General features: G+C 45.8%; 1 protein-coding gene across 2 annotated transcripts in view; it reads left to right on the top strand.

Moving 5' to 3' along the window:
* Nucleotides 1-1,141,940: 1,141,940 nt before the first annotated feature.
* Nucleotides 1,141,941-1,153,433, top strand: part of DIAPH2 (diaphanous related formin 2) — a 1,301,891-nt gene continuing 1,290,398 nt past the window's right edge. For both annotated transcript variants that reach the window (XM_088475573.1, XM_088475574.1), the window contains exon 1: nucleotides 1,141,941-1,142,371. In XM_088475573.1, coding sequence (XP_088331699.1) covers nucleotides 1,142,246-1,142,371 — 126 coding nt within the window. In that variant the 5' untranslated portion in view covers nucleotides 1,141,941-1,142,245. The remainder of the gene's footprint in view (nucleotides 1,142,372-1,153,433) is intronic.

Raw genomic sequence — 1,153,433 nt, 5'->3', positions numbered from 1 at the left:
GATGACGAGGCAAGCCATTCTCACTCAGAGTGTAGAAGAGATGTAAAAAAAAATGAAAATCGGATAATCAGTGCAAAAGAAAAGTCAAACCACTAAACCAGTAGAACAAACTGTTTTCAGAAATGTCACAAATCCATGAGGAGAGTCTAAGTGTGTCCACGAGTGCTGTGTGTAATCCCTGACCTTTCTGACCATGTAGAGAAGCCTCCTTCCTCCATATCTGCACCTTCTGCCAATGTTGGGATTAGCAGCAGAAGTCAAGAAGTTGCTGACCTATAAATTGAGGCTGCTATGCTACAAGTGCAACAGAATGAGGGGGATATTTGTGTAGCTGACACAGGTGCTAATGAGGATGTTGATGATGAGGATGTTTTTTGTGTAAATGAAGCACCAGTGGAAGCAGTTTTTGCCCGTGATAAAAAGAAGGCCATTGTCATGCCTGGGCATAAGACGAAAAAATCCACCTCTTGTGTGTGGAATTATTTTTAACCAAAACCAGATGACAATTGTCTTGCCATCTGTAGTGTTTGTAAAGCCATAGTAAGCAGAGGTAGGGACTTAAACAATCTAGGAACCTCCTCCCTGTTACGTCATTTGCAGTGCATGCATGAAAAGTTTTTGGCAAAATCAGAAACTTGTGATAAAAAAGAAACAACAAGCAGTTCAGCATCAGCTAACACCCTTCTCTCTGCTAGATCCAAGTACCTGCAATCACCACCAACACCTTTGTCATCAAATCCTCCATCATGATTGGAACTAGTCCTGCATCCAATTTGATAAGGCTAACTCAGTCCTCCCCTATCAAGGATTTCTCTGAAAGATCCTTGAGTACTAGATCTGCATCTGCTGCTAAGGGTGGATCTTCATTCCAGAAGGGTACCAGGAAGACTACTAGTAGTAGTTTAATAAAAACAATTGACTGTAAAACAATCCTTTAATAGAGGAAGCAAGTATGAGTGGGTTTAGACAGTTAATTGAAGTCCTGCATCCCCGCTACCAAATCCCATCTAGATTCCACTTCACTAAAAAATCAATTCTCTGCATGTACATGGATGTTAAAAATGCCATTGTACCCACTGTCCAGTTAACCAGATATGTGGACCAGCAGTACAGGGCAAACTAAAGATTACATGACTGACAGCCCACTGGGTGGGTGTATTGCCTTCTTTAGCAGTACCAACAGCAGCAGCATCTAGTAAACACCAGCTCATTTAAAGGCAGGCTACTCTGTATTACCGGCTTCACTAAGAGACATACCAGTGTCAATCTTTTAGAAAAACTCAGGGAAGTCATTGCAACATGGGTTAACCATCTTGGACTCTACTCAGGATTTGTGATTTCTGACAATGCCACAAATATTACAGCTGGGTGATTTCAAACACATCCCATATTTTGCTCACACAATCAAATTGTTGGTGCAGAATTTTTTGAAAAATGACAGGGCAGTGCAGGAGATGCTGTAGGTGGTCTGAACATTTTTGAGACATTTCGGCATTTAGCAGCTGCATGTAGAAGATTACAGCAACTGCATAAACAAGTTTAATTTACCCTGCCACTAGCTGAAGCAAGAGGTAGTAACAAGGTGGAATTTCACTCTTTATATGCTTCAGCGGATGGAGGAACAGCAAAAAAACCATCCAAAGCTACATACCTAGCCATGACATCGGGAGAATGAACCTCACTAAAGCGCAGTGGAGAATATGTTGTGCAAGGTGCTGAACTCTTTGAAGTTGTCACCTGTGAAGTGAGTTCAGACACTGCCAGCTTGAGTCAGGTGATTCCTTTAATTAGAGTTTTGGAAAAGCAGCTTGAGGAACTGAAGGAGGAGCTGAAACAAAGCAATTCTGCTAAGTATGTTGGATATGTAGATCAAGTGCTTTATTTGCTGTGCCAGGATCAAAGGGTTGTCAGCATCTTAAAATCAGATCAATATGTTTTGGTGACAGTGCTTGATTCTAAGTTTAAGTCATACATCATTTCTTTTTTTCCAATGGACACAGATCTAAAGAGATGTAAAGAGCTGTTGGTGAGCACATTGTCAACTCAAGCGGCACGTGACATGTTGACTTTTCCTCTTTCAGTTTCTCTGGCAACTGCGGCTGCCAGGAAAAAAAACTCAGCTTTCCTAAGAGGTCCATTGCTAATGCAGATGAGACAACACAACATTTAGACAACTAGTCAGGTCTAAAAGAATTGCCTAAAATTTGTGACATAGTCACCTCTGCTGCGACTCCATCTGATATGGTCCCCATTGAAAGAATGGTTGAAGATTATTTTATTGACAGCATCCAAATAGGCATGTCAGATAGTCCATTTGTCTACTGGCAGGAAAAAAAAGGCAATTTGGAGGTCCTTGCACAAACTGGATTTGCTTTACTTAAGCTGTTAACCCTCCTGTATGTAAAAGATGATGTTCATCAAAATGAACTACAAATTCAACAAGGAAGACCATTACCTGCAATTATGTCCAGAGTCACCTGTAATGGTGGATTCACTTGGGGACAAATTAATATTGTGTGAAGATGATGTACACACTGATGATGATGGATGAGGATGATAATAGCAATGACATCTTGCCTCTGTAGAGCCAGTTTGTATGTAGAGATCCTTGTCAGGTGCCTATTGGTAGCTTGTTTTGTGAGGGCCCAAAAAAAACAATCACTTCAGCCACAAGTGCCAGTCCTTGTAGCTGAAGGGATTGGTTTGTTAAACTGTGCATGTCCTGTTTAATATACAACATAAAGGTGGGAGGACAATTCCATCTTGCACCTCATTTCTTTGCATTATGCGCTGTTTGGGGCATTGTTGACTGTCTTTGCATAGACAATAAAAAGACATTTATTTTTTTATATTTTACCGAAGAGCTCCACTGGGGCAAGGACTGTGAAGGAGTACATTTTATTTGTACATCCTTCTCCTTCTCCCTCATAACTTGCTTCGGAAATCCAAAACTGATATGAAATTTACTAAGAATCAACCCATCCTTTCCCTGCCATCAACTACATACATACTCCATCACCTTTGGGCCTCTGATCTAGTTCTTGATTAAGGAGAACATTCTGGGGTTCTTTATATGGGATTGTTGAGTTTATTATACTGCTATCCTGTCTGCTACTGCAGTGCCATTCTCTTTACTAGACTTGCCATGTTGGAAGTTGAACTGACACGTGCGCCACCCACTGCCGTCGCTTAGCTTAGTCAACTAGCTAGCTCGGAGCAACCTTTTGGCCTAAGCTGAATGAAAACAATATTGTGAGCTATGAGGTGGTCAAAATTTACTGTAAATGACAGGAAATGAATGTTATTGTGGTTAATAATACCGTATGAACAAAAACAGGCCCAAATTATGTGATTTTAGCAGTTCTTATCATTTTTAAGAAAAAAAAAAACAGATCCAAAACCAATCATGTAAAGGCGGTTTTGCCAGAGCCAAAACACAAAGTTAATACATATCCAAAACACGGGGCTAGGTGCATATCTCCAATATATACAGTATATAGATAGATATGTAGATAAATAGACACACACTATATGGACTATGGGACTAGTAGTTCCATATATAGACATACATATATATATATATATATATATACACACACAACATCAATGGCGGCACTCACGAACTAGTACTACCTGGTCCACTCGACCAAAGACAAGCTGTTCTAGAACAACTTGTCTTTGGTCGAGTGGACCGATTATTACTAGTCCGTGAGTGCCGCCGTTGATGTTGGCTATTATCTCCTTAATGGACTTGGAGGGCACCCGGCATAATTTATCTCCAAACAGCGAGTGTGAGTGCCGAGTATTGGTTTGAGATTATATATATATATATAAATATATATATATATATATATATATATACTGTAATCTAATATATAAACTGTATTTTTTTGCCACAGAGCTTCGGCACAATCATTTCTTCATAGCAATAGCTGCAGATGATATTGTCAATATCATTTTCTAGAAATAACGTGTTTACTGCTAAGACATTCCGCTAACAATATTCTAAACATAATATATTCAAAACTGTCCTCTTTTCAAAGGTAAATCATCAAGTTTTTGACAGCTAAAGTCCCATTAATTCTGGAAAGGATTAAATCTACTGAGAATTGTATGTCTTATAGATTTAAGTTAGTGATTAATCTTGATTCATACTTTACAAGATTGGCGAAGGCTTCCAGGGAGAGAATGGGAAATGCATTACCAGCACTAATTTAACTCAAAACACACTGGGTTTGTCAGAAATAGATAATTATTTCATGGCGCCTAGTGATTACTGCCTAATTTATAATACCCCACAGATTTTATTCAGTCATTTGTACTCCTGCTTATACCCTGTGCGGAGTCGCACAAAACCACAGAACAGTACAATTTCAGAATTACCTTTGTTAATTGTATAAATGGCATACAAATTACATTATGTTCCCCTGCAGTTCATTAGGAAAACATAAAACGTCTAGATTGTGTTTGTTTCCTCCAGTCTTTCCCTATTAGCAGGCAGAGTACGCATTATAGCTGGCCCCAGCTGCTTTAATTGACCTGTGAACCTGCAATGCCTGCCCAAATCCATTGATAAACGAGCAAGTATTTTTCTGAAAAATACAGATGTATCCGCATACATCTAGCGTCCAGTGGCGTATCTATTATGGGTGCAGTGTGTGATGGGCACACGGGCCCCTGGGTTCAGGGGGGCCCCGCACCGCACACACTGCACCCATATTTTTTTTAAACTTACCTGTCTGAGGTCCCGCGTTGGGTGTCACTGCTGCCCAGAACACCGGAAAAATAGCTGCCGCGGCCATGGGGGGCGCCAATGCTCTTTCTGGCACAGGGCACCAAAAAGTCTAGTTACGGCTCTGCCTGTGGTAAAGACAATAAGGAAATGGACTAATTAGGCAAAATTGGATCTCCAGGCGTGTTATGACTGCACTGACTGGAGTGTTTTTGAAGCTGCTGCTGTTGATTTGAATGATTTTACCGATATTGTGTCATCATATATTAATTTTAGTGACAATATGTGTGCGCCGACTAAAAACATTCCGCAGCTTCAACGATGATAAACCTTGGTTTACGGCGAAGCTTAGTCAGCTCCATAGGGCCAAGGAAGAGGTTTACAGAAGTGGGGGGAGAGTTTTGTATAATTAGGCTAGGAATATATTATCTAAAGAGATTAGGGCGGCTAAGAGATGCTTTGCTGATAAACTGAGTTTTTAGCAAATGACCCTGTGTCAGTGTGGGGGGGGGTCTGCAGGCTGTCACTAATTCTAGGAAGGCACCTGCCCACCTTGTTGTGAGCCAGGAACTGGCTGACGAGTTAATTGGCTTTAATTGTAGTTTGAGGAATCTGACTTCATATTATCCATTAATTTAGACTCCACTGTTCGATTGGAGGATCCTCCTATTATTCCTCCATCTTGTTGTAAGGGAATGGTACCTGCAATAAGGGTGGTGGAGGGGGATGTAGGAAAGTTGTTCAAAAGCCTGAGGTCTAGAAAAGCTCCTGGTCCAGATGGGGTATCGCCATCAAGTCTAAAGATCTGTGCAGGGCAGCTGGCACCTGTCACGGGGATTTTTAATCATGCACTGGAACCATGTGTAGTTCCATTTTGTTGGAAGTCTTTCACAATTGTTCCAGTACCTAAGAAATCCTCCATAAAGGGGTTGAATGATTGGCGCAGACATCTGTGATCATGAAAACGTTAGAGCGATTAATGTTACTGTTGACCCATCTGAAGGACATTGCAAGGCCCCTATTGGACCCTTTGCAGTTTTCCTATGAGGCAAATAGGTCGGTAGATGATGCAGTTAACATGTCATTGCATTATGTTCTTCACCATTTGGAACTGCCAGGAACATATGCAAGGGTACTGTTCGAGGACTTCAGCTCAGCGTTCAACACAATTGTTCCACATTTATTTTATCCCAGTGGCTACTTGCTGCTGGATTGTTAATGTTTTGGAGGACAGGAAGCAGGTGCTAAGGCTTGGGATGTTTACATGGAGTGTTCGGACAACTAGTACGAGGGCTCCCCAAGGATGGTCCTATACCCCTTGCTTTTCTCCTTATATACGAACGACTTCACCTCGAGTGACCCATCCGTGAAGCTCTTGAAATTTGCAGACGACACCGTGGTTATTGGCCTCATCAACTATGGTGAGGAGTCCTCTTATAGAAGAGAGTCTGAGCGGTTGGTTCACTGGTGTAGTCAAAATAATCTAGAGTTAAATCCACATAAGACGGTGGAAAAGATAGTGGATTTTAGGAGGCATTCTCCTGTGACGCCCCTGATCACTATTATAGATACAGTAGTGTGGTGTCTGTGGTGGAAAACTTTAGATTTCTGGGTTTTGTGATATCCAGGGACTTGAAGTGGGCGTCCAAAACAGACGCCATTGTTAAGAAGTCACAGCAAAGATTGTATTTCTTGAGGCAGCTCAGGAAGTATAACTTGCCAAAGGATTTGCTAATTCTTTTCTATACACGGATAATCCAGTCTGTCCTTTGTACATCAATCACTGTGTGGTTTGGATCGATAACTAAACAATAGAAGATATGGGAAAGATTTCTGGACTGCACACCCTGTAATATATATATAATGGGAGGTGCTACCTGATGAGACTAATTGCAGGCACAAAAACAGACAAATCTCAGATGCACAACTCCAAATTATTGATAATATATAAATGCAATAAAATTTTGCAATCAATAGAGGTTTTTAGCATAATCTTGGCCAAGGTTATGGGCCTACCCACCATATCCAGGTAACCCCTTTAGGGTAGGTCCCTAACGTACTTGGATTCAAATCCAGAGCGTAGGAAACCCCCAAACTGGCCCAGCTAAGCTGCCCCAGGGCATAGTATGGCGGTGCCCTGGGGCAGCTTACCTGGGCCAGTTTGGGGGTGTCCTGCACTCTGGATTTGAATCCTAGTACGTTAGGGACCTACCCTAAAGAGGTTACCTGGATGTGGTGGGTAGGCCCATAACCTTGGCCAAGATTATGCTAAAAACCTCTATTGATTGCAAAATTTTATTGCATTTATATATTATAAATAATTTGGAGTTGTGCACCTGAGATTTGTCTCTAAACAATAGAAGAGCAGACTGGAGAGAGTAATCAGGGCAGCAGCAAGAATTATTGGTGTCAATCTTCCTCCTATTAAAGAACTATATCTAACTAGGATTGGAAGGCGAGCAAAAAATATTGTGGCGGATGAAACGCATCCCGGCTATGACTTATTTCAGCACCTTGCGTCAGGCAGGCGTTATAGATCGTGCCGGGTTAAAACTGCTAGGCACTCAAACAGCTTTTTCAAACAGTTACCTTGCTGAACAATCAAGGGTTAGCCTAGGGCAGGGATGTGGAACCTCAGGCCGCGGGGCTGTATAAGGCCTCCGGCATCTTTTGGTCTGGCCCTCTGAGCTTTTTTCTGTTAGCCTCATCTGGGTAGCAGGGTGCCTAGAATGTCACCCTGCAGCCAGAATCTACGTAGCAGTTCTGCCTGGAGTGTCCTTAGGGCACTTCAGATGGTCACACCGCTGCCCTTACAGCTCCCCGGAGCATCGTCAGGATACTCCAGGCTTTGCTGTAATCACCAACGATTGTGGCCCCGCTCACATGTGACGTCACACAGAGGGGGCGTGGCCTGCACGAGGCCTGCAAATAATGTTATATATATCAAAATGGCCCTCGGCAGAAAAAGCCTAGGGAATAGTAGGTCCTTGGCATCTGTGATGTATCGAATTATTATAATTATATGACTGCTGTTTTTATGGGCGTGTGTTATGGTTCCTGTTTTTTATGTTATGGGAGGAGTAGCTGCCAAAATGAATTCCCTGTATTTTTAAACTTGGACAATAAAAATCTGATTCAGAAAATATATATATATATATTTTCGCAAGTCTGTTGTGTAGGGAACAGCAGTCGCAATAAGATTTGCGTCCATGTCTGTATCAGGTCCTTAGTCACTCATAGAGGTACAAATGTTGCACATCAAATCGATCAGTGCAGTCTAGCAAAGTAGTTTTTTCGGTTCCAGTTCTATTATTTATGTGTATAAGACGCACATTTTGAGTAAGCTACTCAGCACGGTCGAATCGCCAGGGCCCCGCAGAGAGCAGCTGTTTGCCGTGACTTTAGCAAGTGTATTAGGACTCATCTGTAAGATGCTTAAGGAACAAGTACAGCCACTATCGACATTAGTATATTTCACAGATGGTTAATTAATGAGTTTAAAGTCAATTAAACTTTTTTTTTGTTTTTACATAAGTAAATATTTCGGGGGTGGCAGCTTTTTTATCTGAGACAAGATGCTCGAAACAGCAGGAAAGATTTTGAGATCAGTACTAAAATTATAAGTTAGCTGGAATTTCTCAAATATTAGATTGATGAATAAAAAATGTTGCTTTATTTAAGAAAGTCAGAGAGATTTGACCAAGCCTGAGTCATTTGGCCATGATAGAACCAGTTTATACACTCCCAAACTGATGTATAAAAGCTAAGGGGTACATTTTCATTAATTTAAAAAAATTAAATAAAATCGATTACCATCGATACTGTGTTTCTGGGGCTAAATGACACATTTACTAACAGACAATTTGGGATTTTTTTAAAGAGTAGTAGTAAATGTGTCATTTAGCCCCAGAAACACAACATCAAAATTATTAGATTTTTATCGATTTTAAATGGATCAAAATTGATTAAAATTGACCTTAGGTAAATATACCCCTAATTCTGAGTTGAATGCCAGGGGCAATGCGGATGGATCTTGCGGATTTTAGCATACTGCGCAGGTGCCAATGAAGTCAGCGCCTGTGCCAATTCAGTCTTAAGCATACAGAGTCGCTAGTGCTTACAGATCACTATGCATGACATGGGTGTTTTTTGTGTAGTGACTGGGCGGAGACTTTGCAAATGCCCATATCTGTTTCATCTTGTGGGAGTGTCATTGGAGTTTTGTGGGCGCTTAGGCCCGGGGTTCATGCCCGATCGTAGCGTGCGAATGGTTCTTTTGCACCCAGTATGGGTTCGGTGCAAGTTCAATGAGGACGGAAGCGGACAGAAAAACACTGGGTGGGACAGGCTTCAACACGCAGTCCAACGGATTTTCTGCATTCACGGACGGATTCTTGCTTTCGCATAAGCCAGTAAGCAGGTGGCCGCAGCTGTCCGGAGGAGCGGCCGCAGATGCATCGGACTCCGAATCAGCCAGAAAATGTATACATTTTGGTAGTTTTTAATTGCTAATGGTGAATATTTTAAGCAAATACAGACCCTCCAGCATGGCACCTTCCACCAGGTACAAAATGCTCTGCTCCTGCACTTCCCACTTAATTCCATGCTGCACAGTGAGTTTCTGCTGGTTCCTGCTCCATTGGTGCCGTTCCTGATATCACTATCCACTACCCATTCCGGTGCTTGGTCTGTATCCGGTCCTGCTACCATCTGAGTGCTGATATATATACATATATATTAGGGGTGAGCGGGTTCGGATTTCTGAAATCCGAACCCCCCCGAGCCCCCCCGATCCGAGTCCGATCCGAATCAGGCTCGACTTTTCCCGCCTGACTCGGATCTGAAATCGAGGCAAAACGTCATCATCCCGCCTTCCGAGTCTCGCGGGTTTTGGATCCTATATAAGGTACCCACGTCGGCGCCATTTTCTCACTCGGCTGTGGACAGTGAAGAGGGAGGGTGGGAGTTAGGGCTGTGTAGTGTAGTGTAGTGTAGTGCTGCTGTTGTCCACTACTTCAAAGTCCATAGGGGCTGGCTGTGTTGTGCTGTGCTGCTGTTGTTAATAGGGGCTGTGTCCACTACTTCAAAGTCCATAGGGGCTGGCTGGACTGTGTTGTGCAGTCAGTTCTCCATAGGGGCTGTGTCCACTCCAAAGTCCTGTGCAGTGTCCCAGTCCTAAAGGAGTGCTGCAGTGTTGTCCAGGGGGTGCTCTGTCCATCAGGGGTGCTCCCCCCAAGTGCTAAAAAAATAATATATTTTCTGTGTTTGTGAATTGTGTGCGCAGTAGCCGCACGTGCATCAACAAAGTAGTGCCAAGCGTGCGCCTGTGTCATAAGTAAAGGGCCGGCTGGCTTGACCGTTAAGGGTGCTGTAACCCCCGAAAGTACACTCCAGTCCAAACCAAAAAAAAAAATATTTTCTGTGTTTGTGAATTGTGTGCGCAGTAGCCGCACGTGCATCAACAAAGTTGTGCCAAGCGTGCGCCTGTGTCATAAGTAAAGGGCCGGCTGGCTTGACCGTTAAGGGTGCTGTAACCCCCGAAAGAACACTCCAGTCCAAACCAAAAAAAAAATTATTTTCTGTGTTTGTGAATCGTGTGCACAGTAGCCGCACGTGCATCAACAAAGTAGTGCCAAGCGTGCGCCTGTGTCATAAGTAAAGGGCCGGCTGGCTTGACCGTTAAGGGTGCTGTAACCCCCGAAAGTACACTCCAGTCCAAACCAAAAAAAAAATTATTTTCTGTGTTTGTGAATTGTGTGCGCAGTAGCCGCACGTGCATCAACAAAGTAGTGCCAAGCGTGCGCCTGTGTCATAAGTAAAGGGCCGGCTGGCTTGACCGTTAAGGGTGCTGTAACCCCCGAAAGTACACTCCAGTCCAAACCAAAAAAAAAATTATTTTCTGTGTTTGTGAATTGTGTGCGCAGTAGCCGCACGTGCATCAACAAAGTAGTGCCAAGCGTGCGCCTGTGTCATAAGTAAAGGGCCGGCTGGCTTGACCGTTAAGGGTGCTGTAACCCCCGAAAGTACACTCCAGTCCAAACCAAAAAAAAAATTATTTTCTGTGTTTGTGAATTGTGTGCGCAGTAGCCGCACGTGCATCAACAAAGTAGTGCCAAGCGTGCGCCTGTGTCATAAGTAAAGGGCCGGCTGGCTTGACCGTTAAGGGTGCTGTAACCCCCGAAAGTACACTCCAGTCCAAACCAAAAAAAAAATTATTTTCTGTGTTTGTGAATTGTGTGCGCAGTAGCCGCACGTGCATCAACAAAGTAGTGCCAAGCGTGCGCCTGTGTCATAAGTAAAGGGCCGGCTGGCTTGACCGTTAAGGGTGCTGTAACCCCCAAAAGTACACTCCAGTCCAAACCAAAAAAAAAATTATTTTCTGTGTTTGTGAATTGTGTGCGCAGTAGCCGCACGTGCATCAACAAAGTAGTGCCAAGCGTGCGCCTGTGTCATAAGTAAAGGGCCGGCTGGCTTGACCGTTAAGGGTGCTGTAACCCCCGAAAGTACACTCCAGTCCAAACCCAAAAAAAAATTATTTTCTGTGTTTGTGAATTGTGTGCGCAGTAGCCGCACGTGCATCAACAAAGTAGTGCCAAGCGTGCGCCTGTGTCATAAGTAAAGGGCCGGCTGGCTTGACCGTTAAGGGTGCTGTAACCCCCGAAAGTACACTCCAGTCCAAACCAAAAAAAAAATTATTTTCTGTGTTTGTGAATTGTGTGCGCAGTAGCCGCACGTGCATCAACAAAGTAGTGCCAAGCGTGCGCCTGTGTCATAAGTAAAGGGCCAGCTGGCTTGACCGTTAAGGGTGCTGTAACCCCCGAAAGTACACTCCAGTCCAAACCAAAAAAATAATTATTTTCTGTGTTTGTGAATTGTGTGCGCAGTAGCCGCACGTGCATCAACAAAGTAGTGCCAAGCGTGCGCCTGTGTCATAAGTAAAGGGCCGGCTGGCTTGACCGTTAAGGGTGCTGTAACCCCCGAAAGTACACTCCAGTCCAAACCAAAAAAAAAATTATTTTCTGTGTTTGTGAATTGTGTGCGCAGTAGCCGCACGTGCATCAACAAAGTAGTGCCAAGCGTGCGCCTGTGTCATAAGTAAAGGGCCGGCTGGCTTGACCGTTAAAGGGTGCTGTAACCCCCGAAAGTACACTCCAGTCCAAACCAAAAAAAAAATATTTTCTGTGTTTGTGAATTGTGTGCGCAGTAGCCGCACGTGCATCAACAAAGTAGTGCCAAGCGTGCGCCTGTGTCATAAGTAAAGGGCCAGCTGGCTTGACCGTTAAAGGGTGCTGTAACCCCCGAAAGTACACTCCAGTCCAAACCAAAAAAAAAATTATTTTCTGTGTTTGTGAATTGTGTGCGCAGTAGCCGCACGTGCATCAACAAAGTAGTGCCAAGCGTGCACCTGTGTCATAAGTAAAGGGCCGGCTGGCTTGACCGTTAAGGGTGCTGTAACCCCCGAAAGTACACTCCAGTCCAAACCAAAAAAAAAATTATTTTCTGTGTTTGTGAATTGTGTGCGCAGTAGCCGCACGTGCATCAACAAAGTAGTGCCAAGCGTGCGCCTGTGTCATAAGTAAAGGGCCGGCTGGCTTGACCGTTAAAGGGTGCTGTAACCCACAAAGTACACTCCAGTCCAAACCAAAAAAAAAATTATTTTCTGTGTTTAGCCGCACGTATATATCAAATCGATATAACATAAATGGAGGACCAAACTTTCTCCGATAAAAATAAAATAGAGAAAGATCAAGAACCACTTCCTCCTAGTGCTGAAGCTGCTGCCACTAGTCATGACATAGACGATAACATGCCATCAACGTCGTCTGCCAAGGCCGATGCCCAATGTCATAGTAGAGGGCACATACAATCCCAAATGGCAAAGTTCAGGAAAATGACCTTGAAAAAGACATTTAAATCAGCTGAAGAGAAACGTAAACTTGCCAATATGCCATTTACGACACGGAGTGGCAAGGAACGGCTAAGGTCGATCCCTAGTATGTTCATGACTAGTGGTTCAGCTTCACATGACGATGGAAGCCCTCCTCCCACTAAAAAAATCAAAAGAGTTAAGCTGGCAAAAGCACAGCGAAGAACTGTGCTTTCTAAGAAGATATCACAAATCCCCAAGGAGAGTCCAAGTGTGGTGGTGGTTGCGATGCCTGACCTTCCCAGCACTGGACGGGAAGAGGTGGCTCTTTCCACCATTTGCACGCCCCCTGCAAGTGCTGAAAGGAGCACCCACAGTCCACTTGCTGATATGCAAATTGAAGATGTCACTGTTGAAGTACAACAGGATGAGGATACTGGTGTAGCTGGCGCTGAGGAGGAAGTTGGCGAGGAGGATTCTGATGGTGATGTGGTTTGTTTAAATCAGGCTCCGGGGGAGACAGTTGTTGTCCGTGGGATGAAAAAGCCCATCACGGTCATGCCTGGGCAGAAGACCAAACATTCCACCTCTTTGGTCTGGCAATATTTCTATCCAAATCCGGACAACAACTGTCTTGCCATATGTACCATATGTAAAGGTGAAATAAGTAGGGGTAGGGACGTCAACCACCTAGGAACATCCTCCCTTATACGGCACCTGCAGCGCGTTCATAAAAAGTTACTGTCAAGTTCAGAAACTTTGGCTAAGACCGTAAGCAGTCCAGGGACACCTAAATCCCGTTGTCCTGTTGTATCCAAGCGCCTGCAAACCACACCATCAACTCCCTCCTCGTCAATTTCCTCCTTAGTCAGGATCGGAAGTAGTCCTGCAGGCCATGTCACTGGCATGACTGACTCTCCTATCCGGGATTCCTCTGGAGGATCCTGCATTGCTACGCCTACTGCTGCCGCTGCTGCTGTTGCTGCTGCTGGGAGTCGTTCATCATCCCAGAGAGGAAGTAGGAACACCACTACTTTTACTAAACAATTGACCCTCCAACAGTCCTTAGCGAGGAGGATGAAGTACGACAGCAGTCATCCTGAAGCAAAACGTATAACTGAGGCCTTGACTGCTATGTTGGTGTTAGACGTGCGTCCGGTATCCGCCATTAGTGCAGTGGGATTTAGACAATTGATGGAGGTAGTGTGTCCCCGGTTCCAAATCCCGTCTAGATTCCACTTCACTAGGCAGGCGATACCGAGACTGTACAGAAACGTCAGAAAAAGTGTCCTCAGTGTCCTGAAAAATGCCGTTGTACACAATGTCCACTTAACCACAGACATGTGGACAAGTGGAACAGGGCAGACTAAGGACTATATGACTGTGACAGCCCACTGGGTAGATGTATCACCTTACGCAGCAACAGCAGCAGCGTCACCAGTAGCAGCATCTCAGAAATGCCAGCTCGTTACAAGGCAGGCTACGCTGTGTATCACCGGTTTCAGTAAGAGGCACACCGCCGACAACCTCTTAGAGAAACTGAGGGAAATCATCGCCCAGTGGCTTACCCCACTTAGACTCTCCTGGGGATTTGTGATATCTGACAACGCCACCAATATTGTGCGGGCATTACATCTGGGCAAATTCCAGCACGTCCCATGTTTTGCTCACACAATAAACTTGGTGGTGCAGAATTTTCTGAAAAGCGACAGGGGCGTGCAGGAGACGCTTTGGGTGGCCCGAAAAATTTCTGGCCACTTTCGCCATTCAGCGACTGCGTGCCGAAGACTGGAGCGCCAGCAAACACTCTTGAACCTGCCCCGCCATCACCTGAAGCAAGAGGTTGTGACGCGGTGGAACTCAACCCTCTATATGCTTCAGAGGATGGAGGAGCAGCAAAAGGCCATACAAGCCTATACATCCACCTATGACATAGGCAAAGGAGGGGGTATGCACCTGACTCAAGCGCAGTGGAGAATGATTTCCGTGTTGTGCAAGGTTCTCCAGCCCTTCGAACTTGCCACACGTGAAGTCAGTTCAGACACTGCCAGCTTGAGTCAGGTCATTCCCCTCATCAGGCTTTTGCAGAAGCAGCTGGAGAAAGTGAAGGAGGAGCTAAGACGGAGCGATTCCGCTCGGCATGTGGGACTTGTGGATGAAGCCCTTCATTCGCTTTGCCAGGATTCCAGGGTGGTCAATCTGTTGAAATCAGACCACTACGTTTTGGCCACCGTGCTCGATCCTAGGTTTAAAGCCTATGTGGTGTCTCTCTTTCCGGCCGACACAAGCCTGCAGAGGTGCAAAGACCTGCTGGTGAACACACTGTCAGCTGAAGCGGAACGTGACACGTCAACGGCTCCTTCTTCATTTTCTCCTGCAACTGGGGCTGCCAGGAAAAAACTTAGGTATCCTAAGCAACCCGCTGGCGGTGATGCAGGGCAGGCAGGACCAAGTTTGGACATCTGGTCCGGACTGAAGGACCTGGCAACAATTTCTGACATGTCTACTGTCACTGCATATGATACTGTCACCATTGACAGAATGGTGGAGGATTACATCGGTGACAGCATCCAAGTAGGCATGGCAGACAGTCCATACCTGTACTGGCAGGAAAAAGAGGCAATTTGGAGGCCCCTGTACAAACTGGCTCTATTTTACCTGAGTTGCCCCCCCTCCAGTGTGTACTCCGAAAGAGTGTTTAGTGCAGCCGGGAACCTTGTCAGCGAAAGGCGTAGGAGGTTGCTTCCACAGAATGTGGAGAAGATGATGTTCATCAAAATGAATTATCAGCTCTTCCAGGGAGACCAGCCTCCAGAAGGTACAGAGGGACCTGTGGTGGTGGATTCAAGTGGGGACGAGTTAATACTTTGTGAGGATGAGGATGTACACACTGAAGAGGGTGAGGAATCGGTGGATGAGGAGGATGAGGATGACATCTTGCCTCCATAGAGCCAGTTTGTGCAGGGACACATTAATTGCCAGCTTGTTTTGTGGGGGCCCAAACGAACCAATCATTTCAGCCACAGTTGTGTGGCAGACCCTGGCGCTGAAATGATTGGTTTGTTAAAGTGTGCATGTCCTGTTTATACAACATAAGGGTGGGTGGGAGGGCCCAAGGACAATTCCATCTTGCACCTCTTTTTTTTCTTTGCATTATGTACAGTTTGGGGCCTAGTTTTTCAAACTGCCATCCTGTCTGCCACTGCAGTTTCACGCCTAGATGGGTCACGTGTTTGTGCCGCCCACTCGTGTCGCTTAGCATAGTCATCCAGCTACCTCGGTGCAACGTTTTGGACATAAAAACACTATTGTGAGATGTGAGGTGTTCAGAATAGACTGGAAATGAGTGGAAATTAAGGTTATTGAGGTTAATAATAGCATAGGAGCAGAAAAACCTACAAATTCTGTGATTTTAGCTGTTTTTATGCTTTTTAAAAAAAAAATACAGATCCAAAACACAAAACCCAGAACCCAAAACACGGAAGGGTGGTTTTGGCAAAACCAATCCAGATCCAAAACACGAAGAAAGATCCAGATCCAAAACCAAAACACAAAACACGAAAAGTGGCCGGTGCACACCCCTAATATATATATATATACATATATATATATATATAGAGAGAGAGAGAGAGAGAGAGAGAGATATCCGCCTGAAAGTCCAGCTATAGAGGCATAAGTGACGAAACCCGTTGCGGAAGTGTTGACCCCGCTATTTGAGCTGGCTACATCATCTCAGATAAGCTGTACAAGTGCTACTTGCACAGTGAAGGGGTGAATTGTGGGGATCCAAGATATAATACTACATGTCTATTTACACATTTATTCATTGTGCAGTGTGCCGTTAACTTACTAACTACACTATATGGTGCTTGTTCTCACCTTTTATATTACAGTACATTAGATACAGTGGCGGGCTGGGCCGGGGGGCAGGGTGCCATCTGCCCCCCGGGCCGGTATAATCATAGTGTTATGGGGCCACGGCTGTCAGTTGCCTTATGCTCTCCTATTTATATGCACTTCTGGTGGCCGGGAGACATGCAGAGGACGCTCCCCGGCCACTTAGTTTGTGGAGCAAAGATAATCAGCGTGGCTGTCTGTCGCACTGATTTTCCTTGAAGCACTTGAAATAAGCAGCCGGGGAGCGTCCTGTGCATGTTACCCGGCAGCCAGAGGTGGGGGGCGGGGCGCCACTGGGTGAGGGGAGGGAGTAAGGCACCTCCTCTTCCGTTGCGTTCCACTTAACAGCTGTCCCGCGCGGTCTCTCTCAACACGGGCAGCAATCAGCAGCATAAGGTGATCCCTGCGGTGGCGATGACACAGATGCCCGGAGCCGGAGGCTTCCCCCTGGGCTAGTGTCTAGATGCCTTTCACGCCTTCTCCTGGTAGCCAGAATCACCTCGACCTTACATGGAGGTAAGAAGTCCGGGGGGTCCTACTACAAGGCCACTGACTGCCTTTTCAGGTGAGATGAGACTACAAGTCCCAGCACACCTTGTCAACTGGATGTGCTGGGACTTGTAGTGCCATCACAACTAGAGAGCCCCTGAAAAACAAAGTGCACACATATACTGTGTATATATATATATATGTCAATATGTGTGTGGATAAACAACAAAATCAACTAAGTGCTTCTTTGGAATACACACACACACTTCAAAAAAATGTCCAAAGGCAATCTTGTGTCAGACATTTTCTTTCTTCAAAAATCCACCCCGTTTTGATATTTCATCAAAACAAAGGGAAATAATATATGGTTGGAAGGATGATAGTATTTAAATATTTCAAATTCCTATCTCCTACTTACATATAAGATTGGGAAAATTTTCCCCTTCTCAGTGATGAGGTTTATCCTCCACTTAAATTTTTTTTCATGTGTTATGATAATCCTCACGTGAACAAATAGGTCCTCAATTCCTTCCAGCAGCACAGAGGAAGCCGGTGGTGTACGCAGCCACCCGACGCTGACACACCACCGTGTACTAAGCCTTAGAGAGAGATAAAGTGGATGGAGATAAAGCACCAGCCAATCAGCTCCTGTCATTTTACAGACTGACAGGAGCTGATTGGTTGGTACTTTATCTTCATTCACTTTAACTCTTTCCAGGGCTTGGTACTGTGCATTGTGATCTGCAGTGACTTATTCGGTGCTGCCCGTGGCTGAGGGCATGGGGGAGACTGGGAGCTCCTCTCTCTATTCCGCTCTTCAGCGCCTGCAAGTTGAAGTGGCGGTAACTAGTAGTTCTGCTGTGTGAGTCTGGCAGGTCAGGGCAGATTTTTGTAGGGCGGCATGGGCAATGAATGTGTTTGAGTTTTTTTTTCCTGTAGGCACTATTGTGTTTTATTTTTTCTGCTGTGAGGGCTATTGTGTTTTTACGTGCAACCTCTACTCCCGGTCAACAACACCAGGGCCACTTGCTTGTTTTGCCCCCCAGGCTGAAAGTTGCCAGCCAGCCCCTGATTATATACATTATATATATATATATATATATATATATATATAATGTGACGAGAGTCACATAGACCTGGTAAAATCCATCAGTAGCTTTATTGCTCACCACAGGCAGGTACACAGGATAAGGCAGTTTCGCAGGCAAGATGTTACACAGTCTTCCAAACAGCAATATTTTCTTCAGTGGACTCGCTGGTCCAGGATCTCTGACACTAGTCACCGCCGAGCCTATAAGCTGGGCGACTATCTCACCATCAGGCTCAGTTTCACCAGTGTCACTGCAGTTCTTAATCCAGCCCCACACTGGTATCTGTAATCAGCTGCCTTTCCAGACTCTGATTGAGGCAACACTGGACATTTCACATTGCTAATGCCTTTGCTCTGCCAGACCTTGGAGATCTGGATATTCCACATTTACTTCATATGGAATTATGCTGACCCTGTCTCACACACACACACACACAGTTCTGTGTAGAGCTTTTTGGGAAGTGTGGATAAAATGCTGCAAAGTAATACCCCTTTTACACCAGAGCTAAAGCCCGGGTTATTGCAGGGTTAACCCGGGCAGCTCCTTGGTGTAAAAGGGGAGAGGGTTGGATCGCCGGGTCGAGTAAGCCGGCAATCCAGCCCAGGTAAATAGCAGGGTTTAACACGGGAGTAAATTGTGAAACCCTGCTGTGTGTACGGCACACTCCGGGTCTTGGTGACCTGCAGTGTGCCACAAGCCGGCCGATTGATCCTGCTTCAGTGGCGCTTGGAGATGACATCATCTCCAAGCGTCCACTTTCACACCGGAAAAGCCGGGTCTATGCAGACCCGACTGCGGTGTGAGCGACGCCAACTCAGAAATATCCTGAGTCAGCGCCGGCTAAATTCCGGGTCTGATCCGGATAGGAACCCTGTTCCAACTCCGGGTCAGACCCGGAATTTTGGTGGAAAAGGGGTATTAGAATGTTTTTTTAAAAAATAGAAGTGTTAGTAGTTTATTTTTATCAATTTACAAAATGCAAAGTGAATTAATAAAAGAGAAGTCTAAATCAAATCAATATTTGGTGTGACCACCCTTTTGCCTTTAAAACAGCATCAATTCTACTAGGTACACTGTGTTTAAAGGAACTTGGCAGGGAGGTTGTTCCAAACATCTTGGAGAACTAACCACTGATCTTCTGTGGAAGTAGACTTGCTCAAATCCTTCTGTCTCTTCATGTAATCCCAGACAGAATCGATGATGTTGAGATCAGGGCTCTGTTGGGTACAAATCATCACTTCCAGGACTCCTTGTTCTTCTTTATGCTGAAGATGGTTCTTAATGACATTGACTGTATATTTAGGGTCGTTGTACCGCTGCAGAACAAATTTGGAGCCAATCAGACGCCTCCCTGATGGTATTTCATGATGTATAAGTACCTGCCTGTATTTCTCAGCATTGATGATACCATTAATCCTGAAAAAATCCCAAACTCCATTTGCTGAAAGGCAGCCCCAAACTTGCAAGGAAATTCCACCATGCTTCACTGTTGCCTGAAGACACTCATTATTGTATCACTCTCCAGTCTTTCGGCAAACAAACTGCCTTCTGTTACAGCCAAATATTTCACATTTTGACTCATCAGTCCAGAGCACCTGCTGCCATTTTTCTGCACCACAGATCCTATATTTTAATGCCGGGGTGGGGAACCTTTTTTCTGCCGGGGGCCATTTTGATATATAGATCATTATTTGCGGGGCCAGTGCAGGCAATGCCCCCTCCAAGTGATGTCATGCAGGGGTGAGGTCACAAATGCTGGTGATTACAGAAATGCCCGGAACATCCTGAGGATGCTCCGGAGAGCTGTAAGGGCAGCGCTGTAACAGTCTGAAGCATCCTAAGGATGCTCCAGGCAGCACTGTTGCATAGATTCTGGCTGCAGGGTGCTCTTCTAGGCTCCCTGCTAGCCAGATGAGGCTAGCAGAAAAAGTTCAGTGGGCCAGACCAAATGATTCGGGGGGCCTTGTACAGCCCCCGGGCCTGAGGTTCCCCATCCCTGTTTTAATGCACAGTGGAGTTGCTTGTCCTTGTTTCTACATCAAAGATATGGCTTTTTAGCCACAATTCTTCCATGAAGAAGACTTCTGGCCAGACGAATCCGAACAGTAGATGGGTGTGCTTGGGTCCCACTGGTTTCTGCCAGTTTTGAGCTGATGGCACTGCTGGACATCTTCCGATTTCGAAGGGAAGTAAGCATGGTGCGTCTTTCATCTGATGCAAGTTTAAGATTAGCACCCCCCCACATATAGAAAAGTATAGTTTGCGCACCTGAGGTGCGTGCAAAAAAATGGGCGTGTCATATACCGGAAGTGGCGTGGCTACTGAAAATGGGACACGCCACCCATTCCTTGTCACTCTATGTACATTCCTTTCCATTCCATATGCACCTTACCTATATGGTGGTTTCTTATAATGTGGAACCTCTGAAGAAATACATCCTCCCTGGGACGACGACGTCTTCAGTCTGTATTTACTATTCATGTAGGTTACATCATCCGGAAGATGCCTGTTAGTGTAGGAATATTAATAAGGTCATCATCATACAACAGCGGTTCTACCAGACTCGTGTAACTTCCTTCCCCCTGCGTCTTTCAGCCACACCATCATCTCACTGCATCGTCTCTTAGCTACACCATCATCTCCCTCCCTGCATCGTCTCTCAGCCACACCATCATCTCACTGCATCGTCTCTTAGCTACACCATCATCTCACTGCATTGTCTCTTAGCTACACCATCATCTCCCTCCCTTCATCATCTCTCAGCCACACCATCATCTCACTGCATCGTCTCTTAGCTACACCATCATCTCACTGCATTATCTCTTAGCTACACCATCATCTCCCTCCCTTCATCATCTCTCAGCCACACCATCATCTCACTGCATCATCTCTTAGCTACACCATCATCTCCCTCCCTGCATCATCTCTCAGCCACACCATCAACTCCCCCCTGTGTCATCTCTCAGCACGCCATCATCTCCCCCCTGCGTTGTCTCTCAGCCACACCATCATCTCCCTCCTACATCATCTCTCAGCCACACCATAATCTCCCTCCCTGCATTGTCTCTCAGCCACAACATTGCCTTCCCCCCGCGTCACCTCTCAGCCACACCATGACCTCACCCCTGTGTCATCTCTCAGCACACCATCATCTCCCCCTGTGTCATCTCTCAGCACACCATCTCCCCCCTGCATCATCTCTCAGCACACCATCATCTCCCCCTGCATCATCTCTCAGCACACCATCTCGCCCTGCATCATCTCTCAGCACACCATCATCTCCCCCCTGCATCATCTCTCAGCACACCATCTCCCCCCTGCATCATCTCTCTGCACACCATCTCCCCACTGCATTGTCTCTCAGCACACAGTCACCTCCCCCCTGCATCAAGTCTCAGCCACACCATCACCGCTCCTCCTTGCGTCAAGTCTCAGCACACCTTCATCTCTCTCTTATGTTGTCTCTTGGGACACCATCACCTCCCCCTTGTGTTAACTCTCAGCCACACCATCACCATCCCCCCTGCGTCAACTCTTAGCACACCATCATTTTCTTACTGCGTCATCTCTCAGCCACACCATCTCCCCCGTGTCACCTCTCAACACACCATCACCTCCACTTCCAGCGTTATCTCTCAGTCACGCAATTAGTTCTCCCTGCATTGTCTCTCAGCACACAAACACACACTGACACAGATACACTGACACACATACACTCACTGACACATACACACACACACTGACACATATACACACACACAAACACTCAAACACATATATATACACACACACACACTGACACAATACACTCACTGACACACACACTGATACATACACACACTGAGACATACACACACTGACACATATACACACATTGACACACACACACGGACAGACACATATATACACACACTGACACACATACACACACTTACACACACACTGACACATACACACACTGAGACATACACACACTGACACATATACACACACTGACACACGGACAGACACATATATACACACACTGACACACACATATGCACACACTGACACACATATACACAAACTGACACATATACACACACTAACACACGCTGACACATACACACTGTCTGACACATACACACTATACAGACACAAGCTCTTTTTTCATCCAAATTCACCCAGAAGCCCCCCCATACCCCTCCCCGGCACCACAATTAACCCCCCACCCCCGCGGAAATTCAGCCATCCACCTGGGCCAAGAAGCTTAGACTTACAACCACTGACACATCCCACCCTCCTCCCCCCCCTGATGCAGCAGCTTAGCCATCCATCCGAACCGCTTGCCCAGATAACTTAGCTGTGGGAAGGCACATTCAATCCAAGTCCTCACCTGGCGCAGACGGCAGGCAGCTCTAGTCCAGGAAGAAGACTGCCTAGGAGGGGCTGCTCTGGAAACCCCAGCCTGCTTTGAAATCTTTGCCTAGGAGAGTTCTTGCTGATGCAGTATAACTACCTTCTGTCTTGTTGCTGTGTTCAGTCTTGCCAAGGTGTATGGCAGTGGTTCCCAAGTCACATTATTTATGATCAATGTAATGTATACTCTGTATAACCCGGCACTCTGGACCCACCACGGGGTAACTTGCTCCGGTGCCTTCCAAGGAGGACAGCACCCCCAACATGGTGTATGGCATGTGATATAAAAAGGTCTTCCACAACCTCATCTTTGTAGCAGAGTTTGGCTGTTCCTACCCAGTGTTAAGCCTCATACACAGCTGGTTCTTTTTCAGTTAATGACTGTGATTCAACCCACATATGAAAATGATGATCAGTATCACCTGTTTGGTATAATTGGTTAATCCTACACCTGTCTATAATCCTACAAAATCCCTGAGTTTGTGCAAGTGTACCTAGAAGAATTGATGCTGTTTTGAAGGCAAAGGGTTGTCACACCAAATATTAATTAGATTTAGATTCCTCTTCTGTTCATCCACTTTGCATTTTGCAAATTGATAAAAATAATGTATTAATACTTCTATTCTTGATTTTATATATTTATACACGCACACATTGCTTTTGTATTCTCTATCTCTATCAGGATTGGAGAATAATTTGCTTTTGGAACTGATTTTTATCAACTTTGTGTAGATGTAAAAACTTCATAAACTTTCATTATCTCCTATTGCATCCTCTGTGTTCATTTTGCTGAGTCAGACATCTTCAGCGCCATCCAACTGGCTCTTTGGGCCAATAAACATGAAACCACTTGCACTGCTATCAGGAAATTGGAAATGGAGCCCGCTTGCCTAATGTGTAGTTCTTTAAAACTTAATGGGCTTCTTTATTGTGAGACATTATGCAACTCTACATAGATATCACAGTGGTAAATGGAAGGGGCAATTAGCCCCCTGCTACTCTAGTTTTGAAACCAATAATACGTTTGTTCTCATTTGGGACTATTACAGTATATAGGCAGCTAGATGCATAAACTTCATCACTTGGCCTTAGGACTTACTCCCAATAGGAGGTATTTAGTGGTTGGGAGATAGTGAAAACTTTACCATAGATCTAACATACAGGTGCGGCAATACGGATTCCAGCTTATTAAACTGAAGGACATAGCTGATGGCCAATCAGCTTCTAGCTGTAATTTTGTAGAATGTACTTGTTGAATTAAAGCGAGAATCTGTATGGCTGCTATGGGCAAAGGATTCTCCCCCCCCTGTATAATGACAATATATTTGAGGGACAGTCCCTATTTTCAGCAGCCATGGGGACGTAGTGTAGATTAAAGGGTACTGTGGTTGGACAGTTCATGGATGGGCAGACCAATGGCACACTTTGTGTAGAGCAGGGGTGTCGTCAGTTTTTGTCCTTTTTTTACTGATGTGTGCCCACCTTCGTGTTTTGGTTTTGGATCTGTATCTCCTTCAAGGTTTTGGATCTGTATTTGGTTTTACAAAACCGCCTTTGCGTGTTTTGGTTTTGGATCTGTATTTGTTTTAAAAAAATCATAAGTACAGCTGAAATCACATAAGTTGGGCCTGGTTTTGTTCCTACAGTATTATTAACCTCAATAACATTTATATCCAGTAATTTCCAGTAGGGATGTGTGCTGAGATCTGGATTTGGTTTTGCAAACCACCCTCAAGTGTTTTGGTTTTGGATCTGGATTTTTTAAATAAAAAAATAGATAAAAAGTTTTTAAAACAGCTAAAATCATGTAATTTATGCAATCCAAAATCCGAAATTCGGATTTGAAATCCGAATTCCGAACCGCAAAAAGATCAGAATTTCGTGAATCCGGGTTTACCCGGATTCACGAAATTAAGGTGGCTTTGGATTTCTGGAGAACCGAACCGCACATCTCTAATCTCCAGTCAATTTTGACCAGCTCACAATATTGATTTAATCCAGTTTAGGCCAAAAGGTTGCATCAAGCTAGCTGGCTGAATAAGCTAAGTGACAGCAGTGGGTGGCACTAACATGTGGCAGATCAGCTTCCAACATGGCACTGCAGTGGTAGCCAGTGGCAGTTTAATAAACTATAAAATTAAAAATGTCAGGCAGCAATGCCCCAAACAGCACATAATGCAAAGAAAAGAGGTGCAAAATGGAAATGTCCTTGGGCCCTTCCACCCAACCTTATGTATATAGTAAACAGGACATACACAGTTTAACAAACCAATCACTTTAGCGACAGGAACTGCCAATTGTGGCTGAAGCAATTGGTTTGTTTGGGCCCCCACAAAACAAGCACACAACAGTCAGCTGACATTGCCTTGTAATGATCTCTCCATGCACAAACTGCCTTTAGAGAGGCAAGATGTTGCCAGCTGAATCCTCACCCTCATCAGTGTGTACATCATCTTCACACAATATTAATTAGTCCTCACTGGAAGCCACCATTACAGCCTTAGGTGCCTCTGTAATATTTGGATGTAATTGGCGGTAAAGGTCTGCAGTTAATTTTTATGACCATCATCTTTTCCACATTTTGAGGAAGTAGCCTCCTACACCAATCGCTGACAAGGTTCCCGTCTGTGCTGAAAACTCTTTCTGAGTACACACTGGAGGGTGGGCAGCTCAAGTAATGCAAAGCCAGTTTGTGCAAGGGCCTCCAAATTGCCTTTTTTTCCTGCCAGTAGTGAAATGGACTGTCTGACATGCCTATCATTAAAATAGTCCTCAACAATTCTTTGAATGGTGACCGTATCAGATGGAGTCACGGTAGAGGAAAATATTTTAGTCCCGACCAGAGGTCAAAACTTGGTTGTGTTGGCTTATCTTAATCACCAGTGGGTCTTTTTGGGGGAAAGTTTAGTTCTTTCCTGGCAGCTGCACTTGCTGGAGAAACTGGAGGAGCCATTGCTGCATCACGTGCCACTTGACCTGACAATTTCCTCACCAACAGCTCTTTGCATCTCTTCAGAACTGTGTCCACTGGCAAGAAAGACATGACATATGACTTAAACCTAGGATCCAGCATGGTCTCCAAAATTTATTGATACGATTGTAAGATCCTGCAAACCCTTGGATCCTGGCGAAGTGAATAAAGGACTTGATCTACAGGTCCGACATACTTAGCAGAATCGCTTTGTATCAGCTCCTCCTTCAGTTTCTCAATCTGCTTTTCCAACAGTCTAATTAGGGTAATTACCTGACTCAAGCTGGCAGTGTCTGAAATCAGTTCACAGGTGACTACTTCAAAGGGTTTCAGCACTTTGCATAACATGGAAAGTATTTTCCACTGAGCTTGAGTAAGGTACATTCCCCCTCCTCTTCCTATGTCATAGTACATTGTGTAGCTCTGGATTGCTTTTTGCTCTTCTTATCCCCACATTTGCAGAGAACGCACAAGTGGTGGAAGGAGGCTCCTCTTCGAGTACAGTTTTGGAAAGGTCAGGCTCACACATGGCACTTGCCTACACACTTAGACTCTCCCCATGGATTTGTGACATTTCTGAGTGCACAGTTGGTTCCTGTGCCTTAACAATTTTATTTTTTTTTAAACTTCTACAGGGTGAAGGGCTGACATCATCATAAGAGGCAGAACCACCAGTCATAAATAAAGGCCAAGGCCTTAGCCTTTCATTGCCACTTCGTGTGATAAAACACATATTGCCAATTTTATGTCTTTCTGCAGCTAACTTTCCCTTTGATATTTTTTTCTTTACTAATGTAAAAGATTGCTTCTTTGATTTTAGATGCTCTGACTTAAGCCCTGTATGCCCTTGGGAATCAGCTTTAGTAGATGATGTAGATGGACTAGTATTGTCATGACTGGTGGCACTGGCAGCAGCTCCAGCACTAGTATGTGGTTCCTGCTCTCCTCTCAACTGATTGTTCTCTATATCAACAAACATGAATGAAGTGGGGTACAGCACACCCGTCAATTTGTACCAATTTTAAATGTTACACTGCGTTATTATTGACCTACAGTGTCACAATATTTTTTATGAATAAAAAGAATAACACACTGCGCTACCACTTACAGTGTCACAATATTTTTTATAAATAAGAAAATAATAACACACTGCATTACCACTTAGTGTCACAAGATTTTTTAAGAGTAAAACACTGGGCTACCACTTAGTGTCACAATATGTTTTATGATTGTTCTCCATATTAAATAACATGAATGAAATGCACACAAGTCAATTTGTACCAATTTTAAGTATTACACTGCAGTGTACAGTGTCACAATATTTTTTATGAATAATACACTGTGCTACCACTTAGTGTCACAATATATTTATGAATAATACACTGCGCTACCACTTAGTGTCACAATATTTTTTATGAATATTACACTGCATTTCCACTTACAGTGTCACAATACATGTTGAATATTACACTGCACTACCACTTGGTGTCACAATATATTTTATAAATATTACACTGCTTTTCCACTTACAGTGTCACAATACGGGTTGAATATTACACTGCGTTTCCACTTACAGTGTCACTCACAATACATGTATGAATGAATATTACACTTCGATCTGACCGGCAGCTTCTCAGTAAAAAATAAAATATAGTACACTGGGGTACAGCACAATAAAACTAATTATATATTTTTTCGTTATATTATTAGCTTTTATTTTTTATTATACTGGGTACCCTTGGATGGACAGAGAACCCAGACCACCCCTAGACCAACACAGCAGCCCATTTATGGATGGAGAGAGCACCCCTAGACCGACAGAGCACCCCTGAAAGACACAGCAGCTCCTGGACAGACACAGCAGCCTCTGGATAGTCACAGCAGCCCCTGGATGGACAAAGGAGCACTTCTGGACAGCCACAGCAGTCCCTGGATGGACAATAGACCACCCCTGGATGGATAACAGAGCACCCCGTGTATGAATAATACACTGCGCTACCACTTACAATGTCACAATATTTTTTATGAATATTACACTGCGGTTCCACTAACAGTGTTACAATACGTGTATGAATATTACACTGCGGTTCCACTTACAGTATCATAATAATACGTTTATGAATATTACACTGCACTACCACTTAGTGTCACAATATATTTATGAATATTAGACTGCGTTTCCACTTGCAGTATCACACTACGTGTTGAATATTACCCTGCGTTTCCACTTACAGTGTCACTCACAATACGTGTATGAATGAATATTACACTGCAGTCTGACCGGCAGTTTCACAGTAAATAAATAAAATATAGTACACTGGTTTACAGCACAAAAAAATATATATATATACTATATATATTTTTTTTTAATTATATTATATGCTTTTATTTTTTTACACTAGGCACCCTTTGGAGGACAGAGAACCCAGAGCACCCCTAGACCAACACAACAGCCCCTTTATGGATGGACAGAGCAACCCTTGACCGACAGAGCATCCCTGAAGGACACATCAGCTCCTGGATAAACACAGCAGCCCCTGGGTGAACACAAGAGCACTTCTGGACAGACAACAGAGCACCCCTGGACGGACAACAGAGCACCCCTGGATGGACACAGCAGCCCCTGAATAAACAACAGAGCACCCCTGGATGGACACAGCAGCCCCTGGATGGACAACAGAGCATCCCTGGATGGACACAGCTGTCCTTGGATGGACAACACAGCAGCCCATGGACGGACAGAGCACCCCTGGATGGACACAGCAGCCCCTGGATGGACAACAGAGCGCCCCTGGATGGACATAGAAGCCCCTGGATGACCAACAGAGCAATAAGTGTATGAATATTACACTTGCCTATCACTTACAATGTCACAATACATATTGAATATTATACTGCGTTTCCACTTACAGTGTCACTCACAATACATCCATGAATGAATATTACCCTGCGGTCTGACCAGCAGCTTCACAGTAAAAAAAATAAAATAATTAAGGTGTCCATAACTTTATTGCAATTAAAACAATATAACAAATTACAACTAACTTATACTAAAATAAAGACATGGACACAGGGCCTGATTCAGAGCCGCTCGTAAGCGGCCGCTCGTTCGCTCCGAGCAATGTTCACACATCTGCGCATGCGTATGGGTCGTAATGCGCATGCGCCAACCAGTCATTGCGGTCGGAAATTGAGCGCTCACAAAATAGCGAGTGCCTGCTAATTTGAGTGACAGGATGAGGTGTTTGTGGGTGGTAACAGGGGAAGGTGCTTGAAAACGGGGAGTGGTGATCCGAACGCAGGCGTGCCAAACGGTCAAAACGGGCGTTTTAAGGGTGTGCATAATTAACAAAGCAGCGTCATCGACCACGTCACTTGGTTGTTTCTTAGCCTGAACTGTTCGCATGATTGCGGTAGGAAAATCCAACCACAAGCACTGCGAGCAGTTCAGATGCCTTTCGATGTACTCAATTAATCTAATAAATAGCGGAGATGACGTAGGATGCGAGCTGCCAGGGGGCGTCTTTACAAAATAGCGAGCTCATGTTTCGTTCGCTCGCTCAGACATAGAGGCTTCAACAGACCGCAAAGAGCGAGCGCTCTATTTAAATAGCCTGCCCCTTTTTCTGAACGACCGAGCGCAAATAGCATCCGGCTCTGAATCAGGCCCACAGACTGCTTTGGTTAAATGGTCATAACTTGCTTTTATTATAGATATGACCCTGAGCTTTTAATTTACTTTTGTGAGGCAAAGAAGGATGCTACAAACACTCAGCTCCAGCCATATGTCACATAACCAATATTAGGGAGCGACTGAAACGCCCCCCCCCTGTGGTCATTGTAAGCTGAGCGTTACTTAACCAATATTAGGGAGCGACTGAAACACCCCCCCTGTGGTCATTGTAAGCTGAGCATTACTTAACCAATATTAGGGAGCGACTGAAATGCCCCCCTGTGGTCATTGTAAGCTGAACTGTGAAGACGCACAACCCCCTATAATACTGCATAGTATGAGTGTGTCCGCAGAGATGGGCACCCAAAGTCCTCCCGCAGAGGTAGGCCATACTATAACCCTTCAAAGGAAATGTGCTCCACAGCATTTTCTTACACCTTATGTGGCCGCTGGTTTGTAGCACCTTCCCGCCAATGCCAGGTTCAAAGAACCGCAGCCTGCCACCCAAACCAAAACACTAGCCCACATCCAAAAGAAAGAAAAGCACCGAAAAACACACCTACCGTAACTCTGACAAATGCACCCCATCAGAGCGAAAAACTTGAGCATGTTCCAGCCGCAAACTTGGGTGCCACACCAACAAACCACCAGACCCAGAGGCAAAAGGAGAAACAGCCCTATTAACCTCCAGCGAGCCGTATCCAAGGCCAAAACATCTCTAGAAACCGTTCATACATTGTGAGGGACAATATCCAACCACAAGGCACACCTCAGGCCACCGTGACCATAGGGCGGCTAAGTCAGCCTTCATCCACAAGATCAGCTCAATACCCCCGACTGTCCAATAACAGTGCCTCCAAGTTGAATCACCAACCATGATGGGCACCCACATCGCTTCTCATGATAAAACAGAAGGTACAAAGAGCCAACCAATGCATAACTCGGACCCCAAGACTTGCTCAGAAGACACGGACAAAGCTGTAAACAAACAGCACTAAAACGGCAGTAATAGAACATATATAAGAAAAAGGATAGAGTGGCAACCAAGAAGGAGAATGTTAGAAGCAATACCCAAGCGAAGGAGAAAATCCAAAAAACCTCCCGTGAGCCGTGAATAATAAGCCAATTGAATTGCGGCCCTTTTGGAGGAAAAATGTAAAAATCCCTTCACACCCTCAATTTTTGAATGCTAGCCATACAAAAACTGGCGGGTAAATGGCGTTTCTGGGTAGGAAAAAACACAACTTAAAGCTTATCACATCTAACATATGACTGAAAGGCAGACGACTTCCATCTACCAATAGCTTGAATGGCATATGGAGGCAACCCGCTGCTCGCTGCGGAAGCAGCTGTGCCAATACGGAGAGAGCGAGTACCATACTGTGCAACATCAAAACCCAACTGACCCAAACAGCGCTTACACACAACAGCAAACTGGAACTTAGGCAATGGGGAGGAGTCCGCATGCAATAACCATTACGGGCTGGCTGACTGGAGCGGACCCTCATATAACCAGCCAAGCACAAAGGGAAAAACTCAGTAATAGGATGAGGCTCTATGGTAACTCAACGCCCGCACCCTAACTAATTAGTATCAGAACAGGGGATTTCGCACAAGGCAGGCCCCGGGCCTAAAGTGCCGCATGCTTAAGTAATAGATTGAAATGCGCTAAAGTATGCCCGCGCAAATGCTAATTGGAACAAAACAGATTTAAAGTCAGAAGAAGCAATTAACGAAATCACCCCTACCATACATAGCAGCAGTGCCACATCAATTGGGCAGCGAGAATCACCCACCATGGGGCTTTCTTTAGCCCACCCTTATGTGTCTTAGACAGCACAAATGACTTTTTGGGGTCGTGACCACCATGTAAGCGAGAGTAAAAGCAATACCCGCTAGGGTGGAAGCCATGGCCGCCTCAGAGTGGCTGCTCTGATAATGACCCCACACAAACACAACGAAGTGCTGATCTAAAGACTTACCAGCAGAAGGATACCTACCTGACAAGTCTCCCAGTCGCACCATGCTACCTCACAAACCCGCAAAGCAGACAGAGCTAGGGACCTCTGAGCCAGGAAAACTAGCCCGGCTTGACAATCTGTCAGACAGAAGACCGACAAGTCTTCCCAATCGGATTAGCCTCAGGGGCAAACATAAGAAACCTATCAAATTAAAAATGGGATAGGGAATCTGCTGTGCCCTTCCCAATGACCGGCACATGTCGCGCCCTAAAAAAAAAAAATAATGATCCCTTGCAAACCCTTCAAAACTAAGAACCTCAACAAATGCAGTGTCAAAAGATAAGAGAAATGCTAATTATTAATAACGTGCACCACTCAGCTTGCCACACCAAAAATTATATTCATGTAGACAACTTAAGATACCACAAATCCACAGCCACTTATAACTGGAAAAAGTTCCAATAACAGCAGGTTGGACCGAAAGCCACATGATATCCATGACACCGGCCATGGAGCAGTGCACCAGTCCCCTTAAAAGAACGCTCCGAAGTCAGTTGAACCAGCAGCACCAGTGAACAACTGTAAAGCAGCACTGTCGACTGGCTGCAAGGGCCAAATCAACTCCAAAATTTAAATCCACTAAAATAAAGCCCACACCTGGAGGTCATCCAGGGAAAGGCTGAACAGAAATGCGGGTTGGAGATCCCTGCAATAGCATGCTCTAGCTTACTGCAAACACCCGCCCCATCGGCATAATCTGGCAAGCAAAACACAATTAAACTAGGGACGCTGCCTATGACGCAATTTAACCTGCCGAAGGAGTCAAACAATACTTAATCTACACAAGTAACCTCTGCACCTTATCAGCCGGGAACCGGCAGCACCCAGCAACTAAGTCCACTTCAGTTTCAAGGTAAGACAAGCAGGAAATCGGGCCTTCCGTCTTGTCCAAGGCAACTGCAACGCCAATCACCCGTAAAAGGGCATGCACAGAAAATAAAACCTCCCCACAAATTGCGCTATCTGATGAGCCGATGAACAAAAATCATTAAAAATAATACACTGCTCCCGCATGGACTGTACCGAACTTTTCAAAAATATGCACACGAGATACCACAGCCCAAGGGAAGGTACCTGTCAACAAAAATTGACCATCCAACTTAAAACCCATAAAAAGTAAGGACTAAGGGTGCAACAGCAGCAGGCAAGAAATGGATACAACATCTAATTTCACCATCAAAGCCCCAGAATCAGAACCCTATATCAATGCAAGCGCCACTTCGAATAACAGGTACTGAACCTGGCAAAGCAAGTGAAGGATTGCATCATTCACAGAGCCCCCATGAGGACATGACAAATGCTGAATAAACGTAAATTACCCTGGACCTGCTTAAGCACAACACCAAGAGAGGAAATGCAAAGGTACGGAAAAGGGGAAACGGGGAAAAGCCTGGACATATGGCCCAAAGCCACTTCAGCAAACACGTTTTGTCGTACCACATGGGACCACATGCAATGCGCCAGCTACAGAAAAAATGCACTTTGGGAACCCTCCCGCAAAGGTTACCAGCCCAACCACTTAGACGACTCATCTAATACCACAGGGAGAATAAACTTTATTTGTCACTCCGGAAATATCACTCCTACCCTTTGAAACGCCCTTTGATCCTGATTTAAAGTCTTTGGTGGGGTGACTGCCATTACAGATGCGGCTGGGGTGCCGAAAATGACACCCAGCTCCCTGGGAACACCGAGAATAATTATATGCAAAACATTTCCCCTTGGTAAGCACGCTCACACTTGCATGAGACTTAGCCTTGTTGTCGTGTGCCTCCTACGCAGACGCCTTAGCCTCCTGGGTAACTGCTAACCCACCGAAACCCCTGTATGGCCCAGTGGCATAACCAGCCAACCGTCCTGCTACCAACAAAACTGTTTGTTGTAATCTCTCCAAACAAAGCCCCTGGATCTCATGAACATAGAATGCACAAATGAATATGTTTAATAACATTACTGTGCTCCTTAGGGCGAGTTTCGAGGTAGCAGGCCGAAGAAGCAGGAAGCCACTAAGCAATTGTGATAGGCAAGAAATCCTCACCCACCCCCCAGGTTTTTTTGCCTCTACTTAGGATATCCACATGTCATCCATAAGGGTAAAACATCTACAAACTTACCCTTGTGGATCTTGTCCCTAACTTGCTCACGCAAACCCCTGTCCAATGCCATATTAGCACAGTTCACAATAACAGAATCCTCAACTGGTGCCACAATAGACACGGGAGCTGACTGACGCTTAGCTGCTTTCTTAAACAAACACCGCGCAACCATGTTAAACAATTTACGCGGGTGTGCCAGTGACCCTGATGTAGAACTACGATTACTGGCAAAGGACAGCAAAGGAGGGACAGCAGATTCACCACCAGCCGACCCTGGCATTCCATCACCACCATCCACAGGAACCGTGGGAACCCTAGCGAAACACTATGGCGAGACACAGACAATGTTAAATCACTGTACACCACAGCAGGGATACCTGGAACCAGAGACGGGTGAAATGCAGAAACAGGAGAAGGTGCAGCAGGAGAAAGAGGTAAGGAGGAGAGGCGGTGAAAACTAAATTTCTTGGGGAAAGTGAAGGTGGCTGCATCATGTAGTAAAGCATGCTACGGCCAAGACAGGGTGGGGGAGGTGGGCAAGAAACCAGCAAAACCGGCGCAGGATAATGGGAAAAAAGGGTAAGAAAACAAAGGGGGGTGGTTGCTGATGGTAGTGGAATGGAGTCCGGCTGATGTACAAATAGGAGGGGGGAAACCTGGGCCAGTGGAAGATGAGAGAATGGGGCTTGGGAACAGGGGAAAAAACTGGAAGGACCAAGCAGGGGAAACAGGGTGAAAAACAGGCAGGGAAAGATGAGAATGGAAAGCAATGGAAAGGGGAGAGGGGGCTGGGGGTGCAAGCTGGAATGCAATGGAAGGCGTGGGAAGGGAGGCTGGGGACAAACCACCCCATGGAAAAAAGGACACTTGAAAAAGAATGCCTCAAAAAGTAGACCCCAGGCAAAGAAAATGGCTGGCGCTGCATGTGGGGGGCGGGGCCAGGAAACAACATGGCCACTGTGGCTAATGCAGCCTCCGAGCGGGGGCAGGGTCTGGCGCTGGGACTCCCGGGGTGGAGGAACAAAGATGGATGCCGCATCCTGGATGGGACTCTGCCGGCGGGGATCCGAGGGAGTCACCCACTGGTGCCAGCAGTGCTGGCGCGCACAAGAGGAGTCACCAAGGAGATCGGTGGCCACATGGGAGATGGGGCCCGCTGCCCGGAGAAGGAGCAGGACTCGGCGTGGGACGTGAGGAGGGGAGTCAGGGGACATGGCTGAACTCGAGGACGGGTAGAGGCACCGGGATGAAAAGGCAGCGCTGGGGACTGAGGTGACACCAGGCAGGAGGAGAAGGACAGAGGGGGTTCATGAAACAGAGGGCAGGAGGGGAAGGACAGGAGGTGGTACATGAAAACAGAGGGGAGAGGTGGGGGAGAGAACTTAGGGAGAGGCATGTAGAAAGAGGGTGAAGAAAGAGGGGGGATAGGACAATAAACAATTAGAGGAGGAGAGGATGAAAGAAAAAACACAGAGAGACAAAGGTTAGAAAGAAAAGTGACAGGAAACACAGAAACAAGGTGAAAGGAAAATAAATGTCACCAGTTACTGTCCAGATGTGCACTGTGGGACAAACACCATCCAGAAAGGAAGTTGCTGGGCGTACACCAGACTTATAAAGTCCACATTTACCACTCCCAAAAACACACACATGGTCAAAAAACCAACCAACCAAATAAACCCCCCAAACTACTCTACCTAGCAACAGTTGGCCAAAATTCCAACCAATTACAAAAAAGGACTCTTATATAGTCTTAAACTTATTCAGCTCTCGTCTCATCATAGTACACTGGGGTACAGCACGAAAAAAAATAAAATGTTTTTTTTCATTATATTATTAGCTTTTATTTTTTTACACTGGGCACCCTTGGATGGACAGAGAACCCAGAGCACCCCTAGACCAACATAGCAACCTCTGGATGGACACAGCAGCCCCTGGATGAACAACATAACACTTCTAGATGGACACAGCAGCCCCTAGATGGACAACAGAGCACCCCTGGAAGGACACAACAGCCCCTGGATGGACAAGAGAGCACCCCTGGATGGACACAGCAGCCCCTGGATTGACAAAAGAGCACCCCTGGATGGACACAGCAGACTCTGGATTGACAACAGAGCACCCCTGGATGGACATAGTAGCCCCCGGACGGACACAGTAGACTCTGGATGGACAACAGAGCACCCCTGGACAGATGAACAGAGCACCCCTTGATGTCCATTCACTGCACTCTCCACAGATGGAGTAAAATGGTGTAGATTGCAAAACACGCAAGAATCCGACAGTGGGAAGATGACGTTTTGCCTCGTTTTAGGTTCTGAGAAGAGTTAATTGCTCGGGGTTCTACTCTGGACACTTTCATTATTGATTTTATTTCTTCCTTGAAAAATAATATATTTTTATTAAACTAATTTAATAGCTGTCTGTTTTATATAAATCGTATATTTTTTGTTTAAGTCTATTGTTACACACAGTTTTAATAACTATTTTATTTGCTATATTTATTGCTATTCGCCTCTCACCTGTTGTAATTATCAGTTACGTTTTACAGATGTAATCTAATTTTTTAAGCTTTAACTGGAGGCATTAAGAACTGATGAACTTGAACAAGGGGCCGATGTGGTGCAGAGCAGCCCCTTAGATACTCCAGTGCCAGACTCCTGGGAATATGCAGCTTTTACTGATATTTATGCACACAAAGCCTACAGTACAATCAATACTGTAAGTCAGTTGGAGTCTGCTTTTCATCCAACACCCTGCTGTGAAACACGGCCTGGCTGCCCCATTAGGAGCATGTGTTCTTTTCCAGATTCCGACAAATGTTGGGAGGTATGCGACATGAGCGGAAGTACTAGGGATGGGGCAATGATTGGCTATGCCGTGTGGTGGTATTTGGTGCAGATGGAATCCTGACAGTAGTAATAAATATTTTCAGGCCTCCTTACTACAGGCATCTGAGCACTACCCATAACATACCATGGTGCAGATGTACTAAGCTCTGGAAAATGATAAATTAGAGAGTGATAAACTACCAACCAATCACCTACTAACAGTAGGTACGGTACAAGCATAGGCATGCGCAGCTCCCGGCACAGGGGGTGCCGCTTCGGCACTTCCATTTCCGACGGGTCATGGACAACCCCATCCACACCTCCCAACGGTGGCACCTCCTGTGCCGGGACCTGTACACGCCTATGAGTGCAAGTCACAACCACAACATAGGCTCCGCTTGCAGATTATAAAACAACGGATGGCATGCTAAGGGCGTTATACAATAATAATGGTCATACTATATAGAAGAATGGTGTGCTTGTATATTCCATTTATACCATGTCAAAATATGGAAACTTTTCATAATATTTATTTATTATAAAATGTATTTTGGTTTTATTTTGACTTTACCTTCTATAGATTGCCTGATGCGTTGCGATTAGAATCTATTTATTCTTTCTATACATTGGTTGGGAAAAAGAAAATCTGTTCTATAGCAAAATACTGAGCACTCTCTACACCCTAATGGGATTTAGTTGGCAGACCGTTGGATGGGATGTCGCTAGTCTAAACCCTGACAGTGGAAGCCCGACACAGGACATCAAAATACTGATTTGCTATTCTCAATCCCGATGCTGGAATACAGACAGATGCCATCCTGAATGAGGTAAGCCAGGGGCTAGGGTTAAGTTTTTTGGGGGGAGGTTAGGGCTAGGCACCATTGGTGGGGGGTTAATGTTAGACACTAAGGGGAGAGGGTAAGGTTTAAGCACAAAGGGAGGAGACTTAGGTTTAGGCACTAACCAAGAGAGTTAGGGTAAGGGTGGGGGGAGGGTTAGTGTTAGGCTACAAGAACGGAGGGTTAGGGGGAGAAGGGGGGAGGTCAGTATACTAACCTGACCCCTGTCGGGATACTGACCATCGGGATGCCGCTGACGGTATTTTGATAGGAGGAATCCAGACTTTCGGTATTACCTAGCCCTTCCTCCCTGATGTATATAGGATCACAGAGCTGTAACTAGACTTTTTGGTGCCGTGTGCCAGAAAGAGCATTGGCGCCCCCCTCATTTTTCAAAGGGACATAATGCACCCAAAAAAGGGGAATGGCCTCATGGGGAAGGGCCAGGTAAGAGATAGGGGAGGCCAGGAGATGCTGGGGATGAAATAAGAGGAAGCTACAAGTGAGAATGATAATAAACAGAATTTTGACAGGCCCAAACAGCACCCCCTGACCTGTGGTGCCCTGTGCGATGGCACCAGCCGCACTACCCTAGTTACGGCCCTGCAGGATCATTTGACAGAATATAATTTTAGGCGTCAGAGGGTTTGGCCAATGAGGTTGAGCTGCTCAGATGAACGGTAATGTGTCTAAATCTGTTCTGGTAATAATAATCTTTTTTTTTACTCAAATAGTGAGGAAGCACCATGATGACTGCCTGTAATGTCACAGGCCCTAGATCCTCACCACTACCCACTGCAAGGATTGGAATATGTCTTCTGCCTTTCAGGGAAGACAGAGGCTCAAGAAGAGACAGGCTTATCGGTCTTTTAATAGTTTTCTAGGTCCATAGGGTGAGTTGATGATAGACTGTAAGGGGCGACAGCTGGGCGACTCTACTTAGTCGGGCGCACCTAACAATAAGGCTGATTCTGAGTTGGGAACAAAGCAGGAAAGAGCAAGTAACTTTGCACCTTGGAAAAACCATGGGGCAGATGTACTAAGCCATGGGGCGGGATGCAGCAAAGGGATACATCCGCAGTTCTCATATGCACCAAGCCCCGGTATGAGTTGTACTTCGGTGGTTGGTTACGGTGGGTAACGTCATCTTCCTAACGAAGTTACCCTATAGAAGCCTATAGGGTAGCGTCACTCTCCGCAGAGTGCTGTGAGACGGATCCAATCAAACAAGATGCATCATGCATCCTGCCCCCTGGAGAGTTGAGTCAGATAAAGGGCTCTATTTATTAACATTATTTTTACTAAAATAAAGTGAAAAAGGGTGTTTTCACACCCTTTTCACATTATTTTAGTATCACCTATAGTTATTACAGGGCAATTGGAGTAGAATTCGTAAAATTCTACTCCAACCCCTTAGTATCACTTATTTTTAGCAAGCAGATCGCATTTCCCATAATTGTAATGGGAAATGTGATCCGACCAAAGTTACTAAAAATAAATTGTGAAAAAATACCAGGGAAAGCCCTGTGATAATAATGCCACCTGGAGGTGGCTTTATCCAGGGTCTCCCCCGGTTACCGGACTCCTGCCCTGCTCTAATGGGGAGGGCAGAGCCCGTAGCCGGCCCCAGTAATCAGCTGTGTGGTCTAATCATTAAGATGATTTGAGCAACTACCATATTTTTTGTTTGCATTTTGTAGAGGCATGAAGGGAGTCAGCATTAGGAGGAGGTGCTGATCCCTATAGTGCCATGCATAGGTTTTTTGGGGTACCTCCAAGGTAAGTCAGCTTATATATGTGCTGTTATTATGCAGTACATCAATTTGTAATTATATGACCAAGAGTGGGTGCTAATATTATGTAGCAATAATTATTTTGGGGTGAGCGTTTGGGAGTGGGGCCCCCGGGGTTGTTCTGGCTGGACCTTTCTCATGTCATCATCACTTAATTCACATAGAATATTTTTATCACTTCTCTAATTGCTTGTATATTATTTATGTCATTTTAATTCTTTCACATTTCATTAACACTTATTGATTTATCCTTACACATCTATCCTTTACACTTCACTATCACCTTTTTTCTCCTTTTCTTATGATGCCCTGGGGATGGTCCTTGGCTGGAATTTTTTGGGGTGCGTTGCTTCTCGGACATGAACCCCTTAATGTTAGGGATGCCATTATAGAGGAGCCTTGACAATTGGCCTGGCGCTTATTCATATATTTGCAAATGTATGTAACTAATACCTCTGAATCTCTATTATCATGTAGGATTTAAGTATTTTTGATTTTGCTACAGTGTGCTGGGGGGCAAATCCCTTGTTTTCTGTGCTCAGTATGGGATATCACCTGACCGGAGGACATGGAAGACATCACCAGAGCCCGGATCATGCAGGTAAGTGTAATTTAGGGAGAGGGGGGCTCGTGTGGGGGGGGGTCACAGGGGGCGGGCTTAATGACTGTGGCGGGACTTAGCGCCGGGGGGGTTAGCAGCGATGGTCAGTGTCCCTACAAGGGATTTGTAGTAAATCCCTGTGATATTGCCTGAATTCGCAATGCGAATTCAGTCGGTAATATCACACTACAATCTGCATTACAAATGCAGATTGTAGTAAATTGAGCCCAAAGTAACAACCAGTCAGCTCCTAACTGTCACTTTACAGGCTGTGTTTGACAGTAAGAAGCTGCTTGGTTGTTACTTTGGGCGGGATGCATGACACATTTGGGATGCGAGGCATCCAGCCACCCTTCGCATGCATGCCGGCGTTAGTAACAGCTGGGTGCATGAAGAAAATCACAAAGGACCGCTCTCTCGGTAAGATCTGTCCTTTGTGATTGAGGGACTTCCGGGTCTATGACCCAGAAGTCCCTCTGGCGTCCTTCTGCGCATGCGCAGATGGACGCCCGTGACGCAGGGGGTGCTGAGAGGGATCCCTCTCACAGCACTCTCTGGATAGAAAGCCATAAGTTTCTAAAGGGTAACACCATCAGGAGATGGCATAACCCACCTCAACCAAGTCACGGAGTGCATCGCGCCCAAAGACTTAGGGCCTGATTCAGGTTGGATTGCAAGGCTGCATTCGCATGCACCCGCTCGCTGAGAAAATATGCTAATGAATGCAATTGCATGGCAACCACAGCACTATACCAAGATGCCCATTACTGTATAAAGCCACCCACTTCCCATAACATGTATCCGCCAGTCAGCCAAAACATCGGTAACATCGGAACCATTTGCACAGTTATGGTTGATCTGACCCTACCTCACAAACTGCTAAACTTCCTGTCGCCATCTAGACCTCTGCCAGGGGCTTAATTCTGCACGCCCCTGTAACGGCGTTCAAATGCACAGGCACACCTGCATTCCGCCAACCACCCCCCCTCCCCCTCTCTTACCCCCAGAGAGAGATTTAGATTTTAGAGGTGGCGTGTCCTAACTCAAATCTAATTTCCTGTGTATAAATAAAGCTGTACAGCATCTGTGGGCTACAGGTAAAAGCAGCCAGTATTTATCCTGCATGCATATATAATAAATGTGATTGCACCCCTTGTATTGCAGCATGGTTTGTACAGGTGCAAAGTTACTTGTTTTTTTTTATATTTTACTCCCAGCTCAGAATGAGCCCCGATGTTTTCACCTCTGCAGTCATAGACTATTTGGCAGGTTTATGTCTGGAGCAGCACGTGTAGTGTAAAGGGGTGGATTGACAGTGTTAGTAGTAAATGAGCATAAAGTTGCACTACCCTATTAGTACACAATAAAGTAATGTAACTGTCATTTACACAGCAGTAAGTAGTGGCTGGATAGGATCATTAATAGATGCAAAAGTTACATATACAGTGTAAAATATGGCTAAATACCAACGCCAATACCGATTCAGATTAATTTATAAAAACAAACGTATAGTAGTGCTCTTCGCTCTTTACTTTCAATAATCAATGTAATAATTTCATGAGAATTCAATATAAGAATAGTGCGCGAATGTCCCTTTAGAAGTGACAGAAATAGAGATCTGTAGTTTTCCCTTTCAAAGCTAATTCTTTTGTCGGACAAACAATCTAGAGGTAAAAGAGAGAAAGGGGTCACTGCACAGTGCTATTAATCATAGTTATTATTTATTTTTATTTATTTATTAACAGTTTCTTATATAGCGCAGCATATTCCGTTGCGCTTTACAATTGCATTAATAGAACAAAACTGGATAATAACAGACAGATATATAGGTAGGAAGGCCCTGCTCGCACGCTTACAATCTATAGGATTCTTAAACAATTATTACTTTACTGGAAATATTCGTACCAGATAAAAGCTGAATGAAAGAATATATAACAGTGATGCAGTTTGAAAGCACATCTCCTATGTAATGTGTAATGATGTGGAAAGATGGGTATGAATGCCAGGGCAGGTACTGTAGATGCAGAATCATTGTGGCTCTTACTGGTCAATGTGCATTTGTGTCCATGTCTACTGTGGTGTATATAGTTCTCATTGCTGTGTATGTATTCTGGTGGAAGGTTACAACGGATCTTATTATTTGTTTGTATTAGTTGGCGTATGAATCTCTAGTTTCTGTCTTTGGTTTTCTGCAGTGTTACAGTAAAGAAGCATGCTCACTCACTGGGTCTAAGCTGTTAAGAAACCCTTATTGAAGTATAAGGGGCCTATACATTAAACCTAAAAATTCTCTGGAGATAATTAGCTTTAGAACTCTCATGGAGTTCTAGCTAATTATAGGTGGAATTCATCATTCCACCTCTCCATAAGTATCTATTCCGAAAAGCTGTCATTTTTGCGATGACAGCTTTTTTTTGGGAAATATACTTTTCCCTGCCTACACTACCTTATCGCATTTGTAAAACCAGCGCATGCGCAGCACTGCCTACAGATGCGTTAAATTTGTGTACCCCTCCCGACCTCCCCCCACCTCCCTCCCCCCTCCGCTCACCTCCCCCCCCCCGACTTACCTGTCCATGCAGGTCTGTCATGTGGTTTCCCAGCAGACCACATGACAGATTAGAAATCAAAAAAACTTTTTTTTTTTTTCAAAACTTTCTTGTGCTCTGCTGGGGAGCACACATGTCCGACCAGCCCCCGGAGCCTGAGGACGGAGCAGAGCGCCAGAGGGACTCGTCGGGGGACCTGCACACGTAGATACAGGTAAGTCGATTCTGCTATTCGCCACCTAGTAACTGCAGCAAATTCCGAAAATTCATAATTTTCGGAATTTGATGAATACCACAATTTCCACATCCCCATACTAATGTACTAATGTACTAATATCCCCATACTAATGTACTAATGTACTAATATCCCCATACTAATGTACTAATGTACCCATACTAATGTACTAATGTACTAATATCCCCATACTAATGTACTAATGTACCCATACTAATGTACTAATGTACCCATACTAATGTACTAATGTACCCATACTAATGTACTAATGTACTAATATCCCCATACTAATGTACTAATGTACCCATACTAATGTACTAATGTACCCATACTAATGTACTAATGTACCCATACTAATGTACTAATGTACCCATACTAATGTACTAATGTATGGGGAGTGTAGAAATTAACGCAGGGGAACTTAGCAAGGAGATATCTGTGATATCTCCTGTGATAAGTCTGTTCATGAATACCAAAATAACGTTATTTAAGGAAAATGTCCTTAAAAACATAATTTTAGTGTTGATGAATAGGCCCCAAAGTCACAGACTTAACACTGGCGACGAAGATTAAAATCTTCTTCAGCATTGCTTCAGTGATCAGTGGACTGACACAGCACAATTGGAAGTGCAAGAGGAGCAGCACGTGCAGACTGCCAGCATCACCCAGCCTGAATAAAGGGGCACGGGAGTTATATCATTCTTTCTCTAAGGAAGGGAGGAAAAAGGACATAAAGGTAAAATGTCAGAATTTATTGGCACAATAGCTGCTTTTGATAGTACTATAGAGTACTGGGCTACATATATTGAGAGAGTGGAATTATACTGCCATGCTAATTCTGTGCAGGAAGACAAGAAAGTAGCAGTCTTACCCAGTGTAATGGGTGCCAAAACATACAGGGGTCTATTTACTAAGCAGTGTTAGGAGACAGAGTGAAAAGTGATAAGGTGCCAGCCAATCAGCTCCCAACTGTCGTCTCACAGGCTGTGTTTGAAAAATGACAGTTGGGAGCTGATTGGCTGGCACCTTATCACTTTCTTATCACTTTTCATTCTGTCTCCTAACACTGCTTAGTAAATAGATCCCACAGTTTGCTAAGGAGTTTAAGAACACCTAAAAAGCCAGCCAGCAAGACATTCACTGACATAGTGGACATTTAAAAAAAGCATTTAAATCCTAATCCATTAGTGATTGCTGAAAGATTCAGGTTTCACAGAAGGGATTAAACTAAAAGTGAAAGTATATCTGAGTACATTGCTGAACTGAGAAAGTTATCTGAAAACTGTGAGTTTGGAGCAGGGTTACTAGATGCCCTAAGAGACTATTTAGTTTGTGGAATGACAAGTGCTAGTGTACAAAAGAAATTGCTTTCTGAGCCTGAACTGACCTTAGAGCGAGCATTAGCCATAGTTATTTCAATGGAGACTGCAACCAGGGATGCATCAGAATTACAACAAAAGGGACCAGAATGTACTGCTAATCCAATTCATTGGAATCAGAGACAATCCTGAGTCTGCTGTGGCAAGTCCTCACATGATGCAAGTCAGTGCTGGTTTAAAGACAAAAGGCCTCATTCAGAGGCGGTCGGAGGATGCAAGCGGTCGCTCAGAAACTGGGCAGCCACTTGCATCCTGACCGGCCGCCTCTGTTGCGGTCGTTAGGCTGTGGGTTAACACCCACAGCTTTAACGACCGCTCCGGTGATGGTCGCGATGGTCAGAGACCATCACGACCATCGGGGCTTACGATGAGACCCTAGGTTAGGGTCTCCCTTGTCGTAAGCCCCAGAGAGCTTCTGGCTGTGTCTGAGTGCATTCCCATGGGAACGCCTCCATTAGGGCTGCCACCCCCCCGGCCCGCCTTCCAAATGGGGCGAGCTGTCAATAAACATCGACAGCTCGCCCCCTTTGGATCGAGACCTGCTACGACCGGCGCTATCGGTCATAGCGGGTCTCACGCATGCACACGATGGCGCCGTCGCCGTCGTGCGCATGCTCTGTGGGGGGCCATCGACCCGGTCCACATCGGCGCTAATGACCGGGTCTGAATGACCCCCAAAGTGTGTAGAAAATGTAAGAAAAGAGGCCATATTGATAGGGTGTGCCAGTCGGGAAGAACACCCAACCACCCGCAAGTATCCAAAGCCTATAGGAGAAAATATACAACACCCGAGGTGCAGAAGGTAGCTGACAATGAGTCAGACTCTACTGATAGTACTGGGACAGACAAAGGTTCAGGCAGCCTAGAGGTGCACTCTATTACAGCAAATGAGCGTCAAGTGATTTGGGTTACCTTGGAATTAGACACAGGCTCTGCTCTGTCAATGGTAAATGAAAGTGATTACAAATGCTTATTTGCTGAGATTCCTTTAAAGAAAACATTAGAAGCACTCCGCACATATACGGGCAAACCTGTGTCCCCATTGGGAAAAATGAAAGTATTTGTGAAATACAAAGGCAATACCCATAAGCTGTATTTATACGTACTTCCACAGGGTGGACCAACACTATTGGGCTGCGAATGAATAAGGAAAATTCAACTTGATCTGCAGTCCATTCACATGTCACAGCCTACCACATCTAATGTGTCCAAAAGTGATGCAGCTACTAAAGGACTTTCAAAATTGTTAGCTGCTGCACAACCCATTTTCCAACAAGGTATAGGCACACTAAAGGGCATGAAGGCCAGTATAGAGTTGGATCCACATGCCGTTCCAAAGTTTCAGAAAGCTCGTACAGTACCATATGCTATCCGACCAGGGGTTGAGGAGAAATTACGGAAACTGGAAAACTCTGCTATACCTTCCCCGGTAGAATGGAGTGAATGGGCTATGCCTATAGTTTCGGTAGTAAAGAAGGACAAAGAGGGAAGTATTCAAATTTGCGGAGATTTCAAAATGACAATAAATCCAGTACTACACACTGTACAGTTTCCTTTGCCTAAAATAGAGGACATCTTTGCAGCTCTCTCAGGGGTTGACTGGTTCTCCAAAATTGATCTAGCTCAAGCGTACACAGATGGAAATAGAGGACACATCCAAGAAATATCTCACCATCAATACACACAAAGGCTTATTGCAATATAATCGTCTTGTGTTTGGACTATCTTCTGCCCCAGCACTATGGCAGAGAGCAATGGACCAAGTGCTACAAGGAATACCAGGTACACAATGTTACTTGGATGACATAATTGTAATAGGCAAAGATGACGTGGACCATTTAAGTAATTTGGAAAGAGCATTAACCCGACTACAAGAATACGGACTCAGAGTAAATAAAGACAAATGTGCATTTTTCCAAGAAAGCATTTCCTATTGTGAACATATAATTGATAGTGAGGGCCTGCACAAGTCAGATGATAAAATTGAGGCAGTACTGCAAGCATCCCGGCCCCAGTCTGTATCACAACTGAGATCTTACTTGGGCCTAGTGAATTATTATCACAAGTCCTTACCAGACATCTCAACAGTACTACACCCACTAAATGCCCTACTACAGGAAAATGCACGTTGGAAATGGACAAAACACTGTGGGCCTGATTCAGAGCCGGACGCTCTGACCAGAGCGCTCGCTCTGAATCAGGGCCCTCCTCCATGAAAATGGAGCGACCTCCTGGCCGCTCGCATAGCTGTGGGTGACCACCCACAGCATATGCGAGCGGCCAAAAAGATGGTCGCGATGGTCTTGACCATCGCGACCATCGGACTTGCGACGGAGACCCTGTGTGAGGGTCTTCCTGCCACAAGCCCTGGAGTGATTTGGGCTCTATCAGAGCCAAAATCACTCCCACTGACAATGACATCACTAGTGATGTCAGTGGGGCCGGCTTCAGACAGTAGGCGTTCCCATGGGAACGCCTCCGTCTGGCAGGCACGCCCCCGGCACGCCCACCAAAGGGGGCGTGCTGTCAATCAACATCGACAGCACGCCCACTTTGGTGCGAGACCCAGAGTGACAGCTTGGCTGTCGCAGTCCGGGTCTCACGCATGCGCACGACGGAGCTCCCTCCGTCGTGCGCATGCGCAGTGGGGAACATCGACCCACTTGCGAGCGTACTGCCGCTCGCGAGTGGGTCTGAATGACCCCCTATGAGAAAGCATTTTCAGAAACAAAAAAAATTATTACATCTGATAAAGTCCTTACTCATTTTGATCCAAATATGCACATCAGACTGGCATGTGATGCCTCACCATACGGCATTGGAGCAGTGTTGTCACATCAACTGAGAGATAGAAACCAATAGCATTTGCTTCACGGTCCTTGACACTGGCAGAGAAGAATTATGCTCAAATTGATCGAGAGGCCTTAAGTCTAGAATGGGGAGTAAAGAAATTTCATCAATATTTGTATGGACAAAGGTTTACATTAATAACTGATCATCAACCACCGGTATCGATTTTTAACCCCCAAAAGGGAGTCCCAGCCATGACTGCTGCTCGTCTTCAATGTTGGTCATTATTCCAGGGTGCACACTCATATGACATTGAGTTTAAAGGAACAAAACTGCATGGCAATGCTGATGGTCTATTGCATTCACCCCTGCCCCAAAGTGAGGAGGACAATGGTAGAGATCCACTGGAAGTGTATCACAATATGTTAATAGAACAGCTACCTATTACCAATGACATGATCAAAGTAATGGACTTAACTATCCAAGGTTGGCCTAAACATGGCAATGCTCAATATTACGGATTTTCGGCCAGGAGAGATCAACTTTCTGTATATCAAGGAACTCTAATGTATCGGTCCAGAGAGGTAATACCACCTAAACTGTGAAATATAGTTTTGGAAAATTTACACGAGGGTCACATGGGCACGGTGAAAATGAAGAGTCTTGCTAGAAGCTACGTGCCAGGAATCGATGGTCAAATTGAAATATTGACAAAAGGATGTGAAGGATGCCAAATAGTTAAAAAAATCACCGCCCTTAGCCCCGTTACACCTCTGGGTATGGCAATAATCTCCATGGTAGCAGGTACATATTGACTTTGCTGGTCCATTAATGGATTGTATGTTTCTTATTGCAGTGAACGCTCATTCAAAATGGCCAGAGGTAATAAAGATGAAATCCACTACATCTGAGAAAACAATTGCTGTTCTGCGAACCGTCTTTGTCAGAAATGGTCTACCAGAGCAAGTGTGCAGTGACAATGGGCCACAATTTGTGTCCATGGAATTCAAAAAGTTCATGCGAGACAATGGCATTAAACATCTTACATCAGCTCCACACCATCCAGCTACTAACGGTTTGGCTGAGAGATTTGTACAAACATTCAAAAAAGCTATCAAGTCCATGTACAGTGAACATCTGCCTTTGCAACACAAGTGTGACAACTTCCTATTCATATATCGTAGAACTGAACACTCCACTACCGGTCAGCCACCTGCTGTGCTCTTTATGCAATGGAACTTGCGGTCTCAGCGGGACGTAATAAAAACAGATGTAAGACGAAAGGTACACGACAAACAGTTTCAAACTGTTTATGAGAAATCTACTCGGACCTTCGACATTGGCCTGCAGGTGCTTGTCCATGATTACAGAGGAGACACATGGCAACCGGGAATAGTTTCCTCCAAATCTGGCCCTCTTATGTACATGATTGAAGTGGGAGGAGAATTGTGGTGACGCCACATTGATCAAATAATTGAGGCCTGGAGGCAAACGGACTGTACGTCCACACCTGGACATAGCCAAGCAAGTGATGTGGGAGTTTATGTATACCCCTCTGGGTCTGTTACAGAGACTGTTCCTGACACTGTAGAGAATGTATACCCCTCTGGGTCTGCAACAGAGACTGTTCCCAAGCCTGTTACGGAGTCACCTGAGCATGAGTTTCCCTTAGTGACAACAACTGATCCTGAACCTTCTAGTGTGATTTCGGTGGAGCAGCCTGTCACTCTGGAACCTAAACATCGTTACCCAGACAGAGGGGGTCATTCAGACCCGCTCGCGAGCTCAGGACGCTCGCAAGTGGGTCGATGTTGCCCCACTGCGCATGCGCACGACGGAGGGAGCTCCGTCGTGTGCATGCACGAGACCCGGATAGCGACGGGCTCTCCGTCGCTCCGGGTCTCGCACCAAAGGGGGAGTGCTGTCGATGTTGATTGACAGCACGCCCCTTTTGGTGGGCGTGCCGGGGGCATGGCTGCCAGATGGAGGCGTTCCCATGGGAACGCCTACCGTCTGAAGCCGGCCCCACTGACATCACTAGTGATGTCAGTGGGAGTGATTTTGTCTCTGATAGAGCCAAAATCACTCCAGGGCTTGCGGCAGTGAGACCCTACCGCAGAGTCTCCGTCGCAAGCCCGATTGTCGCGATGGTCTTGACCATCGCGACCACCATCATGGACGCTCGCATAAGCTGTTGGTGGTAACCCACAGCTATGCGAGCATCCATAAGGCCACTCCATTTTCATGTAGGAGGGCCCTGATTCAGAGCGAGCGCTCTGGTCAGAGCGTCCGGCTCTGAATCAGGCCCAGAGTTCGTAAGGCACCCCAAAGGCTTGATTTGTAGCCTTCTGGGGTAACATATACATTATGTAATGCTAACCATTTTCTATGGGCCTGATTCCGACCCACTCGCGAGCGGCTGTCCGCTCGCAAGTGGGTCGATGTTATGGACTGAGCATGCGCACGACGGAGGGAGCACCGTCGTGCGCATGCGCCAGACGCGACGAGCGAAGGAAAGTCCTTCGCTCGTTGTGTCCGATCAAAGGGGGCGTGCTGTCAATGTTGAATTTGCCTCGTTATATGATTTTTTAAACGTTCCTTAAAGAGCCCATTTCTTTTTTTTTTATTTTTCTTGTTTTTTGCCAGTTTTTGCCTTTTGGTCCAGGATTAAATGTAACCCATTTGTACAATAATTTCACAATCCAACGTCAGATTTTTTGTTTCAATTTATTGCTCAAACAAAAAAATTAAAATATTGGGGACATCTTTTTTTGCCAAAGATATGTCCCAAAATCAAACAAATTGGCCCAACATAACTGTTGACATAAACATACATCCAAAATTTAGAAAGGAGAGGGAAGTTTTGACCAGAAAGGAATATGAGCCAAGCACAGAAGGATTGTGGGAAAAGTCACCATTGCTGTCACCGTTTTTTCACCCGTTTGGATGGGGGAGGGAGGGCGCCAGACCGGGTCCGGGATGTCATCGGGCTGGCCTGTCCAGAGGCAGATGTTGTGGCCTCTGGACTAGGCACAGGGCTAGGCACATTTGGAGGATTGGCTGATGTTGTGCCAGAGGTGGAGGATCCTGATGTTCCGGCAGGAAGGGAGGTCGGCTCCACCATGTGCTGGCGAACGAGCTGCTCCAGGGCATTGGCGATGCGGATGTTGGCCCTGGTATTTTCCGCCAGGGCCTGACCAATGGTCACGTTGGCCGCAGCATTTTGCTCCAGGGCCTCAGCCACCCGTACCAGACTGGCGTCCATCCTCTGCAGAATCTCCGTATGGAAATCCGATTTGAAATTGAGTTCTGTGAGGAGGGACACTGCCTGCGAGGGGGATTGCCCTGGACTGGCTTCTGCAGGGTCCTCAGCCGGATGTACTGGTTCCTCCCCTGCCGAGCCAGCAGAAATTCGGCGGCCAAGGCTCCCCTCTGGAGCAGACTCATCCGCCTGTGTCTCTGTTAGGAAAAAAGAGAAAAGCCTCACATTAGAATCTACATATTGGCACAATAACATTTCAGAGTTGATGACATCAAAAGATTTACCTGGGACAACATGAGGAGCCGCAAAGTCTGGCATGTCCGTATCCATGTTGGACACGCCAAACACCTCCACAGGCTGCACACACCCCTGTGCCAGCTCTTCTAAATCCGTCAACTCCAATGACACAGGGGTGGGACCCCCACCTGTCCCCCTTGCATGCCTAGCCCTGTCCGCGAGTTTTTGCTTTAGGCGATATTTGAAGTCGCCCCATCTGTGGGAAAAAATGGAAGCCATTATCCTTTTGTTTAAAATGGTGTTTGTTTTTAGGGGGGGCAAGTGTTTACTTACCGCCGTTTGACATCCCGGGCTAGACGGACATAATCACCCACCCTATTGACAGCAACGGCTACCTCTTCCCACATTCTCCCCTTCTGGCTTAGACTCATATTCCTGTCTGCCTGTGGCAGGATGTCCACACACTTCTGTATCAAAACCTCCATCTCCTTTCTTGTGAAATGTGGCTGCCTTTTTTTTTTGGCAGCTTTGGCCGGAATACTGGGCCCAGCAGCCTCTTCCATGTCATCCTCCTCACCTATTTGTGTAAATATTCAGATTTCACAAAATCACAACTTGCCCAATCTTATGTTTCAAATTAATCATTGATACAAAATGCATGAAAGACTTACCGCCTGACTCTTGGGCATTGTTTCCCTGGTCTGTCGCCATGTCTGAGGTCCAAACAAGAAATACACCAGAATTTGAATGTGTTTTTGTGACGTATTTATGCATGCGTCCTTATTTTGCGGCCGCATCATTGATTGTGCGTTCCTATGATCCCTCCTTAATTTGTGCGGGAAACGAAACACTATTTATGGCTTGGTGTGTCTCGAGTCGAGGTGGCGTTTTTGGATTGTTGGAGGTTACCTTGGCTGGAGTGTATTGTTTGCGTATAAAGGAGTTGGCGGTTGGAGATTATTTTGTTTGGTAGATTTGCGTTTTTATTTTCCGTTCTCTTTTTTGCTTTTTATTTTTTGGACCTCGTTTCTTGATTTGGTAAGTTTTGTGAAGTCTAACTTTTGATCAATTGTTGTTTCATTGTGTTTCTTCGTTTTTTTAAATTTTGGATCCCTATTTTCATCTATTTTAGCTTTTGATTAATTTCGGACCCAAAGACCTTTTGATTTGGACTCTTATATATTTGCTCTTGGTAAGTCCATTTTTTATCTTGTATTTGCGAACTAATTAGCGCATTTTTACTACTTACTATTGTGACTTGTATTTGTGAACTAATTAGCGCATTTTTACTACTTACTATTGTGACTTGTATTTGCGAACTAATTAGCGCATTTTTACTACTTACTATTGTGACTTGTATTTGCGAACTAATTAGCGCATTTTTACTACTTACTATTGTGACTTGTATTTGCGAACTAATTAGCGCATTTTTACTACTTACTATTGTGACTTGTATTTGCAAACTAATTAGCGCATTTTTACTACTTACTATTGTGACTTGTATTTGCGAACTAATTAGCACCTTTTTACTACTTACTATTGTGACTAGTATTTGCAAACTAATTAGCGCTTTTTAAAATGCTTATTAATCATTTTTATATTTTTGAGGTTGCCCTTTCGCTTTTTGTTCAAACATTTCAACCCATTTTGATGTACTGTGTGCAATGTCGTTTTGCACTTTTGCCAAATGTGTGTTTCGCATATTTAAGTTTGGTCTAGCACAAAATTTAGAAACAAAAATGCACAGAGTGAAATTTGTAAAATAATTTTTGTGATTAATTTCAGTTTGGACGTATCATGACAATACCTCGGCATGTAAGCAGCAATGGATGGTATCATCAAGCTAAGTTGTTTTGAATTTTCTTTTGGGGTGGGTCCAAAGCCTTACATTCCAATCTTGCCATTTCAGGTTGATCTAGGGCGGATTGTTCTGGCCATGCTCCCGGAAGCCGACCAACCTCAATCTCGTCCCAGGCGTAGGCATCGTAGGCGTGCAAGGCCCCAGATATTTCGAACACGTGTCACCCTTTTTGGAATGCCCGATGATGAGGTTTTAAGACGCTACCGTCTTCCTCCCAAAATCATCATAGACACTCTCTCATTAATAGAGAGTGATCTTGAGCGGCAAATTGACAGTCCTACAGCAATACCACCACTTACGCAATTTATGGCGGTGTTACATTTCTGTGCCTCAGGATCGTTTCAAACAACGGTGGGAATAGTGGCGGGCATCTCACAATCCTCCTTTTCCCGGATCCTGAGGGCAGTGATGGAGGCACTTTTCAAGCACCTCCATCATTTTATTCAAATGCCTTTGGATATGGGTGCCCTTAGTGTGGCCAAGGCCAATTTTTACCAAATAGCTGGCTTCCCACACATCATAGGGGTTGTGGATGGTACTCACATACCACTTCAGCCTCCAGCACGGCTGGAGGCCATATTTCGAAACAGGAAACACTATCACTCCCTGAATGTAATGGTGGTATGTGATGCCTCCCTCCAGATCCTGTCCCTGAATGCAAAATTACCAGGAAGTGCACATGACTCCTTCGTCATCCGGCAATCAGGGATATGGCACAAATTAAACAACCTACAAGCTGGTGATGCGTGGCTTCTGGGTAAGTGGAGACCTTTAGTACATAACAATGTTAAGCTTGATACACAGTGATCCTGATGTTGTCTATTCTTTTTCACAGGAGACAGTGGATACCCTTGCATGCCCTGGCTGCTCACTCCTTACTTGGCTCCCACACCAGGTCCACAAAGTGAGTTTAATACCGCACTTACAGCCACCAGGCAAGTGGTGGAGTGCTGTATCAGCCTTTTAAAAGGCCGATTCAGATGCCTCCACCGCTCTGGTGGAGAGCTCATGTATTTGCCGGATATGGTTTCGAAAATTGTGGTCCTGTGTGGGATATTTCACAACATCGCCATAAGGAGTGGTGTTCCAATGCAGCCAGAGGATGCCTTACCTGAGGATGGCCCCCCCGAGGTTGGTCGGAGGTCAGTATGTGGGGGGGCCATACGCGATGATGTGGTGGCCCGATATTTTAGGTAATTATTGATCAAACAACAGTGTGTATACCCAATGTGTTCCATTTTTTTAACGTTCATCTTTTTTTATATTAATTCTTGCACCATCTTCTGTTTGTTTGCATAATCTTTGGCACTCCCACGATGACTAATTCCTGCTACCCTTCCAAAACCTTTCTGTGGAAACTTCGGGAATATATTCTGACACCAATATTGCAACGCCATATTTTTGAAATCATGTGGACATGGACCTTCGTCAACCAGTTCTTGATTTGTTGTGTGTTTGTTTAGTTTTTTTGGTATGTGGAGTTTTTCTGATTATCACTGTGTGTTTTGTTTGTGAGTGACCACTTTGGATTTTGATTTCTGTTGTGAATAAATATTTGGAGAGTGTAATTTGCTTCCTTTTTGGGCACGTTAGAAGCAAGTCTAAACAAACTCCCAAACGTTAATTTTACCTAAGGGGTAACCCAGTAATGAAGCAAGTGGAGCTAAAATGTAATATGTTTTCGGGGTACTAACCAACACAACAAGGAATCGTGTACAATCAGTTGCCTTCGTAAGATTGTCCTGAGCAGTTTGGCCACCAAATAGGAACCTGAAAAATGGTGTAAACTATCATGTTGACCACCACAAAAAAGGAAAATGACATTGGTACTGGGAGGTGTTTCTTGTGCCTGTTTGCATTCGAAATACAACACACAATCTGTAGTGAGTTTCTGGGGCAAACCTTGCTTTAAGAGTCTACTTATGTCAGTGTAAAGAATCTTGGATTTACTCCAAACGCATGAGACAGAGCTTGATTTAAAACTGATTTATTAAGAAACAATTTGTAAAAAAAATAAAAAAAACCCTGATTCCTAAGGAGGACCAACAGATGCTCAAGGCCCTGCATTAGCCCGGTGACCTGCTCCCGCATACGGCCCACACAATTCAGAATCTCTTCCCGACGCCTCTGTTCCTCTGTGGGTGACAAAAGTTTGGGGATTAATAAATCGATAATGAAGCAACATTGTAAAAAAACAAGCAAACACAAACTTACAAGCTTGTGGGCCAAAAAAAAATTACACGGATAAAACCCAGAACCCCAAAATGTCGTATGCCAAAAATACAAGGGCCCTAAAAAAAGGCACACAGGTGTGATATGTGTATGGTGACATCAGCAGGAACAGGTACAGACAACCCCCAAAAATACCCTAAGGCGAAAAAAAGTTAAAAAAAATGGGGACGACACATGATTACATACAAACAGTTTGTGGTGTCCAAAATAAACTTTAAAAACATACTGTTCTCCAAAACGAGAGAGCCAGAAGCCACTCCCTGGACCACCTCGGAGGTGGCTAAATTCCCCAACCCGAGGGGCAGGGTGTTTTCTTGATCCTGGGAGGGGGTATTTGGAGGAGGGATGGATGGAGGAGAGGGGGAATTGGGCTGGAGGGGAAGTAGTACAGAAATATCGGCCACAGGGTCTGGGGAGGAGGGGGGAATAGAGGAATTGGGGGTTGGAGAGAGGGGCCGGGACCGGCGTCTTGTGTGGCAATGCCGCCATAGTGTTTGCTGTGCCCCTAAAAAATTACCAAAAAATTGTTGTTAGTTTCAACAGGAAACCAAAAAAAAAAAAAAAAATAGGACAGACATAAAAACATGCACATGCAGATATGACTACAATGACTCAATAGGACAGACATGAAAACATGCACATGCAGATATGACTACAATGACTCAATAGGACAGACATGAAAACATGCACATGCAGATATGACTACAATGACTCAATAGGACAGACATGAAAACATGCACATGCAGATATGACTACAATGACTCAATAGGACAGACATGAAAACATGCACATGCAGATATGACTACAATGACTCAATAGGACAGACATGAAAACATGCACATGCAGATATGACTACAATGACTCAATAGGACAGACATGAAAACATGCACATGCAGATATGACTACAATGACTCAATAGGACAGACATGAAAACATGCACATGCAGATATGACTACAATGACTCAATAGGACAGACATGAAAACATGCACATGCAGATATGACTACAATGACTCAATAGGACAGACATGAAAACATGCACATGCAGATATGACTACAATGACTCAATAGGACAGACATGAAAACATGCACATGCAGATATGACTACAATGACTCAATAGGACAGCCATGAAAACATGCACACGCAGTTAGGGCCCTCAAGAAAAACTTGAAAACCACAGTCAAGAACACTTACTTTCCGCAATCTGCATGTGAAAGCATGCCAGCAAGCGGGCGTCCGCCGGTGCAGGTCCGACCACCTGCGCTCCAGCTGGCCAATATGTCGGCGTGAGCCGAAGGAGCGCAGGCGTCGACGTACCTCCGCATATGCGGAACGCTTGCGCCTATTGGAGATGGGTGGAGGCTGACTGGTGATCCTCCTGTCCATCACCTCCGTCAGCACCAGCAGTTCGCGCCTGGTGAATGCGGCGGATCTCTTGATGGCAATGGTGTTTTTTTGACAAAATATTTTTAATAAAGCACCCAAAAAAAATTTGATTGGCTAATGTATTTGTGAAATTAACAGGACCAATTCTATTGGTTAGTGTATGAGTCATGTGTTCGACAGGGCCAGAAATCTCTTGAGAGTTATGATAGGCTTGATGCAGTGACATGCGTAAGCTAATTTAAATAAAGAAATGAACCACAGAAAAATTGTGGGGAGACAAACAAATAGAACAATTGTTTAATTGGGGCTAACATGTCTTTGGAACAATAAAAGCGAAGGTTTCAGCCGTACGTATTCTGCGAGCAAATACAAACACGGACAAGATTAAAGTTTATTGCATTGTGTTGAAAAAAAAAAAAAAATTAAGCTAATTGATATATTGATTGGCATGATACGATTGAGGGAGGTAGGCAGAAAAAACGAGCAGGTAATCGGAATCTGACAGTCCCACTTCCGGTTTGTACTTGTGCGTGCGTTCCCTTCAAGCCATTTCGGGGATGTACGCTCGCTATTTGGCACGCTCGTTAGTCAGAGGAGGGGTCGCCTGAGTTTGGGGCGGATTTTTAGCTGCGTAGGAAAAAACGAGCGAGTGCTTGAATTTAAATATTTTTTTACGTACGGCGAACGTGCGTACGCCCACTTGCGAGTGGGTCTGAATCAGGGCCATAGTTCTCATTGATGTGTATGTATTCTGGTGGAAGGTTACAACGGATCTTATTATTTGTTTGTATTAGTTGGCGTATGAATCTCTAGTTTTTGTCTTTGGTTTCCTGCAGTGTTTCAGTAAAGAAGCATTCTCACTCACTGTGTCTAAGTTGTTAATAAACCCTTATTAAAATATAAGTCACAGACTTAACACCTACCTCTGCCGCAATTAAGAGAATCATCCTTACCGTAATCGGACTACGTTTGCCCGCACCTTCCCTCCCCCATTCTTCCTTGCCACATGTGAGCAGTCGCAAGTGTAAGATTCAGCTGAATCTCTATAGGGACGTCTGCAGGAGCCTCATTGGTGCAAAACTTTATGCGGATAAAACAGACATACAGCCAACTCTGCGTCATGTCTATAGAAGTTCACACCTTGCCATGATGCAACTCTAAGTGTAAAAACAAAGGTAAAAATGAAATGACTGTCTGAAAAGGTTCTTTGCACTTAGAACATGTTGTCATAGTATCGGTGTTACAGATTACCATGCTATTTTCGGAAAGGTTTGTTCTTCTAACAAAGAATTCTCTGTTAGCACCAGGTCATATTGTCCTTTTTGGAAAATGTTTCATTGTTTGTGCATTTTTTAGCTGTTGAGACCTAAGTGGTGCTCCCAGACGATTTTCCACCTGCTTCTTCAATCGAGGATATAATACCTCTTTGTTGTTAGTTTGATTACAATGACTGTGTTGCTTTGTGTGTAACGCGTAAGTGGCTTTTTGCAAAAATGAATCCTTGTCATATCAATAAAATCATAAACACGACCAAGCTTCAGTTTACCACCTAGAAGTGGCGATCCTATGTAAAAGTCACATGAGGTGCACGTAAGTTACTTACCTGTCAGCAGTTTTATTAATGGGCACCATGTTTGCAGGTAGGAGGACACAGAGAGCTGACAGAGGTGCCGACCTGCAGGTAGGATGTGGTGCCCCAGATTCTGGGTACCTATCTGTGATGGGGTACCCATGTGTGTGTCTGGGATGCAATCGGGAAACCGGCTGACGTGATCCCAACAGCCGGCTTCCCGATTGCTTTATCCCGGCGTGGGTTAAATGACAGGCGTCTATACCTCGACGCCAGTAATTTTCCTGACGCCGGGAAAAAGGCACCCGGCACCCCGATCGAAGGGATGCCGGGTGCCGCGAGCGGACAGCAGCGGGGGGGAGAGTTAGGTTTAGGGATTTAGTGTTAGGGTTAGGCACCCCCCCGGGAGGGTTAGGGTTAGGCTAGGGGGAGGGAGGGCTAGGGTTAGGCACCCCCGGTGGGGACTTAGGGTTAGGCACTTACAGGGGGGATTAGGGTTAGGTACTTTGGGGGGAGGTTAGGGTTAGGCACCCCTAAGGAGGGTTAGGGGGGTTAGGTTAGTATATACTTACCTGAGGACGATCGGGATTTCCAGCGCTGTCGGGCTACCGCTGCTAGGATCTGTCCACGGTGGTATTTCATACCAATCTCATGCGTATATATGTACAATAAATACAGGTCAGTGCATCGCAAGTGACAGTGGTAAGCCAGTAGCCACTGGTCAGGGCAGAGCTGAGGTAACTGTCAAGGAGGGAAGAGCTGTGAGGAGGCGTTGAGGATGGCCACTCTGGAGAGCTGAGAGGAAGGTGTGAGGGGTCTATCCCACACACCTCTAGGACTAGCCAGTCCTTTTGGGCAGTCACTGAGGCCGACTCGGCAAAAAGTGACTCCCCCATGTCATCAGTGTGGGGAACAGATGAGCTCCTACCCTGTGAGGGGCTTGAAGCAACAGGACACAGTGGCTTATTCATCAAACGATAAATGGCCCGGTAACCATCCGCATTTTTAAGTTACCAGGCCATTCATCATTAGGGGTCTGATAGGACCCCCCGGTATTCAGAAAACTCCGAAAACGGAAAGCCACCAAGAACAAGCGCCGTCCTCAGAAGGTGCTTGTTCTCGGATCTCTGCTCCTTCCTACGGGAAAGAGTTCCGGGGATGCGAAGAGAGATCCCAGTGGATCCCTCCGCTGCCTCCTCACTCCCTCCTGGCGGCTATGTGCATGCGTGACCCGAGGTCACGCATGCGTTGCCGGAATGACAGGGAGCAGGTAAGTAATGCAGCTACTTTTGTAGCTGCGATACTTTCCACGGGGACAATTGCTTTTCGGAGTAGTTGTCCCCTCACCGAAGCAATGATGAATTGATCCGGTGTCAGGCTTCTCCATCTGCGAATTGGATACTAAAGTATCCCTCGCAGTGAGTCCAAAACTTCATCATCGTAGGACATACAGTCTTTGATGATGAATAGGCTCCACAGAGAGCTGACAGAGGTGCTGACCTACAGGTGGGAGGACACAGAGAGCTGACAGAGGTGCTGACCTACAGGTAGGAGGACACAGAGAGCTGACAGGTGCTGACCTACAGGTGGGAGGACACAGAGAGCTGACAGAGGTGCTGACCTACAGGTAGGAGGACACAGAGAGCTGACAGAGAAATCAACCAGCGTATCGGAAACAGAGAACCGAGAAGCATCAGCCCACAGGTAATAAGCATTGTTCCCAGTGAGGGGTTTAGTGGTGTTATATGAGTACCCAGTTTATGTAAAAAAGACAGACGATAGTGCTAGTATATACCGTGGAAAATTTAATACAATCTTAATATTAATAAAATATAGGGGGTCATTCAGACCCACTTGCGAGCGGCAGTACGCTCGCAAGTGGGTCGATGGTCCCCACTGCACATGCGCACGACGGAGGGAGCTCCGTCGTGCGCATGCGCGAGACCCGGCGAGCGAAGGACTTTCCATCGCTCCGGGTCTCACACCAAAGGGGGCGTGCTGTCGATGTTGATTGACAGCACGCCCCCTTTTGTGGGCGTGCCGGGGGCGTGCCTGCCAGACGGAGGCGTTCCCATGGGAACGCCTACCGTCTGAAGCCGGCCCCACTGACATCACTAGTGATGTCACTGGTAGTGATTTTGGCTCTGATAGAGCCAAAATCACTCCTGGGCTTGTGGTTAAGAAACCCGACCACAGGGTTTCACTCGCGAGTCAGATGGTCGCGATGGTCAAGACCATCGCGACCATCTTGTTGCACGCTCGTATATGCTGTGGGTGGTGACCCACAGCTATACGAGCGTCCAGGAGGACGCTCCATATTAATGGAGGAGGGCCCTGATTCAGAGCGAGCGCTCTGGTCAGAGCGTCCGGCTCTGAATCAGGGCCATAATCCACTAACCGGCCGGTGTGACCACAAACCTATTGATTCATAAATACATCATCAAATGCTCTATATAAAAACAGAAATATAATAATACAATAAAATAAATATTATACATCAACCTTGGATATGAAGTATATCAAAAACTTTGATCAGCATAGAACCTGAGCAGGATCAGCTACATTTCGAAAGCTGCAATTGACTGGTGAAAAATACAGTCAGTGTTTAGCAGCCTAGAGTCAATCAGGCTCATATATGAGAAAAAGCAGGCAGCTATGGTTATTGTTAGCAGATATTTGAAGCAAGAAAGAAGGAGGAAAAAACAGCTGGTTTTAGCAATAGTGGTTAGTTAAGCCATGCAGAGAAATCCTAACGTCCTTGTAGCATGCATGCTTATTAGAATAGGAAGCACGGCAGAAATAAATGTGTCCTCTCTCTCTGCTTTTAAATTGGGACCATCCACCACCGTATGGTCGGTTGTGTTACTCACGGCAACCTTTGCAAAGAACGGTGGTGTGTACCAGCTGGTGGTTAGTGGATCGTGATCCTTCTTTAAGCGTTTCTCCGCCTGTGTGCTTTATCAGCGGCTTCCTCAGAAGTACCCAGTTTGTTGTATTATATGGTTCACTCTATGGGGTATAGTTACCATAGTGCAGGTTTATAGAAGTGGAAATCTTGCCCATAGCAATTAGCAACCAATAAGATTCCAGCTTTTATCTTCTAGAAGGTGCTAGATAAATAAGTAGAATCTGATTGGTTGCTATGGGCAACATCTCCACTTCTATAAACCTGCACTTTAGTAAATATACCCCTATGTGTCATGATGGAATTATTGTTGTATTACCCTGTGGATTACTGTATTTGAAGCTTGGTTATTCATTATGTTACATGTAAAGAGGGGCAGAGGGGGTTGTTGCATTTATGGTGTGAAACAAATGGATGTGTAAGGGCAGGATAGGTATTTACTATGCTCAGTGTGTGTGTAGGTGGAGAGAGGATTCTGTTGACTGTGTGGACTGGATCGGGGGTGTCACTGACAGTACAAAAACATACACAGTGTGATATGATAAGATTTCTGTAGGTGTACTTCAAGCAATTTAATAAAAAGTTACATGCAAAAAACAGGCACTTGGTATAAATGCCCCCTCGTTCTATCCCCCCCCCACCCGCCACTAGCAGCAGCCGGAACTGGGAGCTGAGACTGTGGTCCAGCATGGTCCTGCTGCCGGTGTTCAGTCTGAAACACATGGGATACTCTACTTGAATCATGGGTATTTATTATGCTCCAAAAAAGGGGGGGGCACCAAGCTCTATCTTGCCTCCAGCGATTGGTAATTAGTTATGCCCAAATAGTCTATACCTCACACAATCTGCAGGACACAGCGTTCAGCTATGTGGGCAAAGTAACACACCTGCACATTTCATAGTTCATGTCCACTTTACAGTTTTTAAAAACACCCCCTAAATTCAGTCTGTACCTAGGACCTCATTCCATACTTGCCGACATTCAGCTCCCTCCTTCCGGGAGGGAGCTGAATGCCTGCATTGTGTGGGGGGCGTGGCCGGGCTATGATGCCGTTTTGGGGGTGGGGGCGTGACCGCACGATCGCGTCATCGTGGCCCCGCCCCCTCTTCACAATGCCGGAAAAAAGGCATTGTGAAGCAGGGGGCGGAGCCATGATGACACGATTCAGCGCGAATCGCGTCATCGGGCCCCCCGCCAGCGGGGGTTTTTACTATTAGTCGGGGGGGTAGGCGGCAGCCGGGAGGCTTGCCTGCCTTTCCGGGGGGTCGGGAGCGGCACCCGATATTCGGGAGGCTCCCGACCAATTCGGGAGGGTAGGCAAGCCTGCCTCATTCAGACCCGCTCGCAAGCTCCTATGCACTCGCAAGCGGGTCGATGGTGAGGCCCTGCGCACGTCCGCAGTGCGCGCGCTAGCCCCGGAGCAAGTGGCAAATTCACTTGCTCCGGGACTCACTACAAAAGGGGCGGCTGTCAATGTTGATCGACGGCTCGCCCCGTTTTGTAGGCGGGGAGGGGGGGGTGGCCTGACAAACGGAGGCGTTCCTGAAGGAATGCCTGCCCAAGGGTCCCGTCGCAAGTCACGATGGTCACGATGGTCTCGACCATCGCGACCATCACCTGGTCACTCGCTAAAGCTGTGGGTGAGAGGGGCCACCTATTACCAAAACTGCAGTGTAAGAGCATGACACAGCCTACTAATGTCCCCTTCAGTGATGCAGGCAAAATGTAAGCACCACCATCTGCACTAGTGATAACTATGTATTAATCTCGCTGCAAGTTTAAAAAATCTTTTGGAGACATTCACCATGCCTCACTAACAAAACAATCACTTCCGGAGAGCTGCTCTATTTACGTAGTCAGCTTTTCAAAAAAGTGATACTTTTCACCCGCAGCTGAGGTATCCATAAGGATTTCCTCACACTGTGCCGCCCCCATCCTCTATATTGCCCCCTCTCTTTCACCCCAACATCCCCCACATCCCCCCAGCAGTTACTAACAGCAGCCGCGACTGGGAGCTGAGACTGTGGTCCAGCACACTCCTGCCGCCGATGTCAGGTTCGGCTCCCCCCTTCCCCCACGGCCACTGCTGTCCGATCCGGCTAAAGCATGGGGACTGTGGAAATTATCAGGGCAGAAATGTAACCATGATATATCAGTGATCTGAAGATGGCGGTTTTTTTTGCAATTTATTTTTAGTAAATCTGAGCTGATCACATTTCCCATTACAAGTATGGAAAATTAGATTTTCTTTAGCCCTTTAATACATTTAAGTGATACTAAAATAATGTGAAAAGGCTGTGAAAACACATTTTTTTTTTTTTTTATAAAAAAGAATGATAAATAGGGCTGCAATTGAACTGAGGCCCTGATTCAGAGCCGGACGCTCTGACAGAGTGCTCGCTCTGAATCAGGGCTGTCCCTCTTACTGTTTGGAGCAGCCTCCTGGCCACTCGCATAGCTTTGGGTGACCACCCACAGCTATAGCAAGTGGCCAAAATGATGGTCGCAATGGTCAAGACCATCGCGACCATCGGGCTTGCGACGAGACCCTTGCGGTAGGGTCTCGTTGCCACAAGCCCAGGAGTGCTTTTGGCTCTATCAGAGCCAAAAGCACTCCCACTGACATCACTAGTGATGTCAGTGGGGCCGGCCCCAGACAGTAGGTGTTCCCGTGGGAACGCCTGCGTCTGGGTAGCCACGCCCCGGCATGCCCACCAAAGGGGGCGTGCTGTCATTCACCATCAACAGCACGCCCCCTTTGGTGCGAGACCCATAACGATGGCTTGGTCATCGTTATTCGGGTTTCGCGCATGTGCACGTCAGAGCCGCCTCCGTCGTGCGCATGTGCACTTGGGCAACATCGACCCGCTTGCGAGCGCGTCTGAATTAGGCCCTGAACCCTGTAGCACAATGAGCCATAGAGCGAGACAGCTCTCAGTGTTAGACTTTATTAATACATCCTGGATGTCATGAGAACAAAAACACTGGAAAATTGCAGCGACTTGATGCAATTTGTAAGTCACTGCGAATCACAACCTATCACATTTGTCTTGCAGTCTCCTCTATTTGTGGAGGAGAGGATCATACTATATTAAGTAGTGGTTGTGTGAGTTGGATTAAGGACTCTTTTGGGGCCCTTTAAATAATTTGGTTAGAGAATCCTTCTGTTTATGAAAAAAAACAAAAACGAGACCAACCCATAAAAATGGGTAAGGTAGTCTAGGCCTTCAGTGCGCAGTGGTCCCTGGGGTTGACCCTAGGTTGCCTAATGGATGATCTAGTTATACCAAAAATTTATTTTAATGAAACTTTTTTAGTCAGAACCATAAACTGCCCAGAACACCAAGCTGAAAGGGGCACAGAGAAATTCATATTTTATATTAAAGCCAAGTGTTATTAACGAGGGATATTCGTCTTATCACTTCTTTCTACTGTAATCTTAAATGGTGCTCCAACCAATCAGCGCCTAACTGTCATGTGTTTGAAAAATGACAGTAAGGTGCTGATTGGCTGGAGCACCATTTAAGATTAGCGATGAGTGAAAACAAGAATATCACTCGTTGATAAATCTGGGCCTAATTTGGTTAATTTTGAGGGCGGACGGAATACTAGTGTCTTTATTGCCCAAGGCTTTAACTTTTCATATCTCTTTTGTGTACTCATTGCTGCCAAGTTTTGCCATCCAGCCACACGGCAAAGCTGCACGACATGAGCACAAGTACGTATATTATTCCTCCATAAAGTAGACATAATATAAAGGCTGGGAAATGAGGTGTTGCCTTTGCAGAGCAACATGCGTGTGAACAGAAGTTCTGAATCCCATTATACTTTATTTGCTCTGATACGCTCCCGTACACTCGCTGAATACCTGATTCTAAATTATATCCAAACCTGGAGTTTTCTTATCACCCTGTGAAAATGCTTTTGTTACAAGGTTTGCTCTATAAAGGAACATAATATTGCGCTTTCTGATTGTCTCTGGTTGTATATCACTTTATTTGTGATGCTGGGGAACGATCTCCTGTCTTGTGCATTGCCAGCCCAGGCGTGTGACTATATGAAGTTAAACCCCGCAGAAACAAACAGATATGCATTAGTTTTAAATTAGATTATCAGATGCGACAGCAGCAGAACAATTGATTTTTAGCTCAAACGCTCCCCACAAAAACAGCAGGATTATCACAGCAGCCAAACGCCATGCACAGATTGCTTCCCACAGAGAGAGTGTAGCAACGCGTAATGTTTAGCAGGCAGAGAGCGTCGCAGTTTATCCATTATGAAGAATGGCGTGTGTGTGCCAAGCCCTCATGTTTTAAAGAATTACACGGAAATATCTTGTACAGAATAAAGGTTTTCTTTTTCTTTGTTGTCGTTGAGGTCTAGCCCCTCCCACACAAAGCCCCGCCCCTTTCGAACATTTTGTTTGCAAACTCGGATTTACAAGCCGAACTCGGGTTTTGGATTCGGACATTTTAGCCGTTTTTATTGATTTTTATCCTAATCCAAAGCCAAAACTACAACACGAAGACGACTCCAGATGCAAATCTAAAACACAGGGGTTCGCGCATATCTCTACCTATTATAGGTCAATTTGGATCTATTTAAAATCGATAAAAATCGATCATCAATGATATGTTTTTGATGCTAAATCACACATTTACTAATACTTAAAAAAAACTATTAAAAAATGTTAGTAAATGTGTGGTTTAGCCCGAGAAACGTAACATTAATGTTGATCGATTTTCATTGATTGATCAACCATCGATTGCAAATGTTGATGGAGCGTGCGATGGTGCACCGATGGTGGGGTGTCAAGAATCACAGATGAGTGTACGTCCTCTGGAGACAACATAATTGTTTAATATCAACCCTGGTATTTGCTGTAGTTATACAGTAGTGTTTGCTCAGGGCCTGATTCAGAGCCAGACGCTATTTGCGCTCGCTCATTCAGAAAAAGGGGCTGGCTATTTAAATTGAGCGCTCGCTCTTTGCAGTCTGTTGACGCCTCTATTTCCCCCTGGCTGCTCGCATCCTACGTCATCTCCGCTATTTATTAGATTAATCGAGTACATCGAAAGGCGTCTGAACTGCTCGCAGTGCTTGTGGCTGGATTGTCCTACCGCAATCATGCGAACAGTTCAGGCTAAGAGACAACCAAGTGACGTGGCTGATGACGCTGCTTTGTTAATTATGCACACCCTTAAAACGCCCGTTTTGACTGTTTGGCACGCCTGCGTTAGGATCTCCACTCCCCATTTTCAAGCACCTTCCCCTGTTACCACCCACAAACGCCTCATCCTGTCACTCAAATTAGCAAGCACTCACTATTTTGCGAGCGCTCAATTTCCGACTGCAATGACTGGTTGGCGCATGCACATTACAACCCATACGCATGCACAGTTGTGCGAACATCGCTCGGAGCGAACGAGCGGCCGCTTACGAGCGGCTCTGAATCAGGCCCTCTGTTCAAGCACAAACATGCAGGGAAGGTTGGGGGATAAACTTTACTATGACCAGAACAGGAAAACTTCAAAACATAGCATGGAGGATTAACAAACAAGTTTATGCAATAGACTATACTGTCACAATTAAAGGAACGGTGCCACCTACTGTCCCTCCAGTGTAGCTTCTCAAGTATACTTAGCCTGTAGCTGTTGCTTTATACTGACACACAGAGCAGTGGCGTCACAAGGGGGGTGCGGGGGGTGCGTGCCGCACCCAGGTGTCACCCACCGAGGGGTGGCACCAAGGTGCAGACTGACACTCCCCCACAGTGGCAGGAGCCGGGTGCTGCACTGTAGTATTAAGTGCAGCACCCGGCACCTGAAACTGTGAGGGAGCCGGCACTGCAACACAAGCAGTCAGCACCCCCTGCACCCCCCCCCAGTAATATTAAAAACGGGACCACAGGGGATTGGTATCGACCCGCAAGGCCACGCCCCTTCCTGGGAGGCCATGCCCCTTTGCATGAGGCCACACCCCCTCCCTGCACCGGGTGACACCGTGGGGAGGGATGCCACTGACACAGAGTTGTACTTAAGTTGCTACTTTCACTCTATTACACCTGCTCTTAGCACTGTCAATGCTTCCTTACTACCCTAGACCTCAGACATTCTCTAGTAAGCAGGTACTGGTGCAGTTCACATGCAGGGAAGCTAATCTGATTGCTGCATGGTATTGTGAGAGCAGAGTTGGAAAACTTTAGGGGTATATTTACTAAAGTGCTGGTTTTTACAACTGGAGTAGTTGCTATGGGCAATTGGGCCATGTTCATGGATTATTATTATTATCTTTTATTTATATGGTGCCACAAGGGTTCCGCAGCGCCTTACACAGTACAGAAACAAATGAGCACACAAGACAACAGTTATTAACAGTACAGACAATGCAGGACAAGTACATGATTTATAAACAATGCTGCATAACACCTAAATAAGCAGCAGGGTGTCAGTACCACGTTTTAGGTGTCATTGTAAATGAAAGTAAAAGTAAGGCAAGAAGAAGCATGTGAGGGAAGAGGGCCCTGCTCGTGAGAGCTTACATTCTAAAGGGGTGACACCGATGGGCTAGTTAGTGAGGAAGGAGCATAGGGTAGTGGTTTAGGATGAGCCCTGGAAAGCATTGAGGAAGAAATGGGTCTTGAGAGCCCATTTGAAGACTATGAGCCAGGAAGCCAAGTGATGGAGGAATTTTGAATGAAGGCCAGGGAGACAAAAAATAAAGGGCAGCTACTCGAAGTTGGAAGAGGCAAATGTCATTAGTGTCGAATGGAAAGAATGAGATGGAGGGTTCAGAAGGTAAGACTTGGTAGGAGTGACCCAAGAATAGCAGGACCCCAAGACCACCACCATGGAAACCTCCAGGCCAGGTGTGTGAGAGAATGTGAGGCCCCCAAAGGAGATAGCTGCTGGAGCAGTAGTGTCAGATGGGTAAATCCAGGGTTTGGTGATGGCAAGGAGAATCAAGGCGTTGCAGATGAAGTGCTCATGAACGGGGACCAGTTTATTATAGACAAAACTGGCTTTCCAAAGGGAACAGGAGAGAGGGACAGAGTTAAGAGGTGTGAGGAGAATGAGATTATTAGGGTTGATGTAGTGTGGAGGTGATATTGATCTAGAGCAGGTGGATATGGAGTGTGGGGGTATGTGGCTGGCTTCTGAATGAGGAAGGGTGACAGCAGTGGTGGGTAAGGTGGATGTTAACAAGTGCTGGCCCCACCCCCTGAACATGTGACATCATAGTGTCACATCATTGAGCACAGTCTTTGAAATGACAGAAGCTGATTGGTTCTTTTGGACAACCTATCACTTTGCCTCTCTCCAAAGCTTGGTACATCCCACCCAGAGTTTAACTTAAACCTGTTCTCCACTTATTATCACAACAATATCTTGTCCCTGTTTTAGGTGCTTCTTCCTAACAAGGTTTTGACAGCAAAATAAATCACGTAAATGGTTTGTTTATACAGGGGTACAAATAATACCAATGATTTCGATATTTTTATTAGGGCAATAAATCAAAACATCCTATTGTGAATGACATAAGTAGAGTTATTTTAAATAATTTTGGGTGCTCAGACATTTTAACGGCAATCGGATTTAAGAGCAAGCTGTACTGTAATAGGAAGGGTAATATATTTTCCACAGCAATAAAAGTTTGCTGAATAATGTAAGATACTTATTCATTTAGAATTTGTTTGGGTGTTTTTTGGCAAGCGCTACATAACTTTAATTTTGCTATTGTTGTGTATAACTGTACATATATTACATTTGCTCAGTAATCTAGTGTTACAGCAATGTAAATGTCTATACTTGTGAGAAGAATGCCTTACTTTAGGGGGTGCATGTGTGAACCCATTATAATTCATATTTATATAAAGCAAGTAAACTATACAACAGGGGGTTATTAAAGAACCCAAGAGGGTGTCCTTGTGACATTATATCCCGTGAATTAAATAACATATGGCTTTACCCTATCCTCACCTACTTTCTCGGAAAGGGCTGAGAGGCTCCCGAAAATCGGGTGGCATTCTTGGGCGCATGGAAAAGTGAGCGAGTCTCCCGGCGGGCCGCCACCCACCTGCGCCCTATGTTCTGGTTCGTATCGTCAGTGGGGTCTTTATGTTACTCAGTGGTAAGCAGTGCCTGCACCGATTTTTTTGTATCTCTTTTAATCTTTATTCTGGAAACAAAAATAAATAAATGAAATAATTTCAGAAATGAATAAAATAAGCTTCTGAAGACTTCTCCAGAGTATGGAAGTTACTATAAATCTTGTATCAAGTGGTATATTTAGGTTTACTTCACAAAGTGATCACATGACCTACTATTTTCCATGTATATTGCTGATCGCCATTTAAATGAACTGTTGCTTTGGGCTTCCGTGTGCAGAGGATCTCCTGACCCTAATCTTGTGTGATCATTACATGCAAATGAGTTGAATGCTGGAAGACTTCTTACAGTTTGATGGTGAGACAGAAAGCTTTTCAGGACTATAATAAGGACGATCCTGCCAGTTTATTTGCAGAATATACTTATTGGTAAAAGCATCAGAAACACAGGGAAAGATTTTGGTATAAACTTCATGACATGGAGGAGTAGCAAGAAGATTCTAGAAGAGAGTATACTAACATTAGAAAAAGAGCAGCTGTATAATGACAGCCTAAGATCCAGCAACGCCTACTGTCCTCTGTCAGTATAACTACAAAAGTAATACTTAGCACAGAGGTTCCTAAACGCTCCCCAACAGTTCTGGTTTTAGAGATATCTATGGTTGAGCAGGGTGACTTAGTTAGTATCTCAGTCAGTTTGATTCAACCACCTGCGCTCCACCGTGGATATATCTTGAGGACCACGTTTGGAAACCTCTGACTTAGCATGTAGTTGTTGTTATATTTCAAGAAGTACATGGGCTCTACACTCACTCATTAATGCTCATGTATACTAGTAGCTTCCCTAAAAATGTCTGACATCATGTAGACTAGTAGCAAGGTGAGTTTATGAGAGTCTATGCAATAAACATGAAATGTAGCTTATCAGAGTCAGAATTCCCAGAGGCAGTGGAGTCGCTAGCCTCTGGGCACCTGCTGTCAAGAGGGCAACAAGGGCACACAGATAAATCCATCTATAACTACTGTCAGCTGCAAGGCTAGCTGGAGAGACAGAGGGGAGCTGGTTGGAGAGACTGGGGGTGTTGGCTGAAGAGACACTGGGATTTGGCTGGAGAGGCACTGGGGCTGGCCGCAGCGGGGTGCTGACTGGAGAGACTGGGGGTGCTGACAAGAGAGACATTGGGGCTGGGTGGAGAGACACTGGGGGCTGGCTGGAGAGACAGAAGGGGACTAGAGCTAGAGAGACACTGGTTGGAAGGGGGTCACCACCATCTATTTTGCCTCAGTGCGCCTGACATGCACTTTTCACCTCTATAGCTTTGTTTTCTCATATGTTGTATATTCAGATGCATTTTTGTAATACATACTTGTGTGTATTTGTATGCTTTCGATTAGTATACAGATTTGTCCTCATACACCAAACCTCAATACACCATGCGGCACGAGATGCCTGGCCAGAGTGGGCTGTGCCAAGCGGTGTAGCATAGCAACTTTTTCTTTAAATTTTCATTTTATTTGCACCACAGAAGCTGAGAAACACCCCTCAATCTGTACCAGACACGCCAAGATGTGAATTTAACCACACAGAAATTAGTTTTAACTATGTAGAAAGTCGGAGATAAAGCACAAGGGAACTTAACATGAAAAAAATCCGTGACTGCTGCATCGTAGCACCTCGTATACAATTTCAAACTCACTCGCACACATATGTACAAGTGTTGCATATTAAATTAATCAGTGCATTCTCGTTAAGTGGTTTTGTCGCATTCAATTTTTTAGTTTGTGAGTTGCACATTCGAGCAAAAAAAAGACACTTGGTGCCAGATGAGTCACATTGGACCTGGCGCGCTGAGGATATTGGCTTGACTGCAGCAATAGTGTATGGGCACATCTATACATGTGAACCGCACTAGTGACATGCGGTGAGGTCAATGGCACACATGCAGAAGGGTCTGAGTGGTGGGAGCCTCTCTCACCCTCTAACTCTCCCCTCACTACACTAAGCTACATTGTCCATTGTTTCTCCTACCTGTATCACTGTGTCTTCTCTGTCTGACTGAGCTCCAATCTCTAAACACTGCAGTGCACTTCCTGGTCACATGACACACCCAAGGTGTCCATCAGTACTCGAGGCATGCCCCCTATACTCAGAGGCATGCCTCTATTTGCTGTCCTTCTGTGCAGCTTACTGCCCGTAGTGTGGCCACGCCTCCAGCTCTGCAAGCAGTGTCTGACTATACAGAAGCGAGGCTGAGCTGTTGCTGCCTCAGTTCTCATCTTCTTGCAGTCACAGGGAGCTCCACAAAGCTGGTGAGTGTTAACTATAGAATATAAAATAACAAAGAATATGAGTATAAGTTATAAGTATCTTCTTTATATTATTCTAATAATTTTTCATCCAATCTCATAAGTATGACTGACTGCACGTATATTTAATCTCACCTAAGCCTAATCATTTTAGTGCATCTCTCCTTAAATATTTATAAGTGGAGTACATTGGAGTACAGTATATTGTAATGTTATTTTCCCTCTGACAGTTTACCCCTCGACTTTATACGCCATAACATACAGCTATTATTCTATTCAAGAGACCTTAAAGTACAAAACCGCAAATAGGAAAGGTGCGAATACACAACAAACTGAAACTTCAGAAAAATAACTGGAACAAAAGTGCAGACAAAGGAACTGACCTTTCCCTCATTGGAGATTTGAGAAACGTGGAGCCCTGTCAGTGATTTATTCCATCCAAATGAGACTTCTACAGCAGCGCAATTTATTTAAAAAAAAGAATAAAAAGAAGGTTAGATGTAGTCAGGAATCCCTTTGAAGGTGATCACAGTAATTGGATGCTACAATCCCGTATTGTTGATCATCTGTCAGCGGGTTCAGAGATCTTTGGTGCTTGCTACAGCCAGGAAGTTCATTTTTGGGACGAAACGGTAAAACATCTCATATTTGACTTTAACATTATAACAAAAGTTTCTTGAGTTTTTGCTTTGCGTGTAAAAGGGTTTCTTTAAAGATGTTTTCTCAAATATAGCTGAAGCAGTGTCAAATACCTAAAAAAAAACATCGAGACGTGTTTTATGAGTCGTTTTTAATTTTTTTATAAATTACGAACTGAAACTAAAAGGTTTTTGAATTTATTTTCAGCAACCTACAGAAAACAAAGAGAGGGAAATGAACTAGGAGTCTATTTACTAAGCAGTGTTAGGAGACAGAGTGAAAAGTGATAAGGAGCCAGCCAATCAGCTCCCAACTGTCATCTCACAGGCTGTGTTTGAAAAAGGACGGTTAGGAGCTGATTGGCTGGTACCTTATCACTTTTCACTCTGTCTCCTAACACTGCTTAGTAAATAGACCCCATAGTGTGGTGCATTTGTGTAAATATGATACAACAATGCTGACTGCGTAGGTAACTGTCACCACATTATAGATAGATTGTGCTTATCGGACATAAACTTGTCAGTATCGGATCTACTTATAGCAACGGACAACACAGTTCTAGTCGTTCTTTGGACAGATTGAATTCCAAGAAAAGCACTGTAGTATCATGAATACACTTTGATATAGTGATATAACCATATGTATTAAAGCTCGTAACAAAAGGGAAATGTAAGTAAGCTTATCTGTACTGTATATCCTCATCAGGTTTGTGCACACAGCGCTGGGGGGTACAGATTACATGGGCTTGTCGGAGGAGCCCGGCCTGGGTCAACTACTGAGTGCAGGGGCATCTTAAGAGAGGAGGGGGCCCGTTTGCACTCCCCGTGTGGGGCCCTCTCCTCTCTCTCCGGTGGCTGGCAGCCGGCTGACGCGGCTGGCCAGCCACTGGAACATTTTCCGCCGTTCTGTGCCTGCGCAGTAGACTCCGGGCACACTGTAGTGCACAGAGCAGCGCTGACACCCGACGCGGGACCACGGACAGGTAAGTTTAAAAAAATATGGGTGCAGTGTGTGCAGTGCGGGGCCCCCCTGGACCCGGGGACCAGTGTGCCCTGCACACACTGCACCCATTATAGATACGCCACTGACAAGTCCCCCTTTGCAGTGCACAGTGCATATTATATTTATTTTTTTCCAGAGGGGGCATGGTCGCACCTCCCCCCTCCCCTCCCCCCTAGTATCCGGGTTCTGTACAGATCTCGGCAGCCCTGTTTTCACATATTGGAGTAACCGCACTTTGGGCCTGATTCAGCAAGCAACGCAAAGGAGAGAACGCACGCACTTGGCCGATGTTTTTGTACTGCGCACGTATGCATCGCACTGCGTGTGCGCAAACTAGCCAGTGCGGTCGGGTAAGCGCACGCAGAATACACGCAGCGTAAATGCAGACCCCTTCCAATATTGATTGACAGGAAGTGCCATTTGTGGGTGGTAACAGGGTGGTGGTCGGGCGAACGCGGTCGTGCCTGTGCATTGGGATGCAGTTTTAAGGGTGTCCATAATTAAGCCAGTGCGGCGATGGACGCAGAGATGAGACTCCGTACACACAGGAAGTTGACAAGATCCTGCGCGAGATCTGGTCAACGACTTTTATGCTAATGTGGTAAATGGTTGTCGATGTTACCGATGTTTACGCTATCTTGCGTACTCATCAGGCTGTGAGTAAAGGGAGATGGGTGGCTTAATGTAGGGCTGGGCGTCTGCATGTTGTGATGCTGTCTCCCTGCGTATGCATTGATTAGCATATCCTCGCAGCGGACGGGTGCGTGCGTTCTCTCCTTTGCGTTCCTTGCTGAATCAGGCCCTTTATCATCTCCCTCTAATTCCTCAAAGTCAATGTGACCAATAAAATAGATTTCCAACCTAATATCATGCAAAATAATCAGAGCTTAGCCTTGTTCCCTTCTGCTCCAACAGCTGTCAAAACCAATATTATTTTATACAATGATGAAGAGCCACTTCAACCATGACCTAGTGTCTCAGCCTGAAATTGTCTGTTGCCAATGTAGAAAGATACTGTTTCAGACATTTGACACATTGTACATAATAGACCTTCTTTACCAATACCTGTAATAATATACTTCCATGTTAATACTGTTTCTAAAGAAGGCCAGTCATCCACAACCAGTCATGTGGCAACAACAGTGTGTTTCTAGGCTTTCAACAGGCAATTTCTGGCTGATTTAATACTCATCTGTCATCTGGCCACACCCCCTGCCACTGCAATGCTGAGGACATGGGGACTGATTCAGCACGGATCGCAACTGCGTAATCGCACGCAATGAAGCTGCAAATAATATGCTAATATTATACAGCCCACTAATACCTTTTCACATCCATAATACCTTGCAGTCCTGCGTATACATCAGTAACATCAAAGAATATCGGTCTGTCACACACAATTACAGCAGGCCTGACCTGTCTCAGAAATTGCAAGTCTCGTCGCACGCAGTGAGTACACAAGCTGCGTATGCCATCGCAGCAGGGGCAGAACTATGGGGAAGCAATCGGGAAGCCGACTGCCTATATACCGGCAGCCGGCTTCCCGACTGACTTCTCCCGGGGTCGGGGAAATGCGGGCATCTACATCTAGACATTTCCCCGACGCCGGGAGACTGGCGCCCGGCATCACGATCGTAGTGATGCCGGATGCCGCGAGCAGACAGCCGCGGGGGGGGGGAGGGTTAGTTTTAGGGCTCCTGGGGGGGACTTAGAGTTAGGCACACCCCCTGGAGGGTTAGGGTTAGGCTAGGGGGAGGGAGGGTTAGGGTTAGGCACCCCCGGGGGGGACTTAGGTTTAGGCAGCGGGGAAGGGGGTGGTTAGGGTTAGGCACTTAGAGGTGGGATTAGGGTTAGGCACTTGGGGGGGAAGTTAGGGTTAGGCACCCCTAAGGAGGGTTAGGGGGGTTAGGTTAGGTTAGTGGATACTTACCTATCCACGATCGGGATTTCCAGCGATGTCGGGTTTCCGCTGCGTCGCACTCTGCTCCTGTCGGGCTGCCGTTGACGGCCGGTGGTATTTCATACCCATTCCGAATTATGGGAGACAATGGAGGCGCCTGGCGCCGGGCTCTAGCTCGGAAGGGGCACCTTCTACCATCACAGCCGCCCAATACATGGCATCCCTTCCCTGCACCTGAGAAGCCACCATAAACTAGTGGAGAGCTCAGTGTCAGACCATCAGCTGCTGCCTTTGTCTTTTTCTATTGCCTGTCTGTATGCAAATTGCTATATTACAGTGTCAGCAACTGTGATGAGGGCACCAAATTATAACTTGCCTCTGGGCATCTGGGATGAATTTACACCACTGCACCGCAATGGCTAATTTATGCACGACCATGTAACAGCGTTTAAACGGACAGGCACGCCTGCGTTTCTGCAACCACTCCCACGTCACCACCCCCAAACGCTCACAACCTGTCACTCAGTCTGCGCTGGATTCCACAGTGCTTTCGTAACCGCAGTGTGATCACCGCGCTTGCTCAGTACGCAACAATCGGTCGATCTGTGCATGCGGTAGCAATTGCGATCCATGCTGAATCAGGCCCATAATCCGAGCCACTACCACCAGCATATTCTGTTGCACTTTACAATTGGGAACAATTACCATTACATTACCGATCACAACTGCGACTACGCATGCCAACGGCCGTTTGTTGCGTACCGTGCATGCATATGCATTGCAGCGCGCGTGCACGAAAGCTCCACTGTGATCAGACCATGATTGCAGTGTCCATACAGACCCATCGCAGAGTGATTGACAGGAAGTAAGCAATTGGGGTTGGTGCGGGGGGAGGGGGGGGGTTGAAGCCGAGTAACAACAGGCAGCCTGCGCTCTGTTCTTACCAGACTCAGGGGATGACAGTTGGGAGCTGATTGGCTGGTACCTTATCACTTTTTTATCACTTTTCACTCTGTCTCCTAACACTGCTTAGTATACAGACCCAACAGTCTCGTGAGACTTGACATCATAATCTCACATTTCTGTATTGAAGCTCCTTGGTAACCGCTGAGCTGCCGAGGAGTACTACAGTGGAGACAGCTAAATGCTGTACTCCGGTTTTTAGTTAGTAGTAGTGGCGGGGGGCAGGGGACAATGTGAGGGGGCCACGGGGCGACCTCCCCTGCAGCCCTGCCTATAATCCGGCCCTGATCCAACTCTTCCTTCCATCACAAAAGCTAAAGATGTGCAAGGACCCCCGTGTTTAGGTTTTGGCAAAACCACCCACTACTATTATGGTTTTGGTAAAATCATCCTCAAGAGTTTTGGTTTGGATTTGGGTTTGTTTGTTTGTTTTTTTCAAAATTGATTAAGAAAAGCTAAAATCCTGTCGTTTGGACTTGATTACATTAGGGGTGTGCACCGGCCACTTTTCGTGTTTTGTGTTTTGGTTTTGGATCTGGATCTTTCTTCGTGTTTTGGATCTGGATTGGTTTTGCCAAAACCACCCTTCCGTGTTTTGGGTTCTGGGTTTTGTGTTTTGGATCTGTATTTTTTTGAAAAAAAGCATAAAAACAGCTAAAATCACAGAATTTGTAGGTTTTTCTGCTCCTATGCTATTATTAACCTCAATAACCTTCATTTCCACTCATTTCCAGTCTATTCTGAACACCTCACACCTCACAATAGTGTTTTTATGTCCAAAAGATTGCACCGAGGTAGCTGGATGACTATGCTAAGTGACACGAGTGGGCGGCACAAACACGTGACCCATCTAGGCGTGAAACTGCAGTGGCAGACAGGATGGCAGTTTGAAAAACTAGGCCCCAAACTGTACATAATGCAAAGAAAAAAAAGAGGTGCAAGATGGAATTGTCCTTGGGCCCTCCCACCCACCCTTATGTTGTATAAACAGGACATGCACACTTTAACAAACCAATCATTTCAGCGCCAGGGTCTGCCACACAACTGTGGCTGAAATGATTGGTTCGTTTGGGCTCCCACAAAACAAGCTGGCAATTAATCTGTCCCTGCACAAACTGGCTCTACGGAGGCAAGATGTCATCCTCATCCTCCTCATCCACCGATTCCTCACCCTCTTCAGTGTGTACATCCTCATCCTCACAGAGTATTAATTCATCCCTGCTGGAACCACAGGTCCCTCTGTACGTTCTGGAGGCTGGTCTCCCTGGAAGAGTTGATAATTCATTTTATGAACATCATCTTCTCCACATTTTGTGGAAGCAACCTCCTACGCCTTTCGCTGACAAGGTTCCCGGCTGCACTAAACACTCTTTCGGAGTACACACTGGAGGGGGGGCAACTCAGGTAAAATAGAGCCAGTTTGTACAGGGACCTCCAAATTGCTTCTTTTTCCTGCCAGTACAGGTACGGACTGTCTGACATGCCTACTTGGATGCTGTCACCGATGTAATCCTTTAACAGACAGACGCACGCTTGTCGCTGCTGCTTTGAGGATGCAAGTGCGGCTACAGCCCACACAATTCTCAAAGACAGAAAAAAAAAAGAATATTTTTAAGGTTTGTGGAGCGCACTTTGAGGGTTACACCACCCTTTAACAGACAGACGCACGCTTGTCGCTGCTGCTTTGAGGATGCAAGTGCGGCTACAGCCCAAACAATTCACAAAGACTGAAAAAAGAAGAAGAATATTTTTATTGTTTGTGTAGCACACTTTGAGGGTGTCACCATCCTTTAACAGACAGACGCACGCTTGTCGCTGCTGCTTTAAGGATGCAGGTGCAGCTACAGCCCACACATTTCACAAAGACCGGAAAAAAAAGAACGATATTTTAATTGTTTGTGTAGCACACTTTGAGGGTGTTACCACCCTTTAACAGACAGACGCTCGCTTGTCGCTGCTGCTTTGAGGATGCAAGTGCGGCTATATCGCACACAAGTCACAAACACATTAAAAAAAAAAGTTTTTTATTTTTTGGAGCACTTTGAGAGTTACACCACCCTTTAACAGACAGACGCATGCTTGTCGCTGCTGCTTTAAGGATGCAGGTGCGGCTACAGCCCACACATTTCACAAAGACCGAAAAAAAAAGAACAATATTTTAATTGTTTGTGTTGCACACTTTGAGGGTGTCACCACCCTTTAACAGACAGACGCACGCTTGTCGCTGCTGCTTTAAGGATGCAGGTGCGGCTACAGCCCACACAATTCACAAAGACAGAAAAAAGAAGAATATTTTTATTGTTTGTGTAGCACACTTTGAGGGTGTCACCACCCTCTAACAGACAGACGCACGCTTGTCGCTGCTGCTTTAAGGATGCAGGTGCGGCTACAGCCCACACAATTCACAAAGACAGAAAAAAGAAGAAGAATATTTTTATTGCTTGTGTAGCACACTTTGAGGGTGTCACCACCCTTTAACAGACAGACGCACGCTTGTCGCTGCTGCTTTAAGGATGCAGGTACGGCTACAGCCCACACAATTCACAAAGACAGAAAAAAGAAGAAGAATATTTTTATTGTTTGTGTAGCACACTTTGAGGGTGTCACCACCCTTTAACAGACAGACGCACGCTTGTCACTGCTGCTTTGAGGATGCAAGTGCGGCTACAGCCCACACAAGTCAGAAACACATTAAAATTTTTTTTTTATTTTTTGGAGCACTTTGAGAGTTACAACACCCTTTAACAGACAGACGCACGCTTGTCGCTGCTGCTTTGAGGATGCAAGTGCGGCTACAGCCCACACAATTCACAAAGACAGAAAAAAATAGAACAATATTTTAATTGTTTGTGTAGCACACTTTGAGGGTGTCACCACCCGTTAACAGACAGACGCACACTTGTCGCTGCTGCTTTAAGGATGCAGGTGTGGCTACAGCCCACACATTTCACAAAGACAGAAAAAAAAAGAACAATATTTTAATTGTTTGTGGAGCACACTTTGAGGGTGTCACCACCCTTTAACAGACAGAAGCACACTTGTCGCTGCTGCTTTGAGGATGCAGGTGGAATCTAGACGGGATTTGGAACCGAGGACACACTACCTCCATCAATTGTCTAAATCCCACTGCACTAATGGCGGATACCGGATGCACGTCTAACACCAACATAGCAGTCAAGGCCTCAGTTATACGTTTTGCTTCAGGATGACTGCTGTCGTACTTCATCCTCATCGCTAGGGATTGTTGGAGGGTCAATTGTTTAGTAAAAGTAGTGATGTTCCTACTTCCTTTCTGGGATGATGAACAACTCCCAGCAGCAGCAACAGCACTAGGAGGAAGTGATTCTTGATCTTTCCCTATTTTATTTTTATCGGAGAAAGTTTGGTCCTCCATTTATGTTATATTGATATATATGTGCGGCTAAAGCGCACACAAACACAGAAAATATTTTTTTATTTTTGCTGGAGAGTAGTGCACTTTGTGGGTTACACCACCCTTTAAGAAATGAGCCAGCCGGCTCTTTACTTATGGGACACAGGCGCACGCTTGGCGCTGCTCCTTTGTTGATGCACGTGCAGCCACAGTGCACACAAGTCACAAACACAGAAAATATATATTTTTTTGGTTTGGAGTGTACTTTGGGGGTTACAGAACCCTTTAACGGTCAAGCCAGCCGACCCTTTACTTATGACACAGCCGCACGCTTGGCACTACTTTGTTGATGCACGTGCGGCTACTGCGCACACAATTCACAAACACAGAAGAAAATTTTTTTTTTGGTTTGGACTGGAGTGTACTTTCGGGGGTTACAGCACCCTTTAACGGTCAAGCCAGCCGGTCCTTTACTTATGACACAGGCGCACGCTTGGCACTACTTTGTTGATGCACGTGCGGCTACTGCGCACACAATTCACAAACACAGAAAATAATTTTTTTTTTGGTTTGGACTGGAGTGTACTTTTGGGGGTTACAGCACCCTTTAACGGTCAAGCCAGCCGTCCCTTTACTTATGACACAGGCGCACGCTTGGCACTACTTTGTTGATACACGAGCGGCTACTGCGCACACAATTCACAAACACAGAAAATAATTTTTTTTTTGGTTTGGACTGGAGTGTACTTTCGGGGGTTACAGCACCCTTTAACGGTCAAGCCAGCCGGCCCTTTACTTATGACACAGGCGCACGCTTGGCACTACTTTGTTGATGCACGTGCGGCTACTGCGCACACAATTCACAAACACAGAAAATAATTTTTTTTTTGGTTTGGACTGGAGTGTACTTTCGGGGGTTACAGCACCCTTAATGGTCAAGCCAGCCGGCCCTTTACTTATGACACAGGCGCACGCTTAGCACTACTTTGTTAATGCACGTGCGGCTACTGCGCACACAATTCACAAACAGAAAATAATTTTTTTTTGGGTTTGGACTGGAGTGTACTTTCAGGGGTTACAGCATCCTTTAACGGTCAAGCCAGCCGGTCCTTTACTTATGACACAGGCGCACGCTTGGCACTACTTTGTTGATGCACGTGCGGCTACTGCGCACACAATTCACAAACACAGAAAATAATTTTTTTTTTGGTTTGGACTGGAGTGTACTTTTGGGGTTTACAGCACCCTTTAACGGTCAAGCCAGCCGGCCCTTTACTTATGACACAGGCGCACGCTTGGCACTACTTTGTTGATGCACGAGCTGCTACTGCGCACACAATTCACAAACACAGAAAATAATTTTTTTTTTGGTTTGGACTGGAGTGTACTTTCGGGGGTTACAGCACCCTTTAACGGTCAAGCCAGCCGGCCCTTTACTTATGACACAGGCGCACGCTTGGCACTACTTTGTTGATGCACGTGCGGCTACTGCGCACACAATTCACAAACACAGAAAATAAATTTTTTTTTGGTTTGGACTGGAGTGTACTTTTGGGGGTTACAGCACCCTTTAACGGTCAAGCCAGCCGGCCCTTTACTTATGACACAGGCGCACGCTTGGCACTACTTTGTTGATGCACGAGCGGCTACTGTGCACACAATTCACAAACACAGAAAATAATTTTTTTTTTGGTTTGGACTGGAGTGTACTTTCGGGGGTTACAGCACCCTTTAATGGTCAAGCCAGCCGGCCCTTTACTTATGACACAGGCGCACGCTTGGCACTACTTTGTTGATGCACGTGCGGCTACTGCGCACACAATTCACAAACACAGAAAATAAATTTTTTTTTGGTTTGGACTGGAGTGTACTTTCGGGGTTACAGCATCCTTTAACGGTCAAGCCAGCCGGCCCTTTACTTATGACACAGGCGCACGCTTGGCACTACTTTGTTGATGCACGTGCGGCTACTGCGCACACAATTCACAAACACAGAAAATAATTTTTTTTTTGGTTTGGACTGGAGTGTACTTTGGGGGTTACAGCACCCTTTAACAGTCAAGCCAGCCGGCCCTTTACTTATGACACAGGCGCACGCTTGGCACTACTTTGTTGATGCACGTGCGGCTACTGCGCACACAATTCACAAACACAGAAAATAAATTTTTTTTTGGTTTGGACTGGAGTGTACTTTCGGGGTTACAGCATCCTTTAACGGTCAAGCCAGCCGGCCCTTTACTTATGACACAGGCGCACGCTTGGCACTACTTTGTTGATGCACGTGCGGCTACTGCGCACACAATTCACAAACACAGAAAATAATTTTTTTTTTGGTTTGGACTGGAGTGTACTTTGGGGGTTACAGCACCCTTTAACAGTCAAGCCAGCCGGCCCTTTACTTATGACACAGGCGCACGCTTGGCACTACTTTGTTGATGCATGTGCGGCTACTGCGCACACAATTCACAAACACGGAAAATATATTATTTTTTTAGCACTTGGGGGGAGCACCCCTGATGGACAGAGCACCCCCTGGACAACACTACAGCACCCCTTTAGGACTGGGACACTGCACAGGACTTTGGAGTGGACACAGCCCCTATGGAGAACTGACTGCACAACACAGTCCAGCCAGCCCCTGTGGACTTTGAAGTAGTGGACACAGCCCCTATTAACAACAGCAGCACAGCACAACACAGCCAGCCCCTATGGACTTTGAAGTAGTGGACAACAGCAGCACTACACTACACTACACTACACAGCCCTAACTCCCACCCTCCCTCTTCACTGTCCACAGCCGAGTGAGAAAATGGCGGCGACGCGGGTACCTTATATAGGATCCAAAACCCGCGAGACTCGGAAGGCGGGATGATGACGTTTTGCCTCGATTTCAGATCCGAGTCAGGCGGGAAAAGTCGAGCCTGATTCGGATCGGACTCGGATCGGGGGGGCTCGGGGGGGTTCGGATTTCAGAAATCCGAACCCGCTCACCCCTAGTTTACATGCACGCCAAAACCTGAGAGTGTTTCGGGACTCGGTTCAACTCAGAAACCCAAAGTTCAATTGTGATGGTTTCTAAGGAAAACCCAAATGCACATCTCTAACGAAAACATCTCTGCAGACCGCCCATACACATGCAATGGCAGCAGTGGGGAGGGGAGTGGACACGACCACGACCCGCTCCCCGGTCAGCGGGACCCACAGCTGCCGGATAGATGATGGCCATTCGGTGTGTATGAACCACCATCATCCACAGATATATCTGTCAGGTGTGTACCCAGGGGAGGGAGAGTGGGAAATTTATCATATGAAAGAGGCCAAAGCCTAACAAGGGAAAACTTATATAACTTTATCATTACCACACCCCCATCTATCCTATAGGACAAAACACAGCAGCTGGCATACCACAAAGTCCAACCCCCAGGCTTGTGGTTTAAGCCAATGCCAGTCTTACGGCAGCCTTCTGTATATCTGATAGTGGAATATGAACGCCAAACGTAGGGCAAATGGGCTCAGCACAGGGGTGAGATGGTCTCAGTAGCAAAGGCCGAATTGTGCACCTCAGCTCTAAAGGATCAGAAATGGATTATAATCATATATATATATATATCAAATTAAGCTAGAATTAAACCATAATAGATGTATTCATATCTGTTACTGTAATTGTTATTTTTATTTTCTGTTAAACCTTCTATCGGATGCGGTGTGCCATGTGTGCAAACCACTTATCCAAATAAAATAAAATAAAGACACTGAGACATGGATTTGGCAGATAACTTGATGGTGATTGATTGGAGCAATAATAATTTATTATTTATTTATTATTTATTTAAGGATGTATGTTGGCAAAGAAAGGACGGCCAGATATCAGCCAAATCTGCTATGCCCACACACAAACAACAAAAGGCATAGCAGGCGTAGATCGCTCAGAGGCCCTGATTCAGAGCCGCTCGTAAGCGGCAGTACGCTCATTCCGAGCGATGTTCACACTTCTGCGCATGCGTACGGTTTATAATACGCATGCGCGAACCAGTCAGTGCGGCCGAAAATCGTTTGTTCGCTATATAGTGAATGCCTGCTACTTTGAGTGACAGGATGAGGCGTATGTGGGTGGTAACAGGGGAAGGTGCTTGAAAACGGGGAGTGGAATTAAGAACGCAGGTGTGCTTAAAGGTCAAACGGGCGTTTTATGGGTGTGCATAATTAAAACAGCAGCGTCATTGACAACGTCACCTGGTTGTTTTATAGTCAAAACTGCTTGCAATATAGTGGTAGGAAAAACCAACCACAAGAATAGCGAGCAGTTCATACGCTGATCGATGTACTCGATTAATCTAATAAATAGCGGACATGACGTATGAAGCGAGCGGCCAGGGGGCGTATTTTTCAAAAAAACGTCCGCAAGTATTGTTCGCTCGTTCAGACATGGAGGCGTCAACAGACCGCAAAGAGCGAACGGTTCATTTGAATAGCCACCCCCTTTTTCTGAACGAGTGAGCGCTAATTGCGTCCGGCTCTGAATCAGGCCCAGAGTGCATACACATAAACATGTAAACCATATCATCAACAAAAGGTAACGCTCACCCTCTACCTTGTCTACCCACCTGTTTAGGTGATGATACTGCCCCCTGTTAGGTTGGTACAGCCAACTACCAGTCAACGAAGGGAGTGCCCTTAAATCATAATTGCACCCGGACTGGTGACCTGCTGTTCTTTCCCGCCACACAAAAACAAATCCACAACAACATGCCAAATTTAACAGGGAAAGGTCTGTGGGGAATCTGGAAACAGAGGCTTTGGCCTACACTTCTAGCCCCTTATATAATGTCCCTATTAAAAACCCGCCCCTGCTTGCCATAGGCTACCTCCAACTAGTAATTTGCATCAGGGCCGCAACTAGGGGGGGGCAGGAGGTGCACGTGCACCGGGTGAGCCGCTGTACCTGGTGCCAGTGACCTCCAGCCCGGCGCTGCAGAGAGGCTCCAAGCCGGACGTCCGCTGGTAATATTTATTACCAGCGGGCGCCCGGCTCCTTCTCTGCAGCGACGCGGTGTAGCCGGAGCCGGAGGCAGGAGTTCTCTCCCGAACTCCAGCTTCCGGCTCTCCCCACGGGCACTATGGGGGAGACGTCATGACATCTCCCCCATAGTTCCAAGGAGCAGCCGGCGGACCGGACGCGACGCTGGATGCAGGAGCGGGGTTCAAGGTAAGTATTTTTTTTTTTAATAAGCTGCACTACAGGGGCATTATTATGGGGGCAGGGGCATTACCACAGGGGCATTACTATGGGGGCATAGGCAATAAGGGGCATTAATAATGGGGCATGAGCACTACAGGGGCATTACTATTGGGGCATGGGCACTACAGGGGCATTACCACAGGGGCATTACTGTGGGGGCATGAGCACTACAGGGGCATTACTGTAAGGGCACTACAGGGATATTACTATGGGGGCATGGGCAATACAGGGGCATTACTATGAGAGCATGGGCACTACAGGGGCATTACTATGAAAGCATGGGCACTACAGGGGCATTAATATGGGAGCATGGGCACTACAGGGGCATTACTGTATGGTGGGCACTACAGGGGCATTACTACATTACTATGGGGGTATTAACATATGGGCATTACTATGGGGGCATTACAATATGGGCACTACTGCAGGGGGAATTACATGGGGGGCGCCAAATTACTGTCTTGCCCCTGGTGACAAAAATCCTTGTTTCGGCCCTGTTTGCATACATGCCGGCCCCCATCCTAGAGGCTTGAAATACCTCTTTTCTTATGTAATCTTTCGGTTTCTCTTTTTTAATTTTTTTAATTAAAACATTTGGGAACAAAATGTTCTCCTGAATTAAAAAACAAAACAATCATTTTACAGGTAGATACATTGATATGATTGGGGTTATGAAGACAGCCCATGAATTGATATCTAGAATACAAGAATAAAATGTACACATGATCCCTTTATCTTACATCCAGCAAACACATCTTCTCAACACGGCACGTTATATCTGTCTCAGCCTACACAAATACTTTTACAGAAACAATTTATTAAATTGCCAACATAAAATATGCATGTACACTATCTCCCGATGAGAAATGGATCATTTCTATTTTATTGCCTTGAAAGGATGGGAACCTGTGAGGGTTTGTAGAGATACCCGAGCAATGATATTATTAAGTTTTGCTAATTCTAGAGGCCTATTCTTTATCACTAATGAGCCCACTACAAATGCGGAAACACTCGTTTACCTATGTTATTAGTAACGGGCCCTTTCATTATTAGGGGCCCGATGGGGCCACCCAGTTCAGCTCTATAAGACACTATGCCCTCTCCAGTGGGTACTGGTTCCTGGTGCCCCAGTCCTTGCTATGGGAAGGAGCACTGGTTTGCATCCTTACGCTCCTGCCTGCCTGCTCGGTGCGCATGATTGAACTCGGGTCATGCATGTGTGCTAACACTGTTGGGTCAGACCCTGCAGTGTAAAGTTACGCTGGTACTAATTAGCGGCAAAGTTACAGGTGTTGGGGATTGTGGGGATGGCTACTTCTTGGAGCAGCGGTCCCCGAACCAAAACAATTCAACACTCACGACAAGTTGGATATTTAATCATTGGAGGCACCTGTGTACCTATAAACTAGTAATGTGCGCCGATCCCCGTGTTTCAGTTTTGGATCTGGATCTCTCCTGGTTTTGGATCCGGATTGGTTGTGCCAAAACCTCACCTCCGTGTTTTGATTTTTGGTTTTGGATTTGGATCTGGATTTTTTTTTTAAAAATCATAAAAACAGCTAAAATCACATAAAATGGGCCTGTTTTTGTTCCTACAGTATTATTAACCTCAATAATATTTATTTCCACTCGTTTCCTGGAAATTTTGACCACCTCACAGCTCACTAAATTGTTTTCATCCAGTTTAGGCCCAAAATTTGCACCAAGCTAGCTGGCTGACTAAGCTATGCGGCAGCAGTGGGCGGCACAAAAACATGGCACATCAGGAAACAAATGTTTTTATTATTCAAATGAGGCCTGAGGGAGTTGGATTATGTATGTAGTTGAAGGCAGGGACAGGAAGGGTTTGGTAGTAAATTTTATTTAATTTTTTATGAGGGAGAAGGGGAGGGGAGGAGGCATTTACAAAAAATATTTGACTCATTCACATCAGTCCTTGCCCCAGAAGAATCCTTGAGCGCCATTCCTGCTGCTGGGAGTGGATTTTCTCATCCCAGAAGGGGACCAAGAAGACTTCTTGTAGTGCATTCCACATGAAAAAGCATTTCCCAACCTGTACAGGAACATTAAATAAACATAGTTAGTTAGTGGCCTCCATACTGGCACTTAACCAGCACAAAGATATTAAGGGGTAAATTTAATTTACTAAAGTGAGAGTTTTTAGAGTGCATTTTAGAAGTGATGTTGCCCATAGCAACCAATCAGATTCTACTTAACATCATTTACCTAGCACTTTCTAGAAGATAATAGCTAGAATCTGATTATTTACTATGGGCAAGCAACATCACTTCTAAAAACTCTCACTTTAGTAAATTTAATTTACCCCTTAAGGTCTTACATTGTGTCTTTCTTGAGAATCTTGCGCCAACTTCTGCTGCTAGGAGTGGATTTTCATCCCACAAGGGGACCAGGAAGACTGCTTTCCAAAACGATTGACTGTAAAATAATCCTTTGCAAAGCTTCCACAGTGAACATTTCCCAACCTGTACAGGGACATTAAATAAAACATAGTTAGTTAGTGGCCTCAAAGTGCCACTTAACCAGCACAGATATGTGGACAAGCATAATATCTATGATTTAAGGCAGGGGTAGCCAACCCTGGTCCTCAAGAGCTACCAACAGTGCATGTTTTCCAGGTCTCTTCACAGAATCACAAGTGTAATAATTAACTCCACCTGTGGATCTTTTCAAATGTGTTACTGAGTAATGAATACACCTGTGCACCAGCTAGGTGGTCTGGAAAACATGAACTGTTAGTAGCTCTCGAGGACCAAGGTTGGCTACCCGGGATTTAAGGCCTTACATTGTGTCCTTCTTGAGAATTCTGCGCCTGTTTCTGTGGCTAGGAGTGGATTTTCATCCCAGATGGGGACCAGGAAGAGTACTTTCCAAAAACAATTGACTGTTAAATAATCCTTTGCAAACCTTCCGAAACAGCATTTCCCAACCTGTACAGGGACATTAAAAAAAAACATAGTTAGTTAGTGGCCTTCAGTTCAAACTGCCGTTGTACCCACTGTCCATTGAGCTGGAGTAGATATTGTGGACAAGCGGAAGAGAGCAACAAATGCAACATTTAAGATTTAAGGTTTAAGTCTTACGTTGTGTCTTTCTTGAGAATTCTTGAGCACCATGCCTGCTGCTGGGAGTGGATTTTCATCCCAGAAGGGATGAAGACATTGTTTTTTCTTCCCAACGTACACAGATCTGAAGATGTGTAAAGAACTACTGACAGGAAAAAGAGGCAATTTGGAGGCCCTTACACAAAACTGCCTTTGCTTTACTTGAGCTGCCCACCTTCCAGTGTGTACTCAGAAAGTGTTTTCAGCACAGTTGGGAACCTTGTCAGTGATCGGCCTGAGACTACTTCCCAAAATGTGGAAAAGATGATGTCCATCAAAATGAACTACAAATTCTATGAGAAAGACCTTTACCGATAATTACGTGCAAAAATTACAGAGGCACCTGTAATGGTGGATTCCAGCGGGGACAAATTAATATTGTGTGAAGAAGATGATGTATATATCACCCCAGATTCTACCAGCACCCAAGCCTATATCATCATCCCATCCTATGTTGTGTATAAATTACAGCTGCGCTCCCAGTTAGAGTTGGGAGTCATTGTCCACTTTAGTAAATGTGAGCTCCATTTTAGTCCATATCATCACCACACCCCCTACACATCTTCTGACCTGGGCTACAGGAGGAGCAGCTGCACTCTGGAATACGGGTGCATGGAGTTGCCCCTCTGACTCACTGAAAGTCAGGTAGAGGGACCATGGATAGGGAGTAGGGACACTATAATCAGAGAACGCAGTGTTAGCTGCTTTATTCCATTTTTTAAACCATATCCTCTGTTTTCGCCTTTGAAAATATTTATGCAAATCTCAGCTGAGGCGTTTGTGTGTGTGTGCACATTAATCATGGCATCACACACAGAAAAAAAAACACATTGATTGATTATTTTTTGGGAGCACTTGGGAGGGAGAGCCCTGAACGAGGCACCAGCCTCTTGATAAACAACACATGCAGCCCCCCTAGCACACACACAAAAAAAAACCACATTGATTGATTGATTGATTATTTGGGGGGGGGCACTTGGGAGGGGGAGCACCCGAACGAGGCACCAGCCTCTTGATAAATGACACAGGCAGTACCCCTGCGCAGCTACATTGCTGGTGATAAGTGTGGCTAATGTGCACACACACACACACACACACACAAAACACATTGATTGATTGACTAATTATTATTTTGGGGGCACTTGGGAGGGAGAGCACCCCTGACACACACACACAAAAAAACAAATTGATTGATTCATTCATTATTATTTTGGGGGCACTTGGGAGGGGGAGCACCCGAATGAGGAACCAGTCTCTTGATAAACGACACAGGCAGCTACATTGCTGGTAATAAGTGGGGCTAAAGTGCACACACGGACATGCAAAACACATTGATTGATTGATTAATTTTTTGGGGGCACTTGGGGGGGAGTACACCCCTGAATGAGGCAGCAGCCCCTTGATAAACAGGCAGCACCCCTGCGCAGCTCACAGACAGAAAATAAAATTTCTTTATTTTTTTCACACTGGGGGTGAAGAGCACCCCTGATGGACAGAGCACCCCTTATGCACTGCAGTGAAACAGGAGCCACTGAATCCCCCCTCCACTGTCTGCACAGCACAGCCCAGCACAGCAGCCAGCCCTAGTATGGACTGGAGTGGACAACAGCCGGTCAGCCAGCCCCTATGAAAAGTGTGACAACAGCCAGCCCCTGACAAGTGACAACAGTAGCCAGCCCCTTAAACACAGTCAGCAACAGCGCAGCACAGCCCCCTCCCTCCTTCCTCTTCACTCTCCACAGCGGGAATGAAAATGAAGGCGATAGCGGGACCTTTTATACAATCCAAAACCCACAAGAATCCGACAGCGGGATGATGACATTTTGTCTCGTTGTGAGATCCGAGTCAGGCGGGAAAACCCGAGCCGACTCGGGTCTGACTCGGATCACCTATGTTTGGGTGGGTTCGGTTCTCTGAAATCCGAACCTGCTCATCTCTACTATAAACCCCCCTGACTGACCACAATCGGAGCCCGGTCCCCTTATAAGGCCACCATTCACTGGTGTCATTTTGGCTCTACCCCACCCATGCACCCACAAATCGGGTGGGGCCTAATGATGGTAATTACCTAGCCCCACCCTCAGCAAGAGCTGCTGCATTACATTCTGTGTTTGCACCTGCAAGGCAAGGAATGCTGTTGGGGGACATTTGTGAGCGCTGCTCCCCTTTGATGAAGCCACCAAATTTATAGCATGGATGATTGTGGCATTTGTAAAGTTTTGTCCATGATCTACTGTCCTCTCCAAGCCATCAATGAAGGAACCAGACAAATGAGGCTTGATGTTGTAGGATTTGAAGTGTGACTAGTATAGAATACATTAATTAACCGTTATTTATATAGCTGACACATATTAGCACTTCACAGAGAATATTTGCCCATTCACATCAGTCCCTGTCCCAATGGACATATTCCCTGTCACATGTACCCAAACACATATACAGTAGACTAGGATTAATTATTTTTTTAAGAATCGAATTAACCTACCAGTATGTACTTTGACTGTGGGAGAAAAGTGTAACACCTGGAGGAAACCCATGCTAACACAGGGAGAACATACAAACTCCACACATATGTAGTCTTGGGGGGAATAAAACCCAAGACCTCAGTGCCATGACGCAGTAATGCTTGCCATTACACCAACTGTGATATGTCTTCATATTGCCGAGCGTGTAAAAATAATGCAGAGTACAGACGATTGATGAATGGCAGCCATGCTGGATTCAACGCTACAAGTGTGAAATGGAGGAAATGGAAGACGTGTGCTTTTCTAAAGCCTAAAAACACATATACAAAAGGCCTGATTCAGATCTGAATGTTTGCTATTAGTGATGCAAATCTCACATGTTACAGTACTTCATGCTCCAGAGGGATACGTTTAGGAAGCCGGAGGCCGCAATCCCAACCGGCGGCTTCCCGAATCCTCTATGCCGCCTAGGGTTAAATGACAGGCGTCTAATATCTAGACGCCTGTCATTTTCCCGATGTCGGGAGACAGGCGCCCGGCATCCCGATCGAAGGGATGCCGGGCGCCGCAAGCGGACAGCCACGGGGGGTGGGTTAGGTTTAGGGCACCTGGGGGAGAATTAGGATTAGGCACCCCCCTGGGAGGGTTAGGGTTAGGCTAGGGGCAGGGAGGGTTAGGGTTAGGCACCTCCAGGGGAAACTTAGGGTTAGGCACCCCCCCTGGGGGACTTAGGTTTAGGCAGCAGGCAAGGGGGGGTTAGGGTTAGGCACTAAGAGGGGGGATTAGGGCTAGGCACTTGGGGGGGAGGTTAGAGTTAGGCACCCCTAAGGGAGGGTTAGGGGGTTGGTTAGGTTAGTTTATACTTACCTTAGGGACGATCGGGATTTCCAGCGCTGTCGGGATTCCGCTGCCGGGCTGCTGCTGCCGGGAATCGAACTGCCGGTCATGCGGCAGCTGGGGTCCCATACCGAATGCGCTCCAGAACCGGGTGTAAGCAAGCAATGACCCTGGAAACTTGTATGCATTTCTGTCACATATGCACTTGAGACAGTGGAGGTGTAACTGGGCAGTAATGGAATGATCTCAAGTAGGCAGAGCTTAGTGACAGCGCATCGATGGAGCCGTGACTATACAGAGCTGGACGGAAGCACCAGTACACCTGTTTGCAGGGGTATCATATGCAGCAAGTATAGGGCCCGATGCGCACTGACGATGATGACGAGTAGCAAACTGTGCGCAAATATTCAAACATCGGAGTTTTACGCAAACCATTGACATGCTTAGCTGTTACTGATGTTTTGTACAAAATAGGCGTGCCGATTATATACACATGCACTCTCCTGCAAGGACACACGGGGGGGGAAACTATTATAAGAGAGTCGCAGGTTGTTTTTTGCACTAATATCTAATATTGTATTGCTGCTGTAATCATGGCTGGAACATGGCATTGTTGGAACCCACAGAACAATTTGTTGAGAGGAGTCTCCAATCTCTCTGATCCCTACGCAGGGCTGTGGCATTGTAGGTCGACAGTTCGCATGGTTGAAATGTCGACAAGCAGCATGTCGACATGCTTAAGTGCGTCCAATTCAGTGTCAGCTTCTGAATGTGCATCAGAAATCCTTTTGTTTTTGCACCATTGCATCCGGCACACCTCATGTTTTCTGAATGCAGTGGTTTATAGTATCAATAATTTCCATGTCTGATTCATCAGGCATGCATTATCTCCATAACCCACTAGGTGGCAGTGTTGATTAATAATCTGGCACCTTCACGCAATAGCACCTGATATTAATTCTGCGCTTAGAAAATTAGCAAACAAAAACAAACCTGAAAGCTTCTGCGAACATGTATTTACTTTGTTGGAGAATATTTTGGAGGTGTAAAGTTATTGAGGAAGACGATATCTAAAATTCACATGACAGAAAAATTACGATTTAATTTTTTGCCAGGAGTAGAACAGAGGGTTTTTCTTACTTTGGGCAATGAAAGAGTGATATTATTGTTACCCTGTGGACTCATTGCATCTGATTCAGAGTTTGCGGGGGAAGCAGGGTTATCACCAATCAGCCACTGCAATTTTCTAAAAAGTTGCACTAGTTTTGGTGACCATGTTTTTAGACAGACATTTTGCGCCTCCATAGGGCTGGTTCAATGTTCGATGGTGCGACTTTTTTTTAGCCTAGGGATTAGATTAGCGCTGCAGCAGATGGGCCTCTCTTTATAAATTCCATTGGATGTGACATTAGCATAAAAAAGCAGCATTAGCCTATGGCGCACATCAAATGAATCAGTGTAATCCAGCAAAGTAGTTTTTTCGCTCTCAGTTGTTTCATTTGTCGAAAAAATAGCACATTTGGAGCGAAAAAGGCGCTCGGTGCAGCCAAATCGCCCGGGACCTGATGCTCCGAGAGGGGCTGTTTAGCGCGAGCGAACCCATGAGTGTAAGAGGTCACTTCTGTATATTTCTTGCCGTTCCTCCTGGCATGAAGACAGAGGAGTTCTGCAGTGCCTAAGGGTTTGTAGCATCTGTTCTTAGTATAGATGGTTTGGGATCTTGATTCATCTTCGTGCTTTGAACCACCCTCCAGTGATTTGGTTTTGGATCTGGGTTTTTTTTTTTAAAAATGGAAAAAGTTTTTTAAAACAGCCAAAGTCGTGTAATTTTTTGCAAACCAAAACCCGAAATTTGGATGTAAAATCCGAATTCCAAACTGATCAGAACCGTGACTTGGATCTGTCCGGATTCACGTAATTCGGGTATATTTGAATTTCTGGAGAACTGAACCACACATCTCTAGTTCTTAGTGTGTATTCTTCCATCTGTGGGCAACGCCACAGCGCTCAGAGGATAGATGTCACTTTGAGCCATACTTTAAAAATCTCCTCTACGGAGATACAGGTGGCTGTTGATGGGGGTGGGGCCGGACTATTTGCGCCATTAGGCCCCGCCCCATGCACATATTTAAATAGGGGGCAAAAATGTCCCAATTAGCAAAAGAATTTCATGACTAGGCCCCGCCCCCTCTGCACTAGCTGCGAATCCAGGTATTATTCAGCCCATCTTGCCCACTTTACTAGGAGGTGGGCAAGATGCGGGAGGAGTACCCACTCTTCCAACCAAAAATTGTGAGTAGCCTGCAGGTCCCTGGAGAGTAGATACAGTAATCCATATTTTTAACTTTCTTAGCACCTCTAGTGGCATTTGTATTGAAAGAGAAACCGAAAAGAGGTGTTTTAAACCTCTAGGATGGGGGCCGGCATGTATGTAAATTACTAGTTGGAGTTAGCCTATGGCAAGCAGGGGCGGGTTTTTAATAGGGACATTATATAAGGGGCAAGAAGTGTGGGCCAAAGCCTCTTTGTTTCCAGATTTTCCACGCTCCCTCCCCTGTAAATTTGGCATGTTGTTGTGGATTTGTTTTGTGTGGCGGGAAAGAACGGCAGGTCACCAGTCCGGGTGCAATTATGATTTAAGGGCGCTCCCTTCGTTGACTGGTATTTGGCTGTACCAACCTAATGGGGGGCAGTATCACCACCTAAATGGGTGGGTAGACAAGGTAGAGGGTGAGCGTTACCTTTTGTTGATTATATGGTTTATATTGTTATGTTTATGCACTCTGGGCGATCTATGCCTGCTATGCCTGTTGTTGTTTGTGTGTGGGCATTGCAGATTTGGCTGATATCTGGCCGTTCTTTCTTTGCCACCATACATCCTTAAATTAATAATAAATAAATAATAAATTATTATTGCTCCAATAAATCGCCATCAAGTTATCTGCCAAATCCACGTCTCAGTGTCTTTATTTTATTTCAGTAGGGGTAAGTGGTTTGCACACATGACACACCGCGTCTGATAGAAGGTTTAGTACATATTTGTTTGTATATATATTAGGGGTGAGCGGGTTCGGATTTCTGAAATCCGAACCCCCCCGAGCCCCCCCGATCCGAGTCCGATCCGAATCAGGCTCGACTTTTCCCGCCTGACTCGGATCTGAAATCGAGGCAAAACGTCATCATCCCGCCTTCCGAGTCTCGCGGGTTTTGGATCCTATATAAGGTACCCGCGTCGGCGCCATTTTCTCACTCGGCTGTGGACAGTGAAGAGGGAGGGTGGGAGTTAGGGCTGTGTAGTGTAGTGTAGTGCTGCTGTTGTCCACTACTTCAAAGTCCATAGGGGCTGGCTGTGTTGTGCTGTGCTGCTGTTGTTAATAGGGGCTGTGTCCACTACTTCAAAGTCCATAGGGGCTGGCTGGACTGTGTTGTGCAGTCAGTTCTCCATAGGGGCTGTGTCCACTCCAAAGTCCTGTGCAGTGTCCCAGTCCTAAAGGGGTGCTGTAGTGTTGTCCAGGGGGTGCTCGGTCCATCAGGGGTGCTCCCCCCAAGTGCTAAAAAAATAATATATTTTCTGTGTTTGTGAATTGTGTGCGCAGTAGCCGCACGTGCATCAACAAAGTAGTGCCAAGCGTGCGCCTGTGTCATAAGTAAAGGGCCGGCTGGCTTGACCGTTAAGGGTGCTGTAACCCCCGAAAGTACACTCCAGTCAAAACCAAAAAAAAAATTATTTTCTGTGTTTGTGAATTGTGTGCGCAGTAGCCGCACGTGCATCAACAAAGTAGTGCCAAGCGTGCGCCTGTGTCATAAGTAAAAAGGGCCGGCTGGCTTGACCGTTAAGGGTGCTGTAACCCCCGAAAGTACACTCCAGTCCAAACCAAAAAAAAATTATTTTCTGTGTTTGTGAATTGTGTGCGCATTAGCCGCATGTGCATCAACAAAGTAGTGCCAAGCGTGCGCCTGTGTCATAAGTAAAGGGCCGGCTGGCTTGACCGTTAAGGGTGCTGTAACCCCCGAAAGTACACTCCAGTCCAAACCAAAAAAAAATTATTTTCTGTGTTTGTGAATTGTGTGCGCAGTAGCCGCATGTGCATCAACAAAGTAGTGCCAAGCGTGCGCCTGTGTCATAAGTAAAGGGCCGGCTGGCTTGACTGTTAAAGGGTGCTGTAACCCCCAAAGTACACTCCAGTCCAAACCAAAAAAAAAATTTTTTTCTGTGTTTGTGAATTGTGTGCGCAGTAGCCGCACGTGCATCAACAAAGTAGTGCCAAGCGTGCGCCTGTGTCATAAGTAAAGGGCCGGCTGGCTTGACCGATAAGGGTGCTGTAACCCCCGAAAGTACACTCCAGTCCAAACCAAAAAAAAAATTATTTTCTGTGTTTGTGAATTGTGTGCGCAGTAGCCGCACGTGCATCAACAAAGTAGTGCCAAGCGTGCGCCTGTGTCATAAGTAAAGGGCCGGCTGGCTTGACCGTTAAGGGTGCGGTAACCCCCGAAAGTACACTCCAGTCCAAACCAAAAAAAAAATTATTTTCTGTGTTTGTGAATTGTGTGCGCAGTAGCCGCACGTGCATCAACAAAGTAGTGCCAAGCATGCGCCTGTGTCATAAGTAAAGGGCCGGCTGGCTTGACCGTTAAAGGGTGCTGTAACCCCCAAAGTACACTCCAGTCCAAACCAAAAAAAAAATTATTTTCTGTGTTTGTGAATTGTGTGCGCAGTAGCCGCACGTGCATCAACAAATTAGTGCCAAGCGTGCGCCTGTGTCATAAGTAAAGGGCCGGCTGGCTAGACCATTAAAGGGTGCTGTAACGCCCGAAAGTACACTCCAGTCCAAACCAAAAAAAAAATTATTTTCTGTGTTTGTGAATTGTGTGCGCAGTAGCCGCACGTGCATCAACAAAGTAGTGCCAAGCGTGCGCCTGTGTCATAAGTAAAGGGCCGGCTGGCTTGACCGTTAAAGGGTTCTGTAACCCCCAAAGTACACTCCAAACCAAAAAAATATATATTTTCTGTGTTTGTGACTTGTGTGCACTGTGGCTGCACGTGCATCAACAAAGGAGCAGTGCCAAGCGTGCGCCTGTGTCCCATAAGTAAAGAGCCGGCTGGCTCATTTCTTAAAGGGTGGTGTAACCCACAAAGTGCACTACTCTCCAGCAAAAATAAAAAAATATTTTCTGTGTTTGTGTGCGCTTTAGCCGCACGTATATATATCAATATAACATAAATGGAGGACCAAACTTTCTCCGATAAAAATAAAATAGGGAAAGATCAAGAACCACTTCCTCCTAGTGCTGTTGCTGCTGCTGGGAGTTGTTCATCATCCCAGAGAGGAAGTAGGAACATCACTACTTTTACTAAACAATTGACCCTCCAACAGTCCCTAGCGATGAGGATGAAGTACGACAGCAGTCATCCTGAAGCAAAACGTATAACTGAGGCCTTGACTGCTATGTTGGTGTTAGACGTGCGTCCGGTATCCGACATTAGTGCAGTGGGATTTACACAATTGATGGAGGTAGTGTGTCCTCGGTTCCAAATCCCGTCTAGATTCCACCTGCATCCTCAAAGCAGCAGCGACAAGCGTGCGTCTGTCTGTTAAAGGGTGGTGACACCCTCAAAGTGTGCTACACAAACAATTAAAATATTGTTCTTTTTTTTTCTGTCTTTGTGAATTGTGTGGGTTGTAGCCGCACCTGCATCCTTAAAGCAGCAGCGACAAGCGTGCGTCTGTCTGTTAAAGGGTGGTGTAACTCTCAAAGTGCTCCAAAAAATAAAAAACTATTTTTTTAATGTGTTTGTGACTTGTGTGCGATGTAGCCGCACTTGCATCCTCAAAGCAGCAGCAACAAGCGTGCGTCTGTCTGTTAAAGGGTGGTGACACCCTCAAAGTGTGCTACACAAACAATAAAAATATTCTTCTTCTTTTTTCTGTCTTTGTGAATTGTGTGGGCTGTAGCCGCACCTGCATCCTTAAAGCAGCAGCGACAAGCGTGCGTCTGTCTGTTAAAGGGTGGTGACACCCTCAAAGTGTGCTACACAAACAATTAAAATATTGTTCTTTTTTCTGTCTTTGTGAATTGTGTGGGCTGTAGCCGCACCTGCATCCTTAAAGCAGCAGCGACAAGCGTGCGTCTGTCTGTTAAAGGGTGGTGACACCTCAAAGTGTTCTACACAAACAATTAAAATATTGTTCTTTTTTTTTGGTCTTTGTGAAATGTGTGGGCTGTAGCCGCACCTGCATCCTTAAAGCAGCAGCGACAAGCGTGCGTCTGTCTGTTAAAGGGTGGTGTAACTCTCAAAGTGCTCCAAAAAATAAAAAACTATTTTTTTTATGTGTTTGTGACTTGTGTGCGATGTAGCCGCACTTGCATCCTCAAAGCAGCAGCGACAAGCGTGCGTCTGTCTGTTAAAGGGTGGTGACACCCTCAAAGTGTGCTACACAAACAATAAAAATATTCTTCTTTTTTCTGTCTTTGTGAATTGTGTGGGCTGTAGCCGCACCTGCATCCTTAAAGCAGCAGCGACAAGCGTGCATCTGTCTGTTAAAGGGTGGTGACACCCTCAAAGTGTGCTACACAAACAATTAAAATATTGTTCTTTTTTTTTCAGTCTTTGTGAAATGTGTGGGCTGTAGCCACACCTGCATCCTTAAAGCAGCAGCGACAAGCGTGCGTCTGTCTGTTAAAGAGTGGTGACACCCTCAAAGTGTGCTACACAAACAATAAAAATATTCTTCTTCTTTTTTCTGTCTTTGTGAATTGTGTGGGCTGTAGCCGCACTTGCATCCTCAAAGCAGCAGCGACAAGCGTGCGTCTGTCTGTTAAAGGGTGGTGTAACCCTCAAAGTGTGCTCCACAAACAATAAAAATATTCTTTTTTTTTTTCTGTCTTTGTGAATTGTGTGGGCTGTAGCCGCACCTGCATCCTTAAAGCAGCAGCGACAAGCGTGCGTCTGTCTGTTAAAGGGTGGTGTAACTCTCAAAGTGCTCCAAAAAATAAAAAACTTTTTTTTTTAATGTGTTTGTGACTTGTGTGCGATATAGCCGCACTTGCATCCTCAAAGCAGCAGCGACAAGCGTGCGTCTGTCTGTTAAAGGGTGGTAACACCCTCAAAGTGTGCTACACAAACAATAAAAATATTCTTCTTTTTTCTGTCTTTGTGAATTGTGTGGGCTGTAGCCGCACCTGCATCCTTAAAGCAGCAGCGACAAGCGTGCATCTGTCTGTTAAAGGGTGGTGACACCCTCAAAGTGTGCTACACAAACAATTAAAATATTGTTCTTTTTTTTTCAGTCTTTGTGAAATGTGTGGGCTGTAGCCACACCTGCATCCTTAAAGCAGCAGCGACAAGCGTGCATCTGTCTGTTAAAGAGTGGTGACACCCTCAAAGTGTGCTACACAAACAATAAAAATATTCTTCTTCTTTTTTCTGTCTTTGTGAATTGTGTGGGCTGTAGCCGCACTTGCATCCTCAAAGCAGCAGCGACAAGCGTGCGTCTGTCTGTTAAAGGGTGGTGTAACCCTCAAAGTGTGCTCCACAAACAATAAAAATATTCTTTTTTTTTTTCTGTCTTTGTGAATTGTGTGGGCTGTAGCCGCACCTGCATCCTTAAAGCAGCAGCGACAAGCGTGCGTCTGTCTGTTAAAGGGTGGTGTAACTCTCAAAGTGCTCCAAAAAATAAAAAACTTTTTTTTTTAATGTGTTTGTGACTTGTGTGCGATATAGCCGCACTTGCATCCTCAAAGCAGCAGCGACAAGCGTGCATCTGTCTGTTAAAGGGTGGTAACACCCTCAAAGTGTGCTACACAAACAATAAAAATATTCTTCTTTTTTCTGTCTTTGTGAATTGTGTGGGCTGTAGCCGCACCTGCATCCTTAAAGCAGCAGCGACAAGCGTGCGTCTGTCTGTTAAAGGGTGGTGACACCCTCAAAGTGTGCTACACAAACAATTAAAATATTGTTCTTTTTTTTCCGGTCTTTGTGAAATGTGTGGGCTGTAGCCGCACCTGCATCCTTAAAGCAGCAGCGACAAGCGTGCGTCTGTCTGTTAAAGGATGGTGACACCCTCAAAGTGTGCTACACAAACAATAAAAATATTCTTCTTCTTTTTTCAGTCTTTGTGAATTGTGTGGGCTGTAGCCGCACTTGCATCCTCAAAGCAGCAGCGACAAGCGTGCGTCTGTCTGTTAAAGGGTGGTGTAACCCTCAAAGTGCGCTCCACAAACATTAAAAATATTCTTTTTTTTTTCTGTCTTTGAGAATTGTGTGGGCTGTAGCCGCACTTGCATCCTCAAAGCAGCAGCGACAAGCGTGCGTCTGTCTGTTAAAGGATTACATCGGTGACAGCATCCAAGTAGGCATGTCAGACAGTCCGTACCTGTACTGGCAGGAAAAAGAAGCAATTTGGAGGTCCCTGTACAAACTGGCTCTATTTTACCTGAGTTGCCCCCCCTCCAGTGTGTACTCCGAAAGAGTGTTTAGTGCAGCCGGGAACCTTGTCAGCGAAAGGCGTAGGAGGTTGCTTCCACAAAATGTGGAGAAGATGATGTTCATAAAATGAATTATCAACTCTTCCAGGGAGACCAGCCTCCAGAACGTACAGAGGGACCTGTGGTTCCAGCAGGGACGAATTAATACTCTGTGAGGATGAGGATGTACACACTGAAGAGGGTGAGGAATCGGTGGATGAGGAGGATGAGGATGACATCTTGCCTCCGTAGAGCCAGTTTGTGCAGGGACAGATAAATTGCCAGCTTGTTTTGTGGGGGCCCAAACGAACCAATCATTTCAGCCACAGTTGTGTGGCAGACCCTGGCGCTGAAATGATTGGTTTGTTAAAGTGTGCATGTCCTGTTTATACAACATAAGGGTGGGTGGGAGGGCCCAAGGACAATTCCATCTTGCACCTCTTTTTTTTCTTTGCATTATGTACAGTTTGGGGCCTAGTTTTTCAAACTGCCATCCTGTCTGCCACTGCAGTTTCACGCCTAGATGGGTCACGTGTTTGTGCCGCCCACTCGTGTCGCTTAGCATAGTCATCCAGCTACCTCGGTGCAACCTTTTGGACATAAAAACACTATTGTGAGGTGTGAGGTATTCAGAATAGACTGGAAATGAGTGGAAATGAAGGTTATTGAGGTTAATAATAGCATAGGAGCAGAAAAACCTACAAATTCTGTGATTTTAGCTGTTTTTATGCTTTTTTTCAAAAAAATACAGATCCAAAACACAAAACCCAGAACCCAAAACACGGAAGGGTGGTTTTGGCAAAACCAATCCAGATCCAAAACACGAAGAAAGATCCAGATCCAAAACCAAAACACAAAACACGAAAAGTGGCCGGTGCACACCCCTAATATATATATTATATACTGTTCTATCTTCCAATCAAGCCATTTTACCTTCTGCGTTACTTAGTCCGCCCACTATACCCAGATCGTTAATTTTAGGCTTTAATCTGCTATGTACATGTTTGTCTAATATCATTCTCTCAATATTTCATTGATATGTTACCACCACCTTTTCACACAATACTAATCAGCCCCCTGTGCCGTCATTTCCAGCAGTTATGTTTCTGTAGTACCAGACTTGAGCGCTGTCAGTATAAAGCTGCTCAATTACAGGATCAGATCGAGAGCCGCAATCATTTGAAATGAGTAAATAGTTGCATGATTATTATAACACAGACGTGTACGTTATCTTTCATTATATATAAGTATATCGTATTATCACCCTCAATCAGCAGTGCTTAGATGAAATCTGATCCCTCGCCATGACTGCGAGAGGGACATCCCCATTGGCCAATTTAGATATCGCTCGTGATGTTTGCCATATTATTTTAGATCTACAGTATTGGTCCTAACGCAGATTTGAATGCAAATCGGCCATAAATGCTACCACATCGCAGGCGATAGGAAATTATTACGCAGAGTTGTACCCGTACCAGTCATCACCGCCAGCTTATACTTGGTACACAGGATGCTACTGAAAACAGGGGCACCCATGCTTCCGTAGAACGCAATTCTGAAGACCCGATATAATGAAACATTGCTGAAGTTCACGCAGTTGAGCGGTTTTTTTCTACTGCGCATGTGTTTAATTCACAAAAAAAAAATCACATGGTGCATGCATCCCATGGCGTGTACGCACAGAGGCGCAGTAGCAATTGAGGCATATTGGAAATGTGCTGGACGTTCCTGGGAAGCGACTGGGAGGTGGCTATACTGACATACGGAGATGGTCCGTGTTATGGGTGTGTCGCTAAACTTGTTGCAATCACAGAGGCTGATGTCTTTGCAGCTGCGATTTCATACAGAATGCAGCTATGATAATAGGCTAATGGCTGCAAAGATCACCTGAGCATAGGGACGCCCACTGCTGCCTTCTCATCTGCGTACAATGTTGTTTACCTGCGTAATTATCGTAAATTGACTCACATCGAGCAGCCATCTTGCCCTTGCGCCAGGTCTGACCAGCCGCAAACACTGCAGCTCTCCCTGCTTGCTGAGAGCTCTCACAGTGCGAATGCAATCGCGGTGGCTAATTTATGTGCACCCATGGCATGGAGTGTAAATGGTCAGACACGCCTGTGTTTTTCAGATAACCTCCCCCGTCACCACCTCCAAACGCTGACTGCCTGTCACTCACTCTCTGAGTGGATCCTCTATGCGAAGGTAATCGCGGTGCGTGCGCATTGCAGCTCATACACATGCACACTGGCAAACAATCGCTCAATCTATCACCATTACGTCTGTCTCAGAATCAGGCCCTCAGACGTATAATCACTCACATTGGGGGCCATACTCCCGCGGAGATTCTGCACCCAGCACGGAGCTGGTGCGCGTTTCCAAGGTGCGACCGATGGTGGTGTCTGAAGAGTTGGTGTCTCAGTCCTGGCACATTCAGGTGCACAGGCTGTACACCAGGCCCTCAATGTGGTTCTACAGAACAAGGCAGTGAAAGGGAGATGAAGCTCACTCTAGTGAATACACGGCCTGATTCAGAGCTGGACGCTTGACAGAGCGCTCGCTCTGAATCAGGGCCGGCCTTCTGTGTTTTTAGAGCGGCCTCCTGGCCACTCGCACAGCTGTGGGTGACCACTCACAGCTATAGCGAGTGGCCAGGATGATGGTCGCGATGGTCAAGACCATCGCGACCATCGGGCTTGCGATGAGACCCTTGTGGTAGGGTCTCGTTGCCGCAAGCCCTAGAGTGCTTTCACTTGTGATGTCAGTGGGGCCGGCCCCAGACAGTGGGCATTCACATGGGAACGCCTCCGTCTGGGCAGCCACTCCCCTGGCCCGCCCACCAAAGGGGGCGTGCTGTCACTCAACATCGACAGCACGTCCCCTTTGGTACGAGACCTGGAGCGACGGTTTGCCCGTCGTGCGCATGCGCACAGGGCCACCATCGACCCGCTTGCGAGCGCATAGCACTCGCGAGCGGGTCTGAATCAGGCCCACAGTTAGACGGTGATGCCTTGGAAATTTTATTTTATCAATTAAAGGACAATTAAAGGAAAGTCACAGTCATTTGATTTATGGCCAAAGAAGAATTTGGGGTCTTCTATAGTAAATTATACAACTTCAGATCGTTGACAGTACATCTGTTACTGCACCCGTCTTGGAGAAGGAAACAATAGACAGTCAGACGTTCTCCTCAGATCCTGATGCAGATGGGCTGTCTGCTGTAAAGGGCAAATAGCAGATGCAATTGCCCCACATCTCACAGAATATTCTTACTCTGAGATGATCATTAGACAAGGAGAATAAGAACGAAAATTCTTGTAAGAGTTATCATATTTCAACTTTTCTTATTGTTGACGTAAAATGTTGTCAACGGACTCAACTCAGGCCAAGAAGCTTTTATCTCTGGCCCAACAAGCCCTGGACAACACATGGAAGGCATCCGATTTGGATCGCCACATAAAAAAAAGCCTTTGATTGGATTGGTTGTCCCGTTATGTTGAGAACCATTAACAGCATTCGGTTTCCAAGAGGAGTTTCTGAAGGCAGTCACATACCTCTACCACAACTCCTGTGCATCTGTCCATTTGAATGAGGATCCTCAGCCCCCTTTGCTATTTTGTATGGGACTCATCAAGGACATCCTGACTTGCCACTTAAAACATTGCTTATTTATGAATTTCAAAATTTCAGAACCTTAAGGCCCATACACATGGACGATTAAAGTGAACGATATGAACGATAACGATATCATTCAATGATATATCGTTGATATTGCCCAGTGTGTAAGCCCTGAACGATCGACGATGCGCGCTCATGTGGTACGATAACGGTATCCCCCGTCAACTGAACGTACAGCTCAATCTGGGGATATCATTCATGATGCCATGCTGCCAAATACAGCATGACCCCACTCCCCCCGGAGCCCCCCCCCTTTCCCTGCCGCTGCCAATATTGGCTCATGCACACATCGGTTAGTGTAAAGTGCGGGTTTTTAGAAGTGGAGATGTTGCCCATAGTAACCAATCAGATTGTAGTTAACATTTATCTAGCACCTTCTAGAAGATAATAGCTAGAATCTGATTGGTTGCTATGTGCAACATCTCCACATCTAGAAACCCGCAGTTTAGTAAATATACCCCATAGAGTTAATGGACAGGATGCAGGAAGAGGAGAAATGCGGTCAAACCCCCATAATGCAGGTTTGACCACATTTCTCATTTGCAGTGGGTAACGCCATCTTACTGATGGCATTACCCATAGAAGCCAATGGGATTCTATCGTGAGAGTGCTGATAGAGGGATCCAATTTGATCCTTCCCAGAACCGCCCACAGGGCATGCGTCCTTCTGCACATGCGCAGTAGGACACCGGAGGGGCTTCTGGCTCAGAGACCTGGAAGTCCCTCCTTTGCAAAGGGGGGCTATTACTAACAGAGCATTCCTTTGCTGTGATCGTCATGCGGGATGCCCAATATGTTGAAGTGATTCAAGAACAATTTTGAAGCATATTCCAGGCTCTCCATTAGGGGCTTCCTACTCAAAATATTTTAAATTCTACACCAATTACATTTCTTTGTGCAGCATACAGTAATATTCTTCTGATTAAGGACACCATAGCACCATTTGTAAACAGCATGTATGTATGTATACACACGATGCTATGATGCTTTATGGTTTATGCTTTACAAAGCTTCATTGGCCAGTGCCATCACAGAAACAATAAAAGTAGCATGTATGTATGTATACACACAATGCTATGATGCTTTGTGGTTTATGTTTTACAAAGCTTCATTGGCCAGTGCCATCACAGAAACAATAAAAGCAGCATGTATGTATGTATACACACAATGCTATGATGCTTTGTGGTTTATGTTTTACAAAGCTTCATTGGCCAGTGCCATCACAGAAACAATAAAAACAGTATTGAGCCTTACAAGAACCCTGAAACTTCCTGTTTTAGTGACAGCTTTTTTTATTGAGCTACTGTAGTTGGCCAGTGCCTCTTTACAATGAAACCTGCAAAAAGTAAATATCACCGGGGTTAAAGAAGTGGGTTCTGCTATATTATTAGATTTACCGAAGCATTCTGCAACATGGAAACAATGACTAGCTCCATCTTTCCCAGGATCCCTCCCTGGTAATGTCCACTCACGCATGCTCATTTTGGTGACATTGCATGCACAGTAGTGTTCTGGGATCCAAACTCAGGAGTTAATTGATCACATTAGCAATGACTTTTTCCATATCGCAGGGTTCCTATCGAATGTGATTATTGGTATATTCAGGAGATACTTAATTTCTCATTGCTGCCAGAAATGGGACATGGCATAGCCCCAATTGTGCCCCAATTTTACCCAGAAATAGAAATCCACAATCTCTGTGTTACCGTAAGTGTGACATATGTGCTCACTTACTCGCCAGCCTTTCTGGCATCACCGGTATCACCTGCTATTGAATCTAACCCTACTATATATATTAAGGATGCAATGAACATCTCTTTCATTGTAAATCAGGACGCATATCTCATTAGGATGTAGTTTACATCCCGGCGGTTGGGATGGCGGTGCTCAGAATGCCGGTGCCGGAATCCCCACAGCAATCAGAATGCTGACTCCAGAATCCCAACCACCAGCATTCCCATGGTAATTATTAAGGTTAGTGGGAGGGTTAGGTTTAGGGGTTAGGGTTAGGCACTAGGGGGAGGGTTAGGCTGCAGGGGGAGTGTTAGGGTTAGGCTGCAGGATAGGGGGTTTAGGGTTATGGGGAGGGTTAGATGTTAGGGTTATGGGGAGGGTTAGGATTATGGGTAGGGTTAGAGGTTAGGGTTATGGGGAGGGTTAAGTGTTAGGGTTATGGGGAGCATTAGAGGTTAGGGTTACGGTTATGGGGAGGGTTAGAGCTTAGGGTTATGGAGAGGGTTAGGGTTATGGGGAGGGTTAGAGGTTAGGGTTATGGGGAGGGTTAGGGTTATGGGGAGGGTTAGAGGTTAGGGTTATGGGGAGGGTTAGAGGTTAGTGTAATGGGGAGGGTTAGATGTTAGGGTTATGGAGAGGGTTAGGGTTATGGGGATGGTTAGAGTTTAATGTTATCGGGAGGGTTAGAGGTTAGAGTTATGGGGAGGGTTAGGGTTATGGGGAGGGTTAGAGGTTAGGTTTATGGGAAGGGTTAGAGGTTAGGGTTATGGGGAGGGTTAGAGGTTAGAGTTATGGGGAGGGTTAGAGGTTAGGGTTATGGGGAGGGTTAGGGGTTAGGGTTATGGGGAGGGTTAGATGTTAGAGTTATGGGGAGGGTTAGAGGTTAGTGTTATGGGGAGGGTTAGATGTTATTGTTATGGGGAGAGTTAGAGGTTAGGGTTATTGGGAAGGGTTAGAGGTTAGGGTTATGGGGATAGTTACGGGTTAGGGTTATGGGGGTTTAGAGGTTAGGTTTATGGGGAGGATTAGGGGTTAGGATTTTGGGGTGAGTTAGGGGTCATGGTTATGGGGAGAGTTAGAGGTTAGAGTTATGGGGAGGGCTAGAGGTTAGGGTTATGGGGAGGGTTAGAGGTTCGGGTTATGGGGAGGTTTAGAGGTTAGGGTTATGGGGAGAGTTAAAGGTTAGAGTTATGGGGAGGGTTAGAGGTTAGGGTTAGCCTACTTACGTTCGGGCGATGGGATTCTGACCGCTGGCATCCCGACCTACAGGATTCCGTACACAACCCATCTCAATGCAAATAAATAACAGTATCACAGAGCATCATGAGCTCAGGAATAAAACACTGCAACTAAGGTTTCTTCCTGCACCTCGCTGTGACATCTAGGTCACCCTTTCCCCAACAGATAAAGCTGGAGGACTAGTTCAATTAATTGTCTTAATGCAAATATCCTGAAATCATTCCTTCAGTTCACTGTTTTTAAAACCTTGCAACAAACTGAACTTCGCCTGACGTCTGCTACAATAGCTGGAGGAATTTACAGCATTAATACATAACTGCCACAAATACTCATTTAATTATATTATCGTTAAAATATACACTCTAATAATTATAGAAGATTATATTTTATTTTTTTACACTTGAGAAGTTTTTTTTTGTTTCCATTAATTTATTTACCCCATACAGATGTTATTAGTTTACTTTGGAGTTTATTTATTAATTTCATGTCTGTTTCCCTGAGTAGTCATTAAGCGTGTACAATTTAGTCATTTAGAATTGGTGAGGAAACCTGCTGTTTTTGAACATGATATCCCCATTACTGAGTCTCTGGTAGCACTAAATAATAAGCATAAGCCTTAACGATCTCTCACGGAACAAAAAATGTGATGAGGTTACAGAATATAGCCGGTGAACGCGGGATTGCTTTCAGCAGGAAAGAGGGTTGGTAGGATTCCGCTCTCAGACTTAAATACATTATAACAATTTCATCTTATCATAAACACATAGGGCAGAATGTACTATGCACCACATCCGCGATGCAGTACATCTCGCCTCTTATTCTGTACATTCCTGGGTTAATTACCCCGGTATGTACTAAGAAATACTATTAAAATCGCAACGGACAGCTCTCGCGATAAGAACTGTGTATTCAGATAGCCTTGGATAGAGGGACTTCCGAGTTTAACACCCAGAAGTCCCTCTGGCATCCTTCTGTGCATTCGCAGGAGGAAGTGCGCGTTGTGGGGGGAGCTGGGAGGGATTCGATTGGATTCCTCTCAGGGGGCTTCCCAATAAGAAGCCCATAGAAAGCAGTATGTTACTGAGCAGACTCCAGTTTTTCTCTCTCTCCAGGGAGGCTTCATGTCCTGTTCCAAGAAGGCCGTCGAGGTCACTACTGTGCATGTGCAGAGGCCATCTTGTCTTTACTCTTTACTGCGTAGAGTGACAAAGTGGGAGACAGAAGTCTCCTACTAAGGGCCGTATTCAATTCGCAGCGAAAACAGCCATTTTTATTGCCATTGGCTAAAACGGGCGTTTTTCACCAAAAAACGGCAATATTTTCTCCAAAAACTGGAGATAAGTTTTCTCCATCCCAGACCAGGCGAAAAAAAATGAAAAATCCCTATTTTTAGCTAAAAATGTGGGGATTTCTTTCAGAACCCTTTGGACACCCACCTAATAATAGATTATCCCAAAAAACTTTCGTAAGTTGCGCACTTTGGCGAATAGCGAACGCGCAATTTTTGGTAAAAAAACGTTGAAGATGGTTTTAATGTATTGAGTCTGATTTTTCGTGGGGCAGAATGGATGTGTGAAGTGTTTTAAATATCGCACGTGGTCGCAGCAGGCGGTTTTTTACGTTTTTTAAAAATGCGTTTTTACGACACAAAAATATACTTGCACCCATTTTAATGTACCCTCAATTCACGTGGAACAGTAATTTCCTGGAAAAAAAATTCTTTGTATCATTTCCAACGCTTTTTATTTTTTTCCCCCCAAAATTGCACGGTCGTTTTTCGCCAAAGTGCGCAACTTACAAATTTTTGTTGGGATAATTTATTATTAGGGTGGTGTCCAAAGGGTTCTGAAAGAAATCCCCACATTTTTAGCCAAGAATAGGGATTTTGCATTTATTTTTTGCCTGGTCTGGGATGGAGAAAACTTATCTCCAGTTTTTGGCAAAATTATCGCAGTTTTTTTGGCGAAAAATGGCCATTTTCACCGCTAATTGAATACGGCCCTTAGCTGAACGTTCTGGTTAATACCTGCATATTTCCAGATCCCTGCACCACTATCCATTTGCAGCATACGCTCACCGGCTGGTGAGTTGTATAGAACCCTGCTCTGCTCCATTACCAGTGTGCATGTAACAGTGAGTACAGTTGTACGTGTTATCTATCACTAAACTGACACCACTGCTTTCAGTAACTGGGTTGTTCATAGTTTGAGTCATCCGCTAGTGTGTGCCTACATAACTCTGTACTATCAACACCTGTACACATATCATTTCCAACAGGTTATGGCCCCAGGCGCACAGGTGTCAAGTACTCAGACATACAAGCTATTAGAGATGCTGGAGAGGGTCCATATCCATCCTCCATGCAGCACCCACCCTTTCACCTTGACACCATAGCAGAACCTTAGATGTCCGATATCGCTGGCCACCGTGCATTAGTGGAGAGTGCACATGCCTGAGCTCCTGGTATTCTGCAGGCTCACAACCTCAAAATATTCAAACTAAAATTACCCTGACTTGTACAATGATGGCAGCTGGAAGTTAACTGAATGTCCATTGTGGTCCTTAGGCCTGTGATCTCTGGGGTTTTACAGCTTGGTGGAGGGGGGGGGGGCTACCACTCAGAGGAGGGGTATGCAGTCTCTGTGCACAGGTCTTTAATATTCACCAGAGATAAACAGTGCTGCAGCTTCTTTCTTATAACGCCGGGCATTGAGTCTCTTTCCACTGTGCGGCATATTTTCACATTATAGCTAGATGCTTTATAAAAGTAATTTACAAATCATTTAATTCTCTAGATGTCACGGACCCAGTCCTTCTTATGACGAGGTAAATCACTGCCAGAGACAGCTACCCGGTCACATTGCTATGGTAACTCAATTTTTTTTTTTTTGCAGTGCCAGAAATTGACAATCTTTATGGAACGGTTTCACCTGCATGCACAAACGTGAGGACATCTTCCCGGAGTAATACAGAAATCCTTATCACGCACAGAGCCGTAGTGCTCACTGCAGAGAGTGATGTGCAAAATAAAACCGGGAGCTAATGCCATTTAAAAGGATGGAGAAAACACTTCTATAATCGGTAGACATTTGCTTATACTTCCAAACGACTTACTTTATTAGGAGCGCGCTTATCAAACGCTAGCATGTACAGGTAACAGATACTGCACAGTATTCACACCGCCGTGTAAAAATGTAATGAGAAAGCAATTTAATGCATCACAGAATAATTATACGACTCGCCATCTGTGCGTTGTAAGATGATGCATCCGTCTTACAGTTCATAAGACATACATCAATGCAGTAATTACATATCACCGGTTTGAGGACAAAGAGGAAATAGTTATTTAGTGACTTGTTTGTCACTGTACACGCAATAACTACAGTACATGCTCATGGGCCAATCAAGCTGGGGATAGCTGGGGAAAAAATGGCTGAGATGCTCCTCGCTGCCTGGCGATACTGATAGAGGGCCTGATCCAGAGATGTACGCTAACCCGATGGCTAGCGCACATCTCCGGTTGTTATAGGACTGCGCATTCACAGTGTGTGTACTGTGCATGTACAGCCCTCATTTGAGAGTGCGCTTGCAGTGGCTCCCAGTCGCAACCTAATTGACAGGCTGTGGTGTTTGGGAGCAGGGCCGCAACAAGGGGGAGCTAAGGGGGCACGTGCCCTGGGTGCCAGACTTGAGGGGGCGCCAAGGAGAGGCTGCCAAGGGGGCAGAAGGGGATAGGTTGCTGCTCTAGTGGGTTTGGAACCGCATGCTGGGAACTGCAGGCAGCCGCCTACAGCCCGGCCTTGAGAGACACAGCGCCGACATCAGTCTAATGTAGTGCCGGTCGCAAGCCAATCAGAGTTGGCAGATCGAAAGACAATCAGCAGTGGCTGCTAGTCTGTGAGCTCCAATTGCTTAGTGACCGGCGCCACATTAGAATGATGGCAGCGCTGACAATTTCCACGGTGTGTGGCAGCCACGTCCCGTCCCGCGCCGCCCCGTGCTCACCCACGGTGCTATGTTGTAAGGGACATTACTGTGGCATAATGTGTAAGGGGCATTACTGTGGCATAATGTGTTATAAGTAGGGGTGAGCGGGTTCAGATTTCTGAAATCCGAACCCCCCCAAGCCCCCCCGACCCGAGGCCGATCCAAGTCAGGCTCGACTTTTCCCGCCTGACTCGGATCGAGGCAAAACGTCATCATCCCGCCTTCCGGGTCTCGCGGGTTTTGGATCCTATATAAGGTACCCGCGTCTGCGCCATTTTCTCACTCGGCTGTGGACAGTGAAGAGGGAGGGTGGGAGTTAGGGCTGGCTGGGCTGTGTAGTGTAGTGTTGAAGTGTAGTGTAGTGTAGTGCAGTGTAGTGTTGTGCTGTGCTGTGCTGCGCTGTGCTGCTGTTGTCCATAGGGGCTGTGTCCACTACTTCAAAGTCCATAGGGGCTGGCTGGACTGTGTTATGCAGTCAGTTGTCCATAGGGGCTGTGTCCACTCCAAAGTCCTGTGCAGTGTCCCAGTCCTAAAGGGGTGCTGTAGTGTTGTCCAGGGGGTGCTCTGTCCGTCAGGGGTGCTCCCCCCAAGTGCTAAAAAAAAAATATTTTTTCTGTGTTTGTGAATTGTGTGCACTGTGGCTGCACGTACATCAACAAAGGAGCAGCGCCAACTGTGCGCCTGTGTCCCATAAATAAAAGACCGGCTGGCTTGTCCGTTAAAGGGTGCTGTAACCCCCAAAGGGCACTCCAAACAAAATAAAAAAATATATTTTTTTGTTTGTGAATTGTGTGCGCAGTAGCCGCACGTGCATCAATAAAGTAGTGCCAAGCGTGCGCCTGTGTCCCATAAATAAAGGGCCGGCTGGATTGACCGCTAAAGGGTGCTGTAACCCCCAAAGGGCACTCCAAACAAAATAAAAAAAGATATTTTTTTGTGTTTGTGAATTGTGTGCGCAGTAGCCACACGTGCATCAACAAAGTAGTGCCAAGCGTGCGCCTGTGTCCCATAAGTAAAAGGCCGGTTGGCTTGTCCGTTAAAGGGTGCTGTAACCCCCAAAGGGCACTCCAAACAAAATAAAAAAAAATATTTTTTTGTTTGTGAATTGTGTGCGCAGTAGCCGCACGTGCATCAGCAAAGAAGTGCCAAGCGTGCGCCTGTGTCATAAGTAAAGGGCGGGCTGGCTTGTCCATTAAAGGGTGCTGTAACCCCCAAAGTACACTCCAAACAAAATAAAAAAATATTTTCTGTGTTTGTGAATTGTGTGCGCAGTAGCCGCACGTGCATCAACAAAGTAGTGCCAAGCGTGCGCCTGTGTCCCATAAGTAAAAGGCCGGCTGGATTGACCGCTAAAGGGTGCTGTAACCCCCAAAGGGCAGTCCAAACAAAATAAAAAAAAATTTCTGTGTTTGTGAATTGTGTGCACTGTGGCTGCACGTGCATCAACAAAGGAGCAGCGCCAAGCGTGCGCCTGTGTCCCATAAGTAAAGGGCCGGCTGGCTCATTTCTTAAAGGGTGGTGTAACCCACAAAGTGCACTAGTCTCCAACAAAAATAAAAAATTATTTTCTGTGTTTGTGTGCGCCTTAGCCGCACGTATATATCAATATAACATAAATGGAGGACCAAACTTTCTCCGATAAAAATAAAATAGGGAAAGATCAAGAACCACTTCCTCCTAGTGCTGAAGCTGCTGCACTAGTCATGATATAGACGATAACATGCCATCAACGTCGTCTGCCAAGGCCGATGCCCAATGTCATAGTAGAGGGCACATACAATCCCAAATGACAAAGTTCAGGAAAATGACCTTGAAAAAAACATTTAAATCATCTGAAGAGAAATGTATACTTGCCAATATGCCATTTGCGACACGGAGTGGCAAGGAATGGCTAAGGTCTTTACCTATGTTCATGACTAGTGGTTCAGCTTCACATGACAATGGAAGCCCTCCTCCCACTAAAAAAATCAAACAAGTTAAGCTGGCAAAAGCACAGCGAGGAACTGTGCGTTCTAAGAAGATATCACAAATCCCCAAGGAGAGTCCAAGTGTGGTGGTGGTTGCGATGCCTGACCTTCCCAGCACTGAACGGGAACAGGTGGTTCTTTCCACCATTTGCATGCCCCCTGCAAGTGCTGAAAGGAGCACCCACAGTCCACTTGCTGATATGCAAATTGAAGATGTCACAGTTGAAGTACAACAGGATGAGGATACTGGTGTAGCTGGCGCTGAGGAGGAAGTTGGCGAGGAGGATTCTGATGGTGATGTGGTTTGTTTAAATCAGGCTCCGGGGGAGACAGTTGTTGTCCGTGGGATGAAAAAGCCCATCACGGTCATGCCTGGGCAGAAGACCAAACATTCCACCTCTTTGGTCTGGCAATATTTCTATCCAAATCCGGACAACAACTGTCTTGCCATATGTACCATATGTAAAGGTAAAATAAGTAGGGTAGGGACGTTAACCACCTAGGAACATCCTCCCTTATACGGCACCTGCAGTGCGTTCATAAAAAGTTACTGTCAAGTTCAGAAACTTTGGCTAAGACCGTAAGCAGTCCAGGGACACCTAAATCCCTTTTTCCTGTTTTATCCAAGGAATCGGTGGATGAGGAGGATGAGGACGACATCTTGCCTCCGTAGAGCCAGTTTGTGCAGGGACACATTAATTGCCAGCTTGTTTTGTGGGGGCCCAAACGAACCAATCATTTCAGCCACAGTCATGTGGCAGACCCTGGCGCTGAAATGATTGGTTTGTTAAAGTGTGCATGTCCTTTTTATACAACATAAGGGTGGGTGGGAGGGCCCAAGGACAATTCCATCTTGCACCTCTTTTTTTTCTTTGCAGTATGTACTGTTTTGGGCCTAGTTTTTCAAACTGCCATCCTGTCTGCCACTGCAGTGTCACTCCTAGATGGGCCACGTGTTTGTGCCGCCCACTCGTGTCGCTTAGCATAGTCATCCAGCTACCTCGGTGCAATCTTTTGGCCATAAAAACAATATTGTGAGGTGTGAGGTGTTCAGAATAGACTGGAAATGAGTGGAAATTACGGTTATTGAGGTTAATAATAGCATAGGAGCAGAAAAACCCACAAATTCTGTGATTTAAGCTGTTTTTATGCTTTTTAAAAAAAAAATCCAGATCCAAAACACAAAACCCAGAACCCAAAACACGGAAGGGTGGTTTTGGCAAAACCAATCCAGATCCAAAACACGAAGAAAGATCCAGATCCAAAACCAAAACACAAAACACGAAAAGTGGCCGGTGCACACCCCTAGTTATAAGGGGCATTACTGTGTTGCATAATGTGTAAGGGGCATTACTGTGGCATAATGTGTTATAAGGGGCATTACTGTGTTGCATAATGTGTAAGGGGCATTAATGTGGCATAATGTGTTATAAGGGGCATTACTGTGTTGCATAATGTGTAAGGGGCATTACTGTGTCACAAAACAACACACCCTTTTCATCCTCTTTGTTGTTGTTTTTTGGAGGTGGTGCCAAATTATGGCCTTGCCCCGGGTGACAAAAATCCTAGTTTTGGCCCTGCTTGGGAGGCATTACTGGGCAGCGTTCCCGGAAACAGGGGCGTTCGCAGCGGCGATTTGCACTTGCGAAAATATGCCAATGCTTGCAAAAGCAAAACTGACATAACCACACCCACTGCTGCTTTCTCACATTCGTCCACTGTCGCTCTTCTGTTTCAACATCGGTACCATCGATGCACATCGACCACTCACGCATCATTTACACCAGGTCTGACCTGCCGGCGCAGACACTACAGGTCTCTACACACGCAGTGGGCTCTAAAGCGCAGTTGCTAATTTATGCAAACCCAAGTAATGGTGTTTTTCTGATCACTCCCCCCTGCCACCACGCCCAAATTCTCACAGCCTGTCACTCACTCTGCTATCGATACCTCTGTGCCTAGTTAATTGCAATGGCTAACAATCACTCGATCTCCATAGTTGCATTTGAGAACACTGCTGAATACGGTCCATTGATAGTTATCTATGTTTTTTACATACTGTTGGTGAACGGTCATACTGTAGTAGCGGAAATGAGCTAAGGGCTTCATTCAACAGTGATCACAAGTCTGCAATCGCACGCACCCGCTCTCTGTGAAATTATGCAAATGAATGCGATTGCAGCATTATACCAAGACACCCACCACTGTATAAAGCCGCGCACTTCCCATTACATACATTCGCAAGTCAGCGAAAACATCGGTAACATTGAGTAACATCGGACCCATACGCACAGTTGTGGTGGAGCTGACCATGACTCACAAACTGCGAAACTTCCTGTCGACATCTAGACCTCTGACTGTGTATGCCATCGCAGGGGCTTAATTATGCACCCCTGTAACGGCGTTCAATTGTGCATTCACACCTGCGTTCCTTCAACCACCCCCCTCTCCACCCCCAAAAGGTGCTTCTTGTCAATCACTCTGCAATGGCACTGCATATCCGCTGCATCCGCTTTCATGATCGCAGCAGCCAGACTGCGCACGCGCACTGTGGTACATACACATGCGCAGATGCGCAGAAACACAATCTTCGACTGGACGCGTGTTTCCGCAGACTTGGGATTCAACTAAATGAGGCCCTAAGTACAGAACAGGAATCTGAGGCTACAGTGGGCACAGGGTCACCCGCCGGACACTTGTAGCCTGGAATGATGCTGCCTGGTCTGACCAATCTCATTATCTGCTGTGCAGACGATAGGGTCGGGATTTGGCATAAGGAAACATGAATCTATGAATTCATCCTCTCTCGCGTCAGCCGCTCAGGCTGGGGGCAGCGGTTTAATGGTGCGGGGAGCATTTTATTGGCACACATTAGGCCCCTTAATACCAATTGAGCATCTAAATGCCACAGACTACCTGATTATTGTTGCTGTGTACATGCGCCATCGCCGTAACAAGGCTTTTACTGCGCCCTGTGCCGGCCTTTCCCCGTGAGCACATGACGTCATGACATTATGCTGGGGGGGGCAGGCTGCCAGCCGCCGGGAAGAATAGCGCTGCCCAAAGTATTGTCAGCGTGCTCCATTTGGCTGTACAAGTACAGTCTGCTGGGTGCATGTCTAGAGCGGCCAAAGGACGGTTCAGGCAGCACTTCAGTAGCTATACTGGCTACAGGGTGCTAGATGCAGGGAAAGTGGGGCAGCGATGGTACCACCCACAGCAGCGTTCTATGCAGCAGCTACCCTCTGCGTACAGTGCCACCATGCACTTCACTTTATAGCCTGTCTGCCCGTCTTGTAATGATTACGTACAGCAGGATAATGCGCCATGGTACGTATCACCTCACGCTGGTTAAATGAACAAGACAATGTGGTCAGTGTACTCCAATGGCCTCCACAGTCCACACACCGGGACAGCTCAACTGTTATATAGAGGTTTTACTGTATTTTTATACTCAATACAGCCTGCCCTAGGACTGGTATTGTACATCCTAAACTCCAGCACAACGATCCATTGGTGTCCCACAAGGTTCTAGTCTCAACCCCATTCTTTTCTAAATATGTATCTCTTCTCTAGGGAGGAACTACAGGTGTAGCCACGCTCATCTATGCAGCGATGTGAGCGCATTGCGGTATGGATGGCGCTGCTAGCATGCCCGCGGCTATGTGCCCGCAGAATGTGTTTATCACCTCTCTCATCATTTCCCACCTTGACTGCTTCAACCTCCTACTCTCTGGAATTCCTCTCACACATCTATCCGGGGCTTCTATCCACATTAATTGCTGCAGCAAGTCTCACAGTTCCATAATGGCAGCACCGCTTTGCCTTGTCCCTACACTGGCATGCTATGTCCTCTATCCAATCCCATTTAAATTACTCATCCATACATACAAAGTCCTCAAAACACCTTCTTCATACATCTCAAATCTCATATCAAAACATTCTCCTCTTATCTCTTATTTCTAGCTCTGACCTGTGCCTCATCTCTCCTCCACCTCCCACCACTACCTGTAAGACCTCTCACTGCCACCTGTAAGACCTCTCACTGCCACCTGTAAGACCTCTCACTGCCACCTGTAAGACATCTCTCATGCCATGACCCACTTATGCAATTCTGGATTAGACTGTCCCGCAGCCTTCACATCTTTAAAGTCTCTCTTACATACAATTTACTTTTTAGAACTTACACTACTCCTACCTATACTACCCACACTAATGCCCCCTCACACCTACCCTACTTCCACCTCTATTACCCAAACTAATGTCCCCTCACATCTATCCTAATCCCACCTATATTACCCACACTAATACTCCCTCACACCAACCCTACGCAAACCTATACTACCCACACTAATGCACCCTAACACCTACTATACTCGCACCTATACTACCTACACTAAGAGGTAAATTTACTAAGAATCGAGTTTGGTCAAGATGACAATCTCGGGTGAGTGTAGGCATGTTTTTCATCTTGCATATTTACTAAAGGCAAAGTCGGGTGAGTTACAGAGAGATCTCTCATCTCACTCGTAAAACTCGGACAAGTTAGCAAACTCGAAACGTATCACCATCGGCCAAAATCTGAAGTACTTTTCACCTAAAAGATACATCTCGCAAATTTACCAAGAATCGAGATTAGAATCTCGGGTGAGATGCTTGCAAACTCTCTGCCAAATTGACGTTTTAAACACTCACCTCCAGATCTGCGAGTTTAGCTAAAACATACACAAATCATTTTTTTTTTTTTTCTTTGTTTTTCTTGTTATTTTTTTTATAATTTAGAGGCCCCCCCCCAAAAAAAAAAAGACTAATCAGCCCTGTACTTGCCAGCCTGTCCTGGTTCTTAAATTTACAGGGAAAAAAATATGTTGGGTTCCACTGTAAATTAAGTACCAGCACCAGGCAGCAGAGACAGAGCTGGTTTTAATTATACGTAGTTGAGGACCCCTCCAATAAAGGGGTACCCCTCTCCAGGGCACCCCTGGCCTAGGCTGAGAGCCTGAGGCTATCCCCGCCACCCCTGGGTGGTGGGTTGCGGGTTAATAGTGTAGGTGTAGTGTAAAATTAGAATTAACAACATTGTCTTTACAGTGGAACTACAGGTCCCAGCAAGCCTCCCCCATATGCTGGTACTTGGAGAACCACAAGTACGAGCATGTGGGGCATTAAGGGCCCACTGGTATGTGTAGTTCACCTGTAAATAAATGTTTAAAACAACAGAACACACCATCAGAATAAAGTTTTATTACAAACACACATACACACACATACTTACCTGCTGCCAGATGTTCACGTCCCCTTCTCAACGGAAAGTATCCATTTGAAGTACCTGAAAAAAAAAGCCACTACTCACCTTTTGTCCCTCGATGTTCTCCGCAGTAATCCTTTTAGGTGCCCAGGCGCTATGTTACAACACGCATCAGCATGTTGTTACAGTAGCGCTAATGACTTTAGTGTCCGGGCCACCAGCCAATCAGCGGAGGCTTCCATTAGCGGCCGCTCAATGGCTGGGACTCACGTGGAGGAGCCGCTGATTGGCTAAGTCCACGTGGGTCCCAGCCAATGAGTGTCTGCTAATGGAAGCCGCCGCTGATTGGCTGGCGGTCCAGAAACTAAAGTAATTCACACCTACTCTACTCCCACCTATACTACCCACACTAATACACCCTCACACCTACTCTACTCCCACCTATACTACTCCCACTAATACACCTTCACACCTACCCTACTCAAACCTATACCACCCACACTAATACACCCTCACACCTACCCTACTCCCACCTATACTACCCACACTAATACACTCTCACACCTACCCTATTCCCACCTATACTACCAACACTAATACTCACACATACCCTACTCCCACCTATACTACTCCCACTAATACACCTTCACACCTACCCTACTCAAACCTATACTACCCACACTAATACAACCTCACACCTACCCAACTCTCACCTATACTATTCACACTGATTCATCCACACACCCACTCTACTCATACCTGTATTACCCACACTTATACACTCTCACACCTACTCTACTCTCAACTATATTACCCACACTAATGCCCCCTCACACCTACTCTACTCTCACCTATACTACCGACACTAATGCTCCCTCACACCAACCCTATTCTCAACTATACTACCTACACTAATGCCTCATCACACCTACCCTATTCCCATCTATACTACCCACAATAATGCACCCCACACCTACCCTACTCCTATGTATACTACTCACACTAATACACCCTCACACCTACCCTACTCCCACCTAAATTACACACACTAATGCCCACTCACACCTACCCTACTCCCACCTATACTACCCACACTAATACACCCTCACACCTACCATACTCCTACCTATACTATTCACACTGATTCCTCCACACACCCATTATACTCATATTACCTGTATTACGCACACTTATACACACTCACACCTACTCAACTCTGACCTATACTACCCACACTAATGCACACTCACACCTACTCTACTTTCACCTACACTACCCAGACTAATGCCCCCTCACACCGACCATACTCTTACCTATACTACCCACACTATTGTCCCCTCACACCTACCCTACTCTCACCTATACTACCTACACTATTGTCCCCTCACACCTACCCTACTCTCACCTATACTACCTACACTAATGCTCCCTCACACCTTCCCTACTCTCACCTATACTACCTACACTAATACACCTTCACACCTACCCTACTCTCACCTATACTACCTACACTAATGCTCCCTCACACCTACCCTACTCTCACCTATACTACCTACACTAATACACCCTCACACCTACCCTACTCCCACCTATACTACTCACACTAATACACCCTCACACCTACCCTACTCCCACCTATACTACCCACACTAATGCCTCCTCACACCTACACTACTCTCATCTATACTACCTGCACTAATGCCCCATCACACCTACCCTACTCTCACCTATACTACCTACACTAATGCCCCCTCACACCTACCCTACTCTCACCTATACTATCTACACTAATACACCCTCACCCCTACCCTACTCTCACCTATACTTCGTACACTAATGCCCCCTCACACCTACCCTACTCTCACCTATACTACCTACACTAATGCTCCCTCAGACCTACTCTACTCTCACCAATATTAGCCACACTAATAATGCCCCCTCACACCTACTCTACTCTCATCTATACTACCTACACTAATGCCCCCTCACACCTACCCTACTCTCACCTATACTACCTACACTAATGCGCCCTCACACCTAACCTACTCTCACCTATACTGGGGTGGAGACTCTGCAGTGTGTGCTGTCTGAGCTGTGAGGAGGTTGTGTGGAGGAGAGCTCTAGCTGCTGCAGGTGTGTCCCGTGTCTGCAGGGAGACTCCCTGCTGGCTTCCCCAGGGGGATGGATCCTCCTGGGGGAGAGTGCTCCCGACGTTCAGCCCGTGGCTCGGGCTCTAAAGCAACAGCCAAAGCAAAGACTCATGGTGTCCGGATAACTAGTGCGGCAGGCTAGTCCGGATCATCAGGAAGCAGCATGAGTGACAGTGGAGGCAATATCATCAGCCCGGCTTCTGTGCAGTTGGAACCACAGCTTGTTCCCCCTATGTCTGAGGGTGCTCCCCTATGTGATGGAACAAAGGGTCGAGCAGTGCTGGAAGCTACCTACCCTGTCGGTGTGGGCCCAGTGAAGAAACTGGAGCCACAGTCGGATTCCCACAAACTCTCCCTGGGTGCTCCCCTGTGTGATGTAACACAGGGTGGAGTGACAGCAGCTACTGTCTGCCTAGGGGGTAGTGAAGTATGTGGGGGGGTGAAGCCCCTTGATGCCTTGGAGAATGTTCCTGGATCCCCTGGTGATACTGGGGATGAAGAGGAAGATGAGGAGGAGGAGGCATCATTTGATAGCTTCTCTATTGAGGAATTACAAAGAGAGGCAAAGCGTATTCAGACCAGAATTAATGATAAGAAGAAAAAAAGAAATACCTGCTATAAATGGGAGAAACCAGTGTTAAAAGAAGTGATTGAAACCCTTTCTGTGACTCTGGGAAGGGTTAAAAATAAATTGCAAGAAAAGCGCTTGGAAAAAAAGGAAAAGCAGATGCAAGCAGCAGTGAAAGGGTTACCAGTTCATGCAAATGTCCAATCAGGGCCGACACCCATGGAGACAGGTGTTATCAGTGTACCTGGTGATTGCAGCAGCACCCCACAGCCTGTTTATGCAACTGAAAGTGAAACAAACCTACCAGCTGATGTCCAGGCAGAGTGTATGCAGCTGGAGGCAGCAGCAGTAGATGAGTGTAATACAGCTGAAGATGCAGCAAATATGGAGGATAAAGTTATGACAGAGGTGGTGGTGTCTGGTGCTGTGATTGCTGATTCCCAGGAGAAGTCCGTGGCAGGGGACACAGTGGAGATGTCTTGCGAGCCTGAGGTGGAGGATGTTGCGGAAAAGGGCGCTTTCGGTGAGCCGGCTGTCCTGCAGGTGAGTAACAGTGTGCCGGGTTCTGGCGGTAAGGCAGGTAAGAAGTGGCCGGTGACGGCTGAGCCTGACAGTGCCCGGCATGGACTATTTCCACCTGTAGTGATGGCAGATGGCGGAGGCAGGAACACAGAGGGCGCGGTGTTCCAGGCTCAAATGGAGGTTGTTATGGCAGAATTAAGGCTTGAGGAAGCTTTACAGAAAAGTGGCACTGAGGGGGGATCTCCAGGTGAATCTGCAGTGGCAGGTGAATTACCTGTTACTGGGGAGGCTCTGGGGATTGTTCCCGGAGACGTGCAGGGCGAGAAGGTTATAGGTACAAGGAGGTTGCCGCATGGTACTGGTTTAGGAGGGCGCATAAAGGAAAGACAATTTGCACAAGGAATGCCTGCATTAGAAAAGACTGGGCTGCCGGAGGAGCAGATTAAAGTAATAGAAACTGTTTATGGAGATAAAATGCTTGTACCAGCCAGGGCTGCAGAGGCAGCTAAAATAATTTGTGATGATGTAAAAAGGAGAGAGTGTGGGGGGAGTGTGGTAACAAACGTATCGGACAAACAGACTGTTCCTGGAAGTATATCGTATGCTAAAATGGTGACAAGATCTAATGTTTTCAATATGAATGTGAACAATGCTGGTCCACAAATGCCGGGTGCAGCAGGCCAGGTTGGAAAAAGGAGAAATTTAATCCAGTTCCGATGGGCAGGAGAGGGGGAAGTTCCTACAAAGGAGACTTTCTTAAAAATGATTTTTGGTCTGGGGTTTAAACCCTCAGATTTATATGCTTGCATACACCCGGTCAAATCTGCAGAATTTGATTTGAGTTTTTTATCCTACCAGGGACTACAAGTGTTCTGGACAAAATGGCAGGCATGTAAAATGTCAAAACCATATGATATGTACAGAGTAAATTTGGTTACAAAGCATGATAAAGTGAAGGTGCATATTCTAGTGAGGAATGAGTCCATTCTTGTCCAAGATATTGCGTACTGGTTGTCCAGATATTGTGATATACAGTCTGACCTAAGCAAATCTGGATATACAATGGGGGTATGGGGGGGGAGCTTGGGAGGCCCTGGTAAAGCTGCGTCATTCTGACAGAGGATTCATCCATGTACCGTCCGCTGCATACATTGGCAGGGATCGAGTACAATGCTTCTACCAGGGTCAACCAAGAACCTGCTTTAAGTGCGGGGATTTTAGGCATCTGAGCAGCGAATGTAACGTGATAAAATGTTCATTGTGTAATAAGATCGGCCATGTATCCAGAGAATGTGGGGTGGTCAAATGTAATTTATGCGGGGAAGAAGGCCACCCGTATAGCAGATGTCCTCGGGCCAGCCATAATAGTGGGCAGGAGGTTAGGCCAGAACCAAGAAGGGAGGAGGAGGTGGTGAGACAAAAAGAACCACTAGGTGTAGATGAACATGTAAAGCAGGTGCAAGGGAAACAGGTAGAGGAGGCACCTTTTCAGGAGGTAAGGAGAGGGAATAAGAAAAAGAGGAAAGGTGAAGATGTGCAAGTTGTGCTAAGCAACAAATTTGATGTATTTTCCTCTGATGAGGAGGAAGTAATGAGGAGTGGGGGTGAATTGATTTTGGTAACAGGGAAGGATAAGAAGCAAGCAAGGAAAGTGACAAAGAAAGTTAATAAATTTGAAGGGGGGAGGAAAGGAATAAAAGGAGGAGAAAGAGATCAGATCAGGAGGAAGGTGATGGGGAGGGATTAGAGTGTGACCCTGCTGGAACTCAGCTGGAAGAGGAAAATATGTGAAGTTTAGGCAGTGTGGTAGAGGAAGTGACGGTGATAGAGGAGACCCAGGGTACGGAGGAGGATAGGGTGGCTCAAGGTGTGTCCCAAGGCTCCTGTGTAGGGCCGAGTCAGGTACAGGTACCTGGTACTGAGCATCAGGTTATCAAGTTTGTACCCAAACGTCCTGATCCTGGGCCTTCTCGTACGGGGGAGAAGGTCCCTGTAGATTGTCAGGGAGTAAGGGAGGAACGGGTAGTGACAGTTGTCACTATGGAAGAGAAGGCTGGCCCGAGTAGGGCTAGCTTGTAGTTTTGTGGTGGATTTGGTGCTGGGAATTGTGCAAGGTAAAAGTAAGCAAGGTCTTGCATTTAATAATCTATACATCATGGATCCCCAACCCATACGATGTGCCACGATTAATGTGGCTTCCGTAGTTTCTGAACGTGCTCGTATAATGGCCTTTGATTTTTTCAACACGGTTGAGGTTGATTTTTTGTTTTTGCAGGAGACTAGGATTAGTAAGTTGGATCTCCTCCACAAAGTGAAGCGTGAGTGGAGGAGGGGTCCTTCTTACTGGTCTCTTGCGGCCGAGCCGTACGGTGGGGTGGCAGTGCTTTTTACTGACATGGTAACTGTGTACAAGGTTATAGAGTTGCAAGCAGGTAGATATATGATTTTGGATATCAACATGAAGAGACAGGACCTTAGGTTAATCAATATTTATGGTCCTCAGTCACAGTGGGATAGGAAATGTCTCTTCATGGAGATAAAACCTTTTCTTTTTATGGCCCAGCAAGTTATCTTTGGTGGTGATTTTAATACCATAATTAGGCCAAAAGATAGGGGAGGCTCAAAGAAAACTCTGGGCTATGACTCCAATTTTTTAGTTAGCCTGATTAGACAGGCGGGTCTGGTAGATGTGCATATTCGGCATTTCCCAGACCTCACAGGTTTCACCTTTTTTAGTGGTAGTCATAGATCTAGAATAGATAGGTTTTTTGTTAAGGAATCTTCAAAGACCTCATCTTTAGGGGTGAGGTTAGTGGAGTTTTCCGATCACGCTTTTCTCTCAGTGACTTTGAATGCCTCAGAAACCCCTCAGAAAGGGCAGGGCCTGTGGCGATTGAACTCAGAGCTTCTGGTAGAAGAGAGCGTTAGACAATCCTTTAGGGTCTTCTTTCAATCTCAGGAGACACTTTTGGAGGCGGGTTGGAGTAGATCTGAGTGGTGGGAGGTGATGAAAAAGAGAATCCGGAAGTTTTTCCGTGGGTCTATTGCCAAAAAAAACTTGTTAAGACGTAACATCTACCATAGCCTGAGAAAGAAATTGGATCTCTTGATCTCTGAGGAGGGAGATAGTGGGGAAATCTCCCGGGTGAAGGCTCGGATGAAGGAGTTTCAGTACAACCGACTGGCATCCTTAGTTCTGGAGAGGTATTATGGAACATACCACTCGCCAGATCCCTACCAGAGCTGTAGGAGGTCAGTTGATGCCAAAGAGATCAGGGGACTGAAGGATGGACAGGGTGTTCTTCATATTGATAAGAAGGGCATTCTGGAAGTGATTGAGTCCTATTATTCAGATCTTTTATCTGAGCATTCACTCATCAGGGAGAGGATGGAGGAATTTCTGAGGAGGACACCAGGTTAGGGTTCTCAGGTTGTTTCTTCTGAATCTTTGGAGAGTGATATAACGGCAGAGGAAGTTAAGATAGCGATAGAGGGGTTAAACTCCAAAAAATCTCCAGGACCGGATGGTTTAACATATGAATTCTATAAGACCTTTTCAGACCTCTAAATTCCTCGCCTTGTGGAAGTATTTAGTGAGAGCCTGGATGACGGAGTCCTCCCTCCTTCCATGAGGTTATCTGCCCTTATACTACTGTCTAAAGGAAAGGATCCGTCCCGTATTGAGAACTGGTGCCCCATAGCCCTTCTTAATACAGACAGGAAGATTTTGGCAAAGGTACTGTTCAATAGGCTATCGGAATTTTCTGAGCTGTTGCTTTCCCCCTCTCAGCACTGTACAGTGAAGGGCCATAGCACCTTTAGTGCTGTCCTAGGTGTCCGGGAGGTCATTGAGCGGTGCAGGGCTGAGAAGTATGGAATGTATTTACTGGTATTGGATCAATCTAAGGCTTTTGATCGGGTAAACCATGAGTACCTTTGGGCCCTACTGAAAAGGTATGGTCTTCCAGAGCGGGTGGTGAATTGGCTGCAGGCTATTTATCGTCAGGCCGAGAGCTTCCCACTTGTAAATGGTTGGGTGCTTCCCACTTTTGCGGTAGGCTCTGGTGTTCGTCAGGGATGCCCCCTGAGCCCCCTCCTATATGTTTTTGCGATTGACCCCTTTGTCAGAAGGGTTGAGAGCGGAACTGTGGGTGGGGTGCAGCTGACCCCAGAGTTTCCGCTAAAGGTGGTGGCCTACGCAGATGATGTCACGGTGGTTCTCTCCTCACGGATAGAGGCCCGTGATGTGGAACATCTTATCTGTGAATACTCTGAAGCCTCGTGCTCCAGGGTAAACCATGAAAAGTGTGAAGTTTTCTGGATGGGGGAGGAGGGTGATGAATTTTGCCTTCCGGACAGCTTCCCTCGGGCCAGTCAGCAGATTAGAATTCTAGGCATAACATTTGACCATGGTGACTATGCCTCCCTAAATTGGGATAAGAAACTGGAAGATGCTACCAAGAAAGTAGAGAGCTGGAAGAGATGGAAGTTATCTCTGAGGGAAAGGGTTGACTTGTGTAAGACTTACTTGATTCCGATTTGTCAGTTATGTGTGTTTTTTGCCTCAATCTATGTGGTCCAGATTGAATTCCTTGTTTTTCCTTCTTTTGTGGGGAAACGGGGTCAATATTGTCAGGAGAAACATCACCTACAGACCGAGGAAAGACGGGGGTTTAAATATGGTAAACCCCGTTGTTTTTTTTGTAACAGCCTTTTTAAAATTTAATCTTGGGAGTTTGATTTTAGATGCTCCCCCTCGGTGGTTAGAGGGATTTAGATTCTGGATGTTCCCCTTCCTCAGGTTGTGGCTAGAGGGTGGCCAGGTGAAAAGCTTTTGGATTCGGTGTGGTTACCTCCCGATCTACGTCATCCAGAGTTTGAAAGTGATGAGGCGTTTTGGCATGGTGGTGAGTGAAGTCAAAAACTTCTCTAGAAGGGAGTTGGAGAGAAGAATTTTGCGGACTCACTTCCATGACCAGCTGTCCCTGAGGGACTGTCCGAGTGATGTCGCTTCGGCCGGGTTAGCTCTGTTAAATTCACAGAGGATACCGCAGAAGTTTAGAGACATTGCTTGGCTCTCTTTTCACGGAAGACTTTATGTTGGGGAGAATCTCAGGTGGAAGAGTGTCAATGATCGTGGTTGCCCACGGGAGGAGTGTCCAGGGGTGGTGGAGACGATGGACCACTTTCTGCTTGAGTGTCCCTTTAATGTAAAGGTTTATGAGGAGGTGTCAAAAGCCATTGGTATTCCGTGCCTTTCGGGGCTTAGTTACCCTGAGTGGGTTTATGGGGTAGTCAGAAGATACGGTGGATTTAATTTAGTCACGATTTATTTAGTTAGTTTAGCAGTTATATTTCACACGTGGAGCGCACGGTGTCAGGTGTCCATAAGGAAAAAGGTCCTCCCCTATAGGAATGTGGTGGGTTTGATTCTTCAAGAGGTGAGAAGGATGATGGATCTGGATAGGGAGGGGTTGGATGCTGTCGGCTGGTCTCGTCGGTGGGGCCAGTTGAAACCCCCTTGAGTGGGTGGCAAACAGTCTCTCTGAATTCCAGCTTTGGGTTTTCTTTTCTCTTTTTTCACTCCCTTGTAGATGGTTTTTTGAAGTATTTTGTTTTATTTATGGAAAGGTTTGCATACATCTGCCTGTAGGTGTTGGTGATGGGTAATATAATTTAGGGTTTGATGTATGATTTAGATAGTTTCCTTTTACTTGAAGTGGTTTCTAAATCCTTGCTTAGTTTTCCCTTGCAGGTGGTGGATTGTATATAGGTAGTAGGGTAGATAAGTGTTTGTATTAGTATAGGAAAAGTATAATATGAAGTAATATTATGTATTTTTTTTGCCTTTTTTATTAAGTTTTTCATTTTATGTAATTATTTATTTACATTTTATGTATTTATTATTATTATACTTGTTGCAAGTTTTAATAAAACGAAGCATGACCTATACTACCCATACTAATGCCCCCTCACACCTACCCTACTCTCACCTATACAACCTTACACTAATGCCCTCTCACACCTACCCTACACTCTCCTATACTACCTACACTAATGCCCCCTCACACCTACCCTACTCTGACGTATACCACCTACACTAATGCCTGCTCACACCTACCCTACTCCCTCCTATACTACCCACACTAATACACCCTCACACCTACCCTACTCCCACCTATACTACCCATACTAATGCCCCCTCACACCTACCTTACACCCACCTATACTACCCACACTTTTGCCCCATCACACCTACCATACTCTCACCTATACTACCTACACTAATGCCCTCTCATACCTACCGAACTCCTACCGATACTACCCACACTAATGCACCCTCACACCTACCCTACTCCTACCGACACTATTCACACTGATTGCTCCACACACCCACCCTACTCATATTACCTGTATTACGCACACTTATACACTCTCACACCTACTCAACTCTGACCTACACTACCCACACTAATGCCCACTCACACCTTCTCTACTTTCACCTACACTACCCAGAATAATGCCCCCTCACACCTACCATACTCTTACCTATACTACCCACACTATTGTCCCGTCACACCTACCCTACTCTCACCTATACTACCTACACTAATGTCCCCTCACACCTACCCTACTCTCACCTATACTACCTACACTAATGCTCCCTCACACCAAACCTACTCTCACCTATACTACCTACAATTATACACCCTCACACCTACCCTACTCTCACCTATACTACCTACACTAGTGCCCTCTCACACCTACCCTACTCTCACCTATACTACCTACATTAATGTCCCCTCAAACCTACCCTACTATCACCTATACTACTTACACTAATGCCTGCTCACACCTACCCTACTCCAACCTACACTACCCACAATAATACACCCTCACACCTACCCTACTCACACCTATACTACCCATACTAATGCCCCCTCACACCTACCATACTCTCATCTATACTACCCACACTATTGTCCCCTCACACCTACACTACTCTCACCTATACTACCTACACTAATGCGCCCTCACACCTAACCTACTCTCACCTATACTATCTACACTAATACACCCCCACACCTACCCTACTCTCACCAATACTATCTACACTAATACACCCTCACACCTACCCTACTCTCACCTATACAACGTACACTAATGCCCCCTCACACCTACCCTACTCTCACCTATACTACCTACACTAATGCTCCCTCAGTCCTACTCTACTCTCACCAATATTAGCCACACTAATAATGCCCCCTCACACCTACTCTACTCTCATCTATACTACATACACTAATGCCCCCTCACACCTACCCTACTCTCACCTATACTACCTACACTAATGCGCCCTCACACCTAACCTACTCTCACCTATACTATCTACACTAATACACCCCCACACCTACCCTACTCTCACCAATACTATCTACACTAATACACCCTCACACCTACCCTACTCTCACCTATACAATGTACACTAATGCCCCCTCACACCTACCCTACTCTCACCTATACTACCTACACTAATGCTCCCTCAGTCCTACTCTACTCTCACCAATATTAGCCACACTAATAATGCCCCCTCACACCTACTCTACTCTCATCTATACTACATACACTAATGCCCCCTCACACCTACCCTACTCTCACCTATACTACCCACACTAATGCCCACTCACACCTACTCTACTCTCACCTACACTACCCACACTAATGCCCCCTCACAACCACCATACTCTTACCTATACTACCCACACTATTGTCCACTCACACCAACCCTACTCTCACCTATACTACCTACACTAATGCTCCCTCACACCTTCCCTACTCTCACCTATACTACCTACACTAATACACCCTCACACCTACCTTACTCTCACCTATACTACCTACACTAATGCTCCCTCTGACCTACTCTACTCTCACCAATATTAGCCACACTAATAATGCCCCCTCACACCTACTCTACTCTCATCTATACTACCTCATCTATACTACCTACACTAATGTCCCCTCACACCTATCTTACTCCCACCTATACTACCCATACTGGTACACCTTCACACCTACCCCACTCCCAACTATTCTTCTCACATGGATATACACTTACATCTACCCTACACACACCTATACTACCCACATCAATATACCCTCAGACCTACTCCCCCTATATGACAAACACTAATACACCCACTCACACCTACTGTACTCCCACCTATACTGCCCACACTAATACACACTCACACCTACCCTACTCCCACCTATATTACCCACACTAATGCACCTAACACCTATCCCACTCCCTCCTATACTAACCACAGTAATGCCCCTTATATCTACCCTATTCCCACCTATACTACCAACACTAATGCACCCCCATACCTACCCTACTACAGCCTACAGTGGGCGGGATGCATCAATGAGAAAAATGTGGTCATACCCCGAAAATGCGGGTTTGACAACATTTCTCATATGCACCAAGCCCCAGACTGCTATGCACTCCGGTGCTTGGTTGTGTTGGGTAACGCCATCTTCCTGATGTCATTACCCATAGAAGCCTATGGGCTACTACCAGGAGTGAGCTGAGAGAGGGATCCCTTGCAGCACCCTCCATGGCACGCGCGTCCTTCTGCACATGCACAGAAGGACACCGGAGGGGCCCCTGGGTCATTGACCCGGAAGTCCCTCCATCGCAAAGGGCTGCTCTTACCAACAGAGCGGTCCTTTGCGGTGATCGGCAAACATACCAGCATTACCAACGCCGGCATGCATGTGATGACTGGTGGAATATATGCATCCCGCCCAAGATCTACTCACACTAATACAACTGTTCCCTGTGCGACCACTTGTTCTCCTTCATTGCACTGTGGACCACTGTGGCACCCTGCAATAGTAATTTTCATGGGCATATATTTTATAAATGAGCCGTTTGGATTTGCTGAAAACTGTACACATCCAAACCAGATCTTGCACATTTTGTATTGCATTTATTTCCCCCCTTCAGGTGCTGTGAGGTGGTCACGATTGACTGAAATGACTGGAAAATAATGTTATTGATGTTAATTATACAGAGTGAGAGAGAGAGAGAGAGCACTCAAGAAAACCAGCAGATCACATTATGCAGAGAAAAAAAAATGCAAATTGTAAATCCTCCAAACACAACGTGGTGTAAACAATAGATGGTACATTATGGGCCTGATTCAGAGCCACTCGTAAGCGGCAGCTCGTTCGCTCTGAGCGATGTTTGCCCAACTGCGCATGCATACGGATCGTTATACGCATGCGTGAACCAGTCAGTGCGGCCGAAATTCATGTGCTCGCAAAATAGCGAATGCCTGATAATTTGAGTGACAGAATGAGGCGTATGTGGGTGGTAACAGGGGAAGGTGCTTGAAAACGGGGAGTGGAGATCTGATCGCAGGCGTGCTTAAAGGTCAAAACGGGCGTTTTATGGGTGTGCATATTTAAAACAGCAGCATCATTGACCACGTCACTGGGTTTTTTTTAAGCCAGAACTGCTCGCAAAATTGTGGTAGCAAAAACCAACCACAAGAATAGCGAGCAGCTCATACCCTGTTCGATGTACTCGATTAATCTAATAAATAGCGGACATGACGTAGGATGCGAGCGGCCAGGGGGCGTAGTTTCCCAAAAAACGACCGCAAGTTTTGTACGCTCGTTCAGACCTAGAGGCGTGAACTGACCGCAAACAGCGAACGGTTCATTTGAATAGCCACCCCTATTTTCAGGACGAGCGAGTGCTAATTGCGTCCAGCTCTGAATCAGGCCCTATATGCACATAATCTGTGAGACAGAGAGGACAACATTGTAAAATAGAAAAGAACGGACACACATATCCAGGAACAGGTGTCAGGGTGATAAAATGTAAGCGTGTACAGTCAGACAACACACACACAGACACACACACAGACACACACACCTATGTTTTAGTTTTGGATCTGCATCTCTTTCATGTTTTGGATCTGGATTTGGTTTTGCAAAAATCGCCCTTGCATGTTCTGGTTTTGGATCTGAGGCCCTGATTCAGAGCCGGACGTTCTGACCAGAGCGCTCGCTCTGAATCAGGGCCCACCTCCATAAATATGGAGCGTCCTCCTGGACGCTCGTATAGCTGTGGGTCACCACCCTCAGCATATACAAGCGTGCAGGATGATGGTCGCGATAGTCTTGACCATCGCGACCATCGCCACTGCAAGCAGAAGCCTGCGGTTGAGTTTCTCAACCGCAAGACCAGGAGTGATTTTGGATCTATCAGAGCCAAAATCACTCCCACTGACATCACTAGTGATGTCAGTGGGACCGGCTTCTGACGGTAGGCATTCCCTTGTGAACGCCTCCGTCTGGCAGGCACGCCCCTGGCACGCCCACCAAAGGGGGCGTGCTGTCAATCAACATCGACAGCACACCCCCTTTGATCAGACACTACGAGCGAAGGAAAGTCCTTCGCTCATCGCATCTTGCGCATGCGCACGACGGAGCTCACTCCGTCGTGCGCATGCGCAGTGCAGACCATCGACCCACTTGCGAGCGGACAGCCGCTCGCGAGTGGGTCTGAATCAGGGCCTGTATTTTTATTCTATAAAAACAGCTGAAATCATATAATTTGGGCCTGTTTTTGTTCCTACAGTTTTATTAGCCCCAATAACATTTATTTCAAGTCATTTCCAGTCAATTTTGACCACCTCACAACTCACAATATTGATTACATCCAGTTTAGGCAAAAAGGTAGCATCGAGCTAGCTGGCTGACTAAGCTAAGCGACAGCAGGGGGCGGCACAAACATGTTTTAGTTCAGCTTCCAACACGGCACAAAGTGGCACAGCAGTGGTAGATAGGATGGCAATTTAATAATCTATACGACCCCATAGGAAGTTTAGAAACCACCATGTTTTCGTTAATCAAGAACTAGGTCAGAGGCCTGAGAGAGTTGGAATATGTTTATGGATTGAAGACAGGGAAAGGACGGAAAGATTGATTCGTTTGTAAATGTATTAATTGTAATATTTTGATTCTGAAGAAAATTTATGAGGAAGGATCATTGTAGGATTAAGGGCCTAATTCAGAGCCGGACGCTATTTGCACTCGCTCGTTCAGAAAAAGGGGCCGGATATTTAAATAGAGCGCTCGCTCTTTGTGGTCTGTTGATGCCTCTATGTCTGAACGAGCGAACGAAACATGCGCTCGCTATTTTTTTAAAACGCCCCCTGACCGCTCGCATCCTACGTCATCTCCGCTATTTATTAGATTAATCGAGTACATCGAAAGCCGTATGAACTGCTCGCAGTGCTTGTGGTAGCATTTTCCTACCGCAATCATGCGAGTAGTTCAGGCTAAAAGACAACCAAGTGACGTGGTCGATGACGCTGCTTTGTTAATTATGCATACCCTTAAAACGCCCGTTCTGACCGTTTGGCATGCCTGCGTTCGGATCTCCACTCCCCGTTTTCAAGCACGTCCCCCTGTTACCACCCACAAACACCTCATTCTGTCACTCAAAATAGCAGGCATTCGCTATTTTGCGAGCACACAATTTACGACCGCAATGAATGGTTCGCGCATGCGTATTACGACCCATACGCATGCGCAGTTGTGCGAACATCGCTCGGAGCGAATGAGCGGCCGGTTACGAGCAGCTCTGAATCAGGCCCTAAGTTCATTAGTTCGTGAAAGACATCTTTGATCTGGAGGAGGTTTTTTTTTATACATCTAATAGAAATGTAGTTGCTTTGCTTGTGGAGGTGCTGCTACATAGTACACCAGGAAACAGACATTTACTTTGTGTTCAGGGAGGTTGTTATGGATAATGGGACCAAGAATTGCTATATACATCAGAGGAAAGCAGCCTTTAACTCTTCAGTTGAACTACAACTCCCAGCATCCATGCTGTTTGCCAGGGCTGCTGGAAGTTGTTTGTCAACAACAGATGGCTTGCCTCAGGTTACCTCAGCCTGCTTTATACACTGTATGTACCATGTAAATATGTATGTGACCAATATACAGTACACAACTAATTTTTGTATTAAACATATTTGCACTTTATTGCACACATCCTGGCAAGTAGATGCTCTGTGCTGCTGCTCATATTTCTGGTCTCTCACATGACACCCACCATCTACATTATCCAGATAATTCAGGGGATGCTGTCTGTGGCCATAAGCAACTGCTTGTCGAAGATTTCTGAGGCTGTGGCAGTTCAACTTCCAACATGGCATGTCAGCAAACAAATGTTTTTTATTAATCAAGACTGAGGCCTGAGGGAGTTGGAGTATGTATGCAGTTGAAGGCAGGGAAAGGAAGGGTTGATTCATAGTAAATTCAATTTAAGTTTTGGGGGTATATTTAGTGAAGGTCCATATTAAACGATTTTAATCTATTTAAAATCGATCAAAATCGACCTTTAGTAAATATACCCCTGGCATTCCAAAGCAAATTTATGAGGTTGGCGAGGAGGCATTTACAAAAAATATTTTAATAATTTAGTCAGTTCTTTCCCCAGTTGAGCTCTTTGGTAGTTCCATATTTTAAAAAAAAAATGAAAGGGGAATGCAGGAGATGCGGTGTGTGGCCATAAAAAATTCTGTACATTTTTGGCATTTAGGAACCGCATACAGCGACAGTGGTAGTTAAATTAAGAACATGGCACATCTAGGAAAGAGAATGGCACTGCAGTGGCAGATAGGATGGCAGTGGCAGACAGGATGGCAGTTTAATAAACTAAAACAATAAAGTTTGTCATCTACACAAAAAGAAAGTCCGCAATGCCACAAAGAGCGCATAATGAAAAGAAAAGAGGTGCAAGATGTCCTTGGGCCCTCCCACCGACGGGAGTAATGCTGGTGCCGCACCTGCCCATTTTGATTCTTGAATGGGTGGATGAACTAATAATGTGGCAGCACACAAAAAGGAAGCTCTGAACAGGAAGGGGGCAGAGGGATTTAAAAGTCTGGTACTAAACATTTGTTATCATTGTGCTTCTGGGATTTTGTATGGGAAGGCTGGGAGGGGAGGAGGGAGAACATGTCCAGATACCATCACAAAATAGCCTCTCCATTTGGTGTTTGAGTTGCTTCTGACCAAACATGGCTGTTATGAAAGCCAAGGTTGGTATCTACAAATCAAAGTTGAAAAATGGCATAAGAGTATTTTGCAAGGGGATGTAGTTAATAGACCGGCGGACGCGATGCAGCCGGTCTATATCCCGACTCGTCCTGCCCGACAAGGGACTTAAGATAGGCGTTGAAATGCTGATGCCTATCTTAATCCCGACGCCGGAAGAATGACCCCCGCCATCTCGATCGTCCTCGGACTGGTAAGTATAACACCTCACACAATATTGTTCACCAACATAGGCCAAAGGCTGACCGGCTTAACTAAGCAACCAACAGAGCAGCGGCACAAACACACGGCAGTTATTTCTGTTTACAAATGTTTTCCAAATTAGTAATGTATTAGCAATAACCAATCACACTAACTCACAGGTACGTGCAATAGAAAACAATCCAGCACAGACATTTATTTCCTTCTGGGGGTAGTGGGCCACCTATGACTGGCACTCTGTGCCCATGTAAAGCCCCGATCAATCAGCCTTTTTGTTGAGCAGTTCTCCCAAATCTCTTCGTCCATAAAAATAGTGCTCCCTACCTGCGAGTCAGAAACAGTACAGGTCGCATACAGTGCTGGTCGCATACAATGCTGGTCAGATACAGTGCAGGTCAGATACAGTGCAGGTCAGATACAGTGCAGGTCAGATACAGTGCAGGTCAGATCTAGTGCAGGTCAGATACAGTGCGGGTCGCATACAATGCAGGTCAGATACAGTGCAGGTCAGAAATAGTGCAGGTCAGAAATAGTGCAGGTCAGATACAGTGCAGGTCAGATACAGTGCAGGTCGCATACAGTGCAGGTCAGATACAGTGCAGGTCAGATACAGTGCAGGTCAGATACAGTACAGGTTGGATACAGTGCAGGTCAGATACAGTGCAGGTCAGATACAGTACAGGTCGGATACAGTGCAGGTCGGATACAGTGCAGGTCAGATACAGTGCAGGTCGCATACAGTGCAGGTCAGATACAGTGCAGGTCAGATACAGTGCAGGTCAGATACAGTACAGGTTGGATACAGTGCGGGTCGCATACAATGCAGGTCAGAAATAGTGCAGGTCAGAAATAGTGCAGGTCAGATACAGTGCAGGTCAGATACAGTACAGGTCAGGTACGGTACAGGTTGGATACGGTACAGGTTGGATACAGTACAGGTTGGATACAGTGCAGGTCGGATACAGTGCAGGTTGGATACAGTGCGGGTCGCATACAGTGATGGATACAATGTGGGTTGGATTCAGTGTGAGTCGGATACAGTGCGGGATACAGTGTGGATTGGATACACTGCAGGTTGGATACAGTGCAGGGTACAATGTGAGTTGGTTACAGTGCGGGTCATATACAGTGCAGTTTATAGTGCTGGTCGGATACAGTGTGGGTTAAATACAGCGCTGGTCAGTTACAGTGCGGGATACATAGTGGTTTGGATGCAGTGCAGGTCGGTTAGAGTGTTGGATACAGTGTGAATTGGTTACAGTGTGGGATATAGTTCGGGCCGGGAAGTGGGCGGGATGCGGGAGATATGCCTACTCTTCCGCGGATACGGGGGGTTACCCGAAAATCGGGTGCTTCCCAGGACAGTAGGCATGTATTATATATGTGGCTAGCACTCCACATAAACCTTAAAATGATAATAAAGATAGTTAAAATATAACTTTTAATATAGTATTACTAAAAAGATAGACTAAACAGGCAGACATACATACAACATATATTTAACCCTTATGATTAAGGGAGCCAACTCATATAGGGATAAAATACCCTATATGGATTCAAAAACTCAGTTTGGCGACATAAATTTAATAGAGTGATCCCTCTGTAATATCAAATTAAACACAATTGCAATGACGATAATGTGTCTGATGAAAGTAATGCCACACCACAAGCAGCAGAAAGATAGTTACAACAGGTGATAATTATCAATCATAATATATATTTCTATTATTTCCTGCCTATATGAGTTAAGCTGATTACGATCTGTGGCAGTGGAAGAACCGGCTACAACCGTTGTGTACAGGATTTTATTCTGACAACTATGTCATATGTCAGAAACAGTGACTCATTCTATGTGTTATACACAGCTGTGTGTACATGTTTCAATTCTATGTACATATGCTCTGTTTTTAGAGCCTGATTTGAGATAATTATAGTCTGATGTCCAGATGAATTATACCTTCTGATATATATTGCTGATTTATTGAATTATGATTGATAATTATCACCTGTTGTAACTATATTTCTGCTGCTTGTGGTCGGGCATTACTTTCATCAGACACATTATCGTCATTGCAATTGTGTTTAATTTGATATTACAGAGGGATCACTCTATTAAATTTATGTCGCCAAACTGAGTTTTTGAATCCATATAGGGTATTTTATCCCTATATGAGTTGGCTCCCTTAATCATAAGGGTTAAATATATGTTGTATGTATGTCTGTCTGTTTAGTCTATCTTTTTAGTAATACTATATTAAAAGTTATATTTTAACTATCTTTATTTACAAATGAGTGCCCCCAACAAGAAGTCTTCTTTCTCTTGGTTTATTATTGTTCCTTTTCTCACTTTGGGGAGCACCACCAACTTATAAAACTGGCCCACAGAGTGGAGGATCAATTAGTGTAGTTGGTTTGAGATATTTTGTACCTACCTCGGTCCTGAAGGGCCTGGAAGTAGGTCTCTCATATTAGTCTGGTGCGACTCTCACCCCCATGTGTCTCTTTTAGGATAAACCTTAAAACGCCCAGGTGCCATCAGAAGTATGGAGATACTTAATGTATAAAGGGCAATACTGCGGCACTCACGGGTCTTGTAAGGAAAGTTTCAGTCTTTTGGACTTTTATCAAGAACTCAGTGTGAAAAGTGCCAAAACACATACCTTTATACCAACATAGCGTTAGCTGCAGACCAGTACTACTTCAGCCTCTTGGCTGGTGCCGCCCCGCAGATAACGTCATCCGTGCTGTTCTGAATCTTTCTTCGATTTATTGATACTGTGTCCTTTGTCATCTTTTCTATTTATGTCCACGTATACTCTCACAGATTTTTTATCTCTGTTCCCTTTTTATCTCTGTTCCCTCCTTTCGGTGGATGCTTGGCATTTCTTTTGCCAGCAGACCCCTTTGGATTCGGCACATCTTCTGACATTTTATTTATTTTTTCTGGATCAGTTAAGCCTAGTCATTAGGTTACCGGGATGCTTGAGTTGGACTACCAGGCCTCTTGTGACATTTGGATCCTCACATACTTACTATCATACAGCAACATATCCAAAACACTGAAACGTTGAACGAACGTTCCCTGAGTTGGAGTCATTCTTTCCTTACAAGACCCGTGAGTGCTGCAGTATTGCCCTTTATATATATATATATATATATATATATACCACGTGTACATGAACCGGCACTCTGCTGGCAGCTGGCACCAACTGGAACTGGCTAGGGTGTCTTCCTCTAAGGGAACAAATGCCCATACATAATCCGATAAGAACGAACAGGCGGCACTCCCAGGCTGGTGTAAAAACGAGTGTATAATACACTAATTTTTACACCAGCCATATATATATATACATTGAGTCTGTAAGTCAGGGCCGTAACTGGTGTAATGTGACCAGTGCCATGGCACAGGGCACCGCAGGGCAGGGGGCACTGTTTGGGCCTGTCAGTTTCCCTGTTTATTATCATTCTCACTTGTAGTTTCCTCTTCTTTTATCCCCATCATCTCCTGGCCTCCCCTATCTCTTCCCTGGCCCTTCCCCATGAGGCCATGGCCCTCTCAGGTGCACTATATTATGTCCCTATTTATCCCCAGCATCTCCTGCCCTCCCCTATCTCTTCCCTGGCCCTTCCCCATGAGGCCATGGCCCTCTCTCAGGTGCACTATATTATGTCCCTATTTATCCCCAGCATCTCCTGGCCTCCCCTGTCTCTTCCCTGGCCCTTCCCCATGAGGCCATGGCCCTCTCTCAGGTGCACTATATTATGGCCCTCATTCAGAGCCGCACGCTATTTGCGGTCGTTCGTTTAAAATCAAGGGGTGGCTATTTAAATGATCCGTACGCACATTGCAGTGTGTTCACACCTCTAAGTCTGAACGAACGAGCAAAACATACGCTCGTTTATTTGTTAAAAACGCCCCCTGGCCGCACGCATCCTACGTCATGTCCGCTATTTATTAGATTAATCGAGTACATCGACCAGCGTATGAACTGCTCGCTATTCTTGTGGTTGGTGTTTGCTACCACAAATTTGCGTGCAGTTCTGGCTATAAAATAACCCAGTAACGTGGTCAATGACGCTGCTGTTTTAAATATACACACCCATAAAACGCCCGTTTTGACCTTTAAGCACGCCTGCGTTCGGATCTCCACTCCCCATTTTCAAGCACCTTCCCCTGTTACCACCCACATACGCCTCATTCTGTCACTCAAAATAGCAGGCACTCGCTATATAGCGTACAAAGGATTTTCGGCCGCACTGACTGGTTCGCGCATGCGTACTAAAAAGCGTACGCATGCGCAGATGTGCAAACATCGCTCGGAACGAGCGTACTGCCGCTAACGAGCGGCTCTGAATGAGGGCCTATGTCCCTATTTGTCCCCAGCATCTCCTGGCCTCCCCTGTCTCTTCCCTGGCCCTTCCCCATGAGGCCATGGCCCTCTCTCAGGTGCACTATATTATGTCCCTATTTATCCCCAGCATCTCCTGGCCTCCCCATCTCTTCCCTGGCCCTTCCCCATGAGGCCATGGCCCTCTCTCAGGTGCACTATATTATGACACCTATTTATCCCCAGCATCTCCTGGCCTCCCCTATCTCTTCCCTGGCCCTTCCCCATGATGCCATGGCCCTTTTTCAGGTGCACTATATTATGTTCCTACTTTTAAAATGGGGGTGGTACCAATGCTCTCTCTGGCACAGGGCACCAAAAAGTCTAGTTCTGTCTCTGCTGTAAGTGACACAGTTTTGCATTCCTTTATTGTACAGCTTGTGCAGAGCCTCTGCCGCTCATTACTCACCTCACATTGCAGCTCCCTTACACTGCGAGACATCAGGCTTGATCCGCGGACACAATAGAGCTGTTAGGTGACTGGAGAACTTTCTATGTCACATCTCATACACGGTGGCCTTACAGGACCCCGACATCCTCTGGTGCTTTTGAAAACATAGAAAGAGAAAGCGTACAAAGACACTAATTACATACACTATATAATGACATGGCCAGACAGTGTCACCTGGGGAATAATGAAAGCACGGAGCTCACCTGTGCCAGGCACAATGCTGCAATCAGCAGGAGACCTACAACCTGTCTGACACTTTGTACGGAGGCTGAGGATGTTATGTGTCCGGCCTGCCGGTGAGCGAGGACCAGAAAGCAATACATTTTGAAATGCGTATGTAATTTTTTCGCCTACAGATGATTTTAGTTTAGGAGAATATAAGTACCCTCCTGCGTTTTTTTTTTTCTAAATATATTATTTTTCTCTAACAGCTGTGCTTGTACCAGCCATTCTTCCCACGTGTCAGATCTGCAGTATTTTTGTCTCTTCCCTGTGCCCATGTTTAATGCCTCTGCAGTGTCCCACGACATCGTAGCTGCACAAATCACCTGGAAAATGGAGCAGTGGCCATCTCCCAAGCAATGTACGCATGCGCAGTACACTCTAGCACAATGTCAGAGTCTACTCAGGGGCGCTGAGGGGGGATGGGGAGACGGGTACTGTTTACCTGCATCCGGGTTTTTAGGGCCCCGGGTCAGTTTCTGAGGGGGGACATTCACATTATCCCTCTTTGCATAACAGCAGAGCCCCTCCCCCAGGGGAAAACAAAACAGAAAGGGGGTGTCCCACAGATGTTCCCCAGCACACTAAACTCTACCTGCAAGAATACTTGAAAACTATATGGTAATAGAAATTCGGAGATATTTGTTGTATGCATTTGAAAATACATGGTAAGCCACCAGGCCAACTTCACGGCTTCTCTGATACTGGTGGTTCCTACACTGCATGATAACAGTACCAACTGTATTCTGGGCCATGTAATTGTCTATTGTAAGGCCTCATGGTAAAGGCCCCTCCCCCAGGGACCTGATTGGCTGGGAGCTCTCTGTATTGTGGTCATGTACATTCTCTCTGTATTGTGGTCATGTACATTCTCTCTGTATTATACTTTATACAGATGTGTCACTGACTTCTCAAATTCAGCAGTCTGAATCCTGTAACAGGGCAATACATTGTTTGCAGCGTTTTGCTCTGCCACTTGGTCAATGATCCCACACACATTTTTTCCAAGCAGCTTGACCATGTCTCATTCCACGCACAACACCGTGTTGGCAGCAACTGAAGTCACGCTCATCTGAATGAGCCCTAAGACCGCTTTGGTTTTACTGAAAGTATCTATTACAACAGCACAGGGGCAGACTTCAATTGTCAATCACACTCTGCATTTCTTCCACAAATACCGGTGTTGAGTACAAATAACTTATTACACAGTTGCCGCTGATTATCCTGGCATTGAATCTGAACACAACATGCCATTGTGTTCACCGGTTACAATAAGGTTTATTGACAATTATTTTTTTTTAAGGCTCCACGTCGTCTTTTGTCCAACTTGAGTTTAATTCAGTGAAAGGCTCCAATTTCGGAAGGCTTAATTAGGTATAGCACTTTTCCTCCGTAATTACATGGTGTTTCGGGAGACATTACCTCCAAAGTCTTATGGACGCAAGGTGTGCAGGCTCGCTTGGAACAGAAAGTCTTGTTTACAGCAATGTCTCCTCTTAATTAAGAGCTGATAAATTGCAACCTGAAACAGTGACAAGCAGGCATCTCTCCCACTTTATCTGCTATACAGATCAATCACTCGTTAGGGAAAGAAGTCCGGATCCGACCGATCAATGTTGCATTTTATTTTTTATTTTTTTGCATCCAAAAAAGTTCTCAGCCTCCGATACAGCCCTAATGAACTGCTGAGACATTTGGTGTCAGCGTCTTAGAATTTGATGGAGGCAATGCTTCAAGTAAACAAATTAAAAGATATTAAAATAAGTTAGGAGATGAGCACTTAATCATCCAAATTATTTTGAAAACTGTAATGTACTGACTGCACGCCTTTACTTAACAGTAATTAAGCCAGCTTGCTTAGATTCCTAAACACTGAGCTTCATCCCGAAATGAATTTATATTTTAATGATGGAGAGAGACCGACCTCCCAAGCTTGACACTGCAGAGACACGAATTATGCTCCCAGGCATGGTTAAGTGCGTCTTGTGCCCCACATGTGGAGCATTTCACAGTAAACATACAGGCAGCCTGGCAATAATGTTTATATAATTAAGTTTCTGCTCCTTTTTTTTTAATGCGGAAGGAATGTTTAGCATTCATTTAGAGCCGCTCGTATTTAGCCCATGTCACGGTTCTGGTATTCTCTAGATCTGACACAGGGCCCAGTGTATTAACTGAGGAGTGCAGGAAACGGGGAGGCTTCAAGATACCACGACTCATAGGTAATACAGGAACTGACAGCTAGAGACACTAGGAATCACGGACCGGAGCAATGCAAGGATACTAGAATTGGAACTGGAACCCGAGCCACCGGGCAGCCCCTCACCTAATGGTCCAAGGACCAATCAGACCAGAGAACTACGCCAGTGACAAGAAGAACCTGAACCCATAACAGTATATTACTGACAGTCTGGACCTGGGAACCAAGCCAGGAATCGGAGTCTTATGTAACCAGGGAAGAACTAATGAAGCTGTATCCCTGACACAGCTCTGATGCAAGACCTGGACCATAATTCGGAAGGGGAACTCAGGATAGAGAGACACTTCAGGCACTCTGGGAGAGTATTGATGGGCCAAATTTCAGGAGGTAAAGGGGCCAATCCCTGTCTCTCCATCTCTATTTATCTCAAACAGGGGCTGATGTATCAAAAAATGCAGAAAACACCCCATTGCTTTCTGTCAGACATCATATATTTATCTCCATCTTTTAAGCTTTTTTTATCGTCTTATGTATCAGGAATTTTCAGCAAAAATGGGAATGTGATAAACCCCCTGAATTGTGATAATTTTCTCATTTTAGTTTTCGAATTAGATAATGGGAAAACAACTGCACATGTTCTGTTTCAGTTTTGGACATGCGCAGTGACTGGTACTTGGCATTCTGCAGGAGTGACGAGCCGAATTCTAGTGGTTCTTCAAAATAAAGGAATCCCTTGTTATTAGATATCCACTCCCCTTTAGTTTCTCCTGATTTCCCCTCCAAAAACTTCTTCATTACTTCTGTGGGTCTCATATATATATATATATATATATATATATATATATATATATATATACATACATACATACATACATACATACATAGTAGGTATAGTGCATGTGTATATATATATATATATATATATATATATATTTATATTTTTATATATATATTGTGATAGGATCACTGGTAAAGTGGACTGTGGCAGGTACATTTGTCCCAGATTCCTGTCTTATGTGTTTTAAACCCCCAGGAGAAAGTCTGCAGTGTAGCAGGCTTGAGTCTCGGCTTTTTGAACAGCCGGTTTGGGACCTGGGGGTTGTGGGTGAGAGGAGAGGGAGGGCTCCACCCACGGCCACTCCAGGTTTTGGTTCTCGCAGCCTGGTAACAGGCTTGTTAGGGTTCCCACCTGAGAGTGGCCAATATAAGCCTAGTGTGTTTAGGGCTGAGTGTCTCACCTGGGAGAGCAGACAGGGAGTTTGCTCAGAGACACTTGGAAAACCTATCTGTGAGTACTGTGCTGTGCCTTTGTTGCTGGTGAGGGCATTAGGCCCTGCCAGGTTCTAGTAGTGAGGGAACCACCTGTGAAGTTAGTGCCCCGACAGGGCTAGGATTTATGTTTATGTTTTCTTTATGTTATATCTGACATTGTACAATAAAGACTGGTGCCGACCAGCTTGTACTCGCATCCAAACTGGTGTGCTGCTTCCCTGCTGCTGTGGGTGTGTGTAAGGAAGGAGACCTCTACCCAGGAGAGGGAACCCCAAATCTGACTGTGTCACAATATGGCCCGGCACTCCCCTCCAATGTCAAAGGACAACTTGCTCCTGGTGCCCTCCACTGGGGTACGAATCCCCCACAATGTAGAAATGAAGAACTGGCGGCACTCAGAAGACTTTTGTAGAAATAGTGAAAAACTTAGTGTTTTAATCTACGTTTTGGGACTTTAAAATCCCTTCTTCAGGATAAACAGAGCTTACCACTTACCATAATGAAAACAACTCCATTCTTCTATAGGACAGATATGTGCATATATGCAGTACTTGTTTACTTGTTTGAACCTTACTTGTGCACCCATTTATCTGGCAATAATAGCACATTGTCATTTTAATGATAACAAATACAGGTAGAATATCAGTTATAATTAGTATTTTTTATATATTTTATTGAAAATTATATATATATATATATATATATATATATATATATATATATATAAATATTAGCCAATGGTCATTTTGATTATAAATCGGTACTTTATTTCACAATAAAAAAATAAATTTACAGCAAGTACTATGATGCCCTAATACAATTAACGCCAGTGAAAGCTGCTGAAAAAAATTAATACGTTTTGTAACAAATTCGCAATAAAGCAATGAGCATACATATGGGTCTCCTTCATTTTCAAAAGAAAAAAAAATGTAGAAAAAAATATGAAAATCAAAGTTTCACGAAAAAATTGCACAATTATTAGCTATAGACTTTTTTACATTCCCACAATATTTATAGCAATAATTACACAAAAATCTATCACTTTTATTTAAAAAAAAAAAGTCTGATACATCAGGCCCATAGTATCTATCTATCTATCTATCTATCTATCTATCTATCTATCTATCTATCTATCTATCTATCTATCTATCTATCCTCCTTTATTTGTGACACCATGCTACCTTATGTTCTTATATGATTTAATAGAACTAGAGATGTACAGTTCCGAATTCACCCAACTTGTCTCAATCCAGATGAATCCGAGTGGTGGTTTTGATCTCCTGAGGAGATCTAGGTAAATCCGATTTGCGGTTCTGATCTTTCGCGGTTCGGATTTCAAATTTTAAATCTGAATTTTGGGTTTTGGATTACATAAATTACACGATTTTAACTGTTTTTTAAAAACTTTTAAAAAAAAAATCCATATCCAAAAGCAAGATGAATCCAGATCCAAAACCAAAACACGGGGATCAGCGCTCATCTCTAATTTGAAATCCAATAGAGTAATTATGGAACGTAATGTTATGCCATCCGACATTCGTCATCAGATTAAATTCTAATGAACAAAAGACCTTACGACTATATTTATTTTTACAGATCTTGTGGTTTTTAGCACTACGCATGCGCGGAAGCCAAGCATACAATATCTACAGGTGTTACTGAGGTGTACACATCTCTGTGGACGGGTGGAACTAAATGTGATAATGGGGGCATTCGTCCGTAGGTTAAGATTACTGAGGAGGTGTTCACAGAACTGCAGAATTTCCAGTTCAGGGCACCCATAGGGCGGACAAAGCAATTATTGTTTCTACCCCACCATACAATTCTTGGTTTATTATCAATAAGTACAGTAGCTGACCTTTTTACCTCCCAATTCTTGCCTCCGCAGCTTTATTTCTAGATTTATTAGGTTTATTTAGAGACGAACACATGCACACACATAAGCCATTATTAGGTTTATGAGATGTGCAGGGTCCTTCGCACCCCTTAGGAAGTAGCGAGCACTGCATTAGGGATGCTACTGTCAGAAGATTAGATTACAGCTATTTCACTGTCAGAATGATACATGGAAAACAGTCATTTGTTATATTATTTTTCATCCTTTTAAAGCGGTATTTGAGTCTCATTCCTACTCATTCACAACTAAGTGCAAGCAGGCAACTAGCCTTTCCTCTTATGGGAGCCCAGTTATTTTATGGAAGCTGTCTCTCTGTATACTCTTAATCAGTGAGAGAATTAAGTCGTAAGCAAAACCCACTTCAGCCACTTGGTAACACAGTGTGTTATCTGCCCTATTGTATAAGGAAGTATATGGATTATATTCACTGCTTATATCAGATCAGTAGTAATGACAGACAGCCAAATTGTATAGAGCAGTGGTTCCTAAACTGTGCACCAGGGCACCCTGGGGTGACTCGGGACACTAGCAGGGGTGCCTCTGGTTGGTGGTCCAGCAACAAATCAAATTATTTATGGTGAATGTAATGTAAATATGTGAACAAACAGAAGTGCAAACCTGTCCACAACCACCACATAACTGAGCATAAGGTGACAGGTCAGCACAATTTTCTTCACTGTACTATTTTTCGAGATTTTTTTCTCAATTTCTCAATAACAAACTTAAACTTAGGGGTGCCGGGAAAACAGTGCTAATACTCTAAGACGCTATGATTCAGTAAAGTTTGGGAACCACTGGAATAAAGGATTACAGAAATATATCTAAAAAAAAAAAAAAAACGGCAATATAATAAGATAAATATATGTCAAGTGGAGATATATAACGTCAAAGAATCCTCATGACTTGTTTGCGCATTAATAATAATGATTATTGCAGATAAAGTAAAGCAGAAGGACTGTGGCTAATGTCATTCTATATAACCATTCCGTTTCCTCTGCATGCATCCCACAGTGTCTGTGATTTTGTTAAACCTACCGTGAACTGGTCAGCCGGGTCCAGGCAGTCTGCATCCGATGAGGCAGACTCTGGGTTCGGCATATCTACAAAACGGGGGCGACAGGCCCCCGTTTTCTAGAATGTTGCTGTCCCCACCCCCCAAACACTGCAGCATAGATTGACAAGTGTATACTATGAGCAAATCCGATGTTTGGGGCTCTGCGCATGCACAGGACCTGGTTTGTGTATGTTCAGAATGGGTCCTGTGCAGATATCCAAACATCAGATCTTACTTAAACCATCGGATTTGTGTACAAATCCGAATCAGGCCATAGTCAACAAGTGATTTCTAAATTACTCGGACTTCGATGGTCCCTGTAGAGCAAGGGTGGGGAACCTTTTTTCTGCTGAGGGCCATTTTGATTTATATAACATTATTCGTCGGCCCGGTGCAGGCCACGCCTCCTCTGCATGACATCACACATGGGTGGGGCCACATTCGCTAGTGATTACAGCAATGCCTGGAGCATCCCGAGGATGCTTCTGGGAGCTGTAAGGGCAGCTGTATGACCATCTGAAGTGTCCAGGCGGCACTGCTGCATAGATTCTGGCTGCAGGGTACCATTCTAGGCACCCTGCTAGCCAGATGAGGCTAGCAAAAAAAAGCTCAGAGGGCCAGATCAAATGATTCCGCTGGCCTTATATGGACCCCGGGCCTGAGGTTCCCCATCCCTGCAGTAGAGCTTCAGGACTGCCTGCAATAAACTGTGCAGATCGGGCAGAAGTATAGAGGGATTAAAGGAGTTTTCAATATACACAGGAAAAGTATTATTTTTTATTCTTTTTTTTTTTATAAAAAAATTAAAAATTACCTAGATCTAGGTTTTAAACCCCTTTCTTGCTGATACGGTTGTAAAAGGCATGCAAAGCTCTACATGAGAAATTCTTGTTTACAATAGAGGATCCTAATGGGAAAATATAAAGGGGGTTAGAGGGTTTTTTGCTACCATTTAATACCTGTGACACTTTACAGTTCCATAATGAGCCAACATTATTAATTAATGGTTGTAATAGAGAGAGGCAACAGAGCCTCAGGTGATACTTAATTCTAAAATGTTATTATTCCAATCTCTGAGAAACCATACTGGTGAGTGTTAGCAATTACTGGGGATGGAAATTAACGTGTCAGTTGTTACTGTAAAACAGAATTTATCCAATCAGTGAATGGGGGGTTGCACCATCTATCGTGTCAGTAATACCCCAGGAGACATTGGAAAGATTGGGATGAGTCCAGATGTCAGAAAGACCCTATCAGACAGTGGCCCTGATTCAGAGCCGGACGCTCTGACAGAGCGCTCGCTCTGAATCAGGGCCGTCCTTCCTGACTGATTTTAGAGCGGCCTCCTGGCCGCTCGCATAGCTGTGGGTGGCAACCCACAGTTATAGCGAGCGGCCAAAAAGACGGTCGCGATGGTCAAGACCATCGCGACCATTGGGCTTGCGACGAGACCCTTGTGGTAGGGTCTCGTCCATCTGCCGCAAGCCCTGGAGTGCTTTTGGCTCTATCAGAGCCAAAAGCACTCCCACTGACATTACTTGTGATGTCAGTGGGGCCGGCCCCAGATGGTAGGCGTTCCCATGGGAACGCCTCCATCTGGCCAGCCACGCCCCCAGCACGCCCACCAAAGGGGGCGTGCTGTCACTCACCATCGACAGCACGCCCCCTTTGTAGTGTGACCCATAGCGATGGCTTGCCCAGTGCGCATGTGCACGATGGACCCAGCTCCGTCGTGCGCATACACACTGGCTCAAGAATGACCCGCTTGCGAGCGCTCGCGAGCGGGTCTGAACCAGGCCCAGTATTCCCATGAATAGTTCAGCACTGAACCTGGCACTGCCCTTAGTTTACAGTACGTCTTATACTTTGCACTTAACACAACAGAATAAGCAAAATAGTAAAATGTTAGTGACGCCTGGAGTCGTCGTTCTGAAATGAGACCGCCGCCCTGTATATCAGACTCTGCAAGCGCTGGAGAATAGAGGATTGGAAGGACACATAAAAGGAAACAAATATGTGTATGACTGGCCGAGTCCCTTGCCGGCCTTAAGTAATTTTAGCTAAGTTTGAGGCTGTCAGCCCAGCACTTATATTTCATGCACTCCCCAGCAGTAGGATACAGTCAAAAGCCTAAAATCACAGTTAATATTTAAACAGAAAGTTCTTGTTATTTTAATGGTGGAAATGTGTTTGGGAAAATCTCCATTAGCACGTTCTAGGTCTGAATCATAAAATACAGGATTATGCTACACTGACACAATCCCACATGCATTTGAATACTTTGTTACTCAATGAGGATGTTTGAAGGCCCCCATACATCAGAGATGGATTGCACCAATCATGCAATTTGCAATCGATTGTGTATAAAAGTCTGCAATGTATGGGCTTCACAGATCACAGATTGCAACCAAAAAGTGATTGGAATTGTTTAATCAGAGTGTCCAACATGTTGGATTTCACAGATCGATTGGGGCTGTAGATTGCTAGTGTATGGACATGATCAGCAGATTTGCAGACCGTTACCAGTAAAATGATGGAGCCTTTCAAGATTGCCTGATCTGTGTTTGCTGCAATCGATCTGCAAATCACTGAAAAAGATCTGTAGTGTATGGGCACAGATTGCTCGATTGGGAAATCCTAAGATCGGGCAATAAATCTTCTAATTGTTCAATTGTGGTTTTCAGATTGCTGATGTATGGGGGCCTTTAGATCTGATTCATACACACCATACCAACATTATTTAGGTTGAGCTCATCTACCAAGCTTGCCTTGGACTATTTTTGTTAGTATTTATTTACAGACCTCTGCGATTTAGAGCTCACCACACAAGACCTTGGTGCACAAGTGTTATCACACACTATTTATAAAATTCTCCACTAAGGCTGTCCCGAGCCTGTTCGTATTGCTCTTACTACTGTATATGACTTTATAATACTGTGCTCACATGTAGGACAATATTATGCAATACTGTAATAATTAGGGATGTGCGCCGACCCCCGTGTTTTGGTTTTGGATCTGTATCTCCTTCAAGGTTTTGGATCTGGATTTGGTTTTGCAAAACCACCCTCAAGTGTTTTGGTTTTGATTTTGGTATTGATTTTTTTATTTTTTTTTAAATAGATAAAAAGTTTTAAAAACAGTTAAAATCATGTCATTTATGCAATCCAAAACCCGAAATTCGGATTTAAAATACGAATTCCGAATCGCAAAAAGATCAGAACCCGGAATTACCTGGATCTCCTCAGGAGATTAGAACCGCGACTCGGATTTACCCTGATTCATGAAATTCGGGTGGATTCGGATTTCTCGAGAACCGAACCGCACAACTATAATAAAAATAAAGTGTGAGTGCTGTGCGGGCCCCCACCTGGACCCAGGGGTTTGCATGCACCGCACACCCTGCACCTATTATAAATACACCCCTGTACAGTAGCCTGTCACAGAAAGTACAAAAATTCAATGTACAAACATGAGAAATGATGATAATACTAGAGGAGCTGATTCTGACTTAGGAGCAAAGCAGAAAACAGCGAGTAACTTTGCACCTGAGTAAATCCATGCTGCAATGCACGTGGGGGCAGATGTAACAAGTGCAGAGAGATTTAGTAAAGGGCATTTCCTAGCTCAAATCTAAATTGCAGTATAAGAATAAAGCTGCCCAGAATTTGTGGGCTACATGCAGAAGCAGCTAGGATTTACCCTGCATGCAAATAAACATAAATGTATTTGCCCCCTCCCCCCTTGTACTGCAGCGTGGTTTGTTCCAGGTGCAAAGTTACTTTATTTTTTCATCTTTGTTCCCGACTCAGGGGAATATTTACTAAGGGTTGATTTAAAATTAGAGTTGTACGTGTTTTGGTTTTGGCTTTGGATCTGGATTCATCTTCAGGTTTTGGTTTTGCACCCTCACGTGTTTTGTTTTTAGATCTGGAATTAAAAAAAAAAAAAAGTTTTTAAAAACAGCTAAAATCATGTAATTTTTGCAAGATTAGACCAGCAACTCGGATTTATCCGAATCTCCTCAGGAGATCAGAACCGCAACTAGGATCTGTCCGGTACCATGAAATTCGTGTGGATTCAGATTTCAGGAGAACCGAATTACACATCTCTATTTAAAATAGATGAAAATCGATTAGCATCGATGTAGTGTTTCTGGGGCTAAATCACAAATTTACTAACAGACGATTTATTTTGTATTAGTAAATGTGTGATTTTGCCCCAGAAATACAACAGCGATGCTGATTACTTTGATTGATTAAAATCGAACTTTAATAAATATACCCCTCGGAATCAACACCAGAACATCTCTCTCTAGTCGTAGTCATTAGCAAAAGCAGCATTCATTGATGTACAGGAATTTCCATTAAAATATCGTCCTTTGCACAATACTTACCTACTTTTCAACTCTCTTCTCTGGGAGAAGCCCATAGAAGAGATGTCAGCTGACTGTAGGTGGGGGCAAGGCCCGTAACTACATGTCATTAGGTTCCGCTCCCTTAAAAGTGAATGCCGTGATTCGCTGGTTGATCGTGGGAGGTGGGTCCAATATAACGTGACAGGCATAGAAACATATCATATTGGCTCTGCCCCTCCCCATTTACCGGCGCATTCCCAGTATGTTCTGGCACCAAGCCAAAATATACTGTGCTGCCAGAGGGGAGGGGCTCGCACAGAGGGCCTGATTCAGACCCGCTCGCGAGCGCTGAGCGCTCTCAAGCAGGTCAATGTTGGCCCAGTGCACATGCGCATGACAGGGGCGGCTCCTTTGTGCGCATGCACGAGACCCAGATAGCGACGGGTAAGCCATCGCTCCGGGTCTCGCTACAAAGGAGGCGTGCTGTCGATGGTGGCTGCCCAGATGGAGGCGATCCCATGGGAACGCCTTCCGTAGGGGGCCGGCCCCACTGACATCAAAAGTGATGTCAGTGGGAGTGCTCTCGACTCTGATAGAGCCGAAAGCACTCCAGGGCTTGTGGCAATGAGACCCTACCACAAGGGTCTCGTTGCAAGCCTGATGGTCACGATGGTCTTGACCATCGCGACCATCTTCCTGGCCGCTCGCTATAGCTGTGGGTTGTCACCCACACCTATACGAGCGGCCAGGAGACCGCTCTAAAAATGAAGAAGGACGGCCCTGATTCAGAGCGAGCGCTCTGTCAGAGCGTCCGGCTGTGAATCAGGGCCAGAGTCTGCACAAGGGCCCTCTCCTTTCTTAAAATGCCCCAGGGGAGGAAAGCCTACTCTTCCAGTGGTGAAGGGGGACTGCCCTCAAATTCGGGTGTCTCCCGCAACTCCCCGGGAGACTAGGCAAGTATGCTTTGCACTAGGGATGTGCGCTGACCCCCCTTGTTTTGGTTTTGAATCTGTATCTCATCGTGTTTTGGATCTGGATTTTGTTTTGCCAAAACCGTCCCTTGTGTGCTTTGGTTTTAGTTTTGGATCTGTATTTTTTTTCTCAAAAATTTATAAAATTTGCTAAAAACACATAATTTGTTTTTTTTTTGTTCCTACAGTATTATTAACCTCAATAACATTAATAACATTAATTTCCACTCGTTTCCAGTCAATTTTGCCCATGTCACAGCTCACAATATTGTTTACATCCGTTTAGGCCCAAAATTTGCACCAAGCTATCTGGCTGACTAAACTATGTTTTCATTAATCAAGAGGCCTGAGGGAGTTGGAGTATGTATGTAGTTGAAGGCAGGGAAATAAAGATTTGATTAGTAGTAAATTTAATTAAATTTTTTGATTCCGAAGAAAATTTATGAGGGGAGAGGAGGAGGGAAGTCATTTATAAAAAAATATTTACATAATTCACATAAGTCCTTGCCCCCAGAAGAATTCTTGAGCATTATGCCTGCTGCTGCTGCTGGGAGTGGATTTTCCTCCCAGAAGATGACCAGGAAGACTACTAGTAGTACTTTAAAAAACAATTGACTGTTAAACAATCCTTTGCAAGGGGGAGCAACTATGACAGCAGTCACCCAGTTGCATAGTGGATCACTGACGCCATAACATCTATGCTGGTAATAGATGTTGTCGAAGCAGGAATTTTGCGAATAGCTGCCTAAGCACCATTTTAGATAAACTTACACTTTAGTATGTGGTGATATTACTATTAGCATCATGCGATTGCATCTGTGACCATCGCCATAAGTTACGGCAATTCATCAAAAGCCCATTTCATGACTTTACGTAGTTTGGGTGCTCTGGATAAAGTGTGTATATTATTATAATTCCCCTAAAGGATATATTTCAGAAATGGCTGTACAGTATGTCAAAATTGGATTGCAATAGCTAAACAGAGCAAATGGCCACGTGACAACTAGCCTGTGTAGACAAGCTTCATAAACATAACGTCTGCTCTCACTCCAGGTGGCCCTGCTCGCATACAGCTAGAGGGTCATTTGTAGCGCCTTACATTAGCAGGCTTCCTACAATAAAATACCTTCAAAGCCAAGAGTGTTATCTGAGGTTTGGGTCTTGTAGCTGTGCTAATTTGCATTCACACAGGCCCTGGGAGAACAAAGACCAGTATTTCGGAGCCTGAAAAGGGTGGGGGCTGCTGGGGCATGGGCCAGTCATGGAACTATAAGGCTCAGCATTCCACACTGCTAGGTGTTCACTTAGTTTAAGTGAGATTTAAGTGCACCATTTCTCATACACACAATAATACGCACAATTGCGCTGTTAACTAGTCGCATATTAGCGAATGCATAAGATCCTGTATGAAAACGCTGTTTATTAGCTTCATGCGCACGCATCTGCCCCAAGTTAACTAGCGTCTTTACATCATACCCCGCATACTTACACATTACATATTCACATAAAAGGTTTAATAAACCTTAAAGTATAAGATTTAAGTTTGTTCATTTAGCATAAATGCTGTGAAATAAAGATTATTTGGTAACTAAGGTTTTATACATGATAAGTAAGCCGTGATTGATATTGTTCTGATGCGTACTCTTTCAACAGTATTCCGGTACCATCTTTGTGGAGATCGCATCATGCATTCTCAACTTATGGACCGCAGAGACTTCAAGCAACAAAAATGAACAACTGTTAGGATGTTGCATGAGGCAGGAAACCAGAGACCCCCAGTTGTTAGAGGCTGGGTTGTGTCTATTTGATTCAACCTGTTAAATGCCTTGTAACATATGCCCTCTCCTTTAGGACCAATGGTATTAGCAACAAACTTCTCTATTGTGTTATTTATTTCTGGGGGGTTTAAATATGTGTGCTGACCCTGGGTTCCTAGTCTTTGTGCTGAATGCTGATTGACGAGGGGTTTCTTGCTGATGCCTAACATCTGGACCAGAGAGCTCTGCATATGTATAATTGTACTTGGGTCTGTATAATCTCTGTATATTATATGAGGATCATAGTGTGTAACTGCTGTACTTTTACTTGAATAATACTTTGTGCTTTGGAACCACAGATTCTATGTCTGGAGTCTTTATTTACTGTATGACTGCGTGCGCAAATTAGCGTCATCCTTAAAGGTTTATAGGTAGGATATTAGAAGGTATAGGCAGGGGTATATAGAGGTTCAAAGGCAAAATCCTTAATGTGCATCCAATATCTGCCAATAATGCAGTGGGTTTTAGACATTTAATTGAGGTCCTGTGTTCCCGCTACCAAATCCCATCAAGATTCCACTTCACTAGAAAAGCAATTCCCAACCTGTACAGGGACATTCAAAAACACTTAATTAGTAGCCTCCAAAATGTCGTTGTACCCACTGTCCACTTAACCACAGATATGTGGACAAGCTGAACAGAGCAAACACAAGATTTAAGATATAAGGTTTAAGTCATATGTTGTGTCTGTCTTTTCAACAGACACAGATATGAAGAGATGCAAAGAGCTGTTGGTAAGCAAATTGTCAGCTCAAGTGTAACATGACGCAGCGATTGTTTCTACTTCAGTTTCTACAGCAAATGCATCTGCCGAGAAAGAACTAAACTTTTCCAAAAGACCCACTGGTGATGCAGATGAGTCAACACAAAACACAAAAACTTTTTGAATGGATGCGCTGCAGATGACGTAACAGGGAGGAGATTCCTAGATGGTTAAGGTTCCTACCTCTACTTACTCTGGCTTTATAAAGGGTACAGATGACTTGACAATTGTCTGGATTTGGGGAGAAATAATTCTACAGATAAGAAGTGGATTTTTTGTCTTGTGCACAGGCATGACAATGGGCTGTTCATTATCATGGGCAATAACTGTTTCTTCCACTGGTGCTTGATTTACATAAAAAACATCCTCATCAACAACATCCTTATTAGCGTCAGCTACACAAATATCCTGCTCATCCTGGTGCACTTCCACAGAAGCATCCTCAATTTCTATGTCAGCATGTTCACTTGTGCTTACATCATCATAACAGGCAAAATCACCAGTCGTAAATAAAGGCCAAGGCCTTAGCCTTTCCTTGCCACTTCATGTGGTTAAAGGCATATTGCCAATTTCATGTCTTTCTGCAGCTAACTCTCCCTTTGATATTTTTCTTCTTTACCACTGTAAAAGATTGGTTCTTGATTTTATCCTGACTTAAACCCTGTATGCTCTTGGGCATTGGATTTAGTAGATAATGTAGATGGAATAGTATCGCCATGAATGATGGCACTGGCAGCAGCTCCAGCACTAGTATGTGGTTTCTGCTCTCCTCTCAACTGATCAATCTCCATATCAACAAACACGAATGAAGTGGGGTAAAGCACACACGTCAATTTGTACCAATTTTAAATATTACACTGCAGTATCAATTACTTACAGTGTCACAAGATTTGTTTATGAATAAGAAAAGAATAACACACTGCGCTGCCACTTAGTGTCACAAGACTTTTTATGAATAAGAATAACACACTGTGCTGCGACTTATAGTGTTACAATATGTGGACAATAAACTGCGGTCTGTCTGGCACTGTCACCAAACAATAATAGCACAGCTAAGTTGCTATCACACACACGCACAAAAAAAATCACTTTTTTTTTTTTTTTTTACACTGGGGAAGAGCACCCCTGAATAAGGCAGCAGCCCCTTGATGAACAACACAGACAGCACACCTTCTTTATGGACAACAAAGCACCCTTTCCCAGTGCGGACAGACCACCTGCAGAGTCACCAGTACATGGACGATAAACTTCGGCAGTGTCCCCGAAAAATAATAGCACAGCTAAGATGCTAACACACACACAAAAAGAATATATCTTTTTTTTTTTTTTGTGAATTGATATTGATTTAATTTCGCTTTCATATTTTTTACACTGGGGAAGAGCACCCCTGAATGAGGCAGCAGCCCCTTGATGAACAACACAGACAGCACATGTTTTTTATGGACAACAAAGCCCCCCCTGCTGAGTGCGGACAGACCACCTGCAGAGTCACAAATACGTGGATGATAAACTGCAGCAGTGTCACCGTACAATAATAGCGCAGCTAAGATGCTAATGCACACATACAAATTAAAATAAGAAAGAAAAAAAGCACTATTATAATTTTTTTACACTGGGGAAGAGCACCCCTAATTGACAGAGCACCCCCCTTGGACCACACAGCACCCCTTTATGGACTACAGCCCTAGCCTGATGGACAGGACAACAACACAGCAGCAGCCACGGTTAACTGACAGGACAAGTGACACAGCAGCAGCACCCACTGAAGGAAGCCCCCCTTTATATACTGCAGCCGAAGCCCCTTTATGGACAACACAGCAGCAGCCTTCAGCCCAAGACCCCAAATGGATACACACACACTGAGTGACTGACAGTGACTGACTACACGTCTGCTAGCTTCTCTCTCTACAGCTGGAGTGAAAATGACGCCGATCGTGAGGACCTTTATATAATCTAAAACCCGCAAGATTCCTGGAGGATGACATTTTGACTCGTTTTGAGATCCAAGTCATGCGGGAAACCTCGAGCCGCGTTCGGATCTCCATCCGGATCTCAAAGTTCGGGTGGGTCTGTTTGTCGGAGACCCGGAACCGCTCATCTCTACTTTGCACCCTTCAAAAATGTCTGATTTCTAGAAATGTTTGTATGAGAAGGGGTTAAGTATTTATTTATGCCCCGAATAATATGTTATACATTGTGACAGTAATTTGACTTAGATACACAGAGTATCAGGACTTTACCTTTTGTGTCTTACATTCAGTTTTCTTACTTTTATAGAAGCCCCAATAATCATATAACCCAAAATAGACCTCTCAACGACGTGAACATGACATTTTCCATAAAAACGTCTTCTATGTAGACTTTCTGAATGAGTCCAACAGTGTGATAAATATGTGACCTTTGCGTTTTATAATTAATCCTCTATTTCTCCAGAACTTGTTTTTGTATTTTTTTAATGCTGTATCATTTTGACGGCTATAGTTCCCTAAAAAAAAAAACCTCCACATAGAATAATAGAAATATGCGAGGCTCTCAAAGCAAGGGCCAAATAATTCTCATTTATGCTAAAATTCACCCGCTGGATCCAGCTGTTAAAACTAATCATACTCTTTTATAGTTCTCTTATTCTTTCATGAAATGTCCGTGGTACAATGGTCCGCACAAATGAACGTGTAACTGCCTGCAAAGCACAAAATAAGTGCAATATGAGAAAATAATTGTTTTAAATGTCGTACAATGTGGAACGCTGGCCTTACCGACATAAGAGAGGAGAGGGAGAATAGGGTGATTAAGCTGCATGTCAGACATATGCAATTTCATTTAGCCCAATTTATCATTTTTCTTTTCATTTGCAAAGAACAGGTTTGATGGTGCATTTAAGAACAGATTACCTCAGTGACAGCGGTATCTTGTAGCATACAGAATGAGCAGTGAGAGGTTACTTGTAGCGCTGCCGGTGCTTCCCAGCAGCGCTGATATTAAAGCGACTTGACAGTCTCCGCAGATAAGCTAATAACTCCTGACATTTCCTTAAACATTGGAAAGTGATCTTCTCGGTTGCAAATGCTGTATACCAACTAAGGCAGGCGTGCTAACAGGCCCAGATTAACAACTGGGCTGAATGTACTACAATGAGGCTTTCAAATACACGCCTACTGTCCCGGGATGGCCGGGAGTCTCCTAAAAATCAGGTGGTGCTCCCAGCCCCCCCAGAAAAGTAGGCAAATCTAGGGGCTACCTCCACCCCCATGCATCCCACCACACTACCCGGACCACCCCTCGTATCCCCATACATACACCCCAGTAGCGAGGGGAGGAGTGACGAGCTTTGTGCTGAATTGCGTCATCATGGCCCCGCCCCCTGCTTCATAAACCCATAAATCTCGGCATTGTGAAGAAGGGGCAGGACACAATGATGCTATTGTGTGGTCACGCCCCCTGCTCCACCCCCAATGCTACATCAGCGCTGCACCATGCCCCTTTCTGCCACGCCCCCCCCCCCCCCCCCCCACCAGTAGAACCCGTGAAACTGACATTCAGCTCCGGGAGGAAGGATGGACCTGAATGTCGGTAAGTATGGGCTTTCATAGTACTATAAGACTGTATATGCTGCAACCAGACCTGGACTACAGCTCCAGGCCTCCACATAGAAATTGGCCCATCATCTTGTCAGCATGATGATGACAATCCGCCATCTGCTAAGTATTACGTTTGTATTTGTATTTTCCTCGCAAAATGATGCAGTTCTTCTATTTTTACATATTTAGGGAGACATTGGGGCTGATAGTGACCCAGCAGTGGCCACACCAACACAGCACTTGTCACACCCACACTGCACTGGTCACACTCACACAGCACTGGCACACCAACACAGCACTGGCACACCAACACAGCACTGGCCACACCCACACAGCACTGATCACACCCACACAGCACAGGTCACACCCACATGGCACTGGCTACACCCACACAGCACTGGTCACATCCACACGGCACTGCTCACACCCACACAGCACTGGCCACACCCACACTGCACTGGCCACGCCTACAAGGCACTGGTCACATCCACACAGCACTGGTCATATCCACACAGCACTGGTCACATCCACATGGCACTGGCCACACACACACAGCACTGATCACATTCACACTGCACGGGTCACACCCACATGGCACTGCCAACACCCACACAGCACAGGTCACACCCACATCACTGGTCACACCTCTTCCCAAAACAGTCCCCTGATCTTTTTCAGCCCCAGGGCCATATTATCTTTTAATCCGATCCTGCATGCTACAGTGTATGCTTAGTAACAAATTCCCCTCCTGTTAATCTAATTGCGATAATTTCTATAGTCAGTGCACGGAAAGGCCATTTCAGAGGCAAGATTCCACCCCGGCCGCCTACTCCCATAAAAAAAATTATGAAGGTAGCTCTGTTATATAAGTAGCCATGTCTAATTATTCCTTCATTACAAAAAGCTGAAATCTCATATGTTGTTTTTAGGACTAAGGCCCTCATTCAGAGCCGTACGCTCTGAGCAGAGCGCACGCTCTGAATGAGGGCCGGGCTCCATTTTCATGGAGCGTCCTCCTGGACGCTCGTATAGCTGTGGGTCACCACCCACAGGCTATACGAGCGTGCATTGTGATGGCCGCGATGGTCTCGACCATCGCGACCATCGAAATTGCGAGCCGGAGCCTGCGGTTGAGGTTTTCAACCGCAAGCTCCGGAGTGATTTTGGCTCTATCAGAGCCAAAATCACTCCCACTGACATCACTAGTGATGTCAGTGGGCCGGCTTCTGACGGGAGGCGTTCCCGTGGGAACGCCCCCGTCAGGGAGGCACGCCCCCGGCACGCCCACCAAAGGGGCGTGCTGTCAATCAACATTGACAGCACGCCCCCTTTGATCGGACACAACGAGCAAAGGACTTTCCTTCGCTCGTCGCGTCTGGCGCATGCGCACGACGGAGCTCCCTCCGTCGTGCGCATGCTCAGTCCATAATATCGACCCACTTGCGAGCGGACAGCCGCTCGCGAGTGGGTCTGAATCAGGCCCTAAGTGTCCTGTGTAATGAGCCCCGCGCCACTTCACCTAATTTTGCATTGCATTAAAAAAAAAATATGTGGGAATGCATCAAAAGTAAAGATGCAAAAGTAACTTTTGCGAATACTCATAAAACGCATATCAAATTAAGCAGCCCAGTTTCCTGGTGCGTCCTGGTCGCACCAGAACGCGACTAAGACGCATTTTCAGGCGATAAAAATGCAAGAAAAGATGCCCGGCAGAGTCGCACGGAACCTAGTACGACTGCAGCAATGATGTAAGAGGACAAATCTGTATTAATCGCAATCATTTTCCAGGAAATAAATCTTCATTTGACTGATACATTTTCGAATCTATCATGGGATAGTTAATTTAATCACCTTTTTTTTGTGAAATCCATCTTGTTAAATCGGCCCCTAAAGTCCATATGATACAGGACAAAAAGCTCAATTTGCAAAGCACATCTTGCCAGTTAGCTTGTTGAAGATGCCTCTGTGTGAATCTGTACAGTGAATATATGTTGCTGTGTAAGATAATCCAAAGTAGCTTTTTATTTAGAGAAGAGAAAACAGAACATGCTGAATATGGTTAGATAATCAGAAACACATCAGTTATTGGAGGTACTGTATATTGATCAGCTCACTGATATACAAGGTCAAACGTGGCATTACTTGGTCCGTGTTTTCTAAGAATGAAATGTGCGGGAATGGCATATTATTTGCTCATTATTTGCAGAATCTACAATAAAACTCATTTATTTTAATATGTATGGATCCAATAGCAGTGAGCTGCCATATTGATCGTGTAGCGTGTTTGTGAGACTCGAATATAAAATTTCCCCTCTGCACTAATAAAATACCCTTCATGGAAACTTTCTCAGAGGTTAAATAAGACTTTCAGCAATAGTTGTAGAATCTGCTTCACTAACAGTAATAAAAAACCCCAAGAAAACAATCATTTCAAAATACAGGTATTTTATTATATTACCTCTAATTCTGAGGCAAAATAACTTATTTTACCATAGGCAAAAGCAAATGGAAATATCACTGTATTCAATGCTCTACTAAATACAGTATGACATTTCTTTAATTATATGATTTGCAAACCAATATAATTTTCTTTATTTATTATTATTATTATTATTATTATTATTATTATTATTATTATTATTATTTATTGTATTTTTTATTATATTATTATTATTATTATTATTATTATTATTATTATTATTATTATTATTATTATTATTATTGTATTTTTTATTATTATTATTATTATTATTATTATTATTATTATTATTATTATTATTATTATTAGTAGTAGTATTATTATTAGTATTATTATTATTATATCTAATTTTGTATTTATAAATTTAAGCTATATTATTAGCACATTTATATATCTTTGAATAAGTTTGGCCACCTCTCTATAGTTTAGGACCTCATACACCTAACCCCTCCTTCCTACCTGCTTAAAAGAACCATAACCTTAATTTAATTGTGGCCAGTAAAGAAGAAAACATACACTGCACATATTTTGTGCTACCACCTGTGCAAACGTAGGGAGCTGTGTCTGCACTTAACCTACAGGCCCATAGCCTGTCGCAAACCAAATGACATCATACCCCACCCACAAAGTTGTCACACCCCTAAGGTCTAAGCAGGGCCACTGAGACTTTCAGTGAGCCCAGTAACTGGGAGATGGACGTGGACACATGAGGAGGTGCAGCTATGCCCCTTCATTCTATGATGGTCATGGCATTGTGGGGGCATGATCACAGCATCACAGAGCATGGTTGCAACTCTCCTATACACCATACTTTCCTATTTTTGAAAAAGCATGTCATGAAGATTGTGAAAGCAGCAGTAAAGTGGGCGTGTACTGCTACATCTGAGAGGCGTGTCATAAACCTGACTTAGGGGGTCATTCAGACCCGCTCGCAAGCGGCAGGACGCTCGCAAGCGGGTCCATGTTCCCCACTGCGCATGCGCACGACGGAGGGAGCTCCGTTGTGTGCATGTGCGAGACCCGTCGAGCAACGGGCTCACCATCGCTCCGGGTCTCGCACCAAAGTGGGCGTGCTGTCGATGTTGATTGACAGCACGCCCCCTTTGGTGGGCGTGCCGGGGGGGCGTGCCTGCCAGACGGAGGCGTTCCCATGGGAGCGCCTACCGTCTGGGTCCGGCCCCACTGACATCACTAGTGATGTCAGTGGGAGTGATTTTGGCTCTGATAGAGCCAAAATCACACCAGGGCTTGCGGCAGTGAGACCCTACTGCAGGGTCTCTGTCGCAAGCCCGATGGTCGCGATGGTCAAGACCATCGCGACCATCATCATGGACGCTCGCTATAGCTGTGGGTGGTAACCCACAGCTATGCGAGCGTCCATGAGGACGCTCCAAAAAAAGGTAGGAGGGCCCTGATTCAGAGCGAGCGCTCTGGTCAGAGCGTTCAGCTCTGAATCAGGCCTTAACATCCTAATGTAAACGAGCCTCAAAGCAGTCAGTAACATCTACTTGTTGATGAAAACACACTAATACTTTTCAGACAATACATGTAGCCATAGGGATCATTGTGCCTTATACCCAATGCAGGGAGATTATACTAATAATCCAATTTGAATGTATATATTTCTATGGTTTTTTTTTATATAACAGCTACATAATAGGGGTAAGGTGCACTCAGGGAGATAGACTTATCAGGGAGACAGGGAGATTGCTACTATTTCAGGGAGTATGCTGTGCTCAGGCCTGGGCCCAGACAATCCGTACCAGGCCCCTTCCTCCTGGCACCGTTCACCCCAAAGGTTCTTTTTATCATCACTTAATTTCTACAAAAGCAGTAGAACATGTACATTTTCACCTGCAATAGTAGAAATGAAGTATTCGGGCCATTCACCAAGAAGGTAAAGCAGGAGATATCAGAGATAGTATGGGGACAGAGTTCATCAAGCTCTGAAAATACAATATTTTCGGAACTCGACTGCAGAAGCATTCGCCATCTTCAGATAGTGAATGCTCCCACACTCGCCGTTCACCCTGCTCCGTCAGTCCCGGGTTGTGAAGAGGGATCCTTTCAGGTCCCTCCACCCCTGTCCGGCTCCTCCCGCCGGACGTCGGGGCTCTTGTGCGCATGTGTGAACTGTAGGTCACACGCGCACACTTGGCTCACTGCTCCGAGAAGATTCACAGATGGATCAGCTGTCTCCGCGCCAAAGCAATGATGAATTGCTCTTGCCATAGCAGCGAATAAGATGTTGGTTTTTTGGGGTACACTCGGACCCCCAATAATTAACATAATGATTAGAGCCCCAAGTCATTGTTTGTTAGAGAATTATCATGCCTCAATTAAACTGACTGGGTATTTCTGGAAGAAGATAAAGGAGAAGGTAAAAATGAAAGTATGTATTAGAACTAGGGGTGAGCGGGTTCAGATTTCTGAAATCCGAACCCCCCCGATCCGAGGCCGATCCGAGTCAGGCTCGACTTTTCCCGCCTGACTCGGATCTGAAATCGAGGCAAAACGTCATCATCCCGCCTTCCGAGTCTCGCGGGTTTTGGATCCTATATAAGGTACCCGCGTCGGCGCCATTTTCTCACTCGGCTGTGGACAGTGAAGAGGGAGGGTGGGAGATAGGGCTGGCTGGGCTGTGTAGTGTAGAGTAGTGTAGTGCAGAGTAGTGTTGTGCTGTGCTGTGCTGCGCTGTGCTGCTGTTGTCCACTACTTCAAAGTCCATAGGGGCTGGCTGTGTTGTGCTGTGCTGCTGTTGTTAATAGGGGCTGTGTCCACTACTTCAAAGTCCATAGGGGCTGGCTGGACTGTGTTGTGCAGTCAGTTCTCCATAGGGGCTGTGTCCACTCCAAAGTCCTGTGCAGTGTCCCAGTCCTAAAGGGGTGCTGTAGTGTTGTCCAGGGGGTGCTCTGTCCATCAGGGGTGCTCCCCCCAAGTGCTAAAAAAATAATATTTTCTGTGTTTGTGAATTCTGTGCGCAGTAGCCGCACATGCATCAACAAAGTAGTGCCAAGCTTGCGTCTGAGTCATAAGTAAAGGGCCGGCTGGCTTGACCATTAAAGGGTGCTGTAACCCCCAAAGTACACTCCAGTCCAAACCAAAAAAAAAAATATTATCTGTGTTTGTGAATTGTGTGCGCAGTAGCCGCACGTGCATCAACAAAGTAGTGCCAAGCGTGCACCTGTGTCATAAGTAAAGGGCCGGCTGGCTTGACCGTTAAAGGGTGCTGTAACCCCCAAAGTACACTCCAAACCAAAAAAAATATATTTTCTGTGTTTGTGAATTGTGTGCACTGTGGCTTCACGTGCATCAACAAAGGAGCAGCGCCAAGCGTGCGCCTGTGTCCCATAAGTAAAGAGCCAGCTGGCTCATTTCTTAAAGGGTGGTGTAACCCACAAAGTGCACTACTCTCCAGCAAAAATAAAAAAATATTTTCTGTGTTTGTGTGCGCTTTAGCCGCACGTATATATCAATATAACATAAATGGAGGACCAAACTTTCTCCGATAAAAATAAAATAGGGAAAGATCAAGAACCACTTCCTCCTAGTGCTGTTGCTGCTGCTGGGAGTTGTTCATCATCCCAGAGAGGAAGTAGGAACATCACTACTTTTACTAAACAATTGACCCTCCAACAGTCCCTAGCGATGAGGATGAAGTACGACAGCAGTCATCCTGAAGCAAAACGTATAACTGAGGCCTTGACTGCTATATTGGTGTTAGACATGCGTCCGGTATCCGCCATTAGTGCAGTGGGATTTAGATAATTGATGGAGGTAGTGTGTCCCCGGTTCCAAATCCCGTCTAGATTCCACCTGCATCCTCAAAGCAGCAGCGACAAGTGTGCGTCTGTCTGTTAAAGGGTGGTGACACCCTCAAAGTGTGCTACACAAACAATTAAAATATTGTTCTTTTTTTTTCTGTCTTTGTGAAATGTGTGGGCTGTAGCCGCACCTGCATCTTTAAAGCAGCAGCGACAAGCGTGCGTCTGTCTGTTAAAGGGTGGTGACACCCTCAAAGTGTGCTACACAAACAATTAAAATATTCTTCTTTTTTCTGTCTTTGTGAATTGTGTGGGCTGTAGCCGCACTTGCATCCTCAAAGCAGCAGCGACAAGCGTGAGTCTGTCTGTTAAAGGGTGGTGTAACCCTCAAAGTGCTCCAAAAAATAAAAAACTATTTTTTTAATGTGTTTGTGACTTGTGTGCGATGTAGCCGCACGTGCATCAACATAGTAGCAGCGCCAAGCGTGCGCCTGTGTCATAAGTCAAGGGCTGGTTTGGACATCTGGTCCGGACTGAAGGACGTGCCAACAATTTCTGACAAGTCTAATGTCACTGCATATGATACTGTCCTCAAAGCAGCAGCGACAAGCGTGCGTCTGTCTGTTAAAGGGTGGTGACACCCTCAAAGTGTGCTACACAAACAATAAAAATATTGTTCTTTTTTTTCTGTCTTTGTGAATTGTGTGGGCTGTAGCCGCACTTGCATCCTCAAAGCAGCAGCGACAAGCGTGCGTCTGTCTGTAAAAGGGTGGTGTAACCCTCAAAGTGCACTCCACAAACAATAAAAATATTCTTTTTTTTTCTGTCTTTGTGAATTGTGTGGGCTGTAGCCGCACTTGCATCCTCAAAGCAGCAGCGACAAGCGTGCGTCTGTCTGTTAAAGGATTACATCGGTGACAGCATCCAAGTAGGCATGTCAGACAGTCCGTACCTGTACTGGCAGGAAAAAGAAGCAATTTGGAGGTCCCAGTACAAACTGGCTCTATTTTACCTGAGTTGCCCCCCCTCCAGTGTGTACTCCGAAAGAGTGTTTAGTGCAGCCGGGAACCTTGTCAGCGAAAGGCGTAGGAGGTTGCTTCCACAAAATGTGGAGAAGATGATGTTCATAAAATGAATTATCAACTCTTCCAGGGAGACCAGCCTCCAGAACGTACAGAGGGACCTTTGGTTGTGGATTCCAGCGGGGACGAATTAATACTCTGTGAGGATGAGGATGTACACACTGAAGAGGGTGAGGAATCGGTGGATGAGGAGGATGAGGATGACATCTTGCCTCCGTAGAGCCAGTTTGTGCAGGGACAGATTAATTGCCAGCTTGTTTTGTGGGGGCCCAAATGAACCAATCATTTCAGCCACAGTTGTGTGGCAGACCCTGGCGCTGAAATGATTGGTTTGTTAAAGTGTACATGTCCTGTTTATACAACATAAGGGTGGGTGGGAGGGCCCAAGGACAATTCCATCTTGCACCTCTTTTTTTTCTTTGCATTATGTACAGTTTGGGGCCTAGTTTTTCAAACTGCCATCCTGTCTGCCACTGCAGTTTCACGCCTAGATGGGTCATGTGTTTGTGCCGCCCACTCGTGTCGCTTAGCATAGTCATCCAGCTACCTCGGTGCAACCTTTTGGACATAAAAACACTATTGTGAGGTGTGAGGTGTTCAGAATAGACTGGAAATGAGTGGAAATTAAGGTTATTGAGGTTAATAATAGCATAGGAGCAGAAAAACCTACAAATTCTGTGATTTTAGCTGTTTTTATGCTTTTTTTCAAAAAAATACAGATCCAAAACACAAAACCCAGAACCCAAAACACGGAAGGGTGGTTTTGGCAAAACCAATCCAGATCCAAAACACGAAGAAAGATCCAGATCCAAAACCAAAACACAAAACACGAAAAGTGGCCGGTGCACACCACTAATTAGAACTGTACTGCTCAGGCGTGTGTGTGTGTTTGTAGGTGTGTGTGTGATACCCCGCCAATACAATGTGTTTAAGCCTATGCTGGGTATCACTAATGTAATTAATACCCTTATGAAAACAAAACATATGTATCCCTGTGAATAGTTATATTTGCTGTTATATTTATTAATTGTACTGCACTGTGTTCCCCCCCCCCCATACCAATGGGGCTAATAGTTGCTCCCCCAGCAGCTTGAACTGTTTTAATGTTTAATGTCCGGGTAAATTAGGTTAGATTATACTTTTCAGACGATCGGGATTTCCTTCCACGTCGGGCTGGCACTGCCGGGATTTGAACCATGCGGCTGGAGGTGTAACATATGTATTCCCAGTGGAGCATGGGTCAGACGGGAAGGCAACTGGTACGCGCAACTGGTACGCGAGGTCAAGTCTATAAATAACCACTCTCCCCAACGGTCCAGGTAACTGTCTGAGTTGACCATCGGAGGAGGCAGAGCAGGTCTGTGGGCTGATTACTTGAGCTCCTGAGGTGACCAGTGAGCGGCAGCTCTGATTATGTGGTTCCGGCTGTAGCAGGGACAGAGAGCTGGAAGTTTCCTTTAATTAGTATGCGCAGCAGAAGGATGTGACAGAGCTGGCCATCCCTCTTCCCCATAAGGTGGGCTGTGGGCGGCAGCGTGAGGAATGGACCCTCCCCAGCGAGCAGTAGGATAAGAGGCAGACTGGCTGCAGTAAATGAACGGAGGCAGAGCAGTGACTCTTTCAGTAACAGGCACTGGAGTCAGGACACCCGGAGCAAGCACCAGGGAGAGGTCAGTAATAAATTAATTATCACAGCTAAGCACAGCGACCCTACACTTCAGCTGACAGGTGTAATGAGTCACTAATCTCCACTGGGGTAAATAGCCATATAGCTGTCACATACAGAGAGACTCTCATTCCTCCGAATAAACTTCTATACATTCAGTATCAGATGCACATCTCCAAAGAACAGTTGTAGGGACAGAGGGCCTGATTCAGACCCGGTCGCAAGCGCAGAGTGCTCGCAACCGGGTCGATGCTGGCCCACAGCGCATGCGCAAGATGGAACCGGCTCCGTCGTGCGCATGCGCAAGACCCGGCTAGCGACGGGCAATCCGTCGCTCCAGGTCTCGCACCAAAGTGAGCAAGTTGTCGATTTTGAGTGACAGCTCGCCCCCTTTGGTGGGTGGGCCGAGGGGGTGGCTACCCAAACGGAGGCATTACCGAGGGAACGCTTGCCATTTGGGGGCGGCCCCACTGACATCACGAGTGATGTCAGTATAGAGCTTCCGGCTCTGTTAGAGTCGAAAGCTCTCTGGGGCTTGCGATGAACGAGACCCTACCACAAGGGTCTCGTCGCAAGCCTGATGGTCGCGATGGTCTTGACCATCGCGACCATCATCATGGCCGCTCGCTATAGCCGTGGGTGGTTACCCACAGCTATGCGAGCGGCCAAGAGGCCGCTCCAAAAAAAAAAAAGCCCGGCCCTGATTCAGAGCGAGCACTCTGTCAGAGCGAGTGGCTCTGAATTAGGCCCAGAGAGCAATGAAACTTAACTAATTAATGACTGGAAGTTCAGAGCACAGGTCAGACTTTAATTATACTGCATTCCTCTGTTCACCTTATTACGGCATCCCTGTATAGCCTAATAGCCTGTAAATGACTTTCTGCTACAGGACATATGCAGACAGGATAAGACAGACAGCATACACTTTTACAGACTCCTCAGGAAAAAGTTTGCTCAGTCAGTATACACTGTAACAGCCAAGATTACCCCCAGCTAATGGAAACTAGATGTTTTCTCCATTTAAATTAACTCGGGCAATGGTCTGCAGCATACCCTCTACCAATACTTATATAACTCTACTCATTAAGCTGGTACCAACTAAAGTAAATTAATAACGTGCACCACCTCTACAGAACACGCTGGACTTTTTTACTGGCAGTCATTTATCTATATTTAGGTAGATAGGAAATTTGAGTTCTGAGAATACTTAGAGAAGTGATTTGTGAGTTTTGGATATATTCTTCTTATATATTCCTGTTTATAATATCGTATGATATATGTTCAATTGTATGTGCTTGTTAGGTTAACCTACTTGAATTCCCCAGTATCTCCACTTTGATGTTCTCTTCATTGAAACGAGTCATCAGCCATTCAAGTATTCCAGTAAAATAAAACCTTGTTGTTCATAGTGTGATTTACTAGTAAATGTAATGATTGGAAAATTCTATTTTCTGAGCTTTTCTCAGTTTGTGAAATTTCCTGTTTAATAAAATGTAACCCTTATTTGAAACTAAACTGGTGACCATCTGTGCCTGTATCTACTTCTTACCTCTCTAAACCGAGAATGAGAACCAAGAGACTCCAGATCTGGTTAGAGTCGAGACACCATCCAGCACAACACTCTAAACAATACAAAATACTGGTCAGGGTACCACATGTGTGTGTGTAGGGCCAGATAAACAGTGGGGCGGATGGGACTACAGATCCAGGCATCCACAAAAAAATAGGCCCATCATCATGGCATCATACAGTAATGATGACCAGCCACCATCTGACCAAACGGTTAGCACGACATCATAAGCGTTAAATTGTATTTTTATTTTCCTCACAAATTGATGCAATTTTTATACTTTTACATATGTAGGGGCCCATTTATCAACAAGTTTTATAATACGCAACGAGTTTTAAAACTCGTTGCGTATGATTAATGGTGCTCCAGCCAATCGGCTCCCAACTGTCATTTTTCAAACAGATGACAGTTGGGAGGTAATTGGCTGGAGCTCCATTATCATACACAACAAGTTTTAAAACTTTTTGCGTATGAAAAATCTCTTTGATAAATGGGCCCCACAAAGAGACACTGGGGGCCATATTCAATTTGAGTCGAAACGTCAGTCATTTTCGCCTGTTTCACTTATCCCCATATTCAATATCAAAGACTTTTCGAATGTGCGAAAAGACTTTGTTAAAAAATGGGGATGTTTTCTCCACTGAATAAGCTGGCGAAAAAAGTGCAGAATTGGGGTTTAGGGGTGCAGACTTAAAAAAAATAGTCAGCAAGCCCTGGGAGTGTCCCCTAAAAGTAATCTGTGTCAAAAAAATGTTTTAAAAATCCTCAGGACACCCCAAAAATGTACTTTAATTTTGGGTGTGGTAAAAAAAATATTGGGGAGCAAAGTTTTAAACTAGCGAAATTGATTTATGGGGGGTTCCCAAGTATGTGGCTGGTGTTTTCTAGAATGCGGGTGGTTGCGGAAGGTGGATTTTTGAAGAATTTTCCAAAATCACTTTCGGTACTTAGAGATATGCTTGCACCGATTTTCATGTACCCCAAATTTGATGGGACTAGTTATTTCCCCCCCCAAAAAAAAAACCTACAGTAAGTGCTATTCTTCATCACTTCTTTTAAAGCCGCATTTATGCACCTCCCGCAGCTATTTAAAAACCCTGACTTCCTTCAGCAGGTCAAATCGGGGGTACCCATAGTGATCCCCTGTGTCAGGACATCTTTTGGGGAGTGACAGCATGATTTCCCCCAAAACTGACAGGACTTTTCTCTACTTACCTTTCTGCCGGGTACCGTTTTCGCCGGATCCTAATTGAATACGTGGATAAGCAGGCACGTGCCCGATACTTTATCCCTGCAAATAACGTCGATGATGACGAAAAGTCTGACCTCTGACTTTTCGCCTCAAATTGAATAAGGGCCTGGGGCTGCTAGCATGAAGGGGTAGTTGCCCACATGGTGCTGGCCACACCCACATGGCACTGGTAACACCCATAGAACAAGGGTCACATCTCCTCCATTTTTCACAATGTGCCCGTCATATCAGCCCAAGGCCCATATGTCCCAGTGCTGTATATATGTTAATTTAACTCAGCTGTCACAATAGCTCTCTGTTAACTCCTGTACTAGGTGACGTGACAGAATATGAGCACTAATGATTTGTACTGTAAATGATCTTATTATTACCAGGGTACATGATTTAAACAATGGAAGAACATTTCCTTTAGCTAATACTTCCATGAAAGACAAATAAACAATTATCTTTATCCTTGAAGTGTTCTGTGTTACTGTAGCCCACTTGTTGGACATTGTTCCTGATTAGAAGCCTGGGGTAGCCTTCTGTTTCCTGCGCTGCGCTTGCTGCTACAACAGCTGCAGACCACTGAGCCCCACGCCATTTCCATTACATGTACGGGCATATGGAGAGAGCAGCATCTGCATTTCGGAAGTAATTATACGTGCAAATGGCTACTTAAAAGTTAAAAGTAATAATGACTCTTGTTGGTAAATAATAGTGGAACACAGCGCATTTGAAGCTGACACATGTTTATAAGCGCTCTCAAGATAACAATTTTTTTTTACATGAATAAAAAAGTAATAAAAACAATCAACTACTTCTGTTTCCTGCTTCAATCATTCATTTGTAAACAGCAAATTAATTAAACTAAGGTATTGTAGGACACAAATATCTGTGCTGGCAAAGCTGGGCCCAGCAGGGCGTCCTGTAATGATCTAATGTCGATGATTAAGAAGTAAATGCCATGAAACAGAAAGTGTACGAGAGACAGAGAGTGTGCGAGAGACAGAGAGTGTGCGAGAGACAGAGAGTGTGCGAGAGACAGAGAGTGTACATAAGATTGTGTGAGAGAGTCACGGAGTGTGTGTCAGCATGTGTAAGAGGCACAGAGTGCGTATGAGTGTGTGTGTGATAGGAACAGAGTGTGTATGAGTGTGTGTGTGATAGGAACAGAGTGTGTATGAGTGTGTGTGTGATAGGAACAGAGTGTGTATGAGTGTGTGTGATAGGAACAGAGTGTGTATGAGTGTGTGTGTGATAGGAACAGAGTGTGTATGAGTGTGTGTGTGAGAGGAACAGAGTGTGTATGAGTGTGTGTGTGTGATAGGAACAGAGTGTATATGAGTGTGTGTGTGTGTGTGTGTGAGAGGAACACTGGGCCTGATTCAGAGCCGGACGCTATTTGCGCTCGCTCGTTCAGAAAAAGGGGCCGGATATTTAAATAGAGCGCTCGCTCTTTGCGGTCTGTTGACGCCTCTATGTCTGAACGAGCGAACGAAACATGCGCTCGCTATTTTGTAAAGACGCCCCTTGGCCGCTCGCATCATACGTCATCTCCGTTATTTATTAGATTAATTGAGTACATCGAAAGGCGTATGAACTGCTCGCTATTCTTGTGGTAGCATTTTCCTACCGCAATCATGCGAGCAGTTCAGGCTAAGAGACAACCAAGTGACGTGGTCGATGACGCTGCTTTGTTAATTATGCACACCCTTAAAACGCCCGTTTTGACCGTTTGGCACGCCTGCGTTCGGATCACCACTCCCCGTTTTCAAGCACCTTCCCCTGTTACCACCCACAAACGCCTCATCCTGTCACACAAATTAGCAGGCACTCACTATTTTGCGAGCACACGATTTCCGACTGCACTGACTGGTTGGCGCATGCGCATTACAACCCATGCGCATGCGCAGATATGCGAACATCGCTCAGAGTGAACGAGCGGCCGCTTAAGAGCGGCTCTGAATCAGGCCCAGAGTGTATATGAGTGTGTGTGTGAGAGGAACAGAGTGTGTATGAGTGTGTGTGTGATAGGCACAGAGTATGTATGAGTGTGTGTGTGTGATAGGCACAGAGTATATATGAGTGTGTGTGTGAGAGGAACAGAGTGTGTATGAGTGTGTGTGTGATAGGCACAGAGTATGTATGAGTGTGTGTGTGATAGGCACAGAGTATGTATGAGTGTGTGTGTGTGATAGGCACAGAGTATATATGAGTGTGTGTGTGTGATAGGCACAGAATATGTAAGAGTGTGTGTGTGTGATAGGCACAGAGTATGTATGAGTGTGTGTGTGATAGGCACAGAGTATGTATGAGTGTGTGTGTGAGAGGCACAGAGTATGTATGAGTGTGTGTGTGATAGGCACAGAGTATGTATGAGTGTGTGTGTGATAGGCACAGAGTATGTATGAGTGTGTGTGTGAGAGGAACAGAATGTGTATAAGTGTGTGTGTGTGTGTGTGTGTGTGTGTGTGTGTGTGTGTGTGTGATAGGCACAGAATATGTAAGTGTGTGTGTGTGTGTGATAGGCACAGAATATGTAAGTGTGTGTGTGTGTGTGTGTGTGTGAGAGTCATAGTGTGTGCATCAGTGTATGTGTGAAAGTTACAGAGTGTATATGAGAGTGTGTGTGAGAGACAAAGTGTGCATCAGCGTGTATATGAGAGTGACAGAGTGTTTCAGCGTGTTTGTGAGAGTCAGAGTGTGCATCAGTGTGTATATGAGAGTCACAGAGTGTGCATCAGCATGTGTGTGAAAGTCACAGAGTTTGCATCAGCGTATAAATGAGAGACACAGAGTGTGCATCAGCGTGTGTGAAAGTCACAGAGTGTGCATTAGCATGTGTGTGAAAGTCACAGAGTGTGCATCAGCGTGTGTGTGAGAGTCACAGAGTGTGCATCAGCATGTGTGTGAAAGTCACAGAGTGTGCATTAGCGTGTGTGTGAGTCACAGAGTGTGCATCAGCGTATAAATGAGAGACACAGAGTGTGCATCAGCGTGTGTGTGAGTCACAGAGAGTGCATCAGCGTATAAATGAGAGACACAGAGTGTGCATCAGCGTGTGTGTGAGTCACAGAGTGTGCATCAGCGTATAAATGAGAGACACAGAGTGTGCATCAGCGTGTGTGTGAGTCACAGAGTGTGCATCAGCATATAAATGAGAGACACAGAGTGTGCATCAGCGTGTGTGTGAGTCACAGAGTGTGCATCAGCATGTGTGTGAAAGTCACAGAGTGTGCATTAGCGTGTGTGTGAGAGGCACAGTGTGTGCATTAGCGTGTGTGTGAGAGGCACAGAGTGTGCATCAGCGTGTGTGTGAGAGTCACAGAGTGTGCATCAGCGTATAAATGAGAGACACAGAGTGTGCATCAGCGTGTGTGTGAGTCACAGAGTGTGCATCAGCGTATAAATGAGAGACACAGAGTGTGCATCAGCGTGTGTGTGAGTCACAGAGTGTGCGTCAGCGTATAAATGAGAGACACAGAGTGTGCATCAGCGTGTGTGTGAGTCACAGAGTGTGCATCAGCGTATAAATGAGAGACACAGAGTGTGCATCAGCGTGTGTGTGAGTCACAGAGTGTGCATCAGCATGTGTGTGAAAGTCACAGAGTGTGCATTAGCGTGTGTGTGAGAGGCACAGCGTGTGCATTAGCGTGTGTGTGAGAGGCACAGAGTGTGCATCAGCGTGTGTGTGAGAGTCACAGAGTGTGCATCAGCATGTGTGTGAAAGTCACAGAGTGTGCATCAGCGTGTTTGTGAGAGTCACAGAGTGTGCATCAGCATGTGTGTGTGAAAGTCACAGTGTGTGCATTAGCGTGTGTGTGAGAGTCACAGAGTGTGCATCAGCGTGTGTGTGAGAGTCACAGAGTGTGCATCAGAGTGTGAGTGAAAGTCACAGAGTGTGCATCAGCATATAAATGAGAGACACAGAGTGCGAGTCAGCATATGCGTGATAGGCACAGAGTATGGATGTACGCCGACCCCCGTGTTTTGGTTTTGGATCTGTACTTCCTTTGAGGTTTTGGATCTGGATTTGGTTTTGCAAAACCAACCTTGCGTGTTTTGGTTTTGGATCTGTATTTTATTTCAAAAATTTATAAAAACTGCTAAAATCACATAATTTGTTTTTTTTTTTGTCCCTATAGTATTATTAACCTCACAAACATTAATTTCCACTCGTTTCCAGTAAATTTTGACCTCCTCACAGCTCACAATATTGTTTTCATCCAGTTTAGGCCCAAAAGCTGCACCATGGTAGCTGACTGACTAAAATAAGTGGCACCAGTGGGTGGCACTAACACGTGGCAGTTCAACCCCCAACATGGCCAATAAGAAAACATATGTTTTCATTAATCAAGAGGCCTCAAGGAGATGGAGTATGTATTTAGTTAAATGCAGGGAAAGGAAGGGTTGGTTCATAGTAAATTTAATTTCATTTTTTTATTCCAAAGCAAATTTATGAGGGAGGAGGGGAGTGCATGGGTGAACAATATGTCCCATGTTTTGCCCACAAAATCAACTTGGCTCTTCACAATATTTTTTTAAACTTATAGAGGCATGCAGGAAAAGCTGTCTGTGGTCATAAACATTTCTGGACATTTTCAGCATTCAGCAACCACATGTCAAAGATTGCAGCAGCTGTGTATTCAACTTCCAACATGGCACATCAAGAAACAATATTTTTATTATTCAAAAGGCCTGAGGGAGTTGCAGTATGTATGTAGTTGAAGGCAGGGAAAGGAAGGGTTGATCAGTTGTAAATGTAATTTTTTTTTTTATTCCGAAGCAAAATCTATGAGGGAGGAGGGGAGACAAAAAAAAATATTTTGCTCACTCACATTAGTCCTTGCCCCAGTGGAGCTTCTCGTTGGTTCTGAATTTTTTTTTAAAGAATCAAAGGGGCATGCAGGATATGATGTCTGTCACAGCACACAAAATGGAAGCTCTGAACAGGAAGGGGGCAGAGGGGTTTTAAAGTCTGGTACTAAACTTCTCTTATCATTGTGCTTCTTCGATATGTATGGGAAGGCAGGGAGGGGAGGAGGGATAACATCTCCTGATACCATCACAAAAATAGCCTCTCCATTTGGTGTTTCAGTTGCATCTGACCAAACATGACTGTTATGATCAGGGAAATCCAAGCCCACCCAGTTGGGATCTAAGAACCAAGGTTGAAAAATGGCATAAGAGTATTTTGCAAGTATGCCTATTTGTGATTTTAGTTGAAATAAATACTATATAAAAAAAGGAAGCATCAGAGCAGCAGCACAAAAGCATGGCAGTTTAAAAAATATTTAGGACATCTATGAAACATTTGCCACACAGCAGTGGCAGACATGATGGCAGTTTAATAATCTATAAAATTAAAAATGTCAGGCAGCAATGCCCAAACAGCGCATAATGCAAAGAAAAGAGGTGCAAGATAGAATTGTCCTTGGGCCCTTCCACTCACCCTTATATTGTATATAGGACATGCACAGTTTAACAAACCAATCACTTCAGCGACAGGGACTGCCAATTGTGGCTGAAGCGATTGGTTTTTTAGGCCCCCACAAAACAAGCTACCAATGGGCAGCTGACAGTGCTGGCAATGATCTCTCCATGCCCAAACTGGCTTTACAGAGGCAAGATGTTGTTGCCATCATCATCTGATTCCTCACCCTCATCAGTGTGTACATCATCTTCACACAATATTAATTCGTCCCCGCTGGAATCCACCATTACAGCCTCAAGTGCCTCTGTAATTTTTGGATGGAATTGGCGGTAAAGATCTTCCTTGTGAAATATGTAGTTAATTTTGATGAACATCATCTTTTCCATGTTTGAGGAAGTAGCCTTCTACGCCGATCGTGACAAGGTTCCCGGTTGTGCCGAAAACTCTTTCTGAGTACACACTGGAGGGTGGGATGCTCAAGTAAAGCAAAGCCAGTTTGTGCAAGGGCCTCGAAATTGCCATTTTTCCTGCCAGTGGTGAAATTAATTGTGTGACATGCCTATTTGGATGCTATAATTAAAATAATCCTCAACCATTCTTTGAATGGTGACCGTATCAGATTGAGTCATGGTAGAGGTCTCATTAATTGTAGGCAATTCTTTTAAACCCGGCCAGATGTCAAAACTTGGTTTTGTTGACTCATCTGCATCACCAGTGGGTCTTTTTTTAGGAAAGTTAATTTGTTTTCTGGAATCCGCACTTGGTGTGGAAACTGAAGGAGGAGCCATCACAGATCTGTGTGTGCTGGGAAGAAAGGCACGATGACTTACACCAATGATCCAGCGCAGTGATACACAGAGTAGCCTGCCTCTGAATGAGCTGCCGTTTCTTAGATGCTGCTGCTGTTGGTGGTGCTGAAGGCGATACACCCACCCAGTGAGCTGTTACAGTCATGTAATCTTGCATTTGTCCTCTTCAACTTGTCCACATATCTGTGGTTAAGTGGACAGTGGGTACAACGGCAATTTGGAGGACACTAATTAAGTTATTTTTAATGTCCCTGAATTTCTTTTCTAGTGAAGTGGAACCTAGATGGAATTCGGTAGCAGGGACACAGGAGCTCAATTAACTGTCTAAAACCCACTTCACTAACAGCGGACATCAGACGCACATCTAATACCTGCATAGATGTTATGGCGTCAGTGATCGCTGTGCAACTGGGTGACTGCTGTCATACTTGCTCCCCCTTGCAAAGGAATGTTTAACAGTCAATTGTTTTTTTAACTACTACTAGTAGTCTTCCTGGTCCCCTTCTGGGAAGAAAATCCACTCCCAGCAGCAGCAGACGTAGCACTCAAGGATTCTTCTGAGGAATCCAGGATAGGGGAGTATTGAGTTAGCCTTATTAAATTGGATGCAAGACTTCTTCTGATCATGATTGAAGATATTGTTGATGAAGGTGTTGGTGGTGAAGATGCTAGGTGCTTGGATTTAGCAGATTTCTATGTCAGCATGTTGACTTGTGCTGCTCATCCCCACATTTGCAGAGGACGCACAAGTGGTGGAAGGAGGCTCCTCTTCAAGTGCAGTTTTGGAAAGGTCAGACTCACACTTGGCACCCGCCATCACACTTAGACTCTCCTCAGGGATTTGTGACATTTCTGAGCGCACAGTTAGTTCATGTGCCATAACAATTTTCATTTTTTGGAAACATCTACAGGAAGAATAGCTTACATCATCATAAGAGGCAGAACTACCAGTCATAAATAAAGACCAAGGCCTTAGCCTGTCTTTGCCACTTTATGAAAGGTATATTGCCAATTTTATGTCTTTCGGCAGATAACATTCCCTTTGATGTTTTTTTATTTACCAATGTAAAAGATTGGTTCTTTGATTTTAGATGACCTGACTCAAGCCCTGTATACCCTTGGGCATCAGTTTTAGTAGATGACATAGATGGACTAGTATCATCATGACTGGTGGCACTGGCAGCAGCTCCAGCACTAGTATGTGGTTCCAGCTCTCCTCTCAACTGATCGTTCTCCATATCAACAAACACAAACGAAGTGGGGTACGGCACACACGTCAACTTGTACCAATTTTAAGATATTTTTATGAGTAAAACACTGCGCTGCCACTTACAGTGTCACAAGATTTATTTATGAGAAAAACACTGCGCTACCACTTACAGTGTCACAATATTTTTTATGAATAAGAAAAGAATAAGACACGTCGCTACCATTTACAGTGTCACAATATTTTTTATGAATAATAATAACACACTGCGCTACGACTTATAGTGTCACAATATGTGGATGATAAACTGCGGCCTGGCCGGCAGTGTCACCGAACAATAATAATGTAGCTAGCACATACAAAAAAACCCAGAAAAAATAGTTCTTTTATTTTTTGTGGAATGCTAATTTTATTTAACTTTTCATTTTTTTACACTGGGGAAGAGCACCCCTGGATTGACACAGCACCCCTTTATGAACTAGTCCCTTGATTGACAGGACAACAGTGACACAGTAGAACCCCCCACTTTATGGATGGCAGCCCTAGCCCGACAACACTGCACCCTTTAACAACTACAACACTGCACAATTGAGCAACAGAGAAGAACAGAGCCCCATGATTGACACCAGCCAGACTTGGATCTAACTCGGAATTGCAATGTTCGAGTGGGTCCAGTTCTCGGAGAACCGGACCCGGTCATCTCTAGTTAAAATTTTGCTCCACCGTCACATTTAACTGTGTTTGCTCTTCAGAAAGAAAAATGCCTTTCATAGTCTGTTTTTTCTCCTTTGCTACGACAATCCAATTTTCACTGTTTAAAATGTCCTTTTGATGCTAAATGGCTAAGAACGTGTTGTAGAACATCGGTCAGCAAAAGTCACTGATGTGCAGCTATAGAGCTAATACATTTTTCTGGAAAAGAAAAAGAATGAGATAAAATCCATTCAGAAATCTATGAATATTCAAAAGGGAGCACCACAAAAAAAAACGCCATTGACTTTTATGCCGGCTTGCAGTTAGAATATGGTGGTTAATGGTTTATTGAACACGGGACACTATTTGGTGGCACAAAAAAAGCACAAGAGAAGGAAATTGATGGATGTGTTGGGGTGAGGTGAGATTATCTGACAAGGGAGCATAAGTAATGATTTTTCTTAATTACAAGAGAAACACAATTCCTCATTGAAAGTTAATATAACCTCAAAACTGTTCTTTACTTTACAAGGGCATGAATATGCTAGACATTATTAACATTATTATTATTATTATTATTATTATTATTATATTTATTATTATTAGAGATATGCGCAAACCCTTGTGTTTTGATTCTAAATTTTTTACGTGTTTTGGTTCGGTTTCAGTTTTGGATTAAGCTCTCAATCGGCCGATGCATCCACATTCCATATATATTCATACAAATACTGATCTAAAATAAAGACTCAGACAACTGAATTGGCAATTTAAGGTGTCAGCTTTTATTAAAAGGGACTTTATCTACTAATTAAGTTTAATTAATTTAAACTAGGGTATGGTGGTGAGGGGAAGAAGAGCCCAGCTTAAAAGCCAATTTAAATAAAATAATAAAGCAATAAAAATGAACCAGGCCAGCTGCCGCTCAAACAAGGATGAGGCCAACTGCCGACATCCCTGTCAAACAACTCGCAAGGGGGGAAGGCCATCTGCCCCAGCTCCTTTCAGGGACTGCATATAAAACCAATGCAGCCAACTGCCGCCATAGCCATCACCGTGAGGCGCCAACCCACCCACAGAGAAGGCAAAGGACCCACCTGGTCGGATGGTGTCCATGAGCGAAAACTGCTCTCCACGCCCATCTTCCTCCATGGCGTGGGCCGTGCTCCAGGGAAACAAACAGAAATATCTTAAATGAACAACGCCGTTCTGAAACCGGCCACCCTGCAAACATATAAAAGCTGACACAGCTGCATAAACTAGGGCGGGTGGCTGAGCAATGTCAGAAAGGAAGAGTGAGATAATCTTCTTTTACCTCCCTCAAGTCTTCCTAACTCTGCCCCAAGTTAGAAACAAAAGACAACTTATTGGCCCATATAAAACTAAAGTTCCTTCCAACAAAAACGTAACCCTGTTTCTCCATGAATAGTGTTGATGCATAGGCCTGGATGTTTATAATACTACTTTCATATGAAATGTCCTCCGTGTTCTTTCTTTAAAAATTGATAAAAACTGCTAAAATCATGTAGCTTGAATAATACGTTCTAGCAGTGTCACACAACCTAGGCCACATAACAGAAAACTTTTATAGTTTCATTCCTTATATGTAGTAGAAATAAAATATTTTTACATCGTAGAATGCATTTAGCTTTCATGTACCATCCTATGTGGTATTCAGGAGGGCAAAGGAGCCATGCAAGTCCACGTCCGGAGCATGCCAATTAGTGTCCCCAGGCAGTGATGCACAATAAATGTCCACAAAATAATACACGTTTAAATTTATATAAAAGGGCAACTGATCACATTATTTGTAGGTGACTCAGCTAGACACCAGGAAAGAAAACTGTGCATGAGGGATCCATGGATCACATTGTACAGGTATGACAGCGCAGACGTGCTGACGGCGCGGTGGGCAGGTGAATAATGACGCAGTGTCCTGTTTGGAACACAGCGGGGGAAAATGCTGACACAGCAGTAAGCAAAGCTTTAGGTTACAATGGGCTTTCTAAATAAATAGGGCCAGATGCACTAAGCCTTGGAGAGTGATTAAAGTGGACGGAGATAAAGTACCAACCAATCAGCTCCTAACTGTCATTTTTAAAACACAGCCTGTAAAGTGACAGTTAGGAGCTGATTCGTTGGTACTTTGGGCCTGACTCAGAGTTGGGAATAGAGAGAGAGATAGCACTTAACTGTGTACCTGGACAAACCATGTTGCAATGCAAGGGGTGTAAATACATACATATTTTTACATGTAAGGTAAATGCTGTCTGCTTTTGCATGTAGCCCACAAATACTGCACAGCTTTATTATTACTCTACATTTTAGATATCAGTTTGGACACCTCCCTCTCAAATCTAAATCTCTCTGCACACTATAAATCTGCCCCCCCCCGCCCCCCTGCAGTGCAGCATGGTGTTACCAAGATGATCAGTTGAGAGAGATATCTCTCTCTATTCCCAACTCTGAATCAAGCCCTTTGGGGCCTATTCATGATGTTAATTATCGGGGTCCGAATGGCCAGCGGAGCAATTCATCATTGTTCCGGCGCGGTGGCAACTGTTGCCAAATCAGCTGCCCCCACGAGCGGCTTCGCTGCTCCTTTTCGGAAAAGTGAATGTTTTCACTGCTCCTGTCGGGTCACAGGTCACGAATGCGCACAGGTCACGCATGCGCACAGGAGCCCCGACGTCCGGCGGAAGGAGCCGGACAGGGGCGGAGGGATCCAAAAGGATCCCTTCTCACAAACCGGTCCCTCTTCCCATAGGGAAGAGCGGGTAGTGATCCACAGCGGGAGTATTCGCCATCTGAAGATGGTGAATGCTCCCGCAGTCAAGCTCCGAAAATATTATATTTTCGGAGCTTGATGAATTCTGTCCCCTAATAGTGTATGGGGACAGCGGGCCATTCCGCAAACAGAAGGTAAGTAGGAGATATCTGTGATACTAGTGTGTGGGGACAGCGTCCACTCCGCAAAAAGAAGGTTAGTAGGAGATATCTGTGATATTAGTGTATGGGGACAGCGGGCCATTCCGCAAAAAGAAGGTAAGCAGGAGATATCTGTGATACTAGTGTATGGGGACAGCGGGCCATTCTGGGAGAGGAAGCTAAGCAAGAGATATCTGTGATACTAGTGTATGGGGACAGCGTGCCATTCCGGCAGAAAAAGGTAAGCAGGAGATATCTGTGATACCAGTGGCGTAACTTCATCCCAGGTGCCCGGAGGCAAGATAAATGTTGGTGCCCCCTCCCAAACTAAAATGTACCACCCCCCAGCCCCAGCTGCCACCACCCCCCTTATGCAGTTCCTTTTATATAATGCCCCCAGGAGTGGTCCCCCTAAACAGTCCCCGCCTATTTAGTGCTCCCCAGTAATGGTTCCCCTATGCATTACCTCCAGTAGTGAGCCCCCGGTAGTTGCCTCCAGTAGTGAGCCCCCTGTAGTTGCCTCCAGTAGTGAGGCCCCCAGTAGTGAGGCCCCTGTAGTTGCCCCAATTAGTGAGGCCCCTGTAGTTGCCCCCAGTAGTGAGACCCCTGTAGTTGCCCCCAGTAGTGAGGTCCCTGTAGTTGCCCCCAGTAGTGAGGCCCCTGTAGTTGCCCCCAGCTGTGAGCCCCTGTAGTGGCCCCCAGTAGTGAGCCCCCTGTAGTTGCCCCCAGTAGTGAGGCCCCTGTAGTTGCCCCCAGTAGTGAGACCCCTGTAGTTGCCCCCAGTAGTGAGGTCCCTGTAGTTGCCCCCAGTAGTGAGGCCCCTGTAGTTGCCCCCAGTAGTGAGCCCCTGTAGTTGCCCCAAGTAGTGAGCCCCCTGTAGTTGCCCCCAGTAGTGAGGCCCCTGTAGTGAGGCCCCTGTAGTTGCCCCAATTAGTGAGGCCCCTGTAGTTGCCCTCAGTAGTGAGGCCCCTGTAGTTGCCCCCAGTAGTGAGACCCTTGTAGTTGCCCCAGTAGTGAGGTCCCTGTAGTTGCCCCCAGTAGTGAGGCCCCTGTAGTTGCCCCCAGTAGTAGGCCCCTGTAGTTACCCCCAGTAGTGATGGCCCCCACCGCGCGCGCACACCCACACAAAAAAAAACTTACCTTTATCCCCGCTCCAGTGCTGCTGCCGTCCATTCCCGGCATCCGCTCCTCGGCACTATGGGAGTGACGTTATGACGTCACTCCCATAGTAAACTGCGGGACCCAGAAGACGGAGGGAGCTCCGTCCTCCAGCTACCGCTGGGGGTTTGAATAGGAGCTGGGCGCCGGCTGGTAACACACTCAGCGGGTGCCCTGCAAATGGAAGGTGAACCCTCCGTAGTTACGCCAATGGAGGTGGAGCACCGATCAGCGGCACTCCTCCATGCAGCTCCCGGGGACAATGGAGCCAGGTGCCCCCTTCAGGGCTGACGCCCGGCGGCAAATGACTCCATTGTCTCCGGGAGTTACGCCACTGTGTGATACTAGTGTATGGGGACAGCGGGCCATTCCGCAAACAGAAGGTTAGTAGGAGATATCTGTAGTATTAGTGTATGGGGACAGCGGGCCATTCCGGGAGAGAAAGGTAAGGAGGAGATACCTGTGATACTAGTGTATGGGGACAGCGGGCCATTCCGCAAACAGAAGGTTAGTAGGAGATATCTGTGGTATTAGTGTATGAGGACAGTGGGCCATTCCGGGAGAGGAAGGTAAGCAGGAGACATCTGCGATACTACTGTATGGGGACAGCGGGCCATTCCGCAAACAGAAGGTAAGTAGGAGATATCTGTGGTATTAGTGTATGGGGACAGCGGGCCATTCCGCAAACAGAAGGTAAGCAGGAGATATCTGTGAAACTAGTGTATGGGGTGTATATCTGTGATATCTCCTGCTTTACCTTCTTAATGAATGGCCCGAATACTTAATTTTCACAATTGCAGGGAAAATGTGCTTTTTCACCTGCTTTTGTGAAAATTAAGTGATGATGAATAGGCCCCTAATCTTCCATTTTATCACTCTACAAGGTTTAGTTCATCTCCATAGACCTTTAACAAATGTGGAATCATTATTTAACAATAATAACTATTATTACTGATATTTAATAGATTGGGAATCAGAAGTGTCATTGGGGAGGGCTCAGGTTTAGAGCAGGTGAGGAAGTTCCTTAGCTGTTCCAGTAACTACAGTATACTCATCGTACAGTAGACTCTCTGCAACATTATGTTTATCTCTATACCGTCTCCTACATATATATTTACTGCATGCAGAGGAATTGCCAGTAATAAAAGTTTTTAACTAAAGATCAAAACACTAATGTCATTTAAATTAAACATGGCGAAAGCTATTTAAGCATTTGTTTATGCAGGCGGAGGCGGCCGCACTTGAAATATCAAATTCATTATTTAGTATTCATTATTTCTTAAACCATGTTTGCATCATATATTTTCACTTTTCCTATCCATATATATTGTGCTACATCATAAATATTTTACTGTGTATCCAGCTAATCTCTGTTAGTTTTATTTCGTCTTTAATGTATATTTTATTGTTGGACTAGTCAATAAATAATTACACCAAAAAAGAAATTGCACTATATTTGTTTAACATTAGCAGTCATCTTGGGATTCACAAATCTGATTTGGAATCTTAATAACAAGTCCACTGCATTGATGCAAAATGATTCATATCATACAGGGTTATTTCTTGTGATGTTTTATCACGGCTGTCCAAACTCCATGCAAAGTGGCATCTGCACCCAATAACCCATGTTTGCTATCTAATTACCGTGGCCCGGGCTTGCTGGAGGTGCCCGGCGGGGGCCTGGGTCTGACACCATCCCATCCCCCCTTACCTCACAGCAGCCCAACACACGCTGCTGTGTGCTGGGCTGCAGTGGGAGACTGTTCACTCCTCTGCCTGTGGGGGGGAGCGATCACACTTATAGCAACCCCCCCTGGCTTTACGCTAGGCTGGAGGGCTCACAGCGCCCCCTCCCCAGGGCTGCAAAAATGATTATTTTTTTGCCTATGGGGCGTGGCCATGCCTCCCGCAATTAGGCCACACCCCTTCTCCAGGCTGGCTCTTGACGCCCCTAGTCAGGCATTTCACTCTTTGCAATGCACACAGTCCCCTGGGTCTAGGCGGGCCCAACCCGGCACACCCTGTACCCATGTTTTACAGTACTTACCTCTCTGGAGTTCCATGTTGGCAGTGGAAGCACTTCACAAATCACTGGGAAAATGGTGCGGCTAAGGCCAGATTCAGGACCACATGGACCTGGGGCTGAAAATGTTCAAGGGCTTATTATGAGAAGCAGAGAAGGCGTGGCCAGTGCCATGTGGGTGTGGCCAGTGCCATGTGGGCGTGTACATCTTCTACGCTATTAGTCCCAATGTCTCCCTTAATAGGTAAAAGTATAAATATTGTATAATTTTGTGAGGAAAATAGAAAAACAATTTTAATACATAAGATTTATGGCCGACCATGTGGGAAGCTGGTCATCATCATGCTGTCATGATGATGGGACTATTTTTATGTCGAGTCCTGGTGCTGTAGCTACACCAGCCTCATTGTTAATCTGGCCCTGGGCACAATGGCAATTTGCGCATGCGCAGTAGAAAAATTGCCAGGAAAATGGCCACCATGTGTGTGTATAGTTTAATTAGTAAGTGTCTGCTCCAGATATGTGTCCTGGCTCTCCTCTGGGAACAGACAATTGGAAACCTTACAAACCCCAGAGAAGTCAGTATTTGACGCAACACGTTGGGTGCATACTGTAGTGCTGGACTGACCTCTAGCGAGAGAGCTATTTGCAATGTGCTGTCAAGAGCTCCGACCCCGTAAGGGGTAAAGACAGCAAAGGGATAATATATAGTCCAGAGTGAGGTCATATTCGCACAAATACAGTATATCTGTCATGTAAAATATTTTACTACTTTTTTTAATCGTATTGTAACTTTTTAATAAACATCACTTGGAATATACAGACTGATTGCCATTTCAGTGTCTTTGGTGTGAGGGTTTTAGTAGAGAATTCACAAGAAGAGAGAATTACTAGACCATCTTCCCTCTGGTCCATTTAAGAGAGAACTTTTAAAGACACAGAGAGGTCCATGCTTCTTAAAAAATACTTTAACTACACATCAGAAATATGGAGAACATTGTCATTGGACAATAACCATCTAGAACATTGGTGCCCCCTGGGAAACGCCATTATTTCAGATATCCAACTAGGTCCTGTGCCGGCAAAGGACCATTCCTGGGAAAGCATCCCAGGATTGTGTTCATATTAAATATTAATAGCGCATATATATAGGTTGTTGCAATATACATATTGTGACACAGTTAGGTTAGTGGGTCCCTCTCCTGGGTAGAGGACTCCTTCCTTACACACACACACAGCAGCAGGGAAGCAGCACACCAGTCTGGATGCAAGTACAAGCTGGTCGGCGCCAGACTTTATTGTACAATGACAGAAATATAAAGAAAACATAAATATAAATCCTAGCCCTGTCGGGGCACTAACTTCACAGGTAGTTCCCTCACTACCAGAACCTGGCAGGGCCTAATGCCCTCGCCAGCAACAAAGCACAGCACAGTACTCACAAATAGGTTTTTCAAGTGTCTTTGAGCAAACTCCCTGCCTGCTCTCCCAGGTGAGACCATCAGCCCTCAACACACTAGGCTTATATTGGCCACTCTCAGGTGGAAACCATAACAAGCCTGTTGCCAGGCTGCAAGATCCAAAACCTGGAGTGGCCGTGGGTGGAGCCCTCCCTCTCCTCTCACCCACAACCCCCAGGTCCCAAACCGGCTTTTCAAAAAGCCGAAACTCAAGCCTGCTACACTGCAGACTTTCTCCTGGGGGTTTAAAACACAAAAGACAGGAATCTGGGACAAATGTACCTGCCACAGACCACTTTACCAGTGATCCTATCACAATATATATATATATATATATATATATATATATATAGTATATATAAATATTTATTATAAAATAATGTGGGTATGGAATACTTATTCTGAACCTCGCTATTCAGAATGCTTGACTTACATTTACATTGTTAAACATTATAAACATTTATTAACATATAGCTATGGGCTGAATTTCCCTATACAGTATATTGCAAGCCTGCGAGCAGGACCCTCCTATCTCTCTGTCTGTCTGTTATAACCCAGTCTTGTCGTATTACCGTTTTGTTACCAATTGCAAAACGGAACGAAATATGCTGGCGCTATATAACTAACTAACTATATATATATATATATATATATATATATATATAAATAAATTAAATAAATAAATACATGTAGGATTAATTGTATCCAAGTCATTATTATATACAAATGGGATGTAGTGGGGGTTCCAACTATGTGGCCAGAACGGTGGTAAGAGGGTATGGCGGGCAATCTGGGCCTGGGTAAGATGGGTGGTTTACAAATAGGTATGGTGCTCCAAATTCAAGAAAATACCTCTATTCGGAAAGCCCCAAGCTCCACACTTTCCCGATAACAGATCCTATCACTGTATGTTGACGATGATCTGTAGATGCGCAATGTTTGGCGCGTGCCAGCAGCCATTGCCTCTGCCCTGGTTACCAGGATCATAGTAACCTCAGACATGACTGATGTTCTGTGAGAAGATAAAGTGCGGTTATAATCTTTCCAAAATCTGTTCAGAAGTTAAAAATAGGTGATGAAAAATAACCTCTCTCAAAGCCATCAGGCATGGTTCAAAATGCCGCCGTAAATTGCTTTGAATGGTAGAAATCCCTCATGTTCCATCCGGTCTTTCACAGAAATGATTAAATATGATTAATGGGAAAAGTTTTCAGTAGTTTCTGTTCCCCATGTTCCATCATGATGGTAGATGTGTCACCGATGTTTTGAAGTGAGGTTTGAACATAAAATGTGTCTATTTCCTTTTATGTATCAAAGTAAATCAGAAACATTTAAAACAAAAGAAAATATTAAAGGGAAAAAAATTATCACAGATGTGAACTTTTTAGAATACGATTTGCGTTATTGCAATTACTGTATGTGACCTGAGGTACAGTCAGATAGTCTAAGATCTAGTAAATATCTAAAGAGAACCTGATTAATAAAGACACGAAAAGTAAAACATTTTGCTATTTGTTTAGACACATTGGGCCTGATTTAGCTTGGATCGCAGTTGCTAATACGCACGCCATCGGCCGATTGCTGCTATTGCTAACTATTGCGATCGGGCCTGCGATCGCAGAGGCTACACAGACCCCTCGCAGAGTGACTGACAAGAAGCACTGTTTGTGGGTGGTGAGGAGGGGGTGGTCGGGGAAACGCAGGGTGCCAATGCGTTCGCACGCCGTTGCAGGGTCATGCAGAAATTATCCACTGTGATGCCCTACGCAGTGGGAGGTCTCATAGCGTGCGTGGCTGTTAGCAATTCCTGAGTAAGGTCAGGACTTGTGCAAGTGTGCGTGAGGCTGCGATGGTACTTGTGCCGATGGTTTCACTATTCTGCTAAGTATTACAGATGTGTGTTAGATAAAGTGGGCGTCCTTATGTTGTGCTGAGATTGCATTGTGATTGCAATGGATTAGCATGCTATCTCAGTTGAACTGCGTGCGTACGCAATATTGCGATCTGTAGAGAATCAGCCCCATTGATTCATAAGTTATTTTACTTTGTTGGGGAAGAAAAGTGACTGAAACTTTATTTCAAGTCAGGCAACAATTTAGCCTTATCCCTATCAACCAAATATTTATTGTACCTTCTGATTAATCCCGATCATTATCTTGGTGGTACTGTATATTGGTCCATTCCTCTGTACAGAACATCTTATACACATTGGCCCTGTTGGGCTGTCTTGCGCTAACCGCTATATTCAGACCATTCCACGACACTACAATTGGAGATTGAAGGGTCTATTTACTAAGCCTTGGATGGAGAGAAACTGAACGGAGATAAGGTACCGGCCAATCAGCTCCTAACTGCCATGTCACAGGCTGTGCTTGAAAAATGACAGATAGGAGCTGGTTGGCTGGAACCTTATCTCCATCCTAGGCTTAGTAAGTAGACAGAAAAATAGTATAATGTGGCGCTTAATAGACACAAAACAATATAATGATTAAGTAGCCTATTTTAATCATAATCACAATATCACAATGATAAAAAAATACATATCTTAAAAGCTAAACATACACATGTACGTGTTAAACTTCTCAACAGTAAAATGTCTCAAGAAAGACCTAAGGAATGTCATATGTCCTTATTCCACAGAGTTCTAGGCAGTCGACACTAATGTATCAAGTTGATGATTGCATTAGTTCATGAAATTAGGAGTTAACTCTCGTGTAGCCACAATAATCTGTAATGTAGCAAACGGTATTGCAGTGAAGCTGTTACACTTCCATAATAAAGTTCCAATGAATCAATTTTAAAATCCTTGTGTAAAATATCCTATGCGGATTCCATATACTCACAGTCCCGGATCAATGAATGGTTAAAGGTAATCCTGCTCCCCACTAGTTGCACTGGATAGGTGAGTGAGCTGCAATGTCCAGACCGTCCATGTACACCAGCCACACTGTCCGGCTCTCTGTCAGGGGACCCGACGTACTTCGGCAGTTGCCCGGCGTCTCCAACAAAGTAATGAGAGCAATGTCCGTAATATGTCTAATCACAATAGGAAGTAACGGTGTCCCTTGTACAGCCTCTTGATGCACGCTACATTGTATCCAATGATGTAACCGCAAAGTTCACCTCAAGTAACCTTGTGGTTACATCATTGGATACAATGTCCCAGTTCCCACCATAGACTTCAATGGAGATTTCTCACCATTGAGTTTATGGAGGAAACAGGCTGACCACACACAGCCAATCAGCGAGCAGCTCCAATGGAGACGCTCAGCTGATTGGCTGGCGCCTCCTGCAATGACTGGGCACACGTGGGCCCCAGTCATTCGCGCAGAGGAAAGGTATGTTTCGGGAATTTGCTGTTTGTTTTTCTAACCCCCTGCATGCCTACATGAAACGAAGAGGACCTGAACATCGCATAGGAGAGGTGAGTATGTTTTTTTTTTAATTATAGGTACCCCTATGGATTACTACTGGACAAGGGGACAATATGGCATCAGGGATACTAGGTGAGTATGTGTGATAGTGTGTGAATGTATGTTATAATAAACTTTTACTGACACAGTGTGTGTGTTCTTTTTTAAAAAGTATTTATTTGGCTGTGGATCTTCAGGTACCAGTGGGCCCGTAATGCCCCGCATGCTGGGGTGTGTAGTACCACAGCTAAAGACAATATTTACACCTATTTTATACTACACTTTGACACTATCAACCCGGTATTCACCGCCCACAGGTGCCGGGGATAGCTCTGGGCTATCAGCCTAGACCTGGGGTGCCCTGGAGAGGGGGACCCCTTTATTGGGAGGGTCCCCAACTCCCCAGTGATCTCTTGCCTTTGCTGACTAGCGGTCAGGGTAATTCTTTGGCTGGGGAAACTGGTGAAAGGGTTTCCCTGGCTGTGTCATTAATCCCCCGCTCAAAAGAATCCGGTGCTAGTTATGGAGATTACAGGGGACCCCTGCTCATTTTGTACCCTGTTTTTCCACAGCCAGGACCGGCTCAGCAAAGCCCTGTGCTGGTTCTTAATATACAGGGGCCCCCTATGCATTTTGGCCCCTGTATTTTTAGAACCAGGACAGGCTTTATAAAGCACGTGGCTGGTTATGCTTTTGGGGAGGGGCTGCACGTCATTTTTTTTTTTTAAACTACAATATTTTCATATATATCTCATGGATATGTGCTTGTTTCTGTGTTAATCTGACTTGCTCAGGAAAAATTTGCTATCCTGAAGCTGGTCTGTTATTTGGGGACTTTTGGTAAACTTTTTTTTTGTCAGTTTGCAACTCGAACCCTATTACATTGGACGAGTTGATTGTTTTAAATGGGAAAACATCTGAATGCAAGTTTGATAATGGGGATTTTTAGTAACTCTATTCTATTGAACTGACACCCTATTACATTGTCGAGTTGTGAAAAATTGCGAGTTTAGTACAAAACTTGCAATTTACCAAAACAGACACCCTATTACATTTGGCCCCAGGTCTTGTACAATGAGAAGGGAAATAGCCACACTTTAATAACATGCAGTAATACCTGCCTTCTGATTTATTTCAGAGAGATTTTCTGTACCTCTTGTATAATATATTCATCTTCTTCAAAAAATTCTGTCTTCAGCATTTGACTGACAAATTGTTCCATTATCTCATTTATTCCCTGCCTCATTTGACTAAACAAATGTCCCGCGCCTGAAATATCTCTTTGTGCAGACGCTGTTAATCCGTCTTTTTTAAAGAGAATTTTCATAATTTGCAGTCTGAGCGCACTCGGCGGACGGCCCTCGGACCGATATGTTCCAGCGTAAGCATATGATTTTCTCCTTCGGATGTGTTCTTGTTGCTTATTTTATTTGAAAGCTTCAATCAGAAACAACTAACATCACATTATTCAAAGCTACAAAGGCAGATACATTGTTACCTTTTTTCCTATGGGAAAATCAGCGTTCTATGGGACTTACCAAATAATTTCCTGACGGACCTGAGTTCCCTCCTGTAATCCCTTACATGACACCCTCCCCCAATACTTTACATTTAGTCTATAATCATTGTAAAATATTCAGCAATAACATAATAAATGCATTGGTGCCATTATTTATCCATCCTTTCCCTACAGGGACAATACTGCTAAATGGTCTTCGAAATATGAAGAAATGTGCAAATGTAGGTGCGTTGGTTTTAGATACAGGGCCCGATGATGCATTCAAATAACATTTTGGTTCTTTCTAATCATGCAGCATTGCATTAAGTTGGGTACACACTGGGGCATATTCAGTTAGGTGCTAAAAGCCAGTGATATCATTTCGCCAGGTGTAAACTTATCCCTGTATTCAATTCCAAAGACTTTTCGCCGGTGCGGAAAGTCAATGCATTGTAATCGGCGAAAAAGATTCGCCTATGAAAGCTGGTGAAAAAAAGTGCAGAATTGGGGTTTTGGGGTGAAAACTTGCAGGAACCACCCTGCACCCTTGGGACAACCCCCCAAAGGTAAAATGTGTCAAAACAAATGTAAAAAAAACTTAAGAATACCCCAAAAAAGTACTTACTCATTTTGGGGGTGAAAAAAAACAGTTGGGAGACAAACTTAAAAACTAGCGAAATAGACTCCAGGGGGGTCCCCAAGTATGCACCAGGTGTTTATAAGATTGCAGGTGCTTGCGGAAGGTGGATTTTTAAAGTTTTTAAAAACTTCACATTAGCAACTTCCAAATATGCTAGCACCTATTTTCATGTACCCCAAATTTGCTGGGACTAGTTATTTTGATGAAAAAATATTGCTTAATGTCATTATTCACCATTTATTCAAATACACTAAAAACCAGCTTTTGGAGTAAAAAAAAAAACAGATTAGCATTATTAGGGGAGCTAGAACACCCCTATAGTGATCCCCTAAGTTAGTGCAGTTTTTTGGGGGGTACAGACTGTTTTCCCCATTTTTGACAGGACTTTTTGCTGGTTCTGAATTTGCAGTGTTCTCTTTTCGCCGCTTTCTAATTGAATACAGGGATAAGCGGTGACGTGCGCGATACTTTTTCACATGGAAAACCAGCGATGACGGCGAAAAGTCCAGCATGCAAAAAGTACTCGACTTTTCGCAGCTAATTGAATATGCCCCATAGTGGTAAATTTACTAAGGTCGAATTACATTGAATGGGGCAAATTCGGCCTTACATGCATATTTGGAATTTACTAAAGGCTAAACTCTGCTGACTTTGCTCCATTCAATGTTTAAAACTCTGCCGACAGTACCTGTAACTCAGACGGTAACATGTTTTCGGACAGATAGACCATCGGTACAACTCGGCAGCCTTTTGCTATAGACATCAATAGGAACTGGTACTACTACTAATAATTTGTATTTGTTTTAAAATGGACAAAATATATAGCAAAATGGCCACAAAAGACACAAATAAAGAACTCAAATAGAAATCTGAAATAGAACACCTTTTTCCATTTGAGTTTCACATCTCAACCGACACAGATGCATGCACTCATCAGGGAGATCTGTGATACATGCATCTGTGTGTAAAAAAATAAACACAGAAGCATGTACGGGATCAGTGAGATCTGTCTGTGTTGAGATCCGTCCGTCTGACGTGGCCCCCATCCCCCAAAGAACAACCAGCACCAAGCTTTGGAGACCCAGTACTGGTTGTGCTAAATACAGGGGACAAACTAGGTAGGGGTTCCCTGTATTAAACACAGCTAGCACCAGGCTATTCAGAACAAGCCCTGGTTACCAAAATTCAGGGGACGAAAGACATAGTGGTCCCGTGTATTTAGCGCAACCAGCACTGGGCTCTGACCCGGTCCTGGCTCTGGAAATTCAGGAAAAAAATGCGTAGGGCTCCCCTGTAAATTCCAGAACCAGCAACAAACTTTTTCAAGCGGGGGGGTAAAACCACAGCCAGAGGAACCCTTTCACCGGGTCCCCCAGCCAGAGCATTACCGTGACTGCTAGTCAGCCCAGGTCAGGGATCCCTGGGGAGCTGGGAACCCCCACAATAAAGGGGTCCCCTTCTCCAGGGCACCCCAGGCCTAGGCTGATAGCCCAGGGTAATCCTCTGCACCCCTGGCCGGTGGGTGCCGAGTTGTTTATGTAGTGTGGTGCAATTTATAGTAGTAAAAATATTGACTTTTGCTATGGAACTACAGGTCCCAGCAAGCCTTCCCTGCATGCTGGTACTTGGAGAACCACAAGCACCAGCATTTTGGGCATTACGGGCCCGCTGGTACCTGGAGTACCACAGCAAAATAAATATTAAAAAAACCACAGAACACACACATCGTGAGAGTTAAAGTTTAATAAAATATACATGCAAACACACATGCACACTCACAATCTCACATACTCATCTGTGTATCTCTGAAGCCATCATGTCCCCTTGTCCAGTAGGAATCCATAGGGTACATGTAATACAAAATCCATACTCACCTCCTCCTATGCATGGATCATGTCCATGTAAGCATCCAGGGTCTTGGCAAAAAAACGAACCAACAATACACGGACCATCGAACTTAGGGCCTGATTCAGAGCCGAACGCTCTGACCAGAGCACTCGCTCTGAATCAGGGCCCTCCTCCATGAAAATGGAGCGTCCTCCTGGACGCTCGCATAGCTGTGGGTGACCACCCACAGCTTATGCGAGCGTCCATGATGATGGTCGCGATGGTCAAGACCATCGCGACCATCGGGCTTGCGACGGAGACCCTGCGATAGGGTCTCGCTGCCGCAAGCCCTGGAGTGATTTTGTCTCTATCAGAGCCAAAATCACTCCCACTGACATCACTAGTGATGTCAGTGGGGCCGGCTTCAGATGGTAGGCGTTCCCATGGGAACGCCTCCGTCTGGCAGCCACGCCCCCGGCACGCCCACCAAAGTGGGCGTGCTGTCAATCAACATCGACAGCACGCCCCGTTTGGTGCGAGACCCGGAGCGACGGAGAGCCCGTCGCTATCCGGGTCTCGCGCATGCGCACGACGAAGCTCCCTCTGTCGTGCGCATGCGCAGTGGGGCAATATCGACCCACTTGCGAGCGTCCTGCGCTCGCGAGCGGGTCTGAATGACCCCCTTAGAACTGTTCTCTAAGGATAGTACTACTCGAATGACCACTCTGCCACGGGATTTCACTATAGAAATCCCAGTGCAGAGCTTTCATTGGCTGAGAGAGGCAAGCCTTCCACCTCTCAGCCAATGAACGGGTCCCACCATTGACTTCAATCATGAGAACTGCGAAAGTAACCTTAAGTAACCTTTGTGCCCTCCCCCAGAGCAAAAAATTATAACAGAAGCAGGGGGGAGGAGGGCGGGGATCTTCTGCAGACTGACCTCGGCGCTCCTGTGCGGCCGCACGCACGGAGTGTGCCTGGAGCCAGCCCTGCAGATGCATGTATCACGGATCTCCTTGATCCGTGCATGCATCTGTTCATTCGAGTTAGTCAAAACTGAATGCTAAATAGAAATTAATAATCCGAATGACAACGAATGATGACACCATCGAACAACATGAATGACAGGAACATGGCAGCTTAGTAAATTCAGTAACCTGTTTGAAAAATGAAACACATGAATCCAGACAATGTCATCCGAGATTGATCTCAGATGACATCGAAAAGAAATTGGCACCTTAGTAATTTTACCACTACATATAGCGGCCTCTCATTGGCTGATTACACGTGGGTCCCAGCCAATGAGTGGCTGCTACATGTAAAGTGGCCTCTTATTGGCTCGCTGGCCGTGGGCTTTCCCGAGGAGGTCCGTCAGCTGTCATTCGCAAAGTATTGGTGTGTGTGACAACATATACCAGTACTTGTCTGTATGGATTCCGTTACACGGTTTGTTATGTTGCCGAGACCCCTGGATGCTACAGAGACCAGCGCGAGGATGGAGGTGAGTATCAGATCTTTATTCCAGGTACATCCAAACCAGGGGCGTTTCTAGAGAGGAGGGGGCCCGTGTGCAGTCTCCGACATGGGCCCCCTCCTCTCTGCCCGGCAGCGCACTGAGCTGTGCGCAATCAGCGCCGGAGTTATAGACACTGGGCACTAGAGTGTGCCCAGAGTCTATAGTGTATGCACAGGTCACCGGGAAAATGACCACGGCAGCCATTCTCCCTGTACTGCGCATGCGCAAACGACTGGAAAATGGCCGTTTTACAGCGCCGGACCCCCAGGCGACGTGGGACTCCAGAGAGGTAAGTAATATTATGGATGCAGGGTGTGCAGTGTGGGGCCCCCCTTGGACCCAGGGGCCCATGTTCCCCGCACACCGTGCACCCATTATAGATATGCCCCTGATCCAAACAGATTCTACATGGGACAAGGGGACAGACCAGCTGGCAACAGGCAAGTATGAGTGAGTGAGGTACGTGTGTAACAAAGTTTTACTGTATACGGTGTGTGTGTACTGTCTTTTTTTAACTATTTATTTAACAGTGGAGGTACAGGTGCTGGCCACCTGCTGGCACTTGTAGTTCCACAAATGCAAAAGGGCAGACTTGCTAGCGCCTGTAGTTGAACTGTAAAATACCATAGTTTATAATTATTTAACACATTATTACCAATGTACCCGCAGCCCAGGGGTGCGGGAAGGAGCCCTCGGCTTCAGACCAAGCCTGGGGTTTCAGGAGAGGGGGGACCCTTCTTGTGGGGGTCCCCTCCTCCCCTGAGATTCCCAGCTTGGGGTGCGAATGCTTTGGCCATGGAGACCTGGTAATAGGGTCTTCTGGCTGTGCCATTACACCCCGGACCCCTAAGCATTTCTTTCCCCCTATTTTTAAAATGCATGCACCTCTGATTAGGCCACAATTCTTTGAGCATGCACTTATTGTGCTTGCCATATGCGTGTACGACTGTTCCCACCAATAGGATGTAGTCTGGAACCCGACGGTCTAAATGCCGACCGCCAGCTTCCAGAATGCTTTATCCCGACTAGGGATGAATGACAGGCGTCTAAATGTAGACGCCTGTAATTTGCCCGACGTCGGGAGACGGGCGCCGCAGCGGACAGCCGCGCGGGGGGGAGGGTTAGGTTTAGGGTTCCCGGGGGGACAGCGTTAGGCACCCCCCCGGGAGGTTAGGGTTACATAGGCACAAGCAGGGGGGGTTTCCGGTTGCCTGGAAACCCCCCTCCCCAGCCCATAACCACAATAGAAATTGTAAAATAATAGAATTTTACTGCATGTTCTTCTCAGAATCACAAATGAAATAAATAGCACCCCCTGTTGATCTTTTAATATGTATCAGCCAGTATTAAATACACCTGTGCACCAACTAGGAGATCAGGAATACATGCACTGTTAGGAGTGCAATGCTATAGACCATCAATAGGGTAAGTTATTAATATAGTATAATACACTATTCAGTGCATAAGAAGACCAATATATACATATATGCCCAGGGCAGTGCTAGGTTCTTCTGCTGCTCCCCCAGACTCCCGGATTTGCTCCAATGCTCTGGAATGGAGGACACATCTGACATAACAACATTCAGCTCAGACAGGATGGATCTACTGCCACATTTAATGGCTTACTGTGATCACTGGTCCTGTATATGCTGGAATTATGACACACAATACACTATGTTTGACACATATAATGGGTTACTGTGATCACTGGTCCTGTATATGCTGGAATTATGACACACAATACACTATGTATGACACATATAATGGGTTACTGTGATCACTGGTCCTGTATATGCTGGAATTATGACACACAATACACTATGTATGACACATATAATGGGTTACTGTGATCACTGGTCCTGTATATGCTGGAATTATGACACACAATACACTATGTATGACACATATAATGGGTTACTGTGATCACTGGTCCTGTATATGCTGGAATTATGACACACAATACACTATGTATGACACATATAATGGGTTACTGTGATCACTGGTCCTGTATATGCTGGAATTATGACACACAATACACTATGTATGACACATATAATGGGTTACTGTGATCACTGGTCCTGTATATGCTGGAATTATGACACACACAATACACTATGTATGACACATATAATGGGTTACTGTGATCACTGGTCCTGTATATGCTGGAATTATGACACACAATACACTATGTATGACACATATAATGGGTTACTGTGATCACTGGTCCTGTATATGCTGGAATTATGACACACAATACACTATGTATGACACATATAATGGGTTACTGTGATCACTGGTCCTGTATATGCTGGAATTATGACACACAATACACTATGTATGACACATATAATGGGTTACTGTGATCACTGGTCCTGTATATGCTGGAATTATGACACACACAATACACTATGTATGACACATATAATGGGTTACTGTGATCACTGGTCCTGTATATGCTGGAATTATGACACACAATACACTATGTATGACACATATAATGGGTTACTGTGATCACTGGTCCTGTATATGCTGGAATTATGACACACAATACACTATGTATGACACATATAATGGGTTACTGTGATCGCTGGTCTTGGATATGCTGGAATTATGATGCACATTACACTTTGTATGACACATATTAAAGATGGTTAAGTACTAATTATTCATGGACTGGCCACACTCACTATAAAATCAAGCATTTGGAAACCCCCCTCTAAAAATCCTGCGTTTGCCCCTGGGTTAGGCTAGGGGGAGGGAGGGATAGGGTTAGGCACCCCCGGGGGGAGGTTAGGGTTAGGCACCCCCAGGAGGACTTAGGGTTAGGCGACGGGGAAGGGGGGGGTTAGGTTTAGGCACTTAGAGGGGGATTAGGGTTAGGCACAGCAGGGGAGGCAAGGGTTAGGCACCCTAAAGGAGGTTTAGGGTTAGGGGGTAAAATTAGGTTAGATTATACTTACCTGGGGATGATCGGGATTTCCTCCTCTGTCGGGCTGCCAGGATTTGAACCGCCAGCCGCATCGGCGGTGATTCATACCGATTCCATGAACTAAACCTTGGAGAGTGATAAAGTGGAAAGAGATAAAGTGCCAACCAATCAGCTCCTGTCACTTTACAGATAGGGGGGGGTTAGGTTTAGGCACTTAGAGGGGGGGTTAGGGTTAGGCACCCCTAAGGAGGGCTAGGGTTAGGGGGGTTAGGTTAGTAAATACTTACCTTTAGGATGATCAGGATTTCCTCCTTTGTCGGCCAGCCGCTGTTGGGAATTGAACCGCCAGCCATGCCCCCGGCGGTAATACATATCACACCTCCACCAACGTCCAGCCCTCTGTACACATAAAAATATGTCATTGTAAGATGCAGACTACTTAGAGTACATTTATCATGCAGATCATGTTCAGCACTGCAATACATATTTTACTACAGTATATAATTTTCTATATATAATTATAATATGACATAAAAAATAAATATGTAAAACTAATTATTCTAATGATAATAATAATAATCTAAGATTAGGGGCCTGATTCAGAGATGTATACAGCTGCCGTGTTGGATGTAGTGGAATGATTTTTATTTTTGCTACTGAGTATAGGTATTAGTTGCACTGCGCATGCTTCCTAATTGGGGGTCTGATTCAGAGATGGACGGAATTGCAGAGCAGCACACAAACAGCTGGGCAATTCCGTCCATCTGTAATGCAAATGCGTCTGTAGGAAACACAGACACCCTGCTTGCTGCATCTCCGATCCCAGCGCTGCGACTAAGGTCTCAGCCTGGGATCACCATCAACTCCATCGGAAATGATGGTCTCGATGGTTGCTTCTTTGGCCAGGCTGCCATACTGTAGGTGAAGCTTACTGCAGCCTGGCCGTTTCCTGGCAGCTGCGTGGCCAGGAAGATCTGACCCTGGCCTCATTCCAGAACAGTGCCCAGCCACGCCCCCGGCCTGCCCCCCAAACGCCGCAGCATTTCAATAATGCTACGGCTTGGAGGGGTCTGCGAGCGAGCTCACAGGACCCGTTCTGCACATGCGCATATTTTAAACCATGGGAGATGTACACTACCCATCGGGTTATAGCTTATGTCAGTGGTTCCCTATTTTTCTCTATTTGTGACACCCTGTGCTGGATCCCGGCGTCTACTTACCGGATCTGGCAGCGCTGGTATCAGGGGATATCTGTGGTCTGTGGTCCCCGATGCCCACTGCCGTGAGGAATCGCTGGCTCTCCTTACCGCTCGGGGCATGTTGTGTACAATGCCGGGTTCTGGGTTGCAGGCTGCAGCTCACATAGGGCCGCGCTGCAAAATTCTTAAAGGGCCATACACACCTCTAGGTGACATCACAGGAGATGCCAAATTCAAGCCTCCTCCTTTATAAGGAAGTTCCTGGGCTCCCAACCATACTCCAGTGTTACTAGGAATCATTATGGCTCATTCCTGAGCCTAGTACTGCGCTTGAAATTCCGGTTTTAACCTTGGCTATTCTCTGTGACCTGTTTACGCTTAATCCCTGGTACTGTCTTGTACGTTTGTTTCTGATCCGGCTTGTCTACTACGCTGTACGCCTTCATCATACGCCATGCCATTCCAGAATACACCAGCACCTGTATTAGGGAACCAAGTCTGAGGGCCGCAACCTGCGCGTCGGACACAGCTGAGTCCAAACCTCCATGCAGGGGTCCATGGTGAATACCACCGGCACGTTAGATTCCATGCCTCAGTACTGAGTCTCGCCAATGCCAAAATATGGGCTAGCATCCATTATTCATCCATGAGTTTGTGACACACCCGTATTGTCTCAGAATTTTTTCGCGCCACCGATAAGCCAAGAAGTACATTTACATAGTGTTAAGGTTCGGTTGTTCTCACGCTAATTAAACACTAGCAAAAGCAATCAAGGTTCTCCTACAATAACCTCGTATGTGTGCATAAGGCATACACATACATGGAAACATACATATACATACATACATACATACAGGCAGGGTCACACTTATATACATTTGTACATACATACAACTTTAAATACATACAGGCACGGTTACACATAGATACATATAAACATACAGGCAAGGTCACACATACATACATACATACAGGAAGGGTCACACATACATACATACATATTTACATACATACAGATAGGGTTACACATAGAAATATACAAACATACAGGCAAGGTCACACATAGACACATACATACAAACATACAGACAGGGTCACACATACATACATACATACATACATACCTACATACATACAGGCAGGGTCATACATACATAGATACATACATACATATTTATATACATACAGGCAAGTTACAATTAGAAGCATACAAAAATACATGCAAAGTCACACAAAGACACATATATACAAACATACAGGCAGGGTCACATGTACGTACGTACATATGTACGTACGTACGTATGTGTGACACTGCATGTATGTACGTACATACATAAGTACATACAGTGTCACACATACATACATACATATATATTTACACATACAGGCAGGGAGGGTCACACATAGATACATACATACATACATACAAAAGTACAGTCAGAGTCACACATACATAAATACATGAATACATACATACACACACATACATATATGCGTACATACATACCGGGTCATACAAATATACAGGAAGGGTCAAAACACATACATACATACATACATACATACATACAGCATACATACATATTAATATACATACAGACAGGGTCACACATAGAAACATACAGGCAAGGTCACACATAGACACATACATACAAACATACAGGGAGGGTCACACATACATACATACATACATACATACATGTTTATATACATACAGACAGGGTTGCAATTAGAAACATAGAAGCATACAGACAAGATCACACATACATACATACATACATACATACATATATACAGGCAGGGTCATACATACATACATACTTATATACATACTGGCAAGTTACAATTAGAAGCATACAAACATACATGCAAAGTCACACATAGACACATACAACCAAACATACAGGCAGGGTCACACATACATACATACATACGTACATACATATATATTTACACATACACACATACAGGCAGGGAGGGTCACACATACATACGTACATATGTACACACATACATACATATATATTTACACATACACACATACAGGCAGGGAGGGTCACACATAGACACATACATACATACATACATACATACAAAAGGCAGGGTCACACATGCATACATTCATACATACATAAACACACATACAGTACATGCATGCATGCATACATACATACAGGGTCATTCATACATACATATTTATATACATACAGACAGGGTTACAAATAGAAACATACAGTCAAAGTCACACTTAGACACATACAAACATACAGGCAAGGTCACACATATATACATACATGCAGTGTCACACATACATACATACATACATACATATTAATATACATACAGACAGGGTTACACAGAGAAACATACAGACAAGGTCACACATAGACACATACATACAGACAGGGTCACGCATACATACATACATACATACATACATACATACGTATTATATCCATACAGACAGGGTTACACATAAAAACATACAGGAAATGTCACACATAGACACATACATACAAACATACAGTAGCGCCTCTATAAGTGTGCTGGGCCACCACGGGGCGCTGCGGCACACAGTTTGGGAAACACTGGTGTACATCTCTGAATCAGGCCAAGTGTCCGTTCAGAGGGCCTGATTCAGCATGGAACGCTGTTGCTAATACACATGCAATCGGACGATTGTTGCGTACTGAGCATGTGTATGTATCACAGTGCGCATGAGCGAACTAGCCACTGCGAATGGGACTGACTACACAGACCCATCGCAGAGTGATTGGCAGGAAGTGCCCTTTGTGGGTGGTGACTGGGGGTGGTCAGGGAGACACAGGCGTGCCAAAATTATCCACTGCGATGCCCTACGCAGCCTGAGGCCTGATAGTGTGCGTGGATGTTTGCCATTTCTGAGTAAGGTCAGACTTTTTCGCAGTCTTGCTAAACATTACGGATGCGTGTAAGATAAAGTGGGCGTCCTTATGTAGTGCAGCGGGGGGCATTGCGATAGCAATGGATTAGCATACTATCGCAGTTGAACTGCGTGTGTAATCGCAATTGCATTCGCAGTTGTGTTCCGTAGTGATTCAGGTCCAGAATCACAGTTGCGATATCAGTATCACCCCTGGAGAAGTGTATTGAAAATGCAACCCCCAACCTGGTCACAGGCCGTTTTTTTCAAATCGAGAAACATTACTACAGTAAATCAAAAATAATATTTGACAATTACATACTGCTGCTCCTTGTACTATAATACAGATTGTCCTCATGGTTTATTCTCCATTTCCTTCAACCTTCCCCATTACTAATATTTATTCTCTCCTTCTTTGAAGTCAGAGAACATCTGTGTGTTTTATTCTGTTTTTTTTACTGAAAAAAAAAATTACCGTTTATGCTGAAAAACAAACAGAAATGCAATTACAAGTTTAGGGAAGTTAAGTGGCTATTTTATGTAGCATATCTGCTATCCTTAGACCTGTCCCGGCATTTAAATATATTACCAGCAACGAGCTATTTGCTAAGAGTGGAAACAGCGTGGTGCAGAGATAATTATGAAAATAAGAAAATGCCTTGCAGCCTTTAAAAAAAAAAAAAAATCTCCTATTTAGTGACAGTAATACATCATGTCAAAGGAACACCTTTGTCATTGCATCATTTGGTTTAGACACTAGAAATGATTGATTGTTACGTTTCCGAGAATTGTTGTACTTTACCTCATGTGATATATATAAGCCTGCAATTCCTTTATATCTGGTTGAGCCTCTGAAGAATCGCCTTCAAGTCTGTCATCTAAATGGTGAGTTAAGTAATGCAAAGTGGCACAGCATTTGACTGAGGTGGATTGGGCCACGAAGAACTTGGGAGGGTTCCCATTGGGCTCGCACCGTGCTCTCCTCAGTGACTTGCTGTGAGCCCGGCCCTATGGGCCCTATATTTTGCTTATTGCAGCGCAGTGTGCATGATGTCAAAACATCATTCCGTGCTGCATCTCTGACATAGGAAAGCAGAGAGGAGCCGCGGCCGAAGAGAAGCATCCGGAATACACAGACTGCAATAAGTGACCAGAGGGATGTTGGGCACTGGATAGACACTGAGAGGGCTGCAGAGACAGAAAGGGGCTGGAGAGAAACTGGGCAGCTGGAGACACAAAATGGGGCTAGAGCTGGGGAGACACTGGGGGTTTGCTGGAGTTGGCTGGAGTGACACTGTGGAGCTAGAGAGATAGAAGGGATAGAAGGGGGCAGGATCTTGGGAGACACTGGGGGACTGTGGAGACACTGGAGGTTTGAAGAAAAACAAGCAGACTCGTGCTGGAGAGACACTGAGGGGCGGGATAGACACTGGGGTGCTGGAAAGACAGAAAGGGGCTGGAAAGAAAACCTAGGGCGCTAAACAAAGGTGATATAACAATAACCTGTAGCCTCTGTCTTAGTAAATCTGTGTGGCTTATAGTTTAACTTAAACAAAGTGAAAAGACAGCACATTAGCCACCCAATAATACCATGTAATGAAGTGCTATTCCAAAAATATCACTAGATGCACAATCCAGATTAGCACCCACTAATTGCCGCTAAATCATTTGGATCTCCTATATTCCATTACAGTGTTACAAATAGCCTCACTTCATTACACACGGGATAATAAAACGCCAATTTTCTTGTTACAGTGAGGTGTGTTGAACTGTATGTACTTTTCTCCTTCGGAACAAATAGAAGTTGGGGATACTCTTTTTATTAATCCGGCATCTATACGGTGAGTACTGAATGCTATATTTTTACAAGTAAATTTTTTGTATTTGTATGCAATTGTTGTTTTATGTGCTTTCCTACAGGATTTTCTTTATAAATGTACCTATATTTTTAGTCAATCCAAGTTCGTGCATCTAAAGATATTTTGGAATTAGCATCTCTGTACATTGAATGATGGTTAGTGCGCTGTCTTTTCACTTAGTTTAAAAAGGGAGCTGGAGAGACACAAAGGGGCTGGAGAGAGACAAGGGGGATGGAGCTAGATAGACACAAGGGGGTGGAGAGACACTGGGGAGCTGGAGAGACAATTAATCAGCCATATAACCTGTGCTTGCCAAGGACATGGGGGCGAGGGGGATTCTCATTGTATAATACGAGTGAAATGTCAGAGGGAGAGATACTGCGTGAGTCACTCCAGCAGCAATACAGGAGGAAAGGGGCAGCCGGCACTGCAGTTCTGACTGCGTCACACAGTTAATAGTGATGCAGCCAGTAACTATTACATAATCTAGTATAGATATATTATATTTAACATTACAATATATATATATATATATATATATATATATATATATATATGTATATGTATATATATATATATATATTATATATATATATATATATATATATTCCACAGACAAAAAACCTTACGGTTTCACATGTCCTATTAATGCTTCTTACACATGATCTGAATTTTCACAAAACCTACTAAATTTCTGCCACTCAAACTTAAAAAGGCAATGAAATTACAATCATTAAGGCTGATGCCTTAATGGACGTGTTCCTTGTACAATTCAGATATGGTATGCCATCACACCCTGTGGTTAACTACAGATTCAGCACTCTCAACGAGTGATAATGCTGTCACTCACAAAATGGTGGAGCTGCTAATTCACACAATTGTGTGCTCATTGCACATTGTACACATGCAGTCTATGCAACTGAAGCCAATGAATTTCAAATGGCTGTGGCGCCATTTTTGAAATGGGCTTATCTGCCGAACTCTGCAAAATGGCAGGCAAGGACTGGATCCTCTAGGATCCAAGCCTGCCACCAACGCCTGCACCACCGCCGGTTCCTCTGGCACCCTGGGTCCTACTGACGCCTGCACCACCACCACTGATGCCTGCATCGCCGCCGCTGACACCCATGCCACCTCTGCTGCTGATGTCCGTGCCACCGCCACCACTGATGGTCGCACCGCCGCCGAGTTCCTGCCGCTGCTACCACCCACTGCCATTGCCGTGTTCCAGCGCTGCTAACATCCGCAAAAGGCAGCCACCTTGGTGCACCCAAGTGAAGCCACAGTGAGTACACCTGCTGAAGGCACCTACTGAGGCTGCGCAACAAGTTGAAACTTCCTATCTGTGTAATGGCGCATTCTTGAGGTAATAGTTTAAAAACTGTAACTTTCTCAATTACCTGAACCCTAAAAGCACATACCCTGGCACAACAGATACCTAATAAAACAAACCCCAAATCTAAATTTCACCCCTACCCTGAGTTATGCCTTCCCAAAAATCCCCCACAGAGAAAAGCAGAAAAGTGGTCCTAACTGAGGGCCTGATTCAGAGCCGCTCGTAAGCGGCCACTCGTTCGTTCCGAGCGATGTTCGCACATCTGCGCATGCGTATGGGTTGTAATACGCATGCGCGAACCAGTCAGTGCGGTCGGAAATCGTGTGCTCGCAAAATAGCGAATGCCTGCTAATTTGAGTGACAGGATGAGGCATTTGTGGGTGGTAACAGGGGAAGGTGCTTGAAAACGGGGAGTGGAGATCCGAACGCAGGCGTGCCAAACGGTCAAAACGGGCGTTTTAAGGGTGTGCATAATTAACAAAGCAGCGTCATCGACCACGTCACTTGGTTGTCTTTTAGCCTGAACTGCTTGCATAATTGAGGTAGGAAAATGCTACCACAAGAATAGCGAGCAGTTCATACGCCTTTCGATGTACTCGATTAATCTAATAAATAACGAAGATGATGTATGATGCGAGCGCCCAAGGGGCGTCTTTACAAAATAGCGAGCGCATGTTTTGTTCGCTCGCTCAGACATAGAGGCGTCAACAGACCGCAAAGAGCGAGCGCTCAATTTAAATAGCCAGCCCCTTTTTCTGAACGAGCGAGCGCAAATAGCGTCTGGGTCTGAATCAGACCCAGAGTGTGTCAGAAAAAACTCACAGTTGGAACTTTAGATTACTCCCAAATCCTCATTTTCCAAAGTTCAGCTTGGTACCTCCTATAGCTCATGAGGTGTAGCCCCTTGAACACCATGCCCCCCCCTCCGGAATTCTCTATAGAGATTTCCATATTTTTAGATTCTGCCTTAATATAAGGGCACGACTGTGCCCTTATAATATATATATATATATATATATATATATATATATATCAAGGACAAAAAGAAATAGGGGGCACAGATAGTGTAGTATGTTAAAAGCACAATCATGGGTATATCAGGGCCATATCGGAAGTTGGTTCCTGGTTTCAGAACAGAACCACAGCAACGGTCATAATTAGGTATTTGTAGGCCCCAGAGCAAATGTTTGTAGGGGCCAATGTGAAAAATTTATAAAACATTAGTAATTTTGACAAGGAAGATGGCCCCCCCTCAGCTCTGAGCCCCATAGTAGCTGTACCCCTTGTACCTATGGTAGTACCACCCATGGCCCCAACGCGTTCTGCTAACAGGTTTGTCTGCCCTTGATATGCTGGTTTTGTACTGACAATAGCATAAAGTCACAGATGCAACTGCAGCAAAAGATGCAAAGAAGGACGTGACCGTGTCCCACTCAGAATCAGGTCCTATGAAGAGGGAATCTCCCACCACCCTCCAAAGACCCCTCCCCATCAACAGACCCGTCCCCAATAGGGCTGCTTCCAGAAATTTCCAGGGCTGGTTCTCTAGAAAACTTTGTTAAAATGTTATGACCCTACCTAAAGGAGTGCCAGGTAAACACGCGCTGCAAATGTATTCATTATTCTCCTGGGAAGTTTGTATGGGCTGGTGGATGGATTAGAGCATCTAGATGTCTCTGATTGCTGGGGGCATTATATTACCCTTCCTGATTTGAGTGGCTGGCTGCATTATAGAGCTACAGATGTGTCCATGCTCATCCTTGCTGTAGTCGCGGCATACAGGCGTCTTAGTCGCGGCATGAAAATAGCGTGGTTTGGTGAGGTAAGGCACGGTAAAGCGCAAGAGGATCCAAGGCATGCAATACACAGCTACACCACTGGGTGGCGATTGCTCAAATAATAAAATGAGGTTATTTTGCTGAAACTTGCAAATGTTAAAAAATATATCCAGCATCTGTCCTTAACAGGAATTGAACCCCAGTTGGAGAATTTGTTAAGCATTGACCATACAACTATCCCACTGATGTTTGCAGTCAGCCAGATATTGCTGCTAGAGTAACTGCAAAAGTCGCACAGGCAGTGTTTAATCTAAACAGACCTTCTTCTGTGCTGAGACTTGTAGTTGAAGGGTAATTTCATAGAGCGCCCCTCAACCCCACCAACGTCAGTGTACATTTGTAAGGACTGTGTGAGTGCCGCACATCACTATCGCATATGGAGATGGGAATAAAAAAGTATCCAAAAAAAGTAATCGCACAGCAAGCATCAATGACTACATTGGAGACTTCAAGCGTGCGCAATGGCGTTATTCAAAAGCACCTGGTGGACGAATAGCTGTATTGCAATCGACAGCATCTCAGTACACTAAGATGACACTCGATACGCCATACTGCAAATGAATACGCCACCCTGTGACCAGCCACGGGCATATGTAATGCGACCAGATTTTTGCGCTACACGGCGTATAGATGTAAGATGAGCGGGGACACATCTGTACTTGCTGAAAGTTGATATGAGCTAGTTATTTTAAATTGGGATCAGGGCCACAGAGAAGTCTGTCAGGGCCTTGTACTACAAGCATGTGATGCCATGACCACACCACATTGTTCATACAAGGCCCATCCACAGAATATACATGCCACTGCTGAAGAGGGAATGGACACTCCATCTTGGGAGGGGTGGTTATGCCTCCCTGGCAGACCTGGGACACCACCGAGTAGCTAGACAGTCCCGGTCCCAGGTATCTTATTCTCCCTAGCTGGTAGATCCACGTCATCCAGGCGCAGTTTGTGATAGGCTCAAAAAGTTGAACTATTTCTCAGCAGCAGACTAATTCCAAGAACTGACAATTTTCATTGTTTTATGTACATTTTCCCCTCTGTCTAAATTCCCTCTCTTTCTGGACTAAGGGATGGTTGTCCTGTCCCTCAGGTTGATCACTTAGACCAGGGGTCTTCAAACTTGGCCCTCCAGCTGCTGTGGAACTACACATCCCAGCATGCACTGCCACCTTTTTGATATAACAGCATGCTAAAACTATGTGCAGTGCATGCTGGGATGTGTAGTTCCACAGCATCTGGAGGGCCAAGTTTGAAGACCCCTGACTTAGACCTTTATAGGGTTAATTAGGAATATATCGAACATAATTAAGCTTCCACTCCACTTGTTGTATCATTTCTAACACTAGTAGAACACAGCACAAGAGATCTGGAGAATGTTCTGTTTCCCGATTTGAGGAGCGTTGCACCAGCGCCACAGATTTCTGCATGACGCCTGCTGTATTCCATGTATTTATTGCAAGTTAAGTGCATTGAGGGTAATGAAGTGACCTTGCCTGGATTCCAGTAAAAATGCAAGTTAACGAGCGTATCGCAATCACATATGACTTTGACATGCGCCGTCATTGTTAATTGAACTCCATTTTTAAACACAGAACAAATGTCAGTGGATATATGGCCCAAAGGCCTGATTCAGAGATGTATGCTAACCGATGGTAAGCGCACATCTCCGATTGTTAGAGGACTGAGCATGCGCAGCCCTCAATCTGCGAGTCCGCTTGTAGTGCCTCCCAGCTACAGTCTGAATAACAGGCTGCAGCATTTGGAAGGCAGAGCGGGGCCGTTCCAGGTAGAGATGTGCGGTTCGGTTCTCCAGAAATCTGAATCCACCCAAATTTTGTGAATATGGGTAAATCGCGGTTCTGATCTTTTTGCTGTTCGGAATTTGGATTTTAAATCCGAATTTCGGGTTTTGGATTGCATAAATTACATGATTTTAGCTGTTTTTAAAACTTTTTATCTATTTTTTATTAAAAAAATCTAGATCCAAAACCAAAACACTTGAGGGTGGTTTGCAAAACCAAATCCAGATCCCAAACCTTGAAGGAGATACAGATCCAAAACCAAAACCAAAACACGGGGATCGGCGCACATCCCTAGTTCCTGGGCAGCATTCCCGCGTTTTCTGGGAAACATTAATATTTTTATTTCACGATTACACTGGTTGGGCTTTAATTATAACATTATAACATATAGACAACCTTGTGTCGTACTGTATTTGACATACATTACATGCTTACCGCATACTTGGCAAGAGGGGCAATCCCTATTTCCATTATTTTGTAGCACTTAGCCTAGTGTATCACACTCCTACAGTATTTCCCTGTAGATTGTAAGCTTGTGAGCAGGGCCCTCTTACCTGTCTCGATGATATTACCCAGACTTGTATTATTACTGTTTTGTTCCCACTTGTAAAAAAGCACAACAGAATATGCTGGTGATATAGTATATCAGTAACCATTAATCAATTAAATTAACTGATCCCTACTAAATATCATTATTGATTCTTGAAGCATTTTAGGTCTCACCGAGAGAACCGGATTCCAGATGGCCGACTTTTTCATAAAACAAAAAGTTGAAAATATGACTTCCCAAAGTTGGGATTCCGCTCTCTGGCGTAGACAAGGAGCAGAAACGCAGATGTTTGAAGTTGAAAATACTCATTTTTAATGGTTCCTACCCTAACTGTACTAGATAGAATGAGGTGACCGTCATTATCCCAGCTATAGACATGGGGGTCTTTTCAGCATTCATATTTTTACATAAAAAATACGGAAATTATGATTTCCGTATTTTTTATGTAAATCCCCTATTCAGCAATGAGATAATGGAGAAGATACCGTAATTATCTTCTCCACTAATTCCCATCTGGCTGAATACCGCACTGTAGGGATCAGCCATTGATCTCTACAGTGCTTTAACACTTTTTGCTATTCAGCAAAGCAAAAAGTGTTAAATCACTCGATAAATATTTGCTTTATATAACGCCATTTCAGGATGGCGTTATATGAAGAAAATACTTAAATATCCCGAAAACTGCAGGGACAGAGGGAAATTTTCCCATAAGTCCCTGCAGCATTTTGTAAGCCCGCCCAGTCTCTGTGCCTGCTTCCCGGTGATAGCCGACAGGTAAGTCCAATTAGAGCCTGTTAAACCTGCCGAAAGTGATTGACATGTGTATACTAGCCTGTATACATGTATATTTATGTGCGATTATATTTAACATTTATATATAGGTGTTAAATATAAAAACACATAAATATACATGTATACAGGCTAGCATAAAGCCTGTATACACATGTCAATCAATTTGGACAGGCTGGAGCTATGCTTACCCCGTCGGCAGTAACCCCAAGCAGGGACGGAGACTGTTCCCGAGCGCATGACTGAGCATGGGCAGAGGAACAAATAGAAGGGGTTGTTTTCAGAAATGCCTTCTGTGACATCGCAGGGACAGCGTGTTACCGCAACCGCTGTCCCTGCAGAAAATATTGCTGAATACCAGCCATATTTTATCGTAATAGATAAAGACTCGTGACGGTGTTTCCCGATAATATTCTGGGCAACATCGTCACTCTTGCTGAATAGACCCCATGGTCTTTAAATTCATGGAAACACAAGAAAGGTGAACAACAAGTGGATGATTGTATCGGTGTAGCTTTGTACTTCTACTAAATTGCCCGTCTTACCGCGAAACTCAATATATGTACAGTGGAGCCTCAATTTCACTGTTCTCTAATAAAAGCTGTAATTGTCATCTATTTTGTGTAAGCTGACCTGTATTTTCGGTTTAGTAGAGAAGTTTATCGTGTTCCTGAAATTCACGGGCAACCTTTATTTTTCCCCAAAATCCCTAAATTATTTTCTCTCCATTAGTAAAATATGGAGACTGCTGTGGGTAATGAAGATTCAAGATACAGTAGATACCAGATACTGCCCACAAGGTAACCCCATATATAGGATATTTTACTATTTGTATATCTAAAGGAAGACTAAAAGGGACTAAGTGGTCTGTAGTAACATTACAATGAGAAAAATGATCGCAATTAAAGTAAAATCAGATGAATAAGTTATATAGATAGAATTACTAGCATGATATAGGGTCTATTTATCATAGATTCCTGTAAGATGAACGAGCTGGGACCTATGTTAGTCTATTGGGTTCATTTATCAGAGATAGATATTGTAGACACTGATGAACGAGCTTCATAGCGAATCACTGCAAGTCCTGTTATGTATAACACATGATAAATAAGACTGTTTGATGGATGTGGCACCAAATATTGTCATGGAATTGACTTTACCCTTACCTAGCAGCGTTCAGTCGTGTCCAATGACCTGTTACATGTTGCACACATGCATTAATAGGTCACGTTATTTACTGTTATAATATCATGATTTCTCATGTCTTGACCCCACTTCTTGCCTCATGCCTCAATGAGGTCCCCAGTTCCTAGTGCATTAATTCACAGCAGTAGAAAATGGCTGCTTCCTCCATGTACAGGTGGGGGGATGCTCATTAATTAGGCACCACACTACTTTGTACTATTTATTTGATATACATAAAATATATATTTGACGTCCTTACGGATGCCTTAAGCTGCATACACACACAACGATTTTTTGACCGATAATCGTTAAACGATATAGTTTAACGATAATCGTTTTAAAAAAATCATTCACTTTCTGAGTCAAATGATGAACGATTATCGTTCATGCGCGTTCACGTTTGTAGTTTGTAGTTCAGTCAGACTTGTCAACTGAACGATTTTCATTAAGGGAATATGCAAAAATCGCTCGTAGTTCATAAAAATCGTTCATTACACTTTAAAAAATCTGACAGATAATCTGACAGATAATCTGACAGAAAATCGTACATAAAAAGCGTTCATAAAATCGTTGGTAACAAAATCGTTGTGTGTGTATGCAGCTTTTTGGAGCATACACACAGGTCAAATTTGTCAGACTTGTCAGATTTGTCAGATGAACGACTGAACGATTTGAACGATTGAACGATTTTTGACTGCATTAAAATGAATGGAATCGTCCAAGTCTGACTGCAAACCCATCAGATGTCAGATATCGTTATCTGACAAACGGGAACGCGCATCGTTGATCGTCCATCGTTCAGGCATGTCAGATATGAACGATTTTCCTTCAGATATGAACGACTGAACGATTTTTAAATCGTTATCGTTCATATCTGAAGGAAAAATCTGACCGTGTGTATGCACCATTACTGTTGTGATCTGACATACATGGCTAAGGGAAGCTGGGCTTGCTGTGTAGAATTGCACACATAGCAATCTGAAAACAAAAAAACACCTGCGGGTATCTGTTCAATTGCAGTCACTATTGTGCCGGAACACTTGGATGGTAGCAGAATGTAGCCATAAGAAACATGGGAGAGCTAGAGGTCAGATTAATGAGAATTGTATTTGCCAGGCTGCTAATTGGGAAATCCTGCATTATGGCATGGCAGGCAGACATGAAAGGTTTTTAGAGAAATCCTGCATTTCTATGACATGGCAGGCAGAGACAGAAATTGGGAAATCCTGCACCTTCACAACATGCCATGCAGATATTAAAGGTAAGCAGCTTAAAGCTGATAAAGGAAACCCCAAAAAGTGTATATTTTTACTACACTAAATGTTCCACACACAAGATTTTATTATTTAAAAAAAAAAAACAGGTTAGTAACAACCTTTTAATCATGTCCTGGTGATTTCATGTATGTATCTGGGTCAATAGATCTCCCCAATGATTCAATATGTTAGGAATTCCTAAAACAAGACCTGCTGCCGGCACTTACAGTATAAGCAGAGCTGAGGAACGCTGCCCTTGGGTATCCAACAAATACTATGGGGAGCGTTCAGTTCTCGGCAATGTATGGTCGCCATGTTTGGCTGCGCACATCCCTGAGAATTACGGTACAGCAACATTGCACATTTCCCTGCAGACTGTTAGACTGAGGGGGAGATGTACTAAGCTTGGAGAGAGATAAAGGGCCTGATTCAGACCCACTCGCAAGCGGCTGTCCGCTCGCAAGTGGGTCGATGTTGTGCACTGAGCATGCGCACGACGGCGGAGCTCCGTCGTGCGCATGCGCCAGACGCGCCGAGCGAAGGACTTTCCTTCGCTCGTTGTGTCTGATCAAAGGGGGCGTGCTGTCGATGTTGATTGACAGCGCGCTCCCTTTGGTGGGCGTGCCGGGAGCGTGCCGGGGTGCCGGGAGCCGGCCCACTGACATCACTAGTGATGTCAGTGGGAGTGATTTTGGCTCTGATAGAGCCAAAATCACTCCGGGCCTTGCGGTTGAAAAACTCAACCGCAGGCTCCGGCTCGCAGTGGCGATGGTCGCGATGGTCAAGACCATCGCGGCCATCAAACTGCACGCTCGTATAGGCTGTGGGTGGTGACCCACAGCTATACGAGCGTCCGGGAGGACGCTCCATAATTATGGAGGGCGGCCCTCATTCAGAGCGTGCGCTCTGCTCAGAGCGTATGGCTCTGAATGAGGGCCAAAGTGCAGAGAGATAAAGTACCAACCAATCAGCTCCTAAAGCTGGGTACACACTAGGACAGCGGGTCGGCTTTCCTGCCGATTCGCCTTACACACTTACCAATCGTCGGTTCGATGTGTTGTGTCTGACGTCACAACTGGGCGGGCATGTGCCCGCCCTTTTGTGATGTCAGCAAGTGTATGGGCAGTCGGCTGGGTACCCGTACACTCAGCACAATGAGCCGATATATTTGCCAGTGTGTATCCAGCATAACTGTCACGTTACAGGTTGTGTTTGAAAAATGACAGTTAGGAGCTGATAGAGTGGGAGATAAAGTGGATGGAATAAAGTACCAACCAATCAGCTCCTGTCATTTTTCAAACACATCCTGTAAAGTGACAGTTAGGAGCTGATCGGTGGGCACTTTATCTCCTTCCACTCTCCAAGGCTTAGTACATAGACCCCTTTATCTCCATCCACGTTATCTTTCTCCATGGCTTTGTACAGGCCAGGCCAACCTGTGGCTCTCCAGCTGTTGAAAAACTACAAGTCCCAGCATGCCTTGCCACAGTTTTACTGTTAGGGAATGCTAAAACTGTGGCAGGGAATGATGGGACTTGTAGTTTCACAACAGCTGGAGAGCCACAGGTTGGCCAGGCCTGGCTTAGTACATCTCACACTGATGACTAGAAGACGGTGGTGTCAAATGCGCTTCTGTATTAAAGGAAGTTCATATATACAACTTCTTTTAGACGCAGGAGGAGTACATTTAGGTGGAGAAGTATATAGTGGCCTGGGTTGCACTGATGTTTATGGGCTTCTGTAGTTTGGATCATTGTTTTTCAATAATCTGACCTGACAAAGGTTCTAAATGGATCGAAACGTCGACAACTGTTTTCTGCACCTGTGTGTAATTAACAGGGCCGGCTCTAGGGGTGTTCGTCCTGAGCGGTCGAACAAGGACGCCACCCATAAAGGGCGCACCTTACCCCAGCATCCCGATTTCAGCGGGACATTACTGTCCCGCTGTTCCACCTGTGGGCCAAAGTGGCCTGCGGGTAGTCAAATCAAGGGGTTGGGGACCCCCATGGCCGCAGCTGTGCAGCAGTGCCGGGACCCCGTATTCTGTATGGATACTGCGCGCGGCACCCATTCAGTGCCATGAGAGGGCTGGGGGAAGCCCAGTTAGTGAGGCTCCCCCCAGCCTGACATTATTTGGAGGCGTGCCATGCGGGCACGCCCCTCAGATAACATCACATAAGGAGGCGTGGCCTATTGTAATTAGGTCACTCCCCAATTTTGGCGATAAGGAGAAGGCATTCGGCCGGCACAAGGCGCTATTAGCCCTGGAGCCGGCCCTGGTAATAAACCTACCTAGTGACTTTACTGCATGGAAGTTTGGTGAGTGTCCTCTGTTATAAATATATATATTTGGACTCTTTGGTTGCGATTCAAAGAATAAAAGTCTATATCTCTCTGCATAACCAGGGAGTAATTATATTGTCATGCCATAGAATGTAAAATATATGGAATTGTGCAAACTTAATAAGCTATGGTAATATATTGCTTTTCACAAGTTTTCTAGCTAAACTTTCTGACCATCTATTAATTGGCTCTGTGCTTCCTAAACTTCTGGAACTAATTAATCCAACAACAGAACTCATTTTGAACTATATAATAATACATAACAAATTATTGCTGAACTTTTTTCGTGTTACATGTAATTCAGTTAAATATGGAATTATTTGTCTACAGTACGTCATTAGCAAAACTATGAAGACCATCCTTTCACAGCAAAATTGGAAATATTCTGAACAGAAGGATGATCTCTTCTAGCCTATTTGAGATCCTTCCCTTTGAAGATTATTTATATAGTTTTATGCAGGGCACTGTGTGCCTATTGTAATGGTAAATACATGGGCCCTGATTCAGAGCCGGACGCTCTGACCAGAGCGCTCGCTCTGAATCAGGGCCCTCCTCCATTAATATGGAGCGTCCTCCTGGATGCTCGTATAGCTGTGGGTCACCACCCACAGCATATACGAGCGTGCAACAAGATGGTCGCAATGGTCTTGACCATCGCGACCATCGGACTTGCGAGTGAAACCCTGTGGTCGGGTTTCTCAACCGCAAGGCCAGGAATGATTTTGGCTCTATCAGAGCCAAAATCACTCCCACTGACATCACTAGTGATGTCAGTGGGGCCGGCTTCAGACAGTAAGCGTTCCCATGGGAACGCCTCCATCTGGCAGGCACGCCCCCGGCACGCCCACCAAAGGGGGCGTGCTGTCAATAAACATCGACAGCACGCCCCCTTTGGTGCGAGACCCGGAGCGATGGAAAGTCCTTCGCTCGCCGAGTCTTGCGCATGTGCACGAAGAAGCTCCCTCCGTCGTGCACATGCGCAGTGGGGACCATCGACCCACTAGCGAGCGTACTGCCGCTCGCGAGTGGGTCTGAATGACCCCCATGGTGTATTAACTGTGTATAATTCCACTACTTTGGGGCGATATGCTATTCTTTGAATCCAAGAGGTGATCTATCACAGCTGTTATGCAGAGTAAGAGTGGGTATCCACTTAGCGATACACAAACGATAGCACGATTGCAATCGTGCTGTCGTTTGTATAGCTAGTGATGTGCCTAGACTGAACATTCACTCGTTCAGTCCCGGCACATCCCTCATCCCCGCACATGCAGAACCTGACGAGATCATCAGGTTGACCTGCATGTACGGGCGATGTCAGATGTCGGAAGCAACGCACGGGCACATGCATCGCGGGTCGCTTCCGTCCAAAACATCCCACATCGCACATGCATGCGCGATTTGCAAGCGATTGCACAATAACGACATCGTTATCGTGCATTCGCTTGTTTAAATCGCTTAGTGGATACCTCCCATAAGGCTCAGTACAGTTATCCAACATGGAGTCCTAGTTTTGGCTGCTAGGTGGTGCAATCCACCATACTTTTCTTACATCACTCTTTCTAGCACAATTTTAGAGCACCGTCCTTCATAAACATGGAGTTGCTCCTGCCCAGTTATTACACTGTCTGTGCTCAACTGTATATATATATATATATTAGGGGTGTGCACCGGACACTTTTCGTGTTTTGTGTTTTGGTTTTGGATCTGGATCTTTCTTCGTGTTTTGGATCTGGATTGGTTTTGCCAAAACCACCCTTCCGTGTTTTGGGTTCTGGGTTTTGTGTTTTGGATCTGGATTTTTTCTTAAAAAATAAAAAAAACCCGCTAAAATCACATAAATGGGCCTTTTTTTGTTCCTACGCTATTAATAACCCCAATAACATTAATTTCCACTCATTTCCACTCTATTCTGAACACCTCACAATATTGTTTTTAGGCCAAAAGGTTGTACCGAGGAAGCTGGATGACTATGCTAAGCGACACAAGGGGGCGGCACAAACACGTGGCCCATCTAGGAGTGGCACTGCAGTGGCAGACAGGAAGCCAATCAGCGTTATGGTGCCCATTTGCATGTAGCACGAACCCGGGAGATCCGTGCTACATGCATCTGTGTGATTGGCACAGAGCAATGACAGGTCCGTGAGACCCGTCTGTGCTGCTGTGGTAAAAAAAAAAAAAAAAAAACCTGTGTAAAAAAAGAAAAAAATGGCGTGCACCCCCCCAAAAAAGAGCAACCAGCCCCGGGCATTAGTAACCCAGTGCTGGGTGTGCTTAAATACAGGGGACAAACGACGTAGGGGTCCCCTGTACTTAAGCACAACCAGCACCGGGCTAGTCAGAACCAGCGCTGGTTGCCAAAATACGGGGGACAAACGACGTAGGGGTCCCCTGTATTCTGCGCAACCAGCTCTGGGCTCTGATCCGGTCCTGGTTCTGGAAATATAGGGGACAAATAATGAGTAGGGTTCCCCTGTATGTTCCAGAACCAGCACTGGACTTTTTCTAGCGGGGGGCTGATGCCACAGCCAGGGGAGCCCTTTCACCGGGCCCCCCAGCCGCAGCATCAACCCTGACCGCTAGTCAGCCCAGGCCGGGGATCCCTGGAGAGCTGGGGACCCCCCCAATAAAGGGGTCACCCTCTCCAGGGCACCCCAGGCCCAGGCTGATAGCCCGGGGCTATCCCCGCCACCCCTGGTGGCGGTGGGTGGCGGGTTGATTGTGTGGTGTGGTGTAAATAAAGAATATCAAACATTGTCTTTACAAGTAGAACTGCAAGTCCCAGCTAGCCTGCCCCGCATGCTGGTACTTGGAGAACCACAAGTACCAGCATGCAGGGCATTAAGGGCCCACTAGTACCTGTAGTTCACCTGTAAAAAAAATGTTTAAAAAAACACAGGACACACACACCGTGACAGTATAAGTTTATTAAACATACATACACACACACACATGTACACATACTCACCTATGTAACCTGTAGCATCGGTCCACTTGTCCGGTAAAGTATCCCTAGGGGACCTGTGAAAAAAAACATACTCACCATCTCCTATGCGAGGTTCTGTCCTCTTCGTTCCAAAGTAGGCATCCCCGGACTTGGCAAAAAAAAAAAAACGAAAACGCGATCCACGAACTTAGTACCGTTCTATAGAACGGTACTTCCCGAATGAGAGCTTAGCGGCGGGGTATCACCATGGAAACCCCGCTGCTAAGCGTTCATTGGCTGAGAGAGGTCATCTCCCGTCTCTCAGCCAATGAACGGCTCCCTCCATTGTAGTCAATGGTGGGAACCGCAGGGTAAACTTTAATAACCTTGCGGCTCCCAGCATTGACTACAATGGAGGGAGCCGTTCATTGGCTGAGAGAGACGGGAGATGGCCTCTCTCAGCCAATGAACGCTTAGCAGCGGGGTTTCCATGGTGATACCCCGCCGCTAAGCTCTCATTCGGGAAGTACCGTTCTATAGAACGGTACTAAGTTCGTGGATCGCGTTTTCGTTTTTTTTTTTTTGCCAAGTCCGGGGATGCCTACTTTGGAACGAAGAGGACAGAACCTCGCATAGGAGATGGTGAGTATGTTTTTTTTCACAGGTCCCCTATGGATACTTTACCGGACAAGTGGACCGATGCTACAGGGTTACATAGGTGAGTATGTGTACATGTGTGTGTGTGTGTGTGTGTATGTATGTTTAATAAACTTATACTGTCACGGTGTGTGTGTCCTGTGTTTTTTTTAAACATTTTTTTACAGGTGAACTACAGGTACTAGTGGGCCCTTAATGCCCTGCATGCTGGTACTTGTGGTTCTCCAAGTACCAGCATGCGGGGCAGGCTTGCTGGGACTTGCAGTTCTACTTGTAAAGACAATGTTTGATATTCTTTATTTACACCACACCACACAATCAACCCGCCACCCACCGCCACCAGGGGTGGCGGGGATAGCCCCGGGCTATCAGCCTGGGCCTGGGGTGCCCTGGAGAGGGTGACCCCTTTATTGGGGGGGTCCCCAGCTCTCCAGGGATCCCCGGCCTGGGCTGACTAGCGGTCAGGGCTGATGCTGCGGCTGGGGGGCCCGGTGAAAGGGCTCCCCTGGCTGTGGCATCAGCCCCCCGCTAGAAAAAGTCCAGTGCTGGTTCTGGAACATACAGGGGAACCCTACTCATTTTTTTCCCCTGTATTTCCAGAACCAGGACCGGATCAGAGCCCAGAGCTGGTTGCGCAGAATACGGGGGACCCCTACGTCGTTTGTCCCCCGTATTTTGGCAACCAGCTCTGGTTCTGACTAGCCCGGTGCTGGTTGTGTTTAAGTACAGGGGACCCCTATGTCGTTTGTCCCCTGTATTTAAGCACACCCAGCACTGGGTCACTAATGCCCGGGGCTGGTTGCTCTTTTTTTGGGGGGGAGGACGCCATTTTTTTCTCTTTTTACACAGGTTTTTTTTTTTTTATTTACCACAGCAGCACAGACGGGTCTCACGGACCCGTTAGTGCTCTGTGTCAATGACACAGATGCAAGTAGCACGGATCTCCTGGTCCGTGCGTGCATCTGTGTCATTGAAATACACAGCAGCACAGACGGGTCTCACTGACCCATCTGTGCTCTGTGTCACTGTCAATCACACAGATGCATGTAGCACGGATCTCACGAGTCCGTGCTACATGCAAATGAGCACCATAATGCTGATTGGCTGAGAGCCGTGACAGACGGCTCTGTCAGCCAATCAGCACTTTGCCCATTAAAGGCAAAGGCATTTTTTTTTAAATGGCCGCTCGAGGCAAAACCTCGAGATCCGACAGCAGATCTCGAGGTTTTGCCTCGGGAGAGGGATCCGGGGCAGACAGGGAGATCCGAGCTTGGGCTCGGATCGCCCCGGATCCCCGAAGTTCGGGTGGGTTCGGTTCTCAGGGAACCGAACCCGCTCATCCCTAATATATATATATATATATATATATACATAAGATGCAATACCATTGAAAGAGAGTTTGTATGTTTTAACTTCCCTGCCACTGCTGGGTTTACTGTGTTCATGTGAATTCTTACAGGTTTCTCCTGTTGGTCTAACTCCAAAAGATGACTGATCTGTAGGGTGTCACAGGCAGACAAGGGTTGTACTGGAGTTGGTCTATTCCTTTACTAAGGTTGGGTGCTGGGACATAGCAGAAGAATATTACTGGCTGACAATAAGCTACGCTGTGCCTTAGAGTAAAATGAGAGCTTCCTACACTCCAGAACAATTCAACTGAGGTGTGTGTAAGAGATGCATGAATAGTGTCCCTACTTACTTGTATAGGATATTTTCCTTGGAAGCATGCCAACCCACCTCCCAGGGTTGTCACAGGCTGATGAAAACACTGTGCTGGCTCTATATTAGTTTCTTCCCCTCTCAGGGCTCTCTCTTGCTGCAGCTGCCCTTAGTCTTCCATATATGAGCATCAGGGTATCACTGGTAATGGGGAAGCTTTACTCTGGCTGCTCTGCCTGTTTCCTCTCAATGGGGAATTTCCCTCCTGTGTCTGCCCAGGTCTCTGTAATAGCACTGAAGAAATCAGCACACTTCAGTCTGTAGCCTGCTTTTCTTGCTGCTGGGATCACTGCTGCTCTCACTGCATAAAACAGACTAGCAATGGCTGCTCTTCCCAGTCTGCCTCAGCGTTCTCCTTTCTGTCTCTGCGCTGCTCCATCCAATAAGGTGAGGAATGCTGGATGTTCCCTCATTTACACCTCCCCCTGTTGTAGCCAAGTTTCCAAAGAGGAGGGGGAGGAAGACTAGGTTGAGGGCTTTGTGCTTGTGTGCCTGTCAGTCTAGGGGCACACCAGTCATATTTTAGTGGCACAGGGAGGGCTATGTGAGTTCTCCCAGGCTATAGGATAATATATCTATTTTTTTAATGTATATACTGTGGGTTGTCATGCACCCTGTAATTTCTGGGGGTACCACATTCATCCCAGCTTGAATGATGTGTGTCCTCACGCATTTGTGCCTCCCTGATAAAGTCCATTACTTCATAACAGCAATATATTTACCAGCATGAAATACCTTCATTTACAAGTACTAAACAATTTTAGGTATTAATCATCAATACACTTGGCATCAACATTCATTAGTACATGTACAATAACATGTAATTTTACCTAGCATAACTAGTCAACATATTTGCTCACTTAATGGAGTTGCAATTCTGGAATACGCTATTGTCTATATCTTACTGGCAAAGTCCCTCTCGTGCTCCTTGCTGAGTGCCTTATCTCAGAATTTGAAGGAGTTTCTTCCAATCGATCATCCACATCATGGGTTTCCAACCGCCTGCCTTGCTCCGGGTATGTGAAAATGGATACAGCTTGCCAGTGCATACTCATCATTAGATCCAAGGGGTTATCCAGCATCCCTGCTGTTGCTTGGTTGTCTTGATCCAAGTTCCGTGTTTGGCACCACTGTGTCACTTCGATCTCACAATGGGTGGGGTATAATTTAAGTTGGTCCCAATGAATCAGCTTCTTGTGGCTGCCATCCTCTTGCTCTATGCGGTAGAAAAACCACCTCAGTCATAGGCACTGCTCTAATTATGTATGGAGTAGGTTCCCATTGGGAGTCTAATTTGCTATGTTGCTGGTTGTTTTTCTTCAGCACCTTACTGCACACAGCCAATGGACTAGCATGAGCATCAACGTCATAATCCCTTTTCTGCCACTCCCGTACAGTATCCATTTGTTGACTGACTATGGTACGTGCCTCCTTCAGTCTGTTCTGGTGTTCTTGTACCCATGTTATCTCCAGGCAGAATTTTAATGAAGTGTCTCCTGGTATGCCCAGCTGGTAGGTGGGTCTTTGGATCCGTACTGTGCCGCAGGAGCAGGTCTCCCTGCAGTTCAAGTTGATCCTGCTGCCGCTGCAGGTGAACCAACTCTGGGGCTGCCATTTGCCTCTCTGTCTGAGATAACCCCTGGTGGGTAATCAATCGCTCTTTCAGTTGTCGCAGAAATGGACTCTCGTTCTGCCAGTGAATCCACTTGTCCTCAGTTCCCCCTCCTTGGTCACCCCACCTCTTGGTTTTAGTTGAAGCCACAAAATGTTGCTTGGGTGTCTTGGTGCGGGGGCTGAAATTGGGTATCTCCACTTGTTCCCACTGATCAACCTCCTCTGAGCCTTCCTCAACCATGGGTAGTTGGGACAGGGCATCTGCATTGGCGTTGCTGAGGCCACTCCTGTATTCTATCTTGAACCAGTAATTGGCCAATAATGATGACCATCGCTGTTCTAGCGCTCCAAAACGGGCAGTCGTTTGATGGCCAGTGGGTTACAATCAGTGAAGGCAACAAAAGGGGTAGCAGCAAGATAGTCCCTGAATTTCTCCATCACGGCCAACACCAAAGCTAGAAACTCCAGCTTAAAAGCGCTGTAGTTAGCATAATTTTTTTCGGTTTTACGAAGACTCCAGCTGGCATAGGCTCTCACGCGTTCCTGACCATCCTGAACTTGAGGGAGGACTGCCCCTAGGCCATGCTTACTGGTGTCTGTATACAGGCGAAAAGCTTCACTATAGTCAAGTAATGGTGCTTCTGTCAAAATCCCTTTTAGTCGGTCGAAGGCCATCTGGCATTCCGCTGTCCACTCGATGAGTATTCTTTTACTATATCCATCTTTGTGAATCCCTCGGAGTAACTCCATTAACAGGATAGCTATTCTGGCAAAATCCTTAATGAATCTTCGATAGTATCCCACAAAGCCTAAAAAACATCAGACATCCTTTATGGTCTGTGGGATGGGCCAGTCTAGCATGCTCTGATCTTCTCCGGTCGGGTGTGATGCCTTCAGAGCTTACAATGTGGCCCAGGTACTGAACTTTGGGCTTCCGTAAATGGCACTTGGAGGGCTTCAATTTGAGTCCGTACTTGGCCAATCGCTGAAAGACCTCTTGCAAGTGTTGAAGGTGTTCAGAGTACATCTTTGAAAATATGAAAATATCATCTAGATAGAGGAGAACGGTTTCTAAATTCCTGTGCCCCAGACAGTGTTCCATCACCCTTTATAAGGTTGCAGGTGCATTATACAATCCAAATGGCATACGAGTAAATTCATATAATCCCATTGGGGTGGTGAAAGCAGTCTTCTCTCGGTCGGTGGTGGCCACTGGTACTTGCCAGTATCCACTTGTCAAATCAGGTCAAAAAGTAGTTAGCAGACTTGAGTGCGTTGAGAGACTCCTCGATCCTGGGTAGGGGATAAGCGTCCTTGTGGGTAATGTTATTCAGTTTCCTATAATCTACACAGACACATAGTTGTCCATCTTTTTTCTGAACCAGTACCATGGGTGCCGCCCATGGGCTATGACTCTCCTGGATGATCCTGGTGGCCTTCATGTCCTCCAACATCTGACGCACCGGCTGGTATAATGCGGGGGCTAGTGGATGATGTTTTTCTTTGATAGGGGGTGCGTCGCCAGTGAGGATCCGATGCTGTATATCTGCAACGACGCCCAGATCCGTTGGACTCTGGCTGAAAGTCTCTGCATTTTCCTCTACTACTTGAAGAGCCCCTCGCCTGTGTTCCTCTGAAATACTGGCATCCCCAATTTGAATCTCCTTCCACCACTCATCCTTCTGTTCACCCACCAGGTCAGTCTTTGCGGTCATGTTGAGTTGATCAGCTTGGATGGTTGGGTGCAAAACATCCTGGAACGTGGTCCAGAGTAACTTGGCCAGCGGTTGATTCCGATACAACTTAACTAACCGGTTATGGGGGTTAAGTATTCGCACTGGGACCCTTCCATTTTCAACTGTTACTAGGGCGCTCGCCACCACTACGTCGTGTTTAGCAGGGATCAGGCATGACTCTATCAGAGCTTCATAGTTCTGCCCACTTGGGCCGCAGCAAGTTTTACCCCAGAGGATGGTCTCAGAATTTGGCTGCAGTTTGATAGGTTTGCCATCTGTTAGCTGCACCTTCCTGACTTCACCATTACTCTACACAAATGTTTGATGCCCTTGTAGCACCTTGATAGTTTTCTGCAAGACACGTTGACCCTGCGAAGCCACTCTAGACAACACTCCTCTCAAAGTGGACACCAATTCTTCAGGACACTTCTGTAGGATGTTCATTCCTAAAATTATAGGAGCTACCTTGGCATTGCTTGTTTCGGTCACCAAGCACCCTTGCCGTAGCAGAAGAGTCTCTCCAATTTTTACATCTGCTTCCCAGTAACCAACGCAGGAAATTCCCAGGCCGTTACTAGCTATAAGTTGCAGCCAAGTTGGTTGAGGTAATAGTAGTTGTATGTCCCCCCAGTGTTGTCGGACGCTGAGAGTTGTATTGCAGTAATCAGTGACCAAGTATCTAACATTGCTAGTGTCTCTACGCCATCTATGAGTATCGGTATCGTCGGGCACGGTCCAATATACTGGGGCACCATTTTTTAGGGTATGGGTCTACTCCGCTTGCTCTCCCCAAGGTTCAGCCCCCATCCTCGGGGAATTGGAGTTTAAATCCTCTGAGTGAATACAATTCCTCCTTATGTGACCTGCTCTCTGACATCGCCTACAGATCGGGCGGCCCTGCCCATCAAATTGATCAGTTGACCTCCTTCCACCCCTTCGGGGAGGATCCCACCAATCACTTGAGGACCTCCTTCATTCCGTTCTCCACCTAGGTTTGGTGGGACCAGTATTTTGCTGCTTTGTGATGTTCCACATCTCCTTTCACATTTCTGCCAGCCCACCATCAAGTCTTCCAGTTGTATCTTCAGGGTTTGCAACGGGTCTGTAGATGGAGCTTGAATACCTTGTAGTACAGTATCTTTGCTTTTTGACATTTTCTCAGAACATGTGTGCTCATGGAATCCTGGCATCTAGGGGAACTCCACATTTCGGTTTGTATTAGTGCCTACTACTCTGATCGCGGCCTCTTTGAAATCATCTGGCCTCTGCAGTCTCAACAACTGTAATTGTGCTCAAATACTTTTTCCCATGGATCCTTCGATAAGTTGAGTTATTAGGGCCTGTATTGCTCGTATGGCTTCCTGTAAGTTCAATGCGTAGTCACGGAGGGTTTCTCCCGATCGTTGCTTAAGAGCATAAAATTTAATTTTTAGTTCAGGGAGTGTTCGTGTTTCGAAGACAGTGGCTAGCCTTTTCAACACCTGATCTACTTTTATCCTCTCATCCAATGGCCACGAGGTCACTTCCCTAAGGGTTGATCCTTTTAATTGGCCTTTCAATATCTCTACCTGTTGTTGGTCACTTAGGGGATACAGCCGAAACATAGATTTCATTTTGTTTTTAAATTCAGTTAAGGTGTTTCCTTATGGACTGTGGATGTCCCCACTGTAAGTTGGGAGCCATGGGGATCCAAAGTAGTGTGGCAGGGTGATTGGGTTGATTTGTGCCATTGCAGGTATAGCTTGTTCTGATCTGTTGCGTTCACTGTTGGACTCCCCCCCTGAGGGAGGTTGTTCCATCGACATGTTTTTCTGTCATTGATTTCCTTACTTTGGACTCCGAATCCTGTTCGTGAGGCCAAATGTAATATCCCCCAGGTACTACTGGGTGTGTCACAGTGTGAGTATGCATGGCAGTTATGTTTCTTTTTACCTGATAGCCTTGCTCGGGTTCCCGATTTGAGGTTTGATTAGGCTACTTCGGAGAGGTAAGGAATACAGGTCCCGACCAATGATAGTTGCAGTGTCAAGTTCCGGCTGATTTAGTGGAACCAGGGGGTATATTACATCAATAACTTATAGATTCAAGGTACATTACTGTAAATTAAAATCTCATTACAAGCAAATATTTTTCACTCAATAAACAACTTTAAGGACAAAAAAATGTTTTATAGTACAGGAACTGTGGGACCCAACGTCATCTGTCACGGTTAATTAGATGCAATTATTTGACCATGTTACATGACATCAATATGCTAAATCACACACTTATGAACGACTTACCAACAATGCGCCTATACTCAAGTATACACTTCAGTTGTCAGGTTAACTTGTGGACACACTTGACATATATGAATACACGAAAATGCCTGAATAAGTCAATACTCTTACTTAATTTCTCTGACTCAAGAAAATAATATATTCAGTAAATCAACATTAACTCAGAGCATGTCCATGTACCTGTGCACAGGATTGGATTCCATCCTTCGTGTGTACCGGTATGGATATATATGCATATATATTTAATTCTAGACCCGTTTAAATGTGTCACCGTAGTGGGGGGTAAGTTCCTGTCCTGGCAGTGGTCACGCTGAGTGGAGAAGGCTATTCCAGAGACACGGTGTATTAACTGCATATAATTCCACTACTTTGAGGCAATATGCTATTCTTTGAATCCAAGAGGTGATCTATCACAGCTGTTATGCAGAGTAAGGCTCAATACAATTATCCAACCGGCAGTCCTAGTTTTGGATGCTAGGTGGTGCTATCCTCCACACTTTTCTTACATCACTCTTTCTAGCACAATTTTAGAGCACCATCATTCATAAACATGGAGTCGCTCTGGGACAGTTATCACACTGTCTGTCCTCAACTGTATATATATATATATATATACACTGTATATACATAAGACGCAACACCGTTGAAAGAGAGTTTGTATGTTTTAGCTTCCCTGCCACTGCTGGGTTTACTGTGTTCATGTGAATTCTTACAGGTTTCTCCTGTTGGTCTAACTCCAAAAGATCACTTATCTGTAGGGTGTCGCAGGCAGACAAGGGTTGTACTGGAGTTGGTCTATTCCTTTACTAAGGTTGGGTACTGGGACATAGCAGAAGAATATTACTGGCTTCCAATAAGCTATCCTGTGCCTTAGAGTAAAATGAGAGCTTCCTACACTCCAGAACAATTCAACTGAGGTGTGTGTAAGAGACGCATGAATAGTGTCCCTTCTTACTTGTATAGGATTTTCCTTGGAAGCATGCCAACCCACCTCCCAGGGTTGTCACAGGCTGCTGAAGACACTGTGCTGGCTCTATATTCATTTCTTTCCCTCTCAGGGCTCTCTCTTGCTGCAACTGCCCCTAGTCCTCCATATATGGGCAGCAGGGTATCACTGGGGATGGGGAAGCTTTACTCTGGCTGCTCTGCCTGTTTCCTCTCAATGGGGGATTTCCCTCCTGCATCTGCCCAGGTCTCTACAATAGCACTGAAGAAATCAGCACACTTCAGTCTGCAGCCTGCTTTTCTTGCTGCTTGGATCACTGCTGCTCTCACTGCACAGAACAGACCAGCCTGCCTCAGCGTTCTCCTTCCTGTGTCTGCTGCTGCTCCATCCAATAAGGTGAGGAATGCTGGCTGTTCCCTCATTTACACCTCCCCCTGCTGCAGCCAAGTTTCCAAAGAGGAGGGGAGAGGAAGACTAGGTTGAGGGCTTTGTGCTTATGTGCCTGTCAGTCCAGGGGCACACCACTCTAATTTTAGTGGCACAGGGAGGGCTATGTGAGTTCTCCCAGGCTATAAGATAATATATCTATTTTTTAAATGCATATACTGTGGGCTGTCATGCACCCTGTCGTTTCTGGGGGTACCACACTAGGTCCATTATATTTGTGCAATTAAGACTTAAGGATCAATGCTATTTTGCGGTTAAACCTGTTATAGCAGCTGTTTGCAGAGGATTGCTACTTTATTTATCAGTGGTATGTACAGTATTAAAAGGGGACTGCAGCAGATATTGGATGGCATTGGCCATTGTATCTTATTTGCCAATGCCATCTGTTGGCCAATAGGCTACAGTGCATGGTCCAATGACAACACGTGTGCTGCAGCTTTGCCGGCTCTGAACCTGGGAGTAAAGTGATCATGTAAGCTGTATGCAACATGGGAATTGCCATCACTTTAAAAGGAGATAGAGCAGGGCCCTCAATAACACCTGACGTCCGGCTCCTGTCATACTATTGCAGGGAAATTCTGTGTTTGTGCATTTATACGGTCACATTATTACATATTTTTATTCATTTGGATCTCTGCTTTTTTATGGCATCAGGTAGACATGTGGCAGACATGGAAACTACCTCGTAAAGATGTCTAAAAAAGAATAAAATTAAAACTCTCCAACCTTCCGGGCTGAATGTGGACTTTGAATTGAAACCTCTGCTTCCTTGAAAAAGACATAATACTTGTTGAAACGCGTTGGGTGCTACACAGTAGGTGCAGACTGAAGAGACGCTCCGTTCTACATCACGGATGTCAGATATCCAGTCTGATCCTACCCGCTCAGATCTGCCGTGCCACTGAGTCCGAATGCACCAGGAAGCCGGCTGTTAGACACCAGTGCAGGACGGAATACCGGACGCGGGATCCCTGCACAGCTGAAACATCTTTAATGGCAGCCGGTGAACAAGTGCCAAGGAAGGCAGTAGGGTAAGATAGGGATTGTATTTTAACCCTGCAGTCCTCTACGCACAGGACTTCAAACCACATCTTCTAAAGGGAGCTATAAACGGAGATCTGAAGAACCTTATCAGATTCCATTATTTGTGCCATACATTTTTCATTTTCATTTTTTTTGATTGCTTCAATTTTTTGTTTTATTTTATGTTTCGTTTCATTTTATTTTATTTAATTTTATGCTGCTGCTATTATAGTATTTTCACTTATATTTCTATTCAGTATATTCTTTTAGCGCTCTTTCTTTCCTTATCATTATATACGCACACTCAGGCGTGTGTCAATAAAGCTGCTTATTTCTAGAGGGAGCACAGGGTTTTTTCCTCTGTTTATGTGGCAGACATATATCAATCGAACAACTACTTTGCACCGTAGCTCAATGATTACACACCAGTATTTTTGTGTTCATACTATTTTTTGAGGTCTGAATTAGAGATGTGCGCTGACCCCCGTATTTTGGTTTTGCATCTAGATTCAACTTCATGTTTTGGTTTTGGCTTTATTTAAGAAAATTGATAAAAAGTTTTTTAAAAACAGCTAAAATCATGTAATTTTTTTGCAATCCAAAACTAGAAATTCGGATTTAAAATCCGAATTCCCAACCACAGGAAGATCAGAACCGCCACTCAGTTCTGTCTAGATTCACGAAATGCAGGTGGATTTGGATTTCTGGAAACCGAACTGCACATCTCTAGTCCATACTTGCCGACTATCTGGCTGCTCCTTCTGGGAGGGAGCAGCCAGATCGGCAGAACAGGGGGCGTGGCTGGGAGGGCTGAAGACAGTTTCCAGGTGTGTCAGGGGGCGGGGCCATGTGATTGCATTATTTTGGCCCCGCCCCCGCTACACAACGCTGCGGGGGTTTAACGGGTACTGGCGGGGGGAAACGGGGGATCGGCGGCAGGTGGGAGGCTTGCCTGCCTTTCCGGGGGGGCGGGAGCTGCACCCGTTTATCGGGAGGCTCCCGCCCGAAGAGGGTAGGCAACCCTGCTCTAGTCTCAATTTCATTTGCAGCGGGTCCAAATCAAAGTGAAGCACCGGGATACTAGTGGTCTGTACATCTCCACTATCTCTTCTGCCTTTTGTGGTATCATATGTCCCTCTGTAAAAGAAGATTCTTACACGTAACTTGTTTGGTTCCTGCACTGCACAGCTTATCCGGAGACCTAACAGCAGTTATTGTAGACGTTAAGCGGAAAGTATCACAATGTGAATTGTTGAAAATTCTGAGGTCATCAGGTGAGCCCTCTGCCCTTGGACAATCTCGACCGTCCTACAAAGAATATATATTAGCAACACAGCTATTCCATTTACACTTGAAGCAGTCGGCTAATTTACTAAATGGCAACAGATTTCTACCATGCTGGAAGGAAGGAAGGAAGGTCCATCCTTCAACCAAGCTGTTCCATAGTAGCTGATGTGATAATGTTGCTTGATAGAAGTACAGTATGTTACATAGAAGGAGGAAGGCCAGTGTACATGAGACAGACCCCTAATTAAATGCATCAGAATTTCAGCCCCGCTGGTTAAGGTTCAGATCCGCCTTGCACTTCTGGCAGTGATATATTTTTCTCCGAGCATTTCGCTTGGCCCGCTCCATCTGTTAGCTGATTAAATATCTTCTCTCTTCATTTTCAAGGTTATCCACTGGACGGGAAACATCTGCTGCTGTTCCAGTGTTTCCCTGGTTCATTTTAATCAAGAAAACATGCTATTGCTGTTCTCCTCTCCTTCCCGATAAAGTACATTAAATATTAATTGACAGATTTCTTCCCATTTTTTTTTTTCCTGTGCAGCTTCATGTCACACAGAAAGACAGGCACCTTTTAAATTTGAGCGATACATGATTTAATTGAGTTATTGTTATTATTTCACACTGTGCCAATAAACAGACAAAACATTTGCAATTTACGGTGGAAAAGTTATTCCATGGTTCTGGTTCTATCCAGATGATTTTACCAAATACCAAGTTTATTTAATAGTTTATTATTTGACTAAGTCATACTTTGTAATCTTTAAAGATTTTTAAAATATTTGGTATTTTTTTAACATCCTTTGATCTATATCTATCTATCTATCTATCTATCTATCTATCTATCTATCTAAATCTATCGCTTTTATTAAAAAAAAAATCTGTTGCTACATCAGACCCATAGTATCTATCTATCTATCTATCTATCTATCTATCTATCTATCTATCTATCTATCTATCTATCTATCTATATCATATCTACCTATCTCATATCTATCTATCTATCTATCTATCTATCTATCTATCTATCTATCTATCTATCTATCTTTCTAATATTTATCTCATATCTATCTATCTATCTATCTATCTATCTATCTATCTATCTATCTATCTATCTATCTCATATCTATCTATCTATCTATCTAATATTTATCTCATATCTATCTATCTATCTATCTATCTATCTATCTATCTATCTATCTAATATTTATCTCATATTTACCTATCTCATATCTATCTATCTATCTATCTATCTATCTATCTATCTATCTATCTATCTCATATCTACCTATCTCATATCTATCTATCTTTCTAATATTTATCTCATATCTATCTATCTATCTATCTATCTATCTATCTATCTATCTATCTATCTATCTATCTATCTATCTATCTATCTATCTATCTATCTATCTATCTATAATATTTATCTCATATCTATCTATCTATCTATCTATCTATCTATCTATCTATCCAGTGGCAAATGCAGGATTTCTAGAAGGGGTTTCCAAATGCTTGATTTTAGAGTGAGTGTGGCCAGTCCATGAATAGGGCATAATTACCACTTATCCAGTGTTAATATGCGTCATACAAAGTGTATTGTGTGTCATAATTCCAGCATATACAGGACCAGAGATCACAGGAGTCTGGGGGAGCAGCAGAAGAACCTAGCACTGCCCTGGACATATATGTACATATTGGGCTCTGTAGCAGTGCATCCCTAACAGTGCATGTTTTCCAAATCCCCTAATTGGTACACAGGTGTATTTATTACTTGCCTATACATGTTAAAAGTTCCACAGGTGGTGCTATTTATTTTATGATACTGAGAAGAACATGCAGCGCTAGTAAAATTCCATTATATTACTATTTCTATTGTGGACATGGTGTGGGCTGGAGAGGGGGGTTTCCAGGCAGATGGAAACCCCCCTGTGTTTGCCTATGCTATCTCATTATCTATCTCATTATCTATCTATCTATCTATCTATCTATCTATCTATCTATCTATCCTTGCCTACTTTTGAAAAAGCATGTCAGGGAGATTGTGGAAGCAGCACCTAGAGTATGAGTGTAGCACTTACTGCTCCGTCTGAGAGGTGCATCATCAACTGGACTTACGTCCAAAAGTATATGAGCCCCAGAGCGGTGACATAGTTCAGCACATATAAATCATACTGTATATTATAGACAACTTAGCTTCTTTATTTTCCAAGTTATATAACAAATATGTAATGTCGGTAAGGTACATATGTGATTAGAGGCTGTTTTGATCCAAGTATTTAAGTTTGTCTAATCACAGACGAAGAAACATCTGCCCTGGTCGCAGGAAGACCCTACACAGACGGCCAATCGGTCAGCTCTTCTGCCCAGGAACCCACTAACGAAACAAAGCATCCCTCACCCTACGTACTACATATAAGGGTTCACATACTTCTGTCGAGTAATGTAAAATCATTCTGTACAATATTAAAAAAAAAATATTCTGTGATTTCTTTAATTGGATTCTTTTTTGCCTAATATTAGACGTTGGAACTTATGAAGAGAATGTAATACCATTGTGTAATATGGCTTATTAAGGGATATTACAGCGACACTAATACTTTCCTGCTTCTCCTGCATCATCCGTTTCTCAATATTAGATCCTAGGTGAGGATCAGATCATATTTAGGTCATATTATTGCAGGAATACAGATTCAAAATCTTCCCCACATCGCAGTAACTGACATAGAGAAAGTAAAACAATGAAAATATTAAATAAAATAAAACAACAGCCTGTAATGCCAGAATAAAGATAAGCAAAGGTCCAGCTCTGAAGTACTATTTCTGGTGGGAGAGGTTATTTAGTAATATTAGATTTTATGGCTTATTTTGGTCCATCTCTCTTTCCTATACGGAAGTGCTGCTGCAAATTTGAATGTAGTATGTAGCTTGTCATGTAGCCTGGACTTCTATAATAGTTATTACGTGTGACCATACATGGGCGGCGGCCATTGCTGGTCCGGGAGGGGGAGGGGGTGGATTCAGGAGGATCCCTCTCCAGGGAATTTGTGCAAAGTGTAGCCCATAGGGTACAGTGACGTCACATTCTGACAACTTTGCAGCCCCTCAAAAATAATACAAGGTATCCAGCACAGGAACAAACTAATTACAGATCAAGTGATTTTTAAACCAGCATATAAATGTGATACATAAAGTATTAATCAGTTTTAATCACTCAAACTGGAGGTGCTCCCAAAAATCAATCATAGTATTCGAAATGTCATGTTTTTAAGCCGGGACCAAAAAGGACAAAAAGAAGATTATTTTTTGGGGGCTCACTTTTAGGAATTTTGCAGCCCCCATAGAAACATATGGGGGCTGTGGCTGCTGTCGGTAATGGATGGTACATTCAGTGTATCCTTAATATTGATGGGTACCCCCCCAAAATGGCTGTTTTCGTGGGATATCCTGCAAATATTGTTTCATAAATTTGCTCCTTAATTAGATACTTTGGGGTAAATTTACTAAAGGTCGATTTAGATTTAAAATCGATCTAAATTGATCAACATCGATGGGCTTTCCGAACGTAAAATCCTCATATATGTCATCCATAGGGTTTGAGCTTCAAGCACATCAGTGTGATCTGTGTATGTTTTTGCCTGAAATTATTGTCTAAAGTGTTAATATTAAAAAAAATGACTTAGGGTTCCCCCAAAAAAAGGAAAACTAGCCCCGGGCTCCTGAGACAGTCACCATATTTTTAAAACCATCACCAGCCTCTAGCCAGGGTGTAATGCCACAGCCCTTCACCGAGTCTCACTGGCCAAAGTATTAACACCCCAAGCTAGTCAGCATAAGCCAGGGATCACAGGGGAGGTGGGGACCCCCCCCAATAAAGGGGTCCCCCCTCTACTGAGACCCCAGGCTTACGCTGAAGCCCAGGGTTCTTCCCTGCACCCCTGGCCGGTGGGTGCAGGGGTAATAGTGTGAAGAATAGATTAATGCTATTGTTTTTTACAGTGGAATTACAGTTGCCAGCGTGCCTGCCCTTTGGCACTTGTGGAACTACAAGTGCAGGCAGGCGGCCGGCACCCGTACCACCACTGTAAAAAAAATTGTAAAAAAAGTACAGTACACACACACTGTAGATTTTAAAAGTTTATTACACACCTAACACACTCAGACATACTGTACTTACATTCTACCAGATGTTCACGTCCCCTTCTACAAGTACAAATCCCATGGGTTTACCTGTGAATAAAAAATCCAATACTCACCTACAGTACCTCCTGGTGCAGGTCGGTCCCCTTGTCCCATTGGCTCCACGGGTCTTGGCAAAAAAACAAACTGAGTCCCCGATCCATATTGGACATGTAAAGATATATGTCTTGTCACATACATCTATACAGCTCTGAATGACAGAGACTGGCAGGCTTCTGGCATTCTCCGGGGCCGCCAGCCAATCAGAGGCCACTCTACAGCTAGCGGTTGCTGATTGGCTGTGACCCAGGTGGCTGACAGCCAATCAGCGGCCGCTAAACCTTTATTGGGGGGTCCCCATCTCCCCTGAGAATCCCGGCTTGTGTTGACTAGCTTGGGGTGTTAATGCTTTGGCTGGGGAGACCCAGTGAAAAGGTTCCCTGGCTGTGGCATTACACCCGGCTAGATTTGAGACCGGTGGTGGTTTTAAAAATAGGGGGAACCCCACGCACTTTTCCACCTATTTTTAAAACCAGGACTGGGTCTGGGAGCCCAGTGCTGGTTCCGAAAATACGGGGGAACATCTATTCGTTTTTCCCTCCGTATTTTTAGAACCAGGACTGTCTCAGGAGCCCGGGGCTGGCAACCCTTTAAGCACACAAGCACCCTTCACATATCTTACTGATATGTCAGGCTGTTTGTTCAGGTGAGTTTGGCTGCGGTCAGACTCAGGGAACTTGCCAGAGAAATCTCGACCACATACACCATCGGAAAACACAATCTCAGCAAATTCCGTATCTTGGTAAATTTGAGAGTTTCAGAAGGCTAAAAACACCCGAGTTTCAGCAATGCAAATTGAGTTTCTACTATATCATATATGATTTAAAGTTACATTTCTAACAAATCATTGTCTATATATCTGTTCTCTCTCTCTCTCTTTCTCTCTCTCTCTCTGTCTCTCTCTGTCTTAAATATTTCACAGGCAAGAATTATTGCGACACCCTGGTGGTGTCAGACAAAACGTGTTGACTAATCCCTGTACATTAAATGGTGATATACTATACTATTGTATCCCATTCTTTTCTTATAGCGCTAAACTCTCTTTGAGGTTTTCATCACAAGAAAAAGTAGGTGCTCAGCGCAACTATCCATTATCAACTAGTTCAGGCAAGTGCAATCTATTAATTTATTGGTAGCGGGCCAATCACTTATAGTTCATGGAACATATTGATTGTATAAAGTTATTCCAATAGGAGGCACTCTTGTCTTTCAACAGATTTTATATATATATATATAGCATGGTATGAGCCTCAGCACTGCACTAGCGGACCGCCTTACACAGCATGTTATGTGCCTCAGCACTGCACTAGCGGACCGGCTTATATAGCATGGTATGAGCCTCAGCACTGCACTAGCGGACCGCCTTACACAGCATGTTATGTGCCTCAGCACTGCACTAGCGGACCGGCTTATAAAGCATGATATGAGCCTCAGCATTGAACTAGCGGATCGGCTTATATAGCATGGCATGAGCCTCAGTACTGCACTAGCGGACTGGCTTAAATAGCATGTTATGTGCCTCAGTACTGCACTAGCGGACCGGCTTATATAGCATGGCATGAGCCTTGGCACTGCACTTGCAGACCAGCTTATATAGCATGGCATGAGCCTTGGCACTGCACTAGCGGACCAGCTTATATAGCATGGTTTGAGTATTGGCACTGCACTAGTAGACTGGCTTATATGGCATGACACCAATAGCAGGAGCTTTCAGGGGCACAGCAATGGGGGGGAGAGCAACCCAAAATATAGACATACTCTGTTTGCAACAGGGACAGATTGGGCCGGGAGTATATGCCCCCTGGGTCAGTCTCATAATGCATAGGATCAGTTGTCTTCCAGGATATATTTATTATTTATTTATTTTCCTGAAATGTACCTTAGGGGCCATCAGCCAAGCTGGTCCAGTGTTTAGTAGCAATAAGTGGCCCGCTTCGTTTTGACTCTCTACAAGGGTGCACCCCAGAGCAACTGCATGCATTAAGCACTGTAGCACAGAGTCTGTCAGCCTCATGGTATATTGAGGGAGCTCTTTTTAAGCTGGGTACACACTAGACAATGTACACGATATGTCGCTCCCATCCACGGGATCGGACGACATATCATCTGGTGTCTCCAATTCACTGCGTAGGCCACGCCCCCTGACCTCTCCTCAGTGCTCCTGCTCTATTGCGTTTAGTAAGGGAAATGTGCCCCTGATGAAGTCTGTTTCACACTCCTCCATGAATTGGCTGTGAGCAGAATTTCTTCATGCATGGGGATTCCAGTCTATTCAGGCTACTCTGAGGTATGTACATAGGGTGCCTAATAAGGCTGTACAAATCTTGCAGATATTGCATAGCCAGGTGATACTATATGGGTCTGAGAGTGCTGTGCTTAGTTGTACATGTTATTGAACATTGTACCAGAAAATAACTTCTTACATGTGCTTATAGTATAGTGGTGCAGGCTCCTGTTCCTTCTCATACACGTAGATGTGTCCTTATACACTTAGCCTTAATACACCATGTGGAGCGAGATGCCTGGCGCTAATGAGCTGCACCGAGTGGTGTAGTATAACGTAGCGACTATGGGCCTGATTCAGAGCCGCTCGTAAGCGGCCGCTCGTTCGTTCAGAGCGATGTTAGCCCAACTGCGCATGCGTACGGATCTTTATACGCATGCGCTAACCAGTCAGTGCGGCCGAAATTCATGTGCTCGCAAAACAGCGAATGCCTGCTATTTTGAGTGACAGAAAGAGGCGTATGTGGGTGGTAACAGGGGAAGGTGCTTGAAAATGGGGAGTGGAAATCAGAACGCAGGCGTGCTTAAAGGTCAAAACGGGCGTTTTATGGGTGTGCATATTTAAAACAGCAGCGTCATTGACCACGTCACTGGGTTATTTTATAGTCAGAACTGCTCGCAAAATTGTGGTAACAAACACCAACCCCAAGAATAGTGAGCAGTTCATACCCTTGTCGATGTACTCGATTAATCTAATAAATAGCGGACATGACGTAGGATGCGAGCGACCAGGGGGCGTATTTTTCCATAAAACGAACGCAAGTTTTGTTCGCTCGTTCAGACATAGAGGCGTGAACAGACCGCAAACAGCGAACGGTTCATTTGAATAGCCACCCCTTGATTTAGAACGAACGACCGCAAATAGCGAGTGGCTCTGAATGAGGGCCTATATCTTTAAATTTGCACCACAGACTCAGCAAAACACTACACAGTCTGTGCCATAGACGCGGGGCTGCGAATTTAACCGCACAGGAATTTGTTTTAAATATGTGCAAAGTCGCAAATGAAGCGCAACGAAACTTGGCATGAAAAAAAAGCCGCTGTCGCTATATTGTAGCACCTCCTTCAGATTCAGACTCATCCGCACACAGATATAAAAGTGTTGCACATCACATTAATCAGTGTAGTCGCGTTAAGCAGTTTTGTCGCATTGCAATGCGATGAAGACGTATATTCACATGAAAAAGACACTCAGCGCAAGCCGAATCGTACGGAACCTTGCTCGCTATGAAAGGATGTGTGACTGCAGCAATACTGAGTGAGAAAACATCTGTAGGCAGCCTGGACTTCTGCAATATGTTGTAAGTGCAGCTTTTGTATGTAGCCTGTGCTTTTATAGTTTACTGCATAAATGATTTAGCGTAACAATCAGAGGATTTAAAGGGAGAAGGAGGCCAATGTGCGGTGCACCCCCTGCACCATGCAACAACCCCCCCTCATACCTGTAGTGGCAACGTCTTTCTGGTTCCAGAGTATTGCCTAGGCCCTATGTAGGTGCTGCCAGTAGTAAGTACAGAGGGGGGTGCTACACGGGCACAGTACTATATCAGTCCTGGATCCTGGGTATGTACTTCGAAGTCCTGTGGACTTATTTGCACCCCACACTGTGCGCTCATTATTGATTCGCCACTAATTTGCCATGTTGGAAATCTTCCATGTAAGCACATATTTTGTGTCGCGTTGGCTGCTTACATGAAATATAACAGATAAAAATATCCTTCCAGAGTTATAATTTCTTTATATGACCAATGTAAGTCATCTGCGAGGAGAGATAACTTCTGCATTTCAAGCGAATTCCCGTGACCTTGAAGACTGTGACGTCACCTTAAAATATGGCCACAATCTGGATTTTAATGACTAATCTATTGTTAGTAATTTGTTTTCGCTTGTACCAGTTTCACAAATTTAAGACAGCTCCTCCGGAATCTGTAATAGCGCCTCATCTTTAATTATTGTAAATTTATGCTAATGGTTTCTGCTGCCAGTGTTTGTGTCTCATGCATCTTGTCGGGGCTATGGCTGGGCCTGTTATTTCTTCTAGTATTCCTGTGGAAAAGATCTGCGCATTAGCATTGTGTGAGGCGTCCTTATAAAGATCCACAATGCACTGTTACTGGCGGACAGAACAGAATGTATAGTGATGGAGAATACACACAGAGCTGCAGGAAAACTCGTAGTAGAGTCTGTCGTCATGGTGTCACCACAGCTGTCCTATTCCTGCGAGGTGACCCGACTGGCCGTTCCTCCTCCCCAATGATTTCCATGAGCCGCAGATCAGTGTCTGTGTGTGTATCTGTTCTGCAGGTGTCACTAATCACCGACCCTTGAACACAGCACTGTGCAGCGGAAAGCAGCCAGCAGCCAGCAGCCATTGGAGAGCCAATACTGATTAGACAATCTGCGTCTCTGCAACTGTTGTGGAACTACAAGTCCCAGCTGCCTGTATTGTAAATAACAAACTCCGACAACTTTGGTCTCTCCGGCTGTGGCAAAACTTCAAGTCATTCTGAGACACAACAGCTGGATTGTGTAGGACAGAGAGACAACCTATGTCTCAGCAGACTTTGCTGGGCTACTGCACAGACCAGCAGCTAGAAAGACATAGATCACCCTCAGCCGAATTGCACAAAGTAATTAAGCAACTTATTTCAGTTCGATACCCACCACGGCTCTGTGTGGAGTTTGTATATTCTCCCTGTGCTTGTATGGGTTTCCTCCGGGTACTCCGGTTTCCTCCCACACTCCAAAAAACATACTGGTGGGTTAACTGGCTCCCAACAAAAATTAACCCTAGTGTGTATGCAGTAGCGTAACTTCATCCCAGGTGCCCAGAGGCAAGATATATGTTGGTGCCCCCCCCAAATTAAATGTACCATCCCCCTGTGCAGTGCCCTCTGTAGAGATGCCACCTATGTAGTACTCCTCATGCAGTACCTCCAGTAGTGAGCCCCCCCCCCCCCTGCGAGCACACACACATACAAAAAAATAAAACAATATTTACCTGAAACCCCACTCCAGTGCTGCTGCCTTCCGTCCCTGATGCCCGCTCCCCTGAACTATGGAAGTGACGTCACTCCCATAGTGTTTTGCGGGACCCAGAAGCGGAGCTCAGGAGTGAGCTCCATTAATCCGGCTACCGCCGGGGGTAAAGAAGGAGTTGGGCGCCCGCTGGTAACACACTCAGTGGGCGTCCTGCAAATAGGGGGTGCGAACGCACTCCCCTTATTGACGCTGCTGGAGGTGGAGCGCCGATCAGTGGCGCTCCATCTCCATAGCAGTGCCCGGAACGGCCCAGGGGACAATGGAGTCAGGTACCCCCTTAAGGGCTGGAGCCCGGTGGCAAATGACTCCATTGTCTGCAGGGCTTCCGCCACTGTGTGTATGTGTGTGTGCACGTGATAGGGAACATAGATTGTAAGCTCCACTGGGGCAGGGACTAATGTGAATGGACAAATATTCTTTGTAAAGTGCTGCGGAATATGTGTGCGCTATATAAATAACTGGTAATAATAATTTGCAATAGCAGGTGAGCTACAGGCTGATTAATGCAATGCCGCATGTTTAGACACTTTATGGAACTGCAAGTCTCAGCATGCATGCAATTTCAGAATATCTAGAAAGTATTGGCTGTGTAATCATGCTCCACTGTATAAGTGACATACCTCAGCAGCTGGGACCTGTAGTTCTACAAGTGACTGCAGAGACACAAGTTGATGAAGCAGCATTTTGTATAAAATAATTAGGCAGTCTGTGTTTCTCCAGCTATTGTGAAACCTCTGATTTATCTTGCATTGACCGTTTGCTAAATAGGGAGTAAGGGGTATATTTACTAAAGGTTGATTTTAATCACATTTACTAACATACAATTTTTTATTCAGTTTTTTTTTTTTTTTAAGTATTAGTAAATGTGTGATTTAGCCTCAGAAAAAAACATCAATGTTGATCGATTTTGATCGATTAAAATCGACCTTTAGTAAATATACCTCTAAGAGTGATAGACCGTTATTCTGGAATTTATGTTTGCAAAATAGTTCCTGATAATTAATGCGCTTAATTCTGCATGTGCAATTACTGATTTCCTAGGTAGGTAACCAGGGGCTGGCTGGCAACTTTCAGCCTGGGGGGAAAACAAGGGCAAGTGGCCCAGCTTTTCTACCAGTGAATGCAATTTTAAAATGGGCGTGACAATAATGTTGGGGGTGTGGTTTGTGTAATGTGGTGCTGCAGAAAATATTCTATTTTTTTTTTTGCAGGGGTCCTATCCTATATGTGATAGCTATATATGGGATGGGATGAAATATATTACAGCTGTCCCGTGTGTTTGTTACTTATGTATCATGCACATTGACATTTATGTAGGGGGCAAATGTAGTAATTATTTAGGTGACGTGCACATGTGCAAGTACAACCTATATAACATCAATGTGCATAATATATATGTAACAAAAACATAGGACACCTTCACTATATATCATTCCATCGCAAAAAATAATTACATATAGTATAGGAGGACCCCTGCAATATATAATAGTGAAATGTCCTATGTGTTTGTTACTAATATAAAATATGCTGGCAGTGGCACTTACGTTGCACTTGCATGTGTAGTAATTCTTTAGTTGACATTCATATGTACAAGTCACCTAAATAAATACATGTGCAAGTGCAACATAAATGCATGATATTTTATATAATTAGTAAACACATACGACCCCAACAGTATGTATAGTACATACAGCCCTGGAGTTGCTGGAGTCCACGGGACATGGATGGGGTGGAGCCGTGAGTTGTGACTCATAGCAGGGCCGGCAACAGAAACCCTGGGGCCTGGTACACTGATGTCTCTGGGGGCCCCCATGAAACCCCCCTACACACACTATATATATATATATATATATATATATATATATATATTATATATGGGTTGAGTATGAAATCCCGGCGGCTGTCTAGCCGGAGGGTGAGATGCAGACGCTGGAATCCCGAAGCCGCAGAATCCCGACGGAGCAGGTAAGTAGGCTAAGCCTACCCTTCTCTCCCCTAACCCTCCCTTGGTGGTGCCAAACCCTAAGTTCCACCCAGGGGTTCCTAAACCTAACCTCCCCTCTCTGCTCTCTAAACCTAACCCTCCCACTCTGCGACTTAGTGCTAACATTCCCCACTTACCTTAGCTCGGGAAGCCGTCTGTCGGGATTCTGGTGTCTGGCTAAAGAGAGGGGTCGGGATTTTGACGCCTATCTTTAGTACCAAGTTGGGATTTAGATGCCGGGATTTCGTCAGACGAGTGTCGGCATTCTGACTACATCCCATATATATATATATATATATATATATATATATATATATACACACATGCATACATACACATATATATACATACATACACATATTTATACATACATACACATATATAAATACACATATATATATATATATATATATATATACATACATACACATATATATATATATATATACATACATACACATATATATATACACTGATTTATATAAAAATAAAGTAAAAAGCCACTTACCACAAAACTATATTGACAGTGCTGCGGCTGCCCCTGGGCTGGGGTTGGTGTCTGAAGTCAATGTCATCGGGGCCGTGATGTCCGCTTGGGATTGCCTCTTCCAGTTCCTTGTAGGCTGCTGCGTTCAGGGTAAGGACTAAGGAGGGAGGCAGGCAGGTACAGAAGTGCCAGCGCGGGCGCAACATCACATGTTATGATGCGGGGGCATCCATTACCATAGCGCATGCGCACTGCACACCTGGCCACGCTCCAACTGCCGGTGAAGGGTGCGGCCAAGCCGTCACCACCAGGGAGTTCACCCAGGCGGCTTAAGTTTGTGTCCAGTTGGCCCGGCCGGCCGGCGGAGACTGCACATGTGAATCTCGGTGCCCGGGACGAGCTCCGCAAAGGCCCACGGGAGGAGCTGCTGTGACTGGGCATGCGCGGCAGCCCTCCCACAGCATTTTTAGTATAGGGAAGCCAGGACTCTGATGCCAGATCGGAGCTCCGCTCAGGGTAGCTGCGGCGCCATGCGGCCGGGTAGGTAGTATGAGCCGGCCCGGCTTAGGGGGACATGGGGGTGGCCCAATCATCTCTCTAGCTGGGCAGGGAGCAGGAGCATCCGCTGCCTGCCTGCTGGAGCCTGATGGCCCTGGAATACAAAAATTGCAGCTGCCCGGGGGGCAGATGGCACCCTGCCCCCCGGCCCAGCCCGCCACTGCATGTAATAATAATATCATACAGTATGCAATTGTGTTTTTCTGTTTCACAGAAAGCACAGTAAGGTTTTACACTACCTTTATCAATACAAAGACAAGACATTGGGGTGAATAACCATTCTTTTTATCCGTGGCAAAATGCCTGCAAATTTCTGGTGAGTTGTAAGTGGCCTTATGTAATAAATTGAGAATGACCTCAAAATCGCCAGAAATCCGTCAGAATGAAAACTTGGCTGTTACATACCAGTCGTCAGATGCGATAGCCTGCAATCTTACAACTCGCCAGAAATGCACGAGAAAAATTTGGCAAACAATATAGATGCCGCTGGCAGTCAAAATAATTGGGAACAAATTGCGTAGGCTCCCCGTCCCACTTGAAAACAGCACCAGTGCTTCAGCCTAGGCTAAATCGGGAGGACAAAGAGCCTGGGGGCCACTGGAAATTTCCATTACCAGCAGCAGGCATTACAGGTCGAGTGCTGATGTAGGGTCCTCCCGCCACAGTAGAATAAAGTGGTCACCACAGTCTTCATGCCCCCCCTGCTATCCCAATGCCAACTAGGGGTGTGCACCGGCCACTTTTCGGGTTTTGTGTTTTGGTTTTGGATCTGGATCTTTCTTCGTGTTTTGGATCTTGATTGGTTTTGCCAAAACCACCCTTCCGTGTTTTGGGTTCTGGGTTTTGTGTTTTGGATCTGTATTTTTTTGAAAAAGAGCATAAAAACAGCTAAAATCACAGAATGTGTTGGTTTTTCTGCTCCTATGCTATTATTAACCTCAATAACCTTAATTTCCACTCATTTCCAGTCTATTCTGAACACCTCACACCTCACAATAGTGTTTTTATGTCCAAAAGGTTGCACCGAGGTAGCTGGATGACTATGCTAAGCGACACGAGTGGGCGGCACAAACACGTGGCCCATCTAGGAGTGACACTGCAGTGGCAGACAGGATGGCAGTTTGAAAAACTAGGCCCCAAACAGTACATAATGCAAAGAAAAAAAAGAGGTGCAAGATGGAATTGTCCTTGGGCCCTCCCACCCACCCTTATGTTGTATAAACAGGACATGCACACTTTAACAAACCAATCATTTCAGCACCAGGGTCTGCCACACGACTGTGGCTGAAATGATTGGTTCATTTGGGCCCCCACAAAACAAGCTGGCAATTAATCTGTCCCTGCACAAACTGGCTCTACGGAGGCAAGATGTCGTCCTCATCCTCCTCATTCACCGATTCCTCACCCTCTTCAGTGTTGTGTACATCCTCATCCTCATAGAGCATTAATTCGTCCCCGCTGGAATCCACCACCACAGGTCCCTCTGTACGTTCTGGAGGCTGGTCTCCCTGGAAGAGTTGATAATTCATTTTTATGAACATCATCTTCTCCACATTTTGTGGAAGCAACCTCCTACGCCTTTCGCTGACAAGGTTCCCGCCTGCACTAAACACTCTTTCAGAGTACACACTGGAGGGGGGGCCACTCAAGTAAAATAGAGCCAGTTTGTACAGGGGCCTCCAAATTGCCTCTTTTTCCTGCCAGTACAGGTACGGACTGTCTGACATGCCTACTTGGATGCTGTCACCGATGTAATCCTTTAACAGACATACGCATGCTTGTCGCTGCTGCTTGGAGGATGCAGTTGCGGCTACAGCCTACACAATTCACAAAGACAGAAAAAAAAGAATTTTTTATTTTTTGTGGAGCGCACTTTGAGGGTTACACCAATCTTTAACAGACAGACGCATGCTTGTCGCTGCTGCTTTGAGGATGCAGGTGTGGCTACAGCCCACACAATTCACAAAGACAGAAAAAAAAGAAGAAATTTTAATTTTTTGTGGAGCACACTTTGAGGGTTACACCACCCTTTAACAGACAGACGTAGGCTTGTTGCTGCTGCTTTGAGGAAGCAGGTGCGGCTACAGCCCACACATTTCACGAAGACAGATAAAAAAAGAATAATTTTTTATTTTGTTTGCAGTGCACTTTGGGGGTTACAGCACCCTTTAACGGACAAGCCAGCCGGCCCTTACTTATGACACAGGCGCTCGCTTGGCGCTGCTCCTTTGTTGATGCACGTGCAGCCACAGTGCACACAATTCACAAACACAGAAAATAATTCCTCCACCTTTCTGTCAGTGGTGACAGTATCATATGCAGTGACAGTAGACATGTCAGAAATTGTTGGCACGTCCTTCAGTCCGGACCAGATGTCCAAACCGGCCCTTGACACACAGGCGCACGCTTGGCGCTGCTGCTGTGTTGATGCACGTGCGGCTACTGCGCATACATTTCGCACACAAACACAGAAAAAAACAATTATTTATTTTTTGTGGAGTGCACTTTGGGGGTTACAGCACCCTTTAACAGACTTATGGGACACAGGCGCACGCTTGGCGCTGCTCCTTTGTTGATGCACGTGCAGCCACACTGCACACAATTAACAAACACAGAAAATGTTTTTTTATTTTGTTTGGACCACCCTTTAACAGACGAGCCAGCCGGCCCTTTACTTATGACAGACAGATGCACGCTTGGCGCTACTTTGTTGATGCACGTGCGGCTACTGCGCACACAATTCACAAACACAGAAAAAAAAATATATTATTTGGAGTGCACTTTGGGGATTACAGCACCCTTTAACGGTCAAGCCAGCCGGCCCTTCACTTATGACACCGGCGCACGCTTGGCGCTACTTTGATGATGCACGTGCAGCTACTGCGCACACAATTCACAAACACAGAAAAAATATTAATTTTTTTGCACTTGGTGGGAGCACCCCTGATGGACAGAGCACCCCCTGGACAACACTACAGCAACCCTTTAGGACTGGGACACTGCACAGGACTTTGGAGTGGACACAGCCCTATGGACAACTGACAGCACAACACAGTCCAGCCAGCCCCTATGGACTTTGGAGGAGTGGACACAGCCCCTATGGACAACAGCAGCACAGCACAACACTACACTGCACTACACTACACTACACAGCCCAGCCAGTCCTAACTCCCACCCTCCCTCTTCACTGTCCACAGCCGAGTGAGAAAATGGCGCCGACGTGGGTACCTTATATAGAAACCAAAACCCGCGAGATCCGGAAGGTGGGATGATGACATTTTGTCTCGATTTCAGATCCTAGTCAGGCGGGAAAAGTCGAGCCTGACTCGGATCGGCCTCGGATCGGAGGGCTCGGGGGGGTTCGGATTACAGAAATCCGAACCCGCTCACCACTAATGCCAACCTAGACTGAAGTGCTAGTACTGTTTTCAAATGGGGAGGATGCAAGCAGGATGGATAACGTGGTCATATAGGACACTTCTAGTGCCCAGTGACCCAACATCAAGTTCTGTCCATTCTCTTGCATAGAATGCTTTCGGTACGAATCCCGGCAACGTCAGCCCGACAGAGGAGGAAATCCTGATCGTCCTAAAGGTAAGTATAAACTAATCGAATTCTACCCCCTAACTCTAACCCTCCTTTAGGGTGCCTAACCCTAACCTCCCCCCACTGTGCCTAACCCTAATCCCACCTCTAAGTGCCTAAACTTAACCCCCCCTTCCCCGCCGCCTAAACCTAAGTCCCCCGGGGGTGCCTAACCCTGACCCTCCCTCCTCCTAGCCTAACTCTAACCATACGGGGGGTGCCTAGCCCTAAGTCCCCCCCAGGAGAACCTAACCCTCCCCTCCCCATGGCTGTCTGCACCCGGCATCACTTCGATCACAATGCCGGGCGCCGGTCTCCTGGCAGCGGTAAAATGACAGGCGTCTAGATTTAGACACCTGTCATTTAACCCTCACCGGGATTAAGTAGTTGGGAAGTCGGCTGTCGGCATTGCGACGGCCGGCTTCCTAAACGTATACCCATAGAATAACTTAGTATAACAGAGGAATCACTGAGAGTAATTGCATTTATGCTGATCAGCATTTTTCAGCAAATGAATCACCTCTCACAGATCATTTACTTATCCAGATAAAATAGACTTGCTGGCAAGATTTTGCAGAGGCCAAACGTCTGCTGAGAGACTGGAGATCCAGCTACCCCAGGCTACAGCTGCAGAACTGGGCAACGCTGACCTGCTGCTGCTCCTGTCTACTGACTGCACAGGGAGCCATTTCCCCTCACGTTCATGGAGACCAGCCTAGGAGCAGCATCAGACACTGTCTCCGGCTCTATGCAGCTGTGCAATCCTAGATGGGAATTTGCTTTAAATCTAACTTTGTTTCATAAGCCCTGAACAATGTGCATGTAAGTAGGAACCCCAGCAGTCCACGTGTGAAGGGGATTTGGATCTTTTATGTATTTTTTGACCTGACCCACATGTTACTTCTTCCAGCGCAGGGATGGGGAACCTGGAATCATTTGGTCTGGCCCTCTGAGCTTTTTTCTGCTAGCCTCATCTGGCTAGCAGTGTGCCTAGAATGGCAACCTGCAGACAGAATCTATGCAGCAGGGATGGCTGGAGCATCCTTAGGACGCTTCAGACGGTCACACCGCTATTCTTACAGCTCCCCGGAGCATCCTGAGGATGCTCCGGGCATTGCTGTAATCACAGACAATTGTGGTCCCGCCCCCATCTGACATCATACGGAGGGGGCGTGGTCTGCACCGGGCCCGCAAATAATGTTATACATATCAAAATAGCCATCAGCAGGAAAAAGGTTCCCCACCCCTGTTCTAGCATGTAGCTTATACACCCTATCGGCTCACAGCATGGAAGGACTAGGGGATGTTTTGCTATGGCAGCCCTTGCAGCAGTGTGGAGGGGGAGACAACGTAGGTGAATCAACTGAGGAGGTTCCTACTCAGCTCTGTGTTAAAATCATACTGTAGGTTCCGCCAATGCTATTCACTATCCATGGGGCTGCACTGCACATACGCCAGCCCCATGCATGCTCAGCCGAGCATGGGCCTTGATTACTAATTGTTGCTGTTCTGGATATGCAACGTTGTCCCAAAAGTTAGTGGTCCCAGTGATTGCTTGTTACCCCTCCATGGACGACTCCATCTGTCCTGTTCTCCTTAATACTACTTTACCAAATCAGTGTCATTAATTCCAATGGAGTGCTTTTATTATATTTAGACACATTTCAATCTGGGGAGCACATATATTGTACCCATTTTCTTTTGTAGGGATGGGCACGTGTATTCTGATTACAGGTCTAGAACCAATGTGTTTCCATTCAGTACACTAGACAATGCCCATGGCTAGGGTAGAGCTTATTTCCCCATCGCGCTAGGGACCTGGAAGTGATGTGAGTGAGGGTGGAAGTGCGGTTCTATGCCCATAAAGACCATCTAAAGAAGAAAGTTGTCCCCCTCGCGGGCTTGCTTCGCTCGTCATGCTTCGGGATCGGTTATATTCCCCCTCTATGCCCACATGGATGGTAGGGAGTGATGTTGGACAGTAGCTAATGACGTCAGGGTCCTCTCCGCGAAGGGAATCTAGACACTACCCCATGGCTAGATCAAAGTGTGGACAATCAGACACAGGGCCGTAGCTAGGGTAGTGCGGCCGGTGCCATCGCACAGGGCACCACAGGTCAGGGGGCGCTGTTTGGGCCTGTCAAATTTCTGTTTATTATCTTTCTTGGTTGTAGCTTCCTCTTATTTTATCCCCAGCATCTCCTGGCCTCCCTATTTCTTCCCTGGTCCTTTCCCATGAAGCCATGGCCCTTTTTTGGGTGCAGTATGTCCCTTTGAAAAATGAGGGGGGCGCCAATGTTCTTTCTGGCACAGGGCACCAAAAAGTCTAGTTACGGCTCTGATCAGACAATTAGTATATTAGCAATATTCTACTAACCCTTATGCTGGGCATACACTATACAATTATCTGTCAGATATCTGTCCAATCTGGCTGGTTGGAATGAAAGCCTGGTAATGTATGGAAGCAAATGACAATAGAAATTTGCTCCCAAACACTAGAAAACGGACCAGATTTTCCTTCCAACCAGATAGATTTGACAGATATCTGACAGATAATTGTAGAGTGTATGCCCAGCATTAGCCAGTCAGAGAATCACAATGCCAGACCACTCTTTAGCCAATCAGCTCATTAAGGCTATATATTTCTATTGCTATTAAGAGTATTAGAGGATTGACAGAGCTAAGTCAACCTGTAGCCAATCAGAGCATTAGAGGTTTCACAGACCATCCTGCAGCCAACCAGAGCATTAGAGGTTTTACAGACCAAACTGAAGCCAATCAGAGCATTAGAGGTTTCACAGACCGAACTGAAGCCAATTAGAGCATTAGAAGTTTCACAGACTGAACTGAAGCCAATTAGAGCATTAGAAGTTTCACAGACTAACCTGTAGTCAATCAGAGTATTAGAAGTTTCACAAACCAACCTGTAGTCAATCAGAGCATTATAGGTTTCACAAACCAACCTGTAGCCAATCAGAGCATTATAGGTTTCTCAGACCAAACTGAAGCCAATCAGAGCATTAGAGGTTTCACAGACCGAACTGAAGCCAATTAGAGCATTAGAAGTTTCACAGACTGAACTGAAGCCAATTAGAGCATTAGAAGTTTCACAGACTAACCTGTAGTCAATCAGAGTATTAGAAGTTTCACAAACCAACCTGTAGTCAATCAGAGCATTATAGGTTTCACAAACCAACCTGTAGCCAATCAGAGCATTATAGGTTTCTCAGACCAACCTGTAGCCAATCAGAGTATTAGAGGTTTCGCAAAAACAAACCTCTAGCCAATCAGAGCATTATAGGTTTCACAGACCAACCTGAAGCCAATCAGAGCATTAGAGGTTTCACAGACCAACCTGAAGCCAATCAGATCAATAGAGGTTTTCACAAGCCCCCATACATCAGCGATGGATAATCGTGATCCTGCGATCAGATCAGTAACGCCGATCAGATCGATATTCCGTGATCCTTTACAGGATCAGTGAAATTCTACATGTTAAATTTCACCGATCTGCCAATCACGATAATTTTTTGATGGTGATCGTCAAATCTGTGTAAACCAACATGTTGGATTTCACCGATCCACAGACCGGGCGATTTGTCTGTAATGTATGGGGGCCTTAACCTGAAGACAATCAGAGCATTACATTGTTCAACGATATCATTATGGTTCATAAATATCGTCCCGTATGTTTGTAGCTTTACACTGTTGTGCAGAGATTGGTATTTATTTTTAGACGTTAAGTACTTATGTCCGCTTAGTACCACTGTGCTTTTCAATAGCCTCAAAGGTCTGAGGAAAGTTAGCCGAAAATCTGCACTATCCTACAACAAATGAGCTGGAAGCTAGTACAGGTACAGTATATTAAGCAGGCAATAAATGCACATGTCCGCTCAGTACTCAAGTAATTTCCTTATGTGCTATTGGATAGATGTAAAGATATTTTATATTTATAATAAGTTATAGTAAAAAGCAATTGTGGTTGATGTACGAAGTTAATTTAAGACTTACAAATATCGCTGCAGCAGTTGGGGGTATATTTACTAATGTGAGAGTTTTTAGAAAGTGGAGATGTTGCCCATAGCAACCAATCAGATTCTACTTAACATTTAACTAGCACCTTCTAGAAGATAGTAGCTAGAATCTGATTGGTTGCTATGAGCAACATTTCCACTTCTAAAAACTCTGACTTTAGTAAATTGACCCCATAAATTGCATGCATCAATTGTCAAAGAGACACTGGCCCTCATTCAGAGGCGGTCGGAGGATGCAAGCGGTCGCTCAGAAACTGGGCGGCCGCTTGCATCCTGACTGGCCGCCTCTGTTTCGGTCATTAGGCTGTGGGTGTACACCAACAGCTCTAACGACCGCTAGGGTGATGGTCGCGATGGTCATAGACCATCGCGACCATCGGGGCTTACGACGAGACCCTAGGGTAGGGTCTCACTTGTCGTAAGCCCCGGAGAGCTTCTGGCTCTGTCAGAGCCAGAAGCTCTCCACTGACATCACTAGTGATGTCAGTGGGGCCTCCCCCAAACGGCAGGCGTTCCCATGGGAACGCCTCCGTTTGGGCTGCCACCCCCCCCCCCCGGCCCGCCTTCCAAACAGGGTGAGCTGTCAATCAACATCGACAGCTCGCCCCCTTTGGAAAGAGACCTGCTACGACTGGCGCTGTCGGTCGTAGCGGGTCTCACGCATGCGCACGAAGGAGCCGGCTCCCTCGTGCGCTTGGGCACTGGACAAACATCGAGGCAGCCGTGTGGTCGTAGACCGTACGGCCGCCTCTGAATGAAGCCCACAATGTATGTTTGTAGTTAATTAGCTTGAATTCACAAATTCTCCACACTGCAAACAGCATGTAGTTTGTTAGGTATACTGGGCCTGATTCAGACCCGCTCGCGAGCGCTCACAAGCGGGTCGATTTTGGCCAAGTGCGCATGCGCACGACGGAGCCGGCACCGTCATCCGCATGTGCGAGACGGGCAAGCTGTCGCTCCCGGTCTCGTACCAAAGGGGGCGTGCTGTCGATGGTGAGTGACAGCACGCCCCCTTTGGTGGGCGTGCCGGGGGCGTGGCTGCCCAGACGGAGGCATTCCCATGGGAATGCCTACCTTCTGGGGCCGGCCCCACTGACATCACAAGTGATGTCAGTGGGAGTGCCTTCGGCTCTGATAGAGCCGAAAGCACTCCAGGGCTTGCGACAACGAGACCCTACCACAAGGGTCTCGTCGCAAGCCCGATGGTCGCGATGGTCTTGACCATCGCGACCATCTTCCTGGCCGCTCGCTATAGCTGTGGGTGGTCACCCACAGGTATACGAGCGGCCACTCTAAAAATTAAGAAGGACGGCCCTGATTCAGAGCGAGCGCTCTGTCAGAGCGTCCGGCTGTGAATCAGGGCCACTGTGTGCACACTACATGCCCTATTTGCAGGAAAGTGGATTGTGCAATTATAGCTGATTAGCTTGTGTTCTCAATTACACCTCACCAACACAATCAGTATAATGTGCATGTAAATGCTAATTGCTGCAAGGTGTATTCAGGAATATGCACTTTCATATAGCTTAGTTATAATATCAGTTTAGGTGGATATTATTTAATAAGCTGTAGGCTAACAATTGTTCCACCAAATTCTATCAAGCAGGGACTGACTGCATATTTACAGCCCAACCAGTAGTCAATCAGAGCATTACAGGCAGTGGCGTAACTAGGGTACTTGGAGCCCAGGGCAAGTTAAAAAACGTAACCCCATCCCACAAGTTGGAGCGCGTGCCAATGGCATGCGCCAAAAAAGTGGATGTGACCACAAGCCGTAAGGGGAATGGTCCGTGGAAAATAGGGGCGTGGCAAAATGACACACCACAGTTTCGCCTCACTCTAGGAACATTCTTTACCATTCCGTATGCACCTTAATGCCCCAAGTAGTAGTGCCCCTTATATAGTGCTCCCAGTAGAGGTCCCCCCTATGCAGTGCCCCTTATATAGTGCCCCATATGCAGTGCCCTCAGTAGTGGCCCCCCCTAGGCAGTGCACCTTATATAATGCCCATAGTAGTAGTCCTCCTATGCAGTTCTCCCAATAGTAGTCCCCCCTATTCAATGCCACCAGTAGTGCCCTTTATATAGTGCCCCCAGTAGTAGTCCCCCCTATGCAGTGCCCCCAGTAGTGGTCCCCCTGAAGCAGTGCCCCCATTAGTACCCCCCCAGCAGTGCCAAAGACAAACATATAAAAAACCACAAAAACGTACCTGAATCCCTGCTCTCGCGTCAACCGTCATCGTCAGCTTCTCTGTCCTCCTGGGCTGACCTGCTCTGCATTATGGGAGAGACGTCATGACGTCCCTCTCCCATCACCCACTGTAGAAGCAGTGAGCTCTAGCCCGGCTCCGGCAGTGGGCGCAGCAGTCAATGAGAGTTTATCTGACTCTCATTGGCTGGCTGCCAAAACACTCCGAGCAGTCCTCACTACACTGACCACCAGAGTCCTGGACCACGGTCGGTGGTGCCCACCACGCAGCTGGTCCAATGACACCCAGCGCACGAGCCCCACTCAACCCCCCCCCCACACTAACGCCATTGATTACAGGATTCACAGACCAAACTGTAGCTAATCAGAACATTAGAGGTTTCACAGACCAACCTGAAGCATTACAGATTTCACATATCACAGACCACCCTGTAGCCAATCAGAGCATTACAGGATTCACAGACCAACCTGTTGCCAATCAGAACATTACAGGATTCACAGACCAAACAGTAGCCAATCAGAACATTAGAGGTTTCACAGACCAACCTGAAGCATTACAGATTTCACCCAGGGCACAAGCCCCGCTCGACACCCCCCCCCCCCCCCACACACACTAATGCCATTGATTACAGGATTCACAGACCAAACTGTAGCTAATCAGAACATTAGAGGTTTCACAGACCAACCTGAAGCATTACAGATTTAACATATCACAAACCACCCTGTAGCCAATCAGAGCATTACAGGATTCACAGACCAACCTGTTGCCAATCAGAACATTACAGGATTCACAGACCAAACAGTAGCCAATCAGAACATTAGAGGTTTCACAGACCAACCTGAAGCATTACAGATTTCACATATCACAGACCACCCTGTAGCCAATCAGAGCATTACAGGATTCACAGACCAACCTGTAGCCAATCAGAACATTACAGGATTCACAGACCAAACAGTAGCCAATCAGAGCATTACAGATTTCACATATCACAGACCAACCTGTAGCCAATCAGAGCATTACAGGATTCACAGAGCAAATAGTAGCCAATCAGAGCATTAGAGGTTTCACATACCAACCTGTAGCCAATCAGTGCTTTAAAATGTTCATAACACAAAAATCATTAGAAGTTTCAGCATAAAATGTAGGTGTATACATCGACCATTAAAAGAGTTCAGATAGACTCAATGCTATTAAATTCTGCTTTTAAAAACTGAGAGGAAGATAATGGCCCTAAACAGAATTACTGTAAACAATGATATCTTCATTGGTTAATTGTTTGTTCAATGTAACTTAACTCTTTTGCTAAGTCTTCAGTTTGCAACCAGAGTTTTTTTATTATGATCTCATTTAATTTCTGGTTCATAATTCATAAAATGCAGCACAGTGAAATATAGAATAAACGAAGATAAACAGATCACTTAACCGACATGGGAGCATGCCTAAGGCGGTTAAAGAGTCATTAGACGGTATTTATAGCTTCTTTAAATCACAGCGTAAGGAAAACAGAAAGAAAGAAACAAATTAGTATTGTGAAGCCCCATGTGAGTTAAATGTGCATTTTGATATTTGACGATGAAAAACCCTAATGAAGAAAATGAATCTGGTTATACAGTGTCTAAATGTTACGTTCTGAAATGGTACATTGTCTCCTCCAGCTCAATTTGTGGAATATAATGTATCAGTATATGACTATGATACTTTACTTATAATCTATACTGATAAAACATGTTATGGAGTTATATCAGTTCCCCCAATGATATGATCTAGTTACAGATGTGTCCACATATATCTATCCTTAAATCACTCCCAATAGCCCCAGTTAGCGTGCTATGGACTTAGCGCTTTCACACTAACTCTATGTACCAAGCAGAGCCGTAACTAGACTCTTTGGTGCCCTGTGCCAGAAAGAGCATTGGCGCCCCCCTCATTTTTCAAAGGGACATAAAGCACCCAAAATAGGGCCAAGGCTTCATGGGGAAGGGCCAGGTAAGAGATAGGAGAGGCCAGGAGATGCTGGGGATGAAATAAGAGGAACCTATAAGCAAGAATGATAATAAACAGAAATTTGACAGGCCCAAACAGCACCCCCTGACCTGTGGTGCCCAGTGCGATGGCACCGGCCGCACTACCCTATCTACGGCCCTGGTACCCAGTACACTATGGGGGGAATTCAATTAGCCCCGTCTGGGGCTATTCAACTAGAGCCCCTTTTTCGTGCCCATTAAATTACCCTGGTAACAGTCTTTGAAACATACAATCTGGGATAAGTTCCCGGACCTATGTGTTGACATATTCACTGCACCCATTAACAGGATTTATTTTTATGTTTTCCATTTTTATACTGCACAATAAAAACTAGCTGCGGCTAGCTTGCACAAAATCCCTGGTGTGCTGTTTCCTGGCTGTGTGTGTTAGGAGGTGCCCATCTACCCCAGGAGAGGAACCTTCTACCCCAATCCTATTACAACATATATATATATATATATATATATATATACATACTGTAGCACTAGAACTATTTATTTACACAGTGGGGGATGTTGAAAGAAGAGTGCGCTACTGTACAAATTCCAGTCTTCCTGTTCTCCAGGGAGGCTTCATGCCCTGTTCCAAGAAGGCCTCCAAGGTCACCACTGAGCATGTGCAGGGGACAGTTTGTTTTAAATGTACTGTATAGAGTGACATAGTGGGAGAGAAAAGTCTCCAACTTAACTTATATGAGAGACCCGGTTAATTACCTGCCATAAAGCTGTTCCAGCATCCTTGCACCACTGCCCATTTGCAGCATACTCTCACCAGCTGGTGAGCTGTATAGAGCCCAGCTCCATTCTATTACCAGTGTACATGTAACAGTGAGTACGGCTGTACCTGCTATCTTTCAATAAACAAACACCACTAGTTAAGTAACTGGACTGTTATTAGTTTGATTCATCCACTGCCTGTATCTCATTTACATATCTGGTATCTCCTCCCACACCATCTGACATACAGACCAGCTTGTACCCTGTATAGGAGCACATTTGCTTAATTATATACTATATGTATGTCACAAACTGGCATAAGTATTGTAGGCATGCATTTTTACACTTTAAAATATGTTTCTGTTGCCTTTATTATGTAAGTGGTTTGTAACATGTACTTTACGAAACCATAATTAACTAATATAATTGTCTGATTTTCCTAGCTGAAGAAGGGACATTTATACGTAGCCATGTATCCTGTAACAACTGTATCTATACTACGCTCAGGTGAGTAGATGATGCAATTTGCTTTGCCCACATTAAACTTCGAGTCATTAGATAAAGACAACATCTGCAACAAGATAGGGAGGATTACAGTGGGATCGATGCTTCATTAGATGGTTCCAGCAGAACAGGACCTAGGTCCACACAGGGCTCAAATGGAAGCGTAGGGATTCTAGTGATGGATCTGTCAGACTATTTAATATGCCAATTTAAACAGTGCATGCATCCGAATTATCCCACATTTTATCCTATATTGCTGCTTAGTTGGCAATAATCTTTAGTGCCTAGTTACAAAGGGAAAGGATACACTAAAAGGGATATTTGCGGTCAGACTGCACAAGCTACTGTACTGTGATTTTGGACCATTTAAATGTTACAATTGCAAGACTTTCAGGAGAATGTTCATCACAATACTCATCTCAGATGCTCATGGGGCCCAAACTCGCAATGCGATATTTGAATACATCGCAAGGTGTCCAATATCTCATGCAGGGGCAGAGCTTGTGAGAAAGCTCTGACCCTGCGAATCCTCTTCCCGCACTTTTCAAGGTATTTTTTGCAAAAAATACCCTAAGAGTGGTCTGGCACATGCTCTGCTGGCTAGCCCCCCTCAGCAACCCCCCATGCGATCCGACTCTTAGCTAATATTTACCTGCATATTTATCTGTGATCCAATCATCTTCTCCGGTCAGCTGAGCGCCGGACTCCTGCTCCATGACTCCCGTGAGCTGCTATGTGCTGTGAACCGGTATCTCAGTTTACAGCACAGTGGAGCTCATCGATCAATGGATCACCAGCCCCTGGTGAAGGTAAGTGTTATTTTTATATTAATATTGTTTCTTCTGTGTAATCAGCCTGTGGTCATTCAGACACACAGGCTGATTGCAGAAGCCTGCTCCGGGCTCTGCTCTCCTTGTCAGCAGGCAGGGAAAGCTGAGCTGGAGTAGGTGAAATGAGGGGGAAACCTGCATAAGGCCATCTACAGATAACGTTATTATCACAGGGCTGCCTCCTGGTATTTTATCACAATTTCTATTTGTAAATCTGAAACAGATTGCATACCCATTACAGGTATAGGAAATGTGATCTGCTTACTAAAAGAATGCAAATTTAGGGCCTTGGAGTAGTTTTTTTAACGAAAGAGTGGATGTGATGGATGTGAGACTATCCCCACCAATAGCTGACACAGGAGAAGATCCGATCAAGCACTGAAGGATGGAGCACTGATAGTCAAAAAGAGGTCTATACCCACCTGCGGGTGCCCAGAGCCATCACTTCTCCCCTCTCTCTATAGTCTTTCTGTCATGTCAAACATTTTTATATCTAATTTTGTTTTTTTCAGTTATTTTGGCTTGGCCCTATAGAAGTTTTTGGACTGTGACTTATTGTTCGACTTTTGGTAAGTTTGTTTTTTTTCATTATTTTATGAATTTGATGTGTTGGTCTTCGCATATATTATGAACATTAATGTCTTATTTATATTTTTGTCTATCATGTATTAACACTAAATATAGCGTAAGTTTTTGGCAAATATATTTCCTTGTTTTTCCATGTAAAAATGCGAACTATTTAGCACACTAATGTTTCCTTATTCTCCATGTAAAAATGCGAACTATTTAGCGCACTAATGTTTCCTTATTCTCCATGTAAAAATGCAAACTATTTAGCGCACTAATGTTTCCTTATTCTCCATGTAAAAATGCGAACTATTTAGCGCACTAATGTTTCCTTATTCTCCATATAAAAATGCGAACTATTTAGCGCACTAATGTTTCCTTATTCTCCATGTAAAAATGCGAACTATTTAGCGCACTAATGTTTCCTTATTCTCCATGTAAAAATGCAAATTATTTAGCGCACTAATGTTTCCTTATTCTCCATGTAAAAATGCAAACTATTTAGCGCACTAATGTTTCCTTATTCTCCATGTAAAAATGCGAACTATTTAGCGCACTAATGTTTCCTTATTCTCCATGTAAAAATGCAAACTATTTAGCGCACTAATGTTTCCTTATTCTCCATGTAAAATTGCGAACTATTTAGCGCACTAATGTTTCCTTATTCTCCATGTAAAAATGCAAACTATTTAGTGCACTAATGTTTGTTTGGGTATAAATTTGCCCATTCTTGTTTGTCCTCTCAATGTAGGGTGCATTTTCTAAATAATGTGTGCTCCCCCCTATCTTTTAACGCATTTTTGGATTTTGAAAAGAATCAAATATGGCCCCCAAAAAATCTAACCTGAATTTCAATTTTGGAAATGTAGTTTGGTGCACTCATGACAATACCCCGGCATGTAAGCTTCTTTGGATTTTTCACCTAAGATAAGTATATTTTTGGCTTTACATTTTCAAAAAAAATTAACTACCTGGCTTCCCATTTCAGGTTGATGTTGGTCGTATTGTTTTGGCCATGCTTCCGGAACCCGACCAACCTCAACTTCATCCCAGGCGTAGGCATCATAGGAGTGCAAGGCCCAAGATATTTAGAACACGTGTCACCCTTTTTGGAATGCCCGATGATGAAGTTTTAAGACGATACCGTCTTCCTCCACAAATCATCATAGACACTCTCTCATTAATAGAGAGTGATCTTGAGCAGCAAATTGACAGTCCTACAGCAATACCACCACTTACGCAATTAATGGCGGTGTTACATTTCTGTTCCTCAGGATCCTTTAAACCACGGTGGGAATAGTGGCCGGAATCTCCCAATCCTCATTTTCAAGGATCCTGAGGGCAGTGATGGAGGCCCTTTTCAAGCACTTCCATCATTTTATTAACATGCCATTGGATATGGGTTCCCTTAGTGTGGTGAAGGCCAATTTTTACCAAATAGCTGGCTTCCCACACATCATAGGGGTTGTGGATGGTACTCACATACCACTTCAGCCTCCAGCATGGCTGGAGGCCATTTTTAGGAACCAAAAGCACTATCACTCACTGAATGTAATGGTGGTATGTGATGCCTCCCTCCAGATCCTGTCCCTGAATGCAAAATTACCCGGGAGTGCACATGACTCATTCGTCATCCGGCAATCAGGGATTTTCTCATAAATTAAACAACCTACAAGCTGGTGATGCGTGGCTTCTGGGTAAGTGGAGACCTTTAGTTGTAACCAGTGCAAAGATTGATACACAGTGATCCTGATTGTTGGTTCTTTTTTTCACAGGAGACAGTGGCTACCCTTGCACGCCCTGGCTGCTCACTCCTTATTTGGCTCCCACACCAGGGCCACAAAGTGAGAATAATTCCGCACTTTCAGCCACCAGGCAGGTGGTGGAGCGCTGTATCGGCCTTTTAAAAGGCCGATTCAGATGCCTCCACCGCTCTGGTGGCGAACTCATGTATTTACCGGCTATGGTTTCTAAAATTGTAGTCCTGTGTGGGATCTTTCACAACATCGCCATAAGGAGTGGTGTCCCAATGCAGCCCGAGGATGCCTTGCCTGAGGATGCCCCCCCCGAGGTTGGTCGGAGGTCAGTATGTGGGGGGCCATACGCGATGATGTGGTTGTCCGTTTTTTCAGGTAATTATTGACAAACATTAACTTAATTGACACAATGTCGACATGTACCATTGTAATGTTCCTTTTTGAAAGTAATTTTTTAATTTTAACTTTTCTTGTCTTCCTTTACACACCTCGACAAAACGATGCCTACTACCTGCTCCACTAAATTGTGTACATGTGGCCACATTGGATCTTACTTTGGAAACAATTATTTCATCACCTCATTTGTGGCTTTATGTTGTCCTGCTACTTATTTCATCAGTTCTTGATTGTTGAATTTTTTGTTGGATTTTGGTGTTGGGGTTTTGGGGGATTGTCTTTTCACTGTGTGAATTACTTGACACAATTCACTTTCTGTATGTGTTTGGTGTGTATTATTTTTTGTTTGCCATTAAAAAGACTGTTTTTCACTAAATTCTAGTCACATGTAACCTGGCACAAAAAAGGCCAACTTTTGTAATGCCTAATCCCGTAATGTCTGAAATGTTTCCGTGTTTGAACCTGCTTTTTAGCTTATCCAAAACCTCAAAGGTATTATGTTGAATCAGTAGGTTTAAAAAACTAGGCCTAAGCTGTTTTTATGTTAAAAAAAACATTACCCACCCAAAGAAAAACAAGAAAATGTTTGATTTGGTAATAACCTATTGGTATGTTGAGGTGTTTAATGTGGCAGCTTACATACTACCTAGCGCTTTGTACAATATAATTTACATTACTTTAAAGAACATAATCAAATAGTGGACTTATGGAAGGCTAAACAATGTAATTGTTTCAGACAATGAATGAGACTCGTTAAAATACAACAAAATTTTATTTTACAAACAATAATTTTGCCAAAAAAAACATGGAAAAGAAAAAATTAGCGCCGAAGGGCCGCCGCCATGTGGTCAAGGACCACTAACATGGCATTCATGTGGCCACGCAAGGCTGCCAATCCTTCCTGGATACAATGCATCCGCCTCTGGTCCTCTGTTGGAAAAAACAAAGAGAAAAAATCAAAAACCTTACATTAGAAGTGTAAAAAACCAATTCCGCCCAAATAAAAAGTGTAAACAAAGATCCAGTTGTGCTGAAAAAACAAAGTAATGGGAAATGCAAAGATGGCAGAAATACTAAATTACAAATGAACACACAAAAAGGCGACCATAAACAATAAGAAGTACCCTTGTTAGGGTAAACAATAACTACCCAAGTATGAGTGTTTGGACATGTGTGATATGTATCATGGCTAAAAAAACAATACATTGTCTATCAAAATAAAAAGGTCAACATGACAAATGGTAAAATTTAGAACAAGGAAACCTACCGGTCATCGGGATTTGGGGGTTTGTAGGCCCAACACCCTCCTCTTCCTCGGAGGTGGGACAGTGACGTAGGCTCCATGGAGGGGAGATCTGTGAGCAGGATGATGGCGATGAAAGCGCCGGGGGGGAGGGGAGGGTGAAGAAAAGAGAAGGGGGGGGGGAGTGGAGTCGGGAATTTGTGGGGGGCTCCAAATTCCAGAGGGAGGTGCCTCAGGAAGTGGCCGCTCAGGGGTGGAGGGGGAATTGGGAGCAAATTGAGGAGTGTCTGCTGTGCTGGGCGTTGGACTGAGGGCCCGAGCCCGGCGTCTGTGCCTGCGGCGATAGCGGATTCTGCGTTCAGCCCCTAAATGAGTAGCGGAAAATGTTTGTAATTTTTTTTGGGGTGGGGGGGTTAGGCCAAAAATTAACAACTACACAAATGTTAGATCATTTTAAAAATTTAAAACATGCACATGCAGGCCTTTCCAAAAAATCACAACAGGGCTAGACTGAAAACATGCACACGCAGGCCTTTCAAGAAAATCACAACAGGGCTAGACTGAAAACATGCACACGCAGGCCTTTCAAGAAAATAACAACAGGGCGAGAATGAAAACATGCACACGCAGGCCTTTCCAAAAAATCACAACAGGGCTAGACTGAATACATGCACACGCAGATAGGGCCGCCAAAAGTAAAGGAAAACAAACAAACAAATACTTACTTTCAGATATCCGCTGTCTAAAACAGGCCAGCAAGCGTGGCGTGCGGCGGCGCAGATCCGACCACCTGCGCTCGAGCTGCCCGATCTGTCGGCGTGAGCCGACGGAGCGCAGGCGGCGGCGAACCTCCGCATAGGCGGATCGCTTCTGGCGGTTGCTGATGGGGGAGGCTGGCTGGTGATCCGCCGGTCCATCACCTCCGTTAGGACCAAAAGCTCCTGCCTGGTAAACGGCTCTCATGATGGCAATGGTTGGTTTTTAAAAAAACAGTTTTAATAAAGGCCAGAGAAAAAATTTGATTGGCTTATGTAGTTGGTAAATTAACAGGAACCATTCTATTGGTTAGTGTATGAGTCATGTGTCCTCCAGGCTAAAAAATATAATGTGAGTTATGATAGGCTTGATGCTGTGACATTCGTAAGGTAATTTAAATAAAGAAATGAAAAAAGTAAAATCTGCCTATCACAAACGCATGAAAACAAGAGGATCATTGGTTCAAACATGTATTTTTTAGAAAGTTACACATTGTTGAAACCGTACGTATTCTGCGGGAAAAATTACACACGGACAAGATTAAAGTTTATTGAAAATGGAAAAAAAAAACGGATTGCAAACAGGTGAAGAACAATTAAGCTAATTAATATATTGATTGGCATGAAACGATTAAAGTAGGTATGCAGAATGAACGAGCAGGTAATCGAAATCTGACAGGCCCACTTCCAGTTTGTACTTGTGCGAGCGTTCCCTGCAACCAAATTGGGAGATGGACGGTCGCAATTTTGCTCGCTCGTTAGCTAGAGGAGGGGTTGGGAGACTTTGGGGCGGAAGAATAGCTACGAGCGACCTTTCGAGCGAGCGCTGGAATTTACATTTTCTCGCTCGTTCGGTGAACGAGCGTACTGCCGCTTACGAGCGGTTCTGAATCAGGCCCAGAGCTCTCTACTTACACCTAAAACAGATAACTTTGACGGTGGGAGGAACTTTATAACAACATCTCCTACAGTAGGTGCTCCATCTGTAAAGAATAAACTGAATTTATTGTTAGTAGTGAATAGCATGCATACTATTATAGGTATAAACTACAAAGGGGTTTTAGATTAAATGTGCATTTCTGTTTGGGAGTGTTATGTTTCGTTATCATTGCTAAATCTGACTGGACTGTGTATTAGATGTTTGATAACTACTAAATAGTGATAGATAATTACATTTCTGTGCGAATAGTAGGTTAATAAATATAGAGCTATAACTTGCACAGTGAAGAACGTTGTGCAGTAATTAGAATTGTATAATTGGTTGAGGTTATTCCTCTTTCCCCAGGAGTTAAATGTCCATAGAAGCGGTTGAAGACTTTTTATCAGTTCCATTATAATAAAATTGTATTGTCAATCCAAGGTTTAAAACTAAACAAAGTTTAGACTGTATTTAGTGTTGAAGGTTTTTGTTATATTCAGAGAGTACAAGGAGGAATATTGCCTCCTTTAATAAATCAAATTATTAATGAAATCACTGTGTCATACTTCTGACTGGATCCATTTCCTTACCTCTTCAATCTACTCGGACCCTGTGGAGTGAATGGGACTAATATCGTAACACTTGTTCAGAGTAAGTGATACCGATACACCAATAGAAACTATCAGAGTATAACAAGGTGAATCCTTTCCAACCAATAGTGTCCCAGGCTGCTGTCACATGAGTTCAGCAGCCAATCCCTGGCTAGCCAGGGGTATCTAAGGAGTATCCCAGTACTGAGCCAGTTGCCTGTACAATGTTGTCCTCTGTGATTCTTACTGAGCTCCTGCAGGTTTCCCAGAGATTGTTCTCCAGTGTAGATTGCCACCTTGCTGCACCACTGGCTCATCCAGTCCAGTCCCATCCCAGTGCTGTCTTGTCCCATCCCAGTGCTATCCAGCCTGGTTCCATCCCAGTGCAATCCAGTCCGGTTCCATTCCAGTGCTATTCTATTTAACTCCATTCTTGCTAACCGCTCCAGTTCCAGTCCAAAATATTTTACAGTCAGGTTCCAGTACAGTGAAACCTAAGCAGAAGACAGCGACCTGCACGTCTAGCACAGCTAAGCCCAAATCCCCTTGAAAACCATCGGCATGTTAGACTCTGCATCTCTGTCTTGAGTCTCAGCCAACTTCTCTGGTACTCCACAGCTTCCTCCAGTTCTATATTATATCTCATGAGCCGCGACTACATTAGACCGTCCAGTTTTCAAGCCCATGCTCCTGGACTCTTACCAAACGGTGTCTCCAGCCCGGATCCATAAACAAACAACACAATTGTGACAGTTCCAACATGAGATGGGAAGATGGGATGTTAAACACGTCTAGCACTGGTCATCTCTGCAAACAAGATAAAGTCTCTGGGTGGTGAAGGGACTGTGATGTCCGTGTGACTACTAGATGTAGCTGGAGTCAAAGCAGCTGTAGACTCGGGGTCTGAAGTAACGTGGGTTAATTATTGAGGTTGTAATAGCTAAATTCAATTTCAGGAACATAAAATCCAGAATGTGCCATGAATTAAAAATCACCCTTCTCCATAAATCACCAATATATAACGTATGGGGTGATAAACGCCCCTGTGCAACCATTGCTGTTACATAAAGTATGGATGTGCTTGGGCTGATGATTGTGTTGAAGGATCACGGGTTGGAGAAAACATATTTATCTGAATAATTGATAGTAGGCTTTGCAGACATTAGCAAGGTGCCCTGATGATCCTCAGCATCCATAGAAGCAGCTGTATTACTGATGAAGTTCTAATTGCCCTCGCAAGGGTTTTGCGCTAAACCGAAGACAAGGATCCAGCTTGTAGGGCAGATTGCAGATTGCAGATTGCCATCTCCATATTCTCATTTTACGTCCCCTCATCAGAGATCAGCATCATAGTTCAATATCTAGTTTTGTACCTTTAAGTCCTTGCAGTTAGTATTTGAATTTTTGTTCCTTGTCAAAGATTAACAACACACAACAATAACAGTTGACTGAGATCACACAAAGGGGCTGTTTCTGAATAGGACACAGTTTCATTGCCGCACGCTGGCAGCTGATGTTTTAAGCCTGCGCAAGCGTCCCAATTGCACAGTGCCTGCCTCCCGATTGTCGGCACAGCACAGCATCGGACACGCAGCCTGTGAATTTTAGTTATCATTCCTGGGAGGTAGTGGGAATGGCTAAGCTGACGTAGGCGTATCGCTGAAAGCGTCTGCAGCTATACACGCTGGAGGTCAAACTTGGACAGAGAAGCTGAACCTGGCATAGGATTTGTGCGAGTTTTGATGGCCCGACCGATGGTGGCGTCTAAAGACATAGAAAGATGTAAGTGCACTTTCTCAAGATGCTGCAAGTGGCCATCTAAGTTTTGTGAAAAACGGCAACAGCATTCGCATAAAACGCAGACACGACTGTGCGTCTTAAGCTGCGTATCCACTAGATGATAAATTAAACGATTTGACCGATAACGATATTGTTATCGTTAATCGCCCAGTGGATATGTCATCCACAACCAGCTTAATAATTTAGTTACTCATAGCAGTTATGCAGAAAGTAATAATTCTCCCCTCCTCTACTTTACATTCGCCTTTTTATTTAGAAATCTATTTCACAGAGAAAATCTTGACATTTCAAGAAAATACAATACTGATGAATGTGACAATGATTGCTTAGTGTTGTCTTTTTCTCAAAAGCCTTTTAAATAGAATTAATAGACTTAGCGAGATTGGTAACGAAGACAACTGCCCGCTGAATGAAAATTACGTGTAATTGCCTGATGGATCGGCACAATTATTCGCAAAAGTCAGACAGTGTAAAATGATAAGAAAATGCTTTGCCACTACCAGCTAAGGGACAAATGTCCGCGGCGCTGGTAACTTGCTGAAATACAAAACGCAGCATGCATCAGTGAAAAAAGTTTTTTCTCTCATGACTTAATGAGGTCCGAGTTTTTTTGTATTCCCCGCGGGAGAGCAATTATCACATTGACTCTATTGCTGGAGAGACGTTAGACGCTGTATATTATATTGATTGAAAGATATTTCGAAAATTGCATGCACATGTTATCTGAATAGCACTTTCTCTACTCAGCTATTTCTCAAATGCTAAGCAGCCAATTAATTGGAGATTTCAGCCTTAAAGTCCTCACCTTTGTTTTCTGGGGCGTAAAAGGAGAACTAGCCTGGCACAGACTACCTTCCACCTCGTTAAGCAAGGAAATAAATATACATCTAATTGGGTTGGGTTGGATAATTGGCTGTTCGATTTAAAATGAAACATTTAAATATTGTAGGAATGAATTTTAAAGTTTTGAGGGTTAATTTCTCCAAGGGAAATGGGGATATGGTTGCAGGGTTAACAGGGGAAAAAACAGTCAAACCTGCAATTTATCTGCCATTTATATGTTTTGCAGACATGGGAGAGTGCATTTTGCAGCAGCCTGTTTCTATTCTAGGCTAGACTGTGAACAACCGACTATGCAGTTCACAGTATGCAGCGGAGAGAATTATATACATAACTTATTTCTCTCCAACATATACTGCACTAGATATCATTATAGTATATTACAGATGTTGTAGCAGACGTTCTAGAAGTAAATTGGGCTCCATTGCAAAAAGACTAAGGCCCCTATTCAATTTGAGGCGAAAAGTCCGGATCCGCGATACTTTTTCGCCGATGACTTCATTTTCGCCTTTTTGCTTTTACCCCGTATTCAATTTGAAAGACTTTCCACCTCGGCGGAAAGTCAATGCAATGTGCTAGGCGAAAAAGTTTCGCCTATGAATAGCAGGCGGAAAAAAGTGCAGAATTGGAGTTTTGGGGTGCAATGTTGCGGGAACCCCCGTGCAGCCTTCAGACAGTCCCCCAAAGGTAAACTGTGTCAAAATAAAAAAAAAACACTTAAGGACACCCCAAAAAATGACTTTGAAAAAGTGGGCAAAAAAAGTTGGGGTACAAAGTTAAAAACTAGCGAACTTGACTCTGGGGGGGTCCCCAAGTATGCCCCAAGTGTTTTTTTGATTGCAGGTGCTTGCGGCAGGTGGATTTTTCACGATTTTTTCTAATTCACTTTAGCAACTTTTAAATATGCTGACCCCATTTTCAAGTACCCCAAATTTGCTGGGATAACTTATTTTCTGGAAAAAAACCTCCTGAATTCTATTCTTCACCACGTATAGAAAAACGCTCTTTAGCAGCTATTGAGCTCGTTTAAAATCCCCAAATACCTTCAACAAGCCAAATCGGGAGGTACCATAGAGAACCCCCATGTCAGTGCATCTTTTGGGGGTGTCAGGATGATTTCCCCAAAACTGACAGTACTTTCCGCCTGTTCAAGTTTAGCCGGATCCCGTTTTCGCGTACTTTCAAATTGAATACGGGGTAAAGCGGACACACGTGCGATACTTTTCTGCTTACAAAACAGGCGAAGTGGGCGAAAAGTCCAGGCCGCGAAAAAGTATCGCGGCTCGGCTCAAATTGAATACGGCTCTAAAGCTAGAATCTAAGCATGCAACATGCCCCTGATTAGTGTGACTGTGCTTACATCTGAATATGAACTTAATTGCAAAAACAACATATACATACATACATGAAAAAATTGCAGTGGAGTTTATCTTCCACCTTCAGAAAAATTGATTTTTATTAAGTTATTTTATCGTACATAGTATAAAATAAAGTCCCTGGTAGGCGTCTGTCTGTTTGTTCGGGCTAATCTTGAGAACCACTGGACAGATTTTGATGCAGTTGTCACTATGCTATAGAGCATTTGTGGAAGAAGGTTTAGGTGTATGACACATTAATGTATGACAACAGAGAGCCGAGCAGTGATGATTTTAGTGAAGCAAGTCAATGAAAAAACGGACGTCCGAGCGCTTTCTTGGCTTATGCTGCCTAAACCGTTATAGATTTATCACAGCGATGGACTTTTTTATACTATGTAGAGACTGATACGTATTATCTGGTTTCTCCAGAAAAATTGATGTAAGTCCCGTTTACTGACTCAAACTTCAGTTTTTCCCTTTTTTACAGTTCCTATTTAATTCATGGGAAAAATAAATCTTTAATTTCAAACGAGTCTAATTCCCGGTAAGAGTCTGCTTTGGCATGACCATAAATAAAGCACAGGGACAGACACTTAACGTGGCTGGAGTTGGCCTAAGTGTAGACTGTTTTTCTCATGGACAACTTTACGTGGTTCTTTTGCGTGTCACGTCAAAACAAAATCTTTGCGTGTTGACGTCAGGAGGAAAAAACGACTAATGTCGTCTACAGGGAAATCTTATAAGACCTCGTTTAAAAGAGACTATTGCTGTAAATTCAAAATTGTTCCCATTCGAAGCCGTGGAGGGTCACTAGTAAAAATAATATTAAAGGAAGTTTCTTGTCCAGTAATTAACGTGAGCACAATTTTCAAACATTCATGATGTAGCTGTTGTTCCATAAATCTGAAAAACAGTGTTTTTTATTATTATTATTATTATTATTATTATTATTATTATTATTATTATTATTAGGGCTGTGCACAGGCCACTTTTTGTGTTTTGGTTTTGGATCTGGATCTTTCTTCGTGTTTTGGATCTGGATTGGTTTTGCCAAAACCACCCTTCCGTGTTTTGGGTTCTGGGTTTTGTGTTTTGGATCTGTATTTTTTTGAAAAAAAGCATAAAAACAGCTAAAATCACAGAATTTGTAGGTTTTTCTGCTCCTATGCTATTATTAACCTCAATAACCTTAATTTCCACTCATTTCCAGTCTATTCTGAACACCTCACACCTCACAATAGTGTTTTTATGTCCAAAAGGTTGCACCGAGGTAGCTGGATGACTATGCTAAGCGACACGAGTGGGCGGCACAAACACGTGACCCATCTAGGCGTGAAACTGCAGTGGCAGACAGGATGGCAGTTTGAAAAACTAGGCCCCAAACTGTACATAATGCAAAGAAAAAAAAGAGGTGCAAGATGCAATTGTCCTTGGGCCCTCCCACCCACCCTTATGTTGTATAAACAGGACATGCACACTTTAACAAACCAATCATTTCAGCGCCAGGGTCTGCCACACAACTGTGGCTGAAATGATTGGTTCGTTTGGGCCCCCACAAAACAAGCTGGCAATTAATCTGTCCCTGCACAAACTGGCTCTACGGAGGCAAGATGTCATCCTCATCCACCGATTCCTCACCCTCTTCAGTGTGTACATCCTCATCCTCACAGAGTATTAATTCGTCCCCGCTGGAACCACAGGTCCCTCTGTACGTTCTGGAGGCTGGTCTCCCTGGAAGAGTTGATAATTCATTTTATGAACATCATCTTCTCCACATTTTGTGGAAGCAACCTCCTACGCCTTTCGCTGACAAGGTTCCCGGCTGCACTAAACACTCTTTCGGAGTACACACTGGAGGGGGGGGCAACTCAGGTAAAAAAGAGCCAGTTGGTACAGGGACCTCCAAATTGCTTCTTTTTCCTGCCAGTACAGGTACGGACTGTCTGACATGCCTACTTGGATGCTGTCACCGATGTAATCCTTTAACAGACAGACGCACGCTTGTCGCTGCTGCTTTGAGGATGCAAGTGCGGCTACAGCCCACACAATTCACAAAGACAGAAAAAAAAAAAGAATATTTTTATTGTTTGTGGAGCGCACTTTGAGGGTTACACCACCCTTTAACAGACAGACGCACGCTTGTCGCTGCTGCTTTGAGGATGCAAGTGCGGCTACAGCCCACACAATTCACAAAGACAGAAAAAAAAAGAACAATATTTTTATTGTTTGTGTAGCACACTTTGAGGGTGTCACCACCCTTTAACAGACAGACACACGATTGTCGCTGCTGCTTTAAGGATGCAGGTGCGGCTACAGCCCACACATTTCACAAAGACAGAAAAAAAAAGAATAATATTTTTATTGTTTGTGTAGCACACTTTGAGGGTGTCACCACCCTTTAACAGACAGACCCACGCTTGTCGCTGCTGCTTTAAGGATGCAGGTGCGGCTACAGCACACACATTTCACAAAGACCGAAAAAAAAGAACAATATTTTTATTGTTTGTGTAGCACACTTTGAGGGTGTCACCACCCTTTAACAGACAGACGCACGCTTGTCGCTGCTGCTTTAAGGATGCAGGTGCGGCTACAGCCCACACATTTCACAAAGACAGAAAAAAAAGAACAATATTTTAATTGTTTGTGTAGCACACTTTGAGGGTGTGACCACCCTTTAACAGACAGATGCACGCTTGTCGCTGCTGCTTTAAGGATGCAGGTGCGGCTACAGCCCACACAATTCACAAAGACAGAAAAAAGAAGAAGAATATTTTTATTGTTTGTGTAGCACACTTTGAGGGTGTCACCACCCTTTAACAGACAGACGCACGCTTGTCGCTGCTGCTTTGAGGATGCAAGTGCGGCTACATCGCACACAAGTCACAAACACATTATAAAATTTTTTTTTATTTTTTGGAGCACTTTGAGAGTTACAACACCCTTTAACAGACAGACGCACGCTTGTCGCTGCTGCTTTGAGGATGCAAGTGCGGCTACAGCCCACACAATTCACAAAGACAGAAAAAAATGAACAATATTTTAATTGTTTGTGTAGCACACTTTGAGGGTGTCACCACCCTTTAACAGACAGACACACGCTTGTCGCTGCTGCTTTAAGGATGCAGGTGCGGCTACAGCCCACACAATTCACAAAGACAGAAAAAAGAAGAAGAATATTTTTATTGTTTGTGTAGCACACTTTGAGGGTGTCACCACCCTTTAACAGACAGACGCACGCTTGTCGCTGCTGCTTTGAGGATGCAAGTGCGGCTACATCGCACACAAGTCACAAACACATTAAAAAAATGTTTTTATTTTTTGGAGCACTTTGAGAGTTACAACACCCTTTAACAGACAGACGCACGCTTGTCGCTGCTGCTTTGAGGATGCAAGTGCGGCTACAGCCCACACAATTCACAAAGACAGAAAAAAAAAGAACAATATTTTAATTGTTTGTGTAGCACACTTTGAGGGTGTCACCACCCTTTAACAGACAGACGCACGCTTGTCGCTGCTGCTTTAAGGATGCAGGTGCGGCTACAGCACACACATTTCACAAAGACAGAAAAAAAAAGAACAATATTTTAGTTGTTTGTGTAGCACACTTTGAGGGTGTCACCACCCTTTAACAGACAGACGCACGCTTGTCGCTGCTGCTTTGAGGATGCAGGTGGAATCTAGACGGGATTTGGAACCGAGGACACACTACCTCCATCAATTGTCTAAATCCCACTGCACTAATGGCGGATACCGGACGCACGTCTAACACCAACATAGCAGTCAAGGCCTCAGTTATACGTTTTGCTTCAGGATGACTGCTGTCGTACTTCATCCTCATCGCTAGGGACTGTTGGAGGGTCAATTGTTTAGTAAAAGTAGTGAAGTTCCTACTTCCTCTCTGGGATGATGAACAACTCCCAGCAGCAGCAACAGCACTAGGAGGAAGTGGTTCTTGATCTTACCCTATTTTATTTTTATCGGAGAAAGTTTGGTCCTCCATTTATGTTATATTGATATATACGTGCGGCTAAAGCGCACACAAACAGAAAATATTTTTTTATTTTTGCTGGAGAGTAGTGCACAGCACCCTTTAACGGTCAAGCCAGCCGGCCCTTTACTTATGACACAGGCGCACGCTTGGCACTACTTTGTTGATGCACGTGCGGCTACTGCGCACACAATTCACAAACACAGAAAATAAGTTTTTTTTTTGTTTGGACTGGAGTGTACTTTCGGGGGTTACAGCACCCTTAACGTTCAAGCCAGCCGGCCCTTTACTTATGACACAGGCGCACGCTTGGCACTACTTTGTTGATGCACGTGCGGCTACTGCGCACACAATTCACAAACACAGAAAATAATTTTTTTGTTTGTTTGGACTGGAGTGTACTTTGGGGGTTACAGCACCCTTTAACAGTCAAGCCAGCCGGCCCTTTACTTATGACACAGGCGCACGCTTGGCACTACTTTGTTGATGCACGTGTGGCTACTGCGCACACAATTCACAAACACAGAAAATATATTATTTTTTTAGCACTTGGGGGGAGCACCCCTGATGGACAGAGCACCCCCTGGACAACACTACAGCACCCCTTTAGGACTGGGACACTGCACAGGACTTTGGAGTGGACACATCCCCTATGGAGAACTGACTGCACAACACAGTCCAGCCAGCCCCTATGGACTTTGAAGTAGTGGACACAGCCCCTATTAACAACAGCAGCACAGCACAACACAGCCAGCCCCTATGGACTTTGAAGTAGTGGACAACAGCAGCACTACACTACACTACAGAGCCCTAACTCCCACCCTCCCTCTTCACTGTCCACAGCCGAGTGAGAAAATGGCGCCGACGCGGGTACCTTATATAGGATCCAAAACCCGCGAGACTCGGAAGGCGGGATGATGACGTTTTGCCTTGATTTCAGATCCGAGTCAGTTGGGAAAAGTCGAGCCTGACTCGGATCGGACTCGGATCGGGGGGGCTCGGGGGGGTTCGGATTTCAGAAATCCGAACCCGCTCACCCCTAATTATTATTATTATTATTATTGTTATTAATATTATACTTATTTTAATCTCATTCATCATTTTCGTATGTGATAGTTTTATCCAGGGAAGTGGGCATCCCAGACACTATAACACTGAGTTGTTTGTGCACTGGGTACACTGGCTCTTCCATCCAATCGCATCAAATGAATAATGATTAGCCAAGTCAAAGTAGCATGTTTCCATATTGTCCTACTTGACTCCTGGAACATCGGCTGGCGTGCAGTGCCAGGCATACTGTGGGCCATATGGTGCCATATGGTGGTCTGTAGAGTATTACAAATGTGCCAGGATTGGCAGATCACCAAAAAAAATGTATGTTCTCAAGGAATATATAATAAAGTCATTGTTTTGTGAATATATTTTGATTGCATAAAATCACCTTTCTGTAACTATGTCGCATTGATAATAGTACATCCCACCATGAGATTTACCAGCAAGTTATTATCTTTATTATTTGATAAATAAACAGCATTAAACAGTATATGCTGTATAACTTTTATGATAAAACTTGAGGTTTAGTGACCATTGGTCAGTGTGGTGTAACGATATTAAATTAGAACCTCTATATACTCCTGCCTATACCTTCTAATATCCTGCCTATACCTTCTAATATCCTTCCTATAAACCTCTAAGGATGACGCTAATTTGCATACGCAGTCATATAGTAAATAAAGACTCCAGACCTTGAACCTGTGGTTCCAAAGCACAAAGTAATATTCAAGTAAAAAGTACAGTCAGTTACACGCTATGATCTAAGTACAATTTAGCGCAAAGAATTATACAGACCCAAGTACAGTTATACATACGCAAGCGCTCTAGACCAGATCCCGGCATTCAGAAAGAAAACCTGCGTCAATCAGCATTCAGCAAGAAGACTCCAGACTGGGCTCACAACACACATGTTTATATTCTCACAGAAACAGTCAACACAATAGAGAAGCTTGTCGCTGATGCCTTTGGTTCCCAAGGAGGATGCATCTGTTGCAGAGCATTTAACAGGTTGATTCAAATAGACACAGTACAGCCTCTAACAACTGGTTGTCTCTGGTTTCCTGCCTCATGCACATCCTAACAGTTGGTCATATAATGTACATTTCGGTGCTTTAAGTCTCTGCGGTCCATACGTTGAGAATGCATGTTGCGATCTTCACACCGATGATACCGGAATGCTGTTGAAAGAGTGCAGATCAGTATAATACCAAACACGGCTTACTTATCATGTATTGAACCTTAGCTACCAAATACCTTTATTTCACAGCAATTATAATAAATGAACAAACTTGAATCTTATACTTTAAAGCTTATGGAACCTTTTATGTGAGTATGTACTGTGTATGTATTTGGAGTTTGATATAAAGACGCTAGTTAACTTGGGGCGGATGCGTGCACATGAAGCTACTAATCAGCGTTTTCATACAGGATCTTATGCATTCGCTAATATGCGGCTAGTTAACAGCATAATTGTGCAAATTTATGTGTGAATGAGAAATGGTGAAAGATGCAATCGCATGATGCTAATAGTAATATCGCCATATGTACTTAAGTGTGAGTTTATCTAAAATGGTGCTTGGGCGGCCATTCGCAAAATGGCTTCTCGCAATCTCATTTTCTAAAATGGCGTCTTGCGTCCAGTCGCAAGATGGCGTCTTTACGATCTAATTTTAAACTGATCTTGTCTCAGCCAATTATCCAGCTTCGACAGGTGTAAAATTCTGAGGGCAGTATACCGGTAGTTAGTTTTGCACCGACACATGGGAAGGCTGGGTTTAGTGAAATGAGCTCTGGTGTATCTACAGTATATTAGGTGCACAAAGGCACCTGGGTTGAGGGGGGTGGCACACCGCACATCCCACCCCCAACGAATATACCTACCATGTAGCCATTTTCTCGAGGATTTTGCTCAGGCGCATGTGCCAGCGTCATCCTTTTCCAGGGGGGTGTCCCTACAGTTATAGCACACCGGCCCCCCCCTTGAGCAAGAAATCATTTCTGTGAATCTCCGATAGTGCTGGAATGGACAAGTCATGAGCAGGAACCGAGGAATACACAAAACAATTCATTAATAAATGCAACAGAACTGTGTAGCAGACATGTCAGCAAAAACAAACCAAAATGGTTCTCAGAGGAAGTGACAGGTGTTCATTAGTCCTAATAAATCTGCATGTAAGAAATACAGACAGACCCATTCAGAGGAGAATATAAAAAAAAGGTATAAAAAATTAGCCTAAGAGAGACCAAACACGCTGTAAAGCAGGCAAAAAGCGCAAACAGAATAAACAGTTGTACAGTCAATAAAGAAAGGTGACAAAACTCATTTTAGATACATTAGTGAAAGGAAAAGAAGCAAAGGAGGAATAGTAAAGGTAATAACTGAGGGGGCTGGATATGGTGACAAAGGCGACAACGAAGTGGAGGACGGCCTCAATAAGCCTTTTTGCTACGTATTTATTGTTAAAATGTCAAAGGGGTCACCTACACTAGAAGAGACAGATAAATCCCTTTGTTCTATATCACAAACATCCTGTGTTTACTATAGAAGAGGTGTTACATCAGCTCTCCACAGTAACAGTAGATAGGTCAATTGGCCCAGTGGGTATACATTCCAGACTAATAAAGGAACTAGGAGTACTGCTCCCAGCGCAATTAACCACATTCTTCTGCAGTGCTTTATGTTAGGTATTTCCATCATGATTAACAAGCACTCAGAATTTGATACATGTATTAGGCTCCGTGATGGAGAAATAATGAATTCTTACAATATTCCTGGTGCAATTGGTTGCATAATGCCCATAACCAAACAACAATGATACATATGACATATTAATAACCTGCAACACCATCAATGTGGTCACTAGACCCTGTCCTGACCTTCTATTTCCAGAGAGCTATGGGTTAATCGTCGTCTGTGTGATTATTGCGGGACCATATAATACTGATATCAGTTAATACATCATTGAGTTTTGTGAGGGAGCTCTGCTCACTATAGAGGAAGATTTATCAAATATTTTATTTATTTATTAACAGTTTCTTATATAGCGCAGCAAATTCCGTTGCGCTTTACAATTTGAATCAAGATTAACATTATACTGGGTTGTAAAAGACATACATACATGACATACATAAGGGTAAGAGGGCCCTGCTCACAAGCTTACAATCTATAGGGAAATAGGTGTTGATACACAAGGAGAGGTGCTATTGCAAATTGGTCCAGCCCAATTGCAGATATTCTTGGTGGGCTGTATAATCCAATCACACTGGAAAGTTGGCCTAGGGTTAGGAGGATGTTCAATTGAAGAAAGAGAAGATGTGATAGGTGTTTACCATGAGAAGAGAGTTAGATAGGGAGCTATAAAAGGTTAGGTGGGCGGTCCTGGAATCTGATAAGCTTGTCTAAAGAGGTGAGTTTTCAGAGAACGCTTGAATGTTTGGAAACTAGTGGAAAGTCTTATTGTGCATGGGAGGGCATTCCACAGGGTGGGTGCAGCCCGAAAAAAGTCCTGTAACCGTGCATGGGAACAAATAATGCGCGGGGATGAGAGACGCAGATCTTGTGCAGAACGGAGATGTCGGGTTGGAAGATATTTTGAGATAAGTGAAGAGATGTATGTTGGTGTGGTTTGGTTAATAGCTTTATGTGTGAGTGTAATATTGAACAGAGATAAAATGAAGAGAAATAAAGTAGCAACCAATCAGCTCCTAACTGTATTTTACAGGTTGTGTTTCAAAATATTAGTTAGGAGCTGATTGGTTGGTACTTTGGGGTCTATTTACTAAGCATTGGATGGTGATCAAGTGGACGGAGATAATGTACCAGCCCACCAGCTGCTGTCATTTTTCAAACACAGCCTGTGACATGGCAGTTAGGAGCTGGTTGGTTGGTACTTTATCTTCGATCACTTTATCTCCATCCAAGGCTTAGTAAATAGGCCCCTTAATCTCTCTTCAAGGTTCCATACATCTCCCCCAAAATACCAACCAATCAGATTGTAATTCCAATACACCCCGCTAGTTTTTGAAGGGCAAAAAAATTGAATTTTTCGCCATTCCCATTTTTTGCCAATTTTTTTTCACCCTATCTTATTTGTTTCGGGCGAACATATAGGATCATTTGCCCAAAACCACAAAGGATCCGTGATAAAGTTGGCAAAAAAAAATGCACTTTTCAGGTCCCCCCTAAAAATCCCAGATATGGGCCTGTTTTGGGCCAGACTTTGGACTTCGGGGCTAATTGGATAACCCTGGGTGGCCATTAGCGCCCGAGCAATGTTTAAGGCTTATTGGATACCGACATAAGTGTCATTTTTCAGGTTAGAAGCTGATTGGTTGCTATGAGCAAATTCTCCACTTTATCTCTACTGAATAATCCAAACTATGGCTTATCTCCAGCATTTTAGCCGAAGTCTAGCTTTTTGGTCCAGTCTGCGGTCCCCAGTGTTCTGCGGAGGGGAAAGTTTGTTCCATTCACCTGCAGCTCTGCATAGAAGAGTAGCTGTATCTGGATACTGTGCGAGTGCTCGTGGCATCTATACTGTAGAGAAAGATGGAGACTGAGGCAGTCCAGCATCTCGAGAAGTGCTGGGCATGCCCCCAGCGTGACGAGAACAGGAGTGTGAGCTACGCCACGCCACCAGCGTGACGAGAACAGGAGTGTGAGCTACGGCATGCCCCCAGCGTGACGAGAACAGGAGTGTGAGCTACGGCATGCCACCAGCGTGACGAGAACAGGAGTGTGAGCTACGGCATGCCACCAGCGTGACGAGAACAGGAGTGTGAGCTACGGCATGCCACCAGCGTGACGAGAACAGGAGTGTGAGCTACGGCATGCCACCAGCGTGACGAGAACAGGAGTGTGAGCTACGGCATGCCACCAGCGTGACGAGAACAGGAGTGTGAGCTACGGCATGCAACCAGCGTGACGAGAACAGGAGTGTGAGCTACGGCATGCCCCCAGCGTGACGAGAACAGGAGTGTGAGCTACGGCATGCCCCCAGCGTGACGAGAACAGGAGTGTGAGCTACGGCATGCCCCCAGCGTGACGAGAACAGGAGTGTGAGCTACGGCATGCCACCAGCGTGACGAGAACAGGAGTGTGAGCTATGGCATGCCACCAGCGTGACGAGAACAGGAGTGTGAGCTACGCCACGCTCCGTGATGCCAGACCACGCCCCCTTGATCTCCGCTTACTAAACGGATTCAAGGTAGGATAGTAGGAAAATTATTGGAATCATTTTAAAATAAAAGTGCTGAGTTTATACTTTGTCAAACCGATCTAAGGGATTAAAGTCAGACCCATAGCTGAGCAGAAAATTACAGTAGGTTGGTGCCAATAGAACACCCAACAGGAAGGGGTACACTCTAATTGCTCTGTTATGCCCCTGTATGTATTAATTAGTGATATCACTTGTGTCTTTATACAGAAGAGATGATGATTTGTAACCAGGAATCAGTGGCAAACACAGAATTTCTAGAGAGGGTTTGAAAATGCTTGATTTTAGAGTGAGTGTGGTCTTTCCATGAAGAGAGTATAACTAGCACTTATCCAGCTTTAATATGCATCATACAAAGGGCTCTATTTACTACAATCCGCATATTGAATGCAGATTGTAGTGTGATATTACCGAGTGAATTCGCATTGCGAATTCAGGCAATATCACAGGGATTTACTATAAATCCCTTGCAGGGACAGAGCTTGTGATAAAGCTCTGTCCCTGCGGATCCCATCCGCACTCTAGTCGCGGTATTTTCGGAAAAAATACCATGACTAAGAGCCCGTGCATGCACCGACCCACCGTCGCTGCTACCCCCACCGATGCTAAGCCCCTCCTGCCGCGGACCCCCGTGACCCCCCTTCTTCCTTCATTACACTTACCTGCATCCTCCTGGCCTCCGGTGATCTTCTCCGGGCTTCCCGATCAGGTGATCTCCCATACTGCACTGGGGCCCGATCACCTGATGACCGGGCAGCAGGACACTATGGGAGACCAGCTGACCGAGAGGAGCCATCACCGGAGGCCCGATCACCGGTCCCTGGATTCAGGTAAGTAAAAAAAAAATGTTTCAATTTCTTTTTTCTTTTTTTTTACAGCAATCAGCTTGTGGTCTGTTTAGATCACATAGCAAAGTGGGAGCCCGGTCACCGGGGGATACCCTGGATAACGCCACCTCCAGGTGGCGTTATTATCACAGGGCTTCCCCCGGTATTTTTTAACAATTTATTTTTAGTAACTCTGGTCAGATCACATTTCCCATTACAATTATGGGAAATGCGATCTGCTTTACTAAAAATAAGTGATACTAAGGGTTGGAGTAGAATTTTACTAATTCTACTCCAATTGCCCTATAGTAACTACAGGTGATACTAAAATAATGTGAAAAGGGTGTGAAAACACCCTTTTTCACTTTATTTTAGTAAAAATAATGTTAATAAATAGAGCCCAAAGTGTATTGTGTGTCATAATTCCAGCATATACAGGACCAGTGGTCACAGAAAGCCATTATATGTGGCAGTAGGACCATCCTGCCTGAGCTGAATGTATTTATTTCAGATGTGTCCTCCATTCCAGAGCATGGGAGTAAGTCTGGGAGTCTGAGGGAGCAGCAGGAGAACTTAGCACTGCCATGGACATATATGTACATATCGGTCTCCTTATGCACTGGATAGTGTATTATTATACAGTATTAATAATTAACCCTATAGATGGTTTACAGCAGTACACCCCTAACAGTGCATGTTTTCCACATCTCCTAGTTGGTGCACAGATTATTTATTACTGGCTGACACATGTTAAATTTAAAGATACACAGGTGGTGCTAATTATTTCATTTGTGAGATTGAGAAGAACATACAGCACTAGTAACATTCTATTATATTACTATTTCTATTTTGGTCATAGTGTGGGCTGTGGAGGGGGGTTTCCAGGCAACAGGACCCCCACCTGCGTTTGCCTACGGGAGGGGTAAATTAAATGTGTAGTGAGTGACAGAAAAAAATAAATAGAGGAATAGACTAACGTGTCGAACCTTAAATGTAATACATCAAATGTCAAATAGCATGCTAGGGACACATAAATCCCAGGACAGAATACAGAGTAAATGTTTATCAGACATAACAGAAGTCAGGGACTGGAGAGTTGGAGTCAGCGTAGCCCTGGGCTGCGCAGGAGGAGGAATAGGCAGCGAGAAAGAGACAGGTCATGTTGTCTATGTGTACGTCATGGCGATTCTTCGGCCTCGATTCCTGTGTGCACCACTCGGGGAACTAACTCCAACAGGACATTAATGAAATAAAAAATATTCCTAGAAGCAGGGGACAACTATAGAGGGAGGGAGACCGAAAGGAAAAATACAGGAAAACATTTTACAGAAAACTAATCGATCCTTCCTGAGACAAAATTATACAGGGATAAAGGACAAACGTGGTTATTTTACACATAACCCCAAATTATCTAAACGCATAGGGGCCCCCCACTAGCGGCTGCTGTCTGCACCTGCCGCTAGTGTCCCCGCCGCTAGTATAGACCACAGTGAGCTCAGCCACACTACACAGTGACATACAAACAGCCACCAGCGGCAGGGAGAGACGTCACGTCATGATGTCTCTCCCATACTGTAATGCAGAAGAGCCGGGACTCGGAGCAGACAGCGGTGGTCGTGTCAGGAGCGGGGATTCAGGTAAGTTGTGTTTTTTTCGTGTGTGTGTGATAAGGGGCACTGTCACTGCATGGGGGGGCGCTACAGGCGTCACTGTATAGGGGGGCCACTTCATGGGGTCACTGTACAGGGGGGTGCTACTAGGGGCAATGCATAGGGGGGGACTACTACTGGGGGCAATGCATAGGGGGGGACTACTACTGGGGGCAATGCATAGGAGGGGACTACTACTTGGGGCAATGCATAGTGGGGAATACTACAGGGGGCACTATATAAAGGACACTGCATAGGGGGGACTACTACTGGGGGCACTGTATAAGGGGGACTACCACTGGGGCACTTAATAGGGAGGGGGCTACTACTGAGGGCAATGCATAGGGGGGACTACTACTGGGGGCAATGTATTGGGGGAAAACTACTGGGGGCACTATATAAGGGGCACTGCATAGGGGTCCTTGTATAGGGGGGACAACTACTGGGGGCAATGCATAGGGGAGGGGGGCTACTACTGAGGGAAATGCATAGTGGGGACTACTACTGAGGGCAATGAATAGGGGGGACTACTACAGGGGGAACTGCATAAGGAGCACTGCATAGGGGAGACCATTACTGGGGGCACTGCATAAGGGGCTTTACTACTGGGGGCATTAAGGTGAATAGAAAGAAACGGTGGTATATAGGGGCCCCCACAAGTTTGTTGCCCAGGGGCCCCCACAGACATTAATCCGGCCCTGCATCGAACAGATTAAACACTAATTCTATGCAGGGCCGGACTGACCACCTGGCACTCCTGCCAAATGCCAGGAGGGCTGGTGGCCAGATGAGCCAGCCCGGTTGCTAACCCAGGCCGAGCAGCTCTGCCTCCCGGCATCTGCTCGGCAGGGGATACTAAAAGAAGTGGGCATTCAGCAAGGCCACACCCCCATGAGTGACCATGCCACCTTTCGGTGAGGCCACTCCCTATTTGCGGGCACGGAGGTAGTGCAGGTGGACTGCCAGGGCTGCTTAGCAGAGCCAGTCTGTACCTGATTCTATGGTAAACTATGCATGTTATCTGGCTAGGAAAACTGCTGTATTATGTCATCATTTCAGTTCTCTGGGGCTGTTTCTGAGTCATGTCTGTGTCTTTTGCTGGCCGCAACCCTGCAGCTTTATACAAGTGTTGCTACTGAACCTTCCCTGGTGTACATCCATGTGTATAAATGTGCAAGGACTAAGAAGCACACTGTCAGTGTCCATAGACGCCGCAATACTTAGGTGCAGTTTCTCTATCCCAGTGTGGCTCTCTATGTGAGCGGTGAGCAGTTGAGTGTTTCTGTATGCAGCCGCTTCAGCGTCACTCCCATAATACGCCCACAGCGACATCTGCACAAAGCCGACTACCAATAGATCCTGCTATATGTGACTTTGAATGAGGTTCCCTGTCTGGATCTACAGGGGAAGAGATCAGTAAGTGCAGTAAGATGTAGATCATAAAGACCACCATGTCATTCTCCACGGCATTCACAAATTGATTAACTGTTCTATATTTGATACATTTCAAGAGGTAAAACTGACATGAAAAGCTTTGTTATTTCAGATGTTTGCCCTGTCAAGTGCCTTTGAGTGATTATAATGCGCTTCCCCATCAGGGTTTAGGAGGTCCCAAACCAGGAGCAGCCTCAACGCATTTCGTCCCTCTGAATCTACTAGGACTTCATCCTCCTGATGAAATCCTAGCAGATGAAGGACGAAACACGTTGAGACTGCTCATGGTTTGGGACATCTTAAACCCTGATGTCCCCTTTGCTCAGATAAGCTCATATTGCACCAATTTATTGTGTGCAACTGCATATATTTATTGTACGATTAACTTTTGTTGTTCAAATAAATGTATTTATTTTTAGAAAAAATTATACACTATATATTACTTGTTCACTTTTTTTTATATGCTCCTTTGATGTTGAGTTTTCTGGGAATTAGTGGAATCGGAAACAGGCTCAGATATCCATTCATCACAAGCATTTGCACCCAAATAAGTAAGCTCTTTGGGTTATCATGGAACGTGTGTCTACACTAGAGAAATAAGTCACTATTGTATTGCACTAGGGGACGCCCTTTGCCTTTTGTTTTGCTACAGAAATTCCACCCACCTGGAATGTAGGATCTGGTGTGTGGCAACCGCTGGAAAATCCGGAGTGTGCACCCTTAACAGCGTGCACCTGTAAATATATATATATATATATATATACATATATATATATATATACTGTATTCATAACTGTATACACACAAAGCTGTAGTTCAAGGACTGTTGTATACAGTGTATAAGATAAGGATGTATTAGTGTTCTGCACAACCTGTGGAACAACAAGATAAGGAAACAGATGTTGTGGAGACCAACCTGACTAGTTAAAACACCTTCTCTCCTACAGTAGATTACTAGGCTCTAATATTCCTCAGGGAACGATGACCTGGATGAATCCAGATTAATGAAGTGGCAATAACCGATGCTGAGAGTTTCAGTGCGGTAATGAAGTACCACATTTATATCCCGGTAATGACCAACTCTGGGAATCACCAGACAGAAATGAACATCTCTGGACCTCATCAATAAGAATATATAAGAATGTAAAGCTCCAGCGTTGTTACAGCAGAGAATAGCGCTCACAAATGAAGCCTGTAAGAACAATGCAGGTGAGTGAGTTAAAGCTGCCGTCTCTGAAACCTTGGTTACATCCTCACTCCTGTACTCTACGTATCTGCAGCAGTTATTAACTCAGTGCTCATTCATTTAAGAAGAATGTGTGATAAATACTGTATTGGTCTGTGCTTATAAGATAGGCAATCTAGCCTCTGGCCTGAGACACAAATGGTTTAGGGGTCTATTCACTAAGATGTGTTAGGAGATAAAGTGAACGGTGTTAAAGTACCAACCAATCGGCTCCTTAATGCCATGTCACAGGCTGTGTTTGAAAAATGACAGTTAGGAGCTGGTTAGCTGGTACATTATCTCTGTCCACTTGATCTCCATACGAGGCTTAGACCTCAAAGTACCAACCAATCAGCTCCTAACTATTTTTTTTTAAACACAGCCTGTAAAATTACATTTAGGAGCTGATTGGCTGGTACCTTATCACGTTTACTTTATCTCATAGCACAGCTTAGTAAATAGACCCCTTAATGCAGCGCAGTTCAAAACTCTGCTGCTGGGAATCGTTAAACCCACCGTGAATCAGCCAGGTCTCTGGCCCTGATTCAGAGGCACTCGCTATTTGCGAGCGCTCACTCTGAATCAGGGCGGGCTGTTTTTTTTTTTCACCGGCCTATAGGCCGCTCGCTAAGCTGTAGCGAGCAGCCCGGCAATGGTCGCGATTATTGCGCCCATCAGGCTTGCGACGAGACCCTTGTGGTAGGGTCTCGTCCACCGCAAGCCCCAGTGAACTTCCTGCTCTAATAGAACAGGAAGTTCACTACTGACATCACTGGTGAAGCCAGTAGGGCCGCCCACAAACGGCAGGCATTCCTTCAGGAACGCCTCCGTTTGTCTAGCCACCCCTCCCTGCACGCCTACAAAATGGGGCGAGCTGTCAATCACAATCGACAGCCGCCCCCTTTTGTAGTGAGTCCCGCAGCAAGTGAAAATTCACTCGCTACGGTGCTCGTGCACGTTCTGTGTGCACGCCGCGTGTGCGCACTGCCCGGCCATCGACACGCTTGCGAGTGTTATGCACTCGCGAGCTGGTCTGAATCAGGCCCTCTGTGCGTATGACAGGCGTGCTGGATCAGGCCGCCCCCAGACTCCTGTGTCAGCTACTGTAGCTACCATTGGCTGATTGTCATTCGCTCTCATACAGTACTTGAATGGCTGAATGAAAGTTGGTCTAGTGTACGGCCAGCCTGACAGTGACAGACAGTGCGAGAGGAAAGCCTGAGTCTGCTAGGTTTTAAGATTTTTTGATCCTGCTGAAAAATAATCTTACTTATATATTGTTTGCACCATTGTATTAAAAATAAAAGTTTTTTTATGTAACTACTTATTTGTATTTGTCAGTGAATTTTTTTTTTCTTTAATTATGTTTTGAACACTGTTATAAACACAGAAAAAAATGATCGTGTTGTACTTACTGTGTAACACAATTTTGCCGCATTATTTCACAGGTTACCTAAGAATTACTACCTTACCACCCCGCCCAAAATAAGATAAGTTTTCAACACTGTTAAAACACGAAAAATAATCGTGTTGTACTTATATTGGGTGCGCAGAGTTATATCACAGTTTACCTAAGATGCTGCAAAAGTTTGAGGTATTACCCTGGTGATTTCTGTTTGTGAATTGCAAAATATTAGTCCCTCCTTTCCCTATCTCATTATGGGGTCTAGTCATCATCAGTTATACAAAAGCAGGTGAAATGAACATTGAGCATTTGTAAAGCAGAAGTTATCACAGATGTCAGCTGTTGTTGGGGGCGGAATCGGTATGAATGACCGCCGCAGTCAAAATCCAGACGCCGGCAGGCTGAACAGTGGAGGTAAGTAAAGTACCTCTCCCCCCTAACCCTCCTTTAGGGGTACCTAACCCTAACCCCCCCTAGTGCCTAACCCTAATTTCTCCCCAAGGGTGCCTAAACCTAACCCCCCTCACCGCACCCTAAACCTAACCCTCCTGGGGGGGTGCCTAACCCTAATCTATCCCCAGGGGTACCTAACCCTAACCCCCATTCCCCTAGCCTAACCCTAAGTTCCCCCTGGGGGTCCCTAAACCTAACACCCCCATCCCTGGCTATGTGGATACTTACCCCCGGCGTTGAATGATCTGTCCGGCATCCTGTCGGGGTTCCGGCATCGGAATTAACATAGGTGTTGGTATTTCGACGCCTATGTTAGATCCCTTGCCGGGATTACACTGTCGGGATTGTCACATGACTGCATCCCATTGGGGGCAGATTATCATCTAAGAAAGGGAGCCAGAGTAAGCCAAGTTTCTTTAATTGAAAAAGGAAGCAAGCATGACTCTCACCGTCCTGTTGCACAGTGGATCACCAAAGCCAAGACAGCCATGTTGGCACTTGATCTACATCTAATATCTGCAATAGGTTCAACAGGATTCAGCTGATTAGTAGAGGTCCATGTGTTTATGTGTGTGTTTATGTGTGTGTATACTGTATATGTGTGTTTATGTATGTACACTGTATATGTGTGTTAGTGTGTATTTTATATACTGTATGTTATATATACATTTGCTACATATATATTATATATAAATGTGTGTGTATACTGTGTATGTATGTGTCAATGTGTATATATGTGTATGTATGTGTACGTGTTATTGTATATACAGTATGTGTTAGTGTGTGTATACTGTGTATGTATGTGTTAATGTGTATGTATGTGTTTATGTGTGTGTATACTGTATATGTGTGTTTATGTATGTACACTGTATATGTGTGTTAGTGTGTATTTTATATACTGTATATTATATATACATTTGCTACATATATATTATATATAAATGTGTGTGTGTTTAATACACACGTGTATAAATAATAATAATATATATATATATATATATATTTATATGTAAGCCCCCCCCCCAGAAATCCTGAATTTGCCCCTGCCCACACAGGGTCCGGGTGACCCTGCGGAGAGCAGGTGTCCAGTGTCCCCTGTTCCTGGATGTGGGCAGAGCTGCCGCTGAGCTGTGTTCTGAATGCAAAAGCACAGACAGCGCTGCCGCATAGAACGCAGAGCGGCGCCCGAGTCCCCTCATCACCATCACGTGACACATCCTATCCGCGACACTGATCACTGATGTGGGGCCTCAGTAGCCGCTCTGTGCTCTATGCAGCAGCGCTGACTGTGCTGCTGTATTCACATCACAGAGCCACAAGGTATGTAATCAGGGAGGGTGGGAGTAGGCTCCATGTGGCGGGGGAGGGAGGGTAGGCTCCGTGTGGCGGGGGAGGGAGGGTAGGCTCCGTGTGGCGGGGGAGGGAGGGTAGGCTCCGTGTGGCGGGGGAGGGAGGGTAGGCTCCGTGTGGGTTGGTGGGGGCCCCCACAACTTAGTTGCCTCAGGGCCCCCACAAGCTTAATCCGGCCCTGTCCATGGCCCATAATATTTTGGGGCATTTTCAGCATTCCACAATGGCCTGTAGAGAAATGCCGTCATCAGCCAAAGCAAGGAGTATTAACGAGGCAGAATTCCACACAATATATGTTTGGGTGACTAGAGGAACAACAGCAAGCCATCAACACCGACACATCTAACTATGATTTAGGGAAAGGGGGGACATGTTACCTTATGGTAGCACACTGGAGAAACCTTTCAGTTGTATGCAAGCTGCTAAAGCCAATCACTCACAATGTCTAGAGTAATGTCACTTTTACATTGCTGTATGTATGCATAACTGGATAAGCTCTGTGTAGAATAAATGGGAATTGTTGTGCTCACCAAAAATACTGCATATGTATAAAATGTAAATATGGGTTCTCTGTATTCACTTTTTCAAATGTATTACAAAGAACCCAACAGGTGTCCAGTTTTCCCTCTTCGGCTCCACACTAGGCTACATTTAGCTAATGAAAAAACAAAGACTTTTTGCAGATAAGTTTCCATTAGTTTGTAAAAATGCATATCAATAATTACTTTACAATTATAACTAGAGGTGGGTGTGATAAGCAACCTTAGGGATACGACATGATTTGGTAAGGTCTTCAAATCACCTTACAAATTGAACTGCAGGAGGTTACTATTTTGGTAAGATTAAGGGGCCTATTCATCAAACCTAAAATTTCCCTGGAGGTAATTAGGTTTAGAACTGGCATGGAGTTCTACCTAATTACCGGAGGAATTCATCATTCCTCCTCCCCATAACTATCTATTTGGAAAAGCTGTCATTTTTGCGATGACAGCTTTTCAGGAAATAGTTATCCCGCTCTACTCTAACTTACCGCAGCTTTAATCCGTGCTGCGCATGCGATGCTACATTCATTAACCCAGGCGCATGCACAGCACTACCTACAGCTGCGGTAACCTCCGCTCACCTGCCCCCCCCCCTCTGCTCACCTCCCCCCCTTCTGCTCACTTTCCCCCGTCCCCGACTTACCTGCTCGCGCAGTAGCCTCCGGCTCCATCTGCTATGCTGTCATGTGTTCTCCCCAGCAGAACTCAGTAGTTTAGAAAAAAAAAGTTGTTTTTTTTCTAAACTTTATTGTGTTCTGCTGGGGAGAACACATGACAGCATAGCAGACAGAGCCAGAGGAGAGTCCAGAGCGATGGAGGAAGCCGCCAGGGGACCTGCCCAGCTGAAAGCAGGTAAGTGTTACCTACTATACGCCACCTCACAGTGGCGTATGGTAACACCATCAAATTCCAAAAATACATAATTTTCGGAATTTGATGAATACCATAATTTCCATATCCCCATACTAATGTACTAATGTACTAATGTATGGGGAGTGTGGAAATTAACGCAGGGAGACTTATCCAGGAGATATCAATGATATCTCCTGTGTTAAGTATCTTCATGAATACTAAAATAACGTTAATTAAGGAAAATGTCCTTTAAAACTAGGGGTGAGCGGGTTCGGTTTTACTCGGTTGTACTCGGTTCTTATCTCCACTTTACCGCAAATTTGGCTCGATTTTAATTCGCTATCCAAAACACATGTTCGGCGATAGCCTATAAAAAGATCCGGGTAAAACCGAGTAAAACCGAACCCGCTCACCCCTATTTAAAACGTTATTTTAGTGTTGATGAATAGGCCCCTAATTGATTCAAAATTGTAGTTAAAAATTATTTCTTTTTTTTCTTCAAATGACATTCCTTGGTATAAAGCAAAAAAAGAGAAGTGATTCTGCAACTGTTGATTACAGACGGAAAAATTTGAGAATTGTTCTTTGCACCTAACTGACATTGATATATACAGTGGTGCTTGAAAGTTTGTGAACCCTTCAGAACTTTCAATATTTTTGCTGGCAAAAGTATGTGATATTGGATAATTTTCCTCAATAATGAGCACGTCTAATTTTTTTGTCTAATTTATTTGATTTGGTTCTCTTTATCTACTTTTAGGACTTGTTTGAAAATCTAAGGTAGTTTTAGGCCAAGTTTCAGCAGAAATATAGAAAATTCTGAAGGGTTCACAAACTTTCAAGCACCACTGTAGTTGTCATTATTATTGAATTAAATAAAACTGAGTGTTGTAACAGGTCAGGTAATAGAAATGTATCCACTATTCATTCATCTTAACACACATTGCTAAATAGAGAACCAATATCTCTGGCATAAGTAGAGAGTTAATTTTTAAGGATGGATGGATGATTGGATGGTTTGATGGTTCCCAACTGTTTTAGTGGATTCACTTTTGCCAATCTGGATTTGCGCTGACAATAGCAGAGAAGCGGAGTCCAATGAGCCCCCGGTATTCACCAGTGGTCCCTGCAAGACTAATTAGGCATCGCTTCATGAAGGTCCGTAGGTCACGACCCTCTGCCATTCCCCCAGATGTGGTGTACTAATGTAAAGAAATAAGATTGGATGTTAAGCTGGTAGACAAACAGATTGCAGATAAGCCAGGAGACTAATCAGAAAGGAACGTCAGGACAAGCCAGGTCAGAATAATGTGTAGCACAAATCAGAACCTAATCAGCAAGCACGAGGGACGTCAGGAACTAATCGGGGCAGGATGCAGGCTGCTCGACGATGAACTTTTCTAGTTTGCAAGAAAGTCGGTTTGCCCGGAGGTGACCCAGAGCTGCTAAATGCCTTTGATGTACCGTGTCATCATATTGTGGGGAAAAGGTAAGGATATTGTCTAGGAATAAAACTACGAATTAATACTGGGACATCTGGGAATTTCTAATTCACAAACCAAGAGTACATGGCATAAACCGAAAGGAATGACGAGAAAATCTCCATCATTGGTATTGAAAGCAATTTTCCACTAGTCCCCTTCTCTTATATGAATGAGGTTATAGAAATTCCATATATCTAATTCAGTAAGGATGGTAGATCCTTTAATACAATGCAGTAACTCTGAAATAAGAAGGGAATTTTGTTCTTTATAGTGATGGCCAAGCTTCTGATGAAATCTCAGAATGTGTGAAGAAACGCATCAGCAATATATATATAAAACAGAGTTATGCTATCTGGGAGCACTTATGTAAGCCTGGTACCCTGTATCTGCTAATACCATCAGGTTCTAGTGAAGACTTTGTTTCATCTGCTACTTACGGTAATGAGAGGCACAAGCTATGAGGCCACTGAACAGGCATCTGCTTTCTACAGGAATCTGGATGCTGCACCCAGGTCGGACCCCAAATGACAACCTGCAGAATAGTACAGTAATACAGTAGGCTTGGATTAGATCTTCACCTCCCTAGGACTGAAGTGTGACTGTTGAAACAGAATATTTCAGTAGAGCTGATAGACTGGAGTTTATGTTCTGTCCTATTACTGCGGAAAAGCAGCATTTTGTTTATATTTTATAACAATTGATGTATTTTATTGACATTGAAGTAGAATAATGTATTATTCTAAAAAAATCTGATGATGGGCGGGGTTTATGACACATCGCATTTTGAATGCCGGCACGCATTGCAAGCATAACAGCGTTTACTAACACTATGGGCCTCATTCAGAGGTGGTCATAGGATGCAAGCGGTCGCTCAGAAACAGGGCGGCCGCTTGCATCCTGAACGGCCGCCTCCATGTCGGTCGTTAGGCTGTGGGTTAACACCCACAGCTCTAACGACCGCTAAGGGAGATGGTTGCGATGGTCAAGACCATCGCGACCATCGGGGCTTACGACGAGACCCTAGGGTAGGGTCTCGTCAACCTTAAGCCCCAGGGAGCTTCCTGCTGTGTTTCAGCAGGAATTTCCCCACTGACATCATTGGTGATGTCAGTGGGGCCGCTTCCAAATGGCTAGCGTTCCGGCGGGAACGCCTCCGTTTGGGTAGGTACGCCCCCTGCCCGCCCAGCAAACAGAGCGAGCTGTCAATCAACATCGACAGCTCGCTCCGTCTGCTTTGAGCCCGCTAACGACGGATTACCCGTCGTTAGTGGGGGCTCGCGCATGCGCACGACGGAGCCGTCTCCGTCGTGCGCATGCCTTGTGGACCAACATCGAGTCGGTTGAGAGCGCTCAGCGCTCGCGACCGACTCTGAATAAGGTCCTATATGCTTGAAGAAAATCACAAAGTACAGCTCTCCTTTGTGATAAATGGATTTCCGGGTTTTTGGACCCAGGAATCCTTCTGCACATGCGTCTAGTGGTGCACATGCCACGGGGGTGTTAGGAGGGATAAAATTGGATTCCTCTCTGGGTGAAATGCAAATAGAAGCTCGTAAGGGTACATAACAGTATCCAAGCTGTGGAATGTATCGCATTCTGTACCTTGGTGCATTTGTGGTTAGTAGCCAAAATTCAGAAAACTACATTTTCGGAGGTTTGACCGCAAAAATATGTTTTGATGCATCCTGCCCTAAGTATCTTTACTAGCACTGTCTCTATATTTTGGCTCCTTGTTTAGTTGTATAAGTCAAACAGAGGTTTACATAATATAGTCAAGGTGTAAGATAAACATGTGCAAAGTATATATCTGTTTACAATCAAATTCAGGTAGTAGCAAAAATTCAATGAAATAAAGTTCTTTCAGAGTAAACATTTGATCCATCACCAACCAAATACACATTTTTTTCCAGAAATGCAGATTTCTATAACATGCAAAACCAGATTCAAGCAGCTCAATGACAGGCGGGTGACTATACGACAGAGGAGGAAAGAAACTTCCAGCGCTTATTAGCGTCGCCTGGCGGAGATTCGTCTGCAATGTTTTCTCTATTTCAGCCCTTTGCATCGTGCGAATGTTTTACTGTACAGTAGCAAAGCACCATTGTGAAATTCTGAACAAATACAGTATGATTAGTGTTTCAACTCCAGTTAGCAGGTTCATACTCTCATTTACAGCACCGAGAAGGCGTCTTTCTATGCTCTGGATATTTAAAACACTATATACCCTGGAGAATATACGGAATAAACAAAGGTTGACATGTTAATTGTCTTCAAAGCAGCTTGCTTCGTTAACCTTGCGGTTTTTGATGATTCTCACACTCTACAGCGAGTTTCTCAAGCACAACTTAAAAACATCCTGGGCCCATGAGGAATTTGCGAATTAGGCTTCCACTGACAGCGTATCATACAAATACAAATGTTGCAAGAAATTATATTGTATACCGCTAATCATGCCACTAATATCTCTATCCCACCAGCGTTACAGACTGTACGATCAGACATCAGAAATACAACAGGGAACGCAACCTTGTCCAATACTGTGATTTCAAAAGTAGTCATTAAATGCAAATTGTATTCGTATAGAACTAATGATTTATTAAACATGCACAACAGAAAATTAATTGGATTTAACTGTTACCCCTCCCCCCATTAATCCTGCGTAGTTAAACGTTTTTCATTTTAGACTTTTTTTATTTTACTATTTAGCTCCTATTCTATTATGGCTCTCCTAGTAGGCAATTGCATTTATTTGTCATGCCTTTTGCTCCTTTTAAGTACAGTCTGCCCTCTGAGTACTACTTAAACCAAATACTGCATTACATCCTCCTCAAATAACAGGCAATAACCTACAATCATCCTGCGCCTATGAAACGATAATATAGGCTTTTCGTAATGATCATGGAAAGGTAAATATGACTATTATGGATGGTGTCCAAAGTAAAGTCTTCTTTAGTCTTGAAGTCCAAACTGAAAAATATACTGTAAATAGTAGATCAGTTTCCGAACATGCCAAAAATGACCCTCGCCGCTCATATGCAGTTTAGTGAGGACATAAATGCGTTGCGCAAATAAATTTAAGATTAGGGAAAGCGCACAGATCAGTCTATCAGTGGCATCTTTGTGGGTACAATGTTTTAATCTCCTGAGGGCTTGAGCTGAACACATTTGGGGGTACATAACCACATACTCATGGCACCTTGAATTGCACCTGCATGTAAACATAATATTGTGCTTAGAGTGATGGGATTTATGAGGTGCTGACGGTACTGTTACAGGGACACTCCTTGGCTAGCAAGCCAACTTTTTCCTCCCCAATAAAGGATTGGGCCGGTAATGAGTGTTGTTCTATACTTACAATGGGATGGTTTTTGTACCGTACAGGAGCATGCGATTTGGGTAAGGACATTCATGTGTGTACAAATACCCGGAGGAAACCTACGCAAGCGCAGGGAGAACATGCAAACTCTACACCATTAGGGCAGTGGTGAAAATCGAATCTCAGTGCTATCAGGCAGTAATGCTAAAAATTACACCAATTGTCCTACCCAAAGCATTGTTGTAATGTATCAGTAGATTGGACTTTGGCCCTCATTCAGAGCCGCTCGCAATTAGCGCTCGCTCGTTCAGAAAAAGGGGGTGGCTATTCAAATGAACCGTACGCTCTTTGCGGTCTGTTGCCGCCTCCATGTCTGAACGAGCGAGCAAAACATACGCTCGTTTATTTGATAAAAACGCCCCCTGGCCGCTCACATCATACGTCATGTCCGCTATTTATTAGATTAATCGAGTACATCGAACGGCGTATGAACTGCTCGGTATTCTTGTGGTTGGTTTTTTCAACCGCTATTTTGCGAGCAGTTCTGAGTTAAAAAACCAAGTGACGTGGTCAATGACGCTGCTGGATTAATTATGCACTCCCTTAAAACGCCCGTTTTGACCTTTAAGCACGCCTGCGTTCTGATCTCCACTCCCCGTTTTCAAGCACCTTCCCCTGTTACCACCCACATACGCCTCATTCTGTCACTCAAAATTGCAGGCCCTCGCTATATAGCGAACAAACGATTTTCGGCCGCACTGACCGGTTCGCGCATGCGTACTAAAAACCGTACGCATGCGCAGATGTGCGAACATCGCTCGGAACGAGCGTACTGCCGCTTACGAGTGGCTCTGAATGAGGGCCTTTGAGTGATGTTTTGACTCTTTTAAGCGGTGCACAGTTCCAGCTGGACCTCCAGAACCCTGCTAGACATGTGAGAAAGGGATTTTCCAGGGGCAGTTCCCAAAAGTAGACTATGAGCATGCTCCTATCTTATGTATGAGCGAAGTGAATAAATAGCATAGTAACTCCCAACATGTATGATTGAGGGGTCTATTTACTAAGCAGTGTTAGGAGACAGAGTGAAAAGTGATAAGGTGCCAGTCAATCAGCTCCCAACTGTCAGTTTTCAAACACAGCCTGTGAGATGACAGTTGGGAGCTGATTGGCTGGCACCTTATCACTTTTCACTCTGTCTCCTAACACTGCTTAGTAAATAGACTCCTTAGAACTGGAACCAGAGTGCATGATAGATGGGGGTTTGCAGCATCTCTGTAAGGGGGCATGCTTCGTGATTCGTAAGTACTGCTCTGCCACCCAGCCCGTACCCCTTCCATTAAAGCACCTCTTGAATGCCATTTGCACCTAACCCTGATTAAAGGCCATTACTCAGTGAAGCATTTCTCTTAGTGTGAATCAGGACAAAAGTCCTAAAACAGGGGCTGGTGGACCAGTTGGGAGGTTTGCATTATAAAGGGCATAGCAATAAAGGGCTCTTCCTGATACCAGCATGAAGAGACCTGCAGCATATTATGTACTGATGCAGACTTGTGCGTATTTGACACTTGTGTCTCCATACAGTTGGAGTTACAGATACAGGGCAGAGGAGGGAAATGGTGGTTTGTCATAGATCAAGTGCAGTGAGGGTGTGTTCATCCAAATTGGGCTGAAGCAGTCCGGCAGAAACGCACATAAACATCTATAAGGAGGAGGCTTAGCTCGTGTATTTGCAGCAAGACGGGTACAAACACAGAGCTGGACACATTTCCAGATATTTTTGCTTGCGCCTTTTTACTTGCATTGTGCAAACAGTTGTACATCATACTCGCCTACTCTCCCGATCCGACCGGGAGCCTCCTGAAAACCCAGCTCCCCAGAAAAGTAGGCAAGCCTCCCAGACAGCCGCTGGCCCCTGGGCCTCCCGCAATTAGCAGATAAACCCACGCAGCGGGGGGAGGGGGCAATGATGTGATTCACTCGCATCATCAGGACCCCGCCCCTTGCTTCACAATGCCAGTGATCTCGGCATTATATAGCGGGGCGGGGCCAAAATAAAGCGATCGCGTGGCCACGCCCCCGCTCCACCACTATTGCTGGGTAATACCTCTGGCTGTGCCCCCCTGTGCCACACCCCCCTGCTTGGCCGACCTGGCTGCCCCCTTCCGAAGGCGGCTACCAGAATGTCGGCAAGCAAGTTTTATATCAGCCCCTTAGTTTACAGTTCTGCACTCCATTTTTAAATGATCATTACCGGATATTTAATTTGTCATTTTTATAGATGATGCATAAAAAAAAATTTATTTTTTTTTCTTCTACTCATACCGTACATGCATTTAATGTTTTATAAATTACTGGAAAAATCATCCTCCTCCCTTCCACCGGCAGAGCTGCGAGGGGGCGCCATCCGTTGCTATAAAAACACAAAGGACTGTGAGCCTGATTCAGGGGCTCTGAATCAGGGCGCCCCTATTTTTTTTTACTTACGGCCTCCAGGCCACTCGCACAGCTGTGGGTGACCACCGACAGCTTGTGCGAGCGGACTGGTGATGGTCGCAATTATCGCGACCATCGGCAATGCAAGGGGACCCTGGTGGTAGGGTCTCAGCACTCGCAATGCCAAGTGGACTTCCAGCTCTAATGGAGCCGGAAGTCCACTACTGACATCACAAGTGATGTCAGTAGGACCGCCCACAAACAGCAGGCGTTCCTTCGGGAACGCTTCCGTTTGTGCAGCCACCCCCCCGACCCCCCTACAAAAAGGGGCGAGCTGTCGATCAACATCGACAGCCGCACCATTTTGCTGCGAGCTCCAGAGCTAGTGAAGGTCTCACTCGCTCCGGGGCTCAGGCGTGCGCGTTGTGCACGCCGCGCGTGCGCACTGGGCCACCATCTAGCGAGTGGGTCTGAATCAGGCCCTGTATTCATACTCTGTAATTGTGGTATAAACGGTGTCCCCGATAAGCAATGACCCTGATTAGTCTTATTTGCAGCTTCATACAGTAACACATGTGATCTTTATTACTACTAGAGATAATAAGATGGAAGATATTTAACAAATGATTATTAAAGTTGCTGCAATTATTCTAAACGCTTATACTTCCTGTGTGTATTTAGAAATAAACAGTGGCCCTCGCTAGGGCAAACCTGGGTGTAAGTGGATTTTTAGGAGATCGCAGAGAGAGAATTTGTAGACAGGACACTTGTTATGTGGATGATTCCAGTATGGGGTGTCAGGCAGTATATGATAGAAAGTCACACTACAAACAATCTGTGGCCAATGCATTGGATCAGAGCAGGGGCGTAACTATATATATATATATATATATATATGTATATATATATATATATATTAGGGGTGTGCACCGGCCACTTTTCGTGTTTTGTGTTTTGGTTTTGGATCTGGATCTTTCTTCGTGTTTTGGATCTGGATTGGTTTTGCCAAAACCACCCTTCCGTGTTTTGGGTTCTGGGTTTTGTGTTTTGGATCTGTATTTTTTTTTAAAAAAGCATAAAAACAGCTAAAATCACAGAATTTGTAGGTTTTTCTGCTCCTATGCTATTATTAACCTCAATAACCTTAATTTCCACTCATTTCCAGTCTATTCTGAACACCTCACACCTCACAATAGTGTTTTTATGTCCAAAACGTTGCACCGAGGTAGCTGGATGACTATGCTAAGCGACACGAGTGGGCGGCACAAACACGTGACCCATCTAGGCGTGAAACTGCAGTGGCAGACAGGATGGCAGTTTGAAAAACTAGGCCCCAAACTGTACATAATGCAAAGAAAAAAAAGAGGTGCAAGATGGAATTGTCCTTGGGCCCTCCCACCCACCCTTATGTTGTATAAACAGGACATGCACACTTTAACAAACCAATCATTTCAGCGCCAGGGTCTGCCACACAACTGTGGCTGAAATGATTGGTTCGTTTGGGCCCCCACAAAACAAGCTGGCAATTAATGTGTCCCTGCACAAACTGGCTCTATGGAGGCAAGATGTCATCCTCATCCTCCTCATCCACCGATTCCTCACCCTCTTCAGTGTGTACATCCTCATCCTCACAAAGTATTAACTCGTCCCCACTTGAATCCACCACCACAGGTCCCTCTGTACCTTCTGGAGGCTGGTCTCCCTGGAAGAGCTGATAATTCATTTTGATGAACATCATCTTCTCCACATTCTGTGGAAGCAACCTCCTACGCCTTTCGCTGACAAGGTTCCCGGCTGCACTAAACACTCTTTCGGAGTACACACTGGAGGGGGGGCAACTCAGGTAAAATAGAGCCAGTTTGTACAGGGGCCTCCAAATTGCCTCTTTTTCCTGCCAGTACAGGTATGGACTGTCTGCCATGCCTACTTGGATGCTGTCACCGATGTAATCCTCCACCATTCTGTCAATGGTGACAGTATCATATGCAGTGACAGTAGACATGTCAGAAATTGTTGCCAGGTCCTTCAGTCCGGACCAGATGTCCAAACTTGGTCCTGCCTGCCCTGCATCACCGCCAGCGGGTTGCTTAGGATACCTAAGTTTTTTCCTGGCAGCCCCAGTTGCAGGAGAAAATGAAGAAGGAGCCGTTGACGTGTCACGTTCCGCTTCAGCTGACAGTGTGTTCACCAGCAGGTCTTTGCACCTCTGCAGGCTTGTGTCGGCCGGAAAGAGAGACACCACATAGGCTTTAAACCTAGGATCGAGCACGGTGGCCAAAACGTAGTGGTCTGATTTCAACAGATTGACCACCCTGGAATCCTGGCAAAGCGAATGAAGGGCTTCATCCACAAGTCCCACATGCCGAGCGGAATCGCTCCGTCTTAGCTCCTCCTTCACTTTCTCCAGCTGCTTCTGCAAAAGCCTGATGAGGGGAATGACCTGACTCAAGCTGGCAGTGTCTGAACTGACTTCACGTGTGGCAAGTTCGAAGGGCTGGAGAACCTTGCACAACACGGAAATCATTCTCCACTGCGCTTGAGTCAGGTGCATACCCCCTCCTTTGCCTATGTCATAGGTGGATGTATAGGCTTGTATGGCCTTTTGCTGCTCCTCCATCCTCTGAAGCATATAGAGGGTTGAGTTCCACCGCGTCACAACCTCTTGCTTCAGGTGATGGCGGGGCAGGTTCAAGAGTGTTTGCTGGCGCTCCAGTCTTTGGCACGCAGTCGCTGAATGGCGAAAGTGGCCAGAAATTTTTCGGGCCACCCAAAGCGTCTCCTGCACGCCCCTGACGCTTTTCAGAAAATTCTGCACCACCAAGTTTATTGTGTGAGCAAAACATGGGACGTGCTGGAATTTGCCCAGATGTAATGCCCGCACAATATTGGTGGCGTTGTCAGATATCACAAATCCCCAGGAGAGTCTAAGTGGGGTAAGCCACTGGGCGATGATTTCCCTCAGTTTCTCTAAGAGGTTGTCGGCGGTGTGCCTCTTACTGAAACCGGTGATACACAGCGTAGCCTGCCTTGTAACGAGCTGGCATTTCTGAGATGCTGCTACTGGTGACGCTGCTGCTGTTGCTGCGTAAGGTGATACATCTACCCAGTGGGCTGTCACAGTCATATAGTCCTTAGTCTGCCCTGTTCCACTTGTCCACATGTCCGTGGTTAAGTGGACATTGTGTACAACGGCATTTTTCAGGACACTGAGGACACTTTTTCTGACGTTTCTGTACAGTCTCGGTATCGCCTGCCTAGTGAAGTGGAATCTAGACGGGATTTGGAACCGGGGACACACTACCTCCATCAATTGTCTAAATCCCACTGCACTAATGGCGGATACCGGACGCACGTCTAACACCAACATAGCAGTCAAGGCCTCAGTTATACGTTTTGCTTCAGGATGACTGCTGTCGTACTTCATCCTCCTCGCTAAGGACTGTTGGAGGGTCAATTGTTTAGTAAAAGTAGTGGTGTTCCTACTTCCTCTCTGGGATGATGAACGACTCCCAGCAGCAGCAACAGCAGCAGCGGCAGCAGTAGGCGTAGCAATGCAGGATCCTCCGGAGGAATCCCGGATAGGAGAGTCAGTCATGCCAGTGACATGGCCTGCAGGACTACTTCCGATCCTAACTAAGGAGGAAATTGACGAGGAGGGAGTTGACGGTGTGGTTTGCAGGCGCTTGGATACAACAGGACAACGGGATTTAGGTGTCCCTGGACTGCTTACGGTCTTAGCCAAAGTTTCTGAACTTGACAGTAACTTTTTATGAACGCGCTGCAGGTGCCGTATAAGGGAGGATGTTCCTAGGTGGTTGACGTCCCTACCCCTACTTATTTCACCTTTACATATGGTACATATGGCAAGACAGTTGTTGTCCGGATTTGGATAGAAATATTGCCAGACCAAAGAGGTGGAATGTTTGGTCTTCTGCCCAGGCATGACCGTGATGGGCTTTTTCATCCCACGGACAACAACTGTCTCCCCCGGAGCCTGATTTAAACAAACCACATCACCATCAGAATCCTCCTCGCCAACTTCCTCCTCAGCGCCAGCTACACCAGTATCCTCATCCTGTTGTACTTCAACAGTGACATCTTCAATTTGCATATCAGCAAGTGGACTGTGGGTGCTCCTTTCAGCACTTGCAGGGGGCGTGCAAATGGTGGAAAGAGCCACCTCTTCCCGTCCAGTGCTGGGAAGGTCAGGCATCGCAACCACCACCACACTTGGACTCTCCTTGGGGATTTGTGATATCTTCTTAGAAAGCACAGTTCTTCGCTGTGCTTTTGCCAGCTTAACTCTTTTGATTTTTTTAGTGGGAGGAGGGCTTCCATCGTCATGTGAAGCTGAACCACTAGTCATGAACATACTAGGGATCGACCTTAGCCGTTCCTTGCCACTCCGTGTCGTAAATGGCATATTGGCAAGTTTACGTTTCTCTTCAGCTGATTTAAATGTCTTTTTCAAGGTCATTTTCCTGAACTTTGCCATTTGGGATTGTATGTGCCCTCTACTATGACATTGGGCATCGGCCTTGGCAGACGACGTTGATGGCATGTTATCGTCTATGTCATGACTAGTGGCAGCAGCTTCAGCACTAGGAGGAAGTGGTTCTTGATCTTTCTCTATTTTATTTTTATCGGAGAAAGTTTGGTCCTCCATTTATGTTATATCGATTTGATATATACGTGCGGCTAAACACAGAAAATAATTTTTTTTTGGGTTTGGACTGGAGTGTACTTTGTGGGTTACAGCACCCTTTAACGGTCAAGCCAGCCGGCCCTTTACTTATGACACAGGCGCACGCTTGGCACTACTTTGTTGATGCACGTGCGGCTACTGCGTACACAATTCACAAACACAGAAAATAATTTTTTTTTGGTTTGGACTGGAGTGTACTTTCGGGGGTTACAGCACCCTTAACGGTCAAGCCAGCCGGCCCTTTACTTATGACACAGGCGCACGCTTGGCACTACTTTGTTGATGCACGTGCGGCTACTGCGCACACAATTCACAAACACAGAAAATAATTTTTTTTTGGTTTGGACTGGAGTGTACTTTCGGGGGTTACAGCACCCTTTAACGGTCAAGCCAGCCGGCCCTTTACTTATGACACAGGCGCACGCTTGGCACTACTTTGTTGATGCACGTGCGGCTACTGCGCACACAATTCACAAACACAGAAAATAATTTTTTTTTTGGTTTGGACTGGAGTGTACTTTGGGGGTTACAGCACCCTTTAACGGTCAAGCCAGCCGGCCCTTTACTTATGACACAGGCGCACGCTTGGCACTACTTTGTTGATGCACGTGCGGCTACTGCGCACACAATTCACAAACACAGAAAATAATTTTTTTTTTGGTTTGGACTGGAGTGTACTTTCGGGGGTTACAGCACCCTTAACGGTCAAGCCAGCCGGCCCTTTACTTATGACACAGGCGCACGCTTGGCACTACTTTGTTGATGCACGTGCGGCTACTGCGCACACAATTCACAAACACAGAAAATAATTTTTTTTTGGTTTGGACTGGAGTGTACTTTCGGGGGTTACAACACCCTTTAACGGTCAAGCCAGCCGGCCCTTTACTTATGACACAGGCGCACGCTTGGCACTACTTTGTTGATGCACGTGCGGCTACTGCGCACACAATTCACAAACACAGAAAATAATTTTTTTTTTGGTTTGGACTGGAGTGTACTTTCGGGGGTTACAGCACCCTTAACGGTCAAGCCAGCCGGCCCTTTACTTATGACACAGGCGCACGCTTGGCACTACTTTGTTGATGCACGTGCGGCTACTGCGCACACAATTCACAAACACAGAAAATAATTTTTTTTTGGTTTGGACTGGAGTGTACTTTCGGGGGTTACAGCACCCTTTAACGGTCAAGCCAGCCGGCCCTTTACTTATGACACAGGCGCACGCTTGGCACTACTTTGTTGATGCACGTGCGGCTACTGCGCACACAATTCACAAACACAGAAAATAATTTTTTTTTTGGTTTGGACTGGAGTGTACTTTGGGGGTTACAGCACCCTTTAACGGTCAAGCCAGCCGGCCCTTTACTTATGACACAGGCGCACGCTTGGCACTACTTTGTTGATGCACGTGCGGCTACTGCGCACACAATTCACAAACACAGAAAATAATTTTTTTTTTGGTTTGGACTGGAGTGTACTTTCGGGGGTTACAGCACCCTTAACGGTCAAGCCAGCCGGCCCTTTACTTATGACACAGGTGCACGCTTGGCACTACTTTGTTGATGCACGTGCGGCTACTGCGCACACAATTCACAAACACAGAAAATAATTTTTTTTTTGGTTTGGACTGGAGTGTACTTTCGGGGGTTACAGCACCCTTAACGGTCAAGCCAGCCGGCCCTTTACTTATGACACAGGCGCACGCTTGGCACTACTTTGTTGATGCACGTGCGGCTACTGCGCACACAATTCACAAACACAGAAAATAATTTTTTTTTGGTTTGGACTGGAGTGTACTTTCGGGGGTTACAGCACCCTTAACGGTCAAGCCAGCCGGCCCTTTACTTATGACACAGGCGCACGCTTGGCACTACTTTGTTGATGCACGTGCGGCTACTGCGCACACAATTCACAAACACAGAAAATAATTTTTTTTTTGGTTTGGACTGGAGTGTACTTTCGGGGGTTACAGCACCCTTAACGGTCAAGCCAGCCGGCCCTTTACTTATGACACAGGCGCACGCCTGGCACTACTTTGTTGATGCACGTGCGGCTACTGCGCACACAATTCACAAACACAGAAAATAATTTTTTTTTGGTTTGGACTGGAGTGTACTTTCGGGGGTTACAGCACCCTTTAACGGTCAAGCCAGCCGGCCCTTTACTTATGACACAGGCGCACGCTTGGCACTACTTTGTTGATGCACGTGCGGCTACTGCGCACACAATTCACAAACACAGAAAATAATTTTTTTTTTGGTTTGGACTGGAGTGTACTTTCGGGGGTTACAGCACCCTTAACGGTCAAGCCAGCCGGCCCTTTACTTATGACACAGGCGCACGCTTGGCACTACTGTGTTGATGCACGTGCGGCTACTGCGCACACAATTCACAAACACAGAAAATAATTTTTTTTTTGGTTTGGACTGGAGTGTACTTTCGGGGGTTACAGCACCCTTAACGGTCAAGCCAGCCGGCCCTTTACTTATGACACAGGCGCACGCTTGGCACTACTTTGTTGATGCACGTGCGGCTACTGCGCACACAATTCACAAACACAGAAAATAATTTTTTTTTTGGTTTGGACTGGAGTGTACTTTCGGGGGTTACAGCACCCTTAACGGTCAAGCCAGCCGGCCCTTTACTTATGACACAGGCGCACGCTTGGCACTACTTTGTTGATGCACGTGCGGCTACTGCGCACACAATTCACAAACACAGAAAATAAATTTTTTTTGGTTTGGACTGGAGTGTACTTTCGGGGGTTACAGCACCCTTTAACGGTCAAGCCAGCCGGCCCTTTACTTATGACACAGGCGCACGCTTGGCACTACTTTGTTGATGCACGTGCGGCTACTGCGCACACAATTCACAAACACAGAAAATATATTATTTTTTTAGCACTTGGGGGGAGCACCCCTGATGGACAGAGCACCCCCTGGACAACACTACAGCACCTCTTTAGGACTGGGACACTGCACAGGACTTTGGAGTGGACACAGCCCCTATGGAGAACTGACTGCACAACACAGTCCAGCCAGCCCCTATGGACTTTGAAGTAGTGGACACAGCCCCTATTAACAACAGCAGCACAGCACAACACAGCCAGCCCCTATGGACTTTGAAGTAGTGGACAACAGCAGCACTACACTACACTACACTACACAGCCCTAACTCCCACCCTCCCTCTTCACTGTCCACAGCCGAGTGAGAAAATGGCGCCGACGTGGGTACCTTATATAGGATCCAAAACCCGCGAGACTCGGAAGGCGGGAAGATGACGTTTTGCCTCGATTTCAGAATCCGAGTCAGGCGGGAAAAGTCGAGCCTGACTCGGATCGGACTCGGATCGGGGGGGCTCGGGGGGGTTCGGATTTCAGAAATCCGAACCCGCTCACCCCTAATATATATATATATATATATATATAGTGAAATAAATATTGAACACATCAACATTTTTCTCAGTAAATACATGTGTAATGGGGCTATTGTAATGAAATTTTCACCACATGTCAGCAACAACCCATGCAATCCACACATGCAAAGAAAATAGACCACAGATGTCCATAAAGTAAGTTATGTGTAATAATGTGATTGTGAAATGACCCAGGGAAAAATTATTGAACACTTACTGAAACGTATTTAATACTTGGTACAAAGGTCTTGGTTGGTAATGACAGCTTCAAGACGCCTCCTGTATGGAGAAACTAGTCGCATGCATTGCTCAGGGGTGATTTTGGCCCATTCTTCCACACAAACAGTCTTCAAATCTTGAAGGTCCGTGGCCTCTTCTATGATCTCTGGGTTTGATTCAGCAAGGAACGCACATGAGAGAACGCACGCACTCGGCCAATGTTTTTGCTCTGCAGTGCACGTGCGCGAACTAGCTATTGCGAATGGCACACAATGGCACACAATGGCAGACCCAGAGAAAAATGATTGACAGGAAGTGCCGGTATGTGGGGGTGGACGGGCAAACGCAGGTGTGCCTGTATGTTTGGACAGTGTTTTAGGGACGTGCATAATGAAGTCCTTGCGGCGACGTCCGTAGCCTGAGGTCTAGCTGCACGCAGGAAGCGGCACACATCCTGCGTGGAGTCAGGTCAACCACTAATATGCTAATGTGTTTGATGGTTCTCGATGTTACCGATGTTTCCGCTGACTTGCGTGGTATAATAGAACGCACGTTAAGGGATGTGGGAGGTATTGTGCTTTGTAGGCCTCTGCTTATTCTGCGTGCATATGCATTTATTAGCATATACTTGCAGCGGGCGGGTGCGTGCGTCTGCATCCGTGCGTTCCTTGCTAAATCAGGCCCTCTGATCTTTAGTTCTTTCCATAGATGTTCAATTGGATTCAAGTCAGGTGACTGGCTGGGCCGTTCTAGCAACTTTACTTTCTTTCACCGAAACCAATTGAGAGTGTCCTTGGCTGTGTGTTTGGGATCACTGTCTTGGTGAAATGTCTCCGTCTCTGAAAAACAAATGTGGTCCATCAAGGGAAAGGGGGGTTTCTGGGTACTCAGAAGCCCCCCTGCGTGCGCATAATGGTGACAAATGTACATAACACATGTAACTGTGACAAGGAAGATGGGCCCCCCTCAGCTCTGGGCTCCATAGCAGCTGCACCCCTTGCACCTATGGTTGTTACGCCCATGGATCAGAGGCTGCCATGTAAATATGGTTTACCATAGGACTACTCTCCTGAATAGTAGTAGCTATTCCAAATTAGCAGAGAGTAGGTTCTAGGATAAGTCTATCTAAGCAGGGAGTAGCATGTAGGACAGGTCCATATTTGGCCCACTTTGGATAAATGGATAAAGTAAACTAAAACAAATACAACCCGTCATATCTCTAATCATTGGTTGGATATACTTTCATGCTGGGTATATCCAACCAGCAACTGGGGGAGCAGCAGAAGAACCTAGCACTGCCCTGGGCATATACTGTAACCCTACAGTACATGTTCAGCAGATCTCCTAGTTGATTCACAGGGGTTGGGTATGAAATCCCAGCTGTCGGGATGCCGCTGGTCAGAATCCTGACACCCGCAGAGAACACCGGTGAGTATTTTACTAACCCCTACCTTAACCCTCCCTCCCTGGTGCCTAACCCTAACCCTCCAACCCATATGCCTAAATCTATCCCCCCCTCCTCACACCCTAAACCTAACACCCCCTCCCCAGTGCCTAAACCTAACCTCCCCTCAGTGCCTAAACCTAACCTCCCCCTCCCCGCACCCTAATCCTAACACCCCCTCCCCAGTGCCTAAACCTAACCTCCCCTCAGTGCCTAAACCTAACCTCCCCCTCCCCGCACCCTAATCCTAACACTCCCTCCCGAGTGTCTAACCCTAATCCTCCCCCTAACACCCCGACACTTACCTTCGGGATGCTGGCGCCGGTATTTAGACCGTCGGCATTCCGCACACCGGAATGCCAACTACATCCTGGTGCACAGGTGTATTTATTACTGGCTGACACATGTTAAAAGATCCACAGGTAGAGCTAATGATTTTATTTGTGATACTGACAATAACATAGAATACTTTTTATATGTACCAGCGCGCTCAAGGCCAGTTCTTTTGTTATTGGAGCTGCTCTGGGTGAAAAAACCTCAGTATTAGACGAAGACAAGAACATGCAGCACTAGTAAAATTGTATTATTGTATTATTTAGTATTTCTATTGTGGTCATGATGTGGGCTGGGGAGGGGGGTTTCCAGGCAACTGGAAAGCCCCCCTGCATTTGCCAATGAGTTAACCGGATAAAAGGAGATTGGAGATTAAAGGTTAGAGCAAACAGGTAGGATGTGGTCTATATTTGCAAAGTAGACTCTCTGTTTATACATACAGTAGTGAGAGGATAGTTTAAGGAATGATCAAGAGCTTCACTCAGTCTAAACTCTTACATGTAAAATTGATGTCAGGGCCAATTAAAATGAATTGTGTAGATATATTATCAACAAAACATAAACACAATTATGCAAATGTAATCATGCAATTTGTTTCTGCTTATGTAGGCCAATTATCATTTTGAGCTAATATCTGTGTTTCTCAGTAGCCGATACCCTGGCGCACAGCAGGTAAGCCGCTGCTGGTGTCATTTTTGCCATTGTTCTAATTTTTTTCTTTAATGCTTCTGATTATCAACTGGTAAGAAAAAGTTCAGACTTTGTTTTTTGGATTTTTTTTTTTTTCAAGGGAACAGACAGTTCTGTGAGTGGGAAGGTGCGATTTTATTTCCCTCTCGCCGCTCCACTGATTCAGTGTTCAGAGATGGGAATAACAAATAATCACATATTAAAAGATATATCGGGACTTGTGTGCGTTTCTGTTTTCTTTACGTTCTATTAAAACATGTTCTCCTAATGTGTCCAAGGATTCATGACTCATTGCTCGCTTTGTACAGTTTTGCTTTAAATAACAACATGCGGTCTACAGTATGTACTAAAGCCTCGGAGAGAGAAAAAGTGGACGGAGACAAAAATGTTATTTTAAACGTTAGAAGTCTATTTACTGACATATTTGTAAATAAAAGTGCTATGTCTAATTCTTGAGTTCTAATTTAATTTTTTACTGTAAATATCTCAGTTCTTCTAAACGTAACATTACCCCTCATCCACTCGCCTCTTCAATTCATAGAGATTAATCAAAATCAATGGTTTTAGGCAATTTTGCCGGCATTTTTAAAAAAAAAAATAAGGTAATTTTAGCAAAGGAAAACCTTTGGGAGTTCTGTAGAAGCCTCGCCCATGATTTATCAATTTCGGCACAATTGTAGCATTTTCCTTCGGCCATTTACCAAGCCCAAAGCAGTGTCAAAAACGCAGAGGAGCTACAAGATCAGTGCGTGCACCTTTTTTCTAATTTTTTTTTTGGTCAAAAAGTGGCAAAACCTTAAATAAAATAAATGTGAGGGCCCACGTGGCACATATTTGAACCAGCACTAGGCTTAACACTAGCTTTGCCGGATATATCCTAATACTTCTCTTTACCAATGGGGTTCAATTGACCATTGGCTTTTTTCTTCCATTGTTGACTCTTGTTTCGAGATTCAATTATGTTTTTGGCAATAATAGTGTTAAACTACTGTACATGTTCCTAGAGGTGACAAGGAATATGGGTAGAGAGAAAGCAGAACAATTATTACACAGAAAAAAAATACTGTTTATTAAAAATTTTCAGTAGCATTTGTGATCATGCAGAAATTGTTACAAAATACAAAAACCTGTTTTGAAAACAAGAAGTAAGAAGAAAAGAAGAGATGGAAATTTCCTCGTGAACGATAAAGAAGTACGTGAGGCACTTTCAGGTGAGGTTTTTTTTTTACTCGTATAGTATACAACTTTACATTTTTCGCAAACTTTACTTTGGCATGTGCCACACACATATTTTTTACATTTGTGGAAGGTGTCTTTGGTTTTATTTTGGTTACAGAATCCTATCTGGCATTGTCTGCTTTTTGCTGGTCTTCCTGTGGGAGGATGATCAGCTGGCCTTTGCATCCCAAGAGCGTGCGACCGAGAAGAACGGTAAGGTTCTGCTAACTCCGCAACGATGGCCAAGGATAAATTCACACCTTGTAGATTGTATGGGCATTTATCACAGCTAAATCTTAAGGCCCCCACACATCAGAACGATATCGTTCCAACCAGCCAACTAGTTGGCTGGTTGGAATGATAATCGTCTAGTGTGTGGGAGCAAACGATAGTCAGCCGCTTGCTCCCACACACTGAAAAACGCCATAAACGGTTGTTCCAACTAGTTGGTTAAAATCAAACATGTTTGATTTTCACCAACTATCGTTCTAGTGTAGGGGGAAAGTTCCCCCCAACTGAACGATAAGTAGGCGGACATTGCCTGGCAGTGTCCGCCCACTTTGTCATACTCACCTTTTTAGCAGCATTTGGACCCATCATCAGCGCCGGCAGCAGCGGGTCCCGTCGTTAGCGCCGGCAGCAGCGGGTCCCGTCGTCAGCGCCGGCAGCAGCGGGTCCCGTCGTTAGCGCCGGCAGCAGCGGGTCCCATCGCTAGCGCCGGCAGCAGCGGGTCCCGTCGCTAGCGCTGGCAGCAGCGGGTCCCGTCGTTAGCGCCGGCAGCAGCGGTGGTACATCGAGGGGAGGGGCAGGCTGCGGCAGTCAATCAGTGCCGGATCAGTCTGCCCCTGCCAGTCCACGATCCATGGTGGCAGCAGTGGTGGTACAACAAGAGGAAGCTCAGGGACAGGCTGCGGTAGTCCATCATTGCCGTTCAGCCACTGTCACATGATGACCCTGTCAGGAACAGGCTTTGTCTGCTGCTGACCCCGCCCCATATAGCGCTGTTACTGGTCGGGGGACTGACTGCCGGCGTTGTAATAGGGAGGATATTACTGGCCACAGGTATGAGACCTCCACATTGCAGCTGTCTGTGTGCTGTGCCATGTATATAGGCAGGAGACAGGCACAAGCTGCTGGATGTACAATATGTCACAGGGGCTGGCTGGGGGCAGCACAGCACAACCTCCTGCTGTGTCAAATATCTGCTACATACCAGTAGCCAGGGAGTTTTAAGTCTCCCCTCCTTGCAAACCTCTTTCCCATGCAGCACAGTTTCACTTGTCTGCAAATCCCCCCTCCCCAAACAGCAGCACAACCTCCCCTGACTGCAACTACCCCTAGCCCTCAAACAGCAGCACAGTCAACCCTGTCCCCAATGCCCCCACACAGCACAGTCTCCCCTGTTCGCACCCCCCCCTTCGCGATCACCCCACCCATCTGCAAACAAAACAGCAGCACAGCCTCCCCTGTCTGCAACCCCCCTACCCCTCAAACAGCAGCACAGTCAACCCTGTCCGCAACACCCCCACACAGCACAGTCTCCTCTGTTCGCACCCCTCCCTTCGCGATCACCCCACCCATCTGCAATCACTTCACCACGAGCACAAAACCTGCGTTTGGGATCCGGACAAAATCCTGACAGTGGGGATGCAGAAACATGCAAAAGTAGGTAGACATTGCCCGCCTACTTCTGTGACATCACAAGTTTGACAGAAGTTGGCTGGTCTGATGAAAAAGTTGGCAGGTTGGCTGTTTGGATGAAAAGTTGGTTAGATGTGTGGGGAAGCGTTTTAGTTGGACAGACAAGTTGGATGGTTGGTCAGTTGGTTGGTTGGAGGAAAGTTGGTCTGATGTGTGGCCAGCTTTAGACATTATAACAAACATGCAAGGACCAGCACCTTGAAGAAACACGTACGCCGTACTTTCATTTCATGTCTGCCCCTACCCTTTAGAATGTAAGCTCTCACGAGCAGGGACCTCTGCCCTCATGTGCTTCTCTTCTACTCCTTACTCCCCATCAGGGCACCTAACACATGACTGCCAACTCCCGGCTGCTTATTGTGAGTGTTATAATCGCTATTGCAGCAATGTATATAAATCGTGTCCTTGTCCTGCACTGTAATGTACTGTACGTTACTTGTTTCTTGTTCACTTATTAGTTCTATGTAGTATGTAAGGCGCTGCGGAACACTTGTGGCGCCATATAAATAAAGGATAATAATAATAAGAAGAATCTGGTCTACAACATCAATGCCACATTTTGGGTTGTTGTAAAAACACACAGTTTCAGGAGTCTTTTTCTCCTTTGCTTAATCAATGAGGACTCCCTTACGAAGAGTGCCAAGGATGCAGGATGCCAGCAGTCAGGATCCTGGCGGTCAAAATCCTGACTCCGGCATCCCGAAAGGGTTAAATTACCATCACCTGTTGGTAGGTATCCTTACCCTCCAATTCTTCCTACCCTAACCCTCCCCCTTAGTGTCTAACCCCTAGCCCTAGTGCTAACCCTCCCCCAACCCCGCTACTTACCTTCAAGATGCCAGCGGTTGAGATGCTGGCGGTCGAGATGCCGGTGCCGAGATTCTGACAGGTATCGGGATTCCTACACCGGTATTCTAAGCGCCGGTATCCCCTGCGCCGAGATACTGAATGTATCATGTTCTTGGCGACCTTGCCCTGATAAGATGTCAGTTCGGTGCTGCCATCTGTTTTATAGAGCACGGTGGTATGCAGAGGATCTCAAGCTTTTTGCACTTCTCGTCTTGCTCTGTTCATAGTTCCAATAATAATAGTGCTCCGCTTTCTCAACTCTTTAGCCAAATTCAGGGGTGAACAGAAGTTGTCAGTAGTGACATTCGTTCCCTTATTTACTGTATATAGGGCTCTAGTAAGCGTAGAGGAACATGTTCCCCAAGACTTCTCTGGATTTTTAAGTGACATTTTCAACCTTTACAATATGTTGACAAGCAAGAGGTCGTATGGAGATTTATTTTTACAAATGAAGTTTCAAAAACTAGCATGTGGGCGTTGCTCTGTAGGTGACCATGGTTGCAAATTGACACACTTACATAAATAATAATGCATGACACCCATATTTTACAGTTTAAAAAAAATATGTTTAATGAGGAACTCTAGATAGTTACCAATGCTATTATTTTCTTAATCAAATTTGTTCCCTAGTTTATTTATTTCATTTAAATTATATGTCATTTGCGCTTAAACAGGCTCTTTATTTTTTTACCCAAACAATATTTTTATCCTAAAATTTACATAGAAATAAAATGAGTCAGCTATGACCCAGAAATGCAGTTGTATCTGACAATAAGGTAAATAGTTAAAAAAATAAGATAAATAACTGTCTTAATCAAGAAAATAAAATTACATTTGTATCCTAATTTCATGATTTAAAATGTTGAAGTGATCCTCAGTGCTTCACGCTAAGTGCCTACACTTAATGGTTTAATTTAAACGTATGTTTATGCCCTAATCCTTAATTGACAAACTAGGAGATCTAGTTATCATCAACTCTGTCTCTATAATTAAAGTGTCAGATGCTGCTAAAAAAATATATCTACAGTAGTATCACCTTTGTGGGAGTTAAGTACTTGGTACAAATTCTATTCCTTTAGATAATAAGCTAATAAGTTCCTTAGTCTACACCTAGGGGCAAAAACTAGATTTCGGGTTATGGAATATGGTATTTAAATATGCGTCAATGATTTGGCGAGTTCATGTCTGTAGATGGTGCCAAGTTTAGCGGGTGATACAAAACTTTATTACTCTGATAAGACATCCGTATTTTTACAATTCCACTAAAGTAGCGTTGACCGGGCCTCAATTGTAGTTCTTGCACACCATCAAGAGGAATGGGTAGGTTCGATTCCCGTCAGCGGCAGCCCGACATGAGCAGAGTTCGAAGCAGCGGAAGCCCGACAGCGCTGGAATCCCGATAGTGGATAGGTGAGTATCTTCTAACCTAACCTAACCCCCCTAACCCTAACCTTCCTTAGGGGTGCCTAACCCTAACTTACCCCCCAAGTGCCTAACCCTAATCCCCCCTCTAAGTGCCTAACCCTAACCACCCCCTTCCCCGCTGCCTAACCCTGTCCCCCCTGGGATGCCTAACCCTAACCCTCCCTCCCCCTAGCCTAACCCTAACCCTCCCGGGGGGGTGCCTCACCCTGAGTCCCCCCCGAGACCCCTAAACCTAACCCTCCCCACCTGCGGCTGTCCGCTCGCGGCGCCCGGCATCAATACGATCGGGATGTCGGGCGCCGGGCTCCCGGCGTCAGGGAAATGCGGGCGTCTACATCTAGATGCCCGGCATTTCACCCTTGCCAGGATATGACAGTCGGGAAGCCGGCTGCCGGTATTTAGGCAGTCGGCTTCCCGATTGTATACCCATCAAGATACATTTTATAGTAAAATGAGGAGGGATTTTTTTACTATTGACAAAAATGACTATATTCAATTCAGTCCATAATACTCACAGAATAAATGTGGGTTCAACCAACTGGAACCACCAAAATAAATTCTCTACATTTTTTTCTTGTGCCCTAAATGACTCTGACATTACCAGATTTCAGTACACAACTTTCTACTATTTGTAACAGTGCACAGTTTTATTGTATAATATAACACTAGACAAATACTAGCTGGTCCTTCAGGTCAACTTAATATTGTCTCTCTGGCATTAGGTTCCCTCATTCTTCTGTCCTATTACGCTGGCATCTTGTTCATGTCTGCAGCATGTAAGTTATCCCATAGTTTGCCAGCAAACGAACCTGACTGATTCTTTCTCTCTGAAGACACGGTAAGCATCAGCTTTCTTCGGACTTGGACTCTTTCCTATACTGGAATTATCTCCAGGGGACAAATACGTGACTATCATTTTTATGGAAAATACCCAATTGGAATATAACACATAGGATGGCCGAGTAAAACGGTAATATAGCGTGTCATTCTACATTGGAATATATCTGCATAGTGTCCTGTTTTATGTTATTTGTTTGTGAGTGAGTTTGTTTTATGTGTTTTTGATTTAGCACGGAGGTGCAAATTTTTATTATTATTGCAATAAAATTGCTATTTTTTAGACATAACTTTGACTATGATTGCAAATTTTATTCTGTTATTATAACTACATTCAAATTACATACGGAACCCACAGGAAGCGCCAGAGGATATATCCTTAATCTATATTACCCTGAAATGTTTTAGTTCCATCTGGAGCCTGCTGTCTCTAAATATCCTGGGAAAGCCCAAAGGCAACTTGGAACACCCTGACCCAGGCTCAGTGAAGTAACAGGGGCCACTAATCCTGGACATGGCTGAACAGCCTTGTGTGTCAGGAAGGTATTACCTACCAAGTGACAGCTTCATTCCTCCAGAAAAAAATATAAATCTAATTTAAGTAGAGTGAGAAAAAAGTGATTGCCGCTAATCCACTAATCCTCATTATGTTAAAATGACTCCAGTCTTTAAGATGAAAAACACCTCTCAAAATAAAGAGGTTAAACTGTTGATAAGGGAGTGTGCTACTGTGCAGACTCCATTTTGTTCCCCTAGAGAGGCTTCATTCCCTGTTCCAAGATGGCCACTGAAGTTACTATGGGGCATGTGCGGGGCCATCTTGTCTTTACCGTGAGAGAGTGACACAGTTGGAGATGGCTGTCTCCCACCTAGCTCTGAGAGATGCAGAACATTACCCTGCAATTGCGGCTGTGCCAGTATCCAGCACCGCTACCCGCAAGCTATATACACTCACTGGCGGGTGAGCTTTATCACACCCCACTCCATATAAACTCCGCTCCATTACAACCAGTGTATCACAGTGAGTACGGCTGTACCTACCTTTCAGTAAAACATTCCCACTGGATAAGCAACTGGGCTGCCTGTAGTGTTAAGGCATCCGCTGGAGTTTGTATAGCTCTGCTGTACAACCGCACCTGTACACACGCATATCCAACATAAATTACATACTAGAAATAAGTCAATTGTTTGTACTGAAAAAGATCTATTCCATGACTTTGCTAAGGAGAGGTGGGGCTTCTCTGTCTTGCATCATTCTGAGGCTGCATCTATTGGCGGGCGTCCATCTTTATGCAGATGCCGCTGCAAAGTCCTCCCGTCGAGTACAGCCGTGCGTCCGAATGTGCAAGCGCTGACACGCCCACTGCCTGCGTCCGTAGGTGCTGCAATACCGATTGGTGCCGTAGACACACCATCAAAACTTGCCCCAGCCCTATGGCAGGTGAAGTCTCTCCGTCCAAGTATGGCCTCCAATGTGAATGGACGAGTGTCTGTGCAATGAACCACTTTCAGCGTCACGTCCGCGACACTCACAACGCGCCAGTAAGACGGACCTTCTCCGTGCATGCGGTCAGCCACCTTCTTCTCACGGCCAAGGAACCCCCGCTACAGTCTCGATACACTTCTCAATGCGTACATCTTAAACCGCAACTGCGCCACTCAATCAGACCCAATGGCTCTCCTATACCCTATATGTTGTATTTAGCTGATCATTCTGTTTTTTTATTTTTTATTAATTGTTAAATTTTAATTGTTAATTGTTTAAAAAGCAGAATCTATTATATACAATGTGCATGCTGGTCTATGCGTCATACAAAATAAAATAAATCTAAAACACTGAGATACAGCTAATAAATACCCAAACCAGCAAAGGGATTTAACTGAGAGGCACAAGACGGGGATTGCAATTGATCCTCTAAACATCCCCCATAGTTAACTTGATCATTAACGACACTGTAACTCCCAGTGGCTGGAATGATGCTGGTGTACATACTGTGTGTAATCACTGATAGCATGAAGGATTAGTCCTCCTCTCCGTAGCTCACGTACTGGACCTGTAAGATTAAAACGGAGTTAATGAGGCATGGGATTCCCAGGAATATTTATAATAATATTCCCTTATTTTACAGCAATTATATCTAAGTTGCAATCTTCAAAGGACGGCCTATTCACTTGTGCTTCATTATTTTCCTTACATATTTCTCATTTAAACTAAAAACGTGTATTCATCCTTTCAGCCTGCAGACGCTGTACTTCACAATCCCACAAAGTTCTTCCCATCTGGCAATAGCTTATTAACACCACAAATTGGGGAGGCGGCATTTTATAAGTGTTTGATCGTATCGCTGTGCGACTCGTGAATATTATGTACAGTATGTGTCTTGTATCGACTTAGGTTAGAGCTGGCTCTCAGGGTGAGGCATATAAATGTCGACCTGTTCTGAATGTGGATACCAGAATGTTGACATGGACGGAATGTTGACTTAAGCAGAACATCGCAGTATTGTCGTCATTCACAATGTAAATGTCGACAATACTTTTCCATTTAATGACAATTTGGACCTTATGTCAGTGCTGACATAGTGAATGTCGATATACAGATAATGTCAGACCATTCAGAATGGCAACATGATGACTGGACTCTGGCTCTGGCGTTCCCAGAGGAGTAAATCGATGAACCTCATTATTGGGTTTCTAGGGCTAAATCACACATTTACTAACAGACGATTTGTGACTTGGATTTTTAAGTGTTAGTAAATGTGACATTTAGCCCTAGAAACACAACAATGATGTTGATCGATTTAGATTGCTTTGAAATCGATTAAAATCGACCTTTAGTAAATATACACGCAGCAGTTGTTATGGCAATCGTTTTGGTTTTTATCCACTCGCTGATGTTTTAATTTAACTGGCATGTACTTAGCATTATCACCTACAGGATAGGGATGTACTAAGCATCGCATCCGCCATGCAGTACATCCTACCTCTCATCTGGTACATACAGTGTCGGACTGGAGAATGAAGGGCCCAACGGGGACAGGCAGTGGTAGGGGCCCACGCTTACAGGGTGTAACCAGCCACCTCAGAGGCTTGTTTAACCAATATAGAGGACATAGCCTGCATGCAACATGGATACTACAGTATATGGTCTGTTTATCCATGTTCCTGCTCTACCAGGTAATTAACTCTGTAATAGAGTAACAATGTATAATTCAAGTGCACTGTCTGAAACCTGACATTAGAAGAGGAGGTGGGGCCCTCAGGTAGTGGGGCCCACCAGGGATTTCCCCTGTAACCCTGTGGGCCAGTCCAAGTTTGGGTACATATCGTGATTGATTACCGCTGTATGTACCTAGGGTATCACAAAGGACAGCATTCCCCATAAGAGCTGACCTTTGCAATGCCTCCGGATAGAGGGACTCCCAGGTTTAACACCCAGACCCTCTAGCGTCCTTCTGTGCGTGGGCCGCGGGGGCTGCTGGGAGGGATCCGATTGGAGCAAAATTTATATAATTATTATTATAATTATATAATTATAATTATATAAGCAAAAATTAGTGACAATTTTCCATAATAAAATGAATGAAGAAAATCATGCAAAACCTGAGAGAGGCCATTTATACCAATTAGTAGCACTCTATACCCAATTTTCCCAGTAATGCATTGGAGCTTACAATCTAGGGGGGCTATGTTATCAGGAGACTTCCTCCGATACTCAGGGCCACGAGACATCTCATGGCCCTGGTGCAAAATAGGTGGTGTGACCAAGCATGGGGATATGGTGACACCCCTCTAGTAATATGATAACTTGTGAATATTGGGCACACCGAAGGGGGCGTTACTTTGCCTTCCCTACTGGCTCCGCCCCCTGGACATCTCTATAATAGGTGCAAGGTGTGTGGTGTTCCTTTCTATCAGCGCCTCAGAAATCTCTGGTAAAATGGCGCAGCCACTATTTTCCCGAAGATCTGCGCAGTACTGTTATCTCCGGGAAAATGGTACATGTGCCATGTTCTAGGAGGTTGGCACATGCATAGTGCCAGAACCTACCTGGGACTTGTGCCGGTGAGAGGGAGGGACCACATGGATACTGCACATGGGGTTAACTCCTCTCTGCCTAGTTAATATGTTGTCTCCTCTCTGAACCCCTGCCATTGCTTAAAAATGAAACCCTGAATATTAAATATATTACATATAGTACATATACATCATATATTTGATTGCACAAAAACAACAGCAGAAATCTCACTATTTGCAGCCGGCCGGTACAGTATATCTGCGATTTGCCATTTTTCTATAAATAAATATGATGAAATCCTTATGATTTTCTTTCAGATGTTCTATTCCTAGTTCTCCAAATGTAAAGTAAAACATAACTAGTGACATCTATAGAAGTCATACTGGTAACTATTACTAGGACTGGTGATGATGATGATTTTGACACTGACGAATAGTGTATGGGGTCATAAAGCTCTATCCATTGGGGGTCTGTAATTGTAAAAAGGTTATGAACCCCTGTATTACATAACATATTGCAATAATATTATGCACTAAATTATTTAGGGAACAATCTGCATAAAGCATTCAGTAGCGCAGTAGATAGATATTCCGTCATAGTAACTAGCAAAGGGAAGTGTAAAGAGTTTATTTGTTCAAAGCAGAAGTGTTATAAAGAGTTGCAAAGAGCAAAGGCCCTAATGTGAGGGAAAATGAAAGTTTTGCCTAATTGGCTTCACTCTTTGTTGTTAGTTACTAAACTGAGGAGGAACTCATACAGAATGCAGCGCTAAATAGCATTGTGCGTTTCCAAGTTACCTTTCATTGTGATAGTTATTACAATATGTTTTATCGCTGTGATCCCCTTTGTCCAGAGTTTCCTGTCCTTTGCCTAAAGTTAATTTGTTCCATTTCATAATGATTTAATTCTCCATGAGATGAACTGAACAGCAGCAATAATATAATAAAATTGAAGTAGTAAATATGAGAAAATAATTTGAAGTGAATGGAGGTAAAGGGCTGATTTGGGGTTAGAGCCGGTCATTTAGCACCTTGGTAAAACCATGCAGCAACGCAAGGGTGGGTAGAAGTAACATGGGCACATGAGAGAGGTATTCTGGGTACACGCTGCGCGATATATAATCCTTACAGCCTACTAACAAGAGAGCTATGCTGGGTACACATGATATATCTGTGAGTGATGTCAATATATTGCATCGGTGTATACGGGCGACAATGACATCATACTGGGCAGGCAAATTTTAAGGGATGTAGTCCGGAAGCAGACAGTCTAAATGCCGACCGCCAGCTTACAGACACTGTAATCCCTACTAGGGATGAATGACAGGCGTCTAAATCTAGACGCCTGTCATTTGACCGACGTCGGGAGACCGGCGCCCGGCATCCCGATCGAGCGGATGCCGGGCGCTGCAGCGGACAGCCGCGGGGGGGGGGAGGGTTAGGTTTAGGGCTCCCGGGGAGGACTTAGGGTTTGGCACCCCCCCCCCGGGAGGTTAGGGTTAGGCTAGGGGGAGGAAGGGTTAGGGATAGGCACCCTTAGGGGAAGGTTAGGGTTAGGCACCGCGCCAGGGGACTTAGGTTTAGGCAGCGGGGAAGGGGGATTAGGGTTAGGCACAGGGGGGGAGGTTAGGGTTAGGCACCCTAAAGGAGTGTTAGGGTTAGGGGGAAAAATAGGTTAGTTTATACTTACCTGGGGACGATCGGGATTTCCTCCTCTGTTGGCCAGCCGCTGCCGGGATTTGAACCGCCGGACATGCGGCCGGCGGTAATATATATCACACCCAATTTTAATGCCCCCCCCACAGTTGTGATGTCTGGCTTGAAATGTCGAGCTGCCGATTGGTTAGTGTGTACTATATTCTTAGCAAATCGGTTGCTCGGTCAGTGGGTTGGTCAGCCAGCTGCTGCGCCGATCTCGTGTGTACCTCGCATCAGATGTGAGAGGGAGGTGTCCAAACATAAATCGAAATTGCAGTGTACAAATAAAGCAGCCCAGCATTGGTGGGCTACATGCAGAATTAGCCAGTATTTACCCTGTATGCAAAAACAATTGATGTATTTGCACCCCCTTTTTCTGAATCAGCCCCAAAATGTTTTAATGATGCACAAAGCTGATTTGTTTTACTTAAATAAATGTTTTTCACTCTGAATGTCAATTATGTTTTAGAAATTGTGACAAATGATGTTTAAGCATTAAAAGAGCACGCTGCAGTGCAAATAGAGCTTTGGTCCAGGTGCGGGCCTCAATTGTTGTGTAAATTCACCTAGATTCTCCCTGGGGTGCATAGGTTTGCCTAGCAAGATGTCTGATTTTGCAAAGAAGCAGCAGTTTTGTGAGGAGTGGTTTTGTTAAGAATTAAAGGCGTTCCTGGAGAGATTATTACAAACAGATTTTATGGGTGTTACTGTCCTTGCCAGTCATTTTTCACTCATACAGGGAATCCACGCTCTTTGGCTCTCTGTTATCCTCATTTTATTTTTGATTTTTTTTTTATCTCAAGTAATGTACTGTACATAGGAGCTGAGGGCTTCATTCAGAGCCGCTCGTAAGCGGCTGCTCGTTCGTTCCTAGCGATGTTCGCACATCTGCGCATGCGTACGGATTGTAATACGCATGCGCGAACCAGTCAGTGCGGCCGAAAATCGTGTGCTCGCTAAATAGCGAATGCCTGCTATTTTGAGTGACAGGAGGAGGCGTGGTAACAGGGGAAGGTGCTTGAAAACGGGGAGTGGAGATCAGAACGCAGGCGTGCCAAAAGGTCAAAACGGGCGTTTTTAAGGGAGTGCATAATTAATAAAGCAGCGTCATCGACCACGTCACTTGGTTGTTTTATAGTCTGAACTGCTCGCATGATTGCGGTAGGAAAATCCAACCACAAGAATAGCGAGCAATTCATACGCCGTTCAATGTACTCGATTAATCAAATAAATAGCGGAGATGACGTATGATGCGAGCGGCCAGGGGGCGTATTTTTCAAAATTACAGACATCCACAGCAAAAATGTTACCAAGAATGTGGCATTAAGAGTGTAGCCATACTTGCCTAGTCTTCCGGAAGGGTCAGAAGGCTCAAAGAAATCAGGTGGCACTCCTGGCCTCCCAAAAGAGTGAGTAGGTTTCCCAGACCCACCCACCACCAGGCCGACGCCTTCCCGAGTGAAGTAGGCGGTACAGGCGGCCGATGATGCAATTCGCATTGGCACCAATACCAGTAATCACTGCATTGTCCAACTGAGGGCAGGATCATGAAGGCACAATTGTGTCACCTTGCCCACAGTACCTCCTACCTCTGCCTCAATACACCCCTGCATTGCCGGCCAACAAAAAGTAGGCCAAAATGAGTCTAGGGGGTAAATTTACTAAGCATCGAGATGGCCCCGATTTGCAAAGAGATGAATCTCGCTGTAACTCCCTGAAGTCGGATGATTTTTTCACTTTTAATCTCTCAAATTTACCAACAGGCGATTTGTTCCTAATCGAGTTGGCCGATGGTGAAGCAGATCGAGATTTCTCCCCAGAGTAGCAAGTTATTCGGGAGATTACTCACCCGAGATTGCAGTGTTTTCTCTCTGCCTAACTCTCCCGAGCAAGCAGCCTGCACATATCAGTGAGATATGTGTAAGCTGCTTGTGTCTTATACCTGTAAAAAACGGGTTCAATTAATTTGAAAAAAATTACGTAGGGTCCCCCCCCAAAAGCCTAACCAGCCCCAGACATCAGCCAGTCCTGGTTCCAAAAGTTATGGGGAACAAAACGAGTAGGGTTCCACCGTAATTTAGGAACCAGCACCAGGCTGCAGGGCCAGTCCTGGTTTTAAATATAGGGGGAAAAAATTGCGTAGGGGTCCCCCTATTTTTAAAATCAGCACCGGACCCAAACCGAATGGGGTGTAATGCCACAGCCAGGAGACACTATTACCGGGTCTCCAGGGCCAAAGCATTCTCACCCCAAGCCAGTTTTACCAAGACTGGGATCTCAGGGGAGGTGGGGACCCACGAAAAAAGGGGTCCCCCTTCTCCCGAAACCCAAGGCTTGGTCTGAAGCCTGGGGCTCTGCCCTGCACCCCTGGGCTGTGGGTACGGGGGTAATAAAGTGTAAAATTAAAGTAAACTATTGGATTTTACAGTGGAACTACAGGTGCCAGCATGCCTCCCTTTGGAACTTGTGGAACTACAAGTGCCAGCAGGCGGCCAGCACCCGTACCTCCACTGTAAAATAAATAGTTAAATAAAGACATAACACACACACCTTAGATAGTAAAAGTTTATTACACACATACATCAATCACACATACTTACCTGTACCAGCTGGTCTGTCCTCTTCTCCAATGTAGATATTGTGTGGAATGACCAGCAAAAAAGATCGTATACTCACCTCCATCCTGGTGCTGCTCTCGTAACAAACCAACTTATCCAAACCAAGCCGAACAGATGTACTGTAACTATATGCTGTTACAAATACTTACACCTCGCAAAATGACAGATGACTGAAATCATCTGAAATTTATCACGGGCCGCTAGCCAATCAGCGGCCGCTTTACATGTAGCAGCCGCTCATTGGCTGGGACCCTATATTTAAAACCAGGACTGGACCTGCAGCCTGTTGCTGGTTCCTAAATTACGGTGGAACCTTACTCATTTTGTTCCCCATAATTTTCGTAACCAGGACTGGCTGTCAAATCCAGGGCTGGTTATGCTTTTGGGAGGAAACCTCCATCATTTTTAAAAAAAAAATTAACCCTAATTAACCTATTTACAGGCAGAAACATGCACAAATCACAATGATTTGTGTATCTTTCTGCCAGACTCACAGTTCAGGAGGTGGTGAGTTTGAAAAGTGATTTTGACAGAGAGTTTGCTGTCATCTCACTTGAGCTTGTCATCCCGATTCTTGGTAAATTTGAGAGATGTATATTTTAGGTGAAAAGTACTTCTGAGTTGGCCGATGGTGAGTTGATTCGAGTTTGCTATCTCACCCAAGTTTTACGAGTGAGAAGATAGAAATCTCACTCTAACTCACCCGACTTTGCCTTTAGTAAATTTGCAAGATGAAAATCAGTCCTAAACTCACCCGAGATTGGCATCTCGACCAATCTCAAATCTTAGTAAATTTACCCCCAAGCCTTCTGCAGTAAGATACAATTCTTAGTTGCAATCCAAGCCAATGTATACGCTATACACACAAAAGCGCCTAAAGAAATTAAAAATGTCCCAATGTCCTCTTAATAACATAATACTGTATAAGCCATATAAATATAAGACTGAACCAAACTGTATTTCAGGAGAAAGACTGACTGAGGGTCTGATTCAGCAAGGAACGCAGCTGCTTACATTCACGCAATTGGCCAATTGTTGCGTACTGCGTATGCGTCCGCGTTGCAGTGTGCATGCGCGAACCCTTCACTGCGATCGGCTTGCGATGGCAGTGAGCATGCTGCATCATTATACACTGATTGACAGGAGGTTTTTCCGCCTGACTCGGATCCGAAAACTAGGCAAAACTCGTCATCCTCCAGCTGTTGTATTCTTGCAGGTTCTGGATTGTATAAAGCTCCCGGTGATCGGCGCCATTTTCACTCTGGCTGTGGGGAGTGTACAGAACAGATGTGCTGCTCTGTCTGTGCACGTGCTGCTGTGTCACTGTGTTGTTCTATCGAGGGGGTGGGGCTGCAGGCTGCTGCTGTGTTGTCCATATAAGGGCTGGGGCTGCAGTATATAAAGGGGGGCTTCAGTAATCAGTACATAATGCGGTGCTGCTGTGTCACTGTTGTCCTGTCAATCAAGGGGCTGGGGATGCAGTACATAAATGGCTGCTGCTGTGTTGTCCATAAATGGCTGCTGCTGTGTTGTCCATAAATGGCTGCTGCTGTTGTGTTGTCCTGTCCATCAAGGGCCTAGGGCTGCAGTTCATAAAGGGATGCTGTGTTATCATAAGGGGGTGTGCTCTGTCAAACGAGGGGTGCTCTTCCCCAGTGTTAAAAAAATTATATAAAATTATCATTCCACCAAAAAATTAAAATAAATTTGTTTTGATTTTTTTGTGTGTGTTAATTACGCTATTATTGTTCGGTGACACTGCCGAGCAGACCACATTACCATCCACGTATTTGTGACTCTGCAGGTAGTCCGTCCGCACTCCGCAGAATGCTTTGTTATCCATAAAGGGGCTGCTGCCTCGTCCAGGGGTGCTCTTCCCCAGTGTTAAAACAATAAAAGTTAAATAAAATGATCATTAAACAAGAAATAAAATAAAAAAGATCTTTTTTTTCAGTTTTTTGTTGTGTGTGTGTGTTAGCTATGCTATTATAGTTTGGTGACACTGCCGGCCAGACTGCAGTTTAATATCCACGTATTTGTGACTCGGCAGGTGATCCATCTGCACTCCGCAGGGGTGCTTTGTTGTCCATAAAGGGGCTGGTCCGCGGAGACTCTATTACCTTGTCACCTACAACACCTGTTCCCATAGACTCTCACCCTGTCACCCACCACACCTGTCCCCACAGACTCTATCACCCTGTCACCCACCACACCTGTCCCCACAGACTCTATCACCCTGTCACCCACCACACCTGTCCCCACAGACTCTATCACCCTGTCACCCACCACACCTGTCCCCACAGACTCTATCACCCTGTCACCCACCACACCTGTCCCCACAGACTCTATCACCCTGTCACCCACCACACCTGTCCCCACAGACTCTATCACCCTGTCACCCACCACACCTGTCCCCACAGACTCTATCACCCTGTCACCCACCACACCTGTCCCCACAGACTCTATCACCCTGTCACCCACCACACCTGTCCCCACAGACTCTATCACCCTGTCACCTACAACACCTGTTCCCATAGACTCTCACCCTGTCACCCACCACACCTGTCCCCACAGACTCTATCACCCTGTCACCCACCACACCTGTCCCCACAGACTCTATCACCCTGTCACCCACCACACCTGTCCCCACAGACTCTATCACCCTGTCACCCACCACACCTGTCCCCACAGACTCTATCACCCTGTCACCCACCACACCTGTCCCCACAGACTCTATCACCTTGTCACCTACAACACCTGTTCCCATAGACTCTCACCCTGTCACCCACCACACCTGTCCCCACAGACTCTATCACCCTGTCACCCACCACACCTGTCCCCACAGACTCTATCACCCTGTCACCCACCACACCTGTCCCCACAGACTCTATCACCCTGTCACCCACCACACCTGTCCCCACAGACTCTATCACCCTGTCACCCACCACACCTGTCCCCACAGACTCTATCACCCTGTCACCCACCACACCTGTCCCCACAGACTCTATCACCCTGTCACCCACCACACCTGTCCCCACAGACTCTATCACCCTGTCACCTACAACACCTGTTCCCATAGACTCTCACCCTGTCACCCACCACACCTGTCCCCACAGACTCTATCACCCTGTCACCCACCACACCTGTCCCCACAGACTCTATCACCCTGTCACCCACCACACCTGTCCCCACAGACTCTATCACCCTGTCACCCACCACACCTGTCCCCACAGACTCTATCACCCTGTCACCCACCACACCTGTCCCCACAGACTCTATCACCCTGTCACCCACCACACCTGTCCCCACAGACTCTATCACCCTGTCACCCACCACACCTGTCCCCACAGACTCTATCACCCTGTCACCCACCACACCTGTCCCCACAGACTCTATCACCCTGTCACCCACCACACCTGTCCCCACAGACTCTATCACCCTGTCACCCACCACACCTGTCCCCACAGACTCTATCACCCTGTCACCCACCACACCTGTCCCCACAGACTCTATCACCCTGTCACCCACCACACCTGTCCCCACAGACTCTATCACACTGTCACCCACCACACCTGTTCCCACAGACTCTCACTCTGTCACTCACACCTGTTCCCACAGACTCTCACCCTGTCACCCACCACACCTGTCCCCACAGACTCTATCACACTGTCACCCACCACACCTGTCCCCCCAGACTCTCACCCTGTCACCCACCACACCTGTTCCCATAGACCCTATTTCCTGTGGGGGCCAATGTGTGTGTTTTATATCTTTCGGGGCCAAAGTGAGTGTTTACAATCCTGTGAGTTCCAATGGGCGAGATGCACTAACATCTCATCATACTTACCGCCGGACACCACCTCCCTGCTGATCGCATATGCACTAACATCTCGCAGCACTTACCGCCGGACACCGCCTCCTTGCTGATCACATATGTACTAACAGCAGCACAAAGGACAGCTCTTCCGATATAGCTGTACTTTGCGATCTGCCTTGCGACGTGGACTTCCGGGTTTAATGACCCGGGGGTCCATCTGTGCATGCACAGAGTGACGCAACAGCCGGATCCCTGAAAGCAGCGCAATGCGGTAGAAGCCCATAGGTTTCTATAGGGTAATGCCAGCAAAACCTCCGCGTTGGAGCCCGGCGGCCAGAAGATTGATGCATACGGAAAATGTGTTAATCATGGGTTTTACCGCATTTTCCGTTTAGTGCATCCCGGCCAATGTGTGGGATTTATTCCTGTGGGGGCCAATGTATATGTTTTTTTCCTGTGTGTGACAATGTATATGTTTTTTTCCTGTGTGGGACAATGTATATGTTTTTTTTTCCTGTGTGGGACAATGTGTATGTTTTTTTCCTGTGTGGGACAATGTATATGTTTTTTTCCTGTGGGGGCCAATGTGCATGTTTTTTCCAGTGTGGGACAATGTGTATGTTTTTTTCCTGTGTGGGACAATGGGGATCATTCAGACCCGTTCGTGAGCAAAGGACGCTCGCAAATGGGTCGATGTTGCCCCACTGCGCATGCGCACGACGGAGGGAGCTCCGTTGTGCGCATGCGCGAGACCCGGACTGCGACAGCCAAGCTGTCGCTCCGGGTCTTGCACCAAAGGGGGCGTGCTGTCGATGTTGATTGACAGCACGCCCCCTTTGGTGGGCGTGCCGGGGGCGTGCCTGCCAGACGGAGGCGTTCCCATGGGAAGAACGCCTACCGTCTGAAGCCGGCCCCACTGACATCACTAGTGATGTCAGTGGGAGTGATTTTGGCTCTGATAGAGCCAAAATCACTCCAGGGCTTGCGGCAGCGAGACCCTACCGCAGGGTCTCCGTCGCAAGCCCGATGGTCGCGATGGTCAAGACCATCGCGACCATCATCATGGACGCTCGCTATAGCTATGGGTGGTAACCCACAGCTATGCGAGCGTCCATGAGGATGCTCCAAAAAAAGGTAGGAGGGCCCTGATTCAGAGCGAGCGCTCTAGTCAGAGCGTTCAGCTCTGAATCAGGCCCAATGTGTTTATTTTTTAATAACAAAAATAATAATAATAAAAGTACTAATTATGGATATAGTTGGAGGGGGGCTCCAAGATTTTTCGCACAGGGTGCTTTTGTACGCCTGGGACCAGTCCTGTGTACAGCTGTTATTGGGTTGCGTATAACCGCACAGGACAGTACACTGCAAAGTCACGATTCTATAGAGACTGGCACCACTCTGCATCTACAGGGCACCTGATGTATTAGAGGTATAACATTGCCTGACAATAAATGAAAGGAATAATAAAACCTGTGGCACATAATTCACTAACAACATATTCCCTGCCCTGATGCGTCTGTATGTCCTATGTGCAGGTCTCACAGGTGCCCTTGTTAGCAAGTCAGAGTATTGTGCTATTACTTTAACGCGGTTCTGTAATTTATGGAGAATTGAAGGCATCATTGTCCTGAAATTGTGAAAATAGAGCGCAATTTCCTGCTATTGTCAAATACATTTTTTTTTCTATTCATAAGATGTAGCAACCAACCCAATAACTACTGTCTCAGGGCTGAGGGATGTGACATGTTTTGCAGTTGGAAGACAGAATAATGAGCTGTAAGTGTACTAAATAAATATTAAATATATAAGTTGTGTTATGTAAATAAATTAGGTAGATACTCTCAAGAGCACAAAAATGTTTTAAAGGGACCTTTATAATGTCTGAGAGGTACAGTATTGTTCTGCTACACAAAAGCTGCACTTTCTACATTTTCTATTCTAATGTAGTTTAGCTATTGGCGAAGCCTGTTAACCCTTTTGAGGAAGGAGATGAATTACCGTATACCTATATGACTAGGTTTAGTTCCATGGCTCGCAGTGCGCTGGTCTTACCAGGAATTCATTTTCAATTTCTTAAATTATTGAAGCAAATTTTATATTGCATTTTTGGGACACATGGGAGGGGGTGTTCTTTTGGTGACATATTAGGTTTAGGTTCTAAATCAGGGATGGGGAACCTCAGGCTTGGGGGCATATATGACCCCGGAATCATTTGGTCTGGCCCTCGGAGTTGCTTTATGCTAGCCTCATCTGGCTAGCAGTGTGTCTGGAATGGCACTGTGCAGCCAGAATCTATGCAGCAGTGCCACCTGGAGCGTCCTTAGGATGTTTCAGACGGTCACACCGCTGCCCTTACAGCTCCCCTCAGGATGCTCCGGGCATTGCTGTAGTCACCGGCAATTGTGGCCCCGCCCCTCGTGACATCACACACAGGGGGCGTGGCCTGAACTGGGCCTGCAAATAATGTTCTATATGTATATCAAAATGGCTCTCGGCAGAAAAAAGGTTCCCTACCCCTGTTCTAAATCATCATCGTGTTTTGGTTTTGGATTTCTTTAAAAATAAAAACAGCTAAAATCATGTAACCTGGACCTGTTCTTGTTCCTATAGTATTATTAACATCAATAACATTCAGTTCCAGTCAATTTTGACCAATTTTGGCACCTGAAATCACGAAGGAGGGACTTGTAAGCAATCCAAAACACGCAAGATCCAAGTTCCGAACTTGGTGAGAAGACCAATGGTCTATTTACTAAGACCATCAGGACTTGATGGTCCATTTACTAAGCTTTGGATGGAGATAAAGTGAATGGAGATAAATGAAGATGGAGAGATGAAGTACCAGCCAATCAGCAGCTAACTGTCATGCCACTAGGCTGTGTTTGAAAAATTACAGTTATGAGCTGGTACTGTACTTTATCTCTGCCCACTTTATCTCCATCCAAGGCTTAGTAAATAGACCCCTTGGTTCTACTCGGAACTCCAAAGTGATCTGACCTAGGAATGGACATCGGCTTCTAATGTTTCACAACCATCAATATTTTCCTTTCGACTGTAGTATTTTTGCCATTCGATGGCGGCTTTCCGATGGCAGCTGAATTCAGCTGTTTAACATCGGGAACGGCCGCAGTATGGAAGCTAATCCTGGGTCGTTACTTCAATCCCGGGATTCCAGATGGAAAAGTGCTCAATTCTGGGATTCCCGGTATACCCGGGATTCAGTCGGTCAGTAGTGCGGCGGCAAGGGCGTATTTATAATGGGTGCAGGGTGTGCAGTGTACACCTTGCACCCATATTATACTTATCTCTCCGGAGTACCATGTTTGCGCCGATCTCAGCGCTGTAAAAATGTCTGGAAAATGGCCACCGTGGCCATTTTCCCAGTGACCTGTGCAAGCACTATAGACTCTGTGCACACTCTAGTGCCCAGAGTCTATCAGTGCGGCAATGGCCGCGCTGCATTCAGTGCGCTGCTGGCTGCCGGACTGAGAGGAGGTGGCCCGTGATGGAGACTGCACATGGGCCCCCTCCTCTCTTGAAACGCCCCTGGTGGGCAGGTCAGCACGGGGCTGTGCAGCATGGCCTCTGACATCACGCTGTGCACAGCCACATAGCTGGAGGCCGGGGCGGCCACGCAGCGTCAGAGCGAGTGCTGCAGGTGCTCAGCTCAGCCCGGCATAAAAAAAGAACAAAACAGGGCATGTAATCACCAGTCCCGTAATCCCGGGTTTGGAAGCTCAAATCCCGGGATTCAAATCCAGACAATTTTAGGCCAAAATCCCGGGATTGGCCTCCATAGGTTACAAGCTGCTATTGTGCATTCCCAATCAGTTATTTTTTGTACATGCACTAGTCATTGAATGTTTATTTCCAACTAATTCTTTTGATGCAATGATTAGTTACCATCGTATCGAAAATTCTGATGGCGGAAGACCAGTCATCATTTGATGGCGGGCTTCCGATGTCCATCCTATGAATACCCCAATATTGCTAAGAAGAAATAATTGCTTTACAAACTTATATTGTGGTTACAAAGCACAAAAGTTCTTTATGCAATAAAAAGAAAGTTACACAATTAGCGCAAAAGACAATTAAATACAAAGGTACAGCCAATACATATGCAAGCTCTCTGAATCCAGATTTCCGGCATCAAACGTGAAGACTGCGTCATAAGAAAGAAAGAAGATGACTGACTACAGGACTGAGAGCCCTTGAATATATACCCTACAGAGAGAGGACAATACAATAGAAACGAGCTGGCAAAATCCCATTGGTTCTTGTTCTTGTCTTTCTGGTACGATGCAGGTCATAGGACAGTTCATATAGTGACAACAGGGATATGGTCCATCCCTCCAGATGAGATAACACTACATACAAAGTACATATTCTAACCAATAATTCCCAATAATCCATAACCACTGAACGCAAGATGCAACTCCTTCGCCGATAGATTCAGATATCTGGAATTAAACAGGGTGTCAGTATGATACCAAACATGACATTTCTACTAAGTTCTATACCTTACATATCATATATGTACATTTACACCATAATGATTAGCTAACAAAACCTCTAATATTACGCTCAATGCTAGGGAACCTTTTATACTGTATGCTTGCATAAATGAATGTGAGATATTTACAGGAATTCATCAGTGTGCATTGTACGTCTGAATGCAGCGCAAATGTGTGCTGCGTGTATGTGTCGTGTATCATGCAAATATGTGCTATATGTGAATTTATATTTTATTCGCTAATGTGCGTCTGTATCATGGATTAATATATATATATATATATATATATATATATATATATTGTGGCACAGTCAGAATAGGAGGTCCCTCTCCTGGGTAGAGGTCTCCTTCCTTACACACACACACAGCAGCAGGGAAGCAGCACACCAGTCTGGATGCGAGTACAAGCTGGTCGGCACCAGTCTTTATTGTGCAAAACAGAAATAACATAAAGAAAACATAAACATAAATCCTAGCCCTGTCGGGGCACTAACTTCACAGTTGGTTCCCTCACTACCAGAACCTGGCAGGGCCTAATGCCCTCACCAGCAACAAAGGCACAGCAAAACACTCACAGTCAGGTTTTCAAGTGTCTCTGAGCAAACTCCCTGCCTGCTCTCCCAGGTGAGACACTCAGCCCTAAACACACTAGGCTTATATTGGCCACTCTCAGGTGGAAACCCTAACAAGCCTGTTCCCAGGCTAAGAGAACCAAAACCTGGAGTGGCCGTGGGTGGAGCCCTCCCTCTCCTCTCACCCACAACCCCCAGGTCCCAAACCAGCTTTTCAAAAAGCCGAAACTCAAGCCTGCTACACTGCAGACTTTCTCCTGGGGGTTTAGAACACATAAGACAGGAATCTGGGACAAATGTACCTGCCACAGACCACTTTACCAGTGATCCTAGCACATAATATATTTATATATATATATATATATATATATATATATATATCTTTATCCAGTAACTGGTATTCTTGATATTATATCTGAATCTAATTACAAAAGGTCATGTAAAATGAAGTTTGTCCTGCTCACATGTGGGGCAAGACTTGGCCATAGTCAAGAAGTCTGATAACTTAAACAAAGGCTTTCTTATGCTTATTTAGAATACAATTGTCAGTACTTCTTAACCACATCAGCTTTGGACACAAGGCATACAATTGCTATTAATAATCAAACTTCTGACAATTGTTTCTAACTCTACATTCAGAACACCTCTTCTGAGCATATCAGTGTCTGTGTTACACTTCAACTGCCACAGACATACTGTATCTGTATGCTGAGCTTCTCAATATATATGCAAACACTCACAGTATCTTTGTGTATTTTTAATTACTTGTCCCAGACATACTCCTGCTTCTCACACACTTGACTAAACCTTGACTGACATATATATATATATATATATATATATATATACGAATTTGTGCACATAGGCTTGTTTCCGATGCAGAGTAGCATCCAATTTACTCTTTATCAGACCATAAATGAATAGATCGTCAGATGATAAAAATAAACTATCATAACCAATTATTTGACTTCGACAATCCCTAATCCAAGCTGGGACTTGGTTTGACTCGAAACCCCAAAGTTCAGGTGTGTTCAGTTTTCAGTAAATCCCAAATGCTCATCTCTATGCAGGAGATATCAACACAGCACAGTCCCGATGTGGTGTACTGTCCTGATACACTAGTATGGGGACATACATCCTTCAAACCATGGAAAGTGAATTGCATCATTGCATTGACGCAAGAAAAATAAATATTTCACCCGCTTGGAAATTTTGTTTTATTTTATTAATAAAGAAGAGCAAAATGTGTGTGAAGGTTTTTCTGTGGAACTGGCCGCATTGCAAGGGGTGACGCGATCTTTGAGCTTCGCTTTTGCTTGGCCAGTCCCTATGCTGTTGGGCTGTTTTTTAATACATTGTCACGATTTCCTGTGGGTTTTGAAAAGCGTATCTACTAGCTATATCAACCAGCGAATGCCAGGATAGAAATACAACATCCTCCCTTTCACTTCCCAAGTCATTTAATATAAAAAATGGGTCAGGCAAAAATAGTAATACTAATGCATAGTAATGAAGGTGATGTGCTAAAATACACAGGTGAGAAATGCTTCCATTTTACATCAATTCTATAACTCCCAATTGTTGTCATTTAGGTCTGATGGCCACAATTCCTGATTCTCTGGACATTTCTCCTGATTTCAAGACATTAAATACACAGCATCGAAGGAGTATTATTTATTAGCGTAGGGGAATAGGGTTGGGAAGGGCCAAATGCTTTCGATACACTGAACCCACCCTGGAGGGACAGCCATGTTGCAATGTACAATCTGTGGCCTAGATGTACCCCATTCTCGTGCTCGTATGCACCCTGTCCTGGTATTGAGGTCCTGACATTTGCCTATAATTATAAAACACAGGTTGGTCACTTCAGCAGGAGCGGAACGTTGTTACCATTACAATATTCTTGGAAATAGTCCAGGAATTATATGACCCAGAGTGGGTGCTACCATTATGTAGCAGTAATTATTTTGGGGTGAGCATTTGGGAGTGGGGCCCCCGGGGGGGTTCTGACTGGGCCTTTCTCATGGCACCACCACTTAATTCACATAGATCACTTCTCTATTTGTTTGTATATTATTTATGTCATTTTAATTCTTTCTCATTTCATTAACACATATTGATTTATCCTTACACAACTTTTCTTTACACTTCACTATCACCTTTTTCCCTTTTTCGTGTGATGCCCTGGGGATGGCCCTTGGCTGGAATTTTTTTGGGGTGCCTTGCTTCTCGGACGTGAACCCCTTAATGTTAGGGACGCCAGTATAGAGGAGCCTTGACGATTGGCCTGGCGCTTATTCATATATTTGCAAATGTATGTAACTAATACCTCTAAATCTCTATAATCATGTAGGATTTAAGTATTGTTTTTGCTGCAGTGTGCTGGGGGGCAAATCTCTTTTTTTCTGTGTTCAGTGTAAACCCCGCCCTTTACAAGCACCTGTGTTATGCAATTAAGCTGATTTGAGCAACTACCATATTTTTTTGCAGTTTGGAGAGGCATGAAAGGAGTCAGCATTAGGAGGATGTGCTGATCCTTATAGTGCCATGTAGAGGTTTTTTGGGGTACCTCGAAGGTAAGTTAGCTCTCAGCTTATATATGTACTGTTATCATGCAGTACACCAATTGTAATTATATGACCCAGAGTGGGTGCTACCATTATGTAGCAATAATTATTTTGGAGTGAGCATTTGGGAGTGGGGCCCCCGGGGGGGTTCTGACTGGGCCTTTCTCATGGCATCACCACTTAATTCACATATATCACTTCTCTATTTGTTTGTATATTATTTATGTCATTTTAATTCTTTCTCATTTCATTAACACATATTGATTTATCCTTACACATCTTTTCTTTACACTTCACTATCACCTTTTTCCCTGTTTCGTGTTATGCCCTGGGGATGGCCCTTGGCTGGAATTTTTTTTGGGTGCCTTGCTTCTCGGACGTGAACCCCTTAATGTTAGGGACGCCAGTATAGAGGAGCCTTGACGATTGGCCTGGCGCTTATTCATATATTTGCAAATGTATGTAACTAATACCTCTAAATCTCTATTATCATGTAGGATTTAAGTATTGTTTTTGCTGCAGTGTGCTGGGGGGCAAATCTCTTTTTCAGTGAAAAAGTCCAGGGGGTCTGGTTTAGATCTCTCTGGCCGGGATGTACTATAGGAAAAATGTGGTAAAAACCCCGTTATCATATTCTATTTTAGAAATTATACCCAGTTCTATTCCATCATTTAGTTGTTCTTGCAAAATATTTTTAAAATCTTGTGTAGGATCTTTATTCAATTTTTGATAAGTAGTAGTGTCGGAAAGGAGATTTTCTGCTTCCTTACTGTATTCCTCTACATCCATTATTACAACTCCTCCCCCTTTATCCGCCGGTTTTATTATGATGGTTTTATCTTCTCTTAGTTCTTTTATACTTGCTTTTTCTTCTCTTGTGAAGTTATATGAATTATTCTTTTTTTCGGGGAGTTTTCTGATTTCTTCTTCTATTAGTCGTTGAAATGTTGTGATATGTGGTCCTTTGACAACCTTTTACCCAACACATGTCAAAGGACCTCATATCACAACATTTCAACGACTAATAGAAGAAGAAATCAGACAACTCCCCGAAAAAAAGAATAATTCATATAACTTCACAAGAGAAGAAATTTATTTTTATTTATTTTTTATGTTATTATTATCTTTATTTATCTTTATATTTATTCTTATTTTGTTAGTTTCATATTATTGCTTATCTTTCATTTCTATTTTTCTTTAACTTTTCTCAATCTACACCATTCTGGCATAAACTAAAATGAGTCAGGCACAGAAAAAAGAACATGTGCTTGCCTCCAACCCTCCTGCAACTTACGGGACTGGATATCCGGGTTTTAACTCTTTTTACTAATTAGTCACACTATAAATAAAGCCATACCAAGGCCCACCCCCTTCATCCTTGGCAAAGGACCCGTGGAAGGTCCGAAACGCGTTGGTAATTGGAAGGAGTGCACAGGAAAAGAACAACTGCCGCTGCCACTACAAGCCCACTGAACATCCCCCCGGCGCCCTCTGTCATCAAGCGGCGCCAGCCCGGTGGGACATGTGATCGCGGCTCAGATGGGAATCTGCAGCTGAAGTCAGCAGTCAACGCCGAGCTAGTTAGGGTGAGTTAGGTGTCAATAGCACAGCGGACCCCTCGTGGGGTACATGCAGAACTGGCACACCCCCAACTAGTCTATAAAGACTATAAACATTAATTGCATAATACTGTTTATGCCTTTTCTCTCCTTTGCTGTTTTTTCTTTCTATTTTCATCTTTGTTTTTTTATTTATTTATTTATTTATTTTTTTATTATTGATTACTGATTATTCATTACATTCATATATTTTTATTTGTGCGGTCCACCAATTCTAATCCATACCAGCACTCATATACCTATATTTTTAATCTGACCACTATTTATTGAGCTGCGGAAATACAAGCGCAACACACCATTTTTATTTATTACTTCTAATTATTAGAGCTCATACCAGTGCACCATTAAGTGTGCACACTTGAGCCCAGCGCACCCAGCTAGTGCACTGCACTTTACACCTCTGAACAAAAAAAGTGAAAAACAAGCCTTATTCAGAGATGGGCGATTATGCCACCGATTTTACGTATTTGAACGCAACGGCTGTGCTAAAATATCCAGATGGCGCAGCCGTCATGTTTTTTAATTGACACGATCACCAACGGCTTTGCAAATCCAAGCAGTTGCATAAAAACACGCAGCCTCTGTCGCCGATCAGTCGATGATCGGCCTTCTGATTGACCCTACAGGCCCGCAGGAACTGAGTCGCTGGCGCCATTTAATACTAGAGATGTGCGGTTCGGTTCTCCAGAAATCCGAATCCACCCGAATTTTGTCATTCCAGGTAAATCCGAGTCGCGGTTCTAATCTCCTGTGGAGATCCGGGTAAATCCGAGTCGCGGTTCTGATCTTTTTGTGGTTCGGAATTCGTATTTTAAATCCGAATTTCGGGGTTTGGATTGCATAAATTACATGATTTTAGCTGTTTTTAAAACTTTTTATCTATTTTTATTTTTTTTAAATTCAGATCCAAAACCAAAACACTTGTGGGTGAAATACAAAACCAAATCCAGATCCAAAACCTAGAAGGAGATACAGATCCAAAACCAAAACACGGGGGTCGGCGCACATTCCTAATTTTTGCTGTGTACGGGATCGCAGTCACAGGCTTAAAACGGCCGTGACACGCCTGCATTTGAGTCGCCACTCCCTCCGCTGCCGCCCATAAATGGGCCTAGCCTGTCAATCACTTTGCGATTAAATCCTCTCTGCAAGCGACGTCAGTAATGAAACTTGGTGCATTCGCAGTGAGACTCAGATTGCCGATAATCACTGTGGGATATTAGCGCAGGAAAAACCTGTTGTCCCTCAGAAGTGTAACATTTTTCTACCATAATAACCGGGTAGGTGTGCAGACGCATATGGCGCAGTTCTGACACGAGCTCTACTGAGGAGTCAAAGTGGGGTCTTTTTGCAGTTTTTTTACAGGTGTCAATAATAATTTTTTTCTTTTTCCATAGAATTGGAGATAGGTTAAGAATACAGATGTGCCCTCTTGGCGCAAGTCGCTTTCGCACCCGCAACTCCTTGAGATTGCATAGTGCAAACTCAGTGCATGGCATAGCGTAGTGCACGTGGCCACGGCTAATCCAGGGCCGCAACTAGGGGGGGGCAGAGGGGTCATGTGCATCGGGCGCCATCCTCCAGCGGCACCGGCCACACACTTCTCTGTGCCAGAGGTCTGCAGATAGAGACCTCCGGCAGTGGTGCACGCCGGACAGTGGACACTGAAAATCGGCGGAAGATCCCGCCCTCCCTCCTCCCCTCGGAAGTTAGGGTAAGAGCTCAGGGGGGGAGGAGGGGGCGGAGAGGGAGTGAGAGGGGCGGCAGTGCTGCACAGGGCGCACTGCCGTCTAGCTACGACGCTGGCTAATCGCACGGCGCGATGTGTGCGCAAATTTGTAGCGCGATCAGCAAAGAAACAAGAAGACACGTCTGTATCTGTGGCATTGACTTTGATACGGATTGCAGTGTGAGAATGAAAGGTATATGCAAAAGAAAATCTGTTGGGGTGGAGTCTACGTTTTTATAAGGAACCAGCGTTCTGTACGGCGTCAATCACCTGCCTGACAGCAAGGGGGTAAGGCTCAGAAGGAAACGCGATACAGAGGAAACGCGATACAGAGACCTGAACAGGCGTAGTGGTGATGACAATATAGGATAAGGGATGAGAAATTAGATTTTATTAAATTCTTTGAAATGAAACCACGTTAAGTAGTAGCAGCTCGGAAGGTTACCTGCAATCCGTTGCCCTTTTCTCTATAATAAACGAGGTCAGATAACTGTAATCAGCAATTCATCAGCCCATTTCCTACTAGGAACATTTAACAGGTTGCAACAACGTTTCATTGCAGCGGATTTTACTGTATTATAGCAGGACCTATTTTTAAATTGCATTAAATACAAGTGGATTCTTATCAATCTGGAGAGGACTTGAAGAGTCTGAAGTACGTCATGTAGATGTGTGTAAAAATAAAGATCCCGGCTACTGTATATGAATCATGCAGAGTCGTGTGAGGACAGGTAGCAAAGTTCTGATCTAGATCACACTCTGAGGCTGGTGTAAATTGTAGCCAATATTCCTACAGAAGCCTTAAAAAAAGCAGAACAACTCTACAGCCTAAATGTAATAGCCTGCGCTATGTGGGCACGGCGCGATTTGGGCAAAATACTGTAACTGATAGATTTAAAGCATCAATTAATGCTAAATATTTTGCCTTAAAAAACGAATTGCCGCTTTAAATCTAGTAGTTACTGTATAATGCCTAAATTGTGCCAGTGCCCACATGTTGCAGGTTATTACATTTGGGCCTATAAGTATCAAAACGAGTGAAATGGGCAGCACCCAGTGAAATCTAGAGAGGGATACTCTGCGCTGCAGGGTATACAATCGGGAAGCCAGCTGCCGTAATCTAGACAGCCGGCTTCCCGACTGCTCTATCCCGGCGTGGGATAAATGACCGTCGTCTATATCTAGATGCCTGTCATTTCCCAGACACCGGGAGACCGGCGCCCGGCATCCCAATGGAAGGGATGCCGGGCGCCGTGAGCGGACAGCCACGCGGGGGGAGGGTTAGGTTTAGGGCACCTGGGGGAGACTTAGGGTTAGGCACCCCCCCGGGAGGGTTAGGGCAAGGCTAGGGCGAGGGATGTTTAGGGTTAGGCACCCCCGGGGGGGGACTTAGGGTTAGGCAGCGGGGAAGGGGGGGGTTAGGGTTAGGCACTTAGAGGGGGGATTAGGGTTAGGCACCGCTAAGGAGGGTTAGGGTTAGGGGGTTAGGTTAGTTTATACTTACCTTAGCGATGATTGGGATTTCCAGCGCTGTCGGGCTTCCGCTGCTGGGAACTCTGCTTTTGTCTGCCAGGCGCTGCCGGGAATCGAACCGCCGGCCATGCAATTCCTCGCTGTAGCGCCCTGGTACAGGTGTGTCTTGCTGGGCCTGATTAAGGGTTTCGGATGCCCTTGGCTAACACACTTGTAGAGCTCCCTGTAATGCTGCTAAACATAGAGCACAGTGCTGAGGGAAATGACCATTCAAACAGTGGCCCTGATTTAGAGCCGGACGCTCTGACCAGAGCGCTCGCTCTGAATCAGTGCCCTCCTACCTAACATTGGAGCAGCCTCTTGGACGCTCGCACAGCTGTGGGTTAACACCCACAGCTTATGCGAGCGTCCATGATGATGGTCGCGATGGTCAAGACCATCGCAACCATCGGGCTTGCGACGAGACCCTGCGGTAGGGTCTCGCTGCCACAAGCCCTGGAGTGGTTTTGGATCTATCAGAGCCAAAATCACTCCCACTGACATCACTAGTGATGTCAGTGGGGCCGGACCCAGACGGTAGGCGTTCCCATGGGAACGCCTCCGTCTGGGCAGCCACGCCCCCGGCACGCCCACCAAAGGGGGCGTGCTGTCACTCACCATCGACAGCACGCCCCTTTGGTGTGAGACCCATAGCGACAGCTTGGCTGTCGCTATGCGGGTCTCGCGCATGCGCATTAGGGCACCAATGACCCGCTTGCGAGCGTCCTGCGCTCACGAGCGGGTCTGAATTAGGCCCAGAGCGTGTGCAGGGTACAGAGGTTACACAGCTGACAATGTTTGATCTCGGCATCTAATGATATCTGTGGAATGTAAAGTAAAGGTCTTAGCAGTAGGCTAAATGGTCACATTGCTGTAGACATTTGATAGTCACTTTAAGAATGTCCCTGAACACCACCTTGGGTCGGTGAACAAGCGACTTTTATTAATCTGTGTGGCCACCACCAACATGGAATGAGTTAGGTATTCATTTATTCTCCATCTGCTAAGTGCTTGGTGCCCCCCTCCTCCAAGTCTTGACGACCCTTGGTAGCAGCCTAATCAGCCTAATGGTAGCTCCTGCACTGGTGTTTTGCACCGTCTGGCGGGCTGACTATCAGTATTTTCATTGATCCCCCATCTCCTTTCAATGAAAAAAATGTTTACAAGAACAGAATCAACAATGTGTTTCCAATGAGTACAAATACAAAAAGTTAGGATTCTGCTCCCAGTTATACCCCTTTCACATCGTGCATGCGTCGATTCCCGAGTGCGACCCGCCTGAGACCCCTCTCAGACTGGTGGCCCGGCACTAATGCTGGGTCGATGACATCACCGCCATCGCTGTTGAGCTGACGCTTGGAGATGAGATCATCTGTTTTGCACAGCAAACCAAAAGATATTTGCTTTCATTTTCTAAGGAGTGCTACAGTAATACAGTAAATTTGTGATTGAGCCTACGAAGTTGGTTGCTGTGGGCTACTGTACATGTTTTCTTGTGCATTGGGATATACAGTATTCCCTGTTCATTCTGGACTCTCGGACAGTAAAGCAGTTAAAGACAGTTTTTAGTTGTACGAGAGAAGAAGACAGCCATGTAATGTCACCATAATAACAGACCTTCCACAGCGACCTATACTTTCAAACAAATCACAGAAATTGGATGTATTTTATTCCCACTCACTTGCACTTTATTGCTGTGAAAATTGGACATTTCATCTCTAACATATACAGGCGTGACACATCTCTGTCTATTTCTGCTTTCCCTTCCTAATGCTGGCAGAAGCTCTTAAAGGGCTAGTAATTATTAATTATTAATTGCCATGCAGCAAGCTACACCTGGCGAAGAGGATGTCCCAGGCTAGGGTGTGTGCTGATCAGGTCAGGATCAAATCTAATCAGAGCCGGCCCTAACCAATTTGGTGCCCTAGGCAAGATTTTTTCTGGTGCCCCCAGAAGAAAATCCCAGGTTATACCCTCACAGCACCCCTCTCAGCACACTGCTGTAACTAGCTAGTGCTGCACCCTGACCACACGCTACATCTCTGGCTGTAAGGACTTATTTGCTCATTCCTTTTACAGTGATAGGGAGAAAAGGGACAATTTTTAAGGGGAAATTTCATTATACCCCTACCTCAGAAGGCATTCTCCAGGGCAAATTCTCCCGTCACAGCACTGCTCTTCCCTCATTGCACAGCATTCCTCACACGTCACAGCAAACTGTCACCAAGCACAGTACCCCGACAGTACAGATTACATCACAGCATCCCACGCCCAGCACAGCACCTCTCACAACACAGATTACAGTACAACATCCTTCATCCCTCACTCAGTACAGTACCCCTCTCCCAGTACAGCACCCCTCATAGCACAGATTATAGTACAGCACCTCTCGCTGAGCACAGATCACAGCACCCCTCACTGAGTAGAGTACCCCTCTCCCAGTATAGCACCCCTCATAGCACAGATTATAGTACAACATCCATCATCCCTCACTCAGCACAGTAACCCTCTCCCAGTACAGCACCCCTCACAGCACAGATTATAGTACAGTACCCCTCTCCCAGCACCCAATACAGTACCACTCTCCTAGTACAGCACCCATCTCCCAGTACAGATTATAGTACAGCACCTCTCGCCCAGCACAGATTACAGTACAGCACCCATCACCCCTCACCCAGTACAGTACAGTACCACTCTCCCAGCACCCGTCACCCAGCACAGATTACAGCACAGCACCCCTCGCCCAGCACAGCACCACTCATAGCACAAATTACAGTAGAGCACCCATCACCCCTCACCCAGTACAGCACCCCTCTCCTAGTACACCACCCCTCACAGCACAGATTATAGTACAGCACCTCTCACCCAGCACAGGTTACAGTACAGCACCCATCACCCCTCAACCAGTACAGCACCCCTCTCCTAGTACACCACCCCTCACAGCACAGATTATAGTACAGCACCTCTCACCCAGCACAGATTACAGTACAGCACCCATCACCCCTCAACCAGTACAGTACCCCTCTCCTAGTACACCACCCCTCACAGCACAGATTATAGTACAGCACCTCTTGCCCAGCACAGATTACACTACAGCACCCATCACCCCTCACCCAGTACAGCACCCCTCTCCTAGTACACCACCCCTCACAGCACAGATTTTAGTACAGCACCTCTCGCCCAGCATAGATTACAGTACAGCACCCATCACCCCTCAACTAGTACAGTACCCCTCTCCTAGTACACCACCCCTCACAGCACAGATTATAGTACAGCACCTCTTGCCCAGCACAGATTACAGTACAGCACCCATCACCCCTCACCAGTACAGTACCCCTCTCCTAGTACACCACCCCTCACAGCACAGATTATAGTACAGCACCTCTTGCCCAGCACAGATTACAGTACAGCACCCATCACCCCTCACCCAGTACAGCACCCCTCTCCTAGTACACCACCCCTCACAGCACAGATTATAGTACAGCACCTCTCACCCAGCACAGATTACAGTACAGCACCCATCACCCCTCACCAGTACAGTACCCCTCTCCTAGTACACCACCCCTCACAGCACAGATTATAGTACAGCACCTCTCGCCCAGCACAGATTACAGTACAGCACCCATCACCCCTCAACCAGTACAGTACCCCTCTCCTAGTACACCACCCCTCACAGCACAGATTATAGTACAGCACCTCTTGCCCAGCACAGATTACAGTACAGCACCCATCACCCCTCAACCAGTACAGTACCCCTCTCCTAGTACACCACCCCTCACAGCACAGATTATAGTACAGCACCTCTCGGCCAGCACAGATTACAGCACAGCATCCCTCACCCAGTACAGTACCCCTCTCCCAGCACAGATTACAGCACAGGACCTCTCGCCCAGCACAGCACCACTCATAGCACAATTTACAGTACAGCACCCATCACCCCTCACCCAGTACAGCACCCCACACAGCACAGATTACAGTACAGCACCCATCACACCTCACCCAGTACAGAACCCCTCATCCAGCACCCCTCAGCCAGCACAGAACAGATCACAGCACCCATCACCCCTCAGCCAGCACAGCACTACTCACCCAGCATGGCACAGGCATACCCCCACAGCCCACCTACTCCCCGTTTGTCTTTATCTCCCCCCTCACATAGCAATGTCATCAGCCCCCACAGGGATCTGTCTCTGATTCCCCAATAGCAGCAACTATTATCAGGTCCCTGAGCCCCTACTCCCTATGTCTCTGTCTCCCCCTCCCATAGCAGTGTCATCAGCCCCCACTCTCCATATGCATACCTCCCAACTGTCCTGCATTCAGCGGGACAGTCCCTTTTTTAGGGACTGTCCTGCTGTCCCACCTGCGGGCCGCAGTGTCCCGCGGTGGGAGGCAGTTGGGGGAAGCATACACCGCTGCTCTGCATAGCAGAGCAGCGTGTATGCAGAGCGAGAATAGATGCTATGCGCACAGCATCTATTCACTGTCCGTTAGGAAGCCCGGAGTCAGCCCAGCATCTCGGAGATGCCGGGCACACCTCTTAGTGATGCAAAATGGGCGTGTCACCAGGCCACGCCCCTTTACTTACCGACCACGCCCCCTTTTCAGGAGCGCGTGCACCTTCGGCACGCGGCTGTACCGATTAGCTTTCAGCAAATGTTGGGAGGTATGCATATGTGTCTGCCTACCCTCATCCAGCTCTTACCTTTATGCTGTGTAGTGGGGCAGGGTCTAGCAGCAGCTCTGCGGGTGTTGCCTGGCTTCTCCTCTGCACAGCTAGATCCCCTTTCGTCCTCCTCTGCACTCTGCAGCAGCTGCCTCAGCGAAAGTGAAAGTAGACACTTCCTGCCTGTGTGAGAAGTGTCCTGCTGCTGCTGCTGCAGAGTCCTGACTCTACATCTGGCCCTGGGCTTGGGATGCCCCTAGGCATTCCTGTTGCCCCTAGGCATTTGCCTATAATGCCTATGCCTAGGGCCGCCCTGAATCTAATCTTGAGCCCATCTCTCCACAACGGTAGGGATGGCCATTGACTATCGATAGTTAACAAATATTGATGGTTTACTACCAGTGGGTAGAGAGCCAATGGTTTTCTCCCCATCGATGGCAAAGTGGAACCCAATGGTTTGTTTTTTTTGCTCCCTGCACAGAGATTAGCCCCACCCCCTGGTGTCTCACAAAGCCCCACCTCCCATTTTTGATTGGCCTGCCGTGCACCTTTCAGCGGTGGCCATTGAGCAGTGCAAACCGTTAATGGTTCACCATAGATGGTTATTGTACCATCGGTGGTTATCACCAATGGTGCCATTGATAGCGAACGTCGAAGGAAAACCACCGATGGCCATCCCTATGCAACGGCCTGACCAACTTCTGTTCATCATTGGCTGCATCACTACAAGTGTTAATATGATGCTGGTTTCCTATTATGTTAAGGGGGAAATATGATAGAGAACAAATAGTCAAAATCGCAGACTATCAGCATCAGGATGCACAGTGGCTTCTTTTTTTGCAAATATATATTTTCCAAGTCATTATTCTGGGTATTACCTTTGAATCCTGCTGCAAAATTGTTGAACATCTTTGATTTTGACAAATCGCTCTTCATTACATTCGCCCCCTAAGTCTGACCCCTGTGCCTCCTCGCAGTGTGACATCGTGTGCGGTGACTTTAATTCCAAGTTTTCGAGTGCTTGCGGCTTCCAGTTTGCTGGAGGCTTCCCCAGGTGAATCGGCCATCGTCAGCAAAGCTGCAGAAAGTCAATAAGGTGCAATGATATGGAACGTCTCCATCTGCCTCTCCATCCATTCAGAGAAACAGCTGCTCGTCATCGTCTAATGCACCATGTCCTGCTTCCTGATGTACAGTATGTATCACTTGTAGCATATAAAGCAGCTTGTACTCGTACCTAATAAGCTACTTTTCTTTTATACATCATTTGCTAGGTGACATTGTTATATTGGATGCTGTCTGCAGGAGTAAAGAGATGGAAGGATAGTGTAGTGTAAAATATGACATAACATTGAAAGGGATCATTTATGAATTAATGACACATTGTATCACAATATCCCAAAGCCTATTGGCTGATGGTCCGGCTAGGTGGGCGGAGCTCTGACGATCTGTGCAATCCTACGGAGGGGTGAAGTCAGCTGAGCTCACAGCAGTGCTGCTAGTGGACCTTGGTGTATAATGGTCTATCTGACGTGTCGCTGGTAGAGCAAGGAGATACGATTAGCTATGACCATATTCAGCGCAATTAAGATTTCATGTTATGGGTGCAAAGAAGTTACATGAGCTTTTATTGATGGAGACTGTATATAGAGATACTGTATTTACCTGGTGTCTCCTGGCTTCTTAGATAAGCAACATGACACCTTGGTGGAATGCAATATAAAATGTTGAGTGAGCCCCTTTGTGCCGTGGAGACACAATTTTGGCCCAGCTTGATTTGAACTTTTTTACCTCCTCATTTGCTGCATATAGTAGCTCCATGACCCCTTCCTCTGTCATGTTTGTGCTCTACAGCAGTGATTATCGGTGATTATTGCCTTACTGTAGATGCTGACAGTCATATATAAGAAAATAATATCTGCGGTAACCAGGGCCGGACTGGCCATCAGGCATTTCTGGCAAATGCCAGAAAGGCCGATGACTTCAGGGTCAGGACTAGACTATACAGTGCTGATGGACCTGTGACGTCACACCCACGTGACCCGGCCTGAAAGGGGGAGGGGTGGGGATGCTAATGGGGGACCAAAAGTGTCCCCTCGTGGGCTCGCTGCGCTCGCCACGCTTCGGGCACGGTGGCTCGCTGCGCTCGCCACAAATATTTATTCCCCCTCTGTGCCCTAGTGGATGGTAACACAGGAGCGGTCCAGCCTCCTGTAGCGGTCACGTGGTGGATACGTCACAGAGGTCCTTTAGCCACATAGGAAATAGCAGCACCCCATGTCCTCCACCCCATGTCGCCGGAAACATGATAAGCGCTCAGGGGGAGGGAAGGGGTGGTGGCAGCGATGGGCCGGGAAGATATGGGGGCGTGCCGCGAGGCCAGACCCCGGAGACTCGCAGCACGCCCCCTTGAAACTTAACCATGCCCCCTTTGCGAGCGCCCTCGTCTAAAGCGCGCACAGAGGGTGGACTGCCGGGGCTAATATACAGCCCCAGTCCGTCCCTGGAGGTAACCAGTAAAAGCAGGTCCAATATTATAGAGCATATTTAGTAATTATTGGGTTTCAGACCCGGTAATAAGAGGATTCCTTATTGCAGCTATCCGCGGATTCACCTGAATGTACTATAAATCGGAGCCCGTCCCTGAGATGTGTAAAGAAGTGAAATGATCCCAAAAGCAATGATTGCACTTCTATAACGTGACCTGGGGCCATTCTGTGCATGCTCAGTCACCAGACCACGCGTGTGTGGCATCCATTACTGGGGAGGGTTCTGGAGAAACCCTCTCCCTGTAATTTTGCTAAATAGTAGCCAATAGGTTCCTGTAGGGTTCTGCCATCTGGGGATGGCGTTATCCTATCGAGGCCAAACACGGCAAACCTGACAACTTCGCAGTCCCCATAGTAACCTAAGCGGGCTGCGGCTGGGGTCGGAATGGAGGGATATTGGAGATATCCCTCTTTCATACATTCTTGGGGGATCCTTAATATTTGTTGGTATCCCACGACAACGGGTTTTCGGGGAATATCCCGCAAATATTATTTGGTAAATAGGCCCTATGTGTTAATGTATTAAAATATATGTAGTAACTACTTTAATACATAGCTAAACCTGGCCAGTGTGTTATCTGTTCCATCTCTGCGGCGGAACGTTGGCACCTTTGAGGAGCTGCATAGAAGGGTGGCCTTCCCTATCTTGCATCACTCTGGAATAGCGAGGAATGGGTCAAACATCAGCCATACAAGTGATCGGACTGTACTGTATGTCTCATTGGTTCTTCTTTATCAGTTCAGCTTTTATCGTTACCCTGTTAAACAGCATTTTGCTGCACATTTTGCTGTTCATGACGGAGGAAGGAGGAACGTTTCCATCACACTTTCATGTTTAACAAATCCGCCGTGACAATCCAAGGTCACTTAGAACAATGCATTCTGACTTTATGCTCCATAAATTAACATTTAAATTTCTTCAGTTGCATTTGACCTTTAAATCTAATGGTTACGTTTTATGGGGCACCTGTAGTTCTGTACTAAATATTTATGAAAAGGTAACATGGACCCAGAGGTGAACTGCTGACGTCCGACACAATACAGCTGAATACAATAGTTGGCTATGCACTTTTCTGCTTAACACTGTAAATGAATACGTGAATAATAATACTAAAAATAAATGAGCTTGAGTGAAACATTCAGACATAGTTAATGCTCTATCTATCCGGTGGGCGTTTGGATGCTAATGCACCTCCAGGTTTAATGTACGTCCACCTTTCATTCTTCAGCGATGCCTTCACAACACAAACGGGCAGCTCGGTGGGTGCAGATGTGAAGAGCGTCACTCAGCAAGTGTGTAACCATCACATCAAAGTCCAACCTGCGACCATTCGGTATTCCATTTGCACCTTCTGCTTGTGATTTAAACATTGGTCAGAGTGTAACTAGAAACTGGCACGATTACCGCTGTCGATGTTGGTTACACGCATATGGGTCCCAAAGGAGGAACCATTGTACACCCTGTAATAACAGGCACTGCCTGAAATCTTTTAAAATAACAGATCAAGCACAGTGACACCAGATCACAGCTAGACCAGTCACTTCTACCTCTCATTCTACCTCTCTGCTGCTTGTACATTCTCTTCTCATACGAGAACGTTACATTCCGTGGGACATCAACATCTCTTTCCTTATCTATAAATATTTTCCAACTCGCTCCCCTCCCTCTTTGCGCCTCTCAGCCACAGTTATTACCTGCTCCCATTCATGGATACAGGACTTTTTGGGGGGGGGCTGCATTCTGTGGACTGACCATGCTGTCATATCATTACTTTACTATAACCTCCAAACCTTCAAGTGTTCTCTGAAAACTCACCTCTACTGTATAAGCAGCTTATCAAATTAATTAACCACCCATTTCTACACAGTTACCGCCCCTCTATTTTATTCTACCATCCACCTACACAGTTCACACAAAACTTACATGTGTTATCTTTCTTTCACCAAACAACCCTCTGTCCCCCAGACTAACATCACTGTATGACTGGATCTTATAGCCGATCAAGTAGTTTTTACTTTTGCAAGCAGGCTGTTCCAATATGCAGCACTTTCCCTCGTGTATTATATTCCTAAAAATGTATCTGGTTTCTGCACGGCTCCACAAAGAAAGACCCTTAATCTGCCCGACTTCTCCAACTATCCCTCATTTCCCATTTCGCTCCATAAACGAATGGGTTTCTGTGAAATCCAGGGGGACTTGCGCGAACTGCGTGCGACAAACTGCTTTTGCGCTGTACGGGACGGAGTCTTTCTTCACTTCATCTGTGAAATCCAACGTTTTATATCAATAACTGAGATGTGGGATTTTTCATCTTGACTTCTACAAAATGATTTGTCAGCCGTGAATCGCTGACAGTTGTACAAACTAGAAATTTGGCAAAAGGTTTCTGTCATCTAGAATTCTAAGGTTGGAGGCATCCAGCAGAAAAACACTGCATACACATTAGCTGAATAGGACTCATTATTTAAATGTGTTGGGAATGCTAAGCCCCCACGCAGGCACAACATTCATTTACTTAGTTGAGCAGCCCTGGGACTACAGCCGTTCCCAACGACTTATACAGAAGCACAGCTGGTTCAGATATTGCCAGAGGGTATATGCCACACAAGCATCTTTCCAAGAATCGCTGCACATGCCTTACTTACCATCAATTCAAATATTGACATTTCGGCTCTAATGCTAATTTGTTTAATTTCACAATGTGACACGGGTTTGTTAGATTGGCCCATTCTCAAAACCCAGCAAAATTTCACCCTCTGGAGAAAATTACCGTCGGGTCTGATGCTGAATAAAACATGCTTATTTAGAATGCAGAGCGTAAACATTTTGAGCAGCGACAGCACCGTGTTAGACTGTCGCCATTCCATAAACTTTGCATGTAATGCGGCAACTAACGAATTCACACATCCCACGTATAATAGCTGACTTTACAGGAAGCACTAAGCTAGGATGTCTGAGAGACGTCGTTTTTGATTTCCATTTAAAAGCCGGCATTATTTTTCCCCAGCACAGAAACAAAACAAAAAAAATATCCAGATCTAAAATGTACATTCTATTGTTATATACAATGTTTTATTGAATAACAAATCCATAATATACAGGCTGTGAGTAGCGCTTTAGTAAATAGTTATACTATGTAGGGAGGGGGCAATAATTGCCTTTTCCTGGAGAGCCCCTCAATTACCTTTGTTGTCTGTTGCAGCTTTGTAGATATTACAGTAAACATAACATGACAGCAGTATATTCTGTGACAACGGATTGTGACTTTTGCTTATGAAAAGTACAGGTTACCTATTTGTTTGAGATTCCTTTTGTGTTTGTTTAGTCTGAGGGCTTATGATAATGGAATTAAGACGTAAATAACCATCAAATAATATTACTGCATATGGGCCTGATACTGCCCCTGCGCCGCGATTCCTTACCGACGACGGTCGCAGCGAGAATTTGGAAGCAGAGTGATTGGCAGTCAGTGTGTGACTGGGAGGTAACATGGGGGAGTAGCTAGTTAATGGGATGTAACATGGGGGAGTGGCTAGTCAATGGAAGGTAACATGGGGGAGCGGCTAGTCAATGGGAGGTAACATGGGGGAGTGGCTAGTTAATGGGATGTAACATGGGAGAGTGGCTAGTCAATGAGAGGTAACACGGGGGAGTGGCTAGTCAAACATGGGCGTGTTGTGTGCTTTTTATGGGTGTGTTGCAGCCAGCGACTGCGTCTGTGTGCACAGTTGCCTTGGCCAAGCGTGTACCCGAATGTGCAAGGACTGGGATGCCCACTTTGAGTGTCATTAAGCGCAACAATCCCTCTTACTGCATCGCCACCATCACATGCAGCATTGATTCTCCATTAGAGTATGGCCTCCAATGTAAGCTAGTAAGCTCTGAGTTTGCAGCCACTTCTACGAAACGCTCACAATGCTCCCATAACGTGCCCATAAGATGGTATTTCTCCATGCGTCAAGATAGCCACCAACCAGGACCCACAATACATTTCCAATACCTTTCCATTGCTGTATGTCTGCGCAGGGGCATTTCAAGAGAGGAGGGGGCCCGCGCCTATTTGCGCACACACTGTGGAATCCATAGTGCACACTGTGCGACTGTTTAGCGAGTTAAATGTATGCACAGTGGAAAAATATCGACCATTTGTGGGAATATTGTCATGGCATGCGTGGCAGAATCAGGCCCATAGAGGGGAATGTAATAGCCTCTGATTTTTTCAAGCAACGATTTTTGGCCAAGATTGAAATCGCCGTTAATACAATGTGAGTACAGGCAAACTCGCCAGAATCTTGACACGATAATTTGTGACACGGCACAACGGATGTTTCTAATCTGCAACATACGACTCATAATAGTCTGCAAGTTCTTGCCGGGATTGCGCCAAAATAACTCGCAAGACAGTAGACCACCCAGAGGGCAGCGAGATAGCGAGATTATTTAGCTGTGCTCCATTTATTTACATACTGTTAAAAAAAAATGAATTAATGTAATAAAAGAACATGGGGTTCCCCCTCTGAGCATAACTGGCTCTAACGCTTGTGCTTAGGCTGGTATTAGTAAAATCAGGGAGACAAAAAGCATAAGGTCCCTCCAATTTCTCCATTTTCAGCACAAGGCTTGACCAGCCAGCGCCAGTGGGATCATAAAGGTGAGACACACAGTATAAGGGTCCCCCACCATCATTCCACAAGCCCTAGGCCAGTTGGAACCAGGAATGGTTTCACCATGGTAGTGGGACCTGCAAAAATAGTACAGGCCCTCCCTCCTGGGTCCAACCAGCCCTAGATCCAATAGCACAGGGTTCTTCTCTGAATAACTGGTGCCGGTGGGTACAGAGGTAATGGTTAATATTAGAAATAACATTGTTTTTTTACAGATGAACTACTGACCCCAGCAAGGCTGCCAGGGTATAATGGCATTTTGAGAACCATGCTTCAAGTGCATCAAGAGTCCGGTGGCACTTGTAGTCCCCCTGTAAAAAAATGATAAAAAAGATATACACCGTACAAAATTTTGGGCTCCTCCACACACCCCTCATTTATTTGTTTATTACCAGGGATGTGCGCCGACCCCCGTGTGTTGATTTTGGTTTTGGATCTGGCTCTCCCCTGGTTTTGGTGCTGGATTGTTTTTGCCAAAACCTCACCTCTGTGTTTTGTTTCTGGGTTTTGGTTTTGGATCTGGATTTTTTCTTAAAAAATAAAAAAAAACAGCTAAAATCACATAAAATTGGCCTTTTTTTGTTCCTACAGTATTAATAACCTCAACAACATTTCCAATCAATTTTGACCACCTCACAATTTATTTTTTTCATCTAGTTAAGGCCAAAAGGTTGCATCCAGCTAGCTGGCTGACAAAGCTAAGAGACACAGTGGGCAGCACTAACATGTGGCAGTTCAGCTTCCAATTTCCAACACAGATACAGTGTGTTATACAGTGTGGGTTGGATACACCAATAGTGCACTTACTGTGACAGCAGCGTCGGCAGAGCGGGGTTGCTGACAGTGTCCTCAGTACGTGGAATGGCAGTGCTGCGGTGCTGGCAGTGTCCTCAGTGAAGGGTACTGGCAATTTTGGCAGTGCATGGGTGCCAGCGGTGTCCTCAGTGCATGTTTGCTGACTGTGTCGGCAGTGCAGGGGTGTTCTCAATGCAGAGTGGCGGCGATGTCGGCAGAGCGGGGGTGCCAGCTGTGTCCTCAGCACAGGTTTGCTGACAGTGTCGGCAGTGCAGGGGTGCTAGTGGTGTCCTCAGTGTGGGAGTGCCGGCAGTGTCGGGGTCGCTGACGGTGTCCTCAGTACATTGGGCAGCAGTGCAGTGGTGCCGGCAGTGTTGGCAGCGGTGGTGTCGGCAGCGGGGGATGCTGCCAGTTGGGGTGCTGGCGGTGTCGGCAGCGGGGGGTGCCGGTGGTGTCAGGCAGCGGGGGATGGAGGGCGCAATCTTCTTTTGCTTCCTGTGTGCATATTAATGGGCTTAACGCTGATTGGCTGAGAGCTGTGACAGACGGCTCTCTCAGCCAATGAAAGATATAAAGAATGATACGAATATATGTAGAAAAACAATTGCGGAAAATAAACTTCAAAATAAGCCAAGATTATTGAGAATCATAAAACTCCAATTGCTGATTATATGCCTCATTCAGCTGTGCACGCAATGCACTGCTGAACGCAGATTCCCGATTATCGTAAATCTGAGTGTGCGCAGGGCCCACTCTGCGAGTGTGCAGAATGGGTCCTGCTAAGACGCACGCAGCCCCTTCTGTGCCTCTGTCTGACTGGCAGGCAGAGGCATTTAAGGGGCGGGGGCGGGGTCAGCCAGCATTCCTGGAAACAGGGTGTGTCCGCCCCGTTTTCCGGGAGTGGTCAGGCCAGAGACTGCATGGACGATCGCAGTCTGCTGAGTAAGCTGAGGCTCAATCTGGCCGGCCGCCCGGCGCACACCCACCATCGCGACCATCGATGGTCAAGATGGTGATCCCAGCCTGCGACCTCCGTCGTAGTGCTAGCATCGCAAATGCAGCAGGGGGTGTCATAGAGGGGGTGTCATAGAGGGGGTGTCATACAGGGGGTGTCATACACCTCCTGCTGCATTTGCATTATTGCATGGATAGCAGTTGTGATCCTCGCTGAATCAGGCCCTCAGAGAGATAAATTATCAGTGGACTTGCAGCATAAGTTTAGTTATGGGAGTGGCGGAATTTAGACAACTCCCAGTAATGCATAGTCATGTTTGCCGTCCAATTATGTTACCAGCAGTCTGGTGGAGCTTAAATCATCTGGGATAGATAATCACCCACTTGCATCCTGGGATAGATATTGATGACCTCTACAAATGTTGCTCCATGTTCTGGCTGGTAAGGATTGGTAGTAATGAGGCAGGGAGGTCATTCTGCTAGTAAGGTTCTATAAAAGTTACAGTAGGTGGCCGATGCATTTCCCTGCAGTGGGTCCTGCAGCTTCCTCAGAGGTGAAATGTCTCTATTTCATAGCTGGTTTAAATACCCTTGATTATTAATCAATATAATACAGTAGATAATGCAATAACTTTACTTAGAGGTTCGGACCCGGTTGCACAACTACGCATGGGCGGCCACATCTGGCTACACTTGTGCAGTGCAATGTACAGTGATGGGCATCACAAGTAACTACAGCCCCCCCATAGAGAAAATGCAGGAGGTGCGTGGAGTAATGCATCTTCAGATAGTGACACCTTATGCAGACAAGCTCCAAAAACTTCTGGATTTCAGAGCTTGTTAAATTGCACTGCAGCAATGATCCCACACAGTGTATAGGGATGGTGGTACGCTGCAAGTTCTGTGTCATGTGCTGGAGGAATCACGTTAGACAATTTGGTAAATAGTCGCTTTACTTAAATAAGGTGAAAACTGTTACTTTCGCATTATTTATGGGGCCGAAAGGCTTGATAAATTGGCCCCTTATCTCTTCACCAATGCTGTCTGACTTATCTGCAAGTCCTGTTCAGGACTGTCTGTGCATTACCTGGTAGTTCTCACCTAAGCCATAAATAAAGCATCACACGGCTATCCTCTATGCTGCACGCTCCAGTTGCTGTGTCTCCTGATAGAAAGTCTCTTAGGTGCTCAGTGAGATATTTGCATAGGTCAGTTCTTATCTGTCTCAGTGTGTGTCAGTCTCTGTAGATCACTCACTCCTTCTCTGCTTCCCTCGGCCTCTTAAGGTGCCCACAGACATAGCGATCAGTTCAGCCGATCAGCCGATGTACACGCTTTCCCCTGAACTCTCCCCAAGAGCTCCCCGGCCGTCGTGGTTACGATTTGGAGTTAAAAAATGTCCAATCTGACTTAAGATCTATCGTGTATTCAGCGTATTGTGTCGCAGATTTGCAAATCTGCCCTACAGCACGGCAGATCAGAAAATGCGAGGTACGACGAGCGGGGACGCGCATTGGCATCGTGATCGTGAGTAGAAACTCACGATTTGTCCTCCCGATTCTTCGAAATCGGCCAAATCGGGTAAAAAATCGCTATGTGTGAGGGCATCTTAAGTGTGAAGGGGTTTTATCTGCAGGCTGATCTGGCCTTTCTTTGTCTTACAGTCATGCACCAAATCTCTAATCTGTATATCTCTTTTTTTTATCTTTAACTTTTTTCCTGGACCCAGCTTCTATCTCTGTGTTGCTCTCTTGGCACAATGGGACAGATGTAAGAAGCTCTGGAAAGTGATAAAGTGCTGAGTGATAAACCACCAGCCACTCAGCTCCCAACTGTCATTTTTCAAACACGGCCTGTAACATGACAGTTGGGAACTGATTGGCTGGTCATTTATCATGTACTTTATCTCTTTCCAGAGCTTCATACATCTGCCCCCATGTCTCACACTTCTCTCTTCCCAGGATGGCAGATGGCCTCTCCCCTGGTGATGGTCAATGATCCACTATGGTCATTGACCATTAATGCTTTGCCACTGATGTTTGATGGTTTCATCATTGAGAGAGGGGACCCAATGGTCCACAATCTGTGTTTGTGCATGCGCCATGCGAACCATCACTCATCTATGGTTTTCCATCAATGGTGAGAAACTATTGTCCATTAATGGTTTGGGCTTTGAAGGACAAACCTACTCTCTTCCTGCTCAGCACAGAGTAGTATTTTAGTGAAACACAAAGCAGGTACAGTATCTTTGCACTGGTGACCACTGCTGGAACTGCCAAGGAATGACAGCTGCTTTTTAATAGTGAGACACCCGTCCAGTCAAAGCTGACTGTTGTGGACTCTGCAAAATTCAGCAGCAAGGCGGTAGATTTGACCCAATTTGTGGGGTATCAAATGCTTGCCACTTAAATATGTGTCCCCCCATGCTAGGGTTAGGCTACAGGAAAGGTGAGTTAGGTTTAAGGGGAGGGTTAGGAGTTAGTATACCTACCTAATCCTGTCGGGATCCTAACTGTCGGGATGCCGCTGTCGGTATTCTGGCCGCCGACATCCCAACCTCCGGAATCCCGTACCCAACCCCAATTTCTTATCTAAACATCTTCTCACTAGTCATGTTATGGCACATATTTGTTTATATCTGGCTGGCAATTTACACTTACCCTTTACCTCCTTAGAGGATCTACAATATTGGGTAGAGAGGAGACTATATCCAGGAAATGTCACTGGTCGTGAGGTCACATCTGGTTCTGGGTTAGGGAAATATTGTGTGGTCTCAGCTTGCATCCAATGGCCTAGATGCCAACAGGTAAGAAGCAGAAGGGTAGAAAGATACATTACTGTGGACCACAACCTCCTGGTGACAGATGCTCTTGAATCTTTTTACCTGGTTGCTATGGACTTCTATCTGACCACTTTTGTCATTCTGTAGACAGCATCCACAGGATGAGAAATGTCCTCATGTAGCTGTCGTGCCACCTTCACTCTCTGTTCAACTACTTCATCGTCTTCATGGGCCACTTTTGTTTATTCCATGTCGGGGCAATGGGACAATCAGTTTGGAGCAATGAATACTGCCCAGTAGATGGCCGCAAGACTCTCTGACTACACTGTGCCGCCCCTCTCACAGCACAGGACGTATAGTTTTGGCAACACCTCCTAATATCCTCTCTCATGCTGAGCCAAAATAACTTTCTCTACATTCTCACCTCAGTGTTCAGCAGCCCGAGTGACCACACTGAATCTGATATGCCTCTATTACAGTCCTGGCACTTGTTTTGGGATCACAATATTAATGAACCTGTGATGAGGCTTGGGGTCCAAGTTACATTCTTTTGCCATGTGTTGGAAATTATGTGTGTGCAGGTGTTGATACTGCGTTATGTAGGCACACATCAGCGGATGACTCACACTATGAACAGCCCAGTTACTTAACCAGTGGTGTTGGATTATTGATAGATATTAGATACAGTCGTACTCACTGTTACATTGGTGATGGAGCGAAGCTTCAGCAGGATGGGGTCCAGCCGGTGAGTGTATGCTGTTTGCAGGTAGTGGTGCAAGATGCTGGAACATCATTATGCAGGAATACACTGGGGTCTCTCACATGGACTTCTGTCTCCCACCAGGTCACTCTACACAATACTAAAATGGCAGCAGTCACATGTCCAGGAGCACATCAGGTTGGAGGATAGGCATTGTAGACTCTGGGTTCTAGTGTCCAGCATAGATGCACAGTAGGGCTTGATTTCCTGCTCTCGTAGCTTAGTCAGATAGCTCCCAGCCTTGAGCAATGCCTTTCGGTGTCTTAAGGTCTGACTGTCCCAACTGGTCCCTTGTTGGTGTTTCTCAAGATTTTTTTAACTGGATCCCAAAGAGAAAGTCATATATAACACTGAGGTATTCATCCATACTGGTTGTGTATGAAATCACTACCACTTCTCCTCTTACACTGATCCTTTTCTTCTCTTCCCAGCAGTTCCATAGTATATTCATGATCACTATCACTGGAGCCAATCCATCATCTTGCACAGTGGTGATAACAAAGCCTTGCTGGGACACCACCTTCTGTCCTATTCATATTTCAGCCTCCCAGTACCCTTTGCAAGGAATGTGATGCTCATTATTGGTAATTGGTTTCATCAGTGGGGAAGGTGATGGAACCATGAGTTCCTCAGTCCAGCACTGCTCAAACTGTGATGCTGGTATCATGCTGCGAACCTGTATCTACGTGGGCCAGCATAGAGGTTCCATTTATGTGGACATGGACCACAGGGCACTGTCTGACATATTGGGGCAGCTTTTGGTGGACCTAAGAATGAGGAATCTTTAAGGAATGACAGCCGCTTCTTAATAACAAGGCGCTGTACAGCAAGTAGCTGACTCTACAACCTTCAGCATGGGGGTGGGTAAGTCACCCTAATGCAATGTTTTGTGCATGTGCTGTTAGAGCACATGGAGGGTTAGGCCCATGGCAGATTATTTATACATGCTGCCATCTTTTTGCAGGATTTGTTTTATTTTAGTTACAAATCAGAAATGAGCGGGTTTGGATCGGGAGAAATCTGACAGAACCAAATTTTGGAGTATTGAGTACCGAGGCATGCCTCAGTTCCTCCAAGCATATTCCATTCTCAAAACGAGGCAAAATGTAATTTTCCTGGAAATGCAGAATCTTTCATGCTTTGGATTGCATATAAGACCCCCCCCCCGTCATATTCCTTCTACTTCCTATTTATCCCTGAAGCAGCTCTGCCTTTGTGGGCACGCTGAAAGCACTGCACAGATCAGTATGACCTGTGCAGGCTTCGGTATGTGTTCAAAATAGAATAAATAGATAATTAAAATAAAAACAAACAAACCTGGGGTCCCCCCCGAATCCACCAGCTTAGGAGGAAGGGGAGACACATAGCGCTCATTCCCCCTGCCTTAATGTTAATCAGTCCCTAACTACAGTAGTCAACACAGGGCTGGAATTTCTTGGAAAGTCAGGACCCCCAAAAAAGACCCAAAAATGGTATTGTGACCACATGGATCTTAAGTGGAGAGCTTGTGGCTGACTATTGGTCACATAGTAGCAGTCAGCTCTGTGGCAACTATACATTTCTATGGATGGTATTTATGAGTTACATAGGGGATGCAGACCCTCGAACATGACCCATTCCATTAGGTACAAAATGCTCTGCTCCTGGACTTCCCTCTTAATTGATGACTGCAGCCACCTGTGGTGAACCAACTGTCTCATCAATCACCTAGTTCAACACAGGTGGCTGCAATCAATAATTAGGTGGGAAGACCAGAAGCAGAGCATTGTGTACCTGATGGAACGGGTCATGTTGGAGGGTAGGGGGATGATAATGAAACTACCCCCAATCATTTTGAAAAGTTGGTTCCCGTCCCATGGGCCACGCCCCTGTTTGGCAGACATTTTTGGATAGTTAGCAGGGAAATGGAGGGGATTGCAGATCTTTTATTTTAACCACTCCCCTTTTGGCAATAGCCACACCTTCTCAAGTGGGATGGGAGGCTCCACCTTAGTTATCTGACAGTCTCATCAATGATTTTGAAGATCCGGCTTTTTTGGTTCAGAATAAATAAGAGCACCAGTCCTCTCACAGCACTGATACGCTGTACGAGCATTATTTCCATTTATCTATGTCTTATACTCAGCTCGCTTGTTATAGTGCTGTAAAATCACAGGCATATTCATCTACGATTTGTGAATAATAATATAAATATATCTGCAGTAACAAATAGCCCAGGGGGTAAACATAGCTCCAGTTGTAGCTTGAACCACATGACAATTATGTAAGGGAGTAATTTCTGCAATATTTATGTATCAACATATATTAGTAGAATGCAATATTTACCGCCGTGCTTAAGAAAGTAGATTAAATGCTGGTTTAGGATGTTTGTACGACATATGTAACATTGCCTCACACACAGAGAGGACTGTGTTTGTTTCTGAGTCCCGCAGCTTCTATGCACATCTGAAAGGAGATTAACATCCCCACAAACACTTCCTGCTTTCCTCAAATATTACCGCCGATTAATTGTCACTGTGTGAAATAAATTGCGGGGTACAGAATGGTAACCATAGCATCGTATCTGCAAAACGCACACGTAAAACCCATCCTCTGCGAAAACAAAGAATAATTAGGATGTAATGTAATACTGTCTCTTCTCAAGCATCACACTGGCGGAGCATTCACAGCCAGACTGTGCAGACTGACATGTCTGAAATAAGAAAAAGAAAAAATAGAGTGGAGGGGGGGGGGAGGGGGAGCTCTTATTTAGTAGTTATAGTTCACTGTTCACCCGCAACGACTGCTAAGTAGGTTTGTACCATTTTACTGGCCAGTGTTTTGTTTAGGTGTCATTATTTCCAATGGCCAATAGATGGCAGTGTTTCATTTCCAATGTTCTGGATAGAGATGCAATGCACAACTGCTAATAGTCTGCAATGAGCTATAAGGGACTCGGCAAGCACTGCATCATTACCCATTCTGCCTACCTGGCCTCCACCATCAGATTGTGCTTTCCGCCAAGGTGACAAAATCTCATAATTAAATCATTTGGAAAAATAAAACGATATATTTTTTATTTTTGTAACATAACTCTGAGTGAAGAAAACACTGCGCAGAAATAGTAAACAGAAGAGGGATTTCTAAGTAAATAAGGATTCCTCTCTTTCTGTACCTCAAAAACATTCTTTTCTTCTGTTTAGATTAAAAAATTCAAACTTTCAGCTTTTGCTTATTGAGCGCTAAACATTCCGGAGGAACATTTATGAAACCAGCACGAAGCTGCCTGCGCAAGCGGCTCCTTGCGAACGGGAAAACGATTGCAGATATCACGCAGGTTCATTGTAAAGTGACTGGAAGTGCCGTTTGTGTGTGGTTACAGGGAGTGGTCGGCTGAACGCAGGTGTGTCAGTGCGTTTCAGCGCCGTTACAGAGGCATGCACAAATTAGTCACTGCGATGCCATACGTAGCCTGAGTGTTCACTGCGTACAGGAAAGTTAGCAATTTATACGTGAGGTCTGACATGCCTTAATTGTGCGACTGCCTCCGATGGTACTCAATGTTACCGATGTTTTGGCTGGATTGCAAGGTATTACAGAGTGAGAGGGGAAGTGGGCGCCTGCATATTGTCCGTGCGAATGCTTTGCAATTGCAAACATTAGCATACTTTCGCAGAAGACTTGCGTACGCGCTTGCAACCGCGATCGCATTAGCAATCCTTGCTGAATCAGGCCCTGAGTTTCTTTGTTTGTAAATACTGTATATATATATATATATATATATATTTATTTATTGTCTATAGCTCCACCCACTGTTCCTGAACCTATTTTTCCAGAAAAATAGCCCTGTGTATATATATATATATATATATATATATATATATATATCAGCAAAGGAGTAGTCTGCAATACAATGGTCATCTCTCTATTGGTGCAGGGTGGTTTTGTTATTGTCCAAAAGTAACAGCACTAAATAAATAAAAGGTACCATGTTCCTCTGTGGCCATATTCATTTCAGTAGCGACACATGATGTGTTTTTGAGCTTCAAAGAATTAACAGCTAAAGTTACAAAAAGATTTTGTTTGATAAGTTATTGGCTGGAAGCAAAAAAAGCCAAACAAATGAAATTAATTATAGATTAATGTGCTAATGCAAAATTGGCGCTACATCCTTTGGGGTATGCAGGGCATCCATGAGATCTGGCGGGGTTGGGAACTGGCACTAGTGGTGTGTGGCCATCCCCCATTATACATCAGTTGAAGGCCCAGTAATCCTGGGCCCATGGAGAGGTTTGGGTACTTAGGCCCTGATTCAGAGCCGGACGCACTGACCAGAGCGCTCGCTCTGAATCAGGGCCCTCCTCCATTAATATGGAGCGTCCTCCTGGACGCTCGTATAGCTGTGGGTCACCACCCACAGCATATACGAGCGTGCAACAAGATGGTCGCGATGGTCTTGACCATCGTGACCATCGGACTTGCGAGTGAAACCCTGTGGTCGGGTTTCTCAACCACAAGCCCAGGAGTGATTTTGGCTCTATCAGAGCCAAAATCACTCCCACTGACATCACTAGTGATGTCAGTGGGGCCGGCTTCAAACGGTAGGCGTTCCCATGGGAACGCCTCCGTCTGGCAGGCACGCCCCGGCACGCCTACCAAAGGGGGCGTTCTGTCAACCAACTTCGACAGCACGCCCCCTTTGGTGCGAGACCCAGCGCGATGGAAAGTCCTTCACTCGCCGGGTCTCGCGCATGCGCACGACGGAGCTCCCTCCGTCATGCGCATGCGCAGTGGGGACCATCGACCTACTTGCGAGCTTACTGCCGCTCGTGAGTGGGTCTGAATGACCCCTTTAGTACGCACCCCTAACCCTCTTGGCTCCCCCCCGTTTGTATGATTTCACACTGCGCATGCCCAGAACAGGGAACTTTCCAGACTCTGCGACAGATCCTAATTGTTGGAATCCATTATTGAGAGTTACCTTGCATTGAGTTTATAGCACAAATGATTTACTACAGATTACAGTTAGAAAGTGAACTGATTGAGTAGGAAACTAATATTAGTACATATTTATTATAGGGATGTGCGCCGGACCATTTTTGCTGGATTTGGTTCTAATTCGTCGTCCGGCTTTGGATTTGGATTTGGATTTGCCAAACTGCGTTGACTGGCTTTGGATTTGGATTTTTTTTTACAAAAATTGACAAAAAAAGCTAAAATCACATAAATTGGTCTTTTTCTTCTTCCTAGAGTATTATTAACCTCAATAACATTAATTTCCAGTCAATTTAGACCATATCACAGCTTATAATATTGTTTTCAACATTATTGGCCAAAGGTTGCAGTGAGCTGACTGGTTACTAAGCGACAAAGCAGCGGCACAACGACACAGACACCACAGTATAAAGCACATCTATGACACATTGCCACACAGCAGTGGCAGAAATGAAAAGTAGTGCACCCACCCAGTGGGTACGGCCAGCAGAGTCACAGTACTTGTTTACATTGTGGGCTACGGCCCAAAGAGTCACAGTGCACAATCTTATTCACATTACACCGCACATAGGGCCTGATTCACATTACACCATAAAGTAGTGTCTCTTATTTATGTTACGACACACAGTAGTGCCCCTTTTACACAATGCCCACAGTAGTGCCCCTTTTACACAATGCCCACAGTAGCGGTGTCCCTTACACAACGCCCCCAGCAGTGGTGCCCCCTATGCAGTCCCCTTAGTAGTAGGGTCCCCTATACAGTGCCCCCAGTAGTATGCCCCCCAGTAGTATGCCCCCCATTAGCATGCCACCCAGTAGTATGCCCCCCATTAGCAGGCCCCCCCAGTAGTATGCCCCCCATTAGCATGCCACCCAGTAGTATGCCCCCCATTAGCAGGCCCCCCCAGTAGTATGCCCCCCATTAGCAGCCCCCCCAGTAGTATGCCCCCCATTAGCAGCCCCCCCAGTAGTATGGCCCGCCCAGTAGTATGGCCCCCCAGTAGTAGGCTGCCCCAGTAGCAGGCCCCCCTCAGTAGTAGGCTGCCCCAGTAGTAGCCCCCCTGTAGTATGGCCCCCGCTGTTGTATGGCCCCCCAGTAGTAGTAAGCCCCCCCAGTAGTATGCCCCCACAGTAGTATGGCCACCCCAGTAGCAGGCCCCTCAGTAGTATGGCCCCCCAGTAGCGGACCCCCCCCAGTAGTATAGCCCCCCCCAGTAGCAGGCCCCTCAGTAGTATGGACGCCCAGTAGCAGACCCCCCCAGTTGTATAGCCCCCCCAGTAGCAGACCCCCCCAGTAGTATAGCCACCCCAGTAGCAGACCCCCCCAGTAGCAGACCCCCCCAGTAGCAGACCCCCCCAGTAGCGCCCCCGGCCCTTGCACAACTTTCACAAGATAAAAAAAAAAAAACTTACCTGATTCCTGATTCCCCGCTCCCACGCCGTCCGCTCTGCTGAGCCTGTCACACACTGCGGAGGGAGCCGGAAGACGGAGCTCATGTGTGAGCTCCAGCCGGCTCCCTCCGTGCAGCAGCCAATGAGAGTCTGTGTGACTCTCATTGGCTGCTGTAACAAACACACAGCTGCCGCTGGCAGCTGTGTGTTTGCATCTGTGTAGGGCAGAGCGCTATCACAGCGCTCTGCCCTACACAATAGGAGACCTGATGTCGGATTCTCTAGTGAGAATCCGACATCAGGCGGCCGCCGTTCGGCCCCGAACGGGGATACGAGTCAGGCGGTGAACACCCGAACAGGGTTCGGGTGGACTCGGATCCCCAATGTTCGGAGCGGTTCGGATTCCACAGAATCCGAACCGCTCATCTCTAATTTATTATCTCTTGTGTGAACCAACCTAAACACGTGGCAGCTAGTATACACGTTTCTATAAGGGGTAAAGTATATAGTACTACAGTAGGTGGCTTTAGTATTCATATAAATGAATGCTGCAATCACATCATCACGGCATTGTCCTAGGGCTGCACTAACACTGAATGTGACTTCATTCAAAATGTAAAACTGATTTACTTCACTGTGTTTGTGCAAAGTCCCCAGTTGCCTCCTAGATCAGGGGTTCCCAGCCACAGTCCTCAAGGCACACCAACAGTCCAGGTTTTAAGGATAGCCATACCTGAGCACAAGTGTCTTAATTAGTACTGCAGTTATTTTGATTTGACCATCTGTGTTCAAGCATGGATATCACTAAAACCTGGACTGTTAGTGTGCCTTGAGGACCGAGGTTGGGAAACACTGTCCTAGATGTATAGGGACTAACAAATACTGAATGTAATGGAATGCGGGCAGTAGCATAGATAGGTGGGCTGCTGGGGGTCCAAACGCTCCCTTGCTGGAAAAGTCTTAAAATGGTGCAAAAGATAATCTCAATTCATCACCCGGCCACCTCTAGGTCAGACGTGCAGTATATCACTGGGCTAAGTGACATGTGGGTTGGAGATAACCCATTGCTGCTGTTCTTGTGAGGAGTTGGTACGATAATTGATGTTAACCAGCAATCAATGCTTTTCTTGTGATGGTAGTGTTTTAACCAGTCGATGGCGGCATTACGATGTTTGCCGCCATCAAATGGTATTGATTCGATGGTGTTGTGATGGTTACTTTTTTTTTAATATTGAGAGCTGCACTGCCCCTGACTGCAGCTCTCAGCATCGGTTAAATTGTCACAGGAACTGCTTCAGGCCCCTCCCTCGATCCCACCTCATCTTGCCCCCAGTCCCTCCCTGCCTCATCCACTGCCAGCCGCACTATAGGGCTATTGCGCATACGCATATCAAATTAATACTTTTATTCATGAAATACTTTTGATACGATGGTTACTTACCATCACATCGAATGTTTTGATGATGGAAGCCCAACCATCATTTGATGGTGGGCTTCCGATATCCATCCCCAAGGTACAGTCACTTGGAGACCAGCACAGTAACTGCTGCACAGCGCACATAGCTGACCCCCCATGAGGAGAGTAGAGATGCTGTGATTCGCAGCATTGCGTCATGAGTGGTGGGCCTGAGTGATGCAATCTGCTTGCCCCGTGCCCCTTACCCACAATGACCATCTCAGCATCTCTGTCTCTCCTCTGGGAGGTGTCCCAGATGGAATCTTTCACATTTTGGCTAGTATGCAACACATATTACAATTGAGTCAGGCTCGGGTTTCCCGCCTGACTCGGAATCCAAAATAAGGCAAAATGTCATCCTCCCGCTGTTGATTTCTCACAGGTTTTGGATTGTATCCCTCCCCGTGGTGATCAGCGCCATTTCGTTGCTGAGTCCTGAGCTGTTGGGCTGTTCTGTCACTGTGCTCTGTCCACTCCAGGGGGGGGGGGGGCTGTTGTTCAATCCAGGGGTGTGCACTGCTGCTACCACAGTGCTCCGTCCCCATCCAGGGGTGTACTGTGCTCCATCCACTCCAGGGGTGTGCTGTGCTCTGTTCGCAGGGCTGTGTTGCCCATGCAGGGGTGTGCTGTGCTCCGTCCAGGGGGGGGCTGTGTGTCCAATCCAGGGGTGTGCTGTCCGTGCACGGGCTGTAAAAAAAAAATAAGTCAATAAAAGTAAAGACAAGTTTTTAAAAAAATAATAAGTAAAAAAAGTTGAAAAGCTTTTTTTCTTGTGCTGTACCGCAGTGTATTCATATAAGCACTGTGACTCTGTATGCCGTACCCCCTACTGTATCCATATAAGCACTGTGACTCTATATGCTGTACTCCCCAGTGTATCCATATAAGCACTGTGACTCTGTATGACGTACTCCCCAGTGTATCCATATAAGCACTGTGACTCTGTATGCCGTACTCCCCTAGTGTATCCATATAAGCACTGTGACTCTGTATGCCGTACTCCCCAGTGTATCCATATAAGCACTGTGACTTAGTATGCCGTACTCCCCAGTGTATCCATATAAGCACTGTGACTCTGTATGCCGTACTCCCCAGTGTATCCATATAAGCACTGTGACTCTGTATGCCGTACTCCCCTAGTGTATCCATATAAGCACTGTGACTCTGTATGCCGTACTCCCCAGTGTATCCATATAAGCACTGTGACTCTGTATGCCGTACTCCCCTAGTGTATCCATATAAGCATTGTGACACTGTATGCCGTACTCCCCAGTGTATCCATATAAGCACTGTGACTCTGTTTGCCGTACTCCCCAGTGTATCCATATAAGCACTGTGACTCTGTATGCCGTACTCCCCAGTGTATCCATATAAGCACTGTGACTCTGTATGCCGTACTCCCCAGTGTATCCATATAAGCACTGTGACTCTGTATGCCATACTCCCCAGTGTATCCATATAAGCACTGTGACTCTGTATGCCGTACTCCCCAGTGTATCCATATAAGCAATGTGACTCTGTATGCCGTACTCCCCAGTGTATCCATATAAGCGATGTGACTCTGTATGCCGTACCCCCTAGTGTATCCATATAAGCACTGTGACTCTGTATGCCGTACCCCCTAGTGTATCCATATAAGCACTGTGACACTGTATGCCGTACCCCCTATTGTATCCATATAAGCACTGTGACTCTGTATGCTGTACCCCCTAGTGTATCCATATAAGCACTGTGACTCTGTATGCCGTACCCCCTAGTGTATCCATATAAGCACTGTGACTCTGTATGCCGTACTCCCCAGTGTATCCATATAAGCAATGTGAAGCTGCTGGCCATACCGCAGTATAATATTCATAAAAGTATTGTGACGCTGTAGGTCATTCATACCGCAGTGTAATATTCATAAAAGTATTGTGACACTGCCATCCGTACCACAGTGTAATATTCATAAAAGTATTGTGACGCTGCCATCCGTACCGCAGTGTAATATTCATAAAAGTATTGTGACACTGCCATCCGTACCGCAGTGTAATATTCAGAGAAGTATTGTGATGCTGCCATCCGTATGGCATAGGTTATTCATTCCACAGTGTAATATTCATACAAGTATTTGACGCTGTAGGTTCTACCCCAGTGCATTCACATAAGCGGTGTGACTCTGCAGTGTCGTTTGTGAACAAAGGGCCTCATTCAGACCCACTCGCAAGCGGCTGTCCGCTCGCAAGTGGGTCGATGGTGTGCACTGCGCATGCGCACGACAGAGGGAGCTCCGTCGTGCGCATGCGCCAGACGCGACGAGCGAAGGACTTTCCTTCGCTCGTTGTGTCTGATCAAAGGGGGCGTGCTGTCGATGTTGATTGACAGCACGCCCCCTTTGGTGGGCGTGCCGGGGGCGTGCCTGCCAGACGGAGGTGTTCCCAAGGGAACGCCTACCGTCAGAAGCCGGCCCCACTGACATCATTAGTGATGTCAGTGGGAGTGATTTTGGCTCTGATAGAGCCAAAATCACTCCAGGGCTTGTGGTCGAAAACCCCGACCACAGGCTTCTGGTCGCACTGGCGATGGTCGCGATGGTCAAGACCATCGCGACCATCATCCTGCACGCTCGTATGTGCTGTGGGTGGTGACCCACACCTATACGAGCGTCCAGGAGGACGCTCCATTTTTATGGAGGACGGCCCTCATTCAGAGCGAGCACTCTGCTCAGAGCGTCCAGCTCTGAATGAGGGCCAAAGTTTCTTATAAAGTTAAAAATAAAAAAAAATTGGTACAAATTGTGGTGTGTGCTGTACCCCACTTCATTCGTGTTTGTTGAAATAGAGAATGATCAGTTGAGAGAAGAGTAGGAACCACATACTAGTGCTGGAGTTGCTGCGACCAGTCAGGACGATACTAGTCCGTCAACATCATCTACTAAAACCAATGCCCAAGGGCATAGAGGGCTTAAGTCAGGGCATATAAAATCAAAGAACCTATCTTTTAGAGTGGTAAAGAAAACAACATCAAAGGGAAAGTTAGCTGCAGAAAGACATAAAATTGTTAATATGCCAGTCTCAATACACAAAGTGTGTTGAGAAAGGCTAAAGCCTTGGCCTTTATTTATGACTGGTGGTTCTGCCTCTTATGATTATGTAAGCCCTTCTCCCTGTAGAAGTTTAAAAACAATCAAAATCGTTAAGGCACAGGAAATCAACTGTGTGCTCAGAAATGTCACAAATCCCTGAGGAGAGTTTAAGTGTGTCCGCGTATGCTATGTGTTAGCCTGACCTTTCCAATACTGTACTCAAAGAGGTGCCTCCTTCCACCATTTGCGCGCCCTCTGCAAATGTCGGGATGAGCAGCACAAGTCAACATGCTGACACAGAAATCGAGGATGCTGCTGTGGAAGTGAACCAGGATGAGGAGGATATTTGTGAATCTGATGCTAATGAGGATGTTGATGATGAGGATGTTGTTGATGAGGATTTTGTTTGTGTAAATCAGGCACCAGTGGAAGAAACAGTTGTTGCCCATGATAAGAAAAAGCCCATTTTCATGCCTGGGCATAAGACAAAAAAATCAAAAACAGATCTTCAGCAATTCACTCCTCCAAAGCCAGACAAGAGCTGCTTCATCGTGACAGAGTGCTTGGCTATCGCATGTAGGGTTCAAGAGACGTACAGTATGAGTGCCTTCTACCTGGAAATCAGAGGAAGGTGCTTCGTTGCTGAGGTTGCAGTGATTGTGTCCTCAGGGCTACAAATAAAAAATTTTATGATATGTTCAAAGAGTCTTTTGCTGCTCTCGGGATAGGGAACAAGAAACTCGGGTAGTGGGCAGAGCACGGTCATATCTGGTAACCCGGTGGGCCAGCCAGACCCTGATTTTTGTTGATGGCACTTATATACTGTATGCCAAAAACAATATAAAAAATAATATAAAACTCAATTTCAAATGCTGTGATCTAACATTTTGCCTAGACAATATATATGATATCGGTATGAAATACCGCAGGATGCATGCCAGGCGGTTCGTATCCTGACACTGGAAGACCGGCAGTGCAGATCCCGACAGGTAAGTATTTTTACTATTGACTAACCTAACCCCCCTTAACCCTCCCATAGGGGTGCCTAACCCTAACCTCACCCTAAGTGCCTAACCCTAACCCCCCCTGTAAGTGCCCAAATCTAACCCCCCCTTCCCTGCAGCCTAAACCTAAGTCTCCCGGGTGGGTGTCTGACCCTAACCTCCCCCACAGGGGTGCCTAACCCTAACCCCACCTTCCCCTAGCCTAACCCTAACCCACCCGGGGGGGGTGCCTAACCCTAAGTCCCCCCGGGAGCCCCTAACCTAACCCTCCCCCCCCCGCAGCTGTCCATGCCCGGCGCCCGGCTTACCTTCGATCAGTATGCTGGGTGTCGGGATCCCGTCGTAGGTAAAATTACAGGCATCAGGATTAGGCCCTTGTCGGGATTAGACCGTTGAGATGCCGATGGTCGGCATTTAGACCATCGGCATCCCAGCTGCATACCATATATGTTTATAATATATACTGTAGACATGTATAGAATGGAGATGGAGATTTTGTAAAAAATGGATTTTGTCCCTATATCTCATTTGTATGTGGGAAACAAGCTGTTTGCCCCAAATACTCTGTCAGCTGTAAAATGGTTGTTGTTGTTGCTTGCTGAGAGCTTTTGGGCTGTGGTAAAAGTCAGTGAATGGTTCTTGGGGTTATGAATGGAGAGTTAAGATGGCCACATATCTAAAGATTATTTGTCCAACCAGCCAACTAGTTGATTGGTTGGAATGAAAATCTGGTAAGGTATGAAAGCAAATGACAATCAGCAATTTGATCCCAAACGCCGGAAAATGGACAAAAACTGTGGAACACTTGTGGCGCCATTTAAATAAAGGATAATAATAATAATTTAGGAGCAAATTGCTGATTGTCATTTACTTCCATACATTACCAGATTTCCATTGCAACCAATCAACTAGTTGGCTGGTTGGACAGATAATCATTAGATGTGTGGCCAGCTTAAGGCCGGGCTCCATCCATTAGGCCCATTTTGGATATTTAGGGCTTCTAGCCAAGCTGGCCACACATCTAGTAAGGTATGAAAGCAAATGACAATCAGCAATTTGCTCCCAAACACCGGAAAATGGACAAAAACTGTTGTTTGAACAAATTGTTTAGATCAAACATTTAACAAACTTGTCTGAACGTCCATTTTCATCTGTTTTCTGGCATTTAGGAGCAAATTGCTGATCATCAGTTACTCCCATACGTTACCAGATTTTCATTCCAACCAATCAACTAGTTGGATGGTTGGACAGATAATCTTTAGATGTGTGGCCAGCTTAAGAGTAGGCTGATTAGTACTTGCACCTGTGCGGGTATGTGAAAAAGCTGTCAGGCTGGACATCCTGGGCCTGATTCAGAGCCGCTTGCTGCTGGCGAGCGCTTGCTCTGAATCAGGGCGGGGATTTATTTAATTTTTTTTTTCAGGCCGCTCGCTAAGCTGTGGGTGACCACACACAGCTTTTGCGAGTGGCCTGGAGCCCGTCACAATTATTGCGACCATCGGGCCTGCAGGGAGACCCTGTGGTAGGGTATCAGTTCTCGCAAGCCCGAGTGGACTCCCTGCTCTAATAGAGCAGGAAGTCCACTACTGATATCACTAGTGATGTCAGTAGGGCCGCCCACAAACGCCAGGCATTCCTAAGGGAACGTCTGCGTTTGTGCAGCCACCCCCCCTCCCCGCCTACCAAACGGGGCGAGCTGTCAATCAACATCGACAGCCGCCCCGTATTTTAGTGAAACCCGTAGCGACGGAGCAGCCGTTGTTGGACTGGTCTCGCGCATGCGCACAACGGAGGTGGTGCATGCGCAGTGGGGGACAATCGACCCACTGGCGAGCGGGTCTGAATCAGGCCCCCAGTCTCTCCCTGCCTTGGGAAACGGACTGTAGAGTCTCTGTGACATAAAACCTACTACTTGGTACAAGTGAGCTATACTTGCTAAAACTTCCAATGTTTTTGTAGTTGACAGTCAGGAAAGATTTATGTTTAGTTAGTGGTGGACAAGCAAGGTGCTTATATTGAAACTTTATTTCATTTCTCAGCTTAATAAAACTGGCTGAGGTCAGTTGACCGTTGTACTGGAAACCTTGGGCTTGTGTGATACTGTGTTGTGGTCTCTCGGCTGCTGTTCACTACCTTCTATCACAGAAGAGGTGTGTGTGTGTGTGTGTGTGCGTATATATATATATATATATATATATATATATATATATTAGGGATGTGCAGGCTCGGATAGGTTCGAGTTTGCACGTGGAGTTCGGATTTTTCCCTCCAAAAAAACGGAACTCAGAACGAGGCAAAACGTCATCTTACATGGACGAACATCATCATTCCTGGTCTTTTGTCCAGGAATGATGATGTTCGTCCATGTAAGATGACGTTTTGCCTCGTTCTGAGTTCCGTTTTTTTGGAGGGAAAAATCCGAACTCCACGTGCAAACTCGAACCTATCCGAGCCTGCACATCCCTAATATATATATATATATATATATATATATAAACACAAGAAAACAAAAAACTGTGGCACTCAGAGACTGGTATAAAGCGAATATATTAAATGTTGTGACAACACCTTGACAAAGGAGCCATAGAGCCCCGAAACATTGGATACTTTTTTTGACAACATTTAATACATTTGCTTTATACCAGTCTCCGAGTGCCGCAGTTTTTTGTTTTCTTGTACGTCTCATCACCCTGAGGGCACCGGAGCAAGTTGTTCTCACAGAAGAGTGCATATATACACTCTGGTACCTGGTTCATAAAATAGTAATGTAAACACTTACCGGATCCGACAAAATAAGGAAGGGGGCGTGGCCTAATCGTGTTTGGCATGACCACGCCCCCTTTGGAATAAAAAAGCCAACATTTTTGCAGTGGCCGGGCCCCCTTACCTGACCCGTACTTCAAATTGTGTGAGCGCAGCCGGACGTGTGTTCAGCAGCTTTAGTACATCACGCACCCTGCCTCCTCGCTTCCATTCCAGGCACCAGCAGCAGCATCGGGCAGGAGCATCAAGTAATGGGGCATACACACGGTCAGATTTTTCTTCAGATCTGAATGATAACGATTTTAAAAATCGTTCAGTGGTTCATATCTGAAAGAAAAATCTGACATGTGTGCAACAATGAACGATGAACAATGAACGATGCGCGTTCCCGTTTGTCAGATAACGATATCTGACATCTGATGTGTTTGCAGTCAGTTTCGTACGATTTCCATTAAGTTTAATACAGGCTGAAATCGTTCAATCGTTTGCAAGTCGTTCAATCGTTCAGTCGCTCAATCGCTCATCTGACATATTTGACCGTGTGTATGCACCTTAACAAAGCCGCAGCAACCATTGCTCTGCCCACAGTCTCTGCTCAGCCCGGCTCCTCCGTACAGCTTCCTGCAAGATGGACGTTGGCCAATCAGCGGTCTCCCGCTGCCGGCCGCTGATTGGCTGACGGATATGCCGGTGCTTAAGTCACACCTCCACCCTCAGCAAACTTAAAAAGAAAAAGTAGTGATTGAACGAAGTGCCGATATGAGCCGGGCCAGGATACAAGTGTCTTAATTGGCAGCCGGGGATTGGCACGTCCCCAGGGACCCACCCACTATGGAAAAGAGTCACAGGTCCTCGAAGTCAGATAAAATACATGCGTATTTGTGACACGAACGTTCTATTTAATCTGAGCATCAAAGAGCCACCTGTAGGAAATACAGATTTAGCTGCTCTAAGAATCCATTGTGTTTTTTCTTAAATATAAGTGAGTCCTTTTGATTTTCCCCCCTGTCTTTTAAGCACTAAAGCCTTCAAACACCGAACATCTGATCATTTCAAGAAGATCAAGAGAATTTACACTGGAATCACTCAGTTTACTTGATCTTCAATTATATAAAAACTGTCGTATTTGAACGGATTGATTAGGGAAAGACCTTGAAACACTACTTACATCGTCTTGTTGTAACCTCACAAACGTGCTTTTTTTTATTGTCGCAGTATTTTATGTGAAAGTCTTTTATGTTCCGGAACAAAATAAAATGGAAGGAATTACGAATATATATTTCTTCACAAGGATTGTCCTTTTTATTATATTTCTGAAAGTGCTGTGACCTGAATCTATTAGCGAGATATCTCTGAAATGCATTTTAAATGATAAATGTATTTATATAGCGACGCTGTGTGGTTTCTGAGTAGGATGTTAATCATTAAACACAACATTACCTTATTATTATTATTATTATTATTATTATTATCAATATCCTTTATTTATATGGCGCCACAAAGGTTCCGCAGCGCCTTACACAGTACATAAATGAGCACACAAGAAAAACAGTTAATAGTAATACACAACAATGCAGGACACGGACATGGTTTATACACATAGCTGCATAACACAAGCAGCAGGGCGTCAGCAACCAGGTGTTAGGTGCCATTGTGGGGAGTAAATTATACTATAAGTAGGGGGAGGAGAAGCACATGAGGGACGAGGGCCCTGCTCGTGAGAGCTTACATTCTAAAGGGGAAGGGCAGATAGACAGGGGCGACACAGATGGGGTAGATAGTGAGGAAGGAGCATGGAGCAGTGGGTTAGGATATATGCTGCGGAATGTGTGTGTATAAGATGACCTGATGTTATGTCACAATTAAGTCCTTCATTCATATATCTCTATGACAGAAATAGATTTTGTTTATGTGCTATTTACATGAGATGTACAAAATAATGTTGTGGCACTTTAATTATTGTGTGTTACATTTTAGTGTCTACATACATCCTGCTAAAAATGCAGCTATTATGTGACTGTCCTGCCATCCTAATACAGTAGTGAATACATTAGTCCCAGCTGCAGGGTGCTATGCCATGCTCCTGTGAGTGGATGCATCTCACATGCTAGACCCACCCACAAATGGGTGCAGCCATGCCCAACATGATGTAGTCCCACAGGATGTTGCAGTACCCGGACCAAGAATTTCTCTTGGCAGCCCTGGAGGTGGCAGGCAGAACCAGGAGGGAATGGGGCTTAGTGGTGGGGTAACAAGGCCATGGAGGGAGGGGAGTGGCTGAGAGTGGAGGAACAGGAATGGTGGGGGTTGGAAAGCAGACTGATGAGAGAAAATAGGGGGAACAGCAAGCGGAGGAGACAAGAGGGGGAGGATAGGCATGGATAAAGTAGAGGATTATGTGGACATGGAATATGGGGGTTGTTTAAAGTAAGAGTGTTCATGCTGTGGAAGAGGTAATACGTGAGATGAAAACTGGAGTGGAGGCTGTGTGATGTAGGGACGGTGTGATGTAGGGACAGTGTGATGTGGAGGCAGTGTGATGTAGGGACAGTGTGATGTGGAGGCTGTGTGATGTAGGGACAGTGTGATGTGGAGGCTGTGTGATATAGAGACAGTGTGATGTGGAGGCTGTGTGATGTAGGGACAGTGTGATGTGGAGGCTGTGTGATATAGAGACAGTGTGATGTGGAGGCTGTGTGATGTAGGGACAGTGTGATGTGGAGGCTGTGTGATGTAGGGACAGTGTGATGTGGAGGCTGTGTGATATAGAGACAGTGTGATGTGGAGGCTGTGTGATGTAGGGACAGTGTGATGTGGAGGCTGTGTGATGTAGGGACAGTGTGGATTAAAGTTGTTAAATGTTCCAAAATACAGGTAAAAGAACAGCGCTGCTAATGAATGAGCGCAGCTCCAAAAGTGATATATAAAGAGAGGTGTGTGAGTAGTGGGTGCAGGAATTAGTTATTAAACAAATGATTAAAGTGGATAGATGTGACGCAATTGGAAAAGGCAATAAAAATTGAATTTATGTAGTATGAGGACAAAATGACAATGTACCCGAGCTGATCCTGTCCGAAGTGTTCTGATCAACAAAGATCAATCAACAAGAGCAGCACACAGATAGGGGAGTACTTGGAATGTCCAAGCAGTGAGTGCAGTAAGTAGTTTCCTGGATATTCATACAGCAGAAGATGGTGATTTTGTTAATTCACATAAGTATGTTGCTTGTTGTTGTTTAGAAAGTGTTCTGGTTTTGAGTTTGTTTTCCCTCAGTTTTCCTCCAGTTTTCCTCCGGCATAACTCCCACTTAGTTATCAAATTGTATTTACACTTATAATCTAAACACGGACTATGGCAGCCTCCGGCTATGCAGCCTTAGTGAGCAGTGATAACTAAAGTTACAAACATGTGTCTCTGTGCTCACTGATTGGGACCCCACCCCAAAAGCTCAACACACACTAAATTGGGATGCAATAAAGTCTAAGATAAACAATGTGTGAGAAGGGGGGAGGCCCACACAGATTCACAATACATTCCTAACTTCCTTTATAGAAATTGCTCTTAATATAGCAGTAGTGGTAATTTACAGAGTATACATTTTTCAAAACTGTGCTGAGGTAATCAATAAAACAGTATTTAGATAGTGATGTATTTATATTATTAATAATGATACCACTTATCCCTAAGCCACAAAATATTGGTTTGCTGTGTCAAGACATAAAATAAGCTCAGTGCAAACTGAGGAATGGGTATATGTAATGACAGCTGTCGGGATGCTTCCTCTCACAATATGGCATCCCAATGGTTGGTATCCCAACAGGTGTCGGGTAAGTAGACTTACCCTCCCTGCTTACCCCCTAACCCTCCCTTTTTGTAGCCTAATCCTAACCCTCCACACCCCGCCCCCTAACCCTCCCCGTTAATGCCTAGACCTAAGTCTCCCACCTTCATGCCTGAACCTAACCCTCCCCCTAGGGGTGCCCAACCCTAACCCAGAGTCGCAACTAGGGGGGGGGGCTAGAGGTGTACTTGCACCGGGCACTGGTTTTCAGGGGGTGCTGAAGGGCTAACGCAGACCCCACGGTGGCTTGGGGGCGCTGACACTTGTGGGTTGCGGTGGCTTGGGGCTACAGATTCTATGCGGAATCTGCTGAAAATGGCCCTCCAAAAATGGCTGCCACCTAGAAGGAGACAGATGCTAGAGGTCCTACTGGCCAGTGCATAGCACATAGCATTCCCAGAAGTGACGGAGACGCTGGCGCTACCGGGAGAAGATGCAGAAAGCTCAACATTGACAGCCGCCCCATTTGTTACGAGCCCCGGAGCGAGTGAATTTCTCACACATGCGCGATGCACAACCATCGACCCGCTTGTGATCGGCTCTTAATCCGGCGCAGACAGCGCTGCAAATTGGTCAGCTAATCACACATTTAATTAAGATGCTTCTAAAATATTTAATAAAAATTATAGATATAGACATAAATAAAAATGGCCATAAATTATCCAAAATAGACAATATAATGGGATATAACCCTAAGAATTACAAATATAGCAAACATACATATATAATGGCTTAATCCAGTTGGTAATCTATTTGAACTGCTATTTGTTCTAATAAGTACACCATTAATATGATAACCACCAATATTTAACAGCTCCACAATTCTTTTACAAAAACAATGAAAAGCAAGCATACAGGTTTAAATTGCTAATTTATATGTTTCTTTATTTCATCGGAGAAAAGTACACACAGGGCCTGATTCAGACCCACTAGCAAGTGCATAGCGCTTGCAAGCGGGTCGAAGGTTGGCCAGTGTGCACACGCGCGAGCCCTGGAGTGAGCGCAAAAAGCACTCGCAACAAACGGGGCGGCTGTCGATGTTGATTGACATCTCGCCCCGTTTTGTAGGTGGGGAGGGGGGGTGGCTGGGCAAACGGAGGCGTTCCTGCAGGAACGCCTGCCGTTTGTGGGCGGCCCTACTGACATCACTTGTGATGTCAGTAGGTGGACTTCCTGCTCTATTAGAGCAGGAAGTCCACTGGGGCTTGCGACCACGAGACCCTACTGTAAAGGGTCTCCTCGCAAGCCCGATGGTCGCGATGGTCTTGACCATTGCGACCATCACCTGGCCGCTCGCATAAGCTGTGGGTGGTCACCCACAGCTATGCGAGCAGCCAGGAGGCCGCAACTTAAAAAACAAGCGCCTGCCCTGACTCAGTCAGACTGAGTGAGTGATCGCTTTTTGCGAGTGTCTCTGAATCAGGGCCACAGTCATCTCTTCACCAGTCTGGTGACTACTTGTTGTGGATAGATTCTCCTTTGAATGAATATGGCTTATTTAATACTTCAGTACAGGAAAAACATATATATAGTCCTTTAGTGCTGCTAGATATTTTAGGGATTTTTTTGACACTCCTTCTCCCCTGTAATCCGCTTATGCAATGGAGAACCACACGTAGGATTGTTTCATCAATGGTTTCACTGGGAATGTTTATGCTTAGATCACTTCCCTTTTATAAGGGCAGTTGGCAGACCGCTCCTTCTTATTTGGGGTGTTGTTAGTAAATACACCAGAAATGTATTGCCGACAGTCCAGTCAATCAGCACACTTGTAATCAGTGCTCGAAGTGAGCCGGTATGCAACTGTATAGCATACCGGCACTTCAAGCAAGCACTACTACGGAGGCGTGGCTACAGCCGCAGCGCTGAGAGAGAAAGCTACAGTACATGCCTCCGCCCGGCGCCCGCTCCATTGACTAACACCGCTCAGTGTCAGTGGAGGACAATTCCTAGGACTACCCAAACCCCTAGTGCCGCCCGCTCACCAGTGTGCCCGTCCCCCACGAGCAGATTCCCCCTCTGTTAAGACCGGGCTGGGCTGGGCGGGGGGGGGCAGGATGACATCTGCCCCCTGGCCGCTCCCATTTTAAAGATAGGGGGCCGCTGAAGCCGCTCGTTACATTACATACCCTGCGGCCAGGAGACAAATGCTCCCCTACCGCTCTGTTCAGTCAGAGCGGCCGGGGAGCTTCTTCTCTCTGTCTCCCTGCCGCCTGTCACATAGCTGTCCGGCAGCTGCAGCGTCCAACGGTGTCTGGCAGAATGCTGATTGGTGGATGGCTCTAGTACCATCCACCAATCACAGTGGTGGGATGTCTCCCCACACTGATTGGTGGATGGCTGGAGCTATCCACCAATCAGAATTCAGAAGGCTGTAGGACTAGACAACAAGAGATTGCAGGCAGGGTAAGTACAGCAGGTTCCATGGTTGGGTCGCCTCATAGATCTGAGTTCTATTATACTATTTTCAATGAGGGAAAGAGGGAGAATAGATTTGAACCATACATTTTAATAAAAAGGGAAGGCAGATGTTTAATGAGGGGATATTTGTGGCATTATTTTTCATTTTGTAATGTGTGTGTAGTGCATTATTTTTAATAAGGGGAGTGTGTGTGTGTGGGGGGGGGGTTGGTGGCAAATCTGTGGCTTGAGTCTGTATGTGGAGCACTTCTACTATAGTGGGCACAACTATTGTGGGCAATGTATAGAGGGCACTACTACTATGGGCAATATATAGAGGGCACTACTGTGAAATGTATAGAGAGCACTACTACTGTGGGCATTGTATAGAGGGCACTACTACTGTGAAATGTATAGAGGGCACTACTACTGTGAAATGTATAGAGGGCACTACTACTGTGGGTATCGTATAGAGGACACTACTACTGTGAAATGTATAGAGAGCACTACTACTGTGGGCATTGTATAGAGGACACTACTACTGTGGACATTGCTTAGGGGGCACTACTACTGTGGGTATTGTATAGAGGGCACTACTACTGTGGGCATTGTATAAGGGGCACTACTACTGTGTGGCATAATGTGTATAAGGGGTACTATGGTGTGGTACACTACACTGAGAAAGGCGCACGCCTTAAGGACATGCCCCATTTAAATGGCCACCCCCTTTCCTCGCCGCTCGTCGAAGACTCGCGCATAGTTACAACCTTATATTTTCCATACCCCTACTTCAAAATTCCCACTTCGACCACTGCTTGTAATAGAATATTAACTCAGTCCTCTAGTGACATTTGAGTCACTCAATCAGTGTGGTAAAGATCACTGGGAGCCTTGTAGAGGAGATTTTAATAATCCTATTTGGTTCCCATCAGCAGTGCACTTTCAGCTGAATGTTCTTTAGCTGCATGCAGCGTGGAGCAACACACTTATGGGAGTTTGTAACGCGTTTCCCCGCCTCTCTTTGAGTCTCAGCGGCTTCCTCAGACAGAATGCTCCCCATATCTCAAACGGTGCTATTAAACCCACTTAATTACCTCTATGATTGTAGAATTAGATGCTGCTGTGCCTCATCCTATCGATCGCGGACTCCATTGCCGCTACTTCCGGTTTATACGTTCCAACTGCCGTCTTATGCATACCAGCGCCCATTTTGGATGACTACTTCCGCTTTTTCGTATGTTCCAAATAATATCTCCAGCATTCCAGCGGCTATTTTATATGGCCATTTGAACTCTAATTATTTCTATCAATGAGATTGGTGCATTCCAGTGGCCATTATGTTCTAGCAGCCTTTTAAAAATTATGTTAATCGGTTTACCCATTTTTTCATAATCTAGTGCTAAGCCAACTGAAATAATAAAAAATAAAATATAAAAAAACATTAAAATAGCCATCAAATGAAAGAAATATAATAATGTAAAAATAATTAAAAAAAATGAGTCATACATTAAAAAATATGTTCTTATATATATTATTTATATTATTCTATTTTGATACATTTCATTGGCCTATAAACATTGGACCTATACATATCCTTAAAAAAATTACCTACAATTGGGACATCACCCTCTAGTAGAGAGATATTTCTCTGTTATCATATTCACAACCCTAAATATTATACACATTATTCATGTTCTATAGAGTCATTAAGACCTCCGGGACACAGTGTTTTCAAACTGTAGATCCAGAAGGCTTCTCTTTTTCATAGTACATTATACCTATTTCCACCACTTTTCATGATTTTTACCTGTTCCATTACCTTGATCTTGATATTAGCTATATTCCCCTTTTGACAATCTGACATACTGTATGTCTATAAAGTAAATTAGCTCTAGAGTTCATAAGTACATTTCTCTTGTGTTCCATAAATCTTATATGTAATGGTCTGGTTGTGCGGTCCACATATTGAGAGCCGCACCTACAGTCCATCACATATATCACATACTCCGTTCTAAAGTTCAAAAAACTCTTTATGCGGAAAACTTCCTTTGTCATAAATGAACAGAATTCAACAGTTTTTTATTTGAGCATTTACAGGTAAAACACCCCGTTTTGCCACATTGGTGGAACCCCACTGGTCATTCTGGAATCCATGTGCTGTTACCCTTTTCACTAATACCCCTTTTCTTTTGAAAAAGCTCAGAGCAAGTTTCTGTTTTAAGCTATCTGATTTTCTGAAGATGACATTGTTATCTAACAGCCCCGTATTTCCTAGGACATTGTCTAATTGTAAGATGTGAAAATTATTTTTTATTATTTTTCTAATAGTGTGGGCTTCTGCATTATATTGTGTCACAAACATCACTGTCCTATCCTTAATTTTATTATTCCTACCCAATAAAGTTCTATCTTTAGTAGCTAAAAGGGATACTCTATCCAGCTCCCCTACTTGTACTGTACCAATGCTTGGTCCAAAAGTTCTGTCGGATATCCTTGGTCAACAAATGAGTCATATAGAAGTTATGCCTGTTTAGAAAAAGTGTCTAAGGATGAACAGTTCCTCCTCAACCTGAGGAACTGTCCTTTAGGAATATTTTGTTTCCATTTAATGTGATGACTACTATTATAATTAAGATACCTGTTCTGGTCTACCTAATTAATATAAGTTTCTGTTGTAATACAATTGCTCACCACTGAAAGTGCGATATCTAAGAAAGTTATATGTGTAGCGTCAATGGTACTGGTGAATTTAAGACCATAATTATTGTGATTGAGTTTATCCATAAATTTGTTATCTGAATCAAAATCCCCATTCCAAATAAAAAAATAAATCATCAATATAATGGCTGTAGAGGACCAGGTTTGCCCTGCAGCTTCCCCAAATTTGCTCATCCTCAAATCTCTCCATGAACAGATTTGCAAAGCTCTGGAAGATCCTGGACCCCATAGCAGTACCTCGTGTCTGTAAAAAATATTGTGAATTGAAAAGAAAATAATTATGGTGCAAAATGAAATGAATAGATGCAAGAATTAATTTCTTGACCTCATCAGTGATAGTGTCATCCCGTGATAAATAATAATCTACAATTTTTATTCCCAATAACTGCTCAATATTGGTATAAAGCAATTCGACATCGCAAGTGATCAAAAGATAAGTAGGTTTCCATTCCACGTCTCATCTCGTATCATGTTCAAAAAATGTGTGGTGTCTTTTATAAATGATTTTAAAGATTTTACATATTTTTGCAAATAACTATCCACATATGCTGAGAGATTGTTAGTCATTGACCCCACCCCCGAGATGATGGGTCTTCCCGGGGGTGCGGTCATTGACTTATGGATCTTTGGTAGAAAGTTAAACAAGGGAACCACTGGGTACTGTAAATATAAAAAATTAAATATGTCTCTTGAGATCACACTCTCGATTAGGGCATCATCCAACATATCTTTTAACTGCTTCTTATAGAATTCAGTCGAGTCTTGTTTGCACAAATTGTCTCTGATATAACCTTTTTCTGCCCTTTCGCAGAGGACTCTAAACTGCTCCATTGTTGCCTTTAAAAAGCTTTCAATGAAGGTTCTCCTGTGTTGTAATGGATAGAAGTTTGATTTTACTTTAAATTTATTGAACTTTACAGTTTTGGGGTCTCTATTTGTATCATATACTCTAACATTTTGTGTATTTCCCATATCCAAGGATTCCAGTATCTCAAATATTTTATCGTCTCCCCTATCAAGAATTATAAGAGTTCCATCTGTACCTTTTTTATTTACATTTTTTATGGCAAAATAGTGTTTTCTGCTTAGGGTCCTAATATATCTAATCAGATTTATGAATAAGGTAAAGAAGTTTGTTTTCGACATGGGTGCACAGTTCAAACCTTTTTCAAACAATTTTAACTCATCATCCGTCAATTTCTTGGATGATAAATTAAATATTAATTTTCCTTTTTCCTTCAATTGAGTCATACATTTTTCCATACAAGTGGGGAGTGATCTGAAAATGTCCTTAAAAATGGAATGCCTAGTCAATGTTAACTATATTTTATTAACATATATTTAGGATATATGCTCAAGGTGAACTTCCAGTTCAAATGGCTAATTGTGCATTTAGTGCTGAATGGCTACTGGAGAATGCTACTGACACAACTGTGATAGTATCATATAATACTATGCTTTAAATAAATAAATAAATAAATATAATTTAAAAAACAAAAACATTTCAGTAATTGTGTATGATTAAAATGTTGACACCCAACTTGTTGACACCTACTAACTGTTAAATATCAACGCATGATTTGTTGACCCAGTTAAAATGTTGACTATAGAAATGTTATGCTTAGGCATAAATTTGTGTGTCAACAATATGTACCTGTCGACATGCCGGCTGCCGACATTTTGAACATGTCGACATTTTCTGTCTTTACATTTTACAACCTGACATTGTGCTTGTCGACATTCTTAGCATGTTGACATGTACCTGTCGACATTGTAATTGATGACAAAACTTCTCATATTATGTCTGGGAGCTGACTGGAAAGGGAGTGAGATAGATATTAAGGGGTCCTATTAATTAATTATTAAAGGTTTAACCCAATAAATAACAATTCCTATTGCATTCTTTAGCTTATGTAATTATGCTTGCCTGCTAGGATAGTGCTTCTGGAAACACGCAGCCCCCGCAAAGCACTTTCCCCATTGAAAAGTCTTAAGTGAAAGTCTTCACTTTCTGTAACTCCTATTCCGCCTATACTGTAGCCCACAGGCTACAAAGTCTAAGTCTGTGCTCCAGCTATGTCATGCATTTCAGAGTTTAATAAATTCAGCTAGAACATAGGGCCCGATTCATTTACGGATCGCAATAGTGCGTACTCATGCAGTTCAAATGCAATAATATGCTAATCCATTGCGATCGCAATGCAAACTCAGCACTACAAAAGGACACCCACTTTACATTGCACACATCCGTAATACTTACGCAGAATAGCGAAACCATCGGTACAATCGAGGTTTAGGGCTCCCGGGGGGACTTAGGTTTAGGCTAAGGGAAGGGGGGGTTAGGGTTAGCCACCCCTGGGAGACTTAGTTTTAGGCAGCGGGGAAGGGGTGGTTAGGTTTAGGCACTTGGGGGGAGGTTAGGGTTAGGTACCCCTAAGGGAGGGTTAGGGGGTAGAATTAGGTTAGCGATACTTACCTTAGGGACAATCGGGATCTTCACCCTTGCAGGGCTGCCGCTTACAGGATTTGAACTGTAATGCGGCCGGCGGTAATACCTACTACACCCTTCCAAAATGCACCCAGGTAAACAGTCACGTGAAAAATTCAATTGTATGTACTGTACCAAAATACAGAAAATCTATTCCCCATGAAATTAGCATCTTTTTGAAAATGTGAAATTTGGACTACTCATTGGGGGAGCAAAATCTTTAAGGGCCTGGATCTGGGCCGGGATCTGGTCGCATTTAGCAATTTTTCACGCACTGCGCATTTTGGGCCTGATTCAGAGCCGGTCGCTATTTGCGCTCGCTCGTCCAGAAAATAGGGGTGGCTATTCAAATGAACCGTTCGCTGTTTGCGGTCTGTTCACGCCTCTAGGTCTGAACGAGCGAACAAAACTTGCGGTCGTTTTTCGGGAAACTACGCCCTCTGTCCGTTCGCATCCTACGTCATGTCCGCTATTTATTAGATTAATCGAGTACATCGAACAGGGTATGAGCTGCTCGCTATTCTTGTGGGTTTTTTTTGCTACCACAATTTTGCGAGCAGTTCTGGCTATAAAATAACCCAGTGACGTGATCAATGACGCTGCTGTTTTAAATATGCACACCCATAAAACGCCCGTTTTGACCTTTAAGCATGCCTGCGATCGGATCTCCACTCCCCGTTTTCAAGCACCTTCCCCTGTTACCACCCACATACGCCTCATCCTGTCACTCAAATTAGCAGGCATTCGCTATTTTGCGAGCACATGAATTTCGGCCGCACTGACTGGTTCGCGCATACGTATAACGATCCGTACGCATGCACAGTTGGGCAAACATCGCTCGGAGCGAACGAGCTGCCACTTACGAGTGGCTCTGAATCAGGCCCTTTGTCTACAATAAAACAAATTTAAGTTTAATTTTAAAGTACAATTTTAGCAAAATACTTTAAAATTATTTTTTTTTCTGCACGCCCAAGCATCCATTGTGAATCTCGGAACGCAATGTGGCTGTTGGGAAATAGCACAATATTTACAATCTCAGTAATTGGCTTCGCTCTTCTCTGCGCCATGTCTGGCACATTTCTCGCTTTGTATTTTTTTTGTATCCTATTTATATACAATATACTCAACTTAATTTTGGTTCCTTCCAGCTAGTAAATATTTATAGTGAGCTCTGAACCTCCATGCCAACAAAAACATTGTATTTCTATTTTACAAGGTTGTAAATATTTCCCAATACATTCTCGCGTCATTTCTGAGACTGGTGTGTCAATCGCAACTTTGACTCTGGACACAGGTGCAGTAGAAAATAAACGCTCAACTGTGTTCTGCATCAGCAGTGTGCGTCCGACTCAGGACCAGCCCTTAGATGTAAAGCAGAAGCCATGCAGTCTGTCCAGCAGGAGAAATACAGCAGAGCATTCTATTCAGCATTCTGGACCTCATTCAGAGGCGCTCGCAAAATGCGAGCGCTCGCTCTGAATGAGGGGGGCCGCATCTAAAAAATGATCCGGCCTCCTGGCCGCTCGCTAGGCTGTGGGTTACCACCCACAGCTTTAACAAGCGGCCAGGATGATGGTCGCAATGGTCAAGACCATCGCAACCATCGGGGCTTGCAACGAGACTCTTGTGGTAGGGTCTCATCTGCCGCAAGCCCCAGAGAGCTTCCGGCTCTAATAGAGCCAGAAGCTCTCCCACTGACATCACTGGTGATTTCACTGGTGATGTTAGTGGGGCCGCCCACAAATGGCAGGCGCTTGCTTGGGAACGCCTCCGTTTGTGAAACCACCCCCCCGCCATGCCTACAAAATGGGGCAAGCTGTCGATCAACATCGACAGCTGCCCCTTTGGTAGTGAGCCCCGGAGCAGGAGAATTTCTCTCTCACTCCGGGGCTTGCGCACGCGCAGTGCGGCCGCTGCGCGTGCGCAGAGCCAAACATCGACCCGCTTGCGAGCGCTCAAGCGCGTCTGAGTGAGACCCTCTGTGCGCTGACCCCCACGTATCTTGTTTTTGGTTTTGGATCTGGATTCATCTTTGTGTTTTGGTTTTGCAAAACTATCCTCATGTGTTTTGGTTTTGAAGCTATATTTTTTTTAAATATAATAAAAAAAAGCAAAAAATAACCTCATTGTGACCTGTTAAAACGCATTCAATACAAAACCCCAGATTGTTTTGTTTTTTAAATCCGAGTTCCAAACCTTAAATCGGTTCAACTCAGTACCCCAAAGTAATTCCGACCTCGGACTCTGAGCCTGATTCAGACCCGTTCGCAAGCGGCCGCTCGCTCGTACGTGGCCGATGTTATGCATTTGCGAATGCATCGCAGTGCGAGTGCGCAAACTAGTTTCAACGATCGGGTAGCGCTCGCTCACCCAGCAAAGACTGCCCAGTGGAATGAGTGACAGGAGAGGCCGTTTGTGGGTGGTAACAGGGGCAGGCCAGTAGTAATGGGAGAGTGGAGTTGCGAAAGCAGGCATGCCTGAGTGTTTCAACGCCATTTCAGAGGCGTGCATAATTAAAAGGCAGCATCATAGTACACGTCACCTGGTTGATTTTTACACAGAACTTCTTGCAGTGCTTGCGGTAGGGTACAGTCAACCACAAGCGCTGCGGTCAGATCCGATGTACCAATGTTTTAATACACTTCCTGGGGATGTCGTGCGCTAGTGGGTGTCTCACCATACGCTAATGGGCATCAGCAGACACAAAGTGATCGCTCGCCAAGACTTAGTGGGCATGCTCATGCCTTGCCGTGCGATCGCCTGTCTTGACGTCACTTAGCTGTATTTGCATACGCTGGGAGAGAGCGGCCGCATCTAGCGAGCGGGTCTGAATCAGGCCCTCTGTTCGACTCAGAACCCCTAAATTCAATTGTTGTTGGTTCTCTGAGAACTGGACCTGCACATCTCTAATATACAGTATACCTTATCTAGTTACATGAAAGATTCATGATTAATGTAGGATCAAACATCCGATGCAACAAAATGTCAGGTTTAATTGGAGAAGAGCTAATATGTAGCACAAAACTGCACTAATGGAAAAGGATATAAAATACATAAAGCTGACGGGATTATATTGTTTGTTTTTATGCCTTTGGTGCATTCTGTGATTGATTTTATTCTAAAACTTTATTTATAAATGCTTGCTTCCATTGTCTCAGTACCCATAGATATGTTACAGTATGTGACTGAGAAGCTTTATATTTAGCATGGAACTTTCATGAGGTCAGTGACCAAAACTAAATGCTGAAAATATACCCGCACCCCACATCTGCAGTGCACAGTAATATGAGAGGCTGGAGAGGGATGTGCGCCAACCCCCATGTTTTGGTTTTGGATCTGTATCTCCTTGTGTTTTGGATCTGGAGTTGGTTTTGCCAAAACCACCCCTTGCGTGTGTTTGTTTTGGATCTGTATATTTTTTTTAAAAATTTATAAAACCTGTCGAAATCCCAACGCCTATTATTATCCCTATGCCGGGAGCCCGTGGGGGGGTGGGTTAAGTTAGGGGCTCCCAGGGGGGACATAGGGTTAGGCACCCCCCCCCCGGGAGGGTTAGGGTTATGCACCCCAGGAGGGAGGTTAGGCAGCCCCCCCTGGGAGGGTTAGGTTTAGGCTGCGGGAAGGGGGGGGTTAGGTTTAGGCACTTACAGGGGGGGGGGTTAGGCAGTAGGGGAAGAGGTTAGGTTTAGACACTTACAGGGGAGGTTAGGGCTAGGCACTAGGGGGGAGGTTAGGGTTAGGCACCCCTAAAGGTGGGTTAAGGTTAAGGGGGAGAAAAGGTTATGGATAGTTATGTACTTACTGTCAGGATTTTCACTGCTGCCGGTCATCTGGTGTCGGGATTTGAACCCAGAATTCATACCGATCCCCTCTGCAGGCCAGGCAATACACACACACACACAAACACACACACCTTACTGAAGCTCTCTCTGCAGTCCAGTCACAACACACACTCTGTGCCTGATTCAGACCCGGTCGATGGGGGGCCAATGCGCACGCGCGGCATGCACAATGCTTGTGCGCAAGCCCCGTAGTGAGTGAGAAATCACTCGCTCCGGGGCTCGCAACAAAACAGGGCGGCTGTCGATGTTGTTCGACAACTCGCCCCATTATGTAGGCAGGGAGGGGGGAAGGAACGTCTGCCGTTTGTGGGCGGCCCTACTGACATCACTGATGTCAGTAGTGGACTTCCGGCTCTATTAGAGCAGGACGTCCACTTGGCATTGCGAGTGCTGAGACTCTACTACAAGGGTCTCCTCGCAATGCCAATGGTCGCGATAATCGCGATCATTGCCAGGCCGCTCGCACAAACTGTGGGTGGTCACCCACAGCTGTGCGAGCGGCCTGGATGCCGGAATTTTTTAAAAAAGGGACGTCCTGATTCACAGCGAGCGCACGCAAATAGTGTGCGCCTCTGAATCAGGCCCTCTGACCTTACTGACACGCACAGACCATACTGACACTTTTCTGTAGTCCAGTCACACCACACACACAAGAAATCACTGAGAGGATATGCTGGCCCCGTAAAAAAATACTGAAAAGACTGTAGAAAAATGGAAGTGTGGGAGCGCTATGATATGTAAATAACAAATACGTGCACGTATATATCAATATAAAAGCTAGGTACACATTTAATATAATCAACGTATTGAATAAAAATAGATGGGGAATTGGTGGATAGTCAAAAAATGCAATGCAACAATAGGGTGACATGGGATGAATCATCCGTTGATACACAGAAAAGGATAATAGAATCTCCAATTGGGATGCTTTGTGATAGGGCTCACATAATATTGTTGATCTATATCATATTATGTGAGCCCTATCACAAAACATGCCATTTGGAGATTCTATTATCCTTTTCTGTGTATCAACGGATGATTCATCCCATGTCACCCTATTGTTGCATTGCTACACATTGTCCTTATGTTTCATTTTTATAATCTGTACACCGATTTTTAGATACATTGGTTGCATTCATTTTTTGACTATCCACCCATTCTCCATCTATTTTTATTCAATACGTTGATTATATTAAATGTGTACCTAACTTTTATATTGGTATATACGTTCAAGTATTTGTTATTTACATATCATAGCGCTCCCACACACCATGTATGCCTACCCTCCCGGTTTTCGTAGGAGGCTCACGATTTTTCGGATAACCCCCACACCCCTAGAAGGGTAGGCATTTCTCCCGCATTCTGCCCACTGCCTAGTGAAGTGGGCAGAATGGGGACAATTTCCGCAGCGATCGCGGGTCCCTGAGTAGGGGGCAGGGCTTAATGATGCAATTCTCCATGAATAGCGTCATTTAGCCCCACCCCCTATTTAAATTTAGGCCAACAGCGGCAATTTGCCGTGAAAGGGGTGGGGCTTAATGACGTGACCCATCAGGCCCCTCCCCCATCACAGCCCTCTGCTTGTCCTCCCCAGGCTTCTCCCGGGGAGGACAATCAAAAGGTGGGCAAGTATGACACACACACACACACCTTACAGTCTTGCAGTCTGTTTTCCCTGACATTTGGGAAGAAGTCTCCCATTAGTCCAAGTATGTTGCTAGATCCAAGTTGAAGAATGGACCTCGCTGACGTCACAACCACATCATCGCTGCATCAGGGCTGCATCACTGTTACTATTCACATGGGCCTAGAGGGGGAATATAAACCTGTGGTGAGTACAATGAGTCCATGAGGGAACACTTTTGACCCACCTTCTAAACCTTGCCCCTCCCCCTTTGGTCGCGGGTCACGTGGTTGTAATGTCAAAGGTCGTGTGAAGCATCTCCTTCTAGACCTAACCATTAGTCCAATCTCCTGTGCTGCTGATCTCTGGGTTAAACAGCTGCTGAGTCCCAGCTCCTGCACTGTTTGTCTAGTGAATGTCAGCTTCTGCCTGCCTGCCTGCCTGCCTGCCTGCGTGCTACAATGACGCCTCCCTGACAGTGAATGTGGCCTGATTCTAGCCCTGGAGACGGATTGAGATGAAAAACCACCCGGGAAATGGTTGGAAGCAGCCCTAATAGTGGTGGGGTCTGTTGAAAAGGCGGAGTCTGTTAAGGGGGCGGGATTCTCTCTCTTTATAGGGACGGATTCTGAGTGTGATGTCTGAAAGTGCAAGGACTGAGACTCCTACTTTTAGCATATACAGATGCAGCAATACCACTTTGTGCACCTTCAGACGCCACCATCGGTCGCACCAGCCCTGTGTAAGCTGCTTTTCATCCATCTGAGTATAGCAGCCAATGTGAGCGAATCAGTGTCTCTGTATGCAGTAACTTTCAGTGACACTCTCTCGACATTCCAATAACACGACCATACTACACTACATCTGTGTCTGATTACCAACCCCCTGTAACCGGCCGCCTAGGAACGCCCAACACATTTATAATATTGATATTGCTTTGCAGAAATCAAGAACTGACCAGCACCTTAAAGATCTGTGGGCCTTTGCGTGGACAATATAGATGCAGATTGAGCATATGCATACAAGCCGCACTGGTGATGCGAGGTGGTGGTAAAAACGCAGGCACATCTGTCCGTCTGAACGCTGTTTAATGGGCGCGCATAAATGAGCCACTGCCGTTGCATACACAGCTTGAGAGCTATCTGCATGTGAGGCGTCCTGCAACTTGTCAGACTCCTTGTAAATGCTGCGTGACTGCCCGATGTACGCCGATGGTACCGATGTTTATGCAGAAGAGCGACAAAGGACGGCTATGAGAAGGCGGCAGTGGGCATCTTTATGTCGGCTGTGCTTTGGCAGGCATTAGCATATTTTAGCAACTGCGATCCATAGGCGATTGCAGTTGTGATTGCATTTGCATCTGCTGCTGAATCAGGCCCACTATTAAACACAGACAATCATTTTATTTTCTAGATATATGTATATATTTATTAGGGATGTGCAGGCTCAGATCTACTCGGTTCCGATCATTTTTTTTTCCCGAATCTTATTGGGTTTCAGCTGTCACGAGTTTTGGATAGCCAATAAGATTCGGTAAAAAAAAACGAACGGAACCGAGTAGAACCGAGCCTGCACATCCCTAATATATATATATATATATATATATATATATATATATATATATATATTAGGGGTGAGCGGGTTCGGCAAAACGTCATCATCCCGCCTTCCGAGTCTCGCGGGTTTTGGATCCTATATAAGGTACCCGCGTCGGCGCCATTTTCTCACTCGGCTGTGGACAGTGAAGAGGGAGGGTGGGAGTTAGGGCTGGCTGGGCTGTGTAGTGTAGTGTAGCGTAGTGCTGCTGTTGTCCACTACTTCAAAGTCCATAGGGGCTGGCTGTGTTGTGCTGTGCTGCTGTTGTTAATAGGGGCTGTGTCCACTACTTCAAAGTCCATAGGGGCTGGCTGGACTGTGTTGTGCAGTCAGTTCTCCATAGGGGCTGTGTCCACTCCAAAGTCCTGTGCAGTGTCCCAGTCCTAAAGGGGTGCTGTAGTGTTGTCCAGGGGGTGCTCTGTCCATCAGGGGTGCTCCCCCCAAGTGCTAAAAAAATAATATATTTTCTGTGTTTGTGAATTGTTTGCGCAGTAGCCGCACGTGCATCAACAAAGTAGTGCCAAGCGTGCGCCTGTGTCATAAGTAAAGGGCCGGCTGGCTTGACCATTAAAGGGTGCTGTAACCCCCAAAGTACACTCCAGTCCAAACCAAAAAAAAAATTATTTTCTGTCTTTGTGAATTGTGTGCGCAGTAGCCGCACGTGCATCAACAAAGTAGTGCCAAGCGTGCGCCTGTGTCATAAGTAAAGGGCCGACTGGCTTGACCGTTAAAGGGTGCTGTAACCCCCAAAGTACACTCCAGTCCAAACCAAAAAAAAAATAATTTTCTGTGTTTGTGAATTGTGTGCGAAGTAGCCGCACGTGCATCAACAAAGTAGTGCCAAGCATGCGCCTGTGTCATAAGTAAAGGGCCGGCTGGCTTGACCGTTAAAGGGTGCTGTAAACCCCAAAGTACACTCCAGTCCAAACCAAAAAAATATATATTTTCTGTGTTTGTGAATTGTGTGCGCAGTAGCCGCACGTGCATCAACAAAGTAGTGCCAAGCGTGCGCCTGTGTCATAAGTAAAGGGCCGGCTGGCTTGACCGTTAAAGGGTGCTGTAACCCCCAAAGTACACTCCAGTCCAAACCAAAAAAATATATATTTTCTGTGTTTGTGAATTGTGTGCGCAGTAGCCGCACGTGCATCAACAAAGTAGTGCCAAGCGTGCGCCTGTGTCATAAGTAAAGGGCCGGCTGGCTTGACCGTTAAAGGGTGCTGTAAACCCCAAAGTACACTCCAGTCCAAACCAAAAAAATATATATTTTCTGTGTTTGTGAATTGTGTACGCAGTAGCCGCACGTGCATCAACAAAGTAGTGCCAAGCGTGCGCCTGTGTCATAAGTAAAGGGCCAGCTGGCTTGACCGTTAAAAGGTGCTGTAACCCCCAAAGTACACTCCAGTCCAAACCAAAAAAATATATATTTTCTGTGTTTGTGAATTGTGTGCACTGTGGCTGCACGTGCATCAACAAAGGAGCAGCGCCAAGCGTGCGCCTGTGTCCCATAAGTAAAGAGCCAGCTGGCTCATTTCTTAAAGGGTGGTGTAACCCACAAAGAGCACTACTCTCCAGCAAAAAGAAAAAAATATTTTCTGTGTTTGTGTGCGCCTTAGCCGCATGTATATATCAATATAACATAAATGGAGGACCAAACGTTCTCCGATAAAAATAAAATAGGGAAAGATGAAGAACCACTTCCTCCTAGTGCTGTTGCTGCTGCTGGGAGTTGTTCATCATCCCAGAGAGGAAGTAGGAACATCACTACTTTTACTAAACAATTGACCCTCCAACAGTCCCTAGCGATGAGGATGAAGTACGACAGCAGACATCCTGAAGCAAAACGTATAACTGAGGCCTTGACTGCTATGTTGGTGTTAGACGTGCGCCCGGTACCCGCCATTAGTGCAGTGGGATTTAGACAATTGATGGAGGTAGTGTGTCCCCGGTTCCAAATCCTGTCTAGATTCCACCTGCATCCTCAAAGCAGCAGCGACAAGCGTGCATCTGTCTGTTAAAGGGTGGTGACACCCTCAAAGTGTGCTACACAAACAATAAAAATATTCTTCTTTTTTCTGTCTTTGTGAATTGTGTGGGCTGTAGCCGCACTTGCATCCTCAAAGCAGCAGCGACAAGCGTGCGTCTGTCTGTTAAAGGGTGGTGTAACTCTCAAAGTGCTCCAAAAAATAAAAAACTATTTTTTTAATGTGTTTGTGACTTGTGTGCGATGTAGCCGCACTTGCATCCTCAAAGCAGCAGCGACAAGCGTGCGTCTGTCTGTTAAAGGGTGGTGACACCCTCAAAGTGTGCTACACAAACAATAAAAATATTCTTCTTCTTTTTTCTGTCTTTGTGAATTGTGTGGGCTGTAGCCGCACTTGCATCCTCAAAGCAGCAGCGACAAGCATGCGTCTGTCTGTTAAAGGATTACATCGGTGACAGCATCCAAGTAGGCATGTCAGACAGTCCGTACCTGTACTGGCAGGAAAAATAAGCAATTTGGAGGTCCCTGTACAAACTGGCTCTATTTTACCTGAGTTGCCCCCCCTCCAGTGTGTACTCCGAAAGAGTGTTTAGTGCAGCCGGGAACCTTGTCAGCGAAAGGCGTAGGAGGTTGCTTCCACAAAATGTGGAGAAGATGATGTTCATAAAATGAATTATCAACTCTTCCAGGGAGACCAGCCTCCAGAACGTACAGAGGGACCTGTGGTTGTGGATTCCAGCGGGGACGAATTAATACTCTGTGAGGATGAGGATGTACACACTGAAGAGGGTGAGGTATCGGTGGATGAGGAGGATGAGGACGACATCTTGCCTCCGTAGAGCCAGTTTGTGCAGGGACAGATTAATTGCCAGCTTGTTTTGTAGGGGCCCAAACGAACCAATCATTTCAGCCACAGTTGTGTGGCAGACCCTGGCGCTGAAATGATTGGTTTGTTAAAGTGTGCATGTCCTGTTTATACAACAAAAGGGTGGGTGGGAGGGCCCAAGGACAATTCCATCTTGCACCTCTTTTTTTTCTTTGCATTATGTACAGTTTGGGGCCTAGTTTTTCAAACTGCCATCCTGTCTGCCACTGCAGTGTCACTCCTAGATGGGCCATGTGTTTGTGCCGCCCACTCGTGTCGCTTAGCATAGTCATCCAGCTACCTCAGTGCAACCTTTTGGACATAAAAACACTATTGTGAGGTGTGAGGTGTTCAGAATAGACTGGAAATGAGTGGAAATTAAGGTTATTGAGGTTAATAATAGCATAGGAGCAGAAAAACCTACAAATTCTGTGATTTTAGCTGTTTTTATGCTTTTTTTTAAAAAAATACAGATCCAAAACACAAAACCCAGAACCCAAAACACGGAAGGGTGGTTTTGGCAAAACCAATCCAGATCCAAAACACGAAGAAAGATCCAGATCCAAAACCAAAACACAAAACACGAAAAGTGGCCGGTGCACACCCCTAATATATATATATATATATATATATATATATATATATTATTACAGGCAGATGTGTATAACACAGCCAGCAGCAGGTATAAAATACTCCATTATGCTGAGTCTATCACACAAGTGGCTGCCCCATCACCCACACGCCAGCCGGCCATCTCCTCCTCTCCTGTTCCTGGTTGCTGGCTTGCTGCTTGTCAGGAGGAAGCTGGAGGCGGACCTCGGAGGCGGAGCCATTTAGTGGTGACTATCAGGCTCCGCAAATACTTATGGGAGGAGTTGCTGCAACAGCGCATGCACAGCAGCTCCCTTGACAGCCATTTTTTTTCTACAGGTATCTTCTGAGCATACGATCGCGGCAACTGGCCCAGTGCAGGGGTGATGGGCTGTCACTGAGGGGACAACTGAACCAGCCCGGCGTTCTGGCTGCCCAAATCACTCAATACTAGTGCACTGGCCCGTGGGGCACCTGGTCCCCTGCCCTCCCGGCCCAGCCCGCCTCTGAGCCTCAGTCAGTTTGCTAAATCGGGAAACATTTACGCTGTTATTCATATTGGTCATTGCATTGTACAGTTTCACCAAACCTCTTATTAGAGATAATATACTGCCCTGGAACAGTCCAGCAATGATACATCTGATTTTACAATTTTGCTAAACTGCCGCCTCTCTGCCCCAAGACATTTTCCTAACTAAACAATGTAAAAATCATTTTACTTTCTCCTTAATTTACCAAAGACATGAGTTCACGAGGAGTTTAATTTGGTTGATTTTCATTCCAGCGTCGATTCTCTATTTCGTACAAGCTCTTATCATCATCTTTATAAAGAGATTACAAAGTCTGGACAAATGTTAATAGAAAAAGTATTACAATCGAGATAATAGACTGAAAAAATGGAGCATTTTCTTTTATATAAAATGCATTTTATGGGATATTTAAATTAATCACTTTCATTTATTATCTTGTTCATTTTCTTCTTTAACCTTTTTTGAATGTGGGACTTTTATACTATTGTTGGAAAGCGGAAGGGTCCGCTGAAGTCATTCTACTCGCTGCATATATCCAGTGCAAGGAGAATTGTACGAAGGTAGTGCAGATTCAGAACATACAGACACGTTCTCATTCACAGTGGCTGAAATCACTCCACGTAGCCCCTCTCTGCGCCAAATCCCAGGTGACTTGGGCGCGCCAACTGGCTTTTTGCTCAAAAAGTGCATCCTATTTGCCCAAGTAAAACATAATGCAATTATAGATGGAGCAAGGAATTGGCAAAGGTAGGAGTGACAGGAGCCATGGGAAGGTATGGTCACAATCTCCCGGTTTGAAAGAAGTCTTTGTCTTTTTTGTAAGATCAATGGAAGCGTTTGTATCTTTATAATATGAATTGTAATATTCACTTTGGGTTTTGCAGCCACCTGCAATGAAATGTAAATGCACAGAGTGTAACCGCATCTATAATTGTGATAATTATCTCATTACATGGCCCCAAGAGACTAGATAATTATTTTTTAATTTCAAAACATTTTCTCACAATCCTTGTGTTCTCACCTTCCTGACCCCGCGCTGTGATCTATCCAAATCCCATTGTTGGAATGTTCAAGGACTGTAATACCTATTTCCATTTGTCATATTATCACTCTATATTTATACAATATATAAATATATATATATTGTAGCGCCGAGAAGACGATCAAACTTGACTATCTAGAGGAAGTAAAAGTCGTAACAAGGTTTCCATAGGTGAAGCTGCGGAAGGATCATTATCAAAAAGCAGTGGTAAGAAGCAGGAGTGAGGAGCAGGGGCCTGTGGTGAGAACAGGGTGTTGTGGTGTGATGCGGGGGCTGTGGTAAAAAGCAGGAGTGAGAAGTAGGGGCCTGTGGTGAGAACAAGGGGTTGTGGTGAGAGCAGGGGGCTGTGGTAAGAAGCAGGAGTGAGAAGCAGGGGCCTGTGGTGAGAACAGTGGCCTGTGGTGTGATGCAGGGGGCTGTGGTGAGCTGCAGAGGCCTGTGGTGAGAACAGGGGGCTTGTGGTGAGAGCAGGGGGCTGTGGTGAGAACAGTGGCCTGTGGTGTGATGCAGGGGCTGTGGTAAGAAGCAGGAGTGAGAAGTAGGGGCCTGTGGTGAGAACAAGGGGTTGTGGTGAGAGCAGGGGGCTGTGGTAAGAAGCAGGAGTGAGAAGCAGGGGCTTGTGGTGAGAGCAGGGGCCTGTGGTGAGAACAGTGGCCTGTGGTGTGATGCAGGGGCTGTGGTAAGAAGCAGGAGTGAGAAGCAGGGGCCTGTGGTGAGAACAGTGGCCTGTGGTGTGATGCAGGGGGCTGTGGTAAGAAGCAGGAGTGAGAAGCAGGGGCTTGTGGTGAGAGCAGGGGCCTGTGGTGAGAGCAGGGAGGTTGTGGTGAGCTGCAGAGGCCTGTGGTGTGATGCAGGGGCTGTGGTGTGATGCAGGGGGCTGTGGTAAGAAGCAGGAGTGAGAAGCAGGGGCCTGTGGTGAGAACAGTGGCTTGTGGTGTGATGCAGGGGCTGTGGTAAGAAGCAGGAGTGAGAAGCAGGGGCCTGTGGTGAGAGCAGGGAGGTTGTGGTGAGCTGCAGAGGCCTGTGGTGTGATGCAGGGGCTGTGGTAAGAAGCAGGAGTGAGAAGCAGGGGCCTGTGGTGAGAGCAGGGAGGCTGTGGTGAGCTGCAGAGGCCTGTGGTGTGATGCAGGGGCTGTGGTAAGAAGCAGGAGTGAGAAGCAGGGGCCTGTGGTGAGAACAGTGGCTTGTGGTGTGATGCAGGGGCTGTGGTAAGAAGCAGGAGTGAGAAGCAGGGGCCTGTGGTGAGAGCAGGGAGGCTGTGGTGAGCTGCAGAGGCCTGTGGTGTGATGCAGGGGCTGTGGTAAGAAGCAGGAGTGAGAAGCAGGGGCCTGTGGTGAGAGCAGGGAGGCTGTGGTGAGCTGCAGAGGCCTGTGGTGTGATGCAGGGGCTGTGGTGTGATGCAGGGGGCTGTGGTAAGAAGCAGGAGTGAGAAGCAGGGGCCTGTGGTGAGAACAGTGGCTTGTGGTGTGATGCAGGGGCTGTGGTAAGAAGCAGGAGTGAGAAGCAGGGGCCTGTGGTGAGAGCAGGGAGGTTGTGGTGAGCTGCAGAGGCCTGTGGTGTGATGCAGGGGCTGTGGTAAGAAGCAGGAGTGAGAAGCAGGGGCCTGTGGTGAGAGCAGGGAGGCTGTGGTGAGCTGCAGAGGCCTGTGGTGTGATGCGGGGGCTGTGGTAAAAAGCAGGAGTGAGAAGTAGGGGCCTGTGGTGAGAACAAGGGGTTGTGGTGAGAGCAGGGGGCTGTGGTAAGAAGCAGGAGTGAGAAGCAGGGGCCTGTGGTGAGAACAGTGGCCTGTGGTGTGATGCAGGGGGCTGTGGTGAGCTGCAGAGGCCTGTGGTGAGAACAGGGGGCTTGTGGTGAGAGCAGGGGGCTGTGGTGAGAACAGTGGCCTGTGGTGTGATGCAGGGGCTGTGGTAAGAAGCAGGAGTGAGAAGTAGGGGCCTGTGGTGAGAACAAGGGGTTGTGGTGAGAGCAGGGGGCTGTGGTAAGAAGCAGGAGTGAGAAGCAGGGGCTTGTGGTGAGAGCAGGGGCCTGTGGTGAGAACAGTGGCCTGTGGTGTGATGCAGGGGGCTGTGGTGAGCTGCAGAGGCCTGTGGTGAGAACAGGGGGCTTGTGGTGAGAGCAGGGGGCTGTGGTGAGAACAGTGGCCTGTGGTGTGATGCAGGGGCTGTGGTAAGAAGCAGGAGTGAGAAGCAGGGGCCTGTGGTGAGAACAGTGGCCTGTGGTGTGATGCAGGGGCTGTGGTAAGAAGCAGGAGTGAGAAGCAGGGGCCTGTGGTGAGAACAGTGGCCTGTGGTGTGATGCAGGGGGCTGTGGTAAGAAGCAGGAGTGAGAAGCAGGGGCTTGTGGTGAGAGCAGGGGCCTGTGGTGAGAGCAGGGAGGTTGTGGTGAGCTGCAGAGGCCTGTGGTGTGATGCAGGGGCTGTGGTGTGATGCAGGGGGCTGTGGTAAGAAGCAGGAGTGAGAAGCAGGGGCCTGTGGTGAGAACAGTGGCCTGTGGTGTGATGCAGGGGCTGTGGTAAGAAGCAGGAGTGAGAAGCAGGGGCCTGTGGTGAGAACAGTGGCCTGTGGTGTGATGCAGGGGGCTGTGGTGAGCTGCAGAGGCCTGTGGTGAGAACAGGGGGCTTGTGGTGAGAGCAGGGGGCTGTGGTGAGAACAGTGGCCTGTGGTGTGATGCAGGGGCTGTGGTAAGAAGCAGGAGTGAGAAGTAGGGGCCTGTGGTGAGAACAAGGGGTTGTGGTGAGAGCAGGGGGCTGTGGTAAGAAGCAGGAGTGAGAAGCAGGGGCTTGTGGTGAGAGCAGGGGCCTGTGGTGAGAACAGTGGCCTGTGGTGTGATGCAGGGGGCTGTGGTGAGCTGCAGAGGCCTGTGGTGAGAACAGGGGGCTTGTGGTGAGAGCAGGGGGCTGTGGTGAGAACAGTGGCCTGTGGTGTGATGCAGGGGCTGTGGTAAGAAGCAGGAGTGAGAAGCAGGGGCCTGTGGTGAGAACAGTGGCCTGTGGTGTGATGCAGGGGGCTGTGGTAAGAAGCAGGAGTGAGAAGCAGGGGCTTGTGGTGAGAGCAGGGGCCTGTGGTGAGAGCAGGGAGGTTGTGGTGAGCTGCAGAGGCCTGTGGTGTGATGCAGGGGCTGTGGTGTGATGCAGGGGGCTGTGGTAAGAAGCAGGAGTGAGAAGCAGGGGCCTGTGGTGAGAGCAGGGAGGTTGTGGTGAGCTGCAGAGGCCTGTGGTGTGATGCAGGGGCTGTGGTGTGATGCAGGGGCTGTGGTAAGAAGCAGGAGTGAGAAGCAGGGGCCTGTGGTGAGAGCAGGGAGGCTGTGGTGAGCTGCAGAGGCCTGTGGTGTGATGCAGGGGCTGTGGTAAGAAGCAGGAGTGAGAAGCAGGGGCCTGTGGTGAGAACAGTGGCCTGTGGTGTGATGCAGGGGGCTGTGGTGAGCTGCAGAGGCCTGTGGTGAGAACAGGGGGCTTGTGGTGAGAGCAGGGGGCTGTGGTGAGAACAGTGGCCTGTGGTGTGATGCAGGGGCTGTGGTAAGAAGCAGGAGTGAGAAGCAGGGGCCTGTGGTGAGAACAGTGGCCTGTGGTGTGATGCAGGGGGCTGTGGTAAGAAGCAGGAGTGAGAAGCAGGGGCTTGTGGTGAGAGCAGGGGCCTGTGGTGAGAGCAGGGAGGTTGTGGTGAGCTGCAGAGGCCTGTGGTGTGATGCAGGGGCTGTGGTGTGATGCAGGGGGCTGTGGTAAGAAGCAGGAGTGAGAAGCAGGGGCCTGTGGTGAGAACAGTGGCTTGTGGTGTGATGCAGGGGCTGTGGTAAGAAGCAGGAGTGAGAAGCAGGGGCCTGTGGTGAGAGCAGGGAGGTTGTGGTGAGCTGCAGAGGCCTGTGGTGTGATGCAGGGGCTGTGGTAAGAAGCAGGAGTGAGAAGCAGGGGCCTGTGGTGAGAGCAGGGAGGCTGTGGTGAGCTGCAGAGGCCTGTGGTGTGATGCAGGGGCTGTGGTAAGAAGCAGGAGTGAGAAGCAGGGGCCTGTGGTGAGAACAGTGGCCTGTGGTGTGATGCAGGGGGCTGTGGTGAGCTGCAGAGGCCTGTGGTGAGAACAGGGGGCTTGTGGTGAGAGCAGGGGGCTGTGGTGAGAACAGTGGCCTGTGGTGTGATGCAGGGGCTGTGGTAAGAAGCAGGAGTGAGAAGCAGGGGCCTGTGGTGAGAACAGTGGCCTGTGGTGTGATGCAGGGGGCTGTGGTAAGAAGCAGGAGTGAGAAGCAGGGGCTTGTGGTGAGAGCAGGGGCCTGTGGTGAGAGCAGGGAGGTTGTGGTGAGCTGCAGAGGCCTGTGGTGTGATGCAGGGGCTGTGGTGTGATGCAGGGGGCTGTGGTAAGAAGCAGGAGTGAGAAGCAGGGGCCTGTGGTGAGAACAGTGGCTTGTGGTGTGATGCAGTGGCTGTGGTAAGAAGCAGGAGTGAGAAGCAGGGGCCTGTGGTGAGAGCAGGGAGGTTGTGGTGAGCTGCAGAGGCCTGTGGTGTGATGCAGGGGCTGTGGTGTGATGCAGGGGGCTGTGGTAAGAAGCAGGAGTGAGAAGCAGGGGCCTGTGGTGAGAACAGTGGCCTGTGGTGTGATGCAGGGGCTGTGGTAAGAAGCAGGAGTGAGAAGCAGGGGCCTGTGGTGAGAGCAGGGAGGCTGTGGTGAGCTGCAGAGGCCTGTGGTGTGATGCAGGGGCTGTGGTAAGAAGCAGGAGTGAGAAGCAGGGGCCTGTGGTGAGAACAGTGGCCTGTGGTGTGATGCAGGGGCTGTGGTAAGAAGCAGGAGTGAGAAGCAGGGGCCTGTGGTGAGAACAGTGGCTTGTGGTGTGATGCAGGGGCTGTGGTAAGAAGCAGGAGTGAGAAGCAGGGGCCTGTGGTGAGAGCAGGGAGGTTGTGGTGAGCTGCAGAGGCCTGTGGTGTGATGCAGGGGCTGTGGTAAGAAGCAGGAGTGAGAAGCAGGGGCCTGTGGTGAGAGCAGGGAGGCTGTGGTGAGCTGCAGAGGCCTGTGGTGTGATGCAGGGGCTGTGGTAAGAAGCAGGAGTGAGAAGCAGGGGCCTGTGGTGAGAGCAGGGAGGTTGTGGTGTGATGCAGGGGCTGTGGTGTGATGCAGGGGGCTGTGGTAAGAAGCAGGAGTGAGAAGCAGGGGCCTGTGGTGAGAACAGTGGCCTGTGGTGTGATGCAGGGGCTGTGGTAAGAAGCAGGAGTGAGAAGCAGGGGCCTGTGGTGAGAACAGTGGCCTGTGGTGTGATGCAGGGGGCTGTGGTAAGAAGCAGGAGTGAGAAGCAGGGGCCTGTGGTGAGAACAGTGGCCTGTGGTGAGAGCAGGGAGGTTGTGGTGAGCTGCAGAGGCCTGTGGTGTGATGCAGGGGCTGTGGTGTGATGCAGGGGGCTGTGGTAAGAAGCAGGAGTGAGAAGCAGGGGCCTGTGGTGAGAACAGTGGCTTGTGGTGTGATGCAGGGGCTGTGGTAAGAAGCAGGAGTGAGAAGCAGGGGCCTGTGGTGAGAGCAGGGAGGTTGTGGTGAGCTGCAGAGGCCTGTGGTGTGATGCAGGGGCTGTGGTAAGAAGCAGGAGTGAGAAGCAGGGGCCTGTGGTGAGAGCAGGGAGGCTGTGGTGAGCTGCAGAGGCCTGTGGTGTGATGCAGGGGCTGTGGTAAGAAGCAGGAGTGAGAAGCAGGGGCCTGTGATGAGAGTAGGTGGTTTTGGTTAGCTGCAGAGGCCTGTGGTGTGATGCGGGGGCTGTGGTAAGAAGTAGGAGTGAGGAGCAGGGGCCTGTGGTAAGAAGCAAGAGTGAGGAGCTGGGGGCTGTGGTGAGATGCAGGGGGCTGTGGTGAGGAGCAGGGGGCTGTGGTGAGATGCATGGGACTGTGGTAAGAAACAGGAGTGAGGAGCAGGGGGCTGTGGTAAGAAGTAGGAGTGAGGAGCAGGGGCCTGTGGTAAGAAGCAAGAGTGAGGAGCTGGGGGCTGTGGTGAGATGCACGGGGCTGTGGTGAGGGGCAGGGGGCTGTGGTGAGATGCATGGGACTGTGGTAAGAAACAGGAGTGAGGAGCAGGGGGCTGTGGTAAGAAGTAGGAGTGAGGAACAGGGGCCTGTGGTCAGGGCCGGTGAAAGGTTTATCAGCACCCTAGGCAAAACTTCTGCCCACTCCCCCCTCGCCACACATTTTAACCCCTTAGGTGAAAGTGTGGAGGTGGCATATTAAATGTTCCAAAGCCACTACTGTTATGTAGAGAAACACACACTCCAAAAAAAATATGTAAAAAAACATTATGCGCGATATTTGCAGGTTCGCCCAGGCAGTCTCTAGTGTAGTCACAGCAGCGCTAACAAAGTTCCCGCATGTTCAATAACATGGCAGTGACGTTATCCAGCAACACTGTACAGGAGTATACAGTGCATGGTGGCGATAATATGCAGGGGTTTATCTATAATGGGTGCACGGTGTGCGGGGCACCCGGTCCCCTGCGTCCAGGGGGGCCCCGTACTGCACACCCTGCACCCATAGCAGTACTTACCTTTCCGGAGTCCCACATCGGCGTGGGGTCCGGCGCTGTAAAAACGTCTGGAAAATGGCCGCAGCTGCCATTTTCCCATCATTTGCACATGCGCAGCACCGGGAAAATGCCCGCTACAGCCATTTTCCCAGTGACCTGCGCATGCACTATAGACTCTGGGCAAACTCTAGTACCCAGAGTCTATAACTCTGGCGCTGGCCGCGCACAGCTCAGAGCGCAGCCGGCTGCCGAGCAGAGAGGAGGGGGCCAGTGACGGAGACTGCACATGGGCCCCCTCCTCACTGGAAACGCCCCTGATAAAATGCAAACGCTGTTTTCAGACTTCCCCCTCGTGTACTAGCGTGCACCGTAATGTGCACACTAACATTGCCTAATAATTGCTCAACTTCCTGAATATCAGCTTTGCGTACAATTAGCGTGCACCTCTGTATCAGGCCCACAGGTTGATACCAGTCACCTCCTGCACTCACAGCCTGATAGTGATTCACTGTTTATCAAAGAGGATGATTATTGCCAGACATTACCGCAGATATCTCAGCCCAGGGATCAGGAGAACTCCATCCATAGGAGTTTATTTGAGAATATTGTTCTCACAATAACCCAGAAAAACAGATCTAGCCTAAGAAGTTCTACTTCTAACAATTCCATTCCCAGACTCCTGATTTTAGCCCATTTGCTGGTAAAGATTTTCTCACCCTTGTGCTGAGGAAATTTTCTGACGTTAGCGCTCGTCCATATCAATGATTATTTATATGAGACACCCACACAAATTCTTTCACATTTCACACTTTTTTTACTCTACGGGTGCGCATGTGTGCGCCGATAGCACTTTCAGGAACTCCCCGCCAGCTGCTTGCATGTCACCACCGATAATCTGGATTGTGGGGAAGGTAAAACTTTTTTTTTCAAACCCCCTCACAGTGGGAGATGAGTCCCAGTTTTAGTGTACATACGGACAGGGTCGGACTGGCCCACAGGTGTACAGGGGAAACCTCCGCTGGGCCCCACTTCCTGAGATCCCCACCCCTCCTCTAGGGCTCAGTAACTTGGAGGAGCAGAATCATGGATGAACCTGGGTGCTTGGTTTGTTTCTGTGGAAACTACACCAAAATTATCCCTTCTGCCAATTCCATGACCCCTCCTTTATAAAGGGGCCCTGTTCTTTACATGTCCTATTTAATGGTTGGCCAATTCCCTCTGTGATGGCTGGCCACACCCCCTCTGGAGGCTGGCCACACCCCTTAAGCTTGGGCCCCTATCACTGCATTCCCTGGTGGGCTCTTTATACCGCAGTCTGACGCTGTATGTGGATAACGAGTGGCGCTCATCCTCCGCAGCGAATGGGTTAAAGGTAATAATACAGAAGAGTAGCTATTGTAGAATAGAATATATGTACAGCACAATTGAATAACTTAGCATGCTAGTTTATTTTTATTATAAAATTTACATACAGCTATACAATAAATCTGTCTATTCACCGAGCTGATAAAACTACTGTGTTCTAAAAAACAGACAAAACAAACAGGAGGATGTTTACTGCAATTCTGCTTCCTGCGCACAGTCAGTATTTATCTGCACAAGGAACACAATCGCATAGCTGCCGCTTCAACCACAATGGGAAATTATATATATATATATATATATATATATATACTGTATCAGTAAATCATTTGTATTTTTGTTTTTAAAACTTTGAACAGATGCAAAACATTATGTTAGACTGATTCAGTAGCGGCTCCAGCGGTGAGACTGCAGCACAGTCCAAAATTCAAATAGGGGAGTCACACCAACTGCCAGTGAGTCCCAGCCATCTATCTTAGGCAGCATTTGGGGCGGCAGTTGGAGTGGCTCCCCTATTTGAATGTTGGACTGCGTTGCAGCTCCACCTCTGGAGACGTGAAGCAATGTACAGTATCTGTGTGTTCTTGCTGGCTGACATTTACTACCAGTCCACAAAGATTTATTCATAGACATCATTTCTCTAAATCAGGGTCTCTCAACTCCAGTTCCCAATTACCCCCAACAGGTCGTGTTTTGAGGATTTCCCTTTCTGGAAGCAAGTAGAGTAATTACTGACGCAGTGCAGAATATTCTATTTACTGGGGCATGATTTAGGAAATACGGATTTGGGAAAACCTTGCTGTAGACGCTGATGCAGTTCTAACACAAGCAGAACAAAATAACTGTAAAGCCTTGCATCTCCCGAGTGCACAGCCACCTAATCATCATGTCTCTGTCGATATTTTATTAAGTCCCCATGAGAAGACGGCGACTTGAAGCAATTGAGAAAAAAACATATATATTTCTAATTACTTTTATCACCGAGACCTTTAGGATGTCGGTCTGGTAATCCGCAGAACAGTAAGGAAACAAATATTGCAATTTACAGTAATTCACATTCTCAAAGCATTTGCTGGGGCTGATTTCCAATGTGTGTGTGTACTGTATGTGTGTGTATATATATATATATATATATATATATATATATATATATATATGTATACATATATATATATATACACATACACACATACACTTAAAAAATGCTGCAAAGTAAGAATGCTTTTAAAATTGGAAGTGGTAGTTTATTTTTATCAATTAACAAACGCAAAGTGAATGAACAGAAGGGAAATCTGAGTTAAATCAATATTTGTGCTTCTTCGAAAGAGCTTGAACAGCACATCTGGAATCCCCAGTCTGCTTTGAGATCTTTGCCTAGGAGAGACCTTACTGATGCAGTAGAACTACCTTGTGTTTTGTTGCTGTGCTCAGTCTTGCCATGGTGTATGACCTGGGACATGAAACTGTACCTTACCTTTGTAGCAGAATTTGGCTGTTCCTCATCCAGTGTTAAGCCTCATACACAGCTGGTTCTGTTTCAGTTGATGACTGTGTTTCAACCTACATATGAAAATGATCATTATCACCTGTTTGGTATGATTAATCATACACCTGACTATAATCCTACAAAATCTCTGACTTTGTGCAAGTGTACCTAGAAGAATTGATGCTGTTTTGAAGACAAAAAAAATCAAATATTGATTCGATTTAGATTTATCTTCTGTTCATTCATTTTGCATTTTGTTAATTGATAAAAATAAACTAACACTTCTATTTTTGAAAGCATTCTTACTTTGCAGAATTGTATCCACACTTTCCTAAAACTTTAGCACAGTACTAATATATATATAATATATATATATATATATATATATATCAGTACCATCTGTGAGCTGGGTTTTAGGCTTTGCTGGAAGCAAAGCTCAGGGCTCCTGATGCCAGACAAGTTGGCCAGGTGATAGGCCGGAGGTGGTGGTTAGCATTAGAATCCCATGACCTGGATGGTCCACAGATATTGTGAATGCTGTCTGTAAGCCAGAGTGGCAAACCTGACTTGATGTTGGCTGTGAAGTGTCTGCTAAGCTGCAGTGAATAAACAGTCCACTGTTTTACCATTCTACTGGATGTGTTTCTTCCCACCTTGTGACATTATTTATATATAGTTTAGCATAGTATTATATACATGTATATAGTTTAGCACAGTAATATATATATATATATATATATATATATATATATACATATATATATATATAGTTTTTGTTATTGTGCTCCATTTTATATTAGCTCTTTGAGTAATTTCTCTAAAATGTATTAAAAGCCATTAGGCTTAATAGTCTATCCTGCAAGGCTAAGATTATTTTAATTGCCTTCTTTAATTAGCTTTTTATACTTTAAATAGTGCACCTGTCACCTGTATAAATGGAGACTAACATTTTTTAGCTTGTAGGGGGTACAGAGGTAGTTGCGGTAACCATCATTAAAGGTCTGCGAGCTCCAGATGGCCGTGGTCCATGGAGGAACCATTTTATACCTCTCTGCTTGGCTGCATTGTTGCCATGGTAACCCAAAGCTGCATCCCACCCTTGCATCAGAATTCTCATTGCTGATCACTTAGAGTCTCTATTATAATGAGCTGTGCCCCGAGCTGCCATTAATGATTACAAAACTTGTATGTCCACGTATATACAGTATACTACCAGTGGCATTTTCTCTGTGCTCTCATCCAGACTGGATTAGTGGCAAATGGAAGGCAGACAAGTGGCATGGTAGAAGGATAGTAAGGGCAAGGAGAGAGAGCAGAGACAGACAAGAGCAAGAGACAATGAGAAAGAGACACTGAGGGTCTAATTTATCAACGAGTATTATCATTCACAATGAGCGATAAAACTTTTTGTGTATGATAATGGTGCTCCAGCCAATCAGCTCCCAACTGTCATCTGTTTTTTAAAAAAAGTCACTTGGGAGCTGATTGGTTGAAGCACCATTTATCATTTGCAAAAAAGTTTTATCACTCATTGTGAATGATAAAACTTGTGGATAAATAAGGCCCTAAGGGGTCTATTTACTAACACTCTACGTACCGTGGCATTAATGCCGCTCCTGCTTCGCCTGCTAGTGCTGGGAAGCAGGAGGTGGCTAATGTGCTTTTTACTAAGAAACCTGCTGCTGAAAAGGGTGACCGTTAAGTTCATCCCTCGCGGTGTCTTTCTAGCTGCTCAACGACTCTTGTTCTGCTATTGCGCGTGCGCGTCCAGTGTTATGCCTGGTGACCTCCGGCGTCTGACATCACCTCTCTGTCACAGAGCATCCTGATAGCCGGGGAGATGATGGCGGCAGTACCGCGTTTGTAGCCGGGATCTTCTCCACGGCTTCCCCCCTTGGTTAATTTTTTTTATTCCAACTGGAGCTGGACTGTATTTGCTTTAAGATTAACTTTATTACCACAGTACAAAACAGACAGCATGGAGTTTCTGATCGCATTAGACAAGTCAGAATAAAGCAGTTACCGGGGACACGATGCAGCGCTGGGGAAGACAAGAGACGGTAAGTAAAAAAAAAAAAACCTTAATAACATCTGAAACACTTAGCGCTGCCATAGGAGCCTATGGCAGCGCACCAAATACCCACACACCGAGCGCAGGGAACACAACAGAGGAGAAAATCCATTAGTACATATCAAGAGGTGATACATACATGGATTTTCACTAGCTTTAACGTTTTTACCATTCCATTCCTGTTATTACATAGCCCCCAAATTACCAACCAATCAGCTCCTAACTGTCTCTTTACAGGCTGTGTTTGAAAAATTACAGTTATGACATACCTCCCAACATGACCCTCTCCAGGACGGATACAATGCTCTGGTCCTGGACTTCCCTGGGAGGTGGGGCTGCAGCACAGTTCAAAATTCAAATAGGGGAGTCACACCAACTGTCATTTCACACACTGCCAAACATCACTGGCCGGGACTCATTGGCAGTTGGTGTGACTCCCCTATTTGAATTTTGGACTGTGCTGCAGCCCCACCCCTGGAGCCTCCACCAATCATAAATTACCAGGGAAGTCCAGGACCAGAGCATTGTGTCCCTCCTGGAGAGGGTCATGTTGGGAGGTATGCTATGAGCTGAATGGTTTGCACTTATCTCCATTCACTTTATCTCTCTCCAAGGCTTATATAGTACTTAGGGGTCTATTTACTAAGCCTTGGATGGAGATAAAGTTCCAGCCAATCAGCTCCTAACTGCCATGTCACAGGTTGTGTTTGAAAAATGACAGTTAGGAGCTGGTTGGTTGGGACTTTAACTCCGTTCAGTTTATCTCAATCTAAGGCTTAGTAAATAGATCTTAGACCCTCAAGGAGAAGGCAGAGCAAAGATAAGTGTTCAGAGAAGTAAACATAAATCAGCAAAACTGTAGAAAATTCTCCCCTAGTAGATAGAAAGGGAGGCAGCATCTAGTCTTTGAATAGACAAGAGAGGAGGCCTCTACTGAGCATTCGTTCCAGAAGAGGACTTGGTGGGGAAAGTATGTAGAGGCTCACAAAAGGGTGGTGACCAAGAAATGCTGGTCCCTCCTGTCTCATAGCGACTGCACCACCTACACCCAGTTCAGTCTCGCAACTGGGTCCATTAAAAATAGAGGAGGAGACCCAATGCCCACCAGCCCGGAGTTGACGCAAAGTTCAAGTGTTTTTGCGGGTTGGAAATGGAGATGTGCCTTCCACAAAGCAATACATGACCCTAATAGTGCACCTTCTCTGCACCTCTTAATAAGATTCATCTGCAAAAATATATATTTTTTTTACTGCGTCACAAAACTAGCTGTACCCAACTCTTCTTCCTCTGCAATTGGGATTGTAGACAATAATCGGCCCAAGGATCATCCATCCCCATGGTAGCCTCTCCTTCCTGTACATTTATAAACGTGTATTAAAGGCCAACAACCAGATATACTGTACGCTGTATCTATCGGCTCCTCTAATCCCCCAGTTTAACTGAAGCTGGAAACTCCTTCTGAAAAGTTTCTCTACAAGGCTGAGTCCATCAGTTTAGCTTTATTTGATAACACATAATGTAATGATCAACAACTTATTTAATACTGAGTAAAATAACAGATATCATGCAGTATATAATTATTATGTACGCTATATAAGCATAAAACATTCCCCTTGTGACCCATGTTATCTCCATGCTGTCTGATTTTGAAGCCCGTCAATATGTGAGCGTGTCAGGGTGCTTCTGTGCTATCACCATGATGTACTAATCTGATCCTGTCCCAATAACGCTGAAGCCTGACCTTTCTCATATTGTAACAGGAGCTATGAGACCAATAATAGGAGAACAAATAGAATATTGACTGAGAGTACATCAAAGCAAACTTCCTCTCTGGTGAATAAATCCTCCCTTCCAGATGTACTTAAGACACTGAAATCCATTCCAAATGCCACAAGACATATGGAAGAGGTGCAGTTACCCGATGCATCCAATAACCTTTACAAATGTGGCACGGCTTCCCAGGCATTGCTACAAATAGTAAGAGATGGGGATAGCAGGGAGGCGCATGTTCCTGTGCGTCCAACTGTATGAGGCAGAATTCTTTAACATTCTATACAAATAAAATATTGTCTAGAATTTATAACAATAAGGAAAATATCAAACAAACCAGGGTCACATTGGAAAAGTCATACTCTAAATTTGCCCTAGGTAATGATTCTTTTTGTGACAAATAAGTAGTGAAATTTAAGACCCGTTAGTATTAAAGGATAATCCAATTTTTTGTCTCAGCTCTGTCCTATTCCAATTAGATTGTAAGCTTTCTGCCTCCTCTTTGTTTCTGTGTCTGCATGTATTTGTCTACCCTTAACGTTCCTATTTTACTGTATGTCTGAGTTGGGGGACATCAGAACTGTCTTTTTTACACGTAACGTTTGTTTGTTGGAAGCTTTTTATTACCTTAGGTAAAATACACTTAAGGGATAAATTTACTAAGATGGGAGTTCTATTTAAGAAGTGAATTTGCCCATAGCAACCAATCAGATTCTACTTCTCATTTATCTAGCACCTTCTAGAAGATAATACATGGGGTCTATTTACTAAGCAGTGTTAGGAGACAGAGTGAAAAGTGATAAGGTATCAGCCAATCAGCTCCCAACTGTCATTTTTCAAACACAGCCTGTGAGATGACAGTTGGGAGCTGATTGGCTGACACCTTATCACTTTCTTATCACTTTTCACTCTGTCTCCGAACACTGCTTAGTAAATAGACCCCATGGAATCTGATTGGTTGCAATTGGCAACATCACTTCTTAAATAGAACTCCCATCTTAGTAAATGTGCCCCCTAGAATTGTTCTTCTGCACCGGAATGCAATCAACTGGTGCAAAATGTATAAGAGCATATGATAAAACCTAATCTCTGCCAGCTCAGAAATAGTGCTAAGGGTGGTCAGTTATATTCAACCCACTTGTCAAGTATCAGGAGTTATTACAGTAAAGTTCTTGTCCCCAGCAAAATATTTTGGGGGGGGGGGGGGATTTTGGCAATAATAGTAATCTGCTTTAAACAGACATCAATCAAAAACAGTTGAATCATAGTGTGGATCAATTATGTAAATCCCAATATAAAAATATTTTACTTTTTTACATTAGTGCACACCTATAGTGACTTATCTGATCACTTTTTGCTATGGTCATAGATTATTGAAATGTCACAATGCTTATGTCAAATGGGAGATGTAGTGTGCGTTGAAGTTTGAATATATGCTCTTAAGGTGCCCACACACATAGCGATCTGAACATGATCCCAAGTTGTGTGCGATTTCCTCTGAACTCTCCCCCGGCAGCTCCCCGGCAATCCTACACATGATTTGGAGTAAAAAATGTCCAATCGGACTTAAGATTTATAGTGCATCCAGTGTATTGTGTCCCAGATTGGCAAATCTGCCCTACAGCATGGAAGATCTGAAGATGCGATGTACGACGAGCGGGGACGCGCATTGGACACTCACGATATGGGCATATTTTATACGATTTTTCGTCATGATTCGTCGAAATCGGCCAAATTGGGTAAAATATCGCTATGTGTGTGGGCAGCTTAAGTGTCTGAGTTATCAATTCATGACCTCCATAAGCTATTCTATCCCATTACCTCTCCTCTGCACAATCCACACATAACTAAACACAGGGCTATCTTTCAGGCGTAACCTACCGGAAGGCCGTCCTGAAGTTCTTTTGAAAATGACGTAATCATGAACGGGTTCCGGAACCTGTCTGTTGGCGCAGAGCATCTAAAACACGGGGGTCCATGCACATCCCTACCGCTCACACTCCCCTAGTCAGGGGCAAATGCAGGATTTCTAGAGGGGGGGTTCCAAATGCTTGATTTTAGAGTGAGTGTGTCCAGTCCATGAAGAGGGCATAATTATCACTTATCCAGCTTCAATATGTTACAAAGTATAATGTGTTGCATAATTCCAGCATATACAGGACCAGCGATCACAGTAAGCCATTAGATGCGGAAGTAGGTCCATCCTGTCTGAGCTGAATGTTTCTACAGTATATCACACGTGGGCACCATTCCTGAGCATTGGAGCAAGTCCGGGAGTCTGAGCGAGCAGCAGAAGAACCTGGCACTGCCCTGGACATATATGTACATATTGGTCTCCTTATGTACTGGATAGTGTATTATTATACAGTATTAATAATTAACCCTATTGATGGTCTATAGCAGTGCACCCCTAACAGTGCATGTTTTCCACATCTCCTAGTTGGTGCACAGGTATATTTATTTATTACTGGCTGACACATGTTAAAAGATCCACAGGTGGTGCTGATCATTTCATTTCTGATACTGAGAAGAACATGCAGCACTAGTAACATTCTATTATATTACTATTTCTATTGTGGTCATGGTGTGGGCTGGGGAGGGTGGTTTCCAGGCAGATGGAAACCCCCCCCCCTGCGTTTGTCTATGCTAGTTAAAGCCCTGTGTCAGACTAACTGGGGGAAAATTTTAGTTTGCAATATGTGATAGTAGCAAAACTATGGCCCTCAAAGTGGGGGTGGGTGCACCTGTCACCAACTCTGCAGTGCACCATCAGCAGGTTGGACGATCTTCAAAATTGGTCCACTTGACATGGAATAACCCCACTTCTCCCACTCCTGGTACCTCATTGCCACTCCCTCCACTGCCACCATGCTTGCCTGTGTTACACTTACACCTACTGCCTCTCATTACCCCCTCCCTCTAGAATGTAAACTCTCACAGGCAGAGTCCCTCTGCCCTAAGTCTCACGCCTGTCTACCTTGTTTGCCCCTGTGATATTCTGCACTGAAGCCTTTGTGTGACCCCTATGCTGATTGCTTACTCTTAAGCCCTAGATCCATGAAATCTATATATTTGCCATCATGAGATCAGGAGAAAAAAAAATAATTGACATTTTTCCCCTTCCTGTGGATCAGCGCAGCTAGAATGTACAAACGCTCGAACTCAGTGGCCTTTTCTCAACCTCTGTAATTATGTAACTATTTTTATGTGTGATAGAACTGAATTGTTTAACTATAAGTAAGATGACGCCTTATATCACACTGTTATCAGCAGAAGTGTCCTTCTAGAGGCACCATTAAAATGATACGGATCAATGTATCATCTTCTTAACTGTTGATAACAAAAATAAACTGAACGGTTTTCTGTAAGTTTGTTGGGTTTGGAGGCGAAAAACTCATCTTGTAAACGCTCAGCGGTCTCTGCCCATCCTGTTCTTCAATGTTTTACCGTCCTCTCACAGCACTAAAATGATCATTATCAGTTTTTTATCTGGCATGCATGTATAGTTTATATTAGCAATTTAACAAATTGCTTCAGTAAAATGTATTTGTGTACTCTACTAAATGTAAAAGACCGGGGATATATATAACATGCTGTGCGGAGTAGATTTATTTGTTGGATATAAGATACCGTAATAATGTTTACATCATTCTTTATATGTGATGCATCCTGGCCAATAAAATGTAAAGTTATTGCTGTATACTGTAATTCTAGGCAATGATGCACTGGCTACTTCTTATTTATTTATTATTTTGCATTCCTATCAATGTATCCTCTATCTCATTATTATACTTACAGTCTATATAGAATGACTTTGTGCACCGTTGTTTTGTAACAATTCCGGTTCAGCTGAACAATTTGCTGCCAATTGTTCTAATGGGAATTCCCAGGGTTAATGTGTTATAGAAAACAGGGAAATTTCTAAACCTCAGTGAACTGTAGAACAATCGGTGGGTGGCTCCGAGTGGGGGTCCGTGAATCTGTTTTTGCCAGATATGCAATATCCTATATAATGGAAATGGATTCTTGTGGGAGGGGGGCTACAACAATGATACACTGACACTAATGGCCCTAAAACAATGACACACAGGGGGAGATTTTAAAGAGGTGAGAGATGATGTACCAACCAATCAGCTCCTTCTAGCACAGCCTGTAAAATGTCAGTTAGAAGCTGATTCATTAATACTTTATCTCCACTTTGTCTCTCTCCAATACTGGCTGCTTCCTGCTACTGGATATCTCAGTGCAAACATCCACCAGTATTCTGAGGCAAATGCATATACAGTACTGTATTTACATTTGCGCAAACAGAGTATGATTTCAACCGCACAGTCAGTGGGTAATACAGAGCTTAATGATTTCAAACTGGATTAGACATTCTTCTACCGCTTTATTATACCGTACATTCCTGATTCCATGTGGAAAACGCTGTAATACTGTATACTGTAGTGTACCGAATCACCGCTTCTGTCAAACAATCATTGGGCGATGATACAGAACATACCGTACGGTACATTGGAAATCACACGCATAAGCTATGTAGTTTAGGAAAGTGACACCTGGTGGGCAAAATGTTGTATTACACGTAATGAAATCAGACGCATGCGCTATGTAGTTTAGGAAAAGTGACATCTGGTGGGCAAAATGTTGTATTACACGTAATGAAATCAGACGCATGCGCTATGTAGTTTAGGAAAAGTGACATCTGGTGGGCAAAATTTTGTATTACACGTAATGACTTTTTTCATTACTAAACTTTCTTTGTGGCGCGACTCATGGCGTGGTGTGTGGCTCGCCATGCGTGGCGTGAGAGATAACACTGTGATGCCACATTATAGCTGGGCACATCAGTACCTGACCGGGCCATCCCCACCTAGGACCATCCCCATGCCGCGAGAGCAGCCGTGGTCACTATCATTTACCCCAGCACCCACACTGGCGCAGGAGGTCCAACTGAAAGAATTTGAATCTCTGCGCACGCTCACCTCTGAATAGGCTGCTCCTCTGTCTACAATGCAACAGGATAATTCTGCTACAACGCCACGCTGACACCTTGTAACATTAATTCATCTGTATGAGAGAATCGACCGATATGCGACCAGCTAAGAATCACTCACAATTGCGCTAATGGTGCCTACACACTAGGCGATATTTTACATGATTTGCCCGATTTCGATGCATCGGAACGACAAATCATGCAAAATATGTCCAAATCGCGAGTGTCCACTCACGATCACGATGCCGATGCGCATACCCGCTGGTCGTACATCCATTCTTCAGATCTTGCCTGCTGCAGGTAAGATCTGACAATCTCAGACACGATGCACTGGAAATAGTTAAGGATACATGATAGATCGTTTGTCACAGGGCCGTAGCTAGGGTATTGCGGCCAGTGCCATCATACAGGGCACCACAGGTCAGGGGGCACTGTTTGGGTCTGTCACATGTCTGTTTATTATCATTCTTGCTTGTAGCTTCCTCTTATTTCATCCCCAGCATCTCCTGGCCTCCCCTATCTCTTCCCTGGCCCTTCCCCATGAAGCCATGGCCCTTTTTTGGGTGCATTATGTCCCTTTGAAAAATGAGGGGAGCCCCAATGCTCTTTCTGGCACAGGGCACCAAAAAGTCTAGTTACGGCTCTGGTTTGTCACATTGGACACTTTTTAACACCAAATCGTGTCCAGGACTGCCGGGGAGAGTTCAAGGGAAACCAGACACGAGATAGCATCGTGACCTCATCGCATAGTGTGTAGGCACCTTTAGTCACGTATACTGTCCACGACGCATTCGCACTTTTATAAAAATAGTGAGATCCATCTACATTTGGAATTGCAAGTAACTGAGAATTAGGCCCTTAGTAACCCAGCTTGAAGAAAGAACCCAGAATCCTAAAACCCTAGTAGCCGAGAGGGTAGGGGGAAGTAACACTTTACCCAGGCCCGGGCTTGTTGTAGAGGCCCAGCGGGGGCCTGGGTCAGTTACTGAGGGGGACATTGTCCCCCTTTGCAGCACTGTAACTGGGCCCAGAGTTTGACACTATACTGGCAGCATGACGCGTCACTAGAGTAACATCCATTACTAGTGTCTTCACTGCAGACATGCAGCGGCCATTTTCCTGTAGTCTCCAGAGAAGTTGATCAAAGAGCGGCGGTCTAACAACGTCCGGTGTTCTCTTTGCATTGCGGCGCTCCTCTTTGCATCTCCCTGATTTGGCCTCACCACCCAGTACCTGGGCCCATCTCTGCTCTTGACTGCCCTGGCCATACTGATATGCACACATCTCACCCTATTTGTGCCATGCTGTACCCTTATCACAGCCTGAGAGTGTATGTGACTCCACCATTGGGGGACATGACTTTGGATTTTGACCTGTCCAGTTCATTTCTCAGTGCTGCATGGTGACAAATGAGCTGATTAATCTGAATCAATGACACGGGTGCTTCAGATTTGTTGACTTGAAGCTTAAATTAATATATAGTTTTACATGTGTCACTTAAATTCCATTATTTAGGAAAACCGTAATGTCCTCCCAGGGTTGGTGCTAGGCTTCTAGCGGCTCTAGGCAAAGTGTCACCCTAACACCCCTGCTAGACCAATACCCTCTTCTTAGCTCATCACACACACACTTGAATGTTTAAATATTATTACAATTTATTAATGAGAAAGCCTATGTGCATGTGTGACCTGATCAAGCACACTGTGAGCACTGAGCAGGAAGATGGCTGTCAGGCATTTCCTAAAGGGGTAGGGTATGACATACCGGCAGCTGGATGCCAGCTGTCAAAATACCAACGGTGGCATCCCGATGCTCGGTATCCCGACAGGGGTTAGATAAGTATCCTACCCCCTCCCTTAAACCCTCTAACTCTAACCCTCCTTTCTTGCACCCTAACCCAAACCCACCCTACCCTGCACCTTACCCCTATCCCTCCCTGTTAATGCCTAAACCTAACCCTTCCCTCTTGGTGCCTGAACTTAGTGCCTAACCCTAACCCCCCCCCCAGTGGTACCTAAACCTAACCCTCCCCTCTTGGCGCCTGAACTTAGTACCTAACCCCCCCCCTCAGTGGTGCCTAAACCTAACCTCCCCTGTCCGTAGCCTAACCTCAACCTCCCCTGTCCGTAGCCTAACCCTACCCCCCCCCCCCTTGATGCCTAAACCCAACCCACGCCCCCCGTGGCTAACACCTAACCGGCCTGTTATATTTACGATTGGGATGCTGGTTGTCGAGATTCCAGCGACGGCATCTCCAATTCTGGTCTTCTGGCTGGAAATGGGGATTCCGGCGCCAGGATTTCCAGAGGCGGCATACCGGCTGTAGATATCCCATCTACATGCCTTCCTGAGGATATGTATCTTGTGCCTCTATAGGTGCCTGGAGAGGTGGAAAAGGGTGCATCCGGGGTAGCGACCATGAGCCATCTATTCAGCCTTGTGCCCTGTGTGGTGGTGCCAGTGCCACATCCCTCGTCACGGCCTTGGATAACCCTACTTGTGCAGTCTGCATTAAAATACAGAAAGCGTAATAGCAAAGAAAAGGAATAACCAGTTGCTTGCATTTACCTAATTAAACAGTTACATTCAATTTAATTTCAAGCTTACACTATGGAAAGTTTTAAGATTTATTTCCTCATATATTTATTTTGGCATTTGCAAAGATGGTCTCTCTGCAAATGCAAAATATTCAGCTTTCTCTGTACAATTTCTTATGAAACAGTTAACTGGAAAACATCGAACTGTGGCAAATTATTATTTTTCGTACTGTACCAATATACCTAAATTTACAGCAGAGTAAATTTCAAGTGGAGATTTTTAAAAGCCTCTGCAAAAAAAAACATAAGGAATGGTATAAATATATCTGTATGATAAAAATTTTGTGCAACATGTTTATTTGCAAAACTATATAACAGTCAAAAGGCTCCGTAAATCCTGCGGTACTTTATCTTTGCAAGGACTGGCTCTGCCTGAATCCTGAGCATTAAGCCGAGGAGACGTATTATTTACAGCAGCGGAAAAATGAATGATTTTTTTTTTTTACGTACTGTAACACTTGTTCGTTCTTGCGTATGTTACTAGATTCAAAGGGTTCAGCAGCTGTTATTTATCATTCATGCGATTAGTATTAATCACTTAATTATGAAAGTCTTACAGGATGCATAAAGAAATAGATCTGTGCATTGAAAGAAAATAACATCTTAAGCCGCGACGTTTAAACGCGGAATCTGGTAACTGGTCGTACAGTAATGGGGACAGGTAACATTTATATTGTTTTATTAAACATTACATAACGAAGAAACAAACAGGACATTAACTAGAAATTATCTTTTTTTATGTTATTTCCCTCTTAAAATATATTATGCTTAATTGAATTTTTTTTAAATGAAATAAAATTATGCTTTTCTTTTTTAATTGGCCAGTAGTAATCAACTGACGCTTACTAAAGCAATTGATACTGAAAGAAGCAAACAATGGGCCGTATTCAATTAGCGTTGAAAAGCCGTTTTCAGCGAAAAAGTTTCGACGGTGACATCATTTGTCCAGAGGAAACTTATCCCCGTTTTCAATTGTGGCGACTTTTTGCCAGTGCGGAAACGCAATGTAATATACCCGTTTTGAATATGAATAGCTGTCGAAAAAAAGTGCAGAATTGCGGTTTTGGGGTGCAAAGGTTGGGAAACCACCCTGCACCCTTAGGACAGATCCCCATAGATATACTGCGTAAAAAAAATCCTAAAAAAATTAAAAGAACACCCCAAAAATTTACTTTCAAAAGGGTGCGAAAAAGTACAAAGTTGGGATACAAACTTAAAAACTAGCGAAATAGATTCTGCAAGTATTGGGGAGTTTTTATTTTTTGATTGCAGGTGCTGAAGGTGCGTTTTTCAAAAACCTCACTTTTACCATTTTTAACCATGCTGGCACCCATTTTCATGTACCCCAAATTTACTGGGACTAGTTATTTTCAAAAATAAACCTGCTAAATACTATTCTTCACCACTTGTGCAAAGACGCTAATTAGCAGCTATTGAGATCATTTAAGTACCCCAAACACCATCAGCAGGCCTATTCGGGGGTATCTATAGTGATCCCCAATGTCAGTGCATCTTTTGAGCGGTGTCAGCCTGATTTCCCCAATCTGACAGCACTTTTCGCCTGTTTGCGCTTCACCGGGTGCCGTTTTTGCCGATTTCTAACTGAATACGGGGATAAGCGGGACGAGCGCGATACTTTTTTGCGATGTCGGCGAAAAGTCCAGCATGAGAAAAGTAAGGGACTTTTCGCACATAATTGAATATGCCCCAATATGCGCGGTTATATACATCTACTGGGGTAGGGCTTTTATTATTTCTGTGCTGGGGGGTATTCAATTTGGAGCGAAAAGTCTGTGCTGGACTTTTCGCTCCTCATCGGAGGTTTTGACGGGGATAAAGTATCGGGCACGTGCCCGCTTATTCCCGTATTCATTTAGGAATCAGCGAAAACGGGAGCCGGTGGAAAGGTAAGTATCGAAAAAAATTAGGGAATTTTTGGGAAATGTTCCTGGGACCCCCCTAAAGATATCACGATGGGTAACCCCTTTTGCTTGCTGAAGGGAGTCGGGGATTTTAAATAGCCGCGGCAGGTACATAAATGCGCGTGGAAGAAGGTGGTGAAGAATAGCAGTTAGCTTTTTTTGGGGGGGAAAATAACTATGGCCATCAAATTTGGGGTACATGAAAATGGGTGCAAACATATTTTTAAGTCCCTAAAATGATTTTTAAAAATTCTTCAAAAATCAACCTGCCGCTCTCACCCGCATTGACGAAAACACCTTCCGCATACTTTGGAACCCCTCTGGATTTAATTTAGCTATTTTAGAAGTGTGTTCCCTATTTTTTTTTTTTAACCCCAAAATGTAAAAAAAAATTTGGGGGTGTCCCGATTTTTTTTTTTTTTACTTTTTTTTAACACACATTAATTTTAGGGGACACTCCCAGTGGTGCACGCTATTTTATTTTTAATTCTGCACCCCTAAACCCCAATTCTGCACTTTTTTTCGCCACCTATTCTGTGTTGAAAAGTTATCCCCGTTTTTTACAAAGATTTTTCACACTGGCGAAAAGTCTTTGTAATTGAATACGGGGATAATTAAAATAGGCGAAAATGACATCATTGGCGATAAATGGCCTTTTCACCTCTAATTGAATATGGTCCTAAGGCACTATCTGTGTGGAGTTTGTATGTTATGTTAATTCCTGCACTGCAAAAATGTACTCATTGGTTCTCACAAAAAAAATACCCCTGGGGGTAAATTTACTAAGATGGGAGTTCTATTAAGAAGTGATGTTGCCCATAGCAACCAATCAGATTCCAGGTATTATCTTCTAGAAGGTGCTAGATAAATGAGAAGTAGAATCTGATTGGTTGCTATGGGCAACATCACTTCTTAATAGAACTGGGATGCAGTCAGGAAGCCGACGGTCGAAATGCTGACCGCCAGCTTCGTGACTGTCTAATCCCGGCAGGGGTCTAATGACAGGCCTCAAAATTCCGGCACCTGTCATTTTGCCTATGCCGGGAGCCCGACGCCCGGCACACCGATCGAAGGTAAGCCGGGCGCAGACAGCCACGGGGGGAGGGTTAGTTTAGGGGCTCCCGGGGGGTACTTAGGGTTAGGCACCCCCAGGACGGTTAGGGTTAGGCTAGGGAAAGGGTGGTTTAGGGTTAGGCACCCCAGGGGGAAGGTTAGGGTTAGGCACCCCCCCCGGGAGACTTAGGTTTAGGCTGCGGGAACAGAAGGGGTTAGGTTTAGGCACTTACAGGTGGGGTTAGGGTTATGCACTTGGGGGGATGTTAGAGTTAGGCACCCCTAAGGGAGGGTTGGGGGGGGTTAGGTTAGTAATAGTTGAAATACTTACCTGTTGGGATCTTCACTGCCGGTCTTCCAGTGTCGAGATTTGAACATGCAGCCGGCGGAATTCCATACCGATCCCATAGAACTCCCATCTTAGTAAATGAACCCCTTGGTGTGGATGTGTGTCCATGTGATTGGGAATATAGATTGTAAACTCCACTGGGGCAGGGTCCAATGTGAATAACTGAAATATTCTCTGTAAAGTGTTGTGCAATAAGTGTGCATGGGTTGTAGCCAATAGGTTGACAATTACAATGTTGTATGTCCTCACCACAATGTTGACATTTCTCAGAATGTCGTCATGTGAAATGTCGACAATGTCAGAATGTTGACTTTAGAGTAGGATGTGCATGCTTGGATTATTTCACATTTTCACACCAAATTTGGATTTTCCCGCCAAAAATCGGGTCTCAGAAAGAGGCAAAACATCATCTGTCATGAACAAACATTTTTCATGGACTTTTGTCCAGGAATGATGATGTTTGTCCATGAAAGATGACGTTTTGCCTCTTTCTGAGACCCGATTTTTGGCGGAAAAAAAAATAATAAAAAATTTGGTGGGAAAATCAAAACTAATCCGACCCTGCACATCCCTACTTTAGAGTAAGGCTGCGGGGGAAGGTTAGGGTTAGGCTGTGGGTGGGGAGGTTAGGGTTAGGCTGTGGGGGGAGGGTTAGGGTTAGGCTGCGGGGGGAGGGTAAGGATTAGAATGCAGGGTAGGTTAGGATTAGGCTGCAGGTGGGGTTAGGATTAGGCTGCGGCAGGAGGGTTAGGATTAGGTTGCGGGGGGAGCTTAGTCTATGGGGGGAGGTTAGGGTTAGGCTGCAAAGGGGAGGTTAGGGTTAGGCTGTGGGGGGAAGGATAGGGTTAGGCTGCAGGGGGAGTTTAGGATTAGGCTTTGGGAGGAGGGTTAGGCTGCATGGAGAGGTTAGGGGTGGGCTGCGGGGGGATCTTAGGCTATGGGGGGAGGTTAGGGTTAGGCTGTGTGGGAAGGGTTAGGCTGCGGGGGAGGTTAGGGTTAGGCTGCGGGGGGAGCTTAGGCTATGGGGGGAGGTTAGGGTTAGGCTGCAGGGGGGAGGGTTAGGCTGCATGGGAGATTAGGGTTAGGCTGCGGGGGGAGCTTAGGCTATGGGCAGCATGCCCTCCTGCTGCCGCAGCCATCTTCCCTGTCCCCTGTAGCCAGAATGAGCTTCTGTGTAGAAGCTCATTCTGACCTGTCTCTGTCTCTCTCCGATCACGGTAGGGGGGAACTGCAGAAACATGAAATGCCCCTAGGCTTATAATGCCTATGCCTAGGGCCAGCTATGGCTGAGGGGCTTAGAATTGGCTGCAGGGGGAGTTTAGGCTATGGAGGGAGGTTAGGGTTAGGCTGTGGGTGGGGGGTTAGGGTTAGGCTGCTGGTTGAGGTTAGGGTTAGGCTGTGGGTGGGGGCTTAGAGTTAGGATAGGGGGAGGTTAGGGTTCTGCTGCAGAGGGAGGCTAGGGTTGGGCTGCATGGGGAGGTTAAGGTTAGGCTGCAACGGGAGGGTTAGGGTTAGTTCAGGCTCTTTCGAGGAGGAGGAAAGGAATCCCTATTTGCCCTCCCAACTCTTTCTTCTCATTACAATAATTTTGCTATACAGATGAATTCTAATTTCTGCAATGGCCATCTTACTCCATTTTTCATCCCATTCAGCTTTGACCAACTCCTCTCCTGTGCAAACTGCAACTCATCCACATGTACCGGGCAGATATCTATGTGATAGTTAGGGGTCTATTTACTAAGCAGTGTTAGGAGACAGAGTGATATGGTGCCAGCCAATCAGCTCCCAACTGTGATTTTTCAAACACAGCCTGTGAGATGACAGTTAGGAGCTGATTGGCTGGCACCTTATCACTTTTCACTCTGTCTCCTAACACTGCTTAGTAAATAGACCCAATAGAGCTGTTCTTTGGCCCTCTATTTATCACATGCAGTGTGTGCCACAGGAAAAGAAGAACAACAAAGGAACCAAATACCAAGACTAATACAGCCCCACTATATTGATGAAGCCGGGGAGGATGGATTCAGAGAGTCCAATGTACAGTAAGCAAGTGTTCCTTAGCTCTCTGAGCAGACATTGCTGTTACCTGCAGACAGAAGTGAGAGTGAGGACTGCAATAGCTGCCATCCCCAATCTGTGGCATGGTATGACCTGTCTCTGGCTCTCTGTGTGGCATGGTATGACCTGTCTCTAGCTCTCTCTGTGGCATGGTATGACCTGTCTCTGGCTCTCTCTGTGACATGGTATGACCTTGTCTCTGGCTCTCTCTGTGACATGGTATGACCTGTATCTGGCTCTCTCTGTGGCATTGTATGACCTGTCTCTGGCTGTCTCTGTGGCATGGTATCACCTGTCTCTGGCTCTCTCTGTGGCATGGTATGACCTGTCTCTGGCTCTCTCTGTGGCATGGTATGACCTATCTCTGGCTCTCTCTGTGGCATGGTATGACCTGTCTCTGGCTCTCTCTGTGACATGGTATGACCTGTCTCTGGCTCTCTCTGTGGCATGGTATGACCTGTCTCTGGCTCTCTCTGTGACATGGTATGACCCGACTCTGGCTCTCTCTGTGACATGGTATGACCCGTCTCTGGCTCTCTCTGTGGCATGGTATGACCCATCTGTGGCTCTCTCTGTGACATGGTATGACCCATCTCTGGCTCTCTCTGTGGCATGGTATGACCCATCTCTGGCTCTCTCTGTGACATGGTATGACCCGTCTCTGGCTCTCTCTGTGACATGGTATGACCCGTCTCTGGCTCTCTCTGTGGCATGGTATGACCCGTCTCTGGCTCTCTCTGTGGCATGGTATGACCCGTCTCTGGCTCTCTCTGTGGCATGGTATGACCCGTCTCTGGTTCTCTCTGTGGCATGCTATGACCCGTCTCTGGCTCTCTCTGTGGCATGGTATGACCCGTCTCTGGCTATCTCTGTGGCATTGTATGACCCATCTCTGGCTCTCTCTGTGGCATGGTATGACCCGTCTCTGGCTCTTTCTGTGGCATGGTATGACCCGTCTCTGGCTCTCTCTGTGGCATGGTATGACCCGTCTCTGGCTCTCTGTGGCATGGTATGACCCGTCTCTGGCTCTCTATGTGGCATGGTATGACCTGTCTTTGGCTCTCTCTGTGGCATGGTATGACCTGTCTCTGGCTCTCTCTCTGTGGCATGGTGTGACCTGTCTCTGGCTCTCTCTGTGGCATGGTATGACCTGTCTCTGGCTCTCTCTCTGTGGCATGGTATGACCTGTCTCTGGCTCTCTCTGTGGCATAGTATGACCCATCTCTGGCTCTCTGTGGCATGGTATGACCTGTCTCTGGCTGTCTATGTGGCATGGTATGACCTGTCTCTTGCTCTCTCTGTGGCATAGTATGACCCGTCTCTGGCTCTCTCTGTGTCATGGTATGACTTGTCTCTGGCTCTCTCTGTGGCATGGTATGACCTGTCTCTGGCTCTCTATGTGGCATAGTATGATCTGTCTCTGGCTCTCTCTGTGGCATGGTGTGACCTATCTCTGGCTCTCTCTGTGGCATGGTATGACCTGTCTCTGGCTCTCTCTGTAGCATGGTATGACCTGTCTCTGGCTCTCTCTGTGGCATGGTATGACACTTCTCTGGCTCTCTCTGTGGCATGGTATGACCTGTCTCTGGCTCTCTCTGTGGCATGGTATGACCCGTCTCTGGCTCTCTCTGTGGCATAGTATGATGCATTTGCATTCTGATATTCCTTCCCGGGCACCACAGCTGTACTTAGCTTGTAGTTGACTGAATGTAGCCAGTTTGATACTTTGCATAGGTCCTATAAGCATCTGTTGGCCCCTTTCAACAATGGTCTGTTATAGCCACATAAAAGTCCAGACTAAATATTATATGGATGGTGGCCCATTCCCTGCACACTTATGACACCACCATACATTATAAACACTGTACTTTGGCTATTTTCAGGGCACCTTGCACCCACTACCATTCCATGCTTGGATCTTTTGCCTTGATGCTGAATTGGACATAGATTAACGCCTATTCTTTTTGCCCCATATAGCGCGAGATGCATGATTTGACTTAGATGCTCCGCTGTGGGTAGAGATTCCCAGACTTTCATACTTTTTCCTAAATTCCGGATTCAGAGATGTATGCTGGTTAGCGCACATCTCTGATGTTTGGGGGTCTGCGCTTGCGCAGGATCCGTTTTGCGCACGTGCAGAACAGGTCCTGCGAACTTACACACAGTTCCCCCCAAGCCTCTGCCTGATTGACAGGCAGAAGCGTTTGGAAGGCAGTGCGGGGGCGGGGACAGTCGTCCCTGTTTTCTGGGAGTGCTATGGCCAAGTTAGGTGTCCATGGACACAGACTTCCTGGCCTTACAAGTAGCCAGGAAACGGTCATCCTGCGTATGTTGAGTCTTACTCAGCTTTCCGATGCCAAGGAACATCTGTCGTGATGGTAATCCTAGGCTGCGACCTGGGTCGCAGAGCTTTGACCGCAGGTTGCTGACAGGAGGCTTGTGTGCGGCTGTGCAATGCAATCGGGCACATTGGCCACACCTATAACATGCCTCCCAACATTTATGTCCAGACAGGAGGGACAGTTACGCTCGCCCAAAAATAGGGGAGTGGCCTCGTGGGAAATGCCGCGCCTGCGAGCCACGGCCCCCTGTTTTTGTCATGCTGGGGGCTTGCCAAGCACTCCGGGAGCTGCTGGACGGGCCCCCTGCCTCTTCAAGAGCCAGCACTATGTATATGCAGAGCAGCAGTGTTAGTGGGTCCTCCTCAACTTCCCCCCACCCGCGGTACACTACAGCCGGGGGTGGGGCAGCGGGACAGTCCCTCTAAAATGGGACTGCCCCGCTGAAATCGGGACAGTTGGGAGGTATGCCTGTAATGTTGCCACTGATTGAGCATCCGATTTCATGGAAAGACAAGTGCTCCTTACGGAATCGGTATGATTTACCGCCGGACGCATGCCAGGCGGTTGGAATCCCTGCAGCGGCATCCCGGCAGAGGAGAAAATCCCAATTGTCAAAGGTAAGTATATACTAACCTATTTCTACCCCCTAACCCTAACCTCCCTTAGGGGTGCCTAACCCTAACCTTCCCCCCAGTGCCTAACCCTAATACCCCCTCTAAGTGCCTAAACCTAACCCCCCTTCCCCGCCGCCTAACCTTAAGTCCCCCCCTGGGGTGCCTAATGCTAACCCACCCTTCCCCTAGCCTATACCTAACCTCCCGGGGGGGGTGCCTAACCCTAAGCCCCCCCAGGAACCCTAAACCTAATTGCGGCTCAATGCCCAGCATCCCTTCGATCGGAATGCCGGGCGTCGGGCTCCCAGTGTATGTGTAATGACAGGTGTCGGCATATCGCCTGTCTTTAGACCCTTTCCCGGGATATGACAGTCGGGAAGCCGGCTGTCGGGATTAGGTCCGCCGGCTTCCCAACTGCATACCCTCCTTACAAATTGTCCATTGTTTATTAATAGACAAAAGGTTTGCCCGTGCTAGATAATGTTTAATTAACATCTACAGATCCCTAAAATAAAGACAAACCCTTTTAATAAATTTGGTATAATGCACCTTTAAATTAAAATAGATCAAGCATATAAAGCATATCAAAATTAAAAATCGTTTGCTTCACTTTTTCATGTACTTTAAATGTTCCTTTTTTTAATCTACCTCTTAAATGTTCCATTTTTATTTTATTATGGCAGTTGTGCTAAGTTTCTAATTTAATGCGAAATCTCTGCGGGAATTTAACACCTGCAATATTTAAAGATCTTATAGTTTTTCATCTGGTTTCTTCCATGATTCAGTGAACACGCGGATTAACCAGCTGGGGTGGTTAACTTTGATCATTCGTTTTCTCATTTCGTTTTATTAAACTGAACAGGTACAGGTAATTTTCAACTAATGGTGATTTATTAAGCCATAGTAAACTTACAGTAATCAAAAGAAAGGTCATACTTACATAAAGGACCGTGTCGCTGGCTTGTTTATTTCAAAGGAACAAGATAATAGAAGACTGAGCGGCAGGCTGATTTACTTGCAGTGTGTCACCTTCTTACAGCGTCTTCACTCTCAGGGCCTGATTCAGAGTCGGACGCTCTGACTGAGCGCTCGCTCTGAATCAGGGCCGGCCTCCTGGCCACTCGCATAGCTGTGGGTAACCACCCACAGCTATAGTGAGCGGCCAGGAAGATGGTCGCGATTGTCAAGACCATCGCAACCATCGGGCTTGCGACGAGACCCTTGTGGTAGGGTCTCGTTGCCGCAAGCCCTAGAGTGCTTTCGGCTCAAACAGAGCTGAAAGCACTCCCACTGACATCACTTGTGATGTCAGTGTGGCCGGCCCCAGACGATAGGCGTTCCCATGGGAACGCCTCCATTTGGGCAGCCACTCCCCCGGCTTGGTTTAGCCTTTAACATGCTTGCTGATTTAAAATTACGGGCATACTCACATGTATTTACGTAGCGGCATCGGCTCGCAGGCTATTACAATTAGGGCCTGATTCAGACCCACTTGCAAGCACATTGTGCTTGCAAGCGGGTCGATGGTGGCCCAGTGCGCATGCTCAGCATGCGCAATGCGCATGCATGAGACCCGTAGCGAGTGAGACCTTCACTCGCTCCGGAGCTCGCAGCAAAACGGGGCGGCTGTCGATGTTGGCTGCACAAACTGAGGTGTTCCCGTGATGTCAGTAGTGGACTTCCGGCTCTATTAGAGCTGGAAGTCCACTCGACATTGCGAGTGCTGAGACCCTACCTTAGGGTCTCCTCGCAATGCCGATGGTCACGATAATCGTGACCATCTCATGCCCACTCGCACTAGCTGTGGGTGGGCATCCACAGTTCAGTGAGCGGACAGGAAAAAAAAAAATAATACTCCACGCGCATGCAAATAGCGAGCGGCTCTGAATCAGGCCCTTAGCCCCTATGCTGATTCTGGGCCTGATTCTGACCCGCTCGCGAGCGCTGAGCACTCGCAAGCGGGTCGATGTTGGCCCAGTGTCCATGCGCACGACGGAGGTGGCTCTGTCATGTGCATGCGCGAGACCTGAATACCGACGGGCAAGCCGTTGCTCTGGGTCTCGCTACAAAGGGGGCGAGCTGTCGATGGTGAGTGACAGCATTCCCCCTTTGGTGGGCGTGCCGGGGGCGTTGCTGTCCAGACGGAGGCGTTCCCATGGGAACGCCTACCATCTAGGGCCGGCCCCACTGACATCACAAGTGATGTCAGTGGGAGTGCTCTCGGCTCTGATAGAGGCGAAAGCACTCCAGGGCTTGCGGCAACGAGACCCTACCACAAGGGTCTCGTCGCAAGCCTGATGGTGGCGATGGTCTTGACCATCACGACCATCTTCCTGGCCGCTCGCTAAAGCTGTGGATGGTCACCCACAGCTATACGAGCGGCCAGGAGGCCGCTCTAAAAATTAAGAGGGACGGCCCTGATTCAGAGCGAGCGCTCTGTCAGAGCGTCCGGCTCTGAATCAGGGCCTCTGTGTGGTCCAATCATACTTGCTCAAAAATGTGTAAACTTTGTATTTTTGTGTCCAGAGAGTGAAGACACTGTAAGAAGGTGACAGACACACTGTATACCATACTTGCCTACTTTTGAAAAAGCATTTCAGGGAGATTGTGAAAGCAGCACCTATGAGCACGGTGGTAAAGTGGGCATGTCCTGCTACATCTGAGAGGCGTGTCATAGAACCGATTTACATACAAATGTGTATGAGACACAGTCATTAGCATATTTTCATAATGGCCATGCGTGCGTAATCGCAGCTGCGATCGCAATAGCAATCCGTAATGAATCAGGCCCTTAACTCTTGAATAACATAGTAATTTTCTCTCAGATTGGGTACGAAATCCCGGCGGTCGAGATGCCGATTCTGACCCAACTAGTAAGTATACTAACCATTACCCCTAACCTTAACCCTCCCCTCTCGCAGCCTAACTCTAACCCTCTCCCCTGCAGCCTAACTCTAACCATCCCCCAGCAGCCTAATTCTAATCTTCTCCCCCACAGCCTAACTCTAACTTTCCCCCCCTCGCAGCTTAACCCTTCCCCATGCAGCCTAACTCTAACCCTCCCCCCCGCAGCCTAACTCTAACCCTCCCCTCTCGCAGCCTAACTCTAACCTTCCCCCCTGCAGCCTAACTCTAACCCCCCTGCAACCTAACACTCCCCCTGCAGCCTAACTCTAACCCACCCCACAGCCTAACCCTCCCCCATGCAGCCTAACTCTAACCTTGCCCCCCTCACAGCTTAACCCTTCCCCATGCAGCCTAATTCTAACCCTCCCCCTCAGCCTAACTCTAACCCTCCCCTCCTGCAGCCTAACTCTAACCCTCCCCCCGCAGCCTAACTCTAACCCTCCCCCGCAGCCTAACTCTAACCCTCCCCGTCGCAGCCTAACTCTAGCCCTCCCCCCACATCCTAACTCCAACCCTCCCCCTGCAGCCTAACTCTAAACCCTCCCCCCGCAGCCTAACTCTAACCCCCCCCGCAGCCTAACCCTAACCCCCCCTGCAGCCTAACCCTAACCCTCCCCCCCGCAGCCTAACTCTAACCTCCCCCCGCAGCCTAACCCTGCCCTCTTGCAGTCTATTTCTAACCCTACCTTCCCGCAACCTAACCCTCCCCCTAGTGCCTAACCCCAACTCCTAACCCTAGTAATTACCATCGGGATGCCAGCTGTTGTCGGGATTCTGACCCCAGAATTCCAGCTGTTGTCGGTATACTGAGCGCCGGCATCCCGGCCGCCGGGGTTGTCACTACGTCCCTTTATCTCTAAGTCTCTGTCTTCATATAATCAGTTACTTTCTCTTCCAGGACAGGTCACCCTCTTGTCATCAGTGACTCATCTGGCTCAGACCTTTCTGCTGCTACAGGACATACACAGGCCTTTCCTCAGCTTGCTCCTCAGCTCCTCTCTCAGCTGTCCTCTAAGATTCCTTGCCTAACTCAAGACACTAACCCAGCGCACACCAGGCCCTATGCTGGGTACTTTGCTGAGTCCTGCACTGAGCACTCCAAGATAGGGCATGCCTCTTACCAATCTTGTTGTTTGAGTGCTGTAGACTCCAGGGTTGAAGTCTAGCTCCACCTAGCCTGTAATTACCACTGTTCATAGAACCACAGCGCTTCATTATTAGAGCAGAGAAGAACCATTTATGTAATAGGCACCATCTACTATATATATATTTATTCCTTATCTTTGCTAAGAGAGGGCAAAGGTGCCTTATTAATACACGGGCTCATTAATAAGTAAACGAGTCATGGTTTGCCCTCATTGATTTGCTCAGGTGACTATGCTGCAGATGCCTACAGTTCTCAGGTGTTATATAAGTAAAGGTCTCTCAGAGGAAGCTGACCTCCTTCCGCATAGCTGTGACTCCAATGTGTATACAAATTAGTGTCATCATTTTTCACATCTGCATCCTCTGCAGTATCTAAGTGGAAATGGTGTGATAGATTTTGCAAGAATAGTTCAAGATTGAGTATTTTTCAAAGCTGTATTACAACCCTCCCCCAATTAATATCATTGATTATAATTAAGACTCAACTTGAAAAAGGTCACAGGAGTGACCGAAATGCATTGTTGTTCCTGATATCACCGCAATTTTCTTACCTCCCAATTGAAGACTATAGCCGACGGCAAGTTGTGCCAACTAAAGTGAGACGCGCAACCCAGGAGCGGCCTTGTGAACAAGATCTACTGCCATCAATAGAGGTCCAGCACTTCTCCTCACCAAGCCAGACACAGAGACAGGTAAGAGTGGCCCACGAGGGGGACGCCCCTCAATCCGATTGAGACCCTGAAAACGGTATCGGGACTCTCGGTTCCTGTGATCTGGGGGACTTACATTTATCAGCTCATATACTGGAGGTAATATTGCGGTGATTTTAAATTAACCAGTGTTTATCATATGTGCACTAAAGAAACATTACAAATCACGAGTGAGATCAAAAAATCCACATACACACACATACACACATACACATATACATATACACATATACACACATACACACATACATACACACATATATTCTTACACATACACACACACACATATATTCTTACACATACACACATACACATACACATACACACATACACATATACACACATACGTATACACACATACACATATATTCTTACACATACACACATACACATATACACACACACATATATTCTTACACATACACACATACACACACACATACATTCTTACAACATACACACATACATATACACACATACACATATACATATACACACACACATATATTCTTACACATACACACATACATATACACACACACACATACACATATACATATACACACATACACACACATACACATATACATATACACACACACATATATTCTTACACATACACATATACATATACACACATACACACATATACACATACACATATACATATACACACACATATACATATACACACATACACACACACACACATATACACATATACATATACACACACATACACATATACATATACACACATACACACACACACACACACATACACTGGCTGTTTCCACTTTCTTTGAACTTTTCAAACTTTTGAATCAGATAATTTTTTATACGCTTTTTGATACATTTATATCTATGTAGCTTCTTGCTCTGCTAATTCAGCCTGAGTATTTATACACACAGGACCTCAATCAGAACCGCTCGCAAATAGCGAGTGCTCTCTCTGAATGAGGGCGGCCGCTATTTTTTTTTTTTGACCACCCACAGCTTTTGCAAGCGGCCAGGTGATGGTCGAAATGGTCGCGTCCATCGTGACTATCGGGCTTGCGACGAGACCCTTGTGGTAGGGTCTCATCTGCCGCAAGCCCCAGTGAGCTTCCTGGTCTAATAGAGCAGGAAGCTCAATACTGACATCACGAGTGATGTCAGTAGGGCCACCCACAAACGGCAGGCGTTCCTTCAGGAACGCCTCCGTTTGTCCAGCCACCCCCCCTCCCCGCCTACAAAACGGGGCGAGCTGTCGATCAACATCGACAGCCACCCCGTTTGTAGCGAGCCCCGGAGCGAGTGAACTTCTCACTCGCTCCAGGGCTTGCGCACTCGCATAGTGCCCCACCTTCGACCCGCTTGCGAGCACATAGCGCTTGTGAGCGGGTCTGAATGAAGGCCACAGTGTTTGGATTTGTTTCAGCAATTATAATTGCCATATGACAACTTGCATTAGCCATTTGTTTTTAATACAACCGCATTCCTATTTTTATTTTGTATTCTTTTTAATATACCACCTTTGGCATAAGCTGGCATGTGTTTGTACTAATAAAATAATGTGAACAGTATACTCTCCAGCGCAGAATTTTTTGGCTTCTTATTCATTGTTTTCAAGAGGTTAGTAACACCTCTTATTATTCTGCTGCAGGAGGGTATTCAGAATTTCCCAGCAAGTGAGGATCAGGCGTTGAGAGTCATTAATTAATTATTGATTATAATTATCAGAAGGTCAGCTGATGGTGAAGACTGAAATAAAGGGTTCAGCAAATTGGACATGAAGCTTCAACAACTGCATGTAATACCAGGGATGTGCGGTCAGGTGAGACAGAGGACCTGATTCAAACCCGCTCGCTAGTTGTGGCCTCTCGATCCCAGCTTATGGAAATTCAGCTAAGTGACGTCAAGGCATCCGCTCGCACGGCAAGGCATAAGCACGCCCACTATGTCTTGGCGAGCGATCACTTTGTGTTTACAGACGCCCACCAGCCTGTCTTTAGTCGCCCACTAGTGCACGTCATCTCCAGGAAGTATATACAATCATCGGTACATCGGGAACCATCGGATCAGACAGCAACGCTTGCGGTTGACTGTACTCTACCGCAAGCACTGCGAGCAGTTCTGTGTAAAAATCTACCAGGTGACGTGTACTATGATGATGCCTGTTAATTATGCACGCCTCTGAAACAACGTTGAAACACTCTGGCAGGCCTGCGTCCGCAACTCCACTCCCCCGTTACTACTGCCCTGCCCCTGTTACTACCCTCAAACGGCCTCTCCTGTCACTCATTCCACTGGGCTTTCCTGGCATGGTGAGCGAGCACATTCCGATCACTCGTACTTGTTTTGCACACGCGCACTGCGAACTATACGCATGCGCACATTAGCGAACATCATCTGCAACGAGGGGCCGCTAGCTAGCGAACGGGACTGAATCAGGTCCAGAGGCTTTCCTGTCATACTTAGGTATATTCCAGAGTTTTGACTATAAAAATTTCTAAGAAAAATGTAAAGAAAATATTATAAATATCCTCTTTGTAATATTCTAATCATTTTTATAGTCAAAACTCTGGAGTATAAAGTGTATGGGAGGTGAGGCACTGCCTCCCCTGTCTACCTTTTCCGCACATCCCTGATCAAACCACACTAAATTTCCAGCACTATATACTGCTGCACCGTTGTATAATGCCCACATGTACCCTCAGGCTCATATATGTATCTGTAAATCTGGCTCTGATACCAGCCAGTGCCTCCCCAGCCATTTACCTCACCGCACGTCTCTGGGTAATACATTGGTCATAGTGAATGCCAGAATACAGAGAGAGCCTGACATACAGTAGAGTTGGATATGTCTTATAGCATATAATATGTATTTCTGTACATGGGCACAAATAAAGACTTGCGCTTGTTTCTCTATGCAGATTGAGTTGTACACTATGTTTATGACTCCTTGATCTTAAACTGGTTGTACACTAGACCGACCTGTCTGACGATTGGTAAGTGCATTCACACTTAACAATTGTCTGTCCAATATACCGGGCTGGACATCGCAACTGGGCGGGCATTTAAATTTGCCCGCCCAGTTGAGTTATCACTCATCGGCGGGACCCTGCAGTATGTGGGCAATCGGCGGGTCGCCTGTACACACCAGCAAAATTCAGACATATTGACAATCTGCTGTGCTGCAGGGCCAATCCGATATGTCTGTGAATGACATCGTTCGCAGCCCTCTCGGGTGTACTATAGATATATCGGTCATTCAATGGAAAGGCCAATATATCAGTGTGTACCCAGCTTTAGAGGTGGAATAAGGGTAGGAAGGCACCAACGGGTATAGACTCAGTATTGTGAAGGTGCGTTCTCATCCTGTAAATGCGACATACCTGGAAACAGACACATTTGCTGCTGTCAGGATGATTATCCCTTGTGGGTGCTTGAGCCCTGGTGCAAAATGCATACTGATGGCGATGATAATAACATCGGCAGCTACTTGTGATTGGCCGATTGAATCCCGCTGATAGTACATGAATCATTAGATTGGCTGCTATATTATACTGTAGGAAGTTATCTATTCACATTACTTAATTGATATTTGCCTTCAGACTTGGGCCCTCATTCAGAGCCGCTCGTTAGCGGCAGTACGCTCGTTCCGAGCGATGTTCGCACATCTGCGCATGCGTACGGTTTTTAGTACGCATGCGCGAACCAGTCAGTGCGGCCGTAAATCGTTTGTACGCTATATAGCGAGTACCTGCTATTTTGAGTGACAGAATGAGGCGTATGTGGGTGGTAACAGGGGAAGGTGTTTGAAAACGGGGGAGTGGAATTCGAACGCAGGCGTGCTTAAAGGTCAAAACGGGCGTTTTAAGGGTGTGCATAATTAATCCAGCAGCGTCATTGACCACGTCACTTGTTTTTTTTAAACTCAGAACTGCTCGCAAAATAGCGGTTGAAAAAACCAACCACAAGAATAGCGAGCAGTTCATACGCTGTACGATGTACTCGATTAATCTAATAAATAGCGGTCATGACGTATGGTGCGAGCGGCCAGGGGGCGTTTTTATCAAATAAACGAGCGTATGTTTTGCTCGCTCATTCAGACTTAGAGGTGTGAACAGACTGCAATGTGCGAACGGATCATTTGAATAGCCACCCCTTGTTTTTGAACGTACGACCGCAAATAGCGAACGGCTCTGAATGAGGGCCTTGATTTTTAAAGGGAAAAACAGTGGATGTTTGGATCTAAATTAATTTAAACAATTATTCTATATTTGTGTCTATCTTAAATTGTATTTTTTACAGTAAATAGGACTATTACAGTTTCTAACCCCCCCCCAGTACTAAGGATTAGTGGGGCTCATCCTCATCATACGCCTCGGATGTGTCAATGATGAGTCTCACTCGTCCTCGGCACTGGTGACCACCAGACAATAGAGCCGGTTACACAGCAGAATGATGAGTAGCCGGACGATGCGACGGGACCCTGCATCAGCAAGTGCATAGACATTTGCACAATGCGGGGGGCGACTGCGCGATGTAGGATCTAATGCTCCATTTTGCAGCATGGCATCGACACAATATCTTCTGGTTTGCCATGCAGCACGGCCAACCAGAAGATATTGCACGCAACCGCCGGAGCGTGCAGATTGGGTATACACACTTAATGATATGCCCGAATTGTCATTCAAATTTGCCCGGAAACATGTGTGCCCACCTTAACACCGTGCACTGCAGATATACCAGTAGACGCAGGGATTCATGAATACCCTTCCAGTGCCCAATCTCCTCCATCCTGGCATCTACCCACCCATACATTTTTTATTTTGTTGTTTTAGAAAGGAAGACCCGCAAATTCTTATTTGATGGACATTTCCTATAAGTTCACTTTCTTGCAATTTATAAAAAAAAAAAAAAAAAGATGGAAAAGAAAACACACTTTAAGCAATTTTGGGAACATTTTAATGGGAAACAGTTGGGAAGCCAATGGACGGAATCCCGACCGCCAGCTTCCCGACTATTTAATCACGACAAAGGTTAAATGACAGGCATCGAGTTCCCTACGCCGGGAGCCTGACACCCGGCTTGCTGATCAAAGGTAAGCCGGGCGACTGGCACGGACAGCTGCGGGGGGGAGGGTTAAGTTTAGGGTTCTTGGGGGGGACTTAGGGTTAGGCCCCCCAGGAGGTTAGGTTTAGGCTAGGGGAAGGATGGGTTAGGGTTCGGCACCCCCGGGGGGAGGTTAGAGTTAGGCACCCCCCCGGGGGACTTAGGTTTAGGCAGCGGGGAAGGGGGGGTTTGGTTTAGGCACTTAGAGGAAGGATTAGGGTTAGGTACCCCTAAGGGAGGGTTAGGGGGTAGAATAGGTTAGTGAGTACTTACCTTTCGACGATCGGGATTTTCAGTGCTGCCGGGATGCTGCTGTCGGGTTTTGAACCACCACCCATGCGGCCGCCGGTAAATCATACTGAATCCATTTTAATTGCCATTGCCAGCAAACTAATTATCTGACAATACAAAGTTTTGTGGAAAAAATGCAAAAAAATAAGTTATCACGTGTATGGGTATTATGTAAAGAAAAAGTTACTGATATTTTTGTTCGAATGTGACCAACCAAAAAAGTGCCAAAATAGGCTCAGCATAGAAATGAGGAAAACCTCAGCGGCGGAGGGGTCAATAAAACTGCCCAGACACAATTTGATATAACGTGTATGACATGAATTTACTAGAGATGTGCATGGATCCCCGTGTTTTTGTTTTGGCAAAACCGCCCTTAAATGTTTTGATTCGTATTCAGATTTGGTTATGGATTTATTTAAAATTTATAAAAACAGGTAAAATCGTGTCATTTGGACATATTCGCATGCAATAGAAAACCGTCACTGCCGAGCAGCAATCACTCACTGGGTTAATGGCGGCGTCCATTTTCCCAGTGATCTGCGCATGCGCAGAAAAGATGTCCCCGGGAAAATAGGAGCGGGCACCATTTTCCCGGAGACCAGTGCATGCGCGAATCTACAGCGCTCAGTGCCGCTGAGCCGCCGTCAGAGAGGAGGGGGCCCAAACGGAGGCTGCACACAGGCCCCCTCCTCTCTTAAAACGCCCCTGTCAGAACCCCAAATGTGATCTGACCTGGGACTGGATTTGATTCGGAAACCCCTAAGTTCGGGTCTTTTAGTTTTTAAGGAAAACTGAACCGCACATCTCTAGAATTTACTATCAACACCTCAATGCTTGTTACTCCTCCTGGCGCCAGTGCTGCTGTTTTCTCCTGGTGCCAGCCTGGCACAGAGGCTATTGTTGCAGAGATGGATACAGCATGAGTTGCGTATGGCTTAGCTTACATATAGAATTGCATTTTTTGAGACATTTTACTCCTGTGTTTTCACATAAAATACAACCATATCGGCTTAGAGTCCAATCTCATGTCACCTATTTGCCAAATAAACTATTAATTAATTGGATACACTAAGTTCCCTTTGGATGTTAGCTTTTTATTAAGAGCTCTGAGCAATTATGACGAGGCCTTGTATCGGAATACATACGATTTACTGCCGGCCGCATGGCCAGTGGTTCTAATCCCAACAGCGGCATCCTGGCAGAGGAGGAAATCCCAATCGTCAAAGGTAAGTATTAACTAACCTAATTCTACCCCCTAACCCTAACTCTCCCCCACAAGTGCCTAAACCTAACCCCACGTTCCCTGCCGCCTAACCCTAAATCCCCCGGGGGGTGCCTAACCCTAATCCCACCTCTAAGTGCCTAAACCTAACCCCCCGTTCCCTGCCGCCTAACCCTAAGTCCCCCGGGGGGTGCCTAACCTTAACCTCCCCACGGGGGTGCCTAACCCCCCCATCCCCTAGCCTAACCCTAACCTCCCCCCGGGGGTGCCTAACCTTAACCTTCCCCCGGGGGTGCCTAACCCTAACCCCCCCTTCCCCTAGCCGAAACTTATCCTCCCGGGGGGGTGCCTAACCCTAACTCCCCCCCGGGAACCCTACGCCTAACCCTCCCCCCCATGGCTGTCCACACCCGGCGCCCGGCTTACCTTCGATCGGTAAGCTGGGTGTCGGGCTCCCGACGTAGGTAAAATGACAGACGTCGGTATATCAATGCCTGTCTTTTAACCCCTTGCCGGGATTAGAAAGTCGGGAAGCCGACGGTCGGGATTTCATCCATCGGCTTCCCGACTGCTTCCCCTTGTAATCTTTAGATATCCACCCGCTGTTGCTCATTAGACAGAAGGGAAGGTGTATCAAACCTTTAAGACAGATAAAGTGGACAAGTTGCCCATAGCAACCAGCTTCTAGCTATCACTTATCTAGCACAGTATATGAGATGACAGTTAGTAGCTGATTGGTTGCTATGGGTAACTTCTCCACTCTATCTCTTTCAAAGGCTTGATACATCTCCCCCTAAGAGAGAAAAAAAAACAACTTCTTTCTCATGTCATATAAGGAGACCTTTGAGCCTTTTAATGGTCAGTACTATGGGCCCGATTCAGACCCGGTCGCAAGCGCTGAGCGCTCGCAACTGGGTCGATGGTTGCCCACAGCGCATGCGCATGACGGAGACAGCTCCATTGTGCGCATGCGCGAGACCCGGCTAGCGATGGGCACTCCGTCGCTCTGGGTCTCGCACCAAAGGGAGCAAGCTGTCGATGTTGAGTGACAGCTCGCCCCATTTGGTGGGCGGGCCGGGGGGGTGGCTGCCCAAACGGAGGCGTTCCCATGAGAATGCTTGCCATTTGGGGGTGGCCCCACTGACATCACAAGAGATGTCAGTGGAGAGCTTCTGGCTCTGTTAGAGCTGAAAGCTCTCTGGAGCTTGCGATGGGGGAGACCCTACCACAAGGGTCTCGTCGCAAGCTCGATGATCGCGATGGTCTTGACCATCGCGACCATCATCCTGGCCACTAGCAATAGCTGTGGGTGGTAACCCACAGCTGTGCGAGCAGCCAAGAGGCCGCTCCAAAAAAAAAAAAGCCCGGCTCTGATTCAGAGCGAGCGCTCTGTCAGAGCGAGTGGCTCTGAATCAGGCCCTATGTTCTCCCATCTTTCTAATGTTAACAGGACTTTCCTCTACAACACATACAGGCAACCTGTGGCCCTCAAACTGCTTTGCACAAGCTGGAGAGTCAAGCCTTGCCCAAGCATGGCTTATGGGGGTCATTCAGACCCACTCGCGAGCGGCAGGACGCTGTGGGGTCGATGTTCCCCACTGCGCATGCGCACGACGGAGGGAGCTCTGTCATGCGCATGCGCGAGACCCAGCGAGCGACGGGCTCACCATCACTCCGGGTCTCGCACCAATGGGGGCGTGCTGTCGATGTTGATTGACAGCACACCCACTTTGGTGGGCGTGCTGGGGGCGTGCCTGCCAGACGGAGGCGTTCCCATGGGAACGCCTACCGTCTCAAGCCAGCCCCACTAACATCACTAGTGATGTCAGTGGGAGTGATTTTGGCTTTGATAGAGCCAAAATCACTCCAGGGCTTGCGGCAGCGAGACCCTACCGCAGGGTCTCCGTCGCAAGCCCGATGGTCGCGATGGTCAAGACCATCGCGACCATTATCATGGACGCTCGCTATAGCTGTGGGTGGTAACCCACAGCTATGCGAGCGTCCATGAGGACGCTCCAAAAAAAGGTAGGAGGGCCCTGATTCAGAGCGAGCGCTCTGGTCAGAGCGTTCAGCTCTGAATCAGGCCCTATGTACATACTGCTTAGCTAACTAAGCCTAGAATCCCTCAAAACCACTTTGACCTTGTGGCGGTCTCAGACATCTCAGTTGATGGGATGAGATGAATAAAATGTTTCCTGTTACAGACTCTTAAACAGTTTTAGAAGCCGATGACAAACGGTTTCTCCTTCCTCCCGAGCCGTTCTGGAGGAAGATACTTTTTTATGCCGCCCGTAAATCTGTTTTATTGATGCTGCTGGTGATGAGAAATCATACAATCTGTAATTCTGTGATTTAAAAAAGGCAATCAAGTTCCAATAAATATTTTACTTTCCATTTCTCTGATCAGATTCTCACCCTTCTGCAACCACAAATAATTGAGTATCGTATTAAGTCAGTGGTGTAGGAAATGCTGGTTATTTACAGTCCGGTGCTTAGAATATCTTACTGGACCAAGGAGCAGTCGTTTTGAATTTACAATATGTACAGCGCGCTGCTCGATGAACAGTTTATAAAAAATGCAATAGCTCACCAAAGTGGCTCTCCCACTTGCAATTCATTGATATATTTATTTTTTTGAATAACATTTTATAGATTTTATGTTTGTTAAAACTCCGTAGTTATTGGTTACGTTTTCTCTAAGGTTTCATCACAGGCTGTTTTATGCATTTCCTATATATGGTATATAGCATATCCGTATACAAGACTGCCTTTTATGTACCATCAGTCATGGTGAACCGGTACATTATGCAACAATTAGGGAAGCTAATTATGTGTTCAGGTCTGGGTTGGTAGACAATATTGTGGAATCTAGAAGTAGCAAATCAAAATGTCCAAACATACAGTAGGTGCGTACACAATACCGGGTAACACAAAAACCTACTTCACAAAGTCCTTCTGCTATGTGTGACTTTAGGTCACGTAACACAAAATGGACATCTTTACCGCCACAAAGCAGAATGAATAGGACAGTGAAAACAATTTAGCAAATTCCAGAAAGAATCACGTTTCAGTAGTTTTACTCTCAAAATAAAAAATAAAAAAACAATGTATTTCTAAAACTGTTTAGAAACAAAACAATCAATAAACAATTAAAAGTAACAACAAAATGCAAAGATGTACCTTATAACCATTGATTATATCTTTAAGTGGTATTTTTAAATGACTTTGAAGAGTCTTGGATGAAGTCTTGCTAGATTTAGGTGAAGATGTTAACATGATTTTGGTGTACAAAATAGTAGTTGCTCATATCAACTTAATGGTTTTTGTAAAAGGAGGGGTTTCCTCTGGACTACAGAAAAAAAGAAATAAGTTTCCCTACAGTACACTGCAAAAAAAAACAGCAAAGAGGCTTAAACACTACATGACAATAAAAATCCAGAGATCTTTGTTGCATAGACTGTATTTGCAAATACATGATTAAGCGCCGGGCCGTGTCAAGGCTCCTCTGTACGGGCGATTATAATGCTACATAATAATAGCACCCAGTCTGGGTCATATAAATAATTGCATACTGTTGTGCCACATGATAACAGCACATACAGAATTATATTTAAGTTGAGAGCCAACTCTCCTAGGAGGTACCCCAGAAACCTCCAAATAGCACTACAGGAACCAGCACACCCTCCCAATGCTGGTCCCATCCATGCCTCTCAGAACAGCAATACAAAATAGTAGTTGCTCATATTAACTTAATGGTTTTTAACAGGTGCTTGTCATCCCTCCCATAACAAGCACCAGTGAAATAACATTAAGCTTACTCTGGACTGCAGAAAAAAAGAAAAAAGATTCCCTACAGCACACTGCAAAAAAAACCCAGCAAAACGGCTTAAATGCTACATGATAATAGAAATCCAGAGGTCTTTGTTGCACAAATTTGCAAATACATAATTAAGTGCCCGGCCGTGACATGGATATGGTGTAGCCTGTACGGCGTGTGTGGGGCTGTGCTATGTAGTGACGTGTTTGTAACCTGCTAATGTTGCTTTGCGACTTTAGTCCCGTTTCCGAGATTTTCGCGAATGCAAATGCAGCTGCGAACTCTTACGGACCGAAACAGCGAAAATATGCAAATGTCTCCAAAAGCATACCCGAGCATAGGGACGCCCACTGCTACCTTCTCATATCCATCTGACGGCGTGCAACAGCGTAAACACCGGTAACATCGACGCACGTTGGGCAGTCACGCAGCATATGCGGCAAGTCAGACCTGTTTCAAACACCGCGTCTCTCCTGACAAGCAGAGAGCAATGGATCATTTATGCACGCCCATGAAACGGCATTTAATTGGTCCGGCACGCCTGCGATTTTCTAACCACCATTGATCTGACAACAGTGCAGGACCCAACGTGCCAAGCAACTGATCCGCATTACCATTAATGTATTGATCTGATCTCTCTCCACATGCTAGTCCTTCATATGTCATCGTCATATCTGTGTTATTAAGTATACAACTATTATGATGATGCAACACATTTGCTAATCGTCTTGACTGATGCGTATCCAGAATTAATTTTTGCATACACTATACACCAATTTGAACAAACATTTTTGTCCATTTTCCAGGGTTTAAGACCATATGATCGACTGTCATTTGCTCCCATACATTACCAGATTTTCATTCCAACCAGCCAGATTGGAGAGATATCTGACAGATAATTGTATCGTGTGTGACCAGCATTACTATTAGCTACATCTTATTGTGCAAACTTCCCTATGTGACTTCCCTGTGTGCCAGCTTTTCCCTCACATCTAAGCCGTATGAAAATGACCCCGTCCGCCCCCCAGCTGGAACAACACTTTCATGGGCTTGTTCTGTAGCACTAATAGACCTGTCTGGACGCACGGACATTTGCTTGAAATTAATGTGTCTATGATCAAAAACCAAAGCTTTGAAATACATTTTCTTCACTCATTTTTAACTTAAGTTTTAATAAAAGCCTGTGTTAGCAGTGAGTTCTTTAATATTTCATTTATTTAACTGTCAATCAAATCAAATGCGCTTTGCATACTAAAGTCTTGCCCACACTGCACTGCTTAATGCCATCTAGTTTATAAATCATGTGTGTGGGATAAGCGTCTACCTGATGCTCATTCTCTGAAGAAACTCTGTGACTTTTGCACTGTAATTTAAATGTTAACTTCATATGTAAACAAATAGCTAGCGAGCGCTATTTAACAGGGTTGCAGATTCACAGTAACACGTTGCGTAGAGAATCCATACACCAAACTCTAGACTCATTTCTCACAACTTTTTATTTTTTAACTAAACTTATTACTGAACTACTTACTGGAATGACATCTGTGCTGACAGCATAGAAACCAGGGCTGTAGCCAGAAGTGTTTGGGGCCCATAGTAACATTTTGAAGAGGCTTTTAGAGAGACACTTCATTCTGCAGCAGTTATTCAGTATATGTGGTGCCCTAGTTCATTTTATGCCCTATAGTAGTGACTTTTTTTTTATGAGCCATAGTAGTGCCCTAGTTCATTTTTTGCCCCATAGTAGTGCCCTCATTCATTTTATGCCCCATATTAGTTCCCTAGTTAATTGTTGCCCCCTAGTAGTGCCCTAGTTCATTTTTCTTCCCCATGGTAGTGCCCTAGTTCATTTTTCTGCACTCATTCATTTTATGCCCCATAGTAGCCTCCTAGTTCATTTTATGCCCCATAGTAGTCTCCTAGTTCATTTTATGCCCCATAGTATTGTCCTAATTCAATGTATGCCCCATTGTGGTGCCCTTGTTCATCTTATGCGCCATAGTAGTGACTTGGTTCATTTTCTGCCCCATAGTAATGCCCTAGTTCATTTTATGCCCCACGGTAATGTCCTAGTTCATTTTACGAGCCATAGTAATTCCCTAGTTCATTTTTGTCCCCATAAGAGGGACGTGGTTTATTTTATGCCCCATAGTAGTGTCCTAGTACAATGTATGCCCCATAGTAGTGTCCTAGTACAATGTATGCCCCATACTAGTGTTCTAGTTAATTTTATGCACCATAGTAGTGTCCTAGTACAATGTATGCCCCATAGTAGTGTCCTAGTTAATTCTATGCACCACAGTAGTGTCCTAGTACAATGTATGCCCCATAGTAGTGTCCTAGTTAATTTTATGCACCATAGTAGTGACCTAGTTCATCTTATGCCCCATAGTAGTGCCTTCGCTCATTTTTTGTCCCATAGTAATAGTAATCCCTTACTTCATTTTATGCCCCATAATAGTGCCCTAGTTAATTTTTTGCCCCATAGTAGTGCCCTGCAAACTTTTTTGCCCCATAGTAGTGCCCTAGTACATTTCATGCCCCTTAGTAGTGCCCTTATTCACATTATGCCATGCATTGCCACAGTTCATATTTTGCCACATATTGCCACAGTTCATATTATGCCACACAGTGTCCCCGCTATGCCACACAGTGCCCCCAGTACATATTATGTCACATTGTAGTGTCCCAGTTCATAGTCACAGTGCCCCCAGTACATAATATGCCACACTGTAGTGTCTATGTCCGTATTGGTAAACTACTTGGTAGATAACTATATGACGTGGGTGAAGGTGAACCGGGCCCCCTAAGCCTCTGGGTCCCATAGCAATGGTACTCCCTGCACCCACTATAGGTACACCCATGATAGAAACATAGAATATGACAGCAGATAAGAAGATTATGACCCTCTGTATCTAGTCTTCCAATTTTTATTCCTTAAACGCCTGAGACCCTATTTGAGCCTAAGCTTTGTTTGAAGATTTAGGATAAAATTACGATGATCCTAAGCATGTTTAATTACCGCTACTGCTCTAGTCTCTTCCACCTCAGCTGGGAGGCTGTTCCACACTTTTAGTAAAATAAGGCTTTCTCAAAGTTACCAAAAACATGTAACCACCCAGGTTTCGTGTATGTAATGCTTATCTTCCTCTACAAAATGCATTCCACCCCTACTGTACCTTCTCTGCGTTTTTGATATATTTCATATCAGTAATTATACCTACTGTATTAATCCTTAAAAATATACCAAATTTGTGCATGTCTCAAAAAAAAATGCAATAAAACAAACAATACAATATGGCATTCTACTGCCACTAATTATAAAACAATTATCTACAAAAAGACAAAAAGAAAAACAGAAATGTGTTATACTGTAGCCAAAAAATGTAATCCCCGTTATTTCATTTGTGCGTGGACTTATTTGAGAATTCTCACACAGGAGCACCACGCACTTCTCAGTAGTGTCAAATATAAAAAGGAGAACTGTAAAACTTTTTTCTGAACTGATTAAAAAATTTCGAGAAGACACAGTAATTGATCACATAAGTATTCACCCCTGTTGCTAGGGTTTTTAAATAAACCTGGAACCAATTAGTTTGTCTTCGCAGGGTCATATTAACATATTGTGACCTCTTGCTTTACTAATTGGACCATTTTCTTTATTTTCCTTTTTTATTTCCCAGCTGACCCCTATTTAGACCTTCTATAGCTGAGTTTGTGGAACTGTCACATCTGTTGTATTATTCTAAATGATTTTAAATACTTTAGCTTGCACATATACATTCTGCTACTGCTATGTATTAAATACCTAGACTGGACAAACTGAACCCCATTAGGAGTATTTTGAAAAGTAAACTAACACCTCCAAGCTGCTGTTATAGGAGCCTATTTATTAAGGGGATACATTTATATCTATTAATTAACAGATACATTGATAGGATAATATACCACTGAAGACATGCCAATATGAGGCCCATTATCAGCTCCTTCAATGCTTGCTTATCGCAGTAACAGAGGAGGTGTTGGAGCTATAATTACGGGTTCATCCCACTCATGGGGCAGTATTCAATTTGAGGCGAAAAGACGCAATCGGCGATAATTTATCACCGATGACGTCATTTTCGCCTATTTCCAATATCTCTGTATTCAATTACATTGACTTTTCTCCGGTGCGAAATGTCAATGTTAAAAAACAGGGATAATTTTGCGCCAGCCTCTTGCTGGTGAAAAAAAGTGCAGGATTGGGGTTTAGGGGTGCAGGCTTAAAAAAAATAGCCTGCACCCTTGGGACTGTCCCCTTTAAAATGATGTGTTTTAAAAAAAATAATACTATGTAGGGACACCCCAAAAAATTAATTAAAATTTTGGGGTTTCAAAATAAAAAACATAGGGAACACACTTCTAAATAAGGGAAATGGAGTGCAGAGGGGTTCCCTTATATGCGGCAGGTGTTTTCTACATTGCGGGAGTAGCGGCAGGTGTATTTTTGCAGAATTTTCAAAAATCAATTCAGGGACTAAAAAATATGCTTGCACCTAATTCCAAATACCCCAATTTGATGGCCATAACTATTTTACCCCCCAAAAAACCTTCTAAATGCTCTTCTGCATCACCTTCTTCCACCATGCTCCAAAGGAACAGTGTATGCAAAGTCAAATATAAATGGCGGCACTCACGGGTCTTGTTGAAAAAGAATCACACTGACAACTGTGTCAAATCTTGTCAGACATTTCAGTCAATACAGACTTTTATCAAGAACACGTGTTCTTGATAAAAGTCTGTATTAACTGTAACATCAGACAAGATTTGACACAGTTATCAGTGTGATTCTTTTACAACAAGACCCATGAGTGCCGCCATTTATATTTGACTATATACATATATATATATATATATATATATATATATATATATTGTGGAAGTATGAAGCCAAATGGCATTACTGATATAGGTGTTCTGTGTGGGGCGGAAGAGATCCACTCACACAGGGGAGAAAAGCCTGGTGTGGCATTCCTAATTGGTGGAGTGAGATAGACTTAAGCTGGCCACACACTAGACCAACTTACATCCAACCAGCCAACTTGTTGATTGGTTGGAATGAAAATCTGGTAACGTATGGGAGTAAATGATGATCAGAAATTTGCTCCTATATGCCAGAAAACAAATGAAAATGGTCGTTCAGACAAGTTTGTTAAATGTTTGATCTAAACTATTTGTTCAAACAACAGTTTTGGTCCATTTTCCAGCGTTTGGGAACAAATTGCTGATTGTATTCCTTACCAGATTTTCCTTCCAACTAATCAACTAGTTGGCTGGTTGGACAGATAATCTTTAGATGTGTGGCCAGCTTTAGTCTGCAAGACTCTGCAGTCAGGACAGGCTGGGGCACTGGTACCTAAACACCCTGTGGTTGCATTGCTATATCCCTTGCCCAAAATCCACAAAGGGTTGGTTAATCTGCCAGGTCGACCCATTATCACTCTTCCAAACTTTTCTGTATTTTTGGATAGTTTGCTGCAGCCATGTGTTGTGGGTCACCAGAACTTTCTTCTGGATACTACCTCATTCCATAATAAATTGGCAAAAATACGGGACATCCCATGTGTTGCCTTCTTGTGTAGCGGTTTTAATGTCATTCATTGTCCTTATGACGATGTAATAAACTAACATCGAAACGTTGGTATCCTACCTGCTGTTGTGGTGACTGTATTTTTCTGAGTGCCGCTGTCGAAGTTTCAGTTGGGGCTCCTTGCGGGATCACCTATGGAGGGCACCGCAGTGTGAATTACTTTAATGTGTGTGCCGCCCACCAGGATTATTATATATATATATATTGTGGCAGTATGAAGGCAATTTGCATTACTGACACAGGGGTTCCGTGTAGAGCAGGAGGGATCTGCCCACACAGGGGAGATAAGCCTGGTGTGGCATGCCTAATTGGGGAAGTGAGAGAGAGTCAGTCTGCAAGACTCTGCAGTCAGGACAGGCTGGGGCCTGTGTGTCCAGTCCAGGTGGGGCTGTAGTTGGAGACCAGTGTGTGCTGGGAAGTCACTGGTGGCTAAGAAGCGGGGTTCAGACCTACAGGAGGTAGGGAGAACCCTAAAACTCTGAAAGACTATGTATGTTACTCTGCAGGGAGCAGACTGTGATATTGCAAGCAGGCCAGGAGGCTGAACATGAGCAGGCTGGAGCCTGCGAGAATACCTGTCGGAGACAGGACTGGGACTTTGACCCCGAGAAACTGTGTTTTGCAGACTAGCTGCTCAATTAGTCAGGGGTGAAGAAGTGAGTTAGTTGCCTTTGAATGGGGGCTAAGCGTTTATTATTTTGTGTTCATTTGTGTTGTACCTGATTTATGCTGAAAAGTAAAGCACCATTCCGTCTATTTACCTGAAAGCCGTGTTGGATCCTGGTTGAGCACTAAAGTCCATGTACAATTATGCCCCTCTACCGAGCTAATTACACCAAATCATCACAATATATATATTTGCTATTCTGTTTTACTCTACCCTGCCTCTGATCTACCTTGCAATCCACGTGACACCACTTCCGTCCCAGCTTACAATAATTTACCTTTTCATCTTCATGACTAAACCATCTTGTGGGCTGTAGACGGCCGCATTGGCCATCTATACAGAACCTTCTCATTGTACAGTATTCTCTGTTTGATCAAGAGAATTTCTTTCTTTCTAATGTCGCTTTCTTTTCAGCTTGACTATTGTATCCGCCTGTCTTGATCACAGGACTTGCTATATTTAACACAATGTGACACGTTTTCAAATTAATAACTGAAAAGGAAAAAAAAAGGAAAAATCAAAGTTATCAAAATGTTATAAGAAAAAAATCAGGAAATAGTTTCGCACTTGGATGGAAAAGTTCTCAAAGTAATTTCAATCAAATGTATGTTGTTAGTCTGGTGATGTGCAAACATGTTACATAGTTCTAGATTTGAATTATGCACTTTTTGTCATATTAAAGGTGTGCGTGGACCACGTGTTTTGTTTTTGATTTTGCCAAAACCACCCTCAAAGGTTTGATAAATCCATCCTCAAGTGTTTTGGTTAGGATTTGGTTTTGGATTTTTTTAAAATTGATAAAATCAACTAAAATCATGTAACCTGTGTTTGTTGCTATACGATTAGTAACATCAAAACATTAATTTCCAGTCAATTTTGACCTTCTCACAGCACCTGACATCACATTGGAGGGACTTGAATGTAATCCAAAACACATGAGATCCGGATTTTAAATCCAAAGTTCCAAACTCATTTTGACTCAGATCCCCTAAGTTTGGGTGTGTTCCACTTTCTCAAACACCAAACCACTCATCTCTAGTTCATACAGAGGTAAGTTTGACACCTCAATCTCCCTCATTAATTTGATAAGGTCCTCACATAATTACTCGTGGATGACCCTACAATTTCCACCATTGGATGCTTAGACTTTGGCCTCCCACCTGCCTCCATTCCCCTCCTTCATGCTACAAGCTCAGAGAGCAAAATTCAGCTCATGACACCTGTCTGTTTATATTTCATGAATTAATAATGAATTAAGAGCTCAGAGTTGTTTTCCTTATTGTTGAATAAAATTGCTGTACTGAAGCCCCTCTCTCACTTTTCGTATTTGTACACCAAGGACACATTGCCCGTTAATGAACATCACAGTGGAGAAACTCCATGCGAAGACCTTATATATAACCTCAGTGAATGAGACTTACCCTTCTGGATGATGGGTGCTATTAGTGCATATGGTCTAGCACAGTATAACAATTACAGGTGTGTCCTCATACTGCTAGCATCTATATGCCATACTACGCACAACGCCAGGTGTGGTGAGACGCTGTGTAAGGTACAGTATAGCGTACCATATTTTTCTTTCAATTTTGCATCTTTGCTGTGATTTCAGCAGCAGTATAACAGGACACATCTGTAACCTTTGCACAATCTATTACGTAATCTTTAGCTTGAAAAGTCCTTCTTGTTTAATATATTGTCAACTAATTATTATTATAGTTATTGTCAACCATATATTTTATTTTTCACCACTTACACCTTTGTCAATTTATTATACTACACAATCAGGTCCATCACTATCTTTATACCATATATAGACTTTTGCAATTTCCACCAGATATGTGCTCTATTTTTTTTTTTAGTATCAAGGTTTATTACACCTCCCCCATCCCAATACATTCATTACCCCATTCTATTTAATCTGCGGTTTGTCTACCTGCATCATATGATTTGTCTTTTACCACTACATATTTGTAAGGACTGGAAACTTTTCAGAATGACCTTTTCTCGCTTCCTCCAAACTGAACGCTGGTCTTTTTTCTTTTTTCCAGTATCCCTGCCTTCATTACAGCATCTCCATCAGTGGATAGCTCACTGATGTTGAGGTAGGTAAGGAAAGGAAGAGTACATAAGAGAAGAGGACCCTGCTCATGAGAGCTAAAAATCGGTAGGGGAAGGACAGTCACACAGAGGGGTCAGTTTGTGAGGACCAAAGGAATGAACTGGAGGGGAGCTGTTGGAGCTTAAGAGAGAGGTGGAGATTTTGATAGTGAGTAGCGTGTGGTCTAGTGGTGGGATGCAGCACGAGGGAAGTCCTGGCAGTGAGGAGTGGCCGAGCAGTAGTGTGGAGGGAAATGAGGTCAGAGATGTTGTAGGATGAGGACTGGGTGATGACTGTTTAGGTGACTGTGAGGTGTTTGAATTGGACTCTCTGGGAATGGCAGCCAATGTAGGGTCTGGTAAAGAGTGAATGCAGATATAGAGCAGTTGGATAGAAATATGAGCCAAGCACCATCATTGAGGATGGGCTAGAGTGAAGAGGCAGTAGGGATGGCCAGATAAGAGGAGTTTGTGGTAGTCCAGTCAAGCACTGACCAGTGGATGTCTTTGTGGCGCCCAGGGTGACCATGGGTGTAATCCTGGAGATATTGTGAAGGTAGAAGCGTGACTGTGGAGTTTGATAGAGAGGAATGAGTCAAGGACAACTCCTTTACAGTGGACTTGTGAGGCAGAAGAAAGGGTGATGTCAGATAGTGAGATGGGAGGTAATGAGACTCAGGAGGGCCGGAAGATGCTCAGTCTAATGTGGGCCATCCATCAGTGCAGCGATGATCTGTTCTGGCCATCGAGGGTTGTCAAACCTCTGGCAAAATCTGAGAACAAATGCATATAAAAATCCCAGAATCACCAATCCCGACCTTTTCTTGGTTGGGATCGGTGAATCCAAGATCTCCAACATGTTGAATTTCCCCAATTCCCTGACCCCGCCATCGGCAAAACGGGGAATTCCCAAAATAGCGGCTAGATGTATGAGCCCCTTCAGACATTTTAAGTTAAGGAAAGGACTGAGACATCCAGGAGGAAATAGCAGTAAGACAGCTTAATTCAGCTCAATTTAGACATTTCGAATCTGTAGACATACTGTATGAAAAAGCCAGGAGATAATGACTGATAACATAACAGTGCTCTGATCATCAAGAACACTTTAAAAAAAAAAAGTCTAATAACAGAAAAGTATATTCTTGTAATGAAGTTGTGCACTGCATGTATTTACAAGGTTTATCTTCAGTATGTTTTTCTGCAACAGCTCATTGAAATACAGTATGTGGGCATAAGTTAATCTGCACATCATATGCTGTTTATTTGCATATTTGCTTACATTAATGGAAGTGTGAACTGCTGTATTATGCTATTAATCAGACAAAGTCAATCAAAAAGGGGAAGATTTGCCCTGTTGATAATTAGGGATTAGATCTGCTTTAATTTTCCACAAATATTCAGCAAACATATGAGCATAAGCTGTTATGTAGATAACGTTAGAAAATTTAATTGATCCACATATTTACATTCATTAGCAGGTATAAGATATTGTAAGGTACGTATGCTGCTTTCACCAATAGAACAGAGACTGGGATCTTTATTGTGCTTATGTCAATATATACAGTAGTAATTAGGGCTACTTTGAAATGAATATAAATGTAATTTCCTATTATTCTACAATAACAATAAAAATATCAGGCGCTAGCCATCCAACCAATTGAGTGAGAAAAAAAATATTATTTTCTTTATAGATAATTTTAGATCAATGGACTAGTGTCCAATATCCAATGACAGCTGCTCCTGCATTCATTATGGAGAAACTGGATCTCCAACAATATACAGTCAGGTACATAAATATTGAGACATTGACAGAATTTTCAGATTTTGACTTCTGTTCACCACCACAATGGTTTTGAAATGAAACAAACAAGATGTGCTTTAACTGCAGACTTTCAGATTTAATTTTAGGGTAATTACATCCAAATCGGGTGAACGGTGTAGGAATTACAACAGTTTCAATATGTGCCTCCCACTTTTTAAGGGGCCAAAAGTAATGGGACTATCAACTCAAAAGCTATTTCATGGACAGGTGTGGGCTATTCCCTCATTATTTCATTATCAATTAAGTAGGTAAAAGGTCTGGAGTTGATTCTAGGTCTGACATTTGCATTTGGAATCAGTTGCTGTCGACTCTCAATATGAGATCCAAAGAGCTGTCACTATCAGTGAAGTAAGCCATCATTAGGCTGAAAAATCAAAACAAACCCATCAGAGAGATAGCAAAAACATTAGGTGTGGCCAAATCAACTGTTTGGAACATTCTTAAAAAGAAAGAATGCACCAGAGAGCTCAGCAACACCAAAAGACCCGGAAGACCACGGAAAACAACTGTGGTGGATGACAAAAGAATTATTTCCCTGGTGAAGAAAAACCCCTTCACAACAGTTGGCCAAATCAAGATCACTCTCCAGGAGGTAGATGTATATGTGTCAAAGTCAACAATCAAGAGAAGACTTCACAAGAGTGAATATAGAAGGTTCACCACAAAATGTAAACAATTAGTGAGCCACAAAAACAAGAAGACCAGATTAGAGTTTGCCAAACAACATCTAAAAATGCCATTACAGTTCTGGAACAACATCCTATTGACAGATGAGACAAAGATCAACTTGTACCAGAGTGATGGGAAGAGAAGGAAAGGAACTGCTCATGATCCAAAACATACCACCTCATCAGTGAAGCATGGTGGTGGTAGTGTCATGGTGTGGGCATGTATGGCTGCCAATGGAACTGGTTCCCTTGTATTTATTGATGATGTGACTGCTGACAAAAGCAGCAGAATGAATTCTGAAGTGTTTCGGGCAATATTTTATGCTCATATTCAGTCAAATGCTTCAGAACTCATTGGACAGCGCTTCACAGTGCAGATGGACAATGACCCGAAGCATACTGCAAAAACAACCAAAGAGTTTTGTAAGGCTAGAAAGTGGAATGTTATACAATGGCCAAGTCAATCCCCTGACCTGAATCCACTTGAGCATGCATTTCACTTGATGAATACAAAACTGAAGGGAAAATGCCCCAAGAACAAGCAGGAACTGAAGACATTTGCAGTAGAGGCCTGGCAGAGCATCACCAGGGATGAAACCCAGCGTCTGGTGATGTCTATGCATTCCAGACTTCAGGCTATAATTGCCTGCAAAGGATTTGCAACCAAGTATTAAAAAGTGAAAGTTAGATTTAGGATTGTTTAGTTTGTCCCATTACTTTTGGCCCCTTAAAAAGTGGGAGGCACATATAGAAACCATTGTAATTCCTACACCGTTTACCTGATTTGGATGTAATTACCCTGAAATTAAATCTGAAAGCACATCTTGTTTGTTTCATTTCAAAATCATTGTGGTGGTGAATAGAGGCAAAAAATATGAAAATTCTGTCAATGTCCCAATATTTATGGACCTGACTGTATCATACAAAACTAAAAATTATGCAGGAGGCGCAAGTCAATTAAACAGTTTGTATTCACAAAAACACACAAATATAATATAAAAAAACCACACATATTATCACATATACAAATATGCTTAAAAGGTTAAAAATCCAGGGTGAATAACCCCAGCCTTGCACTTAATAAAACACAAGAATGGTCTGAATGCTCTATCTTGAGCAGCATTTAAAAAACATTACCAGGCTGTAAAAATAGCTTTTGTTTTTGAATCATATTGTTTATTTTTGTTCCCCATATTTTGATACTTATTTTTAGCTACTTGTAATATCTTTGTGTAGTGTATTTACAATAAATGACTAAAAAAAAAATAGCAACTTGTTGCAATGATGTTTCTCCTTGTAGCTATAAGAAACAGACAACTCATAATGAATGTAACAACTTCTTTGCTGTTTTGTCTGAGGAAGCAGCCGATGGGCGTAGGAGTCGGGGAAACGAGTAACATATACTGAGCCCACCTGTGGAGAAATTTTGTGACTTTGTTTGAAGTGGATGGAGTGTACACATCTCTGCTGGCACTAACAATTTTTGATCAACTAGTGTCTCCTGCCTTATTTTTAGTTTTGTATCCTATTATTCTAGAATGTAATGTATTTAGTAAATAATATAACATTTGCATATCAAGCTTTTGTTAGTATGAATTTATTGTTAAATTGACAATTATTGGAAGCCTAACAATACATAGCATAAAGATACAGCAAGAATGATAACTGACTTGGACAGAACACATGCTCTCTTATACTGCAACCTGCAAGATACTGTACTGGACTACTGGCTGTAATATCAATGATTGCACATCTCTGCGTTTAATTATTACAGCAAAGCCTTACCTCCTCTCAACGTGCCCTATACAATGAAATCTACTGTACTTAATATTTCATTGTCATTTTGTCGTCATGAATGCATAGAATTCTTTATTGTGTTTAACTTTGAAACTTATCGCTAGAATGCTCTCTACTAAAAATCAGTTTTATACTATTTAACCACTTAACTGATGAATTTTTTTTCCAGAAACCGCTCCGAAATTGTCGTTTTTTTTTTATAATTGAATTAGGTCAAGACCATCTTTTTAAAACTATTCCAGCGCATTTTTTTTGTACACCATATATCATAAAAATAATTTTTTTTATGGTATACTGTAGTGATAGCCATTGACTGCTGTACCATCGGTGGCCGATGGGATCAACAATCGATATAAACAATCGATTGTTTGAGACCGCAGCCACCGATGTTTCCTTGTCATTGGTTGGGGGGCTGCACACACAAACTATACACATATACAGTATATATGGGTATATATATATATATATACAAACATACAGTATATGTATATATACATGTGTGTGTATATATATATATATATATATATATATATGTATATATATATATATACACACACACACATATATAATATACAGTATATACATACACGCATATGTATATACACATGTACACATATATGTATACATCTATACATACACACACACACTCACTACCACTGTCTGATCATTGCCTCGATGGGGAGACATGGAGCATTCACCCAGTCACTGACAGCTGCGCCGAGACGAGAAGGGGGAGGTCGCTGGGCTCAAAGCGGCAGCCGCTTTAACACCACTAAGTTTTGTAACACTTTTTAATAAAATAATTTTTATTGTGATCAGATACATTTTGCTACACTATGTATTATACCATCGCTGAGAGTGCTGGGTACACACCTTACAGATATATCTGCAGATAATGGTCTTTCATACACACTGAACAACCATCATCTGTCTTCTGTCTGCAGGTCCCGCTGGCCGGGGGGGCATGTCGTGCCCCTATCACTGCAGCCTCCGCTGCTAGTGTACGGGCGGTCGGCTCATCACCTGTACATGCAGCACGATGCCCCAATATATCTGCAAACATAACTGCCAACACCTGTGCAGCACAGCCAACAAGATATATCGTTCACAGATATATCGCTGGTACACACTGGCCGACGCACACAAGATATATTGGCCGATCGATTGATCGGCCAATATATCTGCCAGTGTGTACCCAGCACTGATCAGTGTTTTAGATTTTACATATATTGAAACGGGATACAGTCAGTATTCCACTGGCCGCGATGCTGCACTGATATTACCGGTGCTGGAATCCTGATGCCTACCACAATCCCGACACTGACATCCCACCCGCCAGGACATAGGCAAACGCAGGGGGGGTTTCCTTCTGCCTGGAAACCCCTCTCCCTGGCCCACACCATTACCACAATATAAATATAATAGAATTTTATTAGTGCTGCATGTTCTTGGAATGGTGCCCACATCTAAAATAAAAATATTCAGCTCAGGCAGGATGGACCTACTGCCGCCCTAATGGCTTACTGTGACCGCTGGTCCTGTATCTGCTGGAATTATTACACACAATACACGTTGTATTATGCGTATTAAAGCTGGTTAAGTGCTAATTATGGCCTCTTCATGGACTGGCTACACTCACTCTAAAATCAGGCATTTGGAAACCCCCCTCTAGAAATCCTGCATTTGCCAATGCGCCAGGATACCGAAAGTAAGTAGCGGGGTGGGGGGAGGGTTAGGTTCTAGGTGAAAGGTTAGGGTTAGACACTAAGGGGAAAGAGTTAGGTTTATGGTGCAGGGGGGGAGGGTTAGGGTTAGTAGTTAGGGGGGAGGTTAGGCTTAGGCACCTAAAAAGGAGGGTTAGGGTAGGGAGAGGGGGAGGGTTAGCATACCAACCAACAAGTGTCTGTATGCTAGCCCTGTAGGGATGCCGGTGTCGGGCTTCTGACCGCTGGGATGCAGACTGCCGGTATCCCATACCGATTCTATTGAAACTCTGTAATCTTGTACAGTATATGAGTATTAGATGACGATCATCCTTGATTGATTTTCTGTGTGTTTTTTTTTATTATAACAAATAATTACTGCATCTAATTAATTCCTATTTGCTCTCACTATCTCAAGAGTCTTTTCATACAATAATATGTAATAGTATATAATACTCAGGCTCCAGCAGGCTCTTTGATTATCTCCTAATTACAGTATCTTGATATAGTAACTTGTATTTTAATTTAGCACCTGAAATATTTGTCCTTTGTTTTCTTTGTTTTGCAGGTTACCCAGAGTCTGAGAGATATAGTTACTAAAGTGAGGGGGTTTTTAGAAGTGGAGATGTTGCCCATAGCAACCAAGAAACACAAATAATATCCTGCACAGGACAAAAATGTAATTCAATTTATAGACCAGCAATTTAGTACATTCTAATAATTAGTTACCAAATTTTGTATATAGCTAGATGTTCTCCAAGGAATCGAATGTCAAGGACTCAGAAAAAAAACTTTCCATTCGCCTCGGCCAATGAGCAGCAAGTGACTCCTTTGTGGGGTACTCTTTTATAATAAATTAATTGATATAATTGATATCAGGAAATATACATAATTACAATATAATTTTTAATCGGTTCCCTCTTTAAAGAGATTGAGGATTATTAAGGCACCCATCAATAAACACCCATAAATACCATATAGTTGATATCAGAAAATGAACATAATTAAAACATAACTTTTAATCGAATCCTTCTTTAAAAGAAATTGGGAATTATTATGACTCTGATTATGAAAATAGGATAGAGTCACCCATCAATAAGCACACATAAATATCATACCATACCCATCAATAAGCACACATAAATATATTAGACATTCTGTAATGGTGTATGAAATAATTACCTTGTGGTGATCATTTTTAATCATTAACAATATATCCCCTAATGGGTATAATAGGCAGGTTTAGCAGTTAGTGTATTCATTCCCTTTCTTCATTAATTCATTTACAGTATGTAGTAGCTCTATATGTAACCAAAATACACATAAATTAGAATGCAAACACTATAATGCTTCTATAAACGGTTTTGATAAATGTTGCAGGTATAGTATATACATACAGGACAGATATATTCTCTATTATACTTTTGTTATATGAGAGAGAGTTTGTTTCATCTCTGTCTTTCTCTCAACCATAAATGCCAGCAATTCAGTATCATGTTTTAGAAATAAATAATAGACAATACATAATAAATAAATTACACATCTAATCATGTATACAATGTTGCAGCCCCTGTCTCCTGTGATTATTCATTATACTTCAAGGAAAAACAGGGGGAAAATACATGAACACTGCTATTCAATAATGACCTGGCAGTAAGAACCAAAGAGGTTCAAAAAGGACAGATAAATGGTTAGGTACGGTGTGAGGGTCCAGTTCCTTCTGTTTCCCAGAAAGCGGACCTGGGATGAGAGAGGAACACACGGCAGCACCGTTGGAAACAAAAGGCAGTCGTGGGGGACAGTGCGCCCGTGTATGGTGTTAGGCAGGCCCTGTTACTTAAAGTATTGTAGATGGGCCCTGTTACTTAAAGTATGCACCATCGGGGTAAGTCGCGACCCACCTGAAAGAGAAATACCTGACTTGAAGAGAATCCATCTCAGAGGAGCCTGCTGCAAACACTCTCCCCCTGCAGCAGGGTAGTGTCAGAGAGACAGCACGCATGTTTCACCACAGTCGGGCTTGTTTACCTGTCAGCCTGACATCCGGCTCCTGCAATACTTTAAGTAACAGGGCCTGCCTAACACCATACACGGGCGCACTGTCCCCCATGACTCCCTTTTGTTTCCAACGGTGCTGCCGTGTGTTCCTCTCTCATCCCAGGTCCGCTCAATATGAAGACCTGGGAAAGCAGAAGGAACCGGACCCTCACACCGGAACTAACCATTTATCTGTTTTTTTATTTATTATAAAAGAGTGAACCACAAAGGAAGGAGGCCAATGGAAGTTGTTTTTTTTCTGAGCCCATAGCAACCAATCAGATTCTTGCTATTATCTTCCAGAAGGTGCTAGATAAATGTTAAGTAGAATCTGATTGGTTGTGTTAAATTTGTAAATACCTTTTAATACATTCCTGCCTATAAACCTCTAAGATTCACCTGCCTAGAATCTCTAAGACAAAACCTGCCTATAAACCTCTAAGATTCACCTGCCTAGAACCTCTAAGACAAAACCTGCCTGTACCTTCTAAAACCACAAGATGTCGCTATTTTGATTATACCATTAATGAAATACCAAGACAGTTGAATAGCGGTCCGAAGCGCTAAAGATTATTATTCAGGTAAAAGTACAGATGTTACAACGCTATGATCTAATAATGAGCGCAAATAAATTGTTCAAACATTAGGTCATAAGGTAAAGTTATAATACATGAAACGGTTATTAAAGATCAAAATACAATGAGCAATATGAGACAGAGAGAGAGAGAGAGAGAGAGAGAGAGAAAGAGACACATTTTTATACAATGAGAGATATATCAATGTCTGCTGAGAGCACATGTTCAAGATGGCTGGTGATGCGTGTGTGTGAGTGGGGGTTTGGGAATGCATCCTGCCCTATTGTTCAAAACGCATGGTCTACAAACAAACTCCATTATGAAGCTACCTCATTGAAATCTCCCATAATGCCATAGTTAATTAAATATGCACGCTGGATATCATATGCCAACACATCAGGCAAACACTGCACCATTTAATATTCCAACATGTACCACACAAGCTGATTCCAATATACAACAATACCATCCTACTACAGACCTCATCCAGTAGTCACTAGATCGTTGGGAGGGGGAAGGGCTGAAGCACATGTTTTTCCTTTGTTTGCAAGCCTCATGATCCCTAGGCAAACTCCATCCTGCACCAAGCTGCAACTCCGCAAATCATCCATCAATGACTACAACCACAACAAAGACAATATACCTATCTGACCCACACAACACCACAACTGGGCAGAATCACAATTTCCCTTGTTCACCCCACATGGAGGCAAGCCATCTCCAACAAACCGCAGACAACATACCCATCTGACTCACATAACACCACACGGCAACCACCCACGACCATTCAAAGCTGCCATCAATTCAACCTCCTCAATACAACACTGACACCACCCTATGATCACATTCATGAGTATACAGCACACACAAAGCTCATCTCTCCAACCAGCATCAATCATTCACAAATGGGAAGGCAAACAAAGAACACATGGCAAGGCCCCAACACAGAACACATGGCAGGGCCCCAACACAGAACACATGGCAGCGCCCCAACACAGAACACATCAGAGGATCTCAATCAACCAGCATCAATCATTCACAAATATCACAACAATTCCACAATCAATCGCTTTCCTGCATGCTAACAACAGACTATTGTACCCTACAGTGTAGATGAAGAGTACAGATTAGATAACATATCATCCACTGTATGCTAACACAGACTCATGAATATCCTTAGAAAACTACAAACCACACACCATGCTAAGCTAATACCAGATTAACACCAAACATAGCTACAGACACCCAAATAGGCTAAATATTGCACATTTTATACTCAGCTATAACCCAGGGGAACTGAGATCCATATTCTGTTGTCTTGTGAGAGAGGAAACCTCTCTCTCCTCCAAAGATCTGCCAGTGTGTGTGTGTGTGCCGGCCTTTGTGTCCTCAGAATGCCATACTCCTCCCCCCACCTGTGAAACTCCTATCCCAACAGTGTGATACAAATGCTAAACAGGTCACTTCAAATGGACACAGATCAGCCTCCAAAAGCTTGTTGTCTCCTTATTCCCCCCTGCATGCATAACTAAACTGCTAACATTTTACAAGGTACATTTTGGTGTTTTAACTCTCTACGGTCCATAAGTTGAGAATGCATGTTGCGATCTTCATATTGATGTCACCGGAGCGCTGTGGAAACAAATTCAATCAGTACGGTTCCACACACAGTCCAATTGTCATTTACTAAGCCATAGTTACAGAACAAACATTCATTTCTTTATATACTGACATTGCGTTTAAACCAAGTAATAATTATCCTTTTTGCGTTACGGGACCATTGCTTTTAAATGTATGTATGCGGGGAAAACAGCACTGAATTGCATTGTGCGTCTGATTGCAAACAGATTCTGTCTTCGCCAATTATCCGGTTTTGACAGTTGCTATAGGCAACACCTCCACTTCTAAACACCTGCACTTTAGTAAATATACCAACAGTTATCATCATGCACCTCTCTCCCAATGTCTCCTGATTGCTATGCACTAAACCCCATGCCAGCCAGTCTGACTGTAAACTAACATAATGTAAGAATAGGAGAATGCATAATATTATATTATTATTATTATTATTATTATTATTATTATTATTATTATTATGTTATTATTTTAATAAAAATAATAGGGAGACCTGATTATGACAATGTACTTGTTCACAGAAGAGTCACATCTGCTAAAGAGCATATCTAACCCCATAAAAATAAAAAAAATGGTGATTACCATGTCCGAAGCATCATGTCCTGTCTAGGGAGGATTGTGACCTCCTGGCAGGGGTGGGTGATTGTGCCAGAGCTCCTGTTGTGCTGTGGTAACCCTTGCTGATGGCCGGGCTGACACAGTAGTAAATAATGGGGTTTAGGATCGATGTAAGTGATTAAAGTTTGGAAAGAGCTTTATGAAAGTGCTACTGTCAGGATCTGAGTTATTAAAGAAAAAGTGAGCTGCAGCCCCCCCTAAAAGAAGTGTGTTTCTTATGTATTGATATACTTATTGATACAGTGGGGAGATAAAGTTATGACATTAGAAAAACCTAAACTCTAGATCAGTGGTTCTCAAACTCGGCCCTAAGGACCCCACACAGGTCACGTTTTCCAGGTCACCATGCAGGTGTACAGGTGTGTTCATTACTCACTGACACATTTTAAAAGATCCACAGGTGGAGCTAATTTCACTTGTGATTCTGCCTAGAGACCTGCAAAACATGCACCGTTTGGGGTCCTGAGGACCGAGTTTGAGAACCACTAGATCAGTTGTTCTCAAACTCGGTCCTCAGGACACCAAACAGTGCATGTTTTGCAGGGCACCCAGCAGGTGCACAGGTGTATTCATTATTCACTAATACATTGTGCAAGACCCACAGGTGGAGCTAATTATTTCACTTGTGATTCTGTGAGGAAACATGGAAAACATCCACTGTTTGAGAACCTGTGATCTAGAGCACAGGTTCTCAAACTCGGTCCTCAGGACCCCAAACAGTGCATGTTTTCCAGGTCTCCTCACAGAATCACAAGTGAAATAATTGGCTCCACCTGTGGATCTTTTAAAATATGTCAGTGAGTAATGACTACACCTGTGCACCTGCTGGGTGACCTGTTAAACGTGAACTGTTTGGGTACCGAGTTTGAGAACCCCTGACCTAGATGAGCTGAGAGGATTGCAAAACAAGTTATTGCAGACCAGTCAGTCACCTCAAGTAGAGTTTGTTAGCCGTTAGCATTGGAGGTAGAGGCACTCTGTGACTAGTCTTACCAAGATCCCTTCACCCCCTACCATACTGCCTCACGCCTGCTGCTTCGTTAATGTGTAAGTAGATAGTAGAAGTAATAATTCCATGGCCAAAACTGGGACTGTGAATGTGGTGGAAATAGTAATTCTGCATCTGTTTTATGTCCTTCAGTTTATGATACAAGAATACACAATAATTTTTATTCTCCCTTATAGTAAAAAAAAGATATAAACTGTATTCATGACCTGATTCAGACCCGCTCGCTAGGATGCGTTCGCTCGCAGCTGGACGATTTTCACATTCTGCGCATGGGTATGCAGCGCAGTGCGCGAACCACTGCGAGAGATCGGGAAGCATTCGCTCGCTGCGCATAGACTGCCCAGCAGAGTGAGTGACAGGAGACGTTTGTGGGTGGTGACAGGTGCCGGCCGGTAGAAACGGGGGAGTGGAGGTGTGAACGCAGGCGTGCATAATCGCCATTTCAGAGGCGTGCATAATTAAGAGGCAGCGTCATTATACACGTTACCTGGCTGGATTTTACACTGAAGTGCTCGCAGTGCTTGCGGTATGGTATGGTCAACCACAAGCGCTGCCATCACATCCGATGTTACCCGATGTACCAATGGTTGCATACACTTCTTGGAAATGATGTGCACAAGTGGGCGTCTTAAGACTGGCTGGTGGGCAATTTCATACACAAAGCAGTCGCGATGTTCGGATGTGACGTACCCCCAAAAAATTACTGTACAGCAACATCGCTAATCTTTCTGTGCTCCTCTATGTGGTGCAAGGAACAATGAGCCCGATTCAGACCCGTTCGCTAAGCTGCGTACGCACGCAGCTAAAAGGGGCCGAGTATGCCATTGCTGCGATCGCACTGTCTGGTATAAGGATGCCCTCTATGTCTTAGAGAGCGACGGCATAGTGAACGCACACCAGAGTATAAAGCTGCCCACCTTTCTTTCTTAGCACACGTCATCTCCAGGAAGTGTCTGAACAATCAAAACCATCGAGAGCCATCGGAGCTGTACGCAGCGCTTGAGGTGGACCTTACACCGCCACAAGCACTGCGATCACTGCAGGCTGAAATACAACCAAGTGACATGTACAATGACGCTTCCATGCTAATTATGCACACCCGTAAAATGCCGTTTAGACGTTCACACATTCACTCCCCCGTTCACAAGCACCTTCCCCTGTTACCACCAACAAACGGCGCTATCTGTCAATCAAAGTAGAGTCCAGTCTGTGTGTCACAACCCTGTCTAGATGTCACCTTTTTGCCTTGGGACTTACCCCTGTCAGCTGCCCCATGGATCTGTGTGTGTAATTTGCCTGGAGGATTTGCTCTGATTATTGCACCTGGCCTCTCCAGTCTGTGAGCACTGCTAGCCCTGATTGGAATCACAGGTGTGGTTCTGATTCTCAGAGCTGCTGAGATGAATACTCCCTCTGCATGTTGTGCCTTCCACCACTCAGAATGCTACTACCAGACCACCTGTCCGTATCCACCAATTGCTGCCAGACCCATGGTATATATATCCTCTCCTGATAGCATTCTGGACCTGAACATCTCGTCTTCCCATGGTGTATGGTTCCAGTCATGCTGGCCTCCGTTGAAACCCGATCACCACCTGAGACAGGTAACTCGCAGACACCAATCATGACAGAATGTTCAGGCCCAACGATGGTGGCGGATCAAGCACCTATTAAGGGACTAGATGCTTTCCGTAACCTGGTCACCCGCTTGGATTCACAGGAGGCCGTACAGCATCAAGTGCTACAGCTTTTGCAAATCCTGAATAACCGGCTAGATGTTACCCAAACATTACCTGAACCCCTAACTACCTTCCATCGACTGCTGGAACAGCTTCAGGCTCTACTCGCCAAAATTTTTCAGATCATTCCTGAATTTCTTAGAGCTGCCTCTGTCTCGACTAAAACCTCTGCCTTGGAATCCCTAAGAAACAAGGATTCTTCCGAACCAAGTAATGTCAGACATCGTAGTTACCCACGCACCAAGATCTCTGTGGCCGAACGCCAGCGGCGCAAAGATTTACAGCTCTGCCTCTATTGTGGGAGTTCTGACCACTTCATTAAAGACTGTTTCCTTTGCAACTCCAGAAGTGGTTCCAAGTATCAATGTCTCATTGCCCGTTCTGGCCCCAGCCCGGATTCTGCCCATTCCGGCCCCAGCCCGGATTCTGCCCATTCCGGCCCCAGCCCGGATTCTGCCCGTTCCGGCCCCAGCCCGGATTCTGCCTTTTCCGGAGGGGGCTCAAGTCTCGTGCCCCAGGAAGGGGTCTCAAGTCTCGCGCCCCAGGAGGGGGTCTCAAGTCTCGCGCCCCAGGAGGGGGTCTCAAGTTCCTGTTATCAGGGAGAAGTGTCTTGTGCTACAAAATCTGATTATGGTTCCTGTTCACCGTCTCCTGCATATATTGTTCCAGAAGATGACAATCTCTGTAGTCTGTTCTCAGCTTTGATTGTTGATGCTACTGTCTCTAGCTCCCCAGGACTCCTTCCAGTTCCATCAATTGGTCCGTATTCCGAACATCGGTCAGCTTCAGTTATTTCGACTCCTCATCAATCGGAGCATCCTCAAATTTCCTCCTGCCAGGCACCTGAAAGTGCTCCACAATCCTTGAACACAAAGGATTCATCAGATACTTCACCATGCATTTATTTTGATGGGGACTTAACTCAATACTATGCTTTATTGAAACAATTCTTCGGTATGATGAATTCTTCTCTGCCATGTGGAGTCAAGTCTACTAATATTGTAGAGTTTGTTATCTCATCTTTTCAAGGTAAAGCTTGGGACTGGGTTGCCCCTATTTACAACTCCAAAGATCCACTGCTTCAAAATATAAAGACTTTCAGTGAAGCTGTTGTCAAAGAATTTGGTCCTTACCCTGTAAACCAAAATTCTAGCGAAGTTCTCAGTTCCAAAATATTGTCCAAGCACTCTGTTTGTGCTACCAAGAATACGTCCTCCACTCCTCTGAAATCCGAACAAGGTCAAGTTTTCAAGGGCCAGTGTGCCGAATTCCAGGCATCCCAAGAGAGCAGCACTTTTGAATCTGTAACCCAGAACATGACTTGTGCACACACCTCCTTGTCCCCTTTCTGTTACTGTTCCTCCCAAAATTCTGATCCTGTCCTTCCCAGCCACATATTTCCACAGGAGTTACCAAAGATTCCTGGTCCGTTGGTTGGCACAAAACGTTCTCGCAGCAAAAAGAAGAATCGGCGAAGGTCTTGAACTATCTCCTTTGTAGACTTTCCACTCCAAGTATCCCAAGAAATTGAGAATTAGGAAGATCTCTGAAGAAAGTTTTTGTTTTGGTGTCCGGAGTCCACCCATAAAGAGGGGGGTACCGTCACGACCCTGTCTAGTTGTCACCTTTTTGCCTTGAGACTTACCCCTGTCAGCTGCCCCATGGATCTGTGTGTGTAATTTGCCTGGAGGATTTGCTCTGATTATTGCACCTGGCCTCTCCAGTCTGTGAGCACTGCTAGCCCTGATTGGAATCACAGGTGTGGTTCTGATTCTCAGAGCTGCAGAGATGAATACTCCCTCTGCATGTTGTGCCTTCCACCACTCAGAATGCTACTACCAGACCATCTGTCCGTATCCACCAATTGCTGCCAGACCCATGGTATATATATCCTCTCCTGATAGCATTCTGGGCCTGAACATCTCGTCTTCCCGTGGTGTATGGTTCATGCATTCAAGTCTGTCCCTGAAACTTGCTACAGCAATCCCTGGCGCTATCCAGAAAACCTGTTTCAGCTGTACCTGGCAATCCAGTAAATCTGCTGGCAGCAACCCCCGGTGCGTCCAGAAAACCTGTTACAGCCAAACCTGGCAAACCAGTAAGCCTGCTGACAGCAACCTCTGGTGCAGCCCGAAAATCTGCTACAGTAATACCTGGCATCCAGACGTCCTGTTACAGCAATACCTGGGCGGTGCTCTGCTGCTAGTCCTACTCCTGGTTGGTCCCTGGCACTCTGTAAACCTGCATCGTGTTACCCTGCCTTGCTTCCTGCTGTGGATCAACTCCTGCCCCTGTTACCTACCTATTCCCTCCCTGAACCTAAAATTCCCAAACCTACCCATTCCTTCCTGAAACCTGTTATTTCCAATTATCCTGTCCAGCCTGCAAATTCCCAAACCTACCCATTCCTTCCTGAAACCTGTTATTTCCAATTATCCTGTCCAGCCTGCAAATCCCCAAACCTACCTATTCCTTCCTGAAACCTGTTATTCCCTATTATCCAATCCAGCCTGCACCTGAGTTCTAGCCTTTGTCATAGTAATTCCTGATTACCCTGTTTAGCCCTCGTCTCAGCATTACCTGACTTTCCTTCAGCCATTGTCACATTCCAGTCCAGAGTCAATTTCCAAGCTCATCAGTTCAGTCCACGTTGCTCCAGTCCAGAGTCAAGTTCTCAGTTCATCAGTTCAATTCAACAAGTCTTCCTGCCGGTCCCAGTCCGGTACCTCCAGTTCCTGTCATTTATCATCAAAGGCAGTTTTCACTGCTACCCAAGTCTTGTAAATAGAGCTATTTACATTATCTGTGGTTCCAGTCATGCCGGCCTCCGTTGAAACCCGATCACCACCTGAGACAGGTAACTCGCAGACACCAATCATGACACTGTGTCCTACGAGCGCTAAATTCCTGACCGCAATGAGTGACTCGCGCATGTGTATATTGCCGCAAACTTGCAATAATCGCACATAGCGTGAGTACACAGCTTAGTGAACGGATCTGAATTGGGGCCAATGTGCAATGTTGGCTGGCAGAAGGTTCCCAAGAGATGGTAAAAATGCCAGCATTGCTCCATCCCATCAGCTCCTAACTGTCATCTGTTTCAATAAATGACAGTTAGGAGCTGATTGGCTTGAGCACCATTTATCATACGCAACGAGTTTTAAAACTCGTTGTGTATGATAAAACTCATTGATAAATGAGCCCCATAATACGGTCAAATTCACACACTTGGTACTGCTCACAATACCGGGAGAAAATCTGCTATTTATAATTGAGGTTGATATATTCGCTTAATGTTCCTTCTACTATTTAGTTAAACATGGATATAAATAATTCTGCACAGAGAAAATTCTACCTACTCTAATTAGCATTTATACAGTATATGGGACATGTGGTCATATAATCTGCTATATAAAGAGGTATTAATATATACTTCATGGATGGCGATACCAGTGATTTACTCACATCGTAAACTGTAGACAAAAACATCTCTTAGTTGTGAAAGAAACTTTATTGTAAGAACCATTTTATTATATTGTTCCCCTATTCATGAAATTATATAACAATGTATTAAAATTCTGACATTTTCACATATAAAAATATTGAAAACAGTGAGATTTAGTAAAGGTAATGTTTTAACTAAAAGAAAAACAGATAACTAAGCACTGTTAGAAAAAACAACAATTATTAAGTCTTAAAAAAATATATAACAATACAAATACAAATTGATGACTGTAACTCAAGAGGTACACCACACCTCACACCTCATTCACAAAAGAACAAAAAAAAACAAATAGTAGAAACAACACTTATAATACAATTTCAAATGATTCTGGGCCTAATACAGACGGGTCGATGTTGGCTCAGTGCGCATGCGCACGAATGAGCCGGCTCCGTCGTGTGCATGCGCGAGACCCATATAGCGACGGCCAAGCCGTCGCTATTGGTCTCGCTACAAAGGGGGCGTGCTTTCGATGGTGACAGCACGCCCCCTTTGCTGGTCATGCCGGGGGTGTTGCTGGCCAGACGGAGGCGTTCCCATGGGACAACCTACCGTCTGGTGCCGGCCCCACTGACATCACAAGTGGGGGGAGGGTTAGGATTAGGGTGGTATTCCATACCAATCCCTACAGATGTGTCCTCATACATCTAGACCCAATACGCCACAGAGACTTGGTCACACACAGATATACAAGTGTCACATAGCGAATGAAAGATGCCCGGCGCTAGCAGATCACACTTGTCTGCTCCTCCGAGATTGCCGGGTGGCACTCCCAGCCCCCTGGAAAAGTCGGCAAATCTGCCCGATGGTACCACTCATCCGCTCCCCCTCCCCCCTGTCGGTTCACTCCCCCCTCTGCCCGTCCGCTCCCCTTGTAATTGGCTGGTCCGGGCGAGCCGATGAAGCAATTCACGTCAACATGGCCCCGCCCCCGGCTGCACAATGCCTGTAATTTTGGCATTGTGTAGTGGGGGCATGGCTACGATGACGCAATCGCACAGTCACACCCCTCGCCCTGCCCACAAATTTATCATGCCCCCCTGCACCGAAGAACTGGCTGCAACCCTGTAGCAGAGTCTCACAGGACATGGCGCGCTGAGAGGGGCTTTTCAACGCGACAGCAGCAAAGATGTGTAAGGTCACCTTTAGGTCAATCCAACTGGACTTTCACCCCAGTGTGTAGAACAGATGGCTATCCCACATTAATAGTAGGCAATGGGTGAGGGGTCTCAGCAGGTTTCATTGCTACTGTAGCGCCTTTTGCAGTTGCTTTCAAATTATGTATTTCTATTATTTACTGATTTTGCACTAAATGTAACATGCCCTGTACAACATATTACAAGTATTTACACCTGTGCCACTAAATGTAACATACCCTGTACATGATGTAGAACAATTTGTTTCTTAACAAGTAACTCTAAAGCCGGGTACACATTAGACGACATGCAAATGATTTGGCGTTGCTCGCGATTTCCCTTGAACTCCTTGGAAGTCACGGACCAATGATATTGTGCATACACACTGAGCGAGTTTACTAACAACCAGGCGATATACGTGAGGCCTGATTCAGAGTTGGGAATAGAGGGCCTGATTCAGACCCGGTCGCTCTGACAGAGCGCTCGCTCTGAATCAGGGCCGCGCTTTTTTTTTTTTGGAGCGGCCTCTTGGCTGCACGCATAGCTGTGGGTGACCACCCACAGCTATAGCGAGCGGCCATGATGATGGTCACGATGGTCTAGACCATCGTGACCATTGGGCTTGCGTCGAGACCCTTGTGGTAGGGTCTCATTCATCGCAAGCCCCAGAGAGCTTTCGGCTCTAACAGAGCACATCCAGGGCTTCTGCGGCATCTTCACCTGGAGCGTGGCGGCCAGTAAGCTCTTTTGCGTGGCCGCCACACATCCAGGGCTTCCCGTCGTCTTCATTCTTCAGCTGCTCTCTCCAGCTCCCCGGTAAAGTGTGGTGTATTTGAAAATATAAATATTGGCTTTTGCTGTGGAACTACAGTTCCCAGCAAGCCGGTACTTGGAGAACCACAAGTATCAGCATGCGGGGCATTATGGGCTTGGTGGTACCTTTAATTCCACAGCAAAAGCAATATTGAAAAAAACACACACACAGCTCTTTTGCATGGCCGCCGCCACCCCAGGACTTAGGCATCTTTGCCTGGCAGGCACCAACCCGCCAGGGCTTCAGCGTTTTTGCCTGGCGGGTGCAACCCTCCAGGCCTTCAGTGTATTCGCCTGGCGGGAACTTTCCCGCCAGGGCTTCGATGACTTCACCTAGTGGGCAGCAGCCTGTGATAGCAATTTTTCGTGGCCTGCACCCACTAGGACTTTTGGCGTCTTCGCCTGGTGGGCGCCAACCCGCCAGGGCTTTGGCGTCTCCACCTGGCGGGCACCAACCCGCCAGGGCTTCGACATCTTCACCTAGTGGGTGGCAGCCTGTGATAGCTCTTTTTCATAGCTGCCGCCCACTAGGACTTATGGTGTCTTCGCCTGGGGGTCACCAACCCGCTAGGGCTTTGGCGTCTTCGTCTGGCAGACGCCAAGCTGCCAGGACTTCGACATCTTCACCTAGTGGGCGGCAGCCTGTGATAGCTCTTTTTCGTGGCTGCCATCCACTAGGACTTCCGGCGTCTTCACCTCCGAAGGCGCCGGACCCTCCGCCACCGGACCCTCCGCCGCCAACACCTGCGCCCCCGCCGACATCCGTGTCCCCCGCCGACAACCGCGACCCGCTGCCCGTCGCTGAGGTCCCCACCGCGGCATCTGTGTCCCTGCCTCTGCTTTGCCCGCTACTGCCCGCAAATGACGCCCATCTAGCTGCACCCAAGTGAAGCCACTATGACTACACCTGCTGGAGGCTCCTACTGTGGCTGCGCAACAAGTTGATAAGTCCTATCTTTATAATGGCGCATTCTTGAGGTAATAGTTTAAAAACTGTCACTTTATAATTTACCTGAACCCCAAATGGACGTACCCTGGCACAATATCTACCTAATAAAACAAACCCCAAGTCTAAATTCCACCCCTACCCTGAGTTATGCCTTCCCAAAAATCCCCCATAGACTACAGCAGAAAAGTTGTCCTAATTGAGAATGTCAGAAAAAAGTGACAGTTGGAGCATTTAGATTACACCCAAATCCTCATTTTTTTATGCTTTTGCCCTGAAATTTGGCATGCAGCACCCAGTAACAGTTCTACCTGGCCATGCTAAATTTCAGATCCGTACCTCCTATAGCTTTTGAGGTGTAGCCCCTTGAACACCCTGCCCCCCCTTCAGAATTCTCTATGGAGAAATCCATTTTTTTAGATGCAGCCTTAATATAAGGGCACTACTGTGCCCTTATAATATATATATATATTAGATATTGCTACTACGCTATGTAGACAAAAGTGATTGGACACCGCTGCGCAAGCGAAATGCATACCATTGCACACAAGTTCCTTCCAAATGGCCACTACTGTAGCGGTTTCGACATGAACACTTGGCAGGGAGGCCCATGCACTTACAGTTCTATGGAAACAACACATGTTTTTATCAGGATGACAATGCCACCTGTCATGTTTCCTTGGCGACACTGGACTAGTATACAGAAAATTTGGTAACCCGGATGGACTGACCAGCTCAGAGTCCAGATCGTAACCCCACTGAGAACCTCTGGGAGGAATTGGAGCGACAGGTGATCTCTAGGCAGACTCCACCTTCTTCAGTGTCACAGTTGGTCACTGTACATAAGGCAGAATGGCAGAACATACCGCCTGGTGCTGTCCAGGAACTTGTGGACAGTTTGCCAGGAAGGGCGTCTGCTGTAATCACTGCACATGGTGACCTACAAAGTACTGATGTCACTAACATCTCACTGATCTATTTGCTGTCAGTGTCCAATCACTTTTGCCTACATAGTGTATATGGATTCTTAATGGTTGCAATTCACTTAGCATTGTGGGGATGTAGCTCTGGCGTTAAGTGCCCAGACACTATTCAATTACTCCCGTGGCAAGCCCGCGACGTGCCTTTGATGGATTCCTGCTCACACTGTCCCAAGGGTGCATGCAGAAATCCGCTTTAAACAGTGCCTTGTGGTGAGTCAGGAGCTTACCACGTGCAGTAAATGCATCACACCCAGCATGTAACACAGGCGATGCAGATGACCACACCTAAGTTCCGTGCATTAGTCACGGTAAGGTGCATCGGTTGGGTTAAGTAATTGAATACTGTAGTTTCGACAACGTAACTCGGTAGCTACATCCCCGCAATGCTAATTGAATCGCCCCTTTGTGTTGTTATCACTCATTTAACTCATTATAAGTTGATAATACCACTAATGGTAGCTTCATAATGTTAATTAAATTAAATTATTTTCACATCACAATATGATCTGGTGATATGAATTTATGTGTACTTAAACTACAATATTAAAGGACATTTCTGACATTAAAGTTATACACTCCTCAAACACAAAAAGACAATGCTTAAGAGTCATTTAACAACATGATCAATTACCAGAGCAATCATATTTGGTCTCCGGTGCCCACTCCAATTTTTCCTTTATATATTGGACAAGACGGGAAGTATGAATGAATTGCTCTATTGTGAATTTCTAGATTGAAGTTTCTACAGCACACTGGAAATAATGGCTCCTCTGGGTATAAATATATTTCACTCTAAGAGAAGTGTTTGACTTAAGCTCTGTGAGTCAGATGGAAGTTTGACTTCAGCCCCGTAACTCATTGGCCCCTTTCTGTAGCACTTTAAGTGATATACAGGTCAGATGCAGCAATATTACACTGTACATGGTGGCGATGTGGGTATTGGATGGTAGCTGCTATTTATTCTTCTGGGAATATCATCAATTGTAGCAGGAAGTAATGAAACCTTATAACTCAGAGGAGATCAAAAGAGATGAATTGTGCCCATTCTACTAGTGAATTATAACTTGTTTATTTGTAAGACACATTTAATCTAGTAGGTATTATGTGTGTGTGTATGTGTGTGCATATTTGTGTGTGTGTTTGTGTGTGCATGTACAGAATAAAGAGAAATAGGGATGAGGAGAAAAATACTGGGGAAGAGAGAGAGAGAGAGAGAGATTTATGCTGTGAATGAGTAAGATAAAGGGACATAAAGAGAGGGGGAGAGAGAAACACAGAGGGACTTACAGTCAGAGATAGAGGGGAGCTAAAAAGAGAGAGAGACAGAGAGAGAGAGAGAGAGAGAGAGAGAGAGAGAGAGAGTGCAAATGAAAGGGACAAAGAGAGAGAGATGGAAATAGAGAAAAAATAAGAGATAGTGAGCAGAAGAGAGAGGGAGAGATAAGCGAGAAAGGGGGAAGATGATAAAAAGAAAGGAGATAAAGAAAGAGGTACAGAGAGAAGAAGAGAGAGGCAAGGATGAAAGAGACGGTAGAGAGAGAGAGAGAATGAGAGCGAGTACAGAGAGAAGAGAGAGGTTAGACTGGAAGAAATGGGATATAGAGGGAGAGAGAGAAAGATAGGGGGAGTAAGAGAGAGGTAAAATGAGTGTGGTACAGAGAGAATCATAGACAAAGGGACAATTCATTGTGATATGCCGCCATTCATCACTGTGATGTCCAGCTCTGCACATATCAGCCATATACTGTAGGGCCAACATTGCAGGTTTTCCCTCACATCACTATGGGTTGCAAGGGAAATCCTGTGAGAGTGGCTGTGTACCTCTGTACTCCTGTGTGAGTGGCTGTGTGCCTCTGTACTACTGTGTGAGTGGCTGTGTGCCTCTGTACTCCTGTGTGAGTGGCTGCGTGCCTGTGTACTCCTGTGTGAGTGGCTGTGTACCTCTGAACTCCTGTGTGAGTGGCTGTGTGCCTCTGTACTCCTGTGTGAGTGGCTGTGTGCCTCTGTACTCCTGTGTGAGTGGCTGCGTGCCTCTGTACTCCTGTGTGAGTGGCTGCGTGCCTCTGTACTCCTGTGTGAGTGGCTGCATGCCTCTGTACTCCTGTGTGAGTGGCTGTGTGCCTCTGTACTCCTGTGTGAGTGGCTGTGTGCTTCTGTACTCCTGTGTGAGTGGCTGCGTGCCTTTTTACTCCTGTGTGAGTGGCTGTGTGCCTCTGTACTCCTGTGTGAGTGGCTGTGTGCCTCTGTACTCCTGTGTGAGTGGCTGTGTGCCTCTGTACTCCTGTGTGAGTGGCTGTGTGCCTCTGCACTCCTGTGTGAGTGGCTGCGTGCCTCTGTACTCCTGTGTGAGTGGCTGCGTGCCTCTGTACTCCTGTGTGAGTGGCTGCGTGCCTCTGTACTCCTGTGTGAGTGGCTGTGTGCCTCTGTACTCCTGTGTGAGTGGCTGTGTGCCTCTGTACTCCTGTGTGAGTGGCTGCGTGCCTCTGTACTCCTGTGTGAGTGGCTGCGTGCCTCTGTACTCCTGTGTGAGTGGCTGCCTGCCTCTGTACTCCTGTGTGAGTGGCTGTGTGCCTCTGTACTCCTGTGTGAGTGGCTGTGTGCTTCTGTACTCCTGTGTGAGTGGCTGCGTGCCTCTGTACTCCTGTGTGAGTGGCTGCGTGCCTTTTTACTCCTGTGTGAGTGGCTGTGTGCCTCTATACACCTGTGTGAGTGGCTGTGTGCCTCTGTACTCCTGTGTGAGTGGCTGTGTGCCTCTGTACTCCTGTGTGAGTGGCTGTGTGCCTCTGTACACCTGTGTGAGTGGCTGTGTGCCTCTGCACTCCTGTGTGAGTGGCTGTGTGCCTCTGCACTCCTGTGTGAGTGGCTGTGTGCCTCTGCACTCCTGTGTGAGTGGCTGTGTGCCTCTGTACACCTGTGTGAGTGGCTGTGTGCCTCTGTACTCCTGTGTGAGTGGCTGTGTGCCTCTGTACATCTGTGTGAGTGGCTGCGTGCCTCTGTACTCCTGTGTGAGTGGCTGCATGCCTCTGTTCTCCTGTGTGAGTGGCTGCATGCCTCTGCACTCCTGTGTGAGTGGCTGTGTGCCTCTATACACCTGTGTGAGTGGCTGTGTGCCTCTGTACTCCTGTGTGAGTGGCTGTGTGCCTCTGTACACCTGTGTGAGTGGCTGTGTGCCTCTGTAGTCCTGTGTGAGTGGCTAGTGCCTCTTTACTCCTGTGTGAGTGGCTGTGTGCTTCTGTATACAGCCACTTTCAGTGACACACATGTGTCACTCCCATAACACCCCCACAAGATGGACCACCTCTGTGCCTACGCTAATCCGCCTCCCTCTCTCCATAAGTTCTCAGTAGCTGCTGTAAGAAAAGTTGCAGCCAGCACCGCACCTCCATCCACCTCTGAATTAGGCCCAGAGAGATGGGCAGAGAGACAGGCACAGAGTCATGCAGATGGGCAGATATAAGGGCTGACTTTGTGTATGATCTTATTAGCTAACAGCAGCAACGATTTACTTTCTTTATGTTTTATTCAGGTCAATGCAGTATTTTTCTCTTTAATAGAAATACAGTACAGTTTGAATGAACAATACGATCAGCGCATTAGAAAGGCAGCCAGCATTAGTGGGTTCATTATTTCTTAGTAATTCAGAGTTTCAAGGTTTTTGTAGAGCTTCGCTGACAATGCCCAGAACAAATAAATAGCTGTGGAACAGGATCCCACAAAAATAAAACACTTACTGTAACTAAAAGCATGAGACTGTCCTCTCTGCATTGTTACTTTGTACTTACACTCTACATGAATCTATCATATGCTTCATTATTGCAATCATTGTACAGTAATGAAAACACATAATGTAACTATGAATTATTTTCAAACAATATAACCCAGAGAAACCAACTGGATTGTCAGCTCCTTCTCAACTTAGCATCAAAATGAATAAAGCTAAATGATGAGCCATTGCTATGGGTTAATAAACTACATTTCCCTCTTTGTTCTTTGTTCATGAATAATACTCAATGTGGACAACATGAAATCATTTTAGTAATCAAGACTTTTACTACAGTATTTCAAGCCATTAGAGAGAGGTCCAAAAAAAGAAAAAAACAGCCTATTTAACATAAACTATGGTATAAATATGAGTAAATTCAGTGGATAAAAGATCTATAGCTATCATCACGTTCACCCCCACCCAATGTAGATATATGGCAGCCGGGTGTGCAGCTTATTCCCTGATGCTGCCTCATGTACTGTACACCTGAACCCAAATGTTAATGGCAGGATCCAGTAGTGAATATAATAAGATAAAAGCTCAGGGAGAATTATAGACACTCTACTGGACACTCTGGGGCTGATTTAGCAGTGGATGGAATTGCAAAGCCGCACACAAGCTGCTTCACCAATTCCATCCTGCCAATTTAGGCATCTGAAGTGAAGAGAGAATACCTGTCAGCATCTGTGATCCCAGCACTGCGACCTAGGCTGCATCAGTTGTGATGTTGTGCGGCACAAGCCAGCTGAGTAAGCATAAGCTTGCGCAGGCTGACCGGCTTCCGAGGCCAGGAAGTCTGCATCCCTGGCCTCCTCCCTCCCAGAAAATGGGTGACATGCCCACATTTCTTGGAATGCAGGCCAACCACGCCCCCGAACACCACCCTGTAAACATCTCTGCCTATCATTCAGGGGCCTGCAAGTGGTTTCACAGGAGCCATTCTTCACAGAATGGTACCTGAGCATGCGCAGATTCCTGATAATTGGGAATCTTTCGTGAGTAGCCGCTTCAGCGTCGACTGATGAATCAGCCCCTCTATTCATGACACATATTTATTTTTGCAATCCTCACTCAGATACATACATTTATAGTGCAGTGAGAAAGGTTCTTATGGATGAACGCCCTCCGGAACTAAAGAATGCTCTCTAATGTCTCTCTATAGAGTCTCTGACAGCTACTAGTAGACATGTCTGTATGGTGTGTATGGTGTGAATAAAATAAAATTTATAATTAATACAATAAACAATAGACTAATATCGTACAGAATATCTTCAGAAACAGAAGACACAAGTGGTATTTGTAGCATAGATCAGAGAACGTGAGAAGACTGAACGGGGCCATCAGTTAGCATAGTACAGGTATGTCTTTGTCTCTGGAACTGATCCTAGATTCATTCTAAGCATTAACAACACTCCCTCCCCCACAAACCTCTTCACTGACAGATTAAATATCCTGACTACTGTACATTTGTAGAGCTGTTGGTGAATCTGGAGTGACTAGCCTCATTCAGTGGACCGGGGTATACAGAAGCATCCAGAAAGGCACTTAGTGTAACTTGTTCTACATCACTGTGGGACAGGTGCAAATACTTCTAATATGTTATACAGGACATGTTATATTTAATACAGAAGTCCAAAAAACATATTTTGATAGTAACTGCAAAATGCACTATGGTAGCAATCAAAACTGCTGGGGGCCCCTAACCTATTGATTGCCTAATGTTAATGCTGGCTAGACATCTTGTTTTATACATTAGACTGCTTAAAAATCCCACTAGAGTTGACTTTACCTGTTATAGAAAAAAAAGTCAACAAGTTTTACTGGAGCCATGTGCTGTCCATGGTGCTGAATGTTAGTTGTCCATGGTGCTGAATGTTAGCTGTCCATGGTGCTGAATGTTAGCTGTGCATGGTGCTGAAAGTTAGCTCTGCATGGTGCTGAATGTTAGCTGTCCATGGTGCTGAATGTTAGCCGTGCATGGTGCTGAATGTTAGCTGTCCATGGTGCTGAATGTTAGCTGTGCATGGTGCTGAATGTTAGCTGTCCATGGTGCTGAATGTTAGTTGTGCATGGTGCTGAATGTTAGCTGCCCATGGTGCTGAATGTTAGCTGTCCATGATGCTGAATGTTATGAAAAGGGGCAAATCTTACTGTAAAAAAAAAGAAAAGTGTTCATTGATACAATACCTATCAGAAATTAGCCATATTTCCCTCATATTCAGCAAGATTTCCTTCACAAGTGGAATTTGGCTGTAAGTGCCCCATGTCCCACAAAACAGCATTATATTCATAGTATATAAATTCCTTATTGAAACTTTCCGTTTGGTACTGTATACAGTTATTACCTGAACCCTGTTTATGACTTTCTATTTCATATAGCTCTCACATTTGCCTATGTATACACAGTACATTTTTTTATTATATGTGCTTTCAGTTTCAATAAATAATTGTAATATTTGTGCAACTTTATGTTCTATTCTGTTTATAACAGAGTATTTTAGCACTACATTAAAAGTGCTGTTGCTAATATTTTCTTTTTTGTGTTATTGTTTCCTTTTTTGTGAATGAGGAGTAAGGTCTGGTGTACCTCATGAGTTACAGCCTTTCATTTTTATTTTATTGTTATATATTTTTTATTTTATTAATTGTTGTTTTCTAACAGGAACGGTTTAAATTTTTTCCCTGTATCTTAAAGATTTCATTTACTAAGTCACTGTTTTTAATTTTTGTAAATGTGAAAATATAAGAATTTTAATACATTTTCCAGAATTGCAATAACAGTATATTATAAAATATGACTATAATATATGAATTTGAATAGATTTTTTTATGGTTCCAAGAGATTAAAAGTTTCTTACACAAATAAGAGATGTTTTTGTCTACAGTTTATGACATAATAAATCACTAGTATCACTGATCATGGAGTAAATACTAATCTTTATATAGCAAATTATATGACCACTTTTCTCATTTATAAAAGCTAATTAGGAGAGATAGGATTTTCTTTGTGCAGAATTATTTATATTCATGTTTAACATTAAGCAAATATTAACCTCAAATATAAATAGCATACTGTATACTGTACAGTATTCCCCCATAATTTTTACTTCTATCGGACGCCCATTTTACACTTTCCTATAGGCCTGTTACTTCAATTTTAAACTACACTCATGATTTGCGTTTCCAGCAAGTTTTCAATACAAAATGGTAGGCAAAAGCTGATTAGGATTGAAAATAGGTAAGAATCCTAGTTGTTTTGCTGATTGGTTAGCATGACAGCCTTGATGCTGGGCAGTTTAGTTTAATTTAGTAGTCACCTGGTTTAGTTTTGGCCAATGCTTCGCTCAGGGGAGTGTTTTGGAATTCTGGTATATTAAGGGTGTTCTGGGTAGAGACAGCCTCTTTTCCATTTGAACCAACCATTCTGCCCAGTACCTTTGCCAATTGGTTATTGTCCTAATGTCACAACCAAGGTTTCATGGAGTGGAGGTTTGCGGTCCTTACCAGTGAAGGCACCGTGGCGCGGTCCTTCTGGCAGGGGAGCTGGCGTGTAGAAATTGGCATTGCATGTACGCAGAAATCTTCCAGTGTTGGGCCGTCCTGACAGGGGTAAGACTAGTGGCATCTCCGCGTCACGGCTGTCTGGGCGTCACCATGTTGTCTAAGGCCAAGTGACATAGCAGGCCAATTGTCTGTGGGTCACCTGCTATCTCTGGCCTATCACGTTCTGTTGCTGGGTACTTAAGGGTGTTTTGAGCACCCTGTATTTGCCAGTGCAACGTGTTTCACAGCGTCAGCTGAGAGAGAGTTCCTGCACTCCTGAACCTGAGACCAGTGCTTGCCCTAGCTCCTTGTCAGCCTCCAGCTCCCTGCATAGCCTGCACTGCTCTGCCTTGCCTTGCACTCCACTGGTGATCAGCCCTGCACCTTCCACCAGACCCCCTCCTGCCTGAACCTGTCTCCACAGTTAACCCAATCCTGTACAGCCATCATCACAGCATTACCTGATTCTCCTCTCAGCCATCATCACAGCATTACAGGATTGTCCCTTCAGCCATCATAACAGCATTCCAGATTCTCCCTTCAACATCATCACAGAATTTCCGGATATCCCTTTCAGCCATTATTTTGCATACCCGGATATCCATTTCACCTTTACAGTCTATCTGGATTCACCGTATTCATCTCTGTCACCGTGCTGGACATTTGTTTATTCCAACTCACTACAGTTCACTTCTGCTAGTTATTAGTTTGTTATTTCTGGACTTTAGTTATCTTATTGTTCATTAGAATGGAAGGGTTTGTAGCGCCCACCTCCCTGTAATTTATCACGACCAGCAGCCGTCCCAAGGGTCCTCCAGTTCCCTATTCTAAGGAATAAACAGTAGAAAAAATAGAAACGGCGCATATAGGTCTAACCGGACCCAGAAGACACACTGATAATAAAGGATAAATTGTTTATTATAACATACAAGTGTAGATAATGAATAGTAGATATGGAGATGGATTGAAAGGTCAATGACCACAATAAATTACTGCAGAAATTTATACATAATAAAAAGGAAAAAACCTCACATGTATTATTGAAGATTAGAGCACCAGCTGTGTACTCCAATCACATGTGTTATATTAAAGTGCTGTTAACAAATGCACCTCTATTAAATAGAATAAAATCCTCTTCAGGAATAGATGAATAAATAGCCTATTGCTGGCATAAAAATGATAGTTCCGTTATTGGGAATCCATATTGACACAAATTTTGTATCCAATCATTGGCTGTGAATGCGGAAATGTAACAGATAGTGGAGCCAATGTTACCAAAAATGTGTTCCTCACTGAGGTAAAAAGAAGGGTGAGTATTAATGCATATAAATCCTCCTCTAGCCCACCTAGGATTAAGGGTGGGGGATATGATGTGGATATGTCTCTCACCTAGTGTTCTTCAACACTTGCTGCTGTGCACTGGATCTGTGCCATGGAAAGTAAAGCAGTGATTCCATCAATGTACGTTGTGGAAGGTAATATGTCTCGTGTCAGCGCTGGTTCAATAGGCGCTAGCTGATATGTAGCTGCGACTGTTCACCGGAGGATCCTAGGCCGTGATGGGAAGGCTAAGGCTCTACGGAGGCACTCACAGGAGTATATCAACTCCGGCGCATAGCGTTGTCTGCGACTCCAGCAGAGGGGATGGAGCTCTAACGGCTGGATCGGAAAAACGGCTCTGCTGCAATTACACAGGTGCTTCAGCAAGGCAGGAATGCAGGTTAGTAGCAGGGACACCCTTAACACGTTTCTTTCTCTATTGAGAATTTCTTCATTTTACCTCAGCGAGGAACACATTTTTGGTAACATTGGCTCCACTATCTGTTACATTTCCGCATTCACAGCCAATGATTGGATACAAAATTTGTGTCAATATGGATTCCCAATAATGGAACTATCATTTTTATGCCAGCAATAGGCCATTTATTCATCTATTCCTGAAGAGGATTTTATTCTATTTAATAGAGGTGCATTTATTAACAGCACTTTAATATAACACATGTGATTGGAGTACACAGCTGGTGCTCTAATCTTCAATAATACATGTGAGGTTATTTCCTTTTTATTATGTATAAATTTCTGCAGTAACTTATTGTGGTCATTGACCTTTCAATCCATCTCCATATCTACTATTCATTATCAACACTTGTATGTTATAATAAACAATTTATCCTTTATTATCAGTGTGTCTTCTGGGTCCAGTTAGACCTATATGCGCCGTTTCTATTTTTTCTACTATCTTATTGTTCATGCCTACCAACATTCACATCAAACAACCTAACTTTCGGTTTAAAACTGTTCAGGTGTTTACTCCCCATTACCACCCCGGGTCCACAACAACCACAGACTCTAACACCTAACTTTTAGTTGAGGCACAGCATTGGCAGGAGAACACTGCATCTCAGTGGCTTTATTGTGGCACAAGAAAGCATTGTAAGGGCATTTTCCCTCTATTTACATGTGCAGATTGCACAGACTGTGCCCATGAGTGAAGCGAGTGCTTCTCATCATAAGTGTGTCTAGAGGGGGGAGAAGGCTAGAACAGAGGGGATGATTCAGACCCGCTTGCAAGCACTATGTGCTTGCAAGTGGGTCGATGTTTACCCCCTGCACATGCACTGCCTCCGGCGTGCGCATGCGTGAGACCCGGCCAGCGACGGGTGCTCTGTCGCTACGGGTCTCGCACCAAAACGGGGCAGCTGTCGATTGTGATTGACAGCTTGCCCAGTTTTGGAGGCGGGCAGGGGGGGTTAGCTGGACAAATGGAGGTGTTCCCGAGGGAATGCCTTCCGTTTGTGGGCGGCCCTACTGACATCAGGAGGCCAGCACAAAAAAAAGCCGCCCTGATTCAGAGCGAGAGCGCTGAAAGAGCGTCCAGCTCTGAATCAGGGCCAGAGTTTGCAGAATCTCCTGGCCACCACAGATAGGTTAATCATTTAATTATAAATAAAAGCTGTGATCTTTTAGCCAAGCTGTTATGTGTCCGTGTCTTTATTTATTAGTTTAAGTTAAGTATTATAAGGTGTTTTTCAGTTACTTAAGCAATAAACCGATGGATCTCTTACAGTAATTTTAGTGATGCAAAAGTTTAAAAGTACCGAATACATTACATAGAGTACTGTACTTAATATTTTTTTGGATTTCTTTTACTGTGCAGATGTAAAAAATAAATTGTCGTGTATGGATATGTCTGTGAATCTGGGCCTGAATCTCTGGCAGGAGTGAGTTCTGCAGTGGATGTCTGGAAACTGGCTAATCTGATATAGTTACGGCTCATGAGGTGTAGTCTGAGGCTGAAGGAAGCTGAACAGTACTGAGGAATTGGCTGAGACCCAGAACAGAGGTGCCGAGTCTAAAACACCAGTGGTTTTCAACAGGGACCCCTGCAAGGGAGTTTGGGCATAGCTACTGTAGGCCCCGACATGCAGGTCGCGGCTCTCTGCCTGGGTTTCCCTGTACTGGCAGCTGACATCTAAATCTCCAGGAAGGAACCAGACTGGCTGATATCGGACTGGAACAGATGGTATAGAATATTGGACTGGAAACAATGGTATAGGATATCAGACTGGAACCGATGGTATAGGATATCGGACAGGAACCAATGGTATAGGATATCGGACTGGCACCGATGGTAGAGGATATTGGACTGGCACCGATGTTATAGGTCTCTGGGATGGAACCAGATACTGGAGCCAGGAGTGCAGTGAGATGGAAATCTGGACAGGAGTCGCTGAGTAGAACAATATCCACAGGAGCTCTCTCTCTTATGCTTCTATAGCTGGGCTGAACATGACATTGCACTGGCAAGTGCTGTGTGCAGGGAGAGTCCTTATATACCCCTGGGAGAGCAGGGATTGGCTACAGGTGTCATGTGACTTCATACTGGTCTTCTGTTGGTGGAGATCCGGTCACCTGATCCAGAAAGTCATGGCTGCGCCCATCAGCCAGTACTGGAGGGAATGCTGCTTGTGGAAGCTGGGAGATTGCAGGAGATGGGAAGAAACTGCAACTGGAGGAAGTCTGTCACGGAGCTGGATCATGGAGCTGGGATCTAGGTAAGCGACCTGGCGGCTGTATGAAATAGAGCAGTTTGTAACAGAAATTGCTAAAACTGTTTATTAAAACATAATAGTGTCAACTGCAAATTGCATTATGTGTATTTTCCCCGTATTATATATAAGTTTGGAATGTGCTTACACTTCCCTCAGTTCAGCTGCAGCTGCCTAATGACTGGGGAAGTGTCATTGCCCAGCTAGGGATAATATAGACACACTTTATTTATTGAATAGGAGTAAAGTGTGTAAAGACAAATGTGTGTGAGTGAGACAGGGTTTATAGGAATAGTGGGTGAGACGTATTAAGGCTTGGAGGTAAAGGGGTTCATGTATAAAACAGTGAAAAGTGTGGACACGTGGACCAGTGGAGAAGTTGCCTATAGCAGCCAATCAGCTCCCACCTATTATTTTACAGACTGTACTAGATAAATGCTACTTCAAAGCTAATTGGTTGCTATGGGCAACATCTCCACTGGTCCACTTCTCCAAGCTTTTTACTGCTTGATACATAGACCACAATGCACAATGTTTGAAAAATGACAGTTAGGAGCTGATTGGTTGGTACTTCATCAGCATCCAATTTGTCTCTTTCCAAGGCTTAGTACATAGGGCCTGATTCAGACCCGCTCGCAAGTGCATAGCGCTCGCAAGCAGGTCGATGTTTGGCCCCGGTGCATGTGCCGCGTCCAGCGTGCGCATGAGCGAGCCCCAGCGAGCAACTGAAGTTCAGTCGCTCTGGGGCTCACTATAAGACGGGGTGGCTGTCTATGTTGATTTACAGCTCACCCCGTTTTGGTGGCGTGGAGGGGGGTAGCTGCACAAACACAGGCGTTCCCTTAGGAACGCCTGCCATTTGCGGGCGGCCCTACTGACATCACTCGTGATGTCAGTAGTGGACTTCCTGCTCTACTTGGGCTTGTGGGAGCCAAGACCCTTCCACAGGGTCTCGTCGCAAGCCTGATGGTTACGATAATAGCGATCATCGCCAGGCCACTCGCACAAGCTGTGAGTGGTCTCCCACAGCTTTACGAGTGGCCTGGAGGTGGATAAAAAATAAAAAAGCGCCCTGATTCAGAACGAGTGCTCGCTAGCAGCAAGCGGCTCTGAATCAGGCCCATAGACCCCAGTGTTTGCTTAAAAGTGAAATTGACCTTACTTGATCCCTAAAATCTGTGACTGCATTTATATCTGTATGACTTCTATATTGTTATGTACCTAAATTGCCACTTAAATTATTTTACACACCGTTTGGCTGATTCTGAGTTGGGAGCCGAAGAAAATAAGCAGGTAACCTTCACACCTGGACAATCCCTGTTGCAATGCAGGGGGTGCCAGTATGGGTTTGGTATATACTGATTTTCTATTTGTGCTGTCCTGATCCCCATGACAACCCTATCCTTAATCCTCCTGGAAATATTGAAATTACGATAGTGTTGACTTTTCTGATGTGTCGCCATAAATGATATTGAATACGTTGCGGACAATGGAGGGGATGGCCCTTTGGGGCTGGATCCCGGTGGCAGGCGCCTCCATTGTCTCCCATAGTTCTGCCCCTGCATCCACGTCTTCACAAGTGATGAGGAAGACTGAGGTGGAGGCACCGTACCACAGAAGGTGAGCTTGAGAGAGCGCTCACGCTAAATGCTAACCTGCAGTGACACCTACTTATGAGGCGCGGACAGGGGTTCCTACAGTACATAAAGATACACATACAACAAGATCTGTCTAATAATAGAAAAATGGCAAAAACAATGTAAAAAAAAATCAGATGTTGACGCTGCGATACATCTGCATACAGGATATAGACCAGACTACAGAATAGATAAAGAATAACATAATAGATACTAACAATAATTCATGTATTGCATAAATATACAGACTTCTTTATAAATACATACTTTATACAGTTACACAATCTATGAAGCGTGGAGGTTTTCTGGTGAGCGACAGTAAAATTCATTGTGACGACTTACATTCCACACAGTGAACAGTGTATAACAACAGCAGAACAATAACGCATTTCCCGTGTGACTAAATTATCTGACAGCTGGTAAAACACGAAGGTAAATTTGGAAAATATCTGAAAATAAGCAGCAAACAAAGTCTTGATTAGGGGGGAAAATCTGCAGTGTGACTAACACATCTGTGTTATAGATCTAACGCAAGTCTAGCTTAGAAGCTGCAGTGTAAATGTAGAACATATTCCGGGATTTCCAGGCATTGCAGATGAACGTACCTTATGCTGACTTGCGTTATGCAATATGTAGCAATATTTATTTTGCAATCAAGTGATTAAGGGGTCTATTTACTAAGCAGTGTTAGGAGACAGAGTGAAAAGTGATAAGAAAGTGATAAGATGCCAGCCAATCAGCTCCCAACTGTCATCTCACAGGCTGTATTTGAAAATGACAGTTGGGAGCTGATTGGCTGGCACCTTATCACTTTCTTATCACTTTTCACTCTGTCTCCTAGCACTGCTTAGTAAGTAGACCCCTAAGAGGCATATTCATCTATATGCCCCTAAAAGACCCCATAACTTAGGTACCCGACTCACCAAGAGTTGCGGTGTCAAATACCAAATTACCAGAGCAATCCAAATACTGCTCCAAAAGCAACTGTCTCCGTGAACCCTTACTCAGCCGTTCCCATGCTAATTAGTAGTGGTGGAAGTTTACACTGCAGAGTGTGCCCAACGCATGTGCACAGAGTGGGCCAACATGAGCTGAGTGCATGGGTGGAGAGATTTGGACACTGAAGTAAGCAGCAGGGTGGCAGCAACCAAGGGTTAGGTGACGTTGGAGGGAGTATGTGGAAGTATAAACAAGGGAAAGGAGGAGCTCACAAAGGAAAGGGCCCTGCTCGTTAGAGCTTACATTCCAAACGGGAGGTGCAGACAGACAGGGGTGACACAGATGGGGTAGTCAGTAAGGAAGGAGCTAGGAGAAGGGGATCATGTATTCCAATAGCTACTAACAGGCTGCTTAGGTCTTCTTTGTAGAATTTCTACATTAACAATACATAGACATCACACTTACTAAGTCACACAGGCCTAGGATGTGTTCATAGTGAAGGTCATAGTCAGACGATGTGTACCCAGCATGATGTCGCGGGCGACAGGACCCAGCATGAGGCAAGTGCATACACGTTTCCTGATGCCGGGTCTGATGGGGGATTCATGGCACAGCTAGCGTTAGGGCTGATGGGCGTTGTCGTTAACAACATGCGGGAGCGCGCATATCATGGGTACACACCAGATGATATGCCCGATATGACACTTCGATCTGCGGGATCATATGACATATCTTCTAGTGTGTACCCATCTTACATCCTGAGAGGATGGGATGTGAGTGAAAAAGCTGAAGTTGATGGGGTGGAGAAGGTAAAACTAATGATTGGCGAAACCAAAGTTGATGGGATGGAGAATGTACAAAGCCAAAGTTGAAAAACAATGAAATCAAATGAGATTTTCAAAGAATCAGCAGAGAAGCAAAATTCCAACTCTGCTTGTGCAAAGATTGGTCAGACTGAGGCCCTATAAAAGCTGCAGAGAGCCGAGGTCTATTAGTCCTAATTGACTTGACCTTGGGCAAAGTGTTAATTTGCAGTAAGTGAAAAGGAATGAGCAGCTGTGAGTGTTGCACCACCACCTGTCTTCTGTAGCTGTTATTACAGTGAATCCTCACAGTGCTCCTACCTTTATATGAAGACTCCAAATATGTAGAGATGGAAGGATATGGGGCCTCATTCAGAGGCGGTCGGAGGATGCAAGCGGTCGCTCAGAAACTGGGCGGCCGCTTGCATCCTGACCGGCCGCCTCTGTTTTGGTCGTTAGGCTGTGGGTTTACACCCACAGCTCTAATGACCGCTAGGGTGATGGTCGCAATGGTCAGAGACCATTGCGACCATCAGGGCTTACGATGAGACCATAGGGTAGGGTCTCACTTATCATAAGCCCCGGAGAGCTTCTGGCTCTGTCAGAGCCGGAAGCTCTCCACTGACATTACTAGTGATGTCAGTGGGGCCTCCCCCAAACGGTAGGCATTCCCTCGATTTGGGCTGCCACCCCCCCGGCCCACCTTCCAAATGGGGCGAGCTGTCAATCAACATTGACAGCTCGCCCCCTTTGGAAAGAGACCCGCTACAACTGGCGCTGTCGGTCGTAGCGGGTCTCACGCATGCGCACGAAGGAGCCGGCTCCCTCGTGCGCATGCGCACTTGACAAACTCCGAGGCGGCCGTGCGGTCGTAGACCGTACGGCCGCCTCTGAATGAAGGCCATAGCCTGGAGAATTTGATGAGCAGAGCATGTGTGTGAGAATCAGTATTCCAAGAGTGGAGCCACTCCAATGCTCCATGCTCTGCATGCCTCTCCCAGATCTGATGGATTTGATGATCAACTGAATGATGTATTTCTGGTAGCCCTCTATCTCTCCTGCAGGTGGAGGAATCATATATAATTTTATAAACAGGTCCTTAATCGCAATTTTTAAAAGGGAGACATGGAACATTGGGTGGATCTGGAAGAAAGGTGGTAGCCATACTATAGCGTGTATGTTGCAGGATAGATCTTCCCAGTGACTGGGCATACACTATGGCCCCAGTTTAAATGTGATATCATCTTCAACTGATGTTGCATATTGAGAGTCACACATAGTCACCCACTGAGAATACAGGCCAGTCACATCTCCTCCAAATCATTTTTCTTTAGCTGACATAATCTTAAATCATTCCTGCAGCCTCTTCACAGTGCCCCAGAAATCCTGCACATGCTTGTCCACAGAAGGAACCCCATAGGTAGCATGTGAGGACAAAATTACCATAATGTTGAAACCATGGATAAGGTAGAAAGTAGATACCCTTCTGTAGTTCTGCACCAGGTTGCTTCATGAAGAGTCTAAAGCTGGCCACACATCTATAGATTATCTGTCCAACCAGCCAAGTAGTTGATTTGTTGGAATGAAAATCTGGTAAGGAATACAATCAGCAATTTGCTCCCAAACGCTGGAAAATGGACCAAAACTGTTGTTTGAACAAATAGTTTAAATCAAACATTTAACAAACTTGTCTGATGACCATTTTCATCTGTTTTCTGGCTTTTAGGAGCAAATTGCTAATCCTCAGTTACTCCCATACGTTACCAGATTTTCATTCCAATCAATCAACAAGTTGGCTGGTTGGATGTAAGTTGGTCTAGTGTGTGGCCAGCTTTACCGTGCAAGTAGTTGGGATCAGTCTTCCTGGGTATAAGAGATAATGCACTATAGAAACATAACAATAGATCCTGAGAGAGTTGACCTGCTGATAATAATTTTTTCAAAGGCAATGAAATGTACTTGGAGAAATGATCCACTACCACCGGAATGGTAATGTTACCTTGGAAGCTGGGGACTTGGAGGACAGGGTCCATGTGCAGAAAGTTTGAACAAAGCCTTCCTCCAGTTGGCCACCAGTGTTTCTGAAGGATAAATCTATTGTTTTCCCTATAGGTTCCCTGACAATCATTAGTTGTGTTTCCATTGCAGGACCTCCAGCCTTCTGATGCTTTGGTGAATGCTGAAGTATTGTCCAGGATTCAGTCCAGCAACTCCAAAGAGAAGGTGGCTCCAGGAATCAAGACTGAATGTATAATGGCTTTGGTGTTCACAAAAGATTCTTCAAGAGATAGACCTACCAGAAGAGTGTGTCTACCTTGACAATTCGGATCTAGGTCGGTATTTGATGATGATGATGATGATGATGATGATGATGATGATGATGATGATGATGATGACAAACCTGTTTAGGATTAACACTCACTGTGAATATTTTTTTAAATTGTTTTCTATTCAATGCCAAACAAATAACAATATATATGTCCCCTGCATCCCAAAATTCTTTGAATGTATGTGGCCCCACTACAACTCGAGAGATACCACACCACCCTTTTGTAAGAAAATAAAAATCTTCTTACTATTCAGCCTTCCTCATTCGAAGCATGTCCTTTTGTTCTATAAATTCTCCTCTTTTATAATAACCTGTCCTCCTAAACTTTATTGATGCTATTGTATATTTAAAAACTCTAGAAACCATAGAAAATTCACTACAGACATTTACTTTTTGCACTATTGTTTGCCACATCTCGGGTCGAAGGAAATAAACAAGTCTTTAGCATCCAGTTTTCCTGTTTTCCTCTAACAGGTTCTAGTAACACAAAGTTCCACAACCATTATTATACATTCATACCCAGGAACGCACGCATACTAAATACATCCCAGGACATGTGCTCTCTCTCGTACCTTTGCTTAATCTAGTCACATTTTGCAGAAGCAACATTCAAAAATATATCTATGATAGTAGTGTTACATTGTAGCTATGTCTTGTTATTAGATGACCTTTTTGAAAACCATGCTTTAAGTGAAGTGAAAGAAAATCAATTTCTTTTTTCCAATTTGTAAAAAAAAAGTTGTTTTTTTAAGACAGATACTCTCCTATTAAAGCGTGTGATCTTTTATCCTTTAACAGTATCACATATCTCAATTTGACAACCGCGGACAGGAACTTTTTTTTTACTGTACAATTTTTACAGAACACTTTAAACAATTCCAAACAACACCAATAACAACACTTCTAGCAATTCCAGGGCTTGAGTCAGCTTGGATGGCTATTGCGATCATAGCTGCGATTACACACGCAGTTCAACTGCGATAGTATGCTAATTCATTGCGAACGCTATGCCACAGCAGCACGACACAAGGCCGTCTACTTTACCTTACACACAACCTTACTGTTTAGCAAGACTGCGAAAACATCGGTACAATCGAGTACCATCGTAGCCTCACGCACACTTGCACTAGCTTTGGTCTTACTCAGGAATTGCTAACAATCACGCATGCTATGAAACCTCAGGCTCCATAGGCTATCGTAGTGGATAATTTATGCACGCCCCTGCAATGGTGTGTGAACGCACTTGGCATGTCTGCATTTCCCTGACCCCCCCCCCAGTACTTCCTGTCAATCACTCTGCGATGGGTCTGCGTAGCCTCTGTGATCTCTGGGCCTGATTCAGAGCCGGACGCTATTTGCGCTCGCTCGTTCAGAAAAAGGGGCCGGATATTTAAATAGAGCGCGCGCTCATTGCGGTCTGTTGACACCTCTATGTCTGAACGAGCGAATGAAACATGCGCTCGCTATTTTTTAAAAAACGCCCCCCTGGCCGCTCGCATCCTACGTCATCTCCGCTATTTATTAGATTGATCGAGTACATCGAAAGGCGTATGAACTGCTCGCAGTGCTTATGGTTGGATTTTCCTACCGCAATCATGCCAGCAGTTCAGGCTAATAGACAACCAAGTGACGTGGCCGATGACGCTGCTTTGTTAATTATGCACACCCTTAAAACGCCCATTTTGACCGTTTGGCACGCCTGCGTTCGGATCTCCACTCCCCGTTTTCAAGCACCTTCCCCTGTTACCACCCACAAACGCCTCATTCTGTCACTCAAATTAGCAGGCACTCGCTATTTTGCGAGCACACAATTTCCGACCGCAATGACTTGTTCGCGCATGCGTATTACAACCCATACGCATACGCAGTTGTGCGAACATCGCTCGGAGCGAACGAGCGGCCGCTTACGAGCGGCTCTGAATCAGGCCCTCAGTCCCGATCGCAATAGCTTGTTCGTGTGCGCGCACTGCGATACATACACATGCGCAGAACAGAACAATCGGCCGATGGCGTGTGTAGTAGCAACTGCGTTCCAAGCTGAATCAGGCCCTCAGTCACTTTACTTGCTACAGTCACAACTCTGAGAATGTTTTAACTTTTATTGCAATAAATAATTGAGGGAAATACTCTGCTTTGCTTTATTAGGTATAGGTAGGGATCTTTGCTGGTAGATACAGGGCCTGATTCAGACCCGCTCTCGAGCGCTGAGAGCTCGCAAGCGGGTCGATGGGCCAAGCTGTCGTTATGGGTCTTGCACCAAAGGGGGCGTGCTGTCGATAGTGAGTGACAGCACGCCCCCTTTGGTGGGCATGCCGGGGGCGTTGCTGCCCAGATGGAGGCGTTCCCATGGGAGGTCAGTGATGTCAGTGGGAGTGCCTTTGGCTCTGATAGAGCCAAAAGCACTCCTGGGCTTGCGGCAGCGAGACCCTACCGCAGAGTTTCGTCACAAGCCCGATGGTCGCGATGGTCTTGACGTGACCATCTTGACCATCGCGACCACAGTTATGCGAGCGGCCAGGAGCCAGCTCCAATTTTAGGTAGGAGGGCCCTGATTCAGAGTGAATGCTCTGGTCAGAGCGTCTGGCTCTGAATCTGGCCCACTGTTAGGTCCTGATACTGACTTTGGCCCTGATTCAGAGGCACTAGCTATTTGCAAGCACTCGCTCTGAATCAGGGCGATCCATTTTATTTTTTCACCGGCCTCCAGGCCGCTTGCTAAGCTGTGGGTGACCACCCACAGCTTTAGCGGATGGCCTGGCAATGGTCTCGATTATCGCGACCATCGGGTTTGCGACGAGACCCTTGTGGTAGGGTCTCGTCCACTGTAAGCCCTAGTGAACTTCCTGCTCTAAAAGAGCAGGTAGTTCACTACTGACATCACGTGTGATGTCAGTAGTGCTTACCACAAATGGCAGGCATTCCTTCGGGAACGCCTCCATTTGAGCATCCACCCACCCTCCCCGCCTACAAAATGGGGCGAGCTGTCAATCACAATCGACAGCTGCCCCGTCTTGTAGTGAGTCTCGCAGCGAGTGAAAATTCACTCGCTATGGGGTTTGCGCACTGCGCACGCCACGTGCACGCACTGCCCGGCCATTGACCCGCTTGCATGCGCTATGTGTTCATGAGCAGGTATGAATCAGGCCCTTTGTTAGTGCTTAAACATTGGGTTGATTCATTTGTCTTACTCAAGTTTAAGCCTATTTATGTATTATACAATAGGTTGCAAATGGCTACATGTCTATATCTAGTAAATCTGAAGAAATAACAGGTCTTATTCATTGCATTATGACACATAAATGTTCACCTACACTGCCAGTCAATGCCACTAAAACATTGGGTATGCCCATGTAACAGGGGTGTGACCAATTGCGGAGACATGGTAACACCGCATTGGGGGCTGTCCCTAGCTGCTAATGGGGTCCATGGCAGTGACATATTGAGGGAGTGGTCATGCCTCCCTTGCACTCTCAAGCCCCAGTGCTGTCATGAGGGGTTGCAGGCTGCACCCTGGTGTCATCCTCTGAGGGGGTGGCACCAAAATGTTGGATTATCTGTAGTGACAGGAGCCGAGTGCTGCGGTGTAACATTCTCCTGTGGTGTGACAGAAGCCGGGTGCTGTGGTGTGACATTCTCCTATGGTGTAACATTCTCCTGCGGTGTGAAAGAAGCCGGGTGCTGCGGTGTGACAGTCTCCTGCGGTGTGACAGAAGCCGGGTGCTGCGGTGTGACATTCTCCTGCTGTGTGACAGAAGCCGAGTGCTGCAGTGAGACATTCTCCTGTGGTGTGACAGAAGCCAGGTGCTGCGGTGTAACATTTTCCTGCAGTGTGACAGAAGCTGGGTGCTGTGGTGTGACATTCTCCTGCGATGTAACATTAACTGCGGAGTGGCAGAAGCCGGGTGTTGTGGTGTGACATTCTCCTGCGTTGTGACAGAAGCCAGGTGCTGTGGTGTGACATTCTCCTGCGGTGTGACAGCTGGGTGCTGTGGTGTGAAAGTTTCCTGCAGTGTGACAGAAGCCAGGTGCTGCAGTGTGACAGTCTCCTGCGGTGTGACAGAAGCCAGGTGCTGCATTGTGACATTCTCCTGCGGTGTAACATTCTCCTGTGGTGTGACAGAAGCCGGGTGCTGCAGTGTGACATTCTCTTGCGGTGTGACAGAAGCCACGTGCTGTGGTGTGACAGTCTCCTGTGGTGTGACAGCCAGGTGCTGTGGTGTGACGGTTTCCAGCGGTGTGACAGAAGCCGGGTGCTGCGGTGTGACATTCTCCTTTGGTGTGACAGAAGCCGGGTGCTGCAGTGTGATATTCTCCTGTGGTGTGACAGAAGCCGGGTGCTGCGGTGTGACATTTTCCTGCAGTGTGACAGAAGCCGGGTGCTGCGGTGTGACATTCTCCTGAGGTGTGACAGAAGCCAGGTGCTGCGGTGTGACAGTCTCCTGCAGTGTGACAGAAGCCAGTTCTGCCATGTGACATTCTCCTGCGGTTTAGCATTCTCCTGCGGTGTGACAGAAGCCATGTGCTGCGGTGTGACAGAAACCGGGTGCTGCGGTGTGACAGCCAGGTGCTATGGTGTGACAGTTTCCTGTAGTGTGACAGCCTCCTACGGTGTGACAGAAGCCGGGTGCTGCGGTGGAACAGTCTCCTGAGGTGTGACAGAAGCCGGTTGCTGCAGTGTGACATTCTCCTGCGGTGTGACAGAAGCCGGGTGCTGCTGTGTGACATTCTCCTGCAGTGTGACAGAAGCCAGGTGCTGCGGTGTGACATTCTCCTGCAGTGTGACAGAAGCCGGGTGCTGTGTTGTGACATTCTCCTGCGGTGTGACAGAAGATATTTCTGCCGTGTGACATTCTCCTGCGGTTTAGCATTCTCCTGCGGTGTGACAGAAGCCAAGTGCTGCGGTGTGACAGAAGCCGGTTGCTGCGGTGTGACAGTTTCCTGAGGTGTGACAGAAGCCGGATGCTGCGGTGTGACAGTCTCCTGCGGTGTGACAGAAGCCAGTTCTGCCATGTGACATTCTCCAGCGGTTTAGCATTCTCCTGCAGTGTGACAGAAGCCATGTGCTGTGGTGTGACAGAAGCCGGGTGCTGCGGTGTGACAGTCTCCTGTGGTGTGACAGCCAGGTGCCATGACGTGACATTCTCCTGCGGTGTAATATTCTCCTGCAGTGTGACAGAAGCCGGGTGCTGCGGTGTGACATTCTCCTGTGATGTGACAGAAGCCATGCGCTGCAGTGTGACAGTCTCCTGCGGTGTGACAGAAGCCGGGTGCTGCGGTGTGACAGTTTCTAGCAGTGTGTCAGAAGCCGGGTGCTGCGGTGTGACATTCTCCTGTGGTGTGACAGAAGCCGGGTGCTGTGGTGTGACATTCTCCTGTGGTGTGACAGAAGCAGGGTGCTGCGGTGAGACAGTCTCCTGCTTTGTGACTGAAAGCGGTTGCTGCGGTGTGACAGTCTCCTGCAGTGTAAATTTCTCCTGCAGTGTGACAGAAGCCGAGTGCTGCGGTGTAACATTCTCCTGCAGTGTGACAGAAGCCGGGTGCTGCGGTGTGACAGTTTCCTGCAGTGTGACAGAAGCTGGGTGCTGTGTTGTGACATTCTCCTGCGGTGTAACATTCTCCTGTGGTGTGACAGAAGCAGGGTGCTGCAGTGTAACAGTCTCCTGCGGTGTGACAGAAGCCGGGTGCTGCGGTGTGACATTCTCCTGCGGTGTGACAGAAGCCAGATGCTGTGGTGTGACATTTTCCTGTGGTGTAACATTCTCCTGCGGTGTGACAGAAGCTGGATGCTGCAGTGTGACAGTCCCCTGCGGAGTGACTGAAGCCGGGTGCTGTGTTGTGACATTCTCCTGCGGTGTAACATTCACCCGCAGTGTGACAGAAGCAAGGTGCTGCAGTGTGACATTCTCCTGCAGTGTGACAGAAGCCGGGTGCTGCGGTGTGACAGTCTCCTGCGGTGTGACAGAAGCCGGGTGCTGTGGTGTGACAGTCTCCTGCCGTGTGACGGAAGCCGGGTGCTGCGGTGTGACATTCTCCTGCGGTGTGACATTCTCCTGCGGTGTGACAGAAGCTGGGTGCTGTGGTGTGAGAGTCCCCTGCGGTGTGACAGAAACTGGGTGCTGCGGTTTGACATTCTCCTGCGGTGTGACATTCTCCTGCAGTGTGACAGAAGCCGGTGCCGAGGAGTGACATTCTCCTGTGGTGTGACAGAAGCTGGGTGCTGCGGTGTGACATTCTCCTGCAGTGTGACAGAAGCAATTTGCTGCGGTGTGACATTCTCCTGCGGTGTGACAGAAGCCAGGTGCTGTGGTGTAACATTCTCCTGCTGTGTGACAGAAGCTGGGTGCTGCGGTGTGACATTCTCCTGCGATGTAACATTAACTGCGGAGTGACAGAAGCCGGGTGTTGTGGTGTGACATTCTCCTGCGGTGTGACAGAAGCCAGGTGCTGTGGTGTCACATTCTCCTGCGGTGTGACAGCCGGGTGCTGTGGTGTGAAAGTTTCCTGCAGTGTGACAGAAGCCAGGTGCTGCAGTGTGACAGTCTCCTGCAGTGTGACAGAAGCCGGTGCCGAGGAGTGACATTCTCCTGCGGTGTGACAGAAACCGGGTGATGCTGTGTGACATTCTCCTGCAGTGTGACAGAAGCCAGGTGCTGCGGTGTGACAGTTTCCTGCAGTGTGACAGAAGCCGGGTGCTGTGTTGTGACATTCTCCTGCGGTGTGACAGAAGATATTTCTGCCGTGTGACATTCTCCTGCGGTTTAGCATTCTCCTGCGGTGTGACAGAAGCCAAGTGCTGCGGTGTGACAGAAGCCGGTTGCTGCGGTGTGACAGTTTCCTGAGGTGTGACAGAAGCCAGATGCTGCGGTGTGACAGTCTCCTGCGGTGTGACAGAAGCCAGTTCTGCCGTGTGACATTCTCCTGCGGTTTAGCATTCTCCTGTGGTGTGACAGAAGCCATGTGCTGTGGTGTGACAGAAGCCGGGTGCAGCGGTGTGACAGTCTCCTGTGGTGTGACAGCCAGGTGCTATGACGTGACATTCTCCTGCGGTGTAATATTCTCCTGCAGTGTGACAGAAGCCGGGTGCTGCGGTGTGACATTCTCCTGTGATGTGACAGAAGCCATGCGCTGCAGTGTGACAGTCTCCTGCGGTGTGACAGAAGCCGGGTGCTGCGGTGTGACAGTTTCTAGCAGTGTGTCAGAAGCCGGGTGCTGCGGTGTGACATTCTCCTGTGGTGTGACAGAAGCCGGGTGCTGTGGTGTGACATTCTCCTGTGGTGTGACAGAAGCAGGGTGCTGCGGTGAGACAGTCTCCTGCTTTGTGACTGAAAGCGGTTGCTGCGGTGTGACAGTCTCCTGCAGTGTAAATTTCTCCTGCAGTGTGACAGAAGCCGAGTGCTGCGGTGTAACATTCTCCTGCAGTGTGACAGAAGCCGGGTGCTGCGGTGTGACAGTTTCCTGCAGTGTGACAGAAGCTGGGTGCTGTGTTGTGACATTCTCCTGCGGTGTAACATTCTCCTGTGGTGTGACAGAAGCAGGGAGCTGCAGTGTAACAGTCTCCTGTGGTGTGACAGAAGTCGGGTGCTGCGGTGTGACATTCTCCTGCGGTGTGACAGAAGCCAGATGCTGTGGTGTGACATTCTCCTGTGGTGTAACATTCTCCTGCGGTGTGACAGAAGCTGGATGCTGCAGTGTGACAGTCCCCTGCGGAGTGACTGAAGCCGGGTGCTGTGTTGTGACATTCTCCTGCGGTGTAACATTCACCCGCAGTGTGACAGAAGCAAGGTGCTGCAGTGTGACATTCTCCTGCAGTGTGACAGAAGCTGGGTGCTGCGGTGTGACAGTCTCCTGCGGTGTGACAGAAGCCGGGTGCTGTGGTGTGACAGTCTCCTGCCGTGTGACGGAAGCCGGGTGCTGCGGTGTGACATTCTCCTGCAGTGTGACATTCTCCTGCGGTGTGACAGAAGCTGGGTGCTGTGGTGTGACAGTCCACTGCGGTGTGACAGAAACTGGGTGCTGCGGTTTGACATTCTCCTGCGGTGTGACATTCTCCTGCAGTGTGACAGAAGCCGGTGCCGAGGAGTGACATTCTCCTGCGGTGTGACAGAAGCTGGGTGCTGCGGTGTGACATTCTCCTGCAGTGTGACAGAAGCAATTTGCTGCAGTGTGACATTCTCCTGCGGTGTGACAGAAGCCAGGTGCTGTGGTGTAACATTCTCCTGCAATGTGACAGAAGCTGGGTGCTGCGGTGTGACATTCTCCTGCGATGTAACATTAACTGCGGAGTGACAGAAGCCGGGTGTTGTGGTGTGACATTCTCTTGCGTTGTGACAGAAGCCAGGTGCTGTGGTGTTACATTCTCCTGCGGTGTGACAGCCGGGTGCTGTGGTGTGAAATTTTCCTGCAGTGTGACAGAAGCCAGGTGCTGCAGTGTGACAGTCTCCTGCGGTGTGACAGAAGCCAGGTGCTTCGTTGTGACATTCTCCTGCGGTGTAACATTCTTCTGTGGTGTGACAGAAGCCGGGTGCTGCTGGGTGACATTCTCTTGCGGTGTGACAGAAGCCACGTGCAGCGGTGTGACAGTCTCCTGTTGTGTGACAGCCGGGTGCTGTGGTGTGAGGGTTTCCAGCGGTGTGACAGAAGCCGGGTGCTGCGGTGTGACATTCTCCTTTGGTGTGACAGAAGCCGGGTGCTGCGGTGTGACATTCTCCTGCGGTGTGACAGAAGCCGGGTGTTGCTGTGTGACATTCTCCTGTGGTGGGACAGAAACCTGGTGCTGTGGTGTGACAGTTTCCTGCGGTGTGACAGAAGCCTAGTTGCTGTGGTGTGACAGTCTCCTGCGATGTGTCAGAAGCCGGGTGCTGCGGTGTGACTTTCTCCTGCAGTGTAACATTCTCCTGTGGTGTGACAGAAGCCGGGTGCTGCGGTGTGACAGTCTCCTGCGGTGTGACAGCCAGGTGCTATGGTGTGACAGTTTCCTGTAGTGTGACAGCCTCCTGCGGTGTTACAGAAGCCGGGTGCTGCGGTGTGACAGTCTCCTGCGGTGTGACAGAAGCCGGTTGCTGCGTTGTGACATTCTCCTGCGGTGTAATATTCTCCTGCAGTGTGACAGAAGCCGGGTGCTGCGGAGTGACATTCTCCTGTGATGTGACAGAAGCCATGCGCTGCAGTGTGACAGTCTCCTGCGGTGTGACAGAAGCCGGGTGCTGCGGTGTGACAGTTTCTAGCAGTGTGTCAGAAGCCGGGTGCTGCGGTGTGACATTCTCCTGTGGTGTGACAGAAGCCGGGTGCTGTGGTGTGACATTCTCTTGCAGTGTGACAGAAGCAGGGTGCTGCGGTGAGACAGTCTCCTGCTTTGTGACTGAAAGCGGGTGCTGCGGTGTGACAGTCTCCTGCAGTGTAAATTTCTCCTGCAGTGTGACAGAAGCCGAGTGCTGCGGTGTAACATTCTCCTGCAGTGTGACAGAAGCCGGGTGCTGCGGTGTGACAGTTTCCTGCAGTGTGACAGAAGCTGGGTGCTGTGTTGTGACATTCTCCTGCGGTGTAACATTCTCCTGTGGTGTGACAGAAGCAGGGTGCTGCAGTGTAACAGTCTCCTGCGGTGTGACAGAAGCCTGGTGCTGCGTTGTGACATTCTCCTGCGGTGTGACAGAAGCGAGATGCTGTGGTGTGACATTCTCCTGTGGTGTAACATTCTCCTGCGGTGTGACAGAAGCTGGATGCTGCAGTGTGACAGTCCCCTGCGGGGTGACTGAAGCCAGGTGCTGTGTTGTGACATTCTCCTGCGGTGTAACATTCTCCCGCAGTGTGACAGAAGCAAGGTGCTGCAGTGTGACATTCTCCTGCAGTGTGACAGAAGCCGAGTGCTGCGGTGTGACAGTCTCCTGCGGTGTGACAGAAGCCGGGTGCTGTGGTGTGACAGTCTCCTGCCGTGTGACGGAAGCCGGGTGCTGCGGTGTGACATTCTCCTGCGGTGTGACATTCTCCTGCGGTGTGACAGAAGCTGGGTGCTGTGGTGTGACAGTCCCCTGCGGTGTGACAGAAACTGGGTGCTGCGGTTTGACATTCTCCTGCGGTGTGACATTCTCCTGCAGTGTGACAGAAGCCGGTGCTGAGGAGTGACATTCTCCTGCGGTGTGACAGAAGCTGGGTGCTGCGGTGTGACATTCTCCTGCAGTGTGACAGAAGCCATTTGCTGCAGTGTGACATTCTCCTGCGGTGTGACAGAAGCCAGGTGCTGTGGTGTAACATTCTCCTGCAGTGTGACAGAAGCTGGGTGCTGTGGTGTGACATTCTCCTGCGATGTAACATTAACTGCGGAGTGACAGAACCCGGGTGTTGTGGTGTGACATTCTCCTGCGTTGTGACAGAAGCCAGGTGCTGTGGTGTGACATTCTCCTGCGGTGTGACAGCCGGGTGCTGTGGTGTGACAGTTTCCTGCAGTGTGACAGAAGCCAGGTGCTGCAGTGTGACAGTCTCCTGCGGTGTGACAGAAGCCAGGTGCATCGTTGTGACATTCTCCTGCGGTGTAACATTCTTCTGTGGTGTGACAGAAGCCGGGTGCTGCGGGGTGACATTCTCTTGCGGTGTGACAGAAGCCACGTGCAGCGGTGTGACAGTCTCCTGTGGTGTGACAGCCGGGTGCTGTGGTGTGAGGGTTTCCAGCGGTGTGACAGAAGCCGGGTGCTGCGGTGTGACATTCTCCTTTGGTGTGACAGAAGCCGGGTGCTGCGGTGTGACATTCTCCTGCGGTGTGACAGAAGCCGGGTGTTGCTGTGTGACATTCTCCTGTGGTGTGACAGAAGCAGGGTGCTGCAGTGTAACAGTCTCCTGCGGTGTGACAGAAGCCGGGTGCTGCGGTGTGACATTCTCCTGCGGTGTGACAGAAGCGAGATGCTGTGGTGTGACATTCTCCTGTGGTGTAACATTCTCCTGCGGTGTGATAGAAGCTGGATGCTGCAGTGTGACAGTCCCCTGCGGAGTGACTGAAGCCGGGTGCTGTGTTGTGACATTCTCCTGCGGTGTAACATTCTCCCGCAGTGTGACAGAAGCAAGGTGCTGCAGTGTGACATTCTCCTGCAGTGTGACAGAAGCCGGGTGCTGTGGTGTGACAGTCTCCTGCGGTGTGACAGAAGCCGGGTGCTGTGGTGTGACAGTCTCCTGCGGTGTGACAGAAGCCGGTGCTGAGGAGTGACATTCTCCTGCGGTGTGACAGAAGCCATTTGCTGCGGTGTGACATTCTCCTGCGGTGTGACAGAAGCCAGGTGCTGTGGTGTAACATTCTCCTGCAGTGTGACAGAAGCTGGGTGCTGCGGTGTGACATTCTCCTGCAATGTAACATTAACTGCGGAGTGACAGAAGCCGGGTGTTGTGGTGTGACATTCTCCTGCGTTGTGACAGAAGCCAGGTGCTGTGGTGTGACATTCTCCTGCGGTGTGACAGCCGGGTGCTGTGGTGTGACAGTTTCCTGCAGTGTGACAGAAGCCAGGTGCTGCAGTGTGACAGTCTCCTGCGGTGTGACAGAAGCCAGGTGCTTCGTTGTGACATTCTCCTGCGGTGTAACATTCTTCTGTGGTGTGACAGAAGCCGGGTGCTGCGGGGTGACATTCTCTTGCGGTGTGACAGAAGCCACGTGCAGCGGTGTGACAGTCTCCTGTGGTGTGACAGCCGGGTGCTGTGGTGTGAGGGTTTCCAGCGGTGTGACAGAAGCCGGGTGCTGCGGTGTGACATTCTCCTTTGGTGTGACAGAAGCCGGGTGCTGCGGTGTGACATTCTCCTGCGGTGTGACAGAAGCCGTGTGTTGCTGTGTGACATTCTCCTGTGGTGTGACAGAAACCTGGTGCTGTGGTGTGACAGTTTCCTGCGGTGTGACAGAAGCCGGTTGCTGTGGTGTGACAGTCTCCTGCGATGTGTCAGAAGCCGGGTGCTGCGGTGTGACTTTCTCCTGCAGTGTAACATTCTCCTGTGGTGTGACTGAAGTCGGGTGCTGCGGTGTGACATTCTCCTGCGGTGTGACAGAAACCGGGTGCTGTGGTGTGACAGTTTCCTGTGGTGTGACAGAAGCAGGGTGCTGTGGTGTGACAGTCTCCTGCGATATGACAGAAGCCGGGTGCTGCGGTGTGACAGTCTCCTGCAGTGTGACAGCCAGGTGCTATGGTGTGACAGTTTTCTGTAGTGTGACAGCCTCCTGCGGTGTTACAGAAGCCGGGTGCTGCGGTGTGACAGTCTCCTGCGGTGTGACAGAAGCCGGTTGCTGCGTTGTGACATTCTCCTGCGGTGTAATATTCTCCTGCAGTGTGACAGAAGCCGGGTGCTGCGGTGTGACATTCTCCTGTGATGTGACAGAAGCCATGCGCTGCAGTGTGATAGTCTCCTGCGGTGTGACAGAAGCTGGCTGCTGCGGTGTGACAGTTTCCAGCAGTGTGTCAGAAGCCGGGTGCTGTGGTGTGACATTCTCCTGCGGTGTGACAGAAGCTGGGTGCTGCGGTGTGATTTTCTCCTGCGGTGTGACAGAAGCCGGGTGCTGCGGTGTGACAGTCTCCTGCGGTGTGACAGAAGATAAGTTCTGCGGTATGACATTCTCCTGCTGTGTAACAATCTCCTCTGGTGTGACAGAAGCCGGGTGCTTCGTTGTGACAGTCTCCTACGGTGTGACAGAAGCCAGATGCTGTAGTGTGACATTCTGCTGCAGTGTACCATTCTCCTGAGGTGTGACAGAAGCTTGGTGCTGCAGTGTGACAGTCTCCTGCAGTGTGACAGAAGCCGGGTGCTGCGGTGTGACAATCTCCAGTGGTGTGACAGAAGCCGGGTGCTGCGGTGTGACATTCTCCTGCTGTGTGACAGAAGCCAGGTGCTTCGGTGTGAGTCTCCTGCGGTATGACAGGAGTCAGATGCTGTGGTGTGACATTCTGCTGCAGTGTAACATTCTCCTGCGGTGTGACAGAAGCTGGGTGCTGTGGTGTGACAGTCCCCTGCGGTGTGACAGAAACTGGGTGCTGCGGTTTGACATTCTCCTGCGGTGTGACATTCTCCTGCAGTGTGACAGAAGCCGGTGCTGAGGAGTGACATTCTCCTGCGGTGTGACAGAAGCTGGGTGCTGCGGTGTGACATTCTCCTGCAGTGTGACAGAAGCCATTTGCTGCAGTGTGACATTCTCCTGCGGTGTGACAGAAGCCAGGTGCTGTGGTGTAACATTCTCCTGCAGTGTGACAGAAGCTGGGTGCTGTGGTGTGACATTCTCCTGCGATGTAACATTAACTGCGGAGTGACAGAACCCGGGTGTTGTGGTGTGACATTCTCCTGCGTTGTGACAGAAGCCAGGTGCTGTGGTGTGACATTCTCCTGCGGTGTGACAGCCGGGTGCTGTGGTGTGACAGTTTCCTGCAGTGTGACAGAAGCCAGGTGCTGCAGTGTGACAGTCTCCTGCGGTGTGACAGAAGCCAGGTGCATCGTTGTGACATTCTCCTGCGGTGTAACATTCTTCTGTGGTGTGACAGAAGCCGGGTGCTGCGGGGTGACATTCTCTTGCGGTGTGACAGAAGCCACGTGCAGCGGTGTGACAGTCTCCTGTGGTGTGACAGCCGGGTGCTGTGGTGTGAGGGTTTCCAGCGGTGTGACAGAAGCCGGGTGCTGCGGTGTGACATTCTCCTTTGGTGTGACAGAAGCCGGGTGCTGCGGTGTGACATTCTCCTGCGGTGTGACAGAAGCCGGGTGTTGCTGTGTGACATTCTCCTGTGGTGTGACAGAAGCAGGGTGCTGCAGTGTAACAGTCTCCTGCGGTGTGACAGAAGCCGGGTGCTGCGGTGTGACATTCTCCTGCGGTGTGACAGAAGCGAGATGCTGTGGTGTGACATTCTCCTGTGGTGTAACATTCTCCTGCGGTGTGATAGAAGCTGGATGCTGCAGTGTGACAGTCCCCTGCGGAGTGACTGAAGCCGGGTGCTGTGTTGTGACATTCTCCTGCGGTGTAACATTCTCCCGCAGTGTGACAGAAGCAAGGTGCTGCAGTGTGACATTCTCCTGCAGTGTGACAGAAGCCGGGTGCTGTGGTGTGACAGTCTCCTGCGGTGTGACAGAAGCCGGGTGCTGTGGTGTGACAGTCTCCTGCGGTGTGACAGAAGCCGGTGCTGAGGAGTGACATTCTCCTGCGGTGTGACAGAAGCCATTTGCTGCGGTGTGACATTCTCCTGCGGTGTGACAGAAGCCAGGTGCTGTGGTGTAACATTCTCCTGCAGTGTGACAGAAGCTGGGTGCTGCGGTGTGACATTCTCCTGCAATGTAACATTAACTGCGGAGTGACAGAAGCCGGGTGTTGTGGTGTGACATTCTCCTGCGTTGTGACAGAAGCCAGGTGCTGTGGTGTGACATTCTCCTGCGGTGTGACAGCCGGGTGCTGTGGTGTGACAGTTTCCTGCAGTGTGACAGAAGCCAGGTGCTGCAGTGTGACAGTCTCCTGCGGTGTGACAGAAGCCAGGTGCTTCGTTGTGACATTCTCCTGCGGTGTAACATTCTTCTGTGGTGTGACAGAAGCCGGGTGCTGCGGGGTGACATTCTCTTGCGGTGTGACAGAAGCCACGTGCAGCGGTGTGACAGTCTCCTGTGGTGTGACAGCCGGGTGCTGTGGTGTGAGGGTTTCCAGCGGTGTGACAGAAGCCGGGTGCTGCGGTGTGACATTCTCCTTTGGTGTGACAGAAGCCGGGTGCTGCGGTGTGACATTCTCCTGCGGTGTGACAGAAGCCGTGTGTTGCTGTGTGACATTCTCCTGTGGTGTGACAGAAACCTGGTGCTGTGGTGTGACAGTTTCCTGCGGTGTGACAGAAGCCGGTTGCTGTGGTGTGACAGTCTCCTGCGATGTGTCAGAAGCCGGGTGCTGCGGTGTGACTTTCTCCTGCAGTGTAACATTCTCCTGTGGTGTGACTGAAGTCGGGTGCTGCGGTGTGACATTCTCCTGCGGTGTGACAGAAACCGGGTGCTGTGGTGTGACAGTTTCCTGTGGTGTGACAGAAGCAGGGTGCTGTGGTGTGACAGTCTCCTGCGATATGACAGAAGCCGGGTGCTGCGGTGTGACAGTCTCCTGCAGTGTGACAGCCAGGTGCTATGGTGTGACAGTTTTCTGTAGTGTGACAGCCTCCTGCGGTGTTACAGAAGCCGGGTGCTGCGGTGTGACAGTCTCCTGCGGTGTGACAGAAGCCGGTTGCTGCGTTGTGACATTCTCCTGCGGTGTAATATTCTCCTGCAGTGTGACAGAAGCCGGGTGCTGCGGTGTGACATTCTCCTGTGATGTGACAGAAGCCATGCGCTGCAGTGTGATAGTCTCCTGCGGTGTGACAGAAGCTGGCTGCTGCGGTGTGACAGTTTCCAGCAGTGTGTCAGAAGCCGGGTGCTGTGGTGTGACATTCTCCTGCGGTGTGACAGAAGCTGGGTGCTGCGGTGTGATTTTCTCCTGCGGTGTGACAGAAGCCGGGTGCTGCGGTGTGACAGTCTCCTGCGGTGTGACAGAAGATAAGTTCTGCGGTATGACATTCTCCTGCTGTGTAACAATCTCCTCTGGTGTGACAGAAGCCGGGTGCTTCGTTGTGACAGTCTCCTACGGTGTGACAGAAGCCAGATGCTGTAGTGTGACATTCTGCTGCAGTGTACCATTCTCCTGAGGTGTGACAGAAGCTTGGTGCTGCAGTGTGACAGTCTCCTGCAGTGTGACAGAAGCCGGGTGCTGCGGTGTGACAATCTCCAGTGGTGTGACAGAAGCCGGGTGCTGCGGTGTGACATTCTCCTGCTGTGTGACAGAAGCCAGGTGCTTCGGTGTGAGTCTCCTGCGGTATGACAGGAGTCAGATGCTGTGGTGTGACATTCTGCTGCAGTGTAACATTCTCCTGCGGTGTGACAGAAGCTGGGTGCTGCAGTGTGACAGTCTCCTGCAGTGTGACAGAAGCTGGGTGCTGCGGTGTGACATTCTCCCGTGGTGTAACATTCTCCTGCGGTGTGACAAAAGCCAGGGCTGCGGTGTGACATTCTCCTGCGGTGTGACAGAAGAAGGGTGCAGCGGCGTGACATTCTCCTGCTGTGTGACAGAAGCCGGGTACTGCGGTGTGACATTCTCCTGCAGTGTGACAGAAGCCGGGTGCTGCGGTGTGACAGTTTCCTGTGGTGTGACAGAAGCTGGGTGCTGCAGTTTGCCTGTCTCCTGCGGTGAGACAGAAGCCGGTTGCTGCGGTGTGACATTCTCCAGCGGTGTAACATTCTCCTGCTGTGAGACAGAAGCCTTGTGCTGTGGTGTGACAGTCTCCTGCGGTGTGACATAAGCCGGGTACTGCGGTGTGACATTCGCCTGCGGTGTGACATAAGCCGGGTACTGCGGTGTGACATTCTCCTGCGGTGTGACAGAAGCCGGGTACTGCGGTGTGAAATTCTCCTTCGGTGTGACAGAAGCCGGGTGCTGCGGTGTGACAGTTTCCTGTGGTGGACAGAAGCCGGGTGCTTTAGTGTGACAGTCTCCTGTAGTGTGACAGAAGCCAGATGCTGGGGTGTGACATTCTGCTGCAGTGTAACATTCTCCTGCGGTGTGACAGAAGCCAGGTGCTGCGGTGTGACAGTCTCCTGTGGTGTGACAGAAGCCAGGTGCTGCGGTGTGACTTTCTCCTGCGGTGTTACAGAAGTTGGGTGCTGCGGTGTGACATTCTCCTGTGGTTTGACAGAAGCTGGGTGCTGCGGTGTGAAATTCTCCTGCAGTGTAACAGAAGCCTGGTACTGCGGTGTGAAATTCTCCTTCGGTGTGACAGAAGCCGGGTGCTGCGGTGTGACATTCGCCTGCGGTGTGACATAAGCCGGGTACTGCGGTGTGACATTCTCCTGCGGTGTGACAGAAGCCGGGTACTGCGGTGTGAAATTCTCCTTCGGTGTGATAGAAGCCGGGTGCTGCAGTGTGACATTCTCCTGCGGTGTGACAGAATCCGGGTGCTGCGGTGTGACATTCTCCTTCAGTGTGAGAGAAGCTGGGTGCTGCGGTGTGACATTCTCCAGCGGTGTGACAGAAGCCAGGTGCTGCGGTGTGACAGTCTCCTGTGGTGTGACAGAAGCCAGGTGCTGTGGTGTGACATTCTCCTGCAGTGTTACAGAAGTTGGGTGCTGCGATGTGACATTCTCCTGTGGTTTGACAGAAGCTGGGTGCTGCGGTGTGACATTCTCCTGCGGTGTAACAGAAGCCGGGTACTGCGGTGTGAAATTCTCCTTCGGTGTGATAGAAGCCGGGTGCTGCAGTGTGACATTCTCCTGCGGTGTGACAGAAGCCGGGCGCTGCGGTGTGACAGTTTCCTGCGGTGTGACAGAAGCTGGGTGCTGCTTTGTGACAGTCTCTTGCGGTGTGACAGAAGCCGGGTGCTGCGTGTGACATTCTTCTGCGGTGTAACATTCTCCTGCGATGTGACAGAAGCCGGGCGTTGCGGTGTGACATTCTCCTGTGGTGTGACAGAAACCGGGTGCTGTGGTGTGACAGTCTCCTGCGTAGTGACAGCCGGCTGCTGCGGTGTGACAGTTTCCTGCGGTTTGACAGAAGCCGGGTGCTGAAGTGTGACAGCCTCCTGCGGTGTGACAGAAGCCGGGTGCTGCGGTGTGACTTTCTCCTGCAGTGTGACAGAAGCCAGGTGCTGCTGTGTGACATTCTCCTGCGGTGTAACATTCTCCTGCAGTGTGACAGAAGCCGGGTGCTGCGGTGTGACATTCTCCTGCGGTGTGACAGAAGCCGGGTGCTGCAATGTGACAGTCTCCTGCGGTGTGACACCGGGGTGCTGCAGTGTGACAGTCTCCTGCGGTGTGACAGAAGCCGGGTGCTGTGGTGTGACAGTCTCCTTTGGTGTGACAGGAGCCAGGTGCTGCGGTGTGACATTCTCCTGCAGCACCCAGCTCCTGTCATAGAAGAGGTGCATACAGTGCAGTCTCCGGTGATGCTGGGCTGCCACTGGAGTGATGTGATCTGGAGCCCCCACGAGGACACCCCCCCTTCAATTAGGCCACACCTCCTTTTTGGTCTGGCACTCCTTTGGCGCATGGACAATATCCAGAGTGTGCATCACCAGGCCGTGGCATCACCCCCCCTTTCTTTAAACCAAATCTAATGAGTTTTTCGCTATCAAGCAGAAAAAAAACCCTTTCTTGCGCTTGCGACCTGATTGGGTGTAAGTGTATTCGCATGACGTAAAGCTGGCACAAATGGTACAGAGCTGGATTTGTCTTGAGGTGCCCTTGGTGTGGTATATTGGGGAAAATACACCCATGTTACGTGCAGCTTTTTAGACTTAGCATTTTTATAGACACCAGCATGTAATATATCAGCCTCCTACTGTACACTTTGAATTACTGTTTTTGAGGCCATTTAAACAAGTTGTAATGTGTCCCACTATGTGTTTTATTGACCTAATGCCTCTTCTCTCAACCTCTGCACAGTTTCCTACAAAGTTTTATTGTTTATTTAAAAATAAAACCATTGAAAGTATTGAACGTAGTGAGCAAAACGTCAGATGTCACTTTTGAGTCACCACTTTCATCAATGAGAAGTACTGTACTTGAAATCCTCGGAAAGGCACCACTAGTGATATTCCTCAGGATATTACTATACTGGGATTACATAAAAGATTTTTCCATTTAAAAACACTTCACTTGAAGACCAAACTAATGCATTGCGCAGGCAACGTCAGATAATACATTTTCTTTATAAACTGGCGGCATATTATTGTCTTTTATGACGTAACAGCATGTAACTGGGTTAAAAAGGTTCATGTCTGAGTTACTTGACATTGGATCAATTCGGAAAATATCAAATATCAAATAAAATAGAGGTAACTATTATTTATCATGAAAGCTTGAAGTGTCTGGTTTCCATGGAAATGATATAATGATTGCAAATTTAGACTTGTGATATTAGTTTGGAATACAAAGAACGACTTATGGGTAAAGGACATTTAAATATAATATTAAGCAGCATGTACAGTTCTTGGGAACAATTTTAAAATATTAATCTTATGTTCTGCTATTTAATTACTTCTTTTGAACACAATGCAAACAAAAGATTAGTTCAATCGATGAACAGAAGTAAAGTTGTACTTCTGTTAAAAATAAATTAGAGATGTCCAAACAATCAATTAATCAATCATCTTATTTATCGTTTGTTAACCTCTATGCACCTGTTTCTGAGTTGAACGCAATTCTCTATAGAGACGCTCATTGCAAACTGCGCCAACGCCATGGCTCCATATGCAATTTAAGGTACTTACGAGCGACCATGAAGCTGACACATTTTGGTCGCTTCATACTTGTGGCTGGATGGGCGTTTCTAGGCAGGGGCACAGAGAGGGGGGGAGAGGGTACTAATTACCTGGGCCCGGGCTGCTGGAGTGGCCCGGGTCGGGGGGCTGCTGCTGTGTGCTGGGCTGCAGTGGGAGACTGCTTGCGGCTGCTGTGCGGTAGTCTCCTATGCCTGTGGGAGGAGAGCGATCATACTGAAGGGGAAGGGACTGGCGAATGTTCGCATGTGACTTGGACTGCAGACGGCGGCTGGAATTGCGGCCACATTACGTGTGACTTACTGTAAAATCAGGACCTTTGTCTTTCTAACTTCGTGTATCCTGCAGAAATAATGATTAACTACTGAAGTGTTCTGCAAATCTACGTAATGTATGGTACTAGCTTCATGTTCTAGATAAAATGAAAATACATTTTCCCAACATGCATACTCTCAATCTCTTAAAACCTGTTATTTACATGGGTAATATCAGCACTTTTAGATGGTTGTCTGGTGGCTGCGTATTTTATTAATGGAATAAACTGTGCTATAAAATCTGAAGCTGGTGTAAAAATTAAAAACTACCCTATTTGGTAATAGAAAAAATGTTATTAGCAAACTATTCGCCCTTTGAAAAATATATAATATTTTAGTAATATGTACAGAAGAGAAATGAAGTGAACAAAATTGACACATAGGGGTTGATTTCGTGTAGGACAAAAGTGGACATCTGTGTACTGCGCATGTACCGTGGAATCACAGCTGAAAGCGCACATTGCTGCCGCGCACACCGTTAGCACTCCAGAAGCTCCAGGTATGCTACCGAGGTGTGTCCGCGCCCCCATTGTGACATGGTCGCGCCCCCTTCCTTGCATGTCCTGCTTTGAATAGCTACAAGGTTGGGAGGTGCTGTGCTGTCAGTCAATAATATTCTGCCACTGGCAATGAGGGCAGCCTCCCCCGACTGCAACAGCTGTTGGGGGACCGGCTGGATGCGGTGGATCACTGGATCATAGATAGGTAAATGTTTGCAGGCAAAATTTCTGCATGCGCCCCCTTCCCCAGTAGTAAGACCCCTGTAGTGCCACAGTAGTAAGGCCCCTGCAGTGCCCCCAGTAGTAAGGCCCCTGTAGTGCCCTCAGTAGTAAGGCCCCTGTAGTGCCCCCAGTAGTAAAGCCCCTGTAGTGCACCCAATAGTAAGGCCCCTGTAGTGCCCCCATATGATGTCCCCAGTAGCAAAGCCCCTGTAGTGTCCCCAATAGCAAGGCCCCTGTAGTGCCCCCAGTAGTAAGGCCCTGTAGTGCCCCCAGTAGTAAAGCCCCTGTAGTGCCCCCATATGATGTCCCCAGTAGCAAGGCCCCTGTAGTGCCCCCAGTAGTAAGGCCCCTGTATTGGCCCCTGTAGTGCCCCCAGTAGTAAGGCCCCCCCCACACACACACATAAAAAAAATAAAAATATTTACCTTAAACCCCGCTTTAGTGCCTGCTGCTGTCTGTCCCCGGCACCCGCTCCTCAGATCTATGGGAGTGATGTCATGATGTCAGTCCCATAGTGCACTGCGGGACCCGGAAGACAGCTCAGGAGTGAGCTCCGCCCTCCGGCTGGCGCCGTGGGGGGGGAGAGAAGGAGCTTGGTGCCCACTTGTGACACAATCTCAGCAGGTACCCGGCAGTCGCTGGGCCGGAGGGCCAGGCGCCCTCTAGTGGCCGGTGCTCCTAGGAAGTTGCCTAAGCTTGCCTAGTGGAAGCATCGGCCCTGTTTGTATGTAATTTTTGCGCATATCCTGTAAATGCTTTTGACACTTATCTTTAGATGAAAATAAAGTGCATAACAGTATAATAAAACAAATGGATAAAGCACAAAGGCCGTACATCCCTGAATATTGTTTTGGCAAAAGACATGGAGAAGGAATGGCTCCATAAGAGGGTGTTACTTTTACTAAAGGATAAAGGACGATGAAGATACAGAATATTCTGATATTCTGGCGCTGACACTGAATCGGACGCATCTGCTCTGCCACATGGCGGTAGCGGCAGCCTGCTTTCTTGCTTATGCGAGAATCCACCCGCGTATGCCTTATATCCGTGCGTCTGTCCATGGAAGTCCACCCCACCACCTGTCTTTACGTCCCCAGCCACGTCCATCACCATCCGTCTCAGGGATGCAAGAGATCCATCAGAAACAGGCGGCCCATCTGCGTCCGCGCGCTACGAATGAACGTAGAAGTCGACATACATACCCACCACAGTCCAATGCGTTCTGCGTTCTCGTGGTTGCTGCCCAGTTAAGCCCATCTCACTGACAATGCTTCATCGATGGACATATCAATCCATGTGCATTTGCAAACTCCGTCGTTTGCCATGTTCGTACGCCTTGCCCAGCGCATTCAGAGTCAGTAATTTCTTTCCACGGTACATGAACACTACGCAGATGTCCACTCTTGTCTGACGTGAAATCAGCCCCTATATGTCTATCTTGTTCACTTCATTTCTCTTCTGTACATATTACTAAAATATTATATATTTTTCAAAGGGTGAATAGTTTGCTAATAACATTTTTTCTATTACCAAACAGGTTAGAGTTTAATTTTTACACCAGCTTCAGATTTTATAGCACAGTTTATTCCATTAATAAAATATGCAGCCACCAGACAACCATCTAAAAGTTCTGATATTACCCATGTAAATAACAGGTTTTAAGATATTGAGATTATGCATGTTGGGAAAATGTATTTTCATTTTATCTAGAACATGAAGCTAGTGCCATACATTACGTAGATTTGCAGAACACTTGTGTCCTAAAATAAATTGAGATGGAAGCATGGAATCATCTTTGTGTAGCTTTCAGGAGAGGTGCTTTCTAAATTTCCATCTAAATGTGAATATTAGTAAATCCCTCAGGAGGATATAAACTGTAGATTTCATTTAGGTTTATGAGTTGCTGAAGGTTCTCACGTTAATTTATTTTATTTTTTTACAGACATTTGCAGTAGTGATAACAAATCTCTGAATTTCAACCTTATTCCTTAAAATCCTGTTTTCTAACCAAAAGTTCATGCTGTCGAGAGGATAAATATTTCCCTTAGCTATTAGCTTCTTACCAGGGCCGTAACTAGGATGGTGTGACACGTGCCATGGCACAGGGCACCGCAGGGCAGCGGGGCGCTGTTTGGGCTTGGCAATTTTCCTGTTTATTATCATTCTCACTTGTAGCTTCCTCTTCTTTTATCCCTGGCATCTCCTGGCCTCCCCTATCTCTTCCCTGGCCCTTCCCCATGAGGCCATGGCCCTTTTTCATGTGCACTTTGTCCCTATTTAAAAAATGGAGGGGTGGGGCGCCAATGCTCTCTCTGGCACAGGGAACAAAAGTCTAGTTGTGAGTTCATTACTCCATTTTTTAACGGATATATTTATTCAATTTAGTTGAAAGCTTTGATTCTAAATAGTCAGCATTTACCATAACACCCAGTCTACAGCCTCCTAAACCGTGTATTGTGCCCAGGAGTGCCGAAGGGTGGGGGGTGTGGGTACTACTTACCTGGGCCTGCTAAAGGGGCCCGGCGGGGGCTTGGGTCGGTGGCACATAGGGCAGGGAGAGAAGACTGCTTCTACCTGCAAGTGTTACATGGGGTGGCCAATTGCAATAATCACCTGCCTCATGGATATGCCCCCTGGCCAAGGGGGACAAATCCGCCTCCCTCCTCCTTGTGGCGCTTCAACAAAACGATTTAACAATTTGGCCACACCCTCTCGCATTACTCATCAATGCTCTTGATGACGTTGATTCTGCTAGGGGTGAGAGTTTCTGTTCAGATCTACAGACCAGTCATTTATTCCAAAGTATATTCAAAGTTCCTCAAGAACAGGGATTAATAAACAAAATTGTTGGATGCCGCCATGACAGACACACAGGGACATCCAAAACCCCGATGACCACCTTCAGAGCCCAAAATATCTCAAAGCCTAGGAGCCCAGCCATGTGTTAATATGGCCCTGGAGACACGGTCAGACATGTCTTTATTCCAAGAGGTGCATGATTTTTCTAAATGACCTGGTCCGTGCTCCATCTGGGTGACATATGAAATAACTACAGCTACTTATTTTCCAGAGTTAAAGGGGTTCTTCAGTCATTCTTTCTGCATTTTATACCTTGTAGGTGGAAGAATAAATATTGTAGTGTGTGCTGGAAATAAGTAACATTTTGACAGTGAGTTGACCGCAGTGCCTGGAACGCAGGAGTCCACAATTGTGCTGGATGGGTGAGAGCCATATAATTGCTACAATTCCCAGGCTCAGGGCTCCCCACTGCTCTCCTGAATGACAGTCATGTTATAACATGCAAGATCACATCTCGGCACATTGCAGTACATTGTAATTTTCACTGTCATTGTATCTATGTCTGCTCAATTAATAAACATATGTATATAGATTTATAATCTACCATTGTGTTTTACTGTGCTCTGTTCGACTGTTCCCGGCACGTATCATATTAGGAGGATTTATCACACTGACAATTTTGTATACTTAATCGTGATTTATATTTTTATCTTATAATGTCAAATATCACAGGAAAATCATTTTCTTCCTATGATATACTGTATAGCATGTTAGAGCTATTGCTACCATTGATTTCCTTTTTCAACGGGTGCCGTTTTATAGAAGAGTTGCGAGCGTATGGGGATGTTTTTTTAAGCGTATTTGAAGTGATTTAGATAGTCTCCTAATAGGCTCCTAAAATATCTCTCCATTTACTGGAATGGGACTATAAAATAACTTTCAGAAACCATCTATTAGCAGTTTTATTTGGAAAAGCTTCTGGATGGGAGATTACAGGGAAATATACATATTGTGTTTTTAAAAAGAGAAAGAACTACCTGGTTTAGGTTAGTTAAAGCCACTTTTATATGCCATCTGGTAAGAACATTTTCATAGCCAGCTCTTTGTCCATAAAATAACCAATTCTTTTTGAACATGCTGTATACAGTAATTAATGATTCGGGCCCTCATTCAGAGCCGTACGCTCTGAGCAGAGCGCACGCTCTGAATGAGGGCCGGCCTCCATGAAAATGGAGCGTCCTCCTGGACGCTCGTATAGCTGTGGGTCACCACCCACAGGCTATACGAGCGTGCATTTTGATGGCCGCGATGGTCGTGACCATCGCGACCATCGAAATTGCGAGCCGGAGCCTGCGGTTGAGGTTTTCAACCGCAAGCTCCGGAGTGATTTTGGCTCTATCAGAGCCAAAATCACTCCCACTGACATCACTAGTGATGTCAGTGGGCCGGCTTCTGACGGGAGGCGTTCCCGTGGGAACGCCCCCGTCAGGGAGGCACGCCCCCGGCACGCCTACCAAAGGGGGCATGCTGTCAATCAACATCGACAGCACGCCCCCTTTGATCAGACACAACGAGCGAAGGACTTTCCTTCGCTCGTCGCGTCTGGCGCATGCGCACGACGGAGCTCCCTCCGTCGTGCGCATGCTCAGTCCATAACATCGACCCACTTGCGAGCGGACAGCCGCTCGCGAGTGGGTCTGAATCAGGCCCTCTGTTGCAAATAATCTGAGGAATGAGAAATATATTTTTCTCTTAACATTACTATTCTTTCCGATGCATGGCTGACTGGCCATCTGGTAATTCTGGAAAATGCCGGAAGGACTGTTGGCCTGGTGATTGGCTGGTCGGGGCATCTGTAGGTCTGTCCAAGCAGCTTCGCCTCCCTCGCGACACTTACCTGTAATGTGAACGGCACACGCACAGAAATAGTGGCAGGGGCGGATTTTAGCACTAGTTCGTCCCTGGATTGATGACTTTGTCTAAAGATATACCAAGCAGTATTACAGTATTGCACATTCAGACACACGCTTGTATACCAAGGGTAGGTCTGATAGGAATGGGTATGAAGTCCCGGCGGCTAGTCATATCCCGACGCCGGTAGCCTGACGCGAGAAGATCCTGACAGGGCAGGTAAGTACTCTATCACTACCCCTCTCTCCCACTGACCCTAACTTTTCCTTAGTGGTGCCTAAAGGCCCCCATACATCAGAGATTGATTGAGGCAATCATGCAATTTGCAATCGATTGTGTTTAAAAATCCTTCCCTTTTTCAATCGATTGCATATTGCAGAATTGCTACAATCGATTGAAAAAGGGAAAGATTTTTATACACAATCGATTGCAAATTGTACGATTGCTGCAATCAATCTCTGATGTATGGGGGCCTTAACCCTAAGCGCCCCCCCCCTAGTGCCTATCCCTAACCTCCCCCCGGGGGTAAAAACCAAAAAATATCCATGAGACTGATAGCGCTCCCACTTGATAGATGTATAGTGTGTTGTACCACACAGTATATAACACCTTGGAATCACACATGAGGTATCTCAATAAAAAGGTGTATTTATTTCATGAACTTCGAATATAAAAATGGAATAAAAATAGAATAAAAAACAATTACATATGATGTGCAAAATGAAGCAATAAGAGTCCTCCTGGTAGGTTACCGTTTTGGGTGGGTGGTGTGAAAACACGATGGAGATAGTCCTGATGAATTAGGCTAGTATTTCTTCACACCACCAGATATTAAGCCCAAATCTGAAGTTCTCTGGAGTTCTCCAAAATCCTTTCCCAGGAGGTATGACAAAAGCACAGCAGGCACAACACGTTTCGGATCGTCCTGATCCTTTATCAAGTGCAAGATATAGTGACATCTTCATCCCCACTATTTAAAGGGATAAAACGGAAATTATGCGCTTCCTGCTTCCTGTCTGTTCTCCCGCGGTTTGCGTTCCACCGCGAAACCGGAAGCCGGAAGTGATCATCGTTTTGTGTTCCATTCGCCGGAAGTGAGCACGCCTGACTCACCATTGCGGGGCCGGAAACCGGAAGTGGTCATTGTTTTGCATGGCATTCACCGGAAGTGAGCGCATCTAGCTCATTTTCAGTATACAGAGACGGGGAAAAGTTTGTTTACATCTGTTTCCTTAGTTACCGATATCCATTTTTTTCTAAAACACATGCTTTATTGATCCCTCCTGCTTAAATGGGTGCCATGCATCTCCTAAGAAACTAATGTGGTACTTTCTGTTCCCACATAGTCCATCCCTACCTTTGAGATGCACGCAGAATATCTCGTTTTTTATGGGAATCCATGGTACATGTAAAAGATGGAAAAAAACACAAGAATTATAATTATATATAGGATGAATATAAGGATACATAATGAAAAGTCAAGATAAAAACAAAAACAAAATTACACAGAGAAAGGTGCTTGAAGTGCTAAAACACAATATAAAGGAGATTACTCTAAAAACCATTTTAACTCAAAATCTGAGTTCAGACCTATTGGGCCTAATGATTCTAGCGTGTATATCCATAGCATTTCTTTTTGTGCAAGTCTTTTATCCAGATCACGGGATCTCCAATTTTCTTTGACCTGCTCAATGCCCATAAAACGTTTTATACACATCTCCGATTGGTTATGGACATTCTTAAAATGCTCTGAAAGAGGGTGTCCTAAAAGTCCCTTCCGAATATTGTACACATGTTCCGCCATACGTGTTTTTAGGTTTCTAGTGGTTTTGCCCACATATATGAAACCACACGTGCACTCTAATAAATAAACAACATTACGAGAATGGCAAGTAATAAAATTATTAATATAAAAAGTTTTTTCATTATTCTTAATTTGGAATGTTGCAATTTTTCTTTCATTTCCTTTACTAGTTCCTTTACACCCCGGGGGTGCCTAACCCCAACCCCTCCTTACTGCACACCAAGCCTAATCCTCCCGGGCGGGTGCCTAAACGTAACCCTCCCCCCAGGGGTGCCTAAACCTAACCTTCTCCCCTAGGGGTGCCTAACCCTAACCCCCCAAAAGCCTAACCCGCTACGCTCCCTAAAGCTAACCCTCCACCCTGCGGCTAATGCTAAGGGCTCCCGGACTTACCTCGTTCAGTCCAGCGTCCTTCGGCATCTCGCCATTGGGATTAAGATAGGCATCGGCATTTCGACGCCTATCTTAAATCCCTTGTCGGGATTCGGATGTCAGTATTGAGACCAGCGGGGTCTCATAGCTACATCCCGTCTGATACTAGCATTAGCATAAGTCGCAGACATGACTACAGCAAAAGACGCCAAAGTGGTCGCAGCAGAGTGTGAAAAATAAAAATCAAGAACATAAACAAGCTGGATAACATTTTTATATTTTTAAAATGTGCTTTGTTTTTGTTTTTTTTTTCATTTCCATTTGAACCAGTAATGAAAGATAATTATATTAAATGTCTGAATTACTGTAAATAGAACTATTCATCCAATTTTAAAAATTATTCAGTAACAAATTTGTGGGAGATTTGCACATTGTGAGACAGGTTGGTTTTACCTTTAAAAAAAATCACTGGTTTTAGTCACTGCAACAAAATCACTGAAATATCTGCACTGTTGACATATCATCTATATGAATAATATATCATCTATACTGTATGAAGAATATATCATCCATATAATGTCTCCAACAGATAGGTTTGTTCAGTATATGACATTCTCCCAGATTTTGAGGTCCTCCCATTTTGCAACAAATAAATTTGTATACCTTGGTGCAAATTATGTTCCTATGACAGTCCCTTTAATTTGCCTGTAATAGTCCCCATAGTACCAAAAATAGTTGTGATTAAATATATATTCTATATTATCCATGATAAAATATATTTGTTGGTTAGGGATGTCTGTTTTGGTTGATAGTGTAGGTAGTGCCTAGTGTGAGCACAACCTGCATCATGTTTAATACATACGTACAGTGATTTATCATCTCTTTTACACAAAAGATATGAGTCTTTCCATTGTAATAGAGTGATCAGTTTTAGGACTTGCATGGTATCTTTAAGATAGCTTATCTACTGACATACTTTCTTTTGGAGGTAATGTCAATAAATTGAGATACATTTGAGGTTACAGATTCAATCTCAGATACTGTTGGTCTACCTGTGTTTTTTTTTGCCTTTATGGATATTCGGTAAATGGTAAAATTCCAGTATCTTTTGGGTTTTGATTGCTAAGTAGTCAAATTCCTTCCTCCAAATGTAACGTCAACTCCTTTTGGAACTTTTCAGTTGGGTCTCCATTCAATTACTGGTATATTTCTGTATGTGATACTAATCTTTCTACTTCAAGTTCATATTTTACTTTATCCATTACTACTAGTCATCCCCAGAAAAGAAAGAATGTGTTATAATGCGATGCCCTGAAGCAGACCAACCCAAGCAACCAAGGGTACCCACGCCCCAAAAATCAACCCAAAGTTGCACACATTTTTTCTTTTTTGCACAATTTTAACACTTTACTGTTTGTTTTTATTAATTTTGTATTTTCGCCTTTCTATGCAGCCATAGCTACTCTTATCTTTCTTACTTCACATTTCACTTTTCTCATTAGAGCGATACACTGGGGTGGCTTGGCTGCACTGATTTAGGGGTGTCCTGCACTTTGGATTTGAACCCTAGTATGTTAGGGAACTACATATGGTGGGTAGGCCCATAACCTTGGCCATGATTATGCTAAAAACCTCTATTGATTGTAAAATGTTATTGCATAATGTATTTATATATTATCAGTAATTTGGAGTTGTGCACCTGAGATCTGTCTGTTTCTGTGCCTGCAATTAGTCTCATCAGGTAGCACCTTCCATTATATATATTTAGGGTATGCAGTCCAGGAATCTTTCCTGTATCTACAGATGTGCCTGGCATGAGTGAACCTCCAGGTCCTGTGCAACTCTATTATCGCTGGGCGTCTTTTTTTGCTGAAAATGTGTCTAATTTCTAGCAGCGGACATATTTTTCTTGCCGTAAATGCATCTAAGTTGCAATGTTATTGGACTATGATGCGCCAGGAGACTGTGCTGATTAATTTGATATGTGACACTTGGTTATATGTGTGCAACTGAGTATGTACAGGGAACTTGGAGTGGAAAAAAGCTGCAGCTGCTACATTGTAGCACTTTGCTTGCTGATTGAGACAGTCACACACAGATATACAAGTGTCGCATATCACATTACTCAGCGCAGTCTCCGGGTGTGTCTGATCTTAGTCACATTGTATTGCGACTTAGATGCATTTTCTGCAAAAACAAGATGCAAAAAAATGCCCAGCACTGGCAGAGTCTCGCGGGACCAGGTGTGCTGAGAGGGCTGTCTGTCGTGACTGCAGCAAAGATGAGTGAGGATACATCTGTATTTATAAGTTGGTTTCTTTTTCTTTCCTTGTCTCTTTAGTTCCTAATTGGAATGAGTGTCTTATAAGTCTGTATGGGTTCTATCTTGTATATACAAAATGTTCTCTTTTATGGGATTTGTATTTTCTGGGTTCTTTTAGTGTCTGCGGTCGTTCTTTAATTTATTGTTTCGCTCTTCCTAATACGATTTTGTTCAGGTTTTTGATACCAAGGTCTATTTTGCATTATTCTCCTGTCCCCATTTGTCGTCTCTGGTATGTGCTTGGTTCTATGTATGAAGAAGAAGGAATCTTTAACCGAAACGCGTTGGGGACACAGCCCACGCTTCCATCACCCCACTTTACTGAGCGTACACCGGAATCAGGACCCAGCGCCACGCCAGACCCCCACTCCGGCCCACCCAGCGGGAAGAAATGCTCCCCACAGCATGGTCAGCCACCGCACATGAACAACACTCCCACCAAAAGCCGTCCAGCATTGTGCCCCAGCTCCAGAGGCCGCGGACACCACCGTCCACTTGCATCCAGCAGCAACCGCCTTGCAATAGGCGGCGACTCACCTCACTCCATCCAGCAGCAAATGCCTCGCACTGGGCGGTAAGTCACCTCACCCCTGCTGCCACCCAGAGGAAGGGCTTCTGCCACCACAGGCCAGCCGCCAGCACCACAAGCTGATGGCACCATCCGGGCCCAGGTCAGCAGGTACTTCCAAACCTTCTCAACCATCGCCGCATCCAGACCGCACGAGCATAGAAGTAAGCTCGCTCCTCCCACCTACACCAAGGCGCCCATCTTCACAGCAAAGAATACCTGCAACAACAAGAGACCACCAAGCAAAACCTAACGGTAGGTAAGGATTGACACTGAATTTGGGCAGGACGCCGCAGTCCCAGAACTGCCTCTCAATCCACCACCCCACAAAGACACCACTGCTATACTGACAGCTCACAAGACTGTACACCAAAGGTCCAGCAGGGAGGGGGTGCTGGTCAGAAACTGCACGGTAAGGAGCCCCCTCAAAGGGTCTACCAATTCTCCCATCAGAGATAGTCAACCTACATTACCCCCCCTACCCACACCCTTACACCTTACTACACCACCACCCTCATAACCAACCCCCCCTCCCAGACCACACCGGAGCAGCACTGTCTCTACTTAATAAACGGCTTGGCCCCCTTATACCGAGTGTCTTGTCCTTATTCCACTCAACACAACACATATATTTAAACACCATATCCCACACGTAAAGGAAGAGCGCACCTGACCCTATACCTATTTATCTTGGTTCTGTGTATGTTGATTGTATATGTAATGTTTTTCTTCTTTAATTTTTTGTCTCTTTTAGTACTTTTTGTTCTTGCAAATCTCTATGAAGTTTCTTAAGTATGTGTTTTATATTATCTTCTTCCAGTTTTTCTACAGTATTTTATTGTTTGTGATGGCAATTAAATGAGTGTAATCCTTTTTAGAGGTTTCATTTTTTTTTTCAAAGTTGCATATTGTCTCATTTACTCTTTTTAATGATATCTTTCTGTCTTCTATTATAGGTTGGATTACTGTACATTTTCAGAACATGTATCTAGAATGTAGCTCCATTTGGTGTAGAAATCAAGTTGGGTTTGTTCATACAGTATTTGGATTCTCAATCCCTTTGGTACCATATAATGTTCTAAATATTTTGCTAGACTCGGTACATACAAGCCAGTTAATGTGATATTTGAGTAGACTCCTTCCTTGTATTTCATAACATTCCAGTGTGACTCATAGGGCTAGACCTAGTGTATGGCGGGGGAGGGTACCAAACAATCTGCCATGGCCCTAGAGCTGACCTACCCCATGCTGAATAGTTCTGGATAACTCCTTATAGCCATATTAACAAAATAGTTTTCCTATTCATGTCAACTAAAATATTAGTTACCCTGCTCCTATGAATTAAAATAATATTACCCAAACTCCTATGAAATAAATAAATATTGCCACATTCATAATAGTATAAAGGATAGTGCCCACATCATGCATTTACAAATAATTTGTGTTGTCCACCTTTTGCACCCATAAGAAGTAACTGACATCTTCATCCTGTCTTGATTTGACATGCTCCAATGGAAATAAAATAACACAGGTGGGACAGGCAGACACCCCCACAGGGAGCACCCAACAGAAACTGATAGAAGGTCCAGCCTTTAGTCAGCCAGCCAACCAGGAGTAGTCTCTTATCTTTTCAAAGGTAAAAGGGAGACGTCTGAAATATTTCATGCTGCCCACAACTGGGGTAAAATTACATTTATGCAAATTTAAACAAATCTCCCAGTAATTTTTGGTTTTTGTTTTTTATTTCTGGATTCATCTTCATGTTTTGGTTTTGGATCCTTTAAAAAAAAAAAAAAAATATATATATATATATATATATATATATATATAAAGTTATTATAAACAGCTATAATCACGTAATTTTTGCAATCAAAACCGGTAATTCAGATTTAAAATCAAGGTCAGGACCGCAACTCAGATCTGTCAGGATCTCCTCAGGAGATCAGAACCGCAATTTGTCCGGAATCACGAAATTCGGATGGATTCGGATTTCTAGAGAACCGAGCCGCACATCTCTAATTTTGGCTGTAATGTACATTTCTATGCACTTTGCGCCTGATTCAGAGGTGGTCACTAAGCAGTAGCACCTGCTACTTCTATCGCAGTCGCTACTGCGAAATTATGTTAACGCTGCAGCCAATGGGCTGTCTTTTGAGACACCCCCCTGGCAGCGGCTCTAATATGTTGCATTGCGCACATAGGTGCACCACCGAGCAGACATTGGCCACACCACCGGACTACCTATGGTTGCTCAGAATGGCCGACAGTATTTGGCAGCAGGTGTCAGTGGAGCTGCATCTTCCGACGCAGTCCCTGACACCAGCGCGCCCTCGATACACCCGCCACCTCAAGCTGCCCCCCCCCCCCCTGCCACCTATTGGAACTGCATAGATCTCCATGTAGTTCTGATCTGCTTCCTATGGCAGCAACCACTGGGATACAAATAAATAAAACATATGTGAACATTTATCTGGTCACAAAGACATAAACCAGCTTTGGACACTAATACCTAATTTGAATAAGCCACAATTTTGTAGTGTTTTTGTTTTTAGAATATATATATTTTTACTGTTTTATGCAGTTTTTCCTGCTACTGTATGACTATGTACTATGATTATTTTTGTTCTCCAGTCTATCTATGTAGCTGGACTCTTTTGTAACAGTTTGCATATACTATATATATATATACTGTGTATATAATTGTAGCATTTAGAATTGTTTTCTAAGTGAAAATTACCAGCATCCTGATTTTATTATGGCCCCTGTGAGCAGCGCAGTGATTATTTCAATACTGCTTGTGCCATTAGACGATGTTCTGTATACCGATGTGTTGCTGGAGCCCAGCCTATAAGACCCTGAGGCATAGAGAATCATTAAGGTGCAGGTGTGCCCGGCAGGTATAATGTCAGTGCAGATGTGAATCGTGGGTTCATCAGTGGATGCAATTAAATCACAGAAAGATACTGTATCTCCAATTTATATAAATTAAGGAACAAATTGCTGCTCATCCAACACAGGATTATTTATTCAATAATTCATATATGTCAGATGGAACAGAGCAGTCCCAACTGCCCCCGGGGCTGTAACGCGCCCACTCACACTCTCAGCCGGTTATTCTTTATTGTTTCCTGACAAAACAATTTTAAAAATATTGTAAACGATAAACACGGAATCCTGATGAAATTAGACTGTTTGACAGCAGATTTTTAAATTGGACTTTACTGTATAATAAAGTTTAAGCTATTGTCCTTTATATAAAGACAGAGGATGGAGAGGGAGGGATAGGGAAGGGGGTGAGTGATGGAGGGGAAGAGAAAGAGAGATTGAGAAAGAAAGAGGGTGAGGGAGGGGAAGGGGCACAGAGAAAATGAGTGTGTGGAGAGAGGGAGCGAGAGATTGACAGAGAGAGAGAGAGGGAGGAGAGGTAGAGAGAGAGAGAGAGGGAGGAGAGGTAGAGAGAGAGAGAGAGAGGGGGAGGAGAGGGAGAGAGAGAGAGAGAGAGAGAGAGAGAGAGGGAGGAGAGGTAGAGAGAGAGAGAGAGAGGTAGAGAGAGAGAGAGGGGGAGGAGAGGTAGAGAGAGAGAGGGAGGAGAGGTAGAGAGAGAGAGAGAGAGAGAGAGGGGGAGGAGAGGTAGAGAGAGAGAGAGAGAGGAGAGGTAGAGAGAGAGAGGGAGAGAGGGAGGAGAGGTAAAGAGAGAGAGAGAGGGAGGAGAGGTAAAGAGAGAGAGAGAGAGGGAGGAGAGGTGGAGAAAAAATATGAAAGAGAAAGATAGGGAAGAGAGCAAGTGGGAGAGAGATGGGAAAGATATAGTGAGAAAGAGAGAGAAAGGAGAGTGTGTGGGAAAGAGAGAAAGAAAGGAAAGAGAGATGGGTGGATGAAGAGAGTGAGAGAGAGAGAAAGGGGGGGAGCTGAAGGGTGAGAAAGAGAAAACGAGAGATTGACGGTGGTAATGACGAGGTAATGACGAAGAGTGGAAAAGAGATGGAGGGGGAGAAAAGAGAGAGTAAAGTGAGAGAGAGGGGTGAGTGAGGGAGTGGGAGAGAGAAAGTGAAAGTTAGAGGGAGGAAGAGATAGAGAGAATGGGAGAGAGAGAAAGTGAGGCATAGTGAGAGAAAGTTAGAGAGAAAGAGATAATATAGAGGAGAGAGTAAAGGAAGGAGAGGGATGGGAGATAGAGGGGGAGAGAGACATTCAAGGGAGAGGATCAGGGGCATTTCAAGAGAGGAGGGGGCCCGTGTGCAGTCTCCGTCACAGGCCCCCTCCTCTCAGTCCAGCTGCCGGCAGTGCACTGAGCGCAGCACCACACTGATAGACTCTGGGCAGTAGAGTGTGCCCAGAGTCAACAGCGCATGCGTAGGTCACCAGGGAAATGGCCGCGGCGGCCATTTTCCTTGTGTTTCCCATACTGTGCATGTGCAAAACGACGGGAAAGTGGCTGTGGCGGCCATTTTCCAGGCGGTTTTTACAACGCTGACACCGGTGCCGCCGTGGGTCTCCGGAGTGCTAAGTATAATATGGGTGCATGGTGTGCAGTGTGGGCCCCTCTGGACCCAGGGGCCGGGATGTGTACCGCATACTCTACACATATTATAAATACGCCTCTGGAGAGGGTGGAAAGGGGTAAGTGAGAAGTAGGGAGGGGTGAGGGAGAGAATCAGAGTTAGAGAAGAAAAAGGAGAGTGAGAATGAGAGAGGGAGGGCTAGAGAGAGATAGTTAGACTGTGGCGGGGAAGGAGGGAGAGAGAGAAAGAAAGAAATAGGGGAATAGAGAAAGAGGGCCTGAGTCAGAGTCGGATGCTATTTGCGCTCGCTCGTTTAGAAAAAGGGGCCGGCTATTTAAATTGAGCGCTCGCTCTTTGCGGTCTGTTGACGCCTCTATGTCTGAGCGAGCGAACGAAACATGCGCTCGTTTTTTTGTAAAGACGCCCCCTGGCCGCTCGCATCCTACGTCATCTCTGCTATTTATTTGATTAATCGAGTACATCGAAAGGCATCTGAACTGCTCGCAGTGCTTGTGGTTGGATTTTCCTACCGCAATCATGCGACCAGTTCAGGCTAAGAAACAACCAAGTGACGTGGTCGATGACACTGCTTTGTTAATTATGCACACCCTTAAAACTCCCGTTTTGACCGTTTGGCACGCCTGCGTTCGGATCTCCACTCCCCATTTTCAAGCACCTTCCCCTGTTACCACCCACAAACGCCTCATCCTGTCACTCAAATTAGCAGGCATTCGCTATTTTGCGAGCACACGATTTCCGACCGCAATGACTGGTTCGTGCATGCGTATTACAACCCATATGCATGCGCAATTGTGCGAACATCGCTCGGAGCGAACGAGCGGCCGCTTACGAGCGGCTCTGAATCAGGCCCAGAGTGTGGCGAGGAGGCGAGGGGCAAGAGAGAGAGGAAATAGTGGTGCAACATTTTTCTTCTTAGATTGGGCATGTAGAGCAGAAGGACCTTCCTGTATGTGGGCCGGGTACATAAAGCTCTGCTCACTGCACCCACTTGCACAGGAAGGTTCTGCTCTACATATATCTCAATTATCTTTAAGAGATGTGACTGTACATTCAGGGCACATTTATCAAGTTTCCATAATTTTTACACAAACTCCAAGATGGCCTTGGCTTATATCACCATTTACCCTAACTACAGTAGCTTCTTAATATGGGAAATCCCAAGTTGTTTGCATGGGATGCAGTTACTGTACCGCCGCGCGGGATGCGGTCGAAATCCCAGCGCCAGAATCCCGACCCACGGCCAGACATCAGTTGAGATACGGACGCTGGAATCCCAACAGCAGGCATTCCGAACGTAAGTATAGCAGGCGGGGTTAGCTTGTATCCACGGTGGGGTAGGGTTAGGTTTAGGCACCACTGGGGGGGTTAGGGTTGGGTTTCAGGAGGGGAGAGGTTAGTTTTAGGCTGGGGGTTTAAGGTTAGGCACCACCAAGGGGGGGTTAGGGTTAGGCATGAAGAAGGTTAGGGTTAGGCACTAAGCGGGTATGCAGTCGGGAAGCCGGCGGACGTAATCCCGACAGCCGTCTTCCCGACTGCTTTATCCTGGCGAGGGTTAAATGACAGGCGTCCAAATCTAGACAACTGTCATTTTACCGACGCCGGGAGACCTATCAAAGTGATGCCGGGCGCCGCTGCGGACAGCCGCGGGGGGGGAAGTTAGGTTTAGGGCTCCCGGGGGTTAGGGTTACGCCCTCCCCCCGGGAGGTTAGGGTTAGGCTAGGGGAGGGAGCGCTAGGGTTAGGCACCCTGCCGGGGGACTTAGGTTTAGGCGGCGGGGAAGGGGGGGTTAGGTTTAGGCACTTAAAGGGGGGGATAAGTATTAGGCACTGGTGGAAGGTTAGGGATAGGCACCCCTGAGGTGGGTTAGGGTTGGGGGGGAGTTTAGGTTAGTTAATACTTACCTTGGGACGATCGGGATTTTCAGTCATGTCGGTCAGCCGCTGTCGGGATTTGAAACACCGGACATTCATACCGACTCCACTACGGGGGTAGGCTAGGTTTAGGCACTAACGGGGAGGGTTAGGGTGCGGGGGGAGGGGTAGGGTTAGGATGCAGGAAAGGAGGGTTAGGAGGTGAAGGGGAGAGAGTTAGAATACTTACTCGATATTCTGAGCATCGGAATGCCGCTGTCATTTTTTTGAAAGCCGGAATCCCTACTGCCAGTCTCCTATACCCAATTACATGTACACAGAGACATATGTGACCTCTATAATAAAGACCAGATGTCCCTTAATCTTGTGACTTTATGAATACATAAATGAGGTTTTAATGATCAGAATTATAAGAAAAAAGTTGTAATTAATTAAAGGGGTTGCACAAAAGTGAGGGTACCATGAAGGGACATTAGTTAGTGTTGCAGAATGTGAATGATTACAATCTGGCTCAGACACAGTTCCCGTGTGCATAATACTTATATATGCAACATGTAAATAAGCACATATTTTGTGGCTGGTAAATGGCCCGTCATGTCCTCTAACACTGAGAATCGGTAACGTATTGTTTGACGATCCTACAATCTGTTTTTCTATGTCACCTTGATATTAAAATCCATCATGTGGGAACGAATGCCCCATCCGTCCCTTCTGTTAGTGTCACATGACTGAGCTCCTCAGCTAAATCATTTAAAACAATGCCATAAGCACTGGGTATTTGCAGCTTATTGAATTATATTAGCTTTTATATACAGCAGTAATGACAAAGCCTTGGGTCTTCAATAAATGTTACCTGCTCACACTGTTAGTTAATCATTTCCTCGGGAAATCAATGTTACAGAGACTTTACTGTCTACAAACTTTACTGATTGCCTGAAATCTCACTTGATGAATTTGTGCATTCTGAATACACGTTGCTTTAAAACAATCGCCGTCACGTAGCCGCGCTGAATAGTCTAATCATCAGTACAAAGTAGAAAAAAAAATCTCTGTTATCGACCACAGAAAGTCAAAAAGTTTTTAAGTAAAAATGTAGTCATTGCCAACACACAAGGAAGAAATCCTGATACTATAAGTGCCCCAATCTCGTGTTCCAACGGTCAAGCAAATTGTCCCAACTGCTTGGACTATTGGCATTTGTGTCCGCTTTCCACCAGTGGGGTGATTGCTGTGGAGAGGAAGAGGTGATATGTAATGTAGTGTTTCATGCTTGCCGTGGCTATGGAAGCAGTATTTCCACTTGATCTCTACTAGAGATGTAAGAGTCCGGTCCACAGAGAACTGACAACAACCGAATTTAGGCGTTCCGAGTGGAACCGAGTCCAAGTTCGGAATCACTTTTGGTTATCGAGTCGTACCAAGTCTCGGTTCGGAACTTCTCACAGTTTGGAACTCAGATTTAAAAACCGAACACGGGTTTTGGATTGCATGCTAACAGGCAGAGCTGGCTCCAGGTCGAGCAGCACCTTGTGCCAGTATAGATTGGCGCCCCTATGCCCCCTGCGTGCGGTGAAGCCGTGCGCACCCAAAAGGGACTTCTAGATGACGTCATTTGGGGAGTGCCCGTATGGTACGCCTCCAGTTTTACATCATGCAAGGGGTGAGCCCAGCACTCCATCAGCAGCTGAGCTGCCCCCAGCCATCTCCCTGCACTGATTGGTCGCCTCACTGTCTTCAACCTCCCGAATCACTTGCAGGACACTTCAGCCTGCGGGTGGAACAGTGGGACAGTGCATGGTAAACGGGAATGTCCCGCTGAAATCGGGACGGTTGGGAAAACTGCGCTCTGGAGCCGACCCTGCTAACAGGTCAAAATTGTGTCATTTTAGTGTTTTTTGTTTTTGTTTTAAATACAGATCCAAAACCAAAACACGAAGATGAATCCGGATCCAAAACACATCCCTAATTTCTACATAGTATATGAGATTTCCTTTAGTATCTGTATTGTATACAGTATGCGCTTTCCCTTAGTATGTGCACCATATATAATAATTCCCATAAGCATCTGAATATTATAGAGGATGATTATAGAGGATGTCCCATTATTATCCACACAGAAAATGGTACTGTATTTCCCATTAGTCTATACACAATATAAAATATTTTCTGTTAGTATGTGCAAAGTATATAGGATTTGTGTCTATTCACAATATAAAGATTTAGGTGGTATGTTTACTAAAGTGAGAGTTTTTAGAAATGGAGATGTTGCCCATAGCAACCTATCAGATTCTACTTAACATTTAACTAGCACCTTCTAGAAGACACTAGCTAGAATCTGATTGGTTGCTATGGGTAACATCTCCATTTCTAAAAACTCTCGCTTTACTCTATGTGCATAGTATATAGGATTTTACCTTTCAGTATTTAGGATTTCCCAGATGTCTACACACAGTAAATAGGATTTCCAATTATTCTGTACCCTATATGAAGTACTTTCCATTAGTCATTACACAGTACATAGGGCCTGATTCACCAAGGATCACAATTGCAAAGCTGCACGCAGGCTATAAATATGATGTATGTACACAGGCTATAGATATATGATATATGCACGCAGGCTATAGATATATAATGTATGCATGCAGGCTATAGATATATGATGTATGCACGCAGGCTATAGATATATGATGTATGCACGCAGGCTATAGATATATGATGTATGCACGCAGGCTATAGATATATGATGTATGCATGCAGGCTATAGATATATGATGTATGCACGCAGGCTATAGATATGATGCATGTACGCAGGCTATAGATATATAATGTATGCACACAGGCTATAGATATGATGTATACATGCAGGCTATAGATATATGATGTATGCACACAAGCTATAGATATATAATGTGTGCACGCAGGCTATAGATAAAGTCAGGTCCATAAATATTGGGACATTGACAGAATTTTCAGATTTTGGCCTCTATTCACCACCACAATGGTTTTGAAATGAAACAAACAAGATGAGCTTTAACTGAAGACTTTCAGATTTAATTTGAGTGTAATTACATCCAAATCGGATGAACGGTGTAGGAATTACAACTGTTTCAATTTGTGCCTCCCACTTTTTAAGGAGCCAAAAGTAATGGGACTATCAACTCAAAAGCTATTTCATGGACAGGTGTGTGCTATTCCCTCGTTATTTCATTATCAATTAAGCAGGTAAAAGGTCTGGAGTTGATTGTAGGTGTGATATTTGCATTTGGAATCAGTTGCTGTCAACTCTCAATATGAGATCCAAAGAGCTGTCACTATCAGTGAAGCAAACCATCATTAGGCTGAAAAATCAAAACAAACCCATCAGAGAGATAGCAAAAACATTAGGTGTGGCCAAATCAACTGTTTGGAACATACTTAAAAAGAAAGAACGCACCGGAGAGCTCAGCAACACCAAAAGACCCGGAAGACCATGGAAAACAACTGTGGTGGATGACAAAATAATTATTTCCCTGGTGAAGAAAAACCCATTCACAACAGTTGACCAAATCAAGAACACTCTCCAGGAGGTAGATGTATATGTGTCAAAGTCAACAATCAAGAGAAGACTTCACAAGAGTGAATATAGAGGGTTCACCACAAGATGTAAACCATTGGTGAGCCACAAAAACAGGAAGACCAGATTAGAGTTTGCCAAACAACATCTAAAAAAGCCATTACAGTTCTGTAACAACATCCTATGGCAGATGAGACAAAGATCAACTTGTACCAGAGTGATGGGAAGAGAAGAGAAGGAAAGGAACTGCTCATGATCCAAAACATATCACCTCATCAGTGATGCATGGTGGTGGTAGTGTCATGACGTGGGCATGTATGGCTGCCAATGGAACTGGTTCCCTTGTATTTATTGATGATGTGACTGCTGACAAAAGCAGCAGAATGAATTCTGAAGTGTTTTGGGCAATATTATATGCTCATATTCAGTCAAATGCTTCAGAACTCATTGGACGGCGCTTTACAGTGCAGATGGACAATGACCCGAAGCATACTGCAAAAGCAACCAAAGAGTTTTTTAAGGCTAAAAAGTGGCTAAATGTTATGCAATAGCCAAGTCAATCCCCTGACCTGAATCCGATTGAGCATGCATTTCACTTGATGAAGACAAAACTGAAGGGAAAATACCCCAAGAACAAGCAGGAACTGAAGACATTTGCAGTAGAGGCCTGGCAGAGCATCACCAGGGATGAAACCCAGCGTCTGGTGATATCTATGCGTTCCAGTCTTCAGGCTGTAATTGCCTGCAAAGGATTTGCAACAAAGTATTAAAAAGTGAAAGTTAGATTTAGGATTGTTTAGTTTGTCCCATTACTTTTGGTCCCTTAAAAAGTGTGAGGCACATATAGAAACCGTTGTAATTCCTACACCGTTCACCTGATTTGGATGTAATTACCCTCAAATTAAATCTGAAAGTTTGCAGTTAAATCACATCTTGTTTGTTTCATTTCAAATTCATTGTGGTGGTGAATAGAGACCAAAATATGAAAATTTTGTCAATGTCCCAATATTTATGGACCTGACTGTATATGATGCATGCACGCAGTCTATAGATATATGATGTATGCACGCAAGCAGCTTTGCAATTGCGATCCTTGCTATTATGCAAATGCTGCATGAGTGTATGACACGGTGCCCGGCCTCCGGCCAGCTGAGTAAGCCTCAGCTTACTCGGGCTGGCAAGCTTGCGAGCCCAGGACACTGCATTGATCAACGTAGATCCTGGGCTGACCACTCCTGGGAAATGGAATGGACACGCCCCCATTTCCGCGAATGCCGGCCGCCCCCGCTCCTTAAATGCCTATGGCAAAGGCATTAAAGGGTCTGCGTGTGACTACGCAGGACCCATTCTACACTTGCAGAATGTGTCCTGCGCACACGCAGATTCCCGATAATCGGGAATCTGAGATCAGCAGTGCACTGCTGAATCAGGCCCATATACTTCTCATTTGTCTGTTGGGAATTGGTATGAAATACCGCCGGTTCGATTCCCGGCAGCGGCAGCCCGACATCGGCAGGGATCCCGGCAGCGGAAGCCCGACAGCGCTGTAAATCCCGATCGTGGATAGGTAAGTATTGTCTAACCTAACCTATCCCCCCTAACCCTAACCCTCCTTAGGGGTTTCTAACCCTAATCTCCCCCCCTAGTGCCTAACCCCAATCCCCCCTCTAAGTGCCTAACCTTAACCACCCCCTTCCCCGCTGCCTAAACCTAAGTCCCCCGTGGGGGTGCCTAACCATGTCCCCCCCGGGGTGCCTAACCCTCCCTCCCCCTAGCCTAACCCTTACCCTCCTGGGGGGGTGCCTAACCCTGAGACCCCCCCGAGAGCCCTAAACCTAACCCTCCCCCCCCCCGCAGCTGTCCGCTCGCGGCGCCCGGCATTACTGCGATCGGGATGCCGGGTGCCGGTCTCCCGGCGTCGGGGAAATGACGGACGTCTACATCTAGACGCCCGGCAATTCACCCTTGCCGGGATATGACAGTCGGGAAGCCGGCTGCCGGTATTTAAGCACTTGGCTTACCGATTAAATACCATCTGTTGTAGCAGACTAGTAGAGCCTTGAACCTGTTGTAAATAAACATTTTGGCACTTTTGTAGGTAGTCACAGCAGCACAGTAGTGTTTCAGCAGTAACAAATCAGTGTCATGGCATCGGTTTAGCAGTATTGCAGCATAGTAGTATTATAGCAAGCATTATCAGCATAGTAGTATCACTGCTTAGCAGTATCAGAGCTTAGATGGATTCCAGCACAGATCAAAACACAATTCAGCTACTAGACCTTAAATAGTCCATAAATTAATTCATTAGATGTGTGGAAGGGGTTGAGTCACAACCTGAACCTCAGGAGATGTCATTTAGCCGCATCTGTATTCAGGACGTAGGATTTAGTCTGTACACAGTGTATAGGATTTCTATTAGTATGTGCACAGTATTAAGGATTTCAAATTTGTCTATATCAAGTATATAGGATTTTCCATTTGCCTGTGTCCAGTATGTAAAAAAATCCCAATAGCCTGTACACAGTGCAGTCTTTAGGATTTCCCATTTGTCTGTAAGCAGTACATAGATTGTCATTTAGTATGCACACAATGTAGTATATAGAATTTCCCATTTGTTGTAAACAGTACCAGTGTCAGACTGGAGCATGAGGGGCCCACCGGGGTAATCAGTGGTAAGGGCCCATGCTTAAGGGGAGTGGTCATCCACCAGGGGTGGTGTGGCCTGCTACCACAGATGCTTGGCTAACCATTAGGCAAAACTTGGTGTAGTTTCTATAGAAGTGAACCAAGCCCCCTTGTTAATCAGTGGTCCTGCTCCACCAAGTAACTGACTGTCTAATAGTGTAACAATTTATAATATGGGGTCTGAAACTTGACACCTAGAGGATGGGGTGGGCCCACATGCAGTGGGGCCCACCAGGGATTTCCCCTATACTCCTGTTGGCCAGTCCAACCCTGAACAGTACATATAATGTCATTTAGTATGCACACAGTGCAGTATACAGTATAGGATTTCCCATTTTTCTGTACTAAATATATAGGATTGACCATTTTGCTATACCCATTATGTAGGATTTCCTACTAGTCTGTACCAAGTATAAATAATTTCCCATTTGTTTTTATAAAGTATGCAGGATTTCCCTTTAGTTTGTACAGAGTACAGTATAACGATTCCTATTTGTTTGTACACAGTATATAGGATTTCCCATTTGTTTGTATCCAGTATGAAAGATTTATCATTAGTCTATATAGAGTACAGTATAAAGGATTTCCTATTTGTTTGTACACAGTATATAGGATTTCCCATTAGTCTATACTCACTAGCTTGTGTACAAGAAAGAGAACAGGGATCAGTGGACATAAGCACACTGTGGACTCTTGTTAGGGGCACATTGGGTGGGTGTCCCTTACACATTGAGGCTTCATTGTTCATTCTGTATATAGCCCCCAGTACTCTGTTGTTGCCAATCTTTACAGTAAAGCTGTTATTTAGTCACATATCTGCTTGTGGGATTATTTCTCTGTACCTGGAATAATACCCCACTAGAGGGTGGTACTCCGCTACCCTGTAGTGGGAGGAGACACGTCTCATTAGATGCTCTGCAGAGGAGACACATCTCATTTGATGCTCTGCAGAGGCTCAGGATTCTCAGTTATCACACAGATACAGCATTACCATCCATCACTCACACCTTGAGGACACTACATCAAGTAGGGGTACCCGAGGTTGACACAAGATATTAATTTATTAGGAACTAATGACATCACGTGGGCATTTTGGCACAAAGTGTCACTAGTCCCTAATTAATGTATAAAGGCCAAGTATTGTTACAGCCCAGGATTGGCCTTGTTACTGGTATGAGGTAGTCTGCTCGGTTTTGCACAGAATTGTACATGTTATGTTATTATAGGGCTCCCTATAAGAGATTCTACTTGTACAATGCTGAATTCTCAGTACAAGTCTGTATTCTCATTATTTCTGTACAGAGTCACCAGGATTCACAGATAACACTGAGAACGTTCCCGTTTCACATCTGTACTGAGAAAGTACCTGTATAAATTGGAGAGGTGTATTTAGGCTGAGAGTCACATATTTCACTCTGACAGCTGGTTACTGAAACTGCTCGGTAACTTTGTGCTACTGCGCCTGTCGTGTTCATGTGGGGCTTGCACATTCCTGACAGTTACTGCACCCGACATGGAGATCTCTCAGGCGATAATTGTCACCCATTGCTCTCTTATTCAGCTTCCAGATACAATAAAAGGAATTATAGGTGTCTGTTCCCACTAATTATGTTCATCTAAGTGCATTATATTCTGGCATTAGGATAAAAATGACTTATTCAGCCATATGGGTACTCTGATGCCACCCTTGCCCTCCCCTAGCTTCCCCTGGATACCTCTCTTTGGCTGAATACACTGACACAGCCTGTTGCCTAAGAACATTCCCTATTGGAAATTTGGGAGAAATAACTACTCTACAGAAGCACGTTATGGTCTATATGGACCATCCCCAGGTCCCACAAAAGCCACGCCCAGCTCAGTAAGACCACGTCTTTTTTATCCAAGCAGTCACGACTTTTTCAAGTTCCAGCAATGAGGACGGGCCAAGGAAAATCCCTCTTGTCGCCAGGTGCGGACGCAGCTAATGTGAGGCCTAGAAGTACCAGGACTACTGTCCAGATTTTCATGGGACAGTCCCAATTTCAGGTTGCCAACAGTTATGGGTTTTTTTGAGAAATGATATGGCCTCATCGGACATGGGCGCGCCGTGGGCAGATCGGTTGCGATTTGTTTGGGTCATGAGTATCTGACTTTATCGTTATTACTATTGGCCAGACGTGGGTGTGCCCTGGTCATCAATTGCGTCCTTTGCCGTAGATGAACTGACCCTGGCAGCCATGTTCAGATGGAGAAATAGCACCTGCCTTAGGGTAGGTGCAATCTTTGGTGGTAAGTCCAATGGTGCGACTGACGCGTCCATTGGTGCGTCTTAATATGCACAGCCATGGATGTTTTAAGCGAGGAGGGGGCCCGTGTGCAGGCTCAGTGCGGGCCCCCTCCTCTCTCTTGCGGTGCAGCGGCGTGTGCTACGGCAGTAGATTCTGGCTTAGTGCCAGAATCTACAGCGCACTGGCGCCATTTTCCCAGGGGTAGCAGTACTGCGCATGCGTGAGTCACCAGGAAAATGGCCACCGCCATTTTCCCAGTGACTTTTGCTGCTCTGCAGCGCTGGTCCCGATAAATGAGGTATCTAACTTGCTGCTGCCAGCAGCGGTGGATACAAAGCCACTTGAGCAATTCAGCATTGCTCCGGTGTGGAGACAGCTGATCCGAAAATCATCTGTCTCCGCGATGTCCTTCCCGCAGTAGTGAAAATTAGCAGGGAAGGATCTGACTGTGTGAATGTCCGTACACACATGCGCAACCTCCAGCGGAAGGAGCCGGATGGGGGCGAAGGGATCCGAATGGATCCCTCTTCGTAACCCGGGACTCCTTCCTATAGAAAGGAGATGCAATCTGAGAACAAACGCCATCTAAAGATGCCGTAAGTTCCCACAGTAAAACTCCAAAAATATATTATTTTCGGAGTTTGATGAAATGAGGTCCCCGTACAGATGTGTCCTCTTACATCCTTGCCGATCGCGCTATAAACATGCGAGCGCATCGTACCATGTGATTACCCACAGTAGCCACGGGTGTGAATGCAGTGCGCGTATACGATCGCGGGTGCACGCCTCGCACCATGCTTGGATACATATGTACTAGTGTATGGAGACAGCAGGCCGCATCGGGGCTGAAAGTTACGCAGGAGATATCTGTGGTATCCCCTGCGTTACCTTTATCATTAATGGCCCTGACGCTTAATTTACACAAAAATAGGTGGAAATGTTTATTCGCCTGCTTTTGTAGAAATTAAGTGATGATGAATAGACCCCATACTTACTGCTATCATAATTGTCATCACTCAGACCTCATAAAGTTGAAGCCAGATTTTTCTTTCTTATTACGTAGCCGATGGAAACGGCTGGCTTTAGACGCTCCAGATTTTTCATCTACATGAATATAAAAACAGCTTATTTATTGATGAGCTTGTAGTACGCTAAAGTTAATGGGCACTAGTTGAACTGATATTCATTGGGGCTTGTTAAGAATCCTTTCTTCACAGCTGTAGATGTTGGCGCTAAATAATTTATAATGTCCTTGTAAGTGTAACATTTGTATACCGATCATTATCTTCAGCAGAAATTTTTTTTAGATAATGCAAATGCATCCATGATCCAGTATGGTTTTTATTTTTTATTTTAACTTCTGAAAAGGCCCCTAAATCTGTCAGATTCCCTTTATCTGTATAGAGAGCATTCTGGAGAATTCCCCTGTAATGAGTCCCTTTGGGAAACAGGGGAGGAACGTGCAACCAATCAGACACGAATGGAGCTGCTCCGAGAAATCGCATTTAATTACAAGCTTCATCCAGGGCCAAATAAGGAGTTCTAGATATTTTTCCCAATCATACAGTAGCAAGTACATTTACCACAAACACAAAGTTATTTGATGTAATTGCCGCAGCTTTAACATAACACCAATACATTAAAGGAGAATTCCAATCAAGATGAATGTTTCAACAAAATCCCTTTATCCATTTTTACAGGTGCTGTTTATTTCTTAACTCACCATTTACAAATAATAAAACGTGTCACTTGCTGAGAGAATCAATCTACGGTCATCACTGGGCTCTACTGCTCTTAAGTGTCCCGTTACGTTGTCATTTGGGGACTTATAAGTACTTGTGAAAAGTTGTCTCAGCTCAGGATAAAGTTGCTATTAACTTAACAGACATACATTATGCAGAATAGGGAAACGGAGCAATGCTTCAGCCGGGAAATAATATTGGGCAGGACATAAACGCATGCTCAAAAATTAACTTCACAAATTAAACATATACCTCCGTTAATAAAATATCTACGTTAAAGCAGAACACTTTGTATAGTCAAGAAAAAAATATATCTCCTACCTTTTGATGTCCAAATTTTATTTCCTTGGGAAATAACTTTTTCATGCATCCAGATTCCTTATATTGCCGGTTTGGTGCCACTTTTTTTTTTCTCTTTTCCACGGCTTAATGAAAGTCCTTTCAGTGCCTACTACAGAGTTTGGTGTCTGGGCTTTTTCCCCTGCTCTAAAGCTGGGTACACACTGACAGATATATTAGCCGATCAATTAATCGGCCAATATATCTGGTGCCCGACGGCCAGTGTGTACCAGCGATATGTCTGTGAACGCTTCGGCTGTGCTGCACAGGCGATGGCAGATCTATCTGCAGATTTTTCTGTCCATCGGCAATTGTGTACGGGCGATCAGCCGACCACCCGTACACATGCATCGGCAGCCGAGGGTTCGCCCCTGACCCGCCCCCCAGGTGTGAAGAGTTAACAGTTTTCACTTGTTAGGAATTCTTTCAGCTAAGTTGCTAGAATCCGTTAACAGTTATACACAATGGGCAGACAAGGCCATATTAAGCCTTTGGGTGGGCCCTGGGCACTTAATACATATTAATATAATATATTGTCAGCACTGCCCCTCTGGTTGCATCTGTTTGCGCCTCCTCCCCATGCACCTCCATGAAGCAACAGTAGCAACGCAGGTCCTACCTGCAGCGGTGACAGCCACCGGAGCCTCCTCTCCGTAGTGCGGGGACTGATTCTGTTGGTCTCCAGCCTCCGTCGCCAGCAGCAGTGTGCCAACTGTGGCCGTGCTTCTGCTGGGGGCGGAGGCTTAGAGGCCAGCAGAATTGTCCCTGGACGGCAGTGCCAGAGCTGTGTTGGTGCAGGTCTGACCAGGGGCTCCCTGAGAAAGGGGGCCCAGGGGGTACTCGCCCCCTTTGTCTCCCTTAAACTAGCTCACAGCAGACTCAGGGGGAAGTGTTTTAAGCCTTGGAGAGAGATAAAGTAAAAAAGTTGCCCAGAACAACCAATCAGCTTCAAACCGTCATTTATCTAGCACAGCCTCTGAAATGACAGTTAGAAGCTGATTGGGCAACTGCTCCACTTTACCTCTCTCCAAGGCTTGATACATTTCCCCCTCAGTGAGGTAGAGGACAGCGCAGCCAATAGATACAGATTAGATGTAGGAATGTTTCTTCGTGTAGTGACGCCACAGCAACACAATATTCACTCCTGAGTTTGATACCACGACCACATCGGGATGTAGTTAGGAAGCCGGCGGTCGGCTTCCCGACTGTGAAATCCCGGTATGGAACTAATGATAGGCGTCTAAATACCGACGCCTATCATCAGTCCCACACCAAAATCCTGGGCGTCGGGTAAGCCTGGCGTCAGGAGTGCTTAGACGCAGGGGAGGAGAGTTAGGATTAGGGACTCCTGGGGGGATTTAGGGTTAGACACCCCCCCAGGAGGGTTATATTTAAGCTAGGGGAAGTGGGGTTAGGGTCAGGCACCACCGGGGGGAAGGATAGGATTTAGGTGCCCCCCCCCCGAGGGTTAGGTTTAGGGTGCGTGGAGGGGGAGGTTAGGTTTAGGCACCCCTGGGGGGAGGTTAGGGTTAGGCACTAGGTGGGGAGGTTGGGGTTAGGCACTAGGGGGGAGGTTAGGGTTAGGCACTAGGGGGAGGTTAGGTTTAGGTACCCCTGGGGGGAGGTTAGGGTGAGGCACTAGGTGGGGAGGTTGGGGTTAGGCACAAGGGGGGGAGGTTGGGGTTAGGCACTAGAGGGAGGTTAGGGTTAGGGACTAGGGGGGAGGTTGGGGTTAGGCACTAGGAGGAGGTTAGGGTTAGGCACTAAGGGGGAGGATAGGGTTAGGCACTAGGGGGGAGGTTGGGGTTAGGCACTTGGGTGAGGTTAGTGTTAGGCACAAGGGTGGGAGGTTGGGGTTAGGCACTAGGGGGGAGGTTAGGGTTAGGCACTAGGGGGGAGGTTGGGGTTAGGCACTAGGGGGGAGGTTGGGGTTAGGCACTAGCAGGGGAGGTTGGGGTTAGGCACTAGGGGGGAGGTTAGGGTTAGGCACTAGGGAGGAGGTTAGGGTTAGGCACTAGGGGGGACGTTGGGGTTAGGCACTAGGGGGGAGGTAAGGGTTAGACACTAGGGGGGAGGTTAGGGTTAGGCACTAGGGGGGGACATTGGGGTATGGCACTAGGGGGGAGGTTGGGGTTAGGCACTAGGAGGAGGTTAGGGTTAGGCACTAAGGGGGAGGTTAGGGTTAGGTACTAGGGGGGAGGTTGGGGTTAGGCACTTGGGGGAGGTTAGTGTTAGGCACTAGGGGGGGAGGTTGGGGTTAGGCACTAGGGGGAGGTTAGGGTTAGGCACTAGTGGGGAGGTTAGGGTTAGGCACTAGGGGGGAGGTTGGGGTTAGGCACTAGGGGGGTGGTTGGGGTTAGGCACTAGCGGGGGAGGTTGGGGTTAGGCACTAGGGGGGAGGTTAGGGTTAGGCAGTAGGGAGGAGGTTAGGGTTAGGCACTAGGGGGGACGTTGGGGTTAGGCACTGGGGGGTAGGTAAGGGTTAGGCACTAGGGGGTGGTTAGGATTTGGCATTAGGGGGGGAGGTTAGGGTTAGGTACTCCTGGGGGGAGTTTAGGGTTAGGTGCTTGGGGGGAGGTTGGGGTTTGGCACCCCTGGGGGGAGGTTAGGGTTTGGCACTAGAGGGGGAGGTAGGGTTAGGCACTAGGGGGGAGGTTAGGGTTAGGCACTAGGGGGGAGGTTAGGGTTAGACACCCCTAAGGGAGGGTTAGGGAGGGAGAGGGGAGGGTTAGGGGTGTTACTTACCTCAGTTGGGATCTTCAGCTCCCGGATTTCCAGCGTCGGTATTTCATCCGCCGGGCTTCGGTTCGGCGGTGATTCATACCAATTACATCACATCACCTAGAGGTCGATTGTAATGGATTGTGATCATTTAAAAATAGATTTAAATCGATCAGCATCAATTTTGTGTTTCTGGGGTTAAATCACACATTTACTAACAGATTTTTTTTGTATATCAATTTCTAAGTGTTAGTAATTATATACAGTATATATATATATATATATATATATATATATATATGTCTTATAGTCCGTCAATCCCAATGGTTAATATTCAACCACCTGGGTGCTCCTGTTGTAGATAGTATAGTTGTAATCGGGAAAGTACTTAACTAAAGGTACAAAGCCACACAGGTCACTCCAGAATTATGCAAAAAGACAATGGCCCTCATTCAGAGCCGCTCGTAAACAGCAGTAGGCTCGTTGCGTTCCGAAGTTGACTAACCGCACATGCGTCGGTGTTACACTGCGCATGTGCGTATGGCAGATTGTGAGCATTTTTTGACTCGTTCCTAAAATAGCGTACAGGAAGTGACATGTCAAATGTGATTGACAGAACAGGGCGTTTTAGGGTGTTGACGGGGGTGGAGATGGAAAAACGCAGGCGTGGTGAGGCGTTTTTGGGGTGTACATACATTAGCAGATGCGAGTGTAAAATGTGTTCGGACCGACTCATACGTCACTGGATGATCCTCTTTCACTTCAAAATGCTCGCACAGCTTAGGGTCTGGATTACTCGACCACATTGGCGATGGCCTTCTCCTCCGTCCCGGGACTCCACGATGTTGTTGCGATTAATCGCGGGAGGGCAGAAAAGCAATTAGTGTTGGATTGAGAACCGGCTTGGTATGTGTTTTGAAATCAGTTTTTTGGGATAGCACAAAACCGTACGCAGGTGGAACTCAGAGCTGCTAATGTCAGGATGACACAATCAATTTGCGTACATTTGTGGGGGTTTATTTTGCCCTCAATTTGGTGGTTAGGGCCTATTGTAACAATAATGTCATCATGTTTTAATTTTCGCACCATTTTATTTGTGCCTCTTGAATTTGCCTCGTTATATGAATTTTTAAACGTTCCTTAAAGAGCCCATTTTTTTTTTTTTTTTTGGGCCAGTTTTTGCCTTTTGGTCCAGGATTAAATGTAACCCATTTGTACAATAATTTCACAATCCAATGTCAGATTTTTTGTTTCAATTTATTGCTCAAACAAAAAAAATAAAAAATAAAATATTGGGGACATCTTTTTTTGGCAAAAGATATGTTCCAAAATCAAACAAATTGGCCCAACATAACTGTTGACATAAACATACAACAAAAAAATAAAAACATTTCACAAGAAAGGAGAGGGAAGTTTTGACCAGAAAGGAATATGAGCCAAGCACAGAAGGATTGTGGGAAAAGTCACCATTGCTGTCACCGTTTTTTCACCCGTTTGGATGGGGGAGGGAGGGCGCCAGACCGGGTCCGGGATGTCATCGGGCTGGCCTGTCCAGAGGCAGATGTTGTGGCCTCTGGACTAGGCACAGGGCTAGGCACATTTGGAGGATTGGCTGATGTTGTGCCAGAGGTGGAGGATCCTGATGTTCCGGCAGGAAGGGAGGTCGGCTCCACCATGTGCTGGCGAACGAGCTGCTCCAGGGCAATGGCGATGCAGATGTTGGCCCTGGTATTTTCCGCCAGGGCCTGACCAATGGTCACGTTGGCCGCAGCATTTTGCTCCAGGGCCTCAGCCACCCGTAGCAGACTGGCGTCCATCCTCTGCAGAATCTCCGTATGGAAATCCGATTTGAAATTGAGTTCTGTGAGGAGGGACACTGCCTGCGAGGGGGATTGCCCTGGACTGGCTTCTGTAAGGTCCTCAGCCGGATGTACTGGTTCCTCCCCTGCCGAGCCAGCAGAAATTCAGCGGCCAAGGCTCCCCTCTGGAGCAGACTCATCCGCCTGTGTATCTGTTAGGAAAAAAGAGAAAAGGCTCACATTAGAATCTACATATTGGCACAATAACATTTCTGAGTTGATGACATCAAAAGATTTACCTGGGACAACATGAGGAGTCGCAAAGTCTGGCATGTCCGTATCCATGTTGGACACGCCAAACACCTCCACAGGCTGCACAAACCCCTGTGCCAGCTCTTCTAAATCCGTCAACTCCAATGACACAGGGGTGGGACCCCCACCTGTCCCCCTTGCAAGCCTAGCCCTGTCCGCGAGTTTTTGCTTTAGGCGATATTTGAAGTAGCCTCATCTGTGGGAAAAAATGGAAGCCATTATCCTTTGGTTTAAAATGGTGTTTGTTTTTAGGGGGGGAAAGTGTTTACTTACCGCCGTTTGACATCCCGGGCTAGACGGACATAATCACCCACCCTATTGACAGCAACGGCTACCTCTTCCCACATTCTCCCCTTCTGGCTTAGACTCATATTCCTGTCTGCCTGTGGCAGGATGTCCACACACTTCTGTATCAAAACCTCCATCTCCTTTCTTGTGAAATGTGGCTGCCTTTTTTTTTGGGCAGCTTTGGCCGGAATACTGGGCCCAGCAGCCTCTTCCATGTCATCCTCCTCACCTATTTGTGTAAATATTCAGATTTCACAAAATCACAACTTGCCCAATCTTATGTTTCAAATTAATCATTGATACAAAATGCATGAAAGACTTACCACCTGACTCTTGGGCGTTGTTTCCCTGGTCTGTCGCCATGTCTGAGGTCCAAACAAGAAATACACCAGAATTTTAATGTGTTTTCGTGACGTATTTATACATGCGTCCTTATTTGCGGCCGCATCATTGATTGTGCGTTCCTATGATCCCTCCTTAATTTGTGCGGGAAACAAAACACTATTTATGGCTTGGTGTGTCTCGAGTCAAGGTGGCGTTTTTGGATTGTTGGAGGTTACCTTGGCTGGAGTTTATTGATTGCGTATAAAGGAGTTGGCGGTTGGAAATTATTTTTTTTGGTAGATTTGCGTTTTTATTTTCCGTTCTCTTTGTTGGTTTATATTTTTTTGACCTCGTTTCTTGATTTGGTAAGTTTTGTGAAGTCTAACTTTTGATCAATTGTTGTTTCATTGTGTTTCTTCTTTTTTTTTAATTTTGGATCCATAATTTCATCTATTTTAGTTTTTGATTAATTTCGGACCCAAAGACCTTTTGATTTGGACTCTTATATATTTGCTCTAGGTAAGTCCATTTTTTATCTTGTATTTGCGAACTAATTAGCGCATTTTTACTACTTACTATTGTGACTTGTATTTGCGAACTAATTAGCGCATTTTTACTACTTACTATTGTGACTTGTATTTGCGAACTAATTAGCGCATTTTTACTACTTACTATTGTGACTTGTATTTGCGAACTAATTAGCGCATTTTTACTACTTACTATTGTGACTTGTATTTGCGAACTAATTAGCGCATTTTTACTACTTACTATTGTGACTTGTATTTGCGAACTAATTAGCGCATTTTAAAATGCTTATTAATCATTTTAACTTTTTTGAGGTTGCCCTTTCGCTTTTTGTGCAAACATTTCAACCCATTTTGATGTACTGTGTGCAATGTCGTTTTGCTGTTTTGCCAAATGTGTGTTTCGCATATTTTAAGTTTGGTCTAGCACAAAATTTAGAAACAAAAATGCACAGAGTGAAATTTGTCAAATAATTTTTGTGATTAATTTCAGTTTGGGCGTATCATGACAATACCCCGGCATGTAAGCAGCAATGGATGGTATCATCAAGCTAAGTTGTTTTAATTTACTTTTGGGGTGGGTCAAAAGCCTTACATTGAAATCTTTGAATTTCAGGTAGATCTGGGGCGGATTGTTCTGGCCATGCTCCCGGAAGCCGACCAACCTCAATCTCGTCCCAGGCGTAGGCATCGTAGGCATGCAAGGCCCCAGATATTTCGAACACGTGTCACCCTTTTTGGAATGCCCGATGATGAGGTTTTAAGACGCTACCGTCTACCTCCCAAAATCATCATAGACACTCTCTCATTAATAGAAAGTGATCTTGAGCGGCAAATTGACAGTCCAACAGCAATACCACCACTTACGCAATTTATGGCGGTGTTACATTTCTGTGCCTGAGGATCGTTTCAAACAACGGTGGGAATAGTGGCGGGCATCTCCCAATCCTCCATTTCCCGGATCCTGAGGGCAGTGATGGAGGCACTTTTCAAGCACCTCCATCATTTTATTCAAATGCCTTTGGATATGGGTGCCCTTAGTGTGGCCAAGGCCAATTTTTACCAAATAGCTGGCTTCCCACACATCATAGGGGTTGTGGATGGTACTCACATACCACTTCAGCCTCCAGCACGGCTGGAGGCCATATTTCGAAAAAGGAAACACTATCACTCCCTGAATGTAATGGTGGTATGTGATGCCTCCCTCCAGATCCTGTCCCTGAATGCTAAATTACCAGGAAGTGCACATGACTCCTTCGTCATCCGGCAATCAGGGATATGGCACAAATTAAACAACCTACAAGCTGGTGATGCGTGGCTTCTGGGTAAGTGGAGACCTTTAGTACTTAACAATGTTAAGCTTGATACACAGTGTTCCTGATGTTGTCTATTCTTTTTCACACGAGACAGTGGATATCCTTGCATGTCCTGGCTGCTCACTCCTTATTTGGCTCCCACACCAGGCCCACAAAGTGCATATAATTCCACACTTACAGCCACCAGGCAAGTGGTGGAGCGCTGTATCGGCCTTTTAAAAGGCCGATTCCGATGCCTCCACCGCTCTGGTGGCGAGCTCATGTATTTGCCGGATATGGTGTCGAAAATTGTGGTCCTGTGTGGGATATTTCACAACATCGCCATAAGGAGTGGTGTCCCAATGCAGCCAGAGGATGCCTTACCTGAGGATGGCCCCCCCGAGGTTGGTCGGAGGTCAGTATGTGGGCGGGCCATACGCGATGATGTGGTGGCCAGATTTTTTAGGTAAGTTTTCACAAAACAACAGTGTTTATACCTAATGTGTTTGGGTTTGTTTGCGAACATCTAATTTTTTGTTGTTTTTTGCACCATCTTCTGTTTGTTCACATAATCTTTGGCACTCCAACGCTCACTACTTCCTGCTACCCTTACCAAACCTGGATCTGGACATTTTGGGAATATATTCTGGAACCCATATCGCAACGCCATGTTTGTGGAATCATGTTGGCATGGTCCTTCGTCAACCAGTTCTTGATTTGTTGTTTTTGGTTTGTTTTTGTTTGGTATGTGTTGTATTTGAGATTATCACTGTGTGTTTTTTTTGTGAGTGACCACTTTGATTTATCAGTTATGTTGTGAATAAATGTTTGTAGAGTGAAATGTTCTTCCTTTTTGTGGACGTTACCAGCAAGTGTAACCAGGTTCACACATGTTACATTTGACTAAGGGGTAATCCAGTACTGACGCCAGTTGAGCTAAAATGAAATATGTTTTCAGGTTCCAAACCCACACCAAAAGGAAGCCTGTACAATCATTTGGCTTTGTAAGATTGGCCTAAGCAGCTTGCACACCAACTAGGAACCTGTAAAATGTAGAAATATCTAATTGACACTACACCAAAAAAGGGAAATTACATTATGACTGTTATGTGTTTCTTGTGGCTGTTTTACATACAAATACAAAACACAATCATACTTTAAAAAAATGGAAATCCTTGCAGGAACAGTCTACTTATGTCAGGGTAAACAATCTTTGGTTTTGAAAAAAATAATGAGCCAGAACGTATGTTCGAAAAAAACAATTTATTTTGAAAAAGAAAAACCAAAAATAAAACTACTGACGAAGGATGCCAGACAGACGGTCAAGGGCCACGAGCACCCCAATTATATGTTGGCGCATCTGGCCCACACAGTCTTGGACTTCTTGCCGACGCCTCTGTTCCTCTGTGGGTGAGAAAAGTGTGTGGATTAATACAACAATAGGGAAACCACATTAAAATTTCAAAAACACAACAAAATCACTCAAAAAAAAAAAAAAAAAAAACATTAAAAAAAAAAAAAACACTGAAATGGGGGCTGCAAAAAATACAAGGCCTATGTACAAATTCCCACAGGTGTGATATGTGTATGTTGAAATCAGCAGGAACAGGTAAAGGCAATCTGCTAATTCACCAAAAGTCTACCCAAAAACCCCGAATAAAGGAACGACACATGATTACATACAAACAGTTTGTGGTTAAAAAAAAGGCTAAAGAAAAACATACCGGTAGACAAAACGGCAGCTCCGGAAGTCCCACCATCGTCCTCCTCGGAGGAGCCTCCATTCCCCAAAGATCGGGGCGGGGTTATTACGGACTCCGGGGAGGGGGTAATTGGAAGAAGGGTGGTTGGAGGAGAGGGGGAAGTGGGACGGAGGGGAAGGAGGCCCGACATTTCCGGGAGAGGGTCTTGGAAGGCTGGGGAGGAGTGGGGAATAGGGGAATTATTGGGGGTGGAGTGTTGGCTGGGGGTTGGGGAGAGTGGGCGTGACCGCCGTCTGGCCGGACGGTGACGGCGTAGTCTTGGCTGTCCCCCTAAAAGATGTAAAACAAATTGTGGTTAGTTTCAGCACAAATCCTGGCCAAAAAACAAATTAAAATCACCCCCCACCAACAAAAAACATGCAAATATGAGGAGAATGAATAAATATGAAATAGAGGGAAAACATGGCCATGCAAATATGAGTAGAATGAATAATTATGAAATAGAGGGAAAACATGGCTATGCAGATATGAGTAGAATGAATAAATAGGACAGACATGAAAACATGCACACGCAGTTTGGGCCACAAAGACAAACATGAAAACCACAATACATAAAACTTACTTTCTGAGATCTGCATGCGAAAGCATTCCAGCAAGCGGGGCGTTCGCCGTTGCAGGTCCGACCACCTGCGCTCCAGCTGGCCGATGTTGCGACATGAGCCGAAGGTGCGCAGGCGGGCCCGTGTCTCCGCATATGCGGAACGCTTCTGCCGGTTGGTGATGGGTGGAGGCTGGCTGGTGATCCGCCTATCCATCACCTCCGTTAGCACCAGCAGCTCGCGCCTGGTGAATGCGGAGGCTCTCATGATGGCAATGGTGTTTTTCTTATAAATCATTTTTGATAAAGTGGCCAAAAAATTTCTGATTGGCTAATGTATTTGGGAAATTAACAGGAGCAATTCTATTGGTTAGTGTATGAGTCATGTGTTCGACTGGGCCAGAAATCTCTGGAGAGTTATGATAGGCTTGATGCAGTGACATGCGTAAGCAAATTTAAATAAAGAAATGAACCCCGGGAAATATGCGGGGATCCAAAGCAATAGAACAATTGTTTAATTGTGGGTAACATGTTTTTTGAGCAATAAAAGCGAATGTTTAAGCCGTATGTATTCTGCGGGAAAACACAAACACGGACAAGAGTAAAGTTTCTTGCATTGTGTTGAAAAAAAAAAAACAATTAAGCTAATTGATACATTGATTGGCATGATACGATTGATGGAGGTAGGCAGAATAAAGGAGCAGGTAATCGACATCTGACAAGGCCACTTCCGGTTTATACTTGTGCGTGCGTTCCCTTCAAGCCATTTCGGGGATGTACGCTCACTATTTCGCACGCTCGTTAGTTAGAGGAGGGGTCGTCTGAGTTTGGGGAGGATTTTTCGATGCGTTCGAAAATACGAGCGAGCCCTTGAATTTAAATATTTTTGTACGTACGCCTAACGTACGTTCGCCAGCTTGCGAGTGGGTCTGAATCAGGCCCAATGTTTTGTAAAGATGTCCTGATATATATAATTAAATTGAGATATGGTCTATCTATAACAGGTGCAGGGTGCGCGGTACATATGGGCCCCTAGTTCTATGCAAGCAATAGACTGCTCACATGCCCCCTCTTATACCACCCCTGCATCAAAAGGTTGCTTTAAATCTGTCACCCTTTCCTAGAAGGCCAGAATGTTAAACCTTATGATGTCTTAGTTTAGTAAGTAAGTAGAATATGATATACAGAAAATGGAATGACCCCCACCACAGAAAGCCATTTGTCCCAGCATTGTGCCGTCAGGACTGGAGTCAAATTAAATGACATTTTTAGCACAAATCAATGTAAACTGTAATGATTTTTTTTTTTTTAACTTGAGAGAGGAAAAACAGAAAGTGTTATCTCTAAAACTTTAGCAAAACAACATTTTGGCAAATATCCTAAAACAAAATTGCACTCAATACTTGTCTGAATTTTTAACTGCGGTGCAAGAATAAGCAATTTTATCTGCAGAGTGTCAATACTTCATAGGGCTTGGAACGTCTTCACATGACCCCTGTAACTTCTCTCAACAGTCCTCATTTTATCAGTGTTATTAATTGCATACATACTTCATGCCGCAGTCTTGAATCTTTGCCAAAAAAGCAACAGGATATAAAATCTAATAGAGAACATTAATTGTATATTTTAAAATTAATTTGTAAATAAAACTCCTGGAAGGGAAAAGTAAGGAAATCAAATAGGCTGGGGCAGTGTGTTAGGTAATCAGATACTGTACATTCCTCGGATCAATCAGCCCCATAGAGCTATCTATATATTATAGTTCCTCCAGCACTTGCATCCCCAGCAGACTCTTAAGATATTGGGCCAGATTCAGAGCCGGACGCAATTAGCGCTCGCTCGTCCTGAAAATAGGGGTGGCTATTCAAATGAACCGTTCGCTGTTTGCGGTCTGTTCACGCCTCTAGGTCTGAACGAACGAACAAAACTTGCGGTCATTTTTTGGGAAACTACGCCCCCTGGCCGCTCGCATCCTACGTCATGTCCGCTATTTATTAGATTAATCGAGTACATCGAACATGGCATGAGCTGCTCGCTATTCTTGTGGTTGGTTTTTGCTACCACAATTTTGCGAGCAGTTCTGGCTAAAAAAAAACCCAGTGACGTGGTAAATGACGCTGCTGTTTTAAATATGCACACCCATAAAACTCCCGTTTTGACCTTTAAGCATGCCTGCGATCGGATCTCCACTCCCCGTTTTCAAGCACTTTCCCCTGTTACCACCCACATACGCCTCATCCTGTCACTCAAATTAGCAGGCATTCGCTATTTTGCGAGCACATGAATTTCGGCTGCACTGACTGGTTCGTGCATGTGTATAACGATCCGTACGCATGCGCAGTTGGGCAAACATCGCTCGGAGCGAACGAGCTGTCGCTTACAAGTGGCTCTGAATCAGGCCCATTGTGAGGTTCCTTTCACGGCCAGATTAACTATTGGGTGGATAGAGCTATACAGCTCCAGACCTCCACAAAAAAACAGGCCCATCATCATGGCAGCATGATAATGACCAGCCTTTCAGCTGGTGTCAGTGATAAATCCTAAATAATTGCATTTCTATTTCCTCACAAAATTATGCAATTTTTATACCTTTACATATTTAGGGTGACTTTGGGGCAGGTATCATAAAGGGGTACACGCACACATGACACTGGTCACACCCACACAGCACTGATCACACCCTCACAGTACTGACCACACCCACACAGCACTGGTCACACCCTCATAGCACTGGTAACACCCTCATAACAGTGGTCACTCCCACACAGCACAGGTCACACCCTCACAGCACTGGTCACACCCACACTGCACTGACCACACCCACACAGCACTGGTCACGCCCTCATAGCAATGGTAGCACCCTCATAACACTGGTTACACTCACACAGCACTGGTCACACCCTCACAGCACTGGTCACACCCACACAGCACTGACCACACCCACACAGCACTGGTCACACCCTCACAGCACTGGTCACACCCACACAGCACTGGTCACACCCTCATAACACTGGTCACACTCTCACAGCACTGGCCACACCCTCACAGCACTGGCCACACTCTCACAGCACTGACCACACCCACACAGCACTGGTCACACCCTCCTAACACTGCTCACACCCTCACAGCACTGGTCACACCCTCACAGCACTGGCCACACTCTCACAGCACTGGTCACACCCTCATAACACTGGTCACACCCTCACAGCACTGGCCACACCCTCACAACACTGACCACACCCACACAGCACTGGGCACACCCTCATACCACTGGTCACACCCTCAGCACTGGCCACACCCTCACAACACTGACCACACCCACACAGCACTGGTCACACCCTCATAACACTGGTCACACCCTCACAGCACTGGCCACACCCTCACAACACTGACCACACCCACACAGCACTGGTCACACCCTCATAACACTGGTCATACCCACACAGCACTGGGCACACCCTCATAGCACTGACCACACCCACACAGGACTGATTACAGCTCTGCTTCACATAAAAGGCCCTTGAACATTTTCAACCCCAGGCAACCTGTGGCCCTTCATTCCGCCCTGATTGCTTTACAAAACAAGCCTCATGTATCAAGCCTCAAGACATAACACATGTAATAACAGTTGCCATGGTCAATTCTAATTCACCTCCTATGATGCTGCTAATTACTAGAAATAATATACAGTATGTCTTAAAAATATCAGTGAAATAAGAGAAGATTAATTTATTGATATCATTATCTAGTCTGTACCCTATAAAGTTCACTTAAATATATTGTACCACAAAGCAGAATCCCTTTTTTCCCATTCACAGACAGTACCTCCCAGCAGGGAATGACGTTCTTCCAAGAAGTCCCCACCTTCCTAACATATTTATACGTTACAGTAACTTCCCCATAGAAATGGAGGCAATCAAACAAAAATAGGGACATGACATCACATGACTTGGACCATTTTTTGCTTAGTGCAATCATTCTGTCCCTTTCCAGGCTAGGTGGGGGGATGGATGAAAGTACTTAGCATAGTCTGAAATTCAAATTTCACATGGTACACAATATTACACAACAAACAACAAGACAGGGACCATAGGGATCTATTTACTAAGCCTTGGGTGGAGATAAAGTGGACGGAGCTAAACTACCAACCAACCAGCTCCTAACTTTCATTTTTCAAACACAGCTTGTGACATGGCAGTTAGGAGCTGATTGGCTGGTACTTTATCTCCGTTCACTTTAGTTCCATCCAAAGCTTAGTAAATAGCACCCATAGTAGGCCATTATACAGAACAAAAAAAGTAAATCATTCACTTTTATTTTTAAAGTGAACTTGTGTGTAGCGACAACAGTGCTTAATTGTAAATAATATAATAAAGTAGTATATCTTATTTATATAACAATGTTAGATAATATAATAAATATACAGTGTCCTAGTGCAATAAATAAAATTAAAACGTGTCGATAATAGTAAAACAGTGCAATAGGTAGATAAAAGAAATCTAAATGATCTAAAGAAATCTACATTTTTTAAAAAATTCTCTAATAACCAAATGAGTAAGTTAAGAAAGTATTTCTAGTATTAATAAGGTGTCAGTGTAAATGTGCAAATAATGCTGAAAAAACATGCATCTCTATGTATAAAATGACCCTGTTGATGTATTTCAGTTATAAATTAGAGAAACATATGCTTTATATATAAAATTTATGCAATATTTATTAAATTAGCAAAGGCAATAATATATAAAAAAGAGCATAAAAACATACATATAACAGGAAATCAAAAAGAGGGATTTTATAGTAAGCACAATAGATATTTTTAGTGCAAATTATACAAGTAAATGGTAAAGAGCCCAGTGCTTATCTTATTTGTAAGTCTTTCAGGTAAGTTCATATAAGGCAGGTATGGAGCTCCCCAATGCGTTTCGTCCGTTCCACAGACTTCCTCAAGGGTAATGTTATTAATTTTTGTTATTTAATAATACAATTGCATTTCTTGCTGTGACGGTATTAGCAAAGCCAGGTATTGCAGAGTTTATGCTGAATTTAACTGTATACTGTACAGTTTGATAAAACATTATAGGACAACAGGCTTAAGTTATATGTATGGAGTAGAAAAACAGAAAATGAATGGGATACACAGTTGTAAAGTGTAAGAAACTGAATGGGATTGAAATACCAGCGGCTTAACAGCCGCCGGTTCAAATCACAACAGAGCCCAACAGTGAAAGATCCCAATGACGGGCATTGGTAAGTACTCTAACCTTCCCCTCTCCTCCCCCTAATCCTAACCCTCCTTTAGGGGTGCCTAACCCTAACCTCCCTTCCTAGTGAATAACCCTAACCTCCCCCCAGGGGTGCCTAAACCTAACCCCCCCTCACCGCACCCTAAACCTAACCCTCCCGGGGGGCTGTCTAACCCTAACCTCCCCCCTAGTTCCAAGCCCTAACCCTCCCCTTCCCCTAGCCTAACCCTAACCTTCCCCAGGGGTCCCTACACCTAACCCCCCATCCCTGGGCTAAGTGTTATAGTTACACATCAACGGACGATCAGGATGGCGGGAGTTGGTCCTCCGGCATCGGAATTAAGATAGGCATCGGCATTTCGACGCCTATCTTACGTCCCTTGTCGCACAGGTCCAGTCGGGATTTAGACTGGTGGCATTGCGTTCGTCTGTCTATTAACTACATACCGTCAGAAACAAGTATTAGTATTATTTATCTTCCATCCACCTATTACCTTCACACTTTAGGTATTAAAGCAATAATCCCCTAAAACTGAGTAACTGTGACAAACAGTGCATAAAACACACAAAGCTAAAAATGGAGGAAATGGTTTCAAACATGCAAATCAGCAGGGACTGGAAATTATGTATCTAAAGAATAATACTCTAAGCAATAAAATAATGGCTCATGGCTGAGAGCCTTTTAGCCACTTTGTTGCATTGTCTTACACTACTGACATGTAATATAAATTAATGCTATAGACTCATTGATATTTTGACCACTTTGGAGAAATTAAGGCACGGTAACCTGAACCCGATAGCGATCACCAAGCTGTCTCATCTAGGGTCATATAGTTACTGTACTAACTGTCCCTAATTGCCACGTTTCCAACATTTGTTCCTGGAGATTTCCCTATATTTGATTTTGATATAACTACTCAGAACAATTCCTCTTCCTGTAAATATGACCAATCAGGACCTTCCCGGGATGATCGGTTACAGAACATTACCAGAATCAATGGCCTGATTTATGATGCACAAAATGACTAACGAGCAATGAAAAATCCTCTGTGGCAGTGCCGCTAACCTTGATTTTTACCATTGCACCTAGATTTCCACTGAAACGCGTGGGTCAGTAAGATGGCAATATTGGAGGTGGAGCAACACTTCAAATACTGTTTGCAAGCTATACAGTATCATTTCACAGGATGTAGTCATGTTGCGGCCGCCGTTCGTATTCCAGACAGCAGAATGCCGGCTAGGGAGTTATGATAGGCGTCGAAATACTGACACCTACAGTATCATAATCCCAACACCAGAATGCCGTGGACGACATCCCGAACAAAGGTAAGTCCGGGGCACCCTTAGCGTTAGCCTAGTGGGCATAGAGTTAGGTTTGGGGGGGGAGATTATGGTTATGCACCACTAGGGGGTAGGGTGAGGGTCAGCACCACCAGGGGGAGGTTAGGATTAGGCACCCCCCTAGGAGGGTTAGGTTTATGGAGCGGTAAGGGAGGTTAGGGTTAGGCACCACCGGGGGTAGGTTAGGGTTAGGCACTAGGGGGAAGGTTAGGGTTAGGCACTAGTGGGGAGGTTAGGGTTAGGCACCACTAAGGGAGGGCTAGGGTGGGACAGGGGAGGTTAGGGTACTTACCTGCCTCGGGATCTTGATCCTGTCAGGCAGCTGCTGTCGGGATTTGAACCGGCTAAACAGCCACCGGCATCTCAATCCCATTTCACATCTTGCCATGATATTCCTCATGCTTCAAATGTGTAATTTAGTGCCTTTAGTGTTCTCTGTCCTACCCCAACCTGACAAGATGGCAGAATGAATTGACTGTCATTATCCCAGTTCAACTGTATTCACTACAATGTGGCCCTTAGTTTGGAGCATAGAGAGAATGGGAGCACTGTGGTGGGTAGGTAGACAAAATGGACAGCAGTCTTATTTATGTGTATTAGATGGAAGTCTCTCATAAGCAGGTCCCTTTAACCTTGTGTACTCTTCATATCTTTATCTCCACCATCATCTCCTCCCCCATGGTATTATTTTTGCTATCAGTGTCTCTGAACCCATCTGCTGCGCTCATCGAGTGGGGGCACAGATTAATTTAGTCCTGATCTTCTAGCAGCTACCATGTATACAGTATATTTTGCCCTTGTTTGTACATATACAGCTGTGCCCTCATGCGCCTATCCTTTTAGCACCAGATGTGTGAAACGCATGGCATGGCTTAGGGTGCATATCCACTGCACAATTCGCTCCATGAGCGATATCGTGTAGTGTGTCCCCGGCAGTGGTGTGCTCAATGTCCTTAACGACAATGAGCACACACACTGAATGATATCTCGTTCAGTGCCTGGCACCCTCCCTCTTCCCCAGAACCTGCACAACCTGACGATATTGTCAGGTTGGACAGTAGGTTTGGGTGATGAGCGATGTCATAAACGTCCAGCAGGAGCGCGCATCACTGGTCTTTGATGGCATATCCAGTAGATGATATAATGAATGATAATGATATCGTTATCATTCAATTATTTATTATATCGTCTAGTGGATACGCGGCATTAGGCGCTCCTCCACGGGTAGCGATTATCTGACTTTCACACTTTTTCCTGAGTTTAACAACTAATTCTCATCGTAGCCGCATGCAAAGATGCTTATAGTGTCCTAGGCACTTAGGATACATATTCTTGTTGCAAAAGAACTGACATAAAGTTGCAGATTAAGCACAGTGATGCATGGCGCAATGCATGGCGGGCTTAGTCACAAAGCTTGGGGAACGCCAAATGGGGCTATTTGGAGCAATTTGGAGGGAATCAGTATGAAAAACCACCAGACACGGAGCCCGGTGGCTCAAATCCCAATGCCGGCAGCCCGTTGGGTTAAAATCCAGACAGCGCAGGTAAGTATACTATCACTACCCTTCTCCCCCCCCTAACCCTAACCCTCACTTAGGGGTGCCTAACCCTAAACTCCCCCCCTAGTGCCTAACCATAACCTCCCCCCGTTAGTGCCTAAACCTAACCCCCCCTCCCTGCACCCTAAACCTAAATCTCCCAGGGGGGTGCCTACCCTTAACCTTCCCCTAGTGCCCAAACCTAACCCCCCCTTCCCCTAGCCTAACCTTCCCCAGGGGGGTGCCTAACCCTATGTCCCCCTGGGGGTCCCTCAACCTAACCCCCCCATCCCCGGCTAAGTGTATACTCACCCCCAGCAGAGGACGATCGGTCCGGCATTCTCTCGGCATTCCGGGGTCTGGATTAATATAGGCATCGGTATTTTGGTGCCCATGTTAAATCCCTTGCAGGATTACAGTGTCGGGATTGATACCGGGCGGCCGCTAACTACATCCCATTTGGAGATAGGTGGACATCTCTGTATGCCTATATTCTTCTTTTGTTTGCAGACCTCATGTTGTTCCCTATAAATAAAGATTAATAATAATAATAATAATAATAATAGTAATAATAATAATAATAATAATAAAATAAGTAAAAAATAGATAACAGTGAATTTTGGCCCAGCATTACCATGCGCTGTCATCCTGTAAGCTGGAGAAAATGTATCTGGCATTTAATATGAATTTTCCAAAAAGCGGGATACAAAATCCTTTATGCAATTATAACATGTATATTTTTTCCTGGCATTTTAGGATTGTCACCGCATCACACACAATGAGACTTACAAAATAACATCAAATAGACTTAGGCTTTTATTTTTATATACCCAGAATGATAAATCATGTTCACATCATTGTCCATTGATGCTGTAAAGTTATAAAGAGAAAAGAAAATGTTCTCAAATGTTTTATAGTATTTTAATATAAAAAAAACCCCATGTGGATGAGTCCTAAGACTGTTTTGTTTGTTATAAGGTTACATTTCGTATTCCTTCCAGCATTGGAGAAAATAACAAAATAAAACAAAACAATTCTTTTGTTTTTTCCTTCTATATTCCGTGCCTTTATGTCATCATATTGAATACGCTTTCTTTACAGAATGTTCCTTATTTTTTTTTTACTTTGATACAAAGACTATTTTATCTCCTTCCAGCCTGAGTTGGATAAGAGTAGTTTTGTCAATACCTGCTGAAGAATACAAATGCCAGGGTCTAACGACCTTGAACTTCGTGTCAGTTTAAAAACTACCAAGTGTTACCCGTCCTTAAAAGTCCAATAGTCACTTATCACTGTCCGAGCAAATTATTTCCTTCATTGTCTAGGTGGCACCCATCACCTGCAGTTAAATTAACATTTCATCCTTTGTCTTCCTCACTGATGAAAGTGCAGCGTTGTGTCTCTGATGGTGAGAGCACCAATTCATTTACTTATACAACCATCCTTATCTCTCATGGAAAAAAAAAAATCTCAAGGGGCCGCCGTACCTTGTACATCAAGTCCAAATCCCCTACTGAATCTGATTAAGTAACCTAATATCTGTTCTTGATGTGTTTTGCAGACCTTTATATTGGCAAATGCTTACAAAAAAAAACAACTGATATAAAATCTTAATAATGAATTTTAATTACGGGCCTGATGTTTTTGCAAATGCAGAGATTTTTTTTTTTGCCACTGTTCATGCATCTTGCGTGGCACTGCGCATGTGTCAAAGCACATTACGGTAGTTGTACGCTGCGAGCCTTTATTTGCAGCATTTTTTACAGTCAGGGAATGTTTATGGGAGGCAAAGGGAAGTTTCAGTTAAAATTTACAGGTGCGCCTCGACCATTTTGGGGGGCATTTCACATCCTGCGTCTACGATCCCATGCGCAGGAAACATGGCTCCGGTGTCTCTGTTACGGTGGCCATTCTGAGTGGCCATAGATTCAGTGAAATGTCGATTCTGACCGCCGGTATCCCGAGCGCCGGCATCACGTACCCAACCCCCTAAAAACACATCTCTCAGAATATATTAGACCTATTACCCACCTGGCACATGCGCACTGGACTGTGGAACGTAAGGCTGGAACGCTTTACTTCCGGTCGCGACTTCCAACTTCTGGAAAATCAGCGATATTAATCATGTGGGCTCCTTTTTGTGGCTCTTATAGTTGGCACTTTAATGTCTATTCGGCCTTGCAGATATTAATGTTTTATTTATCATTTTATTGCTGTATTAAGCTTCTTATTTAATTGAAAATGACATCACTTCCGGTTTCACGCTATTGGCTGCTGGAAGTACATAAATAAAGATGGTTGCTCCCGTATCATGCCTTGAAAAAGACCCATCTGAGCGAAAAGCGTTGGGTGAGAGGACTTACCTGCTGAGGACTCTAGGATCCACTTGTTCTGTGTATTATAGGTACTTTGCCTTGTTCTGTAAATTATTCAGACTTTTACATTGAGCTTGCATTAAGAAGTGTCTTATGATTGATGAGAGCAAATCGTCTTGGACCCTTATGCTATTTTAAATTGGAAATAAATTGTACCTTTTATTGGATACCGTGGACAATTGACCATGGTTTATTTAAAGGAGTTTTTAAAGATACCTTCATGTGTAAGATCGACAAGCAAATTATGGTAGTCGGGTTCTCCCTCCACCATTGTATTTTTAACACAAGTAAAGAAACCTGAGTGAGTGAGGTACGTCCTCTTAAACTTGTTCTCATGTGGTGTTGGGGTGATACATTTTGGTCTTTTATCGTTATATACATCTACCGACTCCTCTAAAGTGAGTATGTTACGTCAATACGTTACGAAATAGTGGTGTTTTTTCCTTCACAGAGTTTAATCCATATTCCCCACGTGTGGCGGTGGATTGTTTTATGTAGTTTGAAAGAAAATTAATACACATTGTTGGTTCTCTTTTCTTCTTTCTCACGTACCTATTAAACTGAGGATAAGAATTTTTGTGTAAGAAGAACAAGACTCTAGTCTGAAACATCAACGCAAGAGAAAGTTTTCTGTGTGACTATCCGTGTGTATTTAATTTATTTGACTGGTTTTATCTGTTTCCGCAAGCGCCTGTGACCCTCACGTATATAATTTTATAACAAAAAATAATGTTTATTAGGGAGAGAAAATAAAAAAAAAAATAAAAAAAAAGTTCCAAAAATGATCCAAAATTAGAGAAGAGGAGGTGTAAAATAAGGATTTGCCACCAAAACCACCCAGAGTCCCTCTACAACATCTCAACAGTCCTGCAAGCCTTGATTTGTTTAGGCACATAGTGGAGCCCATGATAACTGATATTGCAAGTTCTCTAATACTAAGTAGGCATTCAACTCTTCTTCCTCAGCCATTCATTACATTTTGTTTTTGTTGATGCCTAAACTAAAGATGTGCCCTCATACACCTGGCGACTATACTCCATGAGGCCCGAGACACCCAGCGTGAGTGAGAATATCCAAAATATGTAGCCAACTATATATTATTTTCAAAATAGCTTCTTAGCAGATACAGCGAAACACGACTCACAGTGTACTACAGACGCCAGGCTGCGCCTATAACTGCAAAGGAATTCGTTTTGAACATGTACAGAGCAGTGACGCACGATGAGGTCAATGGCAGGGGAGGCACACATGGAGATGGGTCTGAGTGCTGGGAGCCTGTATCACCCCCTACTCACTGTAACTCTTCCCTCACTACACTAAGCTTCCATGTCCATTGATTCTCCTACCTGCATCACTGTATCTTCTCTTGCTGTTAAGCTCCGATTTCTAAACACTGCAGTGCATTTCTTGGTCACATGACACATCCAAGGTGTCCATCAGTTCTCAAGGCATGCCCTCTATACTCAGAGCTCTTAGCTCTGTTTCTGTGCAGCATACTGCCTGTGGTGAGGCCCCACCCCCAGCTCTGCAAGCAGTGTCTGACTATACAGAAGCGAGGCTGAGCTGTTGCTGCCTCATCTCTTGTCTCCCTGCAGTCCCAGGGAGTGTTATATATAAAAATGATTACAATAAACAAAGAAGATGCTTATAAGTAATAAATATCGTCTTTGTATTATTCTAATCATTTTTATATCAAATCTCAGGAACATGCCAGGGGAGGCTCTGCCTACCCTGACTGCACGCCCCTGGCACAAAGTCATAGATGAAGCACGATGGAACTTTTCATGAGAAAAAGCCGCAACCTCTGCATCAGAGCCCATCTTACACCCCTCCCTTTCATGCACCTGTGTGGGCTTATACATTGATTTGAGCAACTGCCATTCTGTGTATCACTTTCTGTCAGGCATGTTATGGGATAGGTGGCTGGAGAGGGTGCTGATCCTTGTAGTGCTATTTTGGAGGATATTGGGAAGCCTCCAGGTAAGTGAGATCTCAATTTTGAAATACATAAATATATTACCCAATAATGGTGCTATTATCATGTAGCATAGGGACCACTCCTTGCAGTGACTGGTGACTTACCATATATTGTATTTGCAGAGGTATGCAACTGAGATATCTGTATTACTATTATCATGTAGGATGTAAATCACATTTGCGGGTCCATTGCAGTGTGCTGGGGAAATCTGTTTCGCACACAGCTATATAAATGCCGCACATGAAATTGATCAGTGCAGACCGGCAATGCCTTTTTGTTACTCCCAGCTGATTTATGTATATGAATAAGATGCACATCTGGAGCGAGGGAGACGCTCGGGTCATGGTGAGCAGGAAGGTGCTACAGTATTTGGCATGACTTGCGTAACAGTGCATGAGGACACATCCGAAGATAAAGCTTGTGGGCCAAGCCAAGAAGAGTTGTGATATTAAGTGGAAAGGCATCTTTTACCGGGATGCCGTCAATATTCCGACCGCAGGGATTCTGGCGTTCAGAATGCCGGCGCCAGAATTCCAACTCCTATCAGAATCACGGTGCTGCCATCCTGACCGCCGGAATCCCGAAGGTAAGTAGTGTGGTTAGGGAAAAGGTTAGGCACTAGGGGGAGGGTTAGGTACTAGGGGCGAAGGGTTAGGTTTAGAGTGTGGGGAGAGGGAGGTTAGGTTTAGGCACTAGGGGGGAGGGGGTTAGGTTCAGGCACCGGAGAGGGAGGATTAGGGTAAGGGGAGGGGTTAGGGTTAGGATCAAAGGTGTCTTTATAATGGGTGCAAGGTGTGCGGTGCACCCATAGGTAATTATACTTACCTCTCTGCCTATCACGATGTGCCGCTCCGCAGCGCCGGACCGGCACTGCAGAGCAGCAAGCACTCACTGGAAAAATGGCAGTGGCCATTTTCCCAGTGATCTGCACATGCGCAGAAAAGAGGTCCCTGGAAAAGTAGGGGCAGTCGCCATTTTCCCGGAGACCCGCGCATGCGCAGTAGATTCTGGCATGGAGCCAGAATCTACAGAGCTCCCTGCTGCTGACAGAGAGGAGGGGGCCCAAACGGAGGCTGCACATGGGCCCCCTCCTCTCTTAAAACACCCCTGGTTAGGATACCTACTGACAGGTGTCGGTATCCTAACCCTGTTGGGATGCCAGTGTCGGGATTCTGACCACTGGTGTCCCGAGCGCTGGCATACCGTACTCACCTCCTTTTACCATAAGTAAAGTTTTTCAATATACTTTAGACAAGCTGAGCACTGGACAAGTTGAATGTTGATGTTGAGGATCGTATAAGTGAACTTCCCTTCACAATCACTGGTGGTGATGACAAAACACCCACATCTGGGGAAAAGAGCCCTATCCCCCCAGAAAGTTGTGGGCAAGAAGTTTAGAAGTGAAAAATATGGGATGCTTTTTGAATAACAAAGTAGCCTGTTTGCCAGACCTCCCTTTGTCAGTTACACAGTACAAATTGAAGACTTAGCTACAGTATAGATAGATCAGACCCTAAACATGTCTCTCCTTTTCTTCTGTGTGTAATCTGGGATTTTAAGATGTTATTATAAAAAATATAGGGATTAGAAAGCAGAAATTAGTCCACCAGACACTTCCGAGAACTTGGGCCAGATGTTGAATACATTTGGAAGGGAAATTAAAGATCTGGTGAATAATGTAACTTCTGTAGAGAATGGCATTGTCACAAGAGGTAGCTTCTGCTGTGGAACATCCTGAGATGGATCCCGGTTGCTGGTAGCCAGAGTGGCGGATCCAGGGACAAAGTCAGGAATAAAGGCATGGAAATGGTTGACAGATGATGCTGGGAAAACAGCGCTGGACTGGCAGAAGGGTGAAAATCCAGGTAGTCATTTGACAAAGCAACTTCTTTCACATTCTCCCAGATTGCAGGGGACCGACTAGAAGTGGACGAAGACCCTGATCTATTCCTGTTCTTGATGTTCTCCTGAACAGGACTTAGACATATAGCTCTTGTCTTCTTCCATCTCAAATCCATGAGACTTTGGATTAAGCCCTGTAGAGCATGTCTGCATTTTACTTGTGTGACCATGAAGTTCGATAAGTGACCATGGAGTTGGATAGGACTAGCTGTGCCAAAGGCTTACTGCATAAAGCTAACAACAAGCAGAAAGAGTAGGAATCCATGTGTTGTACCATTACTGATGATAAATCTAGCAGATACCTGTACATGTCTAACTGACATCACTGGACTCATCACTAGACCTCTGATAAGGGCCAGCTCTGCTTAAGTGAATTCATAATCTTAAGACCTCTCTAAACTAAGAACAAACTGGTGTGGTTATCCACTGGGCACCTTTAGGGCATGAATCCTACCTGGTTGGGGTAAATCAGATGAATCCTAGTGACCAATGTTTCAGCAAATCATTATAACATCATTATTAATCTATATAATAAGCGACAAAGCGTGTGTGTCTGTCTGTCTGTTTGCCCTTTATGCACAGCCATAATTTTGGACTTAACTCCAACAAATTTGGCCGAATAGGATTAGGTTTTTGCCTAAGTTTGAATTTTGGCCCTGATTCAGACCCGCTCGCTGCCGCAGGCAGCTCGCAGTGTCTGTGGGCGTTTTTTTTTTTTTCTTCTGCCACTCGTAAAGCTGTGGGAGACCTACCACAGCTTGTGCGAGGGACCAGGAGACCATCACGATTATCGCGACCATCGGCCTTGCGACAAGACCCTGTGGTAGGGTCTAGGCTGCCGCAAGGCCGAGTGGACTTCCTGCTCTAATAGAGCAGGAAGTCCACTACTGACATCAGTAGTGATGTCAGTAGGTCCTCCCACAAACGCCAGGCATTCCTAAGGGATGCCTGCGTTTGTGCAGCCACCCCCCCTACCCGCCTACAAAACGGGGAGAGCTGAAACTCACCATCGACAGCCACCCCGTTTTGTAGCGAGCCCCGTAGCGACTGAAGTTTAGTCGCTTGGTGGGGCTTGCGCATGCGCACGCCGGATGCGGTGCATGCGCAGTGGCCAAACATCGAGCCACTTGCAAGCACTGTGCGCTCGCAAGTGGCTCTGAATCAGGCCCTTTGTCAGGGCCACACACTGTCACACAATCCCTAAAAATGTTGACACTCTAACACTACACAGGTTCAAGGGCTTGCTCCAAACTTGTGTGAAAGCTACAAATGTATCCTTTCAACCTCACAGTCTGTCAAACTTTATGACTCATGCAAGTTCATATTAAATCCAGAGCTAGTCCTTCTTTAAAGTGACCAAATATATTAGTCAGCACTTTGTGTTTGCATCCAAGGATGTAACAAGAACTTTGTGGGCCACATAGCAAGATCTTAAAAGGCCCCCCAAAGGTAAACACATACATTTGCCCCTACACAGAACCCATTCATGTTAAGTCACACAGCCCATGCAGGTTATGCCACACAGTAGAATCCCTTATACACATTATGCCACTCAGTAATGCTTCATACACTATACAGTAATGCTGTATATAAAGGGAAACAGTGGGAAACCAATTGCACAGGAGTATATTAAATATTGACACTCATCATATATATCAAATATCTAAGGTAAAAAAATTGGGACATGAAAAAGAAAAGAAATCAGTGGGTGCTCCCTGGAATAAATATTCGAATATAAGAGTAAAGAGAAAAAAGAACTCCTTTAATGAGGCACACCTCAGATTTATAGAAAGACAGAAGTGTAATGATATTCACTATATTTAAAACATAATTTATTCAATTATTTAAAAGAATTAAGCCTAGCACAAACCAACAGCAAACACAAAAAATGAAAATTAAATATTTGTCAAGGCAGCATATTGCAAATAAATATACGTGATGAACTACTGTATATATCTGACATAATCAGTCTAAGCCAACCAAGAAAACATTATTATTATAAAGCCAATCAATCAATAGTTTTGTGCTTAATAATTCATGTTCATTGAGAAAAAATGAATCTCGGATTGTAACATCCCATTGTACATATATAATTACTGTGCATGAAGAAATGGTGAGATATCCGCTATGCCAGGTGGCGTGGCATAAAAATTAGACAGAGATATAGATTTTTATAATTTCAATAATCATAGGGGATTGATCCTCATACATGAAGGAAAGGCGAAAATAAGACAAAACATGTACAACATAGCAATACGACATAAATACACAACAAAATTAAAAAGCTGTACACTGTACCCTAATAATGATACAATTTAAGAGGCGTCCCTCTATTATTACGGAGAATGTGAAATAATTTGTATCTAAATAGATATGAAAGGCACTTATAAGTCAGATTCTCCTGTTACACGTCTTATAAATGTATAGAGGACGTGGAATGAGTGTCACTGTCTCATGGCACAATGCAAAACAGTGACGTCTGTTTCTGCTGTTAGTGCTCAGAATACTGTGAAATGCCTGTTGCCTACACAGCGCAGGTAACTCATAGTTGGCGGCAACTAATGAGAGAGCAGGGATGGAGAATAGCAGCAGCACCTGTCAAGAAGCTCTCCGTATGGGTAAATAGTGAAGGGGTCCATGGTGCGCACTGGGATCCCCCCAGCTGACGAGCCGAGGAGTGTTTCGCTGGAAGTAGGCTTTCTCAAAGAACCCCTTATACACATTATGCCACAGAGTAATGCTTCTTACACTATACAGTAATACCCCTTACACAGGAATCGGTATGATTTACCGCCGTACCCATGCTCGGTGGTTGGAATCCCGACAGCGGCATCCCGGCAGAGGAGGAAATCACGATCGTGCAAGGTAAGTATATACTAACCTTTTTCTACTCCCTAACCCTAACCCTCCCTTAGGGGTGCCTAACACGAACTCCCCCCCCCATTGTCTAACCCTAATCCCCCCTCTAAGTGCCTAAATCTAACCCCCACTTCCCCACCGCCTAAACCTAAGTCCCCCCCGGAGGTGCCTAACACTAACCTCCCCTTCCCCTAGCCTAAACCTAACCTCCCGGGGTTGGGTGCCTAACCCTAAGTCCCCCCAGGAACCATAAACCTAACGCTCCCCCCCGCGGCTATCCGTGCCTTCGATTGGGATGCCGGGCATTGGGCTCCCGGCGTATATCTAATGACAGGCGTCAGCATATCTACGCCTGTCTTTAGATCCTTGCTGGAATATGACAGTCAGGAAGCCGGCTGTCGGGATTAGGTCCACCGGCTTCCCAACTGCATACCCTTACACATTATACCACACAGAAATGCCCTATATAGATTATGCCACATAGTAGTAGTGCCCCATATAACACATTATTCCAAACAATAGTAGTGCCCCTTCCACATTATGCCACACAGTAATGCCCCTTATAACATTATGCCACACAGTAATGCCCCTTACACATTATGCCCACCCCCCAGCAACTCACCTCCCCAACTTCCTCCAGCAGTTTCTCACCACCCCCTGTGTACCATCAGTAGCCAGTAGGTGTGGATTTTGGCCCGGGCTGCCAGCTAATTACAGCAGACAGACATGGGCAGAGCACAATTTGAATCTGGCACCGGTAGCGAGCCAATTGAAGCTTGCAGACCGACAGCCAATCAGGAACCACCACTGCTGATTGGCTGCCAGTCTTCCAGCTGATTACCTCATGACCATCAGCGCTGTCTCTCTATGTCTTCCTACTGGTGTGCCAACTGTAATCAGCTAGCACCAAATCAACATCGCTGCCATCCAGGCCCCCCTCGGCGGCCCTGACTGACCCAATCCACCTTTTGTGCGTGCCTGGGTGCAGGTGGAAGTGGCGGGCCACAGAGGCAGCTCAGGTACCATAGTATCAGCACCCCTTGCACCCACAGTAGTTATGCCACTGTCTGCATGCATGTTAGCAAACAGTGGGTTAATTCCAGGATCAATGGAATGAGGTAATTGGCGAGGACAATGTAAATAAATCTGCAAGTGTAGTTCAGGGTCCAGTCTTCAACCCGGGTAATGCCGGGTATCCCATCTAGTTTAAAATGTAGCAAGTGAACATTTTTGCTGTTGAGAATTTAATTTTCCAGCTAAAATGGTGTCAGGGTCGTCTTTTTTGTCACAAAATATAGTTTTGGTGAATTTCAGACTTTTGCCGTTTTCAGCCATTACCGTCAGAAGCCGGAGCTGACCCCTGAGATCTTCATGCTCTTGTAGTTCAGCAGGAGAGAAAATAGTAAACTCTCTAAAGACATTAGTTATCATCTGCAGTTTTCTTCAATCTTTCGCTTTTCAGACTTGATTCCAAAGTAGCTTTAACAAATCCTTAGGAACTATCCTGCGGGTCTCCCACACTGTTACAGTGGTTTTAGTTACAGACACGATGAGTGCACAATTCTACACCTCAGGAAGCAGATGGACAAGGAATGTCAGTGCTGGAAACTGGAGAATTATTTCATGTCAAATTCCAAAAAAAGTCAAAATGCTCATAGGGCCTGATTCAGAGCTGAACGCTCGCTCTGAATCAGTGCCCTCCTACCTGAAAATGGAGCGGCCTCCTAGCCGCTCGCATAGCGGTGGGTAACCACCCACAGCATATGCGAGCGGCCAAAAAGATGGTCGCAATGGTCTTTGACCATCACGACCATCGGGCTTGCGACGAGACCCTTGTGGTAGGGTCTCACTGCCACAAGCCCAGGAGTGATTTTGGCTCTATCAGAGCCAAAATCACTCCCACTGACATCATTACTGATGTCAGTGGGGCCGGCTTCAGACGGTAGGCGTTCCCATGGGAATGCCTCCATCTGGCCGTCACGCCCCCGGCACGCCCACCAAAGGGGGCGTGCTGTCAGTCACCATCGACAGCACGCCCCCTTTGGTGCGAGACCCCGAGCGACGTATTTCTTGTCGCTCGCCGGGTCTCGCACATGCGCACGATGGAGCTCCCTCCATCGTGCGCATGCGCATTCGGCAAACATCGACCCGCTTGCGAGCGTCATTTGCTCGCAAGCAGGTCTGAATGACCCCCATAGTGCCCTCACAAGAGTGACTGAAATGCTGACTTACAGTATAACCATAGCTGTTAATCAGTAGAGCATGCATAGTAATGAGTAGTACACAAGTCACACAGCAAAGAATGAAAACTGGGAACTAGCAGTTGTAAAGTTTTAGGGCCTGATTCAGAGCCGGACGCTCTAACCAGAGCGCTCGCTCTGAATCAGGGCCCTCCTACCTAACATTGGAGCGGCCTCTTGGACGCTCGCATAGCTGTGGGTTACCACCCACAGCTTATGCGAGCGTCCATGATGATGGTCATGGTGGTCAAGACCATCGCGACCATCGGGCTTGCGACGAGACCCTGCGGTAGGGTCTCGGTGACCGCAAGCCCTGGAGTGATTTTGGCTCTATCAAAGCCAAAATCACTCCCACTGACATCACTAGTGGGGCCGGACCCATGGGAACGCCTCCGTCTGGCAGCCATGCTCCCGGCAAGCCCACCAAATGGGGCGTGCTGTCACTCAATATCGACAGCACGCCCCCTTTGGTGCGAGACCCATAACGATGGCTACCCCGTCGTTATTTGGGTCTCGCGCATGCGCACTAGGGCACCATCGACCCGCTTGCGAGCACTCAGCGCTCGCGAGCGGGTCAGAATCAGGCCCTCAGTTCTATGTCATTATATTCATTTAGTGCTTTTGCAGGTTGGGTGCAGGAGGTCAACACTCACTATCAGTGGCATCACAAGGGGGTTACGGGCCGCACCCGGGTGTCACCCGCTGAGGGGTGACATCAAAGTGCCGACTCCTCCACAGTGACAGGAGCCGGGAGCTACACTGTAGCATTATGTGCAGCACTTGGCTCCTGACACAATGAGCAGCCCGCACCCCCTGGAGTGACACCTTTTTCAAGCGCAATAAAACCCTCCCCGCACTGGGTGTCACCACTGGGAGGGACGCCACTGCTCACTATAGGGTCTATGTACTAAGCCCTGGAGAGATAAAGTGCCAACCAATCAGCTCCTAACTGCCATGTCACAGGCTGTGTTTGAAAAATGACAGGAGCTGGTAGGCTGGTACTTTATCACCGCCCACTTTATCTCCATCCAAGGCTTAGTAAATAGACCCAACAGCCTGTAACATGGCAGTTTAGGAGGTGATTGGTCAGTACTTTATCTCTGTCCACTTTATCTCTCTCCAAGGCTTAGTACATAGACCCCAAAATGCCAACCAATCAGCTCTTAACTTTAATTTTTTAAACACAGCCTGTAAAGTGACAGTTAGGAGCTGATTGGTTAGTACTTTTTTTTAGTCCACTTTATCTCTCTTCAAGGCTTAATACATAGACCCCTATGTCCGCAGTGAGTATGGAAACCTCACAATGCCGATCCTGACATAGGGTTTGATTCACTACCGATCACAACTGCGATTCCTATAGCGATTACACACGCAGTCTCACTGCGATAGTACGCTAATACATTGCAATCGCTATGCCGCCGCAGCGCTACACGAGGACGCCCACCTTACCTTACACACATCCGTAATCCTTAGCAAGACTGCGAAACCACCACCCCATCACCACCCACAAACGGCACTTCCTGTCAATCACTCTGCGATGGGTCTGCGCAGTCACTGCGATCACATGTCCAGAACGCAACAATCGGCTGATTGCGCACGTAATCGCAGTTGCGTTCGGTAATGAGTCAGGCCCACAGTTGTAATGCCGCTTATAGCAGTTTAGCTGTACGGGTATTAGAACTTTAAAGATGGCGGTAAGCACAATGATTACATTTATGACACCCGCATGAGTTAAATGCTGTAAGTTACACCCATGTCAGTAAGGAACAAGAAATGATTGCTGAATTATTTAATAAACCTTGTTTTCTAACTGCCGCAGACCATCACTGAATATCCTCTTACTAAATATAAAATAATAATTGTTCAGGTTAGGTTAATTAGCACGTTATGTAAAGCTGAAATCCTACTCAGAAGGTTTTGTTTTTCTCTTTAAATTGCAAGTTAAGTACCTTTTTAAGCATACATCTGATAATTATCGTACTAGCTATCCTCCTACAGACCATTATCTTCTTTTCAATATCTCCCTGGAGGATGAAAAAAAAAACAATGTCTGCCAGAGGGTCACAGCTCTCAGTATGTCATGCATACTTGCAGACTCTCCCTGAATGTCAGAGAGGCTCTCTGAAGTACGGGTGATCTCCCTAATTCGCTGGAGAGTCTAGCAATCTCCCTGAGGCTGGGCACAACACAGTGATGATACAAGTAAATAAGGGATTTCTCTGTGCTGTTTATTGGGGGTGGCTATGGGCACAATATATGGCCTCAGTGCGGATTTACCGTCTGCATACATTAACTAGAACATGAATCATTCTATTCCTAGTATTGAGAAACAGTATAGCTGTATTCAAAGCCTAGGAGTAGTTGCAATAATTTTGTAGTTATTGTGTGACGTGCTTAAAACTTGATGAGTACATCGATAGTGATTGTTGTTAAGTATGATGACAGTGACTGGTTGATGGTAATAGAATTGGTGGTCATTTCGTTGCTGCTACAGTGGTGGCCAATTTAGTGGGCAGTAGAATGTTGGCTATTTGGTGTGTATTTGTAAGGCAGTAAAATGTTGTTAGTTTGCTGGGTGGTAGTGGTGGCCACTTGGTGGGTAATAGAATGGTGACCGTTTGGTGGTTATTTGCAAGGCAGTAGAATGATAGTAATTTGGTGGGTTGTAGTGTGGTGGCCATTTGATGGGTAGTATAACATGGCCATTTGGTGGGTAATAGAATGGTGGCCATTTGGTGGGTAGTAGAATGGTGGCCATTTGGTGGGTAGTAGAATGGTGGCCATTTGGTGGGTAGTAGAATGGTGGCCATTTGGTGGGTAGTAGAATGGTGGCCATTTGGTGGGTAGTAGAATGGTGGCCATTTGGTGGGTAGTAGTATGGTGGCCATTTGATGGGTAGTATATGGTGGCCATTTGGTGGGTAGTATAATGGTGGTCATTTGGTGGCTGGTAGTATAATGACCATTTGGTGGGTAGTAGAATGGTGGCCATTTGGTTGGTGGTAGTATGGTGTCTGTTTGGTGAATAGTAGAGTGATGACCATTTGGTAGTTATTTGTTAGGCAGTAGTATGCAGTCATTTGGTGTGTGGTAGAATGGTGGTTGTTTGGCGTCATGACATCTCTTCCATAGTTCCGAGGAACAGCCAGTCAGATGGCAGCGGATGCAGGAGCAGGTAAGTAAGCTTAAGGTAAGTATTGTTTTTTTGTGTGCGTAAAGGGCACTTCTACAGGGGGCACTACTAATGGGGGAATTACCAATGGGGGCACTACAACAGGGGGCATTACTAATTGGGGCATTACCACTGGGGCACTACTACAGGGGGCATTATTACTGGGGACACTACTAAAGGGGGTATTACTACAGGTTACATTACTACTAAAGGGGGCATTACTACTGGAGCATTACCATTTTGGACTACAGGGGACATTACTAATGGGGGAATTACCACTGTGGGCACTACTAAAGGGGGCATTACTACAGGGGGTATTACTACTGGAGGCACTACTACAGGGGGCATAACTACAGGGGGCATTACTGGGGGCACTACTATGGGGGGCATAACAACAGGGGGCATTACTACTGGGGGCATTACCACTGGGAGTATTACTACAGGAGACATTACAACTGGGGGCACTACTACTGGGGAGACACAACTAATGGGAGCACTACTACTGGGGGCATTACATAGAGGGTACTGCATAAGGGGCACCAATCCTGGGGCACTGCATGAGGGGCACTACCACTGAGGGCTCTGCATAAGGGGCACCACTCCTGAGGGCACTGCATAAGGGGAACTACCACTGTGGGCCCTGCATAATGGGTACTACCACTGGGGGAACTGCTTAAGGGAAACCACTACTGGGGCATTGCATAAGGGGCACTACTGCTGTGGGCATTATGTGTAATGGACACTACTGCTGTGGGCATTGTATAATCGGCACTACTACTATAGGCATTATGTGTATTAGGGGCATTAATACTGTGGGCATTGTGTATAAGGGAATCTAATGTGGGCATTGTGTATAAGGTAATCTAATGTGGGCATTGTGTATAAGGTAATCTAATGTGGGTATTGTGTGAAATGGAGCACTACTGTGTGTCATAACATGAATAAGGGACACTACTATGTGGAGTAAAGTGAATCAGGGGCACTATGTGCGGTGTAATGCGAATAATATTGTGCTACTGTTTGGCGTAATTTGAATTGGGATTACTATTGTGAGACCACACCCCTTTTTGAGACCACACCCCTTTTTGAGACCACGTCTTTTTGTGCCTATGGCATATGTTGTCCCTTTATTAAATAAGCTCTGGGAGGGTGGTGAGTTCCACCACGTCTCTAGAACCACTGCCTGTGCATACGTGACCTCAGGGCCTGATTCAGAGCCGCTCGTAAGCGGCCGCTCTTTCGCTCTGAGCGATGTTCGCAAAACTGCGCATGCGTATGGGTCATAATGCGCATGCGCGAAACAGTCATTGCGGTCGGAAATTGTGCGCTCGTAAAACAGCGAGGGGCTGCTAATTTGAGTGACAGAATGAGGCATTTGTGGGTGGTAACAGGGGAAGGTGCTTGAAAACGGGGGAGTGGAGATCCGAACGCAGGCGTGCCAAAAAGTCAAAATGCCATTTAATGGGTGTGCATACTTAACAAAGCAGCGTCATCGACCACGTCACTTGATTGTCTTTTAGCCTGGACTGCTCGCAGTGATAGCGGGAAGTAAAACCTACCACAAGCACTACCAGCAGTTCAGACGCCTTTCGATGTTCCCGATTAATCTAATAAATAGCGGAGATGACATATGATGCAAACAGCCAAGGGGCGTCTTTACAAAATAGCGAGCGCATATTTCGGACGCTCGCTCAGACATAGAGGCGTCAACAGACCGCAAAGAGCGAGCGCTCAATTTAAATATCCAGCCCCTTTTTAAGAACGAGCGTCCGCAAATAGCGTCCTGCTCTGAATCAGGCCCTAAGGTCACACATGTGCAGAAGCCGGCCACGGGGGGAACTTCTGCTTTTCGGACAGCATTACTGAAATGCTCTGGTGCAAGGAGGCTCCAGACAGCTCTCTAGGTTGCAGACTGCTGTTCCAGGCAACCTGCAAACCAAATGCTGGTTCCCAGGACGGCAAGGCGACACCTGCTAAATCCGGCACCCTAGGTGTGGGTACTGCTCACTCACCCCTAGACTAGTTATGGCCCGGGGGAAAGCAGTAACTTTATTAATTGATCACTAAGACAGGCTCTTATCAAAGCCTATGTCAAGGTAACTTAACATTGCTAAATACCCCCGGAAAAATATTCCCTATAGAGTATAGGGCGATAAGGAATATTCACTTTCGGGGCATATCAGAACTTTTTATAAATATACAGAGAAGCCTCATAGCCGCTGTGTTCTTGCTGTAAACGCTGTTGAGTAAGTGATATGTTTTAATATATATATATTGATATAAAATAATCATTGTTATGAGTAGAAATAAACAATAAGGTCAACAAGAGAGAACATAAAATTACTTTATTTTATCCTCAGTTTGTGAAAAATAAAAATGTTACTGTAGTTGCGGAACCCAATTCTGGGAAATAACTGTGTATAGTTATGAATAATTGTGCCGGTTCCATCCTGTTCTGTGGAGCTTAATTAGAATTTCCTGCTTTATTTTTATTTATTGAGTTTCCGGGGCCAGCGTACTTGTTTCTTGTTTCTTCATGTACTAATAAAGTGAGGCTGTATTTTTACTCTGCGTGTGATACATTCCTCTTATGCAGAGGTGGGGGTGATTACCCCAAGGACTCAGCTAGGCCAGTCATTTGTATTGCAGAAATGTCTTACATTTATAATCTGCATCTGAGTTAGGATGAATAAATGACTATGTAGTAAGAGATTAAGGACATGCCATATCTTGGAGCCCATGCCTACATGCAAAGAGGTCAAAGGAGAATAGCAATATATATACAAATATACCCAAAGCCCTGAGCTGCACAGCTAAAAATTGTAAACAGCCACATGAAACGTTCATAGTAATAACGGGGACTTGTTTCTGCAGATTATATAAATGTACAGTTCTTTATTAGCATTTATTCTTGATGCAAGCTGCACAAATAGCCACACGCATGGCAGTTTGACGACAGCTATAGCTTCACAGCTGCCCACTGACATCCTTACCCTATCCTCTACTCCAGTGATTCCCAATCTCGGTCCTCAGGGCACAATAACAGTCCTGGTTTTAGTGATATCCATGGTTGAGCACAGATGGTTAAATCAAAATAACTGAGGTACTAATTAAGTCACCTGTGCTCAAGTATGGCTATCCTTAAAACCTGGACTGTTGGTGTGCCTTGAGGACCGTGGTTGGGAACCCCTGCTCTACTCTGTACACTCTGAGATAGGGCATATGGAGAAGGTATAGGAAAGATTCCTGGACTGCACACCCTGAATATATATAATGGGAGGTGCTACCTGATGAGACTAATTGCAGGCACAGAAACAGACAGATCTCCGGTGCACAACTCCAAATTACAGATAATATATAAATGCAATAACATTTTGCAATCAATAAAGGTTTTTAGCATAATCATGGCCAAGGTTATGGGCCTACAAACCATATCCAGGTAACCTCTGTAGGACAGGTCCCTTACATACTAGGGTTCAAATTCAGAGCGCAGGACACCCCTAAATCAGCGCAGCCGAGCCACCCCAGGGCACCGCCATAGTGAGAAAAGTGAAGTAAAAAAAGTAAGAGCAGCTATGGAACCTGAGATCTGTCTGTTTCATATGGAGAAGGTGTTAGGGAGAGGTTGTCAGCAGGAGGAGAATAGTTGTCAGGGTCACTGTTATATAATGTACACATGAATACACACAAGGCAAAAATTATTACTGTATGGCTGGCTATGAGTTCAGTGACTGGAAAGGACAGGTTTTCATTAGGAATGATGGGAAGGATGTACTGGGTCATTGGGAAGATAGGCAGGATAGGCAGGATGATGGGAGCAGTAGTTGGGAAGGATAGGCATGATAATGGGAGTAGTAATTGGGAAGGATAAGTAGGATGATGGGAGTAGCAATTGGGAAGGATAGGCAGGATGATGGGAGTAGTAATGGGGAAGGATAGACAGGATGATGGGAGTAGTAGTTGGGTAGGATATGCAGATTGATGGGAGTAGTAGTTGGGTAGGATATGCAGGATGATGGGAGCAGTAGTTGGGAAGGATAGGCAGGATGATGGGAGCAGTACTTGGGAATGATAGGCAGGATGATGGTTGTAGTAATTGGGAAGGATAGGTAGGATGATGGGAGTAGTAATTGGGAAGGATGGGCAGGATGATGGGAACAGTAATTGGGAAGGATAGGCAGGAAGATGGGAACAGTAGTTGGGAAGGATAGACAGGGTGATGGTAGTAGTAATTGAGAAGGATAGGTAGGATGATGGGAGCAGTATTTGGGATGGATAGGCCGGATTATGGCAGCATTAATTGGGAAGGATGGGCAGGATGACGGAAGCAGTGATTGGGAAGGGTAGGCAGGAATGGGAGCAGTAATTGGGAAGGATAGGCAGGATGATGGGAGCAATAATTGGAAAGGATAGGCAGGATTATGGAAGTAGTAATTGGGAAGGATAGGCAGGATGATGGGAGGAGTAGTTGGTAATGATAGGCAGGATGATGGGAGTAGTAGTTGGTAAGGATAGGCAGTGGGATGGGAGTAGTAATTGGGAAGGATGGGCAGGATGATGGGAGCAGTAGTTTGGAAGGATAGGCAGGATGATGGGAGTAGTAATTGGAAATGATAGGCAGGATGATCCAAACAGTAATTGGGACGGATAGGCAGGGTGATGGGAGCATAAGTTGGGAAGGATAGACAGAATGATGGGAGCAGTAATTGGGAAGGATGGGCAGAATGGGAGTAGTAGTTGGTAAGGATAGGAAGGATGATGGGAATAGTAGTTGGTAAGGATAGGCAGGATGATGGGAGTAGTAATTCTGAAAGATGGGCAGGATGGGAGTAGTAGTTGGTAAGGATAGGAAGGATGATGTGAGTAGTATTTGGGAAGGATAGGCAGGATGATGCGAGTAGTAATTGGGAAGCATAGGCAGGATGATGGGAGCAGTAGTTGGGAAGAATAGGCAGGATGGGAGTAGTAATTGGAAAGGTTAGGCAGGATGATTGGAGTAGTAATTGGGAAAGATAGGCAGGATGATCCAAACAGTAATTAGGAAGGACTGGCAGGATGATGGGAGCAGTAATTGGGAAGGATAGGAAGGATGATGGGTGCAGTAGTTGGGAAGGAAGCGCAGGATGTTGGGAGTAATAATTAGGAAGGATAGGCTGGGTGATGGGAGCAGTAGTTGGCAAGGGTAGGCAGGGTGATGGGAGTAGTAATTGGGAAGGATAGGCAGGATGATGGGAGCAGTAATTGGGAAGGATAGGCAGGATGATGGGAACAGTAGTTGGGAAGGATAGGCATGATGATGGGAACAGTAGTTGGGAAGGATAGGCAGGATGTAGGGAACAGTAGTTGGGAAGGATAGACAGGGTGATGGTAGTAGTAATTGGGAAGGATAGGTAGGATGATGGGAGCAGTATTTGGGATGGATAGGCCGGATTATGGGTGCATTCATTGGGAAGGATGGGTAGGATGATAGAAGCAGTGATTGGGAAGGACAGGCAGGAATGGGAGCAGTAATTGGGAAGGATAGGCAGGATGATGGGAGCAATAATTGGAAAGGATAGGCAGGATTATGGAAGTAGTAATTGGGAAGGATAGGCAGGATGATGGGAGGAGTAGTTGGTAAGGATAGGCAGGATGATGGGAGTAGTAGTTGGCAAGGATAGGCAGTGGGATGGGAGTAGTAATTGGGAAGGATGGGCAGGATGATGGGAGCAGTAGTTGGGAAGGATAGGCAGGATGATGGGAGTAGTAATTGGGAAGGATAGGCAGGATGATGGGTGCAGTAGTTGGGAAGGAAGGGCAGGATGATGGGAGTAATAATTGGGAAGGATAGGCAGGGTGATGGGAGCAGTAGTTGGCAAGGATAGGCAGGGTGATGGGAGTAGTAATTGGGAAGGATAGGCAGGATGATGGGAGCAGTAATTGGGAAGGATAGGCAGGATGATGGGAACAGTAGTTGGGAAGGATAGGCAGGATGATGGGAACAGTAGTTGGGAAGGATAGACAGGGTGATAGTAGTAGTAATTGGGAAGGATAGGTAGGATGATGGGAGCAGTATTTGGGATGGATAGGCCGTATTATGGGAGCATTAATTGGGAAGGATGGGCAGGATGATAGAAGAAGTGATTGGGAAGGATAGGCAGGAATGGGAGCAGTAATAGGGAAGGATAGGCAGGATGATGGGAGCAATAATTGGAAAGGATAGGCAGGATTATGGAAGTAGTAATTGGGAAGGATGGGCAGGATGATGGGAGCAGTATTTGGGAAGGATAGGCAGGATGATGGGAGTAGTAGTTGGTAAGGATAGGCAGAGTGATGGGAGTAGTAATTGGGAAGGATAGGCAGGATGATCCAAACAGTAGTTGGGAAGGATAGGCAGGATGATGGGAGCAGTGATTGGGAAGGATGTGCTGGATGTGAGTGCAGTGATTGGGAAGAATGGACAGGATGATGAGTGCAGTGATTGGGAAGGACATACTGGATGTGAGTTCAGTGATTGGGAAGAATGGGTAGGATGTGAGTGTGGTGATTGGAAAGGATGGGAAGGATGTTGATTCAGTTGCAGGGAAGGACATGTAGGATGTGAGTCAGTGACTGGCAAAAATGGGCATTATGTGAGTTTGGTAAATGGAAAAGACAGGTAGGAGGTGAGTGCAGTGACTGGGAAGGATGGACATTATGTAAGTTTGGTAAATGAGAAAGACAGGTAGGAGGTGAGTGCAGTGACTGGGAAGGATGGACATTATGTGAGTTTGGTAAATGGGAAAGACAGGTAGGATGTGAGTGCAGTTGCAGGGAAGGACAGGTAGGATGTGAGTGCAGTGACTGGGAAGGACGTACTGGATGTGAGTGCAGTGACTGGGAAGGATAGGCAGGATGTGAGTGCAGTTGCAGGGAAGGATAGGCAGGATGTGAGTGCAGTGATTGGAAAGGAGGGGTAGGATGTGAGTTTGGTAACTGGGAAGGAGGGGAAGGATGTGAGTGCAGTGACTGGGAAGGATGGACATTATGTGAGTTTAGTAAATGGGAAGGACAGGTAGGATGTGAGTGCAGTGACTGGGAAGGATGGGTAGGATCTGAGTTTTGTTACTGGGAAGGACGAGTAGGACTTGAGTTTGGTAACTGGGCAGGATGGGTAGGATGTAAATGCGGTTGCACAGAAGGATGGGTAGGATGTAAATGCGGTTGCATGGAAGGATGGGTAGAATGTGAGTGCAGTTAGTGGGAAGGATGCGTAGGATGTGAGTTCGGTTGCAGAGCAGGATGTGAGTTTTGTAACCGGGAAGGATGGGTAGGATGTAAATGCGGTTGCAGGCAAGGACGGGTAGGATGTGAGTGCAGTGACTGGGAATCACAGGTAGAATGTGAGTGCAGTTGCAGGGAAGGACAGGTAGGATGTGAGTGCAGTTGCAGGGAAGGACAGGTAGGATGTGAGTGCAGTTGCAGGGAATGACAAGTAGGATGTGAGTGCAGTGACTGAGAAGGATTGGCAGGATTTGAGTTTTGTTACTGGGACGGACGAGTAGGATGTGAGTGCGGTTGCAGAGCAGGATTTCAGTTTGGTAACCGGGAAGGATTGTTAGGAAGTAAATGCAGTTGCACGGAAGGACGGGCAGGATGTGAGTGCAGTGACTGGGAAGGATGGGCAGGATGTGAGTTTTGTTACTGGGGAGGACGAGTAAGATGTGAGTGCGGTGCAGAGCAGGATGTGAGTTTTGTTACCGGGAAGGATGGGTAGGATGTAAATGGGGTTGCCCGGAAGGAGAGGTGGGATGTGAGTGCAGTGACTGGGAAGGACAGGAATGATGTGAGTGCAGCTGCAGGGAAGGACAGGTCGGATATGAGTGCAGTTGCAGGAAAGGACAGGTAGGATGTGAGTACAGTGACTGGAAATGATACAGGTTGTGAATTTTGTTACTGGGAAGGACGAGTAGGATGTGAGTGCGGTTGCAGAGCAGGATTTCAGTTTGGTAACCGGGATGGATTGGTAGGAAGTAAATGCAGTTGCACGGAAGGACGGGCAGGATGTGAGTGCAGTGACTTGGAAGTATGGGCAGGATGTGAGTTTTGTTTCTGGGAAGGACGATTAAGATGTGAGTGTGGTTGCAGAGCAGGATGTGAGTTTGGTAAACCGGGAAGGATGGGTAGGATGTAAATGGGGTTGCCCGGAAGGAGGGGTAGGATGTGAGTGTAGTGACTGGTAAGGAAAAGTAGGATGTGAGTGCACTTGAAGGGAAGTACAGGTAGGTTGTGAGTGCAGTGACTGGGAAGGACAGGTAGGATGTGAGTGCAGTTGCAGGAAAGGACAGGTAGGATGTGAGTGTAGTGACTGGGAAGGACAAGTAGGATGTGAGTGCACTTGCAGGGTAGTACAGGTAGTTTGTGAGTGCAGTGACTAGGAAGGACAGGTAGGATGTGAGTTTTGTTACTGAGAAGGACGAGTAGGATGTGAGTACGTTTGCAGAGCAGGATTTCAGTTTGGTAACTGGGAAGGATTGGTAGGAAGTAAATGCGGTTGCACAGAAGGATGGGCAGGAATGCGAGTGCAGTGACTGGGAAGGATGGGCAGGATGTGAGTTTTGTTACTGGGAAGGACGAGTAAGGCGTGAGTGCGGTTGCAGAGCAGGATGTGAGTTTGGCAACCAGGAAGGATGGGTAGGATGTAAATGGGGCTGCCCGGAAGGAGGGTTAGGATGTGAGTGTAGTGACTGAGAAGAACAAGTAGGATGTGAGTGCACTTGCATGGAAGTACAGGTAGGTTGTGAGTGCAGTGACTGGGAAGGACAGGTAGGATGTGAGTGCAGTTGCAGGAAAGGGCAGGTAGGATGTGAGTGCAGTTGCAGGGAATGACAGGTAGGATGTGAGTGCAGTGACGGAGAAGGATTGGCAGGATGTGAGTTTTGTTACTGGGAAGGACGAGAAAGATGTGAGTGCGGTGCAGAGCTGGATGTGAGTTTGGTAACCGGGAAGGATGGGTAGGATGTAAATGGAGATGCCCGTAAGGAGAGGTGGGATGTGAGTGCAGTGACTGGGAAGGACAGGAATGATGTGAGTGCAGTTGCAGGGAAGGACAGGTCGGATATGAGTGCAGTTGCAGGAAAGGACAGGTAGGATGTGAGTGCAGTGACTGGAAATGATACAGGTTGAGTATTTTGTTACTGGGAAGGACGAGTAGGATGTGAGTGCGGTTGCAGAGCAGGATTTCAGTTTGGTAACAGGGATGGATTGGTAGGAAGTAAATGCAGTTGCACGGAAGGACGGGCAGGATGTGAGTGCAGTGACTTGGAAGTATGGGCAGGATGTGAGTTTTGTTACTGGGAAGGACGATTAAGATGTGAGTGTGGTTGCAGAGCAGGATGTGAGTTTGGTAACCGGGAAGGATGGGTAGGATGTAAATGGGGTTGCCCGGAAGGAGGGGTAGGATGTGAGTGTAGTGACTGGGAAGGACAAGTAGGATGTGAGTGCACTTGCAGGGAAGTACAGGTAGGTTGTGAGTGCAGTGACTGGGAAGAACAGGTAGGATGTGAGTGCAGTTGCAGGAAAGGACAGGTAGGATGTGAGTGTAGTGACTGGGAAGGACAAGTAGGATGTGAGTGCACTTGCAGGGAAGTACAGGTAGGTTGTGAGTGCAGTGACTGGGAAGGACAGGTAGGATGTGAGTTTTGTTACTGAGAAGGACGAGTAGGATGTGAGTACGTTTGCAGAGCAGGATTTCAGTTTGGTAACTGGGAAGGATTGGTAGGAAGTAAATGCGGTTGCACGGAAGGATGGGCAGGAATGCGAGTGCAGTGACTGGGAAGGATGTGAGTTTTGTTACTGGGAAGGACGAGTAAGGCATGAGTGCGGTTGCAGAGCAGGATGTGAGTTTGGCAACCAGGAAGGATGGGTAGGATGTAAATGGGGTTGCCCGGAAGGAGGGGTAGGATGTGAGTGTAGTGACTGAGAAGAACAAGTAGGATGTGAGTGCACTTGCATGGAAGTACAGGTAGGTTGTGAGTGCAGTGACTGGGAAGGACAGCTAGGATGTGAGTGCAGTGACTGGGAAGGACAGGTAGAATGTGACTGCAGTGACGGGGATGGACAGGTAGGATGTGAGTGCAGTGACTGGGAAGGACAAGTAGGATGAGAGTGCAGTTGCAGGAAAGGACAGGTAGGATGTGAGTGCAGTGACTGGGAAGGACAGGTAGAATGTGACTGCAGTGACTGGGAAGGACAGGTAGGATGTGAGTGCAGTGACTGGGAAGGACAAGTAGGATGTGAGTGCAGTTGCAGGGAAGGACAGGTAGGATGTGAGTGCAGTGACTGGGAAGGACTTGTATGATGTGAGTGCAGCGACTGGGAAGGATGGGCAGGATCTGAGTTTTGTTACTGGGAAGGACGAGTAAGACGTGAGTGTGGTTGCAGAATAGGATGTGAGTTTGATAACCGGGAAGGATGGGTAGGATGTGAGTGCAGTGACTGGGAAGGACAGGTAGGATGTGAGTGTAGAAATTGGGAAGGACAGGTAGGATGTGAGTGCAGTGACAGGGAAGGACAGGTAGGATGTGAGTGCAGTGATTTGGAAGGATAGGTAGGATGTGAGTGCAGTGATTGGGAAGGATAGCTAGGATGTGAGTGCAGTGACTGGGAAGGACAGGTAGAATGTGAGTGCAGTGACTGGGAAGAATAGGTAGAATGTGAGCGCAGTGGTTGGGAAGGACAGAGAGGATGTGAGTGCAGTGATTGGGAAGGATAGGTAGGATGTGAGTGCAGTGACTGGGAAGGAAAGCTAGGATGTGAGTGCAGTGACTGGGAAGGACAGGTAGGATGTGAGTTCAGTGACTGGGAGGAATAGGTAGGATGTGAGTGCAGTGGTTGGGAAGGACAGATAGGATTTGAGTGCAGTGATTGGGAAAAATAGCTAGGATGTGAGTGCAGTGACTGCGAAGGACAGTTATGATGTGAGTGCAGTGACTGGGAAGGACAGGTAGGATGTGTGTGTAGAAATTGGGAAGGACAGGTAGGATGTGAGTGCAGTGACTGGGAAGGACAGGTAGGATGTGAGTGCAGTGATTTGGAAGGATAGGAAGGATGTGAGTGCAGTGACTGGGAAGGATAGGTAGGATGTGAGTGCAGTGGTTTGGAAGTTAAAGGTAGGATGTTAGTGCAGTGACTAGAAAGGACAGGTAGGATGTGAGTGCTGTGATTTGGAAGGATAGGTAGGATGTGAGTGCTGAGATTTGGAAGGATAGGTGGGATGTGAGTGCAGTGGTTGGGAAGGACAGGTAGGATGTGAATGCAGTGACTGGGAAGGACAGGTAGGATGTGAGTGCAGTGATTTGGAAGGATAGGTGGGATGTGAGTGCAGTGGTTGGGAAGGACAGGTAGGATGTGAATGCAGTGACTGGGAAGGACAGGTAGGATGTGAGTGCAGTGATTTGGAAGGACAGGTAGGATGTGAGTGCAGTGACTGGGAAGGACATGTAGGATGTGAGTGCAGTGACTGGGAAGGACAGGTAAGATGTGAGTGCAGTGATTTGAAAGGATAGGTAGAATGTGAGTGCAATGGTTGGGAAGGACAGAGAGGATGTGAGTGCAGTGATTGGGAAGGATAGGTAGAATGTGAGTGCAGTGGTTGGGAAGGACAGGTAAGATGTGAGTGCAGTGATTTGAAAGGATAGGTAGGATGTGAGTGCAGTGGTTGGGAAGGACAGGTAGGATGTGAGAGCGGTTGCAGAGCAGGATTTCAGTTTGGTAACCGGGAAGGATTGGTAGGAAGTAAATGCAGTTGCACGGAAGGACGGGCAGGATGTGAGTGCAGTGACAGGGAAGGATGGGCAGGATGTGAGTTTTGTTACTGGGAAGGACGAGTAAGATGTGAGTGCGGTGCAGAGCAGGATGTGAGTTTTGTAACCGGGAAGGATGGGTTGGATGTAAATGGGGTTGCCCGGAAGGAGAGGTAGGATGTGAGTGCAGTGACTTGGAAGGACAGGAATGATGTGAGTACAGTTGCTGGGAAGGACAGGTAGGATGTGAGTGCAGTGACTGCGAAGGACAGGTAGGATGTGAGTGCAGTGACTGGGAAGGACAGGTAGGATGTGAGTGTAGAAATTGTGAAGGACAGGTAGGATGTGAGTGCAGTGACTGGGAAGGACAGGTAGAATGTGACTGCAGTGACTCGGAAGGACAGGTAGGATGTGAGTGCAGTGACTGGGAAGGACAAGTAGGATGTGAGTGCTGTTGCAGGAAAGGACAGGTAGGATGTGAGTGCAGTGACTGGGAAGGACAGGTAGAATGTGACTGCAGTGACTGGGAAGGACAGGTAGGATGTGAGTGCAGTGACTGGGAAGGACAAGTAGGATGTGAGTGCAGTTGCAGGGAAGGACAGGTAGGATGTGAGTGCAGTGACTGGGAAGGACTTGTATGATGTGAGTGCAGCAACTGGGAAGGATGGGCAGGATCTGAGTTTTGTTACTGGGAAGGACGAGTAAGACGTGAGTGCGGTTGCAGAATAGGATGTGAGTTTGATAACCGGGACGGATGGGTAGGATGTAAATGTGGTTGCACGGAAGGACGGGTAGGATGTGAGTGCAGTGACTGGGAAGGACAGGTAGGATGTGAGTGTAGAAATTGGGAAGGACAGGTAGGATGTGAGTGCAGTGACTGGGAAGGACAGGTAGGATGTGAGTGCAGTGATTTGGAAGGATAGGTAGGATGTGAGTGCAGTGATTGGGAAGGATAGCTAGGATGTAAGTGCAGTGACTGGGAAGGACAGGTAGGATGTGAGTGCAGTGACTGGGAAGAATAGGTAGAATGTGAGTGCAGTGGTTGGGAAGGACAGAGAGGATGTGAGTGCAGTGATTGGGAAGGATAGGTAGGATGTGAGTGCAGTGACTGGGAAGGAAAGCTAGGATGTGAGTGCAGTGACTGGGAAGGACAGGTAGGATGTGAGTTCAGTGACTGGGAGGAATAGGTAGGATGTGAGTGCAGTGGTTGGGAAGGACAGATAGGATTTGAGTGCAGTGATTGGGAAAAATAGCTAGGATGTGAGTGCAGTGACTGCGAAGGACAGTTATGATGTGAGTGCAGTGACTGGGAAGGACAGGTAGGATGTGAGTGTAGAAATTGGGAAGGACAGGTAGGATGTGAGTGCAGTGACTGGGAAGGACAGGTAGGATGTGAGTGCAGTGATTTGGAAGGATAGGAAGGATGTGAGTGCAGTGACTGGGAAGGATAGGTAGGATGTGAGTGCAGTGGTTTGGAAGTTAAAGGTAGGATGTTAGTGCAGTGACTAGAAAGGACAGGTAGGATGTGAGTGCTGTGATTTGGAAGGATAGGTAGGATGTGAGTGCAGAGATTTGGAAGGATAGGTGGGATGTGAGTGCAGTGGTTGGGAAGGACAGGTAGGATGTGAATGCAGTGACTGGGAAGGACAGGTAGGATGTGAGTGCAGTGATTTGGAAGGATAGGTGGGATGTGAGTGCAGTGGTTGGGAAGGACAGGTAGGATGTGAATGCAGTGACTGGGAAGGACAGGTAGGATGTGAGTGCAGTGATTTGGAAGGACAGGTAGGATGTGAGTGCAGTGACTGGGAAGGACATGTAGGATGTGAGTGCAGTGACTGGGAAGGACAGGTAAGATGTGAGTGCAGTGATTTGAAAGGATAGGTAGGATGTGAGTGCAATGGTTGGGAAGGACAGGTAGGATGTGAGTGCGGTTGCAGAGCAGGATTTCAGTTTGGTAACCGGGAAGGATAGGTAGGAAGTAAATGCAGTTGCACGGAAGGACGGGCAGGATGTGAGTGCAGTGACTGGGAAGGATGGGCAGGATGTGAGTTTTGTTACTGGGAAGGACGAGTAAGATGTGAGTGCGGTGCAGAGCAGGATGTGAGTTTTGTAACCAGGAAGGATGGGTAGGATGTAAATGGGGTTGCCCGGAAGGAGGGGTAGGATGTGAGTGTAGTGACTGAGAAGAACAAGTAGGATGTGAGTGCACTTTCATGGAAGTACAGGTAGGTTGTGAGTGCAGTGACTGGGAAGGACAGGTAGGATGTGAGTGCAGTTGCAGGAAAGGACAGGTAGGATGTGAGTGCAGTTGCAGGGAATGACAGGTAGGATGTGAGTGCAGTGACTGAGAAGGATTGGCAGGATGTAAGGTTTGTTACTGGGAAGGACGAGTAAGATGTGAGTGCAGTGATTTGGACGGATAGGTGGGATGTGAGTGCAGTGGTTGGGAAGGACAGGTAGGATGTTAATGCAGTGACTGTGAAGGACAGGTAGGATGTGAGTTCAGTGATTTGGAAGGACGGGCAGTATGTGAGTGCAGTGACTGGGAAGGACGGGAAGGATGTGAGTTTTGTTACTCGGAAGGACGAGTAAGATGTGAGTGCGGTGCAGAGCAGGATGTGAGTTTGGTAACCGGGAAGTATGGGTAGGATGTAAATGGGGTTGCCCGGAAGGAGAGGTGGGATGTGAGTGCAGTGACTGGGAAGGACAGGAATGATGTGAGTGCAGTTGCAGGGAAGGACAGGTCGGATATGAGTGCAGTTGCAGGAAAGGACATGTAGGATGTGAGTGCAGTGACTGGAAATGATACAGGTTGTGAATTTTGTTACTGGGAAGGACGAGTAGGATGTGAGTGCGGTTGCAGAGCAGGATTTCAGTTTGGTAACCGGGATGGATTGGTAGGAAGTAAATGCAGTTGCACGGAAGGACGGGGAGGATGTGAGTGCAGTGACAAGGAAGTATGGGCAGGATGTGAGTTTTGTTACTGGGAAGGACGATTAAGATGTGAGTGTGGTTGCAGAGCAGGATGTGAGTTTGGTAACCGGGAAGGATGGGTAGGATGTAAATGGGGTTGCCCGGAAGGAGGGGTAGGATGTGAGTGTAGTGACTGGGAAGGACAAGAAGGATGTGAGTGCACTTGCAGGGAAGTACAGGTAGGTTGTGAGTGCAGTGACTGGGAAGGACAGGTAGGATGTGAGTGCAGTTGCAGGAAAGGACAGGTAGGATGTGAGTGTAGTCACTGGGAAGGACAAGTAGGATGTGAGTGCACTTGCATGGAAGTACAGGTAGGTTGTGAGTGCAGTGACTGGGAAGGACAGGTAGGATGTGAGTGCAGTTTCAGGAAAGGACAGGTAGTATGTGAGTGCAGTGACTGGGAAGGACAGGTAGTATGTGACTGCAGTGACTGGGAAGGACAGGTAGGATGTGAGTGCAGTGACTGGGAAGGACAAGTAGGATGTGAGTGCAGTTGCAAGGAAGGACAGGTAGGATGTGAGTGCAGTGACTGGGAAGGACTTGTATGATGTGAGTGCAGCGACTGAGAAGGGTGGGCAGGATCTGAGTTTTGTTACTGGGAAGGACGAGTAAGACGTGAGTGCGGTTGCAGAATAGGATGTGAGTTTGATAACCGGGAAGGATGGGTAGGATGTAAATGTGGTTGCACGGAAGGACGGATAGGATGTGAGTGCAGTGACTGGGAAGGACAGGTAGGATGTGAGTGCATTGATTTGGAAGGATAGGTAGGATGTGAGTGCAGTGATTGGGAAGGATAGCTAGGATGTGAGTGCAGTGACTGGGAAGGACAGGTAGGATGTGAGTGCAGTGACTTTGAAGAATAGGTAGAATGTGAGTGCAGTGGTTGGGAAGGACAGAGAGGATGTGAGTGCAGTGATTGGGAAGGATAGGTAGGATGTGAGTGCAGTGACTTGGAAGGATAGCTAGGATGTGAGTGCAGTGACTGGGAAGGACAGGTAGGATGTGAGTGCAGTGACTGGGAGGAATAGGTAGGATGTGAGTACAGTGGTTGGGAAGGACAGATAGGATTTGAGTGCAGTGATTGGGAAAAATAGCTAGGATGTGAGTGCAGTGACTGCGAAGGACAAGTAGGATGTGAGTGCAGTGACTGGGAAGGACAGGTAGGATGTGAGTGTAGAAATTGGGAAGGACAGGTAGGATGTGAGTGCAGTGACTGGGAAGGACAGGTAGGATGTGAGTGCAGTGATTTGGAAGGATAGGAAGGATGTGAGTGCAGTGACTGGGAAGGATAGGTAGGATGTGAGTGCAGAGGTTTGGAAGTTAAAGGTAGGATGTTAGTGCAGTGACTAGAAAGGACAGGTAGGATGTGTGTGCTGTGATTTGGAAGGATAGGTAGGATGTGAGTGCAGAGATTTGGAAGGATAGGTGGGATGTGAGTGCAGTGACTGGGAAGGACAGGTAGGATGTGAGTGCAGTGACTGGGAAGAATAGGTAGAATGTGAGTGCAGTGGTTGGGAAGGACAGAGAGGATGTGAGTGCAGTGATTGGGAAGGATAGGTAGGATGTGAGTGCAGTGACTTGGAAGGGTAGCTAGGATGTGAGTGCAGTGACTGGGAAGGACAGGTAGGATGTGAGTGCAGTGACTGGGAAGGACAGGTAGGATGTGAGTGCAGTGACTGGGAAGAATAGGTAGAATGTGAGTGCAGTGGTTGGGAAGGACAGAGAGGATGTGAGTGCAGTGATTGGGAAGGATAGGTAGGATGTGAGTGCAGTGACTGGGAAGGAAAGCTAGGATGTGAGTGCAGTGACTGGGAAGGACAGGTAGGATGTGAGTTCAGTGACTGGGAGGAATAGGTAGGATGTGAGTGCAGTGGTTGGGAAGGACAGATAGGATTTGAGTGCAGTGATTGGGAAAAATAGCTAGGATGTGAGTGCAGTGACTGCGAAGGACAGTTATGATGTGAGTGCAGTGACTGGGAAGGACAGGTAGGATGTGAGTGTAGAAATTGGGAAGGACAGGTAGGATGTGAGTGCAGTGACTGGGAAGGACAGGTAGGATGTGAGTGCAGTGATTTGGAAGGATAGGAAGGATGTGAGTGCAGTGACTGGGAAGGATAGGTAGGATGTGAGTGCAGTGGTTTGGAAGTTAAAGGTAGGATGTTAGTGCAGTGACTAGAAAGGACAGGTAGGATGTGAGTGCTGTGATTTGGAAGGATAGGTAGGATGTGAGTGCAGAGATTTGGAAGGATAGGTGGGATGTGAGTGCAGTGGTTGGGAAGGACAGGTAGGATGTGAATGCAGTGACTGGGAAGGACAGGTAGGATGTGAGTGCAGTGATTTGGAAGGATAGGTGGGATGTGAGTGCAGTGGTTGGGAAGGACAGGTAGGATGTGAATGCAGTGACTGGGAAGGACAGGTAGGATGTGAGTGCAGTGATTTGGAAGGACAGGTAGGATGTGAGTGCAGTGACTGGGAAGGACATGTAGGATGTGAGTGCAGTGACTGGGAAGGACAGGTAAGATGTGAGTGCAGTGATTTGAAAGGATAGGTAGGATGTGAGTGCAATGGTTGGGAAGGACAGGTAGGATGTGAGTGCGGTTGCAGAGCAGGATTTCAGTTTGGTAACCGGGAAGGATAGGTAGGAAGTAAATGCAGTTGCACGGAAGGACGGGCAGGATGTGAGTGCAGTGACTGGGAAGGATGGGCAGGATGTGAGTTTTGTTACTGGGAAGGACGAGTAAGATGTGAGTGCGGTGCAGAGCAGGATGTGAGTTTTGTAACCAGGAAGGATGGGTAGGATGTAAATGGGGTTGCCCGGAAGGAGGGGTAGGATGTGAGTGTAGTGACTGAGAAGAACAAGTAGGATGTGAGTGCACTTTCATGGAAGTACAGGTAGGTTGTGAGTGCAGTGACTGGGAAGGACAGGTAGGATGTGAGTGCAGTTGCAGGAAAGGACAGGTAGGATGTGAGTGCAGTTGCAGGGAATGACAGGTAGGATGTGAGTGCAGTGACTGAGAAGGATTGGCAGGATGTAAGGTTTGTTACTGGGAAGGACGAGTAAGATGTGAGTGCAGTGATTTGGACGGATAGGTGGGATGTGAGTGCAGTGGTTGGGAAGGACAGGTAGGATGTTAATGCAGTGACTGTGAAGGACAGGTAGGATGTGAGTTCAGTGATTTGGAAGGACGGGCAGTATGTGAGTGCAGTGACTGGGAAGGACGGGAAGGATGTGAGTTTTGTTACTCGGAAGGACGAGTAAGATGTGAGTGCGGTGCAGAGCAGGATGTGAGTTTGGTAACCGGGAAGTATGGGTAGGATGTAAATGGGGTTGCCCGGAAGGAGAGGTGGGATGTGAGTGCAGTGACTGGGAAGGACAGGAATGATGTGAGTGCAGTTGCAGGGAAGGACAGGTCGGATATGAGTGCAGTTGCAGGAAAGGACATGTAGGATGTGAGTGCAGTGACTGGAAATGATACAGGTTGTGAATTTTGTTACTGGGAAGGACGAGTAGGATGTGAGTGCGGTTGCAGAGCAGGATTTCAGTTTGGTAACCGGGATGGATTGGTAGGAAGTAAATGCAGTTGCACGGAAGGACGGGGAGGATGTGAGTGCAGTGACAAGGAAGTATGGGCAGGATGTGAGTTTTGTTACTGGGAAGGACGATTAAGATGTGAGTGTGGTTGCAGAGCAGGATGTGAGTTTGGTAACCGGGAAGGATGGGTAGGATGTAAATGGGGTTGCCCGGAAGGAGGGGTAGGATGTGAGTGTAGTGACTGGGAAGGACAAGAAGGATGTGAGTGCACTTGCAGGGAAGTACAGGTAGGTTGTGAGTGCAGTGACTGGGAAGGACAGGTAGGATGTGAGTGCAGTTGCAGGAAAGGACAGGTAGGATGTGAGTGTAGTCACTGGGAAGGACAAGTAGGATGTGAGTGCACTTGCATGGAAGTACAGGTAGGTTGTGAGTGCAGTGACTGGGAAGGACAGGTAGGATGTGAGTGCAGTTTCAGGAAAGGACAGGTAGTATGTGAGTGCAGTGACTGGGAAGGACAGGTAGTATGTGACTGCAGTGACTGGGAAGGACAGGTAGGATGTGAGTGCAGTGACTGGGAAGGACAAGTAGGATGTGAGTGCAGTTGCAAGGAAGGACAGGTAGGATGTGAGTGCAGTGACTGGGAAGGACTTGTATGATGTGAGTGCAGCGACTGAGAAGGGTGGGCAGGATCTGAGTTTTGTTACTGGGAAGGACGAGTAAGACGTGAGTGCGGTTGCAGAATAGGATGTGAGTTTGATAACCGGGAAGGATGGGTAGGATGTAAATGTGGTTGCACGGAAGGACGGATAGGATGTGAGTGCAGTGACTGGGAAGGACAGGTAGGATGTGAGTGCATTGATTTGGAAGGATAGGTAGGATGTGAGTGCAGTGATTGGGAAGGATAGCTAGGATGTGAGTGCAGTGACTGGGAAGGACAGGTAGGATGTGAGTGCAGTGACTTTGAAGAATAGGTAGAATGTGAGTGCAGTGGTTGGGAAGGACAGAGAGGATGTGAGTGCAGTGATTGGGAAGGATAGGTAGGATGTGAGTGCAGTGACTTGGAAGGATAGCTAGGATGTGAGTGCAGTGACTGGGAAGGACAGGTAGGATGTGAGTGCAGTGACTGGGAGGAATAGGTAGGATGTGAGTACAGTGGTTGGGAAGGACAGATAGGATTTGAGTGCAGTGATTGGGAAAAATAGCTAGGATGTGAGTGCAGTGACTGCGAAGGACAAGTAGGATGTGAGTGCAGTGACTGGGAAGGACAGGTAGGATGTGAGTGTAGAAATTGGGAAGGACAGGTAGGATGTGAGTGCAGTGACTGGGAAGGACAGGTAGGATGTGAGTGCAGTGATTTGGAAGGATAGGAAGGATGTGAGTGCAGTGACTGGGAAGGATAGGTAGGATGTGAGTGCAGAGGTTTGGAAGTTAAAGGTAGGATGTTAGTGCAGTGACTAGAAAGGACAGGTAGGATGTGTGTGCTGTGATTTGGAAGGATAGGTAGGATGTGAGTGCAGAGATTTGGAAGGATAGGTGGGATGTGAGTGCAGTGACTGGGAAGGACAGGTAGGATGTGAGTGCAGTGACTGGGAAGAATAGGTAGAATGTGAGTGCAGTGGTTGGGAAGGACAGAGAGGATGTGAGTGCAGTGATTGGGAAGGATAGGTAGGATGTGAGTGCAGTGACTTGGAAGGGTAGCTAGGATGTGAGTGCAGTGACTGGGAAGGACAGGTAGGATGTGAGTGCAGTGACTGGGAGGAATAGGTAGGATGTGAGTGCAGTGGTTGGGAAGGACAGATAGGATTTGAGTGCAGTGATTGGGAAAAATAGCTAGGATGTGAGTGCAGTGACTGCGAAGGACAGGTAGGATGTGAGTGCAGTGACTGGGAAGGACAGGTAGGATGTGAGTGTAGAAATTGGGATGGACAGGTAGGATGTGAGTGCAGTGACTGGGAAGGACAGGTAGGATGTGAGTGCAGTGATTTGGAAGGATAGGAAGGATGTGAGTGCATTGACTGGGAAGGATGGGTAGGATGTGAGTGCAGTGGTTTGGAAGTTAAAGGTAGGATGTTAGTGCAGTGACTAGAAAGGACAGGTAGGATGTGTGTGCTGTGATTTGGAAGGATAGGTAGGATGTGAGTGCAGAGATTTGGAAGGATAGGTGGGATGTGAGTGCAGTGGTTGGGAAGGACAGGTAGGATGTGAATGCAGTGACTGGGAAGGACAGGTAGGATGTGAGTGCAGTGATTTGGATGGATAGGTGGGATGTGAGTGCAGTGGTTGGGAAGGACAGGTAGGATGTGAATGCAGTGACTGGGAAGGACAGGTAGGATGTGAGTGCAGTGATTTGGAAGGACTGGTAGGATGTGAGTGCAGTGACTGGGAAGGACAGGTAGGATGTGAGTGCAGTGACTGGGAAGGACAGGTAAGATGTGAGTGCAGTGATTTGAAAGGATAGGTAGGATGTGAGTGCAGTGGTTGGGAAGGACAGGTAGGATGTGAGTGCAGTGATTTGGAAAGATAGGTAGGATGTGAGTGCAGTGATTTGGAAGGATAGGTAGGATGTGAGTGCAGTGATTTGGAAGTATAGTTAGGATGTGAGTGCAGTGACTGGGAAGGACAGGTAGGATGTGAGTGCAGTGACTGGGAAGGACAGGTAGGATGTGAGTGCAGTGATTTGGAAGTATAGTTAGGATGTGAGTGCAGTGACTGGGAAGGACAGGTAGCATGTGAGTGCAGTGATTTGGAAGTATAGTTAGGATGTGAGTGCAGTGACTGGGAAGGACAGGTAGGATGTGAGTGCAGTGATTTGGAAGTATAGTTAGGATGTGAGTGCAGTGACTAGGAAGGACAGGTAGGATATGAGTGTAGAAGGATGTACAGGCTGTGGACCGGCAAGGAGGGTTGAGCATATCATACTGTATATGCCATTGCTTCTATTAGGGGAACATGGCGAGGCCTACAATGGCTGTATATATACACTCACTTGTACAGAACACAGGCTTCCCAAGCATGGATGAATCTTCTCCATATACAGTAGCAGGAGTTAAGTGTAGTCTGTTGCAGAGAAAATTGGCTGATGCTTAATGATAAGATAAATGGCTCATTTAATTCTCTTTGCCAAACATCACAAACTTTTTTTTTTCTGAATGATTTTCTGACACTGGGAGAGTAATGATGTTACTGTAGCAAACTGTTATTTTTGCTGCTTTGATAAATTATACAATCCATTATGATAAAATGTGGGTAATATCGTTCTGTGACCAGTATCTCAAGTAGCAATTTGTGCTGCTACTATAATTTTAGCCTTACACATTTACCCACCTTCGGCTTCCTGACAACATCCCGTACCCACATACTGCAGTACTACATTGTGCACAGAGGGTAATAGGGGAAATATACAGTATGTCCCTGCACAAAAGGGTGAGACGCTATTTCTTATTTGGGAAATTCCTCTAGAAGATGAAATGTGTGATCCACCTTCAGATAACTTTAATCATCTGGTTTGTAATTACCCTGCAGCTAATGTTACTAAATGCATTACCTAACCTACACCTCTCTTTTGTGTTGGTCAGCAAAGTCTGTGCATTGGATACAAATGTATCTAGAGAGGAGTCCTGTGTTATATCTAATGGTTGTAATCATATGAGAGGAGCAGCTGTCTGTAACCAAATTGGATGCGGTCTGCTGCACTGAACCATTTATGTTAAACTGTAAAAGTTTTCGGAGCCCCCTATTGGCACCAGGCAATACGTGTTCGTCAGTTCCCGGATAAGGTAATGGCTGTGGTCAAAACCATAAAGGTCAAAATTGCATGGAACACAGTAATCTAAAGCCGGGTACACAATGGAGCGATGTCAGGACGATATGCTGTTTCATAAGGACATATTGCCTACATCGCTCAGTGGGTCTGATTCAGAGCCGGACGCTATTTGCGCTCGCTCGTTCAGAAAAAGGGGGTGGCTATTTAAATTAACCGTTCGCTCTTTGCGGTCTGTTCACGCCTCTATGTCTGAACGAGCGAACAAAACATGCTGTCGTTATTTTTAAAAAAACGCCCCCTGGCCGCTCGCATCATACGTCATGTCCGCTATTTAATAGATTAATCGAGTACATCGAAAGGCGAATTAACTGCTCGCTATTCTTGTGGTTGGTTTTTCCTACCGCAATCATGCGAGCAGTTCTGACTATAAAACAACCAAGTGACGTGGTCGATGACGCTGCTTTATTAATTATGCACACCCTTAAAACGCCCGTTTTGACCTTAAGGCACTCCTGCATTCTGATCTCCACTCCCCGTTTTCAAGCACCTTCCCATGTTACCACCCACATACGCCTCATTCTGTCACTCAAAATAGCAGGCATTCGCTATTTAGCGAGCACACGATTTTCGGCCGCACTGACTGGTTCGTGCATGCGTATTACAATCCGTACGCATTCGCAGATGTGCGAACATCGCTCGGAACGAACGAGCAGGCGCTTGCAAGCGGCTCTGAATGAAGCCCTGTGTGTACGCATGATTGCGCACTCCCGTGGCCGCTAGCGACGCTCACCAGGTTTGATGTCGTTAATGAATTATGGAACCTGGATTAACCTGGCACATATACTATTGCTCTTGTCTGTTGTAACCTGGCACATATACTATTGCTCTTGTCTGGAGTAACCTGGCACATATACTATTGCTCTTGTCTGCTGTAACCTGGCACATATACAATTGCTCTTGTCTGGAGTAACCTGGCACATATACTAGTGCTCTTGTCTGGAGTAACCTGGCACATATACTAGTGCTCTTGTCTGGAGTAACCTGGCACATATACTATTGCTCTTGTCTGCTGTAACATGGCACATATACTATTGCTCTTGTCTGGAGTAACCTGGCACATATACTATTGCTCTTGTCTGCTGTAACATGGCACATATACTACTGCTCTTGTCTGGTGTAACCAGGCACATATACTATTGCTCTTGTCTGGAGTAACCTGGCACATATACTATTGCTCTTGTCTGCTGTAACCTGGCACATATACAATTACTCTTGTCTGGAGTAACCTGGCACATATACTAGTGCTCTTGTCTGGAGTAACCTGGCACATTTACTAGTGCTCTTGTCTGGAGTAACCTGGCACATATACTATTGCTCTTGTCTGCTGTAACATGGCACATATACTATTGCTCTTGTCTGGAGTAACCTGGCACATATACTATTGCTCTTGTTTTCTGTAACATGGCACATATACTATTGCTCTTGTCTGGAGTAACCTGGCACATATACTAGTGCTCTTGTCTGGAGTAACCTGGCACATATACTAGTGCTCTTGTCTGGAGTAACCTGGCACATATACTGTTGCTCTTGTCTGCTGTAACATGGCACATATACTATTGCTCTTGTCTGGAGTAACCTGGCACATATACTATTGCTCTTGTCTGCTGTAACATGGCACATATACTACTGCTCTTGTCTGGTGTAACCAGGCACATATACTATTGCTCTTGTCTGGTGTAACCTGGCACATATACAATTAGTCTTGTCTGGAGTAACCTGGCACATATACTAGTGCTCTTGTCTGGAGTAACCTGGCACATTTACTAGTGCTCTTGTCTGGAGTAACCTGGCACATATACTATTGCTCTTGTCTGCTGTAACATGGCACATATACTATTGCTCTTGTCTGGAGTAACCTGGCACATATACTATTGCTCTTGTCTTCTGTAACATGGCACATATACTATTGCTCTTGTCTGGTGTAACCTGGCACATATACAATTAGTCTTGTCTGGAGTAACATGGCACATATACTATTGCTCTTGTCTGGAGTAACCTGGCACATATACTAGTGCTCTTGTCTGGAGTAACCTGGCACATTTACTAGTGCTCTTGTCTGGAGTAACCTGGCACATATACTATTGCTCTTGTCTGCTGTAACATGGCACATATACTATTGCTCTTGTCTGGTGTAACCTGGCACATATACAATTAGTCTTGTCTGGAGTAACCTGGCACATATACTAGTGCTCTTGTCTGGAGTAACCTGGCACATTTACTAGTGCTCTTGTCTGGAGTAACCTGGCACATATACTATTGCTCTTGTCTGCTGTAACATGGCACATATACTATTGCTCTTGTCTGGAGTAACCTGGCACATATACTATTGCTCTTGTCTGGTGTAACCAGGCACATATACTATTGCTCTTGTTTGGTGTAACCTGGCACATATACTATTGCTCTTGTCTGGTGTAACCAGGCACATATACTATTGCTCTTGTCTGGTGTAACCAGGCACATATACTATTGCTCTTGTCTGGTGTAACCATGCACATATACTATTGCTCTTGTCTGGTGTAACCAGGCACATATACTATTGCTCTTGTCTGGTGTGACCAGGCACATATACTATTGCTCTTGTCTGGTGTAACCAGGCACATATACTATTGCTCTTGTCTGGTATAACCTGGTACATATACTGGGATCGGTATGAATAACCGACAGTTGGGATCATGATGGTCAGAATTCTGACGGTGGGATCCCGACATGGTTAACATACCGACACTTGTTGGTCGGTATGCTTACCCTCCCCCTCTGCCTACCCTAACCCTATCCTTCCCTCTTTGGTACCTAAGACGATCAAACTTGACTATCCAGAGGAAGTAAAAGTCGTAACAAGGTTTCCGTAGGTGAACCTGCGGAAGGATCCCTAGTGCCTGAACCTAACCTCCCTCTCCCCGCACCCTAAACCTAACCCTCCCATCTTAGTGCCTAACCCCAACCCTCCCACTAGTGCCTAACCCTAACCCCTATACCTCACCTGAACCTTTCCTCTAACCACGCAACTTACCTTCAGCATCCCGGCAGTCAGGATTCTGACCGGCGTCGGTATTCCGGCACCGTTAATGTAAGCGTCAGCATCCCACCGGTCGGGATGCCGAACGCATCCCCATTAACTGTATATACTACTGTTGTCTCCTGGCATAACCTGGCACTTATATGACTGTTACTTCCTGATTTATCCTTATGCCCTTGTGGCATATTTGTCAACCTCACAGGTGCTTATGAGGTTGTTTTTTCAAGAGCTCAACCTAGCCTGGTACAAGTGAAAGCACATGGCTGATGGGCTGGTGCCTGGGAGATGATCACTATAACCAGCTCCATACGACCAACCCTCAAATGTGCCTAAAATCCACAAAGTAAGCTCCAGAATGCAGTGTGAGAGAGAGAGCAGTGATATTGCAGTGAATTAGGAGAGGGAGCTCAGGACTACCTCCAGGCCAGAAGTCGGTGTTCAGGTCCTAACTGTGAGTCTGGTAATGTCAGTGTTGGACATCACAAGTTTCCCTGCTCTGATGCTGAATTTCCACGCTCTATGCATTAGTGACGTGCAAAGGTTTAAATATTAAATATTTCTATTTTTGAGCCAGGAACTGAATAGAAGGGATCCAAGTCCTTAGACCAGTGGTTCCAAAACTTTTTGGAATCACGGCGCTCTAGAGTATCAGCATTGTTTTCACGGCACCCCTAAGCCAAAAGTTTGTTATTGAGAAATTCAGGAAAAAAATCTAGTAAAATAGTAAAGTGAAGTAAATTGTGCTGACCTGTCATCCTTAGGGTCAGTTATGTGGCGGTAGACAGATTTGCGCTTCTGTTTGTTTACATATTTACATTACATTGACCATAATTAATTTTGATTTCGTGCTGGACCACCAACCTGAGGCACCCCTGCAAGTGTCCAGAGGCACCCCAAGGCGCCGCGGCACACAGTTTGGGAACCACTGCCAGACTGATCCCCCAAGTTGTCATCAACAGTGTGTGTCCAGTGATGGCATAGCCCCCTCATTGCTAAAGGCTGTTTGTGGATCTCCAGAATAACCTTTTAAATTGGAAGAAAAAGAGTTAAATACAAGAGTTCCATTAAAAGAATTGTATAATTGTAATGTAACAGTTTTAATCACACTGATACCTTCAATGTGTTACTTTCAGCTCCCGTAGTCATGGCTGATCCGCTTAGCCCTAAGCAGCTGTCAGAACTGTAACTTTTTGTTAGTTTTGGTAGATTGAGCCAATTCGTATTTAGATGTGGACATAAATCACTTGCAAGCCAAAGACAGATCTCAAAACTTCTCTATCGGAATTGAACTTAATTTCCTGGAGAAGAGATGGGAATGTCTTGTTTAATTTCCAGTGGAATCAATTCCAAACAAGGAGTGGAAATGCTTTTTAAGATCTGCACTTTAGAAACTACTATGATGAATGAAGCACTGCCCACAAAACCCATGTTGTCATTGTCATCTGGGTAATTGTTTATAAAGCTTTTCTTAAAGGAAAAAAAAATACGAATTCTGATTAATATGCATGCCACGCCCACTCACCCAAACCCATAACCCTATTCCAGGAGGCCCCATCCCTTTCTGGTCTCTGAAAATCAGAGACCATTAATGAGGCTCAGAGCTTGTTGTGCATGCCACAGTTCATCACTATTATTATTACTAATATCACAAGGGGTTGAGTATAGAGAATGCCGGCGTGCAGATCCTGTTGGTCAGAATCCAGACGCCAGTTTCCTGACAGGGTTAGGATACTGGCACTATTTGTTCTAAACCCTGGTTCCATCTGAGTAACGAAAACATATTTCACCAATATAGGATACTGAACGAAATATATCACTCACATATCTCAGGTCATCTACTAAGTGAACATTTACAGATAAGGCTGGTACACACCTGGGCAAAATATATGCCGGCCCAGGGATCCACAGACCGAGCGGTCGATTGGTAAGACAAAGACACTTACCAATTGGCCACTCAATGTGCCCGTCCCCAGATGGTAGGCTGTCTCATAGGAACGCCTCTTTCTGGGCAGCCACGCCCACCAAAGGGGGATTGCTGTCACTCACTATCGACAGCACGCCCCCTTTGGTACGAGACCCATAGCAACGGCTTGGCCGTCGCTATCTGGGTCTCGCGCATGCGCATGACGGAGCCGGGTCCATCGTGCGCATGCGCACTGGGCCAACATCGACCCGCTTGCGAGCGCTCAAGGTCTGAATTTGGCCCAGAATGCAATACTAGAACCCCAACACCAGTCAGAATCCAGGCACGGGCTTCTCGACTGCCGGCATGCAGACGGTAAGTATTGGTCTTAGGGGCAGGGTTAGCATTAGGTTTAGGCACTAGAGGGAGAGTTAGGGTTAGGCACCAGGGTGGGAGGGTTAGGATTAGAGTATGGGAGGGGGTTAGGATACTTACCGACAGGTTGGTCTCCTAATCCTTTTGGGATGCCGGTGTCGAGCACTGGCATCCTGTACCCAACCCATAAAAAGTGCTTTCCCATGTAAATTACATGTGGGTGGTGCAAAAGGAATGTATCAGAACAAAAGGAAATGACAAATAGTTCTTCTGTTCTAAGATGATTCAGTGGCCATCAAAATCCCAATCGCCTGACGCTCATCTTGAAAAATAAAGTTCTGATTCTGAGTTGTATGCAGCGGAGATATTGGATGCAGTGGAGCAATTTTCGTGTTCCACGAATCCAGATAGCATGCGCACAGTTGGAGTTCCCATTTAGTTTATGTGAAACTAAAATAATAATAAAGCCTACTAATAAATAAATGTTTTGTAACTATATTTTTGAATTGGTGCCCTGGGTCATCATTTGCTTTAGCATAACAGTAATAATTAATCAGTACACATCTCCTTCACTAACCTACTGCACGGCCAAGGCTTATGTTGCTTATGTTTATAAATGTATCAACAATTCCATCAATATACAGTCTATCAAGGTCTTAACCGTGATAATGTTCCCTCCAGACAATCTGCCACTAACAGCATTAGAAATGAGTAGAGCCGAGCGAAGATTTAAAATATTCTATATAGACGTTCGGTTCTCCAGAAATATGAATCCACCTGAATCCGGACAGATCTGAGTCGCAGTTCTGATCTTCCCACGGTTCAGAATTCAGATTTTAAAATCCGAATTTCGGGTTTTGTTTTTGGATTGCATAAATTACATGATTATAGTTGTTTTTAAAAAAATTTTGTCAAAAAAAAAAAAAAACTAGATCCAAAACCAAAACACTTGAGGGTGGTTTTGGTGAACCAAAACCTGGAGATGAATCCAGGTCCAAAACCAAAACCCAGGGGTCAGCACGCATTTCTATTCTATGTTATGGAATATTAATCTCATTCCTCACTGGGGTGTGGAAATTTGTGCATTTTGCAGGCGAAATTTGGCCGTAAGTATTCCAAGCAGATTTCCCCCTATTTTAGACCTAATTCATAGGTGCACGCTATTGCAGCCACAACTGTGCCTTTTGCCGCAGCACGACCGCGTCTTTATGTTAATGCCGCAGACGCTGGTATTCGTACAGAGATGCTCACTGGCCGTAGTGCTAATTTGCCGCTGTGTGAATTAAAGCTCTCCTTCAGACAATCAGGCACATCCTATGTTGCACCATCGATTATTGCACCAGCCATATGGTGGAACAGATTATCCATCTTCACATGGCCACCTCTATCAGCGCGATTTTATTTTTAGATGCAGTCGCTGTTTGTGACACGTGCGATGCCAGAATCCCAACACCAGTCAGAATCCAGGCGCCGGCTTCTCGACCGCTGGCAGGCAGATGGTAAGTATTGGGGTTAGGGGGAGGGTTAGGCATTAGGGTTAGGCACTAGGGAGAGGGTTAGGCACTATGGGGGGAGGGTTAGTATTAGGCACTAGGGGGAGGGTTAGGTTTGGGGTGCGGGGAGTGTTAGGGGAAGGGTTAGGATACTTACCGACAGGTAAGTAGCCTAATCCTGTTGGGATGCCGGTGTCGAGCACTGGATAGCCAGCCCGACCGGCTGTTACCTAACAGAAGAATTCACCAGCTCTTGCGTATAATTTTGTTCTGCGGTTCCCAGCAGTAACCATCAGGACACACGTGAGCGGTGCGATTCAAATACAGGAGCAGGCTGAAAACTTTGGCCGATTGTGTGTGGTATCAACACTACGCGCACCTCTAAATCAATTTATTTATTCTGCCTGGAAGTTCCGTATCATTTAGTACAAAGACAGGAGAGCAAGACAGAAGACTGGATAAAGAAGAACCTTTTACTGAAGTGTTGAGCTATTATTTTGGTATAATGGGTAGGGGTCTCACCCCAGCGCACCACAAACAGGGGTATTCAATATGGGTGCGATAACATCGGTTTTGCGTTAATATCGGAGCTATGACGTCATTATCGCAGGTTTTAGTTTTACACTGTATTCAATATCAAAGACCTTTCGCAGGTTTGAAAAGTCTTTGATAAAAAACGGGGATAACTTTTCACCATTGAATAGGTGTCGAAAAAAAGTGCAGAATTGGGGTTTAGGGGTGCAGGCTTAAAAAAAATAGCCTGCACCCCTGGGACTGACATTTAAAAAAGAACTGTGTCAAAAAAAGTAAAAAAAAAAAAAATAGGGACACCCCAAAAAAATAATTTAAAAATTGGGGTGAAAAAAAAAATGGGAAAAAATTGTTTAAAAATAGAGAAATAGGTTCAGGGCTATTCTGCAAGTATGCGGCAGGTGTATTCTAGAATAGAATTATAGCGGCAGGTGCACAAATGCAGAATTTTTAAAAACTTACTTTAGGGACATCAAAATATGCTAGTACCCATTTTCATGTACCCCAAATTTGATGGGACCACTTCAAAAAATGAAAAAAATAACCTAAGTGCTCTTCTGCATCACTTCTTCAATGTCTGGGAAAAAACACCTGCTGCGGCTATTTAAATCCCCGACTTTCAATTAAAGGCTAAAACGGGGGTACCCATGGTGTTCCCCCATGTTTTTACAACTTTAGGGGGCTCTTACAATTATTTTAAGGAAAAATTCGTAACTTTACGCAAATCCAACTTCGGAGTTTCCCGTTTTCGTTAATTTTATATTGAATACGGGGATAAGCGGGAGCGCGCACCATACTTTAACGCAGGTAAAAACTCCGATATGAAACGTTAACTTCGACAGTGAAGTTAACGTTTCATATTGAATACCCCTGAAAGAGTCACTACACTTTTTGGGTACGGTTAGTGATAGAAAACGAATCCTGATTATATTTTTCAATAAAGTATTTTTTTTAATTCCATTATTAATTAAGGGCCTGTGCCGATGGCGCACACAAACTAACAATGCTTCAAGTCTATGCATGTGTCTCAGTCGCTCTACACATGAGTCACGATTGCTGGTGCTCAGAAACACAGCGCAGGATGGGAAGCGCGGTCTGAGACTTCATTCCTGGTGTTGTCGGGGGTGTGGTGGGGTCTGTGCAAGCTAGTGTAATGAGACAGGCATAGGGCAGCACGAAAACCTGGGGCATTTAAACTTCACCCATATGCTGCCTGTAATATTAGAAAGGCAGAGTGCTGGCATTTACACTGGCTGCACAGATTGCGGAGTATACCTACGAAAGGTCGATTTTAATCGATTTTGATCAATTTGAAAACAAATGAAAATCGATCAACATCGATGTATTTCTGAGTCTAAGGGGCCTATTCATCATTACTAAACTTTCCCTGGAGGTAATTAGGTTTAGAACTCGTATGGAGTTCTACCTAATTACCGGAGGAATTCATCATTCCTCCTCCCTATAACTATCTATTCCGAAAAGCTGTAATTTTAGCGATGACAGCTTTTCGGGAAATAGTTATCCCTGTCTACACTAACTTACTGCAGCTGGAAACAGTACTGCGCATGCGCTGTTACATCTGCAAAACTAACGCATGTGCAGCACTGCCTACACATGCGGTAAATATGTGTCCCCCCCCTCCGCTCAACTGCCCCCCCTCCCACCTCCGCTCACCTCCCCCCCATCCCGCACTTACCTGTCTGCGCAGCAGCCTGCGGCTCCGTCCTGCTGGTCTGTCACATGGTCTCCCAGCACACCACAGTACAGATTAGAAAAAAAAAAAAAAAAAAATTTTCTAATCTTTATTGTGTTCTGCTGGGAGAACACAGTGTCCGACCAGCCTCCGGAGCCAGTGGACGCACCAGAGCGCTGGAGGGAGACATCGGGGGACCTGTCCAGCTGGCAGCAGGTAAGTGTCACCTGCTATTCACCACCTCACAGTGTAATTTTCGGAATTTGATGAATACCATAAGTTCCACATCCCCATACTAATGTACTAATGTACCCATACTAATGTACTAATGTATGGGGAGTGTGGAAATTAACGCAGGGGAACTTAGCAAGGAGATATCAGTGATATCTCCTGTGCTAAGTGGCTTCATGAATACTAAAATAACGTTATTTAAGGAAAATGTCCTTAAAAACGTTAATTTAGTGTTGATGAATAGGCCCCTAAATCACACATTTACTAATACTTAAAAAAAAAACAAATAGAAAATTAGTAAATGTGTGATTCAACCCCAGAAACACAACATCGTTGATTGGTTTTGATCAATTTTAAATCGATTACAATCGGCCTTTAGTAAATATACCCCCGTGCTTCTATGTGAAAGATTATGTGATGGGGGTGGGTGGAGGAGACATTGGGCCTGATTCAGGTTGTATCGCACGGCTGCGTTTGCACACACCCGCTACCTGCGAAAATATGCTAATGAATGCAATCGCAGCACTATACCAAGACGCCCATCACTGTATAAAGCCGCCCACTTCCCATGACATGCTTCCGCAAGTCAGTGAAAACATCGGTAACATCGAGTAACATCGGAACCATCTGCACAGTTGTGGGTGACCTGACCCTACCTCACAACTGCTAAACTTCCTGTTGCCAACTAGACCTCTGCCAGTGTATGCAATCACAGGGGCTTAATTATGCACTCCCCTGTAACGGCGTTTAAACGCACAGACACGCCTGCGTTACGCCACCCACCCCCCCACTATGCTCACTGCAATCGCTTCCCGATTACACGGCCGGTTTGCGCATGCACACTGCGATGCATAAACATCGACCAGCTGCATGCGAACGCAGCCGTGCGATCCAAGCTGAATCAGGCCCATTGTCTCCAATGCAATGGAAAAGTGGGGGGGGTATAGGTTAAACAGCCTTGGGACAATATTTCACCACTAAGTAAATAGCTGTGCTCAACCGATTGCAATTATTATTATCCTTTATGTGGCACCGCAATGGCTCTGCAGCACCTTACAAAGAACATAAGCAAACAAGCACACAATAAAACAGTTATTAACAGTACCAAACAATGCAGGACAAGACTTTGGTTTATACACTATGCTGTATTAGCGATCATAACACTTCAATAAGCAGCAATGCAGCAGCAAGCAAGTGTTATTGTGTAGAGTTAGGAGTAAATGATTATTATTATTATTATCATTTATTTATTTATATGGTGCTACAAATGTTCCGCAGCGCCTTACAAAGTACATAAACAAGTTGTAGACAAGTAACTTACAGAACAATACACTACAGGACCAGGACATGGATAATATATATTGCTACATTAGTGACCATAACACCCATATAAGCAACAGAGCATAAGCAACCAAGTGTTATGTGCCCTAGTGGTGAGTAAGAAGTAGATGAAACTAAGGTAGGGAGAAGCACAAGAGGGTAGAGGGCCCTGCTCATAAGAGCTTACATTTAAAGCGGATGGACAGACAGACGGGTGACACAGACGGGGTAGACAGTAAGGAAAGATCAAGGAGAAGTGGGTTAGGATAAGAGCTGGAAGGCTTTAATGAAGTAGCGAGTCCTGAGAGCCCATCTGAAGACTAGTAGAGAGGTGGAGAGTCTGATAGAAGAAGGGAAAGATTTCCAAAGGTAAAAGGGGGGGGGGGGGCAGTTTATTCTTTAGCCCTTGGCGCCAAATCACGTAGTTACACCCCTGGAGGGGAAACCAGCATAGGGCTTGTAAGAGAGGGGAGACAGACATAGAACATTTGGAGAGGAAGATGAGCCGAACAGCAGCATTGAGGACAGATAAGAGTGGAGAGAGGTGGGAGTCAGGGAGGCCAGATAGGAGGAGGTTACAGTAATCTAATCTAGAGATGACCAGTGAGTGGATGAGGGTCTTAGAAGTATCCAGGGTGAGAAAGGGTCTGATCCTGGAAATATTTTTGAGACGGAAACGACAGGACAGCGAGAGCTGCTGAATGTGTGGTTTGAAAGGGAGGGAGGAGTCCAGGATAACTCCAAGACAGCGCACTTGGGAACTAGAGGAGATGGTTGTCGTCAATAGTTAATGAAATTGTGGGAAGAGAGGTTATATGAGAGGGTGGGAAGATGATCAGCTCAGTCTTAGACATCTTAAGTTTAAGACAGCGCTGGGACATAAAGGAAGAGGTAGCAGAGAGACAGTTGGAGATACGAATGAGGAGAGAGCGGGAGAGGTCAGTGGAGGAGAGGCTAGTATGAATATCATCACCATAAAGATGATAATGGATGCCAAAACAGTTGATGAGCTTACCTAAAGAGAACATATAGAGGTAGAATAGGAGATGTCCAAGACCAGAACCTTGGGGAACATCTACCACTAGTGGAAGTGGGAGAGGAGTCATGAGAGGAGACAGAGAAGGATCGGTCAGAGAGGTAGGAGGAAAGTCAGGAGAGGGCATTATTAAGTAGACCAAGGGAGTGAAGGATTTGCATGAGGAGAGGGTGGTCCACACTGTCAAAAGCAACAGAGTGATAGAGGAGAATGAGAAGAGAGTAGTGGTCCTTGGATTTGGCAGCAAGGAGGTAATTGCTGACTTACGTGAGGGCAGTTTCAGTGGAGTGGAGAGGACGGAAGCCAGACTGAAATGGGTCAAGCAGGGAGTGGGGATGACATTGTATGTTATTTATAGATCTGTAAAAGCAGTTAAATTTAGCCCATAATAGCCATACCTGTTTTCTGAAACGCCGCTGATATGTATCAACCGATGTAACATAAAAAGTCAAACAAGTATAACATTCTGAAAGGCCCAATTACACTATTAATTACCCTCCTTTTATTGCATAATTTTAATGCTAATGTATCAATGTATAATAATATCCCAGGTGTAGGAGTTTCTCTATCTTCTCCAAACAGCTACGAAGTCCGTGTGCAGCGTTACCCACGGTATTTACAATGGTGTTTCCGGACATGCACAGACCCGGCCACGAATGCCCCACATTTCTGCTTCTTGTGCGAGGCGGAGACTGTTACTGGTGTTCTCTAATAATAAAACACATTTATATAGGTTACTTGACCTTTAACATTTAGCTAACAGAACCAAACATGTCATTGATATTTTGTCTTTAATATAGAATTAGAACAGAGAACAGTGCATGAATAAGTGACTGGCAGGAAAAATGGGCGGCTTTCAGGCCAGGATATAAATAGAGAATCGGAGGGAGTAACCTGACTACAGAAATAAATGTAGATATTAATGTATGTAAGTAAATGACCTCTGTGGTAAAATACTACTGTTCTGTATATTAACAGCAAATTGCTATTCCGGTTTTCCCTGCCATGTTAATAATGGTGATGTTAATAGACTAGGTTTATATGTATATTACACCTATTTCTACAGTGTGCATGTGGAAGGATTGCAAAATGGAGATGTACAGTAATGGACAGATTTCTTCATGTATAAATTAAAGTAGTATATTAAAAATATAATTTGTAGCGATTATATAAGTGATGTGAGCAGGAGAAATGAGACGTGGATAGGGACCTGCAGCGTTCAGCTCTTGTACAATTACAAATCTCTGAGTTATCTTCCAGGTCCTGTAACGCACTATAGAAATACTGTACAGGGGTTCTGTTGCCTGCATAGCGCGCATGTAAGTGAGACTAGTGAGGGGAGGCCGTGATGGTACGCAGTGGATGCTTAATATATGTTATTTTTTGTATTTGCATGAATGATAATGATATAAAGCAATGGATGCAGCCTGGGTAACAATGCCACAGGGGGTACATACATTATTGGTTTATAATGTGCAGCTTTCAGTTTGATTCAAATCATGTTGCTAGATGGTGATGCTCATATTCAGCTGTCTGTTACATTCTGTAATATTCTATAGTAGCGTTCACCATGAATAATGTGATACCCGATAACACCGCTGATCACCAAGCATGTATATATACTGTATGTACTGTATATTTTTCAGGCTTTGCAGGAAAAAGTGCAGGTGCTGAAAGGACAAAAGAACAATTGGACATGGAAATACACTTAACAGAACACAACAATCAGGCCCTAAAAATTACTGGGGCCCGAGTAAAGTTGGGCGTCAATGTTTTTTCTCCCTAGAAAAAATCATAACATTCAACCATGTGTGTGTGCACACCAAACGTTATTCTGCGTGCGTGTGTGCACACCATACATTCTTCTACGTGTGTGTGTGTTCTACGTGCGTATGTGCACACCAAACATTCTTCTACGTGCGTGTGTGCACACCATACATTCTTGAACATGCGTGTGTGCACACCATACAATCTTCTACGTGCGTGTGTGCACACCATACTTTCTTCTTCTGCATGCGTGTGTGCACACCATACATTCTTCTACGTGCGTGTGTGCACACCATACATTCTTCTACGTGCTGGTGTGCACACCTTACATTCTTCTGCATGCGTGTGTGCACACCATACATTCTTCTAAGTGTGTGTGTGCACACCATACATTCTTCTACGTGCGTGTGTGCACACCATACATTCTTCTACGTGCTGGTGTGCACACCTTACATTCTTCTGCATGCGTGTGTGCACACCATACATTCTTCTAAGTGCGTGTGTGCACACCATACATTCTTCTATGTGCGTGTGTGTGGACCAAACATTCTTCTGCATGCGTGTGTGCACACCATACATTCTTCTACGTGCATGTGTGTTCTACATGCGTGTGTGCACACCAAACATTCTTCTACGTGCGTGTGTGCACACCATACATTCTTGAACATGCGTGTGTGCACACCATACAATCTTCTACGTGCGTGTGTGCACACCATACTTTCTTCTTCTGCATGCGTGTGTGCACACCATACATTCTTCTACGTGCGTGTGTGCACACCATACATTCTTCTATGTGCTGGTGTGCACACCATACATTCTTCTGCATGCGTGTGCGCACACCATACATTCTTCTACGTGCGTGTGTGCACACCATACATTCTTCTATGTGCGTGTGTGTGGACCAAACATTCTTCTGCATGCGTGTGTGCACACCATACATTCTTCTACGTGCATGTGTGTTCTACATGCGTGTGTGCACACCAAACATTCTTCTACGTGCGTGTGTGCACACCATACATTCTTGAACATGCGTGTGTGCACACCATACAATCTTCTACGTGCGTGTGTGCACACCATACTTTCTTCTTCTGCATGCGTGTGTGCACACCATACATTCTTCTATGTGCGTGTGTGCACACCATACATACTTCTATGTGCGTGTGTGCACACCATACATTCTTCTACGTGCTGGTGTGCACACCATACATTCTTCTGCATGCGTGTGTGCACACCATACATTCTTCTACGTGCGTGTGTGCACACCATACATTCTTCTATGTGCGTGTGTGTGGACCAAACATTCTTCTGCATGCGTGTGTGCACACCATACATTCTTCTACGTGCGTGTGTGCACACCATACTTTCTTCTTCTGCATGCGTGTGTGCACACCATACATTCTTCTATGTGCGTGTGTGCACACCATACATTCTTCTACGTGCTGGTGTGCACACCATACATTCTTCTGCATGCGTGTGTGCACACCATACATTCTTCTACGTGCGTGTGTGCACACCATACATTCTTCTATGTGCGTGTGTGTGGACCAAACATTCTTCTGCATGCGTGTGTGCACACCATACATTCTTCTACGTGCATGTGTGTTCTACATGCGTGTGTGCACACCAAACATTTTTCTACGTGCGTGTGTGCACACCATACATTCTTCTACATGTGTGTATGCAGACCATACATTCTTCTATGTGTGTGTGTTCTACGTGCATGTGTGCGCACCATACATTCTTCTACGTGCGTGTGTGCACACCATACATTCTTCTACATGCGTGTGTGCACACCATACTTTCTTCTTCTGCGTGCGTGTGTGCACACCATACATTCTTCTACATGGGTGTGTGCACACGATACATTCTTCTACGTGCGTGTGTGCACACCATACATTCTTCTGCATGCGTGTGTGCACCATACATTCTTCTACGTGCGTGTGTGCACACCATACATTCTTCTGCGTGCGTGTGTGCATACCATACATTCTTCTTCGTGCGTGTGTGCGGACCAAACATTCTTCTGCATACATGTGTGCACACCATACATTCTTCTGCATGCATGTGTGCACACCAAACGATCTTCTGTGTGCGTGTTTGCGAACCAAACATTCTTCTGCATGCACGTGTGCACACCATATATTCTTCTACATGCGTGTGTGCACACCAAGCATTCTTCTGTGTGTGTGCATGTGTGCGCACCAAACATTCTTCTGTGTGCATCTGTGCACACCATACATTCTTCTACGTGCGTGTGTGCACGCCAAACATTATTCTTCTGCATGCGTGTGTGCACACCATACATTCTTCTACGTGCGTGTGTGCACACCATACATTCTTCTATGTGCTGGTGTGCACACCATACATTCTTCTGCATGCGTGTGCGCACACCATACATTCTTCTACGTGCGTGTGTGCACACCATACATTCTTCTATGTGCGTGTGTGTGGACCAAACATTCTTCTGCATGCGTGTGTGCACACCATACATTCTTCTACGTGCATGTGTGTTCTACATGCGTGTGTGCACACCAAACATTCTTCTACGTGCGTGTGTGCACACCATACATTCTTGAACATGCGTGTGTGCACACCATACAATCTTCTACGTGCGTGTGTGCACACCATACTTTCTTCTTCTGCATGCGTGTGTGCACACCATACATTCTTCTATGTGCGTGTGTGCACACCATACATTCTTCTATGTGCGTGTGTGCACACCATACATTCTTCTACGTGCTGGTGTGCACACCATACATTCTTCTGCATGCGTGTGTGCACACCATACATTCTTCTACGTGCGTGTGTGCACACCATACATTCTTCTATGTGCGTGTGTGTGGACCAAACATTCTTCTGCATGCGTGTGTGCACACCATACATTCTTCTACGTGCGTGTGTGCACACCATACTTTCTTCTTCTGCATGCGTGTGTGCACACCATACATTCTTCTATGTGCGTGTGTGCACACCATACATTCTTCTACGTGCTGGTGTGCACACCATACATTCTTCTGCATGCGTGTGTGCACACCATACATTCTTCTACGTGCGTGTGTGCACACCATACATTCTTCTATGTGCGTGTGTGTGGACCAAACATTCTTCTGCATGCGTGTGTGCACACCATACATTCTTCTACGTGCATGTGTGTTCTACATGCGTGTGTGCACACCAAACATTTTTCTATGTGCGTGTGTGCACACCATACATTCTTCTACATGTGTGTATGCAGACCATACATTCTTCTATGTGTGTGTGTTCTACGTGCATGTGTGCGCACCATACATTCTTCTACGTGCGTGTGTGCACACCATACATTCTTCTACATGCGTGTGTGCACACCATACTTTCTTCTTCTGCGTGCGTGTGTGCACACCATACATTCTTCTACGTGCGTGTGTGCACACCATACATTCTTCTGCATGCGTGTGTGCACCATACATTCTTCTACGTGCGTGTGTGCACACCATACATTCTTCTGCGTGCGTGTGTGCATACCATACATTCTTCTTCGTGCGTGTGTGCGGACCAAACATTCTTCTGCATACATGTGTGCACACCATACATTCTTCTGCATGCATGTGTGCACACCAAACGATCTTCTGTGTGCGTGTTTGCGAACCAAACATTCTTCTGCATGCACGTGTGCACACCATATATTCTTCTACATGCGTGTGTGCACACCAAGCATTCTTCTGTGTGTGTGCATGTGTGCGCACCAAACATTCTTCTGTGTGCATCTGTGCACACCATACATTCTTCTACGTGCGTGTGTGCACGCCAAACATTATTCTTCTGCATGCGTGTGCACACACCATACATTCTTCTACATGTGTGTGTGCACACCAAAGATTCTTCTGCGTGCATGTGTGCACATCAAACATTCTTCTTCTGCATGTTTGTGTGTGCACACAATACATTTTTCTACATTCCTCTTCTGCATGCATGTGTGCACACAATACATTCTTCTGCGTGCATGTGTGGGTGTGGACCATACATTCCTCTACGTGCGTGTGTGCACACCATACATTCTTCTGCGTACGAGTGTGCACACCATACATTCTTCAAAGTGCGTGTGTGGGTGTGGACCAAAAGTTCTTCTGCGTGCGTGTGTGCACACCATACATTCTTCAACATGCGTGTGTGCACACCAAACATTCTTCTACGTGCGTGTGTGCACACCATACATTCTTCAACATGCATGTGTGCACACCATACAATCTTCTACGTGCGTGTGTGCACACTAGGGATGAGCGGGTTCGGTTCCCTGAGAACCGAACCCACCCGAACTTCGGGGATCCGGGGCGATCCGAGCCCAAGCTCGGATCTCCCTGTCTGCCCCGGATCCCTCTCCCGAGGCAAAACCTCGAGATCTGCTGTCGGATCTCGAGGTTTTGCCTCGAGCGGCCATTTAAAAAAAAATGCCTTTGCCTTTAATGGGCAAAGTGCTGATTGGCTGACAGAGCCGTCTGTCACGGCTCTCAGCCAATCAGCATTATGGTGCTCATTTGCATGTAGCACGGACTCGTGAGATCCGTGCTACATGCATCTGTGTGATTGACAGTGACACAGAGCACAGATGGGTCAGTGAGACCCGTCTGTGCTGCTGTGTATTTCAATGACACAGATGCACGCACGGACCAGGAGATCCGTGCTACTTGCATCTGTGTCATTGACACAGAGCACTAACGGGCCCGTGAGACCCGTCTGTGCTGCTGTGGTAAATAAAAAAAAAAAAACCTGTGTAAAAAGAGAAAAAAATGGCGTCCTCCCCCCCAAAAAAAGAGCAACCAGCCTCGGGCATTAGTGACCCAGTGCTGGGTGTGCTTAAATACAGGGGACAAACGACATAGGGGTCCCCTGTACTTAAACACAACCAGCACCGGGCTAGTCAGAACCAGAGCTGGTTGCCAAAATACGGGGGACAAACGACGTAGGGGTCCCCCGTATTCTGCGCAACCAGCTCTGGGCTCTGATCCGGTCCTGGTTCTGGAAATACAGGGGAAAAAAATGAGTAGGGTTCCCCTGTATGTTCCAGAACCAGCACTGGACTTTTTCTAGCGGGGGGCTGATGCCACAGCCAGGGGAGCCCTTTCACCGGGCCCCCCAGCCGCAGCATCAGCCCTGACCGCTAGTCAGCCCAGGCCGGGGATCCCTGGAGAGCTGGGGACCCCCCCAATAAAGGGGTCACCCTCTCCAGGGCACCCCAGGCCCAGGCTGATAGCCCGGGGCTATTCCCGCCACCCCTGGTGGCGGTGGGTGGCGGGTTGATTGTGTGGTGTGGTGTAAATAAAGAATATCAAACATTGTCTTTACAAGTAGAACTGCAAGTCCCAGCAAGCCTGCCCCGCATGCTGGTACTTGGAGAACCACAAGTACCAGCATGCAGGGCATTAAGGGCCCACTAGTACCTGTAGTTCACCTGTAAAAAAATGTTTAAAAAAAACACAGGACACACACACCGTGACAGTATAAGTTTATTAAACATACATACACACACACACACACACATGTACACATACTCACCTATGTAACCCTGTAGCATCGGTCCACTTGTCCGGTAAAGTATCCATAGGGGACCTGTGAAAAAAAACATACTCACCATCTCCTATGCGAGGTTCTGTCCTCTTCGTTCCAAAGTAGGCATCCCCGGACTTGGCAAAAAAAAAAAACGAAAACGCGATCCACGAACTTAGTACCGTTCTATAGAACGGTACTTCCCGAATGAGAGCTTAGCGGCGGGGTATCACCATGGAAACCCCGCTGCTAAGCGTTCATTGGCTGAGAGAGGCCATCTCCCGTCTCTCTCAGCCAATGAACGGCTCCCTCCATTGTAGTCAATGCTGGGAGCCGCAAGGTTATTAAAGTTTACCCTAAGCATCAGCCCCCCACTAGAAAAAGTCCAGTGCTGGTTCTGGAACATACAGGGGAACCCTACTCATTTTTTGTCCCCTATATTTCCAGAACCAGGACCGGATCAGAGCCCAGAGCTGGTTGCGCAGAATACAGGGGACCCCTACGTCGTTTGTCCCCCGTATTTTGGCAACCAGCGCTGGTTCTGACTAGCCCGGTGCTGGTTGTGCTTAAGTACAGGGGACCCCTACGTCGTTTGTCCCCTGTATTTAAGCACACCCAGCACTGGGTTACTAATGCCCGGGGCTGGTTGCTCTTTTTTGGGGGGGTGCACGCCATTTTTTTCTTTTTTTACACAGGTTTTTTTTTTTTTTTTTACCACAGCAGCACAGACGGGTCTCACGGACCTGTCATTGCTCTGTGCCAATCACACAGATGCATGTAGCACGGATCTCCCGGGTTCGTGCTACATGCAAATGGGCACCATAACGCTGATTGGCTTCCTGTCTGCCACTGCAGTGCCACTCCTAGATGGGCCACGTGTTTGTGCCGCCCCCTTGTGTCGCTTAGCATAGTCATCCAGCTTCCTCGGTACAACCTTTTGGCCTAAAAACAATATTGTGAGGTGTGAGGTGTTCAGAATAGAGTGGAAATGAGTGGAAATTAATGTTATTGGGGTTATTAATAGCGTAGGAACAAAAAAAGGCCCATTTATGTGATTTTAGCGGGTTTTTTTTATTTTTTAAGAAAAAATCCAGATCCAAAACACAAAACCCAGAACCCAAAACACGGAAGGGTGGTTTTGGCAAAACCAATCCAGATCCAAAACACGAAGAAAGATCCAGATCCAAAACCAAAACACAAAACACGAAAAGTGTCCGGTGCACACCCCTAGTGCACACCATACTTTCTTCTTCTGCATGCATGTGTGCGTGCACAAAATACATTCTTCTACGTGCGTATGTGCACACCATACATTCTTCTACGTGCTGGTGTGCACACCATACATTCTTTTGCGTGTGCGTGTGTGCACACCATACATTCTTCTACATGCGTCTGTTCACACCATACTTTCTTCTTCTGCGTGCGTGTGTGCACACCATACATTCTTCTACGTGCGTGTGTGCACACGATACATTCTTCTACGTGCGTGTGTGCACACCATACATTCTTCTGCGTGCGTGTGTGCACACCATACATTCTTCAACATGCGTGTGTGCACAACATAATTTCTTCTGCGTGCGTGTGTGCACACCATACATTCTTCTATGTGCGTGTGTGTGGACCAAACATTCTTCTGCATACATGTGTGCACACCATACATTCTTCTACGTGCATGTGTGCACACCAAACATTCTTCTGTGTGCGGATTTGCGCACCAAACATTCTTCTGCGTGCGTGTGTGCACACCATATATTCTTCTACGTGCGTGTGTGCACACCATACATTCTTCTGCGTGCGTGTGTGCACACCAAACATTCTTCTGTGTGTGTTCTTGTGTGCGCACCAAACATTCTTCTGTGTGCATGTGTGCACACCATACATTCTTCTACGTGCGTGTGTGCATGACAATCATTCTTCTTCTGCATGCGTGTGCGCACACCATACATTCTTCTACGTGTGTGTGCACACCAAACATTCTTCAGCTTGCATGTGTGCACACCAAACATTCTTCTTCTGCATGTGTGTGTGCACACCATACATTTTTCTACATTCTTCTTCTGCGTGCATGTGTGCACAACATACATTCTTCTGAGTGCATGTGTGGGTGTGGACCATACATTCATCTGCATGCGTGTTTGCACACGATACATTCTTCTACGTGCGTGTGTGCACACCATACATTCTTCTGCGTGCGTGTGTGCACACCATACATTCTTCTAAGTGCATGTGTGGGTGTGTACCAAACGTTCTTCTGCGTGCATGTGTGCACACCATACATTCTTCTTCTGCATGTGTGTGTGCACACCATACATTCTTCTACATGCGTGTGTACACACCATACATTCTTCTACATGCGTGTGTGCACACCATACTTTCTTCTTCTGTGTGCGTGTGCACACCATACATTCTTCAACGTGCGTGTGTGCACACGATACATTCTTTTAAGTGCGTATGTGCACACCATACATTCTTCTGCGTGCGTGTGTGCACACCATACATTCTACTACGTGCGTGTGTACACACCATACATTCTTCTATGTGTGTGTGATCTACGTGCGTGTGTGCACACCAAACATTCTTCTACGTGTGTGTGTGTGCACCATACATTCTTCTACGTGCATGTGTGTTCTACATGCATGTGTGCACACCAAACATTCTTCTACGTGCGTGTGTGCACACCATACATTCTTGAACATGCGTGTGTGCACACCATACAATCTTCTACGTGCGTGTGTGCACACCATATTTTCTTCTTCTGCATGCGTGTGTGCACACCATACATTCTTCTACGTGCGTGTGTGCACACCATACATTCTTCTACGTGCTGGTGTGCACACCATACATTCTTCTGCATGCGTGTGTGCACACCATACATTCTTCTACGTGCGTGTGTGCACACCATACATTCTTCTATGTGCGTGTGTGTGGACCAAACATTCTTCTGCATGCGTGTGTGCACACCATACATTCTTCTACGTGCATGTGTGTTCTACATGCGTGTGTGCACACCAAACATTATTCTACGTGCGTGTGTGCACACCATACATTCTTGAAAATGCGTGTGTGCACACCATACAATCTTCTGCGTGCGTTTGTGCACACCATACTTTCTTCTTCTGCATGCGTGTGTGCACACCATACATTCTTCTATGTGCGTGTGTGCACACCATACATTCTTCTACGTGCTGGTGTGCACACCATACATTCTTCTGCATGCGTGTGTGCACACCATACATTCTTCTACGTGCGTGTGTGCACACCATACTTTCTTCTATGTGCGTGTGTGTGGACCAAACATTCTTCTGCATGCGTGTGTGCACACCATACATTCTTCTACGTGCATGTGTGTTCTACATGCGTGTGTGCACACCAAACATTTTTCTACGTGCGTGTGTGCACACCATACATTCTTCTACATGTGTGTATGCAGACCATACATTCTTCTATGTGTGTGTGTGTTCTACGTGCATGTGTGTGCACCATACATTCTTCTACGTGCGTGTGTGCACACCATACATTCTTCTACATGCGTGTGTGCACACCATACTTTCTTCTTCTGCGTGCGTGTGTGCACACCATACATTCTTCTACATGGGTGTGTGCACACAATACATTCTTCTACATGCGTGTGTGCACACCATTCATTCTTCTGCATGCGTGTGTGCACCATACATTCTTCTATGTGCGTGTGTGCACACCATACATTCTTCTGCGTGCGTGTGTGCATACCATACATTCTTCTTCGTGCGTGTTTGCAGACCAAACATTCTTCTGCATACATGTGTGCACACCATACATTCTTCTGCATGCATGTGTGCACACCAAACGATCTTCTGTGTGCGTGTTTGCGAACCAAACATTCTTCTGCGTGCACGTGTGCACACCATATATTCTTCTACATGCGTGTGTGCACACCAAGCATTCTTCTGTGTGCGTGCATGTGTGCGCACCAAACATTCTTCTGTGTGCATCTGTGCACACCATACATTCTTCTACGTGCGTGTGTGCACGCCAAACATTATTCTTCTGCATGCGTGTGCACACACCATACATTCTTCTACATGTGTGTGTGCACACCATAGATTCTTCTGCGTGCATGTGTGCACATCAAACATTCTTCTTCTGCATGTTTGTGTGTGCACACAATACATTTTTCTACATTCCTCTTCTGCGTGCATGTGTGCACACAATACATTCTTCTGCGTGCATGTGTGGGTGTGGACCATACATTCTTCTACGTGCGTGTGTGCACACCATACATTCTTCTGCGTACGAGTGTGCACACCATACATTCTTCAAAGTGCGTGTGTGGGTGTGGACCAAAAGTTCTTCTGCGTGCGTGTGTGCACACCATACATTCTTCAACATGCGTGTGTGCACACCATACAATCTTCTACGTGCGTGTGTGCACACCATACATTCTTCTACGTGCTGGTGTGCACACCATACATTCTTCTGCGTGTGCGTGTGTGCACACCATACATTCTTCTACGTGCGTGTGTGCATACCATACATTCTTCTTTGTGCGTGTGTGTGGACCAAACATTCTTCTGCATGCGTGTGTGCACACCATACATTCTTCAACGTGCATGTGTGTTCTACATGCGTGTGTGCACACCAAACATTCTTCTACGTGCATGTGTGCACACCATACATTCTTCTACATGCATGTGTGCACACCATACATTCTTCTACGTGTGTGTGTGTTCTACGTGCGTGTGTGCACACGAAACATTCTTCTACGTGTGTTTGTGCGCACTATACATTCTTCTACGTGCATGTGTGCACACCATACATTCTTCTACATGCGTCTGTGCACACCATACTTTCTTCTTCTGCGTGCGTTTGTGCACACCATACATTCTTCTACGTGCGTGTGTGCACATGATACATTGTTCTACGTGCGTGTGTGCACACCATACATTCTTCAGCGTGCGTGTGTGCACACCATACATTCTTCAACATGCGTGTGTGCACAACATAATTTCTTCTGCGTGCGTGTGTGCACACCATACATTCTTCTATGTGCGTGTGTGCGGACCAAACATTCTTCTGCATACATGTGTGCACACCATACATTCTTCTACGTGCATGTGTGCACACCAAACATTCTTCTGTGTGCGGATTTGCGCACCAAACATTCTTCTGCGTGCGTGTGCACACCATATATTCTTCTACGTGCGTGTGTGCACACCATACATTCTTCTGCGTGCGTGTTTGCACACCAAACATTCTTCTGTGTGCGTTCTTGTGTGCGCACCAAACATTCTTCTGTGTGCATGTGTGCACACCATACATTCTTCTACATGCATGTGTGCATGACAATCATTCTTCTTCTGCATGCGTGTGCACACACCATACATTCTTCTACGTGTGTGTGCACACCATACATTCTTCAGCGTGCATGTGTGCACACCAAACATTCTTCTTCTGCATGTGTGTGTGCACACCATACATTTTTCTACATTCTTCTTCTGCGTGCATGTGTGCACAACATACATTCTTCTGAGTGCATGTGTGGGTGTGGACCATACATTCATCTGCATGCGTGTTTGCACACGATACATTCTTCTACGTGCGTGTGTGCACACCATACATTCTTCTGCGTGCGTGTGTGCACACCATACATTCTTCTAAGTGCGTGTGTGGGTGTGTACCAAACGTTCTTCTGCGTGCATGTGTGCACACCATACATTCTTCTGCATGTGTGTGTGCACACCATACATTCTTCTACGTGCGTGTCTGCACACGATACATTCTTCTACGTGCGTGTGTGCACACCATACATTCTTCTGCGTGCATGTGTGCACAGCATACATTCTTCTGCGTGCGTGTGTGCACACCAAAAATTCTTCTGTGTGCGTGCGTCCACACCAAACATACATTCTTCTACATGCGTGTGTGCACACCAAACATTATTCTATGTGTGTGTGCTCTACGTGAGTGTGTGCACACCAAACATTCTTCTACGTGTGTGTGCGCACCATACATTCTTCTACGTGCGTGTGTGCACACCATACATTCTTCTACATGCGTGTGTGCACACCATACTTTCTTCTTCTGCGTGCGTGTGTGCACACCATACATTCTTCTACGTGCGTGTGTGCAGACGATACATTCTTCTACATGCGTGTGTGCACACCATACATTCTTCTACATGCGTGTGTGCACACCATACTTTCTTCTTCTGCGTGCGTGTGTGCACACTATACATTCTTCTACGTGCGTGTGTGCACACGATACATTATTCTACATGCGTGTGTGCACACCATACATTCTTCTGCGTGCTTGTGTGCACACCATACATTCTACTACTTGCGTGTGTGCACACCATACATTCTTCTGCGTGCATGTGTGCACACCATACATTCTTCTGCGTGCATGTGTGCACACCAAACATTCTTCTGTGTGCCTGCGTGTGTGCCAACCATACATTCTTCTACATGTGTGTGTGCACACCAAACATTCTTTTACGTGTGTGTGTGCACACCATACATTCTTCTACATGCGTGTGTACACACCATACATTCTTCTACATGCGTGTGTGCACACCATACTTTCTTCTTCTGCGTGCGTGTGCACACCATACATTCTTCTACATGCGTGTGTGCACACGATACATTCTTCTACGTGCGTGTGTGCACACCATACATTCTTCTGCGTGCGTGTGTGCACACCATACATTCTACTACATGCGTGTGTACACACCATACATTCTTCTATGTGTGTGTGTTCTACATGCGTGTGTGCACACCAAACATTCTTCTACGTGTGTGTGTGCGCACCATACATTCTTCTACGTGCATGTGTGCACAACATACATTCTTCTACATGCGTGTGTGCACACCATACTTTCTTCTTCTGCGTGCGAGTGTGCACACCATACATTCTTATACGTGCGTGTGTGCACACGATACATTCATCTACGTGCGTGTGTGCACACCATACATTCTTCTGCGTGCGTGTGTGCACACCATACATTCTTCTACATCCGTGCGTGCACACCATACATTCTTCTGCGTGCGTGTGTGCACACCATACATTCTTCTTCGTGCGTGTGTGCGGACCAAACATTCTTCTGCATACATGTGTGCCACCATACATTCTTCTGCGTGCATGTATGTACACCAAGCATTCTTCTGTGTGCGTATATGCGCACCAAACATTCTTCTGCGTGCGTGTGTGCACACCATATATTCTTCTACATGCGTGTGTGCACACCATACATTATTCCACATGCGTGTGTGCACACCATACATACTTCTACATGTGTTTGTGTTCTACGTGTGAGTGTGCACCCCAAACATTCTTCTACATGTGTGTGTGCGCACCATACATTCTTCTACATGCGTGTGTGCACACCATACTTTCTTCTTCTGCGTGAGTGCACAACATACATTCTTCTACGTGCGTGTGTGCACACGATACATTCTTCTACGTGCATGTGAGCACACCATACATTCTTCTGCGTGCGTGTGTGCACACCATACATTCTTCTATGTGCGTATGTGCACACCATACATTCTTCTGCGTGCATGTGTGCACACCGTACATTCTTCTACGTGTGTGTGTGTGGACCAAACATTCTTCTGCATACATGTGTGCCACCATACATTATTCTACATGTGTGTGTGCACACCACACTTTCTTTTCTGCGTGCTTGTGTGCACACCATATATTCTTCTATGTGCGTGTGTGCACACCAAACATTCTTCTGTGTGCATGTGTGCGTACCAAACATTCTTCTGTGTGCATGTGTGCACACCATACATTCTTCTACATGCGTGTGTGCACACCATACTATCTTTTTCTGCGTGCGTGTGTGCACACCAAACATTCTTCTACGTGCGTGTGTGCACACCACACATTCTTCTACATGAGTGTGTGCACACCATACATTCTTCTACCTGTGTGTGTTCTACATGCGTGTGTGCACACCAAACATTCTTCTACGTGTGTGCGTGCACCATACATTCTTCTACATGCGTGTGTGCACACCATACTTTCTTCTTCTGCGTGCGTGTGTGCACACCATACATTCTTCTACGTGCGTGTGTGCACACGATACATTCTTCTACGTGCATGTGTGCACACCATACATTCTTCTGTGTGCGTTTGTGCACAAAATACATTCTTCTACGTGGTTTGTGCACACCATACATTCTTCTGCGTGCATGTGTGCACGCCATACATTCTTCTACGTGCATGTATGCGGACCAAACATTCTACTGCATACATGTGTGCCACCATACATTCTTCTGCGTGCATCTGTGCACACCAAACATTCTTCTGTGTGCGTATTTGTGCACCAAACATTCTTCTGCTTGCATGTGTGTACACCATATATTCTTCTACGTGCGTGTGTGCACACCATATATTCTTCTGCGTGCGTGTGTGCACACCAGACATTCTTCTGTGTGCGTTTGTGTGTGCGCACCAAACATTCTTCTGTGTGCATGTGTGCACACCATACATTCTTCTATGTACGTGTGTGCACACCAAACATTCTTCTTCTGCGTGTGTGTGTGCACACCATACATTCTTCTACGTGCGTGTTTGCGGACCAAACATTCTTCTGCATACATGTGTGCCACCATACATTCTTCTGCGTGCATGTGTGCACACCAAACATTTTTCTGTGTGCGGATTTGCACACCAAACATTCTTCTGTGTGCGTGTGTGCACACCATATATTCTTCTACGTGCGTGTGTGCACACCATACATTCTTCTGCGTGCGTGTGTGCACACCAAACATTCTTCTGTGTGCGTTCTTGTGTGCGCACCAAACATTCTTCTGTGTGCATGTGTGCACCCCATACATTCTTCTCCATGCGTGTGTGCATGACAATCACTCTTCTTCTGCATGCGTGTGCACACACCATACATTCTTCTACGTGTGTGTGCACAAAATACATTCTTCTGCGTGCATGTGTGCACACCAAACATTCTTCTTCTGCATGTGTGTGTGCACACCATACATTTTTCTACATTCTTCTTCTGCGTGCATGTGTGCACAACATACATTCTTCTGAGTGCATGTGTGGGTGTGTACCATACATTCATCTGCATGCGTGTTTGCACACGATACATTCTTCTACGTGCATGTGTGCACACCATACATTCTTCTGCGTGCGTGTGTGCACACCATACATTCTTCTAAGTGCGAGTGTGGGTGTGTACCAAACGTTCTTCTGCGTGCATGTGTGCACACCATACATTCTTCATCTGCTTGTGTGTGTGCACACCATACATTCTTCTACGTGCGTGTCTGCACACGATACATTCTTCGACGTGCGTGTGTGCACACCATACATTCTTCTGCGTCCATGTGTGCACAGCATACATTCTTCAGCGTGCGTGTGTGCACACCAAACATTCTTCTGTGTGCGTGCGTCCACACCAAACATAGATTCTTCTACATGCGTGTGTGCACACCAAACATTCTTCTACGTGCGTGTGTGCACACCATACATTCTTCTATGTGTGTGTGTTCTACGTGAGTGCGTGCACACCAAACATTCTTCTACGTGTGTGTGCGCACCATACATTCTTCTACGTGCGTGTGTGCACACCATACATTCTTCTACGTGCGTGTGTGCACACCATACATTCTTCTGTGTGCGTGTGTGCACATCATACATTCTTCTACGTGCGTGTGTTCACACGATACATTCTTCTACGTGCGTGTGTGCACACCATACATTCTTCTGCGTGCGTATGTGCACACCATACATTCTACTACGTGCGTGTGTGCACACCATACATTCTTCTGCGTGCGTGTTTGCACACCATACATTCTTCTACATGCGTGTGTGCGGACCAAACATTCTTCTGCATACATGTGTGCCACCATACATTCTTCTGCGTGCATGTGTGCACACCAAACATTCTTCTGTGTGCGTATTTGCGCACCAAACATTCTTCTGCGTGCTTGTGTGCACACCATATATTCTTCTATGTGCGTGTGTGCACACCAAACATTCTTCTGTGTGCATGTGTGCGCACCAAACATTCTTCTGTGTGCATGTGTGCACACCATACATTCTTCTATGTGCGTGTGTGCATGCCAAACATTCTTCTTCTGCATGCGTGTGCACACACCATACATTCTTCTACGTGTGTGTGCACACCATACATTCTTCTACATGCGTGTGTGCACACCATACTTTCTTCTTCTGCGTGCGTGTGCACACCATACATTCTTCAACGTGCGTGTGTGCACACGATACATTCTTCTAAGTGCGTATGTGCACACCATACATTCTTCTGCGTGCGTGTGTGCACACCATACATTCTACTACGTGCGTGTGTACACACCATACATTCTTCTATGTGTGTGTGATCTACGTGCGTGTGTGCACACCAAACATTCTTCTACGTGTGTGTGTGTGCACCATACATTCTTCTACGTGCATGTGTGTTCTACATGCGTGTGTGCACACCAAACATTCTTCTACGTGCGTGTGTGCACACCATACATTCTTGAACATGCGTGTGTGCACACCATACAATCTTCTACGTGCGTGTGTGCACACCATATTTTCTTCTTCTGCATGCGTGTGTGCACACCATACATTCTTCTACGTGCATGTGTGCACACCATACATTCTTCTACGTGCTGGTGTGCACACCATACATTCTTCTGCATGCGTGTGTGCACACCATACATTCTTCTACGTGCGTGTGTGCACACCATACATTCTTCTATGTGCGTGTGTGTGGACCAAACATTCTTCTGCATGCGTGTGTGCACACCATACATTCTTCTACGTGCATGTGTGTTCTACATGCGTGTGTGCACACCAAACATTATTCTACGTGCGTGTGTGCACACCATACATTCTTGAACATGCGTGTGTGCACACCATACAATCTTCTGCGTGCGTTTGTGCACACCATACTTTCTTCTTCTGCATGCGTGTGTGCACACCATACATTCTTCTATGTGCGTGTGTGCACACCATACATTCTTCTACGTGCTGGTGTGCACACCATACATTCTTCTACATGCGTGTGTGCACACCATACATTCTTCTACGTGCGTGTGTGCACACCATACTTTCTTCTATGTGCGTGTGTGTGGACCAAACATTCTTCTGCATGCGTGTGTGCACACCATACATTCTTCTACGTGCATGTGTGTTCTACATGCGTGTGTGCACACCAAACATTTTTCTACGTGCGTGTGTGCACACCATACATTCTTCTACATGTGTGTATGCAGACCATACATTCTTCTATGTGTGTGTGTGTTCTACGTGCATGTGTGTGCACCATACATTCTTCTACGTGCGTGTGTGCACACCATACATTCTTCTACATGCGTGTGTGCACACCATACTTTCTTCTTCTGCGTGCGTGTGTTCACACCATACATTCTTCTACATGGGTGTGTGCACACAATACATTCTTCTACATGCGTGTGTGCACACCATTCATTCTTCTGCATGCGTGTGTGCACCATACATTCTTCTATGTGCGTGTGTGCACACCATACATTCTTCTGCGTGCGTGTGTGCATACCATACATTCTTCTTCGTGCGTGTTTGCAGACCAAACATTCTTCTGCATACATGTGTGCACACCATACATTCTTCTGCATGCATGTGTGCACACCAAACGATCTTCTGTGTGCGTGTTTGCGAACCAAACATTCTTCTGCGTGCACGTGTGCACACCATATATTCTTCTACATGTGTGTGTGCACACCAAGCATTCTTCTGTGTGCGTGCATGTGTGCGCACCAAACATTCTTCTGTGTGCATCTGTGCACACCATACATTCTTCTACGTGCGTGTGTGCACGCCAAACATTATTCTTCTGCATGCGTGTGCACACACCATACATTCTTCTACATGTGTGTGTGCACACCATAGATTCTTCTGCGTGCATGTGTGCACATCAAACATTCTTCTTCTGCATGTTTGTGTGTGCACACAATACATTTTTCTACATTCCTCTTCTGCGTGCATGTGTGCACACAATACATTCTTCTGTGTGCATGTGTGGGTGTGGACCATACATTCTTCTACGTGCGTGTGTGCACACCATACATTCTTCTGCGTACGAGTGTGCACACCATACATTCTTCAAAGTGCGTGTGTGGGTGTGGACCAAAAGTTCTTCTGCGTGCGTGTGTGCACACCATACATTCTTCAACATGCGTGTGTGCACACCATACAATCTTCTACGTGCGTGTGTGCACACCATACATTCTTCTACGTGCTGGTGTGCACACCATACATTCTTCTGCGTGTGCGTGTGTGCACACCATACATTCTTCTACGTGCGTGTGTGCATACCATACATTCTTCTTTGTGCGTGTGTGTGGACCAAACATTCTTCTGCATGCGTGTGTGCACACCATACATTCTTCAACGTGCATGTGTGTTCTACATGCGTGTGTGCACACCAAACATTCTTCTACGTGCATGTGTGCACACCATACATTCTTCTACATGCATGTGTGCACACCATACATTCTTCTACGTGTGTGTGTGTTCTACGTGCGTGTGTGCACACGAAACATTCTTCTACGTGTGTTTGTGCGCACTATACATTCTTCTACGTGCATGTGTGCACACCATACATTCTTCTACATGCGTCTGTGCACACCATACTTTCTTCTTCTGCGTGCGATTGTGCACACCATACATTCTTCTACGTGCGTGTGTGCACATGATACATTGTTCTACGTGCGTGTGTGCACACCATACATTCTTCAGCGTGCGTGTGTGCACACCATACATTCTTCAACATGCGTGTGTGCACAACATAATTTCTTCTGCGTGCGTGTGTGCACACCATACATTCTTCTATGTGCGTGTGTGCGGACCAAACATTCTTCTGCATACATGTGTGCACACCATACATTCTTCTACGTGCATGTGTGCACACCAAACATTCTTCTGTGTGCGGATTTGCGCACCAAACATTCTTCTGCGTGCGTGTGCACACCATATATTCTTCTACGTGCGTGTGTGCACACCATACATTCTTCTGCGTGCGTGTTTGCACACCAAACATTCTTCTGTGTGCGTTCTTGTGTGCGCACCAAACATTCTTCTGTGTGCATGTGTGCACACCATACATTCTTCTACGTGCATGTGTGCATGACAATCATTCTTCTTCTGCATGCGTGTGCACACACCATACATTCTTCTACGTGTGTGTGCACACCATACATTCTTCAGCGTGCATGTGTGCACACCAAACATTCTTCTTCTGCATGTGTGTGTGCACACCATACATTTTTCTACATTCTTCTTCTGCGTGCATGTGTGCACAACATACATTCTTCTGAGTGCATGTGTGGGTGTGGACCATACATTCATCTGCATGCGTGTTTGCACACGATACATTCTTCTACGTGCGTGTGTGCACACCATACATTCTTCTGCGTGCGTGTGTGCACACCATACATTCTTCTAAGTGCGTGTGTGGGTGTGTACCAAACGTTCTTCTGCGTGCATGTGTGCACACCATACATTCTTCTTCTGCATGTGTGTGCACACCATACATTCTTCTACGTGCGTGTCTGCACACGATACATTCTTCTACGTGCGTGTGTGCACACCATACATTCTTCTGCGTGCATGTGTGCACAGCATACATTCTTCTGCGTGCGTGTGTGCACACCAAAAATTCTTCTGTGTGCGTGCGTCCACACCAAACATACATTCTTCTACATGCGTGTGTGCACACCAAACATTATTCTATGTGTGTGTGCTCTACGTGAGTGTGTGCGCACCAAACATTCTTCTACGTGTGTGTGCGCACCATACATTCTTCTACGTGCGTGTGTGCACACCATACATTCTTCTACATGCGTGTGTGCACACCATACTTTCTTCTTCTGCGTGCGTGTGTGCACACCATACATTCTTCTACGTGCGTGTGTGCAGACGATACATTCTTCTACATGCGTGTGTGCACACCATACATTCTTCTACATGCGTGTGTGCACACCATACTTTCTTCTTCTGCGTGCGTGTGTGCACACTATACATTCTTCTACGTGCGTGTGTGCACACGATACATTATTCTACATGCGTGTGTGCACACCATATATTCTTCTACGTGCGTGTTTGCGAACCAAACATTCTTCTGCGTGCACGTGTGCACACCATATATTCTTCTACATGTGTGTGTGCACACCAAGCATTCTTCTGTGTGCGTGCATGTGTGCGCACCAAACATTCTTCTGTGTGCATCTGTGCACACCATACATTCTTCTACGTGCGTGTGTGCACGCCAAACATTATTCTTCTGCATGCGTGTGCACACACCATACATTCTTCTACATGTGTGTGTGCACACCATAGATTCTTCTGCGTGCATGTGTGCACATCAAACATTCTTCTTCTGCATGTTTGTGTGTGCACACAATACATTTTTCTACATTCCTCTTCTGCGTGCATGTGTGCACACAATACATTCTTCTGTGTGCATGTGTGGGTGTGGACCATACATTCTTCTACGTGCGTGTGTGCACACCATACATTCTTCTGCGTACGAGTGTGCACACCATACATTCTTCAAAGTGCGTGTGTGGGTGTGGACCAAAAGTTCTTCTGCGTGCGTGTGTGCACACCATACATTCTTCAACATGCGTGTGTGCACACCATACAATCTTCTACGTGCGTGTGTGCACACCATACATTCTTCTACGTGCTGGTGTGCACACCATACATTCTTCTGCGTGTGCGTGTGTGCACACCATACATTCTTCTACGTGCGTGTGTGCATACCATACATTCTTCTTTGTGCGTGTGTGTGGACCAAACATTCTTCTGCATGCGTGTGTGCACACCATACATTCTTCAACGTGCATGTGTGTTCTACATGCGTGTGTGCACACCAAACATTCTTCTACGTGCATGTGTGCACACCATACATTCTTCTACATGCATGTGTGCACACCATACATTCTTCTACGTGTGTGTGTGTTCTACGTGCGTGTGTGCACACGAAACATTCTTCTACGTGTGTTTGTGCGCACTATACATTCTTCTACGTGCATGTGTGCACACCATACATTCTTCTACATGCGTCTGTGCACACCATACTTTCTTCTTCTGCGTGCGTTTGTGCACACCATACATTCTTCTACGTGCGTGTGTGCACATGATACATTGTTCTACGTGCGTGTGTGCACACCATACATTCTTCAGCGTGCGTGTGTGCACACCATACATTCTTCAACATGCGTGTGTGCACAACATAATTTCTTCTGCGTGCGTGTGTGCACACCATACATTCTTCTATGTGCGTGTGTGCGGACCAAACATTCTTCTGCATACATGTGTGCACACCATACATTCTTCTACGTGCATGTGTGCACACCAAACATTCTTCTGTGTGCGGATTTGCGCACCAAACATTCTTCTGCGTGCGTGTGCACACCATATATTCTTCTACGTGCGTGTGTGCACACCATACATTCTTCTGCGTGCGTGTTTGCACACCAAACATTCTTCTGTGTGCGTTCTTGTGTGCGCACCAAACATTCTTCTGTGTGCATGTGTGCACACCATACATTCTTCTACGTGCATGTGTGCATGACAATCATTCTTCTTCTGCATGCGTGTGCACACACCATACATTCTTCTACGTGTGTGTGCACACCATACATTCTTCAGCGTGCATGTGTGCACACCAAACATTCTTCTTCTGCATGTGTGTGTGCACACCATACATTTTTCTACATTCTTCTTCTGCGTGCATGTGTGCACAACATACATTCTTCTGAGTGCATGTGTGGGTGTGGACCATACATTCATCTGCATGCGTGTTTGCACACGATACATTCTTCTACGTGCGTGTGTGCACACCATACATTCTTCTGCGTGCGTGTGTGCACACCATACATTCTTCTAAGTGCGTGTGTGGGTGTGTACCAAACGTTCTTCTGCGTGCATGTGTGCACACCATACATTCTTCTTCTGCATGTGTGTGTGCACACCATACATTCTTCTACGTGCGTGCCTGCACACGATACATTCTTCTACGTGCGTGTGTGCACACCATACATTCTTCTGCGTGCATGTGTGCACAGCATACATTCTTCTGCGTGCGTGTGTGCACACCAAAAATTCTTCTGTGTGCGTGCGTCCACACCAAACATACATTCTTCTACATGCGTGTGTGCACACCAAACATTATTCTATGTGTGTGTGCTCTACATGAGTGTGTGCACACCAAACATTCTTCTACGTGTGTGTGCGCACCATACATTCTTCTACGTGCGTGTGTGCACACCATACATTCTTCTACATGCGTGTGTGCACACCATACTTTCTTCTTCTGCGTGCGTGTGTGCACACCATACATTCTTCTACGTGCGTGTGTGCAGACGATACATTCTTCTACATGCGTGTGTGCACACCATACATTCTTCTACATGCGTGTGTGCACACCATACTTTCTTCTTCTGCGTGCGTGTGTGCACACTATACATTCTTCTACGTGCGTGTGTGCACACGATACATTATTCTACATGCGTGTGTGCACACCATACATTCTTCTGCGTGCTTGTGTGCACACCATACATTCTACTACTTGCGTGTGTGCACACCATACATTCTTCTGCGTGCATGTGTGCACACCATACATTCTTCTGCGTGCATGTGTGCACACCAAACATTCTTCTGTGTGCCTGCGTGTGTGCCAACCATACATTCTTCTACATGTGTGTGTGCACACCAAACATTCTTTTACGTGTGTGTGTGCACACCATACATTCTTCTACATGCGTGTGTACACACCATACATTCTTCTACATGCGTGTGTGCACACCATACTTTCTTCTTCTGCGTGCGTGTGCACACCATACATTCTTCTACATGCGTGTGTGCACACGATACATTCTTCTACGTGCGTGTGTGCACACCATACATTCTTCTGCGTGCGTGTGTGCACACCATACATTCTACTACGTGCGTGTGTACACACCATACATTCTTCTATGTGTGTGTGTTCTACATGCGTGTGTGCACACCAAACATTCTTCTACGTGTGTGTGTGCGCACCATACATTCTTCTACGTGCATGTGTGCACAACATACATTCTTCTACATGCGTGTGTGCACACCATACTTTCTTCTTCTGCGTGCGAGTGTGCACACCATACATTCTTATACGTGCGTGTGTGCACACCATACATTCATCTACGTGCGTGTGTGCACACCATACATTCTTCTGCGTGCGTGTGTGCACACCATACATTCTTCTACATCCGTGCGTGCACACCATACATTCTTCTGCGTGCGTGTGTGCACACCATACATTCTTCTTCGTGCGTGTGTGCGGACCAAACATTCTTCTGCATACATGTGTGCCACCATACATTCTTCTGCGTGCATGTATGTACACCAAGCATTCTTCTGTGTGCGTATATGCGCACCAAACATTCTTCTGCGTGCGTGTGTGCACACCATATATTCTTCTACATGCGTGTGTGCACACCATACATTATTCCACATGCGTGTGTGCACACCATACATACTTCTACATGTGTTTGTGTTCTACGTGTGAGTGTGCACACCAAACATTCTTCTACATGTGTGTGTGCGCACCATACATTCTTCTACATGCGTGTGTGCACACCATACTTTCTTCTTCTGCGTGAGTGCACAACATACATTCTTCTACGTGCGTGTGTGCACACGATACATTCTTCTACGTGCATGTGAGCACACCATACATTCTTCTGCGTGCGTGTGTGCACACCATACATTCTTCTATGTGCGTATGTGCACACCATACATTCTTCTGCGTGCATGTGTGCACACCGTACATTCTTCTACGTGCGTGTGTGTGGACCAAACATTCTTCTGCATACATGTGTGCCACCATACATTATTCTACATGTGTGTGTGCACACCACACTTTCTTTTCTGCATGCTTGTGTGCACACCATATATTCTTCTATGTGCGTGTGTGCACACCAAACATTCTTCTGTGTGCATGTGTGCGTACCAAACATTCTTCTGTGTGCATGTGTGCACACCATACATTCTTCTACATGCGTGTGTGCACACCATACTATCTTTTTCTGCGTGCGTGTGTGCACACCAAACATTCTTCTACGTGCGTGTGTGCACACCACACATTCTTCTACATGAGTGTGTGCACACCATACATTCTTCTACCTGTGTGTGTTCTACATGCGTGTGTGCACACCAAACATTCTTCTACGTGTGTGCGTGCACCATACATTCTTCTACATGCGTGTGTGCACACCATACTTTCTTCTTCTGCGTGCGTGTGTGCACACCATACATTCTTCTACGTGCGTGTGTGCACACGATACATTCTTCTACGTGCATGTGTGCACACCATACATTCTTCTGTGTGCGTTTGTGCACAAAATACATTCTTCTACGTGGTTTGTGCACACCATACATTCTTCTGCGTGCATGTGTGCACGCCATACATTCTTCTACGTGCATGTATGCGGACCAAACATTCTACTGCATACATGTGTGCCACCATACATTCTTCTGCGTGCATCTGTGCACACCAAACATTCTTCTGTGTGCGTATTTGTGCACCAAACATTCTTCTGCTTGCATGTGTGTACACCATATATTCTTCTACGTGCGTGTGTGCACACCATATATTCTTCTGCGTGCGTGTGTGCACACCAGACATTCTTCTGTGTGCGTTTGTGTGTGCGCACCAAACATTCTTCTGTGTGCATGTGTGCACACCATACATTCTTCTATGTACGTGTGTGCACACCAAACATTCTTCTTCTGCGTGTGTGTGTGCACACCATACATTCTTCTACGTGCGTGTTTGCGGACCAAACATTCTTCTGCATACATGTGTGCCACCATACATTCTTCTGCGTGCATGTGTGCACACCAAAAATTTTTCTGTGTGCGGATTTGCACACCAAACATTCTTCTGTGTGCGTGTGTGCACACCATATATTCTTCTACGTGCGTGTGTGCACACCATACATTCTTCTGCGTGCGTGTGTGCACACCAAACATTCTTCTGTGTGCGTTCTTGTGTGCGCACCAAACATTCTTCTGTGTGCATGTGTGCACCCCATACATTCTTCTCCATGCGTGTGTGCATGACAATCACTCTTCTTCTGCATGCGTGTGCACACACCATACATTCTTCTACGTGTGTGTGCACACCATACATTCTTCTGCGTGCATGTGTGCACACCAAACATTCTTCTTCTGCATGTGTGTGTGCACACCATACATTTTTCTACATTCTTCTTCTGCGTGCATGTGTGCACAACATACATTCTTCTGAGTGCATGTGTGGGTGTGTACCATACATTCATCTGCATGCGTGTTTGCACACGATACATTCTTCTACGTGCATGTGTGCACACCATACATTCTTCTGCGTGCGTGTGTGCACACCATACATTCTTCTAAGTGCGAGTGTGGGTGTGTACCAAACGTTCTTCTGCGTGCATGTGTGCACACCATACATTCTTCATCTGCTTGTGTGTGTGCACACCATACATTCTTCTACGTGCGTGTCTGCACACGATACATTCTTCGACGTGCGTGTGTGCACACCATACATTCTTCTGCGTCCATGTGTGCACAGCATACATTCTTCAGCGTGCGTGTGTGCACACCAAACATTCTTCTGTGTGCGTGCGTCCACACCAAACATAGATTCTTCTACATGCGTGTGTGCACACCAAACATTCTTCTACGTGCGTGTGTGCACACCATACATTCTTCTATGTGTGTGTGTTCTACGTGAGTGCGTGCACACCAAACATTCTTCTACGTGTGTGTGCGCACCATACATTCTTCTACGTGCGTGTGTGCACACCATACATTCTTCTACGTGCGTGTGTGCACACCATACATTCTTCTGTGTGCGTGTGTGCACATCATACATTCTTCTACGTGCGTGTGTTCACACGATACATTCTTCTACGTGCGTGTGTGCACACCATACATTCTTCTGCGTGCGTATGTGCACACCATACATTCTACTACGTGCGTGTGTGCACACCATACATTCTTCTGCGTGCGTGTTTGCACACCATACATTCTTCTACATGCGTGTGTGCGGACCAAACATTCTTCTGCATACATGTGTGCCACCACACATTCTTCTGCGTGCATGTGTGCACACCAAACATTCTTCTGTGTGCGTATTTGCGCACCAAACATTCTTCTGCGTGCTTGTGTGCACACCATATATTCTTCTATGTGCGTGTGTGCACACCAAACATTCTTCTGTGTGCATGTGTGCGCACCAAACATTCTTCTGTGTGCATGTGTGCACACCATACATTCTTCTATGTGCGTGTGTGCATGCCAAACATTCTTCTTCTGCATGCGTGTGCACACACCATACATTCTTCTACGTGTGTGTGCACACCATACATTCTTCTGCGTGCATGTGAGCACACCAAACATTCTTCTTCTACGTGAGTGTGTGCACACCATTCATTTTTCTACATTCTTCTTCGTGCATGTGTGCACACCATACATTCTTCTGAGTGCATGTGTGGGTGTGGACCATACATTCTTCTGCATGCGTGTTTGCACACGATACATTCTTCTACGTGCGTGTGTGCACACCATACATTCTTCTGCGGGTGTGAGTTCACACCATACATTCTTCTAAGTGCGTGTGTGGGTGTGGACCAAACATTCTTCTGCGTGCGTGTGTTCACACCATACATTCTTCTTCTGCATGGGTTTATGCACACCATACATTCTTCTACGTGCGTGTTTGCACACAATACATTCTTCTACGTGCATGTGTGCACACCATACATTCTTCTGCGTGCGTGTGTGCACACCATACATTCTTCTGCGTGCATGTGTGCACACCAAACATTCTTCTGTGTGCGTGCGTGTGTGCCAACCATACATTCTTCTACATGTGTGTGTGCACACCAAACATTCTTTTACGTGTGTGTGTGTGCACACCATACATTCTTCTACATGCGTGTGTACACACCATACATTCTTCTATGTGTGTGTGTTCTACGTGCGTGTGTGCACACCAAACATTCTTCTACATGTGTGTTTGCGCACCATACATTCTTCTACGTGCATGTGTGCACACCATACATTCTTCTACATGCGTGTGTGCACACCATACTTTCTTCTTCTGCGTGCGAGTGTGCACACCATACATTCTTATACGTGCGTGTGTGCACACGATACATTCTTCTACGTGCGTGTGTGCACACCATACATTCTTCTGCGTGCATGTGTGCACACCATACATTCTTCTGCGTCCGTGTGTGCACACCATACATTCTTCTGCGTGCGTGTGTGCACACCATACATTCTTCTATGTGCGTGTGTGCGGACCAAACATTCTTCTCTATACATGTGTGCCACCATACATTCTTCTGCGTGCATGTATGTACACCAAACATTCTTCAGTGTGCGTATTTGCACACCATATATTCTTCTACATGCGTGTGTGCACACCATACATTATTCTACATGCGTGTGTGCACACCATACATACTTCTACATGTGTTTGTGTTCTACGTGCGAGTGTGCACACCAAACATTCTTCTACGTGTGTGTGTGCGCACCATACATTCTTCTACATGCGTGTGTGCACACCATACTTCTTCTGCTTGCATGTGTGCACACCATACATTCTTCTATGTGCGTGTGTGCACACGATACATTCTTCTACGTGCATGTGTGCACACCATACATTCTTCTGCGTGCGTGTGTGCACACCATACATTCTTCTACGTGCGTATGTGCACACCATACATTCTTCTGCGTGCATGGGTGCACACCATACATTCTTCTATGTGTGTGTGTGCGGACCAAAAATTCTTCTGCATACATGTGTGCACAACATACATTCTTCTACATGTGTGTGTGCACACCACACTTTCTTCTTCTGCGTGCTTGTGTGCACACCATATATTCTTCTACGTGCGTGTGTGCACACCAAACATTCTTCTGTGTGCATGTGTGCACACCATACATTCTTCTACATGCGTGTGTGCACACCATACTTTCTTTTTCTGCGTGTGTGTGGGCACACCATACATTCTTCTACGTGTGTGTGTGTTCTACATGCGTGTATGCACACCAAACATTCTTCTGTGTGTGCGCGCACCATACATTCTTCTACATGCGTGTGTGCACACCATACTTTCTTCTTCTGCATGCGTGTGTGCACACCATACATTCTTCTACGTGCGTGTGTGCACACAATACATTCTTCTACGTGCATGTGTGCACACCATACATTCTTCTGCATGCATGTGTGCACACCATACATTCTTCTACTTGCATGTGTGCGGACCAAACATTCTACTGCATACATGTGTGCCACCATACATTCTTCTGCGTGCATCTGTGCACACCAAACATTCTTCTGTGTGCTTATTTGTGCACCAAACATTCTTCTGCTTGCATGTGTGCACACCATATATTCTTCTACGTGCGTGTGGGCACACCATTTATTCTTCTGCGTGCGTGTGTGCACACCAGACATTCTTCTGTGTGCGTGCGTGTGTGCGCACCAAACATTCTTCTGTGTGCATGTGTGCACACCATACACTCTTCTATGTGCGTGTGTGCACACCAAACATTCTTCTTCTGCGTGTGTGTGTGCACACCATACATTCTTCTACGTGCGTGTTTGCGGACCAAACATTCTTCTGCATACATGTGTGCCACCATACATTATTCTGCGTCCATGTGTGCACACCAAACATTCTTCTGTGTGCGTATTTGCGCACGAAACATTCTTCTGCGTGCGTGTGTGCACACCATATATTCTTCTACGTGCGTGTGTGCACACCATACATTCTTCTACGTGCGTGTGTGCGGACCAAACATTCTTCTGCATACATGTGTGCCACCATACATTCTTCTGCGTGCATGTATGTACACCAAACATTCTTCAGTGTGCGTATTTGCGCACCAAACATTCTTCTGCGTGCATGTGTGCACACCATATATTCTTCTACATGCGAGTGTGCACACCATACCTTATTCTACATGCGTGTGTGCACACCATACATACTTCTACGTGTGTGTGTGCGCACCATACATTCTTCTTCGTGCGTGTGTGCACACGATACATTCTTCTTCGTGCGTGTGTGCACACGATACATTCTTCTACATGCATGTGTGCACACCATACATTCTTCTGCGTGCGTGTGTGCACACCATACATTCTTCTACGTGCATGGGTGCACACCATACATTCTTCTACGTGTGTGTGTGCGGACCAAACATTCTTCTGTGTGCGTGTGTGTGTGCACACCAAACATTTTTCTGTGTGCATGTGTGCACACCATACATTCTTCTACGTGCGTGTGTGCACACCAAACATTCTTCTTCTGCGTGTGTGTGTGCACACCATACATTTTTCTACATTCTTCTTCTGCATGCAAATGTGCACACCATGCATTCTTCTGCATGCGTGTGTGCACACCATACATTCTTCTACATGCATGTTTGCACACGATACATTCTTCTACGTGCGTGTGTGCACACCATACATTCTTCTGCATGCGTGTGTGCACACCATACATTCTTCTGCGTGCGTGTGTGCGGACCAAACATTCTTCTGCATACATGTGTGCCACCATACATTCTTCTGCGTGCGTGTGTGCACACCAAACATTCTTCTGTGTACGTGCGTTTGTGCCAACCATACATTCTTCTGCGAGCATGTATGCCCACCAAACATTCTTCTACGTGCATGTGTGCACACCATACATTCTTCTACATGCGTGTGTGCACACCAAACATTCTTCTACGTGCGTGTGTGCACACCATACATTCTTCTACATGCGTGTGTGCACACCATACATTCTTCTACGTGTGTGTGTGTGTTCTACGTGCGTGTGGTCACACCAAACATTCTTCTACGTGTGTGTGCGCACCATACATTCTTCTACATGCGTGTGTGCACACCATACTTTCTTCTTCTGCGTGCGTGTGTGCACACCATACATGCTTCTACGTGCATGTGTGTACACCATACATTCTTCTGCGTGCGAGTGTGCACACCATACATTCTTCTTCGTGCGTGTGTGCAAACCATACATTCTTCTGCGTGCATGTGTGCACACCATACATTCTTCTACATGCATGTGTGCGGACCAAACATTCATCTGCATACATGTGTGCCACCATACATTCTTCTGTGTGCGTATTTGCGCACCAAACTTTCTTCTGCGTGCGTGTGTGCACACCATATATTCTTCTACGTGCGTGTGTGCACACCAAACATTCTTCTTCTGCGTGTATGTGTGCACACCATACATTCTTCTACATGCGTGTGTGCACACCATACTTTCTTCTTCTGCGTGTGTGTGTGCATACCATACATTTTTCTACGTGTGTGTGTGCACACGATACATTCTTCTATGTGCATGTGTGCACACCATACATTTTTCTGCGTGCGTGCGTGCGTGTGTGCACACCATACATTCTTCTACGTGCGTGCACACCATACATTCTTCTGCGTGCATGTGTGCACACCATACATTCTTCTACGTGCGTGTGTGGGGACCAAACATTCTTCTGCATACATGTGAGCCACCATACATTCTTCTGCGTGCATGTGTGTACTCCAAACATTCTTCTGCGTGCGTGTGTGCACACCATATATTCTTCTACGTGCGTGTGTGCACACCATTCATTCTTCTGCGTGCGTGTGTGCACACCAAACATTCTTCTGTGTGCGTGCGTGTGTGCGCACCAAACATTCTTCTGTGTGCATGTGTGCACACCATACGTTCTTCTACGTGCGTGTGTGCACACCAAACATTCTTCTTCTGCATGTGTGTGTGCACACCATACATTTTTCTACATTCTTCTTCTGTGTGCATGTGTGGGTGTGGACCATACATTCTTCTGCATGCGTTTTTGCACACGATACATTCTTCTGCGTGCGTGTGTGCACACCAAACATTCTTCTGTGTGCGTGCGTGTGTGCACACCATACATTCTTCTAAGTGCGTGTGTGGGTGTGGACCAAACGTTCTTCTGCTTGCATGTGTGCACACCATGCATTCTTCTTCTGCATGCATGTGTGCACACCATACATTCTTCTACGTGCGTGTTTGCACACGATACATTCTTCTACGTGCGTGTGTGCACACCATACATGCTTCTGCGTGCGTGTGTGCACACCATACATTCTTCTGCGTGCGTGTGTGCACACCAAACATTCTTCTGTGTGCGTGCGTGTGTGCACACCATACATTCTTCTACGTGCGTGTTTGCACACCATACATTCTTCTGCGTGCGTGTATGCCCACCAAACATTCTTCTACGTGCATGTGTGCACACTATACATTCTTCTACATGCGTGTGTGCACACCAAACATTCTTCTGTGTGCGTGTGTGGGTGTGGACCAAACGTTCTTCTACATGCATGTGTGCACACCAGACATTCTACTGCAGGCATGTGTGTGCAGACCAAACATTCTTCTGCGTGCGTGCGTGCGTGCGTGTGTGCACACCATATATTCTTCTGCGTGCCTGCGTGCGTGCGTGTGTGCACACCAAACTTTCTTCTGCGTGCGTGTGTGCACCAAACATTCTTCTGCGTGCTCTGAGACGCATTGTGCATTGGCGGCTCCTTGCACTATGGGGCACATTTACTACAGTTCTCCCCAGGTGTAAAGCAAGCTCATGTGCTACCCATATGGAGCTGGATGCAGATATGGGCTGCTGCACTTGCAAAGCAGGATCTTCCAATTTAGACAAAATAAAGTACATCTATCTCCGCAAAGCTGAAATTGCAGCAGTGAAAGACAAATAAATGATAAAATTGCTGGTGTTTGTCACTCAATAAATAAATGATATAAAATATATAGCAAAAAAATTTTGCATCAGTAATGGTGCCCTTTGAGCGCTGTGCCAACTTTTTGTGCCCACGTGTGTTCCTTTTAATGACTCAGGCACCAGGGCCAGACGTTCACACATTCTTCTGTGTGCGTGTGTGAACATTATATATATATATATATATTAGGGGTGTGCACCGGCCACTTTTCGTGTTTTGTGTTTTGGTTTTGGATCTGGATCTTTCTTCGTGTTTTGGATCTGGATTGGTTTTGCCAAAACCACCCTTCTGTGTTTTGGGTTCTGGGTTTTGTGTTTTGGATCTGTATTTTTTTGAAAAAAAGCATAAAAACAGCTAAAATCACAGAATTTGTAGGTTTTTCTGCTCCTATGCTATTATTAACCTCAATAACCTTAATTTCCACTCATTTCCAGTCTATTCTGAACACCTCACACCTCACAATAGTGTTTTTATGTCCAAAAGGTTGCACCGAGGTAGCTGGATGACTATGCTAAGCGACACGAGTGGGCGGCACAAACACGTGACCCATCTAGGAGTGACACTGCAGTGGCAGGCAGGATGGCAGTTAGAAAAACTAGGCCCCAAACTGTACATAATGCAAAGAAAAAAAGAGGTGCAAGATGGAATTGTCCTTGGGCCCTCCCACCCACCCTTATGTTGTATAAACAGGACATGCACACTTTAACAAATCAATCATTTCAGCGCCAGGGTCTGCCACACAACTGTGGCTGAAATGATTGGTTCGTTTGGGCCCCCACAAAACAAGCTGGCAATTAATGTGTCCCTGCACAAACTGGCTCTACGGAGGCAAGATGTCATCCTCATCCTCCTCATCCACTGATTCCTCACCCTCTTCAGTGTGTACATCCTCATCCTCACAAAGTATTAACTCGTCCCCACTTGAATCCACCACCACAGGTCCCTCTGTACCTTCTGGAGGCTGGTCTCCCTGGAAGAGCTGATAATTCATTTTGATGAACATCATCTTCTCCACATTCTGTGGAAGCAACCTCCTACGCCTTTCGCTGACAAGGTTCCCGGCTGCACTAAACACTCTTTCGGAGTACACACTGGAGGGGGGGCAACTCAGGTAAAATAGAGCCAGTTTGTACAGGGGCCTCCAAATTGCCTCTTTTTCCTGCCAGTACAGGTATGGACTGTCTGACATGCCTACTTGGATGCTGTCACCGATGTAATCCTCCACCATTCTGTCAATGGTGACAGTATCATATGCAGTGACAGTAGACATGTCAGAAATTGTTGCCAGGTCCTTCAGTCCGGACCAGATGTCCAAACTTGGTCCTGCCTGCCCTGCATCACCGCCAGCGGGTTGCTTAGGATACCTAAGTTTTTTCCTGGCAGCCCCAGTTGCGGGAGAAAATGAAGAAGGAGCCGTTGACGTGTCACGTTCCGCTTCAGCTGACAGTGTGTTCACCAGCAGGTCTTTGCACCTCTGCAGGCTTGTGTCGGCCGGAAAGAGAGACACCACATAGGCTTTAAACCTAGGATCGAGCACGGTGGCCAAAATGTAGTGGTCTGATTTCAACAGATTGACCACCCTGGAATCCTGGCAAAGCGAATGAAGGGCTTCATCCACAAGTCCCACATGCCGAGCGGAATCGCTCCGTCTTAGCTCCTCCTTCACTTTCTCCAGCTGCTTCTGCAAAAGCCTGATGAGGGGAATGACCTGACTCAAGCTGGCAGTGTCTGAACTGACTTCACGTGTGGCAAGTTCGAAGGGCTGAAGAACCTTGCACAACACGGAAATCATTCTCCACTGCGCTTGAGTCAGGTGCATACCCCCTCCTTTGCCTATGTCATAGGTGGATGTATAGGCTTGTATGGCCTTTTGCTGCTCCTCCATCCTCTGAAGCATATAGAGGGTTGAGTTCCACCGCGTCACAACCTCTTGCTTCAGGTGATGGCGGGGCAGGTTCAAGAGTGTTTGCTGGCGCTCCAGTCTTCGGCACGCAGTCGCTGAATGGCGAAAGTGGCCAGAAATTTTTCGGGCCACCCAAAGCGTCTCCTGCACGCCCCTGTCGCTTTTCAGAAAATTCTGCACCACCAAGTTTATTGTGTGAGCAAAACATGGGACGTGCTGGAATTTGCCCAGATGTAATGCCCGCACAATATTGGTGGCGTTGTCAGATATCACAAATCCCCAGGAGAGTCTAAGTGGGGTAAGCCACTGGGCGATGATTTCCCTCAGTTTCTCTAAGAGGTTGTCGGCGGTGTGCCTCTTACTGAAACCGGTGATACACAGCGTAGCCTGCCTTGTAACGAGCTGGCGTTTCTGAGATGCTGCTACTGGTGACGCTGCTGCTGTTGCTGCGTAAGGTGATACATCTACCCAGTGGGCTGTCACAGTCATATAGTCCTTAGTCTGCCCTGTTCCACTTGTCCACATGTCCGTGGTTAAGTGGACATTGTGTACAACGGCATTTTTCAGGACACTGAGGACACTTTTTCTGACGTTTCTGTACAGTCTCGGTATCGCCTGCCTAGTGAAGTGGAATCTAGACGGGATTTGGAACCGGGGACACACTACCTCCATCAATTGTCTAAATCCCACTGCACTAATGGCGGATACCGGACGCACGTCTAACACCAACATAGCAGTCAAGGCCTCAGTTATACGTTTTGCTTCAGGATGACTGCTGTCGTACTTCATCCTCCTCGCTAAGGACTGTTGGAGGGTCAATTGTTTAGTAAAAGTAGTGGTGTTCCTACTTCCTCTCTGGGATGATGAACGACTCCCAGCAGCAGCAGCAACAGCAGCAGCGGCAGCAGTAGGCGTAGCAATGCAGGATCCTCCGGAGGAATCCCGGATAGGAGAGTCAGTCATGCCAGTGATATGGCCTGCAGGACTACTTCCGATCCTGACTAAGGAGGAAATTGACGAGGAGGGAGTTGACGGTGTGGTTTGCAGGCGCTTGGATACAACAGGACAACGGGATTTAGGTGTCCCTGGACTGCTTACGGTCTGAGCCAAAGTTTCTGAACTTGACAGTAACTTTTTATGAACGCGCTGCAGGTGCCGTATAAGGGAGGATGTTCCTAGGTGGTTGACATCCCTACCCCTACTTATTTCACCTTTACATATGGTACATATGGCAAGACAGTTGTTGTCCGGATTTGGATAGAAATATTGCCAGACCAAAGAGGTGGAATGTTTGGTCTTCTGCCCAGGCATGACCGTGATGGGCTTTTTCATCCCACGGACAACAACTGTCTCCCCCGGAGCCTGATTTAAACAAACCACATCACCATCAGAATCCTCCTCGCCAACTTCCTCCTCAGCGCCAGCTACACCAGTATCCTCATCCTGTTGTACTTCAACAGTGACATCTTCAATTTGCATATCAGCAAGTGGACTGTGGGTGCTCCTTTCAGCACTTGCAGGGGGCGTGCAAATGGTGGAAAGAGCCACCTCTTCCCGTCCAGTGCTGGGAAGGTCAGGCATCGCAACCACCACCACACTTGGACTCTCTTTGGGGATTTGTGATATCTTCTTAGAAAGCACAGTTCTTCGCTGTGCTTTTGCCAGCTTAACTCTTTTGATTTTTTTAGTGGGAGGAGTGCTTCCATCGTCATGTGAAGCTGAACCACTAGTCATGAACATACTAGGGATCGACCTTAGCCGTTCCTTGCCACTCCGTGTCGTAAATGGCATATTGGCAAGTTTACGTTTCTCTTCAGCTGATTTAAATGTCTTTTTCAAGGTCATTTTCCTGAACTTTGCCATTTGGGATTGTATGTGCCCTCTACTTTGACATTGGGCATCGGCCTTGGCAGACGACGTTGATGGCATGTTATCGTCTATGTCATGACTAGTGGCAGCAGCTTCAGCACTAGGAGGAAGTGGTTCTTGATCTTTCTCTATTTTATTTTTATCGGAGAAAGTTTGGTCCTCCATTTATGTTATATCGATTTGATATATACGTGCGGCTAAACACAGAAAATAAATTTTTTTTTGGTTCGGACTGGAGTGTACTTTGTGGGTTACAGCACCCTTAACGGTCAAGCCAGCCGGCCCTTTACTTATGACACAGGCGCACGCTTGGCACTACTTTGTTGATGCACGTGCGGCTACTGCGCACACAATTCACAACCACAGAAAATAATTTTTTTTTGGTTTGGACTGGAGTGTACTTTCGGGGGTTACAGCACCCTTTAACGGTCAAGCCAGCCGGCCCTTTACTTAAGACACAGGCGCACGCTTGGCACTACTTTGTTGATGCACGTGCGGCTACTGCGCACACAATTCACAAACACAGAAAATAATTTTTTTTTAGGTTTGGACTGGAGTGTACTTTCGGGGGTTACAGCACCCTTAACGGTCAAGCCAGCCGGCCCTTTACTTATGACACAGGCGCACGCTTGGCACTACTTTGTTGATGCACGTGCGGCTACTGCGCACACAATTCACAAACACAGAAAATAATTTTTTTTTTGGTTTGGACTGGAGTGTACTTTCGGGGGTTACAGCACCCTTAACGGTCAAGCCAGCCGGCCCTTTACTTATGACACAGGCGCACGCTTGGCACTACTTTGTTGATGCACGTGCGGCTACTGCGCACACAATTCACAAACACAGAAAATAATTTTTTTTTAGGTTTGGACTGGAGTGTACTTTCGGGGGTTACAGCACCCTTAACGGTCAAGCCAGCCGGCCCTTTACTTATGACACAGGCGAACGCTTGACACTACTTTGTTGATGCACGTGCGGCTACTGCGCACACAATTCACAAACACAGAAAATAATTTTTTTTTGGTTTGGACTGGAGTGTACTTTCAGGGGTTACAGCACCCTTTAACGGTCAAGCCAGCCGGCCCTTTACTTATGACACAGGCGCACGCTTGGCACTACTTTGTTGATGCACGTGCGGCTACTGCGCACACAATTCACAAACACAGAAAATAATTTTTTTTTGGTTTGGACTGGAGTGTACTTTCGGGGGTTACAGCACCCTTTAACGGTCAAGCCAGCCGGCCCTTTACTTATGACACAGGGGCACTCTTGGCACTACTTTGTTGATGCACGTGCGGCTACTGCGCACACAATTCACAAACACAGAAAATATATTATTTTTTTAGCACTTGGGGGGAGCACCCCTGATGGACAGAGCACCCCCTGGACAACACTACAGCACCCCTTTAGGACTGGGACACTGCACAGGACTTTGGAACTGACTGCACAACACAGTCCAGCCAGCCCCTATGGACTTTGAAGTAGTGGACACAGCCCCTATTAACAACAGCAGCACAGCACAACACAGCCAGCCCCTATGGACTTTGAAGTAGTGGACAACAGCAGCACTACACTACACTACACTACACAGCACTAACTCCCACCCTCCCTCTTCACTGTCCACAGCTGAGTGAGAAAATGGCGCCGACGCGGGTACCTTATATAGGATCCAAAACCCGCGAGACTCGGAAGGCGGGATGATGACGTTTTGCCTCGATGTCAGATCCGAGTCAGGCGGGAAAAGTCGAGCCTGACTCGGATCGGACTCGGATCGGGGGGGCTCGGGGGGGTTCGGATTTCAGAAATCCGAACCCGCTCACCCCTAATATATATATATATATATATATATATATATATATATATAGATTAAATGTAATATATACATTTAAATATATTTTTACATTTCCCATATTGTTTATTCGTAAAAATGTGGATACATTTTATTCATGACATAGCTGAGTTACCAAATGATAGTTAACTACTAATCAGCAAGATTTAAAGTACAATTTTGCACTATGTATCTGTCTTTCTATCAAGATATAATTACATTTTGGTGTCCCTTAATCACTGAATGTTCCCCCCCAGGGGCCAGTGGAGTAGCCCACCACACCACCTACCTGATAACAGAGATCAGTAAGCCTGAGGGGGTCTTTGCTTTTGCTGATTTGGCCTCTGTATGCGGACATCACTGCTCTCTTGCGGTCTCCTCACTCACAGACACAATACTGACACAATGCTACCATTCAGCTCCAGGAGCATGTGCAGTCAGTACTGCGTCCCTGTACACACAATTTATCCAACCAGCGCTAGTTACCCGCGTGCTGCTTGGTGCTGTAGTTTGGTTTAAGAGATTATCGCTAAGGTGCACTGTACCTTCTTATTGGATTACAGAGACTATCGTGCAATGCGAGTTTGCCATGAGAATGGCTGGCAGGACCCTATTCACACGTAATAGGATCGGGCCAAGTGTATGCACTATGCTATGCTATGCCCTGCATACACAAGGATGAGAATATATATACATAAAAAATATAAAATAATAGCAGAAAAAATTATACTCACCTGTCAAGGGGTATCAGGTGGTCTACACGGCTCCGGGTGGCCTCCCCTCCATCCTGTCACTGGGGAGGGGGCTGCTGGGAGTCACGGGGGCAGCTGGGAGGCTCAAGGGCTGCTGGGAGATGTAGTTCTTCCAGCGCCAGCTACAGGGGGTATACACTCCCATTGGGGGTCACTCACACACACTCACTCAGACACACTTACAAACACTCACACACACACTCACATACTCACCCTGCTGCAGAAGACCCGGCTCACGACTGTCAAGCTCCGGCCTTTAAAAATGACTTTCTTACCTCTATGGTGTCTGTCCAGGCTTGCGCTGAGGCCCACTCCCACTGTGCATCACTCCCGGATAGCACAGAGGTCCGCTCACAGTGCACATCGCTCCCGGCTGGTACTTCGATCTGTCTGTGCTGCTCCTGCCCCGTCCACTCAGTGTCCAGTTACTGAGCATGGAAATGGCTCTCCACAGCCCCTTGCTCACAACGTGTCTTCCAGCATGATGGCACACAAGCTGCACACCAAAGTTCCCTCCTAAACCACAGCAAGGGTGCAGCCATGTTGGACTCTCATCTAACCAGGGCCGGATTAATGGGGGGGACGATAGGGGCGGTTGTCCCGGGGCCCCCTCACATATGGGGCCCCCACACCCACTAGGTTAAAGTGGGCCGGATCGGGAGATGGAACCAGTTCTGCCTCCTCCAGCCCATCTAACCCTGGCGCCACAGTGAGGCATCAGTTGCCGGGCGCCCCCTGAAATTTTGTTACCAGTGGGCTCCTGTCTCCCTCCCCGCAGCACCAGTGCCAGCCGGAGGCTGGAGCTCAAATCTGAGCTCTGGCTTCCGGCCCCTGCAGTGTGCAGTGCACTATGGGAGAGACGTCATGATGTCTCTCTCATAGTTCAGAGGAGCAGATGGACACGGGAGCAGAGGTTAAGCTAAGTATTGTGTTTTTTTTTCTTTTTTTGTGTAAGCGGCTTCACTACAGGGGGCACTACTACAGGGGGCACTACTACAGGGGGCACTACTACAGGGGGCACTACTACAGGTAGCACTACTACAGGGGGCACTACTACCGGGGGCACTACTACAGGTTACACTACTACAGGTTGCACTACTACAGGGGGCACAACTACAGGGAGCACAACTACAGGTGGCACTACTACAGGTAGCACTACTACAGGGGACACTACTACAGGTTGCACTGCTACAGGTAGCACTACTACAGGTAGCATTGCAACAGGGGGCATTGCTACAGGGGGCATTGCTACAGGGGGTATTACTACAGGGGTCATTACTAAAGGGGTCATTACTAAAGGGGGCACTACTACAGGTAGCACTACTACAGGGGGACACTACTACTGGGAGCCCTACTACTGTGGACACTACTACTGGGGGGGCATTTCTACAGGGGCATTACTCTTGGGGCACTACCACAGGGGGCAGGGCACTACCACAGGGGGCATTACTATTAGAGGAACTACTACTGGGGGCATGACTACTGGGGACACTACTAATGGGGGCATTGCATAGGGGGCACTGCATATAGGGCACCAATACTGTGGGCTCTGCATAAGGGGTACTACCACTGTGGGCACTGCCACTACTATGGGCACTGCATATGGGGCACCACTACTAGGGGCACTGCACAAGGAGCACGACTACTGGGGGCACTGCATAAGGGACACTGCCACTACTGGGGGCACTGCATGAGGGGCACCACTACTGGGAGCATTGCATAAGGGGCACTACTGCTGTGGGCATTGTATAAGAGGCACTACTACTTGGGCATCAGGGCCGTAACTAGGGTGGTGCAACCTGTCCCATGGCATAGGGCACCGCAGGGCAGGGGGTAGTGTTCGGGCCTGTCAATTTTCCTGTTCATTATCATTCTCAATTGTAGCTTCCTCTTATTTTATCCCCAGCATCTCCTGGCCTCCCCTATCTTTTCCCTGGCCCTTCCCCATGAGGCCATGGCCCTTTTTCAGGTGCACTATGTCCCTATTTAACAAATGGGGGGATGGGTGCCAATGGTCTCTCTGGCATAGGGCACCAAAAAATCCAGTTACAGCTCTGGTGGGCATTATGTGTATTAGGGGCACTACTACTGTGGGCATTGTGTAAAAGGGGCACTACTGTGGGCATTATGTATAAAGGGCACTACTGTGGGCATTATGTATAAAGGGCACTACTGTGGGCATTGTGGGGACAGTACTATGTGGTGTAATGTGAATCAGGGGCACTATGTGTGGTGTAATGTGAATCAGGGGCACTATGTGTGGTGTAATGTGAATCAGGGGCACTATGTGTGGAATAATGTGAATCAAGGGCACTATGTGTGGTGTAATATGAATCAGGGGCACTATGTGTGGTGTAATGTGAATCAGGGGCACTATGTGTGGTGTAATGTGAATCAGGGGCACTATGTGTGGTATAATGTGAATCAGGGGCACTATGTGTGGTGTAATGTGAATCAGGGGCACTAGGGGCCTGATTCAGAGCCGGAAGCAATTAGCGCTCGCTCGTCCTGAAAATAGGGGTGGCTATTGAAATGAACTGTTCGCTGTTTGCGGTCTGTGCACGCCTCTAAGTCTGAATGAGCGAACAAAACTTGCGGTCGTTTTTTTGGAAACTACGCCCCCTGGCCGCTTGCTTCCTACGTCATGTCCGCTATTTATTAGATTAATCGAGTATATCGACCAGGATATGAGCTGCTCGCTATTCTTGTGGTTGGTTTTTGCTACCACAATTTTGCGAGCAGTTCTGGCTTATAAAAAACCCAGTGACGTGGTCAATGACGCTGCTGTTTTAAATATGCACTCCCATAAAATTCCCGTTTTGACCTTTAAGCACGCCTGCGATCTGTCACAATTGGTGTCTGCGAGTTACCTGTCTCAGGTGGTGATCGGGTTTCAACGGAGGCCGGCATGACTGGAATCACAGATAATGTAAATAGCTCTATTTACAAGACTTGGGTAGCAGTGAAAACTGCCTTTGATGATAAATGACAGGAACTGGAGGGACCGGGCTGGAACCGGCAGGAAGACTTGTTGAATTTAGCTGATGAACTAAAAACTTGACTCTGGACTGGAACAACGTGGACTGAAGGGCAGCAGAGCACAGGCCAGGTATTGCTGTAACAGGACGTCTGGATGCCAGGTATTACTGTAGAAGGTTTTCGGGATGCACCAGAGGTTGCTGTCAGCAGGCTTACTGGATTGCCAGGCTTGGCTGTAACAGGTTTTCTGGAAGCACCGGGGGTTGCTGGCAGCAGATTTACTGGATTGCCAGGTACAGCTGAAACAGGTTTTCTGGATAACGCCAGGGATTGCTGTAGCAGGTTACAGGGACAGACTTGAATGCATGAACCATACACCATGGGAAGACGAGATGTTCAGGCCCAGAATGCTATCAGGAGAGGATATATATACCATGGGTCTGGCAGCAATTGGTGGATACGGACAGGTGGTCTTGTAGTAGCATTCTGAGTGGTGGAAGGCACAACATGCAGAGGAAGTATTCATCTCTGCAGCTCTGAGAATCAGAACCACACCTGTGATTCCAATCAAGGATTGCAGTGCTCACAGACAGAGGAGAGGCCAGGTGCAATAATCAGAGCAAATCCTCCAGGCAAATTACACACACAGCTCAATGGGGAAGCTGACAGGGGTAAGTCCCAAGGCAAAAAGGTGACAACTAGACAGGGTCATGACAGTACCCCCCTCTTTATGGGTGGACTCCGGACACCAAAACAAAAACTTTCAGACATCTTCCCAATTCTCAATTTCTTGGGATACTTGGAGTGGAAAGTCTACAAAGGAGATAGTTCAAGACCTTCGCTGATTCTTCTTCTTGCTGCGAGAACGTTTTGTGCCAACCAACGGACCAGGAATCTTTGGTAACTCCTGTGGAAATATGTGGCTGGGAAGAACAGGATCAGAATTTTGGGAGGAACAGTAGCAGAAAGGGGACAAGGAGGTGTGTGCACAAGTCATGTTCTGGGTTACAGATTCAAAAGTACTGCTCTCTTGGAATGCCTGGAATTCGGCACGCTGGCCCTTGAAAACTTGACCTTGTTCAGATTTCAGAGGAGTGGAGGACGAATTCTTGGTAGCACAAACAGAGTGCTTGGACAATATTTTGGAACTGAGAACTTCGCTAGAATTTTGGTTTACAGGGTAAGGACCAAATTCTTTGACAACAGCTTCACTGAAAGTCTTTATATTTTGAAGCAGTGGATCTTTGGAGTTGTAAATAGGGGCAACCCAGTCCCAAGCTTTACCTTGAAAAGATGAGATAACAAACTCTACAATATTAGTAGACTTGACTCCACATGGCAGAGAAGAATTTATCATACCGAAGAATTGTTTCAATAAAGCATAGTATTGAGTTAAGTCCCCATCAAAATAAATGCATGGTGAAGTATCTGACGAATCATGTGTGTTCAAGGATTGTGGAGCACTTTCAGGTGCCTGGCAGGAGGAAATTTGAGGATGCTCCGATTGATGAGGAGTCGAAATAACTGAAGCTGACCGATGTTCGGAATTCGGACCAATTGATGGAACTGGAAGGAGTCCTGGGGAGCTAGAGACTGTAGCATCAACAATCAAAGCTGAGAACAGACTACAGAGATTGTCATCTTCTGGAACAATATATGCAGGAGACGGTGAACAGGAACCATAATCAGATTTTGTAGCACAATACACTTCTCCCTTATAACAGGAACTTGAAACACCCTCCTGAGGCATGAGACTTGAGACCCACTCCTGGGGTGCGAGACTTGAGACCCCCTCCTGGGGTGCGAGACTTGAGACCCCCTCCTGGGGTGTGAGACTTGAGACCCCCTCCTGGGGTGTGAGACTTGAGACCCCCTTCTGGGGTGTGAGACTTGAGACCCCCTTCTGGGGTGTGAGACTTGAGACCCCTTCCTGGGGCACGAGACTTGAGACCCCCTCCTGGGGCACGAGACTTGAGACCCCTTGCTGGGGCGCCAGACTTGAGATCCCCTTCTGGGGAATGGGACTTGAGACCCCTTGCTGGGGTACGAGACTTGAAACCCCCTCCTGGGGTACGAGACTGGAGACCCCCTCCTGGGGTATGAGACTGGAGACCTCCTCCTGGGGTACGAGACTTGAGACCCCTCCTGGGGCTGCTGACTGGAGTCCCCTGCTGGGACAAGCGGAATCCGGGCTGGGACCGGAACGGGCAGAATCCGGGCTGGGACCGGAATGGGATGCGAGGTTTGAAACCCCCTCCTGGGGTACGAGACTTGAGACCCCCTCCTGGGGTACGAGACTTGAGACCCCCTCCTGGGGTGTGAGACTTAAGACCCCCTCCTGGGGTGTGAGACTTGAGACCCCCTCCTGGGGTGTGAGACTTGAGACCCCCTCCTGGGGTGTGAGACTTGAGACCCTGTTCTGGGGCACGAGACTTGAGACCCCTTGCTGGGGCGCCAGACTTGAGATCCCTTGCTGGGGCGCCAGACTTGAGATCCCCTTCTGGGGAATGGGACTTGAGACCCCTTGCTGGGGTACGAGACTTGAAACCCCCTCCTGGGGTACGAGACTTGAGACCCCCTCCTGGGGTACGAGACTTGAGACCCCCTCCTGGGGTACGAGACTTGAGACCCATCCTGGGGTTGTTGACTGGAGTCCCGTGCTGGGACGGGCAGAATCCGGGCTGGGGCCGGAACGGGCAGAATCCGGGCTGGGGCCGGAACGGGCAGAATCCGGGCTGGGGCCGGAACGGGCAGAATCCGGGCTGGGGCCGGAACGGGCAGAATCCGGGCTGGGGCCGGAACGGGCAGAATCCGGGCTGGGGCCGGAACGGGCAGAATCCGGGCTGGGGCCGGAACGGGCAGAATCCGGGCTGGGGCCGGAACGGGCAGAATCCGGGCTGGGGCCGGAACGGGCAGAATCCGGGCTGGAGCCGGAATGGGCACTGAGATGTTGACACTTGGAACCACTGCTGGAGTTGCAAAGGAAACAATCTTTAATGAAGTGGTCAGAACTCCCACAATAGCGGCAGAGCTGTAAATCTTTGCGCCGCTGGCGTTCGGCCACAGAGAGCTTGGGGCGTGGGTAACTATGATGTCTGACATTACTTGGTTCAGAAGAATCCTTGTTTCTTAGGGATTCCAAGGCAGAGGTTTTAGTCGAGACAGAGGCAGCTCTAAGAAATTCAGGAATTATCTGAAAAATTTTGCTGAGTAGAGCCTGAAGCTGTTCCAGCAGTCGATGGAAGGTAGTTAGGGGTTCAGGTAAGGTTTGGGTAACTTCTAGCCGGTTATTCAGGATTTGCAAAAGCTGTAGCACTTGATGCTGTACGGCCTCCTGTGAATCCAAACGGGTGACCAGGTTACGGAAAGCATCTAGTCCCTTAATAGGTGCTTGATCCGCCACCGTCGTTGGGCCTGAACATTCTGTCACAATTGGTGTCTGCGAGTTACCTGTCTCAGGTGGTGATCGGGTTTCAACGGAGGCCGGCATGACTGGTATCACAGATAATGTAAATAGCTCTATTTACAAGACTTGGGTAGCAGTGAAAACTGCCTTTGATGATAAATGACAGGAACTGGAGGGACCAGACTGGGACCGGCAGGAAGACTTGTTGAATTTAACTGACGAACTAAGAACTTGACTCTGGACTGGAACAACGTGGACTGAAGGGAAGTCAGGTAATGCTGAGACGAGGGCTAAACAGGGTAATCTGGAATACTATGACAAAGGCTAGAACTCAGGTGCAGGCTGGACAGGATAATTGGAAATAACAGGTTTCAGGAAGGATTGGGTAGGTTTGGGAATTTGCAGGCTGGACAGGATAATTGGAAATAACAGGTTTCAGGAAGGAATGGGTAGGTTTGGGAATTTGCATGCTCAGGGAGGGAATAGGTAGGTAACAGGGGCAGGAGTTGATCCACAGCAGGAAGCAAGGCAGGGTAACATGATGCAGGTTTACAGAGTGCCAGTGACCAACCAGGAGTAGGACTAGCAGCAGAGCACAGGCCAGGTATTGCTGTAACAGGACGTCTGGATGCCAGGTATTACTGTAGCAGGTTTTCGGGCTGCACCAGAGGTTGCTGTCAGCAGGCTTACTGGATTGCCAGGCTTGGCTGTAACAGGTTTTCTGGAAGCACCGGGGGTTGCTGCCAGCAGATTTACTGGATTGCCAGGTACAGCTGAAACAGGTTTTCTGGATAGCGCCAGGGATTGCTGTAGCAGGTTACAGGGACAGACTTGAATGCATGAACCATACACCACGGGAAGACGAGATGTTCAGGCCCAGAATGCTATCAGGAGAGGATATATATACCATGGGTCTGGCAGCAATTGGTGGATACGGACAGGTGGTCTGGTAGTAGCATTTTGAGTGGTGGAAGGCACAACATGCAGAGGAAGTATTCATCTCTGCAGCTCTGAGAATCAGAACCACACCTGTGACTCCAATCAGGGATAGCAGTGCTCACAGACAGAGGAGAGGCCAGGTGCAATAATCAGAGCAAATCCTCCAGGCAAATTACACACACAGCTCCATGGGGAAGCTGACAGGGGTAAGTCCCAAGGCAAAAAGGTGACAACTAGACAGGGTCATGACACGATCGGATCTCCACTCCCCGTTTTCTAGCACCTTCCCCTGTTACCACCTACATACGCCTCATTCTGTCACTCAAATTAGCAGGCATTCGCTATTTTGCGAGCACATGAATTTCGGCCGCACTGACTGGTTCGCGCATGCGTATAACGATCCGTACGCATGCGCAGTTGGGCAAAAATCGCTCGGATCGAACGAGCTGCCACTTACGAATGGCTCTGAATCAGGCCCCATGTGTGGTGTAATGTGAATCAGGGGCACTATGGGCCTCATTCAGAGGCGGTCGGAGGATGCAAGCGGTCGCTCAGAAACTGGGCGGCCGCTTGCATCCTGACTGGCCGCCTCTGTTTCGGTCGTTAGGCTGTGGGTTTACGCCCACAGCTCTAATGACCGCTAGGGTGATGGTCGCGATGGTCATAGACCATGGCGACCATCGGGGCTTACGACGAGACCTTAGGGTAGGGTCTCACTTGTCGTAAGCCCCAGAGAGCTTCTGGCTCTGTCAGAGCCGGAAGCTCTCCACTGACATCACTAGTGATGTCAGTGGGGCCTCCCCCAAATGGCAGGCGTTCCCATGGGAATGCCTCCATTTGGGCTGCCACCCCCCCGGCCCGCCTTCCAAATGGGGCGAGCTGTCAATCAACATCGACAGCTCGCCCCCTTTGGAAAGAGACCCGCTACGACCGGCACCGGTCATAGCGGGTCTCACTTATGTGCACGAAGGAGCCGGCTCCCTCGTGCGCATGCGTACTGGACAAACATCGAGGCGGCCGTGCGGTCGTAGACCGTACGGCCACCTCTGAATGAAGCCTAATGTGTGGTGTAGTGTGGATAAGATTTTCCTGTGAGTGTATTATTGTTTTTTTCATGTGTGTGTCTGTGTTTTTTTTCCATGTGGAGCCCATGGGCCCCATTTCACAATGAGACATAAACCCTTTAGCACTCACCAAAGGGGTTATGTCCTCTTTTCAGTATTATCGCTGTTTGTCAATGTACCGCTTATGAGCGATACGGTCCCCATTGCGCATACCCCCATTTCGTCTATATTTAATAGGGGCCCTCACATGTTTGTTGCCCTGGGGCCCCCACAGAAATTAATCCAGCCCTGCATCTGACGCTCTTCTTCCACACAGAGCGCTGCTCCCAGACCAGCTGATCGCAGCATCCAATCCCTGGGGATCCTCCCTTATACATTCCATTTCCTGACTGGCCTCTGTTGCCAGTACAATGTTGCTTCTGCTGAAGTTACAGCTCTGTGCTGAGCCCCCGGGTCCAGGGCCGGCACTAGGCAGCGCTGCGCCAAGCGCCGTCCTGTGTTGCCGCCCCTTCCATCCTCTGCTCCCTTCCCCCTGTGCTCAAATATGTCCTATACCGCCGGGCGGGTGGTGGGCGTTTCCTGCGCCCTCCGGAAACAGTAGCGCTCCGGGCGACGGACCGGCTTGCCCATGCCTGGAGCCGCTACTGTCTCTATCTGAGCGGTTCCAGTCCGTGCGATTCCAGCTCCAAGTCTTGGTACAAGTCTCCATCCTGTCTAACGCTCCAGCCCGGTTTTACCAGAGAGACTTGTTTCTGTCTGCCTCTATCGGTCCTAGCCGATATCTCCAAACATTGGTCTCATCCAATATCTCCAAATACCGGTTCCATTCAATATCATCAACATTGGTCTCAAACCGATCCTAGTTCTTCAATTCATCAACATCGGCCTCAAACCGATCAAGTTCTTCAATTTGAGTGATTAAGGATTAATTAAGCTAATTGGAAACTTCCAATTGCTTAATTATTCCGCCAGCCAGGGTCCCAGAGCAAATCCCTCTGACTTTTCCTAAAATGAACGGTTTTAGGAAAAATCAGACTTCCTGTGGAGGTGCGTGATAAAAGACGTGGGATTTTCCGTCCCCTAAATCAATAGCAAAACCCCTTGTGGCTGCGGGGTTTTCCTGAGAGAGACAACAGTCCAAATGCTTACCCAGTGCAGTGGTCTATTGATGGTAGATACAGTAAAGTCATACTCACTGGCACTTTAACACAGTAAACAAGATGGCGCCGCACATGCGCAGTACTAGGTCTGGTGGCCATCTTGGTAAGGGGTTGAAGCGTCCCTGGAGGTTCCACCATTGAGTCTGAGCAGTACTGCTCTCCATCTTCAAAAAATAGTACATTTTTAATCTGAGAGTAGTAACGGGCAGGAAAAAATGTTTTATTATTATTATTATTATTATTACTATTAAAAATAATAGAATTCTCCATCCTGCAATATGGCCGCATAGAGGGCCTTGGTACCCATAGATGCTGCCCCACTGTGTCCAAAGGGGCACAGTAACAGTGCAAAAGTGGCATCCCCATAACTCAGGCCCCTGATTCAGACCCGCTCGCTGCCGGAGGCAGATCGCTGGTCTGAAGGGCGTTTTTTATTTTTTTCAGTCCGGCCTACTGGCCGCTCGCTAAGCTGTGGGTGACCACCCACAGCTTTAGCGAGAGGCCAGGTGATGGGCACGATGGTCGTGACCATCGTGACCATCGGGGCTTGCGACGAGACCCTTGTGGTAGGGTCTCATCTACCGCAAGCCCCAGTGAGCTTCCGGCTCTAATAGAGCTGGAAGCTCCCCACTGACATCACTCGTGATGTAAGTGGGGCCGCCCCCAAATTGCAGGCGTTCCTTCGGGAATGCCTCCGTTTGGCCAGCCACTCCCCCTCCGACCCACATACCAAACGTGGCGAGCTGTGTATCAACATCGACAGCCTCTCCTTTTGGATGCGAGCGCCGGAGAGAGTGATTTCTCGCTCGCTCGCTCGCTCCGGGGCTCACGCATGCACAGTGCACATGCCGCACATGCGCACTGCCTGGCCATCAACCCACTTGCGAGCGCATAGCGCTTGCGAGCAGGCCTGGATCAGGCCCTTAGTACTGTATTCATTACAGTACTAAGGGCCTGATGGCAATTTCGATCTGCGTTTTGGAACAAAACCATCTGGATGCATGGCGCAGTGCCATCTCATGCCCCAATATGTCTGCAGACTGAAAACATCGACCGCTTGCTTGCGGCATCGATATTAATGTCCTGATTCAGAGAAGCAGAGGATCCATACGCAAAGTGAGTGACAGGTAGTCAGCCTTCGGGGGAGGTACTGGGGGAGTGGTCAGATAGACGCAGATGTGTCTTACCGGTTAAACACCATTACATGGCATGAATAGGTTAACCATTGTGATTACATATGCAGTATGAGAGCGCCCCGCGTGTCAGGAGAGCTGCAGCACCTGCAGCTGGTCAGACCTGCCGCAAGGCCAAGATGGCTGCTCGATGTGCGTTGATGTTACCGATATTTAAGCAGGTAAGCGACATCGTACGCATATGAGAAGGCAGCGGTGGGCGTCCTTATGCTCAGGGAAGCTTTGGAGCTATTAGCATATTTTCGTTGCAGCGTTCCGTATGAAATCACAGCTGATATCGCATTAGCTTCCATCTCTGATTTAGGCCCTAAAAGTATTGTAGAAAATTGATTTTTCCCCCATGAATACCCCCCCAAGTCCCTGCAGCTGCTGCAATGTCAAATGCTTTCATATGTGACGGAATTAGTGTAATAACTATGCCTTATATGGTCTAATGCAGTCTCTCACCATCACAGGCTCATTTGCATAGCTGTATACAGTACCTATTGCTCATCTGCATAGCTGTGTACAGTACCTATTGCTCATCTGCATAGCTGTATACAGTACCTATTGCTCATCTGCATAGCTGTATACAGTACCTATTGCTCATCTGCATAGCTGTATACAGTACCTATTCCTCATTTTTTTTGTAATTATCACTCCCCTCCGTATAGCTCTGCTCTTTATAAATAATTGATGATTATAATAATGACAGAATCATAATGTAATTGCAGAAAGTCAGGACTTGGAATGAATTACTACGTGACATGCGGTTTGCAGATCCATCTTTTAAGATTAATTCTGTTAAGATTAATGAACTACCCATTATTGAACTTATTTTGTCCTCCCATATAAAACTGTGAATCTTACTGTATTTCTGGCTCAGTTGCATTTCCTAGAATGTTATGAAATGTATGAATTATCTGCTTTCTTAATGGAAAGTGCATATGAGTGTTTTTGAGATACAGTATAAGGCAATATTTATTAAAATTTTTACTAAAATAAAGTGAAAAAGGGTGTGCTCACACTCTTTTCACATTACTTTAGTTTAACATAAATCTACTAAAGGGCAATTGGAGTAGAATTCGCAAAATTCTACTCCAAACCCTAATTATCACATATTTTTAGCGGGCAGATTATTATAATGAGAAATGTGATCTGGCCAAAGTTACTAAAAATAAAATTAGAAAAAATCCCCTGGGGAAGCCCTGTGATAATAACTCCACCTGGAGGTGGCGTTATGCAGGGTTTTCCCCGGTTTCCCGACTCCTGCTCCACTCTAACAGGCAGAGAAGGAAGCCGGCCCCAGTGATCAGCTGTGTGGACCACACGCTGCTCACTGCACAAAAAGAAACCTGCATCCAATGTGATCGGTGCTTGATGATGTCCTCTGGGGCTCCGGTCAGCTGGTCTCCAGGTCAGTGGCACAACTAGGATATTTAGAGCCCAGGGCAAGATGAAAAATGGACCCCCCCACCTATGTGCTGAAAAAGTGGGTGTGGTCACATGTAACAAGGGGCGTGGTCGCTGAAAAATGGGGGCATGTCAACATGAAACGCCACTATTTCTCGTCACTCTGGGAACATTCCTTTTAATTCCATATGCACCTTAATGCCCCCAGTAGTAGTGCCACTTATGCAATGCCCCCTGTAGTAGTGCCCCTTATGCAATGTCCCCAATAGCAGTGCCCCTTATGCAATGCCCCCTGTAGTAGTGCCCCTTATGCAGTGCCCAAGATATAGTGCCCCCAGTAGTGCCCCTTATACAGTGCACCCAGTAGTGCCCCTTATACAGTGCACCCAGTAGTGCCCCTTATATATTGCCCCTTATGCAGTGCCCCTTATACAGTCCTCCCAGTAGTGCCTATTATGCAGTGCTTCGTTAGTGCCCAATATATAGTGCCCCTTATATAGTGCCCCCTGTAGTGCCCAATATATAGTGCCCCCATTAGTGTTCATTATATAGTGCCCCCTATGCAGTGCCCAATATACAGTGCCCCCAGCAGTAGTGCTTTTTACATATAAGACACAAACACACACAACACATAATTTACTTACCGGAATCCCCATTCCTGCTCACACGCCCGCCGCCACTGTCCACCACTCCTGTCCTGCTTGCCACTGTGAGAGAGACGTCATGACGTCTCTCCCTTCACCTAATGCGGGAGCCGGAAGTGAGCTCCTGCCCGGGTCTAGCACTGGGTGCAGAAGCCAATATGAGTCTGTCTGACTCTTATTGGCTGTATTTTTTTTGCGGAAAATACAGTGATAATGGTGCGGATGGGACTCGCAGGGACAGAGATTTATCGCAAGCTCTGTCCCTGAAGGGAATTTTTTATAAATCCCTGTGATATTGCCTAAATCCGCAATGTGAATTTATGTGAAAATATCACACTACAACCTGCATTTGAAATGCAGATTGTAGTAAATAGAGCTGATAGTATTGTTAGAAGTAAAATCAATTATTTATTTATGTATTTATTACCAGTTATTTTTATAACGCACACATATTCCGCAGCACTTTACAGAGAGGTATTAGATATTTAACTGAGTTTTAAAATAAAAGTGGATATTTGTATTGTATTGTTACTACTTAGTATTTTTCTTGCAATCCCATCCGTTATAGCATTCGAGTCTCAAGTGAATGTTTGGACGCTACAAACATACAGAGCAGATCATCCATTAGGCAACCTAAGGTCCAGCCTAAGGCGCAGTGGACATTAAGGGACCGGGATTAACCCAACTCATGTTTATGTTGCTAAGTGCTCTGCAAACATGTTGGCAAAGAGGGAGATCAGTCAAAAAAACTAAAAATGTTGTTATCTGGGTGCGTAATCCACTCTGGCGCCTGTTTGATAACACTCATAGAGTTTATGTAATGAGGTGTAATGTGATACAACAAAATTGCAGATTTTTAGAGAATTTTGTGGTAGCAGTTAAAGCCATGGCATTTTTTTCTTTAAGGGCAATGTTTGTTTTTTCCAGCCCCACATGCCGGATTTTTGCCTTTAAAACATCAACGTTTTAAATCCTGTATCAAAATTTGCAGAAAGTGGGTGAGTCTGCAAAATCGCAACTTAAGGTACTGCTTATAGTGACATATGTACTATGGAACAGCCAATCATATTTAAGGTTACAAATACAGTCGCACATTGCATAATCTGTTTGTTTGGGAGACTTAAGTCAATGTAGTAGTTTTGGAACATCTACTGTAGGTCATACAATGAATCACCTTTCTCGCTCAGGCTGGATTGTCTACGGGCAATCAGTGTCATCATCTACTGTGCATGTGGCCAGATTGGAATAGATTCGGTTGCTAAGGCCATGGGAATGGGTTTGTTTGTCTATCAGCATCTTAATTAGTATTCCTGCCTTATAAAGCTTGTCTACTTAGCTTGTGTTGCTACTGTTCAGAATACCTTGAGTTTGCTTTTAATTTCTGGTGGAACCAAACTGCAGCGTAATTCCTCTCAAAGTGGTAGATGTACTAAAGCTTCTAACCATAATGTACATGCCTACTTTTGAAAAAGCATTTCAGGGGGATTGTTAAAGCAACACCTATGAGCACGGCGGTAAAGTGGCCGTGTCCTGCTACATCTGAGCGGCGTGTCATAACATTTACTTATATCCAAATGTAAATGAGCCCCAAAGCAGTTAGTAATATCTACTTGTTGATGAAAACACACTGATACTTATGAGAAAATACATGTAGCCATAGGGATCATTGTGCCTTATACCCAATGCAGGGAAATTATACTAATGGTCCCATTTCAATGTATATATCTCTGTTTTTTATTAATATAACAGCTTCATAATAGGGGTAAGGTGCAATCTGGGAGATTGCTGGACTCTCCAGGGAGACAGGAAGATTGCTGGACTCTTCAGGGAGATAGCTGGACTTCAGGAAGATTATTAGACTCTTCAGTGAGTCAGGAAGATTGCTGGACTCTTCACGGAGATTGCTGGACTCTTCAGGAAGATTATTAGACTCTTCAGGGAGTCAGGGAGATTGCTGGACTCTTCAGGGAGATTATCAGACACTTCAAGGAGATTGCTGGACTCTTCAGGGAGATTATTAGACTCTTCAGGGAGATTGCTGGACTCTTCAGGGAGTCAGGGAGATTGCTGGACTCTTCAGGGAGATTATCAGACACTTCAAGGAGATTGCTGGACTCTTCAGGGAGATTATCAGACACTTCAAGGAGATTGCTGGACTCTTCAGGGAGATTATTAGACTCTTCAGGGAGATTGCTGGACTCTTCAGGGAGTCAGGGAGATTGCTGCTATTTCAGGGAGTCTCCCTGACAATGAGGGATAGTTGGTAAGTATGCTTCTAACAAAAAAAGAAGTAGTTGTGTTGCCCATAGCAACCAATCAGATCCTACTGTAGCTACCTATTGCATCCTACAAAAATGTTAGATGCTAGACTCTTCAGGGAGATTGCTGGACTCTTCAGGAAGATTATTAGAATCTTCAGTGAGTCAGGAAGATTGCTGGACTCTTCAGGGAGATTGCTGGACTCTTCAGGAAGATTATTAGACTCTTCAGTGAGTAAGGAAGATTGCTGGACTCTTCAGGGAGATTGCTGGACTCTTCAGGAAGATTATTAGACTCTTCAGGGAGTCAGGGAGATTGCTGGACTCTTCAGGGAGATTATCAGACACTTCAAGGAGATTGCTGGATTCTTCAGGAAGATTATTAGACTCTTCAGTGAGTCAGGAAGATTGCTTGACTCTTCAGGGAGAATGCTGTACTCTTCAGGAAGATTACTAGACTCTTCAGTGAGTCAGGAAGATTGCTGGACTCTTCAGGGAGATTGCTGGACTCTTCAGGGAGTCAGGGAGATTGCTGGACTCTTCAGGGAGATTATCAGACACTTCAAGGAGATTGCTGGACTCTTCAGGGAGATTATCAGACACTTCAAGGAGATTGCTGGACTCTTCAGGGAGATTATTAGACTCTTCAGGGAGATTGCAGGACTCTTCAGGGAGTCAGGGAGATGGCTGCTATTTCAGGGAGTCTCCCTGACAATGAGGGATAGTTGGCAAGTATGCTTCTAACAAAAAAATGAAGTAGTTGTGTTGCCCATAGCAACCAATCAGATCCTACTGTAGCTATCTATTGCATCCTAGAAAAATGTTAGATGCTGGACTCTTCATGGAGATTGCTGGACTCTTCAGGAAGATTATTAGACTCTTCAGGGAGTCAGGGAGATTGCTGGACTCTTCAGGGAGATTATCAGACACTTCAAGGAGATTGCTGGATTCTTCAGGAAGATTATTAGACTCTTCAGTGAGTCAGGAAGATTGCTGGACTCTTCAGGGAGATTGCTGGACTCTTCAGGAAGATTATTAGACTCTTCAGTGAGTCAGGAAGATTGCTGGACTCTTCAGGGAGATTGCTGGACTCTTCAGGAAGATTATTAGACTCTTCAGGGAGTCAGAGAGATTGCTGGACTCTTCAGGGAGATTATCAGACACTTCAAGGAGATTGCTGGACTCTTCAGGAAGATTATTAGACTCTTCAGGGAGATTGCTGGACTCTTCAGGGAGTCAGGGAGATTGCTGCTATTTCAGGGAGTCTCCCTGACAATGAGGGATAGTTGGCAAGTATGCTTCTAACAAAAAAATGAAGTAGTTGTGTTGCCCATAGCAACCAATCAGATCCTACTGTAGCTATATATTGCATCCTAGAAAAATGTTAGATGCTGGACTCTTCAGGGAGATTGCTGGACTCTTCAGGAAGATTATTAGACTCTTCAGGGAGTCAGGGAGATTGCTGGACTCTTCAGGGAGATTATTAGACTCTTCAGGGAGTCAGGGAGATTGCTGGACTCTTCAGGGAGATTATCAGACACTTCAAGGAGATTGCTGGACTCTTCAGGGAGATTATCAGACACTTCAAGGAGATTGCTGGACTCTTCAGGGAGATTATTAGACTCTTCAGGGAGATTGCTGGACTCTTCAGGGAGTCAGGGAGATTGCTGCTATTTCAGGGAGTCTCCCTGACAATGAGGGATAGTTGGCAAGTATGCTTCTAACAAAAAAAGAAGTAGTTGTGTTGGCCATAGCAACCAATCAGATCCTACTGTAGCTATCTATTGCATCCTAGAAAAATGTTAGATGCTGGACTCTTCAGGGAGATTGCTGGACTCTTCAGGAAGATTATTAGAATCTTCAGTGAGTCAGGAAGATTGCTGGACTCTTCAGGGAGATTGCTTTACTCTGCAGGAAGATTATTAGCCTCTTCAGTGAGTAAGGAAGATTGCTGGACTCTTCAGGGAGATTGCTGGACTCTTCAGGAAGATTATTAGACTCTTCAGGGAGTCAGGGAGATTGCTGGACTTTTCAGGGAGATTATCAGACACTTCAAGGAGATTGCTGGATTCTTCAGGAAGATTATTAGACTCTTCAGTGAGTCAGGAAGATTGCTGGACTCTTCAGGGAGATTGCTGTACTCTTCAGGAAGATTACTAGACTCTTCAGTGAGTCAGGAAGATTGCTGGACTCTTCAGGGAGATTGCTGGACTCTTCAGGGAGTCAGGGAGATTGCTGGACTCTTCATGGAGATTATCAGACACTTCAAGGAGATTGCTGGACTCTTCAGGGAGATTATCAGACACTTCAAGGAGATTGCTGGTCTCTTCAGGGAGATAATTAGACTCTTCAGGGAGATTGCTGGACTCTTCAGGGAGTCAGGGAGATTGCTGCTATTTCAGGGAGTCTCCCTGACAATGAGGGATAGTTGGCAAGTATGCTTCTAACAAAAAAATGAAGTAGTTGTGTTGCCCATAGCAACCAATCAGATCCTACTGTAGCTATCTATTGCATCCTAGAAAAATGTTAGATGCTGGACTCTTCAGGGAGATTGCTGGACTCTTCAGGAAGATTATTAGACTCTTCAGGGAGTCAGGGAGATTGCTGGACTCTTCAGGGAGATTATCAGACACTTCAAGGAGATTGCTGGATTCTTCAGGGAGATTATTAGACTCTTCAGTGAGTCAGGAAGATTGCTGGACTCTTCAGGGAGATTGCTGGACTCTTCAGGAAGATTATTAGACTCTTCAGGGAGTCTGAGAGATTGCTGGACTCTTCAGGGAGATTATCAGACACTTCAAGGAGATTGCTGGACTCTTCAGGGAGATTATCAGACACTTCAAGGAGATTGCTGGACTCTTCAGGGAGATTATTAGACTCTTCAGGGAGATTGCTGGACTCTTCAGGGAGTCAGAGAGATTGCTGCTATTTCAGGGAGTCTCCCTGACAATGAGGGATAGTTGGCAAGTATGCTTCTAACAAAAAAATGAAGTAGTTGTGTTGCCCATAGCAACCAATCAGATCCTACTGTAGCTATCTATTGCATCCTAGAAAAATGTTAGATGCTGTATATGATTGGTTGATATAGGCAACAGCACCACTTTTCATTCTTCTAGTAAATCTACCCCAGAGAGAATCTACAGCACCGGACCCCAAACAGTGCATGTTTTCCAGGTCTCCTCACGGAATCACAGGTGAAATAATTAGCTCCACCTGTGGCTCTTTTAAAATGTGTCAGTGAGTAATGATTACACCTGTGCACCTGCTGGGTGACCAGGTAAACGTGACCTGTTTTGGGGTCCTGAGGACCAGGGCTTAAAGTTGTCCAGGAGAGGGGGTGGTACTCCGCTCCCCCCCGCACCCCGCCACGCTAGTCTGACTGGCCAAAACAAGTGTGAAAACTGTTCTTTACACACTCACTATTGTGTATAGGACATGGTAAAGTGCATGGCGGGGGGCCTGGGGGCCGCCTAGGCCCTGAAGCTTTTGTGGCTATGACAGTTTAGATATTTTTTTATCACTCCTGCCATCAGCTGAGACTACAATGTTAGATCACTTAAAAGAAAAAAAAAGTTCTATATCATCAGTGTTATTTGTCTGCCGTGCCTCTAAGTTTTTTTTATGGGGTCGCCACAAACTAGTTTAGGTCACTTGGATGCCTAATGTTTTCTTTGCAACCCCTATGTATTGCCTTCGCTTGATTCTTTCCTTACCTATATGCTGGTTTCTCTGAAATGAGGGACCTCTGAAGAAATTGAGACTCCCTAGGCAGACAGTGAGTGGCTCTCTGTCTGTGGGACTTCTGTGCAGCGACTTGGTGGAGGTGGAACTAGTTCCACCTACCATTAGAGTTGACGGAACTCAGTTCCACCCCGTTCCTGCCCACTTTAACCCCTGCTGAGGACAGAGTTTGAGAACCCCTGATCTACACTAAAGATATTATTGGTGGCAGCACCAGAAGTAACACATGTTGCAACTTGGGAGGAGGGGGGTGCAGGTAATTCACGGAATCCAACACACATTACTATAAAACTGTTGCAAAGCGCGGTCACGACTTGTCACCTTCTAGCAATGTTGTTCCTGTTCCATCGGTTGCTAGGTGATCTGGACGTTTCCGGATGTCACGTGTTCTTCGTAGCATGACTTGATTGCTTTCTTCTCATATTTCTACACGCTGGCCCTTTGCTGCCTCGCCAACTATAGTATTCTTTGTGGATCTCTCAGCTCAGCTGCAGGGTCAGCTCTATGGTATTTTTCCTTTTCCTTGTATCCAGCAATGTTGGCTTCATTGCCGCTCCATCAGCTTCCCAGCCGCACTATCAGCTCCCAAGCTGCTACCGGGTTTTTAGCCACATTCTCACCTCTGGCTCTCCAGCCATACCACTGTCTCAAGGCCACATATCACGACCAGCTCACAAGCCACACTACCAGCTCTCAAAGCCGCATCTCACCACTGGCTCTCCAGCCATACCACCAACTCCCAAAGCCGCATCTCACCACTGGCTCTCCAACCACACTACCAGCTCTTAAAGCCGCAACTCATGACTGGCTCTCCAGCCACACCACTGGCTCAAGGCCGCATCTCACCACCGTCTCACAAGCCATACTACCTATTCCCAAAGCCTCATATCATCACCGGCTCTTCAGCCACACTACCGTCTCTCAAAGCCACATCATACCACGGCTTTTCAGCCACACCACCGTCTCTCAAAGCCGCATCATCGCCACCTCTGCAGCATTACTATCAGCTCAAAACCGCATCTCACCACCGGCTTACAAGCCACATTACCGGCTCTCATAGCCTCATCATGCCATCAGCTTTTCAGCCACACCTCCAGCTCTCAAAGACGCATCTCATTACCACCTCTGCAGCCACACTACTGGCTCAAATCCACATCTCACCACCGGCTTACAAGCCACACCTCCGGCTCTCAAAGCAGCATCTCATTACCACCTCTGCAGCCACATTACTGGCTCTAAGCCACATCTCACCACCGGCCCTCTAAGCCGCATCACTGGCCTCCGAGCCACTGAATCACTTCTAATTGTACTACCAGCTTTAGCCACATCATCGCCATTCAAAGCTGCACCATCGGCTCTCATAGCCGCACCATCAGCTTCTTAGCCAAACTTCTGATTTTCTCCCAGTTTCCAGCATCTTCCTTTATTCTCTGGGTTCCGAAGGTTACCAGTGTAAACCTCTACTACTTCGAGTAATAAGTCCAGGCGGCCACTTAAGTACCGGTGAACGTCTCCCAGTTCTAAGGGAACAGCGGGTGGCTGTTAGTGGCGGAAGACCTAGTTAGCCTGGGTTCTAGGGGATTACACAGAACAGCCTTTTAGTTTAATTTTAAATTAAATGTATAAATGGTCAAGTTTAAAGTCAAATAGTAAACATAAATATTACTAGCCCGGGACAATTTATTTGTCAGATGATATAAAAATAAGTTATGCATTTACTGAGATACTTTTCTCTGAAATCTTTTAGACAATGATACTGAAATGTATAGTTAGAGAAGTAATTACAGCCAAGAATAATCGCCCTTTCACGCGTGCATAAAAAGTGTATTTAGCATGTGTATATATATGTGAACGTTATTATAATGGGTACAAAGTCTCACATTATGTTTTATGCACATCTGTCAATGCTATGTAGTTTTAATTATGTGCGTCAACCCATTCACACATGCTTCACACATAATAGTTATAAAGAATGGATTTCAGGTTAAATCACCATATTTCATGCATGTATATAAGGGTTCAGAGTCTTCAGTACTTGTCCCTTTCTCCTTGTTTTACAGACTAATGTTAAATAGCTTAAATAATTGGAGAGTTGTCAGAATCGAGGGTGTAGAGCAGCGATTCTCAACCTCAGGTGTGAGAAATTTCTATGATGGCGGGTGAGGAGGGGGTGTAATCCAGGTGGTAATTACACACATGGGGAAAGCAGCGTCCTAGCAATCTCAGGTCCTGATTCACCTTAGGATGGAATTACAAAGCTGCACGCAAGCTATAGATACAGTGTATGATGTATGCACGCGAGCAGCTCTGCAATTCCGTCTTTGCAGTTATGGTAATGCAGCAGGAGGCATCACGCCTCCTGCACATATTACTTATCTGAGCTGCGTTGTACAATGCAGCATCAGATAATGTGCGGGAACATCGGCCGGCTAAGTGACCCATGCAGTCACGCAAGCCGGCCGCCGCAGATGAGAAAAAAAGGCCAGGAAATCTCCGTCAGCCGACGGAGATCCTGACCTTCTACCTCCCACTCAACTGTGACGACACGCCCACATTTTGGGAAACGGAGGCCGTCGTTGGCCCCTCCTGCCCACAAATGGCAGGAGACTGTCAATCACTGACAGTCTGCTGCCGCTCTGAGTGCAAACACACAGGAATCATATTGCACATGAGCAGTACAGGTCAGGCAATGCAGAATCAGGCCCTCTACCCACCAACATCACAGTATGGTCCTTAAAACAGATAGGAACATACAGTAACTGACATTGAGCCACCTATTGCCAGAACTATGATACTGCATGATGTCGCCTACCTACTGAGAAACGAGCACTCTGGGCTCTATTTATTAACATTATTTTTACTAAAATAAAGTGAAAAAGGGTGTTTTCACACCCTTTTCACATTATTTTAGTTTCACCTGTAGTTATTACAGGGCAATTGGAGTAGAATTAGTAAAATTCTACTCCAACCCCCAGTATCACTTATTTTTAGTAAAGCAGATCGCATTACCCATAATTGTAATGGGAAATGTGATCTGTGTGCAAGTTACTAAAAATAAATTGTAAAAAAATACCGGGGGAAGCCCTGTGATAATAACGCCACCTTGAGGTGGCGTTATCCAGGGTCTCCCCCGGTTACCGGGCTCCCACTCTGCTCTAACGGGGAGAGCAGAGGCGGGAGCCGGTACCAGTAATCAGCTATGTGGTCTAAGTAGACCGCAAGCTGATTGCTGTAAAAAAAAGAAAAAAAAAATTAAACATTTTTTTTTTCACTTACCTGAATCCAGGGACCGGTGATCGGGCCTCCGGTGATGGCTCCTCTCCGGTCAGCTGGTCTCCCACAGTGCACTGGGGCCCGGTCATCAGGTGATCGGGCCCCAGTGCAGTATGGGAGATCACCTGATCGGGAAGCCCGGAGAAGACCACCGGAGGCCAGGAGGATGCAGGTAAGTGTAATGAAGGGAGGGGGGTCGCGGGGCGGGGAGGGGGGGTCGCGGGGGTCTGCGATCGTGGGGGCGGGGCTTAGCACCGGGGGGTGGGGCTTAGCATCGGTGGGGGGTAGTAGCGGTGGTCGGTCGGCGCATGCGCGGGCTCTTAGTCGCGGTATTTTTTCCGAAAATACCGCGACTAGAGTGCGGATGGGATCCGCAGGGACAGAGCTTTATCGCAAGCTCTGTCCCTGCAAGGGATTTATAGTAAATCCCTGTGATATTACCTGAATTCGCAATGCGAATTCACTCGGTAATATCACACTACAATCCGCATTCAATATGCGGATTGTAGTAAATAGAGCCCTAAATCTTTGCAAAGGTCCATGGGAGAAGCTGCTGCGGGTGGGCATGCGCAGCAGTTCCCCTTCAGCCATCTTATTGGATCCGGGACACTAGAGAGCTCTGACGATGAGAACTATGCCGCAGGATTTGCTGTGCTTGCGTAGCAGCTCCAATATGTGGCCAGTGTAAGGTCATTGGGAGGAGAATTCAGGGTATTTGGAACCCCCCCTGAGTGCGTCGCTGTCCTCCATCCCTATAGTCATAATATAGCTTTAAAAAAATATTAAGGAAACATGTATGAACTAGTTTTATGGTCAACTTTGCATATCTCTTCATTTATAATACAGTATATGAGATATCTGATCTTGTGTTATTTTAAAAAATAATCTTTATAGCACATTTGTTTTTTATATATATATATATATATTAGGGGTGTGCACCGGCCACTTTTCGTGTTTTGTGTTTTGGTTTTGGATCTGGATCTTTCTTCGTGTTTTGGATCTGGATTGGTTTTGCCAAAACCACCCTTCCGTGTTTTGTGTTTTGGATCTGTATTTTTTTGAAAAAAAGCATAAAAACAGCTAAAATCACAGAATTTGTAGGTTTTTCTGCTCCTATGCTATTATTAACCTCAATAACCTTAATTTCCACTCATTTCCAGTCTATTCTGAACACCTCACACCTCACAATAGTGTTTTCATGTCCAAAAGGTTGCACCGAGGTAGCTGGATGACTATGCTAAGCGACACGAGTGGGCGGCACAAACACGTGACCCATCTAGGAGTGACACTGCAGTGGCAGACAGGATGGCAGTTAGAAAAATTAGGCCCCAAACTGTACATAATGCAAAGAAAAAAAAGAGGTGCAAGATGGAATTGTCCTTGGGCCCTCCCACCCACCCTTATGTTGTATAAACAGGACATGCACACTTTAACAAATCAATCATTTCAGCGCCAGGGTCTGCCACACAACTGTGGCTGAAATTATTGGTTCGTTTGGGCCCCCACAAAACAAGCTGGCAATTAATGTGTCCCTGCACAAACTGGCTCTACGGAGGCAAGATGTCATCCTCATCCTCCTCATCCACCGATTCCTCACCCTCTTCAGTGTGTAAATCCTCATCCTCACAAAGTATTAACTCGTCCCCACTTGAATCCACCACCACAGGTCCCTCTGTACCTTCTGGAGGCTGGTCTCCCTTGAAGAGCTGATAATTCATTTTGATGAACATCATCTTCTCCACATTCTGTGGAAGCAACCTCCTACGCCTTTCGCTGACAAGGTTCCCGGCTGCACTAAACACTCTTTCGGAGTACACACTGGAGGGGGGGCAACTCAGGTAAAATAGAGCCAGTTTGTACAGGGGCCTCCAAATTGCCTCTTTTTCCTGCCAGTACAGGTACAGACTGTCTGACATGCCTACTTGGATGCTGTCACCGATGTAATCCTTTGACAGACAGACGCACGCTTGTCGCTGCTGCTTTGAGGATGCAAGTGCGGCTACAGCCCACACAATTCACAAAGACAGAAAAAAAGAAAAGAATATTTTTATTGTTTGTGGAGCGCACTTTGAGGGTTACACCACCCTTTAACAGACAGATGCACGCTTGTCGCTGCTGCTTTGAGGATGCAAGTGCGGCTACATCGCACACAAGTCACAAACACATTAAAAAAATAGTTTTTTATTTTTTGGAGCACTTTGAGAGTTACACCACCCTTTACCAGACAGACGCATGCTTGTCGCTGCTGCTTTGAGGATGCAAGTGCGGCTACAGCCCACACATTTCACAAAGACAGAAAAAAAAAGAACAATATTTTTATTGTTTGTGTAGCACACTTTGAGGGTGTCACCACCCTTTAACAGACAGACGCACGCTTGTCGCTGCTGCTTTAAGGATGCAGGTGCGGCTACAGCCCACACATTTCACAAAGACAGAAAAAAAAAGAACAATATTTTTATTGTTTGTGTAGCACACTTTGAGGGTGTCACCACCCTTTAACAGACAGACGCACGCTTGTCGCTGCTGCTTTAAGGATGCAGGTGCGGCTACAGCCCACACATTTCTCAAAGACCGAAAAAAAAGAACAATATTTTTATTGTTTGTGTAGCACACTTTGAGGGTGTCACCACCCTTTAACAGACAGACGCACGCTTCTCGCTGCTGCTTTGAGGATGCAAGTGCGGCTACAGCCCACACAATTCACAAAGACAGAAAAAAGAAGAAGAATATTTTTATTGTTTGTGTAGCACACTTTGAGGGTGTCACCACCCTTTAACAGACAGACGCACGCTTGTCGCTGCTGCTTTGAGGATGCAAGTGCGGCTACATCGCACACAAGTCACAAACACATTAAAAAAATAGTTTTTTATTTTTTGGAGCACTTTGTGAGTTACACCACCCTTTAACAGACAGACGTACGCTTGTCGCTGCTGCTTTGAGGATGCAAGTGCGGCAACAGCCCACACAATTCACAAAGACAGAAAAAAAAAGAAGAATATTTTTATTGTTTGTGTAGCACACTTGAGGGTGTCACCACCCTTTAACAGACAGATGCACACTTGTCGCTGCTGCTTTGAGGACAGTATCATATGCAGTGACAGTAGACTTGTCAGAAATTGTTGGCACGTCCTTCAGTCCGGACCAGATGTCCAAACCAGCCCTTGACTTATGGCACAGGCGCACGCTTGGCGCTGCTACTATGTTGATGCACGTGCGGCTACATCGCACACAAGTCACAAACACATTAAAAAATAGTTTTTTATTTTTTGGAGCACTTTGAGGGTTACACCACCCTTTAACAGACAGATGCACGCTTGTCGCTGCTGCTTTGAGGATGCAAGTGCGGCTACTTCGCACACAAGTCACAAACACATTAAAAAAATAGTTTTTTATTTTTTGGAGCACTTTGAGAGTTACACCACCCTTTAACAGACAGACGCACGCTTGTCGCTGCTGCTTTGAGGACAGTATCATATGCAGTGACAGTAGACTTGTCAGAAATTGTTGGCACGTCCTTCAGTCCGGACCAGATGTCCAAACCAGCCCTTCACTTATGACACAGGCGCACGCTTGGCGCTGCTACTATGTTGATGCACGTGCGGCTACATCGCACACAAGTCACAAACACATTAAAAAATAGTTTTTTATTTTTTGGAGCACTTTGAGGGTTACACCACCCTGTAACAGACAGACGCACGCTTGTCGCTGCTGCTTTGAGGATGCAGGTGGAATCTAGACGGGATTTGGAACCGGGGACACACTACCTCCATCAATTGTCTAAATCCCACTGCACTAATGGCGGATACCGGACGCACGTCTAACACCAACATAGCAGTCAAGGCCTCAGTTATACGTTTTGCTTCAGGATGACTGCTGTCGTGCTTCATCCTCATCGCTAGGGACTGTTGGAGGGTCAATTGTTTAGTAAAAGTAGTGATGTTCCTATTTCCTCTCTGGGATGATGAACAACTCCCAGCAGCAGCAACAGCACTAGGAGGAAGTGGTTCTTGATCTTTCCCTATTTTATTTTTATCGGAGAAAGTTTGGTCCTCCATTTATGTTATATTGATATATACGTGCGGCTAAAGCGCACACAAACACAGAAAATATTTTTTTATTTTTGCTGGAGAGTAGTGCACATTGTGGGTTACACCACCCTTTAAGAAATGAGCCAGCCGGCTCTTTACTTATGGGACACAGGCGCACGCTTGGCGCTGCTCCTTTGTTGATGCGCGTGCAGCCACAGTGTACACAAGTCTCAAACACAGAAAATATATATTTTTTTGGTTTGGACTGTAGTGTACATTGGGGGTTACAGCACCCTTTAACGGTCAAGCCAGCCGGCCCTTTACTTATGACACAGGCGTATGCTTGGCACTACTTTGTTGATGCACATGCGGCTACTGCGCACACAATTCACAGACACAGCCCCTGTGGAGAACTGACTGCACAACACAGTCGAGCCAGCCCCTATGGACTTTGAAGTAGTGGACACAGCCCCTATTAACAACAGCAGCACAGCACAACACAGCCAGCCCCTATGGAATTTGAAGTAGTGGACAATAGCAGCACAGAGCAGCACAGCACAACACTACTCTGCACTACACTACACAGCCCAGCCAGCCCTAACTCCCACCCTCCCTCTTCACTGTCCACAGCCGAGTGAGAAAATGGCGCCGACGCGGGTACCTTATATAGGTTCCAAAACCCGCGAGACTCGGAAGGCGGGATGATGACGTTTTGCCTCGATTTCAGATCCGAGTCAGGCGGGAAAAGTCGAGCCTGACTCGGATCTCCCTCGGATCGGGGGGGCTTGGGGGAGTTCGGATTTCAGAAATCCGAACCCGCTCACCCCTAATATATATATATATATATATATATATATAAATAACGGCGCTACACATTTTATCTAAACGCAAACACACTTATTACAAATGTATTGCAAGTTTGCCTACTTTCGGCACAGCATGGGGCATAAAGCAGCATAGGTGGGCAGTGCTGGGGGCATGGCCAAGATTACCACGAGGGCGGACTACGATGATGTGATTCAGTGCAAAGCACGTCATCGGCCAACTGGTCCGTACACTGTACTTGGGACATGGGTGGTGCTGGGCTGACGCAGCCAGCATCAGATCTGGACAAGGAGACTTGAATACTTTTCCAGGTGGCTGTAGGCACCACCTGAGATTCTGGCACCTCCTGGCTCTTCCAGGAGAGTAAACAAGTATGATGTATTGCTTTGCAAATGTTTGGGGTACAAATGATGCAGTTTAGCTGCCAGGGGGGAAAATTATTGAAAACCACCACTGTAAACAAAAATAAGAGTAGTCATCGGATAAAAGCAGATACTGAGGGGTATATTTACTAAAGTGAGAGTTTTTAGAAGCCAACATGTTGCCCATAGCAACCAATCAGATGCTAGCTATTATCTTCTAGAAGGTGCTACAGATGTGTCCACATACACCTTTCTAAACATTGTGCCATAGCATGCTATTCATGGAGTTAGATAATCAGCCCCGCCAAGACATAACTGTCATGACGTGTGAAGGAGGATAAAATATAGTGCAGTAGCACTTTTCAGACAGTAGGTGGCATTTTTAGAAAATTATACTGCTGTTGTGTAAGCTAAAAGCTGGAGAGGAAGATCCTGTACAGTTGCTGCCTCCCATTGCTGTAAGCTGCCTCCCATTGCAGTGACAGACAGGATTACAAAATGCCCTGCATCAGGGCCGCACTGGCCATCGGGCACTTCTGGCATATGCCAGAAGGGCCGATGGCCTAAGGACCGACTCAAGGAGGGGTGGAAAAGACCTTCACCCTCCACCCAATGGCTCTGAAATCATTAAGACTTCACAGAGCCAGAAGGGGTGGAGGCATGTATGGGCCGGCGGCGGCTGTGCTGGGCCGAAAAAAGACAGGAGCATGCCGCGAGGCCAGCCCCCGTGACTCATGGCACGCCCCCTTGCATTTACCACGCCCCCCTCTACACGGAGGTGCAGGGCAGACTGCCAGGGCTGATATACAGCCCTAGTCTGTCCCTGCCCTGCATACTTTGGCTACATATACAGTAAAAGGTCCAACAGAATAGAAAATAGCGTTTGGAAATATGGCTTTATATTTCATATACTGGAGCCATAAAATCACATTTTAGATAAACGACATACAGTACAAAACAGCGCTAGGAAATATGGCTCTATAACAGAAGCTGTCAGTTTTAGTTGATTTTCACTATGTAAGAGGTAAAAGACTGTAGCTTTCACCCATAGATGTTACAGTGTAGGGGTAAAGTGACTGCACGTCACACCCGGCAATTAGGGTTTGAGTCTCAGTGTAAACATTTAATTTTTTCCTCCAAAAATACATTTTTAAGATTCAATAATATAATATTATTAATAACATAATTTTAATAACAATAAAACTTTTTAGAATAAAATCATATTTCATCTAGAGGGTATAAACAGCATGTACAGAATGTGGGGATCTGAGTGCTTGTGTGTAGCCATTTCCTAGTGACATACTGTAGAAATTTCCCCTTGAAAATATGGCTCCATATTTCATCTACTGGAGCCATAAAATCAAATTTTTGATGAATGACATAGAAAATAGCACTTGGAAATAGAGAACCATATTTCATATGCTGTAAAGAAAAACCTGTTGCCATATTTGTAGCTGGAACTAGAACTCTATAACAGACGCTGTCAGTTTCAGTTCATTTTCACTATGTAAGAGGTAAAAAACTATGGGGCCCATTTATCTAAGTGTATTTGAGGTATAATCGCCAAAAACACAATTTTTTCGGGGGTTTACCTCAAATATTAAGTATCCCCCATATGTATTAAGGAGGGACCACAGCAGGTAACTCCGATACCTACTGTGATCCCTCCATTCCTGCTGGCAGCCGCCTCCCCCATAGGTTTCTTTGGGGGGATGCGATGCTGCCAAATTTACCAATATCTGGAATTAGGTGCATTCCAGATATTGGCCCCTGCAGCTAACGCCATCTGAAGACGATGTTAGCCGCTGTAGCCTATGGGCTACACCGTGCACAATTAGCCAGCGGAGGGATACGCCGGAACCCTCCCCGGCTATGGCGGCTGTGCATGTTTAGTCCGTGGGACCTTTGCTGCACAGCAGATGGCATGGCACAGCAACATATGAGAATTGATGTCACGCCAAATTGAGCGCCATGGCACAATTTTCATAAAGGTGTATATGAACACATCTGTAGTTAACTGTTAAGTAGAATCTGGTTGCTATGGACAACATCTCCACTTCTAAAAACTCTCACTTTAGTAAATATACTCCCCTGAGTGTTTGGTTCCTTCCGTCCTGCTGATCTCTGCTGACATTTCTCTAGTTTGTGCAGAGGATGGGATTTCCTTCAGATCTGCATGGCTAAAAAATCATTCCCTACATCCCTTTACAATGTCTTCCCCATACTGTGACTGAGGAGCATTAAGGTAAAAGATCTGTCTGCCAGCATAGAAGAAAAAGATCTTGGTAACATAACACTACCAGTATTTTCATATAACTCTGATATCGCCCCTTGGGCCACACTTATGTAGGATCTGAGGTGGCCCCAAGCGCCATTTTGTACACCTGCCTTTATCTCGCCCCCTGTACTGTGTCCTGCTCAGAAATGTTTTTTTTTGCTTCCGTGAGATCTAATATATACAATTAACTTCACTTCGCTTTTTAACCCTTTTTTTTTAATTTCTCTGGAGATCGAATAACATTTTCAGGATTCCCAGTGTTATGTATGTATCAGTTGTGAAATGGTGGCTGGATGTACTCAGACCTCACTGCGAAATATCAATTCATAACTATAAATAACGTGGTATTTGCCTCCAATACTTTGCAGGAACAAAGAAAAATCAGAAAATGACATAAAACCATCAGTGGTTCTTATCAATGTGCCACAAGCAATGTCTGAGGCCAGGAATGACATGAAGGAGAGAAATCGAAGCAACTGCACAGGTTCTGTGCCTGTGTGGGACTCTGAAAGGTCCAGATCTCCTTTATTCAGCCATTAGGGCTACAGGGGAAGCTGTATCAAATCTTGGAGAGAGTTAAAGTACCAACCTATCAGCTCCTGTCTCATGACAGGCTCTGTTTGAAAAATGACAGTAGGGAGCTGATTGGTTGGTAATTTATCTCTCACCGAGCTTTGGTTACAGATCAGTTGGAGGTAAAGGAAGGAGTTAATCGTCTTCCTGAAACCAAGGGATACAGTACATTTATTACAGCACAGAAAGACCACATTACTTTGCTTTATACTGTACATGTAAGAGTCTATCCACTGGGAGTACGCTGGGAGTAATATTGATATTCTAGCATTAAGTCACAAGCAGAAGATTATTTACATGTGTCACCAATCACCATAATACCTGTTTTACTAACACCACCTGAGGGTGTCATTAAGAGAAACAGATAACTGAAAAGCCATAATTTATTGATGTAGAAAAATGATGAGAGAGGGTGGGATATTACTCAGCCCTCAGAAAATAAATATTATCTTGAAAGTGGGGTGAGGAGATATAAATATAACCCATGTTAAATATGTAATTACCATAAACTGTATATACAATACGTGATACACCTGGCTCTGGCAGGAACCAATGGACGTTGCAATACAGGAGGCTGCCACTTGGTGGAGCTATTATGCGCCAAACCTGAAAAAAGTCAGCAACAGCACAGTGTGTTTGTAGTTGCACATGTGCAGTTGAGAACGGGAGACACCGAGGAGTGGAGTGCACAGCAGGGTAAGCTGATGCAGGTTTTCTGTGAGAGTGAAGATACTGGGCAAGCATTATTCTCTGAAGTGGTAAGGTGACAGACAGGGCCGCTAGGAGGGCGGGGCAGCTGGTGCTGTTACACAGAGTGTGATCCCTGTAGGCAGTAGCAGCCATACTCACCCTGTGTTGCAACCAGCGCTCTGCTCTGGCTCACAGCTCCCGCACTGTGTGGGGAGAGACATTATGTCTTTTCCCACAGTGCCGCAGGATCTGTTCTGCCACTCGGAGCATCTGTAGGAGACGGGTGCAGTGCACGGTGCAGTTGCAGCTTTTTACGGTACTAGTGACAGAAGCCACTAAATTCCCGTTGATCCCCTACAGAGCTTCAGCGCTACTGAGAACTGTTGCGAGTGTGTATGACAGATACTAAGAATTATCGACAGATACTGAGAGTTGCTAAGCCCATAGCAACTAATCAGATTCTTGCTATTATCTTCTAGAAAGTGCTAATTAAATGTTAAGTAGAATCTGATTGGTTGCTATGGGCACCATCTCCATTTCAAAAAACTCTCTCTTTAATAAATACTGTATACCCCATAGGGTGCAATAACAGAGCCATCTGACTGGTATTCCATCTGAGTGGGAGCCACGAGGAGCAAATGATTTGCCTGGAAACAATCAGGTGTCCTGTTTTGGAAGCTCATAAATATGGCTGGCCACTATGCGCAAGCGCGTTGCAGAACCATGCAAGACACGAGCGTACGTTCATTTCAGAATCAGGCCCAAAGGGAGCAACAGAATGAACTTTTCTTGAACTGAAATAAATTACAGGACACTTTTATTTCCTTCTCTATTAATATAGGTATATATATATATATATATATATATATATATATATGTATATATTGTAAATTCTGAAAATGATATCTGGACCACATTACCATATATATCGCGCGCCTTGCCTCACATGTGTACTTAAGCATATCAGCACATGAATGGCAGTGGTGAGGTAGTGCGATTAGAATGCCGACTCTAATAAGAAACCTTTCTTGTACTAACTGTTTCCATAGCAGCTATCACTTACTGTCAATTTGTCTAAGTTATCTTCTGGTCAGTAATTACTTAAGTCTTCTCAAGCTTCACCTAATGAAATTTCAAGCACAGTAGTCACATTTCCTATTTAAATACAAAGTCCTTATTAGCGTGTCCAGGAATAATAGCTGTTGGACATCATAGCTGAGCGCCACCTGTAATAGCCACCACAGTACATTATAACTTATACCAGGTGAAGGTCATTAACAGATCAGCTGCAGGATTTGTACAGCGATGAAAGATATAATTGCTCATATGGTTATACTGTATATGTTTATTTAACTGTCCAAGGCCTGAAAATGAAATCCGTGACTCTGTTTGATGGAACTTTTTATATTAACCATTTATGTGACATTATTTGCATATTGTAGGTCGTATTACTCCTATTACCGCTGATATATATATATATATATATTTATTTGCAATAAAGGAGGTCATTCTGAGTCAGTCACAATGCAGATGTCCACGTAGTTGGCGATTTATTTTCGCCACTGTGCATTCATCTGATTCAGAGATGTATGAACACCCGATGGTTAATGCACATCTCTGATTGTTAGAGGACGGAGTATTTGCGCAGGATGTGTACTGTGCATGTGCAGTCCTCCATCGCCGAGTCCGTCCCTGTCAATCAGGCTGAGGCGTTTGGGAGGCGGAGCGAAGGCGTTCCTGGGCAGTGTTCCCAGAAACAGGGACGTGTCATGGACGAGGCTAAGGTCTGCATCGGTGGGCGCTGATTTCCTGGCCTTGAAAGCTGCCAGGACCCGATCAGGTTGCACTAAGCTTCAGCTACGGCAGCCTGGCCAAAAGGGCGACCATCGCGACCGATGGTTGCGATAGTTATCCCAGGCTGCAACCTTGGTCGCAGCGTTGGGATCACAGATGCAGTATGGAGGTGTGGATGTGTCACAAGACTGGTTTCAGACTCAGAAACTAACTCGCATACACTGGAGGCCATGCTCTGAAAATCTGCACCTAGCATGAGGCTGGTACAAGGGCCGAAGGTTGCGACTGTAGATGCTCAAAGTGGGCGCCCAAGTCCTTCTCTGCATTCAGGCACTCGGCGGAGATGAGCATTAGCATAAAGTCACAGACACAACTATGGCAACATACGTTAACCCGGTGGCAGCAGCGTCCACCTCATCAGCCGACAAATTGCTTTATGGTGCGTACACACGGTACGATTTTAATGAACGACATGAATGATGTCGATATCATTCATATCATTATCGTTCATATCATTTGCTTTTTCTTTTTTTTTTTTACATCAACCAACGATGCCCGTTCCCGCATGGACAGTAACTATATCTATGGTCTTCCGTACATGCAGGCCAAATTGGACGATTTAATCGACATTTGCAGGTTAAGAGATGACTTCATTGAAATAGCTATCATAAGGGGGAATTCAATTCAACGCGCTATTGAATAGCGACGGGAGTGACTCCCGCAGCTATTGAATACACTGCGCTGTTTGGGCGCACTAAGGATTTCTTCTCGCACCCCCCTGGGGATGTGAAGAGAAATCCGACCAAAGTGCCAGGTGTGCGGCTGTTTTTCTACATAGCGCGGCGCTAACAGCCGCGCGCCCGGCACTTTGGTCGGAGAATGCCGGTTACTGCGCCTTAAGGCGCGATGACTGCGATAACCAGCATTCTCCGACCACAAAGCGCACTGAATTGAATAGCTTCGGGAGCTCGCTCCCGGCGCTATTCAATTCGCATTGAATTGAATCGCCCCCATAGATATCTATCCGTGTGTACAACCAAAATCGTTTGCCCGACACTACAGAAAGTTGAAGGGAAATCTATCAGTGATATCGTTGGTTGTGCAGGTTGTACCGTGCGTATGCACCATCAGAGTGATTCATGTGACGGAGATGGGCAGGGCACGTTGTCGAAAGTCCTATTCACGTCCAGTTCTGATTGGAATAACACAGGACTTTAAAAAAAAGTTGCCAAATGTCATAGGGTGAGAGTTTAGAAAATGGGAAAGTTTAGCAGTAAATGTTACAGAGTCCGAGAACATGGAAACTCGCCTGTTTTTAGACTCTCACGATTTAAACTCTCATCCAGATGTTTTCCCATTTTGAAGATAAAACTCGACCAGTGTGATATTTACTGCTACCCTCTCACATTTTTCTAAACTCTCACCCTATTACATTTGGCCCAAAGACTGAAGTGATTTTATTGTAGGACAAATGTTTGCTGAGATTTCCAACCTGACGCATAAGACGAGCGTCCCCACACAATCTGAACAGATAGCAGTGACCACGACCTGATTCCTTCTTGCTATGATGAGCCATGGTGATTTGGTTATAACTTATTTGTTTCACAGGACCGATGCTGTGTCTGTTGAATGGGCAGTCAGTTTTCATTATAGCTATCATCCTGTCACAGTTTCATCCCTTCTCTGTCACCGCACATGCAGCCCGCCACTTTCCCTCACCCCCTGAGAACAGTCTTCTCATGACCTACAGTATTTTCGCTCTCCTCACAGTACAGGGTGAGAATATAGGCTTAGTCGTGTGCTGACAAACCCTTCACACAACACTGAAGCCGCTGCACGCGATATGCTAATCCCACCTGTCATCTCTTACACTTCACAGGTTGACCAAGCAGCTCAGGGAGGTGAAAAGGAGTCTCATTAATTCACCAGCGCTTTGTGATATAATAAGCCGTCCTCTGATAATAAATACAAGTAGAGCAGGTGGATCGCATTGTTCTTTCATGTAAGCAACTATAGCATTTAGAGCAATTAATTATTATCATTTACTGAACATTATTACAAAAGAGAAAGTGAGCTGACAATTAATTACTAGGGGGAGGGGGATAATTTGCAAATGCTACTTTTTGATACTTTCCCTGAATGCGCAAGCCCTGAAACGCCCACTTACAGCGATGATGCACATTGTAATACCGCCGGAGATTCGACACACCACCATCGGCATAACGTCGCATGGCACCTTCGACACGTGGCTTCATCTGATTATGGCATCTGTGGCTGCAGCTGTGAGTCTGAGAACGCAGCCACTGACACTGACACGTCTGCGAAACGCCCATAACACGCCCACGTGACATGTATTTTGCATACACGTCAGGACACATACCAATCACCGACCCAGGAATGCCAGTGCTTTTCACTCCCCACTTCTAACACCAGCGGTCCCGTACTTAAGAGTGCATTTGTGTGTACCCACAGGGAAACGCATGCGCCATAGGGGTTTTCTGACTATTCTGTGCATGTGCAGTAGGAGCTGATTCCGAAGTTGGGGCCTGATTCACACCCGCTCGCTAAGATACATACTCTTGCTGCTGTCGATGGTGCCGCTGCTGTCGATGGTCCTTAGAAAAAGCTATATTGGTGCATTTATTGTTTTAGCATGCAGGCTAAATACTGGCTGCTATTGCATGCGGTCCAGCTTTATTTGTACACTGCAATTTAGATATGTACGCCAAACAAACAGCAACAAAGGGGCGCTAGTATGTAATGAGGAAGTATAAACGGTGTTGCTTATTTCTTAGCTGAGACCCTCTCAAAATAGAAACATACAAAAGACACAACATGGAGCGCTATCACAAATTAGGCCTATTCCACACACTTAAGAGAAGATAAAAAATATTGTAATAATCCTTGGAGGACCAGAACAAATTATACAAGTGAAATTAAAAGAGACAATACAAAGAGAGATATGAAAATTATATTAATAAGAAGAAATGGAAAAGGCAAAAATAAAGATACGATTAATTAATACAATGAAAAATAAAAATGGTATAGTAAAAGAATTTGGGCTTGATTCAGAGCCGGACGCTATTTGCGCTCGCTCGTTCAGAAAAAGGGGCCGGCTATTTAAATTGAGCGCTCGCTCTTTGCGGTCTGTTGACGCCTCTATGTGTGGGCGAGCGAATGAAACATGCGCTCGCTATTTTGCAAAGACGCCCCCTGGCCGCTCGCATCCTACGCCATCTCCGCTATTTATTAGATTAATCGAGTACATCGAAAGGCGTCTGAACTGCTCGCAGTGCTTGTGGTTGGATTTTCCAACCGCAATCATGCGAACAGTTCAGGCTAAGAGACAACCAAGTGACGTGGCCGATGACGCTGCTTTGTTAATTATGCACACCCTTAAAACGCCAGTTTTGACCGTTTGGCACGCCTGTGTTCGGATCACCACTCCCCGTTTTCAAGCACCTTCCCCTGTTACCACCCACAAACGCCTCATCCTGTCACTCAAATTAGCAGGCACTCGCTATTTTGCAAGCGATCGATTTCTAACCGTACTGACTGGTTGGCGCATGCGCATTACGACCCATACGCATGCGCAGATGTGCAAACATCGCTCGGAGCGAACGAGCGGCTGCTTACTAGCGGCTCTGAATCAGGCCCATTCTTCACATTCACAGTTAAAATAGACCTATTTCCCCCTTTATAATATGTCAGTGTTAGGTGGAACAATGTTACCAGTTTGTATCAGTTACTGTATGTCCTGAAATAGATACAATGTAGGGGATTTGTAACTCCTCCAATCTCTCAGTCCCACTCCTGAATATCAGAGCAAATCGGATAGGTTTAGATACATGTATTAGCTATTATTTGTAAAGGGATGTCAAAATGGTCTTAGTCCTTTTGCACAAAGTCAACATAAAAGCATATAGTTGGAAATTTCCAGGAAAAAGAATAAAATCATATATATATTTATATATATATATATATATATATATATATATAAATATATATATATATATATATATATATATATGTTTTTCCCAATAAGTAATGCTGTTGACACTCCTCTCAATTGGGAGTCACCTGCAGAGAGAAAGTCCCAACATCTAAGTGTAGATTGAACATTCACCGGAGATTATGGGGCATATTCAATTTGGAGCGAAAATTCAGTTGCCAGACTTTTCGCCATCATTGCTGGTTTCAGGGTCAAAAAAGTATCCCGCGAGTCCACGCTTATCCCAGTATTCAATTCTACATCAGAGAAAACTAAATCGGCGAAAAGTCCTGTCATTTTTGTAGAAATCAGCCTGACACCCCCCTAAAGATACTCTGACATGGGGGTTCACTATGGGTACCCCCGATTAGCCCTGCTAATGGTATGTGGGGTCTTTAAACGGTCTCAATAGCTGCTGTTTAGCGTTTTAATGAAGGTGGTGAAGAATAGCATTTAACCATTTCTTTTTGGCAAAATAAGTAGTTCCATCAAATTTGGTGTACATGAAAATGGGTACTAGCATATTTTAAAGTGGCTAATGGGAAGTTTTAAAAATCGTGAAAAATTAAACTGCCGCAACCACCTGTATTAAAAAAAACACCTGGGGCGTACTTTGGGACCCCTCCTGAGTCTATTTTGCTAGTTTAGAAGTTTGTCCCCCAACTTTTTTTTTTTTTTCCCCAAAACGAAAGTACTTTTTTGGGGTGTCCTAAGGTACTTTTTCATTTTATTTGACACATAATACCTTTGGGGGCATCTCCAAGGGGTGCAGGGTGTTTTTTTGGAAGTCTACACCCCAAAACCCCAATTCTACACTTTTTCTCGCCACCTACAGTATCCATAGGTGATACTTTTTCGCTGGTCCCAACGCATTGACTTTTCACTCTGGCGAAAAGTCAGAAAAATTTAATACAGGGATAACTCAAATCAGCAAAAATGACATCATCGGCAATAAAGTTTCACCGAGAATGACTTTCGCCTCAAATTGAATACGGTCCAATGGATTTAGAATATGGACACAAGTCAAAAAACTCTGACTCATATGAGAAGAGGTTTAACTGATGCATCAACGATATGGTAGCTTTTTAATCCAGTTCTGCTACTCCGAATCTGCAGGATTGTCCGGGGTAATTCCTTCTCGAGTGCACTCGCGCCCGCGGCTGTTACTCAACTTGCGTTTCCTGAATTGTCAGACAGGGAGTCTGAATCTCTGCAGCATGCAAGAACACAAAACTGTTTGCAGTGTGCAGGATGTTAATCCTCCAAGAACTCAGCTGTGAAAGCATGAAACAATGCGGGGTAGGCTTGACGCATTTCTCAGCACTTGCCGTTTCCTCAAAAGCAGTCTCCTCTGTATGTAAATCAAATACCTTAAATACCTCTGGCAACCAATCCGGATGTAACTTTCTCACCTAAGTCTTGTTGTTGTTAAACAATGTCTTCATTAGGACTAGTGTCTACGTATCTTTTAGCTTATCAAATAAAAAAAACATATTAGTTTTATCATTCTTCTAGGGAAAGATATTTATTAAACACAGATATCACCATACTAAATAAATATATTAATAATCATACCAATAATCATATAGAGTATACCAAAACATAAAATTAAAAATTAAAATATATATAAATATAGAAATAAAAATATATGTAATAATAATAATACCAGTCAAACATATCACTTGGAATGATTATTCAAATCAAATATTTATATTGTTTCACTCAGATAATGAAAATAAAAATAATAATAATAATAATAATAATAATAATAATAATAATAAGTAATTCACATGTTTGACAAATAAGTAATTTGCTTATTTTCCAGTACAGACAAAATATATGAAAATAGTACTCATAATAATAATAATAATAATAATAATAATAATAATAATAATAATAATAATAATAATAATAATCGTGGTACTTAAACACAGACATAAAATATGTCTGTATTTCATATAAATAGTTTTGAGTAAAATTTGAAAGATAGATTCTATTTTATCAGACATATATATAAGTCGGAAATAAATAACAAAAATTGAAAATTAGAAAATGAAAAAATCCCAGTTAACCCTAATCAAAAATCTTATATATCATTCAAAAGGTAAAAATAATGGATAGAACAGATATAATTCAAACTGTACAGATGGATTATGTTTTAATAAATTGCTACTTACTATCTTATTTGACTTATGTAAAGCTAAAAAAGGGATGAACTAAAAGACGATACTTAGATTTTGGGACATCCTCTCTGCAGGTGATTCCCAATTGAGAGGAGTTTCAACAGTGTTACTTATTGGGGAAGCTCATATACAGTATATATTTTTTCTTCCTGGAAATTTCCAACTATATACTTTGATTTTTACTTTGTGCAAAAGGACTAAGACCATTTTGAAATTCCATCAAAAACAATAGCTAATACATGTATCTATTCTAAACCTATCCGATTTGCTCTGATATTCAGGAGTGGGACTGAGAGATTGGAGGAGTTACAATTCCTCTACATTGTATCTATTTCAGGACATACAGTAACTGATATAAACTGGTAACATTGTTCCACCTAACACCGACATATTATAAAGGGGGAAACAGGTCTATTTTAACTGTGAATGTTCAGAAAGTTTTTTACTATTCCATTTCTATTTCTCATTGTATTAATTAATTGTATATTTATGCCTGTTCCATTTCTTATTATTATTCTTTTCTTTTTATATCTCTCTTTTTATTGTCTCTTTTAATTTCACTTAGATCATTTGTTCTGGTCCACCAAGGATTATTAAAATATTTTTTATCTTCTCCTAAGTGTGTTGAATATGCCCAATTTGTGATAGTGCTCCATTGTGTGTGTTTTGAAAATTGAGATATGTTTTAGGACATGCTCAAGGCTTGTTCAACAAGAGTCACCGCACAAAGGTACCGTGCCATAGAGGGCAGACCAATGCCAAGGGACCAGGCAGTACATGGTGGGCGGTCTTTGGACATATTCCCAGTGATAATCAGCCCCACATGCATAGGCATATGCAGAGGTTAGCACAGGGGGTGCTGCAATTATTTCCCCCCTTCACCATCCAGAAGTGGTCCATAATCTGGTGGAGGAGGAGGGGTCCCATTGTGGTGCCCCCTTGCATTGCACAGAACTACTTTGTTCTTTGGCCGCATTTTCCTAATTGAGGAAGTGTACTGTGTGACCAGGGAGGAAGGGTAGTGTGTGACCAGGGAGGAAGGGTAGTGTGTGACCAGGGAGGAAGTGTACTGTGTGACCAGGGAGGAAGTGTACTGTGTGACCAGGGAGGAAGGGTAGTGTGTGACCAGGGAGGAAGTGTACTGTGTGACCAGGGAGGAAGTGTACTGTGTGACCAGGGAGGAAGTGTAGTGCATGACAAGTGAGGAAGGGTAGTGTGTGACCAGGGAGGAAGTGTAGTGTGTGACCAGGGAGGAAGTGTAGTATGTGACCAGGGAGGAAGTGTAGTGTGTGACCAGGGAGGAAGGGTAGTGTGTGACCAGGGAGGAAGGGTAGTGTGTGACCAGGGTGGAAGGGTAGTGCGTGACAAGGGAGCAGGTGTAGTGTGTGACCAGGGAGGAAGGGTAGTGTGTGACCAGGGAGGAAGGGTAGTGTGTGACTAAGGAGGAAGGGTAGTGTGTTTCCTTGGAAAAAGAGTAGTGCGTGACAAGGGAGCAAGTGTAGAGTGTGACCAAGGAGGAAAGGTAGTGTGTGACCAGGGAGGAAGTGTAGTGCGTAACCAGGGAGGAAGTGAAGTGCATGACCAGGGAGGAAGGGTAGTGTGTGACCAGGGAGGAAGTGTAGTGTGTGACTAGGGAGGAAGGGTAGTGTGTGACCAGGGAGGAAGTGTAGTGTGTGACCAGGGAGGAAGTGTAGTGTGTGACCAGGGAGGAAGGGTAGTGTGTGACCAGGGAGGAAGGGTAGTGTGTGATTAGGGAGGAAGTGTAGTGCGTGACAATGGAGCAAGTGTAGTGTGTGACCAGGGAGGAAGGGTAGTGTGTGACTAGGGAGGAAGTGTAGTGTGTGACTAGGGAGGAAGTCTATTGTGTGACCAGAGAGGAAGGGTAGTGTGTGACCAGGGAGGAAGGGTAGTGTGTGACAAGGGATAAATTGAAGTGTGTGACCAGGGAGGAAGTGTTGTGTGTGACCAGGGAGCAAGTGTAGTGTGTGACCAGGGAGGAAGGGTAGTGTGTGACCAGGGAGGAAGGGTAGTGTGTGACTAAGGAGGAAGGGTAGTGTGTGTCCAGGGAAAAAGTGTAGTGCGTGACAAGGGAGCAAGTGTAGTGTGTGACCAGGGAGGAAAGGTAGTGTGTGACCAGGGAGGAAGTGTAGTGCGTGACCAGGGAGGAAGTGTAGTGTGTGACTAGGGAGGAAGTCTATTGTGTGACCAGAGAGGAAGGGTAGTGTGTGACCAGGGAGTAAGGGTAGAGTGTGACAAGGGATAAAGTGTAGTGTGTGACCAGGGAGGAAGTGTTGTGTGTGACCAGGGAGCAAGTGTAGTGTGTGACCAGGGAGGAAGGGTAGTGTGTGACCAGGGAGGAAGGGTAGTGTGTGACTAAGGAGGAAGGGTAGTGTGTGTCCAGGGAAAAAGTGTAGTGCGTGACAAGAGAGCAAGTGTAGTGTGTGACCAGGGAGGAAAGGTAGTGTGTGACCAGGAAGGAAGTGTAGTGCGTGACCAGGGAGGAAGTGTAGTGCATGACCAGGGAGGAAGGGTAGTGTGTGACCAGGGAGGAAGTGTAGAGTGTGACTAGGGAGGAAGGGTAGTGTGTGACCAGGGAGGAAGTGTAGTGTGTGACCAGGGAGGAAGTGTAGTGTGTGACCAGGGAGGAAGGGTAGTGTGTGACCAGGGAGGAAGGGTAGTGTGTGAACAGGGAGGAAGTGTAGTGCGTGACAATGGAGCAAGTGTAGTGTGTGACCAGGGAGGAAGGGTAGTGTGTCCAGGGAGGAAGGGTAGTGTGTGAGAAGGGAGAAAGGGTAGTGTGTGAGAAGGGAGAAAGGGTAGTGTGTGACAAGGGATAAAGTGTTGTGTGTGACCAGGGAGGAAGTGTTGTGTGTGACCAGGGAGGAAAGGGAGTGTGTGACCAGGGAGGAAGTGTAGTTTGTGACCAGGGAGAAAGTGTTGTGACTGACCACGGAGGAAGTGTAGTGTTTGACCATGGAGGAAGGGTAGCGTGTGACCAGGGAAGAAGGGTAGTGTGTGACCAGGGACGAAGGGTAGTGTGTGACCACGGAGGAAGATTAGTGTGTGACCAGGAAGGAAGTGTAGTGTGTGACCAGGGAGGAAGGGTAGTGTGTGACCAGGGAGGAAGGGTAGTGTGTGACCAGGGAGGAAGTGTACTGTGTGACCAGAGAGGAAGTGTACTGTGTGACCAGGGAGGAAGGGTAGTGTGTGAGCAGGGAGGAAGTGTACTGTGTGTCCAGGGAGGAAGTGTAGTGCATGACCAGGGAGGAAGGGTAGTGTGTGACCAGGGAGGAAGTGTAGTGTGTGACCAGGGAGGAAGTGTACTGTGTGACCAGGGAGGAAGTGTACTGTGTGAGCAGGGAGGAAATGTACTGTGTGACCAGGGAGGAAGGGTAGTGTGTGACCAGGGAGGAAGTGTACTGTGTGACCAGGGAGGAAGTGTAGTGCATGACCAGGGAGGAAGGGTAGTGTGTGACCAGGGAGGTAGTGTAGTGTGTGACCAGGGAGGAAGTGTAGTATGTGACCAGGGAGGAATTGTAGTGTGTGACCAGGGAGGAAGTGTAGTGTGTGACAAGGGAGGAAGGGTAGTGTGTGACCAGGGAGGAAGTGTAGTGTGTGACAATGGAGCAAGTGTAGTGTGTGACTAGGGAGGAAGGGTAGTGTGTGACCAGAGAGGAAGGGTAGTGTGTGACTTGGGATGAAGGGTAGTGTGTGTCCAGGGAGAAAGTGTAGTGCGTGACAAGGGAGCAAGTGTAGTGTGTGACCAGGGAGGAAAGGTAGCGTGTGACCAGGGAGGAAGTGTAGTGCGTGACCAGGGAGGAAGTGTAGTGCATGACCAGGGAGGAAGGGTAGTGTGTGACCAGGGAGGAAGTGTAGTGTGTGACCAGGGAGGAAGGTTAGTGTGTGACCAGGGAGGAAGGGTAGTGTGTGACCAGGGAGGAAGTGTAGTGCGTGACAAGGGAGCAAGTGTAGTGTGTGACCAGGGAGGAAGGGTAGTGTGTGACTAGGGAGGAAGTGTAGTGTGTGACTAGGAAGGAAGGGTAGTGTGTGACTAGGGAGGAAGGGTAGCGTGTGACCAGGGAGATAGTGTAGTGCGTGACAAGAGAGCAAGTGTAGTGTGTGACCAGGGAGGAAGGGTAGTGTGTGACCAGGGAGGAAGTGTAGTACGTGACCAGGAAGGAAGTGTAGTGCGTGACGATGGAGCATGTGTAGTGTGTGACCAGGGAGGAAGGGTAGTGTGTGACCAGAGAGGAAGGGTAGTGTGTGACTTGGGAAGAAGGGTAGTGTGTGTCCAGGGAGAAAGTGTAGTGCGTGACAAGGGAGCAAGTGTAGTGTGTGACCCGGGAGGAAAGGTAGTGCGTGACCAGGGAGGAAGTGTAGTGCGTGACCAGGGAGGAAGTGTAGTGTTTGACCAGGGAGGAAGGGTAGTGTCTGACCAGGGAGGAAGGGTAGTGTGTGACCTGGGAGGAAGGGTAGTGTGTGACCAGGGAGGAAGGGTAGTGTGTGACCAGGGATGAAGTGTAGTGTGTGCCCAGGGAGGAAGTGTTGTGTGTGACCAGGGAGGAAGTGTTGTGTGTGACCAGGGAGGAAGGGTAGTGTGTTACCATGGACGAAGTGTAGTGTGTGACCAGGGAGGAAGTGTAGTGTGTGACCAGTGAGGAAGTGTAGTGTGTGACCTGGGAGGAAGTGTAGTGTTTGACCAGGGAGGAAGGGTAGTGTGTGACCAGGGAGGAAGTGTAGTGTGTGAACAGGGAGGAAGGGTAGTGTGTGACCAGTGAGGAAGTGTAGTGTGTGACCAGGGAGAAAGGTTAGTGTGTGACCAGTGAGGAAGTTTAGTGTGTGACCAGGGAGGAAGGGTAGTGTGTGACCAGGGAGGAAGGGTAGTGTGTGACCAGTGAGGAAGGGAAGTGTGTGTCCAGGGAGGAAGGGTAGTGTGTGACCAGGGTGGAAGTGTAGTGTGTGAACAGGGAGTAAGTGTAGTGTTTAACCAGGGAGGAAGGGTAGTGTGTGACCAGGGAGGAAGTGTAGTGTGTGACAAGGGAGGAAGGATAGTGTGTGACCAGGGAGGAAGTGTATTGTGTGAAAAGTGAGGAAGTGTAGTGTGTGACCAGGGAGAAAGTGTAGTGTGTGACCAGGGAGGAAGTGTAGTGTGTGACCAGGGAGGAAGTGTAGTGTGTGACTAGGGAGAAAGTGTAGTGTGTGACCAGGGAGGAAGTGTACTGTGTGACCAGGGAGGAAGTGTAATGTGTGACCTGGTAGGAAGTGTTGTGTGTGACCAGTGAGGAAGTGTTGTGTGTGACCAGGGAGGAAGTGTTGTGTGTGACCAGGGAGGAAGTGTAGTGTTTGACCAGGAAGGAAGGGTAGTGTGTGACCAGGGAGGAAGGTTAGTGTGTGACCAGGGAGGAAGGTTAGTGTGTTACCAGGGAGGAAGTGTAGTGTGTGACCAGGGAGGAAGTGTAGTGTGTGACCAGGAATGAAGGGTAGTGTGTGACAAGGGAGGAAGTGTAGTGTGTGACAATGGAGGAAGGGTAGTGTGTGACCAGGGAGGAAGGGTAGTGTGTGACCAGGGAGGAAGTGTAGTGCGTGACAAGCGAGCAAGTGTAGTGTGTGACCAGGGAGGAAGGGTAGTGTGTGACTAGGGAGGAAGGGTAGTGTGTGACCAGGGAGGAAGTGTAGTGTGTGAACAGGGAGGAAGGGTAGTGTGTGACCAGGGAGGAAGTGTTGTGTCTGACCAGGGAGGAAGGGTAGTGTGTGACCATTGAGGAAGGGCAGTGTGTGACCAGGGAGAAAGTGTAGTGTGTGACCAGGGAGGAAGTGTAGTGTGTGACCAGGGAGGAAGTGTTGTGTGTGACCTGGGAGGAAGTGTAGTGATTGACCAGGGAGGAAGTGTTGTGTGTGACCAGGGAGGAAGTGTAGTGTTTGACCAGGGAGGAAGGGTAGTGTGTGACCAGGGAGGAAGGGTAGTGTGTGACCAGGGAGGAAGGTTAGTGTCTGACCAGGGAGGAAGTGTAGTGTGTGATCAGGGAGGAAGTGTAGTGTGGTGTGTGACCAGGGACGAATGGTTGTTTGTGACCAGGGAGGAAGTGTACTGTGTGACCAGGGAGGAAGTGTACTGTGTGACCAGGGAGGAAGTGTACTGTGTGACCAGGGAGGAAGTGTAGTGTGTGACCAGGGAATAAGGGTAGTGTGTGACCAGGGAGGAAGGGTAGTGTGTGACCAGGGAGGAAGTGTAGTGCGTGACATGGGAGCAAGTGTAGTGTGTGACCAGGGAGGAAGGGTAGTGTGTGACTAGGGAGGAAGGGTAGTGTGTGACCAGGGAGAAAGTGTAGTGCGTGACAAGGAAGCAAGTGTAGTGTGTGACCACGGAGGAAGGGTAGTGTGTGACCACGAAGGAAGGGTAGTGTGTTACCAGGGAGGAAGTGTAGTGCGTGACCAGGGAGGAAGTGTAGTGCATGACCAGGGAGGAAGGGTAGTGTGTGACCATGGAGGAAGGGTAGTGTGTGACTAGGGAGGAAGGGTAGCGTGTCCAGGGAGAAAGTGCATTGTGTGACAAGGGAGCAAGTGTAGTGTGTGACCAGGGAGGAAGGGTAGTGTGTGACCAGGGAGGAAGTGTAGTACGTGACCAGGGAGGAAGTGTAGTGCATGAGCAGGGAGTAAGGGTAGGGTGTGACCAGGGAGTAAGTCTATTGTGTCACCAGGGAGGAAGGGTAGTGTGTGACCAGGGAGGAAGGATAGTGTGTGACAAGGTATAAAGTGTAGTGTGTGACCAGGGAAGAAGTGTAGTGTGTGACCAGGGAGGAAGTGTTGTGTGTGACCAGGGAGGAAGGGTAGTGTGTGACCAGGGAGGAAGTGTAGTGTGTGACCAGGGAGGAAGTGTTGTGTCTGACCAGTGAGGAAGTGTAGCGTTTGACCAGGGAGGATAGGTAGCGTGTGACCAGGGAGGAAGGGTAGTGTCTGACCAGGGAGGGAGGGTAGTGTGTGACCAGTGAGGAAGGGAAGTGTGTGTCCAGGGAGGAAGGTAGTTTGTGACCAGGGAGGAAGGGTAGTGTGTGACCAGGGAGGAAGTGTAGTGTGTGACCAGGGAGGAAGTGTAGTATGTGACCAGTGAGGAAGTGTAGTTTGTGACCAGGGAGGAAGTGTAGTGTGTGACCAGGGAGGAAGTGTAGTGTGTGACAATGGAGCAAGTGTAGTGTGTGACTAGGGAGGAAGGGTAGTGTGTGACTTGGGACGAAGGTAGTGTGTGTCCAGGGAGAAAGTGTAGTGCGTGACAAGGGAGCAAGTGTAGTGTGTGACCAGGGAGGAAAGGTAGTGTGTGACCAGGGAGGAAGTGTAGTGCGTGACCAGGGAGGAAGTGTAGTACTTGACCAGGAAGGAAGTGTAGTGCGTGACGATGGAGCATGTGTAGTGTGTGACCAGGGTGGAAGGGTAGTGTGTGACCAGAGAGGAAGGGTAGTGTGTGACTTGGGAAGAAGGGTAGTGTGTGTCCAGGGAGAAAGTGTAGTGCGTGACAAGGGAGCAAGTGTAGTGTGTGACCCGGGAGGAAAGGTAGTGCGTGACCAGGGATGAAGTGTAGTGCGTGACCAGGGAGGAAGGGTAGTGTGTGACCAGGGAGGAAGTGTAGTGTGTGACCAGGGAGGAAGGGTACTGTGTGACCAGGGAGGAAGGGTAGTGTGTGAACAGGGAGGAAGTGTAGTGTGTGACCAGGGAGGAAGTGTTGTGTCTGACCAGGGAGGAAGTGTAGTGTTTGACCAGGGAGTAAGTGTTGTGTCTGACCAAGGAGGAAGGGTAGTGTGTGACCTGGGAGGAAGGGTAGTGTGTGACCAGGGATGAAGGGTAGTGTGTGACCAGGGAGGAAGTGTAGTGTGTGCCCAGGGAGGAAGTGTTGTGTGTGACCAGGGAGGAAGTGTTGTGTGTGACCAGGGAGGAAGGGTAGTGTGTGACCATGGACGAAGTGTAGTGTGTGACCAGGGAGGAAGTGTAGTGTGTGACCTGGGAGGAAGTGTAGTGTTTGACCAGGGAGGAAGGGTAGTGTGTGACCAGGGAGGAAGTGTAGTGTGTGACAAGGGAGGAAGGGTAGTGTGTGACCAGGGAGGAAGTGTAGTGTGTGAACAGGGAGGAAGGGTAGTGTGTGACCAGTGAGGAAGTGTAGTGTGTGACCAGGGAGAAAGGTTAGTGTGTGACCAGGGAGGAAGGTTAGTGTGTGACCAGGGAGGAAGGGTAGTGTGTGACCAGGGAGGAAGGGTAGTGTGTGACCAGTGAGGAAGGGAAGTGTGTGTCCAGGGAGGAAGGGTAGTGTGTGACCAGGGTGGAAGGGTAGTGTGTGAACAGGGTGTAAGTGTAGTGTTTAACCAGGGTGGAAGGGTAGTGTGTGACCAGGGAGGAAGTGTAGTGTGTGACCAGGGAGGAAGGGTAGTGTGTGACCAGGGAGGAAGTGTATTGTGTGAAAAGTGAGGAAGTGTAGTGTGTGACCAGGGAAAAAGTGTAGTGTGTGACCAGGGAGGAAGTGTAGTGTGTGACCAGGGAGAAAGTGTAGTGTGTGACCAGGGAGGAAGTGTACTGTGTGACCAGGGAGGAAGTGTAGTGTGTGACCTGGTAGGAAGTGTTGTGTGTGACCAGGGAGGAAGTGTAGTGTGTGACCAGGGAGGAAGTGTTGTGTGTGACCAGGGAGGAAGTGTTGTGTGTGACCAGGGAGGAAGTGTAGTGTTTGAGCAGGAAGGAAGGGTAGTGTGTGACCAGGGAGGAAGGGTAGTGTGTGACCAGGGAGGAAGGTTAGTGTGTTACCAGGGAGGAAGTGTAGTGTGTGACCAGGGAGGAAGTGTAGTGTGTGACCAGGAATGAAGGGTAGTGTGTGACCAGGGAGGAAGTGTACTGTGTGACAAGGGAGGAAGTGTAGTGTGTGACAATGGAGGAAGGGTAGTGTGTGACCAGGGAGGAAGGGTAGTGTGTGACCAGGGAGGAAGTGTAGTGCGTGACAAGGGATCAAGTGTAGTGTGTGACCAGGGAGGAAGGGTAGTGTGTGACCAGTGAGGAAGGGTAGTGTGTGACCAGGGAGGAAGTGTAGTGTGTGAACAGGGAGGAAGGGTAGTGTTTGACCAGGGAGGAAGTGTTGTGTCTGACCAGGGAGGAAGGGTAGTGTGTGACCATTGAGGAAGGACAGTGTGTGACCAGGGAGTAAGTGTATTGTGTGACCAGGGAGGAAGTGTAGTGTGTGACTAGGGAGGAAGTGTTGTGTGTGACCTGGGAGGAAGTGTAGTGATTGACCAGGGAGGAAGTGTTGTGTGTGACTTGGGAGGAAGTGTAGTGTTTGACCAGGGAGGAAGGGTAGTATGTGACCAGGGAGGAAGGGTAGTGTGTGACCAGGGAGGAAGGTTAGTGTCTGACCAGGGAGGAAGTGTAGTGTGTGATCAGGGAGGAAGTGTAGTGTGGTGTGTGACCAGGGACGAAGGGTTGTGTGTGACCACTGAGGAAGTGTACTGTGTGACCAGGGAGCAAGTGTAGTGTGTGACCAGGGAGCAAGTGTAGTGTGTGACCAGGGAGGAAGGGTAGTGTGTGACCAGGGAGGAAGGGTAGTGTGTGACTAGGGAGGAAGGGTAGTGTGTGACCAGGGAGAAAGTGTAGTGCGTGACAAGGACGCAAGTGTAGTGTGTGACCACGGAGGAAGGGTAGTGTGTGACCACGGAGGAAGGGTAGAGTGTTACCAGGGAGGAAGTGTAGTGCATGACCAGGGAGGAAGTGTAGTGCATGACCAGCGAGGAAGGGTAGTGTGTGACCAGGGAGGAAGGGTAGTGTGTGTCTAGGGAGGAAGGGTAGCGTGCCCAGGGAGAAAGTGTATTGTGTGACAAGGGAGCAAGTGTAGTGTGTGACCTGGGAGTAAGGGTAGTGTGTGACCAGGGAGGAAGTGTAGTACGTGACCAGGGAGGAAGTGTAGTGCATGAACAGGGAGGAAGGGTAGTGTGTGACCAGGGAGGAAGTCTAGTGTGTGACCAGGGAGGAAGGGTAGTGTGTGACCAGGGAGGAAGGATAGTGTGTGACAAGGTATAAAGTGTAGTGTGTGACCAGGGAGGAAGTGTAGTGTGTGACCAGGGAGGAAGTGTTGTGGGTGACCAGGGAGGAAGGGTAGTGTGTGACCAGGGAGGAAGTGTAGTGTGTGACCAGGGAGGAAGTGTTGTGTCTGACCAGTGAGGAAGTGTAGCGTTTGACCAGGGAGGATAGGTAGCGTGTGTCCAGGGAGGAAGGGTAGTGTGTGACCAGGGACGAAGTGTAGTGTGTGACCAGGGAGGAAGTGTAGTGTGTGACCAGGGAGGAAGGGTAGTGTGTGACCAGGGAGGAAGGGTAGTGTCTGACCAGGGAGGAAAGGTAGTGTGTGACCAGTGAGGAAGTGTAGTGTGTGACCAGGGAGGAAGGGTAGTGTGTGACCAGGGAGGAAGTGAAGTGTGTGAACAGGGAGGAAGGGTAGTGTGTGACCAGTTAGGAAGTGTTGTGTGTGACTAGGGAGGAAGTTTAATGTGGGACCAGGGAGGAAGGTTAGTGTGTGACCAGGGAGGAAGGGTAATGTCTGACCAGGGAGGAAGGGTAGTGTGTGACCAGTGAGGAAGGGAAGTGTGTGTCCAGGGAAGAAGGGTAGTGTGTGACCAGGGAGGAAGTATAATTTATGACCCGGGAGGAAGGGTAGTGTTTAACCAGGGAGGAATGGTAGTGTGTGACGTTGGAGGAAGTGTTGTGTCTGACCAGGGAGGAAGGGTAGTGTGTGACCAGGGAGGAAGTGTAGTGTGTGAACAGGGAGGAAGGTTAGTGTGTGACCAGTGAGGAAGTGTAGTATGTGACCCTGGAGGAAGGGTAGTGTGTGACCAGGGAGGAAGGGTAGTGTCTGACCTGGGAGGAAGGGTAGTGTGTGACCAGTGAGGAAGGGAAGTGTGTGTCCAGGGAGGATGGATAGTTTGTGACCAGGGAGGAAGGGTAGTGTGTGACCAGGGAGGAAGTGTAGTGTGTGACCTTGTAGGAAGTGTAGTGTTTAACCAGGGAGGAAGTGTAGTGTGTGACCAGGGAGGAAGGGTAGTGTGTGACCAGTGAGGAAGTGTAGTGTGTGAAAAGGGAGTAAGGGTAGTGTGTGACCAGTGAGGAAGTGTAGTGTGTGACTAGGGAGGAAGGCTAGTGCGTGACCAGGGAGGAAGTGTAGTGCGTGACCAGGGAGGAAGTGTAGTGCATGACCAGGGAGGAAGGGTAGTGTGTGACCAGGGAGGAAGTGTAGAGTGTGACTAGGGAGGAAGGGTAGTGTGTGACCAGGGTGGAAGTGTAGTGTGTGACCAGGGAGGAAGTGTAGTGCGTGACAATAGAGCAAGTGTAGTGTGTGACCAGGGAGGAAGGGTAGTGTGTGACTAGGGAGGAAGTGTAGTGTGTGACTAGGGAGGAAGGGTAGTGTGTGACCAGGGAGGAAGGGTAGTGTGTGACTAGGGAGAAAGTGTAGGGCGTGACAAGGGAGCAAGTGTAGTGTGTGACTAGGGAGGAAGTGTAGTGTGTGACCAGGGAGGAAGTGTAGTGTGTGACCAGGGAGGAAGTGTAGTGCATAACCAGGGAGGAAGGGTAGTGTGTGACCAGGGAGGAAGGGTAGTGTGTGACTAGAGAGGAAGGGTAGTGTGTCCAGGGAGGAAGGGTAGTGTGTGACAAGGGAGAAAGGGTAGTGTGTGACAAGGGATAAAGTGTTGTGTGTGACCAGGGAGGAAGTGTTGTGTGTGACCAGGGAGGAAGGGTAGTGTGTGACCAGGGAGGAAGTGTAGTGTGTGACCAGGGAGGAAGTGTTGTGTCTGACAAGGCAGGAAGTGTAGCGATTAGTGTGTGACCAGGAAGGAAGTGTAGTGTGTGACCAGGGAGGAAGGGTAGTGTGTGACCAGGGAGGAAGGGTATTGTGTGACCAGGGAGGAAGGGTAGTGTGTGACCAGGGAGGAAGTGTACTGTGTGACCAGGGAGGAAGTGTACTGTGTGACCAGGGAGGAAGTGTAGTGTGTGACCAGGGAGGAAGTGTACTGTGTGTCCAGGGAGGAAGTGTAGTGCATGACCAGGGAGGAAGGGTAGTGTGTGACCAGGGAGGAAGTGTAGTGTGTGACCAGGGAGGAAGTGTACTGTGTGACAAGGGAGGAAGGGTAGTGTGTGACCAGGGAGGAAGTGTACTGTGTGACCAGGGAGGAAGTGTACTGTGTGACCAGGGAGGAAGTGTAGTGCATGACCAGGGAGGAAGGGTAGTGTGTGACCAGGGAGGAAGTGTAGTGTGTGACCAGGGAGGAAGTGTAGTATGTGACCAGGGAGGAAGTGTAGTGTGTGACCACGGAGGAAGTGTAGTGTGTGACAAGGGAGGAAGGGTAGTGTTTGACCAGGGAGGAAGTGTAGTGTGTGACAATGGAGCAAGTGTAGTGTGTGACCAGGGAGGAAGGGTAGTGTGTGACCAGAGAGGAAGGGTAGTGTGTGACTTGGGTCGAAGGGTAGTGTGTGTCCAGGGAGAAAGTGTAGTGCGTGACAAGGGAGCAAGTGTAATGTGTGACCAGGGAGGAAAGGTAGTGTGTGACCAGGGAGGAAGTGTAGTGCCTGACCTGGTAGGAAGTTTAGTGCATGACCAGGGAGGAAGGGTAGTGTGTGACCAGGGAGCAAGTGTAGTGTGTGACCAGGGAGGAAGGGTAGTGTGTGATCAGGGAGGAAGTGTAGTGTGTGACCTGGGAGGAAGTGTAGTGTGTGACCAGGGAGGAAGGGTAGTGTGTGACCAGGGAGGAAGGGTAGTGTGTGACCAGGGAGGAAGTGTAGTGTGTGACCAGGGAGGAAGGGTAGTGTCTGACCAGGGAGGAAGGGTAGTGTGTGACCAGTGAGGAAGGGAAGTGTGTGTCCAGGGAGGAAGGGTAGCTTGTGACCGGGGAGGAAGTGTAGTGTGTGACCATGGAGGAAGTGTAGTGTGTGACCAGGGAGGAAGTGTAGTGTTTAACCAGGGAGGAACTGTAGTGTGTGACCAGGGAGGAAGGGTAGTGTGTGACCAGGGAGGAAGTGCAGTGTGTGAACAGGGAGGAAGGGTAGTGTGTGACCAGTGAGGAAGTGTAGTGTGTGACTAGGGAGGAAGGTTAGTGTGTGACCAGGGAGGAAGGTTAGTGTGTGACCAGGGAGGAAGGGTAGTGACTGACCAAGGAGGAAGGTTAGTGTGTGACCAGTGAGGAAGGGAAGTGTGTGTCCAGGGAGGAAGGGTAGTGTGTGACCAGGGAGGAAGGGTAGTGTGTGACCAGGGAGAAAGTGTAGTGTGTGACCAGGGAGGAAGTGTAGTGTGTGACCAGGGAGGAAGTGTTGTGTGTGACCAGGGAGGAAGTGTAGTGTGTGACGTGGGAAGAAGTGTAGTGTTTGACCAGGGAGGAAGGGTAGTGTGTTACCAGGGAGAAAGGGTTTTGTGTGACCAGGGAGGAAGGGTAGTGCATGACCATGGAGTAAGGTTAGTGTGTGACCAGGGAGGAAGTGAGGTGTGTGACCAGGGAGGAAGTGTAGTGTGTGACCAGGGACGAAGGGTAGTGTGTGACCAGGGAGGAAGGGTAGTGTGTGACCAGGGAGGAAGGGTAGTGTGTGACCAGGGAGGAAGGTTAATGTGTGAACAGAGAGGAAGGTTAGTGTGTGACCAGGGAGAAAGTGTAGTGTGTGACCAGGGAGGAAGTGTAGTGTGTGACCAGGGACGAAGGGTAGTGTGTGACCAGGGAGGAAGGTTAGTGTGTGACCAGGGAGGAAGGTTAGTGTGTGACCAGGGAGGAAGTGTTGTGTGTGACCAGGGAGGAAGTGTAGTGTGTGACCAGGGACGAAGGGTAGTGTGTGACCAGGGAGGAAGGTTAGTGTGTGACCAGGGAGGAAGTGTAGTGTGTGACCGCGGAAGGAAGTGTAGTGTGTGACCAGGGAGGAAGTGTAGTGTGTGACCAGGGAGGAAGGGTAGTGTGTGACCAGTGAGGAAGTGTAGTGTGTGAAAAGGGAGTAAGGGTAGTGTGTGACCAGTGAGGAAGTGTAGTGTGTGACTAGGGAGGAAGGCTAGTGCGTGACCAGGGAGGAAGTGTAGTGCGTGACCAGGGAGGAAGTGTAGTGCATGACCAGGGAGGAAGGGTAGTGTGTGACCAGGGAGGAAGTGTAGAGTGTGACTAGGGAGGAAGGGTAGTGTGTGACCAGGGTGGAAGTGTAGTGTGTGACCAGGGAGGAAGTGTAGTGCGTGACAATAGAGCAAGTGTAGTGTGTGACCAGGGAGGAAGGGTAGTGTGTGACTAGGGAGGAAGTGTAGTGTGTGACTAGGGAGGAAGGGTAGTGTGTGACCAGGGAGGAAGGGTAGTGTGTGACTAGGGAGAAAGTGTAGGGCGTGACAAGGGAGCAAGTGTAGTGTGTGACTAGGGAGGAAGTGTAGTGTGTGACCAGGGAGGAAGTGTAGTGTGTGACCAGGGAGGAAGTGTAGTGCATAACCAGGGAGGAAGGGTAGTGTGTGACCAGGGAGGAAGGGTAGTGTGTGACTAGAGAGGAAGGGTAGTGTGTCCAGGCAGGAAGGGTAGTGTGTGACAAGGGAGAAAGGGTAGTGTGTGACAAGGGATAAAGTGTTGTGTGTGACCAGGGAGGAAGTGTTGTGTGTGACCAGGGAGGAAGGGTAGTGTGTGACCAGGGAGGAAGTGTAGTGTGTGACCAGGGAGGAAGTGTTGTGTCTGACAAGGCAGGAAGTGTAGCGATTAGTGTGTGACCAGGAAGGAAGTGTAGTGTGTGACCAGGGAGGAAGGGTAGTGTGTGACCAGGGAGGAAGGGTAGTGTGTGACCAGGGAGGAAGGGTAGTGTGTGACCAGGGAGGAAGTGTACTGTGTGACCAGGGAGGAAGTGTACTGTGTGACCAGGGAGGAAGTGTAGTGTGTGACCAGGGAGGAAGTGTACTGTGTGTCCAGGGAGGAAGTGTAGTGCATGACCAGGGAGGAAGGGTAGTGTGTGACCAGGGAGGAAGTGTAGTGTGTGACCAGGGAGGAAGTGTACTGTGTGACAAGGGAGGAAGGGTAGTGTGTGACCAGGGAGGAAGTGTACTGTGTGACCAGGGAGGAAGTGTACTGTGTGACCAGGGAGGAAGTGTAGTGCATGACCAGGGAGGAAGGGTAGTGTGTGACCAGGGAGGAAGTGTAGTGTGTGACCAGGGAGGAAGTGTAGTATGTGACCAGGGAGGAAGTGTAGTGTGTGACCACGGAGGAAGTGTAGTGTGTGACAAGGGAGGAAGGGTAGTGTTTGACCAGGGAGGAAGTGTAGTGTGTGACAATGGAGCAAGTGTAGTGTGTGACCAGGGAGGAAGGGTAGTGTGTGACCAGAGAGGAAGGGTAGTGTGTGACTTGGGTCGAAGGGTAGTGTGTGTCCAGGGAGAAAGTGTAGTGCGTGACAAGGGAGCAAGTGTAATGTGTGACCAGGGAGGAAAGGTAGTGTGTGACCAGGGAGGAAGTGTAGTGCCTGACCTGGTAGGAAGTTTAGTGCATGACCAGGGAGGAAGGGTAGTGTGTGACCAGGGAGCAAGTGTAGTGTGTGACCAGGGAGGAAGGGTAGTGTGTGATCAGGGAGGAAGTGTAGTGTGTGACCTGGGAGGAAGTGTAGTGTGTGACCAGGGAGGAAGGGTAGTGTGTGACCAGGGAGGAAGGGTAGTGTGTGACCAGGGAGGAAGTGTAGTGTGTGACCAGGGAGGAAGGGTAGTGTCTGACCAGGGAGGAAGGGTAGTGTGTGACCAGTGAGGAAGGGAAGTGTGTGTCCAGGGAGGAAGGGTAGCTTGTGACCGGGGAGGAAGTGTAGTGTGTGACCATGGAGGAAGTGTAGTGTGTGACCAGGGAGGAAGTGTAGTGTTTAACCAGGGAGGAACTGTAGTGTGTGACCAGGGAGGAAGGGTAGTGTGTGACCAGGGAGGAAGTGCAGTGTGTGAACAGGGAGGAAGGGTAGTGTGTGACCAGTGAGGAAGTGTAGTGTGTGACTAGGGAGGAAGGTTAGTGTGTGACCAGGGAGGAAGGTTAGTGTGTGACCAGGGAGGAAGGGTAGTGACTGACCAAGGAGGAAGGTTAGTGTGTGACCAGTGAGGAAGGGAAGTGTGTGTCCAGGGAGGAAGGGTAGTGTGTGACCAGGGAGGAAGGGTAGTGTGTGACCAGGGAGAAAGTGTAGTGTGTGACCAGGGAGGAAGTGTAGTGTGTGACCAGGGAGGAAGTGTTGTGTGTGACCAGGGAGGAAGTGTAGTGTGTGACGTGGGAAGAAGTGTAGTGTTTGACCAGGGAGGAAGGGTAGTGTGTTACCAGGGAGAAAGGGTTTTGTGTGACCAGGGAGGAAGGGTAGTGCATGACCATGGAGTAAGGTTAGTGTGTGACCAGGGAGGAAGTGAGGTGTGTGACCAGGGAGGAAGTGTAGTGTGTGACCAGGGACGAAGGGTAGTGTGTGACCAGGGAGGAAGGGTAGTGTGTGACCAGGGAGGAAGGGTAGTGTGTGACCAGGGAGGAAGGTTAATGTGTGAACAGAGAGGAAGGTTAGTGTGTGACCAGGGAGAAAGTGTAGTGTGTGACCAGGGAGGAAGTGTAGTGTGTGACCAGGGACGAAGGGTAGTGTGTGACCAGGGAGGAAGGTTAGTGTGTGACCAGGGAGGAAGGTTAGTGTGTGACCAGGGAGGAAGTGTTGTGTGTGACCAGGGAGGAAGTGTAGTGTGTGACCAGGGACGAAGGGTAGTGTGTGACCAGGGAGGAAGGTTAGTGTGTGACCAGGGAGGAAGTGTAGTGTGTGACCGCGGAAGGAAGTGTAGTGTGTGACCAGGGACGAAGGGTAGTGTGTGACCAGGGAGAAAGGGTAGTGTGTGAGTGTTTACACTGTTCATCCATGAGTTTAAAATAAGTCATGATACAGGAGCTACTGTAAATTAATTAAATACTAATGTATTCCAGTTGAAGTCATGGTAAACAGAACTTCTCGGTCTTATCACTAGCCTATTTACTGTATTAAACGAAAAAAAGAGTTAATTGTTTTCTAAAAAAAAATAAGCTCAACAATTTAATTTATGAATAAAAGAATGCATTGTATGTTACAATTTAATTATATGGATATTTATGCTGATGAATTCTCCTTTATATCATGAAACCGAGTTCACATTGGGACAGTTCCATATCACATATCTGTATTATATATTTTTAGTGTAAATGCACTGATACATTGATGCTCAAATTAATTAGGACAAGGGAAGACGTTTGCACATAATGTAACAGCCTCTGATTTTGCTAAAGTGGTGGGTTAAACATATTTTCTACGTTTTACGCTGAAAGATCACACCGAAAAATAGAGGTCCCTGTGGCTGGTGCAATAGTTGGAATGGCCACTAGCTGACCTACAGTATACCTTCCAGGGATAATAAAAAAAGTTAAAAAGTGCAATTTCTTTCAAAATAAAGCCCTGGCAATAATCTCACTGTTCCCTGATCATTTGGATCGCTATGTTTTATATGCACAGGTCAGGAGAATCTGTGTTGCACATAAATGTCTCCAAAATCTGTCACAAAATGTAATTGCCATAATAGGATGTAGCCAATGACAAGCATCATTTAAAAATTACCCCCATTGTACAGTCAGGACCAGCTTAAGGGCTACATGAGCCTGGGACTGAAATGACCATGGGCCCGTAGTGAGAAACAAGGGAGGTGTGACCAGTACTATGGGGGTGTGACCAGTACTATGTGAGGGAGTGACCAGTACTGTGTGGGTGTGACCAGTACTATGGGGGTGTGACCAGTACTATGTGAGGGAGTGACCAGTACTGTGTGGGTGTGACCAGTGCTGTGTGGGTGTGACCAGTACTGTGTGGGTGTGACTAGTGCTGTGTGGATGTGACCAGTACTGTGTGGGTGTGACCAGTGCTGTGTGGGTGTGACCAGTACTGTGTGGGTGTGACCAGTGCTGTGTTGGTGTGACCAGTACTGTGTGGGTGTGACTAGTGCTGTGTGGGTGTGAACAGTACTGTGTGGGTGTGACCAGTGCAGTGTGGGCGTGTACATCCCCTACACTATCAGCCCTAATGTTGCAATAAATATGTAAAAGTAGACAAATTGCAACAGAAGAAAATAGAAATACAATTCTATAACTTATGGCCCACTGTGGGGCCAGGTGGACAGCTGGTCTTCATCATCCTATCGTGGTGTTGGGTATATTTTTATGTGGGGGCCTGGGACTGCAGTTCCATCCACATAATTATTAATCTGGCCCTGTGCACAGTTCTTAAATAAGTGACAAAATTGGCTGAATACTCGGCCTCATTCAGAGATGGACGCTAAACATCTTTGTAACGCGGAAACTGTGCTAAAACATGCCAATGCCGCAGAATGTGTCTTAAGAAAAAAAGATGCCCGTTTCCGGCTTCTGTGATCTGATGGCTGCATCCAAAGACGCAGCTTCGGATCAACACTGTGTTAACATTGGACATCTGAACATACTTGCTTTCTTTTAGAAAAGCATTTCAGGGAGATTGGGAAAGTAGCACCTATGAGCATGGCGGTAAAGTGGGCGTGTCCTGCTACATCTGAGAGGCGTGTCATAATACTGACTTACATCCTAATGTAACCGAGCCCCAAAGCAGTTAGTAAGATCTACTTGTTGATGAAAACACACTGATATTTATCAGAAAATGCATGTAGCCATAGGGATCATTGTGCCTTATACCCAATGCAGGGAAATGATACTAATGATCCCATTTGAATGTATATTTCTACGTTTTTGTTAATATAACGGCTATATAATGGTGGTAAGGAGCAATCAGGGAGATTGCTAGACTCTTCAGGGAGTCAGGGAGATTGCTACTATTTCAGGGAAACAAGGAGTATTTTACGGAGCCTCCCTGACAATCAGGGAGAGTTGGCATATATACATCTGAGTAACGCTCAGGTCACTCAGGATGTCCGGTGATATTGGGATCAGTGAAGCTTCATTCAAGGATGCAGCCACTGGCTTCAGAACACCCAAAAGACGAGGCCGCCACGCTCTCTTTTTCTAGGACGAGATTTGCATTAATGTCACTTCCCACGTCACCTGTCTCCTTTGATCCCCCATTGACACTCTAGTATATACTGTAGTGTGTAATCTAATTGTATTTATTTCGAAGAAAGATGTCACCATGAATTGTCTTGTAAATGTGCTCTAACTTCAGATATAATCAGATATAACCAGATATTGCGTTGCTGTGTTTATCTTAAGTAGTTCTACGCTGCACAAGCAGAGGTGACACCGGCAGCGGACGTCTTTTATAATGGAAAGTATAGATTAATATCATTTACTCCTATAAATGCGTCTCTTTACCTTTCCTTATTGAGAGGCAAATTGAATTATGGAGTTTATCTAACACTCATCTGTCTATGTTACTAGTGATAATGAAAATGGACAGATCCAAATAAAATCTTCTAGGAAGTCATATTTGTCTTCTCTGTATATTCCTTATGTACTCCCCACATATTAGTGCAAGGACAGTACGCTCTGGGACTGTGTAGCAGCATGTTATGTACATACAGGGCAATGGCATACAGCAGGGGGTGTGGAGCGAGGTTGGGAACAATAAGATATAAAGGAGGGGAAAATCATATACTTGTACAGTATATATACAGCGCATATATATTAGGGGTGAGCGGGTTCGGATTTCTGAAATCCGAACCCCCCCGAGCCCCCCGATCTGAGTCAGGCTCGACTTTTCCCGCCTGACTCGGATCTGAAATCGAGGCAAAACGTCATCATCCCGCCTTCCGGGTCTCACGGGTTTTGGATCCTATATAAGGTACCCGCGTCGGCGCCATTTTCTCACTCGGCTGTGGACAGCGAAGAGGGAGGGTGGGAGTTAGGGCTGGCTGGGCTGTGTAGTGTAGTGTAGTGTAGTGCAGAGTAGTGTTGTGCTGTGCTGTGCTGCGCTGTGCTGCTGTTGTCCATAGGGGCTGTGTCCACTACTTCAAAGTCCATATGGGCTGGCTGTGTTGTGCTGTGCTGCTGTTGTCAATAGGGGCTGTGTCAACTACTTCAAAGTCCATAGGGGCTGGCTGGACTGTGTTGTGCAGTCAGTTCTCCATAGGGGCTGTGTCCACTCCAAAGTCCTGTGCAGTGTCCCAGTCCTAAAGGGGTGCTGTAATGTTGTCCAGGGGGTGCTCTGTCCATTAGGGATGCTCCCCCCAAGTGCTAAAAAAAATAAAATATTTTCTGTGTTTGTGAATTGCGTGCGCAGTAGCCGCACGTGCATCAACAAAGTAGTGCCAAGCGTGCGCCTGTGTCCCATAAATAAAGAGCCGGCTGGATTGACCACTAAAGGGTGCTGTAACCCCCAAAGGGCACTCCAAACAAATAAAAAAATATATTTTTGTGTGTTTGTGAATTGTGTGCGCAGTAGCCGCACGTGCATCAACAAAGTAGTGCCAAGCGTGCGCCTGTGTCATAAGTAAAGGGCCGACTGGCTTGACCATTAAAGGGTGCTGTAACCCCCAAAGTACACTCCAAACCAAATAAAAAAATATTTTCTGTGTTTGTGAATTGTGTGCGCAGTAGCCGCACGAGCATCAACAAAGTAGTGCCAAACGTGCGCCTGTGTCATAAGTAAAGGGCCGGCTGGCTTGACCGTTAAAGGGTGATGTAACCCCCAAAGTACACTCCAAACAAAATAAAAAAATATTTTCTGTGTTTGTGAATTGTGTGCGCAGTAGCCGCACGTGCGTCAACAAAGTAGTGCCAAGCGTGCACCTGTGTCATAAGTAAAGGGCCGGCTGGCTTGACCATTAAAGGGTGATGTAACCCCCAAAGGGCAATCCAAACAAATAAAAAAATATATTTTTGTGTGTTTGTGAATTGTGTGCGCAGTAGCCGCACGTGCATCAACAAAGTAGTGCCAAGCGTGCGCCTGTGTCCCATAAGTAAAGAGCCGGCTGGCTCATTTCTTAAAGGGTGGTGTAACCCACAAAGTGCACTACTCTCCAGCAAAAATAAAAAAATATTTTCTGTGTTTGTGTGCGCCTTAGCCGCACGTATATATCAAATCGATATAACATAAATGGAGGACCAAACTTTCTCCGATAAAAATAAAACAGAGAAAGATCAAGAACCACTTCCTCCTAGTGCTGAAGCTGCTGCCACTAGTCATGACATAGACGATAACATGCCATCAACGTCGTCTGCCAAGACCGATGCCCAATGTCATAGTAGAGGCCACATACAATCCCAAATGACAAAGTTCAGGAAAATGACCTTAAAAAAAACATTTAAATCATCTGAAGAGAAACGTAAACTTGCCAATATGCCATTTATGACATGGAGTGGCAAGGAACGGCTAAGGTCTTTCCCTATGACTAGTGTGTGTCATACTAGTATGACTAGTATGTTCATGACTAGTGCTTCAGCTTCACATGACGATGGAAGCCCTCCTCCCGCTAAAAAAATCAAACGAGTTAAGCTGGCAAAAGCACAGATAGAAGAAGATATCACAAATCCCCAAGGAGAGTCCAAGTGTGGTGGCGGTTGCGATGCCTGACCTTCCCAGCACTGGACGGGAAGAGGTGGCTCTTTCCACCATTTGGATGCCCCCTGCAAGTGCTGAAAGGAGCACCCACAGTCCACTTGCTGATATGCAAATTGAAGATGTCACTGTTGAAGTACAACAGGATGAGGATACTGGTGTAGCTGGCGCTGAGGAGGAAGTTGGCGAGGAGGATTCTGATGGTGATGTGGTTTGTTTAAATCAGGCTCCCGGGGAGACAGTTGTTGTCCGTGGGATGAAAAAGCCCATCACGGTCATGCCTGGGCAGAAGACCAAACATTCCACCTCTTTGGTCTGGCAATATTTCTATCCAAATCCGGACAACAACTGTCTTGCCATATGTACCATATGTAAAGGTGAAATAAGTAGGGGTAGGGACGTTAACCACCTAGGAACATCCTCCCTTATACGGCACCTGCAGTGCGTTCATAAAAAGTTACTGTCAAGTTCAGAAACTTTGGCTTAGACCGTAAGCAGTCCAGGGACACCTAAATCCCTTTTTCCTGTTTTATCCAAGGAATCGGTGGATGAGGAGGATGAGGATGACATCTTGCCTCCTTAGAGCCAGTTTGTGCAGGGACACATTAATTGCCAGCTTGTTTTGTGGGGGCCCAAACGAACCAATCATTTCAGCCACAGTCATGTGGCAGACCCTGGCGCTGAAATGATTGGTTTGTTAAAGTGTGCATGTCCTATATATACAACATAAGGGTGGGTGGGAGGGCCCAAGGACAATTCCATCTTGCACCTCTTTTTTTTCTTTGCAGTATGTACTGTTTGGGGCCTAGTTTTTCTAACTGCCATCCTGTCTGCCACTGCAGTGTCACTCCTAGATGGACCACGTGTTTGTGCCGCCCACTCGTGTCGCTTAGCATAGTCATCCAGCTACCTCGGTGCAACCTTTTGGACATAAAAACACTATTGTGAGGTGTGAGGTGTTCAGAATAGACTGGAAATGAGTGAAAATGAAGGTTATTGAGGTTAATAATTGAATAGGAGCATAAAAACCCACAAATTCTGTGATTTTAGCTGTTTTTATGTTTTTTTTCAAAAAAATACAGATCCAAAACACAAAACCCAGAACCCAGATCCAAAACACGAAGAAAGATCCAAATCCAAAACCAAAACACAAAACACGAAAAGTGGCCGGTGCACACCCCTAATATATATATATATATATATATATATACTGTATATATATATATATATATATATATATATATGCTCCAAAAGTTCTCCAGAAAAGGTAAGCTTGAGGAAACCAGCACGCCACCATCTAATTAATGACCAAAAAGTATGTATTTTAATAAGGTAGCAAAAAATACGTCATCATATAAAAGCCACCATATGAAAAACATAATTATACTCATCCATATGCTGTGGAGGAGTATTAGCAGCATATTGCTACCTTATTAAAATACATTAATTAAATGGTGGTGTGCTGGTTTCCTCAAGTTTACCTTTTCTGGAGAACTTTTGGTGGTGTGCTCTCAGGATTACAGCTTGATTCTGAGAGAGCACAGCACGTTTTGTGTATCTAGCAAATAGTTGTCCATAGTGACCCCAATTTGCCAGAGTTGTATTGATCTACATACATCAATTTACCAGTTCTCTATTTTTGAATCTTTTCTTCAAAATTGTATACCCCTGATGTAGTCCTAATGGACGAAACACGTTGGGTTGTGGAGTGAATCCGTCAAACAGAGAGGAATTATCTAGATGGATCCATGATTTGGATACAGTGTGGCCACAAGGACTTAATGAGTCAGTTCATTTGGGGATCTTTCTGGATTGAACTGATCGAGACTGACCTTCTAGTACATCTCTATACACGATTGAGGGAATGCTTCCTTGGATGATTTTTTTATTTTTTTTTATTTTACACTTTTTTATTTTTATTAATGTATTTTTTTGTTGGCTCAATATACAGTCTATGGCCATATTTGGGGACAGTATGGTTTTCTATTGGTGTTCTCTTAATGCAATGTAATCTGTGATTTATTTATATTAGATATTGTGTGGATAATGGATATCTGATAATGCTGTTATTTATAGACAGACCACCAGACTCATGTGACATATGGCAACTTTTTTATGATGTGATGTGAATGTTTAGGTGGTTTCGCATTGCTATATGCCTTTACAGGATGACTCTTTTTGTCCGCTATGGCATCCTGTAGCTCTGTTACATAGCAACCATTTTGTTTGCGTCCCGCTGTGGCACGCACGCGGCACGATTATGTGAGTTTCTTGTTATACTTATAAACTTACTGGAGTTGGTTGATTTTTCTGACAACTTGCAGTATATTACTTAGATATAAGGCCCTCATTCAGAGCCGCTCGCTATTTGCGGTCGTTCGTTCTAAAACAAGGGGTGGCTATTCAAATGAACCGTTCGCTAATTGCGGTCTGTTCACGCCTCTAAGTCTGAACGAGCGAGCAAAACTTGCGGTTGTAATTTTGAAAAATACGCCCCCTTGCCGCTCGCACCATACGTCATGTCCGCTATTTATTAGATTAATCGAGTACATCGAACAGCGTATGAACTGCTCGCTATTCTTGTGGCTGGTATTTTCAACCGCTATTTTGCGAGCAGTTCTGAGTAAAAAAAACCAAGTGACGTGGTCAATGACGCTGCTGTATTAATTATGCACTCCCTTAAAACACCCGTTTTGACCTTTAAGCACGCCTGCGTTCGAATTCCACACCCCCGTTTTCAAGCGCCTTCCCCTGTTACCACCCACATACGCCTCCTTCTGTCACTCAAAATAGCAGGCATTCGCTATATAGCGAACAAACAATTTTCGGCCGCACTGACTGGTTCGCGCATGCGTATTAAAATCCGTACGCATGAGCAGATGTGCGAACATCGGTCAGAACGAACGAGCGGCTGCTTATGAGCGGCTCTGAATCAGGGCCTAAGTCTTTGTTTGTGTGGTCTGTCTATTCATATATATATTTGTCTAAGACTTTGTTGGTAATGTCTCTTTTAGACTCATGTGTTTAATGATTGATCTGGGATGATTTGGATTGATTGGATACAGGGGTATTTAAGGGGGGTGGGGGAACTTGGTTATGAGATCTTGACAAAAGTCCCAGGGAGGACTGAAACGTTGATAAACATTGATGGCTTTCCTATGAATTAAATGATCTGTTTTCTACGTCTTCTAAGTCTGGTGAGTGCTCTCATTATTGATATATATAATTTTTTCCCTATAATGTTCTTTCAGTGATACATTATTGCATTGCCCACTGACTGGCTGCATAAGGTTAAGCTATATCAATTAAATGCCTACAGTAGGTAATGTTGTCCATTGGTAGCAATCAGTGATGTAATAAAGTTATGAATGTCTTTTGTGAAGTCATCAGTGACATCACTCATGAAATCACTTAATACTGTCTGTCACTGGTCATGTGTTTTTTATGAATGACATCATCATAACAACTCTGGAGGTTGAGTCTGTTAAGGCACCTCCTTAATGGCCCTTTCTTTTTTAGCTTTGGAAGAAATTTTGACTGTGGTTTTAACAAAGCTTTTTTTTTATTCAATTAAGTGTCAACTCTCTTCTCAAATTAGAAAATTTGCAAAAAATAAGGCTACAAAAACACTTTACCTCCTGCTACACCCTCATTAACTCAGAAATAAAACATGCAGAGGATCTTCCTAGCCACACAGCCACCACGGAGTAGATTTGGGCCAGCATCATAGATTAAGGTGCACAGATGTAACTGAAGCCTGCACTGGCTGCCAGCGTTGGGTGCCCAATGCCAAGCAGATCAAAGCTGGAAGGACCGTTATTATTAGATGGGGCCGTCTGCGCCACCTCAAAGAAGGAACCTTACAAAAGCGTTGTAATAATTAGCTCCATAATTAACACTTTACGGCCAGGATAGCAGAATGCATGGGCACAGCTGGAACCCCTGATAAAGGTGGGGACAACAAGGGAAAGTCAGGACTTCTCCATTTGGCAAATTACCTGGTGATGTAACATTCTGCTAGTGAAATGCATCAATCAATATGGTATTTCTGTTAAGGCTTTGGAACCCTGGAAGACTGACATTATCAGCTGTTGTTTACGTTTATTGCATATACATATTGTTGTTGTGGAATTTCATTCTATTTTTCTGGATATTTGTACACAGTGCCTGATTCAGACCCGGTCGCTAGATGCATACGCTCGCGCTGAGTGTATGCAAATTTTCTAAATTGATGTCATGGGTTGCGATCGCTCGCCAAGGCATAAGCACACCTACTTTTACTGTGCGAGCGATCGCTCAGCGTATGCAGACACCCCTTAGAGTATGTAGAGTTGCCCACTGGCACACGTCATCTCCAGGAAGTGTATTAAAACATTGGTACATCGAGGACCATCGGATGCGAATGCAGTGCTTATGGTAGCCTTACCCTACCGCAAGCTCTGCGAACATTTCAGTGTAAAAAAAAGCCAAGTGACGTGTACTATGACACTGCCTGTTAATTATGCACGCCTCTGAAATGGCGTTTAAACACTCAGGTACGCTTGCGTTCACATCTCCAACCCCCTGTTATTACAGGACAGCCCCTGTTACCACCCACAAACGGCCTCTCCTGTCACTCATTACACTGGGCTGTCTTTGCAGGGCGAGCGAGCGGTATGCGTTCGCAGTGAGTAGTTCGCGCACACGCAGAATGAGGCGTACGCATGCACGTATGCAGAACATCGGGCCGCTTGCGAGCGTATGCATATAGCGAATGGGTCTGAATCAGGCCCACAGTGCGCACAATATTTTATTTCTGTTAACATATTCACAAGAGAAGTCACTATTATTTTTTGCTTTTACAGATCTGGGGGGACATGTATCAAACCCTAGAGAGAGGGAAAGTGAAGAAGTTGCCCAGAGCAACCAAACAACTTCTAACTGTCATTTATCTAGCAGAGTATTTGAAATGAGAGTAATAAGCTGATTTATTCTAATGAATATACAGAATTTAATACAATGTTTATAAAATACAATTTTGGCAAAATGTTCTAATCCTATCCTAAAGGGGCCTAAATATGTTACTAGCCAATGAGGAAACTTAAACCAAATCGGTTTTCCAAAAAAAGATAGTTGTCCCTAAATGGCCAGGTAGGTTAGAATGGGCGTTACCTGCAGCAGGAAGAGGACAGCATAGGACCGTACAGAGGTGTATAACGGTGTATGTTAGGGGACTGCACCAAACAACATTTGGCTACACTCAAGTATGGCTCTGCCACTGGGATTGAATTTAAGAGTGGGGAGTCGACAATTTCAACTAGTATAATTTAATAAAAGTCTCTTTCAACTTTTCAGTGTCCTAAAATGTGTACATAGCTCTATTTCCACAAATCAGAACAAAAAGAAATGATTGAGGTTGAAATAAATGAGAAAACAGGTAGAAATTTTTTACTGCATATTTTTCAGACTGCAGTTGAGAATTCCATACAATCTATAATCAGGTCATCTACAGTAACCTCTAATAAATGCTTTCTGTACACTTCACAAAGATTAAAACTTCTGCATCCACTTATATCTCACATACATTGGATATGGAGTGATAGATAGATAAATATTAGATAGATAGATATGAGATAGATAGATAGATAGATAGATAGATAGATAGATAGGAGATAGACAGATATGAGATAGATAGATAGATAGATAGATAGATAGATAGATAGATAGATATTAGATAGATAGATAGATAGATAGATAGATATGAGATAGATACTGGAAGTAGTTTAATATTGCAGAATAATAAATGAGGACCTACAATGTGGCATTACATGAGCTAACAACACTACTATATGGCATAATATGAACAGGAGCCACTTTAATGTGACATATTATGTACTGTGGACACTGTGTGGCATAATGTATACTGGCAGGACTACAATGTGACCCATCATGAACTGGGGGCACTACAATGTGGCATAATGTGAACTGGGGGCACTGTATACTATAATGTGAACTATGGCACAACTATGGGTTATAAAATGAACTAGGGCACTACAAGGGGGCACAACATTAAATAGGACATTATTATGGTTCATAAAACTAACTAGAGCACTACTATGGGGCACAACATTAAATAGGGCATTATTATTGTTCATAAAATAACTAGGGCACTACTATGGGGCACAACATTAAATAGGGCAGTATTATGGTTCATAAAACTTACTAGGGCACTACTATGGGGCACAACATTAAATAGGGCAGTATTATGGTTCATAAAACTTACTAGGGCACTACTATGGGGCACAACATTAAATAGGGCATTATTATTGTTCATAAAAATAACTAGGGCACTACTTTGGGGCACAACATTAAATAGGGCATTATTATTGTTATTGTATCTAGATAGATAGATAGATAGATAGATAGATATGAGAAAGATACTGGAAGCAGTGTAATATTGCAGAATAATAAATGAGGACCATGTGGCATTACATGAACTAACAACACTACTATATGGCATAATATGAACAGGAGCCACTTTAATGTGACATATTATGTACTGTGGACACTGTGTGGCATAATGCATACTGGCAGGACTACAATGTGATCCATCATGAACTGGGGGCACTACAATGTGGCATAATGTGAACTGGGGGCACTGTATACTATAATGTGAACTATGGCACAACTATGGGTTATAAAATGAACTAGGGCACTACAAGGGGGCACAACATTAACTAGTGCAGTATTATGGTTCATAAAACTAACTAGGGCACTACTATGGGGCACAACATTAAATAGGGCATTATTATTGTTCATAAAACTTACTAGGGCACTACTATGGGGCACAACATTAAATAGGGCATTATTATTGTTCATAAAACTTACTAGGGCACTACTATGGGGCACAACATTAAATAGGGCAGTATTATGGTTCATAAAACTTACTAGGGCACTACTATGGGGCACAACATTAAATAGGGCAGTATTATGGTTCATAAAACTTACTAGGGCACTACTATGGGGCACAACATTAAATAGGGCATTATTATTGTTCATAAAAATAACTAGGGCACTACTATGGGGCACAACATTAAATAGGGCATTATTATGGTTCATAAAACTTACTAGGGCACTACTATGGGGCACAACATTAAATAGGGCATTATTATGGTTCATAAAACTTACTAGGGCACTACTATGGGGCACAACATTAAATAGGGCATTATTATGGTTCATAAAACTTACTAGGGCACTACTATGGGGCACAACATTAAATAGGGAAGTATTATGGTTCATAAAACTTACTAGGGCACTACTATGGGGCACAACATTAAATAGGGCATTATTATTGTTCATAAATTTACTAGGGCACTACTATGGGGCACAACATTAAATAGGGCAGTATTATTGTTCATAAAACTTACTAGGGCACTACTATGGGGCACAACATTAAATAGGGCATTATTATTGTTCATAAATTTACTAGGGCACTACTATGGGGCACAACATTAAATAGGGCAGTATTATGGTTCATAAAACTTTCTACGGCACTACTATGGGGCACAACATTAAATAGGGCAGTATTATGGTTCATAAAACTTACTAGGGCACTACTATGGGGCACAACATTAAATAGGGCATTCTTGTTGTTCATAAAACTTACTAGGGCACTACTATGGGGCACAACATTAAATAGGGCAGTATTATGGTTAATAAAACTTACTAGGGCACTACTATGGGGCACAACATTAATTTGGGCAGTATTATGGTTCATAAAACTAACTAGGGCACTACTGTGGGGCACAACATTAAATAGGGCAGTATTATGGTTCATAAAATGAATTAGGGCAATACTGTGAAACATAAAAATAACTAGTGCACTACTATGAGACTTACAATGAACATAGTTAAAATTAGAACAATTTTAGCAGTGTTCCCGGGGCTAGTGGATACATGGATACATCAGGCACGTGTATGGCTTTAGCCTCACATTTATATATGTGCAGGAAATAATTCAATGTTTTTTTTTTTCTTTGCTTAAATAAAGCTGGAATTTTTGAAACCCCAAATAATATTCCTCCTTTTCCTCTGATATCTGTAACCTTTATGCATTTCACCCCATTAAAGCCTGGGGCAGCGCTGCACTGACAGCATTCTGTGTGAATACGTGGATACTTTGGCTGCATATTATTTCCTGTATTATAATGGCTACTATTATAGGAGGACTCTGCTTAATATGCCGGCAGTGTAGCAGGCACTCATTCTAACAAATCATTTAGCAGATGGCACTTACCTCTATCACTGATTGACTTTATTGCACTATTGAGCTGCTTGCAGCTGATAACACAGGGAAAGTCTTGTTACCAAAGCAAGGAGCACATAGCACATTGTACGGCCATGTAGAGGCATTGTTACAGCGGCTTAGTTGTCTCGCTTCAATGAACCAGTGAAATTACCTAATGTCACCAAACAAAATCTCATCATGCCAGCGCCTTATCAGACGACGGGAGAGGATGCCTTCCCTCCGCCTTGTTTGTACATTTACTTATGATACTCAATGGGTAGTTATCACAATATATAACTTGCTTCCTCTCCTATTGTTGCTTCGGTGAATGGAATGATAAACTGCAGAGATTGTTTGCATGGGGAAATTACTTGTCGGTTGCAATTCATCAGCATATTAACCATGACAAACCTGGAGCCAGAAAAAACATCTGCTTCTTGTAATGATATACCTGAATACAGTGCCATAGCTAACGCTCCCAGTGCAGGCCACGTCCCCTCCGCATGACATCACAAAGAGGGGGCGTGGCCTGCATCCGGCTCCTGGAGCGGGTAATTACAGCAATGCCCAGAGCAACCTTAGAATGCTCCGGGATGCTGTAAGGGCAGCATTGTGACCATCTGGAGCTGCAGGTGGCACTGCTGCAGAGATTCTGGCAGCAGGGTGCCATTACAGGCACCCTGCTAGCCAGATGTAGGAGCTGTTGGTGAGAGGCGGTACCACCCACAGAGCGCTGAACTCTGTGCAGCCTCACCGCTTGCACACCCCTAGTTACGGCCATGCCTGAATAATTGAATTAGACCCCTAGAACCAAGAGTTCCATTGATTCAATATATATTTTTTATAATGCATTTCAGTTGATTGATAAATAACAATTGGAGATTTAACAATGTTTTAAATACATAATGTGCAATATTCTTAAATAATTGTTATAACAGTGATAACGAATTAAACGTTTATATTTTTTTTATGATCGATTCCTGACCATATTTTTTTTCTGCCATTTCAGATAAAAACACGTTTTTCTATTAGCGCAGAGCCCTGTTGTTATTATTTGATGAGCATTCACAAGCTCACTAAGGTTTCTGCAGCTTGGAATATTTATTGGTTATATTGGTAACAATTTTTTACTAAGTTTAAATATTGATAAGCGCCAGAGTTATTTGACTAGTAGATTTAATTAGTTCTGTAACCAATTATTTGGAAACCCCCCTTTCAAAATCCTGCGTTTGCCACTGGTGCTGCCCACCGTAGCTCCTAACGCTTCTGTTTCCTGCTGTGGTAATTATGCTGACCAATACTGGTTCCTGTACCAGAAGCAGTCACTCCAATCTCCCTTACTGCTCCAGGTGCCAGCACCCTACAATAACTGATCACAGTGACAAGTGCAGGATGACTCACCGGCCTCATTTATCAGTGAGTGATATTGTTGTTATCACTCATTATTCAGTGTTCACTCTAGCTCCGGCGGCAGGCAGGGCGCTGGAGCTAGAGAGGGCAACTATGTGCGCGGCTGAAGGCGCGCGCGCCCGAAAATGGGGCGTGACCATGAAAAGGGGGCATGTCTATAAGACGCATCACCTTTTCGTCATACTTGGGGGCGTGCCCGGCACTTACGGACACGTCGGGCAGCCCCCAAGCGCTGCAGATAGGGAGAATAGATGCTGGGCGCATGCGTCCGGCGTCTATTCTCCGGCGGTGACCGGGTCACCGCACATTTATCCACCCGTGGGACACTGTGTCCTGCGGGTGAAGACGGCACCCACAGGCTGTGAGGGCAGGGCGCTTTTTGCCCTCCAGAAGGAGGGCAGGGTGCCGCGCCCCACTAAAACAGCCTAGCGGGAACGCTATTACTAATCTTAACTGGTGTTCCAACCAATCCACCCCTAAATGTAATTTTTCAAACACATGACTGGAGCTGACTGGATGGAGCACCATTTAAGATTATTAATGAGTGATAACAAGAATATAACTCATTGATAAATTAAAATACTTCCTCTCTCTCTCATGTCCCTAGTTTACTCAATACTGCATTACCGTTTTAGAATGTCCGAGAGACTAATGAATTTTGGGGAGCTGTCCCAGACTCTCAGGAGAGTAAACCAGCCTTAGGTCCTGCCCTTTGTGAAGCAATGTGACAGAATTTGCATCCCGACACCCTTGCACCTCCAACCTTGATGTCATCCTCCAGGATTTTCTGTAGTGGCCATAAGAAAAAATTGCCAAGTGTTCATTGCTTACGTTATCTACTGCAGTGTTGCAGGAGGAAGTGCAGGTGATTGGCATGTCACCCAGATCTTCCATCTTCCTCCTGATATCAGTTATTGCACACTGCATTGGTTGGACCTACTGGAGAAGAAGGAAAGTCAACTAAGGGGCTAGGAAGTGAGAAACTGTGGTCAAAAAACTTGTTGTACAGTACTTGGTTGCAAGCTGGGAGATCAGACTTTGGCCCTGATTCAGAGCCGCAAAAAGCGAGCGCTCGCTCTGAATTAGGGCAGCCGCTTTTTAAAAAAAAAAAAAAACGGCCTCTTGGCTGCTCGCTAGGCTGTGGGTGACCACCCACAGCTTTTTGCGAGCGTCCAGGTGATGGTCGCAATGGTCGCGACGAGACCCTTGTGGTAGGGTCTAGTCTGCTGCAAGCCCCAGTGCCCCTAATAGAGCAGGAAGCTCACTACTGACATCATAAGTGATGTAAGAAGGGCTATCCTCAAACGGCAGTCGTTCCTTCGGGAACGCCTCCGTTTGGCCAGCCACCCCCCTCCCCGCCTACAAAATAGGGCGAGCTGTCAATCAACATCGACAGCCACCCCCTTTGAAGCGAGCCCAGAGCGAGTGAATTTCTCACTCACTCCGGGGTTCATGCATGTGCATCGCGCATGCCGCACGTACGCAGTGCCCCACCATCGACCCGCTTGCGAGCGGGTCTGAATGAGGCCCATTATGTGGTCGGCATTACTCGGGGGAAGATCATATTCACTGTATAAAATGTGAAATGTTTTAAGCGATTTTTAATTTTGGTCATAATGGAATACTGACGTCTGTTTTACAGCTGCGTAGAAAGAGATGGAGCTTTGTAAACAGAGGAAAATAATGATAGTGATAAGTAACAATAGTAACACTTTTAAATTCATACCCTGCTTGATAATGAGATAGAGTATTTTTATGTGTCATCCAAGGCAAAGCTCTATAACCCAAAGACCATTCAAACGTAAACCACCAATAACAGCTACTGTATAATAAATCAGGATGATGATTATAGTACATACGCACAGGGGCGGATTGGCAGGTATTTTTGGCGGGAAGAATCCCGGTGGGCCGAATGGTTGCGGGGCTGCTTTTCTGTGAGGCCCCGCCCCCTTATTTACGTCACCCGCCGCCGCTGGCCGCCGGGCTTTCACAGGCACCCGGCTGCCTGTCAGCTTTGTTTGGCCCCTGCCTTAGCCTCTCTCTCGCACGAGAAGAGAGGCCAGCGGCACCCTATTTAAACCCGCCCAATATACTGTCGGCGTCACACGCCGTGGAAGATCCAAGAGAGGAGGAAGGTCGCGTGGACCCACGACCAGCGGCGGGATATCAAGGGAGGGAGCCGGTAAGCTGCAGCGGAGGTGGGGGGGCCGCGCAGGCAATCTTTTAGCTTGATTGTCTCCTCTCCACTCTTCCCTCCCCAGGCTGTGAAGTGTCAAGTTTAATTTCACAGCCTGGGGAGAGAGTGCAGAGCGGAGAGGAGACAATCTTTGTAGCTGCAGCAGGGGCGGGCAATGGGGCTGCGGATGACAGCGGCGTCAGAACCGGTGGATCCAAAGGGGGGGGGGGCGATAAGGGCGATAACTCCCCCGCCCCCGTACACGCAGGCCCAATTTCCAAAAGTCCCGCCCACTTATTGTGTGCTGCTGCCTGTCAGCTGCTACCTGGGGGCACTGTATAAAGGGGGCTGCTACCTGGGGACACTGTATAAGGGGGCTGCTACTTGGGGACACTGTATAAGGGGGCTGCTACTTGGGGGCACTGTATAAAAGGGGCTGCTACCTGGGGACACTGTATAAGGGGGCTGCTACTTGGGCACACTGTATAAGGGGGCTGCTACTTGGGGACACTGTATAAGGGGGCTGCGACTTGGGGACATTGAGTAAGGGGGCTGCTACCTGGGAGGGCAGGGGCTGGGATCATGTTATTCCCCTACTCTGCACGTGTGACATCAGCGCTGAGCACGCTTAAGAAGAGAGGCTGTCAGTGAGGAGCCTTCAACCACCATTAGGAGGAAGAGAAGATTCAGGTAAGTGAGGAAAACACACAGGGAGGGATGGGCTGAGATTATGGAGATCCACAGATGGCGAGCTGACGCTATAGACTAGAAACACACAGAGGGGAGGGCTGACGCTATAGACTAGAAACACACAGAGGGGAGGGCTGACGCTATAGACTAGAAACACACAGAGGGGAGGGCTGACGCTATAGACTAGAAACACACAGAGGGGAGGGCTGACGCTATAGACTAGAAACACACAGAGGGGAGGGCTGACGCTATAGACTAGAAACACACAGAGGGGAGGGCTGACACTATAAACTAGAAACACACAGAGGGGAGGGCTGACGCTATAGACTAGAGACACACAGAGGGGGGGGGCTGACACTATAGACTAGAAACACACAGAGGGGGGGCTCACACTATAGACTAGAGACACACAGAGGAGGGCTGACACTATAGACTAGAGACACACAGGGGGATGGGCTGGAGACACCAAGGCGATTGTGCAAGAGACACACAGAGGACGATAGGACTGCTGGTATTATTAGAAGAAAAGACTGGGGGACGGACAGTAATCTTCAGTAAGACAACAATTCAAATGAAACCATATCACTGATGCAAATGGTACCAAATTAACAAATATATTTTATTAATATTAATTTGTTTGATAAGGGAAACTCACATTTGTCCTGCCCAAAAACTTCTGTTACTACGGGGCCTATTCATTATGATAATTATCAGGGTCCGAACGGACCCGGATAATTAACATTCCATCTTGCTGCGAGCACCAGAGCAATTCATCATTGCTCTGGTACGAAGACAGCTGATCCAAAAATCAGCTGTCTCCCCGAAGTGCACATGAGTGACCTACATGTCACGCATGCGCACAAGAGCCCTGACGTCCGGCAGAAGGAGCCGGACAGGGGGGGAGGGATCCAAAAGGACCCCTCTTCACAACCCGGACCTGTTTCCCTGCAGTCAAGCTCCGAAATTATTGCATTTTCGGAGCTTGATAAATTCTGTCGCCATACTATTGTATGGGGTCAGCGGGCCATTCCGCAAGAGGATGGCCTGATATCTCCTGCTGTACCTTCTTGATGAATGGCCTGATAACTTAATTTCTACAATTGCAGGTGAACATGTTAATTTTCACTTGCTTTTGTAGAAATTAAGTGATGATGAATAGGCCATTAAGTATTATCTAGTTGAACTACTGTTGCATGATGGTGACATTGGCTTTATTGCTACACAAACAGGTGGTTTCCAGACCATGTGATCTCCTGCATGAATAGTGACTACCGACTTAAGACACGGCCTGTCCAGGATCAATTTCTCCAGAGGTTCCCCATTGCAGAGAAATCATATAGGTAAGAAAATTGTCATTCACATGCTGTGTTTATTCACTTGAAAGAGGGGCTGTGGGCATGCACATCAGCTCCTCGAGCGGTGAGTATGCCCCCAGCATGACGAAAATGGCAGGGAGTGGCTTGCGGGCATGGCATATCATGTGAGGCCACACCCCTTTCCGTGAGGCCACGCCCACGCAGGCCTCTTTTTCAGATTTTTCCAGGGCCACTTTCAATTCCCAATCCGCCCCTGCATACGCAGTTACAGGGGGCGTGCATAATTAAGCCCCTGCGATTGCATATGCAGCCAGAGGTCTAGATGGTGACAGGAAGTTTTGAAGGGGAGGCTCAACCACAACTGTCCATATGGATCCGATGTTACTCAATGTTACCTATGGTTTTGCTGACTTGCGGATGTATGTAATTGGAAATGGGCGGCTTTATACAGTGTTTGGCGTCTTGGTATAGTGCTGTGACCACACTGTGACCACATTCATTTGCATAATTTTGCAGCTTGCGGGTGCGTGCTGAATGAGGCCCTTAGTACACAGACCCTATAAACACTATAATGACATTCATTGATTCCAAAGCCGGCAATCCTCACTTTTCAGTACAATCCGAAAATAGGTAATATCAATGGGGCATTGCTTTTAAATAAATTTTCACTCTGATAAGGTCCATTTACCAAGGGGCTGAGGGCCTGATTCAGACCCGGTCGCAAGCGCTGTGCGCTCGCAACCGGGTCAATGGTGGGCCAGTGCGCACACCCGTCATGCACACTGCGCATGCACGAGCCCCGGAGCGAGCGCAAAAAGCGCTCGCTCAGGGACTCACTACAAAAGGGGCGGCTGTCGATGTTGATCGACAGCTCAACCCCTTTTGTAGGCATGGCCAGGGGGTGGCTTCACAAACGGAGGCGTTCCCAAGCGAACGCCTGCCGTTTGTGGGCGGCCTCACTGACATCACCAGTGATGTCAGTGAGAGAGCTTCCGGCTCTGCTAGAGCCGAAAGCTCTCTGGGGCTTGCGGCCACGAGACCCTACCACAAGGGTCTCGTTGCATGCCCGATGTCCGCGATGGTCTTGATCATTGCGACCATCATCATGGCCGCTCGCATAAGCTATGGGTTGTAACTCACAGCTATGTGAGCGGCCAAGAGGCCGCAACTTAAAAACCAAGTGCCCGCCCTGATTCATAGCGAGCGCTCGCATTTTGTGAACGCCTCTGAATCAGGCCCTCTTTTCAAAGTCCCTCCATTTTCTGAAGTGGCTTTGTAAAGTCATGCCTAGTAATTAGGGGTGTGCACCGGCCACTTTTCGTGTTTTGTGTTTTGGTTTTGGATCTGGATCTTTCTTCGTGTTTTGGATCTGGATTGGTTTTGCCAAAACCACCCTTCCGTGTTTTGGGTTCTGGGTTTTGTGTTTTGGATCTGTATTTTTTTGAAAAAAAGCATAAAAACTGCTAAAATCACAGAATTTGTGGGTTCTTCTGCTCCTATACTATTATTAACGTCAATAACCTTCATTTCCACTCATTTACAGTCTATTCTGAACACCTCACACCTCACACCTCACACCTCACAATATTGTTTTTATGGCCAAAAGGTTGCACCGAGGTAGCTGGATGACTATGCTAAGCGACACAAGTGGGCGGCACAAACACGTGGCCCAATCTAGGAGTGACACTGCAGTGGCAGACAGGATGGCAGTTTGAAAAACTAGGCCCCAAACAGTACATAATGCAAAGATAAAAAAGAGGTGCAAGATGGAATTGTCCTTGGGCCCTCCCACCCACCCTTATGTTGTATAAATAGGACATGGACACTTTAACAAACCAATCATTTCAGCGCCAGGGTCTGCCACATGACTGTGGCTGAAATGATTGGTTCGTTTGGGCCCCCACAGAACAAGCTGGCAATTAATCTGTCCCTGCACAAACTGGCTCTACGGAGGCAAGATGTCGTCCTCATCCTCCTCATCCACCGATTCCTTGGATAAAACAGGAAAAAGGGATTTAGGTGTCCCTGGACTGCTTACGGTCTTAACCAAAGTTTCTGAACTTGACAGTAACTTTTTATGAACGCGCTGCAGGTGCCGTATAAGGGAGGATGTTCCTAGGTGGTTAACGTCCCTAGCCCTACTTATTTCACCTTTATATATGGTACATGGCAAGACAGTTGTTGTCCGGATTTGGATAGAAATATTGCCAGACCAAAGTGGTGGAATGTTTGGTCTTCTGCCCAGGCATGATGGGCTTTTTCATCCCACGGACAACAACTGTCTCCCCCGGAGCCTGATTTAAACAAACCACATCACCATCAGAATCCTCCTCGCCAACTTCCTCCTCAGCGCCAGCTACACCAGTATCCTCATCCTGTTGAACTTCAACAGTGACATCTTCAATTTGCATATCAGCAAGTGGACTGTGGGTGCTTCTTTCAGCACTTGCAGGGGGCGAGCAAATGGTGGAAAGAGCCACCTCTTCCCGTCCAGTGCTGGGAAGGTCAGGCATCGCAACCGCCACCACACTTGGACTCTCCTTGGGGATTTGTGATATCTTCTTAGAACGCACAGTTATTCACTGTGCTTTTGCCAGCTTAACTCATTTGATTTTTTTAGCGGGAGGAGGGCTTCCATCGTAATGTGAAGCTGAACCACTAGTCATCAACATAGGGAAAGACCTTAGCCGTTCCTTGCCACTCCGTGTCATAAATTGCATATTGGCAAGTTTACGTTTCTCTTCAGATGATTTAAATGTTTTTTTTTAAGGTCATTTTCCTGAACTTTGTCATTTGGGATTGTATGTGCCCTCTACTATGACATTGGGCATCGGCCTTGGTAGACGACGTTGATGGCATGTTATCATCTATGTCATGACTAGTGGCAGCAGCTTCAGCACTAGGAGGAAGTGGTTCTTGATCTTTCCCTATTTTATTTTAATCGGAGAAAGTTTGGTCCTCCATTTATGTTATATTGATTTGATATATACGTGCGTCTAAGGCGCACACAAACACAGAAGATAATTTTTTATTTTTGCTGGAGAGTAGTGCACTTTGTGGGATACAAAACCCTTTAAGAAATGAACCAGCCGGCCCTTTACTTATGGGACACAGACGCACGCTTGGCGCTGCTACTTTGTTGATGCACGTGCAGCTACAGCCCACACAATTCACAAACACAGAAAATATTTTTTTATTTTGTTTGGCATGCCCTTTGGGGGTTACAGCACCCTTTAGCGGTCAATCCAGCCGGCCCTTTATTTATGGGACACAGGCGCACGCTTGGCACTACTTTGTTGATGCACGTGCGGCTACTGCGCACACAATTCACAAACACAAAAAAATATATTTTTTTATTTTGTTTGGAGTGCCCTTTGGGGGTTACAGCACCCTTTAATGGACAAGCCAGCCGGACTTTTACTTATGGGACACAGGCGCACGCTTGGCGCTGCTCCTTTGTTGATGCACGTGCAGCCACAGTGCACACAATTCACAAACACAGAAAAAATATTTATTTTTTTTGCACTTGGGGGGAGCACCCCTGATGGACAGAGCACCCCCTGGACAACACTACAGCAGACCTTTAGGACTGGGACACTGCACAGGACTTTGGAGTGGATACAGCCCCTATGGACAACTGACTGCACAACACAGTCCAGCCGCCCCTATGGACTTTGAAGTAGTGGACACAGCCCCTATGGACAACAGCAGCGCAGCACAGCACAGCACAACACTACACTGCACTACACTACACTACACAGCCCAGCCAGCCCTAACTCCCACCCTCCCTCTTCACTGTCCACAGCCGACTGAGAAAATGGCGCCAACGCGTGTACCTTATATAGGATTAAAAACCCGCGAGACCCGGAAGGCGGGATGATGACGTTTTGCCTCGATTTCAGATCCGAGTCAGGTGGGAAAAGTCGAGCCTGACTCGGATCGGCCTCGGATCGGGGGGGCTCGGGGGGTTTGTATTTCAGAAATCCGAACCCGCTCACCCCTACTAGTAATGTACCTCTATGTATCGCAACAACTGAATAAAAAGTTTTTTCTGCACCTTCCGTCCACTCATGTCCAATGTACATGGCAGGTGTGGTTGGGAAAGTATCTGGTCTGTAGTCAGTTTGGGCACTGTTGGCACTATGAGTGATAGCACTTGAGATATGTTTATGCTGTCACGAGTAACAAGTCAGGAGTTTTGTTAAATAATTTTATATTGAGATGCTCAAACATTTAAGGCCCTGATTCACAGCTGGACGCTCTTAATCCTTAATTTTGGAGCTGCCTCCTGGCCGCTCGCTATAGCTGTGGGTGGTCACGATGATGGTCGCGATGGTCAAGACCATCACGACCATTGGGCTTGCGATGAGACCCTGCGTTAGGGTCTCGCTGCCACAAGCCCAGGAGTGCTTTTGGCTCTATCAGAGCCTGAACTGTAACCCTCCCCCTGGAACCTAACCTAACCCTAACCTCCCTCCCATAGCCTAATCCTATCCCTCCCCCTATTATTATTAATATTATTATTATTATCAGTCATTTATATAGCGCACACATATTCCGCAGCGCTTTCCAGAGAATATTTGGCAATTCACATCAGTCCCTGCCCCAGTGGAGCTTACAATCTATGTTCCCTATCACATGCCCACACACACTTGGGTACATTTTGTTGGGAGCCAATTGACCTATCAGTATATTTTTGGAATGTGGGAGGAAACCGGAGTACCCGAAGGAAACCCACGCAAACACAGGGAGAATATACAAACTCCACACAGATAGGGTCATGGTGGGAATTGAACCCATGACCTTATTGCTGTGAGGCAGTAACGCTAACCATTACACCATCTGTGCTGCCCCCTAGTGCCTAACCCTAACCTCCCCACTCACAGCAGAACTCTAACCCTCCCCCTAGTGCCTAACCTGCCCACCCATAGCCTATCTGTAATCCTGCCCATAGCGCTTAACCCTAGCCTTCCCACCCATAGCCTAACCCTAACCCTCCCCCTAGTGCCTATCCTAACTTCCCTCCCATAGCCTAACTCTAACCCTCCCCCTAGTGCCTAACCCTAAACTCCCCACCCATAGCTTAACTATAACTCTCCCCCCAGTGTCTAACCCTAACCTCCACACCCATAGCTTAACTCTAACCCTGCCCCTAGTGCCTAACCCTAAACTCCCTCCAATAGCCTAAATCTAACCCTGCCCCTAGTGCCTAATCCTAACCTCCTTCCCGTAGCCCAGTGGTGCAAGTAAGGTGGCATAGGCCGGTATGGCATATCATAAATATATTAGTAGCCGGTATGCCGTACCACCTGACCACCTTACTGCTGCCATTAACTGCTAGCCTGTGCCACCAAGCGACTCACAGTGCTTGGCGGAAAGATGGACCCCGGCGCATGGGTCGGCCCGTTTGTGACCAGGGGCAGCCTAGCAGCTCCCATGTGCTGGGTTGCCCCAGAGTGCTTTGAAATGGTTGCATGTCATGTGAATACACCCTCTTGCCACAAGGTCATGCCCAATTCGTGAGGCGTGGTCATGCCCATTTTGCATGCACAGAGTACTGGTAAGAAATTAATTTTACTTGCACCACTGTCATACCCTAACCCTACCCTAGCCCTAACCCTCAGGGTTGTAGGCAGGGCAGTGCGGCCGGTGCCTCCAAGGTCACCGGCCGCAAAGTGCCCGGCTCAGGAGGTCTCCATAAAGAGACCTCCTGCACTGCTGCTCGGTGCTCGCAGCAGTGCAGGAGCCACCCACCTCCTGGCGGTAATGGAATATGCTCAGGGTGAGGGGGGGAGGGGGAGCGAGAGGGGTAGCAGTGCAGCACAGGGCGCACTGCCGTCCAGATACGGCGCTGCTAACTCTCACCTCCCACAGCCTAATTCTCCCCTCCCCTCCCACAGCCCAACATTCCCCTACCATAGCCTAACCATAACCATCCCCTCCCATAGCCCAACCCTCTCTCCCCTACCATAGCCTAACCTTCACATGCTGATATGGTGAACATGTCGACATTCTGCACGTCACCATTTCAACAAAGTCGACATTTTAAGTGTCTACATTAATATTCCATCCTATTAAAGCTACTGTGCCATTATCTAGGCTTTCCTATGTCAGATTTTGCATGATCAGAAGAGTCCAGTCCCGGCACGACACCTGTCATAGGTTGTACTGTATGTCCTAGGTGTTATTGCTTATTTGAATACTGTTGCTGACTTTCACTTTATTCTTGACTCTGTCTTGCCTGCCCTGACCTTATTGCCTGGTTAGAAATATATATATTTTTTTCTAAATCTGTCGTTTGCATGTGACTACTACATGACCACTCTTACCATTTTATTGGTCGCCAGCAGTAGCCATACTGGTCGGCAACTATAGCTACATGCAAGCAAGTATTGATTAACACATTTCTGACCAACTACAGACAAAGGCCCTGATTCAGAGGGGCTAACAAAAAACGAGCGCTCGCTCTGAATCAGGGCAGACGCTTTTTTTTTTTAAACCGGCCTCCTGGCCGCTTGCTAAGCTGTGGGTGACCACCCACAGCTTTTGCAAGCGGCCAGGTGATGGTCGCAATGGTTGCGAGCAGCATCTAAAAACATTTCTAGGGCTGATGCTGAGTTCGATGGAATTTGAGTCCAAAAGGAAGACATGAAATGTGATACAAAAGACCTTGGACCTCATTCAGAGATGCTCGCAAAATGCGAGCGCTCGCTCGGAATGAGGGCGGCCGCTTCTCAGTAAAGCGCCGGCCACCTGGCCGCTCGCTATGTTGTGGGTAACCACCCACAGCTTTAGCGAGTGGCCAGGTTGATGGTCGCGATGGTCAAGACTATCGCGACCATCAGGCTTGCAACGAGACCCTTGTGGTAGGGTCTCGTCTGCCGCAAGCCCCAGTGAGCTTCTTGCTCTAATAGAGCAGGAAGCTCACTACTGACATCACGAATGATGTCAGTAGGGCCGCCCTCAAACGGCAGGCTTTCCTTCGGGAATGCCTCCGTTTGGCCAGCCACCCCCCCTCCCACAAAACGGGGCGAGCTGTCGATCAACATCGACAGCCGCCCAATTTGTAGCAAGCCCCGGAGCGAGTGAATATCTCAAACGCTACGGGGCTTGCGCACGCGTGGCGTGTGCGCAGTGCCCCACCATCGACCCGCTTGCGAGCGCATAGCGCTTGGGAGCGGGTCTGAATGAGGCCCAATATTTGATGGTCTACTGCACATAATTTTTTTTCATTTCTGTAGCTAATATTATTATACAGTAATAAATATTGAGTTATTCCCCTGTACTGTACATTCCCTTCATTCACGACTGCGTCTTACTGTCTCCCTGCAGTGTATAAGGCTCGCAACCAAATACTTTATTGCCACTCTGTGCCTGATTCAGCAAGGATCGCAGTTGCTAATAAGCACGCAATTGGCCAATTTTTGCGTACTGCACATGCATCAAACTGCGCAAGGCGGTCACTGCGATCGGGACTGCGATTGCAGTGACTATGCAGACCCATCGCAGAGTGATTGACAGGAAGTGCCGTTTGTGGGTGTGTGATGGGTGGGTGGACAGCAAAACGCAGGCGTGCCAGCGCGTTTAAATGCTGTTGCAGGGGCATGCATAAATTATGCACTGCGATACCATATGCAGTCTGAGGCCTCATAGCGTGCGCTGAAGTTAGCAATTTCTGAGTAAGGTCAGAGCTTATGCAAGTGTGTGTAAGGCTGCGGTTGGTACTTGATTGTACCGATGATTTTGCAGTCTTGCTAAACATTACGGATGTGTATAAGGTAAAGTGGGCATCCTTATGTAGTGCTGCTGTGGCATAGCGATAACAATGAATTAGCATACTATCGCAGTGGAACTGCGTGCATTATCGCAGCTGCGATCACAATAGCCATCCAAGCTGAAGCAGGCCCTCTGTGCACTGTTGCCCTGATTCAGAGCTGGACGCTCTGACAGAGCGCTCGCTCTGAATCAGGGCCGGCCCGCTAACTATTTGGAGCGGCCCCCAGGCCGCTTGCATAGCTGTGGGTGACCACCCACAGCTATAGCGAGCAGCCAAAATGATGGTCGCGATGATCAAGACAATTGCGACCATCGGGCTTGCGATGAGACCCTGCGGAGCCAAATCAGAGCCAAAAGCACTCCCACTAGTGATGTCAGTGGGGCCGGCCCCTCTGTCTGGGCAGCCAAGCCCCCGGCATGCCCACCAAAGGGGGCGTGCTGTCAATCATCATCGACAGCACGCCCCCTTTGGTGCGAGACCCATAACGACGGCTTGGCCGTCGTTATTCGGGTCCCGCGCATGCGCACGACGGAGCCGCCTCCGTCATGCGCATGCACACTTGGGCACCATCGACCCGCTTGCGAGCACTCAGCGCTCGCCAGCGGGTCTGAATCAGGCCCTGTATTCTGATTAAATGTGGATTAAATTTAAACCCAACACTCAAATGATCCGTTGTCCTTAAATCAGTATCAACAGTTAATAGAGACGATTGTGACCCTCAATAAATACTTTTATTTAGCAATGCAGTTATGATCATATTGGGTGAAGGATCACAACGCAGAGTCGGTTTTAATAACCCCCCAACTCCCGACGATTCTTCCAAGTGGTGCCACCAGACTCTACCGGAGTATATTGAGGTGTGATTTGGTGCGAAATGCCCCCATCTCTTCCTGATGTTTATCACCGTATATTCTGATACAGCATTTGCTGCAATTTCTATCTACTTCCATTCCAAGTGTTTATAATTTCACAAGATTTCCTTTATGTATTGTCAGTAATATGTTCTGTACAGAGAAGGGATTTTGTTGCCGTTTTATTACCAACAACTTTAATTTAAAAAAAGTTTAGTGTTTTCCCCGGCCAGAAAGTCTGTAATAGCTTTGTAAAGAAATGCAGGGAGTCAGTGATGTGAATAAAATAAACATTGTATCTTTCCAACAACTGGTGTTCCCTTTGGAAATAGTATATTATTATAGATGATTTGGGACAGCTTGATGTACTGTATAATGTACTATTCACTTTTTTTTTTTTTTGAGTCTCTATGTGCGGCGTCAATAAAAATAAAAAAATGTGAATTTAAGCGATCTGATGAGTTTACTGTAATGTCAAATAAAATCACGATAATATATGTTCACCATTGGCTATATAATGCCACAAACTAAAGCATCTATCACTATGTACTTAGTAAAAGGATGGTTTCAGAGGGCACTAGCCTTGGACACTTGGGGGCTTATGTAATTCGTTGCGAGCTGCAGCCGCTGTGGGAATTCCTGTGAGTCATCCGTATTTTTAAAGCGGCAATCATTTTAAAGGCAAAACCAGCTTGGTTTTGCAGTTAAAATGGGTGCTGCTTTTAAAATAAAGGAAGACTTGCGGACTCACTGATTTGCAGGTAATATGTAGGGGGCATCTATAGGGACGGGAGAAAAAGACGTTTTCTAGACACCATATAAATGAGATTTCCAAATATCAGGAAAGGCTGATTACAAATTTCCCCAAAGATAGAGTGAGCGATGATTCCCCTCCTAGATACAGTATAAAACAGAGGTGGAAAATTATGCTGTCATGGTAATTGATGCAGGGAATTTAACCAATCACCTTGTCTGGAGAACGGAACTAGTAAGTTTGGAGTGGGGCTGTGAGCAAACATGGGGAGATACGTCGGTAAACTCTCTGCCAAATCTAGGACCATTCTGAACTTGGTTACGCCCCCAATGACATCATACCAGCCCCCAATGATGTCACGCAAGCACTCTTTTGTCTGGTTGAATTCAAACAATCCAATTGGCCTATTAAGGCATATAAAAAGTTGAATATTCTATATCCAGGCTTTTTTGTATCTTTTTATTTGAGCATGCCACTAGATTTTTGCATTGGGAGACGATTATCTTGCCTCATTTAGGAAGGTTCTGGGATAGAAAAACAGAATTTGGGGAAAGAGAACGCACTTAATAACACTACATTTCTACCTTAATATTTATATTTGCCAACTATATATATAGTGTCTCTATAAGTGGATATTTTCTAAAAGTTAATTCCATCACCCCCGTTTTTTAACTGTTGGCATTTTTCCAGAGATCTGGAACCTTTAATCTAATACTTTTGAGAAAATGGAAAAATACATGTACAGTGATGATATAGAAAGACAAGTTTTGAACCCGTTACCTATAAGTTATAATAACCTTAATTGACCTCAATTAACCACCAGAGCCACAGTGAGCTGTTTATTAAAGTCTCTCAGATGAAGAATGTTAACAATGCACTATTGTCCTGATGCCACCTGTGGGATTTTCATGATAAATTTGGTCAAGAGTTTTAGCATTGATTTTTGTCTGGCTTTTGCAATCGGCTAATACTGACAAATTATCCAACAAGCAATTGCAGCTATCATGGTGTATTCCAGGTGTACGGACACAGAAACAGACAATGGGCCAATTTAAAAATAATCTGTTAATGCAGCAGATCGGGGTTCGGTGCAGCATAAATTGCTGTTTTTTTGTGACTTCGTTAGTATAAGATGTCTTACTTGGACTGAGCTCCAAACTGGTCATTTCTGTGCTCAATTAAAAACGCAAAGCTCTTTTGCATTGCAGCCTTTAATTAAGTCCATTGTGTGCATGGTATCAATATATTTTTGCCTTGCTAAGGGTTTCTGTTCACCATTTGACCTTTTATGTAACACTTTATGGGGGTATTTAAATTCAAGAGCCACTTAGGATTCAGAGAATGATAAATATAGCAATTGCACTGTACCACAAGATGCCATTAAAAAACATAAAACTGATTAGCTGTACAACAATAATAAAAACTCACATCACATATACTGTAAACATTTTACTGCGTTTATAGCAACACACTTAACAAATCAGGAGGGCTGTGGGCTGCAACACTGATACCGTTTTTAAACCGAAATTCTGGGTCTGACCCGTGGGTTGGAATAGGGTTCCAGTCTGAATCAGACCTGGAATTTCTCCGGCGAAAACCCAGGTAATTCCGGATTTGGCGCCGTTTACACCGAAGCCGGGTCTGCAGAGACTCAGCTTTTTTGGCGTTGAAGTGGACACTTGGAGACGATGTCATCTCCAAGCGCAACTGAAGCCGGCCAATCGGCAGGCATGATACATGATCCAGGTCACTGTGACCCGGATCACGCTGTTTACACTGCAGGGTTTCACGGGTTATTCCTGTGTTAAACCATGCAAGTTACCTGTGTTGGATTGCCGGGTCACTCGACCCGGGAATCCAACCCTCTCCCCTTTTAAACCGAGGAGCTACCCGGGTTAACCCTGCAATAACCCGGGTTTTAGCTCTGGTGTAAAAGGGGTATAAGTCAGTGTCAGAGAAGGGCTGTGGGGTACAACTAAGCAATGCCGGGGCAGACTGTGAAGGGCTGCTGGCTGCCTGCAGCACTAAGAAGACTGTGTCAGTGAAGAGCTGTGTGATGTAGGCACTACTATGGCGGTGTCAGAATCTGAAGGCCTGTGGGATGCAGAACTGTGAACTGTGTTTAGCGCAGGCACCATGTTAGAAAACAAAAATAACACTGTCAACTAATTACGTTCAATAGGTGCCAGTGTGCCACCATTACTATAAGTGCAGTAAGTCGTAGCATAGTGTGTAAAGAAAAAGAAAAAAACTTGTGTGTGTTCAGGCAGGGCACTGTGTTAAAAAATGATGTCTAGTTGGCGCCGTACCACCATTAATATAAGCGGTGTGAGTCACAGTGTGAACTTGTGTCATCTGTTAAATAAGATAAATCTGTTTTTTTTCTTCTAAAATTTGTGTGTGTGTGTAGGCAGTGCACTGTTAAAAAATAATGTTTAGTAGATGCCATGCCACTAGATGCGCTGTGGGTTGATATCGATCATGAGCAGTCGATAAAAGAGCAGGAACAGCAACCAAGTACTAGTGCTGCAGCTGTTGCCAGTCATGATAATGCTAGTCCTTCAACATCTACTAAAGTTGGTGCTTAAGAGCATAGAGGGTTTAAGACAGAGCACCTGAAATCAAATCAACATTTCGCAATGTTAAAAAAAAACAATCCACTCTGATAATAAAGGAAAAATTCATTGCCACAAACATAAAATTGCCAACATGCCATACACTACACATAGTGGCAAGGAAAGGCTCAGGCCTTGGCATTTATTTGCGAGTGGTAGTTCTAGAAATGCTGTCAGTCAGGCATCTTCTTCTGTAACCTCACGTGACAATGAAAGACTTTCTCACTCAGAATGTAGAAGAGGTGTCAAATGTAAAATAGGCAAATCAGTGCAGAAAAAAAAACTAAGGCTGAAGAACAAACTGTGTTCAGAAATGTCCCAAATCCCTGAGGAGAGTCTAAGGGTGTCCATGAGTGCTATGTGTGAGTCTGACATTTCTGATACTGTACTCGTAGAGAAGCCTCTTTTCACCATTTCTGCACCCTCTGCAATTTTGGGGATGAGCAGCACAAATAAAGATGGTAACATAGAAATTGAGGATGCCACTGTGGAAGTGCAACAGGATGAGCGGGATATTTGTGTAGCTGATACCGTTAATAAGGTTGTTGATGATGAGGATGTTGCTTGTAAAAATCAACCACCAGTGGAAGCAGTTCTTTCTCATGATAAGAAGAAGGCCATTGTCATGCCTGGGCATAAGATCAGAAAAGCCACCTCTTGGGTGTGGAATTATTTTTACCCAAATTCTGACAACCTTTTTTAAAGGCATCTGTACCAATTTTGAGGCCAAAATTAGTAGAGGTAGGGGAGTTAACATCTAGGCAACGCCTCCCTTTTACAACATTTGCAGTGAGTTCATGCAACTTATTTAACAAAATGATAAATTGTAAAATAATAACAAGCAGTCCAGTAAGAGCTTCCAGCAGTTTGGACAAGCACATGCAATCTCCACTGCCAACACCCTCATCATCAACTTCCTCAATAATGATCAGAGGTAGTCCTTCTAAAAAATTGTTTTGTGAGGGCGCAAATAAACTGTCAAGTTTAGCCACAAAGGTGGCATCACCTGTTACTAAGGTGCTTGGTTTGTTAAACTGTGCATGTCCTTTTTATTATACAACATAAGGATGGGTGGGAGAGCCCAAGGACATCACTTTTCATTTCATAATGAGCTGTATTTTGGGGGGGCATTGGGGACAGTAATTTTTGCATAGGCAAACATTTTTATTGGTTATTGCTCTAATACATCACTAGACATTTTTAAAGTGATAATAATAATAATAATAATAATAATAATAATAATAATACTACAATGTTAATAGCCAAGGAATCCCAACAAGGTTAAAGAGCACGTTACAAATATTAAGATGCTGACCATACTACCCCCCCTTCCTCCCTCATACATTTTATTTCTCAATCAAATTAAATTAACTAACTATTCAATCTTTTCTTCCTTTATCTGCCTTCCACTACATATATGATCCACCTCCATTTCCCTGTACTGCCGCCCCCTTTTGGTGCGAGACCTGTAGCGACGGAGCGCCCGTCGCTGGCCGGGTCTCGCAAATGCGCATGCCGCGAGTTGGTCTGAATCAGGCCCTGTGATCACAGTAACTATGCAAACCCATCGCAGAGTGATTGCCAGGAAGTACCGTTTGGGGGTGGTGACGGGGGTTTGGTCAGTGAAACTCAGGCCTGCCAGTGCGCTTGAACGCCGTTGCAGGGGCGTGCATAAATTAGCCATCGTGATGCCATACCCAGCTTGTGTACTCACCGCGTGTGATGAGGTTAGCAATTCCTGAGTAAGGTCAGAGCTTGTGCAATTATGCCTGAGGCTGCGATTGTACACGATGTTACCGATGGTTTCAAAGGGCTCTATTTATTAACATTATTTTTACTAAAATAAAGTGAAAAAGGGTGTTTTCACACCCTTTTCACATTATTTTAGTATCACCTGTAGTTACTATAGGGCAATTGGAGTAGAATTAGTAAAATTCTACTCCAACCCCTAAGTATCACTTATTTTTAGTAAAGCAGATCGCATTTCCCATAATTGTAATGGGAAATGTGATCCGACCAGAGTTACTAAAAATAAATTGTAAAAAAATACCGGGGAAAGCCCTGTGATAATAACGCCACCTGGAATTGGCGTTATCCAGGGTCTCCCCTGGTTACTGGGCTCCCACTCTGCTCTAACGGGGAGAGCAGAGGCGGGAGCCGGTACCAGTAATCAGCTGTGTGGTCTAAACAGACCGCAAGCTGATTGCTGTAAAAAAAAGAAAAAAAAAATTTAAACATTTTTTTTTTACTTACCTGAATCCAGGGACCGGTGATCGGGCCTCCGGTGATGGCTCCTCTCCAGTCAGCTGGTCTCCCATAGTGCCCTGCTGCCCGGTCATCAGGTGATCAGGCCCCAGTGCAGTATGGGAGATCACCTGATCGGGAAGCCCGGAGAAGATCACCGGAGGCCAGGAGGATGCAGGTAAGTGTAATGAAAGGAGGGGGGAGGTCGCGGGGGGGGAGGGGGGGTGGCGGGGGTCCGCGATCGCGGGGGGTGGGGCTTAGCGCCGGTGGGGGGGTAGCAGCAACGGTGGGTCGGCGCATGCGCGGGCTATTAGTCGCAGTATTTTTTCCGAAAATACCGCGACTAGAGTGCGGATGGGATCCGCAGGGACAGAGCTTTATCGCAAGCTCTGTCCCTGCAAGGGATTTATAGTAAATCCCTGTGATATTGCCTGAATTTGCAATGCGAATTCACTCGTAATATCACACTACAATCCACATTCAATATGCGGATTGTAGTAAATAGAGCCCAAAGTCTTGCTAAGTATTACGGATGTGTGTATGGTAAGGTGGGCGTCCTTATGTTAGGCTGCGTATGACATAGCTATCGCAGACACTAGCATATCTTTGTAGTGAGACTGCATGCGCAATCGCTATTGTGATCGCAGTTGCGATCCGTACTGAAGTCAACTGTAAGAGTTAGACAAACACATTCGGGAGCCAGTGAAAGTAAAGATTCATATCAATATTTCAGGCAACAGGCAAAATTTACATTTCTAATTTTAATAACAGCACTTCTCTGTATTTTCACCCATATGTAAATATTCCTACACACATTGCACAGCATATGCACAAAAAGCAACATCCCACGGCACAAGACCGATTAATAGCGATGTTCCAATAATTCAGAATAGGTTCAAAATTCAATCACGAAAAACTGAATCGTTTGAGTCCAAAGGCACAACAATGTCTCTTACTGTATGCTGCCTCCTGCAAACAATTGGACCACCTAATCCAAACAAAATACAATGTACAAACGATAAAATCAGGTCTAGCGCTCAGGGCTCTATCACAAGTCAGAAAACTCTTCAATAAATAAATAAACAAAGAGCTACATTGGTGTAAATACCTTTTGTACCATATCCACACCGTACCAAAAAAGGGTTAAAAAGTCCTTTCTATATATGGGAAGATGCTTCTCGGTCCACCAAGATTTGTATAGAAATGGGTTTTTCCGGATTGTCACATACAGAAAGTTCTTAAATGATATAAACTATTTACTAAGCCTTGGATAGAGGGAGATAAAGTACCAACCAATCAGCTCCTATCTGTCATGTAACAGGCTGTGTTTGAAAAATGACAGTTAGGAGTTGGTTGCCTGGTACTTTATCTTTGTTGACTTTATCTCCATCCAAGGCTTAGTAAATAGACCGCATAGTCACTGTGGGTACAGACATCATAGGGAAATCTGCTGAATAAAATTGTCGCTAGATATAATCAAATCCCTTCATAATAACACCATACTACTCCAGAGGGGAATGAGAAGAACACCAGTGATAAAGGTGTCGCACCGATAGCGGAAGGGAAGGGATCCCCGCCCCCTTTAGTCATCTGGTTACAATATAATCTCCTGATATGCAGCAAATAGCGTTTTCTCTCCCATCCAGATCCAGAATGGTCCACAGGATTCACCACAATTCATACGGATAAAATATAACAATTTATTCAGATTTTTTTTTAAGTTCATAACCAGCGTCTGTAAGTGTCAGTGATTCTTGATGTACATGGAGGGCCCACTAGTTAAAAAAAAGCTCCGGCTGCCTCTCACTCTCAGCGTGCAGCTCCCACCACAGGTCCTTGGGCCTCATTCAGCAAGAATCGCTATTGCAAACGAAATAGCGATAACGCACGCAGTCTGACTGCGATGATATGCAAATGATTGCAACCGCAATGCCATACGCAGCCTAACATAAGGACGCTCACCTCACCTTACACACATCCGTAATACTTAGCAAGACTGCAAAACCATCGGTACAGCGATTACCATCGGAGCCTCAGGCACACTTGCACAAGCTCTGACCTTACTCAAGCTGCGTATGGCATCGCAGTGGCTAATTTATGCATTGCCCCTGCAACGGCATTCAGTCGCACTGGACTAGCATGCATGCGTTTCGCCGACCACACCCCTCATCACCATCCCCAAATGGTACTTCCTGTCAATCACTCTGCGATGGGTCTGCGTAGTCACTGCAATCGCAGTACCGATCGCAGAGGAGTGTTCGCGCACTGCGATGCATTCGCAGAACACAACAATTGGGCAATTGTGTGCATAATCGCAATGGCGATCCTTGCTGAATCTGGACCCTCGTCTTTTCCGATAGATGAAGCTTCTCCTGCTTGGCTTGGGAAGAATATCAACAATCCCAAGCGTCTCAAACATGATCACGGTACAAACTCCGATATGCACCGATTTGTTTCCCGCAGGTCACACTTTGCAGCTCCTGCTTCGCGTTTCCTGTTTGAATATATTTAACATGTAAAATATGTTAAAATTATTATTAAAAAGTATTTTAAGTAGAGATGTGCGGATCGGTTCTCCAGAAATCCGAATCCACCCGAATTTCGCGGTTCTGATCTTTTTTAAATCTGAATTTTGGGTTTTGGGTTGCATAAATTACATGATTTTAACTCTTTTTAAAACTTTTTATCTATTTTTTTAATTAAAAAATCCAGATCCAAAACCAAAACACTTGAGGGTGGTTTGCAAAACCAAATCCAGATCCAAAACCTTGAAGGAGATACAGATACAAAACCAAAACCAAAACACGAGGTCGGCGCACAGCCCTAATTATTAAGAGTTTTTTTTTGTCAATTGATCAATAAACACGGGGCCGTAACTAGGGTAGTGCGCAGTGGCGTTTCTAGGGAGGAGGGTGCGTGTGCAGTCTTAGACACGGGCCCCCTCCTCTCCGCCCGGCTGCCGGCAGCGCACTGAGCTGTGTGCAGCCAGCGCTGGAGTTATAGACTCTGGGCACTAGAGTGTGCCCAGAGTCTATAGTGTATGCACAGGGCACCGGGAAAATGGCCGCGGTGGCCATTTTCCCTGTACTGCGCATGCGCAAACGATGGGAAAATTGCCGCCGTGGCCATTTTACATTCGTTTTACAGCGCTTCACCCCCAAGCCGATGTGGGACTCCAGAGGGGTAAGTAATATTATGTGTGTAGGGTGTGCGGTGCGGGCCCCCCCTGGACCCAGGGGCCCGTGTTCCCTGCACACCCTGCACCCATTGTAGATACGCCCCTGGTAGTGCAACCTGTGCCATGGCACAGGGCACCTCTGGGCATGGGACGCTGTTTGGACCTGTCAATTTTCCTGTTTATTATCATTCTTACCTGTAGCTTCCTCTTCTTTTATCCCCAACATCTCCTGGCCTCCCCTATCTCTTCCCTGGCCCTTCCCCATGAGGCCATGGCCCTCTCTCAGGTGCACTATATTATGTCCCTATTTATCCCCAGCATCTCCTGGCCTCCCCTATCTCTTCCCTGACCCTTCCCCATGAGGCCATGGCCCTCTCTCAGGTGCACTATAATATGTCCCTATTTATCCCCAGCATCTCCTGGCCTCCCCTATATCTTCCCTTGCCCTTCCCCATGAGGCCATGGCCCTCTCTCAGGTGCACTATATTATGGCCCTATTTATCCCCAGCATCTCCTGGCCTCCCCTATCTCTTCCCTGGCCCTTCCCCATGAGGCCATGGCCCTTTTTCAGGTGCAATATCTTATGTCCCTATTTAAAAAATGGGGAGAGGGGGGGGCGCCAATGCTCTTTCTGTCACAGGGCACCAAAAAATCTAGTTACGGCCCTGAATAAACATGATTGTGTTTGAAGCTCGTCGTTCTCGGTTCACATCAGTAAAGTGTTAAAATGCATTCCATTTGCGCTGTACTATAAGATGTGTTTGGTATTTAGTACCGGTCAGGGTTACGGTTTGAGTATTTGTTTTTAAAACTGTAAGCTCTGATTCTGCTCCTTCCTGCGTTATTGTCAGATTAGTTTGTTATAGCTTGTAGCACTTGTTTAAATTGCCTGTTGATATGTAATTACAGATACTGTAGGCACCTTTTTCTTCACATTGCTGCTGAGATGAAGGTTAATGTGTGGCCCCTTGGAAGGTTAGAGGGCCGCCCAATGCAATCCCTGAAATGTAAAATGTTGCCTATAATTGGACTTTATGCTAACAATTCCCAGCAAATACTAGAAGATTCACATTCTTTTAAATTAGCACCACGCAGACCCTCTTACAAGTACGGCAGGTCTACATTATAATGAGCCCTTGAACATGTCGCCAATCAGAGTTTTTAGTCACCATGGAGACATCTCAAACATTATGTAATTACTCTTGCATGTGATATTTAACTTGAGCAATCATTCAAAATCTAGCGATGTGTCCAAATAAGCCTAGTGTCTATGGAGCTCATTCAGACCCGCTCGCAAGATGTGATCGCTCGCTGGCAAAAAGGGGCCGGATATTTAAATTAAGCGCTCGCACTGTGTCACGTAAGGACGCCCATTATGTTTTAGCGAGCTACGGCAAATGTCTGTAGACGCCCCCTTGCCACTCGCAACACATGTCATCTCCAGGAAATGAAGGATTAATCGGGACCATCGTGAGCCAACAGAGCTGCTCACAGTGCTTGGGGTAGCCTTAGCCTGCCGCAAGCACAGCGATCAGCGCTGGCTGAAATACATGCAGGTGACGTGTACAATGACACTACTTTGCTGATTATGCCCGCCCTTTAAATGGTGTTTTGGCGGCCAGACACGCCTGCGTTCGCACATCCACTCTCCCGTTCACAAGCACCTTCCCCTGTTACCTCTCACAAACGGCGCAATCTGTCACTCAAAGCAGCAACCTGATAGTAGCTTACGAGCTACCAGAATCAGATCGCAACGAATGGCTTGCACACACGCACTGCAAACTATACGCATGCGCAGTTGGGCGAAAATCGCTCAGAGTGAGCGATCGCGCCTTAGCGAGCGGGTCTGAATCAGGTCCTATATGCCATACGGCGTAAGACCCCAGACATGGCTGAGTACTCCGAGAGGTGTCGCGTACTGCCCCTTTCCTTTAAACTTTGCGCCTTATTTGCTTCGCAGACATAGCGGAACACAGTGCCATAACTCGGGCGTGCGAGCAGTGATGCAGCACAGAGCTCTGTGGGCGGCATCGCCGCTCACTCACGACTCCTGCATCTGTCTAACTTGGAGCCTGGAATGGCAACCTGCAGCCAGAATCGCTACTGCAGTGCTGCCGTGCGTTCTATGAGTGTTCCAGCCCCCTCTGACATCATGCTCTCAGGGGACAGCACAGGGTGCAAAACAACCGCAGTGTTTGATTGGACACATCTGCACATTTGCCAGAGACTCAACGAATTAGGGGTGAAACCTTGTTGGTTTGCCACCGATAGTCAATAGTTTTTGCCATCGATGGCTGGGAATCACAGAAGGTTTTCTTTTCCCCTCAGTGCACAGGCACAGAGTTTAGCTCCACCCCCAGTTGGCCACTGAGCCCCGTCCAGTGCATGATTGTCCTGCTGCCTGCCGTAACCCACAGCACTGTATGCAATTGCAAACCATCGATGGTTTGCCATTGATGGTTTCATGCAATTATTTTTAAGCTCTGGTGGCACCATCGATGGTGACCATTTATTGTTAACCCACTGATGCCCAGCCCGACAGCAAATTCAATGATTTGTCTTCACAATATCATCCGGTAAAACAGTCAGAAAAATATACTGTATGCAGAGGCTTATCCTATAGTGAATGTTTAGTGGGGCACACACCGAAAGTGGGCAGGGATTTGTGCAAATGGTTTTCCTGATTGGGGCGTGATTGGGGTGAGACTTATTTTGCCTGGATACTTGTTGTGGGGTACGCACTGTACATATACATTTTAGACGTAAAGAATTAGCTTTTTTCCCCCCATAACAATTACATTACAATATTCCAACCATTTACTGATTTCAAAATAATTTTCCCATAGCTTATTTGCAACATAGATTCCCAGGTTTCATTAATACATTTATGAAAGGTCACATCAGCAAATAATTCCCCCAACTCCTTCATTATTTCTATACGTTTAGGAATATTAAGCACTTTTTTAAAATTGAAAAAAAAAAAAATCAAATTAACTGCAGGAAACAAAATATTACATATTAATCACTGGGGAAAGTTCGGCACTTCTGGCTGGCATACTATATCATTGCTATGTACACCATTTTGTCAGAGTGCTTCGGGATATCAAAATACAATATAATATGCAATCCCAGGAGGATTCACGGCCAAGTGAGGGATTTTAATCTAACAGCAGAAAGCCAATTAACTAGCAGTTGTACCAAACTTGACCTTTGAGCATACACAGGAAATCATGAGCTTAATTTAGGATGGGGCAGTATATCATGAATAAATACACGCCGGTCCACTTATTATCTCTCTGAGCAGACTGTTCATTACCGAACAATACACTGAGTTTAAGTCACTGCCAGCTGAAGCTGCTAACACATATGTTATTACTGGATTCCTATCTTAGATATTGTATCAGCAATGTGTCCGCTGTATCAGTATCTATTTATTACTGTTTACTGATAGATTCAGCCTCCAACTAACAACTAGGGAGTAAGAATATTTTCAATTTACACAGAAGGATTGGATTTAAAATCTGCAGAAATAATGGGCTAATCAGAAGGGATAAAACCACTGACTGGAGCAGCGCTGGATTAAAATACAGGATGGCAATTGGCGTTTGTCCAGGGGTCCCCACACACACAACTACAAACTACATCACCAGCGTTGGGGGCACTGTGACTTAGGGGTCTATTTACTAAGCAGTGTTAGGAGACAGAGTGAAAAGTGATAAGAAAGTGAGAAGGTGCCAGCCAATCAGCTCCCAACTGTCATTTGTCAAACACAGCCTGTTAGATGACAGTTGGGAGCTGATTGGCTGGCACCTTATCACTTTCTTATCACTTTTCATTCTGTCTCCTAACACTGCTTAGTAAATAGACCCCAGAATGTGAACTTGGGCCACTACAGTGTGTTTAGCCACTTAACAGACAATGATAAAGCTTTAAAAGTATTTTTAAGAATATAGTAAAATATTTTATTTAAAAATATATATATCTAGGGGTTTTTTTTGCACCCCACCCCCATTCCTCCATGTCCATAAGCCCCAATATAAAATAACTTCTCACCCCTAGTGATCATAAATCCTGTTAATATTAACCCTTCATGAATCATGCCCCTAAATAGTAACCCCCCCGGTTTTATAAAACAGAACGCCCCCTGTAAAAAAAACATTTTTGGCACCCCCCCTCCCACCCTATGACCAGTTTAATATTTTATTATTTTATCCCCCCTCAGCATCAGAAGCTTTTATTTTTATCCCCTTACCAACCCCAGTTATGCCAGATCCCTCACCCCCAGATGTTTACCCTCCTACCCCCATCGGCAACCCACTGCCAACCCCCCTCCCCCAAATGCAGAGCGCAGCGGAGCGTTGTGCAGGGGGGGACTGATCATTAGTTCCCCCTGCTGCCGCTGATCTCTGCACATGCAGAAATCAGCCTAAAGTGCTTGGCAGCTCCTCGCACTGTGATCCCCGGGCGCATGCGCTCCAGAGTGCCGCTCGCATGGCATTCTGGGGCACAGTTCTGGCAATGATGTCGGCAGTCCCAGACCACTGCATTACTGCTTAGGGGTCTGAGGAGACAGCGGAGATTTCCTCTTCTACAGCTGAGGCAGGGTGGCGCGGCCAAATGTGTGACGAGCAGGTCAGCCGCCTACGCACTACTGGTTGCCATTGTCACACATACGACCGCGCCAGTTAAGTAGCACATTTGTGTTGCTGAGAGTAGTTACACCATACTTTCCTACCTTTTCTTTCTGCTCCCCGGGAGAACCGGGGAGGAGAAGCAGGTGGTTTCAATTGTGGGAGAAATGCCTACCCTTCCGGGGATGTGGGGGGTTACCCGAAAAAATCGGGAGACTTCCGCGAATTCTGGGAGGGTAGGCATGTATGAGTTACACATTATACTTTTTAACAAAATTCCCAGCATATCATATAGGTTATTTTATTGGTAGTAGGGGCCCCCACAAGTTATTTGCCCTGGGCCCCCCACAAACCTTAATCCAGCCATGCACTGGGAGTATCAATACTGTGCAGCACTAATGACAACATAGATTTGATTTCACTTTGGTGAGAGCGTACAATGTAGTGAGAGTAGCAATGAGTCACAAAGGGGCTGAGGGTGTCTGGCATGATTTTCCAAAAATGGGAGCACGTAAGTACAGGTGATACAGAGTCACACATTTGAAATTACATCTACGCTTACAATTGAAGAGGCAGAACTGGGATGTAATGAGGCGTTCTCACATAGGCAAAGATCAGTGAGGGCGTGTTACCGCAAATACTGACTATGCAGACCTGAACGTAAGCGAAAAAAATGGAGGTGTATCTGTTGCGCCTAGTATAATGGAGGCGCAAGTGCAGACTGATGATGACTGGCAGCTTGCCAGAAGCACAGACAAAGACGGTCACTTCTCGAGATTCATAGGGGCAGACATACGCATTTTGGGCCTTAATCGGGTTGGATCGCACGTCTGTGTTCGCACGCACCTGCTAGCTGCGAAAATATGCTAATGAATTTAATCGCAGCACTATACCAAGGCGTCCATCACTGTATAATCCCCCTTTAACCTCTAAAGGGGACACTAGATTACCAACCCCACAAAGTATATTAAATGATATGACTCTCGTTCTGGTCAGTGCCTCCAACGCATTTAAATAAGGCATTCCTCAATAATACTTTAAAATGAAGGCAATCCTCCTGTATGCCAACTCCTCTGTGTTTCTCTCACTTTGGACTATGAGCTTTGTTCCCCCTTAAATTAAGTCCCAGAGGAAATTTAATAGGTGCACTATGTTAATACACAAATATATATGCACATTTACTGACTTCCAGAGTAGGGGTGATTTATTTAGATATCAGAAGTTTGCTGGTTCAGGTTACTCCAATACTAGTGATTTATCTACCTCACTGAAGTATAAATTATTGCAGACTGGGCTTCAGGGCTTCTTTAATGCTGATGTTAACAGTACTTGGTTTGACTAATATATGTCCGTCTGTTTGAGGAGAAAACTAGGTGCTGGGTGTGTTGGGGTCAGCAGTAGTAGGAATGATAATGCTTCAAAAAGGGCTCACCAGATCCTGTAAGCTGGGAACTCACTGACTGCTGGTGAAGAGATACTGCTACAAAGCCCGCCTCCTCCCCAGCTGTTCCTCTCAGTCTCTGGGGTGTGTCCCAGCAGCCCGCCTCCTCCCCAGCTGATCCTCTCAGTCTCTGGGGGTGTGTCACAGCAGCCCGCCTCCTCCCCAGCTGTTCCTCTCAGTCTCTGGGGTGTGTCCCAGCAGCCCGCCTCCTCCCCAGCTGATCCTCTCAGTCTCTGGGGGTGTGTCACAGCAGCCCGCCTCCTCCCCAGCTGATCCTCTCAGTCTCTGGGATGTGTCACAGCAGCCCGCCCCTCTCAGCTGACTGGGGGCTTCCACTGCTTATCAGGCACAGCCACGCTTCCCGACTGTCAACGGACCGTTGCCGGGACCACACGCAGCTGCTTTACTCCTCCACAGGTACCCTCCTTACCAGGGGTTTCCTGCCTTTCTTAGCGCTCATTGGCTCCTCTAATCCAGCCTCACAGCCGCTACTACCACCACCCTTAGGTTACCTCAGCGCAGCACTACAGCATTAGATCAGAGGGCTCACCAGGGGGAGCTCCAGTCTGTCAACTGACACTAGCTCTCTCCTATTTATAGACTTCCCCTCAGCCTGCCACAAGCCCCTCCCCTTTGTACCTAGCGCATGCCATTTCTGGAACCATCCAGGATCCTTACTAACTTTGGCACCATAATTACCTACAGTATATGGCCGTGTGATGTCATGAGTAACCATATAGGAGAATTGCCTTCACTAATCACAGATACAACAGTTCCATGTACATTCCCTTTATATTAATACCAATAAATAGCCCTCCATAACTGTACATTTAATTTCAGCATACCTGAGTTTTTTATTACCCACCCTTTACAGTAGATATACTGTATATACATTGTGTGTGTCCTGTATTTGCAAGGAAAAGGTTCATTATTTAACACAGGGTGTTACATTCTCCCCCTGGTGGAGGGACAAAAGCTATTGAAAATACCTTTTGGCTGGACACCAATCTAAATAGTTGGAATGTAAAATACACTATCATCCTAAATCCTCCCCAACTTCTGTGTACCACAATCCCACCCGAAATAAGGCCAAGTACATATTATACTAGGGTGGATTAGGCGTAGTTGGTCTGAGGGTTTTCCCAATTCGTCATAAGTGAGTATAGTGGGAGGTTGTGCATTTCTTCTCAAGTGGGCCCTTCTCTCTGTATTAACCTCAAATTGCCCTTCCCTTTTGCTAGTAGATGATTCTACATCGATATCTATTAGCCCACCATTTCTATGGCTGTTTCTCTGAATAAAGGACTGTTCTGGTGACTTTAGTTTCGATGGGTCTGAGGGGTCCCTAGGTTTATTTATAGAAAGAATGATGGGCTTTTCAGTCTCAATCTCTGGAGAGTTTTCTTCTCGACTTAAAGCTAGACTTTCACCAAATTCCTCAGTCAAATCTTCCCCTCCAAGTTGTTCTTCCACTGACAGTTTCCTTTTTTGACTTCTCTTGGGATACACCCTTTGATTCTTCTTCAGTCTGAGACCCAGGAGGCATCCTGATCTCTCTTCCTAAATGAAGCAGGTGCTGTCAATGGTAAGTCTTTCCTAGAGACTTACTTACAGATGCCCTGATGGGTATCAGGGTCCTTAGTCAGCATATCTTGCATCGTTTCTCATCTCCCACATATCGGTTAATCTTTTTTCTAGATACAAAGTTTCCATCTTTAGTCTTCATTTTGACACTAATGAGCCTTCATACCCTCTAATTTTTCCTTTACTCTGCCGTTTCATTTCCACTCTTTTAGTTGCTCTTATTGAGCTGATCAATCTTGTTCCTTTAAACATAAGCTATTATGCTTTTCTAGGTCTTGACTCCGATCCGTTTTTCCTGTCACTCCACTTGGAACAAGGATGGTAGGGCAAAGACGTCCATGCAGGACTAATCCCTGGGGAATTATTAATTCATCTTCCCGCTCTTTTTTCCTCCTTCTTTCTGTATATGCACTGCCTCCTACTACTTTTTTTCTTGGCTGGTGAGAACATTTGCAGCACCCATGTCGGCTTGGAGCAAATCGACTTCCTTTAACTGGTATCCCTCTAGGCCCAGTCACATTGACTGCTTGCTCACGCTTCACTCCTTTCACAACATCAAACTCTACATTTTCTCCATCTCCCACACTCTGCATAAGCTTTAGGGGATTATTCTTGGTTATGGCAGTCCAATGGACAAAAACATCTTCTCTGGTATCATGTCGTTTGATGAAACCATAGCCTTTCCTTACATGAAACCATACAACAGTGCCAGTTAATTTTGGAATGCACTTTCTATCCTCCATGTCAGTTCCCCTATCTTCTGAGTTTATATGGCAGATCTTAGCAACAGCTACGGACTGTAATGCTATCTGTGTAGGCTCCTTTCCATCAGAATATTCTTGTTGTAGATGGGTTTTAGAACATAAGCTCAGAGGGGTGGCCATCACCATTGTTTTGTTATCGGCTTGCAGTTGGGTCAGATGCTCTTTTATTTCTTGAATAGTAACTTGGTCTCTCTGTTTTGATGTTTCTGAATCTAGCAAAAGTTGTAACATCTCGCTCACTTGGGTTTCCAAAAAACAGATTCTCTCCTCCTGGCATATGGACCTCTATACATTTGTTCTTGCTCCAACCTTTTTTGTTTAGTCTCCTGCTGCAAGTGTTCAAGTTCTCTGGTTACCGCATCAAAAGCTTCTTGCAATTCCTAGTTCTTTATCTGTAGTTGAGCATTGAACTTTTGTTTTTCCTCATTTTTCCTTTTCAACTCATCTCCATTAATTTCTCTCTTTATATACACTTCGTCCCGTAGAAGATTCGATAATCATTTAACATGTTTTAACCGTAAATTTGCTATATATTCCATTATGCCTAAACTGTACTGTACATCATTTGGTCTTTTCCGCAACAAATCTTCGTGCTCCTTGTACTCTGCATATATCTGTTCCATAATTGCTACCTTTTCCTTTTCTCTTGTCGCTTCATCTCTTTCCACAAATCTCTCTCCCCATTTATACAGCACCCCCTTTCTCTTCGGCTCCTCTAGAGTACCTTGGATGGATATTTCAGTAACAGAACTAGATCCATTGGTTTTATCCTTTTCCTCTTTCTTCTTGCTGTCTATACTATATTATTTTCTCTTTACTACAGCATCTGTTGTATCTTCTAGTTCTCCTAGTATATTTTCATTAATGGCATTCCCATCGTCCAGTTTTACGCCAGTGCATGTAGGTTCTACTATTTCTTCACTTATACTACCCTCACTATCATCTTCATGAGGTTTAAATATGGCTTTCTTACCCCTTGTCCTTTTTTTTCTCTTTCCCATCACTACCACATCATTTCCCAACTCTCTCATCTTTACTTCCTTGAACTTCTAATATTAAATTCTCCTTCAGTTTTTCCACACCCACTTCTTCTGAATCTATCCACTTCTCATCCCTTGGATCCTCCTTATGAGTTCCAACTCCCTCAACTGCCACAGCAAGGGCATTAATGCCTACTTCTTCCTTTTTCTTTTGTTTCTTTCCCATATTGGTGGGAGTCTAATTGGCTGTGCAGAGTCGAGATCCACAAACTTCACTGTAATGAATGGCCGCTAACACCTGCTGGTAAGAGACTCTGAGTGTATTCTTGATCTCAGCCAGGTGCCTCCAAATGTAACCCCCCTTTAACCTCTAAAGGGGACACTAGGTTACCAACCCCACAACGTATATTAAATGATATGACTCTCGTTCTGGTCAGTGCTTCCATTGCATTTACTGTAAATAAGGCATTCCTCAATAATACTTTAAAATGAAGGCAATCCTCCTGTATGCCAACTGCTCTGTGTTTCTCTCACTTTGGACTATGAGCTTTTTCCACCCTCAAATTAAGTCCCAGAGGAAATTTAATAGGTGCACTATGTTGATACACAAATATATATGCACATTTACTGACTTCCAGAGTAGAGGTGATTTATTTAGATATCAGAAGTTTGCTGGTTCAGGTTACTCCAATACTAGTGATTCATCTACCTCACTGAAGTATAAATTATTGCAGACTGGGCTTCAGGGCTTCTTTAATGCTGATGTTAACAGTACTCGGTTTGACTAATATATGCCCCTTTGTTTGAGGAGAATACTAGGTGCTGGGTGTGCTGGGGTCAGCCATAATAATAGGAATGATAACAGTGGCAAACGCAGGATTTCTAGAGGGGGGTTTCCAAATGCCTGATTTTAGAGTGAGTGTGGCCAGTCCATGAAGAGGGTAGAATAAGTAATTAACCTGCTTTAATATGCGTCATACAAAGTATATTGTGTGTCATAATTCCAGCATATAGAGGACCAGCAATCACTGTAACCCTTTAAATGCGGCAGTAGGCCATCCTGCCTGAGCTGAATGGTTTTATTGTAGATGTGGGCACCATTCCAAAGCATTAGAGGAAGTCCGGGAGTCTGGTGGAGCAGCAGAGGAACCTAGCACTGCACTGGACATATATGTACATATTGGGCTCTATAGCAGCACATCCCTAACAGTGAATGTTTTCCAGATATCCTAGTTGGTGCACAGGTTATTTATTATTGGCTGATACATGTTAAAAGATCCACAGGTGGTACTAATTATTTAACTTGTGATAATGAGAAGAACATACAGCACTAGTAAAATTCTATTATATTACTATTTCTATTGTGGTCATGGTGTGGGCTGGGGAGGGGGGTTTCCAGGCAGACGGAAACCCCCCCCCTACATTTGTCTATGGATAATGCTTCAAAAAGGGCTCACCACCTCCTGTAAGCTGGGAACTCACTGACTGCTGGAGAAGAGATACTGCTACAAAGTCCGCCTCCTCCCCAGCTGATCCTCTCAGTCTCTGGGGTGTGTCACAGCAGCCCGCCCCTCTCAGCCGACTGAGGGCTTCCACTGCTTATCAGGCACAGCCACGCTTCCCGACTGCCATCCGTATCGTTGCCGGGACCACACGCAGCTGCTTTACTCCTCCGCAGGTACCCTCCTCACCAGGGGTTTCCTGCCTTTCTTAGCCCTCACTGGCTCCTCACAGCTGATATTGCCGCCATCCTTAGGTTACCTCAGCGCAGCGCTGCAGCATTAGATCATAGGGCTCACGAGGGGGAAGTCCAGTCTGCCAACTGACACTAGCTCTCTCCTATTTATAGCCTTCCTCTCAGCCTGCCACAAGCCCCTCCCCTCTGCCCCACAAGCCCCTCCCCTCTGTACCTAGCGCATGCCATTTCTGGAACCATCCAGGATCCTTACTAACTTTGGCACCACAATTACCTATATGGTCATGTGATGTCATGAGTAACCATATAGGAGAATTGCCTTCACTAATCACAGATACGACAGCTCCATGTACATTCCCTTTATATTAATACCAATAAATAGCCCTCCATAACTGTACATTTAATTTCAGCATACCTGAGTTTCTTATTACCCACCCCTTACAGTAGATATACTGTATATACATTGTGTGTGTCCTGTATTTGCAAGGAAAAGGTTAATTAATTAACACAGGGTGATACAACTGTATAAATCCGCCCACTTCCCATGACATGCATCCGCAAGTCAGCGAAAACATCGGTAACATCGAGTAACATCGGAACTATTCGCACAGTTGTGGTTGACCTGGCCCTGCCTCACAAACTGCTAAACTTCCTGTCGCCAACTACATGACTGCCAGCGTATGGTATCGCAGGGGCTTAATTATGCACACCCCTGTAACGGTGTTCAAACGCACATGGCACGCCTGTGTTCTGCTGACCAGCCCCCTTCTCCATCCCTTAATGGTCACTTCATGTCAATCACTATGTGATGGGACTGCGTGCTCGCTGCGATGTATACACAGAGTACAAACATCGACCAGCTGCATGCGAACACAGCCATGCAATCCAATCTGAATAAGGCCCTTTGTACCAAACACACTTCAGTTTGCCCAATTTACTTCCAATTCTGCATCAGGTCCATGGTTACTATGGAAAGTGGACCCAGTAATAGAAAAGTAAAAAGTAGTTTGGTTTGTCTGGGCCTCCATATAAATTGATCACAGCAGGGAGTCATACGCCAAATGGGGCGCCAAGTAGAGGAAGAACATTGTGTTTACTTCAGCTGCTGCAGCTGTGCCTGTGCCAGGGGCGTATCTATAATGGGTGCAGGGTGTGCGGGGAACACGGGCCCCTGGGTCTAGGGGGGCCCCGCACCGCACACCCTGCACCCATAATATTACTTACCTCTCCGGAGTCCCACTTTGGCGCGGGGGTCCGGCGCTGTAAAACGCCTGGAAAATGGCCGCAGTGGCCATTTTCTCGTCGTTTGCGCATGTGCAGTACAGGGAAAATGGCCACCGCGGCTATTTTGCCGGTGACCTGTGCATACACTATAGACTCTGGGCACACTCTAGTGCCCAGAGTCTATAACTCCGGCACTGGCCGTGCACAGCTCAGTGCGCTGCCGGTATCCGGGCGGAGAGGAGGGGGCCCATGTCCCATCATTTTAACTCCATCCCCTCCATACGGACTGGCCATTCCCATTCTAATCTCCTCCATTCTGCCCACTTGACAAGCAGGTTGGCGGGATGCGGGAGATTTGGCCAATCTTCCGTAGGGTGTGGGGGGCTACCTGAAAAATCAGAAGCCTCCCGCAGGTGTGCTGCATAGTGCATGCTGAGAAGTGCAGATATAGGGCCTGGAATAGGCAAATCAGCATGGCTAATTATTTACTCCAATTCCCATTACCAGGACTTTCTGTGGCTGCGCTCATTCTGTGGAATTATCTCTCTCTCACCAGCCTCCAAACCGTAAACATGCATCTGTCGGCAGGATTACGCAATCTCTGAAATGCCTTCTTAGCTTCCTGTAATCCTGTTTAATGAAAGTGAGCTCCCTTTAGGCAGAATCAATTTAATGAATGAAAAGTCAGTCAGTGTAAGAGTCAGCATGCAGGAAGGCAGCCGTGAGGCTGCAGCAAGAGGCAGAAATAAAGCAGATGATTTGGCGCGATGCGCTCTCCGCGTCCAATGTCTTCTCTATTTTTTGCTGACAGCCCATTGATGGGCATGTGTGGTCATTTGCAAGCTGAAATTTTTCAGCAGGACTGTATATGGTTCCTAAATTGTGAACAATAGCCTATGGCCCTCATTCAGAGCCGTACGCTCTGAGCAGAGCGCACGCTCTGAATGAGGGCCGCCCTCCATAAAAATGGAGGGTCCTCCTGGATGCTCGTATAGCTGTGGGTCACCACCCACAGCCTATACGAGCATGCAGTTTGATGGCCGCGATGGTCGTGACCATCGAAACAGCGAGCCGGAGCCTGCGGTTGAGGTTTTCAACTGCAAGCCCCGGAGTGATTTTGGCTCTATCAGAGCCAAAATCACACCCACTGACATCACTAGTGATGTCAGTGGGCCGGCTTCAGATGGGAGGTGTTCCCGTGGGAACGCCCCCGTCAGGGAGGCACGACCCCGGCACGCCCACCAAAGGGGGCGTGCTGTCAATCAACATCGACAGCACGCCCCCTTTGATCAGACACAACGAGCGAAGGACTTTCCTTCGCTCGTCGCGTCTGGCGCATGCGCACGACGGAGCTCCATCCGTCGTGCGCATGCTCAGTGCAGAACATCGACCCACTTGCGAGCGGACAGCCGCTCACGAGTGGGTCTGAATCAGGGCCTATGAACATAATACACCATATTTTTTGCTGCTACAGTCAATAATGCAATGTTATTTACTAAAATATTACTAAATTGTGATATACACTATGTAGACAAAAGTGATTGGACCCCCCCCGGCGCAACCGAAATGGATACCATTGCACATGGGTTCCAAATGGGCAATAATATGGCAGTTTCAGCAAAAACACTTGGTAAGGAGGCCCGTACACTTGCAGTTCTATGGAAGCAACAAATGTTTTTATCAGGACGACAATGTCACCTGTCATGTTTCCAGGGCGACGCTGGACTGGTATACAGAAAATTTGGTAACCCAAATGAACTGGCCACCTCAGAGTCCAGATCTTAACCCCATTGGGAACCTCTGGGATGAACTGGAGTGACAGGTGCTGTAGATGTGCTGCAAATCAGGCAAGACTCATGGACTCTGGAGTGCAGCAGAACCTCTTTACTTAGCTTCACATCAGGAACTGAACTAACCAACAAACAGGAAAGTCCCTCCCAGCATGCATAGCCCCAGAGCAAGTCTCATTCTGCAGGTTCCTAGCAGGATACATATCTACATCCCTACTTTGAGGAAGATGGTGGGAAAGGGGTAGCACAATAAAAGAAAAATAATGAAGAGAAAGAAGATGGGTGGGAGTAGTTATGTGACATAGGCCCTCATTCAGAGCCACTCGCTAGCGGCAGTACGCTCGTTCCGAGCGATGTTCGCACATCTGCGCATGCGTACGGATCGTTATACGCATGCGCGAACCAGTCAGTGCGGCCGAAATTCATGTGCTCGCAATATAGCGAATGCCTGCTATTTTGAGTGACAGAATGAGGCGTATGTGGGTGGTAACAGGGGAAGGTGCTTGAAAACGGGGAGTGGAGATCAGAACGCAGGCGTGCTTAAAGGTCAAAACGGGCGTTTTATGAGTGTGCATAATTAATACAGCAGCGTCATTGACCACGTCACTGGGTTATTTTATAGCCAGAACTGCTCGCAAGATTGTGGTAGCAAAAAACAACCACAAGAATAGCGAGCAGTTCATACGCTGGTCGATGTACTCGATTAATCTAATAAATAACGGACATGACGTATGGTGCGAGCGGCCAGGGGGCGTTTTTAACAAATAAACGAGCGTATGTTTTGCTCGCTCGTTCAGACTTAGAGGTGTGAACAGACTGCAATTTGCGAACGGATCATTTGAATAGCCACCCCTTGTTTTTGAACGAACGACCGCAAATAGCGAACGGCTCTGAATCAGGCCCTTAATCCTGAAGTCGGGTATTAGGCTTGCATAAATGTCCCGACTTGGTGGTATACAGGTGCAGCATGGGTGCCTGGTCATCGTGAGTGATAGCTAGAGGTGATTTACTATCGACTGAGGGAGACATAGGTTCTGGCAACCTGGAACATGGTGTGATGTGAGGAGGGTCTATGCAGTCCACTGTTATACTGGGCATAGTAATAGTCTCCTCAGGTAGACTCAACAGGTGGTGATTATTATGCTCATACACAGTTCCATCTGCCTGAACAACCGTACAGCACACGCTCTCCCTCAGTTGGTCCCAGGACAAGCTGTTTGAATACAGACCACTCGAGTATATGACAAGCTTGCTACAGTTGAGCGTCCACACAAAAACATCAGCAGCAGTGACAGACCATGGAAGATCTGGGATATCATGTGGATGCAGAGGCTCTTTAGGTTGGTGTACATGAAGGGTCGTGCACGGGCCACAAACAGAGACCTCCCTCTCAAGCTCATGAAACATGGTGAACCAATAGAGCAGCTCCCTGGCTCTGCGCTTGGTCACCTCCAGACCAGGGTGTCCTTGGTGCAGTTGCTTGGTATAGTTCTTTTGCAATGTGTAAGGTATAACAAATCTCTGACCTCACAAAATGTTCCCGTCTGACAGAGATAAATAATATCACATGGCAAAGAATGGGCGTAAGTCTTGGGGACGCTCCCTGGAGGACTGAAAGTAGCCTTGCAGGACAATCTGAGAGAGACGTTGACATAAATCATCCGCCAAAGATTCTCTTCACAGCTCCTCTATATGGGTAGAGGACAGGAGTTGCATGGACATCACATCATAGTCATAGTCAACCTGTACAGGAGCAGAATGAAGGAGGAATGCTCTGGAGAGGGCATCAGCCACAAGCATTTTTTTGCCATGCTTGATGACGACGTCTAGTTGGTACCTCTGTAATTTGAGCATTATCCTTTGAATACGGGCAGATGCATTGTGCAGGGACTTTCTCATGATGGTGATGAGCATTTGGTGGTCAATTTTGATGGTGACTGGCTGTCCGTAGATGAAATCATGATATTTGTGGCAAGCAAACACCAATGCCAGCAGCTCTTTTTTGATCTGCGCGTAACATGATTCTGATTCCTTCAGGGCCCTGGAATGAAAAACAATTGGTCTATTCTTCTGGTGGCAAACTACACCCAGCCTGTGCTGTGATGCGTCAGCTGAGATCACTACCAGTAGGTGTACATTGAAGTATTGCAGAACAGGAGGGCTGGTGGGTATGCACTTAAGTCTTGACACCATCTGTATCTTGGTGAAAAAGATGCCACAGGGATGCAGTGATCTCACTTTAATTGGGGATGAATTTTGATAGGAATTTAGCATATCCGAGTCGGATCCAAGAAGGCTCCGAGGTTCCCGCCTTACTCGGTTCTCGAAACTAAGGCAAAACCATAGAGACGGAAATCTCGTGGTTCACGAGCTTTCATCTCTATAATCAATGTAGTATATAAGGGACCACACGACGGACGCCATTTCCACTCCGGCTGTGTAAAGTGAACAGGGGGGTGGGTAGTGTAGGGCTGGGAGAGGTACTGGTGCTATCTGCTGTGTCCTGGGCTGGTGACTGCTGATCCATTCTGGTCTCTGTCATGGTGCTGTCACTGTCACTGTGCTGTCTGCTGATCCATTCTGGTCTCTGGTCACGGTGCTGTCACTATCACTGTGCTGTCTGCTGATCCATTCTGGTCTCTGGTCACGGTGCTGTCTGGTGATCCATCTGGGCTGTCTGCTGTGTCCTGGGCTTCTGCTGTGTCCATCTCTGGGCCCAAGTTCTGGACTCCGTAAAAAAAAAAAAGTCAAAAAAAAAAATCAAAGTATCTTTTTATATTTTTCTGTGTGTGCATTCGTGTTAGGCTTAACCACAGTAGTGCACAAGAGCCAGCCAGCAATGCACATTGCACTTGCAACCTTGTGCTGCCCGACTCCGGTCATTCTTAAAAAAAAATAAAATAAAGGGCCACTGTCTTATATATTTTTTTCTTCTGTGCGTGCGTGGGTGTTAGGCTTAACCACATTAGCGCACAAGATCCAGCGACTATAGTCGTGTTTTTGCTGGATTTGGATTTTGCTCTGATTCGTTGTCCAGCTTTGGATTTGGATTGCCAAACTGCCGTGACTGGTTTTGGATATGGATTTTTTACAAAAATTGACAATAAAGCTAAAATCATATAATTTGGGCTTTTTTATATATTTGTCAAAGAGTATTATTAACCTTAATAACATTAATTTCCAGTCATTTACAGTCAATTTAGACCACCTCACAACTCACAATATTATTTTAACCATTATCGGCCAAAGGCTGCAGTGAGCTGGCTGGTTACTAAGCGACAGAGCAGCGGCACAACGACACAGACACAACAGTATAAAGCACATCTATGGCACATTGCCACACAGCAGTGGCAGAAATGAAAGGTAGTGCAAGATGGAATTATCCTTTGACCCTCCCACCCACCCTTATGTTGGATATTAAAAAGGACATGCACACTTTAACAAACCAAGCACTTCAGTGACAGGGACTGCCACTTTTGTGGCTAAAGTGCTTGGTTTTTTGGGCCCCCACAAAGCAAGCTACCAATCAACTTAAGGAAACAGCTTTACAGTGGCAAGATGTCACCGTCATTGCCATCCTCACCCTCATCAGTGTGTACATCATCCTCACACAATATTAATGCATCCCCGCAGGAATCCACAATTACAGAATTCTCTGTACTGTGACGTAATTGCCGGGAAAGGTCTTCCTCGTGGAATTTCCAGTTCACTTTGATGAACATCATCTTTTCCACATTTTGAGGAAGTAGCCTCCTACGCCATTCGCTCACAAGGTTCCTGGCTGTGCTGAAAACTCTCTCTAAATCCACACTGGATTGTGGACAGCTTAAGTAATGCTAAGCCAGTTCATACAAGGGCCCCCAAATTGCTTTTTTTTCCATCCAGAACTTGAAAGGACTCTGGGCCTGATTCAGACCCGGTCGCAAGCGCTGAGTGCTTGCAACTGGGTCAATGTTTGCCCACTGGGCATGCACATGACGGAGCCGGCTCCATCGTGCTCATGCGCGAGACCAGGCTAGCGATGGGTGCTCCATCACTCCGGGTCTCGCACCAAAGGGGGCGAGCTGTCGATGGTGATTGACAGCTCGCCCCATTTGGTAGGCGTGGCCAGGGGGTGGCTTCACAAATGGAGGCATTCCCAAGCAAATGCCTGCCATTTGTGGGCGGCCCCACTGACATCACCAGTGATGTCAGTGGTAGAGAGCCAGGAGGCCGCTCCAAAAAAAAAAAAATGCCCTGATTCAGAGCGAGCTCTCTTTCAGAGCGTCCGTCTCTGAATCAGGCCCTCTGTGACATGTCTATTTGTGCGGTGTCGTGAAAATAACTTTGGATGGTGATCGTATCAGATGGAGTTACGGTAGAGGTGTCACTAATGTTGGGCAATTCTTTTAGACCCGACCAGATGTTAAAATGTTGGGTTTACTTATCTGCATCACGACTGGGTATTTTGGTAAAGCTGGATTTTTTTCTGGCTGCTGCTGAAGAAACTGAATAAGGAGATGTTGTAGTGACATGTGTCACTTTTAGCTGCCAACTTACTCTCCAGGAGCTCTTTACATCTTTTAAAAACTGGGTCCATTAGAAAGAAAGACACAGCATTCGACTTAAACCTAGGATCAAGCACAGTTGCAAAAATGCTGTGATCAGATTTCAAGATATTGGCCACCCGTGGCTCCTGATGAAGCGAATAAAGGACTTGATCTACAAGTCCGGCATACTTTGCAGATTCACTTTGGGCCTGATTCAGAGCCGCTCGCAATTAGCGCTCGCTCGTTCAGAAAAAGGGGGTGGCTATTCAAATGAACCGTTTGCTCCTTGCGGTCGTTTATTTGAAAAATATGCCCCCTGGCCGCTCGCATCATACGTCATGTCCACTATTTATTAGATTAATCGAGGACATTGAACAGCGTATGAACTGCTCGCTAGTCTTGTGGTTGGTTTTTCCTACCGCAATCTTGCGAGCAGTTTTGGCTAAAAGGCACCCAACTGACGTGGTCAATGACGCTGCTTTGTTAATTATGCACACCCATAAAACGCCCGCTTTGACCTTTAAGCACGCCTGCGTTCTGATCTCCACTCCCCGTTTTCAAGCACCTTCCCCTGTTACCACCCACATACGCCTCATTCTGTCACTCAAAATAGCAGGCACTCGCTAGCTAGCGAACAAACAATTTTCCGCCGCACAGACTGGTTCGCGCATGCGTATTACTATTCACGTTGTGCAAACATCGCTCGGAGCGAACGAGCAGCCGCTAACGAGCGGCTCTGAATCAGGCCCTTTGTTTAATCTCCTCCTTCAATTTCTCCAGCTGATTTTACAAATGCCTAATTAGGGTAAACACCTTACTCAAGCTAGCAGTGTCAGCACTCACTTCACATGTGGCTACTTCGAATGGTTTGAGCAACTTGCACAAGACAGAAAGTACTCTCCTCTGTGCTGGGGTAAGGTATATTCCCCTTCCTCTCCCAATGTCATGGTTTGTTGTATACTTTAGCTATGGATGACTTTTTGCTGTTCCTCCATCCGCTGAAGCATATAAAGGGTGGAGTTCCACCTCGTTACCACCTCTTGCTTCAGTTGATGGCAGGGCAAATTAAACTGTTCTTGTAGGTGCTGCAATCTCTTGCATGCTGTTGCTGAATGCCGAAAATCTCCCAACATTTTTTGGGCCACAGACAGCATCTCCTGCACACCCCTATCATTTTTTAAAAAACCCTGCCCCACTAAGTTGATCATGTGAGCAAAACAGGGGTTGTGTTTAAATTCACCCAGCTGTAATGCTTTCACAATATTAGTGCCATTATCAGAAATCACAAATCCTGAGGAGAGTCCAAGTGAGGTAAGCCATGTTTCTATGACATCTCATAGTTTTTCTAAGAGGTTGTCAGTGGTAGGCCTCTTATTGAATCCGGTGATATACAGAGTAGCCTGCCTCTGAATGAGCCAGCGTTGTTTGTCAGATATTGCTTCTGCTGCTGCTGAAGGCAATTCACCCACCCAGTGGGCTGTCACAGTCATGTAATCTTTAGTTTGCCCACTTCCATTTGTCCACATATCTGTGGTTAAGTGGACAGTGGGAACAATGGCATTTTATAGGCTAATAAGTAGGGGTTTTTTACATCCTGGTACAGCCGAAGAATGGCTTTTCAGGTAAAATGAAACCGAGATGGAATTTGGTACCGGGGACACAGGATCTCATTTAACTATGTAAAACCCACTGCCATAATTGTGGATATTGGACACAGATCTAATACTAGCATAACCGTCATGGCGTCAGTGATCCGCTGTGCGACTGGGTGAGAGCTGTCATACTTGCTTCCCCTTGCAAAGGATTGTTTAACAGTCAATTGTTTTGTCAAACTATTACTACTAGTCTTCTTGGTCCACTTCTGGGATGAAAATCCACCCCCAGCAGCAGCAGCAGATCTAGCACTTAAGGATTCTTCTGAGGAGTCCTGAAAGGGGAGGAGTCACCTAGCAATAACAAATTGGATGCCGGACTACCTCTGATCATTACTTAGGATATTGAGGATGAAGGTGTTGGGATCTAGTAGAGAGAAGGGAGCTAGCTGATGCTGCATTGCTTGTTATTTTTTAAGCACCAGTTTCTGATGTTTCCAAATTCTTGTCATGAGCTTGCTGCAGATGATGTAATAGCATTGAGGTTCCTAGATGATTAATGCCCCTACCTCTACTTACTGTGGTTCCACAACGGCTACAGATGGCTTGACAAATGTTGTCAGGATTTGGGTAAAAATAATTCCACACATAAGCCCAGGCATGACAATGGCCTTCTTCTTATCCTGGCCAAGAGCTACTTTCACTGGTGCCTGACTTACACAAAAAACATCCTCATCCTCAATTTCTACATCATCAGCAATGCTGCTCATCCCCACAAATACAGAGGGAGCAGAAACTGTGGAAGGCGGCTTCTCTGAAAGGTCAGGCTCACACATAGCACTCGTGGACACACTTAGGGGTAAATTTACTAAGAATTGAGTTTGCGAGTCTAGCCTGTTTTTCAAACTCACAAATTTACTAAGACCAAACAGGTGTGAGTTTGGAAGTGAGTTTTCTGTTCTCGCTGTTAAAACTCATGTGAGTTTGCAAACTCTACTAAACTCTCCATTGGCCAAATTAGGAAGTACTTTACATGAAAAAGTTGCATCTCACAAATTTACTAAGAATCGAGTTTACAATCTGGGGTGAGTTTGTAGCAAACTCACTGATAAATTGATGTTTCAAATAGACCACCTCCTGAGCTGCAAGTTTGGCAGAAGCATACACAGATCAATGTGATTTGTGTATGTTTCTGTCTGAATACCTAATAATATAAAGTGCTTTTTGATTTAAAATAAATGATGTAGGGTCTCCCCCCAAAAAAACGTAACCAGCCCCGGACTTGCCAGCCAGTCCTGGTTCCTAAAATTATGAGGAACAAAATGAGTAGGGTTCCAGCGTCATTTTGGAACCAGCACCTGGCTGCAGGGCCAGTCCTGGTATTAATTATAGTGGGGAAAAAAATTGCATAGAGGTCCCCGTATAATTAAAACCAGCACCGGACCCAAAACGGCCGGGCTGTAATGCAACAGCCAGGAGACCCTATTACCAGGTCTCCATGGTAAAAGCATTAACAGCCCAAGCTGGTCAGGCCAAGCCGGGGATCTCATGGGAAGTGGGGAGCCCCCCAAAAAATGGTTCCCCCCTCTCCCGAACCCCGGGCTTGGTCTGAAGCCTGTGGCTCTTCCCCGCACCCCTGGGCTGTGGGTACAGGGGTAATAAAGTGAAGAATAGATGTAAACTATTGTATTATACAGTGGGACTACAGATGCCAGCATGCCTGCCCTTTGGCACTTGTGGAACTACAAGTGCCAGCAGGTGGCTGACACCCATACCCCCACTGTAAAATAAACAGTTTAAAAAATACAAAACACACACACCGTGCCTAGTAAAACTTTATTTCATAGCCCTACCCACTCACACATACTTACCTGTACTAAGTAGTCTGTCCTCTTCTCCAATGTAGAATCCATAATGACTGGCCCTGCAAAAAAGATTCTATACTCACCTTCATCCTGGCGCTGGTCTCCGCAGCATCCAGGGAAGTCACCATCACCCGCTTCATACACTTACGTTAGGAAATGTGCGAGTTGCTAAAGGGTAAACTCACCCGAGTTTTGGTGAAGCAAAGTGAGTTTAAAAATAAAAACTTGCCCAAACTCGATTCTTAGTAAATTTACCGCTTAGACTCTCCTCAGAGATTTGTCACATTTGTGGTTCTGAGCACACAGTCTGATCTACTGGCTTAGGGGTTTTCAGTTTTTTTACACTTCTTTTAAAGTCTAAGTGAAAAGGTCTTTCATTTTCATGAGAGGCAGAAGATGCCTCACTGACAGTTGAAGAACCACCACTCAGAAATAAAGGCCAAGGGCTGAACCTTTCCTTGCCACTGCATGTGGTGAATGGTATGTTGCCAATTTTTTGTTTTTCTGCAATAACCTTTAGAAGTGTATTTGTCTTTACCCCTGTAAGATATAGATTTTTTTATTTCAGATACCCAAATTTTTTATAGCCTCTACGTCCTTGAGCATCAGTTTTAGGTGATAGTGAAGGACTAGTATCATCATCATGACTGGTTGCAGCAGCTGCAGTGTTAGCATTTGCTTGCTGCTTCTGCTCTCTTCTCTTGGCTGGTTGTCATGATCAATATTGATGAAAACATTCAAGTTGTACAAAAACTACATACCGGTACTAGTATTAAGTATTTACTAATCACCACTCACTGCAGAGTCATAGTACTTGTGTGTTGTGGACACACAGAGGGCTATAGCCAAGGAGTCACGGTGCTTGTGTACACAAAGGGCTTTGGCCCAAGTAGTCATGGTGCTTGTATACACAGTGGGCTACAGCCCAAGGAGTCACAGTGCTTCTATGCACAGAGGGCTAAGTCCCAAGGAGACACAGTGCTTGTATACACAGAGGGCTACAACCCAAGGAGTCACAGAGCTTGTATACACAGAGGGCTATGTCCCAAGGAGTCACGGTGCTTGTATACACAGAGGGCTAAGGCCCAAGGAGTCACAGTGCTTGTATACACAGAGATCTACAGCCTGATGAGTCACAGTGCTTGTATACAGTATACAAAAAGGGCTATGGCCCAAGGAGTCACAGTGCTTGTATACGGTATGCACAGAGGGCCACTGTAATCAGCAGAGTAGTGCAGCATACATCAGTGTGCATTGTGCCCCCTATACACAGTCACTTAACAGTACAGCCTCTTGTGAGTCTGAAGTCTGGAGTGGACACAGGCTACTACAGCTACTTTAATCATCAGAGTAGCGCAGTGTGCCCCCTACAGTCACTTTACCAACACAGCCACTCTGGACACAGCCACATTAACATATGCAGAGAGACATTGCAGAGCAGAGTGCAGCGTGCGAGTGAACATTGAAATGGCGCCGAGTACTGGTCGTGGCGCCTTATATAGAAACGAACTCTCGCAAGAATCCAACGTCGGGATGACATTCGGCCTCAAAGTGGGATCCGAGTCAGGCGGGACTCGGTTCCCTGGCGTTCTGAGTGGTATGGATTCCACAGAATCCAAACCGCTCATCTCTACTTTCTTTACAACATGCTGTAGATATATTAAGTTCTGAAGTAAGCATTAAAGTCCAGGGAAGTTGTGTTGATACTGCTGTATTCTACTGACACGCCAACAGTAATCACTCGTACCCCAGCAGAGCCCAATTAATGCAATAACAGTGGTGACAGTGGACAGTTATGGCGCCTTAATAACGGTTTTCATAAAAGTCGCAATCTGAACCACTTTCATCTGGGAAAATCTTTAAATCATCACAAAATTTCGATAGGAACAGTTTCCAAAATAAGTTCTACTTAATAATTCTCTTCCAACATAATTGTCATTCCTGTATTAGTGATGACAACTCGCTGAAATTTGGTAGCATAGGAGAAACACTTTGCTTTACCCTCCCTGTTACCTACAGAAACATTCTATTAGCACAGAAATTCAGCTTTTCAAGTTCAGTTATTCTATTAACCCTTTCGCTGCCAGGGATCTCTGGTAAAAGAAAATTCCCTACTCCAACAAATTTTATTTTTACCTTCTCTGTAAATGATCTATATTTATTATCTATATAATGTTGTCAATAAATGAAGGACTCCAGAACATGCAGCCCATGGAGTAACATAAACCGGTTGTAGGACTAGTTTGTAGAGCAGCTGACAAATATCTTCCCCTCATGCTTTATGCAATCCATGTTACCCCTGTAAATAAAAGTGACAGACTTTAGTATAGAAAAACGACGGTATATTTATTATATAGAATACTATAAGGGGTGGTAAAATGTAGTGCGGACACCATCTTGCTCTTATGTAAAATTGTGGGACGCTATACCTGCCCAAGCAGGTGTCAACTTCAGCATGCAGACAAAAGTATAATATATGCCTGAGTGACAAAGAAATCATCAATCAGCAGAGCCCCGTCATTATTATACGCTATCTGCACTTACCATGACCGCTCGCTAATGATGCGTCTTTCTCAGCCGTACATGTTTGCAATTGTGGGAGCATGGACTTTCTGTATGCAGGCTGCATTAGTACGCCCCCTGTCCTGCCCCACCATGTCTATCCAGAAACAGGTGTAGTAAGTATTAACACCGGGCGCATGGTTGGAGGTTCAAATCCCGACAACGGAAGCCTGGCAGAGGTGAAGATCCCAATCGCTAATTAGGAAAGTATAACTAACCCTATTTTCCCCCTAACACTCCCTTAGGGGTGCCTAACCCTAACTTCCCAACCCAAGTGTCTAACCCTAACCCCCCTTTAAGTGCCTAAACCTAACCATCCCTTCCCGCAGCCTAACCCTAAGTCTCCCGGGGGGGTGCCTAACCCTAAACTCCCCATGGGGTGCCTAACCCTAACCCCCCCTTCCCCTAGCCTAATCCTAACCCTCCCGGGGGGCTACCAAACCCGAAGTCCCCGGGAGCCCTAAAAGCTAACCCTCCCCCCAGGCGGCTGTCCGCGCCCGGCTTACCTTTGTTCGGTATGCCGGGCGTCGGGCTCCCAGCATAGGTCTAATGACAGGTGTCTGGATTTTGACGCCTGTCATTAGTACCTTGCCGGAATTTGACAGTCAGGAAGCCGGTGGTCGGTATTTAGACAGTTGGCTTCCTGACTACATCCCCCAGATACAGGCAGCATACATGGCAGAATAAGGCAAGTCTACATGGGTGCATACCTGGGCTGTTACTTTTCCAGGTCTGTGGAGAGCGATTTTGCACAATAGATATGATACACTGACTGTCCTTGTCCTCACTTTGCATTGGTCGCACTGTGGGCCTGATTCAGAGCCAGACGCTGAAAGAGCGTTCACTCTGAATAAGGGCATTTTTTTCCTTTTGGTGCGGCCTCCTGGCCGCTCGCTTAGCTGTGGGTGACCACCCACAGCTATTGCGAGCGGCCAGGTGATGGTCGCGATGGTCTCGACCATTGCGACCATCGGTGCTTGCAACAAGACCCTTGTGGTAGGGTCTCATTCCCGCAAGCCCCAGAGAGCTTCTGTCTCTTAATAGAGCCGGAAGCTCACCACTGACATCACTGGTGATGTCAGTGGGGCCACCCCCAAACGGCAGGCGTTTCTTCGGGAACGCCTCCGTTTGGCCAGGTGCCCCCCCTGCCCACCTCCAAAACGGTGCGAGCTGTTGATCAAAATCAACAGCCGCCCCCTTTTGGTGCGAGACCCGGAGCGACGGAGCGTCCATCGCTAGCCGGGTCTCGTGCATGCGCATGTCGGAGCCGGCTCCGGTGTGCACAGCGCAGTGGCCAAACATCGACCCGCTCGCAAGCGCATAGCGCTTGCAAGAAGGTCTACATCAGGCCCTGTGCCCCGAGAGAGGGTTGGAAGATAAAATAATGTTGTACTGTGACAAATGTTTGTAATTCACCTCAGAACTCTGTATATTGGGCAAACAGAACAAAATGTGACTTATACAGAGACTGATGTATCCCAAGTAATTTATTCACAATCAGAAGATGACACGGTACCTTAACTGTAACTGTGTATTGCTTTACCTACAGTACCTCACCTGCATCTCACTGTGGGCGGGATCAAGCGTCGCATTTTGCATACGATGCATCCCGTCACTTAGCGCATGCATGCCGGCATTAATTACGCCGGTGTGCATTAAGATTTATGAGTATGCTCCCAAAGTTCAGCTCTCCCGATAAGAGCTGTCCATTGAGATAGAAGGACTTCCGGGTTTCTGGCCCAGAAGTCCCTCTGCGCATACGTCATATGAAGTGCACCGCGTGGGGTGTTGGAAGGGATCCGAATGGATTAAGGATGGCCATTGGTGAGTTAACCATCAATGGTATCATCGTGGGTTGATCTCGATGGTATGAAACTATTGGCTGGCAACCATCGATGGTTTCATCCACTGATGGTCATCACTGCATTAATATTTGATGGACAGCCGTCTAATCAGGGAGTGGGGGAGGGCCTTCATGGGTCCTGTCAGGGGGTACAGCTAAGCTCTTTATTCCAGCACATGAGAAAAAAACAAACTTTGCTTTGCACTGTGCCATCGATGATCCCTCTCAGTGCCATCCCTAGATTGGATCCTTCTCTGGTCAAAATGTGCAAAGAAACCCTTAGGCCCCAAGCTGCGCAAAGCTTTGCTTTCTGAAGCTTGGTGCATATGAGAAATATGGTCAAACCCCTGAAAACTGCATTTTCGGAGATTTGACCACATAACTGACAATATACCCTGGAATATGAGAGACTAGGCGGTTGACTCGAAAGCATCACCAGATAAAACACATCTTTTTTTTTTCTTTTTTTGCACCTATAAGTAGGCAGCGTACAGTACTGTATGTCCCACACCAAGTCGCCTGCACTCCACTTTAGCAGACATGCTGGAGTCACACAATGCAGGATGTCTGAATGTGAGCTGAGGGGGAAAGTCCATCCCATAAAGGAGCTAAGGGACTGTCTGTTTGAAGACAGCTAACTGTGGGAACACAAGAGGTCTTTAAAGAGATGCAGATGAAATAGCAGAGAGATCTCTGGCTCTCTCTTGTAAAGCCCTGAAGCTGGTTTAAGGTTTTGGTTGGACTGGTTGCAGGGCGGTACAGGTTCAGCTGCTCATGGATTGAGTCTAGCCCCTACCTTGTAGCTATAGGATGAAGAGCCTAGGAAGGATTATGAATTGAAGTGACGTGTGAGGTATAGGAGTGGGTAATTTACAGTGTTGCCCACCTTCTGGCATTTGTTCGCTAATTGTCTACTTTTATTTGTAATATAATGCATCTTAATAATTAAACTGTCTTTCATCCCAACTTTGCCTAGGTGATTTATTTAAGCTTCTCAAAGCACCCGGGAGGCCAGGAACGATAGTAATAAATGTATGTTTTGGGTGGGTTTCTTTATTCAGGTTGTGATTTAAGTTCAAGTTCTCAAATAGGTTGATCTGTGACTGAGCTGTGAATGTGACCGTCTGCTGCAGGTATCTTGCCTATATTATGCTGCATTATAGTATAAAGCAGCATTTATATTATACAACAGTACACTTTATAATCCGTAACTCTCTGTCCCCTGGGTAGACTTTGTGCTGTCTTTATTAAATCTACCTATATACTTAGTATTTTACCTTTCCACTGAATTTGTGCTCATGAGTCTGTCCCTACAGTTTATATGAATCTATGCCTGTTGTATATTGGTTTAATGTTATTGTCGCTGCATTATAAGAATTTGACATTGTAGATGCATTATAGATATAATTATGATATTCCCTTGATGCTGACAGGCTAGCAGAGAGCGGTGAGAGGGGAGAAAGAAAGGCAGATTCAATTACTTCTTTTTACAATTGTTTTTGCAAGGACAGACCGTTGGAAATATAGAATAAACTCCATAGCCTGGTGATTATCTTACTTTTGGATAAAAGTGATGCGGTACTATTTAAGCTGACGTCTTGCAGAGTTAAAGAAAGGTCTATAGCAGGGATGGGGAACCCCAGGCCCGGGGGTCCCCGGGATCATTTGGTCTGGCCCTCAGAGCTGTTTTCTGCTAGCCTCATCTGGCTAGCAGGTTGCCTATAATGTCACCCTGCAGCCAGAATCTATGCAGCAGGGCCACCTGGAGCGTCCTTAGGACGCTTCAGACTGTCACACGGCTGCCCTTACAGCTCCCCAGAGCCTCCTCAGGATGCTCCTGGCATTGCTGTAATTTCCCGGCGATTGTGGTCCCGCCCCATGTGACATCATATTGAGGGGGCGTGGCCTGCACTGGGCCTGCAAATAATATTATGTAGATCAAAATGGCCCTTGGCAGAAAAAGGTTCCCCACCCCTGGTCTATAGGGTGCTTTGTTCAGATGATTCTAAATTTGGCAAGACAATGATTACATTATACAATTTTCTGTGATAATTCAGACACTAGGGGACACTGTTTCACTAGTAGGACATAATACATAAAGCAGTCCCAAACGCGATCCTCAAGGCTCCCCAACAGTTCAGGTTTTAGAGATATCCATGGTTTAGAACAGGTGACTTAGGCCCTCATTCAGAGCCGGAAGCTCTGAGCAGAGCGCTCGCTCTGAATGAGGGTCGTCCTCCATAAAAATGGAGCGTCCTCCTGGACGCTCTTATAGCTGTGGGTCACCACCCACAGCACATACGAGCGTGCAGGATGATGGTCGCGATGGTCTTGACCATCGCGACCATCGCCAGTGCGACCAGAAGCCTGTGGTCGGGGTTTTCGACCACAAGCCCTGGAGTGATTTTGGCTCTATCAGAGCCAAAATCACTCCCACTGACATCACTAGAGATGTCAGTGGGCCGGCTTCTGACGGTAGGCGTTCCCTTGGGAACGCCCCCATCTGGGAGGCACGCCCCGGCACGCCCACCAAAGGGGGCGTGCTGTCATTCAACATCGACAGCACGCCCCCTTTGATCAGACACAACGAGCGAAGGAAAGTCCTTTGCTCGTCGCGTCTGGCGCATGCGCACGACGGAGCTCCCTCCGTTGTGCGCATGCTCAGTGCACACCATCGACCCACTTGCGAGCAGACAGCTGCTCGCGAGTGAGTCTGAATCAGGCCCCTAACTAGTACCTCAGTCAATTTAATTTATCCACCTGTGCTCCACCATGGATATCTCTAAAACCTGATCTGTTGGGGAGCCTTTAGGACTGCGTGTGGGAACCTCTTACATAAAGCATAAAACATGCTGCCTTCTCGTCAGTGCCTAGAAATGTGTCATAGTTACTGTATAAACAAGTTTTTTATTTACCTTTTATAAGTATCTGGAGTATATATGGTATGTTCATCATGCTTTCTAATCAGTACCGTAACTAGGGGTGTGCGACCGGTGCAACCTGTGGGCGGCACCATCGCCATCCTGTGGCCGCTGTTTCTGGCTGCAGGGTGCCTGGAATGGCACCCTGCAGCCAGTATCGCTGCGGCAGTGTTGTCTGTAGCATCCTTTGATTGCTACAGTACAGACAGGCAGCTGTAATTACAGCTGCCCGAAGCATCTTGGAGACTCTACAGGCTCTGCTGCAGTTCTGGGTGCCAGTGGCCCCTACCTTTTATGCGCAACGCCAAGAGGTCATATGCAAAGATGAGCAGGGCCGCACAGGGTTCTCAGAGCCCTTGGTTATGACTCATATTTCTTAAACTGCGTACACGCGATACCATATCTATGAATGATATGAACAATAACGATATCGTTCAATGATATATCGTTCATATCGTTCATTTTTATGCAGTGAATGTCCAACGATGCGCATTCCCGCATGAACGATATCGATATCTATGATCGTCCGTACATGCAGGCTAACTTGCACGTTATTGTCCAATTTGCTTGTTCAGAGATGTGGCAGGATGACTTCACTGAAAGATATCTTTCAAGTCTTTGGTGGTACAGATCGTACCGTGTGTATGCAGCTTAACTAGACGAAGTGGGGACAATGGCTTTAAGGCAAAGGGCCTGATTGATTTTTAGCTGGATGTATTTAGACGCTAAAATGTAACAGACAAAAATTAAAGTGCAACAACTTTATTTTGTACATCTCTCATGTAAATAACACATAAACATAATCTATTTATTGTCATACAGATAAATGAACGAAGGACTTAATTTTGACATAGCATACGGTCATCTTAAACACACACATTCCGCAACACATATCCTAATCCTAACCCACTGCTCCATGCTCCTTCCTCACTATCTACCCCATCTGTGTCGCCCCTATCTATCTGCCCCTCCCCTTTAGAATGTAAGCTCTCACGAGCAGGGCCCTTGTCCCTCACGTGCTTCTCCTACCCCTACTTATACTATCGTGTGCTCCTAACTCCCCAATTGGCACCTAACACTTAGTTGCTGATGCCCTGCTGCCCGTGTTATGCAGCTTAGTTTATAAGGGATGCAGTTTATTTACCGGCACCTGGAATGGTGAACGTCGGAATCCCGACATACCGATTCCGCTTATAAACCATGCCCTTGTCCTGCATTGTTGTGTATTACTATTGACAGTTTTTCATTTGTGCTCATTTATGTACTGTGAAAGGCCCTGCAGAACCTTTGTGGTGCCATATAAATAAGGCATAATAATAATAAGAATTCTCAGCGCCACACGCAGTCCAAACGCAGTGCCAATGTTCAGGTAGTTATTTGCAAATGCACGTGTGCAAGAATATCTGAAAACATCTGAGGCGCATGTGTTACCCTGAGTGTGCAGAAAGGTGCGGCTGCGATCAGGTCAGACCGTGTGAGAAATGTGGCGGGAAAGTGATGGGCAGTGACTGTGAGGTGGCTACTAGTGCACTCATAAAGGACCTTATTTTTGTCATGTCCTGTGTTACCTGCACTGATATAATGAACTTGCAACATATTCGGCACTACGGGGCATACAGTACTTACTTAAAGTCATATTGCTGGAAATTCCCTCTAAAACTGACATTTTTGGGGGATACCCGCAAAATCAAAGCATCCCCAATATGTGACAAGGAGGGATCACAGCATTCACCAGAACAGAACTCTGGGCCTGATTCAGAGCCGCTGGCTATTTGCGAGTGCACGCTCTGAATCAGGATGGGGAGTATTTTTTTTTTTTCCTGTCCGCTTGCTAAGCTGTGGGTGCCCACCCACAGTTAGTGCGAGCGGGCAGGAGATGGTCGTGATTATCGCGGCCATTGGCATTGCGAGGAGACCCTAAGGTAGGGACTCAGCACTCGCAATGTCGAGCGGACTTCCAGCTCTAATAGAGCCGGAAGTCCACTACTGACATCACAAGTGATGTCAGTAGAGACTCCCACAAATGGCAGGCATTCCTTCGGGAACGCCTCCGTTTGTTCAGCCACCCCCCCCGCCTAGAAAATGGGGCGAGCTGTCGATCAACATCGACAGTCACCCCGTTTTGCTGCGAGCTCCGGAGCGAATGAAGGTCTCCCTCGCTACGGGACTCGCGCACGCGCGTTGCGCACACCGTGCGTGCGCACTGGGCCACCATCGACCCTCTGGCCAGCGCAATGCGCTTGAGAGTGGGTCTGAATCAGGCCTTCTGTCCTGGAACTAGAGATGTGCGCCGACCCCTGTGTTTTGGTTTTGGAAATGGTTTAATCTTCGTGTTTTGGTTTTGGATCCGTTTTTTTTTTTTAAATGATAAAAACAAACAGCTAAAATGACGTCATTGTGACCTGTTAGCATGCAATTCAAAACCCGAGTCCACATTTTAAATACAAGTTCTAGATCTGAACAGGGACTCGCTTCGATTCGGAACCCCAAAGTTATTCCGAACTCGGATTAGCTTCGACTCGGAACCCCTAAATTCGGTTGTTGTCAGTTCTCTGAGAACTGCAGCCGCACTTCTCTATCTGGAACCGAAATTTTTATAAATGGATGCAATATTTTTTAATATAGCAATGCAAATAGTGGCAAATACTTCTCCTCACAATCGCGTGTAACTCATACTTACCTACCCTCCCATAGGAGAGGCCGGGAGCCTCCCAAAAAATCGGGTGGCGCTTCATGGCCCCCCGATAATGTAGTTAAACCTCCCGGCTGGCCGTCGACCCCCTGGATTCCCCTGCAAATCCAAGACAAACCCCTGTAGCGTGGGGGGTGCGGATTGGGTGATGATGCAATTCCGTGGTCATGCCTCCCACTCCGCCCCATGCGAATTGTGATAAATAGGTCCCTTAGCTGACAAAAATTCGGAGGATGTCAGCACTGAAAGTGTTAAACTTCCATGTAAGAAAATGTTAAAACTACTAACATCTAAATAATATATTTAGAGATTATGCAAAGTGCTTCAGCCTTTCCAGTGTAACAAGGCCAGTTTGGGTTTAAAATGTAACACTTTTCCACCATGATATTACAAATTGAAAAGACACCTTTTACTTAAATGCTTGTCAGGAGCCTGGTAAATCTTCCATCTTACAGACGTCCGTCCAAGAAATCTGCTGTAAACCCAAAACAAGTAGTGTAGTGGATCATGTTAAGTTCGTGAGGCCTTTTGATGTAGCTCTGGCAGACTTAATTAATGCAATGCCTTCTGAGCCTCATCTGGATAATTCCTATTGATTACAGAGCTGTCTCCTGCTGTGCAAAAAGCCGATCAACGGCGAACTGTGCGGCTCCTAATCTCTGCCAACGTGCCAGTGACGTCTCTGGATTTCTCTGTGCATCTTAGGTGGGTGCTAACAGAACCTGGGCCTGATACAGTGGTGCACGCAGTGTGGAGGCCACACGTACGTGGCAGGTGTTTTCGGTCTGCTCAAGCATCTGAGTCACACTGTGCATGTGTTCTGATGGTTGCTGCAGAAAGACGCAGAATGAATTTGGTCACGGAGAGGGGCAATTTCAGTGGGTGTTTCTGGGTGGTAACAGGGTGTTACGAATCCCAATGCCTACTCCATGTGTGACCACAAGAACCTGGCTAGCGAGATCTTCACCAGTAATGACCGCCCGTTGTTCCCTTAGAACTTGGATATGTTCACCGGTACTTAGGTGGCCGCCAGGACTTATGCTCGGGGTAGTAGCAGCTCACATGGAGGTACAAGGGAATTCAATAGATGAAATGTACTGTTGGAACAGATGCTGTGATGGTATGGCTTTGAGGAAAAGAAGAGTGGATATTTGACCAATGGTATGACTTGAAGTGGTTTAAAGTAGCACAGCAGCCGATGATGTGGCAATAGTATCGATGGTGCGGCAATAGTGCCGATGGTGCAGCATTTGTACCAATGGTTCGGCAATAGCCATTAGTAAACAGTTTAGTCTTTGGAAATGACTTTTTAAGCCGATGATGCAGCAAATGTGTCGATGGTGTGGCAATTGTACTGATGATGCGGCAATAGTGCCAATGGTGTAGCAATAGCCGTTAGTAAACAGTCTAAGTTTTGGCAATGGCTTTGGGAGCCGATGATGTGGCAAATGTGCTGATGGTGCGGCAGTAATGCAGATGGTGCAGCAGTTAGCCCGATGGTGCGGCAATAGCCATTAGTAAACAGTCTAGGATTTGGCAATGGCTTTGGGAGCTGATGATGTGGCTATAGTGCCGATGGTGTGACAATAGTGTCGATGGTGCAGCAATAGCCATTAGAAAACAATGTAGGTTTTGACTGTAGCTTGGGAGCCGTATGAAGGCTGATGAGCTGATGACAGCACGGGGGCTGATTGGTGCGGCTGGGAAGCCGTATGGAAGCTGATGCGCCGATGGCAGCACGGGGCCTGTTTGGTGTGGCTAGGAAGCCGTATGGAAGCTGAAGAGCTGATGGCAGCACGGGGGCTGCTTGTTTCGGTTGGAAATCCGTATGGAAGTTGATGAGCTGTATCAGGAGAGAAACAAACAAACTGACCTTGCAGCAAAGCCGATGAAACTCACAGACACGCTATAGTCGGCACAGCTGCAATAGTCCAGTGAGTATAAATAGGCTGAAGTCCCAATCAGGTTTGCACTTGTGGAATACATCGCTTCCTCAGGCGTGCCGAATGCCTAGCAACAGGAACATGTGAAGTAACCCCGTCCTGTATGGGCAAGGATTCAAGTTGTGACCGCGATTTGTAACAGTACCCCCACCCTTGACGTGAAACCTGGTTTGTCTGGAAAATCCCGAAAGAAACATCCTCTCAACCTGGGAGCATGTAATGCAAAATCAGGAACCCAGGAACATTCCTCCAGACCATAGTCCTTCCAGTGGACTAAGAATGGCAGACGACCCCTGGAAATTCTAGAGCTCAATATTCTCTCCACTATGAACTCGTGCTGACCACTAACCATAACCGAAGCAGGCCTGGATGAAAACCTGGGTTTGAACTTGACTGAAGAGAAGACCGGTTTGAGCAAGGTACAATGGAAGGTATTATTGATATGGAGAGAGTTTGGTAATTGAATTTTACAGGCTACCGGATTCACCTGTGAAATAATTCGGAATGGGCCAATAACCTGGGACCCAACTTCTGCATGGGTTGACGGAGCTTGATGTTTATGGTGGAGAGCCAAACCAAATCACCCTTCTTAAAACCACATGATATCTGATGTTTGTCAACAGACCTTTTTGAGTGGAGAGATATCTTCCGGAGGCTTTGATGAACCTTACTCCAAATATGTTGGAGCCGAGAGACAGAAAAGAGGCTGAAGATCCAGAATCTAAGGCATTAAACCTCGGATGTTGCCCTGTAACACAGAAAAATGGGGATACTGAAGATGCAGAATGGCATGACTTATTAAAGGCGAACTCAGCAAGCGTCAGATGAGATACCCAGTCATTATGACACTTTTAAACATAACAGCGTAGATATTGTTCCAGACACAGATTAACACGCTCTGTTTTTCCATTGGACTGCGAATTATAACCTGAAGAAAGACTAAGGTAAATGCCTAGAGAAGAACAGAACACTCTCCAGAACTGTGCCACAAATTGTGATCCTCGATCCGAAACGATATCCATCGGTAATCCATGTACCCAAAAAATGTGTTGAAGAAACAGACTGGAAAGTTCCTTAGCAGAAGGAATTTCTTGTAATGGTATGAAGTGTGCCATTTTACTAAACTGGTCCACCACTGTCCAGATAACAGAACATCGAGCAGATATTGGGAGGTCAACGATGAAGTCCATGGTGATGAGGGTCCAGGGTCTCCTAGGTATATAAAGTGGAAGTAACAGAGCAGAAGGAGCTGTCCAAGGTGTCTTATTACGGGCACATACCTCACATGCCAAGACAAATTCACGCACATCTTTGGTCAAAGACGGCCACCAAACAGAGTGGGAGAGTAATTCTAAGGTTTTACTGATGCCTGGATGACCAGAAACTTGACAAGCGGGAAAATCCAGAAGAACTGCTCTTCTAAAGCGACCAGTAGGCTTCTCCGGAGGTGATTCTGATTGACATGCCCGAATAAGATCTGCCAGATTTTGGGTGAGGGCACAATGGAAAAAAGAGTCAGGAATGATAGCTTCCTCTGACCTGAATGCCTGTTGAATTGGTCCAAAACTCCTGGATAGAGCGTCAGCCTTGATGTTCTTGGAACCAGAATGGAAGGAGATGAGGAAGTTGAACCGGATAAAAAATAATGGCCAACATGCTTGTCAGGAATTCAACCTTTTTGCGGATTGAATGTAGGACAGGTTCCTGTGGTCAGTAAGAACCAATATTCGGTGTTTGGCCCCTTCCAGCCAGTGTCTCCAGTCCTCGAAAACCCATTTAATAGCTAGTAATTCTCTATTTCCAACATCATAATTGCATTCAGTGGAGGAGAATTTCTGAGAAAAGAATGCGACTTACTATCTGCCGGGTCTTTATGTGACAAAATGGCTCCAGCTCCTACTTCAGTGGCATCTAACTATAGGATAAAAGGAAGGTCAGGATCAGAATGTCGAAGGACAGGTGCTTGAGTGAAAGTGACTTTGAGAGTTTTATAAGACTGGATTGCCTCGATTGGCCAATATAAAGTATCCACTCCTATTTTGGTCTGATCTACAATGGGTGCCACAATGCTGGAAAAGGATTTAATGGATCGGCGATAGTAATTAGAAAAGCCAAGGAACCATTGGATGGCTTTAAGGGAAGTTGGTTGGTCCCACTTAAGTATAGCCTCGACTTTTCCATGATCCATTGAAAATCCCAGGGACGAGATGGTATATCCCAGAAAATAAACCTGAGTGACGTCAAAGTAATTTTTCTACAACTTGGCGTACAGATGGTTCTCCCGCAATTTTTGAAAAACTTGACATATGTGCTGATGATGGAAAAAAATTAGAATGTCATCCAGATATACGACCACGAATACTCCCAAAAACTCATAAAGAATGTCATTAATCAGGTCCTGGAAAACAGCTGGGGCATTAGATAAGCCAAAAGGCATGACTAGATACTCATAGTGTCTGGAATGGGTACTGAAGGCTGTTTTCCACTTGTCCCCACTCTTGATTCATATCAGGTGTATACCCCTTGGAGGTAAATTTTGGAGAAGATATTAGCCTGAAGCAGCTGAACAAATAGTACTGGAATGAGAGGTAATGGATATTAATTTTTTACCATAATGTTGTTGAGTCCTCTGTAATCTATACAGGGATGAAGAGACCCATCCTTTTTTCCCACGAAGAAAAAAACAGCTCCCAGTAGTGATTTTGAGGGACAGATGAATCCTTTTGCCAAGGCATCCTCAATGTACTCTCTCATTGCTTTTTCCTCTGGTACTGAATGGGAATACAACAGGCCTTTGTGAAATTTGCATCTGGAATCAAGTTGATGGCACAATCGTAAGATCTATGTGGAGGAAGAACATCCGCAAGTTTTTTTTAGAAAACATCAGCGTAATCCTGGTACTGAAGCGGAATGGTTGGAGGCGTCTCAGCAACCATAGTTAATACAGACCGAATAGGCATTGTCAAGCAACGATTCTGACAGGTCTGACTCCATATGATTATCTCACCAGATTGCCAATCAATCACAGGATTATGATCCTTAAGCAATAGAAAACCAAGAACAACTGGAGCCAAGGGACAATGGAGGAGATAAAAAGATAAAAACACCACCGATAACCGGAAAGGAGGTGGTTTAAACTTCACATGACCTGATGAAATCAAACCTCCATCTAGACCACAGATAGGAATTTCTTGTTCCAGGGGGACAGCTGATACACCCAGAGTGCGAAAGAAAAGAAAATCCATGAAGTTGCCTGCAGCCCCAATATCAATGAAGGCTGAAGTAGTCATAGTGGAATTGGTGAGTTGGATGGCTGCTGGGACTAAAAGAGAATTCTTGGAGGAAATGGATGCCAGGCCTAAGTGTAAATCCTCCCAAATGCTTAGGCCTTGTCTTTTTGGACAGTTATTCACATTATGCCCCTTGTCACCGCAATACGTACAGAGCTAAGAGAACATCTTCTGCGTTTCTCTTCTGATGGTAGGCAAGAGGCGCCAATCTGCATTGGTTCCTCTGTGACCGAAGATGGAACCCAAGCAAGAGAATGAGGTGTTTTGATGGGAAGATTTTGTTCACATCCACGTTCCCATAGCTGCCGGTCAATCCTAATGGCTTGTTGCATTAGATCATCCAAGGATTCAGAATATGAATGTTGAACAAGGATGTCCTTGATGGCCTCAGAAAGACCGAGATAATATTGGCTGCATAAAGCCAGATCGAGTCAGTTGCCCATCTGCGGAACTCTGATGAGTAATCCTCTGCTGCCTTCTGACCCTGTTTGAGGGCACCCAATTTGGACTCATCCAAAGCAGCATGGTCTGGGCCATCATACAATAGGCCCAAGACCATAAAGAAAGCCTCAATGGTCTGTAATGCTGCATGGGTTGAAGGCAGTCCGAAGGCCCAAGTCTGTGGATCCCCCTGAAGGAGAGAGATTACCATTCCCACTTGTTGTAACTGAGTCCCTGAAGAGACAGGACGAAGTCGGAAATAGAGTTTGCAACTTTCACAAAAGTTTAAAAACTGTCTGCTATCCCCAGAAAACTGATCTGGTAAATTCATCTTTGGTTCAAGATGATGAGCTGCATGCACAGGAGAACTGTTCTCTTCAACTCGTATAAGTGAGTTCCAGGACTTTCTGAGTGAGAGTTTGGATCTGGGCTGAAAGCACCTGGGCAAGATTCTGTCCCTGCTCCATGATAGCAGAAGCTATAAGTCCAAGTTTCTTTATCTATATCCAAGTGTACCTGTGTGAGTGGACCGACTATAATGTTACGAATCCCAATGCCTACTCCATGTGAGACCACAAGAACCCGGCTAGTGAGATCTTCACCAATAACAACCGCCCGTTGTTCCCTTAGATCCTGGTTATGTTCACCGGTAGTTATGCAGCCGCCTGGACTTATGCTCAGAGTAGTAGCAGCTCACATGGAGGTACAAGAGAATTCAATAGATGAAATGTACAGTAGGAACAGATGCTGGAGATGGTAAGGCTTTGAGGAAAAGAAGAGTGGATATTTGACCAATGGTATGACTTGAAGTGGTTTAAAGTAGCACAGTTGAAGATGATGAGGCAATAGTATCGATGGTGCGGCAGTTGTGCCGATGGGGCGGCAATTGTGCCGATGGTGCGGCAATAGCCATTAGTAAACAGTCTGGTCTTTGGAAATGGCTGTGGAAGGCAATGATGCGGCAAATGTGCCGATGGTGCGGCAATTGTATCAATGGTGTAGCAATAGTGCCGATGGTGCAGCAGTTGTGTCGATGGTGCTGCAATAGCCGTTAGTAAACAGTCTAGGTTTTGGCAATGACTTTGGGAGCTGATGGTGTGGCAATAGTGCCGCTGGTGCAGCAATAGCTGTTTGTAAACAGTCTATGATTTGGCAATGGCTTTGGGAGCTGATGGTGTGGCAATAGTGCAGCTGGTGCAGCAATAGCCGTTTGTTAACAGTCTAGGATTTGGCAATGGCTTTGGGAGCCGATGATGCAGCTATAGTGCCGATGGTGTGACAATAGTGTCAATAGTGCAGCAATAGCCATTAGAAACCAATGTAGGTTTTGACTGTGGCTTGGGAGCTGTATGAAGGCTGATGAGCTGATGACAGCACGGGGCTGCTTAGTGCAGCTGGGAAGCCATATGGAAGCTGATGCACCAATGGCAGCATGGGGGCTGCTTGGTGCGGCTGGGAAACCGTATGGTAGCTGATGCGCCAATGGCAGCACGGGGGCTGCTTGGTGCGGCTAGGAAGCCATATGGGGGCTGATGAGCCAATGGTAGTACGGGGCTTCTTGGTGCGGCTAGGAAGCTGTATGGAAGCTGATGAGCCGATAGCAGCACAGGGGCTGCTTGGTGCGTCTGGAAAGCCGTATGGAAGTTGATGAACTGTATCACGAGGAAAAACAAACAAACTGACCATGCAGCAAAGCCGATAAAACTCACAGACACGCTATAGTTGGCACATCTGCAATAGTCCAGTGAGTATAAATAGGCTGAAGTCAGGTTTGCACTTGTGGAATACATCACTTCCTGGAGCACGCCAATCGCCTAGCAACAGAAACAACTGAAGTAACCCCGTCCTGTCTGGGCAACCTGTTAGAAGGATTCAAGTTGTGACCACAACTTGTAACACAGGGGGATGGGTAGCTAGACGTGGGCGTGTCGTGGTCAGCAACTGCGTCTTTGCCACAGTTGCACTGCGGCCATGGTCAGGCGGAGATTCTGAGCTTCCATAGGGCAGGTGCAATCTCAGAGGGTGTGACCGATCATGCTTCTTAATGTGCCAGTGTTAGGAGACAGAGTGAAAAGTGATAAGGTACCAGCCAATCAGCTCCTAACTGTCATCTCACAGGCTGTGTTTCAAAAATGACAGTTGGGAGCTGATTGGCTGGTACCTTATCACTTTTCACTGTCTCCTAACACTTCTTAGTAAATAGACCCCTCTATTCATTATGGTCATTATTGGGGGTCCAGATGGACCCCGATAATTAACATTTGAATTCGCCACGAGCGCCGAAGCAATGCATCATTGCTCCGTGGTGCAGAGACAGCTAATCTGCAAATCAGCTGTCTCCCCGAATCTTTTCACTGCTCCTTTCAGAGCAGTGAAACTAGTGCGCCTGCGTGACCTAGAGTTCATGCAGGCGCACAAAAGCCCCGTCATCTGGTGGAAGGAGGTGCACAGGGGCGGAGGAATCCCTCTTCACCACCCGGGACTCCTTCTTTGTGACAACGTCTGTGGTGAGATGCATGGTGGGGCTTAGTTGCAAAATCAAACAAAATGTTACAGCTTCAGCCTCTCTACAGTTTCGCTGCTGCGTGCGCTTTGTTGCCGGAGACGCCATTTCAATGATATGCAAATGATGGCATCAGTCTTCTCCTGGTGTCGCAGCCTGCGTCTCAATGTGCAAGAACTGAGATGCCCAACTTCAGCGCCTCTGCGCGCTGTAACGCCACCGGTGATTCTTTAGATGTCATTACTGGCGCACCATCGCGCTCACCATCCCTATGGCAGGTGCAGTTTATCCGCCTGAACATGTCTCTGTGGCTGCGGCTCTGCGCCTGAGATCACAGCCGGTTTCACTGACACATCCGCAACACTCCGGTAACACGCCCAGGAGACAGACTTTTTTTTCGCATTCACTTCTGGCCACCTCCCAGTCACCGCCCAGGAACGCCCGTCAGTTTACCGCCCCATTTCTGACTCCGACTGTCCAAAACAATTTAATAATAATGAAAAAAATATAATTATGAAAATATATAGACATTAATAATTAAGCTTATAAATTGCTCTATATTGTGCTAAACCCAAAACGATGAAGTATGAGGAGGTCATCAGAGCTGATGTTAAAGTTCAGGGTTGTGGTATAAAAGAGAGACAATGGCCCTCATTCAGAGCCGTACGCTCTGAGCAGAGTGCACGCTCTGAATGAGGGCCGGGCTCCATTTTCATGGAGCGTCCTCCTGGACGCTCGTATAGCTGTGGGTCACCACCCACAGGCTATACGAGCGTGCTTTGTGATGGCCGCGATGGTCGAGACCATCGCGACCATCGAAATTGCGAGCCGGAGCCTGCGGTTGAGGTTTTCAACCGCAAGCTCCGGAGTGATTTTGGCTCTATCAGAGCCAAAATCACTCCCACTGACATCACTAGTGATGTCAGTGGGCCGGCTTCTGACGGAAGGCGTTCCCGTGGGAACGCCCCCGTCAGGGAGGCACGCCCCCGGCACGCCCACCAAAGGGGGCGTGCTGTCAATCAACATTGACAGCACGCCCCCTTTGATCGGACACAACGAGCGAAGGACTTTCCTTCGCTCGTCGCATCTGGCGCATGCGCACGACGGAGCTCCCTCCGTCGTGCTCATGCTCAGTGCATAACATCGACCCACTTGCGAGCGGACAGCCGCTTGCGAGTGGGTCTGAATCAGGCCCAATGTCATGATAGACACCAGAGGCTAAATGTAATAGAGTGCGAGCCAGCACTGCTGCGGGAATACATGCCAGTGTTCCAGTATTTGTAAGCCAGCTTGGTTTAGCCTTTAACATGCTTGCTGTATTAAAAATACGGAAATACTGGCATGTATTCCCGCAGCAGCGCTGGCTCGCACTCTATTACATTTAGCCCCACATGTTAGACAGGCAATAGGTTGACAGGGACAAAAGGTCGACACAGTAAAGGGCGACATGGAAGAAGGTCGACTGGTACAAATGATCGACTGGGTCAAAAGGTTGTCACACAAATAGTCAACACATAGTTTTTTTGTTTTCTAACCCTAATCTTCACCCTATCCCTCCCCTTGGTGCCTAACCCTAACCCTTCCTCCTGGTGCCTAACCCTAACCCTACCCTTGTGCCTAACCCTAACCCTTCCTCCTGGTGCCTAACCCTAACCCTACCCTTGTGCCTAACCCTACCCCTTCCTCCTGGTACCTAACCCTAACCCTACCCTTGGTGCCTAACCCTAACCCGTCCTCCTGGTGCCTAACCCTACCCTTGGTGCCTAACCCTAACCCTTCCTCCTGGTGCCTAACCCTAACCCTACCCTTGTGCCTAACCCTAACCCTTCCTCCTGGTGCCTAACCCTCACCTTGGTGCTTAACCCTCCGCCTTGGTGCTTAACCCTCCACCTTGGTGGCTAACCCTAATCCTCCACTTGCTGCCTAACCCTAAACCTTCCTCCTGGTGCCAAACCCTAACCCTCCCTCCTGGTGCCTAACTCTAACAATTAGGGTAAGTGCCTAACCCTATCTCTAAAAAATAAAAAAGTGTTGACTATTTGTGTGCTGACCATTTTCGTGACGGCCTTTTTGTACCTGTCGACCTTCTTCCATGTTGATCTTTACCGGGTCGGCCTTTTGTCCCTGTCGAGCTATTGACTGTCTAACATCTGGTGTTTATCTAGGCATTTTAACTGTCTATCTATAATCCGGATACCAAACTTCAGTATAATTCTGGTTTACATGGACACTAGATACCCCCTATACAGGTATATAGCACAAGAGTACGCACTAGTGGCCTGATTCAGAGATAGCCGCATTGCCGGTATTTACACAGGTGTGCAATGTTTTGCTACTGCGCATGTGTGAAAAGTCCAGAAATCCATGACTGCGCACATGCAAACCTAAGTGACCCATGCCATTCACAATAGCGTATGGAATCGCTAACACTTGACAAGGGGATTGCGATCCCTGGGCGTATCAGGGTGGAGACTGGGACGTGACTTAAAGTGATCGCAATAAGGAGCCGCTACATGGGCGCGTTATGGGAGTGCCTGGGATCTCTGTTGCTCTATTCCCAATCGTAAACCCACAACTTCAGTGGCCATGTTTAGTTGGATTAGAGGAGAGTAGATAGAGTAGATCCTAGGCTGTCGCAAATCCCATCATCCTGCACAAAGGGAAGGCTGAGATTAGCAGTTACATAATCCTGTAACCGCTATTGCAGGAGCGGCTGCACCAAGGCTGCATTACCAGCCATCTCTGTATTAGGCCCTATAGGTTTCCAGTGTGATATACTAAGAAAGTGTCTCGCCCATTCATAGGCTCACAGTGTTCTTTGTGAGATGCTGACGTAATGACTGGGGCGGACAGGACAGCAGCGTGTGACTGCTTTGTAACCACGAAAAGCATCTACCTCTTGTAACCAGACTGCGCTATTACAGCTGGTGCTTAGATCACATTTGGAGCATGTAAATACCATTCTTCTTCTTCTTTTATAATATTTTATTTATTTGTATCTGCATTAATCATGACACGTTTTACAGGTCCCTTCAAGCAGTGGATGAATGTAACATACATACTGTACGAGTATTAAGCTATGTGCAGTTCAGTACACTCACTTATTGTGTCATTTTATATAGATACAATGTATACGCTGCTTTTCTGGTGTAAAATACATCTGATTACAGTCACAATGCGGAATGGCCAAGGAAAATTGGAACTGTAAGATTGTATCACCAAAACCTCATAGCCCTGCATAGGGGACTGTCCTGCTGCCGTCTGTGCTACTGCAATCTCTTCTGCTGCCGTCTGTGCTACTGCAATCTCTTCTGCTGCCGTCTGTGCTACTGCAATCTCTTCTGCTGCCGTCAGTGCTACTGCAATCTCTTCTGCTGCCGTCACTGCTACTGCAATCTCTTCTTCTGCCGTCAGTGCTACTGTAATCTCTTCTTCTGACGTCTGTGCTACTGCAATCTCTTCTGCTGCCGTCTGTGCTACTGCAATCTCTTCTGCTGCCGTCTGTGCTACTGCAATCTCTTCTGCTGCCGTCTGTGCTACTGCAATCTCTTCTTCTGCCGTCAGTGCTACTGCAATCTCTTCAGCTGCCGTCTGTGCTACTGCAATCTCTACTGCTGCCGTCAGTGCTACTGCAATCTCTTCTGCTGCCGTCTGTGCTACTGCAATCTCTTCTTCTGCCGTCAGTGCTACTGCAATCTCTTCTGCTGCCGTCTGTGCTACTGCAATCTCTACTGCTGCCGTCAGTGCTACTGCAATCTCTTCTGCTGCCGTCTGTGCTACTGCAATCTCATCTGCTGCCATCAGTGCTACTGCAATCTCTTCTGCTGCCGTCTGTGCTACTGCAATCTCTTCTGCTGCCGTCTATGCTACTGCAATCTCTTCTTCTGCCGTCAGTGCTACTGCAATCTCTTCTGCTGCCGTCTGTGCTACTGCAATCTCTTCTGCTGCCGTCTGTGCTACTGTAATCTCTTCTGCATCCGTCTGTGCTACTGCAATCTCTTTTTCTGCCGTCAGTGCTACTGCAATCTCTTCTGCTGCCGTCTGTGCTACTGCAATCTCTTCTGCTGCCGTCAGTGCTACTGCAATCTCTTCTGCTGCCGTCTGTGCTACTGCAATCTCTTCTGCTGCCGTCTGTGCTACTGCAATCTCTTCCGCTGCCGTCAGTGCTACTGCAATCTCTTCTGCTGCCGTCTGTGCTACAGTAATCTCTTCTTCTGCCGTCTGTGCTACTGCAATCTCTTCTTCTGCCGTCTGTGCTACTGTAATCTCTTCTGCTGCCGACTGTGCTACTGCAATCTCTTCTTCTGCCGTCTGTGCTACTGTAATCTCTTCTGGTGCCGTCTGTGCTACTACAATCTCTTTTTCTGCTGTCAGTGCTACTGTAATCTCTTCTGCTGCCATCTGTTGTGCTGTGGTCTGTCCTGGTGCGATCTGTTCTGCTGTGGTCTGTTCTGCTGTGGTCTGTCCTGGTGCGATCTGTTCTGCTGTGGTCTGTTCTGCTGCCATCTGTTGTGCTGTGGTCTGTTCTGCTGCCATCTGTTGTGCTGTTGTCTGTGCTGCTGCGATCTGTTCTTTTGCAATATGTGCTGGTGCGATCTGTTCTGCTGCAGTTTGTGCTGATGTAATCTGCTCTGCTGCTGTCTGTCCTGGTGTGATCTGTTCTGCTGCTGCCTGTCCTGGTGTGGTCTGTTCTGCTACAATCTGTGCTGTTGCGGTTTGTGCTGCTCTGGTCTGTTCGGCTAAGGTCTGTTCTGCTGTGGTTTGTGCTGCTGCAGTCTGTGCTGGTGCAATATGTAGTGGTGTGATGTGTTTTGCTGCTGTCTAATGCTGCTGCAATCTGTGCTGCTGTGATATGTGCTGCTGCTGTCTGATACTGCTACAATCTGTGCTGCTGTGATATGTGCTGCTGCTGTCTGATACTGCTGCTATCTGTGCTGCTGTGTTATGTGCTACTGCTGTCTGATACTGCTGCAATCTGTGCTGCTGTGATATGTGCTGCTGCTGTCTGATACTGCTGCTATCTGTGCTGCTCTGTTATGTGCTGCTGCTGTCTGATACTGCTGCAATCTGTGCCGATGTGATATGTGCTGCTGCTGTCTGATACTGCTGCTATCTGTGCTGCTGTGTTATGTGCTGCTGCTGTCTGATACTGCTGCTATCTGTGCTGCTGTGATATGTGCTGCTGCTGTCTGATACTGCTGCTATCTGTGCTGCTGTGATATGTGCTGCTGCTGTCTGATACTGCTGCTATCTGTGCTGCTGTGTTATGTGCTGCTGCTGTCTGATACTGCTGCTATCTGTGCTGCTGTGATATGTGCTGCTGCTGTCTGATACTGCTACAATCTGTGCTGCTGTGATATGTGCTGCTGCTGTCTGATACTGCTGCTATCTGTGCTGCTGTGTTATGTGCTGCTGCTGTCTGATACTGCTGCAATCTGTGCTGCTGTGATATGTGCTGCTGCTGTCTGATACTGCTGCTATCTGTGCTGCTGTGTTATGTGCTGCTGCTGTCTGATACTGCTGCAATCTGTGCTGCTGTGATATGTGCTGCTGCTGTCTGATACTGCTGCTATCTGTGCTGCTGTGTTATGTGCTGCTGCTGTCTGATTCTGCTGCTATCTGTGCTGCTGTGATATGTGCTGCTGCTGTCTGATACTGCTGCTATCTGTGCTGCTGTCTTATGTGCTGCTGCTGTCTGATACTGCTGCAATCTGTGCTGCTGTGATATGTGCTGCTGCTGTCTGATACTGCTGCAATCTGTGCTGCTGTGATATGTGCTGCTGCTGTCTGATACTGCTACAATCTGTGCTGCTGTGTTATGTGCTGCTTCTGTCTGATACTGCTGCTATCTGTGCTGCTGTGTTATGTGCTGCTGCTGTCTGATACTGCTGCTATCTGTGCTGCTGTGATATGTGCTGCTGCTGTCTGATACTGCTGCTATCTGTGCTGCTGTGTTATGTGCTGCTGCTGTCTGATACTGCTGCTATCTATGCTGCTGTGATATGTGCTGCTGCTGTCTGATACTGCTGCTATCTGTGCTGCTGTGTTATGTGCTGCTGCTGTCTGATTCTGCTGCTATCTGTGCTGCTGTGATATGTGCTGCTGCTGTCTGATACTGCTGCTATCTGTGCTGCTGTCTTATGTGCTGCTGCTGTCTGATACTGCTGCAATCTGTGCTGCTGTGATATGTGCTGCTGCTGTCTGATACTGCTACAATCTGTGCTGCTGTGATATGTGCTGCTGCTGTCTGATACTGCTACAATCTGTGCTGCTGTGTTATGTGCTGCTGCTGTCTGATACTGCTGCTATCTGTGCTGCTGTGTTATGTGCTGCTGCTGTCTGATACTGCTGCTATCTGTGCTGCTGTGTTATGTGCTGCTGCTGTCTGATACTGCTGCTATCTGTGCTGCTGTGATATGTGCTGCTGCTGTCTGATACTGCTGCTATCTGTGCTGCTGTGTTATGTGCTGCTGCTGTCTGATACTGCTGCTATCTGTGCTGCTGTGATATGTGCTGCTGCTGTCTGATACTGCTGCAATCTGTGCTGCTGTGATATGTGCTGCTGCTGTCTGATACTGCTGCTATCTGTGCTGCTGTGATATGTGCTGCTGCTGTCTGATACTGCTGCTATCTGTGCTGCTGTGATATGTGCTGCTGCTGTCTGATACTGCTGCTATCTGTGCTGCTGTGATATGTGCTGCTGCTGTCTGATACTGCTGCTATCTGTGCTGCTGTGTTATGTGCTGCTGCTGTCTGATACTGCTGCAATCTGTGCTGCTGTGATATGTGCTGCTGCTGTCTGATACTGCTGCTATCTGTGCTGCTGTGTTATGTGCTGCTGCTGTCTGATACTGCTGCAATCTGTGCTGCTGTGATATGTGCTGCTGCTGTCTGATACTGCTGCTATCTGTGCTGCTGTGTTATGTGCTGCTGCTGTCTGATTCTGCTGCTATCTGTGCTGCTGTGATATGTGCTGCTGCTGTCTGATACTGCTGCTATCTGTGCTGCTGTCTTATGTGCTGCTGCTGTCTGATACTGCTGCAATCTGTGCTGCTGTGATATGTGCTGCTGCTGTCTGATACTGCTACAATCTGTGCTGCTGTGATATGTGCTGCTGCTGTCTGATACTGCTACAATCTGTGCTGCTGTGTTATGTGCTGCTGCTGTCTGATACTGCTGCTATCTGTGCTGCTGTGTTATGTGCTGCTGCTGTCTGATACTGCTGCTATCTGTGCTGCTGTGTTATGTGCTGCTGCTGTCTGATACTGCTGCTATCTGTGCTGCTGTGATATGTGCTGCTGCTGTCTGATACTGCTGCTATCTGTGCTGCTGTGTTATGTGCTGCTGCTGTCTGATACTGCTGCTATCTGTGCTGCTGTGATATGTGCTGCTGCTGTCTGATACTGCTGCAATCTGTGCTGCTGTGATATGTGCTGCTGCTGTCTGATACTGCTGCTATCTGTGCTGCTGTGATATGTGCTGCTGCAGTCTGTGGTCTGTGCTGCTACAATCTGTGCTGCTGCTGTCTTTGCTGTTGTGAGATGTTCTGCTGTGGTCTGCGGGCTTGATACAGCAGCGCTCACAGATGCGACTCTATAAGCAGTTCGGCCGATTGTTCACTAGTGCGCATGTGTAAAAGGTGATATCACACTGTGATTACAGATTCACAGAGGAAGCCATCGCATAGTGAGTGACAGGCTGTGAGTGTTTGGGGGTTGTGACAAGGGAGTGGTCATAAAAACGCAGGCGTGTCTGTCCATTTGAATGCCGTTTCATGGGCGTGCGTATATATGCCACTGCGATTGCATACGCCCCCTCGGTACTCACTGTGTGCGACGAGACTTTCAGTTTCTGCGGCTGGTCAGACCTGGTGTAAATTGTGCATGAGGCGCCGATGTACGTCAATGGTACCAATGTTAACGCCGGAGTGCGACATAGAGCGAATGTGAGAAATAGGATTCGCAGCTACGTACGTTATAGCGGTCCTTGCTGAATCAGGCCCTGTGTTGCTGCAGTCTGTGCTGACGTCGGTAAAACTTCTCTGTCGTCCCGCTCTACCTTTTGTGTAAGAGGGACTGTAATAATTATCACATTTTCTTGCGGTTTTGCCCTCGCAGCTATTGGGCAGAGGTCCTCTCATTCAGCAAGACGCTGCCAGTTCGGATTTATACTGAAGATCCCTTTGCACTAACCACAAACGTCTTTTATCATTCCGCTTCATCCCTGCTTCAAAGCAGCTGCTGTTTCATTCACAAAACCAGTCAGCCTTGCCGAGAAAATTAGGCATAATTAATGTAGGATTTGGTCCAAAAAGCAGCCAGTTTATGAAGTTTGTAAATGGCATTATGAAATATTTGTAGTGCGCTTCCTCACTCTCTGAATGTTAATGTCTAGCTGTTATTTATTTAACATTCAGAGAAAGTATCCTGCTGTGATTAATGGGAAAGTTTCAAGATCAACTTTAGTTTGAATTTCAGATGATTTTATAACCAATTGTCACAGTGATAAATCTATTTTCAGTGTATATCATGGCCAGGGCTGGTGCCATCCCTGGGAGTGCCCTAAATGATGCCCCACCTCCCATCACAGATGGCACCTCCCCTTAAGGCAAGCGGCGGGGGTAAGAGGCGGCATCCTTTGCTCCTAGCACTGGAAAAGTGGCATCGTAGCACCAGACTCCCAGCATTACACCAATGTGGATGAGCAGCAGCCAGCAGCTGTGTGGGGGCATCATGTACCCATAAATAAACTGAATAAGTGACATTATGACACTTTTTAAGTGTTTTAGGTGCCCCTTAACTACTGGTGCTCTAGGCAGCTGCCTAGGTCGTCTAATGGTAGCACTGGCCTGGACCGTGAATGTACAGAGGATAGCATCTTGTCCTTGGATTTGATTCCACACGGCAATTTAGCAGAATACAGGACATGTGTGAAAAACAATTGTAAGTGAATGCAGCTCACTTCAAGCTTACTTCTAAGTTCCAACAAACATACACAAGAGCCTGTTTGCACTGGATTGCACATGCTACTAGTGGCAAACACACATACATACCGTACCGACAAAGATGACAGCAGTCTTTTACATGTTTACCCACTCACTTCATCAGGGCCAAAACCAGGATTTTTGTCACCCGGGGCAATACAGTAATTTGGTGCCCCCCTGGTAATTCCCCCATAGTAATGCCCCCTGCAGCAGTGCCCCTATAGTAATGCCCCCTTCAGCAGTGCACCTATAGTAATGCCCCCTAAGGTAATGCCCCTGTAGTAGTGCCCATATGGTAATGCTCCCATAGTAATACCCCTGTAGTAGTGCCCATATGGCAATGCTCCCATAGCAATGCCCCTGTAGTGCCACTTACAGGGCCATTGAGAGCGCCGCCGGGCCCCGGTAAAGAGGGGACGTGGCCTAATTGCAGGAGGTGTGGCCACGCCCCCTCAAAGAAAAAAATACAAAAAATATACATTTGCAGCGCCGCTGCGCACCGGGGAGGGGGCGCTGTGAGCCCCTCAGCCCGGCGCAAAGCCAGGGGGGCGCGATCCGTGTGATCACTCCCCCCCTCAGGCATAGGAGATTGCTTGCGGCTGCTAAGCAGCAGCCACAGCAATCTCCCACTGCATTCCGCCGGGCCCCTCTGGAAGCCCAGGCCTGGGTAAATTGTATCCGCTCCCCCCCCCCCTCTCGGTGCCCCTGGCCACTTACACAAAAGAGGGGAGAGCTGGAAGCTGTAGTTCAGGAGAGAACTCCAGCCTCCGGCTACTGCGGCGCTGCAGGGAAGGAGCCTGGCGCCAGCTGGTAATAACATCTCAGCGGGTGTCCGGCTTGGAGCCTCCCTGCGGAGGACACTGGCCTCACACTCCCCCCCTAGTTGCGGCTCTGACTTCATCTACCAACAACTCTCTCTAGTAGTGACTGGTGTGTAGAATTGCAGCATGAACTACAGCCCGCGCCCTCCCCATACACTCTCCTGTGTGGAACGACACCTGCAATCACAAAAAAGAGAGGGACTTACCTGCAATCCAAACATGCAAGATCTGTTCTTGAGACCTGAGATCAGAATTTGGCGAGAAGACCAGGCTCAATACTCGGTTCAATTTGGAACCCAAAAGTTTGTGTGTATTCAGTTTTCAGCAAAACCAGACCGCGCATCTTTAGTAGAACTTTTTATATGCACCTTCAATAAGTTAAATTAAACATACTGTAGCTTCCTGGTGATTGTGTGCATGCGCTTTTACATGCTCCTACAAACATCATACCAGGGGCGTGACCTATCTGACCATGCCCCTTTTCGCATGTGCGCCTTTGGCGTGTGCCTGATCTTGACTCTTTGACATACCTACAGATATTTTTGGGTTCTTTGCCTCTGACTGCTTGGCCTCCCCTGCACTAAGTCAACTAGCCTCTATAATGAATCCGGGACACAGTACTTTTTAAAACCTAAAAAGAGCATTACAGTTCTCAAATGATCTACAATCTATTTTTCTATTTGTAGTACACTGATCTATTGTATTAGTTTATTAAGTGTAGATAATTTTGTTGCAAGTAATTTTTATATCTACAGTTTTCAAATTTACCTGAAAGAAATATTAAAATGATTATATGTTGTGTACCAGCGCGGTATTGTTTTTTATTTATAACACCACATGCGTCATTTTATCCTAGAACCTGTCAATCCTCAGTAACTATCCTGTGCATCCCACCCTGATACTGTACTTTATAGCACCCATCAACTGGCCGGCTACTGTCGTGTCCGTCTCCTCTACCCAGTACACCTGCCACACATTCCTGATAGTGCCCATCTCCTACACCTGCCACACATTCCTGGTAGTGCCCATCTCCTACACTTGCCACATATTCCTGGTAGTGCCCATCTCCTACACCTGCCACACATTCCTGGTTGTGCCCATCTCCTACACCTGCCACACATTCCTGGTAGTGCCCATCTCTACATCTACCACACATTCCTGGTAGTGCCCATCTCCTACACCTGCCACACATTCCTGGTTGTGCCCATCTCCTACACCTGCCACACATTCCTGGTAGTGCCCATCTCCTACACCTGCCACACATTCCTGGTAGTGCCCATCTCCTGCACCTGCCACACATTCCTGGTAGTGCCCATCTCCTACACCTGCCACACATTCCTGGTAGTGCCCATCTCCTGCACCTGCCACACATTCCTGGTAGTGCCCATCTCCTGTATATCCACCTCACACACCTGATAGTGTTCATTCCTGTAACTCACACCTCACCCACATACCTGGTAGTGCCCATTTACTGCAACCCTCCCCCCATGCACACACTTGGTGGTGCTCATCTTTTACATACCACTCCCCCCTCCGACACACATACACCTCCCATGATACCGCTTGCATCGGGTGTCTTTTTTTTTTTTATTTAACCGAAAATGCATATAAGTCTGCCAAACCGTAATGCAGGTGTCCTAAGGCGAGCTCGGGCAGGACAGAAAGCTCCCATGCAGCAGAAGGGCAAAAGCTTTTCTGACACCTCTTGCTTAAAACCCAAAAAGTCAGAGGGATCGTGAGGCCCCGCTTTCAGGGTCTGTATTCATACTGAAAATCAAGATCAAGCGAGATTTTGCCCTTCAGCATACCCCCCCACCCCATCCCACCCCACCACACACACACCTGGTAGTGTCCATACCCGACCCCCTCACACACACTCACTCTCTCCTTCTGCATAGCTAACACACACACACCTACCTTCCTGGTGGTAGCCATCTTCTCCTGGGTCTGGAATGGATGAAAAAAATATATAATTCAGCTCCCATTATGAGACCATCCCACCTCCAATACATGTGGCTACGCCCCCTCATATACTGACTGTACTGGGCTCTGTGCACAGGGGAAGAGGGTCTCTACGTCTCTTATGTCCTTGTGTGTGACTGAAGCCAGGGGTTTGTCAGAGCAGAGGGCAGCAGTCTTTATACAATCATGGGCTTCATAGTATTGTTATAGTATTGTCATAGTATTGTTATAGTATTGTTATAGTATTGTTATAGTAATGTCATAGTATTGTCATAGCATTGTTATAGTATTGTTATAGTATTGTCATAGTATTGTTATAGTATTGTCATAGTATTGTCATATTAATGTTATAGTATTGTCATAGTATTGTTATAGTATTGTCATAGTAATGTTATAGTATTGTCATAGTATTGTCATAGTAATGTTATAGTATTGTTATAGTATTGTCATAGTAATGTCATAGTATTGTCATAGCATTGTTATAGTATTGTTATAGTATTGTCATAGAATTGTTATAGTATTGTCATAGTATTGTCATAGTATTGTTATAGTATTGTTATAGTATTGTCATAGTAATGTTATAGTAATGTTATAGTATTGTCATAGTATTGTTATAGTATTGTCATAGTATTGTTATAGTATTGTCATAGTAATGTCATAGCATTGTTATAGTATTGTCATAGTATTGTTATAGTATTGTCATAGTATTGTCATAGTATTGTCATAGTATTGTTATAGTATTGTCATAGTATTGTTATAGTATTGTCATAGTATTGTTATAGTATTGTTATAGTATTGTCATAGTAATGTCATAGTATTGTTATAGTATTGTTATAGTACTGTCATAGTATTGTTATAGTATTGTTATAGTATTGTCATAGCATTGTTATAGTAATGTCATAGTATTGTTATAGTATTGTTATAGTATTGTCATAGTATTGTTATAGTATTGTCATAGTATTGTTATAGTATTGTCATAGTATTGTTATAGTATTGTTATAGTATTGTCATAGTATTGTTATAGTATTGTTATAGTATTGTTATAGTAATGTCATAGTATTGTCATAGCATTGTTATAGTATTGTTATAGTATTGTCATAGTATTGTTATAGTATTGTCATAGTATTGTCATATTAATGTTATAGTATTGTCATAGTATTGTTATAGTATTGTCATAGTAATGTTATAGTATTGTCATAGTATTGTCATAGTAATGTTATAGTATTGTTATAGTATTGTCATAGTAATGTCATAGTATTGTCATAGCATTGTTATAGTATTGTTATAGTATTGTCATAGAATTGTTATAGTATTGTCATAGTATTGTCATAGTATTGTCATAGTATTGTTATAGTATTGTCATAGTAATGTTATAGTAATGTTATAGTATTGTCATAGTATTGTTATAGTATTGTCATAGTATTGTTATAGTATTGTCATAGTAATGTCATAGCATTGTTATAGTATTGTCATAGTATTGTTATAGTATTGTCATAGTATTGTCATAGTATTGTCATAGTATTGTTATAGTATTGTCATAGTATTGTTATAGTATTGTCATAGTATTGTTATAGTATTGTTATAGTATTGTCATAGTAATGTCATAGTATTGTTATAGTATTGTTATAGTACTGTCATAGTATTGTTATAGTATTGTTATAGTATTGTCATAGCATTGTTATAGTAATGTCATAGTATTGTTATAGTATTGTTATAGTATTGTTATAGTATTGTCATAGTATTGTTATAGTATTGTCATAGTATTGTTATAGTATTGTCATAGTATTGTTATAGTATTGTCATAGTATTGTCATAGTAATGTTAGAGTATTGTTATAGTATTGTCATAGTAATGTTATAGTATTGTCATAGTATTGTCATAGTAATGTTATAGTATTGTTATAGTATTGTCATAGTAATGTCATAGTATTGTCATAGCATTGTCATAGTATTGTTATAGTATTGTCATAGAATTGTTATAGTATTGTCATAGTACTGTCATAGTATTGTTATAGTATTGTCATAGTAATGTTATAGTAATGTTATAGTATTGTCATAGTATTGTTATAGTATTGTCATAGTATTGTTATAGTATTGTCATAGTAATGTCATAGTAATGTCATAGCATTGTTATAGTATTGTCATAGTATTGTTATAGTATTGTCATAGTATTGTCATAGTAATGTCATAGTATTGTTATAGTATTGTTATAGTATTGTCATAGTATTGTTATAGTATAGTTATAGTATTGTCATAGTATTGTTATAGTATTGTCATAGTATTGTTATAGTATTGTTATAGTATTGTCATAGTATTGTTATAGTAATGTCATAGTAATGTCATAGTAATGTCATAGAATTGTTATAGTATTGTCATAGTATTGTCATAGTATTGTTATAGTATTGTCATAGTAATGTTATAGTATTGTCATAGTATTGTTATAGTATTGTCATAGTATTGTCATAGTAATGTTATAGTATTGTCATAGTATTGTCATAGTATTGTCATAGTAATGTTATAGTAATGTTATAGTATTGTCATAGTATTGTTATAGTATTGTCATAGTATTGTCATAGTATTGTTATAGTATTGTCATAGTAATGTTATAGTATTGTCATAGTATTGTTATACTATGAAGCACAGGATTGTATACTGTCGGCTGCCCTCCCCTCTGTCTGACAAACCCCTGGCCTCAGTTACACATAAGGAGATCTTGCGCTGAGAGCAGTGTGACTGTGAGTAAAATGCTGCAGTATCATTGTTGCCCACTGCCCCATTAGGGAAAGCATCTGCCCCCCCCCCATTCCCGCCCCATCCCCCGCTATACTACTGACCTTGTAGAATGTTATCACTCAGACTGGTCCCTTTCTGATCTCCTCCCTGGCTGCTGTGATGCTGTGATGCTGCTACCAGGAGCCCCCTCACTCAGCACCTAGCCCCGCCCAAGCATGCCAGAACAGATGGTACCTTCCAGTTTGCGTTCCACAGCGGAACGCAAACCCTGGAACTGCGGCAGCTGGTTATAAATCGGCCAGGTTACAGGCAGTGTCAATTGGCCCGGCAGAGTGGGGGACGGGACTGGCCTGGCAGGAACTTTCCGGGTGGCCCAAACCGCCCCTGACAATGGACGACTTTAATGAACGACGGAACGATCACTGTTACGTCATTCATTAACAGTGCTTTGGCTGCTAGCGAATTTGTTAGGTTTGATGTGCAGCAATTCAATCCTGGCGACCGTCTCCAGCGACCATGGAAGCGTAAAATTGGTGGTACACACTGAGCGATGTAGGCGATTTGTCGGTACGAAACGGCATATAAGTCCGCCATCGCTCCAGTTTGTATCCAGCTTAAATTTTGGGTTTATAATTCTAACATTCCTTCTTAGACATTGTTACATACATTTTTGCTTTTTAGCTAGGACATTTTTTACAAAAAGAATATATCCAATGTACATTAATATTCTACATTAAAGATCTCAAAGTAATGTTACAAAAACAATAAAAAAATCCCAAAGTTTCAAAATACAAATGAATTTCCGCTAAAAGAAAACCCCTGTCACAGAAAGCCCTGTCCTCATTAACACAACTACACAAGCGGACAGGTCATTGCCTCCCACAAGATCAGATCACTCACCTCCTAAAATAATCTGTGCTGCTGTGAACCCTCTGATAATCTAGTTGGCTGCTGATTGTTTTATTCTCGCTCGCTTCATAGGACACAGACGAGTAGGCGATAAAAGACTCATAACGTAATGTGCTCTGATTTTATTCCGAAGCACCTTATAAAATATAATTCCCCTTATTATGAGCTTTGCAATTATTACTTATGATTATTTTTGAGCACAGTATCCGCAGTCAGCTAGGGTAATGTGCTCCGTAGTTTTCCTTAGTAGTCTAACAGGATTTGCCTTGTAATGGAAGGAACTTGCTAAGACACAATTAATGGCCATAATAATTTTCATAAAAGAAAATTAAGGAAGAAAAACAAAAGTAAAGGCTGATCCTTTAATAAGGCCACTGGCAATTGCTGCAAGGTCCCGATGTGAAGTTAGGAAATTGGAACAAAATAACCAAATGCTTCACATTTAGAGAACGTAAATATTAGGGGTGTGCACCGGCCACTTTTCGTGTTTTGTGTTTTGGTTTTGGATCTGGATCTTTCTTCGTGTTTTGGATCTGGAGTGGTTTTGCCAAAACCACCCATCCGTGTTTTGGGTTCTGGGTTTTGTGTTTTGGATCTGTATTTTTTTTTTAAAAAAAGCATAAAACAGCTAAAATCACAGAATTTGTGGGTTTTTCTGCTCCTATGCTATTATTAACCTAAATAACCTTAATTTCCACTCATTTCCAGTCTATTCTTAACACCTCACACCTCACAATAGTGTTTTTATGTCCAAAAGGTTGCACCGAGGTAGCTGGATGACTATGCTAAGCGACACGAGTGGGCGGCACAAACACGTGGCCCATCTAGGAGTGATACTGCAGTGGCAGACAGGATGGCAGTTTGAAAAACTAGGCCCCAAACTGTACATAATGCAAATGCAAAGAAAAAAAAGAGGTGCAAGATGGAATTGTCCTTGGGCCCTCCCACCCACCCTTATGTTATATAAACAGGACATGCACACTTTAACAAACCAATCATTTCAGCGCCAGGGTCTGCCTCACGACTGTGGCTGAAATGATTGGTTCGTTTGGGCCCCCACAAAACAAGCTGGCAATTAATCTGTCCCTGCACAAACTGGCTCTACGGAAGCAAGATGTCATCCTCATCCTCCTCATCCACTAATTCCTCACCCTCTTCAGTGTTGTGTACATCCTCATCCTCACAGAGTATTAACTCGTCCCCGCTGGAATCCACCACCACAGGTCTCTCTGTAAGTTCTGGAGGCTGGTCTCCCTGGAAGAGTTGATAATTCATTTTGATGAACACCATCTTCTCCACATTTTGAGGAAGCAACCTCCTATGCCTGTCGCTGACAAGGTTCCCGGCTGCACTAAACACTCTTTCGGAGTACACACTGGAGGGGGGGCAAATCAGGTAAAATAGAGCCAGTTTGTACAGGGGCCTCCAAATTGCCTCTTTTTCCTGCCAGTACAGGTACGGACTGTCTGACATGCCTACTTGGATGCTGTCAACGATGTAATCCTCCACCATTCTGTCAATGGTGACAGTATCATATGCAGTGACAGTAGACATGTCAGAAATTGTTGCCAGGTCCTTCAGTCCAGACCAGATGTCCAAACTTGGTCCTGCCTGCCCTGCATCACCGCCAGCGGGTTGCTTAGGATACCTAAGTTTTTTCCTGGCAGCCCCAGTTGCGGGAGAAAATGAAGAAGGAGCTGTTGATGTGTCACGTTCCGCTTCAGCTGACAGTGTTTTCACCAGCAGGTCTTTGCACCTCTGCAGGCTTGTGTCGGCCGGAAAGAGAGACACCACATAGGCTTTAAACCTAGGATCAAGCACAGTGGCCAAAATGTTGTGGTCTGATTTCAACAGATTGACCACCCTGGAATCCTAGCAAAGCGAATGAAGGGCTTCCTCCACAAGTCCCACATGCCGAACGGAATCGCTCCATCTTAGCTCCTCCTTCACTTTCTCCAGCTGCTTCTGCAATGCCTGATGAGGGGAATGACCTGACTCAAGCTGGCAGTGTCTGAACTGACTTCACGTGTGGCAAGTTCGAAGGGCTGGAGAACCTTGCACAACACGGAAATCATTCTCCACTGTGCTTGAGTCAGGTGCATACCCCCTCCTTTGCCTATGTCATAGGTGGATGTATAGGCTTGAATGGCCTTTTGCTGCTCCTCCATCCTCTGAAGCATATAGAGGGTTGAGTTCCACCGCGTCACAACCTCTTGCTTCAGGTGATGGCGGGGCAGGTTCAAGAGTATTTGCTGGCGCTCCAGTCTTCGGCACGCAGTCGCTGAATGGTGAAAGTGGCCAGAAATTTGTTGGGCCACCCAAAGCGTCTCCTGCATGCCCCTGTCGCTTTTCAGAAAATTCAGCACCACCAAGTTTATTGCGTGAGCAAAACATGGGACGTGCTGGAATTTGCCCAGATGTAATGCCCGCACAATATTGGTGGCATTGTCAGATATCACAAATCCCCAGGAGAGTCTAAGTGGGGTAAGCCACTGGGCGACGATTTCCCTCAGTTTCTCTAAGAGGTTGTCGGCGGTGTGCCTCTTACTGAAACCGGTGATACACAGCGTAGCCTGCCTTGGAACGAGCTGGCGTTTCTAAGATGCTGCTACTGGTGACGCTGCTGCTGTTGCTGCGTAAGGTGATACATCTACCCAGTGGGCTGTCACAGTCATATAGTCCTTAGTCTGCCCTGTTCCACTTGTCCACATGTCCGTGGTTAAGTGGACATTGGGTACAACCGCATTTTTCAGGACACTGAGGACACTTTTTCTGACGTTTCTGTACAGTCTCGGTATCGCCTGCCTAGTAAAGTGGAATCTAGAAGGGATTTGGAACCGGGGACACACTACCTCCATCAATTGTCTAAATCCCACTGCACTAATGGCGGATACCGGACGCACGTCTAACACCAACATAGCAGTCAAGGCCTCAGTTATACGTGTCGTAAATGGCATATTGGCAAGTTTAATTTTCTCTTCAGATGATTTAAATGTTTGTTTCAAGGTAATTTTCCTGAACTTTGTCACTTGGGATTGTATGTGCCCTCTACTATGACATTGGGCATCGGCCTTGGCAGACGACGTTGATGGCATGTTATCGTCTATGTCATGACTAGTGGCAGCAGCTTCAGCACTAGGAGGAAGTGGTTCTTGATCTTTCCATATTTTATTTTTATCAGAGAAAGTTTGGTCCTCCATTTATGTTATATTGATATATACGTGCGGCTAAGGCGCACACAAACACAGAAAATTATTTTTTATTTTTGTTGGAGACTAGTGCACTTTGTGGGTTACACCACCCTTTAAGAAATGAGCCAGCCGGCCCTTTACTTATGGGACACAGGCGCACGCTTGGCGCTGCTCCTTTGTTGATGCACGTACGGCTACTGCGCACACAATTCACAAACACAAAAAAATATATATTTTTATTTTGTTTGGAGTGCCCTTTGGGGGTTACAGCACCCTTTAATGGACAAGCCAGTCAGCCTTTTACTTATGGGACACAGGCGCACGCTTGGCGCTGCTCCTTTGTTGATGCATGTGCAGCCACAGTGCACACAATTCACAAACATAGCAAAAAATATTTTATTTTGTTTGGAGTGCCCTTTGGGGGTTACAGCACCCTTTCGCGGTCAATCCAGCCGGCTCTTTATTTGTGGGACACAGGCGCACGCTTGGCACTACTTTGTTGATGCACGTACGGCTACTGTGCACACAATTCACAAACACAAAAAAATATATTTTTTTATTTTGTTTGGAGTGCCCTTTGGGGGTTACAGCACCCTTTAATGGACAAGCCAGCCGGCCTTTTACTTATGGGACACAGGCGTATGCTTGGCGCTGCTCCTTTGTTTTATGCACGTGCAGCTACAGCCCACACAATTCACAAACACAGAAAAAAATTTTTTATTTTGTTTGGAGTGCCCTTTGGTGGTTACAGCACCCTTTAATGGACAAGCCAGCCTTTTACTTATGGGACACAGGCGCACGCTTGGCGCTGCTCCTTTGTTGATGCACGTGCAGCCACAGTGCACACAATTCACAAACACAGAAAACAATTTTTTATTTTGTTTGGAGTGCCCTTTGGGGGTTACAGCACCCTTTAGCGGTCAATCCAGCTGGCCCTTTATTTATGGGACACATGCACACGCTTGGCACTACTTTGTTGATGCACGTACGGCTACTGCGCACACAATTCACAAACACAAACAAATATATATTTTTATTTTGTTTGGAGTGCCCTTTGGGGGTTACAGCACCCTTTAACGGACAAGCCAGCCGGCCTTTTACTTATGGGACACAGGCGCACGCTTGGCGCTGCTCCTTTGTTGATGCACGTGCAGCCACATTGCACACAATTCACAAACACAGAAAACAATTTTTTATTTTGTTTGGAGTGCCCTTTGGGGGTTACAGCACCCTTTAGTGGTCAATCCAGCTGGCCCTTTATTTATGGGACACAGGCGCACGCTTGGCACTACTTTGTTGATGCACGTGCGGCTTCTGCGCACACAATTCACAAACACAAAAAAATATATTTTTTTATTTTGTTTGGAGTGCCCTTTGGGGGTTACAGCACCCTTTAGTGGACAAGCCAGCCAGCCTGTTACTTATGGGACACAGGCGCACGTTTGGCGCTGCTCCTTTGTTGATGCACGTGCAGCCACAGTGCACACAATTCACAAACACAGAAAAAATATTATTTTTTTTGCACTTGGGGGGAGCACCCCTGATGGACAAAGCACCCCCTGGACAACACTACAGCACCCTTTTAGGACTGGGACACTGCACAGGACTTTGGAGTGGACACAGCCCCTATGGACAACTGACTGCACAACACAGACAAGCCAGTCCCTATGGACTTTGAAGGAGTGGAAACAGCCCCTATGGACAACAGCAGCACAGCGCAGCACAACACTACACTGCACTACACTACACTACACTACACAGCCAAGCCAGCCCTAACTCCCACCCTCCCTCTTCACTGTCCACAGCTGAGGGAGAAAATGGCGCCGACGCGGGTACCTTATATAGGATCCAAAACCCGCGAGACCCGGAAGTCGGGATGATGATGTTTTGCCTCGATTTCAGATCCGATTCAGGCGGGAAAAGTCGAGCCTGACTCGGATCGGCCTCGGATCGGGGGGGCTCGGGGGGGTTCGGATTTCAGAAATCCGAACCCGCTCACCCCTAGTAAATATCTGTATCTGTATTTGTAAGTATCTCTTTTGCTGCAATTAAGTAACATGCTAAAAAAGTAATTAAAGTGGGAATACAATTAAATATGTATCATTCTCTCGGTAGATTCTATTACATCAAATGTAACCTTAGTATTTTCCACAGCTAAAAAAACTGATCCGTTTTTGAGATACAACATGGCAAATTTTTGGATAAACATTTGGGGCTCGTGAAAGTGAAGGGAGAAAAGGGCTCTTTAATACAGCACGCGTGTTACGTTTGGACATTGTAATGTTGTTTTTGTACATATAAACCGAGATTTCCAATATAAAATGTGTCTAGCTGGTGCAAAAGACTAGTCAGATGTAGAGGGGGGGGGGTAATAAATATTTTGTCCTGCAAGACAAAATCCATGCCTCCCTACTGGGAGGGGTTGGGTATGAAATGCCAATGGCCAGGAAGCTGTCTGACTAAATACAGACACCGCAAGCTGAATGCTGAAGATCCCAACTGGTGCTGGTAAGTACCCTAACCCTCCCCTCTCCCCCCATCAACCATAACCCTCCCTTAGTGGTGCCTAACCCTAACCTCCCCTGTGGGTGCTAAACCTAACCCTCCCTCCCTGCACCCTAACCTAACCCTCCCGGGGTGGTGCCTAACCCTAACCTGCCCCCGGTGGTGCCTAACCCCCTCTCCCTGTACCCTAAATCCAACCCTCTCGGGGTGGTGCCTATACCTAATTCCCCCGGGGGTGCCTAAACCTAACCTCCCCTCCCAGCACCCTAAACCTAACCCTCCTGGGGTGGTTCCTTAACCCTAACTTGGCCCTGGTGGTGCCAAACCCCCTCCCCGCAACCTAAACCCAACCCTCCCGGGGTGGTGCCTATAAATAAGTCCCCCGGTGGTGCCTAAACCTAACACCCCCCGCACGCGCTCACAGTGCCCGGCTTACCTTAGTCTGGGAAACCGTCTATCTAGATACCGGCATCGGTATCTAGACGGGCGTCGGGATTTTGACGCCTGTATTTAGTCTCGCATCGGAATTTAGACACCGGGATTTAGTTAGACGGCTTCTAGGCCGTTAGCATTTTGACTGCATCCCAGTGGGAGGTGTGTTAGAGAGGAAGGCTCTGTGCAGCCTCGATATGTAGCCCTGCAGCTGCAGGGCCCTAGGACCCAGTGGATCTCTCCCTGGAGGTCTGACCTCCAACAAGCACTGCTGCACATGTACGGTTACACCGCTCGTCTTACTCCTGTGGCGTCCTATGTGTTTGGACATACCCCTGAGTTACTCCTCTATGGGGAGGTCATACAAGAGACCCCACATCCCTGTATCACTACCTACTACAGGGTGCATCCTGCCCATACCGCATGGCACACTACAACGCCCAGTGTGTACTGCACTACCTGTTTCTACCTGATAAATAAACCAATGACCTGGGTAGGCTGTCTGCTGTGAGGACTAATCGCCATCCGCACACCCACTGATAACCCATCATTCTAGCATCTCTGCGTACTCTGCCAAACTCTGGGCCTGGTTCAGCTTTGGGAATAGAGTAAGATATAGCAAGTGACTGTGAACATGGACAAACTATATTGCAATGGAAGGGGTGCAGATACATAATTGTTTTTGCATGTGGGGTAAATACTGGCTGCTTTTGCATGTACAGTAGCCACAAATATTGCACAGCTTATTTTTACACTGCAATTTAGATTTCAGTTTGGACACTGTCCTCGGTGGGACAAGATATGGTATTTTGCATACAAAAAGTTAATCAAGCCGCACAAACAAATAACTCAGTGAAAATGTTTTTATTTATTACAAAATATTTCTGTGGGATCAGCTCCATCCAAGGGAGGCTGGAGTGAAGTCTGTGCGTTCTGCATTAGCAGTGGAGGTGTGGAGGTCCAGGTTTTCACATTTGCACAGGCCCAGCTGCAACTCATCACTGAGCAACAGAGGAAGGCCGGTATGTACTAAGGTTGCGGTGAACATTCCGCCAGACACCGCAACCTTACTAATCGCATATGTGCTAACACATGCGATTAGTATCACATAGGACAGCTCTTGCGATAAGCGCTGCCCTTTGTGAAGTACCCGATGCCGGGTGACAGGGTCTCCGTGGGACCCCGTCCCCTCCAAGCCCCGGGAGCTTCCTGCTGGTGACCTGTGCAGTATGCCTCGGGCTCCTCCTCCTCCTCACTGCACCCGGAAAATTAGGAGGAGGAGGCGGAGGACCGCGAGCCGGCGACCATGGAGAGCAAGTTAGTGGGGGCAAGCGCTGGGCGATGGCAGGACAGCGAGGTGGCGGTGAAGTGCCAGGAGCGGGGTGCGGTAAGAAGCCCATAGGCTTCTATAGGGTAATGCCAGGGTTTTCTGCCATGTCTTTTCCTCCTGGACCAGGCACCATTGTTTAGTACAGAAGCTGTGCTATTGAATTGAATGGGACTGGCCTAGATGGCATCACGTGAGCAGATTTCCTACTCTGAAGGCTTTTATGGATGTATGCAACATTTTCGGTCAAGCAGTAAAACAGCTGAAGCAAACGTGCTTCAGTCTCTTTTATTCGTTCAGCCCCTGTCATACAAGCAATTAAACTGCACAAATAGCAGCAATTGCTCCGATATTATGGAGTGTATTCCTGCTAGCATAGAAACAATCTGAAATTGTAAAGATTTTTGTTTTTTTGTTTTTATTTGTGGAAATTGAAAAATGCTTGTGTGGCACCAGCTTTAGGCTATAATTTTGTGTTAACCACTCTGTTCACTGTAGAGTCCACCAGCTACTGACACCATGTGGGGCTAATTTAATAAAATGGTGTTATGTGCACAAGGTGATATAACACACACCCATCAGAATATATATCTGATTTACAAAACACACTACAAAGGTGATCATTTCTCTTTTCAAAATCTTACAGCACCTTTATGTACTTTGTTCAACTTTATTAAATAGGTTTCACGTACTTGGTATGTACTGTATGAGGTATAACCGTGGCAGACATGAAGTGGGAAAATGCTAAGTTATTAGGTGCCCACTAACAACCAGCATCTCAGGCCACTGAGGGGGATCACCTACTTCTAGCGTCAGGTCTGAGGGCCTGCTTCAGAGACGGACGCTAATGGGCTCGCAGCTGCAATTTCGTACACAACGCAGCTGCAAAAATATGCTAATGTGTGCAAAGATCACCCAAGCATAGGGACGCCCACTACTGCCTTCTTACCTGCGTGCGACATTGCACACCTGCGTAAATATCGGCAATATCGACGCACATCGAGCTGCCATCTTGCCCCAGACTCGGCTGCTCTCCCGACACGCAGAGAGCTCTCATGCTGCGTATGCATTGGCAGTGGCTAATTTATGCGCGCCCATGTAATGGCGTTCAAGCAGACGGGCACGCCTGTGTTTTTCTGACCACCCCTCATCACCACCCCCCCAACGCTGACAGCCTGTCACTCAGTCTGCGATGGATGCCTATGTGCATCCGTGATCGCTGCGCAGTGCGTCTTATATGCATGCGTAATGGCAAAAAAAATAGCTCGATCTGCATACGTAATTGTCATTGTCACTGAATTAGGCCCCGAGTTCTCTATCATAGGGGTGAATTCAATTAGAGGCGAAAAGCCGAGGTCGGCGAGAAGCGTGTTGATTTCACCTCATTCGCCTGTTTGGACGCGATGTGTTCGCCATGCACGCTTATCTCCCTATTCAACTCCAAAACAGGCGAAAACGCGGATAGAAGAATGTAGTGAATAACGAAACTAGGGAAAAGGACAGCATACTTTGGGGAAATCAGTCTGTACCCCAAAAACAGCCGAACTGACTCTGGGAATCAATATAGAAGAGTATTAATAGTCCTAATAAAAGTATTTAGTGATCTTAAAATGAGTCAAAGGACTGTTACATGCATGTTTGCCTGGAATCAGTATGATTTACCGCCGGCCGCATGGCATCCTGACAGCGGCAGCCCGGCAAGGGTGAAAATCCTGATCGTTAATTAAGGTAAGTATCGGTAATCTTTCTCCCCCCTAATCCTAACCCTCCCTTAGGGGTGCCTAACCCTAACCTCCCCCCCAAGTGCCTAACCCTAACCCCCCTCTAAGTGCCTAAACCTAACCCCCCTTCCCCGTAGCCTAACCCTAAGTCTCCGGGGGGGTGCATAACCTTAACCACCCCTTCCCCTAGCCTTACCCCTTACCCTCCCGGGGGCTGCCTAACTCTAAGTCTCCCCTGGGAGCCCCTAACCTAACTCTCCCCCCCACGGCTGTCCACGCCCGGCGCCCGGCTTACCTTCGATCGAGATTCCGGGCGTCGGCTCCCGGCGTAGGTAAAATGACAGGCGTCTTTATTTCAACGCCTGTCATTAGACCCTTGCCGGGATCAGACAGTCGGGATGTCGACGGTCAGCATTTAGACCCTCGGCATCCAGACTGCACACCGTTTGCATAAGTGTTGAAAAATTATATAAAGCAATTTTTCTTGTGAAAAATAAGTACCGCAGTTGGGGTACATGTAAATGGGTACTAGTATATTTTGGTGTCTCTAAAGTGAAGATTTAAAAAAATCTCAAAAAACACCTGCTGCAGCCTCCTGCAAACTTAAAAACACCTAGCACAACCTTATTGCCCCCCAAAATACCAGGCCCCCTACTTACCCATCTTCCAACACTTTTTACATTTTTGACAAAAAATGTACAAGTCGCTTTTGGAGTGTTTTAAGTTTTTTTTTACCTTATTAATCATTGGGGGGGGGGCCCAAAGGGCTCTGAATCAAGTCCCCATGTTTGTACCCCAAAATAGAAATTTTGCACCTACACTTCGCCTGCCTCGGGTGGAGAAACGTATGCGCCTGTTTTTGCCTATGGAGTTTTCGCACAGGCGAAAACTTTCAGGAATTTAATAGGGCAAAAAGCGGCAAACAGACGAAAAGTGAAAATCGGCGAAAACTTTTCGCCGATCGCAGCTTTTCGCCTCTAATTGAATTCACCCCATAGCCTGAAGGCTGAGACAGCTTGAGTACTGTATATAGAAATAAAAAGTTATAAACATAACATGCAGAAAACAAGCTACAAAATCTGCTGAAAGGTGTCTGTTGTACAGTACTCATTATAATCAGTAGGTTAATTGTCAGTATTTAGTTAGCAGCGTATACATTACTTTCCAGCTGAAAGACGTCGCATGTCAGATTTGATGTCTGAGGTTTGGTTTTTATTCTCTGCCCAAAACACAATGTACAGAAACGATTCAGCTCCTCGGTATCTTTGTATAAAAGTCATTATCTAGTAATTAAAGCAGGCAGTATATGAAACAAAGCCCTTTTTTATCCTCACAATTAAACACAGCCTTGTTAACAGGCAATAATTCAAGGAAAGAAGCCTTGTTATTGTGCATGAAAAAAAGAGGTTAACATCTACAATACATCACCCGAATGAGTGAGTACAGTGGGAAATAATTATACAGTATAGCCACAGAGCATTAATTTACTGCCTCCCTACAAAGGGAATGAGATTATTATTACTATCGTAATGCATATCGCATTACTGGGAATACAATAGATTATCAAATAAATTCAATAATTACATTTAGAAAATCTACATATTTCTCCACAATATCAGTAAGTCTCCCCTGAGGCCACCAGCTAATAAAAACAGAATACATCTATGAAGATGCCTTATTTTCTATCTACAGTTATTAAAGAACTGATTTTAATTAATCCAAACACAGGGGGTGATTCAGACTCGCGAGCGAGCGCAGGACGCTAGCAAGCGGGTCGATGTTCCCCAACTGCGCATGCGCACGACGGAGGGAGCTCCGTCGTGCACATACGCGAGACCCGGATAGCGACGGGCTCTCTGTCGCTCCGGGTCTCGCACCAAAGGGGGCGTGCTGTCAATGTTGATTGACAGCACGCCCCCTTTGGTGGGTGTGCCGGGGGCGTGGCTGCCAGATGGAGGCGTTCCCATGGGAACGCCTACCGTCTGAAGCCGGCCCCACTGACATCACTAGTGATGTCAGTGGGAGTGATTTTGGCCCTGATAGAGCCAAAATCACTCCAGGGCTTGCAGCAGCGAGACCTTACCGCAGGGTCTCCGTCGCAAGCCCGACCATCATCTTGGACACTCGCATATGCTGTGGGTGGTCACCAACAGCTATGCGAGCGGCCAGGAGGCCGCTCCATTTTCATGGAGGAGGGCCCTGATTCAGAGTGAGCGCTCTGGTCAGAGTGTCCAGCTCTGAATCAGGCCCACTGTCCGCTGTCTGGTTACTACTACCTGCCAATACCTTTGCCTTCCGTGCGCTGTGGCCATCCATTACGTGCTCATAGGTTTATCTCAGTTACTTGCTCCCCTGGAAAATACTGTACAGTACAAGGTGCAGAAGGTCGGTGTGATTACCATGGATGGTTACAATCTATGGCATTTTTGCAAGTGGCCATTGATGGTGACCAACTATGCAATGGATGACCGTCGATGGTTTCACCAACCGATGGTCATCCCTGTTTCATTGGCTGACTGGCTCGTGGGCCAATTAGAACCGGGGAGCGGGGTCTTCACGGATGTTTGGGGCGGAGCCAAGCTCAGTTTCCCGACACCTCGCAAATACGTGTGACTGTGCATCACCCAAACTTGTGTGCAACTATTTGCAGCGCATGCACAAAATAAATTCATGTGTGACATGTTCAGCAAATAGGTTCACTTTCAACTCTTAATTGCTCTCTTAGTGCCTGATTCAGACCCACTCGCGAGCGGCTGTCCGCTCGCAAGTGGGTCGATGTTCTTCACTGAGCATGCGCACGACGGAGGGTGCTCCATCGTGCGCATGTGCCAGATGCGACGAGCGAAGGAAAGTCCTTCGCTCGTTGTGTCTGATCAAAGGGGGCGTGCTGTCGATGTTGATTGACAGCACGCCCACTTTGGTGGGCGTGCCGGGGGCGTGCCTCCCTGATGGGGGCATTCCTACGGGAACGCCTCCCATCAGAAGCCGGCCCACTGACATCACTAGTGATGTCAGTGGGAGTGATTTTGGCTCTGATAGAGCCAAAATCACTCCGGAGCTTGCGGTTGAAAACCTCAACCGCAGGCTCCGGCTCGCAGTTTCGATGGTCGCGATGGTCACGACCATCGCGGCCATCAAAATGCACGCTCGTATATGCTGTGGGTGGTGACCCATAGCTATACGAGCGTCCAGGAGGACGCTCCATTTTCATGGAGGGCGGCCCTCATTCAGAGCGTGCGCTCTGCTCAGAGCGTACGGCTCTGAATGAGGGCCTTAGAGAGCAACATGGAGGAACTGGGAGTACTTGCCGAGAGGAAGTATGGAGCCGAGATGTAAGCACCTTATTTGTGTGGAAAAGCTCAAAAAACCTACATGAAACCTAGATCTGGATGAAGTGTAATATGTGTGGAACTACAACACCTAAAATACAAATGTGGCTCTCATTATAGTCCTGTTTCATGAGAGAGCCGAAAAATCTCATGATTGGTGTTTTGAAACAGAGAAACCAGATAGGTTGCAAAAGTTCTTCTCAAAAGTTCTTCAACCAGAGGCAAATTCATCAATGCAAAACATAGAGACTCTGGCAATAGATGACTTCATCAGAAGTTTGTAGTGTTTCATCAATGCAAAACATAGAGACTCTGGCAATAGATGACTTCATCAGAAGTTTGTAGTGTTTCATCAATGCAAAACATAGAGACTCTGGCGATAGATGACTTCATCAGAAGTTTGTAGTGTTTCATGAATGCAAAACATAGAGACTCTGGTGATAGATGACTTCATCAGAAGACACTTAGCAGGTCCGTAAGAGGGCGGCCCTGCTAAGTGATTCACAAATGTACATGGACACTGTGGAGTGATATGCAATTATGCAGCAGGAGGTTAAGCTACAACCATTTCTGTCAATGCTCAAGAAAAACAGCATGTGGTTTCCCAAACAAGGTCTTGTATGAAAGTATCGTGATGGAAAAGGAGCCAGCAAAGATAGATACCGAGCAAGAATGTTTTGAGTGTGTGTAGGTGTGAGTCACTTGCAGGCCCAATGTCCCCTACTACAGGAACCCATGAATTGCAAACTGTCTTGTTTTGGTCTGGTTGACCTGCCTATTGCGTCAACAGTAGAGAAACCCTGGCTATTTCAGGTCACTGTAGAGATTGACGAAAAAGTGGCCTTAGTGGTCTCTGGAAGTAAACTCACTCTGGTCACCAGCATGATGCTACTTGATTCGGTGACTGTTTCATTGTCTAAGGATTGGGTATGATGTATAGTGACCACTGAGGTGTGTGACAAGACCCTCTTACTGGCTACGGATAAAGGACAAACAGTGAAGACAATATCCTCCATAATTCAGAGGCTACAATATTCCTTCATCTTGGGGCAAGACTTTCTTTACTCTGACAATATCTGCCATGAAAAACTGAGGAAGGAGGACTCTAGTCCAAGCTGTTCATCCAGTACATTAACTTGAGAAACATGACTCTGAACTCATGGATGGAGGAGAAACCTTTTCAGCTTGCTAGGGATACGGTTCATTTTATAATTAAATATGGCATGATGTTAGCACCCTTAGAGGGTAGAATAGCTAGTGGTTCCACAGATGTATGTTCTGTTGGTACTAGTAATAGCACGTACTCATTTATGCGAGAGGCATCTAGGGAAGCACAACACATGTGAGCAGGGTGGAAGTAGATTTTACTGGCTTGCAGTCCATTTGGCAGTCAGGAGAGACAGTATGGGCAATCTCGCTTGGTCTTAGGAAAAACTGGCTTAAGCCTAGTTACAGGGCTTCATTGATACCCACTCATAGTATGTAAGATACCTTGTAGAAGACCAAGGGAGTCAATGACTAAATTATAAGGGAACGGCAGTAGTCCAGCCATTCGGTTTGTATGTGAAGTATATATTCCTCCTGGATGAAAGTGAAAAAGCAATTAAAGGGGGGGAAGAGTAAACTTGCCACTTTGAAAATAAAGAAAAATTTTGTCCCATGCAAAAGTATTTTTTTCTATATACTTATATATATATATATATATATATCCCCAATATGCCGACACTCAATGAAAATAATCACAGTTTCCTCCGGTGCCCATCCAACTAGTCTCATACCGTCCAACAAAAACGAGATGGCACTCAGAGATTGATATCAGAATAAAGATGCATGTATTCAACAGTACATGAGGGTTACGTTTCGCGGTGTAACCCTCTTTCTCAAGCCTTAGGTAAACAGACAAACAACACATAAACAAACTTACCCTGTTTAAGAAGCCTCGACCGCTCACCACTCCACGAGGGCCGCCCACCAGAAGCTGCACCTGACGCACTTCCGGAGCCTGTGCTTCACCGTTCACCGTTTTAAATGTAGGTAAATCCTTATCCGTAGTTACTAGCGGCCAAAGCGCCTGAGTTGCTCTCCTAATTATGGTTTACGTTTAAAACCAGCAGACCGGTGGCAGCTTTCAGACGTGGCCGGAATCTCCGAGATATGCTTGTCCATACGGACATTACCTAACGTCTATGTGCAAGCACCTGGGTGTTATAGATGTACTAACTGTATAATATGCAAAATTTTAATTAATAGTAATCGGTTTCAACATCCGCACAAGGAAGAAGATCAATCACGTTTTGACATGTACATCGATGTTTGTAGTGTACATCATAATCTGCCCATTTGGCTTGTATTATGTTGGGCAAACCACTCGAAAATTCTGGGAACGGATGGCCATCCACCGTTCATCAATAAAATTAGCCCTAGCTGGTAGAGAGAACGAGCAGCCGGTAGCTCGTCACTTTAAAGAGATGGGTCATTCTCTGGCGTCTTTGAGATATATTATTATAGACCATGTAAAAGAATCCCTGAGAAGAGGTGATCGCTCGAAAATCTTATTAAACAGAGAAGCACAGGGGTTAGACGGGAGACGACACGTCCTAAAGGCTTAAACAATAAAATAAACTGGAACATTTTGTGAGCTGGTTGCTGTTGGGGTGTTACTGTTATTATGATGTTTAGATCTTATAATCCTGTGTAGTAGATAGGTGTATCTCTAGAATTGCAGTTATGCTTGAAGCCACTTAGCTATAGTCAGGGGGGTTATTGCTCCATTGCCACTGTTCGTGGGGCTATGTTTTGATGTAATGTATTGGGGATTGTTATAGTATATATAAGATGTGGATTAGACATATGAGGACAAATATAGACACTCGTGATTTTATGATGCACTGTGTTGGTATGTAGGGGCTAATTGGGTGGCTTTGTCCGTTTATCTTTCCCTTAGTTACCTCCTGGCTTGGGTATGTACACCCCCCGTGATGAGCGCTGACAGTTCACTAACAGCCTGATGTCATCGCCGTAGGAGTCGGTGGCTGCACTCACAACCAGGAAGTGTACTGGAGGGTGATGCGGCGGTTGCCTTGCAACGGTGAAGCGCAGGCTCCGGAAGGGCGTCAGGTGCAGCTTCTGGTGGTTGGCCCTCGTGGGAGCAATGCAGGTGGAGTAGTGAGCGGACGGGGCTTCTTAAACAGGGTAACTTTGTTTATGTGTTTTTTGTCTGTTTACCTAAGGCTTGAGAAAGAGGGTTACACCTCGAAACGTCGCTGCTTTGGAGGCTTTATTGACAATACATGTTGTTTTTGCTTATTAATCTCTGAGTGCCGTCCCATTCTTGGTGGATCTACATGGGATTTTTTGGACAGGCACCAGAGGAGTTTTGATGTCTGTGTGACAGAGTGCCAGCATAGAGGGGACATTTATATATATGTATATATTAGGGATGAGCGGGTTCGGATTTCTGAAATCCGAACCACCCCGAACCAGCCCGATCCGAGTCGTATCCGAGTCAGGCTCGACTTTTCCCGCCTGACTCGGATCTGAAATCAAGGCAAAACGTCATCATCCCGCCTTCCGGATCTCGCGGGTTTTAGATTCTATAAAAGGTCCCCGCGTCGGCGCCATTTCTCCCTCTGGATGAGGACAGTGAAGAGGGAGGGTGGGAGCTAGGGCTGGCTGGGCTGTGTTGTGCTGCTGTTGTCCATAGGGGCTGGCTGGGCTGTGTTGTGCTGCTGTTATAGGGGCTGGCTGGGCTGTGATGTGCAGTCAGTTGCAGTCATAGGGGCTGTGGGGGTCATTCAGACCCACTCGCGAGCGCAGGGCTAGCGACGGGCTCTCCGTCGCTCCAGGTTCTCACACCAAAGGGGGCGTGCTGTCGATGTATAGGGGCTGGCTGGACTGTGTTGTGCAGTGTCCCATAAAGGCTGTAGTCCTACAGGGGTGCTGTAGTGTTTTCCAGGGGGTGATCTGTGCATCAGGGCTGCTCACCCAAAGTGCACTCCAAAATTTTTATTTTTTTTCTGTGTTTGTGAATTGTGTGCGCAGTAGCCGCACGTGCATCAACAAAGTAACGCCAACCGTGCGCCTGTCTCATTAGTAAAGGGCCGGCTGATTTGACCATTAAATGGTGCTGTAACCCCCAAAGTGCACTCCAAAAAAAATAAAAATATATATTTTTTTGTGTTTGTGAGTTTGCATCAACAAAGTAGCATCAAACGCGCGCCTTTGTCATAAGTAAAGGGCCGGCTGCCTTGACCGTTAAAGGGTGCTGTAACTCCCAAAGTGCACTCCAAACAAAATAAAGAAATATTTTCTGTGTTTGTGAATTGTGTGCACTGTGGCTGCACGTGCATCAACAAAGGTGCAGCGCAAAGCATGCACATGTGTCCCATAAGTCTGTTAAAGGGTGGTGTAACCCCCAATGTGCACTCCACAAAAAATAAACAATTCTTTTATTTCTGTGTTTGTGTGCAAAATGTATGCGCAGTTGCCACACGTGCATCAACACAGCAGCAGCGCCAAGCATGCACCTGTGTCATAAGTCAAGGGCCGGTTTGGACATCTGGTCCGGACTGAAGGCCGTGCCAACAATGTCAATTTCTGACATGTCTACTGTCACTGCATATGATACTGTCACCACTGACAGAATGGTGGAGCGTGCGCCTGTGTCATAAGTAAAGGGCCGGATAGCGTGTCCGTTAAAGGGTGCTGTAACCCCCAAAGTGCGCTCCACAAAAAATAAAAGAATGTTCTTTTTTTTCTGTCTCTGTGAATTGTGTGGGCTGTAGCCGCACCTGCATCCTCAAAGCAGCAGCAACAAGCATGCGTCTGTCTGTTAAAGGGTGGTGTAACCCTCAAAGTGCGCTCCACAAAAAATTAAAAATTCTTTTTTTTCTGTCTTTGTGAATTGTGTGGGCTGTAGCCGCACCTGCATCCTCAAAGCAGCAGCGACAAGCGTGCGTCTGTATGTTAAAGGGTGGTGTAACCCCCAAAGTGCACTCCTACAAAAATAAAATAAACTTCTTTTTTTCTGTGTTTGTGTGTGAAATGTATGCGCAGTAGCCGCACCTGCATCCTCAAAGCAGCAGCGACAAGCGTGCGTCTGTCTGTTAAAGGGTGGTGTAACCCTCAAAGTGCGCTCCACAAAAAATAAAAAAAATCTTTTTTTTCTGTCTTTGGGAATTGTGTGGGCTGTAGCCCAAGCACGTGTCTGTCTGTTAAAGGATTACATTGGTTACAGCATCCAAGTAGGCATGTCAGACAGTCCGTATCTGTACTGGCTGGAAAAAGAGGCAATTTGGAGGCCCCTGTACAAACTGGCTCTATTTTACCTGAGTTGCCCTCCCTCCTGTGTGTACTCCGAAAGAGTGTTTAGTGCAGCCGGGAATCTTGTCAGTGAAAGGCGTAGGAGGTTGCTTCCACAAAATGTGGAGAAGATGATGTTCATAAAAATTAATTATCAACTCTTCCAGGGAGACCAGCCTCCAGAGCATACAGAGGGACCTGTGGTGGTGGATTCCAGCGGGGACGAATTAATACTCTGTGAGGATGAGGATGTACACAACACTGAAGAAGGTGAGGAATCGGTGGATGAGGAGGATGAGGACGACATCTTGCTTCCGTAGAGCCAGTTTGTGCAGGGACAGATTAATTGCCAGCTTGTTTTGTGGGGGCCCAAACGAACCAATCATTTCAGCCACAGTCTTGTGGCAGACCCTGGCGCAAAAAATGATTGGTTTGTTAAAGTGTGCATGTCCTGTTTATACAACATAAGGGTGGGTGGGAGGTCCCAAGGACAATTCCATCTTACACTTCTTTTTTTTCTTTGCATTATTTACTGTTTGGGGCCTAGTTTTTCAAACTGCCATCCTGTCTGCCACTGCAGTGTCACTCCTAGATGGGCCACGTGTTTGTGCCGCCCACTCGTGTCGCTTAGCGTAGTCATCCAGCTACCCCGGTGCAACCTTTTGGACATAAAAACACTATGTGAGGTGTGAGGTGTTCAGAATAGACTGGAAATGAGTTGAAATTAAGGTTATTGAGGTTAATAATAGCATAGGAGCAGAAAAACCTACAAATTCTGTGATTATATCTGTTTTTATGCTTTAAAAAATACAGATCCAAAACACAAAACCCAGAACCCAAAACACGGAAGGGTGGTTTTGGCAAAAGCAATCTAGATCCAAAACACGAAGAAAGATCCAGATCCAAAACCAAAACACAAAACACGAAGTGGCTGGTGTACACTCCTAATATATATATATATATATATATATATATATATATATATATATACTTCCAAATTGTTCGGCACTCCTGTGTACAGCAATACATCTCTGCCCGGTTCCTCTCCTATTTTATTCAATAATAGCAACCACAGATGGACGGCACTCCAGGCTTCCAGGCTATATTTCACCCATTGAGAAAGCCCCCTCCAGCAAAACACGTGTTTGGGCACTTCAGGGAACCCCTTACAACCACCAGGGGCACTCCCAGTCGGCAGACTACCACGAGCAGCAACCACAATAGGTATCTCCTTCTGGGAACAGAGGCCCTGATTCAGAGCCGGACGCTCTGACAGAGCACTCACTCTGAATCAGGGCCGGGCTATTTTATTTTTTGAACGGCCTCCTGCCCGTTCGCATAGCTGTGGGTGACCACCCACAGCTATAGCGAGCGGGCAGGAAGATGGTCGCGATGGTCAAGACCATTGCGATCATGGGGCTTGCGGCGAGACCCTTGAGGTAGGGTCTCGTTGCCACAAGCCCTGGAGTGTTTTCGGCTTAAACAGAGCTGAAAGCACTCCTACTGACATCACTTGTGATGTCAGTGGGGCCGGCCCCAGACGGTAGGCGTTCCCATGGGAACGCCTCCATCTGGGCAGCCACGCCCCACCAAAGGGGGCGTGCTGTCACTCACCATCGACAGCACGCCCCCTTTGGTACGAGACCCAGAGTGACGGCTTGCCCGTCGCTATCCGGGTCTCGCGTATGCGCACGACGGAGCCGGATCTGTCGTGAGCATGCGCACTGGGCCACCATCGACCCGCTTGCGAGCGCTCAGTGCTCGCGAGTGGATCTGAATCAGGCCCAGAGTGCAGAGCGCACTGTGTCTCCTGCCCTGCACTGTTCATTACATCAGGGCACAGCAGGACTAGCTCTCTGCATGGATGTCCCTCGCTCCTGTACTCTTCCTGATGACTAGGGAATCCCCAGAACTGCTCACCTATGGTTCACTGTGTATCACACACATACCATAGGAAGCAGCATTCTGAGGAATATTAACCCTTCTCACATTTTTTCTTTTTATTTCTTTTACACTATTGTGTCCTATTCCTCACACTGTTATCTGCTATAGGTACTCTCATTGTGCGGGGCGCAGGAGAGCGAGTCTGCACTGCATTGTCATCAGATTCGCCCTCTAAACGCCCTGTCCAACAGCAGATACCTGTGTCCTATAATTTATATCCCCATGTATAGTGTGGAATCCGCTCACACAGTGTCCTATGCTTATGCAAGACACTCTGCAGCAGCCACTTTTCCCATACAATAGTGGAGAGCCTTTCCTCCTTTACACTATCCTGCTTTCTATCACAATTGTCCTAAGATCACGGATATTATACATCAGAAAGTACTATCTATATACACATGTGTATGTATGTGTGTGTGATTTTTTTATATGTATTTACATACACTGTGCCCAGGAGAATAACTACAATACATGTGGTCAATTTTTTTATTTTTCTGCTCGCACATTATACTTCATTTATTGCGGTATTATAAACTTGTTCCTATATGATGATGCTCCATGTGTGAAATTTATCAATTTAGATAGCAATTTGGAGAACTGTAATTTATGTGGTCTATGTATTTTTCTGCTCACACATTATACTTCATTTATTGAGGTATTATACATTTGTTCCCATATGATGATGCTTCATGTATGAAATGTATCAGTATAGATAGCAATTTGGAACTACCTCTATTTACAGGGAGTTAGCTAGGTAGTCACCGACTATTACATTTGAAGGGCAGATAGCCTTTATATTTCCTTATATAAATCCCCTTCAATATATACATATTTTCACCTTTTTGACCACAGTGTCATAATTTTTGTGTCTGACCCATATTGGGATTTAGAGATCGGATATATATAAAAAAAAATTCCCTATCTCTTATCTGTCACTCATAACTGGACCTACTGTGTCCCAGATTACATGTTGTGTTTGTTTTGTTTTTTTCAGTGTTCACGTATAGATGTTTGTCACATTATTTCATTATTTTAATAGCATATAATAAAAGCTAAGTTTTATATATTATAGTAGTTTGAGTGCCCCACAAAAAGAGAGTTTCTTTCTCTTTCTTTTTCTTCTTATATTTCAATGTTATAATGAAATACAGCCTGGAGTGCCGTCCATCTGTGGTTGATGAAGTCCTAAGTGGACGAAACGCGTTGGTGCCAGTGTATCCTGCCACATGAACTATTCGCCTTTTTAATCAGATAAGCAGCTCTTTGTTGTATTTTTGTATTACATTTTTATGTATAATTTTTTAAATCTGGCTATGTTTTATACTATGCAGATTGCTTTCTTTATATTTTTACATTATTAAATATATTTTTTATATTTCTGTTTTATCTATCATTACTATCCTTCACTATTAATACATTATCTTATTATTTTTGAGGCATAGCACTTGCACTTTATTGAATATATAATTTGTATTATCACGGTGCTTCTACACATGTATATACTGTAATTTTACCGTGTTCCACTTGAATTTAACTTTTTGCACTCACTTTTTATACATATTTAAATTATCAACCCGTTTAGTCGCTCTTTAGTCAATTTCCTATATCTATATATATATATATATATATATATATATAGTAGAGATGTGCGCAGACCCCCGTGTTTTGGTTGGTTCTAAATCATCATTGTGTTTTTGTTTTGGCAAAACCACATCCAAGGCCCCAATTTAATGAATAGGCTGTGAGCCAGCACCACTGTGGGAATACTTGAGAGTATGGCCGTATTTTTAAAGCAACAAGCATGTTAAAGTCTAAACCAAGCTGGTGTAGCCTTTAATATGCCTGCTGATTTACAAATACGGCATACTCGCATTTATTCCTGCAGCAGTGCCAGCTAGCAGTCTATTACATTAGGCCCCAAGTGTTTTTGTTCTGTTTCGTTATTTTTATTAGTTTTCTTTCAAATATGATAAAAATAGCTAATATCATGTACAGTAACTTGGAGCCGCTTTTGTTTCTATAGTATTATGAACATCAATAACATTCATTTCCAGTCATTTCCAGTCATTTCCAGTCAATTTTGACCACCTCACAGCTCCTGAAATCAATCCAAAACATGTGACATCCATTTTTTAGATCCATGTAACGGACTTGGGGCTTGATTCAGTACAGATTGCAATAGGGATTACGCAAGCAGTCTCGCTGCGATAGCATGCTAATCCTCTGCAATCACTATGCCGTTGCAGAACATTATAAGGACGCCCACTTTACCTAACACACATCCGCAATACTTAGCAAGGCTGCGAAACTGTCGGTAACATCGAGTACAATCGCAGCTGCATGCACAAGCTCTGACCTTACTCAGGAATTGCTAACCTCGTCACTCGCAGTGAGTACTCATGCATGTAGGGCATCGCAGTGGTTAATTTATGAACGGGCTTTCAACGGTGTTCAAATGCACTGGAACGCCTGCGTTTCGCCGACCACCACCCCCTTCACCATCCCCAAACGGTTCTTCCTGTCAATCACTCTGCGATGGGTCTGCGTAGCCACTGCTATCACAGTCCCAATCGCGGTGAAGTATTCGTGCACGCACTGTGATGCATATGTACGCGCAGAACGCAACAATCGGCCGATTGTGTGCGTAATCGGAGAGAAGACAGGACACGGTTCTACTTGGAACCCCCAAGTTTCGGGTTTTCAGCACAAACCGAAACGCTCATCTCTGATATATATAATTTTTTTTTCAATTAGCATTATATGAATAACGTTGCAGTTGGTTTTCCGTAAACCAGCCATGACTTTGTAGAACAGCCCTATTTTCTGCATTACATTTCTGCTTTGATTGTCAGCTGTACTTGATGATGCTGGAACAGAGAAATGTCCTTTACGTTGATTATCTGAGAGTCACCTTTGTTGATTTATTCGGCCACCTTCGCCTTGCGTGAGACCTTCTTACCTGTAAGAGCTCTTCTTATTGGCCTTGCTGCAACCTGCCCTTTATAGGATGGATAAAGCTTTGATCATATTTGTAGCAGTTTGATTTGTATCACTTAGTGCGTCTCTAGAAGGTGCCCCGGGGGTTGGCGGAGAGCTTTCAGAAATCGTTGTTCAGGTAGGATTGAGTGAGGCTGAGGGCAAGGTCACTGATCTAGCTGTAAGCAGGACGTGAGCGACAATGAAATGTCAACGCAAGATGTGTCTGAGCCAGCTCCAGACACAGAATATACCACCTAACAGCTAAATAGGTAAGACAAAGTCATCGTACGTCTATATGTGTCCAAAAATGTTATTGGGGAAATAATGGTATTTTATGTTACGGCGTAGTCGCTAATTGCACAATAACAAACATATTTTGGAATTAGATTATGGGCCTGATTCAGTAAGGATCGCAACTGCGCAAGCAATAGCGATTCCGCACGCAGTCTCACTGTGATCATATGCTAATCCATTGTGTTTGCTATGCCGCCGCAGCACTACACAAGGACACCCACTTCCCTTACACACATCCGTAATGTTTAGCAAGACTGCGAAACCATCGGTAACATGGAGCACCATTGCAACCTCATGCACACCTGCACAAGCTCTGACCTCACTCAGGAATTGCTAACATCAGCGCACTCTATCAGGTCTCATGCTGCGTAGGCCATCGCTGTGGCTAATTTATGCAAGCCCCTGCAACGGCGTTCAACCGCACACACACACGTGTGCATTTCGCCGACCCCCCACCTTCACCACTCACAAATGGCACTTCCTGTCATTCACTCTGCAATGGGTCTGCATAGTCCCTGCGATCACAGGGCCTGATTCAGAGCCGCTCGTAAGCGGCTGCTCGTTCGCTCCGAGAGATGTTCGCACAACTGCGCATGCGTATGGGTCGTAATGTGCATGCGCCAACCAGTCATTGTGGTCGAAAATCGAGCGCTCGCAAAATAGCGAGTGCCTGCTAATTTGAGTGACAGGATGAGGCGTTTGTGGGTGGTAACAGGGGAAAGTGCTTGAAAACAGGGAGTGGAGATCCGAACGCAGGCGTGCCAAACGGTCAAAACGGGCGTTTTAAGGGTGTGCATAATTAACAAAGCAGCGTCATCGACCACATCACTTGGTTGTGTCTTAGCCTGAACTGTTCGCATGATTGCGGTAGGAAAATCCAACGACAAGCACTGCGAGCAGTGCAGACGCCTTTCGATGTACTCAATTAATCTAATAAATAGTGGAGATGACATATGACGCGAGCGGCCAAGGGGCGTCTTTACAAAATAACGAGCACATGTTTCATTTGCTCGCTCAGACATAGAGGCGTCAACAGACCGCAAAGAGCGAGCGCTCAATTTAAATAGCCGGTCCCTTTTTCTGAACAAGCGAGCGCAAATAGCGTCTGGCTCTGAATCAGGCCCACAGTCCCGATCGCAGTGGCCGTTTCATGCACGCACACTGCGATGCATACGCATGCAAGATCTAAAAAAAAGTTAAATTTATTTTTAAATAATCAGAGCTACTGGCCCAATATTTGAAAATGTTCCTTAACGGAAACCCAGTTCTGTTCCCCAGCCGGTAATGCACAGTATGCGTCACGTTCTAAACAACACATTCTATAAAAAACGATGAGCAATGAAACACCATGGGAATATAGTAGATTGTGAACTGACTGATTTTATTAACAGGAATGGGTGCATAATAAAATATAATCAATGGAGGGGGGTTTCTATGAAAACTGGTGCACATGAAAAAGATGTTTTTGTCCCATGTAATCCATCAGATTCTAACAGTTACCTCTTCTAGTATAATGCTCTCACATCATCCGCAGGGTGGCCACGCCTCCTGCGGAGGTGTGCTATCTCATGAGCTCATGCTTTTCCCAGCGGGCCATTCATACACCAGTCACAAGGGTAGATGTACTAAGCTGTGGAGAGAGATAAAGGGGTCTATTTACTAAGCAGTGTTAGGAGACAGGGTGAAAAGTGATAAGAAAGTGATAAGGTGCCAGCCAATCAGCTCCCAACTGTCATTTTTCCAACACAGCCTGTGAGATGACAGTTGGAAGCTGATTGGCTGGCACCTTATCACTTTCTTATCACTTTTCACTCAAAGTACTAATATGTATTTAAGGATCTTGTAGGACTCAAGCATTCAGGAGTCGTGCTGAGTTGGACGCAAAGTTCCTTTTTCTGCGTAACATAAACATTTTAATTCTGCGCACATGCACAAAGCACTGTTTGTAGTCAACCAAACTGTCAATTGCTCTTACAACCGCTTGCAGCTCATTACTTGTGCTGGGGGGGATTGAGTGAAAGAGGGGGAATGAATGCGTATAAAATACAATACAAGCGTATTTGCACAAATGTGACTAATGAGAACTAGGGCACAGCAAAGATACATAAGCTCCTGCAGGAGACAGGAAAGCTGACAGTGGGCCTGATTCAAACCCGCTCGCGAGCACTGAGCGCTCGCAAGTGGGTTGATGTTGCCCAAGTGCGCATGCGCACGACAGAGGCGGCTCCATCGTGAGCATGTGCGAGACCCGAATAACGATGACCAAGCCATTGTTATGGGTCTCGCACCAAAGGGGGCGTGCTGTCGATGGTGATTGACAGCATGCCCCCTTTGGTGGGCGTGCCGGGGGCGTGGCTGCCCAGACGGAGGCGTTCCCATGGGAACGCCTACCATCTGGGGCCGGCCCCACTGACATCACTAGTGATGTCAGTGGGAGTGCTTTTGGCTCTGATAGAGCCAAAAGCACCCCAGGGCTTGCGGCAGACGAGACCCTACCTTAGGGTCTAGCCGCAAGCCCGATGGCCGCGATGGTCTTGACCATTGCGACCATCATTTTGGCCGCTCGCTATAGCTGTGGGTGGTCACCCACAGCTGTGCGAGCGGCCAGGAGGCCGCTCCAAAATGTAAGAGGGACGGCCCTGATTCAGAGCGAGTGCTCAGTCAGAGCGTCCGGCTCTGAATCAGGGCCTGTGTTTGGTTATGGCGAACGTTACAAAATAATGATGATGATGATGAATCAGTGGTGTCTCCAGAGGTGGGTTTGCAGAGCAGTCCAACATTCAAATAGGGGAGCCACACCAACTGCCAGTCCCCGGCCGGGGATGTTTGACAGCGTTTGGGGTGACAGTTGGTGTTGCTCCCCTATTTGAATGTTGGACTGCTTTTCAGCCCCGCCTCTGGAGCCGGTACCGATGATGATGATTCGCCACAAATGGATCCAGATAGATCATATATTTTACATCCATTTATTAAAATTTCTAAAAGACAAATATTTCTTTCTCAGTTACTCGTCACTTCAGTTTGCTGTATGCGACATCTTTAGGCAGAGGTATAAAATGTGCTGGTATTTTATAAACAATCGCTAAGTAATGACTGTGATATCTGGTTAAGTGCTGTGAAAGGGGCTGAAATATTTCAGCTTCTGTGCTGTATAATCTTCTTACGTCGTGTATTTATCTTTTGTCTCTGCTAATGATTTGCTGCGGGATGTCAAAATATTTGATCTATGTGAAATGTAACAGTGTAATTAATCTCGGAGAATGTTGCAGCAGATATGCTGAAATCATAAGTGATAATACAGCGTTTACGGGAAGATGCATTGGTAACAGCGTGTATTTGATAGCCAAATAATCTACGATATTTATAGCTTTCTGGCAAACGGAAACAAATTGGATTTAATAAGTTTGTAATTGGATTCACTTTGAAAAGATCATTTTATAGTTCTGACTTTAGTAAACTACTTATAGATATATTGGTTACATTTATAAAACCGGTTACACAGGTAACTGTGACGTTACCCATCATTTCAATCAGATTCTAGCTATCATTTTTCTAGGACAGTTTATAACAGTGATAGGCGACCGGATAAACATCAGGGGCCATCATCATTAATATAAAACACTAAATATAATCAGATAAAGAGACACCAATCTGTGACATGATAACAGCAGTAATGTTAATGTAAGATAAATAACAAACAAATGTGACAGTAAAGCAGGAAAGAGCTGGGGGCCGCAACTGGAAGATTAGTGGGCTGCTAGTGGTCCTAGGGCCAACTGTTGCTGATTATTGGTTTAGACAATAAAAGCATCCGTCTGATTTGTTGCTAAGGGCAACACCACCACTTCTATTATATTCTCTCAGCCGCGATGGCATTGCGATTAAGGGCCTGATTCAGAGCCGCTCGCTATTTGCGAGCGCACGCTCTGAATCAGGACAGGGAGTATTTTTTTTTTATTCCGGCCTCCAGGCCGCTCGCACAGCTTGATTATCGCGACCATCGGCAATGCGAGGAGACGCTTGTGGTAGGGTCTCAGCACTCGCAATGCCAAGTGGACATCCAGCTCTAAAAGAGCCGGAAGTTCACTACTGACATCACGAGTGATGTCAGTAGGGACACCCGCAAACAGCAGGCATCCCTTCAGGAACTCATCCGTTTGTTCAGCCACCCCCCCTACCCGCCTACAAAACAGGGCCAGCTGTCGATCAACATCGACAGCCACTCCATTTTGCTGCGAGCTCCGGAGCGAGTGTAGATCTCACTCGCTACGGGGCTACTGCACACTGCACGTGTGCACTGGGCCACCATCGACCTGCTTGCGAGCGCAATGCACTTGCGAGCGGGTCTGAATCAGGCCCTATGTATGCATAGAGGATCCCCTTGCAAAGTGAGTGACAAGTAGTCAGTGTTTAGGGGTGGTAATGTGGGGTGGTCAGAAAAACGCAGGCGTACCTGACTGTTTGAATGCCGTTTCATAGGCGTGCATAAATTAGCCATGGCAATTGCGTTCGCAGCATAAGAGTTCTCAGCATGAGAGAGGAGCTGCAGTGTTTGCGGCTGGTCAGACCTGCGTCAAGGGCAGTCGATGTGCGTCGATGTTACTGATAATTACACAGGTGGGTGACGTCATATGCAGATGTGATACCCCTAAAAGTGGTTATTGTCCCATTCATAAAATATCTATGTATTCGATTAAAAGTACACCGTTGTTATGATAAATAAAGTGCCATCTGTAATACGGACTACCCCCCCTCATAGCGGGAGAATGGAACCTGCTGCCAACTTTGGACACAGGGAGTTAGTGGGCACGCGGCCAGGAGCAGGACATTCCAGCCGCAACAGAGGGGACACTGGAATCCCTCTGATTTTACACAGGGGGCCAGTGGAGAGGGCGGCACGTGCGGTCAGCGGGAAAGTGACCGGCACGCAACCATGAGTATAACAGAGAATCTTGCAAGGGGCTGCTGGGTAGTATGTGCCTGAGGTAAGCTAGCAGCAGTGACAGCGCTGCGCTTACCAGAGGAAACAGGCGAACTTACCGGAGCGCATCGGGGTCAGCCTGTGGTGACGGGAGCGGAGCAGGAGCACCGCACTTACTGGAGGGGCAGAGAGAGAGCTCACTGAGCGTATACGTTTATGAAGCCGGCAGACTGAATGCCGACTGCCGGCTTCCAGACTACTTAATCCTGGCGAGGGTTAAATAACGGGCGTCTAAATCTAGATTGAAGGGATGCCGGGCACGGACAGCCGCGGGAGGGGGGGCGGAGGTTAGGTTTAGGGCTCCCGGCGGGGACTTGGGGTTAGGCACCCCCCCTGGGAGGTTAGGGTTAGTCTAGGGGGAGATTAGGGTTAGCCACCCAACCCGGGGGACTTAGGTTTAGGTGGCGGGGAAGGGGGGTTAGGTTTAGGCATTAGAGGGGGGATTAGGGTTAGGCACCCTAAAGGAGGGTTAGGGGGAAAAATTAGGTTAGTTTACACTTACCTGGGGACGATCAGGATTTCCCCCTCTGTCGGGCTGCAGCTGCGGGGATTTGAAATGGTGAATCATACCGATTCCCTCTCTGAGGGGTAGAACGTGTGACCCACCGGGAAGTGCAGAGAATCGCTGCGGCTGCTGTGGGGACGGACCATTCAGGAAGCCTGCCGGCGGAAGCAGCATCACATTGGGACCGCCCAGATTCCACCCCCTACCTAGTGACTGACAGCCGGGGGCAGAATAAGAGGAGGGAGTGCTGTCCCTGGTGCTGAAGTAGTACAGGAATACAGGTCTGTGTGCAGCAATCACATTTCACTTCACACAAGACTCTGCAGACAGAGCTCGCCAGGTAGAAGCTAATATACAGTACCTGTCAGCTAATATTAGCTTCGATTAGCAAAGACCTACCGTGAAAAGTGAAACATTCAGCTTAAAGACTGAGACAGCTTATTAACTCTACAGCTCTTGGCTCTATATGTGTATTAGATGAGCAAGTTCCTTACCTACCTAGTTGAAGCAGAAGTTGAAACAACCAAATAGAAAGTACACTGTGGTTAGGTAACTTTTACCTGATAAAGTGAGAAAAGGGAGCTACTACCTCCGTAAGAGTAGCCAGAAGTATTTGCTCCAATATTAATGCAGTTGAGTTTCCGGCAACCGTTCTGTGTGATGTGAACAGTAAAAAGAAGCTCAGCTACCAATTAACCTTCAGTCAGGATTTTATGCCAATGCTAGTCAGAGACAGCCGCCTTCAGTGATAACCACAGGAGTAAATTCACAGGCCCGGGCTTGCCACGTACAAGTGCCAACATCAGTGTCGGCATCTGGGTTAGAGCAGCCTTCATAATTATCACCAGTTACCATAAAAAATAGAGACAAAGCAGCTATTACACAAACGTGCACCTACGCAAGGAGGTACTGGCCAGACTTTGCTACTTGCGTGCAGTAATACTTGGTCATTGACTGGGTTCAGAGTCTAATAACCTTCTTTTCAGCCTAAAGACCGAACTGTTCCAGATTAATAAAATCCCGCTGGGAACAGAACATATTTATTATATTCCAATTTATGTAACTTGCTGTAATGTATCTTGTTAATGTGTTATTGTACAAAATTGTTCTGTTCACACTGTTCTTCAAACACTAGTCGGTAACTTAAGTGTCCGATTTCTTACTGTACTTGAACCGGAGCAGTCGAAAGGCTACTAAAGCTGGTAAACTTGGTAAGAACTCATCACTCCAACACCACACTTAGAACAGCAAACCTTTAGCTGGTCACACAGATGAGAAGGCAGCAGTGCGAGTCCCTATGCTGCCATTAGCATATATTCGCAGCTGCATTGTGTGCAAAATAGCAGCTGCGATTGCATTAACGCCTCTGAATTAGGCCCTAACTCATCTGCTGGCCAGACCAATGATAACGTGTCCTTTTGGTTTAACATAGAATAACATGGAGATTTTAGCCAAAAATATTGCAACTTTATAACTCACCTACAGTACCTAATGCAATGTGAAGTACTGATTATTATGTTAATGTCCGCAGCATGGAATGGGATGTAGTTAAAATACCAGCAGATGGGATTCCCGGCCGCTGATATACCAACACCAGAATCCCGACCGCCGGCAAAATGCAGATGCCGCTATCCCGAATGGGATCAGTATACCGGTGTCGGCATACCGAATGCCGGAATCTCGAACGTCCAGACGCCGGTAAGTATGGTAGTTACCCGGGGATGGAGCGGTATGGATCAGGCACCTCAGGGGGATTTAGGGTTAGGGTTAAGATTAGGCTGCGGGAAGGGGAGGTTAGGGTAAGGCACCAGCCCAGGATACTTAGGTTTAGGATGTGGGGAGGGGGGGTTAGGTTTAGGTACCACTGGGGGGAGGTTAGGGTTAGGCACCACTAAGGGAGGGTTAGGTTAGGGTAGGAAGAGGAGGAGGGTTAGGGTACTTACCTTCCGGAATCGGGATTTGAACCGGCGGCTATTGAACCGCCGGTATATCGTACCCATCGCCATGGAATAAGTGGATGCAGTGTACCAGCATTTGTTTCCATTAAATGGCAGACAATAGGTAAGACCATGAATGTAATTTACTGACAGGAAAATAAATAGACATGCAGCGCATTTAGGACCTGATTCAGACCCGCTCGCTAGGCTGCACGCAGCCAGCGAATGCAAATCATGTGACCGCACAGCAAGGCATTAGCACGCCCACTATGTCTTGCCGTGCGATCGCGGTATGTATTTAGATGCCCACCAGCCTGTCACAAGATGCCCACTTTCCCTTAGTAACATAAGTCATCTGCAGGAAGTGTATGCAACAATCGGTAACATCGAGTAACATCGGACCCATACGCAGCACTTGTGGCTGACCATACCCTACCGCAAGCACTGCGAGTGCTGCTGTGTGTAATTCAGCCATGTGACGTGTATTATGACGCTGCGTCTCATTTATGCACGCCTCTGAAACAGCATTAAGAAGCTCAGACACGCCTGCGTTCGCACCACCACACCCCCGTTTCCATCGATCACCCCCTGTCACCACCCATAAATGGCTCATCCTGTCACTCATTCTAGCGAGGTGGCTATGTGCAGCGAGCGAAATCTTCCCGATCGCATGGACTAGTTCACGCACGTGCACTGCGACTTATTTGCATGCACATGTTGCAAACATCGGCAGGGTACGTGCGAACATAGTCTAGCAAACAGGTCTGAATCAGGCCCTTAGCTTTGTACAAATGGGCCTTACTGATGACGGTACAGCACTAGCTTATATCCTCCTTACAGGTGCTGTGTATCACGGCTTAGGGGATAAGGGCCCGGATAGCTCAGATGGGAATGCACATTTAAGCAAAAGTAGAAATAGACAGAGGGCCTGATTCACTACGGATTGCAATATAGCTTACGTACGCAGTTCAGCTGCGATAGTATGCTAATCCATAGCGATCACCTACAAGCACTTCCGTAATGGTTAGCAAGACTGTGAAAATATCGGTACAATCGAGTGCCATCACAGCCTCACGCACAGATTAGGCAGGTCAGACCTTACTCAGGAATTGCTTACTTCAGCGCACGCTATGAGGCATCAGGCTGCTTATGGCATTGCAGTGGGTAATATATGCATGCCCCTGAAAAGGCGTTCAAACGCACTGGCGCGCCTGCGTTCGGCCGTCCACCCCCCATCACCACCCACAAACGGCACTCCCTGTCTATCACTCTGCCATGGGTCTGCGAATTCTGTGAGATCGCAGTGTCTAGTTGGTGCACGCGTACTGCAATGCATGCACAGAACACACCAATCGGCCAATTGCGCGCGTATTACCAGCTGAATTTCTTGCTGAATCAAGCGCAGAAGCCTGTTTTCCAACACCTAAAAAGATGTGTAAAATCAGATAACGATGTAGGGAGAAGACGTTGTTCAGTTTACTCCCTAAACTGGGAACGTCCCTCTGAATGTCTCATCTGCCATTGAAGCTGATTTCAAAATCTTGCATAGCAAAACACAAATGGGACAACTCAAATAGGTGCAAAGTCAGGTTGGGAGCGTCACACAAGTTAGTTACCGTGCCATGTTTACAGAGTGATCTTCGCTCAATTTTGAGAGGTAAGGAACCTAAGAATTCCCCCTTGGAGCAGAATTACATTTTGGGGCACATTATTCTGGGGCTTGTTCTGTAGGTAGTAACACTGCGGGTGGATCGGCCGCTAGCCCTGCAGTATTCTCTTTTGAGTGTAGGAGTTATAAGAGGTGGACCTGGAGAAGCATGGGTGGCTACCACAGAAAGTCCAGCCCCCGAGGATCTCTGATGTGCCCACACTACTGCTGGGCCCCATTGCAGCTGATGCAACCATTCTTTATCCATACATGTGACCTATGCTTATTGTATGACATTGTGATTCTCTAGTGGGTGTCATTTTGTTTGCCAACAAAAAGTGCAAATAAATTTGATGATAACTATTCTCTGAAATAAATCTCTTTGCCGTTATTTCCAGAAACCTTTCTTTTCCCGGCAACCACTCCTTACTGTGCCCATGATATTACACCTTTGTCCATTCCTTTCTCTGTATAGTTAATTCTATTTTGTTTAGTTGACAGGTATCCTGCCCACAATGCCCTCCCTCAATGCCATTCCAAGCAGACATTATCTTTAGGTGGGTGTCATCATGCAGAGAGCAATTTAAGGCTGGCAGGGAGAAAACATCAATTCCAGAGGACAATTTAAACATGTACTGTAAGCAGACCATATGGTTTTAGAACACAGCTGTGCTATACGCATTAACGTGCTGCGGATAATAAATTTACCATCATTTATTAGGCAGTGAAATGCATTATTTAACATTGAATGATGTGACATTATAGGGAAAGATTTCTTAGAAATAAAATGATGGTCTCAAGTTTTTTGGTGATCAAAATTGATAAAACCAAGTAAATAAAACCCAAAATGACACTAATTATAACCGAGGATAAATGGTACATTTCACAGTTGCGGAAAGTGACTTATTTGAAAATTTAAATAAACTTTTTAGTAGAGATGAGTGAATTTGCGGCAACATTTTGCAGAAATTGAATGTTACAGTTGATCACAGAGGCACGAATAGCTGGCTGCAAAATATTGGTGTCCCAGGGGGGATGGGTATGAGAATCCTGACACCCATAAGGAAAGAAGGTAACACTAACCCTTACTCCTAACCCTCCCTTCCCGGTGCCTAACCCTTACCATCCCCCCCCAGTGCCTAACCATAACCATCCCCCTAGTGCCTAAACCTAACCTCCCGCTCCCCGCACCCTAAACCTAACACTCCCTCCCCAGTGCCTGCACCTAACCTCCCCCTCCCGCACCCTAAACCTAACACTCCCTCCCCAGTGCCTGCACCTAACCTCCCCCTCCCCGCACCCTAAACCTAACACTCCCTCCCCAGAGCCTGCACCTAACCTCCCCCTTCCCGCACCCCAAACCTAACACTCCCTCCCCAGTGCCTGCACCTAACCTCCCCCTTCCCGCACCCTAAACCTAACACTCCCTCCCCAGTGCCTGCACCTAACCTCCCCCTCCCCGCACCCTAAACCTAACACTCCCTCCCCAGAGCCTGCACCTAACCCCCCCCTCCCCACACCATTTTGCCTTGGTAAAGGATACTATGTAACTGCTCTGAGTGATTCTCTGCACTGATTGTGGAAGAGATAAAGAAGATTATTTTCCCAATCACCCCTCTAAGCAGCAGCTGAGCAGAAACAACGCTGGAATGTACTCTGCTCTCCAGAGATGGGTCCCTGACTCTCAGTATATTAGGAATCTGTAGACTGATAATTCTTTCTTAGGCCTGATTCAGCAAGGAACGCAGTTGTTAATATGCACGCAATCGACTGATCGTTGCGTACTGCACATGCGTATGCATCTCAGTGTGCGTAAGCAAACCAGCCACTGCGATCGGGACTGCGATCGCAGTGGATATGCAGAGCCATCGCAGAGTGATTGACAGAAAGTGCTGTTTGTGGGAGGGGACAGGGGGGCGGTCGACCAAACGCAGGCGTGCCAGTGTGCCAGGTGCATGCATAAATTAGTCACTGCGATGCCATACGCAGCCTGAGGCCTGATAGCATGCATGGTTGTTAGGAATTTCTGAGTAAGGTCAGAGCCTGGGCGTGAGGCTGCGATTGTACTCGATTGTACCGATGTTTTCACAGCCTTGCTAAACTTTACGGATGTGTATAAGGTAAAATGAGCGTCCTTGTGTAGTGCAGTGGTGGCATAGCGATCGCAATGGATTAGCATACTATCGCAGTTCAACTGTGGGCCCGATTCAGACCCTGCTCGCTAGGCTGCGTTCGCACGCAGGCTGCCGATGTATGCAATCTGCGTATGCATATAAGACGCAGTGCGCATGCGCGAACCAGTTCATGGTCCCTTGTACATAGACGCCTCGCTAGAATGAGTGACAGGACAAGCCGTTTGTGTGTGGTGACAGGGGGTGGTCGATGGTAACAGGGGTGTGGTGGTGCGAACGCAGGCGTGTCTGTTCATCTAAACACCGTTTCAGAGGCGTGCATAATTAAGACGCATCGTCAGCGTACACATCACATGGCTGAATTTGACATAGCAGCACACGCAGTGCTTGCGGTAGGGTAGTGTCAGCCACAAGTGCTGCGTATGGGTCCGATGTCAGACGATGTTACCGATTGTTTAATACACTTCCTGGAGATGACGTATGTTACCAAGGGAAAGTGGGCGTCTTTTTTTCTGGCTGGTGGGCGTCTAAATACACACCGCGATCGCACGGCAAGACATAGTGGGTGTGCTAATGCCTTGCCGTGTGATCACGGGATTTTCATACTTTGGCAGCTGACGGCTGCGTGAGAACGCATCTAGCGAGCAGGGCTGAATCGTGCCCTGTGTGCATAATCGCTATTTCAGTCGCAGTCACATTCCGTAGTGAATCAGGCTGTTAATCCAGTACATATAAGGCTATATAACAAGCATACTGTATTAAGCACAAGCATTCAAGACCTACTTCTTTATCAAATATTTCCAGCTCTCGTCCTAACCCACTACGCCATGCTCCTTGCTTGCTGCCTCTCCCGTGTGTCACTCCTGTCCATTTGCAACTCCCCCTTTAGATTCTAAACTCTCACGAGCAGGGCCCTCATCCCTCATGTGCTTTTCCTTCCTTTACTTATACTATCATCTCCTCACCACTGCCTACATTGGCACCAAACCGTTGGGTTCTGCCACCCCACTGCATATTTGGGTATTATGACTGCTGTGTAAAAACCTTTGTCCATGTCCTGCAATGTTTTGTACTGTAAGTCGCTTTTCTCTTGTTTTGTTCATACTGTTTCAACTAATTGGCTACAACCACACGCATTGATAGGAGACAATGGATGCAGATCTATTGCTAACATAGCCGTTATGGCTTCAGTAATCTGCTGTGCAACAGGATGGTGGCTGTCATACTTTTTTCCTCTTGCAAATTATTGTCCCACAGACAATTTTGGTTGAAACTACTAGTAGCCTATTTGTTATGACTCTGTTCTAGTGTGATTTCTGGCAATATGATTGCCCACCACCAGGGGTCGCCAGGCCTCCTGATTGTATGCTGCAGTTCTGGATCCTACCAGAGGTGCTGCTCTTTGGATGATGTAATGGGCCCAGGTGTCAGGTAACTGATGACTCAATTATCAGCATGGGTCACACCAGAGACCTGGCTATTTAGTCTGCCTGAGCCCAGCATTCATGGCAGGGGCATTAATGTTTCCTGTATGTTTCTGCCATTCAACGATGTTTCTGGATTTACGTTCCTGCTGCTCCTGTGCCTGCCTTTGCAAATTGGATGCAGGAGTACTACCTCTTATCACTAGAGAAAGTTCATGATGAAGGTGTTGGCGGTGTTGGCGGAGGAGATTGCATGTGATGGGATCTGTCTATGTTACTGGTAGCTGATTATGGACTGATTGTTATTATAAAATATTTTTCAGATTTGATAAAATACTTGCATGAACTTGCTGCAAGTAATGAAACATGGAGGAGGTGCCAAGATGGTTAACGTCCCTACCTCTGCTTACTTTGGCATTACAAATGCCGTAGATGTCTTGACAAATGTTGTCAGGATTTAGGAAAATATATTTCCATATGAAAGAGGTGGCTTTTTTGCCCAGACATGACAATTTCCTTCTTATTATCACAGGTAAGAGCTGCTGCCAGTGGTGGCTGTCTCACTTTGACACAAACAACATCATCCTCCCGAATGTAATCAACTTCTTCTTGTCCAATACATTCATCATCATCATCATCATTAGCATCAGATACGCAAATATCTTCCTCATCTTGTTGCACTTCCACAGTAGCATCCCCAATTTACTTTACTTTACTTTTACTACTACTCATCCTCACATTTGCAGAGGGTGCATAAATGGTGGAAAGAGGCTTCTCCACAATTACAATTTCAGAAATGTCAGACTCATACATAGCACTCATAGACACCCTTAGACTCCCCTCAGGAATCTGAAGTATGTGAACACACAATTTGTTTTTCAGCCTTAGTGTACTTTTTGTGCACTGATTGCCTGTTTTAGAGATGACACAACTAGACTTACAGTAGTGGTGTATTTACTAAAGTGCATGTTTTAAGAAGTGGAGATGTTGCCTATAACAACCAATCAGATTCTAACTATCATAATCTAGAAGGTGCTAGATAAATGTGAAGTGGAATCTGATTGGTTGATATGGGCAAAATCTCTACTTCTACAAACTCGCACATTAGTAAATATACCCCTTAGAGTGAGTAGGTGTTGCATGCAAAGTTACAGAAGATGTCGACTGTGTTTGTTTGGTCCTGGATTCCATAATAGGCATTCTAGTGTATAAGAGATTGGTAGCAGGACCCCAACTCTTAAAGAAAGGCCATGGTCTGAGCCTTTCCTTGCCATTGCGTGTGGTGTATGGCACGTTGGCAATTTTACATTTTTTAGCAGTAACTTTTCCCTTCATTATTAGAGTTGATATTTTCTTAAATATTGTCAATCATTGTTTAGATTTCGAGTGCTCTTTCTTACACCTTCTTCTTACCCCTATACCATTATTTAAAAGTAGATGTTGAAGAATTACTATGACTGCAAGCACTAGAACTGGGATGCTCCTGTTCTTATATAGACTGATTAATGATTGACTTCAACACCCCAGCAGCACCCAGTCACAAACACTCCTTCTTTTGCATTAACTACTAACAACCCAGCAGCACCCAGTCACACACACACTTCCCCCTGCATTCACTACCAACACCCTAGCAGCAACCAGTCACACAAATTCCACATCCTGCATTAACTACCAACACCCCAGCAGCACCCAGTCACACACACTCTTCCCCCTGCATTCACTGCCAACTCCCCAGCAGCACCCAGTCACACACTCCTCCCCAATTAGCTACCAACTCTGCAGCACACAAACACTACTTGTAGCTGACCAGGGACTTCTGTTCTTGCTATTTGCTGCTCCCATAGCAATAGCTGAGAAAGCTGATCTCACATGTGTAAGGGGGAAGAACCAACAAAGGAGGGAGGGGGCTATGCACTCCAGCCTCTGCCCCATCCCTTTTATGAAAATTGATGAAGTTTCCTTACTGGAGATCTGTCCCTAGAGAACAGACTGCAGGATGGAGGCCCCGGGAAGAGGAGGACCACAACAGATGCCCCCTTAGCTCCCTGCTAAAGCAGAATCTGAAGCAATGAAGGAGGTGAGTATGCCCCCTTCAGAGGTGGCACCCAGAGGCAAATGTCTTCCACTGTCTCCTGTGTGTCCACGGGATCGGTATGAAATAATGCCAGGCACATGTCCGGCGGTTCGAATCCCGACGCTGGAAGACCGGCAGTGAAGATCCCGACAGCTAAATATTTTCACTATTCTCTAACCTAACCGCCCCCCCCCCTAACCCTAACCCTCCCTTAGGGGTGCCAAACCCTAACCTCCCCCCCCCCCCAAGTGTCTAAAGGGTGCCTGGCTTACCTTCGATTGGTATGCCGGGCGTCGGGCTCCCGGCGTATGTAAAATGACAGGGGTCGGGATTTTGACGCCTGTCATTAGACCCTTGCTGGCATTAGTTAGTCGGGATGCCGACGGTCGGTATTTAGACTGTCGGCATCCCGACTGCATACCGTTTCCACTCCTGTCAAGAAGACAATAGTTTCCTCACAGTACACAGCACCTGTCACATGCAGACTATCCTCACATATTCAACAACAAAAGTGAACAGATCACTGCCGCCTAGTAGACAAGATCAACACACTAGTTTCCTGAAATACTATGTGCTGCTGTGAACATTCTCATAATCTGATTGCCTGCAGGCTATTCCATCCACAACTACTTTAATCCTGGGGACATCAAGATAAGCAGAAAGTGAAAAACGGTTAAAAGATACCAAATGCACATTAAGTACAATATTCAAATATACTGCAGTTACCACTGCAAGAGCTAAACAGGTTATTTTTGCAAGATATTAAAAAACAGTCAGTATTTTATTATTTTCCCACTTTAGCTCTAAGTACAAAAAAAAAAGTTGAAACTTGCGTAGTGTGAAATTCTGTGTTTTTCGTTCCTTTCAAAAGTTTCCCTCACTTTGCATTTCTCTGCATCCAAACTCTGAGTGCTTTAGGCATCTCTGGCAAAGAGAGAAAAAAAAAGAAAGAAAGAAATGATTCCCTGAATACAAGCATGTTATAAAATAAATTGCCTTGTAAATCTCAGTACTTTAAACTTTGCTGTAGTTTTGCATGAAAACAGCTATATTTTGGCTGTAATGTGTAAGTGTTTCACACTAAGCAAAACATCTGAGTGCAATAAAACATGGCAGCAATTCCCGTTGTGAAGGGAAAACTTGAATAGTGGCACAAAACTACAACTAAGCACGTAACCATTCCTAATTTTCTTATGTCCGTAAATCTTTCAGGGACTAAATTACCACTTCCAGTTCTGCAGACAAGACATATGTGCCAAAATAGGACCTCGGAGTCTTGGCCATTTATTCGTTATATGTTCCTCTTAAATCTCAACTGGACAATCGAGAATAATATTTCAAAAACAAATGGTCGGTGGAAACGGTGTTGTTGTGGGTAAAAAATGTATCACAATTCATGGAATGTACAAACTGTTTTGAAAGCTAAGTTACAAGGAGCACTTGAGGGATTTGGAGACACAGTAAATACAAACTGCGGATTGTTATTCTGGTTACAGAATATAGACGTTTCCATGTCCCGTGCCAGCCAAGTTTCACATGTTGCCAGAAGCTAAATGCTGCTAAAGACCGTGCGCCATTAATCTGTCTATAAGTACGCTACAAACAAGCTCCACCCAGGGCGATAAGTATCTTGTATCACATGATGCGTTTATTAACACTCTATGCATGAATAATTACACTTGGGACAGCTCTTCCTATAAGATCTATCCCTTGCAATGTGAGGACATCCGGGTTTATGAATCGGACGTTTGCGCATGTGTATGCATTAAAATAGGCATGTGCGAACCAGTCACTGCATCCAGGAATTGTGTGCTCGTAGTACACAGACTGGATGCTACTTTGAGTGACAGATAGCGCCATTTGTAGGTGGTAACGGGAAGGTGCTTGTGAACGGGGGAGCGGTGCTGCGAACGCAGGCGTGTCTAGGCATCAAAACTGAGTTTTATGGGTGTGCATAATTAGCATGGATGCGTCATTGTACAAGTCACTTGGTTGTATTTCAGCCTGCAGTGATCGCAGTGCTTGCGCTGGGGTAGGGTCTACCTCAAGCGCTACGTGCAGCTCCAATGGCTCTAGATGGTTCTGATTAATCACACACTTCCTGGAGATGACGTGTGTTAAGAAAGAAAAGTGGGCGCCTTTATATCGGCGTGCGTTCACTCTGCCGTCGCTCTCTAAGACATAGATGGCTACCTTACACCAGACAGTGTAATCGCAGAATTTGCATACCCAGCCCCTTTTGGCTGTGAGAGAGCGCAGCTTAGCATCCGGGTCTGAATCGAGCCCTTAGTACATCCCGTCCCCAATAGGTAACTGGAAACAGGGCACTGCTTGCTTAATAGGTTTATTAATAAAGCAATTTTGTTTTCTATTTAATGGTTGGGATAGTCAACCCAAGGTACATGCACAAAAGTACAAGGGAAGACAAAGAAGCCTTAATGTGGACCGTGACTGAAGCACAAACTAAGGACCTCATTTAGAGTCGAAGCGGTCGTACGCAGCTGATGTTCGCTTAACTGCGCATGCGTACAATTCGCAGTGCGCGTGCGCAAACTAGCAGCTACGATCAGAAATTTCTCTCTCCTTGAACACCGCCAGGTCGTTATGTTTGAGTGACAGATTGCGGCGTTTGTGGGTGGTAACAGGGGAAGGTGCTTGAAAACGGGGGTGTGGAGATCCGAACGCAGGCATGCCTCATTATGCGAACGGCGTTTTAAGGGAGTGCATAATTAACAAAGTAGTGTCACGGCACACGTGACAGGGGAGGTTTTACACTGACATGATCGTAGAGCTTAAGAGAGGGTATGGTCAACCTTTAGCTCTACGACCAGTTCCGATGGTTTACGATGCTCGCGATTAATCCTTATGTAGCCGGAGATGACGTGTTATGCGTACGAGATGTGGGCGTATTTTTAGCGATCCGACCGCATACACCCCTTGGTCGGCCAGCTAACGATCCGACCTTAGGGACGCAACATGCATGTGCATCATTTGCATATCCGGCCCCTTTTACTATACGACCGTGCGGCTGCAACGACCGACTCTGAATGAAGTCCTAAGTCTCTTGCACTAAAAGTGCTTAAAACCTAGACTTTCAGGGTGACTTGTGGACCAGAGTTAGGAAATACTGATTTAAATATTTTTTTCTATCACCACTTATAACAGAAAATCTTTTATCAGCCAATTTACCATGAACCAATCGCTGGGTTAGCTGAGCGATTCGGGCTGGCAGTGGTAAGAGAACTCTTACTATTTCCCTGGCCTGTCCTGGTACCCTCCGTGCATGTATGACCCGGTGTTGACAAGTCACACATGTGTAGTGCACCGGACTCAGGCTTCCTCCTGCAGTTACATTAAAAAAAATAAAACGTAAAAAAAAAAAAAATTATAAAAAGTACAAAATAATTAGAGATGTGTTTCGGTTTTGGCTCTAATTTGTCGTCATGTTTTGGTTTTGGCAAAACCACCCTCAAGTTTTTTGGTTCGAATTTGATTTTGGTTAGGTTTTGGATTCCTTAAAAACCGATGAAAATTGATTTAAAAAAAAATCAGTAAAAATTATTTAAAAAATTGACAAAACAGATATTTTGGACCTGTTTACAGTACTAGCAATTCAAGACCTAAGTACGGTTGTAAATCCGAATTCCAAACTGACGGCAGAAAAACGAAACAGGACTCTGTTTGACTCGGAACCCCAAAATGACTCCGAACCAGGACTCATTTTGACTCGGAACCCCTAAATTTGGCTGTATTTGTATTTCAGGACTAAGCATGTTTCCTGTCCGAAGCCTGTGCTATCACCATACAGAGAAAGTAATAGCAGAACAGTCTGTGCTCTGACACGTCTATGCAGGGCCGTAGCTAGGGTGGTGCGGTAGGTGCCTCCGCATAGAGCGCAACATTGCTGAGGGTGGAACACCGACCGCCCGCCGTCTCCATACTGTATAATAGTATTCTCTCACTCCATCTTCTTTAATCCAGCACTGGGCGGCCGCTGCTGCTTGTCCGCGACACCCAGCACAGAGGAGGGAGACAGCCGCAGCCTCCCCTCCTCCTGCTGACGTGCCGTCTCCCGGCAACCTATTGTGATAGGTGAGACAGAGGCGTTATCACGTTTCCCTCCCAAGGCTCCCAGAGGTCAGTGAGGAGCTGCTGTGTGATGGGGCTAGCGCTGCCAGTGTGTACCGGCTGTGGACACAGGATCGAGGACCCGCCACTGTGCCAGGTGAGGTCTGAGGGCCTCATTCAGAGGCGGTCGGAGGATGCAAGCGGTCGCTCAGAAACTGGGCGGCCACTTGCATCCTGACCGCCCGCCTCTGTTGCGGTCATTAGGCTGTGGGTTAATACCCACAGCTCTAACGACTGCTCCGGTGATGGTCGCGATGGTCAGAGACCATCGCGACCATCCGCGCTTACGACAAGACCCTAGGGTAGGGTCTCCCTTGTCGTAAGCCCCGGAGAGCTTCTGGCTCTGTCAGAGCCAGAAGCTCTCCACTGACATCACTAGTGATGTCAGTGGGGCAGCCCCCAAACGGTAGGCGTTCCCATGGGAACGCCTCCGTTTGGGCTGCCACCCCCCCGGCCCGCCTTCCAAACGGGGCGAGCTGTCAATCAACATCGACAGCTCGCCCCCTTTGGATCGAGACCCGCTACGACCAGCGCTGTCGGTCGTAGCGGGTCTCACACATGCGCACGACGGCGCCGGCGCCGTCGTGCACATGCTCTGTGGGGGTCCATCGACCCAGTCCGAGCGCATCGGCGCTAACGACCGGGTCTGAATGACCCCCTGAGTCTCTGACTGGTCCAGACAAAAGTATTGGCCAGCCCAGCAGGCTGCCCCAGCCCTCATACATTACAACTGTGCTGCTGAATTTAATTTATAAAAAATTAATTTATATACACTTATACAGTATATAATATATATATATATATATATATATATATATATATATATATATATGTGTGTGTGTATACATATATGTGTATATATATATATATATATATATATTACTATTATTATTAAAAAGAGGTAAAAGTTAATTAATACAATTTTTAGCATATAGTTGGCCCATAAACTTGACAGCACAATGCAGTAGTATTTGCATGTATACACTGTACAACCACACACATTGTGTACATGTAAAGCCTGGCTGTTTAGCAATACAAATCTACTGTATGCACTGGGATTCTGGGAAGCTGCTGTCTGTGAGGCTACAGCTCCACAACAGCTGAAAGGCCCCATGCTGATTACCCATTCTTACATTGGAAGAATTTGAAATTGAATTCAATGTTTGTGTTACTGTATCTAGAACACAAGGTCATCTTTTGCAAATATCTGCTGTACAGATGTGTCCGACTCCTCATAGACCTAGCCTCAATATGCCATGAGGCGAAAGATGGCTGCAACAAGTGACCCATGCATACTGTACTTGCCTACTTTCAAAAAAGCATGTCAGGGAGAGTGTGAAAGCTGCACCTATGAGCGCCATGTTACAGTGGGCGTGTCCTGCTACATCTGAGAGGCGTGTCATAACACTGATTTACACCCAAATGTAAATGAGCCCCAGAGCAGTCAGTAATATCTACTTGTTGATGAAAACACACTGATACTTATGAGAAAATACATGTAGCCATAGGGATCATTGTGCCTTATAGCCAATGCAGGGAAATAATACTAATGATCCCTTTTGAATGTATATACTGTATCTCTGTTTTTTTTAGATATATAACAGCTTCATAATGGGGGTAAGGTGCAATCAGGGAGATTGCTGGACGCTTCATGGAGTCAGGGAGATTGCTACTATTTCAGGGAGTCTCTCTGACAATGAGGGCGAGTTGGCAAGTATGGTCCCATGTGACCCGGCTTGCGCCGAGTGTCTTTTTTGGCCTGGAAATGCAATTAGTCATAATCTGATACGGCACGCCGCGTCACGAGACTGCACTGGTTAATTTGATATGTGACACTTCCTTGTACCATATGTTTTTGTTCTTACATGAATAATTTGCAAACTAGATTACTTATCTGTAGAACATTTTTGAAAAGAATATTTAATAACAAACACCAGGAGGTCCCTTGAAAGTGGATTTATTTTTTTATTTTTTTCCCAAACCTGGCTCTCTTTTAAGAAATAATACTGTACATTCTAAGAAATAACACTGCAAGTTTTCTAATTATTTAAAAAAAAAAAAAAATATATATATATATATATATATATAGCTTGAGGGAAAGTCGCAGGGAAGGGAGTAGCTGGCTCTGGTCACTGACAGGAGGGAACAGTCCTCCGTACATCGGTACAGCGCTGGCTGGGGGAGCAGAGAGGCTGTGTCCATGCAGGAAAAACGTGGAATTGTGCATGTGTACAAATTGCGCGTGAAGCATGCTTTATACTTGTGCCCACTTGCACTTGTGGAAACAAGCCAGGGCTACTCACAAGCAAATTAAGCACAGTACGATTATGTCACCACGAGTCAACCAAGCTCCCTAGAGATGTGTCCGATTTCGAGTTTCTTTTAAGATGCGTATTTTTGCGAGTCCTGTTGGTCTGGTGTCAATTCCAGAGTTGATAAGGATGGATGCATCTTTGTATCAGATATATCTATACTCTAGGAAGTTAGCATACTAAGAATTGCGTCTGGTCGAGTATTAAACACACTTGACATTGCATAGACATGAGTGAGTTTGTTTTAAGAGAAACTGACAAATTTACTAAGAATCATGTTTGATTCAATCTTGTCCATCGATGGTGTATGCAATCGTGTTTGCAAGTGATTGTTCAGTTGTATTTGTACTGCCCCCTCCCTCTTACCTGAGAGCAGCAGCCTCCTCTGCCTGTAGGGGGGCGATCACACTGATAGCACCCCCCCCCTGGATTAGCTATGGGGCCCAGAGCACCCCCCGCCCCAGCATGCAGTACTATTAGGCCATGCCCCCTCCCTGGTTCAGCTCTTAACGCCCCTGCCCAAATCAGTGAGATCCATATGGGCATTACCCCCCTGCTAGTGGAGCCTGGTGCTGGTTCTAAAAATACGAGGTACTCCTATGCAAATTTTTCCCCATATTTTTTGAACCAGGGCCGGCTCAAAGAGCTCTGGGCTGGTTATGCTTGGGGGGGGGATCCCACATAATTTTTTTATAATTAGCACTTTAATGGCTTTAGTAGCTCTTTTGTAGACGTAATATTAATGAATGGTATTTTTTCGATATCCGATTTGAAAAAAGTTTGTGGAGTAAAAGATCTCTGGCACTTGTCCTTACTTTCCCTACCTTTATCTTGCAAGTGGGATCTTCGGTCTGTGTGCTAGATGCTTGGGATCTGGTGTGTAGTATCTCCCCGGTATCCTTTAGTGCAGGTTGTCTTCTCCGCGTTGCCGGTCGATGACGTCAGACATCGCTGCCAATCTTCCTCAGAACTTCTTGCCAATGCCATTCTGCTCAAACCAAAGCATTTCGAACCATGAGAGGTTCTTTGTCAAGGATGAATGTATTAGTTTTTGTCTGCTTTAGAAACGTAAATGTATGGACGCAATGTCACAATTTTATGTTTAACACTAAAAATCTGGCACTATATTTTGCACTATACAATTCTCATCTCTCAGGTATGTGATATCCACCCTCCTGCAATCATACTCTGAACTTTATTCAATCAACTTATTTAAATGTATGTGATATCTTAAATTGTTGCAATAGTCATTCCCTATTTTTGTGATGTTGTCAGTGAAGTATAGTTTATGATGGCATACTGGGCTGTAGTTTACATAGTCAAACACAAGGCAATTTAACACCTTAGGTCAGCTGGACATGACTCAGATGTAGTCTGTGTTAATCAGCCACAGTATATCTTACTAGTCAGACCTAAGAAAGCTGTGCTCGAATTTGAGCTGTGCATCCCATGCACAAAGTATCCAAAAAGAACAGTTAAAACACAGTTGAACAAACATTGAACAACATCACAAAGCAGGTCATTTCTAAATGAAAACTATATTTATTTTGTATTCTAAGAATTTTCTCTTTAAATTCTAAATCATCAGGTACCAAATATTATTCATTCTTATTTCACTCCATGGCATCTTCTCTCGGGCTATTACATCCTTCTCTCACCCTGCAGCTCACCCATCTGTGCACATTGCAGCTTCAATAATCTGCTCCCCTCTTGTGAACACACATGACCTATTTACTTATCTTTATAAATTGACAATAACATCCACAACCTGTCGCCAAAACCTACAACTATATTTATATCTCTCTCCTTCTACTTCTATTAGCTGGAGACATATCACCAAATCCAGGCCCTACCCACATGCCCCACTCACAATGGAATATAAATCCAGCAAACCTCAGACACATCACATGCCTCCCATCAGCCTCCAAGACACTAAAATGTGCCTTATGGAATGCACGCTCTGTCTGCAACAAACTAACATCCACCCATGACCTCTTTATCTCAAATAACCTCAATCTTCTGGCAATAACAGAAACATGGCTCACACAATCAGACACTGCCAACATGGCTCACACAATCAGACACTGCCTCCCCTGCAGCACTCTCACACGGTGGCCTTCACTTCACACACACCTCCAGGCCTGGTAATACTAAAGGAGGTGGAGTAGGAATACTACTGTCCCAATCTTTTACATACACAGTTATTCCACAGGTACCATCTCTTACATTTACATCATTTTAAGTACATTTTATTAGGACTTTCACCCCTTTCTCTCTGCGCTTTGCTGCTATCTATTTTTGGAACATTTTTCTGCCTGGCTCCCTCACTTCCTATCTTCTGACATCTCCACCATCATCATGGGTGATTTCAATATACCCATTGACAGTCCACAATCCATTCATGCCTCCAAACTTCTCTCCTTAACATCTTCTCTTGGCCTCTCCCAATGGACTGACTCCTCTACTTATCAAGATGGCCACTGCCTTGATCTTATATTTACCAGACTATGCTCAGTCTCTGATTTCACTAATTCTCCTTTCCCTCTCTCAGATCATAACCTTATCACCTGCACACTCTCCTCCATTACGTCAACCTCAATGCCAATCAAATCAACCAAGCCTCCTCAAACCCGCAGAGATATTAATGCTATTAATTTTGAACAACTATCCACCTCTCTGCAACAATCACTCTTACCTATTTCTAATTTCACTTTTCCCGAGACTTGATGAAGTAGCTCCAGCTACCCATCACACTCTGCATAGAGTTAGACGTCAACCGTGGCATTCCAAATTGACAAGACACCTACAAAAACTCTCATGTAAAGTAGAACTTCAGTCGCGAAAGTCTTATACTCCAAGTGACTTCCTCACATATAAGACTATCTACCACTGTTATCGTAATGCGCTGGATAATGCCAAACAAACATATTTCCAAACTGTCATCTCTGCCCAAGCCTCTAACTCCAAGCGACTTTTTAATACATTTAAATCACTTCTTTCCCCTCCGTCACCCAACCCACCTGCTACTATCAGTGCACAAGATCTTGCTTCCTATTTCAAGAAGAAGATTGATAATATCTGAAATTAAATGGTATGCAATTCCTCAGCCAGGGACTTGTTCAATTCCCTACCTGAACCCAGTGGCATGTTCTCATCATTTGACCCCACAAATGGAGATGAACTATCTACACTCTTCTCATCCTCCTACTCTACTACCTCTCCTCTTGATCCTATACCCTCACCAATCAGTAAAGCTCTGTCTCCTGTGCTCATCCCACACTTAACTACAATCTGTAATCTCTCTTTCTCTACTGGTATCTTTCCATCACTTTTCAAGCATGAAGTGAACACCCATTTTGAAACAACAAAATTCTGGGCCTGATTCAGACCAGCTTGCAAGCGCTATGCGCTCGCAAGCGAGTCAATGGTGGCCCAGTGCGCATGTGCACGATGGTGCCGGCTCCATCGTGCGCATGCGCGAGACCCAGATAGTGATGGGCAAACTGTCACTCTGGGTCTCGTACCAAAGGGGGCGTGCTGTCGATGTTGAGTGACAGCATGCCCCCATTGGTGGGCGGGCCGGGGGAGTGGCTGCCCAAACGGAGGCATTCCCATGTGAACGCCTCCGTTTGGGGGTGGCCCCACTGACATCACGAGTGATGTCAGTGGGAGAGATTTCGGCTCTGTGAGAGCCGAAATCTCTCTGGGGCTTGCGGCAACGAAACCCTACCACAAGGGTCTCATCGCAAGCCCGATGGTCGTGATGGTCTTGACCATCGCGACCATCTTCCTGGCCGCTCGCTATAGCTGTGGGTGGTCACCCACAGCTATGCGAGTGGCCGAGAGGCCGCTCTAAAAAACAAGAAGGCCTGCCCTGATTCAGAGTGAGCGCTCTGTCAAAGCGTCCGGCTCTGAATCAGGGCCACTGTCCCTAACTCTCTCTCAAATTACTGTCCTATCTCCCAGCTCCCATGCCCCTCCAAGCTACTGGAGAGACTTGTCTACACTCGCCTCACACACTTTCTTAACACCCACAACTTATTGGACCCACTTCAGTCAGGCTTTTGATCCCAAGACTCCTCTGAGACAGCACTGACTAAGGTAGTAAATGATCTGATCACTGTCAAGGCAAAAGGCCATTATTCACTTCTAATTCTTCTAGATCTCTCTGCTGCCTTTGACACTGCTAACCACTCTCTTCTCATACAAACACTACAATCCCTAGGTCTTCAAGACACAGCCCTTTCTTGGCTCTCATCCTACCTATCTATTCGCTTTTTCACTGTTCGCTTTTCTGTTTCTACCTCCACTTCAATACATCTATCAGTTGGAGTACCACAAGGCTCAGTATTAGGTCCTCTGCTTTTCTCAATCTATACCACCTCTCTTGGCAAACTTATCCACTCTTTTGGTTTTCAGTATCATCTATACGTGGACGATACTCAAATTTACCTTTCCTCCCCTGATTTGTCACCATCTGTGCACCATGGTCCGTGTCACTGAATGTCTCTCTGCCATTTCATCTTGGATGGCATCTCGCCACCTCAAACTTAATATATCCAAAACAGAATTAAATATATTTCCACCGGCCAATAGTAGTTACCAACTGAATATCTCTATTACTGTTGACAACCCGACAATCAGCCCCACCCTACAAGCTCGCTGCCTAGGTGTCATCCTTGACTCTGAACTGTCTTTTGTTCCCCACATTCAATCTGTCTCTAAATCCTGTTACACACATCTAAAAAACATATTCAAAATTCGACCATATCTTACACAAGACACTGCAAAAACTCTAATACATGCACTTATTATTTCCCGCATTGACTATTGCAATAGTCTCCTTATTGGTCTTCCCAAAAAACAGGCTCTCCCCACTACAATCCATTTTGAATGCAGCTGCTAGGCTGATCTTTCTCACCAAACCCGCAGTGTCTGCTGATCCACTCTGTCGGTCCCTCCATTGGTCTTCTACCGTATTCAATTTGAAATACTTACACACACCAAACCACACCAACATAATCTCTTCACTTATCTCAAAATATTTCCCAACCCGACATCTCCGCTCTTCACAAGATCTGCGTCTCTAATACCACGTATTACTTGTTCCCATGCATGGTTACAGGACTTTTTTCGGGCTGCACTCACCCTGTGGAATGTCCTCCCACGCACAATAAGACTTTCCTCTAGTTTCCAAACATTCAAGCGTTCTCTGAAAACTCACCTCCTCAGAGAAGCTTATCAGATTCCAGGACCGCCCACCTAACCTTTTATAGCTCCCTATATAACTCCCTTCTTAAAGTAATCACCTATCACATCTTCTTTGCCTTCAGTTTAACATCCCCTTAATCCTAGGCCAACTTTCCAGTGTGATTGGATTATACAGCCCACCAAGAACATCTGCAATCGGGCTGGACCAATTTGCAATATGTAGCACTTATCCTTGTGTAACAACACAATTTCCTTATAGATTGTAAGCTTGCGAGCAGGGCCCTCTTACCTTTATGTCTGTCATTTACGTATGTCTTGTATGTATGTATGTATGTATGTCTTTTACAACCCAGTAAAATGTTAATGTTGATTCATATTGTAAAGCACAACGGAATTTGCTATATAAGAAACTGTTAATAAATAAATAAATAATAAATATTGTGTGCTTTGTATTTTGCATACTATGTTTATTTTGGATTTAATTAAATCATAAATGCGATTGCTTAACATCCCTGATACAGTATGCGGTACGCTGCACTATATAACACAATATATTACAGCACTAACTTGCTCTAATGAAACCCTGCAGTCATCTTATTAGCGTTTCGTCTTTTTTTTCCTTTTTTTTTTTCTCTATTTGGTCATAATATTTGCTCCTACTGGGTTAATAATGAAACCATAACTTCTATGGAATAATGTCACTGTGAATTATTAGCAGAGATAACTGCAGTATTAAACCATCATTCACCCAGCAGTTTAATTATCCTATCCACAGATATTTTTTTATTATTTGTAAATATCTATGATTACAATTGCTTTTCAGTGTGGGAAATACCCCTGGTTTACTGGAAAAAGTCATTAAAGGTCATATATGAAAGTTTTATACACAGAGTCATGGAGCACTGGGCCTAATTCAGACCCGCTCGCGAGCACTGAGCGCTCGCAGGCAGGTCGATGTTGGCCAAGTGCACGTGCGCACGACGGAGGCGGCTCCGTCGTGCACATGCGCGAGACCCGAATAACGACGGCCAAGGGGGCGTGCTGTCGATGGTGAGTGACAGCACGCCCCCTTTGGTGGGCGTGACGGGGGCGTGGCTGCCCAGACGGGGGCGTTCCCATGGGAACGCCTACCGTCTGGGGCCGGCCCCACTGACATCACTTGTGATAGAGCTAAAGCACTCCAGGGCTTGTGGCAACGAGACCCTACCGCAAGGGTTTCGTCGCAAGCCCTATGGTCGCGATGGTCTTGACCATCAGGACCATCATTTTGGCCGCTCGCTATAGCTGTGGGTGGTCACCCACAGCTATGCGAGCGGCCAGGAGGCCGCTCTTAAATTCAGAGGGACGGCCCTGATTCAGAGCGAGCGCTCTGTCAGAGCGTCCAGCTCTGAATCAGGGCCACTGTTCTAACTGCGCAAATGTGCCCCCAGTCCTCCTAGTTTATCCATTGGTGTACTGACACCTACATTCTGGGTTTTTTTTGTTTGGGAACTGCCCAAGGAGACTGTACAAAGAAGGGCAACTAAAATGGTGCAAGGTCTACACCACAAAACGTACCAGGAAAGACTAAAAGATTTTAATATGTATAGTTTGGAGCAGAGAAGGGAAAGGGGGACATGATAGAAACGTTCAAATATATATATATAAAGGGTTTTAACAAGGTAAAGGAAGGAGACATTCTTCAAAGATAGAGAAGTATTAGAAGAAGGGGACATGCTCTGACACTGGAGGGTGGTAGGTTCAGGGGAAATTTGAGGAAAAATGACATCACAGAAAGGGTAGTGGACAAGTGGAATAGCCTCCCATCAGAGGTGGTAGAGGCTAAGACAGTAGAGCGATTTAAACATACATGGGATAGATATAAGGATATCCATCAGAAGAAGTAAGGATCAATAAGGCTTGAGGTAATAATATGTTTAAAAATGGGGCAGACTAGATGGGCCAAGTGGTTCTTATCTGCCGTCAAATTCTATGTTTCTATCTATGTTTCTATGCCCATGGAAAATCCCCAGTACTACTGGAACGCATTAACATGCACAACTTCCATTTTAAATAACAAATCGATGATGAAAATGAGAGACACTGGTCATAGCACAACTAGAAATGTGCTTTTCTATAATACTGTAGACATGGTTGTAATGTCAATATTTTTGGCATGACGACATTGACCACTTTGACGATGATCATGTCGACAGTGATGAAATTTCTGTCGGTACATGTGTGTACAGCTGGCGGTGGTATGCCCTGAGTCAACGGACAACCCAGTACTTAACCAGTGGGGTGGTTTATTCTGTAGTAATGTGACAGTACAGCCGTACTCGCCATTATACACTCTCAGGGGTAGATGTAGTTAGCTTTGGAGAGAGATAAAGTACCAACCAATCAGCTCCTGTCATTTTTCAAATGCAGCCTGTAACATGTCAGTTAGGAGCTGATTGGTTGAAACTTTATCTCTCTCCACTTTATCGCTCTACAACTGTGAGGTTCTGATTTTGTTGTGGACCCGGGGTGGTGATAGGAGCAGACACAGAAGCAGACTTAAATGAAAAAGTGGAGTTTTTAATAAGTGGCTTAGAAGACATGGGAATGGCAAATGATAAAAGTCCAGGTATAGCACTAAAGTGCACTTGATAACTGTAGTGGGGGTTAATGGGAGAATGTCCAGATAGTGACAGGCAGGAACATTCCAGTATACAGGTATGGTGAGCTGTAACAGAATGCAGGCAGAGGTAATGAAGTCCAGCTGGGAGTGAATGGAGGCAAGGTGCAGGGAAACAGCAGGTTCAGGTACTCAGGCAGGTGAAAAGGTATATGGAGGGTGCAGGGTAAGTCCAGCAGGTTGGAGCAGGCAAGGTTCAGGCTAGAAGCGTATAACAAGCAGGCAGGTAAGGCACAGGTACTCTCTCTCAGCCGCAGCTGAGAAACACGTTGCACTGGCAAAGGAAGGAAGGCTCTGGACCTTCCTAAATACTCAGTGCCACGCTGTGACTGGCTGGAATGAGCACATGACCTACCAGGATTGGACAGCTGGAATCACATGGCCACAGGCAAGATGGTGGCGCCCATCCCAACGGAACGGAAACACCGCCAGACCTCACCAGGCCTAGTGACAAAGTTCCCGCACAGAACCATGCACAGTCAATGCCCCCCACCAAAAACCAGCACTGCTGCCAGAGACCCCCCGCCACAACGACCTCACAGGTAATACCCGGTGACTACCATGCCGAGAAATCCTGGTTTCCCCTGTGTCTGGTCAAGGAGCAGAGCTTGCGCGGAGCAGAGGCATACAGCTCACCTGCCGGTAACAGAATGCATACAGGGGGAATCAGTATGATATCCCTGCAGCCGCATGGCCGGGAGTTCGAATCCCGCCAGTGGCAGCCCATCAAAATAGCAGAGCCCGGCAGCGGAAGCCCGACAGTGCTCGAAATCCTGATTGTGGTAAGGTAAGTATCAACTAATCTAACCTAACCCCCCTAACCCTAACCCTCCTTAGGGGTGCCTAACCTCCCCCCCTGTGCCTAACCCTAATCCCCCCTCTAAGTGCCTAACCCTAACCCCCCCTTCCCCGCTGCCTAAACCTAAGTCCCACGGGGGGGTGCCTAACCCTAATCTCCCCCCGGGGGTGCCTAACCCTAACGCTCCCTCCCCCTAGCCTAACCCTAACCCTCCCGGGGGGTGCCTAACCCGAATCTCCCCCCGGGGGTGCCTAACCCTAACCCTCCCTCCCCCTAGCCTAACCCTAACCCTCCCAGGGGGGTGCCTAACCCTAAATCCCCCCCGGGTGCACTAAACCTAACCCTCCCCCCCGCAGCTGTCCGCTCGTGGCACCCGGCATCGGGGAAATTACAGGCGTCGAGATATAGACGCCGGTCATTTATCCCACGCCGGGATAAAGCAGTCGGGAAGCCGGCTGTCGTGAATCCGGCAGCCGGCTTCCCGATTGTATACCGTATAGGTGGTAGCGGGTAGCAGTGCAGGCGGAACCAGGCTCTCTGGCCATATCTAATCACAGTATATCACACGTCTCAGTTGTAGGATGTCTGTCTTACACTTTGGAGCTCTACCAGAGTAACAAGATGGTGCTGCGCATATGTAAAACTACAAATGGCTGCCATCTTGATAAGGGATTGAAGCCACTCTTGAGGGACAAATATAGAGTAAGCAATGAACCACTCTCCATCTTCAACAATGGTGACATGATAAGAATGTTGACAAAAGGTTACTTGATGGTCTAGTCTAGATTTACCTGGTACGGTGGCTCCAGCAGTGTCTTCCAGGTACGGCACTGATTTCAGGATGACTTCCAGCAGATTCTGCGGTGCTCCTGGCTGTGAGTATTGCTAACCTCTAACCCTCTTCCTAGTGCCTAACCCCTCCCCTCCTGCAGCCTAACCCTAAACCCCCACCCCAGTGCTGAACCTTAACCCCTCCCCTCCTGCAGTCTAACCATAACCCCCACCCCAGTGCTGAACCCTAACCCTCCCCTCCTGCAGCCTACCCCTAAACCCCCACCCCAGTGCTGAACCCTAACACCTCCCCTCCTGCAGCATAACCCTAATCCCCAACTCCTAACCCTCCCCTTCTACAGCCTAACCTTAACCCCCACCCCAGTGTTGAACCCTAACCACATTCTCCTGTAGACTAACCCTAACCCCCTCCCCAGTGCTGAACCCTATCTCTCCCCTCCTGCAACCTAACCCTAACTCTCCTTTGCGGGACTGTGCACATTTTTCATGATGAAGTTGTGAACTTGTCATCGTTCTGCAGATGCCGACCACTCCAATGTCAACATTTCAAAAATCAACAGCATGACTGTTTACATGGTATCGCCCTTATGACTATGCCCACTTACTGCGTAGGGCTATTTTTTTCCCTAGGGACGAGTTCTGAATTTTTAGAGATTCCTAGGGAATTCAGCCCCGTGCTGAACGGACTGGGGTTGCTTGAACACTATGTCGGGGGGGGGGGGGGTCCACACGCTATGATGTCCTTTGTTATAGAAACACCAGCCAAGACTGTCGTCCCCTAGAGCTGGGGGTAGGGGCTGCCATGCCGTTCTTTACTAATTACAAATGAATCATTGTTTTAATCTACATTAAAATAACGGCAATCCATCAGGTCACTGATAATGACAGGCACCTCAAAAGCATCATGATCTGCTAAAAGCATATCATATCCTTTACACATGTAACATACAAAGATACGTGTAACTCAGTAAATACATGTAATTAGGGGCCTCATTCAGACCTGCTTGCAAGCACTCGCAAGCGGTCGACGTTGAGGCCCTGTGCACACGCAGCGGCCGCACTGCACGTGCGCAAGCCCCGGAACGAGAGAGAAATTCTCTCGCTCCGGGGCTCACTACAAAAGGGGCGGCTGTCGTTGGTGATCGACAGCTCGCACCATTTGGTAGGCGGGGTGGGGGGGTGGCTGGCCAAACGGAGGCGTTCCCGAAGGAACGCCTGCCGTTTGGGGGCGGCCCCACTGACATCACTCATGATGAAAGTGGTGAGCCTCCGGCTCTATTAGAGCCGAAAGCTCACTGGGGCTTGCGGCAGACGAGACCCTGCCCACAAGGGTTTTGTCACAAGCCCCGATGGTCACGATGGTCATGACCATCGCAACCATCAACCTGGCCACTCGCTAAAGCTATGGGTGGTCACCCACAACTTAGCGAGCGGCCAGGAGGCCGGCTCGTTACAGAGAAGCGGCCACCCTCATTCAGTGCGAGCGCTCGCATTTTGCGAGCAGCTCTGAATGAGGTCCTAGGTCTTTTGTATCACGTTTCATGTCTTCCTTTTGGACTCAAATTCCATGGAACTCAGCATCAGCCTTAGAAATGTTTTGCGATGGGCGTCGATACTGCTCAAAAACAGCATTGAGTAGAGAACAATATAAGACATTGTGGCCCTCATTCAGACCCGGACGCAAGTTACCGTTCGTACATTCGGCGTATGTAAAAAAATATTTAAATTCAAGCACTCGCTCGTATTTTCGCACCCAGACAAACATCCTCCCCAAACTCAAGCGACCCCTCCTCTAACTAACGAGCGTGCCAAATAGCGAGCGTACATCCCCGAAGTGGCTTGAAGGGAACGCACGCACTAGTACTACCCGGAACTTGGACTGTCAGATTTCGATTAACTGCTCGTTTATTCTGCCTACCTCCCTCAATCGTATCATGCCAATCAATATATCAATTCGCTAAATTGTTTTTTTTTTATTTTTTTTAACACAATGCAATAAACTTTATTCATGTCCGTGTTTGTGTTTACCCGCAGAATACGTACGGCTTAAACATTCACTTTTAATTGTCAAAATACATGTTAGCCCCAATTAAATAATTGTTCTATTTGTTTTTCTACCCGCATATTTCCCGGAGTTCATTTCTTTATTTAAATTTGCTTACGCATGTCACTGCATCAAGCCTATCATAAGTCTCAAGAGATTTCTGGCCCTGTCGAACACATGACTCATACACTAACCAATAGAATTGGTCCTGTTAATTTCCCAAATACATTAGCCAATCAAAAAATTTTGGGGTACTTTATTAAAAATTATTTTTAATAAAAACACCATTGCCATCATGAGAGCCTCCGCATTCACCAGGCGCGAGCTGCTGGTGCTAACGGAGGTCATGGATAGGCGGATCACCAGCCAGCCTCCACCCATCACCAACCGCGAAAGCGTTCCGCATATGCGGAGGTACGGGCCCGCCTGGGCTCCTACGGCTCACGCCGCCAGATCGGGCAGCTGGAGCGCAGGTGGTCGGACCTGCAACGGCGGACGCCCCGCTTGCTGGCATGCTTTCGCATGCAGATCGCCGAAAGTAAGTTTTATGGATTGTGGTTTTCATGTTTGTCTTTGTGGCCCTAACTGCGTGTGCATGTTTTCCCTGTATTTCATATTTAATCATTGTACTCATATCTGCCTGGCCATGTTTTCCCTGTATTTCATATTTATTCATTGTACTCATATCTGCATGGCCATGTTTTCCCTGTATTTCATATTTATTCATTGTACTCATATCTGCATGGACATGTTTTCCCTGTATTTCATATTTATTCATTGTACTCATATCTGCATGGCCATGTTTTCCCTGTATTTCATATTTATTCATTGTACTCATATCTGCATGGCCATGTTTTCCCTGTATTTCATATTTATTCATTGTACTCATATCTGCATGGCCATGTTTTCCCTGTATTTCATATTTATTCATTGTACTCATATCTGCATGGTTCTTTTTTTGGGGGGGGGGATTTGAAAATGGTGATTTTCGCGGATTTGTGTTGAAACTAATCACAATTTGTTTCACATCTTTTAGGGGCCCAGCGAAGACTACGCCGTCATCGTCCGGCCAGACGGCGCTCACGGCCACTCTCCCCAACCCCCAGCCAACACTCCACTCCCACTAATTCCCCTATTCCCCTCTCCTCCCCAGCCTTCCAAGACCCTCAGGCAGAAATTTCGGGGCTCCTTCCCCTCCGTCCCAATTCCCCCTCTCCTCCAACCACCCCTCTTAGAATTACCCCCTCCCCGGAGTCAGTAATTACCCCGCCCCGATCTTTGGGGAATGGAGGCACCTCCGAGGAGGACGATGGAGGGCCTTCCGGAGCTGGCGTTGTATCTTCCGGTATGTTTTTCTTTGCGTTTTTTTATCGACACAAACTGTTTGTATGTAATCATGTGTGGATCCTTTTTTTGGGGTTTTTGGCTACACTTTTGGGGATTTTGGCCATTGCCTTTACCTGTTACTGCTGATTTCAACATACACATATCACACCTGTCGGAATTTGTACATTGGCCTTGTATTTTTGGCCTACACCATTTTAGTTTGATGTGTTTTAATGGTGTAATTATGTTTTTTTTTTTGTTGGGTTTTGGTTTTGGCTTGTTTTTTAATGTGGTTTCAGTATTGTATTAATCCCCACACTTTTCTCACCCACAGAGGAACAGAGGCGTCAGGCAGAATTATCCGCCTGTGTGGCCCGGATGCGCCACAATATAATCGGTGTGCTGGTGGTCCTTGACCATATGTCCGTCCTCCTTAGGGATTAGTCTTTTTGTTTTTTTGCCCATTTTATAAATAAAGTGTTATTTTCTAAGTAACGTTCTGGCTCATTCGTTTTTTCTAAATCACAGATTGTTTACCCTGACATAAGTAGACTGTTCCTGCAAGGATTTCCATTTTTTGACACTAAGATTGTGTGTTGTATTTTTATGTAAAACAGCCACAAGAAACACCTAACAGTAACAATCTCATTTCCCTCTTTTGGTGTAGTCACAATTAGATATTACTACATTTTACAGGTTCCTAGTTGGGGTGCAAGCTGCTTAGGCCAATCTTACGAAGCCAAATGATTGTACAGGCTTCCTTTGGGTGTTGGTTTGGACCCTGAAAACATATTACATTTTAGCTCAACTGGCGTCAGTACTGGATTACCCCTTAGTCAAATGTAACGTGTGTGAACCTGGTTACACTTGCTTGTAATGTTCCAAAAAAGGTACAACATTTCACTCTCAAAACATTTATTTGCAACATAACTGAAAAATCAAAGTGGTCACTCACAAATAAAACACACAGTGATAATCACAAATACAACACATACCAACAAAACCAAATAAAAAAACAACAAATCAAGAACTGGTTGACGAAGGACCATGCCAGCATGAGTCCACAAATATGGCGTTGCAATATGGATTCCATAATATATCCCCAAAATTTCCACATACAGGTTTTTTAAGGGTAGCAGGAAGTAGTCATCGTTGGAGTGCCAAAGATTATGTGAAAAAACAGAAGATGGAGAAAATAAAAATAAATAATTAGATGTTCTCAAACAAACCCTACCACATTAGGTATAAACACTGTTGTTTTGTCATGAATTACCTAAAAAATCTGGCCACCACATCATCGCGTATGGCCCCCCCACGTACTGACCTCCGACCAACCTCGGGGGGGCCATCCTCAGGTAAGGCCGATACAGCGCTCCACCACTTGCCTGGTGGCTGTAAGTGCAGAATTATACTCACTTTGTGGCCCTGGTGTGGGAGCCAAATAAGGAGTGAGCAGCCAGGGCGTGCAAGGGTAGCCACTGTCTCCTGTGAAAAAGAATAGTCAACATCAGGCTCACTCTGTATGAAGCTTAACATTGTTATGTACTAAAGGTCTCCACTTACCCAGAAGCCACGCATCACCAGCTTGTAGGTTGGTTAATTTGTGCCATATCCCTGATTGCCGGATGATGAAGGAGTCATGTGCACTTCCTGGTAATTTTGCATTCAGGGACAGGATCTGGAGGGAGGCATCACATACCACCATTACATTAAGGGAGTGATAGTGTTTCCGGTTTCTAAATATTGCCTCCAGCCGTGCTGGAGGCTGAAGTGGTATGTGAGTACCATCCACAACCCCTATGATGTGTGGGAAGCCAGCTATTTGGTAAAAATTGGCCTTGGCCACACTAAGGGCACCCATATCCAAAGGCATTTTAATAAAATGATTGAGGTGCTTGAAAAGTGCCTCCATCACTGCCCTCAGGATCCAGGAAAAGGAGGATTGTGATATGCCCGCCACTATTATTGTTTGGAACGATCCTGAGGCACAGAAATGTAACACCGCCATAAATTGCGTAAGTGGTGGTATTGCTGTAGGACTGTCAATTTGCCGCTCAAGATCACTCTCTATTAATGAGAGAGTGTCTATGATGATTTTTGGAGGAAGACGGTAGCGTCTTAAAACCTCATCATCGGGCATTCCAAAAAGGGTGACACGTGTTCGAAATATCTGGGGCCTTGCACGCCTACGATGCCTACGCCTGGGACGAGATTGAGGTTGGTCGGCTTCCGGGAGCAGGGCCAGAACAATCCGACCCAGATCAACCTGAAATGGCAAGATTTGAATGTCAGGCGTTTTACCCCCCCAAAAAATTAAAATTTTTACTTAGCTTGAAGATACCATCCATTGATGTTTACATGCCGGGGTATTGTCATGATATGTTGAAACTGGAAATAATCACAACATAAATATACATCATTTTATGCTGGCCATTTCTGTTTCAAAAATGTAAGCAAGACAAAACATAAAAGGGGACACACACACATTTGGGCAAAGAGCAAAACGATGTTGCGCTCACTACGTCAAATTTATTTATTTATTTATTACCAGTTATTTATATAGCGCACACATATTCCGCAGCGCTTTACAGAGAATATTCGGCCATTCACATCCGTCCCTGCCCCAGTGGAGCTTACAATCTATATTCCCTACCACATGCGCACATACACACATACACACACTAGGGGTAATTTTGTTAGGAGCCAATTAACCTACCAGTATATTTTTGGAGTGTGGGAGGAAACCGGAGTACCTGGGGGAAACCCACGCAAGCACAGGGAGAATATACAAACTCCACACAGTTAGGGCCGTAGTGGGTATCGAACCAACGACCTCAGTGCTGTGAGGCAGTAATGCTACCATTACACCGTCTGTGCTGCCCTGTCAAATTGAGGCCAAATGTAAGCAACAAATGCTACCGAGAAAACACAAACAATTTTAAGGGATGAATAAGCATTTCACAAAGCGCTAATTAGTTCGCAAATACAAGTCACAACAGTAAGTAGTAAAAATGCGCTAATTAGTTCGCAAATACAAGTCACAATAGTAAGTAGTACAAATGCGCTAATTAGTTCGCAAATACAAGTCACAATAGTAAGTAGTAAAAATGCGCTAATTAGTTCGCAAATACAAGTCACAATAGTAAGTAGTAAAAATGCGCTAATTAGTTCGCAAATACAATTCACAATAGTAAGTAGTAAAAATGCGCTAATTAGTTCGCAAATACAAGTCACAATAGTAAGTAGTAAAAATGCGCTAATTAGTTCGCAAATACAAGTCACAATAGTAAGTAGTAAAAATGCGCTAATTAGTTCGCAAATACAAGTCACAATAGTAAGTAGTAAAAATGCGCTAATTAGTTCGCAAATACAAGTTACAAAAACGCAGCGTAAATAAAAAAATAAAAAAAACAGATTTCGGATTTGGAAAAACAAAGGTTACATGTGTAAGGCCAACCAAAGTTGCGTAAAGACAAACAAGAACATTTCCAAAACAGTTTAACAAATGAACTTACCAAGAGATAATATATAAGAATCCGGATCAAAAGGTCTTTGGGGCAGAGCCAAAATAAAACCTAAGAGAGATGAAATGACGGGAAAAAAATATTAGAAAATTCTTAACCAGAATGAAAGACAAATTGACCCAAAGTTAGACTTCCCCAAACTTACCAAAACTGGAAACGACCAAAAAAATTAAAAACGAAAAAAAACGAACGGAAATCAAAAAACGAATATATAAAAAAAACTACTTCCAAAAACGCAAACTCCTACACCAGCCAACAATCAACTCCAACCAACATAACCTCCAACATTCAAAAAACGCCACCTCGAATCGAGACGCCCCAAGCCATAAATAGTGTTTCGTTTCCCGCACAAATTAAGGAGGGATCATAGGAACGCACAATCAATGATGCGGCCGCAAAATAAGGACGCATGTATAAATACGTCACGAGACAAAAACAAAATTCTGCTGTATTTCTTGTTTGGAGCTCAGACATGGCTACAGACCAGGGAAACAATGGACAACAGTCTGGCGGTAAGTATTTCATGCATTTTGACTCAATGATTAATTAGAAACATAATATTGTGCAAGTTGTGAAGTTGAGAATTCTCCAAAATTACACAAATAGGTGAGGAGGATGACATGGAAGAGGCTGCTGGGCCCAGTATTCCGGGCAAAGCTGCCAAAAAGAAAAGGCAGCCACAATTCACAAGAAAGGAGATGGAGGTTTTGATTCAGAAGTGTGTGGACATCCTGCCACAGGCAGACAGGAATATGAGTTCAAGCCAGAAGTGGAGAATGTGGGAAGAGGTAGCCGTTGAGGTCAATAGGGTGGGTGATTATGTCCGTCGAGCCCGGGATGTCCAACGGCGGTAAGTAAACACTTGACCACCCTAAAACCAAAAACAAAATCAAATAAAAAATAATGGTTCCTTTTTCACCTACAGATGGCAAGACTTCAAATATCGCCTGAAACAAAAAATGGCGGACAGGGCTAGGCATGCAAGGGGGACAGGTGGAGGTCCACCCCTGTGTCATTGGAGTTGACTGATTTAGAAGAGCTGGCACAGGGGTGTGTGCAGGCTGTGGAGGTGTTTGGCGTGTCCAACATGGATACGGACATGCCAGACTTTGCGGCTCCTCATGTTGTCCCAGGTAAATATTGTGATGTCACCAACTCTGAAATGTTATTGTGCCAATATGTAGATTCTAATGTGAGTCTTTTCTCATTTTTCCAACAGAGACACAGGCGGATGAGTCTGCTCCAGAGGGGAGCCTTGGCCGCAGAATTTCGGCAGTCTCTGCAGGGGATGAACCAGTACATCCGGCTGAGGACCCTGCAGAAGCCAGTTCAGGGCAATCCCCCTCGCAGGCAGTGTCCCTCCTCACAGAACTCAATTTTAAATCGGATTTCCATACGGAGATTCTGCAGAGGATGGACGCCAGTCTGGTACGGGTGGCTGAGGCCCTGGAGCAAAATGCTGCGGCCAACGTGACCATTGGTTAGGCCCTGGCGGAAAAAACCAGGGCCAACATCTGCATCACCACTGCCCTGGAGCAGCTCGTTCGCCAGCACATGGTGGAGCCGACCTCCCTTCCTGCCGGGACATCAGGATCCTCCACCTCTGGCACAACATCAGCCAATCCTCCAAATGTGCCTAGCCCTGTGCCTAGTCCAGAGGCCACAACATCTGCCTCTGGACAGGCCAGCCCGATGACATCCCGGACCCGGTCTGGGGACAGCATTGGCTACTTTTCCCACACTCCTTCTGTGCTTGCCTCATATTCCTTTCTGGCCAAAACTTCCCTCTCCTTTCTTGTGAATTGTTTTTAATTTTTGCATTTACGTTTACCAAAAATTTATTGTTTGCACAATTAATAAATATTGTGGAATGAACACTGCCAAAAATGTTTTGGTTAAATATGTGCATTTATTTTTTGGGGGATACCAATAAATTTACAACAAATGTACGACTTTGTATTCTGACATTATTGTAAAAATGGGTTACATTTAATCCGGGCCCACAAGCCAACAACGTTCAACCTAAAAAATTACACATTGGAAAAAAAGGGCTCGTTAAGGAACGTTTAAAACATTACCTAAGGAGGAAAAATCACCTTGCAAACACAAAATGAGGCACCAAACCTAAACATGATGACATTATTGTTACAATAGTCCACAAACAACACATTGCGGCCAAAATACACCCCCACAAATGTACGCTAATTGATTGTGTAATCCAGACATTAGCAGCTATGATTTCCACCTGCGTTCGGTTTTGTGCTATCCAAAAAAACTGCTTTCCAAACACATACCAAGCCGGTTTTCAATCGAACACTAATTGATTTTCTGACAAGCCGTGATTAATCGATGCAACATCGTGGAGTACCGGGACGGAGGAGAAGGCCATCGCCACTGTGGTCGAGTTATCCAGCCCCTAAGCTGTGCAAGCATTTTGAAGGGAAAGAGGATCATCCAGTGACGTATGAGTTGGTACGAACACATTTGACGTTCGCATTTGGTAATGTATGTACGCCCAAAAAACGCCTCGCCATGCCTGCGTTTTTCCATCTCCTCCCCCGTCAACACCCAAAAACGCCCTGTTCTGTCAATCACATTTGACATGTCACTTCCTGTACGCTATTTGACGAACGAGACAAAATAAGCTCGCAATCTGCCGTACGCACATGCGCAGTGTAACACCGACGCATGCGCGGGTAGTCAACATCGGAACGCAACGAGCGTACTGCTGGTAACGAGCGGCTCTGAATCAGGGCCTATATTCATTATAAAATTGCTGTATCTAAATCCTTTCACAGCACATTACATCCCGGTCTAGTTCATCGCAATTTCCTTTAGGACAGAGGGCCTGATTCAGAGACGCTCGTAAGCGGCCGCTCGTTCTCTCCGAGCGATGTTCGCACATCTCCGCATGCGTATGGGTCGTAATGCGCATGCGCCAACCAGTCAGTGCGGTCGGAAATCATGTGCTCGCAAAATAGCGAGTGCCTGCTAATTTGAGTGACAGAATGAGGCGTTTGTGGGTGGTAACAGGGGAAGGTGCTTGAAAACGGGGAGTGGAGATCCGAACGCAGGCATGCCAAACGGTCAAAACGGGCGTTTTATGGGTGTGCATAATTAACAAAGCAGCGTCATTGACCACGTCACTTGGCTGTCTTTAAGTCTGAACTGCTCGCATGATTGCGGTAGGAAAATGCTACCACAAGAATAGCGATCAGTTCATACGCCGTTCGATGTACTCGTTTAATCTAATAAATAGATGATGCGAGCGGCCAGGGGGCGTTTTTTTCAAAATAGCGAGCGCATGTTTCGTTCGCTCGTTCAGACATAGAGACGTCAACAGACCGCAAAGAGCGAGAGCTTAATTTAAATATCCGGCCCCTTTTGCAGAACGACCGTCCGCAAATATCGTCCGGCTCTGAATCAGGCCCAGAGGTTCCCAAACCCCAACATTACAGTCCACATTTGAAGGATTTCCATGCTTAGAGCACATGTGACTTACAGTAATTAGTACCTTAGTCAATTTTATTTAATCATCCGGACTCATGCCTGGATATCCTTAAAACCTGGAATGTAATGGTGGAGTTTGGGAACCTCTGCTTTAGAATAAAAAAAAAAAAAAAACATTTTTTGGCTCAGCTTGATCAGTCTCTCTACTCTTATTGACTCATGTTTTCAGCATCCTCCTTTGTACTGTATGAATAATTACCTACAGTACCAAGTATCATTAATTAACTTGCTCATGAATAAGGAAATCCTGATAACAAGGCCTGGAAGTAGCGATGGTTACTTGTACGGTAGGTTATATAGTATAATAGGCTCTCAGATCCTTTGTGAAAGAAACAAATGTCCAACAATATTTATTTGTAATTTTCTTTCATATTCTATTGAAATGAAACATAAAAGGTACAAAAACCAATTTCATTTGCCACAATGTACATCCAGTGGAACTGCGTAGAACCTGAATGTTACATACAAATTGAATTTGTCTCTTCCTATTTCTGTCCTTGTTTAGCGTCTCCCGTACCCGGGCACATGTTAAACCTCGGCTGTAATGTTGCTGCTCGTGATGCTCCCTCCTATTATACCTGCCAGCACCTATTGCCAGACATCTCCTCAATAACGACTCCCCTGACAGCAATATCTTAGCCTGGAATTTCAATGTATCATCAAATGCAGATCTTTCCAGCTATTCCTTACCTTGCCTTGGAAATGGAAATAAAGCCAGGAGCTTTGGGTTATGTGAAGAATGTTAGCTGCTCTTTACGTACATCAGGTTAGGACAAGTGACTTACTGTATCTTCAGCAAAATCAGAATTCTCAAGAGCATTAAACTGCTGTTCTGTGATTAATACGATTAGGGGTCTGAGTCACAGGACATGGCCATGACTGCATAATTTTCTGCAACAGCATCTGCATCTATATGCTACAGCCACGACCGATTCTTAGTCCACTGAGATGGCCGCTGGCTACAGCGCTACTGCGACGCAGCTCGTACTAAGACGCACCATCGTTGCACCACAGAAGATTTGCACCAGCCCTATGGCATGTCCAATTTTGCTGTGTCCACGTCTGAATTAGACCCTTGTGGTTGTGGTCAGATTCGGTAGTACAGTAAAATTTAAAAAAGTCACTGTATGTAAAGGAAAAGCCTATTTTCATACTATGGGGTCTTTCTTACTAAGCAGTGTTAGGAGACAAAGTGAAAAGAGATAAGAGACCAGCCAATCAGCTCCTAACTGCCATGTCACAGGCTGTGTTTGAATAATGACAGTTGGGAGCTGTTTGGCTGGCACCATATCTCATTTCACTTTGTCTCTTTACACTGCTTAGTAAATAGACCCCTATAACCTCTATTTCATGAATAATTAGTTGCTATCTAGACTCTGGGCTTGATTAAGAGTGTATGCAAACCCGATGGTTTAAGTATATCTCTGATGTTCTGCGATCTGCACATGCGAGCGCAAGGTCTGCACTGTTCATGTCCACATCTGTGTCTGTGACGGCTGTCATACCTCCCAACATGACCCTCTCCAGGAGGGACACAATGCTCTGGTCCTGGACTTCCCTGGTAATTTATGATTGGTGGAGGCTCCAGAGGTGGGGCTGCAGCACAGTCCAAAATTCATATAGGGGAGTCACACCAACTGCCAGTGAGTCCCAGCCAGTGATGTTGGGCAGTGTGTGAAATGACAGTTGGTGTGGCTCCCCTATTTGACTTTTGAACTGCGCTGCAGCCCCACCTCTTACCAGGGAAGTCCAGGACCAGAGCATTGTGTCCCTCCTGGAGAGAGGCATGTTGGGAGGTATGCGGCTGTTGCGATGCCCCCTAACTCGCAGCATGATTGACATGCTGTGGCTGTTTGTGAGAAGGGAAGTGGCGGCAACAAGGAGCATCCCAGAAAATGGGGGATTATCTGGTACCTTTTCTGGATGTCCCGAAGCCAGTTGCTGCATCCTTGGGCCCAGATTCACAGGCCTGGCAGCATAAATTACCTGGAATCTTCCTGATTTTTGTAATGTGTATATGAATTGTGCAGCCCAGACACTGCTGAGGCATGGCTCCGGAGAGGTAAGTATTAAACATGGGTACAGAGGGCCTGATTCAGACCCGTACGCTATTTGCGGACGCTCGTTCTTAAAAAGGGGCTGGATATTTAAATTGAGCGCTCACTCTTTGCGGTCTGTGGACGCCTCTATGTCTGAGCGAGTGTCCGAAAAATGCACTCGCTATTTTGTAAAGATGCCCCTTTGCCGTTCGCATCATACGTCATCTCCGTTATTTATTAGATTAATCGGGAACATCGAAAGGCATCTGAACTGCTGGCAGTGCTTGTGGTTGGATTTACTTCCCGCTATCACTGCGAGCAGTTCAGGCTAAAAGACAACCAAGTGACATGGATGATGATGCTGCTTTGTTAATTATGCACACCCATTAAATGGCGTTTTGACCGTTTGGCATGCCTGCGTTCGGATCTCCACTCCCCCGTTTTCAAGCACCTTCCCCTGTTACCACCCACAAACGGTACATTCTGTCACTCAAATTAGCAGCCCCTCGCTGTTTTACGAGTGCACGATTTCCGACGGTAATGACTGGTTGGCGCATGCGCATTACGACCCATACGCATGCGCAGTTTTGCGAACATCGCTCAGAGCGAATGAGCGGCCGCTTACGAGCGGCTCTGAATCAGGCCCAGAGTGTGCAGTGTGGGGCCCCCTGGACTCAAAGAGAGAGAGAGAGGTTCTATATGTCCCCCTGCATAGAGCTGTCCCAACTTCCTATAGATTGAAAATGTACAAAGATGATCTGATCAGGCTGTATCTTTCTACAGCAATAGTTACTTCAGCCCTTGACCATGCAGATCCAGCCACCATCTCTGATGATCCAAACCTGGCAAATAGACCTGCTGCCTGCAATAGTGCTCCCACACTGTGAGCACCACTAGAGGAAATCCCGCTCTTATGCCGACTTCCTCCACCACAAATTCATCCATTCTGCCACAGTCAGGTAGGAAAGGTATTCCAACTTCACAATATGAACTCCAGTGGCCGGATCTAATACAAAAGCATAATGACAGTAAGCAATTAAGAATTAATGGAGACAAATCCAGTAAACAATCCAAGTTCTGAAAACAAGTCATCGGTACTTTCAGAATCCAATATACAAACCGGGTCAGTATACAGGTATTAAAACAGGAAGGAGCCAGATTCAGGACAGAGCTGGGGAAAACTGTAAAACATAATCACCTAGCAATGAGTGCCAGATGATTTTCCTTTTTTTAAAGGAAAAAGGGTTGAGTCAAAGGACTTCTGACATCTCCAGACAATGCTGTAAAAAACTTGCGAACCATATCGCCTTTCCAGTCTCTCAGTGCTCTTTATAGCAAAAAAGTATACAAATAACACTTTCTTCTTACAGCCTTTCACTTGCCAAGCAAACATACACCCAGTCACCTCTTTTGCAACTTCAACTCCCTTTCCCCACCTGTACCTCCTTCGCCATCCTACCTCACAGCTTATTATTTTGTCACCTATTTCAAAGACAAAATGAAACCTTTCAACAAAATATTTCCTTATGCCAAAGCGGCAAACTCCACCGACTGTCTGCTTTCCCAATCCCTCACTGCATGCTCACCTCTAGTACTGGTACAATACCATTGTCATTGGATTGGGGGAGATGTAGCAAACCTTCTAAACAGTTAAAGTGGAGATGTTGCCCATAGCAACCAATCAGTTCTGTAATTTTATATAAATGACAGTTCGAAGCTGATGGGATACTCTTCTCACTAAATCTAAACAAACAATTTCTCTAGCCAGCCTCTCCCTCCATTAAATTGCACTAATTCACTTGTCCCCTTTGCCTCCAAACGATTTGAGCAACTTGTGTACAACCATCTAGCTTACATTGTCTCCTGTCCCTTCCTGCAATCAGAGTCTGCCCTTAATATTTTACTGAGACTGCACTCACAGAAGTGATAAATGACCTTCTCACAGCAAAGTCTACAGGTCAATTTTATATGCTCATCCTCTAGGACCTCTCTGCTGCTTTCAATATTTTTCCATCACCCTGTTCTCCTGCACACAATTCACTCATGTAGTCTCCTTGATACATTTAGTTCCTGGTTCACTTCTAACCCATCAAACTGTTCCTTCACTTCCTCTATCCTCCTATCAGGTCCCACAAGGCTCTCATCTTGGCTCTCTGAATTCCCCTCTGTACTCCTCATTTCTTAGGGAATCTAATTTGCTCATTTTGCTATTAGTGCCACCTTTACGCTGATCAGACCCAAATCTACCCATATCTCCATGACCTATCCTCTTTTGTCCAGTCTCAAGTAACCAACTCTCTGTTACAAGTCTCCATATGGATGTCCTAGTGCTACCTAAAGCTCAACATGTCCTAAACAGAACTTACTGTACCATTTTCCCTCCTCCCAGAGTCACCACCTTCCTTCATACTGTATCTCCCTCAACGTCAATAATATCAGAATTTCCTTAGTGTCCCATCGCTGCTTGACTTGGTGTCAAACTTGGCTCTGCAATATGTACTTTATGCCTGACATACGGTCTCTCCTGTTATCTTTTGCCAAGGAGATTACCTTTTCCTAGCTGAGATGCTACTAAAACTCTTATTTACTCTTTCATGATCTCCCGCCTTGACTACTGCAACCTTCTGCTATCTGCCATTCTCCTCACCCATCTAGTCATGCTTCAATCCATCCTAAATGCCATAGCAAGATTAATCTTTCTCCCTCACCACTCCACAGCTGCTGCTCCACTAGCAAATTTCTACACCAACTCCCTAAGTGAGTCTTTTAGCATCCAATTAAAATCACTCACTCTTACATACAAGACAGTTCAAATCTCTCCTCCTGCCCCCTTACAGGGCTGGCTCCAGGGGTTGGTAGCATCCTGTGCCGGCCCCCTCCAGAGCGCCCTATCTTTGCGCGTGGCCGAAAATGGGGGTGTGGCGTAATTACCATAGGCCACAACCCCTATGTGACATTATTAGGAGGCATGTCCACCTCCAAATAATGTTAGGCTGGGGGGAGCCTCACTAGCTGGGCTTCCCCCAGCCCTCTCCCGTCACTGAATGGATGCCGCGCACATGTGCGCAGTATCCATTCAGAGTTTCTGGGGTCCGGCACAACTTCAGCGGTGGGGGTCCCCAACTACCCAATTTAACCACCCGCGGGCCACTTCGGCCCATGGGTGGAACAGCAGGACAGTAATGTCCCGCTGAAATCGGGATGTTGGGGAGGAGTGCGCCCTCTATGGGTGGCGCCCCTGTGTGACCGCTCAGGTCGAACACCCCTAGAGCCGGCCCTGCCCCCCTTACATCTACTTCTGACCTGTGTCTTGGTCTTGTCTTTGGAAACCACCTCTCACACCCGACTACAAGACTTCTCCCATGTTGCTCCCATACTGGAATTCACTACCGCCGCTAAACAGACACTCTCACGACCTTCAAATATTTAAGCGCTCTCTGAAAGCTCATCTCTTAGAGATTTCCTTACTTCTATCTACAGTATACCACCCACACTAATACATCTTCACAATTGTCAGGCTCTCCACTCGGAACTTCACTTGCTCCTCTTGTCTGAGCTGTGTCTTCTTCCAATGATAATGTCAGCTCTCTCATGAGCTGGGCCCAACTTAACTGTTCTCATCAGGTCTGTTATTATTTTGTCTACATTGTGCATTCCTGATTTATGTGTGCCCAGTCCTTCCCCAATGTCCCATGCTATGGCATACTATGGTGCCTTACAAATCTCTAATTGTGTTCCATCTGTAATCAAACTCCTCCATTTTATTAAAAACCTTGATGGTTTAATAAGGACTGGCAACTTCTCCCTGCAGAATGAACTTGCATGATGTTGCAGATTTTTATTCATGTAAAATTACATAACTCTCGGAAAGTGGATCATGTCAGCAGAAAGTCCTGGAAAGATTCCGTTATGACTGAGCGCTGTATAAAATAAAGTCAGTTCTATCAAAAGATTATCCGAGGACACGTTGAGAATCTGAGAGGGGGGAGCATCAATATGAGTGTTTACTGTAAATAGAAAATACAAACTTAGGTTAGCAAAAATGTTTCCAGAAAAAGGCAACAGGAGTATATTTTTCAAACCCTATTTGCATTTTTATTGCTTGTAAGTTGTTTCAAAGTGTTTGACTGTTGGCTCCTATCGGGCATAATGTAATACTATTTCTTTGCCATTTTTTTTTTGCTCACTCTCAAGAACCCAACAGGAAATTCAAATCCGTATTGTTGAAAACCACACAGCTCTTTATTGAAAATTAAGCTAAGGCTTGCACTGGGCGAAAGTAGAACATTTTCTAGTCTCTATGCAAAGTTAGTGATTTACATGTTGATGATAGTGCCCATGCCATTGAAAAGTAGACTCAGAATTTCTCTGTAAGTGTGAAATGTTCATACAGCAGTAACGGAATCAATTCTCTGAGGAGAGCTGAATACAAATGCGGTTTTAGACACTTAGCTGAAATTTTCCTCAGTTCATAAATATTCTAATGATCCTTTTAGACAAATTAAAGTGAAGTGTGACATTAATGAGGGTACTGTAATAAACTGGCAGCGTGATCCATTTTATACATTTTGGTTCTCGGCTTCAGAATATCTAGGTGAGGGTGAGGGCTTGTAGTAGGGTGCCATAAATGAGTGTCTTCTGCAGCACAGCCAGTAGAGGGCACACTTATGCTTTCAGATAAGTGCGCAAAAGCTTCCTCGTGTCCACTGAGCAGGGGGTATGTTAATTATGACAAGAGTCAGTGTCAAACTTGAGAATGAGGGGCACAACTGGCATAACAGATCATTATAAAGAACGTTGGTAATTTCAATAAGATGTATAGTAACTAAGTAAAACAAAAATTTTTACACTTACATTTTGCTGTTCAACATAACAAGAGTCATCATCATGATTTTGCAGGACCATACAGATTAATACAGATATGACATATGGAAACAGTTTGGGACCCCTGTTCGGCGGTGCCGGACCCCGGAGACTCTGAATGGATAGGGAAACAGTTTGAGCAGAATATATAGTGCATGGATGCACTTAATGACCAAAGGGTAAGATATACGGACAAGAGTCACATAATGACCGGCATGACAGTTACAGTTAAGCAGACAAGGAGTTTGGCATGATAAGATGTAAGAGATAGGTGGTGCGGAGGACTGGATAGGCCAGGGGTATGGTGGTGCAAAGTTTTGAATGTTAGCCGATATCTGGTTTTTGTGAGGGCCTTTAAAGTGTGGTGGACTAACATGGCGTGGAGGCCTATAAACTGTAAGCGCCGGGTGTTGTAGGGACATGGATGGACCAAGTGCCCTGATGGGTAGAGGTCCTCCAGGTAATTGCCATGCAAGGACCAAGAGGGAGTGCTTAAAGGACTCTGCCAAGCCAGTTCCCAAAACGAACATAGGGGCTGTGCAGCTCTGGAAGCTGATGTCAGTTGTGAACAGGTGACAGAACCAAATGAAGCATGAGGCTAGATGAGGCAGAGAATGTAGAGGCTCTATGGAAACCTCTGTTCTTTTAGGGATAGAAAAAGGTATCCGTGGATTGTTACCGGTGCCATGTGGCTCAGTGGCTAGTGGTGGTCCACATCCCCCAGTTGGGCGCAATGTCATCCAAGTCTGATGTTTACTGGAATCATTTCTAGATCACAAAGTATGTGGGCATACATATCATTATGTTTAATGTACAATTAATTATGTAAATTTTGCATGGTGCAAACAGTAAAGACCACAAAGTCTAAGGGGTAAATTTACTAAGAATCGTGTTTGGTCGAGATTGTAATCTCGGGTGAGTTTAGCCTGTTTTTCCTGTTTAGCCTGTTTTTCCGACTCACAAATTTACTAAGGGCAAACACGTGTGAATTTGAGGAAACAGACATCAAAACTCAGATGAGTTTACAAAACACAACCAAATACACCATCGCCCAAACTCGCAAATACTTTCCATAGGAAACCATACAACACGCAAGAATTGAGTTTTGAAACTCGCATGAGAAATAACCAAACTCTCAACAAAATAGACTTTTCAAATAGACGACCTCCTGAGGTGAGTGTTAGCGTGAGTTTGGATGTGTTTGCATGTGTTCACAGGTGTTTCAAGTTGCAATTAGTGGAAAAACAATGATGATGCCTATTAAAGGGGCTAAATAAGCTGCACTGAGTTTTGTGAAGCAAAAATGGCAGAATATATACCACCATTGCTATTCATTGTATGTGGCTGGGATTTCAGATACTCTACTATGAGACTGGAAGGACCCAGGAGCAAGAAAATTAGGTAATGCAGGTATCACAAAGGTTGCTCAGGCCACATTTATTTTTGGAGGTGTTTGAACCTGAATGCATTGGCCTCTGTCTGGGCGCCTCATCATTGCTGCCTGTACTGCTCAATAACATCTCTTGAGATGCAACATCCTCCACCTCACTTTCTCCCTACCTCTCCTCTGCCCTGGACATATTCCTGCCCCCCTCTCTATACAAATACAAAACACACAGTCAAAAATAACCTAACACAAACCTCCTTTCCTACTACCCACACACACACAAAAAATACTGACAGGACAAAAGAAAAAACATAATCAAGAAAGACAGAAAAATTAGACAAAAAGATATATGACAAGACAATAAATAAGCACAAAACAATTTCCACATACCAAGCAGCAATCAATTCCAGTAGCCAAAAACTCTTCTACATCACTAAACACAATCCTCACTGCCCATCTGCAACCTCCAACCAACAAAACCCTCAAAATCTGGTCTGTTTGTGGTGTTTTATATGCTTAGGCAATGTGTACATGATGTGACTGCTTCAATCAGAACATGTTTCTAGGATGATGCATGCATTCTCCTGTATGTTTTATAAAGATATCCATTCTCCTGTGTGTATTATAAACACATCCTTGCTCCCATGTGATTTATAAACACATCCATGCTCCTGTGTGTTTTATAAACACATCCATTCTCACACGTGTTTTATAATCACATCCATTCTCACACGTGTTTTATAAACACATCCATTCTCACGTGTTTAATAAACACATCCATTCTCACACGTGTTTTGCCTAAATTTGCACAACAAAACATGTTTGCATTCACCATCAAAAAACCCGATTTTGCAAAAGTCACTTCTTGGTAAATTTGCGAGTTTGGTATGGGGAAAAACACGCGTGTTTGTATTAACCTGTTCGAGTTTAATCTCACCCAAACACAATTTTTAGTAAATTTACCCCTAATACATTAGGACTTTTCTTTCTTTTATTTTATATTTTCAGGGTTTCTGTGAATATACTGCCCAACTAGCACCATCATCTCCTAAATAAATCAGGGAAATACAGGGACATTGTTATAGTAGGTGAATGCTTTTGTGGATATAAAAGATTTTTTCACATTGATGGAAATGCACCTAGTGTTTGCCTGAAAGCTGCAAATAATTTCTCATCAAAAGTATAGGTCGATCATCTGTGCCCCTCTGCCAAACCAGAATACAACATTTTTTTTTTTATTAAAATTTAAGAATACCAAATATGCCAAGTGGAAGTGATGTAAAGACTGTAATATCTATTGCTAAACAGAGCAGACAGTGGTAGAAGTTGATATCTGATTGGAGGTTTTATACAATTTCACCTATGTGTAGCCTCTTTTACCCTGGTGTGGGTGGTTTTTCACAGGAAACTACCTCTGACCCTTGGGCTACCTCATTTCACTCTTACCCTTCTGTTCACTCATATCCTTCTGTCTACTCGTAATATTCAGTCCACTCTTTCCCTTCTGTCTACTCTTACACTTGGGCTACCTCAGTCTAATCATACCCATCTGTCAAATCTTACCATTGATTTGGCTACATGGGTCCATTCTTACCCTTCGGCTACCTCAGTCCACTTTTTCACTTCTGTCCACTCTTACCCAGGGGCTAACTCAGTCCACTCTTATCTTTCTGTCCACACTTACCCTTCAGTCCACTCTTACCCTTCTGTCAAATCTAACCATTGATTGGTCTACCTCAGTCCATGCTTACCCTTCTGTCCACCCTTACCCTTGGGCTACCTCAGTCCACTCTTATGCTTCTGTCCACTCTTACCCTTGGGCTACCTCAGTCTAATTTTACCCTTCTGTCAAAGCTTACCATTATGCTACCACAGTCCACTCTTACCATTCTGTCCACTCTTACCCTTGGGCTAACTCAGGACCTCATTCAGAGCCACTCACAAAATGCGAGCTCTTGCTCTGAATGAGGGCGGCCACTTCTCTATAATGAGCTGGCCTCCTGGCCGCTCGCTAAGCTGTGGGTGACCACCCACAACTTTAGCGAGTAGCCATGTTGATGGGCGCGATGGTCAAGACCATCGCGACCATTGGGGCTTGTGACAAGACCCTTGTGGTAGGGTCTCATCTGCCGCAAGCCCCAGTGAGCTTTTGGCTCTAATAGAGCCGGAAGCTCACCACGAGTGATGTCAGTGGGGCTGGCCCAAATGGCAGGCGTTCCATCGGGAACGCCACTGTTTGGCCAGCCACTCCCCCACCCCGCCTACCAAACGTTGCGAGCTGTCGATCACCATCGACAGCCGCCCCTATTGTAGTGAGCCCCGGAGCGAGAGAATTTCTCTCTCGCTCCGGGGCTTGCACACGCGCAGTGCAGCTGCTGCACATGCGCGGGGCCTCAACATCGACCCGCTTGTGAGCGGGTCTGAATGAGACCCTCAGTCCACTCTTATCCTTCATCCACTCTTACCCTTGGGCTACAAGGGTAGCCAAGTGTAAAGTAATGAAAAGACTGCAATATCTATTGATAATTAGAGTAGATAGCAGGGGTTATGTGTTGATATAGCTCACCAATTAGCTCTATTTTCCACTATACCATGCTGATAGGAACTGATATTTTATTGGTTGTTTAGATTTCTTTAAGATTTCACGTCTATTTACCCTGGTGTAGGTGGTTTCTCACAGGAAGCTACCTCTTGCTCTTGTGCTACCACAGTACATGTTAACCTTGTGTCCACTCTTACTCTCATGCTAGTTTACCTTAGTCCACTCTTACCCTTCTGAAAGCTTTGGGAAGTGAAGTGTCTCTCCCTGTCACTTGGTCTCTCTCTCACAATCTTTCTGTCAAGATAAACATCACTCTTTGTAGGTACTTGCAGGGCCGGATTAAGGTTTGTGGGGTCCCCTGGGAAGCTATCTTGTAAGGACTCCTATCAATACAATTGCCAATAAGATATTCTGACAATGTTTTTAAAAAGTATAATGTGTAAGTACTCCCAGCCCCACAAATGTGGTGCATTGGAGCTGGCACTCTCAATTAGGCTAAGCACTGGGCTCCATGTCCACCATTCCATTTAAGTGGGCTACATACTGTAGACCAGTGGTCCTCAACCTCAACCCTCAAGTTTTCACAGCAGGTTCTGACTTGTGGGTTTATGTCTGTGGAAGCTGGTGGGATCATTACTGAAGAAAAGCAAAAGGGGCTTGATTCCGCACCAGATTTGTGCGTTGTTTATGAGGTCATGTGTTAATTTACATGAACGAAACAGTTGTACCAAAGTGGGTCGTACACGAAAAAAGAAAAAAAATAATCTTTGTTAATAAAGAGGAAAAAAGTCCCTAAAAGATTATGGCGTCTATTTACTAAGCTTTGTTAGGAGATAAAGTGAATGGAGGTAAGGTACCAGCCAATCAGCTCCTAACTGCCATGTCACAGGCTGTGTTTGAAAAATGGCAGTTAGGAGCTTATTGGCTGGTATCTTATCACCGTTCATTTTATCTCCTAACAAAGCTTAGTGAATAGCCCTGTATATGTGTTGGTGGTGCTCCCAAGAGTCTATTTGATAAAGTATTTATCAAAAAAAGAAATAATGAGGACTCTTTAGTGGGGCACTCTTACATTTGACACTATTAATAAAGATAAAATAGAACTTTTATTATGAACACAGTATATTAAAATATAAGTAGGGAAATAAATGGGCAGCAAGGTACTGCGATTGATTATTGCGCCTCCAATTACTTTGGGATTTTTTTTAGCCAAAATAAATTCTGAAAAAAAATCAATATTCTCCCATTTATTCCCTGACTTATATATTCATAATAAAAGTTACATTTTATCTTTAATAACAGGGTAAATTGTAAGAGTGCACCATAAAACAGTCCTCTTTCTTTATAAATATGGGAACATTATTGATCCACCAAAACAGATGAACTCACCTGTGCAGGATTAAAGAAATCCACAAAACATGACCTGTTGGTGGCACTTGAGTTGAGAACTCATGTTGTATTTGGGTGTGGTATGATATGTCGACATAGACATAATGTCGACATTAATCGTGTCAACATTCATCATGTAGACACTGATGAAATGCTGACATGTTAGAATGTCGACATATTGTCCATGGTGGCCCAGCAGTCATGTGACCATAAGATCCGGCGGAGTCATCTGATGCTCCAGCATTCTAATAAGAATTCATCCTTTATCCCTCACCCTAATCCCTCTAGTGTTTATCCCTAACCTCACCATTACATTTCCTAACCCTAACCTCTCCCCCGTAGCCTAACCCTAACCTCCCCATAGTGCCTAACCCTAACCTCCCCCTTAGTGCCTAACCCTAACATCCCCCTAGTGCCTAACCCTAACCGCCCCTTAGTGCCTAACCCTAACCTCTCCCCCGTAGCCTAACCCTAACCTCCCCATAGTGCCTAACCTTAACCTCCAATTAGTGCATAACCCTAACCTCCCCCCCCGTAGCCTAACCCTAACCTCCCCCCTAGTGCCTAACCCTAACCTCTCCCCATAGCCTAACCCTAACCTCCACTTAGTGCCTAACCTAACCTCCCCATAGTGCCTAACCCTAACCTCCCCCTAGTGCCTAACCCTAACCTCTCCCCCGTAGCCTAACATTAACCTCCCCATAGTGCCTAACACTAACCTCCCCCCTTAGTGCCTAACCCTAACCTCTCCCCCGTAGCCTAACCCTAACCTCCCCCCTAGTGCCTAACCCTAACATCCCCCTAGTGCCTAACCCTAACCTCCCCCCATAGCCTAACCCTAACTTCCACATAGTGCCTAACCTAACCTCCCCTTAGTGCCTAACCCTAACATCCCCCTAGTGCCTAACCCTAACCTCCACTTAGTGCCTAACCTAACCTCCCCCTAGTGCCTAACCCTAACCTCTCCCCCGTAGCCTATCCCTAATCTCCCCTTAGTGCCTAAACCTAACATCCCCCTAGTGCCTAATCCTAACCTCCCCTTAGTGCCTAACCCTAACCTCCACTTAGTGCCTAACCTAACCTCCCCATAGTGCCTAACCCTAACCAACCCCTAGTGCCTAACCCTAACCAACCCCTAGTGCCTAACTCTAACCTCCCCCTAGTGCCTAACCCTAACATCCCCCTAATGCCTAACCCTAACATCCCCCTAGTGCCAAACCCTAACCTTTCCCCCGTAACCTAACCTAACCTCCCCATAGTGCCTAACCCTAACCAACCCCTAGTGCCTAACCCTAACCAACCCCTAGTGCCTAACTCTAACCTCCCCCTAGTGCCTAACCCTAACATCCCCCTAGTGCCTAACCCTAACATCCCCCTGTAGCCTAACCTTAAACTCCCACCAGTACCTAACCCTCCTGTAGTCTAGCACTAACCTCCCTGTAGTGCCTAACCCTAACCTCCACTCATAGCCTAACAACATACCTCCTCCTAGTACCTAACTCTAATCCTTCCCTTCTGTGCCCTAACACTAACCTCCCTGTTGTACCTAACCCTAGCTTCTCCCCTGTAGCCTAAACCTAACCTCCCCATAGTGCCTAACCCTAACCTCACCTCCACTAGCCCTAACCCCCCCATAATGCCTAACCCTAAACTTTCCCCATAGCATAACCCTAACCTCCCCATAGTGCCTAACCCTAACCTCACCTCCACTAGCCTAACCCTAACCCCCCCATAATGCCTAACCCTAAACTTTTCCCCCATAGCCTAACCCTAACCTCTCCATAATGCCTAACCCTAACTTTCCCCCATAGCATAACCCTAACCTCCCCATAGTGCCTAACCCTATCCTCACCTCCCCTAGCCTAACCCTAACCTCCCCATAATGCCTAACCCTAAACTTTCCCCAATAGCATAACCCTAACCTCCCCATAATGCCTAACCCTAAACTTTCCCCAATAGCATAACAATAACCTCCCCATAGTGCCTAACCATAACCTCCCCCGTAGCATAACCCTAACCTCCCCATAATGCCTAACCCTAAATTCCCCCTAGTACCTAACCATAACCCTCCTGTAGCCTAGTCCTAAGTTTCCTGTAGTACCTAAGATCAACCTCTCCCCATAGCCTAACCCTAACTTCCCCATAGTGGGATGGGGGTGGTGACGTGATTCGCGCTGAATCGCGTCATCATGGCCCCGCCCTCTGCTATACTATACCATTAATATAGGCATTGTGAAGAGGATGGAGTTGCGATGGCGTGGCCACGCCCCATGCTCCACCTCTATGCTGCATCATCACAGCGACACGCCCCCTTTTTGCTGCAACACCCCCCCCGCCATGGAATCCGGACAGCTCCCTCCCGGATGGAGGGAGCTTAAAGTCGGCATGTATGATCTACCCTATCCTCTCCCTAGTGCCCAACCCTACCCTCTCCCCCATAGCTTAACCCTAACCTTCCGTAGTGCCTAACCCTAACCTCCACTGTGGTGCCTAATCCTCACCCTTCTGTGCCACAGCCTAACGCTATTGTTGACTTTCTGACAGTTGTCAACATTTCACATGTCAACATTCTGAGAATGCCGACATGCTGCCTGTTGACATGTTAACAATGTCAATATCATACCTGTAACATAACTGTATGCAACTGAACCATTCATAAAAGTATGTGCACACGGGGTACAAATCAACAGGGTTCTGGGGGTAATTTTTGAGCTGCTGTCATAGACGTCTATTCCATGAGGCTGAGACGGCTTTAATAAGATGTATAGGATACAGGAAGCACAGGAAGGCGGAGGCTTCCTCTGGATAAATCCTGGAATATTGAGATTCAGATCTTAATAAACGATCTCTATCCCATGGATTTCTTGAAATGTCTTATACTCATAGGAGGAGACTGCAGTGCTTGTGAGCTAATCCTACATAACAGACAGAACGTTTTCTCATGGCCCAATGTAAGAATGCTAAATATTTTATCTCACAGGCGACAGGTCCGGCGCTGGGAACGTGGTAACACCGCTCAAGTGCTCATCTTCACCCAGCAGACACAGAATAATTACTTTCCATGGCAACAGTGTAGCTGCACTTTTCTGTAAAGTAATTCAGCAATATATATATTACCCCTGTTATGCTCTATTGCTCTAAGTCACTGATATGTAGCGCTGTAGACTGTAGTGCATGACTGTTTGTATGTGCAGCTCCACAATCAAGGGATATGAGGTAACAAAGACACTGGAGGGGAGATGCACTAAGCCTTCAAGAGAGAGAAAGTGGAGAGAGCTAAAGTACCAACCCATCAGCTCCTAACTGTCATTTTGCAAACACAGCCTGAAAAGTGACAATTATGAGCTGATTGGTTGGTACTTTATCTTTCTGAACTTTATGTGACTCTCTCTCCCCTGGATGCAGTTAATACTTTGCAGATGCCATAACAGATACATGGGTATGACGCCAAGAGGGGGGTCGGGTACAAGGACCACATAACAGAGACATGAGGGCTGAACACACACCGCGGATAGGAGAGAAGGGCCAGATTGTATATCATAGAAACATTCACATCTATCAAAACTATTATTGATGGTCAGCGATGGTTTTTTTTTTTTTTAAATAAGAGATTTGTAGAACAAGAGAACAGGCTTTGACTTTGGAAGGAGGAAGACTGAAAGGGACCATGAGGAGGGAATCGGTATGACCCATGCCCGGCTGTTGGAATCCCAACAGCGGCATCCCGGCAGAGGAGGAAATCCTGAACGCTAGAATCCCAAACTTCCGGACCCCGGTAAGTATCGCAGTTTCCCCAAGGATGGGATGGGTTAGGTTTAGCCTCCCCCAGGGGGAGATAGACAACCCCCGAGGAGGGTTAGGGTATATCCAGGGGGTTAGGGTATATGGAGATTTTTTCAGCGCTGCCTCACGGCGCTGAGTGCTGGTGAGGGGGGCGCTCTGACCCCCTCAGCCTGGCGCAAAGCAAGGGGGGGAGTGGTCAGTGATTGCTCCCCCCCCCCACAGGCATAGGAGACTGCTGTGGCAGTCACGAGCAGTCTCCCACTGCAGCTCAGCACACGCTGTGAGGAAGGGAGGGGGGGCATCGGGCCCGGGTAATCTATACCCGCTCCCTCACCCTATCGGAATCGGCACCTTGGTAGAACCATGCTGTACGGCAGGTGGGGCAGATTTATAGTGTGCAGAGATTTACATTTCAGAGGGGCGTGTCTTAGATCACATCTAAATTGCAAAGTGTAAAAATAAAGCTGTTCAGTATTTCTGAGCTACATGCAAAAACAGCCAGTATTTACCCTGCATGCCAAAAATAAATACCTGGATATGCACCCCTTGCATTGCAGCGTGGTTTCTTCCAGGTGCAAAGTCACTTTCTTTGCTCCCAACTCAAAATCAGCCCCAGAGTGAGCAGAGGGCCTGATTCAGATTCTGATTCGTTCGCTCCGAGTGATGTTCGCACATCTGCGCATGCGTATGGGTCGTAATGCCCATGCGCCAACCAGTCATTGTGGTCGCAAAATAGCGAGTGCCTGCTAATTTGAGTGACAGAATGAGGCGTTTGTGGGTGGTAACAGGGGAAGGTGCTTGAAAACGGGGAGTGGAGATCCGAACGCAGGCATGCCAAACTGTCAAAACGGGCGTTTTAAGGGTGTGCATAATTAACAAAGCAGCGTCATCGACCACGTCACTTGGTTGTCTTTTAGCCTGAACTGCTCGCATGATTGCGGTAGGAAAATGCTACCACAAGAATAGTGAGCAGTTCATACGCCTTTCGATGTACTCGGTTAACCAAATAAATAGCGGAGATGACGTATGATGCGAGCGGCCAGGGGGCGTCTTTACAAAATTGCGAGCGCATGTTTCGGACGCTCACTCAGACATAGAGGCGTCAACAGACCGCAAAGAGCGAGCGCTCAATTTAAATAGCCGGCCTCTTTTTCTGAACGAACGAGCGCAAATAGCGTCCAGCTCTGAATCAGGCCTAGAATACAAAATGGAACAAGATCTTTTTACTATAAATAATGAAACATGTTAAATAGAAGTGGTTTGTGTTTACATTGATCCCTCGAGGCTGCCGTTAACTTTCACAGTTCCTGATGTTTGTTTGAGAACACGTAACCCCCCAACCCCTTTATTCCGATCAGGTAAATAGGATTACGCTGGATAAATAAGTCAGGGAGATTGCAATATTATGCTGATATGATCAATGTGATATATGATCAATGACTTTAATTTCATAAGGTATAGCTGTGCCTGGGGTGGAGAGAGCTCTGCTTAGGATCTATAAAATGCCTCTGACTGAATGTAAATGTTAATTGTGTAACAACTTTAGTTTTATGTAGTGTAGAATGTTATACTGTACAAGGAATGCAGGACGCTTGTGATATAATCATTCCTGTGACTAATAATACAAATTACAATATTCAGGGGTCTATTTACTAAGCAGTGTTAGGAGACAGGGTGAAAAGTGATAAGAAAGTGATAAGATGCCAGCCAATCAGCTCCCAACTGTCATCTCACAGGCTGTGTTTGAAAAATGACAGTTGGGAGCTGATTGGCTGGCACCTTATCACTTTCTTATCACTTTTCACTGTCTCCTAACACTGCTTAGTAAATAGACCCCTCAGACTGGATTGTGCGACAGCTAGAATGGTAGGACAGCATATACAGTATACATTATACAAAACAGATATGGTTTTAGGGCAGAGAGGGCATTTGTCTGTGGCCTCCGTCTACAAGGGGCCCCAACTAACCAACACTAGTTTCAGCTGCATTTTGTTATTTGATACTGTGGGTTTATTTTTTGATGGTTTTGCCATCAAATTAAATGTTAGGAACCAATTCTGTCTTCTGTCACAGGTTCCTGTGTTACCTACTATGATCTTACTGACGTATATACTTACGTAGAGTCTTGTTAAAGTATTCAACCCCCTAAAAAGTCAACCTATTTATCTGTATTACAAATTACACTTATACAGATTGTTCCAGATAATTATTTTTATGTTAGCCAGTCGGTTGTTAAATCACCAATTTCAAACTCATTATTAGTTATCTGCAAAATTTTTTCAAACAAATAATAAAAACTGACCTATATTAGCACCAAGTATGATTGACTAGTACCAACCAATCAGCTCCTAACTGTCAGTTTACAGGCTGTTTGAAAAATGAGTTAGGAGCTGATTGGCTGGTAGTTTATCTCCATTTACTTTATCTCTCTCCAAGGCTTAGGAGCTCATTCAGACCCGCTCGCTAAGATGCACACTCTCGCTGCTGCCGATGGTATGCAGTGTGTATACATTGTGCGCGTGCGCATACCTTAGCGAAAGTTCACAATGCATTCGCTCGCTGCACATAGTCGCCCAGCAGAGTGAGTGACAGGGGAAGCTGTTTGTAGGTAGTAACAGGGGCTGGCCATTACAAACGGGGGAGTGGAGGTGCAAACGCAGGCGTGCCTGAGCGTCTCAACGAGATGAGGTAGAGGTACTGCATAATTATAAGACAGCATCATAGTACACGTCACCTGGCTTGGTCTTACATTGAAGTGCTCGCAGTGCATGCGGCAGGGTATGGTCAACCTCAAGTGCTGCGATAGCATCCGATGTACCGATGGTTTCATACACTTCCTGGACATGACGTGCACAAGTGGGCGTCTTAAGACAGGCTGGTGGGTGTCTGCATACACTATGTGATTGGTCTCTTAGAAATATTGGGCGTGCTAATGCATTGCTGTGCGAAAGCACTGCCTACGCAATTTGCATACACATCGTGCGAGCGATCGCATCTAGCGAGCGGCTCTGAATCAGGCCCTTAGTGCATCTCATTTATATCAGGGGTGAGCGGATTCGGTTCTACTCGGTTCCGTTCGGTTTTTTAAACCGAATCTTATTGCCTATCCGCTGTCACGAGTTTTGGATAGCCAATAAGATTCGGTTAAAAAAAACGAACGGAACCGAGTAGAACCGAATCCGCTCACCCCTAATTTATATATATAATGGGCTCTGCTCTCTTCTCTATCCATACCTTACACAGTGGAAGCGGCCGATAGAGGGGCAGGGTCACATGATGTCCCCGGAAGATAGGGATTGCAGCGATCCCATCACCACCTGAGCCTCTCCATTACCAGACCACAGCAAAACAGTTTAGTAAAATAAACACTTTGCACGCCATAGCAAAACTTATTTCATCATATTATGAAGTAAATATTTTGGCACGCACACTTTTATACCAACAGTGATGGTCAGGGGTGTCGAAGCGGGTGCTGCCCCTTGTCGCCATGCCACGCCATTAAAGGTCTGGGATGGTGTGGAAAGATTATTCTCTAATATAGATTTAGCTGCAGATAATAGAACTTCTTGCTTCATATATAAAATGTTACATTTGGGGATTAAGTGATTCTCTTGTAATGAGGGGTGAAGCTTCAGAATGATCATCAGATTTTTGTTCTCTTTTGTTTTTTCAGCTTCTAACGTTTGTTTGGTTAATTTTTTCTTTGCGAATCATATAATCTGCTCATTTCCCAAGGACACATCCGTAGAGCGCCGATTGCTGGGTGTAAATTTCGGGCTGAGCTGAGAGCCAGATCTGAATCTGTTGAATCACAGATTTGTACCACACATTGGACCTCATTCAGAGCCGCTCGCAAAAAGCGAGCGCTCGCTCTGAATGAGGGCGGACGCTTTTTTTTTGAAAGGCTGGCCTCCTGGCCGCTCGATAAGCTGTGGGTGACCATACACAGCTTTTGCGAGCGGCCAGGTGAAGGTTGCGATGGCCACGACCATCGGGCATGCGACAAGACCCTTGTGGTAGGGTCTCATCTGCCGCAAGCCCCAGTGAGCTTCACTACTGACATCAGTAGGGCCGCCCATAAAAAGCGAACGCCTCCGTTTCTCCAGCCCCCACCCCGCCTACAAAACGGGGCGAGCTGTCGATCAACATCGACAGCAGCCCTGTTTGTAGTGAGCCCCGGAGCAAGTGAATTTCTCGCATTATTATGAGTGGATTTCAGATTAAAGAAGAGCGCCAAAAACAATCCTAAAAAGAGTTCTCTGTGGAGTGCAGAGAGAATGCAGAGAGAGAGAGCAGAGAGAGTGTAGGGAGAACAGAGAAAGTAAAGTGAGAATGCAGAGAGAACAGGGAGAGTGCAGAGAGAATGCAGAGAGAGAACAGAGAGTAGAGGGCGAGTGCAGAGAGAGTACAGAGAGAGTGTAGAGAGAGTACAGAGAGAGTGCATAGAGAGTGCAAAGAGAGTACAATTAGAGTGCAAAGAGAGTACAGAGAGAGTGCAGAGAGAGTGCAGAGAGAGTACACGAAGAGTGCACAGAGAGTACAGAGAGAGTACAAGGAGAATGCAGAGAGAGAACAGAGTAGAGGGAGAGTGCAGAGAGAGTGCAGAGAGTAAAGGGAGAGTGCAGAGAGTAGAGGGAGAGTGCAGAGAGAATGCAGAGAGTAGAGGGAGAGTGCAGAGAGAGAACAGAGAGTAGAGGGTGAGTGCAGAGAGGGAACATAGGGCCTGATACATGGGTCGATGTTGACCCAGTACGCATGCGCACGACGGAGGCAAGCCATTGCTCCGGGTCTTGCTACAAAGGGGGCGTGCAGTCGATGTTGAGTGACAGCATGCCCCCTTTGGTGGGCGGGCCGGGGGCGTGGCTGCCCAGACGGAGGCATTCCCATGGGAACGCCTACCGTCTAGGGCCGGCCCCACAGACATCACAAGTGATGTCAGTGGGTGGACTTCTTGCTCTGTAAGAGCAAGAAGTCCACTGGGACTTGCGGCAATGAGACGCTACCACAAGGGTCTCGTCGCAAGTCCGATGGTCGCGATGGTCTTGACCATCGTGACCATCATCCTGGCCGCTCGCACTAGCTGTGGGTTGTCACCCACAGCTATGCAAGCGGCCAGGAGGCCGCTCTAAAAATACAATAGGCGGGCACTGATTCAGAGCGAGCGCTCTGAAAGAGCGTCCGGCTCTGAATCGGGACCATAGAGTAGAGGTAGAGTGCAGAGAGAGAACAGAGAGTAGAGGATGAATGCAGAGAGAGAACAGAGAGTAGAGGGAGAGTGCAGAGCGAGAATAGAGAGTAGAGGTCGAGTGCAGAGAGAGTGCAGAGAGAGAACAGAGAGTAGAGGACGAGTGCAGAGAGAGTACAGGGAGAGTGCAGAGAGAGTAAAGGGAGAGTGCAGAGAGAATGCAAAAAGAATGCAGAGAGAGTACAGGGAGAGAGCAGAGAGACTACAGGGCGAGAACATAGCGTAGAGTGAGAGTGCAGAGAGAATGCAGAGAGAGAACAGAGAGTAGAGGGTGAGTGTAGAGAGAGTACAATGAGAGAGCAAAGTGTGCAGAGAACAGAGAGAGTACAGGGTGAATACAGAGAGAGTACAGTGAGAGAACAGAGAGTAGAGGGAGAGTGCAGAGAGAGCGCTCAGAGAATGCAGAGAGAGAACAGAGTAGAAGGTGAGTGGAGAGAGAGTACAGGGAGAGAGCAGAGAGACTACAGGGAGAGAACAGCGAGTAGCGGGAGAGTGCAAAGAGAGTGCAGAGAGAGAACAGAGAGAGTACAGGGTGAATGCAGATAGAGTACAGTGAGAGAACAGAGAGTAGAAGGAGAGTACAGAGAGAGCGCAGACAAAATGCAGAGAGAGAACAGAGAGAAGAGGTCGAGTGAAGAGAGAGTACAAGGAGAGAGCAGAGAGACTACAGGGAGAGAACAGAGAGTAGAGGGAGAGTGCAGAGAGAATGCAGAGAGAGAACAGAGAGTAGAGGGTGAGTGCAGAGAGAGTACAATGAGAGATCAAAGAGAGTGCAGAGAGAACAGAGGGCCTGATTCAGAGCTGGACGCTCTGACAGAGCGCTCGCTCGGAATCAGGGCCGGCCTTCTTGATTTTTAGAGTGGCCTCCTGGCCGCTCGCATAGCTGTGGTTGACCACCCACAGCTATAGCGAGCGGCCAGTAAGATGGTGGCGATGGTCAAGACCATCGCGACCATCGTGCTTGCGACGAGACCCTTGTGGTAAGGTCTCATTGCAGCAAACCCCAGAGAGATTTCGGCTCTCGCAGAGCCGAAATCTCTCCCACTGACATCACTCGTGATGTCAGTGGGGCCGCCCCCAAATGGAGGCATTCACATGGGAACGCCTCCGTTTGGGCAGCCACCCCCCTGGCCTACCCACCAAAGGGGAGCGTGCTGTCACTCAACATTGACAGCACGCCCCCTTTGGTGCGAGACCCGGAGCGACGGTTTGCCCGTCGCTATCCAGGTCTTGCGCATGCGCCACCATTGACCCACTTGCGAGCGCATAGCGCTCGCGAGCGTGTCTGAATCAGGCCCAGAGAGCGTACAGGGGGAATGCAGAGAGAGTACAGTGAGAGAACAGAGAGTAGAGGGAGAGTGCAGAGAGAGTACAGGGAGGGAACCGAGAATAGAAGGAGAGTGCAGAAAGAATGCAGAGAGAGAACAGAGAGTAAAGGGCGAGTGCATAGACAGTACAGGGAGAGAGTACAGAGATAGAGCAAAGAGAGTGCAGAGAGAGTACAGGGAGAGTACGGGGATAGTGCAAAGAGAGTACAGGGAGAGTCCAGGGAGACTGCAGAGAGAGCACAGAGAGAGTACAGGGAGAATGCAGAGAGAGTACAGGAAGAGTGCAGAGAGAGAACGGGGAGAGTGCATACTTACCTAATTTCTAGATAAGCATTCCGGGAGCAGCCTGGACAGCTGCTCCTGCAGGCTGGTTTGGGGGTGGAGCCAGGCTGGTGGCGTAAGTAGGCCCCACGCCTTTCCCCAGAAAAGAACGTGATTCGATGGGCCGCGAAGAGGGGGTGAGGCTAAACACAAATTGCAAGGTTTAGCCCCGCCCCCTCATTGCAGACCCGCAAATTCCTCTTTGAATCTCCCCATCCTGCATGCTTCACTAGGAAGTGGGCAGAATGCAGGAGATCTGCCTACACTTCCGGGGTGGCTACCCGAAAATTGGGAGCCTGCCGCCACTTCCCGGAGTATAGGCAAGTATTGGGAGAGTGCAGAGAGAGTACAAAGAGAGTGCAGGGATAGTGCAGACAGAGTACAGGGAGAGTGCATATAGAGTACAGAGAGAACAGAGAAAATACAGGGAGAGTGCAAAGAAAACAGGAAGAAGCAGAGCGAGTACAAGGAGAATGCAGAGAGAGTACAGGGAGAGCCCAGGGAGAGTGCAGCAAGAGTACAGGAAGAGAAAATAGAGAGTACAGGGAGAAAACAGAGAGAGTGCAGAGAGAGTACAGGGAAAATGCAAAAGAGTACAGAGAGAGAGTATACGGAGATTGCAGAGAGAGTACAGCGAGAGTTTAGAGAGAGTGCATAGAGAGTACAGGGAGAGTGCAGAGTGAGTACATAGAGAGTGCAGATAGAATGCAAAGAGAGTACAGGAAGAGTGTACAGAGAATACTGGGAGAGTGTAGAGAGAACAGAAAGAGTATAGGAAGAGTGCATAAAGAGTACAAGGAGAGTGCACAAATAGTACACTAAAGCTGGCCACATACTAGACCAGCTTACATCCAACCAGCCAACTAGTTGATTGGTTGGAATGAAAATCTGGTAATGTATGGGAGTAACTGATGATCAGCAATTTGCTCCCAAACGCTGAAAAATTGTTTAGATCAAACATTTAACAAAATTGTCTGACGGCCGTTCTCATGGAAACACCTCCGTCTGGGCAGCCACCACCCCGACATGACCACCAAAGGGGTCATGCTGTCACTCAACATCGACAGCATGCCCCCTTTGGTGCGAGACCTGGAGCGACGGAACGCTCGTCGCTATCCGGGTCTCGCGCATGCGCACGACGGAGCCGGCACAGAGAGTGCATAGAGAGTACATAGAGAGTACAGAGAAAGTACAGAGAGAGTGTAGAGAGAGTACAGAGAAAGTACAGAGAGAGTGTAGAGAGAGTACAGATAAAGAGCAGAGAGAGTGTAGAGAGAGTACAGATAAAGTGTAGAGAGAATGCAGAGAGAGAACAGGGAGAGTGCATAGAGAGTACAGGTAGAGTGCAGAGAGAGTACAGAGCGAGTGCAGGGAGAGTGCAGAGAGAGTACACAGAGAGTACAGAGAGAGTGCAGGGAGAGTGCAGAGAGAGTACACGGAGAGTGCATAGAGAGTACAGGGAGAGTACAAAGAGAGTACAGAGAAAGTACAGGGAGAGTACAGAGAGAGTGTAGAGAGAGTGCATAGAGAGTACAGAGAGAGTGCAGAGAGTGCATAGAAAGAGCAAAGAGAGTACAGTTAGAGTGCATAGAGAGTACAGGGAGAGTGCATAGAGAGTACAGAGAGAGTGTAAAGAGAGTACAGTTAGAGTGCAGAGAGAGTACAGAGAGTGTCCATAGAGAGTGCTAAGATAGTACAGAGAGAGTGCAGAGAGAGTATAGGGAGAGTGCATAGAGAGTACAGAGAGAGTGCAAAGAGTGCATAGAGAGTGCAAAGAGAGTAAAGTTAGAGTGCATAGAGAGTACAGGGAGAGTGCATAGAGATTACAGAGAAAGTACAGGGAGAGTACAAAGAGAGTATAGAGAGAGAACAGGGAGAGTGCATAGAGAGCACAGAGAGAGTGCAAAGAGAGTACAGAGAGTGTGCATGGAGAGTGCTAAGAGAGTATAGTGAGAGTGCAGAGAGAGTACAGGGAGAGTGCATAGAGAGTACAGAGAGAGTGCAAAGAGTGCATACAGAGTGCAAAGAGAGTACAGAGAGTAGAGGGAGAGTGCATAGAGAGTACAGAGAGAGTGCACAGAGAGTACAGGGACAGTGCAGAGAGAGTACACGGAGAGTGCATAGAGAAAGTACAGGGAGAGTACAGAGAGAGTGTAGAGAGAGTACAGGTAAAGTGCAGAGAGAGAACAGGGAGAGTGCATAGAGAGTACAGGTAGAGTGCAGAGAGAGAACAGGGAGAATCCAGAGAGAGTACAGGGAGAGTGCTGAGAGAGTACAGAGTGAGTGCAGGGAGAGTGCAGAGAGAGTACAGAGAGAGTACACGGAGAGTGCACAGAGAATACAGAGATAGTACAGGGAGAGTGCAGAGAGAGTACACAGACAGTGCATACAGAGTACAGAGAGAGTACAGGGAGAGTACAGAGAGTGTAGAGAGAGTACAGAGAGAGTGCATAGAGAGTACAGAGAGAGTGCATAGAGAGTGCATAGAGAGTGGAAAGAGAGTACAATTAGAGTGCAGAGAGAGAACACGGAGATTGCATAGAGAGTACAAAGAGAGTACAGTTAGAGTGCAAAGAGAGTACAGAGAGAGTGCAGAGAGAGTACACGGAGAGTGCATAGAGAGTACAGAGAGAGGACAGGGAGAGTGCAGAGAGAGTACAATGAGAGTGCATAGAGAGTACAAAGAAAGTACAGGGAGAGTACAGAGAGTGTGTAGAAAGAGTACAGAGAGAGTGTAGAGAGTGTACAGATAAAGTGCAAAGAGAATGCAAAGAGAGAACAGGGAGAGTGAATAGAGAGTACAGGTAGAGTGCAGAGAGAGAACAGGGAGAATGCAGAGAGAGTACAGAGATAGTGCACATAGAGTACAGAGAGAGTACAGGAAGAATGCAGAGAGAGTACATGAATACTGCATAGAGAGTACAGGGAGAGTGCATAGAGAGTACAGAGAAAGTGCAGGGAGAGAACAGTGAGAGTGCAGAGAGAGTACAGAGAGAGTGTAGAGAGAGTACAGGAAAAATGCAGAGAGACTGCAGAGAGAGAACAGGGAGAATGCATACAGAGTACATGGAGAGTGCAGAAAGAATACAGAGAGAGTACAGGGAGAGTGAATAGAGAGTACAGGTAGAGTGCAGAGAGAGAACAGCGAGAATGCAGAGAGAGTACAGGGAGAGTGCAGAGAGAGTACAGAGTGAGTGCAGAGAGAGTACAGGGAGAGCACAGGATGAGTACAGAGAGAGTATAGGGAGAGTGCAGAGAGAGTGTATAGGGAGAATACATAGAAAGTGCAGAGAGAGTATAGGGAGAGTGCAGAGGGAGTACAGAGAGTAAAAGGAGAGTGCAGAGAGAGTCCAGATAGAGTACAGGGAGAATGCAGAGAGAGTACATTGAGAGTATAGAGAGAGTGCAGAGAGAGTATAGGCAGAGTGCAGAGAGAGTACATAGAGAGTTTATGGAGAATGCAGAGAGAGTACAGAGAGTACAGAGAGAGTACAGGGAGAGTGCAGAGAGAGTACACGGAAAGTGCATAGAGAGTACAAAGAGAGTACAGTTAGAGTGCAAAAAGAGTACAGAGAGAGTGCAGAGAGAGTACATGGAGAGTGCAGAGAGAGTACAATGAGAGTGCGTAGAGAGTACAGAGAAAGTACAGGGAGAGTGTAGAGAGAGTACAGAGAGAGTGTAGAGAGTGTACAGATAAAGTGCAGAGAGAATGCAAAGAGAGAACAGGGAGAGTGCATAGAGAGTACAGGTGGAGTACAGAGAGAGAACAGGGAGAATGCAGAGAGAGTACAGGGAGAGTGCAGAGAGAGTACAGAGAGAGTGACCAGAGAGTACAGAGAGAGTACAGGGAGAATGCAGAGAGAGTACACGGAGAGTGCATAGAGAGTACAGAGAGAGTACAGGGAGAGTGCATAGAGAGTACAGAGAAAGTACAGGGAGAGTACAGTGAGAGTGTAGAGAGAGTACAGATAAAGAACAGGGAGAGTACAGAGAGAGTGTAGAGTCGAGTACAGGTAAAGTGCAGAGAGAATGCAGAGAGAGAACAGGGATAGTGCATAGAGAGTACAGGTAGAGTGCAAAGAGAGAACAGGGAGAACGCAGAGAGAGTACAGGGAGAGTGCAGAGAGAGTACAAAGTGAGTGCAGAGAGAGTACAGGGAGAGCACAGGGTGAGTACAGAGAGCATATAGGGAGAGTGCAGAGAGAGTGTATAGGGAGAGTACAGAGAAAGTACAGGGAGAGTGCAGAGAGAGTATAGGGAGAGTGCAGAGAGAGTACAAGGAGAGTACAGGGAGAGTGCAGAGAGAGTACAGGAAGAGTACAGAGAAAGTATAGGGAGAGTGCAGAGAGAGTCCAGGGAGAGTGCAGAGAGAGTACAGGGAGAGTACAGTGAGAGTGTAGAGAGAGTACAGAGAAAGTACAGGGAGAGTACAGAGAGAGTGTAGAGTCGAGTACAGGTAAAGTGCAGAGAGAATGCAGAGAGAGAACAGGGATAGTGCATAGAGAGTACAGGTAGAGTGCAGAGAGAGAACAGGGAGAATGCAGAGAGAGTACAGGGAGAGTTCAGAGAGAGTACAGAGTGAGTGCAGAGAGAGTACAGGGAGAGCACAGGGTGAGTACAGAGAGAATATAGGGAGAGTGCAGAGAGAGTGTATAGGGAGAGTACAGAGAAAGTACAGGGAGAGTGCAGAGAGAGTACAGAGAGAGTATAGGGAGAGTGCAGAGAGAGTCCAGGGAGAGTGCAGAGAGAGTACAGGGAGAGTGCAGAGAGAGTACATTGAGAGTATAGAGAGAGTGCAGAGAGAGTATAGGCAGAGTGCAGTGAGAGTACATAGAGAGTTTGGGGAGAATGCAGAGAGAGTACAGAGAGCATATAGTGTATGGATGAGCGGGTTCGGATTTGTGAAATCCGAATCCCCCCGAGACCCCCCGATCCGAGTCGTATCCGAGTAAGGCTCGAATTTTTCCGCCTGACTCGGTACTGAAATCGAGGCAAAACGATCCCGCTTTCCGGATCTCGCGGGTGTTGGAATCTATAAAAGGTCCACGCGTCTGCGACATTTCTCACTCTGGCTGTGGACAGTGAAGAGGGAGGTTGGGAGCTAGGGCTGGGGCCGTGGGAGCTAATGATGTCAGTGGGGCCGGACCTAGATGGTACGAATTCCCATGGGAACGCCTCCATCTGGGCAGCCATGCCCCGGCACGCCCACCAAAGGGGGCGTGCTGTCACTCACCGTCGACAGCACACCCCCTTTGGTGCGATACCTGGAGCGACAGCTTCCCCATCGCTCGCCGGGTCTCGCGCATGCGCACGACGGAGCTCCCTCCGTTGTGCGCATGCGCACTTGGGCACCATCGACCCGTTCGCGAGCGTACAGCGCTCGCGAGCGGGTCTGAATGAGACCCTGTGTGCGCAGTAGCCGCACGTGCATCAACAACGTAATGCCAAGCATTCCCCTGTGTCATAAGTAGAGGGCCAGCTGCCTTGACCATTAAAGGGTGCTGTTACCCCCAAAGTGCACTCCAAACAAAATAAAAAATAATTTTCTGTGTTTGTGAATTGTGTGCACTGTGGCTGCACGTGCATCAACAAAGGAGCAGTGCCAAGCGTGCGCCTGTGTCCCATAAGTAAAGGGTCTGCTGGCTTGTCCGTTAAAGGGTGCTGTAAGCCCCAAAGTGCACTCCAAACAAAATAAAAAATTATTTTCTGTGTTTGTGAATTGTGTGCACTGTGGCCGCACGTGCATCAACAAAGTAGCGCCAAGCGTGCACCTGTGTCATAAGTAAAGGGCCGGCTGGCTCATCTGTTAAAGGGTGGTGTAACCCCCAAAGTGCACTCCAAACAAAATAAAAAAATATTTTCTGTGTTTGTGAATTGTGTGCACTGTGGCTGCACATGCATCAACAAAGGAGCAGCTCCAAGCGTGCGCCTGTGTCCCATAAGTCTGTTAAAGGGTGGTGTAACCACCAAAGTGCACTGCACGAAAAATAAACAATTCTTTTTTTTCTGTGTTTGTGTGCGAAATGTATGCGCAGTAGCCGCACGTGCATCAACACAGCAGCAGCACCAAGCGTGCGCCTGTGTCATAAGTCAAGGGCCGGTTTGGACATCTGGTCCGGACTGAAGGACATGCCAACAATGTCAATTTCTGACATGTCTACTGTCACTGCACATGATACCGTCACCTCTGACAGAATGGTGGAGGAATTATTTTCTATGTTTGTTAATTGTGTGCACTGTGGCTGCACGTGCATCAACAAAGGAGCAGCGCCAAGCGTGCGCCTGTGTCATAAGTAAAGGGTCGGATGGCTTGTCCGTTAAAGGGTGCTGTAACCCCCAAAGTGCACTCCAAAAAAAATAAAAAAATATTTTCTGTCTTTGTGAATTGTGTGCACTGTGGCTGCACGTGCATCAACAAAGGAGCAGTGCCAAGCATGCGCCTGTGTCCCATAAGTAAAGGGTCAGCTGGCTTGTCCGTTAAAGGGTGCTGTAAGCTCCAAAGTGCACTCCAAACAAAATAAAAAATAATTTTCTATGTTTGTGAATTGTGTGCACTGTGGCCGCACGTGCATCAACAAAGTAGCGCCAAGCGTGCACCTGTGTCATAAGTAAAGGGCCGGCTGGCTCATCTGTTAAAGGGTGGTGTAACCCCCAAAGTGCACTCCAAACAAAATAAAAAAATATTTTCTGTGTTTGTGAATTGTGTGCACTGTGGCTGCACATGCATCAACAAAGGAGCAGCTCCAAGCGTGCGCCTGTGTCCCATAAGTCTGTTAAAGGGTGGTGTAACCCCCAAAGTGCACTGCACAAAAAATAAACAATTCTTTTTTTTCTGTGTTTGTGTGCAAAATGTATGCGCAGTAGCCGCACGTGCATCAACACAGCAGCAGCACCAAGCGTGCGCCTGTGTCATAAGTCAAGGGCCGGTTTGGACATCTGGTCCGGACTGAAGGACATGCCAACAATGTCAATTTCTGACATGTCTACTGTCACTGCACATGATACCGTCACCTCTGACAGAATGGTGGAGGAATTATTTTCTATGTTTGTTAATTGTGTGCACTGTGGCTGCACGTGCATCAACAAAGGAGCAGCGCCAAGCGTGCGCCTGTGTCATAAGTAAAGGGTCGGATGGCTTGTCCGTTAAAGGGTGCTGTAACCCCCAAAGTGCACTCCAAAAAAAATAAAAAATTATTCTTTTTTTTCTGTCTTTGTGAATTGTGTGGGCTGTAGCCGCACCTGCATCCTCAAAACAGCAGCGACAAGCGTGCATCTGTCTGTTAAAGGGTGGTGTAACCCCCAAAGTGCACTCCAACCAAAATAAAATAATCTTTTTTTCTGTTTTTGTGTGTGAAATGTATGTGCAGTAGCCGCACCTGCATCCTCAAAGCAGCAGCGACAAGCGTGCGTCTGTCTGTTAAAGGATTACATCGGTGACAGCATCCAAGTAGGCATGTCAGACAGTCTGTACCTGTACTGGCAGGAAAAATAGGCAATTTGGAGGCCCCTGTACAAACTGGTTCTATTTTACCTGAGTTGCCCCCCCTCCAGTGTGTACTCCGAAAGAGTGTTTAGTGAAGCCGGGAACCTTGTCAGCGAAAGGCGTAGGAGGTTGCTTCCACAAAATGTGGAGAAGATGATGTTCATAAAATGAATTATCAACTCTTCCAGGGAGACCAGCCTCCAGAACGTACAGAGGGACCTGTGGTGGTGGATTCCAGCGGGGACAAATTAATACTCTGTGAGGATGAGGATGTACACAACACTGAAGAGGGTGAGGAATCAGTGGATGAGCAGGATGAGGACGACATCTTGCCTCCGTAGAGCCAGTTTGTGCAGGGCCAGATTAATTGCCAGCTTGTTTTGTGGGGGCCCTAATGAACCAATCATTTCAGCCACAGTCATGTGACAGATCCTGGCGCTGAAATTATTGGTTTGTTAAAGTGTGCATGTCCTGTTTATACAACATAAGGGTGGGTGGTAGGGCCCAAGGACAATTCCATCTTGCACCTCTTTTTTTTCTTTGCATTATGTACTGTTTGGGGCCTAGTTTTTCAAACTGCCATCCTGTCTGCCACTGCAGTATCACTCCTAGATGGGTCACGTGTTTGTGCCGCCCACTCGTGTCGCTTAGCATAGTCATCCAGCTACCTCGGTGCAGCCTTTTTGACATAAAAACACTATTGTGAGGTGTGAAGTGTTCAGAATAGACTGAAAATGAGTGGAAATTAAGGTTATTGAGGTTAATAATAGCATAGGAGCAGAAAAACCCACAAATTCTGTAATTTTAGCTGTTTTTATGCTTTTTTTCAAAAAAATACAGATCCAAAACACAAAACCCAGAACCCAAAACACGGAAGGGTGGTTTTGGCAAAACCAATCCAGATCCAAAACACGAAGAAAGATCCAGATCCTAAACCAAAACACGAAAAGTGGCCGGTGCACACCCCTAATATAGGAAGAGTACAGAGAGTACAGAGAGAGTACAGAGAGAGTGCAGAGAGAGTACAGAGAGAGTGCAGATTGTGGGGCGTTTACAAAATGTAACTGAATTTCTCTGGTTACTCTGCATGTTTCTCTCTAACGTGATGTATCAAGGTTTAAAAAAAATGTGGTAAATCCTCCCAAAACTATAGTTTTCTCAGATTTACCTAATGATTTTAGATCCCCATGTGTATCAGTATGGACTGGAGATATCTGCTGCATCCCCTCCCCCCAGCATAGGGGTCACCAGAGGTTTCTATGGGGCTGTAATATGGCCACATGCAGCAAGCTGTGGAAAGTGATACATTCTGGAGCTTGTGCCCAATAGCTACCGATCATTTCCTGGCCGTGGCTATTGTAGTCTATGGGATTATTTTGGTAAAATTCTCCATTAGCGCTGTGTCTGAGGCCTGGTAGTAACTGCATTGCTGAGGGAGCTCATTATTGGAAGAACTGTCCCTGCAAGAAGAGCGTGATACATGAGACATTGGTGTCTGTTAATGATCACAATGTAAATTAGATCTTTAATACATCTCGCCCTAAATACATACATTATTATTTAGCCATTGCCTAATTCTGCTTCAAAGTGCAGCATCAGTGACAGGATAGAGAAAGCGTCAGTGTGTGTTCTGTGAGTGCACCAATGTCATTCTGACTCTCCAATCTGGTGATCAGAGGGCCTGATTCAGAGCCGCTTGTAAGCGGCCGCTCGTTCGCTCCGAGCGATGTTCGCACATCTGCGCATACATATGGCTTTCAATGCGCATGCGCCAACCAGTCACTACTGTCGGAAATCATGTGCTCGCAAAATAGCGAATGCCTGCTAATTTGAGTGACAGGATGAGGCGTTTGTGGGTGGTAACAGGGGAAGGTGCTTGAAAACGGGGAGTGGAGATCCGAACGCAGGCGTGCCAAACGGTCAAAACGGGCGTTTTAAGGGTGTGCATAATTAACAAAGCAGCGTCATCGACCACGTCACTTGGTTGTCTTTTAGCCTGAACTGTTCGCATGATTGCGGTAGGAAAATGCTACCACAAGAATAGCGAGCAGTTCATACGCCTTTCGATGTACTCTATTAATCTAATAAATAGCGGAGATGACGTATGATGCGAGCGGCCAAGGGGCGTCTTTAAAAAATAGTGAGCGCATGTTTCGGACGCTCGCTCAGACATAGAGGCGTCAACAGACCGCAAAGAGCGAGCGCTCAAATTAAATAGCCAGCCCCTTTTTCTGAACGAGCGTCCACAAATAGCGTCCGGCTCTGAATCAGGCCCAGTGTCATTATCCAGGGAGAACATCGCAGACCCTATCACCACATTGTACTGTTGTTTATGATTACAGAATACTTAATGAGGAAAAAGATATTTTAGAATACAGTTTTTTTTTTTTTAATATGCGCAATTTTTCTGCATTTGATTTAGCAAATTAATTTGAGAACAATGAAACAGCAAAATAGAAAAAACTCTAAAACATAATATTGTTTATTCCTGTTTATGGGTAAGGTAATGAATAAAGGGCCTGATTCAGCAAGGATCGCTATTCTTCATATACGCACGCAGCGCAGTTATTAATATCAGCGGTGATATGCAAATGATTGCATTCGCATTGCGATCGCAGCCTGACATAAGGACGCTCACATCCCCTTACTCACATCTGTAGACATGACCAACATAGTAAAACAATCGGTAACATCGGACAGTTAGGGAAGCCCAGACCTTACTCATGAGTTGCTTACTTACGCGCACGCTATGATGCCTCAGGCGGCACCTGGTATCGCAGTGGATAATTTATGCACGCCCCTGAAAAGTAATTGAAACACACTGGCACGCCTGCGTTCTCCAGACCACCCCCCCGTCACCACCCACAAATGGCACTTCTTGTCAGTCACTCTGCCATGGGTCTGCGTATCATCTGCCATCGTAGTTTCCGAACAGAGCACCTGGCTCGTGCACTGCAATGTATACGCATGCGCAATGCAAATTAATTGACCGATTGCGTGCGTATAAGCAACTGCGTTCCATGCTGAATCAGGCCCTCGGTCTCTGATACCTGCATTGCCATGTGCATTCTGCATCAGCCTTTAGAGACCTGTATTACCAAGTGCAGTCTGCATTTTGGAGTGAGGGAACCAGGGAGACCCTGGATAGCTCCATCTTCAGGTGACGTTATTATCACAGGGCTTCCCCCACTACTTTTTCCCATTTTATTTTTAGTAACTTTGGCCGGTATACAATCGGGAAGCCGGCTGCCTTAATACCGGCGAGGGTGAAATGCCGGGCGTCTAGATGTAGACGCCTGACATTTCCCCGATGCCGGGAGACCGGTGCCCGGCATCCCGATCGAAGGGATGCCAGGCGCCGTGAGCGGACAGCCACGGGGGGGAGGGTTAGGTTTAGGGCACCCCCCTGGACTTAGGGTTAGGCACCCCCCGGGAGGTTTAGGCTAAGGGGAGGGACGGTTAGGATTAGGCACCCCCGGGGGGAGACTTAGGGTTAGGCACCCCCCCAGGGGACTTAGTTGTAGGCAGCGGGGAAGGGAGGGTTAGGCACTTGGGGGGTGGTTAGGGTTAGGCACCCCTAAGAAGGGTTAGGGTTAGGGGGTTAGGTTAGGTTAGTCAATACTTACCTATTGACGATTGGGATTTCCAGCGCTGTCAGGCTTCCACTGCCGGGAACTCTGCTGTGGTCGGCCAGGCGCTGCCGGGAATCGGAATGTGGCCGGCGGTTGGCCATATCACATTTCCCATTACAATTATGGGAAATGCGATCTGCTTACTAAAAATATGTGATAATTAGTGTTTGGAGCAGAATTTTACTAATTCTACGCCAATTGCCCTTTAGTAAATTTATGTGAAACTAAAATAATGTGACAAGGGTGTGAATACTATAAAATAATGTTAATAAATAGAGCCCTGAGTGTCCTACTAAGCAGGTTCACCGATATCTACTATCTAAGGTGTACAGCATCCTAGTGCCTACACCCCCTACAGGCTGCCACAAGTACCACAGGCGGAGTGCCTGTGCATTCTCTTCCTGCTGTACTTCAGTTCCGAGTCCAACATCACCTACAGCCTTTATCCTTCATGCTTTCAGTACTCTCCTCACATATACCTACAGAATATACCCATCCTCAGGGCCTGATTCAGCGAGGATCGCAATTGCAAAGCTGCAAGCAGACTATAGATATATGATTTATGCACGCAGGCAGTTTTGCAATTATGTCCTTGCAATCATGAAAATGCAGCAGGAGGTGTATGACACCCCCTGTATGACACCTCCTGTATGGCACCCCCTGTATGGCACCCCCTGCTGCATTTGTGATCTCAGCATTATGACGGCAGTCACTGTGCTTGCATCAACATCGCGACCATCGGTGGTCGATGGTCACGATGGTGGACGGCGCCATGCGGCCGTCCAGCTGAGTAAGCCTCAGTTTACTCGGGCTGGCCGGCTTGCAAGCCCAGCAGACTGCGTACGTCCACGCAGTCTCTGGGCTGGCCACTCCTGGAACACAGGGAATGCCTGGCACTCACTGGGCTGGCCACTCCTGGCAACATTTCTGGGAATGCCGGCTGCTCCCGCACCTCTCCTTAAATGCCTCTGCCTATCAATCAGGCAGAGGCATTCAAGGGCTAGCGTGCGTGTTAGCAGGACCCATTCTGCACACTCGTAGATTGGGTCCTGTGCAAGCGCAGATTCCCGATAATCGGGAATCTGCGTTCAGCACTGCACTTGGGGGCACTGCTGAATTAGCCCCTCAGTCTCTGCACTTATGAGTTAGAGCTATATCAAGGCCTCAAGGTAATCCCAAGGGTCCCAATCTGGACCTACAAAACCCCAGTCACGTGACTATGTCCAGGAAAGCACTAAAGCAATAACTTGAATGGTACCATGCAATGGAAAATGGTAGAACAGATTTATAACCTACTACTGCAGGAGTAAGTCCAAGAGCAGGTGATGATGATAATAATACAATGCTGAGCTGCTTGGAAGCCGTGAGCAGAAAGACTCAGGAACAGATAAGTGAACAATGTAACTGCTGTACATATGTCCAGAAACATGTGCTGGGTTACCGGATTGCCTGTATGCAGGCACAGTAGGACAAGTGTTGGTTTTCAGATTATCCAGTGTAGGAACATTGGTACTGACTGCTGGAGCTGGATTCACAGATAGCACTGGAGCAGACAGCTATGAAGCAATATTAGAGAAGGTTTTCCAGATAGCACTGGAACAGAATGCTGAACCAGGAACCAGGGTATTGATCCTCAGAGAGAGATGTAGTTCTGGTGCTATAAGGAGACCAGGTGCCCAATGAACAACAGATGAAGCACAGAAACCTAACAAGAGGACTCTGACGTGATGATCTGACCCAGATGAACTTGTGGAGCAGGTATAAATAAGACAGTCACAGGTGCAACCCATAGCTGCTGGGTCAGACAATCAGGGCTGCCATCAAAAATTGTGGGGCCCAGTACAGATAAAACAGACAGAGCCCCCCTCATCCGCCAGCCTGGCATATACTGTATATGTCATGACTCAAGACATACCACAGTAGAATATGGGACAATGACAGGGGGCCTGCTGTGTCACTTCTATAGCTGCAAGCAGGAGTGTGTGTGTGCACACTCCCTGCGCATGCCACTGCCAGGGAGGGGCCACACCGTGCCGACAGCAAACTCCGTCTTACTCACAGTCAGACATCTGCCTGTAAAATGTGAATAAAAAGTTCCCAAAGGGGAGCCCAATGAGCCCGGGCCCCCTACATTAAAACGGGCTGTACCCCCCGATGGCGGTCCTGCAGACAATAAACACCAGCTTGCAGGATGCCAACCAGAATAGGGACCAGACTGGCTGGAACATAGCATAGTACCAACAATGTAAAGAGCAGCACCACTGCGGGGACAGAGGTGCTGCAGCAGATCATGACGCTGCACATCCACTAAGTAACAGATAATGTCACCATATACGAGGCCTGATTCAGCAAGGAATGCAGTTGCTTATACACACGCAATTGGATGATTGTTGCGCTCTGCGCATGCATCGCAGTGCACATGCTCTAACTAGCTATTGCGATCGGTACTGTGACCACAGAGGATACGCAGATTCATGACAGAGTGATTGACAGGAAGTGATGTTTGTGGGTGGTGACGGGGTCGGCTGAACGCAGGTATGCCAGTGCGTTTCAACACCGTTGCATGGGCGTGCATAAATTAGCCTTTGTGATACCATACACCACCTGAGGCCTCAGAGCGTGCGCAAAAGCAATTCCTTAATAAGGTCTGACCTGCCTTAACTGTGCTTATGGGTCCGATGTTACTCGATGTTACCGATTGTTTCGCTATGTTCCCCTAGTATACGGATGTAAGTAAGGGGAAGTGGGCATCCTTATGTCAGGCTGCGATCGCAATGCGAATGCAAACATTTACATATCACCGTTGATATTAGCAACTGAGTTGTGTGCGTATAAGCAGAATAGTGATCCGTAGTGAATCAGGCCCATGGTTAGAATGTTGACACTGAAATGTTGACATGTTCTAGATGTCGACAGCCAGAATGTCAGCATGGCAGTTATGTTGACATGTAACATGTCGACATACAGAAATGTGGATATGGTCATGACGGTCACAATGTTGACATTGCATTCTAGAGTTAAATTTAAGGTTAGGCTAAAATAGAGAAATATCCCTGTCGGCATTATGACTGTCGACATATCATACCACAGGCAAAGTCACAGGATGCCCTGAAAGCCATAGCATATGTCTTTATAACCCCATTAGATAAAGGATATGTGAAGGCTTTAGAAACTGGCACATGCACCGTACAGTACAGAAAATCCTCCGCAGCGTCTCTCCGCACAGCCCGACCATACACAATTTCTACTTAAATGTCTTTATTTTCCTTTAAGACTCGGATTTGAGCGTTCGGCATGTATTAATCTCCAAATACACAGGAAGCACCATCTAATCCTTCAATATAATGAAAATGCTACAGTTAGAGCACCTGGGATCCCCATTCAAGCAGATGAGAGGTACGAGCTATGAATGCCCCAACCTCATATAAAACACCAATACAGAGGATTCAGCCATCGTTCTCGCTTGTATTTTATATTTAAAATATGCAATTTCTTCCCCTTGTTTCCAGCTAGGAAGACAAAAGTTACCTCTTGCTTCTGCCATCTGTTGAATCCCCCGATGATTACTGTTCGTCTTTCTTTTTGGCGTCTGTATCACACACTTATTGCATCCAGCAGCTCTTTATCAGAATCTATGGGAGAGTCACATAGTGTTGGCTGAAATGTACCTGCAGCCTGTTGCTCATAATGGATGCTGCCAGCGGCCTTCGCAAATAAGGAGAGCGCGCTCCCTGTGCTGCCAACGCAATGCTGTTGCTTTAATAGAGATGTGACTACATAATATTATGTAACAGGGAAGTGTAGCAGCAGGAGACGTGCAGGGGGGAAATAGACAAGTTTGGGCAGAGAGTGAAGATTACATTCTGTCTAGTTACATGTATTTCCCCTTGGACTCCTGACGTTCTTCTGATGGATAACGTTTGATAAATGATTTAATTTTTACGCCATATAGATGACAAAGGAAGACATGGTGACAATACAAATAGTGAGCAGGGGAGGATTGTGGCATCGCGGGGTCCCCAGGAGAAAGTTTGGGGAGAGACAGGGGACGTAGCTTCACCCTCCGGAGGCTCTCTATGTTTCACTGCGCATGTAAAGGTCCAGCTCAGGGGTGTATCTATAATGGGAGCAGGGTGTGTGGTGCACACGGCCCACAATGCACACCGTGCACCTATTAACTCTTTATACTTACCTGTCCATTGTCGCCAGTAGAGCTTCAGAGCAGCAAAAGTCACTGTTGGCGGCCATTTTCCCGGTGACTCACGCATGCGCCGTTCTGCTGTTCCTGGGAAAATGGAACAGGCGCCATTTTCCCAGAGACCCGTACATGCGCAGTAGATTCTGGCACCAAGACAGAAACTACTGCTGCACCACTCGCCGCGGCACTGCAAAAGAGAGGAGGGGGCCCGCACTGAGGCCCTGATTTAGAGCCAGACGCTCTGACCAGAGTGTTCGCTCTGAATCAGAGCCCTCCTGCCTCAACTTGGAGCAGCCTCATGGACGCTTGCATAGCTGTGGGTTACCACCCACAGCTATAGCGAGCGTCCATGATGATGGTCGCGATGGTCAAGACCATCGCAACCATCGGGCTTGCGACGAGACCCTGCGGTAGGGTCCCGCTGCCGCAAGCCCTGGAGTGATTTTGGCTCTATCAGAGCCAAAATCACTCCCACTGACATCACTACTGAAGTCAGTGGGGCCGGAATCAGACGGTAGGTGTTCCCATGGGAATGCCTCCGTCTGGCAGCCACGCCCCCAGCACGCCCCCCAAAGGGGGCGTATTGTCACTCACCATCGACAGCACGCCCCCTTTGGTGCGAGACCCCGAGCAACAGATTCTCCGTCGCTCGCCGGGTGTCGCGCATGCGCACGACCGAGCTCCCTCCATCGTGCGCATGCACACGACGGAGCTCCCTCCATCGTGTGCATCCGCACTTAGGCACCATCGACCCGCTTGCAAGCGTCCAGCACTCGCGAGCGGTTCAGAATCAGGCCCTGAGTCTGCACTCCTCTCCTAAAACACCACTGGTCCAATTCATGCTCAGCAGAAACCAGGGACTTGCAGTCAGTGGAAGCAGAACCTCCCCTGTCATACTCCCTGTCAGACTGCAGAGTTTTGACTATGAAAATGATTAGAATAATTCTGCGCAAGCGGGGCAGGTTCATTTTAGGGATGGCCATCGACCATCGATGATTCATAATCATCGATAGATTATGACCGATGTTGAATGTTTTTCCCACCGATGGGGGAGAACCAGATGGTTTCCCTCCATCGACGGAAGAACATAACAGAATAGTTTTTTTGGTTTTTTTTGTAAAGGTCCCGGGACACGGAGCATAGCTCCGTCCCTTCGACACAAAAGAAGCCACGCCCCCGATTCTGATTTGGCTACGGGCCAATTAGTCATAGAACAGGGATGACCATCGGTTGGTGAAGCCATTGATTGTCATCCATTGCATAATTGGTTACCATCGATGGCCACTTTCTATAGATTGTAAGCTTGCAAGCAGGGCCCTCTTACCTCTATGTCTGTCTCTTATTACCTTGTTTTGTTCTATAAATGTTTCCAATTGTCAAGTGCAACGGAATATGCTGCGCTATATAAGAAACTGTTAATAAATAAATAAATATTTTGCCATTGATGGTAACCATACTGGTGGCCATCCCTAGTTTATATACTGAATGTGTGTGTAAATCTGGCTCTGATAATAATAGCCAGTGCCTCCCCATCCATTGACCTTACCGTCCGTCCCTGGCAGAAGCTGTCTCCTCTTCTATCTCACCTCCTGGCCCAGTGGCGGTGTTAGTGCCAACACTGACAGTGACCAAGACTTGTTGGTTCTATAGGTGTATATAAAGTACATGTAGGGTCCGATTCTGACTCTCAGTCTATGTTGATGTCTGATGCAGCTGTGCGATTTTTGTTACTGCGCATGCGTCTACATCGCACCACGCATGCATCCTTATTGTGCTCATACAGAGTCGTTGTTGCTATTTCAGATGCATGCACGGTGAAGTACAGGCATGGAAAATGCAGTGGGCATTCCTGGACGGAGATTGACCGTCTTATGGGCGTGTTATGGAAGCGTCGCCGGCGTACACTGGTTGTGTTCACAGACGCTCAACCACTCACGTTGGAGGTCATACTCGGGCGGAGAAACTGCAGCTGCCGTCGACTCAGAATCAGGTCTATAATGAGGGGAGGTGACTTACTATATACAACAATGTGCCTAATAAGGACAGAGCCGCAGATCGCAAATGAAAAGAGAAAAAAAGATCCATATAACAGCTGTAAAGTACATGTTATATATCTAAAACTTGCACTAGGGCTGTAAATAGAGGTTTCCGACTGGTGGCGCTGCCCAGGGCACAGGTCAGATGGGGCCTCTGCTGCCCTGATGGCACCTCTATTTGGCTTGCAGGATGCCTGAAATGCTTAAGATACATGCGGCTTGTTCAATACAAAATCATATGCTGGGGGGGGGGCATTGGAAATGATGTTAACCAATGGTATGGTAATGGTTTATTGAAGATGGAACAGGTACAGCTGTACTCACTCTTATACAAGCTGGTGAATGGAACGGAGCTTGACCGGAGCTGGGTTTCATACAGCTCACTTGTCAGTGAGTGTATTTTGCTAGTGGGTAGTGGTGCAGGATGCTGGAACAGCGTTACTATCGCAGGTAATCGTCGGTCTCTATATGGACCAAAGTAGGAGACTTCCGTTTCCCTCTGTGACACTCAACACAGTGACAAGATAGTGCCGCACATGCACAGAACTAACCTCGGTGGCCATCTTGGTACAGGGAATGAAGCCTCCCTGGAGGGACAGTAAGACGGAGTCTGCACAGTGGCGCATTCCACTTTCAACAGTCCCAGGGTGCCATGGAAGTTACTTGTACATAGGGCCTGATTCAGAGGCGCTCGCAAGTGGCCATTCATTCGTAGTCAGCTGATGTTGACCAACCATGCATGCGTCGGTGTAACAGTGCGCATGTGCGTACGTCTGATTGTGGTGATTTTTCAGTCGATCGTATACACAGCGATCAGGAAGTGACATGTGAAATGTGATTGACAGAACTGTCCGTTTTGGGGTGGTGACGGGGGTGGAGATGGGAAAACACAGGCGTGTCGAGGCATTTTTTGGGCGTACATAAATTATCTTATGCGAGCGCCAAATGTGAATGAAACAAGTGATACGTCACTGTCTGATCCAATTTCCATTAAGACTGCTCGCTCAGCTTGTGGTCTGGTATAGTCTACCGCAATGACGATGGTCTCTTCGTACTTCTCTGGGCTCATCGATGGTGTATCAATTTATCAATTGAGGCCACAAAAACAATTGCAAACTGCTTGTAAGGTGTTTAGCAAATAGACCTTTTTTAGTAGCTAAAAACCGAACGCAGGTGGACTAATTAGCTGCTAATTTCTGGGTCATACAATCAATTAGCTAACAAATGTTTTGGTTTTTTTGTGGGCTTTTGAAATATTTGTAAGTGTTTCTTTTTTAGGGAAACAATATTGTACGCATGTTTGTTTTTTTTCATAATTTTTTTTTGGCCAAGAAACCAATCGTCCTTTTTTTTTTGGCTAAGTATTAATTAAAACTCATAAATTGTTTTTAACCCTTGTTTTTTTTTTTTAAATTTAATGTTTCTATTTCCGTTGTATTGTTTGTAAGTTTTTTTTTTCATAAACAGATTTATTTTAAGGTAAAAAAAATTTACAAATGATTTTGGCCACACACAAACAAAATAAGTGGCATTTGAAATAAAAAAATAAAAACATTTAAAAACAATTCACAAGAAAGGAGAGGGAGGTTTTTGGCATTAAGGAATATGGGGCAAACACAGAGATGTATTGTGGGGAAATTAGCCAGTGCTGTCATTGCCTTTTAGGTCGTTTGGCCGGGGGTTGGAGAGAGCCTGAACGGGTCCGGGATTTCCTTCGGCTGGCCTGGCCAGAGGCAGATGTTGTGGCCTCTCGACTAGGCATAGGGCTAGGCTCATTTGCAGGGATGGCTGCTGTTGTGCCAGAGGTGGAGGGTCCTGATTTTCTGGCAGGAAGGGAGGCCAGCTCCAACATGTGCTGGCGAACGAGCTGCTCCAGGGCATTTGCAATTCTCACATTGGCCGCAGCATTTTCCTCCAGGGTGTCCGCCACCCGTAGCAGATTGGCGTCCATCCTCAGCAGAATCTCGGTGTGCTGATCCGTTTTAACATTGAGATCAGTGAGGAGGGCCACTGCCTGCGAGGGGGAAGGCCCTGGACTGTCTGCCACAGGGTCCCCTGCCGGATCTACTGCTTCCTCCCCTGCAGAGCCAGAAGAAATTCTGCGGCCAAAGCTCACCTCTGGAGCAGACTCATCCGCCTGTGTCTCTGTGAGAAAAAAGAGAAAAGAGTAAAATTATAATCTAGATATTTTCCAAAACACATTTCTGAGTTGTTAACATTACAACATTTACCTGGGGCAACATGAGGAGCCGCAAAGTCTGGCATGTCGGTATCCATGTTCAACACGCCAAACACCTCCTCATCCTGCACACACCCCTGTGCCAGCTCCTCCAAATCCGTGAGCTCAAGTGTCACAGGGGTGGGACCCCCACCTGTCCCCCCTGCATGCCTAGCCCTATCAGCCAGTTTTTGTTTAAGCCGATATTTGAAGTCGCTCCATCTGTTGGTTAAAAAGTTGGCATTATTACTGCAGTATTTGGACCTGTAAACACTTTTTAGTCAAATGTAGTTTTTACGTACCGGCGTTTGACCTCCCGGGTTGAACGTTCAAACTCACCCACCCCATTGACAGCACTGGCTATGTCGTCCCACAGTTTCCATCTCTGGGTTGCACCCATATTCCTTGGTGCCTGTGACAGGTTGTCGTTGCACATTTGCACCAAAACCTCCATCTCATTCCTTGTGAATTGAGGCTGCCTTTTTTTTTTGGCCCTAGTTTGCCTACTAGGCCCAGTAGCCTCTTCCATGGCATCCTCCACACCTTTTTTTTAAATGGTTAAAAAAAATTTAATGTAAAATGTTTCAAAATGTAATGTTAAACATAAGCATTTTCCCATAAAAAAACAAATACTTACATGGCGCCTCTTGGCTAGTACTTTGCTGCTCTGTACTCATTGTGTTTTTTCTCAATGCAGCAGACCGATTTGGGCCTTCAGTGACGTTTTTATACATGCGTCAGCATTATTCGGCCGCATCATTCATTGTGCGCTCCTATTGTCCTTCCTTAATTTGAACAGGAAAATGTAGACTATTTATGACTTGGTGTGACTCCATTCGAGGTGGCATTTTTTGATTGTTGGAGGTATTTCGGTGTAGAGTGGTTTGTTGTTTGGTTGGTGGAACGTGAAGGAGTTGTTTTTTTTTTTTTGAAGGAGCGTTTTTTTTTAATACTTTCTTTGTTTAAGTTAGCATTTTTGCGTATTTTTATTTGCTATTTTTATTTATATTTTTGAGTAAGTATTTCAATAATTCCCATAAACATTTATTAATAAATTGTGGCAAAATTTTTAAATTGTTTTTTTTTTTTAAGTTATTTTGGCTGGAACCCAAGTGACCTTTTATAACTTTTTGATATTTGTCTGTTTTTGGTAAGTGTTTTTGGTTTTATTAATTAACAAATTAGATGTGTTGGTCTTAGCATATGTTTCGCTAAGTAATGTGTGCTTGTTCTGTGTAAAATCATGTCTTAAGTCTAAATGTAGCATACTATTTTGCGAACTAATGTGTGCTTGTTTGCTTACACATTAGTTCGCAAAATAGTACGCTACATTTAAACTTAAGACATGATTTTACACAGAACAAGCACACATTAGTTTGCAAAATAGTACGCTACATTTAGACTTAAGACATTTAGTCTAAATGTAGCGTACTATTTTGCGAACTAATGTGTGCTTGTTCTGTGTAAAATCATGTCTTAAGTCTAAATGTAGCGTACTATTTTACGAACTGATGTGTGCTCCCTTCTCTAAATTTTGGAAAACTATATTTGGTTTCATTCCTAGTTTATAAAATTATTCTTAAAAATATTTTCTCCTTTTGAAATGTAGGTGGATTTTCACATGACACTACCCAGGCCTGGAAGATTCTTTGGTTTTCTTTGAAAAGATAAGTATATTTTTCTTAATACATTTGAATAAAACAATAACTACCTTGCTTAACATTTCAGGTTGATGTTGGTCGTATTATCTTGGCCATGGTTCCAGAATCCGACCAACCTCAACTTCGTCCCAGGCGTAGGCCTCGTAGGCGTGCAAGGCCCCAGATATTTTGAACACGTGTCACCCTTTTTGGAATGCCAGATGATGAGGTGTTAAGGCGCTACCGTCTGCCTCCAAAAATCATCATAGACACTCTCTCATTAATAGAGAGTGATCTTGAACGGCAAATTGACAGTCCTACAGCAATGCCACCACTTACGCAATTAATGTCAGTGTTACATTTTTGTGCCTCAGGATCCTTTCAAACCACCGTGGGAATAGTCGAAGGAATCTCCCAATCCTCCTTTTCAAGGATCCTGAGGGCAGTGATGGATGCACTATTTAAATACCTCCATCATTTTATTAAAATGCCATTGGATATGGGTTCCCTTAATGTGGTGAAGGATAAATTTTACCAAATTGCTGGCTTCCCACACATCATAGGGGTTGTAGATGGCACTCACATACCACTTCAGCCTCCAGCAATGCTGGAGGCAATATTTAGGAACCGAAAACACTTTCATTCGATGAATGTAATGGTGGTATGTGATGCCTCCCTCCAGATCCTGTCCCTGAATGCCAAATTCCCAGGCAGTGCACATGATTCCTTCGTCATCCGGCAATCAGGGACTTGGCACAAATTAAACAACCTACAAGCTGGTGATGCGTGGCTTCTGGGTAAGTTGACACCTTCTGTTGAAACCAATGCAAAGCTTGATACACAATGGTCCTGATGTTGTTTTTTATATTTTCACAGGCGACAGTGGTTACCCTTGCACGCCCTGGCTGTTCACTCCTTATTTGGTTCACACACCAGGGCCCCAAAGTCAGTATACTTCCACACTTACAGCCACCAGGCAGGTGGTGGAGCGCTGTATCGGCCTTTTAAAAGGCTGATTCAGATGCCTCCATTGCTCTGGTGGCGACCTCATGTATTTGCCGGCTATGGTTTCCAAAATTGTGGTCCTGTGTGGGATATTTCACAACATCGCCATAAGGAGTGGTGTCCCAATGAAGCCAGAGGATGCCTTGCCTGATGACGGCCCCCCCGAGGTTGGTCGGAGGTCAGTATGTGGGGGGGCCATACGCGATCAAATTGTTGCCAGATTTTTTAGGTAATTATTTCCACAAAGGTATTTAATTGACACAATGTAGACATGTATTATTTTAATGTACACTTTTAACTTTTTTTTTTTTTATTCCCTAAAATGACCATAAAAATCCATGCATACTACCTGATCAACACAAATGACTTTATGTGGACACATTGGATATTACTTCGGGAACAATGATTTCTGCTACTTCTACAAACAGTTCTTGAGGTTTTTTTTGTTTTGGGGATTTGGGAATTTTTTGGTCTTTTGTGTGTGTTTTAACTGTGTGATTTTGTTTTGAAAATTCACTTGGTGTTTATTATTTGTGTGCAATAAATTTATTTTTTTCAGTAAACAACCATTTCCTTCGTAAATTAGAAACAAGTGAAACCTGCTCCAAAAAATGCAAACATGCTTAATGCCTAATACTGTAATTTCTTAATTTCTAAACTTTTGTACCCTGCTTTGTGGCTAAAAACAAACACCAAAGGTATTATGGTGAGTCAGTATGTTTACAATTCTAGGCCTAAGCAGGTTGCTTTAATTTTTACATTACCACCAAAAATATTGAATCTATTTTTGACGTTAAGTCTAAAAACCTATTGGTATTATGTGTTTAATGTGCAAGCTTACATACTTACTTGACCTTTCTACAAACAAATTGACATTACTTAAAAACACAGGGACAAATAGTAGACTTATGTATGGTTCAACAATCTAAGATTTACAGACAAGGAATGAGACTTAAATAAATCAAAATAAACTTTTTTTGTTTTTATTTTTTTTTTGGTCAAAATAAAGAAAATTAGTGGCGCAGGATCGCCAAAAGGTGGTCCAAGGCCACCAACATGCCAATTACATGGCCCCGGAGTTCCACCAATCCTCCTGCAATGGCCTCGTTACGCCTCTGAGCCTCTGTGGGGAAAAAAAAATGTGCGGGTTACTAAAATGACACCTTCATTTAGAATGTTCAAACCCACAAAAAAATCAGGCTATACCAAAAAAAAACATCAGTTACAAAAACATGTCCAATAAAAAAGGAATGCCAAACGAAAAGATTTTCAAAAAATAAGGGGCCAAAAAGTAGAAATAACCTAAAAAAACATATGTCTTAAACCTAAGCAAAACTACGACATTTGTTGGTACCGTAAACAAGAAAGACATAAGTGGGAGTGTTTGGACATGTGACATATGTGTAAGGGGAAAACACCCTTGACATTGTTTCACAAAGATATATATAAAAAACATTTGAACTACTTTACTATTTTGAACTGCACAGGCAAAAGGACAACATCAAACAAATTAATTTACACAATAAAACAAAACAAAAAAAAACATAGTTTACACTGCGGACTGGGCATGGAGCCACAAAATCCTCCTCATCAGAGGTGGCCCAGTGGGTAAGTGAAGGAGGAGGGGTTATGGCTGAGGGAGTGGAGGGTCTGGAAAAGTGAGGTGGGTTTTGAGGGGAGGGGGAAGTTGGAGGGATGGTCAGGTGAGGAGAGGGAGGGGACTGAAGGATGGCAAGGTCTGGGGTGGAGGGGGAATTTGGGGAAGAGTGGGCAGGGGATATTTGAGTGGGAGTGGGGGATAGGGGACGAGCCACATGTCGGCGCCGTCTGACTATCCGCTCTGCCCCTAAATGATGGAGAAAAACTTTTTTAATTACCTTTTTTTTTTATAAAAAAATTTTGGGATAAAATAATAAAAACAGGGATATACTGTAAACAAGCACACGCAGGTTTGAAGAAAAAAAAAAACACACACAGAAACACTTACTTTGGCCAATCCGGAGCCGCAAAAGGGTCAGCAGGCGTGGTTATCGGCGCCTCAGATCCGACCACCTGCGTTCCAACTGGCCGATATTACGGCGCTAGCTGAGGGAACACAGGCGGCGGCGCACCTCCGTGTAGGCCCTACGCTTTTGCAGATTGGTGATGGGGAGCGGATGGTCAGTAATGCGCTCGTCCATGACCTCAACTAGCACCATTAGCTCCCGCCTACAGAAAGCGTTGGCTCTCATGATGGCAATGATTCTTTTTACACAAACAAGTTTTAATAAAGGTCCTAGAAAAAATTTGATTGGCTAATGTACTTTGTAAATTAACAGGAACAATTCTAATGGTTAGTGTATGAGTCATGTGACCTACACCCTCACAAATATAATGTGAGTTATGATAGGCTTGATGCAGTGACATGCGTAAGCTAATTCAAATTTAAAAAAAAATAATGGAAAATCTGCATTTAAAAAAAACAACAAAACATTAGTAGCATTCAAACAAACTTTTACATTAGAAAAACCATCCCCTTGGTCAAACCGTACGTATTCTGCGGAAGAAATAACACACACTAACAAGAATAAAGTTTATTGACATTGAAAAAAAAAACAGGATTGCAAACATGTGAAACAAACAATTAAGGTAATTAATATAGTGATTGCCAGTAATCGATTCAAGTATGTTTGCAGAATGAAATAGCAGGCAATCTAAACTGACAGGGCCACTTCCGGAATTGATTTGTGCGAGCGCTCAATGCAACCAAAGAGGAGACGGACGCTGGCTATTTTGTACGCTCGCTAGCTAGAGGAGGGGTTGGGAGAATGTGGGGCGGAAGGTTAGCTACGAGCGAACATACGAGCGAGCGCTTGGTTTTAAATATTTCCGCTCGTACGGCGTACGAGCGATCGGCCACTTGCGTCCGGCTCTGAATGAGGTCCATAGTGATATGTCCCTCAATGGTTGGTGCTAGTAACGTTTTCCCTCTTCATCCTCCCTGCAAGGGGAAGCAATACTATTTTCCACGACTATACATATACAGCCATAACATTGTCCCCTGTGCCCTCTCTGTCCAACAGGTCAATTGTTTCCATCAGACTCACAGAACTTTTCCTCCTTTACCTCTATGTCTTTACATAGTGACTCCTTAAGCACCGATTTTCTGTTCAGGTGAAGCACATTGCATCGATCATCAGGCTCCTCTCCAGTGAATCGTAGATTAAAGAAACCTCAAAAGCAGATTTTGCAGCCATTAAAGTACTTGGTTTTGTCAACAAAGGTGCGGCCTAAATAACACCTCAGGTGCAGCACTAGCTCCCGGAGAGTAAATCAATGGATCGGGAGTGCGCTGAGGCACACAATGTGCTGTAGCGTTGTGGTAGCAGCACTGTGCACCTATCAGCTCCTTGATGTGTAGAGTCACAATGGAACAATAAAGGTGGAAAAACCTCACAATGGGAGAGGAAGAGACAGACGATAAGACTTGTTTATTGTACGGAAATCCCAGTAGCTCTAAAGCAATTTCTGTAGCCGTTATCTTGTGCTTTCTCTGTAATAGATGGATTCCCAGTCCAAATATTCTCTACCTCTTCCATACCTGTGCACAAATCAACACTATTGATGTGTTAAATACAGATCAGTAACTCACAGTACTAGAAGGGAATTTTGCCCCCCCCCTCCAAAATAAGAGGGTGTCAATATTCTTTTCCACAAAGTTTAAGTCAATAAAGTGATAAGACAGAACAACAATAAGTCACGTACTGAGCCAGCAGAACACAGTAATCCCGACAGGCACATCAGAATTGTGCCCCAGCAGCCCTGGAATTCTCTATTTCCAGCTCGGGTGTAGTTCTACCTTCCAAATTGGAGGATGCTCGGCGGTAGTGAGAAATGGTACATGCAGCAAAGCCTCTCCCGTGCATGCAGTGATGGGCCCTGATCCCCAAGTTTCAGAACAAGGTGAAATACAGCACATAACAAAAAAAAATCAGACATTTTCATTTACGTTCCCAAACCACACTTGCCAACTCTCCTGCAATGGCCCGGAGGCTCCCGGAAATCGGGTGGCTCTCACGGACCCCCACAGGAGAGGGCAAGTCTCCCGGTCCCGCGATATATGTGAACCACAGAAAAAGCGCAGTTGATTGAAAAAGTGGAACTCGCACCATTTTGAGTAAAACCCATCACACAGTGGAGGCCAGGAACTAGTGTCCCAACGTCCTCAGGGCTGTCAGGTATTTACCGTGTCTCACATAAGAGCTACGCAGGTACATTCTGGGCTTCATTCAGAGCCGCTCGTAAGCGGCCGCTCGTTCGTTCCGAGTGATGTTCGCACATCTACGCATGCGTACGGATTGTAATACGCATGCGAGAACCAGTCAGTGCGGCCGAAAATCGTATGCTCGCTAAATAGTGAATGCCTGCTATTTTCAGTGACAGGAGGAGGCGTATGTGGGTGGTAACAGGGGAAGGTGCTTGAAAACAGGGAGTGGAGGTCAGAACGCAGGCGTGCTTAAGGGTCATAACGGGCGTTTTATGGGTGTGCATAATTAATAAAGCAGCGTCATTGACCACGTCAGTTGGTGGTTTTATAGTCCAAACTGCTCGCATGATTGCGGTAGGAAAAACCAACCACAAGAATAGCAAGCAGTTCATACGCTGTTCGATGTACTCGATTAATCTATTAAATAGCGGACATGACATATGATGCGAGTGGCCAGGGGGCGTCTTTTTCCAAAATACGACCACTTGTTTTGTTCGCTCGTTCAGACATGGAGGCGTGAACAGACCGCAAAGAGCGAACGGTTCATTTAAATAGCCACCCCCTTTTTCTGAACGAGCGAGCGCAAATAGCGTCCGGCTCTGAATCAGACCCTCTGTCTCCCACCATGTATCTCCACACAGTACTGACAAGATGGCCCCTGCACATGCTCAGTGGTGACCTCAACGGCCATCTTTGAATTAGGCATGAAGTCTCCCTGGTGGGACAGGAAGACTGGAGACTGCGCAGTAGACTGTGCTACAGCCATACAGCTCTCCCTTTGCTTACTACCCAGCAATGCTTTAATACAGGAGTTTCACTTCATCTCACAGGCTCTGCCACATGCTGGCTGCCCAGTCAGTCAGGCAGTTACCCCTCTCCCACATGCTCCCTGCATAGCAGCCCTTCTGCTCTCAGGGCCTGATTCAGACCCGGTCGCAAGCGCTGCGCAAACGGGTCGATGGTGGCCCACAGCGCATGCGCAAGACGGAGCCGGCTCCTTTGTGTGCATGCGCGAGACCCGGATAGCGACGGGCAATCTGTTGCTTCGGGTCTCGCACCAAAGGGGGCGTGCTGTCGATGTTGAGTGACAGCACGCCACCTTTGGTGGGCGGACCGGGGGGGTGGCAGCCCAGACGGAGGCATTCCCATGAGAACGCCTACCGTTTTGGGGGCAGTCCCACTGACATCACAAGTGATGTCAGTGGGAGAGCTTTCGGTTCTGTTTGAGCCGAAAGCTCTCTGGGGCTTACGGCCATGAGACCCTACCACAAGGGTCTCGTCGCAAGACCAATGGTCATGATGGTCTTGACCATCACGACCATCATCCTGGCCGCTCGCATTAGCTGTGGGTGGCAACCAACAGCAATGCGAGAGGCCAGGAGGCCGCTCCATAAAAAAAAAAAAGACGCCTTGATTCAGAGCAAGCGCTCTGTCAGAGCGTCCGTCTCTGAATCAGGGCCACAGTCAGGGAGTTACCCCTCTCTCACACATGCTCCCTGCATAGCAGCCCTTCTGCTCTCAGTCAGGGAGTTACCCCTCTCTCACACATGCTCCCTGCATAGCAGCCGTTCTGCTCTCAGTCAGTGAGTTACCCCTCTCTCACATGCTCCGGGCATAGCAGCCCTTCTGCTCTCAGTCAAGGAGTTACCCCTCTCTCACATGCTCCCTGCATAGCAGCCCTTCTGCTCTCAGTCAGGGAGTTACCCCTCTCTCACACATGCTCCCTGCATAGCAGCCCTTCTGCTCTCAGTCAGGGAGTTACCCCTCTCTCACACATGCTCCCTGCATAGCAGCCCTTCTGCTCTCAGTCAGGGAGTTACCCCTCTCTCACACATGCTCCCTGCATAGCAGCCCTTCTGCTCTCAGTCAGGGAGTTACCCCTCTCTCACATGCTCCCTGCATAGCAGCCCTTCTGCTCTCAGTCAGGGAATTACCCCTCTCACACATGCTCCCTGCATAGCAGCCCTTCTGCTCTCAGTCAGGGAGTTACCCCTCTCTCACATGCTCCCTGCATAGCAGCCCTTTTGCTCTCAGTCAGTGAGTTACCCCTCTCACACACATGCTCCCTGCATAGCAGCCCTTCTGCTCTCAGTCAGGGAGTTACCCCTCTCTCACACACATTCCCGGCATAGCAGCCCTTCTGCTCTCAGTCAGGGAGTTACCCCTCTCTCACATGCTCCCTGCATAGCAGCCCTTCTGCTCTCAGTCAGGGAATTACCCCTCTCACACATGCTCCCTGCATAGCAGCCCTTCTGCTCTCAGTCAGGGAGTTACCCCTCTCTCACATGATCCCTGCATAGCAGCCCTTCTGCTCTCAGTCAGTGAGTTACCCCTCTCACACACACGCTCCCTGCATAGCAGCCCTTTTGCTCTCAGTCAGGGAGTTACCCCTCTCACACACACGCTCACTGCATAGCAGCCCATCTGCTCTCAGTCAGGGAATTACCCCTCTCTCACACACACTCCCTGCATAGCAGCCCTTCTGCTCTCAGCCAGGGAGTTACCCCACTCTCACACACGCTCCCTACATAGCAGCCCTTCTGCTCTCAGTCAGGGAGCTACCCCTCTCACACACGCTCCCTGCATAGCAGCCCTTCTGCTCTCAGTCAGGGAGTTACCCCTCTCACACACACGCTCCCTGCATAGCAGCCCTTCTACTCTCAGACAGGGAGTTACCCCTCTCTCACACGCTCCCTGCATAGCAGCCCCTCTGCTCTCAGTCAGGGAGCTACCCCTCTCTCACACACTCTCCCTGCATAGCAGCCCTTCTGCTCTCAGTCAGGGAGTTACCCCTCTCTCAGATGCTCCCTGCATAGCAGCCCTTCTGCTCTCAGTCATGGAGTTAACCCTCTCTCACATGCTCACTGCATAGCAGCCCTTCTGCTCTCAGTCATGGAGTTAACCCTCTCTCACATGCTCACTGCATAGCAGCCGTTCTGCTCTCAGTCAGGGAGTTACCCCTCTCTCACACACGCTCCCTGTATAGCAGCCCTTCTGCTCTCAGTCAGGGAGTTACCCCTCTCACACATGCTCACTGCATAGCAGCCCTTCTGCTCTCAGTCAGGGAGTTACCCCTCTCACACACACGCTCCCTGCATAGCAGCCCTTCTGCTCTCAGTCAGGGAGTTACCCCTCTCTCTCACACGCTCCCTGCATAGCAGCCCTACTGCTCTCAGTCAGGGAGTTACCCCTCTCTCACACATGCTCCCTGCATAGCAGCCCTTCTGCTCTCAGTCAGTGAGTTACCCCTCTCACACACACGCTCCCTGCATAGCAGCCCTACTGCTCTCAGTCAGGGAGTTACCCCTCTCACACACACGCTCCCTGCATAGCAGCCCTTCTGCTCTCAGTCAGGGAGTTACCCCTCTCTCAAATGCTCCCTGCATAGCAGCCCTTCTGCTCTCAGTCAGGGAGTTACCCCTCTCTCACACGCTCACTGCATAGCAGCCCATCTGCTCTCAGTCAGGGAGTTACCCCTCTCTCACACACGGTCCCTGCATAGCAGCCCTTCTGCTCTCAGTCAGGGAGTTACCCCTCTCACACACACGCTCCCTGCATAGCAGCCCTTCTGCTCTCAGTCAGAGAGTTACCCCTCTCTCACACGCTCCCTGCAATGCAGCCCTTCTTCTCTCAGTCAGGGAGTTACCCCTCTCACACATGCTCCCTGCATAGCAGCCCTTCTGCTCTCAGTCAGGGAGTTACCCCTCTCTCACACATGCTCCCTGCATAGCAGCCCTTCTGCTCTCAGTCAGGGAGTTACCCCTCTCTCACACACGCTCCCTGCATAGCAGCCCTTCTGCTCTCTGTCAGGGAGTTACCCCTCTCTCACACACGCTCCCTGCAGAGCAGCCCTTCTGCTCTCTGTCAGGGAGTTACCCCTCTCTCACACACGCTCCCTGCAGAGCAGCCCTTCTGCTCTCAGTCAGGGAGTTACCTCTCTCTCTCACTTGCTCCCTGCATAGCAGCCCTTCTGCTCTCAGTCAGAGAGTTACCCCGCTCACACACACGCTCCCTGCATACCAGCCCTTCTGCTCTCATTCAGGGAATCACCCCTCTCACACATGCTCCCTGCATAGCAGCCCTTCTGCTCTCAGTCATGGAGTTACCCCTCTCACACACGCTCCCTGCAGAGCAGCCCTTCTGCTCTCAGTCAGGGAGTTACCCCTCTCTCACATGCTCCCTGCATAGCAGCCCTTCTGCTCTCAGTCAGGAAGTTACCCCTCTCTCACACGCTCCCTGCATAGCAGCCCTTCTGCTCTCAGTCAAGAAGTTACCCCTCTCTCACACGCTCCCTGCATAGCAGCCCTTCTGCTCTCAGCCAGAGAGTTACCCCTCTCTCACATGATCCCTGCATAGAAGCCCTTCTGCTCTCAGTCAGGGAGTTACCCCTAACACACACGCTCCCTGCAGAGCAGCCCTTCTGCTCTCAGTCAGGGAGTTACCCCTCTCTCACACATGCTCCCTGTATAGCAGCCCTTCTGCTCTCAGTCAGAGAGTTACCCCTCTCTCACACGCTCCCTGCATAGCAGCCCTAATGCTCTCTGTCAGGGAGTTACCCCTGTCACACACGCTCCCTGCAGAGCAGCCCATCTGCTCTCAGTCAGGGAGTTACCCCTCTCTCACACGCTCCCTGCATAGCAGCCCTTTTGCTCTCAGTCAGGGAGTTACCCCTCTCACACACACGCTCACTGCATAGCAGCCCATCTGCTCTCAGTCAGGGAATTACCCCTCTCTCACACACACTCCCTGCATAGCAGCCCTTCTGCTCTCAGCCAGGGAGTTACCCCTCTCACACACACGCTCCCTGCATAGCAGCCCTTCTGCTCTCAGTCAGGAAGTTACCCCTCTCTCACATGCTCCCTGCATAGCAGCCCTTCTGCTCTCAGTCAGGGAGTTACCCCTCTCTGACATGCTCCCTGCATAGCATCCCTTCTGCTCTCAGTCAGGGAGTTACCCCTCTCACACACGCTCCCTGCATAGCAGCCCTTCTGCTCTCAGTCAGGGAGTTACCCCTCTCTCACATGCTCACTGCATAGCAGCCCTTCTGCTCTCAGTCATGGAGTTACCCCTCTCACACACGCTCCCTGCATAGCAGCCCTTCTGCTCTCAGTCAGGGAGTTACCCCTCTCTCACACGCTCCCTGCATAGCAGCCCTTCTGCTCTCAGTCAGGGAGTTACCCCTCTCTCACATGCTCCCTGCATAGCAGCCCTTCTGCTCTCAGTCAGGGATTTACCCCTCTCTCACATGCTCCCTGCATTAGCAGCCCTGCTGCTCTCAGTCAGGGAGTTACCCCTCTCTCACACACGCTCCCTGCATAGCAGCCCTTCTACTCTCAGTCAGGGAGTTACCCCTCTCTCACATGCTCACTGCATAGCAGCCCTTCTGCTCTCAGTCATGGAGTTACCCCTCTCACACACGCTCCCTGCATAGCAGCCCTTCTGCTCTCAGTCAGGGAGTTACCCCTCTCTCACACGCTCCCTGCATAGCAGCCCTTCTGCTCTCAGTCAGGGAGTTACCCCTCTCACACACGCTCCCTGCATAGCAGCCCTTCTGCTCTCAGTCAGGGAGTTACCCCTCTCTCACATGCTCCCTGCATAGCAAGGGGTACTGCATAGGGGTGATCACTACTGGGGGCAATGTATAAGGGGCACTACTTGGGGCCCGCATAAAAGGGACCACTACCGGGGGCATTGCATACTGGGGTACTGTATAAGGGGCACTACTGGGGGACTGCATTAAGGAGCAGATGGAATGGAAAGGACTGTTCCCAGAGTGAAGAGAAAGGGGTGTGTGTCATGGTTATGGCTTTTTCCATGAGAGCACTGCCCCTTAATTTGTTTGGGCAAGTGCAACAATATGCCTGGGGGCACCAAAAAATATACTCGCTTACCAAAACATTTGGTCTAGGGCCGGCCCTGCCATCGGTGGCAACTTTGACAATGCTACCCGCCCTCTGATCACAGCCTCCAATGCATTGACACGTCTGCAATACTCCAATAACACGGCCACTGAATGGTGCATTTTTGGGTGCGCTACTAGCCACTTCCCAGGAACGCCCCCATCGCTTTTCGTCAACCTTCCTCAGAATCTGGCCTATTGTACATTTTTGAGAAAGACATTGTGGTTTTGGGCTCACCTGAGGCAGCACTGATCAAATTACACTTGCCAACAGTGAAAATGTTTCCGACATGATAATAGTTACTTCTGAACGATTGCAGCATGCCAAGATCGAATATGACATTTAAAGCTCTCGCGGTGATTCTGCAAGGATCGCAATTGCAATGCTGCATGCAGGCAGTTTTGCAATTCCGTCCTTGCTGATATGCAAATGCGTATGACACCCCCTGCTGCATTTGCGATCCCAGCACTGCGACGGAGGTCCACTCAGGCTGGCCGGCCACCTCAGCTTACTCAGGCTGGCCAGCCTGCGATCCTGGGCTTGCCACTCCCGGAAAACGGGAACGCCGGCTAACTCCGCACCCGCACCGCTCCTTAAATGCCTCTGCTTGTCAATCAGGCAGAAGCATTGAAGGGTCTGCGTGCGACTACACAGGACCCATTCTGCATAATCGCATGTGTACAGACAGAAAGTGGCTTTTGTTAATAATTGCCGATGGCAATGGAAAGTAATCAGACTAAAATGATGCATAAATTTGTTTTCTACAATAAGAAATCTGCTTCCTACAATGCTGTGTGTACAGAAACATAAAGGGACTCACTTATTTATTTATTTAGTTATTTATTTATTATCAATTTCTTATATAGCGCAACATATTCCGTTGTGCTTTACAATTGGAAACAACATTAATAGAACAAAACTGGGTAGTAACAGACAGACATAAAGGTAAGAGGGTCCTGCTCGCAAGCTTATAATCTATAGGGTAACAGATGTTGATACACAAGTATAGGTGCTACATATTGCAGATTGGTCCAGCCAGATTGCAGAAAACATGTAATTGGAGTATAACAGACTATGGCAAAGCCAGCGTGGAAACTCCGAGCATCTCATGTGACTTGAACTCCAATAAGATGACAATGTAGAATTTCACATCGTACCGAGTAACCTAAAGTGTAAGTGTGAATATGACAAGATTCCTACCCTTATTAGATCAACTTTTTTTAGCCATTGGTTTATTTCATTTACGTTAGCAAAGTTTCCTCGCTGTGCTGGGATAAAAGATAGTGACGTAACCTTGTAGGATTTTACCCAGTGTTAGGGCCGTGCCAGGAGGCAAATCCAACACAGCAGGGTGAGAAACCCACCCCAATTTAATCTTATGCAGTCCATCCAATCTATTTATTGATTTATATATTTGTACAGTACCAAAAGAAATAAAACTGTTTTAACTCAGGTGTATGCAATGTAGTGAGATCACTACCCTTCCTGGCACTGTTATCATCTAATAATATATATAATGAATATCTGCTGCATGTAATTGGGTTCTAAAGGACCCCACACCCGGAGTGATATAGCGGCTAATCCGACAGATTGGAACGATATAGCCGCTATATAGTTCCATGTGTGGGCATGATATCGGCCAGTGCGCGCTCCCGTGGGGTCGTCCGTGGCTCCTCCAGATCTTTCTACTTGTTCAATTGATCTAGGGGATCAACGAACAATCCCATGCAGTGCTATGCGGGGGGGAATACCAGCATATCGGGCGGTTGGGCACCAGATCGCTTCGTGTGTGGGGAACGCCCGATGTTGGCCGTCGGATCGTCCGTCGCATCGCTAGGTGCATATCGCACCATGTGTAGGGGGCCTTAGCAGTGTGCCTGCTAACATTTTATGAGAACTGTAGAGTAGCAATATATTCATTATATACTTACTAACCAGACCATGAATAACAAAGTTGCAGACTTGCTTATAAACAACATAGTAACTTATTGTGAAATGTGGATTCCAACTATTGAAAACTGCAAAAGTAACTTTGTGGTACATATATATAAAAATATATATATATATATACAAAGTTTTATATGTGTTTTTTCATATGTCTAGACACAGCGCAGTAATTATTTTTCTTAGATTTGTAATTCAGGTCTGTCTAAGGGTCGTGTTCAGATGTGGACACAGATTGAGGGATTAGTAGCTATTGCGCCTGCGTGAAAGCTGCACTGAGCACACACGCAGAGTATTCATGGAATTGGTATGTAATGCCGGCAGCTGTCTAGCCGCCAGATCAAATACCGACAGCGGCAGCCCGATGGGCCAGAATCCCGACTGCATCAGGTAAGTAGTCTAACCTTCCCCTCTCCCCCCCGACCCTAACCTTCCCTTATGGGTGTCTAACCGTAACCTCCCCCTTAGTGCCTAAACCTAACCATCCCGGGTGGGGGTGCCTAACCCTAACCCCCCTAGTGGTGCCTAGCCCTAACCCCCCCAGTGGTGCCTAAACTTAATCCCTCCTTTCCCTACCCTAACCCTCCCAATGGGGTGCCTAACCCTAAGTCCTCCTGGGGGTCCCAAACGCTAACCCTCCCTCCTCGCAGCTACATGCTAAGACACCCAGCTTACCTTCATTCGGTAAGCCGGGTGTCAGGATTTAGTAGTGGGGCTAATGATAGGCATCGGGATTTCAAGACCTATCTTTAGTCCCATGTTGGGATATGGCTGTTGGGATATCGCCCGCCGGTATCCTAACTACATCCCGTATTCATTTGCAAAGTGAGTGACAGGTAGTGGGGTAGGTAATGGGAGCTGGATACAGAAACAAAGGTGTGTCAGACCGTGTAAACGCTGTTTTTTGGGATCCATAAATTAGCCCCTGCATCCTTGCTGGCAGCATGAGAGCCCTCTGTGTGACTAGAGACCCGCTGTGTCCTTGCTGGCAGCAGGAGAGCCCTCTGTGTGACTGGAGACCCGCTGTGTCCTTGCTGGCAACAGGAGAGCCCTCTGTGTGTCTGGAGACCTGCTGTGTTCTTGCTGGCAGCAGGAGAGTCCTCTGTGTGTCTGGAGACCCGCTGTGTCCTTGCTGGCAGCAGGCGAGCCCTCTTTGTGTCTGGAGACCCGCTGTGTCCTTGCTGGCAGCAGGAAAGCCCTCTGTGTGACTGGAGACCCACTGTGTCCTTGCTGGCAGCAGGAGAGCCCTCTGTGTGTCTGGAGACCCACTGTGTCCTTGCTGGTAGCAGGAGAGCCCTCTTTGTGACTGGAGACCCACTGTGTCCATGCTGGCAGCAGGAGAGCCCTCTTTGTGTCTGGAGACCCACTGTGTCCTTGCTGGCAGCAGGAAAGCCCTCTTTGTGTCTGGAGACCCACTGTGTCCTTGCTGGTAGCAGGAGAGCCCTCTTTGTGACTGGATACCCACTGTGTCCTTGCTGGCAGCAGGAGAGCCCTCTGTGTGACTGGAGAAAGCTGTGTCTGTGACGCTTAGACTTACTCAGGGCTGATGGCAGCCTGATCTGTGTTCCATGTTTCCGGTTTTGTGCGTGAGCGGCGGATGTGAGATGCTGTCAGTGGGTGTCTCTAAGCCCTGGACGGTGAATGGGTCATTAGCATATTTCCGCCATTGCGATCTGTGAGAACTTGCTGCTACGATGTCATTAGCTTCCAAACCTGAATTAGGTCCAAAATTGTGAGGAACTAAGTATTGTGACAAAGAGATTTTAGATGGACAAAGGGGGAACTATCCTGGAAAAAAGGAGACTCATTAGAGGCCAAAATAAATGGCACACAGGAAAATGAAAATTCTGTCACAACTGCGATTCCATATGTAGCGAATCTGCAAATATATGCTGATTCCGCTGCCACTGATATTTGTACAGAAACATCCACTAGCGGCTCTTCTAATCCGCCACTTGCGTACACAGACACACCTTCGGTCGCACATTGGTTGCACCATTGATGCTTTGAGCACCTAATGGTTGCTCAGAATGTCCATTGGAAGTAACCCACCGCAGCCATTGCAACTGCGAACACAGACGCAGTCGCAGCCTGAGACACTCCTCCAAAATTGTCACCATACACTTGCGTTCAACTCTCCACCCCCAGTTACCTCCACAAACACTCACTTACTGTTAATGACTCTGTGTCCAAATCCTCACTGCTGCCGCCGTCGGTAATCAAACTTGGAGCTTGTGTAGTGCGACTGTGATGAATGCGCAACACGAAAAAAAATCTCTCAATTCCGCAAACATCTGCGTTGTGCCCACCTCTGTATCTGCATTGCTCTCCATTGTACAGTGATACAAGCCGATTATATAATAGATCACATTATCTATACCAGCATTATTCAATTATTATTGTTATGTTATAAAGGGGAGTAGAACACAGACGTATCACCTGTTTTGCTTATTTACTAATAAACCAACCCCGTTACGTGCATTACTGTATATTGTCACAACTCATTTCTGTACATCCTCGAATGAAAAACCATTATTGAAATGCACATGTGAACACCCTAATGTTAATGATTCTGTTGTTTTATGTAATTATGTGTATAAAATCCCCTGTTTTCTGGTACAGAGCCAGAAATCGACTTGAATTCTCATTGTACATACTCCACGTCACTCTGCGCAGAATTGTGGCGATGTCTCTTTAAATAAAACCTTTTACTTTGCCATGAACAGACTGGGAAAAGAATAGTTATTTCAACATATATTATACTTTTTGGGGAGTTTTTACATGCATATCACAGTTAGGGGCGGATTCAAAAGTGAACGCGGACGCAGCTGTATCTTTTGGTGGTCATCTCTCTGCAACTTCATGTTAATGCCGCCTAAATCCCTTCCCTGGCGTACATCCGTGCGTATGAATGTGCAAGAAATGAGACGCCCACTTTCAGCGTCCTCAGATGCTATAATACTACCATCAGTCGCTCCATAGAGGATTGACAGGTGCAGAATTACCTTCTGAGTTTGGTCTCCAAAGTAAGTGATTGAGTATTTGAATTTGTAAACACTCTAGCGGCCTCATTAATATCATGGCACACTGTGCTGGGCAATATTCTGTAGTATTACATTCTACCGGGCATTACCGCTAGTATATTACTCTCTAAGGGAGAATATTACTAGTACATCATGTTCTACTGGTCATTATGGCCTGGCCCACTGAGAGCCGTGGCAGGCCCAGGAAATAGGGGGCGTGGCCTAATCGCGGGAGGCATAGCCACGCCCCCTTCCTGAAAAAAACCACGATTTGCAGCGGCGCTGCGTGCTGGGGAGGGGGGCGCTCTGGGCCCCCTCAGTCCTGCTCAAAGTCAGGGGGGGATCGATCAGTGTGATTGCTCCCCCCACAGGCATAGGAGACCTCTGTGTGCTGGGCTGCTGTGAGGGAGGGAGGGGGAGCGGCGCCGGACCCGGACCCCTCAGGAAGCCCGGGCCCTGGTAATCTGTACCCGCTCCCCCCCGCTCTCGGCACCCCTGATTATTAATACCCCTCTTCCACCAAAATCCCAGGTCTGACCTGGGATTTGGAACATTGGAGCTCATTCAGACCCAATCGCTGAGCAGTGGCCGCTCGCTTTTTCCGATAATCGCACATCTGCGCATGCGTATGGTTCACAAAGCACGTGCGCAAGCCAGCCTTAGCGATCGGGAATTGAGTGCTCATTGCACACAGACTGGCCGCTACTTTGAGTGACTGATAGTGCCGTTTGTGGGTGGTAACAGGGGAAGGTGCTTGTGAACAGGGGTGTGGATGTGCGAACGCAGCAGTGTTTGGGTGTCAGAATGGAGTTTAATGGGTGTGCATAATTATCAAAGTAGCATCATTGAACACGTGCGTGCAGGAGGGTAGGGCATATCACAAGCGCTGCGACCAGCTCCGATGGCCCTCGATGTTCCCACTTAAATAACACTTCCTGGAGATGACGTGTGCAGCGAGTGACAGGTGGGAGGTTTTATAGTTCTGCGTACGCTCACTGCCATCGCTCTCTAGGACATAGAGGGCGTCCTTACAGCGCAAAGTGTGATCGCCTGATTTGACTACCCGGCCCCTTTGATTCAAGCGAGCATCCGTAGCTTAGCGATCGGGTCTGAATGAGCTCCATAGTTCCAAGCCAGATCAGACCTGGAATTTACCCCATTTCCACTGCGGCGCCGACCCGGGAATATCCCAGATTGGCACCGTTCACACTGCTCACAGGGGTAGTGCCGTCACATGGAGATGATGTCATCACCAAGCGCCGGAAACTCCAAATCTCCCCTGAATGCCAGACTAGAGTTGACAGGTGACCAGGAAGGGGGGGTCTTTTCCAGGGGGGGTGTCATTTTGTAAGCTGTCACCAGGGAGGGAGAGATTACAGAGATTACATGAAGCAGGGATGGGTTAAAAACCTTAACAGTCCGGACCATACTAGGAGGCTGTAATTTTTCACACCCCATGCGGTAAATGGGTCCCGGTTTGGATGACCCAGGTTGCCCATGTACTCTGAGCATGACTCGAGTTTTACCCATGATAAACCCTGCTCGAGACTAGGGAATAAATCGACCCGGGATTTTTTTCTAGGACCCTTTTCCACTGAGCCACTACCCCAGATGACACGGCAATAATCCGGGTTTTTGCAGCCGTGGTTAAGGGTATAAGAGGTTAATGAATAGTTGTGCATAAATAACAGGCCCACTTTAATGTATTACTATTAGGCTCAATCTTATTTACATATTTGTTCCCAGCTACGCTTTGATATTAAGCAACTTGTATTTTAGGCATCGGATTGTTTTACTAAAGTTAAATGGGGGCAAATAAATTATTATAAACTCCTACTGTAAGGATAAACTTTTTGTAGCCTGATATCTTTCCAACATTAAACAAAAAATCCAAATAGCCTCTGGCAAAGACCCCCCCCAAGTGGCTGTGTTATCGCATCCAGTCATGCACGAGTCACAATGACTGACTGATCCACTCACAAACTTGTGCCAGGGCCGCCCAGAAAACGCAGATTACATTTCTCTGTGGTAGAAAATGTAACTTGGAGTCAAATGCAGAAACATTTAGTAAATTCTCCTTTGAAAAAAGAGAAAGAAAAAAAAGCTGAATTTTCATTCCAAATTCTCTCCCCCCCTTCCTTGCTTGCAGCAGCTTCTTAATTCTTATAGGTTCAATTAAAACCTAAAGCTTGTAGCGAATTAAAATGACTTGCCTCGTTATCACCATCTAGCTATCCAGCTGTTCACAATATTAGCATTAACACATTTCATGCGGGATCCTGTAATGTCCTCTGTAGGTTTTTTTTTTCCTGTTCTGCAATGAATTACTTGTTGTGTGTGAGCCTGTGTCAGACCGCTTTCCTGCTTTCTGCCATCTTTCATCTAACCAAAGAAGTAGGGCACAGAAATTGTATGTGGGCTCTGAAACTGTTTGTAATATTTCCTCTTTTTATATACCAGGATCCCGGGAAAATTCACTCTGACTTGGATTAAAATTACAGTTGTTTGTAAAATAAAGTTGGTAATTTTAAAACATGGGTTTGGGGGACTGATTTTTTGTAGAACTTTATTTAAGAATGGGGAGCAAATATTTATGCCTGCCGGCTCCTACTGGTCACACAAGTACTGGTGTAAATAGACAGCAAACCACAAGACAGTTGTGCACTGGGATCAATGATCTCGAAGTCGGCACTATTTTCGGAGTGCATGGTTTCAACTTTAACTTGGAATACATCATCAAGGGCTGTGAGGGGGAGTAGGTGAAATGTCACCTGCAATAATCCTGCAAATTATACCTGTATTATTACTGTGACTCATTCACTACATAGTATCTGTTCATAATACCAAGTATCTGAACAAATGCTCCATTTATACCTAATGCCTGTGTAACCCTGATTTCTGTACTACACCCGGTGAGTGCTAATAAACCGTGGTTACACTGATTCTGGTAGCGATGCTACCATTATTTCAGGTACTTCACACACACACAGGGGAAACCCCCATAGAAATGTGATACTCCTGTGTCCAGCTCATTGCTAGAACAGCACTCTTCTCCCTGAGAACAGTCTTCTGGCTCCTGGCTGCAGTGGCTTCCAGCCGTGTTTTTGTTTCTGCACCCGTATCAGTAGGGGCGTTTTAAGAGAGGAGGGGGCCCGTGTGCAGCCTCCGTTTGGGCCCCCTCCTCTCTGACAGCGGCTCAGCGGCACTGAGCGCTGTAGATCCTGGCTTCATGCCAGAATCTACAGTGCATGCGCAGGCCTCTGGGAAAATGGCGACCGCCCCCTCTTTTCCTGGGGACATATTTCCTGCGCATGCGCAGATCACTGGGAAAATGTCCGCCGCCATTTTCCCAGTGAGTGTTTGCTGCTCTACAGCGCCAGTCCGGCACTGCAGAGCAGCAATTCGGGAATCGGCGGATTGGTAAGTATATTAACTATGGGTGCAGGATGTGCAGTGTGGGCCCCCCTGGAACCGGGAGCTTGTGTGCCCCGCACACCCTGCACCCATTATAGATAATATAATCTGTATTTATAAAGTGCATCTGCATCTGCCGCAGCTTCCAGTATTCTGCATTTATAAAGTGCATCTGCATCTGACTCAACTTCTAGTAATCTGCATTTATAAAGTGCATCTGCATCTGACTAAGCTTCTAATATTCTGCATTTATAAAGTGCATCTGCATCTGACTCAGGCCCTCATTCAGAGCCGTACGCTCTGAGCAGAGCGCACGCTCTGAATGTGGGCCGCCCTCCATAAAAATGGAGCGTCCTCCTGGACGCTCGTATAGCTGTGGGTTACCACCCACAGCCTATACGAGCGTGCATTTTGATGGCCGCGATGGTCGTGACCATCGCGACAATCGAAACTGCGAGCCGGAGCCTGCGGTTGAGGTTTGCAACCGCAAGCTCCTGAGTGATTTTGGCTCTATCAGAGCCAAAATCATTCCCACTGACATCACTAGTGATGTCAGTGGGCCGGCTTCTGATGGGAGGCGTTCCCGTGGGAACGCCCCCGTCAGGGAGGCACGCCCCCGTCACGCCCACCAAAGGGGGCGTGCTGTCAATCAACATTCACAGCATGCCCCCTTTGATCAGACACAACGAGCAAAGGACTATCCTTCGCTCGTCGCGTCTGGCGCATGCGCACGACGGAGCTCCCTCCATCGTGCGCATGCTCAGTGCAGAACATTGACCCACTTGCGAGCGGACAGCCGCTCGCGAGTGGGTCTGAATCAGGGCCTCAGCTTCCAGTTTTCTGCATTTATAAAGTGCATCTGCATCTGACAAAGCTTCTAGTATTCTGCATTTATAAAGTGCATCTGCATCTGACTCAGCTTCCAGTATTCTGCATTTATAAAGTGCTTCTGCATCTGACTCAGCTTCCAGTAATCTGCATTTATAAAGTGCATCTGACTCAGCTTCTAGTAATCTGCATTTATAAAGTGCATCTGCATCTGACTCAGCTTCCAGTATATTGCATTTACAAAGTGCATCTGCATCTGACTCAGATTCCATTATATTGCATTTATAAAGTGCATCTGCATCTGACTAAGCTTCTAGTATTCTGCATTTATAAAGTGCATCTGCATCTGACTCAGCTTCCAGTATATTGCATTTATAAAGTGCATCTGCATCTGACTCAGCTTCCAGTATATTGCATTTATAAAGTGCATCTGCATCTGACTCTGCTTCCAGTATTCTGCATTTATAAAGTGCATCTGCATCTGACTCAGCTTCCAGTATTCTGCATTTATAAAGTGCATCTGCATCTGACTCAGCTTCCAGTATTCTGCATTTACAAAGTGCATCTGCATCTGACTCAGCTTCCAGTATTCTGCATTTATAAAGTGCATCTGTATCTGACTCAGCTTCCAGTATTCTGCATTTATAAAGTGCATCTGCATCTGACTCAGCTTCCAGTATATTGCATTTATAAAGTGCATCTGCATCTGACTCAGCTTCCAGTATATTGCATTTATAAAGTGCATCTGCATCTGACTCAGCTTCCAGTATATTGCATTTATAAAGTGCATCTGCATCTGACTCTGCTTCCAGTATTCTGCATTTACAAAGTGCAACTGCATCTGACTCAGCTTCCAGTATATTGCATTTATAAAGTGCATCTGCATCTGACTCAGCTTCCAGTATATTGCATTTATAAAGTGCATCTGTATCTGACAGCTTCCAGTATATTGCATTTATAAAGTGCATCTGCATCTGACAGCTTCCAGTATATTGCATGTATAAAGTGCATCTGCATCTGACTCAGCTTCCAGTATATTGCATGTATAAAGTGCATCTGTATCTGACAGCTTCCAGTATATTGCATTTATAAAGTGCATCTGCATCTGACAGCTTCCAGTATATTGCATTTATAAAGTGCATCTGCATCTGACTCAGCTTCCAGTATATTGCATTTATAAAGTGCATCTGTATCTGACAGCTTCCAGTATATTGCATTTATAAAGTGCATCTGCATCTGACTCAGCTTCCAGTATATTGCATTTATAAAGTGCATCTGCATCTGACTCAGCTTCCAGTATTCTGCATTTATAAAGTGCATCTGCATCTGACAGCTTCCAGTATATTGCATTTATAAAGTGCATCTGCATCTGACTCAGCTTCCAGTATATTGCATTTATAAAGTGCATCTGCATCTGACTCAGCTTCCAGTATATTGCATTTATAAAGTGCATCTGCATCTGACAGCTTCCAGTATATTGCATTTATAAAGTGCATCTGCATCTGACTCAGCTTCCAGTATATTGCATGTATAAAGTGCATCTGCATCTGACTCAACTTCTAGTAATCTGCATTTATAAAGTGCATCTGCATCTGACTAAGCTTCTAGTATTCTGCATTTATAAAGTGCATCTGCATCGCTGTTTTTATGTGTGCAGCCCCCTGAGGTTGTGAGATACTAGGGCAAATCTCTATTTTAAGATATAAATGTCGGGACACAGTGGAGATCCCCTTCGACACCACCCCTAATGAATAATTTGGCATTTTGAAGCTTTCAATTAGCTGAATTGGGCCAATAATTACATGTCATTTTGGGGTGTTTAAAATAATGTCCTCAAATTACCCCCAAATTATATTTTTTCGTCAGTGTAGGCACCCCAAATGTAATTACTGTATATTTGTAAAATTAAAAACAATTGCTTTTTATCATTTTTAGCACAAATTCACCTTTCTTTCTACTTTTAATTTTTTTTACATTTTCTGTTTAATTAATTTGAGATTATACAAAAACGCGTGCTTTTTATAATTTTTTTAATAATTGGAAAAACAACACACACACAAATCAGCCATTTGACACCATTTAGAAAAAACCCCAGTACTTTCCTTATGTCCACTGACAGCCTTCTGTAAGATTCTGCTAACAAAGTTGTCATTTTTTGGGGGTCCAGAATGGTTTCCCCACTTTTGCCATGCCCTTCTCCCAAGTCGCATGCTATAGAAAATTTGCACCCCCATTTCTAATTGGATTGAGCGTTTCTCGGGAGCGAGCATTCATGTGAACTGTGTGAGTTTCTTGAAATAAACTCGCACTTGCAAACTCGCACCCAATTGGATTGACCCCTATGATGGAGGATAAAAGTGGTGCAACATTCGAGCAACATCCCATCATCAATCCTTTGCCTAACACTCCGGTCATCACCCCTCCGCTTGGGAAAACATTAATTCCTGAAGAAAATGTGCAAAAAGTTGCTTCAGTTGCCACATTGGTCTATTTGTTGCATCCTGCTCTAAATGTGCTCAGCACAAAAGCTCCAGCAGTGTCATCTTCTGCCTCTGCCAGGTGCAAGTACCCCCTGGACTTATATCTCGTGACTGACCTACCTGCCTCTAATAAATTTACCACTGTATGGATCCTAGTTCAATTCTCAAAAATGGCTCACTTTGTTCTTCTTAATTGTCTTCTGTCAGCTCCAGTATTGGCTCAACTCTTTGTTACGGAAATATTTAATCTTCTTGCAAATTGCAGGCATTGGCAAGCTCCTAGTGAGTTTGCCCGATGTTTTAAAGGACCAATTATTTAAAAGGCAACACCAACTTGGCTTTGCCTTTTAAAGGACTGTCCCTTTAAAATATCGGCATACTCACTGGGAACTGGCTGATGCCTGCAAGTCGCATGATATTACATTTACCCCATTGGCAGTGGATAGGAGGGAGCAAGCCCTCAAGCTCCTGGCTGTAAGACCGGGAGCATCGTAGCATAGCAACAAAAAGTTTGGTGCATTTGCACATATGCACCTGCGCGCCTGGTTTGCTGCTAGTCATTTGCACCAGTGTAGACTTGCACCTGCACTATACTATGTGCAACGGACGCACCTACAAAATGTCCATCTTTCCATAGGACGCAATTGCATTAATGCCCCCTCACCGGACTTTACCTATGTGAGAACACCCCGTCATAACAGTTCTTTAGCCAGAAGTGCAGATTTGATCAAAATGCATACAGCTCTGCACCCCCCTCCTATGCATGCGTCCATTCTCAGAGCAATTTAGAACAAATTCATTTGAGGTGCCTCATCTATTTTAATGAATATGACGAAAATAAAGCAGAACTTTTACTTATTGCCTTTCACCCCGTAAAAGTTTCTCTTGTTTAAAAATTTTTTGTAGCAATCATGGAAACCCAGGAGACAATCCAGCAACCAGTTTAGTCATTAGCTGGGTTTTTTTTTTTTAAGCGTTAGATTGCCCGTAGCACAAGTGAAGATGGGGAATTGAAAATTAAACATTACCTATTATGAAATCTGTACATATGGCAGCTGTCGGTAATCAAGGACATGGAAATATGTGCCCTAAATAGCTGACTGATCTGTAAAATCAAATGAAAGCATTTTATTCTTTTTATCCATTTTGACTTGCTGGAAGAACGCTATCTATAGATTGATATGACAACAGTTTCCTACTCTTTGTTATCTCTCATTAAGGGCTCCGGCTTTGGCAGAGACCTGATTATCCCTCGAGTCATCAACTTTTCTAGGTCTGGAACAAAAGTACAGGAAAGATTCCAAACTCCGTTCATTGTCGCTAAAAGGACAGGATACTATTCCTGGGTGGAATCTCTTCTAATTAAACTTGCATATAAATGCTAATTGTCACTGTCTTTCCATCTTGGAGATTGCAACACTTTTACATTTTCAGAGAGGGAAATAGATTAAATGAAAGGGAAGAACTGCTGCAATATCTCTAACTTTGTCCAAGGGATGAACAAACCAATCTACACCCCGATTTTTTTAGCAGAGCAAGTTTGCATGCCTGTCACTCACACCCTGCTGGATCAGCTGAAGAATCACATCCAACTTAATAATGGGCAGAACAGTAACACAGAGGGTGGCATTGCTGCCTCACACCTCTGTGGCCGTGGATTCTATTCTGACTAAGATACAATATGCGTGGAGTTTGTATGACTTTCCCGTGCTTGCGTGGATTACCTCTAAGTGCTCCGGTTTCCTCCCACATTCTGAAAACATACTGGTAGGTAAATTGTATTCTCATGCTATAACAACCTGCTACAGAGGATATGAAATAGACCGTCATGGATACATTGGGGTAAATTTACCAAGGATCGTGTCCTGCCCGTGTCTGTCTGTTTTTAAACACGGGTAGGAACGATCAGAATCGGGAGTTTTTAAAAAATAATACATTCGGGAATTTACCAAGCTCCCGTGTTCGTCAGGATCATGTTTACCGATAGTGTATGTGATCATTCCTACCCATGTTTAATCCCTGTGTTACCTGCCTGTGTTTCCCTCCCGAACAAGCAGCCTGCACATATCAGTGAGATACGTGCAGGTTGCTGGTGTGTGGATACGTGCAGGTTGCTTGTGGGTGTGGGTGTTAGTAACTAAATGGTTAATTCAAAAGAAAAATTAACATGCCCCAGCCCCCCCCTCCCCAAAGCATAACTAGCTCCGGTCTCCTGAGCCAGTCCTCTTTGCCAAGTCCCGTAGAGCCTACAGGAGAAGGGGACCAAAGCTTTTTACAGTGGGTGTACAGGTGCCGGCCGCCTACTGGCACCTGTAGTTCTACTGTAAAAAACAACAGTATAAATTCTAATTTTCACACTATCACCCCTGCACTCACCGGCCAGGGGTTCAGGGAAGAGCCCCAGGCTTCAGCTTAAGCCTGGGGTGCTCGGGAGAGGGGAATCCCTTTATTGGGGGATCCCCACCTCCCCTGAGATCTCTGGCTTGTGCTGCCTAGCTTGGGGTGTTAATGCTTTGGCCGGGGAGACCCAGTGAAAGGGTCTCCTGGCTGCGGCATTACCCCACCGGCTACGTTTTAGTCCGGTGCTGGTTTTAAAAATAGGGGGAACCTCACATAATTTTTTCCCCTATTTTTAAAACCAGGACTGGCTCTGGGAGCCCAGTGCTAGTTCCTAAAATATGGGGGAACCCTACACGTTTTTTCCCACCGTATTTTTAGGAACCAGGACTGGCTCAGAAGCTCGGGGCTGGTTATGCTTTGGGAGGGAGCACGTCAACTTAGAAAAAAAAAATAACCATTTATTGAACACCAAAAGGCAGAAACATACTTGGACTACACTGATCTGTGTATGTTTCTGATAGACATGCTGCTCAGGAGGGGTCTATTTGTAAGTTTTATTTTTACACAGTGTTTGGTTTTATCACACCCGTGAGTATAAAAATTTCTAGTTGTATTTTCGGGTGCATTTTAACTACAAACTCGGCTGTGATCACCTCTAAAGATACAGAAAATATGTAAATTCCCCTGTTTGGAAACAGTACAAAATACTTCCGTGATTGCAATTTCAGACCAACACGATTCTTAGTAAATTTACCCCACTGAGTTATTTTTGCCAACCAGCGTTTGCAAGCCATCTAATCTTGGCGAGTTGGCCTCAAGATTTACAGCACCACTAATATTAACTTATTAAGTACAAAGCCCAGCTTGTCTTGCACCCACCTCTTACCATAAATATAAAGCTTATACATGAATATAAACACTCAGTAACAAAGGTTCTTTAATATTTATGATGCAGTAGTCAGAAATATATTCATGAATCTGAAAGACTATATACTTTCAATTTAAAAGCTTACGTACAAATAGTATATTCTCTGAGATCCCATTTTTCTCAACATCAAGGCACAGCCAGCGTATTATATTAGAGAATGGTAAGTAAATAGAAACCAACTTATTCTCCTTTTTCTCTTATTAACTTCATGTGACCTTTCGAATAAATTCCAGTTATTAGGTGCCATTGTACAGTAGCAAAGCCAACAATGGTTTGTGAATGATGCGTGGGAAATTCATTTTATTAATACAATACAGTATGTGGTGTATAAGTTATGTACCATGTAAATACCTTAGGACAGTATGGTTCTTGCAAATTGGGTTTCCCAGCTGAAAAGTGGGAGCTGCCTGCAACACAAACTTTCCCCCTTCTAATGTTTTGGGATATGGGGCCAGGGTCATTGGAATGATTTTATGCTGGGGGAGCAACATAAAATCGTTACAGTGACCAACCGACCTCCCCCTCTCCCCATCCTCTGCACTCCACCCATCCACCCTCCCTCCCTCTTATCTGAGCCACGGTCAGGGGCTGTGCGCTATACATGGCTCGCCCCTCCCAAACATTTGCAAGGAGGGGTGGCGTGGACGCTCAGGGGCTGTGCTTTATAGCAATAAGCTGCACAGCCCCTGCAACCCACAGACGAGAAGGTGTAATGGGCGGAATTTTAACTTAAAGACCACACATTACACCTCCTCCTCCATGCTGTGCTGGGGTCGTACAGCTTATTGCTATAAAGCACAGCCCCTGATCGTCCACGCCACCCCTCCTTGCAAACGTTTGGGAAGGGCGAGCCCTGTTCCGACGCCCATATATGGGGGCACAAAAGTCACCGCAACATAAAGGGGAGAGATGGGAGGAAAAATGTATCAATACTATTATATATATTGTAACATCATTGTAGCAGGATAGACAACCTTAGTATCACTGTATGTAATGCTAGGATCTCACCAACCTTTAAGCAGGGTACACACTAGAAGAAATTTTGGGCGATTTGTCATTTTGAGGCAAATCGGAAAGACAAATTGTCCACATCGTCCAGCGTGTACGCACTATTGTGCGCACCTGTGCGTCATTCATCGCAACTTCAGATCTGCCTGCAGATTGGTACAGGATACCAGGGCTCAGGATCCCGATGCCGACATCCCGTCTGTGTTCCAATCCTGACAGAAGCAGGTACGTATACTACCCTTGCCCTGACCCTCCCTCCCTGAATCTAACCCCCTCCCACAGCCTAACCCTCCCACCCAGAGCCTAACCCTCCCCCCATAGCCTAACCCTCCCCCCTCAGCCTAACCCTCCCCCCATAGCCTAACCCCCCCATAGCCTAACCCCCCTCAGCCTAACCCTAACCCCTAGTACCTAACCCTAAACCCTAACCCCAATACTTGGCGTCAGGATGCCGGTGGTTCCGGATGCCGGCAGTTGGTATGCTGGTGCCGGGATTCTGACTGGGGTCGGGATTCCGACGTCAGCATTCTGAGTGCCGGCATCCTAACAGCCAGGATATAAACTACATCCCCTCAAGATCTGGTGGCCGGCACCATGCTCCTGGATTCGGCGGAGGAACGATACTGTACACCAGATCGTTCAGTGTGTACGGACTGCCCGATATATAGTGCTGTTGCCTCTGCCCGTCGCTGGGTGCACGCACACATCGTCTAGTGTGTTCCCGACATTGGACCTTACCCAGCAGAATTGTGTTTGAGGACCACAGTTCCAATCCTTGGCAGTCTGGACAAAGAGCTTTTAGCTATGAATGCAACAAAAAAAAAAGTTATTAAAGAGTAAATCAACTTTTCTGAAGCTTTATAAATGCCCTTCAAATAAAGAATTGGATACTCTCCAACCCACAACTACACAGAATTAGAGTGGATGACAACATGATGAAATGAAAGAAATAAATGTAAAATAATAAAAAGGAAACATTATCTAAGCGCCTGTGGCAGACAAGGTGAAGGTGTTGACCATAATTGCAGGATTACTAAATATATCATTAATTGGAGTAGCAGGAAATATTGTTAAACTGTCTCAGTCTTCATTTTAGTAATTAAAACAAGAACTAGCAGTGATAAAATACTTCCATGGGGGTCACAGTTTTTAAATTGCAAACCGTGAACCCTGCTCACGCACATCATACACGTGTTGCAATATAACGGGCGAAAAGTGAAATATATTCCAGAAAAAGGTTTTGTTACAAGAAGTTTTTTATTTTCACAAAAGAATTAAACAGTATTTGTATTTAATGAAGCTGTTTGTCATGGTCAGGTCATTATTCTTTTCAGTGTTCGGGTTACAGAGGTAGCTGGAACCACAATTCCCACCATGTTATTTCACCCAGAGGCTGGCAGGACATGCTGGAACTTTTGGTTCCACAACAGTTGTAGTATCGTAGGATGCCTAAGCCTGCATCATTTTCAATTTTATATTTCAAGAAAATAAGATGGTGCCATGTTTCTCACACCTGAGGGATAGTAATAGATTAGTGAGGATAATACGTTGGCATTGGAAGGAGGGTTTTGGCTATTTAGAGTAGGGATCGGGATGAGCTGCAATAGGGAGCAGTGCTGCTGTGAAGGAACATGGCTGTCCTATATGGGATGTAGTTAAAAGACAGGCGGACGTGTGATGCCGACGGTCTAAGTCTCGACTATACAGAGGATAGGTGTCGAAATACAGATGCCTATCTTTATCCCAACACTGGAAGCCCGACCCCCACCGTCCTGATCGTCAAGAGCCGGGTAAGTATACTACTTAGCCCGGGGATGGGGGGGACTTAGGGTTAGGCACCCCCCAGGGAAGGTTAGGCTAGGAGAAGGGGGGGTTAGGTGCCAATAGGGGGAGGTTAGGGTTAGGCACACCCCCAGGAGGGTTAGGTTTAGGGTGCGGGAAGGGGGAACAGGTTTAGGTGCCCCCCGGGGGGACTTAGGGTTAGGCACCACTAAGGGAGGGTTAGGTTTTAGGGTACTTACCAGCAGGCATCGAGATGTCCTCCTGTCGGGCTGCCGTAGTCAGGATTTGAACCGATGGCTAAACAGCCGTCAGTATTTCAATCCAATTCTGTCATATACAGTACAGTATATACATATTATGCCAGAGTTACACATACACAGAAAAAGTGAGGATGCCCCAAAAAGTAGAATAGTAAAAATTAAAGAAAAAATAAAAGCTAATGCTGGGGATTTTCTATAAGTGGTTCTCAAACTCAGGACCTCATTCAGAGGCGCTCACAAAATGCGAGCGCTCGCTCTGAATGAGGGCGGCCGCATCAATTTTCCGGCCTGGCCTCCTGGCTGCTCGCTAGGCTGTGGGTGACCACCCACAGCTTTAGCGAGCGGCCAGGTTGATGGTCATAATGGTCAAGACCATCGCGATCATCGGGGCTTGCAACGAGACCCTTGTGGTAGGCAGGCATTCCGTCGGGAACGCCTCCGTTTAGCAAGCCACCCCCCTGCCTACAAAACGGTGCGAGCTGTTGATCACCATCGACAGCCACCCCTTTTGTAGTCAGCCCCGGAGCGAGAGAATTTCTCTCTCGCTCCAGGGCTTGCACACGCGCAGTGCGGCCGCTGCGTGTGCGCAGGGACTCTACATCGACCCACTTGCGAGCGCATCAGCACTTGCGAGCGGGTCTGAATGAGACCCTCAGTCCTCACACAGTTCACATTTTGTAGGTCACCCAGCAGGAGCACAGGTGAACTCATTACTCACTGACACATTTTATTCACATTATTTCACTTGTGATTCTGTGAGGAGACCCGGAAAACATGCACTGTTTGGGGTCCTGAGGACCGAGTTGGAGAACCTGTGATCTATATAATAAAGTCAAGGATTGATAACAGAAATAGATAGACGAGGGGAAGAGAGAGAGAGATGGAGTAAGAGGGGGAGAGAGAGGAGAAGAGAAAGAGGGGAGAGCACTGAAGACTAAAGAGAGATAGGAGGAAAGAGAGAGGAGATAAGAAAGAGAAGGGGAGATGTATCAAACCTTGGAGAGAGATTTAGGGGTCTATTTACTAAGCCTTGGATGGAGATAAAGTGAACAGAGATAAAGGAGCTTATTCAGAGGCGGCCATACGGTCTACGACAGCACGGCTGCCTCGATGTTTTGCCAGTGTGCATGCGCACGAGGGAGCCGGCTCCCTCGTGCGCATGCGTGAGACCCGCTACGACCGACAGCATTGGTCGTAGCGGGTCTCTTTCCAAAGGGGGCGAGCTGTCGATGTTGATTGACAGCTCGCCCCGTTTGGAAGGCGGGTGGGGGGGGTGGCAGCCCAAACGGAGGCGTTCCTATGGGAACGCCTGCCGTTTGGGGGAGGCCCCACTGACATCACTAGTGATGTCAGTGGAGAGCTTCCGGCTCTGACAGAGCCAGAAGCTCTCCGGGGCTTACGACAAGTGAGACCCTACCCTAGGGTCTCGTCGTAAGCCCCGATGGTCGCGATCACCCGAGCGGTCGTTACAGCTGTGGGTGTTAACCCACAGCCTAACGACCGCAACAGAGGTGGGCGGTCAGGATGCAAGTGGCCGCCCAGTTTCTGAGCGACCGCTTGCATCCTCCGACCGCCTCTGAATGAGGCCCAAAGTCCCCAAAAAATTAGATCCTAACTGCCATGCCACAGGATGTGTTTGAAAAATGACAGTTAGGAGCTGATTGGTTGGGACTTTACCTCTGTTCACTTTATCCCCATCCAAGGCTTAGTAAATAGACCCAAAGTACCAACCAATCAGCTTGTTATATTATATGCTGTGTTTGAAAAATTATAGAAGCTGATTGGTTGGTACTTTATCTCTCTCCAAGGTTTGATACATCTCCCCCAGAGAGAGAGAAAAAACCCAGGCAGCACCAAGGACAAAATGTATCCCCCATATAATCAGACAGCAATATTTTTCTGTATAAGGTATAATATAATGTATTGTCATTGGAGTGGTACAGTATAAATTGCTACTGTTATCATGTTTTGGTAAAAAATATTTGTTTTGTTGAATAACATGGAAAAAGATTGGAAAGAAACATTGAAGGTGTAAAAAATGCTGAAATCCTTTGTATGCATTGTGCTATTTATTGTCAGTGCCTACCACCAAGAACAATTATCCTAACAAGGTCACTTTCATGGAAGTTAATATTATGAAGGTGACAAACATGAGTATATCTTTCATATCTGTTCGTATTCGCACAACTTGAATTATATTAAAATGCAATAAAGCATTCAGGTGCCTTTAACTCTATAATTTACCATTTTTCATTACTATACTGTTACATTTCTAGAACATGGGGACAATTTTAACTTGGCAAGGGGGATACTGAAAGGTAACAGAAGGAAGAGCCACCTGGCACTGGCAGTTGTGGTACGATAGAGTAGTACAGTACAGTTGTGGTACAGTACAGTTGTTGTACAGTACAGCAATACAGTACAGTTGTGGCACAGTACATCAATACAAGTATGGTTGTGGCACAGTACAGCAGTAACAGTATAGTTGTTGTATAGTACAGAAGTACAGTATAGTTGTTGTACAGTACAGCAGTACCGTACAGTTGTTGTGCAGCACAGTACAGTTGTGGTACAGTACAGCAGTAGAGAACAGTTTTTGTACAGTATAGTAGTACAGTATAGTTGTTGTACAGTACAGTTGTAGCACAGTACAGCAATATAGTACAGCTGTGGTACAGTACAGCAGTAGAGTACAGTTGTGCAGTACAGTTGTGGTACAGTAGAGCAGTACAGTGTATTTGTGGTACAGTACAGTTGCGTCACAGTACAGCAGTACAGTATAGTTGTTGTACAATACAGCAGAAACACATACAGTAAAATAATTAAAGGCACATTGGACAAACATAATGTCTTTGTCAAGAGTTACATCTAAAATATTTAAAATAAGAGAGACAAAAAAACAAAATAAATAAATGAAATCACAGTAAGCAGAAAATAGCTGAACCTGTAGATTTTTTCTGTTGCCAACTATGTTTATCTGTTCAATATACACTGAATTACATTTGGGTTTACCTTGAATTGAATTCCTCTCTGAATTATTGACATGTTTTGGAACAATTAAGGAGGAACAGTAGATTATCAAGGCTGATATTGCAGATACTATGCCAACACAGAATACAAATAAAAAAATAAAAAATACACAATAGCATCAAAAAATATTTCTTTACAACTTGTGTTCAGCTACAAATTCATTCTCTCAGAAACACAAACCACTTTGTATTAATGAGTCAAGGACGCCCATTGTAAGTAAATGAAGTATCCTGCGAAGGCTGTGCTAATGACTTACATGAAATGAGGTGATGTGTATAAATTCTTATTTGCAGCTCTACAGGAATGAGTTTATTGTGATAATTACATGTAAATTATATTATTATGATCTAAGGCTAATGATGCTATCAGTTATAGCAGATGATACTGCAATAATTATTATATTGCTCAACAAGGACACTGTTACATGTATTGTAGTGTAAGGGATAACAACATGGGGCAAATACAGTATATTCCAAATGCTTTATTTCAGTAAAATGTGAGTACAGTACTGGGCAATGGGAACCCCCCAGTGTGTACCATGACAGCCGCTGAAGAGCTCGTCCTCATCCTGCTTTATCATCACTGGCTTATTCTCTCTATATAACCATTGTATTGTAGTACTGTATCATTTTCATACATGTGTGATCGAAGTTGTGATGATGGATTATATTTTGTTTCATACCTTATTTATTTTTTTAAAGTATTTTACAGGCCAATAGATGTTGCTCTTTGCACAGGAATTGCCACATCACACTTTCACACTGTTATAACGTTATCCTCTATTTATACTATAATAAAGTTGTAACGTTTGTCAAAGATTTTCTTTTTCGGAAATGTTCTCCTTGGGACCGTGGGCCTGACTCACTACCGATCGCAGTTGCTAATATGCACGCAATCAGCCGATTGTTCCGTTCTGCGCATGCGTACACACAGGGCAGGACTAAGACTTGTGGGGGCCCCAACCAATCAAATTGACGCTAACCACCTGTTGCCACTCCTATGCCCCTGCATGATAGTACCACACATGGCAGGTGGCATTTGTAAGGAACACTGTGGGCAGTAGAGCCGGCAGGGAGGGTGGTGTCTGGGCAGCCAGGTGCAATCTTGCAATGCAAGGTTTGCCAGCTGGAGCCCCCCAACACAGCTGCAATGGGCAGTGGAGGGCAGAATGCACAAACACATACAAGGAGAGGGCCAGGAACCAGTACATTAGGTGTGTCAGGACCTCGGTCATCGCGAGTGGTGTGAATCGTTCCATCAGCTCCCATCTTCTGTCTGCCGGAGGCGCTGTCACTTGCCCGGCTTTCCCAGAGGAGCAGCAGCAACCTGGGCTGGTAGAGCGGGGAGCCAGGCTAGCGAGCAGAGCACCGAGGAGCACATCCACTCTGCCTAAGGAAAAGCCGGACAGGACCCTGGACTGGAAGGTGAGTAGGGGGAGGGCCCGATTTTGTAGTGTGCACCTGTGCGAGTCAGCTATGCTTGCAGAAACCAGACAGGCAAAGGAGGTGGCAGGATGGGCTGGGTAGGGGCAATGTGTGGAAGACCGCCATGTTCGTCCCGCCTATAATCCGGTCTTGTGTACGCATCACAGTGCATTTGCGCGAACTAGCCATTGCGATTGGGACTGCGGCCGCAACGGCTATGCAGACCCCTCAGAGAGGAAGAACCGTTCTATGGGTGGTGACGGGGGGGTGTTCGGGGAAGCGCAGGCGTGCCAGTGCGTTCACACTCCATTGCAGGGTATGATGTCTCATAGCGTGCGATGAAGTTAGCAATTCCTGAGTAAGGTCTGACCTTGTGCAAGTGTGCCACTACTGTCTTTAGTTCCACCGAGCAATAACAGACATCCATGCGAGCGAAGCTGCGGGAAAACGCTAGTCATAATTACAAATCTAAAAATTTTAAAAAATATTGCATTGTAGCAGAGCCCTCTATAGGCAAAAAGAGAAATAATGATGTTTCTACACCACATACCATTTCACTCATAGGTCAGTTGAGAAAGAGCAAAATGATCTGTGAAAGAAAATGTGAATCATCAAATGTGTTCTTGCTCATTAGTTACCACTCATGACACAACAAAGGAGATGTATCAAGCAATTTAAAGAGTGTACAACAACCAATCAGCTTCTATGTATCAATTTACAGAACATACTTAATAAATTCTAGCTAGAAGCTGATTAGTTGATATGGACAACATCTCATAGGAATTTCTTAATTTTCAGCGGACTGCGCAAGCGTTGCAGCCTGCATATACAATTTACAGCAATTACAGGTGGTTCAGATTCGTACTCATCTCAGTCAGACCATCTCAGTATTTGGGTGGTAACAGGGAGTTCGTTTTGGAAATTATGTGTTCAGGTGTTGATTTTGCAGTGATGTAGGTACACACCAGTGTATGACTCAAACTATGAACAGCCCAGCTCCCTAACCAGTGGCGTTAGTTTATTGATTGATATATCAGGTACAGCCGTACTCACTGTTAAATGTACACTTGTGATGGAGTGAAGCTTGGGAAGAGCAGGGTTTCATACAGCTGGTGAGTGCCTACTGCTTGCAAGTAGTGGTGTAGGGATGCTGGAAGAGTTTTATAGCAGGTATTAACTAGGTTTTCTCTAGGAGCTTAGTAGGAGATTGCTGTCTCTCACCATGTCACTCTTTACAGTAAAGTCAAAATGGCCCCTTCACATTCTCAGTAGTGTCCTCAGCTGCCATTTTGAAACAGGAAATTAAATCTTCCTGGAGGGACAGGATCTGCTAAATGCATAGTGAATATGGACTGAAGTCACAACTATCCAGGGAGGAATAATTTCTTCAGAGGTTCCCCATTGCAGAGTCTGCTCAGTAGCGCACTCATCTTTCAAAAACTTGCACGTGATATAAGTATTCCATGGGCATGCCAATGGCTTACTCACTAGTTAGGAATTGTGGACAATTTAGAGCAAAGCATATGAATGTCATTGCACTTATCTAGCTGGAATACCCCTGACCCCACCATCCTCAAACCCTGCACCCAGACATCCCAGCTTGTGCCAATACACGAGGCATCCTCAGGAGTGGGGGAGAGTGTCTGCAGTCCCACTCAGAGGTGCTGCTGTGCACTAACACTAGGGGCCAAATGTAATAGGGCGAGAGTTTAGAAAATTTGAGTTTAACAGTAAATTCTCACACTTTCTAAACTCGGCCAATGTAATAGAGACCGAGAACATGCAAACACACATGTTTTTAGACTCAAAAACCTTCACGATTTAAACTCTCATCCAGATGTTTTCCCATTTTGAAGAAAAAACTTGACCAATGTAATAGTGTTAATGCTAAACTCTCACATATTCTAAACTCTCACCCTAATATATTTGGCCCTAGGAGTCCCAGTTCAATGGCACACTGGCACTTAGGGGTCCCAGAACACACTGGCACTTGGAGACCCAGAACAATGGCACACTGACACTTGGGGTCCCAGAACAATGGCACACTGACACTTGGGGTCCCAGAACAATGGCACACTGACACTTGGGGTCCCAGAACAATGGCACACTGACACTTGGGGTCCCAGAACAATCACACACTGACAATTGGGGTCCCAGGACAATGGCACACTGACACTTGGGGTCTCAGCGCACACACTGACTCCTGTGGTCCCAGAACGGATACTTGGGGTCTCAGGACAATGACACTAGGGACCCAGAACAATGAGGGTCTCAGACAATGGCAGACTGACACTTGGGTGTCTTAGAACAATGACACACTACATTTGGGGGTCTCAGAACAATGGCAGACTGACACTTGGGGGCCCAGGATGGACACTTGGGGTCTCAGAACAATGATGCACTGACACTTGGGGATCCCAGAACCAGTGCTTAAAGTGGTCCTAGAGAAGTGGTGGAACTCACCGCCCTCCCTCGGTGCAATGTCAATAAAGGGACAGCGCGCCGTAGGCGGAAGCCGAAAAAGGGGCGTGGTCACATAATAGTATTGCCTATACATATTACTCCACATAGTAGTACATTCTTGATTCACATTACACCACATTGTAGTGTCTCTTATTCATGTATGACACACAGCAGTGCCCCTTTTACACAATGCCCACATTTCTACTCCTTATACACAATGTCCACAGTAGTAGTGCCCCTTATACAATGCCCACAGCAGTAGTGTCCCTTACATAAATGCCCACTGTAGTGGTGACCCTTACACATAATGCCCACTGTAGTGGTGCCCCTTATGCAGTGTCCACAGTGGTAGTGCCCCTTATACAAAGCCCACAGTAGTGGTAGTGCCCCTTGTGCAGTGCCTAAAGTGGTAGTGCCCCTTATGCAGTGCCCAGTAGTGGTAGTGCCCCTTATGCACATTCCACAGTAGTGGTGCCCCTTATGCAGAGCCCACAGTAGTTGTAGTGCCCCTTATGCAGTGCCCTCAGTAGTGGTGCCCCTTATGCAGTGCCCCCAGTAGTGGTAGTGCCCATTATGCAGTGCCCACAATAGTGAAGCCCCTTATGCAGAGCCCCCCTTATCCAGTGCCCCCAGGAGTGGTGCCCCTTATGCAGTGCCCCCATTAAAAATCCCCCTGTAATAGTGTCCCCAATAGTAGTGCCCCTAGTAGTAATGCCCCCTGTAGTAGTGCCCCCAATAGTACTTCCCCTCTTTAGTAATGCCCCCAGTACTAGTGCCACCTGAGTAATACCCTCAATAGTAATGCCCCTAGAAGTAGTGCCTCAAGTAATGCCCCCTGAGTAATGCCCCCAATAGTAATGCCCCAAGTATAGTGCTCCAAGTAATGCCCCCTGAGTAATGCCCCAATAGTAATGTCCCCTGAGTAATGCCCCCAGTAGTAGTGCCCCCTGAGTAATGCCCCCATTAGTAATTCCCCCTGAGTAATGCCCTGTAGTAATGCCCCCTGTAGTAATGTCCCCTATTGTGAAGCCGCTTACACAATAAAAAAACAACAACTAATACTTACCTCAAGCCCAGCTCCAGCATCCGCTGCCATCTGGTCCGCCTTGCTGCTCCTCAGTCTGAACTATGGGAGAGACGTCGTGACGCCTCTCCCATAGTGCTCTGTACACAGCGGGACCCGGAAGCCGGAGCTAATGTGTAAGCTCCAGCCTCCGGCTGCTGCTGGCGCTGCGGGGAGGGAGACGTACGCCCGCTGGTAACAAAATCTCAGCGGGCGCCGGCAAATGGAGCTAAGGTTAGGTGGGTCGGAGTAGGCGGAACTGGTTCCGTCTCCAAATAGAAGTGACGGAACGCAGTTCCTCCCCATTCTGGCCCACCTAACCCCTGCCGAGAACATTGACACTGACACTTGGGGGTCTCAGACCAATCACACACTGACACTGGAGGTCCCAGAACAATCACTCACTGACACCTGGGGTCCCAGAACAATCACTCACTGACACCTGGGGTCCCAGAACAATCACTCACTGACACCTGGGGTCCCAGAACGGACACTTGGGGTCCCAGGACAATGGCACACTGACACTTGGGGTCTCAGCGCACACACTGACTCCTGTGGTCCCAGAACGGATACTTGCAGTCTCAGGACAATGACACTTGGGACCCAGAACAATGAGGGTCTCAGACAATGGCAGACTGACACTTGGGTGTCTTAGAACAATGACACACTACATTTGGGGGTCTCAGAACAATAGCACACTGACAGAGGGTTTAAGCTAAATATATATATAATATATATATGTAGCCATATGAATTTATGGCTAAAAAAATACATGAATATAGGCCAGTGGTACAGGACACACACAAGGGTTAATATATAAATTATCTGAATGTTTAATAATAGGTTTATACTATAATCATTATAGAGAAATGAATGTAAATAATATAAATGTATGTAATTACATTTCCGTATTGTGAACATATAGGTTTGGGGTATTAGCCAGTGCAGCGGCACGAGGTAGTTTAGAAAGTGCCAGAAATGGCATGAGCTCTGACCAGTGGCAGTTAGGGGCGGTAGGGGTGTTCGTGCTGCGGGGGAGAGAGGGATGCTGGCACAGCACAGAGTCCAGTCTGCAGTTCCCCCAACAGTGCTCATGTTGGGAGTCTCCCTGGCGCTACTTTAGGAGTGAGCGCTAGTAGCGGCAGCGGCCGGGAGCTCCAGCACTGAAGCCAGAGTGGGCATTACCTTTGTGTTTGCCGGAGACAGAGCTGTGTGTTCTGGCTTTGGCTCCAGCGGTAAGCGGCAACAGGAAGCCGCATCATCGGAAGGGGCATCCCCTGATCTGAGGTCACGCAGGAGGCGGAGAGAAGGAGAGGCGGAGCCTGATGTGTGAGCAGGAGCTGGAGATACGCTGACAGCCTGAGAGCTACGGAGTGTAGCCAGCGCCTCAGCAGTTGATACAGTGTAACCCTTTCAGTCCCTGACAGCTATCCAGAGTGGTTGTGAGTACTATAAAAGCCCACACCACACTTACAAGCATCATTAGTAAAGCAGACTGGCATAATTTATAAGTATACAGCAGGGGATATATCAGAGAGAGGGGCCTATTCATCAACACTTAAATAACGTTTTTAAGGATATTTTCCTTAAATAACGTTATTTTGGTATTCATGAACAGACTTAGCACAGGAGATATCACAGATATCTCCTTGCTAAGTTACCCTGCGTTAATTTCCACACTCCCCATACATTAGTACATTACTATGGCTACATTAGTACATTACTATGGCTACATTAGTACATTAGTATGGGGATATTAGTACATTAGTACATTAGTATGGGGATATTAGTACATTAGTACATTAGTATGGGGATGTGGAAATTGTGGTATTCATCAAATTCCGAAAATTATCAATTTTCGGAATTTGATGCAGTTACTATTCGCCACTGTGAGGTGGCGAATAGCAGAATCCACTTACCTGTATCCGCGTGTGCAGGTCCCCCAACAAGTCCCTCCGGCGCTCTGCTCCGTCCTCAGGCTCCGGAGGCTGGTCGGACATGTGTGCTCCCCAGCAGAGCACAAGAAAGTTTAGAAAAAGAAAAAAAAATATATATTTTTTTCTAATCTGTCATGTGGTCTGCTGGGAAACCACATGACAGACCAGCAGGACGGAGCTGGAGGCTGCTGCGCGGACAGGTAAGTCGGGGGGGGGGAAAGTGAGCGGAGGGGGGAGGGGGTGGGGGGGGTCGGGGGTACGAAACTTAACACACCTGTAGGCAGTGCTGCGCATGCGCTGGTTTTACAGATGTAACAGCGCATGCGCAGCACTGTTTCCAGACGCGATAAGGTAGTGTAGGCAGGGAAAAGTATCTATTTCCCGAAAAGCTGTCATCGCAAAAATGACAGCTTTTCGGAATAGATACTTATGGAGAGGTGGAATGATGAATTCCACCTATAATTAGCTAGAACTCCATGAGAGTTCTAAAGCTAATTATCTCCATTGAATTTTTACGGTTAATGAATAGGCCCCAGAATCCCTTTCTTGTCAGCAAGGCACTATGAATTAAGGGATATAATACTGCTATATGCACCTGTATAGCCAACGCAGGAGAAAAGTATCAAATAGAGGAAGGATAGAATTGTAGCATTACACGTCTATAGTACAGTGTGAATTCTGATCTCAAGTTTGGAATTCAGAATAGGAGTATTGCAGTAGACAAAGCACTGGCTACTACACTCTAGAGACTTTTATGTATATCTTTATGTAAGTTACAGAGTCAGAGGATTTTCGTACATATATATAAGCCCTAAAAGGATGCATAAACTTGGATAAATCTGGGGCTCATCCTATAAACTTATTCTCTTGCCTAGGATAATCCTGGATTCTACTCTTTAGGACTAAGACATTTTAGTTGAAGAGACAGGACTCTTGATATAGACTCATCTTCATTTATTCTCTTCACGGAATTAACTATTATATATTTTAACTGTGAATGTTATTTACAGAAATCCATCAGTATAGTTTCATTACAGTATAGCGGATTTATTGCATGGGGAGGGAATGTTCATGGGAATTGTATTGTAATATTACCTGTATATTTATGCGTATACTTTGTGAGGCCTGATATATGATGACAATATATGTATAAAAACAATAACCTTGTATAGAACTACTTACCTTAAGGTATCTGACGGACGTCTTTCATCGGGAAGCTGTGAAGGAAGAAAGGAGACAGGTATTGATTTAAGTGCAATGTATAAATGTTGATTTATAAGTACTGTGTAAATATTTGAATCCAAACAAAACATTTCATTATACAAATTATATATTAGGGCAACCCTAGGATAGCCCTTATAAAGTATCCTAGGTGGAGGCACACAATATAAGGATAAAATATATACATATATAGCTACCATCCTTAGAATTGGAGGGGCTACATATATATATATATATATATATATATATATATATACACTGTATATAATATATATAGCTGACCCCTTGTCTGTGTCTTGACCACCTCTGTTAGTCGGCAGGCTTATCACAACAGTGTACAATATGATAAATCTTTTAACAGTGCAACTGTTAAAATATGGAGAGCGCTACTGCACAGTCTCCATGACTCAGCTTTAGGGAAGCATCAGTACCTTACCAAGATGGCCACCATTTAGTCTTCTGCGCATACAGGCTCCACTGGTCACTGTGTTAGAGTGCCACAGCGGGAAATGGACATGTTTCACTTAGTTCTACTGAGACCCTATGATCATACTTGCCTACCCTCCCGATTTGGTCGGGAGCCTCCCAAAAATCAGGTGCCGCTCCCGACCTCCCAGGAAGGCAGGCAATCCTCTCGGCTGCCGCCCACCCCTCCAATCCCCCTGCACTTACCTTAGAAACCCCCGCAGTGGGGGGGGTGACGCGATTCATGCCGGATCACGTCATTTTGGCTCCGCCCCCTGCTTCTCAATGCCTGTAATATTGGCATTGTGTAGCGGGGGCGGGCCCAAAATGATGCGATCGCGTAGCGCCACCCCCGCGCCGCCCACAAACAAACATAGTCTGGCCAGCCCCGCCTCCTCGTGATGGCCATGCCCCCCCTGTAATGCCGATCTGGCTTCTCCCTCCCGGAAGGGGCAGCCAGAAAGTCAGCAAGCCTGCCTATGATATATCCACTGCATACCTTCTAACATTTCTAACTTGGGCTGGTGCTCTGTATGTTCCGCTGAAGTTCCACTCCACCCAGATAACAGTGAGTACAGCTGTATAAACTTACTAACACTCAAAAAAACGCACTATCGGTTAAGTCCAGGGCTGTTTGGTGACTTATGCTCTGCTGGTATAAACTATCTGCTTATACCATTGCCAGTAGTACAGTTCACATATATTCAACACAAATAAATAATTTTTCAATGCCAAATATATATATATATATATATAGATATATAGATATATATAGATAGATAGATAGATAGATAGATAGATAGATAGATAGATAGATAGATAGATCCTTCAAACACATAAAACAATAACTTAAGAAAGTGAGTGTAACTAAATCTGTGCACAATATTGAATTGGATTAAAGAAGTTTTTGTTTTTTTATTATGTGCCGATTTGAAATCTACTAACTTATTATGCATCCCAGCAGTAGTTTATTCTAACACAGAGATTTTCATCTTAAAGCTGATCAGAGGCAGAGGGTTGTTTTTTTTTCCCCGAACAAATAAACTTCTCACAGTGTGGAGCGTCTTATTAAACTGCTGTAGTCTAAAATTAGAAGCTGTTTCTACAAGCAGCACCTCTCACGCGGTCTTTGTGTGATTAAACGATAAAGGGCCCAGACTTAATGAAAAATATAAATCGTCGCAATCTCTGCAGCAGAACTTTTTCTCCAAAATCATTTCGGGTTTGGTTCCATATTTCCTTATCACAATTAGAGCATGAATAAATGAGCCTATACTTAGCAGGCCGATCTCTCTTTTTGTGAAACTAAGGGATATATTGTAAGGAGCAATTTATGACCTCCGGAAAGGGCTCGATGGTATTCTCTGTAATGGAACACAGCTCATCAATCTGATTTAATGAAGTCTTATGCAAAACAGCTGCCGGCAGTTACCATGATCTTGTATCATTTTGCTCTTGTTTACCTCACTGTCCGGTGTAACAATAGGAATCAACAAAATGCTAGAATGCTAGAATAGTGAGCCCCGCCATGCTGAACTTCACAGCTGCGTCTATTGGCGGTCGCACATCTGCGACTTTATGCAAATGCCGATACAAGGTCCTTCCCGCACATCAGTGCTCCCGAATGTAAAAGGACTGAGGCGTCTATTGTCAACGCCCATACACGCTGTAATACCGATTGGTGCCACCTATGGTGCGTCTTAATTGCAAAAAATCGCTCCACTACATCGGAAATCGGCAGTGCTTCCACCTCTGTATCAGGCAACTTTGGATACAGATATGATGCGACACAGATGCTAAATTAAGAAATAATTGCTACTTGTGTCGGAGCATCTAAGCGATACTATATGGTGCACGGTGGGGGACTCTACATGGTAGGTGAGGGGGGTTGTGCATAGATGGACTCACTGTGCATGTCATGCGACTCTGCATTGGATTGGGGATTCTCTGTTCATAGGGAGGAGCCCCTTAGCATAGAGGGAGTTCCAATGCCTGGTGGGTGACTCTCCATTGGAGGGTGGAGCCTCTATGCATGGGCGGAGTTCCTGTGCATGGTGGGTGACTCTACATTGGTGGGTGGAGCCTCTATGCATGGGCGGAGTTCCTGTGCATTATGGGTGACTCTACATTGGTGGGTGGAGGAAGAGCAGCAGGTCATTCAGCTCGGGTACAGTTTTTTTTTTGGGTGCACTCATTTTTGACTGAAGTCTGAATCACCCCACCAGGGGCAGCAATACACCTTTTCGGGTGACTTGTTATGTTGCAAGGATGAGTTGGATACCCTTTTTAGTTTTGGGTTGTAAGCACCCATAGGGCGCACTCCACCAGCAATGCATGTTATGTGTTTGTGTTGGTGCACTGCTGGGCTGCGATGATTAGAGGAGCGTAAGGCATATATTATGCGTGAGCTGGGTTAAACCCCGAGGTTGTAGGAGCAGTGGCCCTTTAAGGGTTGTGTTAACTCCCCTCCTTTTTTTTTTTGTATGCTTTGTATTCGATGGTTCAGCCTATCAGGTTGTAGAAGGTGTGTTTATGTGTTTTATCAGTGCTGGTCCCTCAGTGATAGCCTCTTTTTCTTCTGGTAATTCCTCCCTCCCACCCGTTTGTCTATATGTGGTGTTTGTGTTATGGTGGAAAGAACAGAACTTTGTAGCTGATTGGTTAGGTGTTTTAGATTGGTGCGCTCTCCTTTTATTTATTATAGTCCCTGCTGGGAAATGACATAGCCGGTCTGGGCGTGCTTCTCAGGAGAGCTGAACACCAGCGAATGATTTACATTTGTGTTATTGTTGTATGTTGTTCTGTTCTTTGTTGTCCGGCCACCATACTGACTTTAATTAATTTAATACTCAGGAAATTGCAGGAAATTTAATTGGTTGACGCCAAAATAAATTTTACCTAAATTAATCCCAACTCTCGTTGTCTGTGTGTTTATTTTAGATAAGTAGTTTTAGCGTTAATAAGTAAGTAAGTCTTATGGGTAACTGCGGCTAGGGAGTTTAATGGATGCCCTTTCCTGCCACTATACATTCTTTATATTGTTGATCTTTTCAATAAATAGCTAACCCTACTTTACTACCAATCCTGTTGTGTCGTAGTTTTATATAATGTTTAAGGTTATGGCACCTATACACAAGACTAGGGAAGCCAATCTCGGGATTGGCGGAATCTCAGGATTTAACGGAAAAAACGCCGGGATTTTCGATATCAAGCTGCTCATCTTCTCTTCAGCCTGGGGGCAGCACTGATCACTAGTTCTGTCGGCTCAGACGGTGTCCCCGGGCCCCCTACAGCTGTGCTGCGTGTGACATCATAGGGATCACGATGTGCTGCAGCACGCCAGCCTACCCCTTATACAGCCGCGCCCGCCCTCTCTGGAGTCTGCTGTGGGCGACCGGTGGCTATTCATGCTAAGCGAAGGCCTGGCTGACTCTGAAGGGTATATTTACTAAGGGGAGAGTTTTTTATAAGTGGAGGTGTTGCCCATAGCAGCCAATCAGTTTCTAGCTATTATCTTCTAGAAGGTGCTAGTTAAATGTTAAGTAGAATCTGTTTGGTTTCTATGGGCAACATCTCCACTTCTAAAAACTCTCACTTTAGCAAATATACCCCTGAGAGTGACATTCTCTCTCTTCCTGGACCATACTTGCCAACTCTCTCTCATTGTCAGGGAGACTCCCTGAAATAGAAGCAATCTCCCTGTCTCCCTGAAGAGTCTACCAATCTCCCTCATTTCACCTTTATGACACTGTTATATAAAATAAAAAACAGAGATATATACATTCAAATGGGTTCATTAGTATAATTTCCCTGCATTGGTTATAAGGCACAATGATCCCTATGGCTACATGTGTTTTCTGAGAAGTATCAGTGTGTTTTCATCAACAAGTTGATCTTACTAACTGCTTTGGGGCTCATTAACATGTGGATGTTAATCAATTTTATGACACGCCTCTCAGATGTAGCAGGACACGGCCACTTTACCGCCGCGATCATAGGTGCTGCTTTCACACTCTCCCTGACGCTTTTTCAAAAGTAGGCAAATATGCCCTGTACCCTGTCTAAGCCTGAGGCGAGCAGCGCCAGTGTGGCCTGGGAGGGGAAGACTGGAGGAGAGGACTGACTAGCTGGTGTGGGAGTCAGTGCCACTGCCCGCTGCCAGTGCCTGGACCCTGGGCCATACTTGCCTACTTTTGAAATAGCATTTCAGGGGGATTGTGAAAGCAGCACCTATGAGCGCGGCAATAAAGTGGGCGTGTACTGCTACATCTGAGAGGCGTGTGTCGAAGCCGGATTTTTGCCTGAGACCTAAATTGTAAAAATAATATCTGCACAACGCCATTTTGTGTTGTCTGCACGATGCCATCTTGCAGCGCCTACACAATACCTCCGTGTACGCCGCTATATTATGATTATTAGCGTCGTGCGTCTGCCACTGCCCTACATTAAAAGTCCTCACAATACAATACGTACATCTATTAATACACATAATATGAACAACCCCGCAAAGCACGTACCATGGTGTACTCCACAAACACGTAGAGCACAATGCATACTAGCATCTTTACTTAATATCCCCACACTTACACATTGCACACTTATACTGAAAGGTTCCCTAGCATTAAGGTTAATATTAGAGGTTTTATTCGTTATCAATTATGTCGTGAAATGAATGTATTTGATATCTAAGGTTTAGTACATAATAAGCTGACCGTGTTTGGTGCCATTCTAAACCACTGTTTGTTTGCAGATCTCTGGTTCCATCGGCAAGGAGATCGCAGCATGCGTCTGCAACTTCTGAATTATAGGGAATTAGGTGATAGAATGTACTTTGGGTCTCATTCAGACCCGCTCGCAAGCGCCGATGCACTTGCAAGCGGGTCGATGTAGTGCCCCCGCGCATGCGCAGCGGCCAGACTGTGCGTGCGCAAGCCCTGGAGTGAGAGAGAAATTCTCTCACTCCGAGGATTACTGCAAAACGGGGCGGCTGTCGATGGTGATCGACAGCTCACACCGATTTGTAGGCGGGGCAGGGGGTGGCTTGCCAAACCAGAGCAGATGTACTAAGCTCTGGAAAGTGATACATTGCAGGGCCGTAACTAGGGTAGTGTGACCAGTGCCATGGCACAGGGCACTGCAGGGCAGGGGGCACTGTTTGGGCTTGTCAATTATCCTGTTGATTATCATTCTCACTTGTAGTGTCCTCTTCTTATATCCCCAGCATCTCCTGGCCTCCTCTATCTCTTCCCTGACCCTTCCCCATGAGGCTATGGCCCTTTTTCAGGTGCACTATCTTATGTCCCTATTTAAAAAATAATGGGGGTGGGGGGGTGCCAATGCTCTCTCTGGCACAGGGCACCAAAAAATCTAGTTACGGCTCTGATACATTGGAGAGTGATAAACTACCAACCAATCAGCTCCTAACTGTCATTTTTTTCGAACACAGCCTGTAAGATGACAGTTAGGTACTGAGTGGCTGGTAATTTAACACTTTCCAATTTACCTTCCAGAGCTTAGTAAATCTCCCCCCTGTGTTCCCCAACTTGAAGTACAAAAGTCAAAGGACTTGATTACTTCTGGACAATCTCTCCTTAATGTAACCTGCACTCTCCTAATAGCAAATAGGCGAATAAACGCCACCGTAACTGAATACATGACAGGTAGCGCACATCTAGCGTAAATATAGACACATTTTATGCCTATTTTTTAAATACATTTTCACAGTTTTGCCATATACTGTATCTTGTTGTGATCAATTATCCAGATATAATCATGGAATATTAGACGTTGCCACGCTTGCATATGACATTACTTGCTCAGTTTTTTTTCTTTAAATACATAATTTTTTTTCTTTATGTTTTTATACAGCATTTGCCTCTGTAAAAAAAATACAGAATGACAAATGACTGTAATAATAATAATAATTGGGCTCAGCGCAATTACTCTTTACGTCAATGGCAAAGGTACCGTATCGCTGTTCTTGTGACAGATGCCACTTTAAAGTGGTTGTGTGATTCATGTAACTTATCAAAGCTTAAATAGAAATATACTAAAATGTGGCCGTAGACGGGACCCTAAATTTATTTAATTTTTTTCCTCTTGCCGTCACTTGTACTGTTCCTTTATAGTGAAACAGGGCCTGCAAAATGTGACATGACATCTATAGATGGGTGAATATTATGTACGTACAGTACAGTATATACTCTGCTTTTTTCCCAGCTTCAACTGGCCCAGAAAGACATTATAGACAGCAAGCAACAGGGGGACGTAGGTGATTCATCCATCAGGCCCTTCTCTACACTCTCACACTGTCACTCTGTGACACTACTCAGGCAGATATTCCCAATGAACCCACCGCGTGTGCGAGAGGCCTATTCAAGGGCGCCAGACTCATTTGTTTGGCAGGTAAACATCCATTGCTAGCTGGCTGCCAGAGGAGGTTATTGTGCTCTTCCGAGATCCAACTGCTCATTAACTGTTCAGACTTCTTCCCACAAACATTATGTGGTACACAACAGGTATCTGTAATGAGCGGCACATTTCCAGGCCTGCATTCACTTCAGGTGGCCCAATGAGCACTCCGCTACCGGGTGAGATTTACTGAGCCTGTAATTAAAACTCAATCCCTACAGCACCTGTAATCAGGGTACTGCCATCTAAATCTTACACGGCAACCTGAGAGCTGGTTCTTAAAGCTGTACTACCACTTACTCTAATCATTTTTTACTAACGGGCTCCTCCACTCAAGCTAGGAGCTGGGCTCCTCCATTCTTCTCACAGCCAATCAGGAGGCATCCACAAATATCACATGACATAAACCTTAGAATAAATAGCTTGCAGCCACCCTCACACTCGTTCTTCTTGAATTGTAGTGTGCAAGTGTAAGTATTATTTTCACAATCTGCTATACCAGCAAGTAAGAAATCTGTTTTTTTAAGAAGTTGGCCAGATATTATGGGTCTTGGGCATTTGGCATCCTCGCCTGGGAATGTGGATGGAGAGGCAGCTCCCGGCGTCATGGTCTCCAGTATATGTATGCGCAAAGTGAAGACACCGGTCTGGACTCTGAAACACGCCTCTTAGCTTATAAAGAGGGAACTCACCTGGCACTCAGTGCTAGGTGATTAAAGGATCTATTTACTAAGCCTTGGATGGAGATAAAGTGAATGGAGATAAGGTCCCAACCAACCTGCTCCTAACTGTCATTTTTCATGCACATCCTGTGACATGGCAGTTAGGAGCTGATTGGCTGGGACCTTATCTCTGTTCAGTTTATCTCCATCTAAGGCTTAGTAAATAGACCCCTAAATTCAATTCCTGGAGATACAGTGAATCTGACTTATTATACTGTACCTGCTGTCGACCTTGGCTTTCATTCTTGGCTACTCTTCCGCCTGCCTCATCAACATAATCCGTGTACCGATGCGGCTTTTACTCTAGAGACCTCTGTATTTGTACAATCTGGCTCCCTTTACAGACACTTGTCCTGCTTAAACCCCGTGACTATTACCTGGAATGGTTACAATACTTTTTCTTTGCCTTCTCCTATGCGGTTCCCACCTGCTGGATATTATAGCAGACCCAGACTGCCCATCTACGAGATCAGCTACACAGCCTGCTGACAGGTGAGCAATACATCGCACCTGTATTCTGCTCATTAGTGCTGCTATCCTGTGTCTCTGCCACTGGGTTCTAATATTGCCATAGTGAATATATAATTCATAACTGAATGTGACACTCGCTGCGTTAACTGTATAGTGATATACCTGTCCTGCAGCAGTTCCTTTTTTATTGTTTCTTACAGATTTCATACTCTTGTTACAGTACCCTGACTGTAAGACAGAACCTAACACGTCCTTTGAAAATAAAAAAATGCTGTTTTAAAACCCTCTACAAATATATACACTGAACCAGAACAACCAATCAGCAATTAGTTTATAACAGTCTTGGGCAAGGTAGATAATGAAAGCAGATGTCTGGCTGGTTGCTAAATGCGATCTCATTAAGAGCCTGAAGAATCCCCCAGCATATCATAATCTTATAAGAAGGCATCTCTCTAATTTCCATCTCAGGGACGTATTCAATTAGCTGCGATAACCCGTTTTCGTCTAAAAGTTTTCGCCAGTGACGTCATTTCGCCAGGCGGAAACTTATCCCGTATTCAATTCCAAAGACTTTTCACCACTGCGGAAAGTCAATGCATTGGAATAGGTGAAAAAGATTTGCCTATGAAACCCGGCGGAAAAAAGTGCAGAATTGGGGTTTTGGGGTGCAAACTTAAAAACTAGCTAAATAGACTCCAGGGTGGTCCCCAAGTATGCCCCAGGTGTTTTTAAGATTGCAGGTGTTTGCAGCAGGTGGATTTGTAAAGTTTTTTAAAACCACTTTAGCAACTTCAAAATATGCTGTCCCCCATTTTCATGTACCCCAAATTTGCTGGGACTACTTATTTCCTGCCAAAAAAAATTATAAATGTTATTCTTCACCACTTATGCAAAGAGGCTAAATAGCACCTATTGAGATCATTTAAGGACCCCAAATACCTTCAGCAGGCCTATTTGGGGGCATCTATAGTGATCCCCAATATCAGTGCTTCTTTTGGGGGGGGGGTGTCAGGCTGATTTCCCCAAATCTGAAAGGACTTTTCCCTGGTTTCGAATTCACCGGGTTCCGTTTTCGCTGATTTGAATTTGAATACGGGGATAAGCAGCGATGTCTGCAAAAAAAGTCCAGCATGCGAAAAGTCCAGGACTTTTCGTGGCTAATTGAATATGCCTCTTAGTATGTTTCGGTGTAGAGTACACTTTACCATTTGAGCAATGCCCATGAAAGAAACATTGAGGCGCATGGATTAAGCAAAGCATCGGTAAAAGCTTTGATCTGTGACATTAGGAAAAGCTGCGCAAATGATTGACATCAAGACCCTGTCCAATTCAGAAGAAAGTTAAATGGTATCCGGGAGGGTGTCCAACTGCTGGGGGATCCATGAGGACTTCCCGAAAATCTGGCAGACTAAGCAAGTATGCTCTAAAGCTGGGTACATAGTACACACCTACACAATCCTCAGGGCCAACGATTGCATAGGTGTGTATGGAAGAGCATTGCAAGAGCGCTAACCAAAAACCTGAAACAGTCATGATCGGGAGGTCGCATCTTTAGTGCTATTTAATATTTATCAGCCCGACCTCCGGATCCCATAGAAGCCCGTACACACTGAGCCATTTCTAGCGCAGTGTGTCCGGGGCTTGCAGGGGGTCAGGCTGGGTGCACACTGCTCAGCTGATCGGGAGTGTTTACGCCAGTGGTGGAACTCCCGGAGGCAATGGAGTCATTTGCCGCAGGGCGCCAGCTCTGAAGGGGGCACTCGACTCCATTGTCACCCGGCCGCTCCGTATACATCTGCTGCAGCCTGAGGAACAGAGGAGCCACATGGAGGAGGAGCGCTGCTGCTGATCGGCGCTCCTCCTCTAGGACCTGCTGCTGCCGGAGTGCTCTATGGTCGCGGACGTCATGTAGCATGGGACCGCCGCCACCCGCCTGAGCCCATCCGCACATGCAGGGGGGGTTCTGAGTACCCAGAAACCCCCCCTGCCCACCGATCAGTAAGTGTAGTACAGACCACAGTGAGTGCAATCCGCACTACACAGTAACAAACGCACCGCCGGTGGCGGCAATGTACTTGTTTTAGCAACCAATGAGAGTCAGCCAGACTCTCATTGGCTGCTTCGTCCACGGAGGGAGCCGAGCTGGAGCTCACTCATGAGCTCCGCCTTCCAGCTCCCGCAGAGGTGATGGGAGAGACATCATGACATTTCTCCCATAGTGCCGAGCGGGAGGACAGAGGAGCGGACCGTGGTGGGCGCAGGAACGGGGATTCAGGTAAGTGATCTGTGTGTGTCTGTCTTGTGTTATATATGTAAGGGGCACTGCATAGAGGGACCACTACTGGGGACACTGCATAGAGAGACCACTACTGGGGGCACTGCATAGAGGGACCACTACTGGGGACATTGCATAGAGAGACCACTACTGGGGACACTGCATAGAGAGACCACTACTGGGGGCACTGCATAGAGGGACCACTACTGGGGACACTGCATAGAGGGACCACTACTGGGGACACTGCATAGAGAGACCACTACTGGGGGCACTGCATAGAGGGACCACTACTGGGGACACTGCATAGAGGGACCACTACTGGGGACACTGCATAGAGAGACCACTACTGGGGGCACTGCATAGAGGGACCACTACTGGGGACACTGCATAGAGAGACCACTACTGGGGGCACTGCATAGAGGGACCACTACTGGGGGCTCTGCATAGAGAGACCACTACTGGGGGCACTGCATAGAGGGACCACTACTGGGGGCTCTGCATAGAGGGACCACTACTGGGGGCACTGCATAGAGGGACCACTACTGGGGACTCTGCATAGAGGGACCACTACTGGGGGCACTCCATAGAGGGACCACTACTGGGGGCACTGCATAGAGGGACCACTACTGGGGGCTATGCATAGAGGGACCACTACTGGGGGCAGTGCATAGAGGGACCACTACTGGGGGCTCTGCATAGAGGGACCACTACTGGGGGCACTGCATAGAGGGACCACTACTGGGGGCACTGCATAGGGGAGACCCACTACTGTGGGCACTGTATAAGGGGCACTACTGGAGGCACTGCATAGGGGGACCACTACTGGGGGCACTGCATAGAGGGACCACTACTGGGGGCACTGCATAGAGGGACCACTACTGGGGGCACTGTATAGAGGGACCACTACTGGGGGCACTGCATAGAGGGACCACTACTGTGGGCACTGTATAACGGGCACTACTGGGGGCTCTGCATAGAGGGACCACTACTGGGGGCACTGCATAGAGGGACCACTACTGGGGGCACTGTATAGAGGGACCACTACTGGGGGCACTGCATAGAGGGACCACTACTGGGGGCACTGCATAGAGGGATCACTACTGGGGGCACTGCATAGAGGGACCACTACTGGGGGCACTGCATAGGGGGGACCCACTACTGTGGGCACTGTATAAGGGGCACTACTGGAGGCACTGCATAGGGGGACCACTACTGGGGGCACTACATAGGGGGGCACTGTATATCGGGCACTACTGGGGGCACTGTATAAGGGGCACTACTGGGGGCACTATGTAAGGGGCACTACTGGGGGCACTGCATAGGGGGACCACTATTGGGGAGACTACATAGGGGGGCACTGTGTATGGGGCACTACTGGGGGCACTGTATGAGGGGCACTACTGGGGGCAGTAAATAAGAGGAACTGTATAGGGGGGATGGCAGCTGGGGCTGGCATAGGTGCTGGGGGGTGGTAAATTTAAATTTGTGCGGGGGGGGCAACAACATTTATCTTGCCTCCGGGCAACTGGGATGAAGTTATGCCACTGGTTTACACGATCAGCCGAGTGATCACAAAGGTGGGGATCAGGCTATAAGATTAGCAGCATTTTCTGCTGGCAAACACCAAACTTATATTTTCAATAAAGCGAGACGAGCTCTATTGTAGTTACAACCTCTTGGGATTATCTTAGTGCGAGGATCTCAAAACCTAACAACAACAAAGCTCAGGAGTTTGGCAGCATGGTGGCGCAGTGACTAGCTTGCTGCTGCCCCACAGCACTGCTGTCCTGGGCTTGATTCATACCAAGGCCCTATCTGTGTGGAGTTTATATGTTCCCCCTGTGTTTGCATGAGTTTCCTCCAGATACTCCGGTTTTCTCCCACAATCTAAAAACATACTGGTAGGTGAATGTGAATGAACCCTAGTGTGACTGACTAAACATTCTCTGACAAGCTCTGCAGAATATATGTTCGCTATAGTAATAATATAGGTGACACCAAAAACTTTGTACAGTTTAAAATAAAAAAAATTAGTTTGAATTTTCTCTCTGTGCCAGATTTGTAAATGTTACTCAGTAATTCTACATTTCATTATTTTACATATCGATAACAAATTTAAACATACATTTCGGTCACGTGCTTCATGCATTGCATGTAATCACATTATCCTGTCACAGACCTCGCTGTACTACTTCTACCTTCCCCATAACCTTGAGATGTTCCTCTAAAGCATCCTTACGGGCTGTACGGAATGACTACAGACAGAATATGTACTTGTCCTGCAGGTTCAAACAAAAGAAATTGTACTATTATACAGTAGGCGTTGGATGAAAATATTTTCTCATTTATTCTTTTTATTATTATTTTTAGAAGCGGAACACTGTGTATGGACTAGCAGCTGCCCTGCGGATCTGTAAGGAAATCGGAATGCCTGTGTGCTTTGCACAATATTTGTTGATGGATAATATCCATATTCTAATCATTGCGCTAAGGACACGGCCGGCCTTGGTTCTGCTGGAACAGTTAGAACATTTGAACTACAAAATTCCCAATTAGTCACATACTATTAAACAAAAGACTATGGCCGGAATGTACTAAGCATCGCATCCACCGTGCAGTACATCCCGCCTCTCATCGGGTACATCCCGCCTCTCATCAGGTACATCCCGCCTCTCATCAGGTACATCCCGCCTCTCATCGGGTACATCCCGCCTCTCATCGGGTACATCCCGCCTCTCATCGGTTACATCCCGCCTCTCATCGGTTACATACCGCCTCTCATCGGTTACATCCCGCCTCTCATCGGTTACATCCCGCCTCTTATCGGGAACATCCCGCCTCTGATCGGGTACATCCCACCTCTTATCGGGTACATCCCGCCTCTCATCGGGTACATCCCGCCTCTCATCGGGTACATCCCGCCTCTCATCGGGCTTAACATTTAGAAGTCTCTCTGGCGTCCTTCTGCGCATGCGCAGAAGGTCGCGAGCCATGGGGGGAGATGGGAGGGATCTGATTGGATCCCTCTCAGTGGGAGCGTCCCGATAAGAAGCCCATAAGTATTGCAAACCGGGACCGAGCACCGGAATGCATTGCATTCTGGTGCTTTGTTCATATGGAAAATGAGGTAAAACCCCCGAAAACAGCATTTTCTGGGGGTTTTACCGCATTTTGCACTTTAGTCATACATGCCTACCCTCCCGGTTTTTTTGTAACCCCCTGCACTCCCGGAAGGGAAAGGCACTTCTCCCGCATTCTTCCTAGTGAAGTGGGCAGAATGGGGAGAATTTCTGCGGCGATCGCAGCTCCCCATGTAGGGGGGCGGGGCTTAATAACGCAATTCTTCATTAATTGCATCATTTAGCAAACCATCAGGCCCCGTCCCCATCAAAACTCACTTGCTTCTCCTCCCCGGACATCTCCCGGGGAGGAGAAATTAAAAGTAGACAACTATGACTTTAGTACATCCAACCCTTTAGGACAAATATTCTCTGTATAGTGTAATATGCCAGTGCTATATAAATGAATAATACTTTTTCACCTACTCCAGCTCTGAAACATTTTAATAATACCCCTTTCAGACCTACTTCAAAATCAGGGGGTTTTGCACGCGAATGCGCATCGACCCGAGATTTTGATTTACTGTATCTGATAACAAACAACCTGGAACAAAATCCCGGGTACACGGCCCTGCTGTTTACCAGGGTCAGACTGAGGGCCTGATTCAGAGCCGCTCGTAAGCAGCCGCTCGTTCATTCCAAGCGATGTTCGCACATCTGCGCATGCGTATGGGTCGTAATGCGCATGCGTCAACCAGTCAGTGCGGTCGGAAATCGTGTGCTCGCAAAATAGCGAATGCCTGCTAATTTGAGTGACAGGATGAGGCGTTTGTGAGTGGTAACAGGGGAAGGTGTTTGAAAACGGGGAGTGGAGATCAGAACGCAGGCGTGCCAAAAGGTCAAAACGGGCGTTTTAAGGGTGTGCATAATTAACAAAGCAGCGTCATCGACCACATCACTTGGTTGTCTTTTAGTCTGAACTGCTCGCACGATTGCGGTAGGAAAATGCTACCACAAGAATAGCGAGCAATTCATACACCGTTCGATGTACTCGATTAATCTAATAAATAGCGGAGATGACGTAAGATGCGAGCGGCCAGGGGGCGTCTTTACAAAATAGCGAGCGCATGTTTCGTTCGCTCGTTCTGACATAGAGGCGTCAACAGACCGCAAAGAGCGAGCGCTTCATTTAAATATCCGGCCCCTTTTTCAGAACGACCGTCCGCAAATAGCGTCCGGCTCTGAATCAGGCCCTGAGATCCGGGAATTTCCTGTGTGTCAGGTCTGAAAGGGGTATTAGAGGCCTCAGTATCACTAGAAACAGCTGTGGAACTAAAGGGTTAATACCAGTATTCGATCTTTTCCGTACTGTGTACTGTGGTTACGTGACAACTTCAGCTGCTCATCGGCTGCGGTTTGTAAACAAATATTCCTGTGGTCACCGGCCTCAGGCACCGCTATTCCTAACAAGCGCAAGCATTAAACTGGTGTTTTAATTCAGGTGCAGTTAATTATAATGTCTGTTCTCCCTTTATAAAATGAGAGTCTGCCACTGACCATTACAGTCTATTTAACCTAACCTCTGTTTGTGATATTCTCTATAATAATAATAATTAAAAAAAAAAAAGTTTATAAAACAAATATGTTTATTGCTGTTTTTGTATTCTATCAAAGAGCTAAAATGGCTGTCACTGTCATCTGATCAGCGCGGAAAGTAAAACAACATATTTTTGTGGCAATATTTTTGTTTGAATGTACTGGGGATGATGCCGGGTCAGAGCAAGGCCTAGAAAAGTGGCACACATCTTAAGATAATTACCGCTTTGCATATGGTTGCATTTGGAGCATTTTTTAACGAACACAAACTGCGGCTGTAAACTTGGGGCAGTCAGGGTGCTTGAAAGTTTTGTTGTTTTTTTTTTTTTTTAGCATACATTCATTTGGTAGTTTGTGATTGTTAGTATGGTTTAGTTCTTAGTTAATTTAAATCTTTTTTAAAATACGGGGAAGAGGCTGGTCTTGCTCAGGTACCATGTTCCGCCATAGTACCCTGTGAGTTCTCACTGAGGAACCCACCCTCACACACACACACAGGGAAAGACACAGACCACACAGGACGTTACTTCAAGACCGCTGATATCCTTGATGTGCTAACATCTGATTCCTCTGCACACAGATGCCCTTACAGGTCTTCATCTTATTTCAGCAGGTAATATCTTCTTTAAATACTTTTTTATCAAGTGCAGATACATCCAGATTATATCCAATTGTAATTTATGTAAATCATGACAATCACATATTTGTGCGGAGAATGTGAATCTATATTTATCTATAATGCCATAGTAGTCACAGAAACCGAACAGATTAAGGACTCACTATGCTCATTTATATGGTTAACAGATGTCCCTAGGCAGACAGACGTACTTCCTCTGATAAAGTCTGCGCACTGACACGCCAAACGGCTGCAGCAACACTTCCAATGCGCACATCCCCAACTCCTGAGATGTACTGTAGCTCATTACTATGTGTCATTCCTTTTACTGCGGCAGTAATATTTGCTTTTTATCCTTTAGGGGAGATGTTTTAAACCTTAGGGCGGTATTCAATCAGTTACTAGTTTCGCACCCGCTGAAAAGTTGTGCATGCCGTACTTTTCGCCGGCATCGCGTGTTTTGGCCGAGAAAACTTTTCACGCACGCCCCCGCTATTCGCCGTATTCAATAAAAAAAAAACACGCGAATGTGAAACGAGTGGAAAGTGTTGTCAGAATTGGGGAAACCAGCCTGACTCCCCCAAAAGATGGACTGACGTTGATGTGCCCGCATCGCCCTAATATAGCTATTTTGCGTACTTAAGTTGTGTCAATAGCTTCTAATTTGCACAAGTGGTGAGGAATGGCTTTAGGCAGTTTTTTTTTTTTTTGCGAAAATAAGTAGTCCTATCAAATTTGGGGTACTTGATATTTTAAAGTTGCTAAAGTGAAGTTTTAATAAACGTGAAAAACGCACCTGAAGTAAGTGCCTGCAATCTTAAGAACACCTTACCCAAACTTGCAGACCCCCCCAGAAGTCTATTTCGCTACTTTTTATGCTTGTACCCCGACTTTGCACTTTTTCACCCCCAAAATGAAAGTACTTTTTTGGGGTGTTCCTCACTTTCTTGTAAGGATTTTTTTAATGCAGTTATCCCTATGGATACGTGCATTAACATAAGGTAGTAAATCAGGATTCTGCGGGTGCCGGCAGCTACAGCCTCTTAGCCTGCGACTTAGAATCAGACCCACAATTTGCTAGATTTAAATTACAGGGAGCAAGTAACACACTCTCCAAACCAACAATACAGAGGCTAGACTCCAGCAGAGTCCGTCTGTATTTTGCACCTTCATATGTATAGAGAATACTGTACTGTACATGCTAACGGCACCACTTTCTATTAGTCAATTTAGCCATATTTACTACCAGGGCCGGCTCCAGGGCTAATAGCGCCCTGTGCCGGCCGAGTGCTCTGCGCTCATTATCGCGCATGGCTGCCAAAAATGGGGGCGTGGTCTAATTACCACAGGTCACGCCTCCTTACATGCCGTTTTCTGAGGGGCGTGCTCCCATGGCATGCCTCCAAATGTCAGGCTGGGGGAAGCCTCACTAGCTGGGCTCAGCCCTCTCAAGGCACTGAATGGATGCCGCGCTCATGCACGCAGCATCCATTCAGACTCCAGGGTTCCGGCAAAGCCGCACAGCTGCGTTGGTGGGGGTCCCCAACCTCCCGATTTGACCACCCGCAGGCCACTTCGGCCCACGTGTGGAATAGCGGGACAGTACTGTCCTGCTGAAATCGGGATGCTGGGGAAGGGTGCGCCCTCTATGGGTGGCGCCCCTGTTCGACTGCTTAGGTCGAACACCCCCTAGAGCTGGCCCTGTTTACTACCTATGAGTGCATTAGGCATAAGAGGTGATCGCTGTCAGCTGATGGAGATTTCCTGGCCTCTTTCTCTAATCTACAGTACGGCGGCTGTCTGTGCCATCCTCAGCAATTATCTCGGACATCACTGTCATCCTTCTAATCATTGTTTGATTATTCACTACTCCTCAATCACTAGCCAGTGGCGGATTCTCAGGCTTGTACGTCTCTCGTTGTAGAGTCTCATTGTGTTGGATAGCCATATGTAAGACGGTCTTGTGTCAAACTGTTCAGAACTGGTAACACTGCAAGAATAATCCTTTTTCAATATGATCTATTGTAATTGGCTGAGCAGTCTCCCTTGACATAGCCAGTATGCATCCAGACGCAATAAGGGCTTCAAGTAGAAGAGATGTATAGGATAACTAAACAGTGGCAAGTGTAGACATTAAGGGGGTTTTGCACAAGTCAGAGCATTCTAAGGAAAACACCAATTGAGAGAGTATTTTTGAAAACCAAGACAAGCATTTGCCACTCACCCAATCACAGGGAGTTTCACAATCGTCAGCCAATCACAAGACATTTCCCATGCACCACTGAATCACAAGGGATTTCCCAAGTTCCTGACAATATCAAGTAGTTTCCCAAGCACCAGCCAATCACGAGGGATTTCCCAAGCTTCAGCCATTAACAAGACACTTCCTAAGTACCGCCACCAATCGCAAGAAGATGAATTGCGAAGCATGGCAAAATAAAAGCGAAACTCAAAGTTTATATTATAGGAACTTCCTTCTTGGTGTAAAATTACCTTTTTTTCTGCTACAAAATTAAATTTGCTTTAAATTTTGCCAAAATTTCACTCATGAGTGAGTCCATTGTTTTTGGCTTTTTCTTTATTTCTTTTTTTTCCAATCAGTGTATCAATTTGTTTCCTCAATTGTTCCCCATAAAGGATAATGTATTCAGCTTGCATCTACCTGCATAAACGTGGGGGAGGCGAGCGCTGGACAAGTTTTATTAAAAGCAATCCATCAAGGTAATACTTCTTGTCATTATTTAAAGCTGAATCTGTCTTGCCAGCCTCATTGACACTGCTGAATGTTGTACACATAATATTGGCTTTATAATGTTCATTAAAATATAGCAAGCCTGTCAGTTTACTTCACAGTACAGAAGATTTCAATCAAGAGTAAATATCAGGGGGGGGTGAATGGAATTTCTAAATTTGCTTAAAACCTGACATCTCTTGAAATTGTATTAAAATAAGGAGAATTCACGGATGAATAACGCTATCTCGGTTATTTCAACATTTATTTCATATTTACAAAGTGTAACCGACTTTTAAAACCATTTGATTCTTCTTATTGGAGTTCCTGGTGCATTGTACATCTCTCTGCAATGATGATTTTCTAAAGAGTTTATATTTTATATTTTATATTGGTCCTGTCCCCTTGTGTCAGGCTGCGGTGTAGAGGGGGAGAGTTATCAAAACTTGGAAAGAAATGAAGAGGAGAGAGATAAACTGTATCAAACATAAGGTGCCAATCAATCAGTTCATTTTTCAAACACAACCTGTAATGTGACAGTTTGGAGCTTGTTGCATAACGTTTGTTGCCTTCCCTCTGCGAAACAAGAAAAATTATTGCTGAATCGAGGCTGCACCTTTAGGGGTCTATTTACTAAGCAGCTTTAGGAGACAGAGGCCCTGATTCAGAGGCGCACGCTGTTTGAGTGCGCTCGCTCTGAATCAGGGCGTTTTTTCTTTTTTAAGTTTCTCCCTCCGGGCCGCTCGCACAGCTGTAGGTGACCACCCACAGCTTGTGCGAGCGGCCTGGTGATGGTCGCGATTACCGAGGAGGGTCTCAGCACTCGCCATGCCGAGTGGACTTCCTGCTCTGATAGAACAGGAAGTCCACTACTGACATCACGAGTGATGTCAGTAGGGCCGCCCACAAACGGCAGGCGTTCCTTCGGGAACACCTCCGTTCGTGCAGCCACCCCCTACCCTCCTAAAAAACGGAGCAAGCTGTCGATCAACATTGACAGCCACCCCGTTTTGTTGCGAGCCCCGGAGCGAGTGAAGTTCTCACTCGTTACAGGGCCTGTGCACGTGCGGGCTTGCGCACGCGCGTGGTGTGCGCCATGAGTGCGCACTGGGCCACCATCGATCCGCTTGTGAGCGCTATGCGTTCGTGAGCGGGTCTGAATCAGGCCCAGAATGAAAAGTGATAAGAAAGTGATAAGGTGCCAGCTCATCAGCTCCCAACTGTCATTTTTCAAACACAGCCTGTGAGATGACAGTTGGGAGCTGATTGGCTAGCATCTTATCACTTTCTTATCACTTTTCACTCTCTCCTAACACTGCTTAGTAAATAGACCCTTGATCATGTATGTTAGTGATAAAACAAAAAAAAGTACCCCAAGTTCGGAGTACGGCTGAACCCAAACTCTTTCCTTCTGCACCAATGTCATATTTCCCCCCCCATTTTGTAAAATGGGTCATATTTTGAAATGTCCTTGTCACATAATGAACGTTACCGTTTTTCAGAGCTTAAGCTGGAATTACAGTACTAGTGCTAAATTCAAAAAGTTGTTCATCGATCTAAAGAATGAGTTTTGAAAGAGGAAATATTACATTGCTTTTTTTTTTTATTTACATTCGGACATTAGCACTGTAGTAAGTTGAAAAGAATGGGGATACAATTTGTTCATTCTATTTGTTTCCAATTTATACCCCACAAAACAAAACAGACAACAGTCAAATTAGACTGCATTTGCCGCTAGGAACATACCACAATCACACTTTTTACGATTTGAATTCAGTTTCTTTCCCCCATTTTTTTGGGCTTACAGTAAACATGAGGTTTCGTAAAAGGATCCAGCTGTCAGCTGCTGGTATCTTGGCAGAAAATACAAACTAAACACTCAGCTCTCTCTTTGTATAGTTGTACAATATTTGCAATTTACAATCTCTACAATTTAATGAGCTGCATACAATGCATATATCTGGAACAATATTAGTATACAAACAAATTGGGTCCTGCTGCTTCAAATTATAATTGTATAACTAACTAATAATGTCCTCTATCTATCTATCTATCTATCTATCTATCTATCTATCTATCTATAATAAAGTTCCCTGTTTAGGGGTCTGCCTGTTCATTTGGGCTCATTTCTTGAAACACTGGATGAACTTTGATGGGGTTTCACTATTCCATACAGCATTGGTCGAGGAAAGTGTATGAACCATTCATCTGTGACAAAAGGGAGCTGAGCAGTGACGATTTTAGTGAAGCAAAGTCACAGTAAAAAATCTTGCACCAAGCTGCTGTATAGGAGCTGGCCAAAAAGCTGAAACAGCAAGAGACAGTGAGAGCCAATTAGAGATGGCAATGTGCCCTGTTGCTTAGCAGCAGCCTAGAGAGGGGAGGGAGTCAAGGACTGGGCAGGGTCACGTCTGAGGCAGACAGTGAGTGAGAGAAAGCCTCCAATGAACCCATAAAGATGCCCTGATGCAGATACAGTAGCCAGGAAGGAGCCAGGTGAGACAGAGGTATCAGGAATTTAAAAAAAAAACATTCAAACACCATCGAATGATCATCGAACCGCCACCATCAAATGGTAAAACACTACCATCCAAACATTGACGGTAACAGTGGCTGTTCCAGAGGTGGGGCCGCAGCGCAGTCCAAAATACAAATAGGGGAGCCACACCAACTGCCCTTCCAAAAATCGCCGGCCGTGACTCACTAGCAGTTGGTGTGGCTCCCCTATTGGTGCAGCCCCACCTGCAACCGCCACTGATTAGTAACCATCGGATGCTGATGCCCCTAAGCTGAACCTGCAGGCGGACTCTGGCCATCACTCCTTCTCCATAAAGTGCTCCCTCTCCAGTGTGATGTTTCTGTTCAACCATACCCCCCCTCTGTAAACAGGAGGCACCTTCCATGGAAGTCAGCGCTGTTCTAAGACAGGAAGCCCATTAAATACAGGGTACATTGCGCAAAGAGGACATTACTCATCGCCATGTTCGGCAGATGGGGAGGGGTGTGAATGGAGGCTGCGGAAATATGCACAGCCCAGGGGACATGCTGCTGATAATTCTTATGGTAGCTGCAATACAAATCTGTCATCTATGAACCTTCTGCCCTTCCCAGCACATCCCAGTGGCCCAGCCCCAGCCAGCTGCAGGGCAGCAGCAGTGGGGGTTGTGGAGACACTGGGGAGATGCAGGAGGCAGGAGTGACAAGCAGGGGTTTGTGGTGACACTGGGGAGGTGCAGGGGGCAGGAGTGACAAGCAGGGGTTTGTGGTGACACTGGGGAGATGCGGGGGCAGGAGTGACAAGCAGGGGATTGTGGTGACACTGGGGAGATGCAGGGGGCAGGAGTGACAAGCAGGTGTTTGTGGTGACACTGGGGATATGCAGGGGTCAGGAGTGACAAGCAGGGGTTTGGGGAGATGCAGGGGGCAGGAGTGACAAGCAGGGGTTTGTGGTGACACTGGGGAGATGCAGGGGTCAGGAGTGACAAGCAGGGGTTTGGGGAGATGCAGGGCACTGTGGTGACATGGCGAAGGTACAAAAACCATAGCAGTGCAATATAAGTGTTTATTGAATATTTATTTATAAACTGATATATTTTTCAATGACACATATAATAATGTAATTAAGGGTGGGATATATCAAGTATGGCATATACTATGCGATACATTCCACCCTTTATCGTATGCATACCGGCATTTATTAACATCAGTATGTATGGATGATTACTTACCTGCCGGGACAGCTTCTCCGATGTAGACAATCTGACTTACGAGTTTATGACCTGGAAGTCTTATTGTGCATGCTCAGCCGTCAGGCGCAAGCTCTGGAATTGTACGCTTCCCGGAGCATGATGCTTCTATGGCGACTGCTGTGTCGGCATATGGGATGTATCGGCCTGATTCAGCAGCATTTATGCAATTGCAATTACATACGCAGATCGATCGATTGTTTAACATTGCATATGCACTGCACGTGTGCTGCGATCCCACTGCGATTACGGACACACCGAGGAATCCATCACAGAGTGAGTGACAGGCCGTGAGCGTTCGGGGGTGGTGACTGGGAAGTGTTCGGAAAAACGCCGGCGTGCCTGTCCTTTCGAACGCCGTTTCCTGGGCGCGCATGAATCAGCCACTGCGCTTGCATACACAGCTCGAGTACTCACTGCGTGCGATGAGACTTGCAGTTTCTGCGGCTGGTCAGACCTGGTGTAAATGTTGCGTGACGACCCGCGATACGGCGATGGTACCGATGTATACACCAGAGTGCGAGGTAGTACAGATCTGAGACAGCGGCAGTGGGCGTCTCTGTGCCGGATGAGCTATGGCAGGCATTAGCATACATTCGCAGCTGTGTTCCGTACGAATTCACAGCTGCTTACGCAATAGCCATCCTTACTGAATCAGGCCCAAATTGCGGTCAAACCTCCGAAAACCACAGTTTTCAGAGGTTACCGCTATACATATGGTTCCTCATATGTGTTAAAATGGTCCTCAGCAGATATCGGAGACAGCTCTACATTGAGGGGTCTATTTACCAAGCTTTGGAAGTACCAACCAACCAGCTCCTGTAATTTTTCAAATTCAGCCTGTGCCATGGCAGTTAGGAACTGATTGGTTGGTACTTTATATCCATCCAAGGCAAATGAAAATAGACCCCTGAGAGAGCTGTCCCGGCAGGTAAGTAATTATGCATATCGACTTTACTAAACACCGGTATGGATGCGATAAGGGGTGGGATGTATTGCATAGTATATGCGATACCTGACACATCCTGCCCTAATTAAGCGCGCTTCTGTATAGCAACCTTATTTTTGAGATGTCACCTTAATAATTTCAGACAAACTCTGCTGTAGAAATATATTTATTTTACTCTGAGAAAAAGTTTCTACAAAGTACCTTTTATATTCTTTTTACAGTAAGTAATGTTGCTGTCTAACGTTACATTACTATAATATATTTCCCGGTGTATAAATAAAAATGATAATTGGTCAGTACGGCTGTTGCCTTCAGAATCATCCCATCAATAACCTCACCCATAGCGTTCCTTCACAGCTCCCTAAAATCACGGCCTACAAATTGATATTAAATGAATCACTGTGGAGCGCGACTTAGGAAGAAAAATGCAATAACCTGATTAGCCCGTGCTGTTTTCTGCTGCAAAGCAGATACCTGATAACAAACGAGGCTGTCTCCCCACACGTCAGAGCCGCCAGATACTTATCGATCACATTCTTCATTTCCAAATGTCTCCGATGACCCTATTCATGAATTTGTCAAAGCAAAAAAAAATAAGATCTGCCCGAAGAATAACTGATATAAATAAGCTGGGATTCGGAATAATATCACTCATTATCAGCATGGAAATAACGCAACACATCAGAGACAAGGGGGCGGAAGGTTCCAGAGGCAGAATTATCAGTACAGTAAATCACTCTTCATAAGTCATGTACTGTTTGCCAGTCAGTATGTTACAGGATTAAACCATCAGCTGCGATTGTGTTGATACATGACCCAGTTAGAGAGAAGGGTTTTTCTTTTAAGGCATTAGAGAGAATAATTCCTGATAAATTCCATACAGGAGTTAAGAATATAAAAAAATCTGATTTACTGATATCCTAATTCCATTTATAGAGGATGGGTCCCCCGCCCCCCTCCCCCATTCAGCTAAACTGCATTATTTAATGCGATCAGCCTGGAGACTTGCATGAGTGAATATGAGCAAAACTAGAGGATATTGGACACTTGTTCATCCCATAAAGGGATTTAGGCCCTGATTCAGAGCCTTGACGCTCTGACAGAGCGCTCGCTCTGAATCAGGGCCGTCCGTCTGAATTTTAGAGCGGCCTCCTGTCCGCTCGCATAGCTGTGGGTGACCACCCACAGCTATAGTGAGCGGCCAAAAAAATGGTCGCGATGGTCAAGACCATCGCGACCATCAGGCTTGCGACGAGACCCTTGTGGTAGGGGCCGCAAGCCCTGGAGTGGATAGAGCCAAAAGCACTCTCACTGACATCATTTGTGATGTCAGTGGGGGCCGGCCCCAGACGGTAGGCCTTCCGATGGGAACGCCTCCATCTGGCCAGCCATGCCCCCAGCACGCCCACCAAAGGGGGCGTGCTGTTACTCACCATCGACAGCACGCCCCCTTTGTAACGAGACCCATAGCGACGGTTTGGGTATCCGAATCTCGCGCATGCACACGACGGAGCCGCCTCCATAGTGCGCATGCGCATTGGCCTAACATCGACCCGCTTGTGAGCGTTCAGCGCTCGTGAGCAGGTCTGAATTAGGCCCTTAGTCTATATCGATGGTAAGTAGCGGGGTTAGGGGCAGGGTTAGGGTTGGGAGTTATGATTAGGCACTAGGGGGAGGGTTAGGGTTAGGCACTGGGGGGGTTAGGATTAGGCACTAGGGGGAGGTTTAGGGTTAGGCACTAGGGGGGAGGGTTAGGGTTAGGCTGCAGGGGGGAGTTTAGGTTTAGGCACTAGTGGGGGGTTAGGGTTAGGCACTAGGGAGAGGGTTAGGGTTAGGAACTAGAGGGAGGGTTAGGCACTAGGGAGAGGTTTAGTTTTAGGCACTAGAGGGGAGGGTTTGGTATAATGTGCGGGAAGGGAGGGTTAAGGGTAGGATACCTAACCCTGTTGGAATGCCGGGGTCGGGATTCTGACCACCGGGATCCCTAGCTTCAGCATCCAGTACCGAACCCCCAGTAACACCTGCTGCCTTGCCTACCTGCTGACAATATAACACAATGCCATTCGGCTGGGAGTGCTCCCTTTAAGTTTAATAGTATTGGGTAGTGACTAAGATTATGAGCAATACACAGTATGCTCTACAGTCATCATTGTATCATCAGCATGGTCAGTGAGGAGTAACGTTATCCCAACATCATCACTATGTCACACAAAGGGCTCAATCCAATTAGCAGCAAAGGGGGGCGAGTTAGTGTTGCACCGGCATAGAAACATCAGCGCTGCGATTCGCCACCCTCACGGCTTGATCTCACCCTGGATTCGCACATTTTTCTCACAGCCCTATGGGGCTGCAAACTAAAATCCATCAGTGTGGGCTATTACTCACAAAGACAGAGAGAGCACCTGTAGGTGGAGACTTTAGCGCCCTGTGCAGGAGATTGCAATGGCGCTCTCTTGCATCCACACTGTTGCAGTTTCGGAGGAGGTGTAGCCAAACTACTGTGGGGGCCTCGCCTTTTTAATAGAGATGAGCGGGTTCGGTTCCCTGAGAACCGAATCCACCCAATCTTCGGGGATCTGAGGCAGATCCGAGTCGGCTTGGGTTTTCCCACCTGACTTGGATCTGAAAACAAGGCAGAACATCATCCCGCTGTCGGATTCTCGCGGGCTTAGGATTCTATAAAGGTCCCGCCATCTACCGCCATTTTTCATTCCAGCTGTGGAGAGTGAAGAGGGAGGGAACTGGGAGCTGTGCTGTTGTTAATATTTATTATTGTTAATTAATTGCATGCTGACGCTGTGCATAGGGGCTGGCTACTGTTGTCCATAAGGGCTGGCTGTTGTCTATAGAGGGGCTGCCTGTTGTCTATAGAGGGGCTGGCTGTTGTCTATAGAGGGGCTGGCTGGCTGTTGTCATGTCCATAGGGGCTGGCTGTCATTGTCCTGTCCATATGGGCTGGCTGTTGTCTATAGAGGGGCTGGCTGTTGTCTATAGAGGGGCTGGCTGGCTGTTGTCATGTCCATATGGGCTGACTGTTGTCTATAAAGGGGCTGGCTGCTGTCTATAGAGGGGCTGGCTGGCTGTTGTCATGTCCATATGGGCTGACTGTTGTCTATAGAGGGGCTGGCTGGCTGTTGTCATGTCCATATGGGCTGACTGTTGTCTATAGAGGGGCTGGCTGGCTGTTGTCATGTCCATATGGGCTGACTGTTGTCTATAGAGGGGGTGGCTGTTGTCTATAGAGGGGCTGGCTGACTGTTGTCATGTCCATAGGGGCTGGCTGACATTGTCCTGTCCATAGGGGATGGCTGTTGTCTATAGAGGGGCTGGCTAGCTGTTGTCTATAGAGGGGCTGGCTGGCTGTTTTCTATAGAGGGGCTGGCTGGCTGTTGTCGTGTCCATAGGGGCTGGCTGTCATTGTCCTGTCCATAGGGGCTGGCTGTCATTGTCCTGTCCATAGGGGCTGGATGGCTGAAGTGCTGTGTTGTCCAGGGGGTGCTCTGTCCTTTAGGGGTGCTCTTCGCCCACCCCCAGTGTGAAAAAAAGAAAAAAAAATTAGTGTTAGCCACTCTTGTCATCAGTGCAGGGGTGCTGTGCTGCTGTCTGTTAAGGGGCTGCTTGCTCTTTTCAGGTGTTAAAAAAAATAAAATAAACATTTTTTTTGTGTGCATGTCAACCACACCTGTCATTGGCGTTGGTGTGCAGGGGTGCTGTGCTGCTGTCTGTCAAGTGGCTGCTGCCTCTTTCAGGGGTTCACCCCACAGTGTGAAAAAAACAATAAATTTTTTTCTGTGTGCGTGTTAGCCACACCATCAGTGAAAAAATAAAAACAATTTTTTTTTATTTTATTTATTTAATTTTGATAAATATTTTTATTGCATTCTGTAAACAAAACAAGTAATAAAAAATCTTTTTAAAAAAAGAAAAAAAAACCAACATGAATATTGCAATAAAAACTTCTTTTTTTTTAAGTTATTGGTTTACAAAAGTTGTTTTTTTTATCTTAAACATAGCAGAAATGTTATCCTAACAGCTTAGAAAGTTACATGCTCTAAAAAAACTAAAGCCTATATTTACAAACCTATATAGAGTGGACATCCTAAATTCTAAAACTGTTCTATTCAAAAACAAACAAAAGCAAAGATTATAAGTCTAGTGTGTTATAGTGTGCTATTATGATGTTAGAATGTAGGAGGCTAAAAATTGGGTGGACCACACATGGCTGATTGATCAACCATGGCGACTGGATTAGTGTCATAAGGAAGAGGAGGCTGCAAACTGGGTGTCATGTTATGAGTTGGCCTTATGGGGTATGTTGCTGTTAAGGGATCAGGCTGGTTATCAGTGGACACATTATTACAGTTGTTGTTATTCTGGGTTGCCATCTCTTGAAGGGTGTTTACCAACAGACAGAGACTACCTATCAGCTCAGGCATAGACACTTCCTGAGGAACAGAGCTCTGCTCTCTGGAGGGAAGCCAAATAGGTTCAAACATCTGAAGCTCTTCTCTCTCCACATCATCTATCTATTATAGATGAAAAAAATGTCATCGGGGACATCTAGCTCCTCTTTCTGTACCCTGCTCACCCTTTTTGGACAGGAAGTCCAGGATGGATGGTTTGGAAGAAGAAGGTCTAGCAACAGATGGGGATGGTCATTATCAAGACCTGGTCCCTCCAGTGGGTGTAGTCTAGGAGATATTGGTTGGCATACACGCAGCGGAATAATAAAGGCCTCCTGTCAGGACTGTGACTATTTCAGTACGTAAAGATAAACTACATTTGCCAAAGTTCCATTGTGGTAGTTGGAGGAGCTATCCTGGTTTCTGGCGCTCTCCACATACAGGGGATAGAGAGTTAAAATAATCATCAGCCTCAAAGGTGTTGTCAGGTTGTGGGATTTCTGATTGCTTGTTATTTCAAACCTGATTCCATTTGGGTCACATGTTCTGAACTTCCTATGGATTACAGACCCATAGCATAAAGCCTGTTACTAACTTTGTTTCAGTGTCTGTGCAACATTACTTTCAGGTCTTTCTTAGACTCCTGCCAGATCCCTGCTGTTCCTGTGGTTTGCTGTGGACTTTGCTATATCCCTGCCCGTGTTCCGGGTAAACTTCTGATACTGGTTTCCAGCCGCACTACAGAGCTCAGCATTGACATGGCCTAAGTATTGTTATTCTGCTCTATTGCTGTGGTTGCATCCCCTGCTGGATTATTTACTCTGCCTGTTGTCTTCTACTTCCATGGACATTGAACTCACCTTTACTACAGTTGTCAACTGCACTGTTACAGTTATCATCGCCGGACCCTGTCAGGCCGCAGGGCTCAACCTTGCTCTGGACCCTCACTACATCGCAGGGCTCAACCCTGCTCCGGATCCTTGTCCCGCTGCAGGGCTCAACCCTGCTCTGGACCTTCACTGCATCGCAGGGCTCAACCCTGTCCCGGATATTCGTTACATCACAGGGCTCAACCCTGCTCCAAATCTTTACTACATAACAGGGCTTAACCCTGCTCCGGATCTTCACTGCATTGCAGGGCTCAACCCTGTCACAGATCTTCACTGCATCACAGGGCTCAACCCTGCTACACATTACAGGGCTCAACCCTGCCTCGGATTTTCACCACGTCTCAGGGCTCAACCCTGTTCCAGATCTTCACTACATTGCAGGGCTTCCGGATTTTCATCACACTACAGGGCTCAACCCTAGTAACGTCCTTATACCATCCTGTGGTCTTAGCCTCATATTGGACTCGGGGTTCCCTACTACATTAGTATCAGAGACTTTATTTACATATGGGGGTTTACTCCTATATTGACTACTGCATATCTGAACTTCTGTGCTGTTGAGACTTTATGTGAAACGTTGCTATATATTTTGCCTGTGAATAAATTCTATTTACTTTTATTCCGTGTTACTGAGATTCCATGAACAGGTCATTCCTAAAACCACCTCAGTTTATAGTGCCCAAAAGGCCTGACTCCTTCCAGGAGTCTCAAGTGTCGGCAGCCGTGACAGTTTACACTGACCTAAAAATGAATCCGTATCTGGAACAGGCTACTGCGGTACAGGTGCTTCAGCATTTGACTGCCCGTCTGCAAGTACAAGAAAATACTCAAATCCAAGTTTTGCAATGTTTACAGGATCTTTCCACACGTCTTGATAAACTTAAGATTCCTGTTACAAGTACATCAGGGGCTTCTGCTTCCCATCTACGTTTACCGACTCCTACCTCTTATAATGGTAATAAAAAAACATGTAGAGGATTTTTCAACCAATGTGAGATTCATTTTGAATTATTACCCCAAAGTTTTACCACCTCTCGTGTTAAAGTGGCTTATATCGTGTCATTATTGTCTGGTGCTGCTCTCAAGTGGGTCTCTCCTTTATGGGAGAGAAATGATGCTTTAATGTCTAATCACCAGGATTTTGTTTCCACTGTTAAAATTATATTTGACGAACCTGGAGGATCAGTGGCTGCGTCTGTGGATATTTTACGAGTAAAACAAGGAACAGCTCCAGTTGGTCAGTATGTAGTTCGCTTTCAAACTATAGCGGCAGAGCTTAAGTGGAATAATGAGGCATTAAGAGCAGCATACTGGATTGGTCTGTCTGAGAAACTTAAAGATGAATTAGTGACTCGGGATCTTCCTGAGAATTTGGATGAGTTAATTTCATTGACTATTAAAACTGATTTGCGTATGCGAGAACGAGGGGTTCAGAGGAATCACACGGAGTGTTCTAAAAGTTCTCTTCCCTAGTCTCGCTCCCTTCATGGTACATCTGATGAGCCTATGCAAATTAATAAAGCTAAGTTGTTTGAAGTGGAGAAGCAACGTAGGAGGCGTTCTAATTTATGCTTGTATTGTGCATCCTCAGAACATTTTATGGCTAAATGTCCAATAAAGCCGGGAAAACGGTCGTCCCTAGTTGATGGAGGGGAAATCAACCTAGTGGTGCTTTCAAAAGTTCTCCCCATAAAGGATTGTTTAATCTCTGTGGGTATTGTGTATGCTAAAGAAGCGCTTGTATAGTGGATAGTGCTTAAATGTAATACCAGCAATAGTGAAACATACACACAATAACACTCAATACATATAACGTAGATAAATGTTTAAGCGCTTTCAGTGAAAAATGAAGTGTCCTGAAAAGGTTTCCCCATTAAGACGTGGGCGCTGGATACCAGGGTAAGTGGGATAAACTGACCCTACCTTTCCCTTTGTAAGATCTTCTCCGTGCGGGGGCTGGGTGTGTCCAGGCGGCTGCAGTATAATCAGCTGTATGACAATTCCGTCTGCCGCTTGTAATATCAGTGGCTCGCCGGAGCAGCGTCTTTCTGCACTCTTCTGCCTGGTGGAAATCTGCCGTTCTCATGGAGAGGAATTCGCGCTCACTGGGATAGTGACGTCAGGGGTAGTCTAAACACCAACGCGTTTCATCCGGTAGGACTTTATCAAGGTGTTGCTGTGAAGCCCTTGTTCACCTTTTATCCTTGTGCTAGCCTGGTAATTGGCTGGTTAATTATGTCAAATAGACATGTCTCAATCCCGCATATTTAGCCGGATAATGGGATAAAAAGCTCGGCAATCTAAAAGTGTGCTTTTCTTTAATATGTGTATACAATAAAAATGATAAATGAATTTTATTAATAAAATCTGTTTAAAAGTAGTGTGCAGTTATAATTGGTTTAATAATAAGCCAATTAATGTGAATGCAAAATCACAGAATGCTAACAGACAAACATTTACATTACATTATCAGTAGAGTGTATCATGTTGTTTCATTTGTTGCTGGATTGTATCATATAAACAATAAATAAATAAATATAAAATCAATCAGTCTTTAAACGAAAAATTGATACAGATTATAATTTTCGTTTAAAGACTGATTGATTTTTAAACAGATTATTTTTATTGTATACACATATTAAAGAAAAGCACACTTTTAGATTGCCGAGCTTTTTATCCCGTTATCCGGCTAAATATGCGGGATTGAGACATGTCTAATTGACATAATTAACCAGCCAATTACCAGGCTAGCACAAGGATAAAAGGTGAACAAGGGCTTCACAGCAACACCTTGATAAAGTCCTACCGGATGAAACGCGTTGGTGTTTAGACTACCCCTGACGTCACTATTCAAGTGAGCACGAATTCCTCTCCATGAGAACGGCAGATTTCCACCAGGCAGAAGAGTGCAGAAAGACGCTGCTCCGGCGAGCCACTGATATTACAAGCGGCAGACGGAATTGTCATACAGCTGATTATACTGCAGCCACCTGGACACACCCAGCCCCCGCACGGAGAAGATCTTACACAGGGAAAGGTAGGGTCAGTTTATCCCACTTACCCTGGTATCCAGCGCCCACGTCTTAATGGGGAAACCTTTTCAGGACACTTCATTTTTCACTGAAAGCGCTTAAACATTTATCTACGTTATATGTATTGAGTGTTATTGTGTGTATGTTTCACTATTGCTGGTATTACATTTAAGCACTATCCACTATACAAGCGCTTCTTTAGCATACATTAACCCTTACCTGGCCAGTGATCTGGCCATTTAAAAGAAAGCTGCTTATCACTGGGAGCGCATGATTCATTATTATATCTCTGTGGGTATTCCTGATTTTGGGTCTCCGTGTCAAGAGTTTTCTGCATTGCTAGATTCTGGAGCAACGGGCAATTTTATTTTGCTGTCATTGGTTCAAAATTTGCAAATTCCTGTTGTCAAATTAACCCGTTCTCTTTCCCTTTCTGTAGTAAATGGGACTAGAATTTCTAATGGATATGTCAAACAAAGTCTATGAACTTGAGGATAGGAGCTTTGCATGAAGAAAGTTTAGAGTTTTTGGTATTACCTATTTCTATGTATGATATAGTTCTTGGTTTACCATGGTTAACTCTTCATAACCCTCATATTGACTGGACTTGTTCTCAAATTCTTTCTTGGAGTCCTAAATGCAAATTAAATTGTTTGATTCATGTGGTACTAATGGCTGAAGTGAAAGTAGATGTTCCACCTTCTCTCCCACAGCCTTATCATGAATTTACTGATGTCTTTTCTGAGCAGGCGGCAGACAAACTTCCACCGCATCGTACCTGGGATTGTCCTATTGAACTTATCGCTGGTAAAATGCCACCTAAAGGTCGAGTATACCCTCTCTCTGTTCCTGAGACTCAAGCCATGTCGGAATATGTGCAAGGTAACCTACGAAAGGGGTTTATCAGGCCTTCTTCATCTCCCGCTGGAGCTGGCTTCTTTTTTGTAAAGAAAAAAGATGGTGGTCTTCATCCATGTATCGACTTTAGAGGTCTAAATGAGATCGCGGTAAAAAACAAATATCCTTTGCCTTTAATTACAGAATTGTTTGACAGCGTTAAGGGTTCTCGACTGTTTACTAAACTTGATTTAAGGGGAGCTTACAACTTGATCAGAGTTAAAGAAGGAGATGAGTGGAAAACTGCGTTTAATACGTGAGATGGCCATTATGAGAATCTCGTCATGCCTTTTGGTTTATGTAATGCTCCAGCGGTGTTCCAGGAGTTTGTGAATTAAATTTTCTGAGATATACTTTATCACTTTGTTATTGTTTATCTTGATATTTTGATTTTTTCCAGGAATCTTTCTGATCATCGTACCCATGTCAAAGAGGTATTAAGCTGCCTTTGAGCTAATAAGCTTTATGGTAAGATCTCCAAGTGCATTTTTGAAGTCCTGGTTATACCCTTTTTAGGGTATATTATATCTGGTTCCGAACTTCAGATGGACCCCGAGAAGTTAAAGGCTATTCAAGATTGGGTTTTGCCCACTTCATTAAGGTCTATTCAGAGATATAAAGGCTTTGCCAATTATTACAGAAAGTTTATCAAAGCGTTTTCAATGATTGTGGTTCCAATCACTGCTGACAAAAACAGGGGCTAATCCCAAAGTGTGGTCCCCAGAGGCGTTGAATGCCTTCCAGACTCTTAAAGATGCATTTTCTGCGGCTCCTATTCTAGTTCAACCTCATGTTGAGAAACCATTTATGGTGGAAGTGGATGCCTCCACTTATGGAGTTGGGGCTATTTTGTCCCAAGTGGCTGCAGATGGGAGAACAGTATCTTGTGGATTCTTTTCACAAAAGTTTTCCAGTGCTGAGAGTAATTACTCCATTGGGGACCAATAATTGTTAGCTATTAAGTTAGCGTTGGAGGAATGGAGATATTTATTAGAAGGCGCAAAGTATCCCATTACTATTTTTACAGATCATAAGAATTTGCTGTATTTGAAGACTGCTCATTGTTTGAACCCACGACAGGCTCGTTGGGCACTCTTCTTTTCTCATTTTGATTTTGTCCCCAGGTATCGTCCAGGTTCATTGAATAAAAAAGGCAGATGCACTTTCTCGCTCGATGTTGGAAGAGAAAGAACAAAATGAGGATCAAAGGTATAGTACCCTATAATAAATCCTCTGGCCTTTTTTTCAACCTCAATCTCTTCGGATCCTCCTCCTGGGAAGATATTTGTGGCACCTGAGTTACGAGGCAGACTTCTTTCTTGGGCTCATAATTCTCGTTTCTCTGGACATACTGGGGTTCAAAAAATGTACTCATTTTTGCAACATTCTTATTGGTGGCCTTCCATGAGAAAAGATGTCCAAGAGTTTATACGTTCTTGTTCTAAGTGTGTACAACATAAGTCCTCCCGGCAGTCTACTGTAGGTCTTCTCCATCCACTACCCATTCCTACCCAACCATGGACCCATCTTTCCATGGATTTTTTCACAGATCTTCCCGAGTCTAGGGTGTGTACGGTTATTTGGGTAGTGGTGGATGATTTTACCAAGATGGCCCATTTTTGTCCTTTGGCTCAAATTCCATCAGCCCCCAAATTAGCACAAATATTTATTAAAGAGATATTCCGTCTTCATGGACTTCCTTCTGAGATAGTGTCTGATTGGGGTGTCCAGTTTGTTGCTCGTTTTTGGAGGGCCTTATGTTCATCATTGTAAATTAAATTACAGTTTTCTTCTGCATATCATCCTCAGTCAAATGGACAAAGCAAAAGCGTGAAGCAGGAGTTGGAGACCTTATTGAGAATGTATATTTCCTCTTCTCAAGATGATTGGATGGATTTTTTGCCTTGGGCTGAGTTTGCCCATAACTTTCATTATTCATCTGCTACAGGTGTAAGTCTTTTTTTCGCCAACTCTGGTTGGCATCTTCGAGTTCCTGAGATTCAATCAATTCCTACAGTGGACGTTCCAGCAGCTAAAGCTACTCTCCAACATTTTTCTGGAATTTGGAGACAGGTACATAAGTGTCTTAGGAAAGCCTCCCATAATTATAAATTTTTTGCTGATACAAAACGTTCAGCTGTTCCTAAATATTCTGTTGGGGATCGTGTCTGGTTGTCTACTAGAAATATTTGACTTAAAGTACCTACTATGAAGTTTGCTCCCCGGTATATTGGGCCTTTTTGTATTGTCAGGATTATCAATCCAGTGGCATGTAAGTTACAGTTACCTCCAACCAAACGTGTACCTAACTCCTTTTATGTCTCCTTGCTTAGCCCATTGATTCTTAATCCATTTTACGACAGCTTGCCTAAAGTACCTCCCATAACAACTTCTCGAGGTGTGGAATTTGAGATCGATAAGATTCTGGATTCACGTAAGCATCAAAATCAATTGCAATATCTCGTAGACTGGAAGGGTTATGGCCCAGAGGAGATATCTTGGATTAAAGACTCTGATGTCCATGCTTCTAAATTGATACGTCATTTTCATGCTAAATTTCCTTTAAAACCTGGTGGGTGTTCGGAGACCACCCAAAAAGGGGGGTACTGTTAGGACTATTTCAGTACGTAAAGTTAAACTACATTTGCCAAAGTTCCATTGTGGTCGTTGGAGGAGCTATACTGGTTGCTGGCATTCTCCACATACAGGTGATAGAGAGTTAAAATAATCATCTGCCTCAAAGGTGTTGTCAGGTAATGGAATTTTGGATTGCTTGTTATTTCAAACCTGATTCCATTTGGGTCACATGTTCTGAACTTCCTACGGATTACAGACCTCTAGTGTAAAGCCTGTTACTAACTGTGTCTCAGTGTCTGTGCAACGTTACTTTCAGGTCTTTGCAGGTCTTTCTTGGACTCCTGCCAGATCCCTGCTGTTCCTGTGGTTTGCTGTGGACTTTGCTATATCTCTGCCCGTGTTCCAGTTAAACTTCTGATACTGGTTTCCAGCTGCACTACAGAGCTCAGTATTGACATGGCCTAAGTATTGTTATTCTGCTCCATTGCTGTGGTTGCATCCCCTGCTGGAATATTTACTCTGGCTGTTGTCTTCTACTTCCATGGACATCGAACTCACCTTTACTACAGTTGGCAACTGCACCATTACAGTTATTGTCGCCGGACCCTTCATGCATTGCGGGGCTCAACCCCACTCTAGATCCCTGTCACGCCGCAGGGCTCAACCCTGCTCTGGACCCTCACTACATCGCAGGGCTCAACCCTGCTCCGGATCCTCGTCATGCTGCAAGGCTCAACCCTGCTCCGGACCTTCACCACATCACAGGGCTCAACCCTGTCCTGGATCTTTGTTACATCACAGGGATCAACCCTTCTCTGGATCTTTACTACATCACAGGGCTTAACCCTGTCACGGATCTTCACTGCATCACAGGGCTCAACCCTGCTTCACATCACAGGGCTCCACCCTGCCTCAGATTTTCACCACATCTCAGAGCTCAACCCTTTTCCAGATCTTCACTACATTGCAGGGCTCAACCCTGTTCTGGATTTTCATCACACTACAGGGCTCAACCCTAGTAATGTCCTTATACCATCCTGAGATCTTAGCCTCATATTGGACTCGGGGTTCCCTACTACATTAGTATCAGAGACTTTATTTACATATGGGGGTTTACTCCTATATTGACTACTGCATATCTGAACTTCTGTGCTGTTGAGACTTTATGTGAAACATTGCTATATATTTTGCCTGTGAATAAATTCTATTTACTTTTATTCCGTGTTACTGAGATTCCATGAAAAGGTCTATAGTGCCCAGTAGGCCTGACTCCTTCCAGGAGTCTCAAGTGTTTGCAGCCGTGACCCCTCCATGTTGTCTGTGCTCACTATGCCGTATTTCAGTTTGCGATTCAGGTAGGAATAAAGGGCCTGATTCAGAGCCGCTCGTAAGCGGCCGCTCGTTCGCTCCGAGCGATGTTCGCATAACTGCGCATGCGTATGGGTCGTAAGTGACAGGATGAGGCATTTGTGGGTGGTAACAGGGGAAGGTGCTTGAAAATGGGGAGTGGTGATCCGAACGCAGGCGTGCCAAAGGGTCAAAACGGGCGTTTTAAGGGTGTGCATAATTAACAAAGCAGCGTCATTGACCACGTCACTTGCTTGTTTCTTAGCCTGAACTGTTCGCATGATTCCGGTAGGAAAATCCAACCACAAGCACTGCGAGCAGTTCAGATGCCTTTCGATGTACTCGATTAATCTAATAAATAGATGACGTATGATGCGAATGACCAGGGGACGTCTTTACAAAATAGCGAGCGCATGTTTCGTTCGCTCGCTCAGACATAGAGGCATCAACAGACCGCAAAGAGCGAGCGCTCAATTTAAATAGCCAGCCCCTTTTTCTGAACGAGTGAGCGCAAATGGCGTCCGGCTCTGAATCAGGCCCAGAGTCAGCTACAGAATACAGAATCACTGGCTGTCTTAGTGCATTCAGACCAGGTACGATCCATGACTTTCCAGACAGATTCCGGACAGATGAATACTTTGCTTGTGATAATCTTTGGTAATTCTTGGCAAAGGTGGGTGTTATAGCCAGACAGTTTGAAAGCTGTAACTTTGAACTGTTTTATAGAAAACATGTGAATGAAACCTTTCCACACTGCAGAACATGATGGAGAAATCCCTTAAAGTTCAGCACCTAGAGCATCTTTTTTCATGTTCTCTGAGGCCTCTCCTGACTGTGATGAAAGAATCTCCACACTGTAGTCTTCCATTGTGACTTTTTAATGGTGATTTCAATGGTGTCCACTGGCTGAGATCCATCTCATCTGAGGGTTGGGTTTTCCCATGCAAATGAGACAATTCACATCCAGAAGGTGACTCTTATGGTGTCAGTCTTTCTGTTGGCAGAATTTGCACAATCTTGGTCTTGGGGGCACCATGATGAATCAGACAGATCCTCAAGGGTAAACAACTGATCTGGTGTTGTATCTATTTCCATTAAACCTTTGTGTGTGAGTTTAGTCATCTGCCACTTGTGGTGGAGCTCTTTTTTCTGTATTCTAAATAATCCCCAGACACAACGTAAAACTTAAGCCTTAAACTGAAATGTTGCATTTAATGCTCTGTTCCGCTTGTTCACATATCTAAGTAATATGGTTAAGTGGACAGTGGAAACAATGGCAATTTGAAGGCCACTAACTAACTCTGTTTTTTCTAATGTCCCTGTACAGGTTGGGAAATTCCTTTACAGAACAGAAGGTTTGCAAAGGATTATTTAAGGCAATTGTTTATCTATTTCTGGAAATCACACTTCCTGTTCCTAGTCCCCTTCTGGGATGAAAAAAATCCACTCCCAGCAAGCAGGCATGGCGCTCAAGAAAGAATTCCCAAGAAAGACACAACGTAAGACTTAAACCTTACATCTGAAATGTTGCATTTAATGCTCTGTTCTGCTTGTTCACATATCTAAGTAATATGGTTAAGTGGACAGTGGGAACAACAGCAGTTTGAAGGCCACTAACTAAATCTGTTTTTTTTTAATGTCCCTGTACAGGTTGGAAAATGCCTTTTAGAGAAGGTTTGCAAAGGATTATCTAAGTCAATTGTTTTTTGGAAGCACTCTTCGTCTTTCCGCTTCTGGGATGAAAATCCACTCCTAGCCGCAGAGGCAGGCGCAGTATTCTCAAGAAAGGCCTTTAATCAGGGGTAGCCAACCTCAGTCCTTGAGAGTTCATGTTTTCCAGACAACCTAGCTGGTGCATTCATTACTCACCAAAACATTTAGAAAGATCCACAGGTGGAGTTAATTATTATAGTTGTGATTCTGTGAGGAGACCTGGAAAACATGCACTTGTGGTAGCTCTCGAGGACCAGGGTTGGCTACCCCTGCCTTAAATCATAGATCTTATGCTTGTCCAGATTAGTTAGTGGCCTCAAAGTGGCACTTTGAGGCCACTAACTAACTATGTTTTTTTATGTCCCTGTACAGGTTGGGAAATGCCTTTACAGAATGTCAATTGTTTATTTGTTTTTGGAATGCACTCTTCCTGGTCCAATCTGGGATGAGAAAATTAACTCCTAGCAGCAGCAGCAGCCATGCTCAAGGATTCTTCTGTGGCAAGGAGTGATGTAAATGTACCACATTTTTTTTGGAAATGCCTTCTCCCCTTCTCCTTCATAAATTTTCTTCGCAATCAAAAAACAGAATTAAATTTACTACCAATCAACCCTTCTTGTCCCTGCCCTGCCTTCAACTACATACATACTCCAACTCCCTCAGGTTTCTCTTGAATAATAAAGTATTTCCTGATGTGCCATATTTGAAGTTGAACTGCCATTTGTTTGTGCCGCCCACTGCTGAGGTCAGCCAGCTATCTTGGTGAAAATTTTGGGAGTAAAATATATGAAAAAAAATCTAAATTGTGAGTTGGTCAAAATTGACTGGAAACGAGTGGAAATAAATGCTATTGAGGTTAATAATACTGTAGGAACAAAAAATGTGATTTAATGTGATTTTAGCTGTTTTCATGATTTTTTAAGAAATAATCCAGATCCAAAACCAAAATCGAAAAACAAAACACGGAGGAGAGGTTTTGGCAAAACCAATCCAGATCCAAACCAGGGGAGATCCAAAACCAAAATCAAAACACAAGGGTCAGTGCACATCTCTACTTTTTAAGCACATGACTGTCCTCAAATTCTGTGACACATTTTCCGGCATTTGAACAGCGCTGGGAGACCCGATGCGGGACCTCGGAGAGGTAAGTTTTACATAATATAGACATGGGTGCAGTGTGCATTCAAATTAGAGATGAGCGGGTTCAGATCTCAGAGTTCCAAACCCACCCAAATTTTGGGGATCCGGGGCAATCCGAGCAAAGTTTTAATCTCCCTGCCTGCCCCTGACCCCTCACCCGAGGCAAAAACTCGCGATCCCGCTGTCGGTTCGCAATGTTTTGTATTGAGCGGGCTTAACGCTGATTGGCTGAGAATGCCATCTGTCACACCTCTCAGCCAATCAGTGTTAAACCCATTTAATATGCACAGTTGCACACAGTCAGGAAGCAAATAAAGATGGTGCCCGAAATCTCCTGCTGCCTGACACCGCTGGCACACCCCGCTGCTGACACCACTGGCATCCCCACTGGCAGCATCCCCCACTGCTGACATCACCGTTGCTGACACTGCCGGCACCCCTGCACTGCTGCCCCATGTGCTGATGACACAGTCAGTGACCTCGACACTGCCGGCACTCCCACACTGAGGACACCACCAGCAAACCTGCCCTGCCGACACTGTCAGCACACATGCACTGAGGACAACGCTGGCACCCACGATCTGCCGACACTGCCAGCACCCTGCATTGAGAACACCCCTGCACTGCCGACAGAGTCAGCAAACCTGCACTAAAGACACCACTGGCACTGCCGACATTGCCAGTAGCCTTCACTGAGGACACTGCCAGCACCGCAGCACTGCCATTCCATGTACTGAGGACACCACCAGCACCGCAGCACTGCCATTCCATGTACTGAGGACATCGTCAGCAACCCCTGCACTGCCAACACAGCCAGCAAACCTGCACTGAAGACACCGCTGGCACCCCTGCTCTGCTGACACCACTGATCCCCTGCACTGAGGAAACTGCCAGCACCGCAGCACTGATGAAACCACTGATCCCCTTCACTGAGGACACTGCCAGCACCGCAGCACTGCCATTCCATGTACTGAGGACACCGTCAGCAACCCCGCTCTGCCGACACTGCTGTCACAGTAAATGCACTATTGGTGTATCCAACCCACACTGTATAACACACTGTATCCGTGTTGGAAATTAGAAGCTGAACTGCCACATGTTAGTGCCACCCACTGTGTCACTGAGCTTAATCAGCCAGCTAGCTGGATGCAACCTTTTGGCCTTAACTAGATGAAAAAAAATAATATTGTGAGGTGGTCAAAATTGATTGGAAATGACTGGAAATAAATGTTATTGAGGTTATTAATACTGTAGGTACAAAAAAGGCCCATTTTATGTGATTATAGCTGTTTTTTTATTTTTTAAGAAAAAATCCCAAACCAAAACCCGAAAAACAAAACACGGAGGTGAGGTTTTGGCAAAACCAATCCAGATCCAAAACCAGGGGAGATCCAAAACCAAAACTAAAAATATCTAGTTGCGCCCCTGATATGACCCCTATTGTTTAATAATAAACACAGAATTTGTCATTGATTTTTGTGCTATCTGTAAATGCTAAAGCATACAGTAACTCATACTTGGAATTTGTATCATACATCTGCTCTTATTATACTGAAGCTTACATGTTTTTATGCTTAGGAATATTTGTGTACTTATTATGTTGTATTTATGTACGTTATGTGTATGTCGACTGGCCAGCAACATAAAATATATGGTGTATTATTATTATATAAACAACAATGATTCCGATGATGAGATGGGAGGATGCATTAATACGTTGTAGATTTCTATTCTTTCCTTTTTAAACATGTTTTAAAAATACATAAAAAAATATATTTTTCCAAGGCTGATTTGTGATACAGAGCTGTCCTCGTAGAAGAGATTTAGAGGAACTGTACGGTATGATGTTCGCATTCCTGGTAAAATACAATACAAATAGAATGAGGAACAGGTGAGGAGCCAAGTGGGATAATAAATTACGGTATCGTGTCACCATTCTCATTGCTCAGGCTTCATCTAAATCAGAGAAATATGTCAGCCGTTCCGGGACACAGAAAAGGACAGCAATGATGGACACACATCACGCTCGGTATGGAATGAAGACAACACTCATCGGTAGGAAGTGCAAAAAAATCACAAATGTGAAGATAAGCCGTTATCAGAAGATGATGAGACCAAAAAGTAGGAAATGTGTGATCTGCTCAATAATTAACTAGAGGATCTTTTTTTTATCAATTCAACATTAGATACTGTACTCAGGGCCGTAGCTAGGGTAGTGCGGCCGGTGCCATCGCACAGGGCACCACAGGTCAGGAGGCGCTTGCTTGTAGCTTCCTCTTATTTCATCCCCAGCATATCCTGGCCTCTCCTATCTCTTGCCTGGCCCTTCCCCATGAGGCCATGGCCCTCTCTCAGGTGCACTATATTATGTCCCTATTTATCCCCAGCATCTCCTTGCCTCCCCTATCCCTTCCCTGGCCCTTCCCCATGAGGCCATGGCCCCCTCTCAGGTGCACTATATTATGTCCCTATTTATCCCCAGCATCTCCTGGTCTCTCCTATCTCTTGCCTGGCCCTTCCCCATGAGGCCATGGCCCTTTTTTGGGTGCATTATGTCCCTTTGAAAAATGAGGGGGGCGCCAATGCTCTCTCTGGCACAGGGCACCAAAAAGTCTAGTTATGGCTCTGACTGTACTGTACGCAATTCAGTTGCATCTCCACTTGCAGCTGAAGGGGTGTAACTATGTGGCAATGAGGGGGGGGGTTTCGCACATAGGATTTCTTGCACCAAGGATAGTGCTGATGCCAGTGAACCTCCAATAGGTGGCACCGTCTGCTTTCACCATATAGCTCTTGGACCAGATGGAAAATCCCTTCACAGTCCTGATTTTATCAAACCCATCAGGGGTCTGGATGTGAACTGTCTACCTGGGACACAAAGGACTGAAGCAGTAGGAAGATCAGTCATGACTAGCCTTAAGCCGTAAGCTGCAACTCAGCAGAGCACCTTGCATGTTGTTCTCAATCTGTGGCCTGAGTTTAGGCCTGGTGGTGGGAATGATGGCGCATATGCACCCGTGACCTAGACAAGAGGCGTTGAGCAGGAGAAGGAAGTCCATCTCTGTGTCAGAACATAACTCTAACTGCCTTTTCGGAATCGGTATGAATTACCGCAGGACGCAGGTTCAAATCCCGACAGCGGCTGCCCGACATGGGTGAAAATCCCGATCGTTCCCAGATAAGTATTTACAAACCTAACTTCCCCCCCTAACCCTCCTTAGGGGTGCCTAACCCTAACCTTCCCCCAGTGCCTAACCCTAATCCCCCCTCTAAGTGCCTAAAACTAACCCCCCCCTTCCCCACCGCCTAAACCTAAGTCCCCCCGGGGGGGCCTAACCCTTAGTCCCCCCCCGGGGGGTGCCTATCCCTAACCCTCCCTTCCCCTAGCCTAACCCTAAGTCCCCCCCGGGAGCCCTAAACCTAACCCACCCCCCCACGGCTGTCCGCGCTCGGCGCCCGGCATCACTTCGATCGGGATGCTGGGCGCCGGTCTCCCGGCGTCTGTAAAATTACAGGGATAAAGCAGTTGGGAAGTCGGCCATCGGGATTACGTCCGTCGGCTTCCCGACTGCATACCGCCTTTTCTGCTAACCTAGGACCTGATTTACTACAGAACGCAACTGTGAATGCAATAGCCATTACGTACACAGTTCAACTGCAATAGTATTCTAATCCATTTCCACCGCAGCACTACATAAGGCTGCCCACTTTATCTTACACATATGCGGCATGTTTAGCAAGACTGCAAAACCATCGATACAATCGAGTACCATCGCAGCCTCACGCACACTTGCACAAGCCCTGACCTTACTCAGGAATTGCTAACTTCCACGCACACTATCAGGCCTCAGGCTGCGTACAGCATTGCAGTGGATAATTTATGCATGCCCATGCAACGCCATTCAAAAGCCCTGACACGCCTGTGTTTGTCCGACCACCCCCCTGTCACCACCCACAAACGGCACTTCCTGTCAGTCACTCTGCACCGCCCATGTAAGCCACCCAACCACACCCTGCTGCACCGACCTGGCAGCACTCTCCCAATGTCGGCAAATAGGAGTCGGTCTATAGAAGGGCCCCCCCAACTGTTGTAGAACTAAACATCCCAGCATGCCCTGCCACAGTTTTGCTGTTTGACAAATTTGCCAAAACTGTTGCAAGGCATGCTGGGATGTGTAGTTCAATGACAGCTGGAGGGCCGCTTAGAGCCAATGGGGACTCGGACCCGGCGCAGCTCTCCCGGGAGGTCTGAACTCTGACATGCATGTGTGGCTACACCGCACATCTTTCTTCTGTGGCGTCCTGCAAAGATGGACGTGCACCCAAGAACTCCCTGTTACCTGAAGCCACGAGCCTCCCATACTCCATTCTGACACCACCATTAAGAATAACAAGCACCCTGCTGGCACTAGTGTATGCTACAAGCACTCCCAGTGCATACTGCATCTGGTGCACTACAATGCTCAGCATACTCCATATGCTACAGTGTGCAACTGGCGTTATCTCTGCACCCTGTACCTAATAATTAACTCTGTGTCATACCCTACTTGTTTCTACTTGGTTGATAAATAAACTCCCTGGCTCAGCTAATCTGCTGTGTGGGCTCACCAACCTATGCACACCTGCACACACACTGAAGGTGCCCATCCACTTAAAGAAATGAAAACGACTGCACGATTACGACATTGCAATCGTGCAGTCGTTTGTCAGTCTGTGATGGTTCCTCACTGAACGAGCAGTCGTTCAGTGTAGGCACATCAATCATCTGCAAACATGCTGAACAACATATTTGCCCGATGATAGATGTCTAAACGATCAGTGGGAGCGCGCATCGCTGGTCGTTTTAGAAATTTTTTTAAACGATGTGCAAGACCATTTGCAAACGATTATTGAACGATTGAACGGTAACGATTTTGTTATCGTTCAATTGCTCAATTACATAGTCTAGTGGATGTGTGCCTTAACCGCACTCAGGTCCTGATTCAGAGGCGTTCGCTATTTGCGAGCGCTCGCTCTGAATCAGGGTGGTTTTTTGTACAAAAATCCGCCTCCAGGCCGCTCGCATAGCTGTGGGTGACCACCCACAGCTTCTGCGGGTGGCCTGGCGATGGTCGCGATTATCGCGACCATCGGGCTTGCAACGAGATCCTTGTGACCCTCGTCCACTGCAAGCCCCGTTTTGCTGCGAGCCCAGAGCGAGTGAAGTTCTCACCCGCTACCGGGCTCGCACATGCGCACTGCCCGGCCATTGACCCGCTTGCGAGCGCTATAAGCGGGTCTGAATCATGCCCTCAGCATGTTAGTAAAACTCTGCCAATAAGAAGTGGCATGACTAGTGTAGACGAATCAGCGCCAGTTGCACAGCGAGTCATTTGCACCACGTGTGCCCTACTACTGTATAAAACATATCAGGCACCTGGCAAGTTTATTCTAAACAATTTTGTTTTAATAACATTTTACAGAGTGTATATATATAGCGTTCCCGCTAGGCTGTTTTAGCGGGGCGCGGCGCCCTGCCCTCCTTCTGGAGGGCAAAAAGCACCCTGCCCTCCTTCTGGAGGGCAAAAAGCGCCCTGCCCTAACAGCCTGCGGGAGCCGTTCTCACCCAAGGGACGCAGCGTCCCGCGGGTGGAGAAACATGCGGTGACCCGGTCACCGCCGGAGAATAGACGCCGGGCGCATGCGCCCGGCATCTATTCTCCCTGTCTGCAGGGCTTGGGGGTTGCCCGGCGTGTCCGCAAGTGCCGGGCACGCCCCCAAGAGTGACGAAAAGGGGACGCATCTTATAGACACGCCCCCTTTTCCGATGACCACGCCCCCTTCGGCACGTGCACGGGCATGCCCTCTCTAGCTCCGGCGCCCTGCCTGCCGCTGGAGCTAGAGGGAACACTATATATATATATATATATATATATATATATATATACTGTATATATATAATATATATATATATTTACTATTTAGTGTTCAATACGTTTTATTACATGTTGGTTTATGCATTACTTTAGAAGAATTACAGAGTATAATAATAATAAAAAAAGAAAACCTTTGGTACATTAGCATGTGCTTATCGATTCTTTCAGAAGAGTTAAAATTTCACCAAAATTTAATTAAATTTAAAGAGATTAATTAAATCAGAATGATTTTCTTCCCTGATCTATTATGCTATTGATCATTGGTGTAATTCAGTTCTTGGTGCAAGAAGGTTAATTATACAAATTGATCAATGGGAGGGGAGGAAAAAAATAAGAAAGAATTAATTATATTAAATTAGAAATTTCTTTGGCGAGATGTCAGTTCGTCCCAATGTAGATGACATGCAGATGCGCCTGCCACTAATAGACGGAATTATAAAACAATATACTGGCCACTAATCCATAATTGTTCCTTTTAGATCCAATATGCTGTACATGTATTAGTATCATTTGTAATTTATTGTTAAACAGTGAAGGTCATTAACCAAGTGCAAGTTCTGTAAACTTACACCAAATGTTATGGGTCTGCGGAGCAAGATGGCGGAGAATTGCGCTGTCCTAGGAGAGGAGTAGGACGGAGTGAGAGTGTCCCTTGCTGACTATGGTGAAGATTTGCCGCTGTGATATTTATTGTGGATTTTTGTTTAGTGGTTAAAGACTGTGGAAATGAGATAAATAGGTGAAGGTGGATTTCTAGGGGCCGTCTTTGTTGTGCGGACGGACGCAGTGCCATTTCCACTCTGCAAAAGGATCTGATTTTGCACTAGCTCAGAGCTGATGACCTTTGGTTCTCATCCAGTACTGTTAATGGGATCCATTTTGCACCTTTGTGTAACAACTTCAAGTGGGAAAGCGCATTTCAAAAGCTTCACGTGAAAAAACACCACCCGCAAAACATGTAAGAATAACGGACGCAATGTCCCCTCCCGGTCATGAATAATTTAAGAAATAACTGAGCAAAATTTCGGTACAAAGGTCCGGATTCAGATATGTGCAGTGTTGCAATCGCAGCTGCGATTTTGCATGCTGCGGAGGAGCAATTATAAAACAGCGCCCTCCCCTGACAGCGTTGAGATACCCACAGGAGCCATAACTGCGTACACATTCGCAGCCCATACACACGTTCTCCGATAATCGACCAACCAAGTAACCCTATTGTCATGCAGCATGGTTCCTGGATTGAGAAACTGGAGCCATCTTACTTACGTAGTGGATCGCAAATGGCTGCTGCGTCCCCAAAACGGCACCGACCCATCTACATTTTGCCGACCACTTCTCCATTTGCTCCCTCAAATGCTGCCTTCCTATCAGGGCTGCCATCAGATATTGTGGGGCCCAGGACTGACAAAATAGGCAGGGCCCCTGGGCCCCCCTCCCGCTACTGCTAAGTCTAATTAATTACGACTTACCTTATCGCCTTGTGCTTCTTCCTTCTAGCTTCTTCTCCTCCTGGGCTGGCTGACGCTGCTCCTCACGCGCCGCGGCTCATCTGTCCTCTCCCTTCCAGTGGCGTGAAGTCATGCACCCCAACGCCAAAGGAAAAAAAATGTATTAAACAAGTGCAGAGGCAAATACAGGATTTTCTGAGGGAGAGGGGGGGGGTTTCTAATACATATACATATATTATGTATATGTGTGTGTGTGTGTTTTGTTAAACACACACATATACATATAATATATACAGCATAACACACATGTACATGTTATATATAACACATATATCCACGCTAACATACGTACATACATCCACACTTAAACATACATACACTCTAACACATACAGATATATGCATACTAGGGGTGTGCACCGGCCACTTTTCGTGTTTTGTGTTTTGGTTTTGGATCTTTCTTCGTGTTTTGGATCTGGATTGGTTTTGCCAAAACCACCCTTCCGTGTTTTGGGTTCTGGGTTTTGTGTTTTGGATCTGTATTTTTTTTTAAAAAAGCATAAAAACAGCTAAAATCACAGAATTTGTTGGTTTCTCTGCTCCTATGCTATTATTAACCTCAATAACCTTAATTTCCACTCATTTCCAGTCTATTCTGAACACCTCACACCTCACAATAGTGTTTTTATGTCCAAAAGGTTGCACCGAGGTAGCTGGATGACTATGCTAAGCGACACGAGTGGGCGGCACAAACACGTGACCCATCTAGGAGTGACACTGCAGTGGCAGACAGGATGGCAGTTAGAAAAACTAGGCCCCAAACTGTACATAATGCAAAGAAAAAAAAGAAGTGCAAGATGGAATTGTCTTTGGGCCCTTCCACCCACCCTTATGTTGTATAAACAGGACATGCACATTTTAACAAATCAATCATTTCAGCGCCAGGGTCTGCCACACAACTGTGGCTGAAATGATTGGTTCGTTTGGGCCCCCACAAAAGAAGCTGGCAATTAATCTGTCCCTGCACAAACTGGCTCTACGGAGGCAAGATGTCATCCTCATCCTCCTCATCCACCGATTCCTCACCCTCTTCAGTGTGTACATCCTCATCCTCACAAAGTATTAACTCGTCCCCACTTGAATCCACCACCACAGGTCCCTCTGTTCCTTCTGGAGGCTGGTCTCCCTGGAAGAGCTGATAATTCATTTTGATGAACATCATCTTCTCCACATTCTGTGGAAGCAACCTCCTACGCCTTTCGCTGACAAGGTTCCCGGCTGCACTAAACACTCTTTCGGAGTACACACTGGAGGGGGTCAACTCAGGTAAAATAGAGCCAGCTTGTACAGGGGCCTCCAAATTGCCTCTTTTTCCTGCCAGTACAGGTATGGACTGTCTGACATGCCTACTTGGATGCTGTCACCGATGTAATCCTCCACCATTCTGTCAATGGTGACAGTATCATATGCAGTGACAGTAGACATGTCAGAAATTGTTGCCAGGTCCTTCAGTCCGGACCAGATGTCCAAACTTGGTCCTGCCTGCCCTGCATCACCGCCAGCGGGTTGCTTAGGATACCTAAGTTTTTTCCTGGCAGCCCCAGTTGCGGGCTGCCAGGAGGAGCCGTTGACGTGTCACGTTCCGCTTCAGCTGACAGTGTGTTCACCAGCAGGTCTTTGCACCTCTGCAGGCTTGTGTCGGCCGGAAAGAGAGACACCACATAGGCTTTAAACCTAGGATCAAGCACGGTGGCCAAAATGTAGTGGTCTGATTTCAACAGATTGACCACCCTGGAATCCTGGCAAAGCGAATGAAGGGCTTCATCCACAAGTCCCACATGCCGAGCGGAATCGCTCCATCTTAGCTCCTCCTTCACTTTCTCCAGCTGCTTCTGCAAAAGCCTGATGAGGGGAATGACCTGACTCAAGCTGGCTGTGTCTGAACTGACTTCACGTGTGGCAAGTTCGAAGGGCTGGAGAACCTTGCACAACACGGAAATCATTCTCCACTGCGCTTGAGTCAGGTGCATACCCCCTCCTTTGCCTATGTCATAGGTGGATGTATAGGCTTGTATGGCCTTTTGCTGCTCCTCCATCCTCTGAAGCATATAGAGGGTTGAGTTCCACCGCGTCACAACCTCTTGCTTCAGGTGATGGCAGGTTCAAGAGTGTTTGCTGGCGCTCCAGTCTTCGGCACGCAGTCGCTGAATGGCGAAAGTGGCCAGAAATTTTTCGGGCCACCCAAAGCGTCTCCTGCACGCCCCTGTCGCTTTTCAGAAAATTCTGCACCACCAAGTTTATTGTGTGAGCAAAATATGGGACATGCTAGAATTTGCCCAGATGTAATGCCCGCACAATATTGGTGGCGTTGTCAGATATCACAAATCCCCAGGAGAGTCTAAGTGGGGTAAGCCACTGGGCGATGATTTCCCTCAGTTTCTCTAAGAGGTTGTCGGCGGTGTGCCTCTTACTGAAACCGGTGATACACAGCGTAGCCTGCCTTGTAACGAGCTGGCGTTTCTGAGATGCTGCTACTGGTGACGCTGCTGCTGTGCTGCGTAAGGTGATACATCTACCCAGTGGGCTGTCACAGTCATATAGTCCTTAGTCTGCCCTGTTCCACTTGTCCACATGTCCGTGGTTAAGTGGACATTGTGTACAACGGCATTTTTCAGGACACTGAGGACACTTTTTCTGACGTTTCTGTACAGTCTCGGTATCGCCTGCCTAGTGAAGTGAAATCTAGACGGGATTTGGAACCGGGGACACACTACCTCCATCAATTGTCTAAATCCCACTGCACTAATGGCGGATACCGGACGCACGTCTAACACCAACATAGCAGTCAAGGCCTCAGTTATACGTTTTGCTTCAGGATGACTGCTGTCGTACTTCATCCTCCTCGCTAAGGACTGTTGGAGGGTCAATTGTTTAGTAAAAGTAGTGGTGTTCCTACTTCCTCTCTGGGATGATGAACGACTCCCAGCAGCAGCAACAGCAGCAACGGCAGCAGTAGGCGTAGCAATGCAGGATCCTCCAGAGGAATCCCGAATAGGAGAGTCAGTCATGCCAGTGACATTGCCTGCAGGACTACTTCCGATCCTGACTAAGGAGGAAATTGACGAGGAGGGAATTGATGGTGTGGTTTGCAGGCGCTTGGATACAACAGGACAACGGGATTTAGGTGTCCCTGGACTGCTTACGGTCTTAGCCAAAGTTTCTGAACTTGACAGTAACTTTTTATGAACGCGCTGCAGGTGCCGTATAAGGGAGGATGTTCCTAGGTGGTTGACATCCCTACCCCTACTTATTTCACCTTTACATATGGTACATATGGCAAGACAGTTGTTGTCTGGATTTGGATAGAAATATTGCCAGACCAAAGAGGTGGAATGTTTGGTCTTCTGCCCAGGCATGACCGTGATGGGCTTTTTCATCCCACGGACAACAACTGTCTCCCCCGGAGCCTGATTTAAACAAACCACATCACCATCAGAATCCTCCTCGCCAACTTCCTCCTCAGCGCCAGCTACACCAGTATCCTCATCCTGTTGTACTTCAACAGTGACATCTTCAATTTGCATATCAGCAAGTGGACTGTGGGTGCTCCTTTCAGCACTTGCAGGGGGCGTGCAAATGGTGGAAAGAGCCACCTCTTCCCGTCCAGTGCTGGGAAGGTCAGGCATCGCAACCACCACCACACTTGGACTCTCCTTGGGGATTTGTGATATCTTCTTAGAACGCACAGTTCTTCGCTGTGCTTTTGCCAGCTTAACTCTTTTGATTTTTTTAGTGGGAGGAGGGCTTCCATCGTCATGTGAAGCTGAACCACTAGTCATGAACATACTAGGGATCGACCTTAGCCGTTCCTTGCCACTCCGTGTCGTAAATGGCATATTGGCAAGTTTACGTTTCTCTTCAGCTGATTTAAATGTCTTTTTCAAGGTCATTTTCCTGAACTTTGCCATTTGGGATTGTATGTGCCCTCTACTATGACATTGGGCATCGGCCTTGGCAGACGACGTTGATGGCATGTTATCCTCTATGTCATGACTAGAGGCAGCAGCTTCAGCACTAGGAGGAAGTGGTTCTTGATCTTTCTCTATTTTATTTTTATCGGAGAAAGTTTGGTCCTCCATTTATGTTATATCGATTTGATATATACGTGCGGCTAAACACAGAAAATAATTTTTTTTTTGGTTTGGACTGGAGTGTACTTTCGGGGGTTACAGCACCCTTAACGGTCAAGCCAGCCGGCCCTTTACTTATGACACAGGTGCACGCTTGGCACTACTTTGTTGATGCACGTGCGGCTACTGCGCACACAATTCACAAACACAGAAAATAATTTTTTTTGGGTTTGGACTGGAGTGTACTTTCGGGGGTTAAAGCACCCATTAACGGTCAAGCCAGCCGGCCCTTTACTTATGACACAAGTGCACGCTTGGCACTACTTTGTTGATGCACGTGCGGCTACTGCGCACACAATTCACAAACACAGAAAATAATTTTTTTTTTGGTTTGGACTGGAGTGTACTTTCGGGGGTTACAGCACCCTTAACGGTCAAGCCAGCCGGCCCTTTACTTATGACACAGGCGCACGCTTGGCACTACTTTGTTGATGCACGTGCGGCTACTGCGCACACAATTCACAAACACAGAAAATAATTTTTTTTTTGGTTTGGACTGGAGTGTACTTTCGGGGGTTACAGCACCCTTAACGGTCAAGCCAGCCGGCCCTTTACTTATGACACAGGCGCACGCTTGGCACTACTTTGTTGATGCACGTGCGGCTACTGCGCACACAATTCACAAACACAGAAAATAATTTTTTTTTTGGTTTGGACTGGAGTGTACTTTCGGGGGTTACAGCACCCTTAACGGTCAAGCCAGCCGGCCCTTTACTTATGACACAGGCGCACGCTTGGCACTACTTTGTTGATGCACGTGCGGCTACTGCGCACACAATTCACAAACACAGAAAATAATTTTTTTTTTGGTTTGGACTGGAGTGTACTTTCGGGGGTTACAGCACCCATTAACGGTCAAGCCAGCCGGCCCTTTACTTATGACACAGGCGCACGCTTGGCACTACTTTGTTGATGCACGTGCGGCTACTGCGCACACAATTCACAAACACAGAAAATAATTTTTTTTTTGGTTTGGACTGGAGTGTACTTTCGGGGGTTACAGCACCCTTAACGGTCAAGCCAGCCGGCCCTTTACTTATGACACAGGCGCACGCTTGGCACTACTTTGTTGATGCACGTGCGGCTACTGCGCACACAATTCACAAACACAGAAAATAATTTTTTTATTGGTTTGGACTGGAGTGTACTTTCGGGGGTTACAGCACCCTTAACGGTCAAGCCAGCCGGCCCTTTACTTATGACACAGGCGCACGCTTGGCACTACTTTGTTGATGCACGTGCGGCTACTGCGCACACAATTCACAAACACAGAAAATAATTTTTTTTTTGGTTTGGACTGGAGTGTACTTTCGGGGGTTACAGCACCCTTAACGGTCAAGCCAGCCGGCCCTTTACTTATGACACAGGCGCACGCTTGGCACTACTTTGTTGATGCACGTGCGGCTACTGCGCACACAATTCACAAACACAGAAAATAATTTTTTTTTGGTTTGGACTGGAGTGTACTTTCGGGGGTTACAGCACCCTTTAACGGTCAAGCCAGCCGGCCCTTTACTTATGACACAGGCACACGCTTGGCACTACTTTGTTGATGCACGTGCAGCTACTGCGCACACAATTCACAAACACAGAAAATTTTTTTTTTTTTGGTTTGGACTGGAGTGTACTTTCGGGGGTTACAGCACCCTTAACGGTCAAGCCAGCCGGCCCTTTACTTATGACACAGGCGCACGCTTGGCACTACTTTGTTGATGCACATGCGGCTACTGCGCACACAATTCACAAACACAGAAAATAATTTTTTTTTTGGTTTGGACTGGAGTGTACTTTCGGGGGTTACAGCACCCTTAACGGTCAAGCCAGCCGGCCCTTTACTTATGACACAGGCGCACGCTTGGCACTACTTTGTTGATGCACGTGCGGCTTCTGCGCACACAATTCACAAATACAGAAAATAATTTTTTATTGGTTTGGACTGGAGTGTACTTTCGGGGGTTACAGCACCCTTAACGGTCAAGCCAGCCGGCCCTTTACTTATGACACAGGCGCACGCTTGGCACTACTTTGTTGATGCACGTGCGGCTACTGCGCACACAATTCACAAACACAGAAAATAATTTTTTTTTTGGTTTGGACTGGAGTGTACTTTCGGGGGTTACAGCACCCTTAACGGTCAAGCTAGCCAGCCCTTTACTTATGACACAGGCGCACGCTTGGCACTACATTGTTGATGCACGTGCGGCTACTGCGCACACAATTCACAAACACAGAAAATAATTTTTTTTTTGGTTTGGACTGGAGTGTACTTTCGGGGGTTACAGCACCCTTAACGGTCAAGCCAGCCGGCCCTTTACTTATGACACAGGCGCACGCTTGGCACTACTTTGTTGATGCACGTGCGGCTACTGCGCACACAATTCACAAACACAGAAAATATTTTTTTTTTTGGTTTGGACTGGAGTGTACTTTCGGGGGTTACAGCACCATTAACGGTCAAGCCAGCCGGCCCTTTACTTATGACACAGGCGCACGCTTGGCACTACTTTGTTGATGCACATGCGGCTACTGCGCACACAATTCACAAACACAGAAAATAATTTTTTTTTTGGTTTGGACTGGAGTGTACTTTCGGGGGTTACAGCACCCTTAACGGTCAAGCCAGCCGGCCCTTTACTTATGACACAGGCGCACGCTTGGCACTACTTTGTTGATGCACGTGCGGCTACTGCGCACACAATTCACAAACACAGAAAATAATTTTTTTGGGGTTTGGATTGGAGTGTACTTTCGGGGGTTACAGCACCCTTTAACGGTCAAGCCAGCCGGCCCTTTACTTATGACACAGGCGCACGCTTGGCACTACTTTGTTGATGCACGTGCGGCTACTGCGCACACAATTCACAAACACAGAAAATATATTATTTTTTTAGCACTTGGGGGGAGCACCCCTGATGGACAGAGCACCCCCTGGACAACACTACAGCACCCCTTTAGGACTGGGACACTGCACAGGACTTTGGAGTGGACACAGCCCCTATGGAGAACTGACTGCACAACACAGTCCAGCCAGCCCCTATGGACTTTGAAGTAGTGGACACAGCCCCTATTAACAACAGCAGCACTGCACAACACAGCCAGCCCATATGGACTTTGAAGTAGTGGACAACAGCAGCACTACACTACACTACACTACACAGCCCTAACTCCCACCCTCCCTCTTCACTGTCCACAGCCGAGTGAGAAAATGGCGCCGACGCGGGTACCTTATATAGGATCCAAAACCCGCGAGACTCGGAAGGCGGGATGATGACGTTTTGCCTCGATTTCAGATCCGAGTCAGGCGGGAAAAGTCGAGCCTGACTCGGATCTGCCTCGGATCGGGGGGGCTCGGGGGGGTTCGGATTTCAGAAATCCGAACCCGCTCACCCCTAATGCATATGCATATATACACACTAACACATATAGATACATACCCATATAAACACACTAACAAAGACATATACAGTACATACACTACACACTAACACAGACATATACAGTACATACACATATATACACACTAACACAGAGACATATACAGTACATACACACTAACACAGAGACATATACAGTACATACACATATATACACACTAACACAGAGACATATACAGTACATACACATATATACACACTAACACAGAGACATACATAAACATATACTGTATTATACACACTAAAACACAAACATACTTATTACTTACACTTGTGCACAGCAGCTGGTTGCTAATGGGTGGCGGGCACCTTGCATTATTAGGCCCCGCCCCTAAGGAACGACGCGATTCGCGGATGTTTGGGGGGCGGGGCTTGATCCATTGGCTCCGCCCCCGTTACAAGCCGACCGAAGAGGGGAATCGTGAAGGAAGGGGGAGGGAGGGGTTTCTTCAGACTCGAGCATGGCTACTTAATCACTGCATGCCGGTAGGCAGTAGCAGTGCCCCACTCAACCTTTCACTCAAGGGGGAAGTGCGGGGGACTATGCAGCAGTTGCAGGAGCAGGCCCGGGCCCCCTCCCGTTCTGCCAGTGTCCGGGCCCGGGACTCTAGTACCGGCTGTCCCCCCCTGATGGCGGCCCTGCTTCCTATTAATCACACTGCGATCCTTGAAGTTATGCGTGCGGACTCGCAGAGGGAGCTTGGCGCATGCATGCGCAGTTCACCGGTAATCACCCAACTGTGTCAAAATCGGAACAGCATACATACCTAAATGAGGCTCTATGACTGTAAAGGGCCTTTGTCTATAGCTAGGGATGGGTTGTGGGCTACATTCGGACGGTCAGAATTCCAACAGCGGCCAGGGGCGCTGGGAGGGAAGCAGGTACTAATTGCCCGGGCCCAGGATTCCTGAGGGGCCCACATCCGATGCTGCCCCTCCCCCTCCCTCCTTCCTGTCAGCAGCCCAGCTCACGCTGCTGTGTGCTGGGCTGCGGTGGGAGACTGCTTGCTGCGGCTGAGCAGCAAAAGTAGTCCCCTTTTCTCTTCCGGTGGAGGAAAGTGATCACACTGGATTTGCGGGCTGAGGGTCTCAGCGTCAAGCTCTCCCTAGTGCGTCTTTCTTTTATTTCTAAGGGGGCGTGGTCACACCTCATGCAATTAGGTCACGTCCCCTTATCCTGGGCAGGTTCTCTACAGCCCTGACAGCGGTATCCCGACTGTCAATATCCTTGATGTATTTTGGTTAGTATTCTAGCCCAAATACTAACCCAAACCCTAACATTAACCATCCACACCTGCAGCCTAACCCTCTCCCTAATGCCTAACCCAGTGGTTCCCAAACACTCTCAGTTCAAGTCACCCTTAGGGTCTACATCATTTTTTCAAGGCACCCCTGAGCCAAAATAAGTACAGAGCAGTCCAGTTTTTTAAGTAGTTGGGTCAAAATAATGTAATATGTATTTACAAAGAGTGTAGTGATGAGGGGGGGGATGTACAGTACTAAGCTCTGACAAGTGATAAATTGGAAAGTGATAAACTACCAGCCACTCAGCTCCTAACTGTCATGTTACAGGCTGTGTTTGAAAAATGACAGGAGATGATTAATTGGTAGTTTATCACTCTCCACTTTATCACTTTCCAGAGCTTAATCCATCTGCCCTCAGCTGCAGTGTGTATGGGTTTGTTAGTAGTGTGTAGTAGTTGGGAGCAGTGTGTAGTGGTTGGGTGCACTGTGTAGGCATTGGATGTAGTGTATAGGTGTTGGGTGGATTGTATAGGTGTTGGGTGCAGTGGATTAGGGTTGGGGGTAATGTGTAGGTTTTCAGTGCAGTATGTAGTGGTTGGGTGAATTGCGTTGATGTTTGTAATGTGTAGTAGTTGGGTGCAGTTTGTTCAGTAGTGGTTGGGTACAGTGTGTAGTGGTTGGGTACAGTGTGTAGTGTATGGATGTTGTTTGCACAGTAGTGGTTGGGTGCAATGTATAGATGGGTGTAGTGTGTAGTTATTAGGTGTATTGTATAGATGTTGGATGCAGGGTGTAGTGTGTAGGTGTTGGGTGAATTGCTTAGGGCATGGATGCCATTTGCACAGTAGTGGTTGGGTGCAGAGTATAGGTGTTGGGTACAGTGTGTAGTGCTGTGTGTACTGTATGGTGGTCACTGTGAAGCTGTGTGTACTGTATGGTGGTCACTGTGATGCTGTGTGTACTGTATGGTGGTCACTGTGATGCTGTGTGTACTTTATGGTGGTCAATGCGATGTTGTGTGTACTTTATGGTGGTCACTGCGATGCTGTGTGTACTGTATGGTAGTCCCTGCGATGCTGTGAGTACTGTATGGCGGTTACTGCAATGCTGTGTGTACTGTATGGCGGTCACTGGAGGCTCTGTTTAATGTATGGCGATCACTGAGTTCTGGCTATATTGCCTTATGCAGTACCTTTATTTAGTGTGTGTGTGTGGGGGGGGGGGGGGGTATTGTAATGTCAGGGATAATTATTTACGTATTTTGGATTGTAGATGTTAATATTTTGAAATGCCTGAACCTCGGCCACCTATTTTTCCAACTTCGCTCCCGTTTATGTCAAAACCTGGCTATACCACTGCGCCTCCAGTGTGCAAAGAAAAGTTACTTAAACAAGTTCACAAAGCCTAGTCTATGCCCGAGGGATGAAGGAAGCACCAATCAGTGTCAGCGGCAAGTGCATAATAACATGCGATTTGAAGTTTGACCCATGTTTCTGATATTGGCCAGAAGATGTGGTGTCCTTGAGAGTATTATACCCCTTTTCCACCTAAATTCCGGATCAGGCCCGGAATTTTGCCAGCGCCGACTCGGGATATTCCCGAGTCAGCGCCGCTCACACCGCAGTCGGGTCTGCATAGACCTGGCTTTTGCGGAGTGAAAGTGGTCGCTTGGAGATGACGTCATCTCCAAGCGCCACTGAAGCCGGACCAATCGGCCGGCTAGCAGCGCACTCCAGGTCATCGTGACCCGGAGTGCGCTGTTCTCACAGCAGGGTGTCAAGGGGTACGCCCGTGTTAAACCCTGCTAGTTACCTGGGTTGGATTGCCGGGTCACTCGACCCGGCGATCCAACTCTCTCCCCTTTTACACCAGGGAGCTGCCCGGGTTAACCCTTCAAAAACCCGGGTTTTAGCTCCGGTGTAAAAGGGGTATTAATGGGCTGATATGCGGTCGTGAACATTTGTTAATATTGGCTTTTTGAGTCTCAGTCATTCTCCCGGTCCAACTACTACTAAAATGCTGCAGTCACTGCACCTTCTTGGTACATTCCAAGGTCACTCACTGTTTGAACAAAGTTTTAGGACTTCACATGTTACTGCAAGACCTGACAGATTATTAAACTTCTTTCATTTACCTGCAATTAATCAATTAAGAGCTCTGCAGTAACTGACTAACTGCAAGTTACAGAAACGGTTACTGTCACCAGCCGGGGTCCCTGTAGGGTTGGGATGACAGTGCTGAAAAATGTTTCATTTTGAACCCAAGCTAATGTACTTTTAATTGTTTTTTGTTTTTTTTTCTTTTAAGTGGATCAATTGATTTCCTCTGTTGATACTTTCACCTGGTCACTACTTAAAGGAGCGAGGCCGAAACTTTAGGTATAATACAGTTATATCAGTAATGGAAGAGATGATATAAAAACAAGTTTTTCTTCTCTTGTTAACCACTTAACTGACGATTGTTTTCCCAGAAAACCGCTCAGAAATGGTAATTTAAAAAAAAATTGTTTAATAAAGTTGAAAAATAATTTGTAATAATATATATATAAATATATTGTGTTGCGCAATCCCCCAGTGTCCATAGGCCCCCATTATAAAATAATTTCCCACCCCCTATAGGCAATGGACCCCCCAGGGGTCATAAATCCTAATAATAATACCCCCACACCCATTTAGTAGTAAAAAAAATCCCTGTTTTCTAAACCAACCCCTACCCATTGTAAAAAGACTCTTTTTCTTTACCCCTCCTCCTCCTACCCTGTGACCAGTATGTTGTTTGTTTGTTTTTTAAATGTACCCCCCCTTCAGCGTCATATTTATCTGAGTTACCCTTTCTACCCCCACTAAGGTTAGATTCCCCCCACCCTGCTTAACCCCCCAACCCCCATGGTCACTCACCTCCCGGTCTCCATATGCGCAGCGGATTAGTCCATCATGCTGGAGCTGATCTCTGCACTTGCAAAGATTAGCCAAAATAGTGCTTGGAGTTGAACTAAGTTCCCCTCCTCGCACTGTGATCCCCGGCACATGCGCCCCGGATTGCCGTTTGCACGGCATTCTGGGGCATGATTCCTGGAAGTGATGTCGGCGGTCACAGACCACTGCATCACCTTCAGGAGGTCTAGGGAAGCAGCGGGTCAGCACGGTCACATGTGATGAGACCTTACCAGCTGAAGCACTGCTGGCTGCGGTCACATTACTTGCGACCTCGCCACTTAAGGGGTTAAATCATAATATACAAACTATGCAGCACGACAAAGACTGCAGAGGACAAGACTCGTAACCCACTGAGCATCTAAGACAAATGCAACCTTAGTAAACACAAATTACAAAAGTGGACGGAGATAAGTTACCAGCCAGCCAGCTCCTAACTGTCATTTTTCAAACACAGCCTGTGACATGGCAGTAAGGAGCTGATTGGTTGGTACTTTATCTCCGTTCACTTTATCTCCTTTCAAGGCTTAGTAAATAGACCCCAGAGTTTTTAAATGATACATTACATTTACTGAAGGAAAAAAAAAAGTTTTCCAACACCCACTGGCCCTGTGTGAAATAGTTACGCTGGCTATACATGCTACAATTATCGGTGCGATCCGCCTGATATCTACAGATTGCCCCGATAATTGTTGCGTGTGTGCGGGCGACCGAGGGTTAAATATCGCATGCCGGTCTGATGAGATATTCATGAGTTAAAATGTCGGCTGCATCGGGCAGTGTATGCCCAGCCACAGCCAACAGACAGATATTTCATGTGTTCCTTTCCATGGAAGGAACAGGGAAATGTCTCCTCCCCCGGGGAGCGGAGAGCAGATGTTGGGGCTAATGCACTGTGACATATCTCACAGTGTATGCCGCGGATATCAGCGGGCTAGCAGGCTGCCAGATAAAATGTCTGTCGGTCTGACAGGCATTTTATGTGGACGCGTATGGCCAGCTTTACTCATTCGGCCAATGAACCCAATTGAATTGATGTGGGTTCAATTAGACCAGACACAATCAGGATTGATTACTGCCAGCCCTGTTCAATCTAAATCTTACTAAAATAGAACCTTTCCAGCAATCTGAAGTTGATTAAAAGGTCTCAACAAGCTGCACGGTGTGCCAGGATCAAAAGAAATTCTAGAAGAGTTTTGAAAAAAAAGTTATTAAAATATATCAGTCTGGAAAGGGTTAAAGAGCCATTTCTAATGCTCAGGGACTCCAGGAAACCAAAGTGAGAGCCATTAGGTCCAAATGGAGAAAATTTGAAACAGTGGTGACTCTTCCCAGGAGTGGCAGTCCTACCAAAATGACTCCAAAGACTCATCCAGGAAGACACAAGAGAACTCAGACAAGCATATGAGGAACCGCAGGCCTCACTCACCTCAGGTAATGTCTGCATTCATGATTCATCATAAGAAAGAAACAGAGCAAAACTGGTATCCATGGGAGAGTTGCGATGTAAGAACCACTGCTGACCAAAAGGAACATAATGGCTCATCTCACATTTGCCAAAAAAACACATTGACAACCCACAAATCTTTTGGGTTAATGTTCTGTGGACTGGTGAGTAAACTTGGAATTCCACCGGAAGACATGGGTCCTGTTGCAGCTGTGCAAAGCTAACACAGCATCAGTGGCGGATCCAGGGGGGGGGGGGCGATTGGTGCGATCGCCACCCGTAGCACACTCCCAGCAGTTCTTCTTACAGACCCTCCTGTCAGCTGTCTACCGCGGCGCCGGGCTCAGCTCCCTGCTGCAGTGTCTCACAGATCCCTCCTCCTCCCCAATTACGGTATTGGCTGGCAGGGCCACATCCCAATGCCGCACCTCCCCCCCGAGCTGTAGTGTGCACAGAGTGCTGGAAGGGTAGTGGCCAGGCACAGCGGGAGGTGGCGTCCTCAGGTTCCCCGGAGACAGCTCCATCGATGGAGAGGGAGGAACACATGTGGCTGCAGGACGGACACTGGAGACAGTGGTGGACGGGCAGGGTGCAGACTACACCAGGCATACGGAAGCGGTCACTTCACCCTGTGGATGAGGAGTGCCGGCTGCTGGGGCATCTGGCTGCTACTGCTGCTGGGGCTGAGGGGTAAGTGGCACATTAAATGCATGGAGTAATGGCTGCCAGGGTATTTACATTGGGGGGAGGGGGAATGGAGAGAGGAGGAGTTGGGACTGGAGAGAGGAGGAGTCAGGACTAAACGGTAAGCTGCCCCCCCTAAAAGATAAGTCTGGATCTGCCACTGCACAGCATTCCACATTAAGAACGTTATACCAACAGTCAGACAAGGTGGTGGTAGTATGATGGTGTTGGGGTGCTTCACTGCTTCAGAACCTGGGCAATTTGCCATAATTGATGGAATCATGAGTTCTGTTCTCTACTAGAAAATTCTGAGGGACAATGTCCGGTCAACAGTCCATGATCTGAAGCTCATGCGCAACTAGGTCATGCCTCAAGACTACGATACAAAGCACAAGAGCAAGTCCACCACTGAATGGCTCAAAGGAAAGAAAAACATAAGGTTTTGGAGTGGCCAAGTAAGTCCTGACTTGAGTTCAATTTAGATGCCGTGGCAGAACCTTAAATGGGCAGTTCATGCTCGAAAACCCTCCAGTGTGGCTGTATTAAAGCACTTCTCTTCTTGGCCTGTTGTTTCTCTGTATATACAGTCCCTCTCTTGGTCAACTCATCAGCTCCTTCAGTCTTCAATATCACCTCTCTGATGATGACACACTAACCTCCCTTTCCTGCCCTGCCATCTCTCTTTCTCTACCCTACCCCATGCCCAACTACAGCTCTGGCTTCTCCATGTAAATGGATGAATGCTATCTCAAGCTCAACATAATTTTTCCTCCATCCATAGTCATGTCCTCTACTCCTGTCATGACCAGTGGCATTGGCTGTACGCGGAGGTCTGCCAGCATTGGGCCATCCTGGCAAGGGTAAGTCTAGCGGCGTCTCTGCGTCGCAGGTGTCTGGGCGCAACATGTTGTCTTTGGCCTTGTGACATAGCAGGCCAAATGTCTGTAGGTCACCTGCTCTCTCTGGCCTATCACGTTCCACTACTGGGTACTTAAGGTGTTTGGAGCTCCCTGTAGTTGCCAGTGCAACGTGTTCACAGCATAGCTGTGAGACAGAGTTCTCTACGCTTCTGTAACCAAGACTTGTGTTCCGGTGTTAGCCCTAGCTTCTTGTCAGTTTCTGGCTCCCTGCATAGCCTGCACTGCTCTGCCTAGCCTTGCTCTCTGCTGAGATCAGTCCTGCACCTGCCACTCAGAATGCCGACGGTAAGTAGTGGGGCTAGGGGAAATGTTAGGCACTAGGGTGGGAGAGTTAGGTTTAGACACTGGGGGGGATGTTAGGTTTTGGGTGCGGGGAGGGAGGGTTAGGTTTAGGCACTGGGCAGGGCAGGTTCTACTCATACGCATGGTACGGAGCTGCACCGCGCATGTAGTGCTGACTGGATGGAGTTCGGTCAGCAATGCACAGTGACAAACACACAGACGCAAGCGCCAACAGCAATGTGTTTGTTTTAATTAGCAGCCAATGAGAGTCTGTCAGACTCTCACTGACTGCTGCTGCACCCACTGCTGGAGCCGATCCATCTTCCGGCTCCCGCAGTGGGTAATGGGAGAGATGTCATGACGTCTTTCCCATAATGCAGAGTGGGCAGGCCCGGGAGGACGGATGGATTAGCGGATGGCGGCGGCGGGAGCAGGAGACGGAGCGGGGATTCAGGTAAATTTTTTTATTACGTGTGTGTCTACTCGGGGGGGTCAAAGGGGGACTACTACTAGGGGCGCTATAAGGGGGTGGCTACTACTGGGGGCTCTGCATAGGGGGGACTACTACTAGGGGCACTATAAGGGGGTGGCTACTACTGGGGGCACTGCATGGGGGGACAACTACTAGGGGCACTACAAGGGGGGGACCACTACAAGGAGGTGACTACCACTGGGGGCACTGCAAAGAGGGGACTACCACTGGGTGCACTGCATCGGGGGACCACTACTCTGGGCACTATATAAATGGCAATACTGCATAGGGGTAGAGAAAACTACAACTGGGGCCACTGTTTAAAGCGCACTGCATAAGGGGTACCACTATTGGGGGCACTGCATTGGGGGGACTACTACTGGGGGCACTATATAAGGGGCACTGCATAAGGGATACCACTACTGGGGGCACTGCATAGGGGGGGAGTACTACTGGGGGCACTATATAAGAGGCTTACAACTGATGGCACAAGGGGCACTGCACAGGGGGGACCAGTACTGTGGGCACTGTAAAAGGGGCACTGCATAGGCGGGGCGCCAAAAAATATACTCGCTTACCAAAAAATTTGGACTAGGGCCGGCCCTGGCACTGGAGGCACGTTAGGTTTAAGATGCGGGGAGGGAGGGTTAGGTTTAGGGGTAAGGGTTGGGTTAGGGTACTTACCGGCTGTTGATGGTATTTTAACCCTGGCGGGATGCCGGCGTCGGGATTTTGACCACCGGGATCCCGAGCATCGACATACCAAACCCAACCCCCTACCAAAATAATGGTCCTAATATAATAGACACCCCTAAATAAAATACACATTTTAAATTAAACTTTAATCAAAAGTAGAACCCTCTGCACTTTGTGTTTCAGAACTAGCGTAGTAGTGGTTCTATTGTAGTGGCGGATTGTTATGGCTTTTTTTTTTCTTTTTCATCTATGATGTATTGAGATAGGAGAACATAATATTTTATTTACCATTTGAACTAGGACAGTTCATGAGAGTGGACACACAGGGCCGCAGCTGGACCTCTCAGTAAGCACTTGGGCTGTCGGCTTTCTCCGTGCGATGTTAGACAAATACACTTACAGAACACAGCGACTGCACGGATCACATCTATCAACACCTTCTTAGCAGCCTTACTAAAAATAGCAGTGTACAAGTGTAGACATACATGTCAATGGCGGATGAGAGATGTATGACCTATATACTGTAGTAGCAGGTTTACCAGATGCAGTAGGTGTTTATTCCTTTGCAACCCAGGATCCATAAATCAATATACTCCTGCCATCTGTGCAGGTGTCCTCGGAACACTGAGGCTACGGCATCTAAGCACCAGGGAGAAAATACATTTTATATGCGTCCCTGTGATAACTATATAGGCTTATAATACTATGTCTTTAAACCAGGACACTCCTGAATTACACAGGTGCTGTGACTGGATGAGTACAAGCCTGGATTTTACCTGGTTTTAATCAGCCACAGAACCTGTGTAATCCATGAATGTCCCAGTTTAAATGGATTGTATGGTAAGTACAGTATATTATATATATTTGTTATGAGAACAATTAAGAGACACAACCATCATTTGACAAGGAGTCTTGCTGGGTAATTATAAAATTATAATAACAGGTTTATTTTCCAACAATACAGCATAATCAGGTGCACAAATGATATAGCAGTAGGAAGATGTTATGTTCTGGGTTGTTTGTGGACCCGGGGTGGTAGCAGGAGTGATCACAGAAGCAGATTTGAAAATAAAACTAGGGTTTTTAATAAGTGCTTGAGTAGACATATAATGTTGCAGTAAATAAAAGTCAAGGAATATATAAATGTGCACAAGAGTTCTGTGGTGGGAGCAAAAAGGGTTAATGTCCAAGTAGAAACAATTAGAGCTGTCCAGGTATGCAGGTAGTGAAACTGAAAATAATCAAGCCAGGTTTGCAGGTAGTGAACTGATGCGCAGGATGTCAGCAGACTCAGGCACTCAGGTATGGGCAAGGGTGATGGAGGAAGCGGGGTAGTCCAGTGGGAACTAGGAGCTGACAGGCAGACTGGCAGACAGCGAATTCACAGGAACAGGAAAGCACAGAGAACTCCCTCTCAGCTAGGCTAAGATACACGTTGCACTGGCAAAGAAGGAAGGCACTGACCCTTCCTAAATACCCCATGCCGTGCTGTTACTGGCCGGAGGGAACATGTGACTCACCTGGATTGGCCAGCCGCATCACATGGCCAGAAGGCAAGATGGCGGCGCCCATGCCAAACGGAACGGAGACGCCGCCAGGCCTCACCAGCGCAGAGTGACAACAGGGCCGCACAACAACGCGCGCAGCCAAAGCCCCCCACCAGACACCAGCTCCGCCACCAGACAGCCCGCGCCACAACGACCTCACAGGTAACACCCGCCTAGCGCCATGCAGAAATACCCTGGCCGTGACAGTACCCCCCCCCCCCTTTTGAGGTGGCCTCAGGACACTCACCAGGCTTCTCCGGATGGGCATAATGGAATCTCCTGATGAGCGTGGGAGCGTGGACATCACGAGCATCGGTCCAGCAACGTTCCTCTGGACCGTAACCTTTCCAGTCCAACAAATACTGAAGATGACGTCTGTGCAGACGAGAGTCCAAGATCTGGGCGACTTCAAACTCAACTCCTCTCTCCGTCTGGACTCGAGGAGAAGCAGGTAGAGCATTATGGAACTTATTCAGGACTAGGGGCTTTAATAAGGAAACATGGAAGGAATTGGGAATTTTTAGGTATGGGGGTAACTGTAAACGGTAGGCCACTGGATTAATGACTTCTGTTATGGTGAAGGGACCGATGAAGCGGGGTGCGATTTTCATAGACGGAACTCTTAGACAAAGGTTCCGAGTAGACAACCAGACCTGGTTTCCTACTTGCATGCGTGGAACTATTCTACGCTTCTTATCAGCCTGGGTCTTATAGCGAGAGGATGCCTTCAACAAATCAGACCGTACTTGAGTCCAGAGGGCAGCAAAATTACGCAATGTGTTCTCCACGGCCGGAACATCGAAAACAGGCAGGCTTCGGAATTCGGGAACATGAGGATGAAGGCCATATACAACCTGAAATGGCGTTTTGGTTAGTTGACGAGTGGTAGGAAGCGTTATGTGCAAACTCAGCCCACGGCAGCAAGGCAGCCCAATTGTCCTGGGAAGATGACATAAAAATTCTTAAGAAAGTCTCTAGATCTTGATTAACTCTCTTGGTGGAGCCGTTGCTTTGCGGATGGTAGGCCGTGGAAAAGTTTAACTTCACTTGAAGAACAGAACACAAAGCCCTCCAGAATTTTGCAGTAAACTGCACACCACGGTCAGAGACAATTTCAGCAGGAAGGCCATGTAGACAAAATATGTGTTGAACAAACAACTGTGCCAGGTCAGGGGCAGAAGGTAACTTCTTCAACGGTATATAGTGGACCATCTTAGAAAATCGGTCTATTACAACCCAGATAGTGTTGAAACCTTGAAAGACTGGCAGGTCTGTGATGAAATCCATGGAGAGATGCGTCAATGGACGTGATGGAGTAGGTAATGGAAGCAATTCCCCAGCTGGAGCTTGTCGTGATGATTTATGCTGGGCACAGGAGGAGCAGGAAGAGATAAACTCCATTATATCTGCCTTCATAGAAGGCCACCAATAGTGTCTTTTCAGGAACCCCAAGGTCTTCCGAGTGCCCTGCGAAGCGAGAGGAATGTGCCCAAGTGAGAAGCTGCTTCCTTAATTCCGGGGCCACAAATTATTTTCCCGTAGGAGGTTGAAGTTGTAATGCGGCGAAAACTCTTGATTCCAAGACAGGGGTATTGCTTTGATTTTCAGATTGATCATCACAGAGGAGAGATCTCGATAGGGCATCAGCCTTCTGATTAAGTGCTCCAGACCGGAAGGTCAGGGTGAACTGAAACCTGGCAAAGAATATTGCCTAGCGGGCCAAACGAGGACTCACACATTGGAGGTTTTTGAGAAATAGGAGATTTCTATGGTCCGTAAATACAGTAAATGGAAACTTGGCGCCTTCTACCAAATATCTCCATTCCTTCAACGCCAACTTTACAGCTAGTAGTTCTTGCTCACCTATGGCGTAGTTCCTTTCGGCAGGAGAGAATTTTTTAGAAAATAACCCACACGGATGGACTCGGTTGTCCTCATAACGTTGAGACAGGACTGCTCCCACCGCTTCAGATGATGCGTCTACTTCCAACAAAAAAGGCCTGTCCAGATCTGGTTGTCGAAGAACTGGTGCTGAGATAAAGGCCTGTTTTAGAAGATGAAAGGCAGACTCTGCCTCAGGTGACCATTGGGTAGGATTAGCACCTTTGCGGGTCAAGGCTGTAATGGGAGCCAGCAGTGTAGAAAATCCCTTAATGAAGCGTCTATAATAATTTACAAAGCCCAACAATCTCTGGATGGCCTTCAATGTCTGAGGTCGGGTCCAATCCAGAATTGCCTGTACCTTCTTGGGGTCCATTTCTAAACTGGAGCCAGATATTACATAGCCGAGAAAAGGTACACTGGGCACTCCAAAGACGCACTTCTCCAGTTTGCAGTAAAGGTGGTTTTCTCTCAAACGGGTCCGAACTTCTTTAACATGTTCTTGATGTTTAGCCACAGAGGGTGAAAAAATCAGTATGTCATCCAGATAGACAACAACCGAAACATATAACAGATCCCGGAAAATCTCATTAACGAAACTTTGAAAGACAGCAGGGGCGTTACACAATCCAAAAGGCATTACTAAATACTCGAAATGTCCATCTCTGGTATTAAAAGCGGTCTTCCATTCATCGCCAGCTCGGATACGAATGAGATTGTAAGCCCCTCTTAGATCTAATTTCGAAAAAATGACAGAGCCCTTGACCCTATCAAACAACTCAGTAATCAGGGGAAGAGGGTATCGATTCTTTACAGTAATGTCATTAAGGCCTCGATAATCGATACATGGTCTTAGACCACCGTCCTTCTTGCCAACGAAGAAAAACCCAGCTCCGGCAGGCGAAGTAGAGGGGAGAATGAACCCCTTTGCCAGGTTGTCCCGGATGTACTCGGTCATGGCTTGAGTCTCAGGCAAGGACAGCGGATAGGTACAACCACGAGGTGGTATCTTATCAGGTATCAATTCAATTAGACAGTCCCATTCCCTATGAGGGGGTAAGATATTTGCTTGTTGTTCAGAGAAAACGTCGGCGAACATCTGATATTCCTTGGGAATGGCAGAAGAAACGAATGGAACTGTCTTTCTCACAGGTCGAATTTTTGGAAGACAGGATTTCTGACAGTCCATACCCCATGACAGAATCTGCATAGAACTCCAATCAATCCTGGGATTATGTTGACGTAACCAGGGTAGACCAAGAACAATTTCTTGAGATGCCTCTGATATCACCAGGAATTTTAAGGACTCAGAATGAAGTGCCCCAATTCGGACCAATACTGGTTGAGTCTCTTTGGTGACTATCCCGTTAGTTAGAGGGCGTCCATCTATAGAGGTCAGAGAGATGGCATGGTTGAGAGACAAACAAGGAATCTGAAATTTATCTATGAAACTAGACGTTATGAAATTTCCGGCTGCTCCCGAGTCGAGTAGAGCAGTAGCAAAGACAGGTTTGGGTTTAAGATCCAAGGCTAGGGTAATCGTGAAATCTTTAATTTTTGGAGATGGGTTCATAACTCCTAACTTGATGTCTCCAGGGTCAGTTAGGATTTGGCATTTCCCGGTTTACGGGGGCAGGAGATCAGCAGGTGAACGGACTCTCCGCAGTACAGACAGAGGTTCTTTTGTATTCTTCTCTGACGTTCTTCTTTAGAGAGGTGTGTATGATTCACCTGCATAGGCTCCTCTTCAGTAGGGGAAGGAATGGGACGGGTAGAAATGGAGGGGGTAAATGACCTTTGCCGGTCAGTTCTGTTTTTTTCAACCTGACGTTCCCTGAAGCGTAGGTCAACTTTGATACACAACGAAATCATGTCGTTCAGATTAGTAGGAAGCTCTCGAGTGACTAGATCATCCTTTAGTCGGTCTGACAACCCATGCCAGAAGGTCGAGGTGAGGGCTTCCTCATTCCATTTGAGCTCTGATGCTAAAATTTGAAATTGCACGGCATATTGACTGACAGGACGGACCCCTTGTCTCAGTGTCATGATGTTTGATGATGCTGATACAGTACGCCCAGGTTCATCGAAAATCCTCCTGAAGGATGACACAAAGCCTGCGTAATTATCCAGCAGCGGATCTGAGCGCTCCCAGAGTGGGGAAGCCCATTCCAAGGCCTGGCCGGATAACAGAGAGACTATATAAGCCTCTTTAATTCTTGCAGTTAGAAAGTTGTCAGGCTGCAGGGTAAAATGTATGTCAAATTGATTTAGGAATCCTCGGCAGAGTTTAGGATTGCCGTCAAATTTGTTTGGTAAAGGAAGACGTAAGCGGGGAGATGATCTGCCTCCTGTATTCCCAGACGCTGATGCGGATGTAGATGCTGGTACTTCAGGGGTAGAAAAGGAAGTTTGCAAACTATCCTGTCGCTTGGACATCTCTTGCAGAAATTGAGCCATCTGATGCTGCATGTTTTCCAGATTTTCTAAACGACCAGAAATGCACCGGAACAAATCCACTCCTGATCCGTGGCCGGCTCCATGGGGCCAGTGCAAACTGTTATGTTCAGGGTTGCTTGTGGACCCGGGGTGGTAGCAGGAGCGATCACAGAAGCAGATTTGAAAATAAAACTAGGGTTTTTAATAAGTGCTTGAGTAGACATATAATGTGGCAGTAAATAAAAGTCCAGGAAAAAATATAAATGTGCACAAGAGTTCTGTGGTGGGAGCAAAAGGGTTAATGTCCAAGTAGAAACAATTAGAGCTGTCCAGGTGTGCAGGTAGTGAAACTGAAAGTAATCAAACCAGGTTTGCAGGTAGTGAACTGAAGCGCAGGATGTCAGCAGGCTCAGGCACTCAGGTATGGGCAAGGGTGATGGAGGAAGCGGGGTAGTCCAGTGGGAACTAGGAGCTGACAGGCAGACTGGCAGACAGCGAATTCACAGGAACAGGAAAGCACAGAGAACTCCCTCTCAGCTAGGCTGAGATACACGTTGCACTGGCAAAGAAGGAAGGCACTGACCCTTCCTAAATACCCCATGCCGTGCTGTTACTGGCCGGAGGGAACATGTGACTCACCAGGATTGGCCAGCCGCATCACATGGCCAGAAGGCAAGAAGGCGGCGCCCATGCCAAACGGAACGGAGATTCCGCCAGGCCTCACCAGCGCAGAGTGACAACAGGCCCGCACAACAACGCGCGCAGCCAAGGCCCCCCGCCAGACACCAGCTCCGCCACCAGACAGCCCGCGCCACAACAACCTCACAGGTAACACCCGCCCAGCGCCATGCTGAAATACCCTGGCCGTGACAGAAGAGACTTCTACAGAGGGATACACCAGGCAGAATAACAATATACCAATGAACCAGCAATGTTAGATGCAGTGGGGGGGGGGTGTTAGGTTTAGGCAGCGTAGCAGGGTTAAGCTGGGTACACACGTAAAGATTTTCTGTCCAACCATCCAACTAGTTGATTGGTTGGAATGAAAATCTGGCAACGTATGGGGGTAACTGATGATCAGCAATTTGCTCCCAAACGCCAGAAAACAGATGAAAATGGTCGTTCTGACAAGTTCGTTAAATGTTTGATCTAAACAATTTGTTCAAACAACAGTTTTTGTCTATTTTCCGCCTCTTGAGGATTGACCACAAGTTCTCAATGGGATTAAGGTCTGGGGAGTTTCTTGGCTATGTGTGATACCCAGGTATACGGGTGTCAGAGTAATTTCAAACAGTAATGTTCTCACTTTACCTGGTACTTGAATTTCTCCACCCAGCACAGGGTCTAAGGTGCAGATCAGAGAGGTAAGGAAGGTGGGACTACACAAAAGGTATTTTTATCAGATGCCTTCATTGAAAGCTGGTTTATTTGAAGAAGATGTTGGTCTGTAAGAATCAGCAACTGTATACTCTATTTTGTTAATATGCAGATTTCAACATTATTCAATCACAATCTGTTAGTTTCGGAACAAAGCATATAACATACATCAAAGATCAGTGGTGCAAATAAGATTCAGGGGTAAACTAATATCTTCTCATTCAAGAATAAGGCACTTTAGTAAATCACAGTAGCAATCACTTTTCAGACATTAGAAAATGTACATAAAATAGCTCAACAATACTAAATATGTGAAGCAAATAACCTCAGTTAAATATTTCCTACAAACATCACAACACATTAATGATTACAGTATACCTTATAGTATAACTGCATTTATAACCAACTTTGCATAACTCAAAGAAACGTCTATCAAGAAGCTGAATGTTCCCATAAATTGAGTCCAGTAGTAATAAAATGTCTCTTGAATCTTCACTGACCATACAAAAACAAAGGCAGTTGAGGATACATAAGTCACCCATTTGTTTTATTATTCCCTTTTGTTAACTTAACTTAATCCTAAACCTAGAAATAAACACACTGACACATGTATATGGAATTCAAAGAGGTCACAGCCAGAATTTATTGATCAAATTGAAATTCTAGAATAGGTGGCAAGAAGAAAGCAGTGCTCCAAGGCCACAGCCCAGTGGATATCAATACAAATAAAAAGGGGCGGATCCCCGCCCTACACAGACTGACCTGGGGCAGTACCATCCTTCCCTAATTGGCACAGCATTGGTCCCTCCCTTGGAACAATGACCATGTCCCCGCTTTAGGCGGTGACAAACTGGCCGCTCTCAAAGGAAGAATGCTACCACAGGCACTCCTGCGCTAATAATAGGCCGCCCATGAGCACTGCTTCCCACCAAAGCCCAGTTCGCAGAACCAGGCCCGCCACCAAAACTGTGACCTTCTTAATGAAATTGAAAACTGCAGAGGTCATCGGTCAACTGCTCTAGCCGCGCGCTCGTGAGATGTACCCCGTCAGGCCTATGCAAGCTCTCTGCCCCGTGACATAAACTTGGGTATTGTATGACGCGTCCACCAAACGCTAAATGACAAGCGTGCAATGGCCATATCTGTTCAATACCCACGAACGCGACCAAATCATTGCCTCCCAAGTCTGGCCCCAAACTTCTCCTATGCTGCCCATGGGGCATCTAGCAGGCACTTACAGTGCATTTCTCGTAATCCTAAGCAATGCCATTTACGCACTCACAACCAAAATTGGGCATGTAACTCCAAAGGGTGCTGGCTAGCCCAGTAAATATAGGAATTTTCCCACACCCGACAGTTAGCACTCACGGACAACCCTGTCCGAAAGTTCACCTAGACAGAATTGGCATTTATACAGACAGATATTGGTATTTAATACAAACAGAAATTGCTATGTATAATAACAACAATAATCTAACCACAAGGAAAGGGAAACAAATAGGTGGGTGACCCATCTGAAGATGAAAAACAGCAAAACCTCCTTGAGGGCAAAAGCTGAAAATCCTTTCAGAATCCCTAGCGGCAGTAGGCATAAGGCCCCTGGGTTTCCCAACAAACTCGCAAGGAGCGCAACTACTTAATGCTACTTGTTTTAAATACGACTTCCACTGCCCTAGCTATAACATAATTCTGAAACACCCTCGTAAACTACGACCTGGACAAAAGGGAGTTAGATTAACATGGATAACCACTGCCCGCCACCTGGATGGCAAACCCTATTAAAGTACCCCAAAGAGCAACCGGCCAAATCACTGGATCTGCATGCATCTGAATAGAAATCCCTCGCTCCCTGCCAGTTAATCTGTCTTAGACCCATCTATTCAGCACAAGCTCAATACCGGTTTGATAACCACCTTATTTTAACATTAAACCTGATAGCGCAGAAATCTTAGTAGCAGCAACTAGCTCGCCCATTCTAAAAGCCCTAAAGTAAGCTAATGAAAATGCTAACCAAAAAGGGGGGGGGGGAAGGCGCCTAGCACTTGACCGTAGCCACTCCTTTACTGGCCCAATCAAATCCTGTAATAGGGCTGCGTTGATGGGGCTCCGCGCAACGCCTTTGTTAGGACGCTCCCTTGCCCACCCTATTAAATACCTTTGTTAATACTCTCTTGCCCACCCTATTAAATGCCTTGTTTAATACAAATAATTTGTCAGGATCCGCCAAACGTGCAACTTGGAAAATTATACTGGGTAACGCTGGAGACAAGCCGCCTTGGAACGACCCCTGTCATAGCAGCTACAGACAAACTCTGCCATACAATCATTAACCATCTGAAACCGCTTGCTCTTGGAAGCTAAACACCTTGCCAATCGCACAAAACTAGCGTGTAGGTCTTAATGTACTTGGTGCCCATGACTTCCGTGCTAGTCCCTGGATGCCGGCGTGACGATCCGCCAGGCATGGAAGGGGAAGGAGAAACCATGTAAATTAGCAGGAGGCGCGAGCGAATGAAACATGTCCTACTGAACGATATAAGATGTCCACTATCTTGGTAGCAACGCCCGAAACATCCCGTGCCCTAAACTCAATATTCCTTAAACACATAGATGCCTAACCACTGCGAGGCCGGATCCAAGTCCGTCCTAGATTAGAGCCTTCTTATACCACACCTAAGTTATCACCAAACAGGATTTGCCTAATGCAAGCCTTGCTGGACCGCAGTTCGACCGCCACTACAATTGAAAAATTCTCAAGAATAAGGATGTTCCTGTCTAGGCCCTGAACCCCACAGGAAACCGGCCAAGGCTCCGTGCCACACTCCCCTTCAAATGCACCACTTAATGAACAGGATGCATACGTAACGGTCTAAGTTCGGACTTGGCTACGGGTGACGTGTGCAGAACTGTACTCCGTTGAATTTGCGCATAAAAAACAAACAAATGCGCAGCATGTCCACTCCGCTCCAGAGGGACACATATGAGGTGACGAGGCTTCCTAACCCCTGCTGTGGCTCCTTCTAGCTGTCTACTGAAAAACCGACCCCTATGTATGACTCTAAATGCCAAACTGAGGGGGCCCGATAGCGACTGCAACTGTACTAGCGAAACTTTTTTTTTTTTTTTGCCAAAATGAAATGCTACTAGCAACTCCCCAAAACGCCACGCCTTCGCCCTAGGCAAGCGGCATAATCCTATCAAGGTATCGATTTCTATCCGAAAATAAGATAATGCGCATAACTGAACCTTCTTACCTGTCACGAGCCATCGGGGCTCCCATAACGACTAAACTAAGGAAATTAATTGAATACTTGCAAACTCTGGTATCTACTAGCCCCATAACATGAAAACATCCAGGTAGCGGGACACAACAGTATGTCCCAATACCCGCATGGACAACTACTGCAAAAAGTAACTAAAACCTTCAACTAAAGTACACAAAATGAAAAAGCCAATCGGCCGGCATGTAAAAACAGTCATCTTAACCACAAGGCCATAAGGGCTTTCCCTCTGTGTAACGTAATTGAGCCCTGCAACTCCAAACCCCAAATATTTAAAGGACTCGGGGTGAAATGGGCAGCAGTCAAAAAGCAGATGCGATATCTGCCTTAGCTAGTAGAGCCCTCCCCCCGTTTGTTAAACGGCGCAGTGATCTGACAGATATTTTGTGTGATTGCCGAACCCTTCCATTTATGTAAGAGACTCTGTAACAACCCCAATTTACCCAATTCCTTCTACGACACCCCCTTGAAGGCGGTGCACCTAAACCCTACCAAAAGTGGGTGGAGCAAAAGGGGCCACGCATGGGCCCCCACCCGACTTCCGCTTTCAGATTCCTCTCAGAAACCACGGATATTCCTGTGTCAAAGATAAATGCAAACCCACGCCAAAACCCCCCAAATTAATCAATGACGGTGCTTGTCTGAACACCTCTGCGCTGCTGCTGCAATATTCTCCTTGACCCTGTGCAGCAGACCAACGCGCACACCTTGGCTGGATGAATGCTCCCACAGAGCATGCAGATATGACTCTATCCACAGCCTGCCCCATATGACCCTGCGTGTTATTACATGCATAGCACTACCAGCGGCTGATGCCCACAGATCTGGGCAGGCCAGAAAGGGCTGCTTCCGACCAACCGAGGATTCCGCAGGCAAGCTAGGCAGTTGGTCGAGCAAGCCAAACCTCAACATCCTTGAAACCTAATTGAAAACACTGCCTGTCCCTCCTGTTGTGTCTGGACTCAAGGTAGCACGCCGCAAGAAACATAACATACCCGAATGCCCCCGCCATTACTCCTGCTGACTTAGCCTGAACTAAACCTACGTGCGTCAGCCGTAATCACAAACATATCCACAAATTTACTCTTCACTAACCGCTCCCTACTTTAAAACTTTAAATCTTTAAGGATAGCCGTATTAGCTCAGTGAACCATAACCCGCGCTTCATCCGGTACCTCAATTGCTGACACTGTGTTAAATCTCTAAGGGCACCCTTGCTACCCATTAAATTTGCACTAAGTAACGCCTAAGCTTGCCCGGATTTACAAATGAACTGGAAGAATCGCTAGAATCATCAGTGGAAGGGGAATGTGTGCTGCGCAAATGGGTTAACACCATGCTCACCTGATCCTGACGTGGAAGGCCCAGCCACTGGCTCCTTTGTGTTCGCCAACAGTCCCTCGCTGCGCGGTGCGCCCACCACGACTTGATTCGACATCAGCACCATCTGTCCGCTGGACTTCGACAATGGTCCTAGATGCTCAAAAAACTGTGACCTGGGGGCTCGAAAAAATATCCGGTGAAACCCACGCAACAAAGTCCCTCCGCAGAAGAAAGAGCAGGAGATGCTGTAGCCAGCGGGGGTACGGGATCAGGTTTTGGGGGGAGGGGTGTGAGGAGGGGGTGGAAACATGTATGGGTTCAGGAAAACAGCTGTAGTGGCATGCGGCCGGATGGGCATAGCTATTGCGCCTTGTAGTGAGGCGCCAATCCCTGGGAATAAAGGGGGGGGGCACGTTAGCAGTGGAGGGGGCGAACTGGAGGAGAGTGGGGGGCAGTGGCTGGCAGTGCATAAGCGGGGCGGATGATAAGGGGCTGAAAAATGCATTGGGCTTATGTGCAGCATCCCGGTGGCAGGGAAATAAGGGGGGGGGCAGCCCGGCGGCGCGTCATTGTAGGCTTGAATGGGGCAGGATTATTGTGCTGTGCACCAGCCGCCCCTAAATGCAAGGGGGGGTGTAACCCCCACCCCAGGGTGCGGGGGGGAAAAGGGGACAAGTTGGTGGGTGGCGCGCTAGGGGACACCGCACCAAGGGGGTCTCTGGTGCTGGCAGAGCAGGGGGGGGCTGTGCAGGGAGGTGTCCCCCTGTTCTTAAGTAGTGGGGGCATGGGGGGGTCAGAGGGGTGCGGCAGAGCACCATGCGGCGCCTGGCTGCACAAGATGGCCGCCGCAACCCTGTGGGTGGAGCTAGCCACCGGTGCAGGGAGCGGGATGGCCGCGCTTAGCGTGAGGGGAGACGGGGAGTGGGGGCCGTCTAGCTAATATTGCTGCCGCTTGAGTGCAGGCGGCCGCGGGGAAGGGGTGGTCGATGTGGGGGGGCGGCAATCGAGAGCCGGCAGCGGGAGTGCAGGCAGGTGGAGCCTTGCGCCTGAGCGGACCATGGCCCTCGCCTGGCTGTGGAAGCAGCCACGGAGGTGAGAGGCCTGGCAGCCACCGGCGGGGGCAGGGGGGACACGGGGCCTGTGTATCTGGAAATGACAGGGAGGGAGGGCACTGGCAGGTAACAGGGACTATATGGAAACACAAGCAGGGGAAGGGGGGGTGGGGGAGTATGGAACATGTGCAGAAAGGAAAGGACAGGGGGGAAATTAGAAAAAGGAAGGTAGTAAAAGATAAAATTAACAGGAGACAGAGAGGGTGGTAGACCAGGGGAAATAAATGGGGTGTGAAATGTGAAAGAAGAAGAGAAAGACAGACATATAAAATACAATACATATGTCACTTAGCCAACCTGGTTGAAATAAACTGGAAAGAGGAAGATGTCTCCCCTCACCAGGCTATTTATATGGAACCTCTAAGCCCTCCCTTAAATCCTACCATAGGCTTATACTCCTCAAGAGACGAATACTAACCACATCCCCCTCCAGCTTTTAACCCTTAACTTACCTAACAAAATTACATATCAAACAGGGTGCTTATCTATCCTCAAACTTATTCAAGTATTCGGATGCATTTAATAAGCGTCTATAATGAAAGTGAATTGCACTTTCCAGAACACTATGGATTCCAATATATATATATATATATATATATATATACACAGTCCAAGGTGCGGCACTCTTGTTATAAATAATTCATACACATCAGGTCATCAGGATGTAACGTTTCGGTTTATCACCGTCTTCAGAACATGAAAAACAAATACAGACATCTTACCTTTATAAACATCACCCAAGTGAACGCCGTGCAGCCAAAGACGGGACCCAGCACCCGATCAGCAGACGCCGGCTAGTGACGTCATCACGCATAGCGTGTGACGCATGTGAAACCCATCACCAGGCATATAGTTGCTATGGAGACAAAGTCAACAGTGTAATCACAATGGTATAGTTCTCAATTTAAATCACTAAAAAGCGCTATTCCACAGTCATGGATAAACATAACTGCATATCATTGCACATCATCTTGATAGTAAGTGCTGAACACTCTACAAAAAACATGAAAGGGGGAGATATTCATTAAGTCCCCGTGGACTAACAACATCCAACCTATGGATCCATCGGGATTCGCATCTTAGTAAAGCCAGATTCCGATCACCACCTCTATTAGAAAGAGGGATGTGATCGATCATACGATACTTAAGACTGGCTAAATTATGTCCTGCATTGGCATAGTGTCGGGCAACCGGTTGTTCACTCATGCCATTAGCAATAGCAGCCCGAATGGCCGAACGATGCACCCCCATCCGTTCCTTGAATTTCCTCTGTGTCTTACCAATGTATGACAGTCCGCAGGGACATATAATTTGGTAAACCACAAAGGAGCTATTGCATGTCAGATGGTGTCTAATACGGAATTCCTTGCCAGAATGGGGATGAGAGAAGGTGTCACCAATGATCAAATGACGGCAAGTAACACATGAACATCTAAAACAACCCCAACGCTTAATGGACAGGAAATGTTTGGGTACAGACACCCCCATACCAGTGACATCAGCTTTAACTAGGGAATCCCTCAAATTTTTGCCCCTGGTATAACACGGCATGATAGATGTTTCTGTTAAACCCAATAACTCATCCGTTTGAATGATGGGCCATAATTTTTTAGAAATGTTATTAATTTGGTTTGATAAAGGGTTAAAATTATTAACCCACGGGAATTTCTTATTATCCTGACTCTTGTTCTTAGGGATCAATAATTGATTTCTGTCCATAGACAGAACTTTTTCTTTAGTTTCTAGTAACTTTTTTAAAGGATATCCCCTAGCAACAAATTCTTTGATAAGAGTATCCATCTGCAAACCTGCTGTTACTATATTGTCATTAATCCGCCTTACCCGAATCAATTGGGAGTAAGGTAAACCAGCTTTCAGACTATATGGGTGGCAGCTACTCATATGTAATAACGTATTACGGTCAGTCTCCTTCGAAAAAACTGATGTACTAATACCGCCATCATTGTGAGTGATACATACATCAAGAAAATTAATGCATTTCTGGTGCATGTTATAAGTGATCTTAATTGGATTAGATGATAAATTATGTTGTTCGATAAGTTTTTGAAATGTCTCTTTAGGACCATTCCAAATTAAAAATATATCGTCTATGAAACGAGTATAAAATAGTATCATAGAACTAATGACAGGACAATCAAAAAATAATTCCTGTTCAATACCAAACATGAATGTATTCGTGTTATACCAGGGGCAAAAATTTGAGGGATTCCCTAGTTAAAGCTGATGTCACTGGTATGGGGGTGTCTGTACCCAAACATTTCCTGTCCATTAAGCGTTGGGGTTGTTTTAGATGTTCATGTGTTACTTGCCGTCATTTGATCATTGGTGACACCTTCTCTCATCCCCATTCTGGCAAGGAATTCCGTATTAGACACCATCTGACATGCAATAGCTCCTTTGTGGTTTACCAAATTATATGTCCCTGCGGACTGTCATACATTGGTAAGACACAGAGGAAATTCAAGGAACGGATGGGGGTGCATCGTTCGGCCATTCGGGCTGCTATTGCTAATGGCATGAGTGAACAACCGGTTGCCCGACACTATGCCAATGCAGGACATAATTTAGCCAGTCTTAAGTATCGTATGATCGATCACATCCCTCTTTCTAATAGAGGTGGTGATCGGAATCTGGCTTTACTAAGATGCGAATCCCGATGGATCCATAGGTTGGATGTTGTTAGTCCACGGGGACTTAATGAATATCTCCCCCTTTCATGTTTTTTGTAGAGTGTTCAGCACTTACTATCAAGATGATGTGCAATGATATGCAGTTATGTTTATCCATGACTGTGGAATAGCGCTTTTTAGTGATTTAAATTGAGAACTATACCATTGTGATTACACTGTTAACTTTGTCTCCATAGCAACTATATGCCTGGTGATGGGTTTCACATGCGTCACACGCTATGCGCGATGACGTCACTAGCCGGCGTCTGCTGATCGGGTGCTGGTTCCCGTCTTTGGCTGCACGGCGTTCACTTGGGTGATGTTTATAAAGGTAAGATGTCTGTATTTGTTTTTCATGTTCTGAAGACGGTGATAAACCGAAACGTTACATCCTGATGACCTGATGTGTATGAATTATTTATAACAAGAGTGCCGCACCTTGGACTGTGTATTTGATTTTTACGTGATGGCACCTTGTGGAGTATAACTATCTTTGAATGGAGTGCCGGACCTCCCATATATATGTACAATCTGCTTAACGGTGGTGGTTGAGCATTTTTTGTCAAGGCACCCACTGGATTCATTATTTATCATCAACCCTTGGAACCGTCTATTTGTCTGTTTTGCAGCAATTGTGATCTGGATTATTGTGTGTATACACAAAAAAAAATTTTGTTTTTATATTGGCATATTAGAGAGCTGTGATTGTGATAGAGCGGAGTACCACTGTATACTGGACTATTTGCGGCTTTGTCTAAATATTCAATCTACACCTATATATATTTCATCATGGCAGAATTACCAGCTGATGATTTTTTATTTAATCCATCATTATTCCCAATAGGGGACATTTTTGGATATTCTGATATAGAAGCTGAAGTCATTCTACGCAAAGATTGTTTAAATGATGCCCCGGAACTTGCTTCTTCTGATATTCTATACCGGGACCTCCTAAGATTAAAGAAAAAGGAGGTAGATTTTCAATATCATGCAATCTCCTTAAGCGATTATTATCGCTCCAAAAAAATCCCGCGGGGGTTCAGGGTGAAGAACTGCCCGACTATTGGCAGAAATGACCCGAGCTTTTGCAAGAAATGGATTGGCATTTTAAACAAATGCTCATATGACTTAATTCTGCTAGTGATCGAACAATCCAACAAAGAATTGGTGTCTATCAAAGATAAAATCATATCCTTTGAAACAGTACATTTACCGAATCTGGTAGCTGATGTAGAAATTGATTGGATTGCTAAGCTTAATAATCAGATTGCTGTTTACAGACGTGACCTTGTTAAATTTAAGAAAGAAAAATTACATAAAGTCGAACTCGATTACGAGTACCACAAGGTCTATCAATGGTTGTCTGGAAATAGAACTAATGAGAGGAGAGTACCATTTTTCAGGAGGAGTCGGTATCCTAAATCCATTGTCGACACAGAATCATCACAAGAAATGGTCAGCACTGCCAGTGATTCAGAAGTGATACCCACCAGTACACAACTAATTACTCGTGCCCCTTTAGGGGTTACCACCAGAAAACAAGGCCCCACCACAGGGGGACAACTAGAAGAGGTGGGCAGAATAAAAGGGAAGGGACGTGGAAGAAAGCCACCACTACCACGAAGGAGGTAATTTTCAATCTCTCATCCTATGAATTAACTGCGGCTGAACAGAGTCTTTTGGAAAAAGGTTTATCCTTTGTTCCAACCACTTCGTTTGATGATTTTACCTGGCAGATTGAAAAACACAATCTCCAGAGAAAATTAAAACTTAAAGAGTTTTTTTATAAGCAGGAGAAAACCAAAGAAAAACTACCAGATACGGGCACTAAAGAAATCCCTACACAACTAAGAAAGTTACAGAAGAAATCATCATTCGAACCTGTATCTTCCAATGCGGCCATTAAGACTTATATGAGATTGGTTGATAAGGAGATTTCTGAACTAGCTTCTAAAACTTCCTCTGTACATCCGAATTTAACCTCATTAGAACGGAATGCATTGAGATCTTTATCTTCTAATGACAACCTTATCATTCGTCCTGCTGATAAAAGGGGGAGGTGTGGTACTTCAGGATGTATCAATGTACAAAGAAGAAATCTACCACCAATTAGGTGATATTGGGGTATATAAGGAACTACAAGGTGACCCCACTACAATATTTAGAAAGGAATTGTCTGAATGCCTTATTATGGCTCATGATATGGGACTAATTGATGATAAACTCAAAGCGATCTTGCTTCCAGACTTTCCCGTTACCGCTTTAATCTATACATTTAATCAACATTGACAGCACGCCCCCTTTGGTGCGAGACCCGGAGCGATGGTGAGCCCGTCGCTCGCCGGGTCTCGCGCATGCACACGACGGAGCTCCCTCCATCGTGCGCATGCGCAGTGGGGAACATCGACCCACTTGCGAGCGTCCTGCCACTCGCGAGCGGGTCTGAATGACCCCCAAAGTCCCCAGATTGGGACTATTCCTCCAAAGCTCATTTGGAAGGTTTGACTTTGAAGAGTTATAGATTCCATACTGGATTCAATGTATTTGTCTCTCATTGGAATTAAATGGGGAAAGTCATGTGCACAAAATCTGTTGTCCCCAGTATAAAGCCCCCAGACATATGTACTTTTATCAAAAATAGATGGGACAGGACCAATGTCAGGAATGTTTCTGTTTCACTTTTTCTTTTCCAATTTATTTCTTTGTTAGGTATTTTTTTATTAAAGGGTTTTTGTTTCCCTAATTTCAGCAGTCTGCATGTAAAAGCAAATTACTGCAAGGCAATCGCACTATGCTTTATTGTACCAATAGGAATGTACCAATATGCAATGTCATTAATTTAGCAGTGAACCTCTAAGCCAGCGACACTCACACAAGATGCTACAATATTGCTACAGACAGCTTTAACGAAACATAAAAGAGAATAAACTGCAAAATCAAAACACATTTATCTCCATGAAAGGGAACTTTAGCGCATTGCTCAGCACTTTCCAGATATGTTGACAATGGCAACGGCATGTTAAATGCCATTCTCAACATTCATCGAACGCTGAATAGCTCTCCACGTCCAAGCTGCAGAAAATAAAGAAAGGGAATGAGCTTTGCCTGGCTCACCGGGCGCAACAGATGGTGCCTGTCGGAGCTGATGATGACAATGTTAATTTTGGAAAGTGAGAGGTGTTTTGCCATGAAGGAACGTCATACTTATTTCAGTTGTGTATTCACACTGAGGGCCTGATTCAGAGCCGGACGCTATTTGCGAACGGTCGTTCAGAAAAAGGGGCCGGCTATTTAAATTGAGCGCTCGCTCTTTGCGGTCTGTTGACGCCTCTATGTCTGAGCGAGCGAACAAAACATGCGCACGCTATTTTGTAAAGACGCCCCTTTGCCGTTCTCATCATACGTCATCTCCGCTATTTATTAGATTAATCGGGTACATCGAAACGCGTCTGAACTGCTCGCAGTGCTTGTGGTAAGTTTTACTTCCCGCAATCACTGCGAGCAGTTCAGGCTACAAGACAACCAAGTGACGTGGTCGATGACGCTGCTTTGTTAATTATGCACACCCATTAAACGCCCGTTTTGACCGTTTGGCACGCCTGCGTTCGGATCTCCACTCCCCGTTTTCAAGCACCTTCTCCTGTTTCCACCCACAAACGCCTCATTCTGTCACTCAAATTAGCAGGCCCTCGCTGTTTTGCAAGCGCACAATTTCCGACCGCAATGACTGGTTGGCGCATGCGCAATACGACCCATATGCATGCGCAGATGTGCGAACATCGCTCGGAGCGAGCGAGCGGCTGCTTACGAGCGGCTCTGAATCAGGCCCTGAGTACAACATGTGTATAACATGGATTAGATTTTTGGCTGTCATTTTTAACGACTTGCACCCAAACGAAAAAACGTTGCCTACCCCGAGATGGACCATGACAAGCATGTACTATAAAAGCCACAGTAATTTCTCAGTTGGGATCAGTGATCCCCATTTGATATTATGTTGTTTTTACTGTGAAGCTGAACACAGCTCAGGTTTCTTGTACAGCAAGCAGGCGCGTTTCTAGTGTGGAGAGGGCCCATGCACAGACTCCATCACGGGCCCCCTCCTCTCCGATCGGCAGTGCACTGAGCTGTGTGCGGCCAGCGCCGGAGTTATAGACTCTGGGCACTAGAGTGTGCCCAGAGTCTATAGTGGATGCGGAGGTCACCGGGAAAATGGCTATTGTGGCCATTTTCCCTGTACTGCGCAGGGTGCGGTGCGGGGCCCCTCAGGTCAGACCTGCTGCAATAGACGCTGGGAAAAGGGGGCGGAGCCAGCACCGGGTGCCAGGCAGACAGCAGGGTAGTATGCAGCTTCCCTGCTCTGTTCGGTTCGCAGTACAGATTACGCCATTCTGAGATGGCGAATCTATACGCAGCAGAGGAACGGGAAAGCTGAGCTTTCCGTTCCTTTATGAATTTCGCTCACCATTGAAAAGTATGGCGATGCGATTCATACACAAAGCGGGGGTGTAGCTAGAGAAGGAGGAACCTTCTCCATGGTAACCCACTCTATGGGGTAAATTTACTAACTTTCGATTTTGCACTTTGAGGGATTTGGCATTCGATTTGTATTCGATTTTGCATTTGGGTATTTACTAAAGGCCAAATCGAATGTAAAACCGCATTTTACTCAAATCGAACATTGGTAAAAAATCGATACTTTTACATAGATCAACATACAAATCCCTTATTTACTATCATTCGATATGAATTCTAACACAAAATCGAACTTCAAATCGAGCTTCAAATCCCCAAATAAATAGAACTGCTTCATGCTTTCGATCTGAGTTTGAGCAGGTCGGATTGACACAGAAACATGCATACATCAGTGAGATGCATGCATGTATCTTACTGTAAAAAGCTAAGAAAGAGTTAAATTTAGAAAAAAAAGTTGTGGGGTCCCCTCCTAAAACAGATACAGCCCCGGGCTTTTCATAGCCAGTCCTGGTTGTCTAAGTACAGGGAAAAAAATATGTAGGGTTCCACTGTACTTAGTACAACCAGCACTGGGCTCTGGGAACCAGTCCTGGTTCTGAAATTACAGGGGGAAAAATTGCGTAGGATTCCCCTGTAAGCTCCAGAACCAGCACCCTTTCAAGCGGGGGACTGATGCCACAGCCAGGGGAGCCCTTTCACCGGGCCCCCCCCAGCCGCAGCATCAGCCCTGACCACTAGTCAGCTCAGGTCTGGGATCCCTGAGGAGTTGAGGACCCCCCAATATAGGGGTCCCTCTCTCCAGGGCACCCCTGACCTAGGCTGATAGCCCGTGGCTATCCCTGCCACCCCTGGGCGGTGGGTGGCGGGTTGATAGTGTAGGTGTTGAGTAAAAAAAAGATAAGTGTCAACATTGTCTTTACAGTAGAACTGCAGGTCCCAGAAAGCCTCCCCCGCATGCTGGTACTTGGGGAACCACAAGTACCAGCATGCCAGGCATTAAGGGCCCGCTGGTACCTGTAGTTCACCTGTAAAGAAATGTTTAAATAAACACAAGACACACACCATGACAGTAAAATTTTATTACATACATAATTACATATACACTCACACAAACTCACCTATATTGCCTGGAGTGATCCCATTGTCCCTGTAGGCATCCAAGGTCTTAAAAAGAAAAAAATGAAAATCACAATCCACGCAACATGTAACAACTAGGATGGTTGTTACTTCCCAAATGAAGCTCTCAGACGTGGCTTCTGCCTTTGTAGAGCCGTATCTGAGCGTTCATTGACTAAGAAAGGTCAGCCCCCACCTCTCTGCCAATTAACGGCTCCTCCATTGAAGTCAAAGGTGGGAACCACAGAATAAACTTTAGTTACCCTGCGGCTCTCCATTGACTTCAATGGAGGAGCCATTCATTGGATGAGAGACGGTGGCTGACCTCTCTCAGCCAATGAATGCTCAGAGACAGCTCTACAAAGACAGAAGCCGTGTCTGAGCTCTTCATTCGCCGTGGTTGTTATCTGTTGCGTGGGTCGGTTTAATAAATTTTTTTATTTTAAGAAGACCATGGATGCCTACTTTGGAATGAAAAGGACAGATCCACGCATAGGAGAAGGTGAGTATGTTTTTTGCTACAGGAATACATAGGTGAGTATGAGTACATGTGTGTGTGCATGTGTGTACATGTGTGAGTGCATGTATGTTTAATAAACTTAAACTGTGTATGGTGTGTAAACTTATACTGTGTACGGTGTGTGTGTCCTGTGTTTTTTTATTATTGCTTTTGCAGTGGAACTACAGGTACCAGCGAGCCCATAATGCCCCGAATGCTGGTACTTGTGGTTCTCCAAGTACCAGCATGCGGGGGAGGCTTGCTGGGACCTGCAGTTCCACAGCAAAAGACAATATTTAATACTTTTTCAAATGCACTACACTTACACTATCAACCCGCCACCCACCACCCAGGGGTGATGGGGATAGCCTCAGGCTACCAGTCTAGGCTAGGGGTGCCCTGGAGAGGGGGACCCCTTTATTGGAGGGGTCCCCAACTCCCCAGGGATCCCAGGCCTGGGCTGACTAGCGGTCAGGGTTGATGCTGTAGCTGGGGGGCCCGGAGATAGGGCTCCCCTGGCTGTGGCATCAGACCCCCGCTAGAAAGGGTCCGGTGCTGGTTCTGGGAATTACAGGGGGATCCTACACAATTTTTTCCCTTGTAATTCCAGAACCAGGACTGGTTCCCAGAGCCCAGTGCTGGTTGTACTAAGTACAGTGGAACCCTAAGCAATTTTTTCCCTGTACTTATACAACCAGGACTGGCTATGAAAAGTCCGGGGCTGGTTTAGGGGGGGACCCCACATAATTTTTTAACTAAATGTAACTATTTATAAGCTGGTTACAATAAGATACAAGCATGCATCTCACTGATGTATGCATGTATCTGTGTGAAAACTAACTGCTCATGCTGAAAGTGAAAGCATGTAGCAGTTCTATTCAGTCGGGGATTTGCAGTTCGGTTTCAAGTGGGATTTGCTCCTCGATTTGTACATGAACATGCCAAATCGAACAGCAAATCACTGTTCAAAAGCAAACCAAATTGAATTAGATTTGGGAAAAGCATCTCAAATCGAATGTTAGTACATGAGGGATTTGAACTTTCAATTTGAGTCGGTTTGAGGTGAGCTAAATCAAACTACAAAACGAAAGTCAAATCGAACCTTAGTAAATTTACCCCCATGAATCGCCAAAGACAGTGAAGAGCCCTGTTTTCAGCTAAACAGCACTTTTCACTACTTTCTGAATAGACCCCTATGAGACTAATTTAACGCATACACCAAATGGGGGAAATGTTTGCTGTTTTGCTTATACATGGGTTCAGCTTTATAACCAGCCTTGTGAGTGACACACATGTTGTTCCACCATTTACATAATAGCTTGTGTGCATCCTATCGTACTGTGGCCCTGATTCAGCAAGGAACGCAGGGCCTGATTCAGAGCCGCTCGTTCACTCCGAGCGATGTTCGCACATCTGCGCATGCGTATGGGTCGTAATGCGCATGTGCCAACCAGTCAGTGCGGTCAGAAATCGTGTGTTCGCAAAATAGCGAGTGCCTGCTAATTTGAGTGACAGGATGAGGAATTTGTGGGTGGTAACAGGGGAAGGTGCTTGAAAATGGGGAGTGGAGATCCGATCTCAGGCGTATCAAACGGTCAAAACGGGCGTTTTAAGGGTGTGCATAATTAACAAAGCAGCGTCATCGGCCACGTCACTTGGTTGTCTCTTAGCCTGAACTGTTCGCATGATTGCGGTAGGAAAATCCAACCACAAGCACTGCGAGCAGTTCAGACGCCTTTCGATGTACTCGATTAATCTAATAAATAGCAGAGATGATGTATGATGCGAACGGCCAGGGGGCGTCTTTACAAAATAGCAAGCGCATGTTTTGTTCGCTCACTCAGACATAGAGGGGTCCACAGACCGCAAAGAGCGAGCGCTCAATTTAAATAGCCGGCCCTTTTTTCTGAACGAGCGAGCGCAAATAGCGTCCGGCTCTGAATCAGGCCCGCAGTTGCTAATACGCACACAATCGTCCGATTGTTGTGTATTGCGTATGCAGTGCAGTGTGCATGCGCAAACTAGTCGCTGAGATCGGGACTGCGATCGCAGTATCTATGCAGACCCATCGCATAGTGATTGAAAGTAAGTGCCTTTTGTGGGTGGCGATGGAGGGGAACGCCATTGCAGGGGCGTGCATAAATTATCCACTGCGATGCCTTACGCAGCCTGAGGCCTGAAGTTAGCAATTTCTGAGTAAGGTCAGAGCTTGTGCAAGTGTGCGTGAGGCGGCGATGGTACTCCATTGTGCCGATGGTTTTGCAGTCTTGCTAAACATTACGGATGCGTGTAAGGTAAAGTGGGTATCCTTATGTAGTTGAACTGCATGCGTAATTGCTATTGCATTCGTAGTTGCGTTCCATATTGAATCAGGCCCTTTGTCTCTGTGTTGTTCAGGGAGGCCAGTATATCGTTTATCAATTTGCAGAGCAATAACTAGACTTTTTGGTGCCCTGTGCAAGAGAGAGCATGCCCCCCCTCCCCAATTTTTTAAATAGGGACATAAGATTGTGCACCTGAAAAAAGGCCATGGCCTCATGGGGAAGGGCCAGGGAAGGGATAGCGGAGGCCAGGAGATGCTGGGGATCAAAGAAGAGGAAGCTACAAGTAAGAATGATAATAAACAGGAAACTTGAAAGGCCCGAACAGCGCCCCCTGCCCTGCGGTATCCTATGCCATGGCACTGATCGCACCACCCTAGTTACGCCCCTGGCAATGAGTAACAACATTTAATGAGTACTTGCTATAATAGCACTGCCAGATAGTGAGTACATTACAATGGATGGTGTAGTGGTAAGCATAACTGCCTCACAGCACTAAAATCATCGTACCAAGTCAAATGTGTGAAGTTTGTATGTTCTCACATGTTTGTTGGTCTCCACCTGGATGCTCCTGTCTTTTCCCACATTCCAAGAACATACTGTGCTGGTTGGTTAATTGGCATCTGACAAAAAATAACCCTAGTGCATACAGTATGTGTATGTGTATATGTACAGTAGTAGATTGTAAACTCCACCGGAGAAAGGACCCATGTGACAAAAATGTTCAGTTATGTGCTGCAGTATATGTGCTATATACTGTATATAACTGATAATAAATGAGTAATTAAACATGAGAAAGACACATCGATGCCGCATAGATTTCTGAATAATCATTCAAAGTCTTTTTTTTCTGAGGCATAGCGTGGCCTGATTCTGAGGCATAGCGTGGCCTGATTCTGAGGCATAGCGTGGCCTGATTCTGAGGCATAGCGTGGCCTGATTCTGAGGCATAGAGTGGCCTGATTCTGAGGCATAGTGTGGCCTGATTCTGAGGCATAGTGTGGCCTGATTCTGAGGCATAGCGTGGCCTGATTCTGAGGCATAGCGTGGCCTGATTCTGAGGCATAGCGTGGCCTGATTCTAAGGCATAGCGTGGCCTGATTCTGAGGCATAGTGTGGCCTGATTCTGAGGCATAGTGTGGCCTGATTCTGAGGCATAGTGTGGCCTGATTCTGAGGCATAGCGTGGCCTGATTCTGAGGCATAGCGTGGCCTGATTCTGATGCATAGTGTGGCCTGATTCTGAGGTATAGCGTGGCCTGATTCTGAGGCATAGCGTGGCCTGATTCTGAGGCATAGCGTGGCCTGATTCTGAGGCATAGTGTGGCCTGATTCTGAGGCATAGTGTGGCCTGATTCTGAGGCATAGCGTGGCCTGATTCTGAGGCATAGGGGTAAATTTACTAAGAATCGAGTTTGGTCGAGTTTTTTAGTTCTTAAACTTAGTTTGCTTCACCAAAACTCGGGTGAGTTTTCCCTTTAACAACTCGCAAGTTTACTAAGAAGTGAGTTTAGGTGAAAGTGAGATTTTTCCTCCAAATTGCGAGTTTAGAGGAGAGTTTAAGGAGAGTTTAGATGAGATTACTCACCCGAGATTGCAGTGTTTTCTCTCTTCCAAACTCACCTTGAGCAAGCAGCCTGCACATATCAGTGAGATATGTGTACGCTGCTTGTGTGTTAAGACCTGTAAAAAACGGGTTAAATAATATTTGAAAAAATTACATAGGGTCCCCCCCCCAAAGCTTAACCAGCCCCGGACTTGCCAGCCTGTCCTGGTACCTACAATTATGGGGAACAAAATGAGTAGGGTTTCACCGTAAATAACGTACCAGCACCAGGCTGCAGGACCAGTCCTGGTTTTAATTATAGGGGGAAGAAATTTGTTTAGGGGTACCCCTATAATTAAAACCAGCACTGGACCCTTTCTAGCGGGGGGCTGATGCCACAGCCAGGGGAGCCCTTTCACCGGGCCCCCCAGCCGCATCATCAGCCCTGACCGCTAGTCAGCCCAGGCCAGGGATCCCTGGGGAGTTGTCTCTCCAGGGCACCCCTGGCCTAGGCTGATAGCCCAGGGCTATCCCCACCACCCCTGGGCGGTGGGTGACGGGTTGATAGTGTTAGTGTGTAGTATAAAACCAATGGTTAAATATTGTCTTTAGCTGTGGAACTACACGTACCAGCAAGCCTCCCCGGCATGCTGGTATTCGGAGACCAACAAATACCAGCATGCGCTGCATTACGGGCCTACTGGCATTTGTAGTTCCACAACCAAAGCAATACGTAAATAAACACAACATACTGTACACCATGAAAGCAAAATTTTATTATAACATACATGCACACTCACTATCACACTCACTATCACACATACTCACCTAGTATCCGAAGTAATCCATAGGGGTACCTACAAAAAAAATCTATACTCCCCTATCCTATGTGTAGTTCACGTCCTCTTCTCCAAGTAGGCATCCAAAGGGTTAAAATAAAAACACGAGTGTACCCGAATCCAAGCCGACTGAGTACAGTCCATACGGCAAGTACAGGTGGCATAGTGCAGGTATAGAAGCCATAGGGCAGGTGCAGGTGCCATAGGGCAGGTACTGGTGCCATAGTGCAGGTACAGGTGCCATAGGGCAGGTATAGAAGCCATATGGCAGGTGCAGATGCCATAGGGCATGTGCCATAGGGCAGGTGCATGTGTCATAGGAGAGGTGCAGGTGCCATAGGGCAGGTGCAGGTGCCATAGGGCCGGTGCAGGTGCCATAGGGCCGGTGCAGATGCCGTAGGGCCCGTACAGGTGCCATAGGGCAGATGCAGGTGCCATAGGGCAGGTGCAGGTGCCATAGGGCAGGTGCAGGTGCCATAGGGCAGGTGCAGGTGCCATAGGGCAGGTACAGGTGCCATAGGGCAGGTGCTGTAGGGCAGGTACAGGTGCCATAAGGCAGGTGCCATAGGGCAGGTACAGGTGCCATAGGGCAGGTACAGGTGCCATAGGGCAGGTGCCGGCACCATAGGGCAGGTGCAGGTGCCATATGGCAGGTGCCATAGGACAGGTGCAGGTGCCATAGGGCAGGTACAGATGCCATAGGTCAGGTGCTGGTGCCATAGGGCAGGTACAGATGCCATAGGGCAGGTACAGGTGCCATAGGGCAGGTGCCATAGGGCAGGTACAGGTGCCATAGGGCAGGTACAGGTGCCATAGGGCAGGTAGAGGTGCCATAGGGCAGGTGCCGGCACGTAGGGCAGGCGCCATAGGGCAGGTACAGATGCCATAGGACAGGTGCAGGTGCCATAAGGCAGGTACAGATGCCATAGGGCAGGTGCCATAAGGCAGGTGCAGGTGCCATAGGGCAGGTACAGGTGCCATAGGGCAGGTACAGATGCCATATGGAAGGTGCCATAGGGCAGGTGCAGGTGCCAAAGGGCAGGTACAGGTGCCATAGAGCAGGTGCCATAGGGTAGGTGCAGGTGCCATAGGGCAGGTACAGGTGCCATAGGGTAGGTGCCATAGGGGAGGTGCATGTGCCATAGGGCAGGAACAGGTGCCATAGGAGAGGTGCATGTGCCATAGGGCAGGTGCAGGTGCCATAGGGCAGGTACAGGTGCCATAGGGCAGGTGCCATAGGGCAGGTGCAGGTGCCATAGGACTGGTGCCATAGGGCAGGTGCAGGTGCCATAAGGGAGATGCATGTGCCATAGGGCAGGTGCAGGTGCCATAGAGCAGATGCAGGTGCCATATGGCAGGTACAGGTGCCATAGGTCAGGTACAGGTGCCATAAGGGAGATGCATGTGCCATAGGGCAGGTGCAGGTGCCATAGGGCAGGTACAGGTGCCATAGGGCAGGTGCAGGCATCGTAGGGCAGGTACAGGTGTCATAGGGCAGATGCCATAGGGTAGGTGCATGTGCCATAGAGCAGGTAAAAACAGCTACAATAACATAATGTTTGCGATCCAAAACCCAAAATTCAGATTTAAAGTCCAAATTACGAACCGCTGGAATATCAGACCCACAACTCGGATTTATCCGTATCTCCTCAAGAGAGTAGAGCTGCGACTCGGATCTGTCCGGATTCCCTAAAATTCGGGTGGATTCGGATTTCTGGAGAACCGAACCGCACATTCTCTAATTTCAACATATACAATTGTCCTGAAATCGTTTGTTGCTGACATTCTTCAAAATGTAAAAAGTTCTAAACCAACCAACGTGTTCTGTAGTATAGTATAACAAATTGAAATATTGGTGTTACAGTATCCAGTTGTGTAATTGATTAACATCTGTTACATTTCATATTATTTGTATTCCATGTACAGACAGCAGCGTTAGGGTAGTGACATTTGCATGAGATATTGAGGATTACAAAAATAAATAAAATGCTTTAAAAAAAAAAAAATCTATAATTTGTTAATGGAAACTTCTGAAGACGGAGAAAGTTCCTCAGCTCCCTAGAGAGCGCTGAGCGCCCTGCGAGGACTATTACACATAACAAAACATAATAATTATCCCAGGCTGAGAAATACATGTTGTTACATTTTGGGAGCATTTTTTACAGCGTGAGCAAATGTACATATTCATGATTTAACCAGCTGGCTGATGATTTCGGCTGCACCGACTTGCTGTTTGTATTTCTGGCTAGCGTAACCCATATCCAGTCTCCGCCAGGGACAAGCGGAAAGACCATATGCTATTTAGGCAATGACAACTGCAAATGAAAATGGAGAAGTGTCTGAGACAGCATGCTAGAGGTATTGACAATGTGCTAACAGTATTTTATGAGACCATTCTTTATTGGGGGAAAAAAACTAATTCGAGCACTTACCATCTGTAGGGTGCAATAACTGCTCTTGGAACAAGCCGAGTGGCACATTCTATGAATTTCAAACAAGCCAGTGTCACAGAAGCGATTGCACTGTTCTGTAACGACACGTTGGAAACGCCATGACAAGCCTGATATTGACAATGTATCTTCACATACTAGGGGAAATCGCTTGACGTTAATGGCTGCAATTATCCGAAATATGTGAATCTATTTTCCTGTGTCAGCGGATGCACTGTTCATATATATAATATGAATATATACAGTATATTTCTATTAGAACAGTACAGGAAGGGCTTTAGTTTATATACAAGATGCTGCCTTTGCCTTGAATAGCATCAGCCTGCAGCAAGTCCAGAGCTGGCCATGGGCTGCCATATCAGTGGGAGCTTGAACACAGTGTAGGACCGAGGCATGTAGTCAGCATCCCGGCATGAGGAATGCCAACGGTGAAAATATCGGCACCGGAATCCCGACAGCCGGCATCCCGAAGGTAAGTATCAGGTGTTGGGGGAGGGTTAGAATTAGGGTTAGACACTAGAGCAGGAATGGCCAACCTGTGGCTCTCCAGCTGTTGTAAAACTACAAGTCCCAGCATGCACTGCTTCAGTTTTGCTATTAGGGGATGCTAAAACTGTGGCAGGGCATGCTGGGATGTGTAGTTTCACAACAGCTGAGAGAGAGCCACAGGTTGGCCATTCCTGCACTAGGGGGGAGGGTTAGGCACTAAGGGGGGAGGGCTAGCTTTTGTGTGCAGGGAGGGTAGGTTAGTTTTAGGCACTAGAGGGAGGTTAGGGTCAGGCACCGGGGAGGGAGGGTTAGGGTAGAAGGAATGGTGCATACACACGTAACGATTTAAAAGGAATATATCATTATCGTTAACGTTATCTTTCAAATCTTTCTTTTAAATGATCCCTACCAACTTACCTTCGACCAGCGATACGCGGCCACGTGTGGACGATAGCAATATCACCCATCGTCGTGCATGCCGGTCAACTTGCTGGATATCGAGCAAGTTACTATAGGGACCCGCGATCGTTGATCGCAGGTTGCTATAGCCGTCGGTAAGTAGTTGGTGTGTTGGATGATCGATATTGGTCATCCTGCAAACCAGAGAGGGTGCATAACGATCTGTTGGCGACATTGCATCGCTGACAGATCGCTACGTGTGTGCGCATTATAAGAGATAGTGGTAGGATACTTACTGTTGGGATGACACAGCTTCTACTGTCACTTTACAGGCTGTGTATGAAAAATGACAGGAGCTGATTGGTTGGTACTTTATCACCGTCCACCTTATCTCTCTCCAAGGCTTAATACATCTCCCCAAGATTACTTTGTTATAACAGAAGTGGATATCATAGATAAGCACACAGCACACACAGATTTGCATCTTCAGGAACACAGTTGCAGGAGAAAGCAGTTTGTATGGTGACTGGCTGGAGAACCTCTTACAGCCATCGCTAATCCTTCATTGTCTGTGTTAGTCACTGTTTGGTCCACTTCTAAAAAGCGTTGCTGGGCTATGCAGTTCCACGGACAACAGTACTTTGTGGCAGTAATATCCAGCTGGCATCTCTGTTCGTTGCATAAATGTCTTTTTGGTGTAAGCCTATGTTCATATTTATCACATGGGTGGGGGTAAATCTGGGGAACAGGAAAAGTGGTATAAAAGTACATATTCTGTATTAACTGCAGTGGGGAGAGATGAGGTGCATGAATGGCAATTTTTCTACTTGTACTAACTTGGGGAGACATTTAGGGATCATAGTATAAGGGGACTTACGCTCCCACAAAGCACCGGTCACAATTCCTACTCTTATATATGGCCAGATTAAGGTTTGTGGGGGCCCCTGGACAACAAATTTGTGAGGCTCCCACCAATAAAATCAATCTATTTGCCCCTTGCCCCCTGCTACCAGCATGCCATGTCATATAGTGGTCCCCCTGCCTGGGTGATTACCTTACTGTAAGTCATGCTGCCTTCGTCTGTCCCTGGAATATTTAGCACTAAAAGCTTCCTCCAGTCTCTAATGACCAGTACTGGCAGCTAGGACCCAGTAGAGCCAGGGGACTGGGAGGGCTGCTATTGCGGTTCCTAAAGAAGTACCTTGGAGGAATTATTGCAACTATGTGAGGGGCTATAACATGTGGGAACCTCTGGGCGACTGCCATAATCTGTTCCTGCTATTCTCACAATAGACCCATAATCACTTTCAGACCCAGGCCTATGTGCCCCTTAATCTGGCCCTTAGTCCCAATACACTCATTGCATGAAGGAAAAGTAAATTCCTTGTGTCACTAGACTTCTGCCTTCAATCAGGTATTAGTGGCTATCAGCAAGTCTCGAGCCAGGTGAAGTGAGGCAATTAAGAGTGTCTGGAATGCCCTCATGCTAAGAAATATTGTCCAATGTACGTATGTAGGGCATTGTAGAGAGGAACATATATTCCATTAATAATAATTCAATTATTGCTCAAATGATAACTGTAAAATAATATCAAAGTTTATTGAATGTAGAGCACATGGAAAGTTTTTTATTAGCATGTACTGTACATCATACTTAGGAAACCAGAGGGGGTTGGTACAGTTTTGGTATAGTTTTGTTAAAATGTACATCCCTTATGGTTTCCTTAGAGCACCTAAAAGACAATTACCTGGAGAGGAGATTGGTAGACAAGGCCTTTTGTCTATGTCTGCATATAGATGACTTGAGGATAGTTACCTGGCACCTATCACAACAGGGGGTATTCAAACAGCCGTCTGATCACGAGGTGTGACTGACCATAAACAGGGATCAGACACTTTACCATATTTTAACTATTTTTGACTAAAAAATGATATTTCCACCACACGTAGGAGCTTCCAAAATCATAGAGATATACCAGGAGTCTGTACACTGGTGGGGTGTGATTTGAGAGTCCTTAAGACCAATGGTTTGGAAGAAATGAGGCATATAACCAATCACACATCTCAGAGAAAACTTCCTTACACTCATTTTATAGCTTACATAATAGAGCAGGAAGTCCACTACTGACATCACGAGTGAGGTCAGTAGGCCCGCCCACAAACGGCAGGCGTTCCTAAGGGAATGCCTGCTTTTGTGCAGCCACCCCCTCTCCCTGCCTACAAAATGGGGCGAGCTGTCAATCAACATCGAAAGCCGGCCCATCTTGTAGTGAGCCCCGGTGCGATGGAGCTGCCGCTGGGGCTCGCGCATGCGCACGCCAGAGGCCCTCTGTCCTCACTATGTCAGGACCTGGGTGTGGATCTGCGCGATCGTAGTCGTGACGCTAGTATAGTGCCAGTCAGTGTGATACAGTCATTGGCTCTGACCTTGTCAGTACCAAATCAGGAATAAATATTGGCGTCCCTAACAATAAGAAATAAAGGAAGGGTTAAGGGTTGCAGAAACGATAATGACCAGGAGGTGGCGATGCTGAGCTCTTTACTCAGTCCATTGTGTATTTACAGACTAGAATAGGACAGGATTAGTATATACCATAATTACATGTACAAGGAAGGGCTGGTCTGCATGACAATCTCATATTGGCCTCTGTGACATCCATATCCCACCTCTAACTTCTTTATGATGTTGCAGAGGTTCAAACAAACAAACCAAAATGTGACCCTGATAGACATGCGGATGTATTGCACTAAGGACAGGGCTGTGCACCCTGTGCCATTGCGCACAGAGCAGGTCTCTGTTGGCGGCACCGTCACCCATGGCCCTTTCATCTAGTTAGCAGGGTACCTGGAATGACACCCTGCAGTCAGGATCACTGTTGCGGCCCGGACACTGCGCCCTTTAGACGGTCCAGATAGCGGCCCTACAGAGTGTGCAGCTGATCAGAGCACCCTCAGTCAGCACTGCCCTTACTTGTGCTGTCGGCCCTGTCCCCTCCGCAATGACATCATGATATCAGGCGCTAATGGGGCAGGACCGCCCAGGGAGCATTTAAGCCCTAAGGATATCAGTCTCTAAATCAGTTCTACAGAAGTGTCCTTTATTACTGTTGCTTCAGTCACTCGCGGTGTCAGGTCCTATGCTACACGGCCGCGCCGAGCACCTTTCGCGCTCAAGATGTGCATCTTTTTTGCATAAATAAAACTGGGAGCGACAACACTGCATTTCTGGCATACACTGGTCATATTGCTGTGTGACATTTGTGTGCGACTGCGTCTGAATCTGTGTAAAAGGTGATCTGATGTGATTGGTTGTGGCTTTTCCTCCATTTGCTCCAGAGTAAAAGGCCCCCAAGGCTATAAATAAAATTCCCTGTTTTGGGAAAGGGCAAATTTCCTCTAACCCACCCTTGCAGGCATGTTAGGACATGTTGGGTATGAAATACCGATGGCTTACAAGCCGCCGGTTCAAATCCCGATGAGAGAAAGCAGACGGATGAAAATCCTGAACCTTCCCCTCTTCCCCCCCTAACCCTCCCTTGGGTGTGCCTAACCCTAAGACTCAGGGGGTGTTGTCTAACCCTAAGCCCTCCCATGGTGCCTAACCCTAACCCCCCCACTCCGCACCTTAATCCTAACCCTCCCAGGGGTATGCAGTCGGGAAGCCGGAGGACCTAATCATGACAGCCGGCTTCCCGACTGCTTAATCCCGGCGTGGGTTAAATGACCAGCGTCTACATCTAGATGCCTGTCATTTTACCGATGCCAGGAGACCGGCACCCGGCATCCCGATCGAAGTGATGCCGGGCGCCGCTGCGGACAGCCACGGGGGAGGGAGGGTTAGGTTTAGGGCTCCCGGGGGGACTTAGGGTTAGGCACCACTCCGGGGGGTTAGGGTTGGACTAGGGGGAGGGAGGGAGGGTTAGGGTTAGGCACCCCCGGGGGGGTCTTGGGGTTAGGCACACCCCCGGGGGACTTAGGTTTAGGCGGCGGGGAAGGGGGGGCTAGGTTTAGACACTAAGTGTTAGGGACACTGGGGGAAGGTTAGGGTTAGGCACCCTAAAGGAGGGTTAGGGTAAGGGTGGGGGAATAGGTTAGTGAATACTTACCTGGGGATGATCAGGATTTACATCCTGTTCGGGCAGCCGCTGTCGGGATTTGAACCACCAGCCAGGGGTCCGGTGGTAAATCATACCGATTACCTCTCCGAGGGGGGGGTGCCTAACCCTAACCTCCCCCCGGTGGTGCTTAACCCTAATCCTCCCTTCCCCTAGCCTAAATATAACCCTCCCGGGGGGGTGCCTGACCCAAAGTCCCCCCGGGAGTGCCAAAACCTAACCCTCTCCCCCCCACAGCTAACAGCTCCAGTCGCCCAGCTTACCTACGTTCGGTATGCCGGGCGTGAGGATTTCGACGTGGGGTAATGAAAGGCGTTGGTTTTCTAGACACCTACCTTTAGTCCCATGCCGGACTTTCAGTGTCAGGATTCTGGCAGTCAGCATTTCGACCGCTGGCATCCAGGCTACATTCCGCTAGGACTACATGTACAGGAGACAGGGCCGTCAAGAGCTCTGATGGGACCATGTACTGGTGGGCTTGGCAAACTCCGGAAGGTGTGACTATGCCCCCTTCCATAAAAAACCTAATAAACTATTATGCGCTGCAAAATGGCACCGCGTGCCCAGCACAGGGGGGTAGGGTGGCTCCAGGAGAGGTGTAGGGGGAGGGGCAACCAGTGAGATCGCCCACACCTGTAATACTTCTCATCTCTTACCGCTACTTTTGGCCGTGCTTGTATAGGAGCGCAGCCACAAGGGCACATTGGACACATTGTGATGCTGACCCGAGCTCCGGTAAGTAGTACCCATTCCCCCATCCTCCTAACAAGTTTGGGCTGCAGTCCCTTCCCCGTGCAGACCCAAGTACCATCCCCCATGCCCAGGCACTCTTTATAGCAAAGTAATTCCTACTCAATATCCTGTATGTTAGCTGGCGCAGAGAGGGTTAATAATTTATTACAGCTTAGGGTCACCTTTGAGGTGAGCAGGCACAAGTTTCAGAGATGATATTGCATGTGTCTAGTTTTATTTGGAAAAGAACTTTGTGTTTAAACAGGACCTCAGATTGCTGTCTAGTGACCTAATTTATCATATGACCTCTAGATTGTGGCTGGACACCAGGAGCAGCCTTTGGCTGGTATTAGAACTAATTGCTATATCCCCGATGCAGCTCGCAGGGCTAACAACATTGTCTATTGTTCATGAACTTTTGACAGCTCTACTGAAATAATAGTACAACTACAACTTTTAATCATACCTATTTTTATCATTTTCTGGGGCAGATGTACTAAGCTCTGGGAAGTGATAAAGTGGAGAGTGATAACCGACCAACCAATCAGCTCCCAACTGTCATTTTTCAAACACAGCCTGTAACATGACAGTTAGGAGCTGGTGGTGGTTTAACTGGCTGGTGGTGGTTTATCACTCTACAGTTTATCACTTTACAGAGCTTAGTACATCTCCCCCTCTGTGTTGTAGCGAAAATGTGTAACACATCAGTTTGTAACACATCAGTTTGTATCATCATAACTGGTTATCTACAAAGTGCGTACATTTTCCACATCAATGCTGTATATTTACAGACAGATACAGATGGTCAGAAAGATTAGCCCATGCTTAGTATAGTAGTCTAGAGCAGAACTACAGATGTGTCCTCATACACTCAGCGCCTTTTACACCATACAGCGCGAGATGCCTGGTGCAACTATGACTCTCTCAGACGAGTAGCGTCTTCTATTTTTCTTACAATTTTGCTTCAGTGTCACATCACAGACGCAGTGAAAAGCTCCTCACAGTATACTAGAGACGCCAGCCTGCGACTTTTATCACCCAGGAATTGGAATATCACACGTACAGATGATGCAGATGAAGACCAACGGAACTTGGCATGGGTAAAAGCCGCGGCTACTCGTATTGGAGCCCTTACACAGATTCCGACTCATGGCCTGATTCAGAGCGCTCGCAAATAGCGAACGCTCGCTCTGAATCAGGGCGTCCGCTTTTTTTTTTTAAACCCGGCCTCCTGGCCGCTCGCTAAGCTGTTGGTGACCACCCACAGCTTTAGCGGGCGGCCAGGTGATGGTCGATTGTCACGACCATCGGGCTTGCGACAAGAGCCTTGTGGTAGGGTCTCGTTCCCACAAGCCCCAGTGAGCTTCCTGCTCTAATAGAGCAGGAAGCTCACTACTGACATCACGAGTGATGTCAGTAGGGCCGCCCACAAATGGCAGGTGTTCCTTCAGGAACGCCTCCATTTGTCCAGCCACTCCCCCTCCCCGCCTACAAAACGGGGCGAGCTGTCGATCAACATTAACAGCTGCCCCGCTTGTAGCTAGCCCCGGAGCGAGTGAATTTCTCACTCGCTACGTGGCTTGCACAATCGCGTGCGCAGTGCCCCACCATCGACCCGCTTGCGAGCACATAGCGCTCGCGAGCGGGTCTGAATCAGGCCCTCAGTTGTGCACAAATGTACAAGATACACGATATACACTATCTGTGAATGACATCTTTCACAGATCTATCACATCAGCTGTGCTGCATGGCTGATACAATGTATCTGAACGATACGTCGTTGACATCTGCTTGTGTGTACACACGAGCAAATGACTGACCCCTTATACTGGCGGCAGGAACCAGTGAAAATGACATTTCAACTGGATCTCCTGGCCATACCATAGGGCTCAATCCAATTAGCCGCAAACGGGACGATGTACCACTGCAGCGGCGTAGAAACGTCAGCAATGGCACCGTAATTTGCCTCCCTCGCTGCCCGATCTGAACCCGGACTCGCACATTTTGGTGCGCAGCCCTATAGGGCTGCAAACAAAAATCGGTGAGACTGATGGTACCATAGGTGCGGCATACAGCCTTGCTTATTCTCCCCGTGAGGGGACTCACGTCTGATTGGAACGAGCTGGTTGTGCGGGCGATTGGTAAGTGTGAATGTTTACCAAAATTGGGTGCTTGGTCTGTCCGTCAGGACTGCAAAGATCAAATGGTCTGCGTCCGATTCTGCGTCTATGTACGCAGATGCTGCATCACTTTGCGCGTATGCTCGTATCTGCCAAGCCGCAAGTGGGTGTCTCAATACATCTCCCAGCAGCTGCAACATTTGCATATTTTCGAATAGCAGCCGGCCCTGAAACAGCATAGGCAGATGACCCCCTTATATAGGCGCTCGAGCTCACACAAACAGATCGCCTAACCCTATTTATATATCTTGTCCTATGTTTAGGAAGCGCTAACATTAACTTTGATAATAACTCAAATAATGTTTATCAGATAATAGGGCCCATTCATCAACACTAAAATAAAGTTTTTAAGGACATTTTCCTTAATTACCGTTATTTTAGTGTCACTGATATCTCCTGGTTAAGTACCCCTGTGTTCATTTACACACTCCCCATACATTAGTACATTAGTATGGGGATATGGAAATTAGGCTATTCATCAAATTCCAAAAAATTATGTATTTTCGGAATTTGATGGAGTTACACTTACCTGCTTCCAGCGTGTGCAGGTCCCCCAGCGTCTCCCTCCAGTGCTTTGGTCCCTCCTCTGGCTCCGGTTTCTGCTCGGACACTGTGTTCTCCCAGAAGAACACAATAAAGTTTAGAAAAAAAAACACGTTTTTTTTTCTAAACTGTACTGTGGTCTGCCGGGAGACCACGTGTCAGAGCAGACACCAGAGCCGGAGGCGCTGCAGCAGGCAGGTAAGTGCGGGACAGGGGGGAGGTATGAGGAGGGGGGAAACACACAAAATTACCGCAGCTGTAGACAGTGCTGCGCATGCGCTGGTTTTATGAATGTAACAGCGCATGCGCAGCACAGATTCCAGCTGCGGTAAGTTAGTGTAGAGAGGGAAAACTGACAGCTTTTCGAAATAGATAGTTATGGAGAGGAGGAATGATGAATTCCTCCTGTAATTAGGCAGAACTCCATGCGAGTTCTAAACCTAATTACATCCATCGAATTTTAAGTTATGATGAATAGGCCCCAATATATTAATTGAAATTAGCCTGCTAATAAAATCATGTCAGTGTATAAACATTCAGCAATCAATAAAAACAAGTCTCATATAAAGTATCAACTGCAGTACAACAAAGTGTACATGTTTCCAATCAAATTATAAATTAGTAGCAACAGTATCCCCGTCAGCAATGTAGGTTCAGATTGTGCTGCATTAATATAAATGTCTCATAAAGAAGGTGGAAAGAGGTTGTACAAATATCCAACTAGAAGTAGACTTAATAACCACTGCTCCGTAACCTCGATGAGTCCCAAATACTAAACAAAGGGACAATATGCATCCCCCATACTGTATCACTGGCGTAACTATAGCCCCCGCAGACCCCGTGGTGGCTTGGGGGCACGGAGGCTTGTGGGGTGAGGTGGCTTGGGGGCTGCAGATTCCATGCGGACTAGCCGTCCGTATTGGAATCTGCTGAAAATGGCCCTCCAAAAATGTCCGCCACCTTGGAGCAGACAGATGCTAGAGGTCCTACTGGAGCTCTAGCGTCTGGTAGGCAGGTGCATAGCGTCGGGAATGCTGGCGCTACAAGGAGAAGATGCAGAAAGTTGCATCTTCTCCCCTGGCAACGAGCATAGAACTCCTGGCAACGAGAATGAAACCCCTGGCAATGAGCATAGAACCTCTGGAAACGAGCATAGAACCCCTGGCAATGAGAATGAAACACCTGGCAACGAGCGTGAAACCCCTGGCAACGAGCATAGAACACCTGACAACAAGCATGAAACCCCTGGCAATGAGCGTGAAACCCCTGGCAATGAGTATGGAACAACTGACAACAAGCATGAAACCCCTGGCAACGAGCATGAAACCCAGAGCATGAGACCCATGGCAATGAGCATGACTCCCCTGGCGCTGAGCATGAAACCCCTGACAACAGGCATGAGCCCCTGGCAACGGGCAGGTAATTTAAAAGTATTTAGAAACCTTACTGTGAGGCATAAAATGGTGGCACTTTGGTAATAGGCATTACAGTGTGTGGCATAATGTGTAATGGGCATTATGGTGTGTGGAATAATGTGGAAGGGGCATTACGGTGTGTGGCATAATGTGTAAGGGGCATTACTATAATGAGAAAAAATGGCAAATACTGTAAACTGTCTATGGGGGCACATTTTTTAACTTTTGCATTGGGAGCCAAATTGCGTATCAACAGCCCTGTATTCATTTTACCAAAATGCCATGGGGGGGTGTCACAAACTTTTTGGCAGGGGGGAGCAAAACTTATAGTTACGCCACTGCCCCATATCCTACATCCACTTCATATTATGGCACACCATGGATTGTATCTGCACAAATGTTCTTCGAGCGATTAGCAAATGTTAGTGCAATTACAAAGTAGAGATTTAAGAGATAATTAGCAGCATAGAGTCGACCTATATCTCACCTCTCCTCCTTTTTATTTCCTCATGTTTTTCACTTCTCCGTCGAGCTGTAAATATAAACAGACCCTCTTCTACATTCAGTATGATAAATCAGAAATAACTAACGCGTTTCATTAGATCCACGCACATTGCAGTGCTGTTGGCAGGAATGCACCGGAACACATTTCTCTTTGTGTATTATACATTCTGGTCTCTAAAAAAAGATCTATTTTTTTGTTAGGACGACTTTTCAGGTACTGCGGCAGTCTAATGTAACGGAGGCAGTGAGATATCACAGCAGGCCATGTATCTCTGCTACTGAGACCTCACGTCCTGGGGGCCTCATCATTGTTACAGGTGATAAAGTACTCTGCGCTGCACCTTTAAGCAATTCGCACGACTATTCCTATGAGAATTAAATAGGAGATTAGTCTGAAAATTGCACTTGACATGTATTACTCTATTTTCTACAAATGCACTGGATAGATAGATATGGCTTTCACATTCCTCCAAACATGATGGATTATTGTCTGTACACAACAAATATTACAGAGGCCCACTATAATTCACTGGGTTCTTATATCTTGGCGAGGATGTGTCCCGTGGTGATAACCTGACAGCTGAATAGAGCATTGCGAGAGAGACCAGCAACCAGAAACCAGAAGCTCTTATCTTATCCCAGCGTGACAATGGTCTGAAATGTATCGCAGGCTGCATTGTTTGTGGGATATTTCAGATCCCAATCACAGCGAGATGAGCAGAATTCACAGCTCAGCTTGGCTGATGGACCAACACTGAAAAACAACATTATCTTTGTCGGAGGGACAAAAATCTTCTTTTTTTACATTTACATATTTGTTTCATTTGGGATGGCAGCGCCCGCTGAGACGCATCATTGTAAAATCACACAACAACAATAAATCATAATTATAGTAACTATTGATAGCAATAATAATCAACAAGAAGAAGAAGAATCATTACCGGCAGGGGCGAGGAGAGCCTCCTGAGGATTGCCACGATTCGGGAGGCTCTCTCGGCACCTTGTTAGGTGGGCGTTTATCATACTGCCAGCATGTTGCCCATCACACATATGCTGGCACGGCATGTAGTCAGCATCCCGGCAGTCAGGATGCCAGCGGTCAGAATCCCGGTGCTGGAATCCCAATAGCAATTAGAATCTCGGCGGCTGACAGTAAGTATTAGGCTTAGGGTTAGGATTATGGTTAGGGGTTAGGGTTATAGAATAAGATATTGAGCGCTATGTATGCTAAAAATAATAATAATGTGGCACCTGTGGAAATAGAAATTGGTTAAAACAACTTTGTTTATAGCTCCTTTTGGAGAATGCGGTGAGTTCCTTCGTGGAATGGACTGGCACTTCCGCCCGCAGAAATAGATGTTAACTATCTCTCCCTACCTTACCCTTCCTGAGACCGGCCACTCTGTCTCCTCCAAATGCGGTGGTTTCAGATGTGGTAGTGGTTGGGGGGTCAGAGAGCTGAAGCCTGGCCTTGGCTGTGGCTCTCTGTAGTCCCGTGGCCTCTGGCCGCGATCGGCCGCTGGTGATGACGTCACTCGGGACAGGACGGTTACAGTCAGCTGCACGCGCCGTCCCGTCCCAGAGCTAGTTCAGTGAATCCGATCCTATATATAGTTGGTTACAGAGGTGGGCTGGGTCGGGGGGCAGGGTGCCATGTACCCCCCGGGCCCCGCAGCGCCATGCAGGCCGCGGGCAGTCTGTGTCTCTGTGTCACAGCTGCCTGCACTGGACGGAGTTCGGTCAGTGCTACACAGTGACTGACAAACACACAGCCACCGGCGCCGGCAGCTGTGTGTTTGTTTTGAGTAGCAGCCAATGAGAGTCTGTCAGACTCACACTGACTGCCACTGTGCCCACTGCCAGAGCTGCTCCATCTTCCAGCTCCTGCAGTGGGTAATGGGAGAGACATCATGACGTCTCTCCCATAATGCAGAGCGGGCCGGCCTGGGAGGACAGACAGAGGAGCGGATGGCGGCGGCGGGAGCGGGGATTCAGGTAAGTGTTTATTTTTATTTTTTTATTACGTGTGTCTACTGGGGGGGCGACCACTACAAGAGGTGAGACCACTACTGGGGGAACTAGAAGGTGGGGCACTACAAGGGGGAGATCACTACTGAGGGAACTACAAGAGTGGGGGACTACTACTGGGGGCACTACAAGGGGGGGAGATCACTACTGGGGGCACTACAAGAGGGGGGACTACTACTGGGGACACTACAAGGGGGAGATCACTACTGGGGGCACTACAAGAGTGGGGGACTACTACTGGGGGCACTACAAGGGGGGGAGATCACTACTGGGGGCACTACAAGAGGGGGGACTACTACTGGGGGCACTACAAGGGGGAGATCACTACTGGGGGCACTACAAGAGGGGGGACTACTACTGGGGACACTACAAGGGGGGGAGATCACTACTGGGGGCACTACAAGGGGAGGGGACTACCACTGGGGGCACTGCAAGGGGAACCACTGCTGGGGGCTCTATATAAAGGGCAATACTGGGGGTACTGCATAGGGGGGAGACTACAACTGGGGCCACTATTTAAGGGGCACTGCATAAGGGTTACCACTATTGGGGGCACTGCATGGGGTGTGGACTGCTACTGGGGGCACTATATAAGGAGCACTGCATAGGGGGTACCACTAATGGGGGCAATATAAAAGGGGCTGACACCACCGTGCAGGGATTTGCAGGGAAGATGGCACTGCACGTTGATTGGCTACTGCAGCACACACAGCACAAGCGCATCCTGCAGGACCCGATCAGTTTTTAAAGCTGGGTCCCCAGTTTGATGTAGCGCATAAAAACGCGATATAGTGCGTATTATGCAATCACTGTGTATATGACTCAGGGGAGCACCCCTGACTTACCATTAAAACCACCAATATATTTATGTACGGGTGGGTTGGGAATATGTTCGGGCCAGTCTAATGTGTTATTTAAGGTCTGTTCTAGGAGTATTCGACTTATTTTCACTATACACTTATAACTTACCCCTCGTTTTCCTTTGTGAGGAGTTACCACAAGACAAGTTGTTTCAATGTACTAGTTAATTAGCTGCTATAATTAATGTGACCAGACTACAAGGGAAAATGTGACTTTAACAGATATATATATATTAGGATAACGGTTACATTTAGTGACAAGCTATCATATATATGGTTACTTTACACTAACTTTAAATACTACCAGTGTCAGCACCAATAAAATAACAATAAACTTACATGTACATGTTTAAAACTTTAGATTTTTTACAAGGATTTTGCTTTTGGTGGTTTCCTATAACTCTACACTTAAATACAGAGGCACAACTATAATTTGTCACTGTAACTTACACTAACCCCAGGGTAAGCCTAATAGTCCTGCCTGGCCAACGATGGTGCACTTTCTTTGAAGAATGGGACCTGAAGTTGTATATACTGTATGAGTACTTATTATTAAACTTATTCTACGTATAGGTAGAACAATGTTTTGAAAGGTTTGGGGTCGGATACACCCCTGATTGTCTTTTTGAGCTGCTCCCGTGACTGAATGCAGCGTGCTTTCTCCCATAAGTACAGGCATGCTGTCTCACTGCAGAATGCAAACTAGCAGGGGTAACCTGGATCTGTTACTCCTCAACATAAACTTTCCACTAGGGTGCCGAGGACCAGGGGCGTAGAGAGCCCGGCTGGGCCAAGGTGAAGATGGCGTGGCCTAATCGTGGGAGGCATGGCCATGCCCCCTTGAGCTAAATGAAAAAACAAAACACTGCGCTGGAGGTGCTGTGAGCCCTTCAGCAAAGTCAGAGGGGGGCGCGATCAGTGTGATCCCTTTCCTCACAGGCATAGGAGACTGCTGCGTGTTAGAAAGCTGTGTGGGTGGGAGGCGTGACGGAGGGACAGGGAAAGCAGCGCCACACCCGGGCCCCCGCCGGGCCTCTCTAGCAAGCTCGGGCCCAGGTAAATAGTACCCGCCCCCCCCCTCTCTGCACCCCTGCCGAGGACCTGTAGCGTGGCACTTCCATGGAACCTGCGGGTAGTGCACCAGTCTATAATACTAGTGTGGAAACGCTGAAGTCACACACAGTTCTGCTCCTTATTGCTAGCCAGCTCCAGTCTATTCCCTAACCTCGTTGTGCTGGGACTTTGGAGCTCATTCAGAGTCGGTCGTGAGCACTGAGTACTCACAACCGACTCGATGTTGCCCCACAGAGCATACGCACGACGGAGCCAGCTCCATCGTGCGCATGTGTGAGACCCAGCTAACGATGGGCGCTCCATTGTTAGGGGTCTCGTAGCAGACGGGGCGAGCTGTCGATGTTGAGTGACAGCTCGTCTCATTTCCTGGGCCTGCCGGGGGAGTGCCCGGCCAAACTGAGGCGTTCCAGCCGGAACACTTGCCGTTTGGGGGCGGCACCACTGACATCATTGCTGATGTCAGTGGGGAACTTCCTGCTCGAACAGACCAGGAAGCTCCCTGGGGCTTACGAGTGCCCAGACCCTACCCTAGCTTTATAGTGCCCAGACCCTACCCTATGGTCTGGTCGTAAGCCCCGATGGTCGCAATGGTCTTGACCATCGCTACCATCAGCCATGTCAGTCGTTAGAGCTGTGGGTGTTAACCCACAGCTTAATGATCGAAAAGGAGTCGGCCATTCAGGATGCAAGTGGCCGCCCTGATTCAGAGCGACCGCTTGCATCTAACGACCGCCTCTGAATGAGGCCCTTTGTCCTTTGCGTTTTGGTATCAAATTCCGGTCTTGGGAACAGTCATCGCCTTCCACACTATAAGGGATATGCATACTAAAGTGAGAGTTTTTAGAGGTGGAGATTTTGCCCATAGCAGCCAATCGAATTCTAGCTATCATCTTCTAGAAGGTGCTAGATAAATGTTAAACTTAATCTGATGGGTTGCTATGGGCCACATGTCCACTTCTAAAAATCCTCTCTTTAGTAAATATACCTCTAAATGTCTGCTAATAAGTAAACAGGGACGTCCGTATAAAGCTGGATTTAGGATGATACATACTGTATGTATCTGTCTGTGTCCCTTAAGGATTCTGGATTTCAACCTCTATACGGTCCTACCTATACCTTCTAAAACCTGCCCATAAACCTCTAAAATTGACGCTATTTGCGTACGCAGTCATACAGTAAAATAAAGACTTTAGACCTTGAACAAGCACAAAGTATTATTCAACCAAAGTACAAATAATACACACTGTGATCTAAGTACAATTTAGCGCAAAGAAATTATACAGACCCAAGATACAGTTATTACATATGCAAAAAAAACAGCGATTAAACTTCAAACAATGAGAGAGAGAGAGAGAGAGAGAGATGTCTGCTGAGAGCACATTTCCAAGATGGCTGATGAGGGGGTATGTATGGGGGGGGTTGTTAGGGCCTGTCCTATTGTTCAAACCGCATGGTCTCCGAACACAAAGTCCATTTTGAATGTAAAAAAACTCACATAATGTTGTAACTCTGTAAATCATATATCCATTAATGATCATACTTATAATAACTACAACAACCTATTTGTACTATACAACAACAAAACTGAGTAGAATTATAACTATAATAACAAGACTATAAATTCACAACTTCCATGAATCAAGCACATGTTTCAATGGGGGGGAGGGGAGTATCACATGTAATGCCATTGTCTAACCCACGTGCTGGTAGCCATCTTTAACAAAAACTGCAGTCTCTATCTTACACACGATTATTACTTGTACCATTCAAAGCTGTTATTATTTAAACTTCCATGATATAACACTGATACCATCCTATGATTACATTCATGATACTATACAAACTTATTCAGATAGTAATTATCATATAGTAGCCAAAATACCAGTACTCACAATACACAATTCTATCATAACACTGAAATAACACCAAACCCATGCCAGTCAGTGCCATAATCACACTATTAATAATTCACCATTCCAATGAATCAAGTACATGGTACCAGGCCCATATCACAAAAAGGAACAACACATGGAACCCTGTATGTATGTATATCTCAGTCAGACCCATATTGAATACAACTTTTACAAATTCACTTCATTATTAAATGTTAACACAGCCTTTACCAGACTACCATACAAACATGTTATGGAGCACACACACGGTCAGATTTGTCAGACTTGTCAGATGAACGATTGAACGATTTGAACGATTTTACCAAAGTTTTGAACGATTTGAATGATTTGAACGATTGAACGATTTTTGACTGCATTAAAATGAATGGAATCGTCCAAGTCTGACTGCAAACACATCAGATGTCAGAAATCGTTATCTGACCATCGGGAACGCGCATCGTTGATCGTCCATCGTTCAGGTATGTCAGATATGTCAAATTTTCCTTCAGATATGAACGACTGAATGATTTTTACATCGTTATCGTTCATATCTGAAGGAAAAATCTGACCATGTGTATGCACCATTACACATATAGTCTACTACAGATTGAAGACGGGCAAAAAACTGCGCTAGTGTATAGACAGATAATAAATATGGATATATACCAAAAATCAATTGGGTAGAGTATGGAGTGGTGGATATAGTAAATGGTGGCTAAATAATGGAGGCTATATAAACCACAAACCTCTAGGCGATGAAGTTATAATCAAACATATTATTTAATATTACATAAAAAAAATTAAATACATAAAAAACATCAAACGCTTGTTAAATCTTCCCACACCAAATGGAACTGCGAGCACTGGTAGATTATGCACGAGCTCGTTACAAGGCAGATTAAATGCAGTCAATACAGGCAGCTACGCGTTTCATCCCGACTCGGGACTTTTTCAAGCTTGTGTACCAGTGCTCGCAGTTCCATTTGGTGTGGGAAGATTTAACAAGCGTTTGATGCAGAGGATTGGAAAGCCGCGGCCGCACATATTTATCCATCTACACCCCCTGCTCACCTTGGCCTTACCCACCGGCAGGCTATCAACACTGTCCAGTCGGATAGAGAGCCATACCACCTGACTCTCTATTACTGTGAGTCATGGAGGCCGTGTTCCTCTCTCCGGCAAAATTATTCATCCCATTACTGGATAGAAAGTCACGCTTTACACCAACAGCCGTTTGAGAGTTTGAAGCCGGTCAGTATTAATATCCTTCCTATCACTGTGGACCCGACAGGGTGAAAACTCTGAACTTTGCAAAGAATTTTCTGCTCAATATAAACTTCAGCAAACATACTACTGTGAATACTGAAAAGGATATTTAATTGCAGGCTTGCAGTTACAATGTTGCAAGATAACGCTATTTACTAACTAGCGTGACTAACATTGCCACTTGATACAATTGGATTCCTTCCATATTGCGATGGTCATTTAACTTTTTCATTTTTATGATCCATATCAATTTTTGCATCAGCATATTTATCCAGTATACATTTTGCTGTGGATAATGTGGTTTTTACTGTCACATGTATGGTTTTTATGTATTTAATTTTTTTTATGTAATATTAAATAATATGTTTGATTATAACTTCATCGCCTAGAGGTTTGTGGTTTATATAGCCTCCATTATTTAGCCACCATTTACTATATCCACCACTCCATACTCTACCCAATTGATTTTTGGTATATATCCATATTTATTATCTGTCTATACACTAGCGCAGTTTTTTGCCCGTCTTCATTTCATGTGGGGTTGCAATTTCCCCTATTTTTAACTGCTGCAGATATAGACATTACTAGTGTCATTTAAGCACTTAGGTTGATTTTTGTTTTACTACAGATTGAGACAAACTTGCTACAAATACACTAACTACCCAAGGGATATTCAAAGCATTACAGCTTGATAACCTTGCTGTTACTCACCATATTAATCACTACACACAATCTATATAAGCTATAAACAGATTAATACAAACTTGTTACAAATCCCCAAATAGGCTAACTAATGTACAGTTTACTTAGCCATTATGAGTAGATATCTCCAGGCCTCCTGGGGAATGGAGCTGCATTTTGGCCTCCTTCGGGGGGGGGGGGGGGGTCTGCTCTGCCTGTGTCTCTGGTGATATGAGAAAAGACGCTAGTTTGTTATGTGATTGCGCACGCATGCAGCTACTAAACAGCGTTCACATGTAGGCTTCTATGTATTCACTAATGTGCGACATATTAACAGCGCAACTGTGTGTATTAATGTGCGTATGAGGTATGGTAAAATATGCGATCGCATGATGCTAATGGTAGCATCGCCATGTGTACTTAAGTGTGAGTTTAGCTAAAATGGCGTTGGGTGGTCATTCGCAAAATGGCGTCTTGCAGATTCTTGTTTCTAAAATGGAGTCTAGCTGCCATTCGCAAGATGGCGTCGCGCAAGCTAATTTTTACGCTGATTCTGTCTCAGCCATCCTGTACAGCCCGTACAGCAATGTCTTATACTGTATATATCTGTCTGTGTCCCCGTACAGCCTGTACAGCGATGTCTTAAGGTGTGTACACACGATATGTGTATGTAACGATTTTCGTTAACAATTTCCCTTCAGATTTTCCCTTGAAAAAACGAACGATTTTGTTTAATCAAATGAACGATTTTGTCAACGATTTCATGAACGATGAACGATATCATTAGCCTGCATACAGTGAATGGCCATCATTCATCGTTCATTGTTGGTTCTGTAAAGTATGAGCGATTTCACGAAACAAAATCATCATGTAGGACAGTCAGAATGGGCGATGAACGTTAACTACCAACTACAAATGGGAGCGTGCATTCTTAGTTATCGTTCATCGTTTTGGACCAGAAACTGAATGACTGAACGATAATGGTACCGTTAACGACAAATCGTTCAAAAAATCATCCCGTGTGTACGCACCTTTATACTGTATAAAGAAAGGTCCTGTTGGAAGTGGTGTATCTAATACTGGGCTGACTGTTCTCTGACAGAGCTGTCTCCTCGGTGACAAGGTGTAGTTGCATACCTCCCAACATTTGTCCTAGATGAATCGAGACGCTTTGAAAAAGGGGTTGTGGCCTGATAGTAAAGTGGGTGTGTCCTGATGGCATGCCCCGTTTACATCACTAAGAGGCGTGCCCAGCATCTATTCTCGCTCTGCATTCCCGTTGCTTCTCCCAACTTCCCCCCCACCGCGGGACACTGCAGTCCGCAGGTGGGACAGTTCCAGACAAAAGGCAGTTGTCAGCACCAAAGAGTTCTGTACAGTGATTTGATTCCTCCAGTCTCCTCCGCCTTCAGCAATGGCAGACAGTGCGGCGCAGTCACCACCGTTTCGCCTCACAGCCCAGCTGCCTGTCCCTGTAACAACGCCTGCACACAACCACTGGCTCCTGTCAGGAGCCTTTTACCAGCGTCGGCGTCCTGCTCTCAGACCGTTACCTCAGGCTGTACCGACCAATTGATGCTCACATCCCACTGTCACGGGCCTAACACTTGTCATGACACCTGCTGCTGGGAATTGTCCGCTTGTGTAATGACATGTCAGAAGTAATACCTCACTTAGCGGGGTATTACAAATCTCCCCCTATGTGAGCAGTTGAGCATCTGTGTACGCAACCACTTTCATCAACACATCTGCGACATTCACACAACACGCCCATAGAATGGACCATCTCCATGTGTGCACTAAGCCACCTCCCAGTCACCACCAGGAACGCACACTACATTTTCCAAAGCTTTTCTGATAGCGCGTGTCTCGATCGTTAAAGTGCCGTAGCAGTTTTGGGGGATTTTTGTACATGCTCTGAATCAGGCCCTATGTGTTGAGATGTGTGAGCACATATAGACAAAAGTGATGGGACACCCCCTGCACAAGCGAAATGCATACCATTGTACACAAGTTCCAAACGGCCACTAATGTGGTGTTTTCAACATGAACACTTGGTAGGGAGGCCCGGGCACTTACAGTTCTATGGAAACAACAAATGTGTTTATCAGGAGGACAATGCCACCGGTCATGTTTCCAGGGCGACGCTGGACTGGTATACAGAAAATTCAGTAACCAGATAGACTGGCCACCTCAGAGTCCAGATCGTAACCCCATTGAGAACCTCTGGGAGGAATTGGAGTGACGGGTGCGTTCTAGGCCACCTCGAACTTCCTCAGGGTCACAGTTGGTCACTGTACATAAGGCAGAATGGCAAAACATACCGCCTGCTGCTGTCCATGAACTTGTGGACAGTTTGCCAAGAAGGGCGTCTGCTGTAATCACTACACATGGTGACCTACACAGTACTGACGTCAATAACATCTCACTGATCTATTTGCTGTCAGTGTCCAATCATTTTTGTCTACATAGTGTATTATGGCCCTCATTCAGAGCCACTCGCTAGCGGCAGTACGCTCGTTCCGAGCGATGTTCGCACATCTGCGCATGCGTACAGTTTTTAGTACGCATGCGCGAACCAGTCAGTGCGGCCGAAAATCGTTGGTACGCAATATAGCGAGGGCCTGCTATTTTGAGTGACAGAATGAGACGTATGTGGGTGGTAACAGGGGAAGGTGCTTGAAAATGGGGAGTGGAGAGCCGAACGCAGGCGTGCTTAAAGGTCAAAACGGGCGTTTTAAGGGAGTGCATAATTAATACAGCAGCGTCATTGACCACGTCACTTGGTTTTTTTTAACTCAGAACTGCTCGCAAAATAGCGGTTGAAAACACCAACCACAAGAATAGCGAGCAGTTCATACGCTGTACGATGTACTCGATTAATCTAATAAATAGCGGACATGACGTATGGTGCGTGCGGCCAGGGGGCGTTTTTATCAAATAAACGAGCGTATGTTTTGCTCGCTCGTTCAGACTTAGAGGTGGGAACAGACTGCAATTTGCGAACGGATCATTTGAATAGCCACCCCTTGTTTTTGAACGAACGACCACAAATAGCGAACGGCTCTGAATCAGGCCCTATATACATAATAACATATAGAATGTACAAGTATAAAGCTGCCTTATTTTTGAAATGACTACTTGCTACTGAGCTCCTGATTCAGAGCTGAACGCTCTGACCAGAGCGCTCGCTCTGAATCAGGGCCCTCCTCCATGAAAATGGAGCAGCCTTCTGGCCGCTCGTATAGCTGTGGGTGACCACCCACAGCATATGCGAGCGGCCAAAAAGATGGTCGCGATGGTCTTGACCATCGCGACCATCGGACTTGCGACGGAGACCCTGTGGTAGGGTCTCCCTGCCGCAAGCCCTGGAGTGATTTTGGCTCTATCAGAGCCAAAATCACTCCCACTGACATCACTAGTGATGTCAGTGGGGCCGGCTTCAGATGGTAGGCGTTCCCATGGGACCGCCTCCGTCTGGCAGGCACGCCCCGGCACGCCCACCAAAGGGGGCGTGCTGTCAATCAACATCGACAGCACGCCCCCTTTGGTGCGAGACCCGGAGCGATGAAGAGCCCGTCGCTCCCCGGGTCTCGCGCATGCGCACGACTGCTGCTCGCGAGCGGGTCTGAATGACCCCCTGAGCACGTTCCTGGTGGCTGCATTGTCGCCTCAAAAACTGTAAAATACTCTGAGTCCTTGGGGAAAATGTACTATATAAACTGATAATGATGATGATGATTATTATTATTATTATTATTATTATTATTATTATTATTATTATTATTGTTACTATTATTATTTTGTTATTATTACTACTATATTATTATTATTATTATTATTATTATTATTATTATTATTATTATTATTATGTAACTATTATTATTATTGTTACTATAATCATTTTGTTATTATTATTACTATATTATTATTATTATTATTATTATTATTATGTTATCATTATTATTATTATTATTATTATTATTACTACTGTTGTGTTATTATTATTATTATTATTATTATTATTATTATTATTATTACTATTGTGTTACTATTATTATTATTATTACTATAACTGTATTACTTCCTGACTCAGAGCATTCCTGTGATTTACACACAACAGTTACTATAGGTTCCATTAGTAAATCGCCATCTCCGATAAATCCGTATTACTGCATCCACCGGGCTGGAAATATGAAAATATTGTCAGATGATTTTAAAATACTGTTTAATAAGTCATAAATCATTGGGCTGTTGGGAGACATACTGTACTGCCAGTCTTGGTGCGTGTGCCAGGCTGAGCGCGAGGCTGTGCCAGGACAGATCTCACTGGCGGATCCGCAGAGCTATCTGCCAGCGAGGAGACTCAGGGGCAGCGTGGTGCTGGCTCTCAGCAGCAGATGGGGAGTCTGGTTTTCATTAGCTCAAAACCGTTTGACATCACAGGACGGCAGAGTATGTAAATGAGGCCAGGGAGAGAGTCTTAATGGATAATGATGGGAAATGAGATCTAAAGCTACAATTCCACTTATTCCTATTTATATGTATAATTAGTGACATAAGTAGAAATGTCAGATTGGGTGATGTTACCTAATTCAGGCTAGGTGGGTGCAATCGCTGGGGTAAATATAATGTGTGATCTCACTCCTTAGTGATTACTAACAAGGTGATGGAGAAACTGCTCGTTATATCTGATAATCCTATTGCTTTGGATCTAACCACTGTTCCTTTGTTTCATCCTCAGGCACACATCCACAATCTGCCAGTCCCATGTCTGACTGCATTCTGTATTTTCCATGTATACAACCACAATAGCACTCTCTATCAAATCCCACAATGTGCATTAAATCCTCAGATAAAGTGCATACACACGTAACGATTTTGTAACCAACGATTTTCTGTCAGATTTTCCCTTGAAAAAGTGAACGATTTTTTGAACGATGAAGGAATAATGGGCCTGATTCAGACCCACTCGCAAGCGGCTGTCCGCTCGCAAGTGGGTCGATGTTGTGCACTGCGCATGCGCACGACGGCGGGAGCTCTGTCGTGCGCATGCGCCAGACGTGACGAGCGAAGGACTTTCCTTCGCTCGTTGTGTCTGATCAAAGGGGGCGTGCTGTCGATGTTGATTGACAGCACGCCCCCTTTGGTGGGCGTGCCTCCCTGACGGGGGCGTTCCCAAGGGAACGCCTACCGTCAGAAGCCAGCCCACTGACATCACTAGTGATGTCAGTGGGAGTGATTTTGGCTCTGATAGAGCCAAAATCACTCCGGGCCTTGCGGTTGAAAAAAAAAACGCAGGCTCCGGCTCGCAGTGGCGATGGTCGCGATGGTCAAGACCATCGCGGCCATCAACCTGCACGCTCGTATAGGCTGTGGGTAGTGACCCACAGCTATACGAGCGTCCAGGAGGACGCTCCATAATTATGGAGGTGGGCCCTGATTCAGAGCGAGCGCTCTGGTCAGAGCGTCCGGCTCTGAATCAGGGCCTATGTTCCTTCCCTTAATGAAAATCGTCATGTTGGACAGTCTGAAATGGACGATGAACGATACCTGCAAAGGGGAGTGCGCATTTGTGATTATCGTTCATCGTTATAACTCATAAACTGAACTATTTTTTTGAACGATTTAACGATGACGACGTCGTTATCGACAAATCGTTCAAAAAATCGTTACGTGTGTATGCCCCTTTACTATTATCCTTAGAGGCATAACTTCCTACACACACACACATACTGTATGCATGCGAGCACCCCACATTTTTATTATTATTATTTTAATTATTATTATTATTATTATTATTATTATTATCCTTTATTTATATGGCACCACAGGTGTTCCACAGCGCCTGACAGAGTACATAAAAAATAAGCGAACAAGGTAAGTAACCAAGTGTTAGGTGCCCTTGTGGGGAGTAAGGAATAGATGAAAGAATAAGTAAGGATAAGCACATGACGTGTGGTGAGGTCAATGGCTGGGGAGGCACAAATGGAGATGGGTCTGAGTGCAGGGAGCCTGTCTCACCCCTACTCATTGTAACTCTCTCCTCACTACACTAAGCTTCAATGTCCATTGATTCTCCTACCTTCATCACTGTGTCTTCTCTTGCTGCTGCTGCTGACTGAACACCAATCTCTAAACACTGCAGTGCACTTCCTAGTCACATGACACATCCAAGGTGTCCATCAGTGCTCAAGTCACGCCCCCCAGTACTCAGAGGAATGCCTGTATTAGCTCTCTTTCTGTGGAGCTTACAACCAGTGGTGTGGCCCTGCCCACAGCTCTGCAAGCAGTGTCTGACTAAACAGAAGCAAGGCTGAGCTGTTGCTGCCTCATCTCTCATCTCCCTGCAGTCTCAGGGAGCTCCACAAAGCTGGTGAGTGTTAACTATAAACATTATTACAATAAACAAAGAAGATGTTTATAAGTGATAAATATCTGCTTTGTATTATTCTATTCAATTTTATATCAATCTTTAACCAGTCATTGAGTGACAGAATGAGGCGTTTGTGGGTGGTAACAGGGAAGATCCGAACGCAGGCGTGCCAAACGGTCAAAATGGGCGTTTTAAGGGTGTGCATAATTAACAAAGCAGCGTCATCGACCACGTCACTTGGTTGTCTTTTAGCCTGAACTGCTCGCATGATTGCGGTAGGAAAATGCTACCACAAGAATAGCGAGCAGTTCATACGCCTTTTGATGTACTCGATTAATCTAATAAATAGCGGAGATGACGTATGATGCGAGCGGCCAGGAGGCGTTTTTTAAAAAATAGCGAGCACATGTTTCGTTCGCTCGTTCAGACATAGAGGCGTCAACAGACCGCAAAGAGCGAGCGCTCAATTTAAATATCCGGCCCCTTTTTCTGAACGAGCGAGCGCAAATAGCGTCCGGCTCTGAATCAGACCCTAGGTCTGAATTAGGTCCTGAATCCATATACTGCTAGCAAGCAGGAATATACAGTACATCTCTTCCCATATCGTAAAGTATTTGACCTTCCAACCCCTGTGTCTATGCCCAAGGTTTCTGTCTCTCATCCAGACTCATTCCCTGCTGCCATCCTAGTTACAGGGCTTTGGACTCAGTGCCGATGATTTACGCAGTTGAGCGATGTTTTGCTACTGCGTATGTGCAGAAAAGTCTCAAACTCCCGTACTGCGTACGCATGAACCAATGTGAGCGATGCAGTTCGCAATTACATACAGAGGGCCTGATTCAGCAACGTACGCAATAGCGATTATGGACGCAGTCGAGCGATTGTGATTATGGATGCACAAAGGAATCCATCACAGAGTGAGTGACAGGCTGTCAGTGTTTGGGGGTGGTGACGGGGGAGTGGTCAGAAAAACGCAGGCGTGCCTGTCCGTTTGAACGCCGTTTCCTTGGCGTGCATAAATTAGCCCCTGTGATTGCAGAGCTCTCTGTGTGCGAGGAGACCTGCAGTGTCTGCGGCTGGTCAGGCCGGCTGTAAATTCTGCGTGACGGGCCGATGTGCAGCGATGGTACCGATGTATATACAGGAAAGCGTGGTTGGACGGATATGAGAAGGCAGCAGTGGGCATCCCTATGCCAGCTGAGCTGAGCATATTTTCACAGCTGTTCGAAATCACAGCTGCAATCGCAATTGCAGACACTGCTAAATGAGACCCAGAATCGCTAACACTTGAGAAGTAGTTTTTGATCCCTGGGCGTATCAAGGTGGAGACTGGAAGGCAGGGCCGGCAATAGAAACCTCTGGGCCCGGTACACTGATATCTCTGGATGCGCCACCTTCACACAAGCACCTTGATCCCGCACATCCCTCCCCTGCATGTGTGATATGTAATGCATGACACTGAAAGATATGCCAGCATTTACATACAGTAATAATACACTATGACTTACCACACTGTGGGCTCTATTTACTACAATCCGCATTAGTAATGCATACTGTAGTGTGATATTACCGCATACTTGCCGACAATCAGCTCCAGCCTTCCGGGAGGGACCTGATTGTCGGCTAACAGCGGGGGGGGCGGGGGCGGTAATTGGGGGTGGAGCCGGGGGCGGGCCAGCCAGTTGGTGGTACATTGGGGGTGGAGCCGCACGATTGTGTCATCGTGGCTCCGCCCCTCTTCACAATGCCATTATTTTCGGCAGTGTGAATCAGGGGGCGGGGCCGCGATGATGCAATTCAGCGTCACTGGCTCCCCCGCTGCAGGGGTTTCTTGTCTTTTCAGGGGGGAGGACGGGAGGGTCGGAGGCTTCCGGGAGGCTTGCCTGCCTTTCCTGGGGGCCGGGAGCGGCACCCGAAAATCGGGAGGCTCCCGGCCAAATCGGGAGGGTAGGCAAGCCTGTATTACCGAATTCAGGCAATATCACAGGGATTTACTACAAATCCCTTGCAGGGACAGAGCTTGCCATAAAGCTCTGTCCCTACAAATCCCCTCCGCACTCTAGTCACAATATTTTCCAAAATAACAAAGTGCCCGCGCATGCGCCGACCGACCGTCGCTGCTAGGCCCCGCCCTGTCACTAAGCCCCATGATCGCAGACCCCCCAGCGACACCCCCCCGTGTGACCCCTCCTCCTTTAATAGCACTTACCTGCAGTCATTGGTGCTCCAGTGATGTCTTCCATGCCTCCGGTCAGTTGATATCCCATACTGCACTGGGACCCGATCACCTAATGACCGGGCCGCAGTGCACCATTGGAGACCAGCTGACCGGAGGGGAGTCATCACCGGAGCCCCGATCACCAGTCCCTGGAGTCAGGTAAGTGAATTTTTTTTTTTACTATTTTTTTTTTTAGCAGTGTATCAGCGTGTGGTGTGTTTAGACCACACAGCTGATCACTGGGACCGACTCCCGGCTGTGCTCTGCCTTTTAGAATGGAGCAGGAGTCTGGTAACCGGGGGAGACCCTGGATAACGCCACCTCCAGGTGACGTTATTATCACAGGGCTTTCCCCGATATTTTTTTACAATTTATTTTTAGTATCTCTGGTCGGATCACATTTCCCATTACAATTATGGGAAATGTGATCTGCTTACTAAAAATAAGTGATACTTAGGGGTTGGAGTAGAATTTTACGAATTCTACTCCAATTGCCCTGTAATAACTATAGGTGATACTAAAATAAACACCCTTTTTCACTTTATTTTAGTCAAAATAATGTTAATAAATAGAGCCCTGTCTCTCTGTCCCTGATGATGCAGGCTGTAGTTCTTGTCTGCTGTCTCTTACAAGGTCTTCTTGATGACAGTGCTGTGGATGCCTCAAGGGTAGGAGAGATGGTGTCTGCAGCAGCCATCCACAGTACTCATCACCTTCCTCAAATTCAGCCTCTCATCACCATCCTCAGCCCCCATCAATTTCCTCTGCCCCCAGCCCCTGTCACCTTCTTCCCCCAGCCCCTCATCACCTTCCTCTGTACCTGGCCCCTATCCCCTTCCTCTGTCCCTGGCCCCTATCCCCTTCCTCTGTCCCTGGCCCCTATACCCTTCCTCTGTCCCTGGCCCCTATCCCCTTCCTCTGTCCCTGGCCCCTATCCCCTTCCTCTGTCCCTGGCCCCTATCCCCTTCTTGCATCCTCAGCCCCATCACCTTCTTCCGTCCCCAGCCCCCCATCATCTTCCTCTGCACCCAGCCCCTATTCCTTATCCTCTAACCCCTGTCACCTCAACTCCTCACCACCCCAGCAGCGCAGCCTGTCTGACGAGCAGGGAAGACGTGTGGTGACATGACCTATGATGCATACATGCCTACTCTCCCGATTTGGCCGGGAGCCTTCCGAAAATTGGGTGCCGCTCCCGGCCCCCCGGAAAAGTAGGCAGTTCTCTCGACTTCTTCAGTCCCCCCGCAATGTAGCGCTAAACCCCCGCTGCGGAGGGGCTGATGACGCGATTCACCTTGCAATGCCGGAAATATCGGCATTGTGTAGTGGGGCGGAGCCTAAATGACGCGATCGCATGGCTCTGCCCCCAACCCCGCCCCTAAACACTGGTAATGTGTCCGGCCATGCCCCCTCTATACAGGCCCCGCCTCCCTGCTAAACCGACCTGGCTGCTTCCTCCCGGAGGAAGCAGCCAGGATGTAGGCAAGTATGCTATGATGTCATGCTGCTGCGTTGCTGACTTAAAGGTCACGCCCAGCCTGGACCACAGCTGAGCCACCTGGAAGAGCCCAGCACTGCCCGGGCCAGGCTACAAGGGAGCTGGGTCCCAGTGATCGCAGCCTGCTGGCTGGAACAGTGAGTCTGCCGTCCGCGGCTCCATTTTGTGCCTGTCTGGACCTCGGGGCCCAGTATGGGTGTACCTTAGTCCCCCCTGTGACCGGACCTGCTGGGTGGTGACGTGACGTGATCACAAAAAGAGACTGTTTCATGGCCGTGTTACAGGAATGTATTGGGCGTTACTGAGAGCGCTGCTGTGTTCCTAATCGCAAATTCATAGCTTCAGAGACCATGTTTAGTTGAATTTGAGGAGAGTAGCTAGAGTAGAACCTAGGCTACCGCAAATGTAATATAATACTAATAATAATAATTCAATAAATAATGCAATGAACAAAAGCAACTTATTTCTGAAAAAGCCAAGAAGTGCAACTTATAACTTCTTCCAAACGTGACCAATCACAAAATATCCTTCATCAGTACATTTAAAATGTCTTTCCGTAAAATGCATTTCATTATTTACTATGATTGCATCCTGTTTTCTCTGACAAACTGAAAATACGTGTGTGATAAATATATACAAGATGTCTGTGCACTATTGTGATCTGCTTCATGTCTGGATAAGACACAGAAACCATTTATTATAGAGTATACATCATGTAACTAGGGGACAGCTTCGCTGGGCTGACTTTAATCACTGAACTGTGCTTCATCTTATCAATTGGGAGAAGAAAAGGTTTTTCTCCTTTCAAGAGATGCTGTATTCCGTTGTTGTAGGGATTATATATAGAGCGATATTCCTGAATGATTCATGTGCCTGTATTTACTGTAGAGATTATTGATTCCCATGATTGAGCAGTTGTTTTGACAGAATATTTCTACCAGGAATGTAACATCTGAACTCCTCCCTAGTAAGTGGCTTTTCAAGACAAAACAAAGAGCAACGAAAACGAGACAGAACAACAAAAAACAGCAACACGGCGAGTTCCCAAGATGTTGCAACCCCATCCGCATGTTTCATAGAAATGTAATGTTTCAATGTTGCATAGAAAAGAAGCTGACGGGTCCACCTCTTCTGAGCAGTCAAGAAATCTTTGTATTGCTTTGCTTAGTTATACTGACTATAACACATTTCATAAAATGCCCACGAACTGTCAAAGCCCTCCGTGTGGTTATCAAATGAAAAGGAAAACACGAGATCATTATATTAAGGCGAAGTAGATGAAGTACAATAAAAACTTTACTACGTTACTTTATTATACTCTAAAATATTATCAGGCCTTACCGCACCTTACATTGTACTGAAAACAATTGGAAACCACCTATTGCCAGACTCACTCAATCATCTCTGATGAATCGCTGCTTACATATCCTGCAGTAAACTGTTTGTCCACAATAGTTATTATCTATATAATAATTTCATAAGGCCTGTTCCATCTCCTGAATGAGAGAGCGCCATGAGAAGCAGGGTGTGCGCCCCAACTGCTCCTACTACTAGGGAGATGCCACTGGCCCAGGAGAAGAGCTGGAACTTGGTAAGTATTAGAGAGGGGGGCTGGATGGAGTAGGGGGTAGGGGTTGCAGGACAGAGTGGGGCTGGGGTCAAGAGCTAGACAGAACAAAGCAAGGGGGGTTTGGTGGACGGGATGGAGCAGGGTGGAAAGGACAGGACTAGCACCAGTCAAAGGGGGCGGCGGGGTGGGATGGCGGGCAGACTGAGGTGGCCCAACATATGCCAGGTTCCTTTAAGTGTTATATTATTATTATTATTATTAATTTATATAGTGCCATCAAATCCCATTGAGCTGTACAAAAGGGAACAAATGAGTTCATTGGAAGAAGTGAAAGGAGAGCTAGCAGCCAGTGACGGAGAGGGTTAATAGATGCCCCCGTCACCAGTGGATCCACTCACTCGCAGCATAATCATAGGGAAAGGTGAGTATCTGTCAGGATATAGTGGTCTGTAGGGTGACACTTTTCTTCATATACAGTTTACCTTGCAGTCTGCATGCTGGCCAGTAGATGGAGACACACTGCTTCAAGGTCTGTTACCTCCTGCCTTGGATTGATGACTCTGGTGTCAGTCTGACACATGGGTTCTGGTGTGCAAACACCACTGGTTATTCAGGTCCTTGTAATGATTGCACCAACCTGACTTTTGGCCTGTGTCTTCCGAGTCCCTTCTGCCATCTGATCCTCTATCCTATTCAATGGCTATCCATCAGCCCCACGGAGTCTCTGATATCTCATGGTCCTGATTGTTCTAAACCTTATGATTTATCCCTAAGCTCTGCCCATTTTTCTCAGCCCATTATCTGTGTGGTTTATTGTTCCAGGTTTAGAAACTCTTTATTCATATTTTCATGTTTACATGTTTATTACCTCAATTATTAAACACTGTTTTATCACATGTGCTGGTTTTGTGACACTGAGCCGATGCGCAAACATAGGATTCCGCTATTCCACGCAACCTGGTGAAGTTCGTGCAGCGAAATTCCTACTCGATTATGTTTGGATCTCAAAAACAGCATTATATTGGCTATCCGGCTCTCACGTGTTTTTGATAGCCAATAAGATAAAGGCGAACTAATCCGAACTTGAGCTAATTTGCCGAAAAGAACTGAAGAAATCTGAATCCGCACATCTCTACTTTTAAAGAAGTTTAAGCAGTAAACTAAAGATTTACCAAACTATTCTCTAAAAATTTGCAGTAATGTCGTACAATCGTCACACGCCATCTGAACCAATCCCCCCAGAACCACCACTCTAACATATGCCTACTGTGACTAAAGTTGCGTACACTCTTTACGATGGTGCAATGCAACGATGCGATGTAACAATACATTGTGTGCGCCATACACACTGCACAATCCAGTGTACGATGGCGCAATTTACTACGCGCAGAACAGCAGATGGGGCAATGAATGGCCGCCGTTAATGACGGATCAGCCGTGCACACTGGGCCTGATTTAGTCGATGGTGGGGCACTGCGTATGCGCGGCGTGCAAAATTCACTCGCTCCGGGGCTCACTACAAACGGAGAGGCTGTTGATGTTGATCGACAACTCGCCCCGTTTTGTAGGCGGGGAGTGGGGGTGGCTGGCCAAATGAAAATGCTGTTTGAGGGCCCGATCGTCGCGACCTTCGCAGCCATCACCTGGCTGCTCGCAAAAGCTGTGCGAGCGGCCAGGAGGCCGGGTTTTTTTAAAAAAACTGGCCGCCCTGATTCAGAGCGAACGCTCGCTTTTTCCGAGCGGCTCTGAATCAGGGCCACTATACGATGTGTGCAGGATGTAGTCAGGTTACCGGCCGCCAGAATCCGGACACTGAAAGCCGGACATGGGACTAAATCGAAATCCCGACGCCTATCATTGGCCCCATGACGAAATACCGACGCCAGACACACTGAACGAAGGTAAGCCGGGCTGCTTAGGTCGTAGCCGTGGGGGGAGGAGGGTTGAGTTTATGAACCCCCGGGGAGACTTAGGGTTAGGCACCCCCCCCCCCCCGGGGAGGGTTAGGTTTAGGGAGTGGTAAGGGGGGTTAGGGTGAGGCACCAACGTGGGAAGGTTAGGGTCATGCACTAGGGGGAGGTTACGGTAGGGAGAGGGGAGGGTTAGGGTGCTTACCACCGTCAGTCTTCCACTGTCGTTATTTCATCTTGTGGCTAATCAGCCACCGTGATTACATACCAATTTCATGTGTGCAATATACAGTATTGCTCCAATCCACATATGATACACCCTATAGTGTGTACCCAGCTTAACATAAACTCAGTGTACAGCAGACCGTGTTTCAGAATTTGTTGCATAATAACAATACATCATTTTATTAAACATGTTTAGTCAATATGCTGCTAAAATGCCCCTTGTAATGTATCCTTTAATAACGTATAGTCATACCTATACTATAGACAGAAGCATCCATGGATTGTTAATGGGAATTATAAACCTGTTTTTTTTTTTTTAAATATATAATAATAATTAAGTGAAGATCTGACTACGAATTTCCAATGATATAATTGGCACGGTGCCGGATTTGGTGCCAGTCGTCTATGTTTGATTCACATTGAGTTTTACCACGGTGCCACTTACAGCACAGATCATGCACTTCACAAATGAAACCTCCAGGCTGCGCACGCCAGCTTCCCAGGCCGCAGCACAGCGCCGTGCCAAGTTATTAAGCAACTCCGTCAATTATCTTGTTTTCCCTAAAAAACATATGGTAATCATCAGGAGAGGCCGGCTTCTCAGAGAACATTAAAGAGGTCACCCTTCGCCTCCCTCCAGAGAAATAGGTTATGCATATGTTTTTCTGACATTTGACAGATACTCGGATAATGAAACGGAGGAATATGTCTCGGGTGAAGCGATTCTACTCTCTAACTTGTCAAACAGACATAAACGTAATTGAGGTTCTCCCAGCAAGAATCTCTGATACCTGTGGTCATTATTTGCACATTCAGTGAACAGACTATCCTTAATAACAACTGTATTTTTAGAGATATATCTTTTACTTACGCCCTCTTCTTTTCATTTTACTGCATGCGTTTCTAGTGGGGGGAAAAATGGGCTTATGTCATACGTACCCCATTGCAGTCTCTTATTTGGGAATTGATCTCAATAAATGATCTGCATTTTTTTTGCTGCAGGGTCTATGATTGAGAGAAGTTCCCCCATCAGGATGCGGTCAATATCCCGGGACATGGGAAATGCCGGCGCAAAGAATACCGGTGCTGGAATCCCGACACCTGTCAGAATCCCGGCACCGGTATCCCAAAGGTAAGTAGCGGGGTTAGGGGGAGGGTCAGCGTTAGGGTTAGGCACTAGGGGGAGGGTTAGGCACTAAGGGGGGAGCAGGACCGTAGCTAGGGTAGTGCGGCCGGTGCCATCGCACAGGGCACCACAGGTCAGGGGGCGCTGTTTGGGCCTGTCAAATTTCTGTTTATTATCATTCTGGCTTGTAGTTTCCTCTTATTTCATCCCCAGCATCTCCTGACCACCCTCATCTCTTCCCTGGCCCTTTCCCATGAGGCCATGACCCTTTTTTGGGTGCATTATGTCCCTTTGAAAAATGAAGGGGGCGCCAATGCTCTTTATGGCACAGGGCACCAAAAAGTCTAGTTACGACTCTGGGGGGGAGTTTAGGGTGTGGGGAGGGGGGTTTAGGTAAAGGCACTAGGGGGAGGTAAGGTTTAGGCACCGGGGAGGAAGGTTTAAGGTTACAGGTAGGGAGAGGGGGAGGGTTAGGTTACCTACCAACAGGTGTTGGTATTCTATCCCTGTCGAGATACCGGCATCAGGATTTTGCAGAGTATCCCAAACCAAACACCTCCCCCACACCTAATCTCAGTCATTGGTCTGACAGTTTTATTCTTGTCAAAATATTAGTGCAAAACTTTTCTTTTGTTTCAGTCAACTACAGAACAAGGGGGGGGGGGGAGAGAGATAAAGTGCCAACCAATCAGCTTTGGTCATTTTTTTCACACATTGAAACTGATTGGTTAGTACTTTATCTCTCTCCAAGGTTTGATAAATCTCCCCCATGATCAGTGGCGGGCTGGGCCGGGGGGCAGGGTGCCATGTCTGTGTCTTTGTGACACAGCTGCACTGCACGTGTAGAGCTGACCAAATGGAGTTCGGTCAGTGCTACACAGTGACTGACAAACACACAGCCGGCAGCTGTGTTTGTTTTGAGTGGCAGCCAATGAGAGTCTGTCAGACTCACACTGACTGCCACTGCGCCCACTGCAGGAGCCGCTCCATCTTCCGGCTCCTGCAGTGGGTAATGGGAGAGACGTCATGACGTCTCTCCCATAATGCAGAGCGGCCCGGCCCGGGAGGACAAACGGAGGAGCGGATGACGGCGGCGGGAGCGGGGATTCAGGTAAGTATTTTTTTTTTTTAATTACCTGTGTCTACCGCACTACAAGGGGGAGGGCACTACTAGGGGCACTACAAGGGGGAGAGCACTACTGGGGACACTACAAGGGGGAGAACACTACTGGGGGCACTACAAGGGGGGTGGGGACTACTACTGGGGGCTCTACAAGGGAGGGACTACTACTGGGGGCACTACAATGGGGAGTGCACTACTGGGGGCACTACAAGGGGAGGGGACTACTATTGGGGGCATTACAAGGGGGAGAGCACTACAAGGGGAGAGCACTACTGGGGGCACTACAAGGGGGGACTACTACGGGGCACTACAAGGGGGAGAACAGTACTGGGTGCACTACAAGGGGGAGACCACTACTGGGGGTACTACAAGGGGGGGGACTACTATTGGGGGCACTGCATATGGGGTACCACTACTGCGGGCACTATATAGGGTCTTACTCCTGGGGGTACAAGGGGCACTGCACAGAGGGGACCACTACTGGGGGCACTATATAAGGGACACTGCATAGGGGGATCACTACTGGATCCCCCTATGCAGTGCCCCTTATGTAGTGCCCCCAGTAGTGGTCCCCCCTGTGCAGTGCCCCTTGTACCCCCAGTAGTAAGCCCTATATAGTGCCCCCAGTAGTGGTACCCCTGGAGGCCTGCATAAGGGGGTCCTCTTCTGGTGCACAGGGGGCACTGCATATGGGCACCACTACAGGGGGCTGCCCCATATCTTTATTTTTACTTTACATTAATTCCATATGGACCCGCCTCCTCCCTGGAACACTTGAGGGGGGAGGTGCCGTAGCACGCACGTGCTCCAGGCACCCTGGCTACACGCTACTCCTCTGCCAGGACCACCTGCATGCATTTGCCCCCCAGGCTAAAAGTTGCCAGCCAGCCCCTGCCCATGATATATATAAACTATAGTGTCCTCTTGCACAGCATGTATCCTTGTTGTCGTGTCTCACCGATGGTCAATGCTCCGCAGGAGATGTTTATTAAACAAGCGGTAATCACCTGCAAAGTGATGACTGGCAGTGACCAGTGGTAAGATTGGAACCTGCAATACCTAGCAATGAGCGGCCACCAGTGGTGAGAAATGGTGGTCACCATGGAAACCTTAGAAGCCTGCAATCTAGGCTATTCTGGACATATATGTATGAAAAAAAGAACCAACGAAACTGAAATTAAAGCAGGGTATTGCCTTGGTAACCATCCCCCACCCCCTCATATTCTGCTATTGGGGCAGCCTCCAGTCATCCATGGGAAACTGGGTGAATTGAGAAAATGTATATATCAGACACACCAATTGGTAAATTGGAGGTGGCACCTTTAAATACTTATTTACTCGCGCCCCATTTGTAACTCCTCTGTGTGTGACCTGGTTATGTTACATTCCTAAGTGACCAATGAGGGCCAGTTGTAATCCAAGTAGAGTTGCTGTCGGTGCTTGTCCTGACCAGTATAAATCTGTATATGCCTGACACAATAGGAGTAGGAAGTATTGGTTCATATTTGGATTCAACATCAAGGGTCCTCATTAAAAATAGACTCCCAACACTCACATCTATACATCAGCCATCACCGCAATGTTACGCTGCCAAGGCAAGCGTGGGTGACGCACAGGTGCCAAAAGGCATTTGTATAATATATTACTATCATCGGATGGTCTGGGACAACCATCTACAAGTTTTAAACTAGTTTAGGCTGGAACTGGAACTCGACAGTATAATTAGTTAGATGTTTGGGGGGATATTACAGAAATGTTAGTCCGATTCGTGTTCATATTATATTAACATTTCTGAAAAAGTGGCATTGATTTATAATAGAGATCTCTGTATCCACAGTTTATGCAGACACACAGTCTGCACAAAGCTACTCAGACAGATGTAACTTGCTATGTGCAGCTATTTATTTAGAGCAGTTTCTTTTTCAAAATATTTATAGTTTCCAAAATATAAAACAAAATAAACCCTTATTAATTTCTGTCTCTTTTGTATATGATATTTTTAAAAGTGCAGCTGCAGAAAAGTCCCCCATCCCCATCCAAACCCCTCCCCCACACCATCCAAGCCCCTCGCCATCCAACTCCCTCCACCCTGTGCATGTAAATAAACATTTATTGTATTGTAATTTTATTCTATGGAAAACAAAGGATAATTGTACCGATGTAACATAACAGACAATGGACAGTGCTCTTACTGCCCTCTGCCTAAGACAGACATCCTCTCACTGTCTATGGAGATCCCAAATGTACTGTCATTTACTCCTACTGAGTCTCCGGGACTCCTGCCGGCGAGTTTGTCAGCCTTTTCCTGCATTCCTGCTCTATGTATTCCAGCCTCTGATTCATGTATTGTGGCTGATAAAAACGTAGCAGAAATTACAGAACTGTAGAAAGTTGGAGTCATATAAATAATAAAATGCCCTTTATTACATTCATTATTTGAAATATTAATTGTTATAGGATTCCCTTAACACAATTAGTAGAGAGTGAAATGGGATTCAAAATCTATTTAATGTAATAATTGGTTTTCTTTGCATGGAGCAGGAATAGGGCTATTGCCAGGGGTGTAACTCGAATTGTGTGGGCCCATGGTAATATTTTGATAGGCCCCCAATGCTTCTAGAGAGACAGCCCTCTATTCAGCAGTTGTTCATTTTATGCACCACTGTAGTGCCCTAGCTCATTTTATGCCCCATAGTAATGCCCTACAGTAGTTTATTTATGCCCCATAGTAGTTTCTCCAGTTCAGATTATGCCTTAGTGCCTCCAATTCATATTATGCCACATTGTAGTACCCCAGTTTATATTATGCCACACAGTGCTCCCATTTTACATTATGCTACAGTGCCTCCCAGTTCATATTATGCCACACAGTTTCCACAGTTCACATTATGCTACACAGTGCCCCTTATTCATATTATGGCACATTGTAGCTCTCCCAGTTCACATTATGCCACACAATGCTCCCAGTATACATTATGCCACATAGGGCCTCTCAGTTCATATTATGCCACAATGTAGTGCCTCCAGTTCACATTATTTCACACAAAATCTACAGTTCACATTATATTACACAGTGGGCCTGATTCAGACCTGCTCGCGAGCGCATAGCACTCGCGAGCGGGTCAATGTTTGGCCACTGCGCATGCGCACGCCGGAGCCGGCTCCGACGTGCACATGCGCGAGACACGGCTAGCGACAGGCGCTCCGTCGCTCTGGGTGTCTCGCACCAAAAAGGGGTGGCTGTCGATTTTGATCGACAGCTCGCACCGTTTTGGAGGCGGGCAGGGGGGGTGGCTGGCCAAACGGAGGCGTTCCCGATAAAACACCTGCCATTTGGGGGCGGCCCCACTGACATCACGAGTGATGTCAGTGGTGAGCTTCCGGCTTTATTAAGAGCCAGAAGCTCACTGGGGTTTGCGGGAACGAGACCCTACCACAAGGGTCTCGTCGTAAAACCCTGATGGTCGCGATGGTCGAGACCATCGCGACCATCATCTGGCCGCTCGCAATAGCTGTGGGTGGTCACCCACAGCTATGTGAGTGGCCAGGAGGCCAAACAAAAAAATTTAAAAAACGCCCTGATTCAGAGCGTCCGGCTCTGAATCAGGCCCAGTGTCCCTTATTCATATTATGCCACATATTAGTGCTCCCAGTTCACATTGTTGTGCTCCCAGTTCTTTATGACACACACTGTCCCAGTCCATATTATGGTACGTTGTAGTGCCCAAGTTTATATTATGTCACATTGCCATACTCCCAAATACTTCTATGCTACATTGAAGTATACCCAGGTTACATTATGCCTAATAGTGCCCCAGTTCACATTATCTCAACAGTGCCCTAAGTTCACATTATTCCACACAGTTCCCCCAGCTCACATACAACAGATCACATTAGCATTCTCCTGCTTACCACACTCTTTGACCTTGGCCACTTTCTTCCTCTTCTAGTGCATTGAATGCCACATTTGGTGCATGTATTCCATTGCTAGGTGACAGACTGGTAGAAAGGTACAGTCTACAAACTAATCATCACAATCTAGTGTATTTAATACACTGTATTGAATATACTAATATCCCAGTAAGTCATTTGTAAACTGTCCCTTTCTGTATTCAGTACTGTATTACCTGAACTTACCGTGCAGTTCAGCACTGATGCCAGTGTGAGCTAGGCCCCCGAAGCCTTCAGGCCCCATTGCAAAAACACCCCCTACACTGACTTTGTATAGGTGTTGTAAGTGACAAAATTGAAAATAATATTAGTAACTGTGGAATCTACAACTGTGAAGAGGCAGCTGACGATGATTCTTATGATAATAGTTGGGCAAAACTCCCATTGTTCTGTTCCCAAGATAATTGACTGTATTGGGCCATTTTTATGGATAATCAATTCACAAAACTTTTATTATCGTTTAGACGAAACAAGTACTTTTTAATAAACCTAAACTCGTTTATAGTGAACTTTAATTTAATTTGCTATTTGTAAAACAGTATTTAAAGATGTTCTTTGTTTGAAACAAAAACAAATTATAATTTATTAAAAACTGAAAATACTGTTCCGGATTCCACTTTTTTTTTTCCAGCCTAAGTTACGCAAAAAATTTTTTAAATACAGTAAAATTGATATAATCTTGAAAATTTGCAGGGACTTTTCTATGCAAAAACAGCATTAATTGCAGAAAACTTACAAACTGCACTTATCTTTGAAATTCAGATGTGAAGTTCAAATTATACCTCTCTAATAGAAAATACTAGCATCAAAACGGAGGACTTCACATTCTCAGAAGTTATCCTCTAACAAGTATGTGTCCGGTAATGAATCTGCCGACATTTACTGCGTTCTGCCGGAATTCGCTGCTCAGATAGGGAATGGGGAACTAGAAAAACATACAACTAGATTAAGCAAGTCATAAACAAAAGCAGCACATTGTTTATTGAGGCCTTTAATCATTGCCAAAGAGTAATGTAATATAATGTAGTCAATAAGAGCAGTTTACAAACAAAATCTTGTTTCAGTGATATAAGGCCACAAAATCGCTGCTAATTTGTAAATCTCGGTCATACCCTCTATTTGCTCATAAACCAGAGGAACGCAGACTCAGTCCTGCTGTAGAAATCATACTGTAGCCATTTGTAGAGTTTGGAAAAGCAGTTACGGTACTCAAGGAAAACTGCGTTCCGCCAGCGTCACGTTTTTGCCGTAGAAGTGAATCTCAGTTAGTGTGCCTTTTTAGATGTACTAAGTCGTGGATTGCTCGCTAGATGTGTTCGCACGCACCCAGCGTATGCAAATTCAGCAAAGGCAGGGGATCGCACGGCAAGGCATCAGCATGCCCACTATGTCTCGCCGAGCGATCGCGGTGAGTATGCAGACGCCCACCAGCCTGTCTTAAGATGCCCACTAATGCACGTCATCTCCAGGAAGTGTATGCAACTATCGGTAACATCGAGTACCATCGTATGTGATCGCAGTACTTATGGTTGACCATTCCCTACCGCACGCACTGCGAGTGCTTCAGTGTGAAATACAACCAAGTGACATATATATGACTCTCCGTATTAATTATGCACGCCTCTTAAACGGGCATTGAGACGCTCAGTCGCGCCTGCGTTCGCACCACCACTCCCGTTTCCGCCGGCCAACCCCTGTTACCACCCTCAAACGGCTTCTCCTGTCACTCAGTCTAGCCAGTTATCTATGCGCAGGGAGCGAATGCTTCCCGATGGCCTTGACTAGTTTGCACACGTGCACTGCAAAGCGTACGCATGCGCACATTGCGAACCATCTGTAGCAACGAGCGAACGCAGCCTAGCAAGCAGGTCTGAATCGGGCCCAAACTAACAACCAATCAGCTCCTAACTGTCACTTTTCAAATACAACCTGTAGTGTGACAGTTAAGAGCTGATTGGTTGGTATTTTAGCTCTCTCCAAGGCTTGGTACATCTACCCCTGTGCAGCCTGTAAGGTGACAGGAGCTGATTGGTTGGTACTTTATCCCTGTCCGCTTTATCTGTCTCCAAGGCTTAATACATAGACCCCATAAATAATTATTGGATTCTGATTTTCATACATTAATCCGGTAAAAAATAGGTCTAAAAAGAATTGTCTGCGTAAGATCCTCGGGAGCTGTTACTGTGTCACGTTATAGTTTCTGCTTGTAATAAGGAGAGTCAGAATCATGAGACATTTCTGTGGTCAGTGTCAGCATGTGGCCGGATATTGTACTGTATTACACAGGGTTAGGAGTCACACACGGAAGTGCTTAGGTCAGTAGTAGTCACGGTATATTTTCAGGAGTAAAAGGGAAAGTAAAACCACAATATCATCCCTTGTTTCCCTTCTCTATTACTTAGAGGGAAAAATAGACGGTGACCATGATTCTGCTGGCTGTGGACTCTATTTCTGGAGCTGGGATAGGACATAACATACCGAACATAAAGCAATATGATGACGCACTCACTACATGGGTATAGGAAGTCAGCATTTCAGATGCTGGTAGAGTGAGGGCTCTACTTGAGCATAGCTTGTGTCCATTGGCAGTCACAGGGTGGGGGCTGAAACTCTTACCAATGGGCGCTACACAGGGCCAATGGGAGCTAACTGACACAGGAGTCTGGGGGGCGGGCTAATCCGGCGTAACTGTCAGTCACACAGAGGCCCTGATTCAGAGACGGACGCTCTGAAAGAGCGCTCGCTCTGAATCTGGGCGTTTTTTTTTTTTTTGTGCTGCCTCCTGGCCGCTCGCATAGCTGTGGGTGACCACCCACAGCTATTGCGAGCGGCCAAGATGATGGTCAAGACCATCGTGACCATCGGGCTTGCGACGAGACCCTTGTGGTAGGGTCTCGTGGCCGCAAGCCCCAGAGACCTTCTGGCTCTAATCGAGCCGGAAGCTCTCCCACTGACATCACTGGTGATGTCAGTGGGGCCGCCTCCAAACAGCAGGCGTTCCTTCAGGAACGCCTCCATTTGGCCAGCCACCCCCCCCCCGCCCGGTTACCAAACTGGGTGAGCTGTCAATCACCATCGACAGCTCGCCCCCTTTGGTCCGAATCCCGGAGCGATGGAGAACCCGTCGCTAGCCGGGTCTCGCGCATGCGCACGACAGAGCCGGCTCCGTCGTTCACATGCCCAGTGGGAAAACATCGAGTGCGAGCGCTCAGCGCTTGCGAACTGGTCTGATTCAGGCCCAGAGTCCCATCTGATCCTTCTTTGGTGAGTGTAATGATCGTTCCCCTGCACTAGCATTTGGAGCTCACTTAATTTTATCGTTTAAATGGGACCCACCCTGGCAGTTTTGGTAAGGTCTGCAGCCCCCACCCTGCAACCACCACTGCTTGTGTCCCTAACACCGAAATAGGGATGGCCATCGGACACTGGTGGTTCACGAGCATTGATGCTTCCGATCCGTTGACGATGCTTTTGACATTTGGTGCTGGGATTGCGATGCTACTGCCGTCACATTGTTTCTTTATTTTCAGAGGAAGAAACACTGACCCAATTGTAGTGCTCCCTTGGGCACGCAAATAACCAGCTCTGCCTCCTGCACATCTGCACCATCAAATGGCTTTGAAGCGATGGTCGCATGCCATTCCAAGGCGTGATGCGGTGGTGGCAACGCCCTTCCGATGGCCGTCCCTACCCAGAAATAAATGGTCTCACTTTATAGCAAGGACTGATAGCTGGTGACTCTTCAGCTGTTGTGGAACTGCTGGGACTTGTAGTTCCACAATAGCTGGAAGTCCGCAGCTCCGTGACACACAGTAAGGTATCGTCTGGAGGAAAGCGATTTGACTTCTTCCAATCAGAGCCAGATGGGGGCCAAATGAGGTGTTAAACAAAATTCAGTTTAGGACCTTATTCACCCAGTCTGTTTGACGCCCCTTAACATGAGCACATGATTGCGCCACCATTGTGCCCTCATCTTTTTCCCAGCAAGGGACCCATTGGACAGGTATCGCTTTGCTAACCCCACTTTCCCATGGCAAGAGCAATAAGTGTTGTCATGTCTACTCTTTGCTCCCCATAAGGGCACCTAACACATGACTGCCAACTCCCGGCTGCTTATTGTGAGTGTTATAATCGCTATTGCAGCAATGTATATAAGTCGTGTCCTTGTCCTGCACTGTAATGTACTGTACGTTACTTGTGTCTTGTTCACTTATTAGTTCTATGTACTATGCGGAACACTTGTGGCGCCATATAAATAAAGGATAATAATAATAATAATAATAATAATAATAATAATAATAATAATAATAATAATAATAATAATAATAATGTTGGTGCCATAATACTGGTCTCCCTCCAGTGATTGCGTAACCAATGGAAATAACATGTGTTTATATATTTCTACTACATATATTTATACAAGCAAGTTAAACAGCTAAAACAAAAAATTCCCAAAGTTTTCAAACATTGCAAATATGTATATACAATCTATCCAGCTGCAACATCCACACATGGAGGAGCTCAAGACCGTCTTGTTTTGCTTACTTGTGAGTAACGCATGCTTCTAACAACACCACATGGGGGTTAGAAGAATTCGTGTCTGGCAGTTAATCCACTGTTTTTCCTAAGAACTTTTCAGCAATTATGGGGTTAAGTCACAATAACTTTTGCTAAGGAAGGGGGGGGGGGGGAGAAGCAGACTCCTAGGTGAGGTACCGAGCTCTTACAGCATTCTGTGAGAATAAAAAGAGAGTCAGTCAATTCTTTGGGCTTGTTTGGTCACTAATTTAGCAAAAGATTTGGGCATTGTTAACTACAACAAACACACATGGGTGCATTTCGGGTATATCCAGTTTCAGAGCTTTGACGCTTGAGAGACGCTACTAAAACACCCTCCTGTCACATGAATTGCATCCTAAAAACCATCCCTGAGCGATTCGTAAATAACATGTCAGGTAGAGGTGCGGGAAAAGAGGTTTCTCTAATCATCCATGTTCTGTTCTGCGGTGCATGGGGGAGGGGGTCCACTGGCAGCTATGTGGAGTCCGTAAGAACAGAAATACAATGTGCATCTTTATTATAATATTATATTTCCACACCAAGAGGATGGCTATAGCATTGTGTCAGAGTATAGCACCGACGCTGTGGGCTCTATGTACTAATAATCACGGAACTGCCGCGATTGTTAAGTATCCATATCGCAGGGGAGATATTCATTGTTAATGTAAATAATCCCCGTTAAGTCATACTTGCCTACTATCCCGATTCATCCGGGAGCCTCCCGAAAATCGGGTGCCGCTCCTGACCCCCCGGAAAGGCAGGCAAGCCTCCCGGCCCCAGCAAGCCGGCTGTATAAACCCTGGCAGCGGGGGGAGGTGATGCATCATCGTAGCCCCTCCCTCTGCCTCACAATGCCATTAATCTCGGCATTGTGAAGAGTGGATGGGGCCACGATGACGCGATCACGCTGTCACACCCTATGCCCCGCCCCCAATGAAGCATTATGCTCCAGGCTACGCCTCCTTTTCACAGCAACAAGCCCCATGTGTGGTTGCCTGACAGCTCCCTCCCAGAAGGAGGGAGCCAAATGTCAGCAACCCTGAATTATGTACAAAGGTGAACTCGCAGGAAAAGCAGTTGCGGTAACCGCTGTCCCTGCGAGTTATATCTCTGGTACCATGTAGAAGCCTTTTACGTTTGTGAAAGACTTCTCTGGGGTAAGCTGACACTGCCGATGGGCACAGCGGCAGCTTCCGGAGCCGGCCGAAGGCTGCGGGAGAGAGATCTAAAGATTTCTCTCCTGCTCCTGGAGCCTCCATAGGCTTAAAGCAGTTTACACCATCTGAAGATGGTGTAAGATAACGAGGCCGAACTAGTACATTGGGGTTAGATCGTAGTCCCCATTGATAATAATGTGGACTGCGATCTGCAGCGCTAATTAGCACTTTGCCGAAGATTTCTGTGAAACCTCCTGCTTTGTACCATTAGTACATAACAACAATACATAAAATTGTGCAGAATCTGCAGTTTCTGAATAATAATATGAAAAAAGCTTGTTACATAGGTCGTTGTATGCGTTACCGTGTTAGTTAAAGTGTTATCATGTGTGCACCTTTGTATTGCTTATGTTGCAATCCTAATGCAATGAGATATTTTGTTTCCATGCTCACAGACCAGCTGGCAATGGTGACCCCTTTGCTGAAGGCTTCCAGTGCCCACAGACCATCACAGACCATCACAGACCATCACAGACCATCACAGACCATCAGAGACCATCACAGACCATCACAGACCATCACAGACCAGCTGGTAATGGTGACCCCTTTGCTGAAGGCTTCCAGTGCCCACAGACCATCACAGACCATCACAGACCATCAGAGACCATCACAGACCATCACAGACCATCACAGACCATCACAGACCATCATAGACCATCACAGACCAGCTGGTAATGGTGACCCCTTTGCTGAAGGCTTCCAGTGCCCACAGACCATCACAGACCATCACAGATCATCAGAGAATTTACCTTATTTTAGAACAGGGATTTTTGTCTTCGGTAAAGTTATTGCATCGCATAATATGATCCTGAGGCTATATGTGTGTAATTTGTGTAAAATAAATGACTCTTCTTCTTTTATATATAATTTAATCTGAAAATAAAGTTGAAAAAGTACCAAATTTATACACTGTGTTTGCAAAGTAAAAGACCCTTCCGTCCAGTCAGTAATCCCCTTTATGATACATTTAAATGATCAAACGACACAGGGGCCTATTCATCATAACTATAAAATCGATGGAGGTAATTAGGTTTAGAACTCGCATGGAGATCTACCTAATTACCGGAGGAATTCATCCATTTTTGCGATGACAGTTTTTCAGGAAATAGATACTTTTCCTTATCTACTCTACCTTACATAGTTTTCGGAATTTGCTGAATAGCCTAATTTCTACATCCCCATACTAATGTACTAATGTATTAATGTACTAATGTATGGGGAGTGTGGAAATTAACGCAGGCGACTTATAGTGATATCTCCTGTGCTAAGTGTGTTCATGAATACTAAAATAACAGAAATTAAGGAAAATGTCCTTAAAACCGTTATTTTAGTGTTGATGAATAGGCCCCTCAGTGGCTAAACTTGAAGACAAGATTTAACACATACAGATATCAGGTGTGATGGGCATGTTGTACGTATAGCATGACAAAACAATATATATATATAATAATTCACAAGTGATATAGAAATATCTGTAATCCCTGTGACACAGGGTACCTCAATGCACAAGGACGGGTGGTAATTATCACAGATAGTGTAACCTCATATCTTTCCCAATTTGTCAAACACAGCGCCTCTACTGGCTTTGTGCGGATCTTGGTAAGGTCTATAACAGGGGTTGATTGGTGAAACTACTGCCCGAGTGTCCATCTGTCAATGACCTGGCAACACCATGAAAGGGGCACGAGCTAGTTGGCACATTAAGACAGTGGGGAAGATTTGTCTTAGCTTGGAGAGTAATAAAGTGGAGAGATATAAAGTACCAACCAATCAGCTCCTAACTGTTATTTTTTAAACACAGGCCCCCATTTATCAACGATAATAAACAACAGTGAAATTTTTATTTTAGTATCACTGTGACACAAACAAAAACTTTACTGGTATTTAACAGTCCTCGGCGAGGTCCTCCGCTGGGCTGCTGGTAGACTAATGCTGCCAGCAACGGGGCTCCTATGTTATGCGCATGTGCAACGGTCTGTCTGCACACTTGCATGACACAGGGACCCGGCAGTGCCTGGAAAGCTTTGCTGAAGCCAGAAAGGCAACGCTGGGTCCCCAATGCCGTGCTTGACACACAGCGGCAATCTCAGATTACCGCTGTTTCTTAAATCCAGAAACCTGGCATAGTCCCTTTAGCGAGCACTAAAGGGGTTATGCATTGTTGATAAATGTGTGCCACAGCCTGTAAAGTGACAGTTAGGAGCTGATTGATTGGTACTTTATCTCTCTCCACTTTACCTCTTTCCAAGGCTTAGTGCATCTACCCCTGTGTAATCTATTTATTAAACGGAGGTAAGTCCTTTTTCCTGCATTTTTCATAAGAAAAAGGGCTCATTTCCGTTCCGTTTTTGCACAGAAAATCTTTCCATCACTTACTGTACCTGACACTCATAACTCCATCATTATCGCAATGCGCACGCATGATGGGTCCAAAAAACCTGGAAGCATTCACTTTGCTTTAATTGCCGGGATGGGCTGTTATCAAAGCCCTGTCCCGGTGACTGCAGGTTCATATACTGAATATCCTGCATAATATATTCTTTGATACGATGACATGTGGAGATAAGGAAGGCTGCAATTGTTTAATACACATGCCTCATAATAAGATAAGTGGAATGAGATTAGGAAATTACTCTGAGATTCGTACTTTCTGCCACCTCCTAACACTCACACTGCTAGGACACATAAGTCGACAGTAGCGATAGCTTAGGCCTTTGTCAGTGACACGTTGCTCCTCTAAGTCCACCCACTTCTGGCACTAGAGAGGCAACACAATATTGGAATATTACTTTCCTTTTACTAGAGATGAGCGGGTCTGGTTCCCTGAGAACCGAACCCACCCGAACTTCCACATCCGAGGCGAGATCCGAGTCCGGCTCGGGTTTTCCCACCTGACTTTGATCTCAAAGCGAGGCAAAACGTCATCATCCCGCTGTCAGATTCTCATGGGTTTTGGATTGTATAAAAGTCCCTCCCCACGGTGATCGGCGCCATTTGCTTGCTGAGTCCCAGGCTGTCAGGGCTGTTATTCATCCAAGAGGGGCTGCTGTATCCATCCAGGGTCTGTTGTGTCCATCCAGGGGTTGCTGTGTCCATCAAGGGCAGGGACTTCGGTGTCCATCCAGGGTCTGCTGTGTCCATCCCGGAGGCTGCTGTGTTCATCCAAGGGTTGTTGTGTCCATCTAGGGCAGGGGCTGCTGTGTCCATCCAGGGGCAGTGGTGGCTGTGTCCATCCCGGAGGCTGCTGTGTCCATCCAAGGGCAGTGGCTGCTGTGTCCATCCAGGGGTTGTTGTGTCCATCTAGGGCAGGGACTGCTGTGTCCATCTAGGGGCAGGGGCTGCCGTGTCCATCCAGGGGTGCTCTGTCCATCCAAGGGTGCACAGTGTATAAAAAATAAAAGCTAATAATATAATTAATAAAAAAATAACATATTATATATTTTGTTTGTCCTGTACCCCAGTGTACTATATTTATTTTATTTTTGTTATACTGTGACACTGCCTGTCAGACTGCAGTGTAATATTCATACATGTATTGTTTGTGACACTGTAAGTGGTAGCGCAGTGTATAAGAAATATTGTCACACTGTAAGTGGAAACCGCAGTGTAATCATAAAAAATATTGTCACACTGTAAGTGGAAACGCAGTGTATTCGTAAAAAAATATTGTCACACTGTTAGTGGAAACGCAGTGCATTCGGAAAAAATATTGTCACACTGTAAGTGGAAAACGCAGTGTATTCATAAAAATATTGTCACACTGTTAGTGGAAATGCAGTGTATTCATAAAACATATTGTGACACTGTAAGTGGAAAAAGCAGTGTATTCGTAAAAAGTATTGTGACACTGTAAGTGGAAAATGCAGTGTATTCGTAAAAAATATTGTCACACTGTAAGTGGAAACGCAGGGTATTCGTAAAAAATATTGTCACACTGTTTGTGGAAATGCAGTGTATTCGTAGAACATATTGTGACATTGTAAGTGGAAAACGCAGTGTATTCATAAAAAATATTGTCACACTGTTAGTGGTAGTGCAGTCTGTTATTCTTTTCTTATTCATAAAAAAACTTGTGACAGTAAGTGGAAAGTTAGCAATAAAATATTGCAACTTTTCACATTTTTCCTCAATCATGAATAAGTGATTAGTCTACACATTGGCTACAAGACCACAACACAGTGCTAAATAATGTGCATAATACATTAAACATAATGAAATCACAAACACCTCAGCTGAGATTCACATAAACATGTTTTCAAAAGGTGAAATTAGAGGATATGGTTTAAAAAATGGAATAAAGCAGCTAACACTGCGTTCTCTGATATAGTGTCCCTACTCCCTACCTATGGCCCCTCTACCTGAATTTCTGTGAGTCAGAGGGGCAACTCCATGCAACCGTATTCCAGAGTGCAGCTGCTCCTCCTGTAGCCCAGGTCAGAAGATGTGTAGGGGTGTGGGGATATGGACTAAAATGGAGCTCACATCCACTAAAGTGGACAATGAATCCCCAATCTAACAGGGAGCGCAGCTGTAATTTATACACAACACAGGATGGGATGACGATATATACTTTGGTGCTGGTATAATCTGGGGTGATGGTATAGGCTGGGGTAACAATATAAACTTGGGTTATAGGCTGGGGTGATGTCTGGGCATAAGACCAGAAAAGCCACATCTTGGTTGTGGAATTATTTTAACCCAAATACTGACAACAGTTGTGAAGGCATCTGTACCATTTGTAAAGCCAATATTAGAGATAGGGACCTTAACCATCTAGGAACCTCCACCCTGTTACGTCATCTGCAATGATGTACATTATGATCATGTATTATGAGCATCAATAATCTACATCATAACATCCTCTGTAATTTTTGAACGTAATTACATGTATTCTACAGGTAGGTTAAATTAAGATTGTTATTAGCATGCCAGCATGCCCGCCTGTATATCTGCTGCTTTGTATATGGGCTTCGTGCACACTATGTAACCTTTCCACAAACCAGGCCTGTTGGCTAAGATATACATTCAGGCATCTTCCTGATAGTTACACCATGGATTGTGTATAGTCATTGTAAGGTCAGAAATTCACACATCTATAGCACTTCTACCATCCGAGAATGAACAATCTAAAAACCAGAGCTGTGCTGTTTGGTTCTAGAGAAATCCGAATCCACCCGAATCTCGTGAATTCAGACAGATCTGAGTCGCGATATCACTCAGTGCCGGCACCCTCCCTCATCCCAGAACCTGCACAACCTGACGATATATTTGTGGGCACTATAATTTCGCATACACATGTGCATCTTATCTCTCGATGCTTTGATATGATTAGACTTAGTTATTAACTGTTTAGTATTATGTTCAATTATCTAGCTCATTATTATTCCTAATAGTTAGAATGTTAATTCTCCTAATTAACATAAACATTTTTAGTTTCTATATAAAATGTACCTATATATAATACACATGTATTTTTCTTTCATATATATATATATATATATATATATATATATATATATATATATATATATATATATATATGAAAATATAACATATTTAAGACAGACATTGAGTGTTTTTCGTCTACCTTTTATCTATATATTAAATTACAAGTCCTGTGTATTAGTATTTTGCTCAACAAAAACAATTGTTGATGAGATCAAAAAATCATAATAATAATATTAATAATGTTTTGAAAAACAAAACTAGACAATAATAGATTTCCAAAAAATCATAATCACTGGTGGATTTGAACCCTGTACCTTCTAAAGACTGGACAAGAGCTCTTACTGGCTGAGCCACAGGAGCTTCATCTATTCTAATGATAATTTTAGTTGTATTCTAAATTGCCCTCACATTCCTTCGACATGATTCCTTTTAAGTGATGTCATAGATATGTTGATGAATCTTAATGTAATATTTTTAACTGAATTTATCTGTTTTTTAAAGGGAATATTTCTTATTTCACTTGTGTATTATACAAATAAATAATCCGATAGTGCATCAAAGTTAACAAGTATTTATGCCTGAACAGCTAATTAGGCTGTTAACAGGTGCACGGAGAGTGCAGAATTAATGATTGGCCAGGAGGGGTTTAAATACTCTTCCCGGGAGTCTAACATCCATACATGCTTCCTTCTGAAGAAACCGCTGAGACCCAATAGCGGAGAAACGCGTTAAGGGACAAGGGACTTTGCCGGCTGTATTTGCAGATATCCTTTATACTCAGCAGGCTATTGCCAAATGTATCACCGGTGACTGGCACACTCCCTCCCCGCAGCTAAAGAAACAGCCTCTGAACACTGTGAGTTCCCCATCTATTCTACTGAGCGGTAAGAACCTGGGACTTTTGTTGGACTGGACTAACTACTGCCTATATAAAAGGGCTCCCAATACTCACCAGAGTGGTTGCAATAGCGGGTAGGTGGTAGTATTTCTATTCTATCTGCCATCTGACCAGGTTTTGCAGTAACTCCAATTGGAGTAATAACTAAAAGCTGGACTGAGCTGGACTGAGCTTAAATTTACCATATGGATTTTTTTTTGTCTTTATAAAGCTCAATTTATCAAAAGAGCAAATGCACCAAGTGTTTCTCTTCACAAAAGAACTTTCTTCATTTTATTGATATATTTGTAGGAGTTACAAAGTAACTGCCTTTATTGCACTAATTAACAAGACGAAGGATTTAATAATAATATTTTTTTTGTGGATATACAGTATTAATGTGATCATGTGTTATGTGTTTTATTATGTAGTTTTATGATATTGGATGTTTAAACTGTATGCAGTAAAGTTTTTGTTTTTTTTCAAATATATTTTTTTATTATGACTCTTCAGCATATAAACAAGATATAATATAAAACTGCATACAATAAAATGTAACAATTTAGATAAAGTTTTTTAAGGATTATTTGCGCTCCTTTCTATTTGTATTTCCTTGCAAATTGATATATTCTAGGACCTAGAGACTGCATGCTGAGCTTAGCTGTCTGCACTGTGGATAGAGGCAGCACCTGTGCACTCCCCATCCAATAACCCCCCCCCCTTGCTCAAGACTGCCTCTCATCACATGACATAACATGGGCATCATACACATTGACATCACTCCTGTAATGAGACACAATATTCATCAAGGGAAATATCACAATTCAAGTATTTTCAAGTCCAAATCCCTGCAAGAAAACATTTTGAGCAAGGAAAATGAGACTAGGGGGTAAATTTACTAAAGTGAGAGTTTTTAGAAGTGAGTTTTAAAAGTGATGTTGCCCATAGCAACCAATCTGATTCTAGCTATTATCTTCAGAAGGTGCTATTTAAATGTTAAGTAGAATTTGATTGGTTGCTGTGGGCAACATCACTTTTAAAACTCACTGCTAAAAGCTCTCACTTTAGTAAATTTACCCCTAGTGGTCAACATTTCACTGGATACATAAGATATTCCAACTAAAGCATCCTCTATCAGCTCCCTGACCAAGTGGTGTTTGGCGGTAATGTTGATAGCCCTCTCTATAAGACTCCCACTCTTGCCAATCACAATTTGGATTAGGATCATGAAGTGTCTGAGCTACACAGCAAACAAGTCCAGAAAACTCCTCAATATCTTTTCTTGGAGGTTTCCAATCGTTGCTCCTCATGGAACTCCTGCTTCTAGAATGGCTGTTTGTTGTCTTACTGTTTGACATGCTTTCAGCTGCAGACATATATACTGAAGCAACACATGTCTTTGTGGCTGTACGTCACTCTGGTTTCCATTAGCTGAAGTAGTCTCATAAAACACAACGCCCCGAACCTCTGGTCTGTTTATAGTATCCTAGCGTGATGCACTCAATAGTTTTATGATTAAGTTTGTGTATTTTCTCTTTAGCTATGTGAGTATAAGCTCTACTTCCAGATAGAAGTAAAAAACTGATGTTTGGTCTTTTGTCAGTCCACACCTCTAGACTGCATGGCCATGGCGCTGCCATATTGAGTCTCATCACATGATCCTGTTGCTCCATTCCCAGACACCGACTTTCCACATGATCTTTCCAGGCAATCCACATTTGGAGCGCCCTATTTAATTCCCCAAGTTCACTAACACATTGTGTAGACCTGGTTCTGGGTCAGTGGCTCCATCTGCTGACTTCACCTGTCTGTCACTCTCTGAGTGTCTCCAGCATTCCTGCATATCCTCAGCGCTGTGCTAGTGCTCTCCCAAGGTGCGCAGACTTACCATACACCAGTGTGCTCCTGTCTGCGTTCACCTAGATCTACTGGAAGCCTTGTTGCGTTACCTGTGTATCGCAGCTTGTACCATCACCTTGCATTGTACAGAACTTACCAATCCGCAAGCTTACCGGTTTCCTGTTCACCAGAATATTCCAGCAAACTACAGTAATTCAGGGCAACTTCCTAACTACACTTCTGTGTGCTGTCATGAAATGATTTGTTACTTCACTTTTGTGTCTTAGGAAATAAACATGTGTCATCCCTGTAGCATCATCAATGAATGTCATGAAGTAACATTCCCCACTCATGGATGCAGTGGTCCACACACGTCAGTATGCACTAACTCCAATGGCACTTGTGCTCTGAGTGCAAACTTAGGGAAGGTGCAGCGTGTTTACTAGCCCTTTACACGGCTCTCATATGCTGGTCTTACAGGACTGTCCACTTGGCTAAATTATTTATGATGTTGAGTGTGTTGCGCAGTTGTTTGGTGCTGGTGGTGGTTAGTCCACACGTGATTTAGCTTCACAAAGTTCTTAGGTTTAATTGTTTTATGTTAGCGGGTGGGGGGGGCATGCATACTTTGCAAAAATGTCTCAGAACTGTTAAAATTGTTATTTTATTATATGTTTTATTTTTTTGACATATTTTTAAAATATACCACCCCACTTCCAGGTCTTGTACCACCCCCTCTCCAGGCCATCCAGGTGAGTAGCCTATGTCCCAGAGCGGGGGGGAGGGTAGTCCAGGAGCCGGAAGTGGGGTGGTAGACTGTAGTTTAATTTAAAAATATGTACCGTATCTATTTAATGATACACAGTAAAAGCAAAGCAATTGGCCAGATCAAAAACAATAAAACATATAATTGCAAGGTATAAACATAATTCTCTTATTCCTGAAAAGCTACTGTACAACCACAATCCACTTCCCCCAGGTTTGGGGGAAATCACCCACACTCCATACCTACTGGGGTAAACCTCTCAATCCAGGACTAAATTATCCCCACCCCCATTCCACTCATAGTCCACCAACGTTCCGCCCAGACAAACCTGCTTCCTGTTCAACCACACACCCCCTTTGAAAAAACACCTCTCACTTCAGAGCAAGCCCCGCCTCCTCTGAAACCCGCTACGTCACACAGTGGAGGTGCATGTCAACCGGAAGTGGTATGAAATCCCAGCGGCCGCATGGCCGGGAGTTCGAATCCCGGCAGCGTCAGGCAGACAAAAGCAGAGATCCCGGCAGCGGCAGCCCGACAGCGCTGGAAATCCCGATCGTCCTCAGGTAAGTATCTACTAAACTAACCCTCCTTAGGGGAGCCTAACCCTAACCTCCCCCCCAGAGCCTAACCCTAATCCCCCCTGTAAGTGCCTAACCCTAACCCCCCCCTTCCCCGCTGCCTAAACCTAAGTCCCCCAGGGGGGTGCCTAACCCTAACCTCCCCCCCGGGGGTGCCTAACCCTCCCTCCCCCTAGCCTAACCCTCCCGGGGGGGTGCCTAACCCTAAGTCCCCCCCAGGGGCCCTAAACCTAACCCTCCCCCCCAGCGACTGTCCGCTCGCGGCGCCCAGCATCCCTTCGATCGGGATGCCGAGCGCTGGTGTTCCGGCGTCGGAAAAATGACAGGCATCTAGATTTAGACGCCTGTCATTTAACCCACGCCGGGATAAAGCAGTCGGGAAGCCGACTGTTTGAGCTTACGTCAGCCGGCTTCCCGATTGCATCCCATGCCCACCAGACCTCATGTATGTTTTTCTGTGTGTTATTCAGTGAATTGAATTCTCATAAATCTTCTTTCAGGCTGCAAAACTGCTGCTGCTGCTGCCACTTTAATAAAGTGCATTCTGCAAATTGACGATTATGTATTAAATGCAAAACAACGTTAGATAAGTGAGAAAACAACATCTTTTAGATGTTATAAAGAATAGCTCTCTTCTCTGAGGGATTGTTTTCCATGTAAAATGTTAATTAAACATAACAAGCAGATGATGCATTCAAAGATAAGGGTCTACACAATGAGAAGCACCTACAGTATTGCAGGGCTCCTATTCTAGCTAAGAGAAAATTGATTTTCTGCAGCAGAAATAATGTGCTTCTAATTGCAGATACCATGAAACTGATTTTTAGGCTCATTATGAAATCAGATCATTATTTACATGTTTGGAGAGGGCTCACCGTCTAACCTCACTGCACACGTATATATAAGGTAATTGTCATTAGCCGCTAATATCTTCTCTCTGAAAAACATCCATATTGCAGGTAATTAACTTCCTGGATGCGTTCAGACATTTCATTTAGATATTATAGAGATATTTCACTCATTTGTAAATTGAGGGATCCTCAAAATAAAACATCCCCATTTAACCATCACTAGCTCAGATCTTCTTCATATACAAATATAGAGCTGGATAATCTGATTTTCTTCTATGTTCCTTGATATTGGTGTTCCGAGTGGATAGGAGAGTAAAGGCAGCATGGTTGGTTGGGTAGGGCAGCATGGTTGGAGTAGCGGTTAGCATCACTGCCTCACAAAGCCCTGAGGTCATAAGCTCAACACTTGGCCAAAACACTGTCTGTGTGGGGTTTGGATGTCCTCTCCATATTTGCATGGGTTTCCTCCAAGGACTCCACTTTGTTCTCACGATCCAAAAATCTGTTGGTAGGCTAATTTGCTCCTGAACAGAAATGAACCCTAGTGTGTATGTGTATGTGTGTATCCATGTGATAGTGAAAATAGATTGTAAGCTCCAGTGGGGCAGGGTGAATGACTGACATATTGTCTGCAAAGCACTGCACAATATGTGTGCGCTATTTATATTGTTATTATATACATAATAACTACATGGCACTGCCAGATTAGTGAATGAATGAAGAATAAGGAACAGTATGATTGTCTGAGAACCACTGGGGTGGTGTAAATACCCGAATAATATGTGCTAGTAAAGTGGGTTGTAGTCGGCTTCTTGGCTTGCGGGATGCCCTCGGTCTAAATACCAATGCCGAAATCCTGACACCAGTATCCCGAACACCGGCATCCAGAAGGTAAGCATCTGCAGTTAGGGGAGGGTTAGGGTGCGGGAATAGGGTTAGACAGGAACTAGGGGGAGGGTTTGGGTTAGGCACCAAAGAGAGGGTTAGGTTTAGGGTGCGGGGAGGGAGAGGTTAGGTTTAGGGTGCGGGGAGGGAGAGGTTAGGTTTTGGGTGCGGGGAGGGAGAGGTTAGGTTTAGGGTGCGGGGTGGGGGAGGTTAGGTTTAGGGTGTGGGGAGGGAAAGGTTAGGTTTAGGGTGAGGGGAGGGAGAGGTTAGGTTTAGGGTGCGGAGAGGGAGAGGTTAGGTTTAGGGTGCGGGGAGGGGGAGGTTAGGTTTAGGGTGCGGGGAGGGAGAGGTTAGGTTTAGGGTGCAGGGAGGGAGAGGGTTCGGATTAGGGTGCGGGGAGGGAGAGGTTAGGGTTAGACACTAAGGGGGCGGTTAGGTTTAGGTGGGCAGACCAATTATTTCAGGCATTGACTCACTAACTTCAAACCTGTCCCGCTACATAGACACCTTCCTACAGCCCTATGTCAAGACACAGAAATCATATATCAAAGACACCACAGACATCTTAAATAAACTACACACAACACCATGGAACAACAGATACTGGCTTGTGACAAGCGATGTAACTCCACTCTATTCAATCATCAACCATGAACAAGGACTAGAAAGCATCAACACCCACCTCAGTGCTGACCCCGACATGACAGAAATACAGAACAAATTCATTACAGACTGCATCAGGTCCATTCTCACACATAACTATGTATGGTTTAATGACACCTACTTCCTACAAACCACCGGGACTGCAATGGGGACGAGATTTGTGCCAAGTTACGCAAATCTCTTTATGAGTACATGGGAGAACAAATACATCTGGTCCCAAAGCGAACTTGGCGCAAATCTCGTCCTATGGGTTAGATTTATTGACGATATATTCTTCATCTGCGACGGCGAGGAAGAATCTCTCATTAAATTCCTCGCAAACATCAACAACAATGACAACAATCTAATATTCACTTCCCACTACAGCAAAACCAGAGTCGAATTCCTTGACCTAAACATTTTTATCGAAGATGACACAATTCATACCAACACCTTCCACAAACAGTGGATGTCAATAGCTTCATTCTAGCTACTAGTGGACATCACCCCAATTGGTTACAGAGCATCCCCCTAGGCCAATTTAAAAGACTAAGATGAAACTGCTCCAAAATAAGAGATTATGACACACAAAGTGCAACCCTACAATCACAATTCATCTAAAAAAAATACAACCCAAATACCATTGAGCAAGCATGAACAACAGTAAGACAAGCTGATAGACAACCACTACTGCAATAAGAACAGACTCTAACACAAACATAAGTTTCATCACACAATACAATCAACATGCCAACCAGATCAAACGAACAATACAGAAACATTGGCACATACTACTCCAAGACGAGACCCTAGCAGAAATACAACCACCCAAGCCGAGAGTAATTTTCCGAAGAGCACCAGACATTAAAATGAAGGTAACTAAGAACCACATTCCCCCAAGTAACCTAATCCAAACGACAATACCAACCACCAAAAAAATAGGAGGCTTCTACCACTGTGGAACCTGCAAAGCCTGTAAAACCACCCAACACAGAAGCACGAAACCGATCCAAGAATTAACCTCCCCAGGGAATCAAGCTATCTTCAAGATCAGAGACAGACTAACATGCAACTCAAAAGGATTAATTTACATACTAGAATGCCCCTGCCCAAAAATATATGTGGGAAGAACCATCAGGCCATTAAAAATGCGTATAGGAGAACACATACAGAACATCCAAAAAGGCACAGAGGAACACCCTCACTCATCACATTACAAGGACCACCACAATTGTAATCCGGCTCTAATGAAATTCCTAGGGATAAAAGATGGAGAGGGGGGGACTACAACCACCTGATTAACAAAGAAGATCTAAGAATGATCATTTACCTAGATACAATAACCCCAAGAGGACTAAATGTGGACAACGAAGTTAGATCCATCATCTGCAAATAGAGAAAATACCCACATACAACCACTCTACACGCCAATCAATACCATAAGTAAGGTCCACACACCAACACTTTCTTGTACTATACATATGACCATTCCATAAACTATCACAGATCAATCTACACTCCGCATACTGAGCCTATTGTAACACATGACCCAGTCGTAGACACCATCTGGCAGCATATCAATTATGCTAGCACACACACAACTGTCCTATGAAACAGTAAATCACGCTATGCACACCAACATGTTATATGATGTGTACCCACGTGTATTTCATCATTTGTGCAGCACATATTCCCATTTACCATGTATACCAATAAAGTAATAGTCCAAGTTGTTTCATTTTGTTTAATATAACGCTTGCTATTCACTTACCATCCGCAAGAATGGACAATTCCTATTTAAAAAAACCACGACAATATGGCCGATTAACCCCCCATTAGCCGGACAAAGCAGCAAGCAAACAGGAGCTGAAACATACAGAGACTCTGGAAAGATGGTCACCAAGCACTGAAACAAGAGACTTTGCACATGCAGGAACAAGGATAACTCACCTCCAGCCCCTACCCAATCAGAACAGGGGACGGACCCACGCACCCCTACCCAATCAGAACAGGGGGCTGACCCACGCACTGCTATAAACCAACGACACCCACCAGACTGAGCATCCACACCCCCAGAGGAAGGCCAATCCGGCTGAAACGCGTTGGAACCCACCCACATTTCCAATCACACGAGCAGGACACGACAAGTACCATCCAGCAGCCCCAGCCCCTGGCATCACATGACCGGGACTTCCGGGCGCCTACACGGAAGTGAAGGAGGAACACAGGCCAGCGGTCCCAGCACCACCAGTTAGAGGAAAGGAAGGAATAGTCCCCCCCGCGACTAACCCACAAAAGGAAAGTCATGGCCAGACTGAACCAACCAGCCGACACCCAGGCAGCCCAGTGTGCCCAACGATCTGGCCGCATTAGGCACGTCGTTCGCAGCCCACACTGCAGGGAAGCCGGCATACCCCAGCTAATAACCATCCAGTGCCACATCTGAATAAGGCACCCCGGAACTGAGGCAATCTGCAAAGGTACTTGCTCCACTTCTGCCGAGACTGATTCACACTCTATCCTCCCCCCTGTTCTGTTCTATTCTACTCCTCAAGCTAACTACAGACCTGTGCATTAACAACCATCACCATTATTCACAGTAACTATTTCCTGGTCTCTATACCCATAACTTTTCCTCAACTTTTTTTTAAACATTCTTTCTGTATCCCACCTGTGCACTAATCCGGATCCTGCATACCCCCTGTTTTTTCACCACTAATTACTGACTGCATCATCTCTATACGCATGCCAACAACCACCACAGCACTGCGGGACGTCGCATCCTGCTGTCCATTGCCGACCAGGCATTTATGTCCCTTTGTTAATACTTTATTCTGACCTTACTCAATTGTACCTTTCTGAATGTATTCATATATGTATCTTTTTATGTGTGTAACACTGACTTTAATTCAGGCACATAAGGTTTATACTGTATTGCATTAATAAATTGTTTCGCATAACCTGTGCACCAGCCTGATTTATACACGCTAAGCATTCAACACACCATTTAGGGGTTGAGCGCGGTAACCACTTCCTTCTAGTGTCACTACACAGGTATGGGAGGGGAATGTTTTACAACACAGGTGAGGGAGGGGAATGTCAAATGTGTTACTATGGGGTGAAGGAAGTGAATGTTTTACAACATGGGTGAGGTAGTGGAGTGTGTTACTACAGGGGTTACTGGGGGTAATGTGTTACAACAGAGGTGAGGGAGGGGAATGTGTTACTCCAGAGGTGAGGGCGGGTTGTATTTCTATACAAGTGAGTCTATCTTACAACACGGGCAAGGGAGGGAAATGTGTTACTACAGAGGTGAGTGAGGATAATGTATTACTACAGAGGTGAGGGAGTGGAATGTGTTAGTACACAGGCGAGGGAGGGTAATGTCTTACTATAGCAGTGATGCATTACTATAGAGGTGAAGGAATAATGTGTTACTGGAGTGGTGAGATGGAAATGGAGACAGTAAATATCTAAGGTCTACCCAGGTGAACCCGGGTACATCAGGTAGTACTGTGTATTGTTCTAGTAAAAGGCAGAAAAGTGCAGTTAGTAAACAGAAATGCACAGGTGGTGAAAGTGGGAAAAAAAGATGTGTGCAATAAGCATAAAGAATCAGTTGGATGGTAATATATCTTTAAGTGGCAATAATTGGTTGGTCTATTATTTATATTGGAGAAGGTTGGTGAAGATTTAGAATGTGAGGAAATGGCAGTAATAGAATAATATTTAAATATAATTAGCAGATACGGATAGGATAGCGAAGAGTGGTATGAGTAAAACTATGATAAAATAATTCAAATACTGTTGATCTTTTTATTTTAATATAACAAAGTATAAGAATAATAAATGCTGAAAATAAAAGTACTGTACAGAAAAATATAAACTAGCAAGAATATTTAATTATTAAAGGCATAGATATATTAATAAGTAAATATGCAAATAAATAAGAAATAATAATATGATAGCTCTAACTTGGATAGTCTTCCATGTACTGAGGGGAGGGATTATCAAATGCATTTCGCCGCCATATTGGGTTCTCTTCACAAATTAAACCAACCAGGTCTCAGCTATCACAGCGATAGTTTCCTACCCACTCCCAATAGTATTTTTGTTTCCAATATCTTTCTTTGTACTTCACCTTCCATTAAAGCTTATCTGCACAGCACTTAACCCTGATGTCTTTCAGCAGCCCTCCCAAATGTCCACCTTCATCTGACTCATCTTCATCTCATTTCCCTCAGCAGCAGCTTCACATCACCACTGCAGTCCACCGAAAAGACTTCAAGATAACACAGGGTGGCAATCAGCTAAGAATCAACAGTCTTTTTCTCCAAAAGTAAACATGCCTCTCGGCAATGCATATGATGGTTAGTTGGTGACAGCTTGTTCCTTCTTTTCTGCAGCTTTTGCTGGCTTTGTAGTAAGTGCATGCATTTCCAGAAAAACACCAGTGCCAGCTAAGTTGCAAAAAGTGGTGCCATCTGAGATGCTGTTACAAGTCCAGTCCAGGACTTGTCTCCTGCCAGTATTCCTCCTGCTCCTGACCATGTTTCTAGGTTGCCGGTTGCTAGGAGATCCAGACGTCAGAGGACTTCACATGTTTCTTCCTAGTGCTGCCTGATTGGCAGCTGATCCTATTTGAACTTCCTGGACTGTCGCCGCCCTGTTGGCTATAGAGTTTTCATGTGAAACTTTTGGTTATGCTACTGGCTTACTGTGCATCCAGACTTCCAGTTATAATCAGTACATGCAGCATGTACTCTGATCACCGGCTTCTAAGTGACCCAGGTTCCTCTGCATCAGCCACATCGCTGTCTACAAGGCCCTGCAGGCCATCCAGCAATCATGTTTCAGTACCTGTTTCAAGCATCGCTGTCTACTAGGCCCTCCAGGCCATACAGCAATCCTGCTTCTACACCACGTTTCAAGCATCGCTGTCTACTAGGCCCTCCAGGCCATACAGCAATCCTGCTTCTATACCACGTTGCAAGCATCGCTGTCTATTCGGCCCTCCAGGCCATCCAGCAATCCTGCTTCTACACCACGTTTCAAGCATCACTGTCAACTAGGCCCTCCTGGCTATCCAACTTTACTTTGAGCTGAAAATCAATATCCTATTCGACTGTTCAATTGTATCAGCTCCTTACTGCACTTTTGACATGTTGTGTTTGTACTGGCCCTCCAGGTCTGCCATTTCACTTACTAAGTAAACTGCCATGATTTTGAAATACTGCTTTTGTCTGTTCTTTGATGTGCCTCGTATCTCCAAGACCTCCATCTCGGTCCCAGCAATTGCTAGAGGATCGTAACATTATAGCCGACCCAAATCTTTGGACTATGATGGAACATACGCAGAATCCAGCACAAATTCTGGCAGCTCAAATTCAGACTCTTACTCAAAAAGTTCATGATCTGTCACTTCAAGTTGAAGGTGTGCTTACCTCCTCGATACAAGCTGCTCTTAAGGAGCCCAAAATGAACTTGCCAGATCGTTTCTCTGGGGACAGAAACTTGTTTGTAAATTTCTGTGAGAGTTGTAAACTTTATTTCCGCATACGTCCAGTCTCTTCAGGTTCTGAGACACAAAGAGTTGGACTTATTATTACCCTGCTTCAGGGTGATCTGCAAACATGGGCATTTGGACTGCCTTCCTCGCATGTTGCCCTTCAGACTGTGGATGCCTTTTTCCTCCAGCTGGGCCTGTTACATGATGACCCAGACAAAATATCTCTTGTGGAATCCAAGCTTTGCTCTCTTAAACAAGGACAAAGAGCTGCAGAAGATTATTGTTCTGAGTTTCGTAGATGGTCAATGGATTCAGGCTGGAATGATTCGGCTTTGTGGAGTCAGTTTCGGATTGGACTTTCTGAGGTCATAAAGGACATTCTTGTACAACATTTCCTGGCTAAGACTCTGGATGACCTCATGCAGACAGTTATCCGCATTGTCCGTCGATTACGTGAAAGATGGAGAGAACAACAGTTGCCTACTAAGTCTCCCCGATCTTCTTCGTGGCTTCCTTTACTTTACTGGATCGTGAGGAGCCTATTCAAGTTGGAGCTTCTCATCTCTCTCCAGGAGAACTGCGTAGAAGACGTTCACAAGGTCTCTGTATGTATTGCGGGGACAAGGCTCATTCCATAAAAGACTGTCATTTGATATCAGTAAAAGGCAGGGTCTAAGTGTACAGGAAGAATTACACTTAGGCCTAGCCTCTATTTCCTCCAAGAATTCTGTACTTGTTCCTTTATCCATTCATTCGTCCAACAAAGAGTTCAAGACACAGGCTTTTTTGTATAGTGGAGCACAAGCTAATTTTATGGACTTTTGTTCTTTCACAAGTTAAATATTCCTGCAGTTCCATTAAAGCAAGAAGTTTCCCTTTGTGGCCTGGATGGAGGCTTAATCTCTAAAGGAACTCTTAAGGTTAAGACTCCTCTTATTTGGCTTACCGTTGGAGTTTTACATACACAACTTATTTAATTTTTTCTTCTACATTGTTGTTTTGTTCCTGTTGTATTGGGCCTTCCATGGCTTAAATTACACAATCCTTCCATTGACTGGTCCTCTGGGGAGATTATTAAGTGGAGTCCTGAATGTCAGTCCTCATGCGTTTCACTCCCTGTGCGGATGCTGCAATGTCCTGAAGTATCATCTGCCTGTAGCATTCCTCCTCAATATTTGGATTTTGCTGATGTGTTTTCCAAACAAAAAGCTAATGCCTTGCCTCCACATCGACCTTATGATTGCACCATCACTCTTGTTCCTGGAGCCAAGCTGCTTAAGGGTCATTTGTATTCTCTGTCCATCCCTGAGAGTAAAGCTATGGAAGATTATATTTAAGAATTAAAGAGGATTTAGCCAGAGGATTTATTTGTCCATCCAAGTCCCCTGTTGGTGCAGTCTTCTTTTTTGTCCAAATAAAGGATGGGTCTCTACGTCCATGTATTGACTTTAGAGGAATTAACAATATAACCATCAAGAACTCATACCTATTACCTCTTATTTCTGTGCTTTTTGATCAACTCCGAGAAATTACCATTTTTTCCAAAATTTATCTCAGAGAGGAGCTTGTAACCTTATTCGCATTAAGGAAGGTGATGAGTGGAAGACTGCTTTCAACACTCATTCAGGTCACTATGAGTACCTCATCATGCCATTTGGACTCACTGATGCCTCTGCTATTTTTCAGGATTTGATTAATGACTTTCTTCGAGAGTTCCTGGGTGTTTTTGTGGTTGTCTATTTGGATGATATCCTTATTTACTCCAAATCAGAAGAGCTCCATGTTCAACATGTTCGTTTGGTTTTGCAACATCTTTGTGGGCATCATCATTTTGCTAAATTGGAGAAATGTGAATTCCATGTCGCTCAAGTATCCTTTCTGGATATCTCATCTCTACTGAGGGATTTTCGATGGATCCCGGTAAAGTCAAAGCAGTTCTTGAATGGGTTCAGCCTAATACTTTGAAGGGCATCCAGCGTTTCCTTGGATTTGCTAATTATTACTAGAGATTTATCAATTCTTTCTCTACCATTGTTGCTCCTATTGTGTACCTTACCAAGAAAGTAGCGGATACTGCTAATAGGCCTTTGAAGGCTATCCAGGCCTTTGAAGATCTGAAGACTGCCTTTACTCATGCTCCTGTTCTACATCATCCTGATCCTGAGTTGCCATTTATTTTTGAAGTTGATGCATCAGAGGTCGGGGCTGCATCAATTCTTTCTCAAAGAAGTCCTCCGGACAATAAATTGCATCCATGTGCATTTTTTTCACGTAAATTTGCCACTGCTGAACGTAATTATGATGTGGGTAACAGAGAATTGCTTGCCATTAAATGGACTTTTGAAGATTGGAGACACTGGCTTGAGGGGGCCAAACATCAAGTCATGGTTCTTACTGATCTTAATAATCTGGCTTACATTGAAACAGCTAAGCGACTCAATTCCAGACAAGCACGTTGGGCTTTATTTTTTACTTGTTTTAATTTTGTTATTTCCTTCCGTCCTGGTTCTAAAACTGTTAAAGCTGACGCTCTCTCTAGAAGTTTCTTGCCTGACCAACAAGTCTCCGTTTCTGAAGAACCTATCATTCCTAAAGATCTCATTAATTTTGCCTTAACCCGGACTCCAGCTGAGACACTCTGGAGATGCCAATCTGAAGCTCCATTGAATGTTCCTGCTCATCTTATATTCGTTCCTGAGAGATTTAGAAACCTGTCCTTTTGGATTTTCATTCTAAAAAACTTTTGGTCATCCAGGCATAACTAAGACTGTCGACATTCTCTCTCATTCTGTCTGGTGGCCATCCTTAGCTAAAGATGTCCTTGAGTTTGTGTTAGCATGTGAAGCCTGTGCCCGTAATAAGACTCCTTGGACAGCTCCTCCTGGTCTTCTTCTTCCGTTGTCTACACCTAAGAGACCTTGCACACACATTGCCATGGACTTCATTGTTGATCTTCCAGTTTTCTCTGGATGTTCGGTTGTCTGGACAGTTGTGGACCAATTCAGTAAAATGGCACACTTTGTTCCTTTGTCCAAGCTGCTGTCAGCCAAAGAACTTTCTTCACTATTTATACAACACATCCTTAGACTCCATGGATTGCCTTTAGATATTGTGTCTGATCGTGGCACTCAATTCATTGCACAATTCTGGAGAGCATTTTGTTCCTCGATGGGTATTTCTATCAGTCTCTCTTCAGGGTATCATCCTCAGTCCAACGGTCAGACGGAACGTGCCAACCAGTTTCCGGAGCAATATTTACGTTGCTTCATTTCTAAATGTCATTCAGATTGGGTCCTGTATTTGCCTCTGGCAGAATTTGCATTCAACAATGCTTGTCATTCAGCTTCATCTGTGTCTCCATTTTTCTGTGTCACCGGTCAGCATCCCAGAGCCAACTTTGAACCTTTGAACCTAATGTTTCCAGTGTGCCTACTCCGCCATCTGTGTCTCGGCTTCGCTGTATTTGGAGCAAAGTTCAACAAAGTCTCTGCAAAGTTTCTCTTCGTTCCAAGAGTATTGCTGACAGGCATCGAAGACCGTGTTTATTCAAAAAGGGAGATATGGTCTGGCTTTCTACTAACAATATCAAGCTGCGCCAGCCTACTCATAAATTGGTACCTAGATTCATTTGGCCTTTTCGATTATTGCTCAAGTGAATCCTGTCGCTTCAAGTTGCAACTACCCAAGTCTTTACGTATTAACAACACTTTTCATTGCTCTTTCCTCAAACCATTTTTTTTCTTCCGCGAGATTTGGAAGTAAGTCTGGTTCCAAACCTGGTCTGGTGATTGTCCATGGTCAACAGGAATTCGTTGTTGAAAAAATTCTGGACTCCAAGTTCTCCAGAGGTAAATTACAGTTTTTGGTTAATTGAAGGGGTTACGGCCCGGAGGAACGTTCCTGGGTTTCGGAAGATGCACTCCATGCTCCCAGACTGAAAATACTTTTCTTTCAGAAGTTTCTCGATAAACCTGGATCTGGGAGCTCTTCAACCCCATGTCAAGGGGGGGTACTGTTACAAGCCCAGGCCAGGACTTGTCTCCTGCCAGTATTCCTCCTGCTCCTGACCATGTTTCTAGGTTGCCAGTTGCTAGGAGATCCAGACTTCAGAGGATTTCACATGTTTCCTCCAAGTGTTGCCTTATTGGCAGCTGATCCTATTTGAACTTCCTGGACTGTCGCCGCCCTGTTGGCTATAGAGTTTTCATGTGGAGCTTTTGGTTATGCTACTGGCTTCCTGTGCATCCAGACTTCCAGTTATTATTTGTACATGCTGTGTGTATTCTGCTCACCGGCTGCTAAGTGACCCAGGTTCCTCGGAGTCAGCCACATCGCTGTCTACTAGGCCCTGCAGGCCATCCAGCAATCCTGTTTCAAGCATGGCTGTCTACTAGGCCCTCCAGGCCATACAGCAATCCTGCTTCAACACCACGTTTCAAGCATCACTGTCTACTAGGCCCTCCAGCAATCCTGCTTCTATATCACATTGCAAGCATCACTGTCTACTAGGCCTTGCAGGCCATACAGCAATCCTGCTTCTACACTATGTTTCAAGCATCGCTGTCTACTAGGCCCTCCAGGCCATCCAGCATTCCTGTTTCTATACCACGTTGCAAGCATCACTGTCAACTAGGCCCTCCTGGCTATCCAGCAACTGTACTTTGGGCTGAAAATCTATATTCTATTTGACTGTTCAATTGCATCAGCTCCTTACTGCACTGTTGACATGCTGTGTTTGTACTGGCCCTCCAGGTCTGCCAGTTCACTTACTAAGTAAACTGCCATGATTTTGAATTACTGATTTTGTCTGTTCTTTGATGTGCCTCGTATCTCCATGACCTTCATCTCAGTCCTAGAAATTGCTAGAGGATCGTAACAGATGCTCATTACTGAGTATGAAACAACCAAAATTAGATTAAGTTCTGTGGCATTGTTTTTAGGACTGGAGATCATTTTGCAGTTTGCTAAACGACATCGAGCCTTTTCGGGTTTCATACAAAAGGTCGACAATGATTGGGTCGACACCAGAAGGTCAACATGGAAGAAGGTCGACATGACAAGTTAGACAGTACAGAAGGTCGACTGGTACAAAAGGTCAACAGGTTCAAAAGGTCATCTTGGAAATGGTCATCACAATTTTTTTATGGTTAAGTTTAGGGTTACGGTTAGGCACTTACCAGTGGGTTAGGGTTAGGCACAAGAAGGGACAGTTAGGGTTAGACACTTACCCCATGGTTAGGCACTTACACCGATGGTTTGGGTTAGGCACTAGGAGTGACAGCTAGGGTTAGGCACTAGGAGGGACGGTTAGGGTTAGGCACCAAGGTGAGGGTTAGAGTGAAGATTAGGGTTAGTGAAACAAAAAACTAGGGATGTGCGCCGACCCCCTGAGTTTTTGTTTAAAAAACAAGAATGTTTTCCTTAAGTAGGTCAGAGGCCCGATGGAGTTGGATTATGTTTATGGACTGAAGACAGGGAAAGGATGGAAGGATTGATTAGTTTTTAATTTATTATTTTAATGTTTTGATTCTTAAAAAAAATTATGAGGGAAGATCAATCTAGGATCAAGTTCTTCAGTTCCTAAAAGACATCTTTGATCTGCAGGAGGTTTTGTTAATTTTTATACATCTAATAGAAATGAGGTGGCCTTGCTTGTGGAGGTGCTGCTAGAACATACTGTAAACAAACAATTACTTTGTACTCAGGGAGGTTGTTAGTTATAATGGGACCAAGACTTGCTGTTTACATCAGAGGAAAGCAGCCTGTAGTTCTCCAGCTGAACTAGAACTCCCAGCATCTGTGATGTTTGCTGGGCCTCCTGGAAGTTATTTGTCAACAACAGGTGGCGTACTTCAGGTTACCTCAGCGTGCTTTACACACTGTATGTACCATTTAAATATGTATGTATGTATGTGACCAATATACACAACTAATTTTTGTATTAACTGTATTTGCACTTTATTGCACACATCCTAACAGGAAGATGCTCTATGCTGCTGCTCATATTTGTCCACCCCATCAACTTGGTGGTTCAGAATTATTTAAAAAAAAAAATGAAGGGGCATACAGGAGATGCTGTCTGTGGCCATTACAATCTCTGGACATTCAAAAACGATAAAATTTAAAATGTCAGGCAGCAATGTCCCAAACAGGACATAATGCAAAGAAAAGAGGTGCAAGATGGAATTGTCCTTGGGCCCTCCCACCCACTCTTATGTTGTATATATGAAACAGGACATTCACAGTTTAACAATCCAATCACTTCAGCGATAGGGACTGCCACTTGTGGCTAAAATTATTAGTTTGTTTGGGCCCCCACAAAACAAGCTGCCAATGCACAGTGGCAATGATCCCATACACAAACTGGCTTTACAACATAGGTAAGATCAGATGTCGTCATCGTCATCATCATCCCCATCAGTGTGTACATCCACTTCTTCACACAAAATTAATTTGTCCCCGCTGGAATGTACCATTACAGGTGCCTCTGTATTTTTTTTACTTGATTGCTGGTAAAGGTCTTCCTCGTAGAATTTGTCATTCATTTTGATGAACATTATCTTTTCCACATTTTGGGGAAGAACCCTCCTACGGCGATCACTGACAAGGTTCCCGGCTGTGCTGAAAACTCTTTGTTTTTTCCTGGCAGCCGCAGAAACTGAAGGAGGAGATGCTGCTGTGTCACATGCCACTTGAGCTGCCAATTTTTTCTCCAACATCTCTTTGCATCTCTTCAGATTTGTGTCAGTCAGAAAGAAAGACACAAAGTACGACTTAAACCTAGGATCAAGTATGGTCGCCAAAATATAGTGATCTGATTTCAAGAGATTGACCACCCTTCGATCCCGGTGAAGCGAATGAAGGGCTTGATCTACAAGTCCAACATACTTAGCGGAATCGCTCCATTTCAGCTCCTCCATTAGTTTCTCCAACTGCTTTTGCAAAAGTCTGATTAGGGGAATGACCTGACTCAAGCTGGCAGTGTCTGAACTAACTTCACATATGGCAAGTTCAAAGGGTTTGAGAACCTTGCACAACACGGAAATTATTCTCCACTGCACTTGACTAAGGTGCAAACCCACTCCTTTTTCTATGTCATAGGCCATTGTGTAGCCTTGGATTGTTGCACCTCCATCCGCTGAAGCATATAGAGGGTAGAATTCCACCTAGTTACTACCTCTTGCTTCAGCTGATGGCAGGGCAAATTCAACAGTACTTGCTGGTGCTGCAATCTTCGACAAGCAGTTGAGGAATGTCAAAAATGTCCTGAAATGTTTTGGGCCACCAAGAGCCTGTAATTTTTTTTAAAATGTTGCACCACCAAATTAATTGTGTGAGCAAAACATTGGATGTGTTGGAATTCGCCCACATGTAAAGCTCGCACAATATTGGAGGCATTGTCAGACATCACAAATCCAGGGGAGAGTCCAAGTGGGGTAAGCCATTTAGCAAAGATTTCCATGAGTTTTTCTAAGAGGTTCTCAGCTGTATGCCTCTTAGTGAAACCAATTATACAAAGAGTAGCCTGCCTCTGAATGAGCTTGCATTTGTTAGATGCTGCTGCTGTTGCTTTTTGTACTGTTGGAGGCAATACACCTACCCAGTGGGCTGTCACAGTCATCTAATCTTTAGTTTGTCCTGTCCCGCTTGTCCACATATCTGTGGTTAAGTGGACAGTGGGTACAACGACATTTCGGAGTACAATAATGAGGTTTTTTTAATGTCCTTGTACAGACTGGGAATTGCTGTTCTAGAGAAGTGGAATCTATAAGGGACATGGTAGCGAGGACACAGGACCTCAATTAACTGTCAAAAACCCACTGCAGTAATGGCGAATACTGGATGCACACCTAATACCAGCATAGCTGTTATGGCGTCAGTAATCCGCTGTGCAACTGGGTGACTGCTGTCATACTTGTTCCCCCTTGCAAAGGATTGTTTGACAGTCAATTGTTTTGTTAAACTACTAAAAGTAGTCTTCTTCCTGGTCCTCTTCTGGATGGAAGATCCACTCACAGCAGTAGCAGCAACAGGTGTAGCACTAAAGGATCTTTCTGAGGATCTTATGAAATTGGATGCAGAACTACTTCTGATCACGATTGAGGATGTTGATGATGCAGGTGTTGGTGGTGGAGATTGGTTGGATCTAACAGAGAGAAGGGAGCAGCTAGGTGACGCTGGACTGATTGTTAAGTTTTTAGACAAAGTTTCTGAATTTTGCAAACAATTCGGAATTTGATGAATGTGCTGCAAGTGATGTAACAGGAAGAAGGTCAATAGATGGTTAAGGTCCTTACCTCTACTCACTCTTGCTTGGGAAACTTTACAGATAGCTTGACAACTGTTGTCCGGATTTGGGTGGAAATAATTCCACACATGAGAAGTGGATTTTTTTGTCTTTTGCTACAGCATGACAATGGCTTTTTCATACCATGGGCAACAACTGTTGCCTGATTTACACAAACAACATCCTCGGCATCAACATCCTCATCATCTTTGTTAGCGCCAACTACAGAAATATCCTCCTCATCCTCCTGGTGCAATTCCACAGAAGCATTCTCGATTTCTATGTCAGCATGTTGACTTGTGCTGCTCATCCCCACATTTGCAATGGGCACACAAGTGGTGGAAGGAGGATCTTCTTCAAGTACAGTATTAGAAAGGTCAGGCTCACACATGGCAACCGCGGACACACTTGGACTCTCCTCAGGGATCTGTGACTTTTATGAGCACACAGTTGATACATGTGCTTAGCGATTTAAATTTTTTTTACACTTCTACAGGGAGAAGGGCTTACATCATCATAAGATGCAGAACCACCAGTCATAAATAAAGGCCAAGGCCTTATCCTTTCCTTGCCACTTTGTGTAGTACATGGCTTATTGCCAATGTTTTGTTTCTCTGCAGCTAACTTAGCTTTTAATTTTTTTTCTTTAACATTGTAAAATATTGCTTGTTTGATTTTAAATGCCCTAACTTAAGCCCTTGGGCATCGGCCTTTGTAGATGACGTTGACGGCCTTGCATTGTCATCGTGACTGCTGGCAGCAGCTGCAAGACTGGTATGTGGTTCCTGCTCTCCTCTTATTTGTTCGTCCTCCATATCAACAAACTTACACTGCGGTCTGACCGGCAGCGTCACCGAACTATATTTTTTTTAACACTGGGAAGAGCACCCCTGAATGAGGCAGCAGCCCCTTGATGAACAACACAGACAGCACACCTTCTTTTTGAACAACAAAGCACCCCTGCCGAGTGCGGACAGACCACCTGCAGAGTCACAAATACGTGGACGATAAACTGCGGTCTGGCCGGCAGTGTCACCAAACAATAATAGCGCAGCTAAGTTGCTAACGCACAAAAAAAAGCACTTTCATTTTTTTATACACTGGGGAAGAGCACCCCTGATTGACAGAGAACCCCCCCCTGGACAACACAGCACCCCTTTATGGACTGCAGCCCTAGCCCCTTGATTGACAGGACAAGTGACACAGCAGCTGCAGCACCTACTGAGGACCCAGCCCCTTTATGGACAGCACAGCAGCAGCATTCAGCCCCAGACCCGACAGGACAAGTTGGACAACACACTGACACAGACAGTGACAGCAACACATCTGTTCAGTTCACCATCCACACCTGGAGTGAAAATGGCGCAGATCACCGGAACCTTTATAGAATCCAAAACCGGCGAGAATCAAACAGCGGGAGGATGATGTTTTGCCTCGTTTTGAGATCCGAGTCAGGCGGGAAAACCCGAGCCGGTCTTGGTTCCGACTCGGAATTGCAATGTTCGGGTGGGTCCGATTCTCTGAGAACCGGACTCGCTCATCTCTACAAAAACATGTGCTAACCATTTCTGTGTTGACCATTTCCATGTCGACATTTTGTACCTGTCGACCTTCTGTTCTGTCTAACTTTTTCCATGTCAACGTTTTTGGTATCGACCAAATTATTGTCTGCCTTTGTATTGTCAACCTTTTGTATCACACCTTTTCTGCCCTCAAAGGAATTGATTTTACTGCCGTCTATGAGCCGGCTCAGTCTGGGCTCTGTTATATATTTATTTATATATATATATATATATATATATATATGGCCCACTGTGCACTTTCCATTTATCTTTCTGCAGAAAAACACATTTCTAGGTGCACTTTGACCAGTGTACTAAATAAATATATAACCTACATATGCAACAGTAGTGTCCTGAAAATGGGGCATGCCACTTCATTTTCTGTCTAGTTCCTGTGTTCGTGATTCATGTGTAAAGTGTAAGGAATGTTTATTGTTGTCACATTGTGGATCAATGGATAATTTAATAATACTAATTGGCATGATATGATTTAGTGGTTTAGAGCCATATTAGACATGTAGTGTACAGCTAGGATATTCGTGCCTCCACACCCATGGGTTTGGAGTCCACTTCACACCTCAGCTATCCTGCTGGCCAATTAGATGTAGGTTCTTGGCTCGGAGAGAGCAGATATTGTGACATGTGTGAAGTATTGGTCATGGTCTGTCATTGGTCATGGTCTATTAGCTGATAGTAGAGGATTGGTAATGGTATTGGTCATGGTCTATCAGCTGATAGTAGAGAATTGATATTGGTCATGGTCTATCTGCTGATAGTAGAGGATTGGTAATGGTATTGGTCTATCAGCTGATAGTAGAGGATTGGTATTCGTATTGGTCTATCAGCTGATAGTAGAGAATTGTATTGGTCATGGTCTATCAGCTGATAGTAGAGAATTGGTATTGGTTATGGTTTATCACCTGATAGTAGAGGATTGGTGTTGGTCATGGTCTATCAGCTGATAGTAGAGGATTGGTATTGGTATTGGTCATGGTCTATCAGCTGATAGTAGAGGATTGGTATTGGTATTGGTCTATCAGCTGATAGACCAATACGAATACCAATCCTCTACTATCAGCTGATAGACCATGACCAATACAATTCTCTACTATCAGCTGATAGTAGAGAATTGGTATTCGTATTGGTCTATCAGCTGATAGTAGAGAATTGTATTGGTCATGGTCTATCAGCTGATAGTAGAGAATTGGTATTGGTTATGGTTTATCACCTGATAGTAGAGGATTGGTGTTGGTCATGGTCTATCAGCTGATAGTAGAGGCTTGGTATTGGTATTGGTCATGGTATATCAGCTAATAGTAGAGGATTGGTATTGGTCGTGGACATGGTCTATCAGCTGATAGTAGAGGACTGGTATTGGTATTGGTCATGGTCTATCAGCTGATAGTAGAGGACTGGTATTGGTCATGGTCTATCAGCTGATAGTAGAGGATTGGTATTGATCATGGTCTATCAGCTGATAGTAGAGGATTGGTATTGGTCATGGTATATCAGCTAATAGTAGAGGACTGGTATTGGTCATGCACATGGTCTATCAACTGATAGTAGAGGATTGGTATTGGTAATCTAAATCACAGGTTATCAAACTCGGTCCTCAGGACCCCAAACAGTGCATGTTTTCCAGGTCTCCTCACCGGGTCAAAAGTGAAATAATTAGCTCAACTGTGGATCTTTTGAAATGTGTCAGTGAGTAATGTCTCACTCTGTGCATCTGTGCATCTGTTAGGGGCTCTGGAAAATGTGAACTGTGTGTGGGTCCTGAGGACTGAGTTTGAGAACTCCTGATCCAAATATATGCACACAGGGCCTCATTCAGTATGGATCGCAATTGCCATTGCAGCTGCGAAAATATGCTAATGCCTGCCACAGGTCAGCCAGCATAAAGACGCCCACTGCTGCTATCTCATGTCCGTCCAATGTCGCACTTCTGTGTAAACATCTGTACCATCAATGCACATCCGCCCATCACACACATTTACAGCAGGTCTGACCAACCGAAGAAACGCACGCAGAGAACTCTCATGCTGCATTTGCAATCGCAGTGGCTAATTTATGCACGCCCATGACACGGTGTTTCAACGGACAGGCATGCCTGCGTTTTTCTGACCACTCCTCCATCACCACCCCGAAACGCTGACAGCCTGTTACTCACTCTGTGATGGTTTCCTTTGTGCATCTGAAATCGCAATGCAATCGCTGTACAGTGCAGCTTGCACACATGCGCAATGGCAAATAATCAATCGACTTCATGCGTAATTGCTGAATCGGGCCCTTAGATATTAGTAGTGCTACTGAACTTTTACTCCTTTAAAGAGTAGATTGGGGGAGTGACAAGAGGACTCCTGGCTAAGAACGTAATAAGGGATTTCTGCCCTTAGTACATCCCATCCATAGTGACATAATGAAAAAAATCTGTGTCACCATTCTAACAATGTCAACATAACATTAGTGCCGACATGCTGAATGTCAACATGGCCATATTCAGTGTCGACTTCACGGCTCTGTAAACATTCTCATGTCGACATAATGGATTTGGACATTGTGAACGTCAGCCATATACAATGAACCCCTTCTGCTAAGTAAACACAGGAGAGGTGAATTAAAGTGCAAAACATTGCTGCCTGTAAGAGCACAATTTGCACTGAGCCCACCAGATACCTGCTTTGCACTCTCTGGGGCAAATTTACTAAAGTGAGAATTTTTAGAAGTGGAGATGTTGTCCATAGCAACCAATCAGATTCTAGCTATTATCTTCTAGAAGGTGCTAGATAAATGTTAAGTAGAGTCTGGTTGGTTGCTATGGGCAACATCTCCACTTCTAAAAACTCTCACTTTAGTAAATATACCCCTCTGAGTGAAGAGAGATGGCTGGTTCTGTTGAAATATGGAGTGCACTACCACACTGCCTCCATGAATGCTCCAAAATGGAAGCATTCTTCTTTACCAAGATGGCCGCCGACTGGTCTTCTGCACTTGTCACTGTATATGGACGGTTTACACTTAACTCCAGAGGCCCTGCCAGAAAATGCTGCTAGCTGGATTATTTGCACAGTGCATCCTGCGTATACAAGCTCCACTGGCTGGTGATGTACATGCTCCGTTCAAGCTCCTCTCTATTCAGATCAACCAGTGTATAACAGTGAGTACGGCTGTACCAGTAACCACTACACTTCAAATAAACCTGACACCTGGTTATGCAGCCGGAGTGTTTGGTGTGTCTGCAATTCCGCTAGTGTTGCTAATAATTCTGCATACCGTCGCCAAATAGCACACACACAGGGGCGTATTAAGAGAGGACAGGGCCCGTGTTCACTCCCCGTCCGGGGCCCCCTCCTCTCTGCCCGGCTGCAATCAGCGAACTGACAGCAGCAGTAGACTCTGGGCACTAGAGTGTACCCGGAGTCTACTGAGCATGAGCAGTTCCTACTGCACATGAGCAAAACGCCGGGAAAATGCCCATGGCGGCAATTTTCCAGGAATTTTCAGTCCGTGGGACATTGGAGAAGTAAGTATGAAAAAAATAAAGTATGGGTGCAGGGTGTGCGGTACGCGCCCAGCCTGGGGCCCATGTGCACCACACAACCTGCACCCATTATAAATACTCCCCTGCACACACATATCAGGTTCACTTCTTATGCGTATCATTAGAGCTCTGTAACGCTAGGTCCTGCCAGTCTGACCAGCCTTTACCCTCCCTCATCACCGTCACTAGTCCTTGCAACGACTCCTAGCCCTCACTGCTGATTAAGAACAACATATATATATTACCCCTAAGTGGTCGGTTCTAGGGATTCATTGTGTAACAAAGAAGCAGTGTGACTCTCCCCCGGCAGCGGTATAGCCTGAAGTCCCCAATTACACCGAAGGAAGGAGAATCTATGGAAACGGCAGATTATGTCATTAACCCCTGAATTCTTAATTCTTTTCACTTTTTAAATATTTTGAGGCATCAGCTGGGAATTTCCAGGATTTTTTAATGTCTCTAAATGACTGAAGTGTGCAGGATGTGGAAATCTGACAAATCGTTTCGCTAAGTTGTAGAAAGTCCAATAAATTCTCCTTTTAGTGCTGCCGTAACCAGAATCTGCCTCTTGTCACTAGAGATATCCCTCAGGCTTTGGCACAGTGCTCAAAGGTAGCAACCAAGTGTGAAACCTATTAACGACAGTTAGCAGACAATAACCTGATTGTCCATTAAAAATCCATAATGACTGTCACACTTCACTACACCTGTCCCTACGTAACTTTCTATTTCTGCCTGTGACTGTCTGATGTGTTACTCATCACAGGATTTTATTCCATCACAGGTAGCCCCATGCGTCTTTCAATTGCCCAATAACATCAGTGTGGCTTTATTACTACATAGAACTATCTGTACCCAAGGTCATGTGGGTCACAGACCCCTTTTCTAAGCTCACGACATTAATAACCAGTTTCACAACACAATCAATTTAACTGGTGAAATGCAATTTACATATATCACACCTTTATTACTACAAGCAGCGTAGATACGATTTGCTCACAGTATAAATTTTAGCCTTTGGCCACTGCACAAATTGTTAGCCACTGCACAAATTGTTAATATAACACTATATATATATATATATATATATATATATATATATAAACAGTATATGTGTATATATATATATATATATATATATATATATATAATTTATTGTTTATGTGTATGTTCATTTTTTGTTTAATATTGTAATAATGGAACCGAAAGGCCAAAACTCAAACTTAGGGCCTGATTAAGAGCCAGACGCTCTGAACGAGCGCCAGCTCTGAATCAGGGCACTTTTTTTTTTTTGGTAGCGGCCTCTTGGACGCTCGCATAGCTGTGGGATACAACCCACAGCTTATGCGAGCGTCCATGATGATGGTCGCGATGGTCAAGACCATCGTGACCATCGGGCTTGCAACGAGACCCTTGCGGTAGGGTCTCGTTGCCGCAAGCCCTGGAGTGCTTTTGGCTCTATCAGAGCCAAAAGCACTCCCACTGACATCACTTGTGATGTTAGTGGGGCCGGCCCCAGACGGTCGGTGTTCCCAAGAGAATGCCTCCGTCTGGGCAGCAACGCCCCTGGCACGCCCACCAAAGGGGGCGTGCTGACACTCACCATCAACAGCACGCCCCCTTTGGTGCGAGACCCGTAACGACGGCTTGGCCATCGTTATTCGGGTCTCGCGCATGCGCACGACGGAGCAGCCTCCGTCGTGCGCATGCGCACTTGCCCAACATCGACCCGCTTGCGAGGGCTCAGCGGGTCTGAATTAGGCCCTCAATTCCAATTACCTTTTATAATTCTACTCAATTATACATTCATTCCCTGAGGGCTAGATTTACTAACCCACAGTTGCTAACTCGGGATGATCGCTGACCTTGATCGATGAATTTAAAGCTACAATATACATAAATGCTAAACCATCGGTGACTTTGTAAAACTGTGGGCTAGTAAATCTAACCCTAACTCTCTCTCCCTCTCTTATACTGCCCTGCTATTACCAAACATTACCCTTTGCCTACAGAGTAGTGGCTTCTCCCCAGTCACGTTTTTCTCACATAGATATTACCCTTATTATCTTATCAGTGAGTCTTCCTCTAAAGCTGGGTACACACTGACAGATATATTGGCCAATCAATTGTTCACAGACATATCGCATGGGCTGTGCTGCACAGCCGATGGACAGATATATCTGCAGACATATCTGCCCATCGGCAATTGTGTACGGGCGGTCTGGCCGGCCACCGGTACACATGCAACGGCAGCCGCGGGGAGGAGCAAGACATGCCCCCCAGCCAGCGGGAACGGCAGCTGCCTGTAAGATGATGGTCGTTCAGTGTGTATGTATACGCAGTCTGCAGTGGCTTTTCTGCATTGAATACACGATTTGCAGATATCCTTGGGGTCTGTTTGCATTTAACTTGCGTGTAGGGAGATTCATTCAAATATTTTTTCATTTGCAACATATTACAGATAAAAGGGTTTTATAGGCCTAACCATGTGTCAGTGCTCACTGAAATCTTCTTTCATCTGCAGGTTATTATGCAGCCTAATGATAAGAGCAGTAGAAGCCACTTGAAGAATGTAGTAGCAATAACCATAGGTAACATTACCCAGTGATTACACAGGATCACACAACTTCCCCTAGTTACAGGACCCTGGAATCTGAGGAATGTTGCATGTTCTGGGAAGAAGAGGTGGAGAGATTTCCTGCAGCGAAAAAACTTAACTTACACCGAGAAACACGGTTATTAAGAATTAAAAATCTTTTATTGACTATTAAGTTTGCTCAGTGTTGTAACACAGATTTGGAGATCTAACTATGGGTCACTGGAATTTGTATCAGATTAGGACAGTGTCAGTATAGGACAGTATCAGTGTAGGATAGTGTCAGTATAGGACAGTATCAGTGTAGGGCAGTATCAGTGTAGGATAGTATCAGTGTAGGACAGTGTCAGTATAGGACAGTATCAGTGTAGGACAGTGTCAGTATAGGACAGTATCAGCGTAGGACAGTATCAGAGTAGGACAGTGTCAGTATAGGACAGTATCAGTGTAGGATAGTGTCAGTATAGGACAGTATCAGTGTAGGGCAGTATCAGTGTAGGACAGTATCAGTGTAGGACAGTATCAGAGTAGGACAGTGTCAGTGTAGGACAGTGTCAGTGTAGGACAGTGTCAGTGTAGGGCAGTATCAGCGTATGACAGTATCAGTGTAGGACAGTGTCAGTATAGGACAGTATCAGTGTAGGATAGTGTCAGTATAGGACAGTATCAGTGTAGGGCAGTATCAGTGTAGGACAGTATCAGAGTAGGACAGTGTCAGTGTAGGACAGTATCAGTGTAGGACAGAGTCAGTATAGGACAGTATCAGTGTAGGATAGTGTCAGTGTAGGACACTATCAGTGTAGGACAGTGTAAGTGTAGGGCAGTATCAGCATATGACAGTATCAGTGTAGGACAGTGTCAGTGTAGGACAGTGTCAGTGTAGGACAGTGTCAGTGTAGGACAGTGTCAGAGTAGGACAGTGTCAGTGTAGGACAGTATCAGTGTAGGACAGTGTCAGTATAGGACAGTATCAGTGTAGGACAGTATCAGAGTAGGACAGTGTCAGTGTAGGACAGTATCAGTGTAGGACAGTGTCAGTATAGGACAGTATCAGTGTAGGATAGTGTCAGTGTAGGACACTATCAGTGTAGGACAGTGTAAGTGTAGGGCAGTATCAGAGTAGGACAGTATCAAAGTAGGACAGTATCAGAGTAGGATAGTGTCAGAGTAGGACAGTATCAGAGTAGAATAGTGTCAGTGTAGGACAGTATCAGTGTAGGACAGTGTCAGTGTAGGACAGTGTCAGTGTAGTATAGTGTCAGTCTAGGACAGTATTAGAGTAGGATAGTGTCAGTGTAGGACAGTGTCAGTGTATGACAGTATCAGAGTAGGATAGCGTCAGTGTAGGATAATGTCAGTGTAGGTCAGTGTCAGTGTAGGATACTGTCAGTGTAGGATAGTGTCAGTGTAGGACAGTATCAGTGTAGGACAATATCAGTGTAGGATAGTGTCAGTGTAGGAAAATATCAGTGTAGCACAGTATCAGTGTAGGGCAGTATCAGAGTAGGACAGTATCAAAGTAGGACAGTATCAGAGTAGGATAGTGTCTGTGTTGGACAGTATCAGTGTAGGATAGTGTCAGTGTAGGACAGTGTAAGTGTAGGGCAGTATCAGTGTAGAACAGTATCAGAGTAGGATAGTGCCAGTTTAGGTCAGTATCAGAGTAGGATAGTGTCAGTGTAGGACAGTTTAAGTGTAGGACAGTGTCAGAGTAGGACAGTATCAGAGTAGAATAGTGTCAGTGTAGGATAGTGTCAGTGTAGGACAGTATTAGAGTAGGATAGTGTCAGTGTAGGACAGTGTCAGTGTAGGACAGTATCAGAGTAGGATAGTGCCAGTTTAGGACAGTATCAGAGTAGGACAGTATCAGAGTAGGACAGTATCAGAGTAGGATAGTGTAAGTGTAGGGCAGTATCAGTGTAGGACAGTATCAGAGTAGGATAGTGCCAGAGTAGGACAGTATCAGAGTAGGATAGTGTCCGTGTAGGACAGTGTCAGAGTAGGATAGTGTCAGTGCAAGACAGTATCAGAGTAGGATAGTTTTAGTGTCATGATGAATAATAGACCCCTTAAAGATTTTTATTTTCATTTGTGCTATTCATTTGTGCCAGAAAGAGCATTGGCACCCCACCCTATTTTTAAATAGGGACATAAGATAGTGCATCCGAAAAAAGGCCATGGCCTCATGGGGAAGGGCCAGGGAAGAGATAGGGGAGGCCAGGAGATGCTGGGGATAAATAGGGACATAATATAGTGCACCTGAGAGAGGGCCATTGCCTCATGGGGAAGGGCCAGGGAAGAGATAGGGGAGGCCAGGAGATGCTGGGGATAAATAGGGACATAATATAGTGCACCTGAGAGAGGGCCATGGCCTCATGGGGAAGGGCCAAGGAAGAGATAGGGGAGGCCAGGAGATGCTGGGGATGAGATAAGAGGAAGCTACAAGTGAGACTGATAATAAACAGAAAATTGACAGGCCTGAATAGCGCCCCTTGTCCTGCGGTGCCCTGTGCCATGGCACAGGCCGCACTACGCCAGTTACGGCCCTGGTGTTTGCATATTGTTCCAGCCAATGTATTCTTGTGGGGTGTGGAATGATATATTGACATTCATAATGTCAACATACTGTACTTAGCAATTTTTGGTTAGACAGCAGGTGAGAAGTTTAGGCTGCGGGGGGAGGTTAGGCTGTGAGGGAGGTTAGGGTTAGGCTGTGAGAGCAGATGTTAGAGTTAGGCTGTGGGGGAAAGGTTGGGTTAGCCTGCGCAGGGAGGTTAGGGTTAGGCTGCAGGGGAAGGTTACAGTTAATCTGCGTAGAGGGTTAGGGTTAGGCTCCGTAGATGGTTAGGGTTAGGCTGCGCGGGGAGGTTAGTGTTGGGCTGCGGGGGGGAAGGTTAGGGTTAGGCTGCGCGGAGAGGTTAGGGTTAGGCTGCGGGGGAAGGTTAGGGTTAGGCTGCATCGGGGAGGTTAGTGTTGGGCTGCGGGGGGGAGGATTAGTGTTAGGCTGCGAGGGGAAGGTTTGGTTAGACTGTGGGGGGAAGTTAGGGTTAGGCTGCGGGGGATGGTTTAGGTTAGGCTGCGGGGGAAGGTAAGGGTTAGTCTGCGCGGGGAGGTTAGGGTTAGGCTTCAGGGAATGGTTAGGGTTAGGCTGCGCGGGGAGGTTAGTGTTGGGCTGTGGGGGGGGGAAGGTTAGGGTTAAGCTGCGCGGGGAGGTTAGGGTTAGGATGCGGGGGAAGGTTAGGGTTAGGCTGCATCGGGGAGGTTAGTGTTGGGCTGTGGGGGGGGATTAGTGTTAGGCTGCGAGGGAAAGGTTTGGTTAGACTGTGGGGGGAAGTTAGGGTTAGGCTGCGGGGGATGGTTTAGGTTAGGCTGCGGGCGAAGGTAAGGGTTAGTCTGTGCGGGGAAGTTACGGTTAGGCTGTGTGGGGTTTAGGCTTAGGCTGTGGGGGAAGTTTTGTATTAGGCTGCGGAGGGATGTAAGGGTTAGGCTGCGGGGGAAGGTAAGGGTTAGTCTGTGCGGGGAGGTTAGGGTTAGGCTGCGGGGGAAGTTTTGTATTAGGCTGCGGAGGGATGTAAGGGTTAGGCTGCAGTGGGAGGTTTGGGTTAGACTGCAGGTGGGATGATTAGAATTAGGCACTATAGAAAGGGATTAGGGTTAATGATAGAGGAGAAATACTCACCCGAATGACAGAGGATCACAGGTGTCACCTGGAAGTCACATAACTGCCAGGATCCAGAAGACGCTGGAGAGCTGGAGCTGTTGGGAGCAGGTAAGGGGCGATATGTCGACAGTCTAACACGTTGTCATTTCATCACTGTCTACAGAACGCATGTTGACATATCATACTCAACCCTCCACATCATGTCTCCTGCATTACACACAGTTACCATGCGGTTCCGTGGATCACTTATATTAGTAGTTAGTAGTTGGCTTTCCCTGACTGACGAGCCCAATATACTCAGGCACTTTGTAAAGTTTAGTCTACTTGAGCTTTGAGGTCGGATACCACTTGACGGGACTATGCCGGAGCTTTCACACCACTCAGAGGGTTTATAAATACCACGTCTGCTTAGTCTTATGCAATAATCATCCTGTCAATAAGACTTGATGGCTCTTCCCCATCACATTGTGATTTTTAGGGCGTAGGAGGACTATGAGCTGTGTTACAACCTTCAGCAGATAACAATTACCTAATCACCCTGTGCTTCGCCTTCTCCATTGTCATTTCATGCTTTTAATAACAATGCTGTGTGTTAAAGGTAAAAGACAAATATGGCAGCACCTATTTTCTCATCTGCTCCGGAAAGATCACAGGACGTCACCATCAGGCTGGAAACTATGGGCCTGATTCAGAGCCACTCGTAAGCGGCAGCTCGTTCGCTCCGAGCGATGTTTGGCCAACTGCGCATGCGTACGGATCGTTATACGCATGCGCGAACCAGTCAGTGCGGTCGAAATTCTTGTGCTCGCAAAATAGCGAATGCCTGATAATTTGAGTGACAGAATGAGGCGTATGTGGGTGGTAACAGGGGAAGGTGCTTGAAAACGGGGAGTGGAAATCAGAACGCAGGCGTGCTTAAAGGTCAAAACGGGCGTTTTATGGGTGTGCATAATTAAAACAGCAGCGTCATTGACCACGTCACTGGGTTATTTTATAGCTAGAACTGCTCGCAAAATTGTGGTAGCAAAAACCGACCACAAGAATAGCGAGCAGTTCATACCCTGTTCGATGTACTCGATTAATCTAATAGCGGACATGACGTAGGATGCGAGCGGCTAGGGGGCGTAGTTTCCCAAAAAACGACCGCAAGTTTTGTTCGCTCGTTCAGACCTAGAGGCGTGAACAGACCGCAAACAGCGAACGGTTCATTTGAATAGCCACCCCTATTTTCAGGATGAGCGAGCGCAAATAGCGACCGCCTCTGAATCAGGCCCTATGACCCATTAGTTGAGATGCCTGAAAACCGATTCAACTTTCAACTGGTTGACCAACATGTCCGTGAAACGATCACCAACCGAATTGAGAAATTTGTGCCTCCCGTATGCCATTGGCATTTTACTTTGCAATTTGTGTCAGAGTTAGTGCTTTCAAATCATTTTTAAACGTGAGTTAATCACTTTTTATTTTAATAATGAAAAAGAATTTTAGTATTTTCTTTAACGTCAAACTGTGACTGCTACTATGTTCAAAGATAACTCGTTGCTTTTGCTCTTCACCGTTCAACAATAAAAATAAGATGCGAGGGAATAAACAGAGAGATTGCTTTGAAGCGCACACAAAGGTGGTCAATCCAATTAGGTGCGAGTTTGCAAAAGCGAGCTTGTTTTATGAAACTCGCAAACATATCATGAATGCGGGCTTCCGAGAAACGCAAGATCCAGTTCGAAATGCATTTTCACATTACTCGCGGCAAGGATGTGCAAATTTTCTAGAAGGGCATGACAAAAGTAGGGGAAACCATCCTGGACTCCAAAAATGTGACAATTTCGTTAGCAGGAAGATAGCGAAGGCTGTTATGGGGCATAAGGAAAGTAATGGGGGGTTTTAAATGGTGTCAAAAAGCTGATTTGTGCATTTTTTTTCAAAAGTTAAAAAAAAAATGATAAAAAGAAAACTTCTTTTGTTTAATTTCCAATGGAATAAGTTGAGGCCACTTTACAATTGTTAACAAAAAATGTAAAAATAATAAAAATATAAACACAATTATTTTTCAATTCCAATAATACTTTAATTAAATTTGAGGTGCTGAAACTAACGAAAAGGTTGATTTTGGGGTAATTTGAGCCCATTTTTTTATTAACACCCAAAAATTATATGTAATTTTTGGGACAATTAAGCTAATTGAAAGCTTCCAAATGCATAATTAGTCATTAGGGGTGGTGTCCAAGGGGTTCTGGCCCTGATTCAGAGGCGCTCGCATAAAGCGAGCACTCGCTCTGAATCAGGGCTTGGCGCTTGTTTTTTTAGTTGCGGCCTCCTGGCCGCTCGCATAGCTGTGGGTTACCACCCACAGCTTATGCAAGCGGCCAGGTGATGGTCGCGATGGTCAAGACCATCGCGACCTTTGGGCTTGCGACGAGACCCTTGCGATAGGGTCTCATTTCCGCAAGCCCCAGTGGACTTCCTGCTCTAATAGAGCAGGAAGTCCACCTACTGACATCACGAGTGATGACACGAGTGATGTCAGCAGGGCCGCCCACAAACGGCAGGCATTTCTGCAGGAACGCCTCCGTTTGCCCAGCCCCCCCCCCTGCCCCGCCTTCCAAACGGGGCGAGCTGTCGATCAACATCGACAGCCGCCCCTTTTGGATGCGAGCGCCGGAGCGAGTGCTTTTTTGCACTCACTCCGGGGCTCGCGCGTGCGCACTGCCTAACAATCGACCCGCTTGCGAGCGGGTCTCAATCAGGCCCTCTGTTCAGTGTCCCAACATTTTTACCTACAATAAAGATTTTCCCTACCTTTTTGCACTAAAAAAAATTTCCCATGAGAAAAAAAAAAAAGCAAATTTGTATTTGGATTGTACCTGTACTTGGCAGTGTGAGTTTGCCATGAGAACTGCTCGCACAAGCCACCTCTCACCTGGTTAGATTGCTCCCAAAGGCTGCAGCCTATAATCCACTAAATAGGTCTCCCCAAAACCTAGAATAACACATAACAAACAATAGGTGAAAACATGGAGCTGCCAATGGGAGCTGGTCAATACGGTAACAAGCACAGTCTAATAAAGTCCTATACAGTCTATGCCTTTCTTAGCAGCAAGCTCCCCCAGCACTTCAGGTACAGAGTGACTATGCTCACCAGAAATCTGTGAGATGGATGCCATAAAGGGGGTATATTTATATATAAGTGCCAGGTTTTAGAAGTGGAGATGTAGCCCATAGCAACCAATTAGATTCTAGCTATTATCTTCTAGAACAGGGGTGGGGAACTTTTTTTCAGCCGAGGGCCATTTTGATATATATAACATTATTCGTGGGCCCGGGGCAGGCCACGCCCTCCATGTGATGTCACACGGGGGTGGGGGCCACAATCACCAGTGATTACAGCCAGTGATTGGAGCTGTAAGGGCAGCGGTGTGACCGTCTGAAGCATCCTAAGGACGCTTCAGGTGGTACTCCTGCATAGATTCTGGCTGCAGGGTGCCATTCTAGTCACCCTGCTAGCCAGATGAGGCTAGCAGAGAAAAGCTCCGAGGGCCAGACCAAATGTTTCCGTGGGCCTTATACGGCCCCTGGGCCTGAGGTTCCCCATCCCTGTTCTAGAAAGTGCTAGTTAAATGTTAAGTAGAATCTGATTGGCTGCCATGGGCAACATCTCCAATTCTAAAAACTCTCAGTTTAGTAAATATACCCCTCTACAGTCCAGACATTTGAACCAACTCCAGAATGTTGAGAGCCAGATCGGGATTTCTTCCCTTCTTTTTCACTTCAGTTTTCCTTAAAGTTTTTTGCAAGGATCTCAAAGAAAGTAGAAGAAAACAAGACTCTGGGGTGTATATTTACTAAAGTGTGGATTTATAGCAGTGGAGATGTTGCCCATAGCAACCAATCAGGTTCTACTTTACATTTATCTAGTACCTTCTAGAAGATAATAGCTAGAATCTGATTGGTTGCTATGGGCAACATCTCCACTAACTATATCCCTAGAATGAGTTATAATGGGAGATTTGCACTGTTCAGGTCCTCGATCCCCATAGGAGACAGTTCCTGTGTGAAGTTGCTGAGACTTTATTATACTGTTCCAGTTAATAAGAATGGAATAAGTACAGGAGAGTAGTCAGACTAGCCATGGGTCTGATCCAAATAAGATGGAGGAAGCACCAGAGCAGTGTCCAGAAGAATCGTCAAACCATCCAGAAGTTGAATACCAGAATTCACAGCAAAGATACCCAAGGAGCAAGCGGGAAGCAAAGTCAAGAAACAAGTCTCCTCAGAACACGGAGTAGCAATCAGAAAATTTGGAGCAATAACGCTAGATGGGAGCAGTCAAGGAAACAGCAGGAAGTCCCTAATCACGCGAGCTTACAATCTAACGGAGTATGGGATAAATATGTTGCTGAGAGCGGGCAGGAGAAATGGCGCCAGCAGGCACCTGCGTTGTGGTGTATTTGGTTGAGTTCATGAACGGAGGTTATATAGAGAGGGTCAAGCTAAAACTCCTCATCCACAAGATGTCAGAGGCAGGCCGGTCGTAGCAGCTCGCACAATGCAGGCCGCAAATAGCCCTTGCGGTTTCAGCTGTTTCAGGCTGGGCAATCAGCATGATAGAATAACAGTCACCAGGGACGTGCGCAGAGGTCAGATAGCAGTTCAGAAATGGTGAGGAAAGTGGAGCCATGGAGAGATGGAGACAGCGAAGGGGTGGAGCTACCTGCAGAGGAAGGAGAAAGCAAAGTCTTAGGGGGCAATTCAATTTGGATCCATGCCGGACTTTTCGCTCCACATCGGAGGTTTGGCAGGGGATAAAGTATTGGGCGCGTGCCTGCTTATCTCCTTATTCAATTCCAGAAGCTGCGGAATCGGGACCCGGCAAAAGGTAAGTATGGAAAAAATAGGGGAATTTTCGGGAAATCATCCAGGGACCCCCCTAAAGATGTCCTGACATGGGGGATCACTATGGGTACCCCCGTTTTGGCCTGCGCTAGGTGCATAAATGCGCCTGTGAAGAAGGGGTACAGAATAGCACTTAGTTGTTTTTTTTTGCAAAAAAAAAAATACCTCCATCAAATTTGGGGTACATAAAAATGGGTGTAAGCATATTTTTAAGTCCCTTAAATGATTTTTAAAAATTCTTTAAATATGCACCTGCCGCTACCACCCACAATGTAGAAAACACCTGCCGCATACACGGGGACTCCTCAGGAATAAATTGCGGTAGTTTAGAAGTTTGTCCCCCATATTTTTTTTTTTAACCCCTAAATTCAAGTAAATTTTTTGGGGTGTCCCGATTTTTTTTCTTTTTTACTTTTTTTGACACACATTAATTTTAGGGGACATTCCCAGGGGTGCAGGCTATTTTTTTTAAGCCTGCTCCCCTAAACCCCAATTCTGCACTTTCTTTCGCCACTTATTGTGTGGAGAAAAGTTATCCCCGCACCGGTGAAAAGTCTTTGAAATTGAATACGGGGATAATTAAAACAGGCAAAAATAATAAATTATCGCCGATAACGGGTTTTCGCCTCAAATTGAATACTGCCCATAATGTGCTTTATTTCCTGCAAAAAAAAAAAAAACATTTTTATCCCTCTATTATTATGAAGATGCTTATTTGAAGTTCTGTAGAATGTTCTAAACTTTCCCGATACAAAGTGATGACTTTGAATACTTTTCACTGTCTGAAGTAGAAACTAATATGAAAAAGTTTTCACAAGTGTTGACTCACGATCGTTTCACCAGGTTTTACAGTTTAATTGGATTCTTTGGGGTGAACTCTGACATTTTATAAACTATAGGAAGATGTAATGGGGGGGGTTATATTTTACCCCATTTTTACCTACAGTATATAATAAAATATGTATTCTTTATTACTTACAGGGCATATTTATCTATTAATATTTGAGGGATATTCCCCGAAAACACCAGTTTTTTTGGGGTACTGCAAATATTAAGTATCCCCTGAATGTATGTACATATAGTTTCTATGGGCTGCTTTTTTGCCAAATTTACCAATCTCTGGAAATTGACAAATTATCGACCACTGCACTTATTACACACCATAGGAAGTGGGACATCTCCTATAGGAACCCCTGTCCCTTGGGGTGTATTTTAATGCATCCAGGAAATTAATAATTTCTTACTGCCGCAAATAGGCAATAAGAAATTATAATTATGGGGTCTAGGACCCAATAGTTAATAAATATGACCGTACAAATGAAAGCCGTCTGTCTGTACAAAAAAATAGAAAATAAATGGATGTGCAGACTCGGATAGGTTCGAGTTTGCACGCCGAGTTCGGATTTTTCCCTCCAAAAAACGGGACTCAGAACGAGGCAAAACGTCATCTTGCATGGACAAACATCATCATTCCTGGACTTTTGTCCAGGAATGATGATGTTTGTCCATGCAAGATAGTCCAGGAATGATGATGTTTGTCCATGCAAGATGACGTTTTGCATCTTTCTGAGTCCCGTTTTTTGGAGGGAAAAATTCGAACTCGGCGTGCAAACTCGAACCTATCCGAGCCTGCACATCCCTAAAAATAACACACATTCACTTCATTATTCGCCTTTGGGCAGCACAGACGGTGTAATGGTTAGCATTGTATGTGTGGGTGCATGTGGTAGGGAATATAGATTGTAAGCTCCACTGGGGCAGGGACTGATGTGAATGGATAAATATTCTGTCTGTAAAAGTGCTGCGGACTTTGTGTGTGCTATATAAATAACTGGTAATAATAATAATAATAATAATAATAATAATAATAATAATAATAATTTGCTCTGCTCCAGAACGACCAAACAAATAGAGATGTGTTGTTTGGTTTTCCTGAAAAACGATCACACCAGTACTTAGGGTTTCCAAGTCGAATCGAGTCCCAGCTCGGATCACTTTTGGGGTTCCAAACAGAACGGAGTACCGGTTTGGGTCTGCTGTAGGTTCGAATCTCAGATTTAAAAACTGAATCTCGGTTTTGGATTGCATGTAAATCGGTCCAAACAAGTCCTAATCACGTGATGTCATCTGTTTTAATCAATTTTAAAGAAATCCAAAACCAAATCCGAATCTGAACCAAAATACTTGAGGGTGGATTTGCCAAAATCAAAACCATCACATTTAAAAGGTGGTTTTACCAAAACCCAAAGATGGTGGTCCGCGCATATCTCTACAAAAAACGTGTGTTTTTGAAATGGTTGATCTACCACTCAGTAAGGTTATTTATTCTGCAAAATCAACATTCTGTCCCAGTAACGATACTGCCTTTGAACCTCTATATACCCCTGCCTATACCTTCTAATATCCTGCCTATAAACGTCTAAGGATGACGCTAATTTGCGTACGCAGTCATACAGTAAATAAAGACTCCAGACCTAGAACCTGTGGTTCCAAAGCACAAAGTATTATTCAAGTAAAAGTACAGCAGTTACACGCTATGATCCTCATATAATCTTAGCGCAAAGAAATTATACAGACCCAAGTACAATTATACCTACGCAGCGCTCTCTGGTCCAGATGTTAGGCATCAGCAAGAAACCCCTCGTCAGTCAGCATTCAGCAAGAAGACTAGGAACCCAGGGTCAGAGCACACATATTTATACCCCCCAGGAGTAAACAACACAATAGAGAAGTTTGTTGCTAATACCATTGGTCCTAAAGGAGAGGGCATATGGTACAAGGAATTTAAAAGGTTGTTTCAAATAGACACAGTCCAGCCTCTAACAACCGAAGGTCTCTGGTTCCCCGCCTCATGCAAATCCTAACAGTTGTTCATATAATGTACATTTTGTTGCTTGAAGTCTCTGCGGTCCATAAGTTGAGAATGCATGTTGCGATCTCTCCATCGATATTATTGGAATACTGTTGAGAGAGTACGCATCAGTACAATACCAAACATGGCTTACTTATCATGTATAAAACCTTAGTTACGAAATAATCTTTATTTCATAGCAATTATAGTAAATGTGCATACTTGAATCTTATACCTTAAAGCTTATGGAACCTTGAATGTGAATATGTAATGTGTTAGTGTGTGGGGTTTGATGTAAAGATGCTAGTTAACTTGGGGCAGATGCGTGTGCATGGAGCGTTTTCATACAGGGTCTTATGCATTCGCTAATATGCAACTAGTTAACAGCGCAATTGTGCGTATTAATGTGTGTATGAGAAATGGTGCACTTAAATCTCACTTAAACTCACAGTGATTACGCAATTATAGCATGAGCCTCTACAGGCACGTGAATTTATTAGAGCACAGAGATAACGCTGATCTGAAGTCTTAGAGAATCTGTGTGGAGGGAGACCACCATAGACCGACATGGGGAGCACTTCTTCGCTCTCAGCTATCCCTAGAAGTGAACACCTAGCAGTGTGGAATGCTGAGCATTATAGTTCCATGACTTGCTCATGCCCCAGCAGCCCCCACCCTTTTCAGGCTCCAAAATACTGGTCTTTGTTCTCCCAGGGCCTGTGTAGATGCAAATTAGCACAGCTACAAGACCCAAACCTCAGATAACACTCTTGGCTTTGAAGGTATTTTATTATAGGAAGCCTGCTAATGTAAGGTGCTACAAACGACCCTCTTGCTGTATTCCAGCAGGGCCACCTGGAGTGAGAGCAGACGTTATGTCCATGAAGCTTGTCTTCACAGGCTAGCTGTCACGTGGCCATTTGCTCTGTTTAGCTAATGCAATCCAATTTTGACATACTGTACAGCCATTTCTGAAATATATCCTTTAGGGGAATTATAATAATATACACACTTTATCCAGAGCACCCAAACTTCGTAAAGTCATGAAATGGACTTTTGATGAATCGCCGTAACTTATGGCGATGGTCACAGATGCAATCGCATGATGCTAATAGTAATATCGCCACATGTACTAAAGTGTGAGTTTATCTAAAATGGCGCTTAGGCGGCCATTAACAAAGTGGCGTCTTGCGATCTCATTTCCAAGATGGCGTCTTGCGGCCAGTCGCAAGATGGCGTCGCTGCGATCCAATTTTAAACTGATCTTGTCTCAGCCAATTATCCAGCTTCGACACCAGTGATATATTTTCTATACTGGGCTTTGGCCGACGGGCCTCAGACGGTAGAGCTTCAGAGGTGACAGAGTTTCAGGGTGTGTGGTTCCCTATGCACCACAGACCCTGCACCCATTATAGAAACTACCCTAACGTGACTTTGCCTATGTGAGAATGCAGTTCTATCTCTCTGGTCATAAGTCTAGATACAAACAAAATGCCTGTACTTATGTGCACTCATTGCAGACGCGTACACAGTATGAATTCACGCAAGATACACTCATACGCTCGTACATACAGCTCTGCATCAGCCTCAGTGTGTATGGGAAATAATGGCGGAGGAGCCATGTACAGCATAAATTAGAAATTTACGCAATGGTGGCAGCCAAGGGGGAGGGAAATCGCCTTATTTCGGCTGTGGGAGGAAACAGGAGCACCTGCAGCAAACCCATGCAACACGTGGAGAACATACAAACATAACACAGACAGGGCCCTCTCCAAAATCAACCCTCGGATCTCACTGCTGTGAGGCGGCAATTCTTACCACTGTGGCATCACGTCATGTGTCATACACTATCTGTCAGACCTCCTGGACCCACTCAGGAATACTCGGTTTACAAACTGTCATACATTGTGCGTGCTTTGTACACACACAATGCAGAGTGTATCACCCTGCGGTGTGCAAAAAATTACATCCAGTGTGTATATGGAGGGACCCGAACAACATCTGCTTTTGAGCAAACTGCTGTAAACTGCAGGGCAAAACCATGTGTAAGGCAAATGTGGTTCTACTGTGTGGTTTCTTTTATTTGGCTTCCAAAAGAAGGACGTTAAGCCTGCGGGACATCTGCAACACACGTTGTTCCTACTTTCTCCTCCAAAGCAGACGTGTCTCCATTTGTTATAAATCAAACAAGCTAAGAAATCCACCTGTGTCACCAATCACTGCCATACGACAGATGAATAGTGCCAACCAGGTTCTGTCCCTTTTTCTAGGCATTAGGCTCCTACCACGGGAGATTTGGTCAGTTGCGGCAATCAGAACCACTTCTAGAAAGACTGACTTTTTGTCCTTAGGAGGTTTGCAAACCTTTTTTAGTCCTTTTGCAAACCGACACTTCACACATTGCAACGGTCGTACCCTGCCCAGGTCTTAGATTGTGGTTTACATTTTTGTTGCAGTTCTGAACGATGCGCTTTCAGTTGGCGCTCAGCCTGCGACACATTGCATGGTTTGCAAACAACACATCAAGCAGCAGGAGCAATGTGGTCTGATAACATTTCAGCTGCAGAATTCTCGGCCTCAGGGAACACAAAAGTGAAAGATAGGAGGTTGGAGAAAGCAGATAAGATGTTTGCCAGGGAATGTCACTTTCACTATTATGTGTTTATGGCCGGAGGAGATTATATATTCACAGTCATGTAACTGACCTTTGACTCTTAGATAGGGATGTACAGCACAGTGCTTCAGAATGAACCTGGTGAATTGATATATGAATGTGCAACTGTGTTTTAAGATACATTTTCTCATATTGAACCCTTATGCCTCCCACACTCTTGCCATGTAAATTAAAGCATCATTGAGGGGTCTACAGTATGTACTAAGCCTTGGATGGAGATCAGGTCCCAACCAATCAGCTCCTAACTGTCATTTTTCATACACAGCCTGTGACATGGCAGTTAGGAGTGGATTGGCTGGTACTTTACCTCCATTCACTTTATCTCCATCCACGGCTTAATAAATAGACACCTGAGTTTCAGTCATACTTGCTCGGTTTGATGGAATGACCAGGATGCTCCTGAAAATTAGGCATATTTGCCGACTATCTGGCTGCCCCTTCCAGGAGGGAGCAGCCAGTTCGGCATGACTGGAGGGGGCGTGGCCAGCAAAAGGGGTAGGGCCAGCCAGACGACGAGTGTTTGCTGGCGGGGGGCGGAGCCATGCAATCACGTCACTTTGGCCCCACCCCCGCTACACGCTGCCGATATTACAGGCATGTGTGAAGCAGGAGGCGGGGCCAATGACGCAATTCCACGTGAATCGCGTCATCACCGTCCCCCGCTGCGGGGGCTTTACATGTATTGCAGGGGGATAGGAGGGGTGGGCGGCAGCCGGGAGTCTTGCCTGCCTTTCCGGGAGGTTGGGAGTGGCACCCAACTTTTGTGAGGCTCCCGACCAAATCGGGAGGGTAGGCAAGTATGAAATTAGGTGGTTCTCCCGGTCACCCAGTAGAGTGCAAGTCTCCCAGCACCGCTCATTTCCCTAGTGATGTGGACAGTCTGGGCTGCCGATGGCGCAATTTGCGCTGACAGAGACCAGGCAAAGATGGAGAGACTGGAAATATGCCCACAATATATTTTGCATAGTAAACCTCATTATATGTAACAAAGGGTCTGATTCTGAGTCACACTTAATCTCTGTATAGAAAAAGTGGAGAGAGATAAAGTACCAACCAATCAGCTCCTAACTGTCATTTTTCAAACACAGCCTGTAAGCTGACAGTCAGGCACTGATTGGTTGCTACATTCAATACCGCAGTATGTACCAAGTATTTCGCAAAGGACAGCTCTCCCGATAAGAGCTTTCCTTTGCGATGCTGCCGGGCAGAGGGACTTCTGGGTTTAACACCCAGAAGCCCCTCTGGCGTTCTGCGCATGCACAGAAGGACGTGGGCCACGAGGGCTCATGGGAGCATCCCGGATCCCTCCCAAGGGGGAGCATCCCGATAAGAAGCCCCTAGGCTGCACATGAAGGTGGCGTTACCCATTGGGGCGAAGCACCGGAATACATTGCATTCCAGGTGCTTAGTATACATTCGGGGAATGCGGTAAACCCCACGAAAACTCCATTTTCGGGGGTTTTACCGCATTTTTACCTTTAGTACATCAAGCCCCCTGTCCGGGGCCACCTCCTCTCTCCCCAACGGCCAGCAGCAGACTGACACATCTGACCGCTGACCGCAGCATCAGTAGACTCTGGGCACTAGAGTGTGCTCAGAGTCTACTGCACATGCGCAGGTCGCCATTTTCCCGGCGATTTCCTCACTGCGCATGCGCAAACAATGGCCGTGGTGGCCATTTTCTGGCGTTTTGTTCAGGGCTGAGACACCCGACGCGGGCCTTGGAGAGGTAAGCGGATAATATGGGTGCAGGGTATGCAGTGAATAGTCTACATTATTTATCTTTATTCAATAATACTATTGTGGCACCCCACTAGTTTGTTGGGTAGTCTTCGGCTGCCCACACTATGTAATAAGCAGCTACTGTATGGGAGCATTAATTTATTGTATTAAAGGGGACTGTTTACATTTAATGTAAAATATTGGACTCTACACTTATGCTAATTGTTTTGTGGTAATGGACAATTTATTGCTTCCCCACTTCAGTGGCCAGCACCATAAGACTCTTTATAGGATGCAGTTTGCAGTGCCAGATATTTCTAGATGCCTGGCATGCTACGTGTGGGTCTGGTGGGCAGGTATACAATCGGGAAACCGGCTGCCTTAATAGCCGGCTTCCCGACTGTCATATCCCAGCGAGGATGAAATACCCGGTGTCTACATGTAGACGCCTGACATTTCCCCAACGCCGCGAGACAGGCGCCCGGAATCCCGATCGTAGGGATGCCGGGTGCTGCGAGCGGACAGCCGCGGGGGGGGGGTTAGGTTTAGGGCACCCGGGGGGTATTTAGGGTTAGGCACCCCCCCGGGAGGGTTAGGGTTAGGCTAGGGGGAGGGAGGGTTAGGATTAGGCACCCCTGGGGGGGATTTAGGGTTAGGCACCCCCCCAGGGGACTTAGGTTTAGGCAGCGGGGAAGGGGGGGTTAGGGTTAGGCACTTAGAGGGGGGATTAGGGTTAGGCAGCGGGGAAGGGGGGGTTAGGGTTAGGCACAGGGGGGGAGGTTAGGGTGAGGCACCCCTAAGGAGGGTTAGGGGGTTAGGTTAGGTTAGTATATACTTACCTTAGCGACGATCGGGATTTCCAGCGCTGTCGGGCTCTGCTCATCTGTCGGCCAGGCGCTGCCGGGAATCGAACCGCCTTGCGGCCGGCGGGTGCAGCAGAGACAGTTGAACTGCCACAGGCTCCCTAACTGTATGCTAACTGAGGAGAGAGTGAGGAGAGTGGTGAGACGCAGCACACTGTCCTGAGACAGAGAGGTGTCCCCGGTGACCGGTGATCAGCGTGGTGAAACCGAGGCTGTTAGAGTGACCAGAGATTGGCAGAGCGGCTCTCAGACAGCGGTGTCATTTGGCAGCAGTGGGTCCCAGGCGAAGCTGGTCTCAGTGACATCTTCCGGCCAAGCAAGCAACTTTTTCATGATGCGGTGATGGCCAGGGATCTTTAAAATGCCATTGTCAAGGGGTTTCCAGGACCGGGTATGCATCTTCCGACGCAGATTTTCAGGCCACGGCAGAGCGAAAACACCGGCATTCCTGCGTAACCTGAGGGTTGAGCGGTTCGGTTCTCCAGAATTCCGAATACACCCGAATTTCGTGAATCCTGGTAAATCCGAGTCGCGGTTCTAATCTCCTGAGGTGCTGATCTTTTTTGCGGTTCGGAATTCGGATTTTAAATCTGAATTTCAGGTTTTGGATTGCATAAATTACATGATTTTAGCTGTTTTGAAAATTTTTTAATCTCATTTTTATTTTAAAAAAATCGAGATCCAAAACCAAAACACTTGAGGGTGGTTTTCAAAACCAAATCCAGATCCAAAACCTTGAAGGAGTATACCAAAACCAAAACCAAAACACAGGGGGTCGGCGTGCATCCCTAGATGTAACATTACATCTCGCATGCTGTACACACTGCACAATCCAGCGCACAACGGCGCCATGTATCTTAGCATGCTGCATGTAGTTGCATCGCGCCGTTCATTGCGTCATCCCATCTGCCATGCAGAACAGCTGTGCGCACTCCGTCCGTCGCTGAATCAGGCCCTGAGGTAGTTACAGCATCGGCTTTGTGCGGCTAATGTTACTGTGTCACTCCATTGTGCATGCCAAGAATGACTGAACTATTGTCCAGCAACCTAGAAGAAAATAAAAACAACCAATTTCGAACACAATTACCCCATGTTATTGTGATGACAGGAGAAACAAACTAACTATTGCATGCCGGTACTGTACACGATCTTCGTTTAAAAGTCACACATGTTACTCATTACTGTCCTGTGCGAAGACGGCAGCTAGAGATCATCCTGTTTTACATTATGCACACACTATACAGTATAATGCCACGTAATTCTCACACACTGTGTGTGTGTGTGTGTGTGTGTGTGTGTGTGTGTGTGTGTCTCTATAGGCGCTCGATTCATCTGGCCTGCACATTCACTCCTGTCAAACTCTGTTGATGATTAACCCCCTCTAGCCTGGGAACTCACTCCACGCTGCTGCTGCTGCAGCCGGTGATTTATCGCACACGCAGGCTACGTCAATATTGTTTTACGTTGAGATTGGATTGACCAATTCTACCATTTAAAGCAAACTACATCAGCAATCAATGAACTAATATGTAAAGTTGGACATTGATTCACGCAATGGGCTTATCGCGTTTCTCGATTCCCTCAGATATGGTAATGAAAGAAATAAATCCTTCATCTAATGAGAATCCACAATTCAACAGAAATATCCGCCTTAATTGCGCTTAATACGCGTCAATACATGCAGAGCAGCTGTAACGGCAGACTGACGCAGCGCTAATATGTCTGATCTGTTAACTCGATCCAATCCCGTACAAAATAAATAATAAAAAATATATTTTTTTTTTTATTGAAAATAATAATAATAATAATAATAATAAATATAATAATAATACATTTATTAAAATTAATACAATAAGACACATGTAGCAATTAAATGATCATTAATTTACCATAATAAATATACATACAGTATATGTATCATGAGACTAATTAGGGAAAAACCTGTGAGAGGGTAAAAACACATCCCTGAGGCTTCTTGAGTTTGTAGTTCCTAAGGGTCACCTAAGAACAGTGGGGTATCTATAATGGGTGCAATGGGCCTGATTCAGAGCCGGACGCTATTTGCGGACGGTCGTTCTGAAAAAGGGGCCGGATATTTAAATTAAGCGCTCGCTCTTTGCGGTCTGTTGACGCCTCTATGTCTGAACGAGCGAACAAAACATGCGCTCGCTATTTTGAAAAAAACGCCCCCTGGCCGCTGCATCATACGTCATCTTCGCTATTTATTAGATTCATTGAGTACATCGAACGGCGTATGAACTGCTCGCTATTTTTGTGGTAGCTTTTTCCTACCGCAATCATGCAAGCAGTTCAGACTAAAAAACAACCAAGTGATGTGGTCGATGACGCTGCTTTGTTAATTATGCACACCCTTAAAACGACCGTTTTAACCGTTTGGCACGCCTGCGTTCGGATCTCCACTCCCCATTTTCAAGCACCTTCCCCTGTTACCACCCACAAACGCCTCATTCTGTTACTCAAATTAGCAGGCCCTCGCTGTTTTGCGAGCACACGATTTCTGACCACACTGACTGGTTCGCGCATGCGTATTACAACCCATATGCATGCACAGATGTGCGAACATCGCCACGGAGCGAACGAGCGGCCGCTTACGAGCAGCTCTGAATCAGGTCCAGTGTGTGTGCGGGGCACACGGGACCCCGGGTCCAGGGGGCCCCGCACTGCACATCCTGCACCCATATTATTTTAAACTTACCTGTCTGTGGTCCCGCGTCGGGTGTCAGCGCTGCTCAGAACACTGGAAAATGGCCACTGCGGCCATTTTTCCGGCGTTCTGCGCATGCGCAGTAGACTCCGGGCACATTCTAGTGCCCGGAGTCTACTAATGCTCCGGTGGCTGGCCAGCCGCGTTAGTCAGCTGCCGGCCACCGGGGAGAGAGGAGGGGGCCCCGCATGGGGAGTGCACACGGGCCCCATACTCTCTTAAAACGCCCCTGCCTAAGAGATTTTGGATTTCAGGATTACATTTGCTGTGATGATGCAAATTGTGTCATAGAGCCCCGGCCACATCCATGATTGCTAACTGGGCAGTGGTCTAAGGACACATTCGCGTCATCACACACATTATTTGTTCTTGTTACTTGATGACCCAATGGGCTTATTACCTATACTGTACTAACTAAAACAGATACAGATTTAGGTAGTCTATGGGGGTTATTCAATTAGCCGCGAGGTTTACCCAACGACTAATTGCCGGCCAAAATCCCCGCGGCGCAGGGAAAAGATATTCAATAAAATAGTCTTTTTCCCGTGACGAAAAATTTTGACTCACACGTGGAATCACACTGATCCACGTAAACTGCGGAATCAATGGTTTTATTCCCCGCCCGCGAGCCCGATTTGGTGGTTTTTATGCGGATTTAACCTCACACCTCCATGAGCTGCGGGGTAAAGTCTGACTGCGTGGAATCACGCGTGAGGAATCCCCGCTAACTGAATAGGTCTGACGCGGCAACAACCCTGCGACTAATTGAATATGCCCCTATGTCTCCTATTACATTATGTTGTTGTTTTACATCGATTTGCATTTGTTTGTTTTACATATTATTGTGACCACTTTATTGTTATATTATTTTTACCACTTAATAATTATAATAATTATTATTATAATAATTATTATTATTATTATTATTATTATTATTATTATTATTATTATTATTATTATTATTATTATTATTATTCTATTTCATTGTTTGTATTGCATTATACTTGAATTTAAATGTATCTTTCTTGTTTTATTTCAAATAAATATGCCAACAAAACTTGTACTATTTTTCTTCAGTCCACAGGCAACAGCACAAGCCTTATCATAAGGTACAGATTGTACAGTACTGCCCTATTTCCCATGATGCCTCACTTTACCCAATAAGTACAGTAGCAGTCTGGTAGATCCAGTATCTATTGGCAGCTTAGTTATTGCAGTGTCATAGACAAATTATTCCAAGTTAAACTTAACTCCAAAACACCTTCCCCATCCATTCTCCCCTGCAAACGCAATGGCGCTGCACCCGCTAACGCTGATATGTTGGGATTCCCTATACAAAAGTTACAGTAGTGTTAGAAGTCATTTTACACATTGTTTATGCCTCATGTTCATCAGAGCTATTCACCTGTCTTTTAAATGCTGCATAGACACAGGTAGGCATGCTGACCTGTAACTAAGAACTATTGGTGGGAGATTGATAGGCAGTCCCAGTAATTGGGGTGCTCCTGGCTATAGAGGTCAGGGTTAGCTTGTTACAAGTTCTAGAATGACCTCCAACCCTTCCTCTTGAACGTTGCGTCACTCTGTGCTGAGGCGGGTGGGAGAGTGATGGGTGCCGGGCTGGCTGCACCCCCTGTAGTATAATACAAATCATAATCATGGTCATTTATTAAATGAAGCCATTAGTTCCATGTTAGTGCTCCCATATATAATAAATAATTAAATGATATAACTTTTCTGCATAGGCGACATAAATTCCTAGTGTTAAATGAACACAGAATCCGCACACATGTGAAGACCGGGTACAAAAGATGGGGAAAATACAGAAAAATAGTTGGTTCTTACTTCTACACAGGTAACTACAATTCAAAAATACATTTAAAAAATTGTAGCAAACTATTTGGTAACATATATTGGATGCGTCAACCATGGAATACAGATGTGTCCTCGCTTATCTCGCCTCAATACGCCATGCAGCACGATATGCCTGGCATGGGTAAGCTGGCAGCTCACATGCAGCTCTGCTAGAGTTGGGCATCTTTTTTATTGAAAATGTGTCTAAGGGGCATATTCACTTAGCCGTGATAAGCCGTTTTCGGCAAAAAAGTTTCGCCGGTGACGTCATTTTGCCAGGCGAAAATTCCATTTTGCCAGGCGAAAATTCGCTGGTGCGGAAAGTCAATGCATTGGAATCGGCGAAAAAGATTTGCCTATGAAAGCTGGCAGAAAAAAGTGCAGAGTTGGGGTTTTGGGGTGCAAACTTGCGGGAACTCCCCTGTACCCTGGGGACAATCCCCTACTGATTCCTAATAGTCGCTAGTCACTATTTAGCGCTGCAAGTTGCTTAAGAAAGAATTGCTTTCCAGTCCAATCGTGTGGTTCCAAAGCACAAAAAGTTATTTATGTAATAAAAAAGTAACACAATGAAAGATTTAACACTTAGAGTAAAAAGCAATCAATAATAGTACAAGCCGATACATATGCATGTCCCAGTATACAGTCATCAATCCAGAAGTCTGTGATCATCAAAGAGGATGTCTGTACACTGGAGTCGGGTCACAGCTTATATACTTTACAGAGTTCAATGTTAACAAAGGAACTAGTTTACAGGTTTCCATTGGTTCTTGCTTCTGGATAATCTGGTCATTGGTTGAGTCATACAGTGTCATCAGGGGCATGTCTCAGTTCTCCAACGGTCTCTTTGTGTAGTTTCCCGCTGAACAACTGGTCAATACTAGCTACAACACTGCATATAGATACTAACATTCAATGCAATAACTCCCTATCATCCATAACTAGCGGACGCAAGATGCAACTCCTTTGCCGATGGGAACGGGAGTCTGCAAATAAACAGGGATTTAGTATGATACCAAACATGACATGACCACTATGCTCTAAACCTTAGATCTCATTTAAGTACATATTATAAAATAATTATTAGTTAAAAATACCTTTAATAACTCTGGTTAGTAACTATTGTGAATGGGAACCATCTTGCACATTTGCGTCCGCATATGTGCGTTTGTGTGTTGAGATAGCAAAGATGTGTCGGCATGCATGTGACTATATACAAATGAGCGTCCACGTGTAAGTATGTGCATACGCATATGAGCGTCCGTGTATATAAGTATATATTAATTTATATGTGTGTGCGTTATGTGCATCAGTGTATGTGTGTTGTGTGTGCGCAGTTTAGCGCATCAGATTGCACAACGCAAAGTAGCAATGTGGAAACACATCGTCAGACCATAGACGATTAGATCGTCAGACAATAATTGCACAACGATCATAACCAATTATATGACTTTGACACCCCCAAAGATAAATTGTGTCAAAAAAAAAAAAAAAATACTTAGGAACAACCCAAAACAGCACTTTCATTTTGGGTGCAAAAAATACCAAAGTTGGGGGACAAACTTAAAAACTAGCGAAATAGACTCCAGGGGAGTCCCCAAGTATGGGGCAGGTGTTTTTGAGATTGTAGGTACTTGCGGCAGGTGGATATTATACGTTTTTTAATAATTCACATGTGACACCTGTATATCTGTGTGCTCCTGAGTCTGTATATGGGAGACTGCGCTCAGTAATGTGATATGTGACACCTGTATATCTGTGTACTCCTGAGGCTGTATATGGGAGGCTGCGCTGAGTAATGTGATATGTGACACTTGTATATCTGTGTGCTCCTGAGTCTGTATATGGGAGACTGTGCTGAGTAATGTGATATGTGACACCTGTATATCTGTGTGCTCCTGAGTCTCTATATGGGAGACTGCGCTGAGTAATGTGATATGTGACACCTGTATATCTGTGTGCTCCTGAGTCTGTATATGGGAGACTGCGCTGAGTAATGTGATATGTGACACCTGTATATCTGTGTGCTCCTGAGTCTGTATATGGGAGACTGCGCTCAGTAATGTGATATGTGACACCTGTATATCTGTGTGCTCCTGAGTCTGTATATGGGAGACTGTGCTGAGTAATGTGATATGTGACACCTGTATATCTGTGTGCACCTGAGTCTGTATATGGGAGACTGCGCTGAGTAATGTGATATGTGACACCTGTATATCTGTGTGCTCCTGAGGCTGTATATGGGAGGCTGCGCTGAGTAATGTGATATGTGACACCTGTATATCTGTGTGCACCTGAGTCTGTATATTGGAGACTGCGCTGAGTAATGTGATATGTGACACCTGTATATCTGTGTGCTCCTGAGTCTGTATATGGGAGACTGCGCTCAGTAATGTGATATGTGACACCTGTATATCTGTGTGCTCCTGAGGCTGTATATGGGAGGCTGCGCTGAGCAATGTGATATGTGACACCTGTATATCTGTGTGCTCCTGAGTCTGTATATGGGAGACTGCGCTGAGTAATGTGATATGTGACACCTGTATATCTGTGTGCTCCTGAGTCTGTATATGGGAGACTGCGCTGAGTAATGTGACATGTGACACCTGTATATATGTGTGTGCTCCTGAGTCTGTATATGGGAGACTGCGCTGAGTAATGTGATATGTGACACCTGTATATCTGTGTGTTCTCCTGAGTCTGTATATGGGAGACTGTGCTGAGTAATGTGACATGTGACACCTGTATATCTGTGTGCTCCTGAGTCTGTATATGGGAGACTGCGCTGAGTAATGTGATATGTGACACCTGTATATCTGTGTGCTCCTGAGTCTGTATATGGGAGACTGTGCTGAGTAATGTGATATGTGACACCTGTATATCTGTGTGTTCCTGATTCTGTATATGGAGACTGCACTGAGTAATGTGATATGTGACACCTGTATATCTGTGTGCTCCTGAGTCTGTATATGGAGACTGCGCTGAGTAATGTGATATGTAACACCTGTATATCTGTGTGCTCCTGAGTCTGTATATGGAGACTGCGCTGAGTAATGTGATATGTGACACCTGTATATCTGTGTGCTCCTGAGTCTGTATATGGAGACTGCGCTGAGTAATGTGATATGTGACACCTGTATAGACTGCGCTGAGTAATGTGATATGTGACACTTGTATATCTGTGAGCTCCTGAGTCTGTATATGGTAGACTGCGCTGAGTAATGTGACACCTGTATATCTGTGTGCTCCTGAGTCTGTATATGGAGACTGCGCTGAGTAATGTGACATGTGACACCTGTATATATGTGTGTGCTCCTGAGTCTGTATATGGGAGACTGCGCTGAGTAATGTGATATGTGACACCTGTATATCTGTGTGCTCCTGAGTCTGTATATGGGAGACTGCGCTGTGTAATGTGACATGTGACACCTGTATATCTGTGTGCTCCTGAGTCTGTATATGGGAGACTGCGCTGAGTAATGTGATATGTGACACCTGTATATCTGTGTGCTCCTGAGTCTGTATATGGGAGACTGCACTGAGTAATGTGATATGTGACACCTGTATATCTGTGTGCACCTGAGTCTGTATATGGGAGACTGTGCTGAGTAATGTGATATGTGACACCTGTATATCTGTGTGTTCCTGAGTCTGTATATGGGAGACTGCGCTGAGTAATGTGATATGTGACACCTGTATATCTGTGTGCTCCTGAGTCTGTATATGGAGACTGCGCTGAGTAATGTGATATGTGACACCTGTATATCTGTGTGCACCAGAGTCTGTATATGGGAGACTGTGCTGAGTAATGTGATATGTGACACCTGTATATCTGTGTGCTCCTGAGTCTGTATATGGGAGACTGCGCTGAGTAATGTGATATGTGACACCTGTATATCTGTGTGCTCCTGAGTCTGTATATGGGAGACTGCGCTGAGTAATGTGATATGTGACACCTGTATATCTGTGTGCTCCTGAGTCTGTATATGGAGACTGCGCTGAGTAATGTGATATGTGACACCTGTATATCTGTGTGCTCCTGAGTCTGTATATGGAGACTGCGCTGAGTAATGTGATATGTGACACCTGTATATCTGTGTGCTCCTGAGTCTGTATATGGAGACTGCGCTGAGTAATGTGATATGTGACACCTGTATATCTGTGTTCTCCTGAGTCTGTATATGGGAGACTGCGCTGAGTTATGTGATATGAGCATGCGTATAATTTGCAGTGCTCGTGCGCAAGCCAGTCTCAGCGTTGGGGAATCGTGCGCTCATAGGGTGTCATTCAGACCCACTCGCGATCGGTAGTACGCTCGCAAGTGGGTCGATGTTCCCCACTGCGCATGCGCACGACGGAGGGAGCTCCGTCGTGCGCATGCGTGAGACCCAACGAACGAAGGACTTTCCTTCGCTCGGAGTGTCTCATCAAAGGGGGCGTGCTGTCGATGGTGACTGACAGCACGCCCCCTTTGGTGGGCGTGCCAGAGGCGTGCCTGCCAGACGGAGGCGTTCCCAAGGGAACGCCTACCATCTGAAGCCGGCCCACTGACATCACTAATGATGTCAGTGGGAGTGATTTTGGCTCTGTTAGAACCAAAATCACTCCTGGCCTTGCGGTTGAGAAACTCAACCGCAGGCTTTTACTCGCAGTTCCTATGGTCGCGATGGTCAAGACCATCGCGACCATCATTTTGCACGCTCGTATATGCTGTGGGTGGTGACCCACAGCTATACGAGCGTCCAGGTGGACGCTCCATATTAATGGAGGTGGGCCCTGATTCAGAGCGAGCGCTCTGGTCAGAGCGTCCGGCTCTGAATCAGGGCCATAGTACACAGACTGCATGCTACTTTGAGTGACAGAATGTACCATTGGAGGGTGGTAACAGGGGAAGGTGCTTGTGAACAGGGGAGTGGATGTGCAAACGGAGGCGTATCTGAGTGTCCAAACAGAGTTTTGTGGGTGCGCATAATTAGCAAAGATGCGTCCTACTACACGTCACTTGGTTGTTTTTTACACTGAAGAGCTCGCAGTGCATGCGGGAGGGTAAAGTCAATCACAAGCACTGCGATCGCTTCCGATGGTCCTCGATGTACCAATGCTTTAAGATACTTCCTGGAGATGACGTCCACTAGTGGGCGTGTAAAGACACGCTAATGGGCGTCTACATCGACAAAGTGATCACTCGCCAAGACATAGTGGGCGTGCTTATGCCTTGGCGTACGATCGCCTGCCATGCCGTCACTAGCCCGAATTTGCATATGCTAAAAACGAGCGGCCGCAACTAGCGTCCGGGTCTGAATCAGGTCCTCAGTCGTACACAGATATACAAGTGTCGCATATCAAATTAATCAGAATAGTCTCTTGGCACGTTTTAGTCGCTAAAAAGATGCAAATAAGACACCCGGTGCTAGCAGAGTCTCATGGCACCAAGCATGTATGAGAGGGGCTGGTTGGCGCAACTGCATCAAAGACAAAATTGTCCCTCTAAGTAGAGGGATCCAGCATTAACCAGTTCAGTCCTGGGAAGATTCCAATTTGATACGTTGTGTAGGGAATTTTTTTTTTTCGTTTCGACTTCCGCAATAGATTTTTTTTCTAGTTTTTAATAATATTAGGGTAAGGATCTATTTATCATAGGCGAAAAGCTCTCCTGTGAAAAGATTTATCAAAGCCACATCCTGGTGATGGTTATCGCCATCTGTCGTCAGCCTGCACCGGAGAACTCCTGCCTGCCACGCCATCTAAGCTGTGGGTGATCACAGGTATAAAAGCTTCTTTATTAAAATAAAGCATTTTTTACCTTTTGTCTATTAATTGATCCTGGAACATGAGGCTCAAATCGGGCTTCGGATTCCAGTGCACAGGTTAGGGGCCGTAGGCTCATGCAGGCGCTTTTAGACAACTTACAGGCCTGGCCACCATTGCCAGGGAGATGACCATTGTTCTCCTGCCCACATGCCATTTCTTTATGATAAAAGGCCGAAAAGAAGATTGTGTGTCTGTGCAATTACAATGAGCTTACAGTCTGATTATTGAGAATGGAAAGCTAAAATCCATTAAAGCCGCGTCGTGTTGTTTCAGATAGACAGAGGTTACTTCTGCCATCTCTCAGTTCTGAAATAAATGGCATCTTTTCATTATTAAAGTAACAAATATAACAAATATATGTATTAATATACACAGAGGGCCTGATTCAGACCCGCTCGCTAAGGGGCAATCGCTCGCTCAGAGTGATTTTCGCCCATCTGCGCATGCACTATAATTCGCAGTGCACGTGCGCAAGCCATTCGTTGCGATCTGCTTTTGGTTGCTCGTGAGCCACTATCAGGTCGCAGTTTGGAGTGACAGATAGCGCAGTTTGTAGGTGGTAACAGGGGAAGGTGCATGTGAACGGGGGAGTGGTGTTGCGAACGCAGGCGTGTCTGCCCGTCAAAATGGCGTTTAAAGAGCGTGCATAATTAGTAGAATCATTGTACACGTCACCTGCATGTATTTCAGCCCGCACTGATCGCAGTGCTTGCGGCAGGGAAAAGGCAACCGCAAGGGTTGCGAGCAGCTTCGATTGCTCACGATGGTCCCGATTAATCATACATTTCCCGGAGATGACGTGTGCTGTGAATGGCAAGGGGGGTTTCCAGACACTTGCGAGCGCACTTTGCCGTAGCTCGCTAACACACAGCGGGAGTCCTTACGCCACGCAGTGCCGAGAGCTTAATTTACATATCTGGCCCTTTTCTGCAAGCGAGCGATCGCATCTTGCGAGCGGGTCTGAATCAGTCTATAAAAAAAAAGTACTCACACTCTTTAGCAGTTTTCACATTATATTTTCTTACACCGAATCAAAGTTTTGGTTTGTGATTTGTTTCCGTTCAAGAAACACAAGACACTTTACAATATATATATATATATATATATATATATATCTATATATATATATATATATTTATATATATACCGGGTAATGATAATACCAAGTAATGGTATTTACTCCTATTGGTGACACTGGGGTCATGTGTGTCGCCCCAGCCCGGCTGCCCTGTGTAGGAAGTGAGTGGGGGCAGTGACTCCGGATGAACTCTCTGTATTGTGCTCAGTTCTTCAGGTCTCTGGAAGCACAGACTGGGCACAATATGAGGAAGGGCCGCTAATAACCAGGGGAGTGTCAGTATGACTGATAAGCTAGATTCTACTTCAAAGACCCTCACAGCACTCCATGGTCTGTCCATTTAAAAAGCCGCATACGCACTTGCCGATATTTTGAACCATTGAGCGGTATCGTTATCGTTCAATCGTTCAGAATATCGGCCAGTGTGTAGGCGGTAAATGACCAATGATGTGCGCACACGCTGGTCCCCAGTCGGCTGTACATGCAGCCCAATCGTGGAATTTCTTGAGTGATGCTATGCAGCTGAATGCAGCATTGGCCCCGCTCCCCTCCCCCGCCGCCGTCCGTCGCTTGTCGGCATCGGCAAGTGTGTATGCGGCTTAAGTTGTCTACTTCAGCCAAGGCTAGCTACTGCAACGTCGTCTCCATGTGTGCGCAAAACGCTCATAAACATTACGCAACGCCAGTGACGTGCGGTGAGGTAAATGGCTGGGGAGGCACTGGCAGTGATGTGCGGTGAGGTAAATGGCTGGGGAGGCACTGGCAGTGACATGCGGTGAGGTAAATGGCTGGGGTGGTACTGGCTGGTATCAGAGCCAGATTTACACATACATATATGAACCCGAGGGTCCATGTGGGCATTATACAAAGGTGCAGCAATATATAGTGCTGGCAATTTGGTGTGTTTTGTACAGGGATGTGCAGGAAAGGTAGACAGGGAGGCAGTGCCTCACCTCCCATACACTTTATTCTCCAGAGTTTTGACTATAAATATGATTAGAATAATACAAAGAGGATATTCATAATATTTTCTTTCAATTGCTCTTAGAATTTTTATGGTCAAAATTCTGGAGTATACGGACGTATGAAAGGAAAGGCTCTGCCTCACCTGACCGCACATCACTGCGCAACGCTGATTTAGACACACGGCGGCTGATGTTGGACACATATAGGGCCTGATTCAGTGGTGGGCGACTACCGTGATCAGTCTTGCGTCTGTTGCCAGAGTAGCGGCTGCGATAATATGCAAATGCTGGTATCTACCTTCCCCTGGTGTAGCAGACTGCCTCTGACTGTGCAAGGACTGAGGCGCCCACTATCAGCGCCTCTGCGCACTGTAACACTGCCAGTGATTATTGACACGCCACCATCGCATGCACCATCCAAGCTTGCACCAAAGCCCTATAGCCAAACCTGCCTACTCTCCGGGACCTGTGGGAGGCTCCTGATTTTTTGGGGAACCCCCCTCCTTGCACACCTGTAAAAATAGAATTTTCCCCAGGATCGGCGGATCCGCGAGTAGAAGGCGTGGCCTAATGATGCACCCCCCCAGCTAAATATGCAGGATTCCTTACATTTTACTGCGCAGGGGGTGGAGATTAATGATGGACCGCGGATTCCAGGGAAGTTTTCCCCCATTCTTCCCACTCACTAGGAATGGGTAGTATGTGGGAGGAGTGCCTACTCTTCCAGGGGTACGGGGGGCCACTTGAAAAATGGGGAGCCTCCCGCGACTTTCCGGGAGTGTAGGCAAGTATGGTTTATCTCTGTCCAAGGCTTAGTACATAGACCCCCTTATCTGCATCTAGACATGAGTGCACAAATTTTGGAAGGGGGGGGGGTCATGCGCAGTAGAAAAAAATTTGTATTGTACCCACAAAAAAAAAGTTGGCGCTTTGCGTCCGTAGAGATGTGTGTCTGCATTGTCAGGCCTGTGTAAGTGAGACACATCTTGCGATAGACGCACCATACCAGGGGGTATTTTAAGAGAGGAAGGGGCCCGAGTGCAGCCCCCGTGTGTGCCACTGACACATCTCACTGTGCATAGAATAGTGTGTGCACTCACATACTGCTCCTCACTTGCGTGTTATAATCCCAATCTGCTTCTCAAGGTCAAATGGGCTCCAATCATCAGATACGCGATGCTGGGATCACTTCCGCCAGAGTCGTGTGCAACAAATTGTATGTGAGGTGCAAAGTTATGTTTTGCGCAAATATACTCCTGTACAATTACTACTAGGTCTAGGGACAGGGGCGTTGGAACGATTTTATGTTGGGGACAACATAAAATCATTCCGTCGCTGACCCCCCCCCCCCAAACTCTCTCCCCTCCCTCTATGATTTATAGTAATAGGCTGCACAGCCCGTGAGGAGGAGGTGCTATGTGCTGTGTTGTAACTTAAAGACAGCCTATTACTACAGAGCACAGCCCCTGACAGTTCCGTTCCGATGTCCTTGTCTGCAGATTAAGTAGAGAGCAACTAATTTGGACCTTTGTGGTGGGAAATTTTCATCACTGACGTTCTGCCGCTTACTCCCTCCTCCAGCCCTTATCAGGAACAGGAGCAGAACTGCTCCCGATGCTTCTGTCTGCTTCTTCTCTAGCTCTGTCACAGCCTCTCTGCATTCCCAGATGACTTCTGTATGATTTCATATACACATCTCTTTATATACGCGTGCATGAGTGCGGGTGGGCAGCACATGTTACTCCTCCGCCTCAACTGCATTCTGCTTAAATAACACGCTACCCATACGGGGTATGAAGCGGGATCATTGATCTCTATGGGGGTCAGAAGAGCGATTTACATTTATTTATTTACATTTGTTGTTTAACATTTATATATATTGCACCAAAATGTTACATTTCTTTTTACAATTAGGGCAATGCCGCTACAAACCCTGGTGTACAGCCGTGCGTCTGAATGTGCGAAAAGTGAGCCGCCCGCTTTCAGCGTCCATAGACGATGAAATATTGATTGGTATCTGTAGATGGCACAATCGGTGGCACCATCGAAACTTGCAAAGGTTCCTGCTACTATGGCTGAAGATTACTCCATCTGAGTATGGGCTCCAATGTGAGCGTAACCACTTCAGCGAGACGCCGGCGACACTCCCATTTGGCGAGGTGGCTCCGTACATCTGATTGGCCTGCCCCCTGTGTAATACATTTCATAGACCGTGCGTCTGTCTCAGTACTGTGATTCTGCGCCTGATTTGGAGTTGTGCGATGTGACAATATTTCACGGTTCAGTGATAATCGGCACAGTGCATGCGTCAAGGCACATTACCGTACTCGCTCGCAGTGACTATTTACTCGCAGTGTGATTGACATTCAGGGATGATTTAGGGAAGGTAATGGTGAGTGGCGGAAAAGAACGAAGGCGTGTCACGACTGTTTCGAGAGGGTGCGATCCCGTAGTTTCCACACCCATTCTGCGAGACCATAGGGTTACTAAGGACTGCAACAATTGAATCAGTGGCGGAACTTGAGAGTGGTGGGCCCAGGTACAAGAATATGCTTTGGGCTCCCCTATGCAGTGCCCCCAGTAGTGGTCCCCTATGCAGTGCCCTCAGTAGTGCCCCTTATACAGTGCCTCCAGTAGTGCCCCATATAAAGTGCCCCCAATAGTGATCCCCCCATGCAGTGCTCCCAGTAGTGCCCCTTATACTGTGCCCCCAGTAGTAGTCCCCCTATGCAGTGCCCCCAGTAGTGCCCCTTATACAGTGCCCCAGTAGTGCCCCATATACAGTGCCCCCAGTAGTGGTCCCCATATGCAGTGACCCCAGTCATGGGTGTATCTATAATGCGTGCAGGGTGTGCAGGGCACATGGGCCCCTGGGTCCAGGGGGGCCCTGCACTGCACACCCTGAACCCATAGTGTTACTTACCTCTCCGGAGTCCCATGTCGGTGCGGGGGTACAGCGCTGTAAAAACAACTGGAAAATGGCTGCCGTGGCCATTTTCCCGTAGTTTGCACATGCGCAGTACAGGGAAAATTGCCGCCACGGCCATTTTCTCGGTGACCTGCGTATGCTCTATAGACTCTGGACGCACTCTAGTGCCCAGAGTCTATAACTCCGGTGCTGGCCGCGCACAACTAAGTGCACTGCCAGCTGCCGGACAGAAAGGAGGGGGCCCAATGTCGGAGACTGCACACGGACCCCCTCCTCTCTAGAAACGCCCTTGTCCCCAGTAGTGCCCCTTATACAGTGCCCTTAGTAGTGACCCTTATACAGTGCTCCCAGTAGTGCCCCATATACAGGGTCCCCAGTATTTTCCCATCTACAGTGCCCCCAGTAGTGCCCCTTATACAGTGCCCCCAGTAGTGGTCCCCCTATGTAGTGCTCCCGGTAGTGCCCCTTATACAGTGCCCCCAGTAGTAATCCCCATTATGCAGTACCCCTTATACAGTGCCCCCAGTAGTGCCCCTTATACAGTGCCCCCAGTAGTGGTCCCGCTATGCAGTGCTCCCGGTAGTGCCCCTTATTTAGTGCCCCCAGTAGTAATCCCCATTATGCAGTATCGCTTATACAGTGCCCCAGTAGTTTCCAATATACAGTGCCCCCAGTAGTGGTCCCCCTATGCAGTGCTCCCGGTAGTGCCCCTTATACAGTGCTCCCATTAGTGCCCCATATACAGTGCCCCCAGTATTTTCCCATATACAGTGCCCCCAGTGGTGCCCCTTATACAGTGCCCCCAGTAGTGGTCCCCCTATGTAGTGCTCCCGGTAGTGCCCCTTATACAGTGCCCCCAGTAGTAATCCCCATTATGCAGTACCCCTTATACAGTGCCCCCAGTAGTTTCCCATATACAGTGCCCCCAGTAGTGCCCCTTATACAGTGCCCCTAGTAGTGGTCCCCCTATGTAGTGCACCCGGTAGTGCCCCTTATATAGTGCCCCCAGTAGTAATCCCCATTATGCAGTATCCCTTATACAGTGCCCCAGTAGTTTCCCATATACAGTACCCCCAGTAGTGGTCCCCCTATGCAGTGCTCCCGGTAGTGCCCCTTATACAGAACCCTTAGTAGTAATCCCCATTATGCAGTACCCTTTATACAGTGCCCCAGTAGTTTGCCACAGTGCCCCCAGTAGTGTTCCCCCTATGCAGTGCTTGCGGTAGTGCCCATTATACAGTGTCCCCAGTAGTAATCCCCACTATGCAGTGCTCCCAGTAGTAGTCCTGCCTATGCAGTGCCCCTTATTTAGTGCCCCCAGTAGTTGTCCATACTATACAGTGCCCCTTATACAGTGCCCCAGTAGTGGTCCCCCCTATGCAGTGCTCTAGTTGTGCCCCCAGTTGTGGTCCCCCTATGCAGTGCTCTCAGTAGTGCCCCCAGTAGTGGTCCCCCCTATGCAGTGCTCTCAGTAGTGCCCCCAGTAGTGCCGCCCCTACATATATAAGACAAACACACACAAAAAATAAACAAAACTCACTTACCTGAATCCCTGCTCCTGCGCTCACCGCCGTCAGCTCCTCTGTCCTCTGCACGATGGGAGAGATGTCATGACGTCTCTCCCATCACCCACTGCGGGAGCCGGAAGGCGGAGCTCATGAGTGAGCTCCAGCTCCGCTCCCTCTGTGGACGCAGCAGCCAATGAGATTCTGTCTAACTCTCAATGACTGCTATAACAAACTCATCGCCACGCCTCAATACATCCCCCAGCGGCTGCAATATTTGCATATATTTGCATCGCAGCTGCGTACACATTTGCAGCGCAACGGCAGCATTACGAGCAAATCAGGCCCTTTGTGCGCTAAAAATCTAGACGCATAAGTGGTGTGACTTAGACGCATGCGCAGCAGTAAAACATCCCGCAGCCGATGTGCACGCAAGAGATCCGATGGCTGCGTCGTTAGTAACTAACAGACAGGAGTTTCAATCAATTTAATAAAGTTTTATTTTTCAGAAAAGCAACTTTATTATGTCAGACTTTACTAGACGGCAGCTACTTTTGATCGCAACCTGCTTGGCCTGCGTTATCATCTGTCTATATATCTAGATTCCGGTGTTCTGTAGTTTAATAAGCACACGATCAAGCGTCTGAATGCGAACTGTGCCTGTGTAAAGTGTACAATTCCCGGCACAATTACTGATCTTAGGAAGGCTGTTGATTGTGTGTATTTCTTTTCTAGTCCTTCCCCAAACAGGAAGAAACACAGGTTACAAATCAGACAAATGCAAAGCAATATCGCAGTGAGCAGGCCCAGAGTCACAAACCTCGGCTTTGCAGATAAAATATCAAATAAACTGATCGTTTGCAAACCAGTCAGCAGTTCTCAGCCGTTTGCTGTATTTCATTTGCTAAAGGCTGTTCTTGTGAATTACACATGGCCATGGACGCGCCAGATGTTAACTCCTTCATAACTGGAAGAACTTTATACTTTTATACTTAATTATTATATAAATATTAACCACTTGCCTGGCACTAACGCGTGAGATGCGACCACAGCTAGGAGTGCGTTACCTGACCACGTTGCATATCATGCGTTAGTGCTGTCCTGCTGTGTCCCCCTTGTGTAATGGAGGAAATGCATACTGCACATCTGGACATTCCTCCTCAGGCGGTCTGTGACTGCTGTCATCACACCCAAAATCGTGCAATGCGAACGGCACTCCGGGGCGCATGCACCTAAAGTGAAAGTGCGAGCACAGGTAAGCTAACCTCTGCGTGTGCAAGGATCAGCTGCAGCAATGGGGACTGAAGATTAGTTCCTCCTGCACCACGCTCCGCTGTGCTCTGCTAGGAGGAGGTGAGGGGGCGGGGATAGACACAGGGGAGGGTCATGGCGGTATCAATTGGCACTAGGGGGAGCGGGTAGGGATAAATATTAAAATTGTCCCTGGGGGTGAGGGCTAAGGGGGTGGGCTCTGCCACAGAGATTTATTGCCACTAGGGGGGTGGGGGTTAATAATGCTGGGGATTTTTTACACTGGGGGGCTATTTTTTATGGGGGGTGGGAAATTAAATTTCAATGGGGGCCTATGGACACGGGGTTTGAGGGGTGCATAATACCCCCTAAGTATATATTTTTTTATTTAAATATATTTTTAAAAATACTCTTTAAACTTAATTAAATTAAAAAAACTGATCATTTCTGTGCAGTTTTGATGAAAAAAAATTGTCAGTTAAGTGATTAATATTTACACAGTAGCCAATCAGGATCACATACATCCAGGGACTTGGTACAAGTAACCACAGCTAGCTCTGTTTGTGTACTTTAGCAAAATAAGGAGATGTAAAAACCTGGTAGATAAAATAGTAGAATTGATTTCATCACATTTAAAAGAAATAACCTTGAAAAAGTTGACAAGGACTACAAAGAGCAAACTGTACGAGTTATGGTTGGTTGATTGGCAATGAGGCATCTAGCCGTAGATTTAGAAGATTCAGAACTGGTGTGAGTCAATTTGAACAAAATTCGACAGCTTCATCCACTGATAGACAATCCCAGGATAATCGTATAGAGTCCATAGCTCCATTTTCCAGGGTCACCACAAGATCACAGCTACGGCCACTGCCCCAAAACATCGTAGGCCACACTCAAGGAGAGGCAATAGCAAAAAAAATTAAAAAGAAAAAGAAACTACCAAGGAACCATAGGACACAATAATAAACATCTCTTTTCCAAGGGCTTATTATTTGTGGCCATGGTTAAATCTAATAGTTTCATGTGGAATATTTACAACTACAGTTTGGTCCATAAATTAAGACTCAAGGAGAAATTCCAGAGCCCGGCTGATTATAAACAAATAAGGTTTTAAAAAAAAAACTTGTCTATGATCGTCAATCCCACACTGCAAGTATAAAACCTTATTCCCACCAAGTATACTGTACGCCAGAGTCGGCATAGATATGAGCTCACATATTTTTAAAAACAGACCTTACTGTAAATGATATGGTTAAAAATAAGCAAATTAAAACATGACCTGCCAATAAGGGCGGGGCAGTGGTCATACAAGATACGCAGGGTATACGCTGATGAAAGATATATACTAGAGATGTGGAGCTACCTACAGTCACCTCAGATCAACAATAATCCATTGTAACGATATCTTAAAAAGGTTGTTACATATATATATATAGAATACAGCCATGGCCAAAAGTTTTGAAATTTACACAATTATTGGTTTTCACAAAGTTTGCTGCTTCAGTGTTTTTTAGACCTTTTTGTCAGATGTTACTATGATATACTGAAGTAACATTACAGCATTTCATAAGTGTCAGATGTTACTATGGTATACTGAGGTAACATTACAGCATTACATAAGTGTCAGATGTTACTATGGTATACTCAGGTAACATTACAGCATTACATAAGTGTCAGATGTTACTATGGTATACTGAGGTAACATTACAGCATTACATAAGTGTCAGATGTTACTATGATATACTGAGGTAACATTACAGCATTACATAAGTGTCAGATGTTACTATGGTATACTGAGGTAAAATTACAGCATTACATAAGTGTCAGATGTTACTATGGTATACTGAGGTAACATTACAGGCATTACATAAGTGTCAGATGTTACTATGGTATACTGAGGTAACAGTACAGCATTACATAAGTGTCAGATGTTACTATGATATACTGAGGTAACATTACAGCATTACATAAGTGTCAGATGTTACTATGATATACTGAGGTAACATTACAGCATTACATAAGTGTCAGATGTTACTATGGTATACTGAGGTAACATTACAGCATTACATAAGTGTCAGATGTTACTATGGTATACTGAGGTAACATTACAGCATTACATAAGTGTCAGATGTTACTATGGTATACTGAGATAACATTACAGCATTACATAACTGTCAGATGTTACTATGGTATACTGAGGTAACATTACAGCATTACATAAGTGTCAGATGTTACTATGGTATACTGAGGTAACATTACAGCATTACATAAGTGTCAGATGTTACTATGGTATACTGAGGTAACATTACAGCATTACATAAGTGTCAGATGTTACTATGGTATACTGAGATAACATTACAGCATTACATAACTGTCAGATGTTACTATGGTATACTGAGGTAACATTACAGCATTACATAAGTGTCAGATGTTACTATGGTATACTGAGGTAACATTACAGCATTACATAAGTGTCAGATGTTACTATGGTATACTGAGGTAACATTACAGCATTACATAAGTGTCAGATGTTACAATGGTATACTGAGGTAACATTACAGCATTAAATAAGTGTCAGATTTTACTATGGTATACTGAGGTAACATTATAGCATTACATAAGTGTCAGATGTTACTATGGTATACTGAGGTAACATTACAGCATTACATAAGTGTCAGATGTTACTATGGTATACTGAGGTAACATTACAGCATTACATAAGTGTCAGATGTTACTATGGTATACTGAGGTAACATTACAGGCATTACATAAGTGTCAGATGTTACTATGGTATACTGAGGTAACATTACAGCATTTCATAAGTGTCAGATGTTACTATGGTATACTGAGGTAACATTACAGCATTACATAAGTGTCAGATGTTACTATGGTATACTGAGGTAACATTACAGCTTTACATAAGTGTCAAAAGCTTTTATTGACAGTTACATTAAGTTTATGCAAAGAGTCAATATTTGTGGTGTTGACCCTTCTTTCGATGTTTTGTTCCCCGAGCCACTTAGTTATTACTTTTGCCTTATGACAAGGTGCTCCATCATGCTGGAAAAGGCATTGTTCATCTCCAAACTGTTCTTGGATGGTTGGGAGAATTTGCTCTTGGAGAATGTTTTGGTACCATTCTTTATTCATGGCTGTGTTCTTGTGAGCCCACTCCCTTGGCTGAGAAGCAACCCCACACATGAATGGTCTCAGGATGCTTTACTGTTAGCATGACATACTGTTAGGTTATACTACCCAAACCTGTCGGGATACTGAGCATTGGGATACCGCTGCCGGCATTTTGATAGCAAGCATCCCGACTGCCAGTATTTCATACCCAACCCGCTGAAAAGTATTAGGCTCTGTCACTAGAGAAATGTCACTTTATAATTGTAGTTTGCGCAGGTATATTTACCGGTGCCACTATGAGCCGTATTCAATTTGAGCCGAGCCGCGATACTTTTTCGCATCCCGTACTTTTCGCGTCCTGTACTTTTCACCTACTTCGCCTGTTTTGCAGGCGGAAAAGTATTGTGCACGTGCACGCTTTACCCCATATTCAATTTGAAAGTACGCGATGCTCTAACACTATGGTACCCCCCGATTTGGCTTGCTGAAGGTATTTGGTGTTTTTAAACGGGCTCAATAGCTACTAAATGGCGTTTTTCAATACGTGATGCAGAATAGTATTCAGGAGTTTTTTTTCCAGAAAATAACTTATCCCAGCAAATTTGGGGTACTTGAAAATGGGGGTCAGCATATTTTAAAGTTGCTAAAGTAAAGTTGAAAAAATTGTGAAAAATCCACCTGCCGCAAGCACCTGCAATCAAAAAAACACTTGGGGCATATTTGGGGACCCCCCCAGAGTCAAGTTCGATAGTTTTTAACTTTGTACCCCAACTTTTATTTTGCCCCCTTTTTCAAAGTCATTTTTTGGGGTGTCCTAAAGTGTTTTTTTTTTTTTTTTTTGACACAGTTTACCTTTGGGTGACTGTCTGAAAGCTGCAGGGGGGTCCCGCAACGTTGCACCCCAAAACCCCAATTCTGCACTTTTTCCCGCCTGCTATTCATAGACGAAACTTTTTCGCCTGGTACATTGCATTGACTTTCCTCCTAGGCAGAAAGTCTTTCAAATTGAATACGGGGTAAAAGCAAAACAGGCGAAAATGACGTCATCGGCGAAAAAGTATCGCGGATCCGGACTTTTCGCCTCAAATTGAATACTGGCCTATGTCTCTATGGGAGGTAAGAAAAGCAGTCTCAGGGGGGTTATGAATAATCTGCAGCCTGTGCAGTCCTTGCTGTTATGGTCTCCCAAATGTGATTTGCAGTCAGTCAGAGGTGGACCTTGGAATAATCGGGTCTGCAAGGCAGGGGAAAGCCTTTCAGCGGAAAAGTGGTGGCAAATCCAATAAGTGATTAAGGAGCACTGGTCTGAAATCCCAAACGCGTTTCTCTGTCTACTGATGGCTTCCACAGAGGCAGTATGAGTTGATCCTCCAGAAGGATGTGTTTCTATACCCATTATCTTTATGGTAACAGCGATCACCTGTAACATGGGAACTTCTAAAAACATATACAACTAAATAAATAAAATTCACATAACCTTAATTAATTTATTGGAATTACTGTATTAATTTGATAAATCCATAAAGAAAGATATAGCCCGGTCACATGAACTGTAGGTCACGTGAATGGGATTGTCAATGGTATTGAGCTGTGGTAGCGAGGTAACCACATATAAACATCATGAATTGGACTAACAATAGTATTGAGCTGCGGTAACTAAGGATCCACATGTGAGCATAGTAAACAATGTAGTCACGTGATGTGATAACCCATGTGATAGCCGACTCTGTAAACCTCAACACCTGGGTCACGTGACTGAAGTTGCCCATGGCATTGAGTTGCAGTTGCTAAGATACCACATATAAACAAAGTGGACATCACAGACATGTGGCATTATGACCCACGTGATCGCCAACTCCGTCTTCATTAACAAAGCTTCAATCAGGATTTGAAAAAATTGAACCCAAGATTGGGTGATGCATACTAATATATGATTGTACCCTTTTTGGCACCATGATAATTATACTTTAATCCTAAACTATGTTATTTATTTGGTCATATAATTTTTGATTTTTTTCATATCCTGCGCCGTTACCCTCCTTTTTCTCATACGTTGATAAAATTGTGAGTCAATTATCAGTTGATAAGGCTTATAGGGCCTGATTCAGAGTTATGTGCTATCACACAGCCGCTGCGTCTTTGCAATGTGATAATATGCTAATGCTGCAAGAGGCATCTTCAGTAAATAGACTCCTCCTGCCGGCTTCTGTGATCCACTGCTGCATCCGAGGATGCAGCCTTCGGATCTCTCTGCGTGAACATCACCCACCTGAGTAACCCTACGGTTTCTCCGGATGGTCATGCATTTCACGCTGTCGGGGACATTGAACCTGCATTGGTGCATTGGAAGACGCAGACAGTGGCCTTGGCAAGACATTGAGCAACTCGGACCATTACAGATGGTGACATATCTGGGGAGGATAGGTAGATATGAGTATCATCCGCATACAGATGATACTGAAATCCAAAAGAGCTGATAAGTTTGCCAAGAGAGGTGGTATAGATTGAGAAGAGCAAATGAGCTAAGACTGAGCCTTGAGGTCTCCAACTGATAGAGGTAGCAAAGACGAGGTGGATTCAGAGAAACGAACACTGAAAGAGCGATTAGATAAGCAGGATGAGAACCAGGAATGGGCTGTGTCCTGAAGACCTAAGGATTGTAGTGTTTGTATGAGAAGAGAGAGGTCACCGTGTCACATGCAGACTTAGCCTTGATCAGGTCATTCAGCACCTTAGTTAGTGCTGTCTCTGTGGACAGTTGGGACCAATAAGTTGTGCGAGTGAAGAAAGTGTTATAGGTGAGTGTAGTTAAGTATCTCAAGTAGCTTGGGGGGAATGGGAGATGGGGTGGTAATTTGAGATATAGAGTTAGGGTCAGAATTTTGTTTTTTTTTAATCAGAGACATCTTGCTTGCATGCTTGAATATTGATGGAAAGATTCCAGTAGAAAGAGAGATTACAGACTTTACTTAAGGTTGGGATGAGCGCAGAAGACAGGGATCAAGAGGAGAGGTAGCAGAATAAGAGGATGAGAAAAGTGTAGATACTTCATCTTCTTTTGTGAGATCAAATGAAGAGAAGGTGCCAGATGGTTCAGGGAAGGAATTGAGAAGGTTGCTGGCAAAGGAAGAGCACACCATTTCATTTTGTATCTTGTCCTTGACATACAGAGCTTATGCACTGATAGCAGCTGATGTGTTGAATGCGGAAAGGGTTAGAAGTGATTTAAATGTATTAAAAAGTAGACTGGGGTTAGAAGCTTGATCAGAGATAAGAGATCTTATCTTACATATAAAATTGATCTGTTTGTTTGTCTGTCCAGTTATGCATTCGGACACCCCTGCACCGATTGGGATGAACTCAATGCAAGGTAGACCAGTTGGATACTGACTAGGTTTTAGGGGGGCTAGGGTCCAGGTTAGACCTCTCTTTGGTTATGTTACCCCCAGATTTGGCTTGCTGAAGGTATTTGGTGTTTTTAAACGGGCTCAATAGCTGCTAAATAGCTTTTTTCAATACGCGATGCAGAATAGTATTCAGGAGTAATTTTTGCAGAAAATAAGTTATCCCAGCAAATTTGGGGTACTTGAAAATGGGGGTCAGCATATTTTAAAGTTGCTAAAGTTAAGTTGAAAAAATCGTGAAAAATCCACCTTCTGCAAGCTCCTGCAATGAAAAAAACACCTGGCGCATACTTAGGGGACACCCCCAGAGTCAAGTTCGCTAGTTTTAACTTTGTCCCCCAACATATTTTTTTCGCCCCCAAATTCAAAGTGATTTTTTTGGGGTTCCCGCAATGTTGCACCCCAAAACCCTAATTCTGCACTTTTTTCCGCCTGCTATTCATAGGCCTAGGCGGAAAGTCTTTCAAATTGAATACGGCGATACTTTTCCGCCTGGCAAAATTACGTCATCGCCGATTCCGGCTTTTCTCCTCAAATTGAACACAGGCTAAAGTTAAGTTGAAAAATTCGTGAAAAATCCACCTTCTGCAAGCCCCTGCAATGAATAAAACACCCGGCGCATACTTGGGGACACCCCCAGAGTCAAGTTCGCTAGTTTTAACTTTGTCCCCCAACATTTTTTTTTTGCCCCCAAATTCAAAGTGATTTTTTTGCGGTTCCCGCAATGTTGCACCCCAAAACCCCAATTCTGCACTTTTTTCCGCCTGCTATTCATAGGCCTAGGCGGAAAGTCTTTCAAATTGAATACGGCGATACTTTTCCGCCTGGCGAAATGACATCATCACCGATTCCGGCTTTTCTCCTCAAATTGAATACAGGCTAAAGTTAAGTTGAAAAAATTGTGAAAAATACACCTTCTGCAAGCCCCTGCAATGAAAAAAACACCTGACGCATACTTGGGGACACCAGCAGAGTCAAGTTCGTTAATTTTAACTTTGTCTTTCAAATTGAATACGGCGATTCAGTTTGTTTCAGTGTGCTGTTGGTGCTGGGATTTATTGCAGACCTGCTGCAGCTGCTTAAACCATTGGAATTTACTTATATGACATGTTGTGTGTTGGTTTTGCCCTCATCTACAGTATATAATAATCAAGAAAGCATGTCTATCTGTCTGTTTGTCCTTTATGCACGGCCAGAGTTTTGGACCTACAGTAGCTCCACCAAATTTGGCATAGTGGTGTAATTTGACCAGGATTAGGTTTTTGTCTAGGTTTGAACTTTGTCAGGGCCACAGACTGTCACACAGTCCCTAAAAATGGGGACACTTGTCAATTACACAGGTTCTAGGGTTGGCTCAAGTGGAAATTGGCAGTCTGCCAAAAACCTGCATGGAAGCTACAAAAGTATCCTTTTAACCTCACAGTCTGAGCAAATCTCAAATTTTATGACTCATGCAAGTTCATATTAAATTTGATAATTAGGGAGTGAACTCGCTGCGAGTCCAGACACAGTTTAGGAGGCATTCATCATGCCTTCTGCTCTAAACTATCACCTCTGTAAAGTTGCTGTTTCTACGAAATGGTTTTTCGGAAGTGTGAAACTTTTCACTGACTGTCTTCAAGCTGCACATGCGTATTGCCCCTTATACATTATGCCACACAGTAATGACACTTTTACAGTAATGCCCTTTACAGATTATGCCACATAGTAGTAGTGCCCCATACAACACATTACTCCACACAATAGTAGTGCCCCTTACACATTATGCCAAACAGTAATGCCCCTTATAACATTATGCCACACAGTAATTCCCCTTACACATTATTCCCACCTAGCAACTCACCTCCTTGTGTCCCTCCAGCAGCCTCTCGCCTCCCTCTCTGTGCCATCGGCAGCCAGCAGGTGTGATTTTCGTGCCAGGCCACCAGCTAATTACAGCTGGCACACCAATTGGAGCTTGCGAATCGGCAGCCAATCAGGAGCCGCCACTGCTGATTGGTTGCTAGTCTGCGAGCTCTAATTGCCTTGTGACCGGTGGCGCCATCTCTCCATGACTGCCTGCCAATCTGTAATCAGCCTTCAACCCGGGACAATGCCGGGTATTCCAGCTAGTTTCCAATAGTACCAAGCTTGGACCTGGTGCGTAATGCCATCTTTAGGTGGAGTTAAGCAATAGAAGCTTATTGGCTTCTATTCACGTTTCCCACTGAGAGAGATCCAATTGAATCCGTCCCAGTAACCCCACGGCAGAAGTGCGTCATTCTGCGCACGCGCTGAAGGACACCAGAGAGAGTTCTGGGTATTAAACCCAGAAATCCCCCTATTGCAAAGGAGAGCTCTTACCTGGAGGGCTGTCCTTTGTGATTTTAATCGCATTTCTAGGTACATACCGGCAATACAGACATATGGCGGACTGAGGTATGGTTTCCACAAATAGGAGCTGAGCCGGACCCTGCAAGTAACTCTGGGCCTGATTCAGATCCGCTCGCGGGCGCTGAGCGCTCGCATGCGGGTTGATGTTGGGCCAGTGCGCATGTGCACGACGGACCCGCCTCCATCATGCGCATGACCCGAATAGCGACGGGCAAGCCGTCACTATGGGTCTCGCTACAAAGGGGGCGTGCTGTTGATGGTGATTGACAGCACGCCCCCCTTGGTGGGCGTGGCTGGCCAGACGGAGGCCGGCCCCACTGACATCACAAGTGATCACAAGTGATGTCAGTGGGAGTGCTTTTGGCTCTGATAGAGCCAAAAGCACTCCAGGGCTTGGGGCAGATGAGACCCTACCACAAGGGTCTCGTCGCAAGCCTGATGGTCGCGATGGTCTTGACCATCGCGACCATCTGTTTGGCCGCTCGCTATAGCTGTGGGTGGTCACCCACAGCTATGTGAGCGGCCAGGAGGCCGCTCTAAAATTCAGAGGAACGGCCCTGATTCAGAGCGAGCGCTCTGTCAGAGCGTCAAGGCTCTGAATCAGGGCCTCTGTACACAGTGCTTCATTTTCCTTACGACACCAGTGTGGGTTAACAATAGATATTTCTATTGTACAGGAGTACAGTCATTCCGAGTTATCAACCCACCTCTTCAAATCCCCGTTAATTATAGACTTGTGGAGCATTTGGGTTAAATCATGCCATTTTAGGCTAACATTGTACATCTATAATACAAGGGGTGCAGGAACCACGGATTACCTTATTATCGGTTTCCAAGTCCCGGTCAGCTGACTGCAAACACTGCAATTATCAAACCCTGAGAAGAGACATAAGACTCCGGGTTTGAAGTCCATATACAGGTTCCGCTGCGTCCGGACATTGAATTATAAAAGTGGTGAGTGCACTCTTAGCCCACTATGAATATGACTTTACATTATTTATAACCCACGGATCGATGTCCTCATGGGATAAACACTGGGACGCCGTGCTTTTAGCAATCTATTAAAGATATTTGACCTAAAGAGCGGCCTATGAACAACAAGATATGAAATTAGTGAACAACCTATGGGCCTGAATCAGACCCGTTCACTTGGCTGCGTTCGCACGTAGCCTGCCAATGTTTGCAATCTGCGCATTTGTACAAGACGCAGTGCACGTGCACGTACTAGTCCATGCGATCAGGAAGCGATCGCACCCTGTACGCAGACGCTCCGAAAGCATGAGTGACAGGACGAGCTGTTTGTGGGTGGTGACAGGGGGTGCTCGATGGTAACGGGGGTAATGGTGGTGCGAACGCAGGCGTGTCTGTGCATTTGAACGCCGTTTCAGGGGAGTGCATAATTAAGATGCATCGTCAGCATACATGTCACATGGCTGAATTGCACATAGCAGCACTCGCAGGGCTTGCGGTAGGGTATGGTCAGCCACAAGTGCTGCGTATGGGTCCGATGTCAGCCGATGTTACAGATTGTTTAGTACACTTCCTGGAGATGACGTATGTTACTAAGGGAAAGTGGGTGTCTTGTGTCAGGCTGGTGGGTGTCTTACTATATATCTCGATCTCATGGCAAGACATAGTAGGCGGGCTAATGTCTTGCTAGCGATCGCGGGATTTGCATACTCAGGCTGCTGACGGCTGTGTGCGAACGCATCCTAGCAAACGGGTCTGAATCAGGCCCTATGTTTGAAGGACGTACTGTTCAACAAGTGGGAATAGTTACATATATATGTCTTTTCTACATAATTTGTTATAGTTGCAACTTGGAACAGCTGTTGCAACAAGTACTAACTCATTCAAATGATCTATGTATACACATTACCTTTGTCTCAACAAGTGGAATTAATGATACATATTTTTACCTTTTTTTATTTATTGTGTATGGCATTTGTTTATTTATTCATTTAAATGACTCCTATGTATGTGGTTTTGAAATAAATGTGTATATATACATATATATATATATATATATATATATATATATATTTTTTTTTCAATCCATCAGCGCTTTCTCTATCTTTTTGATTTTTTACTATATTATAGGCCTGATTCAGACGTACAATCAATGCCGAGATTTACGCAGATAAGCGATTATCAGACAACCACGCATGCATCGTGGTCACGCTGTGCACACGCCAAGATACCTTAGCGATACCGCTCGCAGCGAGAATTTCCTTGCCAAGTGATTGACCTCCAGCGAGTTTGGTGGCAGTTATGGGGAGTAGCGCCAAAAAACGCAGGTGTGTTGCAGAGCTGTTTTTTTTTTCGGAGACACTGGAGCGGCGCCAGCGTCTCAGTTCCCCGCGGCCGTTCTGCGCGACCGTAGGGTTATTCAGATGGTCGAGCATCGTAGGATCTAGTATTTGTACACACTTGCTTGCATTTGCGAAGCTGCCGGTGGGCGTCTCGATACATTTGCAGGCAGCTACAGCATTAGCAAATATTCGCCCAGCAGCTGGGTACCGGATGGCACCTGCGATCGCACTGGTGCCCACATCTGAATAAGGCTCTATGAGCGCCTCGCTGCTTTTATTTTTTTCTGCTGTGATTTGTCGAGGTCCAGCGCTGACAGGGATCCCTGCAAGTGGTCAACACACACCTACTGTAAATGCTATATACACAAGGACAGAAATCAATTCCATATACTGCACATACAGCAATGTACTACATGGCCGCACTGGCTGGTACAGCAGCCTTGCACCTTTGAGCAATGCTAGTAAATAACCTCAGGGATCCCACAAGGGTGCAAGTTGAAGGGTTAACGTGCAACTGACAGCGAACAATCCTGCCGCAAACAATGAGCAGCAGCGACTGCCCCGAACAAAAGTCCTCTAATCTGCAAAGGGTGACACAATTCCGGCGTCTCCTTCTTGCCATCGTCAGACAGCGGTGACAGGATGTGTGAGGCAGCAGCGTGAGCTCACACTCTGAATACATGTGCGTTGGATAGGCCTTTGATTGTTCCAGCCTGGAGCTTGGTTTCCTGGTTGGGGAGGGTGTAGAGTGGAGAGAGGGACTCCTTTTCAGTGTTGCCTTAAAGGGAGACTAGCTACACGAGGAGAGGGAAAAAAAATACACAGATCCAGGCAATACAAACACACAGGGGCTGGAGACAGCTGAGGAGTCTTGCAGACAGGCCGGCCGGCCAGCCAGGGTGCGCGTTTGGGAGACTGCAATGCATATGCTCCGAGGCAACGTATAGATTTTTCAAGGAGCCCGCCTTGCAACAGTGTGCACGTCAGTGAGGGACAAGTCACAGTAGCAGTACTAATAAAGAGATAATAGGTGGTCTCTGCCACCACAATCCCCCCCCCCCCCTCCCGCCCTGGCAGGATAAAAAACACAGGCCTGTACGGATTTGAAGATTGGATTTTTTTTTGGTGGGGGGGGTGAATTTATGCAAAGAAATAAAAATAGAAAATGGATAACCAGCCAGGAGGTGCCTGGGGTGAGGACCCCCCGGGAAAGAGCGCAGAGCTTGCCAGCGGCAGGAATTCAAAAAGGAAAAACGTTGACCCCGACGACAGCAAAAACAAACCAAAGCTGGTGAGTTGTGACCCTTCCCTTTCTCTGCCCTGACCTGCCCCCCCCCCAGCCTCCAGTGGGCATGGCCGTTTTGCGTTCCCCATGCCTGTCTCTAGACTCCCTTGTTTCAGAGGTGAGGCCAGGATGGCAGTGCCTACTGAATAATGTTTATATTCTCCCTGCTATGCCCCCCTTCTGCCTCCGCTTCCTAGGTGATGCTGGGAGAGGGGAGGAGATGTCTGTCCAACCGTAAGGAAGGAGGGGTCTTCGGGGAGATCCGGCAGGGGTGGGGGGTAGGAGTGACATTGACAGAGTCAGGCAGCCCGGCTCACACATGGGCAGCCCGCTGCGTCTTCTGGTCTGTCCAGGAGGAGTCACCTAATAGAGCTGCAGAATCTCTTTGTCTTCAGGTGTCTTCATCTCTGCTCCTTTCCCTCCCAATAGGGGGAGATGTATCAATCCTTGGAGAGAGATAAATGACCAACCAAAGCAGCTTCTAAAGCTGGGTACACACTATATGATCTGTCGTCCGATAAATCGTTCCAACGCGGGTTCGAAACCATATACCATATCCATCGTTTATATGGTTTATATCGTTCCCGTCTGTCGTTCATTGAATTGTCGCAGCTGCACATCAGCTCGGACTATATTCCATGGCCGTGCAGCGTTACATGCATCGTGTAATGATACCTTGTGCCGCTGCACGGCAGATCGCGCAGTGTGTACAGCGATGCGATGAATCGTTACATCGCAACGTTGTAAGGTTTGTGCCCATCATAACTGTCATGTTTGAGGTTGCGCTTGCAAAATGACAGAAGCTGATTGGTTGGTACATCTCCCCCATGATTTGTTTTCACACTGTGGCTCTGCTGAATGCGAGCACCAGCCTCCTGTGCAGATGGCATAGATGTCTGTCATGTGTGTTAGTCTCCAGGATAGGGAGAAAGTCCTGGCTTTCAGGTTCTCATGCAGATGCTGGTACAGTCCTAGAAGTCAGGTCTCTGACCTCACCACGTTATAGTGATAATCGGCCCAGTAATGATCTCACACTCATCCATCAGTAGAAAGATTTGAGATAAGTGTGAATGTTGTTTTGTGGGCAGAGAAATAAATGATACATATTCTAAGCTTAGGGGGTTGTACTAAGAAACTGCAATTTCAATTTGAATAACCAATTCACAATACGTATATTTTTAATTCTTTGAAGACATTTATCATGTACAGTATCTACATGCAGTCATTTTGTGGTCTGAATCAATGTACAGCCTTTGGATTCACTTACTAATAATAAAATCACTGAGGCACTTTGTGTCTCATGCCTCAGTGATGGCTCCAGTTCCTAGTGAATTTGGGGTCTATTTATCCAGCAGTGAATAATGTGGAGAAGTGGACCAGTGGAGAAGTTGCCCATAGCAACCAATCAGCTTTGAAGTAGCATTTATCAAGTACAGTCTATAAAATAATAGGTGGGAGCTGACTGGTTGCTATGGGCAACTTCTCCACGCTTTTCAATGCTTGATAAATAGACCTGTTAATAGGCTACAGCCCATAGGCGATACTTGGGTAGACACGCCATCTGACCGCAGATTGATGTATTGGTTGTGGTCGTTCTCTGTGTTTTACAGGGTTTTTTTGTATTGGTTTGTATAAAGTCTGTCACATTCCAGCTAATAAGTACACATGGCCACATGACCCTGCATTGTCTGCACTTGTTACAATGTAGGCTACAATGTCTGAAGAAATGTTTAAGTTCATTCAAGCACAATATCTGTACTTCTTACATTATTATTTAACCTCTTCACTGCCCAGAGCATCAATACAGAGTATATCAGGAGCAGAGTGATGTGTCAGTAAGGACAGAGCTGCATGTGACAGGGGCAGTGACATGATGTGAGGAGGGGAATGGAGGCAGCAGGAAGCCATAGACTGAGAGTTATATAGTGGGAGGAGCAGGGTCCCCCAGCAGCACAGAGTATATCAGGAGATGAGAGATGTGTTAGTGAGGACAGGGCTGCATGTGACAGGGGCAGTGACATGATGTGAGGAGGGGAATGGAGGCAGCAGGAAGCCATAGACTGAGAGTTATATAGTGGGAGGAGCAGGGTCCCCCAGCAGCACAGAGTATATCAGAATATGAGTGATGTGTCAGTGAGGACAGGGCTGCCTGTGACAGGAGCAGTGACATGATGTGAGGAGGGGAATGGAGGCAGCAGGAAGTCATAGACTGAGTTATATAGTGGGAGGTGCAGGGTCCCCAGCAGCACAGAGTATATCAGGAGATGAGTGATGTGTTAGTGAGGACAGGGCTGCATGTGACAGGGGCAGTGACATGATGTGAGGAGGGGAATGGAGGCAGCTGGAAGTTACAGCCTGAGAGTTATATAGTGGGAGGAGCAGGGTCCCCAGCAGCACAGAGTATGTCAGAAGATGAGCAGGGTTCTCCGACAGTGCAGAGTAGTGATCTGAAGCTTCTGTCACACTGATACTGGAAGATTGTAATGTTATAAGCACCTCAGCATGACACACAATTTTAATATTAAACATGTTGATTTATGGTCCTCTGTGTGGTTTTCCACAACTTCTGCAACATAACTCATCAGTAATATAACTTCTTTCTGTGCTTTTGGGCCATGTACTATATTGTATTTTAATTCTCCTTTAACTAGAAACATTTAAAATGTGAACCAAACATTTGACATTTGTGTATAATTAAATGACTCAGTGGGCTGGTAACAACTAGCATTACTGGTTTGGCCATTTGTGACAGACCTATTGCAGCATACTCATACTGTATAGGTGCAGAGCTGCTGTAACTATACACTATACAGTATGAGTGTGCTGTATAGGTGCAGAGCTGCTGTAACTATACACTATACAGTATGAGTGTGCTGTATAGGGGCAGAGCTGCTGTAACTATACACTATACAGTATGAGTGTGCTGTATAGGGGCAGAGCTGCTGTAACTATACACTATACAGTATGAGTGTGCTGTATAGGGGCAGAGCTGCTGTAACTATACACTATACAGTATGAGTGTGCTGTATAGGGGCAGAGCTGCTGTAACTATACACTATACAGTATGAGTGTGCTGCATAGGGGCCGAGCTGCTGTAACTATACACTATACAGTATGAGTATGCTGCATAGGGGCAGAGCTGCTGTAACTATACACTATACAGTATGAGTATGCTGCATAGGGGCAGAGCTGCTGTAACTATACACTATACAGTATGAGTATGCTGCATAGGGGCAGAGCTGCTGTAACTATACACTATACAGTATGAGTATGCTGCATAGGGGCAGAGCTGCTGTAACTATACACTATACAGTATGAGTCTGCTGCATAGGGGCAGAGCTGCTGTAACTATACACTATACAGTATGAGTCTGCTGTATAGGGGCAGAGCTGCTGTAACTATACACTATACAGTATGAGTCTGCTGTATAGGGGCAGAGCTGCTGTAACTATACACTATACAGTATGAGTGTGCTGTATAGGGGCAGAGCTGCTGCAACTATACACTATACAGTATGAGTGTGCTGTATAGGGGCAGAGCTGCTGCAACTATACACTATACAGTATGAGTGTGCTGCATAGGGGCCGAGCTGCTGCAACTATACACTATACAGTATGAGTGTGCTGCATAGGGGCAGAGCTGCTGTAACTATACACTATACAGTATGAGTGTGCTGCATAGGGGCCGAGCTGCTGCAACTATACACTATACAGTATGAGTGTGCTGTATAGGGGCAGAGCTGCTGCAACTATACACTATACAGTATGAGTGTGCTGCATAGGGGCCGAGCTGCTGCAACTATACACTATACAGTATGAGTGTGCTGCATAGGGGCAGAGCTGCTGTAACTATACACTATACAGTATGAGTATGCTGCATAGGGGCCGAGCTGCTGTAACTATACACTATACAGTATGAGTATGCTGCATAGGGGCAGAGCTGCTGTAACTATACACTATACAGTATGAGTATGCTGCATAGGGGCAGAGCTGCTGTAACTATACACTATACAGTATGAGTCTGCTGCATAGGGGCAGAGCTGCTGTAACTATACACTATACAGTATGAGTCTGCTGCATAGGGGCAGAGCTGCTGTAACTATACACTATACAGTATGAGTCTGCTGCATAGGGGCAGAGCTGCTGTAACTATACACTATACAGTATGAGTCTGCTGCATAGGGGCAGAGCTGCTGTAACTATACACTATACAGTATGAGTGCTGCATAGGGACAGAGCTGCTGTAACTATACACTATACAGTATGAGTCTGCTGTATAGGGGCAGAGCTGCTGTAACTATACACTATACAGTATGAGTATGCTGCATAGGTGGTCGATTTCCATCCCTACTGTGGTCTTCTACACTTCCAGGTTGAGTGAATACCTGATTTTACGCTACACCCAATCAAATGTAATTGAATGAAATATGATGGCCAATTTGGTAGCCAAGCAGGCAAACTAAGGGCCAGTACAAACGTGGGCAAAGTGAGTATGTCACACGCAAACTGCCGATGTTGTAAGTCTGTGCATGGTTACCACTTAGAGACTCGGGGACTGATTGAAATGCCGATGTTTACGCAGACTGAATGATTGTTAGCCATAACGCATGCACGAAAGCTGCACTGCGCACACGTGGCGATTTATTGGTGATTACACTCGCACAGAGGATTCACTCGCACAGTGAGTGACAGGTAGTCAGTGTTTGGGGGGTGGTTAGAATTACGCAGGCATGTTGGGACCATTTAAACGCCGTTTCATGCGCGTGCATAAATTATCCACCGCGATCTCCTTAGCAGCATGAGAGCTCTCAGCGTGTCTAGAGAGAGGAAGTGTTGAGAAAGTCCCTGTAATCGACGGGACGAAACACATTGACCCTTGTCCTCCTGCAACACTTTAACTCCAGACCAGCCTGTTGCCAGTCATTCGATCCGGCTACCCGATCCAACACTGCTGAGCTTATTGTTTTCCCCACTGCTGCTGATCGCAATATTCTGCACGGACGCATTGCAGGGTCACCAGCTGCTGCTCTGCCACCTTTGTCGGCTACAGACACGATTGCCGACCGCCTGCTCCTGGACGGACGCTGTCCTCCAGTCCACGTGGACGCTGTGTGCGGGCGGCTGCTCACTGCAGTATGGCTCTGATACAGAGCCGGCCATCTGAATTTAAGAGCGGCCTCCTGGCCCCTCGCATAGCTGTGGATGACCACCCACAGCTATAGCGAGCGGCCAAAATGATGGTCGCGATGGTCAAGACCACTGTGACCATCGGGCTTGCGATGAAACCCTTGCGGTAGGGTCTCGTTGCCGCAAGCCCTGGAGTGCTTTTGGCTCTAACACGCACATGCGCACTTGGCCAACATTGACCCGCTTGCGAGCGCTCTGCGCTCACGAGCAGGTCTGAATTAGGGCCTGTGTCCGCCACTTCTCAGTGGTGCCAGCTACCCACTCCTGTTATGGACACTACTCCTTGGTCCACAGGAATATAAACCACAGCGGCATTGACCATTGTCTAGGAAGGTACCGGGATTTCTACACTTTGTGGGGCCGTGTCCATCATAGTGAATTGGAGATCCACAGGTGGACACTTGCATGTTTATATTGGATCGAGGTAATCTATTATTTATCTTAAACAGCAGAGACACTGTGATTATCACTGGGACTCCAGTGTATCAATTATTGCTGCTGAGCTCCATTCACAGACTGGTTTGTGAGAACATTACTATTTTAAAATTTTTGTTTTTATATTGCAATCCATTTGCTCTTTATAGCTACAGCAACAATGTTACACTCATAGCTGGGAACATCAATCAATTTATCCCAAGAGTGAGAATCCATTAGTTTTGTATGCATACAAGTTCTATACACTATCTCACCAGGCTATTTATTGCACTAGAATCTATATTCTTTTTATGCTGATGTGATTATAGCATTGTATATATTTTAGGCTGTTTATTGTTCAGATTTGATTAAAACTATTGAAGTTCTATATATAAGCCTCCTGTGTATCATTAGCAAGCAAACACCAGATCTGTGTATTTATCCAATTATTAAATGTCATTAGCACACCATTATGCACAGTAAATAAAAGATCTTTTCATTAGTGCTTGAGACAGGTCAGACTACTCAGAAGCCGAGTGACTGCCAGCTCTGCGTTGATGTTCGCCATGTTTACGCTGTTTCACATCGTCGGACAGATATGAGACGGCAACAGTGGGTGTCCCTATGATCGGGGAGGCTTTGGAGTCATTTGCATATATTCGCTATTGCGATCCGTGAGAGATCACTTCTATGGCATTTACATCCACATCCGAATGAGGCCCACAGTACAGAAACGGATGCAGGGTCTGTGGATTTTAGTAGGAGTTCCTGTAATTTAAAAGGGGGGACGATGCGGGTGTGTTGTTGAAAGCGTCCACGGATGCTGAACCACTCAGACAGGAGGCCATACTCGGACGGACAAATTGCACGTGTAATAGGGCTGGTGCAAGTTTCGATGGTGAATCCACTGGTGGCATCTGCAGACGCTTCCGTGATGGAAATGCACCACCCGGTGGCACTGCAAATGTGCGCCATGAAATCGAGAAAATACCGCGCCATTAGCAGAAGACGCAGACATGACTATGGCAAAAGGCTCGGGGTTATATTTAAGTGTGTGTATTTAGAAGTGGAGTTGTTGCCCATAGCAACCAATCAGATACTATGTACATATCATTATCTAGCACCTTCTAGGAGATAATAGCTAGATCCGATTGGTTGTTATGGACAACACCTCCTCTTCTAAAAACCTGCACTTTAGCAAATATACCCCTCAGAATCAGGTCAGTGTATGGTGGACAGCGCCAGCCACCAGCCGGCTGAGTAAGGCTCAGTTTGGTCAGGATGGCCGGCTTGTGAGCCCAGGACACTGCGTTGATCAACGCAGATCCTGGACTGGCCACTCCCGGAAAACAGGCTGGACACTTCCCATTTCCGGGAACCCCATCCCTTAAATGCCTCTGCCTGTCAATCAGGCAGAGGCATTCAAGGGTCTGCATGCGACTAGGAAGAAACCTATTCTGCACACTCGCAGGATGGGTCCTGCACGCTCACAGATTCCCGATTATCAGTTGCATGCACTGCTGAATCAGGGCCAGAATCCCTTCCTTCTGTTCACAGCGTCACTTAATTACATTCCATCTTCATTTTCTTTCCTCTATAGGACTATAAAGCTTGGAAAGCAAATAAAAAAATTGCAGCTAAATTAATTTTCATGCGTTTCTTACTCACTGCATTGTAGTCTTAATTCACAGAATGCAGCATTAAAATAAAATCATAGCCCAGGTTGCTGTAAACGGCAAACTCCTGTAACGAATGTCGTAAATTTTTAGTCCACTTTTCAGTTTCACACATTCTGTAGTTGAGGGAAAGTGCACACTCACAGACGTGCGAACAAGCCCTCGGGATGTGCCAGGCACCAATTAATGCTCTTATACTGCACGTGGATGCAGCCATTTGGACGGGCAGTTGGGTCATTTAATGCCAAACTGGATACAAATCACTGTATGGGTGCAAACTGAGGGCCTGATTCAGACCCGGTTGCAAGCGCTGTGCACTCGCAAACCGGGTCAATGGTAGGCCAGTGCGCATGTGCACGATGGAGCCGGCTCCGTCGTGCGCATGCCTGAGACCCGGATAGCGACGGGCAGTCCGCCGCTCCGGATCTCGTACCAAAGGGGGTGTGCTGTCGATGTTGAGTGACAGCATGCCCCCTTTGGTGGGCGGGCTGGGGGCGTGGCTGCCCAGATGGTGGCGTTCCCATGGGAACGCCTACCGTATGGGTCCGGCCCCACTGACATCACAAGTGATGTCAGTGGGAGAGCTTTCGGCTCTGTTAGAGCCGAAAGCTCTCTGGGGCTTGCGGCAATGAGACCCTACCACAAGGGTCTCGTCGCAAGCCCGATGGTTGCGATGGTCTTGACCATCGCGACCATCATCATGGCCGCTCGCTATAGCTGTGGGTGGTCACCCACAGCTATGCGAGCGGCCAGGAGGCCGTTCTGGAAATAAAAATGCCCGACCCTGATTCAGAGCGAGCGCTCTGTCAGAGCATCCAGCTCTGAATCAGGCCCTGACTGGCATTGGCCAATTGTGCACAGTACTGATTGTGCCTAACACACAGGATATTTAACACTAATTGGACAGTACCTGAAAATGCTTCCTATGGACTTTCCATGACATCTGCAGTACTGTACATACATATATATACAGTACTGTGTGGAACTGATATTTACTTTTCGTTTATTATAAATGTCCCAAAAAACCTGTCGGACGATCTTGCAGAAAGGGGTTAAACGTGGGGACGTGCAGTCGGGGGAGGCAGAGCCTCCCATGTCATACTCCTGAGATTTCATATAGAAATAATTAGAATAATACAAATAAGATATTAATGACTTATAAACATCTTCTTTGTTTATTGTAATCAGTTTTATAGTTAACACTCACCAGCTTTGTGGAGCTCCCCGGGACACCATGGCAAGTAAGCTGCACAGAAAGAGAGCAAATAAAGGCATGCCTTCTTAGTATGGGCGGTGTGCCTTGAGCACTGATGGACACATTGGTTGTGTCATGTGACCAGGAAGTGCACTGCAGTGTTTAGAGATCGGAACTAAGTCAGCAGCAGCAAGAGAAGACACAGTGTTGCAGGTAGGAGAATCAACGGACACTAAAGCTTAGTTTAGTGAGGGGAGAGTTACAGTGAGTAAGGGGTGAGACAGGTTTCTAGCACTCAGGCCCATCTCCATTTGTGCCTCCCCTGCCATTGACCTTACCACACGTCACTGGTTAAACATTAATATAAAGGCTCTGAGTGTATTTCACCCTAATTATCAATGTGCCCGGCACCAATAAACATGGGGCATAATAGTATAAAAGTTTTGAACCTATTTACTGTATCATTCTATTAATGCAGCAGATATCATTAATATCTCCCGTATGCAGTGCTTAAAGTGGTCCTAGAGAAGTGGTGGAACTCACCCCCCCCCCTCAGTGCAATGTCAATACAGGGATTAAAAGGGGCGTGGGCTCAAAAGAAAGGGGCGTGGTCACTTAATAGTATTCCCAATACAAATTACACCACACAGTAGCACACTCTTGATTCACATTACACCACATAGTGTCTCTTATTCATGTATGACAAACAGCAGTGCCCCCTTTTACACAACGCCCACATTTGTGCCCCTTATACACAATGCTTACCGTAGTAGTGCCCCTTATACAATGCCCACAGTAGTAGTGCCCCTTATATAATGCCCACAGCAGTAGTGCCCCTTACATATAATTCCCACTATAGTGGTGCCCCTTATGCAGTGCCCACAGTGGTAGTGCCCCTTATGCAGAGTCTGCAGTAGTGATAGTGCCCCTTATGCAGTGCCCTCAGTAGTGGTACCCCTTATGCAGTGCCCCCAGTAGTGGTAGTGCCCATTATGAAGTGCCCACAGTGGTAGTGCCCCTTATGCAGTGCCCACAGTGGTAGTGCCCCTAATGCAGAGCCCACAGTAGTGGTGCCCCTTATGCAGCGCCCCCTATGAAATACCCGCATTAGTAATCCGCCTGTAATAGTGCCCCCAATAGTAGTGCCCCTTGTAGTAATGCCCACTGCAGTAAGTGCCCCCAGTAGTAATGCTCCTCTTTAGTAATGCCTCCAGTAGTAGTGCCCCTAGTAATGCCCCCAGTAGTAGTGCCCCCTGAGTAATGCCCCCTGTAGTAATGTACCCTATTGTGAAGCCGCTTATACAACAACCACAAAAAAAGGATTACTTACCTTAAGCCCCGCTCCCGCATCCGCTGCCATCTAGTCTACCTGGTTGCTTCTCATTCAGAACTCTGAGAGAGACGTCATGACTGCACACAGTGGAACCTGGAAGCCGGACCTCATGAGTGAGCTCCAGCCTCCGGCTGGCGCTGCGGGGAGGGAGGTGGCCGCTCGCTGGTAACAAAATATCAGTAGGCGCCCAGCAAATGGAGCCTCCCTGCGGCACCAGGGTTAGGTCCGTCTCCAAATGAGAAGTGACGGAACACAGTTCTGCCCCGTTCTGGCCCACTTTAACCCCTGCCCGTGTGCCACGTCTGGGAACATTGTAGTTTTCCAATTTATCAATTTCTGGGGGCCTGATTCAGCAAGGATCTCAACTGCGATTACGCATGCAATCGGCCGAATGTTGCGTTCTGTGCATGTGTATGCATTGCAGTGTCTGTGTGCAAACACTCCACTGCGATCAGCAGTCACTACGCAGACCCATCACAGAGTGATTGACAGGTAGTACCGTTTGGGGGGTGGTCGGTGAAATGCAGGCGTGCCAGTGTATTTGCACGCCGTTACAGGGGTGTGAATAAATTATCCACTGCGATGCCACATGCGTGCGAAAAGGTTAGCAATTCCTGAGTACAGTCAGAGCTTGTGCAAGTGTGCATGAGGCTGCGATGGTACTCCATGTTACCGATGGTTTTGCAGTCTTGCTAAGTATTACGGATGTGCGTCCTTATGTAGTGCTCTGGCGGCATAGCGATCGCAGAGGATTAGCATATCTTCGCAGTGAGACTACGTGCGTAATCGTTATTGCATTTGCAGTTGCGATCCATACTGAATGAGGCCCAGGATACCAGACCCTCCAACATGACCCCTTCCATCCGGTACAAATTTCTCTGCTCCTGGACTTCCTTCTTAATGGATGATTGCAGACACCTGTGCTGAAACACCTGTCTCATCTACTAACTAATTCAACACAGGTGTCTGCAATCATTAATTAGGTGGGAAGTCCAGGAGCAGAGCGATTTGTAGCGGGTGGAACGGGACATGTTGGAGGGTAGGGAATACCTCAGAACTTTAAACCCTCCAACACATACTTAACTACTTTTTTATCTCTCTTCCCGAGAGAAGCAGGAGGGTGGCGGCGGGGGCGGGGCCTGATGATTTGCATAATGAAGCCCCGCCCCCTTGGGGTAAATTGCCACGATTCGCCCAAATTTAAACTGGGTGGGGCCAATTGATGCGATTAATGAAGAATTGTGTAATTAAGCCCCTCCCCCTA

Source organism: Taudactylus pleione, unplaced genomic scaffold (genome assembly GCF_031769625.1).
Source record: "Taudactylus pleione unplaced genomic scaffold, aTauple2 ptg000174l, whole genome shotgun sequence".
Taxonomy (NCBI): Eukaryota; Metazoa; Chordata; class Amphibia; order Anura; family Myobatrachidae; genus Taudactylus; species Taudactylus pleione.
This window is presented reverse-complemented; position numbering and strand designations above follow the sequence as displayed.